The sequence below is a fragment of the Talpa europaea genome (genome assembly GCF_964194135.1).
Source record: "Talpa europaea genome assembly, chromosome: 4".
NCBI lineage: Eukaryota > Metazoa > Chordata > Mammalia > Eulipotyphla > Talpidae > Talpa > Talpa europaea.
In genome coordinates, this window is record NC_140070.1 from 50,996,674 (window position 1) to 52,126,657 (window position 1,129,984).

General features: G+C 43.1%; 4 protein-coding genes and 1 pseudogene across 7 annotated transcripts; 4 read left to right on the forward strand and 1 right to left on the reverse strand.

The window, feature by feature from the left end:
• Window positions 1–20,266: 20,266 nt before the first annotated feature.
• On the forward strand, window positions 20,267–616,834 carry CLSTN2 (calsyntenin 2; the record flags this gene model as incomplete). Of its 2 annotated transcripts, none has more annotated exons than XM_084231583.1 (17): window positions 20,267–20,645; window positions 227,078–227,200; window positions 464,808–465,003; window positions 466,001–466,209; window positions 471,601–471,750; window positions 495,931–496,116; window positions 508,376–508,624; window positions 514,909–515,030; window positions 588,492–588,654; window positions 598,768–598,934; window positions 607,593–607,741; window positions 609,571–609,788; window positions 612,898–613,068; window positions 613,527–613,672; window positions 613,800–613,923; window positions 614,619–614,803; window positions 616,631–616,834. In XM_084231583.1, the coding sequence occupies 17 exons, from the start codon at window positions 20,543–20,545 to the stop codon at window positions 616,832–616,834; spliced, it is 2,865 nt and encodes a 954-aa protein (XP_084087709.1). The 2 variants fall into 2 exon arrangements, with proteins under 2 accessions (XP_084087709.1, XP_084087710.1); XM_084231584.1 differs by having other exon boundaries at window positions 20,543–20,645; window positions 609,571–609,794.
• An 86,721-nt stretch (window positions 616,835–703,555) lies between these two features.
• Window positions 703,556–729,138, forward strand: TRIM42 (tripartite motif containing 42; the record flags this gene model as incomplete). The annotated part of the gene is made up of 5 exons (XM_084231261.1): window positions 703,556–703,896; window positions 708,365–709,065; window positions 714,730–715,559; window positions 718,825–719,049; window positions 729,052–729,138. 5 exons carry the CDS (start codon window positions 703,556–703,558, stop codon window positions 729,136–729,138), a joined length of 2,184 nt encoding a protein of 727 aa, XP_084087387.1.
• A 160,731-nt stretch (window positions 729,139–889,869) lies between these two features.
• Window positions 889,870–922,198, forward strand: SLC25A36 (solute carrier family 25 member 36; the record flags this gene model as incomplete). Of its 2 annotated transcripts, none has more annotated exons than XM_084231890.1 (7): window positions 889,870–889,910; window positions 903,594–903,758; window positions 907,000–907,077; window positions 909,519–909,619; window positions 917,333–917,399; window positions 919,849–920,138; window positions 922,005–922,198. In XM_084231890.1, 7 exons carry the CDS (start codon window positions 889,870–889,872, stop codon window positions 922,196–922,198), a joined length of 936 nt encoding a protein of 311 aa, XP_084088016.1. The 2 variants fall into 2 exon arrangements, with proteins under 2 accessions (XP_084088016.1, XP_084088017.1); XM_084231891.1 differs by having other exon boundaries at window positions 922,008–922,198.
• Window positions 922,199–989,983: 67,785 nt separating this feature from the next.
• Window positions 989,984–1,055,304, forward strand: SPSB4 (splA/ryanodine receptor domain and SOCS box containing 4; the record flags this gene model as incomplete). The annotated part of the gene is made up of 2 exons (XM_084232028.1): window positions 989,984–990,677; window positions 1,055,177–1,055,304. The coding sequence occupies 2 exons, from the start codon at window positions 989,984–989,986 to the stop codon at window positions 1,055,302–1,055,304; spliced, it is 822 nt and encodes a 273-aa protein (XP_084088154.1).
• On the reverse strand, window positions 992,060–992,863 carry LOC311169782 (small ribosomal subunit protein eS6-like; annotated as a pseudogene). The gene has a single exon. The product of its transcript is annotated as a small ribosomal subunit protein eS6-like (transcript).
• Window positions 1,055,305–1,129,984: the final 74,680 nt, after the last annotated feature.

Here is a 1,129,984-nt window from a genome sequence, read left to right on the forward strand (position 1 = left end):
ATACTACAAAACCATAATAATCAAAACTGCATGGTATTGGACAACTACAGACACACAGACCAATGGAACCAAATAGAAAATCCAGAAATAAACCCACAGATTTACAGTCAACTAATCTTTGACAAAGGAGCAAACAATATACAATGGAGCAAAGAAAGTTTGGTCAATAAATTGTGCTGGGAAAACTGGGTCACTACATGCAAAATAATGAAGCTTGACTACTACCTCACGCCATCACAAAAATCAACTCAAAATGGATTAAAGAACTACACATAAGACCTGAAACCATAAAATACATAGAAGGAAATATAGGTGAAACACTACATGACATACACTTCAGCAACATCTTTAAAGATTCATCACCAAAAGCAGTAATAGCAAAGGTAAAGATAAACAGCTAGCATCTGATTTTCAATCAATAGTCATTTTTCCACTAATGCTCCAATATTATCATTTGTTTGTAAGTTTAAAAAATTATTGACCTAAACTCCAAAAAGTATCACATGTTGTACTTTCCATTCTCCTTTGCTTTCTTTACATTGGAATAATTTCCAGGCCCATTAAAAATATCTTCTATAGCATTCACATTTTGAAGACGATTATTGTTTTTTAGGAATTTATTTCACTTAGAGTTTTGAAAATTATCAGCATAAATTATTTATGACATTCTCTTATTATCTTTTTTATAAAAGATTTATTTATGTATACAAGAGCTTGGGGTGTAAGCCAGAGGTCCTGGGGGTGAGATGGCATGAGAGGATTCACCAGAGAAAGTGGGAAGCAGAACAGGCAGATCTACTGAAATACACTGCTGACGGGAGCATCAGGCTGGGCAGGAGAGGTCTGCTGTGCCATGTGTGTTGCTCCTGACTGGCTGGGGATGGAACTCATGTTGCAGTGGTTGGTGATAGCTTGATAGGGCTGTCTTTAACCTTTGGGCCACCAGGGAGGCCCCTCTTTTTATCTTTATAACATCTGTAGCACATGTACATTTGTCATCATTTTCATCTTTAATATTAAGTGTATTTTCTGTTTTTTTTCTTGCATTAATCATGCCAGAGTTTTGCCTATCTGAATAATATTTCCAAGGCACCAAATTTTGTTTTATTATTTTTTATCATTTGTTTTCTATTTAATTATTTTCTCCTTTTGTATTTATTTTAATTTTACTTGTTTTGAGATTATTTAATGTCCTTTTATTAACTTATATCAAATGCTTAGCTCATTAAATGTGAATATTTTTTTCCTAATGCAAGCAATAAGTTACAATTTCCCTCTGAGCACTGATTTCACTATGTGAAAGCATTGATAGTTCATTCTTTTGTTCAGTTTTGTAATTCTAGTGCACTTTTCTTCTTTGATTTATTGTGAATGCTTTGATGTTTTTCTTTAGGTTAATAAACATGAAAATTTAAACCCATTTGTCTTCTCATATTTTTGTTTTTGTATTCTAACTTAATTGCATTGTGAACAAAGAATATGATGAAACTGAATAAAGACTGACTATTTTCACTAATATAAATAATTCCTGTGTATTTGAAAAGCATACATATTCTCTAATTGTTGGGTGCACGTGCTATCATTTCCTTTTTATTCATAGTAATAATTAAGCTATTTATATCTTTCCTTATTTCTTCTCTGACAGTTTTTTTTAAAAGTCTGTTAAAGTTCCTTACTATGAATATGACTATTTTTACTTTTCCTTTAGTTCTTTCAACATTTTGCTTTATGTATTTCAAGGCTGTTATTAAGAAACTGGAGGTTTAGAATTATTTTATTCCTTATGAATTGAACATTTGATATTAATGTTTTGAACCTTTTTTCCTTTAAGTCTGTTTTGGAGCATATAAACGTAGCTGTTTTTTAGGAATTTATTTATTTTATCAGAGTTTTGAAAGTTGTCAGCATAAATTATTTATGACATTCCCTTATTATCTTTTTTTAAAAAGATTTATTTATTTCTGTATACAAGAGCTTGGGGTGTAAGCCAGATTCAAGTTTCTTTACGCATTCTTAGAATTTCATCTTACTTATGTTTTACATAGTACACTTTTGAAATCAACATACAGTAGGGGATTTTTCTCTGACAAAGATCAGACAATTTTGTCTTTTAACTGAAGTTATTCCATTCACACTTTTAAAAGTTTGTATTTACCTTCACCTGCTAATTATGTACTTTCTATTTGTCCCACTATTTTGTTTCTGTTCTCCTCTACTCTTTCCATGTCATCTTGGGATTGAGTGAGTGGTGGCTGCTAATGTTGTTTATCTTCACATTTTATTTCTGTATACTTGTTTGGCGGTTGTGTCTGCTATGTTTACTCTTTCAGTGTTGCTCTGCTATTTTGGCATACACGCTTAAATTATGACTATTTTTAGTGACCCCTCTGCCTGACCTTTGTCCTACACACTGGCTTGCAACCATGCCGACTCAGCCTGCATGTGGAAGTGCATTCCACTTCTGGGTTTCAGCAGCACCCAGAGCCTTCCTCCAACACCTCCCAAATTCTGAGACTTGGTGTTTACCTGATTGTGGAGTCTAGTGGCACCCCAGAGGGCAGATTCCAGCAGTCCCCCAGGTGCTACACCTCAGTAACTTCTCTGCTGTCCCTTGACTGTTTTGCTTTTAACAACAGTGAAGTCTGAACTTCAGTCCTTGGGGAGGTGTGCACTCTGCCTAGGTGGGCTGACCTACCCAAGGTCTTGTGGTCATTTCCTATATCTGCTGCTCTTGTATTCTTTATAATTCTCTTTCATTTCTCCAATTACCTATTAAGAATCCTTTATATTAAACAGTCTGTGCTAGATAATCCAGAACAGTCTCCCTGCTTTTCTATTGCCTGATAGGACCCCGATGAGTATACTCTTTACAACACATAAGCTACTATTGTCCAAGATTTCAATTCTAGCTTATTGCCTTCAAAATGAACATTGCTGTTGTTATTTTACATTGTATTTGTTTATATTTAAACATATTTATCAATCTCTTTGCTCCTGTTTTATTTTTTTCCTATTGTTGATATAGTAAATTGCCACTAACTCAGTGATTTGAAACAGCACAAATGTATGACCTTAAAGATTTGCAGTCTAGAAATCCAAAATAGGTCTCACTGGGGCCCTATTCAAGGTGTTGGCAGAACTATACTCTTCTGAAAGCTCTGGGAAAATTCTGTTTCCTTACCTTTTTCTGCTTTTGAAAAGTACCCATACCCCTTGACTATGATTTTCTTCCTTCATCTTTAAGGACAGGATACTGGACCAAGTCTCTCATGGTGCCATCTTTCTGACTCCTTCTCTTAAATTTAAGAGCATTGTAATTACATGGGACCCACCTAGATAATCCAGAACAGTCTCCCTATTTTTTTTAAAGATTTATTTATTTATTTATACAAGCACTGGGTACAGTCAGAAGCATGGGAGGGTGAGAGAATTCACTAGAGCCAGAGCGGAGAACAGAACAGGCAGACTGACAAAATACACTGCTGTAGGCAGCAGCCGGCAAGGCAGGAGAGGTCTGTCGCACCATGTGGGACCCTCACCAGAGGGCGGGGATGGAACTGGTGCTGCAGAGGCTGCGGCCAGCTTCACAGCCCAGCACTCAACCGCTGCACCACCAGGGGAGGCCCAGTCTCTCTATTTTTAAGATCATCTGGTAGGCAACTTTAACTTCATCTTTTACATTAATTCTTCTTTTCCATGTAAGATAACATAGTCACAAGGAATAGGATGTGGACATCTTTGGAGGAATTATTATTCCTACCATATACTATTTCCTCTTGCAACTCAGAATTTCTATCTGGGGTTATTTCCCCATTCCTTTATAATTTCTGTAAATGGGAGTAATTTTCATGATGAGCTCTTTTTTTTTTTTTTTTTGGTCTGAAAGTGGCTTTATTTCATTTATGTTTTTTCTTTTCTTTTTTTTTTAAAGATTCATTCATTTTTTGATTGCTGAGTAATATTCCATTGTGTATATGTATCACATCATCTTGATCCAGTCATCTATTTTTGGGCATTTGGGTTGTTTCCAAAGCTTTGCTATTGTAAATAGTGCTGCTATAAACATAGGGGTGCAGGTGCCCTTTTGAATTAATGTTTCTGTGTCATTTGGGTAAAAACTCATGCAATTTGCAGCAACATGGATGGAGCTGGAAGGGGTCACACTCAGCAAAATAAGCCAGAAAGAAAAAGAAAAATACTGGATGGTCTCATTCATAGCAGGAGTTTAGAAAACCTAAATAAGGGACCAGGAAAAAGAATAACTATAATAAAGAAAAAATCAAAATCAACAAGCAACTATAAATGAGAGACTCACTTGGGGGGTGCGAGGAGAGGAGGGCTTGGGGTAAAAAAAAGAGGGGTGCAATTGTATGGGGAATATAACCAAGATGAAAATGCATACATTATGCAAGAATGAAAAATGGTGTAAGACATATATATATATAAAAAAAGAAAAAAAAGTTTCATTCATTTATACAAGAACAAGGGTACAGGCCAGATGTGCGAGAGGGTGAGAGAATTCACCAGAAACAGAGCTGGGAACAGACAGGCAGACTAATGAAATACACTGCTGAGGGGAGCAGCAGGCGAGACAGGGGAGGTCTGCCACACAATGTGGGATTCTTGCTGGCCAGACAGGATCAAATCAGTGCTGCAGAGGCTGCAGACAGCCTCACAATGCAGTGCTCAACCACCTGTGCCACTAGGGAGGCCCCTCATTTATGTTTTTAAAGACCATTTTGCTAGGGATAGAACTACAGCTTGACAGTTCTTTTCTTCCAGCATTTTGTGTTCTGGTTTCCAATGTTGCTACAGAAAAGTCAGTAGCAAATTGTTCTTTGTAGGTGACCTCTCTGTAGGTGCTTTTAAGATTTTCTCTGTCCTTAGAATTCTCAGGTTTCACTTTGATTATTTTGCTGTGGCTTTTTAAAATAATCTTTTAGTCTTTTATGAATTTATTAGAATTTCTGTACTTAAGAATTGGTGACTCAATAATTATAAGATATTCTTAGAAATTATTTATTTTATCATCTTCTTTTCTTTGTTGTTTTCTTCCAGAATCCAAACTATATTAAATTCTCTCTTTAGCTTTTTTGTTTTTTGACCTTTCTTTGACAATTTTTAATTGCATAATCTCTGTGGCCTAAATGTTGGGTCATCATTTGGGTCTATCTTGCAATTCCAAATTTCTCTCTTCAGATACATAGACTTTGTTGATTAATTGGTTCATTTGTTTTTTATTTCAATAATTTCATATTTTTGTTTCTAAATTTGAATTTTGTTCTTTTCAAAATGTACATGGTTATTCATTAATTGTTTCTTCCATTCTGTTGATATTTTAAGCTATTATTTTAATTCTTTAGGTATACTAAACAAACATATTCTAAATACCAATATACTACATTTTTTGGTCTGTTTCTCCAGTTTTGTAACCATATTTATATATGTTGTTTTTGAATTTGTGCTGTTTGTTTGACTCCAAATTTTCTCGGGGTAATTCTGTGAGATCAATGTGAAGTTTTCCTCCTCAGTGTATACATTTGTTTCTGCCACCTATAGGTGCTACCATCTTGGGGCATTTTTTTTTTTAATTTTCTCTTTGAAATTTTGTTGGAATTCATGAACAGCATTAGTGTATGTGCCCTTTTTTTTTTTTTTTAAATCACAAACCTGGGAAAGAGCTGGTTTGTGGGTATGAAAGCTCAGGGAATTTTTTTGTTTTTAATTTACCCAGGACTAGGATTTAGACAGACAAATATTCTTGTTGTCCCTTTTTATGGCTAGTTTCATTTCCCATTTTCTTCTCCTAGTAAAGGTATAACCTCTTTAAGTGTAACACAGACTTTAGGCTCTGATCATCACATGCCAGGCAAACATTAAAGGTGAAACTCCACGTTTACAGGGATGGCAAGATCATACAGGGCAAGGCAGCTTTGGTGCTCACACACTACCCAGGTTTTCAGGTTTCACTTCATTTTCTATTTTGCAGAATCCTCAGTTTTATATCAGCTCAGCCATGTATTCAGAACTTTTCTGTTTTGCCCATTATTTTAATATCTAATCTATCATATTGTTGAAAATGGAATCTTCTGATTTGTATTTTATGCTAGTTATCAAGCGTTTTGGTTTTCCTTTTGGATATGAGTTTTACTTAATACAACTACTATACAATAGTCCATCACATAAATATATCACATGGATGAATATATTTTCTTTTGAAAGATATTTACATTTCTCTATTTTCACAAGTATGTGTAACAGGGTGGTCCCCAGGAAAGGGGGAGGTTCCCTGCCCCACCCAAGGGAGGGTGGAGCTGAGCAGGAAGAAGAGAAGCTGAAGAAGAGACTGAGGAAGGAAGCAGGATGGAGCCAGGAGACCTGGAGGAGGCGCATGGAGCCTAGAGACACGTGAAGAAACTGTGCTTGTCTTTTGTTCGTGGACTGGGTGACACAGATGTGGGTGAGACCCGTGGGGAGGTGACAATGGCAGCTTTTATCTTGATGTTGATTTTGCTCTTTTCCTTCCGGGCTTGTCCGGTTGTTTGTGACCCTTTTCTGTGGGTCCCCACTGGAAGATGCTTTAGACTTGTGGCAGGCTTTGGGGCCTTGTTCTGGGCCGATCCCATATGGATGGAGTTTTACCCACGAGGGGATGGGTAACTTTGGGTGCTTCATTTAGAAACTAGACTCTTTGCCTTACCTGTATTGTTTCCTAGTTTTATTAAAGTTCCTTCCCATTAAAGTCTCATGTGTTTTGTGTTGATGCGGCGGATGGCAGAACCCATTTAGAATAGGCAGGTTTGCGGGGTTTGGGCTGCCCCTCTCCCTGTCCTATAACAGATTTGGCGACCAAAAAAGAGCAAAATCAACATCAAAATAAAAGCTGCCATTGTCACCTCCCCACGGGTCTCACCCACATCTGTGTCACCCAGTCCACGAACAAAAGACAAGCACAGTTTCTTCACGTGTCTCTAGGCTCCATGCGCCTCCTCCAGGTCTCCTGGCTCCATCCTGCTTCCTTCCTCAGTCTCTTCTTCAGCTTCTCTTCTTCCTGCTCAGCTCCACCCTCCCTTGGGTGGGGCAGGGAACCTCCCCCTTTCCTGGGGACCACCCTGTTACATATGAACAATGCTGTTGCAGTGAATGTTTACATACTCATTCTCATATGTATGTGTATCTTTTTTTTTAAAGATTTATTTATTCACTTTATACAAGAACAGGGGTACAGACCCGATGTGCAGGAGGGTGAGAGGATTCACCAGAGACAGGGCAGGGAACAGAACAGGCAGACTGACGAAATACACTGCTGAGGGGAGCAGCGGGTATGACAGGAGCGGTCCGACCGGTCATGTGGGACCCTTGCAGGCCGGCCGGAATCAAACCAGCGCTGCAGAGGCTGCGGGCAGCTTCACAGCGCTGCGCTCAACCACCTGCGCCACCAAGGGGGGCCCTGTCTGTGTATCATTTAAAAAATATATGACTAGTAGCCCTCTGCCTGTCTGTGACTATGCAGGTCTCTCTCTTTTTCTCCTTTTCCTAATAAACATGTCTTTTAAAAATGTTTTCAAAAATCTGTAATAGTTACATATAGGTGTTATAGGTAGGTAGAACTATATTTCCTCCAAAAGATCCCCTAACTCTTCGTATCCTGGATGTCACCTTATTTGGAAATAGAGTCCTTGAAGATATAAGTAGCTCAGCTGACCTGAGGTCATACTGGCATTCAGGGGCTCCTAATCCAACTGGTGTCTTTACAAGCAGATGGCCATGTGAAAACAGAGACAGAGGGAGAAAGCCGCGTGAAGAGTGTTTACTACCACAATCAGGAACTCTCAGGGTTCCCCCAAACTGGAAGAGGCAAGAAGGCTCTTCCCCTAGGGGCTTCAGAGAGAGAAAGGCAGAGCTGATACCTTAGTTTTGGAACTCTGACTTCTAGAATTGTGAGAGAATACATTTGTGTTGCTTCTAGTCAGCCAGTTTGTGGTATTTCAATACAGTAGTTCGTGAAACAAACGCTATTGGGTTGTATAGGATATGTACATATTCAGTTTTAGTAGATTCTACCTAATGCTTTCTAAAGTGCTTGTACCAATTATGTCCTGCTATCGGCGTAAGGATATTCCCGTTGTTCATTCTCACCAACATATGCTCTCAGCCGACTAACAAAACTTTTCTAATTTGGTAAATGTGGAATGGTATCTGTTTTAGTCCGTTTAGACTACCAGAGCAAACCCCCAAAGTGTGGATAGCTTATACACAACAGAAGTTCATTTCTCACAGTTCTGGCAGTCAGATGTCCAAGATTAGGGTAACAGCGTGGGCAGGTGGGGGCCTCTTCTACATTGGCATCGCCTGGGTGATTCCTCAATTGCCAAGCCTCACCGTATGCAGGAGGGGGAGGTGTCTCTGAGGGGCCTCCTATAAGAGCACTAATTCCAGTCATGAGGGAAGAGCCTTTCAAAATCCCAAGTCCCAATAGCATCACCTTACGGTTTAAATTTCACCAGGTAAATTTTAGGGGGACACATTCAGATTACAGCAGATCATGGTAACTTTTATCATTTGAATGTCTATTCCCCAATGACTTGTGATGTTAAGCATCTTTTTATGTGTTTATTTGCTTTTCAGATTTATTTTTCCCTGACTTGCCAGCTTAAAAAATTCCCATAGTTTATCAATTGCTTAGTTTATTTGTAGGAATTATTAATATATATTGATACCAATCTTCCTGGTAATAAGACTTGAAAATTTCAGTTTTCACTTTTTTATATTTCACTTTATTTGTGGTGTCTTTTAATAAACAAAGTTCTTAATTTCAATATACCAAATACATAACTTTTGTTCACCATTTGTACCTTTTGTTTTGTGTTTAATCAATTCCTTCCTATTAACTTAAAAAACAGTCTCCTAAAATTTCTTTTAAAATTTATAGTTTTGGGCCTCACTGGTGGCACAATGGGTTAAGCACTGCATTATGAAGCAGTCCGAAGCCTCTGCAGCACGAGTTCAATCCCTGGCCGGCCAGGGAGCAACCCACATGGCGCAGCAGACCTCCCCTGTCTCGCCCGCTGCTCCCCTCAGCAGTGTATTTCACTCAGTCTGCCTGTTCTGTTCCCCACTCTGACTCTGGTGAATCCTCTCACCCCCCACATCTCTGGCCTGCACCACAGCTCTTGTATGTAGGAATAAATAAATCTTAAAAAAAATATAATTTTGCATATTTCAGGTGGAGCCTTTGTTCCATATAGAACTCTTTTATTGTCACTGGTTGATAGTCCATCCTTCCCCCACTGATTTCTAAGCATATGTGTTTTTTTCATTTTATTTTATTTTATATAATTCTTACATCATTTTTCATTCTTGCACAATGTAAGCATTTTCATTTTGTTTATATTCCCCATACAATACCACCCCCCTTATTTTGACCCTAATCCCTCCTCCCCTCCCCCTACCTCCCACAGTGGATCTCTGGTTTATAGTTGCTTGTTGCTTGTTGATTTTGATTTTTTTCTTTATTATAATTAGTCTTTTTCCTGGTCCCTTATTTAGGTTTTCTAAATTTAAAAGGGCGCCTGCACCCCTGTGTTTATAGCAGCACTATTTACAACAACTAAGCTATGGAAACAACCCAAATGTCCAAAAATAGATAATTGGATCAAGAAGATGTGGTACATATACACCATGGAATATTATTCAGCATTCAAAAAAGATAAAGTCATGCAATTTGCAGCAACATGGATGGAGCTGGAAGGGATCATGCTCAGCGAAATAAGCCAGAAAGATAAAGAAAAATACCAGATGGTCTCACTCATAGTTAGCATATGTGTTGACCCATGTCTGGTTTTTCTATGCTATTTTATTTTTCTATTTTTCTCCTGCTTCAGCAATTTCACAAAATCCTAAGTGCTATTGTTGTTGGCTGTTCATCTGAAAAATCCTGAACTGTCTTCTTCCCAAGATGAGCATTAAGACTATTCCTTCTAAATACTATGTTAGCTTCATTCTGTGGATTGATGTGTAATATTTCCCTTGTTATAAAGGGTTTCTAATTTTATTTTCTTGCTGATCCATTAACCATTTAGAAGTTTTCCCCTCCACTTCCAAATATGAGAGAATTTAAAAACATTTTTGGTTAGTAATTATATTTTAGTATAATAATGATAAAAATATTGTCTATGGATACAGTTTCCTTAGTGCCAGTTGATACTTATGGTAAAAATCCAATTTATGCTTGAAAATTAAGTTGTATTCTTTCTTTATTTTTTTGTAGAAGAACTGGGCTGTGGGCTAGAGATACTGGGAGTGGGTCGAGGGTAAGAGGACTCACCAGAGACAGAGTGGGAAGCAGAACAAGCAGATTGACTGAAATACACTGCTGAGGGGCGCAGCGGGCGAGTCAGGAGAGGTCTGCTGTGCCATGTGGGGAGCTCCCAGGCCGGGGATCGAATTCAGGCCATAGTGGTGATTGGGCTGAGACTTAACCCAACCCTAAGTTATATTATTTAATTGTTGATTTCTGGGTTTAAATTTGTTCTTTAAAGCAGAATTGCTAATTGTGTTGTTCAAATTTTCTCTATTCTTACTAAATGTTAATGGTTTGACTTATAAGTTACTAAGTGAAATACATCTTTTATTATGGTTGTGATTTTATGAATTCCCTTTTAATTCTAAAACTTTTTCCTTTATATAGTCTGAGATAATGTTACCAAGTGCATGGCAGATTAGAATTATTTTATCTTCCTGGAAAACTGAACATTTTATCTTTATGTAATGACCCTCATTATTTTTAGTTATACATTTTTAATGAACAGATATAAATACACACATACACTATACTTTTCAAGTTTTTCTGCGTACTTATGTTTTAGGTGTGTCACCTGTAACAGCTTTGTGCAGTATTTGAAAAATATCTAATTGGAGTCTACTATAATAGATAAGTTTAATCCTTTCATATTTAGCAACATTTCCTTTGAATTTATCATATCAGTTAATTCATTCTGAAAAAATCCCTTTTTATGCTTATATTTATTCCTTTTTTCTCATTTACTGGGTTGATCAGGTTTTCTTGTGTTCTCCTTTTCCCTTAATTATTTGAAAGTTATCTTTTCTATATCTAATCTTTAACTATTTGTCTTTAAAAATGTGGCAGTAACATTTGAGCAAAATCTAGAAGTAATCCACATCTCTATTCTCCTTTTGAACAGTACATGAAGCTAGAATATTTCCAATCTTATCTCTCCATTCTAAATTACCAAATTGCTTTTGCCCAGGATTTTGTTGCTATTTGGTTTATGTGCCACGCAAATAACTCATTTATTTAACTAATTTTTAAAAATTTTATTTATATATATATTTACATCATTCTTCCTTTTTTGTACAATGTGTGCTTTCTCCTCTCAAGTGCAGCTCTCGTAAAATTCCCACCACCAATTCACCCATGCACTATCACCATAGTCCCCTTTTTTTAAATTGTTTAAATATTTAATCTGTTGTCATTTTTTTTAATGGTTTCAACTGTTTCAATGTTCACTATCCTTTCATTTTAGAGTTTCCTTTTGTGAGTAAATTAGTCCTGTTAGTAAATTAGTATTGGGTGCTCAAAAGTTTCTTTACTTCACATTCACTCCTAAATAACAGCTCAGCTATTTAAAGAATTTATTTATTATAAACATGTTTTAAACACTTTGAAGATACAGGCATCTGATCAGTTTCTACGACGAGTTTATAAGAAGCTATAATCTTTGTTTGTATAGTTCAAAGTTTTATATGCATTGTATGAATTGTATTATATAAATCCTCAAAATACTTAAACACTGCTTGCATAGTTGCTCTTTGAAAATCTCTCTCCTCTTTCCTCTCTCCCGCTGTCTCTCCTCTACTTTCTCCTTTCCTACTGCAACAGGGTGATGCCCAGGAAAAGGGAAGTTCCAGGTTCCTTGCCCCACCCAAGGGAGGGAGGATGGAGCTCAAGAGGAAAGAGAAAAAGCTAGAGAAGAGCCTGAGGAAGAGCCAAAATGAGACCTGGAGGAGGCACATGGAGCAGAGAGACATGTGAAGAAGCTGCGCTTGCCTTTGGTCCTCGACTGGTTGAAACAGACGTGGATGAGAGACCCATGGGGCAGTTAACAATGGCAGCTTTTACCTTGATTTTGATTTTGCTCTTTTCCTCCAGACTTGTCTGTTTTTTTTCTGTTCCTTTAGGCTTGTGGCAGGCTTTTGGGCCTTGCTCTGGACCAATCCCATTTGTGGGTGGACTTTTACCCACAAGGGAACGGGTGAATTTGGGTGCTTGATTAAGAAACTATATTCTTTGTCTTTTCTGTATTGTTTACTAATTGTATTAAAGTTCCTTCCCATTAAAGTCTTATATGTTTTGTGTTGATGCGGCGGGTGGCAGAACCTATTTAGAGCAGGCAGGTTTGGGGGTTCTAAGGTACCCCTCTCCCTGCCCTGTAACACTATCATCCCTCTTTCTCCTTCCCTTCCCCTCTCCTAGGTAGCTGCAACATTAAATCAACCTTAGACCGACTTTAGGGAAATGTATTGAGTTTGGATTTTAGTAGTCTCGTTTAAGAATGATCAAGCCCAAACCCTAAATCCAAAAAATAGCCTTATATTTTCCACAATGAAGTCAGTTTCTGATATTCAGTTGCTCATGGACTAAAGCAGAAATGGAGCCACACTTTGCCATTTAGACCAGGCATCAGGTTTTTAATGTCCTTCAATTCTTCCACTGGCAAATACATGCCGTTTATCATGTGCCATCCACTTGACACCGCTTTTTGACATTCCCAGATGTAGAACATCATCTGAAGGTGATATAATATATTCTGTCCCCTTTGGACACATGATTCACTACACATAACTATTGCCAACCTGGAAAAAATTTCTTAAATACTGAGAAATTGAAAGACATAAAACTTTAAAATTACTTAGGTGAAATGATTTTCTTGGAGCTGTCTAGCAAGCCAGTGTGTCACCGTCAGTGCAGAAGGCAATGAAAGGGGGAAAAGCAGGCTCAGCTGGCTAACTTCTTTCCTTGAACTGAGGAAGCAAGGGGTCATTTATCCCTTCACGTCTCTCTTGCAAGAAGCTCTCCACTGGGCTTTTTTTGAGGAAGGCATTTCCTGACTCTGAGTTCAGTCAGCTCATTCAGTCATGCATTTTATACATTGGTATTTGTATACTTATTAACCCTCATTATGTAACTGGACATGGTATAGAGAATCTAGCCCAGGTTGTGCAACCAAAAGACAGTGATATAACTTCTTTGCTTCCATTTCCTTATGTATAAAATGGAAACAGTAACTGTATCACCGATCCTTCAAGATACTTGCTTACTCTGTATCACCAACCCCTTCTTGCAGTAAGAATTTTTATAATTTTCCAGCATGATGCTCAAGATACATGAAAATATACATTCTAGATTTTTCTAAGAAGAGTGCACATATAAGTGGTTTTGCAATATGATTTTTGGTGGAATAGTCAAAAAAGAGTAAGTTGGACCTCCCTGGTGGCACAGGCGGTTGAGCACAGTGCTATGAAGCTATTCGCAGCCTCAGTAATGCCAGTTCGATCCCCGCCAGCCACGGAGACACCCACATGACGAGGCAGACCTCTCTTGTCTCACCCACTGCTCCCCTCAGCAGTGTGTTTCAGGCAGTCTGCCTGTTCTGCTCCCCACTCTGTCTCTGGTGAATCCTCTCACCCTCCTGCATATCTGGTTCTTGTATAAATAAATAAATCTTTAAAAAATATGCTTTCATTAAAAAAGAGTAAGTGAAAAATGCTGTTTAGAGAAGGAAAACCATTCATTCAATAACTATCTAGCATCCATGTCCCAGGCACATTAGTTTCTCCTCTCCTGAAGTCTATTTTCTATTGAGAAGATGAGAAGAGGCAAGCAAAAAAATCAGCATGTAAATTCACACACAAAAATATTTCAGCAAGGAATATTTGCAGAGAATTGAAAGAACAGTGTTATAGAGAATAACTGGGTCTCCTCTCTGTAGAGGTGACATTTAAGATGAGACCAAAATGTCATGTGAAAGTCAGAGGGAAGCATAATCCCAGGAAGTGATTGAACCCTAAGATGGATAAGAGTTTGGTATGTTAAACGAATCAGAAACAGGCGGGGGGTGGGGGAGTGGTTTGAGAAGGAAGCAGGAGCAGGTCAAATAGGGCTTTAGATGTTAGACTGAAATGTTTTTCTTTCATTTTGAGTGTGAAGAACAACCTCTTAGATTTAAAGATAATCAAGTGCTGAGGAGTTAGTAGAAGATGTGCAGTGGATTAGGACTCAGATGGGATGGATGGATGGATGGATGGATGGATAGACAGACATACTTATAAATGTATCTAAGCAGATCTCTAGATTAGGTAGAGATATAGACACAGATACAGACATAAGGGATTTGATCATACAATTACGGAGGCTTACAAATCTCCCAGGAGAACCAATGGTATAGTCCAGTTTGAATCAAAAGGTCTAAGAACCAGGGTGAACTGACACAATGATGACAGCCTTGAGACTCAAGAAGAGCTGATATTTCAATTAGAGTTTCAAGACAGGAAAAAGCCAATGTCCCAGTTCAAAGGCTGTCAGACAGCAGGAATTCGTGGTCTTTTTGTTCTATTTAGGCCTTTAGTGATTAGGGAGAACAATGTGCTTTATTCACTCTACTGATTCAAATGTTAATCTTATCCAGAAATGCCCTCACAGGAACACCCAGAATAAAGTTTGATCAAATGTCTGAGCACTCCGTGGCTTAGTCAAGTTGACATAGAATATTAACCATCACACACGCTGTACATGAAGGAGCTGGGATTTGATCTGAGATCTGACTGTCTCTGAAGTCATGTTTTTCTAGCCAAATGAGACAATATGTCACCCTCTGTGGTGGCTGTAGGTGCATGGTCTAGAGAGAAACCAGCCAGCTGCCTTCAGTCACCCTAGCTGTAATCCCAGCACAAATGTTGCCCAGTGACCTCTGCTTTTCTTCCTGCTGTCACAGCTTCCCAGGATTGAGTCCTGTCTCTCTGCTGTCCAAGTTACTACTACTACTTGGAAGAGACTTCTTCCCTAGGCACATTCCACAAGCATAACAATGGCTCTGTTTACTGCATCTCTATAATCTGGTGGGAAAAGATTCTGCTATTTACATTTCATTTAATCCTAAAAACCTTGTTACATTAATTTTAATTTGCAGATTAGGCATTTAGGTCCAAAGACAGCAAGTAGCTTTCCTAAGTCCTAAATGGTTAGAAGTTAGTAGAGCTGAGTTTGGAACACAAGTTTGATTCTAGAAGTCAGTCTCTTTCTATTAAGCTCTACTGGTTTCTTTTTTTGGCCACTACAACTCTCAACATTTCAGCTCCAAAATGCAAAATTACATATGACTTACTTCAACATACTTTGCTTTTCCCAGGATTTGTTGTAGGGAAAAAGTGAGAATAAATATGTTCTACTTATCCTTGATGCATTATAAGCCACCCTCAGAACCTAGTAGCATAAATAATCATTTTATTACATTCATGAATTCTGGGTCAGGAAGACACAGTGGAATGACTTGACTGTACCATGATGCTTGAGGCCTCAGGAGGGAAGATCCAATCAGCTAGAGATGACTCAGAAGCCAGGAAAGGGAATTATCTGGTGGTTCTAGGATAACCCAAATGTTGGATAAAATGGGACTGTTGATGCACTCATATGTAAACTTCTCACCTGACCCAGGATCCGTACAATGTGGAAGCCTCCGGGTAGCTGGTCTGCATAAACAAGAGGTTCTCAAGGAGAGACAGTGAAGCACTGCCTTTATGATCTAGTCTGGGAACTCCTGTAGCATCACTCCTGCAATCAAATTCTACTGGTCAAAACAACCATATGACTGCCCAGTTCAAGGAAAGGGGTCAGAGATTCCAGACCTCAGTATGAGAAGTGTCATTGAATTTTATAGCTGTTTTAAAACAAACAAACAAACAAACAAACAAAACAACACCATGGGGTATGAAGGCCCAAGGAAGTGTAGGAAAGTAGACAGAAATAATTCCTTGCTATAATCAATGAGAGCTTTGTTTCTAGCCAGGCATACTGCCTTGCAAGCATAAAACATTCATGTCCAAACAATGTGGAACATCAACTGGTTTGGTCACAAACAAGTTGCCTTGCTTTTTTTCCGAAGAGAAATGCCTAAACTTAAGGAAGCTCCTTTGGCAGCAGCAGTGTCTGCAGTAGCACCAAAATCTCTGAGAGCAGTGCTGAATATTCTGTAAACTGTCCAGTTTCTTGTGGGTCATGGAGGCCCAGTTTTGCCTGCCAAGATGGGGGAGGGAACAACAAACGACTCCAGGGCTTTAACGATCAAGTTTCTAACCTTCCTTTTAAAGTTAGGTACTTCACTTGGATTAAATTTAGGTCATGTGGAAATCCTTTGTTTAATTTTCTCTTTTAAAATAAGTTTCCATAAGCTGATATAATTTATTTATTTTCTTCATTTATCCAGTTAAATTATTCAGGGGTTGTGTTTTGATGCTTAATTGGGCGAGGTATTAATGATCCTGGTGAAAGTGAGAGGGAATGGCTGTGATTATGTCAGGCCTGTTCCTGTTAGATTCTATTTTCTGGAACAGAGGAGTTATGTATTTATTAAAAACTATTGACCCAAATAAATTGCCTGAGATTCATTATTGCCTTGCCAGGTGGGGCCCTGGGCACAGGCTTGAAATGACCAAGGCCTTGCATCATCTTGATCATCATTTTTTATCAGGTTTTTTAAAAGAACATACTCCAATTGTGAGCCAAAAACAAAATATGTGGTGTCACTAAATTCAGGGACTTGAATTATAGTTGTATCATGATAATTGTATCATGATAACTATAATGATATAGTTGTACCATGAGTCATGGTCATTATTCAGAAGCAATGATGGGTAAATATAACAACAACAAAAAAAACTCTCAAATCTACAAAGCTATCTTTTCTGATTTGAAACTATTTTTGTTGCTTATGTATCCTCTGTGCATCTCCCAAAATCATAATGTTTTCAAGAAATATGGACCTTGAATACAGGCAGACATAAATTCTTCACAATTATTGGACTATAGATAAGTCGCTCCAACTTTTTGAGCCAGTAATCTGGTTACAATAAGATAGGGAAACTAATACTGGCTGTTGGAAGGTAAATAAGAGGGAATGTGGGCCTCCCTTGGTGGTGCGGGCGGTTGAGCACAGCGTTGTGAATCTGTGGGCAGCCTCTGCAGCGCCGGTTCTATCCGGGCCAGCTGGCGAGGCTCCCACTCTCCTGTCTCACCCACTGCTCCCCTCAGCAGTATATTTCAGTCTGTGTGTTCTGTTCCCTGCTCCGTCTGTGGTGAATCCTCTCACCCTCCAGTGCATCTGGTCTGTACCCTGGTTCTTGTATAAATAAATAAATCTTAAAAAAAAATTAAAACACTGTTTAAAAAAAAAGTTTAAAACACTGTTTAAAAAAAAATAAGAGGGAATGTAAAATCCCCATGGCAAAGCTTGGCACCTAGTGAATGGGGATGCATCTACTGTTGGGTGGCTTTGCCTGTTTTTTTTTTTTTTTTTTTTTTTGGTATCTGCAATGCCTTACAGAAACAGAGGGCACAGCAGTGCTCCATGCAGAAGGTGGGGTCTTGAAACTCTTGTGGCCTGAGTGTTTCCAAGACTGAACTTACTCATGTTTGTCCTTTTAAACCAGTTTGTTGGTGTCTTTCTCCCCAACAAAGCAAATCATGGTTATGACAGGCATTTCAGAGATCTGGGGGGTAGAGGTAGGAACGAGATATTTTTGTAGTTATTGTACACTGACTATGTACCATTAACTTATTGAGTGTTTCCCAAACATGTTTTTCATGTACTTCTTGTAATGACCTTATAAAGTAGGGGTAATGTCTCTTAATCAACCACCCCAAACATTGTGAGTGAATGTAGCGACCATCATTATTTCTCATGAGTCAGAAGGGCAGCTCTGATATGGGTTTACTCATGTGTCTGTCCAGCAGGTGGGTCAGGTGGTGCTGAGCAGCCTCGGATGGCCTCGACTCACTCTACTTGGAGTAGTCTCTGCCTCTTCCAGGTCACCTTGGGCTTGTGCTCATGGTGGTGGCAGGAAAGGAAGAGGAAACATGACTCTCCAGTCCTACTGGTCAAAACAAGCCACACAATTAAGCTTTGAGTTGGGTTGGTAAAACAACAAATGGAATGGATTCAAGGAGGCAAAAATTAAGGGGGAGGCATTAGTGTATCTGACCTTCCTCAATAGGCAGTTATTGCCACTTTCAGGAGAGGAGAAGGTAGTGGCTAGCAATACCATCCTTCTTGGTCCTGACCTGCCCCTGGTGCCTCCTGCCTGATGATCTACCACCTAGAGTGGGGATGCTTTCAACTAGCTGGATTCCTCCCTCTTTCTCATTTATATGTTCTGCACTGGAAATTTCATGTAAAATTTTTGGACTAACCAACTGGGATGGTGCAGGCAAGTGAGTAAGGTAGGACTACTTATCAGAGAAAATGAAGAGAAATCAGATATATAATTGGATGGACATATAGATGGAAGAAAATGAGATAATATTTCTCCTCTGTTTGCTCCTTTCCTTGATTTTGCCTGGGTCATCTGCCCCTTCTCGTGTCATTTTTTCTGGATCCTGATTTTATGTTTGAAAAGGACAAGATCCTGGTGTTGGCCTGAGTGTATTTTAGCTCTTTGACCTTGGGCAAGGAAATTAACTAACTTCCCCGAGCCTCCATTGCCTCGGTGCATGATACACAGTGAGAATGTGAGAATGATACACAGATGTTGGTTGTGGAGGTTAAAAGAGAGCTGCAGGTCAAGTGCTCTGTCTAGTGTGAGCCTCCTTGTAACTGCCGTGATTCACTGCTGCTCCTCAAAACACCTCTTGATGCCTGGAAATTCAGTAGAGGTGGCCTCCCCAAAGGCAGCAACTCTGGGTGAGCTGCCAGGGCAGCGCAGACAGGCTGAGCAGCATGAGGACTGTTAATGGGTTTTATGGCTTTGTTGAGTACCCCGACCTAGTTATTAATTATAGGATGCTGTTTAGACAGTGTTGTGATATATACATTTTGGTAATTGATTTGTATAGGCTCATATATAGCAACATAAAGAATGTGCAGGATCATAACACTTACAAAAGATTGTAATTGCCTTTTACTGCCCTCTCTCACTTCTCAAACGGGGAGTAAAGGCTTTGAGGCAAGGAGCACAGACACTCCTTGGTCTTTGGACCTCTACCACCACCTACCCAAGTGCCCAAAAGGCAAGGTCTTACAATCTGTCTAGATGGTCAGGAAATGTGTTGAATCAGTGAATAAATAGCTTTTGTTCTTTTCTGTACTTTTTAATCATATTTCCTTATGTAATCTCTATGAACCGTGAATTGCGTGTGACACTGGGAATGCATATATGCAAATATGGTCAAGGACTTATTCTGAGTAAGCAGTTAATGTTTTTTGAGTGCTTTTGTGAACCTTCCTGGCCTGGCTGGGGTGGGGGATCATTAAAGCACGCAAAACTGCTGCACTTGGGGAAACTGACAAATAAGTACTCAGGCAAGTGTGTTACAAGGCATGATGTCAGGTAGCCTGGTCTTAGACATGTGGAGTGACAAGATAAATGGGGTGACTTTCTGCCCGAGCACCATACTGCAGGGAAGTTTAACTGTCATAAGACCAGCACCCCAGATTTACCTTTTCTAATCTTGCCCACCAGTCTCTGAGAAGCGTGACTGCCCTTGCTTCCCAGGGTAGTGCGTTGTCCAGCCACTGCCCAGGGGTCCTGGGTGGTCTACCCTGCCAGACAACTCCAGAGCAGCACTTGCGCTTTGGAGCTCTAGCGTGTGGCTGGCGCCCTCCCCAGACCAGGCGGCTCAAAGCTCCTAGAGACCCGACCAAGGGCAGGAGCCGCAGCAAAGCCCGCCAGCACCCTCCCCGCGGGGGTCTGCTTCAGGGCGTGGCAGCGCAAGGCCCCTGCTCTCCCGTAGACCACGCTCAACGCCTCAGGTGACCACTTTTTGGGACAGTCCATCTTCTCCAGAGGCAGTTATCTGGAGAGCCGGAGCTGGGGCGCCGGGCGGAGGGTTCCCCGCAGCCGCCCTCCAGGGTCCTGTGGGAACCGAGTCCTGACGGGAGCAGGAGTGCCCGGGAGCGTGGGGACCACGGAGGAAAGTTGGGGGTCGGAGCCGCGCAGCCGGGAGCTCCGAATCCGGTGCCGGTGTCCGCGTCTCATGAATATGCAGGAGCCACCTCCCTCCCTCCGTGACGTCACGGGCCGTCCCGGGGTGAGCGCCGGAGCCGCTCCGGGTCCGCGCCAGTGAGCGCTGCTGCTGCCGGCGAGCGAGCGGCGCGGCGGCGGGTGCCGGAGGTCGGGCGCGGCGGCGCAGGAAGCGCACCCGGCGGGCGAGGCGAGGCGAGGCGGCCCGTGGCGCGGCAGGAACCGGGAGGCAGAGCCGGTGCGGACCGCGGGCGGCTGTGGCAGCTCGCTGGCGGCGGCGGCGGCGAGGATGCTGCCTCGGAGGCTGTGCTGGGTGCCGCTCCTGCTGGCGCTGGGCGTGGGGAGCGGCGACGGCGGGGGCAGCCGGCGGCGCCGCCTCCTCGCGGCAAAAGGTGGGTGCTGGGGAAGTTTCCTCTTTTCCGAGAAGGGAGGCCGGGCAGGCTGGAGGGTGCAGTTGGTGGGAACGCGGCTCACGCGCGGTTTGCACGCCCTCCCTTGCCGCAGCTTCTCCGGCATCTGTGCGCCCGGATCCCCGAAGTAAGCGCCCAGCGCCTTAGACCAGCGAGCTTCCACCCGCAGACGTAGCCCAGTTCCTGTGTGTGGAGCAGGGCTCGAGGACCCTGGGGAGTCGGGACAACTTTAGGGGTTGTCTCTGCTGGGGTGGGGGTGTAGTGGGTGATTCGCTGGTTCTGGCCCGGCTATGGCCAGAGCAGGGCGCTGGCGCGGGAGCAGAGGCAGTTGTCTGCTTCTGCCAGGGGGAGGGATCGGCGGTTGTGCCTGCAAAGGAGGGTGCGGAGTTCCCTTCCAGCCAGGGAGGGGGTGCAAACTTGCAGGCTCCAGGGAAGGCCCCCTGGCTCGCCTCAGGCTCCCCAGGGTGACTCCAGCTCTCCTGGGAACGCGCGTCCTCTCGGTGGGCCGCGGAGTCAGGAGAGGTGCGGGATGTGACGCTCGCCCTGGCCTCTCCGACTCCGCGCCGGCGTGCAGAGGTGCCCAACCTGGTACCCCGCCCCCCCCCCCCCCCCGGCCCGTTCCTTGGGTTGGAGGTCGTGACCTCTCCACTCCTACCGCCCGGAAGGAAGCAGCCTCCGAGCGAACGCCTGGCGCAGTCGGGGGGGACCTGCGCTGGCGAGTCGCGGACTTTGGGAGCTGTCTGCGAGCGCCGGGAGGAGAGCTGGGGAGGGGCGCCGGAGGGCGGGCCTGAAATGGAAGGTCGCGGGCCCGCTGGGCGAGGGGGAGAGGCGGGCGTGGAGCAGAGCTGGGGGTAGAGGGGGGTGGCGGTGGGCTCTGGGAAGACGGTGGCAGGTCTGGGCTGGAGCGCCCAGTTCGGTGATAACTTGTTGATTCTCTGCGCCGTTGACAAGGGCGTGCGTTTGGTTGGGGGCTGTAGTCTAATCCGCCAGGTAACCAGGAGGGGCAAGTTGGTTCCTGGAACCTTGTCTGTTTCTCAGTCGTCAGAGGGCGGAGGGGTTTGACCCTGCAGGCAGAGAGGCTCTTCTTCTCCCTTTAGGTTTCGGAGGGTAGCTAATTTGCCAGCTGACTTTATACTATAGCGCACCAGTTTCTCAGGAAGGGGAATGTCCATCAGGTTTAATTACTTTTGGAGCGTGAGGGTGGGGAGAGTGAGGGACCCCCAGTTTGCCGTCACTGTGGGAATGTCTCTCCCGGAACTTGAGAGATAAATTCGAGAATAGGAGTTTCTGCTTACTCTGTAATCTTTGAATTTTTTAGCGACATGACTTTGAAACTATTTTATAAGCAGACGTCCTATTTCAGCATTTTTTTTTCTCCTGGTGCATTCTTGAGAGGCAGGTTTTTTATTTTTTTTTTTGGGGGGTAGATAAAAATCTTTAAGAAACTATCTCAAACATAGTATGATAAAAATTCACTGATATAAAGGGATCATTCCAAGACACTGTTTTGCTTTTTGGGTTTTTTATTTTTTTGGTGCAAATAAGAATAAAAAATAATGATATTCCAAATCTTTTGCCCTCCTTCCTCAATTTCTTTGTTAAAACAAGAAATTACGCAGCTTTGGAAATTTCCATCTCTGTAGCAGTGCAAATGGTATGTTTATAAGCAGGTGTCTACAAACAGAATAAGCTCACAGCAAGTAAGGAAAGGGGAAAAACTTGTTTGAGACGAGGACCTGGAGTATTTTTGTAGTATTGCTAAGTTCTCAGTCCACATGGGAAGCTTTGCGGAGGTCAGAAAGATGAAAAGGGTTGGGGGGAATATAGAATTTCAATGAAGCTCGCTCCTGTGAGTAATTATGCACATTTAGACCAACACTTTTCATCTTCCCCACTTAGAACATATTCATTTCATGGTGAAAACAAGCCAATTTGTTTTTGCAGTGTAAAAAGTTGATTAGCCATTCTGTCTCCATGCCCCTTTTTTTCCTTTCTCTTTCCAACCACTAGGGGGCTGCAGAGGGCGCTGTTTTAGCTGTGTTAAAAAAGACAAATGTGTAATATTTGATCAAAACAGAGACATTTATTATGACACTTTGGTTGGTATTTACAGGTCTGGCTTTCCTTATTACAATGCACTTGCATTTTACATTTCAAAATTTCATATAGTCTCTGAAGAACATTTGAGATAATAAAGCGATGCTTCATGTTTAATGCACCCTGCCACTGATGTTGCCATTCTGAAAGGTTCATAGGATTTTTCCTACCACTAAAAAAGAGAAAAGTCAGACATGTGAAGGAGATTGAAAAGAAAATAGCTTTCTTATCCCATACAATTCTGTATTCGTGCATAGGAGAGTGGGAGTGTGGCATCAAGCTGCCTGGCAGAGCTGAATGTACCCTCTGGACATCTGTCTGAAAGCATGCCCTCTCAGCTTCGGGGCTGTGTAAGATGTCATGTCTGTGGTGCACAGCTTGTCCTGCCTTTGCGCTCCTTGCTTCTTGCTGTAGGGAATCGAGCAGCTAATCCCTGACAACTGTTAGGAGTTTTCACAGAATCACTGTACTATCAGTGCAAACATAGTCCTGATTTTGGAAATAATATAGTAGTCAGGCAATTATTACCACCACTTCCTCTGCCCTCCTACAGCTTGGCTATTTGTCAGAGGAGACAAATAGCAGATCTCTGCCTGTGTTTTACCAGCAAAGCTTAGGAGACATTGGGGACCCAGGGCGCCCCAGGGACAGAGCAATGACACAACTTGTCCAGGGTGAAGAAGACGATGCAGTCTGGACAAACACACTAAGGTTTATGCTAAATTTAAAGCTGTGTCAGGTCTGAAGGACCTGGAACACAGTCCCTTTACCGTTCTCAACATCCAGGCATAGTTCGTATAGAATCCTGGCATATTCTTGAGTCTAAACCCTTAGTTACCATAGGGCCTACCATGTGCTTGAGTCTGGCTTAGTGCTCTGGAGGATTCTGAGCAGATAGACTACCCCTCATTCCCACCTCACCCCTACCTTTCTCTGAGAGCGTTGATGTAATTGGAGAGACAAGATTTTTATGTAGAAATTTTAAGCAAATGACAGCAGAGAGAATTTGTCCCTAGTACAGTAATATGTGATGGGGACATAGGCAAGGGAGATGGTGGTAGAAAGTGGACTTTCCAAAGCAACATTTGGTAAAAGGAGGGGTGAAAAGTGAACAGAATTAGAAGAGTAATAGTAGACTTTTAGTCTTTGCAGTTTATAGAGCCCCTTCTTAGTAGATAGTGGGTTCTGTGCTATTCTCTTTCCCTGTGCTGTCTTTATATTTTGCAGCCCACGCAGTAGGTGTTAGCCCATTTCAAGGACTAACAATATAAGTCTGAGAAGGGTAGATGACTTGCCAAGACCACCAACTAGAGCATGTGGTACAGGGGTGAGAATGACAAGGGTGCCCCAGCCTAGGGTCCCGAGACTGTTCCTTTTGGTATGAAAAGCATACCTAGTGACCCTTGGGAAGCAGGGCAGTTTGTATCTCTGAGATCCACAGGCCCTTGGTCCTGCTCACAGTGGTAAGAAAGTCCAAGGTGTTATTGTAAAGGGGCCCTTTTGCTGAGGTGCAGGAAATGGGCCTTGCTTTCTTTCATTTGAGGAAACCAGTATTCTCACTTAAAGCAGCGGCCTGGTCCTCCTTCCTGCAGATTCAAAAACCATCCTTGCGTATTCCAGATTGTATATTGCAGAACTCCCTGCAGGGACAAAGATGATATAGATTATTTATGGTGAAATATCCTAAAATATCCTAATTAAAGGGTATAGCCTGGCCAACTGGCATCCTAGGTCACCTGTGGCTCCTGGAGCAGGATGTGCTCATTCCCGCCCTGGGCCCTCTGGACTAGTGGTTAGAATGTCACCTCCCTTAGCCCAACTCCTATTGCTGTTCAAGACACAGCCTGGCTTCCATATGGCCTCCTCTAGAACCTTCCCTAACTGCCCCCCCACCCCTCAGCTGGTGCCCCCAGAAGACTATGGCCCTCCCTCTGTGCCTCTGCTCCTATGGGGTGTTCCAGCAAGGCTCTGGAGGCATATGGAAGCCACTGCACCTTACTCTTCTTGCATTTCCAGCACCACCCTCTGCCTCCCTCTGGCTGTGAGTTGAGTTGTCAGTAGTGACTAGCTTAGTGAATCTACCTGTTTGCAATTTTGGTGCAGTTCTGGGTGTTTTTTCTTCCATGAAGTAACATTGGAACTTGGCAGTCAGAGAAACCTGGGTTCTCATCCTGACCTTACTGCTTCTTAGCTCCCTAATCTTGGATGAAGCAGTTAAGCATTTTGAGCCTCAGTTTCCATACCTATAAAATGGGGATCCAAAGTCTACCTTGCAGGTGTTTTGTTTGTTTGTTTGTTTTTGCCAGGGCAGAGCTTAGAAAGAACTTAGCCTAGGTGATAACAGGTAAGCAGCACAAATATACAGTGACTAATTACTGATCACCGAAACACTAGGTTTGAGTGTCTGAGATATGGTGAAATTTTCTTTTTGATTGCTTGGCAATTGATGGCATTATTCATATCTTCTTTCAGCTCAAACTGTCCTCTCTGTGTGTCTCTTTTTGTCTCAGTCTTTTTGTATATGTGTGTATTTGTGAAAATGTGTAAATACAGCTGCACATGCACACACTCTCACATTCGGCTTAAATTGTGAGAATATCTGAATGTCTTCGAAGTCAGGACCCATCTTGTTCACCTCCAAAGCCCTGCACTTAACGCAGGGCCAGGCCAGAGCAAGGCCTCTTGGTGTGCTATGTGTGCTATGTCCTGTCTCCTACTGTTGACAACAGATGTGTGGGGTTCTCGTGTGCGGAGGAGGAGCTTCTGTGGTGTGAAGTTGGCTGTACGGAGGGGTCCCTGCCCAGTTGTGCTTCCCTCCCAGTCCTGCTCCCCCAGGAAGCAGAGAGCATCGTTTTGCTTTAGACATTGGCAACCTCTGTGATTGGGCATGTTTACAGGGAAGGGACAGCTGAAGCATGGTCACTAATGACAGCTCGAGACAGAGTATTATCTGTAATCGGGCCCATCACTGCCTGCACCCTGTGGGAAGGCTCCATGAGAAGTGGGCTCCAGGACAATGCTGACAGGATTGACTATGGGTGCTGAGCCAAAGACACTGGCTCTGAGTGCTGCAAACGGTCAGCTGGGGCTGCTGTAACAGAGCTCTGTAGAGTGGGTGGCCCGTAAACCACACGCATTTATTTCTCACAGTTCTGGAGGCTGGACCTGAGATCAGGGTCAGGTTCTGGTAAGGGCAACTTCCGGTTGCAGACTGTAGCCGCCTCTGTGCAGCCTCACAGCCAGGGAGCAGAGGGCAGAAGCAGGCTCCCTCCTCACTCCTCTGAGCCTTTACTCCTATCCACCAGGGATCCTCCCTCATGACCTCACCTATTCCCCATCTCCTCTCAAGGTTCCTTACTGGGGATAAGGTTTCCATATGTGAATTTTTGGGGAATGCAAATAACACTGAGTAACACTGAGTGTGTAACACTCACATTGTAAGCTTTGAGGGAGAAACAGGGTACAGGCAGGGGGTCATGTTCAGAGGAGGATGTCTGGGGCAGATTTAGACCAATCCAGATATGCCCTGTTCCTCATCTTAGCTGATGGCTCTCCCTCTTTTTTTTTTTTTTTTTTGTAAGGGCAATGGGAAAAAAAAAAGGATAACGTTGCATATAGCAAAGACCTTGTGCTCTCTCTAGGGCAAACATCATACATGGCGTGCACTATTGGGGAACTTGGTAGCTATAGAAACAAATAGACTGTGCATTACAGACCACACACGATCTTGTAAGAAAGGAAGAAGTTGGCCAGGTTAGGAAAACTCAGGAAAGATTCATGGAGAAAACAAGAAGTCCTTGATGAGTGAGGTTTTTGGTAAGCAGATAGAAAGGGTGGGCAGGTGGTGAGAATGCCTGTGATTGGTATACAGGTAGGAGGAGGAAAGTCAATGTGCACCAAATATTTTTGGGGTACAGATTGTAGACCCAATAAAAGAGTGATTATAGACCTAATAAAATTGAGTGCATACTAAGTGCCAGCACTGTTTACATATGTGTCAATTGGTTTCATCCTGACCCCAATCTATGAGGCAGGTAGAGTGCCTACCCCATCTATGAAAAGGAAGAAATCAAGGTCTAGAGAAGTGATGTGACTTAGACGTCTAAGTTCTCACAGCTTGGGGATGGTAAAAGTGAGGTTTGAACCCATAACACTGGGAGACATGGAATCCCACATCACATTGGCCCACCAGCAGAGCGAGGTGATGCTGGCTTTAGGAAGAGTCTAGGGAGGCCAGAGGAGCTCTGCCAAGCAGAAAGCCATCTCCTCATGAGGTGAGGACATCTGGCTTCACTACAAAATTGCTGAGTCAGTTTCTCTGGAAGTCTCACTCTCTGCCTCAGGTCTCCATCACAAGTGAGCCTGGCCTCTCTCTTCTTATCCATGCAGCCCAAAGCCTTTCTCACCTCCTGTCCTGCCTGACTCCAGAGGGAGGGCAGTGTCTGCATTGTGTGGTTCCAAAGATGTGTGTGGAGGAGTCTCTTGCACCATAAAGACGGCTGTTGTTCACTTGAGTTAAATATGATGCCCTTCTGACTCCTCCTTTGAGCAGGCAGGGTTCATAAAGTTTACCACAGATACTTTCAACTGAGGTAGGTTTACTTGAAGGCTGGACACTGAGGAAATGAGGAGAGTGTGCTGGAAGGCAGCTGTGGCAAGGGTGGAGGAGATGGTCTGGACGGACTAGGAGGTCCTTGACTGCTCCCAGGGCTGCCCTTTCTTCCAATGTCCTAGAAGGATTTTATATATGGCAGTTGGTGTTTCACAAATACCCATTTACAGGTTGGTAAATGAATACCAACAGGTACGCAGCAGTGGAGCCAGGAGTTAGACCAAGGGGTATGACGTTGCCAGTTGGCTATAATTCAGCACCAGGAAGCACAGTGATGACGGCGACACTAACCTGAAGCTCAGTTCTCCCAATTCTCACAGATTTCTAATCCTCAGGACAAGCACTTGTCTGCAGTGCCTTCCTAGACCTTGTTTGTCTCTAGTCCAGAGCTCTCTGCCTGTATCAGTCTTCCCAGGACCATCTGTTTCTTCTCCTGGTTCACTTGGGCTCTCCTTTAGAGGCTCACTCAATGTCTGCCCTCTCTGGGATGTCCTGGGGTACTGCCAGCCCCATGTATACCAACCCAACCTCTCATCTTCCCTCCAAGAATCTGTTACTTCCTCTGTGTTACCTATTTGGGGAAAAGTCACACCACCTACAATTTACCCAAGTCAGAGTCCCAGAACTCCTCCAGCATGCTTCTCTTTCCTTTACTCCATCCTTCATCAGGTATATACTCCAAAAGATCTAGAACTATCTCCATGCCCATTTTTACTGCCTTATGCAGCATAATTCTGACCGCCTCTCACTGCATCCATCATACTGCTGTCTGGATAGAGCCTGAAGCCCGGCCCCTCCAGGCCTATGTGAAATTCCATCATGGTCTCACGACTTCCATCCAGCCTAGGGTCTGTTAGGGTCCCCGGCTTTTGAGAATAGCTTAACTTTTTGGAAATACCTTAACTTTCTTCTGGTCTTTCACAACTTACCACTTGTGAAACCCACTGTCCAAATCGCATGGCCTCTTGATGTCCCACCCTCTCTACTTGCACAGGCACCAGCATCTTTGCCACCACCAGGGGCCCCCGGCTTGGAGTCCAGCTCTCAGGTCATGTTCCATAGCCACTGCCCAGGGGTATTAGTTGGGACAGGAGAGGTAGTGGGTCGGTCACTCAGGTCCATGCTCATGAAACAAATGCCTTTCAGTTTTAGGATGTGTGTGACCTGACTATGACCCCTTCAGAAGCTCAGGCATTTACAGAGCACAGATGAGGGCAGGAGGTGTCTATGGAGAACTTCTGCCTGCACATTGGCAACCTTTCTCTCCTCTGAAGCTAAGATGCTTCCCAGGGTCAGCTCAGAACAAGGAGCTCTATCCCCCTGCACCTGACAATCCCCAGGCCTCTCAAACTAGACCCAAACTCTGCAGTCTCTCATAAATGTCTTTTGAGGTTTTTATTCTTATTTCTTATCTGGCCTCCTCTCTTCTCAGTGAACTTACAGCAATTTCCAGCATGAACACTGCCTTCTGTCAAGTGCTCGTTTTGTCCCAGGCACTGTTCTGAGTGCTTTATAGATATTAATGGTCACTCAGCCCTCCAGCCACTCAACCAGGTGTGTTATCTTATTATCCCTATTTTACAGGTCAGAAAATGGACACCTGGAAGGTTTAGCTACTCATCCAGTTCACTCAGTAAAGCAGAGCTGGGATTTGATTCCATAAATTCTAGTTTCAGAGTTTACTCTTCTTCATTGTGCTGGTGCTCTCAAGCCTGCCTGCTTGAGAAACCCTGGAATCACTTGAGAAAGTTTTAAAATAATTCTAATTCCCGGACCCAGAGACTCGGTATTTCATTTAAAATGCTTCAGGCTGGGATTTCATTTAAAGCTCTAGTATGTCTGATGAACAGCCTAGGGTGAGAAGGGCTCCACTGGACTGACAGCTCCCCAAGGCATGTTCCTTGCTCTCTGTGTGAGTTGCAAGGTTGCTCCAGGTAAGGGCATTGTTCCTGTGTATTTTACCACCACAATAAGCTGTCAAACTGCTGCTGGCCTTCCTGTCTTCCCTGGCGGGCTTTGAGCCTTTGAAGGGTGACTCTTTCTGGTCAATGCTGTGTGACCAAAGCCAGGGACTCCCAGAGTGCGGGGTGGTGCCGCTTTCTGCCTGCCTCACTGGTGGGAATGCTCCTCAGGCCTCTCCCTGCCAAATGACTATACATCCGAACCAATGACAGCATGCACTGTGTAAAGGTTGCAAACAGTTCTGCAGAAAAGTCAGCAGAATGAAAATCCCGCCACGATGTTGAGAAAGTTGGGTCCAGTAGCTGCCGTTGCACATTCTCACTTTGCATATTTCAAATAGCATATTCCAAAAGGCTGCAGATGCCGTTTTCATTGCCTTTACAAATGTTTAACAGGCTGAAATGGACTTATTCCTAGGGAATCCCCCGTATCAAATTGTCATGTGAAAATTGCTATTTAAACAAAAAAATGTCATTTTTGTGACTTCAGCTACTTTGCGTTTCCATGAGGTCTGACTATTATGCAGTCAGACAAATCTGCAGTCTACAAACAAGCCTGATATGAAAGGAAAGATCATAACTTCCAAGTCACGTGACCTGGTTATGCTGACTGGTGTGAAGCTCAGGGCAGGCCACTCAGTCCCTTCGGGGTCTGCTTCGTGTACAGGACACAAGGCCTCTCCCATCTGCCTGGAGGAAATTCCGGGTGTCCACATGGAGGTGGCTCTGAGCACCCTTGGAAAGGTTAAAGTGCCTAAAAAAGGTGATGAGATTTTGGACGTTTATTTTGTCATTTTTGGATTCAAACCCCCCAAACAAAACTGTCCATCTTTCTCTCCCCATACTGTTACCAATTTTGTTAATTATATGTTCAGGAGAAGTTTGAGTTTCACAGTAAGTGCCTTCCCGATTCTTTGATGTACAGTCTGCATATGTCACAGCTCGTGGTCACCATGGTTACACACCAATGCAGCAGTTGCTGGCCCATAAATTTTCCAGGAAGAACCAGTCAAAACTGTTGATATTATGTTAAGTTGATGTGTCGTTTTCCAATTTGCATGGATAACTGCATTGCAGCAAATTAATTAAAACAGATAAATGTTAATCTAATGCATGCCTCCTTATAATTAATGAAATATAACCATTACAGAGGTATTTGATTTATTATTTTAATTTATAAAATGCTGAATTCTCCTATAAAGTTAGATATAGTAACAGGAGAAACTGACCCATAGATAGGATTAGGAAAAATAATCACATTTCTATAAATTAATCACTCTCTAAAAGGATATAGTTCATTAACACCATGAACTGAAAGTGTTAGATGTAAATTAGATTAACCTTTTTAGTGACACTTCCATTTATATTGCGTATTCTTTTCAAACTCAAAGCACTTTACATATATTAATTCAATTAACCCTCCCCAGACCCTTGTTAAGTAAGTACATATATCAAAGTTGGAAGGGAGGAGAAATGAAAACCCTTCAAAAAATATTGAAGTTCTGATTTTAGGATGCATTATTTATGATTTCGTCGTCTGCGGTACAGTTTATCCTGGACTTACGAAGCGTGAGCACGTGGGTAGGTATCCGGGCTTGCTCTCTCCTGCTACCAGGAAACACTTAGCATGTCACTCCATATTTGAGGCCAGAGATGCTTCTGCCTGATGCTGAGGCCAAATGCTCTGAAAAAACTTCTGTGTTATTTCATCAAAGGCACCAGAAACTCTGGGTTCAAACTGCGGCAACCCCAAATGGGTGTGGGTAACTAGACCTTGTGTCCCAGAGGGTCATCATCCCTTGAGTCAGTTACTGCTCCCATTTGTCCCTCTGCCCTTGACTTTGTAGACGCAGGACTGGCTGGTGAACAGACCTTGGGATGCTTTTAGGGGAAGGAACAAGAAGCAACAGGGAGGTGGGGATGGGGTCTGTCTTCAGGGCTGTGTGGGTAAGGAGCACTGCCTCTGTTCCATTACCTGCGGGGGTGGAGAGTGAAGACCCAGGAGAGGAAAGATTCACTTTCTGTCTAGCAGTGTTTCTCAAGGACCATTTCCTGGATGAGGATCTGGGTCTTCTGCAGTAGTTTGTCACCAAACAGATGAGTGCCCCATCTCCTTTGGGGGCCATGTCTATATGTAGAACTCACAGTCATTGCTCCAGTTCTCCCAGGGAGAGGCACAGAAGGAGAGGAAAGGGGTGGGGGACTTGCGCTATAAAAACTTGCTCAGACTCAGAGAAGGAGACTGTAAGCAATTGATTGGATGTGTGTTTGGTGGTTTAAGGTTCCAAATATTTTTTTTTCTCACTCTTTTCCTTCAAGTTCTCAAACCCACAAATACTCTCCTAGGGCAGCTTTTCACTGTATCTCACAAACCAGGTCCCTTTGAAAAGGAGTGTGCCTCGAATTCCAGCCTGCCCTGTAGCTAGTGGTTCTGAAGCTACCATGGGGAGTGCTAATCCAAAGGAATGAATCATTAATGGTTACCCATGAAAGCAGCGTGGGAGAACAACTTTGCAGATTTCTTCTTGCCTCTGGAGTTAGAAAATCACTGACTCTGGTACTCCAAGCCAACGTGCAAAGACACTTGAAGCCCACACAGTCCTAGAATCTCAGTTTATCATGCTCTGCCAACACTTCTTGGCACGCTCTCTGTGCTGCAAATTGCCCCTGCTTCTCCCCTCCAGACCTTGTTTTGGAGAGATTAAGAATCAGGACTTACAGCCAAGAATTGAAAGACCAGCCATCATTCAGGAAACTCGCAGAAATGCGGGGGAATGAGAGAAAGTATTGACTTTGCAGTTCATGGGATTGTAAGGGATGCTTCCCTGCCTCTCTCCTTCCCTCCTCCCATCCTTCCTCCCTCTCTCCCTTCTTGCTTCTATTTTGGTGGTGGTTTTGTTTGTTTTTGGGAGGAGTAGTGGTCATTTGGAACAGGGAAGGAAGCTGAAATCTGTTATAATTGGAGTTAAAAAGAATTTTGCATTCAAGACCTAGCTTTCTTTTTTATTGGTATTTTTCCCCAAAGGAAAACTAATTATTTCAGCTTTATTACACCATCATCAGAAATAACAAGATGGTTGTATCTTGCTGGATTATTAATTTTAAAATTATATTTAAGACATTTTAGTGATTTCTTCTTCTTTTAATTAGCTTTCATGAATAAAGCATTTTTATTGCATTTGCATCGTTTTCCCTTTTGAACAGCTCCCTGCCTCCCCTCCACCCTAACCTACTAGGAGTTAAATTGCAGCTAATCTATGTAGAGGAACTCAAGTCACAGACCAGCTCAGAACCTCTGCTTGAAGCTGCAGCTTCCTGGAGTTTTGCTTCCAGACATATCCCACTGCTTTGTCCCAGAGACCATGGGTAGGGGTGAAGGGTGGAGAGGACCCACAGAATTGTGTCAGCCTTCAGCACCCCTCTCATACTAATATCCCCCCATCCTGAGCTATCTCTTCCTGCCCCCTCCTCATCAGTTTTTCTCTCTTGATATCCTTGGTGGTTTCAAGAACTCCTTTGGGAAGAGGAGCTTGGCTGCTCCCTACAAACCTCCCCTTAAAATACTACCAATAATGAGAATCATCATCATCCTAGTCTCATAATACATACTTTCTCAATCCACTGGGAAATGTGAGAAAAACTGTCTTTGGAAACCTTGATTACTTCTATTGCTAAGGACCAACCACCCACTCTCATTGAAGACACCTTGGCTTCAAAATGATTCACCCGGTGCATACTTCCAAACAAATGAGCTCCTGTCTGGGCCACTTAGAGGTTCCACCACCTTGGTCCCCAATCTCTAAGACACTGGTGACTAAATGCTCTAGTATGTCAACGTGTCAGAGAGGAGCCATTTCTGACTTTCCTAAAGTGATGGGACATGAGGCGTGAACTCATTTGGCAACGTTTGCATTAAGAAGAGAAGGAGGTTAAGTGGTCGCACAAGGGCGACATTTTAGGCAGCATGACAGCCTGTCTGGAGTGCATGGGGGGGCATGAAGGCAGCTGGGTCTCTGTCATAGAGCTCAGACCATATTAGAATGATATTAGTTCCAGTGCCCAACTTGTGTGGATGAGTCTAGGAGGCACAGCTTTTGTCACCTGAAAACTGGCAGTGGCTGGCTACAGACCCTCAGGAGACTGGGCTTCTGCCCATGCTGACGGCCACAGTGGAGCCTGAGTGTCTCTTCAGCCTTGGTCGTGGCATGAGACAACCTGGTGTTTGGGGTAGCAGCTTTGTGTGGTGAAGATGTGTGCTTTGATGTCTTCTCTCTCCAGGACCAAGGCAACCTCTCTTTTGGGTGCCAATCCCTAAACAACCCCTAGAGCACTGGAGGCAGCCCCAGAGATAAAGGAGGACATCACTGTTCGCTGTGGTACAGGATCCTCAGGTGTGCAGCCTGGTGGCGCTCAGACCCAGTCACAGGAGCGTCACCTGGAGGCAGGCATCCAGCCAGCACCCCCCTCGTTTAAACAGGAAGCTTCACCTGCTTCTCTGTCTCGACTATGTCTGCTTAAATGCAGGGGTGGTCTCCTCCTGAGCAGGGTCTGGACCTTCATCCTGCCTCAGCTGTCTGAAGGCTGAGCCTTCTCCATCTGTTCTTCTGTATTGTCTTTCAGTGGCACTTTTCTCTCTCTTGCCTTTGCTTCAAACGGCAGGCATTATACCCCTGACTCTGTGCTTCTACTTCAGACTGCTCAGAAGAGGGGATGGCAGGTGGGGATGGCATGGGTCTTGTGACTCAGAGATAGTTTGGTAATTTGGATTCTCCTTGTCTCCATTGCTTATCTCCCACTAGTGGTGGACCAATCCCTCTTTAATCCAGTTGTACTAAACCTTTGATGGATTTTCCAAACACAATCCTTGCTCAGAATTTCTCCATGTGACTTCACCTCATTTCTTGGCTTCTCTCAAAAGGCCCTTAGCTTGTGCTGCCTGTTCCTGGGCTAGCAGTTGAGCTCTGGGGCAGAGCCCAGCACCCAGCACAGTTCCCATGCAGGTCTCCATGGGGAACTGATCAGATCCCTTCTTGTTGCCCAGCTTCCTGCCCTCACTAAACTTTGTGCTTCTTGATATCAGGTTCTATAATGTCTTCACTACTGGATCCCCAGAAGCTTAGGGTTGAGCACAGAGTCAATGGATGAGTGATGACCTGCATTCCCCAGAGCCCTGCTCTTTGCCATGAGTGGGAGATGGTGCCTGGGATGGAATTTTCTTTGATTCATCTTTTTCCTTTATCATCTTGGATCCCCAGTGCCCATCCTCCAAGCACAAGCACACAGGGTAGGACTAATAGAGCAAAGGATTTGGTTAGTAAAGGTCAGTATCCCAGGCTGGGCTCTGGCTATTATTGGCACAAGCTGGTGCATTCAGGGATGGGGAAGTGGAGCCAGGTTGGAAGTAGGTGGCCTACTGGGTGTGAGACAGGTTAGGGCATAGGAGGCTGGATGGCTCAGGATTTGAACCTCCAAGGCTGATGGCTCTGAGGGCCATTTCCAGAGCATATATCCTGTGGGATAGGTAATGTAAATGAACTTTCCTATCAGTGAAATACCTTAGCATGAGCTTCGTTCCCCCCACACCCCACCTGACATTTGTCTGTAGCCTTGTATCCCACATTTGGCAGAACATCAGTCACTGCATTGGTGAGAATTTCACCATAACCGTTGATTGGTGTAGGTCTAACACTGTCCTCAATACTGTCCCATGTCACTCCATAGATCCTCCTTGTGTCTGTCAGCATTCTCTTAAATCCCAGATTGCAGAAGTCCTGCACATATAAAGCATGCTTTGTTGTCCAAACAGGTCATTAAAAGCAATTTGAAATTTATGGCATCAGATGCACATGTGCAGAGGACAAGGATGAGATTTTTAATAGTAAATGACTGTGCTCCATTGAAGTGGGATGGGGCCTGTGGAGTGAGGTGATGAGTCCGATGGATTTCCGCCACCATAGCTAGGTAAGTAGATGAATGAGAAGAGGTGATGATTTCTGAATGTACCGAGATTTCCAGGCTCTGTACTTAGTCCACAAAAATTGAGCCAGTGGGATCGTTTCCAAAGCCAAAACATTTACTTCTGGATCTAAGGATATACTGGTTCTGTCAGGAGCATTATAGCTTTGACACTAGGCACACAGAAGCACCACTTTCCCCATCAAATGCAAATCCAGAGTTTCTGAAGCTGACGTTGGGGAGTCTTCTAGAAGTATTCCTGGGGCTGTGGGCTATAGAGAGGAGTGTGGGGAAAGTGGCTAACAGCCCTGACTCTGACCCTGGACTCCTCCTTTGCCTGGGGAACCACAGGGTCTCCATGCTGCCACTCCTTCTTGGGCTGGGGCAGTGGTCCGGACAGGACCCACTTCCTAGAAATCTGGCTTAAGTGGAAACATTTCCCTTTAGATAGCAAGACAGGAACTTGGTCCCAACAGGGTTTTACTAAAGTCTCAGGGTGCATAACAGGGAAATAAACAGAAAAGATCATCGATCTTGATCACTGGTTTTCAACCCTATCAGAACCAATGATCCCTTTTTACAACAAATATTTATGGTGCCTCCTTTGTTATCCTGAAACGAAATTTACTGATACTATTATCTGCTTATATACATAATTTAACAAATCAATGTAATAACTGGAATGTAAAGGAACAAAAAGGAAAATAATGTGTAATAAAATAAAATGCAGTGCTTGGGCCCAAGTACAAGAACACAGTGAATGAGATACTGCGAATTCCACAGCTGAAAATGCAACTGGATCTGAACTGTGTTGTAGTGACAATTCAAATATCTTGGGCAGTATTGGGGGGATGTGACTTTTAGGAATGGTGAGATTCTCCCAGTGAAGTTTTGACAAGACAGAGTACATTCCGGCTTCAATTCTTAGGATGGTAATATTCCTGAAAAGTTGAGGATTTAAAGCTAACAAAGAATATCTAGCTGACCCACTCCTATGTCATTATGCGGAAGAGAACTTTGGAACTCTGGATGGAGTGCTGGGGCATCCTCTCACTCACTGACTCTTAAGTTCCTGGCTTTAAGAGGCACCAGAGATGGTTCCTGCAAGCGGAACTGGTCTTAAAGAGTAGACAACTTATGGAACATACATTTCTGAGGAGCTTTTGGGGAGAAGTGGGAAATACCATCTGCTGATGAGCAACTAAAAAAAAGTTGCCATATCTTACACAAAGATCTGAAGAATAAGGCTTTCTGGTGGGGTATGTTGGAAGACCCCCCAGAGTCCGCAGTTTACAGCAATCCTTTAGACTCATGGAAGAGAGAGGGCCACTACTTATCCTCATTAAGTGTGGAGACCCCTCTTGGTCCTGCCGCTCCCCTGCTTCTCTGCCCCACAAAGAGAAGAGTGTGGGGGTGGGGGAAGCAGATCACACTTGACCCCTCCATCATGTAATGCCTTGCTACTGCAGGGGAGGGAGAAAGTAGAATTCTTTGTTCAGATAGGGAATGGGAATTATTTTATTATTTCTTTTATTTATATATATTTTACATCATTGTTCATTTTTAAACAATGTTTGCTTCCCCACACCCCCTCAGGTGTAGTCCCCATAGAGTTTCCAGTGCACCCGTGCACCATCACCTCAGTCCCCTGTGCTCCTCCCTCCCTCCCTCTGATCCCTCCTCCTCCTGCCCTGCAGTAGGTCTCTGGTTTATAATTGTCTGGTTTTGTTTTGTTTTGTTGAACCATCCGATAGTTTTCTTTATCCTCTGACTTATTTCACTGAGCATAATTCCTTCTAGCTCCATCCATGTTGCTGCGAATGGCATGAGTTTGTCTTTTGCACCAAAATAGATGACTGGATCAAGAAACGATGTGTTATCTGTACACAATGGAATACTATTCGGCAATCAAAATAGGGGATGGGAATTTAAAAATGAATGCATGGAGTTTAACCAAAAGGTGATGTGGAGCTGTGGAATTGGACTGGAGTACCTGAGGCACTTGTCACCGATCGGGAAAGGGCCCCTGGACTAAACATGGTGGGGGCGGGAGCAAACAAGGCATCATTTGATGTCTATAACCAACTGCTTAGAATACGTATTATGGTCAATACTGACGTTTCAGAGATAACCATTGTTCTGTTGGATGGAGAAGCCAATCCTTCCTTAGTGTTTTCATTGATCATTTAGAGGGATGAGGGTTTTATTTTCTATTGTTTTTATTTCCTAGATGTCTGTCTACTTTTCCCCCTTCCTTCACATAAGCTCCATGTGTCACATGAGACAAAGTCTGGATTGCCTAAGGAGTTTCAGTAACTTTGAGATGAAAATGCATTTTAATATTTTGATTTAATGGGGAATGGTGTATCCCCGTAATAAGTAGTTCAGTGACATTGGGTAGTTCTGTAATATTTGACTTGGAGTTGAATTTATAAAAATTTCAGCCCAACAGTAACTTCGGGGCACCGGGGATGTATCTATTTCTGAAATGAGAAGACCTGGTTGACATTCTGATTCTAAAATCAACATCATCTCTTATGCGTCCCCATATTTTCAATTATAATGGACAACGGGCTGTGAATTTAAAAGCAGCTTCCCTGCAGCTCCTGCGCAGCCCCAGCTTGAATGGAATAAAGAGAAGAGCCTGGATGTGAGGGACAATTCTCACACCCACTCCTCCAACTTAACTTATTAAAATGCCTTCTTTTCCCAGCCTGCTTTGGTTCTTTTCTTTGCACATTGGTTCCTTGGGGAGTTTTTGAAAGTGGATTTTTTTTCAAAATTTGGGGAATTTACATCCTGAAATGGTTGCACCTGGGAAAGGTAAAATGTTGGCAGAAAAAGCCTAGATTGTGTGAAATACCTCTGGCAGCCAGAACAAAACTATTTCTAACAGATATATGGGGGAATAAAACAGCTGTCTAGGATATGGTGTTCTATTATCTCTTTGGCATTACAGGGTACATTTCAGATCTTCTTAACCTGCTCCCACTCTCCACTTCCCATGTCAACGTCATCTCCCTTCCCAAGTTAAAAATTCCCAGAATGGATTGTATCAAGTTCCCGATAGGGTATTCTTAGGCAGCAATTAAAGTCAAGGGTTGCACTTAGACAATCTTAGGGTGAAATGACCTTGTAGAATACCATTTGGTTTTTACCCCAGGAGGCTCAGGGCAGACCTTTCTGAACCAGAGGGTGGTCAAAAACCAGGCCTGCAGTGGTTCTCTAATCTACCCATAACCGCTCGTACCTCATTCGACTATACTGCAAGAATGGAATAGCTGTCCAGTGGAACTTGGCTTAGCATTAGGGGCCTCCTCCTCAGAAAGATTGTTATCTTCAGTTGGGGACTTATGGCAGGTCTCATCCTCTCTAGCGTGCACTGTTCTCAGACTCAATCAGATGCAGGTTGGAGAGAGACCAGACAGAGTGTGTGCAGGGAGGACATCTATGTGGCCATAGGGGGCGATCGTACTAGATGCCATCAATATGCTGCCCACAGTTCACCCACTCTTGTCATTTTCATGCATTCAGCTCCAACTTTCAGCACTAGTGAACTTTTGACTGTGGGTTTCGTCTGGCCACTAGACCTTTCTCTACCTGACAAGTCACAATCCCAGGGAATTAATAACCAATGACTGGCAGGGGTTGATAGATCAGGTCAATACCCCCACTTCCTTAGGTGGGAGAACTTCTGTGGCTCTACAAAGAGTCCCCCTGAGGTCCCCAGGAGGTCTGGGTTCCACTTGCTCATAGTGGAAACTTGCTTCTGTTCTTTGTTCCTGAGTCACCTCTCCACTCCCCTACTCCCCTACTTAAGGTCACCTCCCAAGTAAACTACCTGAACTCAAATCCTGTCTCCTCAGGGCCTGCTCCTGAGGGAACCCAAACAAAGAGAGGGTTGAGCAAGAGAAAGTATTTAATAGAGAGTACTCACAACTCTTCTGCAGCCTTGCCCAAAGTACATCTGATATTGCAGGATCTGAGCACCAGGATTCCTTGGCACATTCAGTTAGGATTGCTTGACAGCTCTGAGGTCTTGCGGGACACTGGAAAGACTCTGCTTGCCCTGACTGGTGTCTCCCTTCACTGATCTCTGAGCACTCCTGTGCGGCTCCTGCTCCCACTTGGCATTGGGAGGCCTTGCTTCACTAACAGTGCTCTGGGGCTGGGGCACTGAGCTTGGTAGTAGTGAAGACTTGCATACTCTGAGCCCAGGACTCTTGAAGTTTCCTGAGGGCAATGCCTCTGCACCTTCTCCAGGATCTGGGCTACCCTCCCATGGTGAAATGAGTTGAATTAGGCTGAGTGCTTGCAGCATACATGAGCCATGTGTCTGGGGGAACATCTGGCACCTCTGATCATAGCCAGATTCTCGAGCATCTATTTTCAGCATTTTCCCAGAGCACCTATAAGAGAATTGGCAAAGCACTTACCTTTCTGACTGCAGCGCTTCCGTAGTTGGTGTGCAACAGCCAACAGAAAAATATCTCTTCTCTACACACCCACCCCAGCATGCCCGCAGGTCTGAATTACTGTGGTCATTGAGTTATGTGAGGTAGGGCATGGAAAGCTCTGATTGATACAAATTCTACCCTTTCTCTAAGAGACTTAATGCACTGAGCCATTGTCAGCTGAGCAGTTGGATGTGAATTAGTCCATCAGCTTAGCTTTAGTCACATGGCCCAGCTCAAGTGCATGGGATTTAGTTTGGTTTTTTTTTTTTTTTGACAGCCAAATGACTTTATTTCAGAGGTGAGTGGCATCAGCATATAAAACACATGTAAATAGGCCATTTCAGGTACTGCATACAACATGTGATTTATTTCAAAAGTTCTCTTAATTCTGGGTGGCTGACTGATGGCATCATCTGGGTATGGTATACAAATTATGGCTCCAGATTGTGCCACTGAGAAGCTGTGGGATCTTGGAAAACTTGCATAAATTCTCTGAGAGTCAGTTCTCCTCTTTAGGATGGGTGTATTAAATCCTAACTCCAGATGCTATTGTTAAGGCTCAAGGGTATGAAAATCTTGATAGAGGCCAGCCAGTATTCTGGTTTTCTGTTGCTATTTAACAAACTACCTCACAACTTAGTGATGTAAAGCCACTATTTCATCATGTTCATAGATCAGGAATATAATGGGGAAGGAAAGTTAGTTTATCTCTGCTCCATGGCATCTATGACCTTGACTGACTGGGTTTGCTGGGATCATCACAAGGGCTCTTCACTCACAGTTCTGGCGGCTGAGCTAAGATAGTTCCAGCATTGGGCTCAGATGGGGCTCCTGGCCAGAGCCTGCCAGTGGCTTCCTCACTGCATGTGACATCAGCATGGGCAGACCTCTTGCCTGGTGGCTCTGGGCTCCTGCACACAACATGGCAGCTGTGTAGCCTCTGGTGGATTCAGCCGGATCTCCCTCCTAGAAGCTGGATCCCTCTCCAAGGTGTTTCTCTCGTGAAAACTTGCACTTTCTCCATGAGTTTATTTGTCTCTGACTTTGGCCTTCGCTAAAGTGGTCTCTACTCTCCCATGCCCCAAGAGAGAAAGGACAGAGCCCACTCATGTCTTGGGCAGCAGATGCTCTAGCACTCTCTGAGGGAGCCAGCATGCCTGATGGGCACTCTGGAGGAGAGACCACTGTAGGATGGTGGAGGGGTGACTGGAGGGAGGTAGGGTGATCGCATGGCATGGTAGGATGCTGATGACAGTTATGTCTGTTCTAGATACTTCATAGGCATCAGCTATGGGGGTCTAGGAAATGGATCTTCTAACTCCCTGTAGGGTAAGATAAAGAAGTATCAGGCTTTTCTGCCCTCCCGCCATTAGGATTGATGATGGATTCTTGCTGTCCTGAATGCATGCCTGATGGTGGGCACCTGGAGTAGGGTGTGGTCACGCGTAAGTGGATACACCTGTGCTGAGAGGCTGGGCTTATAATGGCAGCGTCACGGGGATGCCAGCGGAAGCAGAGAAGCAGAGAGCAGAACTACGAGCCGAGCGAAGGAGAAGCAGAGACCACCAGAGAACGCCAGAGAGCCCAGAAAGAGTGAAGACTTGCTGGGGGCTGGGAGGCCTGCCAGCCTCCCGGCCCCCTGGCACTCCTGCCAGCCATGTACCTGGTAAATCCCAATAAAAGCCTGCAAAAGCCACTGAGGGCTCCAGGACTCTCTAGGATTCCTTCTTTACCCCGTCTGCTCGAATCATAGAGATCCTGCCCTGTGTCATTCCTGCCACTACACTCACCATTTTATAGTTGAAGAAACTGAGTCTCTGAGAGCTTTAGCAAGTCCAGAAATGTTACTTTAGTAGAGATAGGAAGCCAGATCTCTTAATGTCGCTGCAGCATGCAGCCTCCCACTTGGTGACATATTGCTTGTTGTGCAGCCATTTACCTGACTACCTGTATTCACTGAGAGTAGGAGTGTGTCTTCTATTCTCCCTCCTCCTGTACACATGGGGCTTGGCAGAAGGGCCCATGTCCTTTTTGGGTATCCACATCATGATTGTCTTGTTCACAGCACCAGTTGGGTTCAGGGGGATTGAGAGCAAGAAAGGCACTGTTGCTTATATTCCATCTCCAAAGGATATTTTGTTCAGGTTTGTTGTAAAAGTATTGGTTTTGAAATTGAAACAAAGAAGGTCTACTAAAGGGATGTCCCATTTGAATGGCTTCTCTTTTTTCAGGTTAAAAGCAATAACCACCAAGCTAACAGAAAGAAAACCCTCCAAAGAATATTGTAAATGGCTCTGACAGGTTAAAACTGCTGGATAAATGCAGAATTTGCATGAGAAAAACCCGAGTACAATGCTGATTGTCATTCACTAGTAATAGGATTCCCTGAAAATCTAAAAATCTTAATTAAAAAAAAACACATAATTTACTTTTGCTGTTAAGTGTCCTTTTGCCTCAGGAACTACTAGGGCTTGATTATTGCTTTCTTTAAATATACCTTGACCAACTTTGGCCTGGCTTCCTCCTGGAAAGACCATTCTCTGCCCTCAGGAAGACCTGAGTTTCGATGGGGAAGCTAACAGGCTGATAGATTAAGATATTAAGTGGTGATTCAAGCCAGGAGAGTGTCACAGACACTCAATGAGCATGAAGAGTCAGGGCTGGTGAGGTGATGAACAGGGTCCTGCATGCCCTGGGCCACCCAGCTCTTCAGTCTCTTCTAGGCCACACCTGATGCTTATAGGTCTGGGAAGGAACCCGCTGTTTCACCCTCCAGGCAGTACCACTTCCTCTGCCTGAATGAAGGACCTGAGTTGCTCTCACCAACTCTGGACCCTCAGTCTCCACCCCAGAACTCCACAGGCAGAAAAAGACCAAGTCTCTTCAACACTTACCTCATCTGGGACTTTACTGTGATTGCCTTTCTCCACACACATTTGTGTCCCAATTCTAACCTGTACATACCTGAAATAGAATTCATGCAAACTTACTTTTTTTTTAATTAAAAAAACTGGGTTTGCTTACCAGATAGTGAGGTCTGTAAGGGAGCAGGCCTTATGTCTTAATTCACCCTCGTTTCCAGCACCTTGTAACTAACTGTTGACTGGGTAAGTGAACAAAGGAATGAATTGATTCAATGATGTGGCCTTGGGATCTGTGGGACTCTGAAGGTTCTGGAGAGGTTGGAAATGAGGTCAGCTAAGGGCCCAAAGTCAGCAGAGAGCGTTTACCATGTTGACCACAAGCTGAGACCAGCCTGCTTGCTGTGGACTTCTATGCTCTGGGAAAACCCAGCCCCTCTTTGTAATGTTGGGCCCTGGGACCCCGAACTGGAGGACTGGGCTAGCACGGAAAAAACCCAGTCTCTGAAACACCACTGAGCCCACGTGTCAAATTCATGAAAGGCAAACACTTGTGCTTGTTTTTCTGATTCTTTTTTCCTGCTGAGTTACTGCCCGCGAGAAAGTTTCTGCCGACCCATCAGTAAAGGCCCTGGTGTTTGGTATTGATCCACACTGAGATGCAGCCAGGCTGTGCAGATGCAGAGCTCGGCCAGGACATCCAGGCTGCTCGAGCCCCTTCAACAAGGAGACCCTGGGGCCAGTGCTCACTCTGCAGGCTGGCAGAGCAAATGCCTGCTTTTCTTGATTTGCAGTCTGGATTCATTGCACCTGGACAGGTACGGTCACTAGAGCCCTAGTCTCATAGTCATGTCTCCTTGATGTCTGGGGATGTGGGGCTGTCCTTGAAGACAAAGAATATTCTGGTCAATTCTTGGGGGAGTTTATTTGCCACATGATATATGTGTCCCACCACCAGTAATTGTTCAGGAAGGATGGGGTGAATCCCACATGCCCATTTGCTCCTTGCTTTATCTTTGTGCTGCCTAATAGGTCTTCCTCCGCCTCAGTAACTACTTTTTTCTAGAAAAAAAATTATTTATTTAGTAGAAGAACTGGAGTGTAGTCCAGAGGTGCGGGGGGATGAGAGGAGTCACCAGAGACAGAGTAGGGAGCACAGACAGATTTACTGAAATACGCTGCTGAGGGGAGCATCGGGGTGAGACAGGAGAGGTCCGCTGCACCAAATGTGGGATAGCTCCCTGACCGGGATAAAATTCATGCTGCAGCAGTGAGACTTAATCCCTAGGTCACCAGGGAGGTTCCTGTCTCAGTAATTTCTTTTCTCCTTTGGCAGCTTATGCATTTTTGTTCAAAAAGCTGAATTCATGCTGGGATGTGGTAGATCATGCATGGATGAAATGATACATCTGATCTCTGTCCAAGGAGTCATGATGAACTTGAAAGGTGACTGGGCCAGTGGATGGGACAGAGATAAACGTGGAATCTGCAGACAGCACAAGTCTGTCCGTGCTCCTTCCTAGGGGTTCATGGGTGTTCTGTAAAGTCATGACTAGACCACAGTCTTAAATGAAGAACCTAACAGGTGCTCTGTGCTGCCTGTGCCAATCATTATGTCTTTATAGCCTTACTGTAGCTCATCAACTCCAGGTCGACTACTGTTTTTTCAAATGTTGACATCTCTGAAATCAGGAGTGGTCTTATAATGATGACATTCTAGGTGTGACATGATGGGAGAATTATCTGTGTCATGCATTTGCCTGTTTGCTATCAGATTTGTTCTTACCCTTTCATTGCTTGACTCTGTAAGGTTGGCAAGGCAGTGGCTTTTAGCTCGGTACCACCAAGGAGAGGCCTCTCCACATATTGTTTTACTTTTCCTTCTGTACCTTCAATCTCTTGACTTGTGTTAGGTATTTGACCACTTTAGAAATTTGCTTGGTGAGCTATATATGGAGGGTGACATGAAAGAATGCAGGTGGTGATTTAGCTTTGCATCTGGAATCTGGGAAAGGGACTGGAGGGCCCTTTGAAAGAAGGGGGCAGATCTCTTCAGCATGTCAATCACATCTGCTGCAAAGGCTCTTGTGAAATAAGCTTCAGTTTAGAGGGTGACATCGGAGAATTATTAAATAGGTTTTGAAAAACACACATCCTCTTGGATATATGTTATATTAGAGAAATGGATTCAAGTACATAGTCGTCTCTTCGCCTCATTGCTAACTCTTTCTTCTAGAAATAACTAAAATTTACCAAATGCCTGCCTGACTAGGACACTGGAGATGCAAAGATGTGGAGGATTTGGCTGAAGTTCATAGGCTAGTGAGGGACAATGGAGTCTCAGCACATCTGTCTGTTGTTCATAGAGGAAAGCCAGGGAGAAAAACCCAGAATTAGTCTCAGGCAAAGTTAGTGCTGTAGTCTCACCTTCCTCTTTATAAAATGGAACCAGAGACCCACCTGCTGCCCACCTCCCAGGGTCCTTTGTTTTGTTGGGGTTTTAAATGAGAAATGACTCTGAAAGACTGTGTGTAGGAACAGGATCTGGTATTGTCATTCACTCTGTGTGTGTCCCTGTGCCCTCTTACCTGTGTGTGTCCTGGCAAGGTAGAGTGGGAGTGATAGGAAGTATCAAAGAAGGAAAAGACTCCCCTCCCCCATGCCTTTAAGAGGCTTACACTCAAAATATGGATGGAAGTAGAAACAGTTTTAGCAAATATAGAACAAGATTAAATGACCATATTTGATATTCATTGGTTGGTCTTCTAGATGGTCTAAAAGTGGAGAGAGGAATGTGCATTTAAGTTGTAGAGCGACCGTTTGCTGTGAAGATATATCTACATTTTCATAGATGCCAGGATTAGAGAAACACAATCTGGTTCTTACGTTTCTAGTAGGATTTGCATTTTTAAGAACGACTTGAGGGTTTCCTTGAGTGTGGTTTGTTTTATTTATTTTGTAATTAAAAAATACATTGTCCATGTGGAAAATGTAGGAAATACATGAAAAATAATAACATTTAAAACTTTGCATTAAAGGATTAAAAATTGCCACATGTCCCCATCACTCAGAGATAATCCTAAAGGTATTTCAGAATTGTTCTATGCATATTTTTACATAATTTAGTTTGTACTGGATATGCAGCATATATCTTGGCTTTTTTTTCACTTAAAATTATCATGTGAGCTTTTTTCCAGGTTATTAAAAACCCCACATAAGCATTGCCTTTAATGACTACATAATATTTCAATATATGAAGGTACCATAATTTATTTGCACAGTCATCTTGTCAGATATATTAGTGGTTTCCATTTTTTTCATTATAAATAATCTTGCTGTGAAAATTTTGTATCTCCTTTTATGTCCTTAGGATATAGCTCTAGAAGTGGCATTAAAGGATAAGGACATTTTAAGATTCTTGATACATTTGCCAAACTGCTTTCCAAAAGGGATCCATTGCTCTATATTCCTATTAATATATATTCTATTATCATTTTCTTAGCAAGTATAAATAATATATAGTCAACTGCACATATTTAAGGTTTACAATTTGATAGTTTTGACAGACATCCCCGAATCCATCATCATTACCAAAATAACAATTTCCAGATTTTTCCTCATGCTCCTATCTCTTCCTTCTCTGCTGCCCCTCCCCACCTGACTCCCACACCACAGGTAACTCCTGTTCTGTTTTCTGTTACTGTAGTTTAGTTGGCATGTTCCAGAATTTGTATAAATGGAATTATACAATATATTCTTTTGGTCTGGCTTCTTTTACTTGGCATAATTGTTTTTCGATTTAGCTGTTGTAGTATGTATTTATAGTTCAGTCCTTTTTATTACCGAATAGTATTCCACTGTACAGATGAACTACAGTTAGTTTATCCATTCAGTGGATAGACTCTGGGTTGTTTCCACATAAAGCTTTGATGAACATTTGTGCATAAATTTTTAGTGAATATAAGTTTTAATTCCTCTTGGGTAAGATGCAAAATGGATGAGTCATATGTTTAAGTAACTAGCATCTTTTGTTAGTAGTAATTACCTCTTAGTATAAAACATTGATCATTAGTACAGTCATTATTTTATTATTTTAATTGACTCACTGAATACTGCACTGATTCTCTTATCAAACTTGAGAGCCAGAAGGAGTGGAAATGAGGAGGGGTATAGAGACCTCCTTCCTGTCATTCTTTTAGATGTTCACCAGAAAATAACCCAGGGGGTCACTTCTTCAGTCCCTGCTCCCTATACAGGCATCCGTCACCCTGGCTCTATTCATATAATACCTTCAGATGCCTCTCCATTATCCGCAGAACAACTGACACAGGTCCTTCTGCTCTTTAATTGGAATGTCCTGATTTTATTTAGCTTTCATTCTCTTTACAAGATTTTGTGATGCAGTGAACTTGTCCTCTTCCAGTCATATCACCTCCTTTTCCCCTTCTAAACCAATAGGCTTCCTAGTGCTAAGCGAGGGAGGAGGTGGCAGTGGCCTGCGAACTTCATGAAGGCACATTGGCCTTTCTTGTTTGTTGTCCTTCAGTAAGTAATTGTTGAACAAATGCATGTATGACTTTACACAAGGGATTAACTAAGCATCGTTAGCCTTCAGAGGAGGAAGGGGCCATAACTACCTCCCTTGGGCAGAGACAGTATCTTGAAAGCTATAGCACACTTGTGGGAAAGTAATACAAGATAAAATATAAACAGTTAGATTGTGGTCCAGAGAGCAGTAGCAGAGGAAGGGGACATACTTCATGACATCAAAAGCTCTTGACAAGTATGTGGGCCAGAATTATTATCTCCATTTTTCTTATGAGGTAACAGATTCAGAGAATTTGAGAAACCTGTCCAAAAACTCTTTGCTAATATGGAGTGAGTTGACAAAATACACACCCTCTTTGGAGAACCTGGAAAGGCCTTGAAATGGCAAAAAAAAAAAAAGTGATAGCGGGAAAAGTGATCCTTTTTTGTCCTCTGTGTGGTGTGAGACACTACTGTTATTTCATTGTCTTGCAACCATGCGTCCCGAGCTCTGAAAAGCAACTTCCTGTAACTGACAGGACCAACCCCTCTTCTGCTGTTAATCTTGAGAGCACGTTTTCTGGCAAGGTCTGGACTGGGGCCATGTTCCTCTGCCCATCAAGGATGCCCAGCTGCCAGCGCTCAGCCTGGAGGCCTGTGTCCCTGCATCTGTGGTAACATACGAGTTAGGCAGATACACTGATATTGGCATGTTTTCTGTGCAAGTCTTTCCTCATTCTTTTCTTTGTCTTTAGCTCGGAATCACCTACCTCATTGATCTTAAAGAGACAAGTTTTGGATTTATCTGGTAATGCATTTTGGGGGTTTGCGTACTACCAGTTTTGTTTGTTTCTTTGTTTGGGAACTGCAGTGATATCCAGGATGCCCTCACATTCTTGGCTTCACTTTTTGGCTGTGGGAAGGATGATGGCTGTGGTTTTATGTCTCAGTATAGCTTGTCTGGACTGAGCTCTTCCTAGGCCAGCATCTTGCATGGCATCAGGCCAGGTGCTGGAACAGGGCCTTGCCCTTGAGAAGTCCTCTGCTTCCCAGGGCTAAGCCTAGTGCTTGACACCCAGGTGGAGCTCAGCAGATACTGGAGCCTTACAGGTGGGGGGCATAGATGGCATCATCAGAGCAGGTCTGGGAGCTGTTACTCCCACTCCCTACACTCACTTTACCTTAGGGCAGAAGATCCCCAACTTCCTCAGCTCAAAGCATACTTTGTACTTATTTTTGGGGTGTCCTTAGGTTAAAAGGTATGCCCAAGTGTTCTGCTTATTAAATTCATCCCCCAATGTAGTCAATAGTTATGTTCTAACAACTTACGTGCCTCTAGGGCGCTGTACATCCCAGACCATGGAACCACAGGGGCACTGCCACCCTCAGGTCTGTTCTACCTGATCTTTATACAGTGCGCTCCCTCTTGGTCACAGCAATCCTGGAAACCCAGATGCACACAGATGTGGCATCACGGAAGGAACACAACAATCTAACGCTGAAAGCTGCCTTGAGCTTGTCATGTGCATGGTGTCTGATAGATGCCACTGTATTATGTTTTCCTCAATGTTGAAAATACCCAGTCATGTGGCTATGAGTTTATTCTGGGTCCCTTGGCTGCTTCAATGCAAAGTTTGGGAACCATGGTCCTAGTGTCACTTGGGTCAGCTCACCTCATTTTTGTTCTGTCTCGGGGATTGGAGCCCTGCAGAAAGTGTTTGAAGGGGCCCCCGTTCTAGTCGGTGAGGGGGATGCCTGAGCCATGACACTGTAAGCCAGTCTGGGCTGTGCTGGAGTTGGTGCGGGTGTTAGGCACGGGTATGAAGAGCTGGTTTCATCTAAGAGAGTGCATGTGAGATCGGGCAGGCACAGGGTATGGGTTAAGCACATGACCTTATCCAACCTGGAGACTCAGAGGAAGCTGTGGGATGGAGGTGACCCTGAGCTGGAGCGGGGAAGGGAGAAGCATTCAGAGATGGCAGTGCCACTGGACCTCCGCACCCAGTGTGGCATCAAGCCACGCTGGGGGAGCTCTGGAGACTGCACAGTTGGAGGAAGGTCTGCATTTCCGGGGCTGATGCCCTCTGCAGAGTCAGGAAGACATGTCCATGCACAGAGAGCCGTCTCCTGGCCTCTCCCTGTGGCCGCCCGACTGCAAACCTAGCCTGTGGGGATTTTTCTTCTCTCCTTCCTCATTTTTCACTTAAACAAAAGAGAGATGCATTTTCCCACAGCTATAAGCTTCTGTTTCCAGCGGCTTTAATTTCACCTCCCAGCCACATGGTGCTGGCCCTTGCAGAGGCCTGGCTTCTCTCTCATCGATCGGGGAATGACCTGCTTTGTCCTTCAGAAGAGCGAGTTGACCAATGCCCTGTGCTGTTGCTGCCGGCACCCCATTCATCTTGATGGCAGGCTTCAGACAACACCACGTGGTTCATATTTTCTACTTTGCAAGTTTTCTTCCATGATTTCATTTAATGGGCTTTTGCTTGAGTGCCCCCTCCTTGATCCCCAGAAAGTTTACACAGTGTCATTTTAGTAAAGAGAATGCTTTTCCGCAATTCTGTTCAAAGGCCATTTAAAAGAATGAATGAAAGGCTCTGTCATTTGCCCAAGTCTGGTTGCAGGTGGTAGTTGGTTCTGCAGATGAGGGGCTGGTCCTTTGACAACAGCACTGCCCAAGCCGACCTCTCTGCCTTTTTACATCCAGCGGCATCTCTCACCACCTTTGCAAAGGCCCAGAGAGGGCCAGGGTGCAGCGAGGGGGTGTTGGGCTCTTTGAGTCAGCCTCAGGGCCTGCGTAGCTTGTCTGTCTGGGCTCTGGCATTCTTCCCAGGTGTGGGATGGGAACGGCAGCCTCTACCCCTGGATCCTGGGCTTTCAGTCTTGGGGCCTCTGCTTTGGTGGGAGGGTAAATGTCAAAGCTCCATCACTGAAGCAGGCAGCTAGCCCTGTTACATGGTATCAAGAGAAAGGGAGGTGATCACCTTTCTTTCTTTGCATGCCAACCTCAGGTCAACCAGCCCTCTTGAGAATCTGGTGAGGCACCAGAGCCTAGCTTTCTTCCCTTCTGGGGTGTGTTCTTCTTTCTTGCAGGGTGCAGGAATCCCCAAGCAACCTTGCTTTCTCTAGCACCGCTGTATCCTCCTGAAGCTGACAAAACAACAGGGAAAGCCTGGGCCCAGTGGGAGACCAGTATTACTACCCAAGGTGATCTTAGCGTTGGGAGGGGCCTGTGGAGGATGACACTGATTCCAGTCTCAGCCCTGGCCTGGGGTGACTGTAGCAGCTTCCTACTCAGCCCATGGCATCTGCTCTCTCCCTGAAATCTGCAGTGCATCACCCTGTCTGCAAACACAGGCATTGTCCTCAAATCCAGACCTCACTGAGCCACTCTCTTGTTAAAATCCCTCAGACACTCAATCATGTGAAGGATAGAGTCCAGGCTCCTTCACCGGTCCTTTATATTCCAGCCCCTGCTTCATACTCGGCCCTGTGGTTGTTTGTACTTTCCATGCATGCACCTCGATGTGTGGAAATGTATTTTCTCCTGTTCTTGCTGCTGCTGCTTCCACTACCTGATGGGTGATTTGTTCCTGCTGCCTCCTACCCAAACTGCTTGCTAATTCAGATTCATCTTTTCAGCCTCAGGCTCCACCCCCTCCTGAAAGCCCTCCAGGTTGTTGTTGGTTGAGATGCCGTCCCTTGGAGCATGAACGGTGTTGCACTCTCATGGCTTATTTCTTTATTAACTTCTCTCTTCCAGGAGAGCATGAGACAGTTGAAGTCAATGGTTACTTACATTCTTTATCGATACATATGTGCTTGTTGAACTGAATGAGTGAAAGGAGGGTGCCCAGCGTCTGTGGCTGAGTCATTTTGGGGTCTGTTTGCGTGAAGTGGCAGGTACTACATCAGGTCAGAGGATTGAGGAGGGTCACAAGTAAAAGTAAGATAGAGGTCAGCCCCTACCAGGCAGTCTGGCTCCTACAGTTGTCCCCACGGGGAATGCAGAGGGTAAATCAGAAAAGGAGGCTGTGTAGGGAGTAGATGTGGGGAAGAATGTTGGGGTGGAAGAAGACTGCCGCTTATGATGGGTCCGGCAGATAAATCGCTGGGGTAGGGCCTGGCTGGTTCCCATACCAAAACTCCTGAAACGTGCCCTGATTGTGACAGAGTCAGACACTGACTTGGAAACCACAGCAGTGATGGGTGAATGGGTTGAATTTGGGGAGCAGTGGAATAAAGGCTACTTTGGAGAGATCTTGTGAGGGTGAAGCCTCCTCCATTCTTCTGCCTTCTTTCATGACTGGTGTCGTAGCAACCTGCAAGGTAACCTCACTTTTAAAGTTGTGCCACCTGGGATCTGATTAATTCAGTTGGTTATGTCTCCATCTGACCTCCTGGGGATGTGTGAACAACACCACACTGTTGATATTTTCTACTTTGCAAGTTTTCCTCAGTGATTTCATTTAATGGACTTTTGAGATTGAGTGCCCACCCCCCTTGGGCTCCAGAAAGTTAACTTGGTGTGATTTGGTAAAGAAAATGCTTTTTTATAATTCTGTTCAAAGACTGTTTGAAAGAATAAATGAAAGGTTCTGTCATTTGCCAAGTCTGGCTGCAGGAGGTGGATCTGCAGGTGAGGGACTGGCACTGACTGGTCCTTGGGCAATAGTGCTGCCTGAGCCAACATGGACATTAGCTAAGAAGTCATCAGTGGTGGTCACTGTCATCGTCCAGCTGCACCCAGTAACACCCACACTTCAGCGGAAGGACCAGCAGAGGACAGTCCTGTTTGTCCTGGGGAGCTAGCCAAGGGAATTTAGCATGTGGAACTTGAGGCAGTGTAGGAAAAGTTCCACCCTTTTCCTGGGAGCTTAACTGCACTTTTTTGCATGATGTGGGTATGATGTGCCTCTCTATCTTTATTCACATTTTTGGAAAGGCTGTTTTGCTATTAAAAGTGGATGACGATTTACTCTTTGTCTGAAAAATGGGAACTCCTGGTCTCCCAGGAATAAAATATTCCAAATGCTGTGATTTATAGTCACAGCAAATAGTTATTTACAAATGATGAAATGGCTCCATGTTTTCACACATCTCTGCTAACACTTACACATGAGGACATGCATGCGGAAACTACTCTTGCCAAGTGGCCCTGCTGGTTCTGGTGGGGGGATGAGAGCCATGTGAGATGATTCACACCTGTTAGGCCCCAGGATCTCTCATTCAGCTTTTCTGAAATTGAGAGCATGAATGCAGGATGTTGGGTTTGCTGAATTAATTTATAACATGGAATCGTATTATGTGATCCTTTCCAAATTATACAGCCTCCTCTTCTACAAATTCTAGTTTGTTGTGAAGATAAAAAAGGAGGTGGATATGTATAGTACACACATATATATACACACATATGCCCATAAACATATTTACTTATCTATGTATATATCTGTATCTCTATGTATGTACATATGTATGTATGTATGTATCTTTATATCTATACATTCATCTATACTATATCTGTCTGCATACTACAGACACAATGAAATATATGACATAATAAAAATCTTTAATAATGGGCCTCCCTGGTGGTGCAGGGGTTAAAGTCTCTGTGCTATCAAGCTCTTACCAGCCACTGTGGCCTGAGTTCGATCCCCAGCCAGAGAGCTAACCCACATGGCCCAGCAGACCTCTCCTGTCTGTCCCACTGCTCCCCTCAGCAGTGTATTTCAGTAGCTCTACCTGTTCTGCTCCCCACTCTGTCTAGAATAGTTGGGAAGCCCAAATGGGAGTCTCCATGTGGAAGGCTTATACACCCCCTTGATCGTGTGTCACTTTAAGAATTTAGCACTCACATTGTTGGCTATAGGGACTAAAGAATTAAGTAGAAGCCACAGAGTAAACTGGAGAACAGAATTAGCTCAAATTCTGCAGTTGCAAGGAGTGGGCCCCTCAGATCTGTGGAATACCAGTTGGTGGAATTCTGGGAACAGTTGAGGATTAGATCTTTTTGTATTGTTTTCCCTGTGTTACCCAAGTTTCAAGAAAAAGAATTGATTGAGGACTCTTGGTATAAACATTATAATACTCATGACTGCCATCATCCACTAACTCCAATAACTAACTTCTTTTCTTTTTTTTTTTTTTTAAAGAGGAAACTTTTTACACAGAAGCTAACTTTTTTATGAGTTTGTGTTCTGTTTAGCTTGGCTCTTGAAGTATTCCAGAAACTCAATGCACAGAATATATTGCTGTATAAAATAAGGGGAAAATGTAAAAAGGAAACTGAGTATGTTTTAAGAAACTCGAATGAAAAAATATTGACATTTTAATTCAAATTAATGTTGGTAAGTCTGTTCTCTAGCAGCAGTAAAAGACATAAACTCTTTTTATTTGTTCATAACTTTGAGCTATAAAAGACATCATTATTAATAGCTTTTCTCATATGGTAGCATAGGCTTCAAGTTTAAGACCTCGAAAATGTAAAGAAAACATGCAGAGTATTAATAAAATCTGGAAATTATGTAAGGCTTTTGTATGTCATGCTTTTTCACACTTCGGAAGACATTTACACGCATTCTTTCATTGAGACTAGGACTTTGCTAAGATGGGAAGGGAGGTTTTCAGTGTCTCCATCCTTCAATGCTGGATACTAAACTATGGAGAGTGAAGTGACTTGCCCAAGGTTACCTACCTAGTGACTGGGCTGGTGATAGAAGTAAGGACTTCACATTGTTAGTCACAGCCAAGTCTTGTCCCTTTTGTCATCTGGAGCTTCTTACTCCTTCCAGCCTCCCTACCCTATCCTGGATCAGTTATTAATTGTGGGCAAGTTGCATCCCCCACCTAGTTGAGCTTTCATCCTAATCTATCCCACCACTCGGTCATTTTCTTGCTGTATAGCACATCTCAAGGATATCTACTGTGCCATGGTCAGATGACTCTTCCAAGAGCATATCCACAGTCATGCCATCGCCAGGTGGAAAATCTTCAGGGGCACATCCCTAAATCATCCCTTCTTCCCACCCCCACCTGTCTTTCTAGCCTACCTTTGCCTACTCTCTACTAGTCTTCTAAGCTCCAGCCTAAATGAGTGGTTGCTTTCCCTTGGATCCTGCCAGCTCTCCTGCCTCCCTGCTTGGTGCCTTCTGTGCCCCCACCATGCTCTGGGCATCTATGGCTCTGGACCCCGTTGAAATGAGACTTTCTGAAAGAAACCATCATCTGCTTACCCCAAATTCGGGGCTCTCTCTTTCCTTGAACTCAGTAGCCCTTTGAACCTACATCATGACGTTGATTGACTCCTCTGTGATATTGTAGTTGGCCTTGTTACCTTATCAGAGTCTGTGAACACTTGAATGCATAAATCTACAGAGAGAGTGAGATAAAGGATGGTCACCCCTTCTGGAGCCAGGCCCATCTGCATTCAAGGCTCCATAGTCCCCTTCCAACAACCAGGGGAACTTCAGCCATCTAAGGCCTTTGCTGGAATTGATTGGGGCTTTAAGAAAAGATTCTACCCACATCCCACTCTGAGAGATTTGCTGTGATTTGGACTGGGGCTTGGCCTGTGCATTGAGATTTTCAAAAACTCGTCAGATGATTCTGATGAGCAATAAAATTGTAGCCATTGATTGAACCTATCTGAGTGGGTAGGTTAGAACTCACCCTCAGAGAAAACATATCTCGCCCAGAGTTCCTGGCATGGCAGGAGATGGCATGAATACAGGCATCTGGTAGAGTATGCTCTCCATCTACTGCCAACAAGTGAGGGCCACTATACCTGATTCCACACTATAGCCTCCAGAGCTCCTGAGACAGTGTTCCTGACAGACTAGGTGTTCGAAGTTGAATTCTAAAATGTGACAGATAAAGAAAGCATGGGCCTTTGACAGATGTGTGATGTCAACCTCTGATGACTGTTTCGGTGACTGCACTTGCTGCAAGGTGGCCTGTAAACTGCTTTATGTGGCTCATCCTGAATACAGCAGCCAATGGCTGGTGGGCCCTCCACCCCTGGAGGTATGAGTGGGAATTCTGCCTGAGACTGCCTCTGTGAGCCACAGAAGGCATTAGGCAGGGGGTGGCGCTGTTGTTTCCGCTGTTGCTACCTCTGGCTTCACCCAGTTGTGATGGTTCAGGGTCTGGGTGGGGCTACGTGTTTACAAATAACTTTTAAATGTGATAATGGGATTCGACTTCTGGAATGACAGAGGAATGATGGCAAGACCCATCGTACACCTGCCCTTTACCCCTGCCAATGTGTCACCCTGTGTTATGTGGGATTGATGGTCTTTGCAAAAACTTGAAGAGGCCGCTCTGCCTTGAATGGTGAATTGTTGCCTTGAGGTTATTAATCACAAGAGAAGATTATGGTTTTGAACTCTCAGGCTTTCTTCTTGGCATTCATTTGCTCTTTTCAAGACTGCATAGCTATTAGTAGTCCTTCCGGATGGCAGAAAGAAAAAGAAATGACCGCTGAAGATTTGGGATCTTAGTGCAGTTAACTAAAATGCTTATAGAATAAATAGTACCTCTGATTATGTGGGGTATTGAAAGGCTCCGGTGCTCCACAGAACTGGAGAGAAATGAGATGAGAGGCCTCATAAAAGAGCAGTCAATTATTTTAAAGATGACTTGGCATCTTTTAATTTCTCATCAGGTAATGGAATATCTATTTGAACCTGAGGCTGTTGTATCATTTTTGGAATATTCAACAAAACGTATTCATCAGACACTTATTGAGAACTCTCCTGTGCCAGGCCCTGGGCTGGGGGGTGAGAGGCACAGACGGATGCCACACGGACACTGCCCATGGGGAGATCAGTGTCTCCTGGGAAGAGGTGTAGGATGGAGAGCTATGCAGACTTCTTGGAGATAGTGGCCTGAGGTAGGCAGGCAGGAAGTAGGGGTTATCTGGACGGGAGGAGCTGTTGAACAGGATAAGGGGAGTGCATCCTCATGAGCCGGGCTCACCACAGTGGCAGGGCTGGGAAGGACTTGAGCTTTCTTGGTCAGCAGGCAGTAGGGTCAGGGGGACAGGAACCACAGGTCTAGGAGCCTGCTTTGCCTCATCCTGTGTGTGACATCAGACATCAAGGCCCACTGGACTCCAGGGTCATCACCTGCCAAATGCAGCCTCTGTTAGTATCTGAATCTCTGATTGCAGGTGCTGGGGAGGGTCAGGGAGAATCTGCATCTGCAGAGACTTCCTGGGGAGGATAGGGTTTGATAGGACCCTGGGGTTGTAGGGTTCACAGTTTGGGAGGTTCTCTTTTCTTCCAATAGGCCTCTGTCCTTCCTGCGAACTATAGGCAGGGTCTGTGTGAAGAAGCGTACGATGATGTTATTATGAGCATCTCTCTGAGGATTTGAATTCTCTGTAAGATCTAAGTTTAGGGGAGAGGAGAGGACATGGGTTGTGGGCCCTGAAGGTGGGCTGCATATTAAGCCCTGTCACTTGCTGACGGTACCACCTAGTTCTTTCTCAGAGTCTTGCCTCTTCCCCAGCAAAATGAAGGTAATTCCAGTTACTCAAAGGCTTATGAGGATTCCATGAGATCATCGATGAAAGCGTTAGCAGAAAGCACAGGCTCTGGCCAGTACTCAGTCAACAGATGCTAACTGTTCCTGCAGTGAAAGGACTGCATGATAAGGAGGATGGGGGACAAAGTCAGAGGTGCACCCCAGAGTTCAGGATGAGGGTTGTGAGGATTACAGAAGCCTTGCTTTCTCCTTCTTTGCCTTATAGTTAGTTCTCAGTAGTGTTTATTGGATGACTAACTAGATGGATGAATGAATGAGCAAATGAATGAATGAATGAATAACAAAAATAGTCCTCTGGTATTTTTTGCTAGGAATTTTGTCTGCACACCTATCTTTATTGTTAGAAATTAATTGCTTCTTTAGTCTGCCTTGAAAAATAGCAGGGATTCCTGTGGATTTTTACACGAGTAGGGTGTTGGGGACTAGGGTCCTGGTCAGGCTGGTGGGGAAGGAATCCACCCATTATGAACTGAGTGCTCAGGGGCTGCAGCCCTGAGAGGTCTGTGACAGGGTGAGGTCTGCTGGAGCTATGCCCACGCTTGGGCCAGGTTTTCTTTATTGCTGAGGAGATACTTTCTCTTCTGTGACTGGCTTTGGGAGGCATGTCTGGCAGGGAAGCAAGCAGGAGACTGGCCACCCACATGGCATCCCAGCCACAGCCTCCAGAGAAGCTGATACCACCATTAGACACTCAGATGGGGGTGGATGACTCGTCTCAGAGGATGGCTTCAAGAGGGGTCTGATTGACCCAGTGGCATATGTTGAGACAATGAGGGCTAAAGCCTGCCCTCAGGAACAAAGGGCTCAGCTGGCCTGCAGCAGCTGAAATTGGTGTGGGACAAAGGGAGACCAAGGACTCCAGGTGCTGACCCTGCCTGACTGGGGCAGGTTAGCATTTTCCAGCAGCTGATGTTGCCCACTCTGGCAGGTTTCTGGGAAAGCATGGGACCTCAGGTTATGGTGGGAGGTAGAATTCAGCTTGGAATTTATGAAGTCAGGTGCTGGGGATTGAGATGGAAGCTGCTGAATTATCCATGATAACCCAGTCTTTGTTATTTCTGTCCCAAGTGGCCAATTTTGCAGATCTGCCCAGGCCCAAGGTGCTTGTAGGCTTAAGAGAAAGAAATTTGATATAAACATTATGGGGCAACTTTGCAATGGAAAGCTGCAGTTTTGGAGCTTCAGGATGACACTCTTGGGTGAGAACGGGTCAGTAATGAGGCTGTCCCTCTGCACCCCTCCCCACTTCTAGATATGGTCCCAAATTGTTATTAGTTGTCTTGTTTGGGGATGGTATGAGATGTTGGAGGGGAAGTGGTACTCCAGGCCTAATTTGTGCTCTGCTTCCCCAGAGGTCATGGGGTAATCTTCCTGAAGTCCTGTGCAGGGGAGAAGGGGTGTCTGTGGAAGAATAGCAACATCTTTCCAGGAGCTGCACTGGTCGAATTTGCATTCTTGCTAAATGTTTTACAGCAAATGTTGCACTGAGTAAATTGAAATTGGGCAGGAAGGTTTTTAACCAATTCATCAGTCCAAGTAAATCCCTGTTAAGAAGTAGAAATGAGCTCTCATGGGGATAATAGCCATAGGAAAACAAAGTACAATAATATTCTTCTGCTTCCAAATTATATATAAAATCAATTGCTGGTTCCCTGCTAAAAAGTCTAGTGCCTTGCACTGTAATTTATTCTGGGAGACCAGACATGAGGGGTGTTGGCATGCTTGCAGACCTCTGGCCCCATGCTGAGGTCTTGATTGTTGGCTTCAGAGAAATGAGTTGAGGAGGGTGTGCTGCTTGCCTGGGAGGACCTGAGTGCTGGACTTGAAGGAAGAAAGGGGAGCACCCACCCTGAGCACAGCCGGGCCAGGGCTCCTGCTCTATCTCATTTAATGGAGGTAATCTGTGACTCTGCAGAGGAGGGTGTGGGACTAAGTGAGGAAGTATCTCCTGCAGTGCCTGTCAGCTGGTTGAGATGTGGGACTTGCAGCCTCGGCTCTGGACTGATCCCTGAGAGCTAATGCAGGCCTAGAGGGGAGCACAACCTCAGAAATTGGGGCTAGGCTGTGGGTAGGAGAGACCCAAAAACATCCAGATAAACACCCACGGGTGCTGAGATGGGGATGCTGCAGAGCCTGAGCTGACTCTTGCGCTCTCCCTCAAGGCAGGGTCATTGGTAATGGCACCCACTGGCCCCCCAGAGCAGAGGAGGTGTCTGTTAAGTGTTAATGCACCTGTGAATGACAACATTATTCCTGTTATAAATTGCAAACATGAAATAGCAGCAAGGGTAGAGACCATTCAATTCAATCAGGACTATGGGGCTGATGGAGACGTTACAAAATACAACTCAGGTCATCTTAGTTCTCAGGAAAGACCTGTTGACACATGTAGAGATAAAGGTAACAAACCTCAGGTTTCTTGAACATCATTTCACTACTAGTGGCCCAGCATCCAGGCCAGACTGATAGGTCATGGTGCTCCCTGCGTGCTTGTCCAGTGAACGGATGGATGTATCAGAATCACCCAACACCATGTGCAGCCCCTTTTCCCCACCTCTGGGGAGCCGGCTGCCTCTGACCAGTTATTCAAACAGCAAGCCGCCAGCCCTCCACCGGGTTCTTACAGCATATCAGCCTTCCTTCCCAGAATTCTTGTGACAGCTTGGAGGTGGGCCCTAGGGTACAGAGATGGAGACTTGGGGGTTGCAGTAAGCTTACTTTTTCAGGGAGTAATTTCAAGTTAAAACACTGAAGAATACAGCTAACCCCATTGCCAGGACCCCTGAGTATAAGTCATCCATGTTTCAGAATCCATCCAAATATCTGAGGACGGTCAGAGCCAGCAGATCAGCCTGGAAGCTGTGGGAGGAGCTCATTCCGCTCCCCTGGGGATGGTGCCCTTTACTCTAGACTGGCATTCCCTGACCCCCTCCCCTGGGACCACCCAGGGGTTAAGGCTCAGCCGGGATGGGCAGAGTCACCCAAATTTGCACAAATGTGAAAATTAAGGCCAGAATGACTAATTTGCCACTTTAAGGAGTAGCTGCTGTGCTGGAGGCTCAGGGCCAGTGCTGCTCTTGTGGAATCTCACAGACTCCTCCAGGCATGCAGGGAGTAGGCTCATCTGTGCTCTCCTCAGTGTACGCATGGGGAACTGGAGCTCAGGGACCTCCCGCAATGTGTCCGGCACCACTCGGCCTATTATGATTGAGCCAGGATTCACATGGAGTCTGCCTGAGACCCAGTACCTGCCTTTCCTGCATTTCCCAGAGTGCCTATCAGCAGTCCTGTGGATTTACCCACAGGGATGTCTGGGTCAGAAGAAAGGGCAAAGGTCTGGGTCCTAAAAGAACCCAATAGACAACTCATCTCACCTCTCCAAGCCTCTTCTTCCAACATGCTCAGGTCGATGACTCTGCAGGTGTTGGCTTACTGCCATGTTTATATTGGTGTATGTGAGTGTGTGTGCATTGGCAAATTAGAGACCTGTAATCTTCCCGGACAGTCGCACTTCCTGGGTGGCACTCTGTTCCTTTGCAGACCTCCAATAGTGCAGCGCCCACCTCTCCATCTGCCTCCTCACCTCCTCTTCAGGTGGCAAGCTGACCTTGGCTTGGGAAGGACCAGCAGCCTCTTGCAAATAGGAATCAGTGGGAGAGAAAAAACAAAACTTTCAGCCCTCCATGTCCCTCCTGGCAGTGCTAATGGTCGATTTATAGGTGAGAATGGGAGTTGGTGGGTATTATTCCTGCAGTTTTCTCATGTCTTCTTGGGTCCTTGTCTGATCTCTCATCCCCATAACATCTCTTTCACCAAAGAACCGGTGATGTTTAAGAGTCCAGGCAAGCCCACTCGAGGTTATGATAGGGGAGGGAATGAGGAGGGAGGGGCATGTGAGAACAACAATTTACAGTGGGAGAACCCAGGAGCAGGGATGCTCTTGCCTGACAACCTTGAGCCTCGCCTCCCCAAGACCTCCTGAGCCTCATTATTCAGCCTTCTCTTCTTTGGTTCCTTCCAGAATCATAGATTGGTTATGAGTTAGAGGACAGTGTTACCCGTAAGTGTCAACTAATGAGCATTTTTGCACCTGTGCCTTTTTCCCCTCACCCATGAATCTCCAAGGAACCTGCCAGATTATTCTGGCATTGGGATTACCTGGTCTCTGCTGGCATCATTCTAATTCACTTGTTTTGCAGCATTTCAGAGACCCTCCTTTCCTTGTGCTGACTTTTTTTTTTTTACCTGTTCTGTCTGGTCTGCAGGCTGGGGACAATACCTCCGACCAGGGAGCCTGGAAAGTGCAGGAAGACCCTGCCAGGCACAGAGCAGTCCAGCTGCCATTGCTTCTGTCCACGACCAGGGCAGAGGTTAATCACATTATTTTCTATACTTCACCTGCTGAGAAAAATATAGCTTTGGAATTGAGGTTACTTTCTTGTGCTCTCCAGTCAGCGTGTTCTTAACATTCACCTTGTTGGCCTGTTTCCGTGACACCTAGGGACATGGAAAGGCTCTGATAGTTCTGTTTCTGGTAGCCCAGAGTCAAGTTCAAATGCCAGAGAAAGAGTTTGTGCAAGGTTTTGGGTGGACCAAAAGGGATGTTTTGTCTTAAAAGAACTAGGAGCAGAGGACAGCAAGGGAGCTTCTGAGCTCCTCTGCTCAATAGTTCAAAACACTAGTCCAACAAAACCCAGCCCCCGTGGTTGCTAGGTGTTATGCTAGGCCTCTCTCAGCTTTCTAAACCAGAAAGCTCTTTTCTCATGGGATGCTTATGTGTTAGTGTTTGAAATGTTGCTCTGGGGATAATATCTCTTCTTGCAGGAAACACTCCCTGATATTGAGGACAGGAGGCAGAGAAAAGAAGAGAGAGTAAGCACAGAAAAAAGTCTACAGATTTAGATTCTGCTTAGTCACTTCTATTGTTTCTGCACAGGAAAGGGGACAGAAAATAAGAAAGATAGAAATCAAGATAGTTACTAAGGTTTGGAAACACAAACTGTGTATGGAAAATACAGAAAAGGAAAAGTAACCAGAAGCAGCTATATCTGTAACTGTAAATGACACATAATCACAGTCATGTGAACACTGAATATTGGGCTAACCAGAGTGTAACATGACTAACTCTACTGGAAAAATGGAGGGTAAAGTGTGTGTGTGTTTGTGTATATGTATGCATGTTTATATTTGTGTTTGTGAATATGCTTGTGCATGTTTATGTATATGTATGTACCTGTGTGCATGTGTTCCTCACTGTATGAGCATTTAAATCTATGAGGGGGACAGCTAACAGAAGCTAAATCCTCAACTTGTGAGTGGAAAGGCAATAAATTATGCCTAGAAGTGAAAAATGACATCGCAATATGAACATGTTTATTTAGAAATATGGAAATAAATAATGAAGAAACCAGCTAAAATACTTAAGAGCCTCTGGGAAGTAGGAAATGGTGTAGAGGGAAGATTCTAGATACCTGCTGTCTGATCATTATGAGCCCTTTAGAATTGTTTGACTCTTTTAACTGTGTTTTAACTTTAATAAGCAGTAATTGTAGCTTTTAAAAAGATCAGAATATTAAAAAATGGTTACATCCTTATTAGTGCATCCCTCTTCCCAGTGTGTATGTGTATATATATATAATATTAATAATATATACATATTTATATATATGCACCCTCCTTGGAGGTGGCATAATAGAGAACTGTGAGCACTTGACCCTCAGACTTATGAGTCCTACATAGCAATGGTCTCTGATCCCCAACAAGCGTTCTAGACTAGTCTGCCTCTTCTCATTAGTAATGACCACTGCTTAGCACAGAGTGTCAGTGTGCCTTGAGATTTGTCACCTAGTCTCTGAGGGTGTCTGGGTGAATGAGGGCAATTCTATTGTTATTTACACTTCCTTCTTCATGGGACTCAAAATAATTGGTCCATTTCTTTTTCATCGTGTATGTATCTGAAGACCTGGCCCCTGTAGAGAACTCCAGATGGGATTTCTTGATTGGTTCTGTAAAGGCCAATTTTTAATTTCTGAAAATTGAGATAAGCTCTTCATTCTGCTTTCCACTATCATCATCATTACTGTCATCATCATCATCATCATCATCATCATTGACCAGTATTTATTTTCAAAACGTTGAACTCTTAGCTTTCCTTTCAAAACTCCTTCTCTTCAGGGCCCCCCTGTTTCAGAAATGGCATTTCCATTCACTCACTTGTTCAGACCCAAATGTAGTCATCTTTGACTCTTGTTTGTTTCTCTTCCTCCGTATCTTATACATGAGGAAATCAGAACCATTTCTGTCCATGGTCACCTGCACAAATTTGAGTTTCACTGATATATTATAGTGGCATCCTCTCTTTTCTGAAAATGTCATTCACTCAATGGACATTTTAAGATTTGGCTAGGTACATGGCGAGTGATGCGCCCTACTCCCAGATTGCCCTCTTTGTGAAAATGTGATATTTAACACATATTTTTGAGCATCTGCTGTATTCTTAGCTCTGTGCTAGGAAATAGAGACACAGATAGATTATTAGTCCTAGAGATTAAGGCTCTTCATGGGGGCAAGAATGGCCCATGGAAAAGAGCAAGGTCTATGTGGGTATTCATGCCCTTTGAAACTATAGGCCCCCCGTGTAACTTTGATCACTGCCTGTGCTTCAGATGTCTCTGCCAAGCTTCCATTACTTGAACTTTCTTTTTTGACAAATGGAATACCAGACATTAATTAAATGTCAATGACTATTCCTGCCAGCTCAATTTTCTGGCTCTATCTAATTAGAATTAAATGGTGAAAGAGGTTAGGCAGACTAAATCAAAAGAACAGAGACAGTTCAGACTTCCAAACTGCGTTTCTGCATTTGCTAAATCAATTTCAATTAGTTGTATAAAACTGTTTGGCTGCTTTCTTATGCAAGATGGTTGCCATCTATGAGAGAATCTTTGCTTTTCCCACTCATTTACATTGACTTGGGACCACCTTATGGCCCTGAGAGACTCTGTCTTTCCTGGACTCAGACTGCAAGATAAGCAAGTGAAGAGGTGGGATTCAGGCTGGGAACGTAGGTGGAGAAGGTAATACAGTTTATCTCCAAGGTCAAAACCCCCCACCCCCCAGACATTCCCTCTTTGACTGGTCAGTGTCTGTTTTCAAACATGACATAGTTGCCATGACTTTCTGGATTCCTTCCCCTCTGTTGGCAGAACAAGAAGGACTAGACCCGGGGTTTCAGGAGCTTGCTAATTCAGAAATTAATCATTTATTTGCTATTCAGGAGGAGTGAAATACAACATGGACAGCTTTCCCCAGTCTGTTAAAATAGATCTACTAAGTTCTTATTGCTTTGTATATTTTGTTTCAGGTTGAGTTTTTGCATCTTCAGTTACTGTTATTAATCTACTTTTAGATCACAGGTGGCCAAATGAACTTGTCACAAGCTCCAGTCACACTTAAATGAAGTCTTTTCGTATTAATTTTTAATATTTTTATACGTATGTATTATTAATATTAAGATATCCTAAACTATTTTTAGTTACAAAATTCTAATTCATTCCTAAATGAAATGTGATACTTTTGCTATGAAAGTGCTTCTATGGCAGCTTAATTTCTGCTGAATGACGTTTGTTTATAGCAAGAAATTATAAAATATTTTTAAAAAGATTTATTTATTTATACAAGCATTGGGTACAGTCAGAAGCACAGTAGGGTGAGAGAATTCACTAGAGCCAGAGTGGGGAGCAGAACAGGCAGACTGACGAAATACACTGCTGAGGGGAGCAGCCGGCGTGGCAGGAGAGGTCTGTCGCACCATGTGGGACCCTCACCTGTGGCCAGGGATCAATCCGGTGCTGCAGAGGCTGCGGGCAGCTTCGCAGCCCAGTGCTCAACTGCTGCGCCACCAGGGGAGGCCCTATAAAATATTTTTTAAACGATACTATGAGAGGCTACTTTATTTGGCATCTGCAACTTACAAATTTCGTAGATCTGAGAAAGCCATGTACTGGGTCAAGGATTGCCACTTCTGCTCCACTTCTGGATGACAGGAGTCAGAACCTGACCTGTATGTGAGTAGGGCCATGTGTGTCTCACTGTTTTGCTATTAAAAATCCTGTTATGTATTTATATCATGGTCAAGCCCCAAACAAGCTTTTGCTGCATTCTTTAAAGATGAAATGTGCATCCAAGAAGGGTAGAAAAGAAAAATAACATCATTAAAGACTGGGTGAAAATTAATAGAAACTAGACATAACTCGATAATATCGATATAAATTGACTAATGTTACTGAGAAGATTCCAGCTTGTCAAAGAAAATGCTTATCTCAATGGATGTTCACCAGAATTCCATAATGAATAAGCACCCAAAGCAGTCACCAGTGCTCTAAAAACAAAAGGAACAAATAAGAACCTCAGAGATTAGCTCATTCCTATGTAATGTCAGCCTCTAATCTGGTATTTCTCCCCTAATGTTACTGGAAAGATTTAGGATTGATCTTGCATGTTATGATCAATGAAACTTAATTATGCCTGTGTTACTTACCTTTAATAAACAAACACTGTTGTGGAAACCTGTTTATAGAAAGAGTGTACTAGAAAAAAAAAAGGAAGAGTAGTTTTTATCTGATTTAATATAATCTAAGCACATTAAAATCTTAATTAGAAAAGAGGTTTTAAGCTATGGGCCTCATCTGGAGAAATATGCTGAAAAGCACTCCTAAGAGAGAAATGAGCTTTTGCTTTAATCACTATCATAACTTGATTCACGTATTCTTTCCAAGGCCTTGACATAATCCCATTTTAGCCTTACAGCCTCAAGAATTCACATGCTATTATATTATGAACTCTGGGGATAGAAGACATTATTGCATATCACTAAGACTATTATCCATTGGATTTCTAAAAGTATAGAATTTTATGTGATGAGCCCATTTTTATTGAATCTTTAAATACCCATGTGTTTTAAATTTCTTGGAGAATCAAAATGCCACTTTTCTTTCACTACATTTATAGTTATACAATATAACAACTTAATATATGATATTCAATGTACTCTAAAAATTAACTCTTAGGTTATTTAGAAGACTGTATACCTTTTTTTTTTCTGTGTAAAGTGCTTCACATTTTAAATGGGAGATTATATAATCAATAGCATAGTATTAGCTTTGCATATTTGTAATAACATGAAATTAAAATCCAGTTGTCTAATGGCCCTAAAAAATGAATATATAAAGAAGTATTATTTCTTAATTGTTTGCAATTTGATTCAACCTTCCACAATGTTCTCTCTTCATTACAATCTTTTATTTTCTCTTTCTATCCCAGTTCTTGTGGAATCAAAAGTAAAATTATTGGCATAAGTCCATAATTTGATCCATTTCCTTATTGAGCAGATTCATGGTTCCTTACAACAATGGCATGGTTGAAAGTAAGTCCTGGGAGTTTAGTGGGAGCAAGAGGGAGCTTGGTGGGAAATATGTTTGAAGAACAACAGAAATCCCGGGTTGCAGGCACCTATTGCGTGGTACCTCAGGTGACAATAAATTCTTGTCTTAGCCAAGAGTCCAGGTTTTCACTCCAGGAACTGTTCTTCAAGGCAGCCCATGATCCTGAGGCTGGGGGTCTTCAGTATCTCTCACAAATATGTAGTGTCTGTTCCAAGAGAGTAAAGTATCATCTGCTAAAAAGAGACAGAAAGAGCTCCTTCTGGACTCTCTGCTCTGCTCCCATTCTCCCTTCCTCCCACTACAATTTGATTTCTGTAGTCACACCATTGAGATTGCCATCTGCTCTGTGTACTCCAGTGGACCCTTCTCCATTTTTCTATGTCTGGGTCCCTCAGCAACATAGGTGATCACCTCTTCTTTCTTGAAACAATCCTCTCTCTTCCCCAGACGGTACCATCATGCACAGCAAAATGACATTTTCTTCCATGACAGACTTGATATGTGACAGTGGCTCCTATACACAGCCTATGTGTGTAGTAAGCTATACCAGCTAGGGCTGTGTAATTACAGTCTATGACATTCACACAATGACATAATGGCCTGATGATGCATTTCCCAGAATATTCTCTGTAGTTAAGGGATGTGTGACTCTTCTCCTCTTCTCTCCCATGCCACTCCATCCTGATCGCTTTTCCATTTTCAGGTGCTCTGATCATTTGATGTTGAACTTTGCTTGGGCTGTGTCCAAGATGCTCTTCTCAGCTGTATCTGTGTCACCTCCTTGTGTTCCCATCCAGTCCCGTGAAGAGATGTCTCTAATACCATCATAACAAAAATTTCCAACCGTTACATCTCTAACTCTAGTCTTTATTTTCAGTTCTCTGCTTGGTATTTCCACTTGGGTCTCAGTTAAGTAGCTCTGAGGTCCAAACAGAACTCTCGTTTCTCTATTTCCCATTCTCAATCTCTGGCAAATCTCTTCCTTTTTGGGTATGCACCACAGAGTCACTCCAGCCAAAACATTTTTCTTTACTCATTACATCCTAACCAGCAACAATGCCATCAGCTTCACTTCCAAACTGTGACCCAATATGCTCGTTTCTCTCCATGTCCACCACCATGGCCACGTCCATTGTCTATCACCTTCACCTATGTCTCCTGTTACCTGGTCTCCTGCTTCTGCTTTTCACACCATCTCAACAATTCATTCTTCAAGCACTAGATTTTTTAAAAGACAATAGGAACATATCACATTCCTGGTCAAAACACTCCAGTGACTGCCCACTCTACTCAGCCTAAAATTAAATCAATCATGATACGGTAGGCTTGCGAGGCAGAGGGAGTGGACAGAGCCTGGCAGAGCAAAGAGAGGTAATACAATCTTGGTTGCTCTGAGAGCCTTTCGGGTCTGAGGTTAGGTTATAGTTGCCACAAATTCTGGTTTGTGTTATCCAGACCACAGCAATGCCCAGTAGGACATCCTCCCATGATGGGGAATGCGCCTTTCGGGCTGGTAGCTACTAGCAACATATACAGTTGAAATATAGTGAGTGGGATTCAAGAACTAAATTTTTAAACTTTATGTAATTTTAATTAATTTAAATGGAAGTAGCTACATGTCACTACTGGCTGTTGTTGTGGATAGTGTGAATAAATGCCCTGTACAAGTGTAGCTAGACATTGATTAACTATTCCTGATGTTGGTTAGCATGTCAGAGCTTCCCCAGCTCCTGGACATTTCTCCTCTCTTGTCACCCTAGACCTAGCAGGCAGACTGGACATGTTTTCTTCTGTGATATTACTGAGAAAACACAGTCTTATTGACAAGATTTGTCTTGGTTTCTTGGAATAGAACTGAATTTTTATAGAGCAAATTTCAGAATGTATTGCAATTTTTAAAATAAATTACATGTGATAATAAATTTACCCAAAGGACACAGAAACATCAATTCCAAAGAACACCTGCACCCCTATGTTTATAGCAGCACTATTTACAATAGCTAAGCTTTGGAAACAGCCCAAATGCCCAAAAATAGATGACTGGATCAAGAAGATGTGGTACATATACACCATGGAATATTACTCAGCATTCAAAAAAGATAAACACATGCAATTTGCAGCAACATGGATGGCGCTAGAAGGGATCATGCTCAGCGAAATAAGCCAGAAAGAAAAAGAAAAATACTGGATGGTCTCACTCATAGCAGGAATCTAGAAAACTTAAATAAGGGACCAGGAAAATGAATAACTATAAGAAAGTGAAAATCAAAATCAACAAAAAACTATGAACCAGAGACACTTTTTGGGGGGTGGGGGGCGGGAGGGGAGGGATTGGGGTCAGAATGGGGGGGTTGCAATTGTATGGGGAATATAAAAATAAAATTTATTATTTAAAAAAAATCATTACCACATTAATAATAATAATAATAATAGCCACACTTTACTGCATGTCTTCACTGCATGCTTTCCACTTTCCTGACCACTAGGATTAAGCTCTGGCATCTCCTTAGTTCTCACCCCAGTCCTTTGAGGGAGTGTGTTGGGGATCCAGGGGGCTCTGGATCTTGCCCAGTGCAGGTAGCAATGCTGGACATCTCGCTTCCAGTTGTCTGACTCCGGAGGCAGCCTCCTCCCCTTCAGCCCATACTGTTCAGAGCCTGAATTAAATGTTATCTGTTGCTCAGGGTGGGAGGCTCACAGTCTTACTTTGCTTTATGCAATTGTGCATTCCCACTGGCTTGATGATGCTTGGCTCTGCCACTCATAGCAGGTCAAGGTTGATGCACTCTTGCCTGACTGTAAGGAAATTCTGGCTTTCAGGATGGATGCAACTCTGGCACCAGAACCCAGAGCACCAGTGAACTGGGCTTGTCAGCAGGGTTTCTTTTGCTGTAGGTGAGTCACCAAACCCCTGGTGAGTCTGGCCTCTGACCTGCAGGAACTGGGATGAATTAAACAGGTTGCTTTTGATTTTGTTCTTAGAAACTTGTGCCAATAAACAGCGGCAGTTGTTACTCTTAACTCCAGCAAAAAGTGAGGACGGGGAAAGCAGTTCTCACAGCAGCATCCATTGCACACTCGGGAGCTGACTGAGAGCTGGAGTTACTGGACCATGTACTGAAGATGACTGAGAAGCCCAAGAAACAGGGATGGCATGAGGACTGGCTGTTTACAAGGAGCGATGCATCTGATGATCCTCGTAACTGTACTTCTGTGCCCTCCTTGATTGAAGACTGTATCACACATGCCTGTGATATAGCTTGATGCTTTCTCAAAAATTCCCTTGGCTTATAAATTCCCAAAGAGAGGCACCTTTAGTGATTTTAGTTCCTTTAGTTTTCAGAGAGTCAACTCTTTTTAATAATCCAATTAATGCAAATTGAAAATATGTCTGTGTTTTCTTTCTCTTTATACCATTTGAAAAGATATCAGGCAATAGCCATGCCCAGGGCTGGGCCCTTAGAAATCACAGGTGCTTTGGCAGTCTGTATCAACTATCTTAAAATGTTTATGCCCCTAGATTCAATAGTTAAAGTAACAGAAATTTACCCTAATGAAAGAACATGAGAAATGGCAAAACTTGTATTTGAACGTTACTTGTAGTGTTATCTCAAACAGGAAATCCTGAGTGCCAAAGGGAACCCTTAACAACAGACAACAAAGTAGCTGCCTGAACTTTTTAGTCCATTTTATAGCCTCCACTCCCAAGGAGCCCTGCTTCCTCATCACTCAGGGTCTCTGCCTGCATGCCGAGATGTCATTGTTTGGAGTGCATACTTCTTATTAAATAGAAAAGGAAAAATGTTTTGCTTGCTTAAAAGTATTTTTCTGCAAACTAGAAAACAGTACAGGGGTGTTGTTGCTAGTGGGATTTCTCTACCTCAATAGGTACAGTTTCAAGGTCTCCTGCCTCTGGTGCCCCTGATCCTCTTGTTGAGGTGCCAGGCACATGAAAAATCAAACTGCACACCTGGGGGTGCTGTAGGTGAGTCACCAAACCCCTGGCGAGTTCGGCCTCAGACCTGCAGGAACTGGGATGAATTAAACAGGTTGCCTTTGATTTTGTTCTTGGAAATTTGTGCTAATAAACAGTGGCAGTATTACCCTGAACTCTAGCAAAGAGTGATGAAGGGGAAAACAGTTTTCACAGGGAATCAGGAGGGTCAGTCTGAATTCTGAATTCTGAATTCTGAATTCTGAATTCTCAGAAACAGAGGATGGGCCCAAGTCCATTTTAGCGTGGAAGGCTGGCGCTAGATGTCTTCCAACTTTTCTAGTTTTATTAGTTTTGTACAGTTGGCACTTTTCTAAAGAAATCCTAATGGGGATGCTGCGTTAGGGACCTAGGGACATTTGCTGAGCAGGGATGGAGCTGAGGGTGCTCCTGCCCACAAGGCCCTGAGTTTTCCTTCCCAGGGAATCACTGACCTAGAGCCGACAGTTGGGGGTGGCAAACGTTTCCTTCATCTTGTTGAGGTCAGTTAGCCTCTCCTTTTAAATTAAATGCATTAAAATAAATAATAAAGGAATAAGGAAAAGAAAAAAGAAAAACAAATCATGCTACCCTCACAAAGACAGGAAACCTTCTGCTGGGTGGAATTTTATAGCACAGTATTGAAAGCAAGGTCCCAACATAATGAAACACCCTCCAAATAATGTGACTACTCCTTGGTCTCACAGTATTTGTGGGGTATCAGTCATACTCAAGTCCCATTTACCAGATTTTTAAGTATTGAGGTAGTCTTTGCCCAAGGGATTTCAATCTTCCTGGGGATATTAAGAAGTAAACAGAAGTCTGGAAACTATGGAAGCAATGGGGCGGGCACCTGGCCTGGGCTATGGGATTAGGCAGGTATCCTGGAGAGGCAAGGTGATAGATTTTCTAGCAGGAAGTCAGAGGTGGGGAGGTTGTCCAGGCACAGATAGTTGCAGGAGTCATCATCGGGCAGCATGGTGAGGCTTGAGTGTTGCGGAGCTAGGAATTGTCCCTGTGCAAATAAAATTCCCTACTGGCTCCTAGGGGGCTGCTGCCTGGCTTTGGAGATTATTATATGAATAAATTCTATCAGGGCTGTGGGGCTTGTAACACAGATGGATTTGTGGTAATTACTTAGTCACTCCTTAGTAAGTAGCTCACCCCTTGAGCTACTTAGTACAAGGACAGAATGTGATCGATGTGTCATCTTGTGTGTGTAATATGGAGAAGAATCCAGCTATGGTGTCTTCAGCAGGCTCGGAGAGAGCCTTCTACCCTCGGACAGTCCCCTTCTCTGCTTCACGATTTGCAGAGCATTGGGCTTGCATTATTGAGTCCATCTTGGTGATGACTTTTAAAGTCAGAACCTATAGCTAGTCCAGGTCACATGGGTGAATGGTCAGGTGATGCCCAAGACCTCCTTGAGTTTTGGCTCTGATGAGGCAACCCCTATTATACAGTCAGTCCTTTTGGCCCATCTTCACTTTGGGTGTGGTGTGGACCCCCACAGCCACTGGGGACACCCACTTCTGTTGAGCTAGATGCCCCTTTCCTGTACTCATCCTAGACCCATGTGTCCTCTTCTGCTCTCCTTTCTACCAAACTGTCAGGCTGCAGCTTTACCCTCCCCTTGTCTTTCTGAGTGTTTCACTTCTGCCTTGTTTTGCTCCCACTTGCAGAGAGCTACTTTCCTTTGCACACGGCCGTGCCCTCTGTCCCACGTGGCCTCTCACAGGCTCTCTAACTCTCTGTCCCCTGTCTCCCTTCACCCTGTTGGCCCTCCTTTGCCCAGGCCTGATGTTCAGGCATCTTGTCGTGGGGTGGGGACTCTCTGCACCTGTGCAGGTGAGCACCACCAGGGACCTCCCTGACTTTCCAGATTTCTTGCCTTTTAAAAGGGGATGTGAGAATCAGTTGGATGAGGCACTTGACAGTTCTGCACTGAGCCTTACTGCATCTGGGGTGCCAAGCAATGACAAGCTCCTTTTCACATTCCCCCCTCTACAAACCTCCCTACAAGTTTTACTGCAAGACTTCCCCCACCCACCTTGCCAGTCCATGGCACACCCCAGTTCCCTCCCTTCTAAAAGATCCCTGGCAGCAACCGTGTAATCCATGTGCAGCTGAGGGAATGAATAAATTTGAGAAGTGTGATATAAAGGTTTTGAAAGTGTTGCTTTATGTACAAAATTAGGAATAATATGATCCTTCCATTTTTTTTTCTGTACAAATTACATGATTTCAAAGCCAGATGGCTGATCTATATATAAACCACACTCACCCTTGAACTGATAAACAGAATGCCAACATTGTCCACATTCTGGGAATCCTTTTGTTGCTTGCATGCACTGGTAGGCAGGCTGTGAGTTATTTTGGTAACTATTGTGTTGCTATTTTAATGTTCACTGCTATTATTATTGGATTCTTTTTATTAATACCCTATAGGGCTATTCTTGCGTTCACCTGCTATTAAGAAGCATTGTGAGTCCTGACATTTGTGCCTAAATGTCAGTAGTTTGGCCCAGAAGGTAGATGTGAAGGAGGCTAGACCGCCGCTTTGACCTGTGCGTTATGTGAATGCTCTGGGAACATTAGGACCCATGGTGAGAAAATAAAAAAAAAAAAAGCTTTAAAATCAAATATGTTGGAGTGCTTGGCAATTTATGTGCTTGTTACGTTCACCCCTCCTTACGTCATATGTCCCAACCTGTTTCAGTTGTCTGAAGTATATCCTTTGGTTAAAATGCAATTGTCCTGCAACATCAAATAAGTCATACACTACATAAAAGATGATCCTAACTTTTTACTGCCAAATTCCTGGTCTATCAGTAACTAAGTAAATATTTAATAAAGATGAGAAGACTCACTACCAGGAGGTCCAAGGTGGAGGCCCTACCTGGGCCTGTGAGAGCTTCCCAGGTAGATGGGGAGTGTGTGTGTGTGTGGGGGGGGGGGGGTGCAGGTAGGCTTAGGACATCCTCAGAGTTCTCACTGGGATGTGTTGCTATTTTGAACTTGCAGGTTTCCCCCAACTGTGCTCTGACTATGTTGTTGGTATGCAGAATGGCTTTAAGAGATAAACCATTTTCATGTTAATAGCTAGACCTTCATTTTAATATTGTCTTAAGCATAGCTAGCATCTCAAATGCATGATCTAAGGCTTTCTTTTTAAAATAAAATTTAAATGAACAAAATAGGTCTATTTAAAGAAGCATATTAAGTAAATAACACCACAGGTGGCACATGGTTAGAACAGAAATCATGAAAGTATGATGCAAATAATGGAATTTTGGAAATGTTGCTTTTAGCTTATTTACGTAAATGTGGGCGTCATGTTGATGGAAATCCTGGCAAACACGTATTGTTCTTTGGGGCAATATATTGCATAATTGGATGTAGTGCTATTTTATATGCAACTAATTTCAGAAACTAAAACAACCATATCTATTAAATGCTGTTTTATTTGATTAATAAAAATGCTAGATTGTTTTAGGATTGAATAAATATAAAATGCTAATTGGATATAAAATGCTTATTTATGTGATCATGGGCATTGCCATAAAACTATAAGACAGTTATTACTGTTTAATATTGCTTTAATTAGAAGTGCTCTTCCAAAAGTTAGAAGACAATAAGCTTCTCCCCCTCCCCATACCAGTTCTTGAGGAACTAAAGTTATATCACATTGAAATCAGAAGTCAAACTAGAATAGGGGGATTCTTTTTTTCCCAAGAAGGCACTGGGTGGTTTTAAATTGTATTTTTGACGGTCAGGGTTCAAATAGGTTGCTGCAAGTTGTTGAATTTAATTTGGCATTTCCTCTATACTAAATGCCATGCTCTGATAGTGCCTGGAGAGGTGATGATGTTTATTAAATGAAATAGAATTGTTTCAGGAGAGAATGATAGAAAACCTGACTCAAACTGGTTCAAATAAACAAACATCCAAAGAAGTTTTAGGTTCAGACAATGAAGAGTTATAGGTGTGGACTTCAGGCATGCCTGAATCCAGGGGCTTAATCAGTGTGATCAGAACATAGCTTCCTCCATCTCTCTATTTCGCTTTAATCTTTACTGTCCCAAGTTCTCTCTGTGTGGTTTCCCTTATCAACTTGAGGCCAATACCCACCTGTCTTCACATCTAGTAAAAAAGAGCTTTACTTTACAATAGCTTTGACATCAGCTGCAGAACTGAAACCATTAGCCAAACCTACTTGCTTGTTGCTTCCTGGACTGAGAATGGGTTCACCTGTATGGACCAAGGATAGAGATTAATTTCTTTTGTTACTGGCAATCAAAAGAACTGGAACAGATCACAAATGTTATGTACTTTTTTTTTTTTTAAAGATTTATTTATTTATTTATAAAAGCACTGGGTACAGTCAAAAGCGCGGGAGGGTGAGAGAATTCACCAGAGACAGAGCGGGGAACAGAACAGGCAGACTGATGAAATACACTGCTGAGAGGAGCAGTGAGCGCAGCAGGAGAGGTCTGCCATGCCATGTGGGACCCTTGCCGGAGGCCGGGGAAGCTTCTCTGCCCAGTGCTCAACCGCTGCGCCAACAAAAGTTATGTTCTTAAGTTAGTCGGGGAGGAGCTGCATTTGAGCAACACTTGTAACTGATGGGCAAGCATGAAGAGAGCATTTTGGGAAGAAAATCTGAATGCATAAAAGCATGGAGATATGAATGGGGACAGGACACTTGGGAAACTAAGAATGAGAGATTGCTGACTCAATAATTTTCAAAGATGGAAAAAGGTGAGTTGTAGTTATATCAGAATCTTCTGGTAATTTAAAGCATGTAGCCTACTATATGACAGACTCTTAGTCTGAGAGATGCTGCGAGTAGGGAAGGAATTTGGAGGTCCAGAGCCTGCCTGTATAAAAGACAGAAAGGGCTGACCTGAGGTGAGGCTCTCCTGTAGCAGTGCCAACCTTTTACATGGTTGTCCTGTAAACAAAATAGAGAGGCTCAGCTATTCATCAACAAGTACTCATTGAGCACCTACTGTGTGCTAGAATCATTAATTGAATCAGAGCATTGCTGTCCCTTATCTGCTGCCCCCAATCTCGCTAAACATCTCTCCCAGCTTCTGCTTCTATTCAGTGCTTGCATGATACTAACACTGGGTGCATATTTTATTTTATATATATTTTTACATCAGTTTTCATTTTTGTACAGTGTGTGCATTTTCATCTTGGTTATATTCCCGATACAATTCCCGCCCCCCTTATTTTGACCCTAATCCCTCCTCCCTTCCCCTCCCCATCCCTCACCCCCCATAGTGTGTCTCTGGTTTATACTTGCTTGTTGATTTTTATTTTTACTTTATTATAATTAATCTTTTTCCTGGTCCCTTATTTAGGTTTTCTAGATTCCTGCTATGAGTGAGACCATCTGGTATTTTTCTTTTTCTTTCTGGCTTATTTCGCTGAGCATGATCCCTTCCAGCTCCATCCATGTTGCTGCAAATTGCATGTGTTTATCTTTTTTGAATGCTGAGTAATATTCCATGGTATATATGTACCACATCTTCTTGATCCAGTCATCTATTTTTGGGCATTTGGGTTGTTTCCAAAGCTTAGCTATTGTAAATAGTGCTGCTATAAACATAGGGGTGCAGGTGCCCTTTTGAATTAATGATTCTGTGTCTTTTGGGTAAATACCTAGGAATGGAATTGCTGGATCATATGGAATCTCTATCTTTAGTAGATTGAGGAATCTCCACACAGCTTTCCATAGTGGTTGGACCAGTTTGCACTCCGACCAGCAGTGCAGGAGAGTTCCTTTTTCTCCACATCCTTGCCAATATTTGTTGTAGCTAGTTTTTTTTTTTTTTTAAATATGTGCCATTCTCACTGGTGTAAACCTTATATTGATTACCTGAGTTTCTTGGCTGAGAAATTGATTAGGAAATCAACAGCATTTATTGATACTATACTATACCCCAAACATTGTTAGATACTAAAGGTTCTGTGAAGAATTATAAGATGTTTCTCTGACACTAGAGAGTCTTTGGAGGAGAGATGGTCCCATCCTTTTTCTTAAAATTCAAATGGTCTTCCTAAATGACTCAGGTCTCAAACCTGACTTGGACCCAGAAGAAGCTATGCATGGCTTAGCCTTCATCTCTCTGACATTTGTTGGGTGCCTATTCTGAATTGTGACTCCGACTTTGAAGAGCATGGGTAGAGGGCATTTGGAAGGTTGAAGGCTGGTGATAGCAGCTGTGCCCTTGGTTCTTCCTTGGTGTCCTCTGTTCAGGCTAAAGTTCTGCTGTGGCGAGTACCCACGGAGGTATTAGAGAAATCATCCTTCCTGTGTTCTGCACATCCTGCTTCGCTCAGGGACCCCAAATGACCCAGTCACCCATGAACAGAAATTTTTCTTTGGGAAATTGGTTTCCATTTTCCGTCTCCACACCTCACAGCGTTGCATATTTCCCACATGTCAAGTTAAATATGTTGTTGTCTATCCTGATTTTCTCTTCCTCTCAGGAATCAAGCAGGCAGAGACTTGTACTAAAGTCGTTGTCAACAGACCACTTATATGGCAGGTGTAGGAACTTTGTATGCTACTCCATCATATGATTTTTCCCTCATTCTTGCCTGCAAATAGTTGGATCTTTTTCCTGAAATTGTCTGTAGATCTGGACATCTGATTGGACTTCTGTGTATAGAACTCACCACTTATCCCACAGGCTTCTTCCCAACAGACTATAGGGATTGTGTGGTGGAGAAGGACTCTGAAGCCTTGGCAGGTACATTATTGATGTCTGCCCAGATCACGACTAGGACAAGTGGCCACCTGGGTAAGAGGTCTGTGCATCTGCCTACTGTCTGTGCTCATCTGTAAAGTGGGGCTACAGGAACTTCTGGCTACAGGTTTCCAATCTGCAGCGTGTAGGGTACAAGGTACTTTAGATAGATGGCAATGTTTAACAGTCACCAATATTCAATTGCACTGGTATCTCAAATTATTAAAATCAGACTTCAGGTACACAGAATTGGGATAATCACAGTTCTTTTTATGAAACACTATTGTCACTTTCATTTTTTAAAATATTTAATAATTACTTGTGTATCTAAAACCCAACCAAGAATGGCATCTTACTAATAAGTTACAATTGCCTGTGTGCTCTTTTCCCATCCCTGGTATCAACCTTCCTCACCCCACAGAGGTGACTGTGGTTCAGAAGGTTGAGACTATTACTCCCTTATTTATATCTGTAAGGTTTTTTAAAAAATCATGTGTGATACCGACACCTCTTAGGTTATTTATATTGAACTTTGTAAAAAAGTATCTTCCTGAAAAGGCAAAACTTGCAAGCTGACCATAGAATTGAGGCATATAACAGAGTGGGGGGCTTGCGGGAGGGGCCAAAATAGGAGAGGGAAGAGCACAAGGGACTGTGGTGATGGATCACGGGTGCTATGGTGGTGGAAGAACTACAGGAACTACACCTGAGGGGAGAAATCAATTAATGTCCAAAGATTAGCAATGATGTAGGAAAATAAATTAATTAAAAATTGAAAAAACTGAAAAAAAAGTATATTCCCCGATACTATCTTCTGGAAATTTTTCCCCCAATAATCTTTAAGATGTTACTGCATGTAGCAGTATTATTTTCTAGTGTATAACATATACATACTTTCTTTGTCCATTTTGCTGTTGTTGGGCCTTTGGGTAGGTGCCTTCCAAATTGTATACAATTCCAAATTTCTTTTCAAAATGTTTCTATCTTTTTACACTCCAAAAGGAGATACATAAAATATCCATGTTAAACATTCTCTTGAACAGAGTATAGTCAGACTTATTTTCCCAATTGTATGAATGTACAATGAGACATCATGATTTTGAATCTCCAATCTCCTGATTCCTGCAAAGGCTCAGCTTGTCTTCATATGTTATTAGCTGTATTTTCTCTTCTGTGAAAGTGCTTAGTTATTTGTTGGTGATTTTTCTCCTGGGTTGCTTGCATTTTTCTAATTTTTTTTGTAGGTGCTTTTTATAGACTCCTGATGTTCTTCTACAAATATTTCCTCGTTGTAGTTTGTCTCTTTCTTTGAGACATCTTTTGATGAATAAATTTTTTAATTTTGACAAAATCAAATATGTCGATTTTTTACAGTTAGAAATTTCTGAATCTGTTTTAAGACATCTTCCTATTTTAAGGTAAGAGAGACACACACATACACACACATACACAGAGTTGATTTTTGTGAATGATAAGTTAGAGATCCAATTTCAATTGTTTACACATGAAGAACCATATTTTCCAGCTCTGTGGATTGAATTATCCCTTTTTGCCCCTGGGATGAGCATGCTCCTCTTTCCTAGCTCTCCTCCAAGTTCCTTGTACAGGAGGATCTCTTCCTGAGCTCTCAGTTCTGGTTTGGTATTCATTTTTTCTCGACCGATACCAACCCCCTTTTGTCATAACCATTACACCTCTATATTTAGTCTTCGTATGTGATGAAGTAAGTTCCTCTATTTCATCCTTCTTCAGAATTGGTGTGGCTGTGCGTCCATATACATTTAGCATCAATTTGTTTCATTCCTTGGAAAAGCTCATTGTTTTGAATGGAGTTGCATTGAATTTATGAGCTAATTTGGAGAACACTAAGGTCTCTCTAATTAGTAAAACTTCTTTCCTATGAAAGTGATGTTTGTCTCCCTGAAGAGAGACTGGAAATTTATGGTATCCTATAAACCTTGGACCTTGGGATTAGAGGGCACATATTTAGAAGCTTGGGTGCCCTTCTGTCTTCTTGCCATGTAGAAGTTTTTCAGTCTTATATTAGAAAAAAAAATTGTAACTGGGCATCTGGACCACTCAAAGTGTTCTTTCCTCTCCCCAGGGGACTGCAAAAATTAACATGGAGCCATGTCTGTGGTGGTTTCAGTGTATGTCTAGTCCAGGGTGATACCTCCATGATTGAAACAAATGGGGCATAGGGCCCCCAAATACATGGTGCATAAGGACCCCAAACAAATGGGGTAGACACCTCAGAGTGTCTCACCTAAGTTCCCTTAACTAACATTGCAGTGAGGTATTCTCAGATCTGGGCCTCTGGGGAGGTTTATAAAGTATGCAGTTCAGTGTTTTGTGCTTGGTGCAGGTGGAAGCACAGTCAAGAGTGTTTTTTCCCTTCCCTGAATTGGGGCTGGCGGGGCACTGACCATTGACTTTCTGCTTCAGGACCACAGGGCCTTCCCATCAGGGTCCCGCGCCAGAGCTGGCCCGGTCCAGGGAGGACCCAAAGCTGACGACCCCGTATTTCCTCAGCTGACTCTTATATTCTAGTCACAGACAGAGGCCTCTCAAGATCTAAATAGGTTTCTGAAAACCTGGAGGCCACATTTAAAATGAGATTACCTCTGATGGGAAGAGCAGTAGCTTTAGCCTCAGCTTTCCTTTTCTGCTTGGACCTTGAGATTTTGTTTTGAATCGCCACAGATCCACTATATTTGGTCCCCTCATGGCCTGCCCAGCCTGGGGCAGACACCTTGCTGGACTTGCCTTTCAGAGGGCAGTCTCCAGGCACCACTTGGGATAGTCTCTCTGGTAATGGCTCGAGGTGCCCTAAAGTCTTCTGATCCTGACTACCCGGGATCCTGAGGACTGGGGATGAACCCTGTTTCCCATACCTGCTTTTCTGGGGTTGTTCCTCCATCTATGCAGCTCTTAAAGGAGTACTCTAACCCCATTGGGGCCTGGTGGTTATCTGCTTGGTCGGAGAAAGGCAGCTGTTCTGGGGAGTTGGAAATCCACCTCAGAAATGCCTGAGGAGTGGGACCTGCTTCTGTTTCTGATACATCCCAGATGTTCAGGCCCCTGAGACTGGACTGGTGCTTTCCCTTACAACCCTAAACCAAATCAAAGATGGAGACTTTTTATTTATTAACTTCTGTTAAATACGTATGAAAGCACAAGAAAAGTAGATGTTCTTTTGTTCTGTTCTCTTGAGAATTATGTGTATGGAACATTTTAAATTCTACATCTTCCTTTTTTTCTAAGATTTCTGTTGTCACACAAATGAAAAGTAAAAGACAGCCTGTGTAATGAGTGTTGACAGCATACTGATCACGGTGATGGACGCTTATATAATCACCTCCTTTAAGTCTCACTGCAGCGCTGCGGGGCTATGATGGTTAACAACATAGCTGCATCGTAGGTGGGGGAATTGAGCCCCAGACATGGCTGTTTGGATTCAATCTGTCCATGTATAAAAGGTTCCTAACTTACAGTGGCACTCAGCAGTTATCATACATCCCTCAGCTGGTACGTTAGGTTGATAAAGAACTTCGTTAGCTGAGTGTCCTTAGGAAGATATTTACCTAGTACTTATCTTAGAAGGTTATTGTGATAAATGAGTTAATAAACATATAAACTGATACGGCCAGTGCCAGGCACATAGTAAGTGCTCATTAAATGCTAGCTAGAAATGAAATCATTTATAATAAGTTATAATAGTCAATAATTAATATAGTTGTGAATAACCTTACTGAAAATTGGCATTATTAATCTGTTTTATCCAACTCTTGATCTGTAAAATAGGGATTGTCTATGCAGAGGGTCCACTAGGAGATCAGTAGAATTTTAGAGCCCACATGAGCTCTGTTCCTTGTACAGTCTGTCAATTTGTCCATGCTCAGGGATTGTTGCTGGATAATACTGATGCAGTACGTCTCTGAGAGCTAAGCTATTTCTATGTGTTGACTGAGCACTGGGCAGGGATGGGGCTTGCTCTGGTCCCAGGGGCAAGCAGCCTGGATTTTCCTTCTTGCTCTTCTCTGGTCTATGTCCTCTCTCTCCTTTCTCTAGTCTCATCTCTCATCTTGCCTGAGATATAAGAAATGTCACCCCATGAATTTGCATTTCTGTCTTTCCATCTTCCATACTGACTCAGGGATGGTGAGCTTAGCTGTCCAATCTCAGGGTCATGTACAGGCATTGCCATGTGTTTTGATTCTTGGACAGCGAAGGTTGGGAGATGCACCACTGATGCTTCAAAAAACCTTGCCTCACTTAGAGTGTACACTATCATTTTGTTCCCATTTTATATATGTAGACACTGAAGCACAGAGATTTGCACACCTACCAAGCTTATCATTCACTCATTCAGTGAATGGGCCTGTAACCTTAGATGAGGGTGCGCTTCACCCAGATCTGTCTGAACTCAAAACAGTACAACTTAAATTGCAACTATGTTAGTCCCTTTGGTTGTTTGCCACATTGCTTTTGTGCTCTTTTCTCTTCCCCCATACCCCATCATTTTTTTCTCTGAATATTAGTGTGGTTATCTATTAATCTTGTCTTCTGCTGTGTTCAGTTTGCTGTCCAGATGCCAGATAAATTCTTTTTTTTTTTTTGTAAGATTCACTCATTTATGCATACAAGAACCAGAGTAAAGGCCAGAGGTGTGGGGCGTGAGAGGATTCACCAGACACAGAGTGGGGAACAGAACAGGCAGACTGCCTGAAATACACTGCTGAGGGGAGCAGCGGGAGAGCCAGGAGAGGTCTGCTGCACCAATTGGGTATCTCCCTGACTGGCCAGGGATCGAAGTGCTGCAGAGGCGGCAGATAGCTTCACAGTGCTGTGCTTAATCCTTTGCTCCACCAGGAGGCTCCCAGATAAATTCTTTACTTGATACATTGCATGTTGTAGTTCTACAGTGATTTTTAACTATCCTTATATGGTCCACAAATTTATTTCAATTCTCCATCTTTTCTGCATTTCTCATTTATCTGTGTCTATTTCTGTGATCTTTCTTCCCTTGATTATTGATCAGATTTTCTTGCCTCTTCTTATGTTCAGTAATTTTTCATTGCATGCTTGTGCTTGTATACAAAAACCTGTAGAGATTCTGTTGTTATAGTCTATCAGTGAGGGATCTCCTTTTTCTTCTGTTAGGTAGATAGAAAGAAAATAATGACCTCAATCCAATAAAACACACACTCATATATCATACAGCAGTCAGTGTTCAGTGTCTCTTTGAAGTTTTCAGAGTTTGGTAGTTCGCCTCTTCACATGGATGAAGCTGCAGGTTCTCTTACCCAATTAGCTAAATGGTCCTTTCATTGACATGCAAGTCCCTTTGCCTAATAATAGAATTACAGCCAGGGAAAGACAGTCAATCATTTGGAAGGTGGCTTTCTTAATGTAAGCAGATGACTGATCTGACCCTGGATTCCATTTATGACAGGTGCCATATGGAGAGCCCCCAGGGGAGTTGTAGACATTGCTGCAGTGGGATATGGGAAATGTTAGTGTAAATCCACCTCTGACCACCTGGATCTCAACAGGGAAACTGCATATAGCAATCAGCAGGAACCTCCTAGGAGGAAGCAGAAATATTTAGGGAGTATTTCTTTAAAGGCCTTCTCTGATGCTGGGGCTCTCTCGGGGATCTAGTTCCCTGTCTTTGTGGCTTTCCAATAATCCTCCTAGCTTAATGAACTGTGCTGAAATCCAAAACTAGCCCCTGGAAGTGGCTAGTTTATTGAAGTATCAATCGCTCCAGTTCATCATCTGCAAGTGGAGACTTGGGGAAGAAGTCTGAGTTAGAAAAAGAAATAAACTTCTAATTGGGAAGATCTGATTTTTATATTTTTAAAGATTTATTTATTTATGCATACAAGAGCTGGGGTACAGGCCAACGGTGTGGGGGGTGAGAGGATTCACCAGAGACAGAGTGGGGAACAAAACAGGCAGATCTACTGAAATACACTGCTGAGGGAAGCAGCAGGCAAGTCGGGAGAGGTCTGCTGCGCCATATGGGTAGCTCCCTGGCCAGGGATCGAACTCGTGCTGCAGTGGCTGTGGATAGATTCATAGGTTGCGTCTCAACTGCTTGCGCCACCAGGGGGGCCCAAGATCTGATTTTTAGATCTTTTTAACTAATACATGTAAAATTAATTGTGGAAGACTTCTTGTACCATTTTGGTTGTGACCTTCAGCCAATTCACGAAAGATTCACTGGTTTGATTTGCTGGGGCTCCATGGTTTTCACGGGGTGCTGAGCAAGGTATAAAAATCTGAAAAACACTGTTTTCTATTCTGGAGCAGGAATTATTGTCCATGCAAGATACCCCTTCTATTGGCCCATTGGGGCCAAGGTTTATGATTCATAAACAAGTGCCATTATGTTGGTTAGCAGTCATTCATATGGCTTTGGAGAAGGTTAGGGAAGGGAGGTCTGTGACCAGGGAGTAGCTTTGGATTTCAGCACAGTTGTGAATAGTAGAGTTTTAAGCTGGGCTCCGGAAGCTCTACTGACATTGTTCTGGGGATGGGGAAATTCTTGGCCAGGCACCTCTGAAGAGGACATGTTCCATGATTCCTTGGCCATAAGGCATGGTCTAGCTCCTAAACCTCAGCAAGGGGTTCTTCTTTCCCTGTCCACACTCAAGATCCTTCCAGCCTGTGCTGTGATGGTTGGGTCACTTCTCAGTCTGTCTTCAGCTGTTCTCACTTTATGGTCACCCTGTGGGCTCCCTCCCTGTCTTTTCTGTCAGTGTTGCTTCTGACTACATTTCCTCAGCCTGTCCCAAATAGTGCTACCAGGTTGTCTTCCCTCACCCTCTGCCCACCAAAGCTTGCACACAGAGACATACCTGCTTTTTTTTGTGTCTCCTCTTGGTTCCAGTAAATCTTTTAACTGATAGCCTAATATATACGCATCCTTGAGCTGAGTGCTATAAGTATTAGTGAAATAAAATCCCTGCCATTGAGCACCTCCATTCTGCCTATGGATGCACAAGCTTCTCAGTTCTCAAACAGCTGGGAATATGTACATGATTGAACAATGTGATTTCAACTATGTGGACTCACTTACATGCAGATTTCCTCCCACCCATGGAGATGTCATCAGATCAGCTCAAATGTTGAATGGTTGAATCTATGACTATGGAATCTGCAGATCAGAGGACTGATGATAAGGGACTTGAGCATCCCCTGATTTAGGGATTTTGATATCTGCATGGGACAGGTATTCTGAAATAAATCCTCCAAGTGCCACTGATACAAAGGGATGACTTTAGTTAAGCTTTTAGGAAATTACATGTTTTACTTAGATTTTCAACTGCATGGGCAGGTGGTACCCCTTACTCCCAAGTTGTTCAGTTGTCAACTTATTTAATTATGATGTACTTACTGGTGTGGTGCTAGGAAATACTAGAAAAAAATCTGATGAGACAAGAGTTATAGTAGTTTGAAGTCGCAGAAAAAGTAGATATTGACCTGGGCTGTGTGTTCCCACCCGAATCTGGATTTGGACCAATCTCATCACAAACTAGTAAGTTGTCTGGCAAGCAGCAACAACAAAAGCAATGGAATGATAAACAGTTGTGAAGGTGCCAACCCACACATATCTGATGGTGATAACTCAGTCGACAGCTTAGTCTGAACAATATTGTATATTTGATCTAGTCTAAGTGTTAACAATATCTGAGTTCATTCATGCTGCTGCTAATATTAGCAACATTGTGGTTCCAGAGCCAGAGTTGATATATTGATATTCAATATAACATAACATTCTTGAAAAAACAGCTCCTAGTTAAATCCACTTTGAGTTTTCATGGTTTCTCAGCAGGGTTTCCATGGCTGCCTGGCTGTTAATAAGAATGTGGTATTCATGAACCGATGAAGAAGGCTGACCGGTGACTTTAAATCAAATTAGACGTTTTTCCTGTGGGATATTTTGTTTTTTTTGAAAAATTTAAATTGCAAGAAAAATACTTTTGTCCACAGATTTCATAATAATCTTCCTCCCACAACTCTAAAATGATCTTATGAAAAATTCAAGGGTGATTTTTAAATACCTACCAAGCTTTCTTCAGCATGCGAATCCTCTAGCAGGGAGGTCTTTCCTTGGTCCTTAAGCAAATGTTCTGGAAATGTTGTATCCACATCCCCTTCCCAGTCCCTACCACCTCTGCCAGTACCATAGGGTCCACTGTCCCTCTCTCTGGTTGGCTGGAGAGTGCTTGTCCATGCTTTACCATGCCGCTTCTCCCCCACAGAAGACACGTTCTCTGTTGGTGCTTTCTAACAGACAGGGTTCATTCGCTGCCTTCTGAATTTGATGCCCACCACCTCTCACCAGCTGCAACACTTCTATGCAGATTACTTTTCATGTCTCTTCTCACCATTTGTCAAGTGGGGGGCATTCTTAACTACTGATAAGAGTATTGTAAGAATTCGATCGAACTGCAGAGTCTGGTTTGTTATTGGCATTCAATCAATAGCAGTTCTATCCACAGTGAGCAGGGTGAAATAAGTGTGGCTCTCATCTCAGCTGTAAATGTTAAGGAGGCACCAAAAAACAAACAAAAAAACCAACAAAAGAAAAACCAACCTAGTTATAAAGATAAATAATATTTTAATGCAATTTTTAGAAAATAGAAAGTAATGCAAAAATCCATATGAACGAAAAAGTCAAGATTTTAAATCAACGTAAAATCAGCATCACTGATTGGAGCCTTTGGCTCTAGCGTGACCTGACATGATGTTGCAAAGTTGGCTAACTGCACACGGTGCCCATATGTGCCCCTTTATTCTTGTTTAGTCCACCAAGAATTTCTCTTCCTCTGTCGCCAGTGTGGGATCTGAAAATGGGATACAGTAGGGTGGGGAATTGCTCATCTTGTAAGCATGGTTTCACCAAGCTGTTGGGATTGCTGGAGAAATAACATTCATAAAGCCAGGGGTGTGTCATGAGTATGCAGGCTAACTTGAGACTGAAGAATTAGGAGTGAAGCCCAGGCCAGGGCCTGGTCAGAGAGCCTTGGACACGGGGGTGTGCAGAGGCAGGTGTGTGGGCAGTGGGTGTGGCTGACAGAGCAAGTGTTGTGCCAGTGGTGCCTGCTGGTCAGAGTGCGTTCCAGTGGGACAAGGCATGCCCTTTCCACCCCTGTTTCTTTTGGACTTTATGGTGATTCAGTTAGGAGAGTACAGTTGAGTCTCATTATATATGAATTTAACTCCTTCACTTATGTGTGCTGCCAGCAACTGTGAAAAGGAGAGAAAGAGAACAAAGAAAATAGTGCTGGGGATTCTACCCCCAGATACTGGGCCCAGTGTGAGCATGCAGGGGCCTGTGGGAGCCCTGACCTGGCATGGATTCCCAGGTACCCACAGCAATGCTGAGTCTGCCCTTGTTTTTATGTAACTGGGTGGGCAGATGTGAGACTGTGCTCTATGGTCACCCTATGTGAGCCAGTGTTTCAACAGAATAGGTGACCTTGTCGAATAGCACAGGAAAGATGCTGGCTGGGCTGCATGTACCTCCTAGGCAATTTAAGGGATTCCTGGAGGTAACTCAGACCATACATGATTTTCAAAGGGTGTGCTCATTTATAACCTAGCCTTTATGTGATAAGCAATTTTGTTACTTTAGGCTTTTATCTGCACACTCATCTAATTGCCAATAATTACTAAGGACTTTTGATAAGATATTTTGCCAGCTGCATGGGTGCCACAACTTGTAGGACATGGTCCTACCTGTGTTTCAGTAGAAAATAATCACATATGCTGATTCCAGCACACGGTGAGTGGTTTTCGGGACACGGTCCTCCGGGATGACAGCTCCTTTTCTTTCTTTGAGTTTGCCCTCTAAGTGTCCCATGCTGCTTCAAGGGAGCAGCTGTGTTCTGTCTGGCCTCATGGGTGAGGCAAGTCCAAGAAGATGGGAGCCTGGGAGGCCATGTGGGGTACAGACAGCTGTGCTTGCAATTTCTGGAGGTCCCCAGAGCCCACCATTTGGCCAGCTCTTTATAGCACCTGCTGTCTGATTTCTTTAAATGTGCCAGGATCAGAGCCAATGTTTTGCCACCACTAAGGCTTCCAAAGTTTCCAAGTTAACAGTATTTTCCTAATGATATGAACAATCAGAGAATTGCAATTTGGCTGCAATAGGACATCAGAGAGTCAATAGTGTTATTTGCCCAGCACGTGCTGTTAGCAGTATTGATGGCATAGCCTGTTGCCATTCTGCCCAGCCACTTGCTCGGTTGTCTGAGGCCACATTTTCAACTATGCCAAAACATCTGGGAGAAACATGAACGATGCATTCAGTCACCCCAGAAATTGATCCAAATGGCATTTGTTTTGTAGATTTTTCCAAATATTTAGATGTTTGGCATACGTGGACATTTTTTTACTGTTATTTCTTTTGGCATCATAGGAACATCAGCCTTGTTGACTTCATTTTTGCATCAATGGAATTGCTTTCCTTTAATAATAGTTAACTAATGTGCCATGTTATGGATAGCCGAATAAAAGTGAAATAGAAAAATGGGGCTTGTGCTAAGCAAATTTTGGCTGTGACATCGAAGAAAGGTTTATTTGTCTCCAATGTTTACAGGAGGAACTTTTTCTTATCCTGTATACTAACCGGCCATGTTATTGTCTGTTCTTTCTTAAGATGCAGTGTCCTAATTATAAATCTTAATCTTTAAAACTGGGCCTTGGTGAGTCATTACGTGCTTTGGAAACATTTCTCATTTATTCTTTTTTATTGTGCAAGTAGTTCATGTACATTGTGCAAAACAATAGTTCAGATAGGCAAATGTAGAAAACAACTTAAAATCACCAATTCCATAACCCAGAAATACTGACTGAGTATTTGTTTGGTGTTTATCTGTTCAGGTATATTTATTTGTCAGTAATTCCATAAATATTTAATGAATTTCTATTTTGTACTCAATACATGGACTCGTGCTATACATATTCTGTGCCATCTGCTTATTTTCCCTAGACCGGTAAATCCGTCCCAGTCAATAAGTGTGTGTTTACATGGTCTTTAAGAATTTTTCAGCTGTAAGGGTATTTGACATTTTGTTATTATTTTTAAGTTTTAATTATTATAGGTTTCTCTTGTAAGCATTGGTACAACAAAGGTCCTTGGAAATATTTCTAATTAGCTTGGGAAGATTTTCATGTGTATATACATCCAAATTATAAAGATATAGGATTCACTCATTCCGCCTTGTAGTGGCAGGAAGGCTACAGAGCAGGATATCTATGATCCTAGCAGAGCAGGGTAAAGGAGAATCCTGGAGCAGTCGATGGCTTTTCTCAGGCTTTTATTGAGCTTTTACATGTAGTGCAGCAACCAGGTACATGGCAGGCAGGGGTGCCGGGGTGCGGGGGCGCCAGGAGGCTGGAAGGCCTCCAAGCCCCAGGCGGCCTCCAAGCCCTGGGCAAATCTTCACTCTGGGCTTCTCTCTCTCTTTTCTCTCCTGCCTCTCTCCTGCCTGCTTGTCCTAGCAAATATCTCAATACTGCTGCCATGGCCCACAGAATTAAACAACACAACTATAACAACGTAACAAAATGCAGGTGCCCTATCAAGCAGGGCAATCCTAAAGGCAGGAGGACAGAAAAGCCTGAAAACCATTTACCCTACACCCCTCAATACACAAATATTCACTAGTTACTGATGATGTAATTGCTGTCTTGGTGCTGGGCCTTCCCCTATGCTGTGGAGCACCCTAGACTTTGCTCCCTGAGGTTTGTGTTTGATTGTCTTTCAGTTTCAATTTAAACGTGACATTCTGAGAAGGCCTGGCTCCCCATCAGACTCTACTTCTGTTATTATTGCTGTCACACCCAGCCCATGCATACTGTTGCATATTGTCTGTCCTTGTTAAGATCACCTACGACAGGGATCCTATCTACTGGACTCATCACCAATTCCAACAAATTGACGCACTTCCTGACCCATAAATGTTTGTTGAATGAGTAAAAGTAATTTCTGTCATCTCCTGCTTTCTTTGGTTTTGCTTTTCTCTTTTAGGAGACTTCTGTGCCCTGCCGTCTAATAGGAGGCCTTGATTTTACGCTTTATGTTGATGTAGACACTGCTTCGTAACGAATATGAGAAAATACTGATTCACTTACCTCTGAAATTTCACTACCTCTGAAAATTCCAGAGGTAGGACTGGATTCAGGCATGGCTGGATTTGTGCACTCGATGATGTGAGAAATTCATCTCTACATTTATATGGTTGGCTTTCTGCAAACTGACCTCATTCTCTGGCAAGCATTCTGACAAGGGGATGGCCCTTAGTTGCTTCAGATTTACATCTTGCTCTTTCCTGTAAATTTCACCAACCATCCCAGGGAGGGTTCTGAGTGCCCTGCCTAGGGTCATAGACTCTTTCGTGAACCTTCTGTTGTGCCCTAGGGACAGGGTCTTCTGGGTCCCAAGACCACACAATGAACCAGAAGGAAAGCAAGGAAGACAACATTTCTTGTTACCACCATACAGTGCACTCTAAAATAGTTGTGAGGTCTCAGTATGCTATATCCTTGCTTTTTTGTTGTTGATGCTGGCTAGGTAGAAAATTAAGAATATGCTGTTGTCTTTATTATTGTGATCATACGAAATAATGGATGTGAGGGTACTCTGGCAATTACAAAATAATTTGAAAAAAGAAGATTTCTTCATAATCTAGATCTGGAATTCCCTTTGTCCTTACCTCCCAGGTGCAGCTGGGTGGCCTAGAGCGGGCAGGAGAGAGTGACATGGATGTAGAAGTGGGAGAGTATGGGGCTGTGGTGCCCATACGGAAGCCAGTGCAGGCAGAAGTGGTTTAGAAAGAACTTTGTTCAGAACTGAGAACCTAATTCTGCATGAGGGAAGGCAGGAGAAGCGTATGGAGCACCAGAAGTCTGGGGCACAGGGCAGTCTGTGGGCTCCCTGCCTGGGCCCAGCGAAGTGCTACAGCAGAGGGTAAGGCAGACTCAGGAGTGGAAAAGCGATTTGGTTACTTCTCCCTGATCTTTGTTTTGGCTCACAAGGATGCAGGGAGTGATGCGATCTGGAAGGAATAAAAGGAGAATGTGGAAAAGTATGGGTCATATGGTTACCAGGCCTCCGGGGTGCCAATTTATTGAAATATCTTTCTCCTCCCAGAGGTTTTCAACCCAAATATATAAATTGCATATTTAAACACACCATGGTATGTTACAGTCAATCTGATGCTTAAGTCTAACGTTTTAATTTAAGAAACTTAATTGCAAAATACTAAAAATAATCAGAAACATAAATAGTGGAGCAACCCTGTCATTATCAACAAACTCAAAATCATAACTGAAAAGTGTGTAAGATGCCAGAGAATATGTACCAGTTAAAAAAATGGGCTGACTTCCCCATGCCACCAACCTGTGCTAGAGGTGGAGGCAGGGTCCACATGTGCCCAGGATCTGAAATCGCTGCAATCAGAGCCTCCTTCCAACTGCCTGGCTCCAGCTCAGCCTTGTGCCACATCTCCCTTGCCAGGTGTCTCTGCATCTCCCCTGGCATGCTGACTTTTACCTAACACCTGCTAACCACCTGTTGTTTGATCTACCAGCCTCAAGGATTAGGTGGCCTAAAGGTTAAGTCTCAGCACCATCACCTCTATGGTCTGAGTTCTATCCCTGGCCAGGGAGCTAACCCACATATGGTGCAGCAGACCGCCCCTGTCTTGCCCACTGCTCCCCTCAGCAGTGTATTTCAGTAGATCCGCCTATTCTGCTCCCCACTCTGTCTCTGGTGAATCCTCTCACCCCCTGCAGCTCTGGCCTACACCCCAGTTCTTCTACACACACACAAAAAGGACCAAGCTGGTGCTCTGCCCTTTTGCTGAATAGAAAACTGCTCCCTTCTCTTTGCTATTGAGTGGCCTGGTGATATTTTCCATTCCACAGCTGGGAGAACCTCAGGGGCTCCTTTGGATCCATACTTGTGTCAGAGAATGGGACTGGCACCAGGATAGTTTGCCTGGGATGGGGTTAGTTGTGAGTCTTGGTAAACTGACCAAAGAAAGGACCTGCACTGATGAGGAGCTGGTGGCCCTGTGGGGATTCAGGGGTAGGAGATAATGTTGGGGGCTGTCTGGCAGGGAGGATGTGATTTTAAATAGGGGCTTCAAGATGGTCTTGGTGAGAAGGTGACCTTGAACCTAAAGGGGGTGAGGGAGTAAGCCCTGTGGATGTGAGGGAAGAGCACCCAGTGGGTGTAGCAGTCAGTGCAAAGACCCAGAGTGGGGATGCGCTGGCAAGTCTGTTGGGAAGAGAGTGAAGAATGGGGGAATAGGTGAGGTCTGAAGGGTGATGGTTGCCCTGACTCATGTAGGGACTTGTGATCATTGTGGGGACCTCAGTTTTTCTCTTTATGAGATGAGGGCTGTTGCAGGAGTTTGAATGGAGGAGCAATACAACCTCCTTTAGATACTGGATGAGCACTTTGGCTGCCAGGTGTCAGGAATCCTGAAGGGCCTGCTTTCATGCCAAAAGTTCATCTGCCACAGCTTCGGAGATGCTGGCACAGACTTCTGGTAAGAGAGAAAGGATTTTATTACTCACAGCACAGGAGGCAGCACAGCTGGTGGAGCCTTTTGCTCACATCATTTTCCCTTGCTCCCCAAATCCCAGCCTCCATAAATGCAGGAGTCAATTTGTGTGTGTGTGTGTTTGTGTATGTGTGTGTATGGATATCACTATAGGTATACAGTTGACTCTTGAAAAACACAGGATTTCATTATGCAGGCCCCCACTTATACACAAGTTTACTTGTAAACAGATGACATAAACTCATGTTTTCAATAAATACAGTTCGGTACTATAAATGTCTCTTCCCTTCCTTATCATTTCTTGATGACATTTTCATTTCTCTGGCTTACTTGATTGTAAAAATATAGTATTTGTTGATATGCTAGCAGTAAGATGTTCAATCCACAGCAAGATATCAGTAGTTAATATCTACTAATTTAGGATATTAGGAAAAATATGCTTATTTTTTACTGTAGAGGGTAGGGACTTGACACTTCTAACCCCTGCAATGGTCAAGGGTGAACTGTGTATCAGCACATCCTATTGGTCTATTTCTCAGGGAACTCTGCCTATACAGATAGCATATTTGTGTCTTTCGATGAAATGTTTATTAGACATTCCCATGCAAAGCAGTTTGAATCTCATCCGGATTTTGGTGGGAGTCACTGCAGAGTTTAAGGCAGAAGGACATGATTGGGTATGTATTTTAGAAACATGCTGGGGAGTATTAGATGGTGGCTGGGGAGGCTGGGAGGAAGAGAGGTATTGGTGTATTTATCCAGGTGGAAAATGGTGAATTTGGTGGCAAAAGTGGGATGGAGAGGCGGATCAAGGGAGATGTTTGGCAGGGGAACCTAACAGGATTAGGATCCAGTGCACGAGGGATGGAGAGGGTCAGGTAGAACTGAGTTTGTGGTGTGGATCTCTAGGTATGCTGGCGCCTGAGGGTACAGAAGAAGGAGCAGGTGGGGGAAGTGTTGAGTTCCCTATGGGGCATGACAAATTGGAGCCACCTCTGGGACATCCTGAGGAAGATGCCCCGGGGACACAGATTTAGGAGCTGTCACAACTTGGGGGTCAGGAGTGGCAACCCTGTGAAGCTGTCCAGGTTTCCTCCAGAGCATCATCCTGTGGGACAGCCTTCAAGTGTCTTGCCTGGCAGGTGCCCAGCCTAGGCTACACCCAGGAGCTCAAGACACAGGGAGCAGATTGATGATATGGAGCAGGAACAGCCAGTCCCTGTCACCAGAATTCAGTATTGGGGTTAAACACCATCCGTTGGCAGCCAAGAAAATAAAATAAAAAGGACTAGAACACCATACACTAAAGGGAAGACATATACTGGTGTTTCCCTGTGCTAGAGAGGAAAGGACAGAGGGGCTTTTCCAAGTGTGTGAATGTTGTGTGTGTACTTGGCGTGTGTGGTGTGTGTTTATGGTGTGTGTGGAATGTGTGTGTGTAGTGTGTAGAATGTGTATGATGTGTGTGTACTGTGTGTGTGCGGGTGTTTGTGTGTGTATTTGGAGTGTGTTGAGAGGGCGTTTGGTGTTTACGGTGTATGTATAGTATATGTGTGGTATTGCTATACAGTGTGGTGCTTGTGTGTGTTGTGTATTTGGTATGTATGGTGTGTATATACTGTATGTACATATGGTTTTTTGGGGGGTATACAGTGTTTGGTGTGTGTTTGGGGTTTGTGGTATTTGTATGTGTTATATGTTTGGTGTGTATGTTGTGTCTGTGCAGTGTGTGTGGTGTGTGTGGTATGTGTGCATGAACACACTCTGGTAGAGCCCTCATGCATGTGCACACATGTTCATTTATGAATAACGGAATCTCTGTAAATCTAGGACCAAATATCTTAGCTTCACAGCTCACCCCCTGTGCCCCGTCACAGTCATATTGTCCCTCCTGACGTGTGAGGGGGCGAGGGCCACCTGCCTGAAGATTTGGTGGGAGGGAGGAAGTGGCCTGTGGGTGCTGGTGGGCCTCTCCCAGGCAGGCCGACCCCAGGCCAGACTGACTCCCAGCTCTGGTGTGGCAGGGAGTGGCCTCCCTCCCCCAGGCTGACCGGTCTCGAGAGGCAGGACTGTGACTCCAGGGTTATAAATGCATCTGTCCGGGTGCATTATCTAAATTGTTATGTATCACCCTGGGTAATGGCAAAAGTAAAAACCGCTGTTGGCACAGTGAATAAATCCTTGGTGTTGATCAATCACTGCGCAGTGTAGACTCTTTTAATAGGCACAATTTACACGGAGGCTTGGCAGACTGCTCCGTCTTCTAATTGCAGATGGAAAACGGATGCCGATCTCTACTGTGCCGTAAAAATGTAAACTATAAATGACTTAAATGCTCGTGTGCTCCCTTCTCCACCCAGCACTCATTTCACCTCGTATTTAGATACAAATCGGAGAAAAAACTACTCTCCTGTGAGATAATAACTTTTATGACGTGGGCTCTGCTTCTCCCCTCTGAGACCTGAATGCCAGGAGCCATGCTTTCCCTCAGCCTCTGTCCACAGGGAGGCATCCTCGTCAGCTCGGCAGAAGATCCCCAGCCCCTTAAGGGCCCTGATGTTATCACATACCCTTAAGTACTCTGAGTTACTGCCCCTGTGCATATTAATACTCCTGTGGGCTGAGGGATGGGAAGCCTCCAGAAGGGCTTACAAGGGCTCAGGGAGAGAGTGGATTCTAATGGCCGGAGTGTGTCCACTACGGGTTGAGGACAGGTCCGGTCGGCCAGGTCAACATGGTGACTTAATGACATGCACCTGTGGCTTTGATAGAGCCAGGGGAACAACTCCGTTTTGTTAGCAAATCCCTGAAAGAGTCTAACTGCCAGGGGTAGAGTCATACGCTTGCACTGGAAAGTCTGGCATCAGGGTCTGGGGGACTGTGGTACCCTAGTGTGTCTCTGCATGTTGGGCTGATTTTAAATCCATGTTCCCACTAAAGTCCAGGGAACACTATCCCACGAGCCACTCTCCATGGTAATATGAGTCAGTTCTGACTCAAGTGTGGAATCACTAAGCAGTAACCATGAGGTAATGCCAGCCCACACTCTCACTTTTGGGGGACAAAGTACAATGACCAGAGTCGGGGTGAAATCTGCCCAGCCAGGTAGCAAGACTCTTCTGGACGGAAGTTGCCTGGAAGGAACATGCAGAAAAAGATGCTGAGCCCCTCCCTAGAGATGGAGGCAGCTCCCCAACTGAGCAGAGAAACAGGGGAAGGAGCACTGCATGTGCAGAAACCTGGACAGCACAGGTGTCCAAGAAGAGTCAGGAGGTGAGACTGGGTATCAGGAAGTGAGACTGACAATGAATTAGGCAAGGATGGTTTGGAAAAGGCTCGACTTGAAGTGCAGCCTGGGGTACTGGGGTCTTAGGCTGGGGAGTGGCACCTTGCATTATGATACCTGGTGTTGCTCTGTAGAGAATGGGTGTGATGTGGTGGTGACAGGCATGTATAATGACAATGCCAGACCTCCTTTGTAAATGCTGGTGTGACATGTAGAATATTTGATGATTTTATTATTAGTGTGATGTGTGGCCAGCCCTGTGGGAGCTGGGCCATGAACCTCTCCAGCCAGGCCTACAGGGAGACCCTCTGAGTCAGACATATACAAGAAAAAGCACCATTCTCCTTGCTTGAGATTTTCCTGGGTGGTGTTCTCAAGATCCCATGACACCCCCAATGTAGGTGAAAAGTTGAAAAGTGAGAAGAGTGATAACAGAATTGGGCGAAATGGCTTCAGCCTTCCAGGGTGCCCTCTGCCCTGCACTGGAAACTGTGCCCTGGGAAACTCCTCCTTCCTGGCCTGCTGATCATCCCCTCGTGGCTCCCGGGCTCCACCCCTTGCACCAGATCAATGGGTTGGTGACCAGATACATGAGTTTCACAGTTCTCAGTCGCCCTACCCCCAGCGGAAGGGGAGCAGACCCAGGGAAGTAAGAGGAGAGATTGCCTTGCAGGTGGACGTTACCTTCAGGTCAGGAGGCCTGGGGTTGGGGTGCCGCATTCCTAGTGTGTGGTGCAGGTGGCATGGATGGGGGAGGGTATTCCCCAAGAGGAACTCTGGACTTAGCACCACCTCAGAAGCTCTCCCTTGAAGAACCACTAGGACTAAGATTAATTTTTGGTTGTGAAAATGTTTCTTTGATTAAAAAGCTCATGTATTGGATGCCTACTGTATGCCTGCTCCACAATGCACTCAGGGCACACCCGTGACTGTCACGGCCCATCTGGCCTGTCTGTAGGGAGAGATGAGGGGCAAATAAACCCCATAAATGTGATTTATAACCTATACACACCATGATGGAGAAGTAAGGATCTTGTTATTTGTACAAACCTATGCTTCTTCCTCTATTATGACAAAGAGGCAGTTGAAAGGCTGTGGGGAGACTGGGAGAACCCAACAATTGAGAGAAGGAACCTGAGCAAGTCTGGAGAGAGCTTGCTCCCCACTGCTGTAAGGATGGGGTTGACCTTATTGCTTGAGATTCCTTCTTGAAATGCAAATGCATTGCAGAGAGCAGGTGTTAAAGAAAAGTGGGTGTTTGACCCTAGACTGGCCCTTGATTTTTCTAAGCCTGTTTCCCTATTTGTAAAATAGGGAAATAGAACAGAATGGATCCTCCTTGAAGAGTGGGGCTGTTTTTTGTGCCTGAATCTGAGGCATCTGCCTCCCACTTTGGGAGAGCCCTTAATGTCCCTCTCTCAGAAGGGTCAGAACCTGCACCCAGGTCCTCTGCACAGGTCACCTCTGGGGGCATGGCGGCCTGCACCTAGAGTCCTCTGCCCTCTTCCTGGGGTAGAGAAGGAGCAGCTGGGACAGCTGTCAGTGACAGGAGCTGAACCGGCTGCCCCAGGAGGAGCTCACGCTGGTCACTGGCGCCACTGAGGCAGCCTGGGTGCCCAGGGAGCCGCAAGCAGATGCCTTGTTTACCAGGCGGCTCTCCCTCGGTGCTCTGTGTCTCCTGTCACATCCTCTGCCCCCTCCTCCCAGGCACTGCTGCTTCCTGGCAGGAGTCTTGCCTCATGGACAAATAGCTCAGAGTGGAAACTGAGCGTGGGTGTGGTCTCCATCTGGCACCAGATTTGGGGACCTGGTCCTGCCCTAAGCCTTGTACTGCCCCCCTACTCAGGTGGCGGGGGGAACTTTGAAAGTGACCACAGTTGTGTTCCCTGGGTCATTTTGTTTCTGTTTACTATCTTGTTTACATTAGAAATTCGTTCAGCAGAATTTTATTCCTGGGTGTCCTGACCCAAACTACAGATATATAATCTAGTGGTAAACCTAAAATCCACCATCAAAAATGATGTATAGTGAGAAAGGTGATGAGCGTTTTTCCAGGTCAACACCTTGTTGGCCTTGTAAGCCTTGTAGGCCTGCAGGCTGTGGGCTCAGATTCTGCCCCTGCCACATTTCCAGCTGCATGACTTCATTCTGGCTGAGCCTCAGTTTACCCATCAAGATGGACACAAGCAAGCAAATGGGAAAACAGCACAACCGTACAGTGTTTTGTTATGTTACTACATGGATGATTATTTCTAACCTCCACTCCTTCCCAATGCCTTTTCTTGTTGATGGGGTTGAGAGGAGATGAGAAAGCTGTGCGATTGTTCTTGTAAGAAAAGTAGGGGGAGATGAGAGAAATGAGGAAAACTTATGGTCTAAGAGATGTCGAAGAAAGATTTAAAAGATGTTTTCCGTGTAATGTATGATGTACTCCTCTTTGAAATTTTCAAATATCCATCTTGCTGGTGTACTCTGTCAGGTTAGAGTTGCTTTATCAATGTGAGGATGGGATTGAGTGCTGCTTTAAGAAGGACTTGGATTGGGCATGAAAGCAACTTATGGGGTCATGCATGAACATGACATGTGGTCCAAGGCTGGGCACTCTTGGGCATAGAATAAGTATCATGGACAGGGACTTAAGTGTGTTTTCACTTAAGTCCACATCAAGTATGTAGCTTCTCTGATAGAATGAAGGACTTAAGTCCACATCAAGTATGTAGCTCCTCTTTCCAGGTGGCAGGTTCTGCTTTGTTCTAGGGGTGGCAGTGATGGGAGGCACTTGTGGGTCTCTCTTCTCGCAACGTGTCTCCCATTCCCCTGCATCTCCCCAGTGGAGTGGGAGGAGATGAAGTCCCAACCCACTGGCATGGTATTGATGAGTTCTCTTGGATGAAATCAAGCCTCAGCACTTCAGTGTTCTTGACATGAAAATTTATTGCCAAGGAAAATATTGGAGTTGGGAACTATTAAAGTGTTTTCTGAAGTCAAACTGTGGATTGCAGATTTATAGGGAAGGGTTTTGTTAGGGGGGAAAGTGCCGAGAGCATAAAAGCCGACCATACCCAATATCTTTCCCAGACAGAAATGATATTTCAGAAGGTAAAATAAATAGTATATGGAAGTGTTTGCAAATACATCACCATGCCCTTTATGTACTGTGTGGGGTGTGTATGCGCTAAATGTGTCCCAAGGCTCGGAAAGTAGGAAAAAAATAAATGGACAAAAAAATTTGCCTCCCCATGAAGGGCCATCTTTTCTTTGCTTCCTGCTCTGTCACTGAACACTGTGGGCTTTGAGGGACAGAATTGCCACTGTATCTTGTTGCATTGGTGACAGGGACAGGAGGGAGTGACTAGAATCTGTTCAGGAGTCCCGCCCCTCAGGGACCCTTGCCTCTCCAACTGCAGGGGCTGGATGGTCTCAGTCTGAGACTCTGTCCTGGAGATCTGGGTCAGACTGTCTGAGATCCGAGGGCTGGTTCTTTGTTTTACAGATGGTTGCCAGGGACCATAGAGGGGAGGGGAGACCCCCATGTCCGAGGCCCCCCCAGTGGACAGACACTACCTGTTTCAGGGCAGCTACCTTTCCTCCTGGCTGAGAGTCCATGTTCTGAGCCATAGGTGTGAAAGCACTGGTCACACAGTCACCAGCACAGCAAGTGATGGCAGCCTTCCCCCATTGAATGGAACTGCAAGGGTTAGCACCTAAGGGGTCACAGATGCGACTGAGGCTGCAAGTGGGACTTCCCCTTAGCTGAATATTTTGTAGAACTTAGAAAACAAGTGATGGTCAGCCCTTCTGCTGTTGTCAGCCCAGAGGTTTCTTCTGAGCCACACTGACCCAGCAGGCCAGGCAGAGGGGTAGGAGAAATTGCTTTGCTTGGGGGCCTCCCTGGTGGTGCAGTGGATGAGCACTGGGTTGCAAAGCTGGCTGCAGCCTCTGCAGCACCGGTTTGATCCCCGGCTGCCGGGCGAGGGTCTCACATGGAGTGCAGACCTCTCCTGCCGCCCGCTGCTCCCCTCAGCAGTGTACTTCGTCCGTCTGCCTGTTCTGTTCCCCGCTCCGGCTCTGGTGAATTCTCTCACCCTCCTGTGCTCCTGACTGTACCCAGTGCTTGTATAAATAAATAAATAAATCTTAAAAAAAAAAAAAAAGAAACTGCTTTGCTTGGAAGTCTGGCTGAACAGTGTCCCTCTCAAATCCACATCCACCCAGAATCTCAAAATATGGCCTTGTGTGGAAACAGGGTCTTTGCAGATACAACTAGTTAAGTTGAGCGCATACTGGATTAAGGTGGATATGAAACCCAATGACTGATGTCTCTATAAGAAGAAGAGAGGGTTGGGCTTCCCTGGTGGTGCAGGGATTAAGGACACAGCACTGTCAAGCTGTTGCTAGCCACTGAAACAAGAGTTCAATCCATCCCTGACCAGGGCACTGACGCACATGGCAGCAGCAGACCTCTCCTGTCTTGCCCTCTGCTCCCCTCAACAGTATATTTTAGTAGGCCCACCTATTCTGCTCCCCACTCTGTCTCTGGTGAATCCTCTCACCCCTCACACTTATGGCCAAACCCCAGTTTTTGTATATATAAATAAATAAATCTTTTAAAATAAAGAAGAGGAGAGGGGCAAAGAGACGCAAGGGAGAAGGCCATGTGAGGGCAGAGGGAGCCCACATCAAGGAATGCCAGAAGCCCCCAGAAGCAGAGACAGGCAAGAAGGTGTTGTTTTCTATTACCTCAGAGGGAGCTTGGCCCTGATGATGCCTTGGTTTTGGACTTCTGGTCTCAAATATTGTGAAAATATATGTTTCTGTTGTTTTAAGTTACCTGGTGTGTGGTGATTTGCTTCCACAGCCCAGGAATCTAAACAGGTGAGAGGGCTGGACCCTGGGTCTGCAAGTCATAGAGTTTGAGAAAATGAAACTTTTCAAAACTGAGTTTTCTGTCTTAGACACTATGTTAGTCAGCATTCTCCAACAGTAGTTCCAATAGGAGATTATACATACATAGGTATAGGCATACACACTTTCAGGAGCTAGGAATTCCATCATGATCAGTGATGAGATATCTATCATCTGTCTGTCTGTCTATCCATTTATCTATCTATCATCTATCATCACCTACTTACCTATCATCTATCATCACCTACCTATCTGTCATCTATCATCACTTACCTACCTATCTATCATCTATCTATCGCCTTTCTGTGTGTAAATATTTGTTATGAGGATTTGGATCACATAATTATGGAGACTGAGAAGTCTCACAATCTTCTGTTTGCAAACTGGTACAAATCAGTGCAAACCCAAAACCTGAGAAAAGGAACTACAAGAGCAGAAGATATATGTCCCAGAACAAGCAGCTAGGCAGGAAGGGACAAATTTCTCCTTTCTGCTTTTTTGTTCTTTTCAGGCCTTCAACAGATGGGGAAGACAAACTGCTTTACTAATATCATCTGGAAACATTCTCATCTAGGTACGCCCAGAAACAATGTTTTGCCAGCTCCAGGCCCCTGTGGCCTGGTCAAATTGACACCTAAGATTAACTATCACGAAGCTATGATTAAAAGAGCATGGCTCCTGCAGAGTGGGTGGTGGGGCTTCCAGGTTACTTTGCAAAAACACCACTGGCTACTTTGGGGTGAATGGGGCTGCTGGTGGAGGTCTTCCTCCTGGAATTGCACAATTGCTTCAGCAGGTCAACTGCATACCCATGCTGATATTTTATCTTAAAATTGTCTCCATTTCTTCTCTTCTTTGCTTTCTCCCAAACTCTCATAAGACCTATAATATCCTCATTCTGAGAATCCAGTATATTCCCTCAAACTTTTTAGAGGTTTTTTTGTTTGTTTGTTTGTTTGTTTTTAGTCAGTCTGGAGTCAAGTGGAGCTGACCTGGAACAAATAGAGAAAGGTAGCATTGATTTTTGAAGACAGATTCTCTCCTTTGTTAGTTTTTTTTTTTCCCCCACACTGTTACATTATAAGGATGAAAACAATGAGTTTTGTGACTAATAGTCCAGTCTGCATGTCATATGTATGTGTTATTCAATTCACAGTTGAATTTAGAGCTATAAAGATCACTGGGGAAAGACCAAAAAAGATGGTTTCACTTATAGCAGGAATATAGGGAAACCCAATAAGACATCAGTGTAAAAAAAATAATAGCAGTACAACAAAGCAAAAATGGACAATTATAAATCAGAGACATCCGGCAGGGGAGGAGGAGGGAGAGGGATCAGAGGGAGGGAGGGAGGAGCACAGGGGACTGAGGTGATGGTACATTGGTGAAGGAAATTCTATGGGGACTACACTTGAGGGGGTGGGGGAGCAAATATTGTTTAAAAATGAACAATGATATAAAAAATTAAAAAAATATATTAAAAATAAACTGATGAGAATATCTATTCCATGCATGCAGGGACTGTGCACCGCCTGTTGATTTTTAACTTCATCGAAATTTGAAGTTTTTCTCATAAAAGCATTGCCAAGCATTCAGAGCAATCTTCCCAAATTCTCTGACTCTATCAGTGAAGAACTTTGCGGGGAATGTGGGCTTGGGGAATATCTGTATGTTAGAAAGACACAGATAGGAAACACGGATGAGAAAGGCTCTATTGCAGATGTCCAAATACTGTAAATTTTAAAATTAATTTTCTTCCAAAGCTTTAGAGTTGGGCATATGTCCATCTTTTGTATTGGGATCATTATTCTTCAAATGTTCTAGGATCGCCATCTGCTGATCCTTCCAGCTCGCCTCCATTGTTACTGTCTTCTGATGAGTCCAGGAAGCCTACCCTCACTGGACGGTAGAAGACTCAGAGGAAAGCAGGTCAAAGGGGCTGAAGCACTTGTTCCCTACACTCTTCCATTAATAAAATAGCCTTAGTGTGTGCAGGACATAGGACCAGGCAGGTACTTTATGTTCAATGCCCTTCCACACCCCCTCAGTCATTCAGTAAGAAAAGTGGTCCTGTCTCTTCACTCTCGACAGCTTAATGACATAAAAACTCCTTGATACGCACTTGGAATTGTTCATTTAAAAATGCATGCCCACCATTTTCACTAAGTACCCAACATGGCAGGTAGATTGCATCATCTGCCGTGGATTTCCTGAGGGCTGAGGGCACACTGTTCAAGTCAGACCAACTGCCTCCATCTCTGCCACATCTGTCAGGCTGACAGAAGGAGAGGTCCAGGGGATTGAGGCCACAAATGCTCCATGTTTGAGTCAACTCATCTCTTGTGGATACATTGACTTTGAGGTTGCCCTATCTTGCTTTTATTCCTCTTGGAAAATCTTTTTTTTTTTTTAAGATTTATTTATACAAGAACTGGGGTACAATCAGAGGCACGGGAGGGTGAGAGAATTCACCAGAGACAGAGCGGGGAGCAGTACAGGCAGATGGACCAAAGACACTACTGAGGTGAGCAGTGGGCGAGGCAGGAGAGGTCTGCCGTCGTGCCATGTGGGTTTCTCCCTGGCCGGCCGGGAATCGAACCCGTGCTGCAGAGGCTGCGGACTGCCTCAAAGCCTGGCACTCAACCCGCTGCACCACCAGGAGGCCCACCTCTTGGAAAATCTTGACAGAGTTGTGTCAAAAGGCAATAGGACATTGTTCTACCAAAGACCTCAATAAACACATCTAATGTTTGTAAGGTTCTCAACTGAATCCAGTTAAAAGACTGGCATTCTTAGGAAGTCATAGAGGATCATGTTTTGCTTCTGTTTGGTTATGCTGTAAATCAAACTAGATCTCACTGATGGCACATGGGAAGAAGGCCTTCTTAGACCTCATTTTTTGGTTCTCAGTTAAGAAGGAGCAACATACAGTTCTCAGGGGCTAGGGAAGGCAGCCACCAAGTCCCTGCGGTGATTGAGGAATTGACTGGCCATGTAACGGCCACTTGGAAGGGTCCCAGGCCGACATTCCTCACTGCTTGAACTTTTGTCCAACTTTACAAGCTTGATTATTTGGATATATGTTTGGAGATAGGGTGAGTATCCTTTGCTATCGAAACTCTTACTGACTTGCTATCCAATATTCAGAAATGACATAGATACAGATAAGTCAGTTTCTTTTTATATTTGGGAGAAACATCCACATTCTCTCATTCAACTGTATAGGTTAAAATATACTTGTAGTTTCCCTATTCTAGGCATTTCTTGACAACTACGATAGCATAGGTGAGTTGGAATTTGGAGTAATGAAGTGGAGACAGACTTAGCAACAGTTTCAGTTGGGTCCCTATTGCTGCAACTAAATGAGGTGGTGCTGTCCAAAACTGGCCTTGGGAGGAAACTGAGTTACTGGCAGCTTGCATGATTTGCACTGTGCAGGGATATTCCTGTGTCTTCAAGTAGCTGTGCACTAAGTCTGAATTAATCTGTCCAAAATCACAAGGTTAGTAATAGGAAAGACTGGGATTCAAGTCAGGCTGGCTTTAGTGTCTTTGCCCTCAGCCACTGCATGATTGACTGAGGACCGTGGGCAAGACCCTCCTCCCTCTGGACCTCAGGATACTTCTGAAAAATGGGAAAGTTAGAATGCAGGATTTCCATCCTCTCACCAATCCTAGTACTCTGTAGCACTGGGGATACAGTGACATGCCATTTTGCACCCCAAGTGAGCACAAATAGTAGTGGGAGGGACCCTTAAACCTCCGGTCAAAAGCAGGGTGCTGCCCCTGGACACATTGCATAGAGCTTGTTGTGAAAATTATGTTCTTTGCAAAATGAACAGTGTAGGTGGGAGACAGGCTCATAAATTTACTCACAGGGAAAAATTAATTTGTTAAAGATATAGCTCTCATGTAGCCTTTTTTTGTGTCTGACTAAAATTTATTCTCTTCTCCTGCTCTGTCTCTTCTCTCACTAAACCTTCGTTCCCTAGCAATTAGGTGCCCTTGCCAGGTGGTCCAAAGCTGATACAGGGTTGCAGGGGCATGTGCATGCCTGCCTGCTCCCTTCCAGGAATATCAAGCGTGGTGCAGGGTCTGTAGTGGCCTAGAAGCTGGAAACCTGGCTTCCAGTCCTGCACCCATAGGTTGACATTTGCATGACCTTGGGCTAGTCACTTGGTCTCACGGCTCCTCCAATTCCCCATTGAGTAAATGACAATTGAGAGTAACAAAATCATCCTGTGGATTGAGAAGTGAGTCAGTGTGGGAGCAAAATGGAAAGTGCTGTAGATATGGGAGGAGCGGCCTGGCCCCTGGGAGCCAGGACAGTGGAGTCAGACAGGTCATGCTGAATGTGGCTGCACCAGTGAGGTAGGTCACTCTCTGAGCCTCAGCTTTCAATTTGTAAAGTTGGAGAGTTGTTTCAATATTAAAAAAGGAATAGGATGCCTGGCACATGAAGTAGTATATAAAAAGTATAATATGCTCTAAGACACAGCTTAAGAGAACACTGATACTGCACAGGCTGAAGGGACATGGCTTGGTGGCAGGGTCAATCTAACTCAATCAGGGACCAGACAGGAAATAGCTTTTGTGCCTCTAAGACAACAGATACACAATGATAACCAAGATTTTTTTTTTTTTTATTTTGAATATCTGTCTTGTGCCAGATGCTGGAGAAGAGCCTTCCTCTTCCTCCATGCCTTTCCTAGGATGCTCGCATGACATTTATTCCCAATCCCAATGGTGCATTTATCTAACTGTTCCCTCCAGAGGTCATTAGCACATTTTCAGAGTGCATCAAAACACCTGATAATTTAGCTTGAGAGCAGAGAAATAAACACAAATACTACTTATCATTTTGTAAAGCCTCCTTCACTCATTACTAAAATCACTAATAAAACAGCAGCCATCACTTTAATAAACAAATTAGTAGACTGCAAAAAGAAGAGAGGCAAAATTTTCTTCAGGATTTCTGGGTTCTCAGGTGGGTGGGGGAAATGTCTAAATTTGTGCTTTATGTCTGTGCAAAATTAAATTTTTCTGTGTGATTATGAGACTTTACTGGAGAGAGGGTCTGTCATGTTCTTCATATTTTTAAAGGTCTAAAGATCAAAAGGTTACAGCCCACTAATCTACTGAGTCATTATTCTTTAGACAGGAGGAGGTTGAAATAATTAGTTGCACTGTAATATATGGAAGAAAATGTCTCTCATTAGCCTTTTAACTGCATGAAAGGGTGCAAACTTTCAAGACTTTGCCCATGAACGTTTTCAATTAATGTTGAGTAAATTTGCATTTTGTAAATGTGATCAAATGTGATCCACTCTACATTAGAAACATTTCCAAGCGGTGACAGAAAGCACAAAGCCAGGCATGGGGGTTAACAGTGACAATTCCCGAGTCAACACTCTATTTGTTTTAGAGATAGCTCTGCAGTGCATGGAAATTAATAAGTAATTTTCTTGGTGACAGCCTGAGGCAACTGAATGAAAGCTTAAATCCAAGTCTAGGCAGCAGGGAAAGGAGTAAATGGCTTTCATAGAGGGTGTGTATAACAGCTGGCAGAGGGGCCCTATGGGAAGCATCTAATGGGAATTCCCATATTTCAGTCATTAACCTAGAACCAGGATGTCATTATCTATCAGAGGAAGTGGGAATAAAGATCCCAGAGGTCACATGAGTCTTGAATACTAAATTTGAGTGAAAGCCTGGAATGGGACTTCCCCCCTCCCCCCACCCTCCAAGAAAGAGCCAGCACCCTTGTCTCATCAAAGGCATTCCCCATTGGCAACATGCCTGCTGTTGCTGGGCCTGGCCCTAGTAGATCTGCAGATGTAGGGGGCCTGCCCTTCCTTTCTCCCTTTTGTCAGAGCATCGCCTTCATCTGGAAGCCCAGCCTCTGGAGTCTAAGAGAATGAGATGCATGAGGGAGGACTGGACAAGTTTTTTGAAGTTTGACATCCATTGGTATCAATCAACTATTCCAACCTACTCCTACAGTAATCTAAAGTAGAAACTCCACATCAACTAAGGCCTGGATCCAAGTGCACATTCTCATCCATAAGGTGGGGATTGAGGTGTCTGCCTCACGGGGAGACTGTCATGCCTATTACTGATGTAAAACCCAGGGTGCAGAATGGAAATAAGGCTGATGAATTGTGATCCCAATCTTAGCAAGAGGCAATCTGCCCATCCTCACACACAATTCCTCCCTGGGCTTTGGGGTCCCATTCCTAAACCCCTAATGCCCCTGGTGGCTTAAGTAGGAATTTCCAGGCACCTAACTTTATCTGACTCAGATCATTGCCATTATCGGGACATGGATTTCTATTTAATCATACACTTTTTGAACTTTTTTGAAATAAACATTTCCTTGTGAAATTTTAGTTATGGCCAGCCAGGTTGCCATACCATAACCTATGCTAGCTGAGGAGCTTTTACTGAATCTCTGCATCCTTAGGCATTCTCCCCAATTCCATGATTGGGAGAAGGTTTGGAGGTCCCAGTGGCACTGTATCAAGGGACTTGCTAGGTGTGTGGCTAGGACCCCTGAATTGAACGCCTTCCTTCATTGTGCTGTAAGTTTGCTCATGAAGTATATAAAGCAATAGGAGATGGCTGGCTGCCATTGCTTCCCAGATGATCTTCCTTCCCACCGATTCCTGCTGTCCATTCCAAGCACCCGGGCCTGTGTGAGCAGAGAAACGCAATAGAGCAGTTGGCTAGAGGGTGCATTTTGGAGTCAGGTTTGAATGTTGGGTTTGAGGTCCAGCTCTTAAGCTCAGTAGCTTTGGGGACTTGTGTCTGTTATTTAACTTCCCTCTGTTTCCATTGCTCCATCTCCTATAATCTAACCTGCCTCATAGGGCTACTATCTGGATTAAGTGAGAGAATCCTTGTAAACTCCAGGAGGGTACCTGACTCAAGGGCTTGCTCAGTGATATTGTAAATTAATATTATTTTGCAGCCATGTGCCAAAAATACCTCAGACTTAGGGCTAAAGTTTTACAATGACTTTTAAGTCCCTCCAAGATCTGCCTTCTCTCTGTCTCCCCGTTCTCATCCTGAATTCCTTGCCTGGGGTCCCGTCATATATATTTTCTTTTTGTTCCTGGAGAATACCACCTAAGGACAGCTGTTTTCTGCCTGTTAAATTTCCATCCCCCTGACCTCCCAGTTGCAGGGTGACACATGCAGCTTATATGTCACATCTTAGCTGGAAGAGCACCAGGACAGGGCCAAGCACTCCTCGTGTGCTTACATGACTACAGTAAGTCCTCACTGAACATCATTGACGCATTCCTGGAAAGAACCAAAGAACTAAACCAATTTTATCACACGATAATTGATAGAAACAAGAGTTAAGATTCTACAGCACATTTCTGGTCACAAAAATATTGCCAAATTTTTAAATAAAGACCAAAAACACTTGTAATAGTAAACAATCATTTGTATTTAGACATTTCCAACCACTTCAGGTCATAGCTGGCTGGAGATTATCCTGGCAACTCAGGGAACAAGATGAGAACCCGCCCTAGAAAGGATACCCTTCCATGGCAGGACACACTCACTCACACACACACACACACACACACACAAACACACAAACACACAACCACACTCAGTTGGACCGGTATGACTGAGACACACCAATGACCTTCATGGGCATATCTTTAAGATGTCGGGGGAAGCCAGGGGACCTGGAGAAATCCACACAGACAGACTTTATCCAAAAGGTGGCCTCCTTGGGAATCTATTATTTTTTTTTCCCTCCTCCGTATTGTGAAATAATGTTGAATGAAACAGTGTTATTTGAGGATCCACTGTATCCCATCCCTTAGCCTCGTGGTGTTTATCAGCACTTGTAATTATACATTTGTGTCTTTCTTTTATATATATTTCACATGGTTGTACTTTTTTTTCCACTTCTTTTCTTTTTTTTAAAGATTTTTTATTTATTTATACAAGAACCGGAGTATAGGCCAGATGCGCGGGAGGGTGAGAGGATTCACCAGAGACAGAGCGGGGAACAGAACAGGCAGACTGATGAAATACACTGCTGAGGGGAGCAGCAGGCATGACAGGAGAGGTCTGCAGCGCCATGTGGGACCCTCTCTGGCTGGCTGGGATTGAACCGGTGCTGCAGAGGCTGTGGACAACTTCACAGCGCGGTGCTCAACCCCCTGTGCCACCAGGGGAGGCCCTACATTGTTGTACTTTTTAGTACAATGTTTGTTTTCTCCTCTCAGGTGTAGTCCCCGTAAAATTCCTATCCCCAATTCACCCGAGCACCATCGCTATACTCCCTTGTGTTCTCCCTTCCCTTGATCCCTCTCTCTCCCTCTCCCCTGCAGATTATGCTAACTGAAATAAGTCAGAAGGAAAAAGAAAAATATCAAATAGAAGGAATATAGGGGAACCAAATAAAGGATCAGGGGGAAAAATAATAACACTAAATAAAAAAAAATTAACAGGCAATTTGTGTCTTTCTTTGATTGAAACTTTCATTTGCTCTATACACTGTGAGCTCTGTGAGGGCAGGGGACTGCTTTCATGTGCCTGCTCTTGTTTCCCAGAAGTGGGCCTGGGGATTCCCCACCCACTGGGTGCTGGAAAGTGCTTGGTAACCTTTGGAAGCGCTAGCAATCTCAGTCAACTTATGTTTGGTTTCATTTTTTAGAACTGTTTCCATTCCATAATCTAAAATATTTATAGCTAGCCCAAATCCAGAGTGAGTTTTGCTGCTTTTAATTAAGACCAGCTCTGAGACAGCTTGGCTAAAGCCTAGAAGAACCCCATGGCCTTGTCAAGGGTTTGCCCTGAAGAATCAGACGGAACTGTACATCTATACCTTTTCTTGTTGGTACTTGTGTTTGAAACGAGTTGGATATAATGATGTCCTGGGGCACTGTTCATAATACAGATATGTAGCTAACAAGCCCCAAACCTGGACTCAATGCAAGACATTTGAAAACATCTGGGTTTTCACTGAAGATTCTACTTTCTTTCCCAATAGTGTATGAAGTGAACACAGTGCTCAGGTCCCAGTCACAGCATCGTGTGGATGCCCTGTGCACCCCTGTTATTCCTGTCACGTGTGAGGTGCTGGATCTGTTTTCACAGGAGATTGAAGATCAGATAAAATGCAAGACATTCTGTCAGCAGAATATTTAGCACATTGTCATTAATTTTGATCCACATTTTATATTATATTTACTTAAGGAAGGGGTGTATTTAGTCTAATTCTGGAAGGCTGTGTACACTGCTAGATGTTAAAAGCGACATGTCTTTTTTGATTAAAGCATTTGATAGGGTCTTCCTGGTGGCGCAAGGGATTAAGCACAGCACTATGAAGTAATCTGCAGCCTCTGCAGCAAGAATTCGATCCCTAGCCGGCCAGAGAGCAACCCACACGGTGCAGCAGACCTCTCCTGTCTCGCCCGCTTGCTCCCCTCAGCAGTGTGCTTCAGTCAGTCTGCCTGTTCTGTTCCCCACTCTGTCTCTGGTGAATCCTCTCACCCCCCATATCTCTGTCCTGTACCCCAGCTCTTGTATTAACAAATAAATAAATCTTTAAAATAAAAGCATTTGATAATTGTAAGAAAGCACAAGGTACAGAAATATATTAAGAAAATAAGAATCTTACATAATCCCTGCACCATGAGATAATTACAGTTTGCATTTTGGAGTATATAATTTTAGTTTTTTCTTTTGTGTTATGTATACAATTATATTTATATACCAAACTGGAATCACACAATACATACAATTTTGTAGCATTAAGGATATATTTAACATATCCTGAAAATTAATGCATTAAGGATATATTTAACATTCTTAACTTATTAGTTTCAAACTTTTAAAAAACTTTGAACCTGGGAAACTGCAGACATATATGGCAAAACCCACAGCACTGCCATAAACCTTCCTGTATCCATCCCCCGGGCTTTAAATTCACCTACCACTCTATGCCATGGAGGTATTTGGAAGCTACTCTCAGCCATTATATCATTTCCTCCTTGGATATGCGAGCCTGGATCTCTAAAAGATAAGCACTTATTTTATTCAACACATATCCACAAGGTCATTATCTCACTTAGAAATTGATAGTAGTTTCTTATTATCATGAAATATAACTGGCTTATTAAAGATGTTTACAGTTTTTTAGAAGATTGATTGATTGATTGATTGATTGATTGATTGATTGATTGATTTAGTTTTTTGGTTCTTCTGTGCATAGAAAAAGTTGGGGTGGTGGTGAAAGGATTCACCAGAGACAGAGTAGGGAGCAGAACAGGTGGATCTACTGAAATACACTGGTAAGGGGAGCAGCGCGCAGGACAAGAGAGGACTGCTGTGTCAAATGTGGTTTAGCTCCCTGTCCAGGGAGCCAGCAGTGATAGTCTGAGACTTAATCCCTATGCTACCAAGGAGGAGCTGTTTACAGTTTCTTTGAATCAGGGTTCAAATGAAGACCATAAAGTTAAATTGGCTAATGTCTTAATCAATCAATCAATTAATTAATTAATTTTCAAGCATTGTAGTCTCCATAGTTTTCCCACCACTGCAAACCATCACCATATTTCCTTGTGTTCATATGTATCTTAAGTGTCTTTTAAATTAAAAGTATCCCCCCCACCTCACATACACACACTTTCTCTCTGTTAGTTTATTTTGCAGTTACCCACAATCTGAACTTCTGATCCTGTGGATTTCTCACATGGGTCCCTGTCCTCTGAATTTCTGATAAATTAATAGTTAGCTCTAGTGCCTTGCTAGGTTCTGGTTTAACCTTTTAGCAAAATGACCTTTTGTCTGGGATAATACATTTCCATCAGACTGTAGGAAATGTTTGCTTGTCTTATTTTGGTGATGTTGGTAGTTATTGGTGGTTATTGCTTAATTAATTACTTCATTGTGACTTGAGAAATAGTGGTTTCCAACTTTTCCATTCCTTCTGTGCTCATTAGCTAAAATACTTCAATTGAGGTAAACTTGGCTTCATTAACTATTTGATTAGCAGTTTTTAATATAGGGAGTTGGTTCCTCAATCTTTTTTACTCAAAAATAACTAATGTGTGTCTTGTGAATTCATGGATTTAAAGTGTATTCGATGTGCTTCAATTCATTCCTGATAAAGTTACTGTTGATGCCCAAATTGTCTCATCTTTGGTCAGTAGACACCTCTTTATTTATTTATTTACCTCTATGCTTATTTTTTTAATTATTATTTTTTAAATTTTATATATTTTACATCATTTTTCATTTTTGTACAATGTATGATTTTCATCTTGGTTATAGTCCCTATATAATTCCTATCCCTGCCTTGTTTTGATCCTACTCCCTCTCTCCCCCCTCCCCTGTAGTGTGTCTCTGGTTTATAGTTGCTTGTTGATTTTGATTTTTACTTTATTGCAATTAGTCTATGTTTGTAGCAGCACTATTTACAATAGCTAAGCTATGGAAACAACCACATGCCCAAAAATAGATGACTGGATCAAGAAGATGTGGTACATATACACAATGGAATATTACTCAGCAATCAAAAACGATAAAGTAGATGCCTCTTTAGATTGGCACCCATATTCTCCGAGACACAATTCCATCATGTTTGATGACATTCTTGTTTTCTGTCATGATAAGATATTCTAGGCTCGCCTTGTTCATCTCCTGTCCCAGACTTAAAATTATCCACTTATCTAAGGAACCATTTTGTTCCTTTTATTGGAAAATGTTTTGTAGAGAGTAGGGGTGCTCATTGCTACTGTTTTTTTCACTATGTGTAGTCTTTACATTAGAAAGAGTTAGGGAAAATGTGTTTGGCTAAAGTATGTGAAATTGTCATGTTCTGGGATAAAGTGATCCAATACTGGCAATTTCACATAGTTTAACCCATTTTTAAGAGCAAACACATTATGAGTTCAAACTGATCTATCCCAATGGGTTTGTCTATATTTAACTTTATCGATTCTGACAGCCTGAGACACTTCTCCATAGATATCTGGTACAGCTAGTTCCTATTTATTTATTTATTTTAAAAGATTTGTTTATTTATACAAGAACTGGGGTGTAGGCCAGAGGTGCAGAAGGTGAGAAGATTCACCAGAGACAGAGTGGGGAACAAAACAGGCAGACGGACCAAAGACATTGCTGAGGGGAGCAGTGGGCGAGACAGGAGAGGTCTGCCGCGCCATGCGGGTTTCTCCCTGGTCAGCTGGGAATGGAATCCATGCTGCAGAGAGTGCAGACAGCTTCACAGCACATCGCTCAACCCACTGCGCCACCAGGGAGGTCTGCTAGTTCCTATTTAATGCTCTTCTTCTCTGGAGAGTTTTTGGGCTAGTCTTGGTTTGGAACTTCCCTCTTTGCTTTTTTTCTTCTCTCTTTCCCTCTTCCTTCCCTCTATCTGTTCCTTCCTCCCTTCCTTTCCTTCCTCCTTTCTTACCCCCTCTCCTCCTCTTCTCCCCTCCCTCCCTCCCTCTCTCCTTTCCTTCTTTTTTTCTTTCCTTTCCTGGTTGTGTAGTGAATGCAACTCCATCACGTGCATACACCGTATTTTTTTTTAATCCATTTTCTTCTAAATATTTTCATTACATTTTTTCTCTCTTGTAAATGTGGCTCTGGTAAATGTATTTGGTTAGAAATCTTTGTAGTAATTTTTTTTTATTATTTCCTTAACATAAATTCTTAAAATGTAGAATTTCCGAGTCAAGGAGTAGAGATCTTTTAAGATTTTTGGTATATTTTGCCAAATGACTTTCTTCTTGTGCTCCTACCACTGCTCATTGTTAGTGTGTGATCAAATTCTCCAGTCTTCATCCCATGGTTATTTCTAGATTGTTGTTCCATCTTTTGCATATTGATACTTGTGCTATTAATATTAAAATCTTTTTAAAATGCCAAATTATTTACAAATAAATTGAAGCTTTTGATTCAGTTTCTCATCATATATGCCTTTCCCACAGCTGGCTCAGATTTAGGGTCTGTCTTACAAACACTGTTAAATTCCTCTCCACAGCAATGCTCTGCTCTCTCCACAAGCAATGTGTGGGCGAAAACAACTCTACGCTCTGGGGGAAAGCCTTGTTTTATATGTGTAGATGTGGGTTTTAAATGTATTTATGTGTCTGTGTACATGTACATAAACTAAATAAATGTATATACTATAAAGCATTTAATTTAGTAAATACTTTTTAAAAAAAGATTTATTTATATATGCATACAAGAACTGGGGTACAGACCAGAGGTGCAGGGGGTAGGGTCTCTCCCCCAGAGAGTGGGGAGCAGAACAGGCAGACTGACTGACTGAAATACACTGCTGAGGGGAGCAGCGGGCGAGATAGGAGAGGTCTGCTCTGCCATGTGGGTTGCCCCTGGCCACAGGGGATCGAACTCATGCTGCAGTGTCTGCTGATGGCTTGATAGCGCTGTCTTTAACCCCTGTGCCACCAGGGAAGCCCTAATTTAGTAAATACTTTAAACAGGTTAAAAGACAATAGAAACAATTTCTACATATCAGAAATTCTGAACCATGCCCAAATTATTTTCAATTACATACAGTGAGGCCTTCCCTCCCTTATGAGAAACTGTTTTAAGAAACCAAATGATAGTAATGATCACTTTGTACAATGAAGTTCATTCTTCATCCCTGTAAGCGAGGCGTTGCTAGCTTACAGAGTTGCTAAAGCCACAGTGTTGTGACACCCTCCGTATACCCTATGATCCCATCTTCCACCCCCACTCCCAATCTGATTTTCCCATGTCCTACATATCATCCGTTTTTCTGGAGCTGTGCCTTCCTTTCCTCCTCCCATTTGTGTCTTTCTTATGCAGTGCTCTCCTGTACACAGCTGAGACAGGCCTCATCCCGAAACAGACCATATTGCTCAATTGCATGCCATTTATCATAGAAGCACAACATGATGGCTTTAGCCAACACTCCCTGGGTGCCAATGTGCAAACAAAGGAACAGTCTGAGCTCTTCCAAGGAGCCAGGTTCTGCTTTAGTAGGTCAGATAGAGTCAAATTGATCAACAGAACTGTTACAAGGTTTGTTACATATAGGGACAGATTTCTACCCTGGTATTTTCACGCAGTTTCTGTGCCTGGGAGGTAAAAAGAAAAAGACTGACTAATGTCCCCACGGTGCACGTTAGTATTTCTGACCAGGCAACCTTATCCTAGCTTTTCCAGTTCTGCAGTGGATCCGAATGTTTTATTCACCATTTGATGGTTTTGCCCATTGGTGAAAAGAAAGTTCGAGTATCCAAGCAATTTTAAGAGATTAAAGAAAATGGAATACTTTTTTTAGAAAAGTGCCTTTACTTCTTATTCAGTTTGAATCCAGTGGCAAGAGGAAAAGAATAAATTCTTGGTTTGGAGGTTGTTGATAATGCAGTCCCGTGACGTTCTGTTGAAGGGAGAGAGCATTTTTCACGATTACAAGGTGGAGTGTGCTGGATCTGGCTGTTAGGCAGTGAATCAGTCATGTCTAGCATGATGGGGGGATGAGGGAAGAAAATGGGACTTTGATATCCAACTCCTGCTGCCAACGGACGGCAGTGATAAATGAAGGAAATAAGCGCCCACCAAATCGGCAGCCCGAATGGAGTGAGGCTCTGCAATAAAGATTGGAGATACCTTCCACAGGGGCTTCAGCAGGCGTTCCATGCAGTGTATTACCACTTCCATTTATCACGTTCAATCTAGAGAGCAGTGGGGAGATATAACTGCTCATTTTTATCATCTTGAGATATACACACTATGATCCTGACTTTAATTAACTGATTTTAAATAACTTTATTCAGAGTCACTCCCTTGGCCACGTACAGCTAGCTCATGGCTGAGAAAGCCTTCTACTCGAGAGCACAGGGACCATCTGGTCCACTTGAACATGGCGTTTATTTTCCAGGGACCAGAGGAGTAAGCAGAAGAGACTTCTAAGCAGGCCCTGGTCCCTCCATGTCCAGGAAGTTGGGGACCAACAAAATAATTCGAGTCAGCTGTAGAAAGATCCTAGAAGACAGCTCTGTAAAGAGCCCCAGAGGAAATGCGGTTTCCCCTTTATACATTTGGAGAGGTGGAGATGGTGCAGGATGAAGGTAGGTAACTCTTGGTGGAGGTGTCTTCATGTCCCTGCCTATCTCCTTAGATTCATCTCCTTTCAACCCTTTGTCCTGCACAAGCTCCTCGCAAAGCCGCAGTCTCTCTTGCTTTCAAGATTGTGTATATATTGTTCCTTCTGCCTAAAAAGCCTTTCCCCAACTTCTAGGCCTGATCATCTCCTTTAAGTTTTAAAAACATGTCGGTGTTATTTTAGACAATCAAGGGGTATTACTTCACTCAACTCATGAGACAAGAACCCACACAGAAACAGGGCCTTGTTTCTCCAGGTCTCCCCTGTGTCTGCAGCATCCCTAGATATAGCTTGTGGAAAGTGGATGAGATGAGCCTTTGCCAGGTGGGGAGAGGGGGATACACTGCCCTTGGCTATGGTCTCTCTCTCATGCTCTATCAATACCCCGATCTTAAGTCCGTATTTCAGTTCATCTTCATATAAAAGAATCCCATGCCCCCAGCCCCCTGATCTACCTTCCTTCCAACCCTGGGAGTCTTTTCATCTCTATGGACTTGCCAGTTACAGTCATATCATAAAACTAGGGAGTACAATATGTCATCTTTCTTGTCTGGCTCTTTTGACTTTGTGGAATGTTTTTAAGGTCCACCTATGTTGAAGCTTGTGCAAGTGCTTGATTCCTTTCATTGCCAAGTGGAGTGGATCTACCACATTGTGTCTATCTGCTCATCGGAGGGTGGATGCCATCCCTGATTCTTAATGACAAGTCTGTGTCAGTAACTCCAGGAGGTCTTTCCTGGCTCACTTCTGTCATGGGTTTTGGAAAATTTCCTGTCTCTGTCTGCCAGCCATATATGACACTGTGAGGGCAGTGATGTGCCTTTCATTTCTGCATCCCTGCAACTTGGCCACTGGCCTAGTTTGGAGTCGCCCGCCTTCAGCTGTCCCTTCTGGGTGGTTTCGGCTCACCTGCACACCCTCCTGCTAGTGCTTGTATTGAGAAATTCATAAAGGGAAAAATCAAGAGTATGTAGTAAATACCCATACTGCTAAAGTCAGTGCCATGGTTCCTTCAAGTCATTTCCTTTCTCTTTGTGAAAAAAAAGTTGAAACTTATCATAATTTCTGTCCTCCTCATCATCACGCTTAGCCAGTTTCCTCCTCCTCTTCCTCCCTCATCTTCCGTGGGGAAGACTCTCCTTCTAGTCAGTTTTGTCTGCCTTTGCAGATACATATATGTCATCTGGAAAAATATTAGTAGCAGCTTTGGGATTGTACATGGTACATACTTTGGAAATAGAACTTAGTTCATAGTTAAATGAGTGAATACATGCAACATACTCTGCAGTGAGATTAACACTCCAGTGGTGAGCGATAGCAGAACGAGGTTTTGCTCAAGTCCTGCCCACATGCAACAGGACAATGTTGGTCAACGTCCTGCTAATAGTGGCAGCTGACCAAATCAAGCACTTACAAGGGGCCAGCACCCCTCCACATACTTTTCATCTATAAACTTGGCTCTCACAACAGCACTGCTAAATATTCTTATTATCAGCTCCATTTCATAAATAAGGTAATGAAAGGCAAAGGGAGGTGAAATTGATTGCCTAAGGCCACAGAGCTGGGGATCAGAGAGTAGGATGTGAACTGGGCAGGATGACATCAGGCGCCATCCTTCCTTCTCCTCATTGGGCCTTGCCCCATCAGCTGACTGACTGTGCTGATACCCTCCTCCGAGGTGTTCCTATCTTCAAGGACTCAGAGCAGGTTGGACAGAACCAACAAGCAGCCTGCCTTTCACTCTGGGAAATCCCAGACTCAACTCCTGGCCCTGCACACCCAGACTCATCTCCTGCTTCCTGGTTTGATCAGCTGGTAAGAGCAAGTCCCCACCTGTCCTTGCATACTGGGCTCCATTTCTCAGGCCTTGGCAAATGCAGGCCTTAGTAGTTGGAACCCAAGTTTGAGTTAGAGCAACAACTAGTGGGACCTGGCAGTGTGGGAAGTGGGGAATTAAAAGAGGAATGGCTGGCCTTCCAGTCCCACTGGGTGGCCCTTGACTGGCTGCTTTGTCTTCTTGAAGGCCATTGCCAAGGAAATCTTGTAATTTAACAGTAAAATCAAGAAAACCATATTTTAGGGCAAGTTTTCTGATTCTAGATGCATAAAATCAATGTTTGATAATCAGTTTTAGCCTCCCATCTTAAGCCATCAGTTATAATTTCCAGATTAGGAATATTATTTCCAGAATGAGGGACTAGAACCAGCCACTTATTAAATGCTTCTTAGAGGCTACACATTTTAGTTTGGCTATCTTATTTCATCTTCTCATTCTTTCTGAGAGGGGCTGTTACCTCCCTTCAGGGCAGGGTAATGATGTATGGGAAGGCCAGTGAGGAGTCTAGGGAAAGCCAAGGATGGAGTTAGAAGGTCCCAGAGCTGAGCCATGGTCCATTTGGCTCCCAAGTTTCCCACTGAGCTTTGCTTTGAGAGAAGCACAGTGGGGTCCCCATGGCTGCACATGAACTTAATAAGGTTATGGGAAGGAAATCTGGGCACAGTGCCTCAAGACAGTGGGGGCCAACTCCAGCTGCCTCACTTGGCATTCTTTTGACTTAATCATTCTCAACCGTGGCTCCATTGCCACCTAAAGCTGTATAACTTACCTAATATTGTTCTAAATCTGTCAGGGTCAGCAGGCCCTGCAAGGGAGCAAGCAGAAGGAAGATAGCAGAATGATTATTTCTTAGTGAAAGGTAGTATAGAACAACAAGAGGAACATGGCAGAGGAAGCAGATAGACTTGGGGTGCAATTGGGCAAAGCATTAGAGCTTGTTACTCCCCTTCTATCTCTCTACCCCCGTTCTCCCCCTCTCTTCTCTCTGTGCCCTGGGAGGCTGACCTCCATAGATGCTTTCATCCAATTCCATTGCTTTCTTGTTTCTGGCAAAAGTGCCCGGGTTAGGCACAGGAGATTCCTTCAGGCTTACCGGGCCTCCACATCCCCATAAGTAAAATGGGTACAATAACAAACTCTACCTCAGTGTCTTGAGGATTAAATGAGGTCACTTGTATGAATGGCACACTGTAAGTTCTCCACCTGTCCTCATCATTTTCAAGCCTACACTAGATGACCTTGGATGAGTCAATGAAGCTCTTCAAATGTCTGTTTCTCACCTGTAAACGATGTTAACATCACCTCATCTGGACTGCTGTGTAGGTTTTAGACTCACTGGGAGGAATTAACTGAAGATAGTTTATGGGAGGAACTATTTGCTTGATTGTACCATATGAGATTGTCAGTGATTTGGCTGTTTTTGACCTACGTATACAGCAGTTTTCCCCTGTTTTGAGGTTGTAGGCAATGTCAAAGGGACCAGCAATGTGGAGACTGGTAGGGGGTGGCCATGAGCAGTTACCTGGCCTACTGAGTGTGGCAATAGAAGAGCAGCTAGCCTCCGGAACTGGGACCCGCTGTGGAAGAGCAGGTGACCAAGCAGGACCCGTGGAGAAGGAGCCAGAAGAATGATTACCCAGCCTTGCGCACCTTCTGCTCTCTGGATTTCTACTGGTTTCTCCTTTTGGTCAAAGCCAGACAGACAAGAGGGCATGGGAGCTTGAATGAAGTAGTCCAGAGATGTCAGCCTGCTGGACACAGAAGAGAGAGGTGGAGAATGGGTCTGGAGTGGCAAGAGGGATCTTGCCAGTCCCTATCCTTTTGGTACAGATGAACTGGCTCTTGTCATTCTTACTGTTAAACGTGGGGGTTTGAAGGCCAAACCAGGGTTATCCAGAATGTAAAGGCTCAATAACATCAAAAAAAGACACATGGTTGTGAAATACCACCCCCCAAAAGCCTTCCGAGTGGCTTCACAGCGTGTCCTAGATTCCACAAAGCCCCCAGAGGTCCCTTGTGGGGCCCAAGGCCAACCTAGCCAGCCTAACCATTCTCTGGACCCTGCCCCCCTCCAGGAAGGGCCTCTTGCAGTTGCGAGGGACCAGGAAGCATGCCTCTGAAGTCCCATCAAAGCCCAGGCCAGGTCGATGGTGTGAACAGCTTCAAGGTTTTCACTAGAACTAGCATTTAGAAGGCAAATTGCCTAGGGAGAGGCTGTCAGGAGAAGCCATCAATCTTGCGGCATGTGCAATTTGCTCAAGTTTGCAGACCTTCAGGACTTTTTCTGATGAATGAAAAACAATCAGAACTGGATGAAATATCACAGACTTTTATGAAGCCCTATTAAAATCAAAGTTGAAACCCCTTCCTGCCTTTGGTCAGTTTTCCATCCATCCTTGGTGTGGCCACTGTGTATCTTCTGGCTCCTTGTTCCATCATCCACTCCCACCAGTACCCTGGCAGAACCCTGTCCCATAGGCCAGGGAAGAGGGAGGAGCAATGGGGTGGTCTTCCGGCTGCAAGGCAACATGGGAGGGTTTGTTCACGCTCAGGTTGCTTCATCTATGGTCTTAGCTCAGCTCTCCATTCCCTGGATCGGAGGTCATTCCTATGGGTCTCAATCTTGTACCTGGAATCACTGGGAAGTTTCAAAAAAGTATCAAGGCCTGAATTTCATCTCATTTTCATTGGAGATGTGATGCCACTATTCTGGAGCTTGGCATGGGGTGCCTGTGGAAACCCACAGGCAATACCTTCATGTGAGTTACTGCCTTAAAGCTGGCAGTGCTCTGAATTGCTTCCAAATCCCCTTGAGGCCTTGTAAAACCTGAATGACTGGGCCTCACCACCAGGCTTGCTGGCATAGTTCTGGGGTGAGTGGGGACCTCATATTTTGCATATCTCTCAAGTCCTCAAGCCATGGTGCTCCTGGAGGCAGGGAAGACATGGGGCTTGAACATCAAGCAGTCCCCTTATCCTGCTTTCCCACTCCATAGTCACAGCCCTGGTCTGGGCACTAAACTCTAGAACCACTGCTTCAGTGGATACTGAGGCACAGAGAGGTTAAATGACTTGGTTTGAGGTCAAGGGACCCCTGATGGATGGAGAACTGAAGTCCATCTATCTCTCTTCAGGCCTGACTGGTTGAGCTTGTGCAAAGGGCCAATATTTTCTTCATGTATGTCTTGTATCAAATTTTCAAATGTACAAACCTGCTCTCTACTCCATTTAGAATTATTCATATAAACCTGCATTTACTAGACTTGTGAGATCAGGATTTCTGGGTGAAGAAAATAGGTGAACATCTGTTTAAAATACTTATTTCTAATCAGCTATATCTCCCACAATCACTAGAAGATTTTGGAAATGCTACCTCCCACTTCCAAACCCCAAAGTAACCATTAGTTTCCCTGAATTTCTCTTTTGAAGCCCTTGCCTTCACCTGTTTGGAAACTTTCTTGTCCAGCAGGTCAGGGTAAAAAGATTCATTGCTTGGCATGGGTCTAGCACCTAACAAACCGTGGCCCTGGGCATATTACCTAACCTCTCTGAGCCTACTTTCCTTCTCTGACAGCTCCATGGTTCCACATCTATTCAATAAGGAATTGGGAAGATTAAACAGCATACTTTAGGTGTAGATCTAGCACACTTTCTCTTTCCCCTTCCCAGGGCAGAAGTAGGTTGTATGGTAGGGACAGACAGTCATCATCAAGAAAGCAGTCAGCCATGCCTGCAGGGGGAGTGCAGATCCCTCCCCCCACAATTGGACTGGCACTCAGGACCCCCAGTGCACCACATGGGCTCCTTATCACTCCTGGGTGTGGGGAGGATATGAGGCTGAACATAAGCAGCCACCCGACCCAAGAGGCCTGCTCTCTGGATCCACAATCCTGCAGTGCCCTCACTATGCCTGTGCCCCCACAGCCTTTGGGCTCCAAGTGGAACGTGATTCCATACCCTGACTCTGGTGATGGATGTGTGTAAGTGACCTTGGCCCTCCAGCCACCATTGGTGCATGTGATGATGTAATTGAATTTGTATACATCGTAAATTTTATTAGAGGAAAGCAATCTAGTTCCAGTTCTGCCTCCCTGGAGTTACTGGATTGTATCTGAGGATAAACTTGCTGGTCAGCTGGGTGGGGACAGAGGTCAGGGCCTCAGTAACTCTCTCACTAGCTTTCATTGGATGTGATAAACCAAAGTTTGCAGCAAGTCCCAGGAGCCCAGGCACTTCTGACTTGGTGTTGAGCCCACGGGTGAGCAGAAGCCAGCAGAGCTCACAGCAGCAACTCCTGAGAGGAGTCAGGATTTGTCTTAAGTGTTTGATTCTCTGCTGTGAGTCTCCCGCCATGGCCTCCTCCCTCCTCTCCCCTTCCTCCCTTTATGATTCTGCCTCTGGAAGAGGCAGATGGTTTGGGAAACAACAGCTCACCTGCATGAACCTCAGTTTCTTTACCTGTGAAATGGAATTGGTAACACCTGTCTCAGCAGATGGTTGCAGAGATGGCGTGAGATGATACCTGGGAGGTGCTTGGTACATAATGGACTCTGTGCATGTCAGCAGCCATCACTACCAACCCTTCTAGGGGGTTTCAATGACTGTCTGGAGATATGTATGGTTTTCTACTCTGAATCAAGCTTGGGCCTGAGTCCAGCGCATTATACCATCAGTCCTCAGGTAACTACATCTCACTAGCACAGATCTTTGTCTCTCACAGGACAAGACCATGGGCAAGGGGCTGGTGGTGACCATCTACTATAGAGGTCAAGATAGGGAGTGATCCTTGGGGATCCATGTGGTCAGGGATGGCTTCCTGGAGGAGGCAAGTTTGACCTGGATCTTTAAGAACAGGCCAGATTTGGGGAGGGTGAGCAGAGCAAGGAAGCCACAGCTTTATCTAATGCCTTCCCTATGCCAAGGTGATATACCATCATTTTATTTAGTACTTACCTAAACCCACACAAAAAATAGGCATGCTGTTTCCTTCTTGACAGGTACTGAGACATGAGTGACAGAGAGGTCAAGGGATTGGTGTGTAAGTCCAAGGCCACATGGCCAGTAAGCAGTGGGAATAACTTCAAACCTAGATCTCTCTGGCCTCACAGGCTTTGCTATGGCCACCTCTCAGATCACTGACACCCACTCGACAAGGTCTCTGTGGAGGCACTTATCTGGACCCAGGTGAGCCCCCTTATTGACTAGTGAAGTGTATACAGAGCTCTGTCTGCAGAAGAAGCCACCATCCAAGAGCCGCATTGTGTGCATGTGCATGTGTGTGGCTGTGTGTAAATGCATGTGTGTATGGATATGCGTGTGAGAGTGCATGCAGGTGTGGTATGCATGTGTGCATGTGTGTGTATTTTGTAGTGTGAGTGTGTCTGTGTATGTCTGTGTATATGTGTCCTCTGTATGTGCATATGCATGTGTGTACTTGTGATTGTGTGTCCTTAGTGGTGCGTGTATGTATGGGTAAATGTGGGGGTGTTATATGCATGTGTTTATATGTGTCAGTGGGTAGGTGTGTGCATGTGTATGTTCTTCATGGACAGTTTTGTCAGCCGAGGTTGACTCCCTGAGAGCGCCTCTGCATAACAGCACATGTTGCCCGCAGGGACTTGTGGAGTACGCCGGATTGGGATGGTAAGGAGTGTGTTTAAGGGGAGAAGGTAGAGCGGGTGTGGTGGGAGGCAGTGCTCGCTCACATGGGTAGCCAGTACTAGTTCACCCCAAATTTGATTTCCACCCAACTTCTCAGCAACATGGCTATTTCTGGAACACACCTGGGAAATGCCGGTAGGTTTATGTACTGTTGTTTCTGAACTTGACAGAAAAAATTGTCTTTGATTTTGTTGAAGGTTTTCTGTTTTATTAATGTCGGGTTTTCCCTCTAGATAGGAAGGCGGCTCAGTGATGTGTGAACCTCCATTTTCAGCTTTTTTTCTTAGAATTTCATTCCACTTCATCACCTGCTGCTTCCTATCTAAGGCTTCCCAGAGATGGATGGCAGTGTCCAGAAACCATTTTCTTATTCCTCTTATCTTGTTTGCTTAAACCCTGGCTTAGAGGGGCCCTGGAGGAGGCCCTGCATTCTCACCTGATTTGAAGCCACCATCACACAGCAAACAAGTTCTGTTTATCTTCCCACACTGCAGCATTTAAGCTGCCTTTGCAGGTAGAGTCAGGCACGTGTTCTTGGTGCAGGAACAAGGGCTTAGGTTCCAGGATCACAGAATCAGATATGAGTTGTGCCTATTACTGACAGTGAGATCTGGACAGGTTAACCAGCCTCCTAAAGCCTTGGTTTCTGTACATTCCACACAGAATTAAAATGCTTGCTTTCGGAGGCACAAGGAGAGCCAAGATGAACACATCCAGCACAGGGCCTAGAGCCTAGCGATGCTTCATAAATGTTTCCTTTTTCCTTCTGTTTCCTTGAACAAAAAAACAAAATTAGCTCTGATCTTAGAAAGGCAGTAACAAGTAGGAGGAAACATCTCATTTTCAATGCCTACTTAATCAATCTCCCAGACTGTTCAGTGTCTACAGTTGTCCTTGGCACAATAAGAATAAAAGAAACAGGAAGTAGGGCCTCAGCTCAAAGGAGTGGAGTGGGGATCTAAGAAAAGTGTGGGTGAAATGCCTGGGGTCCCCTCACACCAGCTGCTTCAGGAGCTGATGGTCACAGTGGCACTTGCCACCCACATAAAGGGAAGGCTGGACTTGGGAATGTCCATAGCTTTGGGTCAAATTTGGATAGAGAGAGGGAATCTGCAACAGAGGGGTACTTGGGGATGATAGATGGCATGTGCTGCAGAGGAGCCAGGCCATATCTCAAGGATAGAATGGACAGTAGAGTGAATGACTAGAGTGAGCCATTGTGGATTCTTATTTGGCATTGAATTGGTAACACTCAGTGTTGTGACCTCAGTATCTAGCACAGTGCCTGGTATGCAGTAGGTGCTCAATGAATAGTTGTTGACTGCTGGGGAGGTGAATGTCTGGGGAGGTGAATAGTTGTTGACTGCTGGGGAGGTGAATGTCTGCTCAAACATCATCTTTTCCAGGAAAGCTTCCCTCACCTGCCTGCTAACCCCCACTCTGGATTGGGTGGTCCCTTTGTGCCTTCAGGGCCCCAGATATGGGTTGGAATAATAGGGAATGGCTCCTGGATGGCAACTGAGAAAGGGAGGGAAGGGGAAGTTAGAGAACTCAGAGTCTCTTAGGCCTGCAAATTGGCCTGCTTAATTGCAGCATAATTATGAACAGCTATACCTGTGGACCTTAACTCAAGTAAGTCATAATGCTATATTTGGAGAAATTCAGGCTACTTAGTAACAAATGATTTGAGGAAAATGTGTGCTGTTTATAGGATCAAACTGTATTGGATTCCTGCAACAGAGTCTTGGAAATTATTTATTGAAATGCTGTCATTTCATGGATGTTGAAAGCATGTCACTAATGCCCAAGATTACTCACCCTGAACTTGGAGAGCAAGGCAGGGCTCAGGAACCTGAATCTTGAATCCTCCTTGTAAGAGGCCCTTCCTCATTCCATAGACTCCCTTTGGAAGTGGAAGTTCTTGTACTCTCCCCACTCTGCAGCTTCAAAGCAATTTCTCCAGCACATACCGGCACACTGTTCCCTATACCGGGCACTTCACCTGCATTAGCTCAGGTAATCTTCATAATCCATGAACAGATGTCCCCATTTCATAGATGAAGAAATCAAGGTCCAGAGTTATGTCATAAAGTGTTCAGAGCCTGAGTGGAGTTTAGATTTGAGCCCAATGCTCCTGACTCCTATGTTAAATCTCTGGTTAGCTCCATGGTGAAAGAATTGCTACAAGCAGCAGCCACTTCCAGGCTCTTTGCTACAGCAAATTTTTCATAGCTGGGCAGACAGATCAAGTTGGATAGTAGTGGGCACTTCACCAGCTGTTTCTCTGCCCTCCGTGGCCTTCCCTGACAGTAGCAATGTCTTGTCTTCCTTGATTCCTTTGACCGCTGATGCCACCCAACTGAATTTCTTAGCATCTACATCCCAGGAAATGATTTTCCTACATAATATTCCTAGAAAAGTTAAATGCCTCATTAGTCATATTTACAATTCATTTTAATTGTATCCTTGAGAGCAAATGTATTCATTTTTCTCCTATGTTATACTTCTCACTTTAACAACCTTTTAACAAAGCAGAGAGATCTGAGCACATGAAGAACGCTTTGCTTTCTTAAAATATGCCACCTCCCAAAAATGTAGGGCCCAATTATCACAGTGAATATCAGCTAATTATCAGATACAAAATATGGATCACAACTAATTATCATGATCTGACCTTATTTCCAAGTCATAGATTCCTGTAAACTAGGGTACTGTTACTAAAGAAACAGAGATTTAAGTGGGAATTCAAGAACTGCAGCAATGAGTATGAAATGTTTATACTTCTAACAAATGGCCAAAGCAAGACATACTTTCTTAGGCTTCTGTCTGGTGAGATTTCCTAGCAATCCTTCCTCTGGGCTGGACACAGATCATGAAAAGTCAATTTTATTAGAAGATTCCTAGAGTCTTCTATTGGAAATAAGAATAACTACTTCCATTTTGTCCAGTTTTCAAAACTTCAACACTATGTTGTCTGCAGAGCTTGATGCTGGTGAGGTGAAGAACTGTGAGATGACTAAGCCAGTATCTTTGCCTGAAAAGTTCCTACTGGGTGGGTGGAAATGAGATGTGATCTATACTCCAGGCACTGGAGTCCCATGTGGGTAGCTGTGGATGAGAGCATCATAGGAAAGCTCTCATCTGGCCTGTGTTATAGAAGTGGATTTTGATGGGTCACTAGGCTTTTATTCAATGGAAATGAAATGGGAGGAAGCATTCTGGGTGGAAGGAGGTGTTGAGAGAGAAATGGAAAATCACTTTTTTTTAAAAGATTTATTTATTTATGCATACAAGAACTAGGTACAGGCCAGAGGTGTGGGGGGTGAGAAGATTCACCAGAGACAGAGTGGGGAGCAGAACAGACTGATCTACTGAAATATACTGCAAGGGGACTAGCAGGAGAGACAGGAGAGTTCTGCTGTGCCAAGTGGGTAGCTCCCTGGCCGGGGATCAAACTCGTGCTGCAGAGGCTGTGGACAGCTTCATAGGTTGTATCTTAACCCTTTGTGTCACCAGGGAGGCCCAAGTCCCGTATGTTTAAGGAATTAGGGAATAGTAATAAGATTTGTGTTTCTTTAGCAGGGGCCTTTGTGGTGACATTGTGCACTGAGACAGTCCAGAAAGAGTGTGCTAACTTTGGGAAGAGCTTGCATGTGTTTATTACCCGGGGGTGCTATAATTTGTGGTAGATTCTCATAAAGGTCTGTGATTCTCCAACGGTTTTTTGTGAGCTGAGTGTTAGTGAACAGAGCAAATCAGATAATAAGGACTTTGAAAGCCAGAGTTTGCATCCAGACATTACTTGGGACTCAGCAGAGGTGGCGGGCAGGATAGAGTGGAGGTGAGTGATGCTAGGTGGTGACTAGACAGAGGATGGAAGAGGCAGGAAGGCCAGAGGGACCTGGGCTAGGAGAGGAGGCTTAAGAAGGGGAGCAGGAGAAGACTGGAGAAGCTCGGAGGAAAAGGGCAGGGGTCTGGCACCTGAGGGAGAACAGCCAAAGCACATGTCAGCAGAGTGTCATGTTAGGTGTGAGCTCTGGCACCTCATGTTCTAGTTCAAATCCAACTCTGCTGCTTCCTGCCTAACTTGGGGTGTCTTACCTAACTTTCCTGTGCCTTGGTTTCCTGCTGGAATACTGGCTCCTCCCCCAGAGTTTTGTGGATGAGGAGCAAGATTGCAAAGATGGACTGAGCACCAGAACAGTGGGTGCTGACACCCAGGGTCAACTTGCTCTTATTCCCAGGGCTGCGGCTCCCTGAGGGCTGGACTTTGGTCTGTGTGCCCTGGGTCTCCCCAGGGCTCGAGTGCTTGGAATACAGTAGGGGGTCCATACATGCTTGTTCCATGCCGAATGGATGACTGACGGTGATGTACCAGGGACTTGGGACACACACGAGCGGGCCCTTGGTGGAGATGGTGCTTATGAACATGGGGCCGCTGGGAACTATTTGGAGAAGGTCCCACCTGCTCCTTAGGCCTTGCACATTCACCATCTTTTCCAGCTGAACGTGGCAAATGGATGGGGTCATCTCCATTATTTAGGGGAAGCCTGAGGTCTGGACAATGAGGAAACTGACTCTTTAGCACACTCACTGGCGGCAGTTCAGGTAGACCTGGTCCCTGGCCCAGCAGCTCCCTCTTCCCTGTCCAACTGTTTCCATGGATCCTCAGTCTGTGGTTTCCCAAACTGCAAAGGAAGCAGTTTGTTTACTATGGAAACAAAACATCCAAAGAGAATATTTTAAAAAACAAAATTTAGAGGCTCTCAGTAATGTAGAAAGCACTCATTCAGGGTCTGAAAAGTTTTGCGAAGTGATGGGGCTAAGCAGTAACAAACAGATTTCAGGAAGCATTGGTTTCACTCCCCAGCTGCCATTGACCAGCTTTCTGGGCTTTGACAGACTGCATGATCTCTTGGGGCTCTGGTTTCTTCACCTGTAAAATGAGGCTAATGAGACCACTTCATGGGCAGGTAGAACAAAAACACATATTCATAAAAAACTCAGCAAGGGTCTTGGCATAGTGGAGGCATTCAATAAAGGGTTGTTTTCATTCTTTCTCATGCGATTTTGCATTACTTGAGCAGATAGCCTGGTCCCCTGGACACAACATCTGTCCTTCTGTAATAGCCGAGAGGCAATCCTTCAGGTAGAGGAGAATAAACTTGGCAGTAAGGGTCAGGTGATGTCACTGTGAGGGTGTGGGACACAGGTGAAGGGGGAAGGCCTCCATTGACTATAACCAAGGCTGTTCCATGCCCACTTGCAAACCTGATGAGGAGTTGCCTTGGTCAATAGCCAAAGTCCTCTTCCAGATGTCAGGGCAAGGGCAGCCTCAGTTTTTCCAGACCTGAGGAAGCTCTGGGCCTTAGGGGGTCTCAGTGCTGCCACTCCCTCCCTGTCTGAGTGGCAGGACCATGGGGTGACTGATATAAGTGGGCACCTGGAAGGAGGTGTTTCCCATCTAGAGGTCGGTGTAGTTCCCAGTGGACTACCCTATCTGGGATCCAGGGTAACAGGGCTTGTGGTTGACCCAGGTATCTGGGTTAACCTCCATGGTGAGCAGCACAAATTGGGGCTTCATAGACATTAATACTGAGTGTCCTATCAGTTTCCTGGTGGTGCCAGTCCTATTGTTCATTCCACATTTTGAGCATCTCTAAGGGCCAGGTCTGTGCCAAACCAAGCCCAGCAAACCTGGAAAAGGATGAGTCAAATTCCTGTTCTCAGTGAATTTCCAGCCTGGAGAGAGAGACAGAGAAGTAAATAGATCTGGCTCAGTGCACTGGTAGAGGAAGGCCCTGAGCAGAGGGGCCAGGGAGACCTCACTCACTCAGACTGAGGAGCCAGGAAGCAAGATTTCCTGAGGTTTTTCCCCAAAGACGCCAACCATATCTCATATGGAGATAGTAATGCTGATCATTTTCTCAAAGTGAGCTTTTCTGGATCAAGTTCTATTTTTTCAACTAAAGTGGTAGGTAAACCTACAAAGGACAGATATGAGAGGCAGGAAGGATAAATGCATGTGATTGGACAGATCCACAAATTCACTCGGACTCCATGCTCATAATGATGTGTGAATGAAAAGAAAGCTGCAAACTGCCCTCACTCCAGAGAACCAACTTGCCCGTCCCCTTGGTGATGATCTGGACTTCCCAGAGAGAAGCTCTCTCCAGATCACCCTGGGGATTCCATGACTGTGGGTGGGGGTGGCACACTGGACCTGGCTTACATTCGCCCCACCAGTCCAGCTTCCCTCCAGATATGCAGCAGGGTTCTACCAGAACTGAGGGGGGAAATCCCCTGTCCCACTGCTCCACCTGGAACCCCTTGCAAGAATACTTTTCTTCTCCCAGAACTCCTGCCAGTCTGTAAGACCAGAAGAAAGTCTGCCTCTCCAAGAAATCCCAACAAGGTTGTTGTAGACTCCTGGGGGCACAGCGAAGTTATATTCTATGCCAGGCAGGTGGAAAGTACTGCCAGGGCTTGAATGGGCTATACTTTATTGCCATAGTGCCTTTGCATATACTGTTTTTCTGCCTGGAACTCCTTTTGTACAATTCTTCTGTTTCAAGATTCAGCTAAGAGCAGCAGCAACCTGTTCTTACTTTCCTAACACTGTAAACACAGTATATTCAGTGGCCTGCCTTAATGAAGGAGAATGCTTACCTGATAAGAGTTCCCCAAGTTATGTTTCATATTCTATCTTAAATGGTGGTGGTGGTGAGGAAGTGTACAGAAGGAATTCCAAGTGAGGGTTCAGAATGAGGAAAAGTGAACCAGGCACTTGGGGAAGGCCAGGAGAAAAGTGATGGGTGCCGAGAGTCTCAGGTGCCCAGTATATAACATGCTGGTGCGGTGATGCCAGTCCACGTCCAAATTGAGGGCTTTCTATTCTACTAGCTAGTAACCTCACCCTGTGAAATAATACATGGTGGTTTTATATTAGCTCCCTAAGCTGCTCAAATACAATTATAAAAATCACACATATGTGATGTAGGTTTTAAGTGCAAAGACAAATCAAGCTGCACTACCCTCTCATATGGCCACTGAAGGATCATTTAATCTATTACTTGGTTCCATGTGAGAAGACTTCAGCAAAACAAATAATAAATATTTGTAATTGCTGCTCTGAGGCCTCCCTGGCTGAGCAGGCAGGACTGCAAACCGTGTAGGTCACCTTTCCATTGCCCGTGCCCTCACTTTGCCTGAGCCACACTCCTGATCCCGCAGCTGGTGCGTCATCCTATGGCTGACCTGCACCCCCATGAGCCCCAGTTTTTGTAAGCTGGGGCTTACAGACGTTGCTAGGGTCGGGGGGCATGGGTTCTGATCCCAGTTGGCTATGACTTGGTGAGGCTCGCTCCTCCTCCTTGGCCTGTTTCCTCCTCTATAACCAGGTTCTGAAACATGTTTTGTGTCATGGACCTCTGTGCAGTCTGGTGAAGCATACGGACCCTTTCTCAAAATAATATTTTTTATTCATTAAGAAAAACATACACCAGCGTATAAAGGCAACTAATCATACTAAAAGTTATCAAAATATGTATGTATAATACATATGTATAAGTGCTAATATTGGGATACCTATGCTTATATTTTCCCACACTAAGTGACAAAGCCTAGTAGAATACCTATCCTACTGCTGGAGTAGTGATGAACATATGTGATGTTTTGTGATAATTGTAATGCGCCACACAAACAACTGTGATTTCTACTGATCACAAAGTCCCAGGTTCTAGGTCCCAGCTGGGAATGCTGTGGTTGTTTGCCTATAAGCATTAGGAAATTTTAAATAGTTGTGAGATTAGTAATGATGAAGGTGTGTTTTTAGTTCAGATTTTAACCATCTCCTGAATGGCACCCAGGGGCCTCTTAATGAACTCTGGACTAGGTGGTCCTGCTGGGCTCGCCAACCCATAGCACTTCACTGCTGTCTGACTCTATAAGAGGCAGGTCACTGTCTCCCAAGTTGAATCCCAAGCTGAAGGGAGGAAGGGGTAAGGGAACTTCCTCTGTCCCATGTTGACGGAGCACTCACTACATGCTGGAAGGCATCTTAACCTTTCACATCTACTCCTCCTGTCTGAGGGCTGCTATCACACCTCTCATCATAGGCACTAAGAACTGCAGAGGAAAAGAGTGTTGGCAATTAACCATTTAAGAGTTAAGCAAATCATCCTTTAAGAAACCTACTCTCTGGGGGCCTCCCTGGTGGTGTAAGGGGTTAAGCACAGCTCTGTGAAGCTATCCATAGCCTCTGCAGCATGAGTTTGTTCCCTGGCTGGCCAGGGAGCTACCCACATGGTGAAGCAGACCTCTCCTGTCTCACCCGCTGCTCCCCTCAGCAGTGTATTCCAGTCAGTCTGCCTCTTCTGTTCCCCACTTTGTCTCTGGTGAGTCCTCTGAGCTCCCACACCTCTGGCCTGTACCCCAGTTCTTATATACACAAATAAATAAATCTTCAAAAATAAATAAGAAGCCTACCCTGAAATGTCTAAATCATCATCATGTTCTCAAGCAATGTCATCACTTTTTCATTAGAGGGGCCATCCTGCATCATCAACCCTTCCTTGATCTTTCAGAGCCTTAGTTTCTTTATCTGTGATGGGGGTTGGTAACCATTTCATAGGATTCAGGAATACAGTGATGGAGGAATACACTGGGAGCAGTGTGGACACAGGCCTCATCTGGACAGGCCTAATTGTGACCTCTAGTGCTGTTCCTGTGTCTGAAGGGTTTGTGTACCACCTCAGAGGACCCTCTTGGTCCTTTGCTTCTGCTGCTTGCACCAGGTCTGAGGGAAGGAACACTTCCAGTGCTCCCAGTGAAGGGCTGTGAAGGGAGCAGAGTGCACTAGGATGCAACCTCTCAGCATGAATGAAGAGGACCCGCTAGTATTGGCCTTGCCTCCAGCTGCTTCAAGCCTCTGCCCATTCTAGAAAAAAGCCACTGATAGTTGTGTGCTCCCTTTTGCTGAATAAGGATCTTGGGTAGTGTCTACTATGCAAAAAGTGTTAGATTCTCATTTCTCCCCTTCTGGTTTCATTGCTAATTATCTCTGAAGCTTTAGGCAGACACTTAACCTCACTATGCTTCAGGATCTTCCTCTCTGAAGAAGTGGAGCAAGAATCTCTTTTCTGCCAATAGAGAATCATGTTGTAACACTTACAATGAAAATAATAGCAAAATAAAATCTAATCACATGAAAAGAAGAAATAGATCTTTCTTAAATGACTTGAAGGTGCAAACTAAAATAAAACCCACAATTGCAAGTTATTCATTGAGCAATGCTATATACCAAAACTTATGGAATGTGACCAAAGCTGTACTTAGAAGTAAATCCATAGCTTTAAAGGCTTGATAATCAAGGAGAAATAATCAAAATAATGCATTCAATATAAGAAGTTAAGAAGGAAAAATCTGAGGAAATTAGGAAGAAATAAACCATAAATATGATACAAATTAATGTTTAAGAAAACAGAAAAACATTAGAATTTATAAATGGATCTAAAAGCTGACTCTTTGAAGAGACCAATAAAGAAACAAGGGAGAGTGCACAAATACACACGATTAAAGATGAGAAAAGAAATATAACCATGGAAATGGAGTAGACTAAATTAAATTACAATATGATAATATATACAGCTTTAAGGAAGTCTGAAATGTATGGCATTCTGAGAAAATGTATATTATCAGATTTGATAAAAAATAAAGTCAACTTGGTTAATAGCCATGGAAGCAATTTTAAATCATCTTTAATGAATATTTAAAAAAATGGGTTTCAGGGCCTCCCTGGTGGCACAAGGGGTTGAGGCACAACCTATGAAACTGTGAGCAGCATGTGGGTCCCTGGCCAAGGTGCTGACCCACATGCCGCAGCAGACCTCTCTTGACTCACCCGCTGCTCCCCTCATTAGTGTATTTCAGTAGATGCGCCTGTTCTGTTCCCCACTCTGTCTCTGGTGAATTCTCTCACCCCCCACACCTCTGGCCTGTACCCTGGTTCTTATATACATAGATAAATAAATCTTTAAAAAAAATAAAAAAAATAAAAAATCAGTTTCAGAGAAGGGTCAAAACAGATTTAGTTTTGGAGCAGGAAAATGGATGGGATAAGACAATGAACAGGACAAATGCAAAGGCATAAAGGCAATCAGAGCAAGTCAGGTGGTCAGGGTTAAGGACAGGTATGTGGGATGTGAAGGGAAGTGATCCAGGGCCTGGGACATATTCAACCTGGAGACCAATATGTAGTAGTCTCCTTGGAGGCTAAAATCTGATTGTCTGGGCCTTGCCTTTTTCTACCTTTTTAGTTATCCAGAAAGATAACCTCTCACCATCTATTACTACTATGTTTTGTGACTATCAGCAGGAAAGCTTGAACACTTGTACTAATGCAGTTAAGAGTGCTTGAGGGAAAGATTTCCCTTTGTCATGGTCAAGAAGTTGACTCTTACAAAATTATTGTGTTAATAAGTTCAAGATTTTAGTGCTTCCTACAGACTGATTGTGTTCTCCTGAGAGGGGATGCCAAGAGAGGACAGAGGGAGATGTCCTGGGAAGCAAATCCATCTTTCTTTCTGGTTGACCATCATTCATTGACCTCCTGGACTCTCAATAGAGTCTTTCTGAAACCAGGAGGCCAGAAGTTGCTGGTATTTTAAAGATTCAATTCCAAAGAACCATTACAAACATTGTCATGTTTTGTTGTGAACATTTAAAGAAGGATGCTGACTAATGCAAACTTGGGGGTGATGGGCACTGAAGCTAATGATTAATAAAATGCAGCATGGGAATATTAGATATCAGTTGACTATGTTTACTATCCCATGGAAGGATTGATCGTATATGAGCCTTTCAACCATGGTAAAGAGAGAAGGGAACTAATGGTTATCAGGTTGTCATGATCTGCCACCCATTTTATATTTATTACCCATATAACTCTCATGATCACCAATGGACATGCAGATATTATTATCCTTATTTAACACAATGGGTAGCTGAGGAAATAAAATAACATGCTAGTAGCCTTTTAGCTAGAAAGTGACAGAGAGCAAATTTGCACTGATAATAGATCCTTGATTTTTCTACTCTACCATACTGCAATTTTCCGGTAGGTACTATTGGCAGCCTGCTGCCCTAAAGGGAGCCAGAGTTTTCTGAGAGTACCTATTTACTCTGCACACAGAGTTCCAGAAGGTTAGAAGTTCTGCAAACCATAAAATATATACAAGAAAAAATAGGTGAAACACTACATGACATGCACCTCAATAACATCTTTAAAGACACATCACCCAAAGCAAAGATAGTGAAGGAAAGGATAAACAACAGGGACTACATCAACTTAAAGAGCTTCTGCACAGCAAAAGAGATATTAACAAAACAAAGAGACACCCCACTGACTGGGAGAACATTTTCTTAAATTTTATTTTTATATTCCCCATACAATTGCAACCCCCTTATTTTGACCCCAACCCCCTTTTGCCTTGCTCCCCCCCCCCATAGTGTGTCTCTGATTCATAGTTGTTTGTTGATTTTGATTTTTTCTTTCTTATAGTTATTCTTTTTCCTGGTCCCTTATTTAGGTTTTCTAGATTCCTGCTATAAGTAAGACCATCCAGTATTTTTTTTTTCTTTCTGGCTTATTTCGCTGAGCATGATCCCTTTCCAGCTCCATCCATGTTGCTGCAAATTGCATGTGTTTATCTTTTTGGATTGCTGAGTAATATTCCATTGTGTATATGTACCACATCTTCTTGATCTAGTCATCTATGGGAGAACATTTTTGCACACAATACTAATGATAATGTACTGATCACAAAGACCTGACAAAATTCAACAGAAACAAAGTAAACAACCCAATCAAAAACTGGGCAGAAGAGCTAAAAAGACACTTCTCCAGAGAGGAAATGCAAATGGCCAACAGGCATATGAAAAAATTTTCAGCATCACTTATAATCAGGGAAATGCAAATCAAAACCACAAGATACCATCTTATACCAGTAAGAATGGTATATATAAAAAAAAACTAGCAACAACAAATGTTGGCGAGGATGCAGATAAAAAGGAACTCTCCTACACTGCTTGCAGAAGTGCAGACTGGTCCAACCTCTATGGAAAGCTGTGTAGAGGTTCCTCAAACTACTAAAAATGGAGCTTCTATATGATCCAGCAATTCCACTCCTAGGTATCTATTCAAAGGACACAAAAACATTAATTCAAAACGACACGTGCACTCCTATGTTTATAGCAGCACTATTTACAATAGCTAAGCTGTGGAAACAACCCAAATGCCCAAAAATAGATGACTGGATCAAGAAGATGTGGTATATATACACAATGGAATATTACTCAGCAATCAAAAGGGACAACCTTGTGTCATTCACAGCAACATGGATGGAGCTAGAAGGGATTATGCTCAGAAAAATAAGCCAGAAAGAAAAAGAAAAAATATTGGATGGTTTCTCTTATAGAAAGAATGTAGAGGAACCAAGTCAGGGATCAGGGGAAAAATAATGATAATAAAGTAAAAATCAAAATCAACAGGCAACTATAGACCAGAGACATTCTGTAGGGGAGGAGGAGGGAGAAGGATCAGGACAGGGGCGGGAAGAACACAAGGGACTATGGTGATGGTGCACAGGTGAATTGGTGGTGGGAATTTCACGGGGAAATCATACATTGTACAAAAATGAAGGATGATATAATAAATATATATATGTATGCATATATATATGTGTGTGTATATATGTGTGAGTATATATGTATACATGTACATATATATACATATACATACATACCCACACACACATATATGAAAGAATTGACTCTGTTCTCTGAGGATGTACTGGCTCGTGCACATGTCTCTACTAAATGGAAAACTTGTTCCAGCAATAACGTATTCATTTGTATAAGCATAAACACAATTGAGTGCTCTTTTCTTATCCCTTCATTCCTATCTTTAATAAAAGCTTGGGCTAGGAGAGTAAAAGGTGGAATTGCTCTCAGTGGCACTCTCCCCAGCCTTCCCCTGTGAAAATTCATTTAGACTCAAAGTTTTGGTTCATAGCTGAGGACTTCTCATGGCTGTCCATGGCAAGGCACAAACCTAGAAAGAGTATTTTCTGAAATGTTCCGTTGTGTTCTCCATTGTGCCTGCCTCGGAGAGCTGCCTGTCTGTCTGCAGGAACAGATATAAGCTAGAGAAGAAGTGACTTGATATTAACAGGAAAGTGTCACTGATTTCTAGGAGATGTTTTCCTGGGAGAAGGTCTAGACAGGAAGGTGATTAGGGCTAACGGCACCAAACCCTTTATGCAGAATTATTTCTGTCAGGAAGGAATAGGCACAGACAGCAGAAGCTGATGATGGTCAAGACAGACTCTTCTCGGGCCTCCCTGGTGGCGCAGCGGTTGAGCGCTGGGTTGCGAAGCAGCCCGCAGCCTCTGCAATGCCAGTTCAATCCCCAGCTGCTCCCCGGCCACTGGAGGAGGGCCCCACATGGCACGCAGACCTCTCCTGCAGCCCGCTGCTCCCCTCAGCAGTGTACTTCCTCAGTCTGCCTGTTCTCTTCTCCCCTCTGGCTCTGGTGAATTCTCTCACCCTCCCGCGCTTCTGACTGTACCCAGTGCTTGTATGTATAAATAAATAAATAAATCTTTAGGGGGAAAAAAAAAAGACAGACTCTTCTCATTTGACATCTTCTCATTGCTATCTTGGGGGTTGGAGGGACATCTACTTAGACTGTACTTTGATATATTAAACCAAAGGAATTACAAATTCTTGGCTTTCCTTCATCTGTGGCCACTGTGACCTCTAGATACCCTTCCATGTATCAGTTGTATAGTCCTTGCCCACAAACACTCAGGCATGCTTAGGAGTCAGAAAATGATGGCAAGGAGGTAGATTACGCTTTGCTCTATTTCCCCTTTCTGTGACCATCATCTGAACCATTGTCAGGCACATTCCTATCATCCCCATTTCCATATCAAGGAATTTAGTAATTTATCATGGGTGTATTTTAATCAGAGCAAGAAATGCCTTGAGTGGATTTCATCAATCTTAAGGAAGGAGAGGTTTGACCCCTGACACTGCCTACACCCCCAGTCTGTGTGGCTTCATGATGGATTGATTATACAAGGTGCCATGGGGTAACCAGAAAGTGTCTCTCTCTCTCAGAGGACACAGGGATGTTATACAAGCTCCTGTGTACAAGGAGACTTCAGCCTCCTCCTCTCTAAACCAGGCACACAGTAGCCTACTTAGAGGAACAATCTGAATATCAAGTGTTAAAGATCCCAGTGTAGTACAAACACATTGTTTGGGTTCCTTCCATCTCTCAATTCTTGTTTTTAGGCCAGTCGTTGCTCTTATTCTCTACAATGGTCAAGTTCTTGTTCAGTTCTCCAGCTGTCTTGATGGGACAGTGCACAACCTTCATCTGCTTCCCACAGTTCCAGACAAGTAACCTCTCTCTCACCACACCCCACAGTGGTGCCCATTCAGCCCCCAGAAGGGAATCACCACACTGCAACTTGTTTTGTGTTAAGAGTGCTACATAAATGATCTTAATTAAACCTCCCAAAAGTTCGGGAAGCTAGGCATTATGTCACTTTTAGAGAGGAAAAGATCAACTCTCATTAAGGCAAAATGGTTTCCCAGTGATCAAACAAAGGGATGTAAATTTGGGTGTAAATTTGAGTGTGTCTGATGATTGAATATCTGACTCGCAGGCACTGTCACCTCCTATGAGCACAAAGGCTCCCCTGTGGGTGACCCTTTGAGGAAGAGCACTTTCTTGGGAAAAATGGGGCTACCATTTCTATTGTTTTGATATGGGTATCTTGGTCATTTTGCTTCAGCTAATGGAGTTTTTGTAAGAAGCCAGTCTCCTCACATCATAGTGCCCCTTTTCTCAATAAATTTTCTTTAGCAAAGTCAATGGACCCATGGAGAAAAAGACAAAGTATTCTTGGTGGGAGAGACAGAGATTGTATGTAAAGAGTGCCAGTAAATCAATGGGAATATAAGGATCTAATAGAAAATCAGCCAAGAACATCAACAGGCAGCTCAACATGCACACAATAAGAAATGAAAAATATCAAGTAAACATATGGAAAAATTCTCATTATTCTCTTGATTAAAGATGTATACATTAAAACAACTCTGATATATCTTAATTCACCTGGCAGATTAACAGATTTGCAAAGATTTATAGTATCGAGGGTGTGTGAAAGCAGACATTTGCATACATAGTGTGGAAAGAGTAATTGCAATCTAGTCAGGGGATAATTTGACTGCATTTATGAACATCTACATTTATGACTGCATTTATGAATTCGTCTGCTCTTTGACCTGGTGTTGCTATGTTCAGAAGTGTATCCTTCAGGAATACTCAAACACACAGATACTTGGAAAAAGAGATTAATTGCAGATTGTGTTGTATGATAGAATAACAGGAAACAACCTAGATACCCATCATTAGAGTTTTAATGTGTCAGTATTTCTCAAATCTGAGTCATGCATTGTTTTCATTTAAGGGAAAAAGAAATTCTCAAAAATGCTTTCTGTTGAATTTAATTATTTTTATTATGATATTTCTCTAAAAATGCAGGACTATTAAACTAAGGATAAACTCTTAGGTTTACAGTTATTATAACTCCATAAATCAAAAACAAATGTATAAATTATACATAAGCAATAAAATCCAAATGAACAAGATTAATTTTATAAGTTGTAAGAAGTACTTTGCAGAAACTAAAGGGCAAATGTATTAATGATGGGGATTTACATAGACATGGATTCAACGGTATTAATGAAAAGAAGACCTGGTTTACAAATAAAGGCTTTAAATATTATATTAACACATTTAAGCTTTGCTTGTAGTTCAGGTCTTCTGAGCCATGATTAACCCAACCTGTTCATGCAGTTGTAATGAGCTATTGTTAGTAATCTCAGGAAGCTGGCCAGTTGATTTGAAGATAAGGTTAGCATGATGACTTATTGAAATAGTATTTAACATAATTGTGGCTGGAAGTGAGACAGAAACAATCTTCCTGGGTATTTACTGTCATGTTTGTTGCTAATGAATCCAGGCCACCACACACGCACAGGTGTGGACTGCATAGAGGGTGTCATTTGAGTTCAGTCTTTCCCTTGTTCTACAGTAAACTCAGTTTCCCTCACTTTTCTCTTGGCAAATTACCCTGAATCCATGTTTTCCACCAGCTGCTGTGTGATACCATTTGCTTCTCATTCACAGCACCTCTGGTGGTCAACACAAACACAAATGCCCCTGCTCCCACTGGAGTGGTTCTTGGAGGAAGGAGGGCCAGCCACACCATGGATCCCCTGGCTTCTCTCACTGACTTGAGAGAACATCAGACTCCGCCAAGACAGAGCTGACTATGTCCAGCCTCAAGGTCGTTAGTGACTTTTGAAATTTACAAGAAAATAAACCCGAGCTGGAAGAGGTGGGGGAGGGGAAGTAATCTCAACTCCAATGACAGTAAACACAGGATGCATTTCCTGGGTTAGACCTGTGGTCTGCCCGTTGAAATGAGACGGGTTGAAATGGGGGTTCAGCCACTTGCTCACTGGCTGACTGACTTAGGGCTGGCAGACTGGTGATTAGGCCAGCAACTGGGCCCTCAGCTCGGGGCTTCTCATCTCCTATGCCAGGACTACCTGACCACTGCTTCTAATTCCTGGTGCTCCCAGCACTCTGCCTCCAGGGCTCAAGCAGTGGGGGTGGGGAGAGATGCTCCATGGCTCTGGCTCTTCTTAAAGCTCCGGAAGCCCAGGGCAATGAAGTAAATGATGGCATTTAAGCATTTAAAATCCTTACATCAGATGTTTTCATGCACTTCCCTGCCAAGAAGCGCAAAGGGTGCTCAGTTTAACTGTGGTTATTTACAGCCCGTAGAAAGTGGTTGGCAGTTTGCAGGAAGCCAAGGGTTTCATTTCTCACTCCTGTTTTCCATTTCTGTGATTTATGGTCCTTGGGTCTGGCAGAATGCACTGGAAACGGCTCTGAACTCAGTCCGCGCTTGCCCCACCCTGTGGGAAGTGGCCCAGGCTGCCTGAAGGTCTGGAAAGGCATAGGGGGTGTCCTCAGAGAAAGCAGACCCAGCTGCTGGTCCTGCTGCCCAGGGAATGGGTCACCCAGGCTTTCCTCCTGCATATCTCACCCCAGAAAGAGCAGCCCCCAAACTCTTGGCCTGAAAACTGAGGTCAAAACTACAACTCATGGTTTTTTTCTTTTTCCATTTACCATTTGACCTCTGATTTTCCTTAGGCAAAATATTTGTTTTAGAAAAATCACCCATTTCTGCTCAGGGCTATTACCACCCATTTTTGTATTGATTTTTTGGCACTTTGGTGTCTGAGAGATACTTCCTTACCTTCCCCCCCAGGCCTCTGATGGTGTTGGGCAGGAGACCCAGTGTGGCGTGTCCTTTGGCCTGGGCCTTGATAGAAGGTACCTCTCTCTCCCAGGCAGCCTTTTGACAACCTGGAGGTGCTTTGTAAATGACTACTGGGAGAATGGAGGAATGAGGGGTGCTTGTTGTCTGGGCCTGTCTGCAGAAGTGCAATTTTGCCTCCCTGCCCAAATTGGTACATTAAACTATGTTCATAAAGGTAGGAAAAAAATACTATTCATAGTAACACCCAGTGCAGCTGAGCATGTGCTCTGTATTGATCTCTTTAATTCTCACACCTACCTTGTAAGAACAGTATTACTGCCACTTTGCAGATGAAGAAATAGAGGCACAGAGAGGTCAAACAATTTGTACAAGGTCACAAATTACAGAGATGGGATGCAAACTTGGTTTCATTTGACTTTGCAGCCTGCACTTGTGGCTACTGTGATATGCACTTTCTTCCAGATCATTCCAAATCTCTTTAGCATGAAAGACTGTCTGGTAGGAACTGGCAGAGCTCTGCTCCTTCCCACATGGAGTAGCTTACCTAGCGCCACTGGTCAGGGACTCTCCTCTGAACCTCTTACCTGAAATACTCATTTGCTCCAAATCACTGCTTGCTACTTTTTATGGATATGTCCACTCTTCCCCTTGCATTTTGAACATCGTGAAGCAGGGGTCAAGGCTTCAGCTCTGGGAGCATCAGTTATACCCCATAAAATGCCCCCACTGGTAATCCTGAAACTGGAGGAGGTTTCCTCTTGCTTTTTGTATCAGCAACACCAGAGGTTTATCTCTTTTACTAGCCTTTCTGAAGAATCTGCCATGGAAATTTTTGACCCTCTCTAAATTATGCTTATTATTTTATATTAGGGGTGACTTTCATCTTTATCATTTTCTTCCTTTTGCTTTCCTTGGATTAATCCTTTCTCCATTTTGGAAAGGTGGATGTTTTAGCTCATTGGCATTTGTTCTTTGCTCACTTAAGGCTTCACATTTCCCTCTAAATACTGCTTCAGCTGCATCTTGCCTGTTTTGATGTACATATTTTTTATATCATTCAATTCAAAATATTTTATATTACGATTTTGTTTTGACTCATGGGTGATTTAGAAGTATATTTTTTAACTTCCAAATAAGTGGAGGGATTTTCTGTTTTATCTATTGATGATTGATCGCTCCTTAAATATTGATACTCATATCAAAGCAGAAAAACCTGCCCATTTATCACTCCCAGCTCCTGTAGCAGGAGTCTGCTCCTCATCACCAGTTCTTACATCCCACAGCCCCTCAGACAGTGTCATTTTCTCCATTTAAAAGATGAAGTTGAGGTTAAAGATTTCATGGCTCATGTGTGTGAGTAGGAGTTTGGGGGTCACAAGAGGCAGGTGGGCCAATCAAATTCAGCACTTTCTGGTTAGAGCCCAGCTTCTCATCACCTTTCCAGGCCAGTCATGGGGATATGTGAACATTAGTGTTGCCAGAGAGACAGCACCAACTTCTGTTGCCCTGCAGTTACCCCCTTTGCTTCCTGCCGCCTGCCCTTTCTACCCATTCAAGTCCTCCCTCCAGGCTTCCTGGGTGAGTTTTGACAAACTCAGATTTTGGTCACTGACTTGCCTCATTTCAGCCACCCACAGTGAGGAACAATGCTCCTACAGTCAAAATAGGGAAAAAAAGGACTTATAAAGTTGCAAAAATAGGTTGGAGGGAAGGGCCAGCCTTGAGATGTGAATGCCATGTCATTTGAGCTGCCCATGGATGTCAGTGCCAGCTTCCCACACCCTGCCTGATGGGCAGCCCTGTTGGCAAGTGGCTCCTTTGTGATTCCCATCATAAAACAAGCCCATTTGAGTGTTTCATCCTTAGCAAATATTAAGGAGAAAAATGAGGACTCTGGTCATTATTTGGCACACAGGTTTTCATTATTGTGTTGTCCCCCAGCATGTTTCTCTCTGCCCTCCTTGAGGTAATCTCTTTACTGTCAAATTACTCAAAGCAGCAGAGAGAGAGAATTTGCTCCTGTGCATGTCTTTTCCAGATATCATCAATAAATAATAAATAAACTTGGGACTTTCTAGAGCCTTCTGTTTTATAATGAGGTCATTTGAGCTTGAAATAGTGAAGGATCAGTTCTTTAAGGAAAAATGAAGAAAGGATATAGCTCAGATATTCTGAGTGTTAAGGATCTAACCTGCCAGGTGTGGATTACTTAAAAGACTAAATGGTGGAAATCAGTACTGAATCCACAACTGGCCCAAGACTAGGGCAGGTGATCTCGGCCATGGGCTGACCCCTGAATGCTCTTGAGCCTTCTCTGTCTTGAAGTGGCCAGACAGCCAGTTTAGTTTGTGGGGTTTGTTTAGAAAGTATATGGGGAGGGAGAGCAATTTCTCCTTTTTTTGTTAAAACGATATTTATTTCTTACACAAAAGCAATGCATGTTCACTCTGGATAGATATTGTTAAGTAAAAAAGAAAAAAAAAACTTCCTATAAATTCAGCATTTACAGATAATTTTAACTTTATTAAAGAGATTTTTTTTAATGATTCTCTCAAGGAAAAAGTATATTCATGCAAAAATGGATCTTATTGTGTGCCTTTTCCTTTGAATCTTACAATTTCAAGTAGATGTATGTTGAAGATATATTTCTTTGCCAATAAATATCCTGGTTCAGTGTGTTGATGTCTGCATTCTATTTCATTGTATGAATGCACCATCACTTATTTAACCAATATTGTATTGATGGATTTTTTCCTTCTTTTCTTTCTGTTATAAACAGTACAGCAATAAACAACCTTAGAGCTAATTTGATGTGAATCTTTTTAATCTTCCTAACCCTGGGATAAAGCTCTAAAAGAATTGATGAGTCAAACAGTAGATCCTTCTTTGTGATGCTTGTGATCTGCTTTGCCTACAAGCATTCCACTAGAACTGAATCATGCTCTCACTCACACAGTTTGAATGTGGAGTGTTTCTATGTCTTCTTCTTACAGTGTACAGCCCAACAAACTAGATGAATATTCCCAGCTCTGGAGACGCCGCACAGCTTCACAATAGCATCTAACACTACAAACTGAAATCACTTGCTTACTCTTCTCACTTTGACTCTGGACTAGCTGCATGAAGAAAAGAATTCTTATTTATCTTTGACAATTCTACTGCCCAGTAGGGACTCAGTAAATATTATTCATTCACTCATTTATTAAGTATTTGAGTGCTGAGTTTGTGTCTGGCTGTCTTCTAAGCACTTGGGACAACTGGATGAGCCAAGGGATTCACATCCCTGTCCTTGGGGAGCTTTTGTGAAGCTGAGCTGTGTGGTCAGCAATGACCCTCTCCCCAGCGGTGGTGTCTTCACCCTTTAAGACTGGCATCTCACTAGAGTCCTCCTTGGGCACCCTTGATTCAGCCATCCACAGCAGGGCCTCACTGTGCAGCAAGTTCCAGCATGATTTATTTGGTGCTTAGCCTAAGAAGTGTGAATTGTTTTCCATATTTTTATTGTCCCTGTGGCCTTCCCAGCTTAACTGAGTACACCTAAAGGGTGAGAACACCGTGAAAGTGGAGACCATGGTTTCTGCATCCGAACACTGCCTTGTACAAAGTTGGCTTTTGGGGATGCTCTGTGCTTTGAAATAAACTTTGAAGCTGCTGGTTACCTCGCTCTCTACTCTGGCTCTCCAGCATTTAATAGTGGAGTTGTGTTTCCCATCTCTGGACTTGTAAGCTGAGTCAAAAAAGGCCAGATTCTCTCAACGAAAGGGAAAGAATAACAGGCTTATCAGAAGCAAGTTTAAGCAAAAAGTGCACTCTGATCAACCTTACCTGGTGCCCGAGAGAGCCTCACTGTGAGCCTGAAGTTCTCTGAGCTACAGTGAGGGCTGGGTTCCTTATCCTACACTGTCCTGGGCCTGTTATGTCCTGAAACTTCTCTGCCAACTGCAGGCTCTCTGTCTTTGCTCTTCACCAGAATACCTTCCCTTTGATCTGTTCCAGGCCACACCAGGCTGACTGAGCAGTGGCTTATGACACAGCTCAGATGTGAGGTGCGGGCCTCCATCTTTCCATGAGCAGCTTCTCCTAATTCCTTCCCTAAGGTGAGGTTCTTAAGCAGTCTAAGTGTGGGACCAGTGTTTCTGTTGCTCCAGTTATTCTGTTTGGCACCATACAGATGTTTTCAGTGTGAAAGAAGGGGAGGCTCCCGCTTCTGGGTGGCAGCAGGCTCGGCTAGTGTCCGTGCAAAAGGGCCTGCCCTGCACTTCTGGTGCCACTTCCTGCAAAACCCCATTGCACCTGCAGCAGGAGGGATTTCTTCACCCTCCCCTTCATTTATAAGGGAGCAAAAAACCCACTAAAACCTGTGGTTCAAAAATATTCAACCCTAGAACACTTCCACACACTTTCTTATAGAGCTCTTTCCTCTTGTGTCCTTTGATCTAATCTCAAATGCCCACCAGGCATGGCTCCCAGAGTTTGGGATGGCTGACTCACTATTCCTCTGGAATTTAACTGTTTGATGGTTTACATGTAGATGACCCTGGACTCCCATCTGGACTGGACTGTGATTATTACAGCTTGCAGCCCCATCTCAGAGAAAGTACTTGGAACTGGAGGAAAATGGATCAACTGTGAGAAGTTGCTGGGACTGGTGAAGAAATTCCCCTGCACAGGGTCAATTGAAAAGTTCGTTTGGGCTACCAGGGGTGGAAAGGAAGGAGGGAAGATGAAAGAGGGAATGCAGAGGTTAATGTGTGTGCTGGGAGCAGGTGGGAGCCCTCTCCAGCGCACTTGAGTTCCATCTATTGCACTCGCGAGTCCTCTGCCTTTGGGTCAATGTTAGAAGAGTCTGCAGCCAGGACAAGACCGTGGCCAGTTCTAATCCTTCACTTGTGCTGTGCTTGGCTTCACTCCTCAACAAGGTGAAAATGCAGAGGCACTGAGACAACTTCTGCCGGTTGATTGGTTGATTGAAGAATTGAAAATTAGAATTTGGAGCTGCTTAACACACAGAGTCTGTCGCTGTGGTTTAGGGGAGGTGGTTGGGGTGGAACTGAGCCATATTTTTGCCAATGTAGAACCGAAGTGTGATACAGTATACTGCTGGGAATATTAGAAAATTAAAGGTGACCTTTCAATCCGGGATTGCAAGCTGACAGCAGCCTGTCTGAGGAGCTTCGTGTAATGAGTATATTGTCTCCAACAGGGGGCCTTGATGACTGATAGGTGAAAAGCTGTGCCACAGCCTGGAATTATTATAGTCACAGAAGAGGGCAAGAGTGACAGCATGGTGATCTATTAGTGCTGTCTGTGGGGCTAATGGTAAGCATTCCTGCTGCTAGTGGTCTATAAAGAGAGCAAAGCAAAGGGAAATGGTGCGGCGGAAAAATCAATAGTATTAGCAGAGCCATAGTAATAAATGCAATCGTTTATTTCTGGGATGGTTTTTATTGAACTGGTTATGAACTTGATACTTTTTAGTTTATAAAATGGAGAGAATGAGAATTCAGGGGGAAAATCCAGTTTCTGGTAGACACGGCAGCCATGTCGGATAGATGAAAGCTAGTCTTTCATAGTCTTAGGAAAGAACTGAGTGAGGAACACACATGCAGATGACAGAGATCTGGGAGCTTGGGGAACAGAAGACATCTTTGATGCCAGAAGGACCAGATTTTGAGACTTGGTTCCACCCGGCACTAGATGCAGCACCATGGGCTGGCTTCTTCATGTGTAAAACAAGATGGAGGTATCTCCCCAGCCAGGGTGATCAGGAGGCTCAAACAGCATCATTCTGATTAGTAAAGGTGTGACATGTTATGCCTATGGTTTGCTGATCCACCCGCAATCGGGGCTTTTCATACTTCATCAGAGTCACACAGTTCAATGGCCTCTCAGTCACAGGCCAAGAAAGAGTTATGTGCTGTGTGTGACTATTTAAATCTGTTGATTAATGATGTTCACATTAGTGTTTGAATTTTCAGACATGAGCTCAAGTGCCTACGAGATATAAAAACTCCCTCCAAAAGATCAGAAATAGTCCTAGAAATACTCAAGCAAAGGCCAAAGGGTCCTATATGATGGGCACAATAAGAGAGATGATTAGGGTGGAGGGAAAGGAGAACTAAGAGTCTAACTACGTAAAGATTGTTCTTTTCCAAAATGTGAGTTTCACAGTTATTTTTATTTTTCTTTAAATACAGAAACAAACCTTTATTTGGCAGAAGCTCAAGTCAACGTACACATTCTAAATGGAAATCTGCCCCATGTGGCAATTTTCGAGTTTTGAACACTCTGATCAGGCCAAATCTTTAACTGTTCTCCCTGCTTTTGCTTTATTTTTCCCGTTTTTCTCTCACTTTGCCTTCAGTCTTTTCCTTGCCTCTGATTCACCCATATGGGGACGGTCTCTGCTGGACTCCTTTTCTTCATCTTAATTTCTTCTTTTTTTTTAAGATTTATTTATTTATTTATACAAGCACTGGGTACAGTCGGAAGCACGGGAGGGTGAGAGAATTCACCAGAGACAGAGCGCAGAGCAGAACAGGCAGACTGATGAAGTACACTGCTGAGGGGAGCAGTGGGTGGCAGGAGAGGTCTGCGCGCCATGTGGGACCCTTGCCAGTGGCTGGGGATCGAATGGGCGCTGCAGAGGCTGCAGGCAGGTTCGCAGCCCAGCACTCAACAGCTGCGCCACCAGGGGAGGCCCTTCATCTTAATTTCAGTCTCCATTTTCATATCATCTCTTTCATTTCCTACCACACATCGGGTCATCTCTTGACAATGTTGGGCCCCACTGCTCCCTCTTAGACTTCTTTCCTCAAAACATCAGTATCTACATTAAGAGTAATTGGAAGTCTGCTGAGTTCCTTTGGGACTTTATTTTTTTCCTTTTTTAGTGTGCACCTTCCTTTTCCACTCAGTCCATAAGCTTTTGGTTCATTTTACCTGAGAAAGCTCACAGGCCACATGCAGCTCACTTGGAGTCCCTGCCGTCTCCCTTCCAGGCACCTCCCCTAGCTCCTCATACCCCTCACAAAGCTACTTTTAAAAAGATAGACAACATTTCTGTGGAAGAATGTATTAGCTTTCACATTTAGCTTTTTAAATAATCTTTTGCTTATGAGTTTGACTATTTTTGATTATTTGGCAAGGAGGAATCAACATGTACCTACTTAGCAGCAGATGTGTTCATGTACCTTATGTTCACAGTGCAGTGATATGAGGCATTTCACCCATCTTACAAATCAGGAGACTGAGAGCTGAATGTTGAATTGCTCCACAGCTGGGTGAGGCTGCGGCCCACGCACCAGTCTCCTCAGCTTCCTGCTGTCCTCTGGGAGAGGGAGGATGTTGAAACTGGGGAAACCTTCCTGGAACTTTCTTCCCTCTCAGTGGCTCTTCCTCTAGGGCCTGACAGCACCAGGTCCTCTGCCATCACCCCACTTAACTCTCTGCACTTTGCTTGACTGCTCACTCGTCTTTCTCTAGAATGAACTCCCAAATTGCAAAAGCTGTGTGCTCTTCATCTTTCAACTCTGGGACCTAACTGGGGTGACTGGCTTTAAGTGGGGCCTCAGGAACATTGTTGAATGCATTATGGGAGATGGCCCCCAAGTGCCCAGTTCTCAGCCTTTTCCTTTGAGCCTGTCTAGTTAGGATTGTATTTGGGCTCACCCTCATCCTGTTTTAATCTTCTTTTCCCTGGTCACTGGGTCTTATTCAAGACTAACGTCCTCCCAGTTTGTGCCTCTGATGGTCTCCTAGGCTCTAAATTCTCTTACCCCAGCTTCCCTCTGGTTGTTCCTACCCTGTCCAAAGTGTTACCACCTTCACAGGCTTCCACAACACCCCCTGCAGCTCAAACTTCTTGGTTGAGTCTTCTCACTCCCCTGTCATTGAAGCCACACTCCAGACGTCCCTTGAATCAGTGCTGTGTAAGCCCGCACAGGTGAGGCAACATCAAAGGCTTCCTAGGAGACTAAGACAAGTGACGTGAGTTACCAGGGTAAGTGCAGCCATGTGTCAGGGGAACTTTCCATCCACTTCTGCCACTCAGCTGTGGGATGCCTAATTATCTGAGCCTTTCTCCTCACCTCTAATTGGAGGAAAAGACAGGTATCATGCAGAGTGTTTGCTGAAACACAAATGTGATTCTGGATCTGACAGTGCTACATGTGGAGTGAGTTGCTAGAAAAGAGATGGCGGCTGGTTGGCCTCCTGGATCCTCAACTCTACAAAATATGCAGTGATTCTAGCCATGTCAGAAACACACTCTTTCCTGGTAGGAAATGAACTTCCCAAAAGAAGGAAGATGCTTCTGTTGATGACAGAATGGGACAAAGGTGAAGGTGTGTAAGGAAATGGTGTCTCTGCAAGAAAAGAACCATTGAACAGGGGACTTCTGTATGAAAGTGACTTTTGTCATTTGTGTCATGGGTGCCTTGGTGTCTTCCCCCTTGAGAGCAAATCCCTCAGGATGTCAAGTCAGTACTAATATGAAGAGTGAAGGCAGAGGTATTGAAAGCACTGGGAAGTTTCATTTGTTCCTTTGTTTTGAAAGAGAAATTTCTTAGTGCCAAGGTTGATGTTTCTCTTTTTTGCATGTTTGTCATTAGTATTCTGCATGAAAAGTTAAACAATTGAAATGGATAAAGATTACCTGCCAATGCTTTCCCCATGAATCAGATTGAAAATGCAAACTGTGACATGAGTCAGAGACATTTATTTTATTTAGTAGGAAATCCAGAGAAAAAATTGCTGGGTTTCTGTGCTGCAGCTCAGGCATTGCAAGTCACACTGGCAAATTCCTCCCCCTCTTCTTCTGCCCCCACCCCATCGGGCCTCCATCACTTGGTCACTCCATTGTCTGTCACTTCTCTCCCTCTCCTTTCTTTTAACAATCGACCCCAAGATCTTTCTTACCACCTGTCCTTCATAGTAGTACATCTGAGCTCTTCAAGGAGGAAGACTACAAGAACATGTCTGGGGAAGGGCAGAACTGGGTTCATTTTGATGTATTGGACTTGGCCATCATTCCACTCTGGAGATCAGAGAGAAAGTGGGCTTCAACCATGTTTTTCAGCATGTTGCTAAACCCCTCTGAATTCAACTTATTGATTATTTTTATTATAAAATGCAGATATAACTACTTACGTCTGATTGTAACCCTCTCCATTGCTGACCACCTTTTACCACCCTGGAGTTAGCATTAAAATGGGCGTTTCTCCCTAGCTGTGAGGGACCAAGAAGCCTATCAGGAGGGCTGTGATGTCTAAAATTCCTTAGCTACAATAGTGGGTAGTGCCTGGGGAGTGTTGTTCTGCACCCCAGGGTGGGAGAGTAATGCAAGAATGTAATCCTTTGGATTTTCCCCTGTGATCATTCTCCTGAAGTTACTTGGGGCTTTAGAGTCCTCTCTTGTGCTTGGTTTTTCTTTGCCTTCTTTATTCCTTGACCTCAGGAGGCTCTGTGCTATATCCTGAGGGCTGAAAGAGGAAGTGATAAGGCTGTCTTGCTTTTAGCATGGTGTCTTTATTGAGAAACTGGGGCCAGCCATCTTCCAGGTTTTGATTTGCAGATGGCTGGCAAAAAAGTCTGGAAAATGACTCCTTGGAATGGGAATATCTCTGTTCTGCTGGATTTCAGGGTCAGAATGAGTTAGGTTCTACCTGGATTTTAAGGTCTTTCACAACCTGACCCCTGTTTACTCCTCCAGCCCCTCATGCCTCCACACATACCCCTATACGTGGAGGAGTGGCTTCTATTGCCTGCCACACCCCACACAGATGGCCATCTGCTAGCCTTGTTCTTGCCACCACCCCCTCTGCACAGGCCTTGCTACTCTTCTGTGCCACTTTAAATATTATTTTCCATTCCATGAATGTTTCCATGATCTCCCATACTTATTACTCATTATCTCTTCTACTTATTACTCATTCCGGGGCTTGACCTTGCCAGGGACTGTGGTAGGTGCTAAGGCTGTGAGAAAGAAATGCTCATGGCCCCTGGCTGCAGTGAACTCACCACCAGGCTGTGGCTTTTATATAGTCTCCGTATTTGTCATAGGGTTTGACATCCAGTAGGATGTCGAAACATGTGTACTTTCCAGATGCACACAGCCAGGCACCAGATCCTCTTTTCCACACCACACACATGCTCTTTCCTCTGCCTGGCTCAACCCTTTCCCTCTGTTGGACAATTAAACTTGATTAATTCTTAGCTGAAATATTGCTTTTCCATGGACACTGTAGGGGAAGGGTCATTTTTTAAAGCACTCATTGTTTCTTGAACTTTCTTGTCATAGATTTTATTATAGCTTTTACTGGTTGCTTGTATTCTGACTTGATTATTTTATGTCTCCTTTTCAAGACTGTAAGCTTATTAGGTAAGGGTGTTTGGGATTTATTCACCACTCCAAGTTCAGTATCTGGCCTAGTGGCAAGTCTACTATGTTGCTAATCTGTATCCAGTAAATGCCTGGATAAGGGGCCTCCCTGGTGGCGCAAGGGGTAGAGCGCAGCTCTGTGAAGCTCTCTGCAGCCTCTGCAGTGCGAATTAGATCCCCCACCAGGGAGCTACTCACATGGCACAGCAGACCTCTCCTGTCTCACCCGCTGCTCCCCTTAGCAGTGTATTTCAGTCTATCTGCCTGTTCTGTTCCCCACTCTGTCTCTGGTGAATCCTCTCACCTCCCACACCTCTGGTCTGTACCCCAGTTGTTGTATCATAAATAAGTCTTTTTTAAAAATGCTGGGATAGAAGGAAGAATGAATGACTGGATAAATGAATAACTGAAACAATGAAGCCAGGCCTTCCCAAAAAGAAACTCTGGAGACTTAGAGGCATGAGACCTTTACTCTGTGTCTTTCTCTTCCCCAGCTATATCCATGCTTTATCCCTCCAATCTTCCATTCCTGTGATCCCTCCTTTCCCAGGTGTCTTTGTTTTCCCAGAGTCAGAACCCGGATCTTGTGTTGAAGGGTACAAGATGCATTTGTGTTTTCAGGGTACAATTTCCCATCCACAGACATTGAGCCAAACTGTGCTGGTTCTCCCTCAGTATAGTGCTATTACCTGATTCTGTAGAATGTTTCCCAAGAGACATCTGTGAGCAGAACACAGTTGTGCGTAATAAACAGGAGTGAGAACATTGGTATCAATGTATCTAATCTCAGTGATCTTTTTTTTAAGGATTTTTCTTGCTTTCATTTTTTTAAAATAGTAAACTCTGATCCTTTGCCTACATTCAGTAAGCATCAAAGATGGGCCCTTGATTCTCATATTTCTGATATGACACATAAATCAGAGACCAGTAGTTCTTCATCACCTCTAGAAAGCTCTTACCAAAGAGAAGTAATAGGTTCTCCTGATCTGGGACCATAGGCTTTTCATAATTCTGTATGTGACGCTGGAGGAACAGAAGGTTGGCTCTCAATGAGACAGCATATCCGGGTGCTCTTTGCCTTTCTTATGGCAAATTGGGTGAATGTCCTTCTCCCACCTGCCCTCTTAAGAGGCACCAACACCTGCTTGCAGCATTACCACCTGGTGTGCTGGTGACCAAAAGACAAAAAGGACTGTACAGGGGACCAGGCTGGAGGACATGATCATATTAAAATAAGAAGCACAGCTTCCTTTCTACCAGCCTGAGGAAGTGACAGGAATACTAGACAGGGAATGGGAAGATGGAGTTCCTGTCCAGCGAAGATTTAACCAGTTGTGTGAGAGCTGGCAAATCTTTATTATTTATGGATTTTTAGAACTATAAGGAGTAGGCGTGTGCGTGGACAGCTACACATTCATGTGTATTCCAGCTGCCTGGTGAGACCTAATTTCCTAAAGCAACTGAGAGTCTGCCCACAACTGTCAGACACCAAACCCAGGCAGCTTCAATAGAATGTGCTACTGCTTAATGGTTATTTTACTCAATTCACAGGCTCAAGGAGACAATATTTGAGGGGTCTCTAAAACAGTGCATTGCGCAAGGCACACTGATGTAGGATATAACCGACCACTAAACTTGAGAAAAATTCAGAAGCATAAATTCTAGGGGTTTGAGGAAGCCTAAAAGCAATCCTTTCATCTGATACTTGAACTTCTTTCCAACGTCAGTAGCAACAATTTTCCGTTTCTGCTTACCTGCTTCCAGTGACAGGGAACATGGCAATTTCCTAATAAGCCTGCTTGTTCTTTCGATTGGGAGAACCAACGTGTGTGTGTGTGTGTGTGTGTGTGTGTGTGCATCTGTGCACACACATGTGTTATGAAGATGTACTGCTTGCATGTTAACCATGTATATGTGTGTGATGTATATATAGCATGCATAGTCAGAGTTTATTTCCAGTGTGTATGGTTGAATCTCCCACCATTTCTCTATCCAACATTTCTAAAAAAAAGTCAAATTTATCTAGAATTGCAGATATTTTGGATTCTTGCAATCTCCCTCCACCAGTACAGTTAATTGAGGGTTGATTTTGTTTGCAAATGTTATGCATTATTCATCCAGGGTCTCTGTGGACACCTCATTTCCTGCTTTAGAAAAGAAATCAACAAACAGATGGGTGCCATTGCTGTTGCATTGTTGTGCTAAAAGAAAAATGGTGGATTGGAGCATTTTCTTCCCCTATTTGCACAAGTAACCTTTTCCTGCCAGCAGCTGGAAAGCCTCACCATCTCCCAGGGATATACATTAGGTCTGTTTCCTTTCCTTGTTACAAGTAGATAGGGCTGTGATTCAATCCTATCACTAGATCAACATACTAGGGACACCTCTTGAGAGCACCCTACTTTGAAAAAAAGGAGAGGTCAGTGGATGGTAACCACCTTTCATGAGAATCCAAGTCCTCTGGGAGCAACTTACTCTTTCCAGAGAGCTGAGACAAATGATGGCCTGTGGCCAGGTGTTGGGGTCACTGATAATTCTGGGTCTCTTTGTCCCAGTCAGGGCTCTGCTTGCTCTTATTCCTCTCCCACTGCTGCCCCCAAGATCCCACACAAGCCTGGGTGGTTGCAGACTAAATAAAACCTGTTTCTAGACATTGAAAATTTGACCCCTGACTCACTAGGTTTCATGGCCTCAGAGAAGGTCTTAAACTATGATCTATGTGGCAGGTTGTGTATTTGCCTGGTCCTTCATGCAAGTCTTGATCAATCGTGTTGCATGAGCAAGCAAAAATATGTATCATTTAGGACAATTGCCCAGATCCCCTCAAATGGGCACTGACCCAGTAGTGAATGATATGAATTTTTTACATGTTTTCAACCAGCTACAAATCTATCTTGGGATTTTTTTCCCCACCTAATTCATAAGTGTATCATAATAAATATTGTTGACTACCTATGGCAAAGGGAATTCCCCTTGTGTGACAAGGTGGAGGATATTGAGGCTGACTCTCCATTCAGTGACAATGAATCCTGCTATTGATTAGCAATGTCTGTGATGGGCATAGGATAGCAGAGTGGTGGTGTGCAGGCTGAGCTTAGTGTAATCATGGAATGCAGACTGCACTTATCAATTCAAGTCTTAGTTCTTATATTTCCTATAGGTGTGTGATCTTAGTAAAATAACTTAAATTCTCTGTACCTCACCATCTTCATCTGTAAATTTACATTATTGATAGTACTTCTCTCATAGGGCTTTCCTGTGATACAAACCACCTAATGTGTGTAAGGTGCTTAGAAAGGAGCTCTGAACATAATAAATGCAATGTAGATACCTGCTATATTGTAATTATGAGAGCATTCTCGTGACTTCAGTCCTTGAAGGAATCAGTGTTAACTTGGTATATTTATCATTAATAGATCAATTTTGGGCCCTCAAGATTACTACTTTCTTTTCTAAGAGTTTATACATTATCTCTTTAAGATGTTTACTGTCATTTTCTTGGGCATCACTGCATCTTAGGACATGTTTTTTTTGACTCTATGCTTTCTTGTTTCTTGAAAATTAAGACTCTTCACATTGCCTACCTGCAGACATTGCTCTCATTCTGTTATTACACAGCTGTCTCTTACAGATCCCAGTGGCATAGTAAGTATCATTGAGTATCGCACACAATCCTAAGAGCTTCTCATTCATTGTATCATTTACTCCCTGAAGCACCCTTTTCGGGTCAGCACTGTGATCATTTCCATTTTACAAACAAGAACACCTAGATTTAGAAAAATTAAATATCTACCCTGAGATTTCTAAGCTGGCAAATGGCAGAGTCTTAACTTGAACCTAGATTATTGCTCACATGAAAAGAGGTTTGAGTATCTTTTGTCTTGTAGTGATTCCAAAAATAAAGGAAAGAACATCCCAGATGATATGTGAGCTAGGATGTGAGAGCTGGGATTAAGTCCTGGATCAGAAAGTAACATCATTTAAGACCAAGCAGACAGAAATTATGATGTGCCCATTTTGCTTTTCTGAGTTTAAGGAGAAGAGGTAGGACATAGAGGTAGGAGGAGAGATATTGAACTAGATTCCCTAGTAGGTCAAGTGATGGGTTACTGAGATTAGGGCAGAATCTATGTAGGGATACAGGCCAGGATCAGACACATGAGCCAATTAAAGGTTAAAGATTTGATTTGTGACCATGCTTCTTGTTGAATTTTTGTTTTTAAGATCTTAGGTAAATTTATAACATTCCCAACTTTTTAGTTTTCTCTCAGTGTCCTGCATCTTGGAAGGGCCTATTTTTCTACCTCCAAGAGTCATTCCCTCAGGATGAATCCATTCTTCTACCCATTCAAGACTTCACCCATCCAGCCACATGGAGCTTGGTTGTTATGTTGTGGATAAATGGGTGAATAATTTAAACCTTTGTTTTTCAAAAGTGTGCATTCAAAGTCAAGCAGAGAAAATAAAGAAGTGAACACACCTACACCTACATAATAAGTTGAGGCTTATATACAAATAATGGTTAGGTTCTGTGGAGCCCCCAAAAGGGAGAGATGGGAGAGGAATGTCATTGAGGACTTGTTTATGGAGGTGAATTTTGAGATAAATTGTTTGTAGCACAGGAAGGAGTTCAAGAAAGCAGCATGTGGCAAGGCAGATAATGGGAATTTTGAATGTGGGAAACTTGAAATATTGGCATGGTTCGAATATAAATTGCAGGCGCAGCAAGACCACGGGGAAAAACTCAGGTCATATCCCTCTGGGTCTCAATAGTATAGGTTAAGGAGTCTGGATTTTAAGGCATCTGGAGCCAGTGGTCCCCATGGGCTGTTTGGATGGCTGAAGGCAGGAGAATTTGGTATCTTATTAGCCCTTCATTATGCCACAACATTGCTGACATGTTGAATTCCTGTGTGGCCCATTATTCTTTTCCCCCTAAGAAAACCAGATGCAAACACAATCACTTGGTTAAAATAAGATTTAGAACACTTTTATCACAGAAGAGATGGTGCAGTCATAAAAGTCTTTGTCCCACAGGCAACGTTTTCTATTAACAGTGGAAGATTTAACAGATGTCCATTATCTGAGAATGAGATTTGTTCTGATTATGGCCAGACAATGAGTTCCAGACACAGTTTATAATCCAGAGTCTCTTTTATTCTTGTGCAGAACACATACATCAAGGTTGACTTTTATGTGACACCTGGACATGCCATAACTTGTTGGGGGAGACATTTTTCTGAATGTCCTGTATTTTTAATCTAGAATATAACTAAGCCACAATCACTCACCCTAGCACCATTTTACATTTCTGTCCATTAAGTCTACACTTACATCCAAGGTCATTTGAGTTGACCTGCATAGAATTATAACTGCAGAAAAACAAATGAAGACCCGCCACAAGGACTGATCAGTGAAACGCCTTGTTATCACGACTCCTTTTTCTCTTCTTCAGTGTTGTTGATGCAACAACGCCAACTTTTCAAGGCAACTGTCACTTTACCAGCAGCAATAGATGCAGTGATGTCATACATCATAGTCCTCCCTCTGGGTGATCTGGGAGAAGCCTTCACAGCTTGCAGTAGGTTATCTAAGGCAATGCCTACACATGAGATTTCACAATGCTTTCCTGTTTTCTCAATATCTTTAGTCTGTGTCCCAGTTTCCTGGACACCTATCAGTTTAAAGGCTACTTGTGTACGACATATTGTGAACTCAATTTAAAAAGCTGACTGAGCCCTGATCTCTGTCCCTCTCTCTCACCTCATAGTCCTTTTGTCCAGATCTCATGGGATCCAAACTTGGGGCTTATTTTCCAATGTGTGTGCTTGCTTCACCCTTTTGACATCAAGTTTGAGCTTTCTGCTCTTTGGGAGTTGATCCCTGACTTTCCTTCTTGGCCAACATTCAGATTTGACATTGGATTAGATGGCTTCAGAATGCATTGATAGAACACTTAGATGATTCCCCTTCGTGCATACCTTTGAATGAGCCTATACCACCACCCTGGCTTCTCCAGGAGGGTACTGTTCCCAGGATCACCAGCTGTGCCAGTGAAAAAAGAATCTGCACAGCCAAGGCATTAAAAGAAAGTAAAGCCCTGCATTTACATGGTTACTCCTTTTTGCTGATCTTTTCAACTTCTTTCTGTTGACTGATATGCTTTATCCAAGATCAATGAGAAGTAACAAAATGTTATCAATGCATGCAGGTCAAGTGCTTATTGGTGTTTAACATAGTGTCAGGTGATAAGGGATGAGGGAGTGAGATAAAGTCATGATACCTTTGCTCTGGGAACTTATGTTCTATTAGACATACAACATTAGCACATAGAACACAAGAGGACATGGAGAAGCAGGCTGGAGCAAATAGGGACATCTTCTTGGGGAGGTGAGGCTGAACGTGAACATTGAAGAATAGGACAGACAATCTAAGAAGAGAGGCTAGGGCCTCCCCTGGTGGCACAGCGGTTGAGTGCTGGGCTGCGAGGCTGCCCGCAGCCTCTGCAGCGCTGATTCGGCATGGTATACGGGCCTCTCCTGCTGCACCCGCTGCTCCCCTCAGCAGTGTGTTTCGTCAGTCTGCCTGTTCTGTTCCCCACTCTGGCTCTGGTGAATTCTCTCACCCTCCTGCACTTCTGACTGTACCCAATGCTGGTATAAATGGATGAATAAACCTTAAAAAAAAAAGAGAGAGAGAGAGAGGCTAAGTTTCTGAAGGGAGACATTCTAATGTAGAGGCAGATTAGATATAATGCAGGTAAGAAAGACAGGAAAAAAGGTGGGGCAGTAGAGGATGCTGGTCAGGGAAATGAAACAGAGCTTTGTGGTTGGAAGTTGGAGACCCTTCAGTGCCAGACTGGGAAATGTGAACCTGCCTTTGACTACAGGGGAGAATCAAATGTGCAAACCATAACCCAGTGGAGTACTCTTGAGCTTCACCAGGCTTCTTCTGGTGTGGAGGAGCGGGCAAGTGGGGCTCCATCACAGCCTGTCACCCTGGGCAAGATGTTGACGAGTCATTCATTACTTCGTGATATTAAACTCGGGCTGATGATCCCAACAACCTCCTGAGACTGGCTGTTGTGGGGGTTGCTGTGAACACACCTGGGCATAGGTAGTCAGTGCTCAATAGACTCTTAGTCCCAGTGGCATGGGCAGACTGCACAACGTGACTCAGGAGAGGGCATGATGGACCCAGGGCGTCGCAGGACAAGTTGCAAACACACCTTGGATACATACCTGGAACAGTGTCTCTGACTTAAAAAAGAGTAGAGCAGAATCCAGAGATGAAAGGAAAACTGTTCTTCAACTGTGCCTCTTGGGCTGTTGACTCCCAAGGAGCTATGCCAACGAGTGCTTTCCACACACCCCACCCAATGGCTAGTGTCAGCTCCCAGCTTTCCTTGGGGGATGGAATTCCTAATAAACATCCGTGCCTGTCCCAGGCAGCATGTAGCTGTCAGAGAAGCCAGAGCTTTCCATTACCAAAATCGGTTTACAGTTTGAAGACAATTTCAAAATGTGTGTGCTGACTTGCTGCTCTCCTCTATGAAACCATTTTCCAAAATCGCAGTAAATGAAAACATTTCTTCATTTTTTTGATGTTGAAATGCAACAAGCATGGGTCACCCATGACTCTGGACCTTCTGTGATTCCTCAGAACCACGCACAAAGCCTCAGATATAAACACAATATCTCATTAGGGATTCTGTTCATGTGCTTAAAAGTTTATATTGCAGTTTAAAATCCTATTATGAATGGGAACAATAGCCTAATGCGTTCACCTTTCTTGCCTCACCGCACAATAATGCAATTTTCATTTGCTTTGTCTGATTTCCTCCATTCATCCTGATACTCCCAGTCCCCAATCAATGCCCAGTTCAGAGTAGGTACCCAGTTAATTTTTGTTGAGTAAACAACGAGGCAATTATTCAAGCCTCGCCATGCCTCAGAATCACCTGGGGACTTTTACAGAGGCCCCATGTATGAAGGACTTCCCTCCAGCCCACTGTCTCAGCAGCTCCCTCCGAGCGAGCCTTGCCATCGAGGCTACCCTGTGAGTGATTCAGAATCTGTATCGTTCATGAAGCATCGAGGCCCCTGAGACTGCAGTGTTTATTTCTCAAAACTCCTGGCCCTGCTTGGAAATGTTTAGACTGGGAATGTTGTTCCACTGCCCAATTCCTGGAGGAGTCTCCCCAGGATTGTCACCTGAGAACAAACTTCTGGACAAGTTAGGTGATTCTACCAGGAAAAAAGTAAAGCTGGATAAGAGGACAAAGATGCCACCAATGTCCTGTTTTGCTCTGAGCCTGGGCATGGAGTAGCTGATGATTTACTGCAAGAAGAGCACTGCAGAGAGCACTGAACCAGGAGCCAGAGGACCTATGTCTGATGCTTGCCTCTGTGTCCTCAAACAATGGAATTATAGCCTAAGGGAATTGCATTTACAGTGGATGTTGTTTTGATGCTCACCATCCCAGGGATATACAGAGAAGGGACTGAGCACCAGAGAAAATGATCTTGGAGAGTTTCTCCTCCCACACCCCTTGCCCTCTGCACTCCACAGTGTATCTCTGATCATCTGGGAAGGGGCAAGTTGGCTGGAGTCCGGCGGGCAGGGCTCATCTTAGCAGGGAGTCCTCCTCTCTGAGCATGCTGGCCAGGGCTCCCAGGACCAGGAACAAGGGTTGGAGGGGTGGGTGTGCAGCTTTGCTCTTTGAGGCCACTGGACCCACCATCCTTCCTCACAGGTGTGCATGCCCTCTGTGCTCCTGAGAAGATGGAAGCCCTTCTTTCCCCTAGGTCTGCAGGAGGCACTATAGAGGAGGAAGGAGAGAGGAATGAGGGGACGAGAGGACAGGAGAGTTGCAAGTTTTAGGTCCATTCTGTGGCCTGACACCTTCAACCACAGCCCGTCCAAACGTCCTCAGGTGAGGTCAAGGACATTACCCTATTACTTATGACTAAGTAACAAAACCAAACTAAAAACACCTGAGCTACTAAAGTCAAACAAATGATAGTGAGAGTATTAAATAATGGCACCAGGTCCTCCAACCAGGAGGTGCTCAAGTTCCATTCCACACCCACCTTGGCCTTAAGGCTGCCTCATAATTCCCCCTTGTCAGTTTCTTCTTCTAACTTCTCCCCCTTGGGCCCCTGGGTTCGCATTTTTCTTATTCCTGGATATTGAGTTTCAGTGCCCTAAGGCCAAGCCCTGAGAGTTGGCAGAAGGGGGAGAGCACTATATTCACTGGCACCGGCCAGCCCATTGTGAAGATGGGGTGGCAAGAAACCCTGGTGATCTTCTGCTCCTGCTCTCCCTCAAGAAGTTCTTTCCCAGTGTGCAAAGTGATTTTCAATTGCAAGGGGCAAGCATGTTGATTTAGTCTGCATAGGTTTCATTGTATAGTAAATGTACTTGATTAGCCTGTTAAAGCTGTCATTTCTCAGATACAATTAATATCACCTTAAGGCAAAGATAATTCAATAAAGTGTTTATGGGAAGTCAAGTAAATATTAAGATCAAGGAGTAAATAAAGTACGAAGACCATCCAATTATGTCACAAACAAAGGAAGGACCTATGGGAGTAACTGATATGCTGGAAATGTGCCCTGGGGGTGCCCTGGAGCATCTGCGATAGGAGTCTCTAGCTTGAGAGGACTCAGCTCCTTCTGAAACCAGCCTGCCAGTCCCATACAAGAAAGTCAAACTTCTCATTACCAGAGCTTTGTTTCCACTTTCTTATGCTAATATACTTGCTTCATGAGCCAGACCAACCCCACCAGCACGGAAAGCAGAAGCAAGCACTGCATGAAGTTGGCAGTGAGCCCTCCCAGCTAAAACCCCTCCCCAGCCAGTGGGTGTTGGGGAGGGCGGTCCTGGCCTAGGGTCACTGACCACTGACCAGAAAGAGTCAGGGCCAAGTGTCCCACCTGCATCTGACTTCAGAGTCATTGCCCTTTTTCTTAATTTCCTAGAAGAACTAACTGTAAAGTTTCTTCAAGCTCGACAAAATCTGACTTGAATTAAAGATATTTTCATTTCTTTCCCTGCCCTTTGAAAAATAAAATTGACCTTCTATTTTCCTAGGCTGGCTGATTCCTTTAACTCTCACAGGCATTTTAATTAGCATCAATTCCATGTATTCAAGGAAACGAAGTTTTATTTCAAATGGTACAGGAGTCTCTGTAGAGAAGAAAGGAAAAACATATTAGCAGAGGAAATGTTCGGTGCTCAAAACTCTTTCTAATTTAAAAATTATCCTAAGTGCCTAAATTAGGCAGTTGGAGTTCTGTGCAATATTAACACTGTTTCCTTCAGTCTGCAGCCGTGATGTCAGATGAAAGTGGAAATACTCAGACAAAAATGCCCACATATTGTACCCCCAAGTTATCCTGTCAGGAAGCTCCCTTTGAATATGGAAATAGGTGATTCTCTGAGGTCTCTTGAGGGCACTGTCTTCTGCTTGTGGCAGGTCTCATTTGCAACCCACCAACTTTGTCTGAGTGGTGTTGCAAACATGAGTGATCTGCCGAAGCCAGGGCTTCATTGTCATTGCCAGAACCAGTGGGACCATCAATACCCTTTTGAGGTCCTGAAGTGACATCAATTGAGACTGAGACTTATTATAGAAACTTAAAATAGATTTTATTGACTGCATGCTGCCTCCCTCCCTTTCCCATCTATGAATGGATGCAGGCGCTGTCTTCAACCCCACAAGAGACTTTTAGAAAGATTTGATGAGCTGCATGTCTCTATCCCTTTCTGATTAGTTCTGGTCCTCTCCCAACACAACACCATACCTGTTCCTATATTAAGGATATCTGGGGTTAGGAGCAATGATGGCAGAGATAATATTAATAGCATAGTAGGGTAAATTAACTTGCAACACTGTCTTTTGTTCTGGAATATTTCCCTGAGTTACCACATGGTGAGGACAAAACTCTGAAACCTTGTCAAATGGCCATGTCCCTTATTTTGGTGCTTGAGATTGCTTGACCACACTCTTTGATGCACTTGAGTCAAATATCAAAACTTAAAAAAATCATTTAACATTTATAGATCTCTTTGTAACTGGACATTGTGTGTGGATGTTTAAAATGGGAAGCCCAGTGCTTGGAGACAACTGGCGGAGCCAGTGTGATGTGCCCAACTACTCTACTCCTAAGACAGCTAATGGAGAGTAGCATGTTTTTCCTGCCTTGCATTAGAAGAGTGAGCATACAGGCCTTGGCATGAGTATTAGAATTATTTTACTCAGCTATAAGCTTTTTCCAATCTCCACAAGTATGCAGGAGCCTTGCATAGTGTCCTGATTATGAGTATTGGAGGCAATGCGCTGAAGTTTCTGCTCCAAAGGAAAAGGAACAGTGAGTGGCAGGGAGAGAACACCCGGGAGCTTGTGGACAGGTCAATGACCAGGGACAAGTGTGGGTGCCTTTTCAGTGCTGGGGTTTCCAGGGACAGCGAGAGCCGCTCCAAAGCCTCCATTCACGTTTGTTCTGGGACATAATTGCACGACAATCTCGCACCCACGCGGCTGCTGAGTGGGCTGCTGTTTATTTGTCTGTGATGGGCTCTTGTTTCTAATGGTTGTGCAGTTGTGTCAAGCTGCTCTCCTAGGAGACAGAGCACACTGGCTAGATGAGGAAATTTAAGGACACTGGATGACAATTTATTCAGCTACTTGGGAAAACAAAAGTGCCTTTCCCAGAGAAGCTGCTAAAGGAAAGTAATTTGAATTTTACCAATGACTTCGAAGTCCAGTTTCAGAGTACTCAGACTGCAACCTATTTCCTACTGCCTTCCTACTCCTGAAATCTCATTTTCCTCTGGTTTCCAGTGGCTTCAGGAGGTCCCCAGCTCCCCAGACAGCAGCTCAGAGGATAACTAATTCTGCTTATAACTCCTTTGCCTTCCCCTCTCAAGTCAGTGCTATCTAATGAAAATCATGTTCTTAAAAGTGTCACAGCTTTCCTAGTGAAAGATTTCTGGTAATCCAATTGTCATTAATGGCAGACAATACATCTCCCAAGAGCATGTGCATGTGTCTTAAGTGTCATAGCTGGAAGGGATGAAGCTCCACTGTCAGACTGTGGCACTTTGGGAGTGGGGTAGGTGCTGGGAGAGGGCCTGGGGAGAGCATCTTGCTATTAGGTTCTTTTGTTGAACAGCTGACCCTCAGCCCCATGGCTTCTTGTGATAGCTGGAAGTGGGGAAATCTTCTAGGTCATGACTCAGGGCCATATTAGCAAAAATCATTGGCCATGGACTTCAGAGCAGATGGAGCTCCATCAAAAGCCTCCTTTGAAGATGCCAGGACTAGATATGTCCCTTGTCTGAAGGCTGGCAGTGGTCCCAGGTTTTTGTTACAGAGTTGGCCTTGTTTTATCCCCAAGGCATCTGTGGTCTCTTAGCCTGGACTAGATGGCTGCATGATTGGGGAAACAAAAGACGGCACAGTTATCATGCTCTTGGACTCAGCGTTTTGTTTGGAGAGACATATAGTGAAAGACACTGTAGGCAGGGAGTAGATAGGGATGTCTTTTGTATGCCATTAGCCTTGAATAGATGAGTGACTGCTGAGACTTGGTTAGTACCACTTCATTCTCTGATCCTTGTTTCTTCATTTGTAAGATGGGAAGTTGCAGCCACTAAACCCTTAGACACCTCCTAGCCCCAACATTGGGTATAATATTTGAGAAGTATTACTTCAAATGAGTGAATACTTATTGAGTACCTATTCTATATTTTTATAATATAATAACCTTATTATTACCTTAGTTTGTACATGAGGATGCCAAGCCTCAGAGGGTTTGAGTGACTTATCCAAATTCATAAAGCAGACTTTCTGGGGGTGGGGCAGGGATTTGCCTGTTTCTAAGGCAACATCCCTTTCCTTTCTCCATCACACCTTTATTTTTTTTTAAAGATTCATTTATGCATACAAGAATGGGGGTACAGGCCAGAAGTGTGGGAAGTGAGAGGATTCAACAGAGACAGAGTGGGGAGCAGAACAGGCAGACTGACCGAAATACACTGCTGAGGGGAGCAGCGGGAGAGACAGGAGAGGTCTGCTGCACCAAATGGGTTAGCTCCCTGCCTGGCTGGGGATCGAACTTATGCTACAGAGGCTGCAGATAGCTTCACAGTGCTGTACTTAACCCCTTGCGCCACCAGGGAGGCCCTCCATCACAGCTTTAAACTGGAGAGATAAACCATTCATTTGGTTTGGACATTCTGCTTCTTTGCTCAGAGGCTTCCCTGCCCAGCCTTACACGGCGGTTGCTGTTTCCCTTTGGATCAGCATGATCGTGATACTAATCACAGCAGCTACTGTTCTTCAGCCCTTATTCAATGCCCGTGAGCAACTTCCCATCAATTTGAGAAGATAAGACATACTAATATAAAATATTTAGTTAAGACCACACACATTACTCAAGTATATTCATTGTTGTGTATTAAACAATGTTGCTCTGACTCTGCATGCTTTCAAATTCTAGAAAATAAAAAGATGGGGTGGACCAGAGGACCCACACATACATACTCTTCCCACTACCCACAATTCCAATGCAATTACGGGGCTGGATGGCCCTGGTATGAAAATCTACAGATGGGATCCATTCAGTGATTTGTGTGGTTGTAGAGTTTCATTGTCGCAGGTGTTGGGGGTTTTCAGGATGTGATTTAAGATCAAGAAATAAAGAATGTAATTATTTCTCCAAAAAGCAAATGGGCAGTTTTTGATTACATTGGATATGAGTCCTTGCATTTTTGTTCTCCATCTAAAATACAATGAAACTTTATCTCCTGCTATTTCTTCCAGAGAGATAAATTTCCTAAATGTTTAGTGCCATGCAGTGATATAAGACATTGGACAGAATATTCCTGAAAGCTATATAGGAAAAATAATGCCAGCTGACTCAATTTGTCTATTCAGCTTAAAGACCGAGAATAGTAAGGGAGTAGAGTGAAGAAGTAGAGACCAACAAGAAACTTTATTTTGTGCAAGTTTGAGAGCCAATCAGAGGATTCAAGAACTCCACAAAGCAAAGCACATTAAGTGCTGCAACTCAGCGAATACCTGCCTTTGTAAACTACCGTTGTTTTTACAATTGCACTGGGCCTTCTTCCATCCAAGTTAATATTTTCTACCAACTTCCAGAAAGATGGTACAATCTGTAAAGTTAGACTAAACCTTTTCCACACCATTAAATTTTAACATTTCACATTTCCAAGTATTTGGCTACTAACACAGCATTACTTTTAATGAGAAATCTCAAAGCTGATTTCTCGCCAGCTGTCACCATTGAATTGCTTGACGTTAAATCCTTCAGCAAGACTGAGGGAGAGGGAGAGAAAGCTATAAAGTGACATTAATGACTTAATCAAAATATGTTTGTTTGGAAATGTATAGACACTGCATATTTACTATTTTGAAAGCAGTATATATATGTGTGTATGTGTATGTGTATATATATATATATATTCATTTTATTCATTCTTTTGGCTTTGGAGGCAATTACTAAATACTCAAAAACATGTAATCCTCCCTGAATATAGTTAACTGCTTTACAATAGACATGAAGACCCTTATCCTCCTTCCATCTGGCTTCCAAACATCTTATTCCATGATCCTGAAGTACTGAGTTACAGATTCTGTTTGCATAAGCATTACTACTACTGCTGCTGCTGCTACTACTACTACAACTGGTAGTAGTAGTAGTAGTAGTAGTAGTAGTAGTAGTAGTGGCTTTATGTAAAAGTATTAGAGGGACAAGTATCTACTAGGAACAAAGGGGAGCAGTCCATTCACTGGATTGCCATGTCACAAAGGAGAGATGACAAAACCAGGACTAAACCACAGGTTCAAGCTATACTTAGAGGTGGGACCACACATGAACACCTGGGATGTTGAGGTGCATGTTGACATAGAGAGTCCAGTGAATGATGTGCCAAACCTACAGCCCAGAAGACACATGAATCTGCTGGTCCACATGTGGCTCAGTCTTATACAAAGGCAGCTTTCTCTCCTAGGACAGATTTTAATGAAGAAATGGGTGAAAGAGTAACTGTCAGCTTTTTAAGAGCTCTCCAGGAATCCCACTATATTAGTTTCCTAGGGCTGCTAAGAACAAATTACTATGAGCTTGGTGACTTAAAATCAAAAGAAATTTATTTCCTTATAGGCTGGAAGTCAAAGTCTGAATTCAAGGTGTCTAATGCTGTGTCCTTTGAAGACTCCAGGGAATGACCTTTCTTGCCTTTTTCAGCTACTGGTAGCTGAAGGCATTCCTTGATTTGCAAAACTCTAGTCTCTGACTCTATCTTCACTTGGCCCCCTCTTCTCCAACAATATCTTTCGGTGCATCTCTTATCAGGATATATGTCATAGGCTTTAGGACCTACCTAGATAGACGAGGATAGTTTCACCAATAGAAATTTACCTCAATTGCATCTCCAAAGACCCTTTTTCCAAATGAGATCATATTCACAGGGTCCTGGATGTGGACATACAGTTTGGGGGACTACTATTTAGCCCACTATACTGATCAAATGATTCCATCTCATTAGCAAGAACTGGGTCCCCACCTGCAAAGGAGGGTGAGAGGTATGTGGTTTTAGTTGGATATATTTCTGCAGCAGAATTCCTCTAAATGTAACACTACAGGTTCAATTAGAGCTGGCAGAGACACACTGTGGGGGGAGGGGAGAAGGAGGAGGGGCAGGAAGACAAAGGATTAGGGTCAAAATAAGGGGGGGTGCAATTGCATGGGGAATATAACCAAAATGAAAATACATACATTGTGCAAAAATGAAAAATGATGTAAGAATTATATAAAATAAAATATTAAAAGAAAAAAAAAACACACAAAAACCAAAAAACAATTAGAGCTGGCAGAGCAAATGAAGTCTATTTGCCAAACATGAAGAAAAAGGCTGCCTTAGATTAAGGGGTAAGAGGCACACAGGTGGATTTAGGAGACTGGATCAGTATCCATAGGGCAGCCTCTGAGTCACCTGTAAGAAGATGTGCCTGAAGATTAGTATGCTGCTCTTGCTACCTACATTCTTTGAAAATTGATGATCAAATGTTGCCTGATTTGTGTAAAGGCTGGCAGTGCTGAGCTTTTCTCACCCCTTTTTTCCTTTCCCCTCCTCCTGGGAGATTACACAGTGTTTCCCCCCTAGAAACACATGCTTTTATACATAAGCTGGAATCTCACATGCTCTGTTAATTTCATTTCATTTTTGCTTTTTAACCATATGACTTTAGTGAACTCTTTTGTTTTTGTTTTTTCAGAATGTTCTAGCCTTCTTTATTTACCCTGATGACTCCTCTCATCCTTTGCTGTGAACTAATTTCCCTTCTTGACTCAAAACAGGGCCTTTTCCTGTTTTCTCTCTCTTCCCCTCACACAATATGGAGGTGGCTCTCAACCCAAGCTCCCAGGCTCTCTGTGGACTGTACCAATTACAATTTCTATCTGCTATTGCAATGCACTCTTATGCCACTTAACATCCAGCAGTGATCAACGTGGACACCTTTCCCTTAAGCTAAGGAAAATGATGTAAAATGCTGCTTTCAATATTCACTTTAAATTCTAAAGTTAAAAGGGAAAGACTCAGAATGATGAGTGTCCCTTCACTTCTTCTTAAAATATGACATTGTGATAGGAAAAATAGAAATTTGCAGGAAAAGCTTCCCTTTCCTTTTCTTTCTTAAATGCACTTCTGATTACAAGCCTCCCACACAGTCCAATGTACCTCTGAGGGCCCAGGCTGAGTGTGGGAACAGAAGCAATTTCCTGTCTGAGGGTGGGGGCAATTTCATGCCCATACACAGCAGAGGTGGGCTCTGAGGCTCACGCCCTAACAAGATCTGAGAGGCATTGCAGCGAGTTCCCAGACTACCAAAACCCTGAAAGCAATAGTTCCTGATGCCCCTGGAACCATGTGAGATTATGATCACCCTTCTACTTTCATCTTGTAACCTTGACGCTCCTAGAGAGGATGCCAACACTGGTAGCATTTGTGATGCCCCTTGTGGCCAGGATGTATCACTACAAACCCTTAGGAAAGGCAAGGGTGTAGGGAAACTGCTAGGAAAAAATCAGATGCACTGGGGCCCTACCTGGGTTTCGCTCCTAGTCTTGATGACTGTTGGTTGTGCTCTGAACTCTTCATTTGTAAAATGGTTTAGCTAATATCTATAGGAGTTTTATAAGACTCAAATGAGGTTATTCCCTGCTATATAGTAAGGTCTCACTAGATAAGTCTGGGTTTCTGCCTCCTACTCTCCCTAATGAACTGCTTTGCTCCATGCTGGCCACAAACTAAACTTGGGTTGCTTTTATTAGTCTGTCACCAAGCACAGCAGTAATATTGATATTAATAGTGGCCATTCCTGTATTTGCTAAGCTACTCCAGTGTGCCAATATACAAATGTGTCTCCTAAAGGGTGGTACAGTAATTCAGACTAGTTCCACCATACAGCTGTGTGATCTGGAACATATGGAATATGCCAAGGAAGAGGGCAAAGTGATAGTAAAGGTACAACCATTTTTAACTGCATTAACCCAGAAGCGACACAACTTACTTCTGTTGGTCAGAACTGTTAATGCAGCTCTCACCCAACTGTGATGGAGACTGGGACTCACAGGAGTATTGGTGTTTGGTGAATATGAACTATCTCTCTACACTCTGGGACTACAAAGGCTTTCATACTTAGTGTTCACAACTTCCTGCCACCACCCTCCCTCCCCCCCAGAGGACTTTTCAGAAGCTATTCTTCCAGGTCCTCATTTTAAGCCAGACCACATGTGTCAAACACAGTGTCAGACCAGTCAATGAACTTTCTAGAAAAAGAGATTAACACCCTTGGGCCAATCGTTTGTGAATGGGAGGGGCATACTGACACAGCAGGAGTCCTGTTAGGAGTTTATTCTCTAAGGAGAGGTGGATGGGGCTGGCATTTCCAAATAGAAGTTATACCAAAGAGTGTGGCCTAAGCTCCCTGGGACCATGTAGGACCTACTGTCTGTGATGTGGGGTTAAGAAGCCAGCTGTACTCTGACATCATCTCAGCCAAAATTTCCATGGTCACTGCTTTGGGTCTCTGCAGTGACGGAGCAGGTCTATCAGGTCCTGGAAAGCAGGGAACAGGGCAGAGAGAGACAGTTTTGTGCCTCTGGCCCTGACCTGCCCAGGCATGAGATAGAGCTTAGTCTGTGGGGTGGCAGCATCTGGAAGGAGAATCTGGGGTTATAGCTCCTTTTGACAAGATGCAGGTCTGTACCTTTAGCCATGCCAGGGATGCATCATCTTCACACTGTCTTCACACTCTCAGCTTCAGAGCCAAATGAATGATGTATGGCTGGCCTACTGTGAGTGAGGAAAGGAGCCACACCTCCACAGGGAGCTTTCAGGAACAACCAGCAGCCTCCAATTCCATCATCACAGGCTCTTGGAGGCATCATTTAGAGATTATACATTCATCACTCCATCCATCCATTTTTGCATGGATAAATGAGCTATGCTTGCATGTCTTTTTCAGGGTCTTTTTGAAGAAAGTGTTTTAGCTATGATGTCAGAGTCCTAGTCACAATATATTATAGTAAGACTAAAGTAGGTCGTATGCTCAGACATGTCTAGATTGTCAAAAATGAAATGCAAAATAATATTCAGGAGAGATATATTATGTTTCCTTGTTCTCCATGGCCTTGACGAAGTCCTAGAAAATCATACTCAATGTGATAGTTATTTACAGAGCACCTATTATGTACCTAGTCCCAGTTGGGCTCTCAAGGAGTTTTTGGACTAGTTGTGAAGAGAAGAAAAACATATGAAAAAAGACTTCATGATACCAGGGTCATGCAACAATAGAGAACAATACCTATCAGTCATTGAAAACTTGTAGTATCCTGATCTCCAGGGAAGTGGGGCATGATTGATGGAAGAAGCAGAAGGAGCTGTGAAAGTTGATTAGAACTTTATCTTCACCTTGTTCTTATCAGGGAACAAGGAGGTACTTGTTCACATTAGAGGCTGGTAAATTTAGCCAGAATGGAAGGAACTGTACAGCTTTAATCAGAATATTGCCAACTCATACAATTCACTATCATGCAGTTAGAAAGAATCTCTCTCCCCGCTGCTGACTGCAATGTTGATAAGGGTCGAATGTCACCCTTCAAAGGATGACCTGGATTCTTGCAAAGACAGTCCCTCCCTCTTGTCCCCTCTTCACAAAGCAATGGGCTAGGGGCACCTGAGAAAGAGATCCATTTTCTGAAGTCTGCCACCCACACTTAGAGGAGCATCTTTCTTCTCCAAGCAAGAGCTGCCAGCAGCAGAAGTTTCTATTTTGCTCAGAATATCAGAAAAGACCTACAATTATTTCTTTGTTGTCAACTAAGCCATACCCAATAGAGAGGAGCTCCCATTTTTCTTGCTTCCCACCCCCAGGTCCACTGACTTAATGGTATGGTGGAGTTCTTTGCGTTGATTTTACAACTAGGGCATCTGTGCAAAATATAACACTTCTAGCTCATAATACCAAATACCCAATGATGTAGCTCAGAAAGAGGAACTGTTAATAATTAAGAAAAAAACTAAAGCAGGGTAAGAAAAAATCCAGGTAGGATAAAAAGAGAAACTGATGCTGACACAGAAAATAAAGGCCAAATCTAAATTTGTAGTAGTAACATGGAAGGGCTCCTGTTCCAGGGCAAGACCTGGCAAGATGTAGAAAGAAGTGTTCTATGCAAGTCTTGAGAGATTTCCAGGTATAGGTTAAGCAGTAATTAATAGCAGTTAAGAATTAACAAGATAAGTACTAAGTTTATCCAGAGGCTCATTTCTTTAAATTCATCCTCTTAAGATGCATCATTTTAAATGCTCTGTTCTCTGTGATTTTCTCCATTTTACTAAAGTTACTGAAAAAGCACATTCATGTGCCTACTGTAATAACTATGCTTATGAACCACTCTGGTCGAATGTCAGACTTTCATCAAGGCCCATGAAACAGTTTTTGTAATGAAGACATAGTAACTAAAGATAGCCCTGAACTCTCAAGCCAGGCATTTAAGGGCCGGCACATGCCACACATTTTGGGAATAACTGGTAACTGCGCATTGACCTCTTTTCTTCCTCTCCCAGGCCAGTCGATCCCCCATTAAAAGACAGCACATGTACATTTCCCAGGCTTCTCACTTTGTTTCTCTTCCCTCTTTAGAAAGCTTTGATTGCCAACTCCTACCTTTACCCCAAGCAGATTTCTTAGCCTCAACCACATACTGAGTATCTGATTTGTGCCAGGCTCCTTCCCTGTTGTAGAAACCTGGTCATGTGAGAAGAGTGCAGAGCACCATTGCATCCGAGTCTTAGTCACCCTAAATTCCATCTGTAAGATGTAGGAGGCCTCATAGATTCCTCTTATGTCCTGGGCAAGGGACCCAACTTCTGCTTGTCCCCTGACACCTGTACCTCCAGCTGGGGAGGGCAGCTGAGGGCCACCTTGCTGTCCAAGGGGTACCTTTGGAGTCAAAGTTATGGTTGGTGACTTAAGAGATGGCGGGATCTGAGTGCAGGCTCCAGTGCAGGCTCCAAGCCCTGCCCAGTCTTTGTGCCTGAGGTGGTAGGCCCAAAGAGCACCTGCAGAACATGGTAGCTCCTTGGGGAGGAGTGGTGCGCCCTTCCTTTCCAAAGTTCATGTAGATGGCAGGCATTTGAGGTTGCCTTTAGATTCCAATCTGACCTTTAAAGTCTCTTCCTGTTCTATTTTCTTTGACACAAAATCCAACCCTGAACAACACACCTTGCAGATATACAGATTCCCTGAGTATTAGGCCGCTGGCACCATTTCTGCTTTGGGGAATGTTTCCCCCAAGTGAGCCACAAACCCTTCACATGTGCTTCCCAGAGCCTGACAGAATGCTCTAAGGAAAGGGATGTATTTGATCAGAAAAGACTCTCTTCCGACTGACAAAGTGAGCCTAGCCTCATGTCTGGGCCCACAGCCTGCACCCTGCAGTCCAGATACCTGCTGCCTGTCATCCCACGGGGCAGTATCCCCAACACTATGTCAGGCAGGAGTCACCCTCAGTTCTGCCTGCACCCATGTCTCTCCCCACCCTCGCCTCCCTGCTCCTGCAGCCAGAAGGCTGTCCTCACAGCACCGCATGCCGGTTCTGCCTGTGATTCCAGGCAGTGACCCTTCCCAGAAGACAAGTTTCCTCTCCAGGATGGCCCATGAGGAGATAGGAGAGTCAGCTGAGTTTTCCCCATAACACCATCTGCACTGGACAGTGTGCAAGGGCCTTGCTCTTTACACAAAATTTATACAGATGAAAGGCCATTTGTCAAACAAATCTTCCTAAGAGCAAGAGAGCAAACTTTCATAACAGATTTTCAGAGTACTGTCATGAAAACAGAATTAAAACTGTAAAAGCATGCTAATTTTATCTTATATTTAATAAAAATTGTGTCACAGTTGTGCCTGTGCACTACTTACGCTACATCAAGTGTTGAATAGTTTTTCCCAGCAGTATTGCTAAGCAGCAGGGGGGTGGCATCTGAGTAGAAACTCACTTTGTAAGTGATCATTCAATTAGTGATGTGACAGTTCTTCCTTTTTCCACAACCTCATTTTCTGGGCATTGATGAGATGACTCTCTTTAATAGAATTTCCAATCCTTATAAATTATTTTGCTAAGTTCTAAGACAGCTGGAAAATAACAGGCAAGATTTCTGCCATGCCTCCTCCACAGGACGCTGTGCTTTGGATTCTTTGAATTTCTGCCCACTTCTCAGATTCTTCCACATACTGTCCCCCTAAAATAAGCCTTTTCCCCTGGACTCACCTCTACCCCAGTTACCCACATTCTGATACGAGTAGCTCTGATGTCCCAGTTGCTCTGTGACATCCGAGAACAGGCTCCAGGGAAATGTCTTCCAGTGCAGGCTTTCAAGGGAGGGATCCCTTGCCATGTCAACCCCAGGGTGAGTGCAGGTCCTTTTATCCATGACTGTTGGATCAGACATCCTCATGCAGTAAGTTCTCAGTTCCGTCTTTCTTGTGGATAGATACTTGGAAACTGTGCCTTTACATAAAGTGACATAAAATGGAAATAATTTTACCAGAGACTAATTGACATGAACACTAGATTCCCAAGACATATTTCTAATATCCCTGTCTAAAGAAAGACCCCCAAACACTTCTAATGTTAAAAATAATAATTTGTATCCATCCATTCATCCATCCACCCATTCATTTTATGAACAGCTTATTCCAGGTCAGGTTCCATAGGTGTCCAGGGCCTATCTCAGAAACTCAGGGCACATCATGGGAGACAACCTTGGATGGGGCACCCCTTCATGGTAGGGTGTGTCACACATGCCCACTCCTTCCACCTGGAGCAGCTGGACCTGCCAATGAACTTGACAAGCACATCTTTGGGATGTGGGAGGAAACTAGAGTGCCTGGAGAAAACTCACACAGACCTGGGGAGAACCAGCTAATTTCACACCGACAATGGCTGGACATCAGTTATTTTTCTCATCAACATTATTACCAAAGGGCATTGAATGACACAATGTGATTCGAGGACCTCATGTATTCATCCCTCAGCATGGCAATAATATTCTGAGTATTCCCAAACCTTCCAGTGGAAGGAGATTCTGCTTTTATCACTAGCCAGTGACTCCACTTCGGTGCTGGCCCAGTGTTGCAGCCGCAGCAGAGCACTTTGGTCCTTACCTTGCCTCCTTGGGCCAGAACAGGAGGGGCACAGGAGGCAAGGGATTCTTTGTGCCCCCAAGAGGGATGGCATCACTATTGTGTATGGATTGATGAAATGATTCTGATCGTCTCAATCTTTTAATTCTCATAAGACTGCAGGGACATAAGTGTCCATTCTCCTAACTTGAGAGCTAAGGAAATGAAGATTTAAAAATTTCAGGTACCTCCCCAAGGTGGCACAGCTGACCATTAGCCATAAGGAGCCTCAAACTCAATGGAATGCATTGTTTCACTCGTCAAGAAAGAGTCGCTCTAACTGGGAAATGTTCTCTGACTTGCCCCAGGAGATAACTGACTCAGGCCCTGAGAAAAGTGGGGAGTTTCCCCTTCCTGTGGCTCTGGTGGCCAGTGACCTTGTGGTGGGAGCACATGCCTTTATGAGCAGACTGCTGCTGGGTCTATTCAGAACTATTTGGGCTCAAGGAAGGCCTGTGGGTGTCTGTTCTGTTATAGCAATGGCCTGTGCAGGTCTTCAGTAGGGATTGGAGAACTGCTAGGGCGCTGAAGAAGTTGACAAGCAGGGATGTGAGAGGCCAGTGTTTCCAGCAGTTCAAGGTGGCAGAGAGACTAGACACAGGATCACAGGAGAGCAAAAGTTAAAAAGTGAGGGCTTGGGTTTCCTGAGACCTCGTCAGGAGGCCAAGCTCCAGTTCTGGCTTTGCAATAAATACCCAAGTGACCTAGGGAAGTCACACTCCTCTCTTGGATTCGTTTTCTTCAGCAATCAAGAAAAGGGACGTGCTAAACACTCTCCATTTCGCCGCCTCAGTCATTTGACCATCATCATCATGAAGCCACAGCAGGGCTCACCCACATCAGACTTCCCAGAGCTGTGATGCTCAGACCTGGATGCATGCCAATTGGACCAGGCTTTGTAAAATACTTCTTTATTTTGATGGCTGGCATTTTCAAGTTACTCTTAGTACTCACCGTAAACTGCAAATATTAGAAAAATTCCACCTTACTATCCAGGTTTTACTTTGAAATTTTTAGATTTTTTTTTTTTTTCTGAAAGGCATACTGCTCAGATGAGTATGTGCTTCTGTGGACTTTTTAATGAAGATGACCTCTTGAATTCCAAACAGATGTGAAGATGACCAACATATTCCTTGCAGAGCTGCTCACTTTCTGATCATTCCTCCAGAAAGTTCAAGAGAGTGGGGAATGGGCCACTTGGTAAGAGAAATCACAGAGTGTATTTGCACCCGAATATTTTGGCCACAAACAAGGAGGAAAATGTACACATTAAGTCCCACAAAGCATCATGTTATTAAGAAATCAATGTTTATGCTTTTGTAGAGAGAATAAAACTTTGATTCTAAGGTCAGGATTTTTCTCTTTGCTGTTCTTCTAAATACTTTTATTTGTTCTTTATCACAAAAGAAAAATCAAAAAAGCTAAGTATGGATATATAAAATAACTCCTGGAAAAGTAAATCATTTGCTGCCAACACAGGACCATTATTATTATTATTTCTATTGCAGGTGTGGAAAAGCCAAGATTTCTCAGGGATCATTGACCTCGTAGCTATGCTGGAGACGGACTTGGCTTTCTAACTCTCAGGCCTACATTTTCTCTGCTGCCCCTGAACCTCTGGGGTGACTCAGAGCTGCCCTGGGAGGGGAGCCCTGCTGCCTCCCCATCAGACATTAAGCCTCGGGAGGGCAGGGTGATTCCTTCTCCTCCTGCCTCTTTCATGTCCCTGAGTCTCCATCTCTTGTTCCCAGGGAAGAAAAGCAGGTTAGTTAGACAGAGTCATTGTCCAGTCTCTGATTCTGTTCCAAAGGGGTCTTGGGCTCCTCAACCTCATTCTCCTATTGTGCTAAGGGGAGGAACTATACCTTCAATCTAGGTGTGCATCACTCCATGTTTCCCATCTCATGTGCTTTGATTCTCGAGGTCACTTTTTCCAGAAGCAACAGTGAGTTTATTGCATAGTTTGTAGTTGTCCCCTTTCTTTACAGACACAGCCCCTTTCCTGGTCCATGTGTCATTCTTTTTTTTTTTTAAGATTTATTTATTTATTTATACAAGAACTGGGGTACAGGCCAGATGCGTGGAAGGATAAGAGGATTCACCAGAGACAAAGCGGGGAACAGAACAGGCAGACTGATGAAATACACTGCTGAGGGGAGCAGTGGGTGAGACAGGAGAGGTCTGCCGCGCCATGTGGGATGCTTGCCGGCCGGCCGGGATTGAACCGGTGCTGCAGAGGCTGTAGACAGCTTCACAGCGCGGTCACACACCTGCACCACCAGGGGAGGGCCCATGTGTCATTCTTCCTGCCTTTCCCTCTGCACCTGAAATTGTGTTTCATGGTTCATCTTCTCTTGTCAAATCCCCCAGCCTATGGTGAAGATCTCATAGGTGTGGGCTCAGAAAGACCCCATCTCTGTTAACCAAGTCAGAGATGTGATCTCTCTGGAAATGTGCATCACTAGGGCAAGTCACCTGGGTGATCAGTGGGAGACCCCTTAGATGGGAACAAACCCTCATGCCATGTGGCTGGTGACCAAGGGTTCCTGCTTAGGTCTGAGCAGAATGCCCCAGCTTAGCAGAGGGTCCCCACCTTCACAGAGGAGATAGTCTCTTACTCCATGAGGATTTTCTTTTCTGGGGCTCCACTCTCCTTTTTCTTTCCCTTACCTGCTTATTCATCCACATAAGTGCTATTAGTATCTTGCTTACTAGTATCTGTGTTCTGTGTGTACTGGGACCTACAAGGGGAAAAATACATGGAGCATCCATTGAAGCAGTGAAAGTATGGTAAAAAGACAAGGCATGAGTGTTTATATCTCCTAAAGAACCTCATCACCATCAGTTATGGGGAGCCCACTCTGCACCAGCAGCCACATGCAAAGGGTTTTTACATGTTCTACTTTATTTAATCCTTAGAATGTCCCTGGAAGGAAATATCACTCTACAGATGAGGAAACTGGGGTTTAGAGTGTATGACTTGCTTAAGGCCACACAGCTTGTGGGCCACAGACCTGGGCTTCAAACCCAAAGTCTGACATCAGGGCTGAAGCTCTTAACCCCACCCTCTGCCTTCTCGCAACACACAAGTAGGTATACAGTGTGGGTGTGGAGATGTTGAGAACCCCCAGGATGGCCCAGGTCAAAACTCTGGTGAAGGAAAAAGGAGGAATTCTTTATGTTGTTGAAACCAGTATCTTTCTTCAAAATAGAACTAGCTTTCATTTCCTGATCAAGAAGGAGAGCAAGAACCATTTTGCTAGAATTTTCATTTCTGTTCTCTGAGGGGGTGGCATAGAAAAGAAAAAGCATCCTTTAATGACTTGTCTTTTAGACCACTGCAGGGAGACCATTTTTGAAGCTTATTTGGCTTTTGAAATCACAGATGAACTTAGGTAGCAGAGAAGAGGAGCAAATAATTAAAAATATGTTTCTCATTATCCTCCAAACAATCACTTTCCCTATGCCTTTTTGTGCATAATATACATTTTTAAAGCCTATATTAATGAGCCTTATGTTTCACAAGAGCTCATCTTCATGGGAAAATCTCGATGAGTGCATGTTGGGGGTGCATCAGCCACACTTTGTTTTATTACACGTGATGTCATCATTGTCTTCACAAACTCAGTAAATGGAGTTAATCCTCCCCTGTCATGGAGGGATAAACCTGATGGCTGCACTCACTCTCACTGTCACCTCTGCTTTCTCATGGGTGCAGGGTCCAGGGGAAAAGGTGGGTTCTCAGAAAAAGTGAGATGAACTTGAACTAAGATGGCATGGACTGGCTTGGCAAGCGTCGTGAGAGAGGGAAGAGCAGATGAACTGATCTGCCTTTTAGAGCTCTAAGGAGATACTAGAAATTTTAGAACATTTCCCTCAGGTTTGCAAACATGCCTTTGGAGATAGAACATGAGAAGAACACACCGTAAAAATCCCTCTGCAACTGATTTTCATTAAAAACAACTGAAGTGTGAATGCTTATTACAGAAAAAGGCTCATGATCCATTTATAGTATTTTCTGGAGAGGACTTGGGAGGCCACATCCACCCTTCTGATTGCCACGATGTTCTGCTGGTGTTGGTTCCACCTGCTTTTGGCATTCAGTATTCTGGACTTTTTGGAGCCAGTTCTTAAGCTAATGGGGGCTGAAAATTGGCCATGGTCAGAGTTTTGCACCATGGAAATCTGCAAGCACTACTGATTGAGGTTTTTGCTATTGCTCTCTGGGAAATTGCTTTACTAGCACACCATGGAGGCCGATTAAGTCAACTTAGGAATATCCAGCAGCACTCCAGCTGTGCTCTGTAAAGGCCTGCCCAGTCCTGAGAGCTGGGGTCCTGACAGAGTGTCTGCAGGCTGGCTGCGGATCCACACTCCCTTAGTGTGTCCTCACCACCACCGAGGATGGAGGATGGGAGCTCCCTCCCCGGGCCTCCTCCCTGCCCCTTTCAGCAGATCAGCAGCACAGCCAGGGATTCTCACATCTCTGGGCTGTGTCCTCCTGATGCCCTCCCAGAGTGCTCCCTCCTCTTCTGTGCCCCTCTCCACACCAGACAGATGCTTTATCCCTGTTTCTGCACCATGCGCACAGGCGGGAAATGGAGCAGCAGGATGTAGAGTTTCACTTACATAATTCCATTGGCCTCTCATTTCATTTTTGAAGATCCCTCGGAAACATTTATTTTCATACTAACTCTGTATGTTCAGTTTGACATGATCATTCTTATTTTGCATAAGAAAAACAAAGCAGGGAGCAATTAGATGAAGAGACAGTACAAAATTACTAAACTAATGGGTGATAGTACATGACTCTTAGATTAAAACAAAAAAGATAAATGTCAAACAATAGAGTTTATGAAGAATGTGTGTATGTATACACGCATGTGTGGGTGTGCATGACATATGAAGTGTCATGAGTGTGGAAAGTTTTTTATCACCATGGGAAAGGCACCAGCTTCTTGGATAACTGCTAGCCCAGGTCAGTGAACACGGGGGGCTCTGAGGTCTGTGGAAGCCTGCTGAAACATGCATCTGCCTCTGCGCAGGCATCAATACTTACAGCCCATCAGTGTCCTTGCTGGCCTTTAGGACAAATAAGGCCCAGATTCCTTGCCTTCCCCACAAGGTCTGTAACCCCCCCTCCCTGGCAGTCCTCATGCCCCTTTCCTTGCCTTAGTCATGGTGTTTCCCTCCCCTTCTACCCCAGCTCAACTCTGTGATGCCGCTCACCTTTAGAGCTTTGCTGCTATAGGTACTTAGCTATGGAAATGCCCTTCATTATTGTCCTTGTGCATAAAGACAAGGTCTTCCTCATGGTGCTCCCACTCCCCCCTGGGTCTTGTCCTGACCCTCACACACAGCATCCAGCCTTTGTCTTCTGTCAGTATCCATCACTAGCCTGGAAACTCCTGGAGAATAGGTTCATGGGAGGCTAGTCTCTGCAGCTGCATCCTGTGACCCACGCTTCTCATTAAAATTGTTATCAGGGGTTCCCTGGTGGCACAAGGGGTTCAGTGTCAGCACTATGAAGCAATCCTCGGCTACTGCAGCACAAGTTCAATCCCCAGCTAGGGAGCTAACTCACAGGAGAGCAGACCTCTCCTGTCTTGCCAGCTGCTCCCCTCAGCAGTGTATTTCAGTCAATCCGCCTGTTCTGCTCCCCATTCTGTCTCTGGTGAATCCTCTCACTCCCCCAATACCTCTGGCCTACACCCCGGCTCTCATATGCATAAATATAATAAATCTTTTTTAAAAATTGTGTTACGAGAATGAAGGGTAGTTTCAGACCACGAGATAGTACCTCTACAATAAGATCCAGCCAATTGCCATGGCAGAGCTAATGCATTCAAGTAAGTGCTTCCTTTTAAAGGCCAGAACACACCTGTTCCAGAAATGCAGGGCACTGCCTTCTGAGGATTTTGGAGGCAGGTTAAAACATTTCTATCATTTTTATTCTTGGTATCTGACACGCAGGAGTATGTCCTCAAATATTTATTGGGTGAACCCAGATGCTGAATGATTGAAAAATGGATTGACATTGTTTGCACCATCCTGGCTGCACAGCACCCATCCTCTCTGCTCCAGGTTGTCCATCATTCTATGGCTAACACACTCCCAAGCCTGAGGCCAGCTTTTTCAGGATCCGCCACTGGAGCCCTCAGAGAGAACAGCTGCAGTCTCCCCTCTCCTGTGCTGCCCAGACATGACTTATGTCCTGAATTTTCCCGTTTTCCTCCTCAACAGGCCTCTGGTATGACCAATACTTCTGCGTTTCCAACATGTATTCCAATGGATTTTTGGGTGGTTCCTTGAAGGGAGGAAGCACCAAATCATTTTGAGTTGAGGAAACTGAGGCACTAAGAGTTTCAGGCTTGTTCTAAATTGCATGTTGGAAGCAAATAAAAAAAATATATATTGTGAACTGTACCTTGTAGCCTTTTTTTGGTCCTTCTGTGATTCAGTCTTTTTCTCTCTGCAGTGGAGTGCATGGTATTGTATTAAAATATATGCCAGTTTTCTGTGTGTGCTCTCACAGAGTTCAAAGGTATAAAGTCATGAAACATTAGGAAAACTCACTCCTTGCTTGGGGGAGAAGTGGTCACATATTTTCTAGAGCTTCACTCACCCTTTCCTCTGCTCACCAGGGGTAGAAAGAAACCTCATTCCTCATGCCCTCTGCTACAAGGACTGAGCAGGGCAATGTGAACAGAAGGTCTGCAAAGGCCAGACAGAAAAAGCCACTGCTTCGGACTAGATTTTCTTCCCACACTAGCTTGTCCCCTTCCGATTTCTGTACCTAGATAGGGCAGCCTGGGTCAAAACCTTTGTCTTTGGGGTTCCTGTTAAGTAAAGGCACCAGAGTCATAACTTCACTGATCACCAAAGTGCCATGCCCCAAAGAAGTGGCTTGGAACAGTAAGGATGTCTTTACCAAGACACTGTCCCTATCCTATTGTTCTCATCTAAAAGATACTTGTCAGAGGCTCTCGGTCCTCAGGAAATAAAAAATAGCTTCCTGGGTTGGATCAGAAATCTTTTGTGTAGAGAAGTTTGCTGAGGTGACTGCACAGCGGCTCAGTTGCTTTGCTGAGAAATCTGGGGAGCAGCCGTTTCTGGGTCATTTCCATGGGAAATGTAAAGCTTTCTTTACCACAGCCTGTGCTCTGCTGTCCTGGGGCAGGTTCGGGGCAGGATGGTGCTGCAGCGCTACCTGTCAGAGAGCTTAGTGCTCTCGCCTCAGCCTCTCAGGCCAACCTTATTCCAGTCACAGAGCGGCTGAAATGGGGAAAACGTGCGTTCCATTTCCCAGCCGCCTTCACTCCTTCGCAGTGTTTCCTCATCTCCACATCCCCAGCTCTGTGATTGACAATGTTTTCCTTCAGAGAAACTTTTTTTTTTGCTCAGCTAAATTTACTTTAAATAGAAACTTCCTATTTCAACTACAAATGGAGAACTAATCACTTGCTATAAATCTATAAAAGTAAATATGGTGAAATCAAAGTTATGTTATTATATTCTAGACACTGTTGCTTGCAGGAAGTTCTACCTGTGGGGCCTTTTTAAAGCCACAGTGCAGGACCTTCCTGGTGGCTCAAGGGGTTAAGTACCACACTATGAAGCAATCAGAAGCCTCTGCAGCATGAGTTCAATCCCTGGCCAGCCAGGGAGCAACCCACATGATGAGGCAGACCCCTTCTGTCTCACCTGCTGCTCCCATCAGCTGTGTGTTTCACTCAGTCTGCCTGTTCTGCTCCCCTCTCTGTCTGGTGAATCCTCTCACCCCCAGCATCTCTGGCCTGTACCCCAGCTCTTGTATGCATAAATAAATAAATCTTTAAAAAAAATAAAGCCACAGTGCAGACAGGTTTAGCAACAGATCAGCCTTCTCCTTCCTGGAACCTGAAGTCTTGGATTCTGAATGAAAAAGGCACTGATCTTCTCCCATTGCATAGGGTCAAGAGTAGGATGAGGTGAATGAAACACTGGTGCTCAGCCTTAGGACTGCCCCTGCACTGTGCTGGTGCTGGGGACCAGAGGGAGCACCCCCTCAGATTATGCCCTCTGGACACCTCCCTTTGCCTAGTCTGGTCCCAGCCCTCTGTGGGTGAGGGCCACTCATTACCAGGCCCCCTTATCACCTGAATTCCTTGCAGAAGCATCACCTACAGCCTTGGAGACACCAACTCTAACTCCTTCCATCTTCCTGTCCAATGGGGAGAGGTGAATTGTCATGTTTCTGCCCATGTGACTCTTAGCCATGACTAATTCCTCTTCTAAGTACTCACACACTACCCATTTGATGCCCACTTGCAAAGTGCCCTGAGTACTTTCATTGGTATCCCAGGCTCTGCTGCAGGGAATGCACTAGTGTTTGGAGAAAAACCATGAGACTCCATCACATACCTTATTCATTGAGCTTCCAAGTGGAAGCGCACCCCTTGTCGTTGAGACTGGCCCCAGCAGGCAATGCGCAGCTCCACAGGTCACCCTTGGAAGAGCAAGGCCTGGACATGCAGGACTAGCACAGTGCTGCTTACACAGTAGCAAGAATGGACAGGAAGTCTTTGATTTGGTCTTTCCTTCTTTCTGAGAGAAAGCAAGTCTGAAGTGGTGGGGAGAAGCCCACACCTGCTCTTTTGAGGTTGGGCATGAAGTCACTTTCCTGCAAGCCTATGTGATCTTCTCAGAGGCTGACTAAGGACTGACCTCTGAATTTAGCAGTTTGGGGGAAGTAATAAAGTAACTATGTTGGGGAAAGGGAGGTCATTGATGATAGTCTGGACCCCATCAGTTGCAGAGCAGCGCTGAGCATGGCGCACCTCCCGTCCTTCTCCCTCCAGTGTTCTGCCACTGGACGTTTCTCATGCTGCCCTCAGAAAGCACAGGGATTTGACTATAATTCCTCCTTGCGTGTGCACACACCAGCTCTCAGCCAGCAATTTGCAGTCTGGGGATGCCACTCCCCGCTGCAGCAGCTTGTCAATGTGTCTTTAGCAGTATGCATCTATTAGCTGTGCAGGTTGGGCATTTATGAGGAGGCAAGTCTGGATGGCCTCTCTTAACTTCAAAGCCAGCCAAATGCAGTGAATGGATGTGAGAGGAAGAACATTTGGTACACAACAGAAGTTAAGCGGCGAGGGGTGGCGATAACTGCTAATGGAATCACGTTAGCAGAATCATGGACTCCTGATTCATAATATAACTATTTTATTAGATAATAAAGACTGTCTTTACACCCAAGAAAAGGATTCTTCAGAAATTCCCATGAAGAAACCTCTCGAGCACTTGGCTATGTACCACATTAGCTCCCCTAATGGACTAGAAACATGGAATTAACAGTGTAGGAAGACTGTGTGCCATTCAGGGTCACACAGGGAATGTCTGTCTGAGGGGTGGCAGAGCAGTGGCAGAGGGATGCTCTCTAGGCTTCAAGAGTACTGGCCCATCTGTCACTCTTGATCTCACAGAGCAAGTGTGGGTCTGCAAGCTTTTTTGTAAAAGTTCATATGGCTTAGTCTCTGCAGGCCGTGCAGCCTCTGCTGCATATTCTGGTCGGTTATCACTGCTTTCCTTTCTCCCTCTCCCCTTCCTCCTGTTTCTTCTTCCCCTCTTCTTTCTCTTCCTTTTCTTGCAGAAACTCTTCATAGCTTGCAGGCTATACAAAATCAGGTCACAGGCAGGGTGTGGTCATCATCAGCCAGTTTGTCTTGGAGACAAGGAGAGGCAACCAGTTCATAAGCCTCTCAGATGGCAGGCACGGCACTGAAGGAGCCCTCTTTGGAACTCTTTGGAACTCATTCAAATGCTATATTTCCACTGGGCACCTGCTGCATGCCAGGCACACTGTTTTAGAACATGTGGAATGTGTCAGTGAGCAAAGTAGACAGGGACTCCCTTGTGAATCGCACATTCTAATGGGAAGAAAGATAATTAAAAAGCATAATAAATAAGTATGTAAGAGGGTGATACATGCTAAAAAGAAAGTAAATGGAGCAGTGGGAACTGCGGGGGAAAAGGGTATAGGGAAGAGGGGAGTCTGTCTAGCCCACTTTGTTTCAAATTCTAGTCTGATCAATTCTTGGCTGTGTGACCTTGGGCAATTTTGTTAACCTCTTTGAGTCTCAGTTGTCTTTTCTATAAAAGGAAGATAAGCTTCAAGGGCAATTGTGGGGATTAGATGAACATGTTAAGGCCAGGGTCATAGGGTCACATTCAACAAATAGTAACTGATATCATCATATTATCAGCAGTGTTTGTAGTTGTGTTGTGGTTTGGGTAGTACCAACAACATCTAAGTGAAGCTCCCAGATCATCCACCCATTTCTGGCAAGAATGCCAAGATCATAGCTCTGATGGAAAGTCTCATGGATGTTATCAAGTCCATTATTCTCCTTTCACTGATAAAAACATTGAATCTCAGAGACAGATGGATTTGTTCAAGGTCATTAGAACTTGTTTTCCTAGGGTACATGACATCATCTTACTCTTATGCTAATAATTTCTTTCAAATATATCCCCCACCTAAAAGCATAAGCCTTAATGCCTTTACCTGAGCACTAATTCTGACCCTGACATGCGCTACCAATATGAACTTAGGTAAGTTACTTAATATTTTTGTGCTTCACTTTCTCCATCTGTAAAATGGGGGCAATTATAAAACTAATTGTATGTGATTAGTATGAAGTTTAAATATGGTGAGGTTTGTAACACACTTAAAATAGTGCCTAGAGCATAGTAAATATTAGACAAAATATAAGTATTAGATAAATAAATGGAGGCAGAGACCCTTCAAGAGCAGATTACTGTACCTAAAGTGGTCAGGGAGGGCTTTTTGAAGGAGATGGAATTCAGACTGAAATCTATATGCCAATTGTGAAAAGATGGAGGAACAGCTTCACAGGCAGGAACAATAGCACATGCAATGACCCTGCATGGAAACTTGTTCAGTGTATTGGAAACAGACATCTAGCATGATGGCTCAACATTTTGGGATGGGCAGCAATGAGATGAAGAGGAAAAGTAGGGTCAAATCAGGGAGTCCCTCAAAAACACTGATTTTTACTTAATGTTACCATATGAAGCTACCAGGATTGTTGGCAGACTGCTAGAGGGGTTGAACTGTGATAGGCAGTGATGAAAACAGGGAGAGCAGTTGCCTTTTCTTCCCATAGCCCAGCAAGGGATGGTGATGACTTGTGTTAAGGTAAAAGTAGTCATTGGTGGTGAAGAATAGATGAATTTGTGGAAAATTTTAAAGGCTGAGCCACAGGCCTTGCTGATGAATGAGTTACACAGGCAACATAAAAAAAGAGGAGCTCCTTGATGTTTGATCTGTTCAGCTGAATTGATAGTGGGATGGGGAAGACAGGGCAAGCAACAGGTTTGGGGGAGGTGATCAGGAGTTTGGTTTTGAGTGTGTTAAGATATCTTTTTTTTTTTTAATTTTCTAGAGGCATGTCTTATTTATTTATTATTTGTTTGTTTGGTTGGTTTATACATGCACTGGGTACAGTCAGAAGCATGAGAGGGTGAGAGAATTCACCAGAGCCAGAGCGGGGAGCAGAGCAGGCAGAAGGACCGAAGTACACTGCTGAGGGGAGCAGCGGGCGGCAGGAGAGGTCTGCGCGCCATGTGGGACCCTCCTCCGGTGGCCGGGTAGCAGCCGGGGATCGAACCGGCACCGCAGAGGCCGCGGGCAGCTTCGCAACCCAGCGCTCAACCGCTGCGCCACCGGGGAGGCCCATGTTAAGATATCTTTATGACATCAAGTGGAAATGTTGGGTTGACAGGTGAATATTAAAGTGTGAAGTTCAGGTCTGGGAATGAGATGATGGCATCATCAGCATATAAGAAGTAATGAAAGTTTTAGTGTAGCTTGAAAATACATGGATCCAAGCCCTTGAACAAGGTTGAGTCTAGGATAGGGGAATCCTATAAGGGGGCAGGGGCAGCAGCCATTAGGTAGGAGGAAGTTTAAGAGAGGGTGGTAACATAGAGCCCTAAAAAAGAAGATGTTTTGTGAAAGTGAGAGTGATCCTTTTGGAGGCCAAATAAGATGAAACTCATGAAATGACAATTGAATTTATTAGGATACAAATGACTCATGGCCAGAGTAAGAGAGCAAAGCAATCGGGATGGTACCCAACTGGAGTTAGTCAAAGGAGCAGGGGGATAGAACCCAAGTGGAGTTAGTCAAAGGAACATGGGGGAGAAACTGAGAATCATATATGTTGTCTACTCGTTTAAGAAAGGTTGCAATAAACAGGAGAATGAAAATGGAGCAGTGGCTGAAGGGGGAAGTGGAATTATAGAATGGGAAGTGCTTCAGAGAATCAGCATCAAGGCATGTCTCTATATAATGAGAAAGTTTCCTATTTAGGAGAGAGAAGAAAGTTGCAGGTACAAAGACCTTGAGTGGACAAGGGGACATATCTAGAGCATAGAAAAGTGTTGGCTTTGGGAACAGGGAGGTTTCTATGGTGATAGAAAGGAAAACAATATGTGAGAACAGATGCCAGGTAGTTAGAAAATTTAGGAATGAAAAGATGAGGTAGTTCTTTTATTTCATCTGTTTTCTTTATGAAATGTGAAGTGAAGCTACCAGCTGAGACTGAAGAGGGTGAGGGAGTTTTAAGCAGAGATAAAGAGGAGGATGTGAAATAATTGGGGAGTGAAATACTGGATTTGCTGGTGAAAATATGGTGGTGCTGTCCAAGGTTCTGAATACCTACTGGAGATTTAGATTCATGAGATGGGCCCAGTCTGCACCATTCTCTAGATATAGTCACAGGGGTGCAAGCTGGTAATGGGGTACTTGAGTTAAGTTGGAGTTGAGAAATAACTGGAGAGAAGGGGACACAGGGAGAGTCGAGGCATTTAAGCAGTTTGCAAGGGCATATAGCGCTGGGCAATGAATAAGGATGGGAATAGGGACACCCACCAGTACTTGGTTTGACAGCAACAATGTGTCAGGGTCTGTGGAGTCAGTGGGCTTGAGTACCCTATAAGGTCAAAGTATTGTTAGTGCATTTATACCAGAGGGACTGAGCAGGAGGGTAGGAGGAGATTGTTGGAAATTGATGAATGAAATAGAAATGTTGGTGTTTGGTGATGATTAATGACCTGAGAAGTGGATGCCCAAGATGGGGAAGAAAATAATTATTGTGTTGAGTTGGTTAAAGAACTGAAAGGTCATGATTGTGGAGAAATATTTCTAATGGATATTCAATAATCTTCCCAAAGAAGATATGAGTGGTGGTAGGGAGGAAACAAGAAGGCTGGTCTGAAGTCATCGGTGAATGGCTAAGTGCAAGAAGTTGACTGAGAGAGAGAAATGCGTTGATGATATTTGAAAGAACTGGAGGTTTTGAATGAAGAAGGCAGGGAAAGGCTTTGAAAGTGGCAGTGGGGATCCAGAACGACACCTACCCACTTTCAAACCTTGAACTGTGAAAAATTAGCCTTTAATTCTGGAAAAGTCAGTACAAATTGTCCTAAGGGAATTTTGTGTTTCCTTTAGAATAAAGTGAAAGAACTAGTCAAAGCTGAACCTGGGGACTGAGATGAGTTTACTTTTGATATTTTCTGAGTTTTACAGGATCCAGTAGATGGGTTTGATGATCGGGGAGGGCTATCTGATGGCATAAGGGGAGGCATGGTTTAGTTTGGTCTCTCCATTAATTGCTTTTTCTCCCAATCTTTTTGCCAAATTTGTTTCTAATTACCTGGGCCTTTAAAACTTGAGGCACCACCCTTTCCAACTTTATCCACCTTTGCATACATTCATTTAAATGTTTGCTGGCAGCCAGGGGTATGCAATGGTCTAGTCTGGATTTTGGGGACACAGAGATGGTAAAATCTAGACCCTGGCACCCATTAGGAAGTGCAAGTACTATGTCCCTGGCTATAGTTAAATGTTACAATTGGCTGGTTTAATAATTTGAAAACATTTAGAGTAGGTTCAAGTTTATCACTATGGTCCTTATTTGCATACCATGCATTCTAGAGTGGGGGAGACAGGGCTACTGTTAGGACAGCTGCTGGGTTATGTGGTAGTGTCCAGAGCATCACCTTAACTCTGGAAGGTGGTAATAGTCTAGGGAAAACCTACCAGCATTTAAATACCAGATCTATTACTTATTAGCCATTTGACCTGGGGATAATTGCTGAACTTCTCTAAACCTTCATTTCTTCATCAGTAAAATGAGAATAATAGCTCTCCTAATGATAGAATTGTCATAAGGATTAACTGAGGTGTATGCAACTCTTTGGAAGGACTATTGCAGTCCATAGTAAGCTTGCCATATGTTCTAGCTCAATTACTATTATTAAGATGCTGCAGTCTATATCTTAGTTCAAGTATGTCACATTGGAAGAGACATTGAAAATCACTGATCTGATGGCAAGAAAATTGTACAAAGAGCAGACTATAATGCAAATGGAATAACAATACTAACTACAACGTGCTATGGAAATTAGGGGTGAACGGTCTGGTTATCAGGTATCACAACACTCTGACCTTTCCTGAGCCTGCTTTCCTAGTCAAGAAGTGATTTCCATGATCTTTATGGGTGGAAAGGGCCAGATTAATCTTAAAGAATTGAGGAGACCTGGGTGGATTAAGAATAGGACTGACCTTCTGGGGATATTGTGGACATTAAATGACTTATTCTTTTTAAAGCAGTTATGACTTTTAAGATTTATTTTTATTTATTTATGCATACAAGAACTGGGGTATATGCCAGAGGTGTGGGGAGTGAGAGGATTCATATACTGAAATACACTGCTGAGCAGAGTAGCAAGTGAAACATGAGAAATCTGCTGCCATGTGGGTTAGCACACTGGCTGGGGATCAAACTCATGCTGCAGTGGCCGGTGATAGCTTGACAGCACTGAGACTTTAACCCCTGAGCCACCAGAGAGGCCCCCATTATGACAATCTTGGGCATAAAATTAGGGCTGTATTAGTGTCCCTGTTGTTATTTTTCTCTTCTGTCATTTATGAGCTTCAATATTTCTGTATTTTATCCCGGAGGCTGGCAATCCCACAGTGACTTATAAACCCAAGTGCCGTGCCCATTTAAATACTACTTACTCCTACTATTACACATAGTAACACAACATTGAGAATTTATTACATCTTAGATTTAGGAAGCAAGTACTAACATCACAGTAGGATTCTTTGTTTTAATAAATAATGCATTTATTGTAGACATTCTTACTTAACCTGTGGTTTAAGAACTGCCTGAAATTTTATGCAAATGTGTGTGAAAATATGCCTTTATATATTTTTCTAGGTTGAAGGTCTATAGCTTTCATCAGATTTCCTAAGAGATCTGCCTCCAAAATAGATTTAGAAACATTGAAATCTTCCAATTAAAATAGAATTCCAACTCTTGCTTAAGCAAAGAGATATCCAATCAGGTAAGTCCCACCCACTGTGGACCTGACTCTTCTCTGTGGTTGATATCATAGGTAATAAAACTGTGCATTTAATATGGTTTCTGCTCCCAAAGATTGTATCAGACAGCAGCCTGGCAGGAAACAGATGGCACATTCAAATTAGATAGTTTAAAGAAAGGTTAATAAAGGGATTATTTACAAAAGTGTGAGCAGATCTTGTGAATGACAAGAAATCGTGTGGCATCCTTGTCTAGACACGATGAAGCCCAGTGACCACCCCTGGTCTGAAGGGCAAAGACACATTAGGGAAACTGAAGGTAAATCTGAGCAGGTGGTAGGGGTAGGGGGGCCATCTGACAGGAGCTGTGACTTTCCTTTAGGTGGAGGAAGTCAACCAAGTTGCAGCAACATACTGGGAAGGAACTGAGGCAATAAATGCCCTAACCTCTCTCTTTCCTAAAAGGCCTTTAATCTCTACAGCAGACCCCATTTCAGAACCTGGCCACAAGAGGGCTGACAAGGAAGCGGAGCTCACTGATGGGGTCCCTATGACCACTTTGGGGCATGGAACTGGGAGTAAAAGGGAATATTCATCTTTAGGGGCAAATAAAGATGTTCAGCTCAGGGACCTCATCAGAGGAAGAGGATGGTGCTGAGTGGATTGTGTGAAAGATCAGGAGATCATCAGAAACACAGACCTGTGCGTAATTAAATTCTCAGCAGGGAACAGTATATAGTTTTTCCAGTTAGGAAAGTTGAGAGCATGACATCATCACATTTGAGGGGATGTGAGTCCTCCTAGAAATGCATTGGTCATCTCAGTTTCCCCCAACAGCAGCAGAGATGATCTCAATTTGGGTGCTCAATGTTTGTCATATTGAATTGATTTTTACTGCCTATTTTTTAAAAAGATTTATTTATTTATTTGTTTGTTTGTTTGTTTGTTTGTTTATACAAGCACTGGGTACAGTCTGAAGCACGGGGGGGGGGGTGTGAGAGAATTCACAGAGCCAGAGCGGGGAACAGAACAGGCAGACTGACGGAATACACTGCTGAGGGGGAGCAGTGGGCATGGCAGGAGAGGTCTGTTACACCATGTGGGATCCTCACCGGCGGCAGGGGATCGAACCAGTGCTGCAGAGGCTGCAGGCAGTTTCGCAGCCCAGCGCTCAACCACTGCACCACCAGGGGAGGCCCTACTGCCTATTTTTTTTTAACAGTTATATAAACTCCTGAGAGATTGTAAAATTAACACAGCGAATCTGGTTTATCCCTGCCCTAGCCCTCCCCATGTGACATCTCACATAAGCACAATACATTGTCAAAGCCAGATTCCCATTTCTTTTAAAAGTGTAATTTGTTCCATTGCATAAGGGCCACATTTGGAGGCATCCACTTTGTGAACCAAAAGCTTGTAAACTCCCTTTGTCACTCACCTGACAGACGAGCAGGGCTCTTGCGAGAATTTGTGATGCCAGTTTATAGCATCCAACCCCCTAACATGCTGGGTGTCTTTGGTGAAATGTCTAAACTTCTCTGAACCATGAGAATCTCATTGGGAAAATAATATCTAGTTCACAGATACACAGAATGTCTGACACTTTATAGGATTCTCTTATCCGTAGTCACCATCATCTGTGGAGCTGCAGAATTATTACTAGTAAGGACTCTGAGGTCCGTGGACTTCAATTCAAACTCAGGTTCTGTTACTAGTCAGCTGTGCTGTCTTGGAGGGTTAGCTAATTCTTTTAGGTCTTAGTTTTCCCACTCTTTAAATGAAGAGGATTATACCTACCCCATAGATGGTGATTAAGATTCAGGAGGCAAGGCATGTACAATGCTTGGTAGTAAGTCATCAGTACTTGATGCTCTGAGTATTGGATGGTAGGATAAGTGTAAGGACTGTGGCTCACATATCTAGCTGCAGCATCTAGCAAGCACTGGCTCAGACAAGGTGCTTAGTCAATTGTTACAAGTGGAGGAATGTATGAGCGACTGGCTCTTGAGTGGGTTGGTGTTCTTGAACCCCTAATCAGGCACCGCATCAGTGGACCTGGTGTGCTGCAGCACAGCGCCATCCCCAGCTCTTCCTCTTGGAACCCCATTCATCACTGCTGACTCCTGCGTGCTGGCACAACGGAGTGATGCATCGCTGAGCCCCTTATCAAGCACAGGAAGCCCGCACTCCAGGTCCCCTCTCATGTAAATGCAACCAGGACCTCATTTATCAAGGGACGCTGTGTTCTCCTGGTAAACTAAACTGCCTAATGTACAGTGAACACGCATCCCCTCCACAGCATACTGAGCAGCCTACGTGAGGTGCCTGGCGGGACCGATGCTGGGGTTGGCCAGCTGACATTCTGGAAATAAAACTACCTGTCATGTGACTGTTCTGGACTCATGGAGGCAGACATGTACATTACAGTCATTAAGATGCAGTCATGCTTCTGTTCCACCCTTTCTAATGTGCACTTGGAAATGTTGCACCTCCTCTGTGAGCCTCAGTTTCCTCCTTGACCTCACAGGAGTAGCCATGACAATCTGAGAGCGGTGATAAGAACCACAGCGTTTAGAAAGTGCCTTGATCCAGCAAAGAGTTTAGTAGATCTCCTGATTCTGCAATAACGTGATCTACCATCTAATGAGCCCACCTGTGTGTTTTAGGAGGCATTGAGTGAAACTTCACTTATGTTCTAAGTAGATATTAACTATAAGCTTCAGGAAGCCCTCACTGAAACGCTGCCAGGATTCAGAGGTCATGCCCTCTGGGAAGGCTACCTGGGGTATAATAATGGAACATTTGCATTCATCCTCATTCATTCTTTCAGTAGATCCTGACAGTTACTCACTATATGTTCCACCAGGGCAAAGATACAAATAAAACGGTCCCTCCTCTGAGGGGCTCCTGTTCTTTTCATGGCAAAAAAGATGTGAAACAAATGAGACTGGCAAATGAGCGCTGAGGCAGAGAGAAGCAGGGCTGGGAGGAAGCCAGGGTGTCCACGCATGCTGTGGGTCCTGGGAGCTTGTCCGGAGAGGGAGGTGATTTTTTATGTGTAGGTTCAGATTTTATATTTCCTGTCTTTGTTTTCAAGAAATTTTAACATTTGCAGTTTTGTAGGTCAATCCAAAGCAATATTTGAATCCTTCATTTAACTGTTTTCAGAACTGATGACCCTTTTACACTACAATTTCCTACTCCTGAGCTCTCAATGTTGCTTCTCTTTGATTTGATTGGACTGAATTCATTCCATGGACACATTTCTTTACTGTTGCCATCCAGAAGAGCACCTCAGGGGCTTTCTGAGCCTTAATAGTCTGAAGATACTCTTTCTTCTGCTTTCATAAATGAAGGACGTGGCTGCCGTTCCTCCCCCAGGTCACAGGCACACTGTCCCTCAAGCCTGATAGATGTGTGTCCCAGCAGCTTGTGCACCGGGAGAAGGTGAGGGCAGCCTGATTCTATTTCTGTGGCAGTAAACCCATTTATTATTTTTGCTTGGGTGCTTATTAGACCCTATTTTGTCCTTTCAAATACAAATTTCTGCAAAAGGTTACTAAGAATGAGTTTCTGCAAGTATTTTTTTTTAAGCCCAATGATATACGTCATTTTTTGACCCAACAAATGTCATCCTTTTAATCTTTATATGTTGTTTCTATAGGGTATACTCTGTACTGATGTTTTCTTCTGGAATGCATTTTGTGTATATTTGGTGATTGCAGTAGCCTGCATTTGCCGTTTTTTTGACAATGACTTTTACCCTTTTGTCCTTTTCTTCCATATTCTAAGAGAGGTTGTCAAGTTTCTGATTCATATATAGAGTATCCACAGTCCCTTAGAGACAACAGGCAGACTCCGTTATTTTTGCCATTTTCTAGTCTGATGTTATCCATTTCCAGTTTTGCCAATAATTCTGTTTCTTCATGAAGTTGGTGAAAGTGAGTTGAGGTGGGAGAGGAAGGTGATGTCTGGATGGTGAGAGGTCTTTTGTCAGGTTGTTGATGGAGAGTCACTTGAGAATTTTCTGCAGGGCATTACCGGGAAGTTTTATGTTTTAGGGAGCCTACTCTGGCAGTCATGTAGAGGGGTTGCACTGGAAGGAAAGAGAGGTAAGAGCACTAGCAGAGAAGGGTCTAAAATTGCCCTCCAACTGACCAGTGTCTTGTCTCAACTGGCTGGCAGATGGGGAATTAATATGGACATAGGCCACAACATTTAAAACATTGAAGACTAAATAGATCATTGCAGCTATGCTTGTGTGTGATTTAAAAGCAGGTGATACAACACCCCCAAAGTAATAAGCTTCTCTCAGAGATGAATTAGGATTCAGTCTGGCAATTACATTAAAGTTTCTGATAGATAGCTCACATGGAGAGCTGCAATTATGATACATATCGCTATTCTGCATGGCGGGCTCACATAACTCATCATGTTGGGTGAAGTTTAACAGGAGGAAAGAATGTAAAAGACTCCTCTCTTTAAGGGGAAATGTCTTTTTTCTGATTTCTGATTTTTACTGATAGCACTTAAATAATTAATTTTTTTTTTCTGTGTTTGAGGTGAATAATAAATAGATCCATGTATACCTTCTTATTTTTTTCAAGCGAATATAGGGCACATCATTAGAATCTATAAACCCTCTAAAAATACTTTGTAAACCAACTCCCTCTCCCCATACAGGAAAAAAAAAAAAACAGAGAAAATAATTCTCTAACCTGAAATGTTGGTGGGAGAAGGCAGGGTAAGAGAAAATGCCTGGACCACAGGCTATGGTGGACCCAACTTCCGGTTCCCACTCTGACACTTTGTGGCTGTGGGGAGTTATTAGGTGTGTCTGAAACTCAGTTTCCTGGCTGGATGTGGAGCACAATAGGATTTTATAAGGATTCAGTGAAATGCCATGTGAAAATATACTACAAAATAAGTGCTCCAAAGAAGTGAGTTATTTTTAAACATTTTTATATTTCTTAAAGTAGAAATACATTGTTAATAGCAAAGGACATTCAAATCAGTTCTTTCAAGGGCAACTCAACTAATATCCATAGACAGAAAGTCACCACACCCCTGTAGTTACATTCGTATCCCTGTGAGAGATCATAAAACTTGACCTGCTTCAACCCAGGGATCTCCCATATTGAAGATACTGTATAGAAAGCTGTTTTCAAGCCTTTGGAAAATGATATATATTTGTCATCATTTTAAAGGACTTCTAAATGGAGATGATGTATATTCTTAAAATGCTTGCTTTATGGAGCAGCGCCTATCTGCTAACTTCAAAACCACACAGAGGACTGATTCTTCAGTGGAAGTACAGATAGGCACTGATCTATGCCCAGGCTACTTTCATTTATACTCCAGGTGTCTGTAGAGAGACCTGCAGGCAGCTGGCATTTGGGAAATCAATACCTAGGTACTGGGGTAGAAGCATGTCCTAGGTTATGTTTTGGAAAGGATCAGGTTACTCTCATAATATCTGAAGGTCAAATACAGGAGAATGGGAAAGGTAGGGCAATGGGGTGGGGGAGGGAGCCTGCCCTCATTGGCAGGGTTCAAGCGAAGTCACGGGTAATGTTGCTGGGAGGCCAACCACACTGCACAGTGCTGGGAATCTTGGGAACTAGGAATACATGTATTCTATGCTGGGCATATGATGCAGGGTAGAAAACCTAGGGCATTGAAATGCATTATTAACAGCAAAGGACATTCAACTCAGTTCTTTCAAGAGCAGCTCAACTAATGTCCTCAGCTACAAAGCCATCACACCCTTATAGTTACATTTGTATCCCTGTGAAAGATAACAAAACTTGCCCTGAAATGTAAGAATATCATATTTCCTGCTTTCTAGAATAGCAACAGCCCACCTTGAAGGCAACAGGACACATCTGTCTGCAGTTTGGAACTCAGGGGTCAGAGCTTTGATAGGATACCCCACCTCCCACCCACACACACTGTGGTCAGTGGATAACTGGTTGTAGTTAGAGTGACATGAGCAGCCGACTTGAAATTAAAACTAATTCTTAACTAGATTGGAGACCCATACACATCACTTTGTGTGGGGCCTCTGGAATAACTTCTTATCCTGCTCTAGATATTAGTTTTCTCAATTTGCATTCTTCAGTAAAATATAGTGATAAGCACTATATTTTTTCTCATTTGCTTATATGCTTATCCTTTGTGTTGGGCGTCCTTGTCCTTCTGCACACAGATAAAGTCTCTCCACTGTGGTCTTAGAGCTCTCTGTGACCCAAGTCTTTCTCCTGCTGGGCTGACTCTGCTCTCTGGTTGGTATCAGGTAATATGGTTCTTCTAACATGGGCGGATAATCCCAGTCCCCATCCTGGCCCACTGGCTTCTTGGGAAGAGCAAGGATGCATGGGGTTCCTAGGGCCATCCAAATGGTCTGGAGAGCTAAATTAAGATATTCCCCTTAAAATGTCTCATAGAAACCAGACCTGTACTAAAACTGAGAACATTCTGTTTTTTAATAAGATCTGTCTTCAGGGCCTCCCCGGTGGCGCAGTGGTTGAGCGTTGGGTTGTGAAGCTGCCCGCAGCCTCTGCAGCGCCAGTTCGATCCTGGCCACAGACCTCTCCTGCCCCCCGCTGCTCCCCTCAGCAGTGTATTTCGTCAGTCTGCCTGCCCTGCTCTCCCCTCTGGCTCTGGTGAATTCTCTCACCCTCCTCCACTTCTGACTGTACCCAGTGCTTGTATAAACAAACAAACAAACAAATAAATAAATAAATAAATATTTTTAAAAAAAGAAATAAGACCTGTCTTCAGAGACAGGGAGTTATGACTTGGGCATCAGCTTTGGAGAGAGAGTTTGACACTTGCTGAGCAATTGTCTTTACAGATTTCTCCCAGTGCAGCACAGGGGCCAACAGGCAATGCATTCTTCAGTGAGGATCATCAGTGTGGAGCAGGGCTAGGGCAAAGGGGGGGCAGGGAGGAAGCAGCTGTCACTTAAAGCCTAAGATGAATGTGCTGCCATTCCACCAATCCATCAGGGAACCTCGTGTTTATTGAAAGCTCCAAAATGCATGTAACAAACCCCTAGATGATGGCTTGTGAAGAATTTTCCAACCTGGGTTGTAAAATGAAGTTTAGAAGGTGAATATGAGAGAATTTTAGAAAGAACAAATGGATTTTTTTTTGTTCCAAGGTATGTTCATTTTGCAAACAAAATTATTATATTCCACATAATAATAGTGTCCAAGGTGATGCTTTTCAGAAGGATCAGGTGTATTTGGGATAAGACAGTCATTTCACAGTGCTTGCATAGAAAAACCTCTGCAATCTTTTAAAGATACCTGTTTAATTTTGTTTTATTCAGTGTTTCCCAAACATTGATTCTGAAACACTTTTGATGTTTCCAATAGCACTCCATCCCTCTGTTGTGGCACATAATTGGGAAACCCTGGAGAGTTTCCATCACACTTTTCTTCAGTGTAATCCCCATGGTCATCCTCAAAAGTAGGATCTGAATGGAGAATGAAGTTCACCCAAAGTGTCCTTTTTGATCCACTTCTGTCCTCAGGTTCTCTAAATATAACCTTGCGTTCTCCTATCTATAACCAGGTTTAGATAGGAGAAATTCATGAACATCAAGGTAAAGCATCTGAAGGGGGCAGGACACTATATATTACAGGGTGACATGGCCAGCCTGTGGCACTACCATCACACAGGCTGGGCACAAACCATGGGAGAGCATGTTTGGGCATAATTGAACCTTGACAAATGGAGACATTTTATGACACTGAGGTTGGAGAAAATGTTTCAGCCTATTTATTTATTTTTATTTTAAAGATTTATTTATTTATGCATACAAGAACTGGGGTATAGGCCAGAAGTGCAAGGTGGGAGTCGTTTAGAGGATTCACCAGAGACAGAGTGGGGAACGGAATAGGTGGATTGACTGAAATACACTGCTGAGGGGAGCAGCGGGTGAGTCAGGAGAGGTCTGCTGCCATGTGGGTCACCTCCCTGGCCAGGCATCGAACTCATGCTGCAATAGTTGTGGATAGCTTCATAGTGCTGACACTTAACCCCTTGGCCACCAGAGAGGCCTCCATTTTATTTGTTTATTTATTTTGGCAGGGTGCCAACATTGTGTGGTTCTCTTCTTGTCTAGCTTCCCCCATTAAGGAATCTGGCTTAAATTCTAATTGCTAAATTTTTTTAACCCCGAACTAAATATCTTTCTCTTATTCACCTTGAGAGCATTGGTGAATGCAGACATGTGCTTAGGAGATTTAGTTCTGCTCTTGGAGCATTATTGTGAGTAAGCCATTATTTATCTTGGATTTAAGAAGATTTGAAGGTTTTAGATCCAGGAAGGTAAAGTAAGGGTCATTGTCATTTTTAATGAGCAGTTCCTTCAGAGATTATTGAATAGAGTGAGACTGAATATGCCTATCAGCTACAACTTCACTGAAATGACTTGAATGGATAACAGCGCTCTAATAATTAAAAAAAATATATATGTATCACTCTTGTTCATCAAGTCCCAATAGGATCTTAGATTCTTATTGAAAACCAGAGGGGAGGCTCCCCCTTGATTTTTGCTGCAGTTGTAGTTGACACCAAAAGGTACTGTGGTAAGAAGACTTTGGAACTGAGCAGATTTAACTCCACATCTTAATAGCTGTGCCTTAGAGAAACATACTTAACCTTTTTGAACCTCATGATCTACACCTGTTAATAGTGACAATGCTTTGTATCTCATAGGGATTGTTGTAGGGATTATGGCAGCATTTGCTTTGTCAGTGAGAGGCATGTCACTCGATATATAAGAGTTTTTCTTTTTTTTTAAGATTTATTTATTTATACAAGAACTGGGGTACAGGCCAGAGGTGCAGGAGGGTGAGAGGATTTACCAGAGGCAGAAGAGGCAGAGTGGGAAGCAGAATAGGAAGATGGACTGAAAACACTGCTGAGGGGAGCAGCGGGTGAGACCAGAGAGGTCTGCCGTGCCATGTGGGTATCTCCCTGGCTGGCTGGGAATCAAACTGGCTCTGCTCTGCAGAGGCTGTGGATAGCTTCACAGTGCTGTGTTCAACCCGCTGCACCACTGGGGAGGACCAGAGCTTTTCTTTTTTGTTACTGTTATTGTTATTCCTTGATCTTATAATAATAAAGCCAAGCCCCCTGACTTTAAGGCAGGTGGACAATTGACCACAGACATGACAGGGAACACAGCTTTGGGGGGTCAAAGGGACTTGACTGCAGTCATGAGTCTGAGTTTATTAACCAGCTGTGTGGCTGTGGGAAAATCACCTGGTCTCTCTAAGCTTTAGCTTCTCTATCTGTAAAATGGGTTGACTCTTAACTACCCTGAAAGGTTTTGGGAGAATTGGATGAAAACCTTTAGAACTCCTGAGTGCAGTTCTGACAGGGAACAGGTAGTTGACATAAATCTGCGCTGGGCTTTGAGGAGGGCTGTGGATGGATACGGCAAGTGTCTAAATTCAGGTACAGGCTGTGGAGAATGGGTGGCAGGAAATATGGCAGATGTTGAAGAGCCCGCTGAAGTCGATTGATAAACAACTATAAAGTGTAGATCTATTTTATACTATATTGTTACTTTTATCATATGCACAGCCTACTATTTCTAGATAACATTTCAGCAAATATTTTTTTCAATATTTATTGGGAACCAATCATGTTAGGACTTAGTCTCGGTGGTAGGGATTGATTTACCCTTGACTTAGAATCACTGATGGGGGGCTACTTCTAAATCAGGGCAAAGACAAATCTACCTTCCTCCTGTCCCAGTCTCAGTAGAGCTTACAAACACAAAGAAGATACGTAATCATTTAGGCTAGGAACTAAAAATCTTTGCACATATCAACTTATAGGAGGTCCAAATATAGTATATTTGCTTTTGCTCTGTTTCAATGCATATGTTGTTTCTATGTTTCCTTGGAAAGTTATCCATCCTTCTAGCAAAGCTCTATGAAGCCTTCAAGACTATAAATGCTCCTCCTCTGGATCTACACTCCTAGCACTGTGTTTCCTTCTCTCTAGTTTATTGCCCACTGATCAGTGACCACTGGCTGGGATATTTTTCCCCTCAGATCATAAAATCTTGATGGGAGAGTCCTTGTCTGGCCTAGGGATTGTAATGTATTGGAGGTGTTAATGAGGTGACTGAATGTGTAGCATAGCATGTTTGCAAATCACACACACAAAAAAAATGTAATAATGGTAGCTATTGTTGTGATTATGCTGATGTTTACCTGGTGCTTTGCAGTTTACAAAGTCTTTCCTCACTTCATTTTCATCCAGCTTCATGAAGTGAAAATGTTGGCAGAGCAGATTTTACCTTCCTGTCGCCTGTCCTGCTGATAAGGACACCAGCAAGGACTGATTGTGTGAGCTGTGCCAGGTCAAGGGTGGAATTCAAATGCAGGCCTATATGAGTCCAAATCTTTTTCACTTCTCTATGGCCACAGGTTATTTTTTTAATTTGCTTGCTTAACAGAAGTCCTAAGGACACACACAAAAACATGATATGCACATGTGCACACACCAACCCTGTGGCCCATGCAGTGAGCAAGGGACTCTGTAATAAAGAGTCCCATCACTGGGAACTCTCATGCCCTAAATTGTCACCTTTGTCTAATTTCTTAAGATCTGATCTCTCTCTTCAGGGACAAAAGTCTACCATAATACAAAAGGACTTGTGTTGCAAATACTGTGGTTACCCATAATGGAAGATAACAGATATCTCCTGAGACCCATGTGCTTTAAGGGAGAACAAAGTACTTTTTGCAACAAGGGGCAGGAAAGGAAACAAGCTTTGATGCCCCCATGGTGCTGCTTCCATGGGTCCTTTAGTCAACCTGTGAGATGGGGCTCCCCCATGCATCCTCCAGGGGGTCAGTGCTTGGGGATGAACAGCCTTTCTGGGTAAGAGTCACTGAGGTAGGTGCACCTCCCAGGTATCTTCCAGCAGTACACCTGGGGACAGTGCTGTGTCTAGGGATGAGTGAAACAAAGGAAACTGGGAACCCCAAATCTGAAGGGTAAATTCACTATATAGGTCATTGGAAGACATGCCAGCGCCTTATCCTGAAGTTAAGGGGGCCCAGGCAGCATATGGCACTTGCTCTATATGCCTTCCTCCCTGAGTCACTTTTTACCTGGGTTACACTTCTATTCCCACCAAGGTTAATATGGCCATGTGAGGTTATCCTCTGCTTCTGGATCAGCCAGGCCTTTTAGAAAGATGGAGGAATTTGCAAAATTAGAAGTAACGGATATGTTTCTTTCTGGTTCTGAATTTCTTTGTTGTGATAGCTCCAGATTAATGTCCATTTTAGAAAGCTGTGTTGGCATTTCCTCTTGTCCTCTCTCCAAGAAAGGCAGTGTGGTGCAGCAGAAACACACTGTATTTAGAAAAAAAATCCAGATCCAATTCTAGCTCTGTCATTCATTATCAATATGATATCAGACAAGTAGTTACTTTTCTGCACTTGGGGTTTGTCTGTGCAGAACGTGAATAATCACACCTGCTTGGCAGTGTAGTTGCTAAGGATTAGGATCAAATGCCTGCCATTTAGTAGGGGCTGTGCCAATGGTGGCTTTCTCAACAGAAGTGAGAGTAAGTAAGTATGTCATAGTAGAGCAGACTATAGCCAGGGGGAAGGTCTCAGTTCAATTCTGACCACCGTACAGCTCAAGCAAGCTACTGACCTCGTTTCAGAATGTCACCGGGCAGTGTTGTTTTGAAATTCACACCAGTGAAATTATAACATTTGCCCTTCCTTTCTCCAAAGGATTTTGTGAAACCCACATCACCACCAAGTCACAAGCCAGCTTTGAGAATGATCTCATGCAGGGCCTCCCCACCCCTCCCAGGGATACTAATGTGATTGGTTTGGTGTATAGATGGATTTTTCAAAATCTGGATTTTTCAGAACTCCTTGGGGATTCAGCCCAGGTTGAAAAGCTCTGCTTTTGAGGAAAATCAATCTAAAGAAATACTAGTGGCAATCCATATTTAACTAGCCCCGACTCTATCAGCATGTATGGAGTGCCTGCTTCCAAGGCAAGTTCATTACTCTGGGTAATAGCAAACGCTAAGATTCTTATTGGATTAGATTAAATGGGACGTGCTCTTGGCTCATGTTTAAATCACTGGAACCACACTGTTCTCCTCACCCATTGATGTATCCCAAGTTATCATGGCCGTGTCATGACTGGGTTGGCCACTGGCCACTTCCTCACTTCAGTTCTTCATCTGAAGCCAGTGCAGAAGTTGGCCATCCCTTTGTCTCCTCCTGGGGCAGGATTGACACTTGCTGAGCATTTACCCAGGTCTTCAAACCTTTTGGTGCATCAAAATCACCCAGTGTCCAGGTAATGCTGATGGCCCAGGGACTTTATTTTGAGCCCCTGATCTATGCATCCCAGGTCCTTTTAATATTTATCTCTACTCCCAAATCTACTGAGTAGGCATGACCACCCCATTTTAGGGAGCTCAGATAGCTAAGAGACTTGTCAAGGGTATACCTTTGGAGTTCAGAGTCAGGATTTGAACTCAGAACTGCTTAACTCCCAAATCTGTCCTTTACATGGACCACTTGGCCTGCTGACAGGCCATTCTTGAGCTCTTGCAATAATCTCAGCCACATTCCAGGGATGATTCAAATGATGTGACCCCTCCCTAACTCACATAGAATCTTTTTATGGTCTTAATCAAGGAAGTTACTTCAGCAACTCATTGAACTGCTGATACTCAAGCACTAATGCAATAGCAATCACAACCATTGCCCAGGTTCCTTTTTAGAAAATATCTCCTGTGGAGTCAGCCCAGGGTAGGAAGGGCTACAAGGTTCAGGAAAGGCTTTCAGTGGAGAGGGAGGCAGAGTTGGCCTAGAGTGACATGGACCTCTGGCTCCACCCCTGCTTACATTGTGGCTTTTGCAACAGGGTAAGCTTGAGAAGAAGTGGGGTCTCTGCTCTGGGTGTGTGTGTGTGTGTGTGTGTGTGCATTGTAGAAGAACTGGGGTGTAGACCACAGGGGCAAGGGATGAAAGGATTCACTAGAGACAGAGTGGGGAGCAGAACAGCAGATCTACTGAAATACACTGCTAAGGGGGGCAGAGGTATATTTGAGACAGGAGAGGTCTGCTGCACCATATATGGGTTAGCTCCATGGCAAGGGATCAAACTCAAGCCATGAAGGTGATAGTACTGAGACTTTAGCCCTAGGCTACCAGGGAAACCCTTTTCTCTGGATTAATGCCTGGTTCCAGGACTGTGCATGCTGTTCAGGAGTCTTCCTGATTTGGGGGTGAGGGTGGGGGTCCTTCCAGGACTGGTGCTTTTCCAGATGGACCCTGTTTGCCAGAAGCAGAACTGGATGGTGGCAGCCACCACACTGGAACTCCTCTGGGGAAGCCACAGTTGGGAGTAACAGGGCCATGCTCACCATGGAAACTGTTTAGAGGAAGCATGGCGGTAACTTTATATAACAGAAGTCACTACAGTTACATTTCTCGAAAGACAGACTATTAGAAGAATAATGGCAATAATAACATGGCAATGTTAGCTAATGACACAAATAAAAAATAAAGCCTGGCCTGGCCAGGGCGGAGAACAGAATCCCCACTGAACTTCAAAGGTGATTTCTAGGCTGGGGTTCATGCACAGTCCCAGAAATCAAGTTAGTCAGCTTCCAGCAGCTTCTGTTGCCCAGGAGCCCAGCCAATAGCCCTACTCAGACTTGGCAGGTGCACTCACATAGCTTACCTGTGTACAGAGCTCATGGGCTTTATCTAGGGCCTTTGCCTCATCCTCACCATGTAAGGCTAAGAGGTCATTGTCTATATTCCATCCATTTCACTGGACCAGACGACCTTTCCATCCATTTCACTGGACCAGACGAACTTTCCAGACGACCAGACGACCTTTCCAATTCTTCCAGATCTGTGCTCAGACCAAGGGCTCTCTTCCTGATTAGTTTCCAACCTTGCTTCCCCTCAGTAGTAGAAATCCTTCAAAACAGAAGAGCTGTTCCAATGGGGTTAAATAAATACGGGTCCCAGTTTCCAAAGCCCACTTAAAGCACTGAAGTTTTGGACTCCTCACTTCATTCTTCTTGGACTCAGTTGCCTCATTTGTCTGATTAATATCCTCATTTGCAGTTGTCTTAGGAGTTAAACAGACTCCAGGGTACACATTCCTCATTAAATCTTGGCATCCAGATGTGTTTGTCAAGTCCAGCGTGGCTCATGTTGCATCCTTTATGTGGACTCTGAAGGCAGAATTCATGTTTGGTTGTTAATATAATTAGGACTGCTGGAGGTATTTGAGGTAGACAAGAGAGTGGACATTGCATGCATGCAGGCTGCTTACCCACAACCTGAGGGGAGGCTCGGAGGACTGCTCTGCACTGTCCAGACTGCCAGAGCTAGGAGGGCCTCTCCGTGAGAAGTCTTTACCCCAGGATGGGAGGGAGTGGGTGTTCTTTTTTTTTTTTTTAATAGAGGCATATTTTATTTATTTATTTGTTTGTTTGTTTGTTTTGTTTATACATGCACTGGGTACAGTCAGAAGCGCGGGAGGGTGAGAGAATTCACCAGAGCCAGGGCGGGGAGCAGAGCAGGCAGAAGGACCGAAGTACACTGCTGAGGGGAGCAGCGGGCGGCAGGAGAGGTCTGCATGCCATGCGGGACCCTCCTCCGGTGGCCGGGGAGCAACCGGGGATCGAACCGGCGCCACAGAGGCCGCGGGCAGCTTCGCAACCCAGCGCTCAACCGCTGCGCCACCGGGGAGGCCCGGGAGTGAGTGTTCTTGAGGAATGCGGAAGAATTGTGGAGCTCTGGGCCTACCTGCCCACACTTGGTGCCAGAGACACGCTCAGGTTCCAGCTCTATAAATTATAGTAAATGTCGTGAGTGACCTTCCCATTCACTTGGATTTCTGTGACAGTTTTTCTTCTTGTTTTCAAATACCCTTGTGTGTGTTGGGAATTATTATTCTGTCATTGTCTCTGGGCATTTCTGCTCAGGTAATGACTGGTGGAATGCTCTTGGGCCCTTGTGTGATCTGGAGCCACATCCTGAGAAGCAGAAGGTGGCCCCTTGATTCTGTTACCTCAGATAATAAGTGCCTTGTCATTGGACCTCAGTTTCCCCATCTTAGAATAATAATAATACCTGTCTCCATCTACCTCATGGGAAGTCAGGGAATTGAAATGTTGCTGGCAACTTTAAACCCTATAATTGTAAGAAATAGCAGATCACCTGGACTGGCAAGCACCTCTACTATAAACTGATAGTGTGACCAATAAGCAATCAGAGCTCCATTTGCTCATCTGCCTGATGGGGCAATAATCCTTCCATAGCAGCAGGACTATTGGACTGCTATGAATTAAGGAATCTTTTCCTAAGTAGTTCCCAACCTTGCTTCCCCTGTGTAGTAGAAATACTCCAAAACAGAAGAGCTGTCTCAATGGGGTTAAATAAATAAGGTCTCCAGTTTCCAATTAGTGTAATTGATTGAATTAATATAATGTGTGTAAAGCATCTAACACAGTGCCTGGCAAATAGAATACAAACCCGAAATGGGCAGCTGCTGTTATAATGATTATAATCATTATCTCATGAACTAGGCATTTCTGCCAGGTCCACCCAATCCTTTATGGGATTCCCTTCTGGTCTTTCACTACAGTGTTCTCATTCCTCTGTTTTTATCTAGATCCAGCCTTGCATAGCCTTCCTGGGCCTAGATGAATAGTATTTCCTAGAGCCCCAAGGTGGGCTCTTTCTGCATTTCACCACACTCCAACCATTAGGGAAGGATGTTTATGTCTACTTCCCCAATACAAAGGGGCTCCCTCCTGATTTGTATGGAACTTAAGCAACTTCCAAGTAGAGCAAACTTCCAGTCACTTTTTGCCTGAAATCTCTGAAGGAAGCGTGCAGTAAGATGTTATGATCCTGGCTTTCCCAACCAGTGAAGCTGCGTGGAAGGTGTTGTGTTAATTAGTATCCATCTCCTCACACGATCCTTTGTGCTGTCAGTTTCTGCTCCGTAGATACTCAACACTGTTAAGGCAAATGATATCATGACTGACAACTTAATAGATGTCTTTCTGAGTGATATCTGAATGAGCTCCCCAGTGCTCCAACCACATAAAATTAACAGAAGCCTTCAAGACCATCCTTCTCAGGCTAAGGCTTGGGAGACATATGGGCAAGCATGTCCTCACTCATGGGAAGGCCTGAACTCAGTCCAGTTGGAGATGAGGGGATTGAACCTTTGTCAGTAGGCTGCTGCCTGACTTCCTAAAAAGCTGATATTTCCGTGGTTGTTTCTGATGACAGTAAAAATTATGAGAAGAAGAGACAAAATATAACTCCTGTTAATGTCAGCAAGTCTCCAAGTGAGAGCTGATGTTAAAAGCAGTCCCCTTGGGACACATGCATATTCTGATAACAGTGGAAATAACTAAATATTTTTTCTTTGATAAAAAAATGTTGCCAGAAACTATAAAACCAAAAACACCAGAGTAATGCAGCTCAGATTGTCCAATATATACTCAGAAATAAGGATGCCTACTCCTTTTATTTTCAGGTTCATTGAGATTTAATTGATACACAAAAAAAAAATACACACATTTAACGTTTACATCCAATGAGTTGGACATAAATCCATACCTGTGAAATTATCATCCAAGCCAAGGTTCTGCACATGTCTTTCACCTCCCTCTCAAACTTCCCTTATGTTCTTTCGTGTTTTTTTTTTTTTTTTCTTATTTGTGGTTTTGTTTGTTAGTTTGGGCCAGGACACTTAATATGAGATTTATCCTCTTAATATAATTTTAAAGTGCCCAATACTCTGCAAACGATAGGCACTATTTGATACAGCAGTTCTCTAGAATGTTTTTATCCTGCATAACAGAAACTACACCCATTGAAAAACAATCACGCTGATTGCCCTGGTCCAGCTGCAGGTCAACAGGCTTCCCTGACATTCTCTGGCCTGACATTCCATGTGCCGACATTCTCTGGCTGCCTCTAAGTCCCATGTCTCCTGAGCCCTGTGAGGGAGAAAGTGATTTCTGAAGACATAACGTTTCTCTGAGGAAACCTGGCACAGATCAGGACCTCCACACAGTGCTCATGGGCCCTTTAAAGCTTTGGCTGGAAGATCATGGCTTCTGTAGGCACTTCTCAGAGAGAAGCTCTCCAAATTGTTTCAACAAGGCTCAATCATTGAATACTTACATACGTGCTCAAGGGACAACTTGGAAGAACTCTCTCACAGGGTCTCAGTGATGCTGCTGTGTGATGGGAAATGCAGCTCAAGTTCCTACTAGCTAAGGCTTGTGCCCAAATAGCAAGCTGCCCAGGACCCCAAGCTACAGGGACCTGTGACCAACTAGTACATTTCTAACTTTGGCTCCATGTTCTGTTCAGACTTTTTGAGTTTATCAACTTCCAGGCAAGCTTCCAGTGCCTCTTCCAAGCACAGGAGGGTTTCTGGGATTCAAAGAATGTCATACATAAAGCCAGGCAATGATCTTTCTGACATATCACACTCACGTGGGACAGATGGTGTTACAGAACCTGCTGCCTGATGAAAATTGTTGCCCATGAGTTATTTCAAAATGCTTTTCTGCAAGATGTCTGCTTTGCTTCTGGGAGGTAATTGGAGGGGCTTGGACTTGCAGTGCCAAAATGCTTGGAACCACAGGGCATACTTCGGGGACACCTTCCTCCTGGACCCCCTGAGCCTACCTGTCACTCCCCAGTAAGATATGATCTCCATGGTTCCCACTGCTTTAGAAAACCTGTGGAGAAATATATACAAAGGGGCACAGAATCCATTACAGACATGAAAATAAACAAAACTGGAGACAAGTGGAATTTAATAAGTTCAACTAAGCATATAATAACTTACAATAGCCGAGACGCCCTAAAGTTGCTGAACACGCAGTAAGGGAGGAGGAATATAATTGTAGTTAAAATGCAGGGAGCAACACAGGTTGCATTTATTAGGAAAATAATATTATAGGAATAGTAAAAGCTCAGCAAAGCATGGTTGTGATGTTACTGAAAAACAGTAGGGACAGATAGTTCAGACAAAGCAAGAGAGCCAGCAGCGGTGCCAGGGAAGTGAAATGAAAGGGTTTCCTGGAGTGGGCAGTGCTTCACAGACAAATGGAGAGTCTTCCCCTCCGCTACTAGAGATTTTGCTAAATAAAGCAGTTGGCAATTCAGAGAACGTTCAATTGGGAGAAACAGAAACTCAAAAGAAATTGTATTGCACCTACAAAGTGGCAAAAGTAATCTAGTAAACATAGCAACACATGAAAGAAAAAAATCCAAAAGAGTAATGATGTTGGGGATAAAAGAATTTTCATGTGTGGGAATAGAAAAGTGAGGGTGACCTTGCCAGTCAGTTGGAATATTTATGTCAATCTAAAATCTGAGCCTTTAATTACTACACATCTTCCGCTCCTTCCTCCTAAACCAGCTTCTCCCATACCTCTAGCAATATTGCCACTTGGCAATGCAGCCCCGTTTGCAAGTGCTCTGGCACCTTTGCATTTCTTCAGCATTTCTTTAGTGCCTTCTACTGCCAAGATCTGTTTCAGGTGCTGGATAGATAGATACAAGGTAATCACCTGGCACCACGAAAGGAATATGTTGACTCTCAATCTGCTGAGCAAATTTCTGATTCAATAACTGGGTGAAAGAATGGATGGATGGATGGATGGATGGATGGATGGATGGATGGATGGATGGATGGATGGACTGATACATAGGTGAGTGAGACCATTTGGACTCTCCCTTTCCCTAACAGAGACCACAATCTAATAGATGGAAACTAGGAAATGCAACAAGACTACTTCCATAGCCTTGGAGAGGAGTCTGTGCAGGACACAACAGTGTCCCTGGGGAGTAGAAAGTCAGGGAGAGCATCTCAGAGGAGGGTGGAAGGAAATCTGATGCAAGACAATCTTCCTGTCTCGTGACTACCCTGTTCCTTGAAGGAGTCCTTGTTCCCAGGAATGGTTCAGTCTCTCTGCTGAGCCCTTGTCTCAATTACTTGTAGAGTTTACTCCTTGTCCACTGTTTCAGTGTGTTTCTGGCCACTCCAGCATAAATTGGCCCATCAGATTCCTTCCTTGACCAAGGACTTCACCTTGTTGCCAGCCCAAGTCTGACATCCCCATGATGTGATAGAGGCCATCGCAACAAATAGGTAGCTTGGTCCCATTAAAATCATCCTATGTCAGGGGAAGCATATGTAGTTCATTCCAGATTCCTCTGGAACTCATAAGGATCACAGTTAAAGCCAATAAACGAACACAAGGACAACACTCATGTAGTGTTGGAACATCCACCACTCTACTCATGCTCTGGCTCCTTGTCCCCTGCTGTGACCCCTGAACTACCTCTGAGAGCCCCTGGGGCTGCCTGGAGCCTTGTGCACCATGGAGGGTCTCCTCCTTCTTGCAGGAGGCTGGCCAGGAAGGGAGACAGTGAGTGCTGTCACAGGATCCAAGGAGAGCTCAGGAAATTCTTACTGAGCTGGGGAGATGTGGTGGACATCCCTCTTTTCCTTTAATTGCTAATGACTTTGAGTGGGATTTGTTAACGTGACTCCATGTGTTCAAACTTTTTTTGTTCAAAGTCATTACTCACCTTGGTTAGTTTGGATATTTGAGACAGCCCAGCGCCTGGCATATTCCCCATCATGGCACTTTATAAATGTTCATGCTGATTAGAACTTTTATTTTTCATAATGATCTACTAATGTAATGATAATGCAAGTAATAGTCCATATCTAATGGCTTCTTGTCCAAGCACTGAGGGAATTCATTTAATGTATTTAGTGCCAAACTCCTAAAAGAAAACTATTTAAACTGTTGCATTCACTTATGCATTTTTATGAATCTTTGGGTAATAAAAGGCAATGGCTAGTCTGGAAAGTTAGAAAAAAGGAAAAGTCAGGTCACTTATGATGGCATTTTTGATTTCTTTAACACAGAGCTGCTAAGAAACTTCAACATTAGATGAGGAGACTCTGAGTGGGAAGCTAGGGGTTTTACAATACTGAGATCTACTTTCAATGCAGACACACTGTCCATGAACTTCTTGGTGGTCCATAAAGAGGTCATGAATGCAGCTGATTTTTGGTGGGCAGGGATTTGTGGGGGAGGGGATAGGAGCTACAGCATCACCCTCCAAGCTCACCTGTCAGTTTAGAAGACTGGTCCCTCTAACAACCTCAATAAGTCACTTCTTAAAATATATCTCCTAGGATTTTGTACTCCTCCTTCTTCGCATTTATCCCAATTATAATAACTAGACTAATTACTTAGTACTAAACATCCAATACCTGGCCTAGTCCCTCTTGTACACAATACTCACTACATAAATATTTGTTGAATGAAATTCTTACTTGTGGACCATATACAAGGGCAATCAGTGTCCATATTCAATGAGCCTGGACTATTTGCAGGTGGAAGCCATTTTCAAAGATATTTTCAGCTACATGAAGCTACTGTCTCCCACAGCTCTCAGGATCAAGCAGTTCCTATGTGAAAAAATTCTGCTTTACAACTGGTTCCTTTTCCTTGTGCTATAAGAAAGCCCATTTTCTTCTGTTCCATGTTCAGTGGAGTTGGAGATGATCTCTAGAGCCAAGACATAAATGCTTCATGAATCTAAGCAATGTTTAAGGAGTGTGTGCCTGCTTGTCACGAGCCCTGGAGATAGGCCCTGGAGCCGTGTGGTCTGTCCCCACAGCACTGACTTCAGCTGATCTACCTGTGACTGGCTCCACGCTGGCTGTTGGGAGCCTGCCTGGTTTATATGGCATCTCAGAGAGATTGGTTTGTGAGGCTTTCAGAATTGTGTGCCAGGGCACAGTGGGGGACTTGTTAAACTCAGTAGAGAAGGAGACAAGGTTTCAGCTTCCACTGTTGGGCCCTGGCACCTCATCACTGGCATGGCTCTTTGCAGCTCCATTTCTGGGCGCTGTCTCTCAGACTGTGTGGGCTGAGTCTGCTTTATAAAGACATAAGGGTGGGGAAGCAGGTGCGCCCATTGGCATCGGGAATACAAGGGACTGCCAAGCAGTTAAAGACAAATCACTTTACACAAAAGTAAGGGAATGCTCTGCTTTTGACTGCAGAAGGATCTGGGGCCGGAGCCACCTCCCTGTGGTAACACTTTGGCCGGTGCTCTGCCTTGGCACTCCCATAGTCTGCCCAGCATCAATACAGAGCGGGTGCCACCCCCAGTGCTCCCTGAGAACTGGCTCCCAGCAGCTCAGGCAGTGGAGATTTGGAGAGAGCTGTGAGCTGGGTATGCCTATGAGTTGGAGGTGGGGAGCAATTAAAAGGGAAATGAAGGCACAGGTGAACTAAAGAGGTGATTCTCAAAATCATGATTTCACCCCAAAAGTCCTTCCTTGAGCTTCATCCTTTTGGGGTTAAAAGGCCTTTAGAGTTGTCAAATTCTCTTTGAAAATGAGAACCTTGCAAGGGAGGGTGTCTAAGCGTGATCCACCCTTGGTGCCTTGGGGACAGAAGAGATGAAGGAACAGAGAACTGTGCTGTAGACATGGGGGGTGAGAAGGGTACTGTGATGGGAATGAGACTTCCAAAGGGAGCCAAGCTGAACCAGGATAGGGTCCCCAAGAATGGGATCCTGTCAGAAAGAAACTTTTCCGACCTCATTGCCAGTCCCAGTGGGTCCTGACTCACTCACTGGCAGCTTGTGCATATTGGTGCCTCAGCTCTGAGAAACAGTAATGGACAGAACAGACCAGGCCCTCCCCTGAGGGCTTCCATTCAAGACACACGACGGTTAAAACACCAAGTCTCACCAAATATCATTCAGGTGAGTTTATTACAATGAAAAGGGTGAAGATGTGAGAGGAAGATAGATCAGATGAGGTCTTCAGGTAAGGTTCTTTGAGCTGAGCCGTGGGCATGGGAAGGAGCCACCCAGGCAATGGTTAAGTTTTCCAGAGTGGAAACAGTGAACACAAACACACAAGGTAGGACTTATCTGAGTGAATTTGAGGACTGAAAAAGTAACCAGTGTCTCTGGGTGTAATGGATGAAAAGAAGTGGCAGGACCGGAGTAGAATGTGGGGAGAACTTGAACTTTACTCTAGGTACGCAGAGGTCTGCAGCCTGCGGAGTCTCAGCAGACATGGCCATGCCCTGCTTTACTATTCTTTTCCAAATGGTCACTCCAAAGCTCTGTGAAAGAAGGGGCTGTAGGAGATAAGAATGAAACATGGAGAAAAAGTAGAACCTCTTACAGAGATTAAGGCAAGAGATGGGTCTATAGGCTGGCGAGGGGACTTTGGCAGGTGGGAGCAAAAGAATTTCACATTCTACTACATTGGTATAGAAATGGCAGAACCTGCAGGTGGGCTCCATGTGGGTATGGAAGGACTGTTGCTTAGGAAGAGCCAGGAAGCCAGGTGCCTCCTGGGGGTTTTGCCTGAGCAGCAATAATGGTGCCATTTTCTGAGATGGTGTCCGTTCAGTGAGGAGCAAGTTGGAGAGAAAATCAAAAGTTTCCTTCTCTTCCCAAGTGGCAGTCAGAGGTGAGGGAGTGACGAATGAGAGTGATGTTTTAGCTGGTCAGGAATGTGTCTTTAGGAAAAGAACAGGTAACTAAGATTTAAAATCTGAGCATTTTGCCACCTTTTCTCACAAAACCAGGGACTAGGTCAAACAACTTGAGCAGAAATTCTGGTGCTTGGTGCATTGGAAAATCCTATAACAGGATGGCCACCATTCCCGCATGCCTTCTAGACTGGCTGTGGTACACTTGCTGAATGTCCACAACCAACAGTGATCCCAGTCATGGAACAGTCAGCAAATAAAGGGGGCTCAAAATTCCAGGACAGAATCATAAAGGTTCACTGTATTATGACTGTGATCTATCTCAAAAGCTTTCCATGTTTCTTAGGATAAGAAGCTGATTTTATATCCTTAGCAATTCTCTCTCTCTCTCTCTCTCTCCCAGCCCCCCAATTCCCTTAAAACTAATTTATTCACAACCTTCCAAGGAATTGCAATTCTTTCTCTTATTCGTACTCTTACTTCCTGAGCACTGACACCTATATTGGGTATGTTTTCTCGTTCTATTTCTCTCCAACCCCACTGCCCACAGCTTTTCTTACAACTAGGATGGCAAATGAGTTTCATTTAAAGTCTACCTCTCATTGATTGCTAGAGGCTTCCAGAAGCATTGTGTTGCCAAAGAGCCTGAGGTCCTGCCCAGGTTCCATGGGACTGATTACTATGCATGTCATGGATATAAGAGAACAGGCTCTGTCTATTTCCAAGATGGTTTAATTACTATGTCTATCACCCCCAGACATTTCCAGGATCATGCTTCCTCTAAGTTTCATTTTTCATTCCTGGAGCAGGGCCTCATATGATTTAGGTTCTCATTAAGTATTTATTGAATAAATAAATGAACTAAAGGGTATTTGGCATCTTATTTAAAAAAATCATAACTTTGCTGGGGCTGAGAGTATGACCAGATAGCCCCAAGGAAGCTCTCACAGGCCTCCAACTACTGGGAGGGTGATGAGGCTCCAGCCACCAGGTGCTGAAGTGTCTGGGCTCCAAGGCCATGTCTTCCATGGGCCACTCACAGTCCATGACCGAATGTGGTGGCACTGAAGGATACTGAGGCAGATATGCTCGTGGGAGATATATGATACCGCCAGCTTCACACTTTGGTTTGATAATGCCCTAAGGGTTTTAGCTTTTCTGAGTCCAACTTGACTGCTAGAAAATCTAGGATCTTCACCCAACTTTCCCTTCTTCTCTCCTACTGTGATTATATTTGCATTAAGGACTCACCTCTTTCCCAACTTTTTTGATTCTTTCCTTATATTCCCCTCATGCAAACCCATTTTTCCTTGTAAAATTCTTACAGGCTTAATGCTGGCATGGTGTCTGCTTCTTGGAGGATGTGGTGCAACATCAGAAGGGATACAGCTCTGCTAACTCTACTGGATGCCAGCTGGGCAGGGGGGAGGTCTCACCCATGCCCTCGGTCAAGTACATTGACTACCTGGAAATGTCAACTGTGGAGAAGCCTCACTGTTGAGAAATTCAACTCTATTTAAAAAAAAAACTATATAAATATCTTCTTTTTCACTAATATACAGCACTCCAAATAAAACAAATCAGTTATTTAATTGCCATCCTTATTCAAAATAATGAGCTCTGCACAATTAATTTCATTTATTATTTCATGATCATAAGAATGTTCTAAACTCTCCCAACCCCAAATAAGTTAATTACTAGTATGTTTGAGTGCTTCGTTGCCGATAATATTTGTGTCTTTTCACTACTCAAATGTCTATTGGAAATCTGATTTCGTGACTTAGGAATTAGTTTTCCTCTTGGAGGCTTCTTAATTCTATGGAGCGCCATGGAATTTTTTCACTACATGTAGTACTGTTTCAGATCAGTGGTCCTTCTACCAGTTTCCTTTTTCTACACTGTCCATCCATCCTTTTTCTACTTCTCTTTTCAATGATCTATTTGAGAAGTGTTTGTGTATACAAAAAACAAGGTTTTCTTGATTAACCAAAAGTTATTCAGCAGTAAATATGTCCAGACCAGAAATCGTAGGAAAGATCATTTATATCTGAGGAAGAACCACTTTAATTGAGAAAAGTAGTGTGAGCTTATGATTCATTCACTGTTCTTTTAACACACACTTGTTGAGCAGGTGCCACACACCATGCCCATGCTTAGTACTGATGATGATATTAGGGATCCCATACTTCCCTTTTGGGAAGGATGCCTTAAGCACTGAGGGGTTCTTCCAAGTGGCTAATACCTGCCCTGTTTGCCTCTAGGAGAAATTGACACTTTTAACAGTGGAGTTACCCTTAAACATCACACAGATCATGATATCTCTTTTGAGATACACTTGTTGCCTCCTGAACAGTCTGAAAATCCAGAGCCCAGATTTATTTCTGAAATTCATCATGATGCTTTTAACCTTTGATGCCTTATGTAGGGATGATTTATGAAGTTTGTTTCTTTTTATGGTGGTTTCTCCAACCAAGATGCAAGAGATATAAGGACTGTGATTTCAGAAAATTATTCTCTTGACAGCATGTGCTCTAGTTCATATAGTAAGAGAAGATGCCCGACATCCTTTCTCCCCAAGAATCAGAGGCTCTATTCGCTCACAGTATCACATTGGTGCTCAAGCCATTCAGTCAAACAGTGGCTTTTCCTTCACAAGCAGAACCAGAGAAAAGACCGGTCTTGTCACTACACTGATAAACTCCCCACTCATACCCTTTCTCTTTCTTCCTACTGAGGTACTATGGAGTAGCATATAATAGTATGCATTTTTTAAGTTTTATGCATTTTTAATAGTATGCAGTTTTTAAGTTCTTTGCCAAGTCATATAGCAAACTTTTTGATCTCATAACACAGAGCGAAATTTAACATTTTTTTAAAGATTTATTTTATTTGTTTATACAAATACTGGATACAGTCAGAAGCGTGGGAAAGTGAGAGAATTCACCAGAGCCAGAGCGGGGAACAGAACAGGCAGACTGACGAAGTACACTGCTGAGGGGAGCAGCGGGCGGCAGGAGAGGTCTGCGCGCCATGTGGGACCCTTGCCCGGTGGCCAGGGATCGAATTGGTGCTGCAGAGGCTGCGGGTAGCTTCGTAGCCCAGAGCTCAACCGCTGTGCCACCAGGGGAGGCCCTATTTAACATTCTTAAATAACATTAATAACACCAAAGAAATTTTCTTTTTGTGGATTATACTTAGCTTTATTTATTGCATTAGTAATTAAAGCTGATTGAAATAAAAATCTCTATTAATTCAGTTAAAATAACTATACTACCACCATTGATATTGACAGTAATACCCTCTTTTATTTAGAACAATTACATTTTTCAAAATAAAAGGTGATGGAGTACCATTGTTTAACTTTTTTTTTTTTTTTTGCAAGTATCTGTCTTAATAGAAGATAGCTGGATTTTCATATCTGCTTCTCCTATGATCTACTGTAGTACCATGTTATGTAGCTTCTGGAAAACTTTTCCAAAGAGAAAGAAAGCAAATAGTATCTTAGTAGTTTTATGAAAATAGCTTTGATCTCATGAACTCCTGAAAAGGCCTCTTGGACCCCCAAGAGTCTCTGGGTTATAATTTGAGACCTGTTGTGAGGGTTTAGATGTATAGACATGAAGACCCAGCATTTTTCCACACTGGCAGAGGAAAGACACAAAAGGATATTTACAGCCCAGCAGAGTCTTTACTATGCTAGAGATCGGCAGGGGTTGTGTGGGTGGTGACAAGGAGAGAGATCCAATTCAGTCTGGCATAGGGTGACTCAGAGAATGTTTCCCTGAGTTAGGGGTGCCTGACCTGAAGGAGAGGAGTAGGTGGGTGTACAGACATTTGAATACAAATAGAGCCATCTTGTCTGGTGCTTTGATGTTCAGAGCTAATCTTGAAGGTGACTTAGAATGCTTAATTTGCAACTTTATTATGAGTATATTTTTGGTGGTGGATGAGAGGCCTTTTTTTTTCGGGGGATCTATTCTCTACTTCTAATATTTCATAACTTCCTAGTAAGGAGCCAAAGCTGGAGAAACATACACAATAGTCCATATAAATAAGAAGTGAAATTGGTCTGCCAGTGCTTTTTTTTTTCTGAAGCATTGAGAAGCGGTGAGCATTTTGCAGTGAATATACCATAAACCAGATAATTGCCATTCATTGTTCTGAACATCTTGAAATCTAAGGCATGAAATGGAATTTGCAATAAAAATGTATCACATATTTGCTATCTTCTAGAACAAAGTTGATAACATAAGCTACGGAGGTTTTATTTATTATCTTGCCAGTACAGAAACAAAAATATGATGTTTTTATTGGAGGTTAAAAGGAATTTGTACTGTTGCATCGAATCGCATTCATTTTGAACATAACATTTCAAAGGTTCTTTGATGGGTGTGATGGTTACTTTTATGTGCCAATTTGGCTAGGTTATAGTACCCTAGTTATTCAATGAAACACTAACCTAGGTGTTGCTGTGGAGGTATTTTGGAGAGGTGTTTAACATCTACAATCACTTGATTTTAAGTAAAGGAGAGTACCCTCAATAATGCAGGTGGGCCTTATCTAATCAAATGAAAAGCCTTAAGAACAAAAAACTGTGTTCCCAGAAAAGAAAAAAAATTCTACCTTGAGACTGCAGCATCAGCTTCTGCCTGAGCTTGAAATCTGCCTTACAGATTCCAAAACTGCCAGCTTTGAAAGTCATGTGAGCCAATTCCTTTTTATATACACACATATGCATATGTACACACACACCCCTCATCTCTCTATCTCCATCTCTAAATCTCTTATTGGTTCTGTTTCTCTGGAGAACACTATTTTCCCATATGTCTCAGTCTCAGCTGTCTTGTCCTCCGTGTGTTCCCTCAAAGCATTTGGCTCAAGCTCATTCTACAGGGAATAGAAGTGGCTGCAGACTGTTGCATTGGCTGCTGGTCAAAGAGAGGAATAACCAACTGCAGCAGTGTCTCCCTTCTTCCATTCAAGGACCATGACCTTGTATGATTTTCTTAAATACCCTCAGCTTATCCATGAAATTGAACCCATGCTGCCCTCAGGGGTGGTGATAAGGACCAATGAGATCATGACAGTAAGGCCTGGCACATAGTAGGCCTTCAGGAGTGGCAGCTACTGATTAGCTGCCACTGGATGTGACCCAAGTATGGCAATTTTAGAAAGAGTTTTAGACAATTACATTTAGTGGCATAAATTCCAAAGTAAGTTAACCACCTACACTTGTTTTAGGGATTGAAATGCAGTGAAGTATGAAATACTGAAGTAATAACAATCTTGAGGATATATAGATATAACAATTTAGTGCACACTTCAGTCCAATCATGTTGTTCAGTAGGTAAGACATTTTGTGTGGAAAAATGAGTTGGCTTGCATGACTGAATGGGAACATTAAAACATCACAGTCTTACCCCCTTTCATATTCTAAATCACCTTTTCCTGAATGGCTCACAATCTTCTTCACAGACTTGATCTAATATTTCCAGCCCCCGAACTTGAGCAAGGACTCTGTTAGCTCTTCTGCCCTTCAGTAGATTTGTTGGGGGAACTTGGGCACTGTCTATCAGGGTCACACTGGGAAATACTGGATCCTGATCCTTGCTGGTAACTGCTGATGCTTGGAATCAAAGACCTTCTGCTGGAGACATATAAGTTACCAGTCAACCCCAAGTTAGTCCAGACTGAGCATTACCTTTTATATTCCTCCCAGCAACACTATGAGATTGGTGTGTTATCACCATTTTATAAAGAAGAGCTGAGGTCTCTTTTGTAGATTAAAACATTTGATTAAGATATTCTGTTGGCTTTATGGTGTCAGAACTATGACATTAAGCCCAGTGCCCCTTGCCTTTAACCTCCGATGCTGTCTGGGGCAAGCTTTGGGCTATTGACTTTGTCCAAATGGCTTGTGTAAAGACAACTGAAAATCTCACTATTGTAAGACTACCTTGGAAACACTGTAATGATACCTTGGAAACAATTCTTCCCAGCATTTAGCATGGCCCACACCATGTGGTTCATTTCCAGACTGAGGAAATTTAGTTAATGATTTTGAGGGTACACATACTCCAAACAATTATTTATGGTTGGAAAATGACACATGAAAAGAAAGACAGGGCCTCCTGGGTGGTGCAGGGAGTTAGGCACTGCACTGTGAAGCAATCCACAGTATCTGCAGCACGAGTTCAATCCCCAGCCGGCCAGGGAGCAACCCACATGGCGCAGCAGATCTCTCCTGTCTCTCCCGCTGCTCCCCTCAGCAGTGTGTTTCGGTCAGTCTGCTGTTCTGTTCCCCACTCTATCTCTGGTGAATCCTCTCACCCCCCCGCATCTCTGGCCTGTACCCCAGCTGTTGTATGCATGGATAAATAAATCTTTAAAAAAGAGAAGAAAAGAAAAGAAAGACAAAGTAAGAATGAATGGACATAATAGAATAAAGAGGAATGAGGATAAATGGATGGATAGAAGGAAAGGAGAAGGAAAGCAAGCAAATCTATCATCCTCCTTCATTGAAAGCACATAGCAAGCAGATAAGGATTAATGGCCCAGGGCCGCCTTGGTGGTGCAGGCGGTTGAGCGCAGCACCGTGAAGCTGTCCGCAGCCTCTGCAATGCGGATTTGATCCTGACCAGCCACGGAGATACCAACATGGTGCAGCAGACCCCTCCTGTCTCTCCCGCTGCTCCCCTCAGCAGTGTGTTTCAGTCAGTCTCCCAGTTCTGTTCCCCACTGTCTCTGGTGAATCATCTCACCCTCCTGCATGTCTGGCCTGTACCCCAGTTCTTGTATAAATAAATAAATCTTTTTTTTTCAAGCTTTTTTTTTTAAAGATTTATTTATTTATTTACACAAGTACTGGGTACAGTCAGAAGCGTGGGAGGGTGAGAGAATTCACCAGAGCCAGAGTGGGGAACACAACAGGCAGACTGATGAAACACACTGCTGAAGGGAGCAGCGGGAGCGGCAGGAGAGGTCTGAATGCCATGTGGGACCCTCGCCAGAGGTCAGGGATTAAACCGGCACTGCGGAGGCTGCAGGCAGCTTCGCAGCCCAGTGCTCAACTGCTGCGCCACCAGGGGAAGCCCTAAATAAATAAATCTTGAAAAAAAAAAAGGGGGGATTAATGGCCCAGTCATCTTGTCCTCAAGTAATATTTTCAACCCAATTAAAGCAGCGAAATGTAACCCTCATCTTCTGTGAATCTGTATGTGTGAGCCACACACATCGCATTTGTATTTAAAACTAATTGGTACCTCTAGCAAGAGATATACATTGCCTCTAATTAAGCAATAGCGAATGTCACTGTGATTTGGGAGGTACACCCTCTTTCTATTTGGGGGATGTACAAATACCTACTCCTTGGAATCAAAGTGCTGCTAATTGTTATAGGCATCAGCAATGTCATCAAGGACAAAGGTGTGCTCAGCTCATTGATAAATGTGCCAGGCACAGTGTTAGGGCCTGTGGACATCATCACTGGAGTGCTGCCTGTCCCCGAAGAGGGCTCACTGTTCCACAGACAAGTGGGACAGGGGCAGGCTGATGGCACTGCAGTGGGCTTGGGGCATGAAAACCAGCAGTACAGGGTGAGATGGGGGTATGAAGGAGGACAATGGGAGCAGGCAGAACTGATGTATATCTGGAAGGATGAACAGGCAGCGGATAGAAGAAAGGAACGTGAAGAGGAGAGTAGACTACAGAATGAAGGCAAAGGTATGAGTAATGAAGGGAGCTGGGGCCTTTGGCTGGCTTCATCTAGTCTTGGTGTGGAGGGCAGGAAAGTTGCTGATGGATCACAGGTAGGGAAGTACAGGGCAGGTGTGCCTTTAGGCAGGGTCACCTCCACTTTCACGGGATCCCATCCTACCCTCACTCTGAAGCTGGGAATAAAAATACATTAAAAATGCTATTATAGGGCCTCCCCGGTGGCGCAGCGGTTGAGCGCTGGGTTGCAAAGCTGCCCGCAGCCTCTGCAGCACTAGTTCGATCCCCGGCCACCGGCAGGGTCCCACATGGCGCGCAGACCTCTCCTGCTGTGCCCACTGCTCCCCTCAGCAGTGTACTTCATCACTGTGCCTGTTCTACTCTCCGCTCTGGCTCTGGTGAATTCTCTCACCCTCCTGCGCCTCTGACTGTCCCCAGTGCTTGTGTAAATAAATAAATAAATCTTTAAAAAATTGCTATTATAGTTATAGCTAGGAATCATCTTATTATAAGAATACCAACTCAAACTAGTACAAATTTTTAAAAATGGAAATTGAGGAAAAACTATTGAAAGGTTTCAGTTGGCAAGCTGATGCAGCCCCTGGCAGGCTGAAGAGCCTTGAGGGGTGTGCAGAATCCGGACTGGAAAACAGCAGTGGGAGTGTCAATCTTCCTATCTCCTTGGGGTGTGTCTCTTCTCTTTCTACATTGGTCCCTAATGCTCTGTCTTCCAGCAGATTTGCTTTCTCTGATTTTAATGGTTTCTCAACTCTCCCTAAACTTTAAATGATAATGACAAGCCTCAAATTCTTATGAATTATAATGTCAAATGCTCACTGCCAAAAAGATGATAATTTCTGGGACTCCTAAATGAAAGTTTTACGATGTAATCAGTTGATCCCCACCTAGCCCACTCATCATTTTCCCCATGGGGTGGATGTCCACTCTGGTCCATGCTGCTATAATAGGGGACTGTGTTTGAAGGGAAAGTTGGGCCTCATAGGCAAAAGACCAGCCTGATCACTAGAGTGATCTATTTCCTGAAGAATAGTTAAGCTCACTAAAGAATTTTGCAGTCTGTACAGTAAATATATTTATTCACATTTTATTTTTGCTAAGGGAGAAATGTTAGAGTCGAAGGATCCGAGAGCTAGCAATGGCCAGGGAGTCCATTTTAGGATGAAAGTATGAAGATTCAGAGGGTAAATTATCAGTCACTTGGCTCTGCTGTTTGGATTGAACGTTAATGCATTTTTTTCAGAGGTGGGAGCAAAGAGATGGGAACCAAAGAGTGCTCCCCAGAGTGCATCTGTGCTCCAGTTAAAGGTGCATTGGGTGACCAGACCTAATTTCTCTGTAAATGGAGCAGAAATATCACACTAGCATTTCCTCTGTTTGAGTATAGAGATAGTCATTTTTCAGGCACTGAAACATCATGAGGCAAGAAGCAACCCTTCAGGGCCTGATATGACAGTGTTCGGCCTGGAGGAGAGTTGTGTAGCCAACAGCAACACTGTTTTGTGAAGAATTGATAAAAAGTCTGTTTTTCCAAGGTTACATCCAAATGGAGCAAAGTGTGAGCTGAGAAACCTCAGTCTACTGAAACAAAAAACAAAACATGTGACAAGGAAGGAAACTGATTTAATAAGAAGTAATAAGGGACAAGCATAGATATGATTGCTTCTTTTTGGAAAGAGATGGTTCTACCATTTCCCATGATGTTGGGTTTGAAAATGGCTTTTGGGTAATTTCAGTGCATGCCAACGAGTTCTGATTAATGTAGTTGTTATTCGCCAGTACAGCCTTTTGACTGACCTTGCTCCTCAAACTTTGTTCTCTAGCCAAACCTAACTATCCACATTTCCCCCCTGGTTAACAGAAGCTTTTACCATCGGGCCTTTGCCTTTGACATTCCTCTGTCGGGGACACATTAATTCTTTTTTTTTTTTTAATAAATTTTATTGTTATATTCCCCATACAATTGCAGCCCCCCCATTCTGACCCCAATCCCTCCCCTCCCGCCCCCGCCCCCCTAAAAGTGTCTCTGGTTCATAGTTTTTTGTTGATTTTGATTTTCACTTTCTTATAGTTATTCATTTTCCTGGTCCCTTATTTAAGTTTTCTAGATTCCTGCTATGAGTGAGACCATCCGGTATTTTTCTTTTTCTTTTTGGCTTATTTCGCTGAGCATGATCCCTTCCAGCGCCATCAAAACTACCATGAGATACCATCTTACACCAGTGAGAATGGCACATATTAAAAAAACTAGCAACAACAAATGTTGGCGAGGGTGTGGAGAAAAAGGAACTCTTCTGCACTGTTGGTGGGAGTGCAAACTGGTCCAACCACTGTGGAAAGCTGTGTGGAGATCTCTGGACCTACTAAACATAGAGCTTCCATATGATCCAGCAGTTCCACTCCTAGGTATTTACCCAAAGGACACAGAAACATCAATTCCAAAGAACACCTGCACCCCTATGTTTATAGCAGCACTGTTTACAATAGCTAAGCTTTGGAAACAACCCAAATGCCCAAAAATAGATGACTGGATCAAGAAGATGTGGTACATATATACCATGGAATATTACTCAGCATTCAAAAAAGATAAACACATGCAATTTGCGACACATTAATTCTTACTGCTCATGAACTAAGACCAACTTTCGCCAGGAAGCAGTTCTGGATTACCATAACTGAGCCAGGGCTTCTCTTTTCCCATAGCTCTCTGCTTTTTCTCTTCTTACCTGTCTTTTGCCATACTGGTTAACATGGACCCCTTGCTTATTTGAGAGTCCCTTGAGCACAGAGATCTTGTTTTTGCCCCATATTTATTGAAGTATAGTTTACTCATAATACATGTCACCCTTTTTAAAGATTTATATATTTATACATACAAGAACTGGGTATAGGCCAGAGGTACGGGGGGAGAGGAGATTCACTAAAGACAGAGTGGGGAACAGAACAAGCAAACTGACTGAAATACACTGCTGAGGGGAGCAGCGGGCGAGACAGGAGTGGTCTACTGTGCCATGTGGTCACCTCCCTGGCCAGGGACCGAACTTGTGCTGCAGAGGCTGTGGGTTGCTTCATAGTGCTGTGCTTAACCCCTTTGTGCCACCAGGGAGGCCCCACCTTTTCATATTCTTATTTGCTATTCATATATCTACTTTGGTAACAGATCTGTTCAAATTTTATTTTCAGGTTATTTGTCTTATTATTGAGTTAAGAGAATTGTTATGTATTTTGGATGCAATTCCATTTTTATATATGCTTTTCAAATATTTCTCCAAGTCTATGACTTTTGAAAAAAAATATTTTCTTAAGTATGTTTTTCATAGAATAGAAGTTGATAAATTTTATAAAGTTTGCTAGTCAGGTTTATCTTCTGTGGTTCATGCTTTTTTTGTTCCTTCTGTTAAGCCTTTGTCTAACCCAAGGACACTGAGATTTTATTCTTTTTTTTTTCTCATTTTAACTCCCACATTTAGGACCATGAGACATAGAAAGAGTTTTGTGTTTGGTATGCAGTAGAATTGGAGCTCTTTATTTTATTTTGCTGTATTTTATTGCATGTGGCTATCCAAATTTTCCAGCAACATACTATGAAAAGAATATCCTTCCCCTTACTCTCACAACCTGCCCCTCCCCTGCAAAATTGAACTATCTTGGAACCTTTGTTAGATATTAACTGACTACATATGTAAGTCCACCTCTGCATGCTTAATCTTTTCTATTGTTCTGTTTATTAAGGTAGCTTCAAAGTAATTCTTAAAGTTGGGTGGTATAAGTCCTCCAGCTTTGCTCTTTTTTTTTTTTTTTAAAGATTTACTTATTTATATAAGAGGCACAGGAGGGTGAGAAAATTCACCAGAGAGAGCAGGGAGCAGAACAGGCAGACTGAGGAAAGACATTGCTGAGAGGAGCAGCGGGCGAGGCAGGAGAGGTCTGCCATGCCATGTGGGTTTTTCCCTGGCCAGCCAGGAATTGAACCCATACTGCAGAAGCTGCAGACAGCACCTTTGAGTGCAGCACTCAACCCACTGTACCACCGGGGAGGCCCTAACTTTGCTCTTTATTAATCAAAATTGTTTTGACTATATGAGGTCCTCTTCATCTCATATAAATTTTAGAATAATCTTGTCTATTTTTAAAACTCCTTATATTTACTTGGGTTGCACTAACTCTATAGATCAATCAGGGAAACTTTTACCTCTTAACTCAAACATGTTGAGTCTATAAGTCATGAACACTATCTATCTCTCCATTAAGATCTCTCCAGGTATTTTTAAATTCTCTCATCAATGTCCCAGGATTTTCAGTGTATATTTCTTGCATGCATTTTGTGCAAGTTATTCCTCAGTGTTTTGCATTTTTGATACTATCATATTCATATTTTTAATTCAAATTTTCAATTTCTTATTGCTAGTACATAGAAATACAACTGATTTTATATAATGATTTTTCTATTCTGTGACCTTCATAAACTCACTTGTTACTTAAAGTGACTTTTTTTGTAAATTCCATAAATTGCTTCCTTGTTGATCACATTTTCTGTAAATGAAGATAATTTTATTTATGTGATTTCAATCTAATTTTTTTCTTGCTTTGTTGCTCTGACTAGACCCTCCAGTATAATTTGAATGGTGTAGTATACAGTCAGAATGATGAGTCTTGTATTCTTTCTGCTTTGAACGAAAAGCATTCACTCTTTAACCATCAAATATGATGATAGCTGTAGGTTTTTATAAAAGTTCTTTATCCGATTGAGGGTTTCCTTTCTATTTCTCATTTGCTGATAGTCTGAATTATGAATAGATATTGAATTTTTTCAAATGCTTTCTCCATTTTTTTTATCCATTTACCCCCAATGCTTGGGCTGTTTTTGTACAGTTTTGGTACTCTATAAATATTTGTTGAATTTGAAGCTTGCTAAAAACTTCTGTGTGTACAAGGTACAGTTCGGCTCTCGGTAGCACGGGACCATCCAAGGGGGACTTGAGAGTATTCAAATGCCTTTTCCACATGAAGGGTATTATTTTGCCTAAATGAGATCATGTAATTTTCAATGCATTCTTATGAAGTATCTCCATTTCAAATAAGATATAACTAATAGAATGATTAAAAAGCTATCACATCATTGAGATTAGGGAAGAAGTTCTATGTTTCATTACTAAATAGAAATAAAAATTATAATCATTAAGCTCAGAGAGGAAACAAAGAAACATCTAAAAGGAGCTGGTTTTAATATGAAGCAAAATGGGGTGAAAAAGAAAGGAACTAGTTGATCTAAAAATGAGGAATGTTGTCCCTTGGCTGTCTATTGGGTGCCTAAGAAAGAAAAGTCATCTTTGCTCGATACTTGACTCAGTTATCAACCATATCCTCTCAGTCAAGGTAATGTAAATTTATGTTATTGGTTTGCAACCCTGAGTATTTGCTTTACAGACAAAGCAAAGAAAATTTAATTTTCGTTACAGATAAAAATGCAGATGTTGGTCAACCTTGAGCTAGAGATGAAGGAAACTTGAAAGTATTAGAGAAATGAGGCAATTTTGAGAAGAGGCATATCTTCCCTTATAAAAAGGGAATGTTTAAACCCCTTAGAGCCTCAGGTCCTTGCCTGCAAAATGTGGCACAAAGTCTTGCCCAATGGGTTGTTGTAAGAGTTAAGGAATGTGTCTAAAATAACTAATATGTGGTAGGCACTCAACTAACTGAAATAGTAACGGAGAGGAGAAAAGGAAGGCAGGCCTGTGGATAAAAGGGAAAACTTATCTCCACTCCGAAGGAATAATCTACATGCTAAGGAGTCTAAGGCACCTCACCTATAGACATTTTCACTGCCCAGAGGCCAGGGTGGTGAGTTTGATGACAGGTCCTTGACTGTTGGTCTTGCATGTGGCCTTGGAATGACATGACATGGCGTGACAGTGTCGTGAGTAGTGTCATTGTCCTCAAATTATAGTTGAGGTGGTTCAGAGTGTGGGTGGCCAAGGGACTTGATAAAACCAGCCCTGAAGTATATATATACCCGGCCTGAAAACCAACAACTGTGACTAGTTTCCACTGTCTGCCGCTGAGCCGAATGGCACAATGAATCTGAAACACTGGGTGCGCTCCTGGCATATCCTCTGTACACATTTCTAATGAATAGGCCCGTAGGTTTAATTAAAGGGAAAAAAGATTAATTGTTTCTCCCAACAGCTGCAAATTATTTACATTGCATTTGTGTTGATGGCTAATAAAAGAGCAAAGGAGTGTGGGGACAGCCCAGGGTAGCTGTAATTCTTCCAAGGTCTATAATGAAGTATCGGTTTGAATGCCAACATGTGAGGGTGGATGAGCTTATAGCCCATTCAGACCTGCTATAGGCAGAGATGTTCTCTGCTCTTGGCATGATTCAATCAGTAGAAATGGATCACAGGGCCGAGACCTGGGAATAGCAAGGCGTATGTCCTTGTTCTTGCAAACTGCCTCTCAGTTTTGTTCATAGTTGCTGTTGAATGTGTGAGAAGGAACAAAGTGATGGCCCAGGCTAGGGCTGCCATCACTCCTGGAATGACTCTTAAGTTCCCTCTGAAAATGTGATGGGTTAGAAGAGCACAGGAGTTACCACAACAGAGCTATGCTCATTTCTTTGAGCTCATGCTTTGTCATGGCTATTGAAAAAATGAGCAATTTGTGCAATAGAGTATGTATGTATATCTCCTATATACTATAATGTCTGTTACATATTGTAATGTGTATTATAATATGAATAGTTTCCATTTTTTTTTTTTTTGGATGTCAAGAAGTATAAAAGTTTTTTTTTTTTTTTTATTTTCCCAATTGTTAGTTATTAGCCCTGGGACTCTCTTGCAAAAGTTACATCCTGTGAAAGTAGATTAATCACCTTCATAGTGGTCACGCCTACCTCTCAGGTTGCTGTGGGAGAATTATATGTGTGATGACACCTTTGAAAACAGTACCAGTGTGTGAGGATTGACTTCAGGACATCTTGGTTATTCTAGGGCTCCCTCTATCCTGTTTTGTTTCTAAAGCAACCCTTCTGCACCCAGACTTCCCCACAAAGTTATGGGGGAAAAATAAAAGGATAAACCAAGGAACTTACACTTGAATCAGTCAGATCAAAATTTTAGAAAAATCCCTTTTTATGCCAGTGTGGAGAACAAATTAGAATGGGACAAGACTTCTTACTGGAAGATTAGACCAGAGGCCCCTGCAGCTATTCCAATGGAGACAGCTGGGCCAGAACCAAATCAAGGAGATAGAATTGGCAGTCATGGAATATTCACTAGAGAAGATTCTCACGTAGGAATATTGTGCCAAGCCTAGCACAAGTCTCACTTCAATTCTCTACCCTTCATTAGTGCCTGTTGACTACAAGTGTCTGGTATTCATTTGCTGTATCTGCTTTAACAAAGTCGGATCAACTGGGTGGCTGAGAACAATAGCAATTTATTGTCGCACAGTTCTACAGGCGAGAAGTCCAAAACCAAGCTATAGGCAGCATCGTTTCTGTTTTGTAGGTCTCTCTCCTAGCTTCTGTTGTTCTTGGCTTATGGCAGCACAACTCCAATCTTCAGGTGGCATTGTCCCTCTGGGCACATGTGTGTCAAATGTCCCCCTTTTATAGGGACGTCAGTCATTTTGGATTAAGGCCCTCCATATGACCTCATTTTGACTTGATTACCTTTTATAAAGATCCTATTTACAAATAGGATCACAATCTGAGCTCCTGGTACTATCTGAGGTACTATCTTTTTTCAGGGATACAATTCAACTGGTAACATATATTTGATTTACATTTTATGTGTTTTGATTTCTATTAGATAAATCATTCAGTTGGTAAAATTACTGAAAGGCAATTTAACTTGCTAGTTATTTTAGACCACTGAGATAGACAGTTATGAAATATTGAGGAAATATTCAAATGTTTGTTATATCTTTACATAAATGTTGTATGTGCCATATATATGTGTGTATAATTCATTAACAGCTCCTAATGATGGATAAGATTAGATCAAGGTCAGAAATCTCAGCACACAGTTATAACCTGCTACTTTGTTGACAGATAAGCTACTTTAAATCTAAAACATCTGTTCTTTGATAATAACATTTGAGGATTAAAGCTTTTGATCAGTTTTTAATATTATCTGTTTACACCGGGCTTGCAGAAATGAAAATAATGGGATTTTAGTAAGGTGAAAAATGCATGGTCTTAGAGCCAAAAGCTGTTCAAGTCTGGGTGTTGCCCTCACTTTCTGTGTGCCTGAGGGAACTGTTGAACTCCTCTCTGCACATTTTGAAGGTACCCCGAGTATATAATGGAACTGACATAATCTGCGTCCTCATGTGGTTAAAGGGATGAGAGCCTTTGATTGGGCAAATGCATAATATTAATATTTTTATGGGTTAGTTATTCAAATGATGATCTTCAAGGTTAACCTTTGTGTTTGTTCTTTCCTTTGTTTTCTAGTCAATAAGCACAAGCCATGGATCGAGACTTCGTATCATGGAGTCATAACGGAGAACAATGACACAGTCATTTTGGACCCACCACTGGTAGCCCTGGATAAGGATGCACCAGTTCCTTTTGCAGGTAAGATGATGGCTTATCATGACTGGGTTTGACTTTGGAGACATGTTGGGAAACTGTCACTTAGCTCAGGCTCAGGACTTCTAGCTGCTGTTATCACCCTGTGCGTCTCCTAGATCAGCCTGTGATTTCAAAGCTCTATGACTCTTCTGATTTCTGGTATGGATTCTATATGTCTTCATGGTTTTTATCTTTGGTGTCATCTCCAATGCAAGACCCTGGCTGCTGTTTCTTTGGCTAGATGATGTGTTACTGATGTGGCCTTTGGAACTAGAAAAGTTGGACTAGTAAGATCTTGAGGAAACCTTCTAGAGGAGACTTCCCTCTAGAAAGATGAACAGAGGACAGAGAAAGTGGGTGAGTCACTGGATCCACTATTTAATATCATGGGCAGGTGAAGACTTATAGTTAGGTAGAATGAAAGAAGAACTAGGAAATACTTGCTAATGGTAGGACGGTGTCCTGCCTTTGAGCTTCAAAGTAGAAGTGGTTATTGAAGGAGAAATCTGAAGGCAGTCCCATTTTGCTCTCTGTAGCTTGTAGTTATAGAGCCTGCTCTCTGTCATCAAGACTACTTCTCCCTCCTTCTCTAACCTTCTGCAAGGTACAGATCCCAGGAGAGGTGCATGAAAAATATGGCTCATGTTTCCAAAGATTTTGGCGAAGGGAAGTGGATGGGTGATGGCAGAGGGAGGAAGGATTGAACAAAGAATTTCCGAAGATGCCTGCATCATGAGTAATATTGTTAACATTTTATAACTGTCAGAAGGAAGACAGGAAATTTAATGAAGCTTTTCAAGATATCTAGAAGATTGCTTTATGATAGATGGGTGCCAGGCTGAGGTTCTCACCAAGATGAAGTCTGTTTTTTCTGACAGTTTGTCTGCTGCATTATGAGCTATTTGGGAAGGGAAAAATGGGCTTCACATTTCTAAGCAGTAAATCCTATGAAGCCCCCCCCCCTTTTTCATTACAGAACATTAAAAAGTAAGGAGTGATGAAGGAAGTTAAATGGGGATACTCAGCTTTATGAAATATAAACCCATAAGCATTCTTGCAGAGCGTGGAGGAGACACTCTTGACTCTCAGAAGAAGGCTTTATCTTTATTTTATGTCAAATGATGACCACCAAGGGTACCCAGCTGTGACTAATGTGGTGTTTAGAGTTGGGACATTTCTATTTGTCTTCCTGCAATTCTTTCTGATCTCAGCACAACCAACTTGGAAAGATAAATCCCATTTTCTCTTTTCCACAAAAGATGAGGTGTTTTCCCTAAACCTTCTTTACCAGCATGGGAACTTCCCAACTCCTCTTCTTGGACATATCTAAATGGGACTGGAATTGATCAGTAATTCTTAACAACCCCCCTGGAAATGAGATTTTAAAACAAACAACTCACAAAAATGTTTGGATGCTAGAAATATGAGGTTTGGCATGCACTGAGTGCTATAAAAATTCAAAGCATCAGTTAGAAATGGAGACATTTAGCATAAAAACACAGGATTCTGGTTTGTCTTGAGGAACTGGGTTGAAATACAGAACTGAGACCTGGCGGCCCTCTTTAGATGGAGCACTTTCATGGCTTCCCTCAGCCTTCTGTGAGGGCCTGTGAGAAGCCGACCTTCCCCAGCGGGTCCCCTCACTCTGCTTCTCATTCCAGCAAGTCATCCCTCTGTAAACCTTAACAGAGGAAGCCAATGATTTTATTAAAAGGGATGTAAACAAATGTCATTAAGCCTTTTTAGTGAAGTGAGTCTAGCATGTTAGAAGATAAGGGATGTGTGCACTCTGTCTGCCCCTACCACAGCTCTATTATCAGTCAGTAGTGAACAAGGAAACTGAAATTGTTAAGTAAGCTGTTCTGTGATAAAGTTATAAGCTTTCTAAAGTACACACCGAAATGGACGAAAAAATACATTTCAAGCAAATCTGACATTTGTAGGTTTGGATTTACAAAAAAAAATATTTTGCCTCTTTGGTTGTAGAGCTGAAAGACAATTAGTAATTTCCCCTAAAGATACACCAAGGATTTCCTTAAATGATAAATTAATCAAATGTCTTTAAACTTGAATTTGTATTCTGAGCATTAGATGTGCCCACAGGGTTTCAGGCACATCTTGAAAGTAGGATTGCTTTTAAGTCAAGTCCTGAGTACAATTTCCTGAAGACAATTTCCATACTCCTCCTGATATTTGCAGCTACATAAAAAAAAAAAATCTAGCTTAATGCATCAAAATATAATCTTCAAGCTCTTAAGAGTAAAAAATAAAGGTGCTTTTTAAAGTGGTCAAAGCTATTTTTCTCATTGTTATTTACGATCGGCTCTAAGAGAGGACATAGGCACTTGCCATCCATCCATGCTGCAGGCATTTAGTTTAAAACATTTATCTTAAAAAGAAAATACTGAAGATTTATTTCAGATCCCTATCATTCTCATAAAATTGAAAAATTCATATCTGCCAGCTCCATCACTTCTTGAAGTCAACTGAAGCTTTTAGTCCCCTCTTATCAACTGTTCTTGTATTGTGTGTCAGTTTCTCCACCCGTTCCCCAGTGGACTTTATTTCCAGTGTAGTCTATGAGGTGAGTTATATGCTTATTGGGAGACAATCCTGTCTAATCACTTATCATTTTTGCTCTGTCTTGTTTCTCTTAAGATTCCCTCCCTTTAAACATTTTTAAGAAAATTTGTGACATAAAAAATCATTCATTTAAATAAAAATTATGATTATATTTTATATATAAATGCAAAATCCAGGGATATAAATAGCTTTTAGTGTATGTCTCTGGCTGTAACAATATATTTTTTATTGTAAAAATGTGGAAAATATGATAACTTGCAAAAGAAATGTGAAATATATGTGTTCTCATCACCAGAGAGAGCTTCTGTTAGCATTTTTTAAATTTTTTTAATTTTATATATTTTTTACATCATTTTTCATTTTTGCACAATGTATGCATTTTCATCTTGGATATAGTCCCCATACAATTCCCACCACCCTTGTTTTGATCCTTCTCACTTCTCTGCCCACCCCCCCCCCTCCGTAGTGTGTCTCTGGTTTATAGTTGCTTGTTGATTTTGATTTTTACTTTATTATAATTAGTCCTTTTCCTGTTCCCTTATTTAGGTTTTCTAAATTCCTGCTATGAGTGAGACCATCTGGTATTTTTCTTTTTCTTTAATGTTTTTCCTACTAGTCATTTTCTTCTTTTTTCAAAATTTGTGAACTTACCTCATATTCAATATTATAACATTTTTTCACTAAACTAATGAAAACACATCATTTTACTAAATATTCTTCTGTAACTGATTAAATGGCTACATGACTTCCTACTCAATGTTCATCAGACTCTTATTTTTTTAGCTTTATTGAGATGTAATGGGGATTTTTTATGTCATCTTGTAGATCTATGACATCTTGTAAGTCTACAATATTTTATAACTATTTGGTGAGTTTAAATATTGGAAACAATTACCATGATAGCTTTAGCTGACACCTCCATTACCTCACACAATTGCCATTTATTTTTGTGACGAAAGCATTTAAGACTCACTGACTTAGCAATTTTCAAGTATATAATATAGACTTATTAACTGCATCAACCATATAGTATATTAGGCCTCAAATCTCATTCCTCTTATAACTAGAAGTTTGTATGTACCTATTAACCAACATCTCCCCAATTTCCTTGCCCTGCAGCCCTTGTATGAGTTCAACTTTCTTAGGTCTATCTGTAAATGAGATCACACAGTCATTGTCTTCGTCTGACTTATTTCTCTTAGGATAATGCTCTTAAATTCTATCCACATTGTCACAAAGGGCAGGATTTCCTTCTTATTATGGCTGAATAGTATTCCTTCATGCATGTTTGTGTGTGTGTGTATGTGTGTGTGTGTGATATGAACATGAGGGTGAAGATGCCCCTTAGAGATCTTTCCAGATCTCAAATACCCCGAAGTGGAATTGCTAGATCATATGATAGTTCTATTTTTAATTTTTTGATAAATCTCTATACTGTTTTCCACAGTGGCTGCACCAATTTATATTCATTTTGCTCAACATTCTCCCAACAAATATTATCTTGCTTTTTTTTTTTTTTTTTTTTTTATGCTAGCCATTCTCAGATGTGAGGCGATGGACAGTTTGTCTACTTCAATGCTTTTTGTTGTTGTTATATGTCTGTATTTCTGACCTTGGCATTTTGGTGTATTTTCAGTATTAGAATGAATTGGTCAAATACATTGTTTCCTGAAACATGTTAAATTGCTTTCCATAAAAGTTGTATTTGAAGTCACATTTAAACCCTACAAGTCTCTCATTCCCTGGTCCCGCATATGGCTCATTCTATTGGTGTGATTTAGAGATAAGCTCTTGGAATCATCAATTAATGTAGCATCACTACCTTCATCTCTAAAATAACACAAGTTTTCCAGGGTTATTGTTTTAATTAAATTTAAAGAATGTGATGCATGTTGTAATGATTCATGTTATAGTAGAGGTTTAACTAGTTTCCTTTTCCAGATCCTTCTCTCTGCCCATTTTATAGATGAGATAACTAATTCAGAGAGAGGCCAAGTAATTTGCCCCATATCCTAGAGCGAGCTAGTCATGGATTGACACTGGCATGATGCTGGAGTCCAGGACTGCTTCTCTGTAATACAGCCTTTCAGGCCCTGCCCCCACTGATAAATAGAGATGCCGACTTTCAGTCAATGAAACCTCCCTCAGAGCTCAAGTCAGTCCATTAGACCTGACTCATTTCCCCACCCCTGTGCCTGAGCCTGATGGGCATGACCTTCTTGGAGAATCAGACACAGAAAAATCATTGAGTAATAATGAAAATTCTGTCCACTGTGTGGCAAAAAATAATAATGAAAGCAAGCTGGGCATACCGTGAACTTATTAATTTATACATGAGTCCCGCTGAGGCCTGTTAGGAAACTGTAGAGACTTAAATTTGAAGAGAATTAGATTGCCTTTCAGAGATAATAGAACCGCTCATTTGTCTACACTACGCAAGTCTGGACTTGTCTTTTGTAAAGACAGGACTGCTGAGAATGATCAGTCCTAATTGGCTGGCTTCTCAGGCTGGGCAACTCTCTGAAGGCTGCACAGAAAATTGTCAGGGACAAGATTTGGCCTGGTTTGATTAGTTGATGGCAGCACAGAATGCTCCCTGTTCTGTGATTGACTCTGTTTGTCCTTGTTCTGTCCAATGCAGACTCACCTATCTGCCTCCTTGTCTTTGGATCTGCTCAGGGTCCTGGTTTAGGCTTCAGGTCTCATAGGTGCCTGATAGAGAAACTTCACAACAGCTGGTATAGCCACGGTGTCTTACAGGGAGAAGGGGATATTAGAAGTTGCAAACAGTCATAGGCTTTGACCATACACACACTTAGTATCCGTCATTTTCTAGCTGTGTGGGCTCAGAAAAGTTACTGAGCTCCTTTGAGGGATATATGATTAAAATGGGGATAATCATAGTATCTACTCCTGGTTCATATGTGGATTAAATAAGATACTAATGAAAATGCCTAGAGCAATCTCTGGCAGCCAGTAGATGTCCAATAAATCATAGTTCTGATAATCCTAGCAATGATTATAATGAGAATAATCAGAGTAATTATAATTCTTATTATCAACAATAAGTCACAAGTGTTTTTATTCATTTTAGGCTGATTACAATGGTGTAATTGTAATCCATAATGATAATATTAAGGATAAGAATAAAAGTAAGCTTAGAATTTGCTCTAAAGTCTTGATGCAATTGCTACTCAGGCCATCAAGTTACGCTGCCGAGATTGTTGTGGGGGCAATTAGTCAAATCAGGGGAATGTAGTTTGTGAATTGTGCAGAGCTCTATAAATATCTGCTAGTTGGGAATACATTTCTTTACATTCTACCTATAATTTATCCCTGTGGATAAATCTGTTACTTGCAAGATATACTTTTAGATTAATGAAATCCACATGCCCTTTTATTATAAACACACATACAAAAGTGTGTACGGCTGTTGCACATACACAATTACGTGAAAACTTTATGCTCTCTGGAATAGGTAGGTAAGCTGATATGGTTTTATTTTGCAAATAAGGACATAGATTTAGAAAAATTAAATAATTATTCAAGGTTACCTCACTGAAAATGAATCAGTCTGTCACTCAATTCCAGACTCCCAGATTTTAGTCCTGTCTTCTTCCTCCTCTGTCAATTGTCTGGTGTGAGACATAATTCTCGTGGTATGTGCTACCCAGTATAGCATTATAGAATGCTGAGTCCCTTTGCAATCTTGCCAGTTATGTCCAGGAGGAAGGCACAGGTTGAGAGGTTCAAGATGCCTTCCACACATCTCAAACGCTTGCTAATTTCTCTCTTTGACAAAGCAGGAGCAAGTTCTGTTGTGAACCTACTGTAGGCAACAAGTATTGAACTAAAATTTTTATAACATCGTATTGTATTTTCTTTAGGTTATTTTCTCTCTGAGGCAAGCACTGCTAGCTGTTCATTTTTCCCTGTTTTCTTTTTAAGTAAGCTTACTTGTGCTCTTTAGAAAACCTTAATAGAAAGGAAAATGTAAGTAAATAAATTTATGGTAGTGGAAAAAATTCATAAAAGATATCCCACACAGGCTATATGGAATAACCACATCTGGGCCTTACTCCTTCATTCAACAACCTCAGGACCACCAGCACCTGGCCCTGCCAACTTCTCCCTGCCCAGCCCCTGGCTCTCTGAGCTCTGATCCTGGCAGCAGGAGAGCCCTCTGTATCAGTCTATGTCAGTAGTCGTTCCTTTGCATTCCAAGTTGGTTTGTAGAGGTCATTTCCTAGGCTCAGAATCAGGTGCCTGAAGGTACTCCCTGCTTTCTGAACATTCACTCCTTAGCTGTCTCTGCAGAGATTAGGATTTAGACCTCTGCCGAATCCACAAACTGGGCTATTGCACCTGATCTTACAGAGTTGGAATTAAGAATAACCAGGAAGCAGAAAGACCTGGAGTAGTGTTTATTCATTCAAGAACATGTGAAAATTAATAAGAATAAAGAACAAGGGAAAATTTACCCAAATACCTAAGACCCTGCTAGGCATTTAACTATTCATACACTAATACAGATTTCTTACTCATTAGGACCATCATATATATGATTTTGAGTCTCTGTGTTTTCACCTTTCATAGCCATTTTTCAAGTTGACTATAACTTATTAAAAAATATGTCTTGCATGTAGGCATAATTATGCATCATGTTGCAATATCAATGTATTTAACTAATCCAATATTTTTTGTGTATTTTGGTTGTTGATAACATCTTTCCATTTTTAGAAAGTAAGATTGTCATGAGAAACTTTGAAATACCTTTCTCAGACAAGCATAGAAGTCAGGATTTTATTTTTATGTTTAGTTCATAGATAATGAGAAAAAAGAGCTGTGTTCTTTTTTGGTAACAGATTGAGATTATGTTATCAAATGTGTTTGTGCTATGATCTCTGATAGCCCAATTTTTGAGCAGATGGTGGGGTTCAGATGAGGTGGGGCAGTATGTAAGGGCCCCCCTCCACACCTGCCAGCTGCCACAGCTGCTGGTTCCCCCCACAAGGAATTCTCCCCTCATTGTAGGAACTGCCATCTGAGGGCTTCCAGTTATAGTTGTTATTTGAAAACTCACTGCAGAAACAAGGATGTCTCTTTAATCTGAAAACAACTGGAGGGGCAAGGGCACAGCAACCAGTAAATCAGTCAGAAGGCCTGGTCAAGCTGACACTGCTTTCTGGGGAGGGAGCAAGTGAGAGAGTCCATTTCTAGGCTCCCGGGAACAGTAAGGCATTTTGGGCCCCACCCATGGACCTAATTCTGTCAGCGCTGGTGGAGTCTGCTAGGAGACTGGGGGAAAGAAGAAAGACCTTAGAATGAAAGTACTTTATTGATCTGTACCTCTCTGTCTTCTAACTTGGCAATTTCTATGTTGACAGTAGTTGATGTGGGCTTGGGGAATATTTGGGGCCCTTCCTTGGCTATCCCTCTAGGGGCCCTGAATTCACTCAAGTTTTTACCTTTTGTACTTTTCACCCCTCCCTCCTTTCTGCTGATGGTCAGAGAGCCCAGGAGTCAGGACTCAGCTCCAGTGAGTGGGGCATGGGCCAGGGCCAGGAAGCAGAGGACATTCCCATAGTCCCCAGCACCTGGGGCGCAAAACACTTGACCTGCTAAGGAGGGAACAAACATTTCTCCTGCCACGGAGTTGGACAGGGCTTTCTCTCTAGGATGGACCTGCTCTGCTGCAGTCAGATTAAGAAGTTTCTAGGTCTCCTGCTGCACATGATCTTTGCCCTGAATTTTTTCTGTCAGCTCTAACTGGCTGTCAGTGTCCCTGAAACTCTCTGTGTACCCCTGCCATTTGGCCTTTTGTTGGTGGTATTTTGACTTCTCTCAGGCTGCAGGTCATTTGTACTTTTGCTACTTGACAATTCAGCACTGGCCAGGCTGAGAGGGCTCACCTCTGAAAAGTTTGGCTGTTTGCTTCTCCTCCACCATGTCCTGTGCTTGATCCTGGTATCCAGGTCTCCCATAGAGCCTGAGCACATGTGATAGTTTGGCAGCAGATGGAGCCCCTAGGAATGGTCACCAGAAACTGCTATGCCGAGGGTCAGAGACAGGGGCTGTGGGGGTGGCCCCAAGTGATGGCTGGAGGAGAGACTGAAAGCTGCCATACAGAGAAGGGAGAACAGGAATAAGAGGTGAACAGTCAAGGAGAAAAGAAGGAGAAGAAAAAGTGAGGGCCCTAAATCAATACCCACAGCAGGGGCTGCACTCTGATCTGACTGATGCTGGGAGGCTTATCATCAGTGACCCTGACCTTCTCACCATTTGAAGGCTCCATTGAGGTCCAGCTCCAGGGGAAGCCAATATTTAAGAGATATCCTGTAGATTCTCATGATTTCTGCTCCATCAATAAGGCTGAAGAGTGAAGAATATTCAGGAAGATAAACTGGGACTTAGTGTCTCCTAGACATGGCCTTTTAGTGTTATCCCAAGAAGGTCCTGGTAAACCAGGAGAGGTGGTCACCCAAACAGGAGGGATGTGGAATCCCAGGTTAGAAAGCTTTAGAACTGACTGACACTAGGAGAAAGCTTGAGTGAGCCCTCGATGTAGGAATTTCAAGTCTTCTGGGATTCCAAGTTAATGACGGTATTATATTAGAACAAGCTGAAAAATGAAAAATGAAATCAAGAATAATAGCAAGACTGGCGCGCAGACCTCTCCTGCCACCCGCTGCTCCCCTCAGCAGTGTGGTTTGATCCTTCTGCCTGCTCTGCTCCCCGCTCTGGCTCTGGTGAATTCTCTCACCCTCCCGCGCTTCTGACTATACCCAGTGCTTATATAAATGAATAAATAAATAAATGAGCAAATAAATAAATAAATCTTAAAAAAAAAGAATAATAGCAAGACTGCTGCCAACCCATATGGTAGCTGCAAATGAGAAACAGGTGTCCTTTCTTACAGATGGACCCTGTCCCCACACCAGCACATGACTTGTCAAGTAGAGACAGTAGTGGCTTTCAGTCCCTACTTGTCATCTCAGCCATACATCCTTGAACAGAGAACAACTTACATATAACAGCACTGAAATTCAGCTAACATATTTTTGAGTACTTACTATGTATTAGGCACTAGCAGGCACACCTCAGGGATATTGTGGGTTCAGTTCCAGACCACTGCAATCAAGCTAATGTCACCATAAAGTGAGTCACACTGAATTTTTGGTTGCCCTGTGCATATAAAAGTTTTGTTTACACAATGCAATAGCCTGTTAAGTATGATACAATATTATGTCTTCAATAACCAACGTAACAAGGGCTATTAATTAGCCTCATTTCCATATTTTTGTGTCTCAGGGATTAGGGCAGAGAGGCTGAGAGGTGGGGAATGGCCAATTAGTGGAGCAGTCAGAGCACATGCAATGTTTATCAATTAAACCTTCAATTGGAAAAAAAAAATCCCACAATATTTGCAAAGCACGATAATACAAGAACAAGGTATGATTATACTAGGCATTTTACACATGTCGCCATTTAATTTTTACAGCATGTCTTTGAAATTGGTATTGTCATGATCCCTATTTTATAGGAAAGACTGAGGCAATCCCAGACTATGTAATTTGCTCAGAACACTGTCGTAATGAAGTTATAATTCCAACCAGATGTTTCAGTTAAGTATCGTACAACAGTCACCTGAAAACTTAGTAGCATTAAACAGCAGCTATGCATTTGCTTTCATGTGTTAACCTGTTGACTGGGCAGCTCTGCTAATCTGAGCCAGGCTCAGCCGATCTCACCTGGGCTTGTTCAACCATCCCAGGCTGGGTAGGTTTGCCATGGGTTATAGCAATTTGAAGGAGAATTTTGTAACCCTTGGCATCATTTTTCACATCTTTTAAGGGTAAGCAGGGGAAACAAGCCAGCAGGAGACACCAACTTGAGCCTCCTGCAGATCTCTATGTGCTCTTTTCTCTGGATTTTCTCGGCATTAACTCGTGGTCTCTCCCTCTTGTAGCTGTTCTACTGTAGCCATCTCTAAGTAACACTGCCCTTATAGCCCTGACTTTTAGGCTTAGGTGAGAACACTTACACATGCCCACACCCATGCTCCAGGTGTCCATAATCGGGCACAAGTGCACCATACCCATGCACGTTCTTTGTTAACAAGATCAAGGCTGCAGGTGATAACCACAGAGGCCAATGACATAAAAGCCTAAACAACTTCATTTACCTTATACCACTGCACTGTTCTTCTGCTTCCTGTTAACCACCATTCTCTTCCGTCATCACAAGGCTCCACTCCGTCCTGCTTCTGGTGGCCTCAGGAGTGGCACAGGAGTGGCATGGTGCTTCAGAGGTCAGGGTCCTGCCCTCATTCTCTGGGGTCTGTCTTAACTTCATTCAGCCCTACATCAATGTCCCTGACTCTGTCCAGCCTCAGTGAAAGACAATGGGCCAAGCCCAGTTCCAAAGCTGGGGTTCCTTATATAATAAGCCAGGAAGAATCTCAAACCCAAACAAAACAAAATTCTTTCTGTTGCAGAAACATTCAGAGATACAGGCACCCATTCATTTCCAAGCTTGAAGATGGCTGTAGGGTAAATAAATGGTTATTGGGCTTTTCTGCCCTCCCACCATTAGGATTGGAAATGGATCCCTGTGGGCCTGATTGCATGCCCTATGGCGGGCACCTGGAGTGGGGTGTGGGCATACGTAGGTTGGTACACCTGGGATAAGACTGGGCTTATAAGGGCAGCATCATGGGGATACCCCAGAATGGAATGACCAGAAGAAGCAGAACCAGCAAAGAAGCAGAGGCCATGAGAGAACACTGCAGAGGCCAGAAAGAGTGAAGATACACAGGGGGCTAGGAGGCCTGCCAGCCTCCTGTTCCTCTGGCCCCCCTGCCTGCCATGGACTTGGTAAACTCAATAAAAGCCTGAAAAATCCACCTAGGGTTCTAGAACTCCTTCACCCATCTGCTCCAATCATAGAGATCCTACCCTGTCCATCCTCCCTCTACAATGCCCCAGTGTAGCGTAAGGAAAAACTGTCAGGCTTTTCTGCCCTCCGCCATCAGGATAGATGATGGATCCTTGTCCTGAATGCATGCCTGATGGCGGGCACCTGGAATAGGGTGTGGGCATAGGTAGATGGGATTCACCTGGGCTGAGACTGGGCTTTTAAGGGCCGCATCTCGGGGACGCCCGGAGAAGCAGAGCAGAAGCCAAAAAAGAAGCCAAGAGAGAAACAAAGAAGCAGAAGCTGAGAGAAGGCCAGAGAGCCCAGATAGAGTGAAGACTTGCTGGGGGCTGGGAGGCCTGCCAGCCTTCTGGCCCCCCAGCACCCTTGCCTGCTATGTACCAGGTAAATCCCAATAAAAACCTGCAAAACCACTGAGGACTTCTGACTCCTCCTTTACCCGGTCTGCATGGGATTAGAAAATGTAGGGTAAGGAAAAATATCAGGCTTTCCTGCCCTCCCGCCATCAGGATAGATGAGGGAACCCTGTGATCCTGAATGCATGCCTGATGGTGGGCACCTGGAGTGGGTACACCTGGGCTAAGACTGTGCTTTTAAGGGTGGCATCACGGGGACGCCAGCAGAAGCCAAAGCCGAAGCCGAAAGAGAAGCCGAGGAGCAGCAGAACGAATGCCAGAGAGCCCAGATAGAGTGAAGACTTGCTGGGGGCTGGGAGGCCTGCCAGCCTCCCAGCCCCCCAGCCAGCACCCCTGCCTGCCATATGCCTGGTGAACCCCAATAAAAGACCTGCAAAAACCACTGAGGGCTCCAGGACTCCTCCTTTACCTGGTCTGCTGGATCAGAAAACCTGCACTATGTCATTCCTGCCCCTACAAAAACCTGCACTGTGCCCGTTCCTGCCCCTACACCCAGACATCAGGGCTCCAAATCCATTGACAAATATGATACAAGCATATGTCTCATGCTTCCCAACTCACCGCCCCTGGTGCACACATTGCAGGCCACATGACTAGCTCCCTGCCTGACTGCGATGAGACCGTGGTGGCACCTGATTCAAGGTGACCAATGAGAGTCTAATTACAGCTTGTGACTCCCTGCTGAATGGAAAATATCCCATAGTTCATTGCTGTAAAGGCCGGACTGGGCACAGTGCAGGTTTTCTGATCCCATGCAGACCGGGTAAAGGAGGAGTCAGAGTCCTCAGTAGTTTTGCAGGTTTTTTATTTGGGGTTCACCAGGCATATGGCAGGCAGGGGTGCTGGCTGGGGGGCTGGGAGGCTGGCAGGCCTCCCAGCCCCCAGCAAGTCTTCACTCTATCTGGGCTCTCTGGCGTTCTCTGCTTCTGTTTCGGCTTCTCTTTCAGGTTCTGCTGCTGCTGCTGCTGCTGCTGCTGCTGCTGCTGCTGCTGCTGCTGCTGCTGCTGCTGCTGCTGCTGCTGCTGCTGCTGCTGCTGCTGCTGCTGCTGCTGCTGCTGCTGCTGGTGTCCCCCCGTGACGCCGCCCTTAAAAGCACAGTCTCAGCTCAGCTGAATCCCATCTACCTATGCCCACACCCTATTCCAGGTGTCCGCCATCAGGCATGCACTCAGGACAAGGATCCATCATCTATCCTGATGGCGGAAGGGCAGAAAAGCCTGATTTTCTTTACCCTACAATTGCCTTCCTGTTTGAAAGGCCAGGGGCCTAGTTGGTGGGGAGGAATTGCAGATGAAGTTCTTTGACATGTGCAAATTATAGTTAAGAGTGTTTGGTCAGCAGGTGAGGGGAGGCAACTGGTTCCAGACAGCAGCAGATATGCCTGTGGGGAATAGAGTCCTGGGGATCCCTGACTGGAACCACAGCCTTGTTCAGGGGTCTCGGCATCCAGGTGGTCTTGGGTTCCCACGAAATGATCCTCACTCCTGCGCTTGTGTCCCCTCTGTCTCTCGTGAGACAACTGGGTATGTCCTTGTCCCTGGAAACCAGAGACCAGGTGAGAATTATAAGTTCATATGGTTTTCTGTGTTGAGAGCATTGTTTGAGTTATGGGAGCAAACAGCATTCCAGGGAGTTCAGAGAGGGGGGCAGTGTGGAGAAGAAATTTGCAAACATTGAGAAAATTTTAACAAACTGTAACCGGTGATCATCACAGTGAAGTCAATGATGATTGAAGATCAGTTCCAATTGTCAGTAATTGGACCGTTTAATAGCCAAGCTCAGACAAGTTAATACTGAATCAAATCCCTTCTCCAGAAGCTATTCCTGAGGCTTACTGCAGTGGGCAGATTGAATCAGCCTGGAATTGGAGCCCATCACAAATATTAATTATGAACATGAATTTGTAAGGTCAATGGTTTCCCTTTAATAGGATTTTGGGGCCTATGAATGCAAGTCCTAAATGTCTTAGATATGTTTGAGATTCCAAATCAAAGGACAGAAGCATAAGCAGGCATTTATAGTTCATCCTGTTTGGCACAGTGTCGGCGTGAGATCACTGAATACCTTGGCGTGAATTCAGCGCCGGATTTTATTATCTTGTAGCTGCCTGTAATCACAGATGAGGCATCAAAGGCCAGCTGTCCCCCATGAACCCTGACAGTCTATATAAACTAATTACTTTTTTATGATCCATCCTTTTAGAGGTTTGGTGAGAGGGCCTATTAAGCCAAGTTCAATATGATCTACAAACTTTAAAAAATTATTATTTATCTAAGTTCCAGCCGAGTGCCCTGGTGAATGTCATGCATTGCAATGGTTGGCTTGGGTGGCTGTGGATTTCATTAAAATATGTTGTATTTTTTTTTTAATGGAAAGGTGAATCCCAGGGTGGAAGGACTTTCCCCACCTCCAGAACTTTAATGAGACTAATAGCACATTTGAAAGGGTACAGAAGAAAAAAAAAACAATTTAGAAAGTGGGGGTACTCCTGAGGATTGCAAGTGTAAAAACTACATCCTATGTCCCTAAGTCCACTGCAAAGAGAGCACCCCTTCTCCATTTCCCTTATGTCTCTTCTGGAGTCCCTGAAGGCACTAGATGCCACAGAAAATGCTATGCCAGTTATGACACTCACTGCCAGCTCCTCCCGCTCCTAGGACCAGCCCTGTGGGCACTACCCACTACCATGTCTGCATGGGGTCCTCTGGCACACCTCTGCTTCCCAGCCATGCTCCATAACAGACTCATTTGGATGGACTGGCCATGCTGCGTGGGGTGGGCTCTATCTCAGCCTCTGCCACTCGGCAGTCCATCATTGCCTGTGGACACTGCAATCTAATGCCATCCTCAGCATCCCCCATGATGCTCACACCTCCTAGCCCCATGTGTTAGGGCACTGATCCAAGGTGACCTCCCCTTGTCACCTCTCTCCCAGCCCAGGAGGAAATGGCCTTTATTCTCCTCCCTAGGCTCACTCTTGCTCAAGGGCTCCCACAGAAATGGTTTTTGGACTCCTGGTGCTATATACAATCCTTCCTGACCAAAGACCAAAGGTGGGTGGGCACTCCCAGGCTTTAGTTTGCCTGGTGGAGCTGGGTTCACATCCAGGCCCAAGCTGTGCCTACTTCCACTCAAGTGACCTTCCTTCCACTCAAGTCTCTGCTAATTCTTCTTTCTGCTATCTCAGTTCTTTCTCACTTGTAGCATTTTTCTTTACCTGGTTGCCACTGTGCCTCTCCTGTTATATTCACCCTCCTGTTATACTCACTTCTGTCCCCCAGACAGGACTGAATATCTGAACTTGGTTTCCAAAGACAGTCTGGAACTGAATGCAAGTCTGTGGCATTCTTACTGGTCTTAAGTGGATTTGGATGAATCCATTTTGTATCCCTAGCGCCTGCCATGGAGTAGGTGTTTGATGAAAGTCTGTTGAATGAATGAATGACAGATTGATATATCACATGCTTAAGCTAACTTAGCACCTTCTATAATTGATTTTGGCATGTTTGCTCCTTTGCTCTGCCCGGGTTCTGCTGCATTTTGAATGCAATCTATTTAATTGTCACTCATACCAGACTGGATTTGGATATTTTTATGTCTTGGTATACTATCTAGCTTAGAGGTTCCCAGTAAATATTTTCTGCCTTGAGTTGAAAGGACTAGGTGGTTTACAACCTACTGCTAAGAGGCATGGGTATATGGACAGGGGACACTGAAATTCAGGCAGGCCTCATCTTGCAGCCTACTTTGCACCCTACATGGACTAAAATTGAATCCTGGTGACCCTTGGGTCTACTTGGGAGCAAAATCACCCTGGCTGGTATGTGTTTGAGATCGCTATTCTCACATCCCAAACACAGCTAGCAAAGGAAGAAGCCTGACTCAGGAAAATTTGGATCCAGATTGGTGACTGAAATTCTTGATACTAATGGAGGATTAGTTTACTTAAGAGAAAGGGAAGCTGCTACCCAATGCTAACTGATTTAATTTAAGAAGGTTGATCTTTTTAAATTAAATTCTTTATTCTTTGATTAATGCAGGCTTACATGTAACTGCAAGAAATAATGAAAGGAGATCTTGAAAGGTACTCTTTTCCAAGTTGTCCACAATGATAACAACACATGCACCTATCTTGTTAGATTTGTACCCAAATATTCCATTTTTTGGTGACTGTAAATGACATTGTATTTTTAACTTTGTTATTCATATGTTCATTGCTAATATATGCAAATATATATTTTTTGATGTTCTTATTTTTCATATCATGTAAACTTGCTCACCTCCTACATAGACAACCATGCCATCTGCAATTAGGGCATTTTTGCTTTCTTTCTTGGCTTACTGAACTAACTAGAAATGAGAGAAGATCTTCCTGCCTTCTTCCAGATCTTAGGGAAAAGCAGTCACTTTGATAAGTATGATACATTTAAGGTTTTTGTAGATGCTCTTTATAAAGTTGAGGCAACTTCCTATTCTTGTATTTCTAAGATTTTTTAATCATGAATAAGTGTAGTATTTTGTCAAATTCCTTATGTGTGTTGGTATCATATATACATAAAATTAACATATATATAATTAACATCTATAGAATTAATACACACATATATAGAATTAACAGGGTGATAACATTGATTGACTTCCATACATCAAACCAACCTTGCATCTCTGAAGTAAACTGTTTATTCAGAGTATATGATTCTGTTTATAGGTCACTGGAACTTATTTATTAATATTTTATTCAGGAAATTTTTCATTTATGTTCATAAGGGATATTAGCCTGTGTTTTTCTCCATTTGGATTTCACTGTCTGGTTTTGTGTCAGCATAATTCCAGTTTCATCAAATGAATTGGGATATATAAGGAAAAAACAAAACTCCCAGAGTGTGGTTTCTCAAGTCCCGATTCTCCTGAGTGGTCTACCTTCTTCCCTCCAATTTTTGATATCTTCTTAAGTTTGTTCTACATAACTTGTCCAGGAAATTTACTTGCACTTAGTGGGAAGAATAAGTAAAAGTTAATTTTTTCTATCTATAAATGGAAGCTTAAGGCTACTAGGTTTCATCATTTTCTAAAAGAAACCAAACTCTGGAGTTTTGTGTAAAATTTTCAAATACTTTTTTAAAAGTAAATAATTCCATTTTATCTACAAAACATTGTGTGGACCGGTAGTCTCTAGATTAAGCAACACTGCTAGCTAAATTTCATCTCAGGTCACTGGCCTGCGGCCTCTGATTTAAGTTCCCCAGGCAATGAGGGATGAGGGACTATGCATTGGTAGACTTGGAAGTGTCACAGTGCCAAAGAGGGGTGTTTGCCCTTTCCCACACTGGCTCATTTATTTATCCATAAGAAAATATTGTGTGTCTGCTATATGTGAAGGAAAGCAGTGAATAAGGCAGAAAAGGCTTCTCAGCATGGAGCTAAACATGCCCTTCTGTCATGGGCGCCATGATGGAAAAGATATTTCAGGTAGAGAGTGAATCTGGCCAGCTCCCTGGGTGAGCTGACTTTCAGATGTAAGTCCTATGTTGATTTCCTCAGGAATCCAAAGGGATCTTTCTTATTATTGAAGGACAATACCTGAGGGTAACCCTGAGAGCTGAGGAAGAGAGAAAAGGTGCCCCTTAGCCACATGAGGACCTCCTGTTCTGGAAAATGGCCATGGTCGGAGATGGCAGAGCTTCCCCAAACCTCATGTTAGGGAAAGCAGGAAAAAAGTCCAGAGTTACCTTAATGAAAGCCCAGGAAATAGGAGGACAGGCATCTGGATGTAGGGTTCAAGCTTGAGTTATCATCACATAGACAGGTCCAGAAGATGAGAATGGAAGTTGAGCCAGTTGTCTCAGACTATGTTTGCCTTGTCAGAACAGAGGCTAGAATGGATTGGTGTCACTTACCATTTTCAGGAGAGAAAGGAGAACAGGGATGGAATCACCAGCGCAAATTCCTTTAATTCTTTTGGTCATCGGGTGGGTTGATATAATCGGTCCCGGCCTGAAGATGAGCGTGTGTCTTTAAGTCCTTGGGAATCCCAACCAGCATAAGCATCCACAGTGGGTGGACACAGAGAGAGGCAGCCTGTGCCTCTATTGTATAGTATTGGGTTTATGCACACAGAGGTTTCACAACAAAAGCATAGTTTAAAAAAACCCAGAATTGAACTTTCTGTTTATATCACATCTGAACATTATCTGTGATTACAATAGAAGCATGGCTATTTTGTTAAAAATTTTTTTCTTCTTATACTCAGGCTTTTTTCTTCTCAAAACCTTGAAATCTTCAGAGGTCTTTGGTAATTCCACAATTTTTATGAGTTTCAGCTATAAAAGAAGTTGACTTACTCAGCTAGGAAAAGGATGATAAATACTAATTGAATTTTATTTTACAGAATCCTGCAGCTGGAGATAAGGAAGCTTAAAGACATGACAAAAACAAACAAATAGCATGTAGTTTGTTTTCCCTCCTGACTTGAAAGCACCACCCCCCTTGCCTCAAATGTGAGGAGGCTACAGTCTCCGTTCACTGCTGCCACAGTAGCTGTCCCCGCTACAATGATTGTTCAGTGGCATTTACAGCAGATTTCAGAAAGGAGACAGAGCTTGCTGGAAATAGACTGGTTTTAGACTATCACACTACAACATATATTAAAATCAGTAGTCACTCCTAACCTACTGTGTGCCAAACACTTTCCTGAGAGACTCACATATGGAATTTCACTTATAGTCGCCAATCATGTGAGCTTATGAAGTTGTCAGGAGACTCAGCCTCAGAAAGTTAAGTGACTTGCTGAGATCACACAAACTGGTATATGTTAGAGCCAGAATTCATGCACCTGGCTCCCTTCTTTCAGATAACTGATACTCAAGAGGGGTGATGTTGCCCCTCCAGACAACATTCAAAATACTCAGAGCCATTTTTTGTTTTGTTTTCTTAATGGGGTGAGAGGATGCTATGGCAGACAGAGTGGGTATGCCAGGGGTGCTGTTAAACATCCTACAATATACATGGCAGCACCCCACACCAAAGGATTATCTGACCAAAATATTGATAGCATTGAGGTAGAGAAACCCTTTTCTAGAAACAGGAAGTCTCATTTTTAGTTTCTATTTGCCTCTAGTTCAACATGTAACCTTGGTAAAAGGATGTCAGTTTTCTCATGCGTAAATCGAGGGGCTAGACTGTCAGAATGGATTATCTCTTAGGGTATTTCAGATTAAGTATCTGGGGATCCTAGAAAACTTTAAAGATTCGTTTGAGGCTCTTTAAGTGGCCTCAGAAGTGCCTGTGAATTGTACTCAGGCTTCAAGCAAAAGTAAGAAAAGTTTTTGGAAGTGATCCATAAATTATATTGCAAGGACACATGGACACTTTATGCATTCTGCAATACAAAAAAATGTCTTCACATCAAATTGTATCTGGATCTTAGTATCAGTTAAAGGTTGACTGTTATTATGAACCAGCCAAAGACTGTGTCTCCATAGACTGACTCATCCGAGTATTTTATGGTGTGTTGGTACCTTTAGGGAAGGCAGATCAATTAACAGTGGGACTAAGGTATCTGTGTTACCAACAATGTTTGTATCATGGACACACACTGACAATCTTCACAACGACTGAGCCCCCAGCACTGACAGATCAGGTAAACCATATTGTGGCTACATTCTCCAGATTAACCCACCTGATTTGTGGAAGTCAAAGGAAAAAAATTACTCAAAGGCCCAACATTATCTCTTTGCCAACATATTGCATACACACACACACACACACACACACACAGAGAGAGAGAGAGAGAGAGAGAGAGAGAGAGAGAGAGAGAAAGAGAAACTAATTGTACATTTGGAAACAGATTAAATCTTTTAACCACTTCACTGGTGTTAGTTTTATGAGGATTTAACTTCATTCAGCATTTCATAACAGACCTTAGGTGTATTGAAGATGCATTGCTAATGCTTTCGTGAAGGTCAATGGAAGGAAAGCAGGTAGAAATTTGCTTGAATTTTAGAGAGGAGGGCATTTGAGAATCAGTAAATTAAGTTGGTAAATTAAATTCTCATCTCTCCATGAGTCATGGGATAGAATGTATGCGGGGGTGTTATTCGGATCCTGCTTTAAGGACCTGGCCATCTCTTGAACGGGAGACATATTAGAGGCTGCTTGGAGGTTAATGACACTGCTGTGAGCCCAAGAGATGCTGTGAGGCGGGGCTAGAGTAACCAGGCTCCGGGAGCTTTTTGCAGGCTGAATTACTTCTGCAGTGGAGAACTGAGCTGGGCGTCAGACACGCAAAGGCCTTGGGGACATGGCTGAGGGCAATTCTTTCTCTTGCTCTACATACACTGCACTGACGGCCTTTCCATACCTTGCTTTAGCTGGACTGGGAACTTAGTGAAGGCAGGAACCCCAACTGGTTCATCTCAGGGCACCCTGCCCTGGCACAGGAAACCCCTGAGCAATGAATGAACTTATGTAATCTGAGTGGCATCACTGAGGGCCCTGTGTTCCAAGACGACAAACGCTCCGAGGGTGATGGGTAGTTGGTAAGGTGTCACAGATGAAGGGAACCTGAAAGATGAGGTGGAAAAAAGAAGGGAAGAGGCTTTTGGAGTGAGGGAAAGTTGAAATCTTTTTCAGCTGATTATCTAAAGGCCTGTATGAAATTTCTCCTGCTCTACAACAAAGGAACACAAATGTAGTGGCTTGAAACAATACCCATTGTAGTGCCAGGATGGGCCCAGAGCAGGTTCTCCATGATTGGAGCAGACAGTAAAGGAGAGAGTCCTAGGAGCCCATGGTGGCTTTTTCAAGGTTTTATTGGAATTTTACCAGGTACACAGCAGGCAGGGGTGCCCCGGGGCCCAGAGGCTGGCAGGCCTTCCGACCTGTGGCGAGTCTTCACTCTTTCTGGGTTCTCTCTCTTCTGGTTCCTCTTTCAGTCTCTCGCTTGTTCTCCTTCTGGTCTGGTCCATTCTGCGACGCTGCCCTTAAAAGCCCAGTCTTAGCCCAGGTGAATCCCATCTACCTAGGCCCACACACTACTCCAGGTGCCCGCCATCAGGCATGCATTCAGGACTGCAGATCCATCATCAATCCTAATGGCGGGAGGGCAGAAAAGTTTGGCCATCATTTACCCTATACCCATTTATCATTTCACGGTTTCCATGAGTCAGGAGGCTGGGCAATGGACTAGGGCCTCTGCTTAGGCTGTCATTCTGCTAAAGCAAGGCTTTGCAGATTTTTTTTCTCATCTGAGCTGGGGAGCTGTTCCAGGCTCCCTGCTTGTTGCAGAATTAAGTTCCCCCTGGTTGCGGGACTGAAGTTCCTCTTTTCCTGCTGACAGGGAATGTTCTCAGCTCCTAAAAGCTCTTGTGTAAAGATAATAGCACATCATGTAAGCCAGGCACTTCACATAGGTTATTTCATTTAACCCTCCAAAACAGAGGTCAGCAAATCTTTGCTTAAAGTGTCCAAAAGCAAAAATTTTCAACTCTGCAGGTCAAGGGGGAATATCAAGTTTAAGTATGTGATATATCCATATAAAATCATAAAAAAAAAATTCTTAACTTGCAGGCTAGCTGAATTTTGCCAGTAAGTCAGCGTAAGTGCAGGAAGACCAGTGAGCCGGTTTTCTGATCCAGCAGACCATACTGGGTAAAGGAGGAGAGAGTCCTGGAACCCTCAGTGGCTCTTCAGGCTTTTATTGGGATTTACCAGGTATACGGCAGGCAGGGGTGCTGGGGGGCCAGGAGGCTGGCAGGCCTCCCAGCCCCCAACAAGTCTTCACTCTTTCTAGGCTCTCCGGTGTTCTCTCGCATTCTCTCTGCTTCTCTCATGGTTCTTCTTCTGCTTCTCCTGGCACCCCCATGACACCGCCCTTAAAAGCCCAGTCTTAGCCCAGGTGAATCCTATCTACATATGCCCACACCCTATTCCAGGTGCCCGCCATCAGGCATGCATTCAGGACCGCAGGGATCCGTCATCTATCCTAATGGCAGGAGGGCAGAAAAGCCTGATACTTTTACCTTACCCTACAGTCAGTTTGCTGGCTCCCTGCTCTAAACCATCCCATTAGGCTGGAGTCAATATTACCTCTACTTTAGAGATATACTGAGACATATGACCTTTGGGTTACTCATATGATCCTCTCTGTGCCTAGGTAGGTGTAGAGTAAATGGAAATTGTCAGGTTTTTCCACCCTCCCTCCATTGGTGTCTAAGATCCACACCCGTGGGGTTACATGTGAGCCTGATGGCGGACACCTGGAGTAAGGTGTGGGCACACGTAAGTGGGTACACCTGGGCTGAGAGGCTGGCCTATAAGGGCGCCATCATGGGGACGCCAGCAGAAACATAGCAGCAAAGAAGCAGAGAGCAGGATTGTAGATGCAGAGACAGCGGGGACACCACGAGAGAACACCAGAGGGCCCAGAAAGAGTAAAGATTCACCAGAGGCCGGGAGGCCTGCCAGCCTCCAGGCCCCTGGACTGCCTGCCCACCCGCACCTGGTTGCCTCACTACAAATGATAAAAGCCTGATAAAAGCTTCAATAAAAGCCTGAAAAAGCCACCTAGGGCTTCAGGACTCTCCTTTACCCATCTGCCCAGATCATAGAGAACCTGTTCTGTGCCGTGCTGGCTCTACAGTGGGTCTGATTCTGATTCCCAGGTCAAGGCCTGATCAGAGCCCATGTGTGTAGGGGGTTAGCTTCTGCCCATCTTGCATCTAGAGGCTAACTCCCTCCCTTTCTCTTAAGTTCCCACAAGCATGACAGGGCCAGAAGGTGGGAAATCAGTCAAAACAAAGTGCAAGTCTCATGACTGCAGGTGCCTGCTGTCTATAGCCCCAGTTTCCTGTTCTCTGAAGCTTCAGGCTTGTTCTGCCCCTCAGCCCATGGCCCACAGTGTCTCAGGAGGTGGTTAGCGCTGTCCTGTGGACATAAGGAGGCACAGACTGTGTAGATGTCCAGGTTTACTACTTCAGAGTAACCCCTTTAACTAATCATCTATTTCCTAACCTGAACAGAGACTCACCTGGAAAGCTGTTTAAAATACATATTCTTGTTGCTAGTTTTTTTAATATGTGCCATTCTCACTGGTGTGAGATGGTATCTCATTGTAGTTTTTTTTTTTTTAAGATTTTTAAAAATTGACCTTTATTTCCTGTTCACTGGTTTAAGTTTTTTTTTTTATAAATAATAAATTTTATTTTTATATTCCCCATACAATTGCAGCCCCCCCCATTCTGACCCCAATCCCTCCCCTCTCGCCCCTGCCCCCCTAAAAGTGTCTCTGGTTCATAGTTTTTTGTTGATTTTGATTTTCACTTTCTTATAGTTATTCATTGTAGTTTTGATTTGCATTTCCCTGATTACAAGTGATGTTGAACATTTTTTCATATGCCTGTTGGCCATTTGCATTTCCTCTTCAGAGAAGTTTCTTTTTAGCTCTTCTGCCCATTTTTTGACTGGATTATTTTCTTTGTTTTTGTTGTGTCTCATCAGCTCTTTGTAGATTTTTGTGATCAGTCCTTTATTGTTAGTTTGTGTGCAAAAATTTTCTCCCAGTAGGTAGGGTTTCTCTTTGTTTTGGTTATTGTCTCTTTTGCTATGCAGAAGCTCTTTAATTTGTTGTGGAGAAAAAGGAACTCTCCTGTACTGCTGGTGGGAGTGCAAACTGGTCCAACCACTATGGAGAGCTATGTGGAGATTTCTTGAACTACTAAACATAGAGCTTCCATATGATCCAGCAATTCCACTCCTAGGTATTTACCCAAATGACACAGAAACAGTAATTCCAAAGGGCACCTGCACCCCTATGTTTATAGCAGTACTATTTACAATAGCCAAGCTATGGAAGCAACCCAAATACCCAAAAATAGATGACTGGATCAAGAAGATGTGGTGCATATACACCATGGAATATTACTCAGCAATCAAAAAAGATAAACACATGCAGTTTGCAGCAACATGGATGGAGCTAGAAGGGATCATGCTCAGTGAAATAAGTCCGAAAAAAAAAAAGAAAAATACCGGATGGTCTCACTCATAGCAGGAATTTAGAAAACCTAAATAAGAGACCAGGAAAAAGACTAATCAATACAAAGTAAAAATCAGGATCAACAAGCAACTATAAACCAGAGACACACTACGGGGGGTGGGGGTGGGAGGGAGGGGCGGGTAAAGAAAGGACTAGAGTCAAAATAAGGGGGGGGATGCAATTGTATGGGGAATATAACCAAAATGAAAATGCATACATTGTTCAAAGATGAAAAAAAATGTAAGAATTATATAAAAATAAAATATTTTTTAAAAAATTAAAAAATTTAAAAAATAAAATAAAATACATATTCTTGAACTTCATCCTAAAGATTCAATTCAGTAGGTCTGACATAGGAATCACAATTTGTTTGACACTCTCTAGGCAATTTGGATGCTGAATCAGATTTGGAAGCCACTAGGGAGTTTAGTGTTTTCCACTCAGCTGTGGTGCCTATTAAGCAGGAGCCACCCAAGCCCCTGCCCAAGTGGTTTTTGTCCTGAGAGATGATTGGAGCACACTGGGCATCTCTTTTCCCAATCTCTTTTCCCAATCTCTTCCCCCACTCTGCCCTGTCTTCTAACACTTGCTCACAGCCATCCTTCTCACATCCAGGGTTGGTGGGCCTGGGTGGATTCTGGATTGCTAGTTAGCTAACAAGACCCACAGGGAAGTCTGACGTTCTCTAAAATGTGGGACCTACTGAAATGAACAAATTAAATGAATGCATCTGGCCATCAGGTGGCTTCAGTAGAGTTCACCTCTAGAAATCACTAAATTAGACTTTAATGACATTTAATCTGAATCAGAAAGTGGGTGTTAGAAATCGCCAAGGTCTTTTATATTTAGTGGCGCTGAACCCAAACACTGTACACAAATAGAGTTCAGATTCTGACTGGAGGGTGTTATTTATGCCAGGATTGGAGCAGTGGGTGGCTGTTTCCAGGTATCTCCTAGGAGACCTTGAGTACAGGCACAGAGGCAGCTCTGCTGAGAGGAGTCCATTTTCTACATGAAGTCTCATACTTTGCCCCCCGGGAGCTCCATTCTAGGAATGAGCTGTATAAACCAATTCCAAGTTTGCCCTTGCACAAGGTCATTGTAAAAGCCAAGATTTCTTTGCCTCTTCTAAATGGCCTTGGTTGTGGTCTGGTGCAGTAGTTTGTATGTATTTTAAAATCACAGTCCTTATGATTTCTAATGAAGAATGAAAAACTTAGCATCTTAAAAAATGCTTAGAGAATTTCACACAAGTTTCAAGGGATTCACCAGCTCCTAAAGTGCTCCATCCTATACCCCGTGAAGGTAATGACCCTTACATGTAGCATATAGTCCTAGAAAGGGAAGACAGAAGACTGTGTTTAAAACAGTTAGCGTGCCTGTCAACGGTCAAAAGCTCTGCAACATCCCCAGTTTATATCTATGTCTGTGAAATGGAAGTGTTCATATCATGTTCTTTCTATCTATAGATTATTGCAAAAAAAAAAAATGTCATAGGTGTGAAAGCATCCAGTAGCATTAAAAAGATTATGCAGACCTACAAGATTCTGTGATTTGTTTTAAAGAATGTTTCTTGTACTAAGGCATCAGTTTTCCTTCAATCTCATGAAATCATTGTGTGTATATATAGTCAAACATTTGAAAGAGCATCAAAACATCACATTCCTCAATGATGGTATTGAATGTAACAAATAGTATTGAGTCCCAACTGATCTCTAGTGTAGGATGCCTCTTCTCCCTGACAGCCTCTTTGCAACATCTCCAGTATTTGGCTCAGGCATCACCCCCCTGCTAGGCCTTCCCAGCCCTCCCCCACTAGATATTATCCTTTACAGGACCTTGAAACATGATGCTGGAACTACTTGTTCATAGGCTCTCTCCTCTCCCAACTGTGAGCACCCTGAAGTTGGGGAGGGTGTTCCATTTGCCTCTATCCCCCACCCCCTCATCCAGTAAAAAATGTCTGGCCAATGAAAACTACATAAATGAATACAGAGCCCTATATTTGTTTCTTGAGATGAATATAGTGAGACCCTGCTCTCAAAATCTTTCCTCAGAGGAGGAAACTGACATGAGAGGCATGTGTGAGACCCTATTTCAAAAGTGCTGCCGTCTCAGTTCGGTGTGGGACACCAGAGGAGGCTTCTGTGTGGGACATAATTCTTAAAATGGCTATTGGAAGATCATTGAGTCCCAGGGGTTGCTTTCAAAGGGAGAGGGAAAGTCAGGAGCAGAGACATAGGGGAGAAGTCTGTGGCCACGTGAACACAGCAGCCGCCAGTCCCTTTGCCCAGCACATGGGCCTCATGGCTGGAAGAATTGGGAACCGCAGTGAGGAAGGAGCAGTGCGACCAAGATGTGGGGCATGTTCACTGCCAGCCTGGGAGCTTATACACAGTGGATGGCTACCGTAGCAGCCCAGCTGGGAGTGCTGGTGGCTTACGTCAGGGGCTGATGTAAGAGAAGCCCAGGAAGAGCTAACAGGAGTTCCCAGTACTTTCATTATACTTGAGGGGTGAGAGAAATGAGGGAATCTCAGATCACTCCAAGGGTTTGGGCTCAAACAACTAGAAGGATGGTGGTACCCTTGCTGTGCTGGGAAAGGCTGAAGGCGAGATGGGTTTGCAAACAACTGGGAATTTGCTGTAGAATATTCCATTTGCTATGTCTTCTAGCATCCAACTGCAATGTGAACTAAGCAAGTCATTATCCCAGTCTGGGATTTGGAAGAGAGTTGACTGGAGAATGCTGCTGAGAATTACTGGTATGCATCCATTCTTTTAAGTCATACCTAAGAGCTGTACCTTTTAAGTCTACTCTTTTAAGAATATTTTTTTAAATTTATTTATTTGTTTGTTTGTTGGTTGGTTTGTTTATGCATACAAGAACTGGGATACAGGCCAGAGGTGTGGGGGGTGAGAGGATTCATCAGAGACTGAGTGGGGAGCAGAACAGGCAGACTGACTGAACTACACTGCTGAACAGAACAGCACGTGAGGCAGGAGAGGTCTGCTGCGTCATGTGGGAAGCTCCCTGGCATGCCGGGGACCAAACGCGTGCTGCAGAGGCTACGGATAGCTTCATAGTACTGTGCCTAACCCCTTGCACCACCAGAGAGGCCCTCTTTTAAGAATATTAAGGGCCTCACCCCAGCTCTTGTATACATAAATAAATTTTTTAAAAAAGAATATTAAGATATTCCTAAATGTAGCTACTCTTTTAATAGTACCCTTAAGATTATTAAGATATAAGACTGAGAAGAAATGGCCAGAGATTTAGGAGGAAACCAAGAGAGCAAAGTGTCTGGAAATAAAGTAAGGGAAGTGTGAACTGAACATGGAAGAGATGAGTGAGATAGACCTTAAACCAATTGTTTGTTTTCCTGGATGCGTAGCTAGACTGCCTGCCTCCTCCCCCTCACAGTCACTGCCTTGTTATGACTGAGTGTGGGCAATGGAATGGGGGTAGAAGTGACATAGGCTGCTCCAGGCCTGGCCAATAAAATCTGTTCTCTCAGAGCAGTGGAGGTGGCTAGGGAGGGCGAAGCTTCTGGATGGTACAATCTTGTCCCTAATCCTCAGGTAGAAGAGTAACTGCCCCCCCACCCCCCCACCCCACCCCCGCCCAACACACAAAATGTGTCATTGGTGAGAAATAAGCCTTTATTATTTTCAGCCACTGAAATGTAGGAGTTGGTGCTTATAGCAGTTAGTATCCTTTGACAAAGACAGGGAGACCGCACTGCTGGTAGGTCACAATACTCCTGTAGAGGAGTATTGTGTGCAGCAACCTGGAGGTCAGTGGTGACCTTGAAAAGTGTAGTTTCAGGTGACAGGTTCATAAAAGTCTGATTGGAGTTGATACAATAGAAAATAGAAAGAAATTGGTGACATTGAGTCCAGACCCAATTTCTTTAGAGGAACATGACTTTATAGGAGAACAAAAAGGGGTGCTAGATGATGGGAAAAGGGGGTCAAGAGAGGGGTTTTGTTGTTGGCTTTGTTTAAGATGGGAGGAGTGAGCACATTCTGTGCCATTTGTTGGTGAAAAGCGTCAGCTCTTTTCCTGAGACCAGTGGTGCAATTTGGCACATGGCCCGTGCCTCTGCGGCTCACCTGGGATAGTTATTTGTTTCCGCCTGAATAGCAAATGATATCGTTTTGAAAGGCCTCCTGGTGCCTGATTGATTTGTTAGGGAGCCTGACAGTCTTAATGGACTTTTCTGACAAGACAATGGCTTCTCCTGGCGGTGCTTGTCTTGGAGAGGCGCCAGGGTAGTAATGAACAGCATTATGGCGAAGACAGAGGGGGAAGAGGAGTGGAGGGGCAGGGGGGTGCTGCGAAGATTTTATTTAATGTGGACGGTGAAGCAGGGGCAGGAAGTAAACTCCAGGGTTCTGTTTAATTGACAGATGGAGGAGGAGAGAACAAAGCCCAGCAAAGTGTGTCCCTGCAGGGTCTTGGCTAGTGGGAGGCGATTAGGACCTTCCTGTGAGGCTATTTCCTCTTTCTTTCTGCTCCCAATTTCCCAAAGGAAAAGTGTCATTTGGATGCTGTGTGGCATGATAGAATAGCTTCACTTGATTAATATTTTTAAAGATTTATTTTTATTTATGCATACAAGAACTGGGGTGGAGCCCAGAGGTGCGGGAGGTGAGAGGATTCACCAGAGATAGAGTGGGGAGCAGAACAGGCGGACCTACTGAAATAGGGGAGCTGTGGGTGAGGCAGGAGAGGTCTGCTGCACCATGTGGGTAGCTCCCTGGCCAGGGATAGAACTCAAGCCTGCCGCAGTGGCTGGCAATATAGCCTGATGGCGCTGAGATTTTAACTCCTGTGACAGCAGGGAGGCCCCAGAATAGCTTCACTTTAAATTCCTACCTCATCTCTTCCTGCCTGTGTGATCTTAAGTTCCCTAACTCTTCAAATCTTCAGTTTTCCATTCTGGATTATAGAGATCTTAATATCTGAAAAAACTTATGACATGGGTGTTGGTGACTTTTATTTGGGGCCATTCATTAAGATGTTACGGGCCAGGGAAGCCTGGCTGTGCAGATTCTCACCCACTGCCGTCTTGCCACACTCGCCAAGTTGCTCTCCCCCCTCTGCACCTCTGTCTCCTTCTGTATAAAGTGATGATAATCACACTAGAAAAGGCACATCCCTTAACGGGTTGGCTGTATTTAGCCTGGAACTGGGAGAGCATGCAGGTGGGGTGTGGGATCTGAAATTAGGACAACAATGTAATCCTCAGGGGCTTCCCTGATGGCGCAAGGGGTTAAGCATTGCATTATGAAGCAGTCCAGAGCCTCTGCAGCACGAGTTCGATTCCATGAAGGCCAGGGAGCAACCACATGGTGCTTCAGACCTCTCCTAACTCTCCCGCTGCTCCCCTCAGCAGTGTATTTTAGTCAATCTGCCTGTTCTGTTCCCCACTCAGTCTCTGGTGAATCCTCTCACCCCCACATCTCTGGCCTGCACCCCAGCTCTTGCATGCATAAATAAATAGATCCTTTAAAAAAACACACACAAAAAAAAACAATGTAATGCTCAGCTTCTCTCTCCAGATAGGCAGAAATGTCTTGGGGAGGAGGGTGAGGTCTGGGAGGGAAGGGTCGCATGTGCTGAGGAGAAGCCTCCATCTGCAGAGAAACATGGGCCATCTTAAGATCCTTGCAGTTGCCAGGGCTCTCATTTTGCTGAGTTACTGCCCCCACAGGCAGGCAAACTATATGGGTACTAATAATTGGGCAACCTGCCTGTTTCCCATTCTGGATTTATAAGGCCATAGGAAAGGGACTGGCAATCCTTATGACAACACATTGGTGGACTGCTTGGTATTATTGATCTTCCTGGGGCTCAAAATATGGTGGGGAATGGAGGAGTCTGGGGATATGTGAGAAGAAGAAAAACATTTTCTAGAGATGTGGTCTTTGGCTCACTGTGACAAGGCAAACATTGTCAGGTGCATCTTACAGTTGAGGAAATCAAAATTCACTGTGACAAGGCAAACATTGTCAGGTGCATCTTACAGTTGAGGAAATCAAAATTCAGAGTGGTTAAGTAATGTGCCTAAGATCACATAGTATCCACAGGGATTTGTTAGGATCTGAATCCAGGTCCCACTATGCCAAATACTACTTTTTTTTTAAATTTCTTTATTATTATGCCTATTTGTGGTTCAATTCAGTTCACCCACTTGTGATACTCACAATGACTCCTCATGCTGGAAAAGGGGGTACATGCATAGGCAGAAGATTTGCTGGCCGCTCCTGAGGAGTGCTCAGTGCAGACGGGAAGGTGGAACATGCTCCCAGAGCAACTGAGCTTGAGATAAATGTGCAACGACCAGGTTAGCCCAACAATGACCCAGGAATTCAGAGAGAGATGATTCTAAGTACTTCCAGGGTTACAAAATGGGTGCCTGCCAGAAACACATTGAACTGAGGTTGGAGAGCAGATAGGGTAAACTCATGCCATCCACAGCAACATGGATGGAGCTAGAAGGGATTATGCTCAGTGAAATGAGCCAGCAGGAAAAAGAAAAATATCCGATGGTTTCATTTATAGGAGGAATATAGGGGGGCCAAATATGGGATCAGGGAAAACATAGTAACAATAATAAAAAAACCAAAATTAATAGGCAACTATAAATCAGAGACACTCTGCAGGGGAGGGAGAGGGAGAGGGACCACAACAGAGGAGGGAAGAGCACAAGGGACTATGGCGATGGTGCTCCAGTGAATTGTTGGTGGGAATTTTACGGGGACTACACCTGAGAGGAGAAACCAAACATTGCACAAAAGTGAACAATGATGTAAAATGTATATAAAAATTAAATTATGAAAAAAAAAAACACAGAGGAGGGGTGAAGAGATTGGGGCTACATTCTTTGTGTGATCGCAATTCTGGTCTTGGCTGTCACTGAGCTCATCAGCCTTCTGCTCCCCCCTCCATGATGACTGAGCACCTACTGTGTACAGGCATTGTGTGGGGGCTTAGAGACCTGAGGACAATATGGGATGCCCTGAGGAGCTCTTACCTCCTGATCAGTCCAACCAGCCCTCTCCCAAAGCTCCAAGCAGCAGGCCCCACCAGTCAAGCTGGCTACCAAGCAGGGTGGTGGACCACTTAGGGCAAGCCCTGAGCTCGGGGGTATTGCTTGTCTTCTCTCTTATCCTTGAAGAAAATATGCCAGCATATGCAGGGATAAGGGATTTTATTATTGAAATAGCATTGAATTCACTCTTATCTAAAAAAACAGAAATGAAACCATTCACAAATTTCAGAACATTCACTTTTATTAGTAACAAATTACTGCCTGTGGAAATACTGAGATTCACAGCTACAAACAATTCCAAGTTGTTGGTAGGAGGGTTGTTATCTGGTAGTGGATGGAGGATGGGCAGCAAGGTAGTTCATGGGGGACCTCCTCCCTCATTCGAGTGGAGATCTGGGCTCACAGGGGGCAGAGACTGGGAGGGAGGGCATGATACTTCAGAAGCCATAGTCCTGCAGAGCCCCTCAGCTTTGCCTCTTCAGTATGGAGACAGAGGCCTAGGCAGAGAGACTAAGGGCTAGTGGCAGGGCAGGGATTTAGCACAGTGACCCCAAGGAATTGATCAGGTAATTGCCACCCTGGCCAGCAGGAAATGAGCTTGAAGTGCTCCAGGTGGGCTCCGTTAATACCCATCCGCTCTTAGCAAATGTGAGGATACCTGACTCTCAAGAGCAAAACATGACTCTTATCTTCTAGACCTGAATTATCTCCCCAAAGCAACTCTTCAGGGTTTCTTCTTTTAAATAATGAATTACCTGATAAATGCACTACTAGGTGGTTTTGGTCAGCTGAGGATACAGACTGAAACCAGGTTTACAGCCTCCCAGGGAAGCACCCCACAGCCTCTCCAAGGGGACATTTCTACTTGCTCTGTTAGAAAATCTCTGTTTAGGGCTTTTTCTCTTTGGAGGGCTTTCCAGTCGCTGATCAAGGCCCTTCCAGAGAATGCTTCCAGGTCAGTAGACACCTGGTGGCCTGAAATGGCAGATGTCACCACAGTGCAGCCCTGGTCACCTACCTAAACTTCCCAGTCATAGTAGGATCAAAGTTTGCCCTGGTCTGACAAAAGTGGTATGTTGTTTCTCTTTGTAAGTTTCGTATTCACCTACATTTATAATGGAAATCTTTATCCCTACCCTATTAAAACGCAAAAATGTCTATCTTTAACTTTCTCTTTTTAATAGTAACCTATTGCTATCATTTTTGCAAGAAATATTGTACTTCTGTGCTTTTAAGTTTTGATTAGGATGTTTTGGATATAAATTTCAACTGTGTTAGTCAAATCCATTGATTTTTTTTTCTTTATGAATTTTTCCCATTGTTTTCTGCTCTATGCAAAAATTAAAAGGTTCTTCAACCAAAAATCCAGACAATATTGGTATTATTTTTAACCAAGGTTATATATGGCTCATTTAAATATTAACTCTTTAAACTGTCTGAAATTTGTTTTGGTATAGGATTAAATTTCTTAATAGCAAAAAAAAAATCACTGTTTTGAAATTCACTTTTGTTAATTCTTAATTTAGTAAATTTAGCTGGCTATGTCTAGGAAATGGTTTGTTTTCACTGGCGTTTTCCTCTTTATATGGACTACAATGAGATTTTTTTAATTTTACAATTATGATTAATCTTTTTTGTTTTATTTTAACCAGGGGAAATGTATCTTTATTTACTAATTCTGTTCCCCACAAATAAAGATGATGCTTAGAATTTCTGTCCTCTGTCTGTATTGTGTGCTCTGACATTGTCGTTTGTTATTTTGTCATGTTCCTGCCTTCTTGGACATCTTTTTATTTCCTTTTCTGCATCATTGACTCAGTTTTCCAGTGTTCACTTTTCTTTCATATGCTCCCAATGCATCCTTTAATTCTGATGCTGCATTTTTGAGTTCTGTTGCAACTTTTTTATTTTCCTCATTGTTTTTCCCCAGTTAATTCCACTGTTTTATAATGTTTTTGTATTCATTACTTAACCTAGTTCTGCATAGGAGACCCTGAAAATTTAAAGGAACTGTGCAAATTCTCTGTACTTTTAGGGAGTAACTAGGAGAATAAAATGAGTCAATTATCAGAAAGTGTTTGTAGCCATGCCTGGGACATAGTAAGGGCTCAGTTAATTTTGCCTATTATTTCATACCCATCATCACCATTTTCTGGTTGTTTCACACTCTGAATATATACAATGTATAGAAAATGACAACCCAGTTTGGAGTGTCCCTAAGGTTCTTCCTATCTGTGTCACTCTCAGTACCTTCCTGTGAGAGCCACCTACTTAGGGAAAATGTGTCACTACCATTCCATCTACTCCACACCTATTTCCTGCTCTTAGATTTCTGAAATTATTTTATGTAGAAATAAAAAGTCAAGGTGTGTGTCTTGTGATTGTAGGGAGGCATGGGAATGGAGCGTGGGAATGACGACTATGGGGTAGTATTCTGGATGATCAAACCAGGATTCACTCAGTAGGGAAAAAAAAGATGGCTCAGTATTTTAATAGATATTGACTTTGCATTTCTAGATGGAACACATGGGGAATGGACTATCCACCTTTTATCTTCAGGTCAGCTAGCAGATTCGTTCCTTCCAGCCACATGGCTTTGGTGGCTGTCAAAGGGTATTTTCTTTTCTTGTTTTTTTTTAAAGATTTATTTATTATACAAGAATCCTCTCTGGTGAGAGGATTGACCAGAGACCAAGAAGGGAACAGAACAGGCAGACTGACGAAATACACTGCTGAGGGGAGCAGTGGGCACAACAGGAGAGGTCTGCCGCACCGTGTGGGACCCTTGCAGCCCAGCCGAGATTGAACTGGCACTGCAGAGGCTGCGGACAGCTTCAAAGCACGGCGCTCAACTGCCTGCACCACCAGGGGATGCCCAAAGGATATTTTCATTTGTATTTAGTCATGGAACATAGCATTTTCCTCTCAATTATGGCATTAACTGCCAGAGTCAATTTTTGTGAGTTCTGATACTGGGTGACTTCATGCATCCTTTTGTGGAGCCTGAGGGAGACCATGTCAGCTGCTGCTAACCAGGGTCCCTTCCGGGCCAGAATGTAGATCCCTGCTGATGTGCAGTGATGTCTATGTTGCTCTCTGAACCTGCAGCTCCCCAGACTGGGAGCACTGAGCACCCTGGTATTTGGTGACTGAGAAGGTTTCAGGGTACCTGCATAGCACACTCTCCCATGGATAGACGCCGGAGAGGACGAGCAATATAAAGAGGCCAACATGATAGAAGGGAGTGAATCCTTGTTTCAGGTGAGCTTGGAAGAAGACTTTTCAGTGGTTCAGCTTTGAAAAGATTCTAACATTTTATTTACATGTACATAGATTTCAAAAACTTTTCTAAGCATCTACAGGGCTGCAAATCGTAGGCTACTCAGGTGCTCATTCATTCACTCCCTTACTCATGTTTACTAAGCCCCTGCTATTTATTTATTTTTATTTTTAAAGATTTATTTATTTATAAATACAAGAACTGGAGTACAGGCCAGAGGTGCAGGGGGTGAGAGGATTCACCGGAGACAGAGTGGGGAACAGAGAACAGGCAGATTGACTGAAATACACTGCTGAGGGGAGCACCAAGCAAGTCAGGAGAGGTCTGCTGCACCATGTGGGTAGCTCTCTGGCTGGCCAGGGGATTGTACTCATGTTGCAGAGGCTGCAGTGAGCTTCATAGGTTGCATCTTAACCCCTTGCACCAATAGGGAGGCACACCCCTGCTATTTATTAAGTGCTGTACATACAGTGGTGAGCAAGACAGAAGCTTCCCTCTCCCCTCTGAGAGAATCTTCTTCATTGCATACTCACCATGCCACCCTCATTTATCAAAAGCCTTGCCTGCATCCCCACATCTATGTAGCGACTCTGGGAGTTGCTGCTGTGGTTGCCATTTCACAAATGAGGTGTTGAGGCACAGGAACTTGTTATTTGTGTCAGCAGGGGGCCAGGATCTGACCTTCTGTTTGCCTGGCTCTAAGTCCTTGGCTCATGCTTCCTAAATCCCCCAATTCACACATCCCAGGAATGAACAGAATATGCTTGTAAGGATGCAGAACCAGAGAAGCAGCAGTAGCTGGGATGTGCTGCACATCCAGGAGCTAAGAAACATCTGGGAGTACTATATACTTTTAGGGAGGTATTGGCATCAGTGATTTAGTCAACCAACATGACACTCATCCATCCAACAGGGTGGTCCCATCTGATATAGACTCCTGTTGTCTGAGAACATTTTCCAGTTTTCCTCCTGTAATCTTCAGGGAAATCATGCGGTCACCTAAGCTGCGGTCACAGAGGCTCAAGGAAGTGTCTCTTAGGTTGGATGATCATGCCTGTGAAGCCACACTATGTCTGCAGTCTTCACGCCATTGCAGGGAGCAGTGAATCCAGGATGGTGCCATCCATGCAGTGGGTTTGAAGGAGGGGATTCTTTATAGAAACATGTAAAATGGACCTACTTACGAATTCTACTGAGGCAGCATTTGGGAAGAGATAGGTGGTCAATGAATACAAATACTTAGATGGCCATGAAACTAAGGGCCACCTCAGCATTTCCTTAACTTCCTAGGAACCTCAAGTTGCCAAATTCATAATAACATTCCCCCTCCCCACGGTATTCCAGCAACATGATGCTCACCGCACACATGTGAGCGTGGGCTTTAAGAAAGGTTTGAAGGATGTGGAATACAGATTGTCTCACGCCGCCAGGACCCTGTGGAGGGTGAACGTGATGGAAAGTGGACCTGCACGAGCTCTGTGGGCTGTCAGGAGAGTTAGGACCCTGTCTCAGTGCTTCCACTCCCTAGCAGTGTGGCTTTGGTAGATCACCACCCCACCCCAGTCTCTGTTTCCTTCTTTATAAATTGAGCAGTTCTATTTAGATTATTTTAAAGAAACTTTTAGCTCTATTATTTAAGATTCATTCTAGAGTGATTGGTTTGCAGGGGTGAGCAATCTGTTCTCAATTATCCATGACCAATAGACAGAAGTTGGTGCTCGAAACCACATACCGTATGCTGGGTAATTCATAGATCTATTTCATCCCCTGCAAAAAAAAAAAAAAAAAAAAAAAAAAAAAAAAAAAAAACCAACACTGTAGGTTTTCATAATAGTTACAGTGACACAATGGAGTTGGATCATAATGCACATTTAATATACTTGAATGAAGCCAGATGTGGATGGTGAGAGAAAATCCATTACTCTGTGATTGCTCACCTCCGTATCCCCATCCCCACCCCTCGCCTTATTTATTATTTCTCCTTCAGCCTTTCAAGCTGGAACTTAGCTCCCAGTGAATCAGAAAAATATGAGAAAAGACAGAAAAAAATAATAAACGGAAGCTTTTGGACTTCCAAGGGCCTGGTGTTCACAATTTAAAAAGGATTTAAAGTTTTGCTGTTTTTTTTTTCTTTTCAAATGCAATTTGTGCTTGATTTTCAGTCCTCAGCATGACTGCTGACTTTTGACCCTAACTCTGTATAGATTTTCCCTACATCACCCATGTTAGATACCAAATGAAGAAATGGATGCCCAGGAATAAAGTGACCTGCCTATGTCGCAGGTCCAGTAAGGAGCCAGGATTCAATTGCAGATGCACCTAATGACTGAGGCCACTTCTCTGTCTCCAGTTTCCAGCAAGACTGCACTGAATTCATTGCATGGATGTTTGGTTTCTGGGGAATGTGATGGGTACTGGCTGTGGGCATTCCCATGAATGCGTAGTCATTTACACTTGGCTTTCTCATGCATTATGTTAATCATTTTTAGCAGAGATTTCCCTTCTGGATTTAGTTTGGCTCAGTCCAGTGTTAAAATGAGTTTGCGGGCCTGCAGGAGCTGGTGACTAATGGGGAAGGATAATGACAGAAAGTGCCTATCAGAGTCCCATGAAAGAAAAGGAAATCAGTGCGGGTTATCATTTTTCATTTGCCACAGGTAATCTGAAAAGCAATTAATTTACATACAAATAATTACAAGTAGATTCATTTGTACCTCTTTGAAATCAGGAATGTGGTATATGTAAGTGAAAGCTCATGTGTTATGTTCTGAGCACAGCCCTGAGCCACAAGGGCTCCAGAAAGATCCCTTAGATAGCCTTAAATTCCACTATTAACTTCTCATCTGCTCATAATTCTTCAATGGCTCCCCCTGCTTTTAGACTAAAGCCTGAACTCCATAAGATGACCCATCAGGTCCCTGAATATTTGTACACTGCCAGCATCTTTAGCTTCATTGCTCATGCTTCTCTACCTCCCAGCAGCAATACTAATCTCCTGTTTCAAGTAGGCCATGCTTCTGTCCATGGGAGCCTTGCTGCTGATTGTCCCTCAGGCTGGGAATACTCATCCCCCAATTGACAACCCCCCAGATCTCAGCTCTCTTCCCTTTCTGGGAGAAAGATTCTCATAGCCATCAATTTTCTTTTCATTGGTAATACCAGAAGTAACACATTGATATATACTCCATGTTTAAAAAAAAAAAAAAACAAGGAAAAAGAGACAAAAGCATTGTTAAGTGAGGCTAAACTCATCTCTTATCATTTAACCTCAGACTCCTCCCCTATATTTAGAATTATTTTCCCTAACTTTTGTATATTGTGTGTTTGCATCTTTTTTATTCATGTACCACATACCCTCTAAAGGGTATATAGAGTGTGGAAAGATCTATTTGCAGCTTGCTTTTGCAAATTTACAACATGTTGTAAATTTTATCCTGTGTTAGCACCCTTAGCTCTAATTCATTCTTTTTAAAGTCTGTCAAGAATTCAGAATATGAATGGAACAGTTTCTTTAGTTACTCCCACATTGTCCATCAATATTTAAGTACAATGTAACCCTAGAAACTTCCAGAGAGAGGGCCTAAGGGAATCCTATGATCTGCTCTTTTCCTCCAGCACCTGGAGTCCCTCTACTAGCATCCCTGTGCCGATGCTGTCCACATTGCTTCCATACTTAAGGGAATAGAGTGTTCACTAGCAGAGAAGCAACCTATATTAGAACACTTGTCCTACATTAAAACCAAAATCTTTCCCCTTTTACCTTCCATCCTACTTTCTTACTTCTCTCTGGAACCTCAATCATTGAGTGTGAAACCATGCAAACCCTGGAGATGTCAGTGTTTGTGGGTCCTCATCTGTGAGCTTACAACTATAAGACATCACTCAGGCTCAGAATACAACAACAGAGTTTATTAACAAAGGGGAAATTGGGAAAAAGAAAAGAATTTCTAAGGCCACAAATGGCCATCTGTCCTACCCTAGAGAGTACCTGTGGTGTTCAGTAGTCCAAACCAAAATCTACTCCAGCAAGATGGTATTGTCCCTTCAATGAGAGTCTGGGGCTGATAAGTGGTGGACCAGAACCCAACTCATGGTGGGCGATGGAGGTGATCACAGGTGGCACTGACAGGTGGCATCACACCAGCCAATGGCACCTATCCAGAGGTCATACCAGACAGTGTCAGAAACAATAGTGCTGGGCACACTGGAGTCAGGAGTCAGACGGCAGTGCTGGAGGATCAGAAGGCCTGAACAATTCCTGGAGATGGTTGGACTGCTCCTAAAGGTGGCCAGGCACAGGCCAGTAGTGCCAGTGAGCACCAGTCAGCGGGTGGCAATGTGCAGGATCAGGCACCAGTGTACAGCTCTTTCAGAGGCAATGGCCATGGGTGGGATGCTGGAGGTAGGAGCAACAGTCAGGCAGTAGAGATCAGATGTGAAGATCTTGATGAGTCTATCCCGGAAGTGAAGGTCTTGATGAGTCTGTCTCAAGCAAAGGTTTCAATGATTCTGCCTGAATCCCTCTGATGTCCTGGCTTATATCCCTCTCAGGATACCCAGGTCTCAAACTTGATTGGTCCATTTTTCAAAATTATGCCTGTTACAAAACTTTGATTGGCACTGGCACTAGCTCAAACCTGATTGGATCATTTTTAAAATTGTGCAGGTTTCAAAACCAAAACCTCATTGGGGCATGAAAACCACCAAGGTTAGGTATCAAACCTGGCTGGTGCTGGTGTGGTGGTGGGTGCAGGGAACCCTGCATGGAAGCCAGATATTCTCTGCTGCACCCCTAATCCAGGAGCCACAGGACTTGTTATCAATGTATCCCCTTCTCCTCAGCACATCTGCTCTCTGAATGTGTGTCGGGAACTGTCACATCTCCCACTAACCATTCTTTTTCATCCTTTAACTTCTTTGAGATTTGTTCTCTGGACTTGATCATATAAGATAGCCTCTCAAATGCACCCAATTGAAAAGTTTGCTCTTAAAAAGTGTCACTCTTAGAAGGATATGCAGCACACTAGATATAGTCTAAACATCCCCAGGCTCTTTGGGATTTTCATCTCTCTCAGTCTAACCACTATACTTCTATTAATGTCACCTATTATCTGCATAACTTCAGGCCCCAGGAAAAAGAAAGCAGGAGGAATATAGATTTGCATCAGACGGAAAATAGGTACTTGCATGACCTTGGTGAGGCCTGTTCTCCAGGCATACAGGCCTTGGCAAGGGAAGGAGGACAGTAAGAGAATTCCATGTGCCCCTGGAAATGCCAGTAAGCAAAAGGGACGAAGTGCATAATCTCTCTACCAGACCATTGTGGTAGGCATGAGCTGGGGTCGGGGAAGGGGGGAAGTCAGTTCTAAGAAAGTCAGTCCTGCCTCTTGATTTTTATTAAAATAAAGTGAAGAACATCTGGTATTGAGGCTGGGGAGGAGCACTGTGCTGCAGAGTAGTTTTTGGTGCTCAATGTCCTCTCCTCTTTTTTTTGGTACAGGAGGATGTCTAGTCATTCACTTATTTTAAGGTCTGGCCTTGTGATGTGAATTCTGGGCTCCCTAGTAGGACTAGCAGGGATGGGGAGTCTCAGTTTCCTTCATAGAGCATTGATATTGGCTTCACCAAAATCAGAGCTCAAATCTAGCCCTGCTCTCTCTATTAGTCAGCATGCTTTGATTGCAGCAATAGAAGCAGACATACTGGCAGAAGTAGAGAAAGATGTACTGGAACAATATGAGAGCAGTGGGAATTTACAGACCCCAGAGGGGGTTGAAGGCAGGGTTTAATTCCCATCCTGAGTCAATCCGTTCAAGATTCAGTGATCTGGAAAGTTCAATTGACCTGGCAGCTTAGTTTATGGTTCTAATCTAAAATAATGGGTGATGAGTATAAGGCATCCCAAAGCAACCATTCTAACTGTATCACAGATTGTGTTTTCCAAGCCTCAGTTTCTTTATCTATGCATAAAAAGGGATGAATATACCCACTCACTTTAAAGGGTTTTTAAGGTGTCTAGCACAGTGCAGGAGATGAACATTCATCAGCTTCAAGACATCCTAGGGACTAGCTAGGGCTTCATCTCTGCACTCCCAACTCTTCTGACTTCTTTCTAACACATCCTTGCCAGTCTTCAGTAAAGAATATCCTAATTATTTAAATAGTGTCTTCAAGGATCACTTCCAGAGATTGAGGGAAAAGGTCTACCCCAAGTGATTGCTTATGTGGCAGACAAAAGCTTTGAGAACAGAGAGAAAGGCATAGGGGGAGAAATTCAATAACTGCATAATTTAATGAAAGCAATCTTTCTTTTACTGTCTGAAGCCTTATCTGTTTTCTTACACTTTGGAAAATCACAGATGGCTATATATTTTTGAAGTCTTTATACAACATAACAAAATTATACTATTTATTATATGTGCGTTAATCAGAATGTATCAAATTTTTATCAAGCAACCAAAATAACAGTTATGGATGGTGCATTATGATGTAATCTAGGGCAAAGGGATGAATATTTTAGTAACTGCACATAGTCCTAGCAATGATAGAGAACTGGATCCCCTAAATGAAATTGGAATCAGGAAGATTCTCTTTTTTGTCCTTGCTCTTATGTGCAGCAGGTAGGTTTGATGATCAGAAGAAGCTGTTACTTTGTCTTCCTTCTTCCTGTCCTTGCCGTATCCATTTTCCTTACTCTTTTTTTTCACCTTTCTTGCACCATTTTTCTTTACTTTACCTCTTTTTTCCCTCCTCCTTCATTCTCTTTTTCCTCTCCCCTGTCATCTCCCATTTCTAACTTATATGACAATAACAAACTATCCCCAGACCTCCAGACCCACTTCCATATGCTTTTTCTTTGAAATTAAACCATTTCCTTGGTAAAATGTCAACAGTATATAGAACAGGAGGTAGCCAACCTGTTCTTAGCCAGATGCCTTTTAACTGTAACCCCTTATGAGCACTTTCCCATAGTGGACAACATCTGACGGTTGTCTCTGTACAAACGGTATCAAAGATTTGAGAGACAGAAGCATTGGCTATGGAGCTGGGGAGGCATGGGAACCACTGGTTGACTTTCAGCTGTCTCTGTTGTCTTGGGAAACCTGAGACTCTTCGTTCATTTAAGTGCTTATCATACTGCAAGACATACAGTGAACACTCAATAAATTGTCAGCAGTGTCTAATAATAATCATGCACAACTAACTGCATTGCTCTGTGTCCAGTTCCCTTATCTGTAGAATTGGGATAATGTCATAATAGTGCCACTTTTCAAGCTGCGTTCATATAAAATGCTTAAGACAGTGTTTGACAGATTAATAGGAACTCAATGTGTGTTATAATGAAAACTGATATAGCAGTCTGGGTTTAGTGAGGGAATGGAAAGCACTCTAGGTGTTTTCAATAGGAATGTATTGCACAGAGGGGATTAGAGGATATATGGTCTTTAGAATGGCTAAAGGGTAAGAGAAAGGGAAAGCCACCACTAGCCTTTAGGAAGTTTGGAACTGTCATGTCAATGGAGAGGATTTGCAGGAGGTGCCAAGGGTGACTAGTACTGCTCCATACCAGCTGTTTTCTGCTGCAGAACCTTGTGGCTGCCCACCACTGCCTCAGGAGAAGTAAATCTCTGCCCTCTCCCACCTGCAAACTTTCCATGTAGACCTCTCTGCTGTCACTCCTACAAACATTTTCTAGATTAAAATTCTAGGAGGTCTAGTTCCTAGGACTCTAAGCCTGTGATTCAAGGGAAAGAAATAGGAGAGATGATGGTGCTCTGTTACCCAAAATGGTGTGGTAGAGTGAAGGTGATAGCAGGGCTGATTTAGACTATGTACGATTTCAAGTGTAAAAGCATTTTGTGAATTTCAAAGTTTCATACAGATATTAGATTGTGATAGTAATTAGAATGAAGTGGGTGTAGTATGGCCAGACAATGAACCGAGAGCAGATAAGAAAGCCTGCGAAATTAAGTGACACTACAGTGAAAAGACATTCCTTAGGCCATTTGACACATTTAAGAATTTACTACCCATAGTTGTTCTTTGAAAAGAAAAACAAAATTGATAAATCTCTAGGTAGATTAACAAAGAAGAGAAGTGAGAGGATAATAATAAGTGGAAAAAGAATGAAACAGAATGGCGCAGCGGTTGAGTGCCGCGCTGCAAAGCTGTCTGCAGCCTTTGCAGCGCCAGTTCGATTCCCCGCCGGCCAGGGAGAACCCCACATGGCTTAGCAGACCTCTCCTGCCTCGCCCACTGCTCCCCTCAGCAGTGTCTTCGGTCTGTCTGCCTGTTCTGCTCCTTACTCTCACTCTGGTGAATTCTCTCACCCTCCCGCACTTCTGACCTGTACCCCAGTTCTTGTATAACATAAATAAATAAATCATTTAAAAAAATGAAACAGGAAAAATTACAACAGACAGGTTAGAAATACAAAGGATCATTAGAGATTACTATAAATACAAAGGATCATAGAGATAACTATATGCCCATCTTACTCAAATAAAATTGAAAATTCCATGAAGAGGGAATGCTCCTTAATACCAATTAATTTTATGATACCAATATGATACCGTTACCCAGATATAATGACCGGACAGAGAGAGCACAAGAAATTTACACACAATGTCCCTAATGAATATTGATGTGAAAATATTAGCAAATTGACTTCAACAATACATTACAAGAATTATGCATCAGGATCAAGTGGTATTTACCCCAGGGGCAAGGATGGTTTAATATGTGTAAGTCAATCAATGTAGTACATTACATCAGCAAAAGGAAAGATAAAAATATTAGTATAATTCAATAGATGCAGAGAAAGCATTGAATAAGATTCACCACCCATGATAAAAATTCTAAATAAGATGGAAGCAGAAAGAGCCTACTTCAAGACATATATCATAAACCAACAGCCAATGTAATACTGAATGGGGAAAAACTGAAATCTTTCCCTTTGAGATTGGGAACAAGACAAGAATGCCGACTGACACCATTTCTATTTAATTTAGTTTTAGAGGTTTTAACTAGAGGTATCAGAGAGCAACAGTAAATAACAAAATGCAGGTTAGAAAAGAAAAAGTGAAACTATTGTTATTCACAGCCACTTTGGGAAGCAGTGTGTATTTACCTTAAAAAAAAAATAACTACTACTGGGAACACCATTTGACCCAACAATCCCATTCTCAGGCATGTATCTGAAGGACCTGAAACTATTGCCTCAAATTTTTATCCTCTACAATATTTATTTATTTATTTATTCATTCATTCATTCATTCATTCATTTTTTTGGCATGTTTTTTTTTATTTATTTGTTTGTTTGTTTTGTTTATACATGCACTGGGTCCAGTCAGAAGCGCGGGAGGGTGAGAGAATTCACCAGAGCCAGAGTGGGGAGCAGAGCAGGCAGAAGGACCGAAGTACACTGCTGAGGGGAGCAGCGGGTGGCAGGAGAGGTCTGCGCACCATGTGGAATCCTCCTCCGGTGGCCGGGGAGCAGCCGGGGATTGAACCGGCGCCGCAGAGGCCGCGGGCAGCTTCACAACCCAGCGCTCAACCGCTGCGCCACCGGGGAGGCCCTCATTCATTCATTTTAAAGATTTGTTTGTTTGTTTGTTTGTTTGTTTATTTATTTATGTATGTATGTATGTATGTATACAAGCACTGGGAGGGTGAGAGAATTCACCAGAGCCAGAGCGGGGAACAGAACAGGCAGACAGACGGAGGACACTGCTGAGGGGAGCAGTAGGCATGGCAGAAAAGGTCTGTAGCACCATGTGGGACCCTCCCCAGTGGCCGGGGATTGAACCTGCCCTGTGGAGGCTGCTGGCAGCTTTGCAGCCCGGTGCTCACCCACTGCGCCACCAGGGGAGGCCCCTCTACAATATTTTTTGCAGCATTATTTATGAGAGCCAAGACATGGAAACAATGAAAGTTTCCACTGATAGAGGATTGTATTAAAAGATGTGGTATATCCACCCAGTGGAATATTATTCAACCATAAAGAAAGATGAAATACTGCCATGTACAGCAAAATGGAAGTTGTTTGAAAGAATTATATATAGTAAAGCACATCAGAAAGACAAGGACAAAGATAAATATTGAATATTTTCATAGAGAATGTCTCAACAAAGCAAAATACTGTAAAATCTAACAGAAACTAATAAAGGAGGTTAAGAGTGAAGGGAGAGAGGGAAAATGTCAAAAGGGTATAGAAATGGTGGTGAGGAAAAAATTCACCTTCTCAAGGGAATGCTCCTCTACTGAAAACGCTAGCTAAAAGAATTTATGAAATTAGAAAATCACTATTTTGCAATTATCAATACAATGATTATTGGCTGCCAAAACCATTAAGTGAAAATGTATGGTGAATAAACCTGCCAACAGAACACTTATTAACTTTAAAGTAATTAATTGGCAATATATTTCATCATATCACTGATAAAGATGTTTTGGGGAGAAATTTCCAAGGGAGAATGTACTTTACAATAAAGAATTCTGACATGAATTTAAAGAAATGGTCAAATTTGGCATCATCTAATCATGAAATAAATTGACATTTTATAATCTTTGATATGATGATGTTATGAAAGACAAAAAAGTTCTGGGAGACTCTTCTAAATTAAAAGGAAAATGCAAAAATTTAAGACTAGTTTCACTAAAGGCAAAAAAGTGGTTGCCTGTGAGGATATTGGGATGAGTGAGGGTAGAGGAGCGCATTGCAGAATTAATAAAGATATTATGATCTTCCAGACTCTATTATAAAGATTTTACAGGTACTAACTCAATTAATTGTTGCAACAACCTGTGCAGGAGACATTATCACTATATACATCATACAGGTGAGGTACCATGATCTAGAGAAGTTAAGCAATTTGCTCAAGGTCATAGCCTCTGATTAAACATCAATCCAGGACTTAAACCCCTCCAGTTTGACTCCAGGGCACAAAATTTTAACTATCAGGTGAAAGGAGAGTTCCTTAGCTGGAGTGGCTGGCTTCAGGATTCCCTGGTTAACAGGCTATGGTTGTAGCTGAGGGTCTGTTACATCCGCCAGTCTGATTTTCACATCCTCCGAGTAAAGGTTATTTTTAAAAGCTTGGGTTCTCCACTCTTCTAGAAGCAATTCAGTGCCAAGGTCAAGGGTGTTTTCTCCAATCAAGAAGAACTTGACAAGGTAACTAAGCAACTCTGCCCCAGGATGACTGCACATGGAGTGGAGTTGTAACCTATCCTGAGACCTGTCTTTTCTTTTTAGAATCCATCCTAATTCTACCCACAGTGGCACCCCCAACCTGGTTTTCTGAGATCCAGGAAGAACTGATTATCATTCAACAAATTACCATTAAAAAAAAAGTTGTCTTAATTACTTTGTACATGACAAACATAGGAAATAGAAAAACATAAAGGCAAAAAGACCCTGCTTTATACTGTAATTATGTTGTTGTCTGTACCTTTTCAAGATGTGGGGAAATAGAAATAGTTGGTGGCCTGGGAGAGATCTGTGGCCCTAGGATTTACCGCACATGACATGGTTCTTCTAATAAGCTTCCCTCACCTTTGGTTTTCTCCCAGTCAGCTCCTTCTCAAGCAGAAAGGGGCATATTTGCCTTAAAAAGTCAGAGCACTCTTGTTGGGCCAGAAAATGAAACCCTTTAAGAAATGTCAAATGCAAAGGGAGCTTGGAAATTATGGCTTTAAATTTTAAAAGTTCTTTGCAGCAGCAAGGAGAAAGAAACCAAGTCATGCCCAGCTTAGCTCAGAAGCACACTAGTAAAGTGCGTGGCCCTGGAGCAAACCAGTCTCACCAAACCTCCGTTAGTACCTCAGTCTATGTGAACTGGCCCCTTTTCTGTCTGCTCCAGCAGAAGAATGATCAGGAATAAGACCTGTAGTCATTTTCCAAGAACTCATCAAGAGGCTGGAACTCAGGAAGTAAAAACAAACCTAAATAAACGTTGATAAAAATGTAACTGCTGTCATTTTGTAAAATACAGTGTTTTGTGTTATTAAGTTTTGTCAGCAGAAATTTCCCCATCTGTGAGAAAAATGGCCACTCCTATTAGCTGGGAGAGTCTCATATTTGTATACAAATCCCCTTAGAGTCACCACACTGACTATCATTTTGCTTGTATTGATCTCCATGCTCTACAAGCTAAAATGTACCTTCTTCCATCCCCACAATCTCGAACTGGAAGGGATCTGGGGGATGCTCACAGCCCAGTCCAGGTACTCAGAAGCCTTTCTTTGCTAGTTCATTTCTACTAGCAAAGGGCCAAGCAGGAAATGAAATGAAATGAAAATGAGTGGGAGTGTGAGGTGTTGGAGTGAGCTGGAGAAAGTCTGCTCTCACTGGAGGAAGGACCTGGCCAATCGTTGCCTTCTTGACCCGTTGGCCATTTAGCTAGCTATGCTGACATTGGAGTGGAACCTGAGTTGATCCATAAAAATCTCCTGCATTTTACATAGCAGCAACCAGCTTACATATCTTAGAATACTACATATATTAAGCAAACATGTCATTGGGCCAAATTTAGCCCACAGGAACTTTCTCCCTAGAGACCTTTCCAGGTGGCAGTAGCAGAATCTGTTGAGGGGGATGATGCCCTGAGTTGCTTCTATGTGGAGTCCCTGGGAGGATGAAGATGCAGAAGCAGCCTTCACAAACATGTCACATGAGGCAGGATTAAATGGTGCTATCTTGTGAACCATCCCCGTGAACAGCTGAGCAAAAGAGGTGGCAGAATGGAACAAGAAGACCCAACCTGGAGGGAGCAGAGAACCCCAGTTGGTAGAGTTTGGTTCTCATGACAGATTGTTATAGGTAGCACATGGGCCTGTTTATTATTCTATAATGCAAATTAATTTTGACAGCATGAAAAAATCAACTCCAACATGCTCTGGCCCACTGGCGCAGACCATGGTGAGGCTCACAGGTGAATTGCAGGAATCACAGACATTCAGCTGCCTGGGTCACTTGTGTCTGAGAGCGGGGTGTGCAACTTTTGAAGATCAGGGACAGGAATGGGGGCAGAAGGGCCTCGCAGGCAGGGCCTAGGTCTTTGGAGTTTCTCCTCTCATCAAAGACTTTCTCTGGCCTGCCTTCCAGAAAGCACACTGAGGACCTCTGGGCACACACATTAGTTGCACATGAGTGAGTTTTAATTAAAGCCCAGGGCTTTAAAAGCTCCAGATTTCCCACAGGTAACCTTTCAAACCACAGTTCCTTAAGTCAGAGAATTCAAAGCTCTCTAAGAAAGCAAGGTGGCTTTTTATCTAGGAGAGATCTTGTTTCCAAAGTTCTTTCTCTTGAAGGACTTCTCACTGGTTTATGGATGTTGCTCACTCCTCATTGAGAGCTGGCCCTATTGTGTGTCCTAGTGTAACCGGTGGCTGAAGCCAAAGACTGTTACAGGTAGTGCCCCCTGGAAGGGGGTGCTGGTGAGGATGGATAGCCCCAGAGAAAATGCGAACAAAGTATCAATGGGGTAGAGTTTCTGATAAGAAATATAAGGGACTGCTTCCGCAGTCCCTGGGATTTCAGCATTTGGGATTTCAGCATTTTCGGATCTTCAGGAATTTGGGGGTCAGCGATTTCTGCCTCCACCATGCCGATCTTCCAGAAGGCTGTTGAGGACCTTTGAAGAACGTGGAGATGCTTCCACCAGCCAACCTCAGAGAGGAAAAGTCCGGAGGCTTTGCAAGTAGCTGAGCAACGGAAACTGTTTACACTTTTGTTGCTACTACAGCCTGTCAGGGGAAGTGACGACCAGGAGCCTGGTGCCTAGCTGAGCTGTGAGTGTGGCCGTTTGTCAAGTAGTTAGGCTGCAGCAGCTGCTGTTTCCAGTGTCAATTGTCGGGTTGATTGTCTGGTGGTGTGCTGGCACATTTCGGCAGCTCCTGGGAGCATCACCTGTTGTGTCCTCTGTTGTCTTTATGAGTTGGATCGTGGCCTATAGTCTGGGTACTCCAGGTCCTTAGTGGCGGAAAGACACCATTTTAGGGAGCACTGGCCACTGCTTCAGGTGAGGCAAACAGCTATTTTTGGCTTCAGTATCTCTTTGGAAAAATTTATCTGAAATATCACAATAATTTATTTTATTTTATTTTTTAATTTTATTTTTTATTTTTTTTAAATAATAAATTTTATTTTTATATTCCCCATACAATTGCAACCCCCCCATTCTGACCCCAATCCCTCACCTCCCGCTCCCCACCCCCCAAAAAGTGTCTCTGGTTCATAGTTTTTTGTTGATTTTGATTTTCACTTTCTTATAGTTATTCATTTTCCTGGTCCCTTATTTAAGTTTTCTAGATTCCTGCTATGAGTGAGACCATCCGGTATTTTTCTTTTTCTTTTTGGCTTATTTCGCTGAGCATGATCCCTTCCAGCGCCATCCATGTTGCTGCAAATTGCATGTGTTTATCTTTTTTGAATGCTGAGTAATATTCCATGGTATATATGTACCACATCTTCTTGATCCAATCATCTGTTTGGGGGCATTTGGGCTGTTTCCAAAGCTTAGCTATTGCAAATAGGGCTGCTATAAACATAGGGGTGCAGGTGTTCTTTGGAATTGATGTTTCTGTGTCCTTTGGGTAAATACCTAGGAGTGAAATTGCTGGATCATATGGAAGCTCTATGTTTAGTAGGTCCAGAAATCTCCACACAGCTCTCCACAGTGGTTGGACCAGTTTGCCCTCCCACCAACAGTGCAGAAGAGTTCCTTTTTCTCCACACCCTCGCCAACATTTGTTGTTGCTAGTTTTTTTAATATGTGCCATTCTCACTGGTGTAAGATGGTATCGCATGGTAGTTTTGATTTGTATTTCCCTGATTACAAGTGTGAAATATCACAATAATTAAGATGTTTATTTGTGTCACTTAATTCCAATATTTAGCTACATAAATATTATATATATATTTATATATACAAACAATTATTTGATTATGAGATATTGCACTCAATCCTGCAGCAGTGCTGCTGAATATAAATCGTGTGCACCATGTTACATTTCTAAATTAAGAAAAAGTGAATTTTTCAACTCATCTGCTTTCAAAATTTGGGGATGAGGAAATGGAGAGCTGAATTAGAAATGATGGTAGCAAATATATACCTGCCAGGTCTTTACATCTGTTCTCTTTTTGAGTAATTGTCATTGTCTTAAGAGATGTATGCTGTTGTCTTAATCCCTACTGTAGATTCAGAAAATTGGAGCCCCAGAGAAATAAAGTAACTTGCTCAAAGGAGACACACATAGTAAGTGACAGGGTTAAGAACTTAACCCAAGCAATCAGGCTTGAAAATCCACCTTCCTCTCCACTGTCCTATGCTGAGCCATGGTGATCATGACTGAGAAATGTCCTACTCACAGCCTTATGTCCCTGGCAGAGCTGACATCATCCCTGGAGACAGCAGCAAGTCTCCTTGCTCACTTCAGACAAAAGGCACAGGGAAGAATCAGCAGGATGAAACTAAAATTAGCTAGTAGAGTGTGCTTACAATGCACTCCTGATTCACAACAATAATTTAATCTCTTTGTGTGACTCAGGCGTCCAAACCCTACTAGTGGCTGCTTTTCTTCAAGGCCTGCCTGTCGAAGTGTTGCTTGAGGATGCTCTACAGAGCAGCCAGCTCAGTACCTGGGCTAGCCCCTTGCAGAACCAGGGCTCTGCTCAGCCTTCAGAAGTTGCTGAAGGAGACCCTTGAGCACTTCAGTGCTAATTTAGAACTTTCTGAGAGATGCACTTCCAGTTTTCAAAGAGGGGTCCTCAGAATACCTTTTATAGCTGATTTATCTCTACCATATCAGCATCTGCTTTCCTAGACTGGCTCTTATTTCCAGTCTACTTCAGTGCTGAATAGGAATCTCACAGACACGAGGAGGTTGAGAGATTGAGATGCCTCTTTCCTAGGCCTCCATTGACTATGCTAGATAAATGCTAATTTCCTGCTTGGAAGACTTAATGATTATTTAATTGTTTCTAAGACCATCATCTTCCCCTCTTTCAAGCCCCCCGGTCCCTGTTCCTGTGGTTTTTTTATCCCAAATTCTTCAGGGCTCAGTGTAGACTTTTTCAAAGAGAACTGTGCATGTTACTAAATGAGATCAAGTCAAATATTTCAAGTGAATCTTGTTTTTGGTGAAGCTGCAGACCCACAGGTGTGTGTGTGTCATCCTCTGCAACCAGGAAGGTTCTGGAAATGTGTGTTACCCCTGATCATATTTAAGGTGAGCTCCAAGGATAAGTTAGTTAGGGAATGGAGTGTTTGGTGGGGCCACTTAGGAGAGTTCCCTTCCAGTGAGTGGTGCCTGGAAGGGGTTTGGATTCATTTACTCACTTATCTCTTCCTTCCTAGAAGTAATGCAGAAAGTTACCATTGTGGACTTTGAGGGTAAATCATGTGGATTCAAGTCCCAGTCTCACCTCTCCTAGATTTATGACCCTGGGGAAGCTACTGAACCATCATAGCCCTCAATTTCCTCATCCATAGAAGTTAACAATGGCACATCATTGACAGTATTATTTTGAGAGTTAAATGAGAAACACCTAAAAACAGGTTTTTTTATGAATTATTTTATTTTGTATAATTCTTAAATCATTTTTCATTTTTGCATAATGTATGCATTTTCATTTTGGTTATATTCCCCATACAATTCCCACCCCCTTTTTCTGACCTCATCCCTCTTCTCCTCCCCCTGCCCCCACTGTAGTGTGTCTCTGGTCTATAGTTGCTTGTTGATTTTGATTTTTACTTTATTGCAATTAGTCTTTTTCCTGGTCCCTTATTTAGTTTTTCTAAATTCCTGCTATGAGTGAGCCCATCCAGTACTTTTCTTATTCTTTCTGGCTTATTTCACTGAGCATGATCCCTTCCAGCTCCATCCATGTTGCTGCAAATTACATGAGTTTATCTTTTGGATTGCTTGCTGAGTAATATTCCATTGTGTGTATATACCACATCTTCTTGATCCAGTCATCTATTTTTGGGCATTTGGGTTGTTTCCGTAGCTTAGCTATTGTAAATAGTGCTGCTATAAACATAGGAACACCTAAAAACAGTTTAAAGCAATTTTGGAATTCAAGAAATAGTGGTTATTTTTAGTCATATAAAAGATTTTTTTGAGCATTTCCAATCAGGTGGACCATCCTCTAGACAGTGGAGATGCAACATTAAACACAATGGGCAGTCCTCTGGCACAGAGCCTGTCCTCTTGTGTCCACTGTACTCATGGGCACAGCCTCAGGCAGGAACTCAGCAGGTCAGATATCCTCAAAGAATGATCCAGAGCGCTGACCTCTGGGTGAAGCTGCTAAAGAAAATGAGGTTCCCTGGTCAGATAAGAAATCCTAGTTATAACTTTATAATCAGTAATCATGACTCTACTGTCTTTATTATAATCTTAAAGATGTCAATGCCGTGTCATATAAAAGGATCCAAGTAGTCCTGCAGGAAAGACTCATGCTTCACTTTGATTAAACCAGCATTCCCCAGAGCAACACGACTACAGGATCTTTGTTAATTCCTACTACTAGACTGGCCTCCATAGATCTATGTTTGGAGGAGGCAAGTCCATAATAGAGTGAGAAATAGAGGTCTGTATCTCCCACCAAAACAAAAGCTTTTTCTGCTGTCTCCACTAGTAAGCATCAGCCAGCCCTGGGATTCAGTAACAGCTCTCAGAGAAGCATCATCCTGGTCAGAGCCTCTCAGCTTTGGGGCACAGTCTCACGTGCCACTGCAGAGTTCTCTGCTGCAGCCCCCTGCAAAGGACTTCTACCTTGGTGACTCTACCAAATACCTTCTCCCAGGTGTCATTCGTGCATGTGTGTGTGTGTGAGTGTGTGTGTGTGTTTTGGAGAGGGAGGGGAGCTGAGCTTGAGCGCTAAATGCTAAACTTCCTTCCTCATGCAGAGAAGTCCATAAATCTCTAACTAGAGTTTGCCCTCTTTGGAATAACTCCTAATTGATTTCTAAAGATTGCTGTTTGCAAATTAAATTACATTTCCCTTATATGTTATATAAAGAAACATAAAGCAGTCACATCTCCCAGGCACACACCCCCTCCTTGGGCTCCCAGGGTGTGATTACATTATTCCAATTGCATTGCTTCTATTCATCTCAAGCTACGTGAGTTGTTTCTCTTGCTTGTTTAATTGTCCATGTCTTATTACAGAGACAATTTATTGTTTTAATGCAGCATAAAGTTCAAATATTTTATGCAAGATGAATATGGTCACTGACATTTTTATTTTCTTCTCAAATTCAACCACACAAAAATCACACTTTTCAAACTGTTTTTGGCCAATACTATAAAGTGTCAAAACTCCATAAGTTGATTGCTTTTAAAAAATGAAAGACTCTAAAGAATAATATTTCCTCCCATAACATGGCTAGGGCTTTTATTGGGTGATATGAATACAAGTGGATGAAGAAATTCCTCTAGGTGTGAAAATGCTTTTGAAAACACATTGGGAATGAACTCTTGAGACACGCAAAACAGCCCTGAATCTCTGGAGAATGCTGCAAAGTGAAAAAATGTCAATCTCAAAAAGCTGTAACTATGTAACTGCATTTATATAACAGTTTTGAGATGCAAAATTATTGAAATGGAGAACAACTCACCAAGGGTAAGCAATAGGTTGGCAGGTGTTGAGGAGGAACTGGGGAAAGGGCAATATAGATGTAATTATAAAAAAGAGGGGTCCTTGTGGTGATGGAAACATGCTGTCTTGACTGTAGTTATGCAAGATGTGATTACTGGGAAAAAGTAGGTGGGGTTTCTCCGCGTGAATTCTTACAACTGCATGTGAATCTATAACTAGCCCAAAATAAAAGTTTAATTTAAAAAGTCCATTGGAAAATCAGGTAGTTGATAAACAGATAGGTAGGAAGGTAGGTAGACAGATAGAGATAGATAGCCAGATGATAAAGGTGCACTATACAGGGTATTATACAAATTAATATATGCTTGAAAATTTTCATAGTAAAAAATTGAAAATGTGAGCGATAACCTAATAGAGAACAGATATAGGACAAAACCAAACTGTGCAGTGCCAGAAATCAAAGTGGATCCCTCGAGCTCCCCCTACTCCCCTCTTGCAATGGAGCAGAGAAAGAACATGGTTCCATTCTGTGAATAAAGGAGGAAGACATCCCTGAGCTGAGTCTCGGGGCTCAGATTATTCATGCTTCTTCCTGGTCCTCCCAGTAGCCAGAGAGGGATGCCTGCGTCCAGCACTGAACTGAATTCTATGGAGTGGAGCCACACACATTGGCTTGAGTTCCAGGAGGGCAGGCGTCTGAAGCCCCAGGCAGGAGCCAACTGTCTCTCGGCCAGGATTCCTAGGAGCTAGGAGTGTGTATAAGAACAAACCATGACAATGTGAATTTGAAAACACATAAATGAGATAATAGCTCAAAATTGAGTGCCAAATGTTTCCCAACAATGATCTTGCTGTCATTTCCTTATCAAAGTAATAAAACCCAGCAATGGTCCACTAACCCATTCAGCATCTCTGTTGCAGCTCCTCACTCAGAGGCTGGAAGGCCTGAGATGTCACATTCCAGGGACCACATTCAGGGCAGACCCCTGCCCTGAGTCCTCTTCTTCTTGGTTCACAAATCTTTTGCCTTTAAATCATTCTTTCCCTCCCTTTTACTCCCCTTCCCTCCCTCCTTCTCCTCTTTGCTTCCTGAAAGAAATAATATGGAATCTACCCTCTGAACAAAGTTTTAAGCACATTATTGGTAACTGTATTCAAACTGTTGAACATAAGAGCTCAAGAAATTTTTCATCTTGCAGAACTGAAACTCTATACCCATTAAACAGAGATTCTCCATTTTGCCCTCCTCCAGCCCCTGGCAACTACTGTTCTGTTTGTGAGTGTGACTACAGTAGGTACCTCATGTAAGTGGCATCATGCAGTATTTGTCTTTTGTGGCTGGCCTATTTCACTTAGCATACTGTCCTCAAGGTTCAGCCATGTTGTAGAGCATGGAGGGATTTTTTTTTTACTTTTTAAAATGTTGAATAATATCCATGTATGTATAGAATCATGATGTTTTCATCATTCATCAGTTGTTAGATATTTAGTTTGCTTTACTTCTCAATTATTGTAAATAATGCTGCAATAAACATGGGAGTGCAAATAGCTCTTTGAGATCCTGACTTCAGTAATTTTGGATAAATACCCAGAAGTGAGATACATGAATCATATAGAAGTTTTATTTTTAAATTTTTGGCAAATCTCCATACTGTTTACCAGAGCAGCTGAGCCAAAGGTTCAGTTTCTCTTCACTTGCTGTTTTTTAGGTTATTCATTTATTGATTGATTGATTTTGGTTTGTTTTTTGTTTTTTTTTTTGTATGATATTAGCTCTCCTAACAGGTATAAAATAACCTCGCGTTGAAATTTTAATTTGCTATTCCCTCATTATTAGTGATGTTGATCATCCTTTTATATACTTACTGGCCATTTGTAGGTCTTCACTGGAAAAATGTCTATTCAAGTCCTTTGCCTAATTTTTATATTGAGTTATTTGAATTTTTTGCTGTTGAATTATAGATGTTCCTTATAATTTTTGAAGATAAACCCCTTTTCAGTTATCTAGTTTTCAAATATTTTCTCCCATTCCATGGACTTTGTCTCTGTTGATTGCTTCCTTTGCTAGACAGATCTTTAGTTTGTGGTAGTCCCGCTTGTCTACTGTTTCTTTTGTGGCCTGCGCTTCGGGTGGCATATCCAAAAAATCATTGCAAAAATCAATGTTATGAAGCTATTCGCCTACAATTTTTTTCTAGGAGTTTTGTATTTTTTAGGTCTTATATTTAAGTCTTTAATCCATGTTAAGTTGATTTTAGTTTAAGCTGTAAGATAAAGGTCCAATTACATTCTTTTGCATTTGGATGTCCACTTTCCCCAGCACCATTTATGGAAGAGACTAACCTTTCCCTAGTGGGTATTCTTGTCACTCTTCTCAAAGATCATTTAGCTCTATGTGAATAGGTTCATTTCTGGGCTCACTCTTCAGTTTCACTGGTCTATGTCTGTCTTTATGCCAGCACAATACCATTTTGATTACTGCAGCGACGTAATGTTTTGAAGTCAGTCAGTTTTGAAGTGTGAGACCTTCAACATTTTTCTTCTTTCTGAAGATAGCTATTCAGAGTCTTTTGTTATTCAATTTAAATTTTTAGATTTTTCTTTCTATTTCTGCAAAACTGTAACAGCGGAGTTCTTGTAGGAATTACATTGAATTTACAGGTTGTTTCGGGTAGTGTGAACATTTTAATATCAAGTCTCCATGAACACAGGATGTCGTCTCATTTGTTTTGTTAACTTCTGTCCTCAATGTTTTGTCAATTTCAGTGTACAAGTCTTTCACCTCCTCAGTTAATTCCTAAGTACCTTATTCTTTTTGTTTCTATTGTAAATGGAATTGTTTTCCTAATTTCTTTTTCAGGAGTTCATCCTTTGTGTATAGAAATGCTATTGCTTTTTTTATGTTGGTTTGCAACTTTACTGAAGGTGTTTGTTCATTCTCACTTTATGTTAAGTTCTTTATTATGTTGAGGTAATTTCTTTCCATTCCTGGTTCATTGAGCATTTTCTTACCGAAAGGTGCTGAATTTTTTTCTGCATCTGCTGAAATGATCATGTGATTTTCACCCTTCATTCTATTTAAAGTGGTATGTCACAGTGATATTTGTCTGTTGAAGAGTCCTTCAACCTAGGGATAAATCCTAGCTGGACATGGAACACGATACTATTAAATTGCTGTTGAATTCATGTTGATGGTTGTTGAGGATTTTTGCATCTATATTCATCAGTGGCATTTGTATATAGTTTTCTCATTCTTTTAGTGTCTTTGTCTTGCTTTAGTATCAGTGTAATGCTGGCCTCATAAAATGAAATTGAAACTTTCCCCCATTTCCACTATTTTTGGAGAAAGTTTGAGAAGCATTGGTATAAATTATTCTTTAAATATTTGGTAGAATTTTCCAATGAAGCAATATGGTCATTGACTTTTATTTTTTTAATTTGGAAGTTTCTGATTATGATTCTGTCTCCTTTCTAGTCAGTTGTTTATTCATTTTTTTCCCTATGAATCTGTCTTGATTCCAGGTTACTCATTTTATTTGGTGTAAAATTGTTCATAGCAGTCTTGTAAAATTCCTTTTATTTCTGTGGAATCGGTTGAAACATCTTCATTTCTGATTTTGTTTGTTTAAATCTTTGTTGGTCTAACATAATAGTAAAGCTCCCAAGAATCCAGGACAAGGAAAAAATAATGAAGCTGGCAAGAGGGAAGAAACAGATAACATTCAAAGGAAAACCAATCAGGCTGACATCAGACTTCTCCGAAGAAACACTACGGGCAAGGAGAGAGTGGAGGGACATAGTCAACAGACTCCAAGAAAACAGATGCCAACCAAGAATACTCTATCCCGCAAAGCTCTCCTTCCTCTTTGAAGAAAGAATATGGACCTTCCCAGACAAACAGAAACTCCGGAATTTCATTGCAACTAAACCCCCACTCCAAAAAATACTACAAGGAGTCCTAAAGCCAGAACCTCAGAGCGACGAATAACAATGAAAGAAGGCCAAAAAAAAAAAAAAAAGTTATTAAAAGAATAAATAAATAAAATCAAAGGAAAGACAAACACAATGGCAAATACAGATGTTAACATATCAATATTAACTCTAAATGTAAATGGACTAAACTCTTCAATAAAAAGACACAGAGTTGCAGCCTGGATTAAGAAACAAAACCCAACCTTTTGCTGTCTCCAGGAAACACATTTAGCTACAAAAGATAAAAATAGGCTCAAAGTTAAAGGATGGAAAACAATCCTACAAGCAAATGGACCAAAAAAGAAAGCAGGAACAGCTATACTTATATCAGATAAAACAGATTTCAAACTCAAAAAGATAAAAAGAGACCCCAATGGTCACTACATTATGATCAAGGGGACAATACTTCAAGAAGAAATAACACTCATTAACATATACTCACCAAACGAAGGAGCACCAAAATATATCAGACAACTGTTGTCCTCTCTGAAAACAGACATCAGAGAAAACACATACGTAGTGGGAGACTTCAACACACCACTATCAACAATGGATAGATCAACAAGACAAAAAATAAGTAAAGAAACCAAAGCTCTAAATAAAGACCTAGAGCAATTGGGCTTAACAGACATCTATAGAACACTAAACCCCAAAAAAACGGAGTACACATTTTTCTCAAGCGCACACGGATCATTCTCCAGGATTGATCACATACTGGGGCACAAGACAAACATCAACAGATACACCAAGATTGAAATCATATCAACCATCTTTTCTGACCATGAAGGCATCAAACTAGAAATAAACCATAAAAAGAAGGCAAGGAACTTTCCTACCTCATGGAGATTAAAAACCACACTACTGGAAGACCATGGGACTAATGAGGAGATCAAAGAAGAAATTAAAAAATTTTTTTAATTGAACGACAAGGAGGACACCAATATCCTAAATGTATGGGATGCAGCAAAAGCAGTAATAAGAGGAAAATATATAGCAATAGAAGCTCACATCAAGAAACAAGAAAGAACGCAAAGAAACAACCTAATCTCGAAGCTCAAAGATCTAGAAAAAGAACAACAAGAAAACCCCAAAACCAGTAGAAGAAAAGAAATAATAAAAACCAAAGCAGAAATAAATGAAATTGAAACTAAAAAAACAATCCAAAAGATCAATGAAACCAAGAGCTGGTTCTTTGAAAAAATCAATAAAATAGACAAACCCCTAGCCAGGCTCACAAAGGAAAAAAGGGAGAAAGCACAAATAAACAGGATCATCAATGAAAGAGGAGAAATCACAACGGACACAGCAGAAATCAAAAGAATAATCAGTAACTACTATGAACAGTTATATGGAAACAAGTTTAACAATCTAGAGGAGATGGACAAATTCCTACAACTCTACAATCACCCAAAGCTAGATAAAGAAGAAATAGAACACCTAAACAGACCAATTACAATTAGCGAAATTGAAATGGTAATCAAAAACCTCCCCAAAAACAAAAGCCCAGGACCTGATGGATTTACAAATGAATTCTACCAAACATTCAGAGACGAATTAGTGCCTATCCTTCACAAACTCTTCCAAAAAATTGAGAAGGAAGGGACAATACCAAACACGTTCTATGAAGCCAACATTACACTAATACCAAAACCGAACAAGGACAACACAAAAAAGGAAAACTACAGGCCAATCTCCCTAATGAACACTGATGCAAAAATCCTCAATAAAATTTTAGCTATCAGAATCCAACAATGTATCCATAAGATAATTCACCACGACCAAGTTGGATTCATTCCAGGGGCACAAGGATGGTTTAACATCCGAAAATCAATCAACGTTATCCAACACATCAACAAAAAGAAATATAAAAACCATATGATAATATCAATAGATGCTGAGAAAGCTTTCGACAAAGTGCAACACCCATTCATGATAAAAGCCCTTGAAGTTCTTGGGATACAAGGAACATACCTCAACATCATAAAGGCCATCTATGACAAGCCAACAGCCAGTATCATTCTCAATGGTGAAAAGCTGAAAGCAATTCCATTAAGATCTGGAACAAGACAAGGATGTCCACTCTCACCATTGCTTTTCAATATAATACTGGAAGTCCTAGCCAGGGCAATAAGACAAGAGAAAGACATCCAAGGAATCCAAATAGGAAAAGAAGAAGTCAAACTATCACTATTTGCAGACGATATGATATTATACATAGAGAACCCCAAAAACTCCACAGAAAAGCTAATTCAACTCATCAATCAGTTCAGTAAAGTGGCAGGATACAAAATCAACACGCAAAAGTCAGTAGCCTTCCTATACACAAACAATAAATCTGAAGAAGAAGAAATCAAAAAGACCATCCCTTTTGTTATTGAAACAAAAAAAATCAAATATTTGGGAATAAATCTAACAAAAGAGGTAAAGGACCTATACAAAGAAAACTATAAAACACTGTTAAAAGAAATAGAAGAAGACACAAAGAAATGGAGAGACATCCCCTGCTCATGGATTGGAAGAATAAACATTATTAAAATGGCCATCCTTCCAAAAGCAATATACAGATTCAATGCTATTCCAATCAAAATTTCAATGTCATTCTTCAAAGAAATAGAACAATTATTGATGAAATTCATATGGAATCACAAAAAAACCCCGAATAGCCAAAGCTCTCCTGAAAAAAAAAGAAGGGAATGGAGGCATCAGACTCCCAGACTTCAAACTATACTACAAAGCCATAATCATCAAAACTGCATGGTATTGGAACAAGAACAGACATACAGACCAATGGAATCGAATAGAAAATCCAGAAATAAACCCACAGATTTATGGTCAACTAATCTTTGACAAAGGAGCAAAGACTATGCATTGGAGCAAAGAAAGTTTGTTCAATAAATGGTGCTGGGAAAACTGGGTCGCTACATGCAAAAGAATGAAGCTTGACCACCACCTCACACCATACACAAAAATCAACTCAAAATGGATTAAAGAACTAGACATAAGACCTGAAACCATAAAATATATAGAAGGAAATATAGGCGAAACACTACGTGATTTGCACATCAAAGACATCTTTACAGACACATCACCCAAAGCAGTGATAGTGAAGGCAAAGATAAACAGCTGGGACTATATCAAATTAAAGAGCTTTTGCACAGCAAAAGAGACAATAACAAAAACAAAGAGAAACCCCACCAACTGGGAGAACATTTTTGCACCCAACACTAATGATAAAGGACTGATCACAAAAATCTGCAAAGAGCTGATGAGACTCAACAACAACAAAGAAAATAATCCAGTCAAAAAATGGGCAGAAGAGCTTAAAAGAAACTTCTCTGAAGAGGAAATGCAAATGGCCAACAGGCATATGAAAAAATGTTCAACATCACTTGTCATCAGGGAAATGCAAATCAAAACTACCATGAGATACCATCTTACACCAGTGAGAATGGCACATATTAAAAAAACTAGCAACAACAAATGTTGGCGAGGGTGTGGAGAAAAAGGAACTCTTCTGCACTGTTGGTGGGAGTGCAAACTGGTCCAACCACTGTGGAAAGCTGTGTGGAGATTTCTGGACCTACTAAACATAGAGCTTCCATATGACCCAGCAATTCCACTCCTAGGTATTTATCCAAAGGACACAGAAACATCAATTCCAAAGAACACCTGCACCCCTATGTTTATAGCAGCACTGTTTACAATAGCTAAGCTTTGGAAACAACCCAAATGCCCAAAAATAGATGACTGGATCAAGAAGATGTGGTACATATATACCATGGAATATTACTCAGCATTCAAAAAAGATAAACACATGCAATTTGCTGCAACATGGATGGCGCTGGAAGGGATCATGCTCAGCGAAATAAGCCAAAAAGAAAAAGAAAAATACCGGATGGTCTCACTCATAGCAGGAATCTAGAAAACTTAAATAATGGACCAGGAAAATGAATAAATATAAGAAAGTGAAAATCAAAATCAACAAAAAACTATGAACCAGAGACACTTTTAGGGGGGCGGGGGCGGGAGGGGAGGGATTGGGGTCAGAATGGGGGGCTGCAATTGTATGGGGAATATAACAATAAAATTTATTAAAAAAAAAAATCTTGGAAAAAATAAATAAATAAATAAATAAATCTTTGTTGGTCTAACTAGAGGTTTGTCAATAACAGTGATCTTTTCAAATAACTCAGTTTCATTGATTTTGTTATTTTCTATTCTCTATTTCATTTATTTCTGCATAGTATTTATTATTTTCTCCATTCTCCTAATTTTAAGTTTAGTTTATTATATTTCTAGCTCCTTAAGTTGTACATTTAATGTCTTTAGAGTTTTCTTTTTTTTTATGGTAGATGTTTACCATTATAAACTTTACTGTTTTTACTGCTTTTGCTACAACCCCACAAATTTTGGTATGTTGTTTTTATTTTTTTGTCTCAAGATATTTTCTATTTTTCTTTTTGATTGTTCCAGAGTACATTGTTTAATTTCTACATATATGTGAAATTTGCAGTCTTCTGTTATTGCTTTTTAGCTTTATTCTATTTTGATCAGAGAGATACTTGGTTTCATTTCAAGTTTCTTAAATTTGTTAAGGTTCTTTTCTTTAAAACACATGATCTACCCCAGAGAATGTTTTTGTGTACTTGAAAAAGATATGTATTCTGTTGATGTTGGGTGGGATGTTCTTTACATTTGTTTTAGTTCCACTCGTTCAGTAGTAGTGAGCAAGTCCATTGTTAGCTTATTGATCTTCTGTCTGGATGTTATAGCCATTATTGAAAGTGGGATATAAAGGTTCCTACTATTATTATATTGCTGTCTAGATCTTCCTTTAATTTTGTCAATGTTTCTGCATCTACTTATGTTCTCTAATGTTGGGTTCATATATATTAGAACAGTTATTTATTCCTGATAAATTGACCCTTTTATAACATATAGTGTTCTTCTTTATCTCCTGTGACAGTTTAACTTCAAGTCCATTCTGTTTGATATAAGTATGGCCATCACTGCTCTCTTTTGGTTCACATTTAGAAGGAATATCTTTTTCCATCCTTTCACTTTCATCCTAGTATGAGTCCTTAAATCTAAAGTAAGTATCTTTTTAACAGCTGATAGTGGGATCCTATTCTTGTGTACACTCAGCCCATCTGTGTCTTTTATGGGGAGTTTAAAACATTTATATTTAAAATAATTACAATAGAGAAGGACTTGCTATTGCTGATTTTGTCCCTCTTTTTCTTCTCTTAGTACTCTTCTTCATGTTGCATTATTATTTTTCTTTCTTTTCTTGGTATGGACATGTTTTGATTCCTTTCTTGCTTTCATTTATGTATCTTCTAACTTCTATTAGTATTTTCTATGTGGTTAACATGGGCATGCATAAAATATCTTATAGTTGTAATGCTCTATTTTAAACTTATAAAAGCATATGTTTAATCACATAGAAAAACTACTCTTACTTCTTCCCTTCTCACTCTTTATACTATTGATATCAAAATTACAGCTCTTTATATTGTGTATCCATTAACATTTTATAGTAATATTTATTTTGATACTTTGTATTTTAACTTTCATACCATATTTAAAAGTGATTTATACTACCCTTAACAATATTACAGTATTCTGTATTTATCTATATATTTAATTTACTAGTGAGCTTGATACTTTCTCATGTTTTTATGTTGCTGTTTGGTGTCCTTTAGTTCATCTTGAAAGACTCCTTTTAGCATTTCGTGAAAGGCAGGTCTAGTGGGGAGGAACTGATTCAGGTTTTCTTTATCTGGGAAAGTCTTGTTTCTCCTTCTGCTTTGAAGCATAGTAAGACAGTTTTGTCTGGTATATTATTTTTTCATTGGAAGCTTTTTTTTCTTTCAACACCTTATATGTACAACCCACTCTCATGCTGGCTTTTGCTAAGAAATCTATTGGTAGTCACATCAGAAATCCCTGGTATACGATGGGTTGGGCTTGCTGCTTTTAAAATGCTCTGTTCATCTTTCACGTTTGACAGTTTAACTATAATGTGTCTCAGTTTAGATTACTTGCGGCCCGTCCTTGTTGAAGTCCACGGGGCATCTTGAATCTTATGTCTGTTTTCTTCCTTACTTAGTTTTAGGACATCTTTGGCCTTTATTTGTTCAAATAAATTTTCTGCTCCTTCCTGTCTTCTCTATCTGGCTTTCCCATAATGGTGGATATTGGTCTGTTTGTTGCTATTCAATAGTCTCTTAGGCTTTCTTCACTCTTTTTTAATTATTTTGCTCTTCCAACAAAAAAATTTAAATAGCCTGTCTTTGAGTTGTCTAATGGTTTCTTCTGTTTGATCAAGTCTGCTGGTGAACCTTTGTAGTGATTTTTCAATTCAGTCATTGAATTAGAATTCAACATTTTGGAATTCAATTCCGAATTATCTGTTTGATTTTTTTTAATATTTTCCATCTCTGTTGGTCCTCATTTCACTGAGTTCTTAAATGTTTTAATGATGGTTATTAATTCATATACCTCTGCTTCCTTAGAATCAGCTCTGGAAATTTATTTTGGTCCTTCGGGCCCTGTTTTTCTGTTTCTTCATGTACCTCATAACTTTGGGATATAAAATTAAAAAGTCACCTCTTTTAAAAACTTGTTTCACACAGGTAAGACCTTCACTAATTTACCCCGCTAAAGATGCCTAGACCTCTCAAGTCTTTTCTGTGGACTTTTTTTTTTATGGAGAATATTTTTTTAAGATTTTTTTTTATATTCCCCATATAATTGTCCCCCCCTCTCCTTATTTTGACCACAATCCCTGTGGACTCTTGAGTGTTAATTCCCAACTGGCAGATTTTCCAGTTTCAATTTTTAGGCACGCATAACCTCTTGCTCCATCTGGTGTCTATCTATGGAACTGCAGGTTCTCGGGCACTCCCACAAGCGGCCCAGATTTCTTTTGTTCTCAGTGACCCCCACTCCCAGACAGCCATCAAATGCTTGGTCCCATCAGTGCTCTGAAATAGATGAAATAGAAGCAAGTTCTTCCAGCATCTGCCCTCCCTAGAAAAACCAGAATGTTGACCAAACAACTCCAACTTTCTCCTTCCCCAAGAAGTCAGGAGTTGGGACTTCGTTCTGTTCATTCTACATTGAACAAAGGAGGTGGGGAGGAGCATGGAAAATGAATGCATGTTAGTATAAACCTTCACCTTGTTCTCAGTGACTTCAACCTTGTGCACTTCCCTGTCAGCACTAAGATTCATGATTCCAGGTAGAAACCAGTCTCTGGGAAAGCCTTCCCAAAAGTCTGCACATTGAATATATGTTCAGTCTTTTTCCCTCTGCAGAGAGAATCCAGGAGCTGGGAGTGTTCTCACAATCATGCCATGTGCCCTCACACTGAACTGGGGGTGATTATACGGAGTGAGTTCCATGAGTTCTATTAATTTTGAGCTCACCTATGGTACAGAAACCTCTTAACTGACTTCTAATTTTCTCACGTAAGGAATTCATCTCTGTAATGCTGCCGGCTCTGTACCTCCATGGGAGGAGGAGGATCTGAGGCTTTCCATGGTGCTCCCTAGTGCCGATCGTTGTCTTTTTTTTTTTTTTTAAACAAAGCCAAAGCCATGTTGATGTCCCTCATGTGATCACTCAAGAGAGCTAAAAGTCATTCAAGCGGGGATGGAAGTTGGTACCCAAGTAAGTGAAGGACGAAGTGGCGATCTATCACGCTCACTCTGGTAATCTTAAAATACTATACCCACTCTTTCCTTCTTGCCTCCTCCACAAATACCTCCAGTGCTTCTCTAGAACCGGCTTTCTAGTCTTCTCTCTGTCAAGATGTTCTCTCACAAAGAGGAATTGAGCTTGTTCTGTGAAATGTAAAGCAACAACGAGGAATTCCTTTCTGTAAGAGCCTTCACCTGGCTGTTTTTTTTTTCTCACACTCTTTCTCCCTCTCATAATTTTCACTCTGAACAGGATTTGAGATGGGGGGTTCAATCCATTTTTGTTGTTGTTGTTTTTTGATATACAACCATTAGAGAGTCTATCACAATGTATTAAATTTTTTAGTCTTTTTATCTGTCTTTTTAATCAACTGTGAGGAGCTTGAAGGATGTGTTTGATTCATTTCCTTACCCCCAGGGTACAGCTCAGTAAAGTAAATGTTTAACCAGTGTTCACTGGATGACTTGGATAGATGGATGGATGGATGGATGGATGGATGGATGGATGGATGGATGGGTTGAGCACTGATAGAATATCAGGCTTCAGTGAGCAGGGCAAGAGGTTGTTTCGGTACTGATTTCTGATGAATAGAACAATATATCAGACAGCAGGGACATGAGGAAAGTGTATTTGTTGGGAAGACTTCACAGGACAGTATAGCCATGTGAAGTCAACAGGTAACTAAGTGCAAAAAGTTGTCAACTGCAGGAGTATTTTAGACAAAGCTATAATTCCGTAGTCCAGTCCCTGCAGCATGACTCAAACAGCAGATACAGTCATTTCAGAAACCACCTCTGGATAGCATGAATTAAAGATAATGCCAAGTTGGTTATCTATAGAGAGAAATAATTCCAAACCACCCTCAGAATATTGTCATTCTTGGGTGTCGGATAATATTGTAAGGACAAAGATCCTTACAGGTTCTTAGAAGTCTTCATTGGCAGATCAGTCTCACAGTTCCTGAGGCACTGAGATATCTCAAACTTGGCTTTAAAGGGAGAGATACTCTCAGATTTTTAAGCCAGTGTTTAACCACATTGAAACATCATTTTAGACCCCCTCCTAATTCAGACCTTTCTCATTGCCATAACAATCAAATACAAGAGTGAGCACTGAGAAGGTATATAGTATCAGGAGATAGAGGGGACCATTATTAGCAATAAGGGTTTCAGATTCTTTTGGCAACCTCACTTTCTCATGATGTCACATGAGAGTTGTTCCTATAGAACATGAACATACTCTGTTCACTTTCCAGTTCCAGAATTGTTACTATCCTTGCCATAATCCAGCAGTGGATGAACTCCACAATTCCATAATTCCCAGCCCTGTAAGTTCTAGACATCTAACTAACTCCATGCCTGTTACAAAAAAAAAAAAAAAAAAAAAAAAAGATTGAAAGAGGTTTATGATTTTTTTAAAAAAACTGCAGACTATCTCATGAGGAACAAATTAACCACCACCAAAAAAAAAAAAAAAAAAAAAATACCTGCTACAGGAGAAGACAAATTCAGGTCAAGCATGTCTGAAATATCCAGTGACTATGACCTTAAATTAGTTTACCCGTTAGTTTATCTCAGGTCTATAAAAGGTCTCCACACTGAGATGGTCAATGAAGACTTGTATTTTTCTCAGCAGGTCCCCAGTTCAAATCTCCTCCATATTCTGTCACTAAAGTTTATTGTATCTTCATCGTCTTTTCTATATAATATTGAGAATCAATCCTGGGAGGTTCTGGACTATAAGACACATTTGGGAGGGAACTGTAATGTCTTAGCTCATTTTTGGTAATGTTCTTATAATGTTCAGCTCACATGCAAAGGTTTTAGCTCAATTGTAACATCACACATAATGCTTGTGCATAATAGTCACTCCATTAGCCTTTGCTGAAAGAAAGATTTCAGAACAATTAAAATTGATAGTATATCAACTTTACACAGACTTAAGGACCAGAACTCTTACATGCAAATCCCAGACATTTCATCTTCTAGCTGTGTTGTCTTGGGCCAGTTCTTTGTACCTCAGTCTCCTCATTTGAAAAATAAGATAATAAAGGTACTAGTACATTGGTATTGTATATATCACTGGATTACTGTGAGGACTGAATGAGTAAATATTCTAAATTGTTTATAACATTATTTAAAACACAGTATATTATAGATAAATGCTCCTCATTTGTTTTTTGTACTGAAACCTGTGATAGAGCTTGTGGGATGGAAGCAGAAGGACACAGGCTTCAGAGAAAAAACAAATGTATGTTTCCATGCCATCTCCAAAACTTACTGGCACCAAAAGCTTATTCAAGTTGCTCTACCCTACTGAGGCCTCCTTCTCTTATAAAATAAGAACAATCACGTCTACTCATGCAGCTCTTGGAAGCATTACAGGAGATGGCCCGCATGCCATCCTTGTTAATGGATGTCTCCTTTTCTCCGTCCTTCCTCCAGGGTGTCCTTTCCCTCCCCTCCAAGGTCTGCCTACTCTGCCCATCTGCCTCCAGGAATCCCTCCTAGGCCCTCTGCTTTTCTTTTTTCTTCTATTTTTTTTCCAAGGATTTACCTATTTATGCATACAAGAACTGGGGTACGGGCCAGAGGTGTTGCGGGGTGAGAGGACTCACCAGAGACAGAGTGGAAACAAAACAGACCGACTGAAATACACTGCTGAGGGGAGCAGCGGGTGAGATGGGAGAGGTCTGCTGCGCCATGTGGTTCACCTCCCTGGTGGGGGATCGAACTCGTGCTGCAGTGGTTGCAGACAGCTTTCACAGTGCTCCCCCATACATGCCAGCCTTACAGACCATCTTCAACATTTTCATTATTTTGTCACACAAACATTCAGAGTCAAAACCGAACTCATTACTTCAAACCTGATCCTCGTCCTCTACTGAATATTGCAGTGAATGCACTAACACCTACCTAGTGACTCAGTCAGAAACTTGAGAGTCTTCTTGAACTTTTTGCCACCCATGTTTTAACACCCACCATGTTTTCAGTTCTACCTCTACCATTCTTTTTTCAACACTCCCCCCTTATCCCTCAGTGTCATAAACTTAGTTCAGGAAACCAGCTCTTTCCTGGGTGGCTGCTGCAGCTTCCTGACCCCTTCTCTGCATTGCACACCTGCTGCCCCTACAAGTCCACCCATTTTATCTAATAAACACTTAGTAAAATTTCCAGATGCTATTTCACACTGACTTACAAAGTTTTAAGGTAGTCCATTGTCCTAAGAATTGGACTCACCTCCTTCAGAGAGTGCGAATGTCTTTGATAATCTAGCCCAGATTCTCCCTCACCCTCACTTCCCTATATTTCCTCCTCAGATTCACTTGTCCAGTTCTGCACTCTCATTGTTTTTTTCTTCCACACTTCCTCCTGCCTCTAGCCTTTGCACATTGTTCACTCTGCTCTTCTTCTTTCAGTTGACTTTGCAGCCTCTACGTCTTCAAATTTCAACAGAGTTTAATTCCTCCATCTCTTCCTCCCAGTCTACATAAGGTGCTCGCCTCATAGCTATGTCTGTGCACCACATCTATCTGGGCTCTCTGTTTATCCTCCTCCTCTGTTAAGCTATGACCTCTGTAAAAAGGGGCATTGCACAATTTACCCTGCATCTTATTTATTCTGCCAGACATGTAATAGTCATTCAGTAAAGATAAATGAATGAAAGTAATCCCTGGATGCTCGTTGATACTTCCTACTACTCTTCAGAGCTGGTCCAACAAGTGTTTGAGATGAAAGAGCAAAACATCTTCCCTGTCCTAAATACCCTGGTGTTCTCTCAGTTAGTGCTTGGGATGTATATCTCAAACACCCAGAAACCAAACGTTCTTGCCCATTATTAATATGCCCTGAGCCCTGGTAGCATCCAGGCATCCCTTCAGCTTGAACACATTTTCTTACCTTCACTTTCCTTCCCCATCCCTCTTTCAGAGGATACTGTCTGGTGTTCTAGGACAGGCATGGTGAATTATAGGGCTGAGGGCTAAATTCAGCTCAGTTCTTGTTTTTGTAAATAAAGGTTTATCAGGACACAGTGACAGTCATTCCTTTTCATATGGTTGTTCTTTGTGCTACCATGGCAGAGTTGTACAGTCAAGTCAGAGATCGCGTGATTAGAAGACCTAAAATATTAACTCATTGTCCCTCTTTAAAACAAGGTTGCTGATGTCTGCATTAGGCCTTGCTCGTGAGCATCTGGGCCCATTTAGCTCTCTGCTGAGATTCATATATGCAAGGCAATACCCAGGAAAGGGTCACGGTCTTAAATTCAATTTTCATGGCTGAAAGGCATTTCTAATACCTTACCTTTGATAATGCTTTATGTTTTTATAAGTACTTTCATATTCATTAAGGAAAAATCTTCAATTACAAATGATACTGCTCCCAGGTGAGGCCTGAGTTGAGGCTCTGCAGACCACACTTAAATTCTGAGGTGGTAGAACAGAGTCCTAAGATCACACTGCCTGTGCCTAAATCTGTCTTGTTCTTTAACAATGGGGTGAACTGAACAAGGTAATTAATCTCTCTGACTCTCAGTTTCCTCTTCTGTAAACTGTGTTCAATGAAAGATCCATCTGGCAATTAAGGTTATAGTGCAGGGTAGGAGAAAAATGGAAAGTTCTTATCCTAGTATTTGGCTTATCTAAAAAACTTATAAATGTCAGCTGTTACAGCATTGTTCAGTTGTGTTTTAATACCATGGCAAGAAATTCTAGGGGGTCTCCTGGATTTGGGGTTCCTTCCCAAGAAAGAATAATCTAGTTATCTAGGAATAACCAGTTTCCTCATATGTTCTTTCCCCTATGAGATCTTCCATTTATCCTGGTCCCCACATGAGAATATCAAAATTGTTGTCTCCACATTTCATCCATTCTCAGGTCATTCCATCTTCTGTCCCCATCAGAGGATCTTCTTACTGCCCTTCATATTACCCGATCCTTCTGTCTCTTTTGCTTTATTCCTGCTGTTCCTGTAAGGTCACATTATCTTGTCCTTCCTTTCTGCTTGTCTCTCAAATCCCAAGGCAGTGCCACTTAGTACAGAAAGCCACCCATGACTGCAGCCTCTACTGACAGTGCTCTCTTTTTCCCAGGAGAGGACAACTGTCATGTATGTGAGATTTGTCCCCTCAGCCTTTGTCTAGATATATGACCCACTCAGCCTCTCAAAGCATTGGTTTCCTCAATTATAAAATAGAAATTATAATATTTCCTATGGTTGTTGTGAGGATTAACTGTAATGTAACAAATGTTACTTGCATATAGTAGGTTCAAAATAAATTCATTTTGTCCTCCATGCTATTTGCACATGCGTCTTTGCACATAACTGATTAATGGACATTAACCTAGAGAGTAGATTGTTCCATGTGACGGCCTTTGAGGGTCAGATTGTATGTGTGGGAGGGAGATTTCTACTCCCTTTTTCCCTTGGAGATTTTCCAGGTCAGCCATGTAGCCCTCCAGTAGAAGGATACTGGGCATGAAAGTAGACTGGTGTGTTTGTGAAGAAATTAAAATTCATACTTAGTGATAAAAGTGTTAACTGATAAATCAGGGCTTAAGATGCATTTTGCAGCTCTGGGGACCCACTTGGTGATCTTAGTGGTTTTAATTAATCTAGTGCTTTTTGCTGTAGCTGACAAAGGACTTGGTCTTATCTTTCCACCATGCTGCTGAGAAGCCCTTGCTGTCTATCTTGTCTGCACCATCAATAGACTCTGGAATAGTTTTACCGATGAAGCTTGAGAGATAGGAACACAGAGGCAAAGCCCCAGAACATAACCAGGTTCCTAAGACCCCTCCTCATGAGTAGATTGATGCTTTTCCAATTCCCAGGTTTGGGTTAAGTGGGGGAGGTGTCTTCATCCAAGGTTTAAAACCTGTTTGAGACAAAGAAACGAGAATACTATTTGTTGGAAGGAAGAGAATAGAGAAGAATAAATTGTAGCAATTTATAGAGAAAAGCCACAAAGATGAAGAGGAAGTAGCAATTAAGAGCAAGAGTAAGAATGAGTCTGGAGAAAATTAAGGGGCTGGTCATAGATGGTGATTTTGGCAGATGGTGTCAAGAGAACTCATGAGTTCCTGGGGTTCCAGAGCTGCCACTGCCTGCACCTCATTGTGTGCCCTTCACTGGGTGGCATAGCCATTCTGAGCCTCAGGTATCAATTCTAGAAGATAACTTATTGGATTTGATTATTTCTAAGTGTTCTCCATAAATCTAAAATTCTGGGATCTCTTGGGAATGGACGTCTACTTGGGCTTTTTGTTGCTTTTGTTTGTTTGTTTTATCAAATACTTAGAAAACAGCACCTACTTTGTGCTAGCCTATGAATCTTTAAATAAAAATACTGTCTCTTTTAAATCTTAACATAGATTTAACTGCTATTTTTTAGAACTGTACTTTAAAGATGTTGCTCTAGTATCTTCTGAGTAGTATTATTTCTGATGAAAGCTGGAGAAGTTTGCTGTCAATCTTATTTTTGCTTCTATGTGCACTCTGTCTTTTTTTCTGGCTAACTTAAAGATTTCGCTCTTTAATACCAATGTTCAGCAAGTTAATTAATATGCACTTTATTTGTTTCCTTCATTTCTTCTGCTTAAGATTTCATGAGGTTTTGTAAGTGTATGGTTTTCACCAAATCAATTTATAGCCATTACTTCTTCAAATATTTTATGTCTCCACTCTTATTTTCCGGCATTCCAATTACATTTATCTTAGTCTGTTTGATATTATCCCACAGTTCACTGATGCACTGTTCACTTTATTTTTCAATCTTTTTTGTCTTTATTTCAACTTGGATAGTTTCTATTGTTATGCCTTCAAATTCCCCACTCTTTCTTCTGAAGTATCTAATTTGTCATTTATCCTAGTCAGAATATTTTATTTTTTAAGATTGATTTATTTATGCATACAAGAGATGGGGTACAGGCCAGAGATGGGGGTTGTGAGAGGATTCACCAGAGACAGAATGGGGAACAGAACAGGCAGATTAACTGAAATACACTGAGGGGAACAGCAGGTGAGTCAGGAGAGGTCTGCTGTGCCATGTGGGTTGCACCCTGGCTGGCTAGGGATCGAATTCATGCTGCAGAGGCTGCAATTGCTTCATAGTGTGGTGCTTAACCCCTTGCACCACCAGGGAGGCCCCCAATCCTACCCAGTGTATTTTAAATCTTAGAACTCATGGGATTTTCCTGTCTCTAAAAGTTCTATTATAGATAAATATATAGACAGATAAATACATAAACTAATATTATACCTAGCTATACTAGATAATAGGAATATGGTCTCTCTCTCTCTGTCTCTCTCTCATTTCCATGCCTTTCCTCATCTGCCCATGCTTTCTTTTACTTTCTGAACATATTAACTATATTTATAATAGTTATTTTAATGCCCTTGTCTACTAATTCCATCATCTGTGTTACTTCCAGGTCTCCTGTTTCCCTCACTGGTTGTTTTCCATTTTTGTAAGTCTGGTAAATTAAATTTGTATTGGATTTTGGAGATTGTATATTTTATGGTTACTTCTGTGACTATTTTTTATGCTTTTTAATTTGGGGGAATGCCATTCCGGAATGCTGTTAAGACTTTAGAGTGAGTTTGAGCCTTTTTTCTTAATTTTTTTAAAGATTCATTTTTATTATTTTTTAAAGATTTATTTATTTATTTATACAAGCACTGGGTACAGTCAGAAGCACAGGAGGGTGAGAGAATTCACCAGAGCCAGAGCGGGGAACAGAAGAGGCAGACTGAGGAAATACTCTGCTGAGGGGAGCTGCGGGCATGGCAGGAGAGGTCTGCGCACCACATGGGACCCTCGCCGGTAGCCAGGGATCTAACTGGTGCTGCAGAGGCTGTGGGCAACTTTGCAGCCCAGCGCTCAACCACTGCGCCACCAGGGGAGGCCCTATTTTTATTTTTATACAAGAGCTGGGGTACAGGCTAGAGGCACAGGAGGGTGAGAGGATTCACCAGAGACAGAGTGGGGAACAGAACAGGCAGACCAACTGAAACACACTGCTGAGGGGAGCAGAGGGTGAGACAGGAGAGATTTGCTGCGCCATGTGGGATTTTCCCTGGCTGGCTGGGAATCGAACCCACACTGCAGAGGCTGTGGACAGCTTCACAGAGTGGCGCTCAACCTGCTGCACCACTGGGGAGGCCTGAGTTTGATCCTTTTAAGGCTAACTTTTAAACATTGTTAGATGGAACCAGATTAGCTCTTAGGCTATGTATAATTTGCCCCCACTATTGAGGCAGTACTTGATGCTTACTTATTTATTACAAGGATTTGGGAGCATACATTATTATTAGCAGTGATTATTCTTTCAAATCTTCTTCAGTATTCTATTCCCAGCCATGGTATTTTTCACATGTGTGCTGTCATTGGTACTCAAAAGCTTGAATGAAAGCCCAGCATGTCCAGCGCACTCCCTTATGCATCTTCATCATCTCTGAGACTCTTCCTCACAAATCTCAGATGCACTAACTTTCTTAACCTTCAAAGTCTACCCTCTTCACTCAGGAGAAACTGCTGATCTCTCTGGTACTCTCTCCCTGGCAGCCTGGAAACTCTGGCCAGGAGTAAGCTAGGCATAAGACTCATTTGTTTATCTTTTCAAGGATCACTATGCCAAGTAGCCTGTTGAATTATATCTGGATACCATTGCTACATATATTTTGCCAATGTTTTGCTTTTTAAGGCAGAGGCTTTCTATATTCCATCATGGTGGGAGGTGGAAATTCTATTAGGTACTATTTTTAATCTTCATTTTATAAAGGATGAAACAGGGGCACAAAAAGCTTGAGTAATTTTGCCCGAAACTGTGTCAGTTGGACTCGCTAATGGAGTAGCCAGGGATTTGAAGTCATGTTCTTAAACTGCAGGCTCTACTGTCTCAAAAGTATTCTGCAAATGAAGTCAAAATCTTTACCAATGATAATTTGGTATTTTCCAGTTACAGAAGATGAAAATCAACATGTGTTTTCACACAAATGCATCCAGCATTCAGAGGAGCAGACCCATTCTGTTCACCTTTGTGCTCAGAGCAAGACATGGGTGCTTTTCTGAGCATCAGCCCTGATGTTGTATTTGCATCCTTTCTCAGATCTCAGGACAGCAGGCATTTCTCCTGACCCTTTGGGGCCACAGGATAGATTGCCAGAGCTTCCAGTGATGACAGATACTTGTATTGAAGGAAATATAATCTGACTTTTCACTGCTATCTGAAAAATCCTGTTTTCAGAGCACAAACCATTTACGCAAACACTGTAAAGGGATTATGGTTCACTCTCTATGCTGAATTATGCATGGTTTTCTGCTAGGTAAAGTTCTCTGTGTTCTATTTTAAGAAAATTTCCTGCACAGAGTGGAATAAAAAGAGTCTATATTGTCCAGAAGCAACTACTTTTGACATATTTTACATCTACTAGGGAAATGAAATAATAAGCCTGAACTTTATCTATTTTTCTTGCATTTTGTTTTGTAATTGGTAATCAAAGATTTCTCTTCATTTTCAGAAGTGAAACTTTCCTTTCGTGTTCTGAGACATTTAAAGAAAAATAAATAGGAGCAAACTTGGCTCAAATTTTTAGAAAGCTATTGTGGCACGCTTATTATGACATCTTCTCAGAATTAGGCTGACTAATACTGCTTAATACATGAGAAGTGTTTGCTGTTTGTTAAGCACTGTGCCTTCTCAGAACATCATTTCAAAACCATTTTAATTTGAGTTAGGGGTTATTAAAAAATGTCAGCTTTTAAAGAATTATTTCAAGAATGCCTCACAGTCTTCAGTTTGGCTACAGAGAACTTTGAGATTCATGGAAATAATAGAGTGATTAAAGCAAGGAGGGATTTGAATTCCAGAACATTCATGGAGTAATGTACAATGGATGTGGACCTAAAGGACGAGTTAGCTTGCCTAACTTAATTGAAAATGTTCTTTTAGGGGGAGGGGATATCAAGATGACACATGAGAAAAATGTTTTTGTATATTTCTCAAATGTCCTTTATCTCATCATCTATCCTTGCAACTTTTGTCACATTTGAGTTGAAGGAACTCCTCAGCAACCATAGTTTTTGTCACAGTCTTCCTAGATATTGGTTGTGACAATAGGACAGGGTGGTTGTTGGCATGAAAATTGAAATGAATTAACTCCACAATTCTGACTAAGTCCAGACCTGCAACTTACCTTTCCCTTAGAGCTACAGAATGGACACACACATGAATACTCATACAACACACATGTGAGCTCTACTTTTTGATCCTAAGATGCCATTATCTTATGTACCACTAAGAAAGGAAAAACATGTACAGTGTTGAAATTGAAATGTCACTGATTATTAACTGTATGATACACCTTGATTTCAAGATGAAAAATATGCATTTTAGAAAAGATTAAATTGAACATATATATGTATTTGTGTAGATGTATACATGCACATATGTGTATATATATATGCATATGTGTATAGTAAACATTTTTAAAATAAAGAAAAGGAAATTTTATCTTGTACCCTCTCACTTCAAAACATAGAATACCTCTCTACCTTTCCCAGATACAGATATTCTATCTATGCACTTACCTTTGACTCTGACATTTCTCTAAACCCTAGCCCAGCCCCAGCCAATGAGCACTACCTTAATTGCACCTGGAAGTCCTGCTCTTTTTATTATAGTACTTACCAAGTAAATTACAGTGAACAAAGAAAATACATAATGGGAGACTACATGACATTGTGGGAAAATAATGAGATTTGGAAACAAAGAAGCAAGATTTGAACCCCACTGAGCTGTAATGTCTACCAGCTGTGAGACCTTATCCAAGTTATATAACCTCCCTGGGACTCATTTCCTCATATGAAGATAATGATGCAATAATACCATCTTGACAGATTTGTTGAGGGAGCAGATGAAATAACATTTACACAGATGTACACATGTGAATTTTTCTTCTATACCCAATATTATGACATGTGTCCTGCAGGTTAAGAGATAGGGTCTTTGCCTTTGAGCTTCCTCTTAGCACAGTGGCATAATAGAGAGTAAGTAAGGATATAAACCAGCTTTGAGAAATTGAAGACTGACCCAGAAGAAGGAGTATTCATTCTGGAACTGGGGTAAATGAAGAAAACAAACTTTTATTTGACATTGTTAGGGTCCCTACTGTTCCCCTAATCCTCTCCATTAGAAAACCATCCTTTTCACAGATGACAGGCTCACCATCATTTTGGGGATTCAGAGTGGGAGAAATGGTATGTATCCACCTGTTATTAGGAGGTAATATACTGATATATCAGCAGATGAGGTATTGTAACTGTTGACAATGTGACAGAACATGAAAAGTATAATGCATGAAATCAGCTATAGAAATTAGGATGACCTTGATTTTCACTTTCTTATAGTTATTCATTTTCCTGGTCCCTTATTTAAGTTTTCTAGATTCCTGCTATGAGTGAGACCATCCGGTATTTTTCTTTTTCTTTGAAATATATAATGTTATAAAAATATGTAATAATATAATATGGCAGTGGTACTTCAATACAAATCTTTAATTTGGACTTGAAGATATGTGACTTCTTTAAACTCAAGAATCTATGTTTATACAGATTTTGTGTTGCTATTTAAAAATGTGTTTGCTATTATTGATCTCTACAGTGAGGATCATCTCATATCACTACAATAATGATTTTCTGAAATGGAAATGTGTACTTTTTTTTAAATTTATGTAACATTTGTTTACAACACTTGTGTAATTCAGAGGCATACAATCAAATTGCCTCATATGTGTGTCATCACACCACACACACACACAAAAAAAAAGAAATTAGGATGTATGTGTAAGTTAAAAAAAGTAGTAACATAGTATTTTTTAAAAGAAATATTAGCAGTGTCATCTCATAGTATGACATATCTATTTCATCAAATTGCCCCTCCATAGCACAAATCATCAGGATGGTAAATAGATTTTGTATCTCCTGTCATCTCCAATCAATTGGCAGTGACTGCTGGGAATGCTCTTTTGACAGATATGTTAAGGTTATGACAAGTTCAGTGAGAAAGTGTTCTGTGAGGTCTTAAATTTTAGTATTTTCTATGGATGAGGGAGAGGAGAATACTCTAAATATTGCATGAATTCATTGACCCTGTCTTGTGGTCTAGACCACTCACCTAGATCTAGTTGTTAGAATAAGTGTTAAAGAGCTCACCAAGGAGTGGGTTCATCTTGCACTTAACTCTAATCTTCATATTAAAGTCCAACAACTGTTTTAGGTATCTTGTTTTAATCTTAGTGTTCCAAACTCTACCCTCAAAAGTGAATAGATTATGAATCCATTCAGTCACTCAACCAGTAATCTAACAAATTAATTGAGCACTTATTATGTATCAGGAATTGAACTGGAATCTGGAGTTCAAGACATCTGTCTGGAACAAGACAGATGGAGTCCCTGAAATCCTGCTCTCAGGGAAGAAGGGAGTTCTTCAACAAGCACACATGTTATTTAATGCAGTTGCCTTGCCTGCTGCCGAAGACTGCACAGTATATAACGAATATATGTATATAATGAGTGAGTATAATATATAATGAACATATGCCAAAACTGTTGTTCCACAGCCCACACCTTAAAAATCAATACCCTCAGCTTCATTGTCTCTCCCAGCATCAACTGTCCAAATTCTCAGAACTTCTAGTGAAGACTGAGACCACAGAAGCTGTGGAGTGGAGGCCCTGCAGGAATACAATGGTAATCATTGCTTGTGTGCTTCACAGTTCAAACCCAAATGGTGCATTTTCACTAGCTACTGAAAGTCGCACAGGGATAAATGAGCATCCATACAGCATGCATCCTTTATAGTCATGCACATGTATGTACAATGTCACATGTCCTCCCTCTTCACTTCCCTGTATTCACCCAACCCCACCCTCCATAGGCTAAATCACAAACCCATGAAAGCAACATTACCCAGGATGTCTAGGAACAGCTACACTCCCTCATGACTCATGGGGTGGCACACAGCTGGCTGATCATTTACCCAACAATGACTTTCTAAAGTCTACATTAAAACATTGAGTCCTCCCATGGTTATTTTCTTTAATGTCATTTCATTATAACATTGATGAGAAAAAACAATCCTAGCTAAGGTTGAACAAACCCATATTCATTAAGGATCTGATTTTGTTATAAATTGTCTTGTTTAAAGTCTCAGCTTCTAAGAACTTATCAATGACACTGAGAACTTACTGGAGGGAGCAATCATATGCTCACTGGGGAAGAGAAGACCAGCACACGCTGTCCCTATCCCTTACCACTGGGTTTCATTGCACACTCCTGCATGTCACTGACTTGAACATGATGAGCTGGGCTGGACTGTGAGAACAGAGAAGCTATTTGCTTCAAATATAGTTTGAAAAATGGGACTTAGGCAATTAGCAGCTTCTGTTGTGCTTCTGAACATCAGGGAAGGAGGAAAGTGCAGTGGCTGTAGTGCTTGGACAGGGTTTTGAAGAATCAGAGATCAACGGTGACGTAGGAGACAAAGAAGTGGATATTAACAAAGGGAAGCACATAGAAATGTGTTAGCCAAGGCAGTGCCCCTGCAAGTGCATCTGAGTCCCATATGTGGATGACGCAGGTCAGCGGAGGCCCTTCATCCAGGGAAGGGGCAGTGCTCCTCTGAGAGAGAGTCACATGGGATGAGCGCTCCTCCTCCATGGGCTGCTGGGCAGTGAGGACTCCGTCAGGCTCCATCGCCTCTTTGAATGCCAGGCACAGCACCCTGAGGAATGAGAGTCATGTCCTCTCGTAAAGTTCAGAGTCCTCTGAGCACTCGCTGCTTGTACGTTTCCCCATGGGAAGGTGATGGCTGAGAGTCAAAACCCTAAAGATCCATAAAAACCCCATAGTTTCAGCCAAGTGGGACGCCACTGCCTTGTGGAGGGAAAAGTTAACTTCACTGGTCTCTGGGTAGCTGCAGCACAGAAGACAGAATGAGGTACAGGCTCAAATGGGTCTCTGAAAATGTACTCAGGAGTTGACCATGCAAGACAATGGCCACCTTTTCCAATATTGTATTTTAAATGTGCTTTTTTTCCCACATGTCTACTCAAATGTCTCATAGATAGATTTTCCTGGAAAGTGTTGGAGATGCATTTTAAAATGGCATGGTGGTTTGTTTGTCAAGGAAACCCACACTGATTCCTGGAATAGGCCAGGGAGCTAACTACAAATGCAGAATCTTAGGCCCTGATATCACAGCCTGTGCCATTTAACATAATCTTCAGGAGATTTGCTTGTTCAGTTTGAGAAGCACATGCTCAGTGTTCATCTTCTTGAACTACTCTGGGGCAAAACAGACACAGAGTCAGTCCATGTCAGAACTGGGACCTGAAAACTCAGCACACTTCTGGACCCCCCAGGTACAGCTCAGGCCTGTGTGCAGCTCTTGTCCTGTACAGAGTTAGAGCTGCCAGAAACATCTAGGGAGAGTGGCAAGGAGGCTATCTGGTTGAGAGTTAGAGAGCAGCACGAGCATCTGAGATCAGATGTGGCTAAGAGGAGTAAAGCATCAGACCAGAATTATGTATCAACTTACCAGAGCCTTCCTAGTGCTACCCACAGCTGGGGGTGTCCTTCCAGGGGTGCACGTCTGACCCACACAGCAGGAAGGACAATGGGTGTCGAGCAGATTGCCTGACACATCAGAGTGTTGTGATCAGTAACTAAGAGGGGGGATTTCTTTCATGTGAAGTGAAAGTCACATGTCAGCCCATTAGGACTTTGTGTCATATGGGTTCCTCCCCACTCCTTTGAGAAATGTCACCTCCCCTTTCTGTCACTGAATCCACATCTAACTAGAAGGAAATGCACTGGTGGGAAGGTTACAGTCTTCGGTATCACATATATGCACATACACCCCCACACAACCACATCCACATTTATTGTCTCTCACACACAATCTTAATACACACTCACTTACTGACATGCTCACAGCACCAGCCATAGGCTTTGTCCCGGGTCCATCTCTGCAGTCTGGCCCTAAGTTCATGTCTTGCGTGTAATAGCTGCATAATAAAAGTCTGATGGAAACTCAGTTGTAGTAAGAGAATAAAGAAAGGGCTTTCTCCAAGAGCAAGTCCTCGCCTATCCAAAGGAGAGGTCAGATCTATTGAACTTCTTCCCAGATTTCTTTTTTGATTTGTGTTTATATTTTTATAGACTTATAGTTCTAGTTTGGTATTTATTGCAATCTGTGCTCTATAACACTTGTTCCTACAGAATGTTAATTTTATCTTCTATTACAGAAAAGGTCTATAGCCCAGTACATTCTGAAATGTCAGAGTTTAAAAACCCCATGGCGTGTCTCGCTGCAGGACTTGTCAGACCTGAGCTGTGCTAACATACAGGGGGCACCCCAAGAAGCAGCCCTCCCCAAGCTGATTCCCCAGCTTTTCTTCCTCACACCGTCTTGTTTCTCAGCAGACCCTTTGGGAAACACTGATCTGGTTGTTTTAGTGTGCATGTCACTTGTCTCCTAAGTGACAACCACATGGCACAGACCTGGCAATGTGTTTCGTACTTGGCTTTTAGTCCTCAAGGCTGAGGGCATAGGAGGTATGCAAGGAACAGCTGTTCCATGAACAACTAGATCAAGCCTGCCTGAAGAAAATAAGATGGACGTAAATGCCAGGGTAAAACATATTCAATTAATTTCATCCCAATTCAGTGTGAACATGTGCTGATAACTGCTTTTGTGCCAGGCTCTGTACTAGGCATAGTAATTACAAGAGACTCAACTGCATCCCCAAGCAACTCAAAGGCTTGAAGAAGAGACAGGCATTTAAATAAAGAAAGTGCTCTACTGTGGATCAATGGAACAAATGAACAGATGAGACTTAGAGGTTGCAAAGAAAGAGAAGTGTTTAATCTTTTACCTGGATAAGGACTCAAGTGAATTTGGGGAGAATAACACTTGCATTTACCTGGTTGACAGGGGAGGCAATTTGGGAGCAGGTACAGCATGGTCAAGGGCTTCTACCTCACTGAAAATATGCGGCCACATCCAGCTGGGACTACATCAAATTAAAGAGCTTCTGCACAGCAAAAGAGACAATAACAAAAACAAAGAGAAACCCCACCAACTGGGAGAACATTTTTGCACCCAACACTAATGATAAAGGACTGATCACAAAAATCTGCAAAGAGCTGATGAGACTCAACAACAACAAAGAAAATAATCCAGTCAAAAAATGGGCAGAAGAGCTTAAAAGAAACTTCTCTGAAGAGGAAATGCAAATGGCCAACAGGCATATGAAAAAATGGTCAACATCACTTGTAATCAGGGAAATGCAAATCAAAACTACCATGAGATACCATCTCACACCAGTGAGAATGGCACATATTAAAAAAACTAGCAACAACAAATGTTGGCGAGGGTGTGGAGAAAAAGGAACTCTTCTGCACTGTTGGTGGGAGTGCAAAGTGGTCCAACCACTATGGAAAGCTGTGTGGAGATTTCTGGACCTACTAAACATAGAGCTTCCATATGATCCAGCAATTCCACTCCTAGGTATTTACCCAAAGGACACAGAAACATCAATTCCAAAGAACACCTGCACCCCTATGTTTATAGCAGCACTGTTTACAATAGCTAAGCTTTGGAAACAACCCAAATGCCCAAAAATAGATGACTGGATCAAGAAGATGTGGTACATATATACCATGGAATATTACTCAGCATTCAAAAAAGATAAACACATGCAATTTGCAGCAACATGGATGGCGCTGGAAGGGATCATGCTCAGCGAAATAAGCCAAAAAGAAAAAGAAAAATACCGGATGGTCTCACTCATAGCAGGAATCTAGAAAACTTAAATAAGGGACCAGGAAAATGAATAACTATAAGAAAGTGAAAATCAAAATCAACAAAAAACTATGAACCAGAGACACTTTTTGGGGGGTGGGGGGCGGGAGGGGAAGGATTGGGGTCAGAATGGGGCGTTTGCAATTGTATGGGGGAATATAAAAATAAAATCTATTATTTAAAAAAAAAAAAAAGCAAAGGGCAATGACTGACAAGCCCTTGGTCACATCCCTTTTCCAGAGGCAGTCCCAACCAACTCTGGGGACAGTGTCTGCCTTTGCTTCAGAAACATGCCATATTCCTGAATTCAGGGATCTAGGGTGGCTTTGGGCAGTGTCTCACCCTCTGTGAGCTGCCACTGTTTTTCTCCTGGGAGCTAAGGGAGGTTGCTGTAGATCTTGGTCCCTGATGCAGCAGGCACAGCCATGGCATCTGCTTCAGTGTCATAGGTTTTCTTGTCATAGACATTCTTATTTTCCTAAAGTCTTCTTGTTATGCAGTACAGATATGTGTAGCTTTTTTTTTAAGCTTGCAATCAATAAACTGTGAATCTGTGACTGTAAATAAGACAACTTGTAAAAATGCGTTTACGTTGATACTTGCAACTTAAAATTTATTTTGCTTTTACTTTAGCTTATTTATGAGCCAGCAACGACACTGATGGAGAATCTGTTTCCACACTAATAACACTAAAATAGATTTAGATGCATATCAGAAGGAAGCTGAACATCATTTTTAATTATGATTAAGGTGACGTTTTATTATTTTCCCCAGGAGAGTCATGAATTTTGACTCTGCATGAAATGTTAATTGAATGCACCTCCTGCCCCTACAATCAGAGAATATTCCTGGTAAATATTTGTAGTTTCTACTGGGGAAATCTTCACAGCTATGAATTCAAAGACTCATCCTCGAAGACTTTCCCCTTCCTTCTCCCAATCAGGAGAAGGAATCAACACGTGGATTTGAAGCCATCCATAACTCTTTGTAGCTGGACACACTGTAATGAGTTATCTAATTTTTCAAGCCTTTATTTACTCAGCTGCACAATGGGTATAATGCCTACTTCATAGGATGATGGTCCTGAAAGTTAAAATGCAGAGTGAAACATCTATCACATAGTAAGTGCAGTTAATACTGATGTTACTAGTGTTTTATCATCTCTGTAAAACTGGGAAATCTCAAATTAATAAACCAACCAAGGATGGTCTGGGCAGAGAGAGTCCAGGGCACATCTGATCATGCAGGAAGACAAGTGTGAGGAAGGAATTCCAAATGGGGTGTTGGGCTTTTTAGCTGTTCTCTGTGGGGATGCTTATGTGCTGGGGCATCCTCACTTGCCTTGGAGGGGCAGCACATTTAGTAAAAGAAGAAGTGTGTTGCGAAATCAGGTGGACCTGGGATCGAATTCTGGGGTATCAAAGTGGGAATAATAATGCTATTATTAGTAATTGTGAGGATTATGAATAATGGATGAAAACATCATCAAGATCTTGGTGCCAAATACTCGGGCTTCATACTTATGAGTTGACACCAGAAAACATAGAATGGAGAGTTCATCTACCCCATGGGCTTAAAGATTCCTCTTCTAATTAAGGATAAATACTGTGAGATTTTGGTTGGGAGAAAAGGGAGCTGAGGACCACCAGAGGACCTTGATATAGACCCTGGGGTCTTGCCCTGGCTCTCAGCGAGGCCTGTCACACAAGACTCAATTCTTGCTTCCTTACTTGTCTCCCTCTGGGCCATGTGAAAGCCAGCCATCTGCTAGCAATAATCAGGAGCTATTTCTTAGGAGGGTGACTGACTTGGCTGGTCTTCTTGAGACTCTGATTTGGCACTAAAAGTCCTGCATCCTGGGAAGCTCTTCAGCCCCAGGCAAACTGGATGGTCGGTGCCCCTACTTATCACCCTAAAGATGACACGTGGCCTTCAGTCTGCCCTGAAATTTTCATAGTACCCTAAACTACATTTGTGTCAAGTCACTTTTAAGACTTAAAAAAAAAGACCCACTTCCAGCTTTCATATTAGAGAGATTTCTGTCATTAAAAACAGACACGAGGACACAAGACACCTGGGTCTCTAAAACTAAAACAGAATGATGTGATTCCTCTACTTTGCTATGGTTCTCCTCTCCTCATGATTTGAGGTGTGCTTTTTTGTGTAATTTAAGTGGCAAGTGAGGAGTTTTGGTGAGGGGGCTGGTGGCAGCAAATGGCACTGAGATGTCTCATCCCTCAACCTCCCAAGAAAAACCTTTGTCTCACTTTGTGCAGTAAGACATGAAAACAGGGAGGAGCTCCAGACCTCCCATGAGCTCCCCCACACCTCAGTCTAGTAAATACCCCCACAGGACTGTCTTTCTGCTTTCCAGTGCATTTCAAATATGCTGATTCCCAGGCTACAGCCCCAGAGATGCTTATGTAACTCACCTGGATTTGGGCCAAGTGTCAGCATTCCTTAAAAGCTCCTAAGGTGATGCTTACAAGTTGCCAGGGGCCTGAGAGTGCTTTTCTCATCAAACAGGATGTGTGAGCACTAAGTGGTTCTGGATGCCAGCACGTCTCAGGCCTGCTGCCCTACAAGCATCCGAGGGCGTGGATTGATGGGCATGGGAGAGGGAATGTCAAAGGCCTGTAGGTGGGAATGAAGAAAGGTGAGAGGCGAAGATCTTGTTCCCTGAGCAGAATAAAGCATTAGGTTTGCTACCACACAGAATTATGGGCTTTTGGTTAAGCCAAAGTGGTCATCTTGAAGTGGGGACATGAGCCTCATCACTTAGGGCCCATAAAGGAGGTGCCCTCCCCTGACTGCTGAGGTGGCAGTGACTGGTGAGCAGAAGGGCAGGAGCCCCAAGTCCAGAAGAACAGGTAGCCATGGTTTGGGGCAATGATGCAGGGGCCAAGGCTCTTCCTCAAATGTGACAGGCAGCTGGGCTGTGAGGCACTAAGCACACCGATCTCGTGAGGTAGTGAGGGACTCATTCTGAAAACTTGCAGAAATCTGTATTTGGAAAGACATCCCTAGGCAGTCAGAGAAAGAGACAGTGGCAATACTGCTGGCCTGAGAGAGGGCTGAAGGGCTGGGTGTGTCCACCATCTCAGCAGTTCACACTGAAGGGGATCAGTGCACAGTGGAAAGTCCTAGAGTTCCCCAACTGAGGGCTTTTGTACTATGCTTGAAGATTATTATAAAGATTTTACCTACACACAAAGGCTAGAAGAAACTACATTCTACAGATAAGGAGTCAGTCCGGTTTCGGCCTCAGTACTCTCACTGTGTGACCCTAGACAACTTACTTTTCCTCCTTGGGCCTCTATTTGTGCAATTTTAAAATGAGAGACATTGATCAGATTATTCTAGGATAACTCTTAGCATTTTATCCACCGTTCTTGGAATCTACTATAACACATGATTCCCAGCCAAGAGAGTTTGGGAGTACAGGAAGGTAGAGATGTCAGGGAGGGTTTGGAAAGGCAGGACAATGGGCTCGCAGCAGTAGTGGCAGCAGCAGCAACACAGCCATGCAAACTGGCCTGTGGCTGGAAGATAGGGTCCAGAGCGATGGCAGTGTGACCTCAAAAGCTGGTCAAGAATCATGTCAGTGTTAGAACCAGCATGTGCCTCTTTCAGAAGGCACATGCTTAATATTTTAACTTGTGTCTTCATGTTGTACTGAATTTATTCCTAGACTGTAATATTTTGTTTCTTTTATTTCTTCTGGAATATATTTTTCTTCTGCCCACGTTTAGGGACAGTCTGTCCTCCTTCAGTTGGATCATCTCAGTGGGGCTCAGGAAGGGTCAACCCAACCACAAGCTGCCTGCCATGATGATGTGTCTATACCTAAACCTGTAAGATATAAAGATCTAACCCTTCAGCATTCTTGTCTGCATTGTTAAGCACATGCAGCAATACCTCAGCACTCTGGACTTGCCAGCCCTGGGTCCAGCCGCACTACTGGTTGGCCTGGACACGCTTACCAGGTCCACCATTGTAATGACAGAATGGGCACTTATAAGTCACTGCAAGGTGACGTCTGTCAAATCCTTGGTGACTTTTCAGTCACCAAGTTATCAGTGCCCTGATAACCTGGGCACTTTCAAGTTGCTCATAAAGTACACATGAAGATTTGATTCCCTCAATTTGCATGAGTTTGTGGCATTGTCTGGGTTCAGTGAGCAGCAATCCATTTTAGAGATCACCTCAAGCACTTAGAATAGCCAGCTTAAATTTTTTTTGGAAACTTGGGAAATAATTTCTGGTAGGAAGGGATGCATCAGGACAAGACTAACAGATAATGTACTAGGAAGACGTTATTTGCCAATGAAGCATCCGATGCCAGAACAAGCATGTCTGCAGGGTCAGGCCTACTTAGCTCATGTTCACAGGTGCCCGCTCTGTTTCCAGCACTGTATGGGGATCAGGGAATATTCCCCGAGAGAGCTAGATCTGGACCTACCTTCCTGGAGCACACACTCCTGCAGCACCCTCCAAATATGCCAAATGTTCATGGTGGAAAGGAATGAGGGTTTGGGAGTAAATTTGAGAATATTTCCATGTCAGATGGTTACTGCTGAGAGTCACGACTATGTGGCTGTGCCTCTTTGGGGGTTGGGGCTAGTGCTTATGAAGTTTTCATAGAAAAGAAATGAGAAAAATCTATTTCAATTACTTTTTAGAAGTTAAATTTACATAATCATTTGATGTAGTGCTGTTCATTACAGGCTTCCCTGGAGTGGCATAGAGCTGCTGCCCCTGTAAGTTCTCAGCCCCTGGGGGCACAGGCACACATTTCCCTGCCCAGAGAGAATCAAACTGCACTCAGCTATAGCACATGGGCCCTGGGCCAGGGGTAATTAGGCCAAATGGGTGTGAAAACCCACCCAGAGGGAGAAAATAAAGAAAACATTTCTCTTTAATTACTCTTTTTCCAAACTTAAGAGTAAAACACTAAAATTAAAATCCATTTTAATAATACATTCTTCATTGATCTGAAATGTGGTTTTTAGCCAGACCTTAATTCAAAGTCTGTTTTTTTAGGAGAAAAGAATATTGCTTTTTGTGTGACCTTTAATAAATCCAGAACTGACAATATGGAATAGTAAAGGATTCCTCAAACAGTCAAGTTCTGAGACGAGCTTTATCCCACTGGCTGGTTCTCCTTGTGGCAGATGCATCCACATGTGACATTTGTGCCAAGTGTAGTTGGCTCTTGCTCTTGTAGGATGTGTGCATGTGAGGTCCTGTCTGTGAGAGCATGGTGCCCCCTTTGAGAACCTGTTCCCCTCTGTGAGAGCCTGGTCCCCCTGTCAGTTCCAGGACTATATATTATCTGTCTGGCTTTCTGAATCCAGCTAGGTGGGCATTCAGGCACTGTCTGTTAAAAGAAAAAAATGAATGAATGAATGACATTACCAGAAAGTTACTTTATCGTTCTCTCCATACTAAAATTCTGCATCTACTCTGGGACAATGCCATTGAGGTTTTTTTTTTTTTTTAAAGATTTATTTATTTATGCATACAAGAGCTGGGGTACAGGCCAGAGGTGTGTGGGGTGAGACCATTCACCAGAGACAGAGTGGGGAGCAGAACAGGCAGTGTGCAAGGGCTGAAGGCACAGCACTATGACGCTATCCACAGCCACTGCAGCACAAATTTGGGCCCTGGCCAACAGGTGACCCACATGGCCATTGAGTTTTTAAAAGAAGAATCATAAGTATCTTTTTCCATTAAAATTTGTTCTGGACTGTATGATTTGTTTCTGTACTTTGGTAGTTTGCCTAGTTATTAAATGAATGTTTTGCAACTAAGAATCTGAAAACGTGATTTTATTTCTTTGAATTCTTGGCAGAAAGAGCTAAAATGTTTCATGAAGTTTAGAAATAACAACTTTAATCTGCTTTGGGCACCTGGTTCTTTGACTGGGGTGGTAGGAAAAAAGAGAGTCAAGGGCAGCTGCTGGGAGCTCTATCTCCCTCCTCCCATCTGCCTTCACTCCACACCTCCATCCCTCCACCCCTCCTTCCATCTGTTCCTACAAACCCCAAGCTCTGCACTGTCAGTGGCACACTGTGTGTGATGAAAAGGACATGCAGCTCCCACTTTCCTGGGACTCTGTCACGTGGGGGAAGCAAAGAAATAAACAGACAACACAAAAGAAAAGGCCCTAGCACTCTGAGCAAGCAGAATTTAACTCTGCAGGGAAGCACTAGGGTGGGTGGAGGAGATCACAGAGGCAAACAGTCATGACACACTGGGCATTGCAGGCATCTGTTTGGCAGCAACTTGGGATGAAAGTCTGCAGTGGGGAGACAGCCTGGGTTATGATGTGTCACAGATGCCATATAGAAAAATTTGTTTTCTAAGCACCCTAGAAAGGTATTAAAGAACTCCAAGTGGGGAGTGACACAATGAGAAGTGGGTCTTATTTATAAAGAGAACTTTGGAAAGGGAATTGAAGAGAACAGTGATGGGTGAGCAAGGCCCAAGATAAGAAGCAAGGTTTAGTGGACACTGGAAGAATGTGATCCGAGGCTTGAAATGAGACCCGGTGTAAAGTTTGGAGCAGTTCACCCTTTTTGGTGATCTCAAACTAAAATAGCATTGGAACATTCAAAATGCCATCCACAGACCAGCAGCTTGTACCTCACTGGGAGACCTGCTAGAAATGTAGACTCTCAGCCCCACCTCTGAACCCCTGAACCAGAATCTATGTTTTCATAAGCTCTCTGGTTCTGGATGTAAGTGAAAGTTTGAAAGGCATGTGTGTAGAGAATCATGGGAAGGAGGAGCACAACTCTCTAAGTGCAGCCATGGTCTAAGTATAAGGCCATGAGGTGCACAGCTGCATCTTGTTGACTTATTTTGTTTAAGGAAAGTAGCAGCTGTGGATCCGAGACGTGAGAGATGTATGGGCAGCTGAAGAATGCGTGAGCTTCCCTTTGGTCTTGGCCCAACCCAATTTATAACATCAGTGGTGGCTGGATCTGTTGACCAGTGTGACCTATGGAAGCCAAGGAGATCAGATCAACATGTTAAATTAACACCAGTCTCTGGGTCTCCTTGCCCCCATTGACACCCTCACTGTCAGCTGAATGTACATTTGCGCCTAAGACTGTTGATACTGGGGCCTCCCCTCGTGGTGCAGGTGGTTGAGTGCCGTGCTGTGAAGCTGTCTGCAGCCTCTGCAGCACAGGTTCGATCCCGGCCGGCCGGCAAGGGTCCCACATGGCACGGCAGACCTCTCCTGCCTCGCCTGCTGCTCCCCTCAGCAGTGTATTTCATCAGTCTGCCTGTTCTGTTTCCCTGCTCTGTCTCTGGTGAATCCTCTCACCCACCCACACATCTGGTCTGTACCCCAGTTCTTGTATAAAATAAATGAATAAATCTTAAAAAAAAAAAAAAAAGACTGTTGATACTTGGGTAAGTTCAATCACCAGAATCTATCTAGACACCTGTATAGGCCAGGTACATCAGGCGAGGGACAGTGGAAGCCCTCCCCAAGGTGAAGGCAGAGGGAAAGAGTGCACGAGACATATTTGAGGTTATAGAGTCACACTTGCAAAGACATCGCCAATGAATCGTAGTCACCAGCGAGATGTCAGAGTGAAATGAAGTCTGGCCAAGCTCTGCTGTGGTCACTGTAAGGTACTTCCTGACAGGGAGGATGGAGCACAAACTTATCTCCACAGGGCTCATGCGGGAATTGTCTGCACAGCCAGGAAACGTGTTGTCAGCCCCTCGTTGCCTGGGCCCTGTGCACGTGGCACAGAGGAGTTGATATCCCTAATTAGTGTTGGCAGCAGCTACGTTTGTTTATGACATTGCATAATCAAATTTGTATAATTGCTCTTTTATAACTCACTTAAAAATTCCAGAGCACCGTGCAGGCAGGGAGAGCAGGAGCAGGGCCGCGGGCAGGTCTGCATTCTGCCTTTCCTCACAGGGAAGGGTGCACTGAGAGATGATACAGCCAGAGACGTGAAGTTCAAGAGCTGTTTCCAGATCCGCCAAAATCAGGGATGACTCCCTTCCCTGGGACAGAACTTAGTTCATTTCCTTTTATTACCAGAAGCCAGAAAGTTCAGGATCTCAGGAGATAACAGGCATTAAAGAGTTGAGGTCTTTGATCTTTTACTCACAGGTAGCGTGCCTTGCTATTTCTAGGTCAATGTTAGTCTAGATTTGGCAGCTGAAGATAAGACACACCTCAAAAATATACACAAGAGCCCCTTCTCCCATTGTTTACCCCAGTCTGGGCACTGGGCGCTGGGAGCTCTGTTCAAAATGCAGATACATGCCCTCCTTTTGATGAAAGTGGACCTTAAACTTCATTTTGAGCCACACTGCTCCAAAAAGCAACTTTGAAAGTGCTGTGATTTTTATTCCTTGATAAAATGAGGAAAATATTTATTGGAATGGTTGCAACTGACTCCAGCTTATGACTGCAGTCTGATACTTCATCTCTCTGAGTTCTGTAAAATGGGCATCATCACATCAGCCTCACTGGGTTATCATAGATTGAAGGGGACAGATTGGGAAAGTGCCATCTCGATGGCTGGCTCAACATTGGAGCCTGAAAGTGGTTGTGGGCCTGGACATAGTCCCTGCTTTAGTTTCTAGAGCACAGGTTGGACCAGGAATTCTAGGATGGGAGTATTTCTCAAGGCTTTACATTATTTCTCTCTAGAATTTGGGTATCCCCCATTTAAAAATTTCTGATTATTTGAAACTTATGTTTGATTCATTCCAACAGAAAGATAGTCAAATCAATGTCATTAACTAACATGTCCTCAGGGTCATTGCACTGAGTTTTTGTTTGTTTGCTTGTGATTCACGTTCTGGCTTGGGAAGCGGATGTCTCTCCCAGCAAGCACTGGCCAGAGGAGTGTTTTCTCTGTGCCTAACCCAGGGCCACTCACTGGAGGTTGGGTGCACACTCCCAAGTCAGGCTGAAGAGGCTGTCGCAATACACAGCAGCTTTGGAGAGCAACGTGTGGCCGAGAAAGGCATATCGTGGGTGTTTAATAAAATACTTTTAAAATAAATGAATCATTTGTGAACCTGAATTCAGTGTTCACTGGAACAGTTTAAGAAGAGTATAGAGGATCAATTTTAACCTTTAAAGCAAGTATACTCCACATTAATGAAAGACCCTACAATAATTAAGCATATGCTCCATAAATAGCCCTTGGTGCACTGCAAGGGAAAGGTCTCTGGGGACTACTTAGGAGATTAAAATGATTTTATAAAGGAAAATGCTTAGGTAAAAATTAGAAAACCATGTGGCAGCATACAATATGTAATCTACAGTAACATGGACTGCACAGGTGGTAAGGAAGGTCTTCTGTTACTTGGAGATAAGATGGAAAAGATTTACTCTACATCCTATGTGTCATCAGAATATCCTCTTGTATTTAAATTAATTATTGCTCAGTTGTTTAAAAGGAGAAAATTAAAATCACTGGTAGTCTAAATGGCTTGAGTGTCCAGAATTGTTAGTATTCCAGCCTAATTCTTCCCAGTGTTCTATTTGTCGGGGGCTGTGTGTGTGTGTGTTTGCACATCTGCACACATACCTGTTTATTTGTGTGTGTGCTAAAAGATTATATTCTTTGCACAAAATTATTTTTTCTGTGTAATATTGAATATTCCCATGTCATAAAAATGTCTTGAAATTATGTTTTCAAATCATTGCAACTGCTCTGACTATACATAGATGCCATGATTCAATTAAAATATATACAAACGATATGTAAACATAAATGTTAAGAATAGTATCACAGTGATTACTTTTGTGCCCAGATTACATCTCCACTTCAGATTTTTTTGCTCAAATTGAAGTCCCAAAAGATCCATTATTAAGTCAACGGCTATAAACTTTTTAAGATTTTCACATCTATTCTTCTCAGATTTGTCATTTTACTTTTCCATTAACAGTGCCAGGTGCTGTCCCTTTCACAAAATTCTGCCAATATTAAATATTATTTTATATTTTTTCTATCTTGTAGCAAAATCATCTCATCTTTATCTTAATATATTATTCTTTAGTTATCGATTGGACACTTTCCTCAAAGCTGAATAGCATTTTTAATTTCCTCTTTTACCTATTTTCTGCTCCTAGCTTTTGTTTCCTTTTATTGTGTTAAGCTCCCTTTGGTAAAGTTATTTAAACAGACCTTGAGATTAAGACAAGAAAGTCCTGTGTGGAAGCTTCGATTTAATAATTTGCTAACTCCACATGGGCAGAGACTTCTGCATAGACATATGTAGCTGAAATTACTTTAACATTTTGTGCTTAGGTCAAGTATTTATACATTGGCTTTTGATTTGACAGCTAATCCATGGTCCAGTTTGGAAAGGTATTATTTCCTGCATGAGGCCATAGAAAATGGTTGAGATCGTTTCCAGTTCATTTATCTTTTTTCTTCTTTTGGATCTTTTTAGTCAAATCCCTGGGAAAGCTGTAAATGTGCCACAATGAAAAAGAAAAGTCATGTTTCCTCTGGGAGGCTTGTCATTTCCCATTTGCCATTGTGATATGTATTCTGTTCAAACCTGAAACCGGGGTTAATTCTCTACTTGTAGTTAAATTCCATTACTTCCTCCTTGTTCACTTTTTTCCTTCCTTCCTTTTTTTTCTTCTTTCTTTAATATCTTTTGTAGAAACTTCCATCTTAATATCCTTGAACCAGTTTCTATGTGGTGCAAGACCTCTTTGAGTTCTAACAATATGCTGGAAATTTCCATTATTCTGACATTTGCCTTGGGAGTACTAGAAGCTGCCTGGTGACATGGACTACTTAAGAAGTTTCCAAATAAAGATAATTATCTTTATTTTCAAAACCTATTCACCATATCAGCTTTCTCTCTGGTGAAAATCATGACAGTTTATGTGAAGAAAACACTAAGCACTATGTGCTTGTGTCCTTAGCAATCAATGGAAAACCTCATGACTTTGTTGTCTATACCGTACTTGGCACTCACGTGGATCAGTCCCTTTGGGTGGGTACCTTGACTTCCATGTATTGTGTTATGACTTATCTTAGCTATCAGAATGTCTTTGGCCCTTGCTGTACTAGTTATTGTTGATACTGAGGGCTATTTCAAGGTTAACCATACAGGGTAATCTGTATAATGCCATAAAAACTACTGCCTGATTAGCTGTGTGACCTCAATAAGTTTTTTAACATCTCTGAGGCTCAGACTCAGAGACTAGAGATTATGATCAAAACTTGGCAGGGCCATTGTGTCTATAAATACTATGCTTATGTGCATGTTTATTTGCAGCTGGAGTCATTGGTAGAATATAAAATGATGTATAATGTGGAACAAAAGGGCCTTATTGCAGGCACAAAAGCAAATGGTGATCAATAGGACTCAGCATATGAGTGGTGAGGATGGCCTTTGGGAGGAAAAGTGATCTTTTTTGCCCCATTTTAAAAATAAAAATAATTATATTAACTATTCATTGAATATTCTAAGAAGAAACATCCCTGAAAGAGAGTTGAAGGTTAAACTTTGGTAACCTGAGAATACTCAAAGCTGCAGTTCTATAGGCTTTTACTACAAATGCCATATTTATTATTTTCCTCCATATTTTATAATCAATTCAGTCAATCCTCATTATTCAAGAATTCCATAGTTGCAAATTCACCTACTTGCTAAAAAATGTTTGTAATTCCAACATCACTACTCATAGCACTCTTGCAGTCTTTTGTGAACATGTGCAAAGAGACAAAAACTACACATGTCTCCAGCTGAGACAAGTGGTGCCTTCTTGTCTCAGCTCAGATACTATGAACATCACCCTTTGTACAGTGCTATGGGTTTTTGGTGCCATGTTTTCACATTTTTGTGCTTTGTTTGATTCTCTTGTTTAAAATGACTTCTAGACATAGTGCTGAAGTGCTTCCTAGTCCTCGCACAAGACAACTGTGCTGGGCTTTATGGAAAAGATGTGTTAGATGCCCTTCAGTCAATCATGAGAATTATGCTGCTGTCCATCAGCGTAAGGTCAAGGAATCAACAAGATATATTGAACTAGGTATCTTTAAACAGAAACACACAGAGAACAGGATTGTGTATTGACAGGCTCATAAAAATATCATGACCAGAGGCTCTTGGGGACCTGACCCCACACTTCCCTTAGGAGCAATGGTTCAGTATTGCTAATTCAGTGTCTGGGCAGATTCACAGGCTATCGCTAGAGCTGAACTTGAACAACATAGGTTTGAACTGCTCAGTTCCACTTATACACAGATAGTCTTATAAACAGATAAGGCAAACTTAAGTTATCAATAAATAGAGTACAGAACTCTAAATGTATTTTCTCTTATGGTTTTCATGTGTCTAGCTCCCTTTATTGTAGGAATATAGGGTACAACACATAAAACAAACAAAATACGTGATAATAGACTATTATTGATAATGCTTCTAATCTACAGTAGGCTATTAGTAAAGTTTTGGGGGAGTCCAAAGTTATAAATTTTCAACTGTACAGGCTGGGGACTGGGAGTTGCCACTCCCAGTGTCTGAATTGTTCAAGGGTCAATGCATTGTGAATAGCAAGCATTGACTCTAGCTGATGATGATTCTTTTTGAGGATGACTCCCCTACACTGCCTTCCTTTGACCTGCCAACAAGAGATAATCTCCGGCCTATTTGGGAAGAGACCTAGGATGATGGGACAGAGAGAGGAAAATAGAAATGGTCAGTGGTTTTTAAAGCAGCAGAACAAAATGTTGGTTCTCATTGGACAATAGTTAAGGACTAGGCCAGGAGGAGAGACTTTGGAGTGTGGAAATATTTCCCCACACATTTCCCGAGCACTCTCTGTGCCAGACTGCATTGTGACACTACAGAGGTGACTTTTACAGGCCCCTGTCCCCAAGGAGCACATTGTCTTTTATCCCTGCCACCAACATTTATTGAATATGGGTATGTGCCTTAGCACATGATAGATCTCAGCCCCATGAAGACACTCTGAGGAGGTACTTCTGTTACTTTGTAGAAGAGCACATGAGGTCAGATACTTGCCTGGATTTACTTAGTACTATTGGAGTCAGGAAATGAGTCCAGACAGTGTTGCTGCAGATACCCCCTGCCCATCTCCCAACCCTCTGCTGCCCCTAGGTCTGCCAGCTGGGAAGCAGCTGTAGAAACAAAGCTAGTTTCAAGTTGTCATTGCTGGTGATGTTCAGAGGGGCCGAGGGAGCCTGAAGGAGGTGTCCTGGCCAGTGTGGGGTAGGAGAGAGAAGGCGGGCCAGGGAAGAAGTAACAACTTCTCAACAGAACCGAGAGGGCTTGGACTCAGAAGCCTCCACAGTCTTTGTGTGGTCATAGTTCTCACCACACCTGAGGCCCCATGACCCCAGCCATCAAGGAAATAACCTTTCTCAAAAAAAAATAAATAAATAAAAGACAATCACTCTGGTTTGTCTGCCCCCATTGAGTATGAGTAAGTGCAGTTTGAATGTGGGCATTGAATTTCATGGGCATTGAATTTCAAAAGTGATTCTCCAGCTGCAGATTTGAAATAAAAGGATTTATCTGGAAGAAAAATAAAACTATCAGTGCTTTGAGTTTCCCCAGGTAAGGACTTGATTGTCTTCATTCTTCCCACTCCCACACAGAGCTCCCAAAGAGGGAAGTTTGTAAGTCAGCAAGAATGATCCACATCAAAGGGCTATTTAGAGCTAGCAGCCCAGGAAAATTAGGCAGATAAAGGCTTCTGTGCCACTTGGAGTCTCCTTTCTTTGATCAGTCACAGTAAATTTAGACAACATCCCTGCACCAGGATAATTAGGAGCTAGAGTTCTTGGGCACCTTCTAGGTGGGCAGAGCTGGAGCGGACATGACCACTGCATGGCCTCAGCTTACCCCAGCTACAACTCGACCACCATAATCCATGTTATTCCTAATTAGCCTCCCAGAACTGTGCCTGACACCCCCAGCGCCAGAAATGGGGTGCTAAATTTCTGGAGGTGACTTAACCCTACTGTCTGGGTCCTCTCGCTGCACTCATGCGGGTTCTTTCCTGATTCTACTGATTTCCCTCATCATCAGAGGGAAGGCAGAGAAGATGTGGTTCCCTGAGCAGATGCTTCTAAATTCTTAATTTTAATGGTAAATAAAACCAATACAAGGTTGAATGGGCAAAAAGAAAAAAGAAGGAAAGGAGGGAGGAAAGGAATGTGGAAGAGAGAGAGGGAGAGAGAGAGAAACTTTGTAATTCCACAATAAGAGTGAGACCCAAAACAACTACAGCAAGCTTGAAAAGGCGTTAAATTCGTATCGTAAGGAAGCAGTCTTGATGTTATAAAATAAGGAAGCATCTTCCAACTTTCCTTTATATTAAGTGTAACAAATGCCTTGCTTCATCCACATATGTGTGTACCTAAGAACAGTTCCAGTTCTCAGCTACTAGGGAACAATTCGAAGATATGTCTATTGTTTGCTAAAGCTTTGTTTGAAGTAGGTGTTTTGCTTTGTGTAGAGGCTGAATAAGTGAAAATGTGCCTGGGTTTCCACCACAATGTTTGGTCACATCCATCTTGTTTGTGCCAGGATTAAAGCTCAGAGAATGTAGTGTCAGGCTGATGGCCTCCACATAGGACGCTGCCTTTGCTGTCAAGTGATCATCCTTCACCGTAGGCCTAAATAGACCTATCCATAGGTCCACTGCTTGTCCTGTCTGGCTGTGTCATCAACCAGTGATTTTTCTTTTACTAGGTCACCAATATGAAGAGAACAGTGGCAATTCATATGCCAATTCTGAATAGTAGTTGTTGTCTGGAACACTGTGTTGGAAAGAACGCCAAGGCTGACACTGGCTTGGTAGGAAACAGTTTACTGTGAGTGCAAGTGAAGAGAGCTGGGACTAGTGAGATATGTGGCTGACATTCTTAGATAAGAACTGCAGCATTTGGAAAATCCTGGAAATTTCAGGTGTCTGGAAGATGGAGCATGTCCCTCCCAGGCCACTAGATGAGTATGTGACTGGTAGAGATGGTGTGTCTTCTTGTCAATTACAACACTCAGGTCCTTTCCTTCAACCTATCAAGGCTTTCTGGGCATCAGTCATTCTCTCAAAACTTCAGATCCCTCCTTAAGAAAGAAGGTGAGGAGAGTGCAGCCTAAGGAGCAGATATATGAGATTTTGGAGTAAAATCCAGTTCTTTGTCGCTTCTTCATAAGTTTGCACTGATGTGAACCTCTGCCGTGGCCTAACCATCTCAGGCCAAAGTTCCACTCTCTAGGTCTGCCGCACATTTCTGGATTTCAAAGCAAGATGAAAGCCTCTAAGTTCTTAGAAAACAATGAAGGTCATGGAGAAAAGCTGAATCTTGCTGAAGCAGGGAGATTGGAGAAATAGCAATCACCATAGACACATTCTTTGCCAGATGGAACCTACCTACATGTTCAAGGAGGTTAAACCATAGCTGCCTCCTTCAGACAGAAGTTCCATTGATTTGCCATCTCCAGGCCTGTAGACAGGCACACCTTTGAATGTGCAAAGGGAAACCTTAGTGATTTCCAGTTTGCTTGACCTGAGAAAAGGTTTCCCAGTTTTTTTTGATACCCCAATTTCATCTTTGCTCATCTTTGCTCTGAAGTTGAAAGAGTGAAAATTCTGGGAGGACTCGGTAGCCCTAGCACAGATAGAAGTCTCAGAAGAAATCTCCAGAAGAGTGATTTTCAAAAAAGTGAAGAAATTCTTGCACTGATTCTTTGAAATGAAATTACATCCACTCTGATATCCATTAACTCTTATCACATAAGCAGATCTTTTGTCCTTATGAAGCAGACTACATGGAAATGGGGATTAAATTGAAGGCAGAGAAAAAGGGAAGGAAATAGCATGCAATGGCAAGCCCTTGAAGCGGCCCTCACATATAGCAAGAGTAGTCTATAGTACGCAGGGAGCGCGGAGCCGACAGGGAGACCGAAGGGCTCTGGATCTACAGGGAAGGGACCATCCACCAGAGGACGTGACCAGAATGTGCATGGAAAGAGCACCAGAGAGCCTTTCCTGTGTCATTCACTCAGCCCTTGGACCCATTTTCCTTCAATGTTCACGCACCCCATGTTGGACCGGGATCATAGACATGGCAAGCTTTGCACTTCCTTCCAGGAAGGAAGCGCATTTGGAGAAACACATGTAATGGGTGCCGAGAGAGATCTGATGGTCAAGGCGATGGGCAGGTAGGACTGCAAGCCTCTATGTGACAGTTTGGAGGCACATTAGAGAATGACACCTCTTCTGGAAAGATGTCACCAGTAAGCATGTGGATTGGCAAGCACAGACATCATCTTGCCAATTAAAATTGTCAAATTCCTCCAGCTGACTCAGTACACAGCCATGGTGCTGTCTTAGCTAGTGACTCATGGGAACACTCACACTTGTGCAATACACAATTCCCCAATGACAGTGGTCTAGAGGCATACAGCCTGCTTAACTTCAAAGTCTTGACTTTGATGCTCAGGAATCCACTTGACCTCTCAGAGTTCCATTCTCTATATGTTCAGGATGGAAATCATAATATGCCCCTACCTCAATTGTTGTGAGCAACCATCAAATGAGATAATGTATATGGAGTGTTATGGGCCCTGAAAGGCTCCACACACATGTTAAATGTAACTCAAAAGAATTTTGTCTATTCATTCATTGGGCAGAGACATCTTTAATGATTCTGGGCACACCCTACACACCACAGACTCTTCTCATGTTTCTCTCTCTTCTCTCCCCTTATTTCTTCCCTCACTTTCCTTCCACCATCAGCCCTGCCAATTCACAGGCTCATACATTTTTGCTCGGAGACCCTTATCATTGTTTTCAGCATTTTAGTCAAGGGGCAGATTTTCCATAGAGTTGTAGAAATGGATACAGCTTTGAACTTAATAGTGTCCTTTAGGCCATACCTTGCTTAGTTTCTTGCAGAAAGGGTTTTTTGAGAGGACATAGAAAACAAACCGTCAAGAAGTGTTTGTCCCCAGTAGCTTTATTGGAAAGCATTATTGGGCCAAATGAACCGAGCTGAGCATTTGCATTAATTAAATTGACCATAAACCCAGCTTAATGTTTCATTTCACCTTTCTCTTGGCATGGTGGGGCCTGAGTGTTTTGGAGCTCAGATACATACCCGCTGGCAGGGACGGCTGAAAGATCAGCAACAATCAATGTGGGTAATCAAAGAAGATTAAACTTGATATTAATTAACGGAAATCCAATGACCAACACTCATATGGAGCAGAGTGGCCCAAGTCTCTAGTGCAGGCACAGAAATGGAGGTAATTAAACAATGGCCCCTTCTGGAGGAAAAGCTTTTATTATTGTTGAGCTAAGGTCTATGTGCCTAGCCCAATTCTTTGACCAATGTGGGACCAAATCCAGTGTCATAAGAAGTTAGGACAGTGTAAAATGTAGCTCCTGACCTGCATTCCCAGGGGACTCTGGCCTTACAGAAGTTTGGAGTAGTGGCAAGAGGGGCCTTTACTCCTGGGTTTAAAGCCCAGCCCTGTAGCTTACTAGCTGTATGAGCCCAGGAAAATTACTTAACCTCTTTGAGTCTCATTTCTAAAATGATGACAACAATAATTGTATACATTCCAAGTGATTTGATTTCAGGTCAGAAGTAGTACAGATAGTCAAAAAACCAGGGGAGGAAATGCAGGACTGTTTCTTAAGTAACTCTTCCTTGCTGGAGCCCCATCTTTATGGAAAGGATCATGTTTAAATCTCAGAGTCAACCAAAGAGGTGCATGTTATTAAATCCATTTTCTCTGGTAAATGTGCGAAGGAAAGACTAATGAATAACTATAGGTCTCTACTAGGTGCTACTTACAGGTTGCCTTTTCACTCACCTGTGATTAATGGAAACTCTGATACAAGTGAGGGGATAGAGACTTAAAGAGGTCAAGGGGAAGAGTATGCCGGAGCTGGACTCACACCCACATGTACCTGACCTGGGCTAGGCCCCACTCTGCTTGGGATGTTCATATGATGGAAGAGGCTGAATGGAAGACAGAACTTCCTATATGTTCTACCTTGATGGCAAAATGAGGCACGGTCCTTGTTTGAGAGGTGCCTGAGATCTGGTTGTGCGGACAGAAAGCTTGAAAGTCAAGAAGGGAAGCCCTAATGTGACCCACCGTCAGCTAGTATTAGCCCCGTGCCCCTACCCAAACGATGCACATTGGACCAGGATCCTCTGCTCCTTAGCCTGCTTGCGTGTGCAGGGAAGGGGCACTGGGGATGCAGAGATCCCCTTGGCCACTTTGTGGGTCTTTGTATCTACCATTGGAGGCCCTGCTCTAGGAGGGGGCAAATGCTGCAGGATACCAGCACATCCAGATGATTCTATTACAGTCTGCAGAACAGTTGAAGTTTCATGTATTAAAGCATTAAGTATTATCACCTGGCTGCTAATAGCAAACTTCTGGAACCTGTGGTTTAGAGAGCAGCCCCAAGGGAGAGTTTGCACCGCCACTCCTCTCCAATAGGTGGGGAGATGTCTGCCTGTGACCTCCCATCCTAGAAACGAGACCATTTAGCACTATTGGATAATCTTGCAACAAAGTAATAATTTAAGAGGAATTACTCCCTAACATCCTCATGCCAGACAATTCTTTACCTTTCTCTGGGTGATTTCCTTTCCAGGGAGCAGCATAATAATTTTGTACTGGCTCACCAAACAGCTGATGGTTTGGTGCATCATTGCCCCCAGTGGACTGGATTTAGAGCACCTATGTGCCCGCCAGCACTTACCCAAATCTCTCAGAGGTCACCTCTGCTTACCAGGGCCATGGGCACGGGAGAGGGCAGAAGAAGCCCAAATGCCAGCTAGTGTCCAAGCAGGAAAGGGCAAGAGGCGGGTTATTTGGCGTGCTGCAGTTTGCTCACCTCCTCTCTGGGCTGACTCTTGATTTCATTGAAAGGTCTGCGTGTTTAGTAGCACATGAAGCTGCTTGCTGGGCCTGACTGGTTTCAAAAGAAGGAACACTCATGAAATCCAATCTAAGTGTATTTGTATAATGCTGACACACAAAGGTGTGTGGGTTCCCAGCTGAGGCAAAATGTGTTTATTTAAAGTAGGAAACATTCAGTTTTTGGTATAAGTAGAAATCAGCTCTGCATTCTCCAGCTTCCTTAAGATTTCTTGCTAGTAGTGATAATAGCACCGTGCATAAAGCAGCTACCAGGGTTGTTTTGCAAAGTGAGGTCATTAACTTTCTGCCCTTCTAGAATGAGAGAGAAGCTACATAAAGGGTCACCTTTTTTTTTTTTTTATTTCCTCACCCCTACATTCCTAAAAGCTTTGGAATGGCATGGGGAAAGAAGACTTAAAAGATTTTGTACACACGAAATCTAGGTTCACATCCCAGCTTCTCTAAGGCTAGCCAAGAACCTCTGGGCAAATCACTTAATGTTGCTGGTCTCAGCTTCTTCCCCTCCGATATGAGACACAGAGTGACAACTTAATCAATGTGCCCAGGATATGAATAAGGTTAACAATTAATATTTCAAGGGGTAAGTGTGAAAAGAAACAAGTCCCTGTAGAAGAGGTGTTTACATTGTCCACAATACAATAGCCAATCAATAAGGTTATAATAATTAGAATGACTTTACTTAAAATGTAACATTTAGTTTTTTACACTTCATTGTGTGGATGATTAGAAGCCAAAAACCACACAGTGTAATAAAGGCTGTGATTGGCAATGTTCCTTTGTGACTCCATTTGGAAAACCATGAAGGAAATAGCTCTGACACCCACTGACCCAGTTTTGGTGGGAATCAAGTCCCTCACCCCCGTGTCCTCCTTGACAGTCTCACTCATTTTTCATCTGTGACAAATTCAGAGGTAAACAACACCCAAGATGGGGAGCCATTCGTGTTTGAGGGCAAATTCCTGAAATAATGACTTTGCTTATGAAATCAGATTTGCCATCTTGGAATTGTTACTAGTTGGAAAATATACTCACTTTCTTTTTCTTAAAAATATTGCTCACCATAATGCTGCAAGATACTTTGCTCAGGTTAATTTATTTAACCCTCATAATAGCACTATGGAGAAGGGCTGTAGCTTCACAGATATCTGTGACTCAGTGTGCATCAAATTTCATATTTTTCCTATAGCACCTGTGAATAGAGATACCACTATTAAAATAAAGAAAAAATTCAGCACACATTATTGTGTGGATCAATGAGATGCCATGTCAGAGCACTGGGTTTGGCATATGCTTAGTCCCTAATGGATGCTCAGTCTTGGTTGTCCTACTCTCACCCCCAGCCAGGGTCCCAGCACTAAGTCCTCAGGAGTAACCCTACCTTGCCTCATGACACCTCACCTACACTAGTGACTCTCTGTGGCAGGTGTCAGCACCGGCCAAGTCTTCCAGACATTTAGTCTCAACTATTCCATGGTGGGAAGGTGTTTTGTATTGAATAGTTTTACTGAATAATATATCCTCCCTTACTCTCCCTTGTTGGAGGCAGCCACCCTGCGTAGTGAGCAAAAGGGCCTTGACCTGAGTCTCTAAGGCATGTGAAAACACATGTATCTCGGAGGAAAACCTCTGAGTGACAGGACTTGGTGTTGAGAGCCTGGAAAGTGACCTGTGTGGAGTAGGGCTTCTACATCTCCACAGTCTGAGAATAACAAAATGGAGAGACCCCGCGCAGTGAGCAGAAGGGCCTTGACCTGAATCCCTAAGGCATGTGAAAACACATGCGTCTCGGAGGAAATACCCTGGGTGACAGGACTTGGTGTTGAGAACCTGGAAGTAAACTGCATACATCTCCACAGTTTGACAACAACAAAATAATGAGTGAACTTCCCAGGCTCTGGCTAGGAGGCGATAAGATTATGTGTGTGAGAACTAACCGCCTGGTACCCTACTGTCTAAAGTAAATAGATAATAGTAAAAAAATAGACTAATCATTCATACATGTTATCATTATGTGGTATGCTTTGATGTTACACATGCTACAATTAAAATAGTATATAATGAGCACTAAGACAATAAAGATTTGCTGCATGCTGGACATGACAGTCCCCCACATCTGATTTCCTTCACAGTCGCGTTCCAGGTTCGGACTCACTAGAAGTCCACACTCCCTAGGAGCATGAGTGACTCTGCAGGTCTGGGTTAATTCTAGAAAGAGACAAGGCTAGAACAGCTAACAAAAACCTCCCAGGATGTTTGATGGCTGGACTCACAATGCCACTAGAATGGGTCACTGGCATCCCCAAGTGACATGTGTTGAGCGAAGGTTATAGTCCCAGGTCTCTGCTCCAGACTGTTCCCAGTCTCCAGTGTAAAAGCCAGGAGGTGCACCTCCCACAGGCTCTCGTGGGTGGATGGGGACATGAACCATTCACACTTTGAGGAAAGGCCAGATCTCTAACAGACTCTGCTTTCCGGAGGAAGAACATTGGGGTACAAAGGGCTCTGACACTTCTCCTCTGAGCCCCGAGAACTCTGGCTGAAGCCAAGTTAGACACAGACCCTGCCACTTGGTGGGGTGCCTGGGACAGCTCCCCAAAGTCTGACTGACCTACTGCAATTATATCATCCAACCAGTCCTGAGAATGATTGTTTGTGCATATGGCCCTGTTAGGACTTACTCATAAAACTGCCAGCCATAGGTCTGTATCTTCACACAGGACAGAGAGGAGAGACGGCAGTGTTCATGTTCTGAAAGGCTGTGTGTCCAAAGTGTTGGCAGAGTTTGTCTGCACACTGGCCAGAGCAGACCTGTTGCGCATTTCCCAGAGGCATGGCCATGGGGTGGGCAGCTCCCAGAGTTCATGGGTGCAAGTGCATATTTTCAAAAATACAAGTCAAAGGTCTGGGCCTGACAGGTGGTACTCTCATCAGATGAAGTATCACGAGACAAAGCTGTCAGGGGTCAGAGGGCAAAGCATAGGCACAGGTTACAAAGAGGGTAAGATGAACTAATGCAACTGGGTCAGAATTTAGGTTGGGAATTGGGGAGTTCCAGGTACTTGTGTTGATGTGGCAGCAACTTGTGTACAGTGTCGGGGGTGTACCAGGGGGGCCCAGGCCGTCTTCCTTGGCCCTACTCCCAGCAGTTCTCACCTGAGTCCTTTTGTAGGAGGGTGCCTTCAGGCTTCTGAATGTGCTTGGCTTGGGGGCAGAGATGGAAGTGCCTGGGAATCTATGTGCCCCATCCAGGGCACCTGAAGAGGTGATTGTCTGGTGGACTATGAGATCCCAGCTACCTGGCCTGAGGTCAGGTTAACTCCAAGTTGTACCTCACTCTCCATAGTCCCACCAGTGAATCTGCATGAAACTGCCCTCCATGCAGGTCTGCCTACAATCACATCCTTGCCTGACTTCCTCCCTTCCCCATTTAGCCAACCCCACTGCCTTACAGGTACCCCCCTGGAGTCTTCTTAATGAGCCACTTACCCAAGAACCTGCATCTCAGGGTCTGCTTCTGAGGAGCCCCATCTCAGAGGCCATCTGACTCATGTCTGCTGGTTACAACAAGTTTTGAGTTCCCTCTGCGTGCCCCAGAAGCTGTCACTGCCACAGAGTCCAGCCCCCTGACGCTGCCCTCACAGCTGGGGAAGCAGCCAAGTGGCCCAGCCCCAGTGAGTATGTGCACAGTGGTGAGACAGGCAGGGGAGATGAAGGACCATATGGGCTGTGGGCTATAGCTTTCCAGAAGAGCTTCCTGGATGTTTGAAATGTAGGGATTAGTAGGGTCCAGAGAGGATGTAAGCAGGGGGACATGTGAGCAAAGCTACAAAAGCACCAGGGTACCAGGCACAAGGGAGCCCTGACTGCCTGGGTACCACCACGGGTTGGGTAGAGAGCTTGGGTGCAAACCAGAGACTTGCCTTTCATATACCACCTACCCTGTGTAACTCCATGGATGTGGGAAACAGAATGCCAGAGGTGGAAACTGGCAAAGGAGTCTGGAGAAGGAGTGTGTGGACAGCATCTTGCCCATTTGGAGGTTAACTGCAAATGCTGTGAGAAGTGGACCTTTCAGCAGACTCGGGGTGAAGGCCCTGAGCTTCTCCTGAACTTCCAGCAGGCAGTCCTTGCTTGTAATTGCATTTCCCTGTCCTCGCTGCTCACCTTAAAAGACTGCACTCTTATAGCCCAGGTATGAGAAATGGCTGGACGAGAGGAAACAGCAAAGGCAGAGGGAAGGGGGCCAGAATACAGCCAGCCCTGGCTATCTTGGTCTGAATTTCCCCTGAGAGAAGGACTTGGGTGCAGGTGGTTTACAGGGAAGTGACACCAGGAAGCCCACATATAGGAGTGAGGAACACGAATTGTAGATGGGAGAGAAAAGTCCATCAATGTGCAGGAATGAACAGGTTGCTGCTGGGGCATGGGACTCTATCCCACTAGACACCCTCTGAGGTGTAATGGGGGTGACTGACAATCCCAGTCCATGTAGACCGATCCAGAGGCAGCACTGAAAACCATTCTGGGAACCTTTTGAGCTCCTTGTAGGCCAGATGGTTTCTCTCTGGTATCTGGTATCACGTAGAATGTGGACCAAGGGATGGAAGTTGGGGTATTTGTCAACAGCAGTCTCTTCTTGGTGGAGTGCTACCTTGGGGGTTCAGCACTCCTGGACTGCCCCTAAAAAGTAGTTGAGCAAACAATTTTGACCCCAGAGAAAGCCAAGGGCAGAGAAGCCAGATGATGCAGGCCCTTGAAGTAAGAAGCTGCCAAAAAACACAAACAGCCAGGGAACTGCAGATGAACCCAGATGTGGACCTGGGAAAGCATCAGTTAGGATAGCTACGATTACCTGTGATTCCTCAGGCCTCTGTTCATGTTCAACCATTTCATAACTCTGCAAGGTGGGAATGATGAGGTTAAGTTGCTTCCCCAAGGTCACTGGCTTTGTTTCAGCCACGAGGACCCGTGCCCCTTCCTTTCACTGGCTGCCTGCAGTTATCTGTTTATCCCCCAGCGATCTCCGATTGCATCAGCACAGACTGATTCCTTCTGAATAGTTCCATACACAACCGCTGCAAAGAGAGGCTATTGAAAGCCATCTTAGAATTTAGTAATAGCTCACCTTGAAAAATAACAAGGTTAAGGCTGAAGAATGTTCCGTTCAATTCTGTTGTAATTAAGAGAACTTTTCTGCATTGCATGCTGCATAATTGAATTATACCACCGATTAATTTTTTTTAATAATTATTTGTAGATTTGTTTCCCCTACCGGCGCACTTTTTTTTTAATATTATACTTTGCCACTTAATAAAGCAGATAGATGCTGGGGGAGAGATGGTGGAGGAGATTTTGTCTGTGTTCAGTGGTTCCATCATTACTATTGATTGCACAGCCTTATTATTCACCTCGGAGACACCACAATTAATAGAAATGGAAATGAAGGAATACCCATGTTCCGTGAGGTTTTATTGAAAGAGGAAATAAACAATACATGTAGACAAGTAATAATTCTTTGTTGGCCTTGACAGCGATACTTTCAGAGGAAGGATTAACCTGCATCTTAAACAGGCAGCCAAGACTCTCCCTGCCAGTTACCGAAGCCCTTCACCCCGCAGGGCCAGATGTCCGCTGAGCGTGCTCCACTGGGAAGCCAGCTACCCACGGGCCTGTCTGGACCTGCGGAAAATAGTGTGGTGGGCATGGTCAGGGTGGTCTGAGGTGGCCCTTCCCCGCGCTGCCTCATCTGATTGGTATTCAAGGGCAAAATCTTTAAATTGGATTATGGGGAGTCATTTTCTAAATCCCAGGACAGTCGTGGTCTGAATGAAAAGGTGGGATAATTCTCAGCAGACCCAGTACTCACGGGTGTTTCTGAGCTGGCGCAGCCCTCACTGTCAGATCTGGCTCTTGTGTCTCTCCTGTGCTCCTTCCCAGCACCCCTTGCTTTCATGTGTGCCCTGGTGCCTGGACGGTTAGAGATTCCTCCTCTACTCCCCACTCTGCCTGCAGGCCACCCCTTTGCCCTTGCCCAAAAAGCCCTCCCTTTCTTCCGCCCCAGGCTGATGACCGCTGACCCTGCAGGACTGTGCCTGCTGCCATCCCCTGGCCTCCTTCAGCTGCCCTCTCTCCTAGGTCCAATACCAGGTGATCTCCCAGCAAGACTGTGAGCTCTGCAAGAAGGAGCTTTGTGCCTCTTCATTGCAGTCCTGGGTCCCAGCACAGAGCCATGTCTGGAACTCCATGTGGACACAGCCAATGTACACAGATAAGTCCCCTCAAGCCCACACAGACTTTCCAGTGCCCCCAAAGGTGCTTTTCTATAGAATTTTATATACTACAGTGTGCTAACCCTATAGGCATAGAGATTGCTTTTCACATGTACACACAAACATGTAGCTATCTACAAATAAAGGTATGGAACATTTCCAGCACCCCAGGAAGTCCCCTTTGCTCCTTCCAGTCCTTCTGCCTCCCATCCCCAGGGCAATCACTCATCTAATTTCTAGCACCATTGCTCATCTCTAACTATTGCAGGCCTTTATACAAATACAATCACGCAGCAGGGACGTTTGTGTCTGGCTGTTTTCCCTCAACACTACATCTGTCAGGTTCATCCCCCTGCATTTTATTGGCTGAGCCCACCCCTTCAGGGATCCCCACTCAGATGCCTGAGGGAGACTGAGTGGGCTGGACAAGGGTACATCCAGAACTGCAGACAGAGCCCTGCAGCTGCTGCAGGCTCAGCACCGGACCTCGGAACACTTGGACAGGAGTCAGGTCACTGCTGGGTGACCAGGCTCATGTTTATGGACCAAAGCTGCTGCAGGCCTTCTTCGTGGAGGAATAGTGGCCCAGAATGTGTTCCCAGGGGGAGTTATGTTGAGCAAGGAGATGAGTAGAGGACGAAGGAACTGTTGTGATGAGTAAGGGCAGATGGCTGTGCTCTCAGGAAATCCCTGATTTGTTCTGCCAAGTCCCCATCTCCAAAGTGGTGCCTTTTTGGTCCCTGAAGTGATGCAGTTCTGGCTTAGCGCAGGCCCTGATGGGGTGAATTCAGGAAAACAGGTGACATCTGCATAAATGTAGTGACATGAGCATCTCTAGGCCAATGACCTGTCTTATTTGTCCCCATGTACCCAGCACCTAGCAGATGTTGTGTGGCACAGTAAAATCACTGCCAATGAATAGAGGAGAGGTGAAATGTGAGAGTCCCACTGTTTGCTTCTGCAAATACCCTTGATACAGTGATCAGGCCTCCTTCCCCATGATGTCCTGGTGCATCAACACCCATCAGGACCTTTTGGTCTACCCCAGAGATGAGCAGGAATTGGCAGGAGCACAGTGGCCACCACCTGGCAGCTAAGACAGCCCCAGGGTGCTCTCTCTTGAGTCAGGGTCCCTGGAGTCTGTTGACCTCTGAGCAGGGTTCTGCTTTGTTCCCTTTTGTGTCTGCAGCCCCCAAACAGGGCCTGGTCAGGAAGGGAGCTCAGTGAAATATACAGATATCAAGCTGTAATATTCAGGTCTTCTTTTTAAAAAAGGCAGTTTTAGGCAAGGAAGAAGAAATGTCCAAAGTAGCTTACATTTTGCGAATCTCGAATCTTACATAAGAGTGTATGTGTGAAAAGAAATAAATGTTACCATTTCAATAGCCACGTTCCCCGCCCACAATGCTGACTGTCATTTCAGGTCCCTATCTGTTTCGTGCAGTCGCAGTAATGGGTAAGTGGGAAAGTTGAGAGGAAGAAAGTCTGCCTGGATTGATTTGCATTGGAAAGGCATACAATTATTGGTGGGAGAGAATTGGAGACATCTGGAGGTACAAGGAGAATGGAAGGCAAGTGGCAGGGGAGCTGGTTTGAGGAGAATTTTTAAGAGTTGGAAGAGGCCAAAATTGGGAAGCAGCTGCCATGCCTGTGAGGAGTGGAGAAAAATAAAGGGAACACACCGGGTGTCGTGCTGTGCAGCGGGGGCCAGCTCTCCTTGGGCATACACTGAGACAGTTCAGGGGACACTCGCATCTCCATGCTGTTGTTCTGGGACTGGAGGTTCTGGGACGTGCAAGGACACACCAGCAGATGGGAGGCTAGGGGTGAGGGGCCCTAGGAGCAGAGAACCAGGGCTCCCAGGGGAACTTGGAGGACATGTGCAAGTGACCTGACATGTCTGGGGTGAGCCCCAGCCCATGTAACGTGAGGACTTTGGTGCACTGAGCTCAAACAGGAATGACACGCAGCTTTCATTCACAAGCCAACTTTGATTCATTGGTATAATCTTCCCAGGCAAGTATACCGAAAAAGATTTTGAGGTAGGATCTAGGCTCAGTAGGAAAGAGTGTTGTGGTTAACATAAGTGACCGGCAATACCTGCCCTGGATGCTGTGGACAGTGTGGTGGCCATGGCTTGGTCTCCCTAAGTTTCCTTCCAAGGCTCAAATGTGAGAGTGTGAGTCCATTTGTGTCCACATATATGACAAATAGCTTCACATGAGAAGGGATGATGTTATTACATATTTAAAATCTCATTTTAAGAACATTTTGTAGTAGAAACTGCAAACGCTCTTGAGTGAATTCTTGAGTATATGCATATGGCTGCCTCGGATGTGGCCATATAATACGAACCAATTCTTCCCACTTTAACAGATACTTATTTGGTACCAGTACTGTGGCAGGTGTAGCTAAGAGCCCCTGCCCTCAATGAGCTCCATGAACTTTGAGAAACTTTCAGAAATGAGAACAACAAAACAAAAAAACACAGAGCTCACCCTGATCCCATCAGCCTCCAGGCAGCTGGTGCCTGAGATAGTGTATGTCTGTGACTTTTCACTTAAAGTAGAGCTGGATCAGAGTTCTTTCATCATATCTCTTAACCCAAACACTTGGGAGGGAGCATTTCCAGTTACCTAACTTATTTATTCTGGGAGATACTTCCAGATTAGACTCATAGTCTAATCATTGAGATTCTGTGAAAAATGAGATCTTTGATTCAGAAATCTTGACAGTCCAGTTCCTTCAACCCACAGGTGATTACAAGTGGAAAATATTGAGACTGGGAGTGCAGGGTAAAGAATCCAAAGGGAGCCCTCTGATGGAGATTAGAAAAGAAATTGTCAAAAATGTTCAAAAAGCTGCCAAGACAAAAACCAAAGAAAGTGGACACAAAACCAATGAATGTCCAGCCTTAGGGGCACTGCCCACCCTCTCAATCATCAACCCTCCAAGCAGAAACTGCTGCATCAGATTAATCAACTTATCCAAGAGGACAGGGACCCTTCCAAGAGGAGACAGTCAATTGGCCCTGCTAAGCCCAAAAAAATGGAGCTCTGTTTCAGGATCATTTGCAGCACAAAGCATGTCAGAGAAGCTGAATGTATATATTTACATAGGGTAACTATGTACCTCAAGGTACATGACTTAGACGGTGTGCTACCCAGCCATGAGCCAGCTCAACTTATCCACCCTTATAAGACAGCTTGGCTCTCATGCTTCCTTGGCACAGTGCTCAAATCCCTAAAGGAGGCTTAAATTTAGTCAACAAAACGTCCTACCTGCTTGGCAAAGGATAGTGGGGATGCACTCGCATTCCTTCCAGCATCACAAAGAGCAGCTCACCCTCAAGAGCTGCAAGGTGCACAGTGGGGTGCAGCAGGCCTGGAATGCTGGACTGGGTAAGACTATGCAGCACCCTTGGACCTGCAGTGGCTACTGCAGTAACTGGGCAGAAGTCCTGATGAGGCAGAGCTGAGTCTCCAAGAAGCTAGAACCTGGAGCTTCCTGAAGTCTCCGTAGTTTAAAGTGTTGACAACTAAGTCAATTTTTTAACAAACACCCTATAAACCAATGAAACTTGTCTGTGACTTTTTGGGGGCAGTTCCAAAGTTTCCTTCCTTTCTTCCTTTCTCCCTTTCCATTCTCCATGTGATCTCTCTCTGCTCAGAGGATTATTATGTCACGGACACAAAGGAAACCAGCTGGGGAGTGGGGTGGTGCAGAGTTCTCAGTGCTGGTGGTCAGAGGAACTATGTTTTGCAGACGAGGCTCAGTTCAAAAGAGACTCGTGTTTCTTTCTCTGGGCTGTCATACAGAATTTAGAATTTCTGGAGTCCCAACTTTTGCCATTAGCAAGCACCTTGGCTTGAACAAAGGACTGTTCATTGCAATCCACTGACTCTGAATTATTTCTAGAAGGAAAGTGATGATCACTCCTCAAAGTGGCTTCGTTCTAGAGAACGAACCTGTGCTGTCATCCCCCCAAGCAATGGCATTTTTCCTATTGCAATTGGGGTTTATCTCCTTATCCTTTAGATAGATAGATAGATAGATAGATAGATAGATAGATAGATAGATAGATAGATTTAATATATACATATTTATAGCTCACAATACAGAAGGCTTTAAAGATTAACATAGAAAAATATTGTGTTACTATTATCCAGCTTAAAAAAATAAAATATCACCAGTGCAGGAGCCCTATGTGCCCCTCTCTGACACAATCTTACAGATTTCATCAGCTTGAAGTTGGTGCATATCATCTCCCTGAATTCCCTTATCTTTATGAGAATCAAACTATGTACTTCCCTAGGTTACACACACACACACACACAAACACACACAAACAGGTGCACTGCTACAATCTATAGGTACACCAGAGCGTGTCCATATATGTGCGCATACCCATACCCGCAGCTTCCTTACCGGTGATTACTGCTTCACATCCAGCCCTCTATCTTGCCTAACCTCTCCCACAAACCTGTGGGATCAGTGGGGCTGATTGTATCCCCTTCATTTTACTGGAGCAGGAATGAAGACTTTAAGAGGAGTTAGGAGAGGGACACACAGTCCCCTAGATTTTGACAGAACCAGACTCGTACCTGGACCTCCTCTACCTGGGTTTCCTCTTCCTGGCACCAAGGGGCATCGCCCTCCCAGACACAGGGAGTGTTTCCTGTTTGTTTTGGGCTGGTCAGTTGCAGACAAAGACAGAGGAGCCCAAACAGAAAAGCCCTTTATCGTCAGAGAGAAAATAGCAAGTCTCCTTTGGAGATTGTTTTTTTTCAATTTATTTAATGCATTCCTTTTCCTTTTAACTTCTCTCATTAATTGATAATGTTCCCTGCCCAATCAGTTTCTTTGATTGCTTCTGCCTTTAAAGCTTCCGGCCAGGAGCTGGGTGGGTGGCATTTAAGTTATGACTTGTTTAGGAAATTGATATTGGCATTTTCTGCATGACTTGCCTTTCTTCGGTGAGTTACTTTGCTCTAATTCTCTGTTAGAAGCTCCAACTGTAAAGGAGATACAGGATAATTAAAAATTGGAAGCTGGTAAATTTCACCTTGGGCAGCTAGTATGTGCTTTTGGCAGGAACTAGTGCATTTATTGGTCAAATAAAATTGCCATCCAAAAGAACATCTAGTTTTTTAAAAGAGAAAACAGTGAGATGTTTATTGTTGAAATCAAAGTTTTACTCCAAAGTCGTGGTCATGTCATATGAAAACCAGTTGGTTCTTTGTCAAAAAGAAAAATCATACATATTTCAAAACCTATATGCTGCTAGATGTTTTAAAGGAAAGAATAAATTGGGCTTTTAATTTATTAAATGATTCAAAAGCGCCATACTAGTATTGCCTTAAGTACTCAATAAATGCTTGTCATAGAACTGGCTGAAAAGATGTCAAGACACCATCATACCAACCAGTATTTAAAGTAAAGTTATAGAGCTGTTCTATATATGTAGATAGAGGGAGTCAAAAGGACAATGTAAGAGTGATGTATTTTGTTCTAAGAAAATTGCATTATTCACAAACTGCAGGGATTATGGGGATCAAGCTGTCTAATCAGGGTTGTGTATTGCCATTGTAGATTTCCTAGTTCAAGCACCACTCCGTCAAGGTGTACCCTCCCCAAGTACCTAGTTCCTGTGGATAGAGAAATTCCAAAACACAAATCCTTTCTCTCAAAGTCAACACAAAGCTCTGTCTAAAAGAGCTCATTCCAGGGCCTCCCTGGTGGTGCAGGCAGTTGAGCGCCACACTGCGAAGCTGTCCGCAGCCTCTGCAGAGCAGGTCCAATCCAGGCCAGCCAGCGAGAAGCCCACATGGCACGGCAGACCTCTCCTGTCTTGCCAGCTGCTGCCCTCAGCAGTGTATTTCAGTCATTCTGCCTGTTCTGTTCCCCACTCTGTCTCTGGTGGATCCTCTCACCCTCCTGCGCATCTGGCCCGTACCCCAGCTCTTATATAAATAAAACAAATATTTTTAATAAATAAATAGATAGATAGATAGATAGATAGATAGATAGATAGATAGATAGATAGATAGATAAAAGAGCTCATTCCAAAGACTGTTCCCTGTTCATCTTCAGTTATACATCTCAGTGTAAAGACTGCCTCTGTCAATAGTCTGTGTTTGCTGGCCTTTGGCCAGAGCCTCCTCATGTTTAGCTTGCTCGCCTGACAGCCAGACAGGGAGATGGCAGGGCTGGGACCAGCAGCAGGGCTGGGGGTCAGAATGGACTTGGTCCTCATAGCAACCTGAGGCTGCTCCCACCTCCCACCCTTGCCCCAAGAAAGTCAAACCTGAGACAAAGGTTTTCATGATTCCAGGGAGTAAGATGGGGACACTGATTGAAATGCAAGAGGGAAGGAGGAAAAACTGATAAAAGCTAACATTCTCTAACTCGTCTCTGCTGTGGGACCCGGTTCTCCCGAGTCCTTCTGCAGAGCAGTGTAGACAGAGCTGTCCTAAAGGGCTTTGGGATGTCCTCCCTGCTGTCCAGTACAGTATAAACTAGCCTCTTGGGATCAGCGGACTCTTGTAAAACTGAAGAACTAAATTTTCACATATTTTCATTTTAATTAATTTTTATTTAAGATTATATACAGACTGATGCTTTCGAGTTGCCAACCCTTGAGATTGAAGAGGGTGTCATTTACCCACTGGCTCTCACCTCTCCCTTAGAGCTTGCTGTTACACCCCCTGCTTTTCATCAGCCTGCATGGGTACATATGGTTCCTGTACGGACACCCCCTGCAGCATCACGCTAACCACAACGCACAGTGAGAACCCAGGGGAGCAGCTGAGGCAGGAGCTGATGCGATTGCCTGCATGAGGCTGTTTGCAACAGATATACTGTAACAATGGTTCTCTAGCCCCAGCTAGCACAGGGGCTGCTGAACAGCCTGCTAAAGCTCAGATTGCTAATGGACACCCCTAGCATTTTTGCTGCCTATGCTTCTGCTCAAATGATCATATTTCTAGAATCCCTGGGCTAAATTCAAAGATAGATCAGAGGATGTGAGTTGGAGCTAAGATGACCTATTGGCCCAGTTTACCCAGACAGCAGGGTTTCCTGGGACACAAGTCTTTGAGTGTTAAAATCAGAACAGCCTCAGAAAAACGGGGACAAGTAGATCATTCCTATTTGAAGGACAAGACGCATCTAATACAGTGACCCCGGTCTTAGCTCTTTGTTTTGCAACTCAGTGAATTCACCTGCCAAATGGGAAGTTTAAGGTAAAGTCCTGCTTATTTCCAGGGTGTTTGGGAGAATCAGGTGTGGTTGCATTGCCTGTGAACTGCCCATCTTGAACTTTAAGATGAGTTTCTTTGCAACTTCATAAAGCTAAAGTGAGCCCTGGAGCAACAGAGGTTTTGGCCCTCTCCTGACCCCCTGAGTAGCCTCCAGAAATGCAGCCCTGGCAATGAAGCCAGTCTGCCTATCCGGGGCCTGATTCTAATGGTGCCAATTGTGGCAGCCAGTGGAATGGGCCACAGAGCAGCATCAGACATGGGTCCTTTGATTCATAGCTGGTGGTGGCTTATTTCATTGGTAGGTGTGATGTGTTCAAGGAAAACTGAGAGGATCCTTTGGGCCATTTCACCATCCAAGTCAGCTAAATATTAATTGATCTTTGCCTCTGTTCAGCCCTGCAGAACTATGTCTGACAGGGAGGTGGCAGACAAGAGGTATAAAGCTTGGCCTCTACTCTGGTAGTGTCCCTAACAAATTGGGGAGCAAAGAATGGCCTGATCATGCCCTTTCCCATCTCCCAATGTAATAGACAGATTTATGTGCACACACCCTCTCCCTGTCACTTCATGGTCTGCCTATCCACAGGCCTGCTGGTACACCTGTGTGTCTCCATGCCCAGCCTTGGACTGTCAGCTCTCTGAGGGCAGGGACCCCATCTTGCCTCTCTTCCTAGCTGCACACTCAACTCAGGGCCTTACAGGGAGATGACAATCTGAAGCTTTTGGCTGAAGTGGGGAGGAGCCTATTAGGCTTTGTGGCATATATGTGATTAAGAAGGGCTGCAGGGAAGTTGGGGGAGCTGTGGGAGTCTTGGAGGACAGAGGACAGGTGATGGCTTTGTGGAGGCAGGGAAGTAAGGGACTGTTTCTTGCCATGGAATAATTTAACCAGGGCACAGATGTTAGAAATATCCTCGAAAGTGTGGGTTACAGGGAGGGTCACATTCCCCAGGTATGAGGAATCAAGCTGGTCAACAGTGGGGAAAAGAAACTGGCTCCAGCCGAGGAGCAGATAATGAAGGGCCTTAACAGTCCAGCTGAGGAGTAGGCATCATGAATCTAAGTAGAATATAGCAGTAGAGTAATTCTGAAAATTAGAGACATAAGATCTTTCTGGCTTCCGGATTTTCCAGGATGTTGTAGAATTTGTTAAGGCATGTCTTCACTTAAAAAGTGTAGTTAATGAAATTACTCAGCAATACGAAACAATAAATTATTGATATACATAACAACATGGATGAATTTCAAAATCGTTATGCTAAATGAAAGAAGTCAGGCCAAAAAACAAAGAGGAATCGTACTATATGATTCCATTTATATAAAATTCTAGAAAATCAAAACTAATTGCTGAAGACAGAAGGCAGATCAGTGGCTGCTGGGGCATGGGAGCAGAGGGATGGGTGATTATAAAGGGTCTTGAGGAAACTTTTGGGGCATGAATTCATATAATTCAATTCATATACTTCTTTCAAACAGTATTGCCTTCTTATTTTACAAATTCTGAACTGAGGCTCAGAGATGTTCAAGGACTTACCCAGGGTCACACAGCTTATGAGTGATGGGTGAAGCCAGAATTCAAACACAGGTCTCTCTGATCTCTGAATCAGTGTGCCATTTTCTGTATCTGAGCTTCTCAGGCTCCATTCTCTGAGAGCACCCCCCCTTCACCCCGCCTATGCCCAGAAGGGGAGCTGGGTGAACTGTTGAGCCAAATATCATTTCAAAACCACAGAGAACTCAGTTTCTCATCTTTCAAAACAGATTCTAGTTTATGATTGTCAAGGTGATTTTAGCTCAAAATTTTAACCCAACCATTTGATTTCTGATCAATTCCTCTTTTTGACTGTCAAGGCATAACCTTAGTTTGAAAAGTGATCTTACAGAAGGAAATCAGGAAGGTCAGATGTGGGCAACTTATGTTTCAGATATATACCTACTATAATCTTGGAATGTGTAATCATTAACATAAATCTCATAAAAATAGGAGTAAAAATTTGAGGAAGGTGAGGGGGAAAATAGTTGGGAAGAAAAGGGGAAGGAAGGAGAGAGAGAAAGGGAAAGTGTCCACTTTGGGGCATGATATGGGTCAGTGAAGATTAGTTCACTCTCCTGGCCTTCCACTCTGTGCCAGACTTGTAGCAGTAAGAACAGGTGCTCTTCCAGCCCCTTAGGATCCTCCTAGACACTGAGCTCATTTTGAGAAAGATTCTAATGCAATCTTTGAACACCGTTTCCTGGATGTTTTGGAAAGAGTCTTTAGCAACATGACTGAGAAAAAGTACAACTGATTGGGACACTGATTCCCTGGGTGTTTTAGAGGAATTCTGTCTCACAAGACCAGGACATAATTTCTGAGGTCTGTAGATTGGATTGAAGAAATGCTGATCGATTATTTTGATTTTCCTTCTTCTTATCATGCTCCAGTTAGCATCTCCTGCTTCCCACCTATACCACTGATTAATTCTCTTTGATGATGCCACCATGGATGCCTTGGAAGATTCCATTGACACCTTCCAAGGGATTTACATGGAAATGTGTGTGGACCAGGCTTGGATGCTAGTAAATCTATATGTAAGGGTATAAATCCAGCCTCTTCTGAGCAAACAGTGGCATTTTCCAAACCCTCTAAAAGAGATGAATTCTGTCCATCCATCTTCATACTCACTTCCCCTGTGCCAGGCAGCTTCCCCGGACACCTCTACTCCCTAACCTAGTACCCTACCCCTCCTCACCTGTGTCATGCTGCTGTTGCTGGGTTACTGCCCTCATTACCCTGTGCCAGCATCCTCTGGAATTTCCATGAGTCGATCCCTGGGGAGAAAAGCCATGTTTTTCCCCTTTGTGTGAGGGACCAACACAAGCAACCAATATAGCTCACTGTGAATACTTGCTGTGTTTCAGGTGTGGATCCAAGGGCTTTACCTGCATTCAAGCCTTTAATGTTTAGAACCCTATGGGGGCCTGCCTGGTGGCCTAGGGGTCAAGTCTCAGCACTACCACCCTGACAGCCTGTCTCCTATTTCACCTGCTGCTCCCCTCAGCAATGGATTTTAGTAAATCGGCCTGTTTAGCTTTCCCACTCTGTCTCTGGTGAATCCTCTCACACTCCCCACCTCTGGTCTACACCCCTGTTCTTCCATGCAAAAATAAATAAATAAAATCTTTTTTTAAAAAACAAACAAAAGAACCCTATGGGATCATCTGGTCAGTATACCCACTGTATAGACTGGAGAATCTGATGCATAGAACTGTTCAATTACTTGTCCAAGGCTGCACAGCTAGTAATGAGATGCTGAAATTCAAATCTAGACAGCCTTATTTAGAGAACAATTCTGAAGTTTATTGACATCCATTGAGTCGTATTTTCAGAAATAGGTCTTTTCGGGGCACCTGAAGTTCAAAAGTCCATTTAGTGCTCTAATTTTGCTAATCAGCCTCAGAAATGATTTTCATTATCTTTTTTGCATTTTTCGAAAATGATAGATTCTGTAATTGTCTCAGAACTCTCATTTATGAATGTAAACAGATGATCTGTTTACAACTGGTCAAACACTTAAGCTGAAGGAACAGCATATATGGGGACCAGGGCCTAATTCCAAAGCACAAGCCCGTCTATGCACACAGCTGGGCAGTCAGGCCTCTGTCCCACTTCAGACCCTACTGTGGTGCCTCATTGCCTTCAGAGTCAGCATCAGACACCTGAGCAAACCTTCACTCCTTTCCTTCTATGCCTGGCACATCATAGCTGATGAATATTTGTCGAATAAATAAATGAATGCACTAGAGTGTACACCTATATGAGGATGGAGTTTAGCAATTGCTGTCTTTCTAAAATCACTTCACTGCCAACTTGATCATGAACTTAAAATATAACTCTATCAGTAGTCTCAGATACAAGTTTCTTACACATCAGACCAAGTTAAAAAAAAAAAAAAACAACTAGATTTTATCAGGATCCTCATATATGCTAAATGACAACCAATTTTCATATTGTGTCAGACAAAATTGTGTTTTCAGGTTGAAAAAAATTCTTGGGAGGCATGTAAAATAGTCTCTGAAGCCTCTTTGACCAGTCTATTAGATGCTGAACAGACATTTTTAAGGCTTTTAAAACCAGACTTCATGTAAAAGGTGGAGTTATAAAGATCAAAAATCCCTTTAGTGCTCTAATTTTGCTAATCAGCCTCAGAAATGATTTTCATTATCTTTTTGTATTTTTAAGAAAATGATGGCGTCTGGAATTGTCTCGGAACTCCCATTTTATGATTGTTTGGGTTCCTGCTTTGAAATATGATCCACCTTGCATTCATTTAGGGAGCCAACCCCATGAGTCAGGCTTCGGACCCAGTTCTGGGGTGTGGGTTTGGGGGACTACTAATAAAGGGTGCTTCCAAGATAAGAGCACTCAAGTTATAGGAACTTCCCATGTATGGGAATACTCACACAAGCTTGCCAATCCTCCATTGGGAAAGAGTTTATTGATTTGGACTGGGGAGACCAGTACAGGAGGGGTGGCCTTTGAGGTGAGATTGAGGCTCAGGCGGCAAGAGATTGTTGTAAATGACGAGAAGGAGGTGGTAGGGTGGAAAGGGCCATTTCCAAGTCTTCTGAGAAGCATGGCCTATGGGGGAAATCAGACCCAACACACCCAGTCTTAGTGCAACTTCCAGGGGAAGACTCATCCCTGGTTGGAATCCTTCCTGGAGTCTTGACTCTCCCTCCATTTCCAAGTGTGGCATGAATAAGTCAGAGTGTAGGAATAAGTTTTCTGATGAATGCTTTCTCTCCTTACTTTAAGCCACCATTAGCCTTTATTCCTCTAGCCTCATTATTGTGAAAATAGAAACTTTCAGAATACTTCTCCTTTGCCTTCTCACCCACTTCATGGGAGAAGGTCGTGTTCCTCTCAGAGCCAATCCTTCTCCTGATCTGCAATGACACCCTCATTTTCATGCACCCTTATTAAGGGACCATTCCTATCAGCACACAAAGAACCTCAATAATCTGACGTTACAAGCAAACAACAAAAAAAAATCTCCAAACATTTTAAATTCCTCTCTTTTCCTCATCTTCAGCTATGTTCAAAGGTCTCTACCACCATTTCCAGCAAAACACAGCTCATCTCTCTGTGCCCCAGGTTGCTAGTCAATAAAAGAGGGCTACCCCATGGGCTTGTTGAAAAATTAAGCCAGCGAATCTGTGTAAAGCACATGGAAAGTGCATTCAGGATGAGCTGTCACCACAGGGTAGCAGTTACTGATCTCTAACAAGTTTCTTGTACTCATGCCCCGCTTCCTCACTGTATCACCCCTCCCGCCCCTCCCACATGCTCACCTGTCCTAACAAGTAGCTGAATTGGCTCTTGTCAAAGTCACCAGTAATGACATGAAGCTCATTTGGATGAATCTTCTCTGTCTGTACCCTGTTGTACCCCTTACATCTTTCAACAGTGCCAACTGCCCTCTTTTGAAACACTTCTCTCTCAGATACTCCATTGTCTCACTGGACATTCCTTCTCAAACTTGTCGATGCCTCCTCTCCTACCAGATAACCAAATATTGAGTATCTTTTACTCACTGGTTTTACCTTCTTCTCCAGCCCCGATCCCTGGTGAAGTCCAGCCCCTCACATTCTCCTGTTATTTGGTATCTCTGTTCCACTGTTTCATAAGCACCTTGAGTCCAATGTTAAGAACAGAGCTTTGTCCCCTCCTCTCACCTCAAGTTGTTGTCCTGTGGCCCTCTGCATGTAAACAGTGAGCTTCCAGCAACTGAGACTTGATTCCTCCCTGCCATCTACACCCCAAGAGTCAAGTGCCACTTCAAAATGTATCTCAGATCAATGCACCATCTCCACCTCCATGGCCATGTCATCTCCCCCCTGGAGCACCTCCGGGAGTTCCAGCAGTATCCCTGCTCCCTGTCTTGACCCTTCAGTGCACTCTCCATTCAAAAATGGAGGATCTTGGGCCTCCCTGGTGATGGGTTAAAGACAATGCACTATCAAACTACCATCAGCCACTGCAGCAGGATTTCCATCACCAGCCAGGGAGCAACCCACATGGCTCAGCAGACCTCTCCTGTCTCACCCGCTGCTCCCCTCAGCAGTGTATTTCGGTCATTCTGCCTGTTCTGCTCCCCACTCTGTCTCTGCTGAAACCTCTCACTGCCCCATACCTCTGGCCTACAACCCAGTTGTTGTATGCATAAATAAATAAATCTTTAAAAAATAAATGGAGGATCTTTTGGAAGAAAATTCCACATCATTATCTCCCTTTTAATCTCATTCAAAGAGTTCCCAAAGTCCTCAAGAAAAAACAACCCCTGCCCCCATGGCCTGCAAATCCCCATGGCAGGTCAAGGACTACTTCCCATGCTCTTCTCTCAGTGTTCTTTCCCTTGCTCAGGACATTCAGATCCTCTGGTCTCTCTCTCTTTCCCCAACAGGCTTGGCCTTGCACTTGCTACTCCCTCTCTAGGATGTTATTGCTCCATTCTTCCCATGGTTCTCAGGTGTGTCCATCCTCTTGTGAATATCTTAGCCTAGGTATCTCCTCCATGAGGCCTTTCTATGCCATTGATACCTGTTTCTTTTATGTCTGTCCCACTGAAATGAAGCACCTCATGTGCAGGAACATGATCAGCCTTGAACACAGCTGCACCCAGTCATGCACTAAGTCCTCAGAAATGAACCAATTGACACACCTGCCCATGTGATGCAGCACAAACCTTTGTTTAGCCCAACATCTCTGAGTGCCTTTTAGAACAAATACTACACAGAGAGGAGAAACATGCAGGGTGCAGGGTGCAGAGTTAGAAGATCTGGATGAAAATCCACTTTCCAAGGTTTATTAGTCAAGTGACATTTACCAAGTTACTTTATTTCTCTCAGGCTCAGTTGCATCATCTGTCAAATGAGGTTTAGAATAATGATATCAATCTCATAGGGTTGCTGGAAGAATTGCCCAGGATCATGTGAGCGACTGTGCTTTATAAATAGCAGGGTACTTTTCAATATCCTATATTTCAAATAGTAGTTAGCAACTGAAGAAAGCACAGCTTTCAATAACTGCATGATTATTTAGTCATTTATGAAAACAAGTGAGCCTGAGGCTCAGCTTGCTGGTTGACCTGGAGTCACCTGCGCCCTCAATCCCCAGGTAATTAGAAAACCATCCTCAGGAGTTGAGAGTAGACACATGATTAAAGCAGTTAGAGCTCAGAACCAAAATGGCACATTTATAAAGGAGCTGAAAGCTGAGCAAAGAAAATGGGAATCCAGCTTGATTTCCCTTTTTGTCCTTAACAACAGCATTCTCAGTCAATTTGTCCAAGTTGAATCTTCAAGGAGAGAAAATAATTATGGTTCCTGGGATAAGTGTGTTTGAAGAGGTGCTTGAAGGAGGTTCAGATGGGTTGGCAAAAAGGCAAGCTCTCTAGGCTAGACTGGAGAGATGGAGAGGAAGAGAGGGGGCAGTGGGGTGGGGGTGCTCTGTGGCTGGCAACTTGAGTCCCCCCGGCTTATTCCCACTTCCATCCAGGACGAGGGTGCCTCTGAAGCTACAGTACATATCTGCTCTTCCCCATGGTAGACCATAGAGGAGCCAATTGGGTGGCCCTTGTGCTACATTGTCATGTAATGATGATGGCCTGGGCAAGCAATGGAGAGGATGAAATTAAGGTATATATACACAGGGAGAGCTCTAGGACTCTGAAAACGGCATGAACAAAGGAGAGGGAAAGTTGAAACAGTTTCTAGGTCTGAAACCCAGATAGGAAGATGCTAATGTCATGTATTAATGGATAAGAATCCCAGAAGGCACCCTGATATTTTGATTCTGGCTTTGCTGGGTTCAAGCATGTATGTCCAAATGTTACATGTCTTGAGCCGGTCCCTGCCTCCTCCTTCCTGCCCAGGGACAGGGTCTGTCTTTCCTTTGTCTTTACCGTCTTCTCTCTTTCCTTGGTTTTGTGAAGGGTCACATGTTTTCAGAACCAGAGATAAAGGTGCAAACCAGAATGACAGGACTAATAAAAGACTTCTATGCTTACCCACATTCACTTCTAACCCCACAGAAAATAACGACTCTGGATCTCCATTTGCTGATAATCCAAAGGGACATTCGGACTGAGGGATCTCTAGAGTATTTCATCAAAAAAGATTCCTGGGTTAAAGTATGTTATAGCTAATGGAGCATGCTCTAGACGTATTGACTTGGCCACTGATTGTGACCATGATCAAGTTACCTAACTTCTCCAAGCCTCAGTAACAAATAAGAGAAAGAACATAAACTAATTGGGTACTTACAATGCTTAATTATAAGCTTTATTGGCCATGATTAAATTAAATTAATAATCTCAGAGGATTGAAACAACAAAAGTTTATTTATTACTCATGCTACATGCCTATATTGGATTTTGCTCCAAGTCTGTTTCACTGGGGGCACCAAACTAATGTCATCTTCATCTTTAAGAACATTGCTGGTCTCCATCACCATGAAACAGGGGTAGGAAGGTGACATATTGCTCTCTGCTTATTAAAGGCTTCTAGAAGCCCAGAAATGACACATGTCACTTCCACCCACCTTTCATCAAGTAAGGCAAGTTATATGGCCACTCTTAAATTCAGGTGGGAAGAAAAGTGTTTGTGCCTTCATGTGCCTAGAAGCAGCAGGACGGAAATGTCTTGTGAGCTGTGTTATGACTACACGGTAGTGGATGTGAAGATGCAGGCACGGACCTTGTGAACACAGGGTCCAGAAGTTTTTCTTATTATTCACCCCACCCACTGGTAGGAGGTGAAGGGACATAGATGACCAGTGCCAGTCTCTGGTTTTTCTTCCCAAGGCAACATTAACTAGATGTGTGACTATGATGTCATTTTGATGAGATGTTGGGTTCAGTGAGCAGGGTCCTTTGGTTCCCTCTGAGAAAAGTTTCAGCAGAGTTCCCCTTTCAGTGGCACGTAGCAAGTTTACCCAGGAGATGAAGATGTTTGCACAGACACAGGAAGGCAGATGTTACATTTTAAAAGGACTAGTTTATTAGGGAAAGAAGAAAGAAAAAGAGGCACCTGTATCATCACAGGCAGGCAGGAGAGCTTCATTTTTCCAGCGCAGACATTGTATTGATAGAGTATTCCTCACTTGGGGGAGGGGTTCGTTCCTTTGTGGAATTATTATCTATTGTTAAATGAATCAATTCTAGTGGGGGACTAGGTTGACTTGTAAGGACGGGTGATTCTCTGTAATGGCCCTCCATCTCCATGGCCCCACCTGATACTTACTGTAGCAGTCAGTCCCAGCCTAAGGACTTCATGTGAAGATTTTTCTTTTCTGTAGCTGGTTTAAGGAGTATATTAGTCATCTACCTCCACCTCCAGTTCTTGATCTTATAATGTCTCCATGGCAATTTTTCTACTCTTAACCTCCATCAACTCTATGCCAGTTATCATGGCCATTTTTTTTTATCATGACCTTTTTGTGCCTCAATTTTCCCCCTTGTAAAATGGGAGTGATAAAAGTATCACCTCACAGGATGTTTGTGAGAACTAAGTGCCAAGGACCTAGAAGATTGTCTCGAACATTGTAAGTGCTTATGATATTGTTACAAGGCAATCCCAGAGGGATTGTGAGCCCTCACCTGCACACTTAAAAACAACTCAGAACAAGACCCAAGAGCAGGCACATATAGAAAGGTTAAAAGAAAGTTTTATTTACAAGGGAAATGAAAACAGGGGGCGGGGCCTCCCTGGTGGTGCAAGGGGTTAAGATGCAACCTATGAAGCTGTCCACAGCCACTGCAGTGAGAGTTCGATCCCTGGCCAGGGAGGTGACCCACATGGCACAGCAGACCTCTCCTGTCTCACCTGCTGCTCCCCTCAGCAGTGTATTTCAGTAAATCTGCCTGTTCTGTTCCCCACTCTGTCTCTGGTGAATCCTCTCACCCCCCACACTTCTGGCCTGTACCCCAGCTCTTGTATGCATTAATAAATAAATCTTTAAACAAAAAGAAAGAAAAGGGGGGGTATGGAGAGTGAGAAAGAGAGATATAGAAAAATTAATTTGTCCTACATCTTTACCGGTAATGCTGCCTGAGCTGGGAACCCAGGTGCATGGTGAAGGCAGGCAAAAATAAGTCCACTCCAGCCCACATGTCCTTCCTTTACTATCAACTACGGCTACTTAACTCCACCCTTAGCTCCTAGCAATACCTCTTTCAACAAGTCAAGGGTTATGGCATATCCATGGCATGATGGGAGCTGTAATCCTAGGTGCACAGAGGTGGGGTGGAGTCTATAAAATATGAGGGGGTAGAGTAATTCAGAATATACTGTTCTCCCAACAATGTGATGAGTCCACAAGTCTTCTGGGGAAATCCAAAAGCTCCTCAAGGGGCCAAATCTCCTATCATCTCCCATAGTGAGAGCAGAGCTGAACTAGAAAGCAGCTATAACTGAAGGAGAGGTACATTTCAGCTGTGTTGCCACTTCCTCTCTAAGGTGGGATTGGAACAAAATACTGAATACAGGGGAGGGGTGTAGCAGTCAGAGGACTGTCTGCCAAAGAAGGAAAGGAAACAGCACATGCAGACACGAATTGAAAAGAGCTAGCTTAGCCATGCAACAGAGAGAATGGCGGTGTGGCAGGAACTGTCAAAAAAGACTTAATACTGAGCCTCTGACTTGCACTCCTACGTGGCACCTTGAGCTCATGAACTGCAGCCTGTGTCTGCATTTGCTGTTTCCTCACCTTCTATTACAGCCCACCCCCCCCATTCAATATTTGTCCCAATAACTGTAGCAGTGATGACTCCTTGCTGTGCTAAAGCACTTTACAGTTTTGCAAGTATTTTCACTCATATTTTGTCTCTTATTCCTCATAACAGTGCTTTCAGGTAGCAATTGTCACTTTTGTGTTTAGTCAGAGGAGAATTTGTTCATTTTTGGAGGTGGTGATGACTATTGAACTTTTCCTAATGACTTCAAAATCAGTTTGTATATTAGGGATTTTTAGCCTTTTATCCATCATATATGTTAAATGTTTCTTCTAGTTTTAAATTTTATCTTTCAGCCTTATTTGTTGTATTTTTTCCTTTACATAAAGACTTACAAAAATTATAAAAATATTTACCCACATTTTCATTCAACATTTATGTACTTGTATTATTTACATAAACATCTTTGATCTACCTGAAATTTATTTTGGTTTAAAAGTGATGTAAAGATTTAGTTTTTTTTCCCTCTGAGGAGTTATTCAACTGCCTCAGCTGGAGTCTGCTGACCGTCATCCTGGTTCTGATTTCCCAGGCAGCCTTTACACCTGGATTTGTGCCTGAATTCTCAGTGCCATTTTCCTGATCCATTTAGCTTGTATCTACAATCCATTACTTCTGACCTGTAACTGTTTGAGGGCCTGGAACACTTTTTCTGTTCTGAATTTCCCTGGCAGACCTCTTGTTTATTCTTGAAGATAATCTCTAGAATCACTGTTTTCGTTCCCTAAAAACCAACCTGTTGAAAGTTGATATGGGGTGAGTAGATTTAAGTGTTGAATGTACAGGTAAATTCCACTCTGGGAAGTTTGCCTAATTTACATTGTAATCATTCCCTCGCACCTCTGTCCACACCAGACGTGTTTACTCCTTGCCTGTATTGCCATAGTAGAAAATGACCTCCCAGGAGCCTCCCCAGTGGTGCAGCGGGTTGAGCGCAGTGCTGTGAAGCTGTCCACAGCCTCCACAGCATGGGTTCGATTCCCAGCCAGCCAGGGAGATTCCCACATAGTGTGGCAGACCTGCCCTGTCACGCCGGCTGCTCTCCTCAGCAGTGCATTTCAGTCATCTGTTCTGCTCCCCTCTCTGTTGCTGGTGAATCTTCTCACTCTCCTGCACCTCTGGCCCATATCCCAGCTCTTGTATAAAAATAAATAAATCTTTAAAAAAAGAAAAAAAGAAAAAAAAAGAAAATGACCTCCCATTGTTATTTCAATTTGCATTTCTATGATTACTGGTAAAAGCATCTTTTCAAATGTTTACAACTCACTTGTTATATTTTTTATAGAATCACACCCTTTCCTACTTTAATTACAATGCAGTTTATAAATTTATAAATTAAAGATGACAATCCTTTGTCACAAACGATGCAAACATTAAAAAAACTTGTTTGAGATTAAGTTTGTTTTCCCTTAAACAGAGGCCTTTTCAAATGTTTATGTTGTGCCTTATACCTAACAGGAACTTATAAGTATTTGTTGAAATAAAGTCCAAACTACCAATATTTTCTTTATGGTTCCTAGCTCTGACCTTCTCTTCCATGAAGACTTTTTTGTTATTTCTAATTATAGCAAAAACTGTACCATCACATCCATTTTTCCATTAGTTCTTTATGACTGTTCTGTTAGGTAAAGAGGAACAGTGTAACTTGAGCTAATTTGCAGATTTAGAACCTGTGGTTCAGGAGAGAAACAGGAGCAATCTGGGGCCAAGCCAGCAGGAGCACCCAGGCTGTCCCCACAAACAGCCCCCATTCCCTGTCTGTTGAATAGACAGATGGACAGATAGACAAGGTCTGGACTTCAGGAGCCATCTCCTGACTGTGCCTGACTTCCTTCAGGTGAAATTTTGACCTTCTAGCTATTTCTCTGTGAGGAGCTCTCTGAGCATTACTTAGAGTAATTAACTTCTCATTAATATTTTGACTAATTAAGAAACATTTGGATACAATTTGATTTGTTTGTTTTCCAAGTGTTTTGGCCAGTTTGGCATTTAGTCAGCCAGTGTCAGAACTTGAAGTGAACACAGCTGTCTGAAGGCTGAAGGAGGTAGACTCTCACAAAAGAAGTGCAAAGGACTTTGGGAAATACAGCCAAGTATGGCATCAAAATTATAGCTAATACTAACCTTACTATTATTCTCATTAATGGCTTTGTTAGTACCTCTTCCTTCTAGAAGATTTCCACCAACATTCTCTAGATTCTCATAGTAAATCGTGACATTCTCATAGTAAATTGTGACATCATTACTACATAAAGCAGGAGTTGGCAAACTTCTTTTAGGAAGGGGCCAGATGATAAATAATTTAGGTTTTGCAGGGCAGTGAGACAAACTGAGCAACTGTTTTCTTGCAAGTTTACTCTTTTGTACATTTTACGTTTAGATATATAAACTGTTTTTAGCTCACAGACTAAGCAAAAACATTATAAAGTTGGGATTGGCTTAAGGGGAACTTACTGGTCCCTGATGTATAGTATTATAATCAGTGAATAAATGATGAAACTGAGACCCAAAGAAGTGATGTGACTTTACATGGATCATATTTTTCTGAGCATCATGTATAAAATGTGGGGCTTTCAAATTCTATAATAATGACTCACCCTAATAGTCATACATTACCAACAATTTGTTAAGCATCTGCTATGTGCTAGTCCTCCTGCAAAGAAGTAGGATGATGTAAAGAATATTTAAGCTCTGACTTTGATCTAGACAGGCTTGCACACAATTCCTGGCCCTGTCACATGCATGCTGTGTGACCGAGCAAGTCTCTTAATGTCACTGAGCCTTCGTTTTCTCATCTGTAAAATGAGCACAATATAGTTCCTCTGTAAAATACATATAATAGTTCACTGTATTGTTGTAAATATTTAAGAAAATATCTATATAAAGTCTTTGAATAATGCCTGGAATATAGTGTCCAATAGATCAAAGTCATTAACAATAGTAATACTGAATATAATTATCATTTACATTGGCCTATGAATCATCAAGGACTTCACTGCCCAGAGAAAAAGCCAAGCAGAGGAGCATGCAGCTGCAGTATACTATGATGAGGAGTGCTGAGGACACAGAGGGGCTGCATAAGAGTTCAGCAGGGAGAAGCCACATTGTGTCTGGCAAGGTAAAGAAGGTTTGTTCCCGGAATGGACTGACAGGAGAGAGGAAGCACTTAGCCATTAGGAAACTCTGGCTGGGAGGCCACCTACCTTATACTGGGGAGGCCAAAATTAACGGCCAAGTTCCATGGGAGATGAAGATGAATGCTCCCTGGATCATCTGAGGAGACTCATTCCATATGCGGTTCACTCATTCATTCATAAAACCTTTATTGCACAGGTCAAGAACAGTGGACTTCCTCAAAATATTCATTGTCTAATGGCCAGCAGTGGGTAGGGGTGGGGTGAACATACAAGGAACTAGAATTTCAAGCATGACCTTATATAAGGAAATGTGAATAAGCTGTGGTAAGGGTGATGAGACAGATTAGCATGGAGAGTAGAGTTGTTAGATTTGGATTAAGTGAAAAGAGGAAAGGATAAGAGCAATTTGAAGGGGTCAGGGATTTGGAAGTGGGCACTTCAGGCCTGAGCAAAATCTGGGGTAGGGGGTCTGAGGTCCTGCCACAGGGCTGAATAGAAATATCTGTAGACACTCTGTAGACACTTTACGATAATGAAACTTTGAATAGTGTCTAGCCTAGTGGTGGACCACATGAGCAGCCAATACAAGAGTGACCCAAAGTACCTCCTTCTCCTTGGTCTCACATCTCACTATCACCTGGCTGCTCTATAGGTTGGAAGGCCCACTCTCACCCCTTCTATAATACCACAAAACCTAATAGCCTCCTATAGGAAGCCCTCCCAAATTACCCCCCGGACAAAGTTTTCAATAACTATAGTATGTGACCTAACTAAATGGGACCGGCCTTCTCCTGTCAGTCATTATATAGGAAGGGGCTGTATCCCTGAACAGCCAAACTCTCCCAAGTTCCTCCTTTGAATGATTATTTGAGCATCCCTGAAACTCATTCCTTTTTTTAACCAAACTTCCAGGAGTCCTCAATCAAAAAAATTTGCTTAAAAAATTAGCTTAGAATGAAAATACATCATATAATAAATTTTATTGTCTATCACTAACGATAACTATAATAGACATACAAATGCAGAAGTAGATCTGTATCCATCTGCATATCTGCACACTTAACGTTCATGTTAAGCGTGTCTGTCATGGATGGTAAAACATGCCAAGCATTATCCATAATCTTTGCTCTTCAAGGAAGGGGTGAGACCCTTCGCCAGGAGTAAGTGTCACCGCCCGCGTACATTCGATTCCCTTCCTCATCTTCTCTTACTGTGTCTCATCTGTGCCTCATGCAGCCATAGATCCCACTTTGCCAAGTCATGAAGGTGCTGCTTCATGTATAAAGCCTGAAAAGTGACTTGCAGGGACACCCATCTCTGTCCACCCCTGTGTTCTGTCACAGTAGTAGTCCTCCCTCTCCAGTTGGTTAGCACAGACAAGTGCAATTCCAGAAGTCGGCACAAGTTATACTAAGATGCATGCTGGAACTCTCTGTGGAAGTTTTCTTTCTCCTCTTCTGTGATGATAATGTTTCTATTAATAGTTGGGAGAAGACTTGTGTATAGCCTTTCCTTTTGATGAAAGAGAACAACTTCCAGTGGGTGAACAACCTGAAAATATTTCTCCTGTTGCTTAGAAAACTACAGTTCTTGAAGTCCTCATTAGGAGCTATTGCCCAGGAAACAGTCTCCTCCTCTCTTTACCCTCCATCTCTCACCGGCTCTATAGGATTTGCACATGGGTTTTGCATAAAGGTGTCTTTATGCTTAATAATGTACAGGAATCAACACCTTGATGCAGGGCCTTGGGATATATCTGTGATTGAGAATTTTATGGGCCTTGCTGCATCTTTGATGCTTATTAACAATCTTGTGACTCAAATTCCTACAAAATTCTGCTTTCCTATCCCTCTCCTATCTTGCCTCTCTTCCTTTCTTCAGCATTTACTAAATTCCTCCTGGGTGCTGTCCTCTCTTCAGCATTGAAAATACAGGAGTGAACTCCCAGCTCTGTCTCAGAGAACTGACACTGGGAAGTACAGACAGGGAAATCTATGAATGGGTAATCAGTGCTGTTATAGAGGCCAATTCAGAGTTCATGTGGGGTATAGGGGCTCTGAGTGGATTTCCAGGGATGGTGTCACAACCAGGCAGTCCCACGAAGAAAGGAGGAGGCTCCCCTAATAATGTTCACGCTTGTTCTTTCACCTCAGACCTCTTACTCTCTTAAAATTATTGAGGACCACAAAGAACTTATTTATACAGTTTCCATCTGTCCTTATTCCACCTACCTTATTAGAATTAAAACTGACCTCTTTTAGAAATATTTACTAATTCAATAATAATCAACTCAGTACATGTTAACATAAGTAAACAAAACAAACCCAGTGGGAAGATTAGCATTGCTTTACCTCCTTCCTTGCAAATCTTTTCAGTGTTTAATTTAATAGAAGATAGCAGAATTTTCAATTATGCTTTTTCATTCAATCTGTTGCAATATTATATACCTCATGTAGTTTGATGAGATGATAAAAGTGAAAAAGATAAATAATATGTTCATGAAATTATGGTAATAGCTTTAACTTCATGGACTCTTCCACCACAAAGATCACAGGGAACCCCAAAAGTACCTGAATGAGTACATTGTACTGAAAAGTACTGAAAAGTACATTGAAAATTTCTTGGAGGCAATATACTCAAGGAATTATGGTTGGCTAATTTGCTAGATTTGGGGCCTCTGCTATGTGTTTTGGGGATCAAGTGCTTTTCCCAGAGCCTGTGATTTTTGTCAAGCAACACCTCCCATGCCCACCCCATACCTGGGAGGGTAAATGGGAAATGTATAAGAACAAGCCCAGTGTGGAGGTAATTTACTCAAACTCTTACAGCAATTAGTATGGAGAAGAGTCTTTGCTAGTAGGGTATTCAGATTTCCACAAAATCTTCCAATTAGTTTTATATGATTTTTATGAAAGTAAGATTGGTTTAAGACATAATATGGGTTTCAGGCAAACAGAATTATAATTTAATATCTGTACATACTACTTTGTGATTGCCACAAAAAGTCCATTTCCATTGTCCACCATACAATTGATGCCCTTCACCCTATCTGTCCCTTTAATAAGCACCACTGTGTTTTTATAATCTAAGAGTTTCTTTTGTTCCCTTTGATGTTTTGTTTCCTTGTCTTCCACACATGAGTAAATTCATGTGGTATTTGTCTTTGTTAGTCTGGCTTATCTCACTGAGGATAATGCTTTTTAGGTGTACCCATGTTTTCACAAATGGCAAATTTTCATCTTTATTTTTTTGTAGTTGAGTAATATTCCTTTGTGTATATGTGCCACCTCTGCTTAACCATTCTTCCATTGATGGACACTCAGGCTGTTTCTATATTTTGGCTACTGAAAAAATGGTTTAGTGAACATAAGAAATGCATATCTCTCTTCAAGTTAGTTTTAGAGTCCCATAGGCAAATACTCAGAAGTGGAATCTCTGAGTCATATGATATTTCTCTTCCTAATTATTTGAGGAATCTCCATAATGTTCTCCAGAATGGCATTAAATCTACATTCCAACCAACAGTGTATAGGGTCCCCTTTATCCTCATACTTTCTGACACTCATTTCTTGCCTTTTTTTTTTTAAATGGGCATTAGTTCTTTAAAGATTTATTTATTTTTATACAAGAACCGGGGTACAGTCCAGATGCGTGGAGGGTGAGAGGACTCACCAGAGACAGAGTGGGGAACAGAACAGGCAGACTGAAGAAATATACTGCTGAGGGGAGCAGCGGGCAAGACAGGAGAGGTCTGCTACCATGTGGGTTGCTCCAAGGCCGGTGGGGATTGAACTGGCACTGCAGAGGCTGCGGACAGCTTCACAGCACAGCGTTCAACCGCCTGTGCCCCCAGGGAGGCCCTTTCTTGCCTTTTTGATATCACCCATTCTGAAAAACTAAGATGATACCTCACTGTGGTTTTGATTTTGCTTTCTCTTATGATAGGTGATGATTTACTTTGTCATGCATATGTTGGTCATCTGTATGTCCTCTTTGGAGCAGTGTCTATTCAGATCCTCTACCCAATTTGTAATTGGGTTGCTTTTTTCTGTTGTTGGGTTATATGGATTGTTTATTGTATCTTGGATATTAACTGTCAGTTGTATGATTTTCAAATATTTTCTCTAACTCAGTGGGATGTCTTTTCATCTTGATGATACTTCCTTTTGCTGTGCAGAACTTTTTTAGGCTAATGTAGTCCCATTTGTTTATTTTTTCTTTTGTTTCCCTTGCCATTGGAGTTGAGTTCCCCATCTTTAAGGTAGATATCAAGGAGCACATCACATAGGCTTTTGTGTGTATGTCATGTATGTCTTCCATTCAAAATTTTAATCCATTTTGAATACATTTTATTTCTAACTTTTTCTTTTTTTTTTCATATGACTGTCCCTTTTTCCCAACATCATTTATGAAAGACTTTCTTTTCTTCATTGTATGTATGATCTTGACTCCTTTGGCATAAATTAACTACCCATCAGGCCTATTTTCAAAGCAGCTGTATTTTCAAAAAAGCATTCCATGCATGCACTGGCCTTTGTTTTCCATCAACAACATGATTTATATGCTATTATATAGCACAACATTAACAGTTATTTGATTAAAAAGCCATTAGGCTGACATCTTAATATTTAGAACAGGGTGATCATTTGAGGCATTGTTGGATTTTGATGTTTTTGTTGTTGTTGTTTTATTCTTTAAAAAAATAAATAAAGCAGGCCAGAACCAACCAGAACCATGAGTCATTATTGCAAGGCTGCGTGAGCTGTCAGAAGGTCCCTGACAATGGAGACCACTTGTTAGCTGTGCTGACATCCAGGGGCTGTATTTATGAGCTACATAATTGAATAAAGATAGGTTTATAGATGGGAGAAAAAAAATAATGCAAGGGAAAATAGTGAATAACTGTGTTCATTTGGCTCCCTTGGGAATGGACTTGTTTTCTGCTTCCTTGCTATTAATGAAAAGAAATCCAATTTGTTCTACATGGTGAGATTTGTAATTTAGATGCTTATTAATTCTGGGTTCGCATAGGAGCTCTTTGAAAAATACGGTCTTAGAAGCATTTACTCTCAAAGGCCAGCAAGCTTTGGCTGCAAACAAGCCAACCAAGTGTGGCTAAAATGTGTTCTGTGTTTAACATAAGTTTACTGACTACCTGCCATGTGAAAAACCTTGATTTAGATGTTAAGATGGTTGGAGACATAGAAAAAGTGCCCTCACTGTCCTATCCCTACTGGGGAAGTGAAGCAGGTATATAGAGCAGACAGGGGAGTGTTCTGCTCTGGTTGACCAGATGTGATGTGGGGTTAGGAATGAAGAGGGTGAGTGGGGCCTTAATGCAGGACTACGTGGACACAGGTTTCCAAATGAAGACCCTGGTATTCTAGTGTAGACCAAAGCTGTGCCAGCCTTGAAGAAGCAGTCATTCCCAGAAATGGCACAGGACTGTGATTCCTCAGTCCACGCTGAGTCCCAGGCTCTCTCCAGAACTGTAATTCATACATGGGGGAGGCAAGAGAAGGGTTAGGATCTCCACCCTTGAGAATAAGCAAATTTCGTTGAGGCTTGAGGTTGCAAATAGAGAGGAAATGATGACAGGAAAACCTGAGGTATTCTTAGATGAATTCAGACATACTAAATGTTTAGATCCCAAATGTTCATAAGAAGAAACAAAAGTGTGAGTCATTTAATTCATTCAGCGGTTATTTATATAGGGCATGCTAAGCATGTCACTAGACTTGGCACAAAGATGCGGCCCTCTCCTTCAATGTCCTGCATCTTCTCCTTCCCCAAGTGCCTGTCAACATGTTGAGGACACAATAGATGCCCAATTAGTATTTTCCTGCCTTGAGTCCCAAAATAAGTTAGGCTGTACTCAGCTCTGCCACTGCCCCAGATTGCAAACTTTGATAAGTCATGTAGCTTCTTTGGGCAGTTTTTTACTTATAAAAGAAGGAACTCTCTAAATAACACTTCCAGGATTTTTTCCAAGTCTAATTATAATAACATCCTCTATGGTTTACAAATTTAAAACAAAGCCAGCTGAAGTTCAATTGGGACAAAGCAGGTGGTGGAGGTTTCTAAAGTTCTCCTTAAAAAGTGTTAGGACAAATTTTAGTCTGAAGGGACAATGCAGGGTCACCTTAGTCCAGGCAACCTGGCTCAAGTAGCTTAGGGACCCTCACTGCCCTGTGTTCTAAGAGATGCCAAGCCATTCTGCTGGACTTGGGGACAGACAAGCCATAACCTGGAATCCTGCTCTGGACTAACACGCGGCCACCATGCACAGGGTGGGGTTGTTGGCTCTTTAAGAGTCATGGGGAGGGCCTCCCCTGGTGGCGCAGGCAGTTGAGCACACTGCTGTGAAGCTGTCCACAGCCTCTGCAGCGTGGGTTCAATCCCGGCTGGCCCGCGAGAATCTTACATGGTGCGGCAGACCTCTCCTGTCTCGACTGCTGCTCCCTTCAGTAGTGTATTTCGTCAGTCTGCCTGTTCTGTTCCCCACTCTGTCTCTAGTGAATCCTCTCACCGTCCCGCGCACCTGGCCTGTACCCCGGCTCTTGTGTGCAAATAAATAAATCTTAAAAAAAAAAAAAAAAGAAAGAAAGAAAAATGAGGTCCACAGCAGTAAGTGCCATGCCACATTTTCTCTGCTTTTTTAAGTCACTGTTTCTTTCTCTGAGTCTCTTTGACTTTGAAATGGTGATCGGAAACCCTACTCATTAGGGGGATTGTGTGGATTAAACAGACAGTGTAGGTAATACTCGGAAGAGGATGTGTGCTCTAGGTGGTAACCTCGGATTTGACAGGGAAAAGATTAAATGGTTCCTATAACTACGGGAAGCTTTGTGTCTTTGAATTTTCTGATAACTGAAGCTGAAATAAAGCTCTTCATGTTTCCCTTCCTCATGCCTGATAATCTTCCAAAATGTTGGCTCAGTAGCGAAGGGAGTCCTTTGCTGACAGTGGGGGTCTGAGCCCCTGTTGAAAGTCTGGACACTGCTGACAGCTTCAGGTTGTGGTGAAAGGTTGGATGGGGGGAGGCTTCTAACCTCACTGGACCCATGTCAGGGTGGAGGTATGCAGTAGCATCAATTTCGGATCCAGAACCTGGGCCCCATCCCAACCCAACCCCCTCACTAGCAGTATATGTATGATATTAGTCAAATGCTCAACTTATTTTCTCCTCAGATAGCAGAAGTTGACAAGTGTTCTTTCCTTACATATTATTATAAAGTCAAGGTAAAAAAATTCAGGTCTACTGCCGGGCATCTCCTGTGAGTCCCAACTTATACATAAGTTTTCTTCCTCCCTGGAGGATGGCATCAGGTGATCTGTCAGATGCAAACACACATATGCACACATACACACACGCACATGTGCACACACACGCACATATGCATGCTCGCTACAGGGATGTTCCCCCACTCCTTACCCTTAGTACTAATCACTGGGAAGCCCCGGCTCTGAGCAGAGGATCCTGTAACTGGATTTAAGCTGTCACCACACAACACAGAATCAGGAGGGGCTCCATTTCCAACAACGAGTTGAATTAGAAAATGCGTCTCTTAATACTTCCAAGAAACCTGAAACAACTTCCTTTAAACTCCATTATCTCTAGATAATGTCTTCTAAAATCCTTTAGTTGCTCTGTTTATAAGTATGAGAGCTTGAAGGCATTTTCAGTCCCTAGCCTCCGAAAAGGAAGTACACTCTTCCTCTTGTTTTCATTAAGTCCTCCCTAGCAAGGCCCCACCATGGAAGGAGGGACAAGTGGAGGAGGGCAGCATGGTCAGGTGATGGCAAGAAGATAGCCGGGCCCTTTGGAAGTACCCCAAGGGGAACCCCAGTGGGCCTTAGTGACCTTCCTTCTCCATACCCAAGAGCCATGTCCTCATTTTCCAGCACAGGTAGACACACTCACAGGATCCAAGAACTTAGGAGGCCCCAAACAGAGCCCCACAAACCAAGGACACCCAGATTCTTGGAAAAAAAAAAACTGCCAGTATTAATGAAAGCAAAACTGTCAGTATTAATGAAAGCAAGTCATAGGATTATATGTAGCTTGATCTTAGATTAACTTTATTTTTTTCAAGTGCACAAAACAAATCCTGGCAATATAGACACCAAAAACTCATGAGTGACCTTTTGGCTTTTTCCTTATGCTTCTCTGTCTCTCCACAGCTTTCTTCAGTGAACTTTCATTTTCATAAGTCAGAATAAAGGAGGTGGTGATGGTTTTCCACAATCTGGGATGGAAGGGCATTTTGGATTGTCCGCCTGGACTTGGACTAAGGACGAGCCCTGTGCACATGGTCAGCCCCCCCCCCCCCGGGCAGCTCTTGCACTGTGCCTTCTCCCCCAGGGCAAGTTCTCCTGTCTGCAGGAATCTGGAGCCTGCTTATCTTTCAAGGTCTAGACTTCCTTGGCCAAATACATGCAGAGCATGCATTTTGTGCCCCATCGCTGGCCCCTTGGGTGCATGGGATCCATGATGGAGCCAAGTGTCTTGGACACACAGATCACACTCACCAGAGCTCCATGACCAGTGAGGCACATGCCCTCAGGGGCTCTCCTGGCCTTACTGTTGCCCACATCACAAATGCTTGCAATGACCAGTCTCCTTAAGAGAAAGAATTCTTCCCTACACTGTGGGGAGCCCATCGACCCCAGATCCCCTGATTTGTGATCTTGGGCAAGTTGCTGAGATGCTGAGTTCCATTTCCCACTTCTGTCAATTGGAAGGAAAACACAGAACACCATGACATGCGGGACTTGAGAAAATGAACTTCATTTGCTAACAATGCCCACCTCACAAATTTCTGTTCCTTTTTGTCCTCCCTACCTGTGTTTAAGGTTGGGTTTCTGGGTTCACCTGCTTCATGTGTTTTAGACCCACAGCCCTATCATTGCTTTGAGCCACTGGGCTCTGCGCCCACATAATGTGGCCTTTCCAACACATTTATGTCTCATTCGCCAGACTAGTTTCTGCTTACTCAGGGCAGTTTGTCTCATCCTTGTTAGATTTCAGGTGTTCTGAGATCCCTTTTTTTTATTATTATTATGTTTTAATTTCTGTTGTTTCTACACAAATAACACAGAGTAACTCAGAATCCTAACCCTGTTGGACATCTTCCAAATCCTTTCTACCTGCAGGAGCCAGTGCTACCCCTCCTCTGACCCTCAGTTTCTTCCTCCCGGGGACTCCTGTGTCTCCCTGACCCGTCAGTGGGGTGTAGACAGTGACTTCCACAGCCCCACATCATATCTCTCTGCCAAATGCTGCACAAGCAGAAAAGGCTGATGATCTAAATAGCCCCCAAGGACTGGGCATAAAATACAGTATACAGGGCCTTCCTGGTGGTGCAAGGGGTTAAGACGCAACCTATGAAGTAATCCACAGCCACTGCAGCACGAGTTTGACCCCCGGCCAGGGAACAACGCTGGTGCAGCAGACCTCTTCTGACTCTCCTGCTGCTCCCCTCAGCAGTGTATTTCAGTCAGTCTGCCTGTTCTGTTCCCTGCTCTGTCTCTGGTGAATCCTCTCACCCCCCACATCTCTGACCTGTACCCCAGCTTTTTTATGCATAAATAAATAAATCTTTAAAAAAGAGAGAGAGACAGTATACAATAATACATGCTTAGTCATGTCCTTGGGACTGGGGGCATGGAGTGGGTGCCCTTTACATGCTTGTTGCTTAAATGTTTGGTTTTTTAATCAGGTCATCATTTCTTTCTCTTTTGCCCTTCCCAGTATTTCCTCTCTCTTGTTGAAATCAGATTTTCTAAAATGGCCAGGATCTTGTTTGCAAATCATTTTCTTTCTCCACCATTCATGGGAACAAAGGTATCTTGGCTGTTCCTACATTATGAAGCTTCTGGTATATTAAAAACTAGAGCCATGCCAAACTAATTAACAGCACCATGGTGCATTTAAATGTGTACACTTAACAATTAGAGTCTCCTGGTGACGGCTGTCTTTGAAATCTGTCAGGGTGGCCCTTTACATGTATAATGCATGCAGACTGAACAGCGAGTCTTAATATAGGCTCTTCTTGAAGGTGAAGAATAAACCAAAGCACCCCAACCCCCATAACACATCCCAACTACATTTGTAAACTTTGAATCTGTCAACTCCACCTCAGGCCTCTTGGAAAGTGCACCAAGTATTGACCATTGGAAAGTACACCATTGTCTCTTAGCATCCATGGAAGGCCACAGATCTCTTAATTCTGGAAGACTGGCAGTACCAACATCAACCCAGGAGCCAGACAAGATGGAGCTGGAGAATGGGCATAGGCTCTGGGGCCAAGAGGCCTTGTGCAACTCCCTGTACATTCTTTAGATGCCCAGACCCAGGGCAATCAGTTAGCCACAACATGGGGATCAGGATCATTAGATGCCCCTCAACCCTGAGGAATGAAATGTGGGTAAAGGATCTACACATGCCGGCTCACAGCAGGTGCTCCATAAATGATCCCCATTGTTATCAATCCTTTGCAGTCTCTCTCTCGGAATGCACTTTACATTCTGATAAATAAGTGTGGTGTTCATGGAGGATCCAGCACTTCCTTTGGGAGTCTACCTACTTAATTCTGCAAGCACATTTCGAAGTGAATGAACGTAATTCCAAGGCATTGTGAGAGGCGTTAAAATCAGATTAGCTGGCCTTCCCCAGGAGAACTGGTGAATTTTTCAAAACCACCCTGCTCATTTCTCAGCCAGCAGGAGTGCCGCGTGCTCCATGTTGTCAGAAACCCCTCATCATACCATGCCAAATTATTACACAATGTTTAGCATTTCAGAAGCACAATCCTCACTCCAGTTTTATACTAAGCCAGCTAGGATTCTCAGAAAACTGACATTCATGGGCTTGTTACAGCCCTTCTCATACTGCTGTAACCCAAGAGCCACCCTAATATAGACCCAAGACTAAATTGGCCTCTTGAAATCTTTTCCTAACTGAATTGACCCAAAACCTATGCAGAATAGGTGATTTGATGCTGACCCAGCATTTGACTGTGTGATCTCTGAGCCATGGTTGCATCATTTATTCATTCATATGCTTAGTCAACAAATATGTATTGAGTCCACACTATGTGTTTAGCTCTATTTTTGGTGCCCAGGATAGAGGTGAATATGGCCAGTCTGGTCCCTGTCCTCATAGAACTTATGGTTAGGGGAGGTCAGCCAGTCAGCACATGATTAAGCAGCTAATTATTTGAATGACAATCTTAACAAGCAGAACAAAGCAGAAGTACAGGGTACTGGGAACAGGTAACTGGGGCTTCTCTGAGGAAGGCCTGTTTAGGCCCACAATGCAGACTGAAGGGGCGGATCAGTGAGCAAACCCCCCATGAAGGGTCTAGGCAGCCAGATATGTGGGGCATATGAGTAACAAGATGATGTCTCCCCTCAGCCCCACCCCTGCTGCTCGCACAAGAGTGTGCCCCAGTGAGGCTTGATCAGGACTGGGATCTGTACTGCTGAACTGGTTCTGGGGCTTATGTGGGAGGGGAGAAACTGACAAAGACCCTAGACCCAGAGTGTCTGAAGAAGATGAGGAGGCAGATACCCCAGATGGCTCTGGGGGTAAAGTGGGGTAAAAGGAAGATCTAAAGATTACTCTCACCACTGATGTCACTGTACAGTGAGGGCTAGTCCTGTCCCTGAGAGGGCACGGCCAGTAGGAGGGTAAGCCGGCCCAAGGACGCAGTACCCAGGGCTTCAATGCCCTGTTGGCCAACCTGGTGTCCACCAGCAATCAGGGCATTCGGGCAGGAGTTTCTGGTCTCAGCTAATAAGACCAAACAGATATAAGAGTCAGGCTCTGTGGCCAGGGAACCATGACTTGTTATAGGACCTGGAGAAAGTTCAATGCTGCCTGAGCAAAGACAGGAATGAACAGATGAGCAAGATGTGGCTGGACATCAGGAGTCTTCATTTTTAAAATAATGGGAAGCTGAGCCTCTCTGGTGGTGCAAGGGGCTAAGCACCACACTATAAAGCAATCCACAGCCTCTGAAGCACGAGTTCGATCCCTGGCTGGCTAGTCAATGCTCCCCTCAGCAGTGTTTTCGGTCCGTCTGCCTGTTCTGCTCCCTCCTCTGTCTCTAGTGAATCCTCTCACCCACCCCCACACACACCTCTGGCCTGTACCCCAGCTCTTGTATGCATAAATAAATAAATCTTTTAAAAAAATTAAAAATAAAGTAAAATCATGGGAAGCCACTGAATCAAAGCTAACAAGATCATATTTGCCTAGCCTGGAACTGGGAACATTTAAAATACCTAATAAGTTCTGTTTGAATAAATAGTTGGTTGACAGGATTGTGAATTAATAGCAAAAATATTTACATTTTATGAATACTATGTTTAGTCACTATACTAAGGGTCTTGTAAGTAATAACTCATAATCCCCATGAGAATCCTATGCAGGAAGTTCTATTTTAATCATTTTCATCCAGCTGATGAGGAAAGAGAGACACAGAGTTCAGTAACCCGACCTAGTCACAAAGTCAGGGAGTGTGGACCAGGATTTCAACCCACACTCTGTCCCAGCCCCTGGGCTTTAGTGGATGCAAAGATAGAGCAACAAGCTTATACTAACAAACCACCCAGGGAATAGTGGGAAGCCTTATCTGCAATTGCATCTCTAATTATGAAGATTATTCCAGTTACTTCTACGCATGTGCAGTCAGTGTTTTTCAGTCCTCATTAGAGTCACCTAATTAGAGGCAATCCAATTAAGCCTAGTTCTGCTTTCCTTGGTCCATTCAGACTTAAGTGCTTTCCCTGAAACCCTTCCCACCCAAAGTCTGTGACTGTCTCCCCCCAAATGCTTGGAAGTAATGTAGACATTTACTTTTAATGAGAAGGCCAACAGTTTCATCAGGACAGGAATCTAAGATCCCCTCCCCGTAGCTGTTTGTTCTGTGTGTTTTTCTAACAATCAATTGGTTTCAGATCACTAGGTGGGCATTACTTTCCAAATCTTGATCCCAGTTACACAAAAATAAATGATTTCCTTCCTGTGGTGAGCATGTATCTGTCCTCTGAAACCTTCCTTTGCGGGACTGGTTTGGGAAGCAGTCACTGGGCTATTCCCCACTCTGCCCAGGTCCTTGGTCACTCCCTCATCATCCCACATGAGGTGTCTTTCTTTCCCTTCTTTATTTTTCTTTTGCATAATTTTCCTCCAGGGAAATAAGTAAACTGTTTTGACAGCCATGGTCATCACCTTCAGTCTACAACTCTTTGGGTGGGGTTTGAACTATGAGCTTGTTTGAAGTAATCACTCTGCATTAAGACATGCAAGAAAATCCAAAGCCCTCTTCAAAAATAATGAGAAATATCAGAAGCTGGACCCCTTCTGAGTCTCTCCTTCTGTCGTGTGGTTAGCATTGTCAAGAGCCAGGATGAGCCCGTGAGTTGCAATCAGCAGTGAAGTGAACTCTGTAAAGCCACAATGAAATTGTAATTAATTGGGGTCAAGGAAAAAATAGGGAGTTTTCAGAGGAACACAATTTGTTTTGCCTTGGTTTTAGAGGCTGACAATGGAAGAAATAGAGACAGGAATTTACATTCATTTTGAAAATTGAGAGCAAAACCTTTTAAGGGTTGACATTTTCAGCAATTGGATTATTTGTTAGCTTGTCTCCAAAGGTCCCCACCCTAATCCTGGGTAATTTCTATTTTGTGTTATTGGTGTATTTGCTAATTTCTTTTTGGCCATAAAGAAAACATTTTAAGGAAGCAATACAAGGACTCTGGGATAAACAGTTCAAGCAATTACATTTCATGAATCAAATAATGTGCCATTCCTGGTGCTGGGTGCTGAAGTCACAAGATAGATGCATCAGGCACCATCGCCATTACCCAGAAACTTGTCAACTACCACAAGAGATAGGAAAGCGAGCACAATAATTTGTTTTACAGTTTTTCATCGAATCCCTCTCCATTTTAGAAGCCATACATTTCATGTTCCTTAGTCTTCCTAATAAAAACCTTGCAAATCAGGGAATTTAACAGATGAGGAAACTGAGGATCAAGGAGGATAGGCAGGATTACCTAGCAAGGTAATGCTGGAAGCGGCGATGTCTAGCTCCCAAGTCCATAGCGCCTCTACACCCCTGTGGGCTGTTGGGAGGCCAAAAGGAGGGAATCCATTCTGCCAGGGAGGAGACTCACAGAGAACTCCGCCGAAGACATGGCAGTTCAGCAGGGCCCAGTGTCAGTCTGAATTACATGACAAATTACCGCAGAGAGAGGCTGAGTGCAGAGGCAAGCTGAGAGTGTCTAGAGGAGGCAGCAGCTGTGGTCAGTGCTTTGGAAGAAGCACAAATGGCTTATAAAGTTGTAGCAAAGGGGCATAATGATTCCAGGAGCGAATCGACTCAGATTGACAGGGAGGCATTTATGGCTTTCAAGTGCATCTGCACCAGCTACTCAGAGGCTATTTCTATACTCAGAACGTGAAGTGTGTCATTGATAAAAAGTCAGGCATCATAATGGCTCTGTGACACAAAGCTCAGTGCATCCATCTCCAAATCACAGTAAAGGCACCGGCAACGTTCCTGCCATTCATCCTCCGGCCCTTGGGAGGTTGACACCTGCTGGTTTGGAAATATTGAGGCAACTCAAAGTGCGAAGAACAAGAACAAGCCTTACTTTCTAGAACCCTTTTGCCCTTTGCCCCACCCCAATCCCACTCCTCAGTGGCCATAGGGCCAAGGGACTGAGTGGCAATACAGGCTGGCTCAAGGGTGCACTCTGGACCACTGGGGTTTTTGGCATCCATAATGCTGCCAGTTGGAGTGCACACATCACGGGCAGGCCCTGGACATTTCTCCACAGATGGTCTCAGGGAAACCTCTCAACCATCCCTGAGGTGGTTAAATACCATCTTCAAAGCCAAGCTCTGAGGAAGGGGTTGGGTAAAGACAAAATCCCATGCACCTGATTCAAAGCCGAGCACTCATCCACAATAGCTGGGAAGCCCAGGCTTCCTGACAGGGCACTTCCCTCGCGGCTGCCCTGGAGTCGCTCCTGGGATCATCCTTCACTTGCCCAGACCCCCAGAATGAAGAAGACAGCCGGTGACCCCTTGAACCACGACTTTGCGGGTGAACTTCACCATGTCTCCTACCTGCCGCCCCTCCTGATGTGGAGAAGAATCACTTGTTGTCAAGAACACCCCCTGCTGTGGCGTCTCCCCTGGAGACTGCACAGGCCATGCCTGGGGAGAGCCCTCTGGCTGCTCTTCCTTCACCTCCATTTCCCTGCAATGGCCGGCGGGTCCATGGTCCATTGTCCTTGTTTCCATTTTTCTTCAAATCAGCCAATCTCTAAAACTTAATTCCTGAATTCTTAGAACAAATAACAGCAATATTAAATTCAGGTTTTTTTTTTTTATATAAGGCTCTGCAAAGTCTGGCTCCCCGGACTTTGCAGAAACCCAGAACATTTGGAAACTGGGCACAGGTTCCCGATAGGACGTCGCCCCTTGGGGAGGAGCTGGCTTCTCCCATTTGCCTCCACCCGACCCTGTTTTTGTTTTTCTTACACTGGACCCACTTGTTGCTTCTAGCCTGGGCCCCAAGTCCCCCAAGTCCTATCTGTGTAAATGTCCGCCTCCTTAAAGGAAATACCTCTTTGCACTGCAGGGCTCTCGTCCTTCAGAAAATAAGCACAGAGAAAGATCCTTGAATTAAGTTTCTAGTCATCTAGTTGGAGGTGAGTTAGACCATTTGCTAACCTCTGCTAATGAAATATTACATTGACCTGAAAGTTGTGGGCGCTTCCTGCTCATGAGGGGTGGTGTGAAGGTACTTGGACGATTGCCTTCACCAGCACCTGCACCCTGCCTCGGCCCCAACACTGCCTGGGGCACCAGCCAGCTTCAAATCTTGGGAAGCCATCCCTGAATTGAGTAAATTAAAGCACATGTAAAATGATACAAACCCCTGAAATAGACCCTTGCAAAAGCCTAGTTCTGAACACCACCTGTGATTTCCCAGTCAGTCATGAACCTTGCAACTGGGAAAGGTGTGTGTCAAGAGGGTTTGCCTGGAAGGAATCACGTCAGGCCTAATTAATGACTCCAGAGCAATCAACCAGGCTCCTCTGATTTCAAGCCCCACAGACCAATCCACGTTAATTGGATTTGATTGTATTTGCTGTTTTAATTAGTAAGCAAATTATGAAAATGTTTATTTGTTCATGTGGATGCTGTTATCCTTTCAGTCCTGTGGATTTTTTGCCAGTCACATGCACCAAATGCAAGATCTCTATTGTTCCCTTGCTTGGGTTCTTTAGTTAAGAAACTGGTTCAACTAGTAAAAGACAATTAAAAGGTTTAAGTACCCTGGGAAGGCTCACTGAGTGGTTGTTTCCTGAATATGGGACTCCCCTGGCAGTTTGCCTTTCAGGGGAACCAACAGAAACCCCAAGTCAGGACTTAGGTCTTTCACCAAGGTCACAACCCACCTGTTCTAACAAATGTCTGGCGCCTGTGCGATGCAAGGAGCTCAATATGGTTCAGGGTCGGGGGTAAGGGGAAGGAGCATGAAAAGTGAAGGATGTTGGGCCACTGCCACCAAGATGATATCTGTGTCACTGAGTGTAGGGAAAATGGGGTAGCTCAGGCTCTGTTCTACCCTTCTGCTACTGGCCGCTATGGCAGGCACCTGCAGTCTCGCATTCCTCATGGGTTTCAGATGCCTGTAACTGAGAGGTGTGGGCACAGGAACTCATGTCAATTATTACAGACACCTGGTCCCAGAAGCAGGGGGATAAAAGAGGCTCCTCAGCTCTGGCGTTGACGACTGTGGTGTCACCCTGAGGCTGGGGGCTCAGTTGCTATCTCCCTGCCTGCTGGTCTATCTCCTGATTCAGCATTAAAAGCCTGTAAAATCCATTGAAAGCTCCAAATCTTCTTTTCATCTATGAGAATCATCAATGAATGCACCCAGCCTGGGATGGCTGGACAACACCGAGGCAAAGACGTGGGAGGGGGGTCATGGAGGGAGGAGGTGTAGTACGGGCTTACACAGAGGAGCCGAATCTACCCCTGCTCCAGGGGAGTCAGAAGATTTAGACTCATTCACTCACTGTAGGTGTTTGTTGAGTGCTTGGTACTTGGCAGGCTCTTGTTCAGTGCCAGGGTGCTGGTGGTAAATGAAACCCAGTCAGGAAACAGAAAAATTAACATAGGATGACCGTGAGTAATGATGTGAAGGAACAAAGCCCCTTAGAGGAATGGGACTCTCACCTGATCAGATCCGTGACCCCAAATCTCCAGTCTTGGAGGAGAACCGAGGTTATGACAGTTCCATGTAAGCTGTTTGAGCTTACATGAACCTCAGTCATAGAGTTGAGGTCAAGTCTGAATTCGATGGTGTCAGTAGGATGTGCAGCACAGAGCTAACAGTGTCCGTGCTTTTGCCGTTATTTCATAGGCTTTTTGAGGATCCCCTTCCTCAGCCAGCACTATCCTCTCAATATCTCCTGGTGCCCATGTCACCCACTTTGACTCTGGATTGCAAGTCATTTTAACCATCTGTGAGTTCTGCTAGTGAGTTCTGCATAAGGCCAGGGACTGTGTCTTGGGCCTCACAGATCAGAGCCGTACGGGACATAGCAGGTGCTCAGAGAGTGACTGTTGGGGAGTGATTGACAGGGGGCTCTCAAATCTCCCGGGGGTGCTGGTGATGTGTGATCAGAGCGGTAATTGCCTTGGAGGCAAATGATATTCTAATCTGTCACCGCATTTGTGAAGTTAATATTTCATTTCACATAGTTAGTGGAGGCATTGCTAAATTGTTATACCACTCAACTTTTGAAGAGACACCTCATATTAATCTCATCAAACTACTCCAAGTCTTACATTCACTGTGAATGCAAATAAAGCCTGTCAAGGAGTAATTCTGGATAGACTGTCAGCATGCTGATGGGGAAATTGTCTCAGTTTAGAGACAATTCAAGGAAATAGATAAAATAAGTTCTTAGTGTTAGGAGGAGTCATAATAAAGTGAATTATTAGAGGCATTTCCATTTGAGAGTTTTAGTGATTCCCCTGATTAGTGACTCTTCTGGAAACACTTCTGTGTAATAAAATTAAACCTTTAAATAGACAAACAAACAAACAAAGGAAACGATCTCCATGAATTACACCAAAGAAGCACTGACTGGACCAGATGGCTCAATTAGCAACAGGATTACTGCTGTCTGCATCATCATTTGTAAGTGCAGGTGGTAAAGTTCAGGGAATCTTCTGGAAGGGTGACTCTAAGAAGCCACCTCAGAAGGTTGGAAGTCAAGGTTCTCTGATACAACCAGACCTCTGCTGCCAGCTTCCTACACTGTCCCCACTCCGGAGGGTCCTCACTCAGCCCAGTCTATGTGGAGGCGCCTACAGCCCCGGGGCCACAAACCCTCAGTTCCAGTATCGGATCAGGTCTTAATCAATAGTATCAGGGGCAGCACCTCTCCAGACTTTGTTTCCCTCCCAGGCCACATAGGAATCTTCCCACTTAAATAGATTTCTTGTGGCCACTGAGGCAACAATGAGTCAGAGTATGTGAAACCTTAACAACTAGACTTACTCTCCCAGCTCCAAGGCCTCCTCACTTCTACCTGACTCCAGGGCCAATGACTAGAGAAGTGAGAAATGCTGAAATTTGTAACAAAGATGTGCCTTTGTCCTCCTTCACATGGAGTGTCAGCTTTGTTAGCTCCTTAGAAAGCTTTCTGTGGTCTTGTGCAGATTGTAATCAAAGCTTCTAGAGACTGCATGCCCTCACTTGAGCAAGACCCCTACCAAACACAACCCTACGAGGCTTTCACCCACCCTGCCCTCTTCTGTAGGGACATACCAGCTAGATCCCAGAGAATTTGGTCTGAAAGGTAAGAAAGACCCCAGGGAATTTAGTCAAAAATAATAATTGTAATGACAATAATATAATAATCCTTAATAGGAATCCTGCCTTGTGCCGATGTGCAGGCTGGCACCACATCAACAGCACCCTCTAGTTGAGGACCTTGGTGCAATGCATATTAGCAAAACAGAGCAGGGACAGTCATGACTGCGTCTTAGATGACCGTGTAGCACAGAGAAATGAGATGACCTGTCCAAAGGCATTTGCCTTACAAGTGATGGGGCTCCATGGACTGGCTCCACATGTTGTGCTGTTAATAGCTGCACATGTCGCCTCTTGGACAGTCTCCCAGGAATGGTGCTACCCAGGTGAATCTTAGGTAATGGGGCAGAAGCAGATGTGTGGTCCATTGACCAGGCAAGGTCAGGTGGCAGAAAGAAGTAAGGTGGGGACTGGGGAAACCAAGTGGTGTGAATTCTAAGGGTAGTAGGGAGAGCAGAGTAGGGAATGGGGTTCAACAGAGACAAAGCTAGTGGATCAGGAATCGGTTTTTCAAGCCAAGGGTGGATAGTGCCAGGATGCTTGGTTTCTGCAGAAGTGGCTCATGGTGCCCAGTGTGGCAGATCAGTTACTAAAGAACCCCTCTGGGATGCCCATTCATAGGAGATCATCAAGAAACTAGACAGTTAATAGTAGTTAACTGTATATCATATACAATTAGCTACATATAATTATATATGATTAACTATAGGTAACTATATAATTAGCTACATAATTAATTAAGAGTTTGACTTTGGAGTCATATTATCCTTGGATTTTTACACAGATTATAAGCTGTATAGCCTTAGGTAATTTAATTTGTCCCCTTAGTCTCAGTTTCTTCATCAGTAAAATGAGGATAATAGTAGTACTGGATCAGTGAGGACTTTTCCACCTTACCCTGAATTGGGAACTAAGGAAAGGTCTTGTTTCACATGCAGGGAGCCCAGAGGCAAGGTGGACAGATCCAGCAGCTTATTGATGGTGGAGGGGACCCTGGTCTCCCTGTCCTTGGTGTGGGTGTCAAGCTAAGGGCAGAGCACAAGGTGGTCACCAGTGGCACTTGGGTCTGTGTGCCGCTGTTTTCACCACCTAGCAAGAGAGTGAGAGAGAATCAGCCTCTCAAATCTTGGCTGTGTGCCCTTAGGCTCAATCTGCCTGGGCCGTGGTCACGAGCCCCCTCCCAGCTGGGGAACAAAGGCCAGAGAACACTGGGACTGATTTGCTTCTTAAGCAACTAGACTGTGTCTGTGGGGAGGGTGCTAGGTTGGCTGCAGAGCAAATTGGGAGACAATTAGGAAGAGAGGTGAGGACATGGATGACGGGAAGGCAACCAACACCAGCGCCCACCACCAGGACCGTGATCGAGGCTAGCCACACTGAACAGAAAGATAACCCATGTTGAGTGTGATGGTAGAGCACTTTAACAAAAAAGCAAAAGTGCAAGCACTTTCAGGAATTTCTGTCTGTCTCTGTTTCGAATAATAATCACATTGCTCCTTTGACACTTGCCCCAGGCACAGCACAATGCGGATGTTTTGGAGAAGTGGCAAATCAGCCACTTTCCCTCAGAAAAAGGCTATTCTTGCTGCAAACACTTTGCTGTTGCTTTATGGCTTTTCCATTTTATTGCAAGTGTCTTCCCAGCAGCCTCTGAACATTGTGTTCCCGTGTGCTAAACAAATGTCCTTCTCCCACCATGAGATGTGTCCACCTGAAGTGTCATCTCTGAGCATGATGCATGTCTGGGCTCTTCCCTCGGCCCAGCTGCTCTGACAGCCCTGTGGTCGGGTCCCCTTAGGAGTCCTGAATACCAGCAGGAGACCCCCAGAATGAAATAATTCCCCAATAGGAGAACAAGGCTTCAGGACTACCTTCTACCTGGCAAGCATCACAGATCTGGTTTTGGGGGAGACTTGTCAGAATTCACCACCATTTATGGTATTTTAATAGGAAACAGGGACATCGAGCAAGAGGAAGCACGGGCAGGGAGTCCCAGCAGCAGATCAAAAACTGAAAGTAACAATCCTGCCACCTTATCTGAAGGGGAGAAAGAAGTCGTAAGAGGATGGATAAGGAATATGATAGAGCACTAAAAGACACGGTCCTGATTTGGTGATTTCAGATGCAGGTGTTACTTTCTCCAGGACACACTGTTAACACTAAGAGGACAACTTGGGCCTGGCCACACACAGTAGGCCAGCTGGTCCCTGAGAGCTGAGTGGCACCAAGAAGTTTCCATCTCGAGATAGGTGATGCTCAAGCTTCCCTTTTGTTGGGAGAGGGATTTTGTGTACCTTCTAGATTCTATAAGATTCATGAGTATCTTCATTATTCGTTGGGGTCCAGGGCCATGTCAAGTAGGAAAGGCTACTTGGAAGAATGTGGTTGCAGCCTTGGGCTGTTCTATAATGCAAGAAGTAGATGGCAGTGGTGGGAGAAGGCGTAAGAACCTGGGTTGCTCATGTCTGCTTGTTTCTTTGATGAGAGGTGAACAGAGGCAACAATAAAAAGTATCTGAGGTAATTTTTACTGGGAGCCAGAAGCAGCTCTCCACAGGGGGTTCTGGGAAATTTCAGGGTGCTCCCTTTTCTTTGGGGGGGTGTGGAGCTGAAATTGATGGGTCAAGGTCAAGAGAAATGGTGGTGATGGGTGGTTTCCCTTGGTGATTGAGGGATACCTTTGGCAGGTCGCATCTTGTTCCTGGAATAGGGGATGAGGGGCTTTAAAGAGAAGTTTAGAAGGACTCTGCCTTGGGAACCTCTCTTACCTTGGGCCCAGAGTAAGGCTCAAGCCTCCTCAGCCTGCCTCCTACCTCTCTGACAATATTGTCATCACTTCCTGCCCAGCAAAATCAATCTCCATTGTAATTACCAGCTAGAGGAGGTCTGACCCAGCTATTGGGGCCATGTGCCTGCAGCACGGGACCTGCCTCCTCCTCCTCTCTGTCCCACAGTGGCCTCTGTTGTCTGAGCTTTGCACCACCTGCTTTACTCACTCTCAGTGCCCTCACCTGTGGATTTCCACTCAGGCCCACACCCTCTCCCAGCAGGGCAGAGAGAGACTTTTAGGGACCCTAGAAACTGGTAACTTAACTTCCCTTCCAGCTGATAGTCCTTAGACTGGTGCTGCCCATTTATTTGGCATTGAGGCTGAGGGAATGAATGGGAGAAGCTGGGGGCTGCACTCTCTGAGAAACAGAGGCTTCAAATAGCCAGAGAGACCTCCTCTGAGAGGGCAGGGAGCACCCCCACCACACCCAGAGATGACCAGATCATTCTCCTTGATCACAATTCTGGGATGCACACATCCCTTTTCTGCTCATTAGTGTCCAATTCAAGGACACCCCTGCCCCCAGCTTCATGGGGAACCCAGGCCCCAAGGGCAGGAGGGTGAGCAGTTCTGCCCTGTCCAGCACAGGATTGGCACTGCTGGTTCAACTCGTGCAGACCCAGCACCCTCATAGTTCACTCAGTGTCACCCTCTGCCATTCTCTGGGGCTCCACTCTCCAGGCTACAGATGCCCAGGGGAAGAGCATCCCTGGAGCAGAAGCTATTCTCAAGGGCAGAGCCTTACGTATAGCTAAATCCCTGGAACAAGAACTTAGTCAGCAAAGGGAGAGACAGGATTTCAACGTTGGGGAGAGGTGGGTCTTCTTTGGACTTGGTTATGTGCTGGTCTCCATCAGGACAGACCACCCAAAGCCTGAGACCGCCAGGCTTCTCTCTCCCCACCTGCACACTGGCATGTGAACCAGCACTGAGTCCTTTTCTGAGTGCCCTTTGGGAGGCATGTATTGAGCACCCACATGGCAGCTTCAGCCACTGAGGGCTTGGAGATACAGGCTCAGACATCATGCAAGTGAAGGATCTCAGACTCTAGTGGGAGAGACTGACAAAAAAAAAAAAATAAGATGCAGGGTGATGGATGCCTAGTGGAGACCATCTCCAGGGATTATTCCTATAGAGGAGGACCCCCCAACCCACCAGAGTGTAAAGAAATTTTCTAGAGTCAACAGCAATGAACTGAGATTTTTAGCATGAACCCTCTTGTTATTATTGCATCTTGAACTTTATAAATGACCAAGATTTGCCTAAGTGAAGGTTGTGAAGAGCAGTGTATGAGTGACAAGGCTTGGGGTATCTCAGGCTCAGGCATCCACCCAAACACTATCACTTCTGAAATCTCTGAGTCCTGGCTGGAAAGCCTCCAAGAGATTTCTGGGTCACAAAGTTCTGATGGGATCACTGAATCAAAAATAAATTCCCTTTTTGCAAAACAGCATCACTGTCATGCACAATCTTGTTTCCTTAAGAAATTCACTCCCAGAAAATCACGTATATTATCTGAATTAAAATCTAGGGGAGAAATAAAAGCACACCTCATGCTGAGTTGATTCTCTCTAATGATCTGATCCATGTCCCGTTTTTGGGTGGGAGGTTATTATAGCAATAAATATTTGTAATTCTTTCTCTGATGTATTGTATTTGTTAACAGCACCACAGGGTAGATGCTGTGCTCAAGAAAATAGGGACAATGAATGATGGAGACACAAGAGAAAACCAGAAAGGGAGAAGGGTTCTCTCCTTGAGCAGGCAATGGGCTGTGGTGGAGGGAAGTGGAGACCACAAGCCAGGGAATTTGGCTGCTGTTCAGCTTCTGATGCCAAATGGCATTGTGCCTTAGGACACAACTCTTACACCTTTCTGAGCCTGTCTTGTCTTCTGCAGGTTATCTGGGAGAGAGTAAAAATAAATTAAAAGATGCAAAAAGATTGTATGAAATAGTAAGTTGCATGCATGCACATTCAACAGAAGACATAGGAGCTAAGGAGACTCCCTGCCTCCTCTTCACCCTCATGGACAATATGCTTAAAACTATTCACTTCTCTAATCTAACTGTTAATAAGTTTCCAGGCTCACAAATGCGCATAAAAATCCCATTTCAGTGATCTGGGTAAAATCATGTAACTTTACTGATATTCAGTCTCTTCATTTGTTTAATGAGGGGAATTGCTCCTCAATTAAAATAACGTCTGTAAAATAATTTCATAAGTGGTCATCATTATTATGATATGTGAGTGTTTAACTTTATCAGTTAGGATGCTTTCAGCAGCATTTAATAAAAGTTCCAACTACACTAGGAGAAACAAGGAGGAAAACACATTTTCTCATGTAATAAGGAGTCCCATGGTGCACAGCACCAGACTGAGTGATCAGCAACTCAGTGCCATCACCCAAAACCCAAGTCCAGCTTTGGCCTCTGTCCTGACACTGGTCTGTTGCTTTTCTTTTCTTCAAAAATGGCTGCAACCATTCACAGCATCACATGCTTGCCTGGCAATGTCACAGGTAATGCCCAGAAATACATGTCCTAGTCAATAGAATAAGACACTCACCAGCAAGGAGAGAGGGCAAACCTCTGAAGAGCAACCATGTGAGAGTTTCTGCAACACCTCTTTAAACAAGACCCCGGGGCTTGGGTATTGCCCTTATATGGTCAAATCTATCCTGCACTACCTTGAAACATACTGTGCACACATTAGGTCTTCATCAAAAGGTTGCTACTAATCAAAAACAGCTAATGAAGGACTCAGTTAAAATGATCATGGGGCCTCCCCTGATCATGGCAGACCTCTCCTGTCTCGCCCGCTGCCCCCCTCAGCAGTGTATTTCTTCTCTCTGCCTGTTCTGTTCCCCACTCTCTCTGGTGAATCCTCTCACCCTCCCACACATCTGCCTATACCCGGGTTCTTGTATAAATAAGTAAATAAATCTTTAAAAAAATAAAATAAATTAAAATAAAATGATCATGCTTAACAATAACTATCCTGAATGTAGAAAGCTATCATCAGTGTGCTATAATTCCTCAAAATAAGAAAGGAAGGGGAAATTTTGTTCAATAATAGAGGAATATTAAGTAATCAATAATGCACCTCTTTCATTCTGCAGTATTAAAAATGATTTTTAGATGACATATAAAAATTCTACTATATAAAAAAGTGAGCAAAATAAAATGCATATACAGCACATTATTCCCACTGGAGAAAGAAAACATATTATAAAATAAAATTACATGTAGAGAAAAATTCTGCTAGCAGAAACCAGACCGAAATGTTGACAGTGATTTTTTCTAGGGTTGTGGAAGTTCAATTGGTTGGTTTTCATTTCTTTTCCTACAATGTTGCAAAATTTCTATAATTCACATGTTTACTTTTATAACAAGGAGAAAAACAATTTAAAAAAAAATTATAATGGTGCCCAGTCTGACCACAGAAAATGCCTTCTTGGCATGGATCTGCATGTATATTTATATCTTTCTATTCTGTCCAAATCATGTGAAAAAGCAGCCAGACTGTGTGGGGAAGTCTCTGCATCTCATACATTTTTAACAGATTTATTGAAACAAGTAAGAGATGAGGGAAAGGACCTCTTTGCCCTGAGAACTGCTTATATAAACTAGAAGTGATATTGTGGTGACAGTGACCACAGAAATGTGGGTTAGGGAGCCCTTATGGGACTGCAGATGTGTCACAAAAGTGCTGAAAACTTGTGAAATCACAGTTAATATCTGTGACAAATTAAAGAGCGTTGGCATGCATCCTTATTAAGAGAAGATTTATTTTGATTACAAGGAGATTACAAATCTGAAGCTGCCTCCAAAGCAAGAAGTTTGATGAGCTGGATTAGAAAGCCTGAGGTCGGGGGATGCAGAGAGCCAGTTTGCTGTGTGCCATGGGCGGGTTGCTCATCCCTTTCCCAGAAACCCTGCCTATAACTTTTGTTGGATGAAAGCTTTAAGAAACCAAATATGTACTTTTCCTCCTCATAGTCCTAGCCCACAATGAAGTGTTAACCACAGAAAAAAGTACTATTTTAATGCACTTTAACAAACACAGGGTGTGTCAGACTTCAGCCCTCCACTCATCACCTCCAAACTCTCCTCTGCTGTGTAGCATCATTCCTGAAATGCCATCATTTACTCCTTTGAGTCTTGCTTGATTTCTCAAAATTCCCCAAAAATATTTTCCCCTGGAAAGTGAAGCTTTTGTCACTGTCAAGAAATCTCATGTGTTAACAATGAACCTCGTAGATTAGAAACTGACCACCAGCATGGAACACTTCTGGATATAAAGTTGAGGAGGCCAGACAAGATGTGGGAGTATGTCTCAAAGTTTCATAGCTATTGTCTGCCATGTGCCCAAAGCTTTCAGAGATCACACACCCGTTGGTTGCTGCAGTAATTTGAAGCTGTAAATTCCTTGATACTTCCATGGAACTGAACCTAAAATATATTGAGCTTTACCATATATAGAATCATTTCATCATCCTAGCTTTCCCTCATTTTCAGAAGTCAGTTCTGAGGAATTGGAAGTTGGTGTGTTTCTCTGTGATAGATAGGTGATTCAAGGAATAGCTCCAAGCCTTAGTCCTCTCAAGGACTCAAAGCTCAAAGGACAGAATTATCTAGAAACTACCATTCATCCTGCCCCAAACCCCTTCATCCAAACAGGACTCATTGTGGTGCTGTCCATGGTCCTGAACACCATGCCTGCCATTTAAGAGGGACTGTGGAAATGAAAGCTTTGGGCAACATTAAAATCTACAGCTTTCTTTTTGCTTCTGCATCTTTAGACAAAACTCTCTAATTGACCTGTGCAATTTTGTGTGACATTTTCCCAAAGTTCTCCCTACAACCATATTTTCTTTAGACATCAATTTTAGGAGTGAAAGATCAACTATCTGGATGTGAAATATTTTATACATGATCTTTTATCATTACTAAAATTAACATAAGAGGTGGCCCTAAAGAATAACTGAAAATGTCATCAATTGAGATTATCACATAGAAAAAAATAACACCTCATTAAAGTGATTGTTTTTGAATCTCTTGACAAATAGGTCAGTGTCATTAAAGCAATGCTAGAAAGCATACAGAAGACAAAGAGGTTGACTCTATTTAATCTCATCCCTAAATAACCCAGCGTGCATTCTTGTGGAGAAACTGAGAATCATTAAAGTTGAGGTCAGGCTTACTGGTACCCAACCAAGTATGATGCTTTAAGCCATATGCTATGGGAACAATTGCTCTCTTAACTCTTTACAACATAGCCATCATTGTGCATTTCAGAGGTGAAGCCACAGGAAGACTAAGCCCAAACACTCATGACCTGCCCCTGTTGGGACTTTGGCAAAAGAGTTTACAAAGCACCTTTGTGGGTACATGAGAAGGATCCCAAAGCATTGGGTACTCACATAGGATCAGGTGCAACTGGTCTCAGTTTTGGAATATAAGTCTCTTGGGTACTGTTAGCAAGAGCTCTTCATACTTCTAAAATTTTAGGAACTGTTTGTAGGCAGGTTAAAACTCTGAACATATTGTCCAGTGTACTTAAAAAGAATAAGAAGGATTTTGGAGTCAGACTATTCTTTCTTCACATACTGGCTTCACTGACCAATAGTTGTGATCTTCGTCAAGTCACTTCACCTTCATAAATCTCAGGATCCTAATTTATAAAGTGGACATAACTGTAAAACCTACCTCTAAGAGTTTTTGTGGGACTGAAATGTGTACCAGGCCCTCCAAAAATATTTCCTTGCCAGTTCATAGTTACTGTGGAATCTGAAAAAATTCAGTGTAGTGTGAAAATATCTGACTATAGTTCTCAGACATATTTAGTCATAGACCTATTTGTTTAATGAAATTATACTTATGAGAACAACATATCAACTAGTTTAAAACTTAGCTGTGGGGTTGGGAGGTAGAGTCCCATGCCTCAGATGAGTTGTACTACAATCCCTGTACCCACGGAAATCATAAGGGGATGGTTTGTCAGTTGTTTTGGGTACTCATTGTATCTTATTTTAACTACACTGACCTTGTTGCCATACCAACTTCCTCAGAAAGGAGGTAGCTATCTCATCCAGCCGCGAATTAGAAAATGCCAGAAGTTGGACCCTTTTTCCAATCAAACAGTGCAGACAGACATTTTCTGGCACCCTGGAAAGTAGAGAAATGGTATTATAGGATTAGAATACACACCAGATGATCAAGAGATAAACCATCCCTTTAAGCCAAGCCTTGTTAATTCTTCAAAACTTAGGACTTATCTACCCTACCGAGAAAAGTTTTTTCAGGCTCCCCAATGCACTCAGACCTCTTCCTTCAGTGATCACCACAGCAGGCTTGGGGGAACATATGTGTTATTTCATTTCCCATGTTTTCAATCCTGTTTTTCTCAATTTTGCATAAGCTAGAGACCCAAAGGTGCTCACTCAGGACATACACAATGAATGGAAGACAATACAGACATTTCCTCATAGTGCTGCTCCTCATACTGACTGTAGGTAGGGAGGCACTCTGAACACTGCCATGTGGAGGATGCTTTCAGTGTAGCAAAGTGAATGAGACAGTGGACCCTGAGGCCAAACAATCAAGATTCAAATTCTGACTGTCATTGGATAACTTTGGGCCTCAGTTTCCTCCTGTGTAAAATAAAAACAATAGTAGTTCTGTAATAATAGTAATAATCCTTTCCTCATGGGATCATTGTGAGCATTCAGTTAGTTCATACATGTCAAGGCCTCAGAAAAGTGGTAATTGTTTAATAAACTTATGTGGTAATTGTTTAATAAACTTACCACTCACACTTGGTTCAACATCTTGAAATGAGTTAACATAAATTTATCAAAAGAGCACTGAACTGAGAGGATTTAAATGCTAGTCTTGGTTCCTTCATGAATTTGATATATGACTTTAACAAAGTCATCGTTTCCCTTTGGGCCTTATTTGTATCATCGGCAGGTTGGAATAGATCATCTAAAGGGCCTCCTCTCTTCCATATCATTTTAATTTTTTAATATGGTAAAATACACATGGCATCATATTTGCCATTGTAACTAACTTAAAATATTCAGTTCAGTGACATTAGCACATTCACACCACCCTCCATCTCCAGAGCTCTTTCCTTCTTGAAAAAATGAAACTTCATACCCATTAAACCATAACTCCCCACTCTTTCTTCCTCCCAGCCCCTGGAAACCACCAATCTCCCTTCTGTGACTACCGTTTTGATTATGCTAGCTACCTAATAAAAATGTAATAGGGCAATATTTGTTCTTTGGTGACTGACTTATTTCACCTAGTATAATGTCCTCAAGGTTTAACCATATTGTTGCATATGTCTTTTTAAAGACATAACAATATGCTAGTCTATAGAAATGCCACATTTGTTTATCCATTCACTCATGATGGAGTAATTTGGGTTACATCTACCTTTGGGCCAATATGGCTAACCCTGCTGTGAACATAAATATACAAATACCTCTTTGAGATCTTGCCTTCAATTCTTTTTAGTATGTAGACATGGAATTGATGGATCATATGGTAATTCTATTTTTAATTTTTTGAGAAGACTTAATTAGCAGTTTTCATTAGCAGATACATCCTTTTACATTCCCACTAACAGTACACTAAAGTTTCAATTTTTCCACATCCTTTCCAACACTTGTTTGTTTTTTCTCCTTTCAATAGTAGTCATTCTAATGGGTGTCAGGTGTCTTATATAGTTCTTGACTTTAAGACTTTCGGTTTGTTGTGAAAGAAATAGCTGGCCCTAGGCTCTGCTGCCCATGCCTTCCTTGGTGCCACTTACTTATGTCTGCTTCCTGTGTATTGTGTATACTCAGTATTCGCAAACAATCTCCAACCCTTTCCTGAAAGCACTGTGACTTGGCTTATAAATACATATGGTGCACACTAAAAAAAAAGATTTATTTATTTATGCATACGAGAACTGGGGTACAGGTCAGAGGTGTGTGGGAGGTAGTAAGAGGATTCACCAGAGACAGATTGGGGAACAGAACAGGCAGAATGACTGAAATACACTGCTGAGGGGAGCAGCAGGAGAGTCAGGAGAGAGGTCTGATGCACCTGTGGGTTGCTCCCTGGCCTGCCGGGAATCAAACTCGTGCTGCAGTGCCTGCGGATACTTTCATAGGTTGTGTCTCAATCTCTTGTGTCCCCAGGAAGGACCGGTGCACTTTGAATTAAAAAAGAAATTCAGTCCAATCTCATAAAAAAAAAAAGGCAACCTCTTTTGATTTTGTGGACATAAGAAATTCAGGTCTTATTTATGGGGTTAAGATTCAAGCCCTGATCAATGACCTTTCATTTGCTTCCTATATTCATGGCATGGCCCCAGCAAAGCAGGCTTGGGGAATCTATGACCAGGTGTCAGTAAAATATATATGTCCCTTCATTTTTAATACATGTTGAAGAATGCAGCTTATATCATCACACCTGCCATAAAATATTAAATGTAAGTAACTCAGTGATACCCAAAAGCCAGAGCCAACCTGGTGCCTTTTCCTTCCACTGTTGAGGGAGGTCCCCCAGAACTGGTTGATGCTCATGACTAAAGGCTGACTTTTTTGGGTCACAGGTTGCTGATTGCTGCAAGGCAATGGATGGCAGGAAGCCAGATCTTCACCCAACACTTTCGGTTTGTCTTGGGAGAGAAAGGGCTAGAGGGATTGCTCCTCTTCCTGTCCTCATCAAGTAAAGAGGGGATTCCCAGTGCCTGTTCTTACATAAACCTAGGATTCAGCAGACTCTTATTGAGGTCCGTGTCATGCTCCCTCAGCCCATCTGATCCCAGCACAATCATGATGGACCAGTTTGTGTACCCTGTCAGAATCTCCAGATCCACTGGCATCTACTCAGCGCACACCCAGGTATTGCCCAGAAGTGTGGGAAAGGTCATGTTCCCAGTGGCAACTCTCAACTATTGCAAGATGAGAGGTGGGGGAGGGGTGGCCAATAAATATCCCAGCTGCTTGTACACTGGAGGGATGATTGTGATGTGCATTGTATATATTTTTTTCAAAAGGGTCCCAAAGATATGAGCCCAGTTTGTCCACAGCAATAACTAGCCCCTGTGCTTTTCTGTGGCCTGTCTCTTGTTTTCCTTGCCCCTCACTCACACTCCCTGAGAGTCTACCCAGGTAAATTACCTGGGCCCAGTCTTTGTCTCAGTCTCTGCTTTCAGTGTTCACAATAAGGCACAGATTCACAGGATTTCCAGAGGAGCAAGTGAGCTTGGAGGACTGGAAACTGACCAATGAAAGCCAAATAACTCTAAAAGTCAGGTCCTCTGAGAAGTAGTGTACTTCTGTTAAGCTTTTTGTTCTCTGCTCACCTTACCTGGATTGTCGAGGTTAAAAACTGTATAGGTTGTGCAGGTTGGGCATTGTACAAGGGTACCCTATGCAGGATACTGAAATTTGGCACTTGTGCTTACCTGGCTACGCCCTTAAATACTAGGCTGCATCCACCAAAATAAAAGGCACTTTTACTTAACACAGAAGTACTGACCATTCCTCAGGCCACATAGCTTCAGATTGGCTTCTGCACAAAGGGAGTACTTTTGTCCAGTTCACAAAGCATTGTACAGGTTAACTGTGTCCCTCACTCACCTGGGGTTCTGCCTTATGTCTGGCTGTTTTTATCCATAAACCCAGGCACTCTCTCTCCCCTGTCCCATATGACAGCCCTTGGCTAAATGCTGACTTTGCCCCTCCCTCTTCTTCCCCACAGTTACTCCCATGTTCTCCAGGTTTGTTACTCAAGTCTCCACTCACTCTGGTAAGCGTACCAGCTCATGTACTGGGGTTCACCCATTTGTTCATCTATTCATGCTAATTCTTCAAGAATGTGTACAGTGTTTTCTAAAAGTGTTTGACTCTTGAGTCTGCAGACATGACTCAATCTCAACATTGTCCTGGGAAGGGAAGGACAAACAAACAGGTGGCTTTAGAACAGGGACCACTGCAGTGACAGAGGACCACTGTGAGGCCTCTGAGAACACAGAGGAGTCTCTCCCCCAGGTGCGGTGGAGGTGGTGACATAACCTGAGCCATCTTAACTCTAGGTAAGGGGGGGGGGTGAAGTGCAGGATACTCTAAGAGAGATCAACAGGTTCATGAAGATAAGCAATGTCTGCAGAGGACTCTAAGTTATACAGTGTTACTGGAATAGAAACTTGGAGTCAGGAGAAAAAGAGAGGCTGGGCTGGGGAATAGGGGGAAAGCAAACCCTGTTCTGCAGAGAATGCCCACTGAGGCGCTTACACTCAACTTTGTAAACAACAGGGAGATATTTGGCTCTCAGCAAGGTTTTGGTCTTGCTTGCTTATATTCTTCAAATAGTAGAAACTGAATGACTTATTACAGAATCTACATGTTTCTGGATGGAAAGCCTCATGATATGGGGGGGTTCATTGAACCTGGGTGAACACTTGATTGTAATTAATGGATAAGAAATGTCATGAATGTGCAGACCTCTTCTGTTGTGCCCACTGCTCCCCTCAGCAGTGTATTTCAGTCAGTCTGCCTGTTCTGTTCCCCGCTGTCTCTGGTGAATCCTCTCACCCTCCCACACATCTGGCCTGTACCCTGGTTCTTGTATAAATAAATAAATCTTAAAAAAAAAAAGAAAAAAGAAATGTCATGAATGTGAACTTGGTCTGCTCACCATGGAAGGTGCCAAGTCAGTGAAGCACCAAGATGTGATTACCTCTGATGATCCCGTGCCTTTCACACAGTGGACAGTGAGTCTTGTGGTCCCAGGGATATTAACTGTCTTTTCTGGTGAGAAAAACTATAGGAAAAAATCTCTGTTCCCCTCTCCTGGATGCAAGCATGAAGCAGACAGGAACAAGAAGAGGAGAAACATGCAGGGGGTTGGCCATGGCCTGGGCGGAGGTTCTCCATCCCTGTGCATTTGCTTATGGTCTTAGCAGAACTTTGTAAAATTTAGGGAGGCTCAACTGAGCAGGAAAAGCTTAGTGTCTTTGTGTCCTACTGACCTGTATTCAAAGCCAGGTTCAGGTTCATGCAAGTTTTCAAACTTCTCTGAATTTCAAGTCTCTTTAAGGGGGTTCATGACATTTTCTTCATTGGACTTTAGGACATTTAAAGGGGGCAGTGTGGCAAAGTGCCTGCAGGGTCTGACTCTAAGTGTGACTGCAGGTGCTCAGTGGATGTTGACCTGTTCCTCTCCATTGGGTCTTTCTCCACTTCTCTCTGCCTTTTCTGTAAATGCATGAGTTCTGTGTAAAGATATGTCAGGATTAGCCACCTCATCCATCTCTGAATGTCATCTGTTTCCATAGCACCACCAGCGAGGACTTCCTGAATCATAGCTCTGACTATCCATTTCCTTTGCCAATAATTCACCACGTGATTGCTGGCAAGTCACATTCTGTGGGCCTCCCTAGGTCCACCTGTAAAACAGAAAGGTGGACCAGGAAATCTAACATTGTATAATTTGGTGATTTCTTGACTCCCTACTATCTAGAAAATAAAGCAAAATGCTTTAACTTCACATGTAAGCTCTCCAAGCATCCCCACCCATTTTGTGTTCTGACCACAGTTTTACTCTCATCACCCCAATTCCTCTTTCCCATGGTCTAGTCCTTGCCTTCTCACCCCAGTGGAAGGCTCTGCTCCCACCTGGCACCCCTACCATTCCATGTATATTATCCTCATTCATTTTCAGTTTCATCACAGCAGTTAATAGCATTGGGCAGAGAACACATACAATAAATTTGCTTGCTGAGTTAAACTGAAATTTCATTATGAGTAGATATTACTGAAGGGAAGAAAGCCTGTGCTTATAATCAGGGTATGGCTGGTAGAGTTAACTATACCAGCTGTGTAGACCATTGTTGGGGGCAGAAACACTGGTCCTGGAAGTACTTGCAACTCCATGTCCCATCTGCTATTGAGACTGTTATGAGAAGAAAGTTTGAAAATTACACGTGGAACTTGAAGATGATATGTCACTTTGATCAAGAAGGGCAAAGGCTGTTATGGAAAATACCACAGAAGAAGGCAAGGGTGGGAGCCTCATTCTAAGCTGATCTTAGCTCCCTTATAACCTTAAGTTCATCTGTGCCACTTGTTAGGTCTCCATTTCCTCATCTGCGAAATGAATATTCCTTCTCCCTGAAGGGAAATCTCACCCTGATTGAGACATTGCCTATAAAGTTGAGTGGGAAAACTTCCAAATGTGATCCCAAAGAGAATAAGCATGATCAATAAGTCATTGCTTATCCTGTACTAGAGAAAGACTTGCTAGAATGAGCAAAACCAGTCATCCACCTCAGCTCCTGAGAAATGACTCATTCTCATGCATGTGACCTGAATAAGTGGAGTTTCAGTGTGGTAGCTCTAATATAAAATGCAAGCACAGCCCAGTGGCCTCATTCACCACCTGACTAAAAATTTCTATTCCATGTATTACTTGTGCATTTACTATTCTATGTTAATTCAGTGAGCACACAACATTTGCTGAAGACTCTGTGCCAGGCCCTCAGCTAGGCTGGGGAGGCACAAATGGGAGGACAGAGACTCTGCCTCAGAGCCAAGTGGGGAGATCCAGGAATAACAAAAAGAAGTGTGTTCTGATCAGCCACAGAACGGAGAAACATTCCCTGCCAGGCTAAGAAAAGGCTCACAAAATCATCCCAAAGGAGAAATTCTGGAAGCTTCACAGAGGAGGCAGCTTGCGGGGTGGGTGCCACCTTTGCTGGAAGAAAAGAGGCCCAATGTTGGCAGGTGAAATGGACCTTAGAATTTGGGCTGAATGTCAACATAAAGAAGTATGAAAGATGTGTGGGAACTGACTGGCTAGTGGGCTTAACATCAAGTCTGCACGGTTGGAAGCTGAGCCTAGAAATTCACCTTTGCTTTACCTCATTGTTGTTATTATTACTATTGGCTGTTACCTCTTGGGCAGTTGGGCACAGATCCCATGTACCCAAGGAATCTTGGTATGTCTGGAAGGATAGAAATGCCCAAATGAGTGGTCACAGGCACTTCTTGAATAACTGTCTCCTTTCCCCCGACCAGACAGGTTTTTTTTGGTTTTTGTTTTTTATATTTTATTATATATATATATATATTTTTTTTTTTTTTTTGACTGAAGGTTGTCTTATGTGTCAAAAGACTGGGGAATCAATTCGGGACGATGCTGCTGATCACCCTGCTCTGTGGATAGTAATTTGCATCCGTGTCTTGATTAAAATATAACCATAGGACAAGCAGCCTGGCTGTGGTCACTAAGAACCTTTGGACCTGATCACCCATTTCCTATCTCTTTGGGATGACTTAGTGATCCCATTTCCAGTCACAGGATGCGCCATGGCACAGTACTCGTCTGTTAAGGATCAGGTACTATTAGGTTGGTTGTAGTCAAGAAATAGACATTTAAGCACATCCTTCTAATTCTTAGAAAAGATCAGTTACAGCCTGCAGCTGGTGGGAGGGGGACTCCCATCTGAGTCATGTACCTTGCTCAGGTGTGAAAGGCAAACACAGCCCAGTGGAGAATTTGAAGGGGCTTTTTTCTGACCCAAGTCAAAGGGCTCCGTGCAACCCCCAGTTCTGAGGATGCTCCTTCCACTGCAGGATGCACAAAGCTCCAAGATAGAAACCCAGAGTCTAGCTGCCCCTGAATTGAGACAATCCAGGTCTCAGAGATAGTTAAAGACAGAATCAATCAGATCAGGAGCTTAAAGACTGCATTTCTGACTGATCACCATTACTGGTAATAAGGACAGAAGGGAGAATGCAATTACTTAAAAAGGTCTTTTCAGATGGCTGCTGATTCCAGCACTGCTGATATTAATTCAATCATAGTCCTATAATTTGGGAGCTAAAAGCTGCTGGAAAATTCTTCCAAAAGGAGGGGAAACATGGACTTGTAAGACACTTGAATGTGACTTTGTGTACATGTGCACATGTGTAGCATGAGCCCATGGTGACAAGTGCCTCTCCCCTCTGACCCTCACTGCTGCCAGAACCCCTCCTCCTTTCCAAACTGAGGCCTGAGGCACGTCAGATTCTGAGTTAAATTAGACATCAGAAAACTGCTCTCGATGCTTCCAGTGTCATTGTTGGAACACTGGAAGCAACAGGGTAGGTAGATTGAGTCAATTACCACTTTTTTGATTATTGGCAATTCCGTTATCAATCAATAGAATTATTTATAGATCAAATGCTCTTGAATTGGGTTATTGAGGAATGAGGGCCTCCCTGGTGGTACAAGGGGTTAAGATGCAACCTATGAAGCTTGCTGCAGTCACTGCAGCATGAGTTCAATCCCCAGCCAGAGAGATACTGTAAAGGGCAGGAAGACCACAGTGCAGGTTTTCTATGATCCAGCAGACCGGGTAAAGGAGAAGTCAGAGTCCTCAGTGGTTTTGAAGCTCTTTTATTGAGATTTACCCAGTACACAGCAGGCAGGGGTGCTGGGGGGCCGGGAGGCTGGCAGGCCTCCCAGCCCCCAGCAGATCTTCACTCTATCTGGGCTCTCCGGCCTTCTCTGCTTCTCTCTCGGCTTCTGCTGCTGCTGGTGGCCCCATGACACTGCCCTTAAAAGTCCCAGTCTCAGGTGAATCCCATCTACCTATGCCCACACCCTACTCCAGGTGCCCGCCCTCAGGCATGCATTCAGGACCTCAAGGATCCACCATCTATCCTGATGGCAGGAGGGCAGAAAAGTCTGACATTTTTCCTTACCCTACAGTCCACCCCCTCAGGGTTTTCTGCCATATAGTCTTCATATATACAATTTTCTTAGCAAACATAAACAATGCAGCCATGGCCCACAAAAGCAATACATTACAATATAACAAAATATAACAGAACATAAATAAGTCTAGGCAGGACCCCAACCTAGTGGCAAAAGACAATTATTGGTACCAGCAGATGAGCCATCAAATCTGCTGCCGAAGGCACTGCTCATACAAGGGAGGGGAACCACTCACAGCATCTGCTGTAACACAACAGGAGCCGACAGGCTTCCTGGCCTTCTCTGGCTGTAGTCTCGGCTACAAGCCACACACAGCATCCACCCCCAGGATGCACTCACTCTGGGATTGGCGATTCTATTCTGTTGGGGGTAATCGCCAACCCTCAGGGTTTCTGTCTGCAGTCGCGCCAACATTCGGCCTTCATAGCCACCCATGCGACTCGCAGACCCCTGCACTCAGGCCAACCCACTGCACAAGCACATGAGTCGGGGATCCAAACTCTACATTTGGCTTGGGCTCCACCCCAAGCCACGTTCCCCACCCGTCCCCCAAGGACAGGTTCCTCAGCTCCTCACCCTCACTCGAGAATGAGCAGGGCATCACCCACAGGTGATTTTACGAGACTCACAGGTCTTCAGCATACTCAGGCTGCTTAACAGCCGCTCAGGGCTTCTCAACTTAGCATCAGCACCAGCTTTTGCCTTCTCAGTTGGCTTTTCTCCTCTGCCTGGCTGCTGGGCATGCACAGGCTGCTTTTGGCCATCAAGGCCCACTGACCACTCCCAGATTCCTATCTCCTGGGGTGTACAAACAATAGCATCCTCCCCCAGGGTCCCAAAAACAACTTGCCAAAGTTCCTCCGCCTTCTGGCGGGATTGTCAGTCTAAGCTCATCAGTCCAAGTCCATTAGGCCTTTCCATCAGCACTGGCGAGCTCCAAATCACAGTCCTCTCTTCCCGGACAATTCTTGCTGCCTTGGGGGTCGTTGGCTGGTCCTCTAGGGCGTCTCCTTCATGCCAGGTCTCGTCCTGTAGCTCCTGGACCTTGTCCATCTCCTGTGCCACCATGACGCCTCCAGCGTCGTCACAGGCAAACACAGTCTGTTACTCCTTAGTCCCTTCAGGTCTTCGGAGGGCTCCAATATCCGTCTGCATGGATCATCTTGCCGACTTATGCCAATTGTAAAGGGCAGGAAGACCACAGTGCAGATTTTCTATGATCCAGCAGACCGAGTAAAGGAGGAGTCAGAGTCCTTAGTGGTTTTTGAAGCTCTTTTATTGGGATTTACCAGGTACACACCCGGCCCCAACAAATCCTCACTCTATCTGGGCTCTCCGACCTTCTCTGCTTGTCTCTCGGCTTCTGCTGCTGCTGGTGGCCCTGTGACGCCGCCCTTAAAAACCCAGTCTCAGCCCAAGTGAATCCCATCTACCTATGCCCACACCCTATTCCAGGTGCCCACCCTCAGGCATGCATTCAGGACCGCCAGGATCCTCCATCTACCCTGATGGTGGGAGGGCAGAAAAGCCTGACATTTTTCCTTACCCTACAGATACCCACATGGTGTAGTAGACCTCTCCTGTCTTGCCTACTGCTCCCCCTCAGCAGTGTATTTCAGTCAGTCTACCTGTTCTGCTCCCCACTCTGTCTCTAGTGAATACTCTTACCGCCACCCACCCCCCACAACTCTGGCCTATACCCCAGTTCTTGTATGTTGTAGGGTAAGGTAGAAAGTATCAGGCTTTTCTGCCCTCCCTCCATTAGGATAGGTGACGGAACTCTGTGGTCCCGAATGCATGCCTGATGGCGGGCACTTGGAATAGGGTGTGGGCATATGTAGATGGGATTCACCTGGGCTAAGACTGGCCTTATAAGGGCGGCATCATGGGGGACGCCAGCGGGAGAGCAGAGAATGAACGAAGAAGCAGAACCACGAGAAGAGCAGAGAGCTGAGAGAAGAAGCAGAGAATGCTGGAGAGCCCAGACGAAGTGAAGACTTGCTAGGGGCTGGGAGGCCTGCCAGCCTCCTGGTCCCCCAGCACCCCTGCCTTCTGTGTACCTGGTAAATCCCAATAAAAGCCTGAAAAGCCACTGAGGGCTTTTGGAGCGCAAAAGCTGTTAGCACACTTAGGTCTCCTCCTTTACCCTGTCTGCACAGGTCACAAAGATCCTGCTCTGTCTCCTTCCTGCCACTACATATGTATAAATAAATAAATCTTAAAACAAAAAGATGATGGATAAAAGCTATCACTGTGTTGGGCACTGTGAAGGCACTTTGCACATTTTTCTCATGTAACTCTTATACTAACCAAAAAGAATAGATATTTGTTGATCCATTTTACAGAATTAGAAATGGAAGCTCATTTTGGTAACAAAGCTCACAAAAGAGGGACATGTTTGTGATCCAGGAGACAGGATTTGAACTCAGGTACCAATTGTTCAGCATTCCTGGGGCCTCATGTGTGAGGGGAAAATGAGCCTGGATTGTGGTTCTAGAGAAATCATGAGGAGTCCTGAGTGCCATTCTAGGGGGCATGGACTGCCTGCTCTCTAAATTTTCAGACTATTTGCAGCCTGGCATCTCCCCAGGCTTCCTCTGAATGTAGACAGATGAACCCTGTGGAATCACAGAGCTCTTCCCACAGCTCAGCACCTGGATTCTGGGGTTCAGAATGGTGCAGAGTCCGCTGTGCTGAAGTGGGGTTGGAAACAGACCTTCTGCCAAGCACTCAGCCACCCTAGCTTTCATCAGCCTGTCAAAGCCAGTGTACTGGGGCCAAGATTTTGTTGAAAGCCAGCTGCTTTCAATGTATTAAAAGCTGAAGTTCTGGAAGGTGGGGGATGTGGGAGGGGCTTCTGTGAATATTTTCATGGAGCCATTTGCTGCTTCTGTGTGAACTGTGCTGCAGACAATCAGCTGCCAGGGGCGCCATCGTCAGCATCACCGGACATCGGGCTAAGGGCTACAGACTGCTCCTCAACAGTCATGAGCCACATCACACAGATCACAGTCAAGGAAAGGGCTTGTTAGTGGTCCTTATGCCCCACCCCACCTCAGAAGATGAGCAGCTCAACAGATGATGAGATGAGCAACTGCCTCCTCCCAATAGGTAGCAACGTGATGTCCCCAGAAGGGTTGTTGCCCCTATGGAAGCTCAGCAGCTGGATTGAGGATCCACATTTCAGCAGTTTGGAGCTGACCTCTTGGAAGTTCTCCCTCAACTCTCTCTGTTGTTGTACAGCCCTATAACTGCCTGATCACGATGGGTAGATGCATTAGTTTCCTACAGCTGCTATAACAAACAAAACTAAGTGACTTAAACAATGGAAGCATTTTGCCTCATAGTTCTAGAAGCTAGAAGAATGAAAGCAAGGCTTGCTTCCTTCTGAGGGGTAGGTGAGAGATGCTGTTCTATGTCTCTCCCTGCCTTCCAGCAGCTGGTCTTGGGATTCCTTGGCTTGTAGATAGCATCTCCGTGTGTCTTCACTTCTTCCCTCTGTATATCTCTGTCTCCATCCAAATGTCCCTTTTAATTAAGGACACACTCGTGTTGGATTAGAGCCCACCCTAATGACCTTGTTTTAACTTGATCATCAGCAAAGACCCTATTTCCAAACAGTGCACATTCACAGGTCTTCGCTGTTTTTTTTGGTGGGAAGGGAGACCCAATTCAACCCATAACAACTGAGCAGTGGCTTTTGTGTCTATAGCTGCATGGGAGATATGGATGTGTTGGCTGCCACAGCTAATAGAAAAAACACCCAAGTCGTGGGACTGCCTTCACCCTAAGTGGAGAATATATCACCTTCAATCTGATGTCTTGAGCTCTGGAATTAATCAATGAAAAAAGCATTTCTGATGAGGTGGGATGAAGACTGAGCCTCCTTCAATGGATATTTAGTTTGCATTTTCCATTCAGAGGTCCTTGGAAACTAACTGAGCTCCAGCTGGAACTAGTTGAAGGGGTCATGTGTGTTAACTGACTTCAGTTCCTGTGAGGTGGGTACTAGCATGAGGCCTGCTCTACAGAGAGCAGGTAACTGGCCTGAACTCAATGAGGTGACAGAGTTGGTGAAAACTCAGGTGCTCTGGCTCCCAAGCTCAAGCTCTTAATCCTCAGTTCTTTAAATTGCAGGTTTCTAGGCTTCCCCCCTAAGGCTTCTAATCCAGCAAATCTGACAGAGTCAGAGAATCTGAATTTCAAGAGCTCTGACAGTCATTCCTGAATCAGAGCCCCACTTCTTCCTCTTTCCTTCCACTTCCCTGAATGCTTGTCTCTCCTTTCACCAAGTATGAGGAGTCTTCATAAGTGTCCCTCCACTCTCTTCACCCCACACCAACTAGAGGAATCTCTTGGGAATGCAAACCTAGGGCCACTGATCTGTCTGCGGCCCCTTAGCACTGAGAAGAAAACCTAAATCCATGACATTACTAGAGACCCTCCATAAGCCGACTCTGCTCATGCTGGGTTCAAGTCCCATCTTAGCCAATGCAACAAGTATTTAATCTCTCGAGAAGCATCTGTAAAACAAGGATTAAAAAATATCTTTTTCACAAGTGTGGCAGGAGAAGATGAAACCTGGCAATGCATATATCCTATCCAGTTCCATTCCTGGCCCCTAGGAGGTGCTCATTAAGTGTTGGTTTTCATAACTGCAAACCCAAATTGCCAGGCACTGTGTGACACTGAACTAGAGAGCTCTAATTGGGTGGGGTTGGGGGGTGAGGGGAACCAAGGAGGATGTATAATAATTGCATGAAGGCTTACACAAGCCTGTCACTGGTCCCTGAAGGGCTTTTCCTGCCTCAGACCCTGGAGAGCATGCATCTTGTAGAACACACAGAAAAGTGTGGCCTATTCTTCTTCTAGACCTGAAGGTTCTCACTGTACAGATGCTTGCCCTCCCCATTTCCCCAAGGCTGGCCAGCTGCTCTCTTAATCTAATGTGCACTGGAATTGTCTGCTCCTTCCAAACAGACAGTGGGGCGGGTTTGATAGGCTCTTATCTAATGAGGTGGGGGGGGGATGCAGAGATGAGGGTTCTGGCTGCCTGACACAGAGCCACATATGCTGCTCTATTAGGAGGGAATGGGAATGTGTTACACTACACAGCGACTTTGCTCTGCAAACCTGCCCTGCATCAGCTGGTGTGGCCAGCACCATGCCATCTGCTTCCTGGACAGCGGTTTGAGCTTGGCTTTGGGGTGGGCAGACCAGGTTTGAATGTCCTTGCAACTTTAGTCCCTTGTGTGTACCATTAAGAGACTGGATTGCAGGATCTCAAGGATATTTTTCTCATTTGAACAGTACTTTTTTGAAATCCTAAGAGCCTCTGCCAAAAGTACCTATCATATTATAGTGCCCCTCTCTCTGTCTCTCATTATCTCTCACCTTTCTCCAAGGAAAAAGGTATTAAGCAGACCACAACAGACCCTTCGGAATTACGGTAACATTTGTGGGGAGTACTTACTGGACTTTAGTTTGCTAAAGTCAACTGTACTTTGAGTCATAAAGCCAGAAGGAACCACCCATGTTGGTGTTTCCAATTCTGGCTGCACATCATTGTCACCTGGGGGACTTTAAAGAGATATCAGTTCCCAGGCTGTAAACTAGGCCTCCTAATTGAGCCCTCTGACACTAGGGCCCTGGAATCTTTGCACCACCTGGCATTGTGCTTCCTCAGAACATTGGGGGCCAGAATTGGAGGCTTGGAAGGTTGGAGCCTTAGCTGCATTGTGTTGACTGTTTGATTCACCAGGGGTCACCTGGAGCCACTCTCCACACAGATATTAAGCTATGCAAACACAAGTACTCAGGGCACATGGTGTATGTTATTCCAGCTGCTGCACCACCATTGGTCATACTCCTACCTAGCCTTAGTGCCCACATCCCCAAGGAGGTGTGTTGCTTTAGGCAGAAGGAGCCCATGTTTTGGAATTGGACTTGGTTCAGACACTGGTTCTACCCAGATGAATTGCATGACCGTGGGCAGGGGTCAAGTGTCCCTCAGAGTCCCAGTTTCTTTTCCCGAAAATGAGGACAAATCAGTCAACCTTACTGGATTATGGTGAGATTTAAAATGGTGGCAGTTGTGACATGAGTGTTGTGTCAAACAACGTCAGGAATTGGACACTTTCCTCACCCTGTCTCCTAGAGTGTGAAGGAATCTCTTTGTAATCTCCTTTAAACTCGTATGTGTCTAGCAGATGTCTTCCCAAAACATGTGTTTTCTCTTGGCCCAGCTCATTTATGAAGTAGACCTGACTTTAAATTTCAAATGTCCTTCTTATATGTTGGCCCATCTCCTGGATAAGGAACCCAGTGCTAATGTATGTTGACTAAATTTGCAAATGAGGGCCAGAGAGTGGATAAAAAGGATTTAAAAACTACTAGAATAACCTTATTTTTTGTTAAAAAATGGATGTAATAAGAATATGCACACATATAAAATGATTGCATATGCAAGGGGGAGACTATATACCATATTAAGAGTAGTTTTGTCCAGAGGGTGCAATTTTAGATAATTTCCATTTCTTCTTTGTTTTTACAGTAGTTTTAGTTTCATAGAAACATTTCAAACATTAGTACAGAGAATTCCCATAAATCCCACACTCAGTTTACATATTATTAACATCTTAAAATTCATAGGGTATATTTGTAACAATTAATGAAACAATACTGATGACTATTACTATAAAGTCCATCTTTTATTCAGACTTTTCTTTAGCTTTTTTTTTTTTTTGATTTGCCATTAGTTTACCTAACTATACATTCAGGGCACACCACACTGTACCCCTCCACATGCGAACATGCCTCACACACACCCCACAAACCCCCAGTACCTCAGCCCCTCAGCATCCTTCCTGTCCCCTCACCCAGTCTCCTCTGGGAACTGGTATATTATTCATAGAGTCTAACAGTTCTTCTTGTTTTGCCAGTTTGTTCTTTTGAGTTATTTAATATTCCACAAATGAATGAGACCATCTGGTAACTGCCTTCATTTCTGGCTTATTTCACTTAGTATAATCACCTCAAGATCCATGCATTTTTGTCCCAAAAGGGCACAATTTCATCTTTTTTAATAGCTGAGTAGTATTCCATTGAGTCAATATCCCACTTTTTTTTTTTTTTCCCAGTCAGATCTTCTTACTCTTTCCTCTGGTCTTTTTTATTGTTCTGGGCTCACACCCAGGGCACGACATTCCATTTAGTCTCTGACTTCTTGAGGCTTCTCTTTACTGAGACAGTTTCTCCAACTTGCCTTATTTTTGATGACCTTGACAGTTCTGAGGTATATTCATCAGATATTTCAAAGAACATCCCTCAACTGGGAATGGTCTCATGTTTTTCTCATGATTAGATTAGGATTAAGAGTTTTGGGGAAAACCAGAGAGGTAAAAGTACCATTTTCATGACTTATATAAAGGGCATCTACTTCAACCTGAGTTAGCTCTGGTGAGGCTGATCTTGATCTGGTAGAGGATGTATTGGTCATGTCAGCCTGAAATCACCCCCATCCCTTCTCCATACTATATTCTTTTATTTCCATTTTATCTGAAGTTTTTTTGTTTCCAATTGCTTTGATAATCATGAAGGGAAAATATGAGTTTAATTTTGGGGGAAAGAGGAGCGTTTCCTATGACTTTTATTCTTCCTTAATATTTTGTTTCGGATTGGCTTCGCCACTCCTCCAGTCTCTGTCAGGAATTTGCCTGGTCACCAGCCTGGGGTCTAGCCCCAGCTGTTCCCAGGCGGACGGAACTCATGCAGTGTAACTTCCAAAGGTGTGTGTAAGCAGGCCCATAAATCAGCCTGGGAGCTTTGCCCTCACTGTAAATGTGAAAGGGACTTTCAGCCGCACTTTCTCCTTGCTGCCGCAGGTAAACAGGGCGTAAATCTTGCTGAAGGAGAAGGTTCTTATGCAGCCACCTGAAAACACACCAGCAGTTTGGAGGATAATCTGCTCCACCTCCTTCCACTCAAAACCGCCCAGCACAGGGCCAGACACACTGTGCTCAATTGTCAGTGGGATAAAGGAGTGAATTGTAGCAGCTTCCTCCCTCCTCTGACCTAGGACTTTTTGTCAGAGAAACTAGAGAAAGCCATGCAGTGAAATCAGACAGCTTTTAAGATGGTAGCAGTTTCCTGGCTGCCTACTGCACACACACTGCCCTACAATTTACTATGCTTCGCAAGGTTTTCTTTCCTTCTTTTCTTTTCTTTTTTTTTAAATGAAACAGTTCTTCAGAGTGAGTCTGAGAGCAGGTGGCTAATTGCTGTGCTTTCAAGGGAGCCTCGTGCAGAAAGCAAAGTTCAGAGATGACATTGTGGGCCGGGCATCATGAGGTAGTCTGTGGACAGACAGGGCTTCATTTTATTTAAGACCTGGAAGAGAAGAAGAGTCTTCAATCATACCTTGTCATAGCCTTGTCTTCTGTTCCAGGTTGCACTCCTCTGTGAAAACAGAACATTCCAGTAAAAACTGTGTAACAGAGTGGCTGCTGCCTTCTAAAGTAGAGGTTTTCAATCTTGGCACCATTTACATTAAGGGTCAAATGATTCTTTATTGCGGGGCCTGTGCATTAGCAGACGTTTAGCAGCTCTCTTGGTCCCTATTCACGACATGATCATTGCCTCACTCTCCCAAGTTGTGACAATCAAAAATGTCTTCAGGCACTGCCAAATGTTCCCTGGGGAGAAAATTGCCCTCAGTTGAGAACCACTGTTCTAGAAAGAACAGTATGTTTCCAGATCCTGTGCAATAGAACACATTGCACCTCTTGGGTATGCCTGTGTTTCTCCCTAAGGGCCAGGGGATACAGGCACTTTCTGCTCTTGCAGAACTGGTGGTTGCTAATCATTAGCTGCAGGGGATATAAGAGGAGACCAAGGAGGCAGTTCCTGTCATGGTTCCTGTTCCAGTGACATATCGCTGCTTAAATATCATGTTCCTCTTAGCACAATAAACCAGTAACTATCTAGATTCTGTGGACTAGAAGGGGCACAGCAGGAATGGCTTGTCCCTGTTCCTGCTGCTGTAGCCCCTCAGTAGGAAAACTTGAAGGCTGACAGTGACTCAGTACTGAGCACCTGAAATTATCCAAAGCTGTCTTCACTCCCACATCTGCAGTCCATGTGGCTGTCATCTGAAATTGAGCTATGACTGTGGTCAGGGCATCTACTTTTTGCCTCTTTGTTTAGTCTGGGCTTCCTTCCAACATGGCACTTCGGGGTACTCAGCAGCTTACATGGTATCTTGGGGGTTCAAAATTGAGTATCATAAGAGGATGAGATGGAATGTTTATTGCTTTTCTGACCACGCCATGGAACTCATATGTGTAGATTCTACTGCTACCAGAGCCCTTCCAGATGAGAGATATGTCAATGTCACAGGACCTGGAGAGAACATGTGCAGGATGTGATGTTGTAAATGTCAGGCCCAGCTCCTGCCCTGACTTTATAATGTAGAGTATCTGTCGCTCACCCCATCCTATGGACTCTGGCTCCTGATTCTACTCTCAGCCTCTCTGTTCTCTTTTCATCCACAGCAGAGGTTTTCCCATTTAAACCACCATAGAGGTGCCTCCATTAATCAAAAAGGCTGAAGTAAAACCACCTGTAGGTTTGCTAGAAAAGGATGGTAGCAGAGTTTTGTTTGGTTTATTCCCTCTGAATATCTCCAGTGGCTGTGAGAACCTTTTGATTCTCAAGTCTAGAGATCCTTAAACTAGCTAACTCCATTTTACCTTGAGAAAGCTCATTTCAAGGCAAAACCAGAGCATTGGTTACTATGAAGTTAGTGCAGTAAAGAATTGTGGGGCTGATGTACTTGAAATCAGATTGCACATAAATCTTTGCTTTTAGGAGACTGTCTTAAAGAATGAACATGTGTCTTTCAGAGTCTACCAAGGTACAGTGCATATACTGGGTTCTTAATGAGCGTTTACTGAAAAATGTTTCTGACTTCAGTGACTGCATACTTTATTGCACATAATGTTGTCTGTATTAGAGGTTTGTGAACTGTTCCTTGTGCTTGGAAATTCCAGACAGAATATAATTTTAAGACCAGCTTTACTCCTCTTAAACCCTCATGTAAGTTCTGGTTACATGGAGTAAGTACATAGGATTATTCTATTAACTTGGAAGTGCTTCTAGGCTGTGGCTACAGCTAAATTTTGCCAGTGTTCATTTAGAACTAATGCTGCAAATAGTCTGTGTTGCTTATATCTGCACAGCCTTTTTTTTTTCCTAAGGACTCATTGGTTTGGTCTTTCAGCTGTCTTTGCTGAGTAATTGCTATGTGCTCAGACTTAGGCTAAGTGTCAGGCAGGGATGACCATCAAAAAGAAGCCAGTTCCTGCCCTCAAGCCTCAGGGTCTCTCTTTGCTCCCTTTGGTTCTATTTGGCTGATGTCTAGTTGGCTAAGTTGGCATATTCTTCCTTCTCCAGCCTCCTCTCTTCCTATTACTTGCCTTGCCCAGTGCATCGGTCTGCTATATTTTCAGGGATGCTGCCTAACAAGCCAGTTCTGTTCTCACTGGCATACAACTGTTAACACATATTTACTATTCAACTTATCTGTCATCATCTGGAGTGTGACTGCTTAAGCCTGAGTTCCGCTGAGACAATGTTCAAATCTGTTCTACATGTATCTCATGCTGAGCCTCAATGTCTCAACACAAGCACTAGAGAATAAACCTCACTGTGCAAGCACATTTTTGGTCTCTGCTCACATCATGTCTACAAACATAACAGTGGTCAAAGCAAATCATATTCTCAGCCCAAAGCCATGCTCCATGCCAATAGAACCAGGCCAGGGAAGAGCGCATCAATATTTCCGAAGAACGATCTAATCTATCACACCCACTACTTCTCCTATAATGTCATATTCTTACTACCCTCTGGGCATTCAGTATGTCAGCCCTTCTATTTGAAATACCCTCCCTTCAGGGTCTTACTGTTACAGGGCAGGATGAGGGGCAGCCCAAACCCCGCAAACCTGCCTGATCTAAATGGGTTCTGCCATCCGCCACATCAACACAAAACATATGAAACTTTAATGGGAAGGGACTTTAATACAATTAGGAAACAATACAGGAAAGGCAAAGAATATAGTTTCTAAATCAAGCACCCAAAGTTACCCGTCCCCTTGTGGGTAAAACTCCATCCAAATGGGATTGGCCCAGAGCAAGGCCCCAAAGCCTGCCACAAGTCTAAGGCATCTTCCAGTGGGGACCCACAGAAAAGGGTCAGAAACAACCAGACAAGTCTGGAAGGAAAAAAGCAAAATCAAAATCAAGACAAAAACCGCCATTGTCACCTTCCCACGGGTCTCTCACCCACATCTGTGTCACCCAGTCCACGACCAAAAGGCAAGCACAGTTTCTTCATGTGTCTCTCGGCTCCATGTGCCTCCTCCAGGTCTCCTTCTGGCTCTCCATCCTACCTCCTTCCTTCCTCAGTCACCTCTGCAGTTTCTTCTCTCCCTGCTCAGCTCCACCCTCCATTTGGGTGGGGCAGGGAACCTGGAACCTCCCCCTTTCCTGGGGACCACCCTGTTACATTATGACCCCACTTTCTGACTCATTTCTAGGCATCTTTTGTGATTTGGGGGAAGGAGGAGCATCTCTGGAACACCTTCCTTGATGACACAGTTTGCTTCCTGAAATCTCCTCTTGGTTCCCATTACACTGCACAAAGTGAATTAACTGTCTGTATCTCCCTCACAGTTCCATAAATGCTGAACCACATGTTATGCAGCATTATTTCACCAACAGGCAGCACAGCCTCGAAGGTTTTAGAGAACAAATGAATGCAGTGTTTGTAACACTGGCTGAGGGAGTTGTGACCTCTCTACTCTGACAGCTCTGGAGAAGCACAGAAAGAACTGGGATTTCAGCATCTCCAAGTGGGAGGGCCATTTGATGAACCATATGAGCTGTCTGGGCACATCTGACTGTCCAACAAATGCCATCTGCTTGTGAGGCATGCAGAGACTGGAAATCAGTGTGGACCATGTGGCTTAGGTTCTGTTCCGGAAGGTGGCATATCCTCATTTGCCTTTTTTTCCTTTCATTCCCTTTATTTTGATTTATATGAGGAATAGGTCTCATTAGCTACCAGTTTGTTCCTCAACTAGTCATTTTGGACAGGGAGGCATAGTGTAGTGTAGATACGGGCACATTTATGCAGGATCTGTTATTGATTTGTCATGGTTACTCCTATGTTGTTATTTTTTGGTGGAGGTGGAGCCAAGAGCATCAAGGGGGTGGAGCCAAGAGCATCAAGCAGAAGGCCATGTGTGTGCGAATGCTACTCAGCTCTGCCTGCATTTTCCCAGAGGTGATAGGGGGTGTGAAGGGAACAGACTTGCAGGCTGCTTTCAACCCACTCCAGACTTCAGTTTCTTCAGAATGAGAATGGAAATGGGAATTTATGTCTGCCGGGTGGTACTTTAAAGTCACAGCTGCTCCTCATTTAAAAAAAATCCAAAGCCTTTCACTGTGAATGATCATTTTGAAAGTAACTCAATTATCTGTGTTTGCCGGTTCAATATGGTTCTCTTAGATATAATAGCCCATCATCTGAGCTTACTGAAACCGTGCATGGCTTCCCAGCCTGTGTCTTCATCCAAGGAAGTGAGTGGAGACATTCAGAAGGCTTTTCCAAATCAATACACAGAATATGAGAAATGGCAGTGCCCCAAACCCTACGATCTCTTTCGTGCAATTTCTAATTCCCCTAGGTATTCAAACATTCAGATAAGCGTCGCCATCTAAAAGTTGTTTATTCCATGTACTTGAGGTGACAATAAAATTCATCAGAATATCACATTGTTTATTCAAATTTAGAATTTCATATTAGCCAATTATCTGTAACCACCCCATGTATAATAGTCCAAACAAGATCTTTTGGGCATCCTCATTTAGAGGAGGGTTATAGGAAGCTATAATAAAAATGTTAGGGTAAATGCAATGTATGCTTGACACCTGTCTTGTTTTGGTGACCCACTCTGCTTGTTGCTGCCCTTGGGCCCACTCTGTCTCCCCAGCCCTGTGCCATGCTCTGGCCACCCATGTTCCCTCACCCATGTTCCCAGTTCTGTTCTTCACACCTTCTGGACAGTGACTCCTGCTGGCACAAAGTTTTTGTACAGAAAAATTATTTAGCAAACTTGTGGGACTGAATTATGAGAATTAAGCAAATTTAAGAAAAAGAGTCAAGTATGCTGAAACTAAAAACTGAGCTATTTTCAGTCCCTACTTATCTAAAATTGGGATAAAAACTTTCTTTGACTCTACCAATTTGTCTCTGCCAATAATACTTAGCCAACAACTGTCCTTCACCTTCACCTACAAAACTGAATAATACCAACATTGACTGTGGCTGTGAGGATTAGGGGGAATGGTAGCGTGAAGTATATGAGACCCTAAGTAGATGTTCCAGAATATGGGATAATGATTGCTATTGGGACTCTTGTACCTTGTGACCTCGCAGGGTGGCAGTGTTGGGAGTGACACAGGACAGAGGAAAGATAACGCAAAGTCCATGTAGTGAGAGAGAGAGACCTCAAGGGGCTCACAGCTATGGAGATGCAGCCTTCCTCCCAGCCAGTCTCACATTTATTTGGTATCAGATTCAGGGGAGGTGGGCAAGTTTGTGGAGTAATGTGTGGTGGGGATGTGTATTGGGGGTGCATAATAGTCTGGCAAAAGCTAGGGGATAGCAACTAGCCTGGGGGGCTCCATTGTTGCTGCTGATCAAAACATCCTATCTCTAGTTCCAGTTTATACTTAACTTCCTATCAAGGTGGTCTAGCTGGTTATGCTAATCTGGCCATAATATCTGCTGCTATTTTCAGCAGATATCCTCACACCAAGAATTTTGTCATGGTGAGAGGCCCCCTGCCTGACTCTGCATTTTAGCTTTACCAGCAGCAACTTTGGGCACCAGGCAAAATTCTGAGAACAAGGGGGGCTGGGGAATCCACAGCACCTACCAATCCTCTTAACCTGCCCAGGGGAGTAGCATAGACTGTCCTGTACTAGTCTTAACTTACCATGCTTTTTTTCTCTAACAAGTAGATAGTAAACATGACAAGTATCTTTTCTAACTTATTTTTACAACTTTTTTCTCCTGGGAGGGATTTCATAGCTCTACTAAAGTTTTGTTTCATTTTCTTTAAAGAGACACAGATTCTGTTTTCTCCTGGGAATTGTACACACATTTCGAACAGAATTGTTTTCTTGATGAAATTCTCACAAAATACCATTAACTGAAACATTGAATAAGATGTGTTATTTGGCATCTCCTAATAGAGCAAAACAATTATTTTTTATTACTGAACTTCTTCTTTTTGAGCAAGCGAGATTAAACCATTCCTATTGACATGGAATCTGAGAGAGCTGCAGGTCCACAGGGCGGGTTGTTGAGCTGCTAAAGCTTGAGCTTACGGTGGGTTTCTTGAAAGGTTCTTTACAAGACGGTACTCCTGAGCCTGCCATATTGGTGAGCTCCAGTCATTTTCCTGGAGGCCTAAGACAGAAAGGAAGTAAAGTTGAGTCACCTAAAATCGACATATTAAGTCAATTTGGTTCCTTTTTATTGGTAATGCAAACATCTGATTCATCATTAAAATATAGACTGCATTTCCTTCTTGCTGAGTGGTTCTGTGTGGATAAGGTTATGTAAAACATTTTTCTTCTCAAAGCAACAGAGTAGCAATCATAGCAAATATACTTTATGATCTCCAGGTAATTCTTCCTTCTGTTACAGGGCAGGAAGTGGGGCAGCCCAAACCCCAAAAACCTGCCTATTCTAAATGGGTTCTGCCATCCGCCGCATCAACACAAAACATATTGTTATAGAGCAGCCCCGATATTGTACAGGTTGCCTGGCTGTGGGTCCTCACCCGCGCGCTTAAAAAGGGACTTATTAATACTCCACTACAGGCACACACAAAAGGTTAATAAAAGGTTTATTTACAAGGGAAAAGGAAACAAGGAAAATGTACAACTCAGGGAGAAAATAGGGAAATAAAGTCTTTAATGCGTCCTACCCGATCCGCCGACCTGGAAACCCAAAAAGCATTCTCAGAGCTGGCCGCATGCTGGCCGGTGGAGTCCACAGAGCCTGTATGGAATTAGCTTTAGGCAGGGAGCCAAAACGGGGGAACCCCTCCAAAGCCCACTTATCTGGCTTTATACCACACCTGGCTGCTTAACCCCACCCTCAGGTTCCGGCCACCTTCCCTTTGGTGGTGATGGGATTTGGAGTTCCCAGTGTCTTTGGCTTTGGTCTGGGGTGGGGGTGGAGTCCAGAAAGCCTGTATGGAATTAGCTTTAGGACATCCTTTTCCCCCTAACAATATGAGACTTTAATACAATTAGGAAACAATACAGGAAAGGCAAAGAATATAGTTTCCAAATCAAGCACCCAAAGTTACCTGTCCCCTTGTGGGTAAAAGTCCACCCAAGCAGGATTGGCCCAGAGCAAGGCCCCAAAGCCTGCCACAAGTCTGAAGCATCTTCCGGTGGGGACCCACAGAAAAGGATCAGAAACCACCAGAAAATTTTGGAAGGAAAAGAGCAAAATCAAAATCAAGACAAAGACCTCCATTGTCACCTCCCCACGGGTCTCTCACCCACATCTGTGTCACCCAGTCCACGACCGAAAGGCAAGTGTAGTTTCTTCACATGTCTCTCCACTCCATGTGCCTCCTCCAGGTCTCCTTCTGGCTCCATCCTGCTTCCTTCCTTCTCAGTCTCCTCTGCAGCTTCTTCTCTCTCTGCTCAGCTCCATCCTTCTTCTGGGTGGGGCAGGAAACCTGGAACCTCCCCCTTTCCTGGGGACCACCCTGTTACACTTCCACCTGCCTGTCAGAAATTATTGTTAAGTGGGTTGACCATGTGTGCATTTTCATGAGTTTTCATCAAATGCTTGTAGATCTAGTGCCTATTGACTAGAGCACCCTACCCTAATTTGCCTTTTTAGGCAAGAATACCTGCAGATGAAACCTTTAAAGAATTAATATATGGACCCTCTTCATTGCCTTTGCCCAAGAAAGGAATATAGATTCTGACCCAAGAGCCAAATCCAGTCAACTAATTCTGGCAGGCTAGAGAACTCCAGAAGTCCAGTTGTTATAGGGCAACCCCGATATAAAATGGGTTGCCTGGCTGTGGGTCATCACCTGTGTGCTTAAAAGGGACTTATTAATGCTCCACTATAGGCACACACAAAAGGTTAATAAAAGGTTTATTTACAAGGGAAAGGGAATTAAGGAAATGTACAACTCAGGGAGAAAATAGGGAAATAAAGTCTTTAATGCGTCCTACCCGATCTGCCAACCTGGAAACCCAAAGTCACTCTCAGAGCTGGCAGGGAGCCAAAATAGGGGATCCCCTCCAAAGCCCACTTATCTGGCTTTATACCACACCTGGCTGCTTAACCCCACCCTCAGTTCCCAGCCACTTTCCCTTGGTGGTGATGGCATTTGGAGTTCCCAGTGTCTTTTGGCTTTGGCCTGGGGTGGGGGTGGAGTCCACAGAGCCTGTATGGAATTAGCTTTAGGACATCCTTTTCCCCCTAACACAGTCAGTCAAGGACTCCTCTGAACTCCAGAAGTCCAGTCAATCTCTCCCCTTCCTCCCCAGCCCCTTCTCTCTGCCTCCTCTTCTCTCTTCCTGCTATGGCACAAATAGGGTCCCAGAGAACTGGGTTGAGAAGGATTCTAATGCTTAGTATTGACTCAGCAGGGAGGATGCTATGATAAATTAGCTTTAACTATCGCTTGGGTAGAAAGAAAGAGTGATGCACAGGCATGAGAATTTTTTCTATCTACTACTCTTAAAAAGTTGACAAATTGCGTTCATATTATAGAGTTTTGGCCCTTTGAAAAGTTCTTCCACAACTGAACTGATAGAGTTACCTAAATGAGATGTCTTTCTAGTTCTTTGGCTTCTAATCCTTCACGTAGAAAATAATCATCCAATCTAATCCCACAGGCTTGCAGAGACTGAACTCTGTAGTTCAATTTTTTTGTGCGTCCTGGAACCCAAAACCAAGTTTTAAAATTAAAAAAAAATATCTGTTTCAAGTTAAAAGAGCTTTTTCTTTCTCTAATCACCTTTACATTTATGCCCCAAAACAGGGTCAGCCAGCAAAGACTATCTTCAATTGCCTTGCATTCTCTGTTCTCTATCATGTGCCCATGTCAGCCAGGACCCCAGGGCCCCCAGCAGGCATCAGGCCAGTCAGCTCTCAGCCTAAAGGATCCTCTATCAGTCATTTACATCTCAGAGAGAATCTCACTGTTTGTCTTTCTTTCAGAGAACCACAGTTTGAAATTTTTCTAAGGAATGAAAGACTTGCCCTCCCCTTTTACCAGATCCCTGTGGCTCCCCAGAGGCCATGGCACTAGACAGCATTTTTGAGGTTGAGGCATGCCAACCTCAGCCTGCTGCTTAGGGGTGTTCCCCCTCTTCCAACCCCGGCAAGGCTAGCTGCAATCATGGCTCCCTGGAGCCTGCAGGCCCACCAGCCTGTTCTGACCTGAATGCAGGCTGGACTGAGTTTTACCCCTTTTTCTATCTGGCTCTAGGATTCAAAAATGGAACAATCAGGTGCAAGCTAAATGGACACATCAGGTTCGAGCTAAATGGGCCCAAATCAGGTTCAAGCTCACTTCATTAGTTAATTATTCAGATTGAAAATGGAAAATGATCTGATTGGTGCAAAATGGTCCAATCAAATGCTTAGGATTGAAAATGTTCCAATCAGCCTTGTAGAGTTGGGGACCCTGAAGGGTATATGAGGCAAAGCAAGAGGCAACTTGAGTCATTTCTTGCTCTGGGCCTCCAAAGAGAGAAGGACCACCTTCTGCTGCCAGCCTTTGAAGAGGAAGCTTTCATTAGACCACCTCCAAAGGAGGATTCTTCTCCTAGCCTCTGAAGAGAGATACATCAAGCAATTGACCTCCATGGGATTCACCAGACTTTCATGGACTTTGTAGATCGCTAGACCTCCATGCTTCTGTAGACCTTTTCAGCGACTTGGCTGCTGCACCTGTGTCTGGTCCTGCCTACAAGGACCACCACCAGGCTTGGTCCAGCATCTTGAAGAGCTGACCACAGCCTCGGTTCTCCAGCACCAGCTCCTGGTGCTGTTGAGTCCATTGCTGCCTGGTCTCAGACTGCTGCTGAGGTGGTTCTTCGTTTGGGATTTTCTTGGGATACTGCCAAACACTATTTGGTGTGAGATAGCTGGCCACTGTGACCCCAAAATTTCTTTCCTTTTCCCCAATATCCCGTTTGGTAAATAAACCCTGTTGTTGTTGGACCCTGAGCCTGAGTGATCTTGCAGTTGTGCATGTGGGTGAGAATCCATAACAGTGACCTGGTCCCTACTTCAGCCACTGCCCTTTTGACACTCTTTGGCAACTTTGAGCACTGTTTTGTACTGTGCAGTACTGTTTCACCCTCACCCATGTAAGAAGGCAGCCCATCACTATTAAACATATTTCCATACAGGAAAAAAAGCAGATGGTGACATAAGTTTATGAGAATGGGCTTTATATTCTGTTCCAAGTCATATCACATATATAATGACCTAACCTGCCTAATACATGAGGCCCTTCCTGCTGTTTACCTGCAGTAGAGAGAATTCCTTCTCTGAAGGCTCCACTGTATTGATAACACATGCGCGCGCACACACACCCACCCACACCCACACCCACCCACACACAGATGCACGTCTGTATGTACATACAACTACATGCACAAATAACTCCTCTGAACTCCAGAAGTCCAGTCAGTCTCTCCCCTTCCTCCCCCAGCCCCTTCTCTGTGCCCCCTCTTCTCTCTTCCTACTATGGCACAAATAGGGTCCCAGTGACTGCCAAGATTAGCTGTCAGTCATCACTGTGGTTGAATCTGTTTTCCTCACTCTATACCATGAAGGTACTCTCCACATCATCATTATGTGAGAATCCAATTACTTTTATAATGCACTGAAAGAATTTGGTGTGTGTTTGTGTGTGTGGTGGGGAGGGTGAAATTGCATGCTCCTGTTGGTAAAATGAAAGTACTTTTGTATTAAGAAAAATCCGTTCATTTATTCAAGAAACATTTGTTGGGTGTAGATTCACCAAGAAGACACTAGATGACATTCCCGTGGGGCACAATCTATGGCTATAGTGCTAAGTGTGGTAGGAGGGGTGGGGAGGGCCAGGTCTGAAACCTGTGGAAATGAAATGTCTTGAAAATGGTTGCTCAGGTAGATCAGGGTCAGGTGTTTGAGTTTAATCACAAGAGATCAGAACCCAGAATGGAAGCAACAAGTACCCATTTATTCTGTGCTTGCTCTTTTGACTTGGTTCATGCATTTTTCTTCTCTAACAATACTGTGCAAGTACATGTGGCCAAGAGAGAGTGAGCTGGTGCTCACACTGTCCTACCATGCTGTCCCGTGACTGGCTGGTGAACAGAGGACAAGCACTTTGCATCACGGGGTGTCTCTCCAAGCTTTCTATGTCTCTCCCCGCCTCTCATCTTGCTCACATCTCCCATGTGACTGAGGGTCTTTGGAAGTTTGCCTAAAGTTCAGAAAGAAGAGCTGAGAGTCAGGCAGAGACTGAGCCCTGGGGCTTATTTTCCCCCAGGGAAAATAAGTGGGCTGCAACAGCAAGGGTGGTTCTGACTCTGGGCTTGGTGGCAGCTTAGAGTGGGGGTGGACAGAAGGAAGATAATAACTTTGGAAAGATGAAAGGAGCACATCCCAGAAAACCAAATCTTTCTTTAATGATGCCAAGAACACTACTTGCCAGAAACTCACACTAATCTCAGAAGGTAATAACAGGGACAGGAGTTTCACTCATGCAAAATGAATTTGCAAATGTAGGTATTATGTACAAACTAAAAAGTCAGCTACAGATTTCTACCTCCGGTTGTGCCATGGCTTTTGGGGTTCTATAAGTCCTAGAGTGAGGACCACATCTAACAGAGAAAATGGGATGTGGTGTGAGTTATGAAAGCCCCTCTACATGTTTTACGTTCTCAAAAGCAGCTCTTTAAAGGAAAGACTAAATATTGAACCTATCAATGATGTAGTACCATCTCAGAATGGCAATAGCAGGTGCTGTCTGTGATTATGTTCCATTTATCCATTTACTCCATGCTTGCTAGGAACATCTTGAGTTCTCTTTTCCCAGATGTTTTGACAAGATGCTCCTCAGTCCATATTAGCCTTTGCAGATGGCATGCACATAATGAGACATTTATCTTGGTCTCTTCCTTCATCCAGGTAATCAATGATTTTCTGTCTTTCATTCCCAGTTACTGAAATCTAGAACTCTAGGTAGTTCTGGAGAATTAGGATTAGCTACCCCAAATGGAGAAAGGCTAATTAAGTAAAGTTATCAAAAGGCTGATTGGGGTCCTCTCTGGTGGCGCAGCGGGTTGAGTGCAGCACTGTGAATCTGTCTGCAGTCTCTGCAGCATGGGTTCGATTCCTGGCCAGCCAAGGAGATTCCCACATGGCGCGACAGACCTCTCCTGTTGCGCCCACTGCTCCCCTCAGCAGTGTATTTTCAGTCCGTCTGCTCTGTTCCCCACTCTGTCTCTGGTAAATCCTCTCACCCTCCTGCTCCTCTGGCCTGTCCCCCAGCTCTTGTATAAAAATAAATAAATCTTTAAAAAAAAAGTTTGATTAGGAATTTCACAAACCCCTGGACCCGCTACACCAATCACCAACCTCTCCTGTCCACAGTTGAATGGTTTCTTCTCTCAGCCCTCATAGAACATTTAGTCCTTGTTGTTCAGCATCCCTGTTTCACATACAAAGAAAGAAAATTAGTGCTGGAGAAAGGGTACTTAGGAAGCTTCAAGTGCAGACAGAATCAGAGTTCCATTTAATTTTTAATGAGGAAGCTACTAGCAAAATGACAACATCAGTACAAAATAGAATATGAGAACTGGGATGTTTTATGGTCTTTTGGGGAAAAAAAGAATGCTGAGAAGAGAGAGTTAAGCTGGATGCAAAGCTGGGTATTTCCTGCAGGGCAATAAAACCATAACCTTAGAGATAATTTTTCTGCTAGCATCTCTCCCTTGTCCATTTTCTAAAAATTAACCTTTAACCTTTACAGAATACAAAATATCTGGGTCCTAATCAATAGTAAACAGTAAAGAAGACACCATCAGTTCCCTTAGAGCAGGAATTGGCAAACTATTTCTGAAAAGGCTCAGATAGTAAATATTTTAGACTCTGTGGGCCATGATGTCTCTATTGCAACTACTCAGTTCTTCTGTGGAGACAAAAAAGCTGCCCTAGACAATTATTTAAATGAATGGATGTGGAAGTGTTTCAATAAAACTTTATTTACAAAAACAAGTGGTTGCCTGGATTTGGCCCCCAGTGCTACAGATGAATCCACAATCATTTTTGGAAAGAGGTTAATTGTTGAGTCACCACAGAATGCGCTGGTGATCCCGTTTAAGATCCTTGTCCTTGAGACATTTTCCTAAAAACATCTCAGTCATTTCCTTCAATACCCAGTTGGGCTCAGAAGCCCAGAGTTTCCTGGTATTCTTTTTAAGAATCTCCTCCATGCAAACCCTCAGTAGCAATTTATAAACAAGGGCTCTGGAGACAATTACCTTGTAAACAAGGACACACTTAGTGTACTTAGTGCAAAGCTGCTAGGTTAGCATCCTCATTTGCATTTCAACAATGGATGGCCTAATTAACAATGATTCCTACCTATTCATTAAGCCTTAAAAGATTCTATGAGAAATATAACAGCCCCTTTCACTTCGGTCCCTGTCAACAGTGTCCTGGGTTTGCTCAAAGCTGCTCTTTAAAACGATACCTATTATTGGATGTTGTTGCTGCTGTTGTTAATTGGGACCAGTTATCTCTTCAGAGAATAGGAATTCATCTCTCACCACACAACCTCTTGGCATCTTCAGCCAGGCCTCCACTTTTGCAGGAAGCTATCTCAGTCTCACTCAACGTGCCCTCTGTTAGCACTTCTGAATTTTACTCATGGCCACAGAGAAATACTAATAATGATGAAAAAATATTTACTCTGAGCTACTTATCTATTTATTTTCCCCTTGTAAATAATACTGTGAGAGTGATGATGCAAATGCTATCCAGTGCTGTCCATCTTTGTCTGGGTTCAATCAAGCAGGCTGCCTGGCACCCTGGGCAGACCCCCGTCTGACCTGTCAGGCAGTAGAGACACTGACTTACAGGAGCAGACCTGAGGCAGGTCTGCAGACTGAGCCTCCTGGAAAATGGTCAACCTGGGAAATTGGCCTCCAGTTCACCCATCACACACCTAGTTACGCAGGGATGTGTGGCCTTGTCTTGCAGTGGCTCCCTGCATTTGGAGAGGAATTAGGAAGATTGCCTGATATCAAGATAGGGGAGAGGTAAAGGAGTATGGAAATAGTTAGGAAACATCCTGATAAAAATGGCAAGTGGACCTTCTCCCACATGACAGCATTACCTCTATGTGACAACATTACCATAACTGCACAGATCAAGGTGCATTGTTGGGCCGTGAGGACACACTGAGATTCTGTCCGGGAGTGGGCTGCATTGCCTTCTGTGTGTGTAGCTAGCTTTGTAATGTTGTGTACCTTTTGTGTTAAAGATACTTTATCCCCTTTAATTGTAAAGAAACTACATCCTCTCATTGTCAGCCAATGGTAACTTTCTACCCATCACATTGCCATCCCTCGTGACAGCCATGTAAACTTGATGTCTGTGTGACCCCATTTGGGATTGCACCCACATCGACTTATACCCACATGGACAAATATCCTAGTACCTTGGTGGCACTATTGAAGAAAAAGGATTCCTGCCTATTTTACCATCCTCTCTGACCCCCCACTCAGGCAGCTCCTGAGACACAGAGAGACCATTCCCAAAAATGGTGGTCCCCAGCCTGTGTTGTAGCCACAGGTTTGTTCGTGTTTTAACATGAAGGGGATTCTGGAGTGCCTCTGGAGGAACTAGGCCCAGCCTGAGTTTGACAGGAATCGAGCACATAGTCACCCCTTTAAACTCCCTTCTGTGTGAGAGAGACTCTTAAAGAGACTTTGCTTTCTCACTGTTTCTCCTTTTGCATTTTCACCACCATCCTGGGCCCACCAGGTCATGTTCACCTCTCCAAGGTGAAGCTTCTGCCCCCACACCAGCTGTCCTGCTAGCAGACTCTGTCAGGCGAGTGTCTCTTCGAGCTCCCATATGTGCTTCAGCCAGTGCCACACTCTTCCTGGTGTCTGGTGAAGCAAAAGCCTGGGCCCCCATCCTGGGGGAACTAGAGTTAGTCGGTAGGGGAGGACTTACACGCCAGACTCAGCGTTAACTCAGCGTTATCTCTGTTATCAGAAGAACAGAGAAGCCACCATCCAAGTCTGAGGTGTTTTACAGAAACAAAGTGGCGTAATTTCTGAGTTGTGCAGGGAGGTTGAAGCCCCCCTAGCCGAAGGGGCCAGAAAAATGAACAAATGCCACATTTTGGCACCTCTGCACTGGACCAGCAACATCAGACCCTCCGTCCTGAGTGCACAGCCCAGACATCCTTTCCCACCGCCACGCCACACGGCCAGTTACTCTAAGATCCAAGCCCACGGAAACCTACCACAAGCCAATGTTCCTCTCTCCTCCTACCCCAGCAGGGTAATTTTCCAGAAGTCCAAAGGTAACCACAAAGCCAACAAACACCCTCTGGAGCTTGGTCGGCAAGGGTCTTGGTGACCATGGCTCCAGCCCCCGGGAGAGCCAGGCATGATACCAGGCAACGTGGCCTGCAGCTCACTGTCAGCCAGGCCTTGGCTGAGGAGGAATATGGTGAGAAAAGTTTTGTCAGCCCTCCTGCACACTTATACAGACATTCTCAGTGGTCAGCAGGCCCCGGCAGAATCCCTCAGCGTCAGAAGGAGAGAGAACAGGGTCTGATCTAAGCACAGAACACCAGAGACACCTGAGCCCCAGACCTTGCGCCCCAAATTGCTACATCTCCTTCAAATGTCAGAATTACTGATCCTACTCAACTTTCTGTCTGCCACGCCAGTCCAGAAGCTGGCCGTCACCTAAGATGATTCATCTGCAGTTCCTAAAGTCAGAGTGAAAGTTCATGGCACCTCATGGACCAGGGCAGAGCCTCGCCTGGAGGTTGCTGTGCAGCTATGGAAGGGTTCCCTTCCCATCTGCCAATGTTCATAGTGTACCTACTGTGTGTTCCTCCTTCTGCTGCTCACACATACCTCCTCCAGGAAGTCTTCCTGACATTAGGTTGGGTTGGGTGATATCTCTAATATGTGTCCCCACTCACCAGCATAGAGATTTTCATTATGGTTGTCACTTTGGCACTTGACCCAAGATGTTCTCTTTATGTGAGGGAGGCCAGCATAGGCAGCGACACTGAGCTTGGGCAGAGAAGAGGCTGCAGGAGGTGTCATGCACAGGGGTCCGAGTTGAGCAGAGACATTACAATTTTGTACTTAATTTTGTACATGTCCCTTGAGAAGGAAGTTTAGGGACTGGGAAGTTTGGGATGCAGACCATCTCTTTTAAATCACAGAAGACTATGGTTTGAGGGCATCTGGGTGCCATCATTTCAGCCTAGCCACGGGTCACCAAGGGGCTGCTCTAGGGACTCAGACTTCTCCATCTGAGCTGTTAAATCCAGTGCTGACCTGACGGGTGCTGGCAAATTATTGCTGAGGAAAATATGATGCATTTCTGGATTGCAGGGGAGGATTGCAGACTCGTTTATGGATTCTGACAGCCCATCAGCCTAGCAAAGGGTTAAGTATAAAGTATCCTCACAAGAACATCTCTCCCTCTTTTAGTGAGAGTCAGACTGATGCTGAGGGGAGCTGCTCTCGCCACATTGGGGTTAACTTGTCTTTGACCCTCCACCAGAGCTAATGGCTGACAGAGTGCCCGCTGTGCAGGCTGGGCTCCTATACACTATCAGAAGTGGCCCATCAGCCAGCCTTCGCTCAGGCTTTTGTGAGTCCTGGATCTCTTTTCTCTTAGAGCGTCAGGGAGACCTGGCCAAACTCCTCCCACCACCCTTTGGAAACAATTTCTGGAATCTTTTTGCCACTTGGGCTAGCACTCCTGGAGTTGCCTCTGGGCTGGGGGACCACGGTGCCTGGGCTCTGGTCCCAGCTGGTGACCTTAAGAGAGACTCAACCCTCCCTTGCTGGGAGTTTTCCTCTATAAAATGCTTAAAATACCTATGTCACTGTAGTATTAGTACTTAAATATCATTCCCTCAATGAATATGAAAGCACTTAGAAAAACAAGGCAAGATCAGAGGCCTTTCAGCCATGGTAAGTGTGATTCAAGACTATGACCCTTCTTGGGTCATGCCTCATGTACTTAAATCTGTATAATGCTGGAAGGGACCCAAGAGATTATTCTAGATTAATATTCTAGTTCTCAACCCTGGATGTGCATTACCATCCCCTGAGAGCTTTTTTAAAAGCATCAATCCTCTACTGCAAGCTCCACCCCATCACTCAAACCCCCAAACTCCCATGTTTAGATCCCATTAGTCTGGGGTGGGATAACAGCAGGGATGTTCATTCAATGGCACAGATGTATACTTGGGGAGGGAAAGGCTCATTACATCCAGCCCTTCGTATTATAGGTGCTAACACAGTGAGCTAGAAAACAGCCTGGCATCCTTCGTAGGTACTCACCAAAGCACCCACCAGGGGGCAGAATAAAGCAGAGAGCAGAGGCCACCGACAATCACTCTCCCAACAGGGCAGGACACTGCCTTCTGATATCCGGGCATGTATGCCATGAGCAAAGATCTTACTGTTCAAGCTGTCAGTTCCAAGTCTGCCATCATCTCATGATCCACCTACAGTATGTGCCCCAGAAATTAATGCAGAAGCTGGAGGTGGCAGGTTAGATGCTGGTTTTGTGGTAAATTCAACCAGCTTGGTTTTTCAGGGCAGGGACAGGGTCTTGTCATTTTTGCATCCCTTCATTAGATTCTCTGCCTAACTTGCAATAAACCATCAATGGTGTTGTTTATAGTAACTTCATAACATAATCACTCCCACAGAGGTTGCCTGAAATAGACCACAAAAAGACCAAGTATCCTTTGAACTAGGGTTAAAAAGACCATCTCCACCTCTTACCAGTTGAGGGAGGCAGGTCATATTGTTTAACTTCTTATATTTGGCAGCCCATTTTTAAAGGGGGCTGAGTTATATGAATCTATCTGAGTTGTGAGAGTGGAGACATAACATACTTCCAATTATATTCTACTGGTCAGAATTAGTCACTTGAATCTAGACACAAGGGAGGCTTGGAAATGTGCAATGTCTGTCACCTCTCTACAGGCAATCAGGCTCAGTAGACATTATTTTTCCCTCATAGGGTTTCCCCCTCCCACGCCCTGGAAACACATTTATAATTTGGGGAGAGAAGCAGATTAGAAAATCACTACTCTCAAATTCTGTGCCCAAGGTTTAAAAGCTTCTCTCCTACTGCGATCCTTCCTTTCTCTATATCTTCATTCACTCATTCATCAACACTTGTTTGCCACTTTCCTTCATGTGCCAAGCAGCTGTAGATATAGTTGAGGGGAGCTCCTATTAAAGGGAAGACTAGACGTTGCCATGGAATAAGAAGCTGACATAAAGAAGTCAGAAAATGACTGAATAAATATATTCAGGTAGCTTATATACTATGATAAAATAAAACTAAGATGCAATAGGGCCTCCCCTGGTGTTCAGCGGTTGAGCGCTGGGTTGCAAGGCTGCCCGCAGCCTCTGCAGCGCCGGTTCCATCCCCAGCCACTGACGAGGGTCCCGCAAAACAAACAAACAAACAAACAAACAAACAAACAAATAATGAAATAAAAATAAAAATAAGATGTAATAAAAAGTACTTGGCAGGTAAGGGCAAGGAGGAGAATCATTTGCAATAAAAGTGACCCAGTGAGTACTCAGTGTCCCCCTCAGGGCCTGGACAACTGGGGGCTCTCAATCAATATGACTGAATGAACACTTGGGTTGCAACTGCATTTCCCTCAATGATGGCATAAAATTTGAATTGAACACCTTCTTCATGTCCTTCCAGAGATGGCCCTCTGCTTCCACCCTGGACTTCACCCTACTTCTTTATCCCTGCAGGCCCAGAGTCGGCACTCCCTGGCCACTTTCCCAGTTGCTCTGATACACTCCTCTCACCCTACATTACCATTGTCTGCTGTTCCTGGCAGCTTTAACATAGGCCCTTTTTGTTCCTCAAGCTTTAACTGACCTTCAAACAGGCACCAGCTTCACACATGTAAGATTTAAACTGGCCACTACTAAGTCAGACAGGAGGCCAAATGGCACATAGAAGGAAAGGTACAATTCTAGGGACCTCAGGCAGTTTCCATGGCAACCGTTGGCTGCCCTCAAATTGCCTTCCTCAGCAAGAGATGGAGACAAGGGTCTTTTGATATTCCAGGACTCCATTCTGAGGGCATTTTTGTGCAGGAAGAGAGGTCAGTGCCACTCAGAACCCCAGGAGCCCCCTATGGACCCCTCTTGGAACGCTGGATGAATGTGGCTGGTGCCCCTGACTGTCTGTTTCCCACCAAAAATAATACATCCACTCCTTGGAACTGACTTCTAAGAAGGACATGGACAAGATGGGCAACACTTTGAAAATGTGCATTTGAGGTCTAAAGTCAGAACTTAATAAAAGATACAGGAACAAGGAAGTACTGCAGAGGGACTCTCCTTCATGAAACACACATGGAGTTGTGCCAATTATGTGCCAGGTGCTGGGAATGGTGCTGGGCTCCTGTGGTTACCCCTGCCAGTGTGCAAATCAGAAACTCAAGAGAGGCTCAAGTCAGGACCAGACCAAGATGGCCAGTGGGGGGTCTAGCCTCCCGCAATTTCACACCTCTCTAACTTAGGCCATTGCAAGTGACTCACATTGCAATCTAAGTCATCTTTGTAAAAATCCAATTTGTATCTCGTTTCCCTAAAGTTATAGATGCTGGCCCTTTGTCCTCATGATAGAGTCCCTACGGACTTTGACCTTCACACCTTACCTACTATCACAACTGGGCCCAGAAGATCCCTGGGTGGTGGAAGGGGAGGCTGGGAGACATGTACACACGGACATCTGTGCCAGCCTTTTGACTCAGACACTTTGCAGCCAATGAACCCAATTGGCCATCTCTAAGTTACAGGTGTTTTGATCTCTTTGTTTTGAGCAGATTCATTAAGATATAATTCATGTAACTTAAAATTCACCAATTTTAAGTGTATATTTGAATGATTTTTAAATTTAGAGATATACAACTCTCACTTCAGCTCTCACTGTAGTCAGGTTGGTGTCTGATTCCCTTCATCTCAAGCTACTACTTGAGATATCTGCTCTCTATAGCTATAGATTTGCCTTCTCTGGACATTTCCTATAGATGTAGTCTGTTGGCATTAGCTTCTTTGACTTCACAAAATATTTTTGAGACTTACCCATGTCATGCTATGTATCAGCCATCACTCCTTTTAATTAGTGAATAATATTCCATTGTATGGATATACCATCTGTTGTTTATCCACTCACCAGTTGATGGATACTGGGTTGTTTCCACTTTTAAGCTGTTATGAGTATGCACATGCAACAAGGGACTATGGTGATGGTGCACGGGTGAATTGGTGGGAATTTTATGGGGACTATACCTGAGAGGAGAAAGCATATATTGTACAAAATGGAAGAATGATATAAATATATATATAAGTAAAAATATACATACATGTGCAAGTATACATATAGACACATATGTTTTCTATCTCTTAGATACCAGAAGTGGAGTTTTTAGTTCCCACGATAAGTTTATGCTTGACTTTTAAGAAACAGACAAAGTGTTTTCTAAGTGATTCTGTGATTTTACTCACCCACCCACCCTCACCCCCTGCAATGTGTAGTGGTTACAGTTTCCCATATTCTTGTCTACGTTGTTATTATTGTTTACTTTATTATTTTTTATTTTATTTTCCATTCTTTTTAGAAGCCTGCAGTGGTAGCTAATTATAGTTTTAATTTGCCTAGTGTCTAAGCACTTTACATCTACATATCTTCTTTGATGAATGTCTATTCAAATCTTTCACCCACTAAAAAAAATCAGGCTGTTTGTCCTCTTATTACTGAGTTATAAGAGTTCTGCTCTCCAGTCTTTTTTCAGATGTATGATCTACAAATATTGTCTCCAAGTCCATTGCTTGTCTTTTCATATCTTTAAAATGGATGTGACTTGTGCAATTTCAGAAATTGATCAATTAAATAAATGGCATTATTTGAAGAGTCCTTTACGATTTAATAATACCTCCTCACCCCAATTCTCAGAAGTAGGCCGGTAATTGCAGAAACAGAACGGTGGCTCATCTGTCAGCTACCCGAAGACAAGCTGACCCTAGAGGGGAAACACAGAGCACTTCACTGTGACACCCAGCACAGCACATCCGGCGGCCTCGTCTCACAGAGGCAGCTCAAGCACCTTTCCTGATTGAACAGACCCAGGTGGGTGGGACACGGTGGCCCCCACCCCCACCCCTGCTTTCCTGGAAGTCACAGTGTGATACATGCTGGAGAAGCTCAGCTGGTGATGAGAGACCCGCCTGGGTCTGGGCAGCGGCCCCAGTCTAAAAATTATACTGAGATCACTCAGTCTAATTATTTCCTAGTTCCTGGGACCAACTATGAGTTTCAGAAGAACAGGAGACAGGATTTGTTCTGCCTAAAGAGAGCTTGTAAGAAAGTGGCATCAAATATTTAGAAAACTGTAAGTCAAAACCAAGACACTTAAAATGGTGCACAGCCATCCAGGGCTGATATGAGCTATACAGAAGGGCCACATGGCCAGGACCACTTGCGATGTCTTCAGCTCACCCTGGTCCTCTCTCTCTTCTCTACCTGCTTGAGTTTACCTGCCCTGAGCATTAACCCTCCCCTCTCTCCCTCTGTACGGGCTCAGACCCTGCCCCTTCCAAGTTACCTTGGAGGTAATCCCTCCGACGGTGTTTGACTAAGCAGGGCAGGCCTGTCCGTTCTATGTGCATGAAGGGCTCAGGTCTGCAGGAACTTCCGTATGGACACAGAAGGAGGCAGTAGTGGTACATGTGGCATCACTCCAGATACCCTCCAGACCCTGGTCTTAGAGATTTCTAGATGCTTATTTTTTGAAAAACAAATTAAAAACTCCTAGTTGAGGTAGAATATTATGAGTATGTGAAGCTCATTCCCCAAGTTTGAGAGTAGATGGGCCACAATGAGCACTGTTGCATGTCCTCAATACTCCTTCCCTGAGCACCTACAATAAGCCATGGAGGTGCAAGAGGAAGAGGGATCCCAAAGTCAGCCTAGAGAAAGGGTGGTCATCAAGGCCTTCCAGGCAAGGTGACCTGGCTGGGTTTTAAAGGAGTGAGTCGCTTGCTCTCAAGAATCCATTTGCCTCAGGAGACCCCTCCTTCTCTGGCTTCCAGGTGTTCCAGCCACTGGAACCAGGCAGGGGTTTGAGGAAAGGAAGGAGAGTAGGGCCAGGAGATTCACTGCCCTAGCACCCTCCCTGCTTGCCCCCTTAGGCCGGATGCTCCTTTGACTAAGGATCAGTGATCTTGCCAGGTGGCCCTGTCATCTCAGCCTCTGGCTTTCAATCTCTGAAACTGCTTCCAATGCCTACCCTGGCCTACAAGTGCATCTGTGATGCTGATCCCCGTGTTCTCCCTTGTGGTTTCTCTGCACCTGAGCCTCACCTCACCTGTTCCCTCCTGGGACTGGATACCGGTAGAGATTTGATGGAGGGAGATAAAGAGGAACCCCATACAAGTGAAGGCCAGATCAAGACCTGAGTTCTGCAAGGCCCTCTGCATGGCAGGCTGTAGGTGGTTATCCTGGAGAAGTAGGCAGTCCCCATGACAGAGAAGCTTTTGTACTAAGCTTGAAAACTTGGAATTTATTCAAAGATAAATGCTAACCACTGAAGGATTTTAAATGCTGGGGTAGTGTGATCAGCTTGAACTTTCTGGCTGTCTTACGGAGGATGGACTGGAGGGGAGCCAGATTGGAGTCAGAACAACGGTGGGAAGCTGCTGCAATACCCAGGTGAGAGATTATGAGGAGAGGCAAAGACACATCAGTGAGATCATGAGGAGATGGGAGGGCTCAGGGTTAATTAAAGCATGCAAAGTGCGAGGGATAAAGAAAAGTGAAGAATCTAGGGAACTTCTGTGAACAAACCTAGGGAAATAATTTCTAAATCAAAATACTTGGTGAAAGGTGGTTTCATTTTCAAGTGCTGAAAATAAACATAGGGAGAACAAGTTTTGAGGGAAAGGAAATTAATCCTTCAGAATGCTTCAAAAAAAATCAGATATTATTGTATACATATGGCTGTTTCTGAAGGAAATGCTGAAAATGTTATCTGCAAAATGTCATCTAGAAAATACTGAAATGTCCTTGATACCCCATGCCCACACCCGCTGGCACCCCCTTTGTCTGACTCACTCCTGTTCTTCATTCCAGACCCACCACCTGATTCCTCCCCTGCGGCCATCCCCTGACATATGGTCCTCATCACCTCCCTAATTTCTCCCTCTCAGATCCCATCCCAACTGCATAGAAATTGTCTTCTAGGAGTGGAAGAGGAAGAACACTGAGAAGTCTGACTGCAGACCTGCTACTTAGTAGACAAGTGACTCCACCCTTTGTGCTAAATATCTCTAACCCTTGGTTTCCTCATCTGCAAAGGAGATCTGTGCATGGTTGTGGTGAGAACAAGAGGGTGGATTGTACAGCTATGGTGTGTAGTAGGCGCTCAATAAATGCTTGTATGCAGAAGCTTCCAGTAGAGGACAGAAGTAGAAAAGGAGGGCTTCCTGGAGGAGAAATCCCCAAGGGACCACAACTGGCCGCAGGTAGATGGTTTGAGGGTATGTGCAAAGGAGGAGGCAGGATTCCTTCTAGGAGTCCAGGAGGAAAGACTGAAATGTGGGAACAACCCAGTAGAAATTTGCAAAGCCATCCTGCCTGGAGGCGACTGAGTTCAAGGGAATGGTGAATGGGACCAGAACCATACAGACCCTGCTGGAAGTCACACTCTTCAGTCTGAACTGAGCCCCTTTCCTCAATGGATAGGGTCAAATATCTTCATCTTACCAGCTGCCTCCATGCTGCCACTGACTTTCAATGGGCCTTATCTCATTCTATGCTGAAAGGCCCCAAGATGACCCACAGGAATCCCCACCAGCACCATCATATCCCCCAGGTCTGTAAGCCCCGAGTCTGGCCCCCATGCCTGTCTTGTCTGAGGGAAGAAAACAGAGAAGCCTTCTCTCTCCAGAGTGCCCATGCATCCCATTCACTTGCCAAAGGACTTTTCAGAATTATTTTTTACAGCATTGGCATTCATTGATTTTCTTAGTGCTCCGTGTGAGCTTTATAACAATGAAAACAATCTGGGAAGTAATTAGAAAGGAAGATGGGGGGGCCTTTCCACTGAATAACCAGGTTAGCTTGCCTCCCTCACAGCTAACATATAATTGCACCACTTTAAGTACAATTTACTCTACGAGAGAGCAGGGAGCTTTGAGAGTAACAACTCGCTATTCCTTCTAGGTCACAGTGCCCATTTCAAGGAGAGGCTCAGTAGCAGTTTTTCAGTGACTGAATGTATGTCTGGCTAGATGGTGGCCTCTCTATCCCCTGGGGGAACAGACTGAAGGGGTCCTGAGCTGGGCCAGGAGGGTCTTCTCCTCCCTGGCTTTGCACTAGCACACATCCTATGCGTTTCCAGAGTTGCTTCTGACATTCTTAGCTGAGGCCTGGTACCAGTGTCTACAAAAGCTCCCATGATGATTCTCACATGCAAATCTGTGGTCAGGGAGTTTCACATGAAACATCAGCGTGACCAGTGGGTGGACTGTCAACAGATCCAGGAAGTCTGTCTTCTCCAGGTAAATAATCTTAGGGATTCTGACTGTACCCACCAGGCCAGAGACCCAAGTTGGCTCTGGGCTGCCCGTGCAGCCTCCACAGTGCCTGCTACATGGCACATGTTCTGTATATACTGCGAAAGGAAGGAACAAGAGTGAGAATAAAGAAAAGGAGGGAATCATCATGGAAAGCTTATGACCCCATTGGCTACTGATTTTCAGTGCTGGAATAGCTTGTTGTATCCGATTTGAAAGAGGAAGAAAGAAACCCAATGTAACTCCACTGGCCTGAAAGAACCTTATTTACACAGCATACTCTCACCCTAGGAAATCTGGTGTTGAGCTTCAGTGGGAAGAACACACAACTGAAAGAAAGAGAGAGAGAGAGAGAGAGAGAGAGAGAGTCATTTATTTCAGATTCCTGAAGAACAAATATACATTTCAGAGATGAACTGCTTCTGGGAACCAAATGTCTTTTCCAAGGCCCAGTCTCCTAGCAGGAGCCCATTAGCATGAGATCCCAGCAGAATCCCAAACCCACCTCCACCCCCACCCAAGTACACCCACTGCACCCATCTCCACCCCCGGCCAAGTACACCCACTGCGCCCACCTCCCAATGAATTGGCCGAGAAAGCTTGGTGACTCTAGATATCAAACACACATCTGAAAGTCTGTGATTTCCACAAGTTTGTGTCTCATAAAAATTTAAACACCTGCTAAGTGAAAACAACACCTTTTGCTGTCTTTCTGGCAAGCACCTTCTGCAGGAATTTTCTCACTTCTCAGAAGCAACATATTTCACTGGTAATTCCCCTGGCACCCAAGCTGCGAAAAGATAAAGGGAGCCAGGTGAGGTGTGCCCTCTAGGAGTCCTGCAGGTACCTCTGGGGGCAGGGATCTGAGAGGACTTTGAAGGATCTGAGGGGTTCAAGACCACACACAGAATTTAGGTTGATCTTTGAAGATAAGGGGTGGCTGGGCTGGTAAACATGGCCCTGAAAGGTTGCTGGAAAAAATCCACAGAGGACTAAGGAGAAAACATGCTTACCTGGAGAACAGGGAGTTAGGGGATGGAAAGGGAGCTGCCATGTGCTGTGTGTGAGACACATGCAGGGTATTTCTACATACACCAAGAGCCCCAGACCTCACCAATCATCAATACCAATGGCACCTCACACCACTAACTGGTCACACACATGTGCATGACATTCTGGCTGTTCATGACGATGCCATGCTGCCAGCTGCAGGCGAGGCAATGCTGTGAAGTTTCCAGAGGGGCTCATAGAAATCATAGGGGTTATTTCATATTTCTCCCTGTTGTGGGTTGAATTGTGCCTTCCCCCAATATTTTATTGGAATCCTAACTCCTAGTACCTCAGAATGGACATAATTGGGAATGGGGTCTCTGCAGATGTTACAGAGCAGTCTACTGGAGTAGAGTGGCCCCCTGGTTCAATGAGAGAGAGACAGAGACAGAGAGACAGAGAGGAACAGAGAGAGACAGAAAGAAAGATAGCGAGATGGAACAAGGAAAACACCATGTGAAGGTGAAGACAGAGATGGGAAGATGCCAGCAAACCACCAGAAGCTTGGAGGGAGGCATGAACAGATTCTCCCTCACTGACCTCAAAACTCTACGAACACCATCCTCTCAGACTTCTAACTCCCAGAATTGTGAGATGATACATTTCTGTTGTTAAGCTACCCAGTTTGTGTAGCAGCCTGAGCGAACTCGTACACTTTCCGATCTTGGCTTTCATCAGGGCCACCTAGCGGGTGCCCCTGGTGTGTGTTAAGTGTAAGCTCATCAGACCAGAGAGTTACCGTCCAACACCCTATGTAATCCTCCTGAAGAAAACTGAGAAGGGTTCTTAAGGAGGTCACCCCGGTAACCTAGTGGGTTAAGTCTCAGTGCTACCATCATTAGGGCCTGAGTTCAATCCCTGGCCATGGAGCTGCCCACATGGTGCAGCAGACCTCCCTGTGTCACCCACTGCTCCTCTCAGCAGTGTGTTTCACTAGATCTCCTGTTCTGCTCCCCACTCTGTCTCTAGTGACTCCTCTTACCCCCCACACCTCTCGCCTACACCCCAGTGCCCTGACACAAAAATAGTTCAAAAAAGAAAAAGAAACGAGAAAGAAATTATGGGACTGGCCTAAAGACACAAATGTGTTATTTTCAGGGTTTCTCCATCACCCCAGAGATGGGATAACAGTCAAGCAGCACATGTCCAGCAATCTGGGGTCAGGGAGCTTCACATTGAACATAGGCACTGCCAGGAAGTAGACATGCTGTCTGTGCCTAGCCCTGACCCTGGGGACTTTTGTAGGTCCCTCTCAGCCTCCCTGGACAGATGTGAAACTGTTGTAATATTTTTTGATGCTTCATGATTGGCCTTGGGTGGTCAGTGTGACCAAGGCAGCAACTCCTGCATGGCACTGGGGCTATAGTTGGGGGAACTGCGTGGAGCAGGAGTAACCACAGGGACCTAGGATGAAGCTGGGGAAGGGTGTAATCCCAGAAGCAGAAAGGAGTAATAGCAAATTCGTTTACATTAGCTCTGCCTGGAATGTCACACTGTCACATGCATGCTTGTGTCCTTGGCCACATACTCCAGGATGAAATCTATACTCCTTAATCCAATATAGTCCATATGCAAAGTCCACGCGTAGACCATGTGTACATCCTATACCAATACTCCTGGTCTGACCTTGACCTCCCTGTTGACCTCATCTCTCTAAAGTCATCCTCTTCTTCAGTGGTGATGGGTGCTGGGTCTTCTCCCAAGCAGAGCATGCTGAGCCTTGTCTCTTAGCCTTTGCTCACGTCCTTTGCTTTCTTGTCACACCTTTTCCCATTTCCCCAGTTAGCCATCACCTCCTTCTGGAAGCCATATCTGAATGCATGCTCCATGGACAATCAGGTGTCCCTCACTGCTCCCAATGCTCATGATCCACCTCCTTCATTTCGCACCACAAAGTATAGAGTTATAAGCTGTTCCGTTCTCTGCCTTTTCCCCTGGAGAGTGACCTTCTGAAGGGTAGGGTGTGCTGTTTGCTCACTGCCTCCATCCCCCTTACCCAGCACAGTCAGCGCAGAATGCTTTTGAATGACTGAGTGAATGATGGGGTGGTCATGCAGGGGAGTGAGCCAATGCACAGTCTCATTGAGAATTATATATAACCCCCTTCTCTTATGAGAACAAATTTGGTCAGCTGTGTTGAGTGTGAACATGAGGACACTGGTGGGGGAAAGAAAGGGAAGGTGAAGTTGAGGAAAGCAGAGGACAAGCAACACATTTTGCTGACTTGATAACTAGGTAATACGGTGCCACCCACAGTGATAAATAAAAACCTCCTGACACTATTCTGTTCTAGAACTAGTGAGGCAGGGTAGCCCCCACCCCTGCCTGTTAAAACTTCTGTTTTAACTTCTGAGTTTTAACAGAGCCCTCCACATATAGGCAGCTCCATCAACAGGTGGGTGAGATGGTCTTTTGTCCACTTTCCCAGCTGTTACCCCAGGACACTCTAGTCACAAGATGCTCTACGAAGAGAAAGTTTCAAGAGTGTGTCACCTTGGGAACACTGGCTCTCTAGGAAATTCACAATACAAGTTATGTTACAGGCTCTGAAACGTCTTGTTGAGAAACCCATTTCCAACTCAGCATTTTCCAAACATGGCCTCACAAAGAGACTGGCATGCACATAAAACCTACTTAGACACAAGAGCCATTCTGTAGCAACTACAGTCATACTGCTCTCTGGGTGTTGATAATATGGGAAAGAACCACCCTGAGCTTCCAGGACCACTATTCCTTAGTCTTGAGGGACGCTCACTTGATCATCAGAGACATTGGACTTCTTCCCCTACAGCTCCTGGAGTACCCCCCCTAGAAAAAAAAATGGCCAGTCTTACCAACTACATTTTCAAGCATAAAATGATCAGGTTTCTGCTTCACTGCTCTCCCACAAAAGGTCTGTTCTGAGGGTTGCTCCTTTATGGACTGTCTGTCATATTGAATGGGAGACTCAGACCAAAAGCCCAGAGGAAATCTCTCCCTCTTCCCTTAACAGAAGCTGTGGAGCTGTGCAGTCTGGGTGTGGGGACTGACTGGTGGGCAACAAGCTTTCTGAGTGTGCAGAGCACTGGCCATGATCGGGGCTGTTGGCTCAGGAGGGAGATTGCTCTATTTTAGGGCAAAAGAGCAATCACTCTGACCTACTTACATGTCACATGTGAGGCTCTGGCAGAGGGAACGTCAGGAGCAGTAATGGATGATTTAAAGGGCAAGATGACGTCTTCCCAATCAGAAGTGCAGAGGTCAGAGCAAGAAGTGGCTGCCAGAACGGGACACTAAAGTGTGCCACTGACACCTGCCAGAGCTTTCTGGAGTCCTTCCTGTGGGCTGGACCTCTCCTGTGCCCTCAGTTCTTTTGCCTTCCCTACTACCCAAGCTCCAGTCCCTCATCTTTATCTTCTCTGCATGCTTCTTGCTGCAGGCCCTCCTTCCTGGGCCTGGATGGCCATTGCCTTCCAATGGTCTTCCTGTCCAGCCTGTTTCCTCTCTGCACCTCTGCAGAGAGTTTCTCCTATGAGACTGCACCCTTCCTCCACCAGACACCTTCGAAGGCTTTCTACTAACTCCACAGTGTCCCCCCTCACTCCTCCCTGTGGCTTCAGGATCTGGCCCTTAACTGCTATTGAAATATATGATCTTAACTCTGTGAAACCAAGTCCGTCAGCATGTCAACCAGTCCAAATACACCTTGTTCAGGCCTTTCCCTCTTCCTCTTAAACTGCCTCAGCCACCTCCCTCTCCCTCCTCTTCCTTTCCTCAGTCTGTCCAAATATAGCCATTCTTCAAAAGTCAGCTGCAATTTCTTATCCTGCCTGATGTGTCTTTAGGGTGACCTCAAATAGAACCTACTATTCAACACTCAGTGGCATTGCCATCCCTCATGTTTTGTTAGAAAATTTTTACAGGCAACTTTGTTTTGTCTTAATGAACCTCTCTGTGGTATGTTTATTTGCTATTTCATTCATTATTATTCTTTGGATTTGCTGGTTCTTTGAAATAGCTTTATAAATGATTATGACACTAAATTTGAATATGTGACTGACAAGTAAATTTCTAAAAATGCAACTTTTCAAATAGACACAAGAAGAAATAGAAACCCTAAATAATCCCTTAACTCTTAAATAAACAGAATCACTAAGTTTTCATAGTCAGATAGCTGTTCTCTTTGACCATGTTGGTATATGATAGCATCATAATATACCACAATATTGCCTTACCAAGGTTGGCCATCAGATCCGCTGTAGCACCAGGGGAAGGTTGTTAAAGACAGTTCTCTGACTCTAATGGCCTCTGTCCATAGCAATCCAACATAAAGCCTCTGTGCATCTGGAAGAATATGAAACAGACAGAACCTTCAGCTTTCCACCTCTTTTACCCCATCTAGCAGTCAGTGTGCAGTGGTTCTAAATCTTGGTTCCTGACTCTGTAATGACCTGTAGGCGTGAGGCTTATAGTGGAGACCAGCTGATCTGGTTCAGTTTTCACTCTGGCGCACTAAAAAAGCTACATGGGAGTAGGTACACTTTGAAGGAGAGAGAGGACAAAAAGGAAGAGATCAAATGTCCTGCTCTCCAACTCCAGGGTCTCACATCCAGAGAACATTTGTTTGGGGACCCCTTATCATGAGAATCCAGTGGAGGAAGACCAGTGCCCCCACAGTGACTGGCTTTGCTGAAAAGACCCTGACAGTCTTTGTTCCTGGGGCCCCAAGTCTCTGGCATGTGACTGGGGGTCAAATGAGCTCTGTCTGCATGTCCATTTAGTTTTATTGCCTGATTATCCCAGTTTTTATAGTTTATAGACTATAGTCTTTTAGTGTTCACTTTGCTCTTTTGTGTGTTATATTTTAATTGTTCTCTGCTGACACATACAATTTAATGAATCTTTTATCTCACTTGTACTTTTATCCATGGCTTATATTTTATGTTGTTCTCTCATCATATTCAACTTTTATTTTGAGCTTTATTTTTATGTTGTTCATTTTTATTTTAGCCTTGTTATTTGCCTTTTATGTTGTTTTAAATGACTTTTGCCTTGATTCATCTTTTTGTTGAGAGCATGCTGTTACTTTATTGTCTTTTATGCTCTTTAATTACAAAGTGGCAAGTTGGAAGCAGAGTTGTGAAGAAACCAGTTGTGAGAATTGCCCAGGATCTTAGAAAGTACATCTTGAGTGGCCAGAAATAGCAAACCACTCAGGCTAACTCCAGGAAGTTTTATTAGAAAGAGAAAGCCTAATATCAAAAAAATGAACTGTAGTAAGGAAATTAACATCAGCCACTACCATCTCCATCTGTCTCTTACAGTGAGGCCTTAACCCCTCTCTACTGTTCTACTTCAGGTCCTTTTCTCCAAGCAGTTTGGGTCTGCTCCTCCAAGGCCCATCCCAACCACCAAGTTCAAGTCCACATGCCATAGTCCAGGACCCACTATCTTCAGACTCTATCATTGTTAATCATTTCCAAGTACCAGGGAAAGAGTATCTGATAAGGTAGTTCAGCTTGGCTATACTTTCAACTGTCAATCCTCACCCCATGTCCAACCATTTTAGCTATGGATTGGCAGCAAATAGTACTCAGGGCTTCTCCTTGAAGGCTTGTGAAAGCAAGTTCCCCAACCAAGGGCAGAGATGTGCAGGAAAAGGAAGCTGGATGTTTTCTTCTTCCAAATGACCCAAGGTCGGCATCCTAACTCCTTCCGCAGATTCCCCTTGCTCTGCCTCATCCCTCCATTATGTCTGCAATTAATTATATGTTCAGCTAAATGTTTTTATTTAGTTGAATAATTCAATAGATGATAGAGTTCCAAACTCCCCTCCAAGAAGTAAGCTTTACACGACTTTTGGTTTTAATCCTGGAACAAAACTGTCTTTTCATGTCACGTCTTGTTTAGTTCCATGGAAGTCGTGTTCCAGATTCAGTGTCTGGTCTGACTGTACAGTCACAGGACATTTGGCAAGAATTGTCAATAGGAGAGTGATGACTTGGTTTAATTGAAACAAGTCACCATGTGATTTGTAGCTTTCTCATAAGACTCCTTGGAAAGAAGCAGAATGAAAGGTCTGAGAACTGGGTTAGGGACCATTTAATCAACAGATCTCGATGAGATCTGAAAGCAAACAGGAAACACTTTCCTGCTGGCTGGACTTAAGAGAAGGGATGTCTCTTGCAATGAGTGCTTCCATCTTCCTCTGTCCTAGCAGCAGGCCCATAAGAATGACTCTGGGTGGCACACAGTAAATTTCAGTAAATATTTCATGAATGAACTGCAAAGCCATCTGACTCTAGTGGAAAAGGGGAACTAATATCTGTACATATCCGTTAGGTTTTGAGCACACTACGTTCTTAGACTATGCAAGACCAATGCCCACAAGCTTCCTGACTTGATGGTATCTTTCCAAAGAGTTCTCTGCCAGAATAGAAAAGTGGGGCTCCAAGTGCAGTGACTTTAAACTGTTCATCTATCATTAGTGCTATATCTGCCAAAGACTTGAAACCTAGATTTTCTCACTGACCCCAATGACCATTTGAACTTTTCTGTGGGGAAAGCAGCCTGGAAGCCTTGAGGAACCAGCAGAAGGGCTTTTTTCTTTCTTTCTTTTTTTTTTTTTTTTTTAACTGGTATCCAGAAGGAACATGAGCATGGAAATTAGATAGACTACATCTGAAGCCTTATAATCACTGGCTATGTGGCCTCAGATGTCACATAACCTCTCTGAGCTCATTTATTTCTCTCTACAATTTTATAAAATAAATAGCTCCAGTAGCACAGGCAGGCTGAAGTGTGCTAACATGTGTGAAATGCTATGTCTAGTGCTTGATGTATCATAGATGCTCAGTTACAGACGGCTTCCCCTTCCCGCCCCCTTCCTCCTATCCTACTGCAATCAGTGTGACTTAATCATTATCTAAAACTACCTGTTACCAGCTGAAATGAGCTTGAGGCCCGAAGTCTTCGGCAGCATTGTTGACTGTCAACATTAGCTTAGCAGCTGGGCGTCCCCTGCAATGGCACATTCTGCTCCATTCCATTCTATTTCTACCCTGCTGTCTGGAAAGATAGGTGCTAATTGAAAATCCCAAAAGGGCCCCACATTCTGGAGGAATGAAGAGGCAAAAATGAGTCAGTTTCCACTTTAGTTGCTGCTGGGTGTCAGTCAGCAGGAACTGAAACCATGTCTGTTTAGCAGGCTGGAGACTTTTTCTCTCCTGTTAGGTACCAGCCAAAAACCCAGGAGACAGTCCCTGGACCATATTGCCAGGGATGTGTTCCCAGCATGCCAAAGGGGACAGATCCCACAGAAAGCTACTAGAACAGGGTGTGGAGAGAGAGTGACTTCACGGTAGCCCCTTGCCTAAGACTGCGGGGTCTCATCAGACAGTCATTCAACAGTTTACCCCATAAATGGGAACGGCTCCATTTTGGGGAGATTGACATTAGAGCTGTAGAATGGTGGTGGTGAAATGCATCCCCCCACCCCAAGGAAGAGGAGCTGAGAGGTTATATTTTATTATTTGTCTCCATCACCATTCCTTGTGCCCCCTCTTTCCCTTCCCTTCCACCCCTCTTTACCCCAGAGCCCTCGGGGTGTTTGTTGGCATCCAGTAGTTTTACAAAGTGTTCTGCATTGTTGAATTGTCTGTGTTATGACTGTCCAATATTTGCTTTTATCATTCTGACTTGCCTTGCTGAACATGATTTTTTCAAGTTCCCTTCGTTTTGGTGAAAATGGCTGCATTTCATCCTTTCTTATTGCTGCGTGATGTTCCACGGTCTGTATGTACCACACCTTTTCGATCCTTTTATCCATTGAAAGAAGTTTAGGCAGCTTCCATGTCCTAGCTATTGTAAACAATGCTGCTGTGAATATTGTAGAACACATGGGTTATTTTATTGATAGTTTCATAATCTGTGACTATGCCCAAGATGACTATATGTTTAATATATTATTAATATATTATGACTTTATGTTTAATATATTAAGGAAAATCCAAATTGCTTTCCATAATGGTTTCACCAGACCACATTCCCACCAACAATGTAATAGAATTCCTCTTTTCCCCTCTCCAACTCTTGTTGCTTTAATATAAGCCATTCTCATGGGTATGAGCTGGTAGCTCATTGTAGTTTTAATCTGCATCTCTCTTATTAGGAGTGGTGAAGAATATATTTTCATGTCTTTTGGCATACTGGATATCCTCTTTAGTGGATTTTCTGTTCATATGTGCTGCCCATTTGTTAATTGGGTTATTTGGCTTTTTGTTATTGAATTGTATTTTTTATTTTGAATATTAATCCCTTATCAGTTATATATTGTGTAAATGTTTTTTCCCATTCAGTAGGATGGTCTATTTAATCATCTTGTATTTCCCTTTGCTGTGTAGATGCTCTTTAACTTGAGGCAATCCCAATTGTTTTGCTTTTAATTCACTCTTCATAGGGGTTGAGAAAATAACCCTAATGGATGAAAAGATATTGTTGATATCATGGGACATATCACCAATGTTCTCTTTTAGGTATTTCATTATTGAAGGTCTTATATCTGAATCCTTTGCCCATTTGGAATTTATTTCTGTGATGGTATTAGCGAGTGATCCAATATCAATCTTTCATGTGGTGCTTCCCAACTTTTCCAGTACCATTTATTAAAGAGAATATCTTTTCCTCATTTTATGGTCATGGATATTTTATTATAGATTAGGTTTTGGTATATGTGTTGGCTTATTTCTGGACTTTTGATTCTGTTTCATTGATCCAGATACCTATGTTTGTACCAATACCATATTGTTTTAATATTGTTACTTTATTGTAAAGTTTGAAGTCAAGTAAAGTGATAAGTTTGTTTCATCTTTTTGTAAGGTGTGCTTTTGCAATTCGAGGTCTTTTGGTGGATACATATAAATTTCAAAAATTTTTGTACAGTTTCTTTGAAAAATATTGCTGGGATTTTGATGAGGATTGCATTAAGTGTGTGTGTGTGTGTGTGTGTGTGTGTATTTGTATAGTCATTTTGACTATATTGACTCTCCCCATACAAGAAATTGGGATAGTTTTCTATCTCTTTAATAACATCTTATAGTTCTTATTGTATAGGTCTATTGCCTCCTTTGTTAGATTGATTCTGAGGTATTTAATTGTATTTGAAGCATTTATAAATATAGTTATTTCTTAACTTATTTTGCTTCTTGTTTGTTCTTTGTACATTTAAAAAGCTATGGATTTTTGCAGGTTCATTTTGTAGTCTGTTACTTTGCTATATTCATTTACTGTCTCTAATAACTTCTTGGTGGCATCTTTAGGATATTCTATGTATAATATCATGTTATGTTATTATAACTGTAAATAGCGACTGTTACTTTTTCTTCTGATATTTGAATTTCCTTTATTTCCTGTGTTTGTCTGATAGCTCTGGTCAAAACCTCTCATACTAAGTTAAGTAAAAGTGGTGACAATGGGCATCCTTGTCTTGTGACAGGTCTTATAGAGAAAGCTTTCAGTTTTTCATCTTAAAGTATTATATTTACTGTTGGTTTGTTATGTACGGTCTATATTACATTGAGGTAGGTTTTGGGGGCTGAATTTTTTAAGTAAAATAGCAGAACTCAGGGTCTCCCCTGTGGCGCAGCGGTTGAGCACTGGGTTGCGAAACTGCCTGCAGCCTCTGCAGCGCCTGTTCGATCCCCTGCTGCATCCCGGCCACCGGAGGAGGGTCCCACATGGCGCGCAGACCTCTCCTGCGCCCGCTGCTCCCCTCAGCAGTGTACTTCGGTCCTTCTGCCTGCTCTGCTCCCCGCTCTGGCTCTGGTGAATTCTCTCATCCTCCCGTGCTTCTGACTGTACCCAGTGCTTGTATAAATAAATAAAAATAAATAAAAATAAAATAAATAAATAAATAAATAAAAATAAAATAGCAGAACTCAGTGAGAATTTTAAAATATTCATGCCCTTTGAATTGTGAAGTGGAAGTATTTCCACTTTCAAGAATTCATCATCATTTGCCAATAATATTTTAAAAATAGATGAAATTATTTATGGGTGTGAGAAATTGGAAACAACCTACATTTTAACCACTTGAATACAGGTTAAATATGTTTGCCAAACTGAAGAATGGAGTACCATTTGTCATTAAAAGTAATATTTGTGAGGCGTCTTTAATATTGCTAGGAAAATGTTCCAGTATACTAAACCAAGAGTCAGGTCATAGAACTGTATATAAAGTGTGATCATACCTGTTAAAAAAAAGTTCACTCAAAGAAGAAGTAAAAGTAAAAGTAAAAGTAAAAGTTCACTCAAAGAAGTAAATATGCCTAGAGTTGTTGTGTATTGCCTCCTACAAGTGGTATTACTATTCTTTTTTACCTTTTTATATTCCTAAATTTTATCTGCTGACATCAAGATAAAAATTGAAAATGAAACAAAACAGACAAGCAAAGGACTATGGTGATGGTCCACGGGTGAATTGGTGGTGGGAATTTTACAGGGACTGTACCTGAAAGGAGAAAGCAAACATTGTACAAAAAATGAGCAATGATGTAAAATAAATATATATTAATTATTTTTTAAAAAAAGAAAGAAAAAAAAGGGCCTCCCATGGTGGCGCAGCGGTTGAGAGCTGGGCTACAAAGCTGCCCACAGCCTCTGCAGCACCGGTTCAATCCCCGGCCGCTGGTGAGGGTCCCATGTGGCGTGCAGACCTCTCTTGTCTTGCCCACTGCTCCCCTCAGCAGTGTATTTCATCAGTCTGCCTGTTCTGTACCCCGCTCAGGCTTTGGTGAATTCTCTCACCCTCCTGCGCTTCTGACTGTACCCAGTGCTTATATAAATAAATAAATAAATCTAAAAAAAAATAAAAGAAACAAAAATCGAACCAAGAGATACCATTCTCTAAAATTAAGAAATGGACTCTGGTGGTGAAACTTAAGTACCTACAGAGCCAGACTTGCTGATTGAGTGGCCCCGCCTGACAGTGGTCTGTGCCACTGGCTGTAGAGCCTGCTAGGACAAGGCCGGGCTTCGAGAACACCCAGAACTGCTTATAAGGAGTAGTTAGGTGTGTGTGCCTGTCACAGAGCCAGGCAGCCCTGTCAGAAGCAGCCCCTGCTGGGGGCTCTGATGGAGCGGGAACGCCTATGGTGGCAGAGTCTGTGTCCTGAGAAGACCAAACGAGGCTTCCATGAGTGTTCCCAGACTTGTCCAGCCAGGTGTAAATTGGAATGCTTATCAGATTGACCTCCTCAAGGGATGTCATATAACAATGAAATAACAAAAGGTTTATTTATAGCCCTTTTATTGAAGGACTTAAGAATTTCTTTTTTAATTCTGCAATTCCTCCAAGTGTGGGAAACATTGACGGATTATTTTTGTTGCCTCTTGAGAAAATTTTGGCAGATATAGAGTCTAGTTAAGTGCCTTCAGCAAGCTCTGCAGGGGCTTTCCTGGCCACCCCAGGCCCCATTAAGACTCTCGCTTGCCTGTACCCCACTAGCAAGGACTCTGTGGCCAGCTGATTCTTCATTTTTTTTAACAGACACAAGCTGAGCACCACTGTGTGCTAGAACCCCACCTGGCCACATAGAACTGGTATACACACAAGACACTGAGGGGAGACAGCCCATGGCTGGATGTTATTCTTCCTGAGATCCTCTCCCACATAGGACCAAGCTCCTACATAGGACCAAGGTGGACATGAAGGGCAGCTGGGGAAAGATATGGTCATGGGCTTTTCTGCTCCTGGTTTGCTTTCTTTATGAGCTTCCTAGGGCTGCCATAGCAAGTGCCACAAACTGGGTCACTTAAAGCAACAGAATTTACTGTCTCACAATTCTAGAGGCGGGAAATCCAAGATTAAGGTGTCTGCAGGGCCTGCTCCCCCTGATGGCTCCAGAGGAGGCTCCTTCTTTGCCTTCCCCAGCACCAAGTGCTTGCAGCAATCCAGGGCTCCCCTCTCAGGTCGTCCCTCCCTGTACCATCTCCCCTCTATGCGTGTCTGTCTGTGTGTCCAAGTACCCCCTTTTTTATAAGGACATAATCCTATTAGATTAGCATTTACTCTAATAACCTTGTTTTAACATGATTACCTCTGTGAAGGTTATCTTATTTCTAAATAAGCTCTCATTCGGAGTTAAGACTTCAACATGTCTTTTCTCAGAGGACACAATTCAATCCATAACAATTTCTAAGGCTGACTCAGCCACCCACACTACTCTAAGTGTGGAAATCACACAACCTCTCTGAACTTCAGTCTCCTCCTACTTTGCAAAATGGAAGTAGGAGGAGCACCTAACTCCAAGGGGACTGCCAGGTCTAAATGAAGTGGCCTGTGTATCACAGATTGTGGGATGTGTGGGTGCCTGCGGTGCCTGACTCGTCCTACATATAGCTTCTCATCAGTGGCAATCTCCACTCACTGGCCACAATTACTCTATCCAGAGGACACCCTGGCTGTGGTTCCATACAACAGAGGGTCAGAGGGGGGCACACCAGCAGAGCACACCTTCCAGACTGACCTAGGTGTCCCTGGCAAGAGCACAGTACCAGATCCAAGTTTGCTGAATTGAACCATTTGAGTTTGCCATTTTGAAACTATCTCACAGAGGCCCTCTTTGCCTATGAGCCCTGCTGGACTCCAGAAATAGGCCTTCCAAGAATAAATTGGCTGTCAGACCAGAAGTCCTTGAATTGGAGAATATGACGTGCCTATACCTAGGTCTCTGACTCTTTCTGGGCCACTGACCGCGGGAACAGAATCATCTCACTACTCACTACTACTTTGAAACAGACCTTCAAAACTCTCCTCACTGCATTCATGCTCCTCTGTTCTGTAAGCGGAGGTTTGCACCTTCCTACCTCAAGGCCGCACACTGTTTCTTATTATCAAAAGTGACCCCTACAATGATCCTCCACTTTCCTTCCCAATTCCTCAATGTGTTGAACTAATTTCCTTTTTTCTTTGCTTGCCCACTGTTCACTCAACCAGATATTTTCATGTTCATTACTTCCTAAATTATTTTTGTACTTATTTTCTTACATTGTTAAATTTTTTGGACAGTCTTTGATTTTTCCCTTCGGGTACATACAGTCCCCATAGTTCTGCCACCACCAAAGCACCCTTTGGTCCACCTCCCACATCCCTTGTGCTCTTCCCTCCCCTGTTTTGACCCCACTCATTCCCCCTCCCCTGTTGTATGCCTCAGATATATGGTCTGGGAAAGCTAGACTGCCACATGCAAAAAAATGAAACTAGACTATCTCACACCGTGCACAAAACTCAACTCAAACTGGATAAAAGACTTGAATGTAAGACCTTTCTTAATTTGTACCCAACTTGTGACCATATTTTTTTGTTTTGTACTTTTATTTATTTGACATTTACCTTTTCCATTAGGCCAGGTCCCAGACTATAGGACCCTGTCAGTTTGATTCTCCATAAACTCACACCCTGCGCAGGTCCTGTGCACAGTCATGCCGGGACCATTTTATGAATATATAATGAATGAAAAAACTCTCCTCAAACAGCATGTGGCCACCTAAAGCTGAGAGAGGCTGATCATCTAGGGATAATGAATGATTCATAGTCTCTACTTTCAGTTAAGCAATATTTAATCAAAGTGATTTGTTAGGGAACTTGGTTCATTTCCATGGAAGCACTGTCTTGGTGTGTGTCCATGGCTGAGCTCTACCTTCTTCCTTTTGGGGCTCAGGTTTTTGGGATAACTCTGCTTAAAAACCTCAGTTTATGAAGAAATGATATCAAACAATGAGGGAAAAACTAAAAACTGTTCTTCTTTGCATAAATTCCCAGTCCTGAAGCATACTTCACATATGTTCTGTGGGAGTAGTGAGATGAATCTGTTCCCTAAGGAGGAGAAATGAAGGGGATCTAACTAAAGTGGTTTGGGGAATATTCTATAGGTCAATAAGGTGGCCAGGGAACAGATCTTCAATTTAGAGATGTAGCTATAGCCAATCTTCAGGCATCACCAAGCTTTGAGCAATTTGAAGTTTGTGAAGTTCAAGGCAAGCTAGAAAGACAGGACTTCTGACCCAAGGAGAGAATCGTAAGCTGGAATAGTTAAGAGCAGCCACCATATGGTCTTTAAAATAAATCACAATAGTATAAACAAATGGGAGATGATATGCATAAGAACAGATTTTGTAAAGTTGTTTCAAGAAAGCAATGATCAGGGGCCTCCCTGGTGGCGCAGAGGGTTGAGTGCAGCGCTGTGAAGCTGTCTGCAGCCTCTGCGGCACAGGTTCGATCCTGGCCGGCCAGGGAGATTCCCACATGGCGTGACAGACCTCTCCTATCTCACCCGCTGCTCCGCTCAGCAGTGTATTTCGGTCCTTCTGCCTGTTCTGCTCCCTGCTCTGTCTCTGGTGGATTCTCTCACCCTCCCGCATCTCTGGTCTGTACCCCAGGTCTCGTATACATAAATAAATTAATTAAAAAAAAAGAAAGCAGTGATCAGATTAGATCATTGTAACCCCTAAGCAGTTTAAAAGCTGCTGGAACAAATCAATTTTGAGGCCTATGTTGGATAATCAGTAATTTACTGTCTCTGCATTGTTGCAAAGAGGGCAGCTGGTAAACCAACACCAATATACTTTGGCTAGTTCCAAGGACGCAAAGAGAATCTCATGGGAATGTGGAAGTTTTTCTTGCCTTCCCAATGATGAATCATCTTTCAGCCCAACCTAGAAGTCTCCTCTTCCAGGAAGCCTTCCCTTAGCCCTACAGCTGGTTAATTGCTCCCAGCCCCTTCTCTCTGATATACTTATTCCACTATTTTAATTGGACACAGTTTAAATGGACAGTTTGTCTCCTCACTCTGAAGACAACACCGTCAACCCAAACACTGTACATAAATAGTGCCTTGTCCTTGTGGTTGTGTTGTTTTTCAAGGTGTAGTAATAGTTTCCTTTGCCCCCTCTGTAGTGTCTGTTATATAAAAGTTGCTCATTAATTATTCCTATGCCTGAGTGTGATTGGCCAGGAGAATAAGTGACAGAAGATACAAGTGATTGAAATCTAAACTTACAGTGGAAGTTCTAGACCAAATATCAGTCACTTAGAAGAACAGGATGAAAAAGCAATTGACTGCTGGTGAATCTGTACAGAAACATCCAGCACATACTTCTCAATCAATAAAAACATCTGCAATTTGAGGAGATGTAGAAATGACTAATGTCGATTTTATCTTTCCAGGATATGTTGAACTCTGGATTTATTGGAAGTAATATAATTATTTGACCTTTGTTGGTGGGAGCCAGAGAAGTAAATTCTCCTGTGTCTTCTACAAATACCTCCTATGTAGAGAAAAGAAAGGATTCTATCTCTCTTTCCATTTTTAGGTAAATTACAAAGTCCATTATAAGCCACAAATGTTTTGCATGGAAAGTAAGAAGCAGCACAAGGATATTTACTATACAGTGAGATAGATCACGAGGCTATAATTTATCTTGTATTGACCTAAAGGAGGAATAAAGCATCCTATTAGCATTGCTGGTCTTTGTGAATCACAACAGGCAAATTAGAGCCGGGGCAAAGCACCTGTAATAGAAATATCTGTGTGCAGAGAAGAGAATGTCAAAGCAGAGTTTGGCTCTGCTGCAAATGGGTTACATTTAGAACACATTTGCTGCTGACACCCAGGACCCAAGTAATCTACATCTCTTTCAAGTTATTTACTGTAAACATGGAAGCAACCAACCTTTGGCATCCACATTGACTTTCTGTTGCCAGGGGGGGAAAATTGATACAAGAAAAGAAAATAAGAGCATGTGGTGTGGTAAGTGAGTCTGCTGATAGGCTGGCTTGTTTGAGGTCATGGCCATGGACTTGGAGTGTCTTGGCCCTCCCAGCTCAGCTTGGGGAGCATGCTCATATGGCTCGACCATGGTGTTTCTGCACCCAATGATTCCTTAGAAAATAATGCTTTTATTTTCCTCCAAATTAGAAAATGAGGCAGCTGAAGCTGGGAGTCTTAATTATCCTCTCTGGCCTTTTCTTCAGGAACCTAAAATTGATTTTCAAATTTCTCTTCTGAGTTTGATTTAACATTTTAATCTGTGTGCCTTCTGTCAGGGCTTTGCCAGTGGTATCGATGACAAGGAAATGAAGGAAATGAAGAATTAGCCAGCCACGTCCGAGGCGCTTGTTATCAGCCGAGTAGTGCTGGTGTTGAGAGGAGCCCGGGGTCACCTGGTCCCTGTGTCAAGAAGGTCCTTCATCTCCCACTCACCTTGATCAGAATGAAAGATGGGTCACGTCTGACAGTCATGTCTGAACTTCTGTTTTAAACTCCGAGGCTATCCCCTGAGACACTGACTTATTAGCTCCAGGAATTGATAGAACAGTAAAAGAGTCCATATACTTCTGTAATATTGATCGAGTTGCCATTTCTCTTTCTTCTGCAGTTCAAAATATGGATTTTCCTGACACTTGCCTTAACTTGAATTAAACATTTAAAATATGCCTCTAATTCCTTTGGGGTTCTTCACCCGAACATTTGGAAACTTCAGTACCACATATGGATTATGGGCCAAATATGTCAGCAAATGAAAATACAAGGTCTTGTGGACCTACAGCTTCCCATTTATTTCAGAGACTTTGCCATCTGAGGAGGCATCGTGGCATAGAGTGTAGACAGATCCCTGTGTGACCTTGAGAAAGCCATTCACTTGCTCTGTGCCTTGATAACTCATTTGTCAAATGGGCGAGTGACTCCTGTTCATTGGATTGTTAGGTGAGAGGTCATGCAGGCCTTCTGCCCAGTAACCAACTATGTATTTGGTTGGGGGAGGGTAGGGCCAGGGAAGTGTTCCCAGTTCAGAGTGAGCCACTGGATGAGCTCAGGCATGGCATCAGACACGAGAGGTGCCCGGGTATCTGGGATGGGTCCACTTGAAATGGACAAGGCTCCAGAAGCAGGCTGGAGTCCAGATAAGGGGCCAGACAATTCTTGAAATGAGGCTAAAGGAGGTAGGATTTAGCAACTGGCAAAGAGAAATCTGATGGCTGGGTCCTTCTGACACCAGATCATGGCCTTCCTAATGTTCTTCTCTCCAGGTCAAAACCAAAGGAAAATGAATTTCAGCTTCTGCATGAAGGTGCTACCACTAGTGTTAAAGTAGTCCACATTCACTATGTGCTTTCTCCATGCCAGCATTGTGCAAAATGTTTTATGTACTTTGTCTTGTTTGATTGTATACTTCACAATACAATAGGAGCTGTTGTATTCCTATTGATGTATGAGGAAATTAAGGCTTAGAGAAGTTACCATGCTTTGACCATTGTCACAGGCGCTAGGAATGTTGAGTGGTACTTGAAGCCAAGTCATTCTGGTCTTAATCATCATACCGTACTCCCTTTGAATTGACTGAGACTTTATTTCTTTGACATCTAGCAAATATGACCTGAATACCTATATTAGGTCAGCCCTTAAGTTATTTAATAAAGTCAGGGAGATTAACAAACACAAATTCTTGCCTCCAGGAGCTATAAAGAGAAAATAGATATGTGGATACAATTGGCAGTGCAGGAAGAAAAATGCAGGAGGGCATCGAAGAGCTTCAAGGAGGTGGTGTCCATCTCAGCTTGAGAAGCCAGAGCAGGGTCCTCAAAAAAAGGTAAATGTCTAAATTGGGTTTTGAAGCCTGTATAGGAGTCTCCTCAGAGCTGCAAGATTTCTGTTAGTTGGCCAAGAACAACTAGAGTGCCTCATTTTTTTTTAGCAGTCAAAGCTACTTAAGGCACAAACAGCTGTTTACTAATCTCTCAATTTGGGCATTTCACAAGTCTGTTTCCACAGGTTTCTGTTTGCAGATAAACTGCAAAACCCTGCGGGGTATGATATCTTTTGCTCCTCCTTAATTTTCAGATAAAAAACTTTGCCATTAACTGTCCATTGGCTCTGTGTTATTCAGACCTTCAACTAGCAATTTCAGAGTAGGGCATCCATCTGCCTGAAGTGGTCCATACCAAGGAGGAATGAAGTTTCCAGATGTATATTACCTAAAATGCTAATTCTACTCACAGATGAAAGGGCAAACAATACTAATTTCACAGGAAAAGATATCTAAATCTTTTATACAATGAATTCCAAAATGAATATGATGCAAAAAAGTGAAACATTAGCTGTTTTAGAAATGTCATGTGTCCTGGGCCATACTTTGGCCTAGTTATTTCTCCTCCACCATCACCATCAGGAGATAATGATGACTAGATGGACCCAAGATTAAGGTGGCCAGTCTGTGACCAGAGTCACTCTTGCAGAGGATCCTTCACCTTCCCAAAAGCCCGCACCCACCCTCTTCCACAGCAGGTGCACTCCCTGGCACATTCCAGTAGCACCTCGATCTTTCGCTAAGACAAACACCACGATTGCTCCTCACGCTTCACCAGCAATGGCTGAAATCTTACAGCGGTTTAATGTCTGTGTTAATGTTGAAATTAAAGTAATGGCAGATACAACCATAAGAAATCCACTCTAAGCTGTGTCAAGTCATAAAACTGTAATGCTGTGAAACCACAGGAGCGAGAAATCACGGTGATGTGAAGGCAGCAAAATAAATATCAGCTGCGTTTTTAATTAACTGCCTCTAAATAATGAAAATGAGCAAATTAGACTCACTTTTAGTGGCAAAATACCATTGTAATTTAAATATTCCTATTGATGGATAGCCTGGCGTCTTTGATGGAGATGCATAAATCAGGCGGCAGCTCTTGCTTGCACTTCCTAGAAGACACATGCCATGGAGGATGTGTCTGCTCTGTCCCTGGCTGACAAGTAGCTGCAATTATTTTTGCTCCTTCACTTGTAGGAAAGGAAAGTATAAAGAAGTCAGACACATAAACTTCTATCCTACCTCTAGACACCCATATAAGTAATTATTATCATACTACTGAGAAGAGAGTAGTGACTAAAGAGCTGAACACTGAAGACAAGGAGATCTGAATTTTTTTTTATTTAGAAAAAGAGAAAGTTTATTAGGGAGAAAAGGAACAGAAATAAAGTGGGACTCCCAGCCCTTGGAACCAGGCCAGGGAGGAGCAAGGAAGCTCAAGGAGATCTGAATTTAAATGTTAGCTTATGATTACTTGGTGACAATAGGCAAGTTTATTTTTCTGCTTCCAGTTTTTTTTAAAGATTTGTTTATTTATGCATACAAGAAGTGGGGTGAAGACCAAAGGTGCTGGGGGTAAGAGGATTCATCAGAGAGAGTGGGGAGCAGAACAGGCAGATCCTCTGAAACACACTGCTGAGGGGAGCAGCGGAAGAGTCAGGAGAGGTCTGCTGCACCATATGGGTTGGTCCCTGGCCAGCCTGGTGATAGCTTGATAGCGCTGTGTCTTTAAACCCTGTTCCACCCACTAGGCCTCAACAATGGGCAAGTTTCTAAACCTCCAGGTACTCGAGTCTTCTCATCTGTATAATGTGAGAAAACTTGGTACTTATACAAGAGGTGCTCTACAGCCACTGGCAAAGTGCCGGGCCCTTCATATGCACTTGAGAACTGTTACGTGGTGAGCCACCTGCCTTGTTTCTACCCTTAGGAAGAGGCTTTACTACATCCCCCTTAGTATGCTGTGAGTGGTAGGTTAGCTTCAACAAATTTCCTTCCATTTCTAGTTTGCGAGGAGATTTTATTGTGGTTTGAGTGCTGAATTTTGGCAACTTCCTTTTCACATCTGTTGAAATAATCATATGGTTCTTCTCCTTTAGGCTATTAATATGGTGAATTACATTGACAAAATCTTGCGTTTCTGGGATAAATTTTAAGTAGTTTTAAGTCTTCTTATTTTAGAGTTGGATTAAATTGGCTAATACATTGTTAAGGATTTTTATGTCGGTGTATGTGAGAAATAGAGGTCTGTAATTTACTTATAATGTCGGTGTCGGGTTTTGGTAATAGGGTAATGTCAGACCCTTAAAAAAAGAAAGTGTTCTCTATTTTCTAAAATCAAATTATGTGTGATTGCTGTTGTTTCTTTCTTTGGATATATGATAAAATTCATCAATGAAGCCATCTGGCCCTTGAGTTTTTGTTTTTTTGTTGTTTTTTTTTGTTGTTGTTGTTGTTGTTGTTGGATGATTTTTTTACTAAAACATTTAAACTCTTTTTTTTTTTAAAGATTTATTTATTTATTTTATACAAGCAATGGGTACAGTCAGAAGCATGGGAACGTGAGAGAATTCACCAGAGTCAGAGCGGAGAGCAGAGCAGGCAGACTGACGAAGTACACTGCTGAGGGGAGCAGCGGGCGGGCGGCAGGAGAGGTCTGCGCGCCATGCTGGACCCTCCTCCAGTGGCCTGGGAGCAGCCGGGGATCAAACCGGCACTGCAGAGGCTGCGGGCAGCTTCGCAACCCAGCGCTCAACCGCAGCGCCACCGGGGAGGCCCGGCATTTAAACTCTTTTATAAAACATTCAAACTCATTCAGATGTGATGTTAATCAATAGATTTTTTTCTCAACTACATACTTTGGATTTACTTTACTCTTTTTTCCCTAGCTTCTTGATTTTAGATAGTTCTTTTTTTTTTTAAAGACTTATTTATTTATGCATACAAGTGCTGGGGTACAGGCCAGAGATGCGGGGGAAGAGAGGATCCACCAAAGACAGAGTGGGGAACAGAACAGGCAGATTGACTGAAATACACTGCTGAGGGGAGCCGCAGGTGAGACAGGAGCAGTCTGCCTCACCATGTGGGTTGCTCCTTGGCTGGCTGGGAATTGAACTTGTGCTGCAGAGGCTGCGGATTGCTCGTAGTGTGGTGCTTAACCCCTTGTGCCACCAGGGAGACCCTTAGATAGTTCTTTTGTAAGCATTTAAAGTTAAAAATTCTCTAAGCATTTTATTGTGTTCTGCAAATTTGATTTTGTATTTCTATTATCTTCAATTCCAGTTATTTACTAATTTCCCTTTCAATTTCTTCTTTGATTTATATATTGTTTAAATATATGTTAATTTCCAGTACCTGAGGTTTCTCTCAATCTCTTATTATTGAGTGTTACTAATTTCCCATTTAATTCCATTGTGGTCAGAAAACACACTCCAGGATTTCAATCTTTTAAATTAATTAGAACTCATTTTGTGGCCCAGCCTATGGTTTTCGCACATGACATGTGAGGTTGAAATGACTGTGTATGCTGCATATGGATGCAGTATTAAGCAAAGTAGTTGATAGTGTGTTTAGATTATTGTGCCTTTAGTGTTTTTTTTTTCTCTTACTGTTCTATCAATTGTGAAAGTTCTCCTACTGTGATTTCAGTATAAGTTCTCTATTTCTCTCTTTAATTCTATCCATTTATGCTTCCTGTGTTTTGAGGCTATAATTAGACACCTATGCTTTTATGATTACTATCTCTACCCTTTATAATTATAACATGCCCTGCTTTAGTAATACCTTTGTTTGATATCAATTTCACCTGCTGTTAATTAGCAGCTCTAGCCTTCCTATTGCTGATATTTTATATCAGATATCTTTCCTACCCATTTATTTTGACCTGCCTGTGTTTTACTATTTATAGTGCATCTCTTATAAACAGCAAGCATATAACTGGGTTTTGTGTTTTTATCCATTCTTGATAAACTCTGCCTCTATATTGAAATGTTTAATGTAATTATTGATGTGATTGGATTTAGAGCTACCATTTTATCTTTTGTTTTCTATTTGCACTTTGATTTTTTTCTGTTTTCCTTTCCTGCCTACTTTGAGATTATTTAAATAATAATTAGAACTTAGTTCTAATATTTATCTGTTGCGCTTTTAGTTAGATCATTTTTTGTCTCAGTGATTGCTGCTCTCTCTGTATATAAATGTTCAGTCTTCCCAGAATTGTCATTTCATTTGTGCAAACTGCAGAACCTGTACAACCTGTAGGTCATTTACCATACCTCTCCTGTGATCCTTTATGCCACAGTGGTCACGGGTATTATAGCTGCATGTTATAAGCCCCATGGACAATGTTATAATTTTACTCTAAAAATCACACACACACACACGCTCATTTAAGGAGGTGGGGTGGGATCTGAGATTTGCTCAGATACAATTATTATGATCTTCCTTCATTCCCAAAGCCCCATGTTTCCTCAGCATCATTCTACTTTTACCAGAAAAAAAAAAAATCTTAGCATTCCTTGTAGGCCCATTATAGTAGAGATGAACAAACGTGTCTTCACCTTCCTTCCTGAAAGCTATTTTTGCTTTCAAGATTTATAGAATTATGGGATGATTGTTTGGTTTATTTTCATTAGTTCTTTAAAATTTGTGTTTCGCTGGTTTGTGGAACCAATCAAATCACTGTTTCCATGCAGATGTCATTTTTCCGTTGCTTCTTTCTCCTTATCTTCAACATTGATCTTCTTAAGTGTAGTTTAACTCATATTTATTCCTCTTGGGGTTTACTAACATCCTGAACATGTAATTGTGTCTTTTACCAAATTTGGAAAGCTTTCCGTTTTTATTTCATCAAACGTTTTTTGTGGTTTTTTTTTTTTTTTTGCCTCAATTTCATTCTTTTTCTGGGATTCCAATTAGCTATTATATTAACTTTTTTGTTATCAGCCCATAAATCCCTGGGGTTATATTTTTCTTTCAATATTTTTTTATTTTTCTACCTCAGATTTCTCTCTCACAGGTCACCAAAATTCTATTATTTACTCTTGATCTTTCTTTTATTCAAATTGAATACTTTGGTATTGAACTGTCTCATCTTGCATGCACTAGATTATTGTTATCATCTTCATTCTGCCATTAAGTCTATCCAATGAACTATCAACAATGGATAGATCAACAAGACAAAAAATAAGTAAAGAAACCAAAGCTCTGAATAAAGACCTAGAGCAATTGGGCTTAACAGACATCTATAGAACACTAAACCCCAAAAAAACGGAGTACACATTTTTCTCAAGCGCACACGGATCATTCTCCAGGATCGATCACATACTGGGGCACAAGACAAACATCAACAGATACACCAAGATTGAAATCATATCAACCATCTTTTCTGACCATGAAGGCATCAAACTAGAAATAAACCATAAAAAGAAGGCAAGGAACTTTCCTACCTCATGGAGATTAAAAACCACACTACTGGAAGACCATTGGACTAATGAGGAGATCAAAGAAGAAATTAAAAAATTTTTTGAATTGAACGACAAGGAGGACACCAATATCCTAAATGTATGGGATGCAGCAAAAGCAGTAATAAGAGGAAAATATATAGCAATAGAAGCTCACATCAAGAAACAAGAAAGAACGCAAAGAAACAACCTAATCTCGAAGCTCAAAGATCTAGAAAAAGAACAACAAAAAAACCCCAAAACCAGTAGAAGAAAAGAAATAATAAAAACCAAAGCAGAAATAAATGAAATTGAAACTAAAAAAACAATCCAAAAGATCAATGAAACCAAGAGCTGGTTCTTTGAAAAAATCAATAAAATAGACAAACCCCTAGCCAGGCTCACAAAGGAAAAAAGGGAGAAAGCACAAATAAACAGGATCATCAATGAAAGAGGAGAAATCACAACGGACACAGCAGAAATCAAAAGAATAATCAGCAACTACTATAAACAGTTATATGGAAACAAGTTTAACAATCTAGAGGAGATGGACAAATTCCTACAACTCTACAATCACCCAAAGCTAGATAAAGAAGAAATAGAACACCTAAACAGACCAATTACAATTAGCGAAATTGAAATGGTAATCAAAAACCTCCCCAAAAACAAAAGCCCAGGACCTGATGGATTTACAAATGAATTCTACCAAACATTCAGAGACGAATTAGTGCCTATCCTTCACAAACTCTTCCAAAAAATTGAGAAGGAAGGGACAATACCAAACACGTTCTATGAAGCCAACATTACACTAATACCAAAACCAAACAAGGACAACACAAAAAAGGAAAACTACAGGCCAATCTCCCTAATGAACACTGATGCAAAAATCCTCAATAAAATTTTAGCTAGCAGAATCCAACAATGTATCCATAAGATAATTCACCACGACCAAGTTGGATTCATTCCAGGGGCACAAGGATGGTTTAACATCCGAAAATCAATCAACGTTATCCAACACATCAACAAAAAGAAATATAAAAACCATATGATAATATCAATAGATGCTGAGAAAGCTTTCGACAAAGTGCAACACCCATTCATGATAAAAGCCCTTGAAGTTCTTGGGATACAAGGAACATACCTCAACATCATAAAGGCCATCTATGACAAGCCAACAGCCAGTATCATTCTCAATGGTGAAAAGCTGAAAGCAATTCCATTAAGATCTGGAACAAGACAAGGATGTCCACTCTCACCATTGCTTTTCAATATAATACTGGAAGTCCTAGCCAGGGCAATAAGACAAGAGAAAGACATCCAAGGAATCCAAATAGGAAAAGAAGAAGTCAAACTATCACTATTTGCAGACGATATGATATTATACATAGAGAACCCCAAAAACTCCACAGAAAAGCTAATTCAACTCATCAATCAGTTCAGTAAAGTGGCAGGATACAAAATCAACACGCAAAAGTCAGTAGCCTTCCTATACACAAACAATAAATCTGAAGAAGAAGAAATCAAAAAGACCATCCCTTTTGTTATTGAAACAAAAAAAATCAAATATTTGGGAATAAATCTAACAAAAGAGGTAAAGGACCTATACAAAGAAAACTATAAAACACTGTTAAAAGAAATAGAAGAAGACACAAAGAAATGGAGAGACATCCCCTGCTCATGGATTGGAAGAATAAACATTATTAAAATGGCCATCCTTCCAAAAGCAATATACAGATTCAATGCTATTCCAATCAAAATTTCAATGTCATTCTTCAAAGAAATAGAACAATTATTGATGAAATTCATATGGAATCACAAAAAACCCCGAATAGCCAAAGCTCTCCTGAAAAAAAAAGAAGGGAATGGAGGCATCAGACTCCCAGACTTCAAACTATACTACAAAGCCATAATCATCAAAACTGCATGGTATTGGAACAAGAACAGACATACTGACCAATGGAATCGAATAGAAAATCCAGAAATAAACCCACAGATTTATGGTCAACTAATCTTTGACAAAGGAGCAAAGAATATGCATTGGAGCAAAGAAAGTTTGTTCAATAAATGGTGCTGGGAAAACTGGGTCGCTACATGCAAAAGAATGAAGCTTGACCACCACCTCACACCATACACAAAAATCAACTCAAAATGGATTAAAGAACTAGACATAAGACCTGAAACCATAAAATATATAGAAGGAAATATAGGCGAAACACTACGTGATTTGCACATCAAAGACATCTTTACAGACACATCACCCAAAGCAGTGATAGTGAAGGCAAAGATAAACAGCTGGGACTACATCAAATTAAAGAGCTTTTGCACAGCAAAAGAGACAATAACAAAAACAAAGAGAAACCCCACCAACTGGGAGAACATTTTTGCACCCAACACTAATGATAAAGGACTGATCACAAAAATCTGCAAAGAGCTGATGAGACTCAACAACAACAAAGAAAATAATCCAGTCAAAAAATGGGCAGAAGAGCTTAAAAGAAACTTCTCTGAAGAGGAAATGCAAATGGCCAACAGGCATATGAAAAAATGTTCAACATCACTTGTCATCAGGGAAATGCAAATCAAAACTACCATGAGATACCATCTTACACCAGTGAGAATGGCACATATTAAAAAAACTAGCAACAACAAATGTTGGCGAGGGTGTGGAGAAAAAGGAACTCTTCTGCACTGTTGGTGGGAGTGCAAACTGGTCCAACCACTGTGGAAAGCTGTGTGGAGATTTCTGGACCTACTAAACATAGAGCTTCCATATGATCCAGCAATTCCACTCCTAGGTATTTACCCAAAGGACACAGAAACATCAATCCCAAAGAACACCTGCACCCCTATGTTTATAGCAGCACTATTTACAATAGCTAAGCTTTGGAAACAACCCAAATGCCCAAAAATAGATGACTGGATCAAGAAGATGTGGTACATATATACCATGGAATATTACTCAGCATTCAAAAAAGATAAACACATGCAATTTGCTGCAACATGGATGGCGCTGGAAGGGATCATGCTCAGCGAAATAAGCCAAAAAGAAAAAGAAAAATACCGGATGGTCTCACTCATAGCAGGAATCTAGAAAACTTAAATAAGGGACCAGGAAAATGAATAACTATAAGAAAGTGAAAATCAAAATCAACAAAAAACTATGAACCAGAGACACTTTTAGGGGGGCGGGGGCGGGAGGGGAGGGATTGGGGTCAGAATGGGGGGCTGCAATTGTATGGGGAATATAACAATAAAATTCATAAAAAAAAATAAATAAATAAATAAATCCTTAAAAAAAAAATAAAATTCAAGGAAAAATAAAAAAAAAAATTCTATCCAATGAATATTTTATTGCAAATATTCTCTTTCAGCTATAAAACTTGAACTTAATTACTTTTACTATGTTATATTTATCTAGTGAGATTCTATGTTTTCATTCATTGCAAAAGTATTTTCTTTAATAGCCTTGAGATGAATTCACTTGAGAACACACACACACGTATTTCAATTATATTACATTTAACCCCTGTTATCTATTCCATCGAGGGTCTGATTTTCCTGACTTTTATTGTGGGAGAGGGGTGCAGTACTTTTCAAGAGTTATGGTATTATTATGAGAGAGTAGTATGTTAGGAACTTACTTATCCACATCAGAAAAGAAATTCTTCTGTGTCTTTTTCTAACTTTTTATAACACCGATTTTTCATCCTCTCATCAGTGAAGATAGAAACACAGTGTATAAAAACACAGTGAAAAAGTATAATAAGAATATTGACATGACTTGATAGGCAATATAAAACTATTACTTATAAATTATTGTTTAGTGCAAGAATTCTAATGTGATATTATTAAACACATAAAAATTAAATTTTCTTTGTAAAGGATTACTGATTTTCAAATCTAGTAACTAAGTAAATTATAAATTAGTATCCTATTGTCAAAAGGCTCTATCTTAGCTGATAATTTTTAAAAACTATTTTAACCAATAACTAAAGTACATCTGAATTTCTAAAGATTTATTTATTTATTTATACAAGCACTGTGGGTATAGTCAGAAGCGCCGGAGGGTGAGAGAATTCATCAGAGCCAGAGAGGGGAACAGAACAGGTAGACCGATGAAATACACTGTTGAGGGGAGCAGCGGGCGGCAGGAGAGGTCTGCGTGCCATGTGGGACCCTCGCCCGGCGGCCGGGGATGGAACCGGCGCCTCAGAGGCTATGGGCAGCTTCGCAACCCAGCGCTCAACAGCCGCGCCACCGGGGAGGCCGTACATCTGAATTTCTACACATGACCAATGTACTGCTGTGTAATATTCAATAGCATTAAAGTTTTAAAATATATTTTGTCCTATAACAATGTCATTTAAACAGTCATTAAGAGGTAATGCTAATTCAAGACTTGATAATCAGCACTTTGGGAACTTGAACTACATATGGCTTAATCATCTGAAGAAGGCCAAATGGGCTATTGTCTTAAGAGGGAACATTACTCTAAATATTAAGAAAAATGCTGAGAAATTAAAATCAGAATTAAAGCAGAACAAGTCTACAATTCACATAAACTACATCCTTTCTACTTTACTTCTGCAGGAAAATTAACCTTTAGTGATGTATACTATTACTACATAGAGTGGCACTGTCCAAAAGGAACATAATTCAAGGCACAAATATAGTTATGTGTTTTCTTGTAAACATATTTAAAAAGTAAAAGGAAACAGGTGAAATTGATTTTAATAAGTTACGTAACCCCAAAATCCAATATTATCATTTCAATAAGTTATCAAACAGAAAATCACTAAGGAGATTGTACATTCTATTTTTCATAAAAATATCTTAAAATCTGGTATATACTTTATACTTGCTCTAAAATGTCATCAGAAATACTTGCTCTGTATTTAGGTTTCATATCATTCATAGTTGAAAAAATTGATTCTCATACCCAAACATGCTTTAAAGTTTTCCAGTAAATAGAGTATTAAATTCACACATAAAATGATAAAAATTAAATAAAATTAAAAATTCAATTTCTCAATCACCCCAATCACCTTTCAAGTGTTCAAGAACCATATTATGAGAAGTGACTTCTGCACTGAGAAGTGGTGCAGAGAGTGCTCTACAAGTCATCCTTTGAAGAGAAACTCATCCTGTGCCTGCCCAAGTTCCTAAAGACACAACATGAGAACAAGTTAGCATGAAGGAAAGGGGAAAAACTAATTTTTTTAAAAAACTGGATGGAGGCAAGAAAGCCTTGAGGTTTGTGTAGGTCTTGAACCTCTGACTGGTTCAATCTTATGGCCATACATGACTACTGCTCAGTTAAGGAAAGGTGAACTGCAACCATTTTCAACAAAAGGGTGGAAATTTTGGAGAATTACATGTGGTAAAGTTGGAATGTTAAATACTAGACATATATGTGGCAGACAATTCAATGACTATTTACAAAGGCTAGTGGACATCAGTCAACACCAGAGGCTCTGAGGTGAGGGGGAGGGAGCTAAAGGGGATGGGGAGATAAAGATGGTGGTGAGGGAAATTTGCCAAAAATATTGAATAATAAACACAAGTTGTTCAAATAAATAAATAAAACACTAGTACACAGATAGAACTGAAAAGAAAGAAGCAAAGAAAGAGGAAGGGGGAAGGGAGGGCAGGAGGAGAGAGAAAGAGAGAGAAAAGGAACAGCATGGACAGAGCTGATGGGTTCTAACCTGTCCCATTTAGGAAAAATTCCTCATTGCTTTTCTACAGTCTGGGAGAAAAAAGATTTCACCTCTCAGCAGCGTGATTCATACCCATTCTATCTGAACATTCAGTTTTCTTCTGGTTAATTGAGGAAGCTTGTAATGCTTATCGCCTATATCTTGAGAGCTCATTAGCATTCATTAATCTCAAACACCTTTAATTCACATCTGGTTTCTCTTTTCAAAACCCAACTGTAAGCCCCTGGACAGTAAGGACAGAGTGCTAGGCCTCTGGGGAACTCAGCACCCACTCGAATTCCCTCTTTGCAGGAAGTAGATGCTCATAAAAATGTTGTTGATGCAGAGAATTGGACAGCAGGACCATTCTATTTGTATGGGACTTTCTCACTCTCCAGAGTACTTCAATATCCATTATTTTTCCTCAAGGAACAAGTAGGAGTTAGCTAACATGGATTTCAGGTATGATTGTGGGGTGGTCTGGTTAAATTATACTCAACAGCTGCAGGAAAACAAGATCCTTTCATTTTTAAATATGATCCTCAACCCCTGGTTGACAGGCCTCCTTCCGGCTTGGAAGTGAAAGCAATTTATTCTCATCTAATAATTGTATCCAGGCAAGTAATCTAATTTATTTTTTTTTCAGATTTATTTATTTATGCATATAAGAACTGGGGTGTAAGCCAGAGGTGTGGGGTTTGAGAGGATTCACCAGAGACAGAGTGGGGAGCAGAACAGTCGGAGTGACTGAAATACACTGCTGAGGCGAGCAGCGGGCGAGGCAGGAGACGTCTGCTGCACCACGTGGGTTGCTCCCTGGCCCACCTGGGATCAAACTCGAACTGCAGTGCCTGGCAATAGCTTGATAGTGCTGTCTTTAACCCCTGAGCCATCAGGAAGGCCCCAATGCCAGTAATTTTAAACCCTAAATTTTAAGTTTAGGGTTTAAAACAGTCTTGACAAAGATTAAAATTCCATCCATAATAAACCCAGTCACTAACCTATCCAATGAAATTTCCTTGCTTCCTCTTTCCTCTGCCATCTGAAAACCCATAACTAGGATTTGGGACACTTCAGGGCCAACCAGTGAGGTCAGCAGGAGGCCAAGTAGCTGCTGACATGGGTAGGGACTCACTGGTACAACATGGAGAGGCCGGCTCATCTGATTTGCCATTAATTTTGGCTCTTAAAGCTGCATGGGAATTAAATCACACAGCATTGCACAAAGTAATCAACCCAGGATATGCCATGCTAAATTCTCAGTTAAAAAATAAGCTCTATTTTAATTATACTTATATACTATACTGTAACTACCATAAGGAATGCTGGCTTCATTCCCTTTGCATAGATGGGGAAATGAAGGTGTGGAAGGTAAACTTTCACATGTTTACAAAGATGACAAGTGGAGAGTCACAATTTGAATCAAAGTTTACTTAAATTTTAGCACTGACCATTTGGCTAGAAACAGAAGCTCTGAAATGAAGAGAGAATGGCATAATAGAACACACAGGACAGGGTATTGCCTCAGCAGAGTTGTTAGGCTGGAGTATTCTGCTACGGGGGGTACAAGATTACAAACAACTCAATCTGCAAGTATTTAGGGATGAGATTGGCTGATCCATCATCATTTGTGTCCTCACCAAACCCAGAACAGACATCTATTGCGCCTTTGCTGTATCTTATTGCACTTCACTCTTTGTTTATCTGCCTCCTTCTCTTGTCTGCAAAGAGCTGGTCTCAGATTCATCCAAATCACCAACCTCTGCTCAGGCAGTTGGCACACACAGAGCAGCAGGAGCTGTCCACGGTAGCCCGAAATAAGTGCCTGCCCCATATAAACATTCAGTAGATGTGAACTGATTTGAATTTTTTAAATTAGTATTATTCATTTTCCTCTTACTGTATTTATGCCCAGGGAAGATTTGCTGAGTGAATGATGAATGCAGTACATTTTTGCACCCAGAATCCTACTCTGGACCATTAAACACCAGCCAGACAAAATGACCCCTGACATCTCCTCAAGCTCTACTTGACCTAATTGTGGCTAGTGGAGCCGTGGGGACCTCTCTGAATGTCTCAGCATATATATTAGTTGTTACCTTCCTTATTCATTCAATGGATATTGCCAGGGAAGGAAAAGTGCATTGTCTTCATGGTTTTGCAGCAACATTGTGATCTCAGCAGAAAGCTTTAGGAAAATGGCTTTTTAAATAAAAGAGCAGGGCCTCCCCGGTGGCGCAGGGGTTGAGCGCTGGGTTGTGAAGCTGCCCGCAGCCTCTGCAGCGCCTGTTTGATCCCCGGCCACCAGGCGAGGGTCCCACATGGCGCGCAGGCCTCTCCTGCTGCCCGCTGCTCCCCTGAGCAGTGTACTCTGCTCTGGCTCTGGTGAATTATCTCACCCTCCCCCACCTCTGACTGTACCCAGTGCTTGTATAAATAAATAAATAAATAAATAAATAAATAAAAGAATATGTTTTATCTTGCTCAGTATTAAGTAGACAGAAAGCTATAAACAGTGGCCTTCCCTCCCCCCGCCCCATCATTCCTTGGTTTTGGTTTCTAATAGAACAAGTTAGGTTGCCAATATGCATCTAGTTACTTGCAGGCTTGGAGATAGAATTCATTCTAATTATAATGATAAAAAACCTTTTCATTTCCCAAAGCTTTTTCACACCTAGTGTGTCACTGCAGTCACACGGTACACAGGCGCAGAAATGTCCTCAGCTGTAGTGAAGAGGAACTCAGGAACCATCCAGGGTCAAAGAGCTGAGAACCGAGCTGGGACTCAAACCAAGACCATCTACTGGACAACCCCGAACCTGTCCAAGATCTCCCTGCCACCCAGACACTTCAGGGAGTGGTCAGTCAAAGTGACACTCCATTGAGCCCTTCTCCTTAACTTTCTACTTTTGGAAGTTTTTATTGGAAGATGGAGGATTTAAAATCAACTTTTTTTAAGTATAGCTGTATTTCTAAGTTCAGTTCAAATTGGACAGTTTTGTCATGATGAATATTTGATGTAATTGGCATATGTCCTTTCTCATTATATTTAAAGTAACTCTAAGTGACTCTGAATAGAGTGCAAAATACAAATTAAAGGACTCATCCTCCTAGCCCTCCTCCAGCAGTGTGATCACCTTCACTGTCCCCCAAGTGTGCATGCAGGGAAAACAGAGGGTGCAGCTGAGAACAGACGGTGCCATCCTCATCTGGAAGGACCTCACCCATCTGGAGGAAAACCTTTATAAGAACTATCATTTTCCTCAAACCTTGGGTCATGAATCTGGCCTGGTGTTTTTTTCAAGAAGACGCTGCATGCTTGGGGTGCAGTGTTTCTCAAGGAGATGCTGTAGATATTTGGGTGAGATGGTTCTTGGTGGTATAAGACTAACCTGATTGGGGAAAGATATTTAGCACCCTCGACCGTTTCCCAATAAAGATCACTAATAAAGATCATAGCAACACCAAACAGACAAACTTTACCTCCTCCAGTAAACTCTTCCCTTGAGCTCCAGTAAACTGGCCCTGAGTGATATTTTGCAAATGTGTAGGATGCAGTGATTGGACAAAGATGTTCAGGGCAATAATATATATGTGAGCTATGGCTGATAGATGCAAGCAGCTTCCAGGAGCCAAATTGCTTTTAAAGGACACATGTGACATACATTCTAAATATTTCTAATGGTAAAATCATTTCTACATTCAGCCTTTTCAGTTTTCAAACATGAACAGGGAGTTTGCCAGAAGTGTTTGATTTTTCAATAAAATGACAGTAATGAGAGCTAATATTTATTTAGTACTTCCTCCACGCTGGGCCCTCATTTAATCCTCCCAACTTCCCATGACACTTTGAGGTAACTATTACTAATATCTTCCCATTTGACAGATAAGGAAAAAGCACAGAGATCAGACTCTTAACCAAGGGTACACAGGTAGTCAACCTCAGAACTAGAACTTGAGTCAGCCTGTCTGGTCCCAGAGCTAGATTTACCCACCTGTGCTTGCTGGAAGAGCTGGCAATGAAAGTGCCTCTCCTCCCAATATGCTGTACACAGAAAGTTCCACCTGATTACTCTGACTACAAATGGCCCAGCTGTGAGATACAAGCAAATCGGTTTGCTCTAGATTGTGAGGTTCTCTGAGAAGTGGTGTGTCACATTTCAGGCATCAGGAATGAGATGTGGAATCACAATCTGGGTTCATGCTATGGTTGGTGAATCACAAGAACAGCAGTTCTCAAGCCTTTTCATCTTATAACCCCTTTACACTTTTAAACATCATGAAGGACCTTCAAGAGCATTTGTCTGTGTAGGTCATATCTATCAATATTTTCTGTATTAGAAACTAAAACTGAAAAAATGTTCAAATGTTTATTTATTAATGCATTTAAAAATAACAATAATAAAATCATGACATGCATATATATATATACATATATATATATATATATATATATATACACACATATATCATAACTGGACCAAAAAAGTACATTTTCTAAAACAAAATTAGTGAGGAGACAGGCAGGGCATACATTCATACATTCTTGTAATCTTCTATGTCCCACTTAATGGAAGAGAGACAGACCCTCATATCTGCTTCTACTTCCAATCCATTGTGATATGTTGCTTAGGTTGCAGTAGATGAAGAAAAATAGAGAGATTCATCTAGGTATGTAGTTGGGATGAGTGTAGATGCTTTTCTCAATGCTATACAAAACTCCAACAAGAAATATTTGGAATAAATCTGGAATCATGTTAATGGACTTATACATGACACATTAAAATTAATCAGGCTGTTTCATGTTATGAATGGATCTTTTACCCAAACATGACTGCATTATATGATGTGTTATGTATTATGTCCACCAGAAAGATAACCATCCAATGTTGCATAGATCTTTGAGAAGTTGGCATATTTATTATATATAATATAAAAAAATCTCATTCATTAATATCATTCTTCAGAAAAGTATTACATACTGGTAATTGGTAAATTGTCAAACTCACTGTCTCAGACACAACTTTTCTATAATCATAAGCTCAAAGTTTATCATCAACAACAAATACTTCTAGCTCATTTTCTTGAAGTGACAAGCTTACTTATAAAAATTGTCTGCCACACTCAAGTTTGAATCATCATAGTTTGTCTGACAATCACTATTGGAAGCAAAAATGGCATTCTTTGAAAAAAGGTTCAGCACCGAATTCAACTTATCACACAAAAGCTTTTCCTGGGGCTCACCTGTATTTTACTATACAAAGATGTCTTATGTGTACTTTCCATTCTGCCCCATAGAATATTTTAAAAAGGTGTACTCAGGGATTGAGATCTACTAAAATCAATCATATGCACTGCATGTTCAACGTCATTAAGTGAAATTGACCTTATTCATTTGTTTTTTCACATTGGCTATATATGTGTGGTAAAGAATGTAGCTATCTGTTCCTAAGGTATCAACGCTCTAGTTCATCTGTTTTTACCAATAAACCATCAGTGCAAATATCAACACAGTGAAACAGTCAGATAATGTCTTCCTGTTCATATAGAGATAACATTGACTTTGTAGTCCCCACAAAAAGGGTCTTGGGGACCCATGGATTCAGGGTGTGTACTTGGAAAATCATTGTCCTAGAATGAGAGACTCAGCCAGTGATAAAAGCAACATGAAAGAGCTAAGAGGGTGCTGGATTTAGATTCAGAGAGTCTAGATTTCAGTCCATGATCTGCTCCTTACCAACAAAGTGACATTGAGTGAATCAATTAACCTCTTTGAGATTCAATTTCCTCATCTGAAATATGGAGTCAACACAACCAGTTGTTCAAGGACATTCAAGAGTAGAAACAAAATACACTCTAAAATATAGAGTACTCTAAAAGTATACTCTGAAATACACTTTTAAATATACTCTAAAAATATTCATTCATCCATTTATTCACTCATTGGTTTCATTTACTTCCCCTAGAATCTTATAAGAGGATTAAGAGACAACTATACAGTCCTGCTGGTGTTGTGGGCAGGTGGGTTGCTGTGGAAGAGAAAGTAATTTTGAAGTAACTTAGGGCTGCAGCCACCAGGCCCCCTCAGATCTGGTCTGGCCTCTCTGGGGGTTTCTGAGCAAAGCCAAGTTCATACCCACAGCCACAGTCAGCAGTCAGCATGAGAGCCCCCAAGATCAGAATCTGGTGCTGCTGGCCTGGTTTCCCACAGAGCTGGTCCAAAGCGTGTGCTCGTTGTCTTGCTCTCCCACACTCAGCTCCTGGCACAGCAGCTCCCCCACCCAGCACAGCAGACTGGAAAGCAAGATTTAATAAGTAATATTTTTAATGGAAACCCCTGAGTCTGATCTTTTACTTTTAAACACATCATCCTCCCAGCAAAGTGCTTTATTAGTAATAACAAATTCCAGTGACAGGCATCACAAAAGCTCAAGACAGCCCAATGTGTCACCCACTGATGCCAGGAACTTGGTTTTAAATATCCCTCCTCCTCAGGACTGCAGCCTGGGACCTTCCTTCCACAGCCACACATTTGTAGAGTTTTTCATTTGCTATTTTAATGCCCTCCTAGGTAAAGACAAATTAAAATTTGAAATTAGCATGAATTTTACCATTTATCTTTATACTGTGCAACGCCAGTTTTAAATGCAAATATGAGAGTGGTTAACCACTGAGCAGTTTCCAAAATAACAGAATTTGCATTCCATAGTGCTTGCATGCATGTGGATTCAATTCTTTACAGAGCAGTATAATTGCCACACAAACAGAACTCAGCTTGCTTTCATTTCACTCCTTGTTGTGAGCACATTCTACCTGTGCCCTCCACCTTCAGCTCCCTGAGTGGGGTGGACCCAAAGAAAAGGAACTACGGGTTGCCTGTTTTTTGCCTTTTCTTCTCTGTCATCATTCTCTGAATAGAGTTTGGCTACTCCAGGGAATTACAATGAATGAGAAAGGATACCACACAGAGTTGTTTGCTTGTTCATGTTTCTTATAACGCCCCTGCCTTCTTTCTACATTCAAAACAGCTTGGGTTCCCATGAAAGGGGTTGACTCCCAGGCTGGGGGCTCCCCACTCCCTAACACGCTTACGTGGCTCTCTCTCTCTCTGAGTCCTGGGAACTCGCACTCATTGCGCAAGCACTGGGAGTCTGTGCTCGTGGGGTTGCTGACCAGGGCAGCCAGAACAGCTGTGCCTAATGCACTTGTCTCCTGTGCCCACAACATGTTCCATGGTCTAATCAGACTTTATTATAAAACACTATTTCAAAGATAACGTTATTAAGGATTTCAAGATGGCAACAGCAGAGATTTACACCAAGCCCTTCTTGAACACAACCTTGAGCGACTTTAAGGTCAGACACCCATTAAGCTCCTGCCGCACTTGTCCCTGAAGTTACTTGGCCTCACTGCTGACAGACCGTAGAGTGTGTTCTGCCTGACACTTGACTGGTCCTTCCTGGCCTGGGCATGTTCCTCCTCTTCCTATGACCTCAGCTCAGCAGTCACACCCATAGGTTAGCCCTGAACCAGAACTCGGCACCACACCGGACTGCAAGCAGCTGCTAGTCCAGGACTGGGTCTGGTTTTATGCATCATTATTTTTGCCAGTGCTGGGCACATAGTCCCCAACTAATAGTAAGTGATTGTATGAATATACAAATAAATGTGTTTGCACCAGAACACAAGGATCAGATGAAGAGGCAGATAAATGAGAAGAGTGACATGAATTCCAGTTTAAAGGAAACTGGAACTTGTCTCAATCTGAGCTGGTGGAGACTGAGTGAGCATCACATTGCTCTGTCTTTTCTACTAGATAATGAGTGTGTAGGAACAGGGTTCCTTCTGTTTTGGGGTCTTCCAAGTTGTTTATGTCTCCAGGCCCAGCACAGTAGCTGGCACTCATTCGACTCACCAAAAAAAAATAAATAAAATAAATAAATAAATAAAACCACTGGTTCTATTGGACTGAATGTGTTCAACTTAGGTAAATGAAAGTCCTGAGGTTACCTTCCCTCGGACTTCTCCCTCCTTTTCTCTCCCCCTTCCTTTTCCTCCTTCTTCTCTTTTCCTCTTGTTAAGGATTTCTGAGTCTTGAGAACTACTTTGGTTGTGATCAAATGTTTCAACAGAAAATTACCCTCATTTATTTTTGGTTTAACTTGACTCTTCAAAGAGAAATAGTCTGATTGTTCTTATAATCATGGTGGCTGGGCACTCCAGAGAATGCCCCAGAATCATGCTGGGTACATTTGCTGGTAACATTCCCATATTGGCATTGATCTTAAGATGGAATCACAAAGCAGGCACTTTAGAAGTTCATCCATTCAACTCCAGCCAATTGAGAGCAGATTAAACTTGGGGAGGGAATGAAAGCTGTCCTCTGCCCTGGGGCTGCTGAGCTGGCCTTGTCAGAGACTCGGGTTGATCCCAGCAGCTTAATGGAAACCAGCCTTCTTGTTAGAGCCTGGTCTGCAACCTGTCTGTCTTGTCCATTATTCCACAACCACATTTGAGAAATGGCCAGGAGGGGATGTAGTGAAAATGCAGTGTTCATAATGAAATTGAGGATCGATTAAATAATAAAAAACAAAAGCCTGAAGGTAAGATTGGTATTGATTGACCATCTCAGAAAACATTGTTAGTAAGAGATCAGGACATGCTTCCTAGAAGTAAAATGGGGGATTTCTCTCCTAAGTGAGACTTGAATGGGAATGCAGAATGTTAATGAAGCATCTCTGGGGTGGTCCCCTTCAAAGGTATGGGACTGCCTTAAGATGGGGAGGCCATGGTCATGGGAATCAGCCCAACCTGGGCTTTACACTCAGCTTAGTTCTGTGACCTTGAGCAAGTAATAATCTCTCTGGTGCTTATTTATTTTTTCTGTTTAATTTGTGCAACTTTGTATAAAACACCTGCCTTGCAGGTTTGCTATGAAGATTAAATGAGATCCCCTAAGAGGAGGTACAAACTCAGTGCCTAGCACAAAGCAAGCAAAAGCGTTATCCCTTCCCCTCACAGAGTCAGCTCTTGGAAAATAGCTGGGCAGGCACGTGGTCACCATGAGAGTGAGGGTCCACTTAAATTGTGTCCCCTGGGTACCTCATCCTGGTCTCAACAGGGCAGCTGGGTCAATGTCAGACCAGGAGGGTTGGGACATATCAGGGTAGGTTGCCCCCTGCAATATCATCTCCTGAGCCATTTTACTGGTAACACAGAAAAGACCCAGAGTATGAGCATAATTTACTACATCAAGTGTAAGTAAATGACTGTAGGTTGTGAGCCAGGCCTCTGGGCTCTAAGCATGCATTTGGTGCCCCAGTAACCTATAGCTCAATTCTGCTGCTCACACACCCCTCTGCGCTGTTGGTGGTCTTTTCACACATCTACACACCATCTACCTCAGCAAGTCTGCAAGTTACCTCAATACAGGAAGGAAATATGTCTCAGATTTGCAGTACTTCCCAAGGCACTTACTACAGGGCTTACTTGCAGTTGGGGGTTCAAGAAACAAATATCCATCAGTTGAGAAAAAGAAGGTATTTTCATGCCCTTATCATTTTAATGCAGAGAAATAGCTATAATACACATTAACCCAGCTGAAGGGGGAAAGGCATTCATTTCACAACATGTTCAGCTCTTTAAGAAGTAATTTTTTAGGCTCTGCAGGAACACTGAGACTCACATTGACTCACCCCCACTGTTTTGAGAGAAGATTGCTACTGTGAGTGGAGTCCCTCACCCCACAGGGAAGTTCCTGGGGGAGGAGAGGGAGGGGAGGTGAGACATGTTGGAGGCAGTGGGTGGGGGATGTGGCTACAGCAGTTTTGGTGTTTAATCCTGGAGGGAGGGATGGAGAAGAGCAGAGGGGGTCTGATTTAGTGAGCAAACCTAGCACCTGGAGAACCATTAAAATGCAGATTCTGATTACTGAGGCCTGGATGGGCCTGGGCCTCTACTTGGGGGATACTCATGGTGCTGGTCCACAAACCACACATTCAAGTAGCAAGGATGCTGTCACAGAGCATAGGTTGTGGAAGCTTTGAACCTTTTCTCCTTTATTCTGCAGTCATTAGTCTTTTGACTAAGTGAATTCCTTAATCTCACACTGGGCCTAGGGTGAACAAGCAAAGAAACTGACAAAGTAGAGTAATCCTGCATGGTGGGTCTCCCCTTTTCTGCCCGACACACTTGATGGGTGACATTTCCATGCATGAAACACTTCCGTTTTACTGTCCATGAAATGAACATGTTGGTCTGGATCTCTGGGGACCTCTTCTGGTTTGACAATTTTCTTGTGGAGAAAATGGCCTGGAGGTTTGAAGTTTGCAGATCTGGCCCTATAGAAGCTTGGTCTTCAGCCTGGCAGTTCCAGGATCCTCACCTCTTGTCTTCCATCCTTTTGCAGGGGAGATCTGTGCATTCAAGATACACGGGCAGGACCTGCCCTTTGAGGCGGTGGTGCTCAACAAGACATCGGGAGAGGGCCGGCTCCGCGCCAAAAGCCCCATCGACTGCGAGCTGCAGAAGGAGTACACGTTCATCATCCAGGCCTACGACTGTGGCGCGGGGCCCCGGGAGACCGCCTGGAAGAAGTCACACAAGTGAGTGGCCTGACAGAGACTCCTGAGCCTCCCCACCGCTACCCTCCCTGCTGCAATCCCATCACACGTTGCCCTCCAAGTGTGTGTGCCCAGTGGTCACACCAGGTGCTCCAGCCACCTTGCCCACTTCAGTTACTCCAGCTTGTCCCTGCAGGCATCAGCACAGGCCCCTTCCTACACCTAGAATACCCCCTTCCTATCTCACTTGAGGACATTCCTGTTCTGTTGCAGCAGTTTCCGTCAAGAAGCTAAGTAGTGCTCAGAGAGGAGGAGGGAAGTTCTTTATTTACACCGCAGGCTTAGAAGAGAGCCTTCTCCAAAATCTGAGCCCTAAGCAACTAAGTTACAGGGTATTTATTTATTTATTTATTTGTTTATTTATTGACTTAAAGCAAGGGGTCCAAGCAGCTGGGAAAGTATGTATCAAGCATATGGCCTTGACAGCGGGTATCAGCCTTTCCCTGAAATGTTTAGTTTACATGTTCTGGCCCAACTTCAGCAGGTCAGTCTGACATTTTCTACTTCAGTTTCACTGCCAGGACTGAGTTCAGGTTTCACTTTTTCTGGGAAGTCCTCCTTGAGCCATCTCTGCTGTGACTTTCCCCTGGGTTTCTGCCCATCTGTGTGCCTCTCTCTCTCTCAGAGTACTTTCTTTTTTGAGTTGTAACTCTCCCAGATGGAGTTTGGCTCAGAGCCTAACACATAGTAAGCATGGCTAACTTCTTACTGAATTTGGTGAATAGAGCAAGGAATAAGTAAGGGGCCCTCAAGCTGGGTGACAAGAAAAGCCAAAGAATGGGATGAGTCTCTTAATCTTAGAGGACAGGGTGCAGGCAGTAGAGGGCTCTGCAGGAAGAGGGAGGACAGAATCCTCAATGACAGCCTCCTAGACTGACATGGGATTTCTCCACTCACTTGAGCTTGGGACCCCGGCACCGCCCACAGATGATGTGATTCTCTTTGACCACTACCTCTCCCTTCCGGTGTGTGCCCCCAGGGCTGTGGTCCATATCCAGGTGAAGGACATCAATGAGTTTGCACCCACCTTCAAAGAGCCTGCCTACAAGGCTGTGGTGACAGAGGGCAAGATCTACGACAGCATCCTGCAGGTGGAGGCCGTCGATGAGGACTGTTCCCCCCAGTACAGCCAGATCTGCAACTACGAGATCGTCACCACTGACGTGCCTTTTGCCATCGACAGAAATGGTGGGTGTCCTGCAGGGATCACAGTGGGTCCAAGGGAATGACTCCACCACTCCACTCAGAAGCAGGAGCTCTGAACTCAGTCCTGCACTACAGGGATGCCCTTGCATGATTAGGAGCCCAGTCAGGCCTAAAACACTCCCAGACACCTCAGAAACCTACTCAGTGAATAGGGGCCTTAGAACTCCGATGTCACACATCTGGATACTGCTGGAGTCTGGTTTCCAGTGTTGTCCAGCACAACCATGCTACCCATGTGGGCATGCCTGGGTCCCTTTCCTATTCAACAAGTTATAACATTACTTCCCGTCACAACAATCTGTCTTCTTCCCTGAGGCATGCTGACAGAGAAGGTGGAGGTTTTGAAATAACTTCTAAGCTCTACATCCATTCAGGAATCTTTAAAGCTCTTGTTGATGCCCTTTGAGAATTTCCACCCTAATGAAAGTGAAGCATGAAAGAATCCTCCCAACATACTCCAAGCCCAACCTGAACTGAGCTGAGAACAGTCCTATAATGTCATGTGGCTATTGCTCCATCAACATTAATAAAAAACTCATTATAGTGTACACACCACAGCCAGAGGCACAATCTACTCAGCCCACATTGACAGTAATTTTCAATATCTTGATAGTAATCAAGTGAGTATTTGCCAAGAATATTGTGGAATTAGCAGCATCAGCATGTGAGTATATGGACATAATCTCCGTGTTGTTTCAAATAGGACTTAGTACTGCATAAAGATGCAAAAGTTGCAAACTCTGAAGATTACCCACTCTGTAAACACTTAATGAGTGCCAGGCATGGAGATAGAATATAACTCAAATAGACATGGGCCTACTCACATGGAGCTTACCATTAATGGAGAGAAAAATCAAAGTAAAAAAGAGAATATCATGTAGCATTAAGGGTGAGGTTAGTTCACAAACTTGCCACAAACTGGAGTGAGGAAATGATTCGCTGTGAACTTCCTAGTAGCTACTGACTGCCCAGAGGGAAATACCATCAATCACTTCCTTGCCAGTCTTCCAGAGAAACCCAGTGTTCCCCAATGTTGGGTCCAGGGAGAGACTTGTCTCTATGATACAGCCATCAACACCCTGAGAGCTGCCACAGACTCTACTGGGGGAGGGTGTGGAAGCCTCATCCATGACCTCCAGTAGCTTATGATCTGTCATACAAGATGAAACCAATATTCATAAAACAGAAAAATTATAATAAGACAGCATTTCTTATAAAATGGTAGAACAAGTAGAAATGACCATTACACACCTGGACATTGCTCAATGCAGGTTGTGCAGACACAGATGTATGCACAGAATAAAGGAGAAAATACTGGGCTTTCATTAAGTTTGGATCAGGACTAAGAGGAAGCTGATTTTAATTAGTAGAACCTGTTGGAATTGCTCCCTGACTGTTTTCCCTGCAGGCCCTGTGAAATGGCTGGCCTGTCCCCACCACTCACACACACACACACACACACACACACACACACACTTACCCCACTACACACATACTACACACACATACACTACACACATTACACACACTACACACCCACTACACACAACCATACATACATACCACACACACATCCCATTCACACCACACACAAACCAAACATAGCACACACACATACACACACCCTACACACCACACATATACCACACACACCACACATGCCACACACTACACATACACACGCACACACCATACAAGCACCCTACTCCATAACAACTATTTTGTATTCTTTTTTTCTCTGGTGGGTTTTTGTTCCCCTGTGATTAGCTGTGTGGTGTGGTCTATATCCATGAAAGTTTTGGAATTTGGGGAGTGACAAGTCCTTGGTGGAGAGCAAGACTAGACAAGCGGAGGTATTGGTGATGAGCGGCCAAGCTCCACTTGACCTCCCATCTTCATTCTGGAGAGTCACCACCCCATGAGAGATGAAATGCAAATTCTTTCATCAAAGGGTAAACTGCCCCAGTCATGGAGATAATTACTCACCCTGATGAGCCAATTCATGAACATATGCCAATTTGTTTCCCTAGCTGTCTCATTAAAAGTGAGGAATGGTCCTTTGCCAGGCCTATGCCTCTGACGTTGGTTTACAACATAGGATGAAGAGGAGAGTAGGTACTCCCCAGAAGTGTGGGCCCCGCCAGCAAGGTTTACAAAAGCACTTCTCCAAGTAAAGAAGGCAGGGCCTGGGGCAAGCATGGAAGGGGCTCTCCTAAGGAGACTTCCACTTGGCCCTTCTCCATCACTTCTCCCAGCGACCTTCCTGGCTCCTTGAAGAAGCTCTTTGCATGTACGTAAGTGATGCCCTGCTGAGTTTGGGGCTCGCTCCTTAAAGTCCCAGGGTTTCAGGTAATGACTCCTGGATCCTTAAACCTTCCAGGATCTTTTCTTGGAGGAAAAATGGTGGATCAGGGCAGCAAGGAAGCTAGAAAACATTTTGTAGTCAGCCTGCCTATCTTAACTCGAGACTCAACCTCATCCAACAGGAGGTCCTTGACCTCCCTCCCCAGGAATTCCACCCCTGTGAAACCCTGGCAGTAACAGTCCCAGACTCCTTCTGGGGTTGTGAGGCCCTGAGGAGGCGGTGTGTGGATATTTGGTTTGCAGGACCCCTGCATGTGGGGAGTGCTCTACTCATGGTGCCCTGACACTAGATACCCTGGGTGACTGGGGTATGCATGCTATGTACTCCCTATGAGTCCCCAGGCTGAAACCATAAGCAGGTAACTCTGAGTTGATGTGTGCCTTTTGTAGGAAGTTTGGAAAGCTTAGAAAAGTATAAAAAGGAAATAGGCACCTAAAAATCACACCAAACATAACCACTATTGACATTTTACCATTTTTCTGAGTTTTTCTATGATGTCTTGAAACAAAAGTAAGGCCACACACTTCTCTCACTTTCCTTATCTTCCTTTTTTTTTTACTTATTGTTCAATTATATGGATTTTTCCCATCTTAAAAAAAGCTCATTATGACCACTTTTCGTGCTGAACAACTTTTTATTGAATGGGTAGACTCACACTTAGCGCTCCCTTACTGTCAACCACTCTGTTTCTTTACTATGTGTCAAAGGTAGTAAATAACACTTCAGCATATTCGCAACTAGATTTTTCTAGAATATATTTAGATGCGGCATTGTGTGCCCCAAAGATATGTACAGTTTCAAAGCTACTGGCCAAATAGCTTCCAGAAGGCTTATTATGATCTGAATGTCATCAGAAGGAGGAGGCAGGTCAATGAGCTTGTCTCCATGCTCCCCACTGCATCTGAGGTCTCACATAATACTTTCACTAACATGCAAGGTAGGCACTGGTTGTTTTTTGAGAGTGGGCTTCTGAGGTTCCTTTGTACCAGAGAGATATCCCTCGGGACCATTACTCACCTGACTTAACTGTGGTCTCTTGAGAAAGCCACCTAGTAGGAGAAATCATTCAAATATGGGTGCGGGAGGGGGAACACAATTGTAACAGAAGCAAAATGAATGTTTGTGAGCTTTCAAAAGTTTGAAAACGTGTGCCTTATGCAAACAAGGCCCTCTTTGCCACAATGGATCACAATAGTTACTCACTCCTGTGGGACCTAGTGCTTCAAATTCTGTGCTCTGAAACCCATTCTCACATGCCTGAAGTCAATGACGCCAGAGAGAGTAAATTCGTTTCTCAGACAGTTTCATTAAGACTTGTTACGGAAGTGGAGCTGCAACAAATTGAGTCAAGGATTGCGGGCTTGTGTTTATTTTTCTACCACAATCAATAGTATTTGGTCTGCTTAATGTCACAAGAATTGCAAACCCTGAGCCTTCCTCCTCTAAGAAGTGTATCTTTTGAGTGCCATTTAACTTGAAAGATAAAGAAAGTTAAAACTTTTTCTTCAAAATTGCATTTGATAATACCGCAACATGGTTTTCCCCCCAGTTTTGGTGGAGGGCTTCCACCTGATAGAAGCCCTCCCCTGTGACGACTGGAACCCCAACTAGTTTGTTAACATGACCCCACAGGAAATGTTACCAGCTGACAACGAGTGTTCCAGGCCTGTGTGACCCCAAGATGAGGGTGAAATAAATATTTGAGGGAAAATGAAAAGGACTCTGAACACCAGTCACCAGCAAGCAATATATCAAGCTCAGTTTTATTCAGACTGGCTTTTTGTAACTGAATTCTACTTTAGATCAGTGGCTGTAGATGCATTTTTAGAACAATCCAGAGAGAAAGTAGAACAAATCATTCTATTGGACATTGGTCCAATGTCCTGGGAAAATTCTTGCCCCCTCCTGGCCTCTGCGCCCCTCTGCTCCCCCACACAGAGGCCCACACCTGTAACACTGGCTCACGGCCTAATACTGAGTCCTGTTTTATTAATACTGGCTGACTAGGGGGATCACTTTTTCAATTATTTAAAATCTTATGTGATTTTTTTCTAATTTTCCAAGGTTTCCTGACTTACTTTGTGTCTTGCTCCATTCACATAAACAATTTTACAACTGTTGGAATGGAAGAAATTTCATTAAATAGTTTTCCCTTCATGTTGATGAAATACAGAAGCACACCTCAGGCAGCCAGGCATGTCTGTCTATTTGTTTGTTGGTTTGTTTCTTAATGTCTGTTTTCTTCATTTCAGTTTTTTTTTTTAAAGCAAGAATGATATTATTCTCAGCAAAGGAAGACTTTAATCTCCTGGAGTCAAAAACTAAAAAAGGATTAAATGCACACTAGGCCTTTATTAATTTCTGAGAGCCAAAATTATATTTCAGCAAGAGTATGCAATTAAAATTTTGCTTATTAATTACAAATATTTATTTCTGAAACACAATATCAAACCGATAGGATCTAAAGTACACAAATAGCTCGGAAAAATTGTTTGGTCCGCTTGGAGAAAAAATAATATCTTTGTCATCAGGGCAAGCAATCTGTTATTCTGTGTAGCTTTGGGAAGGGAGGTCACACATTTTCTTATTGATTTTACTTCCTATTTTGTAGCAAAATAATGTGAGAAGAGGCAGTGAACACTCCTGGCAACGAGCCCAGATGTTAAAAAATGTGTTAGGACTTTTCTGAATTCCATCTTTTTCCCAGAGTTTCCGTGGCAGATGAGCTCCCTGTGCACTACTTCAGAGACACGGTCACGTGGGCACACCTTGAAGGGCTTTTTCTGTCACTCGTTACTTATAAACACACACCAGTTGGGTTCAGGATCTGTGCTCAATATCCCCTATCCCGCTGCTCAGGGGGCCCCAGTTTGTGGCTCCTTGGAGTCTGCTACCAAAGCCCCAAAATAATTTCCTTTGGGTGAAGGTTGGTGGAGCAGAGAGTGATTTTGAAGGGAGGCAGGTGGTTAACTTGATCTGAAATGATTCTGAGCATTCTGTGTACCCAGGCAACATCAGGAACACTGAGAAGCTGAGCTATGACAAGCAGCGCCAGTATGAGATCCTGGTGACAGCCTATGACTGTGGACAGAAGCCCGCTGCTCAGGATACTCTGGTGCAGGTGGACGTGAAGCCAGTTTGCAAGCCTGGCTGGCAAGGTAGGTGTGTTCTTGTCTTCTTGCTGTTGAGTGAAGACATCTTGGCCTGATGTGTAGAAGGTGCTGGAATCATCTTCAGATCTTCACAACACACAGCTAGAGAAATGTTAAATATGTTCTCTGCTGCAAGAAATGAAATAGCTTATTGACACAACTCCCACCTGATATATTATCCCCATTTTACAACTGAAAATGTCCCAGGAAACTCATCAAAGTCTTGGCCCCAGTTTGTCCAGGGGATGCTTTCTCAAATCTCACGACATCTTTGAATCAATAGTAATTATCTCGCAGTGCTCAGGAGGAAGCACCAACATGCCTATTCACCTTGTGCAAGGTGCTGAGTCTGGCTGGTGTGATCATCTCTCGACAACTGAGATAGTTGGCATGTTCCTTGGGTTTATGGAGGCTAGACAGCAAAGGATGGAGATCCACAATCCAGCCACTGGACTAGGGGCTTTCTAAACATTGACTCTGGGACTGGATGAGCCATGCCTTGGATGGAGGTGATTTTTTTTTTCTAGTTTAGATCTTTTAGGAAAATGTAAAGAAGACAAAGCAAAAGTGACCCTCAGAGGATGGAGGTTTATCACCGAACTTAGAAGTGAGGAGGGCAAGGCCAGAGGTAGAGATGGACCTGACAGAAAGGTGGATGGTTCATGGACTAGCAGCAGCTCTAGTGGTGGTACCAACAGATCAGGGGCAGAGCAGGAGTGCTGGGGTTATCTCTGCACCACCATTTTGGTTGTTCAACTGACCCTGTTTCTGCCTCTGTTGATGCTATTGCAGGCTACCAGCTACTCATAACTCACAGCACTTCGTGGCTACTTATGGCTTCTCTTTACTACCTTCTGTTTATTGCCTTCTCTTGATATGTCCATTAATTTCAGGCCTCCTATTATATTCCCTCTCTCTCTCACTCTCTCTCATTCTTAAATTCCTGTGTAAAAGGAGAAATTAACTGTGTTAGTTAGATAGGGATGTATCCTTGCATCCCTACCCCTACCTCGAATCCTCGCACCCTCGCATACCAGCATCCTGCACTATGCTAGCCGCAGCTCTAGACTAATGTCAGGCCACCAGGTAGGTCTCTGGTCAGGCTTTGAATGGATGCCCCTTTAGTACAACATTCATCACTGATCCATTTTGCCGGGGTCAGGTGGATAGGAGCTTGTGGTACAAAGCAAAGACCCCTGAGGAGCTACCTGGGGCCACTCCCCTTTAGAAGGTATCTCTTAAAATGTTCTTCACTGAGCAACTTTCTCTCCCTTGATCTTGCAACTAGAAAGATAAAGAGAGCAATCATTTGCCTTTGAACAAAGTAGAGAAGAGGAAATACTTAATTGAGGAGTCATAGATAAGACATAAAAGATGGAAAGAACCAGGGTCAGGCTATTTAGGACCAAACAAGAAAAAGAAAGAGGGTAAAGGCAGGCTGGGAAAACATGTGTACCCAACCTTCAAGGAGTCTGAGCTCTGGGTTGGGTATAATTTACTAAGCACGTGAGGGAGGATTCTGTCTCTTGTTCATCACCGAATTCTCAGGCGTAACACATGTCTGAACCCCACGGTGGATACCCAAGAAACTGACAATGAATGAATGAATGAATGAATGAGCAAGTGAATGAATGAAAGAATGAAATACAAAAAACTGAGTAAAGACTCGTTTTTATTTATCTTGTGAGGACTGGTCCCATCGAAGGCCTAGCTTTTGAAGAGAAAGGCTGGAATGAATATAAAAGCTTTCTAAGCGGGGAAAATGCTCACAATGGAATTTTAAATGAGAAAACAAAACACAAAGCTATATCTGGAGAATGATCCCGATCATTTTTGTCTTTGATAAATGAGACACTGACAGATTTAGAATTACATTCCTGTACCTATATTTAAAATGTGATTTCCTAACAGAGTTTGTTTTTGTCTCGGTGTTACAAATATAGGAAGAAAAAATGTTAATAATGTTTAGTTCTGTGTGCAGCACAGGGACACCTATCCTCTGGTGCGTGCTACTGTCCCCAGCTCGAGACCGGGAACCCCTGGAGGGGAGGGTCGTGCCCGTGCACTGCTGTATCCTCAGAGCCCAGACAGGGTCAAGCACAAACTAGTGATCGTCTGGCTTTGTCGAGTGACTGGTGAGTGACATCTTAGGGAGAAAAAGTGCCCTTCTATGGAACAAAGGAAAGAGGGGAGCAACAATTCCCTGCATCCATTCACCATGTCAGGCAAAGCGATTTCAGCATGTGTAACATGAGTCAACCACTTCCTGGAGGCCTCCCTGCCTGTTGGCTAGCCTTTGCTGGCAGAAGCTGACACTGGATTCAGCATTGTGCCCTTCTTCCCTCCAACTTAGCCCCACTAGACTGCCATTAAGTCTCTCCCCAGGCATGATCCCAGAAGGTTTTCAGATCATAGACAGGCCCTCAGGTTGTCCAGACAGAACTTCCTGCCATTCCTGGCCCAGCCCCCAACCTGGAGAACCCCCAACACTAACCCATTTAGGGCCTGTTCTCTCCTCTATTCTCGGCCAGGGCTGCAGCCTCCCACCTGGAAGAGCACCTTCTCCAGGGGAGAGCATATCGCCACTGGTCCCAGACACATCTCCTGTCCGCCCCCCTCCCACTTTGTAGAGCAAATTGGGGTGCTTTACCAGTTTTCTTTGCTACCTGCTAGTGAAGCAGGCTGCCCCTTACTGTGCGAAGTCTCCAGATTCCCAGGGGAAAGCAGTATGCATAAGGAGGAAGCAGATGTGGGGTGAAGCCTGCACTGGGTAGGGAGAATCAGATAGAGGGCAGTCCCTCAGGGGACCTGGGAACAATATAAGGGAGCCAGTCTGCTTGGAATAGGGCCTGGGGAGATAGGGCCTGGGGAGAGAGGGACTGGAGAGAAGTAAGAAACAAGATTGGTGAGCTCAGGTGTAGGATAGGAGGGTGGTCAAAATTTTGAAGGTCAGAGTGAGGAGCTGCACTGTCCCTCAAGCTCCTCAGACCCATCTGTGCCTGAGGGGTTGTGGGCAGGTGCCTGGCTTAACTATCCAGAACAGCTCCCCCAGCTGACTTCACACCAGCAGCAAGAGTCACCAAGCAAACGAGTTTGGCAGTTCAAATTCCTGTACCTGTTCTAAGTCATTTCCCTCCAGGCAGGCGGGGATTGCAGCACAGTGAAAGCCATTCATCATGCTCAGGGGCCTCCTGTCTCCCCTGGAGCTCTTCCAGGGGAGCCTTCCTAGGGCTCCCCAGCCCTTGCTGCAATCAGCTGCTCCCAGGCAACAGTCTTGAGGAGCCAGGAATTCTCTTCCTTCCCATTTCAGGTAAGGGACACCGCCCCAAGACCTCAGTGATGCCCCTGGGCAGCGGCCCCCTTCCCATCATGACAGCCCCTCCCAGGAGTGGAGCACCTGGTTTCCCAGCAAGCTGGTGGCCTTACCCAGCCATGCCCAGAACACCTGAGACCCTGGCAGTGCTGCCACCTGCCTTGCAGACCTTGGCTAAGGACTGAGGCTGTGGTTTTCCATTTTCCATCTCATTCCTGTGGGTTGGCCTTGTCTTCCCAGAAGAGACATCGGCTCCCTGAAGGCAGAACCACACTTGTCACAGCCCTTGGAACTCACTGACCTTTCCACCTACCACCTGGGCATAAGCTAAGAGCTTGCCTATTAACATAAGTAATGGGTGGAGGGGGGATCAGGTGGCCCCAGGGAGAAAACAGGGGGAGGAAACAAGACTTTGCACCTGGAAAACAACCGCAGGGCTCCAGGTGTGTATGTCTGTTCCTCCAGCTGACTTCTCCCGCAACCAGAGTCACCAAGCAAATGCAGTTTGGCAGTTCAAATCCTTGTACCTGTTCTAAGTCTTCTCTGATGTGTCTCTGTTGTAATTCTGGTAGGTGGTAAAGGTCTCTCCCTATGCAGGGTTGGGTGGAGATTTGCCAAAAGGACGCACTCTCAGCTGCCCGGGGAAGGAGCAACCTGTGAAAGGAGAATGCACCTCTTCATTTGTCCTGAGTGTTGAGAACTCACAGTTCCCCTATAAATACTTCTTACCATGAACAGAGGGTCTATTCGGAGCAAGGAATATGCAGCAAGCCACATGCTAGAGACAGGCTTGCACCCTGCCTCTCGGGCCAGGGCCTGGCCTTGTGGTCCTCTTGGTGTGTTTCCTCCCTCCCAAGTGGTTAGAAATACCCAAGCCTGGCCCCGACTGTGTCCTGAGGGCTTCAGGAAGGGTCTGCACTCCCTCATAGATGGGAGCTCCTCAGAGGATGCCATGTCCCATATGCTCTCCGGGTTAGGGTGGCAATGGCAGCAGCAGAGCCACTTGGGGTGACCGTGCTGACCCCTCCTGATAAGGGCACAGACCATATCCTAGAGGATTATTTGTAATTCAGTTGGTGGTTTAGGGTTTTTGTTTTTCAGTTGGTTTGTGTTATGTTACATTACTATCTTATTTGGTGAAACACATTCCTTCTTTCTGTCTTTCTCTATTATTCTTTACAATCCATTGACCCATCTCTTTCTCAAGCTAAAAGATTGTCTTCATGACACCTACTGATTGTATTTTCCCTTCTATTGCTACAAGTCAGATTTTCGTATTTGTTGCCTGCTCCTGCCAGTGCAGGACCAGAGCTCAGAATTTCACTTTCCCTTTATGCAAAATAATCCCTTGAAGAGAGCCACTTTTCTGGTAGCCCTTCAGCATTTCTCCGCTAGGCATGTTGCTGACCAACCATCCAGTCCTTCTGGATCCAAGTTTCCTACATCAAAGAACCTACTTTCCAACCCCATCTTGGTTAACCCACCTCATCCCTGCTGGCAGCCCCACCTCGCCCATCACCCTACACCCAGCCCCACCTGTTCCCATTCCCCTCACATGCACACCACTCTTCCTTTCACCTTCAGAGTGATGCTTTCTATTCAACACAGGAAGTGAAGGAGAGGCAGGCGTGTGATTGAACCACTTCCTTTCTGTTCTTTTGGCTTGCAGAATTCTCCAGGTGCATCCAATTGTCTCAGTGGTTCCATCACTCCACCAACCAGGAGGGAGGGTGATGTATATTAGAGGAGTGCTTCTGAAACCTGAGTGTGCACGGAGTCACCAGGAGGCGGTAAAATGCAGACTCTGAGTTAATGTCTGGGGGAGGTCTGGATGTTGCTGGTCCTTGGCCTTCACCTGGAGTAAGAAGACCATGCAGAATATATTTCCTAATCACCTAGAGTGGTCTAACACTTTTATGTTGAAAAGAAAGCAGCATGAGTTTGCTGGTTAAATAAATTTCCCCTTAGTCATCTGTTGCATCAGGTAATACCACACTGAAAAAGACATGGGAGTCATGGAGCAGGCTACATAATGTAGGATGCTGCTTGAGAGCAAGATTCTGGCTGTTTTTATTGATAGAATAATCATACAGCATCAGCTGCATGGGTTAGGAGGACAAGGAGAAAAGAATGGGTAAAACTCAGGAATGTCATCTAGGGCTTGAGGGGGACATGAGTCTGCTGACCAGATAATTATCTGCTTGAATGACCAAGTGTTGTAACTGAAACTGGACCCCAGATCCCCGGCCATGGTTCTAATCTTATCAACAAGGCATTCCACTGATCAGCTTCTGGGGTCCCTTGTCATACATTGGTCCTCGCCCCCCTCGGTGTTCCCGGTCATACCTCATGATGTATGAGTCGGGAGTAAGTTTATGCATCTGTCAGCCCCCCGGGCATTCCCGGTCATACCTTTTTTTTTAAGATTTATTTATTGGGCCTCCCCTGGTGGCGCAGCGGTTGAGCGCTGGGCTGCGAAGCTGCCAGCAGCCTCTGCAGCGCAGGTTCAAACTCCGGCTGCGAGCGAGGGCCCCACATGGTGGCGCAGACCTCTCCTGCTGTGCCTGCTGCTCCCCTCAGCAGTGTGTTTCGTCTGTCTGCCTATTCTGTTCCCCGCTCTGGCTCTGGTGAATTCTCTCACCCTCCCATGCTTCTGACTGTGCCCAGTGCTTGTATAAATAAATATAAAAAAATAAACAAATAAATAAATATTTATTTATTTTATACAAGAACTGGGGTACAGGTCAGAAGCGCGGGAGGGTGAGAGAATTCACCAGAGCCAGAGCAGGGAGCAGAACAGGCAGAGGGACCAAAGACACTGCTGAGGGGAGCAGCAGGTGAGGCAGGAGGGGTCTGCTGCGCCATGTGGGTTTCTCCCTGGCTGGCGGGGAATTGAACCAGCACTGCAGAGGCTGCGGACAGTTTCACAGCACTGCACTCAACTGCTGCACCACCGGGGAGGCCCCCAGTCATACCTCTTGATGCATAGCCTTCCCAGAGTGATCAAGCTTTCTGCTCTTGATTGATTTGAAATGCACCTTGCAAGGTTTGGATCCTGTGGCTGATTGACCGGTTCTGAAGGGCAGTTCTGATCTCGTATAGGAATGCAGAACTGCAAGTAACCATAATGGTAGCCAAACAGGCCACTTAAGTTTAGCAGACCCACACTCATCAGTATTGTGAGGACATTACAAAATGGGAAATATTTTTGGAGTGAATTCCTTCACCCTTTAGTGAAGACCCTCTCTATGCTGAAAGCTGGGAATAGAGACTAGTGAGACCTCCCAGAAAACTTTCAGAAGAAGATGATGCAATACTGAGGATAAAAGCTCTGAGAGAGAACGCTGTGGGGACACAAAGGAGAAAAGCTTATCCTTGTGAAGACTTAGGGGAAGATGCACCTGGGTCAGATCCTAAAAGATATTAGTTTTAGCACAGAGGCAAGTGTTCCAGATTATTGAGCAGATTCAAGAAAGTGGGAAGAAGCAGGATGTGGTGGGGGAGAAGAATGCATAGGTCAGTGGGAACCAGATCTTGGAGAGGGTCTCATGTGCAACCCCAAGGGCAGGGAGAAACCTGGAGGCTGTCATGCCTCAGTGTGGTGAGGGGGTCTTGGGGAGAAGGAGTCCTTGGCCAACCCTATAGAGGCTAGCTGGGATGTGAGATTATGGCAAGGAGAACAGCTGGAAAGGCAAATTATTCCTTAATGTAGTTGTAAGTGAAGAACTTCTAGAAAAGTATTTAAAGTCGTGTACTTATTCCAAAGCCAATTCAAAGCACTGGGCAGCAAAGGTGGCTAGATTTTCAGACAGATCCCTTGAGACCCCATAGGCAAAAGGACAGGCTGGCAGTCAGTCACATGTGGCAGTCGCACGTCTTGGGGAGGAAAGATCCCTGCTAAGCCTTGTCCAGTGAGTACCCTTATTCCTTCTGCACCCACTGCAGCTGCCCACCTGCCACCATCCTGACAAGGAGAAAAAAAGCTCAGACCCCAGGGTCAACCAGCCTCACCCTGCCCTTTCCAAAAGTCGAATCAATTCTTGATCAAGTACACTGAAGAGCTGGCTTTGTTTTCACTATGTGAAAGGCATTGATTTCTAAGCACAGGGTGGTAAGCTCAGGAAGACGTCCAGATTTGCTTAGGGAAATGGAATGGGGCAAGGCTCAGAAGGTGGAGTGGTGGCCAGCAAAGGATTGCTTGGCACTGTTGCCCTTACTGCAGGCTGCTGTGTGAGGGCAGAGCCAGAAAGGCCAAGGAAACAATGGCTCCTTCCTCATGCTCGGTCCTCTCCTTCACAGCCTGCCGGGACATGCAAGATTCCACCATGAGGACACCGACTTTTTGTTCTAAAGCCTAATTCCCACTTATAATGCAACAATCTCTGGAAGGAGTAACTCTTAAGCTAGCTATCAGCAAACTATAGCCTGCAAGCCACATGTAGTTGACCACCTGTTTTTTGTGCTACTGTAAGCTGAGAAATGGCTTTTATATCTTAAATAGTTGAAAAAATTCAGAAGAAGAACTTTTCATAGCACATACGATCATATAAAATTCAAATTTTTGTCTCCATAAATAAAGTTTTATTGGCCCAGAAACACACTCATTCATTCACACACTATCTCAGGGCTGCTTTTACACTTCAGTGGCAGAACTGAGTCTTTTCAACAGAGACCAGATGGAACGCCTAATAATCAGATGCAAAGCCTAATATTTCATAGCTGGCCCTTTACAGGAAAAGTCTCCTAACATCTGCAGGAAACTTATTTCCCATGGACACCCTAGTGGGAACGAGTTTATTGGAGTCTCTAAGACAAGCTGGAGAGAAGGGGACATCGAGTGGACAGATTTAGACAGACCATAAGTATATAAAAGTCCAAAGCAAGATTCGCTGCACAGAGGACAGGAATGACCCTGTGAGATAAGCAAATCTAACTCATGTTACAAATAAGGAAAATTTAAGCTAAGAGAGATGGAGTGACTTGCCCGAGATCTCACAACTGGTATTGGCAGAGCTGAAATTCAATTTCAGTGTCACACCAGTCTATCCCTGAGACACCAATGCATCAGAAGGAGGGGATAGAACAAGGAGGTTGGATGTTTCCGAGAAAACATGTAAGCTTTAAAAGGACATCTTCCCAAACTGTTGAGGAGACACACAACCTGTGTGTCCTTAGCATATTAACCTCCCTCTCCATCACTGAGGCTACAAAATGGTGATGAAAGTTGCCTTAATGAGGTAAGTGAACACTCACTGGTCCTCTCAGCCCCACCCCGCTCCCATGTCCTCTGATTGACCTGTACACAGTCTTCTTGAAATGGCAACTCATTTGGCAAATCCAAGCCAGGCTTGCAGACTGTCCATCTCTCAGTTACTATTGTAATTGTCCCCAGCATCGCCTCTGACATGCATGGGTGGAGAAACACAGCATGAGCCCGAGACATGGGGGCTTAGCATTAAACACAAATGTGTCTTCTCAGAGCAGGAAGTCTTCTCCCCCTCAAGGAGAACTGAGCATGAAAATGACCTGCCATCTTCTCTGTTCAGCAGGTAGAACCTGGCTTACCTGGAAGTTCATGCCTAAGGCTCAACTCCCTCATCCTCCTGCCTTCTCAGCTCTCTTTATCATATTTGTTCCTTCCCCTGTGTATAGTGCAAAGCCCTGACAGGGCAGGTGGGCTGAGGGGGCTTGAGGAAGCCTTGGCTCCTGCAAGATCAGCCACAGGCTTGGCAGAAGCCACTGCCCTGGTGAAGCCTGTTTCTGCAGCCATAAATTGAGACTCATAATATTTGGCCCAGTTATTTTGTTGGATTGTGAAGAAGACCACAAGAGGTTCTAGATAGGAAGTGCTTTGCAAAATTTAAATTGTCATGCAAATAATGTTACGATTAAATGGGTAGAATGCAACCCCAGTGAACACACACACACTGAGAACTTTCAGTAAGACTGTGAATTCACCATCATGCCCAAAGGAGACCATGGGACAGGGTTGCAGGAGCACAGTGTGGGGGCCAGGAACCCAGGCTGGGCTCTCACCAGCCCTGCAACCTTGGGAGAGTCATTCCTGCCTGGTTCAGCTCCCCACATGTAAAGGAGTGGTCCTGTCCCCGGTGAGGAGTGGAGACAAGGCTGCAGTGGAGCCCTATACACACAAGCACACATGATGGAGCGTAATAGACAGCAGCTCTCCTGCAGTCTTTATTTCAAGTTTTTAAAATCACAACAGAGCATTCCTTTCTCCCTTAATAACTGGAAAAGTCCTCACTGAATGCTCAATCCCGCTGACTCCATAGGTGACCCCAGCGCAGCCGCTCCTGGCTTGCTCAGGCCTGCCGGCCAGCACTCTTGCCCTGTGGGGCGCTCCTCTGTGAATAACGACCTGTTTTCACATCACTGACATAGCCAATCATTAAGGTGCAACAAACAGCTCTGTCCAGGATGCTGATTTACCTACCGAGTGGCTCCTTAATGTGCTTAAAGACTGCTGGATAAATGCCGTGCTCAGGCTGCTCTGCCCAGCTCCCCTGGGCCTCCATGTGAGAGGGGGAAATGGGCTTCAGAGGTTTCTGGGTCCCCTAAATTCAGCCCTGAGGGGGAGGAGGGCGTGGACAGATGGTGCTCATCTCAAAGTGAACTCAGTCGTGAGCACAGTCAGCACAACTGAGCCTCTGCCAGGCCCATCTTTGGGGTGCTGCACGCACACTCACTCTCCGCCACACCCCAACAGCTGCTCAACCAAGACTTGGGGGCAACTCATCCTACCCACCAGCAATTGCTTTTACCTAGGCTGCCTCATTGTGAGAGTGGGCAAATGAGCAGAACATTCAAGTACAGGGAAGTCAGAGCAGTGACCAGAAAGCACAAGAGCTACGGGAGCAGAGAACAGGGGCCCCCACCCTTTAGAAAGACTTCCCAGAGGAAGCACCACTGAAGTGAGGTCTGGGGGTCCATTAAGTTCCAGGTGCACTGAGCAGGTGGGGAGGGGCATGAAGGGGTGTCCACGGGGGAGCTTGGTTCTTAAATGCTGTGCTTTCCAGGATCTGTCTGTGACCTTGTTCTGCTCAACATCTCCTGCTTTTCAGTTGACAGAAGACCCCTGGGTTCCAGGGGACGGTTTGGAAAAAACTGAGCAGAAGTAAATGAACTGGTATCTGTTTCCATGTTTGTTTTTAGGACAGATGAGGAAAGATTACCAAGTGAACAATGGAAGTAGACAGAATATTCAGAGACATTCTGTAAGGCTGTGGGCATAATTACCAGAGTTGACCTGGCCCAAGGGGAAGAGTAAGCCTCAGTGCTACTTCAGTGGGACCAACATCACTTCTCCTCACATCTCCATCAGTCCAGCCAGCCTCAGCCACTATGGTCTGGGGGCTTCAGAGAACCTGCTGTTGGTGCCTTTGCAGGGTTACCAGTACACACTGGTTGGGAGCAGGGGGTCGGGGGAGGCAAGGCCTCACCATGGAACAGCAGGGATGGGCAAGTAAGCCCTAAACACAAGTAGACATGCAGGGGGGCCTTGGAGCCTGCTGCTCCTGTCTAGGGTATCTAGAAACTAGTAAACTCTAGAGGATCATTTCTAATCATCTGGCTGGTAAAAGATCAGTAAATTGTGACCTATTTTAGTCACAGTTTAAGACAAGTGGGTTATTTGGCTTACCTTGTTTCAGCAATGACACATTTCCTGGAGGCCAGAAACCCCTCTGAGTCCCCAGTGCCAACAGCTGTCTCTGGCTTAGACTCTGCCTCCCTGGGTGATGATAGCCACTCACAGAATGAAGCAGGCGAGGAACAGGGCCCATCCACTCATAGGGTTAATGACATCCTCACTTTGGCTGAATGTCCTACCTCCAGTGGTCTTTTCCCAGGCTCCAGGCCCAGAAGCAAATGTTGACAATGTGTCACCCCCCACCCCACCTCCAAAGCTCTTAGCATCCATGGATTTATAACACTCCTCTTTACTCAATGCTTGACAACACCCAGGGCATGGGGCCCTAGGTGGCAAAGGGAAGAGGCAGCATGTCTGTCTGCTCCCCACCAAGCAAAGAAGTAGCATGTTTTTCAGGTAACAATAATAATCAGCCCACCACTTTTTAATGTAAACATTCTTCTAATTAGAAAGTGTTTCGCGCTTCTTAGAAAATGACTATTAAAAAGCTTAATAATCACAACAAAAATTCCTCATGATCCAATTAATGCAATATGATCCATTTTATGATATACATTGTCACTTCATACATAGTCATTTGAACGCTCTTCTTTTTCCACTTAACTTGGTGCCATCTGTATCTGCCCACATCAGAAAGCCTCACCACTCCCCCAGCTACTGCATAATACCCCTCAAAGATCAATGTGCCTGGCATGGCCTTGCAGCTACACAGAGCAGTGTGACTGTCTGACTTTAGCAATTTTTATTTTATTATTTGTGTGTGTGTGTGTGTGTGTGCATGGGTGACTGTTTTTGAGCAAAACTCTGTGTGCATTTTGGATGACTTCCTCAGAAGTATGTATTGCCTGCACCAAAGTATGTGGAAATTTCAAAACCCATGATGTATTTTGCCACACACCTCGCCAGTCATCTGTGATAGCTTATGTGACCCCACAGGGTGAGGGGGCAGCCTGTCCCCACACTCATGCACATGGGCTTCCTGGTTTCCAGCACATTTGACAGGCTGCAGATTTGTACCATATTTTCTGTAGAGATGACAACTTGGCTCCAATTTTAGAATGTCATTGAGGGAAATGAAAAGTCCTGCAGCCCTGTAATATCCTCTAGAGTTGTGGTCTTTTATTTTTAAAAAGTAAGTTTTGCAGCTATGCACAACTGATCTATATTTTAAAGAGATTTACATAACTGGAGTATGAAAACTATACATAAGCCATCTTTACAAAAAGGCTGAAAATGTGTGCAGCCTATACTCTTGAATTGTAAATGCTTTTCAAAGCCATAAATGTAAAGATTCTTCAAGAATAGCTCCTCCATCTTGCACCAATAATACATTTGTAGGAAGATAAGAAAATTGCCGAGAAAAATGCTCATGTTTATTGAACACATGAAAGTAGAGTTTCTATAAATCCAAGGGAAGCTACTCTGGTTGGCTGAGTTAATGATTTCCCTTTTGGGAGAGTTGTCTTTCAGAAGGCTGCTCTTAAATTGCCTGGTTTCTCTACCTTTCCAATATCAATGCTGCTGGTATTTGCCACACACGTACATAGCAAATGATGGGAGGCAGGGGAACCAGTAGCCACACAGTTCTGAAAGGGGGGAAAATAGAGGTACACAGCAGTCATTGCTCCATGGAAATGCTGAAGTGCTATCAACAAATGCTAGGAGCAAAGAAGGTTCTTGATTGGGTCCAGAGCCTTCATTCTGAATGTTGCTCCTCTGTCTATTGTTCTGCACAGCTCCTGGCTCCACCTCCTGGGAGGTCCTTCTTTTTTAGTATCTCCTTGGCCAAATTAGAAGAGAACATTGGGGAATAATACACCGCCTTTTGGAACTAAATAATTTTTTCTGACTGTTTTCTGAGAAAGCTGGGGGCCCACAGGTCATTTTGCATATTATACACCAATACCTCTTAAGCTCGTCCCTCAGTCCTGCCCACTGCTACATGTTCTACTGGTCAAAGCAAGTCATATGGCCAAGCTCCAAATCAGTGAGGCAGGAATGTGCATCCCCCCAGTGGGAGCAGTGTAGTGAGGAGCAGCCACGCCTCACTGGAAATGGCTCTCTCCACTCAGAGCCAGGGTCCTGCAAATGTGCTTCCTCTGCAGCGGGAACCTGGAATCTGCCCTGCCAAAGTAGAGAAAGGAAAGGTTGTTCTAAATTAAGCTGGTGTTAAGTCCAAGGCTACTGGTTCAGTTTCCAGGAGCACACAGATTTCCCTTAGGGCATCCTGCATGGGGAGCAGAAATCCTTTCTTAACCCTGTCCCTGATTGCTGGGTCTCATGGATGTAAGGGGAGAAAGGGTGGGAATTTATTGTGTAATATTGCCTGCGATGGTGGTTTCTGAGTCTGTCTTAGCATCTAGATCACTTTGGGGGACTGACTAAATGAAGGATTCCAGAACTTCTTCTTCAAAGGCTCCACTAGAATTTCCTAATGTGGGGCCCAGGAATAAACGTCGCTAGAAAATTTTCAGTTGATTCTTCTGAGGCCAATTCTGACCCCATACGTGTGTATAGACAAGAATTTGGGAAGCACAATGTGAGTCCCACATAGGTGATGTAAATTGCAAAGTCTGTGACTCAGGGAGGAGAAAATATTTCCTGGACTGAAATAATCAGGATCTTCATGGAAGAGAAATTAGATGTGATATCATTCGTCAATGGTGACCAGTGCAGATTAGGACAAAGAAAGGGAAGATTAAGAGGTTATCATGGTGATTGGCCCAGGTAAAAAGGGATGATGGTTATGGGCTTGGTCAGGAGATGTTTATATTGGAGGTCATGTAAAATTCAGAGGCAGGGGCCTCCCCGGTGGTGCAGCGGGTTGAGCGCAGCGCTGTGAAGCTGTCCACAGCCTCTGCAGCCTGGGTTCAATTCCTGGCTGGCCAGGGAGCTACCCACATGGTGCAGGAGACCTCTCCTGTCTCGCCCGCCGCTCCCCTCAGCAGTGTTTTAGGTCCATTTGCCTGTTCTGCTCCCCGCTCTGTCTCTGGTGAATTCTCTCAAGACCCCTTCCCCCACGCCTCTGGCCTGTACCCTGGTTGAATAAATAAATAAATCTTTAAAAAATAAATAAATAAAATTCAGAGGCAGGCAGCCTTAGTAGCCCTTCAACAAATAGGGTAACGTGCCTTGGTCATACTGCAGTTTTCTGAACTATAGCCTCCTAGATTTGCAGTCTTTGAAAGCAGGTTTTAGGAAATATGTTACAATAAGGTATCAAGCAGAGCAATGATTCTCACATCATCTGTGCAAAGGATCAGAGTTTTTTACCAATAGTCATGGACCGAGATTTTGAAATATATAATAAAAACAAGTTTCTACAAAAATGAAATAAACAGCAAATGTAAGCCAAGTTTGTTAATATTATTAGATTTAACAAGCATAAACTTACTCTGTCACATTTCTATACAAGTCTCTAGATGCTTACTCATGATTTCTACACTTTGCTCATCCAACCCTACCGTAAGCAATAGCAACACTGTTCCAGAAGTCCTCTGCAAAATTTGAAATGTCTTAGGCGTCGATCTTCTTTCCAACTGAATCTGTTCAACCAGCCATCTTTATCTGGTCCTTACCTGACGGCCCCCTTTCTCCTGGTGGACTCCAAACAGTCGGGGCAGAGGGTATGATAGCTGCCCCACCTCAGGTAGCCTTGCTGGGCAGGAAGCTGCTTGCAGTTTCCTGGGTACTCCTGAAAGTCCTGAAAGCACCCACTGAAGCGCAAGCCTCTGAAATTGGTCAGGTTAAGATGCAAGGCTTTCCTCAGGCCGTGGGTTGCACAGTCATGGTGTTGGTTTGGGAGAAAATTAAAAACCTCTGTCTTCAGGAAACTAGAGAGAACCTCAGGGGCAGAGAAAATTGGACAGCAAATTTCTGGTTGTTCTACTTAACATTTACTGAGATGTCTCAGGGGATTAAAAGCATTGAAAATACATGAGGGTTTCCAAAATTGGAGCCATATGTGAGTGCAATTTCCTCATATCCACACTTGACACCTGTCCACAGATACACAAACACAAGCTGGAGTATGTGTGCCTACACACACACATACACACACACAGAGGCACACATTTTAGCCCTGTCTGAATCCTACCCATTTTACTACCCAGCAGGCTGTTATTCAGTGGAAGGCTCAGCAGATGAAAGGCCAGGTGTACCAGCCTCATGGTCAGCAGCAACTCCCTGCACTCTGCACGTTGCCTGCCTTACCTTTGGTGGCCAAAATTGGAGAAAGAGAGAGAGAGTGTGTGTGTGTTCTGATTTTTAGACATCTAATCGCTCATTCACTTCATCGATATTTATTGACCAGCTATTACGGGCCACTACTGCACAGTGATGGACAAGCTATGTCCCAAAGCAGGGATAGGCCGTAAACAAATAAGTTATTTTCCAAGGCAGGGCTGGCTGGAGGTGGGAGCTCACAGCCAGGTAAGGCTGAGAAAGCCTACTTTACAAAGTCACCTGTGAGTTGAGACCTGAGGGACAGAGGGCTGGACACAGGAAGGGCAGGAGAGCACCCACATACGCAGACAGCCTGGAGGCTCTACCCCTCACATGGGCTAGGGGTGTTTTCCCCTCCCTCCTTCTCTTGTGTAGCAATTAAGATATTTCTCTGTCTTTTTTAGTTGGGGGAGAGGGAGGAATTAAATGGTAATGTGAAAATAAATACATGGAAAGAGGTCAGTGATAAAGGAAGAGAAAGAATCTTTACATTTGTAATTGAGTTGAGAGAGTTTGGGTTTTGCTTCAATTTAAATTGCACCTGTGTGTAATTGGTTTTAACTTGAAAAGAGTAAACGACGAAATTTAATGCTCCAAACATATGTGTCTATTATGTGTCAGGCACAAGGCTAAGCAGTTTGCATTTAGTGTCTGATGTAAGCCCTGTCAACCACTCTGAACTAGGTGATGATATCGCCACTGTCTGCAGGAAGAAGCTCAGATGGGGAGGAAGTGACTGGCCTGTGGGACCAGGTGGTAGAGCTGGGACACACACGTGGGTCTGATCCAAAGCCCAAGTTCCTCCCTTTGGGTAGTTGGTTAACATTCCTTTACAGATAAGGAAACTGGGGTGCAAAAATGTGAAGAACATGCCCAAGGTTACTCAGCTGGAAAGGCAGAACCAGCTACAGAATCTGTGGGTCCCAGTGCTAAATGAAGATGGAGAGCCCTTATTTCGTAAGTGAAATAAGTGAGAAAAAGAAAGGCAATCCCAATCCCAGATGGTATCACTTATATGTGGAATATAGAAAAACCAAACAAAGGGTCAGATAAAGCCAAGTGCAAAAACTAACCCTTGAAAGCTGACTATGGAACTGGAGGGGGAAAGGATAGAGGAGGCGGAGGAAGAGCAGGGAGAACAGAGTGGAGAGGGAGCACCGTGGACTATGGTGGAGGACTGTGGGTGCTTTGGTGGTGGGTGTTCTAGGGTAACCATGCCTAAAGGGTGTGTGTCAGGGGTGGGGGGGTGGGGAGTGGTCCTACACTTCTGGAATACAAAAACGATGTTAAACAAATGTCGCCTCCTTAAAAAATATTAAAGAAAAAATAAAATGATTCAAAATTTCAGGACAGGGACAGCAAAGGATTAGACCATGAAACTGGCCTTGGCCCCAGCATAGGATATCCCACCTCTGTGTCTCATCACCCCCACCTCACAGGGTAGACCCTCAACAGCAGCTGAGGACACCTAAGAAGAACAGGAATTCTGTTTTGAGGCTTGCAGCCAGTTGGGCCTTGCTATACCACAGGTGTCATCTCACCAAGCTTCACAGCGTCCCCACCAGCTATGGGGCAATATGTCCCGTTTACAGGTGAGGAGACAGAGGCAGTGAGGCGTCTTGCCCAAGGTGCAGTAGTTGGTAGGCAGAGGAGGCAGGGGCTATACCCGGACACCTGGCACCTCCTTCCTAATCTCTGCACCAGGGCCCCATCCAAAGTCAGACATGGACACTGAAGAATTCATCCCTAGGAGCCACGGGGAGAGGCAAGAGTAGGTGGACCTTAGAAATCAGCTTCCCTTTCACTAAGTCCTTGAAAGAGTGGCTGCTGTCTACACTGCCTGGCCCAACCCCCAGTTCCTTCCTGGCCCTTCTCCACCAGCCTCTATGACACTGTAGGGGCAGAGGGGAAATTTACTTTTACCCTTCTGGGTAAGATAGATTGCTAGAAGAAAATGAATAAATTTCATGACATGGCTGTGAATTCTAGCATGAACAGGACAGACCAATAATTTTATTATCGAACTAACAAATGGAATGGGAGACTGGGGTGTCAAGAAGAGAGGAAGAGGGACTCATGACAAGGAGAAGGTGACTCAAATAGCAAAATCATTTGCTCTGTAATCATGGAGAGGGTTCTCCAATAAAAAGTTTATTTCTGGAGATGACCCTAAATCTAGGTAACCTCCAACACATGTTGGAGGCAATGGTAACAGTTTCCCTTGAAGCCTGCGGGGTCTTGATTGACCTTAGCTCCATGTGCCAAAGTGATACGTCTTAGAAAAAGTCTGCTCTGGTCATCTTGGGGAAGGTGATCTGAAGATTTTGAGGAGAACTATCCTTCAACACCCTCCCCCAGCCTCCCATGTATCTTCATTTTCTGAGTCATGCCAGGTGGCTCAGTTGTACCACTTGGGGAAGGGGGTGGTATTCTTCACCTCAGTGGCACCCCTCACTGTAGAGCCCACGGCCATGGTGGAGTCATCCTTGGGTTTTCATCTGCCCCCACCTCCTCCCATTCTGTAATACTGTATGGACCCAGCATTCACTGATCTGCATTCTGATGCTTTGACATCCAGGGCCTTGCTGAGCCTAGAGGGACTGCCTCTTCCAGGGTAAACCAAACCATAGAGAGAGTAGACAATGTACCCTTTTGATTTTCAAATGCAGATGAACCAATCCAGAGCCCACAACCCCTACCATCTTTTCTATCAGACTCACACTCTGTCTCTTCATCTACCTGCCCTGATGAGCCCAGGACCAGCTACCAGACAGCTAGAGTCAGCCCTACATCACAGATGCCTCTGAAATGGTTCCAGCTAGCCAGCTCTGGGCCTCCCTGCCCCTGCTTTACCTGTTCCTTCCTGTGAAAACCAGAATGAAGACCTTAACCCAAAGGCCTCTCTTTCCCTCTGCCTCCTGACCAACCCCAGTGCTTCTCTGTGTGCCCCCTATGGTGTGGTGTACCCCCTCTCCTTGGGATCAGTGTGGTGTACCCCCTCTCCTAGGGATCTGTGAGTATTACAAGGTATCTTTTCGATGGTCGTAATGCCCTGTTCTATTATCTTCACCTCATTTAAATAATAAAGCCTATATTAAAAAAAAATGCCCTATCACTCCCTTTAGGAAGAATTCTTTACTTGCCCAAGTCAGCATGAATTCCTTCTTCTTCTTTGTTCCCTGGGGCCTGCTCTTTTTTCCTCCATCTGCCTAAAAGCTGGCTATGAGATGCCACTGCCCTGACTGTGAATTCTGTCAAGTTAAGGATTATAAGTCACACTTCTCTGTCTCCCATGCCTGGGGCTCTGCCTGGCATATAGTAGGTGCTCAGTAAATAAATACATGGCTTCTGGACTAATAACAGATCCAAGAATAATGATAGTATTAATAATAACAGCTCTCTATTCTGGTGTTTCACACACTTTCTGAAATTCCCAAAGCAACTCTGTATGAGTTGTGTTGTGTTATTCTCATTCTATAGATGAGAAAACCAAGTTCAGAGAGGTGCAGTGATTCATCCAAAGTCACACAGCCATGAAGCAGTAGACTCAGAGTTCATACCTGAGTCTGTCTTGCTGCAGAGTTAACACTCCTGAATTTAACAAAGTTGAATTGATGCAAATTCCCATTTGCTTGAGCCTTCAGAGGTGGCCCTGAGCATGAACTGATCAAGAGGTAGCTCTCAGGACAGTTGTGATGTTCTGAAAATGAACAGTGGGTCTAAGCCAGTTGCTGTGACCTTTCCAAAACACGGCCTTGGTAATGCATACCCTCCCTGAACACCCAGTACTGACTCTTCACTGGTTCTAAGGGAAACCCAAACCTGATGCTTCTTCAGCTGCTGAAATCTGAGATCAGGAAGGGTAGTAGGCCCCTGGCCACTCACAGCTCAGAAAGAAGAGTGCTTTCCACACCTGAGTCTATCTTTCCCTCTCTTCCCTCTGTACACTTCTGGGTGCAGCATTAGAACAATGGACCTGAAGTCTTAGACCACAAGAGGCCCCAAAGCATATGCTTTTCGGAAATCTTATGTTAGCGTTCTTCCACATCCAGGCATAAATATGAGAGTTACAAGTAGTTAATATTCTCCTGATAAGAAAGCATATGTTCCCCAATTTAGCAGGATTTATAATAAAATCCTCACATTTCTAAATCCTTAATCCACAGAGGAGCTTAAATCCTCAAGGCATTCCAATGTTAGCTTTTTCAGGAACACTTGCAGTGTAATTGAACCTGATTATTCAAACTACAGGTGATCTGCTTTCTATTTCTAAACTTAATGGAAAAAAATTGAATCACAACTTAAAAACTAGTTCTAGGCCCTTTATAACTGGAAGAGATTTCATTTCCAAGCAGGATAGCTCAGAGAAGCTTGGAAAGCTTGTGAACCAAAGAATAGAATATTCCCACCCTGAGGCTTTGACAGGAAGTTCTCTGTGTTAGCCCCTTAGTCTATATCCTCAGTACAAGACCTGGAGGAGGTGTTATTATATCCAGTTGACACATAAAACCACAGGCTCAGACATGACAGACTTTGCAAAGATGGCATGACCCACATTTGAGGGAGTTGAGAGTCAAGTCCAGTCTTTTGAGTCAAAGCAACCCTACTGTCCCCACAAACTGCCCTCAAAATCAAGTAGTGATGGGGGCCTCCCTGGTGGCATAGGGGTTGGGACACACCCTATGAAGCTGTTGGCAGCCGCTGCAGCACAAGTTCCATTGATCCTCGACCAGGGAGTTTCCCACATGGCACAGCAGGCCTCTCCTGGCTCACCTGCTGCTCCCCTCAGCAGTGTATTTCAGTCATTCTGCCTGTTCTGTTCCCCACTCTGTCTCTGGTGAATCCTCTCACCCCCAGACCTCTGACCTGTACCCTAGCTCTTGTATGCATAAATGGATAAATCTTTAAAAAAAATAAAAATCAACTAGCAATGGAATGACTCCTTGATCCCTTGCCAAAATGGGTGTTGATCACCTTTTAAAAAAAATTAGTGTAAACTGAATGTTCAAAAATAAATCTGTAAAGATTACAGTTTCTCTCATTTCTGGAAAATCCTCAGAATCCTGAAAGAGCTATTGTGCAAGAACAGCGTGGCTCTAGGTGAGTCACACGACCCTCAGCCACGGTTTTGTCACCTGCATAATTAACTTGCCACCCACTCGCTGAGTTGTTGGCAGGATTAAAGGAAAGGATATAGATGTAAAGTGTTTATCACTTTGTAGGTGCTTGGTAACTGTGATGTCCTCTTATTTCCTGCAATAAATGTTATTGACTAGCAGATAACTTAATAATAATGTGTCTACTGAACATGCCCTTGTGTTTGGTATAAATCAACTCCACTTTTAATCCCCCCACCTAAACTCCTGAGTGATAAGTAGGCACTGCCTCTACAGCAGTGGGAACAGCGGCTCCAGGAGGGGAAGGGATATGCCCAGAGTTACACCAGAAGTGTTAGAGACTGGAATTTGAAGCTGCACAAGCTGAGTGTAGAGGCCATGTTTTATTTTATCCATCATGCCATCCTACTCTACAGGAAATGAGGATGGACAGACATTTCATGTGGTAAAGGCTGAATCTGATAGCTCGCCTTTTGCTCTCTTAATCCCATCCCAACTCCTTCTTGGAAAATGAACGAAATTTGTGTGAGCTTCCCTCTCTCTCAAGGACACTGTGCTCAGAAAGCTGCTCAATTTCTCTTACTATATGGTTGCAATTTTGCCTGTTCCTCATAAACCCTCAAAAGCAAGCCTCAGGAGGTCGCCAACGCCACTGGCAGATGTGGAGTCCTGAAGCTCTTTTGTATCTGATTTCTCCCCAGAGAGATGCTTGTTCCCAGCCGGGGGATGGGAGAGAGGGATGAAAACCTGCTGACCTGAGTCTCCACTAACTTTTCCTTCATTATTTATTTGCTTCTTGATTTGTCCTTCTTCTAAAAAAGAATTTGAGGCAGAATTTCTCATCAAAGAGAGCCACCAAAATATCGAGCTGAGAAAGAGATGCCAGCAGCCCCCGCAGAATAAAGGGGATCAGCATGGAGGGGGGTTTCGGCTTCTCCAGTGGAAGCAGCTTCCAGAAAGATGTGCTGAGGAGGACCTCTTACACAAAAGCAGGAAGAGGGGTGCCCCAAGAACTGGCACAATGGGGTTCACACCCAGGCCTCCCCCAAAAACCACTTTCTCTGCTTTGTATTTGCATTCCCGAAGAAAGGGAGGGTACAGGGAAAGAAAAGGGGGCTCCTCCTTGACGCCATTTTTTGTTATCGGGAAGCAGACCCCCCCATCATCAATTCTATATCAACTGTCCTGCTGAGAACAGAGAAGCCGGCATGGTATGGCTTGCTGTTGGGATGGGCGACTCTGCAGATCTGAAAGCAGGGCAGACAGAAGCTGCAAATAGGCCATGCGCTCTGTGGCTCAAGGGCCGCCTGGGCAGTAATCAAGGGTATGTGTCTGTCTCCTAGACCCCTCCCCCGGATAGCTCCACCTAGAAAATGCTTCCAGCATTCTAGATCAAAAATAAGTATCTTGGCCCTTGTTTTTAAGAGTTCCCAGTCACTGGGGGAGTCAAGAAAACAAATGGAACATTTCCATATAAGCTCCCACAGGGTTCACTCACTCTTTCTATGACTCTCTAGGGAGCATCACCCTGTGCCAGGCACTGTGCAGCATGAAGGGGATTCGGAGGAATGAAACTGTTAGTCTGTGCCATAGTCTAAAGTAGAGGACGCTTTGGGAACACAAATGAGGGTTTCTACCCCCACTGAGGTAATCCTGGAAGGCTGCGTAGAGGAGGAGACAAGACAGAGGTGATGGAAAGGGAGCTGCAGGCAGGAAAAGCAGCAATGATCAAATGCACAGTGGCATGAAACAGTTTGTGTCTTGGACACACACGGCTGGCCACGCGCGGCTGCTTCTGGCAGCACTATGACTTTCAGGTACACTTGACAAGAAGTTCTCCTGTCCTTCAGTGATTTGTCCCTCAGATTGAACCTGAGATCTCTGGGCCATGAGCTATAGCAGCTCGATGACAGCATCCTCTAGGAGGTGACAGGCTAGTCTAGACACAGTTCCTGGGGTTAGGAGAGAAAACACATCCCTGGGTATTTTATCTTTGGCTTATAGTCACGCTCCTCTAAACATCTTACCAGACAATTTCCCTGAAAACAAACCTCACACCCTGGTGTGCAATCTCTATGGGAGCACTGAAAAAACCCTTATAGGATGGCTGGTTAACATGGGAATTCACAGCTAAAATCCAATGACATGGCTATCTTGAACAAGGGAAGGTTGCAGTGCAGGGGACATTGCCCGCTGTGGACCGAACATCTCTCCTCCTTTTCCAGAACGATGTTGATGGGGGGTCTGTTGTCAGCCATGCATAAGACACGTGTCACACTTGATCCACCCTCAACTCTGGGAGGCCAAGCTATGGCCCCTATTGTACTGATGAGGTTCCTGGGACTCGAAGCCCTGCATTAATCTATCCAAGACTTTCTGACCTGGTATCACCGCAGGTTCAGTGTTGCGTCTGCTTCAACCTTGCTCCTCAGAAGCTGCCCATGTGCATCTATCCCTGATATTCAGGCCTCGACTCAAGCAGGAACTTTCTCCATCTAAACGAACTCCTCCCTGTTACCAATGTTTCACTGATCCACTCATGATCCACCTCACTTCTCCAGTGATCAGAGGGATCTTTCTGACTCCTTTACTGCTGTATCCTTGGTACTCTAAGCAAAGCTTGGAACATAAAAACCTGGAATAACTGGTTGTTCAGTGGCTGACCCCGAAGTCCAGCCAGCTCCCCTTACTGGAATCAGGCAAGATGGCTGTGGACTTATGAAGCACCCCCTGGAGATTGCAAACAGACTCACACTTGCAGGATGCGAGTTTGTCCCTGGTAAAGGCTGGTCATTCCATAGGTTTTCATTTCTGCTATAAAAGCATAACATCTAGCATAACATGAAAAACATTTGGGACTCATAAACTAATAATATCTATAGTTCATATTCTTTGATAATTCAAATTCACTCCTCTCTCTGCAAATCTGTTTAAGCTTGCACATTGGGCCCATGTGGCAGGAGGGATGCACGCTATTATCACAAGCCCTGCCGCGGGGCATGGGAGCGCCAACTTTCAATCACTGCTATTGCTTCTATCGGTTCCCGTGTACTCTCACTCTTCATGGTTATTTTTCTTGATTGCTTTGTTTTGTGTGGTGCCATTTTGATTGTGATTTTGTACCTCTCCTGTGCTTTCCCATCTCCAAATTATATCTCCATTGAAAAGCAGAGATAAGACCATCACCATCTTGAGTGGGTCACTGTCCTGGATGTTTGGGAAAGAATGCTGGCACCCCACTTTCTCACCATACATAATCCTTAACCTACCACACTCTCATATTTTGCAATAAGACATATGTGTCCTAAAAGTCACCTCGCTGGGAAAAACGAGGCAAGGAGCACAACACTCAAAAATATCACCAGCAACACATTAAAAAAGAGCAAAAGAAAAAAGAAAGAAAAGCTAGCACAGTTTCCCACAGCCTGAGTGACTAAGAAATACATAAATACTACAATAAACCAGCGCTCTGCCTTGAGGAGCTCTGGAGTCTGTGCAAATGAATGTGGGAGGGAGGCAGCTGGACAGTTATGGTGAGGCAGTGGGGGTGGGGGGACTTCTGAATGGAATGGAGAGTGGGAACCACAGGTGTGAAAGCAGCGGAGTAGCAGGTGGGTGTCTGAGGTGCGTGCATGTGGTGTTTTGTTCTTTCCTACATGGCTCAGCTCAGTTGGGCTCAGGTTCCTGCCATCACTTAGTATTTCTTGGAATGGAAATCTTGCATAAGCAAACATAAATTCTCCTTATTCACCAATTATTCCCTAATACAGTATTTGTGTTAGAAAAAATTCTCATTTTGAAAACAAATGTGACAGCAAAACTGGTTGCCTGATTTTCTTTAATCCTGGGCTTGTTTTTTTCAGACTGGACCAAGAGGATTGAGTATCAGCCTGGCTCGGGGAGTGTACCCCTGTTCCCCAGCATCCACTTGGAGACATGTGATGGGGCCGTGTCCTCCATCCAGATCACAACTGAGCTGCAGACCAATTACATCGGGAAGGGCTGCGACCGAGAAACCTACTCTGAGAAATCCCTTCAGAAGCTATGTGGTAGGTTTATCCCAGTTGGCATTTCTTAATTAATTGCATTTAAATAACATCATACGAATAGGGCATGCTTGCTCGTCTTTTGAAAGAATCAGTGCCTTCCCCACTGCATCGCCATATGTAACTCCTGGAGGGATTAAGTTTGTTTGTTGTGGTTAAAGGAGCAGAAGGCACAACTTTTGGTGTCAGGCAAACCTGATCAATTGTGTGGCTGTGGTGTGTGACAAAGTCCCTCTTCTTCATTGATAAAACAGGGACCACATGGCACAACATATTCAAGACTACCTAGCACAGGGCCTGAAGAAAATACAAGTCTCCTTCACCATGTTGGTTTGGAGAGAGGCACCTGAGTGGGGGCCAATGTGAAGGTGACCTAAGTACTCTGGGAAACATTATTCACCTCTCCAGGGACCAGCTATGTAATTTGTAGGGTCCAGTGCAAATGAAAATGTGAAAACTTCAAAAATTATTAAGAATTTTAGGACAGCAACAGCAAATCATTAAACCAAGCTGGGGCCCCATGGCTAGTCTGGGGCCCTGCGGGGCCGCTAAGGCTGCATGCCAGGAAGCTGGGCCTGGCTGCCTACATCAGAAAAGATGAGCTTGGGCGGGCTTGGAGGTGAGTGAGGTGAAGATGACCAAGTGTGCTGGAGAGAGTCTTGCCATTACTAGGCTGGGAGATAGTGCCATAGAAAGGAGCAGGCCAGGAAGTAAGAAACCAGGATGAAGGAAGAGCATACAAAAGAAAAGTTAGCTTGATTGAGGACCTACTGTGGGCACCTGACAGACTATTTATTTATTTATTTACTAAAATTTATTTTTATTTATTTATGCATAGAAGAACTGGGGTGTAGGCCAAAGGTGTGGGGGGTGAGAGGATTCACCAGAGACAGAGTGGGGACAGAACAGGCAAATCTATTGAATGAGGGGAGCAGCGGGTGAGACAGGAGAGGTCTGTGCTGTGCCATGTGGGGTATCTCCCTGGCCGGGCATTGAACTCATGCTGCAGTGGCTGCCTATAGCTTGACAGTGCTGAGACTTTAACTCTTGCGCCACCAGAGAGGCCCTGCACTGCTTTATTTAACTCTCTCCATTCATTGTGAGGGTGGTACTCTATCCAATTTTAAAGATAGAAAATTTAAGACCTACAGAGGAAAAATGACACATTCAAGGTCACAAAGGAAGTGAGAGAGTAAGTTTAAAAAAAAGAGAGAGTAGGAAAAAAAAGAGAGAGTGACAGTCAGAATGAAGGTAGAGCTATCCACATGAAGGGTTCTTCAGCTCAGTGTCTTGACATTGGCCAGACCTTTGGAACTGACTGGAAAATCTCTCGAGCAAGCTATGGAGCAAGAGGACACTCAAAATGTTGGGAAGGGTCACCTGTGCTCAGTAAACCAGACTGCCGAAATGTAAATGGGCCTCCTTCATCCCCATCCATAGATATTTCATTTCTCTCTTATTCTTTTTCAAGAATTTTCTGGAAATCACATAGGACACTCCAGCAGTGCTGTGGTGGTGCTTAGGAAAGAGCACATCATATTTGGGGATAATGGAAACTCCACAAGGAGTAGAGGACCCCTCAACACAGTCTAACCGGCTACCCCTTCCTGGTGACCCTCCACTAGTGTCCTTGGGGCAGACTTTCCTCCCTCAGCGTGGCCACACACATAACCACACACACACATAACCACACCCATACACACACATGCGCGTGCCCACACACACACATGCACACTCCTTTGTCCACACTTGCACAAAGAACTGAGTGATGAGTTCATAACTGAATATGAAATAAACCCTGCTCGGATGTCACCAGGTTCCATTTATCGTGCCTCCAGGTTGAGAGGAAGGTCTGTGGGGACACTGGGCCACTCCAGAATGATGTAGTAGATAGGACAAAGCACCACAACTGCAATATCTTAAACAGCTCTTTCAAAACTAGAGACCAGGGGCCTGCAATATCCAGAAAACTGCCTTCAGTCCTCTCCTTCACTCTGTGCCAAGTCATCTCAGGCGATATCTTACTTTGAATGAATATCTCTTTTCACTCCCTGCGCACCTGAATTATAAGTCAACTCGACTCCATGCCACTGCGGGTTACAGTCATTTTCTAAACTCCTCCAGGTTAGAGGGAGATGATGGAATGAGCTTGTTAAAGATCTGATGGGCCCAAGGGCACGCACTTGTAATGTGATTTTGAATGTTTCTGGGGAGAGATGGGAAGATATGGAGAGTGAGAAGGATTTTCTGAGGGAAGAAACTTTAGCGCAAAATTGCCTCTGGTGTTAACACAGCTCAGTCCTCTGGGCTGTCAGCTTCTCCTTGCGGGGAGGCAGGTTAATTTAGTCAGGAAAGCAGTTCCTCCAAGCTTCGAGCTTATCTGGTACTGGGAGACCTTGGTGGAGAGAGGTCTGTGTGTCTTTCTGGCGACCTTCCCAGAAGTGCCAACCACCACACTTATAGGAAATACATCCAAGAACCGTGACAGGCCAGGTCTCCATGTCAAGAGTTGGAACCCTGATTTTACGCTGGGGGGTTTCTCACTGAAAAGTGCTGAAGCAAATAAATAAGGCCCAGGTGCGAATCTGGAGCTAGAGTTTGCTTCAAAGGAGGCTGCTCAGCAGGGCCCTGTGCTCCCTGCAAACTACAAGCCTGGTTTATTTCTAAACCAAGTCTGGATTGAAGTTCCCAACTCCTGTCATGCACCATAGGTTCTGAAGACAAGCTTCTGCATGTTTTCTGTGAAAAGTAGACAAGTCGCTTGAGACAAGTAACTTGCTGGGCTTCCCAACTAGGGAATTCCCATGACACTTTAAGCCTCAGCTTTCCTGCATTTTTCACACTATAAATCTTTATTGACTTTGGACAGGAACAGGGAGACCAATTAGGATGTTATCGCCGTAGACTAAGCAGAAGAAAAAGAGTTCTGAACCAGGGGAGTGGCGGGAGGGGTGAAGGAAAGAGCTTTAGAAGGCAGAATCCACAAGATCCAATGACTAGTGAGCAGTCAGGAGTGAGAGGGGATCTAAGATGACTCTGACGTGTGGCTCTAACTGGACAAGCTGTCAACCAACCAGACCTTGGAATCCAGAGCAAGAACAGGTTTAGGGGACAATGAGGAGTCTCTCATGAACACCCAGGTGTGGGTACCCAACTGTAGCTGCCTCTCCACCCTCCTGAGAACCTTCCTCTACCATCTATCCATCCCCAGAACCCACTTCTTCCTGATGTTCTGCCCCTTCTTGGCCAGAGCACCGCATTTTGGTCCCCGGGGTAGCTGACTGGCTCTCACACTTGAGCCTTTGTTTGCTTTGTTTGTTCCATTAGAATGGTCTCTCTCCCCTTCACCATTCTAAACTCTTCCCTTCAGTTAACTCTCCAGCCCTCTATGCTCACCCAGAAGCAGGCACGGCTGCCTGCTGTGCCTGCTGTGCAGCGACCCTGGTCCACCGGAGGGGCATTGTGAATGTTTGGTCCTCTCCCCCAGGTCCGCACTCCCATGAAGTAGGCTCCACTGGCCATAGTGGGTGATCAAATCCATTTAAGCAGAAGTCAGATAATAGCTGCACAGCCTTCTGACAGGAAGTGGCTGAAAGCTACAGCAGGACTTGGAAAGGCCTCTTGGCTTCTGAGAAGCCCTGGATGTGAAGTGTATTGCTGCCTGAGTTTCTACATTGAGATGCTCCGTCTACCTTGAAACAAAAACAAAGCAAGGCTCTGAATCTGTGTCCCCTTTGGCCTGTAGGACCAGACAGAGGGACCCGCTGATCTCACTTTACATAGAGCCAGGCTGCTCAGAGAAGGTTTTGTTTTTTTTTTTTGGGGGGGGGTACTGTTTACACTTCCTCTGAGTTCAGAGCTTCAAAATAAAGCACACTACCCTTCAGTACCAGGCTTGTCAGATGTGACTTGTCACAGAGCTGCCTGCAGTATGAAGTGCATGGTAAATAGCCCTCAGTGAGACCTCTTGGACAAATTAAATTTGACGTTAACAACAGCCCAGGAAAAGGCCTGCTTTGATGACCCTCGCCACTACATATTATGATAAAAAGAGAAGCAGTTTGTGACACCTGTGCCCTTTGTAGCCCAGAGACCAGAGGCCATTCCTCCCGGGGAGCACAGGGCTCCTGGGTAGCTGGCAGCGCCCCTCTGCATATGATGCCCAGGTCAGCTGTTTTGTACGAGGAGTCAAGAACTCTGAGGACAGGTCCTGTTGACAGAAAGGCCACGAATAAGTGCATGCTATTAATCCAAGTGATTGATCTGTCAGAGCAGTTCAGACCTCCAGACATTAAGTTAGTCTCAGGATTTTTTTTTTAAAGCTTTATTTATACATACAAGAACCGGGGTACAGGCTAGAGCCGTGGGGGTTGAAAGGATTCACCAGAGACAGAGTGGGGAGCAGAACAGGCAGACTGAGTGAAATACATTGCTGAGGGGAGCAGTGGGCGAATCAGGAGAGGTCTGCTGCACCATGTGGTTAGCACCCTGGCTGGGGATAGCGGCTGCGGATAGCTTCATAGGTTGCTTAACCCCTTGTGCCACCAGGGAGGCCCCAGTCTCAGGATTTATATACATGTCATCCAGAAGGTTTTCATAGAGGATTCATTTGTTCACTCATTCATTCATTCAACAAATATCCATTGTGTGTCCAAATGCTGTAACCCTTAAGCTTATACATAGAAGTCAAGAAAACCACTTAATTATATAGTCTCCTGAGGAAGATAGCCACGCTTTTCTTGATTAGTTTCTAATATAACTTGAAGCTTAACAGAGCTTGTCCTCACTAAGGATCACGGTCAGAGGCTTTTATACCCTCAGATTAGCCCAACTACAAGATATTAGCATCAGTTTCTGTAAGAAACTAAAAAAGCTGTACCTTCCCAGGGACACATTCTCTGTCCCCTAGTCACAGCCAGGGTTTCTATACTCAAAGAGCTGAAGTGGGTCTCCAACTTAAAGGAAAATAGATACACACCTGTTGGGAATCAGATTAAATCATTAATCAAGGCTCAGCTAAGCGCTGCACACACTGACTCAGAGGCTTTTATACCCTCAGATTAGCCCAACTACAAGATATTAGCATCAGTTTCTGTAAGAAACTAAAAAAGCTGTACCTTCCCAGGGACACATTCTCTGTCCCCTAGTCACAGCCAGGGTTTCTATACTCAAAGAGCTGAAGTGGGTCTCCAACTTAAAGGAAAATAGATACACACCTGTTGGGAATCAGATTAAATCATTAATCAAGGCTCAGCTAAGCGCTGCACACACTGACTCCTGGAAGATGACGGTGAGCAATGGGCTGTAGCATATTTCCTTGAGGTCACTTAAACTACTGTAGAGTATGCCCTCCTAGGAATCAAGAAAATTATTATCTTTAGTGGTCTTGCCCAAGCTGGTCAGTAATTGGACATTCATGGCCCTGCCCCAGGAGCCTGGCTGACCATACACTTAAAGCCCAGCTTGTTTCATCTGGAGATCTAAGATTCTGATTCCAAGGCCTTGGAGGAATGCTTGCATCTAGGATTCCAAAGAGGGAAGGATAGACCCATTGTCAGATCACCAGGATGTGAGCTCCCGAGAGGACTTGAGAAAGTTCTCCTTGTCCATGCTAAAGATACACAGATAAAGAACAGGACCTGTAGCCACTGATGTCAGTTAGTTATGTGACTATCAGTCAGTATAGTGCAGTTCATATTGCAGTAACAAATGACCCCAAAGCAAATGAAGGCTTATTTGTCATTCCTGCCATAGTCCTTCTTGGGTTAACTGTGACTCTACTCCATGTTGGCTTCCATGGGGACCCAAGTTAACAAACAGCTTCTACCTAGAACACTGTGATCTCATGGCAGATGGAAAAGATACAGGGTGAACCATGCATTGGCTTAAATAGCTTCTGCCCTACTATGGCACATGTCACTTCCACTCACATTTCACTGGCCACAGCAAACCACACAGACAGGAGATATCAGTGGTTCAGAGAAGCATGTTTTTAGAACAGAAGGCCTTCCACTACCACATAGTCCTTGTCCAAGCGTGCCGTGCTGGTTTACCCTGAGAATCTCGACCACTTAACTGTTCCACCAACTGAAAATAAAAGACTTTCTAGGCCTCCCTTGTGGCGCAGGCAGTTGAGCACAGCACTGTGAAGCTGTCTGTAGCCTCTGCAGTGCACGTTTGATTCCAGGCTGGCCAGGGAGATACCCACATGTCATGGCAGACCTCTTCTATCTCGCCCACTGCTCCCCTCAACAGTGTTTTCGGTCTGTCTGTCTGTTCTGCTCCTCACTCTGTCTCTGGTGAATCCTCTCACCCTCCCGCACATCTGGCCTCTAGCCCAGTTCTTGTATGTATAAATAAATAAATCTTTAAAAAAAAAAAAAGACTTTTTATTGGTTCCTTCAAGGTAGGGCCCATTTCTGTCTAGTTAGGCGCTTCATTCTCATCACAGTGACTGGCATAACTGAGACATTATATAAACATTTATTGAAATAATATGGAGTTGGTATTGCCAATTATAAAAGTACTTTACAGAGTGAAGCCTGTGTCCTTGATTACAATGGTTCCTTTTCACTGGGACCATCCCACCTTCCCTTGGAGGTGAAGGAGGAGACATGACCTGAGACTCCATGTCCATTACCATTACCACAGGCCCAGCTGGGAGTGCCAAGGACACTCTGCCCTCCCTCCAGCCATCCAAAGTAGAAAGCAACCTTCCAACTGAGAAGTCCACATGGTAACCACTGTCCCCATGCTTCCCTGGCTATCATGCCACAATGTGCTCTGCAATCTGTCCCATTCACCTGACCCCCCCCCCCCTTTATCTACTTGCTGGCTCATAGAGGCTTCCTTCCTCTGGTAGGGCTCAGAAACCTGGAATCAGGCCTCCCCTCCAGTTCTAAGCCTCATAAACTCAAGCTGCAACTGCTGTGCACGGACTACTATGAACCCTCAGCAGCCTGGTAGGTCCCAGAGACCTTCCAGGGGAGTCCCAAAGAATGTCTTAAATACATCCTGGTGTGCACACAGTTCTGCACCAGCTTTGCAAGTCATGCATCCTGTTTACCCACCCCTTTCATGGGATCCCTTAAGGACAGGAGAGAGATGAAATTTGAGATAAAGTAAATCTCTCTCAGATTGTTGAAGTGCACTGAGAAATGAAATACAATCCGTTAAGTTTGTGGAAGCCTGAAGCATCTGGTTAAATGCAGCTTGATGCTTTGGGGTGGGTGATATCTGTGGGTTAGGTAGGGTGGCCTGCCGCTTTCCTCACCAGAGAGACAGAGAACACCACACCGATGGCCTTGCCAGGGTGTCTGCTACCTTCAGCACACCTCTGTGGACAGCACTGAAATGGGAGTTAGGGTCCAGGAGGACTGAGCTCTATGGTAGAAAGAACCTTAGCTGGATGCTGGAGAGCTGGGCTTGCCTCTAGGTAGCTGTGTGCCTGTGTGATCTTGGTCGAGTTGTTTCCCCTTTCTGGTCCTATTTCCATGTTGGTAAAATGTGCAGGTAGTTGCCAGATCTCCCTCTTGTTTCACTGAGTTGGTACGGTGGAGATCATGGGCTTTGCGGCTGGAAAGTCCTGACAGTTCATCCATTCACTAGCTGGTTGTGAATCCTGGGCTCACTGAGCCTCCGGCATCTCATCTGTAAACTGGAATCATTATAACATTCATCACATTTACTGTTTAAGTACTTAATTCATGGTTGGCATTCACTCAGTGCCCAATAAAATATCCCTATGGAAATAATAATAAAAGACTATAACTGTGAAAAATAAAGTTGTGTGTGTGTGTGTGTATGTGTGCATGTATGATGTAGGCATAGAATAACCCTGATCAATGATGGTCATTGGCAAAATGTAAAACTAGTTTTGCCGGGCCTCCCCAGTGGCGCAGCGGTTGAGCGCTGGGTTGCGAAGCTGCCTGCAGCCTCTGTAGTGCTGGTTCGATCCCCGGCTGCTCCCTGGCCACCAGAGGAGGGTCCCACATGGCGCGCAGACCTCTCCTGCCGCCCGCTGCTCCCCTCAGCAGTGTACTTCGGTCCTTCTGCCTGCTCTGCTCCCCGCTCTGGTTCTGGTGAATTCTCTCACCCTCCCGCGCTTCTGACTGTGCCCAGTGCTTGTATAAAACAAACAAACAAACAAACAAATAAATAAATAAATCTTTAAAAAAAAAAAAAACTAGTTTTGCCTCCCAACCTCCTATTTAGATTCTCATTACCCCATACTCCTGCTTGCTTTATCCCTTACCTCTATGCAAACCTGTTTTTGAGGGGGGAGGGATGAAGTGAGGGTATTTAATCAGCTCCTTCACTGATCTAAAGCATTAGTTGCAGTGTGAATTTACAAGGGCATCTGCTGTGTAACAACAGCAAGTTCCTTAGCCTAAAAGGAACTTCAAATGGGTGAGTTTTGAGACTTGTCAAACACATACCAGTTCTACTGCGTAAAGGTCTGCCCACTCCATATGTTAGAATGCAACAGAGAGGTACTCAGGGGACCCCAAACTGTTAAGGGGTGCACACTCTAAAAGGGATCCAGACTTCCATGCACACAAAGGCAAAGGAAACAGACTCTTAGTGTGAAATATTTTAAACAGAATTAGTGTACATAGAAAGAGAGAAAAAGAATGGATTTCAAGTAACAACAGCCTCCAAAAATTACCCATCCCCTTATGGGCAAATGCCCAGTCAAATAGGTTTGGCCTAAAGTTGGGCCACTGAGAACCAAAAGTTTGCCACATGTCTAATAGACCTTCTGGCAGGGACCCACAAGAAAGGGACTAGGCAGGTCCCAGAGAGCTGGGACAGAAGATACTCAAATTCAAAATGGGGCCTCTCCGGTGGCACAGCGGGTGAAGCTGTCTGCAGCCTCTGTTGCGCGGGTGCGATTCCCAGCCGGCCAGGGAGAAATCCACATGGCGCGGCAGACCTCTCTTGTCTCACCCCTGCTCCCTTCAGCAGTGTCTTCAGTCCATCTGCCTGTTCTGTTCCCCGCTCTGTCTCTGGTGAATTTTCTCACCCTCCCACGCCTCTGTCTGTACCCCAGTTCTTGTATAAATAAAAAAATATTTAAAAAAAAAAGCTGAATATTTACCCATGTTAGAATGAAAAATAAGTATTTTATTTTATTTATTTTTTTAAGGATTTATTTATTTATTTATTTATACAAGCACTGGGTACAGTCAGAAGCGTGGGGGAGGGTGAGAGAATTCACCAGAGCCAGAGCGGGAAGCAGAGCAGGCAGAAGGACCGAAGTACACTGCTGAGGGGAGCAGCGGGCGGCAGGAGAGGTCTGCTCGCCATGTGGGACCCTCCTCCGGTGGCCGGGGAGCAGCCGGGGATCGAACTGGTACTGCAGAGGCCACGGGCAGCTTCGCAACCCAGGGCTCAACCGCTGCGCTACCGGGGAGGCCCAAAATAAGTATTTTAAAAATAGAAAAAAACTCAAAATGCATCATGTAATCCAACATGAGGTCAAGATAACAACTATCATTGTCTGCCTAGGATGAGGAACAGCCTTCCACATGTCTCTGGCCCACATATCTCTTCCATGTATCTTTCCAAGTGTCTCTCCTCCACATGTCTCCTTCTATGTGTCTCTTTCAGCACTACCAGGGTTCAAGCTAAAGCCAGGAAAGCAAGCACACATATGTTCAGTTATAAGTCAAGCAAGGCTGCTTATCTCCTCTCGTAGTACCTGTAGGCCCCATTCAGATGTCAGGTTCATGCCATGCTGGGAGCTGTGATTCTTGGCACCTGAGATCTCTTCAATGTGGAGATGCTGGTGGAGTCTGTAAAAACATCAGGGGTTGGATCGTTGCTCTAATATTGACTTTTTTTGACTTTGGCAGCAACCAGGTTCTCTGCAACCTGCTAGGTTGTGTTAGCTGTACTGACTTAAACTAGAAGTCAGGAGCCCTGGCTGCTCAGACTCTGTCTCTCTGGTCATCTGAAATTTTAGGAACTGGCACACTCTCTGCATGTGCCCCAATAGTCAGTTACCTGCACCCTGACCAAACCCTGTTGTCAGAGCCAATTTACTTCTGGGTCAGAGTAGATAATGCTGCCATGTTACATTATCCTGGGAGTATCCTGAGCTTGTTCCAAAAGACCACTTATTTCCCACACCTGAACCACCCCGGATCTCTATCTGCTACCACCTTGATAGATTTCTTTGGAAAGTGATAGCCCTGAGGGCTTTGTTGGTCATTAAAACATTAGTAGGCATTAAGGTATCAGATAAGTAAAAGGGGTAGCAAACAAGACATAGGCATGGGATGAGAACAGGTAAGTACTGATGAGCATGGGACTTGGATGAGAGGCAAGACAGGCAGGTTTACCTGAGTCTTAGCATAGAAAGACTTCGGGAGGGAAGATGGCTAGAAGCACCTCATGGAGGCATTGGGTGAGAAAAGAGTCTTTATCAATATTCATGGGGTGCCTACTGTGTGCCAGGCACAGTACCAGGCAAAATCCTGTGGACAATAGTCAATGCTATCCACACTTCCCCTTGATACACATGAGCAGCAGAGTAATCATGAATTGGGAGGTGGGCATCTCCCACCCTCTCAGCAGTTCCTGGTAGCCTGCCCCAGCTTGCGCCTCTCCCAGTGCTAAAAACACTGTCTATCTCTAAGGACACACACTTTTCACTTAGCATCATTTTCAGCTGCAAAGCACAAGTCCTCCATTGCAGACTTGATGATCTGTTCTACCACTGAAGGTTTGGAACACTGGTTGGGTTGACCGTTTTCAAAGATGTGTATTAGTCTTCAATATTATCACTTCCTGAGGGATTTCCAAGGGTCATTTTAATGGTAGGAGATTTTTGTGGTGGTGGACCTTGGTGAGAAGAGGCTCTGATATATAGAATTCCAAAGTCCAGTGATCGCTAAGGCTCAGCAGGTAGTGCACTGTCCATTCAACCCATTAGCATTTATGACTGGAAGGTCAGTGCTGTGCCCAGGATGACCCCCAGCCCAAGGCCCCCAGCACTGGGTACATCTTACACTCTTTTCCCTTGCAATGTCAGGGAGCCCAGACCGACTCCTGTCCCTAAGGAACTAAGTCCTGATCCTGTGAGGGACGCAAGAAGAAGGGCAGCTCAGCTCCAGCACTCAGCTGCAGCAGTGTTATTGGAGGCTCAAGACCCTCTGTGGTCGTGGCATCCAGTCTTCTGCCCTTCAGCCAACCCCATTCACCTCAACTCCCACCTCCACAACACTGTCAGTGTGATTCTCCTAAGACAAATCTGCCTGTGACACTCCCACAGGTCCAGGTTAAGTCATATACCTCAGCTTGGAATCATAGTGGTAGCAGAATTATAATAGTAGTAATAATAATAAAGTTCTAGTTAACCTGGTGTGAGCACTCACAATGCAGTGAGCAGGCTGCTGCTGGTGCTGTGCTGAAGCGGTCTCTCACCATACGCACTGGAGTGGGGAAGTTGCAGGAGGAGCTGGAAAGTCAGAAAAATGAAGTCCTCATGGTCACAAAGCTGGCAAGGCATTCTGTGTCAAATTCAAGTTTTGCGGACCTCGAAACCCATGTTCTCAATCACTGTACTATTCGTTGCAATAAACAAATTGTTGCAAAAATCCTTGATGTGTACAAAGTGACTCTTAGTCCTTTCCATGGGGCCAGGACCTATCATTTCCCCAGCCACAGCCCTGATAACATTGTGGTGCCGTTGTCTGTAGCCCCAGATCAAGGACCTTGCTGATCAACCTCAACTTCACCGGCACCTGGAGGGGCCATGGCCCGTAGTTGGTGTCTAATAAATGACTGACAGTTGACTGAATGAATAAATGCCTGAATGAATCCATCCATCCAAATCAAACCATGGCTTCTCTGGGGACCTTCCCTGTTCACAAAAGCCTCTAGGGTAATCTCATTTCTCTATATTCTTCAGGCACTTTTTCCTTATATAATAGTTAATTGCACCCTGTCTTATCACATGCAATAGTTTTATCTGTAAGTTTCTGATCCTCCCCAAGCAGACCATAAACAACTCAGGGCAAGGATGGCATTTTGCTCTTCCTTTCCTGAGTCACCTACTCAGGGTTAGGGACAGACTGCTGATATGGAGCTGGAAAGTCAGAAAAAGAAAGTGACTTGCTCACAGTCACAAAGCCAGCAAGTCATGCTGCCCAGTGTCATATTCAAATTTTGCTGACTTCAGAATCCATGTTCTCAACCACTGTAATTCACAGTTCATCCATGAGGAATGACCGTCTGTCCTTTCTCTCCCCTGCAGGAGCCTCCTCTGGCATCATTGACCTCTTACCATCCCCAAGTGCTGCCACCAACTGGACTGCAGGACTGCTGGTGGACAGCAGCGAGATGATCTTCAGGTTCGACGGCAGGCAGGGTGCCAAGATCCCTGATGGAATTGTGCCCAAGAACCTGACAGACCAGTTCACTATCACCATGTGGATGAAACATGGCCCCAGTCCCGGCGTGAGAGCCGAGAAGGAAACCATACTGTGCAACTCAGATAAAACTGGTGAGTCTGCAGCCCAGCCCTCCAGGTGGCTGCCCATATGTCCCAGCCCGGTAGGCAGGGGCACAGTCACCAAGGAGAAAAGCAAGGGTTTGGGAAGGACCCTGGGAAAACATTCTACTCTCTGGTTTTCTGGCTGCTGATTTCTTGGACTTGGGGTTCAGGTAAAGAAGTAGAAGCACAGACACAAAGATCAAAAAAATTGGGATTCGTGTTTTTCAAATTGAGTTCTTCAGAACCCCAAGTCACTTAGGGCTCCCTAGAAGTCACTTAGGGCTGCTACATGTAAAGGGCAACAGGAGACAAAGTTAGGGGGGCAGCGTTGGATCCTATTTCAAATAAAGAAGCTCATCTTCACTATATTATTCACAGTTAGACTTTCAAAAGTTCATTTTAAATTAAAGGACCAGGGCCTCCCTGGTGGCGCAGTGGTTGAGCGCTGGGTTGCGAAGCTGCCTGCAGCCTCTGCAGCGCCAGTTCAATCGCTGGCTGCTGCCCGGCCACCGGAGGAGGGTCCCACATGGTGCGCAGACCTCTCGCGCAGACCTCTCCTGCTGCCCGCTGCTCCCCTCAGCAGTGTACTTCGGTCCTTCTGCCTGCTCTGCTCCCCGCTCTGGCTTTGTGAATTCTCTCACCCTCTCGCGCTTCTGACTGTACCCAGTGCATGTATAAATAAATAAATAAATCTTTAAAAATTAATTAATTAATTAAAGGACCAGATAATTTTAAATAGTAGTTTGAAAGTCACTGCTGCATGTAATAATGATTGCTAACATTTGCTAGCATTTTCAGCCGGTTGAATCTCTGCAAAGCAGTTCATGGCTTGGTAGTTAAAAATACTCCACCGTTTACATTTACTGACTGTGTGACTTTGGGCAAGTTGGGCAACCTCTCTGTGCCTCACTTTCCTGTCTATAAAATGGGCACCATATGATGCCCGTTTTTATGATGATTAAATGACTTAATGAATGCATGGTGCTTTAGAACAGTACCTGGCACATAGGAAGTGCAATCTGTGCAATACTAGCAATTGCTGTACAAAATACCATGCAGTAATAGTAATTACTATTCTAAATAGGCTCTCACATCTCTGCAAACAATTTTATAAAAACATTATTATGTTTCCCATTTTAAGGATAAGGCAACATTCCTGAAAAGTTAAGTGACTTGTTCCAAATTACAAAGCCAGCAGATATCAGAAATGGTATGCAAGCTTGGATCCAGCACGCCCCACACTTAGGCTCTTGCCACTATACCCCACAGGCATGCAACACACCTTCTGAGTCTTATGCAAATTTTACAACACTCTAAAATGATAATTTTACAATTTCCCATTTCAAATATTACTTTTGTCAAAATACCCGAAATAAATCATAACCACAGCAGGTATTGCAGAATAGAAGAATGACTAACAGCTCAGCCTCTGCTCTGAGACAATCAATATTCATCTCAGTTTTCCATTAAAGGTATGACCTTCACAGAGCTGTGTTCATCTCTCTAAGCCTTAGTTTCTCTATATGTAAAAATGGGGGAATAATGTATGGAATCACTTAGCAGCACCAGATATAAAATTAGTGCTTGACTGGGTTCCTGGCACCATGCTGCGGCTTTTGCCTATGTAACCAGCTTACATACCAGGTGTTTCATTCTTTCCTACCACTGCCTTTAAACAATGCTCTGCCCTGGGCAGATCCCTTAATTTCCAAGTCTTACTGATGGCCTCATTTTCATGCATTTAAATGTACACTTAATTAATCTTTCATGTAAGCCAATGTCTCGTCCCCTGCCTGGACTGGTGCTGATCTGCAAAATGCAAAGGACACCTGGAGGTCAGGTTGGTAGGGTTAACCTGGGATTCAGAGGTTACGATGGAAAGTGTAGGGCCTCCCTGGTGGCCCAAGGGGTTAAGTCTCAGCACTATGAAGCTATCAGCAGCCATTGCAGCATGAGTTTGATCCCTGGCCAGGGGGCTAACCCACACGGCACAGCAGACCTCTCCTGTCTTGCCCACTGCTCCCCTCTGCAGTGTATTTCAGAGATCTGCCTGTTCTGCTCCCCACCCTGTCTCTGTTGAATCCTCTCACCAACCCCCTACCTCTGGCCCAGCTCTCATATGCATAAATAAATAAGTCTTTTTTTTTTTTTTAAGATTTATTTATTTATTTATTTAGACAAGCACTGGGTACAGTCAGAAGCGTGGGAGGGTGAGAGAATTCACCAGAGCCAGAGCGGGGAGCAGAGCAGGCAGAAGGACCGAAGTACACTGCTGAGGGGAGCAGCGGGCGGCAGGAGAGGTCTGCGCGCCATGTGGGACCCTCCTCTGGTGGCCGGGGAGCAGCCGGGGATCGAACCGGCGCCGCAGAGGCCGCGGGCAGCCTTGCAACCCAGCGCTCAACCGCTGCGCCACATGGGAAGCCCTAAATAAATAAGTCTTAAAAAAAAAATCAATGCTTGACTAAATCACATGATGATATTATCACTATTTCTGGTTTTATTTCACATTAAACTACTAACAGGATCCATGCATATTTCAGTGATCTTACAATAGTGTTGATGTAGTTTCTGGATATAGAAACTAAAACAGAGAGAGTTGCCCAGCATTTCCTGTGATAAGTCTGTGTTGGAGCCAATGGCAGAGATTGGTTTTTCTGGGATCTTCCTGATGGAAGGACCCCAGAGACTTGTGTGAGGTTTGGGACAGAATTCAAGACTCAGCCCACTGTCCCAGGAATCACTCTGAGGCACAGTCTGGGCAATGTCTGCTGGGGCACGCACATTATCATCTCCAAACCAGCATCAATGAGACTGTCTCTGGGTTAGCTACCACACAAATCCTTGCTGAAATGTGTCAGCTGCCCCAGGGAAACAGATCAAACAGATATAAATGTTCCTGCTTACAGAGGAGGAAACTGGAATATGAAAGGTGGAACTATGGCCTAGAATAACACAGTGCATTACCAAGAGAAGCAGGATTGGACCCAGTTGCTCTGGCCCAGCATTCCAGGACCATGCTGTTGGGTCAGTGGTTTTCAATCATGCTACATAATACAATAACCTGGCACACTTGTAAAAATACATAGACCCTACCCCAGATCAATAAATCAAAGCTTCTGAGGGATTCTTTTGAAATGTCATGTCTGAAAACTCTGCATTAGTTGATGATGCTTCAGTTTCATCAGAGCTGTCCACCCAACAAGCATTTCAGCACCCTCAAATCTAAGAGACCTGGTGCCATTCAGCTTTGGTCTTAGTTTATTTTAATTTTTTTAAAGATTTTTTTTTTTATTTCTGCATACAAGAGCTGGAGTGTAGGCCAGAGGTGTGGGGGTGGGAGTGTGAGAGGATTCACCTGAGACAGAGTGGGGAGCAGAACAGGCAGATCTACTGAAATACACTGCTGTGGGGTGCAGCGGGTGAGACAGGAGAGGTCTGCTGCACCATGTGGGTAGCTCCCGTGCAGGGGATCGAACTAGTGCTGCAGTGGCTGCTAATAGCTTCATAGTGCTGAGACTTAATCTCTTGTGCCACCAGGGAGGCCCTGGTCTTAGTTTAAAATAACACTTTAAAAATGAGTTCAACACTGACACAAAGAAATGGGGAATATTTTTCTGTAACTTAAAACAAAAGTCTAAAAATAACTCCTGACCTAAATTTTTTAAATATCAGGAATAAATTAAAGCTTGATTAGGGCTTTTATATATCAGAAATTTTTTTCAAGTTATAAAAGTAATATATGTTTATAATGGAAAACACAGAAAAGTATAAAATCCTAACACTTGGAGATATTTTCTGATAACATTTGGTATACTTCATTACCAAGTGAAATCTTATTTTTATTTCACTGTATATGTCAAATATCTCTATAATTTTCAATCTGCTTTTTATAATACATGTGATACCATTATGTTCTCTTTCTTTTACATCACATTACATAAAGATCACTTCTGTATGTGATAAAATATTCTTTAACAATATGAATTGCATGACAGCCTAAAATTCCATCATGCAGTTTTGTTATACTTCATTTGACTGTCTCCCTTCTGTCAGACATTTAAATTGTATCATTTTAAATGAAAGTAAGACAATGCTGTAACAAGCATTCTTGTATGTACTTTTGTGGACATTTCTGATTATTCTGTGACCAGAAGTTGAATTAGTGAGTCAAAGAATGTAAATGTTAGGAAGGTTCCTGATGCAAATAATCATTCATGCAGATTAAGCTAGTTTCTGTTTTATCCACTAAGTAAATTTACTAATGCTGAACCATTATGAAGTAATTTATAAATAGTTGGATAATAGCACTGAATACTCAGCAAAGGCTGGTGGCAATTTTAAAGAGGTAAAAAATCATTATCACCATCACCAACAACCAAAGTCTCAGTGGCTGACCTTTCATGGTGGTTTGACCTCCTGTTATTGTCCATCCATCCAGGTGGCACTGGGAAGTGAGACACTCTGCTCTGGCCAGACTTTTGGGACCCAGGGTCCTCCATCATTTGATGCTGCCATTTCAACTACAGAACAAGTCAGAATAGAGTGGAACACAGACACGTTTTATGCCTTGTTTCTATTCACATTCTATTGGCCAGAATTTGGTCACATGGTTCCACAAAACCAAAGGGGAAGCTGTGAAAGAGCAAATGTGTGTCCAGGAGAAAGGAAACAGGATGAGCTAGACACACCTAAAGGAGACTGCACAGGCCACTGCCCCCTCCTGCCCCACTTTGCTTGCCTTTACCTCTCCATTCCAGGTATGAGTGATGGTGCTCTTTCCTGCCTTTACTCAGAAACTTTGCCCCTACACACATACACATACACACACATACACCTGTCATTCCTGCTAGGATCCCCTCTTCCTGGCATTCAGCCCTTTTGTTATCTGAGTGTCAACTGAGAGCATTAAATGATAAGTTGCCACAGACATTGCTAGCCAGGTCCCTACAGGGCTTTCCAAGACAGGGGCCTCCTTAGCCCAGCAATCTCCACATGACAGAAGAAGCCTGGTAGCCCCTCTCTGTGGGGAAAGTGCAGAAGTGCTCGTATACATCCAGAGATGCCCAGAAAACCATTCAGAGGGAATGAGGTTTTCTGTCATACCGGAGGTAGGACTCTCACTCCCAGCGGCTTGTTAGCTGAGCTGCAAACTGTTAGACCAGCTCCAGGCTGATGTCAGAGCAAAGCCCAGGAGAGCTCTGCAAAGTTTCCCTCACATCCCTGGAAATTTGGGGTGTGTGCAAACTGGGCCCTGAATCTTGCCCAGGGGTCTGAAGGTAAGAGATTTGTGAGGGCAGCCAAAAGGGCTACATTCCATGGAGAGAAGATCATGGCCAGAGGAGTGGATATGATGGGGGGTGGGGGCACCCCTAAACAAGAGCAGGAGCTGGGAGAGGAAACATACAAGGCGACCGGAAGGAAGATCAGGATCGCTCATATTGGGAATGAGGACGTGAGAGCCAACAAAGACAGGCTTGGAGCTGACACAAATGCCCCAGTCATGTGTCTGCTGGCAGATTCTGTGCATACTATAGGTAGTAAATGTGTAGTAAATGTAGTAAGAAATGTTAGTTCTCTGAGTATTGGTCAAAGGGTAGATCCTTCCTTTGCAATGGGTGTTCCCTTGAGATTATGGGATATCATAACTGAAGTCCATGACATGAAATTTCCTATGCAGGAAAAAAGTTTTTTATCAGAGAAACATTCTCTCCATTGTCAATGTATGGGCAAAGTCATAAAACCATGTCTAATTCTGGAAAATCAATCTATACCCTCCTTGCAAGAACTAAAAGTGAAGCAGAAGCAGCTCCCTTTACTGTACACAAGTTAGATAGAGAGAAGAGACTTGCTCTATGACTACTGTCAAGTCTGATGACATCAAATTAAAGCCCAAAATCTCTAGAGCAAGAGCTATGTTAAATGAGCCCAGAGTGGTGGATGTGATTGTCGGAAAGCCCCCAACCCTCCCAGAAGCATGGTACCCCAAACAAAGACTTGGTTAACCTAAATAATTTTTATCCTGCTTCTGATGCAGTATCTGAATATAAATTAGGTCAGTATTCAAAGCCTAATTAAAGCAGAAGTTTTATTGTGTCAATGATTGTTCCTCTTCCATTTCAGTGAGATCCCTCATGTGTGTTCTAGAACGTTCATCAAAACCAATTTGGAAAGAGAAAACTGGAATGCTCCATTCTTTTGTCCTTTGAGGTGTGCTAAGTGATGTTGTTGGCTGACTTCTCGTGAGAGATTAACACAGATTGTCTCACCCCCAAAATCCACTTTCTGCATTTCAGAAATGAACCGGCATCACTATGCTCTATATGTGCACAACTGCCGCCTTGTATTCCTTTTGCGGAAGGACTTCGACCAGGCTGACACCTTCCGCCCCGCCGAGTTCCACTGGAAGCTGGACCAGGTATGTGCTGGCCTGGCTTCTGGCAAGACCCTCTCTTCTTTCGCGGGGTGCTGGTCGTCCACCAGTAATGATGGCAGTGGGTGGGCACCTCAAGGCTAGGGGCACTTGGTGACTTTTGGAAAAAACAGCTCAGGGAGCCACTTAGAGTCCATATGAGCAATGCCAACGGGAAGCGCAGTCGGAAGGGGGGAGAGCAGAACATCTCACTTGGAACCCAAGTGTGGCAGCGGAGCTGCTGACGCGTGTTTTGTCCTTGTGTTCCACGCTGAGCTCCTAGACGTAGGAGCTCTGACCCCCGGGCGTAGTTTCTGATCTTTGCTAGCACATCTTTATATCATAAGTGCTCATGTCTACTCTTTGATGTCTTCTATCTCCTTTGAGTGACGGTGCAACCTTGCTTTTGGTGACACAGATTGAACAGGGACCTGAGGCCTTTAAAGTTGACAGTGACACAGTGCACCGCGAACAATCATGTTCTTTTCTGAAGTGGGAAAAAAACTGTGACTCACCTCAGAGCCGCATGACTTGTCATCACAAGGGCCACTGTGTCCCACTTGTCAATGGCAAATGAAGTGTCTCCTTAGAATCAAAAGATTTGAAGTGGCGGTTTCCCAAGGCCGTGGGGATGGGGGAGGGTGTCCCTTCTCGGGATGGTTGGTGCCACAGAGGAAGTGGCTGTGCAGCAAGCCTAGATGGCCTTCAATCTTTAGAGGAGGATGTAATTTTTTTTAAGATTTATTTATTTATGCATACAAGAACTGGGGTACAGGCCAGAGATGCAAGGCATGAGAGGATTCACCAGAAACAGAGTAGGGAACAGAATAGGCAGATTGACTGAAATATAATGCTGAGGGGAGCAGCGGGCAAGTCAGGAGAGGTCTGCTGCACCATGTGTGTTTCTCCCTGGCCAACCAGGGATCGAACTCATGCTGCAGAGGCTGCGGATTGCTTCATAGTGCAGTGCTTAACCCCTTGCACCACCAGGGAGGCCCAGGATGTAATGTTTTTATAAAAAGGGTTTAAGATAATCAAGCGGGAGTGTGTTAACAGGCAGGGAGGGGCCTTGCAGAAATGGGTGCTGGTTGATGCAGCTGGTGAGAGGATGCTGAGTCCCTCCATGGCTTTACCCTCTGGGGCCCCAGCATCATTTTTTGCTTTCTTTCTGCCCCCACCCCATCCCGAGTGTTCTGGGGCCTTCAGTCTTCTTCTTCCCTGCCTCCCAAGCCCAGTGTGTGTGCCACCTGCCTTCCCTCATCTAGGGCTAGTCCTCATTCTTTCTTCCTTTCTCTTTATACTGCCTCCACCCTACTCTCTTTACCACTGAAGTCCCCAGGTCCCAGTGGTGCTGATGTCAGAGGTTACCAGAAGCTCTCCAGGTGGAACCCATTCACATGAGTCTTCACGTGAGTGGTGGCTGTCCTCTTCATCTACACAGAGGCAGGGCACACGCTCTTTAAAAAAGTCTTTACTGCAAATGGCATGAGTTTATCTTTTTTGGTTGCTGAGTAATATTCCATTGTGTATATATACCACATCTTCTTAATCCAGGCATCTATTTTTGGGCATTTGGGTTGTTTGTGGCAACGTGAGTGGAGCTGGAAGGGATCATGCTCAGTGAAATAAGCCAGAAAGAAAAGGAACAATACCGGATGGTCTCATCATAACAGGAATTTAGAAAACATAAATAAGGGATCAGGAAAAAGACTAATTATAATAAAATCAAAATCAGTAGGCAACTATAAACCACAGACACACTACATGGTGGGGTGGGGGGGAAGGGAGTAGGATCAAAACAAGGGTGGTGGGAATTTTACAGGGACTATAACCAAGATGAAAATGCATACATTGTACAAAAATTTAAAAATTATGTAAAAAACATATAAAATAAAAAAAAGTTAAATAAAAAAGAGTCTTTACCTCAGGGACTCTCTTCATTGTGGAACTTCAGACTACAAGTCAAGGGTGTCAAATTGATAGGGAAGATGTTTGAAACATCTGCCTAGTCTAGTCCCATAAATCTCACCCTGCTGGGTCCCAGGCGTGTGCAAATGTGGCTTCACACTCAGTATATGCTCTTCCGAATTAGGAATTCTGGGTCTTGAAGATATTATGAGATGTTGGCATTGATTCATTTCCCAGCAACCGCTCAGCAACCGCTCACCTTCTAAAGTGCCATATGGTTTATATGGGATGTTTTTAGATATGTAATATGAATTGAGGTGAATTAAAATAAACTCCATATTGTGAGAGGTTTTAATAAGAACATTGCTATACTGGCCAGGATAATTATAGGTGCCCTGCAGCATTTTCTATGATGGGATTGAGAAACACTGATATAGGCAAATAAAGTCGCAGGGATTGAAATTAAAAATAAGAAGGAATTCTGGTTCTAAAGATAAAGATATCTTGAATCTAGCTATTTCAAAATTGGTCCCTAAAGTGGTGAATTTAAGGAGGTGCTGAGAGGCACTAAACACCTACAAACTACTCTGATCTCATACCATATGAATGTGACTTTTGTGACTTTGCTAATTTAAATTTTAAAATGTTTTGTTTTTAAATTAAAAAAGTAATTTAGAGATCAGAATTATCACTGAAATGTAGAATGTTTATAGTCTTGAAGAAATCTCTTAAAATTGTCATATCTTCATTTTGCACAAGCTCTGTCTTCTTCCTTGTCTTTGTCAGCTCAGGCTGCAGCCACATGCCATAGATTGGACAACTTAAACCAGAGACATTTATTTCTCAGAGTTCTGGGGTACTGAGGGGCTGGGCAGTCCAAGATCAGGTGCCTGCCAATTTCATTTCCTGGTGAGGGCCCATTCCCAGCTTGTTGACAGCCACCTTCTCATGTGTCCTCACATGGTTGTAAGAAAGTTGTGGTGCTTTTTTTTTTTTTTAACTTGGTAAACTCTTTTTTTTTTTAATTTTTTTTAATTAATAAATTTTATTTTTATATTCCCCATACAATTGCAATCCCCCCATTCTGACCCCAATCCCTCCCCTCCCACCCCCCACCCCCCAAAAAGTGTCTCTGGTTCATAGTTTTTTGTTGATTTTGATTTTCACTTTCTTATAGTTATTCATTTTCCTGGTCCCTTATTTAAGTTTTCTAGATTCCTGCTATGAGTGAGACCATCCGGTATTTTTCTTTTTCTTTCTGGCTTATTTCACTGAGCATGATCCCTTCCAGCGCCATCCATGTTGCTGCAAATTGCATGGGTTTATCTTTTTGAATGCTGAGTAATATTCCATGGTGTATATGTACCACATCTTCTTGATCCAGTCATCTATTTTTGGCATTTGAGCTGTTTCCAAAGCTTAGCTATTGTAAATAGTGCTGCTATAAACATAGGGGTACAGGTGTTCTTTGGAATTGATGTTTCTGTGTCCTTTGGGTAAATACCTAGGAGTGGAATTGCTGGATCCTGTGGAAGCTCTATGTTTAGTAGGTCCAGACATCTCCACACAGCTCTCCATAGTGGTTGGACCAGTTTGCACTCCCACCAACAGTGCAGAAGAGTTCCTTTTTCTCCACACCCTCGCCAACATTTGTTGTTGCTAGTTTTTTGCTCTTATAAGGCCCAAGTCCTCAAGGATTAGGGCCCCACCCTTCTGACCTCGTTTAACCTTCATGCTCTCATAAAGGCCCTTTTAAATACAATCACATAGATGATTAAGAGTGTCAACAAGAAGTCGTTTTTGGAGATGGTGGAGATGGTGGATTCTGAGAGTGGAGTCCTTGGGTTAACACTGGGGAAATTCTCACCAGAGCTCTCCTTTCAGCAGCACTAATGAGTTTCCCAGGCGAGTTTCTCCATGACACAGAGACATTAGTTATGTCCGAAAAGGCAGGTTTATAGGGGTAGGTTTGCTACTAGAGAGGCCTGCATGGTCACAGGCGGGCAGGCTTGGGAGGAGAGCTGACTCTGCTGAGAGAGGTCGGTGAAGAGAAGCCCCAGCATAGTACAGGTCACTGGCAAGCAAGAAGGCTGTGCCCTGCGGAGAGACAGAGAGTTGGCTGTGAGGACCTCCTGCATAGGCACAGGCAGGCAGAAGGACTGCTGCCTTGTGCCAGTGCAGAAATTGCACTGATATAGTCTTCTATTCTTGGGGGGGGGAGGGACTCATTCTTTTGTGGGATTATTAACTGCTGTTTAATTAATTATTTCTAGGGTTGGCACCTAGGGATTCTTTCTCTATTTGCTTGGACTACTTCAATTGGGAAGTACTGGTGATTATTTTACAATGGCCCCAATATCCCCACCTCCAGTCTGTGCCTCTGGATTCTTTGCTTTTCTAACTTGTTTCACGAGTATGTTAATTATTTTTACTCCTATCTCCAGCTCTAGCCTTGTGATGCCTCCTTTCCAACTTTTCTATTCTTATCCTCCATCAAGCATGTCAATTGGGAGAGGGAGAAAGGACACACACCATTTCATAGCTTTTTGGGTTTTTTTTTAAAGATTTATTTATACAAGAACCGGGGTACAGGCTAGATGTGCGAGACGGCGAGAGAATTCACCAGAGACAGAGCAGGGAACAGAACAAGCAGACTGACAAAATACACTGCTGAGGGGAGCAGCGGGCAAATCAGGAGAGGCCTGCTGCGCCATGTGGGACCTAACCGACACTACAGAGGCTGCGGACAGCTTCTCAGTGCGGGGCTCAACTGCCTGCAACACCAGGGGACGCCCCATAGCGTTCTTCTACTAAAGAAAATAGCACTGAAATTTTTACAGGCTGCCTATTGGTAATCAGAAGTCCTGGTTGCCCTCCCTTTGAAAGTGGGTAGATATAAAAAACCTTAATCATACTTATGCTAACAATTCAGTGGTATATATAGACCAGGGCTTATCTTTCTCTCCCCTTATTCTGTTCCCTGCATAGACAGAACATTACCAGAAGAAGCTTGGGATGTAAATCACTTGATGCCCACAATGTGTATACCTAATAAAGGCCTCTCCTCCATGAAGCCATCTGAGTCATCCCTGGGTAGCAGGATCCTCCTCTGCTCTCCAGACTCCATGGAGAACTCTATCCTAATATTGTAGCTCACTAGTTACCTCTTTAGCATGCCTTTCTGCTCACTTCAGCTAATTTCCTGGAAGGCAACACTGTGCCTTACCCTTCCATATTACTTTGTGTTCAGTGCAAATTATGGTCCCCAGGGCATGATTGGTGCTTGCAGGTCAATGAGTGGTTGTTGAGCTCAAAAGAAGTGAATGGTGAAGTGAGGGAGGGGGGGAGGGAAGGAGAGAACAATCCGAAGATCTTTTAAAACCACCTAATGATTATCTTTTGATCCATTTTGTGAATCATCTTAAAATTCTGAAACTGCCCTCTGGAAGTTTCCCTGAGAACAACACATAGCAGACAGCTTACAAGATTCTGCAACATGTGTGGGGGCAACAGATAGGGTTGTCTGTGGGGGAGTCTGTGGGAGATATTCCAGGGCCACCTGACCTGGGCCTGGGGTTAAGAACCTGGAACCCCTGGAGGGGACATCACCAAAGACAATGTGAATAACTCAGTGATGTGGAGCCAGGGAGCCACACAAGGACAGAAAGGGGAGCAGGAGGTCCTCTTCAAGCATCTGTAAGCTTTCATGGTGTCCAGACATAGGGAGGAGCAGAAGACACAGACAGTGATAAGTGTTAGGACCCAAGTTGGGAGCAACAAGTGGGAATTAAATCCCAAGATGCTTTTTATATCATGTATTAAGTTGATACTTTATCCACAAAAGAATGGGTCATAATGGAAGTATTTTGTTGTTCAAAAGAATGCTGAGAATTTTAGGGATGAAGAAATGCTGAAGAATGTCACTGTGGCATTTGTGAAATGAATCACATTTAAACAAATATAACTTCAGGTCAAGTCATGGGGCGGGGGGAGAGGGGCTGAGGGAAGGCACTGGCAGAAGCTGTGTTAGAAACAGGCTCTTCCTCCAGCCACCCCTAGGCTGGGACGTAGCACTTGATAGAAGGCCTTTGCCAGGGTGGCCAGGTGGCTAGGTAAATCCCTCACCAGGCAGCTCCAGACCATGGCCCTGACAGTCCAGCGCCACTCACTAAAGCGATCATAATGATGAAGAGAATGTCATTTTAATAGGATTTTTACTTATGATGTGCTAATGCAAATCCCTGGAGCCTGCATTTAGTCATGTGCAAACCCAGACAAGAGCAGAGGAGACCGCCCAGCTGCCAGCTCAGACAGGAACGGTTTATTAATTTGCAGCCCCACCTGACTTTGATATTATTTGGATATGGTTGACTCAATGTCGCGAATTCTAATGATTTTCCTTTCGGAACTGCTGGTGCTCGGAGGGAAAACTGCTGATGTTTTACAGCATGTTCCACTTATTGGGAGACATAGCTTAAGAGACAGTCTTACTTGACCAGCAACAGGACAGGTGTCCCCGGCTCATAGGAGGAAAAACAAGGCATCTCTGAATAATTGCAATGAGCCCAAGATGCAGTGAGATTGTTCTGTGGGCTCCAGACAAGAGGGGGAGAGAAAAACACTACCGTGCCCTGGTTGGGGGGAGGGGAGGTGGGAGTGGGGGCAACCCTGTCTAGCTTATGGACACTGCAGGGCATTCTTTTAGAAATCCCAAACTCTAATTAAGGGCATTAAGAGGCAACACAAATGGGTGAAGATGCCTGGGTAAATGTGGGCCCTATTGCAGCTTCAGCCACCACGCAGCTCCAGGCCACACAGGAATCAGGTCCAGTGCTACAAAGCCAACTGTTCAGAAGTTGGAAATCAGGTTTTTAATGTAAAATCTTCTAATTTTTTTTGTAAGATGTATTTATTTATGCATACAAGAACTGGAGTACAGGCCAGAGGTGTGGGGGTGAGAGGATTCACCAGAGACAGAGTGGGGAGCAGAACAGGCAGACTGACTGAAATACACTGCTGAGGGGAGCAGCGGGCAAGTCAGGAGAGGTCTGCTGCGCTATGTGGGTAGCTCCCTGGCTGGCGGGGGATCGAATTCGTGCTGCAGTGGCTGCGGATAGTGCTGTGTCTTATCCCCTGGCATCACCAGGGAGGCCCCCTTCTAGTTTTCAATATTGTCTTATTTAAAAACGTGTATCATCAGATCAAACAGAAATGTTCTGCAGGTCCCTTTATCATCGGGTCACCTGTTTGAGAGTACTGATTTAAAAAAAAAAAAAAAAAAAAAGACCAAACCCACACAGTTACTTCAATACAGGGAAAACACACCATAACAAGTCTGTTTGAGAAGTTTGGGTATTCCTAAATGCGGACCCCTTGTCCTTTATAAGCACTTCCCATTAGCATCCTAGTTCTGCCCTCCCCAGTGGCGCAGCGGTTGAGCCCTGGGTTGCGAAGCTACCTGCAGCCTCTGCAGCGCCGGTTCGATCCCCGGCTGCTCCCCGGCCACCGGAGGAGGGTCCCACATGGAGCGCAGACCTCTCCTGCCGCCCGCTGCTCCCCTCAGCAGTGTCCTTGGGTCCTTCTGCCTGCTCTGCTCCCCGCTTTGGCTCTGGTGAATTCTCTCACCCTCCCGTGATTCTGACTGTACCCAGTGCTTGTATAAATAAATAAATAAATAAATCTTTAAAAAAAAAAAAAAAAAGAATGCCAGACTCCAGCGGTGGGCAGAGGGGGAGGGGTGTCCTCAGCAGCCCCTCATCATGCCCAGAAGGAGGGGCTGGTGTGAAGGGGTCAGGGTTCCCCTGATCCAGGCCTCTGGCATTGCTGGTGGTCTTTCTCCCTCCCACATGAAGGAGAGGGCCTCACAGCCCCACGTTCCCCAGAACAAATGCTTTTGAGCCAAATGTTCCAATTTATCTTGGGCCGAAGCCCTTGCCTGTCAAGTCCAATCTGTTTTTGTAGGATTGTAAAGCTCCTAGAAGTTACCAGTGAATAAATCCTTTATTCTGGGTGAGAAGAATGTTAGAATGATGCAGTCAGTTTACTTGCATCTGCTCTTTCAGCCACACTGGAGTTAAATGGGTTAGTTCAATCATTATTATAGCCAAGTGTCAAGGAGTTAATTGGAAAATGGTCAGTCCAGTCCAGACCAGTCATCTTAATGAGCAAAATCATTGAGCTTTGTCAACACTCTAATTCTACTGTTAAAGACTAACTCATGGGTCCATCAGCCATGCTTCCTCTCAGGGAGCACTGCCACTCTGCCCAGGGCCCTGCCCTGTCCACTGTCCTTTAGGGACACCTTCTCCCCCTGATGAACACCCTCCCTAAACAGAGGGAGAAAGGTATCCACAATCTCTTTTCTCATTTAGGCAGAATCTCAAATGACTTTTCTCAGATGCCAACTGAGCAGTTCTGAATGGATAGCCTTGGTCAGGGAGTCACAAAGATGGCAGCTCTCATGGCTTTGTTCCTCTGTGTAATACATAAAGCCCTTGATGACTCACACCACCACCACCACCCCTTGTCTCAGAGTCCTTCACTCTGCTTCTTTCCATCTCCAAGAATTCTATGCATTTTGGGAGAGGCGACCCTCATGGTATTAGCAGAGAAGAGGCCTCAGATCCACACTGGATTCCCTTAGTCCTCTGGAGTCAGGATGCTGGTGGAAAGGATGTCCTGAACAAACTCTACAAATAAGTTTTATGGGCCCCACCCCCACCCCTGACCAGAGATTGAAGGTACCAAGGACTACAAATCCCTAATGTCATCACCACCGAAGGGAGGATTGATGGGAACTGAGGGTGGAGTTCACCAACCAGGTTTGGTACATCACCAGACATGTGGGCCTTGGGGGGCCCTTGACTTTTTGCAGGCTTTCAGCATGCAAAAACTCAGCAGAACTGGTAGGATGCATTCATCAATTTATCTTTTTTTCTCCCTGAGTTTTTCCCTTCTTCATTTTCCCCTTTTTGTAAATAAACCCTTTATTAACCTTTTTGTGTGTGCCTGCACTTGAGTCTCATTATAAGTCCCTTTTTAGTGTGCAGCTGAGGACCCACAGTCAGGCAACCCATTTCACATCGGGGTTGCCTTGTAACAAAGACTGTGCAGTGACTAAATTTTCTGCCCCTGGAAAGGTAACTTCTGACATACTTTCCATTCTGGTAGCCTCACAGGAGGCAGCACTGGAAGTGGCGCAGGAAGAGAGAATACTCAAAGTCCAAGTGAGAGAGGCCTAGAGGGGCTTACACCTAAGAACATGAAGCCCTAATCTATGGGAAGTCTCTTATTTGTTTGTTTATTTATGCATACAAGAACTGGGGTACAGGCCAGAGGTATGGGGGGGCAGTGAGAGGATTCACCAGAGACAGACTGGGGAACAGAACAGGCAGATTGACTGAAATACACTGCTGAGGGGAACAGCAGGTGAGTCAGGAGAGGTCTGCTGCACCATGTGGGTAGCTCCCTGGCCAGGGATTGAACTCGTGCTGCAGAGGCTGCGGATAGCTTCATAGTGCTGTGCTTAACTCCTTGCACCGCCAGGGAGGCCCCCTCAAATTTATTTAGAACCAGGCTCAGAGAAGATGGACAAGTACACAGAGGAATGTACATGCGTGGGGATGCATCATCGGCTGGTGTAAGCTAGGGTGAAGTGACCAGGGGCTATTGTCTGGGGGGGCTCCATAATCCTGCTAATCAAAGTATACCACCTCTAAAAATCCCTATTCTTACCTAACTTTCTGCTAATCTTTACAAGTGAGGTAACTCTAGCTGATCTTGCTAATCTGGCCATGTCTGCCTGCTGTTTTCAGCTGATACTGGTTTCCCAGCATGTTCCTCATACTGTTACAGGGGAGGGAGGAGAGGGGGAACCCCAGAATTCCCGAACCTGCCCGCTATAAATAGTTTCTGCCATCCACCGCATTAAGACAAAACATACTCTAGTGCGTAAGACCTTCACTGGAAAGAAATTTTAACCCAATTAGTGTGCAATACAGAAAAGGAGAGGAATATAATTTCGAAATCAAGCACCCAAAGTTACCCATCCCCTTGTGAGTAAATATCCAGCCAAACAGGGTTGGCCCAAACAAAGCAGGGCTACTGAGGCCAAAAAGCCTGCCACAAGTCTAAGGCATCTTCTGCTGGGGACCCATAGGAAGGGGGGGAAAGGTGCTCAGCACATCTACGACAGAAGGCACACAATCAAGATAAAGGCTGCCAGTGTTCACCTCCCCACGTGTCTCTCAACCACATCTGTTTCAGCCAGTCCAAGGCCAAGAAGCAAGTGCTGTTTCTTCACATGTCTCTCTGCTTCTCATGCCTCCTCCAGGTCTCCTTCTGGCTCTCCATCCTGCTTTCTCCTTCTCTGACTCCTCTTGTCTCTGCTCAGCTCCCCTCCCTTAGGTGGTGCAGGGACTCTGGAACCCCCCTCCCCTTTTCTAGGGCACCTCCCTGTTACAATACCAGGACTTTTGCCCAGGTGAGAGGCCCCCTGCCTGACTACATTTTGACTTGACAGACAGGAACCCTGGGCACCAAGACAATGGGCTGAGGATCCCATATCTTCCCCTTTCTTGTTATTCAAGCTCGATACCTAGATAGGAGTCTGATTGAGAGGCAGGTAATGGCTGGTATTGGGAGAGTTGTAGGAAGGTCAGCATAGCCTCGGCACAAAGAGTTCTCTGGAACAAGTAGCACAGGGCTTTTAGAACTAGGAGAAAAAGTAACATAATAAACCTATACCAAACCAAATCCAGATTCTAACATTGAGACCTGAGAACCAGTTTTGTGGCTTCAGTCAATAGAAAATGTCATTTAAATGCACCAATGTGGCATTTTGTATTTCATATAATTGTGCCAATTGTTGCTGTAGCTTGTTTCTGAGGTCCATGACATCACATCCAAGGTTATTATGAAACACACCCATGATGTTGCCTTTGAACCTCTTCCCAGGAGAGGATTGTATTAAAGGAATGAGTTATGCACATAGAACAGTATTCTGCAGCACAACTGAGTTTGCTGAGTCGAGAGCACTTGTTGATGTTCACCAAGCCAGGATACAGGGCATCAAGTTTTGATCATTTTTTTTGATCAGTAATGGTTTTGATACTGAATGATGGACTCAGTTTCCTCAGCCAATAGGAAACAGAGTTTGAGGAAAAGGAAAGTAGTTTAATTTGTTGACAAACTGAGGAGGGCAGCAGACTCGTATCTGAAAGACCACTGTCCTGCTCTTTGTCAGAGAGCAGGGATATTTATACAAATGAGTAAAGAAAAGGGGAGATAGGCAAGGGTCTGCGAAGGGGATATAGAAAGTGTTGCATCAGCAACACCACACTGATAAATGGGAGTCGTGGAGCAGGCTACTCAATGCAGGATGCTGTCGAAAGAGCAAGAGCCTGGCCTTTTTATTCTTAGAATAATCATACAGCATCAGTTGTGTGGGGAATGTGAACAAAGAGAGAAGGGAGGCGTGAAACTAGAAAATGTGCTATGTCATCTATAGATTCAGGGGTCCTGAGTCTGCTCCTCAGGCACATCTCATCTGTTTGATGATTTGGTATTGTGATTGAAATCAAGCCTTAGATCCCCAGACATGGCATTCCATCCTTATCAAGTCATTCCACTGATCAGCTTTTGTCCACACATACACACCACACACACACACACACCCCGTGTTCCCAGTCATACCGCATGATGCATACTCTTTCCAGAGTGATCAGCTTTCTGCTCTTGATTGATTTGAAAGGCACCTTGTTGGGTTGGACTTCTATAACTGATTGACCCGGTAGCTCTGGCCTTGTACAGGAATGCAGAACCATAGCTAAAAAAGAAATGGTGGCTGGACAGGCCACTTAGGATTAGCAGACCCACAGGAAAGGTCAGCATGTCCTTCTGATGCAAGCATATGGAGATTTCGGGTGGGGGCCAGCTGGCTTTGTTAACACCTGCTGCTGTGTAACTTCCTTATTATCTTCTTAGGGCTGTCCTTCCTTTTCCTTAGAATGTAAGAAACCAAACTTGTTAAATACAAGAGACAGGGATGCCTGTCTGGTGGGGCAGGAAGAGAGACCTGTCCTGTTTCATTGCATCAATCCCCACTATCAGTTATGATCTTACATTTCTATGGGAGAAAGAGGTGCTGTTTCCTCTGGCCACTTCTTGCTGAATGGAGTCGTCATGGCCTCGGGGGAGGAGGGGCAAGTGGGGGGGGATTCTTATGGAAGAACCTGCACTTGCTGATGCCACAGCTCCTAGCATGATGTTAAGGCAGTGTGGCAGCGATAAGGTATACAACATATCAGAGTCGGGCCTCCCTGGTGGCGCAAGGGGTTAAGACACAACCTGTGATGCAAACTGCAGCCACTGCAGCATGAGTTCAATCCCTGGCCAGGGAGCAACCCACATGGCACAGCAGACCTCTCCTGACTCACCTGCTGTTCCCCTCAGCAGTGTATTTCAGTCAATCTGCCTGTTCCGTTTCTCCCTTCCTCAAGATGATGACATTTAGGATAGTCCTAACTGAAGTGGACCAAAGATAAATGTAATAAGTTACTGAAACATAATATTTCTCTACCTCATCCCAATTCTGTAAAATAGTAAACTAAATCTAATTTTAAATCATTTTACCCCTATTTGCATAAACTCATAGGGCAGAATAACCAAGTGGAATGTTTTGGTTTTGTTGAAAATTCCATAGGGCTTAGAGTGAGCTTTCAACATCCAGTCCATGCAGGCTTCAGAATTACCAAACTTCCCCTGAGATTTCCTCTTTTCAAGGTTCCCAGGGCTTTTTCCAGGTGTTGTATTTGTAACACCACATTGATAAATGGGAGTCATGGAGCAGGCTGCATAATACAGGATGCTGCTGAGCAAGCAAGATCCTGTCCTTTTTATTGGTAGAATAATCATACAGCAATTATGTGGGGTAGGAGGACAAGGAGAAAAAGATGGGTGAAACTAAAGAATGTGTTTTTGTCATCTAGGGCTTGGAGGGGTGCGGGCAGGCCAAGGATGGGACATGAGTCTGCTGACCAGATAATTCTTATCTGCTTGAACAATCAAGTGTTGTAATCGAAACCATATGCCAGACTCCAGGTCATGGTTCCAATCTTATCAACAAGACATTCCAATGATCAGCTTCTGGGGTCCCTTGTCATACGTTGGTCTTCTATCCCCAGGCGTTCCCGGTCATACCTCCTGATGTATGAGTCGTGAGTAAGTTTATGCATCTGTCCTCAGCAACCCGGGGAATTCCTGGTCATACCTCTTGATGCATAGCCTACCCAGAGTGATCAAGCATTTTGCTCTTGATTGATTTGAAAGGCACCTTGTAAGGTTTGTAACTGATTGACCGGTTTCTGGAGGGCAGTTCTGACCTTTGTATAGAAATGCAGAACTGCAGGTAACAATATTAGTGGCAGAATAGGCTGCTTTAGTCTAGCTGCCCCACATCCAGTGTTTTTCCAATCCTGCCTATGGAGACAAGCTTCACCTTTCAAGGAGGTCTTTGGAACCCTGTAAGGTGACAGGCTCTCTTGGCTCAGCTCAAATTTTACTCCCAAAAGACTCTTAATCAAAACCTTGTAATAAAACATGTTTCCAATTTTCTAGTTTAAGGAGAAATAAATAAAATTTCCTATTGAGTTTATGCAAAGATAGCCATATTGTCCTGAGAAGTACAAATATTGCCTATAAGATTTTTGGGAATGAGAAAGAGAAAAGTAAATGTTCCAGTTCACTCATATAAAGATATAAATTGCCACTGTTCTAGATCATTATCCAGGTTAAAGACAAACTTTTTAGAGATAAAAACCAAAACATTAAAAACCAATATTTTTTTAAAGTTCTTAAATATTATATAAGTTCTCCCCGGCATGTTTTGTCCAAGGTAGTAAGTTTTGATCTTTTGTTGGTATCATAAATCCAATTTTACTAAAGAGTCACTAGTTTTCTCAGTTCCAAAAGATATCTGTAGTATCAGTCCTGTGATTTTTTTCTGAAGACAAAGCTCAACAAGTAACCTTTAGAAATAACAAAAGCTTGAAAATTATCATACCTAAAATTATAGTATAAAGCAAAAGACAAGGATTTTACTCAAATTTGTGACACATATATGCTTTATATATATATATATATATATATATATATATATACACACACACATATATATGCTGAAAAAGTTTTGACTTTTTTTCTCAATGACTTTTTTTTCTATGAAGTTTTAATATCTCTAGATTGGCCCAATGTATTTCAGCATTTTTTAACAAGGAAAATAATTCATTGAGAGTCCTTCTAAGGCACCCCATACCTTTTTACTGATCAAAAGTTTATTATTTCTGAAATTTGATATCAAGAAAGTTTGTCACAGGCTTGTTAAATGCAAGAGATAGGGATGCTTATCTGGTGAGGTAGGAAGAGAGACCTGTCCTGTTTCACTGCATCAGTTTGAGTTATCATTTCTGACATTTCAGAGGACTGCACAGTCCAAAAGATCCTCTTTTTTCTTTTTGACTCATCCAGGTAGCATCCTGCGGCAGCTGAATTGCTATGCTGGAGATCTGGAATAGGATTGGCCCTTGTTTGATGCCAGTTCATGATAGGGCTGTACTGATTTTGCTGGAACCCAGAGTGATCCTGTAGGTGACAAAACAAACATACTCTCTCCCCCATGTTAAAAGTTCTACAGGTCCCAGCCAAGTTGGTCCTTGCAAGGGTGGCAATACAAGATGAAGGGCCTAGGGCCTGGTTCTGCTGGGATAAAATGTTGTTCTACTGCCGCAAGGCCAGAAGAGTTAGGTTTAAATTAAATGTTCCTCAGTAACTGTTAGCCTGGAGGAATTTCAATTTAAGAAAGTTTAAAGTAAATAGAGTTTTGTATATTTGTTCCTATGGGGGCAAGTTCACTCTAGATTCCCCTTTTTTCATTTTAATAGTTGTGTCTTAAGGTGCCCATTGGCTCTTTTCACTATAGCTGTTCTGTAGAATTATAAGGGATGTCAGTCACATGTTTAATATTTTAAGATAATAAGAGTTAATGGCTTTGGAGATGTAAACCGGCCCATTATTGATTTTATTTGTGATGGGGTTCCCATAGCTGCAGTGGCAGATAAAAGATATCTTTTAACATATAAACTGCTTCTCCAGTTAGGGCTGAAGCATGAATTAATCCAGAATAGATCTATAGTGACATGAATGCATTTGAGAAAGCCAAGGGTCATAATGAGTAATGTCCATTTGCCAAATTTCATTATTTTTGAGTCCCTGGGCTTTTGCATTATTTCTATCTTTTGCATCAGTGGCTAGAAGAGCCAATAGACAGCTAGTTTGGAATTTGTTTATAGTGTCATCCTAATAGAAGAATAGGCAGGAAGGCAGGACTAGAAATTATTGTAGGCCTTGAAGGCCATGTCCAAATATGTGGGGAAAAAGGGTGTGAGGCCCTTTAGTTTCTGGAATTTGTGCCTGATGGAAAGGCAAGACTGGCTAATGAAATGAGCTGTTAGAATGCCTTGTTTTGTTTTGATTTTTTAGTCTCTGGGTCCAAATTAGTATACTTTTTTATGGCCTCAACAAATCAAGCCTAAATAATTAGGGATTTTTGGTTTGTTTGTAGCTGAGTAACTTCCCTCAGTTTTTTATATTCACTGGCTTAACATTTGTCTTCCGCATGCCCTGAAGGAGTTAGGGTAATCATATGTTCCCTGCTTCTATGACCAGTCTTGGGGTTTGTTAACACCAGTGGGGTCAGTTAGGAACCTACCAGAACATACTAGGTTTGAAGATGTCTTATGTATTTTTGAGCACATTCTATTAGTGATACTGTAATTTCAGGTTTTCAGGTCTAATCTCCCAGACAGGAATTGATCCCAGGCTGTGGTGGCAGTGCAGAGTCCCTGCCACTAAACTACCATGGTTGGTGTCTAACAAAGCCACAGCATGAACTTCACTGATGCTAGGACAAGCAAGTGAAAAGGAACAGAAATAAAATGGGACTCCCAGACCTGGAGTTGTGCCTCAGGGACTGTATTCCCTAAATATTCTTTTTTTTTTTAAGATCTGCTTTTCCTGTTCTATTCTGACCCTAGAAGCTAACCCTTGCCCTATCACTCATTTGTTTACATTTATTTTGAAGGTGTAAAAAATTTTATGACAGTGCTCCCCATGAGGTAGCAACATACCCAGAAACATTTCTGTTAGTTGTCTTAGGAGTTTTTTAAGGACAAAGACTTTAATTATTTTAGAATTTTGGATATCAGGGAAGTTGTCATAGGATTAACAAATTTACAGAAGTTTATAATATACTTAATTACTCAGTGTGACAAGGATTTTTAAAATACTATTGTTTCTTTGACAAGGCTCAACAATGCTGATAGGATAAGATTTTTCTCAGGTACCCTGAGGGTTAAAGAGCACCAAGATTCAGATTACCTAACAGTCTTTAATCTGTTACTGGAAGCTAGTGAAAGCAGCTTTAGAAACCTTAATTTTTTCATATGCAAAAAGAACTAAAGTTTGGTGTTACACAGGCATACTACTGAGATTAAAATTAACAATTCATTCAAGAACATAAAATTTCTTTTCCTAAGATAACTTCTCTCAAAACTTTATTTAACATTTTCCTTTGATTTCTTTTTTTTTTTTTGAACTATTTCATTTCAAAGATAACCATTTTATTTAAAATCTTTCCAAGAACTTTAAACACACACCTACTTTACTTGCATTTAGAGTTATTATGTTACAGGGCAGGAGGAAGGGCAGCCCAGACCCCACAAACCTGCCTGCTCTAAATGGGTTCTGCCATCCGCCGCATCAACACAAAACCTATGAGACTTTGATGGGAAGGAACTTTAATATAATTAGGAAACAATACGGAAAAGACAAAGAATATAATTTCTAAATCAAGCACCCAAAGTTACCTGTCCCCTCGTGGGTAAAAGTCCACCCAAGCAGGATTGGCCTAGAGCAAGGCCCCAAAGCCTTCCACAAGTCTAAAGCACCTTCCCATGAGGACCCTCAGAAAAGGATCAGAAATAACCAGACAAGTTTGGAAGGAAAAGAGCAAAATCAAAATCAAGTCAAAAACCGCCATTGTCACCTCCCCACAGGTCTCTCACCCACATCTGTGTCACCCAGTCCACGACCAAAAGGCAAGCACAGTTTCTTCACGGGTCTTTCTGCTCCATGTGCCTCCTCCAGGTCTCCTTCTGGCTCTATCCTGCTTCCTTCCTTCCTCAGTCTCCTCTGCAGCTTCTCTCTCTGCTCAGCTCTACCCTTCCTTTGGGTGGGGCAGGAAACCTGGAATCTCCCCCTTTCCTAGGGACCATCCTGTTACAATCTCCCCTTTTAATTTTTATTCCACCATGTCTATGGTGGCACAGATCTCAGGGCATAGTCTTAAGAGGCAGTCTTTTTTCAGGGTTACAATATATGTAAGAGAAGCAACAATTAGCAGCAGCATTGTCCATGAATGTCCAGTATGTCAGTTTTTCATTACTGGAAAATAGACCATTACCCAAGCCCAAAGAAAAAAAAGAAAAAAGAAAAAAAAATCTGGAAACATTAGTCAAAACAAGACAGCAAATATATCAAAATCACAGGGAGAACAATCTTAAAATTGGTTGAACTTATGTAAAAAAAAAAAAGTTTGCAAACTAAATCTACTTTTAAACCACATTACCTATTTTTGCATACAATCACAGGGCAAAGTAACTAAACAGCAATTTTAGCTGGCTTTGTTGGAATACTCCACATATGATCAGAGCAAACTCTTGATATCCTGTCCACGTAGGCTTCAATAACAAAGCTGGTCTCACCAGACTCCACCTGCGCTTCCTCTTCTCAAGGGTACCAGGGCTTTTTTGTTTTCTGGGTTATCCAGGCCTGCCAATGAAGGCAAGCTTCCTCACCTTCTTTGGAGGCCTCTGGAACCCTACAAACAAAGCAGCATGTTTTCTTTTTGGTTCTGCTCTATTTCAACTTCCTGGAAGAACTCCACTCAAAGCCACACAATAAAACTCATCTCCAATTGTTTTTGTTTTAAGCAGACAAAATCCTTATGGAAATTATGCAAAAATAGACACTGACATGAGTCGTAAAAATTACTACCACTATTTTCATGCTGTGTTGGTATCAAGGGGAAAGAAAATGCAAATACAAGTTAGCTCTGCTGAAAAAAGAAAAAAAAAATTAACATTGCTGCAGGTCCCAGTCAGTCAAAACAAGAGAACTTTGTTGAAACAGAACAAAATGCAATAAAATTTCCAGTATTATGTCAAAACTTAGTAAAAATCAGGTGTATCCCCAACAGTCTGTTCAGTCCTTTGTAGGAAATTTTTTAACCCATCAAAAGTTCCATCAATAGGAATCTGTTGAGGCCTCTCCCCCCTATTTTTTTTACAGAAACAATTCCTGTAGATATCAAACAATTAAAGTATACAATATTACAAGGCAACAATCACCACTGACATTTTACATACATATCAGGTTCTGAGAGGTTTTAGAAAACCAGTGTTAATATTTCTGTACATGACAAACTTTTACCATTTTCCCAAGTAACAATGCTTCCCTTCTAGTTTTACTTTATTAGGTAAGCCAAATAGGACAAATTCATCTAATGTCTTTCCAGGAGGAAAAGGGAGAAACTTTGTCAGGAAGTAGTTGAAGACAAAGCAACATATCACTGAAGAATCATTATTGCCTTTAGAAATGCTAATGAGATAGCAGAGATCACAAAAAGAAAAAAGGTCCAAAGTCCTAGCAACAAGAACCTCTGAGTTTTACGAGGACCCACCAAGTGGCCTCAGATGCCATCTCTGACTTGGCCGTGTGGTCCAATGTACTACCTAATCTTTTGAGTAAAACTGCTGTACAGAGCAATTTTTACAAAATCAAATCTCTTAGCAAGTCACTACAAACAAATTACACACAGACACAGAATCTTGACAAAGCCCAAGCCAGGTTTTCAACAGCAAATCTACATATGAAACAAACACTAGAGAAACCAAAAATCACATTTGCGCTTATGGTAGCCAGTGCCATAGGGAAGTTCAATTTCCCCATGGGGCTCACTAACCACAGATGGCTCTGTCCTAAATCATGTTGGGTGCCAAATCTGTTACAGGGCAGGGAGAGGGGCAGCCCAGACCCTGCAAACCTGCCTGCTCTAGATAGGTTCTGCCATCCACTGCATCAATACAAAACCTATGAGACTTTAATGGGAAAGAACTTTAATATAATTAGGAAACAATGCAGAAAAGACAAAGAATAGAATTTCTAAATCAAGCACCCAAAGGTACCTGTCCCCTCGTGGGTAAAAGTCCACCCAAGCAGGATTGGCCCAGAGCAAGTCCCCAAAACCTCCCATAGGTCTAAAGCACCTTCCAGTGGACCCACAGAACAGGATCAGAAATAACGAGACAAGTCTGGAAGGAAAAGAGCAAAATCAAGACAAAAACTGCCATTGTCACCTCCCCACGGGTCTCTCACCCACATCTGTGTCTACCCAGTCCACGGCCAAAAGGCAAGCACAGTTTCTTCACGTGTCTCTCTGCTCCATGTGCCTCCTCCAGGTCTCCTTCTGGCTCTCCATCCTGCTTCCTTCCTTCCCTAGTCTCCTCTGCAGCTTTTTCTCTGTCTGCTCAGCTCTAGCCTCCTTTTGGGTGGGGCAGGAAACCTGGAACCTCCCCCTTTCCTAGGAGCCACCCTGTTACAATTACACCCTTGTTTTTATTTTTTTTAATTAATTAATTTATTTATACAAGCACTGGGTACAGTCAGAAGTACGGGAGGGTGAGAGAATTCACTAGAGCCAGAGCGGGGAACAGAACAGGCAGACCGATTAAACACACTGCTGAGGGGAGCAGTGGGCACAGCAGGAGAGGTCTGTTGTGCCATGTGGGACCCTCGCCAGTGGCCAGGGATCCAAACAGTGCTGCAGAGGCTGCTGGCAGCTTCGCAGCCTAGCGCTCAACCGCTACGCCACCAGGGGAGACCCTATACCCTTGTTTTTAATCTAAACTGTAAGACATTGTAATAGCTGTTATACCATCTTCCCTTTAGACTAGACATGACTTATACATAAACACATGCTTTAATTTTTTTTGATGAGATGACATTAATTTTAGTTTCCTTATATTAAGAAGCAAAAAGTAAACCTGAAAACAGTAATTTTAGATAAAATAACTTTAGTTAGCAAATTCTCATTTACTAAATTTAGTAAAACTTCAGCTTTGAGAGATTTGGTCACCATGTAAATAATGATAAAAAGAAATTCAAGGTGGAGATACCACTTACACCTTTACTTTTTTCTTAGGACTGGAATTTTAAAATAATTGCCGAGTTGCAATTGTAACAATCCTATATACCAAGTTTCTCCTTAAGCAAGCACTAGATTGATTGATAAAAAGCAAGAAAAATCAGAGAGACTTATATACATTTCCTGCATACTTGAAAGAAACTCAGTATTGGTTTCCATCTTGAATTTCTCCTAGGTCAAGGAAAGAGTCATTTAGGGTGTTTACCTGGGAAACAAAGGTATTTTTTTCAAGGGGAAAAGGTGAATGGATTAGTCTTCCTGGAAAGGAACTTTATCAAGAGAAATTTAGTTTAAAAAACCAAAGCAAGTTTATCTTTGTTGACATAGATTAGGTTAATTACTCTTCTTTTACTGACTACCAAGAGCTTTCTATTTTAAGTAAATACATTTAAAAATAGAATAAAGTATTAATACCCAACATTATAACCTTAAGGCATGCATGCTTCAAATTAAGCAATCAAGTTCTGAACTGGTTCTTATTTACCAAAATTCTAGATCTCAAAATGTGGGATATTCTATAAGCGTCCTTTTTAGTTAATCCTCCAAAAGTAAAAGACAAGGACAGACACAGAGATCTCTTGACTTTCATTTAAAATTTTGGACATGTGTGCTAATTTTAAGAATTGATTATTTTACCAAATTTATGAAGACATTGAAAACTTTTTCTCAATTTAGTTTCTAAGTTTTTACTGAGACAGGAAAATTTCCTTAACTTTGCATTAATATATGATCCTTTTGCTATACTTTGTTTCTGCTCTATTTCATTGAGCCCAAACATTTTTAAGACAAAACAACACTTTATGGACCATGCATAGGGAAGACAGGAAAAGAGATAGATTAAGATATTATTTGTAGTTTGCATGTTTCTGGATTCTTGTCAGAAATCTAAGGTTTGGAATTTAACTCACAGAAAGTTGAATTTTCACTCTATAATTTACCAGGTTAATGAGTTTTAACAAGAAACTCAACTTTGTTTAGGCCCAATAAACAATTCAGAAGTTTTTACTCAACCAATAAGTATTCTGTAGGAAAACACAGGGAAGTAGAATTTTCTACTTATAGAACAGATCAGAACAGTATCTCAAGGTGGACAAAAGGAGTGTCAAGTTCCCCACAGCAGGAAGATAGCAGAGACATGCCAGTGATATTGTTACAGGGCAGCTCTGATATAAAACGGGTTGCCTGACTGTGGGTCCTCATCTGTGTGCTTAAAAAGGACTTATTAATACTCTACTGCAGGCACACACAAAAGGTTAATAAAAGGCTTATTTACCAGGGAAGGGGAAAATGAGGAAATGTACAACTCAGGGAGAAAAGAGGGAAATAAAGTCTTAAATGTGCCCCACCCTTTCCACTGCCCTGGAATCCCAATGGCACTCTGAGAGCTGGCCTCCAGCCACAAGCCGTGAAGGCAAGAGGAGAGAGAGACCCGAAGGCCCACGTGGCTGGTTTTTATACCAAACCTGGCTGCTTAACTCCACCCTCAGGTCCCAGCAACCTTCCCTTTAGTGGTGATGGGATTTGTCTTTCCCAATGTCTTGATGGCTTTGGTCTGGAGTGTGGGTGGGGTCCACAAAGCCTGTATGGCTTTTGTAGCTCAGGACATCCTTTCCCCCTAACAATTCCAGCACTGGCGCAAAGGTCCAGGCAGCTGCTCACTGAGACCAGAGGCAGCCTCTGCACCAGCCAGCTGCAGTGGGACCCTCACTTTAGTCCCCAGCATTCTACCTTTTGCCCCTGGTAGCAAAAGAGGTCTCGCTGGAGAAGGGTGTTAAGCTGAGGATGCATCTATGGGGCCAACTTCTGTACAGTTTATAAGAATGCAGCGCAAGGGTGAGTCCCATGGGACTGAGATAGAACATTTTATGATCTATACATTTTATGATCCATAGTAATCAAAGCATACTATCGCTGATCCCTATTCTACCTAACTTAAGCTAATCTTTACAAGTAAAGTATTCTAGCTGATTTTGCTACTCTGGCCTGCTGTTTGCCCGCTGTTTTCAGCTAATACTGGTTTTCCAGTATGTTCCTCATCCCAGGACTTTTTGCCCTGCTGAGGCCCCCTTCCTGACTCTGATGCAGTTACAAATGACTGGTCTCTTGAAGCAAGAAGTTGCTAAGTCTGCTGCTTGCTGGAATGGAAAGTTCCTGTTGTGTACTGCTTGCCCACACTAGTAGCTATGGCTACCTTGAACCCTTCCCAAGCAATGAAGAAAGTCTATGATGGATGGGGTAACAAAATTTCACGTACAAACTGTATAAAACCTTACCATTTCTGCAATTTGGGGAGCTCCCACTGAGCCTGCCTGTATGACAATTAAATATCCGTCCACCTCTTTGAGTGCCACCTGATTTTGTTACAGGGCAGGGAGAGGGGCAGCCCAGACACCGCAAACCTGCCTGCTCTAAATAGGTTCTGCCATCCGCCACATCAACACAAAACATATGAGACTTTAATGGGAAGGAACTTTAATACAATTAGGAAACAACACAGGAAAGCCAAAGAATATAGTTTCTAAATCAAACACCCAAAGTTACCCGTCCCCTCGTGGGTAAAAGGCCAACCAAGCAGGATTGGCCCAGAGCAAGGCCCCAAAGCCTGCCACAAGTCTAAAGCATATTCCAGTGGGGACCACAGAAAAGCATCAGAAACAACCAGACAAGTTTGTAGGGGAAAGAGCAAAATCAAAATCAAAACAAAAACTGCCATTGTCACCTCCCCACGGGTCTCACCCACATCCATGTCACCCAGTCCTCGTCCAAAAGACAAGGGCAGTTTCTTCACATGTCTCTTGGCTCCATGCACCTCCTCCAGGTCTCCTTCTGGCTCTATCCTGCTTCTTTCCTTCCTCAGTCTCCTCTGCAGCTTCTTCTCTCCCTGCTCAGCTCCACCCTCCCTTGGTTGGGGCAAAAAACCTGGAACCTCCCCCTTTCCTGGGGACCACCCTGGCGCAATTTCTCTGGGAAATTGCTGTAACACTCTCAGATAACAAGTATGCCTACCCCCTTTCTCTTGCAATTTACCCTCTTGTTTAACATGTTTGTCTTCTTGCATTCCAAGGAAAAAGGAGTTAAACAGCAGTTGTTGAAAAAGCAAGCTGGTGCCCAACCATCTCAGGCTAGTGCTGACCCCTCCCCCGCTCCCCTTTGCAGACCCTTGACATCCATCTCCCCCTTTTTTTCCCTTTGTATAAATAACCCTGCACCCTGTCCAAGAGCAGGACACTGGTCTTTCGGGGATGAGTCTGCTACCCTCCTCATCTGTTGACAAATTAAACCACTTTCCTTTTCCTCAAACTCTGTCTCCTTTTATTAGCGGAGGGAAACTGAGATTAGTGTTTGGTACCAACTCTACATTTTAGCTTGACCAGCAGGAACCCTGGGCACCAAAACAATAGCCCCAATAACAAAAAGGGCCAGATATCCCACAGTTTTCCATGTCAGATCTCCACAGAGCCCATCTGCTCAGAGGTGTAGCCCTTAGGCGAGAGAAAAGAGAAAGCACTGCCTTCTAACCTCCCCTTCACTGCTTGCTTCTCGCTTTCCATCAGGCACACTTCCTCATAAGCTAGGACCCCCAAGGGGCAGGTTTCGCCTTCCCATCTGCCCTAAGCCATTTTCTTCTTGCAGCCTACAGTGCCGGCCTCCCCACCAGCCATTATAAATGGAAAAGATACCTTCTCTGCCTTCGGGGGAGAAACGCTAAGTCTTCTATGTTTGATTCTGGAAATACTAAAACAAACCTAGAAAATGTTCTTTCTCTTGACAGCCTCTCTGGAAGCTGAAAGTTGACAGAGTTGATATAAGAATAAGATTTTCTAGATTATACCTGCCCTTCCCCCAAGCACAGAATTTCACTAGAGGTCCCCTTCAAGCTCACACCTCCCCCACGCTGCGCCATCCACCAGAGGGCTTCCTCTAAGGCAAGCCACCCCATTGGTGTCAGTGAGTACAGCCTAGAAACCTGGCAGTGCCCAGGCCCTGGGAACACTCCTCACTCCACTGGGGCAGACGCAGCCTGACTTCAAGGTGGGGAGCACTTCTGGGCAGCCTCTTGCTCTCATCTCAGGATTTGGAGGGGGAGCAGCCTCCCTCCACCCATGTTTAGGCCTCCACAGTGCCCTCTTGTCTTGGCTTGTCCTTTTTCCCTGACTCACTCTCCCCACTTCACCTTTCCTCCTCCTGGGGCCACCTTACACTGATCTCTGCTGTACCGGGGAAGTGTCTGCTCCATAGTGGAGACACTGACTGCTGTATTATTGGCAAGAAAGGGACTTCTGCAGAGTTCCAGAGGCAGAACCATAACTAAAAGGGGCAAGTTGCCAAGAGACCACCGTGAGTGAATAAAGGGAAGGAAGTGAAGTTTCGTAAAGTGCAGATTAATGTTGTTAATGTCAGCGGCACTGGCTATGTGACTAACCAATAGTAGATCGGATACCAACTAGATAATTCTACTTATGTCTCACTATGAATTTATCTCTACAAACCCACTGAGTGTTCCCCAAGACTTATTTGTCAATACCTTCTGAGCCGTTGCTTAAAGAGGTGATTTCACAGGGCCTTCTTGGATATCCACTATTACTCAAAGGGCTTTCATTCTTCTCAAGAACCTGTGCTAATCAGGAGAATCCAAAGCTCCACTCTCTTTGTTGCTGCAGTCTCACTGCCTTTGATGGAGGATAAGAATAGAAAAACTGAAAAGGAGGCGCCACAAGACCAGAAACCTGGCTCACACAATGCCAAGAACTGGAGGTGGGGGTAGAAGGGATTAACATAGCTATTAACCCAGCTATAGGAACTAGGATTCTTGGGTGCCAGTGCCTGTGTCACAAAGCACAGGACACAAGCAGTTATCATACTGCTGTAGGGGATGTCAGGAGCACAGACCTGAAGGTGAAGATTGGAGATTGAGGTCCATTGTAGAAATCTGGCCCCTTTCAAGTTCTACATAGTTTATTCAAAGTCAACAACAAACAAACCACTCTGGGAAGGAGTGAGCCCCTCCCAAAGCCCCTCCCAGGTGCTTGATTTGGAAACCTTATTCCTTATCTTTTTTGTATAGCAGTACAATCTCTAAAGTGACAGGGGACAGCAGTTCTGCCCACCTGTGCCTGTGCAGGTACTCCGTCTTGCCAACTCTCTGTCCCTCTGCAGGGCGCAGCCTCCCTGCCCGCCCATGACCTGTACCACGCCAGGGTTTCTCTTCTCTGACCTCCCTCAGCAGAGGCTGCTCTCCTCAGGGCCACCCGCCTGCAACCCTCTCTCAGCAAACCTGTCCCTTTCGGGGCAGCTCTTACTGCCCACTTGTGTCAATGCAAGTGTCCTTCATTCTTCTGTCCCTTTCCCTAATGAACCTGCTCTTTTTAATGTAACTAACTTCTCTGTCTCGTGGGGAAACTTGCCTGGGAAATTCACTGTGTGCCACTGAAACAGGAGCTCTGGTGAAACCTTTCCTAGAGTGAACCCAAGGACCCCGCACTCCAAACCCAACAACTCCAAAAATGACATCACCTTCTGCCACTTTCTCCTCCAGACTTGAAGGCCAGCGATACAAATGTTACATTTAAACAAATGGAAGATGCTAATTATTCTATTCCTTTCTTGCATTGCTGGCAGACCTGGCACCTCTCCAGTCTCCCTTCCCCTGATGAGCACCTGCTCACAAACTACTTTTGCTCCTGTGAAATCATTATATACATATCTGCCCAGAGGCAAGAGATGCATTTTTCAACAGATATCCTGTAATACATATTTAAAATCAGTGTCTCTCACTTTACTGCTAAAAAGAAGAAAATAATGTCAATACAATTGAAAGTGTTTAGTAAATCAAATCACCTTTTCAACAATAAATAAAGATGCTCAAGATTTAGGGTGGTCCCGATGGAAGCAGCTTTAATTCATCAAGACTAGACTCTTTAGAGGACTGAGAGTACCAGTGGGAGGGCAGGGTAACTCCTGCATGGCGTCAAACCCAAATGTCTGCAGGTGTGATATGAAAGATATTTTTCTGTCACTTCCAGAACACTGTGGAAGGACACCCCTGTGCCAAATTAGAATCCCCATATAAAACAGCAAATTCTAGTGCTACCCTGTCACTTAGGAGAGGTGATATAGCAGCGGTGCTCCCCAGGAAAGGGGAGGTTCCAAGTTCCCAGCCCCCACAAAGCAAGGTAGAGCTAAAGAGGGAGGAGGAGAAGCTGGAGAGGAGACTGGAGAAGGAAGGAAGCAGGATGGAGCCAGAAGGCGACCTGGAGGAGGCACATGGAGCAGAGAGACACGTGAAAAGTGGAACTTGCTTTTTTCGTCCTGGACTGGCTGAAACAGATGTGGTTGAGAAACCCGTGGGGAGGGTGACACTGGCAGCGTTTATCTCGATTTTGCTCCTTCTTTCCCAGAAGTGCTGGGCCCTTCTGCCCCTTTCCTATGGGTCCCCACCAGGAGGTGCGTTAGACTTGTGGCAGGCTTCCAGGCCTCCGTGGCCCTGCTTGGGGCCAACCCTGTTTGGCTGGGCATTTACCCACGAGGGGATGGGGAACTTCAGGTGCTTGATTTGGAAACTTTATTCCTTGTCTTTTCTTGTTGCACACTAATTATATTAAAGTTCTTTCCATTAAAGGTCTTATGTACTAGAGCATGTTTTGTCTTGATGTGGTGGATGGCAGAGCAGGTAGATTTGGGGGTTCTTGGTTACCCCTCACCCTACCCTGTAACAGTGAGACAAAGACACCAATCACAGTGAAGTCCCTGTGTAGTGAGGAGTATTGGAACCAGCACTACTTAAGTTCTTACTTTGTGCCAGGAACTTTCTTTTTAATTCTAGTAAACATCTCACACTTTTTTTTTTTAAGTTGATGGGCAAGTCTTTCTTTTGTTTTTTTTAAGATTTATTTATTTATACAAGCACTGGGTACAGTCAGAAGCAAGGGAGGGTGAGAGAATTCACCAGAGCCAGAGAGGAGAACAGAACAGGCAGACTGACGAAATACACTGCTGAGGGGAGCAGTGGGGGCAGGAGAGGTCTGTGCGCCATGTGGGACCCTCATCTGGTGGCCGGGGATCGAACCAGTGCTACAGAGGCTGCGGGCAGCTTCACAACCCAGCACTCAACTGCTGCGCCACTGGGGAGGCCCAATCTCACACTTTAGACATCGCTCCCAGTGTAGGAATAAAGAATGGGAACAGAGCAAGGTGCTTTTACATCTCTTATCTAATAAATGGAAGAATGTTAAAATGTCTCAAAACACACGTACTCCAAGAGGGTAAGGACATTATTGACTTGGAAGAATTTACAACCTGAATGAATACGCAAGATAGCAGGAACAAATTAAGTGTGTTGATATTTAAGTACTTAGGATGGGGCATAGATATTCATTCAGAAATAGATTCCAAACTCAGCTTATTAGAAATTGAGCTTTAGCACCTTTTGAAGTAAAGATCAGTTGAGACACAGTGATGAACAGGTTGTTGATCCCAAAAATAAGACAGTGGAACTGACTTCCCAAGGAAGACCACTCCTTTGAGGAAGTCTTGAAAAGCAATAACTCTGGCGATCCAGCAGTGAGATTAATTTTCCCTATCTTCCATGCTTCCTTCCAATCTCCTGCAAGTCATCTGTTTCCATCCTTAATGTCTAAACATGCAAATATTGCTGCACTTACTGCTCATTAATTTAGCTAAAGGAAGTAGCCTTTAATTATGCCTTTAAATAATGAACCTCCTCCATCACCTTGACAATCAGTGCATTTTTAGAAGGAAGCAAAGCCTCATTATGAAACAGCTACTGTATCTCTTGGTTAGTGAGAAGATGGTAACTTTCTTGAGGCAATAGAAATGGGAATAGAAATGGGAATAACATCACATAAGAAGAAAAGAAGGGAAATTAGAACTCTTTGAGGGACTATTTTGTGCCAATCTTCCAAACACATTGACTTATATACATTAAGTAAAAGCTGCACAGTTATTTTTGAAATAATTTTATAACTCTACTTTATAGATACTGAATTTGATACTAAGATTAAGTAATTGCTAAGATGTATTTCTCCATCGCTTAAACTTAACAGAAACTCACTGGGATAGTTTGCTTCCATACAATTTCCAGGCATAGGCAGACTAGACAGCATTATGTTTGCATCTGCATGGCTACGAGAATAAAAAAGAATGTTGTCATGGGTACTTTCTATCCATCATGGACTTATCTGAATTTCATAATCTGACCTTTATTTACACTGTAATTCTCAAACACTGGTCCATAGAACTCCAAACACCAGTGTGGCTATGTAGGTATCATCTGAGGAACATTGAAAAAAAAAAAAAACTTGAAAAAAGAAACCACCCAGGGCCTCCCTGGTGGCACAGGGGGTTAAGCACAGCACTGTGAAGCTATCAGCAGCTTCTGCCACACGAATTCCATCCCCAGCTGGCCAGGGAGCTACCCACATGGTGAAGCAGACCTTTCTTGTCTTGCCTGCTGCTCCCCTTAGTAGAGTATTTCAGTCAATCTGCCTGTTCTGTTCCCCACTCTGTCTCTGGTGAATCCTCTCACCCCCCATACCTCTGGCTTGTACCTCAGCTCTTGTATGCATAAGTAAACAAATCTTTAAAAAAAAAACACACCCTGATGTCCTTTAATAGGTGAATAAACAAACTGTTGTATATACATGCATGGAATGCTACTTCAGCAATAAAAAGGAACAAACTATTGATTCACACATCATGGATGAATTTCAAAAACATTATGCTAACTGAAAGAAAGTAGACAACAAAAATTTCATATTGCATAACTTCATTTACATTAAATGCCCATAAAAGCAATTTTGTAGACAGAAAAGCAGATCAGCGATTGCCTATGGCTTGAGGTCAGAGCAGAAAGCCACTGCAAATGGACTTATTTGGGTGATGAAAGTGTTCTAAAACTGAATTGTGATGACTGTTGCACAACTTTGTAAGTTTACTAAATTTTTTTGAATTTTATATTAACAAAGAGTGAATTTTATGATATATATCATACTTTAATTAAGTTATTAAGAATAAGTAATGAGGGCCTTCCCTGGTGGCGCAGCAGTTGAGCGCTGGGCTGAGAAGCTGTCTGCAGCCTCTGCAGCGCCAGTTCAATCCCCGGCCGCCAGCGAGGGCCCCACATGGCACAACAGACCTCTCCTGCCGCGTCTGCTGCTCCCCTCAGCAGTGTACTTCGTCAGTCTGCCTGTTCTGTTCCCCGCTCTGGCTCTGGTGAATTCTCTCACCCTCCTTCTCGCTTCTGACTGTACCCAGTGCTTGCATAAATAAATAAATCTTTAAAAAAAAAAAAAGAAGAAGTAATGAAAAAACAAAGAATGGAAGGAATGAAGGAAAGGAGAGAAAGGAAGCCATAGTTCTTGAGCTTGCGGTACTGCAAGATGAAGTCCAAAAGTGCCAGAAAGACTGGGAAATTAGGGGGGTTTTACCAGAAAGGAGGAAGATACAGGAAGAGAGCCCACAATCTAAATATGAACTTCCCTCGGGCCCTTGGTCTTTGAGCTGTGAATACACAGAGAGAGACTAGTGAAAAGGAATGACAGGAAAGAAAAAAACTGAGCAGAGTCTTTTAGCTGCTGCCTACTGCAAATGAGACAGCTTTTAGCATCCTTCCAAGTTAGAAGGGCTAGGCAAACACCACGAATTTTCCAATGAAATGCCAGAAGAGACATATTTTAAGACTAAATATTATATGCCAGAAATAAAGGACAGACCTAGGATTAAGGGAAGACCTAAACAAACATATGCTCATTCTATAAATCAATATCTGCATGATTAAGGTAATGACCCAGTATTTTTATTAAAATCAGCCATCTCAAAGAAAAATAAGAGAATCCAGAATTTCTGCAATTATAAATCGTAGTTCCCCATATGAAATATAAATTATTAGACATGTGAGGAAGAGGAAAATGTGTCTAAAGCTCAGAGTAAAATCATTTGAGAGAAACAGATCCTGATAGGACACACACATTGGAATGAGCAGAATGTAATTTTTAATTTATTTTAAATATGATTAAAACATTAAAAGTAAAGCTGTTCATAATGAGTGAACAGATAGGGAAATTAAGGGGTGGGGAATGGAAACCGCATAAATGTAGGATCTAGAGTGGGAAATACAATAACTGACATGAAAGAATGGACTTGGCAGCAGACTAGGGGTGGAAGAAGTGTCAGTGAGACATAAGAGAGATCAAAATAAAATTTCCAGTGTGAATAACAAAGGGCCAGAAAGGAGAAAAATGTTTCTGGAATTGGGGTAGGGGTGTTGGGGAAGAGGAGAAGAGCCTCAAAAGGAGCAAAGGACAGGAATGAGTAAATGGAACATAAAATAACTAATGGAAGAAATGACTGAATCTTTTTTCCAAATTTAATGTAAAACATATAGAGAAACCAAACAAAACATTAGGAAAAAGACAAAGCTTTCAAGCTGACGGTAGATCTGAGGCATGCAGGGGGAAGAGGGGGTGTCAAAACAGGGGAGGGAAGAGCACAAGGACTGTGGTGATGGATCATGGGTGCTGTAGTGGTGGGAGAACTATGGGGACTACACCTGAGGAGAGAAATCAAATATTGTCCAAAAATTAACAATGTAAGCAAATAAATAAGTTAATTAATAAAAAATTCAAACCACTAAGCTTCAAAAATGGATCAATGCAAAGAAAAGCACAGTCACAGCATCCTCAACCTGTCAAAAACCAAAAAGAAAAAGAAAATCTTGAAAACATGAAGAGAAAAGGAAAAGGAAATTTGCATATAGGAGAACAACAGTATGAATAGCCACTAATATTTTACTGAAATTGATAGAAACTTAAAGGTAATGGAATAATATGAAAACTTAAAGATATGAAATCTTAAAGGAAAGGAAATTCTGTAAGATATAGGAAATCCTATAAGATGGTAAAAAGAGGGAAAGAAGGGCACTAGAAATTTCTATAAATGACTGACTTTTTTTTTTAAAGATTTATTTTTATTTATTTATATAAGCACTGGGTACAGTCAGAAGCGCAGGAGGGTGAGAGAATTCACCAGAGCCAGAGCAGGGAGCAGAGCAGGCAAAAGGACCGAAGTACACTGCTGAGGGGAGCAGCAGGAGGCAGGAGAGGTCTGCGTGTCATGTGGGACCCTCCTCCGGAGGCCGGGGAGCAGCCGGGGATTGAACCGGCGCTGCAGAGGCTGCGGGCAGCTTCGCAACCCAGCGCTCAACCGCTGCGCCACCGGGGAGGCCCCTAAATGACTGACTTTTAATGCAACAACTATAACAGTGTATTGTTAGCATATAATTTGTATATAACCACATATAAAACACATAACCACAATTTGTATAGATATAAAACACATAACCATATAAAACACATAAATACATAAGAACAAAAGATGAAGGTGCTAAGTGGACCTGTACTGTTGACTGGCTGTCACATCTTATGTGAAATGTTATACTGTCAGCTCTAAGCGTACTGTGACAAACTAAAGATGCATATGCAGAAAGGCCCACTTTAGGATAGACACTTTGAGGTTAAAAGGATGTTGGCCATGGTGGGGGGGAGGGGGACAAATACAAGCTCAAGGTATTAAAGTTTCCTTTAAACAGACATAAAGTAGGCAAAGGTGGTGACAGTGACAAAGAACAATGCTCATGGGCCACAACTACGAAGAGAGAAATTGAACTTGGCATTTCTAGGCAATGCTTAAGGAGAGTTCTCTAGAGGTGGCATGAATGATGAAGGAGGGTCCAACCTCACCTCCCAACCCAGAATTGGAATTGAGCACAATAATCCAAATTATAAGGTTATTGGCCTGCCATCAAACAAAGCCAAGAAAGCAAGTTCTGACTTGTGAAATTCATAAAGTAAGCAAGAGAAACAACAGGTGGAAATTTCAGGCTCCAGAAAGTAACCTGGGAATGTGAGAATAGAAAGCAAGGTGAAATGTGCAGCTCTCAGGGCTGCAAGAAGAGGCATCGACTTTGCCTATGTGTGACTCGATCATGGGTTCTTTTTTCTTACATGATGAAATCTTGGGGCCTTGTGGACCCAGAGAAGGACTGCCCTTCCCAAAGTTAGCTCAATCATAGAGATAATCAATGACTTGTCTGCCAGCATGTCTTTGATATATGCCAACCAACAAATTCTGAGTCCATCCCCTCCTTTGGCTGGGCCCCCTGAAGGCCAGAACACTACCTGCCCTAAGTACTGGACAACTAGGGGCCACCCTCAAAACCCAGAGCCAGCTGAAATTGTTCAAACCACACAGTACTAAATCCATTTGGATGTTTACCTTGCGTTGCCCACTCCTTCCTACAAAAACTACAAGCAAGCCTCCACCCTCAGTTCCTCTTACGCCCTCTGCATCCTGACCAACATACAGGCTTCCCCAAGTGGCCCTGTGAGATGTATCATGCCTGCTGTTCTAGGGACAGTCATTTCTGTGTCTTACCATACCTGATTGCAATAATCTTGGATACACTTTAAAACTTTGTACCTAAGATTTTTAGGGGTTAGAGATCTGTGTGACCAGTGGCGTACATCCTAGGTAGTAAATATCTTTCCTTTTTTAAACAGAAAAATCACTGTTTGTTCAAATTGTTTATGCTAGTGATTGACATAAGTAGAGTGAAGAGACAGGCCTCCCCTGGTGGTGCAGTGGTTGAGCGCTGGGCTGCAAAGCTGTCCGCAGCCTCTGCAGGGCCGGTTCAATCCCCGGCTGCCAGAGAGGGTCCCACATGGTGCGCAGACCTCTCCTGCCACACCCGCTGCTCCCCTCAGCAGTGTATTTCGTCAGTCTGCCTGCTCTGTTCCCTGCTCTGGCTCTGGTGAATTCTCTCACCCTCCTGTGCTTCTGACTATACTCAGTGCTTGTATAAACAAATAAATCTTTAAAAAAAAAAAAAGTAGAGTGAAAAGATCTGCAAAAGTAATCATTTTAGCTAAAATTTAGAGCTGAAGGAGAATATAGTATTCATGAATTGGAATGTTCAAAAGATCTCAGAAAGTATCCTTTACTTGTACCAAGATTCTACTATACTGATTTGACCTTACCTTGCATCTTTATCTCTCACCTCTAGGTCTCTAGGTCTCTGCCCATTTTGCCATCAAAAGCCAAACCACTTTCTAGAACAGCCCACATGGAAGCTCTCCAGTCAATTTCCTTATAAATGTTTAAGCTAACTGAAAGTACATGGAGTGTTTGGCTTCTCTTGATATGGCGATGAGTTGCCATTCTTCTCAACATTATGGTGTCTCTAATGTCCAAGATAAAGTCAGAGCACCTACCTGCCTGTCTTCTCTTTGGTGGTTTGGTGATAACTTCCCATGTGCTCAGGAAAAAGAGAGTCTTTCCTCTCCCATTAAGAAATCTAATATCTGCCTTTTGACTTTACATGAAATATTAGTACCAAATAGCCTGTGTCCTTCCTTTAGACTGCCCTGGAAACTGAGAATTTGGTATCAGTTTTGTAATATGATCTGCTTCTCTTTAAAGGGCCATATACCATTCCATCAAACATTGCCTTGTCAAAAGATTTCATTATAATCACAAATATTAGGACAATGAGGCTTTAGCTATGTGGGCACAAAGCAAAGAGAGAAGACTCATAGCTGTTGTATAAGCACAATAAAAAGCCCATAATTGCTGTATAAATGTGAATTAAGGCTTGAATTAAAGAATTATCTGATATCACCCACTTATTTTTGTTATCTGTAAACATATGAATAAGATGAGCCTCACAAACCAAGAGCAAAAATATATCTAGGTTTATTCCAGAATGCTAAAAATACCCCTCTGTCATAACTAGCAAAAATATGTCACATTGGAAACCAAAAAGAGAAGGAGAAAAACATTTTTAGTGAGACAGGGCACAGAGCCAGGCTGTGCCTATGTTCTGCCCCATTAAGTCAGGTATTCATTCACTCACTAGTTTATCAGCAACTCTCAATCAAGATTCAATTTTTAAATGAGCAAACATATCAGGGGCAAATTTTCATCAAGAAGCATGAAAAGCATGCAGACTTTGGGGATTCCCAAACCTGAGACTCCAGTTTGCAACTCAGCTGTGCCCCATATTCATTGTGTGATCTTGGTGAATTACTTCACCACTCAGAGCCTCAGTTTCCTCCTCTCTGAAGTGATAACTGTAAACTCCTCAGTGTGGTTATGAGGATAAATGGTTTCATTAATGTAAAGGTGAATGAAGTAGTGGGTGTAGAACATTTGCCCAATGAAAGTGTTTTGTTGGTCCAGCGCCATCATACAACACTTGTAAGTAGTTACATAGGTGAATGGATGGACCAACAGGAGCACAGACAGAGACATAGAGATAAACTGTAGATGGGAATAAGCATGCTCCTGCTGCCGAATTCATTTAACAAGTGCTTTCTTTTTTAGCTACTCCCCATGAGGCACTGATCTGAAGGAAGCAGGGCAGACAGTCGTGAAAAAAACTCTAAGTCTCTGCTCTCATTATCCTGGTTGTGGCTTTAAGGAATCATTCACACTGAAAGAAACCAGGGTTGCTGGCTCCAGGTTTGGGACAGAAAATGGGCAAGATGAGCCTGGATCCCTTCGCCAGTCTACAGGAAAGGCTAGGACACAGCAGTGTTTCAAATTGCATCTGAGTATGTGGTGGACAACATCCCAACTGGGAAATTTGATCAACAGATAAACTGTAAGCAAAAGAAAGCAGTGGTGGAGGAATCTGTAGATTGAAAAAGATGTGAGAAGGTAGCAGATTAGTTCTTAATAGGAAAAACTAGCAATAGTGTCTAGGAATACACAGCCTGAATTACCCCAGACTGATTCAGAAGGTGACACATCTCTTAGGGCTATGTCCTATACAGGTCCTTGACTTTCAAGAACAGGATTCCATGTCTCCCATTTTCCCAGTCTGTTCACCAAGCAGCATGGTGGCCGAACAGTGACACCATCATCATTTTAGTCACCCTGGGACAGACCCCTCACCTCCCAGAGGTCCCACAGTCCTCCCCACTGGCACTGTTATCTGAGGCAGGCTCACGCGTGGTCCAGGACCACCAGTGTTAATGGCAGATTAAAGAAGCCAGGGAGGCTTCCTCATTATCCTTTATTACTCGAGGCTGCTCCATTTCTGCATTTCATATAACTACAGCTTATCTAGAGAGAGAGGCAGGACATTTAACGCCTGTTCACTTAATAAGATTTTAGTACAGTCTTAACCCCCTGCCAGCCATTTGTCCCTAATACATTGAAAGCTTTTTATCTGTGGAGCAAAGCATAATTGGTCACTTCAAATCCTGAAAAACATACTTTACATCACAACCAGAGTCCATGTTAATTTGTCTTTCTGGGACTCCCTGTGTCTTGCTGGTGTAGTGCCTGCTGCCTTCTCTCTGCTGCCACTTCACCCCATGATCTTGCTGAAGACATCACCAACACACATCACAGACACATTTCCTGAACTCTTATTTCACCCTTGCCCGGCTCCATCCCTGTGATTTACATAGCACTGGTAGGCAGGCAGGTGGACAGAGTCAACATATGGTGAACATTCCTGTGTTTCACCAGAACTGACTCACTTAATTTGCAAGATATTGCCAATGGCATTAAGATGGAGATATTAGCAATACATGGCTAGGCTTTTAAAAAAAATGAATAGTTGACATTTATGCTAATGTGTGAAAGAAAGTATAACTTGCCCATTACGATCATGAGTTCAGAGCTACAAAATGATATGAAAATTATCTTGTTAAAGTCAACTTACTTAAGTTAAAGTGACTTGATTTAAAGAAAAATATTAATGCATGATAATAAGAGAGGTATGTGAATTTGTACATTTATTTAACAAATACTTCCTTTAGGTACCGGCAACATGATAGTCATTACTCTGACTACTAAGAATACACAGTGAATAAAGCAGACAAAAGCCTGCGTGTCCAAAAGACCCAAAAATGTACATTACAGAGGTTATCCAAATGGTTAGTAAATATATGAAAAGATGCTCAAATTATTAGATATCAGGGCAATGTAAATTAAATCCATAATGAACTATACTGAACATCCACCAGAATGACAAAATAAAGCAAAACAAACAAAATCAAAAGAAGACAGAAAGAAAAGGGGTAGCGCCCAAATTTGGTAGGAATGTAGAAAAACTAGAACTCTTGTTATTCTTGTGTTTATATAAATTGGTACAACCACTTTGGAAACTATTTGGCAATATCCCTTAAGGTGGACCCGGAAATTACATTTCTTCTTTCTACACAGCAGAAACACATATGTATATCATTAAAGGAAATTTCCAGTATTTGGGAAATGAATGGGTCTCCCTAAATACTACTTGAATGAATTAAAACTGTGCTGGAGTATCCTATGCAGCAGCAGATAAAATGTTGTACCTGTTTTCAGGTAGCCCCAGAGTTTCCTATGTTTCATGCTAGGCACTAGGAGTACAGGGCTAAATCAGATGATCCTTACTCCCTCAGGAAAACATAATTACTTACCTCCACAATAGGAAACCACAGCTTTTGCACTTTGTCCAAGGAAATTTGGCTGAGTGAATATTAATAGGAACAACTCTGGTTTACATTCTGCAAATATTTGTCTATGTAATTATGTATTCTCTTGCCAGGGCAACAGGCACCTCATCTGCCTTATTTCCTGCTGTGTCCTCAGAACTAGAGTCATCCTGGCTGGGAAGAGGGGTTCAGTATGTATATGCTGGATAGGAAGATAGGAAGATAGGATGGATATATAGATGAATGGATGATGGAGGAGTGAATGAATGTGTGGTAGATGGATTAGTGAGTGAGTGAATGGATGGAGGGGTGTGTGGATGGTTCGGTGGATGAGTGAGTAGATGGCTGGATGTATAGGTGGATTGGATGGGTAGGTGGGTGACAGTGCACAGATGGATGAAAAATTAACAAAGGTGAAAAGAGCTCAGGAGTCTGTAGGTATACTGCTCCTGATAGTCAGGGGCCTCCTATCATATAAGGAATATTCCAGAGTTGACAAACCTTACTCATCTCTGCCAAGGACAGTCATAAGCAATTGAACTGTTATAACCAGCCATGGACTCATTTTTTTTTTTTTTACTTAAGACATAGATTAATATTTCAGGAGAACATCATTCTAATTTACAGGGAAGACCTTTAGTTTAATCAGCAAAAGAAAAAAAGGAGGTCTGTGAACATCATTGGCTCGCTCGTGTTTTCCCATTGCACTCCTGGCTGGGTTTACCTCTTTGGCCTTTAATTATTCCATTCTCTTATATGGCTTTATCTCTGACACTGTGGGATGAAAATGTGATTTGCCATTTAGAGGTTTCAGCAAAAATCACACTCCAGTCAGCAAATTGAGAGTCTGATAAAGGAACAGAGGGTTGGGCGAGTCTTTGAAAGGATACATTTAGAGGGTTTTTAATTAAATCTGTGTTATTATTTAGGGCGGTGGAGAATCATTTACATGTATTACAGGGTTTATTTGGAATCTCAGTCGTGCTGTTCTTTTAACTGGAGCATTAGTCATGAAGCCTAAGGGCAGTATGACAAGTTCGCTTCTTCAGTCAAATATTTTATGAGCAGCTTCTACTGCGTATACCTGCTTTATAACAGGCATTAAGCTGGGTTCTGTGGGATGGGGTGGGGGAGTTGCAAAAAAATGCTTGGCAAAGCTCCTGTCCTATCACCTCAAAGATCAGATGACATTACAAGGTCTTAATACAACAGAAGGGGAAGAAGAGGCTCAGAGGAACAGGCATTATTGAGCCTCTCTGTGTTAGGATTTGCTCTGGGTGCTTTAATTCTTAATCACTGCAGTGGTCTGCAAAGAGCAATCATTAAGCCCATGTCTCAGACAGGCCACCCGAGCTCAGAGCATTCAAGTGACTTTTCTTAAGCCATCAGCTTCTTGACTGGTCACTCTTAGAATGTGTATTTTTTTTTTAAAGATTTATTTATTTATTTGTTTGTTTGTTTGTTTATGCATACAAGAACTGGGGTACAGGCCAGAGGTGTAGGGGAGGGAGGTGAGAGGATTCACCACAGACAGAGTGGGGAACAGAACAGGTGGATTGACTGAAATTCACAGCTGAGGGGAGCAGCGGGTGAGACAGGCGAGGTCTGCTGCCATGTGGGTAGCTCCCTGGCTGGCCGGGGATTGAACTCGTGCTGAGTGGCTGCTGATAGCTTCATAGTGCTGTGTCTTAAACCTTTGTGCCACCAGGGAGGCCCCAGACTGTGTACTCTTTCTACAACAGAGCACATTTCCTCCTGGAGAGACCAAGGGGCTTGTGCCCACCTTCCATGAAGGTGGTCTTCCCTACAACTGGGAGTCAGAGGAGGAACTCAGCCCCATTTCCAGCAGCCTTCCCTGGCCCCCTATACTGCAGGACTCCTTTTGTAATTGTGACACTTCCATGAAAAGCATTTGTCACAATTTAAAATACATAGTTGTTTCTATGATAATTTGCTTACATGCCTCCCATATAGATGCAAACTTCATGAGGACAGAAATCATATCTGTTGTGTTTGCCACTGAGTCCTCATCATTAACACAGTAATTGGCACAGAGAAGTTATAAAATTAAATAAGAAAAAGAAAAAAGGGGGAGGAAGGGAAGGGAGGAAAGTAGGGAAGGAAAGAGGAAATAGATCATCTCCTAGAAGCCTCCCTGCCTGTGACTGCTGCACGCCTTCCCGGCATTCTCTTCTGCACTTCTCTAGCATTTGCAGCAGTAAAAGCAAGTGAACAAAATATCCAAGCATTTAGTTATTCTCCAAACTGACTGAAGGAAAAGTTAGCAGATCTCAATGTCCAGGACCCCAAACCATGAGTCTGGGGTGACTTTGAGGAGTCTTTAAGTCCTTTGCCTTGCCAGGAACCCCAAATGTTGGCCTACATGTACTGCTGTCTTCTAAAAGCCCTCATAATTATAGAATGACATATTCATATAAATGCAACTTTAGGTTATTATATACTATTGTGTCAGTCTATCGATACTAAAACAACTGTACGTAAAGCCCGAAACATTTGAAATCAAAGAAACTATCACCAATGAAAAAAACAGAGAGAGAGAGAGAGAGAGAGAGAGAGAGAGAGAGCCCACTACAGTTCAAAACAGTTTGCACTTACAAATACAACAGACCATTTGAGAGCCATGCTGGACTTGGACCTCATCCCAGAGCCCCTCTCAGAACAGTTTTATCAGTAATATTTTGACTGAGCACCCACATGTGCTGTGGCATGTTTAGCAAATTGCGGGCCTTATCTTATTGATCCTTACCATGGCCCATTTTACAGGTGGGAATACCGAGGCTTACGGAGTTTAAAGTCACCCAAGACCAAATATGTAGTCAGTGACAGAATTAGAAATCATACCTAAACCCTTGTCACTTTGAAGCTCTTGGTGGTGACCATTGCATATATAATCTCACTAGCCTAGTGCTTTCCTGGAGTATGCGCTGGTGTGAAACTTACAATTTTGAAGGGCACTGTAATAAGCTCCCCCTTCCCCAACACACACACACACACACACACATACACTCATTACTAGATTAACAACATGTGATGCTGAGGGCAATGGTCTCTTTATCACATAATGTCTTCTTTTGTGAACATACCACAGAGGGACTTAGTACAAAAAGCTGTGCTTCTCTTAACAAAGGGTGTCTCCATTTTATGGACTGTGTAAGACAATATGAATCATCCAGTTCTCTCATTGCACTAGTTGCTGCAATGCTTAGAACCAACTGGCAGCCCCTTTGCTAAAGAGCATGGAGAAACTTCCAGCACACTTGTAGGGGACAAACCACATATACCCCTCCAAGACATCATCTTCACTTTCTTTCTTCACCTGAGTCCCTAGAAAGCAAACCTGAGACACAAGCTTGAATTTCTCCTTTACAATAAGGAGACTAAGCACAGGGAGAAGAGAGTGGGGACAGGGGAATGAGATAGCGGAGGGGGACAAATAAAAAGAGTGTGTTGTCAAGCAGTCCACTGTTTGTGATCAAGCTCCACTGGATTAAGTATTAATAATTGATGTCTGTGCTTTATGTGAGAAGCGGAATGAGAATTTGTCTAGTGGCCTCCGTCACGGATTGTTCAATATTTACCCAGAAGCATTCACAGTCCTGAACAGCTGGACAGTGTGAATCCTGCTGGGCTTCATGCTTAGGGATGACTGGGGAGTCCCGCAGCAGCCTGAGGGGCTATTGGGTTCAGCTTGCGGGACCATGTAAAATCATATGCCACTATGGCAACTGGCGCCAGCAAGTGACTGAGCCTCTCACTCCCTTCTCCCTCAGAAAGAAGTACCACACCCTGAGGTGCCCAGAGGGAGGTGTCTAACAGACTTTGCTACCCATGGATCCCCTTCCATAGCTTCTTCTTATTTCCTGACTTTGTGTTTTTTTTTTTTTATCTTATATTGATTTTATTCTCAAAAACTACACCCACTCTATCTTGTATGGGCCAGACTATAAATGAAATTCAACAATTATTTGCTATGCATTGACGTGGTCTGTCCTGTAAGAATCTCTTTATCTACTATCCCTGCAAGCCGTGCCCCCCCAAGAGTGGCCACAGTGGGTACTTGAGAAGATGACCCCACCGCTGGCCGTTGTCACCACTTCCCTTTACCACAGGTGGTTTTGAACAACCATCTAATGCCAAGTATAAGGTGTTTGTTTCTTGAAGTGTTTCCTCTGTCTTGGTTACATTTGTCATTGGCAACCCCAAGAATCTTGCAAGGACAGTGTGTCTTTGGGATCCATGACACTAACTCAAATAATGAGCAATGATTGTATTATAATTACGACCATTTGCTGAGCATTTGCTGCCTGCCCAACACTGCACTCTGTGGGTTACCTAGTCTAATTTCATATGACTCGGCTCTTAACCAGCTGTGGCTCAGTCATATTGTTTGATAAGGAAGCCTGATTTGGGCCTCCCCTGGTGGCGCAGTGGTTGAGCGCTGGGCTGCAAAGCTGCCCGCAGCTTCTGCAGCACTGGTTCCATCCCCTGCCCCCGGAGAGGGTCCCACATGGCGTGACAGACCTCTCCTGCTGCGCTCGCTGCTCCCCTCAGCAGTGTACTTCATCACTCTGCCTGTTTTGTTCCCTGCTCTGGTTCTGGTGAATTCTCTCACCCTCCAGCACTTCTGACCGTACTCAGTGCTTGTATAAATAAATAAAGAAATCTTTAAAAAAAAAAAAAAAAAAAAAGAAAGCCTGATTTCTATGATGATGGATTTTGCTAGGAAGACCTTTCTGACTCTGAAACGGTGTGGAACCCCATCCACCCAATACTAGAGAGGCTGCCATTCGCAGATGTTTCTCTTTCTCCTGATTCCCTCGGTCACAAGGTTTGCCTTCTCACGGCGTGATTCACAGCCCCATCTACTGACTGAAACAAAGCCCATCTACCTTTCGGGAACTCTGCAGTGAGGTGGCCTTTAATTACCGAATGTCTTCGAGGTCCCTAAAGTGTAATTAGTTTGATTGGACCTTGTAATTAAACGGTCAGCTGAGCACATGGGAGGACGCTTCTGACTTGAGCCTTCTTTTCATTCTTTTTTGGGCTGAGGGCCCGAGAAGCGCAGCCCAGGGAACAAAGGCCCATGTGGCACAGAGCTGCCCTGTGACCTGGGCCTCTGGGGGTGGGGAGGGGCACGTAGCAATAAAGAGGGTGGTCCCTGCGCGTGGCAGCCCTGCTTCCTGGCAGAATGGCCCTCAATGTAGTGTGTAGCGGCAGGAAGGGCACGGAGCAGGACCTCTAGGAATCGAGCAGACGGGGTAGAGGAGGAGCCCTCGGTGGCTTTTTCAGGCTTTTATTGGGATTACCAGGTACACGGCAGGCAGAGGTGCCAGGGATATCAGGGGAGGCTGGCAGGCTCTCCGGCCTTCTCTCGTGGCTTCTGCTGCTCTGCTGCTGCTGGTCTCTCGCTTGTTCTCTTTCTGGTTTCTGCTCCTCTGGTGTCCTTACAGGCTCCATCTCAGTCCAGGTGAATCCCACCTACGTATGCCCACACCCTCCTCCAGGTGCCTGCCATCAGGCATGCATTCAGGACCGCAGATCCTGAATGTCATCACTCCTAATGGCAGGACGGCAGAAGAGCCTGACATCATTTACCCTACAAGTGGGTGGTGAAATGCTCCCACTCCCAGCTATCTCTCACCCAGTGCCTCTTGATTGACTCCCAAGTGGTTGAAGTTGTCCCCCTTGTCGTTTGTGGGGTATAAATACCTAAGATGCCTGTAAAAATGGGCAGGTTCTCCTCAAGAAGAAGATAAGGTGTGGAAATCAGGGCATTATATAGGGAGTCGCGTTAGGGGCCTCCAAGTGAGGGTTCAGGAATTGGGAGTCAGCCATGACCCTCCTCTGCCCAAGGGATTCTGGACACACCTGTCTCTTTATTCAGCTACTCGGCAGAACACACAGGCATTGCTTCTACTTGAATAGCAGAGGCTGGTCCCAAACCAACCTTGCAGGGAATTGTTTAAGGACTCAGAATACATCTGGGAGTTGTGGAAACAAGCCAAGCAACACAGACACATATATGTGACTGCAGGGGGGGAAAAAAGCATATTTTCTTCTGAAAATTAGGACTATACTCTGATTATCTGTGAGAAAGAGAAACCCTCTAGCAGATGCGAGCAATCCATAGTGGAGCCAAAGCAAGCCATTCAAGCAGATTCTCTAGTCATGAATCCAAAAGATGGATCATGGGAGAGGATGTCTGTAGGGGCTGGAAGGACACCGTGCAGGTTTTCTGATCCAGCAGACCAGGTAAAGGAGGAGTCCTGGAGCCCTTGGTGGCTTTGCAGTCTTTTATTGGGATTTACTGGGTATACAGCAGGCAAGGGTGCTGGGGAGGCAGGAGGCTGACAGGCCTCCCAGCCCCCAGCCAGTCTTTACTCTTTCTGGGCTCTCCGGCCTTCTCTGCTGTTCTCGTGGTTCTTCATGCTTCTCTGCTTCTTCTTCTCTCTGCTTCTGCTGGTGTCCCCGTGACACCATCCCTAAAAGCCCAGTCTCAGCCCAGGTGAATCCCATCTACATATGCCCACACCCTACTCCAGGTGCCATCAGGCATGCATTCGGGACCACAGGGTTCCCTCATCTATCCTAATGGCGGGAGGGCAGAAAAGCCTTATACTTTTTACCTTACCTTGCAGTGTAAATGTTCTTGAATTAGAGTTAAGGTCTGTGCTCCTGCTTGCCTGAAGAGTTGTGCTGTTACTGTGGGACTGATCTTCATATTTGTTTAGTTGGTTGAAGGAAATGCCAAGGAAACAATACCTTCTAGAACTCAGGAGACCTGGACTCAGTACCCAGGCCCTCCACTCCAGGTTGTCTCTGATGAAATCACTGTACTGTTGCCAGAAGTGTGGTGTCCCACTACCTGTCACTACCAAAAGCAGAGATAGGAGTTGAATCTATAAGAAGCATGTTTATTTAGATAGCTGGACAGCAATATGAGAATGCAGAGCGTATAATACTGAGGAAACCATTCTGACATCGCATCTTTAGCTGGCTGTTTTAGAGTGATCGAACAAAATGTCATAAGCAAACCAGTTCATCAGAACAGCCCATCATAGTTGATGTGGTATTTGTCACATTCAGCCCCAGAGTCCGTTATAACCTTCGGGGTTATCTTGACCCGGGTACTCCCTGGCCTGTTTGGTTAATTTCTGATGGTGTCAATGTCCGGCACTCATTCAGCATCACCAGGGCAGGAATCTTAGTTCAAAGGAAGAGTTGTAGTTTAAAGAAAACAGATCATTTGTCATACAGTGCCTGCGTAGAGGCTGTCTATGCCTACGTGTACATCTTCCTCTCCTAGGTACAGTGCCCTTCTTGCCTCCGTAGCCCCTGTCAGGACATCTGCAGCCCTCACTTTTTTTGTCTGTAGAAGCATACAAATGTGAAGCATGTTCGTTCATCTTCCCAGGGACTCTGAGGAGACAGTGGGATAATATTGTGGAGCACTTTGAAAATAATAGTCTTATTTCATTAATGGAAAAGAATTGGTGCTGTTGCCATTAATAATGGTTATTAAGTATCGATTATTCATATAAAGTAATCCTAAATCTGCTGAGCAGTGAGGTGGAAATAAATAAAAATCTAAATTAGCAGGTTTAAAGGCAGGAATGAGAGTGACTAAGTACCAGTCGTGCTCCTCTCACTTCCCGGGGAGTGTTGGTGCGAAGGGGAGGACAACCTGATGCTGTTTAGAGGAGTGAATCTGGCGGCTGAGAGCACAAGACCTTCCCCTCACACATGTGACACACAGGCACTTCCTCCCCAAATCAGTCCCTTTCCTCCCCCTCCTTGCTTTTGCTCTTTCTCACTCACTCTTGAATACTTTCTAGCTTGGGTTAAATTCCGCTGCTCATCCTTAGGCAAAGGAACTGAAGATCCAGTCCAAACAGGGATGTTTGCAAAAGTGATCTCCATTCCTTAATGCCCTTTGCAGACCATCAGCTTCTGCGGATACCACACTAGGACAGACACCCAAAGCCAGCCCACCCCATCCCATCCCCTCCGCCTCCTGGCTCAATGCTTAGGGATTCAATGGATTACTCCAGAGGTCTCATTGGCTCTCCCAAGGTGCTCTAATACCACTATACCATAGTCCGCTTGACCTGCAGGAATCCCTCCCAGACACACTATTCAAATTCACAAACCAACAAATTATTGTTTTTCATTTCTTGAATGATAATACCACATGGCAGGTTTAGAGCAGAGATTCCGGATATTAATATGCATGCAAATCATTTAGAGAACTTGTTAAAATGCAGATTCTGATTCAGAGGGTCAGGTGGAGGCCACATACTTCTAACTAACTCCCCAGATAATGCTGCTGCTGACTGATGGCTCACACTGTGAACAAGGATTTCCAGCAAGGCACTGGGCACACAGTCATTGTGGAGCCTGGGCAAGCCATTTAACCTCTCTGCACCTCATTCATCTGTCTGTAAGATGGGGAAATAACAGTACTACCTCCAGGAGTTGTGGAAAGAACTAAATAAGGCAATGGATGCAAAGTGAGTGGCAGTACTTGGTAATATCAACACAGAATGACAAAGCAGACCTTTCCCTGGGGGGACATGTAGGGTAAGAGAGGTATCAGGCTTTTCCGCCCTCCTGCCAATAGATTAAACGCATGCCTGATGGCGGACACCTGGAGTAGGGTGTGGTCCTGCATATGTGGGCGCTCCTGAGCCAAGAGACTGGGCATATAAGGCCAAGACGCCAGAGGGAACAGAACCAGCAGAAGAAGAGAGCGAAAGAGAGACTGGAAGAGAACCAGAGAGAGAACAAGGCCACGAGAGAACACTGGAGAGAGCCCAGTAAAGAGTAAAGATCTCTGGGGGGCTGGGAGGCCTGCCAGCCTCCTGACCCCTCGGGAACACCTGCCTGCCATGTACCTGGTAAACTCAATAAAAGCCTGAAAAACCACGAAGGCTCCAGGACTTCTCCTTTACCCCGTCTGCTGGGATCATAGAGCTCCTGCTCCAGGCTTTCCTGCCCCTACAGGACATTTCAGGCAATTCAAAAGAGCACATCTATCAAGCTCAGTCCAAGGCCAACCACCTCCACACCACTGAATGGAGAGACATGACAAAGGAACACACCTTGGATAGGTTGAGCAGTTGTTGGTGCAGAGACCTGTGTATGACTGAGGGGTAGATGTGGAGGGGTGGACACTGGTGCCACAGAGGTGGCTGCAGGCCTTTCAGGGCAATGAGCCTTAGTTAAGTGCATTTAGTTCACTGGAAAACCTGGCATGGGGTGTGGGGGGCTCAAGTCTCCAGTTGTGCTGTGTGTGGCCAGCCCAGCTCTTTCAAATGTCTTTAGGTAAATGAGATTTTTGTTTGTTTCTCTAAGGAAGTCATGGGTTGATGTAATGAGGACAGCTGTTAAATATGAGGGAATTCAGAGGTCAGAGCACACAGTGCCTGGCGTCAGCAGCTATGAGGTATGGAGTGGTAGGGGCTGACCATGGAAGGCTGACAAGGGTGGGCAAAGTAGAGGGAGTGGGAAGAGCAGAATGGAAGTGGGGAGCAGTAATGGCGTCTTGTACAAAAGACGATAGCGAGGAAATCATTGTATTTGGAGAAGCAAGGAAAATGAGTTTTATTAGTTTCCTACTCTTGCTGTGTAAGTTATCACACACTTAGTGGCTTTAAAGAACACAAATTTATCATCTAACTGCTTGGGAGGTATAGGGTAAATAAGATTGTCAGGCTTTTATGCCGCTGGCCTCTGTGGCCATCACCTGTGGCCTAGATTGTGCTAATGCAGAAGGTGATTGGGAGCATGGACTCTGGGCACACATGCACGATTGATTGTGGACACCTGGAGTATGGTGTAGGCCTGTATAAATGTGCACACCTGTGCCTAGAGGCTAAGGCTATAAGGGAGGTGTCACACAGAACTGGGTGGCGGAGAACAGCTACAAGAGGATGAGTGATGGGTAGGAGAGGAAGAGGCCATGAAAGAACTCCAGAGAAAAGCCCAGCAGAAAAGGTATATAGAAATTTGCAGGGGGCCCAAGTTGCTATCTCCCTGCTGGCTTGTGCCCTCTGCATACTGTTAAAAAACGTATAGCGAGGGCCTCCCCTGGTGGTGCAGTGGTTGAGCGCTGGGCTGCAAAGCTGCCCGCAGCCTCTGCAGTGCCGGTTCGATCCCCGGCCGCCAGCAAAGGTCCCACAAGGTGCAGCAGACCTCTCCTGCTGTGCCCGCTGCTCCCCTCAGCAGTGTATTTCGTCAGTCTGCCTGTTCTGTTCCCCGCTCTGGCTCTGGTGAATTCTCTCACCCTCCTGCACTTCTGACTGTACACGGTGCTTGTATATATAAATAAATAAATCTTAAAAAAAAAGAAAAAACTATAGGAATGATGCCAAGGGCTTCAAGTTTCTCTTTTAAGCTGCCTGAATTGACAGTGAACGTACCTGGCCTGGGATGGTTGAAGAAGTCTAAAATGGATCTCATGGAGTTAAAATCAAGGAATCTGAAATGCTGTGTTGTGTTCCTTCTGAAGATCCTACGGAAGAATTGATTTCCTTGCCCATTCTAGTCGCTAGAGGCTGCCCACATTCCTTGGTTCATGGTCCCAGCATCCATCTTTAAAGTCAGTAGTCGCCACACTCCAACCTCTGCTTCCTTCATCACACACACCCCGCAGGTTAAGACTTGGTCCTGTGAGACTGCCTGCCATGCAAGACACCAATCATAAACAGTAGGTCTCCAGGTTACCTTCTCTTACTCTCCTGCCTCCCTCTTTCACTTACAAGGACCCTTGTGACTACATTGGGCCTACCTGGTTAATCCAGGATTATTTCCTATCCCAATTCCTTTCTGTAATCACTTCTGAAAAGTCCTTTCATCAGATAAGGTGACATAACCAAAGGTCTTAAGGATTAAGGTGTGAACATATTTAGGAGTCACTATTCTGTCTATATGTTGAAATGACTTATTGTGTCTTTTCCCCAGGATTTTGGAGGAAATACAACTTAATTAGGGAAGTTCCTTAAAAAAGAATTGTTTATCTAAGAGTTTGGAACAGCAGAAAAAAGAGCTCTTCATGATTCAGTTGTACTAGGTGGTTTTTAAGGAAAAGTTCACCCAAACACAGGGACTGGGCACCCACAGTCTCTATGGTGTGGTAGTGGATCTGCTTCCCCTGGGTTTCCAAAGAGGAGCTTGCAAAGAGAAGCAAGGTAGCCTGTGGGCCACAAGGACCTGGGAGAGCACCATCCACCCCTAGGAGATAAATCCAGAAACTCCCTTAGAACTTCTGGAAGTAGGAAAAACTCCCCTGTATGTTTTTTCTTTATTCTCACTCTGCTACCAGACTCACCAAACTCTGACACTGGATACATGGAGTCTTTCCCATCCCAAGCAATTTTCTGTGACACCAGCAGGATGTCCTATAATTCAATTCAGTTCTGGCACTGACCATAGATAACACACATCCGTGGGTAAAGACTTGGTCCCGTGAGACTGCCTGCCATGCAAGACACCAATCACAAACAGTAGGTCTCCAGGTTACCTGCAACTTATATCTGAATTGACTAGAAGACATAGCTTCCCATGAATGCCCTCTTTAGATTTAATATTTGGTAGAACAGATCACAGAACTCAGGACAACACTTCCTTATGGTTTCCAGTTTATTGTATAGTAAAGGATGTGATTTAAAAATATATGATTAAGAATAGTCAGAGGAAAAAAATAAATATGACGAGGTCTAGGAGGTCTCAAATGCAGAGTTTTTCCCATAGAGTTGGAGCACATCATCCTTGGAGTACAGGGGTTTGTTCACCAACCTTTAAGCTCCCCAAACCCTGCACTATTTAAATTTTTATGAAGGCTTGGTCATGTAGACATGATTAAGTATTAATTCTATTCCCATTCCCTCTTCCCTCTCCAGAGAATGGGGCAGGAATGGAACTAAAAATTTCAAATTTCTAATCCTGTCTTGGTCTTTCTGAGGGCCAGTCACCATACAAGAGTCCACCAGAGTCACCTCATTGGAGCCAAAAAATATTCCTATCATCCAGGATATCCCAGGGGATTTAGGAGCTCTGTGTCAGGAACTGGGTCAAAGACTAAATGTTAAAACAAAAGATTGTCCTAGCACCTCTATTTACAAAGGATTTTAGAACAGAAACTGGGGGTAGAGCCCAAACATAAATATTTAGAGAAAATAAATGCAAATATTTGATCCCTACTCCTGGTTCCTAAAAGCACTTGTAAATATGTTTACATATATATGTGAAATATATACTGTATGTAGAACATATTTACCTCTTGGCATATGTATTATTTTTGCTATTTCTCATTATTTCTCTTCTCATTTTTTTAAATAATTTCACACTCAGGAATAAGGACACTGCTATGAAGTGGACTTAAGTCTGAGCACCTCCCCTGCTTCTGCCAGATCACTAGAACAGGAGAATTTCAGGGGTCTGACTGGGAGAGCTGAGGTTCCAGACTCCCTGAGTGAGACCGCAGCTTCTTTCACCCACAGCAGGTACCTGGCACACTTCAGGCTGCCAGAATAGGTATTGAATGAATAGATGGATGGATGGATGGATGGATATGGTTTACAGACCCTGTAATAGGAACCTGTTAGAATTATTCTAATTATTAATTATTGAATGAGGGATTTTCCTTTTAAAAGTAGCATTTTCTGGAGATATATATATATATATATATATATATATATATATATATGGAGAGAGAAAGAGAGAGAGAAAACACATCTCACAGTTTAGTATTATCATACAGGATTCAAAGAGTTTTCTTTGCTCATAGCAAAAAAGTGATGTCCAACAACTCCACTCTGCTTTTTCCATCATGGTAAGGAATAGCCTCGAATGCCATGTCCTTGCAGCCTATGTGCCTAGCTCTGCATTTTGGTGGGAACAGGAAAAGGCTGTGATGACTTGAACTGTGTCTCCAGAAAGGATGTAAAGCCTTAATCTCCAGTATCTCAGCCTGTGCCCTTTTGCAAATAGCATTGTTGCAGATGTATTAGTTAAGATGAGTTCCAGCTGGTATAGGGTGGGCTCCCAATCCAATATGACTGCTGTCTTTAAGAACAAAGCCATATGAACACACACACACAGGGCAAATGCCACATGAAGACAGAGGATTGTAGGGACACAGCTACAAGCCAAGCAAGTCCAAACCACCCCAGCTAGAACATGAAGCTGGAACAGATTTCCCCTCAGAAGCTTCAAAAACAAATAATGCTGCCAACACCTTGATTTCAGACATCTGTCCTCCAGAATGATAAGTTTGGGAAGGTCCTATGGTTTTAAGTCATCCTGTATGTGGTACTTTGTTGTAGCAGCTCTAACAAATGAATACAAAGGCCAGCATAGAGCATGGACTCAGGTCTCTCCAGTCTTGTTGGGAAACTTTGTAAATGCTAATACTTAAAAAGCATCACTTGGATGGAAGCCAAGATGAATGATCCAAACTTAGTGGGAAGGCCATTTATATTCCAGTTTTCTGACATCTACAATCAGACTGAAACTTGGCACATGCTTTGCATCTAATCAGTGCTCAGGAAATCCTTGCTGAGGATTAATCCAGAAGTCTATGCCTAGGGTTAATCCAGAAGTCCATACTGAGGATTAATCCAGAAGTCTACACTGATGATTAATCCACAAGATCATACTGAGGATTAATCCAGAAGTCCCTGCTGAGGGGTTAATTTGGACATGGAATAGGTTGGACTACCCACCTTCTCACCAAAGCAAGGGAAAGAGGTGGCTGGGGAGATTTTTGTGCTTGTTCCGATAGGTTTTTTCAGGGGCGATGCAGGGAAAGAAGGGGTATGAATGGATTTTTATACCGTCCCCAAAGCTTTGTATGAGACCAAACCCAGGTATAAAAATTCTACTTGGCAAGTATCCATAACAGTTTGGTCTTAAGATCTTAGATGTTCTAATGGATTTAAAACCGCAATTGTTCCCTGAAGATCTCTACAAATTCTCCCAAACTTAATGGACTGACTCGAAGTTTAAAGAAATTTTCTTTGCTGTGGAATTCCAAGCAGAGGCAACCTGTTCACACACCTTCCCTGAAGGTCCCTGTGAAATGCAAATCAGCACAGAAGGGGCACAAGTGATCTGGACCCAGCTAGGATGGCTCTTTTCTGGAGCAGTGATCTGATACCCATGGCCCACTGACTGGTGTTTATTACAGGTCCTTCAAACTGTACCAGAGCAAGATCAGTGTGGTGAAGGGTCTGTGCAAAATATTCAACACCTGCATTTGAAATGCACACTCTTCTCTGCTGTCCTCACCACTCCCTGAGAGCTGACAAACCCAGGCCCAGGTAGGCAAGTGAAGGCAAGGTCACTTGGCCGTGGGCCTAGTTTATGGAACCAATATCTGAGGAAATCCTGGCGAGATTTAAGATGCAGGACATGCTTGCTGACTGACACGTGCTGTGTCTTTAGAGATGGAAACACTTAACCAATTCCATTCAAGATCAGCTCAAATTTCCAAAGGGGCAGAATTTATTATTTGAATTATTCAGGGGAGGTTTATTCAACAGCACCGAGATGTGAGATATGTCAACTAAATTATAATTATGTTTCACTAAAGATATCCACTGAGATTACTCTTTTTTTTTATTTTAAACTTGCAAGGAGGAGTCAGAACGTATTTATGGGCAGCCAGCCTCAATGTTCTGAGTAGCAGAATGAAAAATTAATTTTCTTTAAATACATTACTGAATAGTTAACTGCATCTCAGAAACCTATTTGCTTAATATGCTAGGGTTCTCTTCAAAGACCCTAGGGTGAATTCTCACTTTGCCAAGAGATCATGTTTGGAAGCACAGGACTGAGGACAGGAAACAGGAGTTCTGGGCTCCAGCCCTGCTGCTAACAAGGTGTTGCAGCTTCAGCAAGTCCCCACTGCTCTCTGGGTTCAGACAGGCTGGCCTAGTGAAGCTATTCCCAGAGCCCATCTCCACATGTGGCCATTTGCTGCCATTTATCTTCCTAGTGAGGAATGAGATGAAAAAACTAAGCACCAAAAGAAACATTCTTGTACAACAACATATTCCTTCCTTTTGCTGATCTTTGCTTCCCCTGCCAAAGTCCCAGGAAACTGAGAGTGCCCTATTGGGAGATGCCACCTTCCTTCTGTCCATTTCTCCCTCTCTTTGCCTACAGGTGAGATAGCAAGGACTCCTTTGGATGGGGCCTGATCTCACTGCTATAGGAATCTTCACCACCCCACCTGTCTTTCCTCTCACCCTGCAGTGGTGCTACCTGGCCCTCCAGGTCCAATAAGTGCTCCCCTCATCTTGTCTTCCAAAAGGTCATTGGACACTTGATCCCCACCTGGCTGAAAGGCCCAGTAACAGAGGAAGAGGCCTCAGGGAAGAACAGACAGGGTGTTGCAGAGCATAGCTGCTGTTTCTCCTCCCTTGCTTTCATTCACACAATTGGCATTATGGGCACTCTGCTGAATCGGACATGGGGGTCCGAGGATCCCGAGGGGCTCTCAGTTCTTGTCTCATAGAGGAAAAAATTCAACTTAGAAGCCAGAGTTGGGCAGAAAAGTGTGAGAATTTTTGACAGATAAAGAGAAGGACAGGAAAGCTATCTGAGCAGAGAAGGGTTCCGAGTGGGCAGCTGCTGAGGGGGCAAGAAGCAGGAGTTTATCTGGGTATAGCGGGCAAGGAGTCAGGGTTCAGCTGTTGGGTGTCTCAGTGTTGTGTCTCTTCCTGATTATCTGGGGCCGTGGGGTCTCCTAAGTTACTGAGGCCCACTGAGTCTCCTGGGTTACCTGGCCTGCTTTCCTGAAACAACAACCTTTGGTCCATTGCTTTAGTACTTTGTTATTGTGTTGGTGTTCTGAACATTAAAATTTTACTGGATTGGGGACATCTTGATTCCAACTGATTATTCCTTATTCAGGTTGATAAATGGGCTTGGGGTACCCCCCTGGTCCTAATTAAGTACCTGTATCCATTTCCTGACTTCCGCACTCACTACCACATACCTGGAGTACAGACATGGTCTCTGAGCCAGGGACTAGCCTGACCAACAGGATAACCATTAGCAATGCATGACCGTCCAGTGCTGAAAATGTGGTGAGTCTGACCTGATAAATGTTGGTGTAAGTACACAGTGGATTACACTGAGTGAGGAAAATAGAATGTGAAATATCTTAATAATTTTTAATATTGATTACTTGTTGAAATGATAAATTTAATAGGTTAGATTAACAGGGTATATCATTAAAGTTAATTCACTGGTTTCTCTTTTTAGTTTCTTTAATGTGGCATCTAGAAAATGTGAACTTATATATGTGCCTTGAATCTCAGGCAGGACTTGCAGGGGGGCAGGGAGGGGGGAGAGGCAGGTAGGGCGTCGAAGGATGATGTAAACAACGCAGCCCAAGTAGTCCAGGTGCTTGGTGGTGACAGATACATGCAAGGAGGAGGGCACATCCTGGACTAAATGGGGGAGGGCAGAGAGCTCATGCCAGGGAGACTGTAAGTTACATAGGGTAATACAGGACAGACAACACCAATGGCAACGCCTTCATTTTTTAGCACTCACTGGTCTAAGTATTTTACGTGTACAATGTTATTTATTTCACAACCCCACGAAGTAGTTGCTGTTGCCATCATTTACACTTTAAAGATATAGGAACTAAGGATCAGAGAGGGACTATGACTTGCCTGAGGTCACACAGCCAGGAAGTGGCCAAATTGCAATTCAAACCCAGAGGCCTGACTCTGAGGCTTAGCGTGCAACTGCAGTATAACCCCATCTAGCACGGAGCTGAGGAATAAGCGTTTTATCAGTTGGGAATGTGCATTCTCCCCTCCCAGGATTGGGGCAGGACAGAGGAGCAAGAAGACTGATTTGAGGGCAGGGTGTTTGGGGAGGACCAGAGGGTATGCTGGCTGCAGTGGGGCTGGGAGAAGGGCAGAGGCCAATACCTCCCTGGCACCTACTCTGCCAGGTCCCTACCTACCGTATCATGAGCTCTCCCTCCCCACTCTATGCTCCCACCACAGGGCCTTTGCCAATACTGCTTTGTCTTCCTTGATGGCTTCTACCTCCATGAGCCTACTTCACCAGCGTCGTGTTTCACCATCATTTCCTGGACTCCACTACTTTCTATCACAGGCTCACATGGTACCTTGTTCCTCCTGCTCACAGTATTTCTTACAGATGAAACATGTTTATTTTAGTGAATATTCCATTTCCTATGTAATTGATACAATAAATATCCATCGAATAGATAATCAAATATAAATATAAGATAGGTGTTATACACATTTTACATATGAAGAGATTGGCTCTCAGTAAATTTAAGAAACTTGTGCCAGTTCCCAGCCCAGATAAGACTCCGGCAGTTCCCCCGGGCAGACTCACCTCAGAGCTACTGCTTCATGGTGAGAATGCTAAGAAGTGTCTGTATCTCCAAAATGGGCATGGAAGGCCAGTGTGCATCTAAGCAGTCTTTTGGGAATCCATCCCATGTCTGACAACCTTCACCCTGCTTCCTTTGCCCCTGGAGACTCTCATTGCCAACCCAGAACCCTCCGTGTCTGCTATCTTCTCAGTCCTTTCTCTTGGGCTGCCAGCTCTGGTCAGGTGGTCAGAATTCAGTACTTGGCAGACATTGAGCCTTATCCCCAGGACCATGTTCCAGTTTTCCAACCAGGATCCTCATGTACCCTAAAAGTACTTTAGTACTTTTCCAGTGTCACTCGTTATTACTGTATTCATTTGTTCATTCATTTATTCATTCATTCAGTCAGTCAGTCCTTAAACACTAATTCTTTTGTAGTTCTCTTAACCCATATGTACCTCAAGAGGTGATGGCCTTTGTAGGAGGGGGTCGAATGGGACTTTTACCACCTCAGCCTCCTGCTGAAGTGACTCACTTCCATGACAGCTCCTTTTGTGAGATGAGCAGCCTGCTTAGTGTTTGTGCAGTTGCTTGGGATCAGGGAAAGAATCTGAGGAGAAATACTCCCTTCCTAACTGTCAAATTTAAGACATATACTTCCTGGCCTACAAAATATTAACCTCACACTGCATGTGGGCTTCCAACCTGCTCCATGTGCAGCAGAAGACTGATTTGGGGGCAGTGTCTCTGGTTTATAGTTGCTTGTTGATTTTGATTTTTACTTTGTATTAATTAGTCTTTTTCCTGGTCCCTTAATTAAGTTTTCTAAATTCCTGCTATGAGTGAGACCATCCAGTATTTTTCTTTTTCTTTCTGACTTATTTCGATGAGCATGATCCCTTCCAGCTCCATCCATGTTGCTGCAAATTGCATGTGTTTATCTTTTTTTGAATGCTGAGTAATATTCCATGGTGTATATGTACCACATCTTCTTGATCCAGTCATCTATTTTTGGGCATTTGGGTTGTTTCCATAGCTTACCTATTGTAAATAGTGCCGCTATAAACATAGGGGTGCAGGTGCCCTTTGGAATTAATGTTTCTCTTACAGTCCTGGGGCCTGGGAAGTCCCCAATCAAAGTGCTGGTCAGTTTGATTCTTGAAGAAGCCACTTCCCAGCTTGCCATAGTCCTCCTTCTCCCTGTGTCTTCACATGGCCGAGAGAGGGAGTGCTGGGTTTTCTTTCTCTCCATCTTCTTTCTTGTCCATGTGTTGGTGATTGTGAATAAGGCAGCAATGGACATGGGAGTGTTAGTCTCTCTTTGACATCCTCACTTCAACTCTTTTGGAAATACACTCAGAGGTGGAATTACTGGATAGTGAAATAGTTTTGTTTTGTTTTTTTTTTTCCAGGTACCTCCATACTGTTTCCCATAGTAACTGCACCATTTTGTACTAACAATATAAGAGGGCTCCTATTTCTTTATATCTTCACCAGTACCTTTTGTCATCTTCTTTTTTTTAACTTCTCCAAAGTAGATACACACAGGGAAAGCAGGTACATGCAAGAACACTGAAAGCATTAATCCTCAGGAAACACATATCAGAACTGCTCTATCACCTCACATCTGTGAGGGTGACCACCACCAGGTAGTGCCTTTTAAGAAGTATTTCCACATGGATCTTAAGAGTATTTCACAGACATCATTGTTAATCAGCCAAAACACACATATTTACTTAGAGTCTTATGTATAATTAGCATTCATTCAGCCTCCAAATATTTATTTTTACCTACTATGTACCAGCATCTGAGCTTGATACTGGAGATAAAATGCTAAATAAGAACCAGTTCCTGCCTGAAGGAGTTCAGTTCAGTGAAAGAAAGAACACACAGAGATAACAATGCCAGAGGTGGTAACAATAATGAGATTTCTCAGAGGCTATTATGAGTATGTAGAGCGCGACACTGAGCCCAAAGAGTTTCAGGACTGGGTAGAGAGATGCCGCCCATGCTTTGTCTCAAAAGATGAGCAGTTTTACAGGAGAAAGAGAGGGAGTTGCAGGTGGCTGTGGCTAACTAGGATTGAAGGCACCAAGGCACAGAGGAGAGTAGTTTATTAAGGGATCTTTTATCTGCTGCTGCAGGATAAAACGTCAGTGGTGAGAGATGAGGCTGGTGAGATGGACAATGGAGAGACCACAGGGGCCCAAGTCCTAACACTACTCTGTGGACAGGAAACCCCTGAAAAGTGCAGAGGGAGGCGTGATCCCGCCACTGTATCCTAGTTTCATGTCAATCAGCTTGGCACCTGTGGAGAAGGTGGATTTCAGCAGGACAGTTAGACCCTGTATTAAGTGCAGACATGAAGGTACAGCCGGTGGTAGTTGGATCAGAGGAACAGAGATTCCAATAAGAGTTCAGAGAGAGGTCTGGGACAATCTGGTGTCCAGCGGGTGGTGAGTGACAGTCAGGTCTCAAGTGTGGCAACTGAGGTGCAAGCCACCATTGTGATGAATCCAGGAGGAGGCGCAGGTCCCAATGGCCCTGAGGTGTCAATCCCATTCCCTGGCCATTCCAGCTTCTCTGCTCAGCAGAAATTGCTCAGTCAGGGAACAACTCTCAGCTGTTCTTTGTGTGTTGGGGTTGTGGGGGACCCCAGAGGCATCCTGACACCACAGGTAATTTGCTCTAGTAATCACACTGGGTCTGCCTTGGTTTGGACTGAAGACTCAGAGAGGACTGGAAAGTAAGGGGAGCTGATATTACAGATGTGAAAAGAGAAGCAGAGATACTAGGAGGGAAAGACCAGCTTTGGGGTGAGGCTGGGGGTACCCACTCAGCCCATAGGAAGTTGTATAAATCCCTTTTCCTTAGGGTAACTGAGGGAGACTGTTTCTTGTTACTAAAAACACCAACATCTGACAGGATAAAATGAGCAATTCTGTTCAGACTATGGTGAAGGGACCAGGTGTATGTGCAGGGCCCAGGTTAAAGCAAGCACCTGGGGATAATATCTAGAAACCAGAGACTTGATCAGACCAGGGGATACTGACTTAGCACCATCAGCATTTATGAAAAAGCTGGTAAAGGGAGCAATATCATTCAGAATTACAGCCACAGGAGTTGCAAACAGGCCCTCCCTTCTTTCTTCTTCTTATAAAGATAAGAATCCCATCCTAGGGAGCTCACCCTAATGATTGCCTATAAACCTGATTACCTCCCCAGGGCTCCACCTCCAAAAACCATCACATTGGAGGGTGACAGCTTCAACATATAAGTTTTGAGGGGACACAGACCTTCAGTCCAATACATAAGCAGATGCTCATGCTGCTGGTCCAGGCACCACACTTCGAGAACCAACACTGCAAGGAGTCTTGCTAAGAGAAACCTGTTCCACTGTGTTAAGTGAGACTTTTCCAAAATTGTTTTGACCCTGGATGTCATTGTCCATGGGGCCTCTTGCCAGACAGTGTTTACAAACCCCAGCTGGGAAGGAAGCCTGAAAGGGCCTAAGAACAGTCTCCAAGTGATGATTAGTGAGACTCGTCTTCTCTGGCCCATCCGTTCCTTTTCCTGACTCCTACGGGAGACAGGGCACTCAAATATACAATTCCCTGAGAGCAGACTTTCCATCTTTTTTTTTTTTAAGATTTATTTATGCATACAAGATTTGGGGTGTAGGCAAGAGGTGCGGGGCAGTGAGAGGATTCACCAGAGACAGAGTGGGGAGCAGAACACGCAGATCCCTGAAATACACTGCTAAGGGGAGCAGTGGGCAAGTCAGGAGAGGTCTGCTGTGCCATGTAGGTAGCTCCCTGGCTAGGTATCAAACTCATGCTGCAATGGCTGCTGATAGCTTCATAGTGCTGAGACTTAACCCCTTGGGCCACCAGGGAGGCCCTACCTAGACTTACCATCTTAACCTCTGAATCCCCGGTTAACCCTACCAACCTGACCTCCAGGCATCCTTAGCATTTTGCAGATCAGCACCAGTCCAGGCAGGGGGAGAAACATTGGCGTAAATGAGAGATTAATTAAGTGTACATATTTTTTAGCATAATTTTATTTATTTATTTATTTTCCTTTTTTTCTTATTTTTTTAAAATATTTTATTTTATATAATTCTTACATCATTTTTCGTTTTTGCACAATGTATGCATTTTCATTTTGGTTATATTCCCCATACAATTGGACGCCCCCCCCCTCAATTAAGTGTACATTTTAATGCATGAGAATGAGGCCATCAAGAAGACTTGGAAATTCAGGGATCTGCCCAGGGCAGAGCGTTATTTAAAGGTAGTGGTAGGAAAGAATGAAACACCTGGTATGTAAGCTGGTTACATAGGCAAAAACCACAGCATGGTGCCAGGAACCCAGCAAGTTGTCAGAGAGTAAGAAAGGTATGTTTCCTCTCCGCATGGATGAATTTATATCCTGGGTACCAGCCATTCTTGATTTACACACTCCAAGCACAAATTGCTAGGACAATGTTTCAGGATTATTTTGGGAATTTGCCCAAATGTTGCTCAACCCACTTGCAAATGGGGATGGTCTCTTTGACACAGGCTAACTTTGTGTTCCTTGCTCCCCTGTGCTCAGCCACTCTGTGTTAGCTATTGCTTTTTGACAGAAGCCCAGTGGTTGCCTTCCAAGATGTCATCATCACCTTCTACTAAAAACGCACTATATTCTCCCTGCCAGTTTGAAAGTGCTGGTGACCTCCTGAGAAAATCTTAAATAGATTTGGAAATAGGAGTGGCATCTTTGCTTTGGCATGAAGTTGATGTTGGCACTAGCCGAAACCTCATCTCTCCAATGTTCCAAAACAGTAGCCTGAGGCCTAATGGCCTTACACGTCAGTCTTTTTTTTTTTTTTTTTTTAAGATTTATTTATTTATTTATACAAGCACTGGGTAGAGTCAGAAGCATGGGAGGGTGAGAGAATTCACCAGAGCCAGAGCGGGGAACAGAACAGGTAGACTGACAAAGTACACTGCTGTGGGGAGCAGCTGGTACAGCAGGAGAGGTCTGCCCACCATGTGGGACCCTCACCCGGTGGCCAGGGATCAAACTGGCACTGCAGAGGCTGTGGGCAGCTTTGCAACACAGCGCTCAAGAACTGCGCCACTAGGGGAGGCCCTTAAACATCAGTCTTGAGAACTCCACTTATATAGTTCCCACACCCCTGGTTCAGTAACTTTTCACCTCAGGAAATGAAGTTCAGTTTTGACTGCCTTTCAAAGCTGTGGGGTAGGGGCTTATGTTGCTCTGTATGTCCCTGTCATCTGAATTTCATATGTGAGAAGATTGTTAAGGAAGTGGATCCTAGCATCTAGGCCCTAAAATAAAGTAATATACTCCTTAGCATGAAGCACAGGTGCTCAGGAACCCAGCCCCACCGCTCTCCCTGCCCACACATTTTTGTCAGGACATTTGTTAGAATTTAGCCTATTGTTCATAGAATCCATGTCTCTTAACTGCTTTATTAAATTGTTCCTTTTGTTATAATCTCATCTAACTTCCAGTTCACAGATTCCGTGGTCAGCTTTCTTGATTAATTTTTTTTAAATAATAAATTTTATTTTTATATTCCCCCATACAATTGCAAACACCCCATTCTGACCGCAATCCCTCCCCTCCCCTCCCGCCCCCCCACCCCCCAAAAAGTGTCTCTGGCTCATAGTTTTTGGTTGATTTTGATTTTCACTTTCTTATATTCATTTTCCTGGTCCCTTATTTAAGTTTTCTAGATTCCTGCTATGAGTGAGACCATCCGGTATTTTTCTTTTTCTTTTTGGCTTATTTCGCTGAGCATGATCCCTTCCAGCGCCATCCATGTTACTGCAAATTGCATGTGTTTATCTTTTTTGAATGCTGAGTAATATTCCATGATATATATGTACCACATCTTCTTGATCCAGTCATCTAGTTTTGGGCATTTGGGCTGTTTCCAAAGCTTAGCTACTGTAAATAGTGCTGCTATAAACATAGGGGTGCAGGTGTTCTTTGGAATTGATGTTTCTGTGTCCTTTGGGTAAATACCTAGGAGTGGAATTGCTGGATCATATGGAAGCTCTATGTTTAGTAGGTCCAGAAATCTCCACACAGCTCTCCATAGTGGTTGGACCAGTTTGCACTCCCACCAACAGTGCAGAAGAGTTCCTTTTTCCCCACACCCTCACCAACATTTGTTGTTGCTAGTTTTTTAATATGTGCCATTCTCATTGGTGTAAGATGGTATCTCATGGTAGTTTTGATTTGCATTTCCCTGATTACAAGTGATGTTGAACATTTTTTCATATGTCTGTTGGCCATTTGCATTTCCTCTTCAGAGAAGTTTCTTTTTAGCTCTTCTGCCCATTTTTTGACTGGATTATTTTCTTTGTTGTTGCTGAGTCTCATCAGCTCTTTGCAGATTTTTGTGATCAGTCCTTTATCATTAGTGTTGTGTGCAAAAATGTTCTCCCAGTTGGTGGGGTTTCTCTTTGTTTTTGTTATTGTCTCTTTTGCTGTGCAGAAGCTCTTTAATTTGATGTAGTCCCAGCTGTTTATCTTTGCCTTCACTATCACTGCTTTGGGTGATGTGTCTGTAAAGATGTCTTTGATGTGCAAATCACGTAGTGTTTCGCCTATATTTCCTTCTATGTATTTAATGGTTTCAGGTCTTACGTCTAGTTCTTTAATCCATTTTGAGTTGATTTTTGTGTATGGTGTGAGGTAGTGGTCAAGCTTCATTCTTTTGCATGTAGCGATCCAGTTTTCCCAGCACCATATATTGAACAAACTTTCTTTGCTCCAATGCATAGTCTTTGCTCCTTTGTCAAAGATTAGTTGACCATAAATCTGTGGGTTCATTTCTGGATTTTCTATTCGAATCCATTGGTCTGTATGTCTGTTCTTGTTCCAATACCATGCAGTTTTGATGATTATGGCTTTGTAGTATAGTTTGAAGTCTGGGAGTGTGATGCCTCCATTTCCTTCTTTTTTTTTTCAGTAGAGCTTTGGCTATTCGGGGTTTTTTGTGATTCCATATGAATTTCATCAATAATTGTTCTATTTCTTTGAAGAATGACATTGAAATTTTGATTGGAATAGCATTGAATCTGTATATTGCTTTTGGTAGGATGGCCATTTTAATAATGTTTATTCTTCCAATCCATGAGCAGGGGATGTCTTTCCATTTCTTTGTGTCTTCTTCTATTTCTTTTAACAGTGTTTTATAGTTTTCTTTGTATAGGTCCTTTACCTCTTTTGTTAGATTTATTCCCAAATATTTGATTTTTTTTGTTTCAATAATAAAAGGGATGGTTTTTTTTATTTCTTCTTCTTCAGATTTATTGTTTGTGTATAGGAAGGCTACTGACTTTTGCGTGTTGATTTTGTATCCTGCCACTTTACTGAATTGATTGATGAGTTGAATTAGTTTATCTGTGGAGATTTTGGGGTTCTCTATGTATATTATCATATCATCTGCAAATAGTGATAGTTTGACTTCTTCTTTTCCTATTTGGATTCCTTGGATGTCTTTCTCTTGTCTTATTGCTCTGGCTAGGACTTCCAGTATTATATTGAAAAGCAGTGGTGAGAGTGGACATCCTTGTCTTGTTCCAGATCTTAATGGAATTGCTTTCAGCTTTTCACCATTGAGAATGATACTGGCTGTTGGATTGTCATAGATGGCCTTTATGATGTTGAGGTATGTTCCTTTTATCCCAAGAATTTCAAGGGCCTTTATCATGAATGGGTGTTGCACTTTGTCAAAAGCTTTCTCAGCATCTATTGATATTATCATATGGTTTTTATATTTCTTTTTGTTGATGTGTTGGATAGCGTTGATTGATTTTCGGATGTTAAACCATCCTTGTGTCCCTGGAATGAATCCAACTTGGTCGTGGTGAATTATCTTATGGATACATTGTTGGATTCTGATAGCTAAAATTTTATTGAGGATTTTTGCATCAGTGTTCATTAGGGAGATTGGCCTGTAGTTTTCCTTTTTTGTGTTGTCCTTATTTGGTTTTGGTATTAGTGTAATATTGGCTTCATAGAACGTGTTTGGTATTGTCCCTTCCTTCTCAATTTTTTGGAAGAGTTTGTGAAGGATAGGCACTAATTCGTCTCTGAATGTTTGGTAGAATTCATTTGTAAATCCATCAGGTCCTGGGCTTTTGTTTTTGGGGAGTTTTTTGATTACCATTTCAATTTCGCTAATTGTAATTGGTGTGTTTAGGTGTTCTATTTCTTCTTTATCTAGCTTTGGGTGATTGTAGAGTTGTAGGAATTTGTCCATCTCCTCTAGATTGTTGAACTTGTTTCCATATAACTGTTCATAGTAGTTACTGATTATTTTTTTGATTTCTGCTGTGTCCGTTGTGATTTCTCCTCTTTCATTTATGATCCTGTTTATTTGTGCTTTCTCCCTTTTTTCCTTTGTGAGCCTGGCTAGGGGTTTGTCTATTTTATTTATTTTTTCAAAGAACCAGCTCTTGGTTTCATTGATCTTTTGGATTGTTTTTTTAGTTTCAATTTCATTTATTTCTGCTTTGGTTTTTATTATTTCTTTTCTTCTACTGGTTTTGGGGTTTTTTTGTTGTTCTTTTTCTAGATCTTTGAGCTTCGAGATTAGGTTGTTTCTTTGAGTTCTTTCTTGTTTTTTGATGTGAGCTTCTATTGCTATATATTTTCCTCTTATTACTGCTTTTGCTGCATCCCATACATTTAGGATATTGGTGTCCTCCTTGTCATTCAATTCAAAGGATTTTTTAATTTCTTCTTTGATCTCCTCGTTAGTCCAGTGGTCTTCAGTAGTGTGGTTTTTAATCTCCATGAGGTAGGATAGTTCCTTGCCTTCTTTTTATGGTTTATTTCTAGTTTGATGCCTTCGTGGTCAGAAAAGATGGTTGGTATGATTTCAATCTTGGTGTATCTGTTGATGTTTGTCTTGTGCCCCAGTATGTGATCGATCCTGGAGAATGATCCGTGTGCGCTTGAGAAAAATGTGTACTCCAGTTTTTTTGGGTTTAGTGTTCTATAGATGTCTGTTAAGTCCAAATGCTCTAGGTCCTTATTTAGAGCTTTAGTTTCTTTACTTATTTTTTGTCTTGTTGATCTATCCATTGTTGATAGTGGTGTGTTGAAGTCTCCCACTACGTATGTGTTTTCTCTGATGTCTGTTTTCAGAGAGGACAACAGTTGTCTGATATATTTTGGTGCCCCTTCGTTTGGTGAGTATATGTTAATGAGTGTTATTTCTTCTTGAAGTATTGTCCCCTTGATCATAATGTAGTGACCATTGGGGTCTCTTTATATCTTTTTGAGTTTGAAATCTGTTTTATCTGATATAAGTATAGCTGTTCCTGCTTTCTTTTTTGGTCCATTTGCTTGTAGGATTGTTTTCCATCCTTTAACTTTGAGCCTATTTTTATCTTTTGTAGCTAAATATGTTTCCTGGAGACAGCAAAAGGTTGGGTTTTGTTTCTTAACCCAGGCTGCAACTCTGTGTCTTTTTATTGAAGAGTTTAGTCCATTTACATTTAGAGTTAATATTGATATGTTAGCATCTGTATTTGCCATTGTGTTTGTCTTTCCTTTGATTTTATTTATTTATTCTTTTAATAACTTTTTTTTTTTGGTCTTCTTTCATTGTTATTCGTCCCTCTGAGGTTCTGGCTTTAGGATTCCTTGTAGTATTTTTTGGAGTGGGGGTTTAGTCGTAATGAAATTCCGGAGTTTCTGTTTGTCTGGGAAGATCCTTATTCTTCCTTCATAGAGGAAGGAGAGCTTTGTGGGATAGAGTATTCTTGGTTGGCATCTGTTTTCTTGGAGTCTGTTGACTATGTCCCTCCACTCTCTCCTTGCCCGTAGTGTTTCTTCAGAGAAGTCTGATGTCAGCCTGATTGGTTTTCCTTTGAATGTTATCTGTTTCTTCCCTCTTTTCAGCTTCATTATTTTTTCCTTGTCCTGGATTCTTGGGAGCTTTACTATTATGTGTCTTGCTGTATTTTTCCTTTCGTCGTGGAAGTTTGGTGTTCTTCTTGCTTCTTGTATATCAATTTTCAGCTCCTTCTTCGCATTTGGGAAGTTCTCTTCAATTATCTCCTAGAATATTTTCTCTGTTCCTACATCTCTCTCCTCTCCTTCTGGTATTCCTATAACTCTTATATTTCCTTTCCTCATGGAGTCAGATAGTTCCCGAAGTCTTTCTTCATTCTTTTTCCTTCGTACTTCTCTTTCCTTTTCTGTTTTGGTTCTTTTTATTTCTGTGTCTTCAAGAGTACTTATTCGTTCTTCCATTTCATCTATTCTGCTTTCATTGCTTTTCCCAGAGTTCTTTAGTTCCTCCATTAATTCTTTGATCTCCTGCATTTCTTTTACTTCCCTCTTTAGGGACTCAATTTCATTCTTCTGACCATTGTTTTCCCTCTTTAGGGACTCAATTTCATTCTTCTGACCATTGTTTTCCCTCTTTAGGGACTCAGTTTCCTTCTTCTGATCATTGTTTTCCTTTATGACTTCTATCACTTTTTTAATCATGGCAATTTTAAATTCTCTTTCTGGAAGACTCAGAAGTTCTTCCAAGTTGCTGTCGTTGCAATCTGGGGAGTGGTTTTCTTTTTGTGGTGTGCTTCTTTCCTGAGGAGTTGTTAGGTTGCATGTGGTTCTTCTACTCCCTACTGTCTGTTTTCTAATTTGTCGTATGCATTGGGACACTGTGTTGCTCGGACTGGCTGGCATCTTGGGTGAACTTCTCCGCTCCCCTCTGGCTCCTCCAGGAGCCATCTCTGGCTTCTGGGGGAGCTTTCTGCTGGCTTTAGGCAGTCTTTACTGAAGAAATGTTCCTGTTCTAAAATGGCGAAGCGGGATGCAGTCCCTGCGCCTCCGGTCTCAGGCACACTCTTCTGCACACCCAGTCTGCCCCGGACGTGGGTGCTTGCTCCTTCTGTGGGCTCAGACTGCTGGTCGGAAGGGGCCTGGCGTGGGCTAACTTCCTAGCTGGCCACTGGGTCCTCCAGAAGCCTTCTGCCCTTATCAAGAAGTCTATGGGGTGTTAGTGACTTTTTTTTCTGGTCGCTAGGTGGCGCCAGAGATTTCTCCTATTGTCCTTGGGGGGCTGTTTTTCGACCCGCCCCCCCCCCCCCCCCCCCGTGGGACAGGGAGCAGAGTGAGAATGGTAGGGTAAACCTCAATGGCTTTGAGGTGCTGTGTCTGCCTTGTGCCCCACCGTCGTGGAGAACCCACGCCCCGAATTTCATGCCCCGGGTCTCAGTTCAAAGCCCTCAGGTCCAGGACGCGGGCAAATCCTGCAGGGTTCTCCACAGCTCCCGTTCATGGGGTGTGGTGGCTGCAATAGTTCCTTTCCACTCACAGTCCCGCTTGCTGCGTAGTTTGTTCTTGTTGGCCGTTTTGGTTTGTTTTTTTCCTCCTCTCTGCTGGTGGGAGAGTGCCGACTCTGTGGGTGGGGGAGGGGAGAAGGGTTCTGCGCTTCCCTCCCTTCTAGTCCTCTTTTATGGCAACTTTCTTCTTCGGGTAGTTTGCTGGAGTCACCTGTTTATCTTCCGTGTCCCAGTTCTCACTGGGACCTGCCGCTTTTCCTCCCTATTAACTTTTTTTAATGGGAGATCTTACTCGCAGAGTCTCCTCGCCGCCATGTTGCCTCTTGATTTATTTTTACTTCAACACCTATGTCTTTTATTTCTTTTATCTCACGTTTTCAAATTTGCCTTCCCGTATTCCCTTTCCAATTGCTCCATTTTCTGGGGTCTTTGGAATGTGAGTTTGATCATTTGATCACTTGCAAAGGATTGCTTCTTCTTTGTTTTGCAAGTTTTTACTGTGAGCTCATCTCCAGCAGGACTTGTCCTGTTCACATCCTGGGTTGTGTGCACATCTTTATAACGAGGTTTTCAGTATGTTTTTGTAGAACCCCTAAAGACTTCATGAATCTATTTTAAGTTAGTCTCTGAGCTCAGGAGTTCTACACATGTGGGCTGTATACCTTTGCACACACACAAAGCAGGCAAGGGGACCCAAATTCTTGGAAGCAACTTGTGAGTCTGCTAGACTTGAGCAACCTGCTAGACTTAGCAGGTGTCCTGTTCAGCCACCATTATGGTTACCTGCAGTTCTGCATTCCTTTACAAAGGTCAGAACTGTCCAGTCACAGTCATATGAGCCAAACCTTACAAGGTGCCTTTCAAATCAATCAAGAGCAGAAAGCTTGATCACTCTGGGAAGGCTATGCATCAAGAGGTATGACCAGGAACACCCGGGGGGGCTGAGGACAGATGCATAAACTTACTCCCGACTCATACATCAGGAGGTATGACCAGGAACGCCCGGGGGGGCCGAGGACCGATGTATGACAAGGGACCCCAGAAGCTGATCAGTGGAATGCCTTGTTGGTAAGATTAAGACCATGGCCGGGGGTCTGGAGCCCAGTTTCAATTACAATGCTTGGTCATCAAGCTGATAAAATGGTCAGCAGACTCACGTCCCCCAAGCCCTAGATGACATTCCTGAGTTTCACCCATCCTTTTCTCCTTGTCCTCCTAATGCACGTAACTGAATGCTGTATGATTATTCTATCAATAAAAATGGCCAGGATCTTGCTCTCAGCAGCATCCTGCCTTGTGCAGCCTGTTCCACAACTCCCGTGTCTTTGTCAGTGTGTTTTTGCCCAATGCAACAGTGACTCATCCCAGAGGGGTTGGCTGGCTTGCTCCTGCATCCCTAGGTTAACAACAGTGACTGTCCCAGGACTCAGGCTTCAGACAGTCCCTTTGCAGCCACACACTTGCTGCAGACATACTCACCAACTCAAGTCCCATGGGGATGTGAGTCACCCTCCCTAATTCCTCATGGGCTGTCAAACCACATCTGACAAGGTGAGCCACTCAGTCTCAACTCTAAATTGCAGCTTTGGATGTTTTACTTATTTGTTATTTATGCCTAAGGAGCTCTCTGTATAGCTGTCTAATCTTTTTTTTTTTTTGATTTATTTTATTTATGCATCTAAGAACTGGAGTATAGACCAGAGGTGTGAGGGGTGGAAGAGGATTCACCAGAGACAGAGTGGGGAAAAGAATAGGTGGATAGATTGAAATACACTGAAATACATTGAAATTCACTGCTGAGGGGAGAAGCAGGTGAGGCAGGAGAGGTCTGCCTTACCATGTGGGTTAGCTCCCTGGCAGAGGATCGTACTACATGCTGCAGTGGCTGCAGATAGCTTCATTGTGCTGAGACTTAACCCCTTGTACCACTAGGGAGGCCCTAGCTGTCTTATTTTTATTCTGTTATTGTCATTGTTATATTTTATTCAGCATCTCAATGAATTTGGAAAAGGAAAGCAGTTTCCATATCTGCTCAGGCGAAAGTATGTGCTAAGCATTGTGTAGGTTTGTTTGTTTTTTTTTAATAAATTTTATTGTTATATTCCCCATACAATTGCAGCCCCCCCATTCTGACCCCAATCCCTCCCCTCCCGCCCCCGCCCCCCTAAAAGTGTCTCTGGTTCATAGTTTTTTGTTGATTTTGATTTTCACTTTCTTATAGTTATTCATTTTCCTGGTCCCTTATTTAAGTTTTCTAGATTCCTGCTATGAGTGAGACCATCCGGTATTTTTCTTTTTCTTTTTGGCTTATTTCGCTGACCATGGAATATTACTCAGCATTCAAAAAAGATAAACACATGCAATTTGCAGCAACATGGATGGTGCTGGAAGGGATCATGCTTAGGTTTTGTTTTAGTTCAATTCACACAGTAACCCTTTTATGTACCCGCTATTATTATTCTCACTATACAGATGAAGGAGCCAAGGGTTAGGAAAGTTCAATTATGTTCTCAAAGACCGAAATAGGAGTCCCCAGAGATTCCTGAAGCAAATGTGACACCCAATCTATTATTCATGGAGTTGTGGTGCAAGGTCTCCCTCCCACCCTCCTTGGCTGCCCTGCCAGGCTCATGTTGTGGCTGCATCCACCCCCAGCCAGCTGCACCTGTCCTACCCACACTCACATCAAAGCGCTGCCATTCCCTTGCTCCAAATGATCCTCTCCGCTACTCAAATGCTTACCACCTTACCATAGCCTGTCCCAGATATGCTTTCTCAATCTTATCCCTTTCTGGTAGGCAAGTTCTGTGTAGGAATGAATGTAGAGAGGCAAGAATGGATGAGAGGAATATCATCAGAGCTTCATAATAAATTAATGGGAATGAGGCAAAGAGTAGGGGGTCTAAACAATGCCTGGCTCAGGGAAGGTCACCAGATTGGGTGAGAAGGTATTTGCTGAGGCAGTGAACACAGGAGAGGGAGAGGAATGGCTGGAGAGTGAAGGTGTTCATCTCAACTTTGCACATGATGAGTCTGTAATGCCTATAGAATATCAAGTGGAGCTATTCGAATCAAATTGACACACAAGCTCATCACTCAGGAGAGAAGAATCTACTCAGAATCCTGAATTGGAAATGAGTGTATGAAGTTTAGCCACTGATTCCATGTGAAATGGAAAGACACAGAGAGTGTGTGTAACAAACAGTGGGACATGTGTTACCTCTAACTCCCAATGGAAATGCCTTGAGATTATTTTCTAAAGTTCCTTAAACAGAACTGGCCCCTCCTGCTTTATAGGGTTGTGGCAATGATTAAATAAATAAGGTATATGAATATGCTTCAAAATTGAGGAAAATATTCCGAAATTTATTGTTATCACTACCATCCTTCTCCTGCTGCCCAAAAGCACACCCCCCCCCAGGCTTCATGTTACCTACAGGACAGAAGTACTCCAAGTCCTCCGACCTCTGATTTAAATCTTTTATCACAGCCTTATCTTCCACTCTGCATCCTTTCTCAAACTAATCTGACCCCTCCAAGTTCTGTGCTTTGGTTCCTTCTCTCCTTCTTTCTCCCAATGCAATCAGACACCCACTCTCCCCACCCCTGGCACATGATACAAATCTGTGCCAGACTGAGTCACAATTACAAGCCTTTTGTCAATTCCATGATTGCACTGGAAGTTCCGCGAAGGCAGGTGCATTCTTTCATTCACAGAGCAGGGAGTGTATTTAGTATATGTCTATAGGAGTGAATGAATGAATGAGTAATCCTCCTATGTCTCAACCATAAAACCTTTAATGATTAAAAAAAGATAAATGAATAAATATGATGTTTCTGTCCCATTTGCCTAGAATTTTTTCTTTGCCTAAATATCACCTCTTCTAGCCAGAATTCTTGTCTCACAGTGCTCTGCACCTGGTCCATAACACTTATCTCAATTCCTCTAACATTTGACTCTATTGTGCAGTTAATAACTGTCCCCCACCCCCCATCAGATTGAAAATCTTGAAGGCAAAGCACATATCTGATCAGCACTGCATCGTGGACAGCTCCCAACATAGTCCCTAGCACATGGTAGTTGGTCAGCAAATGTATCTCTTGGAATAGCTGCATTCAACAATCTTAATTGACTAGGAACATCAACTCCTAACTTCCAATGGGAAGTTTAGTTGGCACTTCAACACTTTTACAACTTGATCTTCTCTTGTAGGGACTTCCTTGGCCCTGACTCATCCTGGAGTACCAGCCCACTCCCAATTCAGACCTCTTTTAGCATTGTCCTTGCAGCCTAATTTCCCTTATCATTTGTCCTTGGGGCTGGTCTTTGACTCATTTATCAGTGCAGCTGCCCACTTGGAAACATACTTGTGGTTTTCAGAGAGCAAAGTGTCTTTGGTCCAGATGAGGCCTTGGGCAGAGTCTCTGGGGATGGCATCCGAAGTGCTTGTTGCCAGCTGCATTCACCAGTGATTCACGGAAATTCAGGAATTGAAGTTTTTCTCTCCCCCAGGAAAGGTCACTTTGCCTAATTTCCTTCTTTCGTGTTTGACACATTTATTTTGCTGCCTCCTGGCTTGATCATTTTTCAGTTACAGTTTGTCCCTGAAGTTCTAACAGAGGGTTAATACAGGTCTCTTCTTGATCATAGATCCACATTTATGAAGCCCTAATTAGGCATTTAGCTGTCTTCATAGATTACTTGGTATGAGAAGTCTGCAGGCATAAATGTGGTCTGAGCTAAAAACCTGTTTAGATACCCAATTAGGAACTCACTGGGGGAGCTCCCAATTGTTCCTACCTCTGAGTTTCAGCTCAGGCTGCTCCCCACTTCCAGAATGCCCTTCATTTGACCTGAAAGAATATAAATCCTGCCTTCTTTTGTGACCAATATTAAAATGAGATAAAAGGTATCAAATATCCAGAATTTCAATTTTTTCAAACACCAAATATAATAAGGACACAATGCACAAACACTCACACTCTGTGTGCAGGAGTAGAAATAGGGACAATCTTTTATAGTAAAAAAAATTCACAATGGATGTCAAGAGCCAGCAAAATACCTCAGCCTTTATCTAGTAATTCCAATCCCAGTAATCTTTCCCAAGGACATAACCAGAAATGGGGAAAATATTTATGAACAAAGAAATTCATTATAATATCATTTATATTTGCTGGTATATAACACCTGTAGTAAAGGGATATTTAAGTATATTGTAGCAAATTCACTTTATATAGACTTCTAAAATGAAGTTGGCAAAGGCATTTTAATGCTGATGTTAAGCTAAACCACTAACATTCAAATTGTATGCACTGTGTGATCCACACTGACCTTTCCCAACTGTTGTTTCACAAGATATTTATAGGAATGCTATAAATAGAAAAGTTCCATTTTCCAGCAAGCTTGGATAGTCATCACAGGCACATACTTTGAGGCTGCTGAGAGCCTTGGATATGCTAATGAAATGGAAAATAAAAAAAAAATTGAGGCTGGGTGTACAGGGTCCCTGTTTCTATGGGGAGCATGCTGGGGCTACAGTTCATGGGACACACTTTAGAAAAACTGGGGCAAATGCCTAGAAAAGATACCAATATTGAGAAAGATTGCTGCTGCTGTCGAGGTATGGAATTATATTTTATTTTCTTCTCCTTTAGAATTTATTGTGAATGTCCTACAAAATGCTGCAAATGTTGTGAAAGGAAGTTAGATAGAGGAGCACTCTCCATCTAGTATGGGCAGACTTGGGGGCTGCACATGGATGCACATGGCAGCCACCCCAATGGCACTAGATGGTGGCCATGATGGGGAACCCCCAAGTTGACTCTCTTACTCTGTCCACATTTCACAGGGAAATGTGGATTGTGGTCATGAACACTGTACCATCACCTGCTCCCTTCCCACCCTGGGCCTGGCTAGAGGTTTTCCAATGCCTCAGGGACCATGCCCCGGATGTAAACTATATTCAGGGTCTTGGAATATGCTGCCTGGCTTTCCCTGGTTACAAACTTCAAGACACTAGACATTCTTGGAATGGGTGCTTCCTTATTCAAGTACTCTCCTTAGCTCCCCACTCTTCTATCACCCCTAAACTCTGTCTTCAGTTCTTCCTTTGTTCCCTCCCCCAGCCTCTAGGTTAGCCCCACCCTAATCACAGGTTCAGTCCAAGAACACTGTGCCCAGCCCACGTCTGATCTCAGGTATGGAGCAAGAAGGGAGTATAAACCAGGTTAGGAGCTCTAGAGAGGTGTAACAGTCACTGAGCTGTACACTCAGTGGTGTATAACAAGATTTTGGAGACATCTGCCTGGACCCCTCCTGCTTACTTTCCAAGAGCCCCTAAAATATTCATCAGACTTTATCACACTAATGGGTTTCAAAAGGAGCAATTTTCTGAGACATGAGACAGGACAGTATAAAAAGAACATTAAGGAAAAAATTCTTATTCCAAAATGAAAGGGAAACGGTCATTTAGCATCCCTGTTGGTGTTATCTATTCATGAGAAACAGCACATTTAATCCAAAGTGGGATGTAGGGAGGGCTTTGATGTCCTCACCTTGTGGTCACCTTCATGCAGAACTCATCCGTCTCCACTGTCATGGATGGCAGGGGTGATGGAAGCCAGAGGATGTAGTTGAGAGAGATTCAGAGGTGGCCTCCACAGGGTGCATGGGGGATTAGAGAGAGAGAGAGTGCAGAAAAGAAAAGTGCCTAATGTGAATCCCAAGGCACTCAGAGGGAGGGCACACTGCCCTCCATCCTGATACCTTTTATACTTCCTATCAGCCTTCCCAAGACACACCAGTCTTGGTTTCTGCTTTGGATCATGCTGTGAGAGCTCAGTCCCTTACAGTCAACAATTTATTATTCCATTCTAGCTTCCAACATCTCTACCTGCCATAAAGTTTAGGTTTGGGATCTCAGTCTTAAGACCGGGAATCTTAGCTAGAATGGTTGTTGGGTTGAATAAGATGAATAAGTCTAGCAGCGTAATGTATGGGCATGATGACTATACTTCATAATATCGTGTTGAAACTGGAAAGGTGTTGAAAGGGTAGACTTCAGTTGTTCTCATCACATATACACAAAATGGCAACTGTAAAGAGATATGTCAATTAGTTTGACTGAACATTTCACTATGTTTGTCAAATCCTCACATTGTCTACCTTAAGAATATACAGGTTTTTTAATTATGTAATTTTTTAAGAGTGAAGGGAAACAAGGCAGAGTGCTCTGCTTTGAGCCTAGGCCAGTAAGACCCCTCTGTGGTCCTTCTCTTCCCCTGCTTCCCCCAACACCCAAGTACTCTGATATAGATCAAAGCTCAGTCCTCTTGGAAAGACTCTCTCTCAGAACCTATTTTGTTTGAGTTTAAGGGGGGACGTGGGATTATGACAGCGCCTCCAGAAACTCTTCAAATAGAGACAAAGGAATTGAGGGTCCCCAATTCTACATCTCATCCTTCTTCATCTTTCCATTCATTCCCTTCTATGCACTACTTTGCTCCTAACTCACTCCTCTTCCATTTTCTTCTCTTTCTCTTCCTTCTGGCCTTCTCTATCTTCCTCTTCATTCCGACTTTCAATCTAGCATTTTCCTTTGTATAGCTCCATCTATTCCCAAGCTTAGAAAAGTAATTCAACTTTTTTTCTACTAAAGAACTAAGAACATGTTCATACAAAGCAAATTCAAGCAGACACTCCCACCTATCCACAAAGAACTTGCTAGCTTAGAGAGTTGGTAATTATGTGAACAAGATAATCTGCCCCGAATCAAATGCTTGCTTGATGATTGTATTCTTAGGTGGTCCTCTCCCCCAGGTTTTGCTCTATAATGTTCAAAATGAGCTTCTTCTATAACTTCAGTTCATAGTAACCATTATGCTCATTGAGTTCTAAGCAGCAAAATTATTGATACAAAAATGTCTTCTTCCCCTTTCATAATTAGAATGAAAATCTCTTTGATGTTTCATTGAATATACAATTTTAAGTGTTGCTTCTCCCTTTTTTATTAGATTTGTGACAAAGAGTGGCATTACTATGTCATCAATGTGGAGTTTCCTGTGGTTTCTTTATACATGGATGGAGCAACGTATGAACCATACCTGGTGACCAACGATTGGCCCATTCATCCATCCCACATAGACATGCAACTCACGGTCGGCGCCTGTTGGCAAGGTAACCCTAAATCAAGACCTTCCCACCCCACCCCCAACACCCACCCCTTGGTCAATCTGTGTTCAGTCCATGAAAGTTACTGATAGAGAAACTGGAAAAGCAGGTGGTAGGAGAATTAACCAGGGAAACTTACTATCCCTTACTAATAAGACAGGGCTTATAAAAAGAAGAGTTAATTCAGACACTAAGCTTATGTAATAATAAAGTGCCTAGCTTGACACCAGATTTTGATTTTAGATCAATATAAGCAGTTTCATAGCTGCCTCTGAGTTACTAGTGGCTTTTGTTGTTCTGGAACTTCATTCAGTTTCAAATGGGGGCTGTGTGTAGTGAAGAGCCTGTGGACTCTTGCCCCGATATTGCCAGTTGGCTCCGATGAGTGCTATGCTGGTCATGAACCAAGGATCTCCTTTATCCTCACACAAGTTACCCAGACTTGCCCTGCCCCCAATGCTCTGCTCAAGGTATTAAAAAACGTGCAGTATGTGGGACTTTGCACATATGGTTGGGGCAGGTGGATGGTCCATAGGCACAATGGAAGTCCACTGAAGGACAGCTCTGAACAGAGCCAATATACAATGAGAGAAATGCTATAAACCCTTTATCTTCTGAGATACTTGCAACTCTAGAACCCAAACTTCATAGAAATCTGTATAGTCTTTGCTAATCTTTTGCTATATAATCCCTTAAGTGACCCTCCAGAACCAGGAAAAAGAGTTTAGACTTTGGAGTCAAAAAATTTTGAATTTGAGTCAAATTCCAGCCCTGTCATATACTGCCCATGAGGGCTTGGCAGAATCCCTATTTCTCTTATCACCTACTATCTATAAAACTAGAGTGACACCTATCTCACAGGGTTGTTGTAAGGGTTAGGTGCTGGGCACAGGGGGTGTCTTTGGCATGTTTCAGTAGAGTGAATAAGTACATTTGAAAACATCTGCTCCTTCCCTAGGTACCTAAACCCAACATGGCAGATGGTCTCTAAGACCTTGCTACTATGTGCTGGCTTCTGTGATTCCGTCCTCCGCTTAGCTCCTTGCACGCACTGATTTTCATCTCCTTCCCCAAGACTAACCTTCCCACACAAATCCTCCTACCCGATCCATCTGGAAGTCACAAGAAGCTCAGTGAGGCTGGAGAATAGTTATCAAAAGGCAATTACTAGGAGATAGGGCTTGTGGTGTAGGCAGGAACTTGAACGTGCATACTTTGGGAAAGGTGTGTAGAAGATTTGGGTATATTCCTTGAACAGAAGGCAGTAAATTTGATGGTAGATTTTCAGCACAAGAGAAAATCCTTTAACATCTTTCAAGTTGGGTTTCTAGGATGAGTAAGAGTTCCCTAGGAAGATAAGGAAGTTAGCAATATGTGTCATGGCAGGGGAGTTTGACACACTCATGCTCATATCCTGCATGTCAGGGTTCCCTATCACCAGAATATACACAGACAAGAATGAGTGGAGTAGAGGCTGGGAAAGGAGCTGAGTTCATAAGATGCCCTACTGCCATATTGTTCTCAAGGAGCTTGGATTCCCAGGAATACTTACTTCCTACTTGGAGTCACATTTTTTTTTTTTTTTTGTCTTGGAAGGACACATCAAAATATCTTTCAATAAGATACAGTGCTGCAAAATTAGTGGTCTGTGATCCAGCCCTCGTCTTGGAATGTTTCTAAACCTTTGGAAGTCCACTTCTATGCTATTACAGACCTGCAGTGTAAACCTCTAATTACCTTTAGGCCTGCAATTGTGAAGTTTTTAGGTGGTTTTTTTTGTTTTTGTTTTTGTTTGTTTGTTTGTTTGTTTGCTTGACATGGGAATTAGTTCATATTTGTGAAATTTCCAGTCGGGTTTAATAATGGAAATAGAAAATTATTTGATAGCAGCTGCCTGTTGGGTCCTCCTGGGAACTGGCTTCAGCCCAGTTACCAGGCACTGCTCTGCAGCCCCAATTAGCCTACTGTGTCCTGTTAGTGAATTGAAAGCCAAAGCAATCAGTGAAACCTCATTTTCATTGGTATTTTTTCCAGTAATTAAAAAAAATTGAGACTTCATTTATACTTAAGAAATGTTGCCAGTATAGCCTTGAGCATGTAGCGATCTTAATTTTAGAGAAAGACTCTTGCACTCAAAATGAACCTCGCATCACAGAAATGCCCTCCTTCCTCGTGTGGCCAAAGCACACCACCTTCTGTTCTCAGCATAGAATTAGACCAAGTTCTCGCAGTCTGACCAAGCTCAGACTGACTCAAAAACTGCTGCCCTTACACAAATACTAGGTCTCTCTCTGGTCTCTCTCTGGGACACAACATTTAAGAGACATTTAAAAGACTAGTTAATTTGTCCTTTTCCTTAGTTTTCCTCCTCATCTCATCTCTCACAGCAAAATTTCATGTTATACTCATAAACAATGAAAACTGTATTCACATCTGTTCTGCTCCTGGACTACTAAACTGGACCCAACTGCCCAGGTACTACATAGAAGGGGCCAGGAAGGCTGCTGATGGTGCAAGGCTCCAGCCCTTGGGAGTCACTAGGATGTCAGAGAAATGCCTCAGCAGGTGACACTCCAGAGTATCCTTCTCCCAACTCTACAACCAGAGATGTTCTGTCACTTACTTAGATTGACCTCAGTACACAAGTTTTAAAGAAGTAGATAAACTTATTCAAGGAAGCATGGTCCTAGGGACTCACTCAAGAAGCCCCCACCCTACTGCCTGCCTCACCCTCATCTATTCTTGGTGGATCTCATCGCAGGGTTCCCTACTTGTGGCTCTGTTCTCAGGGACAACCCACCCCACCTCTCCCAGGGGCTCCCCTCCACTGTCTGGACCTGGACCTTTACAGAGCATCCAGCTTTGCCCACTCCTGGCTGGGCAGGCTTTCTGCCCTACCTCTTGGTCTAACTGCATCCTATTTCTTGCTTAACAACAGCAAAAAAAAAAAAAAAAGCAGCAAGAAGAGCCAAGGCAAAGAATAGGAATGGTGCAAAAAAGTATAAAAAGGCAGAAAGAACCTTGAAAGTTGTTCAGTAATCAATATCTGCCATCTTCAGATAGAGGGAAATCGGAGCCACATGTGGTCCTGAGATCTGGTATGCATTTCCAGGTCACTTTTCTGCCAGATACTAAAATTAGTGTAGAGACTTAGAATGCATGCCTTCATTTAATAAGCTTTTCTAATTTAGTACAAATTCTCTTAATAAAGTCTGTGTTGAAATTATTCTGCATCCCTAGGGTCTCTGCTGCTAGAGAAAGAGGCACGTGCCAGCCAGTACAGTCTGCCTTACATTAAGGTAACATTTCCCAAGGAGGGTTCCATGAAGCCCCAGTCTTACAAGATGCCCCTTCCATTAAGAGGCCAAGGTCAAATTTGAGGTACCTCATAAGCCATCCCACATAAGTTTCCACTCTGGAGTCGCATTGAATGTTAGCTTATTAAAATGTCTAAAAAATCTTCAAATAAAGCAATTCATTTGACATTTAACCCTTGTTTCTCAATCTTATGTCACCATGGGACTCCCTCTTGGTGAACATTTGTGCTTCTGGAGCACTCTTTGAGAAACATCTCTCTGGAGGTATTTTTTTTAAAGATTTATTTATTTATGCATAGAAGAACTGGGGTACAGGCCAGAGGTGTGGGGGGGTGAGAGGATCACCAGAAACAGAGTGGGGAGCAGAATAGGCAGATTGACTGAAATACACAGCTGAGGGGAGCAGCAGGCAAGACAGGAGAGGTCTGCTGCACCATGTGGGTTAGCTCTATGGCCAGGGGTGGAATTCGTGCTACAGTGGCTACCCATAGCTTCATAGTGCTGTGTCTCAACCCCTTGAGCCACCAGGGAGGCTCTCTGAAGTTATTAATGCTGGTCTCTATCCCCCATTAGGGCATGGAAAAAGAAAGACTGGCTGTTTCACAAAATCTCCTCTCTTCCCTCTCCCTCAACCCCAGAACTGAGATAAGGTCAATAATTGATGCTGGTTGACTCACTTCCCATTTTGTAAGCAGTTTTGACCAAAGTGTGTGAGTCGTGATCTGACATATACAGGAGATGACTAACAAGGCATTTCTAGCATTGTCTCTATTAAAAACTCAAGGAAAGATTGTTCTAGATTTATCATGAAGGTGTATTGGCTTAAAGATGACACAGATGAAATTAGCTTTAAAATGTGTGTGTCTAGAAACTACAACTGAGTTATAATTCTAACTTTGTTTCTTACTATGAAAATTATATTACAAAATCTGACAGGGTCTTAAGGCAAGAGCAGCATCATTTTACTTCTCTGAGAGACACGTCAGAGGGGAGGGGAAAAAAAGAGAAAGAAGCCATTGAAGAGACAAAAAACTCCCATGATGTCAGCTCATCTTGCTGCTCCTTGGTTCTTGTTACCACTGGAACTCCTGCCATTTTTTCATTTTTTGCACATGCCTGTTTTGCACATACCTCTTTGCCTGTCTTCTTCTTGGACAACATTGTGGCATAGGTGTGTTTATGATCCCACTGTGCAGATAAGGAAACTGACCCTTGTTAAGGGCTACATGGAGCCTGGATTTGCACTCAGGTCTGTGCCACCTATCTCATCCTTAATTACGCTGCCACCAGCCCTGCTTCTAGGGACATGGAAGAAGGATGGTATGTCAAGCCTAGTAAGGAAAATAAGAGGGTTCTGGAACCTAGGGTCAAATAGTTTGTCCAAAATCCCTTGGCATTTTCCCCACAAACCAGTCAAGCTAAGGCTAAGGCCAAAAGATAATTACAGGCCCATCAGACCTGTGTAATGGTAGGAGGGCTGAATTTGGAGTGAAAGGAAAATTCCAGACCCTCACTGATGCTACTTACTGGGCTTGGTCTTCGAAGATAGGGTCCTACCTCCATACTCCTCAATTTTCATCTGGAGAAGGAAGGGCGGGTCAGGATGATAAATAAGAGCACTTCCAGTTCCGTGAACCAGGTCCCAACTTCAGAGGGTTGACTTTTGGGGTCATCTATAAGTCTTATGTTTTGTTTACTTAGAACATGCCCTGTAAATATTTGCTGAAAAGGCTAGAGAGATGGATATGTAAAGACTGACAAGGTCAGGAAAACCTGCCAAGTATGTGCCGTGGCCAGTCTTAATAGCAGAACATCTGTCTCCATATTCGCCTGCAGCCCTCAGCTTCAGTCTCCTGGGGTGTGGACAGTTTTAAAACTGCAGCTTCCAGGGGTCTATTACACACTTCACTTAGTCTTTGCATTCCTTGGTGCCTCCATCACCCAAATGAAGAAATGCAAGAAAGCAGGATTTCAGACAGTCCTACCATTTGCATTTCTCAAAATTGATACCCAACCATCCATGAAATTGTGTTCATTGAGGGGCGTCCCCATCAACAAGCCATGCACATAGCTGCAGAGGAAAGCGAAGTGGGACTGACCCCCACTGCTTCCTGTGGGTTTCTCAGTCTAAATAGCTGTGGGAATGACAGCAGGAAAGAAGAGACCAGCAGCACCCTGCATGCCCTTGCAAAGGGAGGAGATTTAATATGTTCACACAACACTGATTTTTTTACTTAGAGGAAAGTGGACATTACCAATTCAAAAGCTATGTTTATAGTTGGTGGGCCCCACCTCTCTGTTAAAGAAAACAGAGGGGGAGTTAATTCCCAGTGTAAACTCTAGCTTGGAATAACACAGGCTGTCATATTTACCAAATCCTTCTACATTTTCAAGACAACTGTTTTTCCCAGAAAACTTGATGCAAATCATTAGATGTTGTTGCTGAAGCTCTATATCCTCAGAACCAAGGGTAACAGGACACTCTCCCTCAGCGCTGTGTAAAACAAGGTCTAGATTTGAATCTAATCTTCACTAATTTAGGCTCTGTGGCTGTGGGCAAGTTAGCTGTTTTTGAAACCACCACCTATAAAAGGGGTTATAAATGTAGCAGGTAAGGATTTGAATTCACAAGCCAAAAAAAAGTTTTTTCCACACCCAGCTTTAGTTTCATTTCAAACCCACATTCCATCTGAGTGGGGAGATTTAACTGCAGCAAATTTGGAATTCTCCCATTTCCTTAGGATGCCGGCTGGTTTCAGGGGGATTTATGCAGGGCTAGGTGTCCTTGCAGGTATCCTCTGAAATGCGGCACACCTCTTTTGGTCCCCAGTCACAGTGATCCTTCAGGACTGGCGGCCTCTCCGTATTTCCTTGCATTCCTTGGTAAGCACAGAATTATTTCTGCTGCGTCTCAAGCTCTCTGCAAGACTGTCACTGTCCATCTGCCCAGATGTGCTGGGCCAACTTTCCCTCCTGACATTACAGCACACCCAGGACCCAGGAGGCCCACTCAGGTGCCCTCACTCTGCCTCTCTGTCATCTCACCTCCCTTCACCACCTCCCTGACAGCCCTCCATCTGGGGTATTATTTCCTAGTCCGGGGAAAGCCATATTTTCACCCCAAAGTTGATCCATATCCAGATCTTTCCTACCCTCCTAAGGGTTTAGGCTTCTGGAAACCAAACTGGGGGAGAGATTCAGCCTCAAGCCCCATCTGCACTTCTTGTCACAGCCCTCCCTGGGCAATGAGCCCAAGCCAGAGATGAGACGTGTAAAATGGGCGATATACCAGGGAAAAGTTAAAAGAATGGAGACTAAGCTCTCAAAAGTACTACCCAGCCCCATAAGGATTGATGAAATAAAATAGCATATAAAAGAACTTGCCATGTTTGAAGGACTATACAAATGATGGCTACCATTTTTCCCCTCTGATCTGTTATACAATAACTATATCATTCGTTTGGAAAGTAACCCTTCACTGCCTTAGCGTATCTAAGACACTGTCAGTTGACTCTTGTATTTTTATTTTATTTTCCCAGTGTCTATTCTTTATCTTTCCAGCCAAATATGAACTCCTTGAGAACATGGCCCACATCCGATAATTAACTGAATCTAACAGAAGGCTAAGCAGGCAGAAAACACTTTAAAATGTGTGCAGATCTAGCCTAAGGACTCCAAAATCATGTTCGCAAATATTTAGGAAAGTTCTTTGTGTAAGAAATCAGGTTATGTTCTTTCTTAAAATAATTCATGAGCATGTTTATGTCTAAATGTTAATAGAGGAGCCATGTGGTATATGCAGACACCCTAGATAGATATATATATAAAAAAGAGATTTTCATGTATCTATTATTTTAAAAATCCTGCATCACAACCATCCTTGGGTGCAAATATGCTGGCCTCCTATAATAAAATGCTAATTAAACTGAGTTGAGAGTTACACCACTAATAAATAGAGTGCATTACAAATTCTGGTATTCTTAAGTCAAAATATAAAACATGAATTTTTGCTGAGAGAAGATAAGGTGTTGGGAAATGCCTAGCATCTAAGACAACCACAAAGTTTGGTCTAGAAGGATAGAACTGCTAAATGAGCAGTTGAGTGGGACTACATAGCAAAGCACCATGGACCCTGTCTGGACTGGCCTGACCACACCAGATTCCCCAGCACGAGTTTGATCCCTGGCCAGGGAGGTGACCCACTTTGTGCAGCAGACCTCTCCTGTCTCGCCTGCTGTACCCTCAGTAATGTATTTCAGTAGATCTGCCTGTTTTGCTCCCCACTCTCTGGTAAATCCTCTCACCCCCCCCCCACCTCTGTCCTATACCCCAGTTCTTGTATGCATAAATAAATAAAATAAATCTTAAAAAAAAAATAAATAGAACCTATCCCTGGAGCTCAAGTCAACCCCCAAGCCTCAGGGCTGCCATGGGAGAGGGCAGGAGTGAGGTAGGTGTTGGAGAGGCAACCGTGTCCCGCACTCTACCAGTACTTAACACCATCTCCTTCCATTTAAAAAGCAATCATGAAATATGTGCCTTGTGCCAGGCAGGGTGCAGGATGCTGGGACAAGACACTCTGTTGTTGAGAGAAATAAATGAGTCAACTTATGCAAAGTGCAGTTCTCAATCCCTAATACCTGCTCAGTATTGTCTTCATTAACATGAATAATGCATGAGCGCTCCCCGCCTTCCAGGAGAGAGATTTAAACAAATAAATTCCAGTAGTGTGCAGAGTGGCCAGAACAATCTCAAGATGGCATAAAGGAGAGGGATCACATAAGGAGTATGCAGAGGCCAACTTCGAGAAGCTCACAGCCCAGTGGTTTCTAACCTTGACTTCTTTGTTTCAATGGAGGAGTTTTACAAGCACCCATCCTATTATAGTTAAGTCAGCATCCTGGGGTGTTGAGTCACCAGGTTCACTCTGTCTTTTGAAAGACTCCAGATGATTAAAAAGTGCATTCCAGGTGGAGGACTGCTATTAGGGCATTGCCAGGCTCAGTGTGTGGAGAAGGTGCTGTGGGCCAGGTCTGCGGCCTAGGAGAGAGCATCGTGGGCCAGGGGCGCTCTCTGTGAGCAGCAGATGATAAGGCTAAAGAGGAGTGAAGGACCAGAAGGATTCACCTAATCTTGCAGCTGGGAAGTGTTCTCTCAGTGTAGGGAGGAATGGGCATGAGCAAAGTCACGTGTGCAGATTGAGAGGGTGTATCATTCTGGAATCAATCAGGAAAATGAAACCACAAAGTAATTTCAACAGGGAAATATAAAGAATTATTAACTATGACAAAGGATTGGAATAATGAAGACTTAGCTGCTAAGAAGTGGAAAGAACTCTGAAGAATATAGGAATGTAACTATCAGCAAAATCTACTACCCCCAGAGCTGAAAAGAGCAAGGGAGATGCCTCTGCCCTCCAGTTTGAGGAACAGACCGTGTTGGCGCAGTGTGACTCACTGAAGGGCAGGGAAGTCACTGTGATGTCACTCTGGCAGAGCTTGCCAGAAATCTGTCTTATGGGTTGCTGGGGAAAGCTGTTTACAAGTAGTTGTCTGGCTGGGGCACACTTTGCTGTAGAAACACGGGAAGCTAAGTGCTGGGGGAGTGGGCTGGCCACACCTTGCAGCAGGCACCGGGGAAGTGCAGGAGCCTGCTGAGCAAACACAGGAGTACCAGGAGGCAAAACACAGATGTGTTCTCTACAAACAAATGGAGCCTCGAAGAGGTTGCAAACCCTTCCCAGGGCTCTCCAACAAGGCTGGAGTTCAACCCAAATCCATCTTTCCTGTGTATTCTGCTATCTCTCTAAACAAACGGAAGTGCAAGATCAAAGCTAAGTCTGTCAGTTCGAGCAGCCTAGAAAGGGAAGGGTGTCTGTGCTCAGCCATGGTGGACATCCTGAAGGAGGGGAGGCTTCAAATAAACCTTAGGGGAAACCCTATTTGGAAAACCAAGATTAAAAATGGGTGGAATGGGGGAGGAGTGGGGTCAGGGAGGGGGCTTGCAGGCTGACTGCAACAGGAGAGCAGTGAACACATTCACATGTTGCAGAGTGGACCCACGCGCAGATAAGACTCAGCTCACGCAGTAGAGACAACGGTAGCATACATATATTATTGGGCAATGTGAAGAAAGCCAAAGGTAGAACAGAATTAAGGAATCCATCTAGACCAAAGAGTTTGAATTTTAGGGAATGCAAAACAGCTCCTTGTTAGAGAGCCAGGACCCATGGCTGTTGTGTTTCTAGGATTACTTGACTGAATTTCTCTGTAGGATATAGGAGAGCAAATGCCAGCTTTGGAGTCAAAAAGACCAGGACTAATATGCCATCTCTGGTGCTTGGCTGTGTCCTAGGCAAACCCCTCAACCTTTCCTCTCCCAGTTGTGGGGTTCGCCACATGTCTGCTGGAAGCGATGATGGCCTCTCAGGCTCACTCAGATGAAGCCCATACAGCCTGGCACCGGGCAAGCTTTAAATCAGTGGTTGTTTCCTTCTCCCTCTTGTTTTTACTCTGTAAGCCCTTCCTTTCCTCCAAGACAGTTCCTGCCTCTGAACACTTTTTCAAAATTCAGAAATTCCAGGATTTCTAAATCAAGTGCTGCTAGGTACTTGGGAGTACCAGGCCTTGAGCACGAGGCAGTCTGTTGAGTTCTGGCCCCACTCACCATTGGGAAGGAGGAGTTCCTTTAGGTCTAGGGGATGCTGTGACTGTGCCCTTGGATTCCTGGCCAGATGGTGCCTTGGAGTGGTGTTTCTTAGCCAATCTCCAGAGGAAATTAAGTGTGCTTCTTCATCTTCTAGGTGGGGAAGTCACCAAACCTCGATTTGCTCAGTTCTTCCACGGCAGCCTGGCCAGTCTCACCATCCGCCCTGGCAAGATGGAGAGTCAGAAGGTGATTTCCTGCCTGCAGGCCTGCAAGGAAGGACTGGATATTAATTCCCTGGAAAGTCTTGGCCAAGGGATAAAGGTAAGGAAGGAGCTGGCCTGACATCACCCACAATAAGATCACCCAGCACCGGTGCCCTCCAAGGAAACAACTTGTACAGAGATGGTTCCACAGCAAAGGTGCTGCTGTGAGGGGAGATTAGTGACAGTAACTTCCATGATGGGCTTCTGTCTCCTGAAATTTCTAGGCGAAGCCTTTGTGTGTAGTCCATGCATTGCAAAAAAGCAGGCACGGGTGGAAAGCCTACAGGGAAGGAGTGTTCTGTTTCATTTGTTGGCGGATTGGTTGCTTTGTTGTTTATTTGCCTAAAGGAACTGAAGAGGCATGCACGAATACATTCAAAGATATTTTTTAAAAATAAAAAGTTTGGACCATGTAAAATAAAATTAGAAAGGAAGGTTAGCAGGGTGGGTGGAACTAGACAGCAGACAAGGAGGTCACGGGATCTCACGGCATTAAGTCGAGGCACAGCTTGGGCTCCGAGCAATCTGGTCATCAAAGGAAATGTGAGCAGATCCATGATTTTTATTGTCCAGGCAAAATAAAATATTTTGAGTGATCCAAGAGAATCACGTATCCCCCACTCCCCAATGGGCAGGAATAGTCCTGGTCTCTCCCGACATTCGGAGCGCATGCTAGCTTTGGGCCTTGGATTTCTGAGCAAAGAGAAATCAATGTGGCCCCCACTCAGTTGTAACATATCCCAGCAAGAGCAGGCAGGCCCTCAACCTCTAGAAGTTAGGGTGCCCCCTTAGCCTCTAGGACACAGGCTGCCCACAAGGCATCCACAGCTATGAAGGGTTCCTTCTTGGCCATTTCCTAAAGAGAGGGGAACCAGAACAGAGGTTTCCCAACTTGCCCCCTGTTCTCCACCTAGCGCTGCCCACGGAACTCTGCCCTTCCCCCACCCCACCTCCAGTCTGCCTCTCCTGGACAGGGAGTCACCCTCCCTGTGACCTATACCCTGTTGGTGGGTTTGTGGAACTCTGATGCAGGGTAGCTTTGGAGGGATGAGTGATCTGAGCACATCATGCTTTTCTTTAAGTCACTTTAGCAAACATTCATGGACACTCATGTATTTTCTGGACAGAGTAAAGGGACTCAAATGGACATTCCAAGGTTATTGTCTTCAGGGAACTTAGCGGTCCAGGCAGACATGGTTAATTCATCATGTGGTTATAATGACTGTGAGCATTAGCATTTTCTGAGGCTCCCCAAAGAGCCAGGGACTGTAATGTTTTATGGGTATTAACTCATTTAAACCCCAAAACAACCTGGTGACAAAGGTACCCCCAAATAGTCCCATTTTGCACACGAGAAACTGAGGACAGGAAGAAAAAGAAAATTTGCTTATGAGCCCAGAAATAGTAAGAAGCAGAGGCAAATTTTGAAGCCCTGCCCCAGAGCAACAGAACCTGAGAGCATGACAGTTAGGGAGGGCTCCTTGAAGGAGGTAAATCCTGTGTAGAATGTTCCAGATAGGCACAACTAAACCCAAGAAAAGTGTGGGAGTTGGGGAGGAGGCCAGGGGAGGGAGGAGCACATCACTACAGGAAGATCCAAGAGTATGAGGCAGGGCAAAGGGCTGAGGAACCAGGGCACGCACTAGAACCCCAGGAAGGTCACTGCTCACAAGGGCCCACATTGCAGAAGGAAGGGTAGAGAGTGTAACCAGAGAGGTAGACAGAGGCCACACACCATGGGGATTTTTGACTTTATTTAGGTGTCAACATTTTTTCCCTGTAGGTATAACAGTCATCAGGGTAGCTAGTACAATCCAGGTAGATGTGGGAGGCTTAGGACCCTGGAAACTGGGTCAGGGAGAGGAGATGGGAGAACACAGATAGGGTAAAGCAAGAATGGCTTCATCGAACATTGTTTAACTTGCATTGAATACACAGACACGCGTGCTCACCATAGCTAATCACCTGTCATTGAAGGAAACAGACCACCTCTGTTGGAAAGACTGACTTTACACTACTCTATTCATGACAAGCTTCTTACGGCACATTTTAATCCGATAGCCTCACTCACTCGCAGAGCTGGGTGAGGTTTGACCCTTAACCTACTCCTGATGTTGTTTCCTTAGAGTGCTGGCAACCCAGTGAGGCAGAAATTCTCCCTCTCCTCTCTGTCTGGCTCAGAATTTGCTCCCTGCCTCTAAATAATGTTCTCCGCTCCGGACCATCCATGGGGCCACTAATTCAGGTCTCTGTCACTACAGAACAAATAAACCAAAGATGTTGCACCTAAGAATACACATCCTTACAATGGCAATTAAGAACGATAGCAATTTCTAGGGCCTCCCTGGTGGCTTCATCGGACATTGTTTAACATGCATTGAATACACAGACACACGTGCTCACCATAGCTAATCACCTGTCAATTTCTATCTAGACGTCACAGCCTGTGAAAAGAGGAGGTGCTAAAAAAGCTGTGAGGTGGGAGGCACTTATTCTGCTTTTCAGGATGCTACCTGCTCATCACCCATCACTGCAAATGATCCTTCTCTATCCTAAGGACATGGCTGGCCAAAACTGGAGCACTGTGTGAGAAGACACACAAATTAAAGGGCATCCATTGGGGGTGATTTCAACTTCATTTTCCCTACTCCTCAAAGCAAATTAAATAATATGACCCCATTATAGAAATAAGATTGGCGCACAGGGACCTGTCCAAAATAAGCCCTTACTCTTTTCTCCACACCCGCAACTCAGAGTAAAAGTCTTTCTTAGAAAATTATTAAAATTACCTTCCCTCCTGCACTCCCTCATTTATCCCTTATTTCCTTTCTGAATAATGCCTATTTTTTTCTGACTGGTTCCTGGCCTCCACCCTTCTCTCTGGCTAATCCAAAGCAAGTCTTCCTGTGATTAGGAAAACATCCCGTCTGCTCACAGTATAGGTTCCTCTTTTTACTTGTTTTCCCCTGGATGATGCTTATTTATAAATATTTCTCCAATATGTCAGGAGTCATTAAATTGTTTGGTTGTCACTGTTCTGTATCCATAAAAGATACCGTGGAATAGCCACATTCCTGAGGCACACCCTGTACTGATTTTCATTCCACAGCGTGTAAGAGTGGGAAAGAGCTCTAAGACAAGACACTCCTAGGTTCAAATCACAGGACAGATATTTACTAGTGGGGTGATCTTGGGCAAGGTACTACAATACTTTAAACCCCAATTCCCTCATGTATAAAATGCACTTAGTATTATCTTATAGTGAATCAAATATAAATGCAGGTAAGATAGAGATATAATGCAATAGCGATAGAGATCGTCCCGAACAAATCTAATAAATAGGCTCTCAACATATTACAGTTCCTTTCTGCTGAGTTGGCCTTGCACTTGGCTTTGCTGCTGCCCAATTGTTTTAGAAAGGTAAACCTAGGTGACGGTTGTGGCAGAGGAGCCTGTAACATGGCAAATCTTCCTCTGGCCCAGTCTGGAGGGGCTGGCAGATGCCAAAGGGCATGGCAGGGTACCTGGAGTGTCATGGCCAACATGCCCTCAGGAACAGGCCAGGAGTATGGGTCAGGGACTTCTCTGATGTCCCAGCCTGCTAGGTGACTAGTAACACCAGGCAACCTTCGAGGCGAGCTGAGCATACTGCAAAGACCATCTGTTTAGCAGTGCTCTGTTTTCAAAGTACAGAATTACGATGACTATACAAAAACCTAGTTTAGTGGAAGGTTTTACTGTAAGAACTGTGCAGATGACTAGGCCAGTGCCCACTTGCACAGCCTTTGGCAGCCTCTAGGGAATTAACCAGCGCTCCAAAAGCCATTACCCCATTCCTCCCCTAGGTGGCAGCAGTGGGGCGGTACCCCCTGTTGACTGTCAGGAGAAGAAGAGGCAATCATCTGGGAGTACTGCGTGAATTTTCTTTTGGTGACTGGAAAGAAAATCTCACTGATAGTTGGACAGTTTACTAGATATTCAAAATGATGATTCCAACCCAAGACACAGTCTGAGGGATTTTACTCTGTGGCAAGTATACCAACAAATAGAAGTTTGAATTTATATAGGTAGGTTATGTAGGTAGGAACAATGAGTCCTGAGATTAAAAGTGTAATTATTCTTAGCAGGGGAGCCTCTAGTTCTAAGTTGTTCCATCCTAAAGATAGTCTGTACTACCTATGCACAGAGGAAAGCAAGGCGGGTTTTAACCTCTTCCTTTCTGAAGAATGCTTTGCAAGGATGCAAAAGCCATTATCAAATCCTCTGTATCTAGCTCCTTGGTTTGTCAGTGGGGCTGAAAGACTGGCTTTATCTGCAGGCATCAGATGTTGCACAGCTGTTTCAGACTTCAAGGCCGTGTTGATGGCTTTGCTCTCCTATCTGCCAGAGCATTTCCAGAAAATTTTACAGTGTACTCACACTGTTCAACTGTGACATGAGGCTTAGAGATCAGCCTCCTCTGCCCAACTTTAGCCTTGTCTCATGCTTTGTGTGGTGTGACACCCTGTGGGGGTACTGAGGAGAAGTCAGTATACCCTGCCCTCAAGGGCTCACACCCCTGATGGAAGAACACTAACTGGTGGAAGAACACTAGCTGACAAACCACCCCAGAACCCCGAGGCTACGCTAGGGCAGGAGTGGTGGTAGTGGTGGGGGGAACATGAGGGAACATAAGTGGTATTTTAGAAGAATGACCTTGAACCAGCTCAAATCTGAAAGGGCTGCTTTGTGAAATACTCTGACGGGGTGATGACTCACCAGCCCATGGCAGCTCCATGACTGAGCACCTGAGCCATTGAGTCATCCATGGAAAAGGGGGAGCGAACCCAGAGGCAGACTGTGGCATTGCTGGTGTATATGCCCAAATCCAGCGCAGAAGTGGTCCTAGTGACCAGATATCCCAGCTCAGAGGGGCCCTGCTCAGAGTTTTGAGAACAGGAAGGAAGTGGGTCATAGGACTACAAGAAAAAATGAAGGCAGGGGCACCAGCATAGACAAAGACTCAGTACTAAAACAATTGCAGTATTAAGAATTATAATGAGGGCCTCCATGGTGGCACAAGGGGTTAAGCACAGCACTATGAAGCTGTTAGCAATCACTGCAGCAGGAGTTTGATTCCCCAGCAGACCAGGGAGCTAACCCACAATGGGGCAGTGGACCTCTCCGATCTCACCTGCTGCTCCTCTCACCCCCCGCATTTTTGGCCTACATCCATTTCTTGTATGCATAAATAAATAAATCTTTTAAAAAAAGATTTATAATGAAAGCTATTATCGATGAAACACCTTTTAAGTGCTCAGTACTTCATCTATGTTACCTCCTTTCACCCAGACAGGTAGATATTAACATCTTTATTATTTAAATGAGGAAATAAAACTGACAAGGGAAAAGCAAATAGCTCACATTTGTGCTCCATAGAGTATACTGGAACTGAGGTAAGCAACATGGGTGCTCCCATCTTTCAAAGATGCCGTACTGCCTCGGGGTGGTGAGAAGCATGACCAGAAAAGACTGATTCTTCCAACAGCCTAAGTGATCGCAGCAGCAAATGACTCCAGAATGTCTATGGGCTAATGCTTAAGAGGTTTTTTTCTCACTCTGAGGTGGGTAGGTGGGGTGCGGTTGCTGGCCAGAACCAAAGCTGTGGAAGAACAAGACCAGGGCTGCTGGGGGCTTTCACTGCCTCAGTCCAGAGGGGCAGGTGACTCCCACTCACGGCTCACTGGCCAGGGGCAGTCACATGGTCCTGCCCACACACTTCATGCTAGGCAGCTGGGAAATGAAGTGTCCAGGATGCTCAGGAAGAAAAGGAGAACAGGCTATAGTAAGCACTGACAGTGACTCCCAGGGAGACATGACTAAAAATGTACCTGGATCCCCGCAGTACCAGAGGACTCAGGGCTGGCCAGCTTTGTTGGACCTGAGGCTCTCTGCTCTTTGCACCCACTGCCTACAGGCACTTCTCTCCCCGCTCTCCTCCCAACCACACTATCCAGGTTTGAGCATTGGAGCCCCCAGGACTCCTGCAGCATCCATTTTGGTGACAATGGAGTAGTTTCCACCTGCTGCCCAAGTGCTGCCTGTGGGCCAGCTGGCCAGACTACTCCAAAAGTCTCCAGAAGTGGCAGGCATTCCACCCTGTGGCCCCTGCTTCAGGGTTGCAGGGAGGAGTGTTGAACCCCTCTGGGGCAGCTCCCTAGGGAGGCTCCCAGCGTAGGGAGCCTCCATGGGTAAGGAGGCCCATGAAGTGACAACATTTCTTTGGGGAATAACAGGAGATGATATTGAGTAAATTGTGTGGGGTGGGCATAGGGGACCATTCACTAGTCCCGCTAACAGGGCTAGGTTCTGGGATTAAGAAACAAGAGTGAGCACCATCCTCAGTGAGTTCATGGTCACTGCTCTGTAGTAACTGTACTGCCAATTCATTAGCACTTAGGAAATCTATGAGGGCCCAAATGAAGGAAGCTGGGAGGAGGAGATGACAATAAAGCATGTGAGAGTTGAAGGAGATAAAGATTAAGGTACCAGCTGGTGAGGGGCAACAATGCAGGGGTTTATGTGGATCAGTATCAGCAATGGTGCCCCAGATACTTCCCCGCCTCCAAAGGTTCAGGCCCAGAACAAGGAACTCATAAAGATATTCAAGTCTGATCAAGAAAAAATTAGCATAGATAGATTTTTCTTTTAACCCATGAAAGCATGCTTAGTCTCCTGCTTGGCAAAAGAAGTACAAGTTACAGCTATACCATGGCATTTATGACCTCTCATATGGGCAGATATCCCAAAGTCTGACAGTATACTCTGTTGTTGAGATTTTCAGTAAAGAGGCAATCTTCCCCAGGGAGTATTTATTGATATAATGCCTCACAATGGAGAGTTTGGCAACATTTAAAGTGCATGTACTTTTTGATCTGGCATTTTCTTTAGGCATTAATTCTACAGCTACATTTGCACACTTGTGAAATGTTATGTGTACAAATTTATCCATTGTGGCATTGTTAGTAAGAGATTAGAAACAATCCCAATGTCCATAGAAGACTAGTTAAGTAATTTATCTATGTACTATACAGAAAGACCTCCAAGATATGAGCTAAGCGGAAAAATCAAAGTACAATATAGTCTGTGGTAACCCACCTTCAGTGTAAGAAAGGAGAAAAATGGAAATCAATATAAATTGATTAAACAGTCATAGACTGCTTAAGTGTAACTGTCAGATTAGGCTAGATTATGCCACAGTAATGAATTAAATTAAAATTTTCAGTTGCTTAAGCAACAAAGTAGTTTTATTCACATTTCATGTTTATGATGGATTATTGAAACTCTGATCCTGATCCATATCGTCCCCACCACAGATTGCTAGATCAGGCCCTAAGGAAACATTGCAGGTTTTATGGCAGAGCGAGAGGGGCACGGCAAACCACTAACTTCCTGTTAAATCTCCCACATGGGTTTAAATCAGACAGTACTTCTGCCCACATTTCATTGGTCAAGCAAGGCACATGACCTCTACTGAGTTCAACTGGGTAAAAATGTATGTCGTGCAAAGGGGACCATAATCACATGATGGAGCCTGTTGACAATAGGGCAGACGTGTTTAATTTCCCAGTAAGAGGGGAAGCAATTTGTTATGAATGTGTCTCTAAGAAATCAATGTAACAGTAATGATCTGTCAGGATTGTGGAAACTCAATGGATAAGATCTAGAAATAAGATGTACATTTTTACTTTATTAATTATCTCTGCATTTCTATATATCTATGTACTTGAACCATGTGAATATATTATCTCTTCAAAAAGTAAATAATTGTCAAGTAGCTATGAAAACATATATCCACCCTTTCCTGTGGATGAGCTTCATCATCCTTTTCTCCCTTCTTTGAGACATGAGTTGACACCACGGATAATGTTTCTGACATCTTATGGGTAACAGTTCCTAGTAATTATTGCTCAGTGTGTCAAGATCAGTAACTCAAACAAGCACAAAAGCAGTTCTCCATGCCCTGTTTAAAGAAGAGTAAGTTCTGGGGGGAGAAGCCCAAGTCTGTACCTGCAGCCTCAGTGGGGAGCACATAGTCGCCTCGGCCTTCGCCAAGTAAGAGATACCAGGAACTCAGGAGGGACTGGATAGACAACAAACCTCTGCAGGCATATAAATAGCAAATGAGTGAAACTCATGGGAAACCAGAGTTTAGCACCAGGAAAGCAAGACCAAGAATCAAACCTAAGAGAAAAGGAAAGCCGTAAGCTAGAAAATGAATTTCAAGGTTGCAAGCTAAGAAGATGGGGGGCTGTCAGAAAGTAGACAGCAGGGTGAATGGAGGGGCAGTTCAAGAGCAAAGATAAGATAGAGTGAAAGGAACCAAAGTCCAAAGTTTCTGGGCTGGAGGTTGAGGGGGTGGGTGGTCAGGACCCCTCAGAGGCATGGGCCACCTCTCTGAGGGCTCCATTGCCAAGATTCCAGTGTCTGGGATTGCAGAATCCATCCTGTGGCGGGACTGATATTTAGGGGAGTGGATCATCCTCAGGAAACCTCACAGGAAGGGCCCCAAAGCCCACCAGAGGGAGGCAGGAATTGCTTAAGGTGTTAAGCCCTTCCTCTGTGCACACAACTGTTAAACTTGTGAATGCCTTCGAGATGAGTGTGTTGGCTACAGTGGCCTTTTCCTGCAGATGAGTGTCTCACTGCATCCATCTCTCTCTGCCTTGTCTTCCAGTATCACTTCAACCCTTCCCAGTCTGTCCTGGTGATGGAAGGTGATGACATCGGGAACATCAACCGCGCCCTCCGGAAGGTGTCCTACATTAACTCCAGGCAGTTCCCGACGGCTGGTGTGCGGCGCCTCAAAGTCTCTTCCAAAGTCCAGTGAGTGGTCACTAGTCAGCCTGGGCCAAACTGAGGCACAGGGATGGTCCCTTGGGGATGTTCCCTTGCAAAACAGGATTCCTTTCTCTTCAGCTGTTGGCAGTTTTGTTTCTCACCCTATTTGGATGTCCCAGTGGACCTATATTCGCCTTTTGTGTTCTCAAAGAAAATGTTGCATTGTTTTGCCATCTCAAACCAGCTTTCTCTATTTCATTCTTTATCTGATCTAATGCCTAGAAGGCACTGCTTCCTGTAAAATTTCAAAGAGCTGAGTTTGTGATCTGATTTAAGGGTACAATGCCTGATACATAGTAGCTACTCGACAAATGTTTATTAAATTGAATTAATCAACCAAGCTTTTGGCGCTCCTAGATACCATAGGTATTCGAGAGACAGCGAGGGCACTGTTCTTGTCCCTGGGCATCGGAGTTCAATTGAGGAGATGAGACTACTACTGAAGGCTGTGGACAACTTATCAAATAATTTCTCAACCACAGGAAGTATCTGGGAAGGCAGCTAGGAAAGGAACCCCAGAAAAACCCTGGGAAATAGGAGTCCCGTGGCCCCTGAAGCCAGGAAAAAGACCCAGAAAGGTAGGAACAAGAGTGGGAAAGATGGGTCTGCTGACTGCCACATGACTGAGCCTGGGACAGGTCCAGGATGAAGCCCACAGGGCCCAATTATGTTCTATAGTTAGTAGGGGAGGTGTTCCCACCTCCACACCAAAGGACACATCTGGAGGCTAGGAATAGAGAGAAGTCGCCTCCACATTACAGTGAAGAAGAGGGACCACTTTACCAGTCTCCAGCCCTGGGACCAGGCTTCCCCATAAATTGGTGGATTATTGAGGTTGATGTGACAAAGGACCCAGAAAACTGGAAGCAGACAAGGACCCCATAGGAGAGGTTGGAGTCCACCCAAGCTACCCTTCTCTAAGAAATTATCCCAAAGGATGCAAGATGAAAGCTGCCACCAGCTGGAGCCCAGCCAGCATTCCCAGAGCATCCATCTGGGCCCTGGGGTTCTCCATGGAGCTAGATCTTCGACCTAGATGGCAGCAGACAGTGCCAGTGGCAATGCCTGATGAGGTCTGATGAGAAAATTGGATCTGTCAACACTTACTGAGCTCCAACCAGGCTGCATGCTCTGGGTTGGCTTCTTTCCTATATCCTATGTGCATTTAATCCTTGCTACTGTAAGACTGTGTAGATAAAGACTAGACCTATTGTATACATGAAGACTAAGGCTCATAGAAGTCAAGTCCCTTGCCTGGAGCCAGCCAGCCCAGGAGGGGCCGAGCCAGGCTGTGAACCCTTGTCTATCTCACTCCCCAGCCTTGTTCTTGTGCATCAGGCAGAGGAGGGTGGTTATGGCAGCTCTCTGCTCCTGCACCTGCAGTGGGCACTGTGAGTTCTCCTCCCAGAGAGAACATTCTCTCCGCAGCGTGGGAGCCTAGCCCTGGGTCCCATTTAGTAGCATGGCTGCAGCCAACCAGTTAAACAACACTGTGCTTACCAAATACTAAAGCACATAACAAGCAGTTGCTACCCAATTAACGTTGCCATTTATTACTTTGTTAAAAGATAATTAAAGGTTTAACGGTTACTTGTTGCTTGTATAGAAAATTCCTGTTTCCCCCAGGAGCCAATCTTTTTAAGTCCTTAGATTGTTAGTAGTTTTGACTATAATGTGGCTTTAAATTTGAATGTCTGTTGACATCCTTGGAGATTCTTTGCCATTCAAGGACTGGAAGTGGTCGTGGCCTCATTGTCAGTCATATGACAATGGCTTTGGTGTTTGCTCTTCCCTGACGCCAGCTGTTTTCCCAGGTGCTTTGGGGAAGATGTGTGCATCGGCATCCCCGATGTGGATGCCTACGTGATGGTGTTGCAGGCCATGGAACCCCAGATCACCCTCCGAGGCACCGAGCGCTTCTGGAGACCCGCGGCCCAGTTTGAAAGTGCCATAGGGGTGACCCTCTTCCCTGACCTCAAAATCGTGAGCACCTTCGCCAGAGCCGAGGCCCCGGGTGACTTCCAGACCACAGGTACCTGTGCCCTGGTGCATACTGGGTTGTGGGTGGGAAACTCAAGTGCTCCCAGCCACGGAAAATCGGAAAATCATACTTTGGGACAAGAGAATTGTTCACCGTAACAGGGTCATTTATAAACATCGAAACAATGCGGATAAATAATAGGAGAGGAACGTGGCTTGGCAAATTCTGACACACTCAGAATGACGTTGGAGGACAGGCATTTACACTAAATGATAAGTGAAAAAGAAAGCAAGATGTGAAGTTAGAGAATCTATACATAGAGAAATGCCAAGGAGGAAACACCCTAAGGCCAACAGTGATACCCTCTGAGAAGCATGTTGAGTCAATTTGTTTCCATTCCCCTCCACTTTCCTGCAACTGCCAAATGTTCTGTAGTGAGCATGTATTATTTTGATAATCAGGAGAAAAAGTAAAGAAACACAAAGAAGGAATAAAACTGCACCTTAATATCTGTCTACACAGTAGAAGTCAGATCTTATTCAGCAGTATTTCACTAAGCTTTCAGGAAACATTCAAGTTATTATTTCCAACAGATTCATTATGGGGAGGACTACTCAGTGAAAGTAGAGTAATTTGAATTATCTGCTATGGAGTTTGTTAGTTACTGGGTGGGGAGGGGAGAAGGAAGGTTAAAGAAAGAAAGACGGGAAGCAGGGAGACAGAGAGGGAAACGTGGGGCCCAGATCTAGAGGGGAAAAAGCCATTTGAGAACTGTCTGTCCTCCCCTCCAAGAGCAGCTGCTGATGAGGTACTGGTGGTTGTGGACCCGGGTCCCTAAAGGGCTGCTTCTAGACCAGTCCTAATTACCCACTGCCCTAAACCACCCTGACCCCCAGGGAATGGGGTGCCTTGAAAATTCTTAACTCACAAAAAATAGATGGTGTCCTACCACCTGTCCAGCAAAGCGGTTTCCAGGTAACACTCTAGGGTGCAGTAGGTAGCGTGATCTTACCTCTTCCCCTCATTTGTGGCTAAAATCAGACAGGAAAAGGAAGGGTCTCTGACCTCAGAGGCTGCAGGCCATCAGCATCTGGATTCACTTGGCCTGATACCAGCTTACAGCAGCAGGCAGGGGAAAGCAATTATCTGGGTCTGTAACTCGCCTTCTGTTTATGAAAGGAGGTACAGATCTCATGCAAGTGCCAAGAGCTATTATTAGAACTTTGTAGATATTGCTCTTATTGTTGTTAGGACAATCATTATTATGGGTACCTTAAACAAGCAGGCTAATTGCATTTGCCACCAGGCATATGACCTCAGTGACCTGCTCTGGTATCTTCTGTGCCCATTGACTCATGCTGTGCTACTTCAGTACAAAAGGCTAATCATTTCCATGCACACCCCTCTTGCCCTCATTCCTGGATGTTCATTGGTTCACACTGTTGCTCATACTTTACCCTCTGTCTGCAAGGTCCCTCTCTCTCCTCTGCCGTTATTGCTGGTAAACATCTCTGCCTTCAGCCTCTCTTCCAGAAGGTCACCCCACCACCACCATGACCCCTAGACCCCCAACCTCTGGTGATTCCCTCCAACACACAGTTGCAAGCCCTCCACCATGACTGACTCAGCCCCTTAGGCACAGTGGGAATCAAAGGAACTGCATATGGAAGATACTGCCCATAATGCAAGCGCAAGAGAAAAACAAGAAGGTGGCAGGGACTACCTCCCCAACCTAATGTGACCAGGCACTTTGGGGGGGATGGAGGGGGGCATGAGCTCATCCAACTTGCCAAGAGGCTACCAGAAAACCCAGCAGCCAGGAGAAAGGCATTGGAAATAAAGATGCACATGCACTGTTGCTAATGATAGGGCTTGTCTTAAGTGCTTTTTAATGTGCTTTTAGATTTTGCCAAGCCAGTGAGATTGGCAAGCATTTAAAATTTAAGCACACAAAATTATTTATAATAATGTATGTCTAGTGAGAGCAAACACATATTTTTGGTATCACTAAAAAATTTAAAATAAAATAGTTATTTTAAGTAATTCTCTCATCTTTAATGAATCCTTTTAAAATGTCTATTATCATAAATGTTTTAAAATGCACAAGATATGTTAGTCCACTTAATAAATAAATATTTAAATGAGCTCAGTTCACAGATTTTTCAATAAAAGGCTGCAAGATGTAAAACAATGGAAGACTGGCCAGAGGTTAAGACTTTACATACTGTTAGAATCAGAAAGTCATGGTTTCTGTCCCGGCTCCTGTGCTGTTGTCTGTGTAGCCCAGGGCAACCCACCTACTTCTGGATCTTTTCATTTCTGCAGATAATAATAGTATCCCTTTATGTCTGCTGGTTGGATTTCATTTGTATAGTGCCTGGAACATCACAATCACTCCATAAATACCAATCACTTTGATTTTACAGTGGGATTTTCATTTAGGACAGCTAACTTGCCCAGCAATCAAATCCTCAGACATTACTTTGAGAATATGGGGGTCATATAATCAGGCAAGGACAGCTCAACTGACCAACAACTTGCCAACCAGACTGGCCAATGTGCTTAGTTATTTAATTACTTCAGCCAGGAAACTCCATCTGAGCAGTGGGTGTGGTCCTGCTCCATGCCAGGCCCTGGGTTAGAGGCAGAGGAGCCAGTCATAAAAAGACTGCTTCTCCCTTGAGAACTTCAGCTTCTTCGGGGGGTGGGGGACACAAACACATACCAGGTCCACATGGGGAAAGCTAAGAGAGCACAGTGGAGGGGCACTTATCTCTGGTGCCAAATGAGTAGCTTATTGAGCACCTACTGTGTGCCAGAATCTGTTTGGAGTTCTCATGAGACCTTTGCCCTCTTACTGGATGAGAAAATTGAGAAGCAGATACTTTCTCTAATAGCACATAACCTTTCAGTGGCTGCATTCAGCTTTACACCGTTTGATCATAATATTCATGTGCTTCACCCAAATTCATGCCACCCAGACTTGGGGGATTATCTGGACATCCATCTGAGCAGTGGAGGTGATTTTTGGGATCACACAGCACGTTCTCCTGACACAGCCTGCACCTGTAGTTCAAGCACATAGGAGTCTGGGAAGAAGCAAGGGCCTTTGTCTCACCTGTCCTCATGTCTGTGGTTCTACACGTCTGTCTTCCCACAGCCCCCAAATCAGCAGTCTTAGAAGAAATGCTTCACAATCTAGATTTCTGTGACATTTTGGTGCTTGGAGGGGACTTGGACCCAAGGCAAGAGTGTTTGGAGCTCAACCACAGTGAGCTTCACCAGCGACACCTGGACGCCACCAACTCCACTGCAGGATACTCCATTTACGGTAAGCCACATTCAGCCCTATCCTGTGCTCTCCTCAAAGAGCAGCCTCCTCCAGGAGCCAGGAGTGTGAGGGCAGCTCTGTGACCTGTGGAGGTAGGGTCAGGTGGGCCCCTTGACCTCAGCACATGGACTTCTGCCCTCACCTTTGGTTAGCTCCTCCAGTAGCTTGAGGTCCTGGTACAACTCACTCTCCTGGAGAAATCTATAGAAACTATATGGATGGCTTCTGTTACAATCATTGATCTAAGCAAACATTACAGCAACATTTGGCATATTAGACCAAACATTTAGGCGAGGGCTAAAATCAATTCTCAGAACTTCTTCTGCACACTGTCTGCCCTAACTATCTCAAGTACTCACCCAGGACCAATTCAGAAGCCCCACCAGCCCCATAGCCGCAACCTGTCTCCTCCTCCTCCTCTTTTGCCTTCTCATGACAGACGTGGTCTCTTGACACAGGGGTGGGCTCCATGAGCCGCTATGAGCAGGTCCTGCATCACATCCGCTACCGCAACTGGCGTCCGGCTTCCCTGGAGGCCCGGCGGTTCCGGATCAAGTGCTCGGAACTCAATGGGCGCTACACCAGCAATGAGTTCAACTTGGAGGTGAGCTCATCCTGAGGTTGCTAGGGAAACCCAGGCCTATCCCTTCATTCCTCATTTACTCAGGAGGCCTGATGCCCCTGGCCATCTGCCTTTCCTGGCTAATAGCACCTCCCCCTGCTCTTCCCAGGTCAGCGTCCTCCATGAAGTGAGAGTCTCAGACACAGAGCATGTCAACCACCTTATTGTGCAGCCTCCTTTCCTCCAGTCTGTCCACCACCCAGAGTCACGGACCAGCATCCGACGCAGTTCAGGTAGGTCACTGGAGGAGGAACCTCAGGGCATCGAGTAGTGATCCTAGATCATCCACTTAAACCTCAGGTACCAGGATTGGGAGGGACCCAGCCACAGGGAAGCTGTAGAAGTAGTGCCTGTCCTCTGAGGCATTCGCAGCCTCTGTAGGGAACCAGTCAAGTACACAAGAAGTTATACACAATATATTGTAACAGAGCTTAGTACAAAGGGCTTTTTTGCCAAGTCTTGTTAGCCCAACCCAAAGTCATATCCTATAATGAAGTTTTCCCTGAACTCTTTACATGTGCTCAGACAAGTACACAAGTATTGTGAAGTCCCTTATGCACACTTCCAACACCTGCCATATTGTATTACCGTCCAGTAGGTATTTGTGTGTGACCCTACCACAGAGCTTGGCTCTCAGTGAGAGCTGCCCTGTCATTGAGGGGAAAAGCAAGTAATAGAAGAGAACTTACACTTATTATGTGCCTAGGCAATAACTCACATAGATAGTTTCATTATTCCTCGCAACTACCACAGGAATTATTCAGTCCGTTTATAGATGAAAGTGAAACCCAGACAGGGTAAGGTGCTGACCCAGGACCCCATAGGGAAGACTGTAAACCATTACACATGGATATTTCCTTCATGCTCCATCCCAAGAGTGAGCTCGTCCTTTGTCCACCACACCACATGCGTTCCTTTTGCGTTCCAGTTGTCCCAAGCATCGCCACGGTGGTCATCATCATCTCCGTGTGCATGCTGGTGTTTGTCGTGGCCATGGGTGTGTACCGAATCCGGATCGCCCACCAGCACTTCACCCAAGAGACCGAGGCTGCCAAGGAGGCTGAGATGGATTGGGATGACTCTGCGCTCACTATCACAGTCAACCCCATGGAGGTGAGGCCCCCCCCTCCACCCAGCTTCATCCCTCCTATCTGGAGTCTGCCCCTACTAGCCCAGCACCATGGACCCTGCCCTTCTCTGAGGTCCTCCAGCCCTCAGCCTGAGAGGGGGCATGCTTTCCCACCAGCTGTGTTCCCTGATTTACAGAGTGTGAATTCTCTCAGCTGACAAACAGAACCAGGCTTGTTTTTTAAAGGCAAACAGCCATGTGGTGTCTACCCCGTTCCCTCCCCATCATATTTAGCTCAGAGCTGACTAACACGTAGGGACTCAGTATTGAATTTTTGATTAACTAACAGCGTAAATTAGATGACTGCTCCATATTGCCTGCAGAGCTCATTTGAAGGCTCAGAATAGACTAAAACAAAAATACAACAGTAATACCTGCCATTTGCTGAACCTCCATTATGTCAGACATTGTCCACCACCTCATTTAATCTGCCCAGCAATCTGTGAAGGTGGCGGCATCGTCCTCATTTACCAAGGTGGCAACAGAGGAAAGTGAAGCGTTCTAATTCACAGAACTGGTAACGGCAGTACCAATATTCAGACTCAAGGTTGTCTGCTTTTAATGTTCACATCTTTACAGTCAGCCGGCAGTGCCCAGATCCACCCATGAGTGTCCACGGCCCCTGCTCTGGACATATCAATATTAAGGGGTGCCGCTTACAACATATCCTTTAGTCTGCCCCAGGTTCTGGGTTTTGGTAGAGGTAGGAGTAAGAAGTAAGAGAAGATAGAGAGGAGTCCATGAGAGTTAGAGAAAGGATTATCCCAGCCTGGTCCCGTTTTCCACTCTGCAAGTCTCTTGCTCTGACTTAAAGCCAGTGTGCTGACGTGACTCAGCTTCTGCTACCATGTGCTCTAGGTGTAATGTTGAGCAAACTGCAGTGGGGCACTGCCCTTCGAGAGCTGAGCCGTGGGTGTTGGGAAAAAGATCACTCTGCCTGGGGCAGTCCGAGTACCAGAGGAGAGCGTGCCTACCGAGGATTAACATGGCAGTGCCAACAGCCAGCAAAGCTTGAAGAAGGATAGTCTCTGAGGCTGGGGTGTTTGGGCAGGTTCCTTGGGGAGGTCAGTCTAAGGGAGGCCTTGAAGGATGGGTAGGACCTGGGGAAGCCAGTGTCAGGAGGGCAGGTGCTCCACCGAGGGGACAATGTCCCAAGTGGGCACACATCTTTTGCGGGCTGGTTCATCTACTCAGAATATAACTCCAGAAATATGACTTGAATGCAATCACCAAAAAGCTGGGGGAAGCAGGGATGGGACTTAACAATAATGAGGTAGAGTCTGAGAATACAGCTCAGGGGGCAAGGGGCAGGCTTGGAAAATGAGGACCATGAACTTTGTCCTTTCCAAAAGAATACTAGAAGGCAGCACAGCTGAGTCTTGTCTTATATTGTCTGCTTCCAGAGACATCACATTCCCGCCTGGAAAAGGGGTACAAGCTGAAATACCATTCACTCAGTGAGAAGCAAACAATTAAGGCTTGGAACGTTCAGCCAGATAGGCTCCAGAAACAGCAAAGAGCAACCTTGGCCTAAAAATCTTGCTGTAAATGATGGATGGATTGATTTAAAATGTCCAGTGCTTACAATACCCATGTTACTGGCATCCATGCCTGGCTACTTCTTGTCTTTGTCCTTAGCCCTCTGATTTGCCTTTCATCAGAAGACCTACCTTCCAGAAAACCTATGTCCAGGCCCAAAGATTTAGCATTAAGGGAAGGAAATTCCAAGGCGCCCCAAACATTTCCCTAGCAGAAGGAGAAACATAAGCTCAACCCCTGATGATCATTTCTCTTTTGTCTGTGATATCCAGAAACATGGAGAACCAGGGCATGGGGAAGATGAGACAGAGGAAGAGGAGGAGGAGGAAGAAGCAGAGGAAGACGTAAGCTCCAGCAGCAGCAACTCAGATGACAGTGAAGAAGAGGAGGAGAAAGGGATGGGCAGGGGCAGACACGGGCAGAGCGGAGCCAGGCAAGCCCAGCTGGAGTGGGATGACTCCACCCTCCCCTACTAGTGCCCACTGTCTGTGCCTGCTCATGTGTCCCTTTTGTAAGCCCCATCCCTTGTATGCCCAAGTCTGTCACCTGTCGCCTCTGATTTCTATGACAGGTCTCAGCAAGCCTTCCCTAGTGCTCTGTCAAGGTATCCACCCTTGATATCTTAAGGGCCTCCCATGTCCCAGCCCCAGGGTGGTTTCAAAAAGCCCAGTATCATCGTCAGTGGGGACTTTGAGGCAGACTTTGTCTGGTAGCCCCTGCTTACCTGCCCTGGGCTTCCCCAGCGTCCTGTCAGCCAATCTCAGAGTGCTGCCTTTGCTCTCCTCTTCAGGGGAGAAGGTCAGCCTTTCTGTTGCTCCCCTCCCCCAGCTCCCTTGTTCCCAAGGCCTTTAGGGTCCAGCTCACTGTGCGTGCCCCCAACTCCTTCGTCTCTCTCCACGCCAACCAGCAGGTTCTCCTTTCCCGACTCTCCAGGTTGCCTACAATCAGGGTGGTTGGACTTCACACGCATAAGGTCTTAGTCCTTAATACTTTAAAGTAAATCTCTTGCTGAGGCAGAATTAAGTTTGCGGGGAAAGTTTCACATGCAAGCCCACGTGCACACACACATGAACACACATGAACACACATGCACAAGTGCACTCCCCTCAGCTCAGAAAATCTTTGTCATTTCTGAGGCCGCATAAGCTTATATGAGAAGTCTAAAGCCAAGAATAGGCCCTTGGCCACAGCAGGACCTGCCTGGGCATCAGCTAAGATCCTGTGGCTTCCCTGCTGGGCGCCCCTACCACTCCAGGGCCCAGCAGGCACTCCACATAGGTCCTGCCTCAAGCAACAGCCATAACATGCCTGCAGCCAGGGAGCAGAGGGGAGGGGTGATGAGGTGACAGAGCTGGGCCTCATGGTAGGTGTGGATCTGGGAGTTGGGGTGGTCACACCCCTGGCCAGAGGCTGCCCTGACTGTGGTCAACATGTTCTCACCAGCTAATCTTATGGCTCCTCCTTTATTTCAGTTTTTCCTCTTGAGATAATCCCTTCTTCTCTGATGTATTAGAATAAGCATGAACTACACCAAGTCTAAAATGGAAGTTTGAAATTTGCTAGGAATTAGAAGTATCTTTTCAATAATAGCAGCTTCTTCTTTCTTCTTCTCAAAGGAGCGGCCTTTTGGGTGGAGGGCAAATAGATCTGAAAACCTAATCTACTTCTTTCTTCTTTTTTTAATAAGGAAATCTTTTCCATCTCCATCCTAACATGGATACCTCATGAGGAGAATTGTTGCTATAGTAACCGGTCTGTGATCTTTTGTGGCCAAGAGAATAGCAGGCAAGCATCAGGGCTATTCCAGGACTTCCACGAGGCACTAAGGATGTCTATGTTTCAAATGCCGTGGTCTTTGTCCTCAACACATATCATCTGCCCTGTCCTTCCACCCTCCCCATATTGGCTTGGCATGGGCACATAATTAGCCCCTGGTCACAGTGGCATTTGGGCTCGAAAGAAAGTGCAGAATCTGTCCATTCTACTTCCTGTGTCATCAAAACAGAGATCCTAAGAAAGAGGCTGCGGTCAATGTCCTCTAGTCGGACCCGCAGCCAGGGGGATGCATCACAGGACTTTGCAACTTTCTGATTCTAGGAAACAATCTTATGCTGCCTTTCTCCTTACCTAAAGTTATTTTTTCATCTTATCCCTCCTTTGAGTTTCACAATAGCTGTGTGAGGTCGTTGGGACAGCTATATTTAGATGCAATTGCAATGAGGAAACTGAGGTTTGGAGAGGCAGCATCTCATTCAGAGACCTTCAGAGGTATCGGCAAGACTGGGCTTTCCACTTTCCACTCCTAGTCCAATGCCCATCACCCTGCTTATCCTTAAATCAAATTTGTGCAACTCATGGGCATTGCTGAGTACCTACTATGTGCTAAGTACTCACCCTATAACTGTGGCAAAGGGATAAAACTGAATAAGTTCCTCCCTGCAGAGGACTTTATATTTGCAGGGGGTGGGAAGGGAGCTTATAGGCATACAACTATATAAGAAACAAATGCAGAGGAAGGAGAAGGTCCGGGAAGAGGAAGTGGCTACCTAAATCACTTTAGGTACCCAAACTCAATTTTCCTTTCTTCTGGAAGAAACACTGGCAGAAGTTTGGGGCATTAAATTCATTAAATGAATTCTCCCAATCGAATAGCCCTCTTCTGTCAGGCTGGGTCTGCATATCTATAGGAGAAAATCTGTAGAATTTTCCTCACAATCCCCTTAGTTAAATAAAAAGAGATTCATCAGTCAGGTATTTAGGAGCTAATAGAACTCTCCCCAAACAATGGCAGTAAAATGAATACTTTATATGTTTAAAACCAATTCTGTTGAATTGGGTTTTGATTTAAAATATTTAAGTCTGGCACTTGTGAGAGTACCTTTGTTCTTTAGGTTTGGTGAGGGTGGGGAAGGTATTCCTCATCCCCTTCAGCTGTTTCTCATGTCTGCATCACTTATTCTTGTTTTATTGAGCTGTTTGGGGTATGTGAAATCACTTGTTTTGAGGTTTGCAGGAATGGGGGATGGAAGGGAGCAGGTGAAAATGGTACTTGGTTAGGGCAGCAGAGTTGGAGCCTTTGTGACTGGACTCATGTAGAGGGACAAAGGAGAGCCCTTTCCATCAGCTGCTGCTGTAGGGCTACCCAGCATGCCAGCTCCAAAGGGAAGCAATGCTGCTGAGCCTGTGGGCCTTTATCATGCTCCCAACCCCTTTTCCTCCCCCAGGATAGAGTGAAAAGGGGCCTTTACATAAGAGTAGCTGAACCTTTGGAAAGTATCTCAGGGAGTGGAGAGTAATAAACTTGCCTTCCACCAAGTGTTCCAGCCACAAGTGAAAAATGTATTCATCGGCTCAGCGTTTCCCACTCCATATGCTGGCAGCCGAAACCAAGCTCACAGATGGGCTAGACGCCCTGTGGCCTTGCATCCCCACATCAGCAGCGGTAGATGCAGACTTGTACTCAGAAGGACAGCTGACCAATGTGGCCACAGTTCTGACCGTTGCTTATCTTGCCAGGTGGAGGCCAGATCCAGCTCTCTGGGGCTTGAAAACAGATAGGCCAAGACCATGAGCGACTCAGGTGATGGGGAGGAGGAGAAAGCGGAGGTTGAGATGGAAAAGCCAGAACAGAATGAGTTGTGCAGTTTAGAAAAGCAGCCAATTAGCCGGTCACCTGCCTTTATGAATTCCGACAGTGTGTTCTAGTAGGTGTAATGAAACACTGTAGCTCAGACCAACACAGATTCATGTGGATACCAAAAATGTGATTGCAGCAGGAACTCCTTCAATTCACACTCTCGCGCACTCTTCATCATCCTAATCAAGCAGGGTTTAGATTGCACGTCTCCGCATGTAACAAGGCCTGTAGCCATGGACATGGATGTGCAACCTCCAAGGCTAAGATTCCTAGTGAGAAACAATGTCCTCCATGCCTATGCATTCCACAAGGGTCAGCAAAATTTAGCTATAATGAATCAGGTAAATACTTGGGAATTGTTGGGTCCTGTGGTCTCTCACAAGCACTCAACTCTACCCTGAGAGCATGAAACTAGCCACAGACAATGCATCCACAAATGAGTGTGACTGCGTTCAAAAAAACTTTATTTATGAACTATGAAAAAGCAGGTGATTTAAATTCATATCATTTTCACATGTCACTAAATCTTATCACTCTTGATTTTTATTTTCAACCATTTAAAAGCATAGAAAGCATAGAAACCTTTCTGAGCTCATAGGCCAGAGGGAAACTAGCAGCTGTCAGAATTGGCCTGTGTGTCAGGCCATACGTGCATGGGAAGGGAAGCTGCCCTCCACTGCCAAAAAAAAAAAGCATATTACTATCTTTGGCCCTCCTGCCACCAGTGGTTTTTGCCTCTCAACTGAACAAACAATGATACAGTCCTTAATGAAGCTGTCTTTAAAGCCAGTGTTCCAGGAAGATGTGAAAACAAAAGGCACTTGGTACTACTGAGTTGACGCAGTCACAGGCACATCTCCCCTGGCGCAGAAAGCCCAGGCTCAGGAGCTGACGACCCCTGAGCGCCCACCCCACAGAGCCACGGGCTAACGCCCAGAGGCAGCGCAGCCCTTCCCGGCCACCCAGCCTCGCTGATTTCTAAGCAGGAGTGTTCATGTTTCTGACTGATTGACATTTCAGCCCCACTCATGTCATTGCTCTAAAAAATGATCCTAAAGAAGTGTGCAACATCATCTGTAGAAAGCCCGGTCCAGCACATTTCAAAACCAGCAGTCTTCTTGACTCTTAGATTCTAGCAAGGGGAAGAAAATGAAGACTTTTTCTTAACTATCTTTTAATTTAAATGAATCAAGTAGGTGTTACCAAAAGGTGAGGAAGTGAGTCTCATTCTTTGAAGGAATTCATCAGTGAAAAGCAGTTGATTTTCAGATCAGATAATTTCTCAGGCCGTTAGGGGATGCCCAGAGCCTCCTGCTATGGACCCTGGCAGGCTAGGGAAGGTAAACGGTTCCCTATCTGCAGTAGACATTTATCGAGGCTGACAAGACAAAGCCCTTGGCACAATTTAATTTTCATGTAACTACTTCCCATTGTCCAGCTGCAGGCACGAGAAATGAGCAATGAGGGTTTTGAAGTCTACTCCAGTGCCTTCTCTTCCCTGTCTTTATTTGCTTTACTTTGTAAATTTATTCTCTACCTGCTTTATAGCACTTGCTCTAGTTTTGTTTTGTTTTTGTTTTTGTTTTGTTGGCACTAACTAGAAAGGAAGTTGGCTTTACCAGGGCTATAAATGAGAAGCCAAACTTGACTCTATCCCAGGGAGACAAAAAGAGAGAGGTTACTTCACCGACACCCCCAGAAAGCGATCAAAATCCCCTGTATGCCAGCAGTGAACAGATGGGATTCTGTGTTTGCAGCGTTGTTCAGTATGATCCGGCAAATTCTTGCCGAGTGCCAGACCCTGTTCCAGGGACAGGGAAGGGAGGATGAAGGAGACCCGGCTGTGCTCCTGAGGAGCTCCTGGTCTTGCCAGCCACTGAAAGGTTTTCACCATGATCGACTAATCAGAATGTCTGGATGTGGGGCCTGCTTTATACAGTGTAGTTCTCTGATTCTGATGCCCGCTGAAGTTTGAGACCCACTGAAGTAGAGGATGATGAGAATGATTTTCACTGGCATTGGGAGAAGAGGACTATGAAGAAGATAAAATGACTGGTGTAGTGACAAGAAGGGGCCAAACACACTGCCTCCTCCCACCCTCCTTGGCCCTCTAGGCTCCAATATATGCTCTCTAATGCAATGGTTTCAGGGAAGCTTGGTCCTAATCCCAATTCCAATCCTCCCTTAGGACCAGCCCCTTTCATCCTGGAGAAACACAGCCCAGAAGAGGCACTAGTGAGTCCACCAAGCCCTAGGGAGGCTGCCATCCAGGCTTCTTTAAACTAAGCAGGTCCATCAAGAACTGCAGGGACAATGCAGCATGACCTGAATCCTTAGGAGAACTGGTCTCCACACAGCTCACATGCAGGTGGGGCTGTGCAGGGCGTGGCAGAACAGAGGAGGCTCATTTAATGATGCCACCATGTTTGTAACAGGACTGAGCCATGCAGCGTCACAACCCAAATACCAAATTGAGTGGAGAATCAATGACTTTTCTTGGAAGGATAATAACTCCTCCTGATGTTACTAGAAGTAGAAAATGAAAATCAAAAGCAAACCTGCAGCCTTCTCTAGAGACTGATTCTATCTAGGACCTAGAATTTCTAAGACCTACAAAGATTCCAGGTTCTATCAATTCCCTGCTGCACCTTCCCCACCCCCCCACCCCACATTAGTCAATAGCTATTGATTTCATTTTTTGACTTAATGTCTGAACTTTGTGCAGGTCCACAACTCTTGGCAGGAGCTAGTTGATTCTTTATCAGTCATTTATACCTAACTGTGGTGTAGAATCTGTCCTCTTCTAGGGATTTCTGGTCCTGGGAGTCAGAGATATGGGGCACTGGGCTTTTGAGTAGAATGACAAGAGGAAAAGACTAGGAAGGAGCCCAGACACATGGCTGTGAAGAGCCATCACCTGCTGTTTCAGTCCCAAGAACCCCAACTCCTTCTTGACCAGAGACACATTCTGGGTCATCTTAGCAGTCTCCTCACTGAGTGTCTTCAGTTCAGTGCATGGAAAGATCTGATTAAATGCTCAGCCAGTCTAGACCACGGAGATTATATCGAGAACAACTCATCTCTAACATATTTGTACACTCTGCTAGTACACAAAGGGCTTGCCAGTTGTTAGCCACTGAGAGAGAAAGGGGGCAGCCAGAGCCCCAAGAGGAGAAGGTGAAGTATTTCTTCATGTCACTTCACGTGACAGAGAGGTTTGCTCTCCAGCCTGGCCTCTCAGTGATTTCTCTGATGAAACATTTCTTTCCCAATTTTAAGCCAATTTCCCAAAATTAAGCCAATTTTATGTTTCCCTGAGGTCATTTGTTTCAAAGCCTCCTATAGGACAAAAGGACAAGGTATGGCACAGCAGGAAGTGGATGGAGAGGTCTTTGGTAGTTGTGGAAGCGGGGTGGGTTCTGTGCTTGTCGGCAGACCCGGACCTGCGTCCAGTCAGGCCGGGCAGGGAGACATTATAGACTGAAGGTCAGAAGCTCAGATCGAGCCTGGGCAGTGTAGAGGTGGGGTGAGTGAGCACTGAGGGGCACCCACTGGGGAGGCTGGGCACAGCTGAGACATGCAGGTAGGGGACTGGTCGAACTGTGCCAGCCGTATGTATTTGTCAGAATCAGTGGAGAGAGTGGTGTCCCAGGATTGCTAGCGTCTCTGGTTCAGAGACAAGCTGGCACCTCTGAACCAATGGGATCACTCATCTCCAGAGTCAGCTCCCGCTCTGTGAGAACTTTCCACTGGATGACTGGACCCTGGGAACATAGTGCTGTTAGGCTCAGAAAGCTCCTCCATGCAGTCCTCCTCTGCTGTCACAGGCCCCTTCTCAAGGCAAGAAGAGGAATTTCTTCTTCTCAGCACTCTGAGTCTAGTATAGCACCTGGGCACAGCACCTGGCCCAAAGCACGTGCTTGGTAAGTAAAATACCAGAGATCACTTGACCTCACTGAGTGGACTAGATTTGAAAAATTAAAGTGTTCCTATGGAGAAAGATTCCCCCTTCTTTTCTCTTAGTGCAGGTCCTGCATCAAATCAGATGGAAATGACATAAAGGGCAGTGGGGGGAGGACAATATTCCTGCTGCCCAAATGGTGAAAGAACAGGAGTGGGTTGTTCAGAGAGTGCCCCCCACCCCCCAGCTATAACCAGTAAAAGGAGCTGTGGGGGGGGGGGTGACGAGCTTAGTGAGCCCTTAGGCTCTTCCCTGTACATCATGTCCAGGGAAGAGCCAATGTCCTCCTCTGTTAAAGACCCCAGCCTGCTGCCCTCCATTCCCTTTGATCAAATTCACTGCAGAGGAAATTCATCAAGATGAAGTTCAATTCCCAATAGACTAATGAAAAGAGGGCAACAGACGTGAGAAGAGCCAAAATGCAGACGTGCGTATTAATCACAGGCAACAGAAACATGTCGACTTTAATGTCCGCTTGCTTTTATCTCAAAATGAAAATGTATCTCTGCTGCCCAGATCCCTTTCTCTGAACATTTCCAAACAAAAATGGGACACACACACAGGTACGCACATTCACGCATGTGCATGCAAACACACACACCCTCCACACACACTGAGGCTTCTTTTCCTAAACGGGAAGAACTATCAGAGAATTGAGCTCACAGGCTGCATATATTTGCAGAAAGCAAATAGAGAAAATCAACCACTAATCTCAGTTACAGTCCTCAGTCTGCAGAAAGGGAGGGGGGTAGGGGGGTGAAGAGGTATCTTCCCTTGGGAGAGATGAATACTTCTGCTTGTGCCTGTGGGTCGGATGTGAATGAAACGTACACATACACTCCTGCAGACAAAAGTGCACCCACCCTACTCAACATGGAACACATGGATCTGGGGCCCACCCACCCCTCTCCTCCCCAGCATCCTTATGATTGCAAAGGAGCTTCTGAGGTGCGGGATTCACTAGCAAACTTTCAGGTGGTGGAAATAAGGCAAAAGCGTTTGGGGGAGAGGAAATTAGACCTGCTACCCAGGACTCATCACTCAAAGAGTCAAGCAGGATTGAGGGGAAAGGTGACTCAGCTGGAGAGATCACAGGGAGGCTCAGTAGGCATGCCAGCAAAGGGAACAATCCCCTCCCAGGAAATCAGAGCATTGCTCTGTTTTGTAAGCCATATACGTTTCAGGAGATTCTAGCTGAGTCTGGCAGTATGGCTACAGAGGCTGTCAGAGCAATTGCTCCAAAGTCAGAACTGTTTGAAGGTGATTTAGTTCTTAATTGAACTAGTTGTGATGGATCAGTCCACCTGATTGCTTCCAGCCTGGCCTCTGTGGCTTCCAAAAAGTGTTGTTGGTGACCTAAGCTGGACAGACTTGGAAGGAGATTGAAGAAAACCAGTTGGTGAGCTTAGAAAAGAAATTGCATGTAGAAGTTGGTTGTTTTCAAAGAAATCTGTAGGTATTTAGTGTTGGATGTGTTATGTTAGTGGCATGAACATTAGGTCAGTAAGGTAAGAGAATGATTTGGTAGGGCATTAGTTCAGATAATTAGTTAATGTGTTAAATATAAATTACTAGACACAAAGCTAATGATATCTAAATATATGTGTATCAATATAGATACATATCTATAATACCAAAATAAGATATAAAATGAAGGTGTCAATAGTTCCGACACATTTTCAATTTATTGCAGGCACTGTTCCAGATGGTGCCCTTTTTCTTACGTTGTTCACTTTTAGCTCTCAAAGCACTGGGAACAGTACCTGGCACATAGTAGGAGTTTGGTAAACATTTGGAAATTGGAGGTCCACCTTGTCACTGTTCTGGAGAGATGCAACAGTATAACTAGACTCCTAATTAAATGGGCCTCAGAGAAGTAGGTCTGTCACACCCTCTTTGTAGATTTTCCCAACCTGAACCATTGTGAATTTGCAAATTTTGAGCAATGTTCAGTCAGTTTTAGGCCTAGGTCTGGCTCTCTGGTCAGGAGCAAGGATGAAATGTTTCACATGATGGATTTGTACCGCTCAGACCACATCTGCAGAACACCCAGCAACAATCTCTATGGGGTTTGGGGCTGGGACCCCCCTTCTGTTGCTACTGCCATCTCCTGAATGCTCTTAAATGTTGCCAGTGTCAGGCACCATTATAAGGGTTCTGGCTCAGCCAGTCTAGAATTTCTGGCAATTTCTTCTCTCAGCCCTGCCCTTTGACCAGATCTGGAAATGCCACCACCACATACACAATTTGGTTGTTCCCAATCACCCACCTCAGTGTATGTGGGAAAGATCTGAGATCAGGAGGTGAGGCAAGAGGACTCTCCTTGGAGCCTCTGTGCTATTGACACAGTCTAGAGGAAGAAATAGCAGCATTTTAAAGAAACACCTTTGATCACTGCTACTCCCTGGACAGTGAGTGCCAGTCTGGCCAGAGTCTCCCGTAGTGGCCAGCTGCACCTGGTGGGGAGGGGTGGGCCAGTGTGGACCTGACACACATCAGACATCTGAGCTATTCTGCCTCAAAGATGAATCCTATTAGTCTAGAAATGTGTTTATTTGCTAAATATACTATTGTGAGTGTGTGTGTGATATCATGCAAACTTTAGACTGTCTCGTTAGAAGGACTGTGTCCGTTTATAGAGTGTTGAATGTAATATCAGGAGAGCACATGGCTATCTTGCTCAATGAATGAGATTGTCCTGTCACAGAAGACCAGAAAAAATGTTCTTTCCCATCCTCACACCTCCTCTCAGCACCCTTCCCCTGCCTGATTGAGCTGTCCTATCCACTCTAGGCCAACAGAATGAGGGGCACTGAGAATCTGTATGTATATAAAGATATAGGAAGAAAATAAGAACCATCATGGGAATCTGTTGGGCTTCTTCCATGACTGTGATCTTACCTTTGTTTGAGTCACAAACTTTAAATTTCTAATAATTAAGATTCTTGCAATTTCCAAGTAATTTGTTAAATGCCTACTCAACACAGACAGATATTTATTTTCAGCCTTGGCTTGTAAATGCCTACAAACTGATTCATGTTGGTGGTCATTATGACACTTTCTGTGAATTGGTGAATAAATATGATTTTAGAATTTCACAGTAAAGAGGACCTCTGAGAGTTTTTTATTCTTCAGACTATTTGATGAGGTGAGATGTCAACAATTGCTTTGTCTGGGCAAATATTCTCTGGGGCTCTGTCCTAAATCCATGCATGGAGAAGACAGGAGAATGGGTTGTGAGGGATGTAGACATGGGCCAATGGGTGCCTATCAGGCCTCCATCAGGGCACCCTGTTCCCCCAGAGTTGAACTCACCAAGATAAAGATAATCCTGATGTATTTATTGGGTACACGCAGAGTGGCCAGAACCTGTGTGTGTGTGATCTTAATACCAGAAACAGGTAGTTCTACTACTATCAAGAAGACAAGTCTTGGAGGAGCTGGAAGGAGGGTGGACTGAGCACAGCACTGACTTCTCCTGGACCATCTCTTCCTGTTCCTCCATGATGACCTTCCCTTACACCCAGGGTCACCTTGCCCTTGAGACTCACTGAAGATTGGCTTCCCTGCCCATCCAAACTTGGTGGAGATCCACTGGGATGACGGAGTTGTTAAACTTTACCCTTTGCTTCCAGAGGAAAGAATGGAAAATTCAAACCAAGTTCGCTTGGAAGTGTTGGAGTCAAAGAGACAAGTCACATTGCGCAAGGCAGGACCAACATCTGCCTAGCACAACAGACATTGTCATTTTTTAAATCCCTTCTCTAAATCATACACAATGTTGTAAACCAATGTTCCCTCAATAAAGACAGATGAATAATAAAAAAATAAACTGCTTCTGACAGCCTTCCCCCAGCCTTGTGCGTAGCGCCAGCCCTTTCCACCCACCCCTCCCCTTCGCTGCATTCATCTTTCTACATTGTTCTCACACATGACAGAAAAATTCCCTTCTTTTTCTTTTTAAAGAGCACCCTCACAACCTCTTCGCTCTCCAGTCTTCTGCCAAAATCCGCGCCCCTCCTTTCACTACGAGTGTAGCACCCCCATCTTCTCCCAAAAGCACCACATGGGGAGTGCGTCTGCCACCGTTAAGACAGCATGTTTGCCTCATTGAACTCTAAGCTTCTTTACATCTCAGCGAATCAGCAAGGAGCCCAAGAAGGCTCTACCTGTGTGGGGTTCCTTCTATCTTTGTTCAGTGTCTCACACACACACACACACACACACACACACACACACACACACACACACACACACATATCCCAGGCCTTCCCTGGAGCCCAGTGTAGCAACTTAGGGCCAGATCTCCAACTTCACTACTCCCTTACTATAAAAACTATCTGGCCCAGTTCTTGCTATTTGATAAAAAGATTCCTTTTCTTTCTGGGCTGATTCCCTTTTATCTCTTTCAGAAGCATCCCCTCATCCCTCAGCCACTACAATACCCTCCTCCTTAGCCTCCCTCTCTTTGCCTCTACCTACATGAGACTGATGTTGCTGAAGCGCCACTGGGAGTGATGGAGGAAAAGGGTACAGTAGTCACTTAGGAATAGGGTGTCCCAAGCCCCTAAGTTCACTCATCAGACTGATTGGGAAACACTTGGTTGAAACTAGGAAGGCTCTCCCTCTTCCCCCCAAGCACTAGATCCATTTATTGGTCTGACTGGAGAACAATCCCAAACAAGGAGGGTGCCCCTGCCTACCTAGTAAAGAATGAAATGTCCAGAACACCCAAGCAATAACACAATGCCAAAGCAGGGGGACTAAAGCTAGTTTAGGAAAGGTAGGTAAACTTGTCTGCACACCTGGGTGCAGACAAAACCAAGCTGCCCCCTGAAGCCTCACTTGTCTTTGATTTTATAGCAACCATGCCATGGCTACTTAATCTCATCCTTAGTTCCCAGTAATCCCCCCTTTCAAGAAGTCAAGGATTATGGCAGAGCCATGGCATGATGGGAGTTGTAATCCTTGGCACCTTTGCACCTGGGATGTCCTTGGCATGGAGGCAGGGGTGGAGTTCCTTCAGGACATACTGTTCCCCGAACATTAAAGATGTGGAGAGACTAGAACCTCCCTGGTGGCGCAAGGGCTTAAGATGCAACCTATGAAGATATCCACAGCCACTGCAGCACGCGTTCAATCCCCAGCCCAGGAGCAACCCACATGGCACCAACGGACCTTGGTGACCTAGGAGATGCCTGCGGGCCCAGTCAATCAACAAGAGGTACAACATGGAGACACCCAGCAATCGAACCCCATTCCTTGCCCGCTCTAGGCATAAAAGTACCGATTTCTTGCCACCTCTGTGGCTACCAACTTGGGACCCCTCTCCACTCAGGGAGTTCTCTGGTCCTTTTTCTTACCTATCAATACCTGTCCTTACTCTTACCTTTGAATAAATCTCTTGCTTTTCTGTAACTTTGCTCTCCATGTTGAATTCTTTCCTCGCCTGAGGCAAGAACTGAGAAAGAGCCCACATGGGGTCCTCAGACTGGAGGCCTGCTCCAAAAACCCCAATTTAGAAGGTTCTCCTGCAGGCTGACAGGCTGCAGAGATTTCCAGTAATCTGAGAGTTCTAAAGAAGGCTCCAGAATGCCAGGGCTTCTCCAGTCCCTCAGGGCAAATAATCTATATTCTATAGCCTGAAAAAGAACTGGTTTGTCAGGGTTGAATACAGGGCTTCATCTTCAATTAATTTGATAGAGGGTCCATGGCAAAAACACACAAACAGCAACAACAAAGTCATAAACTGCTAAGCTATGATCAAAGTCCTGGTCAGAATTCTCATCCCCACCGCTCCTTTGTTCATGAGGTCACACAACTGAAAGAGAGTTGACAATCAGGCCTCTCCCTGAAATGGCCAAGTATTTTCAAAAGGGGGTCTGACCACCATTGTTCTTTATGCTCTTTTTGGAGTGTTTGATGAATTTTAACATCTCTAGAAACAGTTTTCCCTTGTGGGCAGCTTAGTGCAGGGTCAGGTCACTCCAGAAACTGCTTATCTTTATCAGGATTGTCTTGGTGGCAACTTGAACAATTCTAAGCAAAAAGATACATGTTTCCTGGCTCTTGTAATCCAACAGAGAGAAGACTGGGGTGTGACTGGGCCTCCCTCATGACTGCAAGCAAAGGCTTGCTAAGGAGATGTGTAATAGAGATATTTATAGAGCTATTTAATGATCTATAGATTCTATAGAGAAGTAGAGAGTTCTATTTTACATATTTAATAAATGCATCTATATGTGTGCGTATATTGAATGCATAGCTTGGAAGGGGGGGGGGGTGACTATGCCCAGATGGGGTAGTGCTTACTGTGGTCCAGGATGAGACCAGCTTCTCCACAGAGGCCTGGTCACCTTGTACCACCCTAAAAATCTTCCAACCAGGTGACCTGGAATGGCCTATGGCTGTCACTGCAAGTCTAGCATCTGGTGTTAGTGTTACAGGGAAACCCCAAAGGGAAAGGGGAAGGCCTGAGTATGAGTCCTCACCCACACATTTAAAATAAATCAGGACAAGACCCAAGGGCATGCACACATATAAGGATCAATAAAAGGTTTATTTATGAGAGAGAGAGAGATGGGTCAATCCATCCAACCAGTAATACTGTCTGAGCTGGGAACCTGGGTGCAGACAAAACCAAGCTGCCCCCTGAAGCCTCACTTGTCTTTGATTTTATAGCAACCATACCATGGCTACTTAATCTCACCCTTAGTTCCCAGTAATCCCCCCTTTCAAGAAGTCAAGGATTATGGCAGAGCCATGGCATGATGGGAGTTGTAATCCTTGGCACCCTTGCACCTGGGATGTCCTTGGCATGGAGGTAGGGGTGGAGTTCCTTCAGGACATACTGTTCCCCAAACATTAAAGATGTGGAGAGACTAGAGCCTCCCTGGTGGCGCAAGGGCTTAAGACGCAACCTATGAAGATATCCACAGCCACTGCAGCACGCGTTCAATCCGCAGCCCAGGAGCAACCCACATGGCACAGCAACCTCTCCTGTCTCGCCCGCTGCTCTCCTCAGCAGTGTTTTCAGTCACTCTGCCTGTTCTGCTCCCCACTCTGTCTCTGGTGAATCCTCTCCCCCCCCCACCTCTGCCTGTATGCCGTTCTTGTATGCATAAACAAATAAATCTTCAAAAAAAAAAAAAAGATATGGAGAGACTGGGTCTGGCAGTTCAAGCAGGCATGGTGTTAAGGGGTCCAAACTCTTGCAGCTGAAAGGCACATCCTGCCCCCACCATGCCCACCATGAAGCTGGAGCAGTGACTGCAGACACCCTTCAGGACACAGCCCCTGGGCAGTGTGAGGGCCTCTCCTCCGCATGCCCCTGCTGGAGCCTGCAGCCACTAGGAGACAGCTTTTCTCTGTGTCACTGTAGTTTTCTACCTGACATCCTCTGAGGGCTCTCAAAGTCCTCAAAGTTATAAATATAAAACTTGATATTGATAGATAAATATCTCAAAGTTATACATAATTCTATATACTTATATGTTTAATATCAAGTCATATTTTATATATAGCATAATTATAGGGCTTGCTAAGGTTAATATATTATTATATGAATTAAATACTTGTTTTGTCTAATAAAAATTTATTATTTATATTGTTGATGTTATTGTATAATATAGGCATGCTCTATCATATATGCTACATTATATGTTATACTGTTTGTGTTATATGGTATGTATTGTTTATATTTTAAAAAATTATAATATGTTATTATTATCTAAAATTATATACTTTTAAAATTATATAATGAGGCTCCCTGGTGACTCAGGGGTTAAAGACACAGCGCTATTAAGCTATAGCCAGCCACTGCAGCACAAGTTTGATCTCCAGCCGACCAGGGAGCAACCCACATGGTGCAGCAGACCTCTCCTGTCTCTCCTGCTACCCCCTTCAGCAGCAGTGTATTTCAGTAGAGCTACATGTTTTGCTCCCCACTCTGTCTCTGGTGAATCCTCTCACCCCCCGCACCTCTGGCTTACATCCCAGTTCTTTATAATATATAAAGAACCTTAATAGGTCTTAATTATACATGAATTATAAATATAATCATATGTAGTATATAAAGAGTATATATATTATATAGTATAATTCCATATATTTATGTAATATGTAGCTCATATTACATAATTAAATTATATAATGATATTTATCTATATATAATATAAACATATGTGGCATACTAATAATATATATTCAGTAATATCAATATCAGTATTCTATTTCTCAAACTGATTTAACTATGGATCCTTTTACTTCATAAGGAATCCTGGGACCAGCATTCATTCCACGATGCTTCAGGGAATATTGCATTAAACCTGAGCTAAGGATCTGGAAGTGGGGATTCTTCCTTTTGCTAGTGCCTCATTGGGGGAACCATGCCAAATCAAGCAATTAATTTTATCCTAGATTCGACTACTCTGAGATCCTACTCCATTTCCCTCAAGGAAGGTCTGCTCCAACAGCCCAATTAATATTCTGCCTTGAACTCCCAGTTTGTAGCCCCACGATCTTGGACATGAAAGCAAAGGACAGGAAGGCAAGATCTGGGTTTCAATTAGGCCAGTTCCAAAACCACCAAGTCATGGACTGCACCGACAGATGGCGCCAGAGCGTGCGTGTGATAGCAGCAGTGGCCAGCAGAATGGTGACACCAACAGGTTGAACTGGCCAGTGTCACCCACACCAGGACAATGGCTAAGGAACAATTGCCAAAAATAAAGGACCCACGTTGTCTTCCAAGACAAAGTACCATGAGCGGCAGTGGCATCCCTGGGAAATGCTTTCTCTTCTCTTCTCGGCATGTTCCTCACTGTGTTAACAGCCTGAATTAACACTCACTCTGGGTCATTCCCACCAAACTATGACCACAATCTGTTGGCAAGATAAATTAACATACAAAATTTCCCAAAGCTTCTCTGTCTCTTCTTAATGAATTTAGAAAAAAATTGAGTGGGCCGGGGCTTGGAAATATTTTTCACTGTAACAAATTTTGTCATGGAGATCATTTTAGTATATGTACTTGAGTAAGCGCTGATGCCTGGGATATGCACTATTTTATTTTAACCTTACAAATATTTTATTAGATTTTTTATCTCCATTTCCAATGAGAAAATAAGGCACTGAAAGGCTAAGTATGGCAAAGGTCAGAGTCACCCAGGCCCAACTGACTCAAATTTGTGCTTTTAACTCAAATATCCACCCAAGACCTGCTTTGGATAGCCTAGAAATGGATGTCTACACCCCTCTTTCTCCCTCTCCCCTGCTGTATACCAGAAATCCATGGTCAGCTTACTAGTTTCATCTTTATCCTGACTCTGTTCAGTTTACCTATATTCCATCTATAACTGAAACCATTCCACATGACAATGTTGTAAGAAAATAAAATAAATTTAAAAAATGAAAATAAAAATGGATGCCTATGTATTCTGAGTCCAAGTGTTGTCATAACTATAGAACTATTTAGATATCTTAAGAGGGAAATCTCTGATGCTAACACACATCAGTCATTGTTTCCATTTGATGCCTAAGACTTCACCAGTCACTGGACACAGATCCCACAGGCCTAGTATCTGTGAGCACAGCACTGACCTTACTCAGAGCACTCAACTGAATGTCTCCTCCCTAAACAGCAAAAAGGAGGGCCCAGAAGCTCTCTGTAGATTGACCTGGGGTTCCTTTTCTTCAGGTCACACTGTGAAACTTATTCCCATTCTTTCCTTTAGCTGCCTTCACCCCTCTAATCACCACCAACACTGACAGGCACTCAGTAGTTGTCATGACAATCATGTCATGAGTGCCTACTGTCTTCTTGGGACTGAAATAACCACCACACACACATATGTGTGGAACTGCACGCACCCCTGTGCACACACACACACATATCTATATCTTTTCATTTTCACGATAACTTATAAAACCACTGAGGAATCATAGTACTGCTTTATTGGACAATCTCCCAGAGCTTTTGTTTCCTCATTTAAACATGGGGATAATGGTATCTTTCTTAAAGGATTCTCACGATAATTAGATGAGATCATTTCTATAAAGTGCCTGCCATAATGAATCAGGGTTTTTTCAGAGCAGGCCCAAAGTCCAAGGACCCCAGGCAGGCTCTTTCTTAGTTCTTTTCTTCAGGGAGGAAAGAATTCAACGTGGAGACCAAAGTTACATAAAAGCAAGGGATTTATTATTGATAGGAAGAACAGAAAACGCTCCAGGCAGAGCAGGGTTGTTGCATCAGGCAACACCACACTGATACAGAAACGGGAGTCGTGGAGCAAACTGTTCTGACAGGATGCTGCCAAGAAGGCAGAACCTGGCCTTTTTGTTGAGTGACTGATTTTACAGACTCAGTTATTCAGGGCAGGAGGACAAAGGGAAAAAAATTAGGAGGAAGGAATGTATGTTTAGGTTATCTGGACTTTAGGGGAGAGGAGTCTCTGAATCCAAGTTAGATTTATAGCCCAGTTTTATGCCCAAAGTTTGAAGACTGAAATCAAGCTTCTGACCTTTGCTTCTGGTACCTTCAGCTGATATCTTTCTGGACTCAAAATTATGTATCAGTCAGTGGCTCCCCAGGCATTCCTGGGTCATGCCTCAGGATGTATACTCACTGTCCCAGAGGATTAAGCATCCTGCTCTTGTTTAGCTTAAGAGGCGCCTCTGCAGGGTCGGTAGTTAAATTGTTTGGCTGAGCCAAGTGGACTTTGACTGATAAGGCTGAACTGCATAGCCAAAATGGCAGCTTAAGCAGCTCTTTAATTCTAGCAGACCCACAAGGGGTCCTTAGTGGGTAACCACTGACATGGTGAAAAGTAGGTGCTTATATTGGCATAGTATGTGAACAGTGGGGTTTTGGTCATTGGGTGTCTCCAAGTTATGCCTCTTGCTGATTGGCTGGGCCCACGGGTGTCTCCTAGGCTACCATTGAGTTTTCCCATGTTACTCAGCCTACTTTTCTGAAACCATCCTTGGTCTGTGGCATTGTGCTATTATTTTGGTGTTTTAAACATTCCATTTTTAATTGAATTGGGGTTGGGGGGAGCCCTCCTTCTCTGTAATTGTTTCTCACTCAGGCTGATAAATGGACTTGGGCCCTGGGGCATGCTATTGCTAACTGACCACCTGTACCGATTTCCTAACTTCCTCCTTCATTAGTGTCCAGCCCTTTAGGTGCTAGTTACTGTCACCACAACTATAAAACATGGGTATTCCTACTTTCTCTAGTCATGAATAGCATGGATTATACCTTCATCCATTCAATCCTTCATTCACTCATGCATTCATTGATTCATTCAAGCGTTCTGGGGTCTAGCCTGGACAACATTTTCCATGAGGGGCCTCCTGTCAATGTAGACAATCTTCAGAAAGACAAGAAAGGGAGAGGCCAGGGAGGGATAAAAAAGCTCGCCGAGCATTTACTTTGGACCTGGCACTTCACTAGCATCTCTAATTCAATCCTTCAAGCAAACCCATATGGAAGCATCTTTAGCCCCATTTTATAAATGAAATTGAGTTCCAGAGAGATCAGGTCTCCTGCCAAGGCCACAGAGCTGGTGAGTAGCACAACCCTGGTTCCTTCACAGATGCGGCATTGTGAGTTCTGGGTGTGATGCTGAGTCCACTGTCTGCCCACACTGTGAGGTGTTGCCTTTTTCAAAGTTGAGTGTGCAGGCGCCTGTCAGTGACAGTGCTGTTTCCTTTAGTGCTTTGGGCTACGACCAGTCCCCAAACGCTCACTGGGTAGGAAGGAACTGTGAATCCTGGTTAGACAACTACAGTTTCAAACATAAAGTGAGTGTTTAAAAAAGTCATTGTCTAAAAGCCAGAGAGCAAATTGTGCAGAAAAACACACTTAGAAACAAGGGCAAATGGGTTTCCTCTCCCCTGGCCGTAACACCAAGAGAGTCATCCGCAAGCTGTCTGTCGACCTCCATGTCCTAGAATCTGTGACGATCCTGGAGACACAGAGCAACTTGAAGTCTTCATTCATTCATTTGTCTGCTCACTGTCCAAATATGGCCCATAACTCCCTGCTCAGTGCCTCCTGTGAGCCATAGCTGTGCTGCACTGGGAACACCAGCACTCAGCTTTCCATTCTCACTGTATCATTTACAGGAAGAGAGGCGTACTATTAAAGAACCCCACAAATGAGTATACAATTACACTAATTATGCTTGCAAGTGAGCATCTGTGATAGGCTGAATGGCTACAATTAGGAAGGCCAGTTTCCTTAAAGGAGTGATGATTGAGTTGAGAGAAGAGGGAGAAAATATAGATGTGTTGGTCAAGACTTAGCTGAAAGTGAGAAAGTTGCCCTTAGCTAGTTGAAGACAGCAGGCATTTATGAAGGCATTAGATAGCTCATAGAATCATGAGGAGGGCTAGAACTGGAGCTGAACTTGCAGAAATAGCTTCTGGCAATGCCTTCACCTGCGAAAGGAACTGAGGCCCAAGTTCAGATATGGGCTGCAAAACTGGAGAAATCTCAACCTTGATTTCCTCTCTCCAAAACTCTTCCATGATTCACTTCTGAAACAGTTGTGTATGCAGCTGGTGGAGACTCAGTGATTGTGTGGAGTAGGCATGGGGATAATTCCAAGTGCACGCAGGTTTTGTCAATCAAGATTATGCCACTCTCCTGCTCAGAATCCAGGGGAGCTTCATGATCTCAAGATAAAATGCACGTTTGACCCACTGCATGGCCAAGATATGGATGATGGCCTGGCCCCAGGCTACATGTAACTGACACATACCCACCATTGCTCCCTGTGTGAAACTCTATACTCCAGGCTTGTCCATGTGTCCCTCAGATTTAACTAAGCAAGGGGCATATCAGAAGTGACCCCAAGGAGCCAGCTGCTTCCTATTTATCTGAGTGCTGGTGATGAGCAGCCGCAAGCCTTCTCTGACAAAGCCCATTTTAAAAATTGAGAAAAAACATTGCATATTTTCCTTCTGTTAACAGCCGATAAAATAATTTTTTACTTCACAAAAATATGTCAACTCAGGCACCTGGCAGGAGAGCACTTTGATGAAAAGGCCCTCCAGGGTCCTTTCTCTATCCTCAGCAGTAGCCAGAAGTTTATCATCAAAACCTGTTTCGAACAGATTTTGACCCAAACACAACTTAAAGCCCCTTCCACTCTAAGGCACCTCCAACTCAGAGGGTGTGTTTGTTGGATTGGTTGTAGAACAGGCTGGAAACCCTGACCAGGGCTTTCAGAGATGCAAACCTCTGTGTATCTAGCTTGCCTGCACCAGTTTTGCTGCTACATTTCCTGAATTTGTTCAAGCAAGATAAGAGGAAAACTGCAGTCAACTCAAGGGCAAAGTTGGTGCCATGAGGTGCACTGACCAGTCACCACTTCTAGGTGAGAAGGGAGATTCAAGGTGACAGTATCAGCACTGAGTAATCGAGGTACTCTCAATTTTTTTTGGGGGGGGGAGGGAGAAGAAAGAGCACATTCCCCTGCCCAAGTTTTCACCTGTCAGCTCACCCTGAAGGCTACCTGGGCCTAAGTAGTAAGGTTTCTGGAAGGCTCTGTGCACAATGAAGATCTTAACCCAAGATACCTGAGGGGGAATGTTTTCTTCCCCTGACATGAGCTTCTCCCTAGGGAAGGCCTGGTGTTGTCTCCAGTGTGGCATGTGTGATTTGAAGGGAGAATTCGAAGATGTGCCCACCTGAGAGGATGCACAGGCCAGTGCCCACGATGTGGGGATGAAGGCTTTACATTTTCTGGGATGAAAAACCTTTCCCTCAGTGGGTTCTGTCTTAGACAAAAATCATGCATCTTGAAAACATTCTCAAGTGGACTATCTCAATGGTGCACGGGTGAATTGGTGGTGGGAATTCTATGGGGACTATACCTGCGAGGAGAAAGCAAACATTGTACAAAAGTGAACAATGATATAAAATACATATAAATAAATATAAAATTTTTTAAAAAAAAAGAAAACATCCCCAAGTGTGATGAAGGGTATAATTGGACTGTCAATGGAAATTTAATATAGTATATTCAGATGTTGACTTGGAATGATGTACTCTTATATAATGCAATGTTAACTCAATAAAAAATATTTTAATCCCCCAATCACAGAATTAACTCAAGGCTTCCAGACTCTTCTTTTGACTAATACACCAGAAAGAGAGGGTGATAAGGGGAGGAGGTGGAAGAGAGGGAGGCAGAAATAAAAAAAAAAAATAGTCTTTCTACTTTCTGTAGCTCCTTCATAGATTCAATTGATTGTAGAATGGGAGTGCTGACCCACAAATGATAGAAAATATTGTGTAAGTTTTTGTAGATACTGGTGTAAAAAAATCAAGAGTAGGCACAAAGAGAACAGTAAGAGTTAAAAAAAAAATCAACGTCTCCCAAAATAATCCTGTTAAAAATTAGGAAAATGTTATATAATCAAAGGGGTGATATCTTCAAAAATACTTCATCACAAATAGCATGATGTGTGTCTGTGAAAACAGAGGGAGAGAATGGTTAGTTAACACCTAAAATATTCTGAACAAGATTCCACACTCCAGAGAAGGCTGCTTAAACTCTTTAGATATCATTATTAAAATCTATACAGGAGGTTTGTTTGCCAGCTAAAAAGAGATCAGAGATATTCTTTTCAGAACCCAATAGAAAAATGGACAAAGACTATAAACAGACAATTTATAGAAGAGGAAACTCGAGAGATTACAAGGCCTATAAAGATAATCTCAAACCCATTAGAAATGATAGAACTGCAAATTTAAACCAAAATCAGACATCACAGAGGCATCAGATGGATGAAATTTACAGAGCGGGATGGCACTAACAGTTGGTGGAGCCCAGAAACCCTTGTAGAAACACAGGCAGGGCCAGCCACCCCAGGGGCACCACCAACACCATTATCCAACGCCCAGGAATTCCCACTGACAATTAGCAGAAAAACTGTCTCAGACCCACCTGGTAAATGGAGATGTTGGCTGCAATGCCATCTGTGGCACTAGGAAGTTGAGGCCATCAAAAGCCATGGTTAATAAATGTGGTGAGGTGTAAAGCAGGGTTAGAAAAGAAATAGACTGGAGTTAAGTAGAGTAGTAGATAATATGGTGCTCTACCAATTTCTGTCTCTTCTTTCATGATGGAGGGATTCATTCCTTCAGCTTCTGGAAGCATTGACCTCTTGACACTCTTTTCTGCATCCCTCTCTGAAAATTGCTCTCAGTCAAAGAAAGCCCCTGCCCCTTCACACTTCCAGGGTAACCCACATCCAATAGCTGGTTGATGCCTTGAGGTAAGGCCCTCTACCTTGAGTCAGGACAGCTCTGCTGGGCCATTCCCACTCCAGAGTTCCCCACAGGTCTTCAGGGTCCATATCACCAGTCGGTTCCTCTCTTCCCAGTCCTGCCTCCCACCCTCCCTCACAAGATGGATCCTGAAGCATAGAGCATTCCCAGCAAGCCTCCTTCATCCTAATCTCGATCACAGAGTCTGTTTCCTGGGAAACCCAACCTAACACACATGGGTTGATCACATGATAAGGGAGGAGAAAATTAAGTAACATGATGAAATCTCTAACCCAATAGAATCAATAAGAATTAACAAGAGAACTAGACGTGTTGTCAAGAACACATACAGATAAAAGAATATACATGGGCACATTGGATAGATTGTCTATGCAAAGAGGAGGGAACAAAAGAAGGAGGGTAGCCTGGAACAGAGACCAGTGATGACAGTGCACCACAAGCATCCATTAAGTGAACCCTTTCATATCTGAGATCCAAATCAGACCACTAATAAAATAATATGAATTGCTGAAATGATGGGTGGTTCGGCACAGGAGATAATACAGGGCTGGGGTCTCCATGGCTCTCACGTTAACAACAGGTAAGAATCCAGCACCAGCTTCCGTCTCAACAATACTAAGGTCTAGAGCTCCTATGAGCCCGTGTAGGGAAAGGAAAAATGTCAAGCTTTTCTGCCCTCCCGCCATCAGGATAGATGATGGATCCTTGCGGTCCTGAATGCATGCCTGATGGCGGGCACCTGGAGTAGGGTGTGGGCATAGGTAGATGAGATCCACTTGGGCTGAGACTGTGATTTTAAGGGCAGCATCACGGGGACGTCAGCAGAAGCCAAGAACGAACAGAAGCCGAAAGAGAAGCCAAGAAAGAAGCAGCAGAAACCAAGAGAGAAGCAGAGAACGCTGGAGAGCCCAGATAGAGTGAAGACTTGCTGGGGGCTGGGAGGCCTGCCAGCCTCCTGGCACCCCAGCACCCCTGCCTGCTCTGTACTGGCTAAACCCCAATAAAAGTCTGCAAAAAGCCACTGAGGACTCTGACTCCTCTTTACCCGGTCTGCATGGGATCCTAGAAAACCTGCACTGTGTCATTCCTGTTCCTTACAATTGGCGTAATGCAGATGGGTATTGGAGCCCTCCGAAGACCTGGAGGGACTAAGGAGTAACAGACTGTGTGTACCTGTGATGACGCTGGAGGCGTCATGACGGCACAGAAGGTGGACACCGTCCGGGACCTGTGGGACGAGACTTCAGCTGGAGGAGGAGATGCCCGAGAGGACCAGCCAACGACCCCTGAGGCAGCAAGAATCGTCAGAAGACAGGACCACGGTTCGGAGCTCCCCAGTGCTGATGCAGGGAGAGGCTAATGGACTTGGACTGATGAACTTGGACTGACAATCCCTCCAGAAGGCGGAGGACCTTGCAGGTTGATATGTTTTGGGACCCTGGGGGTGGAACAGTTTCATTTGTAAACCCCAGGAGATGGGAATCTGGGGGTGGCCAGTAGGCCTTGGTGGCCAAAAGCAGCCTGTGTATGCCCAGCAGCTAGGCAGAGGAGAAAAGCCAACTAGGAAGGCAAAAGCTGGTACTGATGCTAAGTTTGGGAAGCCCTGAGCGGCTGTTAAGCAGCCTGAGTATGCTGAAGACCTGTGAGTCTCGTAAAATCACCTGTGGGTGATGCCCTGCTCGTTCTGGAGTGAGGGTGAGGAGCTAAGGAACCCATCCTTGGGGGACAGGTGGGGAACGTGGCTTGGGGTGGAGCCCAAGCTGCATGTAGAGTTTGGATCCCCGACCCATGTGCTTGTGTAGTGGGTTGGCCTGAGTGCAGGGGTCTGCAAGTCGCATGGGTGGCTATGAAGGCCGAGTGTTGGAGCGACTGCAGACAGAAACCCTGAGGGTTGGCAATTACCCCCAACAGTATAGAATCGCCAATCCCAGAGTGAGTGCATCCTGGGGGTGGATGCGGTGTTTGGCTTGTAGCCGAGACTACAGCCAGAGAAGGCCAGGAAGCCCGACGGCTCGTGGCATGTTACAGTAGATGCCGTGAGTGATTCCCCTCCCTCGTATGAGCAGTTCCCCTCCCTCGGCAGCAAATTTGGTGGCTCATCTGCTGGTACCAATAATTGTCTTTTGCCACTAGGTTGGGGCCCTGCCTGGATTTATTTGTGTTCTGTTGTATTTTATTGTTATATTGTGATGTATTTGCTTTTGTGGGCCATGGCTGCATTGTTTATGTTTGCTAAGAAAATTGTATATATGAAGACTATATGGCAGAAAACCCTGAGGGGGTGGACTGTAGGGTAAGGAAAAATGTCAGGCTTTTCTGCCCTCCCGCTATCAGGGTAGATGATGGATCCTTGCAGTCCTGAATGCATGCCTGATGGCGGACACCTGGAGTAGGGTGTGGGCCTAGGTAGATGAGATCCACCTGGGCTGAGACTGGGCTTTTAAGGGAGGCATCACGGAGATGCCAGCAGAAGCCGAAAGAGAAGCCAAGAAGCCGAAAGAGAAGCAGAGAAGGCCGGAGAGCCCAGATAGAGCGAAGACCTGCTGGGGGCTGGGAGGCCTGCCAGCCTCCTGGCCCCCCAGCACCCCTGCCTGCTCTGTACTGGCTAAACCCCAATAAAAGCCTGCAAAAAGCCACTGAGGACTCTGATTCCTCCTTTACCCGGTCTGCATGGGATCCTAGAAAACCTGCACTAGTCCATTCCTGACTTTACAGCCTGTGAACCCCCACTTTCCAAGACACTCCATGTAGTCCTCCAGCTCGCTGGCTACTCTCCTGCTGTCAGAGTACCTTTGAGTTTATCATGGAGTGAAGTTCCCATCTTGTAGCTATCAACAGAGATAGAACTGCCTTGTTCACAAACATAGCTCATGTGATTATTTGTCTTCTACATCATCAGAATTGAGTTTAGAAGTTGTTCTTTTGAAATTTCTGCAGCAAAGTTGTGAAGGAGAGAAATATAACCTCATCAACCTCTAATTGCCAGATACAGCTGGTACTTGCCAAAGGACCTGGTAATTGTTGAACAACCGAATCAGCAATGCAGCAGGCCTGCGAGCTCTTTGCTAATCCCTCTCCTCTTCTTTCTGGTGAGCAGTTCACAGCAGAGCCCTTCCCTCCTCCAGCACCCCCCAAACTTGCTGCAGGCTACAGTTAGTATGGTCCATAATGGAGTTATGGCCACAGGCCAGAAGTGATGCCAGCCTCTCCAAACCTGACCCTGAGAAACTTGTGTAAACAGAGTCCTCCAGGCTCTTTCATCTGCTATTGGGTGCAGATCAACATGCCGTCTTGGAAACCAGTCAATGAACCGGGAGAACTGCCTATTGATTAGGAATGTTGGCTTTGGACTTGACAAAAGTAAGTTCAAAAGGAATTAAAACATATTATAGAGCTGAGGAGAGTAATATTTCATAGTCTAATAATCATTGCATACACCCTGTTTCGTGTGCTAAGGCTTCCAGCATTTCCTTAATTAGGTCTGTTTTCATCTGCCTGCTCATTCCACAAATTAACCAAAAGTCCTCCTCGCTTCATTTTAAAAATAACCAAAGATCCTTTTATTTAAAAAGGAAAAAAAGGATAAATATCAAGTGTCAGATATGGAGGATTATAAGACAGGAGCTCCAAGACAGTCCTCTTTATTGGAGGGAAATTACAAAAGGAGGCAATTATAAATAAAATTGAATGTACTCATAGAATTATTTTAATTTTATCTTAACTCATGTAAGTTCAGCAAATTGCCTGTTCAGTATCCATTCTCACTTTCATGCATACCAACTGAACATCTCAAACTATTTAGTCTCCAGTGACCTTGCTGCTAAACATAGCCACTTAACTCAGTTCTTGCCAGTAAGATGTAGATGGCAGACACTGAGAAAGATGTCCGTGCCTGTTTTAAAAGAAAAGGCTTTGTTAGGAGGTAGCCTTTGCTCTTCCGCCTTCGTCCTTATCCCAGTCTAGAACATGGATAAAAAGATTTGAAGGACAGCATCTACCTTATAACCATGAGACATTAAATCCGAGGCAGAAGATGGACATGCTCAGGGTGACAGAGCAAAGAGATTCAGAAGAGCTTGGGCTCCTGGTGGTTTTGCTGAGCTACTCTAACAGCCTGGATCCTTACTGCCTCCGCTCCCTACAACAACTTATTATCTGTTAAGCCAGTGTTGAGTTTCTATTATTTGCAGACAAATGGCTTCACACCATGTATTAATCTTTCTTCTCATTTTCAAATACAAAGAATTCTGTTTTTCTTTTTTTAAAGGGGAGAACTACTCCCCAGCTACAGCAAATTATCTTAGCCTCCTACTTTCCCCTCCCCAACCCAGCCCCACCCCCTTGGCTCACCCTCTGCTGAGTACAAAACCACAAAGGCCATAAACATCTTCTGGTTGGAGTATTTAGAGCAGAAGTCTGCATCCAGCTAGAGTCCGGTGAGCAGAAAGCATTGTTGCCAGGTGCCACTCAGTATCTGTGCTCTCCTGCCCACATGCTCCAGCAGGCCAGCACCTTGGTCCCTGAACTCAGCTGTGAGGTCAGAGGTCATGGGGAGAGAAAGCAAGACTAAGGCCACCCTCTGTCCTGACCAACCATCTCTCCCAGGTGTCTTAGTCCCCCAACCCTGGCAGGTCGTTGGAGACCCTCCTATCCTGAGAAAGTATCCAGGTCACTCTACCCTGCTGGTACCTTGACACAGAGAGTGTGAACTCACAGGCCTGCTGGAATCTCCATGACAGTGATTGTTAATAACAGCTTCAAGTTGGGGATCACACACACATCTACTTTTGCACTCTCCTGAAATCCTACTGTAAGATAGAAAAAGAGAATTCTTGAAAACACAGCAGACCACAAAGATGGGGAATTCAGGAGACAGACAGCATTCACATGTTGGGGAAACAGATGGACAGGTGGGAATTACTCCAGGATGCAATTCTAAATAGCCATGGGATCAGCAATCAGCTTGGGGACTTGATGGCACCAAGTGCTTTTGGAAGGATAGAGATAACCAATCCCCACTTCTCATTCCCAACCCCAGCAAAAACTTGAAGACTTATTCTTGGAGGGAGTCTCTGAAGGGTGCCAAGCCCAACTGAGCATGTGTGGGGCAGCAGAAAACAGGGGTATTAAACAGGCAGATTGGATGGTGAGAGCCCAGCCTTCTTCCTGACTCAAGTCCTAGACTCTGGAAGCCACTTGGATTTCTCTCTTTTTTTCAAGAAATTGTGGTCAACCCAGAAAGTATGACCTAAAGATACCAACTTTGAAGATTCTATAAGCAAAATACTCAGTTTCATCACCCACAGCAAAAGTCAATTGACAAACTTGAGCTTCCAATTGGTTTTGAAGTTCCCATTCTTCTGTATGAGCAGAAGACTCAGGGATTGTTGAGGAAAAGCTCAAGCATGAGAAAGACAAAAATAAATAAGTTGACGAACCAACCAAAGAAAACAAGTAAAGAAAGCAGGAAGAAGAAAATATCCCAAACCAAAGTGAACCAGACATTAATATCTTCAAAGGAAAAAGAGAGGCAAGAATAAGAAGAAAATGAGAATACTATTTTTAAGTAGTATTCAGAGAACAAAAAATAATTGGAGGAAGTAAAAAAGTGTAATAGAAACTAAAAACTCAATAAAATCTTGGAAGATTGAAGGAAAACTTCCAGAAAATAAACCACAAAATAAATAAAAATTAGTAAAATGCCATGTCAAAGATTGAATTGCAGGAGTTCTGGAAAAAGAACAAAAAAAAAAAAAAACAGAAGGGAAATTATAAATGAAATAACACAGTGAAATTTCCTGGAACTGAAGAATGAGTTTACTGATTGAAAATGTCCTCCAGTGCTTAAGACAATCAAGGAAAATGACACTTCACATGATATTTCAAAACATTGGAGAGAAAAAAATATGTTCAACAAAGTGGGAGAGGGGAAGAAAGAGACGAAACATCAAAAATCAGGGAAAGAACTTATTTTGGAGCTCTCAGAATAACACTGGAAACTAGAAGTCATCTCCATGATCGTAAGACAGTGTCCACTCACTCGTGTCTTGGGGTACTTGCACCCTGTTTGTAGTCTCCCCCCACACCAAGTAAGGCTAAGAAAATGGATGTAGCTGAAATGATGATGTGTTGCTCCATGGCTAGGCCATATAAAATATTGTAGCTCCTACCTAGTTCTTTTTTGGATCAGTCACTCTAGGAGAAACCAGCTGTCATGTTGTGAAGAGACAATCCCTATGGAAAGGTCCTTGTGGGAAGTGCAATTTGCTTTCACATGAGTGAGCCATCTTAGAAGTTGATCCTTCAGTTATGGCTTCAGAGTTTTTTATGCTTTGTCCTTGACTCTTTCACTCCAAGCTCTCTCCTTTGAAAAATTCATCCAGGATTTGTGATTTCATTGACTTCCAAAAGTCACTATTACGGCAGCTCTCTCCCAGCACAGTGGATGAATCTGAAACCCCTTGGTGGAGCATCTTCACTGAGATGTCCTATAAAAACCTCCAGCATCTCACCATCTTCTCCCAAAAAACCTGCTGCTCTTCTTTGTTTCCTACCCCAACATCACCACAGACTCAGACATCTGGATTATTATCCTTGGAAATCCCTACTCTTCTAAAGATTGTTTCCCCTCTATTCCTTTTTTTTTTTTACTAATATTTGCCTCTTCTCTTGTACCCAGCTACACTTGCCCACACTGCTGTACCAGCCCCATCCATACTGCACTCCTATCCAATTCAACACTGCTTCACACCAGTTTTCTAAATATAAGTCTCATTTTCCCCTTCGCTGTCTCCCTATGCCATAGTTCCTTTAGCAGAATGTTCCAGGCCTTTAGTGATGTCATCAATGCTTTTTTATTGAGCCTTTTTCTTCCCCACACTTTGCCTGGCACTCTGAGTTCCAGCTCTACCAAACTACTTGTACATCTGTGGACCTTGGTGCCTGCTATACTGCCCACTGAAATGCTTCTTTGGGGTTTGCTGGCTATGTGCCAGCTTGGCCATCATCTCCTCCAGGATACTTCCCTGCCCTCCAAGCTGACACTAGCCCTCTTCTCTCTGATTCTCCACTCCCCTGTGTTTACCTCTGACATAGAATAATCATAGATCCTGTCATAACATGTCTACTAGCCCATCTCCCTACTCTAGTATTAACTCACCGTGGTAGACAGAGGCAGATCCTCCAAGAAGCTGAGGACACTCTAGCCTCAGTGCCCTCAGTAGTCCAGATCCAAGACCCTGACAGGGGCCCCCACAAAGTGCTTTTATGGTCTATGACTGGACAAGAATGAAAAATGTAAACATAATTGTTCTACACAGTTATCTTTCTCTATCTGACTTCCCTTCTGTGTCATTTCCCTTTGTGTAGGTGAGGCCAGAGAGGCCACGGGGTAGATTTCATGTGAATTTAGGGGGTATTTTACAAAAGTCACTTCTGTGGAATACTTTAAACTGCCCACTGAACCAACTTCTCAGTGTCATGCGCAAAGGCGCAGGACCAGAGATTGTATGAGCACAACAGTGTCTTTCACAACATCCAGTCAGGGGGCACCAAATCAACTTCAAGCACAGACTAGCCAGCACTAGTCTGTGGAATCTCTTACAAGCACCAGAAGAATACAAGCAAGGCTTTAATTTAGGCTCATCCACACCTAGAAAAAACATGTCTTTCTTCTCAGTGTTATATTAAGTTATATCAATTACTAATTAAAAATTTTGTCCATATTTTAAACTTCCTTTTTATGGAAACATGACAAGATAATTTTTGTCATAACTCTTGCACTGTAGAGCATAAGCATGCAGTAATTCTACAAATAGAGAACATTTCAGTGGAAAATGGCACATCTTAAATTCTCCCAAACATCAGGGCATATCTTAGTGAATCTAACACAATTTGTCCTCCAAAAAACCTGGAAGTTCCAGATAAAGCTGCATGCAGAAATACCAATCATGCAGGAAAATAAGCTGAAGAAACTTTTCTGGCAAAACTCCTAAACAAAGTAGGTAGAATAAAAGTTGATTTCTTAGCTAGGCAGTTAGACACAAAGTACTGGCCTTTATAAATGTATTTGAATTTTCTTTGCATATTCCTTAAGTACAGATAGGTTTTATACATTTTTAAAAAATTAATAACCTCTCCAAACTGAAATATAACCAAAATGAAAATAATCTCATGAATGCTAGAGGAAGCTTCAAAATGGCCAAACCTCATATCACACAACACTAAGATGTTGATGGTCCAATGAAAACAAGATGGACTCATGATACCCAAAAAGTTTAGTGAGTAACAGATGAGATTTTTTTTTAAAAGATGAGAATCAAAACACTAACACAAGAAACAAAAGAGCAGAATGGCTAGAATATATGATCTATATACTGGAGATAGAAATTTTTTTTTCCACATTCACAACAACCATCACATTTACATGACCTTATGCTAGTAATATATGAGAATGAAAGAAACGTTCCTTGACCACCAATAACATAAACCACTTTTTGATAAACTATGCAGAGGAAAAACAATCATCTTTTTATACTCCTTAGAAGATAATATCACAAAATTACTGTCATGTGAAGAGATGATCAAATAATGTTATCAAAATATGTTAGTAAAAAATATTACAGAGCTGTGTCTATTAATTCAAATGCAATATTATTTTTCTGGTTTTGTCAAGATTTAAAAATGTGAAACTTGATGCAATTTCTTTTTCTAAATAAATATCTACTTTTTACTTACTTTTGTATTCATTACCTTGTATTATTTTAGTAAAGGACATACAAAAGTTGGTCCATCCCAAGTGGGTGGGGACTCTGTATCCATACTTGTGTCCACTGTCTCAGTCCTGTGCCTGTCACCTCATCTAGCTCAGTAAATGAAAAAGTGGTGAGTTTGTGAGCTGGCTGTAGCCTTATTGCCACCATAACTTCCTAGGTCACTGCTTTGTTTAGTTCTCTGCCAGTTTGGAGTTCTTTCTTGTTCCAATGTCTATGACACCTGGAGATGAGGGATCTGCCCAGCCTTTGTTGGGTCATCAATATTGCATACACGGCCTACACGGCACACAAAAACAAATATCTGGGAACCTGGTTTTGATGTACAGGGCTCAGTAAAGGGTCTCACCTCTGTGATTGTGTCCTTGAAGTTAAGCCAACTTCACGGAAATGATTGCCTGAAATAGATGCCCCTTTTGCATGCTCCCACTCTATGGACAGTCCATTGACTTCTCGTTGTTCCCTGTTACAGCAATAAAAACTCTTCCTCCTCTCCCACAGCCAGTTCCTTGGAAAAGATTGCTCAGACTCACATGGGCCCAGATTCTGTTGACTGCCTGAGTCCAAGGCAAGAGCTGATATTATCCCCTTTGGGGCTTTTGTAGATTGTTAATGGCGGTTTTTCTTCTGGGCATACTTGAATGGACTCAGAGCATCGTTGTAATGCTTGCCTCAAACAGTAGCTTTCAAAGGGAAGCTGGCACCTTGATTATTTTTTTGTAGGTTCACATACATTCTTCTGATATCTCCGATTTACCTAAGTGCAAAGATCATGGAGGGAAGCCTGGGCAGGCTAACGCAGGTCTAAAAGGGAGCCACTTTTCTTCCCTCAATGTTTCTACAGCAGCCCTCCCATATTACATTTCAATAGAGCTGGTTTTAGAGAAGGATGGAAACACAATGAGGTGCAGAATCAGCATCAAATCTTCATTTCTATGTGTTTCCTTATTCTTCCTCATAGCAATTTCCATTATATGATCCCTATTCAAATACCTTCATTTATCAAGTCAAAAAACAAGCAAACAAAATCCCTGAGGTCCAGAGAAATTAAAAGACAGGTGTGGGTCATACCACAGAGGCCAAATCTGATGCTGGTCTGTACATCTGCCACACCCACATGTTCTCCAGCACCCAAACTGCCTTTTCTGGAATGCAGCTATTACATGATGCCGATCACCACATGAAACCATGTGAAGATGGTTCTGAGAAGATTTCCAGGCTGAGCTGAAGGTTTTGAGCCTTGTTTTTTCTACTCAACCATAGCTGAGTCACCTCACCAGGCCAAAGAATCATTGCTGCAGGCATTTGGGCCTGAGCTCAGTTCTCTGGGGACCATGTTTGAGGAGCTCAGTGGCTCAGGGCCTCCACTCTGAATTCCTATTAAGCACTCTAGATTTAATAGCTGCTATTAATACAAATTATGCTTCATTAAGCATGAAGCTAAGGAGAACTCAGCTTAGAGGCTCCAGCTCGATACAGGGCTGAAGGACAAACAGAACGGCTATTTTTAATCCTGGCAATGTCACTGGGGAGAGAGTGGTCTGACACTGCATGTGGCTGTCGCTACTGCTGCAAATTGAGTTTTTCACATTTCAAATAAATATCTCTTGTTTTCAGCTCAAGGCGTGGGACTAAAGTAAACCTTTCTAATCCTTGAGGGAGAGTAATATCCAGAACATTTTTCCCTTCAGAATACTTCTTTTCTAGAAAACCTGAATAGAAGCAAGAAGGAAGAAGCCCTCATCAGGTCCCCTAGCCATTTCCTTCTCCACACCTCCCAGGAGGCTCTGGTTCTCCAGAGCTGCTCACCATGCTGTTGTAACCTCACTGGTTTTATAGACTGGGATATATACAGAGGCAGCTCAAGAGTAGACCAAGAACATAGCCGTGGCATTCTTCTAGATCAAGAATCAACAAGTGTTTTCTGTAAAGGACCACACTAAATATTTTAGTTTTTGTGGGCCCTGTGAACTCTGTTGCAGCAACTCAATCCCACAATCACAGCAAAAAGGTAGCCACAGACTACACTTAAAGGAATGTGTATGACTATGTGTCAATAAAACTTTATTTACAAAAACTGAGGCTGTCGAAATCCCTACCTTTGTCATAGTCAAATTTTCTCTTCCACACTATATGTTTTTGCAATGAGTACAACCTTTCATGAAAATGTTTATATCAATTATACCTGTTTACCTACAAATTTGCTATAATTGGCATTGATTGAAAAAAATCTCTATACATGATACTAATGCAGGATTATGGCATGTTTGGATTGGATGAATTTGCTTAATATTTCCACTATGCTCAACCAAGTCTATAATACACGTTCACAGGAGTGCAATTTACAAGCAACACTTTTGCTAAGAAATCAGTTTGCATGCTTTTTCATACTTTATAGAGTACGTGATCGTCATGCTCTTTCTGAGAATCTGACAATGAGAGCAGAGTTTGAGAGAAATGCCCCCAGTTGATTCTCAGTGTAGGTGTACCAGTTAGTTCTCCAGAGAAACAGAGCCAATAAAATATATATATATATATGTATATATATATATACGCTACATACCTAAATATATTAGATATATACATACCTAATATATATACCTATATATACCTAAATATATTAGATATATACATGGATATAGATGTATATATATATAGAGAGAGAGATAGTATTACATATATAGTATATAAAAGCATAGGTTCATGTTATTATGGAAGTTGAGAAATCCCATGATCTGCCATCTGCAAGCTGGAGGACCCAGGAAGGCCATTGGTGTAGTTCAAAGGCCTGTGAACCAGAGAACTGAACTGAAGCTATTGATTTCAGTTTGTGTTGGAAGCCTGAGAAGTACCATGGGAAGAAAATTGATGCTCAGCTTAGCAGAAGTCAGACAGAGGACAATCCCTTCCTCTGCCTTTCTGTTCTATTAAGGTCCTCCCACATGGGGCAATGCCCAGCACCCCCCCACACACACACACACACAAAGGAATGGCTATCACTTTTGCTTTACTCACTAGACTAATTCAAATATTAATCTCTCCTGGAAACAGCATTACAAACACAACCAAAAATAAAATTTACCAGTTGCCTGGATATCCCTTGGTCCACTCAAGCTGATATGAAAAATTACCCATCATGGTAGTATAGATGCTTATTCCACTAAGATTCATTTCCACTACCTTTAAAAAGTGTCTTGCCAGTGAGTTGAAGGTGATTTGCTTTGGCTGATGGAATGTTAGAGTACACTGAAGGGAGAAAGGCTTGAAATTACGGGATGGGGCTTGCCTTTCACCATAAGTAAATTCTAGGAAGAGGGTAGAGCTGCTTCTGAGAGTGAGGAATATTATTTGTATGGTCTGTTGATAGAAGTTTTTTTTTTAAAGAATAACAAAATATCAATGGTATTACTTATATATGGAATATAGCAAAATAAAGGAAACTGTCAAATAAAACCAAATAAATGACTGTCAAATTGAGAGTACCAAATGTGGGGGGAGTAAGAGGAGAGCAAAGTAAGAAGGGGGCACAATGGACTATGGTGGAGGACTTCTGGTGGCTTGGTGGTGGGTGTGGTGTTGTAGCACATACAAAAAGCATATGATTATACCTCTAAATAATATGCAGTATTGTAAACCAATGTTACCTCAATAAAAAATAATAAAAATAAAAAAGAATAACATTTTAGGAAGAAAAACAAAAAAAAATGAAAAGGTTAGTAGATCAGATACAAAACTAGTTACTGTCTTCAAGAGCACAAAAACCACAATTTGAATGGGTTTATTTCTCTATCAAACAGAATTATAAGTTAACATGTAACTTTACAATGTCTAGCTTCTCATAAGTAGTAAAAAACAAGATCAAACATAGGAACATTCTCATAAATAATTACTAATCCTTATTGAGGCTGTTAATCATTAAAAGGGCATCTGCCTACATTTTTGCCTTACATTCTTCAGGAAATTTTCCTTTACTGTCATTCAAGGAATATACCATAATCAGGGAGAATATTTGGGGGTTGTAAATAGTGTCCTGAATACTCATGCTTGGGAACTTTCAAAGTAGAGAAAACCTAGATACTCCCTCTCACATGCTCACCCAGTGTAGATAAACCATATACTTTGTGCACTGTATTGCCTCAACTGTTCCATCTGAGGCAGAGGATGAATGAGTAGAAATCCAGAGAATGAGGAAGGTACCTCTCATTCCTCCAATGTGATAGTTTTGAGGGTTGTCTTGAACTGACAGCAGCTGTGGCAGCCCACAGCTATGCCATATTCCTTGAACTTGGGCCACCAAGGGAGGTTGAGCTTGTACAAACAGGTTAGGATGAGTAGTCAAAAGATTTTAATGGTCTCACTATGCTTAACAGGATGTCACCAAAGCAAATAATGTAACACCCCAAATCTTCACAAAGATTCAAATAAATCAAAATACTCTTATTGTTCCTAATATTACAATGTCTTCGCTTGTATTGTCTTTTCTGTTAACATAACATCCCATAAAGGTGATTAAACTATGACCCTCTCAGTATATTTTATACCAGCAAAGTTAATCGCACTTAGATTTATCTTGGTACATGCGTAAACATCACTATACCTCATAGTCTCAGAACACGTAGAAAGGGTGTGAGACAGATTTCAAGAAGACTTCCTGAATTACTGCAGGTTTTGTGGGAAGTCATTGTTGTTGTTGTTAACTGAATTTTAATATATCTATTGTATATATAAAATATATATTATAAAATATATTTAATGTATATTATATATATATGTATACACACTACAATCATTCCATAATGACCTCCATCTCCTTTCTTAAAAGTATTTCAGTTTTAGTTTCAAGCCACTTGTTATTCCTTCTCCTCTCCATATTGATTGGCTTATTGAGATAATTTTACTTTTTTTTTTTTAATTTAGATGAGGGAAAGAGGTGAGTCCAAAGAGGGAAGGGGACATAATGGGCTATGAGGGTGGACTACAGGTGATTTGGTGGTAGGTGCACTAAGGTGGTCATTCTTGAGTGGGGGGTCCTATATTTACCAACAATATTTGTGGGAAGTCTTAAGTTTCTTCTACTCAACAGTCTGGAGACAAGGGGTTGGCAAATATTTGCTGCCAAATGTTATATATTAAATACTTTGGGCTTTGCATATCATATAATCTATTGCAGCTACTGGACTTTGGCATGAGAATATTGATAGATAATATGTAAACAAATGAGTGTGGCTGAGTTCCAATCATTTATGAGAAATGGTGGTGGCCTAAATTTGGTCTTCCATGGCTTAGAGTAACAATAAACTTGCTAAATCAACCTAACAAAGACCATCCCTGTGGTTGCACAGCCCTGGTACACCTTCTTCCTATACCCTGTACTTATATGCTTGAAGCAAAGCAAACTGTTGGTTTGTTTTCCCCAACATTTGTGTAAGCTCAATTATTTACACAGAGTTAGTACATCCCCACCCATTTGCAGAGCTGAAGGCTGCACACAACAATAGCTCCTTAAAAATGAAAGCTGAGAAACTCTGAGTTGCTGTAGGAACCATACCGTTAGCAGCTTTGAGCTCAGCTCATCTTGGCTGGTAGGATGAGGAGGAGGGGTGGCATAGGGCATGGGGTGCTGAGGCTCTGGCACTCAGTGTAGCTGCGGGGTTGAGGCTTGACCTGCCCAAACCAGGCCAGCGGCTGGCACAGACACGGGTATGAAGTTAGAAGTGGACAAAGAGCTGCATAGCTGTAAAGCTGGTCCCCAGTGTGAGGTGATGGTATTGAGACAGCTACAGCCAGAAGTCACAGGCCAAAGCCCTTTTCAGTAGACTGTAATCTGGAAAAAATTTGGCAACATAGACTTCAGGCAGCCCTTTCAGAAGCTGCGCTCTAATACCCTTAGAAAAGCTTCTTTGGCAAATTGTGTAAGACTAACTTTTTATCTTTAAAAAAAAAGTGGAAAGAAAATGATTTTGAAAATGAGGCCTTTGAAATGCTGAACTTCAATTCTCTTGGGAAAAGTGTTAGTAAATAAACTGTTCAGAACTTTCTTTTTCCTTTGAAAGAAAGACATAAAAACAAAGCCTTTGAAAGAAAGTCTTTTCAACAACCCTGTCTCTGCTGTAATACTGTTCTGGCCAGTCTTGAAAAAGCCAATAAGAAGTGAAAAGATGCAAGTAAAACTAAACGGGTTATCTGTTTGCTATTGTAACTTATATGTAAAATACGTCCTCCCGTGGGAAAGATAGAGAAAAGATACTCCTATTCCCCTCCACTCCCATCCCCTCCGAGCCCACACCTTGTGGGATATATAGAAAGATCCACCTCGGTGGGCAAAAAGGTTCTATGGGGGACCTCCCTCATGACGCAAGGGGTTAAGCACCGTACTACGAAGCAATCCACAGCCTCTGCAGCATGAGTTTGATCCCCTACTGGCCAGGGAGAAACCCACATGGTGCCGCAGACCTCTCCTGTCTCGCCCACTGCTCCCTTCAGCAGTGTATTTCAGTCAGTCTGCCTGTTCTGTTCCCTACTCTGTCTCTGGTGAGTCCTCTCACCCCCCACATCTCTGGCCTGTACCCCAGCTCTTGTATCATAAATAAATCTTTTCAAAAAAAAGGTTCTATGGGTCAGGGTTTTTTGTTTCCCACCGTTATCTTTCCCAAATACCAAATCACACATAAATCGACATGCAAATTAACCAAGACTAAATAGTAATGCTCTTCACAGCTTCCATAGTGTGACTAATTCAAGGTTTAAGGAACAAAAAGTCATGACTTTGGAGGCTGATTTGGGAGTTGAAGTTCATATGGAAGACCACATCTGGCTACAAGCTCTGTCCTCTAGTGTTTATAAAACTGAATGTGCAGGCGTGTCTTTTCAAGCTGTGAGGGTATTTGAGCCTTGTTTGGAGCTTCCCCCGTGCCTCACACATCCACTCTCCTCACCACTCTGGCCCACATCCTTCAAGTCAAGAAAACTTTATCTCCATTAGTTGTGAGTGTTTGATCTTCTACCCAAGACAGGACTCACAGAAGAGTGGAATTTGGATCAAGATGCACTGTAAGTATATAACTTAAAACCTTGCTTTCAACCTGGGTTCACAGTAATGACAGATGACACATAAAATAAACTGTTAAAATCTCATCCAAATTCAAAATCAAGATGACCTTGTCCATGCATGCAAAATGGAAGAAAAATCCAAAGTGGTGAGAAGAAGTGAGAAGTGTTATTTTAGTATGCTATCAGACTAGGATGTCAGGAGTCTTGTTCTTACAGTGTCAGCAGTGAGATATGTCTTGACACCAAGTGAAGGATCAAATCAGGCTCACTGTTCAGTGCTTCTAGGAAAAAATATCCTTCCATTTGTGGAGAAGAGCTGCCATTTTCTGCCTACATTTCCATTTTACCTAGATGTTATTGTGCAATAACAATGATAGATGAAGCTGAGACCAACTGTTGTAATTACTGAGGAAAAAGAGAGATATGGCCTGGAGTCCTGACATTGTTGGGTCACTCAGTGAAGACTGAGCCACTCAGTGTCTGTACTGCTAATGAAAATGATAAATGTCATCTGTTGAACTGGTGTCTTGGTTGGATTTCCTCTTATATGAAATCAAGTGCATCCTAATTGAAATGATGTGTGTATGCGTTGATCTCCATCTTAAGATGAGCTTGCAAACAAAAATTTCAAAACACATGAAATCAAATGCAATGAAAGAAAAACCTAATGATCAAACATAAATTCATTCCAGAGAAAATAAATGTATAGTCTGATAACAACTTTAAATAAATATTTAGGATTTATTTATTTATCCTAGATATTTTAAATATATTATTAGTATAAAAAAAGATTATTAATAATATATTAATAATCTAAAAATAGATTAGTATGAAAAAATATATCATTAATAAAAGCACAAGAATGATGAGATAAAATCAGACAAAAATTAAAATAACAGTAGATTGTTGAAAATCTTAAATTTAAATATTTGGTTACTAATATAAACTCAATAGGTGAGGTGTACTCTACACTGTATATAATATAAGAATAGGCTCAGAGAAATGACCAACAGAATAGTCATCACAGAGATAAAAATTATCAGCAAGAGAAGTTAAGAGACATGAAGGATCTTGAAGAAGCATTATTTGAAGAGTTGAGAGTAGAGCATTTCCAGGATATTTAAAAGCAACAGTTCTCAAAATAAGTTTGCTTTGAGTATAAAGCAGGATAAACAAAAATTAATCTGAAAGTAGGTATGTTTTCATGAAAAAGATAAAAATCTGAAAAATATCCAAATTAAAAAAAATTGCTGCTTACGAAAGACATGGCAATTAGATTGAGTGGGGTGGGGCAGGTGTTCTCTCCCCTCTTCAGAGTTGACCTGCCTCCTCTGATTTCAGCACCTTATCTTCACTAACATCCTTGCAAACCTTGATCCCATCTCCAATTTCCTCTCCAGTCCAGCCCCCATTCCCTTCCCTACATTTCTTCAACATCCAAAACTCATTGTCCTCCCCATTTCAGCTATTTTATTCACAGTCCCTTGTATTCAACCCCATCTCATCCATTCTCCCTCCAAAACATCATCTCTATTTTATTTACACCTCTATTATTTTTCCAAATAGGATTTGTGGTGAGTTTCAAATCTGCATAATTGATTAGCAACTGTTAGAATAAGTTATTGAAGCTAAAATTCCTAAAAATGAACATCCCACTGTCCACAATGACTAAGATCACATGGTTTGATAGGAGTTTCCAAGTTCTAAAACAAAAAGAGGAATACATTCATCACAAAGTTTACAGTTTCCATAACACAGACGTGTACTAGTTGGTGAGAAGCATCATCATTTTTCCACACAGAGATTCAAGGAAACAAGACCCTGTGGAAAGCTTTCATTACCTTTCCTATGGTATCAGAGTAGGTGGGTAAGCATTAAGGAACAGAACCCCATTCCCCTAGTGATCTACAGACTCTGAAGGACTTAGGCTGGAGACTACAGCATGATTCATCTATGGCTTCTCCCATCTCTACAGTTAGAAATGTTACTAAAAGTTTCATTTGCAAGGGAAGTGGGGGGGGCAGAGAGAGTGAATGAGAGAGAGAGAAAAATTAATTAGTCGATATGTCCTACTGGTAATGTTAGGGGGAAAAGGATGTCCTAAAGCTAATTCCATACAGGCTTTGTGGACTCCACCCACTACTCCAGACCAAAGCCAAAAGACACTGGGAACTCCATCACCACCAAAGGGAAGGTGGCTGGGACCTGAGGGTGGGGGTAAGCAGCCAGGTTTGGTATAAAGCCAGACACGTGGGCTTTGGAGGGATCCCCCATTTTGGCTCTCCGCCAGCGCACAGCGTCTGGCCAGCTCTGAGAGTGCCTTTGGATTTCCAGGTCGGCAGATCGGGTAGAACACATTAAAGACTTTATTCCCTATTTTCTCCGTGAGTTGTACATTTCCTTAATTCTCTTTCCCTTGTAAATAAACCTTTTATTAACCTTTTGTGTGTGCCTGTAGTAGAGTATTAATAAATCCCTTTTAAGCACATGGGTGAGGACCCACAGCCAGGCAACACGTTTTATATCAGGGTTGCCCTATAACAGTTTGGCACCCAGCGTGGTTTCCAAGCTTCACCTGTGTTGACCAGCCCAAAGTAATTTTTCTTGCGTTGGTCACCATAAAGCGCACTAGGTCTGCAGGACTCGCAGTGAAAATCTTTGTTTCACGTCTTGAAAAGTCTGTTTTTTTTTTTTCCTGTGCATACGGCTCTTGTGGGTGTGGTTTTGACCCAAACGTGGCCTCAACCATGAACTTAAGCTGTTTTATCCCTAACTTGAGTTCTTTCAATTTTTTTCCGGCCTTGAATTTAAGTAGCCTTTTTCTGTTAAATATTACCACCAGTTTGATAAGTGTAAATAATTGGATTAAACCTAGTGTATGGCACGTGATTTTACTTCTGTATACATATGGTTTACAAACCATCCCTTTACAGTCTGTGCTTCTGAGTGTTTTTTTGGTAACGTGCATAGGCGCCATGTGCTACATTCTTGTTTTTATGAGAGGTAGATGTTCTACTACACATACTGAGAATGTGCTGCAACAAATTCGAGCTCTTAACTTAGATATGCAACAACAAAATCAACAAGCTTTTGATTTAACTATTAAGAGTATAAAGGATGAAAACCATAACGTTTTTGAGTCAGCTTTTAAAAGCATGCAGTATCAAGTGCAACAACAAAATCAGACTTTTGAGTCAGCTTTTAAAAGCATGCAGGCTCAAGTGCAACAACAAAATCAGGCTTTTGATTTAACTATTGAGAGTGTGAGGGATGAAAATTGTAACGTTTTTGAGTCAGCTTTTAAAAGTATGCAGGACAAGATATAGGCCGCCCTTCATAAATTGGATATGGCAGAGACTGAGGCTCTTCTAATGGCACAGAGAAGAGATAAACCTTCTCCTTCCCATGAGGACTGCAGAAGGGCGGAGTTAGAAGAGGAGGAGTATCATTTGCTAAATACCTTAAACACATCACGACAAAGGCCTTCTCCACGTGACGTGTGAGGCCCCTCCCAAGGCCCCTCCCACACAGAATCCTGAGGGTCCACAGCCTCCATTGCCCTCCGGGAAGGAAACGAAAATGGCGTCTCCTACCCACACTTAGAAGCGGCACCCATTTTGGCAGGAAGGATCTCCCTGAGGCAGGACAGTTTCCTCTTCGCCAGTTGCCGATGGATGGCTTGAATGAACAGGGGCGACCTGCTGGGTACTTTTGGTTGCACCATCCTTTTAGCACTGGGACCTCCTAAATTGGAGGAGCTCTGTTCCCCCCATACCGGCAGGCTCCTAAGAGGATGGCGAACTTGTTTGCCTCCATCTTCATCTCCCACCGCCCTAACTGGGCAGATATACAGTCAATGTTACATACTTTACTAGGTCTAGATGAGCGGAGGATGGTAGTGAGGAAAGCCAGGGAGGAGGCTGACCGTCTCCGCCAACAGGATAGCCAATCCCCAGAGCCCGAGATTGCTGTCCCAGAGGAGGATCCTGGATGGGACCCAAACGATGGAGGAATGGCGATTTGGATCTGTATAAAAAATGTTTATTGGTAGGACTAGAGCAGGGAATCCCCAAACAAAAAAATTTAACAAAATATTAGAACTTGCACAAGGGGCTGATGAGGATCCATCAGAGTTCCTTGAGAGGATTATTCAGACGTATACAAACCAAACGGATATAAATCCAGATGCCCCAGAAAATGCTCGTTTGATCACTATGGCGTTCATCACATACAGTGCTCCAGACATAAGGAGAAGTTAACAAAGGTAGACGGCGTCACAGAGATGAGTCCATCCCAGGTAGTGGACTTAGCATTTAAGGTTTATAATAATAGAGAGAACAGGAGAGAGGACAGGAGACCGAAACCTGTGACTGTTTTCATACAAAGAGAGCACAGGACAGGGTTTCGGGGAAACAGTAATGGACAGAGACGTGAACCCCTAGGAAGAAATCAGTGTGCTTTCTGTAGGGAAGAGGGACATTGGAAGTACAGTTGTCCCAGGTTACAGGGAAGCGGCAGACGCAGTAATTACAGAAGGCAGGATAGAAGACAGAGAACCCCAAGATATGATGATTCACGTAGGGGTTACAGGAGGGAATATAGGAGGAGTACACAGAACCAGGAACCAAGGAGAGAGGAAAGAAGACAAATGTTAGCACAGAGTAGAGGCTCAGATGATGATAGGGAATATGGACGGAGAAGGAATCGAGAGCCCAGCACAGAGGACAGGAGACCAGTGATAGCACAGAGTAGAGCCTCAGGTGAAGATAGGAGGGAATATAGACAGAGTAGAAGGAATCTGTAGCCAAGTGTGGAGGAAAGGAGACAAATAATAGTTCATGGAGAAGGTTCAGATGAAGAATAGGGATGCCCAGGGGCTCCACTAGATCTTAAGCCCATTAAAATAACCCCCTCGGAGCCCCGGGTAACCCTCGCTGTGGGGGATCGTATGATTGATTTCTTGGTGGACACTGGAGCAACATACTCAGTTTTAAATTCAAAATTAACTAAAATGAGCAAAGAGACTGCAGCAGTCACTGGGATTATGGGGAGGCCACAACAGAAACCCTTCCTATAACCTTTGGAGTGCCCGCTGGGCACCACACATTTCCAGCACAGCTTCCTATACATGGAAGAGTGTCCAATCCCTCTCCTTGGTCGTGACCTTTTAAGTAAGCTCAATGCACAAATTATATTCTCACCCAAAAATCAGAGGCTTCACCTACAGTTTCCTCCAGAACATGCTCTGCGGTTCCAGATGTTACTTACTCAAGATGCCCCACCAAAAGGTGAAATTTTACCTCCAGAAATTGTTGAAAGAGTAAGTAAATGGGTATGGGCTGATGGTACCCCAGGTCGTGCAAAGAATGCAGAGCCTGTAAAGATAGAAGTGATAGAGGGGAGCAAAACCCCGAGGAGGAAACAATACCCCTTAAAGGAGGAGGCCTTGAGAGGAATTGAGCCAGTATTGAAAAGGTTCCTTCAATCTGGGCTCATTCAGCCCTGCCGCTCACCGTACAACACTCCGATTCTGCCAGTGAAGAAACCCCATACAGACGAGTACCATTTTGTCCAAGTTTTAAGGGCTATTAATGATATTGTTCAGGATTTACATACCACTGTGCCTAATCTGTACACCCTATTAACTGCCATACCTGGTGACTTTGGGTGGTTTTGGTATTAGAACTGAAGGTTGTCTTTTTCTGTATCCCAATAGATGTCCAGGATCAACCGCTTTTTGCCTTCGAGTGGCAGGACCCTAAGTCCAAGAGCACTCTCCAGTATTGCTGGACTGTGCTTCCACAGGGATTTAAGAACTCCCCAACTATTTTGGGGGAAATACTGGCCAGGGATCTGAGGAAGGTTCAACTAAACCAGGGTGTCTTATTGCAATATGTAGATGATTTATTGATTGCAAGTCCAGACTACAAATCTTGTCTGGAAAATACCATAGTGGTACTGAACCACCTGGCAGAATGTGGCTACAAGGTGTCACCTAACAAGGCACAGATATGCGAACAAACCGTGACATATTTGGGGTTTGAAATTAAGAAAGGCAGACGGAGCCTGATGACGGAAAGAGAACAGGTAATTTCAGCCCTTAGAGTCCCCAGCAACCGGCGATAGTTGCACGGATTTTTGGGTATGGCTGGGTTTTGTAGGATTTGGATTCCTAATTTTAGACTAATAGCAAAACCCTTATATGATGCTCTCAAAGGCCTGGACTCTGAACCTTTGTCTTGGACTCTGGAATGTCAAAAGGCTTTTGATGAAATAAAAGTAAAGTTGATCTCAGCACCAGCATTAGGGCTTCCAGATCTTAGGAAGCCATTCAGACTTTATGTACTTTATGTACATGAGAGGCAGGGGCGTGGCCTAGGAGTGCTGATCCAATTGTTAGGGCCAGAAATGCAGCCCGTTGCATATCTGTCCAAACAATTGGACCACACCACTAAGGGATGGCCTCCATGTTTGCGTGCTGTGGCTGCCACTTGTGCCGCCTTCTACACGAGGGGTAGAAGTTTACATTGGGTCAGCCCATCACTGTGTGTGTGCTACATCAGGTCTTGACATTGCTGGAGCAGAAGGGTGGACTTTGGTTAACCACTGGGCGAATGGGAAAATATCAAGCAACTCTGTTGGACAATCCTAATGTGAAGCTGCAGGTTTCTAACTCCCTGAATCCCGCCACACTGCTTCCAAGCAATGCAGACGGATCTGAGGATGACACTTTAATCCATAACTGTTTAGAAACCATAGACACAGTGTATGCCAGCCGACCAGATCTAACTGACCAGCCTCTGCCGGATCCAGAGTGGGAGCTATTTACAGATGGCAGCAGCTTCATGGATCAAGGCCGTCGATGTGCTGGATATGCAGTGGTGACGCTCCAGAACACCATGGAAGCCAAGGCTCTTCCGGCAGGTACATCAGCGCAGAAAGCCAAATTAATAGCCCTGACCCGTGCCTTGGAACTCTCAAAAGGTAAAAGAGTCAATACATTTACTGACTCAAAATACTCTTTTATGATTCTCCACATGCATGGGGCCATTTGGAAGGAGTGGGGACTTCTTACCGCTAGTAACAAGGATGTCAAACATCCATTAGAAATCCTGGCCTTGTTAAAGGAGTAGCTTTACCATCAGCTGTTGCCGTGATGCACTGTCCTGGCCACCAAAAGGGTGGGTCTGACATGGCAAAGGGCAACAGGGCAGCTGATTGGGTGGCTAAGGCCACTGCCCGTTCTGCCCATTCTGCCCTCCAGGGTGCACTCAATCCCTCTTGTGGACCTGACTCAGTATGCTCCTGAATACACCGAGCGGGATGAGGAGAGAGCTCGTGCATGGGGATTTACTGAGTTTGAGCCCAGCTCTACTTGGAGAGTAAACTCCCATGGGATGACACTCCTCCCGGAGGCCCTGGTATATCTGGTGCTAAAACATCTTCACGAAGGATCTCACTATGGGAGAGATGCCTTATTAGAAACGGTGCGCCCATATTTGAAGGGACCATATTTGCATAAAATAGCACAACAGATCACCCGAGGTTGTCAACTATGTGCCAGGAATAACCCCAAGACTGACTCCCACCCTAAAGCCATTGGGGTTCAATATCGAGGCAAGTGCCCTTTTGAGGACTGGCAGGTGGACTTTACACAAATGCCTAGAACAACGGGCAACTTCAAATACCTATTGGTTTTTGTGGACACGTTCTCGGGATGGGTGGAAGCATTTCCCACAAAGACAGAAAAAGCTTCCGAGGTTGCAAAACAGCTGCTGAAGGAGATTATTCCTCGCTTTGAGTTGCCAGACTCTATCCAGAGTGATAATGGGCCAGCATTTGTCTCTGACCTCACTCATGCAGTAAGCAGTGCATTACAGATCAACTGGAAATTGCATGCTGCATGGAGACCACAGTCTTCTAGACAAACGGAGAAAATGAACCATTCCTTAAAGAAAACCTTGGCAAAACTGCCAAGAAACACAGCTTCATTGGGACCAGGTACTATCCCTTGCCCTCCTCCAGATAAGAGTGGCACCTAGAAGTGGGCTACAATTAAGCCCCTTTGAAATTGTGTTCAGAAGACCCTTCCAGGCCTCAGTTCTGAAAACCAGTCCGGAAATAGCACAAGATTGCCGGATCACACAATATGTGAAACACATCCAGGAGGTTCTGGCAGTAATTCACAACTTTGCAACCTCAAGGATCTCTATGCCTCCTGATCAACCATTGCATCCCTTCAAACCTGGAGATCAGGTCTTACTGAAGACCTGGCAGAGTGGGGATGCCCAAAACCAGCTGTCTGAAAAATGGACCAGTCCATATGACATTTTGCTAAGCACACATACTTCTCTGAAACTTGCAGGCGTAAAACCCTGGGTACATCATTCTAGAGTTAAGAAAGCACCAGAAGGAATTGACCCAGAGACGAAGTCCCACTGGTCTTGTGAACCCATTGAGGACTTGAGGTATTTGTTTAAGAAACAGAAAAAAACTTGAATGTTACTGACTTATTTTCCAGCTATTGTTGCAGGATGCCCAAGGACTCATTTTTTTCTGAAGAAACCCTGAGAAAAAAACTAACATGCTCTAACCGATCTTCTTCCTTTCAAAGTTTAGGAGACGTGAAATAACATCTAGGAGCATGCATATGCTGCCAGTATTTTTTACATAGAAAGGTTTTCAATCTTGATTTTGTTATTTCCTTTTAACTTTTTGTGTTTTTTTTTAAACTTTGAGGATTTTTTTTCTCTGTTTGTTTTTATTTTTTGGTTACTTTGGCTTATCAGTGAAACTGCAGTTTTATGAGATATCCCACATGTGGGATATCTTTGTGTCTATATGTTGTCTTTGTGTCTATATGTTGTCTGTATGGATGTCCTAGTGTCTAACTGTCTTGGCCTCCAGTGATTGACAAATTGGTATACATGGTGCCCGTAGACGTTGAAAAAAAAAAGTCTCCAGTTATGAGAAAAACTAAAGGTTATGGTTTGATTGTCAACACCATACTACTGAACTAAGCCGGTGCCTTCATAGAGATTGAATATTGTTGTTTCTGTTGTTTTTCTGATATTTATGGCAAAGCTTCCCAGAAATCTAAATTCAAGTACAAATTTGGTAGCCTGTCATTTGACTGATGCAAGGAAATTTTGTGGAACCTCAGTAGAGCTCCTGGGACACTCCACAAAAGTTTCTCCCTTTCCTCCGAGGAAAGGCGTTCAATGAATTTGTTCTATTTGGCTTTTCTAATGAAGTAAAACTGGAAGGGAAGCATTGTCACTTGGGAAAATGGTAAAACTTTGGCATGTACAGAAATGTTAATGGTGGTTTTCTGAAATGTGTATAAAACCTCTCAGTATCTGATATGTATGTAAATTGTCAATGGTGATTATCGCCTTGTAATATTGTATACTTAAATTGTTTAATATCTACAGAAATTGTTTCTGGAAATATAGGGAGAAAAGGTCTCAACAGATTCCTATTGATGGAACTGTTGAGAGTAAAACACTTTCCTACAAAGGATTGAATAGACCTGGAAATATACCTGATATTTACTAAGTTTTCTTTGACATAATACTGGTAATTTTTTTTGCATTTTGTTCTGAATCCACAAAGGTTTTTTTTTTTTTTTTTTTTTTTTGCTTTGAGTAACCAGGATCTGCAGCAAGGTTGCAATTTTTTTCCCCGCAAAGCTAACTTGTCACATTTTCTCTCCCCTTGATACCAACACAGCATACAAATAGTGGTAGTAATTTTTCTGGTACTTATCTCAGAGTCTGTTTTTGCATAACTTCCATAGGGATTTTGTCTGCTTAAACAAAAAAAAAATTGGACATGAGTTTGATTGTGTGGCTTTGTGTGGAGTTCTTCCAGAAAGTAGAAAAAGAGCTGAACCAAGAAGAGGAGAACCTGTTTGCTTTGTCTGTAGGGTTCCAGAGACCTCCAAAGAAGGTGAGGAAGCTTGCCTCCATTGGCAGGATTGGACAACCCGGCCAACGAAAAAGCCCTGGTTCTCTTGAGAAGAGGAAAGCCCAGGTGGAGTCTAATGAGACCAACTTTGTTCCTGAAGCCTACATCTACCGGATGCCAACGGTTCGCTCTGATCCAAAATGGAGTATTCCAACAAAGCCAGCTAAAAAATTGCTGTTTAGTTATTCTTCCCTGTGATTTTATGCAAAAATAGGAAAAATGGTTTAAAAGTAGATTTAGTTTGCAAACTTTTGCTTTACTGTTAAAAGTTTGGGATCAAAATTGAGAAAATTTGTGTTTTACATCAGTTGAACCATTTTAAGATTTTTTTTTCCTGTGATTTTGATGTATTTGCTGTCTTGTTTTGGCTAATGCCTCCAGATGTTTTTTGTGTTTTTTTTTTTTGTGTGTTTTTTTTGGTTTTTTTTTGGCTTGAACTGATGAACTGTTTTTCCAGGAATAGAGGACTTTTGCTTTCCACAATGGACAAATACCTGGAGGGACTGGTTTTCTTTCACACTGGAACCTGAAAAAATTTTTTATCTGAGACTGCATCCCAACATCCATATATTCGATCTTCATCACCATGGAAATGGTGGCCAAAAGTGAAAAGGGGGGAATTGTTAGGGGGAAAAGGATGTCCTAAAGCTAATTGCATACAGGCTTTGTGGACTCCACCCCCACCCCAGGCCAAAGCCAAAGACACTGGGAACTCCAAATCCCATCACCACCAAAGGGAAGGTGGCTGGGACCTGAGGGTGGGGTTAAGCAGCCAGGTTTGGTATAAAGCCAGACACATGGGCTTTGGAGGGGGATCCCCCATTTTGGCTCTCCGCCAGCTCGCAGCATCTGGCCAGCTCTGAGAGTGCCTTTGGGTGTCCAGGTCGGCGGATCGGTAGGATGCATTAAAGACTCTATTTCCCTATTTTCTCCCTGAGTTGTACATTTCCTTAATTCCCTTTCCCTTGTAAATAAACCTTTTATTAACCTTTTGTATGTGCCTATAGTGGAGTATTAGTAAGTCCCTTTTAAGCGTGCGGGTGAGGACCCACAGCCAGGCAACCCGTTTTATACCAGGGTTGCCCTATAACAGTAATGCTGCCTGAGCTGGGACCCTGGGTGCACACTGAAAGCAGGCACAGCCAAGTTCCCCTCCAGGCCCACATGTGTTAGGTTTTATACCAACCATGGCTGCTTAACTTCACCCCTAGTTCCCGGTTCCCAGCATTCCCCCCTTCAAGGAGTCAAGAGTCATGGCAGACTCACAGCATGATGGGAGTCATAGTCCTCAGAGCCTGGGATCTCTTTCACATGGAGGTGGGGTGGAATCCATAAAACATCAGTGTGTGAAGTTCATTCAGGACATACAATTCCCCCAACACAGTGAGCAAACAGCAGCTGATCACGATAGGCAATGCCCCTGAATGTGCATCTTTGGCAAGAGGTTTATTTCATATGAGGTTTATTTCATAGTCATCACATGCAGGGTAGTACATGTGACTCCTTTCAAGCATATTTTTCATTTTCATTATTTTTTCTCTTTTGCCTATTTTTAAGTATTTTATGGATGCTTTAGTCAATTCCTCTAAGAATATATCAATTTGATTGTTAATAAAAAGACAAGACAGAAAAAAATTCCTCAAAAATATAGAAATTACATAAAGGACCAAACCCTCCAATATTTTGATGCTGTGCACAAATATTAAGCATTTATGTTATTAAGTCATATATGAAAAAATTTAATTGAAAATTTCCCAAGTATAACAACAGCCCTAAAATTTCACATGACATTTCCAAAAAGTTGTTAAACAGAAAGAAATGTTTCCAAACCTATCAATAATAAAAAACAAATTTAAATCAACCAAGCTAGAGGAAAGACTGAAATATCATTTAATTCTCTCTGCAAATAATTCTCTCATGTTACAAAATGATTGATACATGAAAAACTAGTCAAAGAGCGTTCAGCCAAAAACGCAGCAAGATAAGTTGCTCCAGGAAACTCTCCTATTTATGAGATGAGGGTGTTGAGAATAAGAGTGGCTTGTTCCATGTTTCCAACACTTAAGAAACAAGCCAGGGCTAGAAACTGCCTTTCCAGACCCTCAGCACAGGCTCCCTTCCCTGATCTTGCAGAGCTCACTACACATTGCACACCACAGATAGCTCAGATTCTGAACACTAGTGGTGAGGTCCAGACCTGGTTCTGTGACTTGCTCTTTCACACTACTGTGTCTCCTCAGGCAGCTTGAAGCCTGAATTAATGAAAGAAGGGTTCTTTGGCTTATAATATGCATGAAAATCCAGGAATTCTGTCCATATGCCAAGCATTATCAATAGACCTATATAGCTAGGTAAAACCTTCCTTCACTGACTCAAAAGTGTTAGCCTTCAGTTTCTTCAACTTCCAGGCTTTTAACCCTGAGGCCATTACTGATTAATGAAGCTGTTCCAAGCAGTGGCAATCAACCAGCCTTCAGCCTTTTGCTTGAAAATTTTGGGGTTTTTTTTGAATCAGGGCTGCAAAGCCTGGACATCAGCCGCTCCCCACCATTTCCCAGCTCCCTGTGTGTTTTGCTGACTTGGGGTCTAGAGAACTTATATGGAACATAGTCCCCAAAGATAGCTGATCACAGACCAGACAATCACTTCTCTGGATCCCGAAGGAAATCCAGTCCTGTCTGTCAAAATTGCCTCTCCATTATTTCCATTACTAATTGTGATGATTCATTTTCTGTGTCAGCTTATCTAGGTCACAACTCTTTGGCCAACACTTTTCTAGATGCTTCAGTGACAGTACTTTGGGATGATATTAACATTTAAAGATGTAGGCTTTGATTTACTTTGATTTAGCACAATGTCCTCCATAATTTGGGGGGGTCTTATCCAATCAGTTGAAGACCTGAATAGAACAAAAGACTGACCTCCCCACAGCAATCTCTCTGTCTCTCTGTCTCTCTCTCCAGCCTCTCTCCCTCCTTCATCTCCTTCTCCCCTCCCTTCCTGTATTTGTTCAGACACAAGCCTCCCTTTCTCTCTTTCTCAATCTCTTTTTTTCTCCCCTCCCAAACACACACACACACACACACACATTTTGTTGGTTCTATTTCTCTGGAAGACCCTAAGTAATCCACTGGCCAAAATGGTTTAAAGTAGCATGTCCCCAAAACTCCAAGACAATCTCCCAGATCTTTGTGGGAAAATTCCTTCTTTGATTCTTTTTTTTTTAAATGAATAAATTGAAAATTTAATGAGAAATGGTTTATTTACGTAGTGTCAAAGTACCTGCCCACATAGTTATTAATTACGAAGGGAGAAAGTAATTTTACATGGAGGAAACTGGCAGATACCATCTTTTTTTTTATTTTATACATTTTTTACATCATTTTTCATTTTTGCACAATGTATGCATTTTCATCTTGGTTATAGTCCCCATACAATTCCCATCTTCCTTGTTTTGATACTACTCCCTCCTCCCCCTGCCCCGTAGAATGTTTCTGGAATATTACTCAGCAGTCAAAAAAGATAAACTCATGCAATTTGCAGCAACATGGATAGAGGTGGAAGGGATCATGCTCATCAAAATAAGTCATGAATAAAAAGAAAAATACTGGATGGTTTCACTCATAGCAGGAATTTAGAAAACCTAAATAAGAGACCAGGAAAAAAACCTAATTATAATAAAGTAAAAATCAAAATCAACAAGCAACTATAAACCTTCTTTGATTCTTAATCTTGTATTACAATTATTTAGAGTAGATGTTGCAAACGTGGGCACCAAATCTAACCCACAAAGTAGTTAGGTCCACACAAATTTATTGCTTATTTTTAAACTATTACACAATATAAAACCTAGGATATTTCACTTTTAAGTTCACTTTTAAATTCAAACTTCTTCTCCTGGAAAATGAAGGAGAGTTTGCCACCTGGAACAGACACAGCTGCTTGGTAAAACTTGGCTGGCACTGAGGAGATATGTCTAGACAGTGTATCACCCCTAATGCTCAGCTCCCCATAGACCCAGCATCTCTAATAGCCTGATACCACCACTCCTGCCCTCCCCCTCTTTTACATTATCTACCAGGCACTTGAGTGTGTGATTCCTGATAAGCCTAACTAATAGGAAAAAGACATGGGATACTGTCTTTTTAGCCACCTTCCAGTAGAGTCAATGCTCAGGGGCAGGTGGCTTTTGATAAGTCAATAGCTTTTAGGAGCCTCCCTTTTCTCCTGTGTAAAAAGAGGCTAGTGGTACAGATCCTGCATGATGTTTATGAGGATTAAGTTGCACAATGTTGCACAGCACCTGGTAGCTATTATTGTGATTAGTTTATTCAGACACAAGCCAGACTCTGTTTGGTAAAGATGGGCCTACTGCCAGCAGGGCCAAGTAGAGAATGGAATCCTTCTGTGAATGTGGCTTCATTAAGCAATTTGTGCGATATGTAGCTAGAAAATGCATTTTTAGATATTTCACTAATCCCTCCTTCCCTCCAGGAGCTTTATTTGCTCATCTGTGACATAGACCAGCTAATAAGGAGTCACTTTTTATTTCTATATTCACCTTCCTTTACTTCCACTATCTCATCACATTTGACACTCAATATAAATCCAGCCATAATTTGGTGGGTGTAGAGACCATGGGAAATCCAACAACAACCTTTGCACTCTCAACTTCCTCCAGCTGACAGTGCCGAGAGAAGGGCTGGGAACTGTACCTCCACTGTCATCTACTCACAGATTCCCAAGATAGCAGAAAGAGCACAGCCCTCTCTGTGGCAACAGTGGAAATAGAGCCCAATTGATGTACCATCCGTGAAAAAGTTCAGGAATGTCAATCACTGGAGACATCAGGCTATTCTGAGAGCCATCAGCTCTATCACCCGAGATGTCCTCAATTGCACGTCCATCTTCCATTCCTAGTATCCCCATGCTTTCTCATCCTTATGTCTTTCCTTATTTTTCTGCCTCTCCTGAATCTTCCTCCCCATCCCTGTGCCTTTCAAAAGTCAACCTGCACATCATGCCCTGGGTAAAAGCAGTTAGGGAAAAGGACATAACTTTTGACATGAGACTGACCTGGTCTTAATTACACCTATGGAACTTATGAATGATGGAAAGTGGCTGAATTTGTCTGAAACAAGGGTACCAAAAATTCATGATCCATTTCTAGATGGCCATCTGTCCCAGTTTTCTCTTCTTCTCACACTGGAGTCACATACCCCAGGAACAATCTCCTGCAGAGGCACCTTATGTGTTACTGTGATCCTATGACCCCAAATTCTGCCTTAGCCCCCCAGAAAGCTACACTGAACCCAGGGAGGGCTAATTTTACTTGAGTGAGTGGCAGCTAATATTAAAAACCATCTGAGAGGTTTCTTTCCTACATTTCATCCAACAAAAGGGTAGAATATGTGTCCCCAGGAATACCAAAAATAGATGCAAAGGAATTCCCCAAACCAAGACAAGACCTGCCTTCCTCAACTCAATACTCAGGTCTTCCTGGATGAGGTCAATTTCAGACAGGTGGTGCTCTGACCTTAACATAAAAGTAGAGGAGACGTGTGAGAGGGGAAAAGAGATAGATATAAACTTAACTGGTACTTAGGATCTTACAACTTTGGTCAGATAAGCCACTAACATTTTCTGCACTAATTTCCTCCTTGACTACCTAAATTCCTGAGCTGGTTCCTCAGAAGACCATAGTGCCATTAGAATGGCCACTGACTTTTGACATGAAAGTCTTCCAAAAATAATACATCACATTAATTTAATTTATATTTTAAAAAAACAAAATGAAAAGCAAAAACTTTCCATTTCAGTGATTTTACAAGTTTCAAGGCCCCAAAACACAAGTCTCCTCAGAGATTGTGGGTCTGCCTTGATTCTTCCAGGATACTCATCATGATTTTATCTTTAATGAGTTTTCCCAAACACTTCTCTAACTAGCTGTGAGACCTTACATTTACTGACTAGAAGTTTCCACTGGAAACTCTTGGACTGAATGGTTTGCACTCACCTGTACCCATTGCCCTGCTTTCTGGAAGAATGAGCCTTGTTTGATGAGCCTTGTTCTCTCTCCCCACACTAGCAAATCACTATGCTGGCACAGTTTCACCGGTTTGTGTTCACACTAAAATATGTGCAATATTATCAATGGATATTTCATAATTAATAATTTTGCTTGCCTTCTTGGAAATCTGATCAGATGTGGGGGAACAACTTGGTTAGCCCTAGTCTGTTAATAAAAGATGCCAGATGAAATTTGTGCTGAGGTCTTTTTTCACACTCTAAGTTTTGCCCTGCAAGCAGAGGGCATTCCAGTGTCTTTAAAGCTATGGATGTTTCCCTTAGAATTGCAGTGATGAAGGTGGCATCTCTCCTGCTGAAGCCATTAGCCAAGGGCTTACTTGCCTTTTATTCCTTTATTGTCTCCTCCCTCTTCCTTGGGTCATCTGGTCAGATTCAAGCGGAAGGTAATTTTTTTTTATAATAAATTTTATTTTTATATTCCCCATACAACTGCAACCCCCCCATTCTGATCCCAATCCCTCCCCTCCTGCACTCCACCCCCTCAAAAGTGTCTCTGTTTCATAGTTTTTTGTTGATTTTGATTTTCACTTTCTTATAGTTATTCATTTTCCTGGTCCCTTATTTAAGTTCTCTAGATTCCTGCTATGAGTGAGACCATCCGGTATTTTTCTTTTTCTTTTTGGCTTATTTCGCTGAGCATGATCCCTTCCAGTGCCATTCATGTTGCTGCAAATTGCATGTTTATCTTTTTTGAATGCTGAGTAATATTCCGTGGTGTATATGTACCACATCTTCTTGATCCAGCCATCTATTTTTGGGCATTTGGGCTGTTTCCAAAGCTTAGCTATTGTAAACAGTGCTGCTATAAACATACAGGTGCAGGTGTTCTTTGGAATTGATGTTTCTTTGTCCTTTGGGTAAATACCTAGGAGTGGAATTGCTGGATCATATGGAAGCCCTATGTTTAGTAGGTCCAGAAATCTCCACACAGCTCTCCATAGTGGCTGGACCAGTTTGCACACCCACCAACAGTGCAGAAGAGTTCCTTTTTCTCCACACCCTCGCCAACATTTGTTGTTGCTAGTTTTTTAATTGGAAGGTAATTTAATGGGCTGACTTCACATTTTGTTGGCAGTCTTTAGAGTACTTCACACTTCTCTAGAACATGCTGAAGGTGATTTATAGGTTCTCATCACATATAATAAATAGTTTTTCAAAACAATCTCTCTTGAAATTGTCAGTAGTATCCAGACTGGGAGAGACACTGTTTTTTTTCTCTATTGTTTTTCCTGGGAGATATTACCAAATGATTATAAAGACCATAGGAATTGAGGTTCTGGTTCAGTGGCCATAAATTACTGATGGTCTGTGACAGGCTTGTCATTGCTTTAAAAAAAAAAGTTCCAGAAATGACAATACACTGGCATATATTATTTCTCTCAATCAGGTTTAATGTCTAGAAGTTAAAAAATTCTTGGTCATATCAAGTGTGGTGAATATTCGTAGTTTTTGCTGCCCACCATCCATTAGCCAGTCAGCTGGCAACTTGCATCTGTGTCCCTCTGGGAGCCGCCCCCTCCCCCACTCAATGCATGTGTCTGAGTAGATGCAGCCCATGCCCAGCTCCAGAGGAGAACGTGCAATGAGGCTAAATCAATCAGCACGTTGTATCCCTGTCTTCATCAACTGGCTTAGGGTAGCCACATGTTCCTAAAAGATGCTTCTAGGGCTTCTGCGAAAGAGACAGGCATCTTCATTTCTGGATTTAAACTGTAAAGAGAAAAGAGTTTGAGACTATTTGTTACCATCATGTTATGACATGGAACCTGGAACTAAAGTTAAGTCAGAAAGAAGACAAAACGTGAAGAGAAATGGATTCTTGACTTAATGCCATTGGTACCTTTAAATTCAGTTATGCCTGAAACCACTGATAATCATGAACTTTTCAATTAAATGGGGAAAAAAATCCTTTCTCATCTGATTAAGCAAGTTTTGACTGGGTATTCTTTTATTTCAAAGCCAAACCAAACAAAAAATCTTGAGCACCCCCACCATGTACACTAATTTTAGGTTTGATAAATACTACAGTGAAGGTAAAAGTTTAACTGAGTAATGTGGGGAAAAACTTGTGTTTCTACATTCCTAAAGTAGCTACAACTGCCTGGGCACACCGTAACTTCCCAAGAATGTGTGTTTATTTATTGGACTGATTAAATAGATGGACACAGAAGGAAACTCAAAAATAACTCATGTCAAATGTTAAGAAATTCCTGGGTTTCAAAGCAACAATCATTGGAATTTGGAATCTCTAGAATGAATATGCCCATCATTGTTGAATGAGTTGAGGCTAAAGGCTGAACCACAGAATAAATTGCCCGTGAGCAGAAGGCTTTCACTAACCAGACTCTTGTCTAGATCACCTGTCCCCCAAAATAGAGAATAGACAAAACCTTAGGAAGACTCCTTTGCCCTTCCCTCACTTCACATTTCAGAGGTATCCCTGGACCAGTGAACAACCAGATTCAGGACCCCAGGGGTCCTCCCACCTCAAAGAGGTGTGAGGTGTGGGCTAAGTTTATGAATTCAGTGTGAATTTATGGATGAAACTCACACAGAGCCCGAGGTCCATGGCAGGAAGAAGCTCGCTTCCTCCTGACACTGGCAAGTTAGGCAACCACAGCAACTCTGAAAACTCTTTTCAGAAAAGGAAAACAGGGATTCCAAGAACAAAGAGTCCTCAGAAGACCTGGAAATGAAAAAGAAACCTAGATAAGAACCAGAGGGCTCTACAAAAGTCAGATTGTGCAATGTTTTGTTCTCATACCTTGCAACCTGTTCCTTATCACATCTGCTCCAAGAAATCTATGGTTTTAGTCACACCAGAGATGGGTCAGAGAATCCTTTGTACAAGGGTTTGAGAGTTAGTATGAGCAAAGGGACGCCAAGACTGAAAAAACAAAGACAAAGAAGGTTGCTCAGGGTAAGATCAGCCTTCAATTCAGCTCAAGGGTGAAACTTCTCAGATATTGACAAGGCTCCTACACAGCCCAAACTTCCTTCTTTGGACAGGAATGGAGTTCCACCACTGGAGTTGTAGTCTTCCAGCTTCTGACTTTAATCCTATTAAAACATCAAGAAGATGTGGTACATATATACCATGGAATATTACTCAGCATTCAAAAAAGATAAACATATGCAATTTGCAGCAACATGGATGGCGCTGGAAGGGATCATGCTCAGCGAAATAAGCCAAAAAGAAAAAGAAAAATACCGGATGGTCTCACTCATAGCAGGAATCTAGAAAACTTAAATAAGGGACCAGGAAAATGAATAACTATAAGAAAGTGAAAATCAAAATCAACAAAAAACTATGAACCAGAGACACTTTTTGGGGGGTGGGGGCCGGGAAGGGAAGGATTGGGGTCAGAATGGGGCGTTTGCAATTGTATGGGGGAATATAAAAATAAAATTTATTATTTAAAAAAACACCAATCTCTCTGGAGAAAAAGTAGCTCAGATGTTAAACTGTTGTTCGTCATTTGCTCCTCCGTGTGAATACGTTGTCACTAGAGAAAAGAGCATGATAACTAAAATATAGGTACATGAAAGTTGAGCAAATGGAATGTCACTGAAGGGGAAGCGGTATTTGGGTCAGTGGCACACACTGGAGTGGGAAAGACCGAGAATCAAATCTTGATCCTATTACCTAGGGCTAATTACTTCACTTTTTTGAAACTCAACTATCTTCTTTGTGAAATAGCAACATAAACACCTATCCAGGCCTTTCATTATTGCATTTTGTCTTGATTACCTACATATTTCTTGTCATTTCTCTGGCTAACTCCTATCCAGGCCAGATGTCATCTATATCATCTTCTGGAAGATGGGATTGGGGAGGTGCCCTTTGTCTGGGTCCACAACATCTACTTAGATAAAGCAGAGGCTGCATCTTGCTGTACTGTGCTGTGACTTCTTACCCTAATTGTCTCCACTAACGTGAGGGTGTCTGAAGACCCAGGGTCTGTATCTTATTCGCTAGGGCTTCCAGGGCTTAGCAAACTTGAAAACAGAGTGGGGGGTCTCCCTGGTGGCGTAAGGGGTTAAGCACAGCACTGTGAACCTATCTGCAGCCTCTGCAGCACGAGTTTGATCCCAGGCTGGCCAGGGAGCTATCCACATGGTGCAGCAGACCTCGCCTGTCTCGCCCACTGCTCCCCTCAGCAGTGTATTTCAGTCAGTCTGCCTGTTCTGTTCCCCACTCTGTCTCTGGTGAATCCTCTCCCCACCCCCACCCCGCACCTCTGACTTGTACCCCAGTTCTTGTATACATAAATAAAAATAAATCTTGGGAAAAAAAACAACAGAGTGGGATCTGAAAGGCTCTCACTAGGAGAGATGGTACACTGGGCTAGGGTGGGCCAAGGGAGAGGCAGGGACTCCCTGAAGGAGACCGCCCTCCAACACATGGGGAAACAGTACAGACAAGGTTGAGAGAGAGCTCCCTAACTAGTTTCCTAACCCAGAACAAAAGCATAAATGGAGAAAAGGCAGGAATTGTGATCCTACTCTTGGAGTTGAATTCAAGATCAAAAATATTATATGTGAGCAGAAGTGGTCACTTTGTAATGATAAAGTCTACAACCCACAGTAGACATAATGCTGTTGTGAGCAATTAAGAATCAAATAACGAAGCATCAACATTTGCAATGCAAAATCATAAGAAATAGAAAAAGAAAGTGACAAAAATATTAAAGTAATAAAAGGTTTTAATATACCTCTTTAGATCCTTGACAGATAACGTACATTAAAATAAGTAAGGATACAAAATATGTGAACAACAAAATTAAAATTATGTCTTTCTAAGTTACTATGGTGCATTTATAAATATTATCATCTTTTAGAAATAAATTCCAAGAAACTGTTATAATGCAAGCAACATCTAAGACTGCACTACAATGAAACAATAGGTAATAAACATAGAAATAGAAAAGCCAAACACTTGAAAATTAGGGGAAAGTATCTCTCCTAATTAACTATTGAGTCAGAGATAATGGATAAATTGCAATTGTCAAATATCTAAAAAATAAAATAATAGCCTTACAAATTAGAACTGAGATACATTCAAAATTGTACCTAGAGGGAAATTCATAACCTCAGACCTTTTTATTACAAAACAAACAAGAATGAACATAAAAAAGCATTCAACATAGAAAGTTAAGGAAAAGAAAAAAGTTTAGAGAAAATGTAAACTCAAAACGCAATGAATTTGTGATCAACAAATAGAAGTAAGTGTATTAAAAGCAGGTACTTCAGTGAAAAAATTCTCTATAACTAATACATCATTAGGCAACCTAATAAAGAATTAAAGAGAAAAGGCACAAAGTTATAAAATTAGAAAATAATAAATAAATAATAAAGTAAATAAAGTAGAATAATAAATAAAGTAGAAAATATAATATTTAAAAAATCCAAAAATACATAGAATATTTTTCATCACTAACTGAAAATGTGAATGGAATGTATGGTTTTCAAAGAAAATACAAATTTCAAACTATCAAATTAAGGAGAAAACCATGTTAGAAACTAAGAAATAGGTCAACAAACTAGCCTGTCACCATCTCACATATGTCTAAAATACCACACCTCTATAAAGTGACAAATTCTAGTAAATATTTGAGGGACAGATAACCCTCATATTTAAAGAAAAAAAAATTAAGTCCTTGAGCTGGCCACAAGGAGGAGAATAAAGTCCCTAACACTGGATGTAAGAAGTCACAGACTTACGTTTTAAGAAGAGTGTGTAGGATGGGAGAATTGTTGCATCCATAATTGGAAAATAGAGTCTTACTCTCACACCACAATTGTATTCTCCTTCCCTAGCACCTGAGCTGTCAATCAAAACAATGCAAAGTTGACTCTTCACTGAGTGGGGACACCATGAGAGCAGTGTAACTGGCCGTGGACTACGGTGTTTGCTGGCCTGTGTTTCTAGATGCTGCTGAAGCCATCCATGGCCTGTTAAAATCAGGTGAGCATAATTGCCATGTTGAACCTATGTCTACAAAGACAGATTTTGTACCTCACAAGTGATTAAGGTTCTTATGCTACTTTTGAAGAAATCCAAACTGGAAACTGTGCACATAAACCAAAATAAATCCCTACTCAAAGATAATGGCATGGACCTGCATCAAAAACTTGGTGAATTGGTGTATGTATTTTATGGGGAAATTTAAATTAAAAATTTAAGTTATGGGAATTCTGTTTCTGTAACAAGAATAGTTTTTAGGAAATATACTCTCTTGCAGATAACAGTTACAAACTTAGGGGGAAAACTAATCTATCTGAAAGCATTTAAGAACAATAAAAAGCTGGTGGGAACTGGAGAATCCTGATAAAAGGGGCCAGCACTGGATGTCATTTGTACAGATTTTCAAACCTGTAGGCAATTTCCCAATCCATACACAGTGGAGTTGGAAGTCAAGTAAACAGCCACTATGCTGTAGCCTAAGGACTCAGAATGCAGTTCAGGGTGGTTGGAGAGCAAAGTTGCTGCAGACACAAAGCTCTATGGTCTGCACAGAGGGGCTTCCCAAATTATCAGTTAGCAAATGAATTACACAGGGGTGGGAGAAAACTCCTGGAGTCTTGGCAGAAAGCAACAGTTGGAAGGCAGGAGGAACTAAGTGCATATTTCAGTTGTTATTCACCATTAGAGAGACAAAATTTGGGGTTTAAGTCCAACCAAAAATAATACCTACTCTAAAGTCTATCTTCAGGGCCTCCCTAGTGGCACAAGGGGTTAAGCACCTTGTGAAGCAATCTGCAGCCTCTGCAGCACGAGTTCAATTCCCGGCCTTCCAGGGAGCAACCCACATGGCACAGCAGACCTCTCCTGACTCTCCCGCTGCTCCCCTCAGCAGTGTACTTCGGTCAGTCTGCCTGTTCTGTTCCCCACTCTGTCTCTGGTGAATCCTCTCACCCCCCACATCTCTGGCCTGTACCTCAGCTCTTGCATGCATAAATAAATAAATCTTTAAAAAATAATAAAAAATAAAGTCTATCTTCAGAAGAAGATAAGAGAATCCAGAGTTTAAATCAATGATAAATAATACAATTTTAAAAAATACACATCCTACCAAAACTGACAAGATTTAGTATAAATATGAATAGTCTATAACTATGTAGGCACTGAATTTATAATTTTTAAAATTCCTACAAAGAAAATTCAAAGGGCAGGTGGTCTTATTGGTAGATTAAGAAAATATAGAAGAAAATACCATTCAATTGTCTCGACAAAAGCAGAAAATTATTTGACAAATGACATCCATTAATAACTGTAAAACAAGGAAAGGGGACTTTAAAAACTACACCAACATCAATAAAACCACACTCACCATTACATTCTATCATTCTGTCAGAAAGGACTGAACACCACCCCCTATGACTGGGAACAAGGTAAGAATGTCCTCTACTAATACCTCTATTCAACATTGTACTAAAGTCCTAGCCAGTGGAATAAAATTTAAAAATAATGAAAAGAAAAAAGTAAAATATTAGGCACAAAATGATATGATTGTATAGAAAAACTTAAGAAATCTGCAATGAAATTATTAGGGTTGATAATTAAAGTTAGCTAGGACCTAGCACTCAAATTCAATATACAAAAATCAAGTGCAGCAGCAAGCAATTGGAAAATGAAATACAAAATAAATTTAATTATAATATAATCAAAAACTTAGTAATAATTTTAACATAGCATATGCAATGCCACTGTCATTTTAATGACTGCATTATTTTAATGGAAATAATGGGATCTGGAAGTAACAAGGTCAGACGGTAGAACTTAATCATCAGAAACAAGGTTGGTATAATCACCATACTGGGACACTGAGATAAAGTGGCTATCAGAAGGTTTTGACACTATGGGACTTTTGGTAATGGCTAATTGATCACAACATCCTTAGGAAAGAAATAGGCTGACAGTCTACTAAATAAGTAATGTGTCTATATAGCTCAAAATACTCTAGGTCTGTAAGGAAGAAGCCTGATGAATCACCTTATGAAAACTTCAAGACTACAAATGCATAGGCAGTGGTTAGTGGTTTGGCTATAAGGTCTGTGTTTGGAAAGCAAAGGATTGATGACTGGAAGGTCGAGGAGGAGGGTATGTGGACAGACTTCTCTAAAATAAATATGAAATATGGATATTAGTGTCCTATGTGATTGCTCACACAGAGGAGGTTCATGTGGGAAAAGCAAACCTGTTGATGCTTTTCCCTAGTCACTGCAGCACTTGCTCAATGATCACCTGAACATAGTCACAAGGATGTAAGTTATGTATGAGTTCAACATGCCCACCCCACCCCACCAAGACTTATCTGCTCATATGCTCTGCTGTGTGGTGACTTGTCAATAGCAGAGATCAATGCTAGAAAGCCAATATGGCACCATGCCCTGGGGAAGCATCCAGTCACTTGGTGGCTGGGTGATTATAAAGTTGCCCTTCCATCATAGAGGGACAATAATTTGACCTCACTGCTCCAGGCCCTTCCAACAAACATCGGTCAGCCTATCATGCCCACAGCCACCAGTGACCCTAAGAAATATTCATTCACTGTCCATCTTCACAGCATGGATTCTGACCAATAACTCATATTCACAGTAAAAGAAATGCAACAGTGGCTGATGCTCATGGAATTCAAATGATTCTTATCACATACCTAGAAGCAACTGGACAGCAAGAATGGTATAATGTCCTGTCAAAGACTCATTATGGAGTCAGTTGGGAAACAATACCTTGTAAGGCTGGTGTACAATCCTAAAAGGAACCTACACTCAATATGTGGAAGATCTCCCATCATTAGTGCACATGTGACTAAGAATCAAAAGGTAAAAGAATGACTCAGACTTCTCATTATTATACCTGCTAAACTATTTGCAGAAGTGTTACTTTCTGCCACTCTACCTTTGGGCTTTACTAGTTTAAAAAGTCAGGTGATTCCCTGATGGCCTAGGAGTTAGATCTCAGCACTATCACCACTGTGGCCTGAGTTCAATCCCTGGCCAGGGAGCTAACCCACATATGGCACAGCAGACCTCTCCTGTCTCACCCACTGCTTTCCTTAGCAGTGTATTTCAGTAGACCTATGTTCTGCTCCCCACTCTGTCTCTGGTGAATCCTCTCACCCCCTGCACCTCTGGCCTACACCCCAGTTCTTGTACCAAAAATGTCTTAGATTCTAAGAGGGAAATATTGTCACTTGTCACTGGGTGACATAATTGTGATATGGCTTCTTTGAATTGGAAGTAAAGATTGAGACCTGGTCATGGTGGATTCTGTATCCAAGTGACCCAATAGGCAAAAGAGTTACTCTTCTGCCTGGAATTATTCTCCATGACTATAGAGGGGATATTGAGCTGATTCAGGGACTGTTCATGTCAGGAACCCAAGCAAGGTGGATCTACTCCACCCAATAAAGGTATAGGTCCTGCTAGAATGACAAGGATTCAGATTGTTCAAATAAACAAGCTATTGTAAAGCAAACAGAACTCTTACAGAATGAGGGTTCTGAGAAATAAGGCTGACGCTTCCTTTCATCTGAAGAGCACCAGAGAAAATTGATGTTTCAAGTGTAGCTTGGAATTAATACAAAGTACATACGTTATTTGCTTGATTCAATCAAGAAATTAGTTATCTTCCTGGGGAATTCAGAAGCCTTTTATTACAAATTAAACTCATGAAAATGTCATAGAAAAAATGTAGCTTATAATTTCGGAGTAAAAAGTCTCCGAAGTTGGTTAGTAAATAAAAATCAACTAAAATGATTTAATTAAAAGAAAGTGATACTTTGAAGAACCTGGTTCCCAGCTCTGAGGTCCAGTTCTTGTCTCAGTCCTTTCGGACAGACTGTTATTGACAAAAGTACCACAGACTGAATGGTTTAAATGAAGGTCATTTATATGTCATGGTGCTAGAGGTAGGAAACCCAGGGTCAAGCAGAAGTTCAGAGTCTGGTAAGAGTCCAGTTATTATTCCCAGGCTAATGTCCTGTTGCTGTGTCCTTAAGTGGCAGAAGGCCCTTATGAGGCAATAAAGACCTCTGGGACCACTTTCATAAGGTCACCAATCCCATTCTTGAGGACTCCACCCTCATGACCTAATTGCTTCCCAAGCATCCCCCCTACAAATACCATCACATTAAGATCAGTTTTCCACATATAATTTTAGGGGGGACTCAAACATTCGATTTTACCAGTTCCCAAGTGATTGTTTCCTTTTGCTTCACCACACATAACTTAACTTAGGAGCTTCCCAACAACTAGAAATCTGAACTGAACTGAAATGGTCTTCCTCAGGCAGAAGGAAGAAGCTCTTCAATGCCAGGGGGATGCTGAGGGAGCATCGGTCAGAAACGTTCTATTCTGGAGGATAGCTCCTCCAGATGAGGAACGATTTAGAGAACATTCCTCTAAATGGAGGAACGTTCTAGGAACAGGGGTTGAGCCAGATGACCCCTGAGGTCATTCCAGCCTCACTGGTGTGTCTCTCAAGCCAACTGATACCCCATTCCTCTCCTCTACTCTTCCCCAACTGCCTCAAGTGTCCTAATCACTAATAAGATTTAGTGCTATGGTAAACAGATGGTAGGTTGTGCTCTGGAAACCAAAGATACAAAGTCCTTTGCTACGAGGCAAATGCACGGAAATATCTTTCCTTTTTTTTTTTTTTTTTCTTTGGTGGGACCCTCAACCGGCGGCCGGGGATTGAACCGGTGTTGCAGAGGCTGCGGGCAGCCTCACAACCCAGCTCTCAACCGCTGCGCCACCAGGGGAGGCCCAGAAATATCTTTCCTTTTGCCAAAATGTCACATTAATTTGTTTTATTTACCATAGGTTTGCTACTTCTGGATGGAAAATCGTAACACATGCCAGACATCATGAAAGACAATACTGCAACTCATTTGTAAGTAAAAATGACCCATTAAGTAGTTACTCCCATTATCACCTCTCTGATTTCACAGATGACCAAACAACTTTGAGATATTAACTGGTTCACCCAAAGCTTCATAGCTAATTAGTAAACAAACAGAAACTTGAACCCAATGAGACTGACTCAAAATCTACAAACATGTACCCCCAAACTGGCATGTGCTGATGCAACTGGTGCAAGGAGTAAGCTTGGGGTGCAAGGCACTGCTCCACTGTTTCCCAGAAGAGTGGTTCCCTCCTGCTGGCACCTGCCAGGAGAGCCAGGCGTTGCACAGGGAGATCTGCAGACTTGGCTCATTTCATTCTTGCAGCTATTCTATGAGACACATATTATTTTAATTTCCATTTTACTAAGAGAAAATCAAGGCTTAGAGAATTAAATGCTTGCCCAATATAAGACAGATCTAAGAAGCAGAGTAGGCGTCACATCCAGATCTGACCACCCACAAATGGTTTCTTACCTTCAGTGGGTTACTGATCTCCTTGTCCCCCACAGGATGCAGCTGGTTCACTTACAGTAGTTCATAGACCAAGAAATGAAATATTCTCCCAGGAAAATCAGGACACTACATCCAATAATGACTACAGTAGAAACAGCACTACAGACTATGGTGCATCCTGAGCTTTTGATGATTCTCTCCAGAGAAGGTGCATTATGTTAGTTTATCATTTTAAATAAATTCTCAACAAGCTATTTACCTGTCAGTCTGTATCTGTGGAGACTGTTTTTGTAACATCAGATAAATGAGCAATTAGAGACTTTAAAAGTCTCTTAAATGTGGTGGAGCTTGTAAACCTGAACTCCTAGGGATGGTAAATGTCACATCAAATGTCTTCAGTACACATTTCCTGTCTCCCCTCTGTTTCAACAGCTGGAATATGGCACTCCTTATCCTAGTCTGAGGATACCTGCCCTCCAGAGGCTGTAATGGGAAAACAGAGGACCTAGAACAGAGGTTGTCTGGTTTCTAGACCCAACATCAAGAGAGTGTGGGAAATAGACTATTGTTAGGAGCTCTTTGAGAACCAACACTGTGTGGCTTCATGAACCCATGACTTTGACAATGCACAGTTTCATTCTTTGCAATTCCCAGGCAGGGTCCCACACAGGGGCAAGTTTAGTCCTCAATAAATGTTAGTTACTATTGTCCTTAGCATTATTATTTGATGAAGTCAAAAATTTATCTGTAATAAAATGATCAGAACCAAGATCTAAAATTCCACTGTGAGAAACTCATTTCTTTGGTTTGAAGAATTTTTAAATATCTCAGCAGGAGAAATGCTTTAAGACAATAGATTGCAGTCCTCCCTGGTGTCACAAGGGTTAAGATGCAACTTATGAAGCTGTCTGCAGCCTCTGCAGCATGAGTTCGATTCCCAGACAGCTAGGGAGCAACCCACTTGGCGCAGCAGATCTCTCCTGACTCGCCCGCTGCTCCCCTCAGCAGTGTGTTTCAGCCAATCTGCCTGTTCTGTTCCCCACTCTGGTGAATCCTCTCACCCACACACCTCTGGTCTGTACCCCAGCTCTTGTATGCATAAATAAATAAATCTTTAAAAAAAAAAAGACAATAGATTGCTTCAAAGAAGTAGAAATCTTTTTAAAATAAAACTCTTTAATGAGCCCTTATTTACAAATCATGGCTATGGAGCTTTTCTGGATTAAGTGGGGGAATGAGGCAGGGGGAATGGACAGGAATACCCAGGAGTTCCCCTACTTGGCATTTCTTTTACCCTCACTTGGACTGTCAGGCGCTGACTCCAAAACCTTGGATTCTTCAGAAGATCATTCAAAATTCATTTATTTTAACCAATACCTGGGCCCACTGTTCAAGGATTAAAGAGTCAATAGAGATTAAGAGCAGCGGTTGGGAATGGAGAATAATGGGGTGGATGCAAAGAAGGCTAGACTCTAGGGCAGAAGAGGGGAAAATAGAATGAAATTAATCTTTATCAAGGGCCTCTGTCCACTATGCATTTTATTAGATTCTTGAATATGAAATCATATAAAAGCATATAAAAGAGACATATTTTTAGAGGTCCAGCGCCCAAGCTGTGGCTTTCTAAAGCTAATCCCTCTATTCGAGCACCAGATCCCACCCCCACTTCTCTATTGCTGCAGCAATTCTCCCCTCTCTCGTCTCTCAATCACCTCCCACTTGCATCTCAGTCAAGCCTTCCTAACTGCTTCCCTGACCCATCCACAGTGTCTTATCAGCACTGACACTGCCCAGAAACTTGCAATAGCTCCCACAGTGCTTAGAGTAAAGTCAATGCCCTTCACAGGCTTCCAAGTGTCACATGATCCACCACTGACCCCGTCTGACCTCATCTCCACTTCACTCCTGCTCACTCTCTCTGCTGCAGAGATGCCAACCTTGGGCGATGCCAAGCACCCTCCTGCCATGATGCCTTTGGCTGTTCCCTCTTCTCCAGATAGCCACACAGGCTACATCCCACCTCCTTCAAGCCTTCTTTTCCAATGCCCCGTTCTCGACAAATTTCCCTAGTTAACATAACTGCCTGCCCATCCACTTGGGCCCTTCAGTCTCCCTTCCTATTATGCAAATTCATCTGTCAAAGTCCTAACACCCAGTAAGTCACTCAGAAGTTTGACCTGATTTGGAAATGGAGTCAGGGCCGATGTAATTAGTTAAGACGAGGTCAGACTGGAGTAAGGTGAGCCCCTAATCCAATCTTACTGGTGGCCTTATAAAAAGGGAAAATTCAGACACCAAAATAGACATACACAGAGGTAGAACACCATGGGAAAACTGGAATTATGCTGCCAATGCCAACCGCTGCTCTTAATCTCTATTGACTCTTTAATCCTTGAACAGTGGGACCGGGTAATGGTTAAAATAAATGAATTTTGAATGATCTTCTGAAGAATCCAAGGTTTTGGACTCAAAGTAGCTGGAACAGAGACCTGGAAACCCAGAGTCCCAGGGGCTTCAGAGAGTGCCCGACCCTGCCAACACCTAGATCTTGGGCTTCTGGCCTCCAGAATTTGAAACAATAAATTTCTGTCATTTATGCCACCCAGTTTTTTGTTTCAGCATCCCTGCAATCCCCTGCTCTTACTTCCTTCCATGGAACTTTCTAGTTTATCACATCATTTACTCATTTATTTCATTGAATGTCTATAGTCTATCTCTCCTTCTAGATTATAGCCTCTGAAGGGCAGGGGTCTTGGTGTCTCTTGTCCACTGATGTGCTCCATGGTAAACAGTGAATGAAAAGTTTTGAACTAATGGATAATAAATAAATTTACCTCTTTTCTTCATGGGGAAAAAAACCATCATAAAAATCTACTTTACTCTTTTATACTTAGCTCTCATACTTACCTTTCCCTGCCCAAAGTGCTCCCCTGCCCCACCTTGCCCTTCTACTGGCCCACTTCTTCAACAATAACAGCAAGTTGATTTTGGTCTTATAGTGAGAGCAGTGTGGCCCCAGAGCATTCAGTTATCATCTTGTTGACATATTTCATCCTCATCATATCCTTGTGAAAGAGAGACTATAGTCCCATTTTATAGACAAAGAAGATGAAGAAACTGAGGTTTATAAAAGCCAAGTCATTTGCAAATGGCATTTTGGGAATAAGTCACTCATGTCACCCCTCCTCTGACCCTCATTAGCATGGCCACCTCCAAGGGGCAGGAGCTGCATTTTCACCTCCAAATGGTGAGCTCCCAGGCTGGACTGGGAACACAGTAGGTATGCCATGAGCATGAATGAACTCTCTAGTGTGACTACCATCTGCCCTGAACACCTTCCCTCCCCCTAGCCCCATGTAACCCATGTTAACACCCCACAAAATACCCTGCTATGTATGCATATGCCTTCATACAGATATTTGTATATATGTATGTAAATTACATGCATGTATAATACATGGCATCATAACGTATTCAATCATATGTCCTTGTTGGGTAGTCAATTTATTGCCAGGATATTTTTTCTTTTTGTTATTGTTGCTGCATTAAATATCTGCAAGGCGGGACTGGTCACGGTGCAGGTTTTCTGATCCCATGCAGACCGGGTAAAGGAGGAGTCAGAGTCCTCAGTGGTTTTGCAGGCTTTTATTGGGATTACCAGGTACATGGCAGGCAGGGGTGCCGGGGGGGCGGGAGGCTGGCAGGCCTCCCAGCCCCCAGCAAGTCTTCACTCTAGCTGGGCTCCCTGGTGTTCTCTGCTTCTGCTTCTTTGCTTCTCTCATCGGCTTCTTTCTCAGCTTCTGCTGGCGTCCCCGTGACGCCGCCCTTAAAAAGCACAGTCTCAGCTCAGCTGAATCCCATCTACCTAGGCCCACACCCTATTCCAGGTGCCCGCCATCAGGCATGCATTCAGGACAAGGATCCATCATCTATCCTGATGGCGGAAGGGCAGAAAAGCCTGACATTTTCTTTACCCTACAATATCCTTGTAAGAGGAACATCTAGGATAGATCCACGGGAGTGAGGTTATTAAATTTAAAGGTGAACCTATGTATGCTTCTATTAGTTACCATGAAAATTTTCAAACATGTAAAAGTAAAGGACATAGTGTAATGAACCCCCATAAACCTATCACCCAATTTCAGCATTTGTCATGCCTGATCAATCTGCTTTCATCTAAACCTCTATCCACTTCCACAGAGACTAGATATTTGGAGGGAAAAACAGTTATTTTAGCAGACCTAAAAAAGTAATAATCATTTTTCCCTATCATGCAGTCTTTAGGCAATGTTCATATTCCCTCAATTGAATCATAACATGAAAATATTTTTAGAGTTTGTTCAAATCATGATCTCAATGAGGCTCATTCCTAACAATTGGTAAATATGTCTCTTATCTCTTAAGTTTCTTTTAATTTATAAGCTGTAATGATACTGCCTGGATTCATCTTTTCAGTAGAAGTTGCAAATAGATGAAATCTTAATTCCACCTTTCATCATTTATTAGCTGGGATACTTCTATAAAGAGAAAATTCCCCTTATCAATTCATTCATTATCCTGAGGTGCAGTTCATAAAAGGAAGTCTAGATAAATTATTTTTCTCTTTTTTTTTCCAGGTTTTAAAATAATGAGTCATTTCCTAGTATCCTCTCAATGAGGGTGTTGGGATTTTTGGTTTGTTTCAGCTATCATTATGAACTTGTAGGTTTTTAAATGTGAATAAAGAGTTAATAAACTCGTTCCCTTTCTCTATGGAAAAATGACCTTGGGTTAACTTTCTAGCTCTGTTCCCCTGGAAACCTAATAAAGGTGGAATGTCAGCTATGTTACCAGGCAACATTGCTATGGTAAGAATGACCTCTAATTAGTAAAATACACCTGGCCTGGGAAGACTGAATTAACTATAAATACGAGCAAGCAGGAATCAGTTTGCTTCTCTGAATGCAACACATTCTTATAAACTGGGTGTGTCCTTTGCTAGGGCCCCTAGAAGCTATCCCCATGGAATGAAATAAAAGATACTGGTTTATAAGAGGAATGGAGTTTATAAGCCAGAATTGCCCCCACACCCATTTTCTTTGGCCAAGTTCTCAAAAAAAAACAGATTATGAGGTAGAGATTTATGCACTGAAGGTTTGTTGGGGCTTGCTCTCGAGGAATGAGGGAAACAAGATGAGAAGAGGGAAAAGTTAAACCATCATAAATTGCAACTGTGAACCTCAGTGAACCCAACAGGACCTACTCAGGTTGACCCTTTTGTAACAGGGTGGTCCCCAGGAAAGGGGGAGGTTCCCTGCCCCTCCCAAGGGAGGGTGGAGCTGAGTAGGAAGAGGAGAAGCTGAAGAAGAGACTGAGGAAGGAAGGAGCAGGATGGAGCCAGAAGGAGACCTGGAGGAGGCACATGGAGCTGCTGACTAATTGTTGCTTCTCTTACACACATTGTAACCCTGAAAAAAGACTGTCTCCTAAGATTACACCCTGAGATCTGTGCCACCATAGATATGGTGGAATAAAAATTAAAAGGGGGGATTGTAACAGGGTGGTCCCCAGGAAAGGGGGAGGTTCCCTGCCCCTCCCAAGGGAGGGTGGAGCTGAGTAGGAAGAGGAGAAGCTGAAGAAGAGACTGAGGAAGGAAGGAGCAGGATGGAGCCAGAAGGAGACCTGGAGGAGGCGCATGGAGCCTAGAGACACGTGAAGAAACTGCGCTTGTCTTTTGGTCGTGGACTGGGTGACACAGATGTGGGTGAGACCCGTGGGGAGGTGACAATGGCAGCTTTTATCTTGATGTTGATTTTGCTCTTTTCCTTCTGGGCTTGTCTGGTTGTTTCTTTTCTGTGGGTCCCCACTGGAAGATGCTTTAGACTTGCGGCAGGCTTTGGGGCCTTGCTCTGGGCCGATCCCATATGGATGGAGTTTTACCCACGAGGGGACGGGTAACTCTGGATGCTTCATTTAGAAACTAGACTCTTTGCCTTACCTGTATTGTTTCCTAGTTGCATTAAAGTTCCTTCCCATTAAAGTCTCCTATGTTTTGTGTTGATGCGGTGGATGGCAGAACCCATGTAGAATAGGCAGGTTTGCGGGGTTTGGGCTGCCCCTCTCCCTGTCCTATAACACTTTAACATTGTCCTAATTTAGGCAGGGCTGTCCCCCGAATAGGCAGTTAATCTTGGTCCAGGAAAATCCCCCACTGAAAGTAATTCCCAGAGAGACATTCAGGTGTGAACTGTGAGCAGCTGATACCCCAAGCAGCCAGAGGAATGAGTATCTCAGTCCTAACTGGGATGCCCAGGCAGTCACCGCAATATTACTGTACCCACTCACTGAGTCTGGGCCACCACACCAGGTCCTGCCCTGCTGGCATGCTTCCTTTCTGCCCTGTATCCCCTAGTAAAGCCAAATAAAATTGTGTCAGATGGGATCTATTGAGTTTTGTGAAAGATAGAGCTTAACTCATGTTTACCTTGTACGTTTCCTGCCCCAGACCTGGAATTACCCATTTCTCCAAAAAGAGATATCACTTCCTTTAAGTGATATTCAGAGACCACAATCTGGGAGACAAGAGGGCTCATTACCACTGGATAATTCATGGTTTCTAGGCCTCTTCGCTGGCTAGAATTCAAAAATACTTTTTTGAGACAAAATACATCATAAGTTGGTATTTCCAATTCAAATTCAACACTACAAAATTTTCTTAACTTCAGCAGACATCCATCTGTTTGTCTTTTCTCCCATGCCAAAAAATTCTGATTCTCATTAACAACAACATAATTTCTCATTCGCTTTATTGTACAATATACACACAACACTTTTAGAATAACAATGTCAATACTACCATTAACAATGTGATTACTGAAAGAATTTAAGATTTCACTTTTGTTTTGATTTATGTTCTTGTCCTTAGGGATAAATCCCACTGGATATGTAGTGTCAAATTTAAAACTGTTTTAAACTAACTTAAAATAATTCCTCCTATGTCAAGAGAAGGGAACCCTCGTACACTACTGATGAGACTAAATTCATCCGGGAAAACAGGATGGCGGTTTCTCAAAATATTGTAAATAGATCAACCATAGGATCCAGCAATTCCACTCTTAGGTATCTACCTAAAGCATGCTAAAACACAAATTGAAAAGAATATACATACTCCTGTTCATTGCAGCACTATTTGCAATAGCCAAGTTATGGACACAATCTAAGTGCCCAAGAGCAGATGTGGTATATACACACAATGGAATACTACTCAGCTATTAAAAAAAAATGCTTACTCTTTACAAGAACACAGAACTGAAGGGGATAATGCTAAGCAAAATGTCAGAAGGAAAAGGATAAATACTGGGTGGTGCCATTTACATATGAAATACAGAGAAAAAAAACAGAGTCAGATTAAACCAAACCAATAGTAACCCAAGAAATCTGACTACAGCATTGAGGCTTCCATGGGGAAGGGAGGAGAGCAAAGTGTAGAGGGGTGTAATGGACCATCGTGGACTATGGGTGCCATGGTGATGGGTGTGATGTGATGACATACATCTGAAGGGAGGTGATCCTATAACTCTGAATCATATGCAGTATTGTAAACCAGTATTACCTCGATAATAATAATTCCTCTTATGATTAGGCCAACAAATGGATTCACAGTTAGGTTTGTTGCATTTTGCTTTAATTTTTAGGATTGCTCTTTTTAGTTTAATTTTATTGTAGAATTATATAATATAGCTAAATAGTTTCCAAATCAATTCTATAAACTAAGATATATTTCCCTCTCAACTTTTTTTTTTAATTTTTTTTTAAAGATTTATTTATTTATTTATACAAGCACTGGGTACAGTCAGAAGCGTGGGAGGGTGAGAGAATTCACCAGAGCCAGAGCGGGGAGCAGAGCAGGCAGAAGGACCTAAGTACACTGCTGAGGGGAGCAGCGGGCGGCAGGAGAGGTCTGCGCGCCATGCGGGACCCTCCTCCAGTGGCCAGGGAGCAGCCGGGGATCGAACCGGCGATGCAAAGGCTGCGGGCAGCTTCGCAACCCAGCGCTCAACCCTGCGCCACTGGGGAGGCCCTCCCTCTCAACTTTTTTCCTGGGCCCCCTCATAAATCTAAGTTATTGGTTTATTCTTTCACATTCTGTGAAGATAAATCAAAGACTTTCCTTTCTAAGATGAATTCTTGCACATTTGATGCACCTGGATGCATCTAATGCATGGATAGATGCACATGGGTATTTGCACTTAGTACATTTTAGAAGAAATTTTGACAGTTAACAGAGCTCTTCCTCATTTTTCTATATAACTGCATTAGACACCACTGAGGTGATGGACTTAATTTTATTTGCTCAGCTCCCAATTGATGGATATTTGAACTATTTCTCATTTTGTGCTTTTTCTATTTTAGTCACTACTCTATCTTTGGGAGAGATTCTTGGAATTGGAATTGTTAAATCAGCAGATATAACTTAGGGTTATGTCAAATTTCCTTCCATAATGCTTTTACTGTCTATAACATTTTCACCAATATTATATGAAGTCTTTCCCCCTATATTTTTCCCCAGAGAATATATTCTTAATTTTTTTGCAATTTTAGTAAGCTGATTGGTGAAAAATGGTATCTTAGAGTAGTTTTATTTTTGTATTTCACGTATTGTGAGCAAAGGTAAGTAACTATATATGATTTAAGACTGTTAATATTTTTTTATAAACTATTTTTTGTTCATTTTTCACACAAGTCTTAATCTTTTCCATCTAAAATTCTGGAAGTTCTTTAGATGGTAAGGATATTAAGTCTTTGTCTATGCTATAGGTTCTACATCTTTTTGAATTTCTCCTTTGTTAGTAGTTGGTATGTTGGCCATTTTTGTGGAATTTTTGTTCCTTTTATTTGTGTTTGTTCAGCCCTTTAAAAGACTTTTACTTTATATGCTCAAATTTATGAACTTTTTTCATTTGTGAGTTTTGCATTTTGCCCTAATTAAAGTTTTCCCCACTCCCAGGTTATAAAACAATGAACTTTTGTTTTCTTCTATTGCTCATATCATTTCATCTTTTACCATATTTAAATTGCTGACCCATTCAGAATTTACCCTGATGTGAAGAATAGATCTAATACTACTATTTTATATAAGACTATCCAGTCCTCCTAACCCTGTATATTAAATGATGTATGTCACCAAGATGGTGACAGAGAAGTTTTACTTTATTTTACTCCCAACATAAACAACAATTAGCTGAAAGGAGGCAGCACTGAGAGAATCCCATAACAGAGGCTGAGGACAAAGCACCCCTGCACCTCAGAGACCAACACAGACTACAGTAGCAGGAACTCCAAGGAGAGCCATGCATTGGTGTGATGAAGGTTGGTAGAGAGAAATGCATGGAGGGGGCAGTCCATGGTAAGGAACAAAGAGGGTAGGGCTGCCAGCTCCACCAGGGGCCTTGAGAGGGGTGAGTGGAGAAAAAGTGGAGCACATGACCCTGGTCCAAGCAAAGTCCTTAGATGAGGAGTTGGGTACACCACACAGGCTGGGACCCCTGCAATAGAACAAGAAAGAAAGAACTCTAAAATACTCCCCCTTTCCCGCCCCCACGACCTGTACTACTTTTTGATGTACACTGACAACAGACAGACCATCAAGTCTCAGATCTGGAACCCCAGAGGGGAGATTTATCACCAGCACCATGAACATGAACTGCCCCCCACCCCAGGTATGGTCAAGACAACAGCTGGCCCCTCACTCCCCTCCTCCATTGCTAATACCAGCCCCAGTACCTGCAGAAGCCAAATGGAACCAAAAAAATAAAATAAAACCTCAGCACCACCTGCTGGAAAAGTAAAAAAATAAGCAGTACAGTTCTCTAAATTGCCAACCCAGATTCTTTTTTAAATTTGAAGTAGAATTTGAAGTAGAAAAATAGACAAAAATATATATGTCTATTTAGGGACTTATGTGTTTCATGTACCTGAATATCCATTTTTCTTCCCAGACTTGGGAAGTTTTCAGTCATTGTTTTTTAAATAAGCTTTTTGCTCCTTTCTCTCTTTCCTTTTGGAACTGCCACAATGCATAAATGTTTCTTTTAATGGAACTTCATAATTCACACATGCTTTTTACACCCTTTCATCTTTTTTTCTTTTTCTTCTCTGACAGAGTAATTTTAAATAATCTGTCTTTATACTCACAGATTCTTTCTTCTGTTTGATCAAGTTTGATGTTCATGCTATTATATTTTTCTTTTAATTCATTGAGTCATCTTGAATTTTGTTTTGTGCTTCTTTTATTTATCTATCTGTCAAACTTATTGTTTCTTTCAGGTATTGTTTTCTTGATTTCATTGGTTTTTCTTTGTTTTTCTGTAGCTTGCTGAGCTTTTAAAACAAAAGCATCCATTACTTACTTTGGTTTACATTACCCAAGTCTATCTTCTACCCTTTTTTTTAATATATGAATCTATTTTAGGAATATATCTTAGTTGAATTTTACTTTGCTAGCCAGATAATTTTATGGATGAGTGAAGCTATTTACAATTTTTTTGAGCAGTTTGGCCTCAGGTCTATCATAGTTTTTGTCTGTACCTTTGTTTCTACTATATATATAAAAACTATATTCAAACTATGTACCCTATTTTACTTATTCTCTCCCCTTTTGAAATATATCTTTTTGCATTTAAGATATTTTTCCTAATGGTTATTATTCCAAATTCAAGATTCCTACAATTCATTTCTATTCTTTCTACTAAAAGGTAAAGTCTAAAACTTTCCCTTAAATCTGGTCTGGTTTTATTGATCAATAGGATGCACATAGATGGTATTATAAAAATACCAAGAATCCTTTGTCAAAGATTAGTTGACCATAAATCTATGGGTTTATTTCTGAACTTTCTATTCAGTTCCATTGGTCTGTGTGTCTGTTCTTGTTCCAATACCAAGCAGTTTTGATTATTATGGCTTTGTAGTATAGTTTGAAGTCTGGGAGTATAATATCCCCATTCCATTCCTTTTTTTTTTTTTTAGGAGAGTTTTGGCTATTCAGGGTTTTTGGTGGCTATATATGAATTTCATCAATATTTGTTCTATTTCTTTGAAGAATGTCATTGAAATTTTTATTGGAATAGCATGCAATGGAGCAAAGAAAGTTTGTTCAATAAATGGTGCTGGGAAAACTGGGTCACTACATGCAAAAGAATGAAGTTTGACTACTACCTCACACCATGCACAAAAACTAACTCAAAATGGATCAAAGAACTAGACATAAGACCTGAAACCATAAAATATATAGAAGGAAATACAGTCAAAACAGTATATGACATACAACTCAGTAACATCTTTAAAGACAGATCACCCAAAGCAGTGATAGTGAAGGAAAAGATAAAATGCTGGGACCACATCAAATTAAAGAGCTTCTGTACAACAAGAGAGACAGTAACCAAAACAAAGAGACACCCTACTGATTGGGAGAAAATTTTGCACACAACACTAATGATAAAGGACTGATCATAAAAATCAACAAAGAGCTGACAAGACTCAACAAAAACAAAGTAAATAACCCAGTCAAAAAAATGGGCAGAAGAGCTAAAAAGAAACTTCTCCAAAGAGGAAATGCAAATGGCCAGCAGGCATATGAAAAAATGTTCAACATCACTTGTAATCAGGAAATGCAAATCAAAACTACTAATGAGATACCATCTCACACCAGTAAGAATGGCACATATTAAAAAGACAAGCAACAACAAATGTTGGCGAGGATGTGGAGAAAAAAGAACTCTCCTACACTGCTGGTGGGAGTGCAAACTGATCCAACCACTATGGAAAGCTGTTTGGAGATTCCTCAATCTGCTAAAAATGGAGCTTCCATATGAACCAGCAATTCTACTCCTAGGTATTTACCCAAAGGATACAAAAACATTAAATCAAAAGAACACCTGCACCCCAATGTTTATTGCAGTACTATTTTCAATAGGTAAGCTATGGAAACAACCCAAATGCCCAAAAATAGATGACTGGATCAAGAAGATGTTGTACATATACACGATGGAATATTAGTCAGCAATCAAAAAAGATAAACTCATGCTATCTGCAGCAACATGGATGGAGCTGGAAGGGATCATGCTCAGTGAAATAAGCCAGAAAGAAAAAGAAAAATACTGGATGGTCTCACTCAAAGCAGGAATTTAGAAAACATAAATAAGGGATCAGGTAAAAGACTAATTATAATAAAGTAAGAATCAAAATCAACAGGCAACTATACATCAGAGACTCACTATGGGACTGGGGGAAGAAGAGAGTAGGATTGAAATAAGGGTCGTGGGAATATTACGGGGACTATAATAATCAAGATGAAAATGCATACATTGTACAAAAATGAAAAATGATGTAAAAAAATATACAATATATATATATAAAATAAATGTATAGGACAAAAATCTGAATGTAAGAAGAGAAGTTAGATATAGTTTGTGGCAAAGAAATTTTATTTTATTTTATTTTTAAATATGTGCCCCTTTGAATTTCTTTCCTTTTTTTTTTTTAAAGATTTATTTATTTATTTATACAAGCACTGGGTACAGTCAGAAGCGCGAGAGGGTGACAGAATTCACCAGAGCCAGAGTGGGGAACAGAAAAGGCAGACTGACGAAATACACTGCTGAGGGGAGCAGCGGGCAGCAGGAGAGGTCTGCACGCCATGTGGGACCCTCGCCGGAGGCCGGGGATCAAACTGGCACTGCAGAGGCTGCGGGCAGCTTCGCAACCCAGCGCTCAACCGCTGCACCACCAGGGGAGGCCCTGTGGCAAAGAAATTTTAGGAGAAAAAACTTTTATGTCAATTGTGAAGCTGGCCAAAATTTAAAGGAATTTTATATCAAAAGTACACTGATATAAAGATAGAATTTATTTTTCTGCTAAAAGGGTAATATTTTCTTGGATTATTTATCTGCCCTTGACAACAGGTAGTGAAAGGTTTTAAGTAATCTGCCTAGAAAGCAACAATTTTGTACTTGTATTATCTCTATGATCAGGTCTTTAGTTGAATAAACCTATCTTCTCAATATTAAGAAAAAAAATCAAGAACTACATCATAAGAAACCTTTCAGCTGCCACACAGGTCTCTTGGAATATTATTCTTAGAAGCTTGAGATGTCATGTAAGTAGTTCAGTTACACTGAGATCATCAAATTAAAAAAGACCATGATAGTTTTAGCCAAAACCAGGTTTCTACTGAACTCTGCCAAGATACCAGATATGTGAGCAAAGACAACATGAATGCTTTAAACCAGGAGACTTATTATTTCCAGGTAGTTTAAGACATCTCTGTCCAATCATTGGCTAATCACTAGGCTGGCAGAGTAGACTTCTGTGACCACACAAGGAATATAAACTTTACATAATTAGTTTTGAAAAAATCACTAAACAACAGCTACACGCATCAACAAGAAGCAATTCTGGAACATTAAAAAAAAAGTATGACCCATCAGCAGGAGGAAGAAAAGGCAATCAATAGAAACTGTCCATAAAGCAGTCCAGATATTGGATTTAGTAGAAAAGTACTAAAATCAGCTACTTTAAATAAGTTTAAGAACTAAAGAAAATTGTGTATAAAGAGCTAAAAAAAAATATAAGAATTATGTCTTGCTAAAGAGAGAATATAAATAAACAGAAATTATAAAAAGAAACCAAAGAAATTCTGGAGTTGAAAATACAATATCTGCGGCCTCCCTGGTGGCACAGGGGGTTAAGACATAGCACTATGAAGCTATCCGCAGTCACTGCAGCACGAGTTTGATCCCCAGCCAGCCAGGGGCCTGACACTCATGGCATAGCAGACCTCTCCTGTCTCACCACTGCTCCCCTCAGCAGTGTATTTCAGCCTGTTCTGCTCCCTACTCTGTGTCTGGTGAATCCTCTCACCCCCCTATAACTCTGGCCTACACCCAAGCTCTTGTATGCATAAATAAATAAATCTTAAAAAAAGGAAAAATAGAATATCTGCAGTATCCCATCAAGCATATCATCATGCTCTTAACGTCATATAGAAGCAGAGGAGAGAGAAAGTGGGACAGAAAGAATATTTAAATAAACAATGGCAGAAGACTCCCCAAATTCGATGGAAAACATTCATCTACATATTAAAGAATTTCTACAAACTTCAAGTATAATAAACTCAAGGAGATTTACCCCACACAATCATAATCAATTGTTGAAAAATAAAGAAAAAGAGAGAAATTGTAATCAGGGAAATGCAAATCAAAACTACCATGAGATACCATCTCACACCAGTGAGAATGGCACATATTAAAAAAACTAGCAACAACAAATGTTGGCGAGGGTGTGGAGAAAAAGGAACTCTTCTGCATTGTTGGTGGGAGTGCAAACTGGTCCAACCACTATGGAGAGCTGTGTGGAGATTTCTTGACCTACTAAACATAGAGCTTCCATATGATCCAGCAATTCCACTCCTAGGTATTTACCCAAAGGACACAGAAACATCAATTCCAAAGAGCACCTGCACCCCTATGTTTATAGCAGCACTGTTTACAATAGCTAAGCTTTGGAAACAGCCCAAATGCCCAAAAATAGATGACTGGATCAAGAAGATGTGGTACATATATACCATGGAATATTACTCAGCATTCAAAAAAGATAAACACATGCAATTTGCAGCAACATGGATGGCGCTGGAAGGGATCATGCTCAGCGAAATAAGCCAAAAAGAAAAAGAAAAATACCGGATGGTCTCACTCATAGCAGGAATCTAGAGAACTTAAATAAGGGACCAGGAAAATGAATATAAGAAAGTGAAAATCAAAATCAACAGAAAACTATGAACCAGAGACACTTTTTGGGGGGTGGGGGGCGGGAGGGGAAGGATTGGGGTCAGAATGGGGCGTTTGCAATTGTATGGGGGAATATAAAAATAAAATTTATTATTTAAAAAAAAAAAGAGAGAAATTTAGAAGGAGAGAGAAGCAACATATTCTCCCACATGAGAAGTGATATAAGGGACACATAACTAAATATAAGGTAGCCTCAATAAGATTTCTCATCTGAAATGATAGCTACTCATAAACCATGGGATGACTAAAAGAAAATAACAGTCAAGCAAGAATTTTATATCTTATAAATGTATATTTTACATGTTTTACAATTTTATTTTTATGTTATATGTTTATCACTTTATAATGCATATATTTTATCATTTTACATTCATCAAAATGATGCTTAAGACACTGCAAGATAAAAACTGAGAAACTTCATTATTAGTAAATTCGCCCTATAAAAGATACTAAAGGGAGTCTTCAGACAGAAGTGAAAGGAGATTAGAAAACAACTCAAGTCTACAAAAAGAAATTAAAAGAACCAGAAAAGTTAACTATATATTAAATATTTAAAAGAATATAAATGCATCTTTTGTTTGTAACTCATTTTATCCTATCTGATTTTCAAGATTTTGATGGGACTATAATGCATAAATATGTAATTTGTGATGATAACAGCATGAATGAAGATGGAAAATAAAATTTCAGTGTTAATTGGAGTTATATTGTCCAAAATTAAGATACCAATGTATCTCCAGTGCAACTACTAAAAAAATGACTAAAAATTATGTAGAAGAAATAATAAGGGAATTAAAATCATACACTAGAAAATATCTACTAAACCCAAAAGAAGGCAAGGAAACAGTAGTTGGGGAACAAAAAGACCATGACATATATAATATCAAATCAAAAAATGGCAGATATACATTCTGCCTTTTCAACAGTTCCATTAAATATAACTGGATTAAACTCTCCAATTATAAAAGAGAGGTGAACCAGAGACACTTTCTGGGGGGTGGGGGGCGGGGAGGGCAGGGATTGGGGTCAAAATAAGGGGGTTGCAATTGTATGGGGAATATAAAAATAAAATTTATTTTTAAAAAAAGAGAGGTAAGATGGATTTTATTAATTTTTCTAAGATTTTTTTTTATTTATTTATGCACACAAGAACTGGAGTACAGGCTAAAGGCATGGGTGGTGAGAGGATAACAGACAGAGTGGGGAACAGAACAGGCAGACTGACGAAATACACTGCTGAAGGGAGCAGCGGGTGAGACAGGAGAGGTCTGCTGCGCCATGTGGGTGGCTCCCTGGATGGGGATCGAACTCGGGCTACAGTGGCTGCAGATAGCTTCACAGGTTGCGACTTAACCTCTTGCGCCACCTGGGAGGCCCCTGTTAATTTCTCAGAAGAGATAATAACAGAGTAAAAAAACACCCTAAATAATGGAGAGATTATTTGCAAACCATATATCTGATGGGGAATTAACTACCAAAATATCCAAAAACTATAGAATATTCTCAGTAGATGCAAATAAAACTTGACAAATCCAATACTCTTTTTTTTTTATATAGAGGCATGCTTTTATTTATTTATTTGTTTGTTTGTTTGTTTATACATGCACTGGGTACAGTCAGAAGTGCGGGAGGGTGAGAGAATTCACCAGAGCCAGAGCGGGGAGCAGAGCAGGCAGAAGGACCTAAGTACACTGCTGAGGGGAGCAGCGGGCAGCAGGAGAGGTCTGCGCGCCATGTGGGACCCTCCTCCGGTGGCCCGGGAGCAGCCGGGAATGGAACCGGCGCTGCAGAGGCTGCGGGCAGCTTCATAACCTAGCGCTCAACCCCTGCGCCACCGGGGAGGCCCAAATCAATTACTCTTTCATGATTAAAAATAAAAGTCCAAATAAGGGGGTTGTAATTGTATGGGGAATATAAAAAAATAAAATTTAAATAAAATGTGAAAAATAAAAAATTTAAAAAAATAAAAGTCCACTCCACGAATTGGAATTTCCTGAACATGATCAAAGATATAACCTATAGCAAATATGATACTAAATGATCAAAAACTGAAAATTTCCACCCTGAGTTTAGGAACAGGTCAAAGATGTCCACTAAAACCATGTAATTCAACATTTTACAATACAATCTAGCCAGAGAAATTAAGCAAGAAAAATAAATAAAAGTCATTGAAATTGAAATGAAAGGACAAGGATTTCTATTCATAGATTAAATGATTTCCTTTCAAATCAATATAAAAGATATTAGCTAATAATGAGTTCATAAAAGTCACCAGATATAGGGCCAATGTAGAGATATCAGTTGTAGTACAAATTAACAACAAACAATCCAAAAATAAAATTAAGAAAACAATTCCAGTTACCACAATATCAAAATGATAAAATACCAAGGAATAAATTTAACTATAAAAGTGCAGAAAATTATAAATTGCTACAAAACATTTTTGACAGAAATTAAAGACCTAAATAAATGTAAGAACATCTTGGTAAGATGACAATATTCTCCAATTAAGTATGCAGAATGCAGTCTCTCCCATGACTCTATTGGACTTTGGTGCAAAAATGGAAGAGCTGATCTTAAGATTTATAATGAAATATGAGAGACTTAGAATATCTAAGGCAATCTTCAAAAGAAAAAAACTGGGAGAATTCCTACTTCCTAATTTCAAAACTTAATATGAAACTGCAGTGATCAGAATAGTGTGGTTGGCATAAGTATCTAGATCTAAGGAACAGAGTCCAGTATTTCAAGACTATTCAAGAAAGAATGGTCTTTTTAACAAATGGTGCTAGAGTAAGTGGATATTCACATGCAAAAGATTAAGTTAGGACCCATAATTCATACAAAATAAAAAAAATCAACTCAAAATGAATCAAAAATCTAAGTTTCTCAAACTACAAAAACTATTAGGAGAGAAGATAGGTGTAAAACTCCATCTTGTTTTAGGAAAAGATTTTTCAATGATACAAAAAAATAAGCAGCAACAGCAAATAAATAAATAAATACATAAATGCATACATTAGACTTTAGCAAAAATTAGAAATTTTATATCAAAGGACGCCATCAAAAAAGAAAAAGATAATCCACAAAATAAGAAACTACTTGCAAATCATATATCTGATAAGGGTGCAGTATCCATATTATACAAGGAACTCTTTTAACTCAACAATAAAAAAAAGATGAATGACTCAAATTTTAAGTGGGCAAAGGATTTGAATAGTCTTGGATCAAAAACAAGATATACAAATGGCTAATAAGTACATGAAAAGATAGTCAACATCATTATCCATCAGATTCAAATCTAAATCATGAGATCCACGGCATATCCATTATGATGGCTTTAACAATATATATTTTTAAACTATAAGAGGTTTTGGTGAGGAATTAGAGAAATTGTAACCCTTCTATATTAGAGTTAGAATATAAAAATATAAAATTGTACAGTTGTTTAGGAAGAAGTTTGGCATTTCCTCAAAAACTTAAACAGTGTTACCATTTGACTCAGCAATTCTACTCCTAATTATACATGAGACTTGAAAACTTATGTTCCATATGAAAACTTGCATACAAATGTTCACAGCAACATTATTCATAATAGCCAAAAAGTAGAAACAAACCAAATGTCTATCAATTGATAATGGACAAAACAAAATGTGGTATATTTAATTCTGTAAAAAAGAAAAAAATACTGGTATATGCTAAAACATAGATGAAACTGGAAATCATTATGCTAAATGAAAGATTTCTGATACAAAAAGCCACATATTATATAATTACATTTATATGAAAAGTCCAGAACAGGCAAGTCTATAGATACATAAAGTAAATTAATGATTGGAGGGGCGTGCAGAGGGAGTGGTGAGGATTAGGGCAAGATTACTAATGGGTATAGGGTATCTTTTTTAGGATAATGAAAATGTTCTGGAAGTAGGTAGTGGTGATAGCTGAAAATCTTGTGGATTACTAAAGTTCATTAAATTGTTCACTTTAAAATGGTGAACTAAATGGTAAATGAATTACATACTAATAAAAAATAAAAACAGGGTCTCCTTGGTGGCACAAGGGGTTAAGCACAGCACTATGAAGCAATCCACAGCCTCTACAGCATGAGTTCGATCCCTAGCCGGCCAGGGAGCAACCCACATGGCATAAAAGACCTCTCCTAACTCGCCTGCTGCTCCCCTCAGCAGTGTATTTCAGGCAGTCTGCCTGTTCTGTTCCCGGCTCTGTCTCTGGTGGGTCCTCTCACCCCCTGCATCTCTGGCCTGTATCCCGGTTCTTGTCTGCATAAATAAATAAATATTTTAGAAAAAAAGAAAAAGGAAGTCCTGCATACATCAATAATAAAATGTGCTATAAGTTCAGGAGTGAAATTCAAACCTGTCTGCTTGGAGGGTGGGAGGAACCGTGATAAAATTTAGTTTAAGAAAGCAATTGGGAAATTCTCTCCCACACGTTGTTGGTGTGAGTATTAACTAGCACAATTCATTTGGGTAAGCAACACAGTAATATCTATCAAAAAAGATAAAGCACATACCCTATGATGCAGAATTTTCATTTGTAGAAATCTAAACAAATGTGTGACTGCCACAGGTAGCACTCAGTGAATGTTCTTTCCTATTATGAAGGTGATAATCTTAGGGACAGAAAATAAATTATGCAATAAACTCCTGCAGTCAAATTCAGCTCTCACTTCTACTTCTTTTTGAAAAAATAATGACACTATGTTTATAACATAGGATGGCATGACCATGAGATTTCTACTCTATAATCTTTGCAAGCTACATAAAGTGGAAAGCAAAATTGTCCCTTAAAATAGAAGGTCTTCTTTCTAAGGTAAGAGAGCATATACTAACAGAACAGCTAAAGATTCATATACGGAGCTCTAGCCCTAAGGTGAAAGGAATGTAGTGTGATAGTAGTAGAGGGGAGGAAGGGAACAGAGCTTGAGTCTCAACTGGATTTCATGAAGCTGAAAAAAAGCCAGTAAATATTCAGTGACAAGTTGAAATAGGACAAACCTGGGGAAGCAGCGTTGACCCAGTTGGTGGATCCTTACCCACATGCTTATGAATGCAGGACACAACCCCAAAACAGACAACAATAGCTTGGTTCATTTACACTTGGAAAGAGAGAAAGACAGACACACACCCACACAAACCAAAACGCATGCAGGGCAAATTTAAAGCTGACCCATGGTCACACGATGTCTGTCCTACACCAGTTTACATCCACTGAGCAGAGAACAAGGTCCAAGACAAAGCCACATGTGGCAAGCTGGTTGTTTCTCCACAGAAACCCCTCCTTGCTAGTGTTTTAAATGCCAAAAGCCTCAGTAGCTTACCTGCCAAAAAAGTCTCAGCTCTACCCCTTTCTCCCATCAACTCCCCAGCTCAGGGAGTTAAGTGTGAAAACCTCTACCTTCTACCACAAGTTTGCTATGAAGACCACCAACTGAAGGATGCCCTTGACTATTCCTCTTAGAAATTATTCATAAAAATCAGCAGTGACTATTCAGTGACTGCTAAAATCAATGACTGTTGAAGGAAATGCCTAGATGAAACTAGGTCTGTTTTTTTCCTTCAATTCTTCCTCCAAATGGTGATTCCCTTCAAATGTGGCATTGCTATTATTTGTAAACACCATGCCTTGTTCATTAAATACAGAGTTCAAATACAAAAAAAGCTCAAAGAGAGAAAAATCACATTTGTTTGCTTTTCCAATTAGTCACACCCAGGCCTCACAGCCTGAGAATACACAGCCTGAAGTCAACATGCCCAGTTGCAGGCAAAGTAACCAGCAAGGAGAAAAAGCTTCTGAAATGCACTCCATAATTCAAAAGTGACAGTCTATGACAGCTAGACCCCCCCAGGCTGCTCATTTCAGGAATACCCTGGAGCCCTATGGAATCATGGTGTGTCCATCAGTGTACCTGCCACCACCCCCGGTCTCACCCTCCCTCCTCCCAGCATGGTGAGATATGATGGGGAGAGAGAGGGATTGTGACATAGCAGGTGGCCTCATGCTGATAGATGTAAATACCAACTCATGAGCTTCCTAGTAGGGACACCGGCTGTGAAGGCCCCATAACAGCCACCCTTTTGCAACCTCCACACTGACGGCCTCACCAAGAGGGGGAAGGTCCCTCCGGAAAACTGACAGCAGGATTCTTGTAGAGGAGGCGTCCCAAGCCCTAGGGGGCAGGTGGCAATCATGTAGGCGCCATGGAGACTGCTATGTGTGTTTGCTCTCCATGTTGTACATGGCAGAGATGCTGTCCCCGATTATGCTCCTGTCTGTGCTGCAAGTTCGTCTTCACCTCGGAGCGGAACTGCACCTGCTTCCCCTGCCCTTACAAGGATGAGCGGAACTGTCAGTGCTGCCACTGCACCTGCTCTGAGAACCCCAACTGCCACTGGTGCTGCTGCTCCTGGGCCAATGACCCCAACTGTAAGTGCTGCTGCACCACCAGCAGCAACCTCAAGTGCTACTATTATGAGAGCCGCTGCTGCCGCAATGCCACCATCACCTTCCACAAGGGGCGCCTCAAGACCATCCACACCTCGTAAGTGCTGGGGACCCACTGCCAGCCACATTGGCTCAGGAAAACTGGGATCCTCCTATCACAAGGGAGCCCAGTGCCTCACCCCAAGTCCATTTCTCTACCTTCAAAGAGAAGGCCAACTGTTTTGCAGCAATTAAGCATGTCCTCAACAACCACCACCCACCTGCAGACCTGAGTTCCAAATCCAAGCTCCATGGTCTGTGTGAATAAGTGCATGCTCTCCTGAACCTCAACTTTCCCACCTGTACAAAAGAGGATTATAGCTAATACTTCATGCTTACGCTACTTGCTAGGCACTCCATGCACAGTCCCATCAAACCCTTGCCAAATCCCACTTCCCCATGACAAAGCTGAGTCTTTGAGAAGTGAGGTTGTCTAGGATCACTCAGCTAGTAAGGTGAATCAAGATTCAAACCCAGAGTCTATGTTCTTAACTTTCAAATGTTGTATTGCAAAATGGAGAGTATAAGACCTCTGTGATTTGGTGGTGTAAGGATTAATCTATATGCTAGTAACCTGTCATGTGACATAAACATATGAAGTGATTTTTCTCTTTCTCCTCTGATGTCTGGATATTTGCAACATTTTTTGGAAAAGTAGTAAGTTCCACAGGTCACTCTGACCCATATGGCCTATCTTAGAGTTGGCATTGGGGGTCTCAAGCACTCATGTGGGGCATTAACCCTCTATGCTGGGCACTGAGGCCACTCTTTCTTTTAAGTCACGCATGAAGGAGATATGGAGCAGCAGAGGCAGACATGGGATAGGGGTTGGCGTTCAACACCCATCACTGCAGATTGGCAGGATTCAGAGAGGCAGAAAAATGAGAGGCAGGCTTGAAACCTTTCAAGGCTGGAAAAACAACTCTGTGAGCAAGGGTTTGAAGAATTCAGGGGAAGAGTAAAGTCTTAGTTGAACACTTAGTAGATGGTTAATAAATGTTACTTCTCCACCCTTGAACATCTTCAGTGTTTGCATGGAGAACATAGGGGTCCTGAATGCAGATCCAGAAAGAAGTATCCACACTCCTGAATTCTCTTGACAGGCCCCATTTTCTGTGTATCAGCAATGAAGAGTCACTGAGTCCATTTCAACAGGGGAAGAATGACAATGGCACTTGGGGAAGACGGCTTAGATCAGCTGTTCCCAAATCTTGATATGCTGTGAAATCACCTGAAGAGCTTTTAAAAATACTGATATGTGACCCTGATCGCCCATAGATTCTAATTTTTATTGGTTTGGGGGTATGAACCTGTCTCAGAATTGTAAAAGCCCTACTACACACACAGAGAGAAAGAGAGAAAGAGAGAGGGTTGGGGGGGGAGAGGGGGTGGGGGAGAGAGAGAGACTTCTAAAGTGTAGAATGGCCTGGAGGAGACAGGGAGGGAATCCAAAAGACTAGTCCTTTAAACAATGAGAAGTGGTGCAGTGAGAACACAGGTACAAAAAAAAGCAGAACTTAATTTGGGAGAGGGAGGGGGGAGAGGAGCAGAGGCCACATAGCTCAGCAGGAAGACCAGGCACTCAGCCTTGGGAACTGTTTGGGCATGGAACCATGGCCACTGACTGTCTAGGTCCAAGGCTTTTGGAGGATGCTCAGAGATGTTGCTATGTCAGAGGTCAGCTCTGGGTTTAGTGTGGCTTAACTCGCATCTGGCCTCTTTCCTGGCTTCTGAACCACTGCCTCCACTGTTCCTTCTCACAACTTTCCGTTTCAGCATCTTCCTCACCCACCTGCATTCTTGTCTCCTTCACCCCTTTCTGCCTTAATCATTTCCTTTTCTCACTGCCTTTTCACCTTCTCCCCCAGCTCCCTGGATCATTAACATCTGTCCCCCAGGCTTGCTTTCTCTTTCTCTTCCACCACTGTTCCTCCTGATTTCTCATACTGACCCCTCTATAGTACACCCTAATTCTCAGAGTCCCACCTTATCGACCTAGAGAAGTCTTTCTATCAACTACCACCTGAACCTCCAGGTGACCCGTTCATGTCCCAGGGAAGAGACTTAAAAAGCAGAGAGGGAACTAGGGTAAGAACATTGAGACCCACCGACCTGGAGTCAAGCATCCAAATCCCTAAGGGATGTGCTTTCCCAGTGTCTTAGTGTCCCTAAGGGGGTGCTCTGTCACTACTGGGCAGCTCCATACCAGTAAATTTGTACAACATCATTGACTATCTCAGCTGAGATATAGGCCCCTAGATATAGGAGTGGGGGAGGAGACATGGACATATAAAGGCTGCAAGAAGCAGAAGACAACACAGCCATGAGGTCAAGAATGATACCCAGGCATCACTAATATGAACAGAGAAGAGCGAGGAACAGTCAGAGTGTGTATCTCTGTTCATACCTCCATGCACACGGCTAATTTATTTTCATAAACTGCATTTGCCCTGATTGTAGCTTCTTAACATATGCTCTTGAATTTCACAAGGGTGCATTTACTTCATATTTCTTACAATTAAATATATGAAATCAACCTTAGATATTAGACTAATAAAGAACCAACACACACACACACACACACACACACAAAATAAGTATCTGTCATGGACTTAATCACTGCTTTCCTCCACTGTGGACATTAGCTGGCTAGTAGCAGGGGAGAGTAATCACAGTGGTGCCCTTTACTGAGTACTGACTAGGGACTAACAGTTAAGCACTTATTAAAAGTTATCTCACATAGACTTCGTAAAATTCTTTTGAAAAAAGTAGTTTCATGAGCTCTGAGTTACAGATGAGGAGACTGGCGATGAGGATGGCTGAGAAACTCTTGTCAAAGGTGAAATTTTTTAAAGTGGTGAATTCCATCATGTAATTCACTGTCACAGAGCCTATTAATCTAGTGATCAGACACATGCATTCTAGTATCCTGGGAAGGACAGTTTATCCCCTTCTGTGTTCCATCCTACTCACAAAAATAATGTCAATACCCTGCAGGAAAAACTCACCAAGAACACACTGTAGTTGCATGCAATTGGATTTGTCTCAATGCAATAAATAAGAATATACTGAAGCAAATGTCTGTAGTACCAGGAAGGCACAGAGCAGGATCTCTATGATCTGAGCAGATGGGTAAAGGAGAGTCCTGAAGCCTTGGTGGCTTTTATTGAGCTTTTTACAAGGGGGGGGGGGGGCGGGAAGCCAGAAGGGTGGCAGGCCCCCAAGCCCCCAGCAAATTTTCACTCTTTCTGGGCTCTCTGGCATTCTCTCATGGCCTCTGCTTCTCCTTTGCTGCTGTGCTTGTTTGCTCCCCTTCTCCTGCTTCTGTTCTCCTGCTCGTTCTATTGCTCTGCTCTGCTGGCATCCCCGTGATGCCATCTTTATAAGCCCAATCTCAGCCCAGGTGTGCCCACCTATGCATGCCCACACCCTACTCCAGGTCCCCGCCATCAGGCATGCATTTAGGACCACAGGCACCCACCATTAATACTAATGGTGGAAGGGCGAGAAAGCCAGATGATTTTTCACTTACCCTGCAATGTCTCATAAGAAGGCATCAATAAATTACTACAGGATTTATGCTCACGTTAGGTAGGTCATGAGGGTAAACCTCCCATTAGGTATCTTACTGAACCTAGCCCAGAAGTTGGGAAGAACAGAGTGAGTCCAACACTATAATAGGTGAAAAAGCAGCAACCACTCCCAATAACCAGGATAAGGGGTATTTGGCCATTTTGTGTTTGGGACGTTATTGCTGTTGTCTGAATCCAAAGATGGTTAAGTGGCCTTGATTCTGCTTTGCTCTGTCACAGTCCCAGAATACCTCTGTCTGCTGGTGGTGTTCTATGATGTGACTGGAGGCCTAGCCCATGGTATGAGGCCAGTCTTTCTCTTGCTAAAGAATAATAAACAGGGCCTCCCTGGTGGCACAGCAGTTGAGCGCTGGGCTGCAAAGCTGCCCGCAGCCTCTGCAGCGCCAGTTCGACTCCCGGCCACCAGCGAGGGTCCCACGTGGTGCGACAGACCTCTCCTGCTGCACCTGCTGCTCCCCTCAGCAGTGTGTTTTGTCAGTCTGCCTGTTCTGTTCCCTCCTCTGGCTCTGGTAAATTCTCTCACCCTCCCGTGCTTCTGACTGTACCCAGTGCTTGTATAAATGAATGAATGAATGAATGAATGAATGAATGAATGAATGAATGAATCTTTAAAAAAAAAGAAAGAAAGAATAATAAGCAGTTGCAGAGCATTACTATGTTCCAGGCCTTGCAGATGTTATGGTAGATTTTTATCCCCTCAAGAAACTCTATAATGTATACTTATTTTATAATGAGGAACTAGGCAGGGAGAGGTCAATTAGCTTACTGAAGGCCACCCAACCACAAATGGTGGAGGCAGGTTTGGAATTAGCACCCAGGTAGCCTGGCGCTGAGCGCAGACTCCTCACCATCACACCTGACCGACTGTCAGAGACGTTCTTTCAGGGGCTCTCCAGCCTGTCTCTAAACCACGGTGTTGGCTTCCCCTTTCAGTTCCAAGACAGCCCTGCGCATCGGGAGCAGCGAGCCGCACCTGGACGACATCAAGGGCACTATCTCAGCAAACGGCAACCTAGTGCGCCATCTCTCCTGCCCGATGTGCAACCGGCTGCGCCTACACTCCTTCATGCTGCCCTGCCACCACAGCCTGTGCGAGAAGTGCCTGCGCCATCTGCAGAAGCGCGCCGAGGTCACCGAGAACTTCTTCATTCTCATCTGCCCGGTGTGCGACCGCTCACACTGCATGCCCTACAGTCAGAAGATGCACTTGCCAGAGAACTACCTGCGCGGGCGCCTCACCAAGCGTTACATGCAGCAGCACGGCTACCTCAAGTGGCGCTTCGACCGCTCCACGGGGCCGGTCATCTGCCAGGTCTGCCGCCACCAGCGCATCGCCTACAAGCGCTGCATCACCTGCCGCCTCAACCTGTGCAACGACTGCCTGAAGACCTTCCACTCGGACGTGGCCATGCAGGACCATGTCTTCGTGGACACCAGCCCCGAGGACCAAGACGAGAAGATCTGTATCCACCACCCGTCCAGCCGCATCATGGAGTACTGTAGGGGCGACCACGACTTGCTGTGCACCTTCTGCAAAACGGCTTTCCACAATGGCCACGACACAGTCCCCCTCATCGACGCCTGCTCGGAGAGAGCCGCGGCGCTGTTCAGTGCCATAGCCAAGTACAAAGCAGGTCCTGGGACCCCTTGAGCCCCTCCTAATAACGCCCTCTGGGGGACTGATGGGGAGGGTCCTAGGGCTGGTTAGCGAGGCCAGACCTCTACCCAGAGAAGCAACCAGAGCACTGGGAAGCTCTGCGGGGGCCGCAAACCCAGGAGCAACTACCAGCGGTCCCTTAGGCCCCCTGTGCCTTGGTTTCCTCATCTGTAAAATGAGGCAGTAGCTCCTCTTTGGGCGATTATGAGAATTAAATGTGCTTCTCTAGGAAGCACACAAGAACCCACCTCACACATAATAAGTGCATGAAGACTCTCTAGTCTTGGTTATAATCTCAGGATCTTAGCCTCATTGGTCCTTTTGGAAAACGAAGAGTTTGAGCCTATCTTATCCTGAAATTCTTGAGCCTTCCTAAGGCATGTTGTCACTAAAACTGGATTTCTTCAGTATTTTCCCTACTGGCAGAGTCGCCCAGTGGGGATGCGCAGTAACCTCCCCTCCCCAAGCCACCTTCCTGCTCTCAGTATCTCATGTGCACTTGCAGTGTAGGCTAATTTTTTAAGCATTAGCGCTGTACTGGGCATGAGTTTCGGTTTGTTTGCAATCATCCCAGGCCAGGTAGGTTCACCGTTGGTTCAGGCAGCTTAAAAGAGAAACTTGGAGCCCTTGGCATCATCCCCACAGGTTTTTTTAATAGCACACAGGGGGACCAGCCAGCAGGGAGACAGCAACTTGGGCCTCCTCCGAATCTCTACACGCTCTTTCCTCTGGGCTTCCTCTCGTAGCCATTGCTCCGCCTCTTGTAGCCACTCTCCACCGCCACTGTCTCGCTGCAGCCATCTCTGTGTGATGTCACCCTTATTGGCTCAGACTCCAGGCCCAGGTGTGCCCACTTATGCATGCCCACACCCTAATCCAGGTGTCCACCATCAGGCATGCATGCCCCGAGCCCACTTGAAGTACTTGGAAAAGTACCCTCTGCATTCAAGGCCGCAGATTATAGCCACAGAGGCCAGCGGTGTAAAATCCTGACCATCACTTACCTTACAGGTTAATATGGGGTCAGGTTGGGAGCTGTTCTCTTTTCATCCCCTGTAGAGTCTTATCCTGGGTTATCCACTTCCTCTGCTGGTAGGTGCTCAAGCTATAGTTTTTCCGAGTGTATCTTTTTCCCAGGTCGCAGGTGTCTTGGATAGCTCAGCCTGGGTTTCAGGAAGTAGTCTCATCTATAGGGGAGATCAGGTGCTCTGACCCCACTCAGACTATAGCTATTCTGTGTTAGAGCCTCAGACTCAAGCAAGTAAACCTTGTCCTGCCCCCACCTCTGCAGCTCTCTCACAGTGCACCCTTCATCCCAGGTGCCTGCTTACACACCCCCTTATCCAGTGCAGTGACAGGTCTACGAGCCCCAATGTTGGTGTGTGCCTGAACCAGTAGCTATAGGGGGCTCTGCACAGCAGCTGATCCTTCCTCTTGTGCGATGTTCTGCCAAGTTATCAACCTAAAGAAAGCTCACTTGCAGTTTTCCTTCTCCTTTCCAGTGGGTCAATGGCCTTATTGTGGGCTGTGGTCATCAGTTTTTCCTGTAGGGGAGTTGGCTTTCTTTGCCAGCAGAGTCATTGTATGTGGTAGGAAGCCCCACCATCTTCACTCTGCTGCCATCTTGCTGGACTCATTGAATATCTACCTCATTAAAGGTCTTCTTTACCCAGGCCTCTTAGAAGAACTGTGTCTAATCTTCTCAAAAATCTTCTAGTATAAGCATTAAAATTTTCTTCATGGATAATGTAAGACAAGGAGCATGTCAAGAAGTAATTGGCACAAAACAGCCAGTAAATGGCAGCCCCAATCTGACTCAAACCCCCTTGTTAATTCTATTTTTATTTGCAGCCTACTCTGTGCTAAACAGTGACCAGAATCTAAAGATAGAGATATAGGAAAACAACAGCAGCCCCCTACCACCACCACCTGTGTATATTTCTTACAAAGAGGCCTACACTCAAGTGACAAAGTGCACCCACTCAACCCAAGCCCTGCCCTTGGTCAGATATTTCAGTGTTCATTGTAAACATGCTGGCCATGGAAGGAAGGCGGTTCTTCCTGAGCTGCACAGAAAGGTCTCATTGGACATGGAATTGGGTCAAAGACATTCTTGCTAATTCTATCCAAGACATCTCACCAGCAGGAATCAAGGGAATACCTTGATTTCTCTATTGCCCCATACCTAGAAACATTGTCAGGTGATGTTTATTCAGTTTTGTAAAAACTCACAGGGAAGCTTCTATGTAAAGAAACCTTACAGAAGCCAAGTTGTCAAGCAAATGAGCAGTCCTGTTGGTTTCTAGATTTCCTTAAGGTGAAACTCACTGCCTGGGCTTGGTTGGATTCTCTGAGATGTCAGAATGGGGAAGGAGCTGCTGCGCATAGCCTGCTTTGGGACCCGTGCAACCACAGGAAGCCCATGTCTTTAACACAGTAAAAACCCAGGATAGTTTTCTCATAGTCCAAGGCACCTAAATGTCAGCTGATAAAGTCTGACTCAGGGTAAGGGAAGGTCAGTACAAATTCCAGAAATCCAGCTGTTGGGAAGGAGATAAACGCTACCTTCCTGGCATATTCATTTAAATATATCTAAAGGATTTAACTTTTTTGTTAAAGGAATTGTAGCAGCAGGAAGGGCACAGAGCAGAATCTCTATGACCCAAGCAGACGGGTGAAGGAGGAGTCCTGGAGCCTTCAGTGGCTTTTCAGGCTTTTATTGGGATTTTACCAGGTACAAGGCAGGCAGGGGTGCCGGGGGGTTGGGAGGCTAATCACTCTTTCTGGGCTCTCTGGCGTTCTCTCGTGGCCTCTGCTTCTCTGCTGGTTCTCTTCCCGTCTTTCGCTTGTTCTCCTCTTGTGGTTCTGTTCCCCGTGACGCCGCACTTATAAGCCCTGTCTCAGCCCAGGTGTACCCACCTACATATGCCCACATCCCACTCCAGGTGCCCGCCATCAGGCATGCATTCAGGTCCACAGGGATCCATTATCAATCCTAATGGCAGGAGGGCAGAAAAAACTGATACTTATCCTACAGGAATAACAAAAAAAAAAAAATTAACCAGTGTTCAAATTTGCTCTTAAGGACCCAATAACTTTCTTGGGAAGGTGCCATAAATCTGCATTTTCAATAGATCTCCAGATAATTTAAAAGCAGGTAATCTGAGAACACTAGGCCTTGTTTGGGTTGATTGATTTAAATTCATGATGGCATCTCCTGGCTTTGCATCAGAACCCCTTAGGGAGCACTACCAAAAACTGATACCCATGTCCTATCCCCATGCACAGAGCAACAGGGGTCTTTCAAAAGCTCTCCTGTTGTCCTAACACTGTCAAATTTGAGAACTACCAGATTAAGGGGAACTCAGAAGTTTAACTCTGCTGCTCAAAGTATGTTCCAAGATCCAATAGTTCCAGGAATCACCTAGGAGTTAGTCATGTAGAATATCAGGCTGCACTACAGACCAATTGCATGGGAATCTACATTTCAAGACACCACCCCCCACCCCTCAAAGATTCCCTTCAAAGATTAGATTCAAAACCTATCTACAAACTGCCTCACCTGGGTTCCTGAGCCTAACTCAGGTCAATTCATTTAGCAGGCAAAGGGAAGAGAAGGGTTTTGCTTTAATCCCCCAGGTGATTCTGATGCTCACAGAGGGGTAAGCAGCACAACTAGAACAATTCAGAATATAGGCTTTGAAATGAGACAAATAGATTTAGGCAGAGACCCTGTTTTCTCCCACTTACTTGCTGTGTTGCACTGGACAGTCCCTGAAGCTCTCTCAGTTTCTTTATCTAGATGGGAACATTATCTTCCTTATAGGAAGTGATGTGTAATGTATGATAACATGACTATGATTCATAGTATGTATAAGATATGACAATATATGTATATGATTCATAATAAACATTTAATAAATAGTAACTAGTTTTAAGTATATTGCCTGATGGAAAACTTGACTTTGCTTTAACTCAGCTCTTGCAAACAGCCATATTTGTAAGTGGTCAGGTGGTGGCAGTTCTGGTCTCCTATTTCCTTTCTCTTGATAATACCTCTACCCTCTCATCTAAGGAATTTTTATTCTATTTCTCAGGAATTTGTTCTATATAAGCTCAATTAATCCCTAATACAACAAGGAATTTCCTATCCAAATAAATTTGACAGTGAGTAACTACTGAAAAGTCAAAGAAATGAATGCAGAAAGTGGAGTTTCAGCTGCCATAAGTCACATCTGGGCTTATTCTTGAGGAAGCAGGAAGCACATCTGAGCAGCCCACAAGCTGATAGTTTCTCATTCACCCCCATTCTGTATCACCTCCTCTTCTGGACTAGTGTGAAGGGGGTGGTGGGCAGGAGATATGGGAATTTCAGAAAATAGACCAGAGAGTGACACAGCTGACATTCACACCAAAGGGGTTAAAAAACAAAACACAAAGTTTTCCCTTCAACAAGCACCTTTGGAGCCTCTCGACACACACCCAACAAAATGGTCACCAACCATGGTCTCTGGGTCCCTGTTCTCACGGTCTGACAGAACTCCAGGGTTTTCTTACTTAAGTACACATCATTATAGTAGTGGTCACCACCCACAGGGGCCCAGCTTACTGTGGACCCAGGGCAATGTGAACACTCAAGTGATCACCACACTCTTGAATAAATTTTGGTGATGATTAAAGCTCATCATTCCACTGTAGAGCCCACTTCATAGGGAGGAACTTATCTTTAGAATAGGCCACAGAATGTTAACATATCTTCAAATCACTGCCTAATGCCTAAAGTCAAAAAAAGTTCATTTCACAGATAGCGATATGGCATGTGCTCACTCTTTCCCACCACCCTTTGCACTGCAGTGTTGTTAGATTTATGAGTACTTTGAGCATCGGTGCCCTCATATATTTATATCAATATTCCTACTTCTTAAAAGACATGTGACATGGAACAGCTGTCCAGCAAATGTTTGTTTAATGACTGTTTAAAATCCAAATACCACGTGAGAGACTATAGGACAAGTTGGGTTCTCCCTGCAGTGCAACAGCAAACCCTGTTTTGTAAGGAAGTGAGAGAAAGGCAAAAAGAATAGGCCAGCTGAACCAGAGATTTGAAGTCCCCCAGTAGAGAAAAGGGGTAGGTGAAGAGCAGAAACGTGAAGGAAACTGCTAATTTCCCAATGTTGTCTAGGGCTAGGTTTTTAGTGATTGATAAAAGGCAGTGAGTAAGGCAGGTATCATCTAGTTTGTTCTCCTACCTCTACAAAAGTTTAGCCTTTACACAGAAAGCCAGCCACTTTGTAAAATCACTTCTTCTCAAGTCCAACTTACTGATAAGTGACATCTGCCAGAAATCAGTCTATGGTGGCCTTTAACTGCCAACTTCAGGCCCAAGGCCATAGAGAGAAATGTACAAGGGAAGGATGACTGTGATACCTGAGGAAAGTATTGGAGAAGGAGAAAGAGAGTATACTGAGGGAAGCCAAATTCATTTCATAAAGCTTTTCTAGTAGGTTTTGGTCAGTTACAAATACCTCTTCCTTCTTCACTCACTTCCTTGGAGCCCAAGGTAAGCTGTTCTAATTTGCTGCTGGTTTTGACATCTGGGGAGCTGAAAAATTTAACTGATAACTAATCTGGTTTTTTGCAGTCCGATATGAAATTGATAATGACCTAATGGAATTCAACATTCTAAAAAACAGCTTCAAAGCTGACAAAGATGCTAAGCGAAAAGAGATCAGAAATGGCTTTCTCAAGCTGCGTAACATTCTTCAGGAGAAAGAGAAATCCATCATGGAGCAGATAGAGAATCTGGAAGTTTTCAGGCAGAAGGAGATTGAAAAATATGTGCATGTCACAAACATGAAAGTGAATGAAATGGACGGCCTGATTGCCTACTCCAAGGAAGCCCTAAAGGAGACAGGCCAAGTGGCATTCCTGCAGTCTGCCAAGATCCTGGTGGACCAGATAGAGGATGGTATCCAGACCACCTTCAGGCCTGACCCTCATCTCAGGCTGCACTCCTCGCACTGCATGCCTTTGGACTTTACTGAGCTTTCCAGTGCCATCCATGAGCTCTTCCCCACAGGACCCACAGGACCCAAGAAGGTAGAAAGCTCCTCAACAGAAAATCTGCCCGCCCCCTACCCCATGCACCCAGAAATGATGATTGCCAGGAAGGTCACCTTCAGCACCCACAGCTTCGACAACCAACAGCTGTACCAGCGGAGCGCCTCTTTGTTGTCCTTCACCACCACCGGGGAGAAGGCCAAGGGTACCGAGGTCTGTGCACGAGCCCAGTCAGCCATGCCTGCCAAGCCCACAGAGGGCCTCTACACCTACTGGAGTGCAACCACAGAAAACCAGCCTGTGCAGAACACCAGCAGCTTCCACAACTGGTACTCATTCAATGATGGCTCTGTGAAAACCCCGGGCCCAATAGTTATCTACCAGACTCTGGTGTATCCTCGAGCTGCCAAGGTGAGAAAGGCTCTGGGCCCTGTGGGGAATTTGGGAGAGTGCAGGGCATGGCGTAGAGCAGGGACTGTTACACTTAACTCTTTGAGCTCTAAGTCTGCTCACAAAAACCTTCTCCTCTGGACCCTTTTTGGTCTGCCTACTCAAAAGTGTGATTTTTCTGAAATCTTAAGTAACCTGAGATTGGTTTAAACCCAATATATTAACACATAATCAGAAATGTATCTGAAAGCCCCAACTTCAAAGGCAGCTTCTTTATTGAAAAAGAAACCAAAGTAATTTGAAGACACCACTTGGAGAGTGTACTATTTCCCAAAGGAAAGCCTGTGATAGAGAGAACATGGAAATTGAAGTTAGAAATGTAGACTCCATTATCTACCAGCTACAATTACTTTAAATCACCATCTCTCCTAAAGAAAGGACCCTCCATAATTTGGAAAGATTGGAAGGATAATCCTCAATGGAATACCAATTCTTATCTCCCAGGATTCAGCTTGCAGGAGGGGGAGCTCATGGGAGAGCTCTTGCAGACCTCAGCAGTGGCCATCACCTGGCTCCAGAGGACAGAACTCCTCAGTCTCTTGGTCTAACATGGGAAAATGACCTTTCCCTTAGCATTCCCTTCAAATGCAGCTGAATCTAAATTGAACTCTTTATGAATTACTAAAGTTCAGCAAGAAAAAAGATTAACATGCAAGTAGATATTCTATTAGAGCGTATTTTGCCTCTTCTTGAGGTGACATCTCTCAGACCAGCCCATGACCTGTTTTCAGGTGGTAGCACCCATCTTTTGCACCCATAGTCTGAGAACACCTCCAAAGGTTTTTAGTATCCTTGAAGGATAAGCCAGTGGTTCCCAAACATAAACATGCATGTGGAGTTCTAGTTAAAAGGCAGATTCTATTTTAGTGGGTCTGTGGCCTGAGAATCTCCTTTTCTAATTTCTGGATGTTGCCACTGACGGTGGTTTGCAGGTCACACTTTAGTACCAAGGGTCCCAAACAAAATGAAACCAGTCACTGACTAAGCTTTACTTTTCCACTTTCTTGACATATCATAATTTATGTTGTGGAGTCTGTAATTGATACGAAGAATCACCTTTTGTTGCAAAATGAAACACCCCCTCCCGTGGTCTGTCAGACACAGCCCTTCACATAAGTGACACTCACAAGTGAGCAACTGATCCTGTTTTTTCACATGACATTAGATCAGCACGGTCTACAATCTATGTGACACAAGCTCTGGGGTGGCATTCAGTCTCACCTCCACATCACTCAGGAGGTTGAAAGATCTTGCTCTGTAAGGGAAGGACTAGTGATGCCTCCTCTCATCTGAGCTTGGAGAACAGTCTCCCTGGTCACCTGTTTGCTGTCCCTGGAAGAGCTCAAGAGAAGGGCCTCCCTAGAAAAATCACCGAAACCTACTGACAGTGGTTTTTGATGTAAAAATACTATTGATCTTTATTTTAGATCTTGGAATGGAAATAACACAGGCATCATAGAGCTCACTCATGCAGAAGATGGAATCTGTGTTGACATCTCTCTCAAATGATGGTTGATTACTGGTTCCCAATAGGCTTTTGGCATAGAAAATATTCTTGGGCCTCCCTGGTGGTGCAGGCGGTTGAGCGCAGCTCTGTGAAGCTGTCCGCAGCCTCTGCAGTGCCAGTTCTATCCCCGCTGGCCTCCGAGCAACCCATATGGCAAGCAGACCTCACCTCTCTCACCCACTGTTCCCCTCAACAGCGTATTTTGTCATTCTGCTTGTTCTGTTCCCCACTCTGCCTCTGGTGAGTCCTCTCACCCTCCCACGCATCTGGCCTGTACCCCGGCTCTTGTATAAATAAAGTAAATTTTTTTTAAAAAAAGGAAAATATTCTTAAAGTCAGTCTTAATAACTTATCCATATATATCTTAAAAATCCTAAGAGTTTTTAATAAAAACTCAATTTTATTTCTAGAAATCCCTCCCAAAGAAATGATAAAAAATTAGAATGTAGATTCATACCCCAAAGTGCTCATTGCACCATTATTTATTAAAGTATTAAATTAGAAACAACTTAAATGTTCAACTACAGAAGGATTAAATCATTTATGGGCAGATATTAAAATGACGCTTTACTAAATTTTTAATGATATAGAGAAATATATAAAATATAGCAAATGAAAGAAAGCAGGAATCAAAGCAATATGATCCAAATTATATGTATTTGTGTGTTTGTATGTATTCCAAAACTGAAAAGAATTAATAATGAATTATTAACTGAATTGTGGGATTATGAATGATGTTTATTTTCTTTCCTTATACTTTTCTATACTTTCCAAGTACTTTACAATGAACTTCTTTATTTTAATAATCAGAAAAAATAAGTTGTTATTAATGTAATATAAATTTATAAAACATTTTAAAAGTATAAATATATAAAAATCACAAATCAATTATACTAATTCATAAAAATATTTAGATGTTATAAGAGCAATTATAAATTAATATTATAAACTAAAATGTTGAAATTTATTAAAATTTAAATAAAGCAAGTTAACATCTATAAAAATACAAGTATAAAATATTTATATGCCAAGAACAATCAGCTTATTGCAACTTGTTAATATTTCTTTTGCCAAGTTGATATTTCATGTCTTGAATGTGAATATATGTTCTCCGTTACTTGGATAAATTCTTTCACCTCTCTGGGGCTCTATTTCTTTGTGTATGTACTAAAAGTTCAATGTGGTCTGTACACATGTTGATGCTCAATGGTGCATCTGAAACCTATATAATGTTATGATGCAATGTTACTTCAATAAATTTTTTTAAAAAGTAAAAGGTAAATAAAATAAGGGATTGAAATTGCTAAATGTAAGCTTTCTGAGCCTCAACTGTAAAATAGGATAAAATCTCCTTTCCAAGGGGTTATGAGGACTAAATAAGTTAGACAATGCCTAACATAGAAACTGGTACATAATAGGTGTTCAATAAATAGTAGAGACTTTGATTAGTGCTATCAGGTAGGCAATGATCACCTCCATGTTGACGGACAGTAAAAACCCAGGGAGCAGACTTGGGCTCTTGTAATGCATCACAAACATCTCTTCAGGCCCCATGAAAAGGTCTTTCAAGACTATTGCACAAGTCTAATTCAAAGTCATCAGCAGCTAAAGGGCATGAAGTCAGCTTCAACCTACAGATCATCAAAGATGTAAAACTTTATAGGAAAGAAGTCTGATTGGGAAAGAAGGTACCCAGCTATGTGTCTATTTCTTCCATAGGTTTACTGGACATGCCCAACAGAAGATGTGGATTCTTTTGAGATGGAATTCTATGAACTCGTTACTTCTCCATCTAACAATGTGCGGACAGAGCTCTGTGGACAAATTCGGGATATAATGCAGCAGAATCTGGAGCTACACAACCTGACCCCCAACACTGAATACCTATTTAAAGTTAGAGCCATCAATGACAACGGTCCTGGGCAATGGAGTGACATCTGCAAGGTACTGTGCAGATTATTTTTCAGAACAATCTTCTTTATACACTCAGGAAGCAGCTCTGTTGGATGATCCTAAGATCACAGAACCCACTGTGTGACTGCCTCCTCTAACCACAGAAAACTTGTTAACTGGAGTCAAAGAGAAGGCTGCTGGGCTCAGCAAACTGCAAATAAGGCTTGAGAATTGTTACTTTAGTTTGATTCAAAAAAAAAATGTTTGTGCCAGGCATTATGTTAGGATGTAGCGATTCAGAAGAAAATAAGACATGATTTATGCCTTCAAGAATGTCCGGGTTCATCAAATAATAATTATGGTGAGAGGAGGCCAAAAAAGAGTCACATGTCTGCCCCCTTGGTGAAGCTAAGCGAGGATAGGGTGCCAGATTTAACAAACACAAAGACAGAATGCAGACAAGTGATTTTTAAGTAAGTTTACCCCTTGCAGTATTCAGATGTACTTATACTAAAAAAAAATTGTTAGTTGTTGCTTATCAAGGAATGACCATTGAGTAGGTGAGGATGGACTCCAAAAAAAGAAGACACAAAATTATTTTTATCTTTTTTGTGATGCAAGACTGATTTTTCTTTATATCCCACATGTGTGAGTATAATTTTAGTAAGAGTCAAAGAAGAAAGGGGCAAAAGATAGCAAGAATGCTTAGAGCTCTCTTACTCTACACCCATGATGGTGTTCTATGGAATCAGAATAGATCATGTCTTAATCAGGGATTCTTTTTTTTTTTAAATAATAAATTTTATTTTTATATTCCCCCATAAAATTGCAAACGCCCCATTCTGACCCCAATCCTTCCCCTCCCGCCCCCCCACCCCCCATCAGGGATTCTTTAGAAGTAAAAAACAAGCCTGTTCATCTTAACTTTTGAAAAGGAAACTTTATGATTAAAAGAGAACAAATTCATGGGACCACTCCAGCCTACACATCTCTCTTACTCTATCTCTCTCTCTCCGCAGCATTTTCAACTAGTCCTTAATTTCTCCTCTGCTACATTCTGCTTGCATGTGGTGAGGTCTGTCATGGCCAAAGCTCTGTGGGGCCATCCTAATCTGACCCACCATGCTCCCTTTGTCCCTGATGAAATGTTTGCAGAAGACACCCTGATTGGTTATCTAGTGATAAAGGGAAGCAAGAGGTGGGTGGGGCACAATTCTGAGACTGATGTTGGTCAGTATGACTATAGTGAGTCTCCTGGGGTGGGGACTCCTACCTCATTCTGAGGGCCAGTTTCAGTCTCAAGCTCTGCTGTGGAGCCTGGCCGCCATGCGCACTCCTGCCCGTTCCCACAGAGGTCAGACACCTTGCCCTGGGAAGTAAGTGGAATGAAGAGAGTGGACCTGGCTGCTCCTCCTGCCAACCTCAGCCAGTTGTCTGTCAGTCAGTTGTCCCTGATCCCTTCCTGCTAACACCCTTCTCTCCACAGCATGGAACTAACTCCCCACAGCTGCTACCCCATTCTTCAGTGTGTCATTTTGACTATGGATTTTTCCTGCACTCTAATTTCGCCCTCCTCCTCATTTTTCAGGGATTCCTCAAAACTGTCTTGCCCATGGAGGACCCTAGGTGCTGTCACTAATTTTTATATATATATATCTTCTATCCTTTTTTAAATGTGAGGAACAGGGATGGGGTGGAGAGACTAAAGTATGTGACCTTTCTCAGGCAGTGGTTTTATCATCCCTCTTCAACTCTGAACTCCTTGAGAACAAAATGCTTGTGTTATTCATCTTTGTTTCTCCCGCAGTGCTTACTACAGCACTGTGTATGTAGCAGGTCTTAATGATTATTGAATGAATACATGAGTGAAAATGTGACCAAACAAATGAACATATGAATGAATGTCTAAATTAAAGAATGAGAAAATAAATTGATAAATAAAATTAATAATTATAAAGTACCATGAGATGCCTAAAAGCTGTTAAGTGTTTTATACAATCAGTCAGGAATAACATTCCCCCTGAAATTGTGTTTATGCGATTAATTTGCATTCCAATATGAGGAGCAAACCCATTCTAGTTTCTTTGCTTTTTAACACCATTTCTAAATGAGCAGAGCACTAATTAATGAGGTTTTCTGGAAGCTTCATTTTTATCTGACTTGCAGAGCTGCAATATAGATTTTTCCTTCAGAAGTAATTCTTCCTCTCTCTTTGTGATTATATTAGCATTCCAGGGGAAACACTGGTTTCCTTAGCATTTGTCATGATTTGCATAAGTAAAGGCTTCAATGGTGAATGAAAATAAGATGGTGTGTTTGAATGACATTTATAAAGCTTCATAAAAGTAATGACTTCAGCTCCTTCTTATAAAATCGAAATATTTTTTCTTTGGCATCAGTTCTATGCAGGTATTCCTGAAAGATTTCATTTAAAATGTTGTAATGAGGCAGCAGAATCATTTCTTATCCAAAATGCAATATTTCATCATATGTACCTTTGTAAAGAAAGTGAAATAACAGCTTTTATATTTGATTTTCATATTCTGTAGCTTGTTGACTTTTTAAGGGATTTTATTTGCAGTATAATACATGAAGCATGAAAATTAACTTTAAGACTTGCTAAGGCCCCATTTATTGAAGGTCGACTATGTCAGACACCCAGACGCTGCATATCATCACCACTGACCTGCCCAGCCTCTCAGATGGTGGGAAGTTACTGCCTCCAATATACCGATGAGACTATCGAGGATCAGAGAATATGTCTGGCCTCATATCAGTCGAAGGAGGAGTTGAATGGGAACTAGTTCTTCTCCAATGTGGGAACTCTCTATTTCCTGTACCATGATCAGATGCAGCGAGGTCTGGGCAGTGGGCTCAGCCTTGGAGAGCTGGCCCCTCATGCTTGACAGAATGTTGTCCTAGTAAACAGCAATGAGAGCAGGACTTCTTTTATTTATTTCTTTATTTTTGAGAGTTAAGATTATGCATTGGAAAGAGCACTGGACTTGGGCTTGTGGACCTGGATCCACATTCCAACACACTCCATGAAATAGACACTGTGTTGGCCTTACTCACCCCTCTTGACCCATGGTCCTCAGCGAAGAGCCTTTAACATCTGAGAATTTGATATTTTTGAAAGAATGGAGTATCCTTTGGCTTCAGTTTCTCCTCCTTTTCTTCTCCTAGTCTTCAATGTACCTGTTGACCAACAACGCCATTTCTGAAAATAATATCCTTACCTTCACTGTCTATCTCTGACTTCAAAACTCAGCTATCTGCCCATGACAAGTCCAGCTTTTTATCTGTGCATTGGTTTCTTATTGTATTTGTAACAAATTAGTGACCCAAACAACATAGACTTATTTATTGTCATATAACTTTGGAAATAGAAAATCTGAAATGAATCTCACTGGGTAAAAGCCAAGAGTCAGCAAGACTGTGTTCCTTCTGGAAGCTCTAGGGGAAATTCATTCCCTTGCCTTTTCGAGCCTCTGCATGCATTCCTTGGCTTATGGCCCCTTCCTCTATTTTCAAAGCCAGCATTATTAGATTAAGTCATCCTCACACTGTTATCTCTCTGATTCTCTTCTGGCTCCCTCTTCTACTTTGAAGAACTATTATGATTATATCAAAGTTACCTGGTGATTTAGGATACTCTGCCCAGTTTAAAGCCAGTTCACTAGCAACTTTAATCCCCCTTTGCCATGTAGCATAACATAAGCACAGCTTCCGGGCTTAGGATTTGGAATGGCTCTGGGGAAAAGAAGGAGCATTACTCTTATTCTGCCTACTATAATCTATAAAATGGTTGCCCCAGATTATATCATATTCATTCATTTTTTAAAAAGATTTATTTATTTATGCATATAAGAACTGAGGTGTAGGCCAGAATTGTGGGGAGGGGATGAGAGGATTCACCAGAAACAGAGCAGGGAGCAGAACAGGCAGACTGACTAAAATACACTGCTGAGGGGAAGAGTGGGTGAGACAGGAGAGGTCTGCTCTGCCATGTGGGTTAGTTCCCTGGCCAGGGATCAAACTAGTGCTGCAGTGGCTGTGGATTGCTTCATAGTGTTGAAACTTAACCCCCTTGCACCACCAGGGAGCCCCTATATCATATTTAGAGGGAAATTTCAGACTCAATATTACTTATTGAGTAAGTAATACTCAAAGGTACTGTTCTGGATCTTCCCTATCACTACTAAGTAAAAGTGCTTACCCCCATCTCCACCTATCCTCTGAAATTCCTTCTCAGTGTGTGCTGGGTTCCACTCTCTGTGATTCACAGGTATTTAATCCACCTTGGTACTCTGAGTCTCACCATGCTGACCAATGTCTATTCCATCTGGAACTCCAGACACAGAGTAGGGTTGCCTGGACTTTCTGGGCATCTTACAAATTGTTTTTTCTTAAATCCCCCTTCTCTCTTGTACTGAAAACTCTGCCTAGGCTGACATGCACCTTCAGAGGTTGGTGATGGATGTCAATTTGGGTTACCATCACTATTCACACTCAGCATAACTACCCCAAACCTACCTCATACAGGTGTTTCCCATATCCAAAAGCAGAGTATTCTTATTTGGTATGATTGGTAATCTTTGGGTATCTGGGGATGCCATTTCCATTAATTTATCTGAAAAAGGTTTTGACCATTCTCAGACCCTGAAACTAACCTACCAAATTACACTAAATAGGAATGTTCTGCTTTAGGATAATGGGGGTAACCTGTGGCTTCATGCCCTGAAATGAAATCAAAATGGTTTACATTTTCTATCTACTTAGGATTTATTCTTTTCCAAGGGACTCCATGATCCTTCATGCAAATAGAACTTATTGACACCTCCTGCTTACTTGCCTGGAAGGCAGGCTTGAACCCTGGAGTGAGTATAATTTAGGTTCAAGCTGAACCTATTATTGTTAACCTCATATATAGAGTTAAATTAATCATACCCCTCAATTCATACCCCATTATCATCATTGATCTACAGGAGGTCTTTTTCTTGTGTATATATTTCCTTGGTGATCATTCTTCCCTAGACTTCCATTCTATTATGTTTTATGTGTATCTTGTTACTTCTGTGTGTCTTGCATAATGTGTATTGTTTGAGATTGTTCTTAACTTACACAATACTGTGTTACATATCTTACTTTACGCCTTACCTTTTTTCCCTTTTATGGCACCTTTAGAAAACTAATGGTGTCCCAAATTACTGTATTTTTATGATCAATCCAAGTTGTCATGCATATTAGGTCACTTACTCTTAGTGTTGCCTCATCCTTCATAATATGCATTTGTCCACATTTTAGCATCTACTCAGCTGCTACCCAGGTGAACTCCAATAATGCTGCAGTGTACAGCCTCCTGACACCTCATGGGCAGGATGGTGATGGGAAAACTTGTCTAGGATTCTTAATTAATTTTCTAGGGCTTCTACAACAAAATACCACCAACTGGTGTTGCGGGGGAAAGAGGGGAGTCAGCTTAAACAATAGAATTTTATTTTTTCACAGTCCTAGAAGCTCAAAGTCCAAGATCAGGGTGTTGGCTGATCTAATTTCTTCAGAGACCTCTCTCCTTCACTTACAGATGACTACTATCTCCTGGGGTCCTCAGACAGCCTTTTCTCTGTATGCACGCACCTCTGGTATGTCTGCATGTCCAAATTTCCTCTTCTTATTTGGATATTAGTCAGATTGCTTTAGGGCCCACCCTCAAGATCTCATTTTAATGTAATCACCTCTTCAAAAGCCTTATCTCCAAATACAGTCACACTATATTTGGTACTGGGGGTAGGACTTAAACATATGAATTCTGGGAGAAAACAATTCAGCCTTTAACAGATACATACCATGAATGAAATTGCTGTATCTTGGTGTCTGTGCATATTTGATGTGAGCACATGCACACTTGCCTAGGAATGAATGACAGTTCTTGTAATTTAAGCTCCACCTACATTTGACACAATCCAGCTTTCTGAAATTTTGCTAGCCCACTAGGTATAAAGTGCAATCTCTTTACTGTTTTTAATTTCATTTCAGATGCTTGTTATTTTTCAGGATTTCCTCTTCTGTAAATAGCCTAATAATGTCTTTTGCCCATTTTTTCTGTTGCATTTTTCCTTTTCAAAGTGATTTGCAGGATGTCTTTATATAGTCTAGATAATGATTTTAGACACTGCTAATATCTTCTCCATTCCAATGTTTATATATTAACTTTGTTGATAGAGTACTTCATGAAACTAAAGAAATCTTCAATTTGATTTGATCAAAGTCAAAGTCATCCATTATTTTTTCCTTATGATTTGACCTTTTGAAGCTGTGTTTAAGAAGTCCTTCTGAAGGCTTAGTGCACAAAAATAATCTTCCACATATTCCTTTATTAACGTTATAGCTTCTGCTTTCAAAGTTGACTATTACTCCATCTAGAGCTTGCTGTTGTCTGTAGTTCTGGAGAGTGATGGACTTTTTCTGCCATGAAGCAAACCACTTCTCCCAATCACATTTTACCAAACCATTTTTTCTCCACTAGCATACAACAAAGGTGACTTTGCTCTTGCATTAAGTTGTCATATATGTAAGGGTGCATCTCTGAACTCTCTATTGTATTCCACTAGCTTATTTGTTTATTCATATGTCAATACCACACTGGTTTTACTTTTTTATTGTAGAACTCAGCTTTGTGCTATATCTTGACTAACTGCCAACAAGGTAAGTTTTTCCATTACCCTTCTTTCCTTTTTAAGGTTGTTTAACTAATCTTAGAAATGTGTTTTGTTTTCTATGGGTTTTGGGGGGTATTTTTTGCATAGAAGAATTGAGGTATAAGCCAGAAGTGCAGGGAGGTGAGAAGATTCACCAGAGACAGAGTGGGGAGCAGAACAGGCAGATTGACTGAAATACACTGCTGAGGGGAGCAGCAGACGAGTCAGGAAAGGTCTGCTGTGCCATGTGGGTAGCTCCCTGGCTAGGGGTAAAACTCAGTTTCTTCAGGCCTAGCACTGTACTTAATCCCTAGGCTACTAGGGAGATCCCAGAAATGTATTCCTTCATATAAATTTTAGAGTAAATAAATTGAACTCCTAAAAATAAATCTAGATCGAATTTCACTAGGAAGGCATTGAGTCTCTAAATCAATTTGGAGACATTTGAGACTTTTGTAATATGTCTGAACATTTATTCATATTATCTTCTATGTGCTTTACAAGAGCTTTTACCTTCTTCCCATAAAGTTACTATATGTTCCTGGTACCTGTTAACAAGGAATTTACAGACTTTGTTGATATTCTGAGTGTTATTTTCTATTTGATTATATTTTCTAGTGTTACTGGTTTAGAACAAGAACTACCAGTGTTTGTCAGTTAATCTTGATTTCAACAATCTTGATCAGCTATTTTATTATTCTGAGAATCTGTTATTCCAAATTATGCTCTATAATTAATAATCATTTATGTCTTTCCTTACAGTGCTCAAAATTGTTTTTTGTTTTTCTTTCCATGAGCCCTACAGAAAATGGTTGCCACAATACTTGATATCCTTGTATTATTCCTGATATTAACATTTCGCCACTGAGCTATGATGATTTTGATTTCATTTTTGTAGTGTGTAATATTTATTACATTAAGGAAATTTCCTTGTACTTCTAAATTTCTGAGAGTTTATGCAACCTCGTAATTTTTTTGAGATAGTATGATTTTTCTTTTCCTTTAGGCATTAATGAAGTGAATTATATTGATTTTTTGATGCTAAACTTGGATTCATGGAACAAACTTTATGAGATCATGATGTATTTTTTTAATACACTTAATTTTTAGTTAACCTGTATTTTATTTTGTTTTCTTGTAGCTATGGCCATAAGTGAATGAGACCTATAATGTTTAGGCTGTTTTTATCTTGTTCTGACATCATTATTTTACTAGCCTTATAAAATGAACTGGGAAGTTTTTATCCTTATCCTATTTTCTAGAACAACTCTTTCACAAAAGTTGTAGAGTTCATTTGGAAAACCATCTGAACCTAGGGCATTTTGAGCAGAAATGGGATGTCAACTATCATTATAATTTCTTTGCTATCTCTATTTCTGTACTCTGTTTTTTCTGACCTGTTAGCAGGCAGACTTAGGGGCATCCCAGGACCCCTAAATTTGTGTGGTCCAAACAGCATATGCCATCCACCACATAAAAACAAAGCACATTAATACCTAAAATCATCAATAGAAAAAAGTAGAATTGATGTGCAATAGAGAGATAAGAAGCAAAAGGATATAGTTTCCCAATGAAACACCCAAAGTTACCCATCCCCTCGTGATAAATGCCCAGCCAAACAGGATTGGCACTGTGGCCTGAAATCTTGCCACAAGTCTAAGGCACCTGCTGGCGGGAAACCATGTGAAAGAGGCAGAAAGGGCCAGGCAAGTCTAGAAGGAAAGGAGCAAATTAAAGGACAAGTCAAGATAAAGGCAAGGCTGCTATTATAAGCCTCCCTCTGGTCTCTCATTCATGTCTCTTCCAACTGTCTCCTTCCATGTACCCCAGGTCACTGGAGCAAGTCCAAGATCAAGAAGCAAATACTGCTGCTTCTTCTCATGTCTCTGCTCTACATGACTCCTCCAAGTCTTCTCTCTAAATCCTCTCTCCTTAGTCCTTCTTAGCTTCCTCTCACTGATCATCTCCATCCTTCATTAGGTGGGGCAGAGAACATGAAACTTTCCCTTTTTAGATTACACTGTTACAATTCCCTTGTTGACAGACACACCTTACTCCCTGCACACCTTACATGTCACACACAATCTTTGTCTTTGGAGATCCTAGAAAACATTCAGGCAATGATCATATCCTCATTTATTCTGAGTCAAATGCCAGTCCCTCACAACACTTTTATCCCTTCCTCATGGGCCCCTAGTAGCTCTGTGTGTATTTCTTACACTACTAAAATTATTTTTATCCAGTGTTATTGCTAGGTGTTATCTCCATTTTATCCAGCAATAGGTAACTAATGCCATGTCTATAAAATGAGCTTTACTTTGTATGAAGCCCATTTCTCTAAAATTGAAAGGAAATTTTATATAAATAGAGAGCATAATGGTAATAAGTGTTGATTTTTTTTGCCCTTCCCCTTTGAATATACACATTAAAAGTTTAACCCTTTGTATATAGAGACTTTGTGCCTTATGCAAACTTTGCTCTTCATATTCCAAGCTACACACTTCCCCATCACCCTCCTGGATCTTGATTCAACTAGACAGAGTCCATTGGGCCATCTCTTAGCCCTGGACCCCAACCTCACCCCTGAAATCCCTCTTCACTAAATGTGAATTGGGAAGGAATGGGAATACTGTTAGACCAGAAAGATGGAGAAATCTACCAATTTCAAAATAAGGTATGGAGACCCACGTTGAAGCTGAGCTGGTGAGACTTCCAGGATGGCCCTGCTACCCAATGAAATCTGCCTTTTCTAGAAAGTACTGACCATTCACTATGAACAAAGATAGTATGAAGCATCAAAGGAAGTGATTGGCAGATTCACAGAGGATATGGTTTTACTCACCTGTCATCTACTTTCCTAACAAACTTCTTCTTAGTACAACCAATGCTGGGACTACAAAAATGAAAGACCTTCATTCCCCAACACCCCAATCAAGATGCTCACAGTTGGGTAAGAAAGTCAAACATATTCACTGAAATTTACAAATAATAAAATCTGTGACAGAAGCAATTTCCAGGGGCTGAGGGAGGGAAGACCCAGGGCACAACTCCATGGTGAAGCCCATCTGGCGTCATAGCTCCAACATAGTCGTCAGCACCTGGTCACATGAGCTGTCTTAAAGGGGTTGTGAAATCTCAATCCCATCACATGAGACTTTAGGAAAGCTACCTGGTCCTTCTGAGCCTCAGTTTCTTCATCTGTAAAATGGGATGGATGGCACCTGCCTCAGGTGGTGGTTGCCAGGAGGAGATGATGAGATAACGTGTACAGTGTCTGGCATGCACCAGGGCCAGGCTCCTGGGAGCTGCTGCTTCTGCTGCTTGTGCCATGGCTCTCTGCTTCTGATTGCAGGTGGTGACACCGGATGGGCGTGGGAAGGCCCGAGCCAAGTGGGGCCTGCTGAAGAATATCCAGACTGCCCTCCAGAGGCGCTTCTGAGCCTCCCTGTAGAGCAGGCAGCAACCTCAGAGATGCACCTCAGAATAGACACATATGTACATACATCATGTATATGTATTTTTTTCACCATATTCTTCAATGAGTTTTGTAGCTGACGCTCACAGGACCTCTGAGCTATTCCAGCAGAAATCCTTTAACAACAAATAAAAGGAAATGCCTGATGTCATTATTTCTGTTTGCTCATTATTATGAAAGTAAGATGCAAAACAGTCAGAAGTCCCCATGTTTCCATTAGCTCATATCTAACTCTAGGCTCAGAAATCTGTAGTGGGAGTCATGCCTGGGCAGTAGCAGAGGCACTCTTTGCAGTCATGTCCCAAGGTATGCAATCTCTCTCTCATCTAACTAGATGTCAGTGCGCAAATCACTAATTGGTAGGACACTTACTGTCTCTCCATGCAGTATTCTTCAATATTAAGCAGCCAACATTGTTAAATACTCTTCCAAATAATTGATCCTGAACTTGCCTTCTCATAACTTCAACCCCATGATCTGCCACTAGGTCACAGTGAATGAGAGCAGCATCTCTTCCCTTCACTCCTTCTGGTCCCCACGTCATCAAAGGAAGAGTCACATGCTAAGCCAGAGTCTCCCTATGGTTCTGTGAAGCAAGTCAGGAAAAAACAACAAAGAGGTGCATCAGCTCCAGCTCCACCCTCAATGACTTTGGCCTGGCCCTTCAAACAATATAAAGGCCCCAGGGTTTCTTACTTGACAAGGACCCATCTGCCTAGGATGAGCCTCACTTGAGTTACACACCATTTCATCTAGAAAACGCCACCAGTGTTTAAAAACCAAACTCTACCACTCTTCCAGGAAGTCTTTGCTAATTCTCCAAATAAGGATGACACCTCCCTCTTCCCTTTCATTCCCAGCAAACAGAGCCCTCCACCCCTCCTTCCTATTCCCGTAGAGATATTTCTTCCAGGGGATGACACTTAGGAGCTCTTGCTCATTCCACCTTAGGGGCAGAGATGGCATCTCTTTCCTTTTGTCCACAGCACTGGTTCCAGGGGTCTCGCATTGCATATTGGTGCCATGAAGGGAGGAGCTGCTGCTTCTGCAACTTGAGGGCAGGCACACTGGTCTCCTCTGAGGCTCCAGCCCCAGATGTCTGTCTCCATAATAAGAAGCTACACACAGCAGTGGGAACAAGCATGGCAAGGAAGGGGGAGTCACTGGCTCTACTCCTCTAGTCCCATCCTTTTCATGAGGGCCCCAGTGGCAAGTGTGGCCAGTCCATCTATCTTCACCATAGAATTACTGACTTGCCAGCTTCTGTCTTGCCCAGAATTTCAGGGTCAGAACCAGAAAGAACCCCTTCTCTATGAGAAGTCCATAGTGAAGATTTTTAATAATGTGAGATGAAGACCTGCGGATTCTTATCCACCCAACAGTATTACCAGAAGGGATACCCCAGGGAGCTTCATTATGATCCTATTATTGTAAATGATGGCTTAAATCTACCATCAGATTTAGTATTATCATATAATCATTTCTTTAAAGGCTTCAGAATCATCATTAGCAGGGGAGCAAATTAAATGACATGCCAGCAGGGATTTTACTACTGATAAACTAAAATGAAATTAAACTAAAAAAATAGAATAGTATGAATATTGCATGACAATGATCACACCTACTCATGAAGCCAAAAAGGATATCCAGGATCAAATAAGCTACAGTACACTGCTCTTGTCTTTCTAGAGGACATGCAAGCTTGCATCAAGGACCAAGGCATTTAGCTGACTCCTTTGACACTATTTAACAGGTAATTAAGCCACGCTCTCAAATGTAGGAAGGAAGGGACTTCATTTTCTTTTCTTTTTTTTTTTTAAGATTTATTTTTTATTTATACAAGTGCTGGGGTACAGGCCAGATGTGCGGGAGGGTGAGAGGATTTACTGGAGACAGAGGGGCAACAGAACAGGCAGACTGACGAAATACACTGCTGAGGGGAGCTGGAAATGATGAGAAGGGCAAGGAGAAAAGAAGCACGGAATACAATGGACTAAGTGCTGCCCCCTCGCCCCAGATCCATATGTTAAGGTCCGAATCCCAATGTATTTAGAGGTGGAGACTTAGGAGGTAACTAGGTCATGGGGGTGGCCTATGAGTGGGATTATTGTCTTTATAAGAAGCGGCCAAAATGAAGGAAACCCATACTTCTCTCTTCAGAGACATGACAAGTAAGATTGCTTCAGTGTTAGTTTTTCCAGTTTTGCTTTTTTCCTATTTGTTCATAATCACTTTGTGGCAAGCTAGAAAACCATGGATTCCACACAGGGAAGATTTTTGCAAAAATGGTCTATTTTGGCCACTGAAGAAAGTGGGAATTAAAAAGTCAAGTAGCAAAACAAAAGGAAAAGGCCTGAAAAGAGGGCCCAGGTCTGGTCTCTCTCCAATATTTGAGCCTCAGAGCCAGGGTCACTGTCAGGCTAATGCTGATGGATATGAGGAGGTTCCTGAAGACAAGTGCCAGAAAAAATCTAGAAACTGGCAGCTCTAGCTGAACAACCATGGCCCACGAAGAATACTGCTGCAGTGATTCCATCCAGAAGAGAGGGAAAACAGAAAGTAAAAAGCTCTTTCCTCCTTCCCCTACCAGACTTTCAGGCTTCCTTTGGCTTCCCCCACAGCAGAGCCTAGCAGAGATGGCTGGCAGGGGAAAATGCCATCTTCAGGTTCCCAGTCCCAGCATCCAAAACTGAGTCCAGAAAGGTAGTTTGGGGCTGAGAGACAATAGCTTATTAATCAGCACAAATATGTAAAACTAAAACTCAAAAGATAAGGCTGGCTGAGGACACAAACTGGGAGTCATCAGTGGACATCATTTGTGATCTTCTAGAATAGTAATGCCTGAACCCAGCAAGGTTCTATGGGGTAGAACAGAAAGACAAGGAGCTCATTCCTGTCTTCAGATTGCTTCCTAACCACAAGCCAACCATAAGGCCACCTAGAAAACAATTAGGCATTTGAATATGTCACTTTGTCTCTGGAGCTAAGAGTTCCAACCTCAGGTGATACGTTGATCAGAGCATATACAGTGCCAGGCCTAGACAGCTGTATTTTCGAAGAGCTTCCAAGTGATTCTGAGAAATGGCCCTCTCCCGGGAGAACAAGTATTTGGGACCCTGAGTGGCCTGAGTTGTTGGAAGATAGTTCCTGGCTATAGAAGGACCAGAATTTGTTTTGAAGATGAGCAGGAACAGAATTAGATGTGGACCAGAGGAAAGACTGCAAAAGAACATGGAGGCAGGAATGAATGGGGAGGTGACACAACAAGAGCATAGAGGATGCTTTTGATTTAGTAAACTTTCAGCATTTACCATGTCCCCCTCTTTTTGTTTTAAGGAATAATGAGAAATAGAGTTTGTAAGGGAATGTTGATATCATTTCAATGGTACCCCCTCCTCTGTCTCTCTCCCCTCTCCTATATATATGCACATATACATGCAGGGAACAAAGAAATTATATGAATCCCAAGGTGGTGTTCACCCACACACACTTGTAGAGTCATACACACTCAGACTCGTGCAAGCTCATATACACACATACACAGACACACACATACATTACTAACACATATATATAATCACAAATACATTTGTATGCACACAGGCACTCATGCATGAACACACACATACACATGCTCACATATAGTCACATTCATGCCTCTGACTCTCATCATCCATTCTGAGATCAGCGAAAACTTTCTGAACCAATCAAGACTTGCCTCGAAGCTTGAAAGATAAAAATATCAAAGAAGTGTGATTCTGAGGGAACATTTTAATTTCTGCAACAGGAGCTAGGGTGGGGAATAAGGAAGGGAAGGGGTAAAGTATTTTTGTACTCTGCCATGCCCTGTCACCCTAGATTCAAATGGTTTGTGAGGCTTCTTTGGTTTGAAATCAAAGCATTTCTTTGCCAGCCAACAACCAGGAAAGTCAGGTTGTACAGAAGCTCCCAGAAAAGCTAATACATTCCAAGGCAAATAATTGACTGGATCTAGGAAAAGAAATAATTTGGGGAGAAACCCAAGGGACATGTGTTACTGTGAAGTTGAACTGGGCCCAGAAGCTTGAATTTTTTAAATCAAGTTGTAGACATTAGCAAAATAGGGTTCCAAAACAGAGTTCTTCAGATGCTGTGAATCTATGCATGACTTCATTTCCATTCCTGTAATTCCACCAGGAGACACAATTTCTAAATTTCCCTTCAGGAAAAAAAAAAAATCATTTAGCTCAGAAATAATGCTTCCTATATAAAACTGTAGCTGTTTCAGGGTTTTGTTGTTTCTTTCCAAGAAAATCAGAATAAAGGGAGCCTTTCATCTTCCAACATGGGAAGGTACCCTCTGAGATCAAAGCAAGCAACTAATTCACTCGAAATAAACTGACCCCATGCTGCTCAGCTGGCCTGGGGTGCTGGCACAGCCAGGATGGGCTCTTTCCTCTGTGGGCTTCCACCCCATGAAATGGTGGGGGGAGATCAAGTCCTTTGCCCGTGTGGGTTTTGGTGTCCAGGCCGCTCCATGGAGGAGTAGAACACACCTGTGGTTATAGAAGCTGAAAGAGCAGAGAAAGAAGGTAGGAGAACAGCCTGAATAATTATGTAGAGCCTGGGCTAGGACAACAGAGGCATGAATGTAAAACAATAAGACAGGTATCAAGTTGAATGACATGATTTGGGACTGCATGGGTTGACTGCATGGGTCCACTGATGCGTAGCTTTTTTCACCTCTTCTGCCTCTGAACCCCTGAGACAAGCAAGACCAACTCTCCTCTCCCTCCTCTTCCTCAGCCTACTCAATGTGAAGATGATGAGGGTGAAGACCTTTATGGTGATGCACTGCCACTTAATGAATAGTAAATACAAAGTAAATGTTAATTGGTTATTTATGTTATCATAGAGGCTTCCAGTCAACAACAGCTATTTGTAGTATATGTAGCAGTGTAAGTTTTGAAAGAATCAAAAGTTATTCATGGACCTTTGAATGCATGGCGGGGAGGGATCAGTGCAACCAACCCCTGCACTGGTCAATTGTATATAACTCTCTAGCCATGGGTCATGGTACACAACTCCTAAAACCCTCATAAATAGAGAGAGGGGAGAATCTTTTATTCTAACATTCAGGCTTTGAACCCAGTCCCTGATGCAAAATTCCTAAAACCCACGTGATTTCCTAAGTGATAGGAACACCAGGAGCATCCTTTAGCATACATTTATTTTTTGAGTGGTTTCTGACACAGAGCTCCTAAGTTCCTTGGAATTTCCTGATGCTAGGAGTGCTTTTGTTCTAGCAAGGTCACTCTCGATGGGCTCTCGTTCACCAGAAACATCAAGCCATGATTAAAAATTTAGAGTTCTCAGACCCACCCTTATTCTCCAGAGAGGGAAGAGGGATTGAAAATGGAGTTAAATGATGGTCTGACTTGTTGAAGCTCCATAAAATCCTCAGTAGCATGGAGGACAGGGAGGGTCCAGTTTGATCAACACACTCGCACATCAGGAGAGTGATTGCCCCAACTCTGCAAGAACAGAAACTCCTGTGCTCAGGAACCTTTCAGACCTCAACTAGATATTCATCCTAATCCTTCATGATATCCATTATTATATAATAAACTGCTAAACATAAGTAAGTGGTTCTGTGTTCAAATGATCGAACCCAAGGGCAGATAGTAGCAACCCTAATTTACAGTTGGTATATGAGAAATACAGGTAGAACCTGGGACTTGAGATTAGAGTATGAAAAGGTTGGCCTTGAAGGATTGAGCCCTTAGCTCGTGGGATCTGATGCTGATAGTGACAGATAGATAGCGTCAGAATTGAAATAGAACACCCAACAGATGTTGGAGAATTGTTAGGTCTTGGGGGAAAATAGCCCACACTTTTGGGGACCATAGAGTCAGAAGTAAAGTGTGGCAGTGAGTGAGTGTAAAGGAGAATCACAAAGGAGTGTTTTAGTCCTCTTCAAAGAAAGATAAGCCCAAATGAGTTTTGGTGGCCAGATCGTAGGGTCAATGAAAATCAGACAAGCCCAGAGTCTGTGTGGATTTAAAGGCAAGTACTCTATTGTGTTTGGTTCTGCACCTCAAGTCTCACCTGTGAGTAGTGAATTTCCTCAATGGATTGTCTTAAACTACAAAAAACAAGGCCTGTTCTCTCTCTCAGGAACAGCCAGAATGGGAAGTTTACATCCCTGAGATATTTACGGGTCTTGCAGGGAGGATGCCTCATTTGTTTTTTGTTTGTTTGTTTTGGGTTTTTTTGGTTTTTTGTTTTTTCAAGATTTATTTATTTATATAAGCACTGGGTACAGTCAGAAGCTCGGGAGGGTGAGAGAATTCACCAGAGCCAGAGCGGGGAACAGAACAGGCAGAGTGACGAAATACGCTGCTGAGGGGAGCAGCGGGCAGGGCAGGAGAGGTCTGCGCGCCATGTGGGAACCTCGCCTGCAGTCAGGGATAGAACCGGTGCAGCAGAGGCTGTGGGCAGCTTTGCAGCCCAGTGCTCAACCACTGCACCACCAGGGGAGGCCCGAAGATGCCTCATCTGAACAATCATCACTTTCCCAGGGTGATGTCTCGAGAGAACACCCAGACCTGAGCCCCATCACTCTTTGCCGCTTTATCTCTGTAGGCTCCTGTCCAGATGTTTGTGCTCTAGGCCTCAGGATTTTACTTTGTAAAGAGAAAATATTAGCACCCATTGGGCAGGACAGCCATGAGGACTATGGATAATTAGAATGAGAAATAGTGCTTGGCCTGCAGTAATTGAGTTATGTTGCCAAAATTGCAATGAAATTCCACACCATGGCCATGCTTAATTCAGCCAAGTCTTGGGGCCTCCCTGGAGGCCTAACCATTAGGTCTCCACAGTCACCACTGTGTCCTGAGTTCAATCCCTGGCCAGAGAGTTAACCTACATGGCTCAGCAGACCTCTCCTGTCTCGCCTGCTGCTCCCCTCAGCAGTGTATTTCAGCAGATCTGCCTGTTCCGCTTCCCACTCTGTCTCTGGTGAATCTGTTCACTCCCTCCTTATGTCCTCCTCCCCACACCTCTAGCCTACAACCCAGTTCTTCTACGAAAAAAAAAAAAAATCCAGCCAAGTCTTGATTGAGGCCTGGCACTTTAAGGGGGAGTGCTGAACTTTTTTCAGGTTATTGAACTGCCTTTGAGAATCTGCAAGTGACAGGACCTGGAAAGAAGCATATACAGACAAGATTTTGCACAGACTCTCAGTGGTGCCCAGAAGCCCCTAATCTTCCCTCAGTGCCCAGCACTTTGGGAGCGTAGGAACTGCAATTCAGAGGACCCTGCCTATGTCCAGCTCACTTATTTTATAGTAAGATCAGAAAAAAACAAGCTCTTTGCACTTCATCCCAGGGCAGTCTGGGGAGGCTGCCACCATCACTCTGATGAAGGGCTAGGAGATCTCCTGGTCTAGAGAGGCTCAGCATATGGGCACAGAGCAGCCAGAGCACAATCAGAGTGTGAAGCTCTACGAAAATATCAGCACCTGTTGCATTTTTCAAGCACAGGAGCTGCTGTGGCAGTGAACAACTACAAAATACAAAGCATGACTAATAGCACAAGCACAAACCTGTGGAGGTACCAGAAATATTTTGACATTTGGGGAGAACCTCTAACTTGACAAGGTCAGAAATCCCTGCTGTGGTCCGGCAGCCCTTCCCTGGCCTCCAGTCCAGGCAGGCATCCATGACAGAGGGTTGCCTAGGCAATGCCTGAGCAGCTGGCCTCCTATGGCAACTAATGTAATTAAGGTGGAAACCTTTTAGAACACACTTTAAACAAAAGAAAACCCACGCTACATCCAAGGGTTCCTTTATTTTGCTCCTGCAAATAAATCTCATTTCTGGGGTCCCTGGGTCACAGTCTCTGTTCACAGTCACTTTTCCAGTTTTCATCTAGACCCTTATACACAAGAGAAAGGTTTTGGTTGGGTTTGTTTCTTTGTCTTTGTCTTTGTTTTTTGTTTCCTTTTATCTTGCTCTCTTAAAGTCATAGTAGCTAAAGTTTGATTTAAAAAAATGTTTTAAGTAGTTTTGCCTGATTTCCAAATATGGGGACCGTATGTCTCAATTTGCTCCCAAACTGCTATTCAACAAAGATAGCAGGTCTTCACCAGGCTGTATTTTAGTCATTGACAACATGAGGAAATTTGATAAAAGTAACAGAGCAGAGCTTCCTTACAGCGAGAGAGCTGAACAAATGGACTTTTATTCCAAGCTCACTCCATCACCTCTGTTTTCCTCCTCTGACTTCAAGACCATGCTTCTTCCATCCCCTTCCCTCTCTAACTAAATATTCTGGGTTTGTGCCTTGAAATAAGGTGAACAAGTGTGTGCTCCCCTCCCCGCCCCCCACTTCCTGTATCTCTTCCATTGTAAATGATTGGTCACTTTGCATCACTTGCAATTCAAGAAGGTCCCACGAGGGGTGATACTTTTATTACTGCAAACAGCAATGATATTAATATTTGTATATGTCATAGAAGCAACACACATTTGTTCTACGAACCTTTATGAGTTGGGATCATAGAGTACATATTTTTCTGCATCTTTATGTTTTTCCTCCACTATCATAAAAGAATATATTTCTGTGATAATCAGAAGAGAAATGTTGGAAATATTTCAAAGTTACTACAATTGTATTACCCCACAAAGACAGCACAATGGATGCTAGAATATTATCTTTTATTATCGGTAAATATAAGACTGTGTGTTCTATGGTATATATATATATATATATATATGTATATATATATATATATATATATGATGCATTTAGGGACTGGATGGAGATACAATCACAATCTGTAGGTTGTCCATCCCATTAAGGGACTGTTTATAGTCTGAATAGCCTCATCATCCCTACATTCCGCATGTTGATTTGGCTCAAAAGAAAGACACCAATACTACTGGTGCAATGAGGCTGCACCCCTGGGGCTCCAGTGACTGGTGTCTCCTCGGGTCTAAACACGTTCTCACAGTAGGTCATCGCTGGTCAGTGTGTGTATGCCAAAATTTAGGGGAGGACAGGGCCAATTGAGATGTTTATCTTGCCTGAATCTTCTCAAGTCTTTTCAAATTTACCACTGGCACTTTCCATTTTCCTATCAGATTTACCGGTTTAAAAAACTTAAAATAGCATTAATGCCTCCTGCAAGAATGGTTGTAAAGAAATATTATATGAAAATAGTATGTATGGTTGAATTTTTCCATGAAAAAGTAAAGATTTTTTTTAGACCTTAATGCCAGTCTGCGATCCCACTTTTAAGAATATGCTCTATGAAAATAAAACAAGCACAGTTATTCAAAATAACAAAGCTATTTAAAAAATCTCAATATCTCTAATTTAAAAGCTATGTTATTTAAATAGTGATATCCTCTTACTTTGAAATACTAACATCATTAAAACTAATGAGAGAAATGCTTATGTGCTGGCATGGAAAGGTCCACTAATTGGGGTTAAAGGAAACAAAAGAAATAGCTAATATGAAAATAATAGCATGATCCTGTGGAAAAGAGACTAGTTAACTGGAATTTTCCTGTGATTACCTAAAGTTCCAGAGTGAAAACAAATATAAATACCACATATACCCATTGTGAAGACAATTCCTAGATATATCCATGCAGGACTTGCTAAAAGATAGCAAAACCATTCCAGTAACCATTATTCCACCCCAGTTATAAGAAAGATAAATCATTCAGAGTTCATTGAATATAAAGTCAGATTAGTGAATTGGTCTCCTTCCTTCTACAGTGGAAGGAAAGGGGTGCCTCCTTCCCCTGCAAGGCAGGAAGAGGAAAGCTGCTTGGAGAGATTGGGGATGCTTGCAAGAAGGAAGGCTGGCATTTGCTCTCCAAGGAAAAACTGAGTTGCAGGGACTGAATCCATTTAAGTAATGGCGGGAAATGCCCTCCTGTCAACCAATCCATGAGAATGTTCTCTCCCACCCATCAATGTTGAGCATGATCATGGGTCTTGCTTTGTCCCAAGGTAGGAGTATACCTCCCCAGCCCTGGACTTTGCATTTGGTCATGTTTTGCTCTGGCCAATGAGGTGTTAGCAACCATGGTGTACTCAGAGGTTTGACATGTGCTTATATGCTTTGTTCTCTGGTATTAATGTCATCTCTTAAGTATAGCTTCTCATGGACAGCTGCTACCCCTTTAGCATGAACCCAGTAGTACCATACACCAGACAAACCTGAGCATGACCAGAGCAAGGAGCCAAGACCAACTAGACTCTCCACTTGAAGCTCAACTGCCCAGAAAAGGCCAACTTGTATTGGTTGAGCTGCAGCCCCATGATTGTAGGACACATGCTATTGCCACATGCCACTGAGTGGGGGTAGCTGTGGCAGAGCATCTTACATGGCATAACTGCATCAACAGATAATGAAGACAATGTGAGAGGTCTTGACACCCTGATAACTTACTCTGGGACTTTGTGATACAGTGAGCCTATCAACTCATGTTTGATTCCTGTTTGGAAAATTGTGAGGGTAGAGCCTGGTAAAAGCTGCCCATTGGTCAGGTTAATAAGAGATGGGACAGAGGTAGAGCAGCTGAAGTGCCACTGTTTGAGTAGATGGAGATGACTGTGTATGTCAGGTAGACATAGATGGCAGCTGGTTTGACTCATCCTGACAGAATCTTATCCAAAACATCATGGCTTCCAGCTGGGAAAGCCAAGAAGAGGCAGCTTGGTGACCTTGTGGGGCAAAACAGAGGCAGCAGGAACCATTAACAGAGATGTGGAAGGACAGCAAGGGAGACTGAAAATGCCCTTTCCTACCAGAGGGGCTTCGGCTTATGTCATTCTAAGCAGGAGCAGAGAAGTGAGATGCAAGTTTTTATCTAACTTTGACTAAACCTCTTACTACCTGCAAACAGGATTTTTGTGACTGAAAGTTATCCAAAAACTATGAGATTTGACAGAACACATCGGAAGACAATGATGGATCTTTAAATCATTTAGTAAAACAATACATCAGCATATAAATTATATATATATATAAGCACACACACACATATAACACAGAGCTGTATATGCTGTATATACTCTATGTTATATATTGAGTATGTCAATAAAGATATTTCTATTTCTGAGAAAACGAACGGCCAGGGTGAGTCTGAAGCAGAGGTATCTGCTGGGCAGGAGGCTCCTGCAGTGGAAACAGACTCCAGCCTTCTCTCCTTGTTCCCTTTACTCTAACAATATGGTTCATTCCTCAGCAAACTCTTCAAATGTTCAGCCTGTGGCAATGAGATATTTTTATAGTTTTTTATTTAACATCCCCCTGAGAATTATAGTTGCTTTTACAGAGTATTACCAAGAAATAAAAACACATTTTAATTGTTCAAGCAATTTGGCTCCTCTTCTTTCAGATAACAGAGGATTGACAACCCTCAGGGCAGAAGTCAGAACATGGGGATTCTTGTCTGCAAAGTGGCCCAGGTTCCCCAGGTGACCTTAAGCAAGGGCCTCAGCCTCTCAGGCTTCATTTTGCTCTCATGTCGATCCTCTGCGAGACATGCTTCAGACATCCTAAGTGCCAGGATGATGTGGGTTGTGAAAGGCCCTATGAGTTGCATCCTGAGAGAGCCATCTTGAAAGTGGATCTTTGATCCTAGTCAAGCCTTCAGACACATTAGCCAAAGTCTTGTCTGCAGTTTCATGAGAGAACCTGAGCCAGAACCACACAGCTAAGCCTCTTCCAAATTCCCTACCCGCTTCCCCCTCCCCCGCAAGTGTGTATATCCAACACCCAAGTCCTAGCATCAGACTCTGCTTCATGGAAACCCAAACTAAGTAAATAGCTGCTGAATAAATTAATGAAATGATGGCTGGATGGATGGATGGATGGATGAATGGATGGATAGATGGATGGATGGATGGATGGATGGATGGATGGATGGATGGAGAGAATGAGCCACTTAACATCTCTGAGATTCAGTTTCCTAACTTGTAAACAGGCATGACAATATTCATCCTACAGAGTTGTCGTGAGAATTAAAAGAAGTGGCATTTCAAAGTGCCTCATACCATGCCTACCCCAGGAGGGGCTGTTCCATAGCAACACTTCAACTCCCCTCCCCGCATGAAAGCCCATTGCTTGTCTGGCCCTTCACTCTGCCCTGGGTGAGCCAGGCCCTTGCCTCTGGGCAGGGTGACCGACAGCTTTCCTGAGTTTAACCCTGTCCAGGAGTCTGACATTAGAGATTGAAATTGTTCCTGAAATTAAGGGAGGCACCATCTCTGCAGAAAAGTAGGCAGCAGACAGGGAGTGATTGGCAGGCCAACTGATAGCAGGTTAGTTGCAAAGCTCCTTGGACTGAAGCTCATCTTATTAGTTTCTTGAAGATAGAGCAAGTAGTTGTGCCACAACTGCTAGCAGGAAGATGTAAGCTCCTGTCTTAGGGAAAGGAAGTGCCCCAAATTTTCCTACTTTAAATCCCTCCAAGTTAATTTCCCCTGTTGGTGAAAGGCTGAAATGAGCATGGTCTCCTGGTGACAGCAGCATGTCACGTACAAGGGAGTGGACAGATCTCAGCACAGTCCAGCAACAACAGCTGGTCTCCGCCCACGCACCTGGGCTAGACACCAGCCCCTGGTTTGCCTTCCTGGGAAATCCAGGGCCCAAGGAAAAAGATAACGTACTCAACTTGGAGGTGTAGCAGAGGGAAGACCATTGACCTTGCTCTTAAACAGCAGGCTCTGCCAGGAACAGAAATATCCTTCCATCCCCTCCACTTCCCTCCATCCTCTGCCACACTGGACCCCCACTTCTCTGTGGATATCCAAGCCTCCTGGGCCTAATGGCTCTGCTAAGGTTCCCTGACTTTTATAGATATGAGCTAGAACTGGGTCATTAAACCTGAATCTTTCAAAATCCCAGTGATTCGCAGTCCAGTCTAATACCTGCCGTGGGTGAGAGGCAAAGAACACAAGGTCCAGAGCCTCAGTTTCAGAGTCTATACCTGAGAGCTTGAAGCTTCCCTTGAGGACTGGGATAACCCATGGTACCCCAGAAGCTGAAGACTTCTATATCTAGCTGTGAGTCAGGCTCATGGGAGATGCCCAAGAGAAGAGTAGAGTCCTGCCTCCCAGATCTTCAAGAATTCAGCCAAATCCTGCATGTAAATATCTGTCTAGAAATGAACAACAGAAAGAATGAATGAGTGAATGACTCTTACATAGCACAACAGATTTTACAGCCATCTAACAACACCTCCAGAAAACAGTATGGTAGGGAGAAAAGAATTCTATCATCTCAACCGAGCACTTGTCTCCTAACTCCACCACAAGAACTATCTTACTGGCTTTTCTATCTGGAGCGGAGGTAAGACTAGTGGCTAGAAGCTGAGGAAGCAGGCTCCACCCAGGTAAATTTTGGCCACAGGCAGAAGAAGGGAGCCCACTACCTTTAGGCACAGGATATGCAGCAGAAGCACACCTGCAGGCCCTCGGGCCTGGAGACCCCACCCCTATTAGCACAGCCCCATCTAACCAGGGTGCTAGTGAATCGTATGCACAGAGGAAATCAAAGCAGATAGACAGTGTAAGGGCCAGGACTGGCCACAGTGCAGGTTTTCTGATCCCATGCAGACCGGGTAAAGGAGGAGTCAGAGTCCTCAGTAGTTTTGTAGGTTTTTTATTTGGGGTTCACCAGGCATATGGCAGGCAGGGGTGCTGGCTGGGGGGCTGGGAGGCTGGCAGGCCTCCCAGCCCCCAGCAAGTCTTTACTCTATCTGGGCTCTCTAGCGTTCGTTCTGCTGCTTCTCGGCTTCTCTTTCGGCTTCAGCTGCTGCTGCTGCTGCTGCTGCTGCTGCTGCTGCTGCTGCTGCTGCTGCTGGCGTCCCCGTGACGCCGCCCTTAAAAAGCACAGTCTTAGCTCAGCTGAATCCCATCTACCTTGCCCACACCCTATTCCAGGTGCCCGCCATCAGGCATGCATTCAGGACAAGGATCCATCATCTATCCTGATGGCAGAAGGGCAGAAAAGCCTGATTATTTTCTTTACCCTACAGACAGTGAGTTTGAAATGTCCCCCTTTAGCATCTCCCTAATAGACAAAGGCTGAAATATGGGTGAAAGCCAGAACTTGCCCCACCCATCTGGGGTTGACACTGAGAGACATGTGTCCAGGCTGAAGGGGCCACCTGCAGGTGTGAAGCCTTCAGCACCTGTAAGCAGCATCCCACTCTTCAGGCCAGAATCCAGGCCCCAGAGACCACGAGGAGGGCACCGCTGAGAAGATTCCTTCTTCCATGAACTCCTTGGCAACCCTGGTTTCAGGAATCCCTGTTTTCTCTGGGATTATGACTCTGATGCCTTTGCTTATTGTCCTGAGGGTAGGGGCCAGAGAAAATCAAATCACTTCTTTCCATCTTCTTCCTTCAAAGAGCTCAGAGCCCTCCTGACTATTATGGCACATGTGCTCAGATGATCCCACTTCATGCTCAAATTAAGCTAGTCCAGCTCTCTTTCCTTATCTGTTTGATGAGAGGTTGAGCTAAGTAAAGCCTCCTCCCAGGTTTTAAATCCATGATTTTTATGTGAGAGTGATGGAGTGAAGTTAAAATGGACTCACCTATAGAGAATTACTGTAATTTTTTCATTGGTGTTATTCTCTACTGCTTTCGATTCCAAAAGTCATTACACTTTCACCAGTCTCGTTTCAATCCCTGCTCTGCCACTGTGTCACCTTGGACAAGTTACTTAACAGTTCTGAAGCTCTGTCTCCTCATATGAAATTGCGGTTGACGTTAGCTGACTCACAATGTCATTACAAAGATCAAATGAGATAATGTCTGCAAAGCATCAAGCTCAGGACATAGTCGGAGACACTCCACAAATGCTAGTCCTCTTCTGGTTCCTCCAACACTCCCTGCTGGGGAAGAAATGGCCCAGGAACATTCCTGACCTTACCAACCCAGCCCCTCTGCTATAGGAATAAGGTTTCTTCTGCCCCCTTCTCTCCTCCACTGGCAGGCAGCAGGGCCCGGGCTGCCTCAGACCTGCCTTCAAGAGCTGATTATAGGCTTCACTTCCCAAGTCCCAGCTCAGTGACCAGTGTCGGAGCCAGTTGACGAGCACGCCTTGCTGACCCGCTACAGTACACCATCTTACCACCCAGGCCTGGTTAGGGCCCATGGGCGCAGAAGACTGGACATTTTGGGGAATTTTTAACATAAAGCGCAGCATCCCTCTGTACCAGAGTCTTGTCCACAGGCTACAGGGGGCCACTTAGAGACCAAGTGACAGCCAGCCACCATTGATTTTCCTACAAGAGGGAAAACCAGCAGAAAGAACATGTATTCAGAGGCCAGTCAACCTTATATCGGATCAGATGAACCCAATTGAAAAACAACTGCCAAAAAGCTTTTGGCTTGGACAGGATAATAGGGACTGTTTCTGAAATAGAATCACTTTGTTGTTGAAATGTGCAACACTGACAGGCTCTTTTCTCTCCATGAACAGAAAAGAAAATTTTCTAAAGAAAATTAAAAGAACAGATAGCTCATATGTAAGGAAATGGCAAAAAGTAAATTAAGGCGACCAATTGTTCATCATAATACATATACTTGTATTGTCCTTATGGTTCACTTGATGCTGTTTTTAAGCACTTTACAAGTATCATTGCATAACCAAGTGTTTACATAACAAGTTTGTACTGTATAGCAGGACGCAAAATGAAATGTTAAAATCAAGATGTATTCAAGCATTATTTATATAAAAAAGGAAAAATATGAGGTATCAAGGAATGAAAAGAACATAAAACTTTAATAACTCACCCTAACACTGATTTTCATATGAATGGGAAATTAATTTAAAAGAATAAGAAAATGAAAAATCAATATTCAATGATCGTAACGAAAAACTAGATTTTAAATACTGAGTCATAAATCAAGAAAAGTAAAAATGAATACCCTTATGGAAGCTTTTACTCGATTACTAAGTTATTTTCAGGAAATTAATAATGCCCGGAATAAATTTTAACACAATTATATATCAAAATTGATTTGAGACTGTTTCTATCAAAAATAAGTCTGTTACTCTTTATTGCCTATATTTTTACATTGACAAATGCAACATCCTTTCATTTGAAAAAAGGTAAGTGCTTCTTTAACCTTGCCTGAACTCCCAGGGAAACTGATGAACTTCCAGGCTCATTGCTTCATTCACATGCACACACAGTTTTCCACATAACTGAAATTATAGTCTAGGTATTATTCTGTGACTTAATGTCTTAGAAAATCTCCCTGTCAATACATATATATTGACAGAAAGCTTGTTTGCCATTGCATTGCATTCTAATGCAATCATTCTCTTTAAAGAACAGGTAGCTGTTTTTCAATTCTGGACTAACCCAAACCATTACAATGAACTCTGGATGGGTTTGTGCTCATTTAAGTATCACTGCAGAATAAGTTCCTAAAATTGCTAGGTCAAAAAGTGTGATACAGTAGACACTGACAGATTCTTCCCAATAATAAAGTAACAATGAATCTCACACTAACAAAGAATGTGAATTATTGAATATATAATATGACTTGAGGAGCATTGCCCTCTTTAAAACATCATCTTCTCCCACCTTGAAATACGATCTGTGTGTATCTAAAACCTTCTCTCATAGGGGTCATGCGGTTTATTCTTGCGAGGTTTATTCCTAAACATGCAGACATCTGAATTTGATATTAAAATACACATGTTGTTTCATCTTCTCTTATTTTATCCACTATTTCTTCTCCCACATCCTTCTCTGGGAAGACTTCACTTGCCCCTCACTCTGCATCCTTCTACCATAAATAGCATTTCTAAGCTTCTTAGCAACACCACTTTTTTTTAAAGATTTCTTTATTGATCTATTTATTTATTTATTTATTTATTTGTTTGTTTATTTATTTATACAAGCACTGGGTATAGTCAGAAGTGTGGGAGGGTGAGAGAATTCACCAGAGCCAGAGTGAGGAACAGAATAGGCAGATTGACAAGATACACTGCTGAGGGGAGCAGCGGGCGCAGCAGGAGAGGTCTGCGCGCCATGTGGGACCCTCGCCGGCAGCCAGGGATCGAACCGGCGCTGCAGAGGCTGTGGGCAGCTTCACAGGCCAGCACTCAACTGCTGCACCACCAGGGGAGGCCCTAAAGATTTCTTTATTTATGCATAAAAGAGCTGGGGTGCAGGGGGTGAGAGGATTCACCAGAGACAGAGTGGGAAGCAGAACAGGCAGAACAGGTGAGACAGGAGAGGTCTGCTGCACCATGTGTGCTGCTCCCTGGCTGGGGATCGAATTCATGCCACAGTGGCTATGGATAGCATCATAGTGCTGCTTCTTAACCCCTTGCACCACCAGGGAGGCCCCAGCAACACCACTTTTAAGTATGTGTAGTGTACCAGGGCTGTGCTAAGTAGCTTACATTCATGGTGTCACTTCAGTCTGATGTCATACCTCTGGAGAAGTTCTCATTACTCCCATCTCACTGACGAAACTGAGAAGTGATATGGAACTCCAGGTCCAAGCAACAAATAGCTGAGGAGCTGAAAAATTAACCACCATTGAATGGCCACAGGTCAGTCCCCTACTCTGTTGTGACATCATCTTCAGACCAGGAACTCTTGTTATATTCATCTCTTCATCATTTCTTCTAGCAGTCTGTGATCTACCATAGCCCTTCGCCCAATATCACTCTTTCAACATGTCCTCAGAAAGGTTCTAAATAGTTCCCTAAGGGGCCTCCCTGGTGATGGTTAAAGTCTCAGCACTATCAAGCTATCACCTGCCACCGTGGCCTGAATTTGATCCCCAGCCAGGGAGCTGACCCACATGGCAGCAGACCTCTCCTGTCTCACCTGCTGCTCCCCTCAGCAGTGTATTTCAGTAGATCTGCCTGTCCTGCTCCCCACTCACTCTCTGGTGAATCCTCTCACCCTCACCCCCCACACCTCTGGCCTACATCCAGTTTTTGTGTACATAGATAAATAAATAAAAACAAATGTTTAAAAATAAATAAAAAATAGGGCATCACTTGTGGTGCAAGGGGTTAAGTACCGCACTATGAAGCAATCCGCAGCTTCTGCAGCACAAGTTCAATCCCTGGCCAGCCAGAGAGAAACCCACATGGAGAAGCAGACCTCTCCTGTCTTGCCTGCTGCTCCCCTCAGCAGTGTATTTCAGTCTGTCTGCCTGTTCTGCTCCCTGCTTTGTCTCTGGTGAATCCTCTCAACACCCCTGCATCTCTGGCCTGTACCCCAGCTCTTGTATGCATAAATAAATAAATCTTAATTTAAAAATATAAATAAATAAATAATAAATAGTTCCCTAAATTAGAACAAAACCCATCAGGTCTCTGCTGGTGGGTGGTCTCCAATGTGTGGAAGACACTTTAGGGACAATACAAAGTTGAGGTTTTAACAACAAAAGAACATTCTGGCAAAAAAGGATCAAACCCCTCTCACCATTCACCTCACATCCAGCATGCCAAAATTTTCACTCCACCAATGATGCAGCCACCAGATGCAAGCAAATAAAGCAAATCTGATCAGATAACATCTCCTCACCCCCACCATCTGCAGGTCTCCACCTCTGCCCCACGCTTCTCCTGCTGCCCTCAAACTACCCAATACTACCAGATGGGATTAGACTTTCAGAAGCAGGAGCCAGGTGAGAAGGACAGATTATTAACACAGATGATGACAACCCCCCCGCCATCCTTCTTGGGGACCACCCCAATGCATGTCCAGGACAGCTCCACAGAGAGTGCCAGCAGGTCTGAGCCCGCTGTCCACAGCAGTGACCAGCTTGACAACATGCCCTTGGACAAGCTTTCTCGCCTTCTGCTTCACTCCTCTTAGCCCCCTACTCCCTCCCCCTGGAATCACCTACTAAACTCCCCTCATGCAAACCCCTGTCCTGGCTCTGCTTTCTGAGACTTCCTTGTCCAAGTGACAGAGGACCTGGCACACAGTCCAATTCACATGGCGCTGCATGCGTCCCTGCACACGTCCCTGCACGTTCAGCCTTGTGTATGCACACATGTACCACACACACCAATTTGGGTCCTTCAGGTTCTGTTTTTGTTTTTGTTTTATCTGCATAAAGGAATTCAATTGCTATACAAGAAAAAGGAAGCATTCATTCCTCCCTCCAGCCTCATCAAGGCAGTTTTTAGGTGCCATTATTCCTTACGTTATGGTACAGTACACCCCTAAATCCAAGGCCTTTCCTAGTGTCAGCAAAGTCCATGTCACGCTCATTGAAGAACAATTTTCTTTTAATTTCTCAGACTGTACCTAATCCCAGCTCTGTCTCCTCTCACCTGTGGGAAGGAGAAAAGTTAAAAACCAAAGAACTGGCCATAGGTTCAATGATTGACTGTGTGGGCACAGAGCACCCCTCGTCCACAAACTCTCACTCACATTTGGGGACGGGGACTCAGCTGGCAGGGTCAAAGCTGCAGTCACACTGTCTCTGGGACCTTAGCAAGTCTTATAATTGATGGAGGACAGGAATAGAAAATACTGAAAGGAGGCGCCACAAGACCAGAAACCTGGCTCACAAGGAGCTGGGGGTCAAAGAGATCAGCATAGCCATTGATACAGCTATGGAAACCAAGATCCTTAGGCACAGACAACACACTTGCAGAAACTAGCACCCTTAGGCTCAGACTATGATCCTTAGGTGCAGATGCCTAGATTACAAAGCATAACATCCAAGCAGGTCAGATTGCTGTCTAGAGCACAGGCCCAAGGGTGAGGATATGGAGTTTGAGCCCAACAGACCCCAAAGATAAAGATATGGAGATTGAGGCCATTGTGAAATCTCCTACCCCTTTCAGATTCTATATAGTTATCCAAAATCAGCAACTAACCCAAAGGCTCACAAGGAGTGACCCCTCCCAAGCAGAAGAAGACTAGATCAGGGCAGTCTCCGCACAGGCTGGGGGCAGCACTCCGTCTGCCCACCTGTGACTATGCAGGTGCTTCTTTTCACCAACTCTCTCCCTTTGCAGGGCAGTACCTTCTTGTCTGTCCGTGACCTGTACCATGCTGGGACTTCTCCTCACTGACCTCCCACCTGCGCCATGCCGGGACTTCTCCTCACTGACCTCCCTCAGCGGAGGCAGCTCTCCCAAGGCCGCCTTCCTGCAAACCTGCAGGCCTCTCTGAGCAAACCTGTCCCTTTCAGGGCAGCTCTTCCTGCCCGCTTGTGTCTATGCAAGTGTCTTTTACTCTTCCATCCCTTTCCCTAATAAACCTGCCCTTTAAATATAACTAACATCTGTCTCGTGGAGAAACTCGCCTGGGGAACTCGCTGTGTGTCACCAAAACGGGAGCTCTGGTAAAACCTTTCCCAGAGTGAACCCAAGGACCCCACACTCCAAACCCACAGACTCCAAAAACGACATCATAATTGTTCTGAGTCTCAGTTTCCCCATTTGTAAAAGCAGGGATTTTTTTCCCCACCCAAAAGAGCCTTGAATTCAAATATTTTCTAATCAAAATCATTTTCCTAGGTACTCAGCGCATCAATACCGGTGTTATCTGCTAGGGAAAAGGATGAGGGATTTAAGATTAATGGACCAGGCACTGCACTAGCTTTGACTTCCTCACAGCCTTTATTTCAGGAATGCCTATGGCAGCCTGCCTTCTTAGCTCCATTTTATAATGTGGCCACTGGAATTCGAGAGTTCAAGTAACATCGTCAAGTCAATCAGATGATAAATGGCAGCGCCCAGGCTTAGACTGGTATCCCTGAGCCCAAACCCATTTGTTTCCCCTGCTCACCCCTCTGCTGACTAAGGGAAGCAGACACAATCAGGTGTGCAGTTGGTGTCAGCAGTTCCTGGGGTCTCATCTCAACTCCCACATTGAAAGCATAAAGGTCAGCAGCCCCTGGGGAAAATTTCACCTTAGCCTGGGATTAGTTTCCTATGGCTGCTGCAACAACTTGCCACAAACTTGATGGCTTAAAATAGCACATATTTATTCTCTTACAGTTCCTGGGGGCAGAAGTCTGAAGTTATTTCACTAGCAAAAACCAAGGTGTCGAAGAGTTCTAGGGCAAGTTGGGGTTAATTAGGCAGGCAATGACAGTCAAGTGGGTAAGTGAAAAGCAGGCAAGTAGGGTAAGTGAAAAGTATCACGATTTTCTGCCTTCCTGCCATTAGCATTAATGATAGATCCCTGCAGTCCCATATGCATGCCTGATGGCAGAGTAGGGTGTGGGCATGAATAGGTGGGCACACTTGGGCTGAGAGACTGGGCTTATAAGGGTGGTGTCACGGGGACACCAGCAGAGCAGCAGAATGAGAACAAGAGGAGAATCAGAGGGGTAGAACCGTAGCAGCAGAGAACAGAGGCCACGAGAGAACGTTAGAGTCCAGAAAGGGTGAAGATTCACTGGAAGCTGGGAGGCCTGCCAGCCTCCCAGCTCCTTGGCCCCCCTGGCTGCTGTGTACCTGGGTGCCACTCTATAGATGGTGTAAAAAGCTCAATAAAAGCCCGAAAAGCCACCAAGGGCTCCAGGACTCTACTTTACCCATCAACCCGGATCATAGAGCACCTGCTCTGTGCCGTGCTGGCTCTACAAGAGGCTTCTGAGATAAGGGAAACAAAAGGAATAAAGGAAGCTGCAATGATAAGGACAACTTCCAAAGGGGGTTAATCAAACACCCCAGGACCAGGGACAGTGGATGTTCCTAGATGAGGACAATAAAGGAAAGTATGCTAAGATAAGGGCTGGAACACAGAGACTTGGTTCTGGCCACAGAGACATTAAGGCAGTGAGTGAGACCACCGAGAACTAACCAATCACAAAGAGACTGGTGGAGCTTTAGAATATTTAGGAAAGAAGGTCTGTATTCCTTGAAGCACGACTCCATTTTGACATCCTTGCCCGCCCTGGCCTGGTTCCTTGGGCCTGCGAGTCCCACTTTATTTCTGTTCCTTTTCCCCCTAATAAACTTTTTCTTTCTCTAAACAAATCTGCCTCTTTTCTCTTGCTTGCCTGAGTGCCAGCGAAGTTCCTGCTGCGGCTTCATGAGACACCAACCGTGGTGGTCTAGTGGCTGGGACTCAGCGCTGCCACTGCAGCCTGGGATGGATTCCTGGCTGGGAGACTAGGCCTGAAGACCTGAAATCACGGTATCGTTGACAAGGCCACATTCCCCCAGAGGCCCCTGGGGAAATTCTGTTCTTTCCTTTTCCATCCTCTACAGCTGCATTTCTTCAATGCTTGGTCTGTGGCCCCTTTCTTTTCAGTGACTCCATCTGCATCATCCCATCTCTCTGACACCCCTTCCTTCTGCTCCTGTCATTGGCCTTCTCCTCTGTCGGTAGCCAAGTCTCCTGCTTCCTCCCTCTTCTAAGGAAACTCATGATTACTTTTCAGGGCCACCAGAACAATTTTCCCATCTCAAGATATTTACCTCAATCACATCTGCAAAGACCCTTTTTCCAGGTAAGATAATGTAACAGGGTGGTCCCCAGGAAAGGGGGAGGTTCCAGGTTTCCTGCCCCACCCAAATGGAGGGTGGAGCTAAGCAGGGAGAGAAGAAGCTGCAGAGGAGACTGAGGAAGGAAGGAAGCAGGATGGAGCCAGAAGGAGACCTGGAGGAGGCCATGGAGCCGAGAGACACATGAAGAAACTGTGCTTGCCTTTTGTTCGTGGACTGGGTGATACAGATGTGGGTGAGACCCGAGGGGAGGTGACAATGGCGGTTTTTGTCTTGATTTTGATTTTGCTCTTTTCCGCCAAGACTTGTCTGGTTGTTTCTGATCCTTTTCTGTGGGTCCCCACTGGAAGATGCTTTAGACTTGTGGCAGGCTTTGGGGCCTTGCTCTGGGCAAGTCCTGCTTGGGTGGACTTTTACCCACGAGGGGACGGGTAACTTTGGGTGCTTGATTTAGAAACTAGATTCTTTGCCTTTCCTGTATTGTTTACTAATTGTATTAAAGCTCTTGTTCACTAAAGTCTCAGATGTTTTGTGTTGATGTGGCGAATGGCAGAACCTATATAGAGCAGGCAGGTTTGCAAGGTCTGGGCTGCCCCTCTCCCTGCCCTGTAACAGTAACATTCACAGGCTGCAGGCATAAGGGCCTAGAAATTTGGGGGGACCATTATTGAGACAACCACAGCCCAGTTTAGGAAATTTTACTTGACTTCCTAAAACCATGCAAAGGTATCAAGTTTGTAGCCACCCTAGGAAAGTAACCCAGGAAACTATTAAATGGTCAAGACCATATTCTTGTCAGTCACATTAGACCTGCATAAGGGAGATCAACCCCCAATAAACTCATAAAGTCAGCAAAGTGTGAAGTCGCCTTCAAGCTTCAGCCAGCCCTGCCACACCTGCCTGCTCTCCAGGTGCTCTGGGTCCTCACATTTCAATCCTCCTCCCCCACTCCTCTAAACAAGGGACTCTCAGGAGAAAAGGAAGTCAGGGATTTATTCAGGAATTCGGATGGCAAATATTTGCAACCTGAGCCTAATTATTAATGGCAGGATGAAAGACTATCTTTTACAGAAGGAATTTCCAGCAACAGACACCAATGGGGCATTCAAGAAGCCACTGAGACCTGTGTAGCTTTTATTCTCCCAGTGGAAACAGTCAATGTGAAGCCAAAGATACCTTTCCCCTAGAAAATGGTATCACACTGCAGACATCTTCAACTGAGGGAAGATTCTTCTGGAGACTCGGTTTCCCTCCTGTGTCTTGCTGCTGACATCACCTGCCATACTTGCTCAGCCGATCATGGCATCTGGGCCTCCAGCTGCAGGAGTGGAAGCCTTGGGCAGTCAGACTACAGAAAATGGTGCAGAGCAGAGTCCTGAAGACTCTGCAGCCCAAAAGCTGGCTTCCCCCTGCTTTACAGGCACCTACTCAGTGACCTTCTGTGGCCTGCTAGCCTCACCCCTTCCATGAAAGCAAATGGGAACAGTCAAAACTGCCCTGGCCCCCTGCCACTTCCAGGCGTCCATTTATATCCCAAATGGCTCTCAACACCATCCAGTTTGATTGATCACTGAAAAACATTTTCAACTCAAAGGAAATAGGAACTAATGGTGACATTTGGGAACCATAACAGGTCAAAGAAGGAGTTGTTTGGGACAGGGATTTAGGTAGTCCCTAACTCATAATAGCCAAAGATACTCCTTCTTTGCACATGTTCTCTACTGGGCTAATATGTTGTAGTTTGGGCCTTGTCTGATACTGAAGGACAATTTGAGGGATTCATTTTAATCAAGGTTCCAAGATGCACTGCTTCTGACCATCGCCTGGCAACTCCTCCAGCTCGTGTTCTCCATGTCTTTGAGCCCTTCAAGAGTCAGATCTGATTGTGTGTAGCTATGCATGATCCCAGTATGTGAATTCCTTTGGGTGCCACAGGGACTGTGGACCTGGTCCCTAGGGGTAAATGTCCCAGAGAGCACCTTAGGTATTCTAACTTCACAGTCAACCTCACAGAGCTTGCCCACCATTAACTTAGGCACACACAGGTAACTTAATCTTCCCGAGTTTTACTTCTTCTCATATGGAAAATGGAAATAATCCCCCTTCTAGATTTGTTGGAAAAGCTAAAGGAAGCACACACATAAATGCACAGCACAGTGACTACTATATATCAGGCATTCGACAAATGCACTGATTCCTAATGTTATTTATAATAATTTTAATACAAAGTCGCACTGCTAGTTTATAGACTATGATCTTACATCATAATCTATAGCCATCTGAGAAAGAAAGTAACGGCCCATAGGACTCTCTGCTTTTATGTTTTGCTATTAAACAGTTCTCTGCCCTTTGAATATGGATTAGTGTTCCACCTTGCACTTCAATATCCACAAGTATCTACCAAGTGGTTGCTGTGTGCAGGAAACATAAACTCAAGGGCATTACCACCTCCTTGTAGAGTTAAGAAACAAGCACAAAACAAGATGGAAAGACTTTCAGCCAAACCGCACCTTCCAGGAAATCACCAAAATGACCAACACAACGGGAAAGGGGAGAGTCCCCCACTCCATGTTCTCTAAGCTTATTAGAAAACGTGTTCCTTTGGCCACATACATGTTATCTACGAGCACGGTGATAGGGCACTGTTCAAAAAAGAATGCTCCACAAACGTTATCACAGCTAAACTATAATGTTACCCTGCATGCAGTCAGCACTGTTGTGGACAAGCAAGGAAAGGGCAAGATTCTTGCCAGAGAAATAATGCTTGTAAGTGAGCACATTAAGTGTGCTGAGATCTGAAATAACCTCCTGAAACATGAAAGAAAGTCATGGGGGGAGGGGTGGGGAGTGGAAAGGAAGCCAAAGAGAAAGGTACTTGGGTTCAGCCTAGGCTCCACCCAGAGCAGCACACCATGTGAAAACCAACGGAAGGTGGGCCTCCCTGCTGGTGCAAGGGGTTAAAGTCTCAGGGCTATCAAATCACCAGCCACTACAGCATGAGTATGATCCATGGCCAGGGAGTTGACCCACATGGCACAGCAGACCTCTCCTGCCTTACCCGCTGCACCCCCAGGCAGTGTATTTCAGTAGATCCACCTGTTCTGCTCCCTACTCTGTCTCTGGTGAATCCTCTTATAGCCCTACTTCCCACCTCTGGCTTACACCCCAGTTCTTGTATGCATAAATAAATAAAAATAATTTTTTTTTTTTTTTAAAGAAAAGAAAACCAACAGAAGGAGCCTGAGCTGCTGGAAGCCACGCCCTGTGAATTCAGGGCATGCTCATGCTAGGTGTAAAAAAAAAAGATCTCTGGACTATTAAAAAAAAATAATAATTATGGATGACCCTAATACTTCTCTGTGTCTACTCAGTCAAGAGCGTTTCCAGAATTCAGACAGGGTTTTAGCACTTCCCTACACAATCCCTGTTTGGAAACTGGCCCTTAAAGAAAGGATAGGACTCGAACATGTGCAGAACAGAGACATCCACACCAAGAGCCTGGTGAGGAAGGAAGAAGCAATGGGAATTTAGGGTGGGGCCCTTCCTCCGCTGTCCCAGCTGCCTTTGTGACATCTCCAAAATGGCTCGGGGTCTGAAGCTCTCCACCAGCCCTGAGGTGCTGTAAGTCTCACCGCACTGAGCTGTGTGAGAGGCTCGACCTGGGAGCTGATTCCCCAGTTTGTGCAGCAACTGCTTGCGCCAAACTGCCAGGCCCTTTCTCGGCTACTGTGGGAAGGAATCTTGTAATTTGCTTTCTGAAACAGATTTTCTTTATTCAAATTAGCTACAGTAGTGTTGTTAATCCCCTTGTCATGGGATTAGAATATAAAACTGCATTGAGATTAGAGACTGACAGTTATGTTGGTGGAGTTTGGATCCAACTCAAAAGTTCAAGCAATGCAGCCTACCCAACACGCTCGGGGTCTTTGACTGGAACAATGGCGCCACCTCGTGGTCATTATCGTATCTGTTTGGAAGGCTTTCCTCGACACAGAAATTGCTCCTGGTGTTTTGTATGTGCCAGGTCAGAGACACAATGATGATTAAAGTAGGCTAACTCCTCCTTCAAGGGACCTTCAGTCTGGTAGATATCACTAATCCAGATCGTGTGGACTCATTCGACTAAGGTCTCCAGAAACTGCCTGGTGGGCACTCTGGCTAGCCTTTCTGAACCCCACAGCTGACCTTGAGGTGGATGTCTACAGAGCAGGATTTCAGGCTTCTTGACCCACCTGCTTTCCAAACCGTAAGTCCCTTTCACAGTTGACAAAGTGTGTTCCTATGCTGTTCCTCAACTTACTATTCATGTAACCATAGCAAAAAAATAACAATAATACTCATTTATTCAACACATAGTTAACACTGGCCTGCATGAATCACACTCTATGCTTAGGACTGAAGACCTAGAATGTTTAACGACCAGCCCCTACTTCCCATGCGTGGCTAAAGAGATTAAGACAATTCCTCCCTCTGTCCACTGTGCAGAAATTGGAGTTCCTTTCCAGGTTAGCTGAGCCCTGAATCCTCACCCATCTTATTTCCCTCAACACAACCCCGCCCCCCACCTCCACCACCCTACTGTTCCTTGTACACCCATGTTCAGTGCTGCCACTGGGCCTTCTCTTGGCTCCTTCACCTGGAGGAAATGCCTCCCCTCTCTCCTCAAAAATGGCAGCTGTTGGAGGTTCTGGGCAAACAAGCTCATGCTGTCAGAGAAAACTAACTTCAAGGACCAGATACTGATATTGGCAGCTGCAAAATGGGACTGCAATTCCAGGTGGACAGACCCGACTGTGCCCCAAGAGGACAGAGACATCAGAGCCAAGGCAGAGAGGGAAGGACTTCCCTGAGCAGAGCTCCAGTTCCACCAGAGACTATAATGGGACCGAGGGAAGCAAGAGGTTTTACATCTAGCAGCTATTAGACGTGAGAAAATGGGAGTACTACGTGTTTTCCCCTCAAGAAAGGGTAGGGAAGGGAAAGAGAGAAGTTCTACAGATGGTGAGAGATGAGGGAATTTTGTGAGGTAAAGAGTAAGTGAAAATGTCCTTGGATGTCATGATGAAAGGTTATAGGTAATACAAATGTGGGAGTGGCTAATGTGAAACCTTAGACTGTATCACTGGTCATGCATGCACCTCTAAGTACTCAGGGAAGACTACTACTTTTCACAATGAGAACTGTGGGTATATAGGTTTCGCTTAGGGTCAGTGTATTGCCCCCCAAAAAGGAAAGTGCTTTCATGTCTGTGTCAATGCCACATGGAGAAAGCACCCACATCCCCAAGAACCTGAGCAACAAGGGGACAATGAACACATAAATGCCATGGAAATTCATAGCATGCAGAGAACTATAAGCTTATGATGCACGGAACAGGCTTCTAAACTAATTTGAGGTCCTAGCAGCCAAGACCAGCCCCCATCTTGTCTACCTAGCTCTTCCTGCATCCCAAGATACAGAAATTACAGGCCCATTTTCTTGTCCATCATCTCTGTTTTGCTATTCCTAACCATCTGATCTTGAGATGTATTATCATGTGAAGGGACTGGCATGGTGTTCTGACACAAAGGTTGCAGAGCTAGAAATAGTGAATGTATCCCTACTTCCCCTTTCGATTCATGTGACCTTGGCAAATTGCTCAACCTTTAAGAGCTTCAATTCAACATCTGAGATGGTGTTGTTGTGAGGCTGGGAGATAATGTATACAAACAATGTTTGTTTTCTAAGATTTATTTATTTATTTATACAAGCACTGGGTACAGTCAGAAGCATGGGAGGGTGAGAGAATTCACCAGAGCCAGAGTGAGGAACAGAACAGGCAGACTGACAAAATACACTGCTGAGGAGAGCAGATGCAGCAGGAGAGGTCTGTGCGCCATGTGGGACCCTTGCCAGTGACTGGGGATCGAACCGGCGCTGCAGAGGCTGCTGCAGAGGCTGTGGGCAGCTTCGCAGCCCAGTGCTCAACCGCCACACCACCAGGGGAGGCCCACAAACAATGTTTTAAGGGTCAACACCTTCATTTGCTGTGAATATTACCTAGGAGGATCCCATCCAGGGAGGTGAAAAGGACCCAAGTCTAGGGAAGTAGTGGTACCCCATCAAGACTAAATCAATTGCACAACTCTGTGAATGAGGTGGCAGGCATCTGGGATCTAGACCTGGTCCCAGCTCCACATGGAACCAGAAATACCTGTTCTCTTTCCTTCACACCCCCACTTTTCATGAGTAGGTATTTATGGACTTCATTGTTAGAACTTAAATTTCACCTTGAGGAGTCACTGAATTTGTTATCCACTTGTGAGGTGAATGTGGGCTCTCATTGTATTCTAACAATGTAATGGACTCTTCTTAGATTAGCTTCCTATTTTTGCCTTCGAAGGAAGGAATCGATTCATCCACAGGGTTGTAGCAGAAGCTCCATGTGCTAATGACTTGGGTTTTTTTTGAGAGCAGGCCCAGGGTCCAAGGACCCCAAGCACCCTCTTTTTTTCTGTTCTTGTGTTTGGTAAAGAAAGAATTCAACATTGAGATGAAAGTTACAGAAAAGCCAAAGATTTATTTATAGAAATGAAGAAGCAGAGAGACTTCCCAAGTGGATAGTCAATTAATGTGACAAGAAGCAGGTGCTTAAATAGGTACAATGGGCAAGGAGTGGAGGTTTGGCCATTGGGTGTTTTGTGTTGTATCTCTAGGCTACCGAGGCCCACTGAGTTTTCCCACATCACCCAGCCTACTTTTCTGAAACCCCCTTTCGTCCATTGCTATTGTGCTATCATGTTGATGTTCTGAACATTCCATGTTTAATTGAATGGGTAGGAGGGCACCTTCCTGATCTGCAACTGTTTCTCAGTCACGCTGATAATTGGACTGGGGGCTTGGGACACCCTGTTTCTAACTGACACCTATACCTATTTTCTAACTTCCTCCATCATTAATACAACCATCCCCTTGCTTACTGTGGGCTGATCCAGGGAAGAAACACTGCATTTGGGAAAGAGGTCAGACTCTCTGACTAGCTAGTCTGTCGTATGTAAATGTGGGAGCTGGTAGTGACAACTCTGTGACCACAAGAACTGGGGAACAAAGAAGACTGAACTACAGCAAGACAGCAGAATGAAGGGAGAAACACAAATAAATGACACAGAGGAAAGACTCTCCTAGGATGGGAGAGCATCACTGGCCAGACCCATTCCCATGGCTAGGCCTTATTTATGTGACTGGGGACAGCCACACTACAGGAGATTCTGCCAAACAAATTCCTTCTTACTTGAAGTAAATGGAATGGGGTTTCCAGAGTTGACATCCAGAAGAAGCCCAAACAACATGCAAACCCAAGTTTCATTGGATAGAGGAAAAACATGATGTTGAATACACGTATCCCCCAGATGATGAATAATTGCTTCCAAGTTTAGCAATTTGGGAAAACCTACTCCACTGTTGAATTCCTTACGTACTGCTGTTCCCATGGATGAGAATTCCACCTGGGCACAGCAGTCACATTTTACTATTTCATGGGCAGCTTGTAGAGATTTCCCTCCACAATGAGAACATATCCTATTACAGGAGCAAAATGAAAAAGGAGTCATTCATTCCACGTGAAAAAAGGGAACTTTAAAAAATGGAAACACTGTCAATCAGGCTGAATCACAAGCTGTGATTAAAGCCTCCAGACTTTTTCCCATTAGTGTGAGCACATTTGATATTTAGCCCAACACCCAACCTGTGTTATAGAAATGTCTGATGTGTTTCGCTTTGAACATAATGCCAAGTAGGTCGTGAAAGTAAAATTCTTATCACCTAAGTTCAAGCAAATTTTGGTCTTTTGTTCAAGAAACAGTCACAGCACCTTAAATTACAACCTTAACTCAAAACTTAGAGTCTTTAATCACAGAAACAAAGATAAAGCTAGAGTCTATTATCGTTGCTCTGCTGGTATGTGGTGTATCATTTATGGAAGAAAAGCTGGACATCTCTAGAAAAAGCCAGTTTCTCTCCCCAGTCTCCTAAGATTGTGGCCAATGATAGATGTGTTTTGCAGCATCGATCCCAACAATGACTGGGCTCCCTGGACTGGGACCTGGGATATAAATGAAACACAATGAATTCACCAACTCACAAAGGATGACCCTCAAGCAAAGGAACAACAAACTTTAAGTAAGAGGCTTTGGGCACCTAAAGAGGTCTGGGTGTGAGGAGCTGTCAGAAAAGGCTCCTCATCTGTAAAATGAAGATGATATTAGTAGCTTCTTTACAGATTTTCTAAAGATTAAATGAGATCCATGTATAGTAAGTGTGAAATTGTTTTCTGGCACTTGGGGAAAGACTTATTTTCTGAACAAGGTAAGTTTGGCCTGAGCTGCAAGAAAATCAGGTAAATAAAATCGTATGTAAAGAACTTCTATAGCAATGAAAAACATAACTATCCAATTACAAAAGGGGCAAAGGACTTAAATAGACATTTCATGAAAGAAGATGTAGTTCAAATGGCTAACACGCACATGAAGACACTCAACATCACTATCATGAAAGTCCAAATCAAAACCGTAGTCAAATACCCCTCATACCTATTAGAATGTCCACTATAGATAGATAGATAGATAGATAGATAGATAGATAGATAGATAGATAGATAGACTGATAGACGGAGAGAGAGTTTTTTTATAAAACAGAAAAAAAAAAGTATTGGTGGATATATAAATTGGTACAACCATGACCAAAAACAGTATAACAGTTCCTAAAAAACACTGAAAATAGAATTACCATATGATCTAGCAGTTCCACTTCTGAGTATACACCCTAAAGAATTGAAATCAGGACAAAACAGATATTTTTACACTCATGTTCATAGCAGCATTATTCACAATAGCCAAAAGCTAGGAAGCAGCCCAACCACTCATCAATGGATGAATAGACAAACAAAATGTGCTATACATACAAGAGAATTTTGTTCAGCCTTTAAAAGGAAGGAAATTATGATATATGCCACCATGTGGGTGAACCTTGAAGATATCTAAGTAAAAAAAGCCAGTCGTGAAACGACAAATACTGCATGATTCCACTCACATGAGGTACCTGGAACAATCAAATTGATAGAGATGGAAAACAGAATGGTGACTGTCAGGGATGAGAGAGGGGCAGTGAGGAGCTGCTATTTAATGATTATAGAGTTTCAGTATTGCAAAATGAAAAGAGTTCTAGAAGTTGATTGCATGATAACGTGAATGTAACACTACTAAAGATACACTCAAAAATTAAGATGGAAAATTTTGTGTACATTTTGCCATAATTAAAATGGTTAAATAAAAATAAAATCAGATTGGGCCTCCCTGGTGGCACAAGGGGTTAAGCACAGCACTGTGAAGATATCCCTCAGCCTCTGCAGCATGATTCAATCCCCGCCAGCCAGGGAGCTACCCACATGGTGCAGCAGACCTCTCCTGTCTCACCCACTGCTCCCCTCAGCAATATATTACATTCATTCTGCCTGTTCTATTCTCCACTCTCCATGGTGAATCCTCTCACTTCCCACACCTCTGGCCTGTACCCCAGTTCTTGTATGCATAAATAAATAAATCTTTAAAAAAAATAAAATAAAATCAGATTAATGCTACCAATGAGAGGAAGTAGGGTATTTGCCCCTTTGGGTCATGCAAATGCCCTGAAACACTGCATAGATTATTTAGGATAGGATTTTGGTTCTCTGTCCTACAGGTTATAGATGTGAATGATGGAACCTTGAGAGAGTAAGAAGCTCAGACATGTCACCCAGCTGGTTAGCAAGGAGGGACCCCCACCTCACCAGTTCCACTCCAGAACCCAAGTCTTTACCATTGTGTTTCCCTCTCTAGACCAATATATGCCACGTGGTGATCTGCAAGTCAACTCCTAGGGCCACCCCCAGATTCTCAAAAAAAAAAAAACATAACCTGCCAAGGTCCTCCACCTTCTAGCGGGATTGTCAGTCCAAGTTCATCAGTCCGAGTCCATCAGTCCAAGGCCATTAGGCCAAGTTCGTTGGCCTCTCCCTGAATCAGCACTGGCGAGCTCGGATTCGTGGTCCTCTCTTCGCCGATGATTCTTGCTGCCTCAGGGGTCGTTGGCTGGTCCTCTTGGACATCTCCTCCTCCAGGCATGGTCTTATTCCGTAGCTCCCAGAACTTGTCAACCCTCTGTGCTGCCATGGCGCCTCCAGCGCTGTCACAGGCACACACAGTCTGTTACTCCGTAGTCCCTCCAGGTCTTCGAAGGGCTCCATACCCGTCTGCATGGATCATCTTGCCTACTTACGCCAATTAAAAGGGCAGGAAGGGACCACAGTGCAGGTTTTCTGATCCAGCAGACCGGGTAAAGGAGGAATCAGAGTCTTTAGTGGCTTTTTGCAGGTCTTTTATTGGGATTTACCCGGTACACAGCAGGTAAGGGTGCTGGGGGGCCAGGAGGCTGGCAGGCCTTCCAGCCCCCAGCAAGTCTTCATTCTTTCTGGGCTCTCTGGCCTTCTCTCTCAGCTTCTTCTCTTTTGGCTTCTACTGGCGTCCCCGTGACACCGCCCTTAAAAGCACAGTCTTAGCCCAGGTGAATCCCATCTACCTATGCCCACACCCTACTCCAGGTGCCCGCCATCAGGCATGCATTCAGGACCTCAATGATCCATCATCTGTCCTGATGGTGGGAGGGCAGAAAAGCCTGACATTTTCTTTACCCTACACCATAGCAGACAGTTCAGAGGGGTACTTGAGAGGCAACCAGGTGGTCTCCTCAGTCCTCATCTCCATCATGGCACATCACGCCAAGTCGAGCATGCCAAGCAACCAGTCTCCCTGCAGCCCCACCTCCCAAAGACAGCTATTAAATCTGCTCCAAGAAGCCACAGATCCTGTCCAGTCAGGGCATGGGATGCCATCTGCATATTAGAAAACAAAAGCTACATCCACTAGCATCTGACTAGCAAAGAAGACTTTTAACCTGTGAGAAGCTGCTCCTCATGCATGTGCCACAGGAGGAAGCTGTGTGGAAGGAGTGGTCGTTCTCTGGCTGATTGTCTTGTCCAATTCAACATGCTCTCCCCTTTTCTTTCTGGAAAAGCCCTATTCATACTTCAAAATTCAGTCTGTCCATCACCTTATCTGTACAGTTATCTGACTTCTCCAGGCCTTAATTGCAACTTAAACTCACCTCCAGATCATCATCCACTCCCAGTGTGGGCCGGGCCTAGGGCAGTCCCCAAATCATTCATTACCCACCCACAGAAAGGGAGGTAAATGCAGAGTGAAAATGTGTGTTTAGAAACTTTTAGACTGTTATCCAGAACAATTTTATGATTATTGACTCTAATAAAAAAATAGAACTTGGATTTTGTATGTCTCTTTATTCATGTTATCTAATAATTCACTTTTATTGCATTTTATTAAAGTATTGATCCACATGGATTGAAATGTATTAAGAATAGAGAGTGGGACCTCCACCACAGATTGTTGGAAAAGCATTGCCTGGAATGTCTGATATTTCAGACCTTTCTCTGCTTCCTTCTCCCTCTTCCTCACCTGCCTGGCTGCTGCTGCAAATTCCCCATCATTTAATTCACACAACGACTTCACAGGGAAAGAAATTCCAGCTGCCTTCTTTTCTCTTATTAGAAATAAGCTAACTGCAGCTGAGACCGGAAAAGCAACTTGCCTCTATTTGCTGCCTATTGTTGCTGTAAAAAATCACCACAAACTTAGTGATTTAACATTACCCAAGACGGATCATCTAAGAGTTTTGGGGATAAGAGAGTCTGGATGGGTTTCACTGGGCAAAATCAAGGTGTCAGTTTCTAGAGGTGTCCTGCCTTCCTTGGCTCATGACCCTTTCATCCATCTTTACAACCAGCAGCATAACATCTTCTATAATATTTAGCTCTGCTCTTGTCCCTATCCACCCCCAGCATCACCCCACCTCCAGATCATTATCCACTCACCTCCAGATCATTATCCACTACCAGTGTGGGTCAGACCTAGGGCAGTCCCCAAATCATTAGTTACCCACCCACAGAAAGAGAGGTAAATGCAGAGTGAAAATGTGTGTTTAGAAACTTTTAGACTATTATCCAGAACAATTTTATGATTATTGACTCTAATAAAAAAATAGAACTTGGATTTTGTAATTACGCTGCGCCACCCAGATAACCCAAGATAACCTCATGACCTCATGTGAATCTTTTATTTTTTAAAGATATATTTATTTTTATACAAGAGCGGGGTACAGTCCTGATGCACAGAAGGGTGAGAGGTTCACTGGAGATAGAACGTGGAACAGAACAGGCAGACTGATGAAATACACTGCTGAGGGGAGCAGCGGGTGAGACAGGAGAGGTCTGCCATGCCATGTGGGATTCTCGCCAGCCAGCCGGAGTCAAACCCATGCTGCAAAGGCTGAGGACAGCTTCACAATGTGGCGCTCAACCTCCTGCACCACCAAAGAGGCCCACCTCATGTGATTCTTAATCACATCTGCAAACCCCTTCTGCCACATGAGGGACACATTCAGAGTTTTCAGGAATTAGGACATGGATTCTTCAGAGAAGCATTACTTTAATGTAATGGCCAAGATCATACAGTGATGAGGGCAAATATTTCCAGGATTCCAACCCAAGTCTGGACTCACAAGTTTTGTTTAGTTTTGGTTTTCCCCACTACTCTGCTCTACTACCTAATACATGTGCATATGTTGGTAGAAGTATTTTAAAGGCATCAGAAAACAGAAAGCAAGCCATGGTGTGGGGATGGAAAGAGAAGTTTTGCAGTTGTGTCTTCTCAGCTGTCGGGACATCCAGGTTACCTGTCAATGCTCATACGGATAGGAGGGAGCTGCCTGTGCAAGCAGCAGGCCCAGGGAGCCCTGCAGTGAGTCACCCAGCGAACGCAAGCATACATCTCAGGAAACACAGCGCTGTCTTCAGTAAGGGCAATGTTCCTTGGCAGGGTTGACTTTTTATTCCTGGGCAGATAGATAAATAGATGTGCGATTCTTATTAGTAAGAAGAATAACCTGCCCCAAGTTTCCTCAGGAAAACATTAAGTTAATCCAGCAGCAGCAATCCACTGCCAGTCCCAATCAATGCTTCATGGAAAACTTTGATAAATCAAACACAGAGGACTCAGAATCCCTTAAGAGCTTGTTCTGTGATGTGTTGGTGGATGCAGATGCCGGCACAACCCACTGTATAGGGCTTGTGAAATCAAAGCGCTTGGCTCTCCCAACAATTTCAGCATATTCCACTTCAAAACCCAAGACCACTAGCCCTTCCTGGGCTCTGTGACTCTTCCCAGGGCAGTGCGTGGGGAGAAGGCAGCAGAGACACTGCTAGAAATGCAGGAGCTGCTGCTCTCTCCTTGCTTTGTTGCTGGGCCAAGCCTGAGGAGCTCCCCAATTCCCAGTCTTGACAAGCGGGGCTGGGGCCCAAGCAAGAGCAGGTATGTGGTGCTTTCCTGCCTCCCAATGATGTGCAAAGAGCTGAGGGACTGTTTCAGGGTCTTCACAGGAAAACGGGAAAGCGATCCCAGAACTAGGATCCCACCCCAAATTCTAATCTTCCTCCCCACCTCCCCTTCCTCTGAGGGAGCCCAGACCCCTCGCCAGGGGTCAGGCTTGCCCACACCGCAGACCCCTAGGAAGTAGGTGGCTCTCCATCTCCCATCTTCCTCCCAGTGTACCCATGAGGCTCTTGCTGCCATCACCTCCCTCCAGGAACACAGAACTCTCTCGTCTCTCCAAACCCTATTTGCAGATAGTTTCTCTTTACTTGAGGGAGATTTTTTTGCCTTGTACCTTCTTAGTGCATAGCCCTGTGCTTGTTGCAGAAAACACTGAGCATGTACAAGGTTCCAAAATGTTGGCTCCAAAATGAATTCCCTCAGGGGACTTCCCCACGGGCACTAGACAGACTGAAGCTGGGGAAGGTATTACTTGAGCACCTATCTGTGCCAGGCGTTGTCCTGTGCACTGGGGACAGCAGGGGACAGGAGAGGTCCCAGTTCACATGAACTCCCAAGCTGGAAAGAGAGAGATAATAAATGAATAAATGTCAGTGCATGCTACATCAAAAGGGATAGATGGCCTTGGTAGAGACTGGGGAATCTTTGCTCCTGTCTTTTCCCTTCAGAGATGACATTGAACTTGAGACCTGAGTGGAGAGGAGGAGCCACCAAGGGCAGACACAAGGGACAGGAGAAGAGGGAACGGGCTTGGACAGGCAGACTGACGAATTACCTAGGGGAGCAGACGGAGGCTCGTGTGACTAGAGCACCTGAGGGAAAAGGGAAGGGTGAAGGGGGACATGATCAAGCCCCTACCCACCCCGCCATGGTTACTGAGACACTAACAACTACCCTACATTGAGTGCTTATTGGGTGTCCCGCCCCATGAAAATACTTCATTTAAGTTGTCTGTTCATCCTCACACCTACCCTCTGAGCAGGTGACGATTAGCCCACTTACAATACTAACCATAATGACACACATGGAACAGCTGATCTTGGCCACAAACTTCTATGTGTATCCTCAGTGATTCCTCGTAACAGCCCTGTGAGGGGCAAGTGTTTAAGTTATCCCATTGCACAGGTGAGAGAATGAGAGTTGGAGTATTTTTGTGACTCGTTCAAGTTCCTAGCACTCATTGTTGGTTCAGAGGAACTACAGGCTTACGGCAGCGGGCGCCACATGGGTTCTGTCCACACAGGTGACGCCTCCTTGTCTACTTGCACTTGACATTCACCTTGATGTCTGATTTGGTGAGTGTTAATGGCATGATTCCCATCAGAGGAAGACATTGGTGTGTGTAAGGATTTGTCCTGGGTTCATTCTGGGCCCTGGGGAAGAGCAGTGTCAAAAGACCCAGAGGACAACATGGTATGGGACACAGTGTCCTGTCCGATCCCTCACAGTTTCCAGTCTCCCCCAAAGTGGACTGGCCCATAATCCTTCTCTGGAAAATCTATACAATCTTCCACCACCTTTAAAACCTCTGCCATGTTCGGGCCTCCCTGGTGGCGCAAGGGGTTCAGCACAGCACTATGAAGCAATCCGCAGCCTCTGCAGCACGAGTTCAATCCCCGGCCGGCCAGAGAGAAACCCACATGGCGAGGCGCACCTCTCTGTCTTGCCCACTGCTCCCCTCAGCAATGTATTTCAGTCAGTCTGCCTGTTCTGTTCCCCACTCTGTCTCTGGTGGATCCTCTCCCTGCCGCCCCCTGCCCCATCTCTGACCTGTACCCCAGCTCTTGTATGCATAAATAAATAAATCTTTAAAAAAATAAATAAAACCTCTGCCATGTTTAAAGAGCGTCTGGCTCCAGAGCGAGATTCCAGGGCAACCGCATTTCCATTCTCTGGCACTCCCAGACCAAGCCCAATTGACTTTCAAGTGATTCGCCTCTCAGAACTCTCTCACTCCTCCCCAACAGTGTTCAGGCCAATAGATCATTTGAAATATTTTCATAGCATAAAAATCTAATCTTTTATAGTAGGCAATCAGCAGTCTTAAAATAATTGCCCGTAACTAAAGAGAAACCAAAGTAAGATCAAATGAAATCTGATTAATGAATGCTTAAAGTCCGATGTTCTTTAAATAAGTCCTTAAAATAAATTTCAATGGGATCATCTCTTCATGAAGGTATGGGGAGGGGAGGAGGAGAGGAAATTTAAGATACATAAACTTTTTTAAAGCACCTCATAACTAAATTATAAAACATTTGGGGGAAGTTCTGGTTATTTTCCCTAAGTAGAGAATTTTCTGTGTGCTTCTATTTTCCCTCAAGGCCATCACAAAAAGAGAATAAAATTTCATTTTCCTTCTGCAATTATGTAGCTGCATTATTTTTGTAATGGGCTTATGAAGAGCAAGCTCCCTAAACATAATTCTCCAGCTGAAGTTCACGGGTTGAAATCGAGAGATAAATCCTCTTTGCTTCTTATTGGATTTTTTTTAAAGGTCAGTGTTGATGACAATTCAGAAAACCCAATATCTTTTCTGCCAAGGTTTCTAAGACTCACCTCGTAGAAATTTGGAGCAGTACCAACCTGGTGCATGAGTGAAATGGCGGATTGGAAAGGCCCAATTGTCACCCCAGCCCTGGTCACTACTGAACTCATGCCTTGAGCCCTGAGGTCTTACACCAGTGCAGCTGGGAACTTTAAGATGGGAAACTGAGGAGGGGTATTATCCAGATAATGAGAGAAGAAGGGGGCCATAAATGAACAAGTGGTCCCACCATGATGAAAATATGAGAGGTGTTGGTCAGGTAGAGGGAACAGAATGTGCAAGCACCAGGAGAGGAAAGTTGAGACTCAGCTGGAGCCAGTGTCCCTACACCAGAAAATAGACTGGAGGAAGGAGACAAATCTGGGTGGATGGGGTGGATGTGCCTAGTTTTGGAAAGTGGAGCAAGAACCCCCTTCTGAGCACCTGCTCTCTCAGCTCAGGGACAAATCAAGTCAGCCCCAATGGGTAAGGAAGGAATATTGAAGACAAGGAGAAAATATGAATAAGCTTCTGACAGGAACAAAAGAGAGTCCTGCTAGAGAAACATGCTCTTTCTATGCAAAGTTGAGCACCTAACTCAAGTAATGTATCATGAATTTCTGGTAGCCCAATCAGGAAAAGTGTGTAACTATGCCTGGCAGCACTTGGCAGTCCAGGTGTGGAATGAAGAAAGCAGACAACCAGATTGATCTGTATGGAGCACATTCACTGTGTGGGTGGTACTGAAGACAAACTAGGTAAAGTCAGGAAGACATTTTCTTTTTTTTTTTTAAGATTTATTTATTTATTTATTTATATAAGCACTGGGTACAGTCAGAAGCGCGGGAGGGTGAGAGAATTCACCAGAGCCAGAGCGGGGAGCAGAGCAGGCAGAAGGACCGAAGTACACTGCTGAGGGGAGCAGCGGGCAGCAGGAGAGGTCTGCGCGCCATGTGGGACCCTCCTCCGGTGGCCGGGGACCAGCCGGGGATCAAACCAGCGCTGCAGAGGCTGCGGGCAGCTTCGCAACCCAGCGCTCAACCACTGCGCCACAAGGGAAGGTCCTGAGACATTTTCAAGAGAGAGACTGATGTGATGGGCACAAAGGCTGAGGGTAGATTGGAAAGGAAATAAATAAAAGAAGGATGAAAATAGACATTAGAAGTTATCAAGAGAGTAGAAATCCCATTGTGTCTACTGAGGAAGCAATCCAGGGAGGCACAAAAAGAGGGAAGGGCATGGCTTGTTGTATGACCATGGACTAGACAGGTTAAGTCTAGGGGAGATGGAGCCTTCCTGAGTCACAGAGATCAAGACTCCATGGGTCGAGTGTGGAATGAAGCACCCACCAGGGTAATGAAGTCCCCAGGAGTTATAGCAGAAAGCTGTTCTGTGCACTGGTGGACTGTTGCGAAAATCCACTTTGAGCAACTGAGATCCGCTGTCTTCCCATCCCCAATCCAAAAAAAGCATTTTTCTTAGAGAAATCTCTCCCTGTGATCAACAAACAGTTTCATAAATGACCTGAAGCCTGAATGAAAAGTAGAACAGTGAGACAACAAGGTAGGGACTAGACCTTATAAGCAAGTGTTGGTCTTGAATTGTGACCCTCAAATATCTCTTAAGCCCACAAGCTTCTCTTGCTCTGCATGTTCCTGGTGCCCATCATCTCCTGCTCTTCCAATGGCCTCTTGCTCATCTGCCTACTCCTGACTCCCCAACTTGAAAAATCTATCTCCACACTTCATCCCACTCTGTCTAAGTGCATTCTGGTCATATCCTATGTTACTACCCACCCACACTGTAGCATCTATGGAGAACTTACATAGAGAGCACGTAAATATGGAATTTCTTGGTTGAAAAGGGATGGAGACTTTAAAGATCTACCCAGTTAGCCTCCCCTCTCTTGTCCATCTGCATCTCCTGAGCCTTTATGTTTATTGTTTATGTTCACTTACAGAAAACAAGAGACCACATAAGAAGAATATGGTTCTGTACGGATAGTAGTTATAAATGCTTTTAGAATATAAACTCTGGCCTTGAAATCTGGCTCCTTCACTCACTGTGTGAGTCTTCCCAATTACTTAATCCCTCTGTTGCCTATTTTCCACCATAGTTAATTGAGAATAATAACAGGATTTAATAATTGTTAGTAACAGCATTTAGTAATTGCCTTTTCTGAAAATTCTCAGACTTCTCTCGTCAGCAGTGTCAAGAAGACATCGGCAGCTCTGCTTGCCCTGCAGGATGGACTGTGCATGCCAAGAGGGACCTGGCTTGGTGCACCTCCTTCCAGTGCCCAGTGGTTCAGGGGGTAAACTCTACACTTCCAAGCTCTTCAAAGGCCCCAAACACCCAGAACCATCCTGAATACAAGAGGTGGAGGAAGCCTTGGGGAAAGGTTTTTGAGAGGCTTTCCCTGACCTTCTTCTCCAAAGCCCAAGACTGTCACACCTTAGGCATCCCACCCCATGGCTGGGCCTGGCAGCGAAGAGACTGACTGCTATTCAAAGGCTGAAATTTCCTCTCTACATCCTTTGTCTTCTCTTTAATTTCAAGACTTTTTCTGCGCTTCTGTCTTAGTCAGCTCAGGCTTCTATAACAAAATACCATAGACTGAATGGTTTAAACTAGAGCCATTTATTCCTCACAGTTCTGGAGTCTGGGAATGCCCAGATAGACGTGATGGGCGATTTGGTTCCTGGTGAGGGTCCTCACTCTGGCCAGCTGCCTTCTCATTTTATACACACATGATGGAGAGCTTCGGCTCCCTGTCTCTTTTTAGGACATTAATCCTATCATGGGGCCCCACCTTCACAATCTCATCTACATCCAGTTACCTGCCAAAGGCCCCACCTCCAAATACCATCACAGCCAGGGGGCGAATAACCTCCACAGGGGAGCTCAGTTCCTAAACCCCCAATTCTCATGAAAGTAAAAAAAAAAAAAAAAAGTGTGCAGAAATTAAAACTGCATTTCACAGAATGTAAGAGTAGGAAACTTTGACCTAAAGTCACAAGACCAGAGTTGACGCCCAGCTAGGTTGCCGGGCAGCTCATTGTCTTGGAGGAAGTCTCTTGTCTTGAGCCAGCTATCCCACCTTTGATACGAGAATAATAATACTTACTAGTGTCTCGGTGAGGATCTAATAAGTTAGTTCATGTACACTGCTTAGGATAGCGCCTGGCACATGTTTTCATTGTGATGAGTTTATGAGCGAGATTCCTGCTATTTGCAATAAATGAATCAACACAAAAAAGCAAGTAGAAAGTGGTCAAGATTAGCCCAGTCCCTGACTTCCAGGTGGTGTAATATCTGAAAAGCATGGGCTCAGGAGGCAAAGCTTGCACCCTGTCTTGCTATTGGTTGCTCCAGAACCAGCTCCTGAGCAGTGGAGTCCCCGTCATCTACAGGAGTGTGCAATGCACAGAGGTAGGCGAGGGGCCAAGTATGGGAGGTAAAGACAGCCAGTAAAGGCATGTTATTTAGCCCATAACTCTTGTGGAAAATTAAACCCTAATCCCATGTCACAAAATCAAAAATTATCACAAAAATACACCTCAAATTTATCCTGGCCGAGACTCCAGGGGGCTGAGAGACTTATGCAACATCCACCAGCCAGTGGTTGAGGTGACTGCAATAGGAGGCTAACACATAGATGCTTCCAGCCACCTGTGCGCAGGGACAAAGAGGTACAGTAGCCTAAGAATCAACCTCAAAATGATTGTGAGTGCTGGCTACTGGATGGCAGGCTGACAACAGTAGAAATGTTGAAGCATCCAAGGGGATACTTAAGAGCAGCCACACATGTCCAACTTTTAAAGACTCCCGTGGATTGTAAGTCTGCTGCAAGTGTCATAAAGTACAAATGTTGTTCTTAACCATCAGTCCCTATCCTACCCTTCCACCTCCCTGGAGATCTGTGTGATTGAATTCACTCAGTTTTCTCAAGATAGCAGTAGCTCTGCCCAACTGTATGTACTGCTGAGAATGCTCAGTGGGAAAACAACAGGAGGTTCCATCTGTAAAGGTGAACGTCTGTGCAAAGAACACTGCACAGCACTAATGCTGTGCTTCGAGTTTTCAATGTCCTAGTCTACAGGGCCCATCCAGGAAGAGACGGAAGGGCCCCGAGCAGGAAGAGAGAGAATCACATTTGCTAAGCATCTATTATGTCCTAGCACTGTGCTGGATCTTTACTCCTCACTGAATCCCCAGGCAGGCCTGCAAGCAGCAGTAAGGGATAGTCATTACCCCACCCTCCCACCCTGGGAGCCAATCAACCCGAAGGGTGACAATTCATCTCAGTGAGTTTGTCTGCTTACAAATGTTGTTGAACAGCATTTCGTGTTTATTGTTCCCCAGCCTTTTAGCCTGTTCATCTTCGCCTTCCTTAGCACGGGCATAACACTGCTTGCCTGTTTATGACATTGTTCTCCTGGGAAAGCCAACTTCTGATCCAAGGTGCAGTTTTGAGATGCCAGCTGTGCTTCAAGCCTGTGCGTGCTCACAAAAGCAGCAAATTCAAGGGCAGAAAAGGAGGGGGGAGGGGTTAAAGGTAATAGGAAAGAGGGGTGAAGGCAGAAGTTTCTCCAGGGCCTTTGAGACTGACTCTAAACTTGAAGACAGAAAGCAGAGGCAGGGCTGCCTGTGCTGATTATTCTCACTTACAGCCACCCTCCCCAAAGGCTCTGCCCAGAAGTTGACCTCTAGGGACCACATAGCCATTCCTTCTATTTTTGGCTTCCAGCTGGGCCTGGCCAGTAAAAGCAGCCCCATGGGAAGAAGGCAAGAGGACAGAATTGAAGAAATTTTTACATACCATCCCTTTTGGTTCTCTGGAGCTGCCATAGCAAACCACCACAGATTTGGATGGCTTAAAACAACCAAATAAATTCTGCCCCAGTTCTGGAAGACCGAAGTTCAAAATCAAGATGTTGGAGCTGGTCCTGACTGGAGACTCTGTTCCCTGCTCCTCTGAGAGCTGCTGGCTGTGCCTGCAATACCTGGTGTCCCCACCACTCTAAACTCTGCCTACTTCTGTACTTGCATAATCCTCTCTGGATCTGAATCTATGTCTCCATTTTCTCTTCTTCTAAAGACACCAAACATATTGGACTCGCCCATCCTCATGACCTCCCCTGGCTTGATTATAACTGCAAAGATGCTATTTCCAAATAAGTTCACATTCACAAATACTGAGAGCTAAAATTTCAACATCTCTTTTAGGCAGACATAATCATGTCCATAGCCCACCCCCATATGGCCACTGCCCTGCCTGGGACTGGTGCTCCTGGTGCTCCTAGCAACCACATCTATCCAACAGCCTATCTTTCAGATACCCAGTGCACCCTCCCCCCACCCACAAGCCCTCCAGGGCACATGGTAGAACCTTTAGTCCTTACCCTGTCACACCCCCATTCACAGTCTCTTTACTGAACCCTCCTCATTGTGAAGTCGAGAAAATCCAAAAGGGGCACTGCATGCACTATTTGGCAGTTTGATTTGTCTTTGGTGTGGGACAGGTACAGAGAGAGGTACAACAACTACTTGTAAAAAAGGGTAGGGGAGATTTAACTTAAAGGTAGTGAGAGCAAATTGCCCTCCATCAACAGTGGGGGCAGGGCTGTGTTGCATTTTTACCAAGGCTTCATGATCAGAACCCAATGGGTCCTTTTGAAAAAGACTGCTTTCTGTCTTAGTACAAGGCGACCTCAGTAGGTGAAAGCTTTCAGATATCCCTTTGCCTTCCATCCAACTCAGGAGGATAAGACGGGGTCCAGGCCAGAGTTGAGGGTGGTTAGAAAAGAAATTCAGGAAAGAGCGGTGCTGACCTTTGATGCTGGCTGTGTGCCGGTCCACCTCCTTAACAGGATTTTCCATCCAGAAGTAGGCTCAAAGATGAAGGAGCTTAGGGCCTCCCCGGTGGTGTAGCGGTTGGGCGCTGGGTTGCGAAGCTGCCCGCAGCCTCTGTGGCGCCGGTTCGATCCCCGGCTGCTCCCCGGCCACCGGAGGAGGGTCCCACATGGCGCGCAGACCTCTCCTGCCGCCCGCTGCTCCCCTCAGCAGTGTACTTCGGTCCTTCTGCCTGCTCTGCTCCCCGCTCTGGCTCTGGTGAATTCTCTCACCCTGCCGCGCTTCTGACTGTACCCAGTGCTTGTATAAATAAATAAATAAATCTTTAAAAAAAAAAAAAAAAAAGATGAAGGAGCTTAACCTGAAGAAAACTCTGCATTTTGGTTACTGCTCTGGAGGAAATATTGTAATTATTAAGATGAGCTTGTTTTTGAGACTGAAAGTGAACAAAGGATGCTTTTTCCTAAGAATGGCAAGAAAAGTTATGGAACTTCACAGCAATTTCCTCCAAGATGCAAGGAAGAATGAAACTCACAGCATGTGTGATGGACAGTGGTGGAAAATAATAAATAATGTAAATATTTGTCTCCCGCTAGCACCCATTGGATTCTACACAACATATGCTTAATAGAAGGAGCTAGTGCCAAAGATATGAATGTAAATACACATCAAATAAAATCAGGAAAAAAGTGTAAGCAAAATAAATGAATCAAGGAACAGCATACATAAATATAGGGTTCGTAGAGTCACTCACTGGTAAAAAAAGTTGGACTGCAAATATGGCTCAGAGTTTCCTGGCAGTCAAAGCAAGAACATCAATTACAAAATTGAATCTGTCCATGAAAAATAAAGCATGGTAGTTTCTCAGATGAAACAATGCCTTCTTTGTACTCAGCCTTAAATTTTTCATACGGCTCTTCAAATAAGGTCTACTGATTTAGTGGACAATATCCTCACCAGCAAGCTACAATAAATACCACCGAGGGTTTCACCCATCCGTTTCTTACATCGTCCATCAAAGGAAGCCAAGAGCAGGGCAGAATAACACTTTCATGAGAAGTGAACACAACCTGACACAGTAGGTAGCTCCCCACGGTCTGGCTTGATGGGTTCTTCTGTTTCTGTTAGAGTGATCGTCAGGACAGTACACACCGGATGCGCTTCACAAGGTGGAGATGGGAGGAAGGGGCAGATGGAGGGTCCCGCACAAGCAGTGGGGTGGCCGTTCTCCATCATGCCCCTTCCTCCCTGCCCAGGGTGGAAAGCCAGCCATTACTCAGAGCAAACCCTGCCACAGTGGCCTAACCTACTCCTGACTGAAGCAATCTCAAGCTTCCTACGGTCCCCATATATATATAACAATTCATATATAAGATGTCTATTTTCTTTTTGAGGCAAGTTTTCAGTGTTTTTTCTCCATTTGATTCACAAACTCAATTAGGAGCTCGTTCGCGTTAATCCCGGGAAAAACTCAACACTGACGCTGAGTAGTGCCAGCCAATGGATGATATTCCACCAAGATTAAATATGTGTGTCCTGGAAGACTATGTTTCAAAAGCATAGTTATTCTAACAAGGAATTGATTTGGACGTACAAGTATACTATTATTCAAATAACTTTCAAACATAACGGAGCTTAAAGAAAAATGCCATTTTCTACCTCAGCAGAGCATGTAATGGTTTGTCACTGCACATAAAGTTTCATTCGTACAGAAACTCAATATGTCTAGTGCAGGCCTCCCTTCCCAGACCCACACTGGGTTGTCTGGACCTCCTTCCTCCTCCCTGTCTGTGAAGTTTTAGGAATGAATGACAGAATAGGAGAAAATATGTCACCAGCAGGACAGCGCCCAACTCCACCTAAACTCAAAGAAAGATCGAAGGTGATTGGGAGGAAATTCTCAAGCCCCATAGGAAATACAACCAAGTAAGAGTAAGCCATGCCAGCGGGTGTGGGAGGGGAAGTTGGGGAGATAAGTGGGCAGGCGCATAAGGTCATCAGGACTGAGAAAGCAGCATGCCAAAGCTGAGGGGCTGCAGGCTAGAGGGCAGGGAACTTTCAGAGATTCTGAGTGACTCCTGTGGAAGGTCCTGGAAGACCCAAAGGGTCAGGAAATGAGGCAGGAGTGATGGGCAGGGACCTGATCTGCAAGGACCCTTGTTACTCACCCTGCAAAAAAGGCATGGGTTTGCTTTCACTTGAAGGTGATGGGACACAGACCAGTGAAATGTTTTGAGCAGAGGAGTGACAGTGACCTTCACAAACCCCTGGTTGGGCAGGTCCCCAGACAGAAGCCCATATCTAAATACCAGCTGTTGCACATATCCCAGCACCCCAACTCTGCCTGTTTTGTCATTTGTTTACATTTATTTGAGGTGTGTATCTTCCTCCCCAGGTGTTGTGAGGCCCCAGAGGGCCTGGCCTCTCAGCACATGCTCTGTCAATACAGTGTTCTCCCATTGCCTTGCACACTCGGCTGTGGGTCACCCTCCAGTCTTGCTCCAGCATTAAAATGTTCTGTGTCCTTTGCTGGCTCCACTAGTGAGGTAGGACTTTCTCAAGGAGCAACTCTTGTTTTGTTTTGTTTTTTTCTAATGGAATATTATTCAGCAATCAAAAAAGATAAACTCATGCCATTCACAGCAATCTGGTTAGAGCTAGAAGGAATTATGCTCAGTGAAATAAGCCAGAAGGAAAAAGAAAAACATTGGATGGTTTCACGTATAGCAGGAGTTAGGGGAACCAAATAAGACATCAGTGTAAAGAAAAATAATAACAGTACAAAACACAACAAAGCAAAAACAGACAATTATAAACCAGAGACATCCTGCAGGGGAGTTGGAGTGAGAGGGATCAGAGGGAGGGAGGGAGGAGCACAGAGGACTGAGGTGATGGTGCACAGGAGCATTGGTGAAGGAAACTCTATGGGGACTACACCTGAGGGGGTGGGGGGAAGCAAATATTGTTTAAAAATGAACAATGATGTAAAAAAAATTAAAAATTAATTTTAAAAAATTTCATTGTATTTATGTATACATACAAGAACTGGAGTCTAGGCCAGAGGTGAGGAAGTGAGAGGACCCACCAGAGACAGAGTGGGGAGCAGAACAGGTGGATCTACTGAAATACACTGCTGAGGGGAGCAGTGGGTGAGAGAGGAGAGGTCTGCTGCTCCCTGTGTGGGTCACTTCCCTGGCCAGGGATCGATTTCAGGCCACAGTGGCTGGAGATAGCATGATAATGCTGAGATTTTAACCCCTGCGCCACCAGGGAGGCCCTGCAACTCTATGTTTTAAATAGGAAAATGAGTCCCTTCCCCTGGGCTCCCTCCCTGAAGCACACAGCCTGTGGGTGCTTGGGGCAAAGGACCCGCAGGCTCTTGACCGAGGCAGTCTGCAAAGGCACACACAGCATCACTGCTTACAAGGCCAGACCAGCAACTCGCCACCCTCACTGACCTGTACAGGATCATGCCAAGCCAAGGGCACCACAAATCTTCCATGAATGACGGTTCAAACTCCTTTGAGTCAGTATGGGATGATCTTGAAGGGGGCTAAAAATGGAGCTTTCTTTTTGATCCAAATGTGTGTTTACATATACATTCTAAAAGATCTGGAAGGACACCAAGGTAACTTAGAAGAGGTTATCCCAGGAAAGTGAGACTGGAGGGAATGAGCTTTGTTTCATTTCATATAAGTTTTATAAGAAACATATATAACTTATATAACACAATTTTTAAGTTAAAAAAATTCTTCAAGGCTCAAGTCTTCAAGGCTTAAGCTTTACAGAAAACTACTATCTCTGAACAGCCCTTGGGCAGAGAAAAGACACCCCCCATGCCCTCCACTCCCTCAACACCCCCCACACCGCCCCTGCCAAATCCATTCCCATGTGTCATCTGACACCATCCATTCATCTGCTGGTGAAGAGAAGAGTGAATGAGATTTTCCTGCTTCGCTCAGCATCTCAGCCCCATGGCTGAAGGTCTTCAGAGTTAAGCCCCTAATGATAAAGAAAGTACCAAGGTGCTTATTAAGAAATAACTAAGTGGACCTGTAACCCTAAGCCACTACCCCACCCTCCCTATACACAGACTGGAAATCAAAAGAGGTCATTGATGGGGGAGAGAGATCTTAGGGAGATGGCTGTGAAAGGGGAGGCAGGTGTTTATGTCCAGGCTGGGCCAGGCGAGCAGCACACTGGGGGCACCACTCATGGAGGGGGAGAATATTACCAAGAGGGAACCTGGATGGCCTCTCCAGGCCAGTGCCTGCCTCAAGTCTGCCTGACCCAAAGGAATCCCTGCGTGGGTCTTTGGAGGAGGGAGCCACAGTCTCCTGGCTCTCACCTAGAGATCTCCAAAGACGGGAAGCTGAGCAAAGCAGCTTACATAGCCCCAAGAGGTGAAAGCAAGCTATGGAGTTTGGAGGGTGCCCCTCCCATGGGGGGAGGGGAGGAATGGCTGTCACTACCTCATAGGGCCACCTGCTGGGGAAGAAACCCCAGCAGCAAGAACCTATGTGGTGGAAAGCTTATGGGGAGTGTCACAGAGGCCAGGGATCTCAGCTGGGAGAAACTTCCTCCCGACAGGCCTCTGTAAAACTTGCACACATACCAACAAGAGGGCCCACATGGCCCAGTCTGTCCCTGGAGACATGTACAGTCAGCCCATGAGCTAACAAGGGACCACATCAGCAGAATCCAAAGCCAAAGAACTTTGACCTGTAATTCTACCTCCCTCTGCCCTTTTCTTTAATTCTCCTCCTCCTGTCCTCCTGCCCAGATATAAGAGAAGATTCACAGCTGAGCTGGCAGAGGAAGAAGCTTGGATGGGAGAGATGCTGGTATGGTGCTTGGAACAAAGAAAGTGACTTGCTGCTGCTTGAATGTGACTCTCAAATGTCAAGATGGCCACTCGTGTAGCAAAGGCGCCATGAAATGACAGGATCTGCTCCCTGATGTTGTCAGGGTGGGGAAGGGATAGACTCCAGAGTATGCCTGAAAGCTGGGGCTAGGGAATAATAAACTCTTGTTTTGTACCCAGAGTTCAGACTAAGGTCACAGTTACAGACAAGTATGTGTATCCCCACAAGGTGTGTCTCGTAGTGGGAAAGGACTGTGTATATGGCCCATGTCTCTGGCATAGCCCAGTATGGGAAGCCCATGAAACATTTAAGAAATCTATGTGGGTCAGGGGGTGTGACTGGATTCAGCAAAACTCAGTTAGCCTCCCCCAACCCACTTCATTTGGAAGCCCTGACCTCAGTTAAACAATATTTCACATTTTTAACTAGAAGACCCTGCAGAGCCATTACCATGGTGAAGTGTGTCTCCGCTTTCCTACAGGGAAATAAAGTATGGAACTTTTTCAAACATCTACCCACAAAATATTCCTTTGCTAGAATCTTTAACAAGTTCTTATAAACCTGCTGAGGAAACTTCGAAAACACTGCCCTAAGCCTCACTGACCAGGCATCTACCAGAGACAGCATCTCCAGCCCCCAGCTGCGGGCCCCTTGTTTTGCCTGCTCATTCATTTATTCCAGAAACACTTTCACGTGTGTATTCTGCATCAATGTGCTAGATGCAAGTGATACAGTGAAGGATGAGCCAGACGGTGCTGTGGGTTCCCTAACGGAGCTTACCACATGCCTGTGAGCAAAGAATGAGGATAGAGACAGCAACAGGAGAGAAGGAGCTCCCAGACCCCATAACCGGAGGACCTGAACCAGCTGGGAGGGTCAGGGAAGGTGTCGCTGAGGAAGGGACATTCAATTTGAGAACTGGGGGATGAATATAAGGCACTGGAGAAGAGAGAACTTGAGGGCCTCCCTGGTGGCACAGCAGTTGAGCGCTGGGCTGTGAAGCTGCCTGCAGCCTCTACAGTGCCGGTTTGATCCCCAGCCGCCAGGGAGAATCCCACATGGCGCGCAGACCTCTCCTGCGCCCACTGCTCCCCTCGGCAGTGTACTTCGTCAGTCTGCCTGCTCTGCTCCCCACTATGGCTCAGGTGAATTCTCTCGCCCTCTCGTGCTCTGACTGTACTCAGTGCTTGAATGAATGAATGAATGAATGAATGAATGAATGCATAAATAAATAAATCTTTAAAAAAGAGAGAGAGAGCGAGAACTTGAGAGAATCCAGACTGGAGAGGCATCATACACCAGGTGTAGGGTGAAGCTTGGTTGCTTTCTAAACCCAAGTTTCAACCCCTAAGCCCAGTGATACAAGACACTTTGGAGAGAAAAATAAAACATGAAAGGAAAACTACACTTTAAAAGGCTCTTGAAAGTTAAAGTATACATCAGCCATCTGTTTTCCACATTCCCCTTCCATGCAGAGTCTATTGACTTCAAATTACTTCCCTCACCCTCCCTGCCATTCTGGGCATCTAATATCTCCTCAGGTGAGGAGGCATTGATGGATGTGCACAGTTTTCCTTTATTGCATGGCCCAATCTATCATAATGTGTTTTATAAATTAGTATTCTTAAATTCCTATCAGATGTCAGTGTCTTTTGATTTATATAATACAGATCTGATTTATGGATCATTGCAGTAATTTATAGTTCAGATAACTAATTTGTCAACCCAGCACCAAAATGTATAAGTCACCTAGCACTTTTCTCAGTGACTCAGATGGGTCTAAATGATTCAGGTGATTTATACTGGCAGGGGACTAATTCAGGGCATGAAGCATGGAAAACCCCAGTTTTCTTTCACTCTGGGTACCGCTCTTCTCTTCAAAGGACCCCAAAGGAGGATGGTAAATGCCCTTGAACCTACATATCCAGATCCTAGGAATTTACCCTAAAAAATTAAAAATGTAGAAGAGAAAAATGGCTTTGAGCATGCCTCTTGTAGTACAATTTAGAATCACAAGATGTTGGAAATAATATCAATGCCCAGTAATAAGATATAATTTGGCAAAGCATGATTCTCTAACTAAAGGCATATAATGTTAAGTTCAGTGGTTCTCAACCAGGAATAATTTCCTCTCCCAGGGAACATTTGTCAAGTTCTGAAGACACTTTTATTGTCACAGCTGTGGACTTGGCATCTACTGGAAACTAGTGTGTACAGGTCAGGGGTGCTAATAAGCATCCTAAAAAGGACAGGATAACTCCCAACAACAACAACAAAATAACCTGGTGTAAAATGTCAGTGGTGCCAAAGTTTAGAAAACTTGCCATAATTATATGCAACATAAACAGGTGTATTACTGATATAAGAGAATATCCAGAATGCAAAATTGTATCCATGCTGTTACTTCAGCTACAAAACCTGTATAAACATATGCACCAGGATGACAGAAGGAGAAGATAAAAAGAAGACAGAGATATTGTTAAGAAGGGACACTATGAGCAACTCTTTAAAATTGATTTTATTATTTTTGTAAATTACTTTTTCAAGAAATAAAAATGGAAAAAGTACTCTTAGTCAATGAATATTAGAGAGGAAGGAGATTAATAAAAAGGAAAAGGAAACAAAATTAGATAGACAAACAGATAGGTAAGCAGGTAGGTAGACAGATATAGAGAGATTTAGATAGATCCATTTTCTCTCTCTCACATGTGTGCATGTGTGTGTATGTGTGTGTGCGTGAAGTACAAAGAGGTGTTTTAAGCAAATAGGCAAACTGACTAAAATTCAAAATCCCTTATAGAGATGTTTAAAACAAAATGTAGTCTCTCATGAAATGACCCTTTTTATATCTGGTAATGTTCCTGATATGATATGAATATAACACCACGCCACTTTTCTTATCCTTCATATTTGCATGATATTATATTTTTCTTCCTTTTACTTCAACCTGTTTACATCTTTGTATTTCAAGCATGTCTCTTTTATACAACATAGGTCTTGTTTTCTTAACCATCCTAAGAATCTCTGCCTTTAAAATAACATGTTTAATCCATTTACATTTAGTGCAGTTCTTATTTTATACCTACCTGCTCTTTTCTCTCATTCTTTTTCCATCCTTTCATTTGGGTTAATAAAGCACTTTTTTACTTTTTCATTCTATTTCCTCCATTGGCTATTCAGTTATAATTCTTTTTATGTTTTGTGGTTGCTCTCATAATTAAAACTCACATCCTTATCATAGTCTGTCCTATTTTCAAAATAAAATTCTTTCCACCCCCTTTCTGACCTTGTACTATTATTGTTTTGTTTCACTTCTATATATAAGTGCCATGATACACTGTTATTAGTTTTGCTCTAAACAGTCAATTGGTTTTAAGAAATATAGAAAATAGTATTTGCTATTTACCATTTCCAGTAGTCTTATCTCCTTTTCTTTGTAAAATTTTTTATTGATAGAACATTGGTTTACAGCACTGTATATGATTTAGGGGTATAGGCTCACATATTTTCTCATGTATGTTACCACAACACACCCATCACCAAAGCATCCACAGTCCTCCACCAAACATCATTGCACCCTGCCCCACACCACCGCTCTCTACTCCACCCTCCCCTTCTGGTAGCCTCAATTCTGAATCACGCTTCTAGGGTTTTTTTTTTTTCAGTTTAGTATTGTGTGTTTTTCCTCCATCTTATAAATTCGAATTTCCAGAGATTACCCAGCTGTGCTTGACCCACTCAGGTGCATCTCTTAAAAGCAGAGAACATTCTCTGACCAGTAGTAGAAGAGAAAGAGATTGAAGGAAAAGGAGGATTTGATATGTCACTGCTGTCTTTAATATGGAGAGAGCAATATACCAAGGACTGTGGACAGATTTTAGGAACTGACAACTAGCAAAGGAACAGGGACCTCTATCCTACAACTGCAAGAAAATTAATTTCAGCAATAAACTGATAGGACTTGAAAGTGTAGTCTCCCCTTGAACTTCCAAATATGAACATATCTAATCAATACCTGGATTTCGACCTTTGAAATGCCAAGCAGAGAACCTGACCTAATCATGCTGAACATTTGACCTACTACATAGCAATAAGTTTATCAATTTATAAATTTAGTTGGGTTTTTTTTTTGGAATAGAGTATGTCCTTTTTTTTTTTTAAGATTTATTTATTTATGCATACAAGAACTGGGATAAAGGCCAGAGGTGTGGGAGGTGAGAGGATTCACCGGAAACAGAATGCGGCACAGAACAGACAGACTGACTGAAATACACTGCTGAGGGGAGCAGCCAGCAAGTCAGAAGAGGTCTGCTGCACCATGTGGGTATCTCCCTGTCCAGGGATCTAATTCATGCTGCAGTGGCTGCAGATTGCTTTGGATAGCTTCATAGCTTGCGTCTTAACCCCTTGCACCACCAGGGAGGCCCTAAATTTAGTTATTTTGACTCACTACATATAATTTATTATCATTTTGATACATATTGCAGTGATGAGACATGAGACAATGTGATTTTTACTTTAAACTGTCAATTTTATTTTTTTTAAGGAGGAAAAATAGTCTTTTGTAGTTACAATTCTGATATTCTTCACTCCTTTCTGAGTGTCCGAGTTTCTATCTAGTATCATTTTCCTTCATTCTAGGCCTGTTATCAATTAAGTCTCTTGGGGGGGGGTATGTGTGTTTAATAAAAAGTACCCTTTATTTTGCCTTCATTCTTGAAGGATATTTTTGATGAACATTGAACTTGTGTTGACAGATCTTTTTTCCCAACACTTTAAAGATTTTTCCCACTGTCTTCTGGTCTCCATTTTTTTCTGAGGGTAAGTAAGTGATCATTTGGGTCATTGTTGCCAGGTTTGTTCTGCATCATCTCTTTCTGGATGTTTTCAAGCTGTTATTCTTAGTTTGATTTTCAACAAGGGTATAATAATATGCCTGGGTTTGATTTTCTTTGTATTTATCTTACTTTAGCATTTATTGAGCTTCCTGAACTTAAGAGTTTTGTTTTTATCAACTTAAACCAATTTTCAGACAATATTTCTTTAAAAAAAAATTGTATCCCATTCTCTCTCCTCTCTTTCTGGAACTATAATTACACATAGTTTAGATTATTTAATCCTACAGATTAAAAAAAAATCTTCTATCTTTTTCACTCTGCTTCTGTTTGGATGACTTTTATTGACATGTATTCGTATTCACAAATCCTTTCTTTAGGTGTATGCCAACATGCTGTTCCATTCAGAACAACGATTTTTCAGAGATTATATGTTTGTTCTTTTTAATTCTAGCTGTTTCACTTTGTTCTCTTATAATTTTTATATCTTCTCTGAAATTCTCCCATTTCTTTACTCACTTTAATTATGTAATTTCTTTACCATAATCACTGTAGTTATTTTGATGTTCCTCACTGCTAATTCCAATATCTGGATCATTTATTGGTATGTGTCTATTGAATGATTTTTCTCTTCTTTATGGTTCACATTCTCCTGCTTCTTCACATATAATTATTTATTATATGCCAGGTATTATTTCTAACATAACAGTAGGGATAATGTATATTAAATATGTGTTTTTGTTAGGCAGTTAAGCTAAAGGGCTGACCAGTTTGACTTGCTCTAGCTAATTAGAATTTGAGCTACTTTGGGGGCTAATTTTGCATCTTTAATCCCTTCTTGAAATTCAAGTCTAGTACTCTATGTAAACATCTCTTTGCTTCTGATTCCAACCTCCATCTTCTGGAGCAGTCAGTATCCTATCATCATTTAACTCATAGAAATTATACTGTTTATCCAGGGTGAATGTTTGAATTCAATTTTAAGGTCAATTCAAAGTCTTCAAATAAAGTTTGAGTCTCTTTCTAAAGTACCACAAGGCTGCTGGACCTCAAGATTGTGAAATCACAAGACTCTAGGTATGAATAGCATGATTCCATGAAACCTTAGAATCTCAGGGCCTGGCAATTACAAAACCATAAGGCTGAAAGGCCATGAGAGTTCAAGATCACAAGATTTTGAAACTGTAAGTCTACAAGATCACAAGATCTCTTTTGGTTTTTTAGTTCTTCCCTGCCCCCCCCCAGCCTGTTTATTCCCTGGTATTTGTATGTGAGAGAATTACTGTGCAGAGTAGATTATCTCTGCTTTTTAGCATCTTCCACATTCAAATCCAAATGCCAGACTTCGATTTCTCAAAAATTTAGTTGTTTTTCCACAATCTACTTCTCTGGAAGACTTGCTCCTCTTCCCTTTGCTCCTTGTCTCCTAACCTCAGAAACCAACCCCAGGTATGAAAGTTTCCTTTGTCCCTCGCCCACCTAGAAATGACTGCTCTCAGTGGAGTTTAGTTCTTTTAAGTTTATTTGAATCTACAGTTCTTTGATGACTTTACAGATTTGAGTGTTTCTGTGGCTTCTCGAGTGATTTAACAGTGATACTGAAGAGCTTCTTCAATCTTCACCATTCTAATAAGAAGCAAAGCTCTTATTATTATTATGCTTATTCATATTATATATATTATTCATATTATGCTTAAGCAAAGCTCTTATTATTATTATTATGCTATTCATTTCTGTTGCAAAATGTTGTGTGTAGCTTCTCCCATCTTTTCCTCTCCACTACCATTATCCTAGAACTTTCTAAAATTAGTCTTAGGAGAATATTCTCAGATGCTGCTATTCATGTAGGTGGGAAAGAAGGTAACCTTGGAAACCACAAGGAACTTCATGACAGGGAAGTTTATCCCTGACAAATATGGTCATCCCCAATGACACCAATACTTCAGCCCATTACTCAACCTCAATGACCTCTCAGGGGCTTGTTATATAGGAATGTTACTTCTTTCAATATTATTTCATTACTGGTCTGAAACAATGGTTTACTTGAACTTTTTTCAGTCCAGGAAGACCTCTTTCTACTCTACATTTCTTTCAGCCTTTATGGAAAAAACTCTAATCTTAATAGATTACCTAGTCAATTAGGATAAAATTTCAGACTTCCAATTAATTATAAGGAAAGGGTGAGTGCATGTGCAAAGCATGTAACCCAAAGCCTCACTCCATTGTCTCCCAACACTGATGGTCCCCAAACTATCGCAGGCCACTGCAGCAGAAACTGCTTGGATGTAAGGTCTAACTGTGCCACTACTGGCCATGTGACCTTTACTAGCTACTTAGCCTGCATGGATATTACTTTTCCCATCTGAACAAAGTTTACCCTTCAGTGCCACTCAGGATTAAACAAGTGTTGTTTGCCAGATGTGTTATATGTCAGGGATTATATTAATCATTTTCTATCCAATTTCTCATTTAAACTCAGAACAACTCTTTGTGGTATGTACTATTATATTCCCCATTAGCTAATGAGAGGAATGAATTTTAAACAGATGAAGTAACTTATCCATTGTCATACAGTTAATAGGTGAGTGTCTGGATGTAAATCCAAGTCTGGCCAGAGCCTCACCTCTTAACTACTCTGCAAATGTTCCCCAGACATGGCAGAGTATAAGAAACACCCTGGCACAGAGAGGGAAAACATGGGTTCCCAGGCCTGATTGCCAGCACCTCTTATTAGGTCTGGGAAGCATAGCAACAGCTCTACTTGTAAATTCTTGTACTATAACTGCTAAGGACAGTCTCCTTTCTCTCTATATATATATTTTTTTTCAAGCAATGGGTGGTACATAACAGCTTATAGACATTTATTAGGCTAAGTCTGGTATCAGGGAGCATAGAAAAGATTTACTTAGTTCACTGATGGTGGGAGTGAGGGGGAAGTAAAAGAAGAGTTCAGTAAAGGGGTCCCATAATAAATACTCCTTGAACCAAATCTCAAAAGGAATACAGAACTTAGTCTGCAAAGGATCAAAGGCTTAATGCCCAGGTAAAAGTGCAGAGGCATAGAAGAACTTGGTTTCCCATGGCCTATGCTTTTCAGCTTCTGTTTGACACACAAGAATTCTCATGGGAATAAGGTCTGCATATTTCCCCAACTGATCATGAGCTTTCCCCAACTGATCATTAAGTTGGTGAAGATGACTCACCATTCCTGCCTCTGAATTCCAGGTCAGGCCCTGTCTATCACTCCCTTCTCTGAAAAAAACCATTGTTCTAGAAAACACTCAAGCAAAACTCTCCATGGGACACCACCACACGATTTTTCCATCTAACCCAAAAATTGATAGAATTAATAGGCTGTGATTAATTTTTGTTGCTCTTAAGCAAAACTTATCAAGGATCTGTGTGCTCATCCCAAGAAGATAAACAATATCATTCTACATAGTAAGGGAGCATATACTGCTGTTGGAGTCCATGTAAACTGTCCTCCTGTGTCTAGAAAGTATGTTTGCTTGTGTTCTAGTATTGCTATCACACATAATAAGATGAAAGGAAAAGCTTTCCCTGCCCAGTGTTCCAAATGTGGAATACAGTTGTGATTTTTCAGTTAGTTATCACCAGTGATCCAAAATTTCTGCCCCAGGACAACAATAAGGAGAATGCCAACACTCCCTGCTTTGAGATGGTTGACTAGGATTTCTAGCAGACTTAGGACAGATAGCAGGCATCATTGTGCTGCCAGCCCTGGGGACAAATAATAATAACAACCCTTTGCACCACACTTACTGCCAGCCACTGTTCTAAGAACTCCATGTATGTTAGCTGATTGATCTGTCAACAGCCCAGTTTGGTATAAGTGTACATATCTCTATTTTACAGATAAAGAAATAAAAACAGAGAATAAGTGACTTGCCCAATGTCACATGTTAGCAAGTGATCTAAGCTCAGGCCACTTGGACCTCAGAGTAGAGATTCAACTCTGGGGCCCTGGACTAACCGGGTAAATGACCACATGGCCACATTAATGAGAGTTAGTTATAACTTGGCACTGAATATTGAAGGTGTCTATCCCTCAGCTTCCCAAATGTCAGAATGTGTGATAGAGCAAGGAGAGAATCTCTGAAGACCCCTAAGGAGGGCAAATGAACAGCAAATACCAGGTGGAGCTCTTTTTAGTTAACAAGTGATAGCAGGAAGCTAAAGTATGAAAGGAATAGAGGGACTTCAGGTATGGTCCAAAAAGTCCAAGAAGAGTTTGAGTGGAGTGGAGGAAGGAACGAATGTGTTACCAGGGGTACTAAAATCACCCCATGTGGAAAGGCTGATGGCTGTGTGCCCCAAGGCCATTTGTGTTCTTTGATGTTGAACTTAACTGAATTCCATTCACATTTCCTGAACATCACCATATGTTAGAGATTGTATTATGAGTTATGAATAGCGCCTATCAGAGTCCTCACAGTGTTTGAGGGGGAAATCAGATATACCAATCAATGGCACTTGTGTGTAGTAGCAAAATGTTAAAAAAAAAAAAAAGACTAAATTTCAGTGAATAAGACATTAGTAAAGTATGGTACATGCATGGAAGACTCAGCTGTTGTAGAAAAGGATAATAAAGCTTTCCACATACTGATGTGGAAAGGACCCCACATTTTAAAGCAACATATGTAATATAGGATGTTACCTTCCACATAAAAATAGAAGGAATTAACATATTTTCCATTTGCTTATATTAACACATGGATATTCTGGAGAACACGTGGAAGTCAAATAACAGTGGTTCCTGTGATTAAGATTGGAGGTCAGGGCACAGGGCAGGGGCAAAGAATGGAAGGAAAAGGAGACTTTCATTTTATATTTTATTTCATTTCATTTCATTTTGAAATTAAATTTCAGAACTATTAAAAATTAAACTATAAAATAGAGAACAGTTTTAGCATTTCCTTCAAATATGTACAATATCTCTTTTATTTTCCCTTTGCCATCATGCCCCAGTGCTGGGTACCTACAAGAGGATGATAAACAGTGTTGGGGAGAAGCCTAGATAACTGACAGGCTGCTCTTCTCCTTGTAGGTCAGATTCCCATCAACATGATACCCCCTGAGTGACTGTCAGTCTGAAATGGCATTGTGCTTGCTCCCTCAGGAGCATCCCTGCAACTCCTCCTCATTAACCTCCTGCCTTCATCAACAGCATGAGAGGATGATTTCAAAGCAAACCCTCAGAGTCTGCTGGACTCTCAAAGGCAACAGCTGACACTGAAGGCTGCGCTTATCTAAATGTTTTTGCTTCTTGCCTCTTTCCTCTTTAATTACAGCATAATTTGCATATATATGATTTCATTCTGCCATTCTGAGGGCAACATTGATGATGACTGACACTGTAACTTCCCATCATGGTTGGAGAGTCAGGAGGGTGGCCACTGTCTTCGATAAAATCCTTTCCAATTAAACAGTTCATTGGACATGCCGTGATTTGGGGTTCATGTTATCCTCTGATGTGCACATCTCATGCATGTTTCTTTACACACATCGGCATTATAAGGTCTTATAAGCCTCTAAGAAGACGCTTAGAGAATGATGTACTCCCACTGAGTGACTGTAATGACATTGACTTGAAAGTGGTTCTCCTTAAACTTGCCTGAGAAGCCGAGTTATTCCCTTAATTGGATGATTCTGGGCTTTATTTTCCCGGGTCTTAATGTCCAAATGGTGTCCGGCACTCCATGTGATGAAACACATCAAAGATACTGACAAAAAAGTGCTGGGCCACCAACAGAATATCTACTGAGACAAGTGTGTCTGACAGTCAGCACCCCAACTGGAGGCTCCTTCTCTGGGTGGTGGCTCACCTAATTGATGTGGCTCACCTGCCCCACTGACCTGGTTAAAAATACAAGGTCAAAAATTTTTATTTATAACCATAATACCAGGAAAAAAATTCACCAAAATACCAATGATAGCAACCTCTGGGTAGTCTGATGACTAGTATATTTTTATTTTCTTCTCAATTTTTTTTTAAATTTTCCAAATTAGTGGGCTTTTTTAACCATTGAGCACATGTTATTTTATAATAAATATTTTTAATATTTATAAATATTAACATTTGAGCATACTTTATTTTATAATAAATATAATATTTATAAATAGCCATATGAGAATAAATGAACAAATTGAAAAATGTTGCCTATTTACTTCCGATTCTATAGCCGCAATCATGACAAAGAGAAAGAGAAATAAACACCAATAGTTCCCTTCAACACCATCTGAGTGGACCTTACCTTTAGGGTCACTTAATAAGCTCAGCTACATCAGTTACTAGGCCACCTCCTCACACTCCACTTTATTTTTTTTAGAGATTTATTTATTTATGCGTACAAGAGCTGGGGTGCAGGCCAGAGATGCAGGGGGTGAGAGGATTCACCAGAGACAGAGTGGGGAACAGAACAGGCAGATGGATCTTGAAAGCTCTGCTGAGGGGAGAAGCAGGTGAGACAGAAAAGGTCTGCTGCACCATGTGGGTCATCTCCCTGGCCAGGGATCCAATTAGTGCTGCAGTGCGGTGTATTAACCCCTGTGCCACCAAGGAGGCCCCTCACACTCCACTTTAACCAACAGATGTTAACTTGAGAGCACCAATGCCAGTCAGAAACCACCCAGGACCACCCCACTTTGATCCCTAACCACTTCCATTCCTTCCATATCCAGTATGGCTCCGGACTGTCCATTCAGGCTCTCTTTTACAGCCTTCCCCCTATGCCAGTGTCTTGGTGTCGACTTTCGCTTTGACGCCGACACAGCCCTGTGGTCCTTTCTACCCTATACCACTTCAAGATGATCCCTCCCAGGATGGGGGCCCTGGTTGGCACTCTGGCTTTTGGAGGGAAGGAGATTGTTAACCTATAAGCTTGAGCCACACCGTCTGAGGACTCTAATTAGTGAACAGCCTGATCAGAAAAAAAAAAAAAAAAAAAAAAAGAATGAATACAACTTTTCTGAATTTGATTCTACAAACACTCTCCATAGCTTTTCTTTAAACTTGAGGCCTCAGTGAGAAGGATTACAAGAAAGTGTTGTCTTGGGAGAGACCCCAGGGAGAGGATAAAAACTTTGTGAAGGTTAGATATGTTTATTGTTGTAAGGCTCACTGACCCTTGGATTGCCCTTCTCCCCTGGCCTTAATGGTACTTCAGTAATTTTTAATTAGGATAAAATTAAAGATTTCAAAGCCTAGGTGGCAGAGACAGCCAAAGGGTTTCACGTGCTTTTTTAATTGTGTCAAATGTGAAATCAAACAAGATCTTGCCATAGCCTGCATTCTCCCCAATGAATTCCCTAACATCAGAATATTTCCAGATCCAGACTATTCCTTGACCCCACATCCAATATTTCTCCCTCAGTGACTGAAGCCATTGTGAAGGGATTGTCTACAATTTACTTCTAACTCCCCACAGGCCTAAGCAAACTGTCCTAGAAAAAGTAGGGGCTCGAATACCATGACCATTTGTATTACCTTTTCTGGGCAAAAACTGTAGGTTCAAAGCAAACTTCAATTGCAACCTTCTTTTACTTCATTTGGGGATAAAGAAACAAATTTCTCTTTATTTCTTTTCTATAGAATAGTAAAAGTCACAAGCAAATTCCTTTTGATGGAAACTACATACATATAAAAAGATTAAATAAATAGGATTACTAAACAAAGGAGGTTTAAATAAGAGTGAGAATATTTTTCTCCTTTTCTCCAGTGTGGCTATGTAACAAACCTTCCAAGCTAGAGTGAAATGATTTAGGTCCACCTTAGTTAAGGAAAAGAATCTAAAATTATCCATGCTATTTATTTTAATAAGAAGGTAAAATCACGTATGACCACACTAGGAGTTTCAGATCCCAATCAGGGACTCAATGAAAGAGCCATATGAAACTCACAGTAGCCATTGGCTACAGCAGGCATCAACAGCTTTTCTTCTTCTGCAGACATCATTATTTAGGGAAAAATTTCATATTTCCCAAGTACCTGGCAGCAAATGAAAAGCATGATACATTGCAAAAACAAATAAAAATTTGCTCATAAATGATAAAGGAGTCATTTTTTAACATATTATTTATTTATTTTTTTAATAATAAATTTTATTTTTATATTCCCCATACAATTTCAACCCCTCCATTCTGACCCAATCCCTCCCCTCCCTCCCCCCACCCCACAAAAAGTGTCTCTGGTTCATAATTTTTGTTGATTTTCACTTTCTTATAGTTATTCAATTTCCTGGTCCCTTATTTAAGTTTTCTAGATTCTTGCTATGAGTGAGACCATCCGGTATTTTTCTTTTTCTTTCTGGCTTATTTCGCTGAGCATGATCCCTTCCAGCGCCATCCATGTTGCTGCAAATTGCATGGGTTTATCTTTTTTGAATGTTGAGTAATATTCCATGGTATATATGTACCACATCTTCTTGATCCAGTCATCTATTTTTGGGCATTTGGGCTGTTTCCAAAGCTTAGCTATTGTAAATAGTGCTGCTATAAACATACGGGTGCAGGTGCTCTTTGGAATTGATGTTTCTGTGTCCTTTGGGTAAATACCTAGGAGTGGAATTGCTGGATCATATGGAAGCTCTATGTTTAGTAGGTCCAGAAATCTCCACACAGCTCTCCATAGTGGTTGGACCAGTTTGCACACCCACCAACAGTGCAGAAGAGTTCCTTTTTCTCCACACCCTCGCCAACATTTGTTGTTGCTAGTTTTTTTAATATGTGCCATTCTCACTGGTGTAAGATGGTATCTCATGGTAGTTTTGATTTGCATTTCCCTGATTACAAATGATGTTGAACATTTTTTCATATGCCTGTTGGCCATTTGCATTTCCTCTTCAGAGAAGTTTCTTTTTAGCTCTTCTGCCCATTTTTTGACTGGATTATTTTCTTTGTTGTTGTTGAGTCTCATCAGCTCTTTGCAGATTTTTGTGATCACTGATAAAGGAGTCATTTAGAAATCAAGTCACTGTATTTCTCCATGGCACACTCTGCTTGAGGTACACTCACTGGATATCCTATGACTAGTGTGAAAGCATGAAAGAAGTCACTGAATGCTCAGGCAACACCTCTAAAAACAAAATTGTCTAGTAATTCCAATACCACCTAAAATAACTTACATCCAATTCAACACTCTCTCCCACTGATTACAACCAAAAATTCAGACAAAACACAAAAATCAACTACTTGCAGACACTGAAAAGTTAACAAAAGTCAGTAGATTAAGGAAGGGAGCCAATGAGTGATCCACATTAGGATATAAGTTTCTCAGTTTTGTTCTCTTTTTTCTTCTTTGGCCAAAATGTAGTTCCACCACAGAATTATGCAGCCATCAGTAGTGTTAAAATATTGAGAGAAACCCAGGGCAGAAGACCTAAGGAAAGTGGCCCTAGCTGCTAAAGGAGATGATGTAAATCTTATAGAGGAAAGAGGTTGACAGGGGGACAACTTTACTCTGTTACTAGTTACAAGATTGCCTCTAAACTGTACATGCAAAAGATCAACCGAAAAACCGTAGTAAATATTTTAAAATCTGAATTACAATATCATCCTGCCCGTGTCCCAGAGAGCCACATACATGAAATGGAACCAAAGCTACTAACAAGTCTTTAAAAACCAGATTAATATTAAAACCACTACTCAAGATGGCAAGATAGTACTTGCAGCTTGAAACCAATCAGATTGATTGCCTACTAAAACAATAAAATCAACATCCTGCAGAGAACTTAAACAGAGCCCAAAGATTCACAACATAGTACTCAAAATGTCCAAAACGCACTTTAAAAGTTCTTAATATACAAAGAACCAATGATGTGACCACTTCTCCAAAAAAAAAAAAAAATGCAATCAATTAAAAGACACCATCTGAGCTGATCCAGATGTTAAAAAGAGCTATTATAAACATGCTCCGTAAGGTTAAGGTAAACACTCTTAAAATGAATGGGAGGATAGACATTCTCAAAGGAAAAAAAGCTATTTTTGAGATGGAAACTTTAGAACTAAAAGAGAATATGTGAAATAAAAAATTCACTGAATAGACTCAAAGGCAAAATAGAAATGACAGGAGAGAATTATAAAAGTTAAAAATAGATCAGTAGACATTATTTGATCTTAACAAAGAAGATAAAAGATCTAAAAAATGAATATCATCTTGGGAATCTATGGGACAATACCAAAAATTTTGACTTTTGTGACCTTGAAATTCTAAGATTAGAAAAGAGATTGATGCAGGAAAAAAAAGTTTGAAGAAATAATAACCAAAACTTGCAAAATTCTGTGAAAGATATGGGAAAAGATCTCTCTCTATGAATGGAAGGTATTTATGTTCCATGTGAATGCTCACTAGAAGACATAGAGATCAGAGGAGGCTCTCCATAACATGCACAAGATGAAATGTTCTGTGGACAATATTTGCTCAATAGATCATGTCTAAAGTGGGCATGACAGAGACGGCAGATATACATAGACTCAACAACATGGGCGTGCCTTACCAAGGTTGACTTAGCTATTTCTATACCAATGTTTCAACAGCAGAGTCCAACCCTGAACCCCAAATATTCTACAATTTGCCAGAGGACTAGCCAACTGCTTAGTGGCAAGTTGATTACATTGTAAACATGTCATGATGGAGGGGACAACAATATGTCTCCTTACTGGAGTAGGTATAAATTTTGGATATGAATAATGTCTTCTCTGTGATATTTCTACCAGCACTACCACCCATGGAATTATAAGATGCCTTATTCACCATCAAGGTAATATACACATTGTTTCCAATCAAGGAACTTATTTCACTAAAGGAAGTGTGGCTGGCAGTGGGTTACTGCCCATCGCACTGCTTGCCCCATGATTCCAAAGCATTTTCTCCAGACTCATATAATAATGGAGTAGACTGTTGAAATTCAGTTACAGAATAAGCTGGCAGGAAAAAAAAAAATGGAAGGATGGAGTATGTCATGCATGATGCATATACACTCTACACTGGTGAAAAATATATACTGCTGCTTCGCCCACAGTCAGAATACATAGATTGAGGAATCAAAAAGTGGGCATGAGATTGACTTTTCTAACTGATATACTTAAAATACTCTAGCATAACAATGTTATCCTCATGTGACATTGGCTTATAACATTGTATAGGTTTCAGGAATTGTTTTACAAATCAAATCTGTACATACTACATTAATTTCTGAAGATTCAGATCCTTCAGGAATAAAGATTTGGGTTACCCCATCAGATAAAGAATACCTACTAGCTTTGTTGCTGCCCAGCAGTGTACATTAGTGATCCACAGATGGCCTCTACGTAGAAGCAAGTTTGTTTGCTTCTTCATAAAGTTGATACCCATTATTCAAAAGTCCACTGGCACCAACCTCCAATTTTATAAATCCAAATTTTTTTAAACATAGCTCAAATAAGCATATTTGTAGCTTATTTAGAATCTGTGTGCTTTGCATACCCCCATGAAACTGCAACCATTATCAACTTACTATAGATAAGGTAAATCTAGCAACCATAAAGACCCTAAGCCACTGCTGCTCTTTGCAGTTCCCTGATCCAAAGACTTCTGACTGGGCTGCTAAGTGACACCACCTAAACATGGAAGCCCACTCTCCAACAAGCCTCTCCCCGGGAGTTTCTCCATCTTTGTTCCCTTCTGTTCAGATAACCCCACACACCATGTAACTTCTATACAGTCTCATACTGTGAAATCTTCCCCAACATGCAACGCTATCAAAACATCACCCAAATTAAGCTTATTTGTGCTGCTGCAACCTCACAGTCATATCATTTTCCTTGATCAGTCCCAAAGTCACTCAAACATTTACAAGCAATAAAGAGGTATCACCATTGCCTTGATGTTAGTGGAGCCATAAAGAGTCATCGCTACCCAACCGGGGAGGCATCTGTGGAAACCGAGTGACCAGTCAGAACACCCTTACTTACTCAACAAATAGAGGGTTTCCTACCCTCAAGTATCAATGAAGGCCAAGTGATAAACTTGGGCTTCTATCCCTACCTGGCAATATGAGTTACTACCCTATCCTTTCTCTGCTGCAGAAATGTCAGAAGTTAAAGAAACAACCATAAAAATACTTCAATAAGCAATTACAAGTAATGTTAAAACAAATGAAAAAAATAATCAGCAAAGTGGAGAGGATAAGATAAAACAGAACTGGAGGATAAAAGATAAAATATAAAATTACAGAGAAAAAATAGAATGGACCTCTCATACATACTTGGGGTGAATCTAACAATGTACTGCCCCTCTGGAAAACAGTTTGGCAATTTCTTAAGAAAACTAAACCTGAAACTAACATATGACCCATCAATTTTACTCAAAGGCATGCCTTCTCAGAAATGAAATCTTACATTCATGAAAACCTATTCATGAATATTTGTAGCAGCTTTATTTGTAGTATTCAAACACTAAGGAAAGCAGTTATTATCTTTCAATGTCTGAGTGATTAGGTGAACTGTAGTACATCCATGCCATGGAATATTATTCAGGAATAAAAAAGAATGAACTACTGATGCAAGCAACAAGTTGAATGAATTTCCAGATAATTATACTGAGTGGAGGGAGAAAGTGAACTTTCTTGATAAAGAACCATTATCCAAATTTAAAATAACTAAAAACTCAATTTTAAAAATAAAAAAAGAGGGTAAGTCAACTGGCCAAAAACAAAAACTCAATAAAGGAAAAAAATCAATTAAAAAATGGTCTAAAGACATTAATTGACACCCCACCGAAGGAGACATACAGATGACAAATAAGCATAGGAAAAGATAACCATCATCATGTGTCATTAGGAAAAAGCAAATTAAAACAAAAATGAGATATCATTTCATATCTATTAGACTGACAAAAAGACAAAACAATGACCACACAAAAAGGTGGCAAAAATCATTGACAAAGATGTGGACCAATGAGATCTCTCATTCATTGTGGGTGGGATGCAAAATGATATCATTACTTTGGAAGTCCATTCCGCAGGTTCTTAAAAATGAAGCGTACTCTTACCATGTGTGCCTGAAACACACAGAGCCCAGACCCCAAGCACTAGGGCCTCACACCCGTGTGCATAATGAACCTAAGGTGGGGGGTTTTGATCACAAGATTTATTGGAGAAATGCTCCCAAAGAAAGAAGATGAGGAAAATAGGATGAGGCAGAAGAAAGAACTAAGGGGCATGTGGTCTAAGCTTGTTCCATCAGATAAGTTCAGCAGCATGAGTTGACCAGTTCTGGTGCCACCTTGAGGCAGCAGGTGGCCTGCTATGACTGTCAGCCATTGACCAGAGCAGGGGAGGACATGCTGTTTTTCTGGCTCCACTTGGCCAAGGACAGTTCATTGGAAAGGGGACAGCAAACACACACAAGCTGGGAGATGCCACCAACATGAAAAAGAGACTTGGGCAGGGCACCAACAGCATCCACTACCAGGACTTCCCAACAAACCTCCCTGATTTTAGCATGTCTCTGTCATGAAAACTTTCAGATGATTCCAACTGCAATGTGCAGGGCTCAGGGTACAGAGCTCAAAATCCTTGCACCTTCACGTCAGACCACTATGATCTAGCCCAAATAAAATCCACCCTTCTAATCTCTCTACTCTTTGGATCCCCCCCTGAGACCCCACCATCAATTCTATCCACAGAGGTAAAGTAGGAAATGGAAGCAATTGTCCAGATAATTCCATTTCCTAATCCATTCCTTTTAGATTGATCCAAACTGTCTGTATAGGTTGATCAAACAAAGCTGATTAGTGTCTTCTGTCACTCTGGCTCAGATGATGTCACTGAGGCTGTTTTCTTGCTTCTAACCCTGATGGACTTGGAGAAGGTGGCCTGACTCATGAACGGATGTCAGGCTGCTAGGCGTGATATTCCTGCTCGATTCTTTTATTCCACATGTCTAATTGGGCTTCATCATGATCACAGCCTCTCAGGAGGACAGCAGTTAATGCAGACTGATGGAACTCAGAAGGCACTGTCAAGGCCTGTCTCTGGGACCTCAGGACCTTGTCGACATGCTGATCCCAGACCAAGGCCACAGCCTCACACAGGGATAACAGACTGGAAGCAAGACAGTGTCAGCCAAACAGAGCCACCAGGAGCTGATACCTGCATAGGGGCCTAGACCTGCCCCCCAAATCTGGCAGAGCTGGCCACTCAGCCCAGGCCCTCTGGTATGCAGCACCTACAACAGCACTGCCCACATAGCACCATCACAGCTGCCCTGTCATAAAGGATGTTTTGTGACTCCTCAGGCTACATGATGTGTGTGTGTCTCCCCTTCACACAGGCAGGAACCTGGGGGCTTTCTGGAAATGATGCCCCCTGTCAGAGCTAGCTGCTGGCCCCCCAGGTCCAGATATTCACACCCAGACCCATTTTCCTCTGCCATCCATTCTACTCCAAAGAAAAGAAAGCATGTCAGGAGAGGAAACAGGCTCAGAAAGGCAGCGTTCACAGGGTTCTTATTCCAACGAGCTACTGAGACAGGGCTACAATGTACCCCATCACTGTCCTTTCTGAGTTGTTTTTCATGGAGTGGGGAGAAAGGTGACTTTTTATACAGCTTTGGAGTAGGGAAGGAAGGCTGGTGGGGAGTGGGGGGTCAGTGGGGTAAGGCTACCACAGGAGGAGATAGAAGGCCCAGACCCCAGAAAGAGCCTGCCGGGCATCCCTGGCAAAAGGTGAAGGAGAGCAGAGGGCCAAGCAGGTGAACAGAAGGAACAGGAGGCAGCACCACCCAAGAAGGGGCTGGGGGGAAAGGACGAAGTCTTTGACAGGAGCCGGCAGGGATTTCAGAAGCGGAGGTGCTGACCACGCGCCTCACCATCACCTGGCGTAGATGAATAAGCCGAGCGGGAAATGCTGGAGATGCAGACACAGGTGTGGCTGCAGGAAAGCTATCCTGCAGAGAGCTAAGCCCATTTATCATACCATTGACCACTGATCAGAGAAAACTCTTCTCCAAACAAGGCAGAACTGGGGCTGTCACTCCCCTGAACAGCAGGCCTGTCCTGCAAGGCAGGGTCTGAGCCAGCTATTTGCCCAGGAGTGCTGTCGGCAGCCTCCCGCCACCTGTAATGGGATATGATTGCTGAAAGGAAGCAGCTAATTGCATGATGTTTTATTAATCCTCTCTCCATGAAATATTAATTGTGAGCTTTCACAAATACAAAGATCTGTCTGCTTCTTAATGGCTTGGGTTTGCAGTCTCTCCAGGTGAATGTTTGAGGGTCCCCTATGGAGAGATGATGGTGACAAGCTCTCTGCCAAGTCATGGAGAAGGAATGCAGCTGACAGCCCATACCGCGGGGGATGTCAGGGATGCCACCCTCGCTTAGCTGCTCTGTCCAAGGGTAGAAGGGGCGTGCTGCTGCTTTGTGCTACCCAATGAACTAGTCTACAAAGAGATTTGCTTCCAAACAGCGCCCCCCCCCCCCCACAGTGGGTGAAAATGATGTAGGACATGGGCAAGAGGAGACAGTTGGCACCAACACAGCAAGGATTATGGGTGAGACCTCTTCTTTTCTCTCTCCTCCCTGAGATTGGTTCACCTGGTGTAGGGTAAGGAAAAATGTCAGGCTTTTCTGCCTTCCCGCCATCAGGATAGATGATGGATCCTCGAGGTCCTGAATGCATGCCTGAGGGCGGGCCCCTGGAATAGGGTGTGGGTATAGGTAGATGGGATTCACCTGGGCTGAGACTGGGCTTTTAAGGGCGGCGTCACGGGGATGCCAGTAGAAGCCGAGAAAGAAGCCAGGAGCAGCAGAAACCGAGAAGGCCGGAGAGCCCAGATAGAATGAAGATTTGCTGGGGGCTGGGAGGCCTGCCAGCTCTGTACTGGTTAAATTCCAGTAAAAGACCTGCAAAAGCCACTGAGGACTTTGACTCCTCCTTTACCGATCTGCTGGATCATAGAAAACCTGCACCATGTCCATTCCTGCCCTGTGCCAATCCTGCCCCTACAGTGTGGCAGGGGGAGTGGGCAATATCTCAGGTCCTGACCACACACCCTGTCTTCAAGTGAAGAAGGCAGGGTCACAGCTCTAGTCTGCACTGGAGAAAAAGAAGAATTTGTCCAAAAAATTTAAGATGGAGTTTTTTTAATAATGAATAGAAATAAGTTTTGACTTTTAGAATGGGTATATTATCCTGAAAATAACAGAAATTATTAAAATATAAGATGTTAAAAGGAGCCACCAATGAGCAAGGGGCATTCTTCAAAGTAGATTTTCTTCTTATCCAAGCTAGGTCTGCAAACCAGCAATATTTGCTTATAAGAAAAGCAGAGCCTTCTCCCCAAGCCCAGACCAGCTGAACCAGAACTGCAATTTAACAGGATCCCCTGATGATTTAAAAACATGTTAAAGTTTGCGAATCACAGGGAAAGTTGGATGAGACAAAACATTTGATGTTCTATCACTGTGAATTGAGATTCCTCAATCAAATGATTGCATTACATTACTGTTTCTGTTGCTTGTGATCAAATACCTTAAGCTGAAAAAGAAATCATCACTCATTACTGTGAATCACATGCCTTACAGGATCACGACTTACCAAATTGATGAGGGGGGAAATTTGGTCTCGGGGAACCTTGAACCTATCTTTCATCTTCCCAATGTCCAGGGCTTCCATCCTCCCCCGCACCGAGCACATGCCTCACCACACCCACCCGGAGCCACCACTTGGCCGCAAGGAGGCATTCTGTACAAGTCTGGAGAACCACGGTATAAAGCAACACGGCAGCTCTGCCTCCCCCTCCCAGAAGCCTGCTCTCTCTAACCCTGACCTTTTAAAAACAAAGAGCAAAATTAGTATCAGAATTAGAGCACTGTTTCTCAACTTGGGTTTTGCTCCCAGACAAAATTGCAGGCACTCCAACCTCCCTCATAGCACCCCATAAGAGTCTCAGGTGTGCATCTGCGGAGTCTCCTCAGTTATCACATAGAGTCCTCCACATTGCTCCTCTCTGCCCTGCTTCTCTGGTGCTCCTGCAGACACAGAGCACCACCATCCTGTAGGCCTGGAGGAAACACATTGCAGGTTTTGACTGAGGGTACCGGCACCTATAGTCTGGGCATAAGCTGTAGGGGGGCAGCCAGAAGACAATCCAAATTATAGATCCTAGGGTACTCCCCAGTCAGTTCCACCTGAAACTTCTTCTCAAAGGATGCGTGGCTTTCCTAAAATATGAGTGAGAGAGAGAGAAAGAGAGAGAGAGAGAGAGAAACTATACCAAAGACTCTTGTAGAGGCAGACCCAGCTCCTCACTTCACTATTGTTATTCAGCACCAGCCACGTGGCCTGACACAGGTTAGGCGCTCAACCATGCTTACTGAATAAATGAACAGATAAGTGAATTTGTTGAATAAGTAACAACTGCTCAGTTTCAACAAGCCTCAGTCACTCTGAGTCTTGGGTTTCATTATCTGTATAATGGAGATTAGATTTTTCACCTCCCATGGTCACTGGAAAGCTAACCCTGTCTTTAAGAATGCCTAGCATTGGACTTTGTACCAAGTAGACTTTCCAAAACATCTGCTGCCTTATTGCTTATGTAAAGATGTTGACGTGGAATTAATTATAAGCCTTGTGCAGTGCTCACTGAATGCCAGGTAAACCTAAGTAAGCACTTTTATTCCAACTGCACACTCTACCAAATGTCACCTCCTCTCTGATGCCTTTCCCACTCACTACTCTTAGTGCTGCTAGCTCCTTCCTCTGTGTGGGTTTGGCACTACGACCACCTCTCCTGGAGAACTTACCATATCTCTACACACAGGTCTTCATGAGCGACCTTCCCAAGGACAGGGCCTTGTCCTTCACACCTCTGAAGGTTCTACATTTGAATAAATGTTCTTATGACCCCTCTGCTGTCCACTAGCTTTTTGGGTTGAGAAAGATACTACTCATTTTGAACATGGGCTTTGAAATTTGAGTCCTGAACTTGAACCGACAGTGTGTGTGTGTGTGTGTGTGAGAGAGAGAGAGAGAGAGAGAGAGAGAGAGAGAGAGAGAGAGAACACTAGGATAATTCTCATCTCCCCCACTATACCAAAGGCTCTAGTGGAGGCAGATCCAGCTCTCCTCGTTAATTACTCTGCAACTAATTACTACTTAAGTGACTTTAGGTAATTTCTTAACTGCTCCAGATCTCCACTTCCTTGTATAGAATGTGGCGTTAATACCCAGTTCTCAGAGAGCATTATGGAAACCAACTAGATAACATATGTTAAGTGTTTAAAACAATGTTGGTCATTTACTAAATACCCCATCAACTGAAATTGTGATTCCGACCCCATGTACTAATGTACACTTAGATGTGAAAGGTAAATGAGTTCTCAATTTGCTCTCATTCCTAGAGTATTTATAAAGTTTGCCTCAGGTATCCTAACTTAAATATATTTGCCTCAGTCTTTCCAAATAAACCAGGAATAGTGAAATTTTATGTACTAAGAGTATTTTAGAATTCAGTGACCCTTGGAAAATACCATCCTTGAATGTCATTACCATTTCTGTGGGCTGACACTAGGAATACATCCACCACAAATTTTTTCAGACCCAATGTGGAGGGAGCTCAGGGGAAGAGCAGGGTGGACTCAAAGATGCAGGCAGTGTGATTCTCACTTTCAAGGAGGTTAAAGGGAAAATATAAGCAGTAGAGTCCTTTCACATTTCAGAAATACCCAGCCCCTCCCTCTTCTGAGCTCCCATAGTGAGTTCACCATAAACATCAGTGCAGCAGATGTTTTAAAACAATTTTAAAATTATATTAACCAACATTATGTGGCACTTAGCAAATGCTAAGCGCCACTCTGAGTGCTTTACAAGTTTTAACTCTTCCATCTTTCACCATCTCTCTGAGGTCTGTCAACCTCAACCAAAAGCAATTATTCAGAAAACAAATAGGGTTTATTCAGAAACATAACAACCAAAGCACAGACAAGTAGCACATGCTCATGGCAAGAACCACGTGAAATCCACGAATCCCAGACTCACACCCGTCCTATATAATCTCTAGAGGACCATCACTTTAGTTACATCAGACGTGAAGACAATAAGAGACACAAGGCATGCTGGGTCCTGAAGTCTGCTGATTTACACATGGTGGGCACACTCCAGCTTCCTGGGCTCATTAACATGAGCTCACAATTATGGTAGTTGTCTCCACTTCCTCTTCTCCTCCTCTCTTGAGCCCACTCTATCTTTGGTGGCTCCCCAAAGACTCCTTGACCTCGCCATTGGCCTCTCAGCAGAATTTGACAGGACAGTTATTCCCTCCTTTGTGACATAATTTCTTTGCTTGGCTTCTAGGGCAGCCTACTTTCCTCCGCTGACTGCACCCTCTCCATCTCTTGCCGAATCTTTCTTTTCAACCCAAACTCTAAACAAAAGAGACTGTCCCAAGACTCAGCCTTCAGCCATTTTTCTTCTCTCTCTAGGCTCACCTGCTTGGTGATCTCAACCTCTGCTGTAGCTTTAAATGACAGTTCCCCAAACTTCCTGTTGGAATCCATATTTGTACAACAACCTGCCTACATAAAGCTCCACTTGGGTGATGGTCAGGTATAACAAACTAACATAGCTTTGTTTCCAAAACCTGTTTTCCTACATACTTTCCCATTTCAGTCAACGGGAAATCTGGTTTACCAATGGTTTAGACCAAAATCCTTTGAATCACCATTGATCCCTTTCTTCTCACACATCCCCACCACAACCATCAGCAAACCTAAGTATTCTATCTTTTAAGTATATTTAGAATCCAACTCTCTCCCACCTCAGCAAGCTACCATCATCTCCTTCCTGAGACATTGCAATCACCTCCTGATTGAGTGCCCTGTTTCTGCCAGTTCTCCACACCACAAGAGGGTCCACTTACAGGTAAGTCTTGCCATGGAACAGCCTCCTATTTATCAGCACCACACATACCTACACAACCTCATCCATTTGCTCTCTTTTGACTCTATCCTCTGGACTTTCTACAGTTCCCAGAACACTCCAGACAGACTTTGTTCTAACTGCTCCCTCTTTCTAGAATTTTCCACCACCCCCTGTGCTCTGGCACTCAGAGAACCACATGACTTATTCCTTCAATTCATCAGTTCTTGCTCAAGTATCATCTTAACAGAAAGACCCAGCCACCACCACCTTATTTAAAACCATACACACTCACACACACATTCAAGAACATGCACTCTTATCATCTTATTCTGCTGAAGTTTTTTCCATAACACACAATATTTTTTTTCATTGTCTGTTCATTTCTACTATAAAATAAGCTCAATAAGATCAGGAACTTTTCCATTTGGTTTACAGAGCCTGGAACACTGTTTAGACCATAGAACTGCTTGAGAAGTACTTACCGATTGAAAAAATTAATTGATTTACTATGTATGATGGCAGCAGAAGCCAGAGGCAACCAAGAACCTTAAAGAGTCTGGCAGTTCCCCAGATCAGACAGGAGTACTTAATACTCCTTAATAGCCTTAGGAGGGATTTAGAAAACTCACCACTCATACTTTCAGGCCTCAGCTTATATGTTACTTCTTTTCTGACACCTTTCTTGCCTCAGTGAGATTAAGCAGATTTGCTATCTGCTCCCATAACACCCTATATTTTTCACTACAAGGTACCTGTCACATAATATTGCAATTTCTTCTTAGTTGTCTTCCTTGTAAGATTGTATTTTCTGAGAACATGTATGAACTTCTCAATAAATACCTGAAGAAAGAATAGATAAATGAATTTGAACGAGCACTGTGTGGCCATGAAGCCGCAACTAAAGGAACTGGGCTTAGCATTTAGGAAGAGGATGAATTGAAAGATACAGGAATAGAGTGATAAGCTTGAAATTTTTCATAAGAAAAGAAGGAAACAAGGGAGAGGAAGAGGGATGGAGTGGAAAGATACAGGAAGGGAGGGGAGTGGAGCTTGTTTTATATCTTTACCAAATGTCAAGAAACTAACTCTGGCCCCACAAACTTGACAGGCATAATCTGGTCAAATGATCTTTTCCATGTAGCCTACACCACCTGCCTACCTAGCTGTGTTGCAATGTTCACTTTTCCACCCACCCTTTTGATAAGATAGTCCCAAGGGAATGTTCTTTCTCAATACAGGGTGCCCCGAAGCAATGAAATTGTCTCTGATGACAAATGGAGCTTGGAAGGGTGAAGAGAAGCAGAACAAGAGATTCTGGCACATTCTGACATTTTTGGGGCACTTCTTGTACTCATTCATTGTCTCTCTAACCCCATTTCTCTTGTGCCATCTGTATCCTCACACTGGGAATTGCAGCCTATCTTACCTACCTTTTCTAGGGACCTTCTAGACTAATCCAACCAACACATACGTCTCCTTTCTCTATCCTTGTCTGCATTTATTTTTTAATATGTCCTATGAATCATTTATTGTAATGATCTATTGGTATGCATATAGTAATTTCTAGATAGACAATGACATCGCAAGTTCTAGATAAACAATAGCCATTAGTATCAAAATCACATAATTGGAGTTAATATGACTTTCCTCCCCCAAGTAAGAAGTAGGCTCATCAAGGGTAGACACTATATATTTTTTTCTTAATCCCCCAGAGAATTTACCCAAGGGCGAACAAAACTACATACTCAGAAAATGCTTTTTTAAGCCTGTCTTGTTTAAAGTTAATGTATAATAAAACCAAGGAGCCATAGAAATGCCTCCCCTGTTGTAAAAGAACGAATGCTATCTCAAAGATGTCTTTAAAATGCTGTCCATTGCCCTGGCCCTATCTGAAGAGCACATGGCCTGTTCCAGGAGAGAAGCTGTAATGGATGGAAGGTACGTTTCTGCTGAGTTAGGGGTTATCATGTTCTCCGCAACCAGGCACCAGATTGATGGGATATGCTCCTATGATTTATAATACACTAATCTCACTGGAGAGTGAAGCACAATTAATCTTAGAATTTTGCAGCTTGCACTTAACAACTTTAGAACCTTCCCTGTATACTCGGCCTGCATAGCAAACATCTGTCCCTCCCCCAGAGACTAAGATGACTGGGTACTGAAAACACAAACACCCTTCTCTGCAAAGCAACAGAATAGATAGCAAATGTTTTCTTTGGACAGACCATGATATTTCCAGAGAAAAAAGATTATACACTGGAGAATTTCAAATCAGACTCACAATGTTCAAGTACAATAGTATCATTATGCCTATATCCAAACAAAAGTACAGAAACACCTGATGTGTCTTAAATATAACTTATTAAGCTTCTTTTCTCAGAGTGCTGCTGAGATCCAAGGAACAACAGATTCCCAGCAACCAAAGCGGATGTGACAAGGTCTGGGCACAGAGTGCCACTGTCTTTCCTGGAGAGGCCCGCAAGTCCTGCCCAAATAGCATTTCCTTTTACTTTATATATAATTTCCAACCATCTTTGTTGCTGAATTCTGAGACTTCATCAAATGCAAAGGACCTTGACAGGCAAACATGATCACAGCTTCGTGAAGGGCAAAAAAATCTATTCACAAGAAAAAAGTGGAAGTACTGTGTCCCACAAAACCGCAAGCATACATTTTGGAGTTACTTTATATGGAAATCCACACTCTCTACTCATTAAGTGAAATAACCATATTTTAGTATATCCAGCCTTCATAGCCCCTAGCATCCAATCATCCACACAGAGTAGGTTCTTTAAGTTCCAGAAAAGCAAGAAATTTTTAAAAAGCAAGAAATACATTCATGTTTAGAAAATTTTTCTTCCAAAATGATTCAAGTGGAAAAATTTTGTGCTGAAAGTTTTAATTCCCATGTAGCTAAAGAGATATATTCCTTAAAAATGGATTACCAAGGTCATGCAGGCCTTTTTTTTTTTTAATCTACAATCTCCTTTATTAATAACTTTTGGAGGAGAGAATCTTTCAAGGACTCTCAAACCTCAGTTCTTCAATGTTTCACAGCAAGAAAACCCCATGACAGCAGATAACCTTAAAAATCATTGTGAGGACCTCTGGTATGAATACAGCTGCATAGATGAGTTTATTTGTTCATCTTCTCTATAAAATCACATGAAAAGAAAAAGGAGAATTGAAAAACAATTCACAAATTCCATTTTCAGTGAAACTAGAGGCTGGATCTAAGGCTGCACACTCCAAAATATGCTTAAGGGTTGGAAAAAGCAACTGAAATCAGACAGAAACCACATGGGAAGAAAGAGATAAGAAAAACTTAATTGTGAAAGAATTTAGTGGTGGCAGATCTTAAAAGTGCCTGCAAAAATAAACTCTGGAAAACAAGTAACGTACCATGAAATGTACAGGCTACATGCTTTATATGCAACAAGGTGCAGGAACTGTGGGAAGCAGAAGTCACAGAAATCTCATTGGAGTTCAGAGAAATTGAGGAAGGTAAGTCCACACAAAGAACAATATGGTTCCAGTGCATTTCCAGAAGTCAGTGTGGGAGAGAACAGCAAAGAAAAAGAGAGTTCTACCCTAAAAAGAGTTGCAAGAGAAACCTTATATAAATAGCTAAAACTGAAAAAATTAACACGTGTAATGATAACTTTTCTTTAATGATCTGGCATAGTACCTATGCAAAGGTAATATAAGGTAAAAATTTGAAAAGGGGGCTTCCCCTGGTGGCATAGCAGTTGAGCACTGGGCTGCAAAGCTGCCCACAGCCTCTGCAGTACCGGTTTGATCCCTGGCCGCTGTTGAGGGTCCCACATGGCTAGACAGACCTCTCCTGTCTGGCCCGCTGCTCCCCTCAGCAGTGTATTTCATCAGCCTGCCTGTTCTGTTCCCCGCTCTGGCTCTGGTGAATTCTCTCACCCTCCTGCACTTCTGACTGTACCCAGTGCTTGTAAAAATAAATAAAACTTTAAAAAAAGAAAAAAGAGAAGAAAAAGAAAAATTTGAAAACAGTAGCAAAATTTACCAACAGTTGAACAATAGTCATCAAAAAACTGTTGCTACACACTGTTTACAATAGCTAAGCTTTGGAAACAACCCAAATGCCCAAAAATAGATGACTGGATCAAGAAGATGTGGTACATATATACCATGGAATATTACTCAGCATTCAAAAAAGATAAACACATGCAATTTGCTGCAACATGGATGGCGCTGGAAGGGATCATGCTCAGCGAAATAAGCCAAAAAGAAAAAGAAAAATACCGGATGGTCTCACTCATAGCAGGAATCTAGAAAACTTAAATAAGGGACCAGGAAAATGAATAACTATAAGAAAGTGAAAATCAAAATCAACAAAAAACTATGAACCAGAGACACTTTTAGGGGGGCGGGGGCGGGAGGGGAGGGATTGGGGTCAGAATGGGGGGCTGCAATTGTATGGGGAATATAACAATAAAATTTATAAAAAAAAAAAAAAACTGTTGCTACAAAGCAAAAAAAAAGTACATAAATATTTCACCATGATATTTAAAAAATCAATAAAGCAACCATCTCCCTAAAAGAAAATCACAAAATAGAAATGCCAAAATTCAGGAAATGGTAGCAAGAAAACAGGAAGGAATGAGCTGGAGGCTAGCAGAGTCTGAGAGTAATTGACAGAAAGGAAAAACACCATCAGAGTAATGAAGACAAAATTACAAAGTTTATAAGAGAAACTACCCACTGTAGAAAAGACATAAAGGACAGATACAAGAAATGCAACCAAGATTAAGTAAAATAAAGATACAACTAAAGGGGATTAGAGAGAAAATGATAGCTATTTATACAACACAGAAAAGAGATCCAGCGTATTTGAGAGGAAGAAAACAGAAACTGTGAAAGTAAATAAATTAAAAAAGACTCTATGAGAATGACTTACTATGGGATGGGGAAAATTAACTAAAAGCAGTGAACCACAAGACATATCCTATTACGTTTGTTAAAAAGAAAACAACAGGCCCAAAATGGAGGTTCTTGTGCTAAGTCCACCAAGAATTAACACCTAACATGTGATTTCAGCCTCCCCCAGGAATGTAGTACCAGCAAGTAAAGGTGGAATTTTCTCATCAGTACCAATGAGGCAATCTTTTCCATTCCCCAAAGAAAGATGAAATAATCTGCCACCAAATCTTTTTTTCCATTCCTCATAGGTAGGTTACCTACATCTGAAGTAATTCCCTCTCCCCTTGCCTTCTTTCTGTCCATAGAAATCTTGCACTTTGTACAGCTTTTTGGAGCACCTTTCGATCTGCTAAATGGGATGCCACCCAATTCATGAATTTTTTAAAAAGTCAAGTAGGGGGGCCTCGCTGGTGGTGCAAGGGGTTAAGCGTTAGCACCGTGAAGCAATCCGCAGCTACTGCAGCACAAGTTCCATCCCCGGCCAGGGAGCAACCCACATGGCACAGCAGACCTCTCCTGTCTCACCCACTGTTACCCTCAGCAGTGTATTTCAGTAGATCTACCTGTTCTGCTCCCCACTCTGTCTCTGGTGAATCCTCTCACTCCCACCCCTGCACCTCTGGCCTGTACCCCAGTTCCTGTATGCATTAATTAATTAATTAATCTTTTAAAAAGTCAAGGGCCTCCCTGGTGGTGCAGTGGTTGAGCACTGGGCTGCGAAGCTGCCAGCAGCCTCTGCAGTGCCAGTTCAATCTTCTGCCGCTGGTGAGGGTCCCACATGGTACGTAGATCTCTCCTGCCGCCCGCTGCTCCCCTCAGCAGTGTACTTCGGTCCTTCTGCCTGCTCTGCTCCCCGCTCTGGTTCTGGTGAATTCTCTCACCCTCCTGCACTTCTGACTATACCCAGTGCGTGTATAAATAAATAAATAAATAAATCTTTTTAAAAAAAAAAGTCAAGTAGATGTCTAAATTAATTGAGTTAGATTTTTGTTACTTAACAGGTTAGAGAAGAGAAAGAGAAAGATGAATGGCGGAGGGAGGGAGGAAAAGAAAAAAGGGGAGAATTTTCTGGGCATCCAGAAAGAGATTATTCATTAAATAGGGTGAAGTTCAGTCATGTCTCAGATTTTTCCAATCTCCAGTATTAAAAATGAGAAGATAGTGTATTAACACTTGTAAGCCAGCCAAATAAATTTATGTGACTCATGAGCCAAAGATTTTACACTGGACAAAGAATGCCCTTCCTAAAGCAAAAAAAAAAAAAAAAAGTGACTAACAGTTTTGAAATCTTTGAACATAGATAACATTGTTCCATGAAACTTTTTTGAGGAATCTGTAGGGGGTCAGACATCTGCCAGCCAAGATCTGCATGAGTAACTATAGAGTGAAGCTGGAGATGGAGGTGGCAAGTGCCCTGACAATGTATAAATGATGCAACTAATAAAGAATGCAAAAGGATAGAGAATATGAAAAGTAGGATTGGCTACAGATTGTTACATTTGTAAATGTTGCATCTGTAATGGTTTCATTTATAATTGTGGGCCTCAAAGAACATGATTCAAAGCTGACAAACCAAATAAGGATTAAGTTTAAATACCTCTAACAAGACCATGGTAAATACTGAAATAACTAAAATGGGGTGATTGGGGAAAAGGTAGAAAATGAAACATTTTATCATTTATACAAAAACCTAATCAATACTGTCTGGAGAAACAGACAGTTATAATATTATATATAATAATATATTATATATAATATATTATATATTATGTATTATATAATATATATAATATATATTATATAACACTTATAAAGTTTAATTATAAAGAACAGAAATGTAAACTCTCCAGAATGAATGCAATTGTTTTAAGAGTATAAGAAAACTCAGATTGTAAAAATCTGCTCAAAAACATTAAAAGAGAAACAACAAAATCCTATGCCATTGTAAGACCAAATACATCCAGAATATTAATACATTCAAATGGGCTTAACTTCTTGAAATACATTTTTTTCAGATGCGATAACAAAGCAAAACTAAGCCTTCAGTTATATACATGAGAGACAATAAAGTGCTTCAGAAATATTGAAAATAAAAGGGTGGACAAAGTACAAAAGAAATGTAAACAAACAACAAAAAGGCAGAGGGTTATAACCACATCAGGCAAGTTTAAGTTCAAAGAATAGGCATTAAACAATACAAAGACAGGTGGTGTTTATTAGGCTAAAGAGCACAACTTACAATGAATATATGTGACAGTTCTGAATATATAACAAGACAGAAAAAGGAGTCAATAAATAGTAATTATTGGGCCTCCCCAGTGGCGCGGCAGGTTAAGAGCATCACTGTGAAGCTGTCCGAAGCCTCTGCAAGGTGGGTTTGATTCCCTGCTGGCCAGGGAGATACCCACATGACGCGGCAGACCTCTTCTGCCTTGCCCACTGCTCCCCTCAGCAGTGTATTTCAGTCCATCTGCCTGTTCTGCTCCCTGCTCTGTCTCTGGTGAATCCTCTCACCCTCCCGGGCCTCTGGCCTATACCCCAGTTCTTGTATAAAAATAAATAAATCTTTAAAAAAAAGTAATTATTCTTTTTCAAGGAGACAGTTCTTTTTTAAAAAATTAGACTAGTGGTAGGGGATTTTTTTAACTCCTCCCATCTGGGCCATGGGCCTCTCTATTCTATGAGCCACATTGCCTGACAACTCTGTTTCTCCACCTGTGCAATGTGGACATAGGACCAGGGGATCTCAGAGTTCTCTGTCTGCTTTAAATTTTTCCAATTTGAGATCAACTGCCAAAAAGTAATGATATCAGTATTATTACCCTCTATTAGCTCTATGGATAAGTGCAAGTGTTTGAGGTGTGCAGTTGGGTCGGGGAAAGATCTTTAACCAAAAGAACCAAGATTGCTGAGTTAGCACTAGCAATGCTCTCCATTTTTGTCTCAAATGCAAAACAAAATAAAACCAAAAAAGGTTACATTCAGTTACCCATTAAGCTGCTTGTCCTAGACTGCCCATTTATCCATTCCTGGGAGGTGTGCCATTGGGGAGCTGGCACCAACACAAAGGTACAAGGGCCTCCAAGGGAAGGCAAATTTAAAGATTATTTCTAGTCACACAATTCTTCGAATACACATCATCTAGCGAAACCAGAGGAGCTGCCCTGTGACCACACAATGGTGGAAAAGCCCAGAAAAAGTCCCTGAATAATAAAACTATTTCCCCTGCTATCCAAAAGCAGTGTTTCTCTAAAAACTTTCATCAATTCAGTGTAAAGTGAAGAAACAAGTACTATTGATTTAAATGGAAACATTTGCAAACATTCCCAGACCCAAAATAATAACCTACTAAAGTAGGTAGCAAGTAGAAATAAAACCTAAGCTAACACTAATATATAGTGAAAGTAGAAAGGTTATGATAAGTAGCCAGCCTGTCCTGGGAAGGAGCTGGGCTGGGCCTCTTGCTGCTTGGGTTACACACTGCCCCTAGGATGGCTTCTGCAAAAAAAAAAGAAAAAATTTTGACACTGTTCTTGCTTCTCACCTTTTCATAAAAGCAAAAATCTTCTCTGGATTTCTTTCAGTTAGTGAAAACTAATGTATGTCTCTCATAAAAGAGAAGGTGACATAATGCAAACTTTGTAGAAGTGGTGGATTCTTGCACTGTGATCCTCCAGATTAAAGAATTCTGCTACAGATTTCTAAAGGAAATTAGCCACCATGATCCCAGTCACAACTCCATTCTCACTACCCTACTCAATAGCAATAAACAAATGAGGGTACTCCAAACAGAGGAAACTCAAAATCTCATAGGGAAAAGACAAAGCTGAGCCCACGACTCCAGAGGGTCGTGGGACAACTCTTGACTAGTTCAGTTGCTCACTTATGAGTTCTGAACTAGGGAGAACTCAGCCATCAGAGGCCTCGACCTTGGGTTACGACCAATGTTCACTCTGTGTGTTCATCATGGTGGCCACATAGGGTGGGAGGCTAACCCAGGGCTGCCCACAATAGATGGATCAAACTCACTTAACATCTGAATCCTTACAAATAATTCCACAGTTAGTCCAGTCAGGGTTTGCATGATTTTATTGCCCTCTCTTATATCTTTTTTTTAAAGATTTATTTATTTATGCATACAAGAACTGGGGTACAGGCAGAGCTATGGGGGGTGAGAGGATTCACCAGAGACAGAGTGGGGAACAGAACAGGCAGACTGACTGAAATACACTGCTGAGGGGAGCAGTGGGCGAGTCAGGAGTGGTCTGCTGCGCCATGTGGGCAGCTCCCTGGCCAGGGATTGAACTCATGCTGCAGTGGCTGTGGACAGCTTCATTGGTTGCGTCTTAACCCTTTGTGCCACCAGGGAGGCCCTCCCTCTCTTATATCTTGTCCACTGCGGGGAAAGGAAAGAAAACTGCAGGACAACAGCATACAGTCATCACAGACTCTCCTAGCCTGTGAGACTTCAGGCACATGTTCCTGGTGCCGAACTTTCACACCCCTATCCATCAGGACCTCTTTGAACCTATCTCTTCATCAGTTAAATAGTGTAGTGATATGGAATGCACTTACCTACTGAGAACAAGCCATGAGATAATATGTTGAGTCAGATTTGGGGGAAACACATGTTCTAGCCCTGTGTCAACAATAGTAATATAATGCAAACCACATATTAGTTTTAGACTTTCTGATAACCTATTTAAAATTGTTAAGTAAGAATTATTAATTTTGATAATATTCACTTAACCCAATATATCCAAAATATTATTTCAACATTCATTAAATTAATGAGCTAAAAACCTAATAAGATATTCCATAATCAGTTTTGTTCTTTTTGTACTAGGTCTTTGAAATTCTGGATGTATGGTATACTCATCACACATCTCAACTCAGACTGGATAAATTTCAGGTGCTCACTAGTGATCTGTGACCAGTGGACATTGAACAGCACAGCTCTAGGCACATTTGGACCTTACTCTACCAACAATAGAGAGCCATGATAGCTTTTTGCCAAAAGAGTGATCAAAATGAACAAAAAAGCAGTTCTAGGAACTTAAGTCTGGCCTTGAGCTAGAGGCAGAGCTGTTCTGCCTCAGAGGCCCAAGCAATAGACCAAGGGACAGCAGCTCTATTTTCTGTCTTCTTGGTACCTACACAGGAACTGACAGAGAATCCTTGAGACTGCTTAGCAAAAGTGAGACTGCTTAGCATAAGCAGCTGCTTTGGATGGAACAGTCAGTCAACGCACTGCCAGGATGGGAGCTGCCTGGGTCTGCAGAGTAAGTTAAGAGAAGGGTCAAAGTGAGTCTGAGGGCAGAGCATGGGGTCAAAGTGGAAGGATGTGGTGCCTCGAGAAATAAAGAGGCTGGATGCAGAAATGGGGAGGTGGCAGAAAAACTCTCGTTAGAGTTTTCAAATGAAAAATTGTTGCTGAGACCAATGAATGGTTAGGAGAATGTAGAAGTGAAGATCAGAAAATTTAAGGAGTGATTCCCAGGTACTTGGGAATCTCTAAGCATCCTGAGTCACAAGAAGGGAGTGGACATCAGGAAAAGTTTAAAGATGACACTGAAAGTCTAAAGGCATATAGCAAGGGGATAATTGACGCTCATGTGGACTCTCCAGATTTCAGACGCTGGAGCAGCTGGGAGGAAGCAAAAGGAGACAGGAAAGATCATTTGGAAACGTCACAAGGAGCAGGCTTAGACTGCCTGATATTTGCTGAGGCGGGCAGGGCATCTTCCACAGCAGAGCCCTGGTCAAACCATTTGTGTTTCATTATCCAATTGTGTTCTCAAGGGAGCTGGGGTGAGACTGCTTAGCAAAAGCAGCTGCTTTCACTTTAAACAGTTTTAGATCAAAGCCTGCGGCATACAAGTTCTCTGTGTGACACTGGTAATGAAGAAGAAAGTCTCCAGCAAGCTCAAAGGAAAAAGAAATTAAAATAAAAGTCTTTGACACCCATGCAGAAGCAGCTTACTTCTTGGTATTCAAGATTTCCATGAGTGTGTCAAGGACAGGAAATGTCAGGAGTAATAAGCTAATAGTATGTGTCATGCCAAGATTCGAGCACACACAGTGAGCTGTCTGCAACAGGGGCTGTGGCCTTTGGACCCCCCCCCCAAAAAAAAAACTCCTCAATCACCCAGCCCAGCTGCTCATGTTGACTCCAGAAATCATCCATGGGGAAGAGCAGAAGCAAGCTACTCGCATCTGTGGTCAAGGGACAAAAAAAATGCACATTCTGGGAATCACAAGGATGAATCTCAAAGAACTTCTGAGGATACTCTCTTCTTTGAGCCTTAAAAGAATGTCTTAAACTGGTTGAACACCATCAGCCCAACTTGACAGATGAGAAAGCTGAGGCTTAGAGAAACTGAGTAAATCCCTCTGGGGTATTTACTTTGTCTTTACAGTGAAAGAAAACCAAAGCCCAGAAAAAAGGAACGATACCAGATATACCCAGAAGGAAGGGAACCTGTTTTGGGGGCATGGACCCAGGGACTCCAGTGTCTTAGAAAGGCCCACACTCTCTGCCTTGACTCCACTTCACAGGCTTTGTTCTCTCAGGCCACCTGTCTCAGCAGCTCCAAGCAAACATCTTTATAACCCCACAACTAGTGAGGAAAGAAACCTTTCTCTTCAGTCCCAGCTAGCAGAAACTTGGAGAAACATCCTGGTTGAGCAGATTGGCGTCACCTACCCATCCCCAGGCCACATTTGTGACCAGGAAGAGCCTTTCCTGGCCCAGCCGTCTCAACCTGCTTCATCCTTTTCCACACTGGTGTTTCTAGATTAAGAACAGTAGCAACTGTAGCAACTAAAAACAGTAGCCCCCACACTCACTGACAAGAAGTTCACAATAAACAGAGGCCAGGGCCTCCCTGATGGCACAAGGGGTTAAGCACAGCACTATGAAGCTATCTGCAGCCTCTACAGCACAAGTTCGATCCCCCAGCCAGCCAGGGAGCTACATGGCACAGCATGGCACAGCAGACATCTCCTGACTCGCCCATTGCTCCCCTCACTAGTGTATTTCAGTCAATCTGCCTGTCTGTTCCCCACTCTGTCTCTGGTGAATCCTCTCACCCCCCAAACCCCACCTGCACCTCTGGCCTATACCCCAGTTCTTGTATGTATAAATAAATAAATCTTTAAATAAATAAACAGGCCAGACAGCCAACCTTCTGGCCCAGATCTCATCCATTATTATTGATTCATCATGTCTGTATCACCTGAGGTATACACAACAGTAACCAAAATGAGTACAGCCTCCATCCTCATGACCACACACATGAGAGAGCCATAGAATAAAGAGGCAAAGGAGATAAATTGTGCTGATTGTGACACGTGTCATGAGAGAGACCAACAGGGTGACGTGACAAAGAAAATTAGTTATTCAGATAGGATGTTTAGAAAAGGTTGTCAGGGGGGCCTCTCCGGTGGTGCAGCAGTTGAGCGCTGGGTTGAGAAGCTGCCCGCAGCCTCTGCAGCAGCGGTTCGATCCCCGGCTGCTCTCCGGCCACTGGAGGAGGGTCCCACATGGCGCAGACCTCTCCTGCTGCCCGCTGCTCCCCTCAGCAGTGTACTTCGGTCCTTCTGCCTGCTCTGCTCCCCTCTCTGGCTCTGGTGAATTCTCTCACCCTCCCGTGCTTCTGACTGTACCCAGTGCTTGTATAAATAAATAAATAAATAAATCTTTAAAAAAAATAAATAAATAAAATAAAATCACTCACTTTTTAAAAAAAAAAAAGAAAAGGTTGTCAGGGAAGAGCCATGGATTACCAATGGCTGAACGGTAAGGTCATCTACTGAGCGGGCTAACTGGAGTTAACAGTTCGAATAGGTGGAGACGGACTTCTCAGCTTGGGATAACTAATTTTGAGTTGACTATGAGCTATGAGGCATGAAGCGGGCATCGGATATTTAAGTCTGGGGTTCACTAGATTTTGGGGCTGTGATAGAAAGTTAGGAGATTTCAAAATAAAGATGATACTTAAAATCAAGGGCATCAAGGCGATTACGTAGGGAGTGAATATGGAGATAAATAAGAAGATTTAAAGTTGACTCATAGGAGACAACACCAAGATAGGAGAAGCAACATAAGAGGTAATAGAAGGTGATCAGGGTGGGAGGGAATTAGAGGATGACTCCATGGACATCAAAGGGGACAGTTGTGTCAAAGCCCCTGAGAGGTCAATAATGATGAGAACAGAAGCGTGTCAATGAACTTCACAGTAATGAGGTCTCCCAGAAGAAGGCCAGGAGTAGCCCGAGGAAGGATAGTGGTGACATCAGAGCAGGAGTGTGTTGGAGACAGAGTGGGAGTGCAGAGAATGGAGAGAGCCTGTGGGCAAATCCTTCCAAGTTTTGTGAGCAGAGAAATAGAATGGAAGCCGAAATGAGATTCAGAGTCAAAGAACATGTTTAAGGAATTGGAGATAAATACAAAGAAGCGCGTTTTTCTTCTGTTTACAAATTGGCTGTCTGCAATCATCTCAGCTCAAAATGTGTATTCCACAGGACTAGGTGCTCCCAAGGTCCCTTCAATATCTGTCATTCTAAAATTCTGCAATTATTCCTTTTTCAATGGTCAGAAAGAAAATATCCAGGACTGTTGTCTTACTCCACCAGCAGCGATAACTTACTATCATAGACTGGGCGGTTTAAAACAACAAACATTTATTTTTCACAGTTCTGGAGGCTGGGAAGTCTGGGATCAAGGTGCCAGCAGATCTGGTGTCTGGCAAGGACCCTCAGCCTTTTCAGAGACGGCTGCTTCTGACTGTGACTTAATTACCTCCCAAAACCCCACCCCTAAACCATGACACTGGGGATTAGGTATCAACTCATCCTAATGAGCTATCTAGGGGTGGAATGACACAGGACATTCAGTGTGTAACAACTGGTATCCAAGCAGCTGGGCCTCTTTTCTCAATATATCCATCATTGATTTATTCATTCATTTCCCTACAAGGTGAGCACCACACAGGCAGGGATTTTTGTTGTTGTTCACAAATAGGCCACATAACAGGTACTAAATAAATATTTAGGGAATGAAAAAGCAAATGGATTCAGTAAGAAGCCATAGGATGTCAATACATGTAAAACTCACTCCATGTTCAGTCAGTAGACATGAAGCTCCTGACACGTGCCAGGCTCTTTGCTAAGGGTCGCAGTCAACACGTCCTTAGAGTGGGAGAAACAAGACACAATTCCACCTGCCTCCAAGATCATTGTGCGCATCAAATGAGAAATAGTGGGTTTAAAAAATGGTACAAATCTTATGGTACCTTAAAAAGATGACATGTGTAGGGTAAATGAATTAATCAGGCTTTTCACACCACCAGCTTCTGTGATTATCACCTGCGGCCTTGATTGTGTTAATGCAGAAGGTGCTTGGGTGCAGGGCACACACACCGGCTGGTAGACACCTGGAGCATGGATGTGCATCCATTTGTAAGTGTGCACACTAACCTAGAAGTGGGGATAAAAGCAGCGGCAACAGCTGCAATGAGGGGGTCTGGGAGGCACGGGCCTGCCTGCCTCCCAGCCCCTCCTCTCTTGCCCAGCCCTGTGCCAACTTCCTTGTCTGCTGGCCTCCCTGCTTGGTGAGCCTGTGTACAGGGTTCCCTGAGAGAGCATTAAAGCCTGAAAAATCCACCGAGGACTCTGGAACTCCCTGTCTGCCCAAATCAATAGTGGACCCGCCCTGTGCATGCTGGCACTAGACATGTTATTATTAAATATGGTTTCTGTCCTCAAGGATCTTATAGTGAAATTGAGGAAATGGGAAAGAAACACAGGAAGGGGTGATATCACTCATTAGTGGGCATCAAAGTGTGTGGAAGCACTTGGGCACTTTATATTCCTTTCACCAGTCACACCCCGAGGTGGGTATTGTTACCCCCATGATTTAGTGCAGAATTAGATGTGTGAGAGAGTAAGAAAATTGCAGAAACTACTTAGATTGTAAGAGGCAAGTATGGGTGTAAAGCTACAGCTGTCCTTAGATGTGGTGTATATATACAATGGAATACTATTCAGCAATCAAAAAGATAAACTCATGTCATTTGCAGCAACATGGATGGAGCTAGAAGGGGTTATGCTCAGTGAAATAAATCAGAACGAAAAAGAAAAATATCGATAGTTTCACTTATAGGAAGAATATAGGGAATCCAAACAAGGGATCAGGAAAAAAAAGGCACAACTTGCAGGTAAACTATAGAACTGAGGCAAACAACAGGAGATGCAGAGGCAGATGGGTCAAAATAGGGGAGGAAAGAGTACAAGGTACTAGGGTGATGGTTCACAGGTGATGTGGTGGTGGGAGATTTATGGAGACTCTACACGAACAGAGAAATCAACTATTGTACAAAAATAAACAACAATGTAAGAAAATAAAAAATATATAAAAATAGTAAAAAAAATAATAAGCTAGGTCTTTTTCCAAGCTGATTGCTTTTTGAAAAGTGAAATATAGTCAATTATACAATAGTCCACTATTGGTTGTTCTTAGTCCTGTACCTCCAGTTTTTAATCCTACTTTCTGCAGTGGTAATCTCTGTGACCTTTGGAAAGTCATTTAAGAACAAAATCAAAATCAACACTTGAGTTTATGGCTTTATGCTTGAACAAAGGAAAAAACCAGATGAAATGCACCTAAATGTTCTGTAGAGGGGAATTTGAAGTAATTTCTTCTTTTCACTTCTATTTTCTGCTGTTTGTACAATGAACCTGTATTACTTTTATAATTAGAAAATTCCTCACTACATATCTCTGAGCTTTAGTCACCAAAGGGTATCAAGTGTGGATGGCACCTGTCTTGCTCCTGTCATAGTGCTATTTTAGGAATAATGAGATAATGCATAAAACTGCATGATCCACATCACCAGCTGAGCTTACAAACACGAGTGTGTTTCTTTTATTTTTCCAATTAATCACTTCAACAGCTGCAAGTCCTTGTTATTAAGCAATAGTGCTTGCCCTTATAAGATCCCGTTGGTGGCAGTAAGCAAGGGTTCCACTATAAGCAACAGGAATCCCAGCTGACAGAGGCTTATACAAATAGAAATATTTCCTCCTGCAACAAGACATCCATTTAGGCAGTCCGTGAACAGAATGTTGCTGAGGGACGTCCTCGAGGATCAGGCTGCTGCTTTTCCATCCTTCATTCGTGATCATGCTTGTTGTTACAGGAAGGCGGCCGTATCTGCAGTGGTGGGAAGCAAAGGGTGACCAGGTTTTGTCATCACTTGGAGTGAGAATCCTGCCCATGTCCTATTGGCTGCAATGAGCTCATATGACTACCCCACTGCAAGGGAAGCCAGGATGTGGAGTTAGTTCATTTTTAACCCTCTCTAATAGAGTAAAGCAAGGGAGGACAAAGTTGTGAGTGGTTTTGTGTTAACCAAGTCTCTGAACCTGCCACACCACTGAATTTATTCAACCTGAGCTTTAGTTACACTTCTAAAGGTCAAGTAGAATGAGCATTGGAAAGTCTGAACTGTTCAGACTTTCAGACTTATATAAGGAACAGGAAGTCCGAGTTCCATCTGTCACTAAGTGTGTTTCTGCCTCACAGTGTTGTTAACACGGGTCCCACACAATCTGTTGATTGCCCCATCCACTGCAAAGGTGAGGCTACTACTGTTCCAGTTCCCTTTATTGACCAAAGGGCTCTCGTGCTTGGTTCTCATGTATAATTCCGGTTGCGCTCATATGCCCAGACAGTAATCCTTAATTACAACTCCAATGGAAGGGTGTTGGGTGATCTAAGGTTTCTCACCTCAGCTGCATCCTAAGTCAAAATGGCTCCTTTATGATTACTTAGAACCCAGTTTTGAGCACAGTCACCCACCTGCACTGACTCCCCAGAGGATGTCTGTTTTCATGCTGGAAGACCTCAGAGCAGATGGTCTCAATCCATCACAGAAGGCAAATGAACTTCTCAGTGGGGGTGATCAGAATGCCCATGCCGTCCCCACAGGAGACTGGCCCCACTGTACCTTTCCATGTCTGTTCTCCCCCAACCAGCTCCGAACACAAGAAACACTGATCAGGGTTCTCTCCACCAGGTCACATTTAGTCCTATTCTGCCCTTTCACCAGATCTCTGGGGGATTTGCACTTAGATAACTGCAAGGATCCACACAAGAGGCTCCTCCTGAACACAAATCTACACCAAAGTGATTTGCTGTGAACACCTAGATAGAGAAACAATGAATCTAAAGATATGCTGTGTTCTACTGGATGAGGCAACCACTACATACATGCAAAAAAAAAGATTTTAAAAAGAAGATCTAAGACTCATAGGTCTGCACTATGGTGGGCTCTTGTGAGCCACCCTCAAAGAAACAACTAGGAATGCTGGAAAATATCACAAATATTTGTTTACATATTTTACTGAACTCACAAAAAAAAAAAAGACAGGGAAGGGTCTCCCTGGTGGCACAGGTGGTTGAGCGCCACGTTGTGAAGCTGTCTGCAGCCTCTGCAGCACCAGTTCTATCCCAGCCGGCCAGCGAGGGTCCCACATGGCGCGGCAGACCTCTCCTGTCTCACCCGCTGCTCCCCTCAGCAGTGTATTTCAGTCAGTCTGCTTGTTCTGTTTCCCACTCTGTCTCTGGTGAATCCTCTCACCCTCCCGCTCATCTGGACTGTACCCTGGTTCTTGTATAAAAATAAATATATATTTTAAAAAAAAAGACAGGGAAATCTCCAGGGTCCAGAAATACAGAAGAACTCAAAAGGAGAGAGGCAAACATGCTAGTTATTTTAACACTGCTTACAGGAGAGGTGTGGTTTTAGTTTTGTTGTTGTTGCTAGTCTGCTCTTTTGTTGACGTTTAATTAACATATAGTAAAATGCACAATTCTTAAACATAGAACTCGACACATTTTTATATATTTGTACAATGATGTAACCACCACCCAGATCAGGAAATATAATATTTCCACAGAAGCTTCCCCCATGTCATCAATCTTTTCTCACATTTACACAACTAACTAGTATTTCACAGCGACATTAATTCAAACAAACAAGGCCTGGGTTTACTATTTCAGATCCAACTTGAAAAAATTTTGAAAAAGCTACTAAAGGTGAATAAAATAGAGAAGGAAGCAAAAAGTAATATGTTTATTATATTGTCCCATGTAGTTATTTTTTTTATGTTTAAGATTAAGTGTGTTTGTAGAGAAAAACAAAAAGAGAAGGAGGTCCATACGTCAAATACATGATTATTATTTATATTCTCCTTTTAAGAAACCTGTCCCCTCTAGGACAGAAACTGATCATTGAACATTCATGATGAAGGGTATTATTTCAGAATCAATAAGCAGATACATGAATGGGCTAAGGGAAAATCAGGATCTAGCCAAGTAATTTCAAGATGTAAGTAAGACATAAAAAAAATAGCTGCAAGAATAAGGTATGAGCAGCAAAGCCCCCAACAATGAACTCAAGTATAATTCATAACTCCCCCTTCTCACAGAACGAAGGTGACAAAGAAGCCTACACATCAAGGGATGCTGGCAGGTAGGTAACTGGAAATGCCACAAGAGAATACCCAAGGCGCTGTGCTTGTTGTTGATTTCAGCACTTAGTTGAAAAACAGCCCCAGAATCTCCGAGAGCATGACCAATGCCCTCCCCCAGATTCCAGAGGAGAGGTAAAGTAGCATGCTGGTCGTTGAAACCTTGCTATGGTCTGCTGGGATGAAACTAGTACAAGGCAGTTTCAAACAAGGAGAACTTACATATCTCTCTAATAAGAAAACCATTTCAAACTGCGAGGGAACCATGAAACTGTCAACTGAAATAATCACCACTGTAAAGCAATTTAAAAAGAAGTTTATTAAAGAGATTATTCAGAACAAAACTGAGGACCTGGACCTGGGGAAACAACTTTCAAATTTATCTGTGTACTGTCCTGCTCTTCAGAGGCTTGCATCTCAGTTATACACAATTTGTACAGGTGATCATGTGCACAGAAAAAACACACAATTCTTCCATAACAGAGATAAAAGAGACATGTGTACACATTCTTGGTCCACAAAAAAGGAGGAACATTATATATAATATCAAAAGTGACCTGCAAAAGTAGACATTATCTGTATGTGGGAATAGCATAAGTAAGAATTGTAAAGATATCTCTCTATCCTAAAGAATGCTTCTGCAGCTGTGCAGCTTATCTCTTGCTCCTTCTTCTAAAAACTTGCAAGATGACAAGAGGAGTAGATTTGGCACATGGGTTCCTCCATGTGATTTGGCTACATGGCTTCTTCACAGCAGTGTTTTGGATTTTTCTGACTCAGACCTCTGAAACTGCCAGCTTTGCAGTTTTCTCAGAGTAAAAACATGTCTAACAGTAAGATCCTTCTTTAGTCTAGAGAACCATTTCCTAACACCTAACACACTTTGAAAATTAAGATGCTGTCTTAGTTTTTGAACTAAGTAAAGAGGTTGTTCAGCTAGTTGATTAACAGGGGTAAATGTCCTAAGATGAGATGTAACGACTACTTTGCATTTAGGTCCCAGATTCTCTTTCCTGTTATTTTTGTGTATTGCAGGGCTCATCTAAGAGATGGTATGTTATTTGTATAGATATCTAAGTGGAACACTTGTTTAATCAAGGACTTCATAAAACTTGATAGGAGATACATATAGTTCATTAATTGTACTTATGACATCATAAATTGAGATTTTTTTAAAAAGATTTATTTATTTATGCATACAAGAACTGGGATACAGGCCAGAGATACAGGGGGCGGGGGGTGAGAGGACTCACCAGAGGCAGAGTGGGAACAGAACAGGCAGATTGACCAAAATACACTGCTGAGGGCAAGACAGGAGAGGTCTGCTGTGCCATGTGGTAACTCCCTGGTTGGGGATCCAACTTATACTGCAGTGCCTGCATAGGTTGCGTCTTAACCCCTTGCATCACCAGGGAGGCCCAAGATATTGAGATATTAACCCAAAAGAAACATTTTAAGATTCTTTTCCTGCCTCTCTGGGTTTTCCAAAACATAAAATCCCAGTAGTCTTTGTTTTTGAGCTGGGCAATTATAAATTTGTAACTTTCTGTCTGAAGTTTATCATAATTTCAACAAAATTAAAAGTGGTTCCACTAGTTTGTAGATCTAAACACAATACAGAGCTTTGTTTCCTCCATGTTACTATTATTCCTCCTGAATGAGGATTGATTGAATTTTATAATAATAGCTTGAGACTAGATAGCTGCAAGCAGGAGGTTTCACCATGCAGCTCTACTCCATGCTGCATCCCTTTGATCAGTTGGAGGACCTGGGGGGAAGGCTGACTTTGTTTGATGGTGGGAGAGGTAGACAGGTTGCCAGGAGCTTCTTGTAGTATCCATTACACCTCTCCAAATGGCTGAACCCACTGCTCATCACCTCCCTCCACATCAGGAAGTAAGTCATTCATTTAGCAATTGGAAAAGGCAATGACTTAAATTCATAGATTAAATTAGTAAAGAATAGGGATTTGAAACCAGGCAGTATAAATCCAGTTGTAGTACTCTGGGCTCAGGCCCCCAAAAATGGCTTAGGATTCATGTACACAATTGGGGTTAGCTTAAGTTAAAAAATTTCTATGCAGCTAAAAAATACAAGATTAAATAGACACCATACTGAATGGAAGAAAATATTTATATAATCCATAAATGATAAGGGATTAATATCCAAGATATATTTTTTTAAAAAACATACAATTAATTAAAAAACAAGCCAATCAACCAATAGTTACTACTTATCAAAAGACAATTCAGCGGCCTCCCTGGTGGCCCAGCGGTTGAGCGCTGGGTTGCGAAGCTGCCCGCAGCCTCCGCAGCTCCGGTTCGATTCCCGGCTGCTCCCCGGCCACTGGAGGAGGGTCCCACATGGCGCGCAGACCTCTCCTGCCACCCGCTGCTCCCCTCAGCAGTGTACCTCGGTCCTTCTGCCTGCTCTGCTCCCCGCTCTGGCTCTGGTGAATTCTCTCACCCTCCCGCGCTTCTGACTGTACCCAGTGCTTGTATAAATAAATAAATAAATCTTTAAAAAAAAAAAAAAAAGACAATTCAGGAAAGAAGATATTTAGAGTGCCAAAAGACTTATGAAAGAGTGTTCATCATCACTCTTAATAAGAAAAATGCAGATTAAAATTATAAGCTACCAACTCACACAGTGAGAATGGCACATATTTAAAAGACCCCCAACAATAAGTGCTGGAGAGATGGGGAGAAAAAGGAACTCTATTGCACTCTTGGTGGAAATGTGAACTGATGAAACCATTATAGAAAACAATCTGGCTTTGCCTTTAAAAGCTAGAAATGGATATACTGTACAACCCAGCAATGCTTCTCTTGGGCATATATCCACAGAAAATGAAACTACCAACAATAAAGAAAAAAAAATATATTCCACAATATTTACACAGCATTTTTATTTATAATGGCTAGGACATGGAAGCAACGTAAATCTTCCTCAACAGTATGGATAAAGAAGATGTGATACATACACATCATGGAGCGTTATAGAGCCACAAAAACGGATGAGATGCAGCCATTTTCAACAAAATGGCAGGAATCTGTAAGTAAGTCAGAATGATAAAAACAAATATTGGACATTTGCACAACAGACAATTCAATAACATGAAACATTTTCATAAATTGGGGGCTCTGAGGTTAAGAGGGAAAGGAAGGAAAAGGGAGAAGAGAAGAGGACATAAGGGATGGTGGTGGGAAAAGGAGACAAGGGAGAAAATTCATTTCAGATGTTTTCAAATAAACACAATAACAAAGAGAATTATTAATGAACCTATGTACTTTCCAATAAGCTTCAATAATTATAAGCATTTGGCCATGGTTCTCCCATAATTTTGGAAAAAACTGAATTATTTTAATTGTTGCATACTAATAATTATATAGATATTATATAAATTATTTCTATAAATATTATATAAATTATATAAATAATATTACATTTAGGCATTCTTCTGCAACACAATGTTTTTGCTTAGTATTTGTAAGATTTATCCATGTGTCTTTGAGTACTTCTGAAAAATAAAGAAAATGACACATTCACTTTGGAAAACAGTACAGTCAGAAAGTTAAACATAGTATTACCACTTGAACGAAAAAATTTATTCCTAGGTACATTATGCTCAAGACAATGAAAATATATCATATCAAGCACAAAAACTTGAATGGAAATGTTTATAACAGTATTATTCATAGTAGCTTAAACGTGAAAACAACATAAATATCCATTGACTGAGGAATGAATAAATGTGGTATGTTCATACAATGGAATATTATTTGGCCACAAAAAAGGAAGTATGGAGCCCATGTAACATTTAGTGAATCTGGGAAATACTATTCTGTGTGAAAAAATTCAGCCACAAAAGACTACATAGTTTTGATTCCATTTATATGAAGTGTCCAGAATAGACAAAACTATGGCAATAGAAAGTAAAATAGTGACTTTTTAGGGCTGGCAGTGTTGAAGGTAACAGCTACAGGGTATAGGGTTTCTTCTGGAGGTCATGAAATTTTCTAAAATGGTTAGGGTGATGTTTGCACAGCTCTGAATGCACTAAAAACCATTGACTTGTATACTTTATATTGGTGAATTATTTCTTAATAAAACTGTTACCAAAAACAAACAAGCAGTCCTCCTTGGTGGTGCTACAAGTTAAGATGCAACCTATGAAGCTGTCTGCAGCCACTGCAGCACAAGTTCAATCCCCGGCCAGGGAGCAACCCACATGGTGCAGCAGACATCTCCTGTCTCACCTGCTGCTCCCCTCAGCAGTGTATTTCAGTCAGTCTGCCTGTTCTGTTCCCTACTCTGTCTCTGGTGAATCCTCTCACCCCCCCCCAAACACACACACCCCTCTGCCCTGTACCCCAGTTCTTGTATGCATAAATAAATAAATCTTTATTGAAAAAAAAAAAAAGCAAAGCAGTGGGGCACAATGGAAGACAACAACCAGACATAAAAAGAGCAGCAGGTTTGGCAGTGTGCGTAGATCATGCCTGGAGCAATGAGTCTCTCTAAATGCCCTGGAATCCTGGAGGGGTTGGTGCAGGGATGAGCTGGTGGTACTGATGGAGGATAAAAGTAGAAGAATTGGAAAGGAGGCACCACAAGACCAGAAGCCTGGCTCATGCAATGGAGCTGGAGGAGGGGGTAGAAGTAATTAACATAGTCGTTAAATCAGCTATAGAAAGCAAAAATCCTTTGGGGCTGAGTCGCAGACCCAAGCTAGTATCAGTCTGCTGTTAGAGAGTGTCACAGTGCACAGGCCCAGAGGTAAGGATATGGAGATTGAGAGCCATTGTAGAATACCTCATTCTTTTCAAATTTTACATAGTTACTCAAATTTAACAAGAGTTAACCACTCCACAAAGGAATGAGCCCCTCCCAAAGAGAAGACTGTATCAGTGCAAGGTCTGCAGGGACACAGGGCAGCACTCTGTCTGCCCATCTGTGCCTATGCAGGAGCTCCTCGCTGCCAGCTTTCTCCCTGGGGTCTTCTCTTCACTGACCTCCCTCAGCAGAGGCAGCTCCTCCCAAGCCTGCCGGGCCTGTGACTATGCAGGCCTCTCTTTTAGCGAATCTGTCCCTTTCGGGTGCAGTCCTTTCTGTCCGCTTGTATCTATGCAAGTGTCCTTTATTCTTCTCTCCCTTTCATAATAAACCTGTCCTTTTGGATATAATTGACATCTCTGTCCCATGGAGAAACTCGCCTGAGAAACTCGCTGGTGACGCTGAACAGGGAGTTCTGGTGAAACTTTTCCAGAGTTAACCCAAGGACCCTACTCTCTGAAGCTGACATTTCCAAAAACAACTTTAGTCCCACGCAGGCTGTTTTGGCCATAGGTGGAGAGCACACCCTGGGAGGGGGTACCCTGAAGGTGGGGGGTGGGGTGAGGGTAGGATGTTAGGACTAAGAGGCAGGAGAATGTAAGAGAAAAAAGTTGAGCTTTAGACTCAGACCTACCTGGACCTGACAGCTGGGTGTCCTTGCACATTTCTCCCCAGCTCCCAACCTCACTTCTTTCGTCTACATCCTATTACTCAGTGCACAACCTGGGCATCAGGATGGGTATACAAACCATCCAACCGAGTTCCAAAACTACTGAACCAAAATCTGCATTTTATTAAAGTCTAGCAAGTACCGCTTACATCATGGAAATAACAATATCTCCTGCAAAAGGATTTTGTGAGGACCTATATTAATAGCAATTACTATCGTTTACCTGAGCCTCTGTACGTAACATATGCTGGCATAATATAGACACCTAGTTCCATGCCTGCACATAGTAGGTGTTCAACATGGTTAGTTACCCTTTAAAAAGAGCCTGATAGGAGAAGGAAAGGACTAGAAAGCTGGGATCAGATACGGCCTCATACCAACAATGAGAGCTTGAGCAAGTAATTTACCCCAACTTCCTGATCTGAAGATTGGGCTTGCCTCACAGGCTGGTTGTGAAGATTAGGCAAGGAAATGTGTGCCCAGTGGCTGTCAGGCACCTGGCATCACAAAGGGGTCCACAGCTAAGGGGCATTTTCTCCATTTCCTACAACTGGATCTCACAGGTCTCTATCTTAGTTCTCCTCAGCCTAGCAACCAGACCCACCTCTCTCTTATTCACATACCCACTGACAAACTCTTCCTGAGCACCTACTATGTGCCAGGAGCTGAGCTGGGAGCATAAACACTGTGCTGTGCTCCATACCTCTTGCAACCAGCTCTGGTCTGTTAGAGAGGAGGCAGACCTGTTTATCCACCTGCTTTGAGAGCTGTAAAAGCAAAGACCATTGTCTCTCAGCAGCCATCTGAAACAATTAGTCTCAACTTCCAACACTAATGTGCTTCCATACTGTGAATAAGCACTTTTTCAAGAGGGGCAGGAGACGTAAATTAGTATAATAATGCAATTAAAATGCATTTTCCTTCCACTTATTTAAATTACTCTTTTTTACATCTTGAGAAAATGCAGTCTTCCTTGGAGGTGTTTAGAGGATTCAAAGAGGTTGTTGAGACAAGAAATAGCCCACATAGAAAATACAAACACCCAACTCTGCAGGTCCAGGAGAGCCATGGCTGCCCTCCCAAGGGATGCCTATCTAGGTCTACAAAAGACTGGACACCTTGGGTTCCAAAAAAGGCTGGGGGAGGGGGGTTTCAGAACAGGTTACTGGCCCTCTCTGTAAGCACTCATTTATTCCTTCATTCACTCAACAATTATTTCTGTATGCCCTCCATGCTTGTAGGAATAGGATGGATAGGACATATTGCCTACCCTCAAGAGAACCATTGAGAAGGAAGGCAGCCCAGGAAGACCAGGGACCACCAGTTCTATCACAGCCAGAGGCACAGATAAGGGAACCCATCCATTCTGAGCATGGGGGAAAAGGGCAGCAGAGCAGGTCTCCTGTAGATGACCCTGGAACTGAGTCCCTAAGGATGAGAAGGAATTAACCAGATGGAGGAGGGGAGAAGAGGCCCTCTAGGCTAAGTGGCCAGCGGACAAAGGCATGGAATGCGAGCTAGCACAGGGTGAGGAGCATTACACTGCTTGAGAAGAACTTGAAGAATGGGAGGCAGATTGTGAGGAAGGGCAAAGAAGGGTCAAATAAGGTGTTGCGGGGACTTTGCCCTGAGGGCCTTGGGAAACCTGGGCGAGCTCCTAGGTGGCAGGAGTGGAGAATCCAGTAGCTAGAAAATCACAAGACAAGCCAGATACCCTCCCTGCAAGGACACAGCAGGAGTCTTAGTCCCTCCTCAGAAAGCAGCATTACTGGCCTGAGTTACTGGTTTTGTGTCGCCACCTGCTGGCAAGATTTCTTTAATGCATATGACTTCACCAAATGCTGAAAGAGAAACTTTTTTTTTTAATATAGGAGGCACAGGGAACTTACTCAAAAAGATAAAATTAGAGTAATGCTTGTTTTAGAAAGAGTGTTATTAGCGTTTCATTAAAAAACCAGAGAGGATAACATCATGTGAGAGCTGTGAGTTCAAATCCCAGCTCTGCCTCTTAATTGGAAAATCATTTCTCTGAGCTTTGTTTTTTTATGACCATAGAGATAGCCAAATCACAGTTGCTGAGGTGAATAAAAGATATCAAGTGTGTGGGCCTCCCCGGTGGCGCAGCGGTTGAGCGCTGGGTTGAGAAGCTGCCCGCAGCCTCTGCAGCCAGTTCGATCCCCGGCTGCTCCCCGGCCACCGGAGGAGGGTCCCACATGGCGCGCAGACCTCTCCTGCCGCCCGCTGCTCCCCTCTGCAGTGTACTTCGGTCCTTCTGCCTGCTCTGCTCCCCGCTCTGGCTCTGGTGAATTCTCTCACCCTCCCGCGCTTCTGACTGTACCCACTGCATGTATAAACCAAACAAACAAATAATAAATAAATAAGACATGCCTCTAGAAAATTAAAAAAAAAAAAGATATCAAGTGTGTAATGAGAAATTCAACATGAGTTGAGGTGAGGATGGTGGAAAACCAATGTGCCACTTAAAGCCACCTCACCACCTCCTCCAATACCTCCGCTGCCTCTTCACCACCACCCCCCGCCCTTCCTCCTGCACCTTCACACCTCACCTTCCACCTCTTTCTCCCCCTCTTGCACCTCCTTACGTCCTTCACTGCCTGTACTGGGAAGCTTTGCTTTCTTCTCTAGGTGTAGGGCCTCAGCTTCAAGCTTGCCCAGTTCTCGATGGCAGCAGAAGAGAAAACAAGTCACAAAGCCCAAGTCACAAAAACAAACCTTTACTATGAGGCACCAGGAGATACACAGGTAGCAAGCATGGCAGCCGGCCTGGGTTCTGGCCACAGCAGAGACCCCATGCCCGGTGAGAGGTCAGTGAGAGGCCGTGAGAGCCAGCGAGTGGCCCTCCCTGAGGAGCACTATTAGTTTTTTCATAATTTGTAAACAAAACCAGCACGAGGCCAAGTTTAGACCTAGGTATACAGAAGTAATTTTTGTGCATGTGAACTAAACATCGAGGTTACATCTCCACACAAATGGACTACCTCTCTCTACTAGGTTACATGTTCCCTACTAGGCCACCTGTGCTGGAAGGTCATGGCGAAAAACAGCCTGAGAATGTCTGGAAAAACTTTGTTTCTTCACTCACCCAACTCTAGGCTTAAGACATAAGGGAGGGCCTCCCCAGTGGCACAGCGGTTGAGCGCTGGGCTGCGAAGCTGCCCGCAGCCTCTGCAGCACTGGTTCGATCCCCAGCCACTGGCGAGGGTCCCACATGGCGCACAGACCTCTCCTGCCGCACCCGCTGCTCCCCTCAGCGGTGTACTTCGTCATTCTGCCTGTTCTGCTTCCTACTCTGGCCCTGGTGAATTCTCTCACCCTCCCGCGCTTCTGACTGTACCCAGTGCTTGTATAAATAAACAAATAAATAAATAAATCTTAAAAAAAAAAAAAAGAAAAAGACATAAGGGAATTTGCTTAGCCACACACTGCACCCAGGCAGGAACACTCTGCTCTCTCCTCTCTCCTACAGACCCCAGGGGACTGGCTGCCCCTTTCTCTGCCCATGGCCTCCACTTTCAGCCAGTCTATCTCATAGTCTGCCCATTGCCCTTCTTTCCGCACTTGCTGTGAAGTATGCTGACCTGTGATTAGCTGATAATACCAGGGAACAGAGAGGAAGCAGCAAAAAATAGAGGAAGAGGAATAGCCAAGCTGAGGAGATCTTCAGTGTCCTGCAGGAAGTGGTGCCCCTGAGGTGGTACAAGAGACTCTCTACATCTCACTGAACTCCAACATCCTCCTCTGCAAAAAGAGGCAACATGTGGCTGCATGACAATTTGTGTAAAATGACTTGTGCACTTCTACTGCATAGGAGACCTGCCAATGTGAAAGTTATGATGAGGATCTTGCAAGATGGTGGCAGAGTGAACACACCTGGCTCGCCACCTGCAGACCCTCACCATGAGACCAATACAAAACAAAGCCAAAAAATCCTGAGGAAAAAACAGATTGTCAACATACATAATAGGAACATTAGCCTAATGGAAAGAGGTAGGAAAAACTCTAAGGGAACTTTGTTTAAAGAAATTACGGGGTAGTACAACCCACGAGAAGGAGGAGTGGCTTCAGTACAGCTACTAACTTGGGCACACCAATATCAGGGCTTCTAGGACCCATCACTGCACTGGATAAGGGGGTGCAAGAGCAGACACCCAGGCTGGAGGGTGCATTGTGGGAGAGCTACAAAGTTGATGGCACTGAGCAAGGACTACTAGTTCGAATCTGAGACTCCTAACACAGAATTGCTTAATTGCCTTAATCAGGTCACAGCACCTGGACTTCCTGATAGACAATTCTATTACTGGCATCCAGGATGAGCGATCTGAAACACCTCCCACGCCCCACCCAGCACCCCCATAAAAAATGCTTTACAACAGGAATTTCAAATCCCCTAGTTTATCGAAGGTGATCTTTTCATGCCTATTGTAGGGTAAAGAAAATATCAGGCTTTTCTGCCCTTCCGCCATCAGGATAGATGATGGATCCTTGTCCTGAATGCATGCCTGATGGCGGGCACCTGGAATAGGATGTGGGCATAGGTGGATGGGATTCAGCTGAGCTAAGACTGTGCTTTTAAGGGCGGCGTCACGGGGACGCCAGCAGCAGCAAGAGCAGTAGTAGCAGCAATAATGGAAGCCGAGAAGCAGCAGAACGATCACCAGAGAGCCCAGATAGAGTGAGGATTTGCTGGGGGCTGGGAGGCCTGCCAGCCTCCCGGCCCCCCAGCACCCCTGCCTGCCATATGCCTGGTGAACCCCAAATAAAAAACCTGCAAAACTACTGAGGACTCTGACTCCTCCTTTACCCAGTCTGCATGGGATCAGAAAACCTGCACTGTGCCCAGTCCTGGCCTTTACACCTATCATCCTGGTCTTTTAACTCTACTACCCCTTGCTGGCACCAGTCCCCTGACTACCACAACCACAAAATCAACAGTTGAAAATTTATCAGAAACAAAATAAAAAATGAGCAGACAGAGGAACACAGTACAAATTCCAAAACAAAGAAAGCCCCGAAAGGAGCCGGACTCAGTGGAGTCACTGAGCATGACAGCGGGCCTGCAGGATAGCAGTCTGGGCAACACCGGTGGAACTCAACAAAACAACCGAGGCCGTAAAGCAGCGACAGAATAAAGATAATGAAAATATGAGGCAGCTACACTCGGAAATAATGGATTTAAGAAGCACTGTAGCTAATTTAAAAAATACAATTGGGGGCCTTAATAGACACACAGAAGCAATGGAGGGGATTAATGAACTTGAAAACACAATACTGGAGAACACAAGAATAGAACAAGGTAGAGGAAAAAGAAATTTTAAAAAACTAGTGTAAGAGCTCTCTGGGACAACTTAAAAAGAAATAACATCCATATCGTGGGGATCCTATAAAGAGAAGAAGAAGAGAAAGGCGTAGAAAACCTATTTAAAGAAATCATCACTGAAAACAATATTATTTTGGGAAATGAACCAAGAATTGTGATCCATGAGGCCCAGTGAGTTCCAAACAAAATAATACTGGAAAGACATACAATAAGACACATAATATAATACACCTGTCAAGAACCAATGATAAGGACAGAATTCTAAAAAAATTAAGAGAAAAAGAGTAACCTCAAGGGGACACTAATAAGACTATCAGTGGATTTTTCAACAGAAATGTTACGAGCCTGAAGGGACTGGAAAGAGATACTCAAAGTATTTAAGGAAAAATATTTCCAGCCCAGAATCCACCATCCAGCAAGATGAACAGTCAAGATAGAGGGAAGTGTAGAAATTTCACTGAAAGCAAAAACTAAAAGAATTTCTCAACATCAAACCTCCTATGAAAGAAATCCTAAAGGGGTTATTATAAAGCAACAGAACAATAAATATTGAGGCAAAATCAACATAATCTACGAAAACTGACTGAGGAAGAAACAGATGAACAGAACAAACCAATCATAAACATGAAAATTGAAGTAGAAATTAAAAAAAAAAAAATCTTCTGACTGTGGTGGAGTACTATGGGTGGTTTGGTGGTGAATACTCTCCAGAGACTACACCTGCAGGGGCAGATTCTATTCTTCTAAAATACTAACGGTGATGTAAACCAAAAACTTTGCTAAAAAAAATTGTTTTAAATAATTATTTTTTTAAAATCTTCTGAAAAGCAAAAGCCTATGACCAGCTGGCTTCACAAGTGAATTGTATCAAGGCTTTAAAGAAAAACTATTGCCCACCTCAATCAAATTATTCTGAAAAAATACAAAAAGGAATCCTCCGCAATATGTGTGAGATGCTAACATTACCTTAACATCAAAACCAGACAAACACAGCACAAGAAAAGAAAGATATGCACCAATAATATCCTTGATGAACAGCAATGCAAAAAATTTTCAACAAAATACTAGCAAATCGCATGTAGTGGTGTATCACAAGGATTATATACCATGATCAAGTAAGATTTTATCCCAGGGATGCAAGGATGGTTTAAGAAGATAAATATAATGATATACAATCGATTGTATCTATGAAAATAAAATAAGGTAAGCAGTAGTCTTTATGGACCACAGACCTGGAAAGGGGCTGAGTGTCCATCAACTCAGTGTGAAGAACAGTATAAGGAGATGCTGCAGCTCCGAGCTCATCAGGCCACATGTGACATCTGCAACCAAGTCCTAAGATGAGTATTAACCAACTTGAGTGTAATAGGGACCAAAGAGAAACAGCTGAATATCCAAGGGACAAAGGGAAAGAAATTCAAAGAGAGAATTAACTGCTTCTCCACACAACATGGGTGAATCTCACAGACATATTGCTGAAGGAAGGAAGCCTGAAACAAAACATTATCCAGCGGATGACCACATTTATATAAAATTTGAGTACAGGTAAAACCACTCTACAGTGATAGAAATTAGGAAAGTGCTGCCCCCTGGGGTGGGTGATGGTAGAAGAGAGTATGGGTTTCAGGTTTCTGGGGAGTATAAGGGGTGTGAGCACTGGAAACAGTTCACAGAGCTGTACAGCATGGGCTGTACACACTTAAGTATATTATAATTCAATATAAAAGTTCATGAAAAGAAAACAAGAATGACCATATAAGAATTGTCCGTACAAGAATGTCAGCAGGATGCATTTTTTTTTTTAAGATTTATTTATTCATGCATACAAGAACTAGGGTACAGGCCAGATGTGGGGGGGGGTGAGAGGATTCACCAGAGACAGAGTAGGGAACAGAACAAGCGGATCTACTGAAATACACTGCTGAGGGGAGCAGCAGGTGAGACAGGAGAGGTCTGCTGCACCATGTGGTTTGCTCCCTGGCCGGCCTGGATTGAACTCCTGCTGCAGAGGCTGCGGACAGCTTCATAGGTTGCTTCCTAACCCCTTGTGCCACCAGGGAGGCCCCACAGGATGCATTTTAGAAAGAAGGAAAGTGACCCCAGAAGAAAGGTCTGACATGCTAGTAGGACTGGGGAGCAAAGAAACTGGGGTGTATCTAAACAAGCATGGATTGTATAAAAGAATGATCATGATGTCTACTTTGTGGGGTTATCATAATAATGCAAATAGATTTAAGATACTGAACAAAAATAGACATACACTGAATGAAAGTGATTAATGTTAGAATCAACCACAATTTAGTAGGAGAGATGAGAAAATGTTTATCTTTTGTTTTTGTTGTATTAAGTAGTAAAATGAGAAAATGTCTATCCAAATATCTATCCAATGTACCTTACTTATATAACCAAAACTCACTGGAGCCAGTGATCAGAAGACACACACTGCACAAATCCAGAGCCCATCTATAAAAGAACAGAGCAGATGCCATAAAACCTGCCCAAGAAGAGTAGAATTTACCCCAATTCTCCCAAAGTTACCTCCGGCCAGAGAAGCTATTCACTGGGGCAAAGAAAATACTCAGAACTTTGTGTGCAATTGTGACACCAGGGTACCCAAGATGATGGGTAGAAATGACAGAGTTTAATGTCATTGTCTGAGACTTAAAAAGTGCATGTGTTCCTTTTAATCCATAAGTGTAATCTCTGCAAAAGCAGATGCCTGATAGTGTGTAATTTATAGGCAACTATAAACTTAACTGTAAGATAGCCACATCTGCAGCTGCAAGCCAGATCTGGGATCTTTATTAGAACAGATGAGCACAGACTCTGGTACTGGCAATGCCGCTAGTGATCTGGCCCCAGTAGGAAGGATGAACAAATCACTTCCCATTTACCTGGGGAGAACAGCATACACAATTACAATCTTGCCTTGAACTATATTAACTCTCCATCTCTCATACATTATAATCTGAAGGAATCATGATTATCATGCCATTCCAAGGTGGGTCCATTATGTTGATGATATCACACAACTTGACCTGGAAAATAGAAAGTGACAAGGACTCTGGACATCCTGGAAATATGCATTTATACTGTAGATAGGGAAATAAACGCCAGCAGAGCTTTAGAGATCAGATTCCTTGGGGAAGTTTTAGGAGTCTGTTGTCTGGAATGTGCCAGAATATCACCTCCAAAATAAAGGACAAGTTACTGTACCTTTTGCCACCTACCACTGAGAAAGAAACACAAAGCTTGTTTCAGATTTTAGAGATAGCCTATACTACACTTGGAAATACTACCCCAAAATCATAAGCTAGGGCAATTATCAAGTGATAAGTTCATGCAGGCATGACTGCAATCTGGTATACAATGAAAATGCTAAAGTTGGGATGAGGCTCGAGCAGATATGGAGGAAGCTATTTCAGTTGGCATGGAAGATCGCCAGTTTTGCATGGGGTCCAGAGTGAGAGCTTTGCAGTAGATTCAGCCAGCAGTACTAGCAGCTCTACTGTTTAGCCATATGGCTTGGCAAATTAGTGATGCCAAAAACATCTGTGGCAGGTAAGAATGTGGAGTCTCTGGGAAGTTCTTAGAAGAGAGAGGCATCCAGCCCAGATGCTTAAAGTTCTGGAGGAAAGTCGTATTATCTACATTAGAAAACTATTTGCCATTCTAGAAACAACTTCTGCTCCAATACTGGAGAAACTGAGCATCTGACCATAGAACATCATAAGCAGGGGCAATTACCAGCCCACCAAGTGATAAGCTCAGGCAGACACCACTGCAATCTGGTATACAATGAAAATGCAACAATGAGACTGAGGCTCAAACAGATATGGAGGAGGCAAGCAAGTTGTCTGAACAAGACCAGACCCGTATACCCTGCCTCTCACACTGATTCCCACATGAGCACACTCATGGCCCATTGGGGATTTCTCTGTAAGTACTGGACAATGGAGAAAACACTAAAAGGTTTGGTAATGATTAGGTCAGTACAAAATGTTGGTATGAGCAAAAAAAAATACACTGTAGCTACACAGGATGGCCCTGAAAGAGTGATAAGAGAAAATCTTCCCAGTGCACAGAGTTTAAAGTACTATTGCTCAGCCACTGGTGTGTTGGAAGAAGTGGACTGAAATAAGGATATCACAAACTCCTAGTTAATGGTGCATGACTTGGCTGCCTGATGAAAGTCTGGAGGGAGCTGATTGGAAGATTGGAGACAGGGTGTTTGAGGAAAAGTCATGTTAATAATGCTACAGGGATGGACACAAAATTTGTGGATCTTTGTGTCTTGTGGCAATGCCCACCAGAGAGCATGTGTGGCAGAAGAAGCACTGAATAAGCAAAATGGGCAGCATGACTTGTCCAGTAAATGCCATACAGGCTCTTTCTTTGGCCACCTTGAGCCTCTCAAGGGGTCATGAATGAATGGATTAGTCATGGTGACCTGACATGATGGGCTCCTTCTCAGCAAGGCTGATCCAGGCAGCACAGGTCAGTGCTAAGTACGGGATATAGTACAAACCCTCAAGGACATAAGCAGCCATTCATGTTCTTGGATCCCTTCTATGCTGGAGGCATCCACCATTTATCCTAACTAGAAGTGGTTCATAGTCTATAATGGTTTTGCCTTCCCCACTCCTCGTTCATTGATCCACCCCATTACCTGAAAGTCACACATTGTCTGTTTGGGGGCCAACCAAACCTAAGGCAATCAACAAATCAGAAAGTTGGTTCTTCAAAAATTCAAATAACACATACCAAATTCTAGCAAGACTAGACTAGTGAAGGAGGGAGAACAAATAAACAATATGGCAAATTAAAAAAAAAAAAAAGACAAAACTTTGGGCACTATTGAGATTTTAAAGATAAATAATCTGAGAAGGGAAAACTCTTCCTTAGAGTAGAATGTCAACTAATAAGTATTGTTAGAATGAAGGTGTTCGAAAACCACTATTTTGCAACAATCATAGTAATGATTAATATGGGTAAGAATTAATAATAGATGCAAAAACTCATATGTGTAAATTTGATGAAAAACATGATATTTTTGCCATTTGAAAGCACTCCCTTACAAATTACATGTCTAATACAGAAAGCAAAGCAGTAATTTTACAGTGGAGAAAACTGTTGGCTATCACTATAACCAAGTAATCAAAGTAAACATCACAGCCATCATTAGTTGACATGTGATGTTATACACTAAAAAACAAATATTTTCTTGTACTTTCACAAAAAATTGCATAATTCAAATCTATCCATGAAGAAACATGAGTTAATTCAACACAAGAAACATCTACAAAACAACCTTTCTGTACATTCCAAAATGTAAAACTGTAGTGAAAGACCCAGGAACCTCTCAGATTTCCATGTTAAAGGAAATCTAAGAATGATAACACCAAAATGCAACCTCGAATGGGTCATGGACCAGAAAAACATTATGCTATAGAAGATATTATTGGGACAATTAGCAAAAGTGGAATGCTAACTGTATATTGGATAATGTCAAGTTGTTTTACAATGAAGTAAATATTAAATTTTCCTGAAGTAAATTTCTATGCTTATGTTAGAAAGAGATTTTATTCTTAGGAAATAGATACTGAAGTACTAACGTTTGAAGGAGCATGATGCCTGCAATTTACTCAAATGGTTCCAAGGATAAATACACATGAAAGAGAGAGACAGGTGATTAAACAAATATGGCAAAATAGCAGTGGGTAATTCTAAGTAAAGGGTATAATTCTCAAGTATAATTGTTAAAATTTTTCTCTAAGTCTAAAATTATTTCAATATCCAAATTTAAGTAAACTTTGGAAATAAAGGAATAAGAAAATAATGTGCACATTTCAAAATATAAATGAAATGAATAAATACCCAGAAAAATCTAAATTGATAAAACTGACTCAGAAAATTTACAGATTATAATCATTAGTAACTAGTTTAAAAGCTTCCCAAAAACTAAACACCAGGCAAAACCAGACATATTTACAGGTGCATTTTACCAAACTTTCAAGGAACAGATATTTGAAACTCCCCATCTTTATTCTTCTAAGCTATTATAACCTTGATATCAAAAGTACTTATGAATAATAATTATGAACAATAAAAATAATTTCAGGTCAAACTCACTCATTAACATAGATACAAAAATCATAAAATATTGGCCAACTGAATCCAACAATCCATAGAAAACATATTCATTACCAAGTTGAGTTTTTCCTAGAAATTCAAAGTTTAGCATTAGAAAATATGTTACTGGGGCCTCACTGGTGGCACAGGTGGTTGAGCACTGCACTGTGAAGCTGTCCGCAGCCTCTGCACTTCCAGTTGGATCCCTGCCGACCTCGGAGCAACCCCCATGACCAGCAGACTCCTCCTATCCCTCCCGCTGCTCCCCTCAGCAGTGTATTTCGTCAGTCTGCCTGTTCTGTTCCTCGCTCTGTCTCTGGTGAATCCTCTCACCCTCCCATGCATCTGGACTGTACCCCAGCTCTTATATAAATAAAATAAATCTTTAAAAAAAAAGAAAATATGTTACTGTAATCAACTATATTAACACATTAAAGGGAAATGTATTTTTCTTATATTTTCAAAAATGCAAAAAATGATTTCTGTATAATCAAAAACCTGGCTGGTCTTTGCCTGGTTCTTGGAAAAGTCTCTAAACTCACAGAATTTCCCAAATGCTGGAAATGTCTTTGTTATGCAGAGCAGAATCAATAATAGGTCCATCTGGTCACCCCTGAATTAATACTAACAAGATGACTCCTACTGTATAATAGGATACAAGTATCATATTCCTTAGTTCAGGGTATATGCCTCCATTTTACCTAACATTCTTAGGAATCCTCATGTCTCTGTAGATTCCCCATATGAATATAATTAAATTTAGTTTTCTTTTCCTACTAATCGGTTTATGCTAATTTGGTTACTCTAGCAGCCCTAGAAGTATACCGATGGGAGAATTAATGACTTAGAAAATCACTATTTTGCAATCTCTGATGAAATCAGATACAAACAATGTCCAGTAATGGCTGCGGAAAACATAGGGTGAAAGGTGGATGGGATGGGCCTCCCCTGGTGGCGCAGCAGTTGAGCGCTGGGTTGCGAGGCTGCCCGCAGCCTCTGCAGTGCCAGTTCAATCCCCGACCACCGGGGAGGGTCCCACCAAAACAAAAAACAAAAAACAAAAAAAAAAAAAAAAAGTGGACAGGAGTCTTTATTAGGCTGGATTAGGCTGACACCATCTAAACCAGATGATTACTTTACTTTAAAAATCACTAAAAGGCCTCCCTGGTGGCGCAGTGGGTTGAGCACTGCACTGTGAAGCTGTCTGCAGCCTCTGAAGCTTGGGTTTGATCCCCAGCCAGGGAGATACCCACATGACAAGGCAAACTTCTCCTGTCTCGCTCGCCCGCTGCCCCCCTCAGCAGTGTCTTCGGTCTGTCTGCCTGTTGTGCTCTCCACTCTGTCTCTGGTGAATCTTCTCACCCTCCTTCCTGTACCCCAGTTCTTGTATAAATAAATAAATCTATAAAAATAAATAAAAATCACTAAAAGTGAGATAACCAAATAGTGTGGATCTCCTGATGTGATGCAATAGGAAGCACACAGCACCACCTATACAGAAATTTTGCTAAATAAATATTTTCACCATTTTTTTTAAAGATTGATTTATTTATTTATTTATTTATTTATACAAGCACTGGGTAAAGTCAGAAGCGCGGGAGAGTGAGAGAATTCACCAGAGCCAGAGTGGGGAGCAGAGCAGGCAGAAGGACCGAAGTACACTGCTGAGGGGAGCAGCGGGTGGCAGGAGAGGTCTGTGAGCCATGTGGGACCCTCCTCCAGTGGCCGGGGAGCAGCCGGGGATCGAACCGGTGCTGCAGAGGCTGCGGGCAGCTTCGCAACCCAGTGCTCAACCGCTGTGCCACCGGGGAGGCCCTATTTTTACCATTTTCTAAAAGGGAAAAAAACTTAAATCTAATCAAGTCTCTAGTTTTATTCATTTTCAGAAATGCAAGATATAGAACAATATGTAAAATAGCAATTCAAAAATTAAATTGGATAAACACAAAAGATAAGAAATTCCATCATACAAATGATTTAGTTTCTCCATCAAATATACAACATTTCTAAAAGAAAACTTTTTTCTTTTTTTTTTCTTTTTAAAGATTTATTGATTTATGCATACAAGAGCTGGGGTACAAGCCAGAGGTGCAGGGGGAGAGAGGATTCACCGCAGACAGAGTAGGGAACAGAACAGGCAGATTGACTGAAATACACTGCTGAGGGGAGCAGCTAGTAAGTTAAGAGAGGCCTGCTGCACCATGTGAGTAGCTCCCTGGCCAGCTGGGGGATCGAAGTGAACCTGCAGATGCTGCGGATAACTTCATAGTGCTGTGCTTAACACCTTGCACCACCAGGGAGGCCTAAAGAAAACTTTTATAAACTAAGAGACTTAAGAAACATACTAACCATGTGAAATATATGCATTTTTTACCTCCTATTAAAAATTTTTTTAAAAACAGTGAAAACATAATAGTTTGGAAAATCAGGAAAAAATGAACAGGGTAGAGATTAGGTCCAGAAAAATGATTATTTGGGGGTGAATCATCATAGATATTGTGGCTTTGCTTTTTAAAAGTCTTTATCTGTTAGAAGTGCACACTACTGTGTTTATAAATTAAATAAGAGGCCTATTAATCACTTTTAAATACTCAAAAAAAAAAAAAAAAGCCAGCAAGGGAAGCTATGGTACAAGAATGGCCTGAAGCTGAACACTGGTGAAGCTGAGTAAGGCACATGAGGATTCTTTATAACACTCTCTGTACTTTCTCTCTACTTTTGTGTTTTTGGGAAATCTCTGTAATAAAAAATTAAATGAGTGTGAACACCTTAATAAATTCAGAAGTTCATAGATACTTGACTTCATTTGATCACATTCAACATCTATTCATAACTGTTATTCTAAACAAACAAGGAATAGAAGGGAATTTATTTAATCTGATAGTCTGTCAAAACCTGCAGTAAACACTATAGCTAATTTTAAAAAACAGAGATTATGTTTAAACTGGAAATAAAATAAGGATACCCCTATTATTACCACTTCTCAGCAACACTGAATTTGAGGATGCGATCAGTTCAATAGGTCAAAAAAAAAGAAATGAGATTTAAGTATTGGAAAGGAAAAAAGGAGTCCGATTTCTCAAATGAACTGATCATTTATATAAAAAACTCAAAATGATAATAAGCAAACTATAAGAACAATTCTCAGAATAACTCAGAGTTTAGAGAATTCAACTGAGGTAGGACACAGGTAGCTTTCAAAAGCATTGGCAGTGTTCTTAAGATAGATGGTTGAGGAAAGGTTGTCCATTTATTATTTCATATATCTTATAATGTGTGTATGAGTATGTGACTTTAGTTTATATGAAATACCACATAATAAAAAATCAAAAGCAAATAAAAAATAATGGATTCCCTATTTCTGGAATTTCTAAAGCATAAAATATATGGTGTGTCAGGTAGAGATGTTACAGAGATAATTTTTGGTTTCACTGAGAAAATTATAGTAATTTGCTCTTCAATGTCATTTGCCATTTTCAAAAGATCTCCCACAGACATTATATTATCAGATTGTTGTCATATGGCAATGTAAACCTGTGTTGTCAAGTATTCAGATATTTATCAAAAAACTGGAAATAATTTTTTTAAGGCGTGCAACTATTTTGAGACACTGTAGGAGTCAACACTGTGAAGGTCATACAAAGGACATCTTTCTGTAGGCTATGGTCTCTGTTCTAGATGCATAGTCTTAAAGGTAACCTTCAACTCTGGGTGAATAGGTGGGTCATTTCCTTTTACCAAGAGTGCGATTTTTCCTGATCCACTTACAACTCCCTATTCTTCTCACATCCTGCCATCTTAATTCTATATTTTCTGGCCTGAACCAGCAGGTGGCCAAGTCTGCCAATCACTCTTTCAGAAGCCACAATTTTGACAGGAATCTGCCTGTGTTTCTCTCAATTCACCATCAGAGGGCAGGCATGGAAAATAAGAGGAGAAAACCGTACCTTTTGCTACCGTTTGGGCTTTCTGAAGGAATCCAGAATTAACCTTCAAAGTCATTTTACTTGTTTACCTGAATTTAGAAGTATTCTGCAAACATAAGGGTGGGAACGTTAATGTCTTGTTAGAGCTGATCAAAATCAGTAGGAAAACTTGACGCGGGACCTCTATAGAGAAGCTGCTGTAAGAACCAGAGTTTGGCCCTGCTTAGGATAAGCAGGAACTTCACTTATTCTCAAAAATTCTTGTAAATAAGAATTAGACTTTTCTGCTGAATATGTCTCAAAGACACGCTCTTCAGGTCTGTCCTCCTTAGGTAGGAAATGAAGAGAGTCTAAATATGGGACAAAAAAGGGCCAAGTTAGCCTCTGTCACAAGCAGTGGGCAGTTACACAGTGTGCCAGTAAATATTAAGCAACCAACTCTCAAAACAAACAAAAAAACACCAGCTTACAGCACCTGCCATTTCCATGGTGTCAACATGGGCTTGGCCAGCTTCAAGCCCTCAACAAGATGTCCCTGAACAGTCAGGAACAGACAGGTAATCACAGTGGCTTTTGAACACGCCATCTCGATCACATGTCTGAACTCCCAAACACCCTCCACCTCAATTTCAAGGTTAAATCCTCACTGAGAGGTGTTAAGAGAGCCCCAAATCTCTCCGCTCCACCTGTCATGACTTCCTGAAAAAAGACTACTGGGGAATTGTAAGAGAACGATGAGTCTTGGGTTATACACACCCATCCCCACCCTGCCCCACAACACCCAATCCCCGCTACTCTTGAGAGGGGGCAGCTGAAACCGAAGGGCAGACTGGAGATGGGCAAACTTTAAAAGACAGAGTAGGGCAGGAAAAGGGGGCATAATACTTCTGCAGGACCTTCAGTTTTGGCTCTAGCTTTGGCTTGGCTGAGAGAAGCTCCTGTCCCATGCTTCCTCTCAGCAGACTCTGGCTTGTGACTCAAAATTTTTCTGGCTTTAACATTTGGACAGACAGCACAATTCCACTCTCTCTAGAGACTATGGCAGCTGCCATCTTGACCTCATGGCGGATCAGCATAGGCAGTACATTCTCTTCTTCTCTCCTAGCCCTTTGGACTCTGCACAACCTCTTGCTTGTGTTTCCTGCCAGGAGTTGCCTTGAATTCGTTCTCCTGGTGACTCTGCTTTTAGACCGGCCTTGACCACTCTGCTTTGGACTCTTTCTATTTGGCTGAACATTTGCTCATGAGAATTTGGCTGATTTTGGAGTTTGATTGGGAATCTGTATTTTGAAATCCTTTTCTCCCCTGCTTCTCTTCTCCCTCTCTCTATTCCCTTTGAACCTCTCTCCAGTTAAAACTCTTTTAGGACACTAGAATTAGATTACTTTGTTTTTATGCACACATGTGGGCATGAACTTTTAGAAGGGGCAACATGGGACTTTTCCCCTAACAATTTGGGGCCCCTGGGCATCCCTGGCATAAGAAGCAGGTATACACTAACATCCATAGGGGTTAGCGATAGTGTACAAATGGAGGCCCGTATGTTCTCTACCTAAATATTTACACTATAAATCAAACTAAGAAAATGTTAATAAAATGTGTCTTATCCTGCTACCACGACAAACATACCTTTTAATACTTGGAAATCCAGGTTTAATTAATAATTTTATGCCTAAACATGGCCAGACAGATGAAGCCATCTCTGGCCTTCTATCCCAGATCCAACCCCTTTCCTCTTCACACACGAGACCTGGTCCAGCCTTCCAGGCTCCATCACATGCTGTGCAAACAGCTACCCCTTTATCATCTCTTGGGCCCAGATGTAAGTACCTTAGCAGTGTGGTCTGTGCACGGGTGAAGGGGCAAGGAAAAGAAGATACATCAGAATAAAAGAGGACTTGAGGTCATTTGGCAGGAATTTATGAGATCCCAAGTACACATAGAATGGAAGAAGGAGTTAAGTTCCAAGTTGGCTTGTCCCTGTCACCCTGGGGTGTCTTCATCCTTTGGGAAGATCAAAGCCAGACCAAGGCCAAAGAAAATCCTTTAAAGTACAGGACTCAGGGCCAGAAGCCTTCTCTCCCAGAGCTGAGCGATTACCCGGCAGAGACCCCGCTGCTTGGTGGGTCCTCTGATGATGTTTGGCGTTTTTAAACATTTCCACCTCCACCGGGCTCCTGAAATCTCAGTCATGCAGGCAGAGTACTGAGTACTTAGAATTTGCTGAGACTGAGCTATGTGGGCAAGGAATGAGAAGATCCTTCTGTCCTATTATTCCAAAAAGGCTAGTTCATGACATCTGGGTCTTCATTTATACGAAAGAGTAGGTGAGATGAGGTGAAAGTTAAAGGGTTAGAAAGAGCCAGCTGTACAAAGTCCTTAAGGTCACAATAGCTGGTCCAATTACGGTCAGGACTGTAGAGGGAGAATGGAAGGATTGAGGCATGAAGAGTGAAAAGGGGGCTTGAAATAACAATAAGGATTTCATTCTCTGGGGAGTCATTGAAGAACATTAAATTAGAGGTAAAATTATATTTTTTTTTAAAAAAGTGAGATTGCAGATCTGGGCCAAGGAAAGTGTAGAAGTCTGGAATATTTTGCACAGCCAGAAAGCTAAAAAGCATTCAGAAAGTGATGGGAGGACACAGGAACCAACTTCAAAGGCATGCAGGCCAAATCCTGCCAGCCGTTTTTTGTAGCCAGGCTTTGAATGACATTTACAATTTGAAAGGGTTGGGGGAAAAAATGGAAAGAATATTATTTCATGCTGGGAAAATTATCTGAAATTCTAATTTGTGTCTATAATTAAAGTTTTATTGAAACACAGCCCTGTTCATTTGTTTTCACAGCGTCTATGGCTATTTTCACACTACACCAGCAGAAGTGAATGGCTGTGACTGACACTGGGGCTCACAAAGCCTGAATTTTATTTACTCACTGACCTTGTATAGGAAAAGTTTGCCAACCCCCACTTTAGAGTTAAGTTTCTTATCTTGCTTACATAAGATGTGGTTTGCGGTGCCTCCCTGTTGGCCCAAGGGGTTAAGATGCAGGACTAGGAAGCTAACTGCAGCCTCTGCAGCACAAGCTTGATCCCTGGCACGTGGCACAGCAGGCCTGTCCTGTCTCGCTGGCTGCTCTCCTCAGCAGTGTATTTCCGTCAGTCTGTCTGTTCTGTTCCCACTCTGTCTCTGGTGAATGCTCTCTCTCTCTCTCTCTCTCTCTCTCTCTCTCTCTCTCTCTCTCACACACACACACACACACACACACACACACACACACACACCACTCTCTGGACTACACCCCAGTTCTTGTATGCATAAATAAATAAATCTTAAAAAAAAAGATGTGATTTGCAGAATCAGACTGATATGAGCCCCTGAAAAGCAAAGACAGGGAGGTGACAGAGAACAGGGGAGCCCAGAAGTTCTGACCCAGAGGTTGACGGCAGATCTTTGCCTCCTTTCCCTTAGAAAAGACAAGCTGGGCAAATACAGCACAGGCTTGCAGAGAGGGCACTTAAGGACAGAAAGAGGAAGGTAGAGTGGACCTTGTATTCTCTAGCACTTCAACACCCAGGCCAGTCTTTGGCTTTGTATTTCCCATGAATCTCATTCAGAGTCTCCACTTAATTGGAACATTAAATCTCAACTGTGGAAATCACAACAGTTCCTTTGCCATGTGATTATCTTTGTGTTTGAAAAAACAGCATTGGGGACTCATCATTAAAAGCTCATCATTAAAACATACAGAACATCTCTGTGCACTAAAAATACAAATATAAGCCTAATATATTATTTTAAATTTTCTAGTAGCCTCATTTTAAAAAAGGAAAAAGAAACTGGTGATGTTAAAAGCTATTTTTACTTAATCCAGTATATCCAAGATATTATGAAGTCAACACACTATCAATGTAAAACTATTAATGAAACCGTCTGTATTCTTTGTATATGTTCTTTATTATATTCTTTTACATACTAAGTTTTTGACATGCGATGGATATTGTTCAGTGATAGCATATCTCAACTTTTAAATATCATGCTTAAATTTTCATTGGAAATACATGATCTGTATTCATTTTACAAAACATCGTTAAAATAAATAAAACACAATCTTAAAATTTTAAGAGGGGTCTCCCTAGTGGCACAAGGGGTTAAGTCTCAGCACTATGAAGCTATCCACAACCACTGCAGCATGAATTCAAGCCCCAGCCGGGGAGGTGACCCACATGGTGCAGCAGACCTCTCCTGTCTCACCCACTGCTCCCCTCAGCAGTGTATTTAAGTCAATCGGCCTGCTCTGTTCCCCATTGTCTCTGGTGAATCCTCTACCCCCCACACACACACCTCTGGCCTGTACCCCAGCTCTTGTATGCATAAATAAATAAATCATCAAAAAATTTTAAAGAAAAAGTAAACATATACTCAAATTATTCAAAATATGCTTAAACATTTTCTAATAACTTATAAAAGTGTCAGTTTTTAAATATAAATTTAAATTAAATGAAATTAATAACATGAAATTGTAGTTTCTCAATTGTACTAATCCTATTTTAGGTGCTGATGATTACTGTATTGAACAAAACAGCTCTACACAAATCCACAGCACAGAACTGCATGCATTGTTCTCTGTGCTTGGTTTCTATCAACAACACAGCAAAAACAAATATTCACAGTACTCTTACTCCCTCCCTTTAAACTCTCTAAATAGCAGGACAATAAAATGTCTAATTTCTCTATGTTGACTGCCAGAGGAGTATCACTATAAAATCTAAGCTTCCCCACCACTTGCCCAGCAGGAAAGTTTGGATGCTTTAATAGATAAAGGGAAATGATACAATCGCTATGGGAATCAGGCCTTAAGACTGATCACTTTGATAATGAATGTGTAAACAGGGCCAGGGCACATTCTCTGTCAAAGGTCAGCACCCAAGACCAGACATGGCCCAAAATGACTCCCCCAATCATAAAGTGGCCAAGAAAACAGTTTATAAAAGGTAGCCTCAAATCCTCCTCCCATGCAGACTTCTCCCATCTCACCCTCTGCTTCTCTTAGCAGTATATATCAATAAATTCACATTTTGTGTTCTCCATTCTGTCTCTGGTGAATTGTTTTACCCATGTGCCTCTGGCCTACACCCCAATTCTTCCCCATTGACTGCTGGAAAGGGGACCCTCCAATTGGTGGTCATCAAACTAGAGGAGGTAGCTGATCTGCTTGACCCCCAAAGAGCCACCAGAGCTAATGAAGGGTCTTCTTTAACTGACACTGTTTTTGTTACAGGGCAACCCCAATGTGAAAAAGGGACTTATAATGAGACTCAACTGCAGGCACACACAAAAAAGGTTGATAAAGGGTTTATTTACAAAAAGGAGAAATGAAGAAAGGAATAACCCAGGGAGAAAGAGAGATAAATTGGTGAATGCATCCTACCCGTTCCACTAAGCTGGGACCCCAATAGCCAGCAAAAAAACAAGAACCCCCAAGGCACATATGTCTGGCTATGTACCAAACCTGGCTGTTTAACTCCACCCTCAGTTCCCAACAATCCTCCCTTCAGTGATGATGACATTATGGGATTTGTAGTCCTTGGTGCCTTGGGTCTCTTTGGAGTCCATAGAAGCTGTGTTTGTGGAGTCTGTTCAGGACATCCTTTCCCCCCAACATTTTGAAAGGGGAATAGTACTAAAAATCCAAAGATTGTTATTTTTCCATACTACCATCAAATCTACAAACAAGTCTTGTTGATTTTGTCTTTAAAATATAAATTTGAATTGGAGGACTCACACTTCCCAATTCTAAAATCTGCTACAAAGCTACAATAATCAAGACAGTGGTAACTGTCATAAGGATAGAAATAATATCAATAGTATAAAACCCAAAGTCCAGAAATATATTCATATCTGTGGAATTATTCAACAAAGATGTCAAACCTATTCAACAAAAAGGGCAATCTTTTCAGGAAATGGTCCCAGGACAACTAGATATTCATGTAGAAAAGAACGTTTGGGCCTCCCTGGTGGCACAAGGGGTTAAGACACAGCCTGTGAAGCTGTCCGCGGCCTCTGTAGCATTAGTTCAATCCCCAGCAGGCCAGGGAGCAACCCACATGGAGTAGCAGACCTTTCCTGTCTCGCCCACTGCTCCCCTTAGCAGTGTGCTTTGGTCAATCTGCCTGTTCTGTTCCCCGCTCTGTCTCTGATGAATCCTTTCTCTCACACACACACACACACACACACACACACACACACCTCTGGCATGTACCCCAGCTCTTATATTCATAAATAAATAAATCTTTAAAAAAAATGAATTTGGACCCAGCCAAAAATTAACTTGGACCAAAGATCTAAATGTAAGAGCTAAAACTATTAAACTCTCAGGAGAGAACATAAGGGTAAATCTTTATATCCTGGTTTAGGCAAATTTTTAGTTTTTTAGAAAGATTTATTTGTTTATGTATACGAGAACTGGAGGTATAGGCCAGAGGTTTGGGGGGGCTCCCTGCAGCATGTATTTCAGTTTATCTGCCTATTCTGCTCCCCACTCTGTCTCAAGCTTTTAGACTTAACACCAAAAGCACAATAACCAAAGTAAAAATAGATATATTGGTGTTCATCAAATTGAAAACTTTTTTACATAAAATGATATCATCAAGAAAGTAAAAAGATCCCACTAAAGGGAAGAAAATATGTGCAAATCATCCTTCTGATAAAAGTATGGTATCTCTATACATACATAAAGAATTCTTACAACACAACAATACAAATACCAATTTTTTTAATGAACAAAAGATTTGAATGGACATTTCTCCGAAGAAGATATACAAATGGTCAATAAGCACACAAAAGAGATGTTCAATGATCATTTATTACCAGGAAAATGCGAATAAAGACCACAATAAGGTACCAAGTAGAATAGTTATAAATATATTTTTTTAATGAATGATAGCAAGTGTGATGAAAATGTGGAGACATTGGAGCCCTCATACATTGCTGGTCATACCAGCTCTCATACATTGCTGGTCAGAATGTAAAATTGGGCAGCCTCCATATCAGTTTTGCAGTTCCTCAAAGAGTTAAAAATAAAGTTACCATATGATCCAGCAATTTTCACTTCTAGGCATATATACTCAAAAGCATTGAAAACATATACTCATATAAAAGTATGTACATGAATGTACATAGCAACATTATTGAAAATTGTCAAAAGTAGAAACAACCCAAAGGCACATCAAACTGACAAGTAGATAAACACAATGTGATATATCTATATTCAACCATAAAAAAAGAAATTAAATACTGGTGCTGTGACCTGCATAAACCTTACAAACATTGTACTTAGTAAAAAAAAAAAAGCCAGACCTAAAAGGTAACATGTCTTATGATTCCATTCAATCCCTGCAGATAGAAAAAAAGATTAGTGGTTGCTAGAGGGGTTGGGAGAGGGGAGAATTGGGTGTAGGTAGTTTGGGTAAGTATTGAAAATGCTCTGAAATTAGGTAGTGGTGATGGTTGCTCCACTTTGAGAATATATTAAAAAGTACCAAAATGTACATTTCAAAACAATAAATTTTAAGATATGTGAATTCTACATCAATTTTGAAAGTATATGTTTCTCTTTCATCCTCGTATCACTATTCACATCCAACCACATTCACCTACACAAGCTTTCTAACTGGTCTTCCTGCCTCCACTCCTGCTACTACTTACTATAACATTTTTCGCATAGCAGATCAGAACCCAATATTGTGTGCATGATTTTTTTTTAAAACTACTCATTATGTGTCTAACTTTTGTTTTGTAATAGTTTCATATTTTATTAAAAAGCTTCAAAAATAATTAAAGAGTTCTAATGTATCCTTCATCAAGCTTCCCCAACTTCCATAATCACAGAATAATCATCATCAATACCAGGAAATTTATACTGTCCTATAGCAGGTCTATAGACCTTATTTAAATGTCACCCATTGTTCCATCAATATCCTTAGCTGTCCTGTCTCCTTAATTTTCACCAGTCTGAGATAGCCCCTCTTTTTTTAAATCCCCTTGTCCATTTCTCCCTTCCCCACCCTTCTTAGCCTCGGAGCCCTCACAGTGTTTATTAATCTGCTCATTTGGGGGAGTATTTTGCTTTATCAAATCACTCACTGTGTAAATACCCAGTATTTGCTTTCATCAGTCCAACTTCTTTTCTGTATATAATCCCCTCCATTTTGCTGAAAACAGCACCATTTCATCTTTCCTTGTAACTGAATAGTATTCCATAGAGCAGATATACCACATTTTCTTGATCCAATCATCTGTTGATAAACATTCAAGTCCCTTCTATAGCCTAGCTACTGTAGTGCCACAAAAACCTTTGCAGAGCATATAATTTTTTGTGTTGATAGTTTCATGTTGTATGGATAGATGCTCAAGAGCAGGATTATTAGGTTATGTAGCATTTCCATTCTTAGTTTTTTTAGGGTAAATCCAGATCATTTTCCATAATAGACACACCAGCTTACTTTCCCACCAACAGTATAGTAGGGTTTCTCTTTTTCTGCATCCTCTCCAGTACTTAGTGTGGGGGTCTTCTAAAGTGTATGCCATTCTCATGTGCTATTCGCAAAGATGTGAGATAGCCTGGCATTATAGTTTTAACCTACATCTTTCTTACTGGAAGCAACATGAACATTGTATTCATATGTCTATTGGCCTTCTGGATATCCGGGTTGGTGAATTTTCTGTTCATGACTCTGTTCACTTATTAATTGAGTTGTTTGTTTTTCAGTTGTTGAATTGTGTAAGTTTTTCATGTATCTTGTATAATAACCCCTTGTCAGTTAGATATTTTGTGAATATTTTCTCTCATCTTTGTCTTTTAATGTTTGAAAATGTTTGAAAATGAAAGTTAGTTATTTTGTAGAAAGTTAGTTAGTTTGTATTTTAATTTGTCTGATGTTAACTCATGATTATTTTCAAGTTATGCGTTCTTAACAAAAACACCACAGAAGTAATATGTCCTTTTCAGTCATCTTATCAGAAGCAAGGGCGTCAATTTTCCCATGACGAGTGATTACCTGGCTAAGGGGTGTCTCCAAGTTTCTCCTTTATAAATTTTCCCTTTGTAATTATCAAGTTTCATAAGGGAGATACTACAAGAAATGTAAATATGCTCTTTTTTTAAATCATATTTAGTCCACTAAATTTAGTTCTATTGATTATTCTTGCCTGCAACAATTTTACTGTGGTATTTGTCAAAGGATTATTTTCTATATCCATCACTTCTTTTTTAATCTTTTAAATTTATTTATATATATATTTACATCATTGTTCATTTTTTACAATGTTTGCTTTCTTTTATATTAATCTAATCAAATAATGAAGATCTATTCCTTATTCTTTCATTTTAGCATAAATCATGGATATTTATCTATTATCTGAGTTATAATTCACTATTATCTCTATTGTACAAACTATCCCTGGCTTGGTCTGAGAGCTCTTTCAAGTTGGTTCTTGTGTCTGCCCATCACTTTCTGAGTGCTTTTTAGCTTTCTGGCACTGCAAAATATTCCAGACTTGTTCTGTACTTTCCTTGGCCTTAGGTCTGCAATCTCACTTTTTTTATAAATATAATTCTATTCCCAATTTAATATCCCTCAGTGACTCCCCAGAGAATAAAATCTTATTGTGATTTCAAGTCCCTTTTTCACTTCTCAAGCCTCAATCCGTCCATTCTCCCTCTTGCTCACTTTCACTCTAATTATACAGTCATTCTGACAGTGGCCAGGACTTGTCCATCTATTGTGACTTCAGGGCCTTTGCTCCGCTAGCTCTTTGTAACCCTTTAACTTTTACCTCACCTCACTACCACTAAAGGATTCCTTGAGCTCTCATCCTCAAGTTACTTATCTTAATATTACCACCCAAATACCTCTTCTTAGCACTTGGTATATAATCTCTGTTGTGTTTGCTTTAAAACATATATATTGTCTCCCCAGTGGCGCAGCGGTTGAGCTCTGGGTTGCGAAGCTGCCCGCAGCCTCTGGAGCGCCGGTTCGATCCCCGGCCACTGGAGGAGGGTCCCACATGGCACGACCTCTCCTGCCGCCCGCTGCTCCCCTCAGTGGTGTATTTCATCAGTCTGCCTATTCTGCTCTCTGCTCTGTCTCTGGTGAATTCTCTCACCCTCCCACACTTTTGACTGTACCCAGTGCTTGTATAAGTAAATAAATAAATCTTAAAAAATAAAAAAATAAATAAAACATATATATTGTCAATGCTTTTTCTTTATTTTGGGCATTTTAAAGTAACTATGAATGCAATAGTTGTAATACAGACTAATACAAGCAAATCAAATTGGGTATCAAAGCTGTCAGTGTTGTTGCAAGTGACATGGTTTCTAACATGGTGAACATCACTCAGCAAAGCTCCAGACAAAACAAAGAACATTCTTGTTTGATTTACACTGTAGTTGCACCCCTGGAAAATTCAGTGTTTATTAAAATTGAGCAGAAAATACTTCTGTGTTTACATATAAAACAAGATTAGGTTTTAGACTCATATGGCTATAAACAAGTTATGCATCTTCTTGAATGTCAGGCAGGGCATTTGAGAGTCATGTACAACTGACAACAATTTTTCTTTGAACCAGACTGTCCTCTGCTTTCAGGATGTTTAGCTTCCCTGACTGTCTTAAACTTGCCAGCAGATTCCCCAACCAGTATGATAATAAGATGGGTCCCCATTTAATTGAAATTTCCAAAAATACTGGATTTATAAAGCCCATTTGTTTAAAATGTCTAAACATCTCCTGGGAGGTGAGGAGTTTTTTTTAGAAGCCATGATTTAGAACTAAGACCCAGACACAAGGTAAACAAAAGGCCATGAACTAGGGCCTTTGTGTGGGATCACCCCACCTTACCAGAGCAGTCATCACAATACTAGAAATAAGCTCTAACTGACAGGAAGACATTCCCAAGAAGGAAAGAAACACAGCACCCCCTGAGCAAGATCTTCCTTGATCCCAAATAAGAGTTACCCATCTTTCCTTAATCCCCAAAACACAGCTACTCGCTTGGGTCACTTCTACTTCATCTTAGTACTACATAGACATAGCTGTCCTCTCTATTAACCTGTCAGTTCCAGCAGGTCTGCTCTACTCCTGCATCTCTAGCATCCAGGGAAGGACCCAGCAGGCACTCCATCAGTGTTTTGTGGAATAAATAAATGTGTCCATGCTTGAATCTGGAAAGAATGGGAGACAGGACAGGCCTGAGGCAAGTTCTCCCCCAGGGCTGTTTCTAATGCACCACTGGACACCTGCCAGGACAGATCCCTACAGTGTACTAGGACCTGAGTGACACCAAGGATGCAGAGATAAGCAAGACAGATGTGTGCCCACACCTGTGGCAACTGTGGCACTGGGAGTCCAAAAGAGGGGCGACCAATTCTGCCTCAGAGTTGGGGCCAAGGGCAGATCCCCAGGATGACATCTAATGGAGTGAACGTCAGCCCTGGTGAGGATGGAGATTGCTCCACATGCAGTCAAGCTTACAAAGCCAGGTCTGGAGAACTCTAGTAACCCACGCCTCCTCCAGAAGCCTGCCAGCACTGCCTTCTGCACACCACTGTGTGAGGGAGGCAGGGAGAGTCAGGAGACAGACCCAGGCCTGTTCTGAAGACCTGCTTTCTGACTAATACACGGCATTTTGTTCTTAGAATTTAAGGGATTTTTTTAGCCTAAGCAAATGATAATAAAACAGTTTTTCCTCAACTTCGTCATAATCTCTCTTCTGATATCCCTGATCCTAACTTTGAAGAGTAATAATAATAGGTCTGAATCTTTGAAGACTTCATATGAACTGTTTTGGAGGAGGAAAATCCATTTAATTAAATTCTGTTTTCTGTTTATGAGTAAAAATTTAACCAATTAATTGTTCTTCCAAACTCCAAGTCTCCAGATTTATCTCTGAGATTAAGATAATAGCCGCCCCAGAACTCAAGTGGGATTGATAAGAAGAAAAATCTAATTGGTAGATGCCCAGGCCAGGAGACAGGGAAGACTGAAATTTGTTGAAGGGTGACCTGAAAGAAACATATTTTTGCAGCTATGAGTTGCTGAAGACATTCTCCCTGATCAACAACCCTCATGGTGCCCCTCAGCCTGCCACCCAGGATTCCGGCTCCTCTGCTACCTCACTGAATGGCCATGTTCTCCACTCAGAGAGGTGAATGCATCTGTCTTGTGTGCTGACTCTCGTTCACTGATAGTGGCGGCCTATTGAGGACTGTGGGCCTAACCTTCTAATAAAGCAATGAAGCATATGAAGGAATGAGGTAAACATAAAATGTGGTAAGGAAAGAAACCATAACAATGAGAGTAACTGGCAGGAGACTTAAATAGAGGAGTGGTCCTGGAAGACTGTTCCATTCTATTTGAATTAAACTGAAGATAGCATTTTAATACATACTGGAATATGAAACTGAACCCAGTGCACAAATGCCAAAGGAAGCAAAGGCCTGGAGGAAGGAAGGAGCTTAGAATGTTACAGGTGCAGGACCAGGCAAGTATAACTGGAGTAGAATGAGCAAGAGAGAGTGCAAGTATTATGAAGTCAGTGTCGTGACGCACCCACAGGCGCTTAGAGACTGTGAGTGAAGTGTAACTGTTATCTAATGCTGTGTCACAAAACAACCCAAAACAGTAGCTTAAAATAACAGCCATTTTATTTGTTCCCCATTCTGGGAGGCAGCAATTTGAGCCAAGATCAGCAGAACCAGCAGTCTCTCCTTGTCTCACTGGTGTTTATTTGGGGGTTGGACTGGGACTGGATGATCTAAGAAGACTTCACATATTTGTCTGGTATTAGTGCAGTTTCACTGGTTGGTCTAGGGAATCCTAGGTGAATTCATCTCTGTCAGATGAAGAATGGATGCATTCTACGGCCCTGAGCATCTACCAATTGTTTTTTTCTTATCAATTCCACCTGAGTTCTGAGAACCCATTTCTGGGAACTGAATTGCTGTGTGTCACTTATAACAATGGTTAATATTTTTAATTCTTTAACCATTGTCTACTGGAGATCCCTCACTCTCCAGCAGGCTAGATCAGGCCTCTGCAAGTGTTGGCCTCAGGTGAACATTCCAAGGAGACAAAAGCAGACGCTGTAAGGCCTAGAGGCTTAGGCTTAAAAGTCAAATGATGTCACTTGTAGCACATTCTATTGATCAACTGAGGTCACAAAGCCAGCCTAGATCCAAGGGGTGGAAAAAAAGACTACTTCTCTTTATGGGAGGAATGACAAAATCACATTTCAAAAGGGGCATGCAAACAGGAATGGAAGGAAGTTGTGACCAATTTTGAAATAGACTTCATCAATATTAGAAATATATATTTAAATCTATGGGCAATGGGAAGTCACTGATGAGTTTCAAATATGGAAGTTGAGTGAATCTAGTTTATGTTTTACAAGGAGCACTCTGGGGCCTCCCTGGTGGCACAGGAATTAAAGTCTCAGCGCTATCAACCTATTGCCAGCCACTGTGGCATGAGTTCACATGAGTTCAATCCCCAGCCAGGGAGCTAACCCACATGGCTCAGCAGATCTCTCCTGTCTCTCCTGCTGCTCCTCTCAGCAATGTATTTCAGTAGATCTGCCTGTTCTGCCACCCACTCTGTCTCTGGTAAGTCCTCTCATCCTCCTCATCTCTGGCCTACAGCCCAGTTCTTGTATGCATAAATAAAATAAATCTTTAAAAAAATAAAACAAAGTAAAATAAAAAAGGCACTCTGGTGAATCAGTGGATTAAAAATGAGAGTGAGGAGGGGCCTCCCTGGTGGCTTAAGGGGTTAAGTCTCAGCATTATGAAGCTATCCACAGTCACTACAGCAAGAGTCTGATCCCCTGCCAGGGAGCTGACCCACATGGTGCAGCAGACCTCTCCTGTCTGGCCCGCTGCTCCCCTCAGCAGTGTATTTCATTCAATCCACCTGTTCTGCTCCCCACTCTGTCTCTGGTGAATCCTCTCACCTCCAATCCTCCACTTCTGGCCTACAACCCCAGCTCTTGTACCAGAGTGAGGAAAGAATGTAAGCAGAAGGCCTCTCCTGGTGGCACAGCGGTTGAGCGCTGGGCTGTGAAGCTGCCCGCAGCCTCTGTAGTACCGGTTCTGTCCATGGCCACCCGCGAGGGTCCCACATGGCACGCAGACCTCTCCTGATGCACTCACTGCTTCTCTCAGCAGTGTACTTCAATCCTTCTGCCTGTTCTGCTCCCCGCTCTGGCTCTGGTGAATTCTCTCACCCTCCCGCGCTTCTGACTGTACCCAGTGCTTGTATAAATAAATAAATAAATAAATCTTAATAAAAAGAATGTAAGCATAGACTGGTTAAATGTCTTTGGAAGTCTTCCAGACTGGAGATGGAGTGTGGGCTAAGGTGGGGGCTGTGGAGATGGTGAGACATGGGCATATCTGAAAGCTATTTGAGAACTGGAGAACATAGGATTTGTTTAAAAGTAGAGCTGAGAGACAGAGAAGCAAAGGTCATGCTGAAGTTTTTGGCTTCAACCAATGATTGTACCACTTACTGGAATGGAAAAGAAGGTAGTGGAGCAAGCAGGAGTAGGGACAGGAAGGAATCATACCTGTGGATTGGAGAAAGGCAAGTTTGAAACATTAAGTGATCATCACGGATAGATGGTTAGATGTTTAAATATGAGGCTCAACAGGGAGGTTGTGGTTGAAGTTGTCAATTCAAGAGTTGTGAAGGTCAGTTCATGCATTAACTTGTTTAGGCTACAGCCTCGATATTGCTGTGAAGGTATTTGGTAGATGTGACTAAATTCATAATCAGCTGGACTTAGGTATTGGAGATTTTCCTAGATAATCTGGATAGAGCTGAATCAATCTGTTGAATTTTATTAAGAGCACAGCCAGTCTCCCTAAAGGAAGAAAAATTTGTCTGTGGACAGCAGCTTCACTCCATGCCCAAGAGTTCTAGCCTGACCTTCCTGACAGCCTGGCCTTCCAAGTCCCTAAAATCACATAAGAAATTCCTTACAATAAGTCTTTTAGTTTTTGTATTTCCACTCATTTCTTCAGCCAAACCCTGCCTGATACAGGGTCATCAACAAATATACCACTTGGGTGAAATATTATGGCATGGGACATACGAGATCCCACAGAAAAAGAAAGAGAGGAGAGCAAAGAATGGAGACCATCCCAGGACACAGCAACATTTAGATGAAAAAAAAAAAAAAAAGATTAAAAAGAGACCAAGAAGGACCAGACCAGCTAATGGAATAGTGGAAACTTTTGAGACTGTGCTGTTGCTAAAGTCAAGAGAGGAAAGTGTTTCAAGAATGAGGAAATGGTCAACCAGACTTATAGTATTGAGAGGTCAGGGTTGATAAAAACAGAAAAGTTTAGGTTTGGCAATATGGAAGACATTGGTCAATTTAGCAAGAGCGACAATTTCTGTAAAACAGCAAGACCTGAAGCCACATATCAGATGGACCATATTCTGGAATATACACAACAACCCTTAAGGCTAAGGATTGTAGGCCTCCCAGATTACTCAACATTGTGTCTGGTCTTAAAGACTGAAGCACTGGCACCGGGGCCAGATTCTGGCTTCTCCACATACTGACTAGAATACCTGGGCACATTACTTAACCAGTCTGTACTTGAATAATTTGTTAAGTATTTATTATCTGCCTTATTACCCCCATTGTACAGGTGATAAAACTGAGGCCCTTAGAGCTTCTGTAGATCTCAAGATTAATAGCAAGAGAGGAAGGATGTCAGCCCTGTCCTCCTGGATTCCATATTTTGAATTAGAATTTGAAGAGCGACTCTCATTCAAACACCTATACCTCAGATCAAGGATCCTTGAAGAGGAGGAGGCCTCTTGCTGGAGGTAAACCACATGACCAGCAGGACCCAGTTAACAAGTTTTACCCTTCTGGTAACAGTTGACCACTTCATATGCCATTTATAAATAATATTGCATTCCTTAATCATACACATCTAGTAAACAAGGACAACATACCTATTGCAGTAGTTGAGATTAGTTGGTGGCAGGTCCCCAAACATGGCTATCATCTCCCCTATCTATTCCTTCAGCTTCTCTAACTTCCCACATCCCTGTTTAGCCAGCCTGTAAATACTTACCTATAGCCAAGCTATTCATTCTCTTTTTTTTTTTTTCAAAATTTTATTTATTTATACAAGAACTAGAATACAGGCCAGAGGCACCGTGGGAGGGTGAGAGAATTCTCCAGAGACAGAGGAGGGAGCAGAACAGGCAGAAGGACTGAAAACACTGCTGAGGGGAGCAGCGGGCCAGACAGGAGAGTTCTGCCATGCCATGTGGGTTTCTCCCTGGCCGGCTGGGAATTGAGCCCGCGCTGCAGAGGCTTTGGACAGCTTCACAGCACTGCACTCAACCCGCTGCATCACCAGGCAGACCCTTTTTTTAACATGATGGAAAAAGATTATATTTAAAATTAGCCAGCTGGCCTCAGGTTAAAGGACCTCAATTTTGTTGGAACATCCAAAGTACTATAATCAGGAGAAAGTCACATACTTTCTTCTCTCTTCTTATTCTAAGGATGTTGACCTTGGCCACATCAGTTTCACAGAGCTTCTTCACAGCCCATGTGATGTGGTGCTTGCTGACCTTGACATCTACTATGAACACAAGTGTGTTGTCTGCTGTCATCTTCATGGTCGGGGGAACTTGATGATGGCATAGTCAAGCGTGTTTCCCCCGGGGGCACTCTTTAAGGATATTTGGACTATCTTCAGAGTCTCGGTGTCTTGGCCCTCCAGAAGGCAGGTGACTAGTGGATCTTCTTTTTTGTGTGTCTGTGGATGCCTTTCAGCTGTTTTCTTGTCCCTCAAAGTTTTAGTTATGGCTTTGACTTTAAGTTTGGGCAGGGCTGGGGCTTCCTTCTTTACTCTCAGTGCCATATTCATAAAGTGACTCATTCTTTATGAATGGCTCAATTATCTCTGGAAGACTGCAAAAATAAATTACAGCATGCAGACATATTACAACTGTTAAAACTCTTTAGGAGAGCAATAGGATGTACTGTATCCAGAATCAAAATAATGCCAACACCCTCCCCCATATCAAATCACATTTCTAAGAATTTATCCTGAAGAAATAAGCCAAGAGGAGGAAAGGATTTAATGGGCATGAAATGCTATATTATTAAGTGGACTATTGTACAGTTGGGTCTTCATATCTCCATAACAATATGAAAATCACTTATGCTCATGATCACCAGGCTATAGTTGAAGGTAATGTGAAAATTAAAGTCATGTAAAAAGCTTTCAGTATATAATAGCTGCTGTATACATAGGACTATTTGCCTTAGGGATAGCTGGGTTTTGTAATGAGAAACAGTAAGAATGGAGAAAAAGGGACCCAACTATGGAGGCAGCCCAGAAGGTTAGGACCCAGAGAACAATAATAATGACAGCCAATTTATATTACGTGTTTGCTTTTACTGGACACTGTTCAACTCTCAGCTCATTTAATCATTATAAATACCCTAAGAAGTTGGCAGTATTATTATTATTCTTCCCACATAATAAGTAAAGAAATTAAGGCAGAGAGAGATTAAGAAACTTGCCTAAGATCAAGAGCTAATAAAAGGAGGAACAGGTATCAAACCTCAGGCAATCCTAGCTTTCCAGCTCACCTGTTTTGCAATCTTTCTACACCTGTCTCAAAAAATAACAATGTTTGCCCTGCAATGATATCAAGAGATCACCTTGAACCTATCTAGGGATTGTAGATGAATATTTGCCCATTTTGTTGGAAGTTCAATTAATGTTGCTGTAGTGTTTACATGATTTTTTTAAATTCTAAAATTAGGTAAAGACTTGATAAACATCTTCAAAGAAGATACACAAGTGGCCACTTAACAAATAAAAACATACTCAACAGCACTAACCATTAGGGCAATGCACATCAAAAACCACAGTGAAATACTACTTCATACCCATAACGATGACTACTATTTAAAAAAAAAAAGACAAGTGTTGACAAGAATATGGAAAAAAATGGAACCCTTTGCATTCATTGCTGGTGGGACTGCATCTCAATATACACATTGGGAAAGGTAGTATGGCAATTCTTCAAAAAAATCAACATAGAATCACCATATCCTCTAGCAATTCTCCTTCTGAGTATATACCCAAATGATTTGGAAGCAGGAACTTGACTTAATATCTGTACAAGTTCATAGAGTATTACTCAGGATTGCCAAAAGGGGAAAGCAACAATGATGAGCTGAATTATGACCGCCCCCCCCCACCGCTTCATATGTTGAAGTTCTAATTCTCAGAACTTCAGAATGTGACTGTATTTGGAATAGGGTCTTTAAGGAGGCAATTAAGATTAAATGAGATCATTATTGTGTGCTCTAATCCAATATGACTGGTGTCATATAAGAAAAGGCAATTAGCACAGACACAGGGAAAAGATCATGTGAACACACAGGGAGCCATCTGCAAGCCTCTAATTCGGTGTTATAGGCTCAAGAAGAAATCTACCCTGTCAACACCTTGATTTTAGGCTTCTAACCTCTAGAACTATGAGAAAATAAATTTCTGTTGTTTAAGCCACGCAGTCTGTGGTACTTTGTTATGGCAGCCCAAGCAAGCTAACTCACAATGAAATTTCCATTGACATATACGTGAATAAGCAAAATATAGTACATACCTACAATGGATTATTATTAAGCTCAAAGAGGAAAGGTAATTATGACAGCTGCTATAATATGGATGAATCTTGAAAATACTATGTGAGAAGAAGCCCAATACAAAAGAACAAATATTGTATGATCCCACTTACATGAATCACCTAGAGTAGTCAGACTCATAGAGACAGAAAATAGAATGGTGGTTACTGGAGGCTGGGTGAAGGGGAAAATAGGGAGTTGTTGTTTAATGAGTACAAAGTTTCAGTTTGGGATGATGAAAAGTTCTGGAGTTCATGATGAATGATGGTGCTGGTTGCACAACAGTGTCATTGTACTTGATGTCACTGAACTGTCCATTTTAAAATTTTTGATGATAAATTTTATTAGGTAGCTATAATGCAGTTAAAAATTTTAATCAAAAAAATAAGAATTTCAAAATAAAACGAAAGCCATATCAGTACAATAGGGAAAAAAGAAAACACTAGATAATTTAAAGAAAGAGAATTAAGATTAGGAGTGGTTACAAAGTTGTTGGAAGGAGTAAACGTGGAAAGTCCCCAAAAGATTAACAACTGCAGAAAGCCACTACTAACCCCGGGAGTGGAAAAGTACAAATGGATTTGGTATCTCCAGAACCCAGAAATGTACTTCCAGGCTACTATACCCAGCAGTTTGTGCTTGACTTGGTGACCACCCACAGCCTCTGCCCCCAATATGCCTGCAGGTGCTGTGGGAAATGGGTGGGGTGGCTGGAGAATTCTCTCTCTTCTTCCAAAAATCCTTCCTAACAAAAGAAACTGAAAAGGATTCTGAGAAATGTATTGTGTAGGCTTCCAGCATTAAAAAAGTATAGAAAGGGGCACGTTGATTGATGACAGGCTCTGCCCAACTCGAGGGTCTTTAAAGAAAGTGATCAGAAAAAGAAAAAAACAATGTGGGGAAAGAAATGAAATCCTGATACTCCCGGGTTTCCTGGACTTTTGTTACTTTCTATCAACCCCGCCTCCAGTTTTGTGGAACTGGCCATCCTAATCCAGGGGTCAATTAAGGAGGATGGCCGCCCTGCCGCACAGGGGTGAGCAAGAGACCCAAACACATCACTCCTTATCTCCTGTCCCCTGGGCAGTGATTAGTTCAGGGCAGTGATTGGTTCAGGGCACATGATCCAAACAAGCTATTCACAGCCATTTTGGGGGATTTCTAGGGGTAAAAAGTCTCTCACTTTAGGAGACCATAAGCTTAGGACAATCCTGTTAGGCTGACAGTGCTGGAATCACCTTCCTACTAAGGAGAGAGAACCTGCTTGGGAATATGTCAGCTTTCTTAGCACTGTGTCAACTGCAAGTTTGGGCCCAGGATTAATTCAAAACTCTGAGCAGTTTCTTCTGCTTCTTTTAAAAATTTTATCTGTAAAGTTTTGTTGTATAAAATGCTATTGGTTCAGGTCTCCACACCTTAAACTTATGCAATGGAATTTTTTTTTTCTTTTTTCACCCAAAATGCGGGTTCAACTAGTTCAGCAATTTTCTTGTGCAATGCTCTAAAGTTACACTCAGGACCTGCCCTCACGGTGCAGGTCCCTGCACTATGGCCCTATAATTATGTGCTTTGGGAACTTGTATAAATAATTGACTTGAATGGGAGCCAAGGAGCTTTCTACTGAGTTCTGATATGTACAGAAAGGTGTCTCTGTGACCTACCAATGTGTTTGCTTGCTTAGTGATGACACAGGTCACCAAAGCCACCAAAACCCTCGAAACCATGGTCTCCGTCCCAGTCACTCAGTGAAAATCAGAACACCTTGTATTCAACCAAAAACTTTGTGAGTTTCCTGTGTCTACAGTTATTTGTATTATTTAAATAAGTTGAATTATTTCTGTTGCAAGTAATAAAAGCCCAAATCAAACTAGGCACAAAGGGGAATTTATTAGCTTCTGCACAAATTAGAGGCCAAAGATGAGAGAGCAAAAGGTAAACCCTAACTCCCCAAAAAGGCAAAGGCAAGGACCTACATTCTAAGAGTCCTGACTGAATGTTAAGGAACTGCAGGTAAATATGAGGGGCCCCAAAGAAGCCACATGGTTGCCAGGAAACCAAGTCTACAGGCTGCTACACCTAGCATACAGGTGTTGCAATCCAGTTTAACCATAGGCTATGTGGTACCCAGACTTTAAGAGGGCCCCAATGATCCTACCTCCTAGATTTAAGAAAATCGTCAGGCATGATTGCATCCCCATGCAGGAATCTTTCTCCATCTCTAGAAACTCTTTGTCTTTTTTTTTCCATCTCAGGCAAACACAGGCCCAGTTCTGGGTCAGAGCACATTGGGAGAGGTATGCTGTCTGGGAAGTCATTCTCTAAGCACAGAATGAACAAATGCAAATACACAGGTGTGGTAGCAAGTCAAGGATGGTGGTTGGATCTGTCTCCCCCAACAGAATGGAGAAGTTTACCAGTGATGTTGTTTAGAACTCTCTGTACTCTTGATCAGAAAAAGTAGACTGACTTCTACTTCATTTTTATTACTTTTATTGCTTTTATATGATCTCCAGACAATGCCCCTCCTAATCTCTATACCCAGGCTGATGGCCTGAGCCACCCTGCATGAGATGTAGTCATCCTTCCTCTCACTTAGCACATTTGCCCGAAAACAAGAGCTTAACCCCCACCTCCCATGGTGCCTCCCCTTCTCTCTCCTTTGCAGCATCAACCAGCTAGCTGAAGGATTTTCCACTTATACCTCCAGCTGTGAGTCTGAGCTTCTGCCTGTCCCCCTGCTTCTCCCATCTGATCTCAGGGTGCATCTATACAACAAGCATGCGAGAGAGCATTTAGGAACACATGAGATGCACCCCTACTCTTTCAGGCAAGTCAGCCAGAGTTTCTCTCAAACTATCCTGCTTTGGGGACCTCTCAGAGACACCCTATGTGTCTGACATCCCATGTTGCTGACTGAATGAAACCAGACATTGACAGCAAGTTATTATTCACAAATCTTCAAGAATGGCCACAATGCTTAGAAGCTACCTGTTCCCAAGTCACTTTTAGACAAGAAAGGGAACACAACCCCAACCCTTACTTCTCACCTTTATGCCCAAGTGGACTCCTTGTTTCCAAGTGCCAGGCCTGGAGGAGCCATTTAAGATAGTTGAAGAGGTTCTCTGAGTGGCCCCAGTATATGGCTGGCAAACCCGGAAGCCCATTTTGGGCAGTGGAAGCAGGTCTGGGAACAGGGGAGCCACATAGAATTCAATCATTCTGAAATTTATCTCCAAATCTGATCCCTAGATGTCAAAATTTCAATGGCACTCTTTTCCAAAACATCCCAACTTTGAACCCCCAAGTTAAATACACTGACAATGTTGGAGGGAAAGGATGTCCTGAACAACTTCACAAACAGGTTTTATGGACCCCACCCCAACCCCAGACCAAAGAAATCCAAGGTGTCAAGGACTACAAATCCCATAATGTCATCACCACCAAAGGGAGGATTGCTGGGAACTGAGGGTGAAGTTAAGCAGCCAGGTTTGGTACATCACCAGACATGTGGGCCTTGGGGCCCTTGGTTTTTTTGCCAGATTTCAGCAGGCTGTTGGGGTTCCAGCTCAGCGGAACTGGTAGGACATGTTCACAAATTTATTCTCTCTCTTTCTCCCTGAGTTATTCATTTCTTCATTTCCCTTTTTGTAAATAAACCCTTCATTACCCCCTTTTTGTGTGTGCCTGCAGTTGGGTCTCATTATAAGTCCCTCTTAAGCATGTGGGTGAGGACCCACAGTCAGCAACCCATTTCACATTGGGGTTGCCTTGTAACAACAAAACCAGCCTGTGCATGCTATTCTTTACAATATTCACCAAATGCCCAACAGTGGTTTTGTTTGTTTGTTTACACACTCACCTATTCTTTCCAACCACCCTGTGGGGGCTAGACAAATTCTTCCCCACTTTAAAAAGAGGAAATTAAAGCTCAAAGAAACTAGCATGACTTGGCTAAGATCCCACAGATAGTAAATTGGGGGAGCCAGGCCCCAAACCCCAGCCTCAGTGTGCCATGATTCTATGTGAGAATCCCTGGCAAGGAGAGATCTCACCACCCTGGACAGGGCTATTCTGCTGACAAGACCTCCCCCTACCTGTCCGGTGATCAAATTTGCACCCCTAGAGAGTCATTACTTTGAGGAATGATTTGTTATCCATTGACTGGTGTACTCATTTATCAGATTTCCTCCTGAGATCACAGCACCAAGGACGTGGGCATCTTGCTGAGAAAAAAAGAAAGGTGCAGACATGCAGCAAGCTCTGCAAAGGCAAAGTTCACAAGAAGGGCCTTCCAGGCCATTGAGCTCCTTGGAGCATGGGTTCCTAGAGCAGAACCAGAGCCAGCTAAAGGACTATACATTCACCCTCAGGGCTTGTCTACACCCTCAAAATTGGGTCAGAGGTCAAGTACTGGCATAACCTCTCAGTTTGCTTTTAACTACCTGGAATCATGAGGCAACTGTGCTCAGCAGGAGGGGAAACATGGAACACAGAGGGAGATTGCATATGAGGCTGTCACTTACCCTGACATTCTTCCCTGAAGCCACTGACTTGTTCAGTTTTGGAGAGACATCAGCTTTATGTTTTTAGTCCAGGACTCATTCATTCAGACAAGAGTGCCTGAGCATGCCCAGCATCCAGACACAGGCACACCCTCCATGCCATCACTGACTTCCCAGCTCTTACTCCTGACTGAAGGGCCTGCTCAGCCTTTTCTTAAAATCCGAAATTCCCTGTGTAATTGGACCCTGGAATTACTTAGCCTAGAATCCTTCGGCTCTTGGAAACGATCACTTTTATTTATGACTGAATTCTTCTGGGGAACAGTCCCTTCCTTGGCCTCATTAGATGCCATAAAATAACCTGCTGCTTAGGTCATCACCCGAGAAAAGCTGTAATATTACTCTTCACGAGAACTTCCAACAATACACAGTGCTGGAAGTCCTTTCCGTTTGCAAGAGCAAGCTCTGTAAAAGGATTGAGTGCACTAATAAACCAACCTTATAGCTTGACTTTTTTGATACAGGTTTATTTTTTAAATAAGGACTAATTTTATTCACATTTGGTAACAGGAAGCTAGAGTTGTCAACACAGCCATTTATACACATCAGAAAGCCCTAAAATAGTGCTTGTAGCCAGCCACTAGATGCCATAAAGCTGATGCCTTAATGGAACCATTCTTTCATTATTGCAAAATAGTCTCCACATCGATAAACATGTTGTCAACTTTGGCAAAGAAACCTTGGTTTGAGGTTTTAAAAAATAGCAGCATTGCTGTCTTGCAGGAAGAATTATTTACATTATCCATTCAGATTTATATTAGATTGGTATATTTTAAGCAGAGTTTCAAAGGGTGAGAGCCTGTTTTCCTCCAGAGAAGTAAGATTAATCACACTGTCTTCCAGAAATGAGTTCAGGCTGATTTGATAGCTTCCCTGCTGTTTCCTAGCAGTAGTGAAGGTTTTACAGTTAATTTGGAAACCCAACAAAATCATAGCAAGTGAAATAACATACAAAATTTCTATGCAGAGATTTCTTAGCGTATCTGAACTTAACTACTTTGCTCCCTCCTTGTTCTCTTTTCTTCCCCTCCAGAAAATTTTTTGAGCTCAGAGCAAGAGATTCACTTTGCAGCCAACTTGCCAAGGGTACCTGATGTATTGAACAACTGTCAAGCAATTATTAGGTTACCACTGTATATCCAGTCTTGTGTTGGGCTTTAGTAGAGGCTCTTTAAGAAAAGACAGTTAATGAGTTGCTACATGCAAAAGAATGAAGCTTGACTACTACCTCACACCATGGACAAAACCAACTCAAAATGGATTAAAGAACTAGACATAAGGTCCAGTGGTGCAGCGGGTTGAAGCAGCACTGGGAAGCTGTCCACAGCCTCTGCAGCGCGGGTTCAATCCTGGGCAGCCCGGGAGATTCCCACATGGCATGGCAGACCTCTCCTGTCATGCCTGCTGCTCCCCTCAGCAGTGTATTTCGGCTGCCTGCCTGTTCCGCTTCCTGCTCTGTCTCTGGTGAGTCCTCTCACCCTCCCGTGCCTCAGGTCTGTACCCCAGCTCTTGTATAAAAATAAACATATCTTAAAAAAAAAAAAACCTAAACATAAGACCTGAAACCATAAAATATATAGAAGGAAATACAGGCGAAACACTATAAACGGCTGGGACTACATCAAATTAAAGAGCTTCTGCACAGCAAAAGAGACAGTAACCAAAACAAAGAGAAACCCCACCGACTAGGAGAACATTTTTGCACACAACACTAATGGTAAAGGACTGATCACAAAAATCTACAAAGAGCTGATGAGACTCAACAAAAACAAAGTAAATAATCCAGTCAAAAAATGGGCACAAGAGCTAAAAAGGAACTTTTCCAAAGAGGAAATGCAAATGGCCAACAGGCATATGAAAAAATGTTCAACATCACTTGTAATCAAGGAAATGCACATCAAAACCACAATGAGATACCATCTTACACCAGTGAGGATGGCACATATTAAAAAAAACTAGCAACAACAAATGTTGGCAAGGATGTGGAGAAAAAGGAACTCTCCTGCACCACTGGTGGGAGTGCACACTGGTCCAACCTCTATGGAAAGCTGTGTGAAGATTCCTCAGCCTGCTAAAGAAGGAGCTTCCATATGACCCAGCAATTCCACTCCTAGGTATTTACCCAGAGGACACAGAATCATTAATTCCAAAGGACACCTGCACCCCTAAGTTTATAGCAGCACTATTTACAATAGCTAAGCTATGGAAACAACCCAAATGCCCTAAAATAGATGACTGGATCAAGAAGATGTGGTACATATACACAATGGAATATTACTCAGCAATCAAAAAAGATAAACTCGTGAAATTTGCAGCAACATGGATGGCGCTGGAAAGGATCATGCTCAGCAAAATAAGCCAGAAAGAAAAAGAAAAATGCCGGATGGTCTCTCATAGCAGGCATTTAGAAAACCCAAAGATTAATTATAATAAAGTAAAAATCAAAATCAACAAGCAACTATAAGCCAGAGACACAGTGAAGGGGCGGGGGGGAGAGGAAGGATTTAGGGTCAAAATAAGGGGGGTGGGAATTGTATAGGGAATATAACCAAGATGAAAATGCATACATTGTGCAAAAATGAAAAATGATGTAAAAAATATATAAAATAAATAATAATGCAAAAAAAAGATAGTTAAGAATTACTTGTGAGGTTATGTCTGACACACATGAAATAAACAGAAAATAATGCAACATTCAAGGTAATTAAGTATTAAACTGTGAACTGCTGACTCAGAGTGCTATTTGAGTTTAGAAAACTAGAAATGGCAATGCTAATTTTATTATTGTGATACAATTGAAGTTGACGTAAAAAATTAAGTTGGGCCTTGAAAGAAGATAGTAGTAATAATTACTAAAACTGATAACATAATAGACCAGATTCTGGTGCTGCTTGTCACCACAAAAGCCAATAAGCAGAAACAGGAACTGAATCTATAAGCACTTTTATTTTTCAGACTGCTTGGCAGCAGTCTGAGAAAATGGTGAGCATAGCACCCTGAGGAAACCATTCTGCCATGGATATTGATATGAGAGAACAGTGGGCAAAGCACCTGAAGAAACCATTCTGCCATCTCATCTGGAGCTGGTCTTTTTAAATTGAGTTAAACAAAGACAATTAGTCATAAACAAAACAGCCCATTATAATGGCCCATCGAAGTTGATGTTTCTGGTATCTGTCATGTTTAGCCTTCAGAATTTGTTATCCCAGTTATCTTAACCCTAGTAGATCTGATAGCATCAATGTCTGACACTCCTTTTGGGCATGACTGGGGCAGGAATTTCAGTTTAAGGCAAGAGTTTCAGTTTAAAGAAACATATCATTAGTCACATAGTGCGCACGTGCAGCCTATGCTATGTGTATATGCCCAGATTCCTATACTAGTTAAGTTCAATAAGTTCGGCTACTCCTGATTCCTGACCACAAAAGCTGCATGAAATAATAATTAATTGCTGTTTCAAGCTGCTAAATTGAATATGTGATGTTAGCTAGGGTAGGATGGTCCTTAATCAGATAAAAAGAGATACTTCTGACAAATACTGTCCAACAGCATGAAATGAACTGTGTGATTTTCCTTCCTCCAGATTCCAAAGCTCATTCTTACTATTCCAGGTTTCCACAGTCTATTCCTCCCATCTAGAGCATCTTACCCTAAATATCCTCCTGTCTAGCTTTCTAGTCTAGGCTCAAACATCACCTTCTGCAGAAACCTTTCTCGACCTCCTCAACTGGGTCCATCGCTTTGTCTTCTAGGATCCAACTGTTTTTCCCTACTCTGTGCTTCCTTTTATCACAAATAGGATTGTGACCTATTTACTTCTCTGAACACCCCCACTAAACTGTGAGCAACTTAAGGGTAGATGTGGTCCCAGCATCTAGCTAAGTACTTGGCACAGATTAGGTACCCAGGGAAATTTAGAAGGACTTCGAGGAACTCAGGGCCACAGAAAGCTCCCAGAAAAGTAAAATAAGCACCAACAAAGCAAATGGTGACTGGCTTGAAGAGCAAGGAAAGACTCTCCGGAAAACATGTGAAGGACTCCCTCTCTGAGAAGCCCGGGGCCAGCACAGGAACCAAGACCACCAGTTCACTTGTCTCAGAGAGGAAGCACTACTGGGAATGGAATGAGGAAGGTGACTTGGGACTCAAAATCAGACTCTGTGTCAGGCAGGAGTTAGGGTCTGGTGAGCACAGGAAACTCCTAGATACTGGACATTAACTCAGGCTAAGGCTGACCAAGTGATTATAAAGTAGAAAGTAACATTTTCTCCACTGGAGATGCCAGGCAGAACCCAGAGTCCACTAATAGCTTGATACCAGGAGGCCAGCTCTGGACAGGACACTGTATCCAACCAGGCCTGGATGTTATGCCAACCCTGTCGACCTTGGCCTAGACCTTGGTTGTCTTTAAGATTCACACAGCGTGGACATGAGGGAAAGGAGCCTGGAGCCAGGTGTGAGATCATCAGGATCAGCCAGTCTAATCTGGGGCGAGGCTTCGGTTAATCAGAAACTAAACTTCTAGTTTAGGTGTAAGGTGGTGGAGGAGGGAGCAGTGCACTGGAGATGTTTTCCATTTGTTTCCTTTTTAAGATTTAATTTGGGAAAACCGTTCAAACTCACAGGAAAAGGATTTTACATTTTGATCAAGAAAGAAGGGTAAAGAAGGAGGCTCTCCTGAGAATAAAATCCTCCTGATTCTCAGTGTCCAACCTTGATCTTCACAAAAACCAGAAACCCAAGGGCATGAGGTCATTATCACTGGCAGCAGCAGCATACAGCACACTAGTTGGTAGTCTGAGACCAAGGTTGAATGGTGAGTTTATGGTTGCGTCTCTGTCGCCGGTGGGTTGCTCCCCTAACAGGACATGCCTTTTTGATAGAAACCACTGCTCCGGCAATCAAGACTTCCAGAATTAACCCAACTCAACTCCTATCACCTCCCAGCATCCTCAGAACATATATACCTTTATACCCTCACCAGGTTCAATTTTTTCTTTTTATTTTTTTTAAAGATTTATTTATTTATTTATCTATTTATTTATTTATTTATTTATTTATTTATTTGTTTATACAAGCTCTGGGTATAGTCAGAAGCGCAGGAGGGTGAGAGAATTCACCAGAACCAGAGCAGGGAACAGAACTGGCAGACTGACAAAACACACTGCTGAGGGGAGCAGTGGGCATGGCAGGAGAGGTCTGTCATGCCATGGAGGACCCTCGCCAGCACCGGGGATCGAACCGGTGCTGCAGAGGCTGTGGGCAGCTTTGCAGCCCACCAGAGGAGGCCCACCAGGTTCAGTTTTGAGGGCTCTGTTTCACTTGCAATACTTTAGGAACAAGAGAAGCCAAGAAATAAATATTTTTCCATTTCTCACCCATTTTCTTAGTTTGCACATGGTATTTCTTTGCCTTATAAAAAAAGTTCATTCCTATTACCAAATGTATCAATCTTTTATGCCAGTTAGCTTTTGTGCCAAATTTAGAACTTTCCTCACCCCCAAATTATATCTCTTTTGAAGTCTCCCCTGTTCTAACCATTTTTATGATTTCATTTTTTTCATCAATCTTGTTGAGGTATAATTTACAAACAATAAAGGGCACTGGTTTCAAATATATCATTCAATGAGTTTCATAAATACATAAGTAATCAGCAATCTAATGAAGAGCAATTCCATCACCACTTTGATTGAATCCCACCAATTGAGTCACTTCCTATGATTCTCCATGCCCTTGAGAGTCAATTCCACCTCACCTCCTACCCCCCCCAATTTTATTTTTTAGGTAAAGCACAATTCACTTATCCTTTCTCCTGTTGCATATTTTCCAGTTTTTCATTATTTTGTTTTTTTTTTTTTTTTAATCTTTGATGCTGGCTGGATAGCATGCCTTGCCTCTTTGCTTTTTTTTTTTTTTTTTTATAAATTTTATTGTTATATTCCCCATACAATTGCAGCCCCCCCATTCTGACCCCAATCCCTCCCCTCCCGCCCCCACCCCCCTAAAAGTGTCTCTGGTTCATAGTTTTTTGTTGATTTTGATTTTCACTTTCTTATAGTTATTCATTTTCCTGGTCCCTTATTTAAGTTTTCTAGATTCCTGCTATGAGTGAGACCATCCGGTATTTTTCTTTTTCTTTTTGGCTTATTTCGCTGAGCATGATCCCTTCCAGCGCCATCCATGTTGCTGCAAATTGCATGTGTTTATCTTTTTTGAATGCTGAGTAATATTCCATGGTATATATGTACCACATCTTCTTGATCCAGTCATCTATTTTTGGGCATTTGGGTTGTTTCCAAAGCTTAGCTATTGTAAACAGTGCTGCTATAAAAATAGGGGTGCAGGTGTTCTTTGGAATTGATGTTTCTGTGTCCTTTGGGTAAATACCTAGGAGTGGAATTGCTGGATCATATGGAAGCTCTATGTTTAGTAGGTCCAGAAATCTCCACACAGCTCTCCACAGTGGTTGGACCAGTTTGCACTCCCACCAACAGTGCAGAAGAGTTCCTTTTTCTCCACACCCTCGCCAGCATTTGTTGTTGCTAGTTTTTTTAATATGTGCCATTCTCACTGGTGTAAGATGGTATCTCATGGCAGTTTTGATTTGCATTTCCCTGATTACAAGTGATGTTGAACATTTTTTCATATGCCTGTTGGCCATTTGCATTTCCTCTTCAGAGAAGTTTCTTTTTAGCTCTTCTGCCCATTTTTTGACTGGATTATTTTCTTTGTTGTTGTTGAGTCTCATCAGCTCTTTGCAGATTTTTGTGATCAGTCCTTTATCATTAGTGTTGGGTGCAAAAATGTTCTCCCAGTTGGTGGGGTTTCTCTTTGTTTTGGTTATTGTCTCTTTTGCTGTGCAGAAGCTCTTTAATATGATGTAGTCCCAGCTGTTTATCTTTGCCTTCACTATCACTGCTTTGGGTGATGTGTCTGTAAAGATGTCTTTGATGTGCAGATCACGTAGTGTTTCGCCTATATTTCCTATATAGGCGAAACACTTGGCTTAACTTCTGGTGTGGTTTTGTTTCTGATGGTTTAATTTTTTTAATGAATTTTATTTTTTAGAACAGTGTTGAGTTCACAGCAAAATGGAGCAACAGAGTTCCCATATGCTCCCTGACTCCACACCAACCCAGCTCCTCCACTACCAATATCCCCCACAAGAGTGGTACATTTGTTACCATGGGTGAAACTATACTGGCACATCTTTGTCACCAAGAAGCCATAGTTCATCTTAGGGTTCACTCTTGGTGTTGGACATGCTACGGGTTTTAACAAATGTATAGTGTCTTGTATTCACCATTGTGACATCTAACAGAATAGTTTCACTGTCCTAAAAATTTTCTTGTGTTCTTTCTATTCATCTCTCCCTCCCCCAGTCCCTGGCAATCACTTATCTTTTTACTATCTCCATAGGCTTGTCTTTTCCAGAATGTTAGATAGATGGACTGAGACAATACACAGTCTTTTCCGAATGACTTCTTTCACATAGTAACATGCATTGAAGATTCCTCCATATCATCTCCTGGCTTGAGAGTTCATTTCTTTTCAGTGCTGAGTTATAGTCCATTGTATGACTGTGCCACCATTTATCTCTTCACCTACTGAAGGGCATGATTTGGGAATTATGAATAAAGTGACTGTTTGCATACATGAGTTTTCTACTTTTCTGGGTAAATTCCAAATGTTGAGAAGCACAACTGCTAAATCATATGGTAAGAGTGTATTTATTTAATTTTATAAGAAAACACCAAACTGCCTTCCAAAATGGCTGAATCACCTCAGCTCTGGGAAGAAGCTCACAAATATCTCTTTGGCAAAGCAGAGGGACATAGGGGACAGTTTCCAGGCTTTTCTGAATCAAGGTTTCAAAATGAACCATTGTTATTCAAGTGACGAAAGAGGAAGAGTTTCAAAAGCAAAAACAGGAAAGAGGAGAGATAGAGTATCTCTTAGTTGCACCACCTGAGGCTGGACAAATCATACCCTCCCTGCCTTCCTTCTTTACACATAAAATCAGAAGGTCTCAATGTTTGTATTTTAGATAGTCTCTATCCAGATTACAGGTCAATAGCTTTTTCTATAAAAGACCAAATAGCATATATTTTTTGCTTGGTGGGCCACATGGTCTTTATCACAACTACCAGTTGCAGCTATAGCTGGGAGTGTTCAGAGACTACACTTGGCTGCATTCCAAGAAAGCTTGATTTACTGAGGGAGGAGGGGAGATGACTGTACCACTTTGCATTCTGACTAGCAATGAATGAGAGCTCTTATTGCTCCACATCTACACCATTATTTGGTGTTATCAGAGTTTTGAATGTTGGCCATTCTAACAGGAATGTAGTAGGATCTTGTGATTTTAAGTTGCATTTCCCTAATGACATCTGATGCTGAACACCTTTTCATATGCCTCCTTGCCATCTTACTTGCCATTCTTTGATGAAGTACTTATTCAGGTCTTTTGTCATTTTTATTTGGATTGTTCATTTTCTTAATTTTGAGTTTTAAAAGTTCCTTATAAGAAATGTATCCTGCAGTTATTTTCTCCCTGTAGCTTGTCTTCTCATTCTTTTAACTTGTCTTCACTTTTGCATTTAAATCTTTGATCCATCTGGAATTTATTTTGATCTAAGAAGTATGATTGGAAATCCACAGTTTTGTTTGATTTTTGCAGATGGGCTAATCCAATAATCCCCACATGATTTATTGAATAATATATCATTTCCCCATTAATTTGAAGGGCCACTTTAATCTTAAATTCTCATATGAATTTAGATCTAAAGAACATACTTGGGGGATCCCTGGTGGTGCAAGGGGTTAAGACACAGCACTGTGAAGTTATCCGCTGCCACTGCAGCACAAGTTCAATTCTCAGCCAGAGAAGTGACCGACATGGCTCAGCAGACCTCTCCTGACTCGCCCACTGCTCCCCTCAGCAGTGTGTTTCAGTCAACCCATCTGTTTTGTTCCCTAGTCTGTCTCTGGTGAATCCTCTCATCTTCCACACCTCTGGCCTGTACCCCAGATCTTGTATGCATAAATAAATAAATCTTAAAAAAAAGAACATACTGTTTGTAAAGCCTGTATCAAGTGGTTACTTAAAACAAGAGTTACCTAGACCCTACCAACTGTTCTTCAAATATGACAAGGTGCCTGAATCATATTCATGCATGTGTGGACCATATCCTAAAATTTTTATAAACCATGTTTACATTGGGCTGGAAGTGTCTCAAGGACAAATTGGAGGGTCCTTGAAAACAGAGACCCTTAGTCTGAGAGTTCTTTGAACTTCTTTACTCTCTTAAATTGACCATTATCAAAGGACAAAATTACTGTCCCCTCCTTATCAGCAAACCTTATCACAGCAAGATGTTCCTTTGCCCTTCAGGGAAAAGGCTCCTTTAGCTTTTGTCAACACGGGAAAGCCCTGGGATAGAGGCTATGCCATCTGGATAATTCTGGATACCCATCCCACACACTGACCACACCCTCCTCCTTGTTGACTATTTTTTAAAAACCTCCCTGGCTCTGGGCCTGCCTGAAAAAAAGTGGCAATGTGTGTTGTGGGCCAAGTGAAAATAAAGACCACCTCTGTTTGGTGTCCACTGCTGACATTCCTTCCTACCAGAAAACCACATAGGAGTGGAGTGTGACCTCCCCTCACCTTAGGCTGGCAGCTCAGGTCAGGCTCACTTCCCTGCTCAGTGGGCCCCCTGGGAGCGAGAGCGTAGGTCTTATGCTTGACCTGCCCACCTCCCACACCCCACCTCCTAATTGCTTCTGCTTCCCAGCACTGCCACCAGTGCCCCACCCTCAACTTCTCTCTCCCCTCTTTCCTTTTCACTGTTTTGTTTGCCTCTTCATAAAAATAAGTTTCCAGCTTTCCTTAGGAGGGCTGAAGGACGGAGTTGAGCAGAGTCCTCTAGGAGGAGTGGTTTTCTTTGGTAAGATAGAGCAGAGGTAGAACTTAGCTGAGAAAATGGAATTAGAGGAGTTCTCGTACTTTTGAGATTGCTATAAATCAAATTACTCACTGATTAATATTGCATAGAGAACAAATTAATAAAACATGCAATTAAATGCTGCCTTTTAGCAACTATTTCTTATTAAAGACCCACAGGCTTGGGTCTCCACTGTGGGGTGGGGTTTGCTCTGAGACAGGCTCAGCTGCTCAGGACAGAGGCTACACTAGCAGCCCTCCTGACAGAGTGCCTTGGGAGGGCAGAGGACAGGGTTCTAAGGGTGTCATTGGGGCTAGATGCTCACCAGAGGTTCCACTAGACTCGCAATCCTCTTCTCAACCGTATGGTGGCAATTTCCTCTCACAGGATTGTCCTGAGGATGAAAGTAAACTACTTGTCACCCCAGAATGAACACAGACCTGGTTCAAGTAAAGCACAAGCATTTATTTGAGGGTTTTATTAGGACTGCAGCTCAGGGAACACATACCCAAGAATACTTGAAGAGCAAGTTGACGCTCAGATCTTTTATGCAAATCTGCTTCCAGTCAGTGCAGTTCTGATTGGTAGAATATTTGTGCAGCAGTGATTGGTCAAGCTTCAAGCCTGGGTGGTCTGTGGCAACCAACTTTATTTCAGCTTCTTCCTGGAGGTGCATGTATCTGAGCACACCTAGGCATGATTGTTGGTGCCTGGAGCCCTACCCTTGTTGTAGAGCAGCCCCGATACAAAACGGGGTGCCTGACTGTGGGTCCTCACCCGCGCGCTTAAAAGGACTTATCAATGCTCTACTGCAGGCACACGTGAAAGGTTAATAAAAGGTTTATTTACAAGGGAAGGGGAAATGAGGAAATGTACAGCTCTGGGAGAAAAGCGGGAGACAAAGTTTTAAATGAGTCCTACCCGATCCGCTGATCAGGAATCCCAAAATGGCGCTCTGAGAGCTGGACGCCAGCCAGGAGCGGTGAAGCCGGGAGGCGAGCGATCGCGAGCCAGAGAGCGCCCAAGGCCCACGTGTTTGGTTTTTTATATCCAACCTGGCTGCCCAACTCCACCCTCAGGTCCCAGCCACCCTCCCTTGGTGGTGATGGGATTTGTCTTTCCCAGAGTCTTGATGGCTTTAGTCTGGAGTGGGGGTGGAGTCCACAAAGCCTGTATGGGATTAACTCAGGACATCACTTCCCCCTAACACCTTAACTACCTTTGGAATGACTCCAAAATCTTCATTGTCACATGTTAAAACAAGTAATCAAATCCTCCTTAGAATGACCTTGCCTTACTCATGGAAAGTGTTCATAAATTAGCATCTTCTAGTCACTGTGATGAATCTTGGCTGAAAATTGCACTTCTGTGAAAGTACCCTGTACTTTCTCCCTTATCCCATCCGCTTACTCCTCCTCGCACGCCAGCCCACTCACTGGACCTCTGAGAACACTTTCCAGGCTATCACCTGCATAGTCACCCAATGCATTTCCTATTCCCTTACATTCAGTTTTATTACCAGAGTGATGTTTTGACTTTTTTTCTTTTGCATGAAGAACTGGGGTGTAGGCCAGAGGTGAAGGGGGTGAGAGACAGAGTGGGGTGCACAACAGGCAGTTTTACTGAAATACACTACTAAGGGGAGCAGAGGGTGAAACAGGAGAGGTCTGCTGTACTGTCTGTAGGTTAGCTTCCTGGCTGGGATCGAACTCAGACTGTAATTGAACTAAGGCCACAGTGGTAATAATGCTGAAACACAAACTTGAGCCTTCAGGGAGACCCCAGAGTGATCTTTTGAAACTGAAAACTGGGTCCTTGCACTGCCATGCTTTAAACCCTCCTGTGGTTTTCCATTTATCTTAGAATAAAATCCTTTAATGACCTACAAGTGCCTGACCACCTCTTTATGTCATCTCCAGCCAGTCCTCTTTCCTACTCATTCTGTTCATGTCTCACCGCCTTCCTTTCTCCATAAGTGTTCTCCAGCCTTTGCGCTTGCTATTCCTGGAAATGTACTGTCACCTCTTATGTGCTAAAGAATGTGTTCCCAAATTCATGTCCTAATGTCCAGTACCTCAGAAACTGACTGAATTTGGAGACTGGGCTTTTAAAGAGGAAATTAAGGTACAATGAAGGGTGGATCCTAAACTAAGGTACAATGGGGTGGATCCTAATCCAGTAAAAGTAGAGTCCTCATAACAAGACATTAGGTCACTGATAACACACAGCCTGAGGAACCACCACAAGAGAAGGCTGCCATTTGCCAGCCAAGGAGAGGGGCCTCAGAAGAAGCCAAACCTGCCATCACCTTGATCTTAAACTTTTAACCTCCATTCCTGTGAGAACATTAATTTCTCTGGCTTAAGCAACCCAGTCTATGGTATTTTTGTGACAGCAGCCTTAGCAAACTAACACAACCCCCCATCTTCACATGATTAATTCCCTTCTTATCATTCTCAGCTCTCAATATATATGGCATGTCCTCTGAGAGTATATCCATAACCACTCAATCTAAACTATTTCCTCCCATCATTTATTTTTCTTCACAGTAAAGTATTGCCACAGTATGAATTGTTTTCTTTGTTGTCCATGTATTGCGGGTTGTATACCAGAATATAAACTCAGAGAGTGGTGGCAACTTGTCTGTCTTGCTGCTCCACTAAGAGAGTACCTGGCACATGGCAGGCCCATGGAAAATATTTATTTAATGTCATATAGCCAAAAAAGCTACAACGACACATATGAAATGGTACCCAATCTGGGGAAGCATGGTGCCCTGTGTGCCAGGAATTCAGGCACTTGGGGAGTACTCAGGCCTGAAGAGAGGACAGGGCATGTTTGGAGAGGCAAGCACAGAACTGTGGAGCACAAAGGAGGGGATGGAGATGTTTTGAGCTGTATGAAAGCTCAGAAGAATGAAGCAACTGTATGAGCATGGGAAACACCAGCGGTTCGCTTGGCCTAGAGGTACCTGTGCTTATAGGGAGGGTTGGAGATTGAAGGGAGAGCTAGACAAGTTTCATGGCAACTTGACCATGAAACCAGTGGAGCTGGACTTTCTGCTCTTTCTCCCACGCCTTCATCTCTCTCTCTCTTTCTCCTATAAGTAGCAAAAATGAAATAACTCCAATCTTGTGGGGTTTGGTGAAGATAGAATAAGAAGGCATATGTGAAAGCATCCACCAAAATGTCACTGCCTGATAAAAATTTGTTGAATGAAAGTTAAAACTGCATAGCTGTAATAGATGTTTCATTTCTTGGAGTTGAATTATCCCTAATCACTTCTTCAATCACCTATTACCTACACACATCTTGCAACTACACACTCTACTGTTTACACATCTTATCTTTACCCATAATGAGTGGAATCATGGGCACAATTAATTTATAAGAACCAAATGATATGAGCAGTGATATACTCAAGCCTGGAAAATCCTGTAGTTCAATTAAAATTATGGTTCCGTTTCATTTCATAATTTGTATGATTTCAGGACTCTTAATTTTTTTTGAAATTTGTTCTAGTAACCCAAAATATCATCTATCCGGCAAATGCTCCATGTGCACTTCAAAAGAAAATGTCTTCTGCTGTTGTTGAGAGAAACAGTCTACAAATGTCAATTAGGAAAAGTAGGTTGATGGTGTTATTTAAATCTAGGATAGCCTTGCTGATTGTTTACTTGTTCTATTAATTATTTAGATAAGGATGTTAAATATTTGGCTATAATTATGGATTTGTTTTTTTCCCTTTGCAGCTCTATCAGTTTTTGCTAATTGTATTTTATAGCCCTATTACTAGGTACATAAATATTTGGCATTATTCAATCTTCTTGATGAAATGGACTCTTTATTATTATGAATGGGCCTTTTTATCTCTGATAATCTTCTTTGTGCAGAAATCTATCAATAGTAATATAGCCACTGCAGGTTTTATTGAGTAGTGCTAGCTTGATGTATCTTTCAACTTTCAACATATTCATTCTTAATATTTTAATTATAGGCAGCATATAGTTGGAGCTTGCTTTTTGTTCAATTTGACTATCTCTTTTTAATTGGGATAATTTACATTTGATATGACTATTAATATAGTTATGTTTAAGTCTGTCATCTTGATTATTTGACTTCCCTTTGCCCACCTGTGCTTCGAAGCCTCTTTCAGTCTTGTGTTTGATTATATACTTTTTACATTTCATTTTACCTCTCCTGTTAACTTTCTAGCTATAATTTTATTATATTAGCAGGTACTTTACATTTGTGATATCAATCTTCACATTATCACAGTTTATCTTGAAATGATACTCTACTTCTTCATAATAAATATAAATAAATTTTTATTAATATACATTATATGAAAGTCAGGTCCTATTTTCCCGTTTTATTGCATACCTGGTTATCTTTGATTGAATATCAGGCATTGTGATTTGACTTTGTAAAGTGCTACATATTTTTGTATTCCTATAAATTAATTTAAGCTTTATTTTGGGATGTATTTAACTGCACACAGTTTAGTCCTTTTGTTACAGGGCAACCCCAATGTGAAATGGCTTGCTGACTGTGGGTCCTCACCCACACATTTAAAAGGGACTTATAATGAGATTCAACTGCAGGCACATGCAAAAAGGTTAATAAAGGGTTTATTTACCAAAAAAAAAAGGGAGTGAAGTGAAAAAAGGGATAACTCAGGGAGAAAAGAAGAGAGAGATAAATTGGTGAATGTGTCCTACCAGTTCCGCTGAGCTGGAACCCCAACAGCACACTAGAAGCCTGTGAAAAACCAAGGGCCCCCAAGACCTACATGTCTGGTGATGTACCAAACCTGGCTGCTTAACTCCACACTCAGTTCCCAGCAATCCTCCCTTCAGTGGTGATGACATTATGGGATTTGTAGTCCTTGGTGTCTTGGATCTCTTCCTCTGAGGTTGAGGTGGGGTCCGTAAAATCTGTTTGTGGAGATTGTTCAGGACATCCTAAGCCCCCAACACTTTCACATCTCACTCATGAGATGAATTTAGCAGGAGTAGAACAGTGTTTAGTCAGAGCTAATTCTTCCCCATTAATGAAGCAAGGCACTTTTTTTCCCCAATTTTGTCCTTTTTAAAAAAATTAATTAATTAATTTGTTTATATATATTTTACATCATTACTCATTTTTGTACAATGTATGCTTTCTCCTCTCAGCTGTAGTCCCCATAAAATTCCCACCAGCATTGACCCGTGCACCATCACCATAGTCCCTTGTGCTCTTCCCTCCCCTGTTTTGATCCCTTTCCCTCCCCCTCCCCTGCAGAGTGTCTCTGATTTATAGTTGCTTGTTAATTTTATTTGTTTATTATTACTATTATTTCCTTATCCCTTAGTTGGTTCCCCTATATTCCTCCTATAAGTGAAACCATCCAATATTTTTCTTTTTCTTTCTGGCTTATTTTGCTGAGCATAATCCCTTCTAGTTCCACGTTGCCATGAATAGCATGAGTTTGTTTTTTTTTTTGAATGCTGAGTAATATTCCATGGTGTATATGTACCACATCTTCTTGATCCAGTCATCTATTTTTGGGCATTTGGGTTGTTTCCATAGCTTACCTATGTAAATAGTGCTGCAATAAACATAGGAGTACGGGTATCCTTTTGAATATGTTTTGTGTTCTTTGGGAAGAGTGGAATTGCTGGGTCATATGGTAACTCCATTTTTAGTAGTTTGAGGAACTTCCACACAGCTTTCCATAGTGGTTAGACCACTCTGCACTGTCACCAGCAGTGTAGGAGAGTTTCTTTTTCTCCACATCTTTGCCATCACTTGTTGTTGCTAGTTTTTTTTAAATATATGCCATTCTCATTGGTATGGTTTTGATTCACATTTCCCTGATTATAAGTGATGCTGAAAATTTTTTCATATACCTGTTGACCATTTGCATATCCTCTTTGGAGAAGTGTCTTTTTAACTATTCTGCCCATTTTTTGACTAGATTGTTTACTTTGTTTTTGTTGAGTCATGTGAGCTCTTTGGACATCTTTGTGATCAGTTCCTATCAGTTTTATGGAGTGCAAATATTTTCTCCCCATCAGTAGGATGTCTCTCGTTTGGTTAATTGTCTCTTTAGTGAAACAAGACACTTGAGTACTCTATCCAATGTGCCCTGATTTGTAAGATTTTCCATTCTGGTTGATGGAAATAGACAGTATTCCTGGCCATGTGTGAACTCCAAATACTGGTCTCTTTAATCCTGTGAGATTTGTTTCTCCTCCTTCAGTTAGTTTTCTCATGTGCACACACTGATTAGTACTCAGATGAAAACTTAAAGAGGACCCTCTCAGCTATCTGAATTATTTTTATTTATTTATTTTTTTAAAAATCCATTTATCCATGCATACAAGAGCTGGGGTACAGGCCAGAGGTGCAGGGGGTGAGAGGATTCACCAGAGACAGAGTGGGAAACAGAACAGGCAGAGTGACTGAAATACACTGTTGAGGGGAGCAGCGGGAGAGTCAGGGGAGGTCTGCTGTGCCATGTGGGTCACCTCCCTAGCTGGGGATCTAACTCGTGCTGCAGTGGTTGTGTCTTAACCCCCTGCACCACCAGGGAGGCCCCCAGATATCTGAATTCTTAGTACCATATCTCATAGACTCTAACTGCCTTGGTCTCCCTGGACTCTCAACTGTGGGTTCTCAACTCAGAGCCTGCCAGACTCTAAAGGTTCCCACCTTTCTGTTCTGTAGCCTGGAAACTATCTCCAGGCAACCAAGTGGAGCAATTGCATTGCTTACTTTATTGGTTTCCCATCTCACAAGAATCAATGTCTTTCACTGCCTGATGTCAAGTATCTGAAAAACATATTACGTAGTATTAAATGATATTTCTGATCCCTTTTATTCCATCTTGTTTGGAAGTGAGAGTTTTGCAAAGCCACATTGATGGGAAAGCTATGAAAACAACTTTATATGTATGTCACAATCGATGAAAAGAAATTGAACTTGAAGTATTTCTCAATCAATGATAAACAAACTGCTTAATTGTGGCCTAGAAATTGAATGGGGATAGCTTCACTGACATTCTGGAAGTAGACTTTTAAGTTTGAGCAGCAGACATAACATTAAATACAAAAAGCTCTTAGTATCCCCTACTTTGGGGAGACTGAAAGACTTTTCCTCAGTAATTCTGTCTTCATGGCATGGAAGTCTCCCTTCCAGCCCTGATCTTTGACCCTAATCTCAAGTACAATGAAACTTCAGTCTGTTCTCCATTTCCCTTCTGTTCACTCAACTGTGAAGCTGCCTAAAAGGGCATGGCCTGGAGTTAACACTGGATAAAGTGGAAAGTTGTTAAACCGGTCTGTCCATCCCAGACTCAAGGAAACTGGCTACTTGTGAAATGGAGCTGTTATCACTCTCTTCCCAACTACATGCTTGTCAAGTGCTGCTTCTCAGAGCATTGCTGCCAAACTAGAAATTTACTCATTTATTCTCTGGCCTTGGACTCTGGGTATTGACCCAGTGCTAATTTCTTACCAGGTACTGGGGGCACAGAAAACATCATCTACAGATTTCAACTTTGGGGACTGAAAAACCCAAACTAGCACACCCCAAGTATTAGAGAATATGCCAAGGGAAAATCCTAATTTTCAGACTGCAAAGGCCACCCTAGGTACCCAGTGTGTGAATGAAGAAACCCCAGTGTCACTGATGGAGGTTAAGAACAGAAAAGTTGGAAAGGAGGCACCACAGACCAAAAGCCTGACTTATACAATGCTGGAACCTGGAGATGGGGGTAGAAGTGATTAATATAGTCATTAAACCAGCTATGGGAATTAAAAATCCTTAGGCACCAAGGCAGAGACCCAAGCAAAGTGTCAGATGCTGTTAGTGTCCAACAGCACAGACTGGAGGGCAAGATATGGAGGTTGTAGAATCTCTGGTCTCTTTCAAATTCTACGTAATTATCCAAAATCAACAGGAAGCAGACCACTGCACAATGAACCCCTCCCAAAGAGAAGAAGACTATATCAGTGCAGTCTCTGCACTGGCATAGGTAGCCTAGATAGTCCTTCTGCCCACCTGTGACTACGCAGGAGCTCCTCGCTGCCAACTCTCTCCCTCCACAGGGCAGCAGCCTCCTGCCTGCCCATGGCCTGTACAATGCTAGGGCTTCTCTTCTCTCAGCAGACGCAGCTCTCCTCAAGGCTGCCCACCTGTGACCATGCAGGCCTCTCTCTTAGCAAACCTGTCACTTTCAGGGCTTGCTTGTGTCTATGCAAGTGTATTTTATTTTTCTCTACCTTTTATAATAAGCCTGCCCTTTTGAATATAACTCATGTCTCTGTGTCATGGAGAAACTCGCCTGAGAAACTCACCGGTGCCACTAAAAGGGGAGCACTCGTGAAACTTTTCCCAGAGTGAACCCAAGGACCCCACTCTCTGAACCCCAAAACTCCAAAAAGACAAGAGAGAAATCCTAATAGGTTTAAAGAGCAAAACACATGTTATATGTAATAAATCAGAGGCACAAATGAAGTCAAAACTTCTATTTTTTTATTGCGTCATAGAAGAACTGGGGTGTAGGCCAGAGGTAGGGGAGGGAGTGAGAGGATTCACCAGAGACAGAGTGGGGAGCAGAACAGGCAGATTTACTGAAATACACTGCTAAGGGGAGCAGGGGGCTAGACAGGAGAGGTCTGCTGTGCCCTATGTGGGCTGGCTCCCTGGGCCAGGCATCAAACTCAGGCCACAATAGTGATAGTGCTGAGACTTACTTAATCCCTGGGCCACCAGGGAGACCCTAACTTCTTAATATTAGCACTGAATGGTAGAAAACAATGGGACCCTGAATTCAAAAGTCAAAGGGAACATTTTTTTTAACCCAGAATCCTATACTAAAATTATCAAATATGAAAATAAAATAGAAAGCATGCAACATGTAGCAGTAGTGATACCTCCTGTAGACCTTTTCTTTGGTATCTGCAAAAATGTACTTGTGCAAAATGAAGTAGCAAACCCAGAAAAAAAAAATGAGATCCAGGAAACAGGTTGGAGGATGTACATTCCAGGAGGCCAAGCATGTGATTGAGAAAGCCACCAGTTTAAGTTGCAGCAGGACGATGATGAATCTGGAGGAAAGTCTCCAGGGGGAAGCAAAAGATAGCTTTGATAAACTGATACGTAAACCTTTAGAAAAATATTTATAGATATTGATACATATGATGGAGTAAGAATAGGTTCATAGAAAGTTAAGCAACAAGGGAAAACAGAAGAGTAATTGTTAGCACCAAGAAAAATATCAAGTTGTTCCAAAAAAATATGTGCACCATTTGGTTTTGAAATGAACCAAATTTACATAGCCTGATAAGATAAACAATTGTCAATTTAACTAAAAAATTGTGATACAAGTATAGGGAAGATGAAGCAGAGAAAATGGAGAATAGAGGAGTGGGGTAAGATCTAAATCTGCATTGATTATCACCAGAAGAGAAATGGTGCTTGAAACTAACAAAATCAAGACAAGCAACATGAGCGGCTATTCTGAGAAATTAGGCACTAAAGAAAAATTTAAAAGTTGAATAGTTGTTATCTCTAGGAGCAAAACTGGGGAAATGGAAAAATGGAGTAGGGATTCTGATGTTATTTGTAATGTTTATAATACTAAATACTTCTACTTTTTTGCAACCATGTGCATTGATTATACATTTTTATTGTGATAAAATATACATGACATCAAATTTATCATTTTGACCACTTTTGAATAAGTTTTCAATGGTATTCAATACATTCACATTATTGAACAACCATCACCACCACCCATCTCCAGAACTTTCCACCACGCTAAATTGAAAACCCATACTCATTAAAACACTAACTTTCCAAAGCCTCTTCCTCAGCCCCTAGTAACCATTGTTTTACTTTCTTTCTCTATGAATTTGACTATTTAGGTATATCATATAAGTGGAATCATAAAATATTTGCCCCTTTGTGATGACTTATTTCACTTCACATAATTCTTCAAGGTTTATCCACATTGTAACTGTGTCAGAATTTCCCCTGTTTTTAAGAATCTATATCTAGGGGCCTCCCTGGCAGTGCAAGGGGTTAAGACACAACCGATGAAGCTATCCGAAGCCACTGCAGCACAAATTCAATTCCCGGCCAGAGAGCTAACCCACATGGCAGGGCAGACCTCTCCTGTCTCGCTCGCTGCTCCCCTCAGTAGTGTTTTTCAGTCAATCCATCTGTTTTGTTCCCCACTCTGTCTCTGGTGAATCCTCTCACCCACGCCACCCCGCACCTCTGGCCTGTACCCCAGTTCTTGTATGCATAAATAAATCAATCAATCTTAAAAAAAATCAATATATAGCTGGGTGGTCCCCAGGGAAAGGGGAGCTTCCAGGTTCTATCTCAGACCCAGAAACAGACTAGATTTCCACTCCAGCTCAACTTCTTGCAAACTATATTTGAGATGATTGCCATCATGGCACAGATACTGAGAGGGATGCTCACAGCTCACAGAACTCTTAATGATTTCCTCTGAGGAGTGGAAATTGAGGAGGAGACACTGAGGAGTGGATTTTAATTTCTCATGCACTTATTTGAATATATTGCTTTTTATTAAAAGCAAAATACGATGCACACCCATATTACTATAATGCAATGTTACTTCAATTTTTTTAAAAAAGCAAAATAAAGAAAAAATAAAAATAAAAAGATATCTGGCTATAGAATATAGAGCATAAAACCATCTTTCCTAATCTCTCACTAAAAACCTACCCAAACATTTAAAACTAATGCTTCCAATTCAAGGCTTGAAACACAAAGGAATTGTCTGTACCTAAATGACCAATAGAGACAAAGGATGGGGTAGGAGGGAAAGGCATCAGTGACCCAGTTATGTTCTACTCCCGGCATAAATAGCTATAAAGATCTCTGCTCATTAGCAACTAAAATTCAAGATCTGTACCGATTAGAAAATAGAGAACCCCGGTTCCTCTCTACTTAATAATGGGCTTATTTGCATGTGTTGAGGTAAGCACTGAGTTGTGAGACAACCCCATCAGTTTCTCTTTCTATATTCAGTGTGAAACTACAAATCCCAGAAGACACCTCAACAGGAAGACTTGAAGGTGCTTCACACCAAAGCTTGATTTTAGCCCTACCCACCCTGCCTATCATCCTTCTGCAAAAGCACTTGGAAGCTTGTTTGTGTAAGGTGCAAGGGTTCAAGAGATCTCTTTGTGCCACTCTAGAAAGAATCACTTGAAGACATGCTGTAATGAACAAGAATGATGAAGAAAGGTTTGAAAAGAGCAGGCAGATAACAGTGCTGTGGAACATCAGCGTGCATAACAGCCAATTCAATCCTAGAATCCCTGCAAGCATGACCTCAGCTACCACACCCAAGTGGGCAGCACCAATGATGTACCAGTTGGAATGTGCGGGGGCCAGGGACTCCTTCAATGGCACATAAAAGAGTTTAAAAAGACAGGTATTGCTCATTATGGGGAATAACTTACTATACATAAGAACTCTCACTATAACGTGGTTACAATGGCATTCACTATGCAAAACAAAACAAAACAACAAAACAGGGAGCTACAGCTATTGCCTTGAAAGAAGTAATCTAAAATGCTACACTTTGGAAAACAGTCTGGCAAATATTCAAAGGATTAAATATTGAATTAGCATAAGACCCAGCAATTCCACTTCCAGGTATACACCCAAGAGAATTGAAAGTGTGTATTCATGCTAAACTTTTTGCACAAAAGCTCATGGCAGCATTATTCCCAGCAGCCAAAAAGTGGAAACAATCTAAATGGCCATCTAAGAGAATGAGTAAGCAAAATGGTGTACACATACAATGGAATATTTAGTCATAAATAGACTGAAGCACTGACACATGCTACAACGTGAATGAAACTTGAAAATCAGACACATAAAGCCACATATTGTATTATTTATTTATAAGAAATGTTCAGATTAGTAACTCCAAAGAGAGCAGATTGTGGTTGCCAGGAGTTGGGTGAAGAAAATGTTCTGGAATTAGGTCAATTCATGAGAACATACTAAATAACACTAAATTGTACACTTTAAATAGCTGAATTTATGGCACATGAATAATACTTCAATAATGCTACTAATAAAACAAGAAATACCTCCAAATGTTAATGCAATGAGTTGGAGAAAGAATGGTCAGTGGTGGCAATTTTTATGTTTACTTTTCTGGTTAAAAAAATTTTCCTTTCTAAGAGAAAGCTATTACTTTATCAAAAGAACTGAAATCATCCAAGCTTCATTTTAATAAAGTAGGTCATCTTGGGCAAGTCAACCATTCTACACCTCCCTCTCTTCACATGAAATTGGGGGCTAATATCTTTTATCTCATAGAGTTATTGTGAGTTTAATGAGAGAAGGCTACAAAGTGCTTACTTAGCTCAGAATGCTGCACATGAGTAAGTGCTCAAGAATTATCAACTGCTATTTTTCTTCTTAAGAACACAGAGCAGTAAATAATTCTAGTAATAATTATATGTAGCACTTATGTAGCACTGCTATAGGGACTTTATAGATTTTAACACCTCATATTTTAGTCCTCACTACTGCCTTGTGAGACGGGTGCTCTCATGACTATTTGGCAGATGGGCATTAATTGTGGAGTAGATGAACACTTCGAGGAGCACAGTGGAACACTTCCAAATGCCACATTTTGTAGGCATTTAGGAGCCAGTGAAGACCATACAGAAGACTTCATGAAACCAGTGACCCTGGAGGAAAGCAAAGTCATGGTTAACCTCTCTTCCGTGGGGATAAAGGTCTTACAGGTGGAAAGGAAGTTACTAAAAAAAGGGGGTGGAAAATAATAACATGTATTCCGTGTGAATGATGAGGACATGACTATATGTGATACTATTTTCTGCACCTTAGAAATAATTACTAACAAAAATGTGAAAACCATGTACTGGAGAAAGAAAATGTTTTCTTCCTTTAGTATTTGACCTCTACTACCCTAATGTATACAAACATGAAATATTTACCGGCTAGAAAAAAGAATAAATCGCAATTTTCTCTATTGCTTCTAAAAAAAAAAAACCTCATTGCTTTACCTGTTTTATTTAATATGCCTTGGAGATTTTTTTCCATATGAATCCACCTTACTCCTTGTCACAATGCTATTATATTCCACAATAGGAATGCTCCATGATTTATTTCTCCATTCCTCTACTGATCTCAATTTTCCACTATTACCAGATTGTTTGCAAATACTGTATTGTGGTTTGTGATGCTGTGCACCAGTCACCTCACACAAGCTGCCTCAGGCATTGTGGAGTGTTAATCTCAACTAGGTACCAGGAAGCAGAATTGCAGGGTCATAAAGCCAGAGTGTGTGTAAGTAAATCAAACAAGGGAGAAGATGGGAAATCTCTGAATTTTCCTTTTAATTTTGTGGTAAACTTAAATAAGAAAAGCTCTAAAAATAAGACTTTTATTTATTTATTTATTTTTTGAAGTCGGTCAGAGACTGGGCACGCGGGCGCCCTGCCCCGCCCAGACAACCCGAAAGCTCTAACGCGTCTCCCGCGGTCCCGGTATCAGGAGGGGCTCGGAGTCCCGATCTCCGCACCCACGCAGGCCCGGGCCGCGCGGGGTGCCGCCTCCGGGGTCCGCGGATCAGGTGCGAGGACGCAGCGACCTACTCCCCTCCGGGCACGCGCTCTGACCCCGCCTTGCGGCCTTTCATTGAGAAACCCCTTACCGATCACGTGAAAGAGGCATGCCGACCGCTGACGTCACGCAGCGCGCGCCAATGGGAGCTTCTGTTTATGTCGGGGGTCATCGGAATATTCATGTCCCCGCACCCACCCGGCAGCCGGCAGCCGCCGCCGCGCCGCGCCGCTCACGGGCTCGGGAATACAGCGCCGACCCTGAGCGGGAGGCGGCGCGGCTGCAGCGCCGCGGGGAGGGCCGCGAGGAGGGCCGCGCGGGAGGCTGTCTGCGGCCGCGTCTCCGCCTGCTCGCTCGCCGCCCCTGCGGCTCTGTGCAGCTCCCGCCCGCCCCGAAGCCGCCGGCCTTCTCGGGCGGCCGCATCCGCCTCCCGCCTCAGCGCCCGGAGGACATGAGGGAGAGAGAATGAGCCAGAGGGACACGCTGGTGCATCTGTTTGCTGGGGGGTACGGTCCAGGCTGGGGGCCAGCGGGGGGGGCGGGGACTGGGCTGAGGCGCGGGCGAGGGGGTGAGGGGCCCGGGGAACGGGGGCCGGGAGGGGGAGGCCGGGGCGGGGAGCGCCGGGGGCCGCGGCAGGGCTGGCCCTGGAGCCCGGGCGGGACGTGAGGCTTCGGGCCCGCGGAACGGGGTCGAGCCTCCGGGCGTGGGGCGGACGCGGAAACGGGCGCGCGCCGCGGCCCAACCGCTGCCCGGGGTGCGGGACGCGGCGGGGAGCCCAGCTGCAGGCCGCGCCGGGGTGACTCGGCCGGGGGACGGGGTGCGAAGTGCGGAGGCCGCGGACAAAATGGGCGCCGGGCCTCCTCCTTCCCTGCTCGCGGCGCGGGCTCCGGGGCCTCCTCACGTCGCTCACGCTCCACCTCGGACCTCGGGCAGCTGATTTCCGGGCCCCGCTGTCCCCCGGTGCAGCCGCCGGGGGAGGTTTGGGGGCTCTGGCCCCCGCTTTAGCTGTAGGTTGTTTCTCGCATTTGGGAAATTTCCTTCTCGAGCTTCTCCGGGTCGAGATCGGCGGCCCCCAGCGGCACTGCCTTGGGGGGGTCAGATTTTTTTTTTTTTCCTTGAAAACCTGTCGACCTTCTGTCAGCCGTCCTACACACCCGCGGCTTTTCGTCTGTTTGAAGGAGAAAGTGGTGGGTAGAGAGAGGTCATATGCTTTGACAGTGTGAACAAGATTAAAACTAAGCCTAAAGTTTTCCTTCCCTGATTGCCAACCTGAAACAATTTAGTCTCCTTTTAAGGAGACGAAATAATTTGTTCTGTCCAAATTGTTTGGAGAGACATAGAGCTCTTCTCTTTAGGATCAGTGTCTAATTTTTAAAATAGGAGGGGTGCTGCAGTGAGTTACTTCTGTCAGTATGACCAACTAGAGTCACCTTCCCTTTGAGCCCTATAGTTTAGTTTTAAAATCGATCACTTTAAGACTATTAAAGTAACACATTCATTTCTATTTACAGTGCCTTGATCTGAGTTGAACTTATGGACTCTGTTGCCAGTGGTGGCCGTCCTTGCCTTGGGTTGGCATATTCATTCACCAAACACACATTGTTCACCAATTAGGGTCAGCCACTGTTCGAACATAAAACAATAGTTTTCTTTAATCTGTGAGGCCCAGTTTTGTCAAAGCTTGCCCTTTATATTTCTGGTAACTTTATCAAAGGTCTTGAATTAAATAATTTTTAAAAACCTATTAGCTCTGTAGATGTTCTCCTAAAGATGTCTTGTTAGGCAAATAGTTGGATTCCTTTCTGTTACTAGGGCACATAGTAACTCCAGAAATAGACCAGACACTTACTTCTGGCTACTGTTTTAATTTGGTTGAAAAATAGATAAACCTTTTGTTTTTAATTGCTTCATTTTTAAAATCCACTCTCTGGTTCCTAATAATTTTATTATTGTGTAGTCAAGATTCATTTATCCAGTTTTGTTTAAAGTAGAGGACATTTATTTGAAATGTTAACTTGATTGCACTACACTTCCCAGTTCAGATTAGGATCATCAGTCACTTAACTTGTTATTAATACATGTTAAGGCCCATGGTTAGCTTTTTCTTTAAGAACATGAATGGAGTTTTTGCATCATCTGAACACATACAGATTTAGAATTCACACAAGTCCCCCCAAAATCCAGGTTATTGAGAGTATTAAATGAGATACTGGTATGTAGGACCCTGGCATGAGACAGGTACTCAACCTTATAAATTCCCTTCCTTTGCATCTCCTTTTGATTTTCATTTATTAGGTTGATTTTACATTTATGTAGTTGCATAAATCTTTTCAATAAAACTTGACTTGTCTCTCAAAGAAACATTAGAACTAGGAAAGATGGTAATGGTCATCTGGTTCAGCATCTTGGAAATATGGAAAAATACTGAAATGTAAGTTGACTTATGAAAGGTCAGTTTTTCATACCTGTAAAATGAGAAGTGAATACTCTAAAAAGATCCTTACAGCACTATCTTATGTAAACTCTATCTGGAAATCAATGCAGAGAGCATTGTAGAAATGCATGTCAGGTTGTGTTGTTAACATTGTTCTTAATTGAAGATAACTATGATTATATTTCAAATTTCCTTAGAAAGTTTTTCATAGAAATATAAATTTCACTTGTTTATCCTGATAGAATTCCGCAAATTAGGAGCTAGGGAAAATTTTACTTTAATAATAACCAGATAGATAAAAAGAAATCTTGGGCCTCCCTGGTGGTGCAGGGGGTTAAGTCGCAACACTATGAAGCTATCCGCAGTCACTCCCTGGCCAGGGAGGTAACCCACATAGTGAAGCAGACCTCTCCTGTCTGGCCCTCTGCTCCCTTCAGCAGTGTATTTCAGTCTACCTGTTCTCCCCACTTTGTCTCTGGTGAATCCTCTCTCCACCCCCGCACCTCTGGCCTACACCCCAGCTCTAGTATGCATAAATAAATAAAATAAATCTTTAAAAAAAATAAAGAGAAATCTAACTAGCTATTATGTTGGAGATACTTCACACATGGGTACCATTTGGATTAAATTATGAAGACTGTATACTGAAAGAACCAAGTAACTTTTCACAGTGGCATTTAATAGTAGCAAAAATTGTCTGAATACAGAGCTTTTGGGTTTTCTTGATGGTTATAATTGTATACATTAAAGTATTTGTTTATCAGCATCTCAGAGAGATTTCTGATTGCTTAGTTAACTGTATTATTAAAACAGGAACATTTTAAACAGACCAGCACTGGACCTTGGGTTGGGTGACATACTCACATGCATAACTCGTGCTTTGTTTAAGACACCCTTTGGTCCCATTATGCTTTTGCCAGAGTTAATATTCAGAGTTTGTTAGGTCATTGGTTAAGTGGAGTTACTGAGGCAACTCATGACAGCCTACAAAGACATGTAAATAAGAATGAGTTTTTGCTGTACTTCTATTAACACTGTATGTCTGAAAATGAAGATATAAGCAATAAGAAATATATTTTTTTTAATTCTTTAATAGAATTACACATTTTCTAGTTAGTGTATTAGCTGCACATATCCACCAAAGGCAGTTGATTTCTTTGCTATTTGAGAGATTTCAATTTTTGTCTCAAATGGGAGGAATAAGCCTTTCAAACATGAAATAGGTAGATCTTTTTTATTTTTAATATAGCTCCTGTGGACAATGAGAGACCTTAATAAATCTAGTGAAGAATAATTCAGAGTATCTAAGAAACTGTGTATTTTGATATACTGGATTTAATCCATTCACATATTAAACTATTCATTTGTTCAGCAGGAAACTCCCACTTTGATTATCAGATTGTTGATTCTGCGGAACTTCTGTTACATTATCTGTTAAATTATTTAACTTGCCTGTAAAGTCAAGAAAGTGGAATACTTAAATATATAAGTAATGTTTATTTCCATTTCATTGTTGAAATGTTTATTTCCATTTCATTTTTTATTTTCCTTATTAAAAATGCATCCTTTCATCTGACTAATAGCAGGCAAGACTCAGGCAGTATTCTGATAGAGAATATTCTCAAAGAAACTATTCTGCTGTATGTGGGTTAATGTATTACAGCAGTGTGGGAGAGGCGTTCCTGAGACCTTTTCTGTCATCTGACAGAATTATTTTCATAGAAATACTAGGACAGTATTTACCTTTTCACTGTATTGACATTTGTACTGATGGTGCAAAAGTAATGGTAGGTAGGGCCTCCCCGGTGGCGCAGCGGTTGAGCGCTGGGTTGCGAAGCTGCCCGCGGCCTCTGCAGCGCCGGTTCGATCCCTGGCTGCTCCCCGGCCACCGGAGGAGGGTCCCACATGGCGTGCAGAACTCTCCTGCCGCCCGCTGCTCCCCTCAGCAGTGTCCTTCGGTCCTTCTGCCTGCTCTGCTCCCCGCTCTGCCTCTGGTGAATTCTCTCACCCTCCCGCGCTTCTGGCTGTGCCCAGTGCATGTATAAACAAAACAAAACGGACAGGCCAGCAAACAAATAAATAAAGCATGCCTCTATTTAAAAATAAATAAATAAATAAATAAATAAAAGTAATGGTAGGTAAAACTGCTGATGCCTCAGCCTCCATCAAGGCAGTCACCAGATTATACTAGCAGTCTTCACACTTGCAGGTTTTTTTTTAAAGCCAGTTTCACTTCAGGACATTCTTGAAGCAGTAAAAATTACTAATTTTGTTAAATCTTGACCTTGAATACCTATCTTTACTTAATATTATGTGAGAAGATGGAAAAAATGCATAAAGTACTGCTGCATATCTAAGTAGTTTTGCAATTGTTTCAGTCTAAAGCTATTTATTCATGAGAACCACTCTTAAAAGAACAATTGGTAGACAAATTGCACTATTTAGACTTGAATATTTGGCACATTTTCTCAAAAAATGAAGAGAAGCTTGTTGCTTCAGGAAAAACCACAGATAGTTTATGTTACCATATGATAAAATTTGAATTTTCAAGCAAAAATTAGAATGTGTGAAATCTTGAGTTGACAGGAATTGTTAATTTTTTGATAATGTATAAATAAAATGTATCAACATTTGGAAAATCTGTGTGACCCAGCAAATCTGTGTTTTTCAGATGACCAATGCATGATGTTTTACACATGCAGTCTGTTGTAAAATAGACTGGTGGATTTTAATGTAGCGGTATCAAAAAGTTATTGGTATAGTTAAGATTCCATATTGCAGCTAAACTTTTCAGAACCCATCATTTGCCCAGTTTTAGTGTTGTATCAAAGAATATCCACAATTATGTACAAAAAAAAGGAATTGTCGTGCTATTATTAATTAGAAAGTGTTCCGTGCTGTTGGATGGGGGGAATAGAGCAGTATAAAAGAGAAACTGTAAGACTGAACTGTAGGGGAGTGGTGATGATTGTTACTGAGAAGGTAACATTTGAGCAGGGTGGCAGGAGAGTCAACCATTCCTAAGGAACCTATGGTGAAAATACACTGGGGTTAGAGCACAGTAATGAGGCAGGTGTAACCTGACCAGAGTCTTGTTAGGCCATTAAAGAATTTCAAGTTTTTCAAAGTGATAGGAGGCATCGAAGGAATTTTAAAGACTGGTCAGGCTTTTAAAGTCCTGTTCAGACTCCATAGTGCAAGGGCAGTTTAGCAATTGTAGTAATCCAAATGGGAGTTAACAGTGGTTCCGAGCAGGTTGGCAATAGTGAGAAGCGGTTGAATTCTGGTTAGATTGTGAAGACAGATTACAAGCTTTGTGATGTATTCAATGTAGAGTTTGAGGAAAAGGAGTCAAGAATGTGCCTAGGTTTCGTATCTGGATGGATGGCATCGTCACGTGAGATGGACCAGGTTGCAGATAGAATAGGGTGGGGTGGGGAAAGACAAGACGTTTAAAATTGGGGAAGTAAGGAGGTCAAGGCACCAATTGTTTGGGTGGTTGGACATAGTCGCCTGGAGAAGAGGTCTAGACTAGAGATAGACATTTAATAGTTACTGGAACATAGATGGTGCCATGAGCCTTAGATCACTACGAGAGTGTATGTAGGGAGGAGAGCCAAGGACTGACCTCTGGAAACTTTGACAAAAGAAATCAGGAGAAAAGGGGGAATATGAAAATTAGACTTACAGTGACCAAGAAAATGTGGTGTTCTGAAAGTCAGATGAAGCAGATGGAGAGTACCTAGGAAGGTGATCAGAAGTCAAACATTACTGTCGTGAGGTTTGAGAGATATTAATCATTGAATTTAACACTTGGAAACCATTGGTGACCTTGACTAGCAGGAGTAAATCAGGAGTAAAAGGAAGCCAGGGCAAGGAGTAAAAGTCTGACTGGAGTGGGAGAGAAATTAGAGACAAAGAGAACATTTTGAGATTTGCTGCACGTGAGGAGCAAATAAAACTCACTAGGAGAAATTTGTGGGAGAAATTTACTTTTACTAAATCTACCATATGCCTTCAGCATGTTTTGTTTCTGTAGTGATTTTTTTTTAAAGATTTATTTATTTATGCAAGAACCAGGGTACAGGCGAGATGTGCGAGAGGGTGAGAGAATTCACCAGAGACAGAGCAGGGAACAGAACAGCCAGACTGACCGAAATACACTGGTGAGGGGAGCAGTGGGCGAGTCAGGAGGTCTGCTGCGCCATGTGAGTATCTCCCTGGCTTGCCGGGATTGAACCCACAGTGCAGAGGCTGCGGACAGCCTCAGAGCACTGCACTCAATCGCCTGTGCCACCAGCGAGGCCATGTAGTGATTTTTTTTTTTAATCTTCAGTCTGATACCTTATTGTTTTTCCTTAAAGTGAATTATTATACAACTGTATCTTGTATGATATTTAATATGACTTTCTTGTGTTTATATATTCACCTATGTTGGTTAACATTTTCCATTTTTCAGTATTATTAGATTTAAAATTTTGGCTTTAGCATTCAGCAAATAACCAGCCTACACCAGAAATGATGCATGTACCTTAAAAAAAAAAAAACCCTATTCTCAACCACTGTTACATCTTTCTGAATTCTCATAATTTACTGTCAAATATGTATACTATGTCCTTTGTTCACTTTTTCAAGAACTTATATTATCTCCTGCCTAAATACTAAAGCTTTAGAGAAACTATCTCTACAAATAGACAACTTGAGAAACAATTTTTGGTAAGACTTTTAAACGAATTTTATAAAATTTCAGAGACAGGCTACATGTTTTGAGATTAAAAGACTCCTTGGCTAACTTTTTTTGTGTGTGTGACCCTCGCCAGTGGCTGGGGAACGAACCTGGCACTGCAGAGGCTGCGGGCAGCCTTACAGCCCAGCGCTCAACTGCTGTGCCACCAGGGGCGGCCCTCCTTGGCTAACATTTTAATGAATCCATTCCTTAATGGTATTTCTTAATTTGACTAATGCCCTAACTAGTAAGTTATAGTACATTATTACCTATAGGCAGAAAAATGACAAAATGTTTCAAACTGTTAATTTGGCTTTACAAAGTAAGACACAACAATTGTCTGACAAAATAGGTTTAATTAAAGTTAACAAAAATATTTCCAAAGTATGTACCTATGTATACACATACACACACACCCCCAATGTTGCGGACTCAATCAGAAGAGATTTTGTTCATTTATAAATTATGTTGTCTAAAACAAGTCCCTTGTTTTTGCTCAAAAAGGTAAGACCATACATGCCCAAAAGGGTAAGATCAAGGTGTACATCCAACAGTCACAGTGTTGGAATCACAGTTTTCCATGATCCACCGTTTCCTTAGCAGAACCCTGGTGTGTCTTAGGTATGCCTTCCAGATGAGACTAGTAGAAGTCCTATAAAGCAAAGGGAACTGGTTCTAATGGTTCAGTAGCTTAGGGCTGTCAGCTGATGGGGTTTTATGTCTGTGCACCTTCTCTAGGGATTTATGACTTGGCATCTGAAACTGATGGCTGAAACTGATCTGCTAGCTATTAATATTACTTAGTGAACAGTTTCTCTCCCCTTTCCTCTTCATCTTCATCTTCTCCAAACATCTGATTCCTGTGTTGCTATAATTTGGGTAAAGGAGAATACTTTGGTGCCCCCAAGAGGCCTGCCTTTTGCAAGATCTGTATTTGTACAAATGTTTTTCGCCTTTTTTTTTTTTTTTTTTTTTAAAGCCAGTCTCGGTTACGTTGTGCCTAACTTCAAAAAAAAAAAAAAAAATCTAAGTAGCTTTTAATAACCCAGAGGTCCATATTTTTTATCCTCATTTTATACAATAAGCAAGTAGAAGCAACAGTGGAAAGTTCTTAGGCATTTACACTCTTAAATAACCATGTGCTAAAAATGTGTCTAGAGTCTAGTAAAGTCCCCAGGGTGACTTAATTTACTTATGCAACTTGGCATACATTGTGAAGATGGAGTAGTTTTAAATGTCTTGTAAAGGTGTTTAGTGATAACCAGGTTAAATAATCCTTACTCTTTAAAATCCAGGCATAGTTATGTGATTATATGACTTGCACCAAGAATGTTGGCCTTCTCATATCTTTAGAATATATGACATTTGTCTATAAAACTAAAACAAGCACTGATCCAAGTAGTTTCACATTAAGAACATGTAGCTTAAGCACTCACTAACTTGTATACACCAAGAGTAGTGACATTTAATAGTTTTATTAGATTCATAACCTAGAAACTGGCCTTTCTATATGGAATAATGAACTCATAGGCTTATCTACTATCAAACTTGGCTATTATTTCCTTGGAATTCTCTGCTAATCAAAGCATTTAAGGTAAAGCACCCAACTTTCTTTATTAGAAACAGCAGATAACATTGGTGGCACTTTGCAACTGATTATCTTAATGCATTGGCCACATCACTCAGGAGCAGTTTGAAGACAATATCAGTAAATGAAATGAGGGCCTGTGTGGAGTGTCGATGGTGACAGGAAACCAGAGGAAGTTTAGGTTTAGATTATAGAGCCAGCAAAACCAAAGGATAGTTGGGTATCAGAAAGACTGTCCCTTTAGCTACATTTCAGTCCATGATTGTTAGTTTTTAGTAACTCCTAGCTAGATAATTATGGGAGTTTCTTCACATGTCCACCTTTTTTTTTTTCTTTAATTGTATATATTTAAATGTATAACAAGATTGAGTATACATAGTTGGTTACTGTAGTTGAACTAACATCATCTCACAGTTAACCTTTTTCTGTGATTGATGAGAGCACCTGAAATCTACTCTTAGCAAATTTTCAGCACTCAGTCCAGTGTTATTAGCTGTCCTCATGCCTGCACTTTAGATTTCTTAGATTTTTCGAGTTACTCATGTTACATAACTGTAACCCTTTGACCAGCATCTTCCCATTTTCCCTACCATCTACCCGCCCTTAGCCTTCAATGTGTTCTACCTTGTTAGATTCCACATATAAATTAGATCATGCAGTTTTTTTTCCTTTGTGTAATATTTTTCATGTTCATACATTTTTTTGCAAATGTCAGAGACTCCTACATGGCCTTTTAAATTCCATATTCTTCCCCTTCTTGATTCTGGATTCTTGTCAGCCTTGGTACATTCTACATTTATACCTTGCTTGTTTTTTAAAGCATTATATTGGCTACATGGATCCATGTTCATGAGAAGTTTGCTTATTGTAAGTATTAAAATATTTAAAGCAATATTCATTGCTAATGAAATTTTCTTGTGGAGTAGTGAAATAAGATAAATAATTTAAAATGTTACAATATTTGTATAGAATTCTGCTATCCATGTCTTGCAGACTCATAAATGAGGCAAGTAGTATATGGATTACTTGTGCTCACATGCATTTAATTGTGAAGCTGAAAATGCATTGTCTCCAACCTCCAGCTTTAGTTTAGCATTCTGCTTGAATCTTGTACTAAATTGACTAGTCCATAAAAATATCTACTCACAAGCTACATAAAATATGTAGTAATACAGAAGAAAAAATTTCCCCTACTCTTTCTAGTTAAATTGGATGTAATTAACACAGAACAGTATGTATCAAAGTGGATAGCAACCCATCAGTGTATTATGAAATCAGTATTTTTGGTTGTGACCAACATTTTAAAAATAAGAGTGCATTGCATATAACAAGGGCAAATACTGTTTTAGGAAATGTTTGTGTGTGCATGTGAATATGTTGCATCTTTTTTTTTTCTTTCCATCATTTATTGAGTGCTAATTATGTGTTAGATACTATTCCAGGTGTTAAGGATACAGGATTTGTCGTTGCTCTCATTCTCCTATTTGTGAGATTTGTGCTCAGGACCTGGAAAGAAGATAGACTGTAAACACGTGACTAAGATTCCTGTGACTGGTGTAACAAAGCCCTGCAGACTTGTTGACTTAAAACAGAAATCTAATCTCTCACTTCTAGAGGCTGCAAGTCCTAAGATCACTGTCTTGGCAGTCGTGCTCACAACCCTTCCTTGCCTCTTCATAACTTCTTTGCCTCATATTGCATCTTGATGTAAAATATTTTTCATGGCTTGAAGTCAAAGATTTGAAAGCCACTGATAAAAAGGAGGAAAAGAGCTAGGTGAAGAAATAGAAGATAATGGTTTGTCCTATAAATAACTAGACTGTCAGTTTTTTAAGCTGAGGAGTGACTTCTGATTTAAGTTTTTAATGTATTACTCTGGCTACTGAAGATGGTTTGGAGGGAGTGGGGCAAGGGTAGAAGCAGGGAGACAATAATTGGAAGGATAATGCAGTAATCTCAATAAAATCGAGGTGACTTAGAAATGGAGAGAAGTTACAGTCTGTATTCTGGATTTATTCTAGAGCTCTGTGTTAAAGAGCACGCTATAAACATCATTTTTTCAGTGGTGTCTAGTCCATTGCTCCCCTTTGCAGTGTATTTCAGTAAATCTGCCTGTTCTGCTCCCCACTCTGTCTCAAAAAATACCAACTATATGTTCTCAAAAAGTATCAACCATGTTTTCTCCATTTAAAAATTCTTACTGTTGGGCCTCCCCTGGTGGCACAGCTGTTAAGCACTGGGCTGCGAAGCTGCCCGCAGCCTCTGCAGCACTGGTTCGATCCCCGGCCGCCGGCAAGGGTCCCACATGGCACGCAGACCTCTCCTGCCGCCCACTGCTCCCCTCAGCAGTGTACTTCGGTCCTTCTTCCTGTTCTGTTCCCCACTCTGGCTCTGGTGAATTCTCTCACCCTCCCGCACTTCTGACTGTACCCAGTGCTTGTATAGATAAATAAATAAATAAATCTTTAAAAAAAAATACTGTTTAAAAAAATACTTTTCACTAAAAATTAATTTAAAAGTAAATGTATGCATGTGGTTTTAAAAAAAATCTGCTGAATTAATAAAACCAGCGTCCCCTAGCTGTATACCCCATATCTTCTCAGTGGAAATTTCCTGTTTTAGCTATTTCATTTGGGGTTTTCCTTCATACTTTCTGTTCTGGTAAATGAGGATTTAGTTCTTTATACCACTCCTTATTTCCCTCATCTTTCCATTCTCTCAATGTCGCAGTTATATTTTGTTAAGCCAATGGTCAGTGCCTACTTTATTGTGCATGGTATAGCTAGGTTATATTACATTGACCTTTTCTTTATTGAATAGCATCCTTTTCCCCCTGAAATTAATAAGTGCCTATAAACACTTGCTTAGTTTACATTAATACTTATAATTGAATATTTTTATGTAGCAAAATATATTTATTGGTATTTTTTTCCTGGAGGTTTATTTTATTTTTTTTAAGGTTTCTACCTTTGTATTATTTCACTTTTTTAAAAAAAGACATTTATTTATGCATACAAGAACTGGAGTATAGGCCAGAGGTGCGGGGGTTAGAGACAGAGTGGGGAGCAGAACAGGCAGATGTACTGAAATACTCTCCTAAAGGGAGCAGTGGGCAAGACAGGAGAGTTCTGCTGCACCTTATCTGGGTTAACTCCCTGGCCAGGGATTAAACTCATGCTGCAGTGGTGATAGTACTGAGATTTAACCCATAGGCCACCAGGTTGGCCCTTTCCTGGAGTTCTTCACCCCTCAGAACTCTCTGTCATCCTAATTCTCTGTACACTCTTATTTTCTAAGCCTGACATTTTACTACCATGATGAGACTCCTTTCTCTCCTGGATTAGTCTGTCCCTGCATTTATTTCCACCCTCCCCCGCCCCCCTCCCCACCTTAAAATATAGTTGACATAAACAGTTATATTAATTTTAGGTGTATAACATAGTGATTTTGTATAGTCCGTCTTTTTTCAGTCTACTAACTTGTGGTACATATCTTTTAGTAGTTGTTTAAGAAAAGATATAGGTTGGAAATTTCTGGAATATTTCTTTGTAACTGTATTTAGTTTGGTTTGCTGCAGAATTCTAGAGTAAGTTACCTGCAATTATCAAGAAGTTTGATGATATTCTCACTTTTTTTTTACAATTATCTTTTATTCTTTCTGGAAGTAGATGAGATCTTTGTCTCCAGTATTATAAAGGCTTGCCATAGTGCAGCTTGGTTTGGGGGTCTATTTTAGATTTTGGGGATTTTTTTGGCCTAACCCAAAGTTAAAAAGATTTTTGTCCTGTTTCTTTCTAGAAGTTCTAGTTTTCATGTTTTTCATTTAATTCCATGATGCATTTTTTAACTTGTTGTATAAATTTTTCACTCTTTATTGTGTAAAGAAAGTTTGTTTCAATTTTATTTTGTTGATATCAAATACTATCTTGTTTAATGTTTTGTCTTCTTTAATGATGACTTAAATTTTATTTGGAGTGATATTGTTGCCATTCTTGTTTTCCTTATATATTTTACCAAATAGCTTTTCTAAATTTTGGTGGTAGACTTATTTGATATATTTTGTGATGGGCTGCATTTTTTTTTCTTCCTCTGATATCCATTTTGGGGTCCTAAAATGTTACCTCTGACTTAGTCTGCTTTAAAGAAAACTTTTCCCATTGTTGTATTTATAAATAATAATTACTCAGTTTCTCTCTTATATACCTTTAAAATGATTAGATGATGTCATTTGTTAAGAATTCAATTTTAGGGGTCACCCTGGTGGCTCAAGGGGTTAAGTCTCAGAACTATGAAACTGTCCTGCAGCCACTGCAGCATGAGTTCAATCCCTGGGTAGGGACCTAACCCACATGGCGCAGCAGACTTGTCCTATCTCTCCCGCTGCTCCCCTCAGCAGTGTTTCAGTAGATCTGCCTGTTCTTCCCATCCTGTCTCTGGTGAATCCCCTTACTCCCCTGCACCCCTATTCTGTACCCCAGTTCTTGTATGCATAAATCTTTTTTAAAAAAGAATTAATTTTGTTGTTGCTCATCAGGTTTTGTATTTAAATTTGATCCTTTTATTTATATATTTTAAGACTTTTTTAAAAAAGATTTATTTATATAAGAACCGGGGTACAGGCCAGATGCGCAGGAGGGTGAGAGGATTCACCAGAGCCAGAGTGGGGAACAGAACAGGCAGACTAATGAAATACACTGCTGAGGGGAGCAGCAGACAAGAAAGGAGAGGTCTGCTTCGCCATGTGGGATTCTCGCCGGCTGACCAGGTTCGAACCCGCGCTGCAGAGGCTGCGGACAGCTTCACAGTGCAATGTTCAACCACCTGTGCCACCAGGGAGGCCCTAAATTTGATTCTTTTAGTCTATCTGCTTTGCACAGATCACATATAAGTAACAGATATTAATTGTTAGACTTAAATGTCATTTTTTTGTATCTGAAACATTCTGAGTATTCGGATATTAAAATAGAAATATGAATTAGTATCCATTAGTGATTTATTTCTAACTGTTGCAAACATCATTTTTGAAGTTTTGAAAAATGATAGGAGTTTGAGAGAAAGGATAGGACTTAAACGATGATCTTGGTTTTAATGGGACCATAATAATATCTGGGTAAGGATCACAAATAAATCCTTAAAACAATATTTAAAACTGCAGTATGTCTTATCAGTAAATTCTAGTAACAACACCTCCTATTTGGAGTCGTCTTTAGCTGATTATATTCTTGCTAGGTAGATACTAAACTTAGTTCTTTTTAGCTACTAAAGATGTCTGAATGCAGTCCAGTAAATGAAAAAATCACTTAGTCCTCTAAAGTAAGAATTCTTGAACATGTAGTTTGTTGTCCCAAAAAACCTAGTTGTTTTCTCATTTTACAGTTTTATGTATGTGTACTAATTGGTAATTTAAGTGGATAAGTTTTGTTCTCTTTGTTTTTTTGTAGATGTGGTGGTACAGTGGGAGCTATTCTGACATGTCCACTGGAAGTTGTAAAAACACGGCTACAGTCATCTTCTGTGACGCTTTATATCTCTGAAGTTCAGCTCAACACCGTGGCTGGAGCCAGTGTCAACCGAGTGATGTCTCCTGGACCACTCCATTGCTTAAAGTGAGAGCACAGTATTCATGGTTCTTTTTTAGTCTGCTTGCTTTAATGATGCCTATATTTGTTTATTTACATTCTGCCACTTATTAAGAGGTTCTTTACAAACTTAATGACAGTTTCTCTGTGTTATATTCATTAGAAATGATAACCCCTAATGTAGAGGAATAGTTAGATAATATAAAATGTTATTTCCAAATTGTATTTGGACTGTTTTTCTACATTGATGGATTTCTTTTATAAAGCTATTATAGGTATTTTATTTTCTGGATTATTCATTTATTTTTGTACTGTGGTGATAAATGCTGACTCTTGAATATATGTTTAATTTACCAAGTGCTCATACAAGTTAAGTACATTCTATTAATGGCAGTCTGATTTTTCTATGACCTAAACATAACTAAGTTTTAAAGTAGAATTCTGCATATTTTAAACTGTGATTTGTTTTTTGTTTGAAATATCTTGACCATTTGAAAAAGATTTGTTTTTCTATTTTACCACATTTCATTATATTAAATTTGGTGTGACATTTCAGACCTATTGCAATTTGTTTTTACATGTTTAAACCTAGGTATGTAACTGAATGCCTTGTGTGTCTGCCTTATCAGCTCACTTGGGACATAATCTATTTGAACTTAGTTCGGTAGTGTTTATTTTGTAGCAAATAAACGCATACTGTGTGTTTACTTTCACTAACAAAAGATTTCATCAGTCTTTTCTTTTTTCAAACTTCCAGAGTACATGAATAGAATAAAATGCCATGGATAGAGAGGAATACTTCTGAATAATGATAGAGTGCCTTTATATCATGATTTCGACATTACTGATTACCTCTCCATAAAATTCTTCCTTAGACTTGTGACAGTACTATTTTTTTTTTCTTTCTATTTTTCATTGTTTTTTGTCTTCTCTGACTTTTCTTACAGGAACTATAGGAATCCCTCTGGATTCATTTTAATTTCTTAGTTTTTCAGGCTCTCATGTATGAGTCACCCTAATGCATTTCAACTGTCATCAATATACAGGTGACTTTAAAGTCTGCATTCTCATCTGACTGTCCTCTCACTCTTGTTTCCATTGTGTCCCCATTCAGGAACTGTTTCATGGCTGCTGTTTTGTTTTGTTTTGTTTTTCCCAACATCTTTATTTTGATAATCCACATGCCATAACTTTCACTCACTCATTTGTTCCTGTTAAATTCATAGAATTGTGTAACTATCACTTTCTAAATACAGAACTTTTTCACCATCCCCACAAAAAGAATTCTGCCCATTATTGATCACTCATTCTCTCCCTTCCTTTCTCCCTCCCCTCAGCGCTAGGCAACTACTAGTCTACTTTCTGTCACTATAGATTTGCCTATTCTAGACATTTTATGTAAGTGGAATTGTGCAGTATGTGGTCTTTTGTGTCTTGTTTCTTTCTCTTAGCATACTGTTTTCAAGGTCCATCCATGTTGTAATCTTTTTATTGCCAGAGTTAACACTACATTTTACTTATCCACTCACTGGGGTTAATGGATATTTGGATTGTTTCCACTTCTTGGTTTTTATGAATAATGTTCCTGTAGGGATATATGACATTTCTCTTGAGGATATATGGGCCGTGTAATTGCTGAGTCACAAGGTAACTGTGTTTAACATTTCTGAAGAACTACCAGACTGTTTTCCAGAGAGGCTGACATTCTCAACAATGAATGAGATGTTCAGTTTCTGCACATTCTTGCCAACCCCTGTTACTATGTCTGTCTTTTTGATTCTAGACATCCTTAGAGGGCATGAAGTATATCATGGCTTCTTATATAGGAACTTCAGGACTTCCCCTCGGGCTCTTACTGTCATTCAGGGGGCTCGTGGATGAACCAGTAGTGGTCTATAAATCAGATGAAATTGTATACAAAATAGTGAGATGTTACAAATGTCTTTCTTTTTTTTTTAAGAACACTTACCTTCTTTAATTTCTTAAAATGATTTATGATATAGAAATGGTTAATCATCACTGGGTCTTCAAAATGTACTTGACAATTTGTCATTCTTTACTTGTTTCTGTATAATCTGTTACTGCTGAGCATTGTCCTGTACTTATGGGATCAGAATACTTTGAAGATAGAATCAGAGAAATCTACATTGTAAACAAAAGTTCTAGTAGTAAAGATAATAGTGACATTAAGATATGTCAAGTGCTGACTTGTATGTCAGGTTCTTTCAAGCTCTTAATATATACAAAGTTATTTAATTTTCACAGTAACAAAAAAAGTACTTTTTTTTTTCTAGTGAAAAACTGCTGGTGAAAATAAGGGTAAAAGAAAAGTCAATATTTTTTTGTTCTCACAGCTAGTCAATAACCAGACTGGGCCTAGTAACTGAGAAGTCTGACGCCACAACTTGGGACTTTAATTAGCCATTCTGCTCAATTGCTTTTCAAGAGATTAATCTTAAACATATAGATGTATGAAAACCATTGTTCTAATTTGTTAACGCTGCATTAAAATATCTACTCTTACTGAACCGCTGTTTCTCCTGAACTCCAAAACATTGGAAGGCCTACCATCAGAAGAGCCTTCCATTACTTAGACATGCTTCTGTGCCTTTCTTTGTTGGCCATATGTGTCTAACTTACATAGTATTTGCTTAGTAGTATGGTCTGGTAATTACTTGTGTCAGTAAAATCTTTTTTCCATAATTGGACAATAAATTTCTTCACCCTCTCTTTTATAGCTATTCTGCTTAGTCTAGTTAACAAGGTAGAAGGAGAGAAATAGTAACAGGCCAACTATTTTAGTGCCCCTAAACAATGTTAGAATAACAGGTTTTTCCCACAGCACTTCACTGATGTGGTTGGATGAGATAATGCTGCAGTACCAAAAGACTAACATTGAGAAAAGGCCTTCAGATACTAGAAAGGAACCATGTTTCTGGCTGGGAATTGAATTTACTGGTAAAGATAATAAAATGGAAGTAATTAAAGAGTAGAATGACCATATGAAAATAAATGTAGAACTTAGTATTATGTTTTTTTAAATTTTTAGGCAAGAATCTGAGTGGAGTTCTTTTTATTGTGATAAGGAAATTTATTGTCAGGTGACAGTAATTTTATCCTGTATCAAGAAAAACAGATTTTCCTAAGTAAGGAAAACTGAGTAGAGCAGCATAACATGTATGAAGCTTACACTGTCTAGGTTTGGTACAAATGAAGTACCAGACTTTGAAGGCCGTTCCTTTATAAACAATATTTTTTTCCTTTTCAGGATGATCTTGGAAAAAGAAGGACCTCGCTCCTTGTTTAGAGGATTAGGCCCCAATTTAGTGGGGGTGGCCCCTTCCAGGTAAAAAACAAACAAACAATAAATTTAGCAAACTCGTGGCAGTCTTTCTTGTGTCAAGCTAAAGAGAAGTCAAGGTGGTAAGGATAATGCACTGTGGTATAACAGGTGTCAGTAAACTTCTGAGAGAATGTGCAGATTATATCAAGTTCAAAAGGTAAAGAGAAAGGGGCTAAGTGAGAAAGTAAGAAAGTGAAGACCTGAATCTGTAGAACTATGCCTAATTTTTGGCTTATATTTGGTTTATGGAACAAGCCAAATAAATAGCATAGTTTCATTCTCTACCAAGAAGCCAAAAGAACTTGATGTAATAATTTGTTAACTTTTCTCATATTACTTTATCTTTTGACTTCTTCCATGCAAGGCCTCTGTGTACAATTCACATTCAGAGTGAAAATGCATACCCAACTCTCTGCATTCAAACCATATACGAGAGCTTTGTCTCATTGTTTATTGGGTTTCAACTTTTTATGGGCCTTTTTCTTTCTTTTTAAAAGGTTACCCAAAATTCCATCCCCATTGTAAAAACTAAAGGAAATGTTTAGCATAGTTTGAATTCCACCTTTTACACATCATCTCTCATGCACCTTCCAACACGCTTTTCTCTCCATATAGACTACCATTAACATAAATAGTTTGGTGTGTTAATTTCCATTAATTTTTATGGCTTATGCCCTTAAAAACATTTGTTACTATCATTTACAGAAATTGAATCATATTACTTATTTTACCAGTTCTTGAAGATTTTTTCCTTGAAAATCTGTGATTTTATTTAAAATTATGCAGTATATGGGCTTCCCCTGTGGAGCAGCAGGTTGAGTGCATGAGTGCAGCACTGGGAAGCTGTCTGCAGCCTCTGCAGTGCTGGTTCGATCCCTGCCAGCCAGCGAGAAACCTACATGGCATGGCAGACCTCTCCTGACTTGCCCGCTGCTCCCCTCAGCAGTGTATTTCAGTCAGTCTGCCTGTTCTGCTCCCCACTCTGTCTCTGGTGAATACTCTCACCCTCCTGCGCCTCTGGCCTGTACCCCAGCTCTTGTATATAAATAAATAAATCTTTGTTTAAAAAACAGATTAAAAAATAAAAAATAAAATTATACAGTATGACCACCCCATTATTAGTAAGCATTGCCTTATTGGCGTGCCTTTCAATTATCTCCAGATTTTTGCTGTTAAAAGTAATGGTTTTATGAACATGGCTGTACATTTAACTTTATTTACATAGATACATTTTTTAGGATAGTTAACCATAATTTCTGGGTAAAAGGGCATAGGCACATTTGAAACTCTCATGAATATTGCTCAAGTTCTTTGTGAAAAGGCATCTCATATTTTTGTTCTCAAATTGTGAGTTAGTTGCTCTTTATTCACATATTACCAACATTGACTTTTATCCATATCTTTTAATACTAGCCAAGTAGATTAAACATGATTTTTACTTTTCAATTTTTGCTGTAGTCATTCTCTCTGTCTTACTGTTATTTGTATATCTTCTGTGAATTGCCTGTATTTCTCATTTTCTCATTAGAATGGCTTCTTTTTTCTTATTTCTAGGAATGTAGTTATTCCTCTGGCAGTTTAGCATCATTAAATATATCCTATTTTTTTTTCTTTCCATAAAATTGTTGCATTTTAAATTACATTCTTTCCTTTTTTCATGAGCACATCATAAAAAGCACAACAGTAAGATTCTTGTCTGTACTTATTTGCCCTTTACTGATCAGATAATCAAGATTATTGGGAATTGACAGGATGTTTGATAAAGCAAACAGGTAATTCAGTGCTGGAAAGCTAAATAATGAGGAGGTAATTGGGATACATGAAGTCATAGTTAATAAATTAATAGGGAAATTTTAGACTTAATGGAATGTTTATAAATACTAGTAAATATGATCTGATCTGATGGGACTGGTTTCTTTTGGAGTTGTCTTTTTAAGGATAGCATGAACTACTGTGTATAAGTTAAAATATACCGCAGTCTCAAATTGTTTTAATATATACTTTAATCAGTACAGTCATTTCTACCTTCCTCTTCGCACCAGTTTTAAGTATTCATACCATAAGCTAAGTGTATTTAATTTGACCTTGGCATTATACAAGCCTTCCAATCTTATTCATAGGCTTTCCAGCCATTAAAATCTGTTTCTAATACTTGGTTTCAGTCAGTTAGTTGCTGTTGAGGTGCTAGGGGTACTCTGTTTAAGATGCTAGCAACTTCACATTTGAGTTGTGGGTTTTTTTCCTTAATGAGTCAATGGATAGGGTACTTCAGTTTCTTTATGGGAAAAGAGTGTAAATTGACCTGATGTTATTACATGACTGTGGCTAAGACTTTGTGTTTTGAGTTTTCTTTACTCGATAATTATAAAGATCAATTTACATGTCATTCAAATCTTGTGAATTAAGCAACATGCTTATTGATAAAATTTAAATATTTATTTTAGAGCAATATATTTTGCTGCTTATTCAAACTGCAAGGAAAAGTTGAATGGTGTATTTGATGCTGATTCTACCCAGGTACACATGATTTCAGCTGCAATGGCAGGTATGAATATATAGTATTAAAAAAATAAAAAATTTTCCCAAAACCTAGAGACTTAATAGTGAATTATGATGAATTTACATTGAAAAATTAAGGTGATTAATGGGCTTTTCATTGATTAGCATCCTCAAACATGATTTTTACACTTAGTAGTATATAATAAATTTTATTAGAATGCATATGTAAAATCTGTTGTCAGTTGACTTTTTTATAAGTAAAAGTGTAAGTGATAACATGCAGGTATATACACTGTGTAGACCACTGAATATTGACTGATGACTTTTAACAGATTTAAGAATACAGTCTTATTTACACTATAAATAAGTTATGGAGCTATAATTTATTTTTCTCTCCTCAATTTCTGTTAGTGCCTTTTCCCTTTTTGCTGCATGTTTTGGCTTCTGTCTGAAATGTGCCAGCAGTTCTTGGTAAAGTATTCATTTTGTCCTGTGCTCAAATGCTGAAATTTTTGTGCGTGATGTGTTAACTGATAACTCAGTTACTGAAATACATGTATTTTGAAAAATATGTTTAGCATATCCACAAATCACACTAAATAGCAGTCAAAATTTAGGCACTGGCTATGTGTACATGCTTGCTATAGAAATGTTTTCCAAGAACTCTTCTATCATTGTTGATGAATATGTATGATTGTGAATTAAAATAGCTATCCCTCTACCTCTGATTTCATTCCCTTAAAGATGATAAACTGGAAAATTGGTTCTGGAATCATTTGCTGCCTTGCATGTTAGACAAAGCCATGACCTTTGGCTCTCCTTAGAAATTCTCAATGGTTTATTGAGATGTGTTGCATATTTAACCATACCTCACACTCCCAGATTATGCTATGACTTTATAAAGCAAATTATAGCTACTTTATCAACTGTTGATCAATTGAGTGTCAGTTATATACTTAATAATGAGTTTCTTAAAACTGTTAACCATTTTCTGTTTAGAAGTAAATTGGATCAATTTGAACCACATATTCAACAAAGTACAAGTTTGAAATAATTTCTGAAACATCAATAGCCATATGGTAAATCTAGCATATATATTACTTGAAAATTTTCAAGGCCTTTATATTTAGTAAATGTTGAATGACTCGTTGAAGTTTTAAGGGTAGGAGGTACAACTTCAAAGGTCAAGGTGGTGACGTATTCTTATTCACCAATGAGGAAAAATGTTGGGAAGCTAGCTAGGTGATTTAGATGAACCTCCTTTACTTTATCCTTAGAATGAGTAAGTAAGTTGGTTAACATAGATGTGGATTTTTAGAATTAGTTCTTTAATACTATAGAGATTATGTAGTTACAACTAGATTTATTTTTCAATGTACTTTTTACAGATGTTGAATACGGATAGATATGATTTTCCCTCTGCAAATTTGAGTGGGTATAAGGTAAAAGTTGGTGGACAATGACAAACTATATAACCACTTGTACTAGGTTCTTTATGAATGTATTTCTAGAATACCAGTGGTGTTTGATTTTGATTTTTAGCCCCCCAAAATTGTAAAGAAATGTTAATCATTTTTAAAAGAATTGAAATCAAGAAAGTAGGTGAGGGTTTTAAATTGAGGGTTATTGTTATATATTCAGTATTATTAATTTAGGATTTCAGAATATTTTAATTCCCATTGGAACTTTTTTATTAGACTGTCAGCAGAATTTATTACTATATTTGTATCACATTACAAAGAATTTCAGTGAAATTGTCATTTGCACTTTTTTCCTCAAATGTGTACAAATGTTAACTTTTTTATCTATACATTGATATTATTTCCAATTTAAGTTCCTTGAATTTTTGAAAATCGAACCCTTGTTTAGAGATTATTGTACTTTACACTTACAATTTGAAAAGACTTCTTCCATTTGTTGCAGTCACATTTTTCTGAGAACTGTGCTTTTAGAGCTTTGTTGGCACTATTCAAGAACATTAATATTTAGCTTTGCAGTTTTCATATATAACTCCTTGATTGGTAAAACTGCATGGGACTCTGTGCAGACTCATTAAGGTAGCTTTTTTGCCCCTTCATTCTTGAAATAATCTAGACCAGATTGTGCTGTTTTTCTTCAGATTCATTTGTGGAAGTCTTCTAAATATGAGTTGGGGGTCAAAGTGCTTAGAGGCAGTTATGTGAAAAATCATTTTTTTTAGACTGGCTATTCAAAAAAAAAATGCTAACCTTGTCACTTTAGTATTTAAAAATGCACTAAAATAGACCATCAAAGATTTTGCCTACAAGATTTTTTCACACCAATTGCACACATATTAATAATGCACCTGGTACATAATTTTTATTTCTAATAACCTCCGAATTCAGCTGTAGTTCACATTTTATCTATATAATAACTTAAGTGTTAATGACACTTTTTATCAAAAGGGCTGTTTATTTAAAGTGGGTCTTTTTTTTTTGTTTCAGTGTTTCAAGGGAGACTTTATAAATCTAAAGTTGAACTATAAATTTTACATTGAAAAATTTGTGTAGTTTTAAGGATATGCTTAATGAAACTAAGTATAGTTGACTCTGGTTTACCTACTTTTTACTTTTTCTCTACATCACCTTTGTCACACTAAGTGTTTCTTAGCAGTTGAGGATATTTGGTTTTTTGATAGTATTTGTGTTTTTGTTTAAATGAACTTGCATGTCCCTCTGTATACACTTAGACACAAATGTGTGTACAAAAAAATAGTATTACATTTCCTTTTTCTTTATACTAATTTGCAATTTTCAAAAGTTTTTATCTGGAATGTGTATACTTATGTATATAACATTACAGATTTTAAGGAAATGAATTTTTATTGGATTAGATATTCAAAGTAATTGCTCAGTTTTTAAAATATATTGTAATTATTTAGAATCTACTATAGACCTACTGGGTTTTATTTGCTTATTAGCACTCATTGTCATTTTTCAAGATATATTTTTCTATGTGACTCAGTTTACTATTAATGGTTACAATTTTACTCATATAATAGAAATTTTGTCTTAGAAATATAAAATATTTTTTAGAATATTTATTTGTCCATGGCCGTTCGTTCAGCCCAATGGCTGGTTTGATAGATGTTTTGTGTGTTTGTGTGTAAACATTCTTCCTGTTTTTTGTTTTGTAGAACACAAGAAATTAAGTAGAAAATAATCCAAAATATTCCATAAAAATGGATGTGCAATATTACTGGCAATAGTGCAAAAGGTGAAAGGTACTATTGTAGTGACATATACTTTATTTTATAAAAGTAATTATAGTTATAAAATGAAGTTACTTGAATAGGGTGTTTTTGGGGTAAAGATTTACTAAATAAGCTTATTATTAACTAGAACATTGGTATTTCAACTCTGATTGCCATAGATAATAATGGAAGAATAATGGGATATGATTATCCCCTCTAAATATTTTCTTAGATTACCCTTTGACAAGGTTAGCATTTTTTCTTTAAAGTAAATGGTCTTCTTTTAGGTAAGTATGTGGACTCTGAAACTGCTGCAGGTGGCAGAATTTTCAGTACTCGGTGCATTTTTTAAAAAAATTTAAGGCCCATTCTGATATTTCTTTTTCTTTTTTAACTTAAAATTTTCAAAAAAGTTAGATCTCACAGTAAATATTTCTCAAATCCTTCCAATGGGATTCATTTTGTACACATGTTTCTGATGAGGTCACTGCTTGTTGTTATGATACAGAAAAGCCTGTGTCTATTTTAGGCATTTACTGTACATTTCTCCCGAGAAAAGAGTGAGATCGTGTCATCTCATGCTCCCCATCCGCAGGTCACTTCCTGTAGAAATATGGACTAACTTAAACCTCGTGAGTACTGATCTGAGCATCTCTTGCAGCCTCTAGTATAAGAACACACCCTGGGAATTTATAATAGATATGGAATTAATAAAAGGCGGGAAATGAGCTCTTATTTCCTGAATTTGTGTGTGCATTGAGTATTTTATAAAACTTTAATTTTGATCCCTTCATAATATTCCTTCTAGAAGGAAGACTGGGGTAACTCTTCAGTCATTGTATAATAAAAGCCTGGGATTCCATTAGGCCATATAGCCCTGACCTCCAAAGAATTTGACAACAGTTTTTTATATACATAGTTGTAAATTATAACAGACCATCCTGTGACCTTTAGAAAAGAATAGTAGTGCTTTTTACTCAGCATAACATTTTAAAAATCTATTACAGTGCTTCCCATTATGTTAATACTTGACTTTCTGCTCTCCTGCAAAAACATTGATCTTAATGCCTTACCATTACTTTCCAAATAAATGCAGGATAATAATATACAGGATCTTAGATGTTTTAGTTTTAATTAGGTGTGTGGGAGTTTTGGGGGGTGGCTTAATACATTTCTCTTAGAAGGCTAGGTGAGCTTTGTTCTTTCAGAAGTTAATTGAAGTAAAAAGTTCTGAAAAATGCATTAATACAGGTATCACTCACTTAATGAAATGGACATTTTCAGCAAGTTTTCTTTAGACAAGATTTCTGTTAATGTTGTTTCTAATTGGTTTACATTTTCAAGTGGAGTCTTAGATGAAGTAAAACTTTAAAAATTGCATTTTAAAAGTGTTTGAAAACTTTCTAATAAAATACTAACCACACTAACAGTATGGTCACTTTGCTCTAACTGCCTGTGGGGCTATATTAATTCTTCTTGACCTACAAAAAGACCTTCATATACCTCTATGTCAGTTTTAATATTTAACTGGATGTTCAGAACATTAGAATGAGTTAGCATATTATCAAAATTCACAAAATTTAAATGCAACAATTAAAAGTAATAGGAAATTTCTAAATCTGAGGGATTTAGAATTCCCAATATCTTTGTCTCATAAGTATGTTAGTCTTAGAAGTAGTAGAAAGGTGTGTTTAGTTTTGGCTATTTGTCAACTTCAAGTTGCCTTATTCTATATAATTCTAAATCACAAATTTGTTTCTTCCCATTAGTTTCATTTCTTGAATTAATAGATTTCCAGATTTAATAAGCCTAATAATGTCTACTTAGTTTGAATATCTTTGCTTAAAAGAGAAATAGCATAAAACTCAGGAACTAATAGTTTTAACTGGTAAAGAACCAATAGCTAAAAACCCATGGATTGATTATGCCTTGATTATTTAACATAATGATTTGCTGGCAGTTAGATTAGCATCTTTATTAAGAGCTAGCTTTTTATTGGGAGACCAAAATAATTATAGTAAATGCAAGTTACTGATTATAGCACTTCTATAGCAATAAGTAAGAATGTTCTCTCACTTACCTAAATTTTAATGTGTCCTGTTCCATAGGTTAATTTATGTCTGGAAATGAATCTTAGTTAAGTGAGCAATACCTGTTTGCTTCCTGTTGTTATTTATTAATATGTATAAAGTATAATTTAGTTTATTGGTACTTTAAAAGTTTGTTCCTAGTAGCAGTTATAAATACTGTATTATATGTATGAAGTTTTTTTTCAGCCTCTAATTGAGGAATTTTGTGACTTGGAAAAGTATTAAGGTTGGGTACTAAGTTTATCTTTTTAGAAATAGAATTTTTATTTTAAAAGAAAACTTTGCTCACCTTTTAAATAAAAATGTAATAGATTGAATGAGAGTTTTACCTAGATAAGTTTTTTTAAGTTTTATATAAGGATTCCCAGTTTTAGGTTTTCAAAATACAATAAAACGCAAATATTTTTTCTCAAATTAAAATTTTCAGAGAATGATTAATAAAGAACCATTGTGAATAATGCAGAATAATTTGTTCATTTGTGCTGCTAAGTGACTTTTGACTACTAAACCCCTAATATTTCTGTACAGATATTTAGCTAATGCAAATAAGCTTAAAAATAAGACTCATTAGAGATATGACAAAAATACTGATATATGGTGCATACTTACTTTATAATTTGAATATCTTTAGTGTGATTTTCTTCATGTAGAAAAACCATATTTTAAAGAAGAAAAAATACATAACTTTATTCTCAATTATGCCATGTGTGCAAGAAAAATCTTTTCCAAACAAAATATCTAAACTGGTCTGATCGATTTGTATTTTTATTCTCTTTCCTTTAACCAAGAATATATACATGGAAAGAATCTTTTATTTAAAATGTTCCTGGTAACCTGCCCCAAACCTTAAATTTTTATTATTTTAATACTGACTGATGCTTACAAATTGTTGTTCCCATTTCAGTTTTAGATGTATGTGTATAGTGTTAAAAGCATTTAAGAGAAGTTGACTATGTAACCATTATAGAACTATTACAGGAGTTACCAAACCAGATTTTTATTCCATTTATCTTGTTTATAAACATAATTTGAGCATCTTTGTGAAACATCTGGCTATTTCTATAGTTTTAAAATAGTGGATTAAGGCAGTAAAATTTGAGTTAGCTAATTATCTGTCATCATAGAAGGGAAGGAACTGTGAAACTAAATTTTTATTTGTAAGCAGTTTAGTAAATAATTTTGCATTTGTAAATATACCCATACTAACTTTGAAAGCCAAGAAAGACTATGATTGCTTCTGCACTGTTAACTTTAAAAAAAAAAAAAAAAAAAAGATTCTTAAGTACACCAGAGCATTTTTTTGTTCCTGAAAGTCTTTAATAATAGTAAATGTGCTAATTACATTCCACTTTTCTAAAAACAATGTGCTTGACCTGCTAGTATTTGATAGAAAATAATAAAACAGTTGAGATCTTTACACATTTCTGCGTGTAACTTTTCACTGAATTTAAAGACCAGTTGAATAAACTTAGCTTAATGTAAGTAGTTCTATGAAGTTTGAAAGCTATGTTAAAACCATTTTTGGATAGATGAATCAGTCTTCCCAAGTTCCCATTAATAAGATTGCATTTGATATTTGCTATTTTTTCTTAACGCCAGAATGATAGCAAGTAAAAGATAGAACTACTGTAGTAGTAAAAGATAGGATTACTATAGTAGCCTAGAAATACACTGTTCCAGGGATCTTAATTTACTGCCTGGAGTGAGCCATCTTAGGTGACCACCCTTTTGCACTAATGGTGCATTACATTTGGTTTCAAAGTCAACTTAGAACTGCCTTGTTTTTTCAGTGTCTATAAAAATGAGAGGGAAGTTCCAATTTGTAATTTTTTGAACTTTCGAGTTTTTGTATGTGTTTAAATGAATAAAAACCAGATCTGTCCTATAAATTATAACAAATATTTTCTATGTGATACTGTTATTTTAACAATAGTAGCAAGTGTATATTTATGTAAAGTATTCATAAGGCCAAATAATTCTTTCTGATACACAATCAGTTTATGGTCAGATATGAGTAAATGCTGATATTTATAAAGAATCCATTTTGAATATAGTGATTTGTGATGATGATTGGACCCCCAAGTAGCTGTTTAAGTTTGCATGCTCAAAAGTCCAAAGTACATAAAATTTCTAATTTTGTCCTTAGAAATGGGTTTTTGAATTCAGCTTAGAAAGTCAGGGTACCCCAGAAGATATTCTGAATATATACATCTATCTATTTATATAAGTAGATTTTGTCTTAAAAAATTCATTTAGTTATGGTCAGAATTTGAGAATGTAGATTGAAAATAAAATATAAATGTTCATGGTCATGAATTTGCAAAGTAAAAGTATAAAGCATACATCAATTAATAGCTTAAATATTATATGCATTTTCTTTAATGTAACTTAAACCTTAAAGTTAATAGTGTTTTCTTAATTTTTACTTGAGTTCATTTTAAACGTGTTTGTTTAGGTTTTACTGCAATCACAGCAACCAATCCCATTTGGCTTATAAAGACTCGGTTACAACTTGATGCAAGGTATGTTGATTCATTAAAATAAAGTTGTTTCCAACTAATTTTATTTTATAAATTTCTATCAGTGAAATTCAGTGCCAGGTGTCTTAAGTCTTCTTACACTTGCTACTGAATTTGGGTTTTTTTTTGTTTTGTTTTTGAAACTTGAGTCTGCCATTAGAAGCAAAAATGACATGATTATTGGCAGAAAAGAAGGTGCATTATGTGAAGTATGTGTGTGTTTAAAGAAGAAAAAGAAAAAGGAATATTAACAGCACAAGAAATGATACTTTCACTACATAGGTGATTATAATCAGCCTCCCAACAGTGCAGTAGCCCACATAATCAACTTATATAGAGTGAATCTTTGAGAATCATTGGTCAAATTAGGTAACCTTATGGAAAGAGAATTCTCGCATGGGATTTACCTCATATTTGTAAACTTGCCTCTCATCACTTTATGGTAGCAATATTCATTCACTAAATCTCTAATGAACGGACACTGCTAGGTATTATAGATGTACTAGCAGAGTGGGTACTAACTTTAAATGGAACAGGAAAGGATTTTTTTTTTTTTTTTGAAGATTTATTTATTTATTTATTTATTTATACAAGCACTGGGTACAGTCAGAGGCGTGGGAGGGTGAGAGAATTCGCCAGAGCGGAGAGTAGAACAGACGGAGTGACGAAGTACACTGCTGAGGGTAGCAGCAGGCGGCAGGAGAGGTCTGCGTGCCATGTGGGACCCTTGCCTGGCGAGCTAGGGATCGAACCGGCGCTGCCGAGGCTGCGGGCAGCTTCGCAACCCAGCGTTCAACCGCTGAGCCACCGGGGAGGCCCAAGGAATTTTTTTTTTATTAGCCCACTTGAAGCAGAGACACAGTCAGTCCAGGCTTTGTAAGTCCTAAGTTTAGGGCCTTTAGCATGTTTTGGGAACTGAGAGAGGCCACAGCAGTGCAGTTTAAGAGTCTTGCCACCTCCACCTGTTGACCTTTAGAGTGGAGAATGGTGAAAAGGTAAAGAAATAATCCCATCTGATGTATCATAATAGCTTAATACTTTGCATTTGTTTTAGGGTTTTTTAAAAAGATTCATTTTATGCATATAAGAACTGCGGTGTGGGCAGAGGTGTGGCGGGTGAGAGGAGTCACCAGAGACAGGGAGTAGAACAGGCAGATCTTCTGAAATACACTGCTGAGGGGAGCCACAGGCAAGACAAGAGAGGCCTGCTGCGCCATGTGGCTTAGCTCCTTGGCCAGCCAAGGATTGAACTTGTGCTGCAGTGGCTGCCTGTAGCTTGGTAAAGCTGTGTCTTTAACCCCTGCAAGATCCTACTGGGGGGAAGATAGTGTAAGATATAAATATTTTTCCAAATTCAAAATGATATGTGTAAATAAATATATGTGTGTGCGTGTGTGTATGTCTAAAGTAGCACTGAAGAATGTTTCTGGGCACAGCACTCAATAAATGCTTAATAACCGTTGAGGTCCTCATTCAGTATTCACTAGGAAGATACTGAGTTGAAACATATGGATATTGCCTTCAGAGGATCATAGGAGGGCCTCCCCGGTGGCGCAGCGGTTGAGTGCTGGGTTGCGAAGCTGCCCGCGGCCTCTGCGGCGCCAGTTCGATCCCCGGCTGCTCCCCGGCCACCGGAGGAGGGTCCCACATGGCGCGCAGACCTCTCCTGCCGCCCGCTGCTCCCCTCAGCAGTGTACTTCGGTCCTTCTGCCTGCTCTGCTCCCCGCTCTGGCTCTGGTGAATTCTCTCACCCTCCCGCGCTTCTGACTGTACCTGGTGCATGTATAAACAAACAAAACAAACAAACAAACAAATAAATAAATAAAACATGCCTCTATAAAAAAAAAATTAAAAAAAAAAAAAAGAGGATCATAGGAAATTAAATTCACCCCATCATAGTTTGGGAGAAACCAAGTGGGGTGGGAAGAATTCCTCAGGTGCATGAAATTAGATTACTCCTACTGCTTGGTTTGTGACATACTATCATCATTGGTGTCTCATTCATTCTTTTTATATGTTATTAAATGCAAAGGAAATTCAGTTTAAAACTCGATTTAATATGAAGGGTTTTTTGTGTTTTGCTTTTGTCTTGAGCTACATGGCAGTGTATTTGGACTAAAGAATTTTATTAATTATCCCTACAATACAAACTCAATGAAGATGTAAAATTGAAGAGTCAATGTAGTATATTTTGTATCCAGTAAACTACAAAGTATTTACATGTTACCCATCTAATGACAAATTTGGAACAAAAGAACAGGAAATCTAAAATGAATATTTTAAAATTCTGAATTTTAAATGAATTAGAGGGTCATTTAAATGAACTTCATGAATTAGAGGGTCATTTTTTATTGCAATATTATTTTTACTGTATTTTATTTGCCTTATTTAAAATCCTGTACTGCTTTGTTTATGTTAATTTAATAAGACTTTTCCTGTTTCTCCTTTTTAGGAACCGTGGGGAAAAGCGAATGGGAGCTTTTGAATGTGTTGGTAGAGTGTATCAGACAGATGGACTTAGAGGATTTTATAGGGGCATGTCTGCTTCATATGCTGGCATATCAGAGACTGTTATCCATTTTGTTATTTATGAAAGTATTAAGCAAAAACTACTGGAATATAAAACTGCTTCAACAATGGAAAGTGATGAAGAGTCTGTAAAGGAAGCATCAGATTTTGTGGGAATGATGCTAGCTGCTGCCACCTCAAAAACCTGTGCCACGACTATAGCATATCCACATGGTAAGGGGACCTTAGTTTATTAGAGTAATGGGCTATTAATTCAGAATTTTTTTCCCCACCCCAACCAATAACTTAGTTGTTAGAGCATTTATAAATAACTGAGTTCCAGTTAACAAAATTCTGTGCTTGGGAGTCCATCATAATGGGATTAAATCTGTATGAGTGCTATAAGGCTGTTTTAATAGATCAGTACATGCTATATTAGGTTGGTGACAATTTATCATGAGCTATAAATATTCAGATTTCAATTCAGGAGTTAGTCAAAGTCTAGGTATCCATCCTTTGGGCAGGTTACTATTTTTTTAAAAAAATATGGCTGTAGATATAACACTAGCTATGTTACATAGTTTATTGCTAATCTACATAAAATATCCTGTAAATTACTTCTCTGTTTAAAGCTAATTTTATGCTAGAACATTTAACCATGTTTGTCCTCTTTCTTAAGTGAGAAACAAATTTAAGTAATTTGTTCAAAGTCACATAGCATACTCGGTGGTGGAGCCCTGATTTGAAATGAAATCTGTAATGCCCAAAACCAACCCTTTTGCTACTATTTCATGTCAACAAATAAATATGAGTAGACAATTCATCTGTCTTTGAATTTTGCAATATCAGCCTGTTTTAGTCATGGTCAAGGAAAGCACTTAAGAAATTATCTGTAATACACAGAATTTTTTATTTTTTCTTTCATCTTTCTTTATATGTAGTCTTCGATTGTTGGTATATTTTATTAAAACAAGGCTAAGAAATGAGTATTTGCTCTAAAATTTAATTTATGAGTTTTACCAACTCTTTAATGAAAGTTTCACTAACTCTAGCCAAGTTGAACTGTGAATTTACCTCTTTTCTAACCTTAAAAGAAGTCAGAAGAGGGCAGTATCAGCAACATGGTTTGGGTTCTTATGGGAGGACCAGGATGGCCACCTGCTTAGTGAGAAATAAAGTTTTGGAGAGTTTTAAGTATCATGTCTATTCAAGTGAAATGTTATTAAGAGAAGAGGTAAAGTGTTTATTAAGCAAGATATTTGGAGTAGAATGTTTATAAACAACACAGATTTTTAAGACAGGAAACAAGATTTCAAATATTTATATTCATTGTGACAATGACTGTAGGCCATTTTCATCAGGTATATTATGTTGAAATTTTTGAAAAATGGAAATGGTAAGAACAAAGGAATAGTATGAAGTAAAGTTTTTGCCCTAGCCTCTGTCCTCAACTGATTAAAACTGTACTTTCATTAGCCCCAATTTCCTCATTTTTTCAAGAATTAAAAAATGGATCAGCAACAATCTTTAAGGATCTTAATTAAGATCTCTTTCAGCTTTTAAATTTTTTTGCTTACTTGCTTCCCAAATGGGGCTTTAGCTGGTAGCTAGTATTTTAAACATTTCAGGTTTATTGACATGAAATTTCATGTTGGTATGTGCATTGTGGATAAATTAGTGATTCTATTTTCTCATTGTACTATATACACTTGAAAAAGTCTTTTCTGCTTATTTTCTCACTGTATCATTTTGTATTCATTTGTGATATCACCTCCATTTCGTTTCCTACTCCACCTTTTTTTATTACATCTGTTCTTTTTATTTCTGTCTTGTATGTAACTGAAACTTTTGTTTCTTTCCATCTTACAACATTCAGGAACCTATGAAATTTTATAATTGGTATCCATGATTTTATTTGGCTGTCTTACATGTTTGGTGTTACTCTAATGTGACTGGTTTCAATATGTGACACAAAAGTCATTCCTTATTTATGTTACGCTTATGCTTGCAGACTCATTAGTGGGATGTGCTCAGGCTTTGGAGGGTTATAAAGGTACAACTAATGTTTAAGTAAAATGACTTTATTTTTTTCCTAAACAGAAGTTGTAAGAACAAGACTACGTGAAGAAGGCACAAAATACAGATCTTTATTTCAGACACTATCTTTGGTTGTTCAAGAAGAAGGTTATGGGTCTCTTTACCGTGGTCTAACAACTCATCTGGTGAGACAAATTCCAAACACAGCCATTATGATGGCCACCTATGAATTGGTGGTCTACCTACTTAATGGATAGCAACATCTGGCTGCCGTACTACAGAAAGGGAAGACCAAAAGATTACAGTGGACCATGGAATAGTGAAACCAGCATGGTGGACAGAAGGAAAATAGTTTGGGAACATGTAACTATGCCTAAGTGGAAGTTTGGTTGTAGGAATAAATCATACCACATTACTCAGTCTTTTTAGTAATGTGGGGAAAAAAACTTGACTGTCTCCAAGGAAATGCCTTTAGAAGCACTCCTTCCTCAAAATTGCCATTTTCTCTACCATGTCCACAGGACACAGTTGCATTTTGTTGATTTGTGGCAGTCAGAGTATAGTGTTTATTTCATGAGCACTTTTCCATACTTCTAAACAAAACCATCCCTGATTGCTTACTATGTTGTAACTATCCAAAGATAGTATTGACAGTTACACATTTCTACCTTCTCGCTTTTGTTTAATTCCTACAAATTGCAAAATAACAACAATAATAGTGAAAGGTTCAGTATTATTTTCACATTTTCTTGAAAGAATCAGGCACAATATTTTAAAAGTAATTATTTGGCATTAGTGTCTTTGACAACCAATGAAATTCTCTGTAACATTCTTACGTATTTTTAGCTTTAAAATATTTTGGTTTCCACTGCAGACAAGTACTTAGTGTTAAACATAACGTGGACATTTACATTAGTATCACATCAAATTCAAATGGTAATAGTTTGGGACAAAATGGACCAGTAAAATGTTGATTCGAGACCATTTCAGTGACTTGTGCATGTATTCACATATTTACTGACTTTATGATACATGACTCAGCCCAAACGTCTTTTCAGTGATTTATTAGTTATAAACTTGAATTCTCACCTGTCATACCTAGGTTATTATTTTCTTAAGTGGAAAAAATTGACCACTTTCTGAACATTTCTCTTTTTGCTTTCATATCAAAAAGATGAACTTTTGAATTATTTCCAAAGATCTGTATAGATTGCCTTTATTTTCTAGAGGAAATGGTAATTTTCAGTTTGGTCTTTACACATTTTTTTAAGATGTATTAGAAATATCTGGAGCAGTTATAAACTTTGTAGAAGAGGGGCCCTAAGCTATCTGAACAGGTTGTGATCCTCATCGACTTAGGGCTTTATAAATGAATAAATTGCCTTTGACAAGAAATTTATTCTGTCCTAATTTCTTGAATGGTAGATCATAGGTTGACGTTGATTCAGATAAGTGTGCTAACAGGAGATCACTTTTACAATACGCTGTTGAGTTAAACTGCACCTTTTAATACTTTCAATGTATTATATGTATGGCCCTCATGAAGACGTTTGCTGTAATTCTGTTAAGAGACTTTTCCTTATGAATGTTGCTATACTGGTATATAAAACCTCTATAATTAAACTCCAGTGTGGTACTCATTTTGTATACATGAACTGCATCTTTTGTGCAGTGGCTTTATCTTAATGACTCTTAGTGAATGCACTTTGTGGCCTTTTTTTAGGGGGAGGGAAGGGTGAGAGTAGGAGAGAATTTCATGTTAAGAACTAAAAAAAAAATTGGTCATGTATTAGGCAGAAACAGTGTTCATGACATCTTTCTAGGCTTTAGGTATGTTTTGGAGATCTTCAATATAAATGTTTCACGTGTTCTGTGTATACTGTCATGCCCCTAACATAGAAAATTGTGGAGTGTCATTTGGAAGCTTTCCTTATTGTCACCAATGAAACAGAGTCCTTTAAATTCTTCCGCCTTCTTAACTTCCTTGTAATCAACAGTAACTGGATGTTTTTGAGGTGCTTTGATTGGAATTAAATATATTCCAATCTGTTTGGAGACCAAAGGCAAATACAGTTCATTACCTTTGGGATTATTCAAACCCTCTGTGGTGAATTTCAGCTTTGACATTTATTTTGAGGAACATGCCAAAAAAAAAAACCAGTAACGGGTTTTTAATTTAAATCTGTAGAGAAAGTCTCAAATCTATAGTGTTTACCTTTTCAGGTGCCACTTACACTGCCTAATACAGTGCCATTTGCCTTGTGATGATCTGTAAACACGAGTTGTATTGAATGAAGGACAGAGATTCTCCCTAATCCTAATGATCTCAGTGCCCCACATTGATTAAGAATGATTTGAAAACCAGCAGCTAAGGAACATCTTATGTTTAGTTGTCACAAATTTCTAACAAGTGTCCTTCAAGGATGAACATGTATTCTGTTCCTGTATGTTAATTTTAGCAAGTAAAATTTCTGTTGACCTTTAGTGCATTAAATTCAGCTTTTAAAAGTATGTACTGGAAGGAAAAAGATCTTAGGATCCTAGATTTTGTTTCTTTGTGCAACAACTAGAAAGGAACAAGTTGCTTTTTCCCCTCAAAGCAGTCTGTGATAGTTTACTTCAAGTGCGATATCAATAATTAAAACAACAACAAACTATATGTAAAAGTTGTATATAAAGTTTCTCTCTGAAATATTTCTTTGGAGTTTTTTTTCAATTGACAGATATTTTCAAAGAAAAACATACTCAAAGCATTACTCTTTAAAAAAATTTTTTTTAATCTGCTTTCTGTCAGGTAACTTTTTATTTCTAAAGTAAAGGTGGTCACTTTTCAGATGGTTGTGTGCTTTTATTAGAAAATTTTCTCAGAAAATGAAAGTGAACTTATTCAGGTTAAAGCAGTACATATTGAAAGCGCGTGTGGTCATGGAGTAGCAGATAGCACTCTGGGACCTACAGCTCTGAGAAACAGTTTCCTTCATTTCAAAGTCCAAATTGTGATTTACCAACCCTCTGATTCTGGGGTACCATGCAGTGCTTTTAAATCTAGAGGAAAAAATTATCACCAAAGCTTTGTCTTAGTTTTCACCATGTATGTAACTTTGTGGAACCAACCTTACTAGATCTGGGGGCCATAATAATTGATTTGTAACTTTGAAACCAAGATAGAATATCATTAGGTTATTTAATCCAGCCTTTTATCTATTAAAACATAATGCCCATTGTGTGTAGCTTTATTATATTAGGACCAGCAGACTTTGCATGGTTAAAAAACAATGAGTGTTTACTCTTGTACTGCTGGAGTATGGTATTTCATCTTTTTTAGATTTGTTTGAAGTCACTAAAAAACTGATTTGAACCCAAAGGACTTAGAAGTTCACCTGTTATTTACTCTTAGAGCATTTTTCCTAAACATGTTTACATGCTCTTCTGCCCAAACTGTTAGTACTGGAGGGACCCCCTTGGGGCTGATAAATACAAATTCAGCCTTCTTAATATTGATCATGACTTTAACATTCCTGAGAATATGCATATTTCTGGAAGATTTAAATTGGAAGAGATTTTAATTATGTAAAAGGACTTAACATACTTTCTGCCCAAATGTCTTTTCCATCATGCCCTTACAGTTCTTGTTAATCTAAACTGATTTTTATGCTCCTCCTAGAAACTGAAAGTTCTAGTTTCACTCAGCTTTTGTGTTGATAAATATTTTGAATGTGTACCCCTGTATATGTGAACATTTAATTATGACCTGTCAGTCATAGCTAAGTAATCAGCTTCAAAAGAGTTGATATCTTTTGAACATTTATGTGAGGTTTGCTATTGCATTTCTGTACATGGCTGTAAATTATGTGCATTTACTCTGTATTTATGTTAACTAGCTGAATTTGAATTGTCAAAATTCAAAAAATTAAAATATGCTTATAAAAATATATGGTGGGTTTTTTCTATCATGTATCTCAATACTTTGGTATGATGAGAATGATAGCACACTTGGATTATATCTGTACAACAATGCATTTCCTCTTTCAAGTTAATTGTTAGGTTCATTGACTTATTTAGCAAAGCTTTTCTTGAACACATCTGCTAGAACTAATGATATCTCTAGGAATCAAGATCAAATAACATTCTGTAAGAAATTTGTGTTTTTCCATAGTTTGCACAGGTTTACTGATCTTTCATGTATCATTCATTTGCAGAGAACATCTGAAAAATTAGAGCCTGATTATTTGCTTCATGCCTTCCTAGGTTATGTTTTTTTGTTTGAATTTTGTTAGGAGCTGTGCTAGAGAAAGGAATTTGTGAGTTTGATTTCTTGAGATTCAAATGTGACATCTATACAAATTAAAAAATTCAAGTAAGCAGTGTAGTTGAATTTCCTTTATTGCCTTTTTGTACTGCACTGTCAGTTGACTACCTTAATATATAATTTGAGTTCAATATAGTAATTTAAATTGTTAGCATGCTGTGTTTAAACAGTGATTTCTTGTGTTTTCCCAACAGCCTTTGTTTCACAAGTGACATTTACAGGGATACTAGTCACAAGTGGGCTTTTTTCATTTCGGTGTTCTGAATCTTAGTCCTGTGTTTCTTTACTGCACTAAGTCATCAGCTATTGGGATGACGCTGGAATAACTAAAGCAAAACTCTCAAAGGAAAGATCTGTGTGGCTCAGAATGAAACAATGGGGAATAATGAGAAATGGTGCTAAATATGTTAATTGGAAAAGTAGGAGCTGTCTTGTTCTCAGAGTGTAAAGTGACAGCAACTTTGAAATGATGGTTTCTGAGATTTTAACCTGTATTCACTCTACAAGTCATAATTACTGCGGTGCTCAAGAGAAAGTATCTATAATTGCTCATGGCATCTCTAACAGTGGTCATCAAGAGCAGGTCTACTAGTATATTGATGTGGAGGAGTGCTACATGGCAAGCAAAATACCAACCATGAATTATGACACATGCAATAACATAGATGAGTATTAAATACACATTAGATGAGAGAAATCTGGCAAGAATAATACATACTCAATTCAGACAAAGCTAGTTAGTGTGACCAGTCAAATTAGTACTTATCTGGAGGTAGGGAAGAGTAAGGGACTAGTAAGGGACTTGTGTACTTATCTGGGGTAGTGGAGATTTCTTACATATTGACACAGGTAATGGCTGAACCGGTGTATACAGTGTATGTAAATGTATTCACTGCACATTAACCATTTGTTCATTTTGTTTTTAAAAACCTAATGCAAAATGAAAACATACAGGAGGAAAAGAGTAAATTTGAATGAAAGCTACAAGGTGAGACAAAGATTTTGCATACTGAAATTATCATAGCATATGTAATGAACTGTTTTAAGAAATAAAATGGAGAGTCTTTAAATAATTAACTTAATATCATGAATAATCAGGACCTCTGACAAACTCACCTGCTCCACCTCAGCTAGATCTCAGAATGTACATTTTGAAGAACTGCTCAAAGAACCCTAACCCTGATGACTCTTCTTTTTACCTTATCAAAACCTGAGCTGAAAACCAGCAGATGATGACAGCAGAGGTTGGCAGGGCTGAAGACCCAATATTCATTTCTCAGGCTATTAGAGCATAAAATGTGGCTCAAAAACTAAACTAGGGAGGTCAGGGATTTGCCAACATTTCCTAATGGCTTCTGGCCAAAGCAAGAAGTGTCATGGCAAGTGTTGCATGATGATGGTGCCCTTGAGAAGGAGGAGGAAGTAAGGCAATCCATGCCATAAAGTTGGGCAGAGGAGGGAAATTTCAGAGAAAGCCCCAAATTCCTCACCATTGCAGAGGGAGCAGAGGGTTACATCTATGCTTTCACCAAATGGTGGTAGTGGAGAATGGGGAAATGACAGTGACTCAGAAGAGGGGACTCATTTAAAGACAAAGAAATTAGGGGGTGGAGACAAAAAGCACCCCCCAACAAACAGCAGTAGTCCTACAAGCTGTGGCCTGAGACCTTCATGTCTACACTTAAGTCACCCCAAGCTGTTGCAAGGAGGGAGGGAAGCAAGGGGAAGAGAGGAGAGGGTAGAGACCACAGGCTGGGAAACAAGCAACAAAGAGGTTGTGTGATCTGTCTTCACAGTTGCCATCTTCATCCTTCCTCCATGTCCCCTAACTTTTCTTTCATATAGTCTTTCTGTCTTCTGGATAAATTTAGATGGAACTTTAAATTAAACTCACTTGTTATATCTAGTCTATTTTTTATTGCTTCTTTGAGTTCTTGGTCCCAGAGAAGCTCAACTATGTAGACAATGATTATAATTGATAGGATGAGTTGTTACTGCACAACTTAAATATTTCAAATATTTACAGTTTTTTTAAGATAAATTGCCTTTGAATGGAAGCTTCCTTTCCAGTACTTTGAGGCCCATAGACATATTTATGAAATTTACTACTGTGGAAAATGAAGTCTGCTTAAATCAAATGGGGAGAGGAGATGCTGTGGTTTTTCTTGGTGATTAATTGCTGTGACAATGTCCTTCAGGTGACTGAGGGGGGTTCATCATTAGGTGCTGAAGTTCTTATAGCACAAACTTGATGCTATATGAATTCTTCATTTTGTTAGCACTATGATGGCTTTTGGGTCCACCACTGCATTAGAACCTTTGACCCCTTTCATACTAATTGTTGTTATGAAACTTACAAAGGGGCTGTTTTTTGGTTTTTAGGTTCCCATTCTATTTTAAGAGTGTATATTCAGTTTTCATAAAATGTGTGAGCTCCTATAATGCTGACATCTTGCATTACTGTCTTAAACATCTGAAAAATACCAAAAGTTAAAACCTACGACATAATTAAGAACCTAGAAAGTTAAGTGAGCACTCCAAGGCATTTAGATCCTACAACATTTGCTAATTAAACTATAATGATGGGGCCTCCCTGGTGGCACAGCAGTTGAGTGCTGTGCTGCGACGCTGCCCCCAGCCTCTGCAGCACCAGTTTGATCCCCCACCGCTGGCAAGGGTCCCACATGGTGCGCAGACCTCTCCTGCTGCGCCCTCTGCTCCTCTCAGCAGTGTACTTCGTTAGTCTGCCTGTTCTGCTCCCCACTCTGGCTCTGGTGAATTCTCTCACCCTCCCGCGCTTCTGACTATACCCAGTGTTTGTATAAATAAATAAATAAATAAATAAATAAATCTTAAAAAAAAAAAAACTTACAGAAAAAAATAAACTATAATGACAGATTTTCAGGACAAGGGAGAACAAAGTCAATGACTAGACCACACATAGACTGAGGAATCTGGTAGACCCTTTCTAGTAAGTTTGGGTCCAGAAGTAAAGTTGAATTCTTTCTTCCACTCCCATGGGAGTAGAGAAACTTTCTTTGGTCCTGAGCAGAACAGAGGAGAAGAAAAAAAAATCAAAGAAAATGAACCCATTCCAGAGACTATATTAATCTTGATTTACCTGTCCTTGAGCAGAATTAAAGTCCAAATTTTCATTGCTAGAGCTGGGAGAGAGACCTTCGGTCATAAATTAAAGTTTCAGACATAGAATCTCAAGCGCACGATAGAAGCAAATCCCATTAGCTTATAGAGAAAGCAATCCTCATCCTCGGTTGTAGAAAACTCACATTAATTTTCAAGGACTGTGAGAAACACAGTCAATAATAAGCTCACAAAGAAACTGCTCCACTGGTGACAACTGTCAGAAATAAAAGCAGAAACAGCCCACTCTCAAAAATAACAGATTCTGGGACTATCACATATAGGTCATAAAATGCAAATTAGTACATTTTTTAAAATGTGGCATACTTGTAAATAGGAGAATGGGACACTAAAAAAAGGTAGAGCAGATTTGGAAACCAAATATAACTTCTAGAAATGAAAAATGAAATTTTAAATGCAGTTGGATAAAGCTGAAGAAAATAATTTAACTGAAGATGGAGCAGAAGAAATGAAGAATACAGCACTGATTACCACATGAGAATAAGAAAAAAAGCTTTGTTTCACCAAAGAGATGATTTAACTTTTCCCACACCTAATAAAATTTCCTCTTGTATAGAGCCAAACTTGAAGAAACACAAGTACCAGACAAATCCACAATAGTGGGAGATTTTAGCAAACATCTCTTAGAAATAGAACAAGCAAATAAAAGTAGCAAATATTCAATATAACAACAATATAGTCCACAACTGTGAAATGTATAGAACACAGTATTCAACATCTGTGGATTCAGTATGCTTTTTCAAGCACACAAAGAATATTTCTAAAAATTGACCTCAGAAACCAAATTAAATTTCAAAATATTGAAATCACTCAGATGCTATTCCCTGAGCAAAATACAGCTAAACTGGAAATCAACATGAAGGTACAGGTCATAAAATGCAAATTTGTACATTTTTAAAAATACGGCCTGCTTATAAAGAGCTAGGAGAATGGGACACTAAAAAAAGGTAGGGGTATTGGTCTGTAGTTTTCTTATGGTGTCCTTATCTGGGTTTGGTATCAGGGTAATGCTGGCCTTGAAAATGAGTTGGGAGTGTTTCCTCTTCTTAATTTTTTTGGCAAATTTTGAGAATTGGCATTAATTCTTCTTTAAGTGTTTGGTAGAATTAACCAGTGGAACCATCTGGTTCTGGTGTTTGTTGGGAGATTTTTAAAATAACTGATTTAACTCCTTTTTTGTTATTGGTCTGTTCAGATTTTCTATTTTTCATGAATCAGTCTTAGTAAGTGGCATGTTTCTAGGAATGCATCCATTTCTTCTAGGTGATACAGTCTGTTGGCATAAAATTGTTCATAGTAAGTATGGTCCTAGAATTTGCATTTCTGACAGGTTGCTAAGTGCTGCAGGTGCTGTTGTTCCAAGACTATATTCTGAGTACCACTGAACTCTGAGTTATCTGTATCCAAGTCGCCTGGATGAAAGAATGGGGTGTGAAAGAATACCCATGTCTGCTCTGAAGGGAGTCTGGGATACAGAGAGCAGTTGTTATTCCTGGAAGAAAAGGAAACATTTTTGTGAAGGGCTCTATAACAGTATATTTCACAATAAATTAGAAAAAGAATAGAATAAACCTACATGATTAAAGAAGAATAAAATAATTAAGAATAGGACTTAATGTACTATAATTTTAACAGATAATAGAAAATCAACACAGCCAAATATTTGTTCTCTAGGAAGACTAATAACAATGATATTTTAGCACACTGTAAATCATAGCATAGTAGCTAAAAATAAATGAAACAAAGAGATATAGCTAATAACCCAGTAATGTAGATAAAATGAAATACTAAAATACTCTAAGTCCAAAGTAAGCTAGGAAAGAAGGGGCAAAAAATAGAACAAAAGAGAGAAACGGAAAACAAATAGCAGCATGAGATATATAAAACTAGCCACAATAATAAGGACATTACATATCAGTGATCTGAACAATTGGTAAAAGAGATTGTTAGACTGGAAAACAAGAAAAAGGAACTATGTGTTTTCTGTTTTTAATTTTATTTTTTTAAATCTTTAAATTTTGAAATTAAAAATTCTCTAGGAAACATTGGTTCCTTTTACTGGGGGATTATGCTTATAAAAAGTTTGCAAAAATAAAATAGTTTCCATATACTTTCACCCATCATTTCCAAAAGTTAACATATTGTACAGATATTAAAACTGGGCAGTTAACATGAAACAACACTTTTAACTAATTTATAAACCCTGTTCAAGGTTTAGACATTATCCCACTGTTATTTGTCTGGCCCAATCTAGGAATCCACATTGCATTTAGGTACAATTAGTCTCATTGCCGCCAGTTGGAGCTGGTCTTTAAGTCTTTCTTTTCATTCGTGACTTTGACTTTTTTTTTTTATTTATTTATTTATGCATACAAGATCTGGGGTACAGGCCAGAGGTGTGGGGGGTGAGAGGATTCACCAGAGATAGAGTAGGGAACAGAACAGGCAAATTGACTGAAATACACTGCTGAGAGGAGCAGCGGGCGAGTCAGGAGAGGTCTGCTGCGCCATGTGGGTTGCTCCCTGACCGGCCGGTTATCGAACTCGTGCTGCAGTGGCTGCGGATTGCTTCATAGGTTGTGTCTTAACCTCTTGCGCCACCAGGGAGACCTGACTTTGACGTTTTTAATGAGTTGTCCAGTCATTTTATAGACTGCCTCTAAGTTTTAGGCTTTTCTGATACTTCTTCACATTTGATTAGGTTTATATTTAATGTAATTAAGTGTATATTTAGTTACTTTTGATAAAAATAATGTTTTGTCTTTCTCAATTCTTCATTTCAGGACGTATTTAATGTCAATATGTTTCATTAACAGTGATATTAATGCTGACCACATGATTAGCTTGGTCTCCTACAGGATTTCTCCCTCTGTAATGAGTAAGTAAAGTCACTATTTTTTTTTTTTTTTTTTTTTTTTTTTTGCTTTTGAGGAGATACTTTGGGAGAAAGAGAATAATCCTTGTTGTCACCACACTTGTGCCCACTCAGTATCCTTTAATGATTGTTGCACGAAACAATACTTTTCTGTGTTCCAAATGATGGCTTTCTATTTCCGTTATTTTGTCTACATTCATTCACTAAAATTCCACTGAAAAGAATAAGGAGTAATTGTGTCTTTGACCAATTCATTTATTCAGTTATTTATTTATATAGTGGTTATTTGCTTTATTTTATAGGCTAAAATCCATTAATCATACTTACTTCTTGCTTAAATTGTTCCAGATTTAACCACTGGGAGCTCTTCTGGTTTTGTTCTGTGTCCTCTTTACATGCCTCCATCTGTTTCTGCACTTTCTTACTTTCTGACGCCATGAGCTGCTTCACGCTCATCTTGTACATTCCCCATTTCAGCCACGGACTCAGTCATTTCTCTAAGGAATTCTGGTTCCTTTACTGGGGGACACTATTTAGGAATAAGTTCTGGGCACCATATTCATTATTAATGGAATATTATGTCTTTTATGCCCTCCCGGCAATACAACTAGTATCTATATACACATACATGCACACATCAATTTCTATATCTCTATATCTCTGTTTACTATTTATCACCATTAGTTCATATATTTTATTCTAAACCAATATCTTAATGTACTTTCTAGTAGTCTCCTTTTCTTTATTTGTAACTCCTTTCTGACAGTGGGAAACCTGGTTTCATCACCCAAAATGAGTTCTAGAATACATAGAAACAAGTTTCAGAATTGTTAACTATACTCTCGTGAAAAACAAATGTACTAAGTAAAATACAGTTTATAGTCAAGATACTGTTTTCCAAAGTTAGGTTTGGCCTTCTTTTTCTATCCCTTTCAGCTTAGTTACATCAAGAAAATTCTTTTAAACATTAAGACACAAATAGATTAGAAATAAAAGGTGGGAATAGCTATACTATGCAAACACTAATTATAAGAAAGCTAAGGGCCTCTCTGGTGGTGCAGGGGTTAAAGTCTCAGTGCTATCAAGCTATCACCAGCCTCTGCAGCAAGAGTTCCATCCCCTGCCAGGGAGCTAACCCACATGGCACAGTAGACCTTTTCTGTCTCACCCGCTGCTCCCCTCAGCAGTATATTTCAGTGGATCTGCCTGTGCTGCTCCCCACTTTCTCTGGTGAATCCTCTCACCCCTTGAATCTCTGGCCTACACCCCAGTTCTTGTATGCGTAAGTAAATAAAATAAATCTTTAAAAAAAAAAAAGAAAGTTGAGTGTTTTTTTTTTTAATGTAACACAAATGGACACCTAATAATAGGAACAAGCCTGACAATAAAATATAGAAACAGACAAATCTATTGTTGGGGATTTCAACACACAACTGATTTTTTTTAAGTAGGCAGGAAAATCTGTAAGGATGTAGAAATAGCAAAAAATATTTTTTAATGTGTGTAGTACACTCATCAAGACAGACCATATGTGTGGGGATAAAAGAATAAATGTAAAATAAATTTATAAGGATTTTAATTGTACAGCGTATGTTCTTTATCCAAAATGGAATTAAAATTTAAAAATAGCATAAAGATCCCTGGAATATTTCCCCATATGTCTGGAAATTCAACAACATACTTATAAATAGCCCATGAGTCATAGGAAAAACCAAAAGGTGTATCAAAATATTTTGAAATGAAAATATTTCACCATATTAGGAAAGATTTTAAACTAAATGGTAATGAAAACATCATAGCAAAATTTGTAGGCTACAGATCAAGATGTGCTTTAAAGGGAAATCAGTAGCTTCAATGATTAAAATAGAAAAGAAAGGCACAAAATTAAAGATCTAAGCCTCTACCTTAAAAAACTAGAAAAAGAAGAGCAAATTAATTCCTCTGTCAAAGAAAGAAAATAGTAAAGAAATCAATGAACTAGAAAATGGGAAAATCAATGAAATAGAAAGTGAGTTCCATCCATGACAACAAGAGCTGTTTATTTGAAAGATCACAACAATACATAAAACTATCTAGACTATTAAAAAGAATGACACAGGGCCTCCCTGCTGGTACAAGGGGTTGAGTCTCAGCACTATGAAGCTATTCGCAGCCACTGCAGCACAAGTTAGATCCTGGCCAGGTAGGTGACCCAGATGGCACAGCAGACCTCTCCTGACTCACCCCTCAGCAGTGTATTTCAGCAGATCTGCCTGTTCTGCTCCCCACTCTGTCTCTGGTGAATCCTCTCACCCCCTCCCTCCCATCACCTCTGGCCTACACCCGAGCTCTTGTGTGCATAAATAAATAAATCTTTAAAAAAAAAAAAACACAAAAACAGTATCAGAAATAAAGTAGAGATATCCTACAAGCACAAAAGTTATTGAAAGCATAGGTAAGAAAATACAAAAATTTATATGCCAATAAATGCAACAACTTCAATGAAATGAATAAATGCCTTGAAATGGGAACTTGCGTGTTCCATTGCCCTGTCCATTACTCCAGCACCACTCGGATCCACCTCTTTCCACCAGTTCTGAATGCAGCTCCAGAATTCCACTGGGCTGCTCTCCCTGGGGAAAATTTAAGAGAAAGGTTAGTGAGGTAAATTACAGACCCCTGCGCTGTGGTTGGTCTTGGAGCTGCTACTGATACTCATTGTTCCCCTGTTCCACTCTCCTGTCTAGATTTCCTTCACTCTCAATTTACGCTTACCTGGTCTCGGTAGCTCCATATGGTGTCATGACCCAGACTCTCATCTCTGACAGGTGTGGTCACTACACCCCCTTTGGAACACGACTGGAGCACTTGTCCAGTTACCATCGAGATGGAGCAAGGGAGGGGTGCCTGGCCACAGTTGAAAGCACATGTGGCTGTTTATTCCCCCTTGTCTTTGTCTTGTCCCAAGGGGAGTGGGTGCAGGGTGGGGTGTGAAGGACACGGTCCACAGTAGGGCATTAAGAGGACATGCTGGCTGTGATGTGCTAGTGCAGGCTGCCACTTGCAACTCACTTCTTCCCCAAATCAGCAATTTTATTTGATTTATAAGGAAATTAATTTGAATCTCTGTATAAAAACAATTAATGAAGAACTACTTCAATGTCCTCCATCTCAGTGCTCTGACAGAAAATCATAAAATTTATTGTTTCTATTGATTCGATGGATAGAACCTTTAACCTGCAGTTTAAGAAGTGTGAAGGAACATCTTGGTCCTTCAAAGAAAAGTAGTCATTGAAAATTGATTTTTTTTTTTTTTGGACTTAGCATCTTCAGAAATAATGAACCAAATAAATTTCCTATCAATCTATTTCTGACCTCAGCCAAGGACAGTTCTGGCAAAGTCGTATTTGTATGTAATTGAGGGTTCACGTTTCCAGAGATGTGGCTTTTGTTGGAGCAGCTGTGATATATGTGATACTGGCAAAAAACACGGTGTGTTCACCCCGACATGTACTATGATAACATTTCTTAGATCAGCATCTGCGCTGGACTTAGGACCCATTTATGACTGTAGGTGGGCTTGTCCCTCAGCAACTAGCTTGTAATTGATTTCTCTCCTGCAATATAAGCACAAGGGCGTGGGTTCCAGCCCAGTAGAGTGAGGCTGAGGTGACCAATGACCAGGAGTTACTGGACCATTGGTTAAGATGTCTGCTGTTACTCAGGCACATAATTATATGTTTTTTAAATAATAATAAAAAATATATTATCTTTTTACTTGCCAAGGCAAATGCAAACAAGCTCTGTTCCATAGAGATTACATTCAACTTTTTATTGTCAATTGTTATTTCATCTTTTCTTTTCCACCACCATCCTTCATTCCCCATTGGACACTTTCGCCCTTCTCCCTCCCTTTTCCTCAGAAGCTTCCTTCATTTATTAGCGTACTTACAAGTACTTTGCTTTGTCAAATTGTTATGTAAACGGCCAATATTTGTCTTTGTCATTCCGACTTGCTTTACTACACATATTTCCTCTAACTCCTTCCATTCTTGGTAAATGACAACATTTTGTCTTTCCTTATGGCTGAGTATTGTTTCATTGTGTAAAATATATTACATCTTCTTGATCCAATCCTCTATCAGTAGGCACTTGGCTTCCATGATTTGGCTATTGTAAATAATGCTGTAATAAATACTGTAGAAAACACTTTTTAAAAAGAGAGAGAGAAAGAGGGGCCTCTCTGGTGGCACAGGGGTATCAAGATAGTGCATAGCAGTACTATGAAGCTATGGCCAGCCACTGCAGAATGAATTTGATCCCTGGCCAGGGAGCTACCCACATGGTGCAGCAGACCTCTCGTCTCACCTGTTGCTCCCCTCGGCAGTGTATTTCAGTCAGTCTGCCTGTTCTGCTCCTCACTCTCTGTGGTGAATCCTTTCACCCCCCACCCCTGCCCCTGCACCTCTGGCTTACACCCCATAAATAAATAAATCTTTTTTAAAAATGGGCTTTTTCTGTATATGGTGATAGAAATGTTTCTCCCTTTGGGAATCACGATCTCTAAATTTGTAGAGTCCAGAGTTATGAGATGATGAAACTCACTAGCTAAGAGTGATGTTAAGGGTGGTATGGCACAGCTATGACCCATGCCTTCAGCAGGCCACCATAATACTCTAGTAGGACAGAAGCATATGGTCCTGCATATGGTACAACCAGTAAATCCCACTATCATGAACCTACACCTCCTTCCCTGGTCTGACATAACCTGGGAATCCTGGTGAAGTTCTGGAGGTAAGAAAGGGAAATCATCCTCTGAAATATGTGTTTAGACCTGGCAGAAGAAATTGCTGGTGTTTCTAAATGCAACTATACTCAATTTTCCACTTAATGGCTGTGCGGTCCCCTCAGGGAATGTTATCAAGCTAGGTGCACAACAGTGTTCTCTGTTGCTAGAAGGTTGACATCTGGTGGCAGCAATACCTAGATCCACCTGGATAAGAGGGAGTCCAGTCAGAGCCTCCATTTCTGCCACTGTGGTTATTTTGCTATTGTGCCCTCTGCCAGCTTTAGAGATATGAATTTAAGGTCTTGGCGACCATGAACCCAGATAACCCTAATACATGTATCAAGATCTTGTTCTTTTCCATAGTCCTGACCTGAACATTGCAGATCTGCCTTGATTGGAGGTTTAATTTTGGGAGCTTGACTACTCTGATGAGTAAGAGTTCTTTGTGTGCTCCCAAGGAAGAACACTGGCTTTCAACTGCATGTTAATCATGCTCAGCCTTATATTAACTTATTTTTTTCAGGACTTGCAATAGAGTTGAGTAATAGCCATCCAACCTTTTTCTTTCTTGTGGTTAGTTGCCACATATTTTAAAAATGCATTGACATATTACACCACCAACTGCATGCACTTCCATAGTGCTGACAAAGGAATGGAAGCCTTGTAACAGGTGTCTGTCTCTATATGTACCAGGTCTTATTCCATCAGCTTTATGTTCTCGCTTCCTCCTGCCTGAGATTAACTTATTTGTGACAAGGCCATTACAACCTAACAGTACATGACTAAACAGAAAGGCAAAGGAACCTGGGTCCCAGATGGCAGCCAAAACACTTCGGCCAAGCAACCTTTGATTTTATAACCACACAAGAAAAACAAAACTTGTGTAAGTCACTAGATTTTGCATTTCTGTTACAGACAAATGCAATTCTTAACTGTATAATTAGAACTTATTATGCTAATGAATTTACAAATTTAGATGAAATGAGCATATTTAATAAACAGTGCTTACCAAAACTATTAAAACTGAGTTATGAAAAGAAATTTATTCTGTAGTTTAAACATTTTTCACAGCACACATCACAAATCCTAGAAGATAATAACATTCAAATGTTATCAACCACTTAAGGAATAATTTCAAATTTTCCAGGGGAAAAAAAATAAAAGTATATGCTTTTAATTTGGTTTTTGAGTTAGTATAACTTGATTGCAAAAGCAGACAAGAATACAGCAGGAAAAATTGCAGGCCATGGATTTAATGAAATTCAAACTGAATTAATCAAAAGTATTTTTTAATAGTAGGTGAAGACCAAATTGAGCTAATCCCAAAAATACAAGATTAGTTTAATATTGAAAAATATAGGGGCCTCCCCGGTGGCGCAGCGGTTGAGCGCTGGGTTGCGAAGCTGCCCGCGGCCTCTGTGGTGCCGGTTCGATCCCCGGCTGCTCCCCGGCCACCGGAGGAGGGTCCCACATGGCGCGCAGACCTCTCCTGCCGCCCGCTGCTCCCCTCAGCAGTGTACTTCAGTCCTTCTGCCTGCTCTGCTCCCCGCTCTGGCTCTGGTGAATTCTCTCACCCTCCCGCACTTCTGACTGTACCCAGTGCATGTATAAAAACAAAACAAACAAACAAAAATAAATAAATAAATAAAACATGCCTCTAAAAAAAAAATAACTAAATAAAAATATTGAAAAATATATTAATGTATTACACTAGTAAATTAGTGAAGAAAAATCACATGATCATCACAGATGTGGAAAGACATCCACAGAAATTTTAATATTCATTCATGATGAAAACTCATCACAAAGTAGGACTAGAAGGAGAATTCTTAACTTGTTAAAAAGTATCTTCAATAAACCTATAGTGAACATCATACCTAAAAGTGAAATGGTGCAGTAGTTCCTTTAAAATCAAGAACAAGGGGCCTCCCTGGCGGCGCAAGGGGTTAAGTGTCAGCACTATGAAGCTATCCACGGCCACTATAGCACGAGTTTGATCCCCAGCCAGGGAGGTGACCCACATGGTACAGCAGACCTCTCCTGTCTCACCCGCTGCTCCCCTCAGCAGTGTATTTCAATCAATTCGCCTGTTCTGCTCCCCACTTTGTCTCTGCTGAATCCTCTCACTCTCATGCCCCCACCTCTGGCCTGTATCCCAGTTCTTATACACATAAATAAATTTAAAAAATAAATAAAGTCAAGAATAAGAATGCCTACGATTAACACTTTTATTTAACACTGTACTTAAGATATGAGTCAGAAAATGACTAAAAGGGAAGAAATTAAACTCTTATGATCATCTACATAGAAAACTCAAAAGAACATGTAGATAAATTATTAGAGTAATAAATGCTGGATATATGTAAATCATTGTGTTTTACAGCCACAATAAGCAAGCACAACAAACGTTTTAAATAGTACCATTTACAACAGAAACAGTGAAAAATGAGATAGCTGGACATAGAAGTCAGAAAATATTTGGAGAAAATGATAAAACTCTTCAGGAAAATTACTTAAGAATTCCCAGGTAATTGGAGAGATACAACATACCATGAGAAGAAAAACTCAATATTAGAACAATAGCAATTGTCTCCAGTAGACCTACTGATTTTATCTAATTTAATCTCAATAACATTTTTCTTAGAATTTAATTAAATTATTGCAAAGTGTTCATAGTAAAACAAAGGACCAGAATAGCCTAGACACTTCTAAATAAGAAAGAGAAGGTAACGTTATTATTACAAAGTTAGGATAGTTAAGATGTACGATGTTGATAACAAGTTTGTACAAGTAGAAGAGTGGAAGAGAAGACAGTCCAGAAATAAACACATCACCTATAGAGAAACTTGATTGTGCTGACTCAGGTTTATCTATTATGAAATTCGTGAAAGAATCCATTTTAGATGTAATAGGTAAATTAGATGTAAATATGAAAGACCAAACTTTTACAACTTTTAGAAGAAAATACAAAAGAAAGTCTTTACATACTGGTGGGGGTAAGCAAGATATAAAAAAATACACATTACAGGGCCTCTCCAGTGATGCAGCGGTTGAGTGCTGGGTTGCGAAGCTGCCCGCGGCCTCTGTGGCGCCGGTTCGATCCCCGGCTGCTCCCCGGCCACCGGAGGAGGGTCCCACATGGCGCGCAGACCTCTTCTGCCGCCCGCTGCTCCCCTCAGCAGTGTGCTTGGGTCCTTCTGCCTGCTCTGCTCCCCGCTCTGCCTCTGGTGAATTCTCTCACCCTCCAGCGCTTCTGACTGTACCCAGTGCTTGTATAAATAAATAAATAAATAAATCTTTAAAAAAATTATATAAAAAAATGCACATTACAAGGGAAGTGATTAATAAATTAGGCTACATTACTTATAACTTCTTTTCCTAAAAACACTTCAAAAAGAATAAAAAGATAATCTAAAAACTATAGTATTTGCAACACAGAACTGACAATGTGTACATTCAGTAAATAAAGAACATTGTATACAGTCAGAAAATAAATAAATAAATAAGGAACTCCTGTAAATTAGTCAAGGCAAACTAATGAAAATCTGGACAAAAATCATGGATAAGCATTCCAAGGAGAATAAAACCTTTCATATGTAATTAACATATGAAAATTGCTCATCTTAGTAGTAATTAGGGAACTGCAAATTAAAATCATGAGATGTCATTTTACAATCATCAAAAAGGCAAAAATGAATAAATCGAGCACTCTCAAACAGATTTAGAACAAAGGCATTCTTGTGCCTCCAGTTGGGAGTGTAAAGTGGATAATCATTTTGTAAAAAAAATGTGCATTATAATTATACAGTTGAAGATGCTTATACCATCCAAGCTGGCACTTCCACTCACGGGTGTATGCCCCAGAGAAGGCCTGGCTCACATATCCTAGAAGTCATGCACAAGAATGTTCATAGCAGCCGCCGTTGCAATAGCAAAATACTGAAAACATTCTAAGTGTCCAAGGACAGAAGAATGGAGAAATTCACATCAGTGAAAATGAATGAACCACATGATCTACATGGTTCAATCTCTTGCTTAATTTTGAATAAGAAAAGCAAAACACAGGAGCATATATGTAGTGCAATTCTGGTTATATGTAGTTCAAAAACGTGCAAATAGCAACAATGTTTTGTTTAGGCAAGCATTCATGTGTGTTTAAAAGATAAAGAAAGGCAATGGAATGACAAACACAAAATTCTGAATGATGGTTACCTGTGGCAGAGAAAGGGGCTAGGGAGGGATGGAGAAAAGGCACACGAGGCTTTGAAGGAGCCAGTGCTCTATTTCTTTAAGCAGCTGGTGGTCAAGCGGTATTTTAAAATTTTTCTTATCTACCACTGCTTAACAAATTACCCCAAAACCTAATAACAAATATGTCATCAACAAATATGTATTATTTCACAATTTCTGCGGATCTAAGTCTTCCATCTCAGGAACTTTCAGTGGTTGCAAGGTGTCAGCTGGAGCTGGAACCACCTCAAGGCTTCACTGGGGAAGGACCTGCTTCCATGTTCTCTCATATGATTGTTTGCAGGATTCAGTTCCTCCAGAATTGGACAGAGGATTTCAGATCCGTGGCCAAAGACTGCCCGTAGCTCCTTGACACGCGGGTCTCTGCATAAGGTGCTTCTCTGTGTCAGGTTAATTTTACTGCATGCAAATCCCATGTAAGCAGTTTTGCTGCAAACATTTTCTCTGAATAATTAATTTGGAGAAATTAATTAATTATTTGTCCATAAGGAAATTTTGCATGAAAGGGTAATAACCAAAAAATAATAGAGCGACATTCAAAAGGATGTAAGGAAATGGCTTTTATCATGTGTGATTCATATCAGTACTGTACAAAGAACAAAGAACTGATTTTCTTTTACAGACTGTACCCAAGCGGTATCTTCCAAGTCTTTCATTCATTCGTAGTATACTTTTCATGGCATTTTTTGGTGATCAAACCTAGCGGACGTGTGAAATCAGAGTGGAAAGCCAGATCTTCAACACCAAAAATGACAATACATCATTTGGCGAAGAGTTGGTTCCTTATTTCATCAATGGAGAGATGAAACAGAAACTAATTTAGTTTTCTTTCTCTTTTGCAGCAAAATTGCCTTACAGCCAATTGATTAAGCCACCCAGTGTTTATGGCGAAACTGCTTGTAGCGAATATACTTGCTGGGAAGAAGCTTGTGGTGAAACTACCTCGAAGTCCAGTTCTCAACATGGCGGCTGGCTTCGTTGGCGTGAGTGACTGGACGCAAAAGAGGTGAGAAAAGGGAAGCCAGAGTCTTTATAGATTAATCTCGAAAGTGACAGCCCATTGCTTTTACTATACTTTATTTATTTAAAGATTTATTTATTTATACAAGAACTGGGGTACAGGTCAGAGGCGCGGGAGGGTGAGAGATCACCAGAGAGAGAGCGGGGAGCAGAACAGGGAGACCGGACCAAAGACACTGCTGAGGGGAGCAGAGAGCAAGGCAGGAGAGGTCTGCCACCCTAACCCCCTGTGCCACCGGGGAGGCCCGCTTTTACCATACTTTATTACTTAGAAGCAATTCACAGGGGTCTTTCCATGCCCAAAGGAAGGAGGGTACGGCCATTTTAAAAAATGCCTATCACCAGGGAGGGGTGGAGGAGGGGAGTTTCTCTGTAAAATACTCCATAATAAATCCTCCCTGTGGGGGCTTTCAGGAACTTCAGGATCATAATTCCCTTACAGAGTGATCCCATGCGAAAAAACCCTTCTCTCTCCTTCCAACCTCCCATCCCTCCCCTCAGAATGATTGAATAGAGTTTCTCCAATGGCTCCCAGCTCTCCAGCCACCAAACATTTCCCCACACTGTTCCAAAGTCTGTCCTCTCCCCATTGATCTCCATTCCCTGTTAACATGCATTACCTTTCACCAAAGCAGCTCTCTGTCCTCATTCCTTACTCTCAGCGTGGTTGGTTCTGCTGGTATCACAGCAGTTTGGGCCTTTGCTTCACTTGACTCTGGGTTCCCTGAGGTAGATTCCTGCCTCCCTGTCTTATCTCCCAGGATTTAGTCCAGAGCCTATCATATAAGGCCATAGCAGGTGAAACTGCACACAAAGTGAAGGGACTCTGGTGGTCAACAAGGGTAAATAGGCCTGGGAAGAACCTCCTAACAGTTTTAGTGGGACTTTGTTGCCAGAGGAATTATGAAAAATTCAATTTTCAGCATATCTGATGTTCAGATAAGAGATTGTGGATTTGTGGTTGCTTGAAATATCCAACATATAGCAAGGTGTGTGCTTTTTAATTCAGTTTTTTGTTTTGAAAAAATTTCAGACCCACAAAAAGTTGCAAGAAAACTATTATAGTTAGCTTACATATACTCTTCATTAATTGTTAACCGATTACCATCTAAACCCATTTGCTTTCCTTCTCTCATTTTGCGTATATGTGCATGTGTGTCAGAATAATGGCCCCCAAAGATGTTTGCATTCAAATTCTCTGGAGCTTGTGAAAATATTGTTACAGGGCAAAGGAGAATTGAAGTTGCAGGTGAAATTAGGCTGCAAATCAACTACTTTTACGTAAAGATATTATCAGATCATCCATGTGTTCCACTGTAGTTAGAAGAGTCTTTATAAATGGGGGAGGGGATGACAGAAGAGTTAGAACTGGAGGAATAGATTCCTGACACACTTAGCTAGCCATCCTGGGCTTCAAATATGGAAATGTTACTGGGAATAGGCCTGGGATCTGCTGCCTGTCACTACCAAAAAGCCAATAAGCAGAGACAGGAATTGAATCTATAAGTGATTTTGTTTTTCAGATCACTGACTGTTGATCTGAGAGAACGGAGGTCATAGCACCCTGAAGAGATCATTCTACCATAGGTCTGAGAGATTGGAGGGACTGTTCTCCCATCTCATCTTGAGCTGACCTTTTTATAATGAGTTAAACATAAACAGTTAGTCAGAAGCAAACAGCTTATGACTTTTCATCACATTTAGCCCCCAGAGTTTGTTATCGGCCTCCCAGTTACCTTGACCTTGGTACATCCTGGCCCACTTGGTTATTTTCTGATGGCATCATTTGGTATCCTCAGGGCAGGAATCTCAGTTCAAAGCAGGAGTTTTAAAGAAAGTGGATTATTAGTCATATAGTGCATACGTGCAGCCCATGCTAGGTGTGTGCAGATTCCTTAACTAGATATAGTACCCTCCTCTTTCCCCCTACCCCCTATCAGAAGGTCACCAGGAGCCAAGAAATGTGTGAGATATTCCCCCCTAGGTCTTCCAGGTAGGAATGCAGCCCTGAAGATACTTTGATTTTAGCACAGTAAGACCCATGTCCAGACTTCTGACTTCCAGAACTATAAGATATTAAGTTTGTGTTGTTTAAAGCCATTAAGCTTGTGCTGATTTGTTAAAGCAATAATAGGAAACTAATACAATGTGCATCTCATGTACACATTCTCATTCAACTTTTTTTCAGCTCTTTTCAGTTAAGAGTATGTTTCAGACATCAAAGACCTCCTTTTGTATAACTGTAGTATAATTATCAAATTCATGAGAATTAATAGTATTATTATATAATATACTATTATCTAATATGTGAATATACAATGCATATTCACATATTGCTAGTAAAAAAAAATCCAGAGCATAATCACACATTGCATTTAGTTGTCATACCTCTTTAGTCTCCTTCATTCTGGAGCAATTCTCAGCTTTTCATTTTCATAAACTGTTGTTTTTCAAAGTACAAACCAATTCCTTTGCAGAATGTTTGGCAATTTGGGTTTGTCTTATTTTATCCTTACAATTCGACTGAGGATATGTGTTTCAGGAAGGAAGACCACAAGAGTGGCACTGCTGTTGCAAGGTGCTTAAAGAGATGTTCATTCTATGCAAGAAACAACTAGAAAATGATTACCAATGCAACCCAATTTTCAACTTACATGAAAAAGTTTAGAAAAAATTCCATCCTAGCATTTTTTTGAATCCTAACATGTCCTAATTGGAAAGACTTCGGGATAGACTAAGCTTAAGATCTAAATAGAAGTAAGGTGTCTTGTTCCTTCAGAAGCCCTAGAGGGCGCCAGGCAGCTGCTGTAGGGCTTGCAGTCAATTTGGTCTCAGAGTTCTGCAGCTGGATCTTCCCCTCTGAGCCTAGGAGCTGTCATTAGAACCCTCAGCACCTGATAACAGTATCTATCTACAGAGGAAGATCCCCCAGAGTTCATTATATTAACATTTTAGGAAAATTTGTGAGATGCTAAAGGGCCTGATAAATTGCAGACATTAAAAATGGAGAGTTACACTCGTTCTTGATGTCTACTCTCCAACTGTTGTTTTCCCTAGGTCAAATCCACTAGGAAACCATAGGACAAAAGTACATGTTGATATAATTCATAGATGTCTGTTTTCTAGGGTACAGAGCAAAGTCAAAAAGGGGAAAGAATGGAACTAGTAGAGGGAGAGTAAAATGTACACAACAATATATAGTCAATTTAGAAAGCTCTTTCAAGAAAGACTAAGAGTCATGCATTGTAATACATGATTTTTGTGTGTATGTGTGGCATCATAATCTAAACAATATTAAAGCATTCACTTCAAAAAAAAAATGGAGAGTTATAAAGAATGGTTTCATAGTCTTTTGTGATGATAGAGAGTAAATTAAATGTAATCTGAATAAATATATTCATCATTAGATACCTGTCCTTTAAGATGCTATTTGGTACTGCTGCATATGTCCAAATGTGGGCTACTTATTAATAACCTTATGATTTAATGGTGTAATTTAACTAGAAGGAAATTATGAAGTTGAAAACAGTAGTGGGCTACTTACAGATGCCCCAACCCATAGGGGAACAATCTGCAAAATATTAACATTGTATCTTTAAAACAATTTGATTCTGATTATAACTGAAGTAGTGATAAATGTCCTCTTTTTAATCTCCCTCTAGCCTTGCTACTTTTGGGGGGATAGGATTTCATGCTGACTGGAGTGGGCATTTGAGTAAATACTTTGCTGTGTTATACAGGAAATCGAGGATTTAAAGTAGTATTGTGTTTATTGGTGCAATTTCCTCTTTGTTCCCAAAAGGTTTCACTTTAAAGCAGGTGGGAAGAGGAGAAGAGCCAATGACTGCAGTAGGCCTGTTCCAGTCGCTCCCTCAGCCCTCATCACTGGGAATGTATGCTCAGTCTACGGAAGCTCAGAATACATTCATCAGTTTTCTTGTTTATTCGTTTATTCATATTCAGCAAATGTTTACTGAGTTATAGAGATCCTGGCAGAGCTCGCTGGAATTTAGAACTTCCTTCAATAGTTTTTCATTGTTTATAGTGAAAGACCAACATAATTGTACTCAGTTATATTTGTGAGAGAGACAGACTTGAGAGAAAGAGAACTGCTTTCCAAAGGAGTGAGGAGGTAAAATTTGCATTTACAATTGGGCCCCCCCAGCAGTTTTTAGATTTGGGGATTGAGACAGATTCCAAGGCAAGAAGGGCCAGCTTACTGTGCCACAGTGGTACCAGTGGCAGTGAGCATCCTGACCCATATAAGGGGGAGAGGAGGGTATAGGTGTGCAAACGGGTGTGATAAAATCACCACAGTTTCCTAGTTCACACAGATCTGGGTTTGAATCTTGAGTGTGGCACCTGCTCTGGGAACTTGAACAAGTCATCCGTTCTTTTTTTTCCCCATCTATAATTCCCATCTATAATTATACCTACTCTAACAAGGCTGCTTTGCACGTTAAACTTGGTAAACATCTGTGAGAGGCCTGCTACATGAAAGGTCAATGTGTGCAATATCCTTTGGGGCTGTCTCTTTGGCCCAGTCAGAGGAAAAAACTAACTGCATTTTTTAAAAAGCGTTTATTTATTTATGCATACAAGAACTGGGGTACAGGGCAGAGGTATGGGGTGGGGTAAGAGGATTCACCAGAGCCAGAGTGGGGAACAGAACAGGCAGATTGACTGAAATACTCTGCTGAGGGGAGCAGTGGGCGAGTCAGGAGAGGTCTGCTGTGCCATGTGGGTAGCTCCCTGGCCGGGGATCGAACTCGGACTGCAGTGGCTGTGGACAGCTTCACAGCTTCCTAGGTTGTGTCTTAACCCCTTGCGCCACTAGGGAGGCCCCACTAACTGCATTTTCGTTAAAACTCTTTACCTAACCTATGCTGAGAGAAACTTCTGCCAGCATCAGTCTTTGTTGCCTCATGAAAAAGGCTGTCAATGACTTAAATTCCAAATTCTGTAAGAGATCTACTAAAGAATAAGAAGTATAGCCATAACACAACTGTTTTATATAGAAACACCTACCTAATCGTGCTCATTTTTTTGGCAAGCCACAAGTTAACTTGGGTTGGCTGATTAATTCTGGAATGAGATGAACTGATAATCAACAAATATAAACAAACAAGCAAAATGTTTTGCCTGCACCATATGGATAGAGCGAAAGGCCTTTGTGGCAGAATTCTGCTAACAACCACTCACCCTGAAATACGACATGGGTGAGCAAGGACTCTGTTTAGACGCAGCTCCACAGCAAGCCAGTGGCAGATGCTCAGCTGTGGAAAGAACTTATTATGGGAGTTCCTAACAGTGGCATGAGAGCAATCAACATGAAATGCTCAAAATTTCATATTTCTTCTACCAAAAACCTGATCAACTTTTTCATCTTTCACTACCAAGTTGGCTTTGCAGAATCCCGGACATGGTCAGCTTACATTGTGATTTCTTTTTTTCCTATATAGACACTGGATAAACACACAAATAACTGACATGGCCCTCATTGTTTTCATATATATTTTTCATTTTAAAATGAAAATGTTGGTGTCAGCCTGTTCCCCATATTGTATCTAGTGTTCTAAACCAATGTTACCATAATAACAAAAAAATAAAATGCTCCCTTTACCCAGTTCTTTCTTTTGGAACACATTTTGGCTTTTTTTGTGGAAAAAAAAATGTTTACAAATTGCTTTTTTCCCCATTACCTTTTTTAGTATTACATTTTCAGGAAGAGGTTGATAGTTGCCAAACTAGGATCTCACCAAAGATCCAGAATTCTGCACTGCTGCTTTTTTTTTTTTTTTAACTAGGATAATTTTATTTATTTTTTTATGATCTTTTTTTATTTAAATATTTTATTTTATATAATTCTTACATCTTTTTTCATCTTTGCACAATGTATGCATTTTCATTTTGGTTATATTCCCCATACAGTTGCACCTCCCCCCTTATTTTGACTCTCGTCCTTCCTTTCCCCATCACTCCCTCCCCCCACCCCCGAAGTGTGTCTCTGGTCTATAGTTGCTTGTTGATCTTGATTTTTACTTTGTATTGATTAGTCTTTTTACTGGTCTCTTATTTAGGTTTTCTAAATTCCTGCTATGAGTGAGACCATCCAGTATTTTTATTTTTCTTTCTGACTTATTTCGCTGAGCATGATCCCTTCTAGCTCCATCCATGTTGCTGCAAACTGCATGTGTTCATCTTTTTTGATTGCTGAGTAATATTCCATGATGTATATGTACCACATCTTCTTGATCCAGTCATCTATTTTTGGGCATTTGGGTTGCTTCCATAGCTTAGCTATTGTAAATAGTGCTGCTATAAATATAGGAGTGCAGGTGCCCTTTGGAATTACTGTTTCTGTGTCATTTGGGTAAATACCTAGGAGTGGAATTACTGGATCAGATGGAAGCTCTATGTTTAGTAGTTCAAGAAATCTCCACACAGCTCTCCATAGTGGTTGGATCAGTTTGCACTCCCACCAGCTGCACTGCTGCTTTTTGATGTTGTTTACCTCTGTTTGGATTAGGCTTATCTTCTCAAAATACCCCAATAAAAGGCTTAGCTAGAACAGAGGTCTGTCTCTGTCCCAAAAATGAAATCCAAAGGTAGATTTTAAGGAAAAAAAAATCATGACACTTGTTAATGGTGATTATTTATTTTCATTATTACATAATTAAGTGGGGGCTATTACAGTGGGATTTTCCACTAGAGGAGATATCAGGCTCAACTCTGAAAACAATAAAGACAAGTGAGAGTTGATATGCAAGGAGCAGGTTGAGAGTGAGTGGATGGAAACTTAAGAGCAAAAATCAGGGGTAAGGGAAGATTCCTAATGGGAATCTTCCTGAAGGGAAGATCCTGACATAACAGGATCCTTGCTGAAGGCAGGCCAATGTGATCAGACATCACCTGGAGGATAGTGGAGGGTGAGGAAGCTGATCAGATTTCAGTGGTGATCAGATATAGAGGGGAGTGGTCTCACCGAAAGTGCTTAACAGGACTCAGCTAAAATTGAACAATGCAGATCTCAAGCGCAGAAGCTTTAAAGTCAGACCTAGTTGAAAAAAAGAGTTCAGGGGAACCTGATTTAGAGTTTGACAAAGGAAAGAATCTTTGTCATAGGCAGTCCACAATTTCTCCCTCAGGGACCCAAGGCCAATTTATCTTTGTGTTCCCAATCCTTAATGCCAGGCTTCCACTTTCAAAGTTGTTTTATGATCCAGGATAACATTGGAGTTCTAGTCATTTGGCTGCAATGTAAATAGGAAGCTAGGGATGAGAAAAGGGCACTGGGGGACTCTGTGGCTGGCAGTCTTATAAAAGTAATATACCCAGAAATCTCTTCCATTAACTTCTGTTTAAGTCGTAATGGCTGCCACTAACTGCCAGGGAGACTGAGAGATGTAGTTTTTCAGTTGTGCATGTTCTCCCGAATAAAATCAGAATTTTGATGATAAGAAAGAAAGGGAGAATGGCTTTTGGGGCGGTATTCAGTAATTTCATTTGCTGCTGCTACCCATGTTTTTAATATTGGAAGTGTAACTCCCTCCTCAGGAGTTCATTATAATGAAATCCAGGAGACTATCAGATTGTTGCCGGCCGCTTACTTTGTGGTGACCTTAGTCAAATGATTAAACCTATCTGAGCCTCATTTTCCTCATCTGTACAGTGGAAATAAAAAAGGTATTTAAATCCTAAGTAGTTGTGACGTTTAAATAGTACCTCCTTAGGTGGTTCTGAGGTTTAAATTCTTTGTAAAGGCCCTACCAAATCACTTAGAACATTCTTTTCTTTTCCTCTCCCACTCACAACTACACACATAGCATTAGCACCGCTGTGTCTGCTGTGAGGAAGCCTGGCACAGGCTTCAGATATCAGCTTGGTGAGCAGGGGAAGCAGGTCTCCAGGAAAACACCCGCTTCACACCTGTCAGCTCTTGGCCAGTTGCTCTGCGGGAAGGATGCAAAGACAGCTGGGTTTGGTTTTTCTGGGCTTTTCTCCATGGTCCTTTCCGGCAGGGGCAGCCAGAGGCCAAAATTGTGAATGCGGTGAGGTTCCTTTGCAGCATCTGTCTCCCCTGGCCGCACCAGAAAAGATCTGATCAGGGTTGTGGAAAATGCTTGTCTGTTTCACTTCCACCCGGGAAGAGTTCTTAAAATGGTTGTGTTCTTTTAAGCACCATTTACCACCAAAAAGAACCAGGACTCCTTGGAGAAATTACTGACTCCAGGACTGGGACAGGAAATGTACAAAATAAGCATGGAACATCTTGTATCAGAAAGCAAGGAAACTAGCAGGAGTACCTGGTCCTGGGAAAAGACACCTAGGGCTCTCAGGGGTCAAAGATGAACAGTTTGAGTATCCAGAGGAATTAGGATTATAATTCATTGAAACATCGTACGTATTTTAAATCTTCTTTAGATACTCATTAAAATTTTACGGCTTTTTTTTTTTTAGGTTTAGTAGATTATAATAATTTACTCTGGAAACAGAGCAACAGAAGAAAGAAACAAGCATTTATACTCTTTTTACTGGGTGGACTGTATTTTAGAGTAACCAGATAGTTGATGGGGAGAAATTTATCTTTACAGAAGAATCCTGGCTAATAAAAGCAAGAAACCTGATTGAATTAGAAGACCACCCTTTTGCAACGCCTATGGAATTAATGGATCCAGACCATAATCATCAGTGCTGCTGAAACCACTATGTGGAAGGTGAGGGCACTTTATGATGGATATGTCAGGTGGATATATGAACCCCAGATCAATTTTAATATTGCCTGAAGTGCAGCACCCAGCAGTGATGTGCCTCTTGGCATGACACCATAGAAAATACATAGCACAATAGCAAGAATTCTCCTCTCCCCCCAACAAATTGAACTGAAACTACCTACTCCTATACTATTTTTCAGAAAATACAAGGGGGGCCTCCCTGGTGGCGCAAGGGGTTAAGACCCAGCACTATGACTATATCTGCAGCCATTGCAGCATGAGTTCAATCCCCAGCCAGGCAGGTGACCCACTTGGTGCAGCAGACCTCTCTTGTCTCGCCCGCTGCTCCCCTCAGCAGTGTATTTCAGTTAGTCTGCCTGTTCTGTTCCCCACTCTGTCTCTGGTGAATCCTCTCAAATACCCCTCTCCCCGCACCTCTGGCCTGTACCCCAGTTGTAAATAAATCTTTAAAAAAAAAAACAGAAGATACAAGGGATGGAGGACAATATTAAGAAACTGTGATGATACTATCTACCAAGACCAGAATGTCCAAATTTCTACAATATAAATGTTTGTCCAATAAATTATGTGGCATAAACAATGAAAGTGGGTAATGTTTGTGGATTAAAATGATCTTAAAAGATGTTAAGGCACATAGCTATATGTAAAAGGAACATAATTGGATTCTGATTTGTCCAAATCAACTACAAAAGACATTTTAAGACAACTGGGGAGATACAAACATGGATTGGATATTGTGATTTAAGAATTTACTATAACTTTTTTTTGGGTGTGATAAAATAAGATGCCAGGGTTTACTTTAGAATGATCCAGAGGAAAAAAGGTGAAGGGAGCACAGATGGAACAGATGAGAGGAGAATGGCTAGACCTCTACTTACAGCAAGGGAGTCTTCCTATGTGCCCATCCTCTGCCTCCAAAGGCCTTCCAGTGACAAAGGATAGTGGGTCATGACTGTGGGATGTGATTAACCTCATCATTTGCGCTATGGAATTAAAGGAAACTCCGTGGAAAAAGAAAACCAATTTTCCTGCCATTCCAGTGGAGACAGGACTTCTCCCTCCCAGAGTTCAGCAGAAGCCCTAAGACTGAATCGCCTTTGCTGACTTGACATCTATCACTGCATACCTCACATCTATCACTGCGTAGCAGTGGTGGTAAGGGACCTGGCTGAGTCAGGAGCCCATCCTGGGAGGCAGGTAGTCTCTCCTGAATCACAGTAGACCATGAAAGGGGCAAAGGGAAATTGGCTTGCTGGTGCCGGAAGGGAGACTCAATCTTTGACAGAGAAACACAGAGATATCCCTTTGTTACTTATCTCTAGACTCCACTTCCTCACTTGTAAAATGATGCAACCTACTTGAGTCAGAGAGCTCTGTCATATCCTGGCACTCAGTAGAATGACAAAGGTCACTGTCCTTACCTCCTCTCTCCCTGATGGCACTTGTGCTACAGGCGTACCTTGAGCAAAGTGGCACTAAGCAGCCCTGGAACTGGCAAAACTCCTGGTGGGGAGGGCTACATGGCAATGGGTTAGGCCACCTCTTGATGTTTGCAAAATGTGTTTAGTGGAGCCAACCAGCCAGCGGTGGTTCAGATTGGTTATGCTTCAGCACAACTGTGTGTGGTCAGAAACTCCTTTTTTAAAGAATTATTTTAAACATCTGAAAATACATTTTATTGTGATATGAATATCTCTAGCCAAGAAACTTGGCAACTTGATTCATTTGTCCCCATTGAGAATTCGGATATTTCCTGGCTTTTAATAATACAGGTTGAGGCATTTTTAGTGTTTTGTCATTCTGGACTTGGATAGAAGTCATGTAGAAGAGGCCAAAACGTCAGTATTTACCATATAGAAAGAATTGGTAAAGTAGATAGAGGCTTTAGACACAGTCTACATGGTTTAAATCCTCATGTCTGATCTTGGATAAAGCATTTCTTAGACCCAGTTTCCTTCTCTAAAACAGAAGTTAGAATTTACTGTGAAGTTTAAATGCCTGTCCCGCCTCACAGTAGGCAATGCAAGTGGTCACTCCCTTTTCTCCTCTGTTACACTTGTCTGCGTTGCTTTGTGCATTTGAGGCAGCAGGTCCGGGCTGACCTGGTACCTTTGCCCCCTTTGTTCGCCATCTGTCTGGCCCCGGATGCCACCTGCCAGCTGAGTCCAGCCTGCTCCCCTCCCCCAGCCTCAGGGCTGCCCCGGGTCTCCTCAAAACAATGCAGGGATGCCTTCTGGGGCCTGGGCTAGTTCTTTGCTTTGTGTCTGCCCCAGGGCCTCTCTCCTTACAGCCAAGCCCAGATGGGCCTGAAGGTCCTTGTGGAGGATGTTGAAAGGGTAGCTTTGTGGGCAAGAATGCAGGGAACAGAAGGACAGGGATGGGACGGGGAAGTGCAGCCTCCCTCTCTCTCACTGTCCATCCCAGACCTTGAGACACTCACTTCAACAGGGATGCTTTTTATTTACGTGGAGACTGATGAGGCCTGTGAACAAAACAAGTGGATTTATGAGAACTTAGGGAAGTTAATTCTGTCTCCTGAGAACATTCTTCTTCCTCTTTTTTGGATATCAGCCCACACCGTGTGTTAAGGTGGCATTCATTAAGGAAGTCCTTTCCTTCATATAATTTTCTTGCAATGACTTCAGATTTTTGTCCTTTTTTAAAGGTTTATTGAGATATTATTGACGTACAACATGCACGTTAAGGTGTCCAATGCAGTGATTTCATGCACATACATATTTCAAAATGATTACCGCAATGAAGTTGGTGATACCGCCCTCACCTTACACAATCACCTTCATGTGTGTGTGGTGATAACATTTAAGATCTACTCTCTTAACGACTGTCAAGTATATAATACAGTATTGTAATGCTGTACATTTGATCCCCAGAACTTACTCTTCTTATAACTGGGAATTTTTATCCTTGAATCAATATTTCCCCACCTCCCAGTTTGTGGCAACTACCATTCTACTCCCTATTCCTGTGAGTACAGATTTTTAAGATTTTACAAATAGTTAAAAACTTTGTCTTTTTCTGTATTAAGCCCTCACCGTCTGTGTTGTTGCAAAAGGCAAGATTTTCTTCATTTTTATGACTGAGTAGAGTTCCATATACACATATATAGGCACGCATCTGTATGTATACCATGTCTTATCTGTCCACCCATCTATGGACGCAGGTTATTTCCAAATCTTAGCTAAATAATGCTGTCATGAACCTGGGGGATAGGTATTTCTTCAAGATAGTGGTTGTGTTTCCTTCGGATATATTTCCAGAAGTGGGATTCCTGGGCCATGTGGTAATTCTATTTTTAATTTTTTAAGGAACCTCTGTATTGTACCCATAGTGGTTACGCCACTTTACATTCCCACCAATAGTGTGCAAGGGTTCCCTTCTCTTCTGTGGGTTTTTTCAGTTGGACTCAAGCACAGGAAGAACTCATAGAATGAGGGTGTGTGATTATGTGTGTAGAACCAGGAGGAGGGAATAGAGGAAGGGAAGCAGGAAAAATGGAGACTTTAAAGAAAAGCTTCAAATAATTGAGGGAAAATTGTCCATTTTTATTTATATATTTAACATGAGGCTTCAAATATTTAGGTTCTTATATTTTAAAATAAAATGAATTAGGAAAGACAAAGAAAAATCACAAGCAGATTTTTCTTCACAGAGAAAGAAATCAATTGAGTTCCTTATAGAAGAATTTTACCTTTACTGTGCGTTTGATCATCACTAGTAACCTTGGGAAGCAGGTAGTATTAACTCATAGTGAAGCACAGGAATTAGAACCTCGGAGAAGTTAAGTGACTTGCCTGTGGTAACACAGCTGTCAAATGACAGAGGCCCACTCAGACCAGGGTTTCTTGAATCCAATGTCTGCAACACCTTTCAGGAGTTTTTCTGTTAAGTTTCATGCATTTATGTCTCCTACATTAACTCTGATACATTTTGAATTAATTTCTGTATATGGTGCAAGTTAAAGATCAGGGTGGTTTTGGGGTGGATGGGGAAGACTTTTCTCTATTGAGACATTTCCCTTTGTTCCCTTCTTTTCAATTGCTGAGTTTTTTTTAAAATTTTATTATTATTTTTAATATATATAATTTACATCATTCTCCCTTTTTGTACATTGCATGCTCCTCTAAGGTGTAGTCACTGCAAAATTCCTACCAATACACCCATGCACCATCACCATAGTCCCTTGTGTAAGAACATATTCCTCCCCTTGTTTTGACCCCTCTCCTTCCCCCTTCCCTGTAGAGTGTCTCTGATTAACAGTTGCCTTTGTTTTTAAATGTATTATAGTTATTTTTTTTCCTAATCCCTTATTTGGTTCCCCTACATTCCTCCTATAAATGAAACCACCCGATCTTTTTCTTTGTCTTTCTGGCTTATTTCACTGAGCATAATCCCTTCCAACTCCATCCATGTTGCTGTGAATGGCATGAGTTTATTTTTTTGATTGCTGAGTAATATTCCATGGTGTATATGTACCACATCTTCTTGATCCAGTCATCTATTTTTGGGCATTTGGATTGTTTCCATATCTTACCTATTGTAAATAGTGCTGCAGTAAACATAAGTGTGCAGCTATCCTTTTGAATTAATGTTTTTGGGTCTTTTGGGTAGATTCCTAGGAGTGGAATTGCTGGGTCTTATGGTAGCTCCATTTTTAGTAGTTTGAGGACCCTCCACACAGCTTTCCACAGTGGTTAGACCAGTTTGCATTCCACCTGCAGTGTATGAGAGTTTCTTTTTTTCCACATCCTCATCAACATTTGTTGTTTCCTGTTTTTTTAAATATATGCCATTCTCACTGGTGTAAGGTGGTATCTTATTGTGGGTTTGATTTGCATTTCCTGGATAACAAGTGATGTTGAACATTTTTTTCATATACCTGTTGGCAATTTGCAAAACCTCATGCACAAAAAACAACTCAAAATGGGTAAAAGACTTGGACATAAGACCTGAAACTGTAAAATATATAGAAGAAAATATAGGCAAAACACTATATGACATACATCTTGGTAACATCTTTTAAAGACACATCCCCCAAAGCAAAGAAAGTGAAGGAGAAGATGAACAGATAGGACTACATCAAATTAAAAAGCTTCTGTGCAGCAAAAGAGACATTAACCAAAACAAAGAGACGCCCTACTGATGGGGAAAAAAATTTGCACACAATGCTACTGATAAGGGTACTCAACAGAAACAAAAATAAACAATCCAGTCAAAAAATGGGCAGATTAGCTAAAAAGACACTTCTCCAAAGGAAAATTCTGAGAGTTTTTATCATAAATGAGAATTTTGTTAAGAGTGTTTTTGGCATCTGTTTAGATGATTGCATAGTTTTCTTTTTCAGTCTCTTGATATTGTGAATTATATTGATTGATTTTTAAATGTTGAAATAATACTGAATTCCTGGGATAAACTCTACTTGGTCATGAGTATTATATTGCTTAACATATTGTTGGATTAGACTTTCCATATTTTTTCCTAAGATTTATTTTTATTCATTTATGCATACAAGAACTGGGATGTAAGCCAGAGGTGTGGGGGGTGAGAGGATTCACCAGCAATAGTGGGGAACAGAACAGGCAGAGCTACTGAAATACACTGCTGAGGGGAGCAGTGAGCCAGACAGGAGAGGTTTGCTGTGCCATGTGGGTCATCTCCTTGGCTGAGGATTGAACTCATGCTGCAGTGGCTGGCAATAGCTTGATCACGCTATGCCTTTAACCCCTGTGCCACAAGAGAGGTCCTAGATTTTCTATATTTTTAAAGGAGTGTTTTCATCTATGTTCATATTGGTCTGTGGTTTTCTTTTCTTGTCATGCCTTTGACCTTGGCATCAGGGTAATGCTGGCTTTGCAGAATAAATTGTGACATCTTTTCTTCATCTATTATAATTTGTGTAGAATTATAATATAAAATTATATTAGCGGTCTTAAAATCCTTGTGTGGTCATTTGAATATCTAAGAAGTTATTTCAAGATTGGTCTGTATTTATTTCCTTTTTTATTTTTTGATAATGAATGAAATTTTCCTGATCTCCAATGTCAAATACTTTTGGATTGTATCCCCAACTTTGTGACTATTATGTGGTAGAGACTTGAGATTCTGCTAAGAAGCAGACAGTTACCTTTGTTGAATTCCAACTGAAAATTCTATCTCATGGTTGACAGGTCAAATCTCAGTTCACTTCTTTTTTCCTCTTATAGTCTGCCCCAGGCAGGCATGGTTCAGTGGTTACACAAGATTTGAGTAGAGATTTTGCACAGGATTTAGAACTTTTCTCTGGCTTTCTCCTTAATGTGATCCCGTTCACATTTCAGTGGCTATAATTGCCCTGAACTCTGTCCTGTACTTTTTAAGGCCAGAAAGTACAGGATTTCTAGCAGAGGCTGAGCTGATCTGTGTGATGCTGACTTATGTTCAGCTGAAGGCTAAAAGCCTGAATTATGAGTAACTCACTATGTGCCATTCACTTTTCCACGTCTAGACTCCTATCTAGAACCTGTGTGCTTGTGTTCATTCTTGTGTCTTCAGGTTGGTTGGTTGTTTATTCTGGTAAGTGTATCCAAAACTTACATTGTTTTCTCTGTGAGAGTCACATGCGCTGACCATGTTAGCAGTGATTCTTCTTTTACCTTTGTTTGTCTCTATAATTGCTGTTTTAAAATGTATGTTAGATCTGTTTGGCATATGTGTGACAAAATATTGTCTAACACAAAATGGACCTTTATTTTTTGACTTCTAGCAACCACAGCATGAACAGATATCTAAGATTATTAAGTGAGCCTATTGACAACACTTTTAGTTCTCTGTGAAAAGATGTTATTTTAAGTGCCCTAACAGCTCTTTGCAAGAGTACTTCTCCATGGTAAAAGCAAAGTCACTACCACATGTTATCTGGCAGTTTAGTGGGAAGAACTTGAAAGGGGCCATGCTGGACAAACAGCATCCTGCCCTTCCATGATCAGAGACTTCTCTGCTTCTTTACTAGGTGGTGTGTTTACTAATTAAATATTTACTGAGCACCTACTATGTGTCAGACAAGGTGCTGGATGGCTGGCATAGGATTATCAACAATTTACTAAGGAACCAAACTTGAAACAACACCCCACAGATATACTATTAAACTGATTATTGCTGAGCATTAATCACAAAGATGTCATGAGAGAGCGTTATGGGGAACTTGAGCCAGTCTGAGAGAACAGGGAAGGGGGCAGAAATCATCTGTTAGAAGCAAAAGTTAACTGCAGGTGTGCTAGTGGGATGAGCCCTGGGAATAGCATATGCGAGACACACGGAGGGAGAATTAAAAATTTGAAGAACTGAGACCACACCATTGAGGTCAGGCATGGAGAACAGTGAAGCACTTAGCACAAGACATGAGCAGTGTCCTGATCATGCAGATTTTGCAGTCCAGTTTAGGAATTTGCATCTCCTTCCCCTGCCCTCTGCCCATCCCCCCCCTTCATCTCCCTTTGTTAAATTTCATGAAAACAACTCATGAATTAATTTTTAAGATTTTATACAAGTGCTGGGGTACAGGCCAGAGGCATGGGAGGGTGAGAGGATTCACCAGAGACAGAGCGGGAAACAGAACAGGCAGACTGACTGAAATATACTGCTGAGGGGAGCAGCAGGTCAGACAGGAGAGGTCTGCTGTGCCATGTGGGTAGCTCCCTGGCTGGCCGGGAATCAAACCCGCGCTGCAGAGGCTGTGGATAGCTTCACAGCACTGTACTCAACCCACTGTGCCACCAGGGAGGCCCCCAACTCATGAATTTTATTCAAAGAAAACTCCTTGTCCTCCCCTATTCCTGTCCCACTCTGTAGAGATAACCTCCATCAAGGTTTCTCTTATAAACTTCCAAAACTATTTTACAAAAACACATATGAAAGAATATAAAGAATATATAGCTTCTAAAAAAAGACTAGTGTGTGAAAGAAGGAGGTTGGGGTTCTGTAATGATGGTTTGCATGTTCATTTCACTTGACAATATACATAGAGACGTTGTGACATTAGCACTTGCTGTTGGACCTGCAGCAGGTTTTTCAAGCTTTCACAGCACTCCAGGAGTGTGTACATGTGCCATGACATAGCTACTCGCCCCCTGCTTGGTGGGTATTTTAAGTTCCTTCGATTCTTTGTTGTTACAAACAGTATGGCCACAAATACTCTTGTAAAGACATATTTGGGCACATACATGAATAAATGTGTAGGTTAAATTCACGTCAGTGGAATTTCTTGAAAAGAAATACGCATGATTTTGCCTAATGGTCCTCCAGAGAGGTTGGTCGTGGACTCTTTCAGCATTAAAATGCTCTGTGAGCATAGCTTCTCTTCAGGGGTCTAGGAAAATGTTTGGGCACTGAACAGTATGTGTTATGTTCCTGACACAAAGGGGAACTGCAAATTCTACGTCAATAAATATTTAATTAAATATTTCTACAATGTATTATTCCTAATGTTACTATTCATAAAAAGTTCATTATATTTTAAAACAATTTGCAGATTATATCTTTTGCTCATTTTGCAAACGTGTATATTGACTGCTAAGAAATAAGACTATTGTAAATTAAATAGCCTATCATAAGAATTACTTACAGCCAAGTAATTTTGGAAGCAAAATTATAAAAACCCTTCAATATTTCAGTATCAGCAAAATGATGCTTACTATAGGCTGCTTGTGACTTTATATATATATGTTTAATATATTTCGTATGATGTAGGAAATGGCTCCAAAAGTAAGAGTGCCTAAGATCTGTAAAGGTCTTAAAATTTTAATGACCTTATTCTACAAACCCTGTACATGACCGTATCCTTTAACATTATCAACATTGTAGAGTTCTAAAACTTTTAATCTATGCCAACAAGCAGGCAGCTTTTTTGTTTCTTAGTTTTCATATTGATTAGGAACAGTGGAGCACCTTTTTGGTATGTATTTATATTCCATTTCCCTTTTATTGAACACTGAATTTTTGTGTCCTCTGTTTTGCTATTGATGTTGATCATTTTCTTGTTGATTTGTTAGATCTTTTTATATAAATGAGGACTATAACTCTGTCACTCACGTGATGCTGCAAATATTTCCCTGTCGTTTATTTGTAGGCAGCTTGTTTTATGGTAATTTATATGTATTCTTTGTTGCCTCGGAGTGTTACATGTATTTTTCTTCATCAAATTTACATTTTTTTCTTTATGGCTTCCTGAAGGAAGTCTACGAACCAAAAGAAACCTTCAATGATTTTCAGCATGGAATATTTGATTTATGTTGTAAAGGTGGCTGCAGTGTGGAGAACTAGAGGCAGAGTCTCAGGAGGACAAGATTAAACACAGGGAGAGCAGTTAGAAGGTGAGAGTAGCTGGGACCAGTGGCAGAGAGGTCAGAAGCAAAATCAGTAGAGCTGGTAGAGCTGGTGATGGAGAAGAAGACTTCCAGATTCTCTGATTTTGATAAAATGTAACAAAGTAGCCAGTCTCTGATGTGGCAAACATTGGAGGAGGACTAGGGTATTTATAATGTTTGTTTGTTTGTATGGGGATTGGGGCTCAAGGAAGTGAAAATGTGAGTTAGGTTAGGACATGCTGAGTTGCAGTTCCTCTGAGAAATCCAGTGGAAAAAGAGTGAAAGTGTTGGATGGATCCATGGCAGCCCAGCACAGAGGCCAGTCACTTTGATATATGTGTTTCCACTTTATGAATCTTGGTTTCCACATGGAGGATCAAAGCTCAACAGACCCCTTCATGATCTTGACTCACAATATTTCACTCAGAAAGCTCAACTTAGGTCCAGAGGTTGGCACAGATTTAAGGAATTGCTAAGTGATTTTCCTGCTGAGAAAAAGAACTTTTGGTTTAAGCACAAATACACACCCGTTTCAACCATTAATTTATGACCCTAAATTTTTTTCTTTTAATTTAAAAATGATGCTAATAGAAAAGTTGCAAAAAGAGCACAAAGAATGTCCTTCATATCAGTCACCTAGTGTTAGATATCTATTTTTGAATAAAAATCTACCCCAAAACCCCATGGCTAAAAGCAAAAACTATTGTGTGTCAAGAATTTGGGCACAGCTCAGTTGGGTAATTTCTGTTCCATGTGGTATTGACAGAGGTCATGAAATGGCATTCAGCTAGTGGATGGACGGATTTGGAGAATCCAAGATAGTTTCATTTACATGTCTGGTACCTAGTAAGGATGGCTGGAAGGCTGAGCACAGCAGGAAGTAGCCATAGCATCGCTTTCCAAGGTCTCTTGATGATTGTGGATCAGCATGATGGTCTCAGGGAAGTGGGCATCTTGTCTCATCTCAAGGCCACAGGAGAAAATGTCTCCAGAGGTCCAGGTCAAAGGACTGTCATTATCTCATCTATAGTTCATATTCCAATTTCCAAATAATATTATTGAAAGCAATTTTTTCTGGTCCAGGATCTGATCCAGGGTTGTATGTTACTATTATTTATCAGGTCCCTTCGGGCTCCTTTAACCTGAAATAATTCCTCATCCTTTCCCTTTCTTTCATAACTTGGACATTTTAAAGAATACAGTATACTAATTGCTTTCTAAAATGTCCCTCCATTTGAATTTGTCTGTTATTCATTAGTTTTAGGTTATGAACTTTAGGCTAGACTATCACATAAGTGAACCTGTCTCCTGTGTACTTTTGGTGTATTCCTGTTATTTCTTACTTTCTTTCATTGTAGGATGTGCCAGACTCATTTTGTACTTTCCGTGACCAGTCCTAGAATCAGTCATTTCTTCAAGTATCCCCAATTGCTTTTAGCAAAGATTGCTTTTGAGTACATGGTACCAAGCGCTATGTACTAGAGCGCTCATTGCTTCTGTGTCCTTTCACTGGACAAAGCTGCAAATACTGATATTTCTAATTACAAATCAACTCTGCAGGGCTTTGCTCCATTTCATAGTTGTAATCTCCTTTCTTCCACAGTGAGAACCCTGACCGCTGACAATCCCAGTTTATTCACATACTTGTTCAGATATGAAAACATAGAATAATTTCTTATTAGTACTCAGATTACTGCCGAAAACTAAATCTATTAAGTAAAACACAAAATTCATTGATAGGTGGGTGCAATTATTATTATTTTTTTTTTTTGGTGGGACCCTCGCCGGCGGCCAGAGATCAAACCAGCGCTGTAGAGGCTGCGGGCAGCCTCGCAGCCCAGCGCTCAACCACTGTGCCACCAGGGGAGGCCCAGGGTGCAATGATTTTTGTGTGTAAGCTGAAGCTTGAAATATATTGTGCTTAAAAATTACTTAAATTAGTAATTATTTTCCCTACATATTTGCATCTTTTGACTACAGTTGGGTTAACTCACTTCTATATTCTATTTTAGATTCAAAATATAGATATTAACCAATATATTGTTTAAATTGAGTATGTAAAACACTGTATCCTTCCAAAATCCAAAACTTTGCAAAACTCAAGTGAAGTATTCAATTCAAAGTGAAGTTGTTAGATGGTATCTCATGGTAGTTTTGATTTGCATTTCCCTGATTACAAGTGATGTTGAACATTTTTTCATATGTCTGTTGGACATTTGCATTTCCTCTTCAGAGAAGTTTCTTTTTAGCTCTTCTGCCCATTTTTTGACTGGATTATTTTCTTTGTTGTTGCTGAGTCTCATCAGCTCTTTGCAGATTTTTGTGATCAGTCCTTTATCATTAGTGTTGGGTGCAAAAATGTTCTCCCAGTTGGTGGGGTTTCTCTTTGTTTTTGTTATTGTCTCTTTTGCTGTGCAGAAGCTCTTTAATTTGATGTAGTCCCAGCTGTTTATCTTTGTCTTCACTATCACTGCTTTGGGTGATGTGTCTGTAAAGATGTCTTTGATGTGCAAATCCCGTAGTGTTTCGCCTATATTTCCTTCTATGTATTTTATGGTTTCAGGTCTTATGTCTAGTTCTCTAATCCATTTTGAGTTGATTTTTGTGTATGGTGTGAGGTAGTGGTCAAGCTTCATTCTTTTGCATGTAGCGACCCAGTTTTCCCAGCACCATTTATTGAACAAACTTTCTTTGCTCCAATGCATAGTCTTTGCTCCTTTGTGAGAATGGCACATATTAAAAAAACTAGCAACAACAAATGTTGGCGAGGGTGTGGAGAAAAAGGAACTCTTCTGCACTGTTGGTGGGAGTGCAAACTGGTCCAACCACTATGGAGAGCTGTGTGGAGATTTCTGGACCTACTAAACATAGAGCTTCCATATGATCCAGCAATTCCACTCCTAGGTATTTACCCAAAGGACACAGAAACATCAATTCCAAAGAGCACCTGCACCCCTATGTTTATAGCAGCACTGTTTACAATAGCTAAGCTTTGGAAACAACCCAAATGCCCAAAAATAGATGACTGGATCAAGAAGATGTGGTACATATATACCATGGAATATTACTCAGCATTCAAAAAAGATAAACACATGCAATTTGCAGCAACATGGATGGTGCTGGAAGGGATCATGCTCAGCGAAATAAGCCAAAAAGAAAAAGAAAAATACCGGATGGTCTCACTCATAGCAGGAATCTAGAAAACTTAAATAAGGGACCAGGAAATGAATATAAGAAAGTGAAAATCAAAATCAACAAAAAACTATGAACCAGAGACACTTTTTGGGGGGTGGGGGGCGGGAGGGGAAGGATTGGGGTCAGAATGGGGCGTTTGCAATTGTATGGGGGAATATAAAAATAAAATTAATTATTAAAAAAAAAACAAAGTGAAGTTGTTAAACTCAAGTGAAGTGTTACCCCTTCTCCCCCATCCTTTTATTTCTGTTCTCACTCACTTGAGTAAGTAGCCAATTTCAATTACTTCTAGTTCTCATTCCCTTATTTCTGGTTTTTTAGATCGTGTTAGAATTTATCCCTGAGGCTAGAATTTATCCCACTGGTCTGAAGCAATCTTTTGTTCGAGCAAAGGGCATGAGAGAGACGTTTCAGTGAGAAACCAACCATGATTGTCACAGTCACTCTGGGAAGTATTTGGAGAACATTGTGGGAAGGGAGCAAGGTAAGGGAGAAATGATAAAAGCCTGTACAGGGAACCTTACTAAAGGCATATTGCTCATGAAATCAGCTGAACCTTTCTTGAATCTTACACACCCTAGTCTGTACCAACTCCAAGGATATTAAATCTCAAATATTTACCCTCCAGTGTCAGGAGAATACTAGCTGTGTGACCTGGAGCAAATTGCTAACCTCTCTGAGCTCCCAAAGGTCATTTCCGTTCCAGAAAAGAAAGATGTGAGCTTGACCATGATGTAACTCAGAAAATTTTTCCAAATTTACTTCTAATCAATGGTTTTAGCCGAGAGCATGCTTTTCTTTAATTGGCAATTATATATTCCTTTTAACGCTACAGGAATCCCAGATCCTTTTAATAGATGGCATTGTAATTGCAGTTTTCATCTTAAACCACTTTATTTTCGGAGGGAATGAGAGAGTATGTCAAGGACATAATGAGATAATTCAATGAAAAAGATGAAATGCTTGACTACCACACAGGTAATAGCTGACAAAAAAAGTCTCGAGTGGCAAATAGATCAGGTAATGTGGAGTGGAGAACTTTCTGTTGTGTGGGTGGAATATATTCTGTTATTAATTCCCATGCACACACAACCAGCCATTCTCAATGATGGCTTGACCTGGGCTTCTTCTTAACAGAGTGGGTGCTGTGCAGATCAGTTGTGGGGTGCAATGGCAATAACCAGGGCTTTGGAGTCAGCCAGATCTGTATTCAAATTCCAGCTCAGTTATTTATTGCTGTATGCTGCTGGGCTGTTATATGTGGGTAAGAAATCCTGACCTTGTAAGACATTAGGTGCCTCTGATGGGATAATAAAATGATGAAAGCCAACTACACAATAAGTGTGAGTTCCCTCTGCAACTTTCATGAATTTACTTCTGTGCCCTGACAAAGCTGTATTTATCTATATATCCTCTCAGCTATACAGTAGCCTGACCTAATACAGCTGTGAGGTTTAGACAAGCAGAGGAATGAGAGCCAAGAGAAACAGTACTTCTTGTGACACCATGCCCAGTATTTCTTTCAGGATTCTAGGAACACGAAGTCACCTGCTTCTCTCTTTATAAAGAAAAATTAATATATGTATAAGACATCTATCCAACATTTAGACTGTGTATTGGATTTTGTTTGTGATAAAAATAAATATAAGATGTAGACTCTACCTTCCAGGAAGGTTCCTGGAAGGTTCCTGCTAAGAACCCAAAATAAGCATCATGCAAAGCAGATAGACCTGAGTTGAAAGCCCAACCCAGTCGCTTACTAACTATGTGACTTCAAACAGTCACTTAACCTCTCTGCACCTCTATCCTCACCAGTAAAACAGAGCCGCTAGTGCCTACATCAGGACAGTATGACATTTTGAAAAGCCACTGCATCTAAGGAATTTGGCACAGAGTTGGACTTGGAAAATCTGAGTTCCTTGATCCTCATTCCAAATAATAGTTAAATAATGTAATCAAAGATTTGTTATAAGGTAGTCTTTATTCACTACCAATTTATATGCCCTGTACTAAAGGCTCTTGGAGTTTAGTGAAGGGCAGAACTATTCAGACTAAGACAGGTGGGGTAGATTTCTGGATGAGCAAGGCAAGTAACCATCATTGTCCAGGAGTGGGGTGATTTTCTCAGGTGTACCCTGGAAGCTTTAGCCTCAATCCCTTACTTTCTACTCCAGTGATAAGGAACAAAGACTTGAGTACCCAAGATAGAAGTGGTACATTGACAACAGAAGGAAATCATTCAGTTATCCACCCAGTACCCAGACTGTTGTTTACCCTCAAGCTGCCAGTTCTATCTATCTGTCCCAAGTGGTCTTTCAGTCCCCTGGGAATAATAGTCCCTCCTCCTGCTACTAGTGATAAGAATCCACTGGGCAATAATAAACCAAGTGGAAGTCAGATGCATGACTGGGATAAAGAAAATACTGTCAACAGAGATATGTTCACCCCAATATGTCCAACAAGGTATTGCTTCAAATAAAGTGTACAAGGAAATTTACTTGCAGAAGAGGCTGTTAACACCAATCAACAGTTGTGTAAATTATGTTACTGTTCTCAGTTATCAGCTCCCTCTTCAGTAAGAGAATCATACTTCCCTACTCTGCCAGGACTCTCTGTGGGTGAAGTACAGTGGTATCCCATCCATTTTCAGGATGGCCATGTGATCTCTCTTGGTCAATGAAATATGAGAGGATGCAATAGACTACATCAGAGCTGAAACATTAAATGCATTTCAGTGGCTTATTTGGCCTCATGTTTTTGTCTTCTGAGATGATGCTACTGTCATCCTGTTTCCAGAATGAGAAAGCCTTATGCTCAAGGTGAGTCAAACACAGCTGAACCATGACAGAAAGAGTCAAGCAGGTCAATAGATCAACACCCATGAGCTAGAAATGTTTGTTATGGTAATACACCAAGGTGTGGAAGTAGTAACATTCATAAACAAGGACGTTTTTAAAAATACTATGGCTGTTTTCCATATGTTCTGATACCAAAGACATTGAAGCTATATAGAAGGCTCAAGTAGAATTTCTAGATATAAAATCTAGTGTCTGAAATGAAAATGCATTGGATGGGATTAATAGAGACTAGACACAGTAGAAAGAAGGTTTAGTGAACTCTTGAAGGCATAAAAAGAATTGTTGAAAATGACGCCCAAAGAAAAAAACAGATGAATAAATGAAACAAAATAACAGTGAGTTGTAAGACCTTGGGTGCCTATATATTTGTAATTGGAATTTTTGAAGGAAATAGAAAGGACAGAAAAAATACTTTAGAAATAATGGCCAAAAATTTCTCAGTAATGAGAATTGTAAATCCACAGATCTAAAAAGTTCAATGAATCTCAAACAAGAAACACAAAATTATACCACAACACATCATAATAAAGTTTATTAAAACCGCTGATAAATATCGTTAAAAGTAGCCTGAGAGAAGGAAGGAGCACATTACATACAAAGGGAGGATGACGGTGTATTTTTTTTTTGTCAGAAGCAATTTAGACTAAAAGACAATAAAGCAAATCTGTAAAGTACTGAAAGACAAAAAAGAAATCCATCAACCTAGACTTCTTGACAAAGAGAAAACAGCTTCCCAAAATGAAGGCAAATAAGACTTTTTCAGACATACAAACGCTAAAAGAACTCATCACCATCAAAACTTCACTAAGAGAAATGTTACAAGGAAATCCTTCAGACAAAAGGGAAATTATACTGATGGAAATATATATCTTTACAAAGGGATGAAAGATATTTGAAGTGGTAGCCATATGGGTAAAAATAATGAATTTAAAGTTGTTAAATCTTGGGCATCCCCTGGTGGCACAGGTGGTTGAATGCCATGCTGTGAAGCTGTCCGCAGCCTCTGCAATACTCTCACCCCCCCATGCCTCTGGCCTGTACCCTGGTTCTTGCATAAATAAATAAATAAATCTTTTTTAAAAAAAGTTATTAATCTCTTTAAATGATAATCAATGGGTTAGAGCAAAAATAACAATGTCAAGGGGTTTATAAGATATATAGGAGTAAAATGTATAACAACTATACCCAAAGGTAAAGAGGGGAGATAGGGAAATACACTTTTCTTGTATATTCTGTAAAGTTCTAATCCTATACATGAAATATATAGTACATACATTGATAGTAGATAGTGAAAAGTTAAACATGAATGCCATAAGCCCTAAAGCAACTACTAAATAACATAAATAACTTATAGGTAATAAACCAACAAGGAAAATATAGTGAATTTATAACAAATAACTCAAAAAAGATAGAAAAAGAGGAAATAAGAACAATGGGACAAATATAAAACAAATAAGCAATCTGATAGATTTAAATCTAACCATATCAATAATCATATTAATGCAGTAGTCTGAATACCCCAGTCAAAAAGGAGATTATCCAATCAAATAATAGAATTAAGTCACACCTACACACTACCTATAAGAAATCCATTTTCAATTGGATGACTTATATAGGTTAACAGCAAAAGGATGTGAAAAATACACCATGCTAACACTAAAATGAAACTAGTGCGGATATAGTAATATTAAACAAAACAGAGTTCAAAGCAGCAAGTATTAATCGACCCAAAGGTTTATTTCATAAAGGGACATAATACACATAGGTGTATGCACCTAAAACAAAAGCTTCAAAACACATAAAATAAAACCTGATAGAACTGCAAGCAGCAGCAGACAAATTCACAAGAATAGGCATAGATTCCAACATCCTCCTCTTAGTAATTGACAGTACAGGTAGACAGAAAATCAGTAAGGATACAGACAACTTGATTAGTACAATCAGCTTGACCTCATAACTATTTCCAGAACACTCCACCCAACAACCGCAGAATACACATTCTTTTCAAGTACCCCAAACATTTATAAAGATTGATTATATTCGGAGTAAAAAACTAAGTTTCAATAAATTTAAAACTATTCAAATGATACAAAGAATGTTCTCTGATCACAATAGAATTAAATTTGAAATCAGTTCAGTATGATGTCTGGAAAATCTTCAAATATTTAGAAAAAAAGTAATACAAATCTAAGTACCCTGAGTAAAAGAAGAATTTTTTGAAGTTAGTATATTTTGAGTTGAATGAAAATGGTCATGACAAAATTTGTAGAATGCATCTGAAACAGCACTTAAAAGGAATGGGTAGCATTAAACACCTATATGAGACAAGAAAAACGGTTTCAAATCAATGCTCTCAGTTTTTACCTCAAGAAACTAGAAAAAGAAGAGCAAGTGGATCTCAAAGTTAGTAGAATAAATGAAATAAGGAAGATCAGAGCAAAAATCAATGAAATAGAAAACAGAGAAAATAAATGAAACCAAAAGCTGGTTCTTTGAGAAGGTCGATAAAATTGATAAGCTGCTAGCCAGAATGAAAACTCAGATTTTAAAAAGAGAGATTCAAATTACCAAATTATCAATTTCAGAAATAAGGAAGGTGATATCCCTACAAATAAAACTTGTATTATAAGTCTAATATATTCAATAATTAGAGGAGATGTAAAAATATCTAGAAAGATATAAATTACCATAGCTTATTTAAAAAGAAACAACTAGAATATCTTTCTACGTATTAAAGAAATATCTATTTCCAAATCTCTCACAAAGCACGCTCTAGGGACACATCACTGGTAAATTCTCTGAAACATTTAAGGAGGAAATAATACCAAATTCTATAAAAACTCCTCTAGAAAATAGAAGGAAAGGTACATTTCTTTTTTTTTTCTTTTTTTTTTTTTAAATAGAGGCATGTTTTATTTATTTATTCATTTATTTGTTTGTTTGTTTTTGTTTATACATGCACTGGGTACAGTCAGAAGTACGGGAGGGTGAGAGAATTCACCAGAGCCAGAGCGGGGAGCAGAGCAGGCAGAAGGACCGAAGCATGCGGCAGGAGAGGTCTGCGCGCCCTGTGGGACCCTCCTCCGGTGGCCGGGGAGCAGCCGGGGATCGAACCGGGGCCGCAGAGGCCGCGGGCAGCTTTGCAACCCAGTGCTCAACCGCTGCGCCACCAGGGAGGCCCGGAAAGGTACATTTCTTAACTCATTCTTGAAGAGCAGCATTATTAATTTGATGCCAAAGTCAGGCAAAGATATTACAAGGGGGAAAAAAGCACAGACCAATAGCCCTTGCGTACATAGGTACAAATGGAACCATTAACAATACATTAAAATGTTAATACATCATGATCAAGTGGACTTTATCCCAGGAATGCAAAGTTAGTTCCATATTCAAAATTCAATCAATGCAATTCATTGTAAGAACAGACTCAAAAAGAAAGAAAATTGGGAAATCACAGGATGACTGGGAAGCTTGGAGAACTAGATCCAGAAAGAATCAGGGAGAAACAATGACGACAACAACAAAATCAACAGCAAATGTAGGGCAGCAGAACCACAACTGGAATCATGCCCCAAACTCAATTCTGTGGAGACCATGCTGCCACTCCCAGTACTGACGCCCAGCACAGTGTGGACACCGCAGCTAATGCGCTCCCTGGATCTGGATGTTGCTGCTGCCAACCCTGCCCCCATCAAAAGGGATTCTCCATCATCCTTGCTTTTTAAAAAAAGATTTTTTTTTTATACATACAAGAACTGGGATACAGGCCAGAGGTGCGGAGACGGGGTAAGAGTATTCACCGGAGACAGAGTGGGGAACAGAACAGGCAGACTGACTGAAATACACTGCTGAGGGGAGCAATGGGCAAGACAGGAGAGGTCAGGGGATCTAGCTCCCTGGCAGGGCAGGCTGGGTATCAAACTCGTGCTGCAGAGGCTGCAGATAGTTTCACAGTGCTGTGCTTAACCCCTTGTGCCACCAGGGAGGCCCTGTCATCCTTGCTTTCATGAGTGACTGGTTCCAGGTTTAAAGACCTAAGAGGGAAGTTCTGATTGGCCAAACTGTCAGGAAACCTGGAAAAGGGAGGGTAATAGATAGTGTTCTTTGTTGCCAACAATAGAATCCACTTCATCTACTCCAGCAGGAGATTTAGTGAGAAAGATACTACTGAGTCACTGAGATTGTTGAAAATGTTGGGCCCAAAGACAGGCTGCCCCAGGACATATCTGAGTGGCATACTGATTATGAGATGGAGGTCCAAGAATGCTTATTTTGCCTAATTATCTCCCTAAAACCAGGAAATCTCAGATGGTCCAGAAGGTTGGGGCAACCGTCCAGCCTTATCTCCCATGGCTAAGACTTGCATGGTCTGATTTTTGATGTATGTGTAGATAAGCCCTGCAAAATTCTTTTTTATTTAAATTGAAAAGTTCTTTTTTCCATTTTGCCCTCCTGATTCTGCTGCTCCCTTTCTAGAGATGGTATAACTTCACTGGAATAACCAGAAGGCAATGTCTTTTTCCTTGCTTATTTCTCTGATGCCAATTTATTTATTTTCCAGCCCAAGGATCTACAAGGGTAGAGGATGATTAGCTTCCTCCTCAACAAAATCTAGGCTCTGGATTGAGATTTCAGGAAAATCCCTGTGAATATACTGCAGAAGCAACCTGGCAAGAGAGTTTATGCCACAGTGAAATCAGAAAGCTGCCACTAATGCAGGAAAGAGCTGTCCCTACTTCCCTAGAAGTGCCAGCCTAAATGGACACCCTCATTCTAGAGAGTTTCCTCATGTAGCTTGCTTTTTTTTTTTTAAAAAAAAAAAAAGATTTATTTATTTATACAAGCACTGGGTACAGTCAGAAGGGCGGGAGGGTGAGAGACTTCACCAGAGCCAGAGCGGGGAGCAGAGCAGGCAGGACTGAAGTATACTGCTGAGGGGAGCAGTGGGCGGCAGGAGAGGTCTGCGTGCCATGCGGGATCTTCCTCCAGTGGCCTCCAGTGGCCTCCAGTGGCCTCCAGTGGCCTGGGAGGACCCTCCTCCAGTGGCCGGGGAGCAGCCGGGAATCGAACCGGCGCTGCAGAGGCTGCGGGCAGCTTTGCAACCCAACACTCAACCGCTGCGCCACCAGGGAGGCCCTGTAGCTTGCTTCTTAATCAAGCTGATGTGTCTGGCAGAGTCAGGATCACATCTGTATCCAGTGGCAAGGAAAGCTAGGGAATGAAGGAGGAGTTGTTCAACTTTACCAAGAACAAAATATGAAGATGATTTACATGAAATTTGGGAGCCATGACTAAGAACTGGACTTTATGTCCACCAGTAGAAAGTAACTCTGTTGCCTATCCAGGTTCATGTGGTGGGGATTTCCTCAAGCTGATATTGTCTCCTTAGTTTTGCCTTTTCTAGAATGTCCTATCATTGGAATCATATGGTTTGCAGCCTTTTCAGTTTGGCCTCTTTCACTAAGTAATATGTATTTATGTTTCCTCCATGTCTTTCCATACCTTGATAGCTCACTTGTTTTCAGCACTGAATAATATCTTAATGTATGGAGGTACCACAGTTTATTCCTTCGCCTACTTGGTTGCTTCAAAATTTGGGCAATATTGAATAAAGCTGCCGTAAACATCTATATGTAGGTTTTTGTGTGGACTTAAATTTTCAGCTCTTCTGGGTAAATATAACCAAGAAGCACCATTGCTGAATCATATGATAAAAGAGTATTTCAGTTTTGTTAAACTGCCAAGCTGTCTTCCAAAGTAGTAATACACTTTTGCATTCCTAGCAGCAATGAATGAAAATTCCTGGTTCCACATCTGCATCAGCACTGAGTGCTGTTGAAGTTCTGGATTTTGGCCATTCTAATAGGTATGTAGTATTATCTCATTATCGTTTTAATTTGCATTCCCTCATGACATATGATGTAGAGGATCAAGTTTTTAGCATTTCATTCTGATGGACCAACCAATGATAGACAATGAATCAACAATCTCACTCCTAAGAATAGGCCCAAGTAAATAAGGGAATGAGCACAGATGTACTAGTGACCTGTTCAAAAATGTTTGTAGCATTACTGTTCATAATAGTCCCCAACTAGTATCAGTCCAAACATCCCCTGAAAAGAGCAGGAAAATAAATTGCTGACAAAGATTTTTTCCTTTGACTAAACTTAATCAGGCTCCTCTGCTCAGCTTGCTCTGACTTTAGACCTCTCATCCTTGTGGAATCCAGTTTCAGAGATAATCTTGCTATGTAAATTTAGGGACAACCCCCCAAAGGGCTAAACTGAGTTAGCTTCTAACCACTCTTGATATCTCATCAAAGTCCACATCCCTCACCTTAACCAGCCTTCAGCAAGAACCCTGTTGAATTAGTCTAGCAAGAATCTTTTTTACCCAGATGTTTTCTCTTAGTAATTTTCCAACTACTGACCCCTGCCCTGCTCCCTAGGTATAAATTCCCAGTGTCCTTGTTATCTGTTCTGTTCTGGGTACAGTGATCCAAAAATGTGTAAGGTATACAGATACTCGCCCTCAGGAGGCTAATAGTCCTCGGAGGGAGACAGACATGCAAATTATGACAAAACAGTAGTGTAAGTGCAGCGCTTGGTCAGTGCCCCCTTTTGTCACCCCACGATGGCTTCCCTGGTTCAGGAAGGGTTATCTTTTGCTTGGGCAATTTCTGTTGCTTCCACTGTGGTTTTCTCCACCCATCCATTGCTTTGCTGCTGAGATATCTTCTTAGATGCATGTCTGACAAAGGCATTATCCTGGTTTAAGATCTACCCAACTGAATTTATGGTGAGGCCAAATTCTTTGGAGTGCTCTCACGATGGTAGCCCTTATTCCTCCAGCTCCATCTACCATCTTCTGAAAGTTCACCCGCCAGACATATCATAGGCTCTGCACCCAGGGGTCTAGCCTGTCCTCCTGCGTCTCATCCATGCAGCCGTCTCCTCAGGGAAGCATTTTCAGATGGCGCTTCCACGTCTGGGAAAGGAGCCTCCATCAAACCATCTCTTCCTGGGTTGGGTTGTCTTGTCTGTGTCCCCGGTGAAATGGGGGTTCTGCATCTCGGCTCTTTGCCTGGTGCCAACCAGAGAAGCCAACTCAGGGAGCAAAGACAAGGGCACCCAGGGCAGGAACTTTCAATTTCCCCGAGGAAGCACGGACGCGAGAACCGGGCTCTCAGCCTCGGCTCTGGCCACGCCCTCCTCCTGCTCTCCCGGCTCAATGAAGCTGCTCGCGGCGCGGCTAGTCAGCGGGAAGGAGAGACAGGCCTGCCCGCGGCCCGGGTGGGCGGGGAAGGACGCGTGAAGCAGGTGCGGTATGAAATTGGACTTCGAAAGATGAGTTGGAGCCTGATCCTCAGAAATAAAGTGTGGCCTGGTGCGTGTGTGCGGAAGCGGGTGTTGGACCATCCTCTTTCCCAGGCTGCTTTTTCGCACGTGCGCTGGGGAAAGACACCGAAGCTGCCGAGTGACAGCGGTTCTCTCCTCCCCGCAGGGGCCCCCGCCCGGGCGCTCCCCGCGCGCTTGAATGGACGGGGGAGGCCCGCGCGCATGAATGAGCGCGTGAGGGAGGGAGGGAGCGCTCGGCGGGCGGGTGAATGGCGACCGCGCGGCGACTCCGCAGAGGGGAGCGGGCGCGGGCTCCACTTCTCTCTCCCGCCAGCTGGTGGCCTCGGGAAGGTGGCGGCGCCGGCAGCCGCCGGAGCTGGGACGGGCCGGGGCGCGGGATGGTGGGGGAAGGGGCGTTCCCGGCGGCCGCGCCTTCCGCGGCTATTGGATTAGTGGCCTTCAGGGATGAGCTCAGCCGGATCGGCTTTCAGCTGCAGCCTCCCGGCCGGCGGGGAAGGCGGGGAGCGGGCAGCGGAGGAGGAGGAGGGGAGGCGGCGACGGCTGCAGCATCCAGAGCTGGCCCTGGCGGCCGGCGCGCCCGGCGCACAAAGGCGCCCAGCCCCTGGGGAGGGAGATGAGCGCACGGCAGCCCCGGCCCGGGCCCCCGCTCCAGCCTCCGCTGCGCGCGCCCAGGACTCTGGGGAAGACGCAGGGCGCACCAGGGGCCGGCGACCGAGGCGCGGCCCGCGAGCCCTGAGCGCTGGACTCGTCGCCCTTCGGGTCCGGCACTGAGCTTCCAAGAGGCTAGAGCGCGGGCCGCGGCGCGCCCCCGCGGTCGGCTCAGGAAGGCTCTTCCCCGCTGGGATCCGATCTCCGGCGCCGGAGCGCCAACTTCCCCAAGAACGCTCCAACTCCAGGCCATCCAGCTGGGCAGAGGGGGCGCTGCATCTGGGTACTAGCCGCGAGGACGTGCCCCTTGCCCCGAGGAGCAAGCCCGCATCTGCGGGGTCCCTCGGGCGCCCCTGAGTGGGCGGCGGCGGCAGACGTCTGTCCCCGGAGCCCAGGACTTCCCAGCGCTGGCGAGTCTACCAGGGCAGGCTCCTGCCCTCTCTTTTATGGTGAGTACCCTCCAGCATCTGGGCAGGGGCGCGCGGGAGCTCGGAGTCGAGATCCGGCCACAAGGACCTCGTGCGGGCGGGCGCTCGCCACGGTCCGCGCTCGGGTCTCCATCCCTGGGAATGCGCGTCTGCGGTTTGTGGCAGCTGGAGCTGTTAGGCTTGCGCTCAGTTTGGGGGCGTTTGGGGCCGTCACTTAAAACCATAGATTCCAAGCCCGCTGCTTCTCTGCGTAAAGGAGACGCATAAAAAACTGCCTCTCGAGTCACTCTGCCTGGGTTTGGGTCCAAGACCGGTCGTCGCTCACTGGCTGGTGACCTTGGGCAAGGGGCCGAACCTCGGTTTCCTCATCCGTAGGATGGGGATGGCAGCGATTCCCATTTTAGAGGGTTATTGGTAGGATCTGTGGGGTGGAATTTGTAACGTGTGTGCTGTAGATCTGTGCGGGACACGAAGGAAGCACCGAACCAAATATTAGCTAGCAGTACTATTAGTCGTGTGAGCCCCAGCTTGTCATCTAACTTTCCGGAACAGCAGCAGCTTCTTCGACTGTATAATAGGGAAAATCATTTCTAGGGATCTATTCGTTGCGGGGAGGCAATCATTCAGGACGAATGAAGTCGAGTGCATGGCACACAGTGGGCGCTGGTAAAGTGGTGGCTGTTGTTAACATTTACTGTTGAAGCTGGGACGGTGAGACTGGTCGCCCTGGGAGCACTGCTGGGGGCCAGTTCCTGGCCTAGCTTGGAGACAAAGTTGGCAATGCTCAGGAAGGGAGGGGGTCTCGGAGTCCACGAGTCCGGGGCCGGGGGTGGGGTCTGGGAAGGAGGGAGGAGGCGAGCCTGGAGTGCTGCAAATGTGTTCGCTGGGGTAGCGCAGGACGCGCCACCGGCTAGGAGCCAGACGGGGACGCCAGGCCCAGAACTGCTCGGGCTCCCGGCAGGAGAGAAGGCGGGTGGAGGGAGTGTAGAGCAGTGGCTGCTAGGGCTTCCCTGCTGGCGGATAATGGGCTGTTGTAGACGGGGAGGGGAAGAAGGGCACTTGTGTACTGCTGTGGTGTGGAGGTGCAGAGCTTTGCTCTAGAGTCAGTCTTGAGTTCGAATTCCGCCAGCCCTCTGGGTGACCTTGGACAAGTACTCTGATGTCTCCAGGCTCACTTATTTACCTCATCTTCCTTCACAGTGCGTTTGAGGGTGAAGGTAATTTTCTCCAGGAATCTGAGCCTCCCCAAACCCAATCCTTCCACCCACCTTTTGCCCCCCTGCAATTTGATGAGTCTAAATCAGAAGATGCAAAAAGTTATGCCAATTAAAAGGAGAACCCAGGATCTGTCTTCTCTCAGCTCCACCCTGCACAGGAGGAAGAGATCGGTGCACTAGATTTCTGTGGCTCTCTCTTGGTGTCTCTCTCTCTCTCTGTCTCTCTCTCTCCCCCTCACACTCTGTTTCCCTCCAACCAAAATCCTGCAGCTTACGTCACCCTGTCTGGTCCCAGATCCTTCCTGATCCCCCAATACTTTTATTTATTAAATACTGCTGATTAATCCATTTGGTTACAAAGGCATGACATAAACATGCCTTCCACAGGGGCATATTCCTTGGAGACACTTACCCTCTGATAAATTCCATTTTTAAAAACTTGGTTTGAAAGTGGTAATAAAGGGAATTTAAGCCACCTCTGGCTAACATCAAACGAAATCTGACTTGCTGACTGTTCCACTCAAATCTCTCTCCAGTTTATATTTCTACTTTATTTCAAAGACTGATAAATTACTTAAAAAGAAAATCTGCAGGGAAAAGAAATCACCACAGTCAAAAGGCATATGACAGACTGGAGAGAGCATTGTCATTCCTATCACAAAGGGTTCATCTCTTTAATGTGTAAGAAGTTGCTCAAGTCAGCCAACAGAAAACCAAAAGGGGACAAAAATTATAAACAGTTTATACACACAAAATAAAATTGTGATAACACTCAAACAAAATAATCTGCTTTATTTCACTCAATAAGAAAAAAATGCAGGTTAAAACTACAGTAAGTTTTTTTTGCGTCAGATAGTAATAATTATGCATTGATCAGAAACATCCTTTTAAAATGTAAATAGATCAAATCCTTCCCTACCTTAGAACCAACTCATTGCTGCCAGAGAGTGAAGTCTGGATGCCCTGCAGGTTTGGGTCCTGACCCCTCCAACCCTTTCTCTCCATCTTCCTTGCATTACCCTACACTTCCTGGCATGTTTGGTTTTTGCTCAAATACTCCAAGAATTTTTTTTCATTTGCTGTTTCCCCTACCTAGTCTACTATTCCCCTTGGTTTTTCTTAAGACTGTCTTCTTCCCCTCGTTTTGGCAGGCCTGTTCTTGGGGGTTTTATTCCTATCCCAGAAGGTGACCAAGGCCTGGGCCAGTGCAAAGCTCCTCTGGGAAAAGACCTAGCACAACTCACCACACAGGGACTACTCAGTTTTCCCTGACTTGCCTGGCCTATTGTCACATAGCTAGGCTCTTGAAAGATCCCTTCTCTGTTGGTACAGGAAAAATGGGTCTCTGGCGGTCCACCAGCTAGGACAGGCCACTCAATATTGAAAATCAGGTGGGTGGTGGAACCAGGAACAAAATTATCAGAAATCTGATTCATAGTTACTTAAAAAAAAAGCACATAAATACATGCACTTATATGACTATACTGCAAATATTAGGCCAAAAATGATCAACAAAAAAAAATAGCAACGCATTTTTAATAAAACATAGTCCCTAGATAGTCTGTTTTTCCACTGCTGCCTGGCTCAAGAAATAAGGATCTGTTCTGAGACTGTAGGAAAAAAAAAATTGTCAATACTAAACCCTTTGGGAAAGAGGAAGGTGAATTCATATCAGGTCTCGTGAACCTCATGGACCTTCAGAAGGACTTTGCAGGGCAGTGTTGACTGCATATGACTTTTCACTTCACACATTGAGTTTAGGACTTAATAATCATCAAGTGAAATGTGTACTTTAATTATGAAAAAAAAGTTTGTTGCTACAAATGCAAATTGTACAGGAGGTGTAGCGAGAGTATTCCTCTGCAGTCTGCCAAGTGCCGTTGAGTTTAGACAGAGGTAGCAAGGGTTGTGCCGAAGGGTTGTGCTGGTGCTGCTGAGGCAGAGGTTAGTTGGGCCAGGGCTGGTGCTCCCAGCAAGAAAGAAGCTTGTGGCACAGAAGACAGACGCAGGAATCTGCTGACAAGACGAGGATGTATGGCAATGGCTGACGCCACGGAGGATGCCTGTTGCTTGGGGCTGGGGCAAGGTGAGTGAGTGTCACTAGGCCAGGGGAGATGCAAGTCTTCCAGGACACTGAGGTCTGGGCAGGATGTGGTACCTGAGGGGAGTCTGGTGTGACCAGACTGGTGGCCATGCTGGGAGACAGGGATGAGAGAAATAAGCAAGAGCAGGCCTTACAGATTCTGTGAGCTGAGCCAGGGGATGCAACTTCTCTCTGGAGAAGCCACACGAAGTGTTGAAAGAGCAGATGAGTAGGCAGCTTGTTCAGATCTACACCTTGGCAGCGTGGAGGGTGGGTTGGGGAGTGCAGACTGGAGTCAGGGAGCCCTGTTAGAAGACTGTTGCAGTCACCTAGATAAGGGAAAACTGAAGATGCTGAGTGAGGGAGACCAAGAGACAGGCAGATGCAGAGAAACCTGGTATTTGGGAGAAGGAAGGAGTCAACTGGAGTGTGTGGATTCTATAGCATCATGAGTCCCCAGATGTCTGACACCTAGAGGGGGGACGTGACCATGGGGAGGGGTTATGGTGGAACAGGCAGATGGTTTTACAAGGCTGTTTGAAGGAGCATCTAGTCTGGGGTGACTGGAAACTTCCAGCTAAGGATTCTCGTCACAGGAGGAAATGGAGAGAGAGAGAAAGAGAAAGAAAGAGCGGTGACCAAGATGGCGTCCCATTTGTGGTACAGGCAAGGTTGTCCCTGGCACTAGGAGGCAGCAGGAAGTTGTCCTGAGAACCACTATTTGCTGTCGCATGCAGAGGCTGAGGCCCAGAACAACTCCAACATCCCCACCTGTGACTTGTCATTTAGTGCTGTGACGTGTCATTCATGGTGACCCCAGAGATCTGCTTCTCAGGTAGAAGGGCCAGGCCAGATCATGGAGGTGTCTCACCTGTCAGCCACCATTCACAATTTCCTGGGTTCTGATTGTCTGGATCTCCCTGGACTCGTCATGATCTTCCCTCAGGTGTCCCTCCAGCCCACCAATATCTCAAAGGTGCTTTCAGAAATGTCTCAGATTTAACAGCAGGACCTTCAGAAATCCTAGCAGGTCCCTGTTAGGATTTCTTCGATCAAGTCTGAGGCATGAGTACTTTTGATTTCTTTTGAGCATCCTGAGTTTTCAGATAACCAGTTACACCAAGTTCAGGCTGGGAGGAATATAGGGGCAAGATGCTTATTGTGCCTGTGGTACTGTGAGATTATTGCATTTTCTTTATAGATGTTTTCCCCAGAGGGTCCCATTATGTGCACCTGCTCCCACCCCCTGTCTGGGAGCTTGGCTCCGACCGACCTGAGTCATGCAGGGCCTCCCAGAGGCCAGCTGTCCTGCAGACCAACCCACGCGTGTCTGGGCAGCCCTCTGGGCACAGGGACAGCTGCCGCAGCGGGAGGCTGCCAGGGCTGCACGTGGGCGTAAGGCCTCTGGTCTCGCTGTCTCTTAGGTGCGTCTCTTTCAAATGACCTTGCAAAGCACACTGGCCCTGTCACTGCCCAGCAGACCTTCATCCCATCTGCTAATCTCCTTGCTGGCTGGCCGCCAAAGCTTCTGCTATGGGGGCTCCTGGCTAAGTCACGCGTGGGAGGATTCCCATGGAAACCCCACAAGAAGGAGAGACAGGGAAAGCCTCATTGATTCACACTCCAGGAAGACAGGCGTGAGACCGTTCCACCTGGAACTGGACAGATGGCTCTCTTTGTGAGCTCTGGGGAAGAAAAAACTGGTCCCGCCCATAGTAGCTGGAGCTTATGTGAGTATACAGAGGAGAGGAGTTAATGGTTGCCGATTAACAAAATCTTAGGGGGTTCTTTCCTTTATTCACCATTAGCAGGTTCATTTTGACTGAGCATCTTTTATGAAACAACCCCTTCCCCTTCATATTTGTACTAAGAAAATATTTAAAATAACCCAGCTGAACCGGGCCCAGCTAGGCATCACTGGTGCCATTGTCCAAAGACAAAAATGGAGGCATGAAGATGTTACACGCATTGCCCCAGCTCACGTTGCTCTGCACTCCGGTTCCTTTCTACGGGGAGGGTCCTCTGAGGCAGCAGGTGCTTTATTCATTTGCTCGAACTTGTGCATTGTGTCAACATTCACCCACCACTTTCTCTGAGCCAGAGCCGTGCAGTCGTGGGGACTCCAGTGAGGAGACCCCATGCCTGCTTTTAAGCTGTCTCCCATCTGGTGGGAAGGAGGTAGCGAAGGAGACATTATGGTCCTTTGTAATAAGTCGTGGTGGAGACAGGTACAGGGCCACTGAGAGCACAGGAAATGGGGGGAGAGTTCCCCCAGAGGCGTTGCGTTGATACCTGTGAATGAATTATCCAGATGTGTGTGTGTGTGTGGGGGAAGTTCATGCAGGGAGAGGGAAATGACCCTGGCAGCAGCAAGTCAGCACATGAATGTGCGGACCTGTATGTGTCTTAGGGACATTCAGGCAGGTGGGGATGCCATTACCCCGGAAGTCCTGTAGAGCCTTTTGGGAGGGTTAGGGTAAGGAGTCTGAACTTTATCCCAAAAGCCACAGAGCATGATTGGATCAGCTTTGTGTTCTACAAGTGCTGTAATGTATTTCTGAAAGCAGTATGCAGTCTATTAAAGAAATTCAAGTGGCATCAAGCTGCATACCTTTCACAGTCTTTGCAGTTATTTAGACCCATCACTGGGTCTGACCCCTTTGGTGTGAGCTCTCCCTGGAGGGAAGTGATGGATCTTCGACTTTCTGGTAGCCTCAGATCCCTGGGAAGCATCATTACTTCTGGTTAAGAGAAGGAATGCAATTCGCCCCACCTCCTGTCCCCCCCCAACTGAAGCCAGAAGCTACATTGACAGGGAGTGCATTCACCAGTCGTTACCAATTCCAGAGGCAGTCATGTCCCCTGGCCCCGTGCCTGGATGAGCCAGCCAGCCAGGCCTCCGAGACTGGATTCTGAGTCTTGGGCCTCTGAAGACTGAGTGTCACATTCTGCAAACTGCAGAGGCTCCTTAAGCAGTGTGACATCAATGCTTTGTGTCTCCTTATTTCCCTGTCGAGTTGCAACATCTACCAGGGTTTTGGGAAGGGCAATTGGCAATTTAAGTTTTTGTTTTCTTGCTAAGCCATCATTGAAGCCCTGGGGCAGATCCTTCCGCATAATGTCATTAAGTATCCCCATCCAAGCATGGCTTAAGAAATTAAGTTTGGTTTGGGGGGAATGTGATGCAGGCACACTTAGGCATTGTTTAGTATGACCTCTGCTTACTAGGTTGAGAGTCAATGTTATTCCTATCAGGAAGTTAGCTTCATAGCTCCTGTGCGCCTTGCTCAGTGCCACCTGTTGTGATGGAGATGAGAAGAAAAATGTGACAGGCATGCATTCCCTCTGGCTGGAAGGAGAGGGCAGGGATTGAGCCTCACTTGGCCACTGCTGTATCCCTAGTTCTCAGCTGCACAGAGTCTGGCACATGGCAGATACCCACTAAGTGTTTGTTGAATGACTACTGAGAAATAGAAGCAGGAAGGGTACACAGATTGAAGACAGCAAGAATCAGCTGCTCAGAGGTAGTGACATTGTTAGTGAGAGAAAAAAGCCCATGTTTCCATCTCCTGACTCCAGCTTTAGCCTTTCCCTTAAAAATAAATCTGCACCCTTTAAAAAAAAAAAAAAAAGAAAGAAAAACCAGAAAGTAAGAGCTTGCTTTCTGAGAACTCCAGCATTTCTTCCCCATACCCATATGTGCACTCTGCCTTGTCTTCAAAGCACTGTGCCAGTGCCTGTACATGGGGTGACAAAGAAGCCCTGGTGAAAGCTACTTGTCCTCAAAGGAATGCCCATCAAGGTAGGAAAAGTAAATCAGCAGGATCAGAAAATGTTGGCTGGCTCATGGCACTCCAGGAGATTCAGGGAAGAGCCCTGATTAAAATCAGCTTCCTGGAGTAGGTGGGGCTCTCAGGCAGGATTAGGAGGGTGAGAAAAGAAGGACTTGATAGTCCCCAGAGACCTAGACCAAGACATGAAGACTTACTTTTGCATTAGTAAGCCGTCTCCCTGCTCCAGCTTGGGCCCGTCTTAAGCTGATCATTCTATTCCTCCATCTTGATCACTGCCTTTGATGGTTTCTGTGGGACTAAACCCAAGTCACTTAGCTGCTCTTTTATTCATTCCTTTTTTTTTTTTTTTTAAGATTTATTTATTTAGGACCTCCCTGGTGGCGCAGCGGTTGAGCACTGGGTTGCAAAGCTGTCCGAAGCCTCTGCAGCACTGGTTCGATCCCCGGCCACCGGGTGAGGGTCCCATATGGCGCGCAGACCTCTCCTGCTGCCTGCTGCTCCCCTCAGCAGTGTACTTCATCAGTCTGCCTGCTCTGCTCTCCGCTCTGACTCTGGTGAATTCTCTCACCCTCCCGCACTTCTGACTGTACCCAGTGCTTGTATGTATAAATAAATAAATGAATAAATAAATAAATCTTTAAAAAAATTTATTTATACAAGACCCAGGGTACAGGCCAGATGCATGGGAGGGTGAGAGGATTCACCAGAGACAGAGCGGGGAGCAGAGCAGGCAGACTGATGAAATACACTGCTGAGGGGAGCAGTGGATGAAACAGGAGAGGTCTGCTGCACCATGTGGGATTTTCCCTGGCCGGCCAGGATTAAATCCGCACTACAGAGGCTGCGGACAGCTTCACAGTGCGACACTCAGCCACCTGCACCACCGGGGAGGCCCTCTTTTATTCATTCTTTCATTCAGTCCCCAGTTGCAGGAGAGTGAAGGAGCTAGAACGTCTCTAGATCAGAATTATAGAGACTTTGGGTCCTGGTTGGGCACAGGGGAGGACAGAAAAGACCCTGCACTGCAGGCCAGGATCTGGCCTAGAAACACAGAGAATAAGACATAGGTCCCTATTACTGAACATTTACTGTGATCTCCATTCTTTGCTGTTAGAAATGACTCTGCCCTTGACTTCTTCGCAGAATCCCAATTCACACCCATGGTGGTGTTCTTAGGACGCTTTTGGGTTGTGAAATGGCAATATTGGAGTACAGACACAGTTGGAGTACACACCCAGGGTTCCTCCTGGGTGCGCTGTGCCATGCCGGATCTATCCTGATTTTTGCAAAGGCAAGCAAGGTCAGCACACTGTTAACACTTTTCTGATTATTCTCTGAGCAGTTCAGTCCTTGTTTAGGGCGCCATGAACTGGCTGGGATTTGAACCCTGTCCTTCATTGTCAGCATTGGCACTGTCATTGGCTTTCCTGAGTGGCTGACTGCTATTGGATATAAGCACTCATGCTGCGTCCTGTACTGGGGGGAACAGCAAAGGGAATGTCTGTTATATGTTCACCTTGCCACACTCCCAGTGTGGACAGCCTTGGGGATCCTTGCCTGCCACTCGTGAGGATGGAAACCTTGAGACCCTGAGATGCAGCTAGCGGGAAGGGGGAGCTCCTGGCCCTCACTGGTCCAGTGTAGGGCTTCTCTGGACTGCTCCCTGGCTGTTGCTTTCAAACACATTAAAGATGTCTCTTTGACACCATTTCCAAAGTTGGTACAGTGGTGTTCAAGCATAAAGCAGTTTCCCTTAGAAATTTCCTGTGTGGGACACATACAGCTGATCAGAACCAGCACCAGGGAGAGGCCCTGTTCTAAACAGTGTGGAAGAGGGGACAGAATAGGCCTGTCCCACTGTGACTCTGGGGACCATCCCAGCCCTGCCATTTGCTGACTGTGTGACCCCCTAGAACCTCTCTGAACCTGTTTCCTCTTTTGAAAAAAGGATGAAGCAGTTGTTACACCTCCTGGCACACAGCAAATACAGAGATTTAAGGTAAGTGATGGAGGAAGCACAGGGGAAAGGAAGCAGAGGAGATTTTGGGTGGAACTAGCTCTGCTATCTTTTAGCTATGTAACTTTGGTGGGGCCTTTTCCCCTGAGTCTCAGTTTCCTGGCCTGTTAGAATGGACACATAAGGGTGCCTTTAAGTGAATTGCAGAAGCAGCAGGTTTCAATCCCCCTCCCACCTGCAGCTGGATATCCTGTACAGACTTCCAGGACAGCCCCCCGAGAGTTCCAGTCTCTTGATTCAATCCTCACTTTATGCCCTGTACCTCTCACATGTTATACTTGTTTCTTTTTTTTTTTAAAGATTTATTTATTTATTTATACAAGCACTGGGTACAGTCAGAAGCGCGGGAGGGTGAGAGAATTCACCAGAGCCAGAGGGGGGAGCAGAGCAGGCAGAAGGACCGAAGTACACTGCTGAGGGGAGCAGGGGGCAGCAGGAGAGGTCTGCGCGCCATGTGGGACCCTCCTCTGGTGGCCGGGGAGCAGCCGGGGATCGAACCGGCGCTGCAGAGGCTGTGGGGCAGCTTCGCAACCCAGTGCTCAACCGCTGTCTCATGACCTTTTGAGGCTTGGTAAAGGTTGGTGTGAAGCTCTGTGGTGACTAAAGAAGACCAGTTGTCTTGTAAAACTAAACTGGAGTGTTGAGTTTTGTCACAGACTCAACTGATCCTTTGTTCTATTTGGGCCCTTCAGGTTCAATTCCCCACTCCTCCTTTTCTTCCATCTCCCTTCTTGTCCTTCTCCTCTCTCTGTCCCTCCACAGTAATAGAAGCATTGTATGCATATTGTTCTGCACCTGTTTAACTCCATCTCTGTTGGATCTTCCATTTCGGTACATTCTTTTCTCCAGCTGCATAGATTTCCATTATATGAGCCTACCAGCATTTATTGCCTTGCCATATACAGTCTTCAATTCAATAAAAGCAGAACCTATTGCAAAAAAAATTATTCTGTCTTCAGTTTGGGTTTTTCCTAATATTTTGCTGTTATAAACAATGCTGCATATGTACGTAATATATATTTTATATAAACACATATACATAATATGTATTATATAACCTCTACACAATACATGTTATATATATTATATGTATATTGTGCACTCTATTCTATTATATATGTTATATAGTTTATATATGTTATATATTTTATATATAATTTTGCACATTTGAGAACATACCTGAACTACTGGATGTGGAACTACGAAGTCAAATGTGTATTTGCAACCCTGAGAGACGGTACTGACTTGCCATGTGCTGAGGTCACACCATTTTACCTCTAATAACAGTGTTTGAGCCTGTCTGCCTCTCTAAGAAGGTGTTATCCAACCTTTTGATCTTCACTATTCTGAGATACTAACACTTTTCCTTTGAGCTCTAACTTGTTTCTCTTTAGCAGAACTTCTTTTTAGAGGAGCTTTTTGTTTTTCTTTTTGTGTTAGGGTTGGTTGCTTACTCATTTATAGTAGCTTGTCATATATTTATTTGTAATTTGTGTTGCAAATATTTCCCCATGTTCAAACAACAAAAACGTTTAATTTCTTTTATGAGTACTTTTTGTGACACCATTAGGCTATTTGCAATTCTTATTTTCTTATTTGCATATTTTCATTTCTTATTTACAAATTTTTGTCTTCTTCCCCCACAGGCCCTCGCCCCCATTTTAAATGATTAGTTATAAATGGTTTATATCTTTTATTTTCTTAGTCATTGAAGTCATACATTTAAAGTATATTGAATAATATGTGAAAATGTTCATTGTTTAATTTTCAGTGAAATAACTTCAAAATCCATGATACCAGTCTTAGAAAAGAAAATTCACTAATATTTGTAGACCAAAAAAAAAAATAATAAAATGAAGTATTTCTAAATGTTAACAATGCTTATATCTGGTTAATGAGAGAAGAGGTGATTTTAGTTGTACAGTTTTTCAGTTTTCTAATGTTTAGAAAGTGATTTAATATCTTTAATTAACTAGATTTTTAGAATAGTTTTTGATATACAGAAAACTGAGCAGATAGTGCAGAGTTCTCATATACTTGCACCCAGTTTCGCTATTATTTACATCTCATATTAATAAGGTGTATTTATCACAGCTAATGAACCAACATTGATATGTGGTTACAAAAGGCCATGTTTGATTCAGATTTCCTTAGTTTTAATATCCCAGGATCCCCTCCCGGACACCATGTTACATTTAGCAGTGAAGTGTCCTGCGGCTCGGCTCCGTTTGCTGTGACCGTCTCTTAGACTTTCCTTGTCTTTGATGGTGTTAACGATTTTGAGGAGTACTGGTCAGATACTTTGTTGATGCTCCTCAATTGGCATTTGTCCTGTGTTTTCCTCATGATTAGGCTAAAGTTATGGGTTTTGGAGAGGAAGGCTGTGATATCAAGGATATATGCTATCACTAATAGAAGTAATATGAGTAATAACAATATAATCAATTAAATAGTTGAATTAAATGATTTATATGTTTTACTGGTTTTGGGGGGTTTTACCCTCCACAAAACTCAGATTTTTCAATTAGTTCATTTGTTTTCTATTTATTATGTATAATTTGCATACTTTTTTTTATTTATTAATATAAGTACACCAGTCATGATTTCCTTAACTTTAGTGGGATTCCACAGGTTCTGATATGTAGAATGTGTTTTGTTATTCTTATTTTCTAGGTATTCTGCAATTTCCAAATAAATCTTTCTTGATCTGGGTTGTTTAAAAGAGCGATTTGAAAAATGTGCACGTGGTAGAGTTTTGTAAGCCATTATTTGATTAATGTTTAGTTTTGCTTCTGTTATCAGATTCTGTGTTATTTCTACTTTTTGGGTGAGATTTTGTTTGCTGTCTAATATATGGTAATTTTTTTTGAAATATACATCAATTATGTCTATCTTATTAACTATGCAACTTTGTCTTTACCTAATTTGGTCCACTGATCTGTTCCTTCAAAGATTATTTAAAATCATCTGCCTCTACTGAGTATCTGTCTATACTTCCTTGTATTCCTTTGACTTTTGCTCTGAATTTTAGGGCTGTTCCTCAATGTGTTAGATCTTCGATTGGGGGTCATATTCTTTTATTGTTGTAGTGTTCTCATTTAAAATCATTTGCCCTGAACTCAGCCTTTCATACTAGTATTAAGGTTATGGTGCCTGTTTGGTTTGAGGAAGCACCAATCTGGTACATGCTTGCTCTTCCTTTATTGTCAACACTGTTGCTTTATTCTGGATCTTGATATGTAGCATTCTATCTTGAAAGATTTTCTTTTTAGCAGTTTGTTATAGTCATAGACCGTATTCTGGTCTTAGTTTTACTATCCTGTTTTATGTCTGTCTTTTTTGCTTCTGTTACTTTCTGAAACAAAATCTTAAGTTTTTGGTCTGTGTTGTTTTGAATAGTGTTCTTTCTGACAATTCAAACATACATGTTTTTGGTTCTTCTGGAGGTCGTCATTAAAACTAGGTCAAATACACTTAATCTTTTCTTTTTTTAGATTATACTTGTCTCTTCTGAAATAAGTGATTATGAAGTTAGTTAACAAATCTGGTAACAATTTTTATCTGCTTTATATAGCCTTCTTTCTGGTGAGTTTTCTTGGTTGCCATATTTTTTCTTATTCTTTTTCTCCTTTGTTTTTCCTCCAGCATCTTTGACAACATCAGCATCTTTCAAAGAGGTGAGCTTTCTTACATCAGTATTTTGCAGGGGATGCCTATAGATGGAAGTACCTTAGGAGAGCAAACTTGCTCCTTGGTTCACAGTAATTTTGTTTCCAGGACTCTGCAGTGTTTTCTTTTAGCCTTACTTCTACCCAGTCAGCAGAGCTCTGCAGCTGTGGGCTTCCCTAGTGTGGGACTTTCTTTTACTCTGCCTCACCAACATACTGCTTCCTGCAAAGATGGCATGCCTATGTTTTTCTTGATTAGTCTCATCCTCCTCTTGCCTCAGGGTGTCAGAGATAACTCCCATTGCCAGACCACATACTCTGCCCCTATTGTTTCTGATTAGGAATCCTTGTTTTTTTCCTTCAGGAAGTGCCAGCTGCTAGACAGCTCTGCCAGCTTTATCTGAGCTCTGCAGCCACAGTTGTTTTCTGTAGGTGCTTTCGCACACCCCACTGGATCTTTGCTGCTTTTGGCAGCTCCTTACCAATGTTGGCAACCTTTCCCTATAAGTGGTGGATCAGTTACAGATGCGTTCTGGTATTGTAAAAATAGACTTTGTATGTCTCTTTCTCCTGTATTTTGGGTGATTTGGAATATGAAAAGAAATAACTTTATTCTGCTATCTTAGAATGATCTAGTGTTGCCGCATCCTGTATTCTGGTATTTTCCCAGATTAAACATGAGCCTAAGCTCTTTGGATAGGGTCAGCATAAGCTAAACCTTGGGTTTGACAGTAGAAAGGGAAAAAATGGGAGTTGAAAATAAATGAGGAGAGTTTAAAAATATAGCTGCCTGGGCTGTATGACAGCCAGGTTCTTTCCTTCTCCACCTGCACAGTGGCTGTGAGTGTGCCACTGTTGGGTTGGGAGGACATGGATGGGCAGGGCAGGGCATAAAAAATGCCTGTCTCCTAGATTATCTTGGGAGGTTTTTCTGACCCTTGTGGTTGTCAGGGCGGGGAGGGAAGGGCTAGTGCCTGTGCTTTGAATGGACTGCAGGACTCAGCTTTCCATCCCTCCCCGCTCCCAGGGCCTGTGCAAGCACCCCATGTTCTGACTGTTCTCTAAGTGATGGTTGCTACTTCCTTCTTTCTGGAAACCAGAGTGCTGCCTCAAAGGAGGTTGTCTGGGATCAATGCAATTTATGGTGTGTAAATACCCAAACGAAAAGTTTGCCCATTCAAAAGGAAGGGGTATATGTGGGATGCCCAAAGTGTAGAACCCAAGAGGAAAACCTGCCCACAGAGCCTCAGGCCTGGCCCTCCATGCTGTTGTCTCTCATATTGTCATATTGAAACTGTAGCCTTTGAGAGGCTGAGAGACTTGCTTGTGGACACACAGCTGGGAGATAGAAGGGAGGGTTTGGATTTGCTGACTCTAAAGCCTGGATACCAGATGCCTAGTTCCCTGCCTCCCACTCACCTTCCCTGGGAGACCCCACTCCATCCTCAGATCTTTGCCATGTGTTCATGTCCTGGTCATCTGTGGATCCTCAGGTTATGTCTTAGGTTTCAAGTCTGGCTGCACTTTAAATGCCCTTTAAGATCCCTAGGGCAGCCAAGGACAGGAGCCCTGGGCTACACTGGATGCTTCTGTGGCCCCCATGTCTTGGGCACTGTGTTTCCCTAGGCAGGTCTTGTACCCCTAGAATCAGATGCACCTGGGTTCTTCTGCAGGAGCTGTGATCTTGGGCAAATCACTTAACTTCTCTGGACTCAAACTTATTTCTAAAATTAAATTGCCAAAAATAACCTAAAAAATAAAAAGTAAAAATAAAGAAAGCAAAATAAAATAGCCTATGATTACTCTAAGTGCAGACCATGGATTCTGAAGCCAGATGACCTTGGCTTGAATTTTGACCTAGCCCCTTATTTGTTGTGGAACTTTGGTTAATTACTTAATTTTTTTTGCTCTTTAGTTTTCTCATCTGAAAAATGCCTCCTCCATGTCTTATAGGGAGATCCTAAAAATTACATGGATTAATAAACATAAATCGTTTAGGACAGTGCCTGGAATGTGGCAAATACTGGATGAAATATTATTATTAATAATTATTATGACTAATGCATGCAAATGGCTCAGCCAAGGCCTGGGCATAAATGCTGTTGATGCTGCTGTTATAACTCATGCCCTTTGCTTCCTTCCAGGAGCTTGGGCCCCTGCCCCAGCCCAGTAGAGGCTGTGGAACTATACAGCCCCGAAGCCTGGTTCTCAGCCCAGTGGCCCCTCCCTGGCTGCAGGAAGTGGAAACTCCCACGAGGTAGCAGAGGCCTGCAGCGGTCCCCTCCCTGCTCTGAACCATGGGCCAGAAGCTCTCTGGAAGCCTCAAGTCGGTGGAGGTGCGAGAGCCAGCGCTGCGTCCAGCCAAGAGGGAGCTGCGGGGTGTGGAACCCGGGAGGCCTGCGCGGCTGGACCAGCTGTTGGACATGCCGGCGGCGGGGCTAGCAGTGCAGCTGCGGCACGCATGGAACCCCGAGGACCGCTCACTCAATGTCTTTGTCAAGGATGATGACCGGCTCACCTTCCACCGGCACCCAGTAGCTCAGAGCACTGACGGCATCCGAGGCAAAGTGGGCCATGCCCGTGGCCTACATGCTTGGCAGATCCACTGGCCTGCGCGGCAGCGTGGCACCCATGCCGTAGTTGGCGTGGCCACGGCTCGGGCACCCCTGCATTCGGTGGGCTACACGGCACTGGTGGGCAGTGACTCCGAGTCATGGGGCTGGGACCTGGGCCGCAGTCGCCTCTACCACGATGGCAAGAACCGACCTGGAGTGGCCTACCCAGCCTTTCTGGGGCCAGAGGAGGCCTTCTCGCTGCCTGACTCGCTGCTGGTGGTGCTGGACATGGATGAGGGCACACTTAGCTTTGTGGTGGACGGCCAGTACCTGGGTGTGGCCTTTCGTGGTCTCAAAGGCAAGAAGTTGTACCCGGTGGTGAGTGCGGTATGGGGCCACTGTGAAGTCACCATGCGCTACATCAATGGCCTTGACCGTAAGTGCTTCCGTGTATGGGAAAGAGGGGGAGCGCAGAAGGTTTCAGATGCTGCCTGTCCCTAGGGGAGTGGAGCAGGGTGGCCTCACTGTCTATCATCCATGCTAATCTAGCAGCGTGGAGTCTTGAGTGGAACGTGAACTCCATTAACTCAGTTTCCATGCGTCTTGGGTTTGAATCAAGACTCTCCTTTGACCTGTTTCCCTGTCTGCAAATTGGAACAATGATAGTCGATCGCTATCTAGTTCAAGGTTTTGTGAGGATGGAATAAGCTAATATAGGGGTCATCTCTGGTTTTATTACTGCCTCATGGAAACAAAAGCCACAAGGTGTGGGATCTTCTGATGTTTTCCAAGGGGATTCAGAAATCTAGACTTTATGTCTCAATTTTAAAGTTGGCAGCTGCTAAAAAATACTTCTGAGCAAACAAAACTCCACTGCAGGCTGCAGATAAGCCCACAGGCTGTTGGGTTTGACCCCAACAGCTCTAGACCTCTCCTCATTTAATATGCAGCCATCCCTTAAGGTGGCTTAAAAAATCACAGTAACAAACCATCACTGGTTATAAGAGAGAGTTACTCTAGGAGGTAGGGTGCCTCTGGACAGAGAAAAATGCAGCAGCCTATTCTGCACTGAACCCCAGCAGAGTGGGGCCTGAAATCAGGCACTTGTGGACTCACACATTCTCAGGCCGAACAGACTTCCTGCCATACCCTGATGGTGTTCACGGAGGCAGGTGCTTAAAGCCAGAATTCCAGTTTACTCATTTCAGAGATGAGAAACTGAAGAACAGTTTCAGAGAGCTAGAACCACGGTCTACACAGGTCTCTCAGCCTCCAAGCTCCCCACTTTAGTTAAGGGACTAAGTGTTATACCCAGAAAAGAAGTCAGAGCGAGATTTTACTCAAATAAAATTCACATTTACTTGGTTGTAAGCTCAGCTCTGGTATAATCATCGATGTTCTTGCTCATATTTCGTTTTCACAGCTGTTGGCCTTTCACTGGCAGTATATTCTGCTTTTCCTGATTAACTGGTTAAATCTAGGAGTAGATGAGTGTGCCCCTAGCTGGGCTGGTTTAGTCATCCCAGTGTGGTGAATGCCTGGACCCTTCCTAGACATGATGACCAGGCAAACTCCAGTGCTGAATTGGGTTTTTAATGGAATTGGAAAATTTAATTGCGGGAAGTGATCACCAGACTAGAAGGGTGGACTTGGTGTGCCAGGCTCTGGAATCTGATGTGCTTTTTTCCAGTTGCACCTCCAAGGCTCAGTGGTTTTATTTTTGGTGAGTCACTCGTGAGTAAACCTCACTTTACTCATCTGTAAAATGGGACAGTGTCAGGTCCCTTTCACAGCTGCTGTGAGGTCTTGTATGGTGTCACAAAAATATAAGAAGGATTAAAGGCTTACGTTGGTACCCGAGTTAACAGTTGGGCCCTGAGGCGGATTTTCTCTTGGATTTTCTTTTTTTTTTTTAATGTCTTATATGGTATTTTTAGAACATCTCATTTTTGACTGGATTCAGACGGAAGCTCTCAAAGAAGACAGCCTCCATCTTTTGGCAGTCTTGTTTGGCCTTCATTTTCTTGGCCAAAAGTTTAGTGTACTCTATGGCTTCTTCCTTACTTTTCTTAGTACACTGTTTCTTCAGAGTGATACGCTGATGTTTTTGTTGGAAAAACATGGAGTTACAAGACGCTGGATCTTGGGTGCTTTGATCCTGGATTTCTTACCTTCTTGTTCAGGGGCTTTCTCACAACAGATTGGAGGACACCATCCTCTTTAGAGAGATTGAAGTTCACAGATTTGGCTAGCTTTCTTGGGCCCCAGGCAGCGAGGCATAGTAATGTCAGTGAGTCCAAGAATATCCTTCTCTTCCTTTTTTACAATGACCAAGTTGAGAACACTCAGCTTGTTTTGCCTTTTCTTTCACCAGTCTTCCTTGGTCTATAACAGGAATGCCCCATACTCAGCAGCAGGTAAACCCAACATTGAGTCAAGACTCCTGCTTTGTGGGGAAACTTTGTCATTACTACCACTGATTCAGACCACATAAGCCTTCCATTTCCAAAGCAGCAACCTTGTGGCCATAGGTGTCTCATAAAAGATAAGAAGCTTATGTTTCTCATCTACTTCAATGAGTTTCTGGTAGCCAGTAACTAGGAAAAAGATGTTCAGCTTCATTTGAAGTAGCCTACTACTTCTCAGGTGCAACAAAAAAGAGCACCTCTTGGGTTGATTTATACTTGGGTTTTATTTGTTTCTTGGTTTTCAGGTACAAACGTAAGATGCTAACAAGATTGCAGGGACTCCACCGTGTGTGATAGACCCGGAGAAGTCAAGCCATGGTGACCTCCTTGGTGTGCTTCCGGAGAGGGGGTGTTGGGTGGGAAAGGACAGTTGTGTTCAGGGCATTTTGAATTCTTGGATCCTTTGAATGTCTGGAGAAACTTTGTGGGACTGAAACTTGAGGTGCTCCGTGCTCTTCCCTACTGGCAGTGATTTTCAGATGGACTGAAGCTGGAGGCCCAAGTCCGGAAAGCAAGGGGAGGCCAGAGTGCCATGTGATGTAAACTTGTGGCATCTTCCATTCGATGACAGGATAGGCTTACCTGCTTTTGCTCTGGTGCTGACTGTTCTCCAGACAAGGAGTCATGTTCTCAGTTTCATCCAGGGTGTGATTGCAGGAAGGGGAAGCTGCTCTTCTGTGGATGGCCCAGGCAAGTCCTGATGCAGGGTGGACACAGCCACATCACTGGCACCTTTTTGGCCCTAGGGAGTTCCTGGGCGGGAAGACACTAAGGAAGGGTTCTGTGTGTGAGAAGACTTTTGAGCTAGAGTTGGTTGTGGAAATGATGGCTGGTCTCCACACTCAGCCCCCACTGACTTGTGGGGAGTGTCAGAGAGAGGCTCTGAACAGAAAGGTGGGTCCTCTCTCTGTTGCTTCCCCACAAGATCTTGGAGGAGAGAACTGCCCAGGACCCCAACAGACCTGGTTAGACTCTGGCCTCAGGAGACCATGAACAGCAATTGCTTCCTCTCTCTGCTTCCCAGTGTCCTCCTGTGTAAAATGGGAATGATAAAACTTGCTGACGCGGGACAGACACACAGCAATTGGTGTTCACCACTCCGATCAAGCTAAGTGACTAGGTCCAAGTCCTGGGGTTCACCTGTGGATTAAAACAAAGTGGACTTAGTAGGGCTCTCTCCCTGTCCTATAACAGGGCCTCCCTGGTGGCGCAGGGGTTAAAGACAGCGCTATTAAGGTACTGCCAGCCACTGCAGCATGAGTTCGATCCCGTCAGCCCAGGAGTAATCCACATGGCACAGCAGACCTCTGTTGGCTTGCCCACTGCTCCCCTCAGCAGTGTATTTCAGTCAGTCTGCCTGTTCTGTTCCCCGCTCTGTCTCTGGTGAATCCTCTCACCCTCGCACTGCTGGCTTACACAAACCCAGTTCTTGTATGCATAAATAAATAAATCTTTAAAAAAAAAATAAAGTGACCTTAGTAGAAGCTTTTCCTCCGTTGTGACAAAAGTAAGTTAATGGATATCATTTTTTCAATTTGTGAATTTTTATGACCCTAAAAAGCAAGACTTAGCAGGGCCTAACCACATTTAACTCTGAAGCATGTATTTGATGAGGGTAATAATTCCTGGAATTCATTTTTCTATTGTAAATGTATTCTTCATCTACACCATGCAGTGAAAGCCCAGCTTCTTGGGGTTTATTGCAAAGAGCTGCAGGACGCCCAGGGCTCTGCCACGCGAGTGAGCTGAGCGAGTGGGACCTAGGCCAGGCAGATGACCAAGCTATCTCCAGATGATTGGATTCCAGGCCCCCATAATAACAGCAATAACAGTAACACCATAGCTAAAATACATTATCACACGTTGCTTAACAACAAGCTATATATATATAGTCTGAGAGATGTATTGTTAGGCTCTTTCATTGTTGTTGGAAATGTCATGGAGTAATTACAGAAATCTAGGCATTATCGCCTATACCCATCTGGGCTACGTGATCTGGCTGATTTGGAGACTACAGTCATACATGGGGTCCAGTGCTGACTGAAACATCATTAGGCGACATGTGATTATTTAGTGCTTAGCCTGTGTTATGTTCTAGTCTAAGAACTTGACGATTCTTAACTCATTTAATCTTGTGATCCCGCTTTGTACTATAACACCCGTGTTATCACCTTCATTCTATGATGAAGAAATTGAGGCACAGAGAGCTTGCCCAAGGTCACACAGCAAGTAGCTAGGGGAACTGATTCGGGGGACATGTGCCAATAAGGGGGGAGAAGGAACAGGAGAGAGACTGCTCCACACAGCTAGTGACCGTGCAGCAGGGGGCGGGACCTTGGCCTTCATTGGAGATTTGGGGTGAGGCCCTGAGAAGCGGGCTCTGTCGTTTTCCTCCTCCCAGCTGCTTCATCTCCAGTCCTCAAAGCTCTTGGCTCAGCACTGAGCTCTGCAGGGTGTTCTGAAAAGCTCATTGCATAAAGACAGCCCAGCAGTGGCTGTGAATCAGGCAAGCTTTGGTCGCTAATGGGAGAATGTCACTGAAAATGCCCCAACTGCTGTGAGGCTCAACCCCTGGGTTGGACCAGGCTTTGGAGTCTGCTCCAGGCTGTTTTTTGAAACTGCTTCACCACTCCCGCCTTCTCTTTCCACATGCTGGTGGCCGGGAGGACTGACAGAATAGCTGTCTTCTGTCCTGGAGTTCCTGGGTGATGCGTGGTGAGAAGTGACGCAGGCAATTGGAGGTGCAGAGGAGAAGCCAGACAGAAAGACAAATGGGCTAGAGTCCTGGGCAGCTTTGATTTTGAGATAATAATTATACTTTTTAAAAAAAATACCACCTATGTTCTGTGTCCTGGACTAATTATTTGCTTATTTGATCCACACAGCATACCTTAAGGGAATGTTACTTTTATTATCCCCATTTTATAGAAGAAGATATTGAAAAGGGGAAGCACTTGCCCAGGTTCACATAGCAAGCAGGTGGCAGAGCTGTGCTTGAGCCAGATCATAGCAACTCCTATGCCCTGCTTCCAGGCTGCCCACCGGACAGGGCCTCATCACAGAGCAGGTGTCCATGCCCAGGGTGCGTTTCCAGAGGGTGAGAAGTGGGAATCATAGAATCTCAGGGCTAACTGGCAGAGAGGGCTTGTCCACCTGCATCGAGCTGGGGAAACTGTATTTCCAGACATCGTTCCTAGATGGTTTAATTGATCTGCCAACAAGTATTTATTGGCACAACAGCTCAGCAGAGGAAGCTGGCGGCCAGCCAAGGATGCTAATATTGATGAAGACCACAGAGAATTTTCTACCAGGATGACCGCAAGGGCACCGTCCCCTTGCCAGAGCCCTCCTGGCCATCTGCACTGAACTCATGACCTTCCTGCTCCACTCCCATATTTCTCTCTGGTGGTGCATTCCTCCCAGCCTCCCTAGCATCTGAACTCAGCTCTTCTTTTCTCCTGACCCAGGTCCAAGCCTGGCCTCCCCTTCTACCACCCCTGTCCTATTGTTCTGCCCTGATCAGCCCAGGGCTCTGTCCCCTGCACCCTCAATTCAACACAGCTCTTCCCCCACTCAACCCACACCCCCATTGTCCACCCCAGGCACTCTTTTCCACATATGTATGTTTACTTTCCCCAGGTGGATATAAAATTCCTCAGGGCAGAGATGGTGACCCAGGAGGCATGTGTGGGGTGCTGGGTAGAGTAGAGACTTAGACATATTTATGCATTTACTTTTGAAAGGTAAATTGGGCTTGTGACAATACATTTAAGTACCACAAATGGTGTCAGGTGAAATACCACCACCTTTTAGCTCCCCAGCGCCTCTTCCTGTTGGCAGCCACCACTAGCAATTTCTTGTGTATCCTTCCAGAATTTTACAGAACTTTTACACAAATGTGATCCTACTGTCCACTGCTCTGCATCACATTTTCCCCTTAGTAGATCTTAGTGGTAGTTTAATATGACGAATCTAGAGCCGCCTCATTCTTTATTAATAGCTACATGGGCTTCCATGGTATGATTTATCACAATTTCATTATTTAGACCCCTAATTTTGAACACTTAGGCAGTTTTTAATCTTTGAGAATAAACTCTTGATCCCGATGAATTCCATTTCTCTCCCCTTCTAGCTGATTAATATTCTCAGCCTTAGTTTTCCCATCTGTGCAATGGTAATAATTATGTGTACCTTGCAGAGTTGCTGTGAGTACTAGAAACAATGCAGAAATGAGGCATAGTCGGGCATGTGGCTCCCAGCAAGTACATGTTGGGGGGAATCATTGCTATCACTGTGTCTGTGCCCAGCCAGGGGCTCAAGTTGGGAACTTCATGAATATTTATTTGTGAATGGTCTGGTTTCTGGATAAAATACAGTAAAATTACATGAACTTGTGATTAAGGAGGCTCCAAACACATTGTTGGATTAAGATCCTTTGAGTTTTACAGCTGACCCTTACACAGCACAGGTCCTCTTATTTGTGAATTTCTTTTCTATCCTTGGCTTCTGCATTTACTGATCAACCAACTGTGGATGGTGGAGGGCCACTCGAATGGAGGAGGAGGCCGCCCTAAGTTACATGTGGATTTTAGCCTGCTCAGAGACCGTCACTCCTAAGTCCTAAATTGTTCAAGGATTAACAGTATAATCTAGTCAGTCCTTAAGTAGGGCATGCATCGGCACCTTACTGGCCTGATTTGCACAGAGTGGGTCCATAATAAGTGTGACTTGCTGTTCTGTTATTGCTGCTGCTACTACTGCTGAAAGTAGTAGTTCTTTAAGGTAGTAATAACATCTTAGTCTTCCCAGCCATCTGCCATTCGCACCCTTAGGAACAGAGAACTTAGTGGGTGCTCAATAGATGCATGTTAATGTACTGGCTTCCTGACACCTGCATAGATTTTTTTCCTCCACTGCAGACTCGAGTCACATTTGGCTGAATCAGAGAGAGACTGGCTGTGTGCCGCTGCCCCCTGGAAGCCTGACCCCCGAGTGACCCATTCCCACCTCTCATTGTGTGGCGTGCACAGCACATCTGTCCCCACATTCAGGCCAAGCGGAGGCTGCATGACAGCCGGGCAATTCAATTCAGGTTCTTTACACCCAGAAGCCGGCCCCTATCCTTTGTTTTCTACAAAAAGGAACGGACTTTTTGGTTGCAAAGGGTTTTGCTGCGACATCGTAGCCCTGCTTTGAGGGTTTTTTCACATTTAACATAGTCATGAATAGGTTCCATTCAGGACGTCCTGCCTGCAGGAAGGGGTCTTGGAGACATAGACCTGGTCGAGACAAGTGTCATAGTAGGTCACAGCAGAGCTTTGTAGAGCGTCACATGTGGTGTTGTGGGAAGAGGGCAGGGATTTTCGGGGTCAGTAATGATTTGGCTACTAATTAACTGTGGCCCTGAGCCAGTCACTTCACCCCCTGAGCCTCAGTTTCCTTATCTGTAATAGTAATAGAAATTTCCTTTTTTACAAAGTATCAGAATTGTGGATGAAATACAGAAAGTGAGTGGGCTAGTGCCTGGCACATAGTAGGGACTGAAAAAACTAGAACAGCCAGTTATGACTATTACAATTACCATAAAACTACTTAACATTATTAAAGGTGGAAATAAAAATTATGACTAGATGTTGGTCGATGTTGTGAATCTGAGAGATTTCATACCAGGTTTGGGGAGGTATTTGCCTGTTTTCTTTAAGACACATGATGGAAATGCCACCTGAGGTTCCAAGGCCACCATGAGTTTGTCACAAGTGAGCTGGGACCTACCCTGTGAGTGGTTTCTAAGGCTGACAGCTAATGGTCTGGTTCAAGTGTTTTGTAGCTCCTTGTAGTGACTTGCCTAATAAGCGTGTGTTTAGCAAGGATGCCCAGAGAATGTGGTGTCCTCACCAGCTGTGCCCACATGTATATCTACAGGGATGAGCTGCCAAGATGGTGGGCCTGAGGGGGACCTCTGCCTCTGGACAGAGACCAGGCCAGCTGGGGGCTAGCTGCTACTGGACCTTTGTGGGACAGGGAAGGAGGACAAGGGGCCAGTATCCACTTCTCAGGGACTGGCAGAAGGGTGAAAACAGGCCCGATAAATTAGGTCTAGAACAGATGGCATCTGGCAGCCACATTTATAGGTGAGAACTGTAAATAAACCAGAGAGCTAAAAGGACTTGCCCAAGGTTGCCTGCTAATAGCAGCAAAACCAGAACTAAAACCCAGGGCTTCTCAAAATGTTCCCCTTCAGAAACAAGACAGTGAGAACTCGATGCATTTAATGAGTCTGTACTGGAAAGATCCGACATAGATGGCGGAGGACGTAGGTGTTCAGGAAAATGATAGTGCAGGGGCCTGAAGGGCTTTCGAAGAAGTAGCTGTAGTGTTTGGTTCGGAGTTTAGATAGGGCTTCCCCCCAGACGCGCCTGAAGACCCTTCCCAGTGCATCCTGCATAAAGCATGGAAGACATGGCAGAGACCCTGTTCCCACCCCTGCTCAGACCATGAACCAGGGGGTTCTGCACAGTCAGAGACCATCGATGACTGGTGTCTGTGTACTGCCTGGATGACCAGGGCATTGATTCCTAACTTCTTAGTTCCTCAGTATCTGCCTCCATAATATGGGTTTAATGTAGTGAGGGTTTCACCCCAAAGAGCTGTTGTCAGCAGTGCTTCTCAGGCCTTAATATGCATTCAAGTCAATCTGGATCTTCTTAAATGCGGATTTGACTTAGTAGGTTTGGGTATGGGTAGGGCCCAAGATTCTGCATTTCTGACAAGCTCTCGAGTGATGCCAATGCTGTTCATGTTGAGGGCAGGACACAAGGCAGAGCCACAAGCATGGCTTGTCCCTCCTCCCCACTCCCCAAAACCTCCTTTTATCCCAGAGCCAAGCTCATCTGCTTATTCCTCCAGGCTTTAGTCTATGCTGACCTTTGTGGGAAGTGGCCTAAGTCCCGACCCCGCCAGCCCCTGCCCCAACTCCGGCAAGTCCAACTTGGCCTTCAGTGTCCCCTCCCTTTCTTATCCTGCCCCTCCCTCTTCTCGCCCTCCCCAGCCACTGCATAACTCAGTTTATGCGTCCTGGAACCCAAATTTTCAGTTGCCAGTCAGGTATACACCAGTAAATCCACACTATTATCCATAAATTTCCTGAGAGGTTGACTTTGTTTGGGAAGGGATTACTGCAAATAGAAACAGCTCTTTGTTAAACAGTCATTGATCAAGTACTTAAAAAAAGAAAAACAAATACTGCTTAACACTGCTTGGCCGTTATCTTATTTAAAGCTCCACAGCCCCACACAAATGCTAATTAGCACCTAGCTCACCTTAGCTCACATAATCCTCTTTTCACACATGGGGATCTGAGGCTGAGGGGGAATGAAGAGGCCGCTCTTGGCACATGCTGGACAGGCAGGATTTGAACTCCAGTGCTCACGCCATAACCTCCATGTCACATGGGTCACATTGAGTCTGCAGCTTTGTCAATGGTCCTGGGTCTTGGCTTTAGGGTGCTTGGCCGAGGGTTTTAGCAAAACTGGCGCGGGGGCCCCACCTATTTGAACACCCTTAAACCCAAAACAGCCAAACTGCACTTATTCTCACCCCTGTGATTTGAGGGGGCGCTGTGGGAAAGCAATGATAAGAATAAGCACATTTGCAGGAGGGTGTTGAAAGGGCCAGGAGAGTGGAGGGCCTGAGAGGCAGGCAGCAGCGTGTGTCTCGCCGCGGTCAGGGAGCCAGCTGATCCTCCCAGTCTTGTCCTTTGGTTAAGGCACGGGGGTGGTTAGTGTGAGTTACGGCCTAGCCCAGACACTAATAAGGCTGCTTGTCTGAGGCCTCCATAATTCAAGTTAAGGCTGTGCATTTAATGGCCCTTCTTCATCAGATCTTCCAGGACTCAGTGCCTCCTTAATGATTTATTTGCTTGTGATGAAATTAAGCCGAGACAGCGTGAGCTTGGAAAATACTGCCATGCTGGTTCTCCCCAGTTCCTCATCCTTTGTGGCGTCGGCTTCTGTAAATAGATCTGCGAGCCCTGCTTCGTGATCTGCCCACTGGGAACCCCGACGGGCACAGGCTGCCCCGTCACGGAATCATGGAACCCTCGCTTGATGGGGTAGCATCTCTCTCATCTCCAAGGCTGGTGACCCCACTAGAGAGTAGCAAGGGATTGCAGCTGCCAGCAAGGAGTCCTTGTCTGACTCTAGTCATTAAGTAGACACATTTGAGTTGAGCCATTTGGAGCCACCACGGTGTTCCAGATTTTGCCCTATTTGTTGATGTTTCTTCCTTAAAATGCATTTCACGAGGGTGAGAGGGAGTTTGTGTCTGGTGTTTAGTGAAGTGGATGACAGCTCTCTGCCTGATGTCTGGGCCTTGTAGGAGAGAGGGCTCTTACTCGCCTTTACTAGGGTGGGGGCCGGAGCCCCAGCCAGGGCCACTCACAGAGCTCAGCTGGAGGCCAGGCGCCAAGAATGGGAGCCGGACAATTAGTCCCAGCTCCTTGGGAAGTCCAGAAGAGCCGAGTAGCCTCAAGAAAAGGGCAAGTAGGAGGTTGGATTGTTATAGAGCAGCCCCGATATTAAACGGGTTCCTGGCTGTGGGTCCTCACCCGCGCGCTTTAAAGAGACTTATGAATACTCTACTACAGACACACACAAAAGGGTTAATAAAAGGTTTATTTACAAGAGAAAAAGAAAATAAGGAAAAGGTACAACTCAGGGAGAAAATAGGGAAATAAAGTCTTTAATGCGTCCTACCCGATCCGACGACCTGGAAACCCAAAGTCACTCTCAGAGCTGACCGGACGCTGCAAGCTGGCCGAGAGCCCAAAATGGAGAGCGAGAGAGAGCCCCCCAAAGCCCACGTGTCTGCCTTTTGTATCCACCTGGCTGCTTAACCCCACCCTCAAGTCCCAGCCACCTTCCCTTTGGTGGTGATGGGATTTGGAGTTCCCAGTGTCTTTGGCTTTGACCTGGGGTGGGGGTGGAGTCCACAAAGCCTATATGGAATTTGCTTTGGGACATCCTTTTCCCCCTAACAGGATGAGGACTGGGTGAGCCCAGGAGAGGGCACCCCCATTGCTGCCTCCGTTGCGTGACTGCCCTCCCTCCTACCTGGTCCCCACCCTCCTGTATCTTTTCTGTTCTTCATAATTTGGGTGCCTTTGGTGTTGCTCACTGTTCCCTGGCTTTGCTCCTGCCAGTTCCACCTTACTGTTAGCTGGCACATTATTTTCTTGGGGTTTGGTTTAAAGTCCTGAGAGTCTCACAGGCGTCTCCTCAAATGCAGGCAGAAGTCCCAGCAGCCTCCCGATTAGCTGCCTCTGGGTCAGGTCCTTCCTGCTGTTCATTAGCTGTGGGGAATCCCCACCACTGGTCACCCTGGAGCTGTTGTCTGGGTAGCAGCAGCCCTCAGGGAGAGTGTGAAAAGCACATTTTTTAGCTGTCTCTCACCTATGAATTAGTGGACCCTGGAGTGGTATGTGTCTGAGAGAGAGAGACAAGCTTTCTAGCTGATTATGCCATCAATCCATCAACCCAGCACTGGCCAGAAGTCAGCTGCTTAGGATGCTGATGGAGGCTGCTGGGGTGAGTGGGGGTGCAGAGTCGTATATCTGTGTGTGGGAGGTGGTGCTTGGGGGGGAGGGCAAGGTGGGAAAGCAATGCCATCCCAGATTTATATGAACTGGTTCTCAGGAATTCTGGTCCAGGCCAGAAGAAAGGGTCAGGCTTCCAATCATGACTGGAGTGGGTCTGGGGAACCTGAAGATCATTCTCGTTAGTTCCAGGACCAAAGAAATGAATGTTTAGCCCATGTGATCAACATGTCCATGTTCGATGACCTCGTTTGGAAAGGATGCTTTCCACTGCTTGTTTCTTCCTTCCTGGGCATTCCAAGGGCATCAGCATTGATTGCTGTGCTATAGAGAAGCCCTGGCAAGCTCTCTCCACTGAGCTCCCAGGAGGTGTGGTGTTCTTGTGTGTCCACTTCTGCTCTCCTGAGATGGCATATAGGTACAAATGAGAGTCCCCCAAATCACTACATTTCTTCCCACCAGCAAGGACTAGGCTGCCCCATTTGTCCTGTGTCCCTAGCACCTAGCACGTGGTGGTTTCAGTCAGCACTGCTGAATGAATGGGGGGTTATTGGGAGTCCACATTGCCCACCCTTTTTCCATAGCAGCTGCACAAAGCAGAGTATACAAGCCCTTACTGAAACTTCAGGAAAGGGGATCCTGAGACATTTCCAACCGGCTAGGAATAGGACATTGAAATTAGTGCACCCTGCTCCTGGCCACTAATTTGTTCTGGGTATAGAAAATCCACCGCTCTGTCCTCAACCATACATGGTCCTGCATAGGTCAGTCTGCCCTGTCACCAGGGGTGGGACAGTGACACTAGTCATTTATCCTATGCCAGGTGTTTGTGTGGGGCCTGCCCCATGTTGGGCCAGGGCTGGGCTGCTGTGGTGAGTGAGCTAGGCACTGCTGGGCAGCCTGTCACATAGGGATGCTTTTTGTCAGTCAGGCAATCATTTGATGACTAGTTTTTAAACATCTATTATGTGTCAGGGACACCGTGATGACAATTAGGAGGGAGAGATAGAAACAGAAAAAAAAAAAAAAAAGAACTAAATGCTAGAATAAATCTAGATATAGGTTAATGTGATCAAGAGAACAAAATTGGAAAAGATAATAGGAGAATATTCCAAGCTGCTTCCTTGCCTCTTTCTGAGAAGAGCGAGTGGGTGGAGACCTGTCAGGGAGACTGGCCACCAGGACAGCCTGCAGGATCACAGGGGAGAGCAGGGCCATGAGGCTCAGGGGGCGGAGGTCCTGGGCGCGGGGCCTGTAGGCCTAGCATTTCCTTCCATCCTTCAGACTGTTCCATAGTTTTTTAAAACGTCATTAGCCTCATTTTAAAGAAGCAATATTTAAAGCTTCTTCTCTTCTGGGACATGTCTCCTAGTTCTATGAAATGACACGTTGTTGGAAGTTTGGTGGGGGCAGACCTAGGTTAGGTGGATATTATCTGGTCCATTTTACAGATGAGTCACTTCAGACCCAGAGAGCTCTGGAGCTCAGGGTCGCGCTTTGGGAGAGCTGATTTGAACCCTGTCTTTGATTTTTCTACCTCACCGCTGCTCCAGAAACTGAACTCTAAGTGGGTTTGTGTTGTTGTTTTAAGAATAGAGTTCCATAGGTTTACTAACATCCATTTGTCAGTCCAGCGAAGAGAAAGGGTATGCTCAGCATGGATGCCCAGTAGGCCTCATGCTGTCGTTTTGTTCTTTCAGGCTGCTGTGCCTGGAGAGCGGTGAGGTGACTGGGGAATTGGGGGTCACAGTCTTCCCTATCTGGGTGGTGAGCAGATGACCCAGAGTTTGGAGTCCATTCTACCCTGTGGCCAAGGCCTGGTCACCCATTGTCCACGGTGCTTTGGCTTCCCCTCCCTCGGCCACCAGTGCTGGTGTCTTTCCTGTCCCCTGGGATGGCATTGCTCCAAGGCTCTGACAGGCATCTGCCAGCCTGGGTACATCTCACCCCCAGGCTGGAAAAGCCCCTCTGGGAAGAAATGGCAGATTGAAAACCTTCATTTATTTTTTTTCGCTGATGTAGGCAATCTTAGTGGGTTATTCAAGGTGTCTTGCCAGAATAGATTGTTCAGAAGTGTGAGAATTGAAAAAAGCATTCCTGACCTGAATTAACTTGATTTACCCAGAGTCGGGCTGGGTGAAATAGCAGGGGGAGGCAAAAGAAGAAATCCTAGAAAGAGCACTGAACTCGATTCCATTTTGGCCAGCAACCATGTGTCCTTGGGTAAGTCACCTCCCCTCTCTATGTCCCCATTTCTCCACCACAGGAAGGAGAGGATTGGACTAGATGACTTCAAAGGATCTCCATAATGGTGTGATATCTAATATCAAGAGCATATCTGTGTAACAAGTACTTTATACTATTGTGCTATCCAATACAATAGGCACTAGGCACCTGTGACTATTTACATTTAAGTTTAGGTTAATCAAAATTAAATTAAAAAATTCAATTCCTGGGTCACACTGGTCCCATTCAAGTGCTCCAGAGCCACACGTGGCTGGTGGAATGGCATAGGCCACTGTGCTGAGGTGGGACATTTCCAGCATCTAACAAATTCCAGTAGACGGCTCTGTGGTAGAGCCACAGAGAAATGGAGAGGGCTAGGGCCATTGTTTCCATTGTTTCCGAGGTCAACACCCCAAGAAGACTCAAGTCTCCCCTGAGTTATTCTAGGCCCAGGTCTCAACTTGAGTGGGGGTGGGTAGGGTGCAGAGAGAATATCCAGCAGAGATGCCTGTCTAGGAGTCTGTCAGAGGGCCTGGGTGGGGAGGGCCAGAAGGGGGCAAAGGCCTGAGGTATGCCAGGAATTCCAGGAGGAGGGCCTGGGGAAGGCTGGGGCCTATGGGGGAGGGGTAGCTGCTTTCCAAAAGCTGCAGTGCCCTTGCTATGCCTGTGTCTTTGAGCCATTCCCCCAGCCCAGTGAAAGGCCATCTCCTTAAGGGCAAAAGGGGAAGAATAAGAAAGAGGGTCGTTAAGGAGATGAAATAAAATCAGACCCTCAAAAGCTCTTTGTAAATGGTACACCAGATTGTGTTAGAGGCTTTGAACAGCATGGTGATTTTCATTCTCACTTGTAATCACAGACTGGTCTCCGTTGTGATTTTAAGGTTCTGGGGTGTCCATCATCTTTCCAACTGGGTAGCAGGTTCTTTGAAGAAGGGGGCTAACTTGTTCTTTAAGGGGCTAGCTGCTTCTTTCTGCGTCCGTCCTAACTCCATCCTTGCTGTCCAGCGGCAGTGCTGGTGGCCTCCTAGGCGGGGCACGCTGGCTCTCTCTCCTTCCTCCTGACCTCACCACATTTCACCAGCACCGAGTCATGCTCTGGGAGAGGTTGAAAACTAGCCTTGTCCCTGACACATGTGTGCATCTGGCTGGGTCTGGTTTCATTTTCTGAACCCATGGCCCATCCCAGGCTCTGACCCCAGCCCCACAATGTGCAAACAAATCAAGGGCAGAGGTCAAAGGCCAGAGCTGGGCTTTGGCAGCATCTCACACTGGCTGTGCTTGGCAGGAAGTGACTGGGTGTTTAGTTTCACCAGGCGAGCCCCCTCTCCTGGTGAAAGAGCCTTTCATCTGCATTTCTGGCTGGGAGGTGACATTTCTGCTGTCTGGCTGATGATGGAGGGCCTGCTGCACACCAGCCCTGGATGGGTTCATTGCTCAGGTCTGGCTCTGGCTTTTCATGAAGTGCCCGCCACAGCCGTGCCGAACCCAGAGAGGGGAGCTTGAATGCTGCCAGTCACCTTTCCCGCCACAGCCTTGGCTTGCTTCCCCACCAAAAAGGCGCTGAAGACGAGTCAGAGTAACCTCTGATGAACATCTGCCCCGGATTGAGTGCTTTATCGCTGAGCTATATAACACCAAGTACGCACTGAGGGTGTGGGTTGTCTTCACATCTTCCCTTTATGGATGAGGAAACAGACTGGAAAGGTGAACAGGTTGTTGGCCAAGAACTAGAATTTGGACCTAGTCTTTCTGATTCCCAGGCCCAGAGGCTCCCTCTAGGATGACCTGAGTTCTCTTTTCTTGCTCCAGCATCTTCCCTATGACCACTAGGAGCCACAACACGGTTTTGACGCACCTCCAGTGCACTGTGGCACCCCTGCTTTCCTTGTAAGCCTCAGTGTGACAATCTGAACTTCTTTAGATGTGGGCTCAAGACCAGCTTGTGCTGAGCTAGGTGACTAAATAGTGGGACACCTTAATATGCAAGGAGCTGGAGGGGTGGAGTGCCCTTTACATGGCATCCTTGGCTGGTTTGGAAGGTCCGTGGGAACTGTGCTCGATGCTTTCTCAGAGGAGATGATCACTATTGTCCCCAGACTCCCATCCCCCAACCCCATAGGGCCACGGGTAGGCATCCTTGGTCCTAGGATGTATCCATCAGTCCCTCTTGGCCCCATGATCTCAGCCTCCTGCTAGGAGGGAGGCCACTTTTGGCTCTGCCCTGGGAAGGAGCGGCCTGTTCTTAACTGCTCTGCTTTCTCTAGGCATAACCATAGAGGTGTGCTCTGTGTGTGGTCTCCCTCACCACAGCCCACATTTTCAGAAGGCCTGTCACAGGAGTGCAGCTCCCAGCATCCGTAGCTCACCAGGTAGACTTCACCTTCACACTTTGCTTGTGCTGTGCCCCCTGTCTGAATGCCAGCCTTTCTTCTCCATCTGCCTAAAGCTATCTGTTCTTAAGTCTCAGAGAAATGCCAACTTTGTTTTTAAAGTCCTCATGAATGATCTCAGCCCATATTGACCATTTTGTTCTGTGCTGCTACAGCACTTTTGGGGTGGATGAAGGGCATCTGCAGGGGCTTTAACACAGAAAAGATGAGGCCTGCTCACCTTAGTCACCAATCTTGGCAAGTCTTTCTCCTAGTTGGACTGTAGCTTCTGCTTACCTCTCGCTCCCTCAACTCCAGAGCCTTTTGGGGTGTCTAGGACAGAAGGGAGAGGCTCTGAAGTCTGGCAGAAAGCCCAGGTTTTAATGCTAGCTTTGCCACTCAGGACTGTGGGACTCCACTTTTGCTTTGGTGTCCTCTGTAAAATGCGACCAATAATGGCTGTGTTGGAAGGTGGCAGAGAGAGGTCAATGAATCCATCAATATGAAAAGCTTTGCATAGCACTCAGGGCCATATGGTCATTGGCTGGAGCTCACCTGGATTTGTTTCTTCTCCCAGATGATAACAGCCTATGATATAGCCCCAGGTAGACAGTGGGTGCATAATAAAGACTTCTTGGGCTTTTCAATACTTCCTTTTGCATGTTTCTCTATTAAAAGTCACTTGAGTCACCAGAGGCCAAGAGAAGCCTTGTGCTTGCTCTGAGGGGGCCCTGCCTGGGCCTTCCTTCCTCCACCCCCACACCCCTGCTCTGGCCTCTCTGTGCCCTCCCCCTATGCCGCCTGGGCAGCTGCACCGGTCTATAAATCAAACCTGTCCCTGGAGACCTCTGACCCAAACCAGATGGCTACACAACGCCAGCGCTCAGTAAGCTCAGCTTGCAACAATGCTTGACCCCGCCCCACCCCTCCCAACCAAGGGTCTGGAGCTCCTTTAGGCAGCTGCCCTGTCAATCATTGCCACTTGGTGATCCAGGCATTGGCAGCAGCTAGGGGGCATGACCTTTCAGAGACTCATAGGGACTGTCTTGGAGCCATTCCATTAAGCCATATAAAGATCTCTTGAGGGTTTGTGGTGTCTGTTTTCAATGCCACAGGCAGTAACCTGGCTCAGTGCTCCACCCCTCCTCCTCCAGAAAGCCTTCCCTGGCTACAGCAGCTGCTGGAACTTCTGTTGCATAGAATGCCTGACCCCTCCAGGTACCCATTCATATATTGCTCACTGCTTCTAGATACTCACTATGCTTGCTGTGCCTGGGCTCATGGGAAAGCTTGGACACTGCCCTTGCTAGCAGGGGCTCCATTCCAATATAGAAAATTTCAGGACAAGGTGATGGGGTTTGAGCTAATAAGCAGGAGGCCCAGAACACTGGGAGCATCCAGGGATGGTTGCATTATAACCTTAGAATCCAGGGCAGCTTCCTAGGGAGGAGCACGGGAGCTGAGTCTTGAAGGGATGAAGGATGAGTGATACCTGTCAACTAGTTGTGGGGGATGTATATGCTGGGGGGTGGTGTCAGATAGAGGAATAGCATGTGACAGGTATAAACTTAAGGTGCGAAACAATTTGATAGGTTCAGGGGTCTGCAAATTAGAGAGCACTCTAGAGGTGCAGCTGGGGGAGTGAAATAGGTTTAGAGGTGTATCATGAAGAGTTAGGTCTGGTTTTATGCAACCAAAAAGCTCTAATAATACAGGCTTACACAATAATAGAGGTTAATTGCTCTCTCATTTAAGACAGTCTGGAAGCAGATAGTCTGAGGATGCTGTGGGACTCTGTTAGTGATCAGTGTTCTGGCCTCCTTCTGTCTGCTGCTCTGCCTTACTAGCTTGTGACTTTCATCCCCGAAGATATTTCATGATGCAAAGTAGCTACTAGAGCATCAGCCTTTGCACACACATTCCAGGCAGTGGGGTGGAAGAAGTAAAAGAGGGCACACTCCCTCCCTTTAAAAAGATATCTCAGAAATACCATGCTATGCGTCTGCTTATAGCTCCATGGTCAGATTATCATATGCCGCTCTTAGCTGCAAGAACACTGGGAAATGTAGTTTTGATATACGCACTGCCTGGAACATTACTCTCCAAAAATGATCCTGAGGCCCTCCTCTTGCCTCTGTGGGAAAGAACACTGTGCTCAATTAATGATGCCTCCTTTTGGTGTGGGCGTGGAGCCAACTGCATGCATCCTTGTATTTGTCTTGCTGGTCTCCTGCCAGAGATCCCCTCCCCAGGGATTCCCAAGGTGTTTGGTGCAGTTCCTGCTAACAGAGTTGGGCACGTGTCCAGCTAATTCAGCACCCCAAAGCTGAGCAGAATTCTAGGCAAAGGGTTCCTTGCTTCTCTGCAGTCTGACTGTTTCTGATCCTCAGCCTCTGGAAGGCATCCACTGCCCTTTAGCAAGGCTGGAGTCTGCAGAATGGTGTGTGCAGTTAGACTCAGAGGGCAAAAGAGAAATATGATGTCACTGATGTAGCTGCAGCCTCTTCCCCTGGTGAGAGGTTTTCCAGAAAGTAATAATGCAGAAAAAACATTGAGGAAAGTCATGAGCTATCGGCTTTTTATACCTGGAAATGCATTGTCTCCTGGTTTCGATTTCTGCCTGCTGTGTGTCAAAGTCCCCGTTTCCTTAGCTGTGAAATGGGGCTAATGCTACCTGTCTTGAAGGCTTGTTGGGAGGATCATGTGAAGTAAAAGGGTAAAGAAGGGAAGAAACACAAAGAGGAGCAGTTAGAACCACAGGCTTGGTCCCAAACTGCCTAGTTCCAATTCCTGGTTTGTAGCTGGCTGCTGTGTGACCTTGTATATGTTCTCAGCCTCTCTGGGCTTTGGTTTCCTTATCCGTGCAATGAGGATGATAATAATAGTGCTTTTGGGGGGCTCATACATATGATAATATATGTAAAGGCACATAATAATTGTGTGCAAACCGTAATGACTCTAAAGAGCCTTTGGTGCCAGGCAGGCCTGGGCTATGATTCTAGGTAAATTACTCCGTTGATCCCTAGTTTCCTCATTTGTAAAAAGGACAATAATTTGACTTTGTTGCAAGAATGAGGATTAGTGACAGAATAAAGTGAGCTAGGACACACCCATTCAGTCAGAATTATGGTGAAGATTATAATAATGTTCTTGGCTCTCTTAACAATGTATTACCTCCTTTACCTCATAAAAAGACTGAAGAGGTAGGTTCTACTAACATTCCTCCTGGGGAAACTGAGGCATAGGAACTTGCTCAAGGATACACAGCTGGTAAGAAACAGCTGAGGTTTGATTTCCTAGGTCAGCCAACCAGACCCGGTGGTGTTCTGCTTGGGGGTGTCGGTGCTGAAGAGAAGCAGGGGTAAAGAGGGAGGGCTGGAGTGGAGGGCCAGCTGCCCTGAGTCGATGCACAGCACAGAAGACCAAGGCTTCCGAGCCCATGTAGTCAGATTTGCATGAGGGACCCCCACCCTTGCTCGGAGGATGAGCCCTCTGGTCCTCTCTCGAAGACTCATGGGACTCAAGTGGCAGCCAGTGTGGACAGTGGTGTGACTGTTCAGCAGGTAACAGGCATGACAGTGCATGCAGCCAGGATGAGACTACCTGGAGCTCTCAGCTGTTTTTGGACATCAGCTTGGAGGCAGTGGGAGCCGTAGAGGAGCATGATGAAAGCCAGGTTCCAGAGGATTCCCTTAGCAGAGGGGTGGGAGGCACCATGGACTTTATGAAGATAAGGTTGGAGAAGAGGGTGAAGGGAGGCAGACCCTGTAGGGAAGGTGAAGTAAGCCAGGAGGAGGGACCCATCAGGGGATGAAAAGTCCTGGGTGTGCTGGCAGCGCTCTAGTTTTGGGGTCCCAACAATGTCAGACACCATGGCAGCTGCTTTACATCCATCCTGTTTGAGCCTCAGATAGACATGAAGAATGGCTGGGAAGTACCCACCTTCCAGGTGAGGAAACAGTGGCTTTGAAGTAAGATGGTTGCCTGAGGTTGCCCAGTCAGGATGCAGCAGAGCTGGACCTGGCCCAGAGCCAAGGACCAAGCTGCAGAGCCCTGCACTCCCCCATGTCCACCAACACCATCAGGGTGGAGGGAGAGGCAGTGGGGGGGGGGATGGTGAGGGTCCCCAGCAACCTACTTGACCACCTACTTGAGGAGTCATTGACTTGTCTGCCATGGGAGGCGATGGGGGGCGGGGCACTTCTGGGCTTACACAACCTTAAAGGATGGACTTTTTTTTTAGGAAGGAAAAGTTTGGTTGTGCTCAGTGAGCAGGAAAATGGAAGTGACCCTGGAGCAGAGATTTAAAGTCCTGCTGGCCATTTAGGCAGCCCCGTGTTTTGTAGCTGGGACCACAGTGTTGGAGTGATAAACCCATGATTTTATCTGTGTGGGGCGGGGAACTGGCCCACTTGGGGTCTCCCCGCTCTTGGACTTCCATCTGGACCTGAAACTCCTTCCTGAACTCATCAGAGCAGCAGCTCCCCCCACACCCCCCGTGCCCAGAGGTGGTCAGCACCCACTTTAAGGGAAGGCCTAGCTGGTATTACCCTCGGACACACAAAAAGCATTCAAAATTCTATGTACTGCAGAGATCTATACTAGAAATAATAATGCTAGAAGGCTGTACTCCAATCAAGTTATCAAAGGTGTTTCTCAGAAGCAGGGGAAGGGGTGAATTTACCTCTTTGTCCTTAATGTCCTTTCCAAATCAACAAACAGAAAGGACTTTCCCTTTATATTCTTGGGGTGTCCAAAACCTCACCTCCTTAGGCCACTTGGTTTCAGAACCTTGTGGTGGGAAACTGGGTCCTGCTGGCAGGCACCACACAGCTTCCATTCACTCTGACTCCTGAGCTGCCGGAGACCACTCCGCCAGATACAGATAAAACTTGAACCTACCCTTGGGATGTCCCTCAACCACGGGGGGACATGGGTGCCCAGGCTTCCGTGGTGCAGCTCTGTGTTCTCTTCTACACAGCCACTCAGCCTCCTGAACCAGTGAGCCTCAGATGCCCCTCGAAGTGTCGACTCATCAACACACTCTTCCTTGTCTTCCCTTCTGGTCCCTTTTGCCCTCCTCCTCCCCCGTTTTTGTTTCCTGAGAACATCTTGCCCCCAGGCTACCTGCAGCCAAAGCCTCCTCTCAGGGGAATCCCAACCAAGAGGCACTTCCTGACCGGTGTAGTGCACAGCTTAGGTGTTCTCGGCACACACAGCACATCTGTATCAGGATGGAAATGCCGAGCTGTGCACATGCACAAATGGGACCACGCTGCACCCCATGGTGCACCTCGCTTCCTTCAGGACTGAATGAAACAATGATGAGTAATCTCGGGAGCTGGTCAGCATAGTTAGGAGCCCTTCCTAGCAGCTTTGCTCCTGCTTATGGGGGGACCCACGCCCCCCAAAGTTGGGACCAACCCCAACTAGATGTTATTGGTTCTCAATGAAGGGGAAAATGTGGCAGGTCCTCGTCTTCATCGCCGTCCTTGTCCAGGGGGTCAGCGTTCATGTCCAAACGCCACAGAACCTTCTCTCCAGAAGGTCAGACCCGGGCAAGCTTTGCAGCTGCAGGACCGGCCAACATGGTCCAAGCCACATGTCCGATAACCCACTAAGGGTTCCCACAGACCTCAGAAAGGGGATGAAGGGCACTGAGGGGACAGAAACTGGATCAAGGAGGCTCTGCAGAGGAAAGGACCTCAGAGTGCTGGCATCTAGGTGTCTGCCTAGCGGGACTGAGCCTGGAGGAGCAGGCCATCCAAGGAGACAGCTTGAGCAGAGGTTTGGGGGCCGAGAGAGGGTGAGGAGCGGGCATGTAGCGAGCAGACATGGTGTTTCTAATGACTCAACCTATCATTTTCCTTCCATGGCAATGAATTCTTTTATCACAGAGTTTCACAAGCAGGCTTGTGTCTACCCGCAGCCTCGGGGTCAGGAACCAGATGAGGTGATGGACACATTGTGGACAGAAGCCCTTACCTTATTCTTTGGGAAATTTGTCAAAAGCCAGTTATCTTTGAAAAACCAATTTTCAGGGATTTCACAGAAATCTTTCCAGAATTTGTGGGTGTTGACAGCTCTGCCATTAATCAACTGGGTGACCTTGGCAAAGTCACTTTAGAGTCTGCTTTGGAATTGTTCTTTTTGCTTTTTTGAAAGCAGATCGTCAATTCTGAGTATATCCATTTGTGTGTGTTTGGGGGGGCATTCATGAATACTTATCTTATGCCCCTTTTCCTTGATCATGCTCCATTCCCAAGCTGTTTATAAGTCAAAGGAAATACTAAACTGAATAGTTCTCCTCTTTCTCCCTCTCTCTTCTCCCCCTCCCCACCCTCTCCTCTTGCCTCCAGATTAGGGATATATATTAGAGTCAGTTTAGAGCTTAAACCCTGTCTTTACCAATCAACAGAGCTGGGAAAGTTGGTTTTTAAAAATTCATTTTTTGCACACATTAGCTGAGCATCAAAGGTGTGCCAAACACTGTTTCCAGCACTGGAGATGAAAAAAAGCAGGGACAAGCAAAAAGTCCTGTGTATAGTTTAGTAGGTGGAACTAGACAGTTTGCCAATAAATGATAGTAAATGTTAGCTAGTAATAGGTGCTGGGGAGAACAGTAGTGTAGGGAAGGGACTAGAGTGTGTTGGAGGAAGCAGGAATTTGCAAGTTTAAATGAGGTGGTAGAGGAGAGCTTCCTTGAGAAAGTGACATTGTGCCAAGAACTTGAAAGGGGAGAGGGAATGAGCATGTGGGTCTATCTGGGAAGGATCATCCAGGCAGAAGTAGTGGCAAGTGCAAAGGCCCAGAGGCACATGTGCTGTGAAGGGAAGAGGCCAGGGGATGAAGCCAGAGAGGAACAGGGCATGGGGGCAGGCAGATCAAGTATGATATTTGGCTTTTTCTCTTGAGTGAAATGAGGAAGAGGAATGACATGATTTGCCTTAAGTTTTAATGGGATTACTTTAACTGTGTTCTGAGATTGATTGTAAGGGGACAGGGTAGTTGCCAGAGGCTACAGAGGCTATTTCAGTGTGGGTGAGAGATACTGGTACCTTGGATCAAGATGGTAGCAGCAGAGGTGAGGAGAAGTACCTGGATGCTGTATACATTTTAAAAGTGGGACCAACAGGATTTTCTACAGTGGGTGAGAGGAGCAGGCTGAAGGAGCCACAATGATCCTCAGGTTTTGGACCTAAATCAACTGGAGGATGTAAGTGCATTATCCAAGATGGGGATGGTGGCATGTGGTCAGGAGCTTGACTTGGGCAATTGAGGGTCGAGATGACCATCAGGCATTTAAGTGAAGGCGCTGCATAGCAATGGGTTGTGAGTATAGGTTGTGGCCCAGCATGCACATGGTTTTCATAGCCATGACACAGGGTGAAATGCCCTGGAGAATGAGTGTGGCTATCAAAGAAAAGAGGTCCCGGGACCGTACCCTGGAGCACTTAATGCTTAGAAACCAGGCCTCAGTTTCTCCATCTTTGAAATGGGGGGTAAAGACGATAATGACCTCATCAGGGCTGTTGTGGACGTGCGACAATACATGGGATGGATTTAATGATCAAGGGCCTGGGGTCTCACTACCACGAGCACAAGTTGTTATTAATGATAGAAATGATTACCTCAACAAGCATAATGCCTCTCACAAGGACTTCTCAACTTTTAACCCACTTTTTGTTATTTTTGATTATCACAAATGCCCTGTACAATAATACAGGATGTAGTCATCCTCATCTGGCAAGTGTGAAACCCGGGGTTCAAAGATGTTAAGGGGATTCAAAGACATTAAGCCTGGCTCCCCACCCCTCCTCAGCTATGATCTTCCTGCCACAGCCTGTTACCTTGACAAATAATTACCTACAGCAGATGCTCCTGGCCTGGGCAGTGTGGATGCCAGCTTTGCTTGGGACAAGCGCATAGAGCAGTGCCCACTGTAGGTGGGCCCAAGGGCCCAGGTTCATGCTCCATGGCCAGGGGACACAGGCTGAAACCTGTGGAGATGGTGGCAGGGCAGGGCAGCCTCCTGTGGCCCAACAACTTCCTTTTAAAAAGCAGATGCGAAGGTAGAGTTCTTTCACATGCTATTTTATTCAGTTAAATCTGCATTAACTGGGGCCAGCCTAGCCCAGTGCCACTTTCTTAGCAGTCAGGGTATTGTCCAATGCAGCTGCACATAAACTCTGGAAGAAGCTCTGAACCCAGCACTAGCAGGGTGGGGTGGGAAGGCCTGGATTGGCCTTCACTGGACCTGAGCAGGCACACATCTCAGCTTACTCCCATGGGGAGACCTTCCACCTCTTGGGGAGCTTCAGCTTTCTCTTCTGAAAGCAGGGGGATGACCCTTGGTTCTCAGCATCATTTATGGATTCGAAATAACATATGTGAAGTGGAAGGCACAGAGAAACTTATAAATAGTAAATGATACAATTACAAGCATTAATAGCAAACAAGAGGAAGGTGTCCAGAGCAAAATCAACCTACATTGATTTTCTTCTGCTATGGGTTTTGCAGCATCTCCAAGGACCTCCCAAGCTTGTCAACTGCACCAGAGTGGGCCCCAGTTCTTGGTATCCTGGAACAAACAGGAAGAGCAGGGAGGGAAACTGAGTGAGCAGGCTGGGCACAGCCCCAAGCAGGAAGAGAGAGAAAGTAATGCCCTCTTGGGTGGCAATGTACATTTGCTTTCCTATTGACTCCCTCAGCCTGCTCTACTGCAGAGGGGAGCTGCTCTTCCCTTTTTTAAGAGGCTCAGAAATATATAGCAACTTGCCCAAGGTCACACAGCTTTTTCCAGGCCAGTCTGGTGCTCATACTTGTGCCCTTTCTCCTGTGTCTCTCTCCCTCCCTGGACCCTACTCAGAAGGGAATGTGAGCAGCTTTCACTGTGGCTACCAGCTTTCAGGGCATCCTTCCGCGAAGGGCTCTGGGCGGGAATGGTATGGGGGTAGCAGGGCTGAGTTTGATCTGCGAGGAGATAAAAGGTGCCAGCAGCCCCACTCAGGGAGAAGAGAAGGCAGAGGTGGGGCAGCCCTGGTAATGTGAGAACATTTGCAGAGGTCATACAAGGAGATGAAGCTATTCCCTTTCATAATTAGAATCTGGAGGGAGAAATCAAGGCTTTTGGAACTTAATCCTAAAAATTCCAGCTGGACATGATGACAACAGCAACAATAAAAGAACGTATAGTCATGCCATACATCGTGGTAGGCACTTTTCACATTATAAATCTTCCCAGCCAATCTGCCAAGCAGACATTACCTTCTCTTCTACTTTGTAGATGAGGTAATTGGGACTCAAAGAGGTTACTTAACTTGCCCAAGGTCACCCAGCTAATAAGTGGCTGAGCCAGGATCCCAAACCAGGTCTGTCTCATTCCAGAAACATGCTCATTCTGCTAAACTAACTGAGTTGTAATTTAATTCATCAGAACATCCGATCTTAGGTGACAAAGAGGAGGCCCAGAGAGGTTAAGCTGGGCTCAGGGCCCATAGTGGATTAGTCACAGCTGGGGAATCTTCCGGATCTCCAGAGCCACCTTACCACACAGCACTGCTGGAGAAGGGCTGTGTGCCAGCTGCCAGGCCCCACTGTGCTGTCCCTTCCTCCTTCCTCCCACGCGTGTATTTATCATATGCATATATTTCCCTTTCTCAGACACTGTAAGAGGCTGCACCAGAAGCCTGGGTCCTCCCAGTGCCCTCTCCTCAGCCATCTGCAGCCCGAGCCACACCTTTGTGAACTCCAGCCAAATGATCCCCTCTCCTAACACCCCATAAACCTCTTGTGTGACCTTGTGTAAGTTTCCCGCTTGGTTCTGGAGCTCAGTTTCCTCTTTAGGGCAGTGGGGGCGAGCAGCATCTCCCTCCCACGATAGCCTGGGCTCTGGTGTGATGGTGTCTAAGAAAAGCCACCAGGTTGACGTTTAGTAAATGCCACCCTGGCCTGGTCTGGTTCCCTTCAGTTATTGGTAACTAGAATAGTATTTGTGGCCTGAGGCTGGTTGGAGAACAGTGGTTACCTTCTGTGGCTTATGGCGCTCCTATCACTCTTCCTCCTCCTCTGACTTCTGCCTTCCCCTTCCCCACTGACTGGGCATGTCTGTCCTCCTCTTTCTACCTGGAGGCCAGCACAAAGGAGTGCTGGGAACTTTGTAGATCATTGAAATTGTAGTCTGGCTCAATCGACATCTGTGCTGGTTACTATGGGGTGTTGAGGAATGACGCCGCCATGGCAGGAGTGGGCAGTTCCCACACTCACTGCAGGGGCGGGGTGGGGGTGATGCTATGTCCCTTCCACACACTTCTGTGCTGTGAGCTCAGAGAACAAGTAGAACAGGGAAGGCCTCTCAGGAGAAGCAGTTTTGAGTCCAGGTCTGAAGAGAACACAGGTCGGAATCTGTATTTTCTTGTGACCCCAAAGTCCTCTAACAAAAGGCTTTCCAGTGGGAACAACTTCACTGCACCCCGAGGAGGAAGCTGGCCCTCTGCTAGGACTGCAACTCTACTTGAGGCCCCTTCATTCTCAGGGACCTGGGTAGTAAGGCCTGATGTCAGTATGCTCATTAGCATTGCTTGACCTGAGATTGCCTCTTGCTGTGACACCAAGTGTCCCTAGGAGCAGCCCTCAGTCCCTGTCTGGAGGTTGGTGCATAAACCCCTCAGCTGCCTCACTCAGTGCGGTCACTCCGAGTGTGACTTCTGGTCCTGGGGGTTACACCCCAGTTGCTCACTGCAGAAGCTTGCTGAAGTGACATGCTTCCCAATGTTACTTCCCCACCCTCTGCTTGTGACACCTGACACATTTTCTCTGTGGCTGTACTTTCCATCTCCAAGAACATGGAGGAGTTAGAAGTGCCGTCTGTGAAGCATTTTATGAGAAAAGGTGTCAAATAAAGTCTTGACTATCTGTCGGTGTATTCTGCTCCCCAACAGGGCGTAACTAGTCTGTCCCACTGGAAGAATGCTCATGGCCCTCCTCTTGGGCCTGCTTCCAGGGGACGGTGGGGCAGGGAGGCCCAGGTGAGCATGGGGCATAGGTACTACACAGAAATGTGCCAGGTGCTAGGTGTGAGGGGATGCCACAGCCCCCTGCAGTGCCTAGGAGTGGACTGCTCTGGGGCTAGCGAGACTGCAGAGGGCATGTTCAGGAAGGGATTTCCGGGCTACTCTGAGGCGGAAAATTTGAGACTGTAAGCTCCTCAACAGCTGTGTCCTCTGTATTGTTTGGGCCGCTGCCTGGAGCGCCATGGCTACAGGACGAATACAAATGCATAATGGAAGAGGCTGTCCTGGGGCTCAGAACACTTATTCATTCCTCACTCCCCCACCTGCTCCCATCCCGGCTCCCCTGAGACTCTGCTGGGACTTGATGTTGTCAAAACTTGTCTAAATCCCACTGTCATCTGGCTCTGTTGCCTGCTAGGCCCCAGACATCAGGAGAAGGAGGGAATTTTCACTTTTCTCCGTAGGTCAGGGGAAAGGATGAACTTCCTGGGAAGCAGCTGGGACCTGGAACATGGAGATGGCTCAGGACTGTATGCCCTGTCTCTCTGGCAAGTTTTAGGTAATGTGCCCCAGTGCTTTCTGCTTAGGAGGCTTGGCATGGGGGCTAGCCAATGGGGAGCTGGCACGATCCTCCAGGCCTGAGGGCCCTCCCACAATGAGGGAGGAGCAGTGAGTAGATGTGGCATTACTGGAGATAGGTTCTAAACCGCTGGGCATCCAGGAGACTCCTGTGAGCAAGTCTGAGCTGGGTGTCCAGGTCTGGGTTTGGGATGCCATACAGTGTAACAGGGTAGAAATAACACTCAAGAGAGAACTGAAGAAACCTGCTTCAGTGAGAATCACGTATGTTTCCCTCTGAAAGAGAGGCTGAAGACCAACCAAAGCTGGAGTCTGGTCACTGCCCAGGTTCACAGGCAAAAGCAGCTAAATACCTTAATAAGACAGCAAGTGAGTTTAGTGACCAAAGGAGAATAGTCAGGGCCTCTCCAACATAGGTTATAGTGGGACCTCACCTCCTTTCATCTGTATCTTATACTTCTTTTGATGCAGTCTCTATTGGTCTTAGGAAATTGAGCAGCCAGCTCACATTATCCAGGAAGCTTAAGACTCTTTCACAGAATCTGCTGCCAGGCCAGCTCTTCCTATCCTGCCAGCTGGATTTATTTCTAAGGCACAAAAGCAGAATTTTAGAGGAACCCCTGATGCGTTCCATCTTATTGCACTGTGCCAAATTTCCTAGATTATGGAGACCATTTGGGTTTCTAATTCCATACTTGTATTATCTGTCCTTTCCAGCTTGTGCTGCTTACACATTTGGTAACATAGTAACATATTTGTTACTAATGTGTTACTAACAAATATGTTAAAATACACAACATCCTACAGAGAATATAATGAAAGTGTAATAACTTGGAGGTGAGTTGTGTTGAATTGCATTTGACTTCTTGACATAATAAATATTTAATGTGTATTAATTTTAAGTTTGCAACTTTATTTCAATAGTCTTTCAACCAATAATTTCACCCCAGGTTTCGCACAATTTTTTAGATTCTGGGAAAATATGTAGCCCAGAGCCCTGTGTCTGGAGTACCCCATAGTTGAAACAGGCACATAACTTTCACCCCTCTCTCTTGATAACTGTATCAGCATCCTGGCTAACCTTCCTTTCTCTGGGCCCCCCAAACTCAACCTGTATTTTTTGTTTATGGCTTTCAGATTTATTACCCTGAAATACCATTCCTCTTGGCTATCTGTGTTAGTGGCCAGAGCCAGGCCAGGTCACTAGGCCTGAATGGGGGCTCTCATCATTGGCCCCCAGTCCCCTTGTGAGCCAGTGCCCCTCTGCCCTAACACAGCAATCCCAGCCCTCAGACCAGAGCCTCCGCTGGTCCCTGGGCTCACCATGCTGATTCCTTCCTGCGCCTTTTCCCTGCTGTTACCCAGCCTAGGAAGGGCCATGACAAAGGCTTTAGAACACAGACACTATGATTCTTAGACTCCCCACTTTTCTCTTCAAAGACTCGCTTCATCCTTTCTTGGGAATGTGTCCGCTGGCCTCTTCACTTGGACTTGCTGCTTGTCTCCCTTGGATTCTGATCTCCCCTCTTCTTAAGTGAGGAGGGGAGGTGATTAGGGGTTCCTGGACACAGTTACACCATGGGTGTGTGTGGAGGCTTTCCTTCACCGACACGCAGCAGGATGGGTGGAAATTCAGTTCAGTTCAGCTCAATTCTGACACCGTCTCCCATGAAACAGCATTAGATTCCACAGGAAGAGGGGTCAGTCTCCCCAGAGGGCCCTCCTCTTCAATCGCCAGTTACACACCGGGGTTGTTACCTACACTTCTGACCGGTTGGCTATAAATCAGAGTGTCTCACGACCCCCACCTCAGGTTCAATTAATTTGCTAGGGCAGCTTGCAGAACTCAGAAAACCCATTTACTCATTAGATACTGATTTATTACAAAGGAGATTATTCAGAAAAGCCAGGTAAAAGAAATGCACAGGGCAAGGTATAGGGAAAGGGCATGGAGCTTCCATGCCCTCTCATGTATGACGCTCTCCCCAAGTCTTTACTTGTTCACCAACCTGAAAGCTTTCTGAATCCTCTCCTGTTGGGTTTTATGGAGACTTCATTATCTAGGAGGGATTGATTAAATCACTGACCATTGGCTATTGACCTCAATCTCAGCCCCTCTTTTGTCCCCAGAGGTCTGGAGGTTGAACTGAAAGTTCCAGCTCTCTGATTATTTGGTTGGTTCTCTAGGCAGCCAACCCCCATCCTAAGGTGCTTGCTGAAGTCATCCATTCACATAACAAAAGACACCTTTATCATTCTCAGCTCTTAGGAAATCCCAAGGGTTTATGGAACTGTGAGCTATGGATGAAGACCACATATGTATGAGAAGTATATTTTGGTCATATACACATATACATGTGTATATAGAGATTTATAAATCACAGTGTTGCAGAAAGGTTCAGGGATCCAAAGGTAGCTTTGCTTGGGAGGAAGAGGTAGGTGGGGAGCTGGGATGTAGCTGGTGCCACAGGATAGAAAGCAAGTGAGCCTCTGACCGGGTGGCAATGTGGTAATAGTCAAAAGTTAAATTCAATAATTAGAAATAATTTTTAAAAAATCAATAGTTAAAACAATTTTAAAATAAAAATAGTAACTTTTTGATAATAACAGTGACCTTTCACTGAGTATCCACTACATTTGAGACCCTATTCTGAACAGTTCATGCACATTAAGTTACTTAATTCTCACAGCACTCACATGAAACTAAAACAGGCAGAGAGCAGATTCCACCGGCGTCCAAGGCCACACAGGCTGGGAGCACAGCCCGCGTCTGTCTGGTTCTTAAATCCATGCCCTTTCTTTTCCACCAGACCATTTTCGCACCAGCCAGCAGGTATTTGTTGATTCTTGGAGAAATGCAGCATTCCACTGATTCATCTGTCTAGACCTTCCCCAGTACCAAGTGGTTTTAACTATGGTCGTGTTACGATTAAAGACCTGTCTTAAGAGTCGGTATGGCTTTATTTTTAGTCCATTTCTGTTTCTTTTTCTGTGTTTATTTTTTTCAGATAAACTTTAATCATTTAGGGAGTCCCCCCTCCTAAATCCTCCCGGTGCTGTAATTGAGATCATACTGCGTTTGTAGATTATTTTAGGAAATTTTTGAGTTATGGAGTACTGTAATCCAAGTATAAAATGTCTGTCCATTTATTCAAGTTTTCTGTTGTGGTCTTTAGTAAGATTGAAATTTTTACTCTTACAAGCCTTATGCATTTCTTGTCATGTTTATCCCTAGGTACTTCATCTTTTTTTGTTGCTGTTATGAAAGGAACTCCATCTGCCATGTAATTTCCTAACTTCTTGTATATCTGAGGGAAGCTGTTGATTTTTGATTATCAGTGATTTTCTGCCTCACTGAATTCATTTCTCATTTCTCAAGAAGACTCTCTTTTAGTTCTCTCGGGTGTTCTAGATATACAAACATAAGTCTGCCTTTTTTTCCTCTTACCTAGTACTTTTAGAACAGTGCTACGCAGTGGTGCTATTGGTGGGATAACTATTTTTAATAACTATATGTCATCATTTGGTTTGTCATAAATTAACTGTCCTCTATTTTGTACATTTAGGTTGTTTCCAATTTTTCCCGTTTATAAATAATGTTGCGGTGACTATTTTTGTTTTTACTTCCTGTCCTTTTATTTTTATATCAGCATGGTAGATTGTTAGGAGTAAAAATAATAGGTTAAGGATTATGAACTGCTATGAGCTTGCTCATACTGAGTGCCCACTGCTTTCCCAGAAAAGTTTCCTCTACTAATTAAACTACCATGTATATTTAAAAGCTTCAAACACGGGTTAGTGCCTTGCAAAATCTGAGAATTGGGGGATAAAACTAACAACAACGTGGAAGGTGTCATAAATGCTGCATGATTTGTAATTAAATAAAAGAAAAGAAGTACTGGAATTTGTAGGACACGTCAGTCTTCTGACTCTTCTTTATCAGAAGTGTCCTGGCTCTTCGAGGCAGTGTACTCCTATATAGACACATTTAGAATGATTTTGGGAAGTGCCATTAAAAATTTAGTACACTGGAATTTTGATTTGAGTTTTATTGGATCTAGCCATCTTTATGATATTAAGACTTCCTCTCCATGAATGCTGTATATTTCTAACCACATCCTGTGACTTGAAATTATTAAAAAAAAAAAATTCACAGTGACAAAGTGAAGGAACAAGAGAACACCCAGCAGAGCGAGCTGTCTAAGGGCCCCAGGGCAGGAAAGGGCAGGTCATATGGGGAAAAAGAGAACTAACAACAATTTGGATGTTAGTCTTGTCAAGAAGGTATTTTATTGTGAACTCAGGTTTAGTTAAGAACAAGAGATTTTGACATCAGAATGGATCGGTGCTGGGGCCTCTTGGGGTTTCCTGAACTGAAGTCCAGCATAACATATGTTTCCCTTCTTCTGAGAACCACATTAGGGAGTGCTGTAAAACACACACCCACCAGCACCAGTGCTGTTACAACTGATCTTGTGCCAACTGGAGAAGCCACAAGTTTGTGGCAGTGATTATTGTCACCCACACAGCAGCCGTGTGGCCTCTTGCCCCCATGCCTCCGCACCCCAAATCCATATTGCCTTTGACCATATATCCCACACTTTTTTGGGTGGCTCTTCAGTGATATCTGTGGAGGTCTTGTCAACGCAGCTATACTATAGTCAACCTGGGCTATGTCTTCTTCTTCCCTACTAGCTTTTGTTTCCTCTTGCATAAAGTAAATAGCATAAAGTAAATATGGGTTGTGTCCCCCTAAAATTCACATGTTGAAGTCCTAACCCCCAGGGCCTCAGAATGTGACTTTACTTGGAAATAAGATTCAGTGAGATGTAATAAGTTAAGATGAGATCATTAGAGCAGGCCCTAATCCAGTATGACTGGTGTCCTTATAAAAAGGGGAGATTTGGACGCAGAGAGCCAGGCTCTGGGAATATGAAGGCAAAGATCTGGTGAGACATCTACCAGCCAGTGACCACCTGAAACTGCCAACAAGCCACCAGAAAGCTTGGGGAAAGTTATGGACCAGATTCTCTCGCAGAAAGAAAAGGAATCAACCCTATCAAAACCTTGATCTTGGATTTCTTTCGTCCAGAACTGTGAGACAATAAATTTCTGTTGTTTAAGCCACACAGTCTGTAGCACTTTGTTACAGCAGCCCGAGCAAACTGATACACAAGGTAAAGGCCCATCTGCTCAACTATTTCAGACAAAAGTCTCTAAGAGCTCAGACATGGTGCATCAAGGTTTGACCAAGTGATGCACCAAGGTGATGAGGGGAGTAAGGGAATCAGAGCCTGCAGAGGCGGGCACTCCAGGTTCCAGTTGGGCTGGGGCCTAGAGAGAGAAGGCAGGGGTGCCCTTGGCAGCCACAAAATAGCTGTCTGGTAAATGCTTATTGCATAAATGGAACCCAGAGCCCCTGTGAAGTGATCAGAGGCCCCCTTTGCCAGGCCCAAGCCAGGAAGCTGTTTCTCTGGGGGTAGAGATACATGGTGACTATTCGGGGAATGAAACTTTTAGGGTGCAGGGGACTCATAAGACCTGCCCTTCCACGAATGTGGAAAGACAGGGCATGGGTGGGCCTGGGTGAGTAGCACTGGTCCTAAAAATGCCACCGAGACCTCCCAACACTAGCAGTAGAGGAGGTCCCTGTGCAGAGGGTGGGGTATCTTAGAGCTCAACTACTGTCCCCTTGGGGACTGCCACCTTCCCCAGTAGGCTGACCCGACACAGTGTAGGGCCCTCGTCCCCATGACCTGAGGGCCCTCCCTTCACTTTCTCTACTGTAGACTTCAGTCTGGGAGCTGGGGAAGATCTGATTTAAGCCTCAGGGAAACAGACTTGGTCATACACGAGACTGGGAACCTGTTTCCATACCAGCACTTCATCCTGGGAGCCCCTCCCCAACCCCTCACTCAAGTCCAGGTGCCAGGTGGAAAGCCTGGCTCTGCCACAGCTAGTTTTATAACCTTGACCAAGATACTCAACCTTCGTGTGAATAAAATGGAGGTTAACTCACCTGTCAAAGTTCTGTCCAAGAGAATTAGATGATACAGTGGATAGAAAGTGCCCAGCATGGTGTTGGCACATGGGAGAGAGCACCGCTAGGTCTCTCTTACTATTACCTGCATAATATTCCCCAAATGATGTCCACCTAGGTTTTTCCAGCATGAACATTTTTCCCTTCCCGTAGCTGAACAGCAGACAGCATGCTAACTACAAGATGCTTCGGTGACGCATGCCCATCTTAAATTAATCATAATAGGTTCAACTGCACTATTCATTTCCACTCACCAGCCCTTGCTCACCGGAGACTTTTTAGGATTTCCCGAAAGCATTTTAGAGAGATGCTTGTAAACTCATTGAGCTTTGTTGCAGGCAATGCTCCTACTCAAGGGCCTTTTCCTCGGTGGATGTGCCTGTAGCCACATGCTCAGTGCCTTCCCTGGAGTGCTGTGGGGCTTCATTATTCTCACACAAGGCATCTGAGATTCTAATAGATTGTGCATTTGTTCGTGCTTTCATTGATTCATCCATTCCTTCATCGTTAAACAGGAATTATTTAGGCAAAAAAGATGTATCCAGGCAGAAAAAGCAAGCGGTCAGAGTTGTGGGAGGGTCTGGGGTCTGGGACAGCTCAGCATGGCTAGATTTGGAGTGAAAGTTATAGCGATTGACTAAGTGAAGAAACAGTTGCTGACCGGGTGTAATGTGCCAGGCACTGTGCAAGGTGCTGAAGATGAGGCCTCAGGGACTCCACCCCATGGAAGTTAGAACTCAACAAGGAGATGTATCACAGCCCGTTGCAGAAATTTTCCTGTGCTGTGTGACAGAGTTGCAGCAGGTCTTGGGAGAGTCCATGAGAGGGCCTGGTCTGTCCTTGGGAGTCAGAGAACGCCAATCTAGTGCAGGCTAGAGGAGCCTTAGCAGAGGAATTAACTAGCAAAGTATCACCTGTGAAGTAGGAGTGAAAGAAAGGTATTCTCGGCAGAAGGAACAGCATGTACAAAGGTCCTGAGGTGAGAAGGGGTCCGGGAAATAAAGCTGAGGAGACAGGCAGGGTCACACAAAGATTAAAGGAAGCAAGCAGGAAGTAAAACTGCCTGTGACTGTTTGGAGTGGGCAGGAGAACAAACAAACAGGTCAGGCCAGGTGGTCAGAGTGACCGGCTGAGGAAAGCATCACTTGGCGGGCAGGGCAGCAGGGCTACCCCGCCTGTGCCTCCACCTACTGCCCAGGCTTCAGGGGCCTCCTGGGCCCTTTCCTGCCCACCGTTCCTGACTGGCCATGTCATTACTGTGCCCAGCCCCGCTCTTTGCTTGGGCCCTACCCCATTCACAGACCCTAAAAGATTGTGTGCTATCAGCTGAAAGGAACCATGCCAGCTGAAACCTGCTGTGGTAACTTCTAAGAAATGAAATGTTTCTGAAGTTAAAGTTGTTTGACATCTCTGTTTTACCAAGAACCAGAGGTCACATACAGTGTTGGCCATAAGGCTCTAGAAATTCCCACCTGTCCCAAAGGACAGGTACAACCTCTGGAGCCAGCAGCCACTATCTGCCACTGACCTGAGCTGCAGCGCCTCTGAGCCATGATGAGCCTGAGCAGACCCCAATTTCAGGCCAACACATCCTTTTGATTCATTCTCAAGCAAGATGTTGCCAAAGCATCAGCTGGGTCTAATTCTGGATCAGGCATGGTGTGGGCACAGTGGGGCCTACTCATCACCCCCTGGAAACACCTTACACAGAAACAGCTTCCTTGTTTGGCCTTCTCATTTCTACACACATCCACCCCCGGGAATGAACCGAGGATCCACCCTGGGCCTTGGAAGATCCTTGGAAGGAACCTGATTTCTGTTTTGAAGTTGAGAAAAGCTCTCCTCAGATCCCATTTGCTATTCCTTGACACCCACTTGCATTAGCTCTGGGTCATCTGCCTTTATTCCCTTTGCAGAATAGAAATAGCACATGGGGGTGTTGGGGTGGGGCGGGCTAGGTGAGACCAGAGGCAGGCATGCCAGCCACCACCCCACAACACGGACCACCTACCCACACGGAGGGACACAGAAGGCCATTCAGCAGAGGGGCACACAGCCCCCACCTCAGGAGCTGAGTCGAACAAGGTCAGGGTGCCAAAAGTGGTGTTTTATGAATCCTCATAAATAGATCCTGTTCTGTTAGGGGTGATTGGTTTGAGAAAAAGACATAATATCTTGCAGTGTGTACATACATCAAATTATGTTAGATCCCTTAAACTTACACAATGTTCTATGTGAATTATATTCAGTAAAGCTGGGGGGAGAAAAAGATGAAGGTATAATGCATTTTAGAAAAGTTTCCACCCAAAGAGATAAAACTAAAAGTAGGTTGGTACTTAAAAGGATAGTTTATCAGAAAAATTCACTGATGTTGATAAAGCTTTTTCTCTAAGTTTTAAATAAATAAAGTGTCAGTGAAATAAATAATTCCAGCATTAAATAATAAAGCACCCAAGAAGGGTGTGATTAATTATCTAATGAGGGGCCCAGCGTTATGTGCTGTCAAGAGTGTGGAAAGGAACCATGCCAGGGGGTGCAAAATTATGGGAGGGGTGGGTCAGGGCTGGGAAGGGGTAGGAATGGGCTCATGGAGAGACATCCTAGGCCGGGGGAATGGCAAGAACAAAGGCATAGAGGCCAGTTAGCACTTGCGTCGTGGGTAGACTCCTCAAGGGGACCCTCTTGGAGCCAGACTGTGACCTGGACACACTGCAGACACCTCCTGGGTGGCTGCTGCTGACCAGCCCCCTGAAACTTCGTTGAGGGCCTCCCAGGCAGCCTCTGAGAATCCCCTCTGCAGCGTTGATGCTCAGGGTTGTTTTTGGCAGCTCATTTTCTAGAAGCATGTGGGAGGAGATGGCCTGGTGGGACTGAGAGGCTGCCAGGCCGCGTGGCCTGCACACAGGTGGCCGGTGTCAGGCGGGCAGTGGTGTCTGCGGATCTCAGTGCCCAGACCTGGGCAGGGCGCTCATCACAAGTGAGCCTTTGTAGCCCCGGTTTACGAAACCAGCCAAATATTTTCCCTGTCGCTTTATGAGGTGCTAACTCTGCCCATTCAAGCTGGGAAAAATAAAGCGTCACATAATTTGCCCCTTTAGAGTTGAGGAGGTTTGAAGTTAACAGAATTCTGTGCCTCTAGGAAGGCCTGTCAGCCCAGGACCCATGTTCCCAGGACCTCACCTCTGGAGGGGATGTGGGCAGCATCCAAGCCAGCTACAGGTTTTTGAAGATGAGGAAAATTAGACCTGAACCAGAGAAGTTAGCCTATGAGACAGTGTTAGATGAGCAGGCCCAGTTCCCAGAAAATCTTCTTTAGCATCATGCTTTCAAGGACGGGTTAGCCCCTTATTCATAGGTGAGACTAGGATCACAGAGAAGGACAAATGGGAATCCTGCCAAACTTCCACACAAGGCAGAGAAGATTCTAGAAGCATTTCAGAGGCGGGGGGTGAGGGGGATATGTTCTATGTTGAGGTTGAAAAGCCTCAGCCTTATGCTGTGAAGGGGCAGTCGCAGACACTGATTTCTGGTATCCTAGTGAATTCCTGCATCCTCTACATGACCCCCCTTTCTTACTGCTCATTGCCTATAATTTCATTGGTAGACCTCCTTCATTTTTGTCTCTAGTAATAAGTGTCATTTATTGACTACTTACTGTATTGTGCAAAGCACTTCGATAGGTGTCTCATTCATTGCTTCAATTCATATTTATTGAACTAGTATATGTAAGATCCTGAGGACACACCAATGAAAAATTCTCCCTCACAACAGCCCTATGTAGAGTAGCAGTGAACCATTTGTTACAGAGGAATAAACTGAGCCCCTAGAGAAGTGACTGACCAAAGATATGCAGCTAATACATGGCAGAGCTGGGTTTCAAAGTGAGAGCAGTCTGACCTCAAAGCCCGGCTTCTCCACTTCCTCGCTGGCAGGGTTAGAAAGAGACAAGTAATACATAAAGACAAAACAACTTGTGTAACCCCAATTAGAACTCGTGGTTTGTCTTCTAACTTATATTCAAATTAATTATAGTTTTATGTGGTTCTTATCCTCAAGATAAATAAAGTTACATTTTCTTAAAAGCAAATCCATGATGGCCACTTACCTTATTTCCAGAGTATGTGGTGACTCCACGTCGCCACCTGGTGGCAAGTCTGTTGCACAGCAGGGGAGAGATTTAGAAGAGCAAAGATTTAACTATCAATAGACAACAGCTGTAAATCCCTGGCAGGGACTTCATCTTGGAAGTGAAAATTCCTGGTGTCTACATGTGTTCTGGCCATGTTGACACTGAGCAACAGACTGAGCAGAAGATCCTCGATTCTGAAACTCTTGCATGGACTAGTATTCCCGGAGATCCCTTCTAACTTGGACATTGTCTAACTCTTGTCTTTCCTATATTGCACTGAACTTGAGGGGAAATTGCTCAGGTGAATTTTGAGGCACCAGTGGGGGAAGTGATATTGGACAAGGAGGACTTTCCAAAGCCGAGGAGGGCTGCACCTCCTCCTGCAAGTGTGTGACTTGGCCCACCGAGGGTTCTCACCTCTCCAGACCCTCTTTGACTGCAGGTTCTAAAGGTCAGTCCTCACCCTATGCCTTTCTTCACTAATCCAGAGATCCCCTTCCACACACTGGGTTGACTCCATCAGGACTTACCGTTGATGATATTTTAAGGACTCAAGTTCAGGGTCTGGAGAACGCCTCTCACAGTGGGGGGCGGGGGTGTATTACTTATATTCTCTTGTAAGGAAGAGAAAAGCTGACTGAAGCTGCTTTCAGTTATCAAGGGAATCACTTTTATCACTAGTCCTGGCTGCTCTCCACGGCCTCATTCTCAGGATTAGAAAGAGGCAAGTAATTAATATAACAGGTGATCTATATAACCCCATTTAGAATTCTTTCATTTGTCTTCTAATTTATATTCAAGTTAACTATAGCTTTATATGCTAATTATCTCTTGACATGGATAAAAATACATTTTTCAGCCTCACCTATATCCAGGTTTCAAACACCCTAGATCTGGGTTCTGTCTCTCCATGTTTTCTTTCTTCCTGTTCAGCAGGGCTTTAGGGATGTCTTCAGGGGTGTTAGGTCCCCCTGCTCTCAACCTACATGAAATGACACAATCTAAGTAAAGACACCAACTCCACACCAGCTCTCCTGTCCCACAGAGCACCATCCTAAGCCCCTCTTGCACACACATTTTGATGGAAGCTGCTGGCAGAGTCTTCCGCTTTCTCAGCTCCCAATTGATTGCAAGGAACTCCTGGGGCCAACTGTTCCTTACTTATTCAGCCTGTTTATACCATGCCTTGCCAGTCCTGGAATGCATTCTGATGCCCCCCCCCCTGCACCCCCACCACTCCCCTTTGGGTCACATGCCACTCCTGAGCCAGTCACTGTGGCCACTGGATTAGAATGTGCTGATTGACTCAGCCCTGGCTACAGGCTCCACCCTGAAGCTGGGATGGGGCTGTCTTGAGAACAAGCACATGCCCCAAGGGAAATCTCAAGCTCTTTTACTAAAAGAGAAGGAAAAGGATGCTGGAGGCAAAACCACCAGAAGTCCATTAGTAAATAACTTAAGTTAGTGGAGTGATAAGCCTATTCTATGAAATGAATAGAAGCATTGCTTCTTTCACTCTGGAAAGTGTCATTCAGCAGCAGAAACAGGAGCTCAGCATCATCAGTGTCCTGTTCTCCCCACACTGCCATCCATAGTGGGTGATCAGTGCAGACACAGTGGAGGTGACTGTAATTCAAGAACCTGAAAGTTGGGCAGCATTTCCTTATGTTTTTGAATAAGCTCAAGGGAGTGTGTCTCATCCTGTAACTACTGGGACAGCTTTGTATCCTCTCCTCTAGTCTCTGATGTTTACTCAGTGATTTTATTTAACAAGTGGGCTTCTCTCATTGTTCTGCCAATCACGAGCTGTGTTTAAAACTCCAGTTACACTGTTTAAATAGACAGAGACTTAAGGACCATTGTCCAAACCCATGTGGATAGGGACTAGGAGGGGTCAGGGCCTGGCTAAGGTCACCCAGCCAGTTAAATTGCAGGGCCTCATTTCTGTAGGATTCCCAAGCAGGCAGGCAGGGAGGCAGTTGAGGTGAAGATCCAGATGATGCCTCTGTGTGACTAGTCTACAAAATCAATTACCCACAGTCAGAGCAGGGGTCAGGCCCCTCAGGTGTGCATTACTGCTGCCATTCCTTCCTGCCGCCGGGCATGTCTTCCTAATTGCGTTTCTCAGGCTAATGTTAAAAATTAACTTTCCCAGAACATTAAAATGAGAAGGAAGGAGGAGGGGATATGAAAGCAGAGAGATCTTCCGCAGATAAACCCACAAGGAATCATCTGGAATGAGGTTGTGTGTGTGATCTTTCAGAGGTGCAGCACATTGTTCTGAGCAGCACTCTGTGTGGGGGCCTTGAATATACCCTCGAATCAGACCTGGACCCTGCTTCAAAGAGCTCCTATTTTTTGTGGGGGAGAGGGCGCAGAGATACAAATAATGATCATTTGATGAAGTAAACATTAATAAAGGGCCCTAGGAAGTACAGTAGAAAGACTCACAGGTGCTTGGGGGCAGACAAGGCCTCAAGGAAGTGCTGAGAAGAGTGACATTGGAGCTGAGGTTTGGAAGTGGGGAAAGGCTGAGAAAGACATTTCAGGGATGTGTACAGCATGTGCAAAGGCCCTGAGACTTTAAAAATGCAGAGCTGTGTTCAGGAGACTGCAAAATGTCCAAAGAGCAAGCAAGAGAGTAGTCAACACAGAATCCAGTTCATTGGTCTAGTTGGTCCTTTAGTCTTCAAACCTGCATATTTAGAAGTTCAGTATTTTTTAATTTTGATTTTATTTCTATTGAATACATACATACAGTTTGATTTAAGCATGACAATGTGCCTTTTCGGTGCTCTCCAGCTGTCAGCAGGCTCCATGGCCCTTCTGACCTCCTCCTGACACAACTGGGCCCTTTGTAGTCCTGCCTGTGGGGACATTTGGCCCCAGCTGTCACTTGCATCAGGAACCAGAGTCCTCCAGCGGCCGATTGTCTCTGGCCAACTCCATCACTGACCTCCCACTGCTTGTCCCTGTCTCTCCATCAAAGCCAGAGTGGATGACGGACATGATGATTGAACACACCCAAGTGGACATTCACCCTTCCCACCAATACCTCTTGGTTCATAGGGAGTGTAAGAGGCAGGAACTGGACACGGTGCAGGTTTCCTTATCCAGCAGACTGGGTAAAGGAGGAGTCAGAGTCCTCAGTGGTTTTGCAGGTTTTTATTGGAATTACCAGGTACACGGCAGGCAGGGGTGCTGGGGGGCCGGGAGGCTGGCAGTCCTCCAGCCCCCAGCAAGTCTTCATTCTGGGCTCTCTGGCCTTCTCTGCTTCTGCTTCTTTGCTTCTCTCTCGGCTTCTCTTCGGCTTCTGCTGGCGTCCCCATGACACCGCCCTTAAAAAGCACAGTCTTAGCCCAGGTGAATCCCATCTACCTATGCCCACACCCTACTCAAGGTGCCCGCCATCAGGTATGCATTCGGGACCGCAAGGATCCATCATCTATCCTGATGGCGGGAGGGCAGAAAAGCCTGACATTTTTCCTTACCCTGCAGTCCACCCCCTCAGGGTTTTCTGCCATATAGTCTTTATATATACAATTTTCTTAGCAAACATAAACAGTGCAGCCATGGCCCACAAAAGCAAATACATCAAATATAACAAAATACAACAGAACACAAATAAGTCCAGGCAGGGCCCCAACCTAGTGGCAAAAGACAATTATTGGTAACAGCAGATGAGCCACCAAATCTGCTGCCAAAGGCACTGCTCATACGAGGGAGGGGAACCACTCACGGCATCTACTGTAACACACCAGGAGCCGTGAGGCTTCCTGGCCTTATCTGGCTGTAGTCTCGGCTACAAGCCACACACCACATCCACCCCCAGGATGCACTCACTCTGGGATTGGCGATTCTATTCTGTTGGGGGTAATCGCCAACCCTCAGGGTTTCTGTCTGCAGTCGCTCCAACACTCGGCCTTCATGGCCACCCATGTGACTCGCAGACCCCTGCACTCAGGCCAACCCACTGCACAAGCACATGGGTTGGGGATCCAAACTCTACATGCGGCTTGGGCTCCACCCCAAGCCACGTTCCCCACCCATCCCCCAAGGACGGGTTCCTCAGCTCCTCACCCTCACTCGAGAATGAGCAGGGCATCACCCACAGGTGATTTTATGAGACTCACAGGTCTTCAGCATACTCAGGCTGCTTAACAGCCGCTCAAGGCTTCTCAAACTTAGCATCAGTACCAGCTTTTGCCTTCTCAGTTGGCTTTTCTCCTCTGCCTGGCTGCTGGGCATGCACAGGCTGCTTTTGACCATGAAGGCCCACTGGCCACCCCCAGATTCCCAAAAAAACATAACCTGCCAAGGTCCTCCGCCTTCTGGCGGGATTGTCAGTCTAAGCTCATCAGTCCAAGTCCATTAGGCCTTTCCATCAGCACTGGCGAGCTCCAAATCGCAGTCCTCTCTTCCCTGACGATTCTTGCTGCCTTGGGGGTCGTTGGCTGGTCCTTTAGGGTGTCTCCTTCACGCCAGGTCTCGTACTGTAGCTCCTGGACCTTGTCCATCTCCTGTGCCACCATGACGCCTCCAGCGTCGTCACAGGCAAACAGTCTGTTACTCCTTATTCCCTCCAGGTCTTCGGAGGGCTCCAATACCCATCTGCATGGATCATCTTGCCGACTTAACACCAATTGTAAGGGGCAGGAACTGGACACGGTGCAGGTTTTCTGATCCAGCAGACCGGGTAAAGGAGGAGTCAGAGTCCTCAGTGGTTTTTCAGTTTTTTATTGGGATTATGTAGGGTAAGGAAAAATGTCAGGCTTTTCTGCCCTCCCGCCATCAGGATAGATGATGGATCCTTGTGGTCCTGAATGCATGCCTGATGGCGGGCACCTGGAATAGGGTGTGGGCAGATGTAGATAGGGTTCACCTGGGCTGAGACTACTTTTTTAAGGGCGGCGTCACGGGGACACCAGAAGAAGCTGATGAAGAAGCCAAGAAGCCGAGAATGAACAGAAGCTGAGAGAAAAGCAGAGAAGGCCAGAGAGCCCAGCTAGAGTAAAGACTTGCTGGGGGCCCGGGAGGCCTGCCAGCCTCCCGGCCCCCCAGCACCCCTGCCTGCTGTGTACCGGGTAAATCCCAAGAAAAAGACCTGCAAAAAGCCACTAAGGATTCTGACTCCTCCTTCACCCGGTCTGCATGGGATCAGAAAACCTGCTCAGTGGTCATTCCTGCCTCTACAGATTACCAGGTACACAACAGGCAGGGGTGCTGGGGGGCCAGGAGGCTGGCAGTCCTCCCAGCCCCCAGCAAATCTTCACTCTGTCTGGGCTCTCTGGCGTTCTCTGCTTCTGCTTCTTTGCTTCTGCTTCTTTGCTTCTCTCTCTCGGCTTCTCTTCGGCTTCTGCTGGCGTCCCCATGACGCCACGCTTAAAAGCACAGTCTTAGGGCCTCCCCTGGTGGCGCAGCGGTTGAGCGCTGGGCTCTGAAGCTGCCTGCAGCCTCTGCAGCGCCGGTTCGATCCCCGTTCACCGAGAGGGTCCCACATGGTGCGCAGACCTCTCCTGCCGCCCGCTGCTCCTCTCAGCAGTGTATTTCGTCAGTCTGCCTGCTCTGTTCCCTGCTCTGGCTCAGGTGAATTCTCTCATCCTCCCGCGCTTCTAACTGTACCCAGTGCTTGTATAAATAAATAAATTTTAAAAAAAAGCACAGTCTTAGGCCAGGTGAATCCCATCTACCTATGCCCACACCCTACTCCAGGTGCCCGCCATCAGGCATGCATTCAGGACCGCAAGGATCCATCATTTATCCTGATGGCAGGAGGGCAGAAAAGCCTGACATTTTTCCTTACCCTACAGGGAGTTTACTCAAAGAGGCAACCAATGTTATCAGAGTCTTGTGTTTTCATCTAGATAATTTCTGCAAACATACAAGTAGCTGCCTTTCTCTCCTCACGTCCACTTTGCTTTCTTCACTTCATGTAACGGGGAGGTGAGTCAGCATGTGGCAGGCTTATTCTTTCTTCTTGACAGTGGTGGGAGTCCACTTAGAGTTCAGCTGTACTTTAAGTTGTACGTTCAGCTGAACGTTGAGGCCTTCTCCTGGAACCCCTCATTTTACAGTAGAAAAAACAGAAGGCCCAGAGAAGCTGAGAGTCTTCCCTTGGACTCCCAGCTCTTGAGTATCTATCCCAGGCTCATCTCCAATCTTCTACCTTTCTTATCTACCCAAGCCCAGCCAGGCCCACTTCCTCCCCTCCTGGTCCTAAGGCCAGCAGCTGTAAAGCCGATGGGAGGGGTTGCCATTTTTTGTGCTATTATAGCTGCAGGCTGATGGCTCTCTGGCTTCTCCTTGTTGACTCCAGACTCCCATAGTAACCTTTATCAACACTACCCCCTCTCCTACTCTCTCCTTTTTCTCCTCCTCAGCTTTCTCTCCTCCACATTTGCCTCAGAAGCACCATGCCAAGCCAGCACCCCATCCCCAGCCGAGCGCTGGTCACTATGACAACCAAGGCCTTCCATCAAAAAGTGGCCTTTCAGGTATTTTATTTTGAGCCCCAATTAAGCAGGGCAGGCTGCAGGCTGGGAGCAGTGCAGGGAAGTGTGTTTTATGGCCTGTGAGAGAGCCCAGGTGCTATTTATAGCTCCTTAATCGGTGTTGCTAAATGGGGTCTTAATGCAAGTCCCGTGGCAACTGCACATTTTCATCACAGGGAATCTCCTCCAGCAGCCTCGCTCCCTCCATCTGTCGGCCTGAGCAGGCTCCCCCTGGCAGTTCCTCCACAGGGGAAGTGTGCCTCCTCGGTGCTCTGCAGCTGTCGGCAGGCTCCATGGCCCCTCTGACCTCCTCCTGACACAAGTGGGCCCTTTGCAGTCCTGCCTGTGGGGATATTTGGTCCCAGCTGTCACTTGCATCAGGAACCAGAGTCCTCCAGCAGCCGATTGTCTCTGGCCAACTCCATCACCGACCTCCCACTGCTTGTCCCTGTCTCTCCATCAAAGCCAGAGTGGATGATGGACATGATGACTGAACACCCAAGTGGACATTCACTCTTCCCACCAGTACCTCTTGCTTAATAGGGAATTTACTCATTCAAGCAGAGCAAGTTAACTATTACCCTATTCCTTACATCTGAGGGAATTCAGGCTGAGAATGGGAGAGTCATGAATGTCCAAGGCCAGGCGCCATCTTGGAGCTTTATTTGGGCCACCTCACTAGGCCTTCACACAACCTGTTTTATAGAGAAGGATCTTGTGTCAGTCAAGGTTCACTGCAGTGACAAACAACCCTCAAATCGCAATGATCAAACCCAAAAGGCCGGGTTTTGCCTTTGCCAGGTGCCCATCGCTAGTCAGCTGGAGGCTCCGCTCCATAAGGTGCATGTCCTTGCTCTGGGTCCAGGGTAGGAGGAGCCCCCCCCCCACACACACACACACAACTGTCCCTCAGAAAAGAGAAGGCACAGTGCCCATACTGACATCCACAGCTCCCAGGGAGGTGACAGGTGGGCACTTCCACTGGCAAAAGCAAGTCTACAACTGCATCTCACTTCTGGCTGGCCCTGTGTCTGGAGCAGGGAGCTGACATTTTTGAGGTGAGCACTCAACAACCGCCACAGAAACCAAGGGTCCCAGATCCCATAGCTCCTTCGAAGCAGAAAAGGAAGCTCACCATTTAGCTGTTGCCCCAAGAAATCTGGGCTTCCCCCCCGAGTGGGTGTAGATATGAGTCAGACTTCTGGCACAAAATCTGTCTCCAGTATTCACCAGCTGTGTTACCCTGGCTGGGTAAGTCACTTAACCTCTCAGAGCCTCATTTGTCCATAAAATGAAGATACTAGTGCCAGATTGTGTTCTGAAAAATCAAAATTTTATTTCTAACTTTGGGGTGAATTCATTTGACAGCCAGACTCAACCTGACCTGGTGTGGGCTAATTCATAGTGCTTCCTTATTTCATGCAGCATGAATGTTCAGTTTCGCTGTAGAAATATTGATGTGTTTGACATCCAGACCACTGGGATGTTATGCAATACACAGTGCATGCAACCTCATTACTAAAATCTGGAACTCTCTGAATTTGCGTGTGGCCCCCAGGATTTTGGATAAGAAACAGTGGATCTGTAGCATCTCCCTTATGGGGTTAGAAAAAGGATTAAGGGAGAGGATGTGTCAAAAATTCTTAGCCCAGGGCCTGGTATATAGTAAGTACTCAATAACTAGTGGTTATTCTGAGTCCAAGATTGGACTGATGAGGCGGGAAAGAGGCATGGGCTGTGAGAGATTGCCACAAGAGCAGAACCCAAAGCGAGAACCAAGTAGGAAGGCTCCAGTTTGCACATAATTGAAATCAGCAGATCTTCCCATTTCTGAGTAAATAGAGGTTCTTTAGGGCCTCATTAATCCTTGAGTGTGTTTTTTGGAATGATTCACTCTGACAGCAAATAGGGTGTTTGTGAAGGTCCTCGGAAAAGATAGCATGCTTTATAAGTGTAATATTTTGTTCTCACACTTATTAAGTTTAAAAGCAAAAAAGTGTGTCCTTTTTAGTCATCTGATCATTCACTTCCAGAATCATGGACCTTGTAAGGTTGTCCCAAAACCCTGTTCCCCTGAAGTCCTCCAGGATGACCTTGAGATTAAAACCCAAGACCCCACCCTCTACCCGGAGCATCTGCCCTTTTGTCTGCTAACAGATGGTGATTCTATATACATTTTCTTTTGGCAAAAAGGTCCTGCTACTTTGTCAAAGTGACCTGCCCTTTCCCCTCACATGGCTGAGAACCACAGCCCAGAGAGGGGTGGTGTAAGATGCTTAAGACCTGGGTTAACACAGCCTGGGCTGGAATCCCAACTTACCTGCTGTGGGACTTTGGGTGAATGAATGGTAGGCCCCTGTGCCTCAGTTTCCTCTTTGGTAAAGAAAGATATTGATGGTTGTTGTGAGGATGAAATGAGTTAATTCGTGGAAGTTCTTAAAAACAATGCCTGGTGTAGTAGACACACTAGAAAATTCTAGTTGTTGATAATATTGTCTCACATGAATTTGTGGCAGAGCTGGGATGTGGGTCTCTGTCTCTCACTTCAGGAATCTGCCCAACTATTTGAAAACAAGTGTTGGCAAGGTTATAGAGAAATTGCTACTGGCAAAATTCAAATGGTAATGCAGTCACTGTGGAAAAAGTTTGGTGGCTTCTCAGAAAGTTAGACATAGAATCAACATATGACCCTGCATTTCCACTGCTTGATCAATACCTGTGAGAAAAGTAAACACTGTCACATGAATACTCATGGAAGCATTATTCACAATAGCCAAAACGCGGAAACCCAAAATGTCCATTAGTGGATGAATGAACAGCTAAGATATGGCCTAGCAACACAATGGAATATTATTTAGTCATGAAAAGGAACAAAGTTCTGATACATAAATGGAGCTCAAATGTGGTGCTAAGTGAAAGAAACCAGATACACAAGGTCACATATTTTGTGATTTCATTATGGGATATCCAAAGTAGGTAAATTCATAAAATAGAATGTCAATGAGTGATTGCCAGGACCAGAGGAAAAATGAATGGGAGTTATGCTTAATGGAAATAGGATTCCTTTGGTGGGGGTGGTATGAGAATGATTTGGAACTTGATAAAGGTGGTTATTGCACATATGTGCCACTGAATTATATGTTTAAAATGGTTAATTTTATGTTGTGTAAGCTTTACTTGAATTAAAGAAGAAATAAATTCAGTGCAAGGAAGTTGTTACCCAACCTAAGTCAGTAGGGCTGAAAATACTCATGTAGAAAATACCTGAGGGGTGAATTCAGTCTCTCTGAGCCTGGCACTGGGGAGCATCCTTCACTTCCCCAAGGTCTCCAGGAATCTGTGTGCTCTCCAAATTGAGGACATCTGACTTACTTCCAACTCCCCAGCACATGGGGGATCCTGAAGAAACATGGGACTCCTGGGGGTAACTGAAGAATATCTTAGTGAGTGTACCTCAGTCTGTCCTCTCTGCAGGCTCTGCAACTTCATGCCAGCAGCTCGAGCTGCTTTCCCTCACTGTGAAATCTAAATAGTACAGATGATGGTGCTGTGTCTGAATTTGTTGTGCCCACTCAGCGAGATGATGTATATAAATCCTGGGAGGCCTAGTTGGGCCCAGGGCTGGCTCAGCAGAGGGCAGCTGCTTCTGGTCTTAATTTATTATTGGGGAGGATATCTTTTTTCCAGCTTCACTGAGATATTATTGACTTACAACCTGTGTAAGTCTAAGGTGTGTGACTCTAGCTATAATATCTGCAGCGTTATCTGTAACGATGTTGAAAAAAATAGAACATACAAACTCTATGAAATTACTACCTGTTGTTTCAATATATGGCTATATTGCAAAATACCCCATAGCACTGGCCTCCATTCCATCTCATAATTGCCATTTCTTTTTTTGTTATGAGACATTTAAGATCTTTACTCTCAGCAAGTTGCAAGTAGAGAAGGCAGTTGTAAAGTAAATGAAGATTGCTCAGGGTTTTGCGCCGCTGGCCTCTATTGCTATCACCTGTGGCCTTGAATGCAGGAGGCGCTTGAGAGCATGGGCTTGAGGTACGCATTCCTGATGGTGGAGTATGGCGTGGGCATGTGTAAGTGGGTACTCCTGAGCCTGGAGGCTAAGCATATAAGGACAGCAGCAAAGGACAGTCCAGCAGAGGATGGTTTGGCGGAGAACAGCTAAGAGAGGAAAAGACCACGAGAGAACGCCAGAGATAGTAAAGGTTCACTGGGGAATAGGAGGCCTGCCAGCCTCCCAGCACCCCCAGCACCTCTGCCTGCCCTGCACCTGGTTGCCTCACTGCAAATAAAGAGATCATGAAAACTCTGAAAAAGACAAGAGGGCTCCACACCTCTCCTTCCACAACTCTCCTTTACCCATCTGCCCTGATCCATAGAGAACCTGTCCCATGCCTTGCTAATGCAGCAACAATATTATTAGGTTATTATTGTTTTTTGCTTTGTGTTTTTAAGATTTATTTATGCATACAAGAACTGAGGTGTAGGCCAGAGGTGTGAGGAGTCGGGGGGAGTGAAAGGATTCACCAGAGACACAGTGGGGAACAGAATAGGCAGACTGACTGAAATACACTGCTAAGGGGAGCAGTGGGTGAGATAAGAGAGGTCTGCTGCACCATGTGGGTCACCTCCCTGGCTGGGGATCGAACTCGTGCTGCAGTAGCTGCGGATAGCTTCATAGTGCTGACACTTAACCTCTTGCGCCACCAGGGAGGCCCTAAGTTATTATCATTATCCAAGGTTAAGAAGAGGATTTTCGATCTTTAGGAAACTAGTTTTGACACACCCCGAGCTTAGGTATTTTTCTGTTTTTTTCCCAACTCACACATCCAAAAAAAAGTAAATTTTATCATTTTTCTTTCTGAATATTTAATTGTCCATAAACCTCTACTGTCTGCTACCCTTTGTCTGAGTAGCACCTTGGGAGGAACGTGGACTCTGGGGCCATATACTCTCTGGGTAACCTTGCTGCAACCTTGCTGTGATTGAGTCATTTCCTCTCTGAAATGCGGCTAAACGTGGTACCAGCCTCTAGTGTGTTTGAGGACTGAATGAGTTACCTCATGTCCGGTTCCAGAACTCTCTATTAGCAATTATTAGTATAGGGGGAAGTGGTGATGTTCTCACTACGACTCTATGATGGTCCTTGTAGCACCTCCCCGCCCCAGGCATTCTGTCCCCTGCGCCGCTAATTGCACATGTTACCAACCTGGTGCATTGCCCCTCCCCCCACCAAGGAAAAGTGGGTGTGAAAGAGGGGGTGTTTGGTGACTGGGTGAGTGAGATTTCCCAATCTGATGTTCAGAATCCACCCTGAGAGATCGTGGAGAGAGAAAACAGGGTGTGTGTGAAGTTCTCTTCTCCACATGTCGTTGTGGGTGTTGTAGCTACAGTTGTCCACAGCACAGAAGAACAGGGAGCAAATTCCTAGATCCTGTGGCCTCTGTGGTTGTGCTTCTGTGGTTGAATCAGACTTTCTGGCAGTTTATGAGGAGTTGGGTAGCTGGTGCTAAAGTCTGACGAACGTGGTGCATGAGCTTCACTGTGCCATAGAAGTGACACTGGCAGCCCAGGGCTGTTTGGGCATAGAAATATTTTGTTCAGCCATATTAATTTTAAATTATCCAGAGATGATATGTAAATATCTGGATACCTAGCTTTTCTGAAAGAGCGGGAAATTCAGTGACAGCCCACATTCCTGCTGGGAACTGAGGCTGGAACCCCAGTTTCCATGAGCCCCAACTTTCCCCATGCCTGCCCTGCAGGTTACCTGCCTGGCCCCTAGGGATGGGAGTTGTGATACTATAAGTGGTTTTTATTCATGTACTGATTGTTAACTTTTCAAAAAGTTACCTAAAGCAAGAAATCATTTGCCTTGAAACTTGAAGAAACAGCATTATTTCCAAATGTTCTAGCTTTATTCTGTATTTGAGCTCTTTACACACTAAAAATATTTATTTGCAGACCTCATCATTCACCAATTCTAAAACACAGTTTTCCTCTACCAGAGATCCCATAAAGATGGGGTTCCTCTAGAGCCTAACTGGATCCTTTAACTAAAGTATGGGGGCAGGGGTGGCTAGGGTGAGAAAGCTTGGCGGACCCCATCCAAGAATTCAGTTTACTCATCAGTTTTCCTCAACTCAAGAAAAACAAGCTTCCACCATCCTCCGCTGGGCCTCTTTCTGAGCTCACACTTGGAAAGGTCAAATAAACACAATAAATCCATTAGAAGGCCTTCATATTAAACCCCTGGGGCTTATGCTGTTTAGCAAGAGGCTAAAGTGATGACGTTTCCCAAGTGGAAGGAAGTTTGCCTGACCTTGGCTATTTGCTAGAAAACACGAGTCAACTGTGCCAGTTAACCCCAATGGTTGGGGGGGAGCCCATCCCTGGCTGCTTCATGAAGGGGTTGATGAAGTCCGTGATGTTAGGCCTGAAGAGAAGGAAGACCTGGGCTGTCTGCACTGGCTTCCTTCTCTCCGAATTCTCCAGGCCAAATCCCAGATGGAACCAGGTGGATTGGACACCGCCTTAGTAAAGTGTTCCCCACTAGACAGGATCCTCATTTTGGCCACCTCACCGCTTAGTTGGCAGCTTGTGGTGGGGTATGTTGGGTGAGGCCCAGTCCCATTGAATTGAGATCCATTCAGGGGCCTCCAGTGCACAGAAAACAAACCAGTGTCACCTCTTAGGGCATTGTCACCACTTATTAACTGTGGCTTTAAGTGAGTGGCTTCCTGTGCCTCAGTTTCCTCAGTCTGTCAAAGAGCATTCACAACAGTAGCTACCTCATTGGATCAGTGCTTAGAATCTATCAGGACATAGGAAGTGCCATGGAAGTCCTTGCTATGATTGTTCACGTTAGTCGTTGTCATCACTGTCATCACTGGCAGCGCAGCGGTGGTGCCCAGCACCATGGACTTTAAAAGTATGTAAACTCTCCTGGGTTTCTTCATGCCTCTTCTGATGGAAACATTGTTAGGAACATTCATATGTAGAAGAGGCTGATGGCAAGGGCTGGAGGCTGGTCCTGCTGAGCTGGATCGGGACCCAGTCCGGCCTGCCCTGTTCTCTGACTGGCATCATCTATAGTCATGGACAGAGGTGGCCCCTGCTGGTGTCATGTCCTAACTGCCACTTTCTTACTTTGTCCTCACCTGCTCTGAAATAATAATAAGTCTCAATTATTAATTGCCCACATGGTGCCTATTGAGTGCCCCTCATATTATTCTCCCCATGCTCCCTGTGAGTCCGGGGGAGCAGCCTGCCATATAAAGCCAGAACTCCACTCTGGTCTTCTCACTTCGGGCCAGGGCTGCTGCATCCAGTGTCGCCTTCCCCTAGCAGCCACAGTCTCAGCAGGCAGGAGGGACTCTGTTATCACTCACTCACTGGCATGGAGCTGTGATTCAGCTTTTGGCCAACCTCTTGTTTGAGCCAGATTCAAGCCAGTCATAACTTTTTTTTTTTGTTTGTTTTTAAGTGAAGCTTATACACAGACTGGATTAAAGAAACCTCACCTGAGTACATGCTGGTCATTGCTCCCTGCACAGTCCTCTTTCATTCCACCTGAGTTACATGCCTGCTTCTTTGTAATTTAGAGTTTCCGGGAATCCATCCTCCTAGGACCAGCACATTGACAAGCGGGTGCCTCTGTGGCATTCCCTGCCTCCCCGCTGCCAGCTCCTGCCCCTGCCGCAGGCAGCCACACCTCCGAGTTCTGTGTTTACTGCCCCTTACAGATTTTTCACACACAGATGTGCCTAAACAATGTCTTATTTAGTTTTTGTTGTTCTCGGACTTTCCAATATTTCTCTGCCTTGTCAGTACCACTCTGTGTTCATTGCCATGGCTTTAAGTAAGCCCTGCTCTCTGGTAAGCAAGTCCTGTAAGCAAGTCCTACACTCCTTATTCTGATTCTTTAGAAGGAATGGAGGTCCCCTCCCTTTGGGCCCTGCCCCTGCCCTGGGTGGGGTGAGCACCCTTCTCTGAAGGGCCATTTCCCTACCCAGTCCAGTCTCCCCGTGTGGGACAGGCTTCCTTCAGGTCTGTAGGGCAGCCAGGTTGCTCCTGGAGATGTTGGGAGGATCTGGTGCAGGGTGCCTGCCAGCCAGGGGCCTCCTCCCTGAGGCTCCCCCACGTGACCCGGGCTGTACTTATCTGAAGCCAGGATGTCCACTGGGGCGGGCTTCAAGCTGAAAACAGTCAGATTTTCTGGGAAGTTTTTCAGCTGAGTCAGGAGCATCCGCCACCAGACCAAGGAACGAGCGCAGTGTGTTACTAATTCTGTCTGCCCGAGGGACCTTCTTTAGTCGACTTTGGCACTATGAAAGGGCTGCTTTTAAGTCATCCCCTTCCCCAGAAGAGCTGGCCCACAGTTTTCCTGTAGAGATGGGTTTCCCTCTTTGCAGCTGCCTCCCCCTCCCAGACACTGGCCTGCTTATCCTTACTGAGCAAATGCCCGAGATGCCCAAGGCTGGGCACAAAGGTAAAGAGCCAACCCCTCAATCTAGGGGCAGAGACAGCGCCAACAGGAGATGTTTCTGGAGCACCTCTGGGATCTATTGTAGATGGAGGGCAGCAAGACCACATTTCTCAACCACCAAGTTAGACAATGATGTTTGGCAACAGAACAGAACATTTGAAACTGGGCTGCCCCATCAAATCCTAGGTCTGTCACCACAAAGATGAGTGACAGTCTTTGCTGAGGAGAGGTCTCTGGAGGTAAGAGGAAGGCTCACCAGCAGAGGGCAGAGCTATGCTGGATGGGGCAAGGGAGAGGTGGGAGGTTCTGGGGAGGCTGTTCTTTACAGTGGGTCAGAAAGTGACCAGGGCTGGTCATGGAGATAGGAACAGAACTATCAAGAAGGTGGACACGGAAGGACTTAGAGGTAGGGTGAACTTGAAGACACAGTGGGTATGTCTGAAGTCTGGGTTTGGGAACCTGGACATGGGAGGTGGTCCCCAGGAAGGGTCCCCAGGAAGGATAGTGTTGAGGAGGCGGGGCAGCGACTGGTTTCATTGCAGGGTATCTGAGGGTTAATTCCACGCAGTGAGACTGCGCGCCTGTGTGTCAGAATTACTGGGGGATCTCATGAAAATGCTGGTTCTCAGGTGCTCCGTTTGGGTGAGCCAGAGGCAGTGCGTTCCCAGCAGTCTCCCAGATGAGGCCTCCCAGGTGAGTGCTGCCAGTCCCCTCAGGCTGTAGTAGGCACTGAGGGTTCACTAAATGTAGTCTCCCCTCCACAGTAAGTGTGCCACGCTTCAGGAATACTAAGATTGTTCATCCTGGTCAGAAATAAGAGATGTGAAAATGGAAAGGGAGATGTGTCCTTTCAGAAATATTTTCATTTGACAAGAGATGCACATGATTTCAGGTACCACACAGGCCGTCACATGGTTGGATTCATCCCCAGGACACTCCCGCCACCCACACGGCGCTCCACTAAGATACCTGCAGTACAGTGTCTGTTCCCAGTGTGAGGGCGACTCTGACTTTTTTTCCTTGAAAGATTGGATTTTTCTCCAATAATCGATTGTTGTTTCCTTAAAGTGTCATCTGAGAAAACTATCAGCTTTTCCCAGTATTACACAAAAGATTTTTTAAAATGCCTTAGAAATGTGCCTTCATCACCAATAAATACCCATCTTAACCTGCAGAAGAGCTAACTTTTACTCACATTCCAAAATGTCTCTTAGTTATGGCCTCCTCCAGGAAGCCATCCTAGACCTCCCAAGGCTGGGTTACTTGCCCTTCTTCCTGGCTCTCTCTCACAGCTGCTTCTGCAATTCCTTCTCTTAAACACAGACCCCTAGGGGACCGCCACTGTTAATATAGGCCTCTCTATACTGTCTGGAGCTCCCTGAGGCTCTGTGTCCAGTTTCCTGCCCAGGTCCTGCAAAGCAAGTTTCTAAGTAAAAGTTTGCATGCATGTGTGAAAAGACTTTATCCTAAAGTCCATAAAATAATATTGGAATTCTGGTATCCTGTTTAACCCTTCTTGAGAAGCCTTTAATTAAAGCAGTGACATTCTTCATGCCTTGATTTCTCCACCTGCAGAATGGGCCAGTGAAGATACCTGGCATTGTTCACTTCTGAAAGAGGCTGGTCTTAGCTTTGTGCTAGGCTTTATACTAGGGTGGAGGCCGGGCAAATATTGGACCTTCTTCCCATCTCCCCACTCCTTCCCTTACCCAAACACCCCAGCCTGCATCTGCTTAGAGATTGAGAAGACCCAGCAGGGACTAAGGCTGACTCCCCAAGAGCCCCTGAACCCTTTATGTTTGGAGCCATCATCCTTCCTCACATCTGGGAGAGGACAATAACCAACACCCTCCTGGCTTCAGCCAGGGCGGGCAGCAGAGCAAGCAGACAGCAGCTCCTGCCCTGCTGAGATCTTGGTCAGGAGGACAGAAAGTGCTGTGAACTAAAGTCCTCAGATGAGGGAGTCCAGTTCCAGACCCCGCATTTCTTTGCCAATGTGAGCATGAACCTGTGGTTAAGGTGAGCCTCATCTGGTAAGTCTGATGCAGCCTCTGAGCAGCCAGCCTTGTCCTTGAAAATAACAGCGGGTAGTAACCAGCCTTCTTGGACCTGGCTCAGCATCACCTCCCCCAGGAAGCTGGCATGGCTGGTGCCAGCTGTTGGCAACCCCAGTCCTGGGTTTCTGAGGTTTATCTTACATTTATCTCAGAGGCACCACTGGCCTTGCCACTCACTTTTGTTCATGTATATTGGAACCTCATTTAATTGGATAAGAAATCCTTCCACCCCCGGACTATATATGACTTCTTTTCCACCAAGAATCATGTGGAAAGGACCCTGAGCCCTCTTGTCAAGTCACTTGCTGTACTGCCAGCCTCTGAGACCCCGAGAAAGGAGACAAGGCCATTCTGCCAACTGGTGACTGAGGCCAACCGGCTCCTGTGGCTCCCAGCTGCCCGGCCGCTTCCACTCAGCTGTGGGGCAGTGCCAGGGAAAGGAGACCAAGTCCATCCCAGACCCTGAGTGGAGCTAAACAGAGATGACCTGAACTCAGGATGCTAAAGATGCTCCCACTTTGTTTTCTAGTGCCCAGCCCTATGCTTCCCACAGCCACTCATGCCTGGTCATCCCATCATGCCTGCCTGCCCCATCCCCGCTGTCCCCAGGAGTGGTCACTGTGCAGCTGGGTGAAAAGGGAGGTGAAGAAAAGGAACGCTAGTGGATTGAGCCCAAAGAGTTTGTAAGGAAATAATGGTGACAGCGGGGATGGCTGACCCAGTGGTCAGGGGCAGGATTGAGGCTAGGGGAGATGCTGAGGCCCCTGTGGGGCCTGGGGGGTGGTGTAGAAGAGAGCAGCGCCTGAGTGGTGGGAGGGCTGTCTTTGTGGGGGATTCCGTCATCACGGTGGGTGAAGAAGGGATGTAGGAGGCCAGGCTGGAGACCTGACGAGAGAAGCCAGAGGGCAGTAGATGACAGCAGCTAGGAATAGGTGCGGACTGAGCCAGGAGGTGTGAACCACAGAGGATCCAGGAGTTCTCACAGTCGGATGGAGCATGCACAGCTTTGTATGTGCAAAAGCGAGTTAAATAGGAATCTTTTTTTTAATTTTTTTATTTAAATTTTATTTTTATATTCCCCATACAATTGCAACCCCCTTATTTTGACCCCAGTCCCTCCTTTCCCCGCCCTCTACCCCCCATAGAGTGTCTCTGGTTCATAGTTGTTTGTTGATTTTGATATTTTCTTTCTTATAGTTATTCTTTTTCCTGGTCCCTTATTTAAGTTTTCTAGATTCCTGCTATGAGTGAGACCATCCGGTATTTTTCTTTTCTTTCTGGCTTATTTCGCTGAGCATGATCCCTTCCAGCGCCATCCATGTTGCTGCAAACTGCATGGGTTTATCTTTTTTGAATGCTGAGTAATATTCCATGGTGTATATGTACCACATCTTCTTGATCCAGTCATCTATTTTTGGGCATTTGGGCTGTTTCCAAAGCTTAGCTATTGTAAATAGTGCTGCTATAAACATAGGGGTGCAGGTGTTCTTTGGAATTGATGTTTCTGTGTCCTTTGGGTAAATACCTAGGAGTGGAATTGCTGGATCATATGGAAGCTCTATGTTTAGGAGGTCCAGAAATCTCCACACAGCTCTCCACAGTGGTTGGACCAGTTTGCACTCCCACCAGCAGTGCAGGAGAGTTCCTTTTTCTCCACAACCTCGCCAACATTTGTTGTTGCTAGTTTTTTTAATATGTGCCATTCTCACTGGTGTGAGATGGTATCTCATGGTAGTTTTGATTTGCATTTCCCTGATTACAAGTGATGTTGAACATTTTTTCATATGCCCTATCACTGTGCCCGCAAGGACAAGTGGCCCCACAGAAGGCTGAAGCACGGTAACGTCCTGGGGAGAAGGCTGAGTTGCCTAAGGTGGGAGGTGGAAGGAGCTCTTGGAGAAGCTAGACAGTAATGTGGAACAGTAATGGGAGATTTGAGTGGTGGTGAAGCTGCGGGCTAGGGTCAAAGGTGATGAGACACCGGGTTTATGGGGAGATGACCTGATAGAGAAACACCAGTTACTGGAAGGCGGTTTTTCTCAGCATCACCATCTAATGCAGCTCCGTATCATTCATTTGACCTTCCTTCACCTCTGGGTTCCATTTACTCTCCTCTTTTCCTGGAAGCTCATGTGAGTTTGTTTCTTAAATTCCTTTTTTATTTTGTTGGAGTGCCTCCTTGAGTATCTTTCAGATTGAGTGGGTAGAGGTTCTTCTTTCAGAGCCATTGAACACGTGAAAATGTAGCTGCTATTTGTTCTGCTGTAGCTACCCTTTGCCTGGGAGCACTGTGGAGTCTTTGGGGAAGAACATTTTGCTGGGCATACTTTCCTGTTGGTACTAGGTCAGGGAACCCAGACCCTCAGGCAATTCAGCATGGCGGAAGGCAGAAGTGTCTTCCTGTTCCCAGCATCCATTGCAGCCAACTCTGCTGCGGAGAAAGGCTCACTCATGCTCCATTTGGTTTCCCTATTGGATCTCAGCACTGGCCAGGAGTCTCCCCAGGACTGCCCCCCTCCTTTAATGAGCAGGCTAGCTTCAGGGGGAGCATAAAAGGGAATACAGCTGCCCCACCACGGGGCTCACAGTTCTTTAAGGAATTATCTCCATGTTCGCTCCCTGTTCAGTCTTTCCCTTCTTGATGGACTGGGGTTTCTCCAAGTCTGCTTTGGTGAGAGCCACACTCTCCTGGTGTTTAGGGCTGGCAGTTCTCAGCTATATTCTCCACCATCCTATTACACCTGCTTTCTCTTTTCTTGCATTAACCCTAATGTCAAGCGTGCTGACTGCCTTTCTTGTTTCCCAGTACTGTTATCAGAACGAAGATAAACACACATGCACACTTGTGCTCGTCTTTGTTGTCATTTCAGGGAGACATGAGGTGGGAATCATACAGTCTGTGGGCTTAGGCTGCCCCCTTGATCATAGCCCATGTGGTTCAGGTTACATTTTCCAGTACTACCTGTGCTGGCTTCTCCTCACTGGAGATTTTCATGGCCCTGCTCTGGGGTGTTGCCAGGGAAGCCCAAGCATTATTTAGGACTGTTTCATGCTGCCGCCCTCTCTTCTCCTTCCCTGCACACATGTAGTGACTGGCGAGCAGTCTCTTCAGGGAAAACTGAGGGCCCGCCTGTGCCACTGACACTGACTAGCACAGGGTTCATCTGAATATGCTACTTATGCCCTGCCTACAGTCACAACCCTTTGTGCTTGGGAAATAGTGACACTTGTCAAGAGCACACCCCAGATCCCAAATGCCTTCTAGATGTGAACAGAGGTCTCTGTTGACCAGCGTAGGGCCAGTTGATTCAAGGATACAGCATGTTCAAAGTGAGCTGGTAATGAGCCATTTCTCCTTTGTGTAATGAACTAAGCGAATTGTTACCTAACAGGTTCAGACCCAGAGGGTGGAGGAGCCAAGTCATTGGGAAGGAGCTCACCTTAATTTCAGTCTTGAAAGAGGAGGCAGACTCCTAGCAGGAAGTACAAGGAAGGGTATTCCAGCCAAAGGAATAGCATGAGTAGAGGCTCAGTTCATTGTCTCCCAAAACCAGGCATGCATAAATCATTAAAACAGTGTCTGACACAGACAGTTTATGATCTCCCATGTGTCTGTCTTCTCATTTCCTGAAAACAAACAAATGAAGCCCAGGTCTATTTAAGTTCAGAATGCCAGCCAGACATTCCCCCACCTGCTGATCATTGTCTAAAACAAATGTTGGGCCTCCCTGGTGGTGCAAGATGTTAAGCACCACACTATGAAGCAATCCGCAGCCTCTGCAGCACAAGTTTGATCCCCGGCTGGCCAGGGAGAAACCCACATGGCGAGGCAGACCTCTCCTGTCTCGCCCCTGCTGCTCCCCTCAGCAGTGTGTTTCAGTCAGTCTGCCTGTTCTGTTCCCCACTCTGTCTCTGGTGAACCCTCTCACCCCCCACATCTCTGGCCTGTACCCCAGCTCTTGTATGCATAAATAGATCTTTAAAAAAAATAAATAAATAAATAATAAAACAAATGTTACCTCTTAACCTTAAAACTATGATCTCTTTTCAAGATACATGCGCAGAGATGCATGTGTTGGTGTCTCCCCATGGCAGGCAGAGGAAATTTCAAGGAGCCCTAGGGAAGCAGCTTAAGCCACTAACCCTGGCATCCAGATCTCCACCCATTTCCATCATATAGACCGGCATAACCAATGGGCTGCTGCCCCCATTTTATTGCCAGAGAAACAGAGTCCCTAGGAAGTTCCGTGACTTACTCAGGATCATGCAGGGGGTTAGTGATGGGGAATTATGCAGATCACTAGAGAACTTTGGAAATGACTGCCTTGCAATATTTTTAGCACAAAACCAGACATCCAGCCTGGGTCCAATAAATCTTCATCAAGAGCAGAGCATTGCTGTCAATTAGGATGATGTACTGAGGCATTTTTAGAACCACCATAAGTAAATTATTCTATTTTTAAAGTTACCTCTTGGGTTGTTGGCCTGAGATGAGACAGACTGTAGAGAGAATGCCCTTGAGGCAAGGGGCGTGTTGTGACACACCATCATCAAGACCCACGGATGGAGGTAATGGTGGACCCGTTTTATAGATGAGGAAAATGTGGCTCCAAGAAAATGGCAGCAGAAGCTGGGATTGCAAGTCAGCTCTATGCCTTTTTTATCCCATTAGTCAGTGACTTTTTAAAATGTGAATTTATTCTTAAAGTATTACAAGTATGCGAAAGCATGCACATCTGAAGGGACTAAACTCAACGATTTTACAAACGGAACAAACTGGGATAGCGAGAACTAAAAACCAATGAACCAAAAGGGATTCTGACCCCCAGGAGCATCTCATCACTGTCCCCCCAGTGTCACCCCTAAATTCCTCATTCTGTTTTTGAGAGCTTGTAAGTAGATTCTAGCAGGGGAGCACAGCTGCTCGATACCCTTGACTGAAGAACAGTTGGTATGTACTCGGGGAGGGCATTTCTCTTTGATGGAGCGCGCAGCTTCTGGAGGGAAGCTAGCCAGGCAGCCAGATCAGCCGAATCAACCCTGGCAATCCCTGGGTGACAGATGTCACAGCCAGATCACCTGCACATCTGTTTTTGAACTCTGTATAGTCATACAAAACTATGTTTGAGTGATTCATCCACTTTTTGCATATAAACTGTGGTTCCTTATTCCCACAGCAGATTACTCCTCCATTACATGAAGACACACTGTACATCCCCCTGTAATGGGCAGAATTGCTTCCATTTTGATGCTGTTGCATATATGCTTCCTGAGCATTCACACACGAGCATTTTGGTGAACACATGCCCAGGAGTAAAACTTCAGGCCGTGGGTTCAGCTTTAGTAGATGCGCCCAGTTTTCAAAGGGATGGTGCCAGTTTCCTCACCCAACGGCATCATTGTGAGAGTTCCAGCTGCTTCATGCCCTCGCCAGCTCTTGCTCTTGTCTCATTTTCGTCTTAGCCATTAGGGATTGGCATATAACAGAGATAAATTATGGTCTTCACCTCCCCTTCCCTGATGATTCCTGAAGTTGTGCATTTTTCCATATATTTTTTTTGGCCATTTGAATATTCATTATTGTAAATAATGATTCCCTTTAAATTTTATCTTCAGTTGGAAAATATTTCTGAGACTGCTTTGTATGCAGGAAAATTCTGTTTGCCTTCCCACCTGGGTTTTATCATTTCTACATCACGACATCTGGCATTTCTAAAGAGGGCTCCAAAGTGAAGGGGGGTAAGAAAAAGGAATGGGTAGTGTGACTCGAGCCATCACCTGGCATTCTCTGAGCTTTGGAAATTACCCAGCGAGGCAGAGGCTCCAGGGCTTTCTCTGTGCACTTTGTGATTGACATGCAATCATCAGAAATTAGGAGAGACGATTTATATATCACATTGAGAGCTGACCTCTAGCCCCCTTACTCTCTTCCTTTGGAGTTTGGGCTATAGATTGATTTCAATGACTACTGAGAAATGAAGATAAACGGATTTCTTTCCTTCTCTTCTTTAACTCATAATTAGGCAGGGAACACACAGGGAGCTGGATTTGCTAACAAGGCTAAGCCTTTTGTGCATCGAGGACCTAGTGTATGCCTGGGGTATTAAAGTGATTAAGAAAGTGCTTAAGCTCTGCAACAATTTTCAAACTTTAACAGATCAAAGTTTTCCTGGTGCAAAATGGAAGCCCATCTCCCTGCACTCAGCGGAGAAACTGCTGACCTCCTGGCCCCAGCCTAGCCTGTTCACTATCTTCCCAGTTTATCTCACAAGGGGCTATCAAACAAATACCTGGAGGGGAAGGAAGTACCTGGGAGTGGTGTTCCCTTGAACATCTCCTGTGTGCCACCAGGGACGTGGTAAGCACTTTACACTCTCATTTAGTCCTTACCTCAGGCTTCTTGTCAAGACTTGCCCTATTTTCAGGGGGTTTACAGGAGAGTAGGGAGCTAGGAAAGAAATGTTACCTGGTCAGAGCCATGTGTTTCAATAACAAAACAGCTACAGAGGAGATAACCGGAAGCAGCCTTCTTTTAACACGTGATTTCTGAGACAGGCCCAGGCGGGGGTTCCTAAGGCAGGTGAATCTAGGTCATGTCCTTTGGGAACTTCACAGTCTCTTTGTAATTGAGTCATTGTTAAGTGATGGAAACTGAAAATGCCTGCTGGGTTTGTTAGAGAAAGAGGGCACTTCCAGTCGTGGTGGCCCAGGTCATGCCTCCAACACTCCGTGAGCAGGACCAGTATTGCCTACGTCCCCAGTATAGACAGGATGGGCAAGGCGCTGTGCACCTGTCATTCCCTGGAATCCTCTCTGTAGATCTGGCATTTTTGCCCTACTTCTCAGATGAAGAAACAAGGGCTCGGAATAATATTCACGAAGACATAAATTTAGAGTTGGCAGAATTGGATCTCAAAATTAGGGACTCCCAAGTCCTAGAGAAACCTCCAGGCATCTGTGCTGGGGGATGGGAACATGAGGATGGGCCTGTGGCTGGCAGGGGTCCACATTGGAATGGTGAGTGCGAGGGCAGGAAAAAGCCATTTTGGTGGCAGCCCATTTAGGTAGGTGCAGACTTCATGGTGGAAGAAGTGGGCAACCGTGCTCTGGAACGTGGTCAGAGCCCAAGAGTAAGAGCCTCTGGACTGGGTCACAGTGAGCCTGGGAGAGAGGTGATGCTTGCCTTTACTTCTCACCTCGAAGTGAGCTTTTAACAGTGTGTGATGTTTAAGGGAGGCAGCCTGCAGCTTCAAATACAGGGTGATGGTTTGTGTGATTCTATACAAGCCTCTTCACCTCTCTGAGCCTCAACTTTCTTTCCGCTAGAGTATGCGCAGTCACCTTTAAATGAGATAAACCTAGCATAGCAAAATGGACAGTCAGATGGTCAAAACATGTGGTTAAGATTTAAGGCAGCTGTCAGCTTCCAGGTGTCTTTGCCACTTACCAACTGTGTGTTCTTGGGCAAGTGACATACCCTCCCTGTGTTTTTGTTTTGTTCCTTATAGTAGGGATAATGGTAATAATTCCTTTCGGAAGAGGTTGTTATGAGTGTAATACATACATTCACATGAGTTGATACAAATAAAGCCTGCATAGCATAGCATCTGGCCATATAATAAGTTCAATAAATAGTAACTACAATTATGTTCTCCTCACGTTGTCTGGTAAGTAGTAGTTGCTCATTAAATAAGGATTTATTAGTTTTCTTTATCCCCAATGTCCAGTGGCACAGGCAGCAGCATTGGCATTACAGGAATTAAAAGGAGGTCGGGGAAATTTGCAACAGGGAGGTTGGCTTTTAGCAAGATGCTGAAAATGAGAAGATTCGGTCCAGGTAGTCTGTCAAGGTGTGATGGGCCGGGGAGCAGTGCAAGGCTTAGATCATGCAAGGCTTGGATCAGAAGCAGGTGGGGGCCAGGAGAGCTGGGTGCTGGTGTACTGCTAGAGGAGAAATGAGGAGGCCTTGAGGGGGATGTCAAGAATTGGCTTGGGTGTGTCTGGGGCAGATGGTCTGCCTTCTGGGCCTGGAATAGAGAACATATCTGTTCTGGCCAACTGTGAGTGCATATGAGGATCAAAAAAAGATTAGGCAGTGAAAGTGTTTAAAGCTACAAACACTCCATGCACCACATGATCTAATCCAAGCGAAAGAGAGTTGGATACACTGTGCATGGCTTCTAACACATCAGCCAAGTCCTGTTTCATTTTTAATGGCTCTCCTTATTAACACTGCAGCTCTAATAAATGAAAATTCCTACAAAACAGTCTCTTGGCCATCTTCCTGTCCTTGATGATAGTATTCCAATCATAACTCTTGTGTTAGGATTTACCACTTACAGTTTTATCAAATACTTTTAAAATATCACTTGTTCAGTTACCCAAAAAGTGTTAAGATACAGCTTTAAGTCTAGACTTATGGGAACTAAGCCTGTACAAGCTGTATGAGACAATATGTGACCACCTTTTCATTCCTGGCCCAGCTAATCATCATCTCTCTCCATCCAGATGTCCCAGTCCATCTTATTTTATGCCTCTGTGCCTGTGCTTGTTCCCTCTGCCAGAAACACCTTCCTCAACCTCACATCATATAAAACTCCTATTCACCCTTCAAAACTCCATTTAGATATTCCATCTGAAGCTTTCTACCAGCTTTTCAATACAGGAACTCACTGGTTTCTAGCCCCATGCATTTAGGAATTATTGCATATATTACACTCTATTTCAACTATTCACTTGTTTAAATTCCCAGATCAGGAGCCTGCCATCATTTCTAGGCCTGTGTGTGGCCTTGGCTTAGTGATCTCTAACCACAGGTTCAGAGGGCCTGAAAGAGAGTAAGAGATTTGTAAGTATGCCTGCACGAAAACTTGGTCCTATGTCCAGAGGTTCCATATATGAATTTTTCAAAACTGAGTATTAGAAGAAATGCATCCCTCTGCTGACGTCAGAGGAGGCTACAGGGTTAGGTTAAGGGTTCAAAGGCTTTTCAAACAGCCTGTCACAGCCCAACCTGTTTCTAAGAGGACTCCCCCTGCAGCTCCACCGCAGGTCAACAGCTTTCATTCCTACCAAAACTTGCATTAAAAAGTAATTTTTACATCGTGACATACTAAACACATACGAATCCAAACTTTCACGGAACAATATTGACCGCTGCCTTGGGCATGGCCCCGTTTTCTCTTTCTGTCCCTTCCTTCTCTCTCCCTCCCTCCCTCCTTCCTACTATCCTTTTTTCTTTCCTGTTGCAGGTCACAACCCAGTGACTTGCTCCCAGGGTTCTTTATTTTAATCGGTGAAAGACCCGAGCTAACGCTTAAGCTCATATAATAGAAATGGCTTCCCAGAGGAGGAGCCCAGGGCCCTGGGGCCGGCTGGAGGGGGAGCAGGGGCCGGCGTGGAAGGGGACGGCTGGGGTGGGGCAGGACCCGCCACGTTCTAACCCGCTCCCCTCTCTTTGCAGCCGAGCCCCTGCCGCTCATGGACCTGTGCCGGAGATCCATCCGCCTGGCCCTGGGCCGCCAGCGCCTGCGGGACATCGGCTCCCTGCCCCTGCCTCAGTCTCTCAAGAACTATCTGCAGTACCAGTGAGCCGGGCGGGGCCTGCGGGGTGCCGGGCCTGCGGGGTGCCGGGCCTGCGGGGTGCGGGGCCGGGCCTGCGGGCCTCGTCCACCGGGGCGTCCGGGGTCCCCGGGACTCCAGCTGTCGGGAAGGCCAGGACCTCTTCCCAACTTGGAAAACGAGACGTCTGTTGCCAACGGTGTCTTCTGCTCTGGAAGCAGCCCTCGCAGGCCAGACACCTCCCGGGAAGTCGCGCAGGGCCTGGAGCCGGCGGAGCCCCCGCCCGCCGCCCGGCCCCCGGCGGACACTGGTATTGATCCGAGAGCCTGTTTCCTTATTCAAGAGAATGAATAAAACATTTGGGCAGGAGACGCTGTTTTGTGGCCTGGTGCAGACAGAGCCAGGGAGAAACTGGCCAGCTCGGAGAGAAAATTGCTTCTGAATAATGAATGATGAGAGCGGCCGATGCCAGGGCCCCGCCGGACCCCGCTAGCCAGGCGGCCAGACGACAGGACACTCTAGGGCTCTGCGCCCCTTTGAAAGACCATGATGGCCCGGGGGTGCCCGCCCGCAGCCCTGCGAGGGGACAGCGCCAGCGCCCCCAGCTGACCTCGGCCATGTTTACTACCCCCCCAAACCCCCCCTCCCTAGCGGGCCCTGCAGCGGTTCTCTGGGTGCGCAGGCACCTCTCTTCAGGGAAGCTGGGCCTGACTGATCACCCCAGAGACAGAGCGTATCCTCTGTAATTGTCATTGCTGTTATTTGACTTCGTATTGCGTTTTTAAAAAGAGGAGTGTGTTAAGGGCAGTGCTTAATCCAAAGGTGCTAATCGGGGAGCTGGGGGATTGGGGCGCGGGCTGGCGGAAGCCGGCCCGGCAGGGAGCCTTCTGGGGTCTGAGAGTCTCTAGGCAACCACCCTTCCAGGATGCAGCCTGGCGCCACCGAGCTTTATTTGAGCGAATTATTTTTTCACTTTAGAACATTTGTTGGAGTTCGTTTCTGTTTCCAGTGTGTGTATGATGTGCTGTTTATTTATCAGCTGGGGGCCGCCGGGGCAGCTGGTGAGTGGAAGGTGGACGTGGGGCCCCTCCCGCTGGGAGCCCAGGCCTCTCGTGTGACCACCTGGCTGCTCCACCACCAACACCGTTTGCCATCTATCTTGTCTTTCCAAAGCTCTCTGCCCAGACTCATTTTTTTGCTGGAAATTGTCACAGCGGTGGATACCAGAGCCCCAGATGGCACTGCCTCCCCCCCACTTTAATGTGAATTTGACTGATGAATGAGGACCGTTTCTAATAAAGTTTGTCGTTCAGTCCTTCAGCTGTTTGTTGCATGCTCTCTGGGGAGGGGCTGGGAGGGTTTCTTCCATCAACCTGGTCTGTGCCCAGAACCCTAAGAAGGCGAGAATGTGAGACCCTCTCCAGACATATCTCTCTGTCTTGCCCCCACTTGAGTTCAGACCCAGGCCATTTTACGAAGGCCTGTACCTAGGGCCTGGGGCCCTACAGAGCTGGCTGTGACAGTGGGAAACCAGGCCAAGATCCTTCTGTGAGTGGCACTGCAGGGGGGCACAACACAAGCAGGGTAAGCCCTAGAAGATAATGACAGTGTCTGAGTCACCCAAAGGTGGGGCTGGATGCAACTTTGGAAGGAGCAAAGGTGAGTGCAAGGCTTAGCTGGGCTTGAGGCCAGAGTAGGTCAGGGGCCAGTTCAGGCTGGTGTCTTGACTGGCACAACTTTCACTCATCAGTGAGTGGCACATGTACTGTGCCAACCTCTGAGGACCCAGCAGTCAGACAAATATGTCCATCCCCAGGGACCATGTTTACACTGCAGCATAATGAGGTGACAGGGAGCTCTTGAAGGGTGCAGGGGATGACAGGACCTAAGGCAAGGCTTCCTGGAGGAAGAGGCACTCCACACACTCTTTTTTAGAGAAGAGAGTGGTGAAGACAGACCAAGGACAGACCTACTCTGACCAAGGGCTGGAGACTGAAACTCAGCCTCAGGCAGGTTTCCAGCATGTGGATCGCAGGAGGCAACTCCCTACAGAGACACATCCTCAGACTTTGGGGTCAGCAGGTCTGGGTTTGAGTCCCAGCTTCATCACTTACACGCTGCAGTCTTAGCTAAGCCACTTCCTCCTTGCACACTGTAGGGGCTGAACCAGGTGTCCAGTCACTGAGGGCCCTTCCTTACCTAAACCAAGAGTCCCATTTGTAGCACCAGCTTTTCAGCTTGCATGCGTCCATCTCATCTGTTTCCACACCTTGCTTGCGTTAAGTTCCTCACCCCAGAATGCTATCCTATCCTCACTTCTGTAGGATCAGGTTTAGATCATCCCTTCTCCAGGAAGCCCTCCCTAACTATCCACCAATCTCTGCATGCTCTGAGAGTCAGCTTCTCACCTCCCAACTTGAGGATCACTCTCTTGGCCTCCAGGTCCCTTATCTAAGCACTTGGACTGGAGTCAAGTATGTTAGAGGGAATGGGGGAAAAGAACTACCCACTGTCCCTTCCTTCTCAAAGTAAGAACATCTGAGCCTCAGTGAGCTAAGCTGAGCTGATATCAGGAAACACTGCCCTGCCACTCTGCCCCAAGTTCTAGTTCAGTCGGCCTGTGTACATGCAACATCTCTCCAGGGTTCTTTATGCGTTGGAACCCCTTCCCTCCCACATACACACCCCATCAAAGGCCTTACCCCGGCACATCAGTCTCAGGGCCTGTGCCCATCATCCCATCACACAGCCCACTCCCATCCTTGGCATGTTTGATGAGGTCTGGCCTTTTTCCACATGTCTCAATCCTGATGGAAGCACTTGCTGAAACTGTTCTGCTAATCACTTCCTAACCCTCCTCAGACAGAGCACATGGTGGGCACAGCTCTGCAGACCTGAGTCCTGCCCAGTTCCTGCTTCACCCAGACTAACATGTCCATGTTATGAATAAGAGACATCCCTTTCCTTTGCTTTTCTCCATCACTTGGGCCAGCAGCTGACTTCTCAGGGGACCAGCTTTCGCTAAGAAACCAAGACATCAGTGCCTTAGGATGTTAGAACCAAAGTGGCATCAGGAAGCAAATACCACAGGGACACAGTGACTATCCTGTATCCAGGGCCTCGCTTCAGCTGCAGCCTCCAGGACACACATCTGTGTCTCTGCAAATGGACAGGACACCGCATGGCATTACACCTCAGTCCCTAAGAAGTGGAAATCTCCACTTTTTTTATAAAAATATATTTATTACATCACCCTTCATTTTTGTGCAATATATGATTTCCCCATGAAATTCCCACCACCAATTCACCCGTGCACCATCACCATGGTCCCTTGTGCTCTGCCCACCCCTGTCCTGATCCCTCTCCCTCCTCCTCCCCTACAGAATGTCTCTGTCTAGGGTTGCCTGTTGGTTTTGGGAAATCTCCACTTTTAACCAAAAACGCAGAGCCTGCCGATCCCTCCAATTCTGGGGGCTTGGCCTGCAGATGTGTTTTGTGATCCCACTTAGTGTGTGTATATATTTTAATAAAATCAAGCCTGACCAGGAAAATCAAGTAATTTCCCAGAAAAATCCAGATTTTGAACTTCCCTGGAGAAATAGATGTGGTAAGACCAGGCACACATTCTTCATGGTGATGTGCGCCAAAGCTGAGCAGTGACAGCCTCCAGAGAAGAGGATCTGTCCTGCGGTCCACCCCTAGGACCACCCTTCCCAGGACTGCATGCTGCTGGCCTCATGGGCGTTGCTGCCTGGGTCTGGGTCCAGGCTTCTGCGTTTGCTTCTCTGGACTTAATATAACACACATCAGAGGGGAACAAGCCCACACACACATGCACTCCCCAGTCATGAGAGGATTCAGGAGGGAGCCTGCTAGTCCTGGACCGGGATTTGAAATATCTCACAGTCTCAGCCCCTGACGTTCTGGTAACCCAGACACCTGGGGTCTCTACTTAGACACCAAGGATAATGTGAGTCCCTGGTGAGAAGGTGAACTCCTAGGAGACAAGGACAATAATTCATAAGCCCTCTTTTAATGCACTGAATGGTGTTGCTGCAGAACCTTGCCTACACATTATAAACCCTCGAGGAGCCTTGTAAAAACGCCCAGTGCCGGATCTTTCCCCAGACTGGTTAAATCAGGACCTCTGCGTTCAGAGCCTGGGCTGGTAGTTTTTAAAGCCCCCCGGGTGATTCTAACCCTGCAGCCAGGGTTAAACCCCACTGGATGAGAGGCTTAACTAGGTCCTTTCGGTGGAGACATGGTTGGCAAGGTTAGTGAGAATGTACATCCCAGAGAAAGTACCCTAACCCACCCAAGAGTCCCAGGACGGGAGGATTCTGAATGGCAGGTATCATCTGTGAGATTAAATCCAAAGGCAGGGAATTCATCCCATCCCTCTTCCTTCAGTGACACTGAGCTTATTATAGGGCAGGGAGAGGGGCACCCCAGGCCCTGGAAACCTCTCTGTTCTAAATAGGTTTTGCTATTCGCCACATTAAATCACGTTGGGTATCAAATCTGTTACAGGGCAGGGAGAGGGGCAGCCCAGACTCTGCAAACCTGCCTGCTCTAGATAGGTTCTGCCATCCGCCACATCAACACAAAACTTATGAGACTTTAATGGGAAGGAACTTTAATACAATTAGGAAACAATACAGGAAAGCCAAAGAATATAGTTTCTAAATCAAGCACCCAAAGTTACCCGTCCCCTCGTGGGTGAAAGTCCACCCAAGCGGGATTGGCCCAGAGCAAAGCCCCAAAGCCTGCCACAAGTCTAAAGCATCTTCCAGTGGGGACCCACAGAAAAGGGTCAGAAACAACCAGACAAGTCTGGAAGGAAAAGAGCAAAATCAAAATCAAGACAAAAACCGCCATTGTCACCTCCCCACAGGTCTCACCCACATCTGTGTCACCCAGTCCACGACCAAAAGGCAAGTGCAGCTTCTTCACATGTCTCTCTGCTCCATGTGCCTCCTCCAGGTCTCCTTCTGGCTCTCCATCCTGCGTCCTTCCTTCCTCAGTCTCCTCTGCAGCTTCTCTCCCTGCTCAGCTCTACCCTCCTTTGGGTGGGGCAGGAAACCTGGAAACTTCCCCTGTCCTGGGGACCACCCTGTTACCAACTGATTACTCCCCAGAACTGGGCGGTGAAGGACTGGCCACCTCTGACCTGATGCTGTTCTATTTTTGACCAACTGATTCCAGTCTCACCCACCCCAACCTGTGTGGCTTGTGGTGTGTGGATAGTTTCCCAGAAAGCACTGTCATGATCAGTGAGAGTAACCTGGGGATATTAAGTTCTGAGCAGATTGAAAAAGGTTTGGTCTTAAATGTACTGATTGGGAGAGAAAAATTTGAGACAATAAGACCTGACTAAAAGAATAGTTTGGCTCCTACTATCTCCCAACTTTGCTTCCTTCTGGAAGATGGCACTTTGGTCAATAATCGCTATGTCCCCTGCAATTCTCTGATGGGTTTTGGGAGTAAATAAACCAGGAACAAGTCAACCCGGACTTGGTGACAATGTCCTCACCCACTTTGTCTACCCAACAATATGGCTCTTTTACTGTGAGGCACACGTTGTTGACTGAGTGTCCAGCTGTCTCAGCCCATGTAGGAGGATCAGGTGGAGATCTTTCCCATTCTCCCAACCAGCACAGACACGGAGCAACTATCCCTCTGCCTGGGGGTTTCTCCACCCAGGGAAGATAATATGCTAATGATTTGCTGCACTTAAAGGCAAGACATTGAAAGGAAATGGGTGCCTTTCAGTCATCAGCTTGAGTCAACTGATAGCCCTATACCAGGCTTTGTGCCAAACCCAAGAAGTATCTTGCCCCTGCTGCCCAGAGTACCCCCATCCCAGCAGGGAACTGACATGCAGATAGTTGAGTGCAGAGCCCAGTATCTGCAGACAGCGTGAGCAACAGGGCCCAGAGGAGGCCCAGCAGAAACAGCCTAGCGATGCAAAAGGGCTTCAGATGGGATGGGAATTTTAACAGTCCCCAGAAGGTGAAGGACAAGCTGGTTATGGGGGGCAAAGGTGCAGGGATGAAGGATGGGCGCCTTGTAAAGCACACTCAAGAAAAAGAACTTGGTATATGTCAGAGTTCCAGAGGAGACAGTCAGCACAACCAGGGAGGCTAAAGAGGGCTTCATAAAGAGACTATGTAAAAACGTGTGCTAGGGCTCAGGAAACCAACTGAGAATAAGCTCTGGGCTAGGGACAGTGAGAAGGGAAAGTTTTACCACCTCTAGTTTTGGAGGGCTTAAAGAAAGGAGCACAAACCAGAAAAAAGGAAAGCTGTATCTGTAAGAGAGACACCTCCACCAGGAGTTATGGCCTTACATGGAAGACAGCCTATGCCAACCACAGTGACAAGGACAGAATCAAAACACATACACTGATCTGTCTCTTGTCCCACCTCCTATGTCTCTTCAGAGCCTCCCATCAGCTGAAACCCAGGAGTATAGCAGACCAGGAACCTGACTGGTGTTTTCCAACGAGGTCCTGCAGAGCAGGATACAAAAGGAAGGATAGATCTGTGGCTGTTGGGGCAAACATCCCAGACTGGGCAGGTTCACGGTTGATTCTGGGAAAAGAAGAGAATCTTAGAGCATTTCATAGATTTGACAGGCCTTTAATACGGCAGCAGAGAACCAGGTACACGGGCAGACCAACGGGCAGGGGTTATGGGGGCAGAGAGGCAGGCGAGCAGGGAGGCGGGAAGGCTGGGAGGCAGGCAGCAACCAAGCCTCCCAGCCCCAGCCAACTCCACTCTCTCTGACTTCTCTCCGTGCGCTCTGATCTCTCCTGTAATGATCTCCCTGGCATCCATATTTGTAGGTACACAGGCCCCATGCTCTCTGGTTCGTGCCCCATGCTTGTGCTCCCAAGCGCTTTCTGCACTAACACGTGGTTAACAAAACCTGGGATGAAAACAAGGTCGCAGGTGGCAGCCATAGGGGCTGGCGGCAGGAAGGCGAAAAAGGGTCTGGCTAACAAGAATATTCAGTGGAGTGTATCCTATTGATCAGTAAACTTCTTTTCTTCAAACAAAACTGCAAAGATCCAAAATGTTAGTGTATAAATAGCTAAAAGCTAATTTATTCCAAATGTGTGTGGCTAGAGTTGCTTTTGCGCTCCGTTCCCTTACCTCTCCTACCTGAACATCAGATGTTAACACCTATAGCCTCTCAAGGAGCCTCAGGCTACCATTAAAATTATATTCTTCACAAAGCATAACCCATCGTGTAGCAAGAAGCGGCAGTTTCAGATCTGAAACTAGGTGATCATAAAGGCTGTTGCAGGAGCCGGAATAATGAGGTCTACTTTGTTATTTTTCAGCAGCCTTTCTGGAGGATCTGTGGAGAAGGGTTTTTTAGCAAGTAGACAAGAGTAAAGGAGGCGAAGTTGAAGCAAAGGCTGCTGGTGGGAGGGAGCAATGGGTAGCTTTGGGAGCAGGACTGGGGAAGAGAGGGCTGGTGAAATGGCCCCAGGCCAGAGGCATGACAGTGCCTGCCAGAGTTAGGGAAGGGAAGATGCGAGGACGCGCATTCATACATTTGCTCATATGTTCAACTAGTATTTGTTGAGGCACTGCTGGTGATGCTGAGGATACACAATGAAGAAAACAAACAAATCTCCACCCTCATGGAACTTATATTCTATAGGTAATAGGCCCACAAACAAATATTTGGTAAATCCAGAGTATGCCGGATAGCACTAAATAGGACAAGACGCAGGGAGCAGATGGTGGGATTACTGGAGTGGTGTGCTTCTGAACGTTTAACAACCACCTCTCTGGGGAAAAATAAAAAGCCCTGATTTGTAGTGCTTGCTGTTTTCTGTAGTGTAAATATTCCCACCACAGCCAATTTCAAGCTCCAACTTGATGTAACTAAATGCAGAGTTGGGGAAAGATGATCAGTAGTCACCCATTATAAAGCATTTCCACCATACAGAACAACAAAAGTATATTACCTGAAGGGCAAAGATGACAGCAAAATAATTAAAAACGGATGCATTTTGGGTATTTATTCCCCTTGTTTTTAAGAAAAACTTTAGTTGTGAGTGTGTATGATTTAATAATAACTGTAATCATTAACCAGCTTGAGAAATTCCTGGAGTTTTAACCATCAGCTGTTGCAAGCGAGCCTGAGCCAGATCCAGGACCCCACCAGTCTGCTGACTCTGGAATTCCCCTAGTGCGATTCTATCTTGTTTGGGCACACCACCAGGCTTGAGCTCATTTCACTTGGCGGAAGATTAATGATCTTCCCTGAAGTGCCCCTTGCAGAGTGATGAAGAGAAGCTCATTTAGAGTGGATGGGAGCGAGGAAACCAGGCCTGGCTGAAGTCCTCATAGCAGGGACACTAGAGTTTGACCTGTGACAATCAGAAGTATGTGCATCTGACCTTTCCTGAACACCCACCCCGCATATCACATTTCTAGAGATAGTACTCCAAGGGAGAGATGCAAAAATGCACAGAGTTTGGCAAAATGGTGGCAGAGTGAAGAGATTGGTCTCACCTCTTCTATATCCTCCCAACTAAATTGCAGCAGAACAAGGCCAATAACCTCTGAAAGATAAATGGGACCGCTAAAGTACACCTCAGGCAAAAGGGGCAGGAAACACTAACTGAATTATGTTTACAGTGATACCTGGGCTGCACAACCCACAGTGGGAGGGGCAGTTGCCATATGGAAGGCCTTGCAGCTGGTGACTCAGGGATACAGATGCACATCTGGGACTTTGGAGATCCAGCACTGTGCTGTATAAGGAGGCACACAGAGCTAGGGGCCAGAGCAGAGGGTGCACTATAGGAGAACCATGGGAACAGGGATACAGAGTGATAATTACTGGTTTGAGCTTGAAGCTCCCGATATAGAAGAGCTGGAGCCTGAAATGGTAGGGGGAGGGTGGTGGGATCAGGTGGGATCATCTGTGTCTCCTCACAGAAGATAGTCAAAGCACCTGCCACCTCCCACCCCAAGGTTAAAGCCAAGACAATTGAATGCTTGCACTAAACAGAGTTTAAGCACCTTTAACAATAAGAACAATTAACCCAGAATAAGGCTTTGCATTAGAAAAGAAAAGAGAACAACTTCTGAGTTGTGACCCACCACACACTCTGGTACCCACAGCACCGTAAGAAGCATGAAGCCCTGGTGCTCACTGGAGGTGACCATTCTGTGCTCCTGGATAGGACCAGTTCTCAGGGAAAATAGAAATTGAATCGTGATTGAGTAACTTGGAAAAAATACTGTTAGTCATACAATGGTAATGACAGAAATAATTTACAATGGGTATGCTAAAAATTTTTTTAAAAAGGAAATGCAAATCAAATCCAGAAGTGTGCAAAAAAGTTCATCAAGACTAAAGCCAGTTTATTTCATAAGCATAAGGTTAAACAATCAAAAAGCAATTCAATTCACTATATTTATCCAATAAAAGAGAAAATTATTTTCATCTTAATAAAAAGATATAGAAAAGGCATTTGCTAATTAATTCAATAACTATTTATGGTTTAAAAAAACTTTCAGAAAACTAGGAAGAGAGGAACTTTCTCAATCTAGTAAAGGATCTCTGAAAAACAACTATAGCTAATATCACATTTAATGATAAATTACTGAATGCTTTTCTCTTGAAATGACAAATAAGAAAGATTGCCTACTGTCAACACTTCTATGCAGCATTATGTTAGAAATCCTTGACAGTTCAATAAGACACGAACAAAAAATTGAAAGGTATAAAAATGGGAAAGAAGAAATAAAACCATCATTATTTGTGGGTAACATCATTGAATACATAGAAAAGATTTTATACAAAACTGAGAATTATTAAGAGAATTTAGAAAGGCCACTTGATAGAAGGTAATATCATAGGCTTATGTTTTAGCAACATAAAAATAGAAATGAAATTTTAAACAATTGCCATTTATGGTAACAAAAATATAAAAATCTAATAACAGCACATCTAAACTGAAACTATAAAACTGTCAAAAGACACTGAAGAAAACCTAAATTAATGGAGAGATATACCATGTCAGTTGGGAGATTTAATATTGTTAAGATGTCAATTCTCCCCAAAACTGATCTAAAGAATCAATGCAAGAACAATGAAAGTTTTGAGGTTTGTCATGGAAATTAACAAGTTGAGTCTACCCTCCTACCAAGGACCTGAAGCAGTTACAACAACCTTAAAAAAAAAAAAAAGGCAGGAGGATTTATGTTACCAGAGACTGACATTCACTATAGTGATGTAATAATTAAGATAATTTGATATTGGTATAACACATAAACAAACTGACAAATGGGAAAAAATAGAATCCAGAAGCAGAACCTCACTTACATGGTCAATGAATTGTGTTAGTGAAAATTAGGGAGGAAAAGTTGGTTTTTTTAACAAGTGATGCTGGATGCATTGGACACCCGCATGGAAAAAATATGAATCTTCATCCTAGCCTGCCATCATAGACAAAAATTAAATAAAAAATAAGTACAACCTTAAAACAGAAAAGGTAAAGACAACAACCAAAAATAAAAGTTCTGGAAGAAAACATTTTCAGGTTCTAGGGATAAGCAAGGCTGCTTAAACTGAGCACAAAAAAGCAGTTACCATAAAGAAAAAATAAATATATTGAATTTCGTGAAAATTATTAACTCTTCTTTATTAAGAGACACTTTAATTGAGTGGAAGGGCAAGGCACAGTCTGGGAGCAGATAGTTGCAATATATGATCTGGCCAGAGGCGGTGGTACTGATCCTAACAGGCGCAAAGCAGAAACAAAGCCAGAATACATCAACAGCAGAGAACTAAATTGCGGCATATTCATACAATGGAATACTATAGAAAACTTTTTTAAAAAGAAATCAAGCACTGCTACACACAACATGGAGGAATCTCATGACAGTGTTGACTGAAAGAAGCTAAACGTAATAGAATATATTCTCCCATTGAGATGAGTTTAAGAACAGACAAAACTGGTCTCTGATTGCACAAGTTAGAATGGTGTTACTTTGGGGGAGTAGAGGGATGAGATTTTGATTTGAACATGAGGAAACTTGCTGGATTCCTAGAACAGTTTCATATTTTTATCTATGTGGTGGTTACATGAATACATACATATGTAAAAGTTCAGCCAGCTTTAAGCTTAGGACTGGTATATTGTGTTTATGTATAGTCAACAAACTTAAATTTTTCTAAAGGAAGGAAGAAGCAGACCCCCAAATTTCTGTTTTCAAAAAATTACTCCCTTCTTACTAGAAATGCCTTGGATTCATTGAGTGTTTCTTTTGGCAGAAACTAGTACAGTTGTTGCATCTGAGAAGGGAAACAGTTCCACTGCAGGAAAAAAGAAGAAAGGAAAGGAGGCTGGGAGACTTGAAGGCTTTGAAGAACAAAGAGCCCCACTGTCTCATGAAAACATCTCCCAAGAACTGGTGTCCTCGAAGTGTTCACAGGAGAATAACATCTGTTCAGTGATTCCCATGATGAGTGGCCTCCTAGTAAGCAAGTGTGGGTGCCCTACAAGTCCACAACACTCAGGGGATGGCTTCTAGAATTTCACATTTCCATCTAAAAATGCATTCTTTTCCTGCATATTGGTCATGTTACACAACAGCCCCTGGGATTTTCATACAGAGCCTAATAGGATATCACTGTCCACTAACTACAGAAAAATCAAGTATCTTTTTGTAAACAGAAAGTGCATGCCTTTTCCTCTTCCTTTTCTTCTCAAGAAAAATATCTTGGCAGGTATAGCACATCTCTTTTATCAATGTGAGGGCAGTTCCACATTCTTCTCAAATCCCTCCAAGGTTTTCAGATAAACTTGCCAGGACTGGTTCTGAATTATTAGAAATTTAAACAGGAACTGAAAATAATCCCTTCCTTGTAGAAATACAAACAAATATCTCCAGATGAAATGGCATGATGTCAGGGCTGGCAGCACAGAGGGTGGACGGGGATAGAGATGAAGCAAGACAGGCAATGAGTTGAAAATTGTTGCAACTGAGTAATGGGAACATAAGAGCTTGTTAAACTGCTCATCCTACCCTTACTGCTTAAAATTGTCCATAAAGAATGAGAACAGGGCCTCCCTGGTGGCGCAGTGGGTTGAGCACAGTGCTGTGAAGCTGTCCGTAGCCTCTGCACCGCGGGTTTGATTCCCAGCTAGCCAGGGAGATTCCCACATGGTGCGGCAGACCTCTTCTGTCGTGCTCGCCGCTCCCCTCAGCAGTGTACTTCAGTCAATCTGCCTCTTCTGTTCCCCACTCTGTCTCTGGTGAATCCTCTCACCCTCCTGCGCCTTTGGCCTATATCCCAGCTATTGTATAAATAAAAAATAAACATTTAGAAAAAAAAAGAATGAGAACAGATTCTCTGCAGGTGGATTGATTTGGAAGGATGAACATTTACATCTGATCACATAAGTTAATCATCAGAGAGATTCTAATGATTGAAATCAATTTGCCATTTCTCATCAACCTTTAGAAGTGAAAATGAATTTATCTGATCTCCATATCGCTAATTAGTTTCTATCATTAATTTATTCTTCACTGATAGGAGTCTAAGCTTGGAGCTTAATAGCTTGTTTTCATTTTTTGATCACTAATGAACATATTTCATTTTTATGTACTTTTGAAATCTGAATTCTTTCACTTGGCATAACGGTTTTAAGACATCCATGGGGCCTCCCTGGTGGCGCAAGGAGTTGGGCACAGCACTATGAAGCTGTCTGCAGCCTCTGCAGTTCAATTCCCGGTGGGCCAGGGAGCTGCCCACATGGCAGCGGACCTCTCCTGTCTTGCTGCTCCCCTCAGCAGTGTATTTCAGTCAATCTGCCTGTTCTGTTCTCCACTCTGTCTGGTGAATCCTCTCACCCCGCACCTCTGGCCTGTACCCCAGTTCTTGTATGCATGAATAGATAAATCTTTAAAGAAAAAAAAATAATAAGACATCCATGAAACAACAATTCATTTCTTGTTACTGTTGAGTAGAATTGGATGGAAGAATTTGCTTATCTATTCACCATTGAGGGACATTTGGGGTGCTTTTGGATTGGGGTTTTACAAATCAAGTTGCTATGAACATTTATGTGTAAGCATATGCTTTCTTTTCTCTTGGTTACATACCTAGGAGTGGAATGTTAGATCATGTGTAGATCATATCTACCTTTTTAGGAATCTTAAAAACTGTTTTCCAAAGTTGTTAGGTCATTTTGTATTCCCAGAGTGAGAGAGTTCCGGTTCCTTCACATCCTTGTTTGCATTTGTATGATCAGTTTTTGTAATTTTAGGTGTAAGTGATACTTAATTGAAGTTTCAATTTGCAGACCTCTAATTACTAATGATGTTGAGAATCTTTTCAAATGCTTATTTACAATCTAAATATCCTCTTTGTTGAAATAACAGTTCAAATATTTTGTCCATTTTTAATTAGTTTGTTTTTTGTTATTAAAATTTGAGAGTCCTTTAAATATTCTGTATGCACATCCTTTATCAGATACATGATTTGTTTACTTCCAGTGTACGGCTTTTGTTTTCATTCTTTCAGCAGTATCTCTCAAAAACAGAAGTTTTTAACTATGATGAAATCCCAATCAGTAAACTGTTCCTTTACAGCTTATGCTTTTGGTGACTTATTAAAGACTTCTCATTGCTATACCTAAGATAACAAAGATATTCTGCTATGTTTTCTTCTAGAAGTTTTGTAGTTTCAGGTTTTACATTTAGGTCTCTGATCCACTTTGTGTTAATTTTTTATATTGTATTAATCATTGATCAAAGCTCTGCTGTTACAGACAGACATCCAAATGGCCCAGCCCCAATTGTTGAAAAAACTATCTTCTCCACCCAGTTGTCTTTGTATCTTTGTAAAGACATAATTGCCGGATATGTACCATCTTTTTCTGGAATTCTTTTTTTTTAAAAAAAGATTTATTTATTTACGCATACAAGAGCTGGTGTACAGGCCAGAGATGCAGGAGGTAAGAGGATCCACCAGAGACAGAGTGGGGAACAGAACAGGCAGGCTGGCAGGCATACATTGCTGAGGGGAGCAGCAGGCGAGACAGAAGAGATCTGCCTCGCCATGTGGGTTTCTCCCTGGCTGGCCAAGGAGATCGAACTCGTGCTGCAGAGGTTGTGGATCGCTTCATAGTGCGGTGCTTAACCCCTTGCACCACCGGGGAGGCCCTTTTTCTGGAATTCTTACTCTATTCTATTGACGTTTCTCTATGTTAATACCAGGCAGTCAGGTCTGTCCTGACTACTACAACTACTGATTTTAACTTGAAATAAGTAGTGTTAGTCTGCCAATGACTTATGAAAACTTATGAGTCGCTTTGGCTATTCTAAGTCTTATATATGTCCATGTGGGATTTTAGAATGAGTTTGTTAATCTCTCTCAAAAAAATTTCTTTGCTTACATTTCAGTAAAGATTTTACTGACTCCATAGATCAGTTTGCAAATAATTGACATCTGAACAATACTGAATCTTCTCACTTATGAAAAACTTATATTTTTTCATTTATTTAGGGGTCCTTCAATTTCTCTTTAAGTGTTCAGTGATATTAGTGGACAAATCTTACACACTTTTTGTGAAACTCATCACTAACTATCTAATATTTGTTGATGCTATTATATATTTTTAAAAATTCTACTCTAGATGTTTGGTTACTTCTCACTAATATTTGTTGATGCTGTTATACATTTTAAAAAATTCTACTTTAGCTCTTTGGTTACTTCTGTAAGGAAATAATCCATTTTTGTATATAGAACTTGTATCCTGCAGCACTGCTAGAATCACTTGTTTGTTCTAGCGTCTTTTTGTAGAATCCATCAGGTTTTCTATGTAATGGGTCATGCTATCTGCAAATCAGGACAACTATACATCATCATTACCAATCTGGATGCCTTTTATTTCTTTGCCATTTTGTAATGGTTAGATCCTCCAGTAAAATGTTGATAGATATATTGTTTTTTCTTTTTCAGTGGATTAATATGGTGAATTCAATTGATCAATTGACCCATATTAAACCAAGCTTGTATTATTGGGATAAACTCTACTTTGTCATCATATATACCTTTTCCCCCAGAATTTTGGATTTGATTTGCTATCATTTTGTTTTTAATTTCTGCATCAGATTGTGACAGGGTTTAGTCTGTGACTTTTCTGTGATATCTTGTCTGGCTTTGGTGTTGAGGTAATACTGACCTCATGCAATGAGTTAAAAAGGACTCCCACCTTTTCAATTTTCTAGGCATTTGTGCAGAATTAACATTATTTCTTCTTTAAATGTTTCACAGAACTTATTAGTGAAATCAGCTGTGCCTAGATTTTTCTCCATGGGAAGGTTTTTAAACATACATTTAATTTGTTTAATAGATGCAGGGTTATTTCTTCTTGAGTGAGTTTTGATAGTTTGAATCCTTCAAGGACTTTTTCATTTCATCTAAGTTGTGAAATGTATTGTAAAATTGACACTCTATTGACTATTGTTCATAATAGTTTTTAATTTTCCTTTTAGTGTTTTACAGTGTTTAGTGTTTTACAGTGTTTAGTGTTTTACAGTGTTTAGTGATATAACTTCTCTCATTCCTGATACTAGTAAAATTTTCCCTTTTTATCCTGATCAATGTAGTATGATTTTATTGATTTATTTAAAGAACAAGTTTATATATATATATATATATTTAATTTATTTTAGCATAGAACTAGGGCATAGGCTAGAGGTGTGGGATGGGGGTGGGGGGGTGAAAGGATTCACCAGAGACAGAGTGGGGAGTAGAACAGGTGGATCTACTGAAATACACTGCCGAGGGGAGCGGTGGGCAAGACAGGAGAGGTCTGCTGTGCCATATGTGAGTTAGCTCCCTAGCTGGGGATGAAAATCAGGCCATAGAGGTGACAGCACTGAGACTTAACCCCGAGGCCACCAGGGAGGCCCAACAAGTTTTGAGTTAATTGACCTTCTCCATTATTTTTGTATTCTTAATTTCTGCTCTGATTTTTATTATTTCCTGTATTTTGCTCATGTTGGGTTCAATTTATTCTTCTTCTACTTTCTTAGTTGACATCATTGGGTTAAGACCTTTTCTTCATTCTAATCTAGGCATTTAGTGCTATAAATTTTACCCTAAATACTGCTTTTGTAGCATCTAAAATTTTTGATATGTTGTACTTTCATTTGTATGCAATTCAAATTATATTTTTCCTTTTGATTTATTCGTTGACTCAGGTTAACACACTTAGAAGTGTGTTATTCATTTTCCAAATATTTGGGAATTGTCCAAAGGTCTTTGCATATGTTGATTTCTAATAAAATTACACTATGGCCAGAAAACATATGTTGTAGAAATTAAATATTTTCAAATTAATTGAGACTTGTTCTGTGGTCCAAAATATCCAAAAGTTTTCTGTTTGAGTTTCAGAAGAATGTTTACTCTTCTGTTTTTGATTAAGTATGCTATAAATGTCTATTAGTCAAGTTGGTTGATAGTGTTGTTCATGTCTTTTACAGTTTTACTGATTTTTTTTTCTACCTATATCAGTTATTATGGATTTTTCTATTTCTTCTTGAGGGTCTATCAATTTTTTTTCTCAGTATGTTTTGAAGCCCTGTTGTTACCATACCCAGTAAGCATAAATTCCTCATCTTTGCTCTGTTCATCCTTGCCCTGCTCCTGTTTATCTTTCTCTAACAGAAGCCCTTCATCTTTGCTCTGTTCCTGAAGAAAAAACAGAAATCCAAGTGAGACCAGTTGAGACTCAGATGGAGGTAGGAGTAAGACAAAAGTTAAACTAAGTCTGACTACCATAGTAAAAAGCACTCCCACCAGCACCATGACAGATGCAGTCAAGACCAGAATTGGAAAAAAAGGGGACATGAACGCATTTCCTGGAAATACCTGCCTAGTTCTCTAAAAGCCTGCTGATACAGACTCTTTAGCTTCTCCCCTTCCTCAGTATTCTCCCATATAAGCCCCTGCTTTATTTATTATTACTGTTAATATATGTTATTTTGGCACAATTTTCAGTTTTTTATTCATGTTAGAATAATTTATTTTTCCACCCTAAAAATTATATTTGTCCTAATAAAGAATTTCTTATAGTCAGTATAGTTTTGGGTCTTGCTTTTCTATTCATTTGGTAATCCCTGCCTTTTAATTGAAATTGTATACCATTTACAAATAGTGTGATGAAATGGTTATGTTTAAGTCTATCATCTTACTATGTGTTTCTCTATTCCCATCTATTCTTTGTCCTCCTTTCTTTCTGCCTTATTTATTTAAACAATGAATATTATTTACCTTTATTTTATCTCTTTTTTTGACTCCTATACTATAACTCTTTTTTTAAAAGAAGATTTATTTTTATGCATACAAGAGCTGGGATTCAGGCCAGAGATGTGGTGGGTGAGAGGATCCACCAGAGACAGAGTGGGGAACAGAACAGGCAGAATGACTGAAACACACTGCTGAGGGGAGAAGCAGGTGAGACAGGAGAGGTCCTCCTCACCATGTGTGTTTCCCCCTGGCTGGCAGGGGATTGAACTTATGCTGCAGAGGCTGTGGATTGCTTCATAGTGTGGTGCTTAATGCCCTGCAGTACAAGGGAGGCCCATATACTATAACTCTTGTTTTGCTATCTCAGTGGTTGCTTTAGGGTTTCTAATTAATTTTCATGTTATAACTTTAAGTGACATTTTGCCTTTACTCTCATTGTATATGAACCTTACCATCATATGTTTTCATCTCACCCATCTTTGTGTTTTGTTGTCATGTATTTTACTTATACATCTATTATAAATCTCAAATACATCTATTATAAATCTATTATTTTACTTATACATCTATTATAAATTGCTTTTTCAATTTGACAATCAACTATCTTTTCAATGGAATTGAAACAAGAAAAAATACTGTATATTTATCCTTTTATTGATAGTTACCATCTCCTTCTCTTCATAGGGTACACATCTCCATTTCTTAATTTGGATTGCAAATTTTCATACTGATTACCTGTTAGTAAATCCCATTTCTATCTTTCTCCTTTTCCATTGTTACTTTGCAGCCATCAAACAACTTGAGGCTCCTCCCATCTGTGGATATTATATCCCTCTCTGATTGTGGTAAGATCACCATACATTGAAGTATGCTTTGGAATATACACAGAAAGACAGCTCATTCTCCTCTTTATATGAAGGAAATGTGCCAGCAGTCTGCTGGCAAAATGAATAAATGGAGTTAACAATTTGTGGCAAATGAATTGACATCTGCTCAGAAGTTCAAAGGAATCATGGATGCCAGGGAAACTTCTCTTTCCTGGAAAGAGACCATTCTCATGATCTGCAGGGTCAGAGAAAAGTCACAAGCCCAAAGAAAACTGCAGAAAGATATTTGGAACCTAATTGCTGAAAAAATGGAAATATGGACATAGAAAACTGCCCCTCAGTTTTTTGCTCACAGTAGACACTCAATGCATATGCACATATGTTTTTTATAAAGGAATGAAAGAGTATTATTGACCCTCATGCATTTTAGTTGATGTGTTCTTCAGAATTTTAAACTTAGAGAGTGTTATGTGATTATGGACTTTGTGCCACCCTAGAGGGGGGTGTAGCAAATGACTCATTCTTGCTCACTTTCCATCCCTTGGAACTGAATTTGGTGGATCTCCCAGTGGGCAGGTCAGGGTCTCCCGACCAGAAGTAGGTAAAGGAGGTCTCTTTCTCAGAATTCTCTTGCAGTGAGGGACAACCCTGCTCTCCCAACCAGATGCTTCCATGCCAGACTGTAAATGTGAAGTTCCTGGTATGAAGAAACGGTCCCTTTGGGCATCCATTCAGCCAGGGTCACAGTGGTGGTGCTTCAGGGAGCAGAGTGCAGAACCGAGTGCCAGCAGAGCCCCCACAGTGCCTGTAACCACAGCCCAGTGTGATCTGAGCATTGTCCCTCACTGTGAAGTCACCTTGCCTGGCTTTCAGAACCACCTGCAGAGGCGTTAGGTAGTTTAATGTCCTCTAAACTTTGCTCTTCACAGAGCAAAGTGACCCATAGATCGGCAACACAGACATCCTGGGAGCTTATTAGAAATGAAGACTCTTAGGGCCCAGCCCAAATCTACTGAATCAGAATCTACATTTTAAAAAGCATCTCCCAAAGCCTCAATTTGCATTAAAATTGTGAATCAGTAACAGATTTCTCACTATACAGAACTATACAGACAAGTTTCTGTCACTGGGATTAAAAATCTCTGACAGGAGTGTACATCTTGGTGCCTAGTGTCTCATACATTATGGATGGTTGCACTCGATCATTTCTGAGGACTCCTTCTACCCTGATATTTTGTGGCTCTTCAAATTTTAGGAACCCCTCCTAAAAGGGGTTCACTCCTCTAGTTTCATCCCTGACCTTTCATCTTGTACCTAAATCTCCTCTTGCTACTGCCCATTCCCTGCAAGATAGCGTATAGGCTACTTTGCATGACTTGTAAATAGTGTGACCACACCCCTTGCTTTGTCCTGTGTGGTTGTGATTTATTCCCCTTATTCATATTTGCTCTCAAAGTTATCTCATTCGGATCAAAGATGAAGCAAAGAGTTCTAGATTTGACACCAAAAGCATGATCCATAAAAGGAAAGACCGATAAATTAGACTTAAGCAAAATTTAAAACTTTTACTATACAAAAAACCCTGTAAAGAGGAAAAAAACAACAAGTTACAGAGTGTAAGAAATATTTGCAAACTACAGGGCCTCCCTGGTGGCGCAGCGGTTGAGCGCTGGGTTGCGAAGCTGCCCGCGGCCTCTGCTGCGCCGGTTCGATTCCCGGCTGCTCCCCGGCCACCGGAGGAGGGTCCCACATGGCGCGCAGACCTCTCCTGCCGCCCGCTGCTCCCCTCAGCAGTGTACTTCGGTCCTTCTGCCTACTCTGCTCCCCGCTCTGGCTCTGGTGAATTCTCTCACCCTCCCGTGCTTCTGACTGTACCCAGTGCATGTATAAACAAAACAAATAAATAAGTAAATAAATAAATACACATGCCTCTATAAAAAAAAATAAAAAAAAGAAATATTTGCAAACTACAATCTGATAAAGGACTAATACCTAGGATATATAAAGAATATATAAAATGTAAAAGTCAAAAATATTCCTGTTAAAAATGCTCAGAAGACATGAATAGTCATTTTGCCAAGCAGATATCCAAATGACAAATGGGCACAAGAAAAGATGTCCAACCTTATTAGTCACTAGGGAAGTACAAATTAAACCATAATAAAATATGACACACCTATCAGAATGGCTAAATTAAAAATGGGACAGAATCAAATGTTGGTAAAGATGCACAGAGACACTAGAGCACTCATCATATGTTGGGGATGGCAATGTGTGAAATGGATTAGATTTCCTAACAACAATGGATTAGATTTCTGGAACAAACAGGCAGTTTTCCAAAAACCAAACATGCAACTGCCCTAAGACCTGGTAATTGCACTCCTGGGCATTTATCCCAGAGAAATAAAGATGATTTTCACACAAAAACCTTTACATAAAAATGTATAGCAGTTGAAGTCACAAACAAAACCTGAAAACAATCCAGATTGCTTTCAGTAGGTGACTGGTTAAACAATTTGTGGCTTGTCCTTATCATGGGATACTATTCAGCAATAAAAAGGAAGGAACCACAGATCTGCTTAAGAGCAGGATGTGTACTGAGAAATGTGTCATCAGGCGATCTCATCACTGCGTGAATGTGATGCCACAAGCCTGGAAGGCAGGACCTACGACACACCTACACAACATAACATCGCGCAGTGGCACCAATATCACATGTGCACTCTGTGGCTGACTGGAACATTAAGCTGTACTGACATGTGTGACAACCTCAACGAATCTTTAGAGAACAATGCTGGCTTAAAAAGTTGATTGCAAAGATTACATAGTGTTGGATTCTATTTATATGACATTCTAGAAATGACAGAATTATAGAAATAAAGAGCAGATTAATGGTTTCCAGGAGTTAAAGAGACAGTAGGTGGGAGGTAATTAGGTACAGCTAAAAAAGGGCAGCATTCGGGAGCCTTAGGGTGAGGAAATGTTCTGTAGGCTGACTGTGTCAAGTCAATTTCCTGGCGGTGATGCTGAACCGCGGAATCTCTTTCATAGTGACATGAACCCCACTTGTGAGGGGACCCCAAAGATCTAATGCAGTCCATCGGGTTAAGATCGCAACATACGAATTCTGAACACAAACAGTTCATCCATGATACCTGAAATCACGAGAAAACTTGTTAGAAAAGCAGAATCCTGGGCGCCACCTCAGACCTTTTGAATCAGAATCAGAATTTTCACCAGTAAAGACTTCAGCAGCTCTCAGCTCTGAAAATATGGCTGTGCTCTCCCACAGATAATTAATAAAAATAGCATGCTACACTGCAAAGTAAGACTAAGGAAGTACCACCAATTTCTAAATTTTCTTTAAATGCTTCTATTTGAAATGATTATCAACTTTTTTTTTCTCAAAAAAGAAATCCTTTCTCATATTTTCGAGAGGCATGCTTTTTCATGTTGGTTGATTTAACCCAAAGAAGAGCCTTTTTTTAATGTTCCTTACTTGTCAGTATGCTGTTAAGCAGAAAAGAGGAGACATTTACTTTTGGCCAAGTTTTTATGAGCTGAATCATTAAAGAAATACTCAACAACTGTCTTCTCAGCACTGAGAGGGAGGAGGCAGGTCAGGACAGGTTGTTACTACAATAATGGTGAGGACCCTCGGTCACTAATCCCAATGTCACTAATACTGAGAGCACATTAAGAGGCCACCCCTAATACCATTGCCACCGCTGACAATGCCATGGCCGAGCCCACCTCCTATAAGACCACTACCACCACCAAAGCCCCCGAAAGGGACCAGCACATGTGGGTGGAGCAGGGATGGAGAGAGACTGGTGAGAGAGAGTGAAGGTGGGCAACCTTCTCCTTTTGCCAAACAGCAGAGGCAGCTCCACCCTGGCTGCCCGCCTATGACCACACAGGCCTCTCTTTTAACAAACCTGTCGCTTTTGGGGGCAGCACTTTCTGTCCACTTGTGTCTGGACAAAGTCCTTTACTCTTCTCTCCCTTTTTATAATAAACCTGCCCTTTTGGATGTAAAAAAAAAAAAAAAAAGATTGGAGGTGAAGAGGAGGAAAGAGGAAAAGTTTCAATAATGATGGTAATAAAAAACCACATCTGGGCCTCCCCGGTGGCGCAGCGGTTGAGCGCTGGGTTGCGAAACTGCCCGCGGCCTCTGCGGCGCCAGTTCGATCCCCGGCTACTCCCCGGCCACCGGAGGAGGGTCCTGCATGGCGCGCAGACCTCTCCTGCCGCCCACTGCTCCCCTCAGCAGTGTGCTTGGGTCCTTCTGCCTGCTCTGCTCCCCGCTCTGGCTCTGGTGAATTCTCTCACCCTCCCGCGCTTCTGACTGTACCCAGTGCTTGTATAAATAAATAAATAAATCTTTAAAAAAAACCATACCTGGTATTCATTGCAGGCTAACTGTGATATCAAGCTGAGCATTAGACAGTGTCATCTCTAAAAGAACACATACTGGCTTCTGTGGCATGAGGCAGAGTGAGGGGTGCCCTCTGTCAGAGGGCAAATTACCTTGGGAAGATGCAGACCGGTGAACATGGGGGTCCCACACTTGTGAGGAGAATAAGAGACGAGAGAACAACTGACATGTCCAGTGGGACTCACGGTCCTCCCCTCTCACCGTCTCTCTGGTGGAAGCCTGGGTGCCGTTCCAACCCCATCTTCCTGAAGACCCTGCTTTCATAAAGATGCAGCTGCCCGCCCCCATCATCCCAAGCAGGAGAAGCTTTATCTGAGATCTGGCCTGAGACATGTGTGAGTTTCAGAGGAGCTAATAAATGCACAGCCCCTTTGAGTAACAATATTTGTTCTGTGTGTCTTAGGGTGATGCGTTTTGTGGGTAAAGTTTCCCCTCCAGGTTGCTTTGACTTTCAACAGAAGGGACCACAGAACATTTTGCCAAGTGTGTGTGGAGGCCAGGGCAGACATCTGCTTTGCTGGAACTATGTTTCCAGTGTATTCTGCTGATGTCATTAGTGGTCTCAATGGATGGACACCCCAGACCCGCTGACCTTCCAGCTCGACTTCCTGAGCGGTGGTGCTTTCTGAAGGTCAGGAGTGTCCTTCCATTGGGCACAGTTGCTCCAGATTTTTCATTCCCCGAGTAACACACCTGTCTTTGTTAATTGGAAATTCCTCCAAGCCCTTCTTGGATCTGTCTACATTTCTAGCCTGTGCTATCTCTCAAAGTGACAGCATGCCCTCAGGGAGATAGGAAGTTCTGTGTTTTAAAGTTCCCCCAAGTGTTGAGACTTTATTATAGGATCCAAGCCCTATTCTTTTTACTCTCCATGACTTCCCACACTTTGTGAATCATTCCAAATGGGAAGAAGCACCTTTTGGGGTTTCTATCACTTAAAAGTCACCTTCAGGCCCTTTGCTTGAAAGCCTGTGATGTGTTCTCGCTCTTGATGCTGTATTCATTTGCTGAGAGAAGACCCTTCTTTTTTGTGTGTATGTGCTGGGCACTCAGGATTTAATTATAATGGTTCACCTGTAGGGGCACGGCCCCTCCTTCAAGCTTCCCTCAAATCTGATTTCAAAACTCTCCATTTCAACCACTGAGATAGGGCTGCATTTGCACCACAAGAGCAAAAACACTGCACTACTTTCTTTTATGTAATTCAAATTCAATCTGGCTCTTAGCCTCCCCTTATTTTTTTTTTAAGATTTATTTATTTTTATACAAGAGCTGGGGTACAGGCCAGAGGCGTGGGAGGGTGAGAGGATTCACCAGAGACAGAGTGGGGAGCAGAACAGCAGACAACAGAAATACACTGATGAGGGGAGCAGTGGGCAAGACAGGAGAGGTCTGCTGCACCATGTGGGATTCTTGCCAGCCAGCCGGGATCGAGCACACACTGTCGAGGCTGTGGACAGCTTCACAGCAAGGCACTCAAACCGCTGCGTCACCGAGGAATCCCTAGCCTCCCCTTATCATGACAGCGAGATTCCCAACTTAATTCATTATCAGCCACACACTCTTCCCCAGGGTCACCCAAGAGGCCTGAAATTTGCACAATCCTGAAAATTTAAGAAAGCATCACTTGTCTTGAAGCCATTGAGGCCACCACTGAGATTCTCCTCATGCATGCTGTCCCTTTAAAGTGGGCGGTGTCACCTCCTGCTTGGCTGGGGTGTAGCAGCATTTGTTCACTGCTGTTCCCCAATGTCACATCTCTTAGGCCTCAGTCCCCAACATCTCTGAGCTGCCCCCCAGAGACCCTGACATAAGGCGAGGCATCATTACCCCTGCAGGGACTCACCCCACCTTCTTCATCTTCATCCCCAGAAGTCACTGGAAGCCTCAAGCTCCAGCTTCCACTCCATCCTCCCTCCCCAGGGAGAACCACAATTATTAATATTAACTCCCTCAAGATAAAGGGGTGTCTTTCGGGGGCCAAGTGTAGTGTTCACTGCAGGTTCTCTGCTCCTAACTCCAGAAATCATTCTGAGGAAACCAAGAGCTTCCTGCAAGTCCTGGACCTGCTCCCTGAGGGTTTTTCCAGCTGTAGGAGTGTCTCAGCCGGAAGCTAATGTCCTAGGAGAATGACAAGAAGAGCTTGACAGAAAAATAAGTTGCTCCTGGAGCTTGGGGTGGACAACCCAAGGCTGTGCTTCCCACAATCTCATACATCCAGGTGGGGTGGAGACCCAGGTGCCCCAAGCATAACCTGCTGTTAACATGCCTTATTGACACCCATCCCACTTGCTTTCAGGTGTTCGCTTCTCTACTGTGACTCCTGGAATGGCCTCCCAGATTGTCCCCAAATCCTTGTCCCACTGTCTGCTTTTGGGAATCCTCACCTAAGACTCCTGGCAGCTTCTGTTCTGGAGTTTGTAACCCAAAAGCTATCAATAGCTCCAGAGACAAGGGAGTCCAGACCCAGTCTACCTTCATCTGCTAAGAGAGGCAAGAGAGAAAAACTTTTTTTTTCTCCTTCTGAGAGGCTCTTTCTGCACAGAGTATGAAAAATGAACAATGCAATCCATCTTCCCACCACGAAACAAAGGCTGACTGTACATCTGCGCGTCTAGCCTGATCCACAGCCACCAGGGCATGAAAAAGAAGAAGAAAAAGGAGAAGGTGCTGATGACCCAGGTTTCAGGAAAAGAAAATCAACATGCATGAGGGGGAATGAACAATTGGGGAACACCTCATCTGTGTCGTATATTCACACCTTAGGTATTTATGGGGGAAGTTGGGGCTCAGAGGAATGCAGTGACTTGCTCAAGTTGCAGGTGACCCTTCCAACCTTGCTGTGACCAGACATCGGCTGGCAGGATGTCCTGCCCCTATATGGGGAGCACTAGGCATCTGGGAGAGGACATGGCAGTAGCAGGCTCTGCACTGGACAGGACTGAGATAAGGCCACTCTGCCTTGGTTGAACTTTTTAAAGTCGTGTACTCTTGTCCACTAGTCCTTCTAGGGCAAGTGTGCTTCAGGGAAGATGAGCACGTAGAAATGGACAAACAGGAGTGTCCACCTGTGTGACCCAGGAGCCCTAAGTGTCATACAGCAGAGAGAGTTGGTGGATGCCCTCTCTGTATTCAAGTCAATGGGTCAAAAATTGCTGAGTTGCAGACCTGAAATCTTCCCAGAGCCAGGGTCACCTTATTCTAGCCTCCTTGCCTATAAGTGGTATAAAGAGAGTCTTGCAGGGTCTAAAGTGGTCTCTGAGACAAAGTGCAGGCTGTGTTTGGTTGCGCCGTGAGTACCTTCTCAAAGGCACACTCTGTTTGGAGCTCAGTTTTCCTGACTCCTTTTCCAGCAGCCAAGAGCTTGCAAACACTGCAATGTGAACTATGCATTAAAATTTTATACACTAATATATATTTTACTGAACTTTTTAATAACCCAGGGAGAAATGGCTTTAAATAATTCAATACAGTGTTGGCCCCAAGCTGAACTATGCTACAAGTAACCATGTATAAAATATGACACTAATATTGCATACCTTAATATAATAAATGTTTATCTTGATAATAAGCCATTTGAATTCTAGTAATGTGGGAGTTACGGTTGCCATGGCATAGTCTTGTTAAGGTTTTAAATGAGACGTCAACGGCAGCAGCGACATAAATGCACACGTTCACCTCCTTGCTGTTTATAAATGAACCGACTGGACAGTGAATAGCTTATTCATCAATAAAAGTTTTAAATGCCATTTATGAAGCAATTGAGTGACTGGAGGAAGTGTGTTGCCAGTAATGTATGTTCTTTTCAGAGCCAGCTTTGGTTTTTACAGAAAGTCCAGCCTCAGGATGGAGGTCACCCTCCCCACCCAACAAGAAGGCCATTGTCAGAGAAAGGTGCTACTGACACATAGTAGGTGCTCAAGAAATTCTTGTTGGATGAATCTTTAAATGGCTGCTTTAGGAAGCAGAACTTAAGAATATGAATAGTTTCAAATCTGGTTATATAGCAAAACTACCGTGTTAAAAATACATATTTCTAAGCCCCGCACAGGAATCCCACTCCAAGTCTATGGTAAAGTTGTTTTTCATTAAACATCAATAGGATTGTTAGATAGAGGGTCCTGGAGTTGAAAGAAACCTTGGAGATGGCTTATTTCAACATTTAAAATCACATAGCAAGTTTGTGGGAAAGCGAGGAACTAAATCTGCCTTCTGGCTTCCATGCCAAAGCTCTGAAATTCTTTCCACTAAGCCTGTGCCTCCCAACTGGAGCATGTATCCATTAATTCAATTAGTCAGAACTCTTTGGTTACAAGTGAAACTATCCTAATGTAAACCAGTCTAATCAAAATATTATATGGCTTCAGGTATAGCTTGATCATGGGACTTAAATGATATCATTGGGACTTGGCCTCTCTCCATGTTTCAACTCTACTTCCCTTCAGTTAGTTCATTCCCAGACAGCTTTTCTCTACTAGGTGGCCTCCAAGACTCTAGGCTATCGCCCAGCAGTTTAACCACCCTGGTTGTCCCAATAATAGCAGCAGAAATCTTAGGGCTGATGCTCATTGGTACAAGCTGGGCCATGTGTTGACTCCTTAAGCAATCACCGTGCTCCGAGGAAAGCAACCTGAGGCCCATGCCCACCTCCCAGACAGAGGGAGTCTGACTGTGCACAGGGAGGGGGAGGGATGTTTCCTCCACAGGGAAATTGAGACACTTGTCCAGAAAGGGATGGAGGTAGAACAGGAACAGCCGTCTCCTCACCTGTGATGGCTAGAATGTAAAATCACAGAGAAATTCAAACATCTTTCTTCAGCTTCTCAGTACCTCATTAAAAATATATACATAGAAAGAAATTGAATGTAAAATGTTACACTTAAACAAGCCCAAATCTACAGAACACAATTCATATAATTTTTAAGATGAAACAGGTAATTTCAAGAGCCCTCTAGATTGCCGCAGGTGGTTGAGACCCACCTCAACCCCTCCCCATGTCATCAGCAAGGAGGTGAACGAGTGCATTTATGTAGCTGCTGCCATTGACTTCTCATTTAAAAAAAAAACAAAACACCTTTTTTCTGGTTTTGAGATGTTAGCATTACACACATGGCTGATTAAAAAGTGAAGGAGCACAGAAGAGCTTGGAAGGGGAGGCCTCAGCCACCCTCCCCACAGCTCCCAGTGGGGCCACTCTGAATTCTTCCAGATGTTTCCATTGGTGGGTCATTCCATATCTGAAGATATAAGATTTTAACATGCTTTGTAGATGGATCAGTTTTCAGCATTATCTATTAGCTTCCTGATTCACCTAAATTTAGATGATCATATGTATTCCACAAAAGGATGCCTTTATAACTAAATTCTATCTATATATTTCTATTCTCAGGACTGTTATCCTTGACATGTCCTTGATGAGAGGAAGATATTAATTTCTCTCCCTATTTGTTCCTTCCAGCCCTGGTCAGAGTTACTTTATGTTTTCAAGATTAAAGTTCTGTTCCACAACTACAGGGTGTGGTTTCTGTCCTTTATTCACAGACTGAGTCTAAAAATGGAAATTCAGGTCCTCCCCAGTGGCGCAGCAGGTTGAGGGCCGTGCTGTGAAGCTGTCCACAGCCTCTGCAGCGCAGGTTGATTCCCGGCCAGCCAGGGAGAGTCCCACGTGGTGTGGCAGACCTCTCCTGTCTTGCCCGCTGCTCCCCTCATCAGTGTTTTCTGTCCTTCTGCCTGTTCTGCTCCCCACTCTGTCTCTGGTGAATCCTCTCACCTTCCCGCGCCTCTGGCTGTACCCCAGTTCTTGTATAAATAAATCAATCTTTTTAAAAAATAAAAATTGAAATTCAGAAAGCAGTGTTTCAGGATTATAACTAGGCAAGTATGAATGGCAGCCCAGCCAGTTACTGTAACACAGAGTTTTGACTTTCTTGCAGGCTTCTTGTTTGTCCTGGAGTTTCTTTTTTTTTCTTTTTTTTTTTTTATTTATTTTATTTATTTATTTGTACAAGCACTGGGTACAGTCAGAAGCGCGGGAGGGTGAGAGAATTCACCAGAGCCAGAGCGGGGAGCAGAGCAGGCAGAAGGACCGAAGTACACTGCTGAGGGGAGCAGCGGGCGGCAGGAGAGGTCTGCGCGCCATGTGGGACCCTCCTCCGGTGGCCGGGGAGCAGCCGGGGATCGAACCGGCACTGCAGAGGCTGCAGTCAGCTTCGCAACCCAGCGCTCAACCGCTGCGCCACCGGGGAGGCCCCATGTCCTGGAGTTTCTATTTGCCTTACAATCAGGGAGTCAAACAAAAATTATTCAATCACCAACCAAGTCAATTTTACTCAATATATGGGGGTGATTCATAGCAGAGGGTGATCAGAATGAACAAAGCACTAGCCCCCAAAGTGCAGGGCAGAGTTTTGGAAGTTCCTCCTATGCTGGACATTGATTTCTCAGTGTCTGGATCATGGTGAAGTCCAGGGAGCCTCAGAAAGGGGCCAGGTTGTGGGAAAAAGGTGGCTCATGTTAACTGCTATTTAACAACCAATTCAGAAGCATTTTAACTGGCACATTCTGCCTAAACATCAGGCCGGCTAACAACCCATTTTCTCCTGAGTTTTCCTGCCATCATCTCCTTCTGAACTGACTGCTTTCTGGACCTACATTCCAGAACCCCTGCCCACCACCTTGCTGTGCTATGGGGGATCCCCTGTGTCTTCTTTCCCCAGAGAACAAGAAAAAGAGAGAAGGATAAAGGGGTTCCCATACCCTATTCCCTGTATGGGCCACCAAATGCCCTCAGGAAGAATCAGGTTGTAGGCCAGAGGTGAGAGAGTAAAGGAATTCACTATAGAGTGGAGAACAGAAAAGGCAGATTTATTGAAATACACTGATTTGCCACCTTGTTTTCTTAAATATAATACCCAGTTTTGCCATTTGTTATTAAATTCTGGGTGGTGATATTCAGCACATCTAAGTACCAACTAATTCAAGTTTTCAGTCACTTGACATCTTGTTACAAAATCACACAAAGTTTCTGCTGTTTGAAGATCTCGTTTTCAGAAAATTAACATCAGTGACATACTATGGTTGAAGACGCTCCACATTTGCAATTGCTTGAAAGCCAGCAAATGATAGAGGGGCCTCAGCAGTCCATGCAGAGTCAGGAACCCCCATTCTCCTTGCAGGATGCTTCATGTTCCAGAAACAATGCAGGACTATCCAAATATGTGAGCTGCACAATATCAATCTGGATATCAAATATCAGGAGATGATTAGCTGTGTTCTTGATATTTAGTTAAAATTCAATATAATTAGAAGCTCTAAAATTGTCCTCCTGCAGTCCATTGTATCATCTCATGTACACTCTGCGCTGCCCAGCCCCCACCTTGTGCACCGCTACTCTATTCAACAAGCCATCACTGAATGTCTCCTACACTTTAGCCTCCTGTCCTCAGGGAGCTCACTGTTTAGAAGGTACTAGAGACAAGAGGGCAGGCCATTACAGCCAGAGTAATTAGTGATGGGGTAACGGGAACACAAATCACTGTGGGGCAACTAAGGAGGGGCTTCAGAGGAAGAATATCTAAAGTGTTTACTTAGATGTCCAAATAAGTGGATGAGTGGATAGATGTATAGATGCATGAAAAGATGGGAGGATGGATGGATGAGCACATGAGCTGGTAAATTAGTGGTGAGTCAACGAATGGTTGCCTGGGTGAGGTAATGTCACCGAAGACAGTGGGAGATGAGATCACAGGCCTAATTAGGACAGTCATCTTTTTCCTACACAGTGAACACCAAAGCATGGAGACAATATCCAAGTCATCTCTGCATTCCCATGTACAAGCCTGAAATTCGATGGGCATTCAACAATTTTGTCAAAGATGGGAATCAAAGAACACCAGCAAGTTCAGGGAGCTCAGCCAAATCTCTTTCCTTTTCTGGGACTCGGTTTCTCCATGTACATCAGATATGAAAATCCCTGCCATGGAAATGTATGATGCTTTGGTGCTGCAAAAGGGAGAGGCATCTGAGGAGCTCTTTCAGAATTCACGGTATGACAGACCTCAAGGAACATGGCTCACCTATGTCCTCTCTGAGGCACTTCATGTGCATTATCTTATCCAACATGGGACGGGCATTATTATGATTATGCTCTTCTCAACTGAGGCTACTGAGGTTAAGTGAGGCTAAGAAACTTTGAGTGGATGGATTGGGATTGATTGGCTGTGTGAGCCTGAGCAAGCTTTTCACCACTGAGGCCCTCTCAAAGATGTAAAGATTAAATGAGACAAAGTATATTAAGCACCCAGCACCCAGGGGTAGTCCTCTTTGCTGCCTAAGCCAGGAAGCAGCAGAGATGGGGTTCTGTTCTTATCAGTCAGGTTGATGGTCTTCATGAACAAAGAAGATTAAAGTTCTACTTAGGCTGTGGCATTTCACTGTAGGTGAGGAAGATTTCAACAACACATTTTGAAACTAAAATAATCACTGATTTGCTGGGGCCTTCCCCATCTCAAAGGTAATGGGGTTCCCTAGTCACTTGTTGCTATGCGGCGCTTACATGTCCTTGCTTTCCCCCGCCTGCCCCCTGGTGGTGAATAGGGGCGCCACAGGCTCAGCCTCAACGTTCCATCCCGGGGAGCGCGGCTGGAAGGGCCCCAGTGCGCCATCTAGTGACCGTTGTTAACACTCCGCGTGTGCTGAAGGAGTAGTTGAAACCGCCGTGGCTGGATCTGATTAACCTGCTCCATTCCCTCACTGGGCCGTGCTGGGCATCTCGCTTAATCTCCCCGAAAGTTAGCTTCTTCGCTGATGAAGCAGCGCACCTACTTCAGAGACTATGAATAAGGTAACTGAGGTAAAACCCTAGTAAAGGGCAGATGCCCCATAAAATTTAGTTCCCCTCTTAATAAAATGAAAAAAAATGAATAAATTATTAAATTATTACAAACTGGCTCATTGTTGTCATAGAAGATTAAAGGCCCACACGGGTAGGTGAGTCTGGAGGGCGGGAAAAGAAGGACAATGGACTCGGGGCTGGTGGGGGTTGCAGGAGGAAAATTCCCTCCGCCCTCCTCAGTTGTTCCCCTGCTGGCTCAGTCATCAAATTAACATCAGGCAAATTAAGAGGAGAGAAAACAAATTTAATCAATGTCGTATGTGTGTTCCTGGAGCCCATGTAAATATGAAGACTCCAAGGACAGAAAGGTGAAGTGAGGCATAGATGCTGTCCTGAGCTAAGGAGGGGAACATGGAGGGAGGGCGCCGCACGTGAGAAAAAGCAAAACATATCTTGGGTGATTCAACATTTCCCTCTTTGTGATAGTTTATTCAGATGGAAAGGTTATAGGTTATGTCAGGTAAAAACCCTAATATCGGGTAAGACTGTCAATTTACATTCTTCGCATTAGGTATGAGAGTAGCAAAAGTTCCTCTTGAGCCTGCAAGACCTTAATTGATTTCAGCTTGAAATAACTCACATGCCAAAGTGGCCCATCCTGGGGAGGCCTATATTGAACCCCTTAAGGCAAGTTGGGGACTGTGGGTGAGGAGTCGGGAGGATATTCTTAACCCAGCCCACGATTTTGGAAAGTAACTTCTGCTTGTGTTGTCAGGACACAACGGAGTGTGGAGATCACAGGACACAGCCGAGCAGATGTGGACAGCAGCAGGTGTTCCAGGAAGGACTACAGGCCAGGTCAGTCAAGGAGGGCTCTCCCGAGGAGGAGATATTTGAGTGGTGGTAGGATCAGGAGAATGAGGAAGGGCGCTAAGAGATATTCAGATCATGGAGGAGAAGGGGAAACAAAGCATCGGGTCTGCAGGTTTTGTGAAGGAGACCAGCCAGAAAGATGGCAAAAGCAAAGGTTAGGCCAGGCCACCCTAGGACCAGAGCTCCCCTCTGGAGCATCCTCTGGATGGGGAGGAATCCGTGAAGACATTTAAACAGATAGTGACCTGGACAGATGCTGTGCACAGTAGTCTAACTTGGCATCTCTGTGGGATGGGGAGAATGAGTAGATTTGATCAAATGCACAAGAATCCCAGGCAATCCCGGAAACTGGTATTGGACAGGAGAAGCGAAGGAACACACTGCCCCCTTGGCACCAGCACTTTTCAGCAGGCTTTGCTGGGTGCGATACTTTCACACTCAGCTCAACCCCTGTGCAGGCTGCTGCTTCCAGGGCAGGCAGGCAGCTGCTCCTCCCTGCTGGTTGGGGAAGCAGCAGCTTCTCCTCTCCCTGAGCGACAAGGACACTTGATACAGGGCCAATCCCAGACCTGCTGAGCATCAGGATTACCTGGAAGATCTGGGCTTATGTGATAAAAACAAACTCCCCAATTCCAGCCCAGAACAGCTAAGACAGAATCTGAGGGGTTTGGCCTTCAGAACAGAAATGTTAATGACTCCCTGGGAGCTGGAGACAGGTATCCAGGTTTGGGATGACTGAGGAGCCTAGAAAGAAGAAGCAGGGATTTGGAGTCAGTTGCAAAGAGCAGATGAGGAGCCAGTTCCAGGTCCATCCCTTTAGAGCTGTGCTGCCTTGGGTCAGTCACTTTACCTCTGAGTCCATGTCCCTACTATTAAGTAGGCCTGAAAATTCTCCCCAAAGGATGTTGGGGGCTCCCAGCACAGCACCTGGAAACTAGTAGATAGAAGGAAGATGAAATTTGGGAGATGCCTGAGAGCCCAGTTGCCCTTTGTGATGCTTCACACACACAGCTCATGGGCTGGTAATTAAGTGTCCCCAAGAGGTAATTGGATATGACTTTGGGGGAAATGAGGGATGTCCCACAGCAAATCTAAGAAGCAAAGGTTGAGAGTTGGCCTGGAACTTACCTGGCCTATGACACCATTCCAACTGGAAAGCCCCTGGGAGAAACTGTGGGGCAGAGAGGGCTTATCCCTATGGCCCTGAGTCCATGTCCCTACTATTAAGTAGGCCTCACATCCCTTCAAGGACTCACCTTTGCTCTCTCCAGCTTCCACACCCTCACCTCATTCTTCCCGACACCCTCACCTCGTTCTTCCCCTTTCAAATCAAGCAAGCCAGGCCTAGTTCCCAGGAGAACTACTCACATTCAGCAGCCTCTGAGCTCCTGGGACTCCAAGGTCTATGGGTAGATGTGGGGTGATCATTTAAGGTGGCCTGATCAGGGCCTAGAGGCAGATGAGATGCAGTGAGGATGCGGGAATGACAGGATTTGACCACTGGTTGGATTTAAGGAGATATGAGGGAACAGAAGGTGAATCCCTGGTTTCTGATCTAAACAGGGATGAGCCAAGAGGTACGACAGGACGCACAGGAGGAGCCCAGGTTCAGGGTACAGGAAGGCCACCATGGGCGGAAGGAGGAGAGAGGTATAGGATTCATCTCAGCTCCCAAACTCAATAGATTCAAAAGGGCTGAAACACACAGTTGTATTCCATTGTGTGTATGTATTTTCTCTCCTGAAAGAATCCAGGTGGGCCCCTTTGCTAGGTGGTAAGGCTCTCCCAATTAACCAGCAGTCAGACTTCCCCCATCTTATTGCTCTACCATCCATGACTACCATTGTTCAAATCACCTCAGGATCCACGGAGGCAGTCGGACTGAGCATTATGTCTCCTCCCAGCAGCAGGATGTGAGCCTCGGGAATGTGTGGACACACTGAGGGAGATGTGGGGAGGCAGTTAAGCTGAATCTGGGTCACCCATGGGCACTTGAGGGGGTGCTGGCAGGATGCTGAATGAGCCCCCCTAGAAGTGGGGGCAAAATCCTCTGCTGGGAGTGTGAGGGGTGATATAAGGCTGGAGCCTGGAGAGGTTTTCAGGGAGCTCTTGTGGCCCGCCATGGAGAGAACTCCTGGCAGCACTGAGGGCCCAGCTAGCCTGCAGCCTCTGAGGCCACCTGCTGCCACTGGAGACAGAGAGTCTCCCCCACTCAGTGCAAAAGAGGAGATCATTGGGTTCTCCTGGAACTGGAGAGTTTGGACATTGAGTAAGATGACTGGACCATGGGGCAAGGAGGTTGAAGCTCCAGAAGAGGGTGGAAAGCCTGGTGTCCCATCAAATGGAAAGAGCAGTAACACCCAGAGGGGCTGACAGGGAGAAACCCAAGTCCTCCCAAAAGCTTTCTGGTCTCACTGAGGGCTGGGGCAGATGCCATAGGGAGGCGAGGGGCTGTGTTTAGAAAATGGAACATGTGGATTTAAGATGCTGACCATGAAGAGGGTCTCTGACCTGTGAGGGGAGGTCATGGTATGGCTGTGGGAATGAGAGGTTCAGGCAGAAGACAGGTGAGGGTCCCAGGAGACATGACTGCTGAGGGCCGGAGGGTCTGGGATGTGGGATGGGTCAGCCCCTGCAGGCACCAGAGTCCTGGGCTTGTGACGGCACTTGGAATGAGGAGGAAGGTGGGGGAGAGAGAGGAGCAAGGGGGCCTAGGACAAGGCAGCCCTGAGCAAGGATGGCAGGGTAGAATGGCAGAACCCCCAAAGGAGGGCTTCACACCAGGTGGGTTGAGAGTGGCATGAGGACTAAGGAGGTTTGCAACATTTGCAAGGGAGCAGTGTCCTGGGGGCTGGGTGGGGAAGGTGGGTGGTGAAGGAGGCCCCAGGACTCAGGACTGCTGGGACTGCCTGATTATGGTGTTGCTCCCTCGAGACAGACATAGCGAATGTCCCTGGTGAACTCTGAAGGGACTTGGCTGTAGTTTTCCCAGGAGGTCACTCCCAGAGGATTAGATACAGGGTGGGCAAACAGTCTATAAGTCAACTCTGGCCAACATGTGATCTTGTAAAGTCCTCTTGGCACACACACCACATCCATTCATTTACTTGTGGTCTATGACTGTGTTCATACTACCAGGGCAGAGCTGCATAATTAATGTTGAGATGGTTTAGCCAGGAAGCCTAAAATATTTACTATCTGGTTCCTTAAGAATTTATCTCATTAGAGCTTATATGAGAGGTTGGTACACACAATTGCTCTCCCTGACTTCCAGTAATACCCTGTTCTGGACTAACCACATTTTAATTTTTTTTCCTATTTTCATTTTTTTTTTTTTTGATGTTGAGAAAGTGTGACTTGCAAAAAATTACCAAAAAATGCACTAATTTCCACTGTATGGTCAATGAATTTTTACACATGAATATATTCATGTTGTTACCACCCAGATTCTCCCAAAGTATGTATCCCCAGTATATATCCCCAGCTTCTAGACAGTTCTTTCTCATCCAGTATCCCCTGATCCCAGGTCACTGCTACTGTGATGTTTGTCACTGTTAGTTTTGCCTGTTCTTGAACTTCAGATGAATGCAGTGATAACTACCTTTTGTGTCTGACTTTTTTCGTTCACTGTATGTCTGTGAGGTTCATCCATGTTTCTGCACCTTAGATGACACCTTATTAGTCTGCCTTGCTGGTGTTACTCCATTGCATGGATAGTCACCAATATATCCATTTCTCTACGACATTGAGGTTGCTTTCATTTGGGACCTATACTATGGAGAAGGTTGTGACAAACATTCTGTGTCTTTAGCCAGAGGTGGGCGCTCACTTCTCATGCGTATATGCCTAGCAGTAGAATTTCTGGTTTCTGGTTCCTCAAGTAGTTTTCCAAAATTGAAGCAGTTTAGGACAGCAAGTCCTTGAACAAGTTCATTTTATTATAACTTTTGTTGGGAAAAGTTCAGTCCCAGCCTGGGCCACTGTGTGTGGTGTTGGCACATTCTCCCCGCGTCTGTGTGGGTTTTCTCCCAGCATTCCCGTATCTTCCCACATCCCAAAGATGTGCATGCTGGGTTAACTGGCATATCTCAATATCCCCCAATCTCAGGTCACTTCTACTATAATCTCTGTCACAACTGGATATCACTAATGCATACTATTCACACCAGTGGGATCCTGATCTAGAGCTAGGTAGGTTCTCAATGTGTCCATATACTAAGAAGGTGAAAATTTAATCATCCATCTGCTTAAGAAGTATGGCTCCTGATTCCTTAGAGCATATCTTAAAATAATTTCCCAAGCCATGGCTGAGGTCCCTTCTGGAAGCAGGACAGTTCAGTTCCCTCTCTTTGGACAATAACAGTTTTCTCTCTGAACTGCAGGTATTCTCTGCTGCCCACCTTCTCTCTTCTGCACGCTTCTTGTGATGGGTTCATGTCTCTCTGTGAATTAGCTGTTGAATTAGCTGTTGTCTCTCTGTGCTACTCTGGTCAGTCCAAGAGAGACCCCTTGTGAATTTCTTTCATAAGATCTTATAGTTCTGGGGCCTTGTTATTGTACTTACCATAGAGTTCAGTTTAGGATAGATTGAGTTTTTCTCCTCTTTGGGATATGTGAGTCCAGCAGGAAAGTACATACACAGGTCAAGCACTTAGGAAATCTAGTTGGACTATATTTGTTGGATTTGTAATTGTTAAAGAAATGGATGAGATCACTCAAGGTACATAGCGGAGGGCTGAGAGCAACCTGGAGAAGCACATGAAAATGTTAGGGTACAGGGGTAGAGGAGCAGGACCTAGAAAGAACCATGTACTTTTTGAAAATAAGAACATATTTATCAATCCTACAAGTAGCATGTCATCAACACATATGACTATTTGTTTCAGAAGGCTTTGCACTATTAATATCAGTACCTAGAGAACATTCCCCATGAATTAGGCATCAGAGGATTTTAGATCAGATTCTGAAATCTGGTTGCTTACCCATCCATGTCAAACAGTGCTTTAGGAGACTCTTGAATTCTGCTTCCCCAAGAATGGAGAGCAAATTTTACCTGGACATTCCTGAGCAAGACTCAATTGTGTGATTGTATAAATAAGAGTTTGAATGGTGATGGAGATAACACTGTAGGGAACACTGTTCTTTGTGTGAAGAATACAGATTAGACTTACATGGACAGAGGTTATTTCTGCCTCATTTCCAGTTTCTATTACACTATTTAGCTCTGTTTAGTGCTCAATAGGTATTTTTTGGGTGAATGGGTCGGTGAATAAATAAATGGATGGATGGATGAGTGTATGAACAGAAAAAAGGATAAATGCCTGGACAGACATTATGTGTACATGTGTAGATGGCTGAGGAATGGATGGACAGATGATTAGGTGGGTAGTAGAAGGATGGTTGCATGAATGGGTGGGTTGAGTGAATGAATGGATGGATGAAGGGATGGACAGAGCAGGGTGAGATTTCAGTCATCTGTTTTCCATTTCCCCATGGTTCAAACCAGTAAGACCCACTAAAATAACATACTAATCTCTTGAACATCAGGGACAATAATACAGATTTCTCTTTTGAACCTGAGGTTTATATCAATTTAACAAAAATGATGTGCAGTGGACTCAAACTTTACCAAAAAGAAAGATGGAGGGATTAATAATGCATGTGAATATATAAAATCTAATATTTATTAGCCTCTAAAGGAACACAATAAAAAGGGTACCCCTCAAAAAAAAAAACAAACCCTGTATCTCAATGGTATTTGTAACATTTTAGATTAGTAATAGCGAGCCCTATGTAATTATTATAAGGGTCTTCTATCTCTGAAATTTCAAAAATATACTTGTAAATTTTTAAAAAGGATTCCTGTACACCCACTTGTCTTTGCTGTAAATAATGTGCCTCTGAGAAGTATTTTTTTTTCATCTGCTTCATTCTCCATCAAATATTCAAAGCTTTCTGATATTATGATCAGGATCCCCAAGTCACAACTGGAGTGACTCACCATCTGCTCAGCTCCATTTCAATGGCTGTGGAGTGTGGAAAAAATACCCAGAAGCCCAACCACACAGCCAGCATTTTGAACAAGAGGGGTGCAAAGTTAGGGAGGACTATACCTGTTCTGTCTACTCCTTAGTGTTTCCAGGAGAATAAATGAGAGGCTCTTTGTCACTTTCCAGGCCTTTTCTAGCTTCTGTATAATTCATGTTGTGGGATTAGGAAATGATTATCTTTCAGGGAGACTCTTGAAGGCAGGTCATATCATGTCACTCATCTGTCAGGAGCTCTGGCACCTCATCTCACATGGCAAATATAAGCAGAGTCCTCCCCGAGGCCTGCAGGGGCAGGGATGATCTGGCTCCACTAACTCTCTGAGCTCATCTTTTACAATGCTCCCTTCACTCACTGGATTCAATTTGCCAAACTCAGTCCTACCCAGCGTCTTTGGACTATTATTCCTTCTACTTGGAATGCTCTTCCCTCTGATATTCCCACTTCTTCAGTTCTCTGCTCAAATCCTTCCTCCTCATGAAGAAGCTTCCTCACCAACCCTCTTTCAAACACCATCCATCTTTTGCCCTGTTTTCCGTGTCTTAATTTCTTTTCCTTTGTACAATAACATAATAATTTATTTATTGCCTGTCTCCTCAACTAGAAAGGAATGTTCATAAAGGCAGGGGATTATCTGTCTTCTTCACTGGTGTGTCCATGACACTGACACCATCAATAGGCATTTGTGTTAATTAAAAGTTGCTGTGTCAAAAATCATCACAAAGGAAGTGACTTAAAACAACACACATTGATATCTCAGAACTTATGTGGGTCAAGAATCTAGTCATGGCTTAGCTAAGTTCTCTGAGTTGCAATCAAGAATTTCTCATGAGGGCCTCCCCCGTGGCGCAACGGTTGAGCGCTGGGTTGCAAAGCTGCCCGAAGCCTCCGCAGCGTCGGTTCGATCCCCGGCTGCTCTCCAGCCACCGGAGGAGGGTCCCGCATGGCACGCAGACCTCTACTGCCGCCCGCTGCTCCCCTCAGCAGTGTATTTCGTCAGTCTGTCTGTTCTGCTCCCTGCTCTGTCTCTGGTGAATTCTCTCACCCTCCTGCGCTTCTGACTTGTACTTGTATAAATAAAGCTTTAAAAAAAAAATTGAGGACCAGCAGATCGTTCCCCTGCTTGGTTCTCAGTTAGAAAAAAAAAAAAAAAAAAGAATTTCTCATGAGATTTGTTGACCCAGGTTGCAGTCTCATCTGAAGGTATGATGGGAGACGAAGCTATTTCGGCACTCATGTCGTTGTTGGCAGATTCAGCTCCTTGTAGATTGTTAGTCTGGGTGTCTCAGTGCCTTCCTGGCTGTTGACCTAGCTGAGGGGGTCTGCCCTCAGCTGCCCTCCACTGGGTAGCTCACAGTATGGTCTCTTGCTTTATCAGAGAGGCAGAGAATTGCTAGTAAGATAGAAGTTACATTTCAATGTAACATAATCACAGACATTAACATCCCATAACCTTTATCATATTCAGTTGGTCAAGAGCAAGTCACACGTACTGCTCACATTTAAGAGGAGGGGACAACACAGGGTGTGGGTACTGGGAGGAGGTGAACACTGGGGATCATTTTAAAGTCTATCCCCTACAGCTGTCAATAAACACAGAATATTATTAAATATAAAATGAAAAAGGGGGCCTTGCCGGTGGCACAGAGGGTTGAGCACAGTGCTATGAAGCTGTCACAGCCTCCGCAGTGCCGATTTGATTCCCGGCCGGCCAGGGAGAATCCCACATGGTGAGGCAGACCCCTTCTGTCTCACCCGCTGCTCCCTTCAGCCATGCTTTTGGTCTGTCTGCCTGTTCTGCTTCCCGCTTTATCTCTGGTGAATACTCTCACTCTCCTGCGACTCTGGCCTGTACCCCAGCTCTTGTATAAATAAAAAAAAAAACTTTTTAAACAATTTTTAATTTTTTAATTTTTATTTTTATATTCCCCATACAATTGCACTCCCCCTAATTTTGACCTCAATCCCTCCTTTCCCCACCCCCCTCACCATAGTTGTCTCTGGTTTATAGTTGTTTGTTGATTTTGATTTTTTCTTTATTATAGTTATTCTTTTTCCTGGTCCCTTATTTAGGTTCTCTAGATTCCTGCTATGAGTGAGACCATCCCATATTTTTCTTTTTCTTTCTGGCTTATTTCACTGAGCATGATCCCTTCCAGCTCCATCCATGTTGCTGCAAATTGCATGAGTTTATCTTTTTTGATTGCTGGGTAATATTCCATTGTGTATATGTACCACATCTTCTTGATCCAGTCATCTATTTTTGGGCATTTGGATTGTTTCCATAGCTTACCTATTGTAAATAGTGCTGCTATAAACATAGGGGTGCAGGTGCCCTTTGGAATTAATGTTTCTGTGTCCTTTGGGTAAATACCTAGGAGTAGAATAGCTGGATCATATGGTAGCTCTATCTTTAGGTAGGTAGGTTGAGGAATTTCCACACAGCTTTCCATAGTGGTTGGACTAGTTTGCACTCCCACCAGCAGTGCAGGAGAGTTCCTTTTTCTCCACATCCTTGCCAACATTTGTTGTTGCTAGTTTTTTTAATATGTGCCATTCTCACTGGTGTAAGATGGTATCTCATAGTAGTTTTGATTTGCATTTCCCTGATTACAAGTGATGTTGTACATTTTTTCATATGCCTGTTGGCCATTTGCATTTCCTCTTTGGAGAAGTTTCGTTTTAGCTCTTCTGCCCATTTTTTTAAAAAAGATTTATTTATTTATTTATACAAGCACTGGGTACAGTCAGAAGCACAGGAGGGTAAGAGAATTCACCAGAGTCAGAGGGGAGAGCAGACCAGGCAGACTGACGAAGTACACCACTGAGGGGAGCAGCGGGTGGCAGGAGAGGTCTGCGTGCCATGTGGGACCCTCACCCAGGGGCCAGGGATCGAACTGGTGCTGCAGAGGCTGCGGGCAGCTTCGCAATCCAGCGCTCAACCACTGCACCACCGAGGAGGCCCTCTTCTGCCCATATTTTGACTGGATTCTTTTCTTTGTTTTTGTTGAGTCTCATCAGCTCTTTGTAGATTTTTGTCATCAGTCCTTTATCATTAGTGTTGTGTGCAAAAATTTTCTCCCAGTCGGTGGGGTTTCTCTTTGTTTTGGTTATTGTCTCTTTTGCTGTGTAGAAGCTCTTCAATTTGATGTAGTCCCAGCTGTTTATCTTTGCCTTCACTATCACTGCTTTGGGTGATGTATCTGTAAAGATGTCTTTGAGGTGCATGTCATGTAGTGTTTTGCCTATATTTCCTTCTTTATATTTTATGGTTTCAGGTCTTACATTTAGTTCTTTAATCCGTTTTGAGTTGGTTTTTGTGCATGGTGTGAGGTAGAGTCAAGTTTCATTCTTTTGCATGTAGTGACCCAGTTTTCCCAGCACCATTTATTGAACAAACTTTCTTTGCTCCAGTGCATATTCTTTGCTCCTTTGTCAAAGATTAGTTGACCATAAATCTGTGGGTTTATTTCTGGGTTTTCTATTTGGTTCCATTGGTCTGTGTGTCTGTTCTTGTTCCAATACCATGCAGTTTTGATTATTATGGCTTTATAGTATAGTTTGAAATCTGGGAGAGTGATGCCTCTATTCCCGTCTGTTTTTTTCATGAGGGTTTTGGCTATTCGGGGTTTTTGGTGGCTCCATATGAATTTCACCAATATTTTTTCTATTTCTTTGAAGAATGACATTGAAATTTTTATTGGAATAGCATTGAATCTATAGATTGCTTTTTGTAGGATGGCCATTTTGATAATGTTAATTCTTCCGATCCATGAGCAGGGGATGTCTTTCCATTTCTTTGTTTCTTCTTATATTTCTTTTAACAGTGTTTTATAGTTTTCTTTGTATAGGTCCTTTACTTCTTTTGTTAGGTTTATTCCTAAGTATTTGATTTTTTTTGATTCAATAATAAAAAGAATGGTTTTCTTGATTTCTTCTTCTTCAGATTTATTGTTTGTGTATAGGAAGGCTACTGATTTTTGTGTGTTGATTTTATATCCTGCTACTTTACTAAACTGATTGATGAGTGTAATTAGTTTTTCTGTGGGTTCTCTATGTATATTATCATATCATCCATGAATAATGATAGTTTGATTTCTTCCTTGCCTATTTGTATTCCTCGTATGTCTTTCTCTTGTCTTATTGCTCTGGCTAGGACTTCCAGTATTATGTTGGTGTGTTGAAAAGCAGTGGTGAGAGTGGACATCCTTGTCTTGTTCCAGATCTTAATGGGAATGCTTTTAGCTTTTCACCATTGAGAATGATATTGGCTGTGGGCTTGTCATATATGGCCTTTATGATGTTGAGATATGTTCCTTGTATCCCGAGAATTTCAAGGGCCTTTATCATAAATGGGTGTTGTAATTTGTCAAATGCTTTGTTAGCATCTAGGATATTATCATGTGGTTTTTATATTTTCAAAAAATAATCTTTTAAAAAATATAAATAAATAAAATAAAATAAAAAAGTGACACTGGGATAGAAGGGTGAGATTCAAGATTCTTTCAGTTCATCTTTTTTTACAATGTAGCACTTCCTTGAAATTTATCTGTTATTTCCCCAACTTTCCTCTGATGCTCCGAGTAGCCTGGCCTGCTTGCCCATGTTAGGCTTTGAGGATTCACCCCACACATACAACCTGGACCCTTTAAGAATCTACAACCTAAAGATCACCACTCACAGTCATTATTCTTTTTTTTTTTTTTAAAGATTTATTTATTTATTTATACAAGCACTGGGTACAGTCAGAAGCATGGGAGGGTAAGAGAAATCACCAGGGCCAGAACGGGGAGCAGAACAGGCAGAAGGACAAACTACACTGCTGAGGGGAGCAGTGGGCGGCAGGAGAGGTCTGCGTGCCATGTGGGGCCCTAGCCCAGTGGCTGGAGATCAAACCGGTGCTGCAGCTGCAGAGGCTGCGGGCAGCTTTGCAACCCAGTGCTCAACTGCTGTGCCACTGGGGAGGACCCACAGACATTATTCTTTATTCACTAAGGTCTCTGGAATTTTTGAGTTGTATCCTGTTTATTCCTTGCTGGAAATTGTGTTTTTCTTGAATGGGCACTTTGCATTTATGAGGTCTTACCACTAACTACTTAATAATGCATCTAATAAATAAAAAAAATTAAAGAAACATATTGACCAGTAGGGTAGATCTTATTAATATGATTCAATTTTAAAAGGGCCATTACTTCAGAGTCTTGATGTCTGGACTACTGATAGAGATGAATTTTTTTGAGTCACCATGATAGCAGAAAGACACCCCCACATATATCTGCATAGATGACAGCTTGGTCCATGGAGGGGACTAGGACACTTCCAGCTCATTGGGAATGTTTTCTGCCTCCTTTGGCAAAAGCCCTGGCCTGTTGTTCAGAGTGAGCAGGAGTCTCAAATCCATCAATATTCCCTGATGAAGCTGTCACCATCCATTAACTTGATCATCAGACATTTATCGATTGCCAGTCATGTGCAAGGCTTTCTGAGAAGCCTGACAAGTCACAGTCACTGGAAGCTGCAGGAGCCACATGAGGTCGATTTCTCAGCAGTGCAGACTCTGCTCAGGACCTGCTCAAAGGGGAGGTGAGGAATCATGGCATCATGATATGCAGGCCGCACAAATGTGATCTGTGAAGGAGCTCTTGATCTGTGGGCTACATTGCATTGATGGGAGGTGCGAGTTGCAGGTTGACTTACTCTGGGCTTCAATTTTATACAACTACCAAATTGCTGGGTTTCCTTGGGCATGTTACTGAGCATCTTCAGCCATTACTTTTAGCCCTTACATGGAATGGGATGGAGTTTTTTTCTGCTGAACTCCCTCTGATCACATTGTGATCTGCTGCTTGCTTGACTTTCCAGACTGAATGGCCTTGGGAGCTGCTCAGGCGGTGGTTAGGATATGTATCTGATTCACTGTTTTCTTCAAGGTACTCACTGCAGCACTGGGGAAGTGTCCCAGGCAATCACCAAATGAATGAATGTGGAATGGAGGCTTCTTGCAGCCACTCTACTCTTTGTCCCCTGCATATTGCCATGATGTCGGCCTCTCACTCATCCAAAAGGACCTGGGCCACCCCACATATGGTTCCCCAGGACAGCAGGGAGCACCCCAGTTGTCCCATGTCTGTTTCTCATCCCACCCTCATCCAACCTATGAATCAATGCACCTTATCTCCTTTGGGCCATTTTGTCACACAAGGAGGGGTAAAGGGGTGCTTTGGGTATTGAAGGAGAAGCTAGATTAAACATTGTTTTAGTTTCTTGGGTAGGAAGGATCTTTTGAGCCCTGGGTGAACAGATATCTGACCTTGGATTTCCACAGGGTTGGAAATAGTTGGTATTCCTACCAGCCAGAGAGGAAATATTATAATACATGGAGGATCAAGTCAAGCATCAAGAGGGTATTATCTTGAGTCTTGCTTTAGACTCAGCACTGCTTGAGTCCCACATAACAAAACCTAAAAGGAAAGATATGCAAAGATCAAATAATTTCTAATACCTTTTGTGTCTTGAAACAAAGTTCAAAAATATTTCTTTGAATATTTTAAAATACCCACCAAGATGTAATTTTACTGTCTTGCATTCCATTAAAAATTAGTAGACATGTAAAAAAGAAGGAAACTATGTCCCATGATGAGGAAGAAAAAATCCAAAAGTCAAAAATAGACTCAGAAATTATACAACTATTAGGATATATAGGCAAAAGTGTAAAATAGAATCATAACCATTATATATGATCAATAAAGGAAAATATGAGCATGTTAAATAGAAACATATAAGATGATTAAAAAAAACAATTAAGCTTCTAAAGGTAAAAAATAAAATGTCCAAGATGAAAAATAAAATGAATGGTATTAATAGATTAGACACTGCAGACAAAAGATTGGTGGCTTGACTATATAGCACTACAGTAACTATCCATAGTGAAACAGAACAAAAAAAAGAAAAGAAAAGAAAAGAAAATGCAGAAAATGAACATAGATCAGTGAGCTGTGATACAATTTCAAGCAGCTTAATAATATGTGTGAAACTGGAGTCTCTGAATAACAGAAAGATATATTCCTGGGAATATTGGCTGAAAATTTCCCAAATTTATTGAAAACTGAAATCATAGATGTAAGCAGATCAGTAAGACCAAAGCAGAAGGAACATAAGGAAAACTACATCAAGGCAAATCATAATCTAATTACTTAAAATGGTGATACAGAAAAAAATTATGACAGCAAACAGAGGGGGAAAAAAGACATATTACATAAAAGGGAGAAAAATAAGAATGACAATAGACTCTTGTTAGAAACAATGCAAAACAGGTTATAACCTAAGATTCTATATCCAGTAAAAATAGTCAAAAACACGGGGGAAGTCAAACATTTAGAAGCTAAAATAATTTATCACCATGAGTCATACAATAAAAAAATAGTAAGGAAAATCCTTCAGGCAAAAGGAAAATGATACTAGTTAGAAATATGGCTTTACATAAAGAAATGAGCATCAGAAATGGTCAATTAAATAAGAATAAGATGATATTTTTGCCATATTTTTAAAATCGCCTTGAAAGATGGTTGATGTTTTAAGGCAAAAGTAGCAACAATGTATTATGGCATTTGTAATAAATGTAGACACAAAATATATGAAAACAATATCACAAAGGGCAGGAGGGAAAGATGGCAGTAACAATGTTTTAGGTTTCTTATACATCAAGTGGTAAAATAAAACTAGCAGGACATAAGTTAAAAATGTATACTTTAATCCTAATACAGTCATTGGAAAAAAAACAGACATAATAAGCAAACAAAGGAGAAAAAAATGAATCAGAAACAAATGCTCAATTGAAAAAGAAGCAAAAACAAACAAACAAAAAACCCTGAATGGGACAAGTGGAAAACAAACAGTAAAATGATAGTATTTATTTATTTATATTTTTAATGAGGTACAGGCCAGAGGTATGGGGGGTGAGAAGATTCACCAGAGACAGAATGGGGAACAGAAGAGGCAGATTGAAGTACACTGCTGAGGGGAGCAGCGGGTGAGTCAGGAGAGGTCTACTATGCCATGTGGGTAGCTTCCTGGCCGGCCTGGCATCGAACTCGTGCTGTGATGGCTATGGATAGCTTCATAGGTTGCGTCTTAACGCCTTGTGCCACCAGGGAGGCCCAAAATGATAGCATTTAAACCCAAACAAGTTAGTAATATCATCACAAAGAAGTTAAACACCTCAGATAAAAGGCAGAGATTGAATAAGAGAGCAATGAACAACTTTATGGTGTTTGCCATATATAAAGTCACAAAGAGATTACAAGAAAAAGGATGGGAAAGGTTGTACATACTAACACTAATCAAAGAAAGCTGGAGTGAAATCAGACAAAGTAGATTTCAAGTCAAAAATATGAAAAGGGATAAAGAAGGTCACTTTATAATGATAAAGGGACAATTCATCAAGCATACATAGCAACCCAAAATGTTTGTGTACCTAATAACAGACCTTTAAAAAAAAAGGAAGCAAAAATGAATAGAACTGAAAGGAGAAAAAGGCAAATACATAATTATAGCAGGACATATCAACCCCTCACTCAACAATCAATAGAACAAATAGAAAGAAAATCAATGAGGATCTGGAAGAGTTGAAAAACATTATCAATCAGCTAGACTAAATTCACATTTATATGGCACTCCACCCAACAGCAAAACAGATATTATTTTCCAGGGTGCACAGAACATTATCAAGTTAGACTATATTAAGGACCATAAAGTAAGTTTCCATAAATTTAGAAGAAATCAAATCACACAATGTTCTCTGACCACAATGGAATTAAACTAGAAATCAATAACAGAAATATAACTGGAACATTCCCATATATTCAGAAAACAAAACACTCTATTAAATTACCCATGACTCAAAGAAGAAATCAAAACAGAAATTAGAAGCATTTTGAACTGAATGTAAAAGAAAAGAACATATCAGAATTTGGGGGATGCAGTTAAAGCAATGATTAAATAGGAAATTTATAGCACTAAATGCCTATAAGGAAGGTCTGAAATTAAAGACCTAAAATTCTACCTTAAGGAATTGGGTGGGAGGAGCAAAGTGAACAGAATAAAGTAAATTATAATAGTTAATGGCAAAGATGAATAAATAGTAAACAGAAAAATGAGAGAAATGCAATGAAACCCAAGCTAATTCTTGAAATACTTGATAAAATGGAAAAATCTCTACAAGAGAAGCAGATAAAAGAGAGAAGATATGAATTACCAACATTAGAAATGAAAAAAGAGGAATCATTTAAATCCTATAAACATTAAAAATATAAGTGGATTGTGATGGACAACTTTATGCTAATATGTTTGACAACTTAAAATGAAATTGGCAAATGGATTTAAAGACACAAATTATTTAAGGTCATTGTAGAAGAAAAAAGATATTCTGGATAGCTTTATATCCACTTAAGAAATCAAATTGTAAAGAAAAATTGCCATAAAAAACCTCCAGGTCTAGATGACATTAGTGATGACATCTGCCAAATATTTAAGGAAGAAATAACATTGATTCTACACAAAATTTTCCAGAAACTAAAATAGTTTGCAGAAACTGAAATAGGAATGAACACTTTCCAACTATATTCTGTGATACCCAAACCAAATAATTACAAGAAAACTGCAGATCAAATACCACTCATGAATATAAACGCAAATATTTTTAATAGAAGCTTAGTGAAACAAAGTCATCAATATAGTAAAAGGAAAATGTATCATGACCAAGGGAAGTTTATCCTAGGAAATGAAAATAGGTTTGCCATTTGAAAAATCAGTATAATTCACCATGTTAACAGGTAAAAGAGAAATATGTATCATTGTCTCAACAGATGGATATAAAACTGACAGAATCCAACATTCATTATTGATAAAAATTCTCAGTGAATTAGAAAGGGAGGGATATTTCCTCAACCTGATAAAAGGGATCTATGAAAAGCCCACAGCTACTCAAAGACCCTCTAAGATCAGAAACAAGATAAGCATGTCCACTCCCCACTCTTGTTTAGCTTTTTAGTAGAAGTTTAAGTTAGTGCTGTAAGAACAGAAAAAAAGAAATAAATGGCACTCAGATTGGAAAGAAATAAGTAAATGTATCTTTATTCACATATAACATAATCCTCTCTGTAAAAAATCTTGAGATCTACTAAAAAGCTACCAGAATTATGAGTTTAGTAAGGGTGCAGGATACAAGGGATGCAAGACATGAAAATTGGTTGTATGTATATATACTACCAATGAACAACTGGAAATAGAAATTTGAAAATACCACCATTCATAAGAGTATCAAACAACGGAATCCTTCAGGGGAAATTCAACAAGAAAAATGCATCATACTTATACAATGAGAACTGTAAAATACTACCAGGAGAAATTAAAGACCTGAATGAATAGAAATACATGGTGTACATGTTTCAGAAGACTCAATATTGTTGAGATCTCTAAGCTCCACAAAGTGATCATTAGATTTGATGCATTTCCAATCATCTTCCCAACAAGGTTTTTTTTTCTTTTTGTAGAAATTCTACAATTTATATGGAAATGCAAAAGACTTAAAATAATTTTTAAATTAAAAAAAAATTGGAGGACTTGTCCTTTCTCATGTATCTACTGGAATCAAAACAGTGTGGCATTTTCATAAATACAGACATATAGACCAATAGAACAGAGTTCACAAATGCACTAACAAATATAAGCCAATTTTTTTTTTTTTTTACAAAGGTGTCCAGATCAAGCAATGAGGAAAGGATAATGTTAACACTTGGTGAAAGAACAATTGGGAATCTCATGCAACAACTTGAACCTCCACCTTTATCTCACACTCAAAATTAACTTGAAATGGGTTTTAGACCTAAATGTAGGAGCTAAATCTTCTCGAAAAAGTTAGGAGAAAATTTACTTGCATTGGGTTTGGCAAAGATTTCTTTAAAAGAACATCAAAGTCAACAAATTGAACTTCATCAAAATTAAAAATTTTTACTCTTCAAAAACCATTATTACAAAGATGAAAATGCAAACCACAGCTGGGTTGAAAATATTTGTTTAACAAAGATATTGGGACTATGATATGTAAAAACCATTCACAACTCAATGATGATAATGACATACAACACAATTAGTTAAAAAAATGTGAACACACACTTCACAAAGGAAGATATACAGATGGCAAATCAGCACATGAAGAGATACTCAGCATCAGTAAACACTGGTGAGATGCAAATTAAGAACTGCAGTGAGACCCCACTACAATGTGGGATTCATACCCCAAAGGGTCAGATAGGCTTTTCCCACTGTGGGCAGAGTAAGCCGTTTTCCAGTTAAGTTCTCAGTGGTATGGGGAACTAAGGTCAATTGAGGTCCTGCAGGCCTCAGGAGAAACTGTTACATTACTTAAAGAAGGCAGATTGTGGGGCCTCCCTGGTGGAACAAGGGGTTCAAACACAACCTATGAAGCTGTCTGAGCAACCTGCATGGCACAGCTGACTTCTCCTGACATGCCCGCTGCTCCCCTCAGCAGTGTACTTTGGTCAATCTGCCTGTTCTGTTCCCCACTCTGTCTCTGGTGAATCCTCTCACCCTCCCACACCTCTGGCCTGTACCCCGGTTCTTGTATAAATAAATACATAAATCTTGTTTTTTTTAAAAAAAGGCAGATTATGTAGATTTAGGGATATTTCCAGAAATTAGATTTGTATGGAGAAACCTTCGTAACGATAAGGCATACATCTAGAGGGAAGGCTTTGTCATGTGAACTCTCCCCCTCTTCTCTCCTTGTCACCTCAGGCCCCTTATCTTGGGATTTATACCCCTTTATTCTCTGGGTGACATTGGGAACTGCATAATCATTATAACTCTCTCATGCATGTTTTAAATTGTTTTTCCTTTGCTAACTGTCTGATGCTGTTTTGATGACCCATCCAGTCCAAGAACCCAGGGGGTGGGTTGTGGAATTTTCTCCTGTGCCCTGAAAACACCCATCAGAATGTCTCAAATTAAAGGTAATGATAAATTAAATTATGGCAATTTCTTAAAATGTTGACCATATGCCTACCATGTGATTCAGCCCTGCCATTCCTATACCTAAAAGCATATGGCTGTTTTTACTGTGTACTAATATTTGTATACAAGTGTTCACAGCAGCTTTATTTGTAGAAAACTGAGAACATCCATCAACAGGTAAACTGATAAATTTTGGTACATCCTTACAAAGGTTAAGTATTCAGCAATGAAAAGGAACAACCTATTGATACATAAATTGACATGGATGAATCTCAAAATAGTTATGCTATATAAGTGAAAAAAGCCAGTAAAGAAACACACATGAGGTGTGATTTCAGTTATATAAAAGTCTAGCAAATGCAAACTACTCTATAGTGATAGAAAGCTAATCTGTGGTTTAAACTCTTGTGGTAAGAACCAAAGTGGGAAATTGGAGGAATATTTTAAAGAGGGTATAATTAACAAGAGTTCAGAAAGGACTATATATGGGTGGGGGGTAAGGGAGAGAGGGGGGTCTCCCATTGTTAGCGGGCAGACTGAGGGGCAAACTGGGACCCCCCCCCAAACCTTCCTACTCTAAATGGGTTTTGCCATCTGTCACATAAAGACAAAACATACTCTTAGTGTGTAGTAACTTCAATGGAAAAGAACTTTAATACAATTAGTGTGCAATAAAGAGAATGAATAAATTAAAATAGTTTCCCCATGAAACACCCAAAGTTACCCATCCCCTCTTGGGTAAATGCGCAGCCAAATAGGTTGGCTCAAAGCAGGGCCACTGAGACCCCAAAGCCTGCCACTCATCTAAGGCACCTTTTGGTGGAGAACCACAGGAAAGGGGCAGAAGGAGCCAGGAAAGTCTGGAAGGAAAACAGCAAAGTCAAAATACAATTCAAGATAAAGTCTGCATTGTTAGCCTCCCCATGGGTTTCTCACCCACATCTCCTGCCATGCCCCCCAAGTCCCTGGTGCAAGTCCAAGAAGAATAGCTTTTTCTTCACATGTCTCTTTTCCACGTCCCTCCTCCAAGTCTTCTTCTAGTATTCTTTCTCTTCCTAAATCCTTCTCCCAGTCTTTTCTAGCTTCTCCTCACCACTCAGCTCCACCCTTCCTTGAGCAGGGCTGGGGACCTGGAACAACCCCCATCTCCCATCCTTGCTGGGTCTGTGGGGATTACACCAAGTCTCAGGTTTGCAGACTAGGAAAAGAGGCTGAAGAGCTAGCCCCTAAGATGGGGAAGACCACCTCAGTTGGTGTTCGGTATTGGACATGATGGAAGAGTTTGTGATGGTTCAGACAGAATTATTTTATGTTCCAGCCCAAGAGGCCTGGGCTGGAAGCAAACAATGTTAGAACCCAAGTCAAGTCAGTGTTCAAAAATGTAAATAATCTCAATAGAGTGTTCAATTTCTAAAAAACTTCAAACAAATGGTAACATAAATTTGTTCTCCTTTCAGAGCCTACTGAGACGTTTTACTCTCTTTTCATTCAGTAGTTTAAATATAGAGAGTAAAGAAAACACCTCAGTTCAGTGAAAAGGCCCCTAGAATATTCAGGAAGCCTGGATGCTAGTCCTGGCTTTCCCATGAATTGTGTTGATTTAGGCAGTTTGCTTAGACTCTGTTCCTTGGTTTCTCTGAACATAAGCATTTTAAGGCTGTTTTGTAGTTTTTGTCTTTTCTGTTTTGGGCCCTAACTAGAAGTCTGGGGTCCCCACCAATCTCAGGTGAACTCCAATTTTTGCCTCCAGGAGACCAGGAGACTGCAGAAAGCGCCCCACTTTCCTCTTGTCTCCTTCTAATTGTAAAATATCTCCTTCTTAATAAGATTTTTATAATTTATAGAAATACCTCCTATGTACAAAACACTGTTGTAGTTGAAACAAAGTCTTCACCATGCTTTAATGATTTCTCAGTGAGATTTGGGTGAGCCCTGCTGGTGCTTATTTGTTTCTTTTTTCCTTAGAAACATCTTTCAGTTGAACACAGAGCTTAGAGGATGAAAATGAATATTTAGATCTATGATTCAGCAAATTACTGCTGTTCTTTGTGATTTTGCCACTGAAGGTCAGGCTTAGAGTCATCCCTTACTTTTATTTAATGTGGCTATTTTGTGTTCTGTTCTTTCAGATTTGCCTTTCTAATTAACTTTCATCCAGATACAAGATAAAATGAGTTTTCCTCCCTAGTTGCTCTCAGGAGGGGAAGGGGCTTTATAAGCCCATAGGGGTGGGGAGGAGGGATTGCAGCTGGTAGTAAGTAAAAATGAACCATGCACATATAAGTAATAGACAACAGACCACCCTGGAGCTGGGAAAAGATTGCATTTTTAAAAAGCACACATGTGTTAAGGAAGTGCAGCACTTTTGCAAGAACCTAAGAAATGACATTTTACCCCTCTGCAAAATATTTATCTGAGTGAGGCTCTAGGATTGCCAGTAGAGGGACAGAAGCATGCATGGGACAATCTCCTCTCCTTATGTCACAGTTTGATGTTCTCTACATTAATCAACACAACTTTATAATGGATAGTTTTTATCTTCATCTTTCCTTTTGCATACTTTGTCATTTTCCAAGCTTCTGCAGTGAGTGGGTACTCCTTTTATAATCAAAAAAACAAAAACCCATGGTATTTAAAATTTAAAAATGACATTTATAATCTAAGTATGATGGTGGGCACAAAAAAAATGTGTTCTATGGATAGATAGTTCTGTCATAAGACAGGACTGCAGGCTTTCTTAGGAAACCAGAACCTGGTGCAAATAAACCACTTCTCCCCCAGCACAGGACTCCCTGTCCTCTGTTATACCAGTCTCTATCCTAGGCTAATTGTCTTCCCCCACAGTAAAGCTCCTTTACGGGTAGGGACAGAAGCCCATGTTTCTCTAAGTCTACAGTGCAGGCCAAAGGAGGTTGTACAAATATTTGTTCAATTTTTGCTTACAGATTGAAATTGAACTGAGGATAGGCACCTGCTCCTGGCTGTCTCAGTCTAGACAGGGATTGTGTGCATAAAATGGAAGGGAATACTGGAATAGTGCCTAGCAGAATATTCATGACTTATGCGAGAGCCCAGGTCTATTTTTTTATGAGTGGGTTCAGCATTCAATGACTTTTGAGAGTTTCCCTGGGGGCCGAGATGTGTGTGTAGAAAGGACAAAGGAGCAGGTTGGGAACAGAAGGAGACAAAGGTGATCAGTAAATGGCGCGGCTTTCCTTTCTGCTCTGTTTTACTGTCATCCATGGGCACCCTTGCTGCTCTTGCAGATGAATAGTGATCATGACAGTTACTATTTTGCAGGAGCTGCTGTGCCATGGTTTTCTACTATTTAGGACTCCCTTGGCTGCAAGTGACAGAAAAACCAATTCTAACTTGCTGGGGCAAGGGGAGGGGATTTATTGGACATTTATGTGAAAAATTTAGGTCCTTGTTTCAGGCACAACAAAAAGCTGCTTATCTCTTGACTCCGTTTTCCTCTGTGTCAGCTACGATCTCTGGCGCTGTCTCCCCAGGTGCTGGGCAGTGGCCACCATCTGCTTCAAGCCAACATCCCACATCCACAACAATGACAGGAGAGATTCAATGGAGTAAGAGTCTTGAGATGCTGCCACATACATATTTTCCCACAGGAGCCTTTTCTTTTTCTTTCCTTGAAGTCCTATCCCCCCTTATGGTTCAGCCATGAGTTGTTATTGGCCTTGGGGCAGAGAAGGGCGGGTAAGGTACCAGTGAACCCAAAGTCCACTGGGAAGAAAAAGGGGACACCTGCTCCAGAATAGAAAGGGGATGGGAGTCCTCAGGGAATTGGGATGTGAGGAAAGAGGCTGGAGAGGATGAGTCTAGGGAAAGTATGATGCCTGGTTTTTCGAGGGGCATGAGGCAGCCTCCTTGACACAGGGAAGGGTATCGTTCAAATTTCCTGGAGAAATCCCAGGAAGTTTGAGGAGGAAGATGAAAGCAGAGCGGCCCAAGCTCCACTTTTTGTTTGGAACTTTGCCCTACAAGATGGCTTGTGCCACACAGGAGCACTGCAGCAAAACGAGGTGACAGTATGATGTTTGGTATGGGGAAAGGAGAGATGGTGCCCCTGAACTACTTTGAGACCCCCCATGACAGAGAAGGGATCTAGGAGCACCTGCATGTTCCCTGTGTGGATGAGGTTAGAGAGAGGAACCCCACTCCCATGGGGACACAGTGGCTAGGAGGACAGGATGGATGGGGATCCAGGCCTGCCAAAAGGGTCAGCCCAAGGCTTGGTAGAGTGGTTGGCAATGAGAAACTGCTCTGCTGCTAGGTTGTGAGCCTGGATCAGCTGGGGTCTCGTGTGTGGTGGGAGAGTATGGCTCACATAGAAAGCAGCAAAGTTGAGAAACGGAGAGTCCCTGAACTCTTTGGTCCCGGGAATTAAATCCAGGCCTGAAGCAGACATGGCCTGGGTTCCATTCACACAAAGTCGATACTCTTTTTTAAGCAAGTGTGGATTGGGCTGTCTGTCATTTATGGCATGTCCTCATCTATGTGAGGAAGAAGGAGCCTCTGTGCAGGGGACTCCTAAGGAGGGCAGTGAGGAGGAGCAGCGTTGGGGCGACTGTAAGGTCCTTCAGAGGAAGATGGGAGAGTCTGGGAGGAAACTAACCAGGACAGTGACAAGATTTTGCACAGGGAGACAAAAGGTTCAAGGACTGGGAAGGGTTGTGTCAGTAATCAAGGGAGGAGGCACTGTGGACGCAGGCACATCACAGGTATGAGTGAGTGGGGAGGGCAGATCCTTCAGGTCTGGAAGCAAACACTGACTGGACATTGAACCCTCCAGTGAGCCCTCATATTGTAACAGGAAGGTGCCCAGGAAAAAGGTGAGGTTCCAGGTTCCCTGCCCCACCCAAAGGAGGGTGGAGCTGAACAGGAAGGAGAAGAAGCTGGAGAGGAGACTGGAGAAGGAAGAAAGCAGGATGGGGAGCCAGGAGGAAACCTGAAGGAGGCACATGGAGCAGAGAGATATGTAAAAAAACTGCACTTGCTTTTTGGTCCTGGACTGGTTGAAACAGACGTGGGCGAGAGACCCTGTGGGAGGTTACCAATGGCAGCTTTTATCTTGCTTTTGACTTTGCTCTTTTTCTCACAAACTTGTCTGGCTGTTTCTGACACTTTATTTTCTTTATTTTATTAATTTTTATTATTTTTGACATCATTGTTCATTTTTTAACAATATTTGCTTCCCCCCACCCCTTCAGGTGTAGTCCCCGTAGAGTTTCCTTCACCAATGCACCCCTGCACCTCAGTCCCCTGTGCTCCGCCCTCCCTCCCTCTGATCCCTCTCCCTCCGCCTCCCTGCAGGATGTCTCTGATTTATAATTGTCCGTTTTTGCTTTGTTGTATTTTGTACTGTTATTTTTTTTACACTGATGTCTATCTAATTTGGTTCCCCTACATTCCTGCTATAAGTGAAACTGGTATTTTTCTTTTTCCTTCTGGCTTATTTCACTGAGCATAATTCCTTCTAGTTCCATCCACATTGCTGCGAATGGCATGAGTTTATCTTTATTGATTGCTGAATAACATTCCATTGTGTATGTATGCCACATCTTCTTGATCCAGTCATCTATTTTTGGGCATTTGGGTTGTTTCCAGGTTTTACCTATTGTAAATAGTGCTGCAATAAACATAGGGGTACAGGTGGTCTTTTGAATCAATGTTTTTGTGTCCTTTGGGTAGATCCCTAGGAGTGTTTCGATGGGTGACCCTTTTCTATGGGTCGCTTCTGAAAGGTGCTTTAGACTTGGGGCAGGCTTTCCGGCCTTGATTTGGGCCAACTCTGTTTGGGTGGACTTTTACCCACAAGGGGATGGGTAACTTTGGGTGCTTGTTTTGGAAACTATATTCTTTGTCTTTTCTGTATTACACATCAATTGTATTAAAGGTCCTTGCCATTATACGTATCTATGTTTTGTCTTGATGTGGTGGATGGCGGAAACTATTTTAAAGCAGGCAGGTTTGGGGCTCTGCCCTTCTCCCTGCCTTGTAACAATACCAGGTGGCTGGCTGGGGAGAGGTGAACCTGGTAGATTGGGTTGTTTACTGGGAAGAAAGAACGTTTGGTATGGGGAGTGCTGGTTTGAAAAGTTCGAAGCAGAAAGCCAGAGAGAAGGTAGAAATATGGGTAAAAGTCTCTGGGTGTGGTGTGTGGATTTGGGAGCCATCAAGTGGAGGCGTGAAGGAAGGGGTCGCTGAGGAAGTCAGAAAGAGTGCACGGAAGGAAAGGAAGGAAATACTTATCAGAGTATATCGTCCTGGTGGCCGGTTGTGCCAGCGCCTATAGGGGTCACCAGTACCTTAAAGGCCTCTTTAGCAGTCACCGCGGTCAGATCATCTCCCACTGAAAAATTATGTAGGGGGTCCCCACCAACATTTTAAAGAAATAATCCACAAGTGCCATATCAAATCAAGTAGAATGGCACCCGTCTCGGAATAGCCAACAGGCGGGAGAGAATTCAGCCAAGTGCTCTCCGAAACGGAGCTCTCCGCAAGGCCGGGTGGGAGGGGTAGGAGGAGGGGGTTGGTGACCCAGAGTGCGCGGCCAAGACCTCCCAGGGCGCTTGCAGGCCAGCCCCTGACCCAGCGGCGGCAGGTCTGGGGTTGACACGCACGGCCGGATGTGGCCCGCGCCGGAAGAGAGGCGTGGGGAGGCCGGAGGGGGCGGGGGGCATGGTGGCAAGAGTCATGTCAGTTTGGGTCCACGCGGCAGCAGCCCATCCAGCAGTGGCGGGCCTCGCACACGTCGGCCGGGCCCGGCACCGGGATCAGGGCGCCGGGCCAGTCTCACCACCCGAAAGCACCCGCGCTGGCGCCGTCGGCTCGGGCCCGGGCGGCGTACCCCGCGAGGCGCGCGAACCCGCGGTCCCGACCCCAGGTCCGGCGCGGGAGGAGCGCGGCGGCTCTGCGCTCGCAGCCGCGGCCACCACACGCGCAGGACCTCTGTGACCGCGGCCTTTGCGCGCGGGGAGCTCCGCAGACTGGCGGGTTTCCCAGGGGCGTGCTCGGCCTCCCCAGTCGGGTCCTCTCCGAAGCCCCTTTCGGTGCGGGTCTCCCCGGCCGGGCCGCGCGGCTTCACCGCCTCCGGGGCGGAGCTCAGGGCGCGCGGCGCGGGGCGGGCCGAGCCCAGCGCGCGGCGGGGTCAGCAGGGGGCGCTGCGGGGGGCCGCGCTGTCCCGCGGTCGGTGCGCGCCGCCTGCGCCTTCGCCTTCCCCGCGGCGGGCGGAGCAGGCAGCGGGCGCCGAACCGGGAGCGCAGCGGAGGAGCCGGGTCCGGGCCGGGACTATGGGCGGTGAGCGCGGCGCCAGCGGGGGTTTGCTAGTTGCGGCGCGGGCGGGCGGCCCTGCGCCCGGATTGGGGGACTAGGGGGTCCTCCGTACGCGCCGAGGCCAGGACGAGGGGGCAGCGTCTCGGGTAGCAGAGGGGTGAGGGGCCAGGGGCCAGCTTTTGATCCCTGAGTCGGAACCTCGCCTCCGAGCTCCCTTCGCTCCCCCGCGTCCTCGCCAAGCCCCCACCCCCTACTGGTGCCCTTTCCCCAAGCCCCCACCCGAGCCCCTGCCCTCCGACCCGCCCCCCGCCCTCCAAACCCTGCCGCCCCCGCCCCGAGCCCTGGCTCCCCACCTCCCGGTCGACGCCACCCCCAACCCCCCCGCCTCCAGCTTCTCCACCCCCAGCTGCGCGCTTCTCTCCTAGCCTTTCTCCACCGGCGTCCCCGCCCCTCCAACCTGTTCCCGCGTGGCCCCCGCGCTCCTGCCGCCTGATTCCGGCTGGAACTCGAGCTCTCGGGACCCTCTAACCGATTTCCGAATCTGCGCTTCTGCAGGTAAGGCGGCCGCAACTTCGTGGCGTTTCTGGGGGGGTGGGGTTAGCTCCCGTCGGCTGCTAACTGCGCCCGGCGTCTCCCGGAGTCCCGGGCCCTGCGGAGGGGCCGCCCCGAGCTTGGGTGGACACTCCTGGATGCTCAGGTGGGACGGCCTGGTTTCCCCCGCAGCTTTGCCTACGTCGAGATCTTTTAAAGAAGCCGGCTTTGTCAAACCCAAAATTGGATTTGCTGAGAACAGGTTGCTTTGTTTGCGGCTGCAGAGGTCTTTCAAGTTGTACCTGTGGGTGGTTAAGGGATTTGCGGTGCTGGAGGATGTGGAGCCATGTTTTCCCACTTGGGCAGTGCATTCAGCGGTAGCAAAGGGACTCGGTGCGGAGCCTGCCTGTCACCGCCTGGGTGGCCAGGGTGCTCCTGGGGAGGCAGGCATGTTTGTACGCATTTAAAAAGTAAAATCAGGCGACTTGTGGAATCAGATCAGTGCGAAGGGGAAGTGTTGTGTGGTGGATGGGTAAGGGGCCCACAAAAGGGCTTCACAACTTGGGGACATTTGTTGCTATTCGCAAGAAGGCCCCCTGGGTGGACCGAGCGTGGAGAAGACAGCGCGGAGCCCAGCCTCACATGTGTGACATGACTGCGCACAGCGCTTGGCAGTAACCCCTCTAAGGTGTTGGTGCCCAGACTGGACATCTGTGGGGAGAGGATTTAAAGCAGATGGTTTGAAAAGCCTCGGGTTCTCTCGAGAGACGCATAGTGACAGCTTGAAAAGCCAGTGCATGAACCCACCGCATCCCTGCTTGTAGCTTTGATTAAGTCTTGGATCAAATTAATTGTCTCTGAGAAAGGATATGTGTGGGTGGGGGGGGAACCTTCTCTTTTAGGGATTAGCTCCTGGCCAGCGCATCTCACTGATGCTTGGGAGGCTGGCTGCCTTTGGACACAATAGTTTTTCAACAGTGAATTGTGAATTAATAAGTAATTAACCCAAGGTGCTCTCTTAGAGCCCACTGTGGGCACCTCCTGGACGCTCACCATGCTGCTCAGTGGAGTTGTTGACTTTCGATGCCCCACTAGCAGGAGTGCCTTCAAGAGCCATCTCTGTGGCCCCAGGGCACAGCCTGTTACCCTCTAAAGTGGTAGCTACTCAGTGTTTGTCTCATAAAGAAATGGGCCCCCTCTATTCTAGTCTGGATCTATAATCCATTTTCCATGGTGCTGCACTGTTTTCCTTAAATTCATCTACGTGAAAATAAATGACCTAACTAGAGATAAATTTATTTTTATGTGTAATTGGAGCAGAGAGCCTAATTTATGGGTCAGGCTCTGCCAGCAGGATCTCTAACTTCAGTGGCAACTCCAGAATTTCCACGAAGGAAATCCGTTGTCTTTACCCCAGAATTAGAATGATAGGGTGGTGGCCACTCTGGGGAACTAAGACTGTTTTCTGAGGGGCATATGCACCACAGCTTGACCCCCAGGGCCCTGAACTGTGACCGAAGCCCACTTCAGCATCCCTCATTCCTGCCCACAATGGAGGAAGCACCGAGGGACACTGAGTGCACTTGTTTCGGAAGGCACCATCCTCATAGACTGGGTGCTGCCACCCCAAGTAACCGCTGCCCACGAAGGTCTGGGAGTGCTCCTCGCACATTTCTAGCTGTGTGGTTGGCAGTTCTGTTGCCAGGACAGCTGGTGTTTTGGGGATGGTGTTTGTGTCTGTCAGAGGTGACTGACCCTCTGCCGGCAGATGGAGCAAGTCCAGCTCGCCCGCCCCTGTCAAAGCCAGCCCTAGGGAGTGCAGTAGAGGCTGGGGGACTGGAGTGCATCATCCCTTCCTCTCTTCAGGTATCCAGAAAAGGCTGGAATTCAGAATGTCATTTGAATGTGGGACTTGTATTGCGCACCGGTTCACGGCTGTAGGAGCTTATCTTTCCTACCCAGACTGTCTCTATCTCCAGGTCTGGCTCTTACCCAGTTCCTGCAGCTGGTGAAAATCTGGTTTGACAAAAGGTTTAATTAATGCCTGCAGTTTGTGAGGGGGAGCAAAGGGGAGGGAGAGAGAGATTGCTCTGGGGGGGTGGGGGGGTAGGGTGGGAGAATATCCAAGGTTCTGAAAATTCAGATGAGTAGTTCTAGCCCCAGACTGGGTTGTTGGTTCATGTGTGCCCACCTTCTGGCAGAGGGGTGAAGTTAGGAGTGAAGTCATGGAGATGGAAAAATGACCCTCCACAGGAACCAAAATAAGATTTGCTGGATCTACTGTTCTGATTTCTATCAATCGAAAGCCAGTTGAGAGCTGGTCTTAGCAAGATAGACAATACTAAGCCATTTTAAGTTCCCGAATGGGGGTTGTATTCCTTTGGAAATGGCAGCTTAAATGACACTGGTCTGGGGTCCCGTCTGGGGAAACCCCCTCACCCCTGAAATGCTGAGAGGAGTGTCCAGGGACTGACAGCAGAAGCAGCTGTGATGGGCTGTACATCTGCACTTGGGGAACAGCTGCTTCTGGTGAGTCGTGAGCCTTTGACAAAAGCAAAGCCCTGGGGAAAGCAACCAGAGGGACCCTTTTTGAGACTGCTGTGCAGCCTGAAAGTTGGACAAGGGCCTGCTGAAGCCCCTCAACCAGGAGGTAGATAAAGGCAGCCATAAAGAGGCACTGTGAACCAGGATGAATGGCAGCGTCTGCCACTGAGTCCAAAAGGCAAGAGGGCCGGCTGGCCTCACTGAGCTGCAGACTCCAGCACGCCAGCCTCCAACCCTAGAGCCAGCAGGCTGCTCTGAATCTTCTTGGGCCTTGTTTGGGCAAGCCACTGGTTTTTGGAAGGAACAGGTCAATCTGTAGTGAAGAGCACAGCAGTCCCAGGAACAGGGAGGAACGTAATGATTAAAAAGTCTTTAAATAGAGAACTGAGGAGGAGGCTAAGGAACATTGTTTCTGCAGCCAGGAGGCAGCCTTTGCCTGTCTTCTCCTAGTCGGGTCAACCATGCCTCCCTTCATCCTCTCCTCTCCCCTCCCCCCGCCCAGGCCCTGTCCATGTGTACTGCACACAGCTGCGGAGCCACCCCCTCTGTGCTGGGACTCCGGGGAGAAGGAGCATCTGACAAACTCAAACATCTAGTGGTAGCAACTGAAGGAACTTTGAAAATTCTGTGTATATTGGCATAGTCACTTCCTCCACATACACATTCACATTTCTGTTTACAAGGCAATCTTTTGTCATCTGCTTTATGTTCTGTTTCTCTGTGTGACTGATTTCTTTAGAGAGAGTTGCAGTCAATCTCACAGAAACCAGAACTTTCAAAAACAGAGAAGATGAAACTTATCGTACTTGAATTTGACATTCTCTCTCCCCCTCTCCACTCCTGTTTGTGGTTGGAGCCGTCAGTGACACCATCTTTACAAATAGTTTGAATTTTATTTGTGATACCCCTCAATTATACAGAAACATGTGTCTTTTCAACCAACAAAACCACAGCTTACTTTCTTAGACTACCTCATTCTTAGATCCAACACCAAACTTTAGACTTTCAGAAATACAACAGTATCAATCAATTTGAGCTTTTTAATTATAAAATAAAATAATGCTTTTGCTTGCTAATTTAGTTATCTGCTAATATAGGAAAATCTGAAGTTAGAATAAAGACATTTACCAGGGAGAAACCCACATGGCACGGCAGACCTTTTCTGCCTCGCCCGCTGCTCCCCTTAGCAGTGTATTTCTTCAGTCTGCCTAGTCTGCTCCTTGCTCTGTCACTTGTGAATTCTCACCTTCTCGCACATCTGACCTGTACCCCAGTTCTTGTATAGATAAATAAATCTTTAAAAAAAAAAGAATAAAGACATTAAGGAAGCAGTTGGATTAAGATAAAGTTACTAAAGTTATATATAGCTGGAATGTCTGAGAGCTTGGATACAAGGTAGGGACACAGTCTTACAAAAATAAATTATTAAACTTGAAACATTGTTACTAAAATGTGGCTAGCTATCAATAGGAATTTCCTTAGAAGTGTAGGTAAGTATAGAATTTTGACAAGTATAGACTGATGAGTGTAGACATTTTGATCTGTCATTTCATTGAATTATATTCATTATTTTGATAATACATGGTATTTGTATTGTATCATCATAAAATAGGCGACTATGTCTGTGATTTCATGCAGTCCTTCTAGCAAGTCAGGAGTCTTCTCAGAGGTGGGGGAATAGGACCCAGGGAGGTTTAAAGTCTTCCTTACAATTCAGATCTCTGGCATGGACATACTATGAAAACCTAGATATTCCTGGTATAGTGGCTTGATAATTAAGTACTGTTACAGTTACTTGAAAATTATAAGTGGTCTCCGGCTTAGGGGTAAAAGCAGGTACCAGTTTCCTTTAACACGTTTGGCAAGTCAAACAAGTGCAGTGTATGCGTCACACCACCAGAGACCTCCTGGAACAATTTCTCCGGGTTTGTGGGAGCCAGAGGATCTCTGTGGATGACTTTCTTGTACTGGGTGCCTGAGTTTGGGTGTGCGTTCAGCACATTGCTGTGGTTAAGAGTGTATGTAGACCTTGCAACCATACCAACTCTTATTTCTGGATCTACTGTTACTAGTCTTAGACCCTTGGGCAAGTTACTTAGCTTCTCTGTGCCTCAATTTCCTCATTTGTAAAGTTGTGCTGATGATGATATTGATATTATGAGCAGTGGACATTATGTGGTATTATGTTGCGAAGCTGCAATGAGACGTGCCAAGGACTTAGGACAGGGCACATAGTATGTGCTTAAAAAATGTTACTTGCTAATTCCACTCACTCCTAGGTATTTACCCAAAGGACACAGAAACATCAATTCCAAAGAATACCTGCACCCCTATGTTTATAGCAGCACTGTTTACAATAGCTAAGCTTTGGAAACAACCCAAATGCCCAAAAATAGATGACCGGATCAAGAAGATGTGGTACATATATACCATGGAATATTACTCAGCATTCAAAAAAGATAAACACATGCAATTTGCAGCAACATGGATGGCGCTGGAAGGGATCATGCTCAGCGAAATAAGCCAAAAAGAAAAAGAAAAATACCGGATGGTCTCACTCATAGCAGGAATCTAGAAAACTTAAATAAGGGACCAGGAAAATGAATAACTATAAGAAAGTGAAAATCAAAATCAACAAAAAACTATGAACCAGAGACACTTTTAGGGGGGCGGGGGCGGGAGGGGAGGGATTGGGGTCAGAATGGGGGGCTGCAATTGTATGGGGAATATAACAATAAAATTTATAAAAAAAAAAAAAGACACTTCTATTGAAACAAATGTTTTCTAAAGCTATATAACTGATGTTTTTATATATCTTGCTGGCACTGGGTCCCCCGATATTTTTTTTCTGAAAAGCAGACATTGCTGAACAATTAAAACAAATTTTTCAATTTAGGTGAATTACTGTATACAATACAGTGGTATCTTTAATTTGTCATGCAGAAAGAGTGAGGGCAGGATAGATAGTCTTTATTTCACTGATCAGTGAGTGATTACTCAACTATGAAGCTGCATCTTTTTTATCTCTTCACTTTGTAGTCAACATGGTATCTGTGGTGCACTTTTCTCAGCTTCTTTTCCTAGGACAAGTTCTTGGAGCCTGTTCTGGGCTAGCACACTGGGAACCCAGTCTGCCACAACACTGTCCCACATTGATACCAAAGTCTTCATTTTCTTTTCTCTACTCCCCAACTGGACCATTTAAGCCCTGAGTTAAATCAGGCATTTTTTGACAGTGTTGTCAGTGCAAAAAACTACACATGTAAGCAATCCCTAATACGGAATTTGTGATCATTCCAACAAGGTATGAATATAAATATACCTTTACAACATGAATAAAGAGTTTGGAAAAAAAAATAAAAAAATAAAAAATGTTACTTGCTAGTACTGTTTATTCCTTAAAAATGTGTTTTTTGGTGCCAACCAACTGCATCGAGATGATGGATAGAAGATAATGGTTAAGATACACATCACCTCTGTCTGCTTGGAACAGCAGTTCACGGTGAAGAACATGAATGCCCAAGTACTTAGCTGGCTCTAGGCCTCCTCATAGCCTCATAGGGGCTCGGGAATGGCCTGTAAGGGGTTGGCCATGGGGGCAGGGTCTCCGGCTGGTACACACCGGCATGATCTTCATCTGGTACACACGGGTGTGACGTGATCTTACCAGCTATTTAAGACATGCACTCATTGATTGGTCTATGTCTGGCACATGCTGCTTGTTAACATTTTACCGCCCTTGCAAACAGGCTGTTGGCAGGAAGTGTGACAAAAGACCATAAACTTCTTATTTACATGCCTAGTTTGCCGGCAGTATTCTTGGTCCGACTGACAGAATACTGCCCTGGCTACTGTTTGGATTGGCTGTTCTGTAACCCCAATTTTTGGTACCAGGAGAGACCCAATTCCCTGAGTGAGGAATGGCGACACAGCCCCTGAGGGTCTGTGGGGGACCAGCCCAGGGCAGAAGGCCAGCCATTGTGGTTTCCATGTCAGCTACAGTCTGCAGATCTCTAGGGAACTGTGTTGATAGGGCTTGGGTTTAATGGCTGGTCCTGAAAAGAGAAGTCTTTCCTCCTCAGATCTTGTCCTCACCTACTCTGTATGTCCTGTAAAGAAACTTCCCATGGCAGTCTGCCCAGCTAGCACCTGTCATCCTGGACCTGGCACAGGGCTCGGCCATGGCTGAGGATGAGGGAACCCTCCTGTGATTGCTGCTGGGAAACTGGAGCGCTTCTGTGTTGGGTGATCAGCACAACTCTGCTCTTAACTGGGTTACTTCATACTAATAAATCAACAGGCAGATGGAAGCCTTGTCATCAGTTCTCTTCATGGGGGCCCTGCTTATTTTTGTTCCTTTTTAAACTACCAAATTTTAAAGTTGACAAGCTTCATTTTGTTTTAAATGTGTGCCCTATGCTTGGGAAATTAAGAAATAACCAATAATGCCCTTCTTTTTTTCCCCAACTATTATTTGTATGTAGGTAGAATTGAGTTAAAAGGAGGCATACCTTTTCCGGCTGTTTCCCTAAGGCCTCTAACTCCTGTGGTTTTATTTGCCTCTTGATTTCCTAGACGAGGTTATCTTTTGTCGCCAATTTGTCTGTCTCCAGCACAGCTCCTAATGGAAATACAGACCTGAAAAATCAAAGCTTGGACATTTATGGTCAAAGGTCATGGCATGGATGGTTGTTTGGTTCTTTTTTTTTTTTTTTTTTTTGGCTCTGTCTTCAAGGTGAAAAATTACTGTCTTTTTTGAGAAAGAAAGTATATTTTACAAGATGGTTAACACCAGTAGGCTGGAAGATCTAAGCAAGCCTCCCTCATTCTTGGTTCACAAAATTTCCAGCATTTCTAAGTTAGCAGCATATGATTTTTTCCTCTCTCCTTTGTGCATCATGCACTAATGACTGCTGATTATCTCAAAACAACTGCACTGATGCATGGTGTTTAGTGACTCTCCGTACAGTAAGTAATTGCAGTTGGTCTGGCTGAGCAGAGTAACATTCTTATCTTTCACTTGCTCTTTAGCTTGAGAGGCGTTTGCTCAGTGTGCTGAATGCCAGAAAGGGAGCAGGGATTTCCTTGCTACAGTGCCTGCCCACTGCCCAGTGCTTACCCTCCCCTGGCCACGGTGTGTCATCACAACATCCATTCACACTGCATTTGGATCATCTGCCCGTGGGCCTGGCTCCCCAGCCAGACCGGGAGCTCCTGAAGGGCACAGCCATTCCCAGCTCATCTCGGACATCTCAGCCCAAAGCACAAGGACTGGCATGGAATAGCTCAAGTGAATGAATGAATGAATGAATGAATGAGTTGTCACAATGCAGTTAGGATTGCGTTTGGCTGCAAGAAAGTGTTTACTTAGTGACTTAAGCAAATTGTGGTTTATTTTTCTTATGTAACAAGATGTCTGAATGCCAGTGGTTGCTGGCATTGGTTTTCTTTGCAGATGTGTGTCTGGACTGACACTTCTGATATTTTCTTGATTTTTTTCTTCATGGTAGTACAATGGCTGCTCCAGGAAGGAGATGCCTGCCACACTGGTACCTTTAGTCAAGAAAGCACAGTTGTCCCCAAAACACCAGCAATCTTCCCTTGACATTTCAAGGCCAGAACTGTATCCCATGACCACTCTAAATTGAAGGGGCTGTGGGAGTATTCAGCAGGATCTGTTGCTGCCTAGATAGTTAGGTGGGTTCACTGCTGAAACCAACCAACCAAATAGGGTTAATGGCTCAAATATGATAGACATTTACTTCTGTTCACACAAAATGCAAAATGGCCATTTCTGATCGGCAGGGAGCTATTCCTCCAAGAAGTCATCCAGGGACTCAGACTCCTAAGGCTGCCATGCTCATTTACATCCATCAGCAGAAGTGGAAGTGGCGTGGAGGACGGTGTGAGCAGATTTACAGGCGAGGCTTAGAGGTGGTGAATTACTTGCACCGGCATTCCATTGGCCACAGCTTAGTCACATAGCCATGCCCTCCTGCACCCTACATGGGAAGCTAGGAAAATGTGGCCCTCCCCTGTGGCTAGGAGCAACAGGAGATGGGTTTCTTAATTAGCTGGCCATCTCTACTGCACCATCCTCTCCAAAATCAGATTCTCCTTAGCAAAAAAGAAAAAATGAACATAAGGGCAACTGGGAGTGTCTGTCTTAGAAGGAGAGACTCTGCTAAGGAGTCTCCAGCAACAACAGTCTGTATTCCCAGATTATCTGTCTTAAATCTCTGTGTCTGTTCTCTCCTTTGGGAACTGGGCCAAATAACACAGCAGCACAGTGGAGGATCCTCATTATCCTCTTTCTTGACGTAGGGCATATCCTCAACAGCTTTGTGGAAATGAGTCCTAGTTGATCATCTCCATTGGAGATTACCAGCCCCCTACTGCCCAAAGAGAGAAGGCCTTCAGTCCCTGAGGGCCAGAGGAGGCTGTGGGAGCCTCTAGCCCATGAGCCTTTCAAGAACCCCCACTCACCCAGTTTTCCAGTGTTCCTTTTCCTCCCCAGTTCCCACCCCAGCCTGCATCTGGATGGGAAGCCAGCAAAGAGTGACCTCTGCTTCCCACTTGAATCCATTGAGAGTTTTCTTCCCACCACTTCCTGCTATTTAGTCTCAGTAAACATTGATGAATGAGCCATTATCTGTTGGATTTTAGTGCCTTGTTGTTCTGTAAGTTGCACATATCCGTGACAGGTCCTTCTCTCTCCACATCATCCTTTGGTACCCTTCTTTCTCTCCTCAACCCCTGCTACCTACTCAGCCCTGGGTGAGGCAGGCCAGGATACGGGAAGGCTGTGGCTGCCCGATATTGGGGACCTCACTCAACCTTGAGGTCAGGGAAGGCCACCAGGGAGAGGTGGCATTTGAGCCGAGTTAAAGGACAGGAGTTAACCAGATTGTGAAATATCTGGGCCAGGGAAGTGAAATGGCCACAGACAATGAGCTATGAGATGGGACATGCTGGGTCCAGGGGGGAATGGGCAGGAGTCAGGCTGGGATCGTGCGGTCATTCATTTAATACTGCTGTGCTTAGTGCCAGGGGCTACAGCAGTGAACAAGGAAACTAAGATCCCAGGCCAAGGGGCCTCAGGGTCTGGACTGTGAGAGCAGGCGAGGCTGTGGAGAAGAGGGTGGGCCAGAAACTGAGGGCTGGCTGCTGTCCCAGACTCTGCTGGGAGGGTTTGCTGTGGAGACTGCGTAGGATGTGACCCCCACTGCTTGCACCATCACCTCTCATGCCCCAGCCCTCTGTCTCCAATTCTTGTCTGGTCCTTTGCCCAGGCATTACTTGGTCTATAAAGATACAGGCTGGCACCAGAAACTCCTAGCATGTAGTTGGTGAAGGAAGCCGAAACTGTCATTACATACCAAGAAAAGTGCCTGCGAGGGTTTTTTTTTTTTTTTTTTTTTTTTTTTTAAGGATTGGTTTCTTGGAGTGTGCCGAGGATAAGGTTTTAAAGAGTTGGCTACAATTTTTTTCCTCCTCCTTGCAAACTTACACCAATGCTTCTGGCCACTCGGCTCAGAATAGGCCCTGGTTGTGCCTGTCACCCGTCCTGAGCACGTTGAAATCCACTAAGCTCCTCTTGCCATGAGCTTATAGACTAATTGGAGGGTCAGGGTCATCTCTGTGGGGCCCGTAGATACTGCCTTGCAGTCAGCCATCAGGCTTCATATCTCGATAAGGCTTAGGTCTGCTCTGCCTGGGAGGGGATCAGCTCTCACCTGCCTGCAGTTTTGCTCTTGGTCCCCTCCCAGGAAAAGGAACTTGAGTCAGGGCTTAGAAGAGTTGTGATCAGTGACTTGAGGGTTAATTTCCTTCATTCTCCCTCCCAGCACTGTTTATTAAGGTGAACTGATTGTGGGAGGGGAAGGGTGCAGAGAGAGGAACCTTCACTCTAACCTAAGCCCACAGCTGAATATAAGGTTTTCGCCTGCAAATCAGGGAACCTAAATCCATAGCCAGAAACTCCACCAGTTCTGTGGTGTGTATTGGGTGTCATCTTGTGCTAAAGGCTTGGGAAATGAACATAATAATAAAAGGAGAATCTTTACTACCATAAGTTCTTCCTAGGAAATACCTCATGTTGTCCTTTTCACTGTCTATGAAGAGGGTAATTTTACATTCATGAGGATAGAAAGTTTTGTCATCCTTAATTCCCAACTTGCATAACTGGACTTGGCAGATGCTCAGTTATCTATTGAATGAATAATTGATTCACCATTTACAGGTAAGGAAATTGTAGCTCAGACAAGTTAAGTAACTTGCCTGAGGTGCCACAGCTTGTAATTGATGGAGTGAAAGGCCTGAATCACAATGCTAAAGAAGTATCATAAGCTGAGACTTGGGGTTTCTAGCCTTTGGCTCTGGGAATGTGGAACAGCATTATAGGAAGAACAGCATTATAGGAAGTCCCATATCCTACCTGGGCTGACATTCAGACCTAATGTAGCCCAACCTTGACAAAACCAGTCAGTTGGGTAAACAAGCCACAAGTGCCCAAATATCAGGGCACCAAATATCTGTCATCTCACTGCTGATACTGAATCGAGGTTTTGGGAGCAGGCCCATAGTCCAGGGACCCCAGGTGGGCTTTCTCTTGGTTCTTAGCTTTGTCACGAAAAGACATCAATGTTTGTTGAGACAAAAGTTACAGGAAAGCAAGATATTTTTTGATAGATAAGAGGAATGACAGGAAAGTTTTCTGAGTAGAGGGGTCCAGAATGGGTAGCTACTGAGGGGCTCAAAAACAGGAGTTTCTATGGGTATAATAGGCAAGGAGTAGGGATTCAGCTGTTGGGTATCTTGCTGATTGTCTGGGCTCACGGGGGTTTCCTAGGCTTCCAGGGTCCACTGAATTTGTGGGGTCTCCTATGCTATTGAGGCCCACTGAGTTTGCCCACATTACCTCACCTACCTTCCTGAAACTGGCTTTGGTCTGTTGCTTTAGCATTGTGTTATTGTGTTGGTGTTTGAACATTTCACTCTTTACTGGATTGGGGGTGGGGCGCCCTCCTGGTCTGTGATTGCTCTCCAGTCAGCCTGATAAATGGACCTAGGGCACTTAGGCTTGGTGGGTGGAGCGGGCAGGGGGGTGGGGGAGAGCAAGGGACACCCTCCTGGCTCCAACCAATTATTTCTCATACAGGCTGATTAATGGACTTGGGGCTCAGGGCTGTTCCTAACTGACTGTCTATACCCATTTCCTTGCTTCCCCAATCAGTACTTTGCTATATAGCTCCGGTTGGGATGAATAAATGGGAGTGTGATGTTGCTGTAATGCCACCTTCATCTAGTTGTGCATGTGTTCAGGAACCTTCTATGACTCCCTATTCCTATGGGAATATAGTCTGATCCCAATCACTCTCTCCCTGCTTAAATGATGCATCATGGCGTAAAACGTGTCATCAGTCAACAGTTCAGGGAGGGGTGAGCTTGGCATAAAGGCTTATATATCCTTCATCCTCCTTGAAATGCCTCTTCATGTCAGCCATGTCTACTGATGTCCTTCCTGCCCTTTTAGTTTTAACAAGGTTTCCATCTCTTCCCCAGAGCCCTCTTGTTAGCACGTGACTGAGGGGTGCCTCTAGGATCCCCACACTTGCACACCCTAGTGGGGTCCAGCCATCCAGAGTATAAAGCTCAAGATGCTTCTGTTGCACCCTCTGACCATCCTAGTGCAGAGCCTCTGAGCTTAGCGTCATACCATGCATTTCCTAATGGTGCTCCCGGAACCCTGGGTTCTGCAGTGTGTAGGGGTTTCTGCTAAGCAGGCCATGCACCTCTCCAGTAAACTTTGCTTTTATCCTTCTTAAACATGAGGTTCCATGTTGCAGAGAGTTTTAAAATTGGGTGCTCTTTCAATGCTACTGATCTCTTTATAATTTATCATGTACCCACTCTGTGACTTCTTGCTTAAGTACATTGCTTAAAAATAATTTAAATAAATTTAACAGCTTTTTTCCTGATTTTAAAAGTAATACATTTTTGCTTAAGACAATTTGGGAAATGCAGAAAACTGCAAATGAAAAAACAAATCTTCTAGGACACTCTCCCCCACTTTTATTCATTTTTTAAAAACTAGCAATAGATTCAAAATTCTGGAAAGTATATATAAAAAGCCCCATTTCAAACCATGCATCCCACCCCATTTCAAACCGCTCAGTTCAGTTTGGTGGTATATACACTTTATAACATAATTGATAAAAATAGGCATGCTGTGTTATAAGTTCCTTTTTTTTTAACTTAATATAACATTTTCTGTCATGACTAATTTTTTTTGTTATTTGTACACAACACATTGTCAAAACAAAGCATATATGAGAAGATATTGAAAAGTCCACTAAAGAGATAACCACTATTCCTTTGGGGGCTGTTTCCTTCCTAACCTTTTCTGTAAGTTTGTAAGTTTTCTTAAAATTTGCATATATATGTCAAGAGATGCAGATGTATTTTTCCCTGGTGAGGATGTACTGTATTTACTAGGCTGGTACTTGGCACACACTCTCTCTCCACTGTTTTTAACCTGGCTGTCTGTCCACAACCACACCTAGGAACACTTTTTCTTTGAGTCTGAATCAGCGTCCATTGTATGCACAAACTGTAATTTCCTGATTTCTCAGCCACTCCTATGGGTGAGCACTTCTTCCATTGGACTATTCCTAAGTTTTATCTTTTTACTAATCTACACTAACAGTAAAGTGTTTTCCAGAGTTTTGCAAGTTGTCATAGCAAATAATTAAACCTGAAAGGGGTGGGTTGTAGGAACCTCTTCCTTGACTTTGTAGCCAAGAATTGGGTGACCTGGGACCCAACACTGGCATCAGGCATGTGAAGCGGGGACAGTCTTTGAGACTGAGCTCTTCAACTTGTGGAGTCTGACACTAACTTCAGGCAGTCAGTGTCAGAATTGAATTAACTGTGGGATGGTTAGACAGCTTGGGGAGAGCTAGAAAATCCATTGGCATAAGGCCAAAAAGAAAACCCATACACTTGGTGTCAGAAGTGTTGTGAGTAGAAGCCCTCACCAAGCAGATGATGCAGGAGGTTTCTTGCTTCACTCCCAAGAGGAACAACAGTTAACTGACAGGACAGGCTCCCGTGACTCAGGGTGAAACTGAAGAACTGCTTATATTTCAGAGATCTGCACAGACTATGCCTGAGGGAATGCTGAGGAGATTCACATTTTATTGGATAGAAGGTGGGTAGAGAAAAATGTCTGGAGGCTGTGATCCCTGAAGGGTTAGAAACACAAATGGCAGGACTGTTGCCCCCGCCCTGGGCTCTGCAAGGAGAGGGTACAAATGGTGTGCAGACCCACACCTTTGATGGAGGTGAAGCTCGGTGCTCCACACAGGCTGGGACCCTAGTGAGGGGAACAGCAGGAAAGGCACTCTAGAACTATACTCTGTCCTCCATATCTCACTCAGATCTGATACTGACTTCCTGAAGTGCACTGACAGTGGACAGACTGCCAAGTCTTAGTCTGGGACTTAGGGAGGAAGGATATCAGTGGTGCCACAGATGTGAACCAGGCTCCCTCCCCATCCAGCACATTCATGACAGTTAAGTTGGACCCATCCATGCCCATCCCCCACCCACTTGACATAGCAACTACAGATATAGGCCTCAGTACCTACAGAAGCCAGCATAGGTCAAAAAATGAAAATGAAATCTAATACATCCACAATGACAACTTCTTGCTGGAAAAGTAAAGTAACTTAGCTCTCTTAGTAGCTGAACCAGATTTTTGAAAAAGCAAATTTAAAATTGCACCATGGGCAAACAAAAAAATATAATGTAATGCAACTTGAGACCTCAAGGGAATATGTCAAGAGTAAAACTATTATTATTTTCAGATAACCTGATAAAATATATAAGAATCCCAAAGACTAGATACTAAAAATAATAAATAAAGTGACAGGTTACAAAATTAATACACAAAAATTCTGTTATTTTCTATAAACAAAGAATAAACTATTAGGAAGAGAAACCAGGAAAAACATTTCCATTGATAATCACATCCCAAAATAAAATATTTTGTAATAAACTTCTCTTGGTGGGAATATAAATTGGTACAGCTATTATGGAAAACAGTATGGAGGTCCTCAAAGGATAAAAAATAGAAATTTCATGTAATCCAGTTATCTTACTTGTGGGTATTTCCAGAAAAATACAGAAGCACTAATTTGAAGAGATATATGTACCCCCATTTTTATTGCAGTATTATTTACAATAGCCAAGACTGGGAATAAACTAAACACCCATTGACAGACAAATGTATAAAGCAGATTTGGTATATATACACACTGGAATACTATTCAGGAATAAAAAAGATGAACGCCTATCATTTATAACAGGATGGATTGACCTAAGCCAGATGGAGAAATGCCAACATCATGTGATTTCACTTACATAGAGAGAAAACAAACAGATGAACTAAATGAAAGAAAAATAAGCTTTTAGACTATAAGACCAATTAGTGGTTACCAGAAGGGAGGGAAAAAGGGGAGTAGGTAAATTGGGACATAGGGGATAACTGTGTGATGAAGAATAGAATTGGACTTTTTTTTTTTTTAGATTTTTTTTAATAGAGGCATGTTTTATTTATTTATTTATTTTTACAGTCAGAAGCGCGGGAGGGTGAGAGAATTCACCAGAGCCAGAGCGGGGAGCAGAGCAGGCAGAAGGACCGAAGTACACTGCTGAGGGGAGCAGCGGGCGGCAGGAGAGGTCTGCGCGCCATGTGGGACCCTCCTCCCGTGGCCGGGGAGCAGCCGGGGATCGAACCGGTGCCGCAGAGGCTGCGGGCAGCTTTGCAACCCAGCGCTCAACCGCTGCGCCCCCGGGGAGGCCCTAGAATTGGACTTTTAGTGCTGAACTTAACATAGTGTATACAGATGTGATCTTTAGTGATACACACCTGAAACCCATATAATGTTATAAAGCAATGTTACTTCAAAATTTTTTAAGTGTTTTGGTATAAATTGGTAATATAATTTTCTTCTTCTGTATGTCCTAGTTGAAACACCAACAAAAATCAAACTAAACCTTTTCTACTAATTTAAAAAGAAGTGATGTGAATAAAAACAGCTGAGCTATGTGTTGCCAGTCTCCAGGAATTTTCTGACATGCTATCAGCCAGCTCTGTGCCAGACTTTGTCCAGCACTGCAGATACACTTGTGAACAGACGCTGTTCATGCTGCCAGGTGGCTCTGGTCAAGCCCAGCTAGGAATTGCAGCATGGTTCTTTGCTTATGTAATAATAGTCTTGCACAGTGTCGTGAAGGGGAAATATTGGCTGACTTGAGTGTCAAGCAGGATGTTTATCTAGACAGAGGAGTTCAAGGGCAGCTTCCCTGAGAAAGTGATCTTTGACCTGGGATCCAATGGCTGATCAGGAGCCAGTAGTTGGGAAAGGTAGAGGGATGGAGGAGAGGGAATGCACCCATGGGAAAGGCAGAGCAGATGGTCTGCTGTAGCTGTCGTGAGCCTATCCTGTGTTCATTCATTCACACAGCAAATTCATACAACATGATCAATACACAAAAATCTGCTGTGTTTCTATGTATACACCAATAATGAACTAGCAGAGAAATTAAGAAAATAATTCCATTAACAATTTTATTGAAAGAGTAAAATTTACAGAATAAATTTATTAGGAAAAATTTAACCAAGGAAGTGAAAAGATCTATACACTGGAAACTACAGATATTGATGAAAAAATGTAAGAAGACACAGGTAAGTAGAACATTCTGTACTCGTGAATTGGAAGAATTAATGTTAAATTGCCCATACTACCCTAAGCAACCTACAGATTTAATCAAAGGCATTTTTCACAGACGCTGAAAAAAATTCTTGAGAAAAAAGATCAAAGCTAGAAGTATCACAGCCTTTTAAAAATTTTTTTTTAATTTTATATATTTTTTACATCATTTTTCATTTTTGCACAATGTATGCATTTTCATCTTGGTTGTTAT